This window comes from Mus caroli, unplaced genomic scaffold (assembly GCF_978045245.1).
Source record: "Mus caroli unplaced genomic scaffold, Mus_caroli_1 scaffold_6, whole genome shotgun sequence".
NCBI lineage: Eukaryota > Metazoa > Chordata > Mammalia > Rodentia > Muridae > Mus > Mus caroli.
The window spans coordinates 10,472,934-11,305,000 of NW_028227261.1; the positions used below are offsets into that span (position 1 = coordinate 10,472,934).

Here is an 832,067-nt window from a genome sequence, read left to right on the forward strand (position 1 = left end):
AATATGCTGTCTGAGTGGCTCAGTTTGCCAGGTACTCTTTTAAGTATAACTTTTCTTAACTGGATCATTTAAATTAAATATACAGAATGTTATCAGTTTTATTAGATATTTTGAGGATTGCATTAAAGACCTTAAATAGTTTCCTTTTGTAATGGATTATTTCTGTCTCAATGAAAGTGTTACACAATACTATCTTCTGACTTCCCAACTTGTCTTCATCTTGTAATATTTGAGGGTGAACAAGTAAAAAAAAACTTGTGTCATGAAAAGCTTTCTACATTTTCACATGTTCAGAGTTTCTCCCTGCATAAATAGTTGACATTATCTAAGATTTGAACATTGCATGAAAGTTTTCATGCAATGAATAAAATGAAAGATTTTCATAATCATACTAATTCTCTAGTGTGGAGCCTCAAGTGTTGTCAAGAATACACCGTGAATAAAACATATGCCACATTTTCCCCAACAGAAATACTTTCCCCTAAAAAGTTCTTAGATGTTCTCTCTATCCTGAAGTGAAGTCAAAGATATTTCTTCATACAATGCATGCGTTAAGTTTCTAGCCTGTAAGTATTCACTGTTACAGTCTAGGAACTAGGCCAAAAGGAAAGGATTCATACCTACAATATATTTGAAAAGTTTGTTTTCTCTAAGTATTCTCTAGTGAATTTTAAGATGATGTATCTTGGTAAAGGAATGTCTCGTTCACTTCATTTATAAATATTCTCTACTGTATGAAAAAATTCATGATTTCTCAGACTGACATTGTGAGTATTGTATTTGTCACATACAAACTATTTGTAAGGTTTCTCTCCTGTATGAATTTTCTGATAATATTTAAGATGGGATTTTTTGGTAAAGCATTTGTCACATTCACTGCATTTATAAGGTTTCTCTCCTGTATGAATTCTCTGATGAGTTCTCAGACTGCCTTTTTCAGTAAAGCATTTGTCACATTCACGGCATTTGTAAGGTTTCTCTCCTGTATGAATTCTCTGATGAATCCTCAGATTGCCTTTTTCAGTAAAGCATTTGTCACATTCACTGCATTTGTAAGGTTTCTCTCCTTTATGAATTCTCTGATGAATATTAAGATGGTATTTTTGGGTAAAGCATTTGTCACATTCACTACATTTGTAAGGTTTCTCTCCTTTATGAATTCTCTGATGAATATTAAGATGGTATTTTTGGGTAAAGCATTTGTCACATTCACTACATTTGTAAGGTTTCTCTCCTGTATGAATTCTCTGATGAATTCTCAGATTGCCTTTTACAGTAAAGCATTTAAATGCACACTCACTGCATTTGTAAGGTTTCTCTCCTGTATGAATTCTCTGATGAATATGAAGATGTGATTATTGGTTAAAGCATTTGTCACATTCACTACATTTGTAAGGCTTCTCTCCTGTATGAATTCTCTGATGCCTTCTCAGACTGTATTTGTCAATAAAGCATTTGTCACATTCACTACATTTGTAAGGTTTCTCTCCTGTATGAATTCTCTGATGAGTTCTCAGACTGCCTTTTTCAGTAAAGCATTTGTCACATTCATCGCATTGGTAAGGTTTCTCTTCTGTATGAATTCTCTGATGAGATCTCAAAATACATTTTTGGGTAAAGCATTTGTCACATTCACTGCATTCGTAAGGTTTCTCTCCTGTATGAATTCTCTGATGAATTCTCAGACTGCCTTTTTCGGTAAAGCATTTGTGACATTCACTGCATTTGTAAGGTTTCTCTCCTGCATGAATTTTCTGATGAATATTAAGATGGGATTTTGGGGAAAAGCATTTGTCCCATTCAGTACATTTGTGAGGTGTATAATAGGAGGATTCTAGAATCACATTGCTAAGCTTGTTCCATGTAGAAGAATTCTCTTGAATATTCATGTGTTCAAGAACAATGTACTGGCTGTCTTGATCCATGACCTTCTCATACTTTCCATGTATATAATGATTTTCTGAAAAAAAAAAAAAACAACGAATAAAAAATAAGGGCAATTAGAGGTAACATGAATTACTTATATAAGGAGTAAGGGACTCAATAATCAGTGATCTCATGGATTCCTACTCTCAAGAGAGGTTTTCCTCTCTCTCTCTCTCTCTCTCTCTCTCTCTCTCTCTCTCTCTCTCTCTCTCTCTCTCTCTCTCTCTCTTTTGAATCATTACATGTATCCTAAGAAGAACCCCAAATATGATTTATATCAAATGTCTGGAAATGATAATAGCCTGCTAAATGTTATTTTCAAATTGGACAGCATACCCACCTCAAATATAATGACCCAGAATTGCTCCTGTCTTAAGGAAAAAGAGGGACAAAGAATGGAAAAGAGACTGAAGGGAAGGCCATCTGGATATCTCAGAGCATTTACATAAACACATAGTAGGAAAACTCAAAGAAAGAAACAGGAATTCTACAAGAAGTTCATTCTTACCCACAAACAACAGATTGTGGTAATTCTCCAACATCACATCCATGTACAATGACCTCTGAGCAAAACTGAGACATTCCCATTCCTCCAGTGAGAAGTCCAAGGCCACGTCCTTGAAGGTTAACAGACCCTGTAATGGAAAACTACCTACTTGATACTGGACAAAAATACTTTTTTTACTTTACAAAAAAACTAATTAAGATATCCTTTTGGGGGGCTGGTGAGATGGCTCAGCGTTTAAGAGAACTGACTGCTTTTCCAAAGGTCATGAGTTCAAATCCCAGTAACCACATGGTGGCTCACTACCATCTGTAACTAGATCTAACACCCTCTTCTGGAGTGTCTGAAGACAGCTACAGTGTACTTACATATAATAAATAAATAAATCTTAAGAAAGGAAAGGAAAAGAAAAGAAAAGAAAAGAAAAGAAAAGAAAAGAAAAGAAAAGAAAAGAAAAGAAAAGAAAGGATATTCTTTTTGGGGCTGGAGAGATGGCTCAGTGGTTAAGAGTCCCGCCTGCTCTTACAAAGGTCCTGAGTTCAAATCTCAGCAAACACATGGTGGCTCACAACCATCCATAATGAGATCCTATGCCCTCTTCTGGTGCATCTGAATAAAGCTACAGTGTATTTAGATATAATAATAAATAAATTTATAAAAAGATATCCTTTTTGATGCAGATTAGGAAGGAAAATATGAAGAACAAATGTTTTCTAAAAGTGCTATGGAAATGTGTCTATAGATACAAATTGCTGCTCTTCCACAGACAATCTATAGAATGACTTACTAAAATGCTCACATTTAGAAAGGCTCTCTAATTAAGAAAAGAAAAAAAAAGAAAAAGAAAAAAAGAAAAAAGAAAGGCTCTTGTCTTCATGAATTTTCTGTGATTTACTGAGACCTTCACAGCACATGAAAGATTTGCCACCATCATTCTTTTCAAAACTTTTGGTGTGCAGTTTGGATGGTATACTGTCTTTTAATGTCATCTATTATGAAATTTGACTCCCAGCACCACGTGGCACTAAACAGTAGATTGTTAAACCCAGTTTGTTAAAAATCCAATGATCTCTTCTGAACACTACTGACAGGAGAAATACATAGCACATATGCATATATTCAGGCAAATGTAAGCAATGTATATTGAAGAGAAATTAACTTTATTCAAAGAAACTTTCTAGACTACTAATAGACTTCCTTATATTTCTTTTTCTCTGAGAATGCATGATATAATTTCAAAAGCAGTAAACATTTATAGAATATAACATGTACTTTTGATGTCTAGATGCAGTAATGTAGCTTTATGATATATGGGTTGATATTAAACAGAATCTCAGTGTCCCATTAGAGATAGTCAAGTTATGATAAAAAAATATGCTTTCAAATTTTACAATGTCCACTTTGTTCAAATATGGACACCAGCTTAGTCTTATGTGCAGCTGTATCTCACGTCTGTATTACAATATGTCCATTTGAGAATCTGTGGCCTAAGTTCAATGCTACACACGTTCTAGAAGAAACAGGTAGAATACAAAATGCAGAAATAATGGATGGACTAAATGACTAAGCTTTTTCATTAAGCACAATAGAACTGCATCATACACTGAACGTTCCATGACACAGAAAATCAAATGGTTTTGGAAATTATTTTATGAAAATATATTCAAAATCATAAAATAGAAAAAAAAACAGTATTAGGGAGCTTTAAAATTATTTAACATTTTACATATGTTGGCATAATCAATATGCATAATAACAATTTCAGTAATACCATATGGTCTTTCACTATAAAATGATTAGATATGTATGTATAAGCACATAACATATGTGACAATGCATTCCAATGAAGTATAATCATTTCTTGATCAAATTGTGTTTTTAAATTCAGGGAGAATTATACTAAATATTCATTAAAATTTAATGACTTATTCATCACTGTATTAACTTAACTGAAAATTTCAATCTTCTAATTATATTTTTTTCTTCAGAATTTAGCCATATGTATATAAGAATTGCATCTTTCATAGAGAAGTATGATTTGTAATTCTACCTTTGTTTATCAAAAATTATAATATTCAGACTATATATTGTCTTTATTGCAAATATGCCTCAAAAAATGTAAGCCTGTGACATGAACAAATAATTAAAGGGTAAAGGGTACTTGCTGTTTCTACTTTAAAAACTAATCTAATTCTCTCTAAATATATTGCAGCTCACTATTATGCCTTAATTCAGTCCCAAAGCGTTTGGGGCTGTACTCATGGTTTTAGGGGCATAATGTATCATTCAGTGTAAATAAAAAACATTCAGATATACACTTATGTACTTAAAGAAGATAGTATTGTAATGAAAAATCGAAACATTGCCACAACCCTTCAGTTTTCCCTATGTAATGCACAGCTTGGCTGAAGCAGATTAGCATAGATTATATCAAGCCTTTCACTTCTAAAGAAAAATAGACAAAAAATAAGAAAGGACATTCCTACCCGGCATGGTGGCACGCGCCTTTAATCTCAGCACTCGGGAGGTACCCAGGCAGGCGGATTTCTGAGTTCGAGGCCAGCCTGGTCTACAGAGTGAGTTCCAAGACAGCCAAGGCTAGACAGAGAAACCCTGTCTCGAAAAAAAAAAAAGAAAAAAAAAGAAAGGACATTCATTTATGTTTGTAAATTGATGGTTTATGTACAGCACCATAGCTATCCTCTCTAGAAAATTTTACTAATATAGTTCATGTGATGAAATACAAAGGTGAAGAAAATGGGACTTAAAGTTATTTCTGAAACCAAAAAGAAAGGAAAATAACAATTTCTATATTGAGAATTTTCCACAGGGACAGTGTCTTTCTTGAGACAAATAGATTTCAGGTGTCAAGTGTGATTACTGAGTGACACGAGGTGTGAAAAAAGAGTTGTGAGAATACTGAAGTCTGTATCAGCTCACAATCACAGTAATGGTAAAAGAAAGACATTTTCCTTCCATCATCTGTGACCCTAGGGAGCTAATAATATATTTACTATTAGGATTCAAAACAGTGGATCTCTTATAATTTTACCTTCTACAAATTCTACTCTTTCATATCTTCTTTAGTGATGTGAATTTCTATATCCTCATTCACAAGCTAGAAACCTGACCTTCCCTGAAATGCCATTTATGTAGCACAAGAGACCTTACTTCACACTAATACAAAAGGACAGAACTTATTCAACATAGAAAATATCCATCAATATGTTCTTTGAGCATCATTCCAATAGATCCTTTTTGAAACATGCAGGTATCTAGTCCAAGGGAATTATATGTCCTCACAATATAAAATCAAGTTAAAATATAAAGATGATGTATACATGAAAGACCAGAACATTAAATTTTCACTATTACAGAAGAAAATAAAGATCGTAAAAAATAAGCCCTTTAGATAATATTCCATATGTGGAGAATAAAACATTTGGATGATTTGAATAAAAAGTTGTTTTTTGTTTTTTTTTTTTTTAAAGAAATGTGGAAAGGACACTGACCTGTGGCATGTTTAGCAGAGACACACTCATTCTTTTTGTTGAACTTCTCCCAGGTTCTGTCTGAAGAACAAAGATTGAATTCTTCTTGAAATTTCATATCAAGAATTGAACGATTCAAAGATGAAATAAATACAACTCCATTACAGAAAATGCTAAACCATATTTTAAAAAAATTAAATGCAAAATGATACCAGGAATCTTGACAACGTTTGTACAGCCATGAAAGCAAGTAATGATATATTTAGAGTGTACCTGTAACCTAGTTCCTGCCCACCAACCTAGATTCTCAAAGCTTATTCATAACACCTAATATGGAAATCCCTGCCACCTGACCTAAATGACACATAGTAAAAGAAAATTGAGAGCCTGTAGCTAAAGCAATATGACAATGTTAATAAAATTTCCCTACCCAAATCACTAATACAATAGCAATACTCATGACAAAATGAATTATGAAACAAACTCAAGAGACAGAAGTCAAAATATACTCTGAACACCATTCAGTGTGGTCAAATGACATAAAGAGGGACCAAGCACAGGAACTCAAAGAAGGCAGAAACAAACTTAATGAAAGACCAGAGAACTCCTATGAGTGGCTAAAGGAATATTTATGATAATGCAGGATGTGAACATTGTATCCAGAGGTATAAAAATCTAAGGCATGCTCAATCTGGAATGAAACAGGAAATGAACTCTGTAAGCCTAATGGTAACTCAGTAGAGGGCCAATATATGAAGATACAGCATTCAAACAAACAAACAAAAAATCAGCCTGTCAATGAAACTGAAGGAGCTGGCTCAGTCGAGGAACTCATACATCACAGAGAGGAACAAAATACTTGTTGCATGTCAGCAGAGATATTGAAAAATAAAAGTTTAATTCAAGCCTGATACAGTGGGGTAGGTCTTTCATCCTAGCTGTCAGGGGGCTCGAGCAATCAGATTTATGTGACCTAAAAGCCATTCTGGTCTCTATATCAGGACACATGAAAGTTAGGACTAGAGTGTGGGACCCTGTTTTACAAATAGGAAACCCAAACAAAAAATGAGAACTTTGTTTTCTACATTCATATCAAAATCAATTTAACAAGTACAAGGATATTAGAAGACTGATTATATAGGTATGAATGAATAAATCTCCTATTGGATAATATTTTTAAAGTCGAATCCTCAGTTGGTCACAATGTTTAGAGGAATTTAGATGTTGGAACATTGCTGAAAAAAGTATAACACTGGGGGTTGGCTATGAGAAAAGAGAATAGATCCAAGCCATCTTAATTCTCTCTTCCTCTTTAGTGACTGGGGTTGAGGATGTGATCTTTCACCTTTCTACTTCAACAACATGGCTATGTTCTATCTGTCCTCCCTGCCATGGTTGACGGCTATCTTCTGGAAGCATTACCCAAAGTAGTCTTTTTCTTCTCTTAGTTTCCTTGAACATGGTGCTTTATGAAAGCAGGCGACAAGAACCAATTACAGTAAAAGATATTCTGACTGGATTTAAGGTTGCCTTTCAGAGAGAGAATTCATGTCATATTCTGAAACCTAATCAAGAACAGGATGTATGTTAGGTCATGGGAACCATGAGGCCATTTTAAGAAATGATATCATCTAAAATCATCATAGTCTATATTGTGTTCTCTCCTCTCAGTAAAAGTACATGACATAATGGTCTCACAGCATACATTTAGTTATTGTAATGTATACATTTGAGGTCTAGATGCAAGAATTTTTTTTTCCTTTTGTTTTTCGAGACAGGGTTTCTCTGTGTAGCCTTGGCTGTCCTGGAACTCACTCTATAGAACAGGCTGGCCTCGAACTCAGAAATCTACCTGCCTCTGCCTCCCAAGTGCTGGGATTAAAGGTGTGTGCCACCATGCCCAGCAGGAATATATTTTTAAGAACAGTTTTTTGATAACAAGAATGATCCAAGTGACACATCTCAGATAGTAAAGTCATGTTTAGTAAAACTATGCTTCCAAATTCTACAGGGGTCAGTTTTGCTCAAATATGAACCCTGTAACTATATTGTCTGCAGTTGGGTGTCAACAGCCTCACTCTAGTCTAAAATACTCAGTTGGGATTGTAATGTTTCTACCATTCTAGAACAAAGAAATAGAGTATGGAAGACCAAATACAAGAATGACTTAAAGGCCAAAAGTAGTGGCACAGCCCTTTAATCCTCTAGCACTTGGGAGGCAGAGGCAGGCAGATTTCTGATTTCGAGGCCAGACTGTTCTACAGAGTGAGTTCTAGGACAGCCATGGCTACACAGAGAAACCTTGTCTTGAAAAAACAAAAAACAAAAAATTAAAAAAAAAAAAAAAGACTCAAAAGAAATAGTTTTCTTTCTATTGTACCAGTAAAGAAGTGTAAAATCAGTGTCTACACCCAAATTTAAAAACAAGACATAGAATCAAATACATTGTGATGTGATTTCATAAGATATTTTCATAAAGAAGAATTAATAATACTTAATGAAGAATTAATTTGAGAATATTTAATGAAATAATAAGGAATTTAGCTTAAATAGCATTAATATGATGGGTCAGATTGAAGCAGGAAGAGTTTCCTCTGACAGTATCTGAGGACTGCACAGATTAGCATGGAATTCTTCTTTATTTAGGCAAACCTTATACTAATGCCAAAAGGATAATATTGTGTAAAAGGCAAAGAAGAGAAACACTAGAAAGACATCATACAAAGTTGGTGTACATCTACACTCCAAACAGGTAAACAGAAGAAAATATATGGCCAAAGACTTCCAGTGAAAAACAGACAGCATATTCAACAAATGGTGCTGGTTCAAGTGTCAGTACACATTTAAAAGAATGCCAATTGATTCACTCCTACCGCCTTGTACAATGATCAAGTCAATGTGGGTCAAGAACCTCCACATAAAACCATATATATTGAATCTAATAGTAGAGAAAGGGGGAAAAAAAGCCTTCAACACATCTGCAAAGGCTAAATTTTCCTGAATAGAACAGAAATGGCTCAAGTTCAAAGGTCAACTATGGACAAATGGGATCTCATAAAATTGAAAAACTTCTGTAAGGCACAAAAAAAAAAAAAAAAAACCACTGTCAATAGGACAAAATAGCAACCTACGGAATGGTAAGAGATCTTAACCATTCCTCTGTCTGACAGAGGGCTAATGTCCACTCTATACAAAGAACTCAAGAAGTTAGACTCTAGAGAACCAAATAACCCTATTAAAAATAGGGTACGCAGCCATGGAAGGAGTTACAGAGACAAAGTTTGGAGCTGAGACTGAAGGAAGGGCCATCCACAGACTACCCTACCCAGGGATCCATCCCATAAACAACCCCCAAACCCAGAGACTATTTCAACTGTCAACAAGATTTTGCTGACAGGATCCTGATATGCCTGGCTCCTCTGAAGCTACGCCAGTTCCTGGCAAATAAACTGGATGTTCAACCAGGAGGTGATGGAGCATGCCTTTAACCCCAGCACTTGGGAGGTAGACGCATTAGGATTTCTGAGTTCGAGGCCAGCCTGGTCTACAAAGTGAGTTCCAGGACAGCCAGGGCTATACCGAGAAACCCTGTCTAGAAAAGAAGGGAAGAGAAGAGAAGAGAAGAGAAGAGAAGAGAAGAGAAGAGAAGAGAAGAGAAGAGAAGAGAAGAGAAGAGAAGAGAAGAGAAGAGAAGAGAAGAGAAGAGAGGGGAAGAGAAGAAAAAGAAAGAGAGAAAGAAAGAAAGTGGATGTTCACAGTCATCTATTGGATGGAGCACAGAGTCCCAAATGAAGGAACTACAGAAAGTACCCAAGGAGATGAAGAGGTCTGCAGCCTCATAGGAGGTACACCAATATGAAGTAACCAGTACAAACAGTGCTCCCTTGGACTAAACCACCAGTCAAAGAAAACACGTGGTTGGACCATGTCTCTAGCTGAATATGTAACAGAGGATGGCTTAGTGTGAGGAGAGGCCCTTGGTCTTGCAAAGATTCTATGCCCCAGTATAGAGGAATGCCAGGGCCAGGAAGAGGGAGTGGGTGGTTTGGGGAACAGAGGGAGGTCTGAGAGGATAGAGGATTATCAGAGAGGAAACTAGGAAAGAGGATAGCATTTGAAATGTAAATGAGCCGGGCTAGGTGGCCCACCCCTTTAATCCCAGCACTCTGGAGGAAGAGGCAGGCAGATTTCTAAGTTCAAGGCCAACCTGGTCGACAGAGTGTGTTCCAGGACAGCCAGGCCTATACAGAGAAACACTGTCTTTAAAAGAAAAAAAAAAAAAAACCAACAACAAAAAAAGAATAGGATACAGAGACAAAGTATTCTCAACTGAGGAATCTTGAATGGCTGAGAAGTACCTAAAGAAATGACATTCTTAGTTATCAGGGAAATGCAAATAGATCAAAAACTCAGGTAACAGCAGATGCTGGTTAGGATGTGGAGAAAGGGGAAGATAATGCTGCTCCATTGCTGGTGGGATTTGTTGAAAGCTGGTATGACCACTCTGGAAAACAGTCTGGTGGTTCCTCAGAAAATTGGAAATAGTCTACTTGAGGATCCAGCTATACCAATCATAAGCATATATCCAAAAGATGATCCAACATATGACAAGTATGCATGCTCCAATATGTTCAAAGGAGACTTCTTTATAATAGCCAGGAGCTGGAAACAACCCAGATGTCCTTTAACACGGGAATTGATACAGATAATGTGGTACATTTACAGAAAGGGGTACCACTCAGCTATTTAAAAAAAAATGACTTCATTAAATTTGTAGGCAGGTGGACGTAACTAGAAAATATCATCCTAAGAAGGATACACATTGTATGCAGTCACTGATAAGTGGATATTAGCCCCAAAGCTTGGAATACCCAAGATACAACTCACAGACCATATGAAACCATATGAAACTTAACAAGAAGGACTGTGGATGCTTCAGTCTTACTTAGGAGAAAAATTATAAAGGGAAGTAAAGGGAGGGAGGGACGGGGACGGGGAGGAGGGGAGAGAAATGGGGTGGAGGGAGTATCAGGAGTGGGAGGAGACCGGTGAGAAGTACAGAGAGTCAGAAAATTGAATGGAAGCCGGGCGTGGTGGCGCACACCTTTAATCCCAGCACTCGGGAGGCAGAGGCAGGCGGATTTCTGAGTTCGAGGCCAGCCTGGTCTACAAAGTGAGTGCCAGGACAGCCAGGGCTACACAGAGAAACCCTGTCTCGAAAAAACCAAAAAAAAAAAAAAAAAAAAAAAAAAAAGAAAATTGAATGGAGGTGAGTAGCACTGCGGGGTGTGGAACTGGGTGTAGCCACTAGAAAGTCCCAGATGCCAGGAAAGCAAGAGTTCCCCAGGACCCAAGTGTGATGACATTAGCTGAAATACCCAACAAAGGGGGTTCTGAACCTGTAGAGACCATATCCAGTGCATAGGCAAGGACCACAGTTGAAGAAAAGGGCCATCCACCCATCTCAAGATTTTTAACCCAGAATGGTTCCTTTCTAAAGGAAATGCAGGGACAAAGAATGGATCAGAAACTGAAGAAATGGCCATCCAGAGACTGCCCCACCTTGGGATTCATCCAATCTTCAGGCACCAAACCAAGACACTATTGCAGATGCCAAGACGCACTTGCTGATAGGAGCCTGGTAGAGCTATCCCCTGAGGCTATGCCACAGTCTGACCAATACAAATGCATTTGTGGTGCTTGCAGATAACCATCAGACTGAGCACAGGAACCCCAAAACAAATTAAGTGACACATGAGACCTTCCTTCCACACTAATATAAAAGGACAAAACTCAATCCAAAGTGGAAATTCGTAATCGATATATTTTTTGAGCATCATTTACAATAGATTACCTTTGAGATTTGCAGGTTTTCAGTCCATGGAAATTGCACAGAAAATATAATGGTATTATATATGTGAAAAGACCTAACCATTAAATACTCCTCATCCCAGAAGAAAATGAAGAGCATAGAAAAAAATCCTTATAGATAACATGACCACATGTAGATTACAGAACTATGGAATGGTTTGAATGAAAACGGAGTTTTCAAAGAAATGTGGACAGCACACTGACCTGTGGAGTGTTTACGAGAGAACTCATTCTTTTTCTTTTTCCTCTCCCAGTTTCAAATATTGGAACTCTTCTTGAAGTTTCACAACAGGGTTTGAAAAATACAAGAATGAAATTACTACAACTACGTAATAGACAATAATAAACCACATAAAAGGACATTAAAAGCAAGATGATACAAAGAATCTTGTCGACACTTCTACCGACATGAGAGCATGGAGTGACATATTTAGTGTAGTAAGGAATATAAGTATAATCTGAGGACTCTTTCTGACTTCAGTGGGCACCTGACATAAACACAGAGCATATGCATCCAGACTGTAAAACACTATTATCAGGGTTGTTTTTAAGAACTTATCTTCCTGGGACTAGAGTCGAGGACAAATGGCTAGTTCCTACCATGAATGATGCCTAGAGTTGAATGGTGTTTCATTAGACATCATACTAGAATACAATACCTAATCCTTTGAGGAGATTACATTTCATTCTCCCAGGCAGATACAGTATATCTATGTTCTATGTGTGTCCTGTTGTCTTGGTGCCTCATTAGTTTACATTGAAACTGGGGCATAGCAGATGATGGAATGCTGTAGAAAGTCATACACAATTAATGGGAACTAACAGGGAAAACAATGATATCCTAGGAAGAAGTGAACAAGAAAACTGTCTATGTCCTAACACTAGGCAGGCATTAAGCAAGTGTGGAAACCCAGACCTGCAGAGTGTCTTCTAACACTGTCTGAGAACTAAATAGGTGCAGCACTGAATTCACAAATTTTGTTAGAAAATCCCACAATCATCTTACACAGAGAATATTGCAGAATACAGAAAGAAAGGGAATGTGGTGCAGTCATCACACAAAGCTGTCTGTACCGGGATGCAAAAGCAAATGACCATAGAAATATGCATGAATAAAATAATAAAATTCTCTATAATGGATATAGAAAATGAACTCCACTTGATTTCATGCCATACATGCAATACTGTTTCAAGAAGCACAAACCAAATAACTCAAGGCACAAAGTACATACAATCGGTGATTATATCTACATTATATTATAATTATATTATATTATATTATATTATATTATATCTACATTATATTACATTATATTATATCTACATTATATTACATTATATTATATTAGCCGGGCGTGGTGGCGCACGCCTTTAATCCCAGCACTCGGGAGGCAGAGGCAGGCGGATTTCTGAGTTCGAGGCCAGCCTGGTCTACAAAGTGAGTTCCAGGACAGCCAAGGCTACACAGAGAAACCCTGTCTCGAAAAACCAAAAAAAAAAAAAAAAATGTAGATAATCCCTAATTCATGTGATGGAAAATTCAGTGGTAAGAAGAATTTATGTACAACAGAAATGTAGATACGGAGAAAAATATAATGCTGTCCTAAATTCACAATATGTAAATCTCTACGACCCAGGCATTTGAAGACAACATCAAGTGGGCTAGAAAAAGTAGGCATAGGAATGCATAAACATTCAGGGAATAATCAGAACATTTTTGCAGATCATGTCACTTTATGAATCCTGCCTGTGACATACAGGCTGAGTATTGTCAACTTTACAGCAACAGATCCTAAATTTCTGCCCCAGTAAGAGATGTTGGGCTTTAGTTTCAACAATAGTAAAAACATGGAATGAATGTATATCATGGAATTATTTAGTCTATGTGTATAACAGGAAAAGTACATCTTCCATCTCATGGAGACTGAACAAGAGCTCATTCTAGGATGGAAAGAATAACCCATGGTTTCACAGCCACCAAGAAGTTGATTGGAACACTATGGCTTTGACTTTAAAACTTGACACTGGCATTTCCTCAAATTCACATCTGATTCTGAACAGACTTTATTCTGTCCTTATCAGCCTTCCAGTCCATTTTTACTATCACTTCTTTCATCCCAATATTTTTAAAGTGGACAAACTATAATAGTAATGTGTAGTGTGTTCAGACCCTGGCACTCTTGAGTACAAGAACATAGCATTCTAGCTTAGCATTCCCTAGGGAAGGCTATTACAGATTGGCTTTCTCTACTCCCAGATGTTTCTGGCTTTTGTCACATCGAAGTGCTGTAACAATGTACATCTCTTTTCCTATCGTCTTGTCCTGTCCCTTACAATCAATGTTGCAATATTACAGTAGCATACAATACTAATAAATATTTACACATAGAATCAAGAGTGAATGGAATAATATTTTTCAAGCCCTGAGAGAAAATAACTGGCAATCCAAAGTAAGTGACTACTAGTATTGACAGTATATAAAGTATATTTGAATGTAGTAATTCATTAGGACATGTTTTTTAGTCAAAAACCTACTTAGAGCCTGGCAGTGGTGGAGCACGCCTTTAATCCCAGCACTTGGGAGGTAGAGGCAGGTGGATTTCTGAGTTTGAGGCCAGCCTGGTCTATGGAGTGAGTTCCAGGATAGGCAGCACTGCAGAGAAACCCTGTCTCATAAAACCAAACAACAACAGCAAAAAGAAACCAACCAAACAAACAAACAAAAAACCTACTTAGAAAATGAACTGATGAAATTATGCACAAAAGAATAAGGCATCCAGGCATGGTGGCACTCACTGTTAATCTCAGCCCTTGGGAGGCAGAGGCAGGCGGATTTCTAAATTCGAGGTCAGCCTGGTCTTCCCAGGACAGCCAGGGCTACGCAGAAAAACACTGTCTCAAAAAACAAACACAAAAACATAACAAAACAATACAAAAAAAAAAAGAATAATGCAGACAATTTCCTGAGGTCATAGGAAATAAGAAATTTCTTGGTAAGAATGAATAAATACAAGGGAACTAGTAAGTATTCCTCACATACAACACAGTAAAGCTCTATCCCACACACAGAATTGAGAACAAAGTGAACCATGCTTTAGCACCTACACTGCCAGCAAAATCTTCCAGATTAAAAATCCTAAGGAACATAATCTCATAAAGAACAGAATGTCATCGACCGATCTTCAAAGGACGTTATAATAAAGTCCCTAGTAGAAGTCAGAAAAAATGAAACATATATTCATACTGAAGTGTAGTAGTATATGTGGATCTTGGTTTTCATTTAAGAAAGAAGAAATTGTACAGAACTAAACTGACATCACACTGGGTAGTATCCACTTTAATCCAAAATAACAAAAGTACAGTTTATATATAGAAGAACAAACACACCCATGTTTGAAAGCAATGTCTAATTGAATGACAGAAAATATGGAATATCAGAGAAAGATCTGACAGACTAGGATATGCCCAACTTTGCTGTAATGAGAGTGCAAAGAGAAGTTACTTGAGACAGAGAAAGACAGTACAGGAAGAAGAGAATAATAAAGGAATACAGTAGAGTGCATGGGCTGCAGTTGAGAGAGTAGAGCCACAGAGAGGGAGAAGGACACAGTTTTACTGGGAGAGTTTTACAGAGTCAGATTGAAGATAGAACATGCTAGGCATGGGCAAAGACAGAATGAGCAGGAGAAAGAGAAGGAGCTAAAGGATTACAAAAATTTTCAACAGTTAATTTAAGGCCTAGTGGAACAATTCTGGGTCTGAGAGAAGAACTCAGCTGGGAGAGGAGTGTGAGCTGGAAAAAACTGAATTGAATCATCCAGGTAAGCATTGAGAAGGAATAAGAAAGGGTGGGGGCTGATTCAGCAGCAAATTTCAGAGGCTGAAAACACACCAGGCCTAGATAATACTGTATGGAGAGTAGAAGCTTACATGACTAGGCCTAGGTTAATAGATGTAGGCAAGAATCCTCCCAAATTACAGTGACAGTAGGAGAATGAAACTTACTTATACAGCCCTGTGGTAAAAAGTAGACACTGCTCAGTATAAAACTCTCAAGAATATAAGAGAAGAAGCATACCTCAAAAATAAGGCAAACAGACTCAAAACTAAAGCAAAGAGTACAGAGAAGGTCAACAATAATTATTCCACTCTAATGGGGACTAATGCAACACAGAGCATCAATAAGAACACAGGTCAAGGACAGGAAAACATTTAGAGTGGACAGAATAGGTGATTCAGAAAGCAAGTAGACCATCTGGAGAAAACCACCTCATATCAGACCATTCACTCTCAGCAGACATCTTACATACTGTGGTGGGAACTTTCAAAGTGACAAAAACTGCTAGGCAAATTGGGGCAGGAAGGAGAGTTATCAATGTCTTACTCAGGTTTGCAACCTGCTTGTTAAAATCTGAATCTGTCAGACAAGGCATGGAAATTTTTATGATACTGGCAAGACTATCTGCGGGTAACAGAAGGTTCAAGCTCCACAAGAAAATAAAAATACATAGGTTACAGTGGAAATCTGCTTGAAAAATCATAAGGAAGGTCACAGGCCCTAGGAGAGAATCTACTGCTAACATTTGCTTTATGTATAAATTGCCCTTGTCACAACCATAGCCTGATGCTGCTTTCAATCTGGGTAAAAGAAACTTGGATTACAATGGGCAACAGCAATCTCCCAGCATCAAAATTAATTAAATATTGACATCAAGTGAAGCCTGACAGCACTGCCTATCATGGGAAATCCATATCATCCCATCTAATATTATTCTTTTCCAGAATCATTAAGGAAATAGAATCTGGAAAAATCAAATACATGTCCTCTTTCTACTAACAGGTGAGCCCCACTCCACCCCTTGTTCAATACCTCTAACATACCTGGATCCTTTGTGAGAGTCTCCTTGACCTTAACCATCCAGTGCTCTTAGTGTTGATTTACAGTTATGCACATTTGGATGACCATATGGAGAACTGAAAATGGGAAAATATTATTCAGAATGAACCTGGAACTTTTCATGGAACACAAATGAGAGATGTCAATACATGATAAAAGGATAAACATGAGGGAAAGAGAAGAAATTATGAAAATGTCTTTTTTTTTTTCTGAGTATTTCAGTTTACCCTAGAGATGTGCAAGTCAGTCACACAGTTAACACACATACAGAGTCCTTTTCCAAGTAACAAGGAAGAAGAGCAGGGAAGACTGGAAAATAATTACTCTGATCCACACAATGCAGACAGTTGGACTTCACCAACAAGAGGTCTGTGAAAAAAAGCCCTGAGTGCAGGGTCTAAGCATTCCCACACCTGCAAGAAGTCCACAGTGCAGAACTCATCAGACCATGAATGCTCATGGGCTTTTGATGAAGCAAGGAGTCATTTTTCTTATGTAAGTGAGCAATCATAATTACTCAAAAGGTGCTGTCTAATTTTGTCTTAATCCATAATAAGTTTTCCACTTATAAAAATTTCTGCCGGGCGTGGTGGTACACGCCTTTAATCCCAGCACTTGAGAGGCAGAGGCAGGTGGAATTCTGAGTTTGAGGCCAGCCTGGTCTACAAAGTGAGTTCCAGTACAGTCAGGGCTATACAAAGAAACCCTGTCTCAAAAATTTTTTTAAAAATAAAATAAAATTAAAAAAAATATCTTTGCCTGAAATCATTCTCTCACAGCATGCTGGGCAGAACCTTGAAAGGATTCAGAGAAATTCAGGATGAATGGCTAACTGGGGTGTCTGTTAACATATCAATAAAGTCATAGTTGGGTAGGTGCTTTCTTGGCTCCTGCTTATCTCTTGGCCTGCCCCTCTATCCTCCATCTCATCCTCAATTCCCCTCCCCCCACCTGATGGCCTTGTTAAGTTTGGAACCAACCAGATATCTCTGAATACTTTCTCCCTCAGACTGAAATGCCAAAAATTAACCCAACCACCAGCATAAGAACCAGGTATCTTCATGCATTGCTGCAGGTTGCATGTTTTAGGAAAATAATAAAGCCTCATAGGAAACTACAGTGGCCTATAAAAATGCCTGTAGCATGTGACCAAATCCATCCCTTGGTCAGGATGTATTATTTTATAAAACTTGCCCACATGGTACAATTAGTGTTTTTCTGGCAACACTCAGGGTTGACAGAATCTACAATATATCTTCTCCTCAGCTGTACTTTGCTGCAATCCTGTCTTCATATTTTATTCAAACCTAAGGTGTAACATTTATAAGTAAGCCTATGAAGACACATTTCTCAATATTGTATTTACATCAAAGACTGCATATACCTCAGTGTTAAACTAACAGAGCCTATAACTTTGCTAGGTTAATATTAATATTTACAGCCACAAGACAGTTAAAAATTGAAACGTTAAAAACAAAAAGAAAGCCTTTAGGCCCAGGCTTAAGTGCCCCCAAGGTATGCTAACCATAAAACAGATAGCAACATTCCTCCACCCACCCATTTCTAAGGTGTGTTATCAAAGAAAGTCACCTTGACTCACCCTGACCACTCCAGAACTCACTATGCAAATGTGCTATTGTTATTGAGACTGGTTGACAACTGTCTTGACTTTCCACTTAACTCTTATTTTTGGTATTTTCCAACAACGCCCTCCCCATCCCCTTGACTTATGGTTTCTTCCTTTAAATACCCCCTTACCCAGCTACTCTACACACCACAGTCCTCTAGCCCTGCATGGTGTATGACTGTGGACCTGAGAGCTCTCTTGAAATAAAAGTCCTCTTGCAATTTGCATCAAGACCCTTTTTTGCAAATGATTTGGGGTGTCGCCTCTCCTGAGTCTGAACGAGGGAGAGTCCTCACGTTTTGGGTCTTTCAACAATACTTTATAACGAATATTTTCGAATTCAATCAAATCTGCACTGGTCCCCATATGACAAATACCTACAAAGCTCTCTGCGGATGCCTACTCAATTCCCTGGAGAAAGGAAAATGAAATGGCAAATGGAGGAAAAGGGGAGTTAAGAAATCATGAACGAATTTGAATTACAGGAGCTTTATAAAGGCTTTTGCAAAGGAAAACCTCCAGGTATACAAACTCCAGATGCAGCCAAGAATCTATGAGGATATTTTAGAATAATATTCTGGCAACCATAAAATTGATTAAAACATCACCGTGAACCCAATTCACAGGATCTCAAACTTCCTGACAATGGTAAGATATCCACAACAGAATTGTGAGAGTAGCGACAGAAAATGCACCCCTGCTCCACACCCCTGCCCAACTCCTGCCCATTTCCCAGTCCAACAGCTCCTCTGACCTGGAAGGTGACAGGACCAGCTGCTCAATGTCCTAGGAGGGGCAACTGCAGCTTAAGGAAGTTTTCAGGTTCAGCAAATACTGAATTGTGAGAATGGCGGCAGAAAATGCACCCTTGCCCAGCTCCTGCCCGTTTCCCAGTCCAAAAGCGATTCTGACCTGGAAGGTGACTGGACCAGCTGCTCAATGTCCTAGGAGGCCAGCACAACAACTGCTGCTTTGAAAGTTTTCAGGTTCCGCAAATACTAGGCACTAGTTTCCTCCATGACTTCCTGGCCACGAGGCAACCTGGAAGCAAGAAGAAAGATGAAACCGAGGAACTTCACTTCAGTCTGCCTAACCCCGCCTTCTGGACCCGCCCAATATTCAGCAGCTTCCTGCAGTTCTTCTAAGCCCACCTACTTCTGACCTTTTAATTAATTAGCTTCCCACTTCTTTACAGCAATTTTTGTTGTTTTGGATTTTTGCTTGCTTGCTTATTTGCTTGCTTGCTTGTTCCTTTGCTTTTTCTTTTTCTTTTTCTTTTTTTTTTTTTTTTAAAGATTCATTTATTTTTTATATGTAAGTACACTGTAGCTTTCTTCAGACACTCCAGAAGAAGGCACCAGATTTCCTTATGGATGGTTGTGAGCCACCATGTGGTTGCTGGGATTTGAACTCGGGACCTTTGGAAGAGCAGTCGGCGCTCTTAACCACTGAGCCATCTCACCAGCCCAGTTTTTCTTTTTCTTAAACTCATCTAATCGTGCAGGAATCACACACTCCCCATCAGGAACCACTCCTCCAACTCTGTTGCAGGCTGCCTTCCACACAACTTCCCAGGACCTACTCTGCACAGCTTCTCCACAAAGTTGCTGCCAGACTAGACCAGAGCTGGATGTAGTAGGACACTGAACGTGGGTTCTGAGAGTTTTACAGAATCAGACTGAGGAAAGAACATGCTAGGAAAAGGTAAAGACAGTCATCTCTATCTAAGGTCATTATATTCCTAAAAGCCAGGTGTGAGGTCATTTTGTTCCCAGGGCAAGACCTTTCTTGCCCAAGCCATAGTTCTAATTCTGATTTTTCTTAAGCCCACAACCAGCCAGCTCTTAGTAAATACCTAACTATGCTCTGCTTCTGGGCTAGTGAAAGTATGTGCTAGGGAGTTCTGCTCTAGCTAACCTTCTCATGAATAATACAATACTCTAGTTCCTCCTTAAACCACATCCAGACCTACTCTCTAAACCATTGTAAATTCTTGTATATGAGAGTGACTGGGCTGTTATTCTAAGTGATTTTGTCCGGGACTTTCATCTATTAAGTAAAGTGTCTGACATATATAACTATAAGATTTCTAAACTTACTTTGCTAAGCTTGTCCTGAGATTTTTAAACTCTATTTAGTAGATAGTAATGCCTGATTTCTTTCACTATTTCTTTTTCAATACTTGAGGCAATTCGTCTTAATCGATAACATTCTTATGAGATCCCAAGCCCAGGGCCTGCTCGAGGGCTGGCTAGGACATTGGTGAAGGCCAGGAAGCAACGTCCAACCTAATTTAGATATTTGACAAATCATTCCTTGGAGGCACTGATAATAAAACAATACGGAAAGAAACCACAGAGACCCATTAACCTATTAACACAAGGACAAGTTTGGAACATTCATGCTATGGGATGCCAAGGCTCCAGGAAACTAAGTTTCCAGGAAAGTTTTTGCCTCAGGACTTCGTCCAAGCTTTTGGACTTGCCACACAGATTTCACTGGAGTGGCTATGGCACACCAGAACCTGGATCTGTACGGTTCTGTAAGAAAGGCTTTCCATGTTCACTCTTCTGCCTTACCAATCTTGATTTCTGAACTTATAAATTTGACCATAAGCTACTTGTGAAGTAAAAGATATTTAATTGAACAGAAGAATGAGGGCTGGTGATGACTCAGAAGTTAAGAACAGGGGTGGGTGTGCAGGGGACATAGCTCAGTGGTTAAGAGTGCTGACTGCTCTTCCAAAAATCCTGAGTTCAATTCCCAGGAACCACATGGTGGCTCACCGCCATCTGTAATGAGATCTGATGCCCTCTTCAGGTGTGTCTGAAGAAAACTACAGTATTCTCATATACATAAATACAAAATTTTAAAAAAAGTTAAGAACACTGGCCTTCTCTTGCAGAAGACTCAAAATTGATTCTAAGCATCAACATGGTGGCTCCCAAGCACCTGCAGGGACCAGATTCCCTCTCCTAACTCCTGAGGGCACCAGACACCAAGTGGTGTTCATATATGCAGGTTGGCAAAATGTTCACACTTGACAATAGACCAGAGAAAGAAATTTGAAAATGGACAGAAACATAATAATAACACTAATATAATAAATCTTGAAAAATATAAGAATAAAGGCTGAGAGGGGAGTCATCACTTCAGGCTCATTTATGAAGAGGTATACCTACAGCAGATACCCTCAACAAACTCCCTGGTACATTTTCTTACATCACACCAAGAAAACACTCCAGACTTGGCCATGTGTCCAACAAGAGTTTGACATGGGGCATCAGAGACAGAATGCTCAATACCACAAATGTGTCTGCTTCAGCGCTCTGTCAAGTAAACTCAGTCAGCGCTTACCTACACACACACACCATGAGGGATGGGAACAAAACATAGACTGTTCTCAACTTTGAAATCTCACCTCTTGGAGAGCTACAGCAAGAGAGCCTGGTTCAAAGCCAACATACGTTAAAGCTTGTGGTCTTAGACAAACTCATCTGTCCTTCCACATGCATGCATGTAGTACTGGTGTGTCCCAAGCACTGAACTAGCCAGAGCACTAGGGAGAGGAATGGACAAGATCACCATTCCCAGTGGCATGCAGCTGACATGGTCTGTAATAGTTTCCCCACCAAGGATGGTATGGTGAGACTAGAAACCAAGGACAGGTGGCCATAACATTACTGGATTGATTACTTTTATAGGGTTTGGCTTTAGAGTGAATCCTTTTCTTTTGTAGACTCTAGAGACCAGTTTTTTTTTTTTCCATATTGTGTCCCAGTCTAATCTTGTAGGACATTTGTCTGAGGGAAATGCAAAGGCAGATGCAGATGAACACATTCTCTTTTCCTTGGAAATGTGGACTTAAAGGAAGCACAAAAGTATTATGCAAACTTAAATTAATATGCAGCCTTGATAAAATGAGTTTGAATAACAACAATGACAACAAACAGACTCCTTAACAGAGGTGAATGCTCCTCATGTGCAAAATTTAATATTTGTAACCCTTGTGACTCACGCATTTCTGTTGCAAAATCATGTTTTGCACATTAGTAATACTCACGAACCTAGTTTGAGAGGCTGAAGTATGCTCATGTCATTGTGGACACTTTCAGAACAATTACCCTTATGTACATTGATGCAAAATATTTAATACAATACTCAAATACTGAATCTAGAAAACATCACTAAGAATCTATCCAAATTGATGAAGATTGTTTTCTCATCCAATATATCTTGAAGAGTTTCCATTCCCTCTACTCTTCTCAGTTCCTGTCCACTTTTCCTTTGTTCTGGATCAAACCCCTTATTGTCTCTCAGTAAGAAAACAAACAAACAAACAAAAAAATAAAAAATAAAAAATCCAAAGACTTACTAATTGACAAATCTGCCCCCAAAAAGCCAAGGTAAAAGTTATAATATATTTCAAAACAACTGGTGCAGGCATTAGTATTTGTACATTACAAATTCTAGTCTCAAATTTCTGGTATATATTTGGGCAATTGTGTGTGAAGCATTTTGCTGGGTGCTGATAAAGTATATTTTCTATGGGTCATTATAAGTGAAGATATCAAAAAGCTAAAATTTCAAAGGGGAAGAAATTTTTTGGCTCAGCTCTGAGTTCATTAGTCAGAATGAAAGACTATGATTGATGTTTACTGGTTAGGTGATATAAATGTGGGAGTCTCTGCAAACACTAGTTCTGGTAGAGTAACAATCCATGAGACAAAAAAAGAAATCTAGTTCAATACCTCTCTATAATTATTTCAGCACTAGTTGTGGGTGTGTTGTGGGTTATAGTCAATGAAATTCCTACAGCACTCAGAGAAAATCTTTCCCAGTGCCTGTGTTAACATCTGAAGTAAAAAGTCTCCTGTTAGTCAGAAGTCAAGTTAAACTACAAAGCCCCATGGGACAATTAACCACACACAATATAATGACTGGGAACAACACTGGATGGATCCTGCCTCTGCTCAGGTGAGAAGCAGAAGAGAAATGAGTGGGAGGCAGGCTTTCTATAGGGATTAGTTGTGGGTGATGGATTTTCAGGATTGGAAATATCTTCGGTTGGAGATTGCTGGTATTTTATGTTCTGAGCTTGAGCAAACTCAGGAATTTCTGAGCAGTTAAAACCTGTAAGTATGCTATCCATTTTCCCTGTAGACAATGTTGAGTCTAACTTTAGATTCTGACCCCAGGGTGGCTTATTTTAGTAATAATTAAGCACAGTATAATTTTGGAAAGAAAGTTCTTGGTAATAATTGTCTCAATCCTCTGTGCACAGTGAAGATGAAAGTGTGACTACCTCAAAAGTCTTTTGCAAAGTACATGTGAGTCTTTCGTAAGTTGGATGCTAAAACTAAAGGGCCTAGAGGAGAATCAAGCATACAGTGTACAGGACACCAAACTACAAGATACATATCACATCTCCTGCAAGGCTGGTTTGTATTACCTGAGAAACAATGACCAAGGGAAGATTTTCTGGGACAATTTTATAGCTTGGGACTTTCAGGTGTTTTGTGGCACTACATCTAGCACAGCTCACCATGCCACTTGCTACCTACATTCCCTCACTTCTGGTCAGAAAAAAAGTGTACTTCTCTTCCCCTGAAGAGAGAACTCTGGGGTTTTATATTCCTGGTTACCTTAGAGCTTATTTTTGACCACAAGGTCCTTTTGCTCTCTACAGAAAAAATATATTTTATGGATGTTTCTAGTTTTTAGGATATTAATCTGTGTTAGTGTAAATAGAAAGACAGATATCTTTAAAGAATATAAATTATGTTGATCAGATATACAAAGTGTGATGACATTGCTGACTCTATAGACATCAAACATGCAAGTGCTGCTGGCATAATCCCAGCAATCAGAACATTGTGGCACGTGTATTATTCTTCATTTGAGGCCAGACTATTCTAAATCAAAGTGACTTTCCACCCTGTGGGCCCGAATTTCCTCTTTTGGCCTTTCTGAACTCTCCACATGGGTTGAAGTTAATTTTCGAAACTTTTATGCAGGTGTGTCTGTGTATTTTTAAATGTTTATTGCTATATTGGTAGAGAACTAAGTGCTAGCAGGATCTTGATATTGTCATTTCTATGGCCCATCACCAGGCTTACATTTGTAAATACTTGTCTCCACACCTGCTGAGATATTTGAATGGCAGGCAGCTCTCTATGCCTAGAGGTAATCCACAGAATTCTGGAGATGTCTCACACCTGATTGCTTCTAAGAAAAAGACCTAACATCCAATCCCTGGGGCAAGAATTGGAGGGTGGAATTTCTGGATGGAAAAAGTGATGTAGGGAAGAGAAAGCAGGTGGAAGAGATTTAGTGGGAGACAGAGAAGAGAACAGATAAATGGGAACAGTTGCAGAGAGGTAAAGAGCAAGCTACACATGAGGTCATAGGCTTGAATATTCTGAAATTTAAATGATCGTTGGTAGACTGCTCCAATGAAAGGCCTATGTTTTAAACTATATAGAAACCTTCTTCTCATTATTTATAACACTGGTGTTTGCACAAGTACTCCCATTATACTCAGAAAACAGGTATATATATATATATATATATATATATATATATATATATATATATATATATGCATATTGTGTACATATATATGTACACACACAGATATATACATGTGTATATATATGCACACATATATATGTGAGTATATATATACATATATATATAAAATATACCCTTTTAACAAGGGTACTTTGGGTATTTAAGTCAAATTAGATATTGATTGGTTATTCACAATATATTCATGAATCATTGACCTAGCATATTTTGGAGGAAGCACAAATTTTAGATCAATGTCTTTTTGGTTGGTTCTGTGTATAATTTTCACTTTTTGTAGCTTGCAAAGCCCTTCACATAATGAGGACTGTGGAAAATCAGAGCCAATGTTCTTGGAGGCACCAGCTTGACCTCTTCATACATAGTGAGTTGTGTAAGTCTGCTCATTAGCAGTGAAGACTTATTGTCAGTTTGTAAAAAGCAACACCTTTTGTTGTCAATGCCCTGCAGTGTTTGCTTATTTTTATGAAACCACTTTGTGGAACAACTCAGTTGATAAAACCCAGTGGAAAAGACAAGATCAACTGGAACTCCATCTCTCTCAGAATTCAGAGTCTTCATTAGAATCACCTTCATAGACTTATAAGCTGGTTTGCTTTTAAAAAAAAATCCAAACATCTTACTAAGAATATAGCCAGCCGAACTCCATGGAGTCTTGTACCATGGTGCTTTTCTATGCATTGGCAGAACCACAAATGTGACATTGCAGTATACAAAAGTTATTACCTTCCAATAGATGGTGATTTTTCTTGGACCTTACAACCAGACTTAATGCAACTTGAAGAAATTTAAGATTTAATATTGCAGTTCTACTGTGTACTCAACTTTATGGTTTAGCATTTTTTTTCAAAGAACAAGGTAAAAACAAACATTATTTTCCTTGTATTTTTCTTGTTATCAACTTTTAAAACTTAACATGAAGCATTGGTGCAATGATAATTTATTGATACAATGGTAATTTATGTACATTTTCAAGGCATGTTCAGAAACTGCCTGAGTGTCATTTGTTGAAAGCATGAAATGCATAGGCTTAGAACAACCTTCCAAAATGAATATACCATTATGTGTACTGATTGATAAACAGTGATGTCTGTAATCACTTGGAGCCAGTTACCTCATCCTTTTAAAAACTCTGTTAAAGATTTCTGTATACTATACCATTCCTTCCTCATGTAATGGGTTTTTTTTTGATGTTCTTGAGAATATTGCAAAGGTCTTTCTTAAGACTGGCAATGGAGATACAAAAGTCAACAGACATACAGAGAGTACACAGATAGACACAAACACGGAGACAGAAGGCAGACACACAGGAAGAGAGAGATACACAAGGCAGTATTCAACAAGTTCCAGATTTAAATTAACTGAATAGACACAGAGAATACAACTTTGGATTCACAGTTAGTTAAATTACCTCTGAGGGAAAGGCTATTGATTCTTTTCTTAACTCAGATGCATTATTAATCACCAGTGTGTTTAATCTATTCACATATGCAGAATCAATTAACTTTTGACATAGTTTTTCTTTTTCTTTTTCTTTTTTTTTTTTTTTTGCATAAGCACAATATGAAAAAATATAAAACTCACTACAATTGGTAACAAGTAGCCCTGCATTCTGGAAGGTGTCCACGGGCTCAGAACCCTGTTCTCTAAAGACAGACCATCAGGTCTGGGCTTGTGCTTCTGAGCTTTCACTTCCATGCTGGCCTAGAATCCATTTTAACCTCTCACAGTCATCACAACAGGTTTTGAACCTCAGAGGTCACAAGAGAATCCTGGAACTCGTTACTTTCATGAAAAGAGTTGACTTCCAGCCATATTCTCTAAGGGGAATTGGGTAATTCTTGGGTCTCCTTTCGCCAGCCTATGAAGATATGCATGGGTGTACATAGAGTATTATAGAGCACAATCAGGGAATCTTCTATGAACAAATGGCTAAACAGTGCAGTATGTATTGTATTGAAGGTCTCTTTCTATTTCCTTCCTTCCTTCCTTCCTTCCTTCCTTCCTTCCTTCCTTCCTTCCTTCCTTCCTTTCTTCCTTCCTTCCTTCCTCCTTCTCTTCCTTCTTTCATTTCTTTGTTCTTTCTTTTGACAAAAATCTCGATACTTTTATAAGGAATTTTTCTTTATTGCCTCACCCTTCAAGCAGTAAATAATATTGTGCCTAAACCTAACATCATTTTAATTCATCATTTTCTTTGACTAAGGTATCCAGCTACTCTAACTTTTGTCCAAGTCTAATGATCTGTCTCCCACACGTTCTCTATGAGTTATTATTATTTGCCTTACTGCATTTTCTTTTCAGTCTCTTGTTTATTTCTAAGCACATATTGAACTCAATTTTCATATCCTATGTTGTCCTCCTTTCCTTCAGGCATTTGCTATTATTCTCTTGCCCATGAATCATTTTGTTCCTGTCCTCTTTCAGTTGATATATGTGGCTTACACACTTTGATCTCTTTGATCATGACTCTGGGTTTTCAATTCTTTACCTAGGATATCATGTGAATTGCTCTCTTTCTAAGATACATACACAGTTGATTGTTTGAGCCAAAGACATTTTATCATTTTACTTTGTTTTGAGGTGTTGAGCATCAGAATTCAGAGGGACTTTTTTTTTTTTTTTTTTGGTTTTTCGAGACAGGGTTTCTCTGTATAGCCCTGGCTGTCCTGGAACTCACTTTGTAGACCAGGCTGTCCTCGAACTCAGAAATCTGCCTGCCTCTGCCTCCCGAGTGCTGGGATTAAAGACCACCACGACCGGACAGAGGAACTTCTTAATTGTGTGCATTTTTAGCACAGGAGTCTAGACTCCCAATGTGAGAAGTTAGGCAGGATCCGTTGTATCTGCAGGGTTCAGAACCCAGGTGCAGTGTCCTACTACATTCAGTTCTGGTCTAGTCTGGCAGCAACCTTGTGGGAAGTTGAGTAGAGTAGGTCCTGAGAAGTTGTGTTTTCACAACAGAGTTGGAGGAGTGGTTCCTGATGGGGAGGGTGGGCCTCCTGCATGATTAGATAAGTTTAAGAAAAAGACAAAATAAAACGAAGAATCAATCAATCAAAAAATCAATCAATGAATTAAGTAAGTAAGGAAGCAAGCAAGCAATAATAAAAACCAAGAAAAATTGCTCTGAAGAACTGGGAAGCTAATTAATTAAAAAGTCCTGAAGGAGGTACGCTTAGAAGAATGGCAGGAAGCTGCTGAGTATTGGGCGGGTCCAGAAGGAGTGGCTCTGAGGAACCAGGAGGAAGTGACAGGAAGTTCCGCAATTCCAGCCTTCTCCATGTATCTTTGCTGCCTCATGGTCAGGAAGTCATGGAGCGAGACTAGTGCCTAGTGTTTGCAGAACCTGAAAACTTCCTTAAGGTGCAGTTGCTGTGCTGGCCTCCTAGGATATTCAGGTCCTGTCACCTGCCAGGTCAGAGGAGCTCTTGGGCTGGGAAATGGGTAGGATCCTGGCAGGCCTGTGGAGCAGGGGTGCATTTTCTGTCGCCACTCTTACAATTCTGTTGTGGATATGAAAGACCCACAACGTGAGGACTCCCCCACGTTCTGACTCAGGAGAGGCGACACCCCAAATCACACAAGAAACAGTCTTGCTGCAACTGCAAGAGGATTTTTATTCGAGCGTTCTCGGGCCCATGGTCATACACCACGCAGGGGTAGAGGACCATGGCGCCCCGAGTAGCTGAGTAAGGGGGTATTTAAAGGAAGAAACCACAACTCAAGGAAGTGGGGAGGGCGTTGTTGGAAAAATACCAAAGATACCAGTTAAGAGTCACAAGGAAGTGCAAAGTCACAAGAGTCACAAAGAATACCTGGTAATTGTTCTGGTTAACTCTCAGTTTCTAAGAGCCCCTAACAATAGCACATTTGCATGGCAGTTTCCATTGTTGGTCAGGGTGACTTTCTTTGAATGAACACTCTTTGAACCCAGGAAGCAGGTAGGTGGAGGAAGGAATGTCGCTATCAAGGTATGATTAGCATACCTTGGAGCAATGAGTCACAAAGGTCACATTCCCAAGCCTCGTCCTAAAGGCCTAGAATTTTGTTACTTCTTCAGATATCTTACCATTATCAGGAAGTTTGAGGTCCTAAAATTGAGTTTATGGTGATGTTTGAATTGATTTTATGTTTGCCAGAATATTTTTCTAAAACAATCCTGTAGATCTTGGCCCTCTCTGGAGTTTGTATACCGGGAGTGTTGTCTTTGCAAAGGCTTAATAAAGCTCCTCGAATTCAAATTCATTCATGCTTTCTTAACTCGCCTGTTCCTCCATTTGCCATTTTACTTCCCTTTCTCCAGGGAACTGAGTAGGCATCCCGAGAGAGCTTTGTAGGTATTTGTCATATGGGGACCAGTGCAGATTTGATTGAATTAGAAAATATTCCTTATAAAGCACCATCATATGGCTGTAAATATTAATATTAAACAAGCAAAGTTATAGTCTCCATTAGCTGAACACAGAGGTATATGCAGACTTTGATGTAAATACATCATTGAGAAATGTGTCTACATATGCTTTGTTATTAATGTCACACCTTAGGTTTGAATAAAACATGAAGACAGGATTGCAGCAAGGTACTTGTGAAGAGAAATTTCCTTAAGGAAATGAGGACAACATAGGATATGAAAATTGAATTCAATAGGTGGTTATAAATTAAAAAAAAAAAAAGAAAGAAAGAAAGAAAGAAAAAGAAAAGAAGAAAAAAACCCTGAAAAGAAAATGCAGTAAGGTAAATAATAATCATTCATAGAGAATGTGTGTGAGACAGATTATCAGACTTGAAGATATATAGTAGGTTCCGTTAACCCTGAGTGTCACCAGAGAAAAACCAATTCCACCATGTGGGCCAGCTTTATCAAATAATACATCCTGACCAAGAGATAGACTTTGGTCACATGCTACAGGCATTTTATAGGCCATTGTAGTTTCCTATGAGGCTTTATTATTTTCCTAAGACATGCAACCCGCAGCACTTCAAGAAGATACCTGGTTCTTGGGCTGGTGGTGAGGTTAATTTTTGTCATTTCAGTCTGAGGGAGAAAACATTCAGAGATATCTGGTTGGGTCCAGAATGAACCATGCCATCAGGTGGTGGGAGAGGAATTGAGGATGTGATGGAGGATAGTGGGGCAGGTCAAGAGATAACCAGCAGCCCAGAAAGCACCTATCCAACTCTGACTTCATTGATATGTTAACTGGTACCCCAGGTAGCCATTCTTCCTGAATTTCTTTGAATTTTTCCAAGGTTCAGCTCGGCATGCTGTGCGGTGATGATTTCTGGAGTATATATTTTAATAAATGGAAAATTTACTATGGATTTTTTTTTTTGATTTTTGGTTTTTTTCGAGACAGGATTTCTCTGTGTAGCCCTGGCTGTCCTGGAACTTACTTTGTAGACCAGGCTGGCCTGGAACTCAGAAATCTGCCTGCCTCTGCCTCCCAAGTGCTGGGATTAAAGGCGTGCCACCACCAGGCTTTTACTATGGATTAAGATAAAATTATACAACATCTTTTGAATAATCTTGATCACTTACTTACTGGATTACTGTCTGGATTCTGGGTCAGAATAATTTTCTTCCAGTCTTCCCTCCTCCTTTTCTGTGTTGCTTGGAAAAAGACTCTGTATGTGTGTTAACTGTGTGGCTGACTCTCACATCTTTAGGGTAAACTGGAATACTCGGAGAAAAATAGGTATTCTCATGATATCTTCTCTTTCCTTCATATTTATCCTTTTCTCGGGAATTGACATCTTTCATTTTTGTTCCATGAACAGTTCCATGTTCATTCTAAACTGTATTTTCTCATTTTCAGGTCTCCATATGCTCAGTCAAATCTCCATAACTGTAAATCAACACTAAGAGCACTGGATGGTTTAGGTCAAGGAGACTCTCACAAAGGATCCAGGTATTGTTAGAAGTATTGAACAGGGGTGGAGTGGGGCTCACCTGCCAGTACAAAGAGGACATGAATTTTATTTTGTCAGATTCTATTTCCTTAATGATTCTGGAAAAGAATAATATTCGATGTGACGATATGATATGGATTTACCATGGAAGGCAGTGCTGTCAGCTGTCACTTGATGTCAATATTCAATTAATTTTGATCCTGGGAAATTGCTGCTGCCCATTGAAATCAAAGTTTCTTTTACCCAGATTGAAAGCAGCATCAGGCTATGGGTGTGACAAGGGCAATTTATACATAAAGTAAATATCATCAGTAGATTCCCTCCTAGGGCCTGTGACGTTCCTTACCGGATTTTTAGGCAGATTTTCACTGTAATCTATGGATTTTTTTTTCCTGTGGAGCTTGAAACAGAAAACCTGTTACCCACAGATAGTCTTGCCAGTATCATAAAAATTTCCATGCCTTGTCTGGCAGATTCAGATTGCATCAAGTAGGTTGCAAACCTGAGTATATACATTGATAACTCTTCTTCCTTCCCCAATATGCCTAGCAGTTTTTGTCACTATGAAAATTACCACCAGCGTGTCTAAGATGTCTGCTGAGAGTGAATGGTCTGATATGAGGTGGTTTTCTCCAGAAGGTCTACTTGCTTTCTGAATCACCTATTCTGTCCACTCTAAATGTTTTCCTGTCCTTGACCTGTGTTCTTATTGATGTTCTGTGTTGCATTAATCCACATTAGAGTGGAATAATTATTTTTGACCTTCTATGTACTGGATGCTTTAGTTTTGAGTCTGTTTGCCTTATTTCTGAGGTATGTTTCTTCTCTTCTATTCTTGAAAGCTTTCATACTGAGCAGTGTCTACTTTTTACCACAGGGCTGTATAAGTAAGTTTCATTCTCCTATTGTCACTGTAATTTGGGAGGATTCCTGCCTACATCTATTAACCTAGGCCCAGTCATGTAAGCTTCTAGTCTCCATACAGTATTATCTAGGCCTAGTGTGTTTTCAGCCTCTGAAATTTGCTGCTGAATAACCTCCCCGTTTCTCTCTCTCCCTCTCTCTTTCTTTCTTTTTTCTTTCTTTCTTTTTTTTTGGTTTTTCGAGACAGGGTTTCTCAGTGTAGCCCTGGCTGTCCTGGAACTCACTCTGTAGACCAGGCTGGCCTCGAACTCAGAAATCCATCTGCCTCTGCCTCCCAAGTGCTGGGATTAAAGGCGTGTGCCACCAAGCCTGGCAAGCTCCCCCTTTCTTATTCCTTCTCAATGCTTAACTAGCTGGTTCAACTCGGTTTTTCCAGCTCAAACTCCTATCCGAGCTGAGTTCTTCTCTCAGACACTGGATTGTTCCACTTGGCCTTAAATTAACTGTAGAAATCTTTCTCATCTTCTGGCTCCTTCTCATTCTCCTGCTCATTCTGTCTTTACCTGTTCCTAGCATGTTCTCTTTTCAGTCTGATTCTGTAAAACTCTCAGAACTCACGTGCAGTGTCCTAGTACATCCAGCTCTGGTCTAGTATGGCAGCAACATTGTGGGGACGCTGTGCAGAGTAGGTCCAGAGAAGTTGTGTGAAAGGCAGCCTGCAACAGAGGTGGAGGAGTGGTTCCTGCTGGGGAGGGTGGGCTTCAAGCATGATTAAATAAGTTTAAGAAAAAGACAAAATAAAAACGAAGAATCAACCAATCAATCAATGAATTCAGTAAGCAAGCAAGCAAAAATCCAAAACAATAAAAATTGCTGTGAAGAACTGGGAAGCTAATTAATTAAAAGGTCCTGAAATAGGTGGGCTTAGAAGAATTGCAGGAAGCTGCTGAATATTGGGCGGGTTCAGAAGGAGGGGCTCTGAGGAGCCAGGCAGAAATGACAGGAAGTCCCGCCTTTTCAGCATTCTCCTTGTACCTTGGCTGCCTCGTGGTCCAGAAGTCCTGGAGGGAGACTCGTGCCTAGTATTTGCAGAACCTGAAAACTTCCTTAAGCTGCAGTTGCTGTGCTGGCCTCCTAGGATATTCAGCAGCTGGTCCTGTCGCCTTCCAGGTCAGAGGAGCTGTTGGGCTGGTAAATGGGCAGGAGCAGGGCAGGCTTGTGGAGTTGGGGTGCATTTTCTGTCCCTACTCTTCACAATTCTGTTGTGGATATCTTACCATTGTCAGGAAGTTTGAGTTCCTGTGAATTGAGTTTATGGTGATGTTTTAATCAATTTTCTGGTTGCCAGAATATTTTTCTAAAGTATCCCTGTAGATCCTTGGCTGCATCTGGAGTTTGTATACTGGGAGGTTTGTCTTTGCAAAAGCCTTTATAAAGCTCCTGTAATTCAAATTCGTTCATGCTTTCTTAACTCCCCTGTTCCTCCAATTGCCATTTCATTTCCCTTTCTCCAGGGAACTGAGTAGGCATCCTGAGAGAACTTTGTAGATATTTGTCATATGGCGATCGGTGGAGATTTGATTGAATTAGAAAATTTACGTTATAAAGCACCATCATATGACTGTAAATATTAACATTAACCTAACAAAGTTATAGTCTCCGTTAGTTTCACACTGAGGCACATGCACTCTTTGATGTAAATACAGCATTCAGAGATGCGTCTTAGTGAAAGATTTCACTAAGAATATTAGATGTGATGATATGGATTTCCCATGGTAGGCAGCGCTGTCAGCTGTCACTTCATGTCAATAATTAATTTTGATGCTGGGAAACTGCTGTTGCCCATTGAAATCAAAGTTTCTTTTACCCAGACTGAAATCAGCATCAGTTAATGTGTTTGAAAAGGGCCATTTACACACGAAACAGATATCAATCCTGGATTCTCTCCCAGGGCCTGTGACTTTCCTTATTGGATTTTAGCCAGATTCTCTGTTTAGTCTATGTATGTTTTTCCTGAGGAGCCAGCCTCAGCTTGAACAGGAAAGCCTTTTGTTACCCACAGATAGCCTTGCCACTATGATACTGGTGGCCATGCCTTGCCTGGCAGATTGAGATTGTAGCACACAGGATACAAATCTGGGTATGGCCATTGATAACTCTGCCTCCTGCCCCAGTTTGCATAGCAGTTTCTGGACACTGAATGCTACCACCAGAGAGTCCATCCACAGTATTTGTTGACAGAGTGGATGGTCTGATCTGAGTTGTTCTTCTCCAGAAGATGCACTTGCTTTCTGAATCACATCTTCGGTCCAGTCTACATGATTTTAAGTCCTTGAATTGTGTTCACACTGATGCAGTTGGTTTAATTTGGCCTTATTATATTGTGGATACCAACAAGAGCTTGCTGACAGGAGGCTGATATAGCTGTCTCATGAGAGGCTCTATTAGTGCCTGACAAATACAGAAGTGGGTGCTCACAGTCATCCATTGGACAGTGCAGAGGGTCCCCAATGAAAGAGCTAGAGAAAGTACCCAAAGACCTGATGGGGTTTACAGCCCCATAGTAGGAACAACAATAGGAACTAACCAGTATCCCTAGAGCTCCCTGAAACTAAACCACCAACCGAAAAACAAAACAAAACAAAAAACCAAAACCCAAAAAACAACAACAACAAAAAAAACCAAAACATATTGTGGGACTCATGGCTCTCTAGCTGCATATGTGGGTGATGATGGCCTAGTCGATCATCAATGGGAGGAGAGGCCCTTGGCCTGTGAAAAAGGCCTGTGAAAGTTCTATGCCAGAGTATAGGGGAACACTAGGGCCAGGAAACAGGAGAGGATGGGTTCTTTAGAATGGGGAGGGGGAGAGGATAGAGGATTTTTGGAGAGGATGCTAGGAAAGGGATTAACATTTGAAATGTAAATAAAGAAAATATCTAATACAAAATGGAAAAAAAAGGATGGAATAATGACTTTCCTGCCTTTTCTGGACTGTTAGGTTTAGTTTCAAGTCTCTTTCCATTTGTTTTCTGAGGTGTGTTTCTTCTCTTCTTACATTCTAGAAAGCTTTTATAGTGAGTGGTATTAGATTTTCCACAGGACCTTAAAAGTAACTTGTATTTTCCTATTATAATTGTAGTCTGGGAGGCTTACTGCCTCCGTCTACTTACCTTGGCCTAGTCCTAGAAGCCTCTAGCCGCTAAACAATCTTATCTGGTCATAGAGTGTTTTCACCCTCAGAAATTTCCTGCTGAATAAGCTCCCCTTTGTTTGTTCATTTCAACTCTTGTTTTTTTTTTTGTTTTTTTGTTTTTTTTGTTTTTTGTTTTGGTTTCGAGACAGGGTTTCTCTGTGTAGAGTCCTGGGTGCCCTGGAACTCATTCTGCAGACCAGGCTGCCCTCGAACTCAGAAATATGCTGGGATTAAAGGCATGTGCCACCACTGCCTGACCTCTTTTCAACTCTTTTTTTTTTTTTTTAAAGATTTATTTATTTATTTATTTATTATATGTAAGTACACTGTAGCTGTCTTCAGACACTCCAGAAGAGGGCGCCAGATCTCGTTGCGGATGGTTGTGAGCCACCATGTGGTTGCTGGGATTTGAACTCTGGACCTTCGGAAGAGCAGTCGGGTGCTCTTACCCACTGAGCCATCTCACCAGCCCTCATTTCAACTCTTAACTGTCTGGTTCAACTCACTGTTCAGGCTTAAACTACTCTCCCAGGTGACTCATTCAGCTTGGTTCTTCTCTCAGACACAGAATTGCTCTGCTTGGCCTTAAATTAACTGTAGCAATCTTTTTTAAATCTTCTGGCTCCTTCTCTTTCTCCTGCTCATTCTGTCTTTACCTGTGCCTAGCATGATCTCTCTTCAGCCTGAGTCTGTAAAACTCTCCCAGTAAAACTGTGTCCTTCTCCTTCTCTGTGGCTGTACTCTCTCAATTGTACTGTACTGCTGCCCATGCACTCTACTGTATTCCTTTACCATTCTCTTCTTCCTGTACTGTCCCTCTCTTCCTCAAGTAGCTTACCCCCTCCTCTCTCACCTCAGGAGTGTTGGACATATCCTGTTCTCTAAGATCTTTCTCTAATATTTCACATGTTCTGCCATTCAATTTGATAATACTTTAAAAATGTGAACCTCCTTCTTCTTAGTAAATGTACTTTTGTTGTTTGGGATTGAAGTGAATCCTAAAGGCTTGCTTGTATTCCAACCACAGTGAGGAAAGTTGTGTGCCTTGTACTGGACCACACCCTAAGTCGGAACAGCCTTGAATATCCCTATACAATATGATGTCATTTTAGTTTGGCAGAATTCTTCTTCTTGGACTGAAAACTGAGATTCACAAATAATAGACTTAATTATGTAGATAGCTGTGTTCTTTATTGTGACTTTTACCAAGATTTTTATTGTGAACTTCTTTGATGATAGGTCAATGAAAATCTGTTCTTTGTGAGATTGCATTCCTTAGCATTTGCAATCTTGAAGGTTTGCGGGCATTGTGAATGGCAAAATCTGGTTCATATTGTTCTCCATTCCTTGTATGGGAGAGAGCTTTACTATGTTGTACATGAGGAATATTTCCTACTTTTCCTATATTCATTCATTCATTCTTCACAATAAATGTCTTATTTCCTGAGATCTCATGAAAATTTTATGTCTTATTCTTTTGTGCATATTTTCATTAGTTTATTTCCTATGTAGTTTTTTGAGTAAAAAAGGTGTCTTAATATATTACTATGTTCAAATGTATGTTTTACACTGTCAATAGTTGTAGCCACTTTTCTGGATTTCACATTAAAATGCCAGTTATTTTCTCTCAGGGCTTGAAAAATATGATTCCATGTTCTTCTTTTTTTTTTTAAGATTTATTTATTTATTATATGTGAGTACACTGTAGCTGTCTTAAGACACACCAGAAGAGGGCTTCAGATCTCGTTATGGATGGTTGTGAGCCACCATGTGGTTGCTGGGATTTGAACTCCGGACCTTTGGAAGAGCAGTCGGGTGCTCTTACCCACTGAGCCATCTCACCAGCCCCCTCCATGTTCTTCTGATTTTAATGTATGGATAAATATTTAGTACTACTGTATGCTAATATAATCATCTCTTTTAATGGTAAGGGATAGGAAAAGACAGCTTTAAAGAGATAAACATTGTTACAGCACTTAGATGTGACAATAGGAAGATACAAGTGGGAGTACAGGAATCCAGTATTTAAGAGACTTTCCTAGGAAATGCTAGACTAGAATGCTATGGCCTTCTAGTACTCACAAGTCCCAATGTCTGAACACTGCATGTTGCTATTTGAATTTATCTACTTTGAAAAGTTTGTGAAAGCCAGGCGTGGTGGCGCATGCCTTTAATCCCAGCACTCGGGAGGCAGAGGCAGGCGGATTTCTAAGTTCGAGCCCAGCATGGTCTACAGAGTGAGTTCCAGGACAGCCAGGGCTACACAGAGAAACCCTGTCTCGAAAAAAACCAACAAAAAGGAAGGTCGTGAAGAAACAAGTGATAGTAAACTGACTGGAAGGCTCAAGCATGTGGAATTGTGTCTATTCAGAATCAGGTGTGTATTTGAGGAAATGTCGGTTGCAAGATTTAAAGTCGAAGCCCTAGTGTTCATATTGACTTCATGGTGGAAGTAGGTATTCCATGGGTTATTCTTCCCATTCTAGAATGAGCTCTTGTTCAGTCTCCATGAAATGGAAGATGTGCTTTTCCTGTTATACAATTAGACAAAACAATTCCAGGACACACATTTATTTTATGTATTTCTTACTTTTGAATTTAAAGTACAGCATCTGTCACTGGAGCAGAAATTTATGGTCTGTTGTTGGTAGAAATGACAACGATACTCAGCCTGTATGTCACAGGTAAGAGTCATGAAGTGACATACTTTGAAAAATGTCCTCATTTCTCCCTGAAAATTCATGTGTTCCTATGCCCATTTTTATTACACACTTATGCTGTCTGCAAATGCCCAGGGCATCAAGTTTTGAGTATTGTAAATTTATGACAGCAATGTGTTTTTCCCTGCATCTCCAATTTCTGTTTTACAGAAATTCCTGTTGTCAGTAAATTTTCCATCACATGGATTAGGGATTATACTCATTTTATGCATATTACAATTGTTAGAATATTCACAGAGAAACATTCTGGTAGAGGATTTGCATTACCTGGTTTCTTTGGTATTGCAGATATTACAAAGCTCCTAGAGTTTACTCTAATCTGTGCTAACTAAATCCCCTAGTGCTTGCTTTTTCAGGTGAATGGCCTTTGCACATGAAGTGTCCCAGAGTGCTTACACAGTTACCATCTCTTCTATCTCTGTCTCATCCCTTGTTATTCATGTTTTCATCCTATCCTTGTGTTTCATGTATGTTCTGAGGAAGGTTTTGGATGGGTATCCATGCTGTCATATATTCATAATTCTATGTTCCATGGTAAATGACAGCATGGATTTCTATAACTCCACTTCCTCCTACTTTTACAGTGTTGCCTTTACCCCACTGCTGGCTTTTTATTCAGCTCTCTCTGAATTGGCAGTTTTCCTTTACAAACCATGTTTGTCTGACTTAGGCTGAAAGCACCAACAATTTAAATGTTTCCGTATTTCTACATATAGCAGTATGTCAGTTATAAATTCACTTTTCAGACTGTGATCTTTAGAGCAACTTTTGACCAGCTTCCAGTGCCATGTCTGTATTTCCTTTGTAGGTTGACCTCAGTTCAAACCAGTAAAGTTTCTGTTACCTACCTGTCACTACTGCGCTGGTCAACATACATTGATAGGTTGGTATTACAGCACAAAGGTCAGCATCTAGGGAGAACCATTAATGACAATTTACACCCATCAACCTACAGAGCCCCCTTTAGCAGTTTGTATGCTAAACCAGCACATCCAAGATGCTTTTAGGCACTGAGTGGTCTTCTCACTTATCTGATTATTCTTTAGGAATGTATAAATCCAAATCATATATATATATTTTTCTTGTATTATTGTATAGCATGTTAAGTGTTTTATCAGATTGGATTATTTTCTTGGGATACTTGCATGTCTTGAGTTGAAGAATTATATTTCTTGTAATTTGAGAAAAATTGTCTTCCTCATATCCTTATTTGAACACTGAAAACATTCTAAGTCTTACTTGCTCTGTGTAAGCACTGCTGTACTGTGATAAGTTATTGTGGAGGCTTTGCACATCCTTGTCTGTCTACTGAGTAGAGTAGAATGATGACAGCTGTCTTCAGTTTGTGTAGTGATAATCTTAGGATGTTGGCTATTATCCTCATTAGACTCAGTAATGTTCCTTCTGTTCCACATTCTTCAGAGCTTTCATAGTGATCCACTGTGATATTTTGCCCTAGGCCTTTCATAGCTATATTGACATATATCTATCAGTGAGCTTTCTCCCACTGATTGTACATAATTTATGCCTTGAGTTGTTTGGTTTGTGCTTGTTGAAACAGTTTTGAGTCACTATCATGAAATCAAGTTGAGTTAACTTTCTGCATCTATTAGAGAGAAACATTTTAAAAGTTACCCTGGTGCACCCATACTGTTATTATTTTCTGTGTGCATGTTTTCGTGGTTATTTGCTTTTGGACCCAGGTAAGGTCAGCTTTGTGTGATGGCTGTACCATATTCCCCTTCTTTCTGTGTTCTGCACTTTCTGGTCAAATTTCTTGTGGGATTTTTCAGAAGAAATTTGTGAATTTGGTGCAGCATTTGATTATTCCTGAGAAAGTGCTAGAAGGAACACTGAGAGCCTGGGTTTCTGCACTTGATTATTCCCTGGCCTAGTGTTTATTGTTCCTAGGAAATCAATATTTCCCTTGTCAATTCTCATTCATTTTCTGACATTCCATGGTACTCGATAATCTGCTTTTTCTCATTGTCAATCTATACTTTTGAGGCCGGGGCGTTGAAAGAGATCATTCTTATACCTGTTAAATGCCAAGAGAAATATTTGACATGAGAGAAATATAAGGTCAATGAAATACATAAAAAGCACTAAATATTTGCTGATATCATGGTCATGACAACTTTCTTCTGTAATAGTATCTCCATGTTCAGAATGAATTCTTTTTTTTTTTTTTTTTTTTTTAGTTTATCGAGACAGGGTTTCACTGTGTAGCCCTGGCTGTTCTGGAACTCACTCTGTAGACCAGGCTGGTCTTGAACTCAGAGATCCACCTGCCTCTGCCTCCAGAGTGCTGGGATTAAAGGCATGTGCCACCATGCCCGGCCCAAGTGAATTCTTATGTTTTTATTTATGCAAAAACATATTTATGTATTTGTGCATATATGTGTTTGTATGTGTATTGGTATGTATGCCAGGAGACCATTATCACACATTCTGTCTTTCATGTGAACCTTCCTACAAGAGTGGTGGCCAGAGATGAAATCTGTAACAAACAGCTAGGCTCTGAAGAGTGTCATTGTATTCATATTTATTACTGATTGGGAACCTGAGAACTGCCTGGAACAATGCCACAATGCAGATACATGCTTATTCAGGAAGATGTTCTGTGATAGTATTTTAACAGATTTGATATAAGGAGGGAATCGTTCCAAGGGCATTACCCTCAAATGATTCATTTTATCCCTGTGTATATATATTCTCCCTGGCAGCCGTCAGTGAGTTTCTACCATGTCTCCTCCTTGATTTTGTATGTCAATATATTTTATGCAATATGCTCTCAGCATAAAATATATTCATAGTAACACTATTCATAAAATTGCATATAGAAGTTATATACAAGTCAATTGTCATTTTTACACTAAAGACCCTTAACTTGATGTTTTAAATAAAGTTTCTAAAATTTTCTCTGCACCCCATCCCATCCCTCCTCCCCACCCTACCAAGAGGATGTCCCCACACCTCACCATTCCACCAGGCCTCCCCAATCCCTGGCACTTCAAGTCTCTGGAGGATTAGGTGATTGTTCTTTCACTGAGGTCAGACCAGGGAGTCATCCACTGTTTATTTGTCATGGTCATCATGTCAGCTGCTGTTTGCTGCCTGGTTGTTGGCCCCTTTTCTGAGAGATCTTGGGGAGTCCAGTTCAGTTGAGACTGCTGGCATATGGATGGGGCCACCCTCCTCCTCAGCTTCTTCTGGCCTTTCCCCAATTCAACCACAGGGGTCATTGGCTTCCATCCATTGGTTGGGTGCTAGAATCTGCATCTGACTCACCTGCTTGTTGAACCTCTTAGAGTGCAGCCATGCCAAGTTCCTGTCTATAAGCACACCACAGTATGAGTAACAGTGTCACTGCCCTTTGCCTCCCCTTGATATGGATCCTAATTTGGGCCTGCCCATGGCCCTCCTTTCTCTCCTGTGCTTTTGCAGTTTTGTCCCTGGATATCCTTCAAACAGGAACAATTCTGGATCAGAGGTTTTGTGTATAGGATTGCAACTCCATCACTCCACTTGATGCCTGTACCTCCACTGGAGGTGGACTCTACAAGTTCCCCCTCTCCACTGTAGAGCACTTTATCCAAGGTCTCTCCCTTTGAGTCCTGGGAGTCTCTCACCTCCTAGGTCTTTGGAACATGTGACATGGACCTCCACAGCCTACCTCCTGAGGCTGTCTATTTCCATTTTTTTAACTGGTTCTCGGGGCTTCTGTCCTCCCTCCATCCCTCATAATGCCTGATCATGTTTCCCCTTCTCCTATTTGTCCCTGCTCCCACTCAAGTCCCTCCCTCTTTCTTCCCCCCATGACTGCTTTCTTCTCTCTCCCAATTGGGATTGAGACATTCTCACTTGGTTCCTTGAGCTTTTAACCCTTTTTAGTCATTTACGTTGTATTATATACTTTTTTGGGCTTATATCTATTTATTAGTGTGTACATGCTATGCATGTCCTTTTTTGGTCTGAGTTACCTCACTCAGGATGGAATTTTATAGTTCAGTCCATTTTCCTCCAAAGCTCCTGATGTCATTGTTCCTAATAGATGAATAATACTCCATTGTGTGAATGAACCATGTTTCAGTATCGATTCTTCCATTGTGGGGCATCTGGGTTGTTTCCAGCTCCTGACTATCACAAATAAGGCCACTCTGAACATAGTGGAACACAAGCCTCTGTGTCATGGTGGGGCATCTTTTGTGTACATGCCCAAGAGTGGTATAGCTGGGTTTTAAGGTATATCTATTTCCAATTTTCTGAGGAATTTCCAGATTGATTTCCAGAATAGTTGACCAGTTTTCAATTCCACAAGCAATGGAGGATTGGTCTTCTTTCTCCACATCTTGGTCAGCATGTGCTGTCACCTGAGTTTTGGATCTTAGCCATTCTGATTGGTGGAAGGTGGAATCACAGTGTTGCTTTGATTTATATTTTTCTGATCACTAAGGACTTTGAACATATCTTTTGAAGTTTCTTAGCCTTCCACAGTTGCTCCATTGTGAATTCTCTGTTTAGGTATCTACCCCATGTTTTGATTGGGTTGTTTGGTTTCTTGGTGGTTAGCTTCTTGAGTCCTTTATATATATTGGATATTAGCCCTGTATCAAGTGTGGGGATAGAGAAGAATTTTTTCCCAATCTGTAGGTTGCCACTTTGTCCTATTTACTATGAACTTTGCCTTACAAAAGCTTTCTAGTTTCATGAGGTCCCATTTGTCAATTTGTGATCTTAGAGCCTGAGCCATTGGAGTTCTTTTTAGGAAATTTCCCCCTGTGACAGTAAGTTTGAGGCTCTTTCCCAGTTTATCTTCTTTTTTTTTTTTAAGATTTTATTTATTATATCTAAGTACACTGTAGCTGTCTTCAGATTCACCAGAAGAGGGTGTCAGATCTCATTATGGGTGGTTGTGAGCCACCATGTGGTTGCTGGGATTTGAATTCAGGGTCTTTGGAAGAGCAGTCGGTGCTCTTAACTTCCGAGCCATCTCTCCAGCCACCCCCCACCTTTATCTTCTATTTCCTTGATTGTATCTTGTTTTATGTTGATTCCTTGATCCACTTGAACTTGAGCTTTGTGCAAGGTGACAAATGTGGATCTATTTTCATTTTTCTACATACAGACTGCTTGTTAGACCAGCACTGGTTATTGAAGATGTTTTCTTTTTTTCCATTATATATATTTTGGCTTCTTTGTCAAAGATCAATTGTCTGTAAGTGTGTGGTTTAATTTCTGGGCCTTAAGTTCTATCCATTGATCAACCTGTCTGTCTCTGTACCAGTACATGCAGTTTTTATCACTATTGCTCTCTAGTAACCTGTAACGTTTACAAAAAGAAATGAAGTACACTGATTTTTAAACATAGCAGCTCCTGTGTAGTTTGCTTGTGTGTGCTTTCTGGTTGCTAAATCTAGATATAGAGGCTAGTTTTAAGTGAAAAATTAGCTTTCTGTTTTTCAACTCCTTCACAGACTAAGTTTGGCTGCCTGGAAATATCTCTGTTGATAGATCTTGTACACATAGGTGTGTCTTGCTCTGTCTCCTAAATCCCGGTGTTAAAGATGTGTCCCATGATACCTGGACCTAACATTTTCCTCATTAGAACTTGATCTGTTCTAGGTTGTTCTTGGACTTTGAAACCTGCCTGCACTTTCAAACTCAAACCAGATTCTTAAGTGGGTCAAATTTTGTCTGAGATCATCACTCTCTCACTTCCTGGTACTCCTTTATTCCTCACACCATGAGTCTTGTTTTTTAAACCATCCCTTCCCCTTTACTGACTCATTAGTGTAGCTACCTCTGTAATTTTAGGTACTTGGAGCCCCTTATACACATCATATTGCATGTTTATATTTTGCATAGTTGAGAAATTTTGGGCAGTGGGTGCGGGGTATTAAAGGGGAATCCCCTGTCTCACCAGAGCTCCAGTGCTTTGGGCAAGTGGACAGCACTCTCTATGAGGCCCAGTTGGGTGTCTGGCTGTGGGAAGCCATGGATCTCCAGTCTGCAGGGGTAGAGAGGGAGCAGTTTGTTGTTTCTGGGCCTCACAGAGGCCACAGACAACAGGTCCTCTGTCATGGACATCCCAGATGTCACTGTATGTTGTGGAAGAGCTGAGAACAAAGTGAGGGCCCTGGGGATAACTGGGTCATCCTGGGGGCTGAAGGGAGAAGGAAGCAGGGGTATAAGGCACTCAGTGTTTCCCAGGATGTGAGAGTCTTTAGTCTGGTCTGGTGACAGGAAACACTGAGAGGCTTTGCTGCAGGAGGTGACACGTGGCTCTTTAGGGTCAGGCCTATTCCAATCATTGAAGAACAGCGGGTCTTGATGAGCAGAGAGATGGTCCCTGGTTTTAAAGTGTTTACTGTAGAAAGTCAGAAAGTGGAAGAAGAGTAGGGAAGTAGAAGCCAGCCATGGCCATGTGGAGAGAGGGAGGAGAGGATAGGGAGGAGGAGAGCTAGAGATGAGAATTAAGAGATTTAAGAGTTTAAGGAGAGAGAGAGGAGGGGCCAAACAGCCCCTTTTATAGCGGGCTGGGTTACCTACCTAGCTGTTGCAGTATACTGTGGGGAGGAGCATACTTGGCTATTGTCAGGTAACTGTGAGGGTGCAGTTTAGCCAGAATGCCAGGGACTTGGGACATTGTCAGTATGACAGATAGTCACAGGATTATTGAGTTGTGGGTTCCGTGTTGTCAGACACCTGTGTCTGGGAACGTAGCTCACTGTTCTATCCCTTGTAGAGTTTTCTACTGGGTCTCCAAAGTAAGCTTTGCTCAATTAGAACACAGGCTGCCTTTCACAGTCCCACAGAGAAAAGCTCTAAAGAATAGCTTTTATTTTAAATTATATAATCTTCAACTCATGTTTTCATAGTTCTTTCCCACAGCCTTAAGGGCTGACCTGAAGGCCATAGCATTACCATTTTTCTGAGGAATAACAGACAAATTTTTGCTTCATGGAATCTTACTGTTTCTGGTTATGTAGACATAAACCTTGGCAGGGAGAACATTCCCCAATAACATAGGCAGGGAATACAAGCCTTATGCCTACAGGAGCCATCTGAACCTGAGAAATCTCACATACTGTTGAACCTACTCCATTCGATTTCTATGACAGACCTGGCCGTCAGACTTTTACTGTTGAACCTACTCCATTCGATTTCTATGACAGACCTGGCAGACAGACTTTTATTTATTTCTTTAAACTTTTATTTAACTATAGGTGTGTTCTTCTGTATATTTTTCTATGCCCTGCATGCCTATATGAGACCAGTGGAGCCCAGAAGTCATCACAAAATGCATCACACAGGATTCAGACAAAAATCATACCTTGTTTTGTGTGTAGAAAGAAAGAATTAGTCTGTGTTTCTTTTCATGAACAGCAAGTGCCCTTTACCCCTGAGTCATCTCTCCAGCCCAGAGGTTTACATTTCTGCTACAGTTTTATGATAGAACCTGAATATAACCCTGAGTTCTATTTTTTATTAAAAAATGAAGGAAGAGTCAGAAATAATAGTAATCTGTGCCATCCATAATCATGTTAGATGAATGAGCTCAAATAATAAAGATAAGAATAGTGATCAAGTCAAAGAATCATAAATGGTTCTGATCCTTGTAGCCTATAATCATGTTAGATTAGTAAGCTCAAATGATAAAGCAAAGAATATTTCTGGAGTCAAAAGACTCAGACTTCAAGTTGGAAAGTCATAGATTTATGAACAATAATGTATCCATAATTAATGAAGAATGAGTATAATTCTTATACAACTTAAAACCTTCCTTTCCGTTATAAAATAGCACTCTACATTATCATTGTGTTGTCACATAACCCATTTATTTACTCTTATACTTCTAACTATTCTGAAGGTAAACCTGTGTGGAATTTATGAAATTATTATCTGTTTTACTTTTGTCATGTATTAGAAAATGGTGCATAATATTAATGCTACAAAATGGTTTTTTGGTTTTTTTTTTTGGTTTTTTGAGATAGGGTTTCTCTGTATAGCCCTGGCTGTCCTGTAACTCACTCTGTAGACCAGGCTGACCTCCAACTCAGAAATCCTCCTGCCTCTGCCTCCTGAGTGCTGAAATTAAAGGCATGAGCCACCACGACCGGCTTAATATTTTTATTTATTTCACTAAATATTCTCAAATTAATTCTTCAATACATATTTCAATTCTTCATGAAAATATGCTTATGGAATTGTATCACAAGGTATATTATTCTATGTCTTGCTTCTAATGGCCATTTTATACTCTGATTTTACAGTTTTATCTGCTTAGATACAAAGAAAATTATTTCTTTTAAGTAATCCTTGAATTTTGACCCCCATACTCTATTTCTTTGGTCTAGATAGGATATAGCATTGTATATAGGCCTTCAAATCTCAACTGAGCATTTTAGAATAGAGTCTGGCTGTTGACACCCAACTGCATACAGGATAGATACAGGGTCCACATTTGATCAAAGCTGACAGTTGTAGATATTTTTAGTCACCATCATTTATGATCTGAGATGTGATACTGTGATCAATATTGTTATTTAAAAAGTGTTCTTAAAGATGTCTATTAAGTGTTCTTAAAGATATTCCTGCATCCAGACCTCAAATGTGTACTTTATTATATCTCAATATTTGCTGAATGTGAGGCCATTATGTCACCTACTTTTTACTAAAAGTAGAGACACAATATAGACTATGATGATTTTAGATGATATTTCTTAAAATGGCGTCATAATTCTTATGACCTAACATATATTCTGTTCTTGATTAGCTTTCAGAATATGACATGATTTGTTTTTTCCTCTAAAAGGGAACCTTAAATCCAATCATAATATGTTTTTCTATATTGTCGTCTGCTGCTTTCCTAAAGCACCATGATCAAGGAAAGTAATAGAAGAAAAAGACCACGTTGGGTAATGCTTTCAGAGGATAACCATCCACCATGGTAAGGAGGCCTGACAGCAAATAACCATGTTTTTGAAATAGACAGCTGAGAGATCACATCCTCACCTCCAGTCACTAAGGAGGAAGAGAGAACTAAGATGGCTTTGGTCTATTCTTTTTCTCAGAGCCTACCACCAGTGTCATTCTTTATTCAGTAAGGTTCCACAGCTAAATTTTTGAAAACATTGTGACCAACTGGGGTTCCAACTTCAAAAGTGAGACATATTCATTCAGAACTATATCAGCAGTCTTATAACATCCTTTCAAATTTTATCCAGTTTTGATATCAACATAGTAAATATAACTTTAATTTCTCGTTTGGGTTTCCTGTTTGGTTAGTTAGTTAGTTAGTTAGTTAGTTTGTGAGACAGAGTCTCACTCTGCAGACTTGACTCTCATGTATCCTGATATAGAGACAAGAATGGCTTCTAGCTCACATAAATTTGCCTACCTGTGCACCCTGAGTGCTAGGATGAAAGACTTCCCCCACTGTATTAGGCTTGAATCAAACATTTATCTTTTAATATTTCTGCTAACATGCAACAAAAATTTTGCTCATTTGTGTCACCTATGACTTACTTGATTGAGCTAGCTCCTTCAGCTTCCATTGGAACATTGATGTTTGTCTTCTGCATGCTCTATCTTTGTGAATTGGCCTGCCATTGAGTTACCATCCGCCTTAGAGTTCATTTCTCATTTCATTCAGATTGAGGATTCCTTAGATGTTTATATGTCTGGATGCAATGTCAACATCCTGCATTATCAAAATTATTTCCTTAGCCACTTGCAGGAGTTCTCTTGTCTTTCATTCAGCTAGTTCCTGTCCTCTTTGAGTTCCTGTGCTTGTTGCCTCTTTATGTCCGTTGACCTCATTGAATGGTGTTCAAATTGTATTTTTTGTTCTGCTTCTTGAGTTTGTTTCATCATTCTTCTTGTCATGAGCAATGATATTGCATTTGTGATTTGGGGTAGGTAAGTTCTATCACCATTGTCAAATTGTTTTAGTTCCAGCCTCTCAGTTTCCTTTTGCTGTGTGGCATTAGGTCAGTTGGCAGGGATATCCATCTGAGATGTTATGGTTAATCATTGAAAATCTGAGATGGTGGACAGGAACTTGGTTACAGCTTCTTACTAAGTCCAGTTCTGTTCTATGCACGTAGCAAACATGCGTTGTTGTAGAGCATGCCTCAAACATTCTGGCAGCTATTTGGAAGTCTGCTTGAGCCTGAGTGGGAAGAATAGGTCTGGGTGTGCTGTATAAAATTGTTTTGGTGAATTTCCTAGCCTGGGCGGAGTTAGAGATGAAACATAACCTCAAGCACAGACATTTTGGGTTGTGCTTGTGGAGTCTCTTTGCCCTCAAAGTCTTGAGGGACTTAAAAAAGAATCTCTCCTGAGGAACCTCCAGGATCTTCAAGCCCTGCCTCTGTCTCCAGAGTGTAGCGAATCAAATCCTGAGTCTCTATGCCTAGTTTTGTATTCATTACCAGGATTCCTTATCAAACTTTGTTCATATGCTGTGTATGAATGAATTTTGTGTTAGACAGCTTACAGTGAAATTCTGAAAGTATAAAAAACATTTCATGGGAAAGCGAGAGCCAGAAGGGCACTGGGAAACTCTGTTCTTTGCAGAGGAAAATCAACTAAATGTGGGCAAAAAAGATCCTAAGAAGCTGAGAGGCAAAATGTCCTCATATGCATTCTTTTTGCAAACCTTCTGGGTGTAGCACAAGAAGAAGCACCCGGATGCTTCTTCAACTTTTCAGAGTTCTCTGAGAAGTGCTCAGAGAGGTGGGATACCATGACTGCTAAAGAAAAGGGGAAATTTGAAGATATGGGGAAGGCTGACAAGGCTCGTTATGAAAGAGAAATGAAAACCTACATCTCCCCCAAGGGGAGACCAAAAAGAAGTTCAAGGACCCCAATGCACCCAAGAGGCCTCCTTCGGCCTTCTTCTTGTTCCATTCTGAGTACTGCCTCAAAATCAAAGGTGAGTATCCTGCCTTATCCATTGGTGATGTTGCAAAGAAACTAGGAGAGATGTGGAACAACACTGAAGTGTGTGACAAGCAGCCGTACAAGAAGAAGGGTGCCAAACTGAAGGAGAAGTATGAGAAGGATATTGTTGCCTACAGAGCTAAAGGAAAACCTGATGCAGTGAAAATGGGGGTGGTCAAGGCTGAAAAGAGCAAGAAAAAGGAGGAGGAGTATGAAGAGGAGGATGAAGAGGAGGAAGAGGAAGAAAAGTTAGATGAGGATGAAGAATATGATGAATAAGTTGGTTTTAGCAGCTTTATTTTCTTGTCTATAAAGCATTTAACCCCCTGTACACAACTTACTCCTTTTAAAGAAAAAATTGAAATGTAAGGCTGTGTAATATTTGTTTTTAAACGGTACAGTGTCTTTTTTTGTATAGTTAACACTACCGAATGTGTCTTTAGATAGCCCTGTCCTGGTGGTATTTTCAATAGCCACTAACCTTGCCTGGTACAGTCTGGGGGTTGTAAATTGACATGGAAATTTAAAGCATTTTATGGTTGGTGCACAGCACGTATTAGTTATATATGGGTTCAGTAGTTTGGGGTTTTTTTTCTTTTGGTTTTATTTTTGTATTTAATTTTTTTTATCTTCAGTTGTGTCTGATGCAGTTTATACAAAGATAACTGTTGTTCTGTTAACTGAATACCACTCTGTAATTAAAAAAAATTGCGGCTGTTTTGTTGACATTCTGAATGCTTTTAAGTAAATACATTTTTTTATTAGTATTGTTGTCCTTTTCATAGGTCTGAAAGTTTTCTTCCCAAGGGGCAGCTAGTCTTTTGCTTTTGCCCATTTTGGGTCACATGGATTACTACAGTGTGTATCTTTTCATCTAGTTAGCTGGAAGAGAGCTTTGGTCCACAGACCCTGCTATTGTGGTAGGGGTAACATTTTCATCCATAGTTGAAGAATCTCCTAAATCGTCATCAGTTGGATAAGAGATATTATATAACCTACTTGGCAAAGCAAGGAGTGGTCAATTCTGTCACACCGTGGGATTATTAGAATCAAGCAATCTGAAAGTCTGTCCTCGAACACTAATAGAAAAGTATGTTCTAATCCTTACAGGAGCACTCTCCTTTAACTGCCATTACTGTGTATATTTTGCAGTTTCCCCTACTAAAGAAGACCTGAGAATTTATCCTCAAAAGTACGAGCTTAAAATACAAGACTGTCGTACTATTTGTTGACCTTAGTCCCAGCGAAGGCTATCACAAGAATGCTGGCTGTAATGCCTTTGCCCATCTATCTAAATACGGATTGCTCAGGAAACTTGACTGTTTAAAGGTGTTTTTAATTAGTTGAGTCAGCTTTTAAAATTATGCCACATTTAATATGAAGGGTACATTTTCCTATATTGTGGTTTGTCCCTTTATAAATCAGATATAAGGGAAGAGGATAAACTTTGCATAATAGTAGCAGTGGCCCAATCCAATTGCTTTTTCTTTATAAAATCCAACCTCATTAATTAATCATGTTTAATCTGCAACATTTTGGCAGTTTTGTGGGTTGTTTTTTGAGATTATCATTCTCTTAAAGTGCCAGTGTTTTAAAATAGCGTTCTTGTAATTTTATGTGCTTTTGTGATGGAGTGCTTTTATATAATTCTGACTTGGGTTCTTTATATTTGCATTTGTTAATGTAATTTGAGGAGGAATACTGAACATGAGTCCTGAATGATACTAATAAACTAATAATTACAGAGGTTTAAAAAAAAAAAAAGAAACATTTCAAGGAAGCTATGGTGTTTTTCTTAATGTGTGTCCTTTTAGAAGTTGTTAGACTCCTTTCATTGTTGTTCCATGATTAATTCAGAAACTGAGCAGGGTAAAATATTATCACCATTAACTTAAAGATTCTCTATGCCTCTGAGATTTGAATGATCTCTGATTAGAAGTGGGTCTCATATCCAACCTAAAATGCTACCTAAATATCAGTCTTAATTGTATCGCTCTTAGGAAAGTGTTTCTAGTATTATCAATCTTTTCTCTTTATCTACTGAGAACAGTACTATGTTAGAAATTCAGGTCCTTTCTGAAGATTGTCAATCATGTGTGTGTGTGTGTGTGTGTGTGTGTGTGTATGTGTATATATATATATATATATATATATATATATATATATATATATATACAGAGTGATTCAGGATTTTAAATCATAAATTCTTCAATGTCAAAGAATTTGCCAAGAACAAAGATTCTGCTTGTTTATTAATGCAATCATACCATCATTGAAAAGGTTAAATGAAATATCTTCCTTTTCTATTGTATCTGTTTTCTTTGTGTTTTTCAAATGTTTGTAGCTAGTTGTTTTCTTTCATGGTTTTTTTTTTGTTGTTTTCTTGTTCTCTTATGAATATGAGTGTTAGTCTGCATGCCTGTCTGTGAATCACACATGTGCAGGGTATGCAGAGTATGGAAGAAGGCATTGAATACTCTAGCATGAGAGCTGCCATTTGTGTGTTGTTATGGGACTCCAGTCATCTGGAAGAAGACACAGTGCTCCTAAACAGTAATCCTCACTCCATCCCCTGTAGGTAGATTAGAAATATATTAAGTTCAATTGAGAAGACTGTGAACCTTTGTCTTGTTATGCTGTCTATTTGTTTGATATTTTCTTCTTCCTGAACTAAAAACCAGGATTCACAAATAGTGCAGTTCATTACATACATATATGTTTCATTATATCTGATTTGTCGTAGGGATGTTATAGTGAAGTTTTTGGAGGATTGCTGAATGAAGTAATGATATTTCTGAGATTTTATTCCTCGGGATTTGTAATCTATAAGATGTTTCTTGCATTGTGGGTTTTATATTATATTTCGCATTGTTCTCCATTTTTTATATATATAGCTTTCCTTTGTTGTACTTGAGTTCTATTACATTCATTTATTCCACATAAGAATTTTCTTATTTCCTGTGCACTCATAGAAAATTTATATCTACTTCTTTTGTGCATATTTTCATATATTTATTATCTAAGTTGGTTCTTGACTTAAAAACTTATCTTAATTTACTACATTCATGTGTTCCTTAAACACAGTCAATATGAGTAGCCACTTTTTCAGAAAGTAACACTAGAGTTTGCAGGCGTTTTCATTCAGGGCTTGAAAAATGTCATTCCCTGCTCTACTGATTTTAATCAATGAGTAAGCATTTATTACTACTGTATGGTATCACAATGTAGCCCATTTCGGTGATAAGGAATAGGACAAGACAACTGGAATAAGATGCACATTGTTTCAGCACTTAGATGTGACAATATCTGGGTACATCTGGGAGTTGCAGAACCAAATTTATAGAGACATTCCTCAGGAACACTAGATGAGTGTTGGGAACAAAATAAAAAAGGGGGGCCCTGGGGAAGAACGGAAGGAAAAAGATGCCCACACTCCACCAGAGTTTCCCTATTCTCTGGTCAGTCAGGTGTAGGAGGACTGCTATCTACCCTATTCACTCATCCCTGGGTGGGTATTCCTCTATCCCACTCTTCAGGGGGTGGTCAAGGGGCAGCCCTACCTGGGGACCGCCCCCCCCCAGGCTACTTTGCTAAAGCCAGCAGGGTTGTGGGAGAGAGGGAAGAGGGAAGAATTTCTCAACACTGTCCAGAGTGCCCAGCGGAACTTTAAGGAGCAGAGACTCTATGGTTTAAGAGCTTTATTAGAGAAATTCAGGGGGAAAGAGAGAAGGGTGAGAGAGAGAGAGAGAGAGAGAGGAGAGGAGAGGAGAGGAGGGAGGAGAAGGATAGTAGAGGAGAGGAGAGAACAAAGATAAAGGAGAGAGGAGAGAGAAGACAAAGAGAAAGGGAAAAGAAGAGAGAAGTGAGAGGTGAGAGGACAAAGGAGTGAGAGAGAGCAAGGTGGGGGCTGAGCACACCTTTTTATGGTCTTCACTGTTGCTAGGTAACTGGGGAGGAGTTTAGCCTGAAGGTCAGAAGCTTGGGCCATTGCTTACTTGACTACTGACCATGCTTCTCTTGTGGGGGCTGTGGGAGGTTGTACCTTATGCAGGGGGCAGAGTTCCAGGAGCATGAGGGAACGAACGCCTACCGTTTCATGTAGGTGAATTATGACCATCAGGGTTCAGTAAACTGTGTTTTTTGTTTTTTGGGGTTTTGTTTGTTTGTTTTTTTTTTTTTTTTTTTTTTTTTTTTTTTTTTTTTTTTTTTTGGTTTTTTGAGACAGGGTTTCTCTTTATAGCCCTGGCTGTCCTGGAACTCACTTTGTAAACCAGGTTGGCCTCGAACTCAAAAATCCGCCTGCCTCTGCCTCCCAAGTGCTGGGATTAAAGGCATGCGCCACCATGCCCGGCTTACCATCAGGGTTCAGACCTCAGCTCGACTGAAAACCAGCCTGCAATTCCCCACAGATGAGAAGGTTATGGCCTTGTCTGACCACTACATATAGCTATTTGACCTTTGTCTACTTTAAAAATATTTGATATAGCAAGTGATAGTAAGCCAGGCAGTGGTGGTGCATGCCTTTAATCCCAGCACTTGGGAGGCAGAGGCAGGCGGATTTCTGAGTTCGAGGCCAGCCTGGTCTACAGAGTGAATTCCAGGATAGCCAGGGCTATACAGAGAAACCTTGTCTCCAAAACAACAACAACAACAAAAAACAAAAAGCAAGTGATAGTAAATTAACTGGAAGGCTAAAAAGTGCAGAGTTATGCCTATTCAGAAAAAGGTGTGTATTGGAGGAAATGTCAGTTTCAAGTTTTAAAGTAGAAGCTGTATTTTTTCTGGTGACTTCATGGAGGAAGCATGTAAAACCATGGGTGCACTGGTAGACATACACTGTCAGACAGATTGGTGTTTCAGAACACAGGATAAGCATGTAGGGAGAGCGATCGACTCCTTACGTCTAGCAGACAAGAGAGGTCTTTTATTAGTTTTTGTGTTACAGCAGCATATCCAAGACCTTTTTGGACACTAAGGGGTCTTTTGATATCTCAGATTATTCTTTAGGAATGTATAAAACCAAGTGATATTTTCTTGTATTCTCAGTAGCTTATTAAGTGTATTATCAGATTGGAGTGTTCTCTTTAAATATTTGTAGTTCTTGAGTTGAAGAATTATGTTCCTTGTAATTTGAGAAAACGTACCTTCTCTGTATCCTTATTTGACACATTGAAAACATTCCAGGTCTTATTTGCTGTTTGTAAGCACTACTGCACTGTGAAAAGGTAGTGTGGTGGCTTTGCACATCCTTGTCTCTTTTCTCAAAAAAGGAGTAGAATGATGACAGCTGTCTATACCTTTTGTAATGAGAGGTGTAGGATGTTGGCTAGTATCCTCATTAGACTGAGGAATAATATTCCTTTTGTTCTCACAGTCCCCAGAACTTTCACAGTGGTCCACTGTGATATTTTTCCCCAGGCTTTTTGTAACTGTATGGTCATGGTTATGAGCCTTCTCTCACTGTACATACATTGTGCTATGACTTGTTTTGTTTATGCCTGTTGGAATAGTCTTGCATCTCTGGCATGAAATCAAGTAGAGTTCACTTTCTGCATCCACCAGAAAGATTCTTTTTTCCATGGACATTGATGCACCTTGACTGTTACTTTTTCCTTTGTACATATTTTATGGTCATTTGTTTTGGATCCAAATAAAACCAGCTTTTTGTGATGACTGTACAATATACCCCCTTTTCTGTTTTCTGCAATAGTTTAGTCTCTTTGCAAGATTATTGTGGGATTTTCTAAATCAACTTGTGAATTCTGTGATACATCTATTTAGTTTTCATGTAGTGTTTGAAGAAACACTTAGGACCTGGGTGTCAACATTTCCTATTACGTGGCCTAGTGTCACTACCTACAAAGTTTTTTCTAAGAAATCCTTATTTTCCTCATCAATTCTCATTAATTGGCATCTACTAGCCCTTACTATTTGACTCTAGTCCAGAAATATAAGTTTTCACTAATAACCCTGAGTATCAGTACTTTATAGCAGGTATCCATGTGCTCTGTGTTTGTGCCTGATGACTCCTAAAATTAGAAATCATCCTCAGATTATACTCATATTCTTTATCAGTCAAAATGTATCATGTCGGTAGAAACATTGGCAAGAGCCCTGGTATTACTTTGCTTTATTTTTTTAATGTGGTTTAGCATGATCTCTAATGGCATTTCATTTATTTCATTACTCAATCCTTGATGTGAAATTTAAGAAGAATTTGAATGTTTGCTCCTCACCAAGAATCTGGGAGAAGAACAACTAAAAGAATGAGTGCCTCTCTGGTAAACCCTCCACAGGTCAGTATCCTGTGTTCATATCTTTTCAAAATCCCTTTTATATTAAGAACATTCAAAAGTCTTATTATCTGTATGTTGAATATTATCTAAGGGGATTATTTTCTATGCTCTTCATTTTCTTGAGTGATAATGAAAATTTAAGTATTTGGTTTCTAACATATATAATAGCTTTATATTTTCACTGGTTTTTATACTGTGAAGACATATAATTACGATCAAACTGCATGTCTCAAAGAGCATCTATTGGAAATGATGCTCAAAAAATATATTGATGACTATTTCCTATGTTGGATAAAGTTGTATTAGTGTGGAAGTAAAGTCTCTTGTCCCACATAAATTGCAATACAGAAATGGTCAGGTTTTCAGACACAAGCTTATGAATGCAGATATGTAAATATGTAGAAACTCACATCACTAAGCAATATATGGAAGAGTAGAATTTGTAGTCGCATAAAATTATATGAGGCCCACCGTCTTGAATTTTTCTTTTCTTTTCCTTTTTTTTTTTTTTTTCAAGACAGGGTTTTTCTGTATTGCCCTGGCTGTCCTGGAACTCACCAGGCTGGCCTCATACTCAGAGATCTGCCTGCCTCTGCCTCCCGAGTGCTGGGGTTAAAGGCCTGCGCCACCAAGTCCAGCTGTCTTGAATCTTAATAGTAAATGTATTAGCTCCCTAGAAACACAGATGATGGAAGAAAATTGTCTTTCTTTTTTCGTTGATGTAATTTGAGCTGATGCAGATTTCAGTATTCTGACAATTCTTTTTAACATTTTAAGTCACACAGTAATCATTTTAGTGTTGACATCAAAAATTGGACTCAAGAGAGATACTGTCCCTGTGACATGTTTATTTTCCTTTTGTTTTTGTACCAGTCATTAGAAGTAGTGTAGGTCCTGGGGTCTTCACCTTTGTATTTCATCACATGAAATACATTTGAAACATTTTTCTAGAGAGGATAGCCTTGGTGCTGTGCATAAACCATCAATTTTCAAGTGTAAGTGAATGTCCTTTCTATTTTTTGTTTCCTTTTCTTTAGCAGGAAGACAGGTTGATATACCCTATGTTATTCCTCTTCAGCCAAGCAATGCATTACATAGGAAAAGCTGAAGGGTTGTGGCAATGTTTCTATTTTTTATTGCAATACTATTTTCTGTAGGTATATACATGTTCATCTGGATGTTTTTATGTGTATAGAATTGCACATTATGCCCCTAAAACATTGAGTTCAGCACCAAACCTTGAAGATTGAAGTCAGGCATAATAGTGAGCTGCAATATATTTTGAGAGAGTTAAATTAGGTTTCTATACAGAAACAGCAAGTACCTTTACATCTTGGTATTTTTTTTCATGCCCTAGGTTTATAATTTGAGGCTCATTTGTACAATAGACAGTATATAACCTGTGTATTTTAGTTCTTGATAAACAAAGCAAGAAATGTAAATCATACTTCTCTATGTAATCTCAAATTCTGATACACAAATGGTCAAATTCTGATGAAAAGAAAGTTAAAATTAGGGGATTGAAAATTTCAGTTAAGATGATACCATGAGGAATAAATTATTAAATATTCATGAAGACTTAGAATAATTCTTCATCAATTTGAAAACACAATTTGAGCAAAGAAAATGATTGTAGTTCATTGGAATGCATTGCCACCTATGACATTTGCTTACACACCCATAACTAATCATTCTTCAGTTAAAGGCCATATGGCAGTTATGAAATTGTTATGTTGTGTATTGCTCATGCCAACTTACATAAAGTATGAAGTGATTTTAATGCTCACAAATACTGGTTTTTCTACTTTATGGTTTTCAATATATTTTCCTAAAATAACTTCCCAAAGCATTTGGTTCTCTGTGTCATACAGAATGTTCAGTGCTCTGTTGTTGCAGTTTTATGTTGTTTAACACAAAACCTCTGACATTCAGTCCATCCATTAATTCTGCGTTTCATATTCTGATTCTACCTGTTTGCTCTAGAAAGGATGTAGCTTTGTAGTTAGGCATCAGATTGTCAAATAGATATGATATACTACAGTCATGGAAGACACAGCTGCACAAGGACTCAGCTAGTCTCCATATCTGATAAAGGTAGATATTGTAAAATTTGAAAACATATTTTTTGTCATCATAATTGATGATCTATGATTCTTTTTTATATCAGCCCATCTTTCATAAATGTACATTATGGCATCTAGACATCAAATGTACCACTTATATTCTGTAAATGTTTACCGATTTTGACATTGTTATATATATCATGCATTCTCAGAGAAAGATAAATCTAAAAAAGTCTATGAGTATTATAGAATTTATCTGTTATTAAAGTTAAAGTTTGTTTTTCTTCAATATATGTTGGTTACATTTGCTGGAATGTATGCATATGTGCAATGTAGTACTCAGTAGAGATCACTGGATTTTTAAAGGACTGGTTTTAACCATCTACTGTTTAGTGCCATGTGAGTGCTGGGAAACAAATTTCTTTTTTTTTAAGATTTATTTATTTATTTGTTATATGTAAGTACACTGTAGCTGTCTTCAGACACTCCAGAAGAGGGAGTCAGATCTCGTTATGGATGGTTGTGATCCACCATGTGGTTGCTGGGATTTGAACTCTGAACCTTTGGAAGAGCAGTAGGGTGCTCTTACCCACTGAGCCATCTCACCATCCCGGGAAACAGATTTCATAATAGAGGACTTGAAAAGATATGATACAATCCAAACTGCCCACAAAACTTTTGAACAAGGTTATGGTAGCAAACCTTTCATTTGCTGCCACTAAGGTCTCAGTAACCAAAGAAAATTGAAGAATATGAGAGCCTTTTTTAATGCAAGCAGTACGCTAAATCATTTTATAGGTTGCCTGTGGTAACGCAGCAATTCATATTTTCAGACACAACTCCATAAACTTTTAGAATACATTTGTCATTCAGTATCTTCTTGCCTCATTTATATCATCACAAGGTGTATCTTAATTAGTTCCTTTTTAACATAAGAAAGCATTTTTGTACAGTAGCACCTAAGAAGTTTTCTAAGAAGTTTTCCGTTACAGGATCTGTTAACCTTCAATGACGTGGCTTTGAACTTTTCACTGGAGGAATGGGAATGTCTCAATTTTGCTCAGAGGACATTGTACATGGAAGTAATGTTGGAGAATTACAACAATCTGTTATTTGTGGGTAAGAATGCACTTCTTGTTGAATTCCTGATTCTTTCTTTGAATTTTCCTACTTTGTATTTATATAAACTCTCTGAAATATCTAGAGACCCCCAAATGAGGGAAATTAGAGTAAAAATCATACTTTTCATTGTGTTTCATTTACATTTCTCTGATTACTTTGGGAAAGTAACCAGTGCTCTATTCTCTGAGGTCTCTCCTCCCCACTTATCTAGCTCTAGTCAAGACTTTCACTTTCAAGAAAAATTAAGCAATCAGAATAAGGAATTCTGTTTTTATACATATAATATTTGGAGTATTTTATTCTTACCACTGCTTTAAACTATTCTCTTACGATTTTAAAAAATGCATAAGATTTTAAGTGCATATATTGTTTGTGTGGAGATATTATTATTATTATTATTATTATTTGTTTGACATTTGGTCTCTGTGTTTTGTTCTGGGACAACCTGATCTTTATCTTAACATTTTGGATGTTGAAACAAAACTACATAGTGATTTCTAATGACAATTTCATTTGCATCATAAATTTATACCTGACCAAAACTATAAAGTATCATTCTGAAACCTATTATAACTTTAAAATTAGATCTATATTGTTCAGAGATCTACTTTCTGACATTTCATTACAGATGGATCACTTACATATCCTAGTTTCTGCAAAGTACAATTTTTTTCTTAAATTTGTTATTTTAATTATTACATTACAAATGATATACCCCTTGCAGTTCCCCTTCCACAAACCACTTATTCTATCCACCCTACTCCATGCTTGTATGAGGGTGCTTCACCCATCCACAACAGCTTCACTGCCCGAGGATTCTTCTATGCTGAGGCATCTAGCCTTCAGAGGTCCAAAGGCCTCCATTCCAATTGATGACAGATAAGGCTATGCTGTATTATGTAAGCTGCTGGAGCCATTGGCCACTCCATGTGTAGTCTTTGGTAGGTGGTTTAGTTCTTGAGTGCTTTGGGGTATCTGGTTGGTTGATATTGTTGTTCTTTCTATGAGGTTGTAAACACCTTCAGCTCTTTCAGTCCTTCACATAACTTTACTTTGGGGTCACTCTGCTCCATATGATGGTTGGCTGCAAGCATCTGCATTTATTTTGGTCAGGTTCTGGCAGAGCTTCTCAGGAGTCAGCTATATCACGTTTCAGTCAAGAAGCATTTTACGGCATCAGCCATAATATCAGTGTTTGATGTCTACAGATAGCATTGATCCCCAGGTGGGGCAGTCTCTGGATGGCCTTTCCTTCAGTCTCTGCTCCACTCTTTACCCCTGCATTTCCTTTACATAGGAGCAATTCTGTGTTAACCTTTTTTATATGAGTTGCTGTTACAATTTTAAAGTAATACTTAGAAGACTATTATCACTTCTTGACATTTGATATAGATCAAATTTGAGGTATGTCTGAGGATCCATGCAATGATTTAAAAAAAAAAAAGGAAAAACCTCTCTTGAGAGTATGAATACATTAGAACACTGGTTATTGAATAATACTTACTCCTCATATAAGTAATCCCTATTATCCCTAATTCCCACTTTTTTCAGAAAATCAACGCATATGTGGAAAAAATGAGTCGATCTTGGATCAAGACATACAGCACATTGTCAATGAGCATGGGCATATCCGAAAGAAGTCTTCTAAATGTAATGAGCTTAGAAATGTGATTCATGAATCCTCCGAAAGTACACCTTATAACACTAACCAAAGAGATGCCACTCTCCAATCCTCAAACCTAAAAAGACATATAACTGGGACCACTAAAGAAGTTTGCACATATAAAGACTGTGTAAACGGTTTAAAGGTGTCTTCTATCATTAGTCTCAATCAAGGAACCCACATAGAGAAGAAAGAACACAACAGAAATAAAAATCTTGATGAGGTTTTAGTTTCTAAACATAAACCCATTGTGAGACAAAACAATAGTGAAATGAACAGTTACACTTGTGGTGAATTTGACAAATGCTTTACTCAGAGTGACAATCTTCAAAGTCAGCAGAGAATTTATCCAGGAAAGAAATCTTACAAATATAGTGAAAGTGACAAATGCTTTACACAAAAATTCTATCTTGGTATCCATCAGAAAATTCATTCAGGAGAGAAATCTTACAAATGTAGTGAATGCGACAAATGCTTTACTGACAAAGGCAGTCTGAGAGTTCATCAGAGAATTCATACAGGAAAGAAACCGTACAAATGCAGTGAGTGTGACAAATGCTTTACTCACAAAGGCTATCTGAGAGTTCATCATAGAATTCATGCAGGAGAGGAACCTTACAAATGTAGTGAATGTGACAAATGCTTTACTGACAAATGCACTCTGAGAAGGCATCATAGAATTCACACAGGAGAGAAACCTTACAAATGTAGTGAATGTAACAAGTGTTTTACTGAGAAAATCGTTCTGAGAAGGCATCAGAGAATTCATACAGGAGAGAAACCTTATAAATGCAGTGAATGTGACAAATGCTTTACCCGAAAATCATATCTTAGTATTCATCAGAGAATTCATACAGGAGAGAAACCTTACAAATGCAGTGAATGTGGCAAATGCTTTACCCAACAATGCCATCTTAGTATTCATCAGAAAATTCATTCAGGAGAGAAAGCTTACAAATGCAATGAATGCGACAAATCCTTTACTGACAAACACACTCTGAGAATGCATCAGAGAATACATACAGGAGAGAAACCTTACAAATGTAGTGAATGTGACAAATGCTTTACTGACAAATGCACTCTGAGAAGGCATCAGAGAATTCACACAGGAGAGAAACCTTATAAATGCAGTGAATGTGACAAATGCTTTACCCGAAAATCATATCTTAGTATTCATCAGAGAATTCATACAGGAGAGAAACCTTACAAATGCAGTGAATGTGGCAAATGCTTTACCCGACAATCCAATCTTAGTATTCATCAGAAAATTCATTCAGGAGAGAAATCTTACAAATGCAATGAATGTGACAAATCCTTTACTGACAAACACACTCTGAGAAGGCATCAGAGAATTCATACAGGAGAGAAATCTTACAGATGCAATGAATGTGACAAATGCTTTACTGGCAAACACACTCTGAGAACGCATCAGAGAATTCATACAGGAGAGAAACCTTACAAATGTAGTGAATGTGACAAATGCTTTACTGACAAATGCAGTCTGAGAAGGCATCAGAGAATTCACACAGGAGAGAAACCTTATAAATGCAGTGAATGTGACAAATGCTTTACCCGAAAATCATATCTTAGTATTCATCAGAGAATTCATACAGGAGAGAAACCTTACAAATGCAGTGAATGTGGCAAATGCTTTACCCGACAATCCAATCTTAGTATTCATCAGAAAATTCATTCAGGAGAGAAATCTTACAAATGCAATGAATGCGACAAATCCTTTACTGACAAACACACTCTGAGAACGCATCAGAGAATTCATACAGGAGAGAAATCTTACAAATGCAATGAATGTGACAAATGCTTTACTGGCAAACACACTCTGAGAACGCATTAGAGAATTCATACAGGAGAGAAACTTTACAAATGTAGTGAATGTGACAAATGCTTTACTGACAATCGCACTCTGAGAAGGCATCAGAGAATTCATACAGGAGAGAAACCTCATAAATGCAGTGAATGTGACAAATGCTTTACCCGACAATCCAATCTTAGTATTCATCAGAAAATTCATTCAGGAGAGAAACCTTACAAATGTAGTGAATGTGACAAATGCTTTACTGACAAACTCACTCTGAGAAGGCATCAGAGAATTCATACAGGAGAGAAACCTTACAAATGTAGTGAATGTGACAAAGCTTTACTGAGAAAGTCAATCTGAGGAGGCATCAGAGAACTCATACAGGGGAGAATTCTTACAAATGTATTGAATGTGACAAATGGTTTGCCCAGAAATCCTATCTTGTTTTTAATCACAGAATTCATACATTAAAGAAACCTTACAAATGCAGTCAATGTGACAAATGATTTTCCCACAAACTGAGTCTGAGAATGCATCAGAGAATTCATACAGTAGAGAAAACTTACAAAAATGCAGTGAATGTGATAAATGCTTTACTAATAAAGGCAGACTGAGAATTAATCAGATAATTCATAAATTAAAAAAAAACCTTCAAAGTATTTTGTACGTGATAAATGCAGTACCCACAACATCAGTCTGACAAATCAACAGATATTTCAAACAGTAGAGCAACATTATAAATGAAATGAATAAGATAATCCTTTACCAAGAAATATCATCGTAAAATTCATTGGAGAATTTTTCCAAAAGGGAAAATTTTCAAATACATTGCCGGTTTGAATCCTTATTTTAGCCTATCTCTTAGAATGTAACAGATAATGTATACAGGCAAGAATCTTAACAAATAAAATAAATGCTGAAATGTCTTTGACTTCATTTCAGGGCAGAGAAAATTTGTAAAAAAAATTTTTATGGGAAAAGTAGTTCTCCTGGCCATATTCTTTTCAACAGTTAGTGCTCTACACTAAAGAATTATTATGAATCTGAAAACTTTTGAAAACCTTCATGCAATGTTCAAATCTTAGATAATGTCAACTATTATGCTGGCAGTAACTCTGATATATGATAATGAAGAAACATTTTCATTAAACTTTTACTAGTTCACCCTCAAATATTATATGATGAAGGCAGGTGTGAAAGCCAGAAGAATATGATGTTGTGCAACAATTCATGGAGTTAGAAATGATCCATTCCAAAAGGAAACTAAATAAAGAGTGTACTATCGCCTTCAAAATGTCTAATAAAACTGGCAGCATTTTGTATATTTAATTCAAATGAAGAAATTGACACAAATTATACTTGATAGTATATTTGACAAACTGAGCCACCAATACTGCATGTTCTTAATCCTACAATATGCCTACAGATGTGAAGTGTGCTTTGAGTATCCAGTATTCATTATTATTATCACGTCAATGTGACAAATGATTTATTGGTTTCACGTTTCAGGATAGTAACTGACTATGAGTCCCTTATGCTCTGTCAACATCTCCTTCCTCATTGCCCTGTAAATAAAGCTGAATATTTTAACAAGGTTGACTTGGCTGTTTTCAGTTTGCACTTACAATAATTAGATGAATAAATGTTGCATCATCGCTGGAACTATTTCTCATAAAGTATTTGCTGAAGTCATGAATATTTTCTGTAAACCTGTAACGTAAACTTAATACTTGTGATTTTCAGCTGGTCAATAACAACCTTGACCCACATACGAATAATATGAATTGTATATAAGTGTTTAGCATTAGAAAATTTAGCAACAGTGTATTAGAGATGATGATTTGTGTTAACTAAAACAGGGAAGATTCTATGCAATATGCCAGGCTTACTGCTCGATCAGTACTAGGTTTATTAAAAACAAACAAACAATCAAACAAAGACAACAACAAAAAAACAAAACCAAACAACAACAGGAAACAAAACATGTAAATGCATTTAGAGCATCAACAGTAAGTCTGCACTCTCTCTCTACTCTCTCTCTCTCTCTCTCTCTCTCTCTCTTGACTCAAGGGAATATGAGATAAAATACTACCAAAAATAAATGAAAATATAGCTTCATAGTTTTCAGGGATATCCATCCTAACTGTGCTATGTCCCTGCACAGCTCCAAAGCTCTCTCCAGGGACACGTCTAACAAGTCATTATGGTGTCCTGTCCTATTGTTCCTCATACTCCACTCTACCTCAAGGACTGACTAAGATTTCCATTCTTGTCCTAAATCATTTAGGGGATGCTCACATTTTACACACCTTAGAATGTACATTTTGGAGAAAAATACAACAACTCACTATTAAGGTATGAATCTTTTTATTTCATATGTGAGTCCATCCATACAAATAGCATGAATCTGTAAATCTTAAAAGAAATACCTTTTGTATGGTAGATGAGGTAAAATCTCATGCACAGTTTAAAAATCCAAACATCCAGGAAATACATTTGGAAATACTGAAAAAGATGTAAAATATTTATGCCAAGCAAAAGCATTTTATTAGAATATTTATAGTAAATTCAGGAAGACTCAGAAAATTAGGATCTAAGAAAATGTCATATGTTAAAATGAACAAATCTATTATCACTACACAATTTCCTTGATATAAAAAAATATAAGGACAAATTTCAACTTGTGAGAAACTTCGTGATAACATTATGTTATTCTCAGTAGTGGAAATTGTTGAACAAATCTATATCACTACACATTTTTCCTTGATTTAAAAAAAATAAGGAAAATTCTCAACTTTTGAGAAACTTAGTGATAACAATATGTTATTCTTAGTATTGGAAATTGTTGACCTCTTCCTAGTAGGATCAAACTACTAATAGACACTTTAGAGGCCCTTGTTTTCAAATGATCATTGGTATTTTCTATCAAGTGCTGCATCAGGGATGCTGATGCTCACACACCAGGCAATTTAAATTTAGGCTTCTGAAATAGCCCTTAACAGTCAGAAATTACAACCACCTGGACAATCTCTGGATATTCCAGTTTCTTATGTTGCATGATTCTAGGCCTCACTGCCTGATGCCTTAGAGATCATTATCCCATATATTCAGATATTTCCAGTGTTAGTGTAAAGTTTCAAATTGTGCACAGCAAATACACAACTTACCTTTTGCCCCTCATACAATATGATTGTCTTCATTCTATAAGCATTTATACACCTGCTTCTTGTCTATGGTACAACAAGAATATGGTGAGGGTGTACAACATAGGTTCAGGTAGACTCACTGTTGGAATTATGTGGAAGACATGTGCAGATTGAAAAAGATGAAAGTCATTGGCTTAGGGAAATTAATAATATCATGTTTGAAGACCAAGAAAACAGGCTCACCAAATTTGGAAACATTCACTATTTGTGGATGAGCATTGTAAGATACACAATTAGAGCCACACTACAGAAGACTAATGGACATTCCCAGAAGATCTTCCAGTGGCTACAATTTTAGTAACCCAGCAGGACTAGGGCAGTACCTTGCATGGAAAGAAAATATCTCTTTAGCAGCAGGACAACTGGTGGGAGAACATGGGGATGGGAAACATTAGGAGTAGGTGGGATGAATCATTTCTTGATTGAAACTGCTTTTTTAACAGGAGGATTCCTAAGAGAAACTGAGGGCCTGAAGGAAATGGAGTGGGATCAGAATCCCCTCCTTGTCAGGAGTCTGCAAGCTGCAAGGTGTGGAACTAGGAGTAGAGCACACTGCCACGGGTCTCACAACAATGTAAAAATTCCCTTCATCTGCACTGTTGCCAGTTTATGCCTTAGGAATTTTTTTCAGTCACTAGAGCAGTGGCAGGAACTGTAACCAAGAAGTCATGGAAACTCCCAGGTCAAAGGAATTGCTAGGCTAGTGGGCAGAAAGGAATTGCACCACGATTGAGACCACTTTCTCTGCTGCTCATAAGAACTCTGACCCTCAAATTCTACTGGGCATTTCTTAACTGTGTTGGTAAATTGCTGACTATGTATGCTTGACTTGTCCTGATATTTTTCATTTATCCTATTGTGTGGATATTTCCAGAGTAATTTCTAAGAGGATGAACTTGTCTTTTTTTTTTTTTTCATTTTTTTTTTATCATGGTTATATTTCCCTGGTGGTTGGAACAAAGCTGGTATTATTCACATCCATCCATGGTTTCTAACTCTTCTATTGTATCACTTTCCTAGTCGAGATTATTGGAGATTATGGAGATTATGCATTCCCATGATGTCTTTAAATATTATTCTCTTAAAGACTATTTGAATTTTGATTGAATCTCAAGCAATATTTTAGCAATTTCTTTTCAGTTTTACCTGTCTTTAAGTTGTGGTTGTATAAATATGGCTTAAACAACAAAACACTCCTGGACTTCAGCTCAATGGTTGCCTCTACGTATCTGCAACAGTGTCAATAAGCTCCTGATAGAGTCTGTCAGTGGACAGTCATGTCAGGCTCTTTCTGAGCACAACATGGCTTCAGTAATAGTGTCAAGGTTTTTTTTTTCGGTCCATAAGATGGATTGATCAAGGCAGTGGATGGCATTTTCTTCAGTCTCTGCTCCACTTTTGTCACTACATACAATTAGATATGAACAATTCTGGGTCCAAATTTTGAAGATGGTCGGGTGCCCCCATGCCTCAAATGGGGGCCATGCTCTCTACTGGAGATATTCTATTTAGGTTCCGTCTACCTACTCTTGGACATTTCGGCTAAGGTCATCCCCAATGAGGTTTGGGAGACTTCCACATCCATCTTGTCTGGGACTTTCTAGATATTTGCCCTGCTCTTCATTCTTCATACACACTGTTGTGTGTTTCTATTAATACTCCTGACCCTCTGGCCTTCTCTCCTGTCTCCCCACATACCTGATCCTGCCACCGATTGTCCCTGATTCTCCCTCTTTTATCCACATCTCTCCCTTCTTCTGCCTCCTGGGATTATTTTGTTTCTCCTTCTATGTGGAATTGAAGTATCCACAATTTGGCATTCCTTCTAATTAAATATTATGTGGTCTGTGAGTTGTGTATAATGGTATTCTGATCTTTTTGCCAAATAACTACTTATCAATGAGGACATAACATGTATGTCCTTTTGAGCCTGGGTTCCTCACTCAGGATGACATTTTCTAGTTCTCTCCATTTGCCTGCAAATTTCAAGATGTCCTCAGTTTTAATAGATAAGCAGTATTCCATTGTGTTATTGAACCACAGTTTTTCTACATCCATTCCTTAGTTGAAGAACATCTGGACTGTTTCTGGCTTCTGGCTAATACAAATATGGCAGCTATGGACATAGTGGAGCATGTGTCCTTGTGTTATTGTGTTTCTTCTTTTGTGTATATGCCCAGTAGTGGAATATCTGGGTCTTCATGTAGAATTATTTCCAATTTTCTGAGGTACTGCCAGATTGATTTCCAGAGTGGTTGTACCAGTTTGCAATCCCACCAGCAATAGTGGAGTGTAACTCTTTCTCCACACCCTTGTCACCATGTTGTCACTTGAGTTCTTGATCTTTGCAATTCTAATTGGTGTATGGTAGAATCTCAGGGTCATCTGATCTTACTAGAAAAGCATATACTCAACAAAACTGCAGCAATCTAGAAGAAACAGATGATATTCTAGATAGATATATTGTGTCCAGTTAAATCAAGATGAGGTAAACTAAACAGTCCAGAAACCCCTAAGGCATTGGACTCTGCTGCCCTCAGAACTAGGGTACACCCATAACCATGACAGTGAACCCTTCTGTGAGGTCACAGAGGCCAAGCCTCACTCTGTTTAGGAAAGCTCAAAGGGTGTCCCAGGTACACAGGTGCCTTTTGGACTGGTATCAAATTGATTGAAATTTTGGCCTCTAACCTGTCTCTTCACCACCATTAAACACAGCCTGTAATAGGATTTCCCAGAAAGCAGCATTTCAGGAAGTTTCCCTCCTGGGCCTCATCATGATAGTTGATGACTTCTGAGAATGTCACTAAAGAAACAACTGATATGATCCTACACACACGCACACACACACACACACACACACACACACACAGACTTATTCACAAATACATTAACAGACATAAATATGTTAAGTAGATGAAGAAGGGATGTGATATCAATGTCTGTGGCCATGCAGGAAATGGCCTATGAGTTGAAAATAAAGATTTCTAGGAAGGTTTACATGTTTGAAAGAAAACACAGAGAAGGTCCTGGAAAGCACTTCCTTATGGACCTGTGTAACATATGTTCCCTGAAATAATGGCATAGGGGGCAATGTAAGTAGTTGATCACTTATGAGCGTGAGTTTTGAGTCTTAAAAGCAGGTACTGACTTGACAGTTTCTTCCAGAGGCCTCCCTTCCTGGCACGTGTATGGTGTCTTCTCGTTGAGACTATATATAGCATGACAGGCACCCTTGTATTTACTGCTGTTCTGGCTTAACAGAACTCCTGTTGTGTCAAATAAGGAACACCTCAAGAACTTCACAGAGCCCTTGTGACTGCCATTCAGGTCCTTGCTCCTGCTCTTTCCTGCATGCGTTTATACCTGAAGGCACATGTACTCCTGTATATACACTCCCAGACCATGCACACTAACATACAATTTAAACATAATTATGTATAGTGTGTAGGGTTAGGTAGAGTGCTGGAATAATATATCCTGTTTGTGGGACGATGGGCTATACACAAACAGTCTGGTCTCCAGTCAAGCTGAGGTCTGAACTCTGGGACCCGGTGGTGATAATTCACCTACATGGGATGGAGGGAATTCTCTCATGTCTCCTGGAACTCTGGCTCATGTCAAAGTTACCGTCCCCTCAGCCCACACAGGAGAAGCATGGTTAGTAGTCATATAGGCAATGTTCCAAGCTTCTAACCTTCAGGCTAGACTCATCCCCAGTTACCTAGCAACAGTAAAGATAACAGCATACCATAAAAAGGGCTGTTTGACCCCTCCTCACTCTCTGACTCCTCTTGCTCTTAATCTCCTTACTCTCCTCTCTTCTTTCCTCTCTCTTTGTCTCTCTCCCTCTTACTCTCTAGACTTTCTTCTCTATCTCCCTTTCCCCTTTGTCTCCTCTTGACCATGGCCGGTCTCTCTCTCTTTTACCTTCTATCCTTTCTCCTTGCCTTTCTATAATAAAGGTCTTAAACCATAGACTGTCTCTGCTCATCAAGGCCCGCTGCACAGACTCTCACCTGTGTGGGAACCTCTCTCCCTCAGCCCTCACTCCCATAACCCCGGGGCTACAGGGTGTTACTCCAGGGCCCCTTGTTGGGGGCTGCCCCTTGTCCACCCCCTATTGAGTGGGGTCAGTGGCTTAAATGCCCACCTGGGGCCGAGTGGAAAGTGTCTGGCAGCCCTCCCATGTCTGCCTGCCCAGAGCATAGGTAGAACTCTGGCCAGACGTGGGCTATCCTCCCTCCCCCCCTTCCCCAGCCTCTCTTTTAGTTCCTACACCTGTTGAGTACCTGCTTTCGGTCATGCTGGAGACAACCCCTGGACATACAAGACAAGATTATTACTGTGAAGAAGCAAAGTCCTTTCAGAAGCCTAGAGTAGGACCCTGGACACAATGGACTGCCATAGCTGATAGTTGTCCATGGCTTAGGGCACAACATCCGAGCTTCATCCTGCACTAGTCTGGAACCTGGAGTCTTTTCATGTGGTACAAGCTGGGTGTGACCATTCCCTAGGCTTATTCTCTGGTGAGTTGTAGGTGTTGTCTCCCTGAGTACTTGTTTGGCAAGTTCTTTAGCATGTGCATATGCACACACACACACACACACACACACACACACACACACACACACACCCTGCTGATACTGCAACAGTTTCTACTGCTTTAGCACAGGCCCTGCTAAAGGTCACTTCAAGGACCACATTAGGCTTCATACACTTCCTCACTCCTATCTCCCAGTACAGCACAATGAGGTTTAGTCAGGACTTCATCATGGGGATCTGTATATATTTCTCCCAACATACAGCCCAACAAACCTTCAGTTCCTTCCAGATCCCATCCCATCTCTGAGCTCCCTCACACCAACACCACAGCCTTTAACCATGGCAACAGGCTATATGAGGTAACAGAGGCTGACCACACCTCTCTCCAGCTTCTTCCCATGTGCCTAGATGTAACATGAGCAATGGCCGTGCTTTCTCTCTTAACATAAAGTACCCTGACTTGTGTAACTACAACTGGTGAGCTGTAGGTGTTGTCTCCCTGAGTACTTGTTTGGCAAGTTCTTTAGCATGCGCATATGCACAGACACACACACACACATACACACACACACACACACACACACCTTTCTGATACTTACAGCAACTGTTTATACTTATTTGTAGCAAGATATGTGGCATCATTCCATGTCCTCCTCATGCACTTTCACACATATGGATGTGGACCTGCAGACATGAGCACATACGTAAGAACGTATACAACACACCTACAAAATGAAAACATGTATTTAAGTATAGAATGAGAGAGGAAGGTGCTGTCATGGCATTTCCCATGATACTGGCATTGATGTTTGGCTCATATTGTGGCAGCTCTCTGAGTACACATGCAAAGATTGCTACTACCAGGGACTGAAGTCACCAGGGAAGATCAGATACCAGTGTCAGGGATGCTCTGCCTCCTTCCCTGGACAAGCTATGTGTGATGGTCAAATGTGGGCGTGGCAAAGGCACTGTTCCCTCCTTCCTGGCCTAGGCTGGGGGCTCAAGTCCTGGTCCATATATATATATGGCTTCTTTCCAAGGCCTCTCCTCCTGGTGAGTGAGAGGTTCTTCTTCCTACAGTCTTGAGGCCATTCCCACTACTGTGAGACTTCTGATCTGTTTCTAGCTCCCCTTAGCTCTCTTGAAGACAGTCTTAGAGCTGTCTTCAATCAGAAACACTTTAAGTCCCTCTCCCTATTTCTGCCTCCCCCACTTAAGACCCCAGTGAAGAAGTGCCTCGCACTGAGTGAGCTACTCACGTGATGAATTTCAGGTAGTCCATCCCAGAAAACAGCCCAAGTCTAGGCAGACACACGTGCTCAGTGTGAATCCCAGCCCTCCTTGCTAGACTCTGAGTTATCCTCAGGCTAAGCACTCTGCTATTACTAAGGCAGGGATTTACCCTGTGATGTCACAGAGGGCTCACCTCATGGCACTCTGAGAATCACAAGGGACATCAGTTGCTCAGTCATCTCCCAGTTTGGTCCATCCTGTTCTCTACACAACTGTTTCAAGCATCTTTGGAAACACTTAGCTTTGGGAAAGTAGCCGAACGTGTTTCTCAGACACCTCCCTGGGAATCACCTACAAGCATCTGCTGTCAGCCCTCCATCTTCCCACATTACCTACATCCTTCAGAGGAGGAAGACAGTGGATAGCACTGCTTCCTCAGCTCAAGTGTCTGTCCTCATCATCTCAGATCCTCTATTGCCATCATGGTTTATTGCTGCCCCTCAGCCCACAGGATGCCATCGTCTGCCCCTTGTCTCTGACTCCAACTGTAACCATACATACATAATACATGTATATAATTTTTCTCTTATTTTAAACTACCCAATCCATCACATTTGTTAAAGAAAATGACTTATCTTATATACTAGAGAAATGGCTCAGTGGCTAAGATCACTCGCTGCTCTTATAGGGGACCTGAGTTTTAACCACAGCAACCACGTGGCATGGCTCACAACCATCTAAACAGCTCCAGGAGATTCAATGCTCTCTTTTGGCCTTCTAGGGTACTTAAGTGCACAAGCCCACATTCAAATATATACATAGATATATAATTTTTAAAGTAAGCAGCCAGTGAGAAGCACCTGAAAAAATGTTCAGCATCCTTAATCATCAGGGAAATGCAAATCAAAACAACCCTGAGATTCCACCTCACACCAGCCCGAATGGCTAAGATCAAAAATTTAGGTGACAGCAGATGCTGGCGAGGATGTGGAGAAAGAGGAACACTCCTCCATTTTTGGTGGAATTGCAAGCTTGGACAACCACTCTGGAAATCAGTCTGGCGGTTCCTCAGAAAATTGGACATAGTACTACCGGAGGATCCCACAATACCTCTCCTGGGCATATATCCAGAAGATGTTCCAACCGGTAAGAAGGACACATGCTCAACTATGTTCATAGCAGCCTTATTTGTAATAGCCAGAAGCTGGAAAGAACTCAGATGCCCCTCAACAGAGGAATGTATACAGAAAATGTGGTACATTTACACAACGGAGTACTACTCAGCTATTAAAAAGAATGAATTATGAAATTCCTAGGCAAATGGATGGACCTGGAGGGCATCATCCTGAGTGAGGTAACCCAATCACAAAAGAACTCACACAATATGTACTCACTGATAAGTGGATATTAGCCCAGAAACTTAGGATACCCAAGATATAACATACAATTTGCGAAACACATGACACTCAAGAAGAACGAAGACCAAAGTGTGGACAATCCACCCCTTCTTAGAATTGGGAACAAAACACCCATGGAAGGAGTTACAGAGACAAAGTTCAGAGCTTAGACGAAAGGATGGACCATATAGAGATGGATATCCGGGTATCCATCCCATAATCAGCTTCCAAACGCTGACACCACTGCATATACTAGCAAGATTTTGCTGAAAGGACCCAGATATAGCTGTCTCTTGTGAGACTTTGCCGGGGCCTAGCAAACACAGAAGTGGATGCTCACAGTCAGCTATTGGATGGATCACAGGGCCCCCAATGGAGGAGCTAGAGAAAGTACCCAAGGAGCTAAAGGGGTCTGCAACCCTATAGGTGGAACAACAATATGATCTAACCAGTACCCCCTGGAGCTCATGTCTCCAGCTGCATATGTATCAGAAGATGACCTAGTCAGTCATCAGTGGAAAGAGAGGCCCATTGGTCTTGCAAACTTTATATGCCTCAGTACAGGGGAACACTAGGGCCAAGAAGTGGGAGTGGGGTGGAAGGGTTTGGGGGACTTTTGGGGTAGCATTGGAAATGTAAATGAAGTAAATACCTAATTAAAAAAATAATAATAAAATAAAAATGGCTATTATCAGAAAACAAAAATAACTATTGTCAGCCAAACTGTAAAAGCAAAGTTAAAACATTGCTACATGCCTATTCTTGGTGGAAACTTAAAATGTTGTTGTCTCTGAATGAAATAAAAATACAGTCGTAGCTGGGCAGTGGTGGCGCATACCTTTAATCCCAGCACTTGGGAGGCAGAGGTAGGCGGATTTCTGAGTTCAAGGCCAACCTGTTCTACAGAGTGAATTCCAGGACAGCTAGGGCTACACAGAGAACTCCTGTCTTGAAAATCAAAACAAAAACAGAAACAAAAACGAAAAACAAAACAAACAAAACAACAACAAACAAACCAAAACCAACCCCCCCCCCCAAAAAAAAAGCAGCCAGGACATGGCAGCACATACCTTTAATCCCAAAATTCGGGAGTCAGAGACAAGCAGACCTTTTGAGTTTGAGGACAACCTGGTATATGCAGCAAATCTCAGAATAGCCAAGGCTACACAGAGAAACCCTGTCTTGAAGAAACAAAAAAAAATCAATAACAACAATAATAATAAATAAACAATTTAAAAAAGAAAGTGGTTTATCTTGCCACTTCTCTGTTATAAGATCCTAGCAATTGTAAAGAGCTAAACAACTAGCTATAAGAACAGTACAAAGACTAACCAATTCCTACTACGTTTACAGTTAGTCTAATACTGCAACAGTGAATTAGAGGTTAGCCTGAAAAGGGACAGTCTCAGGCAGCATAAGAACCTGAGGTTCCTGGGACTCTGAGAGCCAGCCATGTCTGTGCAGCTGAAAACACAGGGAAACCAGAAGACTGAAATGGTAGGCAGAGTTCAGTTCTCTTGTTCTAGGTTCTTTAGACTGTAAATGAAAAGAAAACTCAGTTCAGAATTAATCCACTGGATAGAGATTTCTAGACTATATTGTAGAATTATAGAACTTAAGAGAAAAAACCAAAACTGTATGGTAATTTGAATAGGAATGGCCCCCACAAGGCTCAAATATTTGAATGCTTGGTCATTAGGGAGTGTCACTACTTAAAGAGATTCGGAGGTATGGCCTTGCTGGAGGAAGTGTGTCACTAGGGGTGGACTTTAGAGTTTCAGAAGCCCAAGCCAGGCCCAGTGACTCTATTTTCCCAATGCTTGTGGATCTGAATATAGAACTCTCATTTTTCCCGTACCACAATGTCTTTGCACAGGCTACCATGCTTCCTAGCCATGATGACAATGAACTAAACCTCTAAAACTGTAAGCCAGCCACAATTAAATGCTTTCATTTTTAAGAATTGTTATGATATTGGTGTTTCTTCACAGCAATAGAACACTGACTAAGACACTTAGGAAGATTAAAATTATCGAAATGTCATTGGGTCTCCCTAATTATTTTTTCCTCCCTCCTTTCTTTTTCTCTCTTCCCAACTTTCCTTAGCCATACCTACTCTATCCTTCCTCATCTCTCTGCTGTTGTACCTCTCAATGAGGTCTAGGTTAACCCATGTGCCATCTTTCATGTATTATAGGTTAGAGTTGGCGGTAGAGCCGTGGACTCATGCCTCTCCAATTTTTCTACCAGAAAAAAAGGGGGGTCCTATTTTCTTGGTTCTTATTTTAACCCTCCAGAGAATCCATTTGAGCCTGGCTTGGATCCAGTGCTCATTCCATGGTGGGGAAGAAGAACATGAGAAATGGGCTGTAGTCAAGTCCTACTGTTAGGGCAGCGGGTGGGGAATCTCCCCCAGAACAGAATACAGTTCCAGTGAAGTCGGGGAGGCATGATGGCTATGAGAACCCTGAAAGAGCCATGAACTTAGAAGAGGAAGGCAGATTTTAGAAGCATTTCGAACAACAAAGAAAAAATTGTGCATAGGAATTGCACCCATAGGTGCTAGAAAGACGTGCCTCCAGCTGTCACCTATCATAGGATATAACACAGTTGCCCTTCAATGATTAGAACAGCCCTGCCTTCCCTGAGGGAAGATGGAAGAAAAGCTAAAAGGTAGTATAGAAAGAAAAGACAGTATTCCTCCTCACAGAAAGTGAGTTCCAAGACTCATCACCCCAGAAGTACACTTTCTCTCAGGCAGAAAGTCCTTACTGTGCCAACAGGATTCCTGTAGAGCTCCAAAAGCCACTCAGTGTCTGCCTTATAGCCATCTACTGATCCATCTTGAGAACTTCTGTGGCCTTAGCAATGTGTGGGAAGAGATACACTGAAACACTCTGTCTTAGTCAGGGTTTCTATTCCTGAACAAAACATCATGACCAAGAAGCAAGTTGGGGAGAAAGGGTTTATTCAGCTTACACTTTCCACATTGCTGTTCATCACCAAAGGATATCAGGACTGGAACTCAAGCAGGTCAGGAAGCAGGAGCTGAGTCAGAGCCCATGGAGGGATGTTCTTTACTCGCTTCCCCTGGCTTGCTCAGCCTGCTCTCTTATAGAACCTAAGACCCAGAGATGGCACCACCCACAAGGGGCCTTTCCTCTTGATCACTAATTGAGAAAATGCCCCATAGCTGGATCTCATGGAGGCATTTCCTCAACTGAAGCTCCTTTCTCTGTGATAACTTCAGCTTGTGTCAAGTTGACACATAAAACCAGCCAGTACAAATGGTATATCTACTAGTACCAGTTTTCATAAGCCACACCACCTGATTTTAGATTTTATTCCTCTTCTGAGTTTCCTTTCCCCTCATACATTTGTTTTTATTCCCAAGTCATCAAAATGGGTTTTGCCTTGAGCTCTTCAGGGAAAACAGGACAGAAATTAATTCATTGATGCTTATGTCAGTCACTGTCTAAAATGCTTCTTATGTATGATGACTTCAGTCAATAGCTATTTAAGTTAATTTAAATTCTAAGAAATAATATTAAATATACTAGACACTGGTCCAGACATCATTGCTTCAAACTCTGTAAATAGCTTCTGAATTTTCGTTTGCAAGTCAAAGACACAAACCTAAAGGCATTCATTATTTTTTTTCTGACTAATTTCTTTGCAATTATGTAATGTTTGGCACATTCATGCTACACACGTCTTTGAAGCTAATGCTATTAAGGAAATGCTACTAAATCAACTATAAAGTAAGAATTTCTCCTCTCATTTATGGATATTTATTTTTTTAATTTTACAGATTTGTTGATGCTAGACAGTCTTCTTAGTTTTTAAACTATCTGGAGTCTTAAATACTATGTAGTGTTTCTCCAGGAGGTGGAGTGTTAGACTAGAGAAAGCAAAGCCACGGGTGAAGCCTAATCTTTTCCTTTTCTGCTACTTTGAGAAATTTTTTATAGAAAACATAAATCACCTAATGGGCTCCCTAATTCTTTTAATTGCATCAATTCAGCAGAATCCAATTACACTAGACCTTAAGAGGCAGATATATTTTACTGATTGCATTACCATAATTATGATGGCATAGTGACAATGGCGAGCGTTTATAATTCCTCTCATTCTAACATGGCTTATCAAGCCAAGCCGTACATGAAGCCTCCTGGCATTTCTGAAAGAGAAATCAAGCACACAAATAGCAAAGAAAGAGCTGCCTCTGAAAGTCTCCACCTCCCAGGAGTCTTCTGCCTCATAGAAAAGAATGTCCTTCCTGACTTTGGTAATAAGCCAAGAGCCACGTGACCACTTCCAGTCTGGGAACTGGTCAGATTGCTAATGTCCTCCCAGGGACACCAACTCCTGCTTTACTCGTCTGTCTCTCAGGTCCCTCCCTGCTTTAAAACCCCTGGTTGGACCTGGCCTTGATAGAAGCATCTTCTTAAGCCCTAGTGCTGGGATCAAATTTGCTGAGATCATTTGGAGCATATGGCACAGACAACTCTTGATGCACACTCTGGATCTCAAAACTCTGAGGTGCAGAACAGCAGCCTAGTGGGGTAGACTCCTCTTCCCACCCTCTATCCACTGTTGGTTGGCTGCAGTGCTAGTGTCCTGAAAGGTCACAATTTAGGTGACATCCCAGAGCTGGGTCTCAGCAGAAGTCTGCTCAAAGCCATCAAGGAGCCTAGGAGAGTACTGCTCCTGAGATGCACAGAAGCATCCGTCCATCTTCCTCTTCACTCTTCAAATGAGAAAGTTAAAGCCTAGGAAGGCTTTGTGACTTGTTGACATCACACAGATGTTCAGTGGCAAAAATGAGGATAACTGCTGTCCCACCTGTCCCTTCTTCACACTGGACATCCAGAGCTAGTTTTTAGGAGACTCCTAATGATCATCATAAAGAGAAAAAGAAGACATAAAGTTCTGCCCATGACTGCAGAGAAGGTATGAGGTTGTTTCAGAATGGTATTGTAGCAATCGAAGCATAGCCTCAGAGGACTAATTGACTGGCTGGCTAGCTGGCTGACTTCTTGCATTTTTATAACACTCTTAGTTGGATTTGGGGAAAGCACCTCTTTGCCACACATTTTCACCCTTAGAAGTGCATAATCAGGAGATGGACAGTCTACTATGACCCAGGCCATCTCTGGCCTCATTTAATTAATATAATAATTAGAATAAGCATTAATAAATTTGCAGCATGCTGGAAGCATATTTGAGAAATCATGGAGCATGTGAAGGACTAAGAAGAGCCCAGCCAAACACAGGCAGGGAGAAGGGGGAGACAGTCTCATAGCTCTCCTGACTCTAGAATGCTGTCCCTCTCCTTTCTAGCCCCAAGTCTTTCGTTCTCTCCTGGCTTGTCCACCTGTGGCTAGCTGCACTGTTCAGTGAGTGTTCCGTGCATAAGACAAACACCAGGTCACACATTCAAGCAGCTGCCTTAGCAACCTCATTGCCAACCCTATCACACACAAAGGTTCTGCTGACTCTCACTTGTTCTTAAGGTTCCGATACAGATGAAAGAACTTTTAATCCTCTTTCTCTTCCTTAAGTATTTCTCTAAGTCAGTAGGACTCAGGAGCAACTTAGGGCCAAACCAAGTCTAGATAAAAGACAAAGTGACTTCTCATTGCATCTGAGACTAGTAGCTGGTCAGAAGTTGCCATACAGTGAAGGACACAAGGTTTTCAGCTATGTGGTTCCAGGAGCTGTTCATGTTGAGCTCAGATTTCTCAGGACAGTGAGAAATAGACCAAGGCATGAAGATACAGAGACCTAGGAGGAGCATCTGATCTCTTTTTTGTTGGCTTCAGAACCAGGCTTCCTCACTCCAACCTGATGGCCTTGACAGTCTACAGTGCTTCAGTCAATGGAATTATTCATCTAACACTCCCTCAAGATGGCCTGGTAGTCCACCAGTGGGAGAAGAGGCTCTTGGTCTTGTGAAGATTATATGCCCCAGTACAGGGGAATGCCAGGGCCAGGAAGTGGGAATTGCTTGTTACCGTCTTAAAGGACAATGGGAACTTATCTTCTTAGGAGATGGCATGTCTACATAAGAGTAACGCACATAGTGCTTTAAAGTATAAAGTCAGATTACTCAGTCATATCTCCATAACTGCCTCATTCCCACCCCATATCACCGAGCATGCATGCTCCTTGGCCCTTCTTTTGATGGGGGATGAGGAGTTGGTAAAGTGCTTTCTTTATAAACGTGAGGGCCTGGGGTCATATTAACAACCTCAGGCAGATCCTTGGCACCTGTTCATCAGCCCCTAACCTACACACCAAGTTCCAGATCAGTGAAAGGCTCTATCTCAAAAGAAACAAACAGAATCCCTCTTTTCTTCCCATCCTGTTTTCTTGGTGATAAATGTTTCTCTCCATGCCCCCCCTTCCTGTATTTCAATTTTGCTTTTGTTTTTATCTGTTTCTTTGATTGACTCAATTTCCTCTTTTCATACCTCTCTCTCACTGGCTTAGCATTCTGTGAGCTATACTAACTGTACAGAATGGGGGATCTAGTAATATCTATGACACCCCTGTTTATGTTTCACAAATGAGTTTCCAATCTCTGAATATTCACACCTACTTCTATTGCATTTCAAAGAGACAAAAATGCATTCAGGTTATTTATCACTGTAGTGTCCTTTGTCTAATATAACATATATATGTAATTAATATAATTATATTAGTTATAGTAACTCTTACTAGTAACACTGTATTTTATATTCTATTCTACATTCTATATCATATTATCAAGTATATTAATTATTATATTATTTTATATATTACATGTTATATATTTTATATTATATATCATATATATTATGGTATATATGCTATATGTTATCTGTTGTATATGATATATTATGTATTATGTATTGTATATTATTATATAACTATATTAGTCATAGTAAATATTAGAGAGAGAGAGAGAGCACGCACCAATATAAAAAAAGACTGATTTTTGTTCTTATAATTATATTAGAAAACGTCTTGCCATGTAGTCTGATCTGCTCAGAACTTGCTATTGAGAACAAACTAGCTCTGAGCCTTCAATCCCCCTGCCTAACCCTCCTACGCTTTGGCATTACAGAATGAGTACCACCATGCCTGCCTACTTGTTAATTTGGATCACTCATATTGCAATAGTATCTTTTCCTATTTCTATGACCAAATATCTGATAAACAACTTTTAAAGAAAAAGCACTTTTCTCATATTATGATTATTGCTGTTATTCTCACTTATACCTTAAAAAATACAGTTCATCATTTCAGGGAAAGAAAGGCACGTTACATCACATTACAGCCACAGCCAGAAGATGAATGCTGCTGCTCTGCCCACTTTCTCCTTTTTGTTCGTCCTGGAGCCCAAGCCCAGGACTGCCCACACTCAAGCTAGGTCTTCTCTTCTCATTTAACCTATCCAGACAAACCTAAACATGTGGGCCTGGGTACCAGAGGTTTTCCACAGAGATCTCTGGCCAGTCCTGCTGCGAGGGTTCCTGTGAAGGGAAGTGAGTGCAGGCAGGGAGATGAAGTCTCTGCCTTTTCTTCCAGGTCGCTCAGTAACTCCAAGCTGGCCATGCACTGAGTCTTGTCTGGCTGAGCCTATGAGAAGCCAAACCAGTGAGGCCTGTGGAAGGACCTCAGGGAGATCTTCTTCTGGAGAGAAAATCTCTTCTCAAGTGTTACAGCTTTTGGAACAAAAAACTCAGGGGACAGAGTAGTTCTCGCTTACCTTTAATTTCCTGGATAGAATTTATATGCTGTTTTGGGGCTGATTCAGGCTTAGACAGCAGGTACCTCTCATTGGGTTGGACTGAGAGTTTGGGGGAAACCTTATTTGCATGTGGGAAGGCTTGGTGGTGCTCCTAAATGACTGATAGCCACACACCAGTCTTGTGGGGGCTGTGGGGGTGGTAACTTCGATAGGAGCCGAGGGTCCAGAAGACATGATCGAATGCCTTCCGTCCCATATAGGTAGAAATCACTACCCGGGGTTCAAGACCTATGCTCGACTGGAGACCAGGCTGTCTATGTGCAGCCCATTGCTCCACATAAACATACTTTGTCTCCACGATGATTCTAAAACCAATCAGGTAGACAATGAAGATTAACCATTGTAATAATAATGTGTGCCAATTTACAATGCATTCTAGCTGTTAGGTAACTGATTAATTCTCATTTTTACATTTGATTTCGTTGGTTTGTTGGTAGTCCTAGGGATATAACTTAGAGTCCCAACATGTTAGACAGGAGTCCTAGCACTAGGTCACACCCCTATCCGTCATCTTTACTATTTTTAAATTGCTCCTTACTTTATACCACTTTCTCTGCCACAAGAGGTATACACAAACATTTGAACGCATTGTTAAGTAAATATACAAAATAGTATATTCTAATTTATATCTTCAGTCCCATGAGACAGTAATCAAAATGAACACAGCACCAAGTAGTAATTGCCCTCCTGGTACACTACATTTTCTATCATGCTGATTCTGGACATGAATCAGAAACTACATGGTGACCTTGATGTTTCAAAGTCCAACCACTTGTAACACCAACGCTCATTTTCTGCCCTCAAGCAGCTTGTCTACCACTTCAAACACAATTAGTCTCAGAGTTAACAAGGAAAACATCCCAGTGCCTCCTGTTCAGTTCTGATGTTCGGCTTTGAAAACTTCAAAGAAATCCCAAAGTTTGTGGAACATGCCAGCAATGCTAGTACTTCCAAGGGAGAGGTAGAAAGCTACTGTGTTTGAAGGCAGTCTGGGACCCATACTGAAATGCTGAACCCAAAAATAAAACAACTGCAAAGAACCCAAAATAATAACAAATTAGAAATTTTCTATTTAAATACCTTGATGAAGACACCATGTACATGAGAAACAGGGTTCAGAGGCCCCTGAGTTGAAACTGACCTGAAAGTCTCCTCTCTGAGGACTAGCTTTCATGACATCAGAAGTCATCATACAAGCTTCCAAAGGAGGGAGGTAACCAATTGTCCTTCCCAGCCATGACACCTATGAACCACATAAACAACCAGCATAGCATGATAACTGCAATGGTGAAGAAGTGCCACACATAGCTTGGTGGTAGCCAACAGCTCTCTAATTTGATTTAGGACTTGCTCATCAAGGAGGCCATGTTGGTGCTGGAAACTTAACTAACACCTTAGTGCTAGTAAAGTACTGGTTACCAGAGGATAATCTATACAACCAAAGATTTACTAAACCAGCATAATCTCTAACAGTTTATGAACATTTATTTTCACCCTCATTAGAGAAACTTCTTTTTGCAACATACAGACACTGCCACAATTAAAACACAACCTATCAAAACCCAGAGTTGTGGAGCCTTGTCTCATTGGATACACCTACAAAATGTTCCCAATCTGAAAGTTTAGGAAACACTACAGAAGAAAGTTCAGGGAGTTTGCTATGAGAATGTGTCTCCTAGTAACATCAGAATCTATACCTATAATCTCATCAACACGACTCTCCAAATTGGAACCAAACCAGGATGACACGAACAAACATGCCAAACAGGATGGAGACATAAAAAGCCCATGAGGCTTCAACACTGAGTGCTACAGTCAACTGGATACGATTTATATACAGTTTAGGGGGTGATTCAGGATTCAATAGCAGGTGAGTCAGGAGTTGGGGAGGTTGTCTTTTCCAGGCAAGAGCACCCCAAATGCTAGTCTGGTTCTAAACTGAAAACATATATACAGGTAGCGTGTGTGTGTGTGTGTGTGTGTGTGTGTGTGTGTGTGTGTGTGTGTATGTGTGTGTGTACACACACAGAAATATATAGATAGAGAGATGATATAGAGATAGACATAGATATGTATGTACGTGTACTTACATGAATACAGCAACAGTTGGAAAACAAAGAGGCTATGAATTTGAAGGCAAGTAGGAAGTTGGAAGGCAATATGGGAGAGTTTGGAGGTAGAAATAGAAAGGGAAAATATTATAATAAAATTATAACTTCAAAACAAAACAACAACAACAAACCCCTTCGAAGAAAGCCTACTTTGGTGATCCATGCCTGTAAAGCACTTACAAAGCTAACATAGAAACTTACTGAATTTGAAGCCATCCTGGGTCACATAACAAAAACAAAAACAGGACATTTTTTTAAAAAATATATAGGTCTATTTAGTGGAGGTCAACTCTAGAGTTTTTCCATGTTAGGCAAGTGCTCTAATCCCTGGGCTATACTACACCCCACTCCTACAGGGTTTGCTGTATTTGGTTTAGTTAGTTCCAGAATCAGAAAGTGATGTGACCTGATTGCCCTGCTGTGCCACTGCTTCAGATGTTAACAGAGTTTAAGGTACAAACCTGGGCCCTAGCAGCCTTAAAAAGCAAGGTTAGCATGCCAGTCCTCAGTATACCAACTACAGATGTATGCACTAGTGAAAATTAGAGAAAAGGGATTTATTCAACTAGACACATTGGGAAGGGAACAAATTCAGGAGTCCACACACCATAGGAATACCTTCTAGATCTTGAGATATACATGCATGCATACATTCATTCATGCATGCATACATACATATTGCACACACACATTCAGTTCTGTGATTCCACACATCATTATTCCAGCTCCCATGTCTCCTGCAAGGTCATCTGAGATAAGCTGTCAGACCTATGTGTGACCAATGTGAAATCTCTTTCTGGTTGGCATTATTCAGTAGCTAGACTGGGATTAGGAGCCTGGGCGGTTGTTGAGGAGAGACCCCTCCCCACAGGCTTTGGACCCTTCCTCCTATTTCCCTGGTAAACTGGAAAGATAAACACCATAACCAGTCTTCCTTAGACATCCTAGTCAAAAGTGTGGAACACCTATGGCTCTAAATGGAGATGTAACGTTCTCAAGTGACCCATGAGTGAAACATAATATTCTTCCCTCCCTTAAGAGTTAATTCACTGTCAAGCGTCTGGCATGGAGTCCTCTCCATAGAATATCTGATTCATGTGAAGACATGCTTGGGAAAGGGGAGGAGTAATTATCCTCTTAATGACATAAGTAGTTACCTTCCCTTCCTATAGTCATTATGCAGTTTCCCTCTGGGCAACACTGTCCAGGTTATCTAATATCTGGGTCAACATTTCTATTCCCTTTTTTTTTTCTTTTGAGTAACTGTCTTTCAGATATTGTCCAAAAGCTTAAGTATGCTTTTCCAGAGACTCTGGGTTCTCTCTCTCTCTCTCTCTCTCTCTCTCTCTCTCTCTCTCTCTCTCTCTCTCTCTCTCTCTCTCTCTCTCTGTCTCTCTCTGTCTCTCTCTCTCTCTCTCTCTCTCTCTGTCTGTCTCTCTCTCTCTCTCTCTCTCTCTGTCTCTTGCATGTGTCCAAGCTCTCGCTCTCTTACTTTCTCATCTCAACACCCCCTTTTATTAAAAATATAATTTGTCTCATATATCCTCACCAAAGACACTTGAGCAATGGTTCTATGCAGGCACTAGCTCACCCTCTCCAAGTTTAATGAGTTGTGTAGGTGTTGTCTTCAGCAATAGGGCTTGCTGTCAGTTTGCAGAGAGCAACCTACTGTCTTGGCAACACCGAGGGTTATTTGGGAATTTCTGTAGGACCCTTTTGGCCAACAACTCAACAGGATGCATTCCCAGAACTGGAAGCTTCATTTGGTGTCAAGACATGGCTAGTTGAGTCTCCTTTTCCCTCATCATTTGGGAACTTTTTTAGGATGGCCTTCATATATTTTAGAAAGTCACTGAACTGGGTTCCCATACTGTCCCTCAAATGCCTGCCAATTCTAGCTGTCTCTCACTGGATTCCTTTCCTCAACCCCATTTCCCCTCCTCAAACCCCACATTCCTCTCTGGGTCTATGATTAGCATTTATTTGATGGCTAATATTTACATATAAGCAAATACATCCATATTTATCTTTCTGGGTCTGAGTAACTTCACTCTGAATGACTTTTTTCATGTTCTATCCATTTGCTTACAAACTTCATGATGTCATTTTTTAACAGCTGAATAATACTCTATTGTATAAATGTACCACATTTTCTTTATCCATTCATCTGTTGACATCTAGGTTATCTCCATTTTCTGGCTATTATGAATAAAGATACAATGAAAATGGTTGAGCAAGTGTCCTTGTGGTAGGATGAAGTGTCCTTTGGGTATGTGGCTGAGAGGGGTATAGCTGGGTCTTGAGATAGATTCCCATCTTTCAGAGGAACCCCACGTGCTGATTTCCGTAATGGCTGTGCAAGTGTGCACTCCACCAGCAATGGAGGCTCCTCCAAGTTTCTCTTGTGCCACATCTCTGCCATCATATGCTCTCACTTGTGTTATTAATCTTAACCATTCTGACAAGTCTAAGACAGAATTTTAAATTAGTTTTGTGTTTGTTCTTTAATGGCTAAGGATGATGAACATTTCTTTAGGTGTTTCTCAGCCATCTGAGATCTCTCTATTGAGAATTCTGTTTAGATCTGTTCCTCATTTTTTAATTGGTTTATTTGTATTTTAAAAAGTATATTGTTCCTTGAGTTCTTTATATATTTTAGATACTAGCCCTCTATTAGCTGTGGAATTGGTTAAAAAAAAATCTTTTCCCATTATGTAGGCTGTTCATGGTCTGATTGATGGTGTCCTTGTCTTACAGAAAGTTTTCAATTTTTTGAGGTCCTGTTTATTAATTCTTGATCTTAGAGCCTAAACTAATGGTGTTCTGGTCAGATAGTCTTCTACTGTGCCAATGACTTTAAGGGTAGTCACCATTTTCTCTTTTATTAGGTTCAGTGTAACTAGTTTTTTGGGTTTTTTTAATATTTATTTATTTATTTATTATATGTAAGGACACTGTAGCTGTCTTCAGACACTCCAGAAGAGGGCATCAGATTTCGTTATGGATGGTTGTGAGCCACCATGTGGATGCTGGGATTTGAACTCAGGACCTTTGGAAGAGCAGTCAGCACTGTTAACCGCTGAGCCATCTCACCAGCCCAGTGTAACTAGTTTTATGTTAAAGTCTTTGAATCATTTGGAGTTGAGTTTTGTGAAAAGTAGTAAGTATGGATCTATTTTCATTCTTCTACATTGAGCTTTCTAAATCTTCTGAATCCCCACCTGATCTTTGGCCATGCAGCTGCTTGCTGACATCCTTGCTTAATTTGAAAGGTATGACTTTCTCTCAATCTCCCTCTCCCTGGCAACTGCTAAGATTTGCAACTTGCTTGATTGTTATTTTTCTCTCAAGATCTAATAAAGGGCCCTTTCTTTCCTAATAAGTCCACTTTTAATTCACTTTATTAACAAGACTAAGAACTTTGAAAAGAAACGCAGTTTCTCCAGTAACATGAACAACCATAAAGGAACATTAAAACGTTTCTCAGGGGATACAGCAGGTGATCTTGTTCCAGGATTTTAGGTGGGTAAGCACTTGCTGGTGGGTCAAACCTACAGTGAATACTCTCTGAATAAGCTTTCTCTAGGAGGGATTCAATCTCCAGGCTTTATCACTCTGTCTTGTCTCAGGCATATAAGCCTTTTGAACTGACTCTGTCTCCTGTGAAGGAGGGAAAAGGTTCCTATTTTCGCCCATCCCTGCCTCCCTTTAGTAGCAATAAGAGCAAACTATGGAGTATATATGCAATGCCTCCCTCCACCCCACCCTCTCTGCTCTGTCACCATTCCCCATGCTGCCCCAGTAGAGCAGTGCAAAGTACTGGGTATATTTCCTATTCCTCCTCATTTCCTTCAGTGTTTCCATTGCCTTGGATTATCTTCATGTTCTTTATGGTATGGAACTCATTCTCGTGGATGATTCCTTGTTTCCTTCTGACTCACTGCTTAGCTATTTTAGACATATATTTCCAACCACCTGCCCCTGCTCCATGCACACATGTCTTCTGTTACATGCATGCTAACCTAACTCAGGTGTTCTTTTATTAAGAAGAAGGATGACCATCTTCTTAGAAGAAGGCTACAGAGATAAAGTTTGGAGCTAAGATGAGAGGATGGACTACCCAGAGACTACCCGACCCGGGGATCCGTCCCATAATCAGCCACCAAACCCAGATACTATTGCATATGCCAGCAAGATTTTGATGAAGGGATCCTCGTATAGCTATCTCGTATGAGGCTATGCCAGTGCCTGGCAAATACAGAAGTGGATGCTCACAATGTGATGGAACACAGGGCCCCTAATGAAGGAGCTTGAGAAAGTACACAAGGAGCTGAAGGGGTCTGCAACCCTATAGGAGGAACAACAATATGAACTAACAAGTACCCCCAGAGCTTGTGTCTCTAGCTGCATATGTAGCAGAAGATCGCCTAGTCGGCCATCACTGGGAAGAGAAGCCCCTTGGTATTGCAAACTTTATATGCCCCAGTATAGGGGAATGCCAGGGACAAGAAGCAGGAGTGGGTGGGTAGGGGAGCAGGGCAGGGAGAGGGTATAGGGAACTTTTGGGATAGCATTTGAAATTTGAAATGTATATAAAGAAAATATCGAATTAAAAAAAAAGAAGGGTGACCATATTTATGAAATGTATTCTGGATGTTCCTATAGTCATGTGATAAAGTAAATGCTTATCTTTTTAAAAAATTTACATCCCAATAAATGTCCCCTCTTCCTAGTCCCTCCCCCATAAGGTCACTCCCCTCATGCCCCTTCCCCTTCTCCTTTGAGAGGGTGCCCCCCATTCCCTGAGTATCCTCCCACTCTGCAGAGTTAGGCTCATCCTCTCCCACTGAGGCCAGACAACAGCTTTAGGGACAGCCTCTGCTCTAGTTGTTCGGAAACCCACATGGAGACATCTGTTACATGTGTGTGTATGGGGTCTGGAGGACTTGGTCTCGCCCGTGTATGCTCTTTTTTAGTGGTTCACTCTTTGAAAGCTCCTAAGGGTCTAAGTTAGTCTGCTGTTTTTCTTCCTGTTGAGTTCCTATCCCCTTCAGGACCTCCAATCCTTCCCCAACTCTTCCATAAGAGTTCCTGACCTCTGTCCAATATTTGGCTGTTGGTATCTGCATCTATTTTAGTCCACTGCTAGGTAAAGCCTCTCAGAGGACAGTTATGCCAGGTTCCTATCTGCAAGAATAGCAGATTATCATTAATAGTATCAGGGACTGGTGCTTGCTCATGGATGGGGCTCAAGCTGGGCCAGTTATTGGTTGACTATTTCCTCAATCTCTGCTCCATCTTTGTCCCTGCATTTCTTGTAAACGGGATAAATTTGGTGGGTTGGTACCCTTACCCCTCCACTGGGGGTCCTGCCATATACCCATTGTTATACTTCTAAGGTCATCTGACTAACTCCTGGGAGCTTCTACTATCCCAGGTCTCTGGCACATCCTTGAGATTCTGCCCAATCTCCAGTCTCTACTACTGGCAGCTGCAGATTTCAAGTCATTCTCTGGATGTTCTGGCCCTCTCTCCTGTCTCTCCCTGCACTTAATCCTGACCCTCCCATTTCCCTGCAAAACCACCCCGAAGTTCCCTCCCTTCCTCTGCCTCCTATAACTATTTTATTCCCCATTCTGAGATTCAAGCATCCTCACATGGGCCTTCCTTCTTGTTTAGCTTCTTTGGGTCTGTGGGGTATATTCTGAGTATCCTGTACTTTATGGCTAATATACAATTATTAGTAAGTACATACCATGTATGTTCTTCTGGGTCTGGAAAACTAGGTCACTCAGGATAATATTTTTTTAGTTCTATTCATTAAAAATTCATGATGTCCTTGTTTTTAATAGTAGAGTAGTATTCAGTTGTGGAAATAACCACATTTTCTTTATCCACTCGGTGTTTTAGGGACATCTGGGGTGTTTCCAGTTTCTGGATATTGCGAATAAAGCTGCTATGAACATCATAGAGCATATGTCCTTGTGGTATGGTGGATCATCTTTTGAGTAAATGCCCAGGAGCCGTATAGCTGGGTCTTGAGGTAGAACTACTTCCACTGCCAGATTGATTTCCAGAGTCGTTATACAAGTTTGCATTCCCACAAACAATAAATGAGTGTTCAAATTTCTTTAAATCCTTGCTACCATGTGATATCACTTGAGTTTTAGAACTCAGTCATTCCAATTGCTGTAAGATAGAATCTTGGTGTCATTTGATTTGCATTTCCTTGAGGACTAAGGATGTTGAACATTTCTTTAAGTGCTTCTTGTCCATCCAAGATTTCCCTGTTGAAAATTCTGTTTAGATCTGTATTCTATTTTTAAATTGGGTTATTTGATTTGTTACAGTATAAATTCTTGAGTCTCTTATATATTTTAGATATTAGCCCTCTGTCAGATATCTGTTAGTAAAGATCTTTTTCCAATCTGTAGGCTTTACAGAAGATTTTCAGTTTCACGAGTTCCCATTTATCAATTGTTGATCTTGGAGCCTGAGCAACTAGTATTCCGTTGAGGAAGTAGTCTCCTGTCCAGTTTGTTAAATGCTATTTCCGACTTTCTCTTCTATTTGATTTAGTGTATCCTGTTTTCCATTGAGATTCTTGATCCACTTGGACTTGAGTTTTGTGTAAGGTGATAAATATGGATCTATTTGCATTCTTCTACATGCAGACACTCAGTTAGACAAGCACCATTTGTTGATACTTTCTCTTATCCATTACATAGTTTTGGCTTCCTTTTCAAAAATCAGGTGTCCATAGGTGTGTGAGTTTATTTCTGGTCTCTGATACGATTCCATTAATCAACCTGTCTGTCTCTGTACTAATACCGTACAGGTTTTTTTTTTTTAATTACAATTGCTTTGTAGTACAGCTTGAGATCAGGGGTGGTGGTTATTTTATTATTCAATATTGTTTTAGCTGTCCTGGGTTTTTTATTTTTCCATACAAAGTTGAGAATTGCTATTTCAAGGACTGTAAAAAAAATTGTGTTGAAATTGATGGGAATTGCATTGAATCTGCAGATTGCTTTTGGCAAGAAGCTCATTTTACTATGTTACAAAGTTTCTTCAGAAACTTTAAGTTCTTTTTCTACAGGTCTTTCACTTACTTGGTTAGAGTTACACAAAGATAGTTTATATTAGTTGTGGCCATTGTGAAAGGTGTTGTTTTCCTAATTTCTTTCTCAGACTGTTTGTCATTTGTATAAGAGACCTCTACTGATTTCTTTGTATTTTGTATCTAGCCCCTTTGCTGAAGGTATTTATCAGCTGAAGAAGTTCCCTGGTACTTCAGTGGGCAGGGGTTGGGTGTGCTTATGTACACTATCATATCGTCAGTGAATAATGATACTTTGGCTTCTTTCTTTCTGATTTATATTCCCTTGATCTATTTTTGTTGTCTTATTGCTCTAGCTAGAACATCAAATACTATATTGAATAGATAGTGAGTGGGCAGCCTTGTCTTGTCCCTGATTTTAGTCGGATTGCATTAAGGTTTTCTCCATTTAATTTAATATTAGCTATTGGCTTGCTGTGTCTTGCTTTTTTTTTTTAAGATTTATTTATTTATTATATTTAAGTACACTGTAGCTGTCTTCAGATGCACCAGAAGAGGGCGTCAGATCTCATTACGGGTGGTTGTGAGCCACTATGTGGTTGCTGGGATTTGAACTCATGACCTTCGGAAGAGCAGCCGGTGCTCTTAACCACTGAGCCATCTCTCAAGCACTGTGTCTTGCTTTTATTATGTTTCAGTATATATCTTGTATTCATGATCTCTCCAAGACTTTTAACATGAAGGGGTGTTATATTTTGTCACAGCCTTTTTCAGCATCTAATGAGATGATCACATTATTTTTTTCTTTCAGTTATTGCATCCATGTTCATAAAAGCAATTGGTCTGAAATTTTCTTTATTGAGTCTGTGTGCTTTAGGTATCAGTGTGACTGTCGCCTCATAGAATGAATTTGGCTATGTTCCCTTTGTTTCTATGCTATAGAATTGTTTGAGGAGAATTAGTATTAGCTCTTCTTTGATATTCTGGTAAAATTCTGTGCTAAAACCCTATAACCCTGGGATTTTTTTTTATTTTTATTGTGAAACTTTTAATGACTGTTTATATTTTCTTAGGGCTTATAGGACTGGTTAGTTTACCTGATCTTGATTTAACTTTAGTAAATGGTATCTGTCTAGAAAATCATCCATTTCATTTAGATTTTCCAGTTTTGTGGAGTACAGGGTTTTGAACCTTGTGTTTTTTTTTTTTTTAATTTCCTCAGTTTCTGTTGTTATATCTGCCTTTTCATTTCTGATCTTGATAATTTGGATACTGTTTCTTCTCTGCCTTACAGTTGGTTTGGCTAAGAGTTTGTCTATCTTGTTGATTTTTCTCAAAGAATCAGCTCTTAGTTATGTTGATTCTTTGTATTCTCTTTGCAACTAATTGATTGATTTCAGCCCTGAGTTTGCTTATTTCTTGTCTTCTACTCCTCTTTGGTGTGTTTGCTTCTTTTTGTTCTAAAGCTTTCAGTTTTCAGGTTTGCCATTGTTAGTTGAGCTTTCTCCACTTTTTAAATGAAAGAATTTAGTGCTATGAACTTTCCTCTTAGCATTGCTCTCTATAAGTTTGGATATGATGTGCCCTAATTTTCATTAAATTCTAGAAAGCTTAATTTACTTCTTTATTTCTTCCTTGACCCAGTAATCATTCAGTATAGAGTTATTCAGTTTCCATGAGTTTGTAAGTTTTCTGTTGTTTCTATTGTTGTTGAAGTTAGGCTTTGATCCATGGTGATCTTAAAAGATGTAGCGCTCCATAGCCAAATACCTCCGGGAAAGCACTGGTCTATCAGGAGTGTGGAAACACTTGTGAGCACAAGTAAGACCACCACTTATGCTCAGAGGGACCAGCCCAGAGCCCTCATGACACAGGATCTGAGGAACAGCCCGGGACAGGATCTTTCCGGTTTCCATCTGCATTGGGAGCTGATCCTGTGCCACAGTGATCCATACCCAAATACTGTCAGGAAAGAACTGAACTCCCAGGAGCGCCAATGCTCCTGTGAGCACAGGGAAGACCACAACTTCTGCTCAAAATCCTGGCCCAAGAGCAACCCACCCAGAGCGATCAGGACACAGGAATCAAGGCACAGCCTGGGACAGGATCCTTCTGGTTTCCATCTGCATCCCAGAGCTGACCCTGTGCCATAGCCCTCATTACCCAAATTTTTCCCAGAGAGAACTAGTCTCCCAGGAGTTACACAGGCTTGCAGGAGGGACAAGACACAGTCAGAGACAGAAAGACCAGCTAACACTAGAGATAACCAGATGGCAAGAGGCAAGGGCAAGAACATAAGCAACAGAAAACCAAGGCTACTTGGCATAATTAGAACCCAGTTCTCCTACCACAGTGAGCCATGAATACCCCAACACACAGGAAAAGCAAGACTCTGTTTAAAATCACATCTCATGATGATGATAGAGGACTGTAAGAAGGATATAAATAACTACCTTAAAGACGTACAGAAGAACACAGGTTAGCAGGTAGAAGCTCTTAAAGAGAAAACACAAAATTTCCTTTAAAAATAGCAGGAAAACACAACCAAACAGGGGAAGGAATTGAACTAAACCATCCAGGATCTAAAAATGGAAATAGAAACAATAAAGAAATCACAAAGGGAGATAACCTTGGAGTTAGAAAACCTAGGAAAGAGATCAGGAGTCATAGATACAAGCATCACCAACAGAATAGAAGAGAGAATCTCAGGTGTAGAAGACACCATAGAAAACATTGACACAAATGTAAAAGAAAATGCAAAAAGCAAAAAGCTCCTAACACAAAACATCCTGGAAACCCAGGAAACAATGAAAAGACCAAACCTAAGGATAATAGGTATAGAAGAGAGTGAAGAGTCCCAACTTAAAGGGCCAGTAAATATCTTCAATAAAATTATAGAAGAAAACTTCCCTAGCCTAAAGAAAGAAATGCCCATGAACATACAAGAAACCTAAAGAACTCCAAATAGATTGGACCAGAAAAGAAATTCCCATCACAAAATAGTCAAAACACCAAATGCACAAAACCAAGAAATAATATTAAAACCAGTAAGGGAAAAAGGTCAAGTAACATAAAGGCAGATGTATCAGAATTACACCAGACTTCTCACCAGAGACTATGAAAGCTAGAATATTCTGGGTCGATGTCATACAGTCCCTAAGAGAACAGAAATATCAACCCAGGCTACTATGCCCAGCAAACTCTCAATTACCAGAGGTGGAGAAACAAAGATATTTCATGACAAAAACAAATTTACACAATACCCTTCCACAAATCCAGCCCTACAAAGGATAAAAGATTGAAAACTCCAACACAAGAAGAGAAACTACACCCTAGAAAAAGTAAGAAAGCAATCTTTCAACAAACCCATAAGAAGATAGCCACACAAACACAAAAAGAACATTAAAAATAACAGGAAGCAACAAGCACTTTTCCTTAATATCTCTTGACATTATTGAACTCAACTTCCCAATATAAGACATAGAATAACAGACTGGATATGTAAACAGGACCCAATATTTTGCTGCATACAGGAAAGTCACCTCAGTGTCAAAGACAGATACTTACTCAGAGTTGAGGGCTGGAAGACAAATTTCTAAGCAAATGGCCCCAAGAAACAAGTTGGAGTAGCCATTCTAATATCAAATAAAATCAACTTTCAACCAAAAGCTATCAAAAAAGATAAGGAAGGATACTTTATACTTGTTGTATTAGTTAGGGTTTTACGCTGTGAACAGACACCATGACCAAGGCAAGTCTTATAAAGGCAACATTTAATTGGGGCTGCCTTACAGGTTCAGAGATTCAGTCCATTATCATCAAGGGGGGAGCATGGCAGTATCCAGGCAGGCATGGCACAGGCAGAGCTGAGAGTTCTTCCTCTTCATCCAAAGGCAGCTGCTGGAAGACTGACTTCCAGGCAACTAGGGTATGGATCTTATACCCACACACACAGTGACATACCCATTCCAAACAGGTCACACCTATTCCAACAAGGCCACACCTTCAGATGGTGCCACTCCCTGGTCCAAAGATATACAAACCATCACACTTGTCAAAGGAAAAATCTACCAAGATGAACTCTCAATTCTGAACATCTATGCTTCAAATGCAAGGGCACTCACATTCATAAAAGAAACTTTACTAAAGCACACATTGCACCTCACACAATAATAGTGGGAGACTTCAACACCCCACTCTCAGCAATGGGCAGATCATGGAAACACAAACTAAACAGATACACAGTGAAACTAACAGAAGTTATAAACCAAATGGATTTAATAGATATCTATAGAACATTTTATCCTAAAACAAAAGGATATACCTTCTCCTCAGCACCTCATGGTACCTTCTCCATAATTGACCATATAATCGGTCACAAAACAGGCCTCGACAGATCCAAGAAGATTGAAATAATCTCCTGCATCCTATCAGATCACCATGGATGAAGGCTGGTCTTTAGTAGCTACAAAAACAACAGAAAGCCCACATACATGTGGAAGCTGAACAACATTCTACTCAGTGATAACTTGGTCAAGGAAGAAATAAAAAAGAAATTGAAGACTTTACAATTTAATGAAAATGAAGGTACAACATACCCAAAACTTATGGAACACAATGAAAGCAGTTGTAAGAGGAAAACTCATAGCTCTGAGTGCCTCCAACAAGAAACTGGAGAGAGCATACACTAGTAGCTTAACAGCACACCTGAAAGTTCTAGAACAAAAAGAAGCAAATACACCCAAGAGGAGTAGAAGGCAGGAAATAATCAAATTCAGGGCTAGAAACAATTGATTTCCCTAACTATTCCACATTTCTCACCAAGTAGAAACAAAAAGAACTATACAAAGAATCAACAAAACCAGAAGCTGGTTCTTTGGGAAAATCAATGAGATAGAGTTTTTGTACATTATCATGGTGGAGATTCTGGTGGCATACAGGCAAACATGGTAGCTGAGAGTTCCATATCCAGTTCTGCAGGCAGTAGGTAGAAAGAGCCAATGGGCCTTCCTTAGGTTTTTTTAAGACATCAAAGCCTATCTCCAATAATACACTTTCTCCAACAAAGCCACCCTCCTAAGCCTTTCAGATAATGCCACTGCCTGGTGATCAAATATTCAAATCTAAGAGCCTATCAGGCCTTTCTTTTTCAACCACTACATTTAGCATAGGGCTTCTGATTTTGATGGATTATTTTACTTAATATGTCTCCTGTGTTCTAAGGGAAATTTAGGGGATTATCTATCAGTCATAGGTCAGAATAGACAGTTTTTTTCTTTTTGGAACTCCACTTGATAGCTCCAAATTCCTACAGAAAAAAAAATTGATGCCATATCTGAAATAGACAATCATATTTTTGTTATATCAAGGAATATTTTTTTTTAAAGTAAAGCTTGACTTCTCCAGATTTAGATCCTTTGAGGGACTGACCTTGCTTGTCAGGAAGTTGAGTCCTTGCCATTAAGGTATATCTGGAATAGGATGCTAGTTCCCAGGAAGCTTTCAATTGGTTCTTACAAACCAAAGTAATTCTTGAATTGAGGAGTGTATGCTACTGCTGATTCTCAGCTCTATTGATTTTCCTGGCTATTCCACATTTCTCACTATATTTTTTAAACTCAAGCCTGTCATGAAGTCTAATCTTTGATGTCAGTGTGACTGCATCTGAAAACAACTAAAATCCAAGATTCCGATGAGGGATTTCCTTAATCAGACAACTTGAATTCAGAAGACCTATCATAAACCTTATGGTGGTAGCTCATATTAAAAAACACGGAAGTGGGAAGCTTTGCCTCTTTCCTGCTGGCCTTCACTTTCACTGGCAAGTTTCTCTATCCTGTTCCTGAGCCATTCGGTCTCCGGTTTTAGAACCTGCTTCTTTGGGATTCCAGAGCAGACTGAAAACTGGCATCTCTGTAGGACCTTCCTGGGATTCCAGCACTAGATTGAGACTGCACAGACATCTACTCTCAGGGACTGAACAAATATTGCATGTTTGACCTTTCCATTGCAGACATGGAAATATGTATTGTTATTATATTATATTATATTATATTACATATTTACTATATTGTATCAACTCTTTTCATTTAGAGAATCATGGCTTATATTGCCAGTAAATAAGAGAAGAAAATGTTTAAAAGTATATAAGTATAAAATTGGGGGGTTGTTGTTGTTGTTTGTTTGTTTGTTTGTTTGCTTGCTTGCTTGCTTTTGAGACAGGGTTTCTCTGTGTAGCCCTGGATGTCCTAGAACTCACTCTGTAGAACAAGCTGGCCTTGAACTCAGAAATTCACCTGCCTCTACCTCTTTCAATTTCTCCTATGGTAAGTGTTGGTCCAAAATCAAAAAGCTAGGAAGCCTAAAGACATCATGGAAGGTCTTAGTAAGTCATATGACTTATATAAATAATGAAACAGATGGTATGTATAATATTTTCTGAGATCACAGCTGAACTTATTAATAGCAAAGTTCTATTTAAACCAGTATATTTCTCTTATGATCTATTCTTTGTATCATTTACAAGGATTTAAAAATTTAAAAACTGTCTAATCAAGATAATGAAAAACTCTTTCTTAACAAAATCAGGATTTACTTGAAATGTTTGGTTCTACTTAAGCTTTATCCAAATGTTACACTACAGTTGAAAGTACAAGATCGATGTAACTGATGTTCTCAGTGTTGAGTAGACATGCTTGGAGGCTTTAATAGTTTGAACAAGGACGACCTCTGTATAAGTGGAACAAGGATGTTCCAACACTTGGTCTCCAGTTGGTGATGCTGTTTGGGAAGGTTTGGGAATGGCGACCTTGTGGGAGGAAATGTGTTACTATAAACTGGAGAGGGATTTGAGATTTTAAAGATTCCATGCCACACTTGGCTTTGTGTTGCAGTTCAAGATGTGCATGGTCCTCTTCCTGCTGCTGCCATGCCATCCTCACCATTATGGACTCCAAACTTGAGGGCCATAAGCCAAAATAAACATTTATTTGTTTTTGGATAAGTTGCCACAGTCATGGTGTGGCATGTGTTTGAACCAAGTGTTCAAACCTCTGATCTACAGAGGTCATCCTCATTCAAACTCTTACAGCCTCCAAATCTGTTTATTCAACATCCAGAAGGCTACATCAATCTTTTATTTTTAACTTTAGTGTTCCATTTAGGTAAAGCTTAAGTAAAACTAAACGTTTAAAGTAAATCCCGATTTTGTTAAGAAATAGTTTTTAAATGATTACAGAAATATAATATAGGAATTCAACCCAGAGAATAGATCATTGCTGTAATGAACCTAACCATATTAGGTTCTGGAGGAATGAAGAAATTCTGGGACTCTGGAAAATAAAAGCAGATGAATGATGTAAGCAGTGGTTATTGGGCCATCCTTATAGGAAACAGAAAGACAGTAATATTGGTAGCAATGTGGACTATGGAGGCCCAGTGAGGTGTCAGAGGGAACAGGTTCAGCAGCAGAGCTAGAGACAACACCTGTGAGATTTGGCAAAGAATTTGGCTGCCTTTTGCACTTTTCCTAAAAATTGTCTGAGAGTAAATTTAAAGTAACACACTATGGTTTTTTTTTATGGAAACAATTTCAAGAAAGCATAATATTTAGTCTGCAAGATGGTTATTATTAGCAATAAATGAAAAGGAGCAAGTGGAATAAAAGGAAATACAAATGTAGTTTTGAAGAGAACATGATCACCACTGAACTAAGCATTACAGCCAAGAGCTGAGCATAAGTGCTATTAACAAGAGCATCTCTGGGGCTGGTGAGATGGCTCAGCCGTTAAGAGCACTGGATGTCCTTCAAAGGACTGGGGTTCAATTCTCACCAACCACATGGAAGCTCCCAAACTGTAACTCTAACACCTTCACACGGATATATATGCAGGCAAAACACCCATGCACCTAAAATAAGGAATGAATAAACAAACAAATAAATAAATAAGCCCCTGCTCTGCCCTGGAACAAAGGGAAGGCTGTCCTCAGAGCAAAATCCCACTTAGCTAAGCATACAACTTGTGAAACAAAAAGTGTTGAGGAACATTCTGCTCCTAGAAAACATTATGATATGGCCAGGAAGTGGAATACAGTAGTTTGAATAGCAATGTCCCCAACAGGCTCAAATGTTTGGATATTCTCAGTTACTGGTTCTGTTTGGGGAGTTCTAACATATGACGTGGGAGGCAGAATATGAGTGTTTAAAATCTCCATGTTACTTATGGTTCACTCACTGTTTTGTGCTTGCAGTTGTTCAAGATGTGAGCTCTGCTTCCTGCTCCTGCTGCCCTGCCTGTCACCATCATATGGGTATTTAACTTCCTTAGTTACTTTTCTTTTTTTTTTTTAGTAGCAATGACTAGTTTAATGGATCAAACATGAGAGTGGCTTGTTACTTCACTTCTTTTTAGACATAAACATGATTTTAGCAACAGCCACTGTATTCTGGAGGGTGAACTCTATTTTAGTGTCCAAACCCATTCAAACAAATCCATATCATTTCTGGGCCTCCCCAGATGCCTGTCAATCAAATAGATCAGAATATTGGCAGGCTTCTTGCTTTTTGACTTTTTCGGTGGGACCACCTCCGTGTTCTGCTCCGGTGGCCTGGGAACAGCTTCAGGATTTTCTTCATCCATGACTGATATTATCCAATGGCCTCAAGGCAATGGAGAAAGCCTTTCGCCATCTGGTAATCTCTGGGGTTAGTTGTTATCGTTGTCACTGTTTAAGGATTGGAGCAGAAGCTGTGTTCCACTCACCAGCAGTCTCTAAATCCTGCGGCGGGGGTCGTGGGTAGCTGATGGTACCCCAGTGCTGGTCCAGCCGGAAGAGGCCTGTGGTCCTACTCAGGCCGTTTTTCTGCTTCCCTAACTAATGCAGTCTCTGGTCCCGCGTGCAATTGGATTGGAGCAGAAGCTGTGTTCCACTCTCCAGAAGTCTTAAGATCCTGTGGTGGGTGTTGTGGGTAGCTGGTGAGTGTCAGCCGACCCTGTGCCCCAGCTGCCCAGGTGCTTTTCTGACCGGAAGAGGGTTGTGGCCCTATGTAGGCTGGATTTCTCTCTCCCCAACCAGCGCAGTCTCAGGTCCCGCGTGATTGGACTGGAGCAGAAGCTGTGTTCCACTCACCAGCAGTCCCAAAATCCTGCGGCGGGGGTCGTGGGTAGCTGGCGGGTGTCAGGCAACCCTGCGCTCCTGCTACCCCGGCACTGATCCGGCTGGATGAGGCCTGTGGCCCTACTCAGGGCGGTTTCTGCTTCCCTAACTAATGCAGTCTCAGGTCCCGCGCAATTGGATTGGAGCAGAAGCTGTGTTCCACTCACCAGCAGTCCCAAAATCCTGCGGCGGGGGTCGTGGGTAGCTGGCGGGTGTCAGGCAACCCTGCGCTCCCGCTACCCCGGCACTGATCCGGCCGGATGAGGCCTGTGGCCCTACTCAGGCCGGTTTCTGCTTCCCTAACTAATGCAGTCTCAGGTCCCGCGCAATTGGATTGGAGCAGAAGCTGTGTTCCACTCACCAGCAGTCCCAAAATCCTGCGGCGGGGGTCGTGGGTAGCTGGCGGGTGTCAGGCAACCCTGCGCGCTCCTGCTACCCCGGCACTGATCCGGCTGGATGAGGCCTGTGGCCCTACTCAGGCCGGTGGCTTAGTTACTTTTCTATTGCTCTGAAAACACACCATGACCAAGGCAACTAATAAGAGAGTTTATTGGGAGCTTACAGTTTCAGAGGGTGAGTCCATGACCATCATGGTGCAGAACACAGCAGCAGCAGGCAAACATGGCACTGGAGCAGTAGTTGAGAGTTTATATCCTTATTCACCAGCATGAAGGAGAGAGAAGGGCGGCAAACTATGATAGTGTGGGCTTTTAACACTTGAAAGGCTAACCCTAGTGACACACCTCCAGTGACCATACCTCCAGTCCTCCCAAATAGTTCTGCAAACTGGAGACCAAACATTCAAATAGATGATCCTATGTGGGCCATTCTCATTTGAACTATCACATTACCCTTCTGGACCATAAAACAAAATAAACTCTTTTTCTGTAAGCTGTCTTTGTCATGGTCTTTTATTACAGCAACCAAAAGTAACTAAGTGGGAGGTCTGTACCAATGTGGACAGCAGAACTAAATGGAAGTCACTGTATTCTGATCTTTGCCTTCCAAGGTCAACCAGGTCCCAGGAAATCATGAGGAATCTCTCCTAAGGTCCTGCAGCTCTTTCTCCTTGGTCAGAGAAGCTGTGGAAACCCTGATGTTTGACTCTATTCAACATTCATTCTCCAAAGGGGATAGTCAACATGGAGAAATGGCTTCAGTGCTTCTAAAGTGATATGGTCAGCGAGATCCCAACTCATCTCAACAGATAATACAACTGGTAAACAAACAAACAAAAAACAACCCAATACAAAAAGAACAGGATCCAAAACTAACTGACCCCTGAGTATCATATCCCTAATTTTGACTACTGCATGATCTTAAGGACCCTCTACACTTTTCGGCATTTTCTTAGTTAAGGTTTTATTGCTATAAAGAGACACCATGACCAAGACTTATCAAGGAGAACATTTAATTGGGTCTTATAAATTAAAAAACATTTAATTTAAATACAGTTTCGGGGGTTTAGTCCATTATCACCATGGCAGGAAGCATGGCAGCCTGCAGGCAAACATGGTGCTGAAGAAGGAACTGAGAATTCTACATTTTGATCCAAAAAACAGCCAGAAGGAAACTCTTCTATGCAGGCAGCCAGGTCTCATCCATACTGGACAGAGCCTGAGCATAGGAGGAGACCTCAAAGCCCACCTACACAGTGACACACTTCCTCCAACAAGGTCACAACTCCTAATAGTGCCATTTCCTATGAACCAAGCATATTCAAATCAACACAGCATCTATACTACAGGAAAGTACTCTATAATCTGTCAAAAGAGATTTGTAAGCATCAACCCAGCCACAGCACCACTGTCTACAAAGGTACCCTGCTTACAAGATATGCTAGTGGAATGGTGACACAAAACTTGTAGGAATTACCAAGCAATATCTTCTTTGACTGACACTCCACTAGGAAACCCCATGAAAGAGGAGGCAGAAAGAGTTTAAGAAACAGAGGGGGGCCGCGCCCCGCCTCCCTCTGGAGGCTAGTGGGACCCCGCGGAAGTTGTCAGTCAAACGCCTTCCTCCACCCCCCCACCCCACCCCCCCCCGCGAGGACCCCCGGGCCGCGGGAGCGCGCACGCACGCGCACAGAGTCCACCCCTCACCCGAGCCAGCCACCCTCTCAAGTTGTAGCAGTTGCTTCCCGGGCGTGCTCCGTGGGCGGCCGGTGGGCGCGGGAGGCTGAGCAAGGGCAACGCTCCAAGGATCCAAGGATCGGGGTGCGGGTGGCCGCCCCGGGCGATGAGGGGCCATCGCTGACAGGAGAACGAGCGCTCGGCGGCGGCTCGCGCGGACCCGCGATGGAAGAGCCCCGGGAGGAGGCTCCGGGCCGGGCGGACAGCGCGGGCGGCAGCTGCTGAAGACCTGTCCGGACTCCGCGCACTAAGGGGCCGTGAGGCGCGCCCGGCGTCCGTACCCGCGCGCTCGCCCCAGCGGTCCACACTTCAGGCTCGCCTCCGCCCGCCCTCGTCGCCCGGCGTCAGTAACTTGTGCGGCCCGCACGCCCCCGCCCTCCCCTCCGCCAGCCCCCGGAGGCGGCCGCGCGGCGCGGGGATGCGGCAGTGAGGCGCTGTCCGGTGAGGAGCAGCTTGCGGAGCGCGAGGGCGGCGCGGCCCGGACGCTGGGGCGCAGGTCCGCCGTGCCCGTCCCCCGCCGATTGCCCGGGCCAGCCACCGCGGGAGGCGCCGAGCGCCCGCGTCGCCGAGATGTCGTCGCCGTCGCAGCCCGCACCAGTCCCCTGCGCCGCCATCTCGGCCTTGGAGAAAGTGGACGGCTTCACCCGGGAAATCGGTGCACAAGCCGCAGAGGCAGAAGCGCTCTCAGGGCTCTTCGCAGTTCCGCAGCCAGGGCAGCCAGGCGGAGCTGCACCCCCTGCCCCAGCTCAAAGATGCCACTTCAGATGAACAGCAAGAGCTTTTCTGCCAGAAGCTACAACAGTGCTGTGTACTGTTTGATTTCATGGACTCTGTTTCAGACTTGAAGAGCAAAGAAATTAAAAGAGCAACACTGAATGAACTGGTTGAGTATGTTTCAACTAATCGTGGTGTAATTGTTGAATCAGCGTATTCTGATATAGTAAAAATGATCAGTGCTAACATCTTCCGGACACTTCCTCCAAGTGATAATCCAGATTTTGACCCGGAAGAGGATGAGCCCACACTTGAGGCCTCTTGGCCTCACATACAGTTTCATGTATGAATTATTCTTGAGATTCTTGGAGAGTCCTGATTTCCAGCCCAGCATTGCAAAGCGATACATTGATCAGAAGTTTTCCAAAAGCTTCTGGAGCTTTTTGATAGTGAAGATCCGGGGGAGCGCGACTTCCTGAAAATTCTGCATTGGATTTACGGCAAGTTCCTTGGCCTGAGAGCATCAGAAAGCAGATTAACAACATTTTCGTCAGGTTTATATATGAAACGGAACATTTCAATGGTGTGGCTGAGCTCCTTGAAATATTGGGAAGTATCATCAATGGCTTTGCATTGCCAGTGAAAGCAGAGCGTAAGCAGTTTCTAATGAAGGTTCTTATTGCTATGCATACTGCAAAAGGATTGGCCTTGTTTCACGCACAGCTGGCGTACTGTGTTGTGCAGTTCCTGGAGAAAGACACAACGCTGACAGAGCCGGTGATCAGAGGACTGCTGAAATTTTGGCCAAAAACATGCAGTCAGAAAGAGGTGATGTTTTAGGAGAAATTGAAGATATCTTAGATGTCATTGAACCAACACAATTCAAAAAATTGAAGAGCCGCTTTTTAAGCAGATATCCAAGTGTGTCTCCAGCTCTCATTTCCAGGTTGCAGAAAGAGCACTGTACTTCTGGAATAATGAATATATTCTTAATTTGATTGAAGAAAATATTGATAAAATCCTACCAATCATGTTTGCCAGCTTGTATAAAATGTCCAAAGAACACTGGAATCAGCCTATTGTAGCACTGGTGTGCAATGTGCTGAAAACCCTCATGGAGATGAATGGCAAGCTTTTTGACGACCTTACTAGTTCCTACAAAGCCGAAAGACAGAGAGAGAAGAAGAAAGAACTGGAACGGGAAGACTTATGGAAAAAACTAGAAGAGCTGCAGCTGAAAAAGGCTCTAGAGAAACAGAACAATGCTTACAGCATGCACAGTATTCGCAGCAGTACCAGTGCCAAATAAAGACCAGCTCCCCCTCCTGGGCGGTAGTTTTGTACACTTTTTTTCTTTTCTTTTTTTTTTTTTTTTGGAATAAATAAAAACTTCAGAGCAGACCTTATATATTTATTAGGAGGCCAGTTTTTCCTGGCAAGCGTAAAAGCGAAAGAATTATGGTCTAAAACATAGCCCTGTGCTGTATCACAGCCACAGTATATTGTAAACTCTGTCTAATCATGGATTGTGTCACTGTCTCTGTTGAGTGAGGTGATCGTGGGAGTGGCAAACGTGTGTTGCGACTTGAGCCCGGTTGTGCTGCACACACATATGAAGCCGTCCTCTGCACACTTCCTTTATCATGTGTTTTCACCGTGCTGCACACCTTGGTGCTGCACACCTTGAGTACATCTGAGGAAAGAGCCTTCCTAAGATAAGGGGAGGTGTTGCCCTTCCCTCACCTCTCCTAGAGAGGTGTGGGCGGGGTCGAAAAGAGCCCAGCCTCATGAAAGACACTGCCATACTCTGGGTTTTACAACATCTGACATTTTCAGGCTTCTGAAGCACAAAGTATTAAAGTTGGGGGAAAGTAAACCAAAATTCTGATGTTCCCAAATCCGGCCTTCGGCAGCGGCACCCCGGAGCGTGTGCGGAGCAGCACAGGCCACGGGTGGAAAGAGGCTCACCTCCTTCATTCCTCTCCTCCAAGGCAGACTGCTAGCTATCACTGCCTGGCTTTATTTAAAGGAACTGCAGCAGGTGTCCTCAGAGTTGACTATGAAGCTTTGTTTTTACCTGGTCAGGTATTTTTCACACTTGTTACCAGTACCATTCCAGCCACTTGCCTTGCAGTTGTATGGAAAACTGTTTTATAATGAGAGATCTTCACTGGGGATTGAGCTGCATTTAATAAAGTCTATGTTTGTATTTAAAAGAAAGAAAGAAAGAAAGAAAGAAAGAAAGAAAGAAAGAAAGAAAGAAAGAAAGAAAGAAAGAAAGAAACAGAGAGATGGCACTGGAGAGATGGCACAGCAGTTAAGAGCACTGACTGCTCTTCCAAAGATCCTGAGTTCAATTCCCAGCAACTACATGGTGGCTCACAACCATCTGTAGTGGAATCCAATGCCCTCTTCTGGTGTGTCTGAAGACATCTACAGAGTATTCACATACATTAAATAAATAAATAAATAAATAAATCTTTCAAAAGAGAGAATGAGACAGAGACAGAGGAGGTAGGGGACATTGAGAAAACAAGACCCTGTAAACTAACAATGTCTGCACACATATGAACTCACAGAAACTGAGGCAGCATGCACAGGGCCTGCAGAAGTCTGTACCAGATTTGGTCCTAGAGCTGAAAAGAAAGTGAACACATGACCCCATTCCTAAGCCACTACTAGCAACCTCCAGTTGATAACCACTTTAAAATGAAAGTTTGTTTTTTTCCCCAAGGGAATCTCACTGGGGGAAACAAACTACTCTTTAGAGTAATCTGCATGCCCAGGAGTAAATGACCAGCAGAAAACAAATTCAAAGGCATCTTTGGAGGTTCCTTGTCTCATAAAGTTGTATTGGAGACTTTCCATGTTTCTTCTCTAGGTCCTTTTACGCATATATTATGACTTCCAGTTTAGTGTTTTTATGGGATTCCTGAGTATGTGATGTGTGTATATCTATTTCTTGTGCTATGCCTTTTCTTGGTCTCTTTTTTTTTCTGCTTGTTTGTTTTGTCCTATTCTTATCCATTTCTCTTGTTTTCTCATTAAAAGAATACAATACAATACAATACAATACAATACAATACAATACAGTGCAATACAATGCAATACAATGCAGTACAATATTATTACCCTTTAGGCGACTGTTATCTGTTAAAAGACAAAAAGGAATGTGGATGGGAAGGGAGGTGGGGAGAAACTGGGAGGAGTAGAGGAAGGAGAAATTATAATCAGGATATATTATGTAAGAAAAATGTATTTTTAATAAAAGGAGAAAATGATTAGTATACTGTCTAGTTTTTATTGTCAAGTTGACATTGGCTACAGTCACCTTGGAAGTATGAATATAAATTGAGAATTTGCCTATACAGATTGGCTAGTGGCATATGTGGGGCATTGTCTTTATTGCTGGTTGACATAGGAGGCCCAGGCCCACCATTTGAAGTACTAAGACCTGGGTTTTATAAAAGGGTAGCTCAGCAGGCCTGGGAGCAATCCAGCAAGCAGCATTCCTCGGTGGCGGTGACATCTGCTTCAAACTCCTACCTTAAGGTCTGGCCTTGGCTTCCCTCAGTGATAGACTGGAATCTGTCAGATGAAGTAAACCCTTTCATCTCCAAGATGCAACAGAAACTCAAGAGAGCCTCTCGCTTCTCTGTCTGTCTCTTTGCCTCTGTCTCTGTCTCTGTCCCTCTCTGTCTCTGTCCCTCTCTGTCTCTCTCTCTGTCTGTCTCTCTCTAATGTCTGTCTCTCTCTAATGTCTGTCTCTCTCTATGTCTCTCTCTCTCTCTCTCATCAATCCAAGGAATCTTAGACATGATGATTAATTTCATATAAACTATTATAGGAACAACCATTTCTCCATCTGATTTTTTTTTTTCTGGGCAAGAAACTGCTGCTATATACAAGACACCATGTTTGGCTTAATTTCAACACTGCAGCTGAAAGGCAATGCCTGGGCCAGAAGACAGGGATTTAAGAAAGGATTTGTGCTTTCTTGATTGCTTTCTTCCCTCAAATGAACATATTTGCAATCTATATATGAGAACATGACTAAAAGGTAGAATAGGACAGGGTCATGATTGGAACAACTGGAGTGGCCAACCCACCCCCTCCTCATTGCCCCACTTCAGTTCCTACCATGAGTCTTACACAAAGACCCTAGGCCAGAAGTTTGCTGGTGCCCTGCTTCTCAGGATCTCTTGCTTTGTTCTCTAAAGCTCACATCTATAAACTGACAACAAACTCCTTTTTGAACTCTTCCTCCTGTGAACAAGAGCTCCTGAAAAGACTGATGGAGCCTAGATGTGGTGGCAGACCACTTTAAACTGAGTATTCGGGAAGCAAAGGCAAGAGGATCTCTGAGTTTGATGCCAGCTCCGTCTATAGAACCAGTTCTAGGAAAGCCAGGGTTACACAGAAATCCTGTCAAAAAAAAAAAAAAAAAAAAACCAACACTCCTAGCCCCCTCCAAAAGAGGACGATTGCTTACAGAAAGGGGTTGACATATCAGAACTCCAATACTCTGGAGAGATTGGAATGCTACAGGACTAGAGGACTAGAGCCTAACTAACTTGTCTACCAGGGCCAGCTCTAAGACACTGCCCTAGTCAAGGTGTGGGGTCTGCTCTCCCAGATGCTGAAGCCAGCAAGGGGCAGGGCCATTAGCATAGGAAATTTATGAGCATCTGATCAGAAAGACACTGAAGATGAGAGGCATTTGTTACCTTCAACCATTAATGTGGAGGTGTCTGAGAGAATACCTCATGATGATCAATGGCCTTATAGGGAAACTGGAGAAATGTTCCTCTTTCTTAGGTCAAAAGTGTTGACTCAAAATCACATCTCTAACCTTAAGGGAATAAAAGATAGTTTTTCTGAAATTATTTTGGTTGACCATGGCCTAGGAACACAGACTTTACCTCAAATTCATGTTCAAATGTAGAAACAGTTTCATGAAGTATTATAGCTTTATAGAACAAAAAGTCATAAATCAAAGCAAGTTTAAAATACCGTGGAGTTATAGCAGAGGAGTAGGTACATAGAAATTGAGGAATCTTTTTTATAGGCCCAAGATACTATTGAATAACCTGCTTAGTTTTGAGGTTGGTAGAAGCTTGCAGTCTGGTAAATTAATAAATTTTTATCCATTAGTCACAGGGTGTTAGTTCTGACACCATGGCAAGACTAATACTTGCCCAAGATAAGGTATTTAGCTTCTGGACCTACCACATTCCAGGCTTTCCACAGTGCTGAAATTCTAGTCACTCAGTTTCTGCAAATAAAGCTGCTTTTTGGAAACTCTCCTTTGCAGTCCTCTTTGTTAGCCAACCAAATATTTTTTTTGAGTGGGGTCACATATTATTTGTTTAATATCATATGTTCCCACATAGCTAAGCAACTCATTGCTAGGATCTGATGTAGAGGCTGAGTAGAGCAAGACAGCATCTTCTGGAAAGAAGAATGGGTGATAAATGTAACCTTTTAAATTATCTGATATTAATACCAATAAAGACAGGAGAAGTGTAAACTGAGGATAAAGCAGGCTCAGCAAGGTAACTTTCTTTTCTTAATTACATACAAAGTATCTATTTACAATCCTCATCCTATAGTCTACCTTTCTCTTGAGCTCCTCCAAACCCAAAAGGGCTCCTCAGTTCTCTTTGTTAGAATAGTGCTTTGCCTGTGTCCTGCCAGCTGCTTTTCTGTTTTTCTTTTCTGAGAGAGAGAGAGAGAGACAGACAGACAGACAGACAGACAGACAGACAGACAGACAGACTATGAAAGGTCCAATTACATATAAAAGAAGTCTCTACCTCCTCCCCTACACCCTTGGATGGGGATGGGGAGGCTCCAAGCCAAGTCAGTAGTGGCTAAGTCATTTCAAGTTTATGGTGGGTTAGCTCTAGAGCACCCAGCTGACTTTGTCTGGGGTCATACAGCAAGAAACACAAGCCTTCTCCCAAGCAACTTGCCTTAACATGGACAGGGACTTTCCATGCCTTAGCATTCTTATCTATGGAGGCTTTTAGAGGCACGCCTAAACTGCATCTCTTCAGAACACACCTAACAGCAACTGAATAATGCTATACCTATTTAAGCTTTGACATTTTGCTAATAATTAGCATTTCTACATACAATAATCAAATATCCTGTAACAGGTAAAGGCCACTAAGAAACAAAATCCTGGATGATGTTAAACCATCTGCTCATGATGCAGATCTGAATGATTTTCTTATGCTCTTTATCTGACATAGCACATGAACTGGGATGACTATATCTACAATCAAATAATTGAAGACACAATTTGACCTAATGGAGTGAAGCTAACAAATTAAGGAAAGATGTATTTAAAATAACCAAAATGTACATATTAACTAGATTGACTATATTTCCCTGTTTATAGTTATTTGTACTGTATGAGCTATCTTACTTATATTTAAGTGGCTGGAAATGACACTTCCAATCACTTTAGTATTGTCTTCCCTTTTTATTTGTAAAATACAAACATTCTTTAATGATTTTTTAAAAGGCTGGATGATTGCACTATAAAACTTTTTAGATAATAATTAAAACTAGAAACATCAATACTTAATGTATAAATCAACATAGGTGTTGTTATTTAAGATTGCTATCTTCTGTATAATTCTAAACCTTTGGTTATCTACAGCTAGAGTAAAGAGAATTAAAGTTATATTTAAAAACTAGATTTTAAAATATTATCCAAACTATACTGTGTAATGAGTGTATATAGGACAGTAAAAACCTTGGATCTTTTAAATGTTAGTTTTGGAATAACGTATGGGCTTAGGGTAAGCTAGCAGTCATAACTACAAGGCATGATTAAATGAAAGGACATTATATCTTCACTTGTAACTTCTCTAAGACCAAGATTGTTTTATCACTTAAAGATATGTTGGTGGAACAACTAAATATCATAAAAAATTATATCTAAAAACTTAAATCTAAGAAATATAAACAGTGAGAGAAACATTTGGTTCTTGGGGTACTCAATTGTCAGCTAAGAGGAGTACCATCCAGCTACTTAAAGTTCACATGCCTGTGCTCTCAGACGATGAGAGAAAGCTCACTGTCTTCTAGGAAATGGGTTAAAATTATCTGGATACACTCCAGTTCTTTTAATAAGAATGAAATCTTCTGTGTGATTTTATTTTTCTTTTAAGTAATGAATTCCTGTCCAACCTGCCTCCCTGCCTTGTCCCCCATCCCACTTCCCCCTCCCTCCCTCTCTTTAAGAAAGACTCTGTAGGTAATTTTGAATTTTAGTAACCAAAGTTAAAAGTCTTTTACAATATTAGTTTACATTATTAGTTTATTTAATAGACCAAGTCTTATAAACAAATTTAAATATTTGTCAATTAAAACAAGTTTTACAAGTTTAATTCATGTGGAGTTTTCTAAGTAGTGTTGACATAAAACTACAGCTGTAAAATGGCTCAATGTTTAAGAGCACTGGCTGCTCTTCCAAAGGTTCTGAGTTCAATTCCTAGCAACCACATGGTGACTCACAGCCATCTGTAATAGGATCTGATGCCTTCTTCTGTGTGTCTGAAGACAGCTACAGTGTACCTATATACATAAAATAATTTTTTAAAACACCCTACAGCTCTTATCTTAAAAGGAATAAGTAATAATTTATTTTGGATCCATTTGAGTGGCTATGTCTCCAGAGAACAGATCTGTGTTATTACAAACTGTTCCAATGTAGAAGTAGTTTCATGACATTTTTATAGTTTTACAAGACAAAGAAAGTCATACATCAAAGCAAGTTTAAAACACATTAGTGGGTTCAAAGAGGCAGATACAAGGAGATGGGGGAGCTTAATCTACGGGCCAAGATGTTATCTGATATCACGCTTAGTTCTGGGGTTGGTGGGAGCTAATGATATACTAAGTCATAATTTTAAACGGTCTTATTTATTATCAAAAGATTTCAGAGTCTGAGTAGGGCAACAGAAGGCTCTTCCGGAAGGCTAAAACTATCTCAGATAAATAGCCTGTAAAACTGCAAGATTCCAGTCTCTCCACAGTATTGAAATTTCAATTGGAACATCAGTCTCTCTGCAAATCGGACTTTTTCAGGAATTTGTCAATCATAACCAGACACAGATCTTTTTTCAGAAACTGTCATTTACAGTATGTATCATTCTCTAAACAGATCTTCTTGTTGTTGTTGTTGTTGTTGTTGTTGAAGCAGTGTCCCTCCAAAAAGGAAAAGGCTTTGTCCAATGAGGAGAAAAACCCTAAAACTTAATCATAGGTTTTTAAAATCCATATACCAAAACAGTAAAATGCAGATAACAATTTTAATAAGGTCATTTTAAAAGGAAAGTTCAGGGGGCTTTTACTAAACCACACACACACACACACACATACACACACACACACACACACACACATCATACCTTAGATATGTAACAATTATAAACACAGGTAAATTATATTTGTATTTTTTGTTTTCTTAAATAAATTGTTAATTACTTGTTAAATGTTTCAATTATCATGACTGGTACCTTGAAACACTTTTTATTAGAAAAAGTATTTGCTTTTATTAGTGTTTATAAACCACCCAAAGTAGGATAAAGTTTATCATTTATGACTATCATTTTCACTTTTAAACTAAAAACAGGAGAAAAATTTAAAATATATCATTGTGGGGTTAATTAGGCGACTTAACATTAAGCTTATTTAAACTCTAAAGATGTATTAGTAAGCCTCCAAGTAGGTTTTTGAAATGACAATTTAAAAAATACTTAAGAGGTGGCACTTATATTGGCATTGTTAAAATCAGGGACTTAAAAAAACTGTTAGGTAAAAATTATTCTTAGAATAATTTAATGTTTGTATTCACATACACTTTCACACACATATGAAACATATGCAAAAGTACAGACATAAATTGTCTTCTTGACCTTTGGAGTAGAGTTAAGTATTTCAAGGAAGTGCAATTGTTCATAGGAAGAACATATCCTGCAGCAGGAGCAACCACCTCTTAAAGTTCATATATGTCTCAAGCAATTTGGGCCTTGTGGTAGAACCAGAACTAAAATAAGGATCAAGGAGATAGCATCTAGACCAGAACTATGTGAGTATGTATATCTTGTCCCTAAAAGCAGATTTAAAATTCTAACTTAAAAACTCAAGTTAATTGTTCCCCAAAGAGATTTAGAGCCATTAGCTGTCTTTATTTTACCTATGTGGTTGCATTAATTAAATAGACTTTTTGTCATTTACCATTATTTTGTTCCTTTAAATTTCAGTTTTATTATGAGCCAAAATAAATCTGGGTCAAGTTTACAACTTTAGTTCACATGAGCACTTACTTATAAGCCAATTTGGTACTAAGTATATTATGAAAAATAAATAAACACTGCTTTCTTTAGCAAGTATAGTAAGACAGTTTGGAGGAGTAAATGTTTCTCCAGTTTTCCCAAATACTTGCAAGTTAGTAATTATTACACATAAAACTGGCTAGAATACCAGAATGTGGTTTATCTTTAAACATTTCTTTCCTTTTGAACACCTTCTGTGATGGTTATTCTTGGTTATCAACCTGTCTACATCTGGAATTAACTAAAACTCAGTAATGTCTGGATACAATTGAGAGGGATTTTTGTTTTGTTTTGCCTTGCTTTGCTTTGTTTTGTTTTGTCTCGTGTTGTTTTGCTTAATTGGATCATTTGAAGTGAAAAGGTCAAATCTTTGTGGTGGAAAGACCCACCTTTAATTTAGACCACACCTTCTGTTGACAGTCTGTATAAAGGACATAGAAGAAGGAAGCGTTCTCTCTCTTTCTCTCTCTCTCTGTATGTATTTATGTATGTATTTACGTATGTATCCCTGTTTCTTACCTCCCTTCCTAGCAAATCCACTCCTTCATTGGCATTAGAGCCCGCTTCTTCAGGATTATGGTATATACTGAGGAGCAGCTGAGATATCCAGTCTCATGGACTGAGCAACTACTGAATTCTTAGGCCTTCAGTATACAGACATACACATAGAGGCATTGTTGGGCTAGATGGACTACAGCCTGTCAGTCCTTCTAATAAATCGTGTGTGTGTGTGTGTGTGTGTGTGTGTGTGTGTGTGTGTGTGTATGTGAGAGAGAGAGAGAGAGAGAGAGAGAGAGAGAGAGAGAGAGAGAGAGAGAGAGAGAGAGAGAGAGAGAGAGAGTCATTCTATAAATTGTTACTCTAGGAAATCCAGACTAATATAACAATATTCCTTCTTAAATGCTCAAACACACACACACAAATACACACTTTTTTTTCCTTTTCTCCTGAAAAATCGCCTGGAGATGCTAGGAAGGAAACTTGTTTAGAATCAGTTTCATGTGCTACTTTCGGGATTGACTTTCTCAGCTTTTACCCTGAGACTGTCTTCTACATGTTTGGCTTGTTCCCGGAAGCAGGTGATGATGTAAGCTGTTGCTAAGTCACTGTTGCTAGGCTCCCAGGAGGAGCCGAGTGGAATTGTCTGTAAGCCAATAAAGGTCACTCATACCTACTCCAGAATAAACTATCTCTTATTCCCTTTAAGATTAGAGCTGTGGTTTTTGCATTGACAATTAGGGGTCCCAATCTGGGTTCTGAGAATGATCTTTCTTTTGGAGGAATCACACGAATGGAAGCCAGGTTCCAGCAAGGACCCATTCTTGGAGTCCAGACAGCCTGATGTTACCTTCTCCGCTGATGTTGGTAAGTACTTCCTGGGTCTCCAGACCTCCGTTGGTTTGGTTGACTATCCATTTTGGAGTTTCTGAGCTGGTTAAGTAGGACTCCCTTTAGATCTGCTCTCTAAGCATGGGGTTTAATGGATCTAGTTTGTTTATTTGCTTTGAAATGTTTGCTCTAGAAAAACTGTTCTAGACATTTAGTTTGGCTTGTTTACTTGCTTGCTTTTGAATCTCCAGAGACAGTTTAGATTCTGGCTGTTTAACTCATTTTTCAGATTTTGTTTGCTTTTGGAACTTTAAAGACATTTTGGTTTTTAAAAAATTTGTCTTAGTTTTCTTTGTCTTTGACATGCATTGATTCATTGTCTTTTGGCCTTTGTCTCCTGACTCTCCTCTTCAAATGCATAGGGATGTGTTTGGAGATGAAACTGCTGTCTGGTACTCCAGTGGCTTATGCGTGATAGTTGCTGACTAACTTGCAAGTATTTGAACAAATGGAAAGATCTAAAGACAATATAAACTTTTACTACCTCCAAACTGGTATATCTCCTGTGCTTAACAATGCCCTAAGGCATTGGTTCTCAACCTGGGGGTCACAACACCTTTGGGTCCCATGTCAGATGTTCTGCATATCCAATATTTACATTATGAATTAAAATCAAAGCAGAATTACAGCTATAAAGTAGCAATGACATAATTTTATGGCTAGGGGGTCTGTCTTAGTCAAGGTTTCTATTCCTGCACAAACATCATGACCAAGAAGCAAGTTGGGGAGGAAAGGGTTTATTCAGCTTACACTTCCATACTGCTGTTCATCACCAAGGAAGTCAGGACTGGAATTCAAGCAGGTCAGGAAGCAGGAGCTGATGCAGAGGCCATGGAGGGACTGCTTCCCCTGGCTTGCTCAGCCTGCTCTCTTATAGAACCAAGACTACCAGCCCAGAGATGGTACCACCCACAAGGGACCCTCCTGCCTTGATCACTAATTGAGAAAATGCCCCACAGCTGGATCTCATGAAGGCATTTCCCCAACTGAAGCTCCTTTCTTTGTGATAACTCCAGCCTGTGTCAAGTTGACACAAAACTGGCCAGTACAGGGTCACCACATGTGAAACTATATTAAAAGGTCACAGTATTAGGAAGTTTGAGATCCACTGCCCAAAGATTAAAATTTTTAAAGATAAAATAGGAAACATTCTTTAATTAAAATGTGAAACTGGGTGGGCTGCCTTGTCTAGCCTCAATAGGAGAAGACACACTTAGGCCTCCTGCAATTTGATCTGCCAAGGGAGTTGATATCCACAGGAGGCCTCCCCTTCACTGAGGAGAAAGGGAGAGGGTACTGGGGAGAAGGGAGGTGAGGCAGAGGGACTGGGAAAGAAGAGAGAGAGAAAGCTATGATTGGGATGTAAAGTAAATATTAATTAATGAAAAATGTAAGTGAACCATAAAAAACTAATAAAATTGGTAATTCATTACAATAAAGAACTCTTTTAAAACTCCATGTGGATTAAGTTATATGCTAAAATAAAAATAATATCTAAAAATGTTTCATTTATACCAAAACTAAGGACAGAATCTACAATACATTCTCATTCTTGACTCTCTCTCTCTTTCTTTTTTTCTTTCTTTCTTTCTTTCTTTCTTTCTTTCTTTCTTTCTTCCTTCCTTCCTTCCTTCCTTCCTTCCTTCCTTCCTTCCTTCTTCCCTCCCTCCCTCCCTCCCTCCCTTCCTTCCTTTCTTTTCCTCTCTCTTTCTTATAAAATCTGACACCCCCCCCCCCCCCCGCCATGTAACTGGTGTGGCAGATACAAGGACATTATAAAGAGACTGTCTGTCAATATGATAATTAGACTGTTGAAAGAATAAAAACTTGCTAAGAATAAAGGAGTTTCCTGTGACTCTCATCTTCAGGGAAAGAAAGAGCAGCAACCAGAGAGTAAACTTGTCTCCCAGAAAGAGACTTCACACAATTCTAGTATCTTGTCAGGCCACAATGGAGGATGAGACTAAAACCTAGACAAGGAAGAGTCAAAGATGGGAGTGACTAGAACTGCTTAGCTGTGGGAATCCTTAGCCCTCTCTTTAAATTGTATGCTCACTTCAGGACCCTAAAAATGGACTTGAAGGGTGTGTTAGACTACTTTGTCCCTCTTCCCAAAGAGACTCCATTGAGTAGATCTCCTTTTTCTGCTTTCCATTTTGAATTTTGGCTCTTTTTATTGGCTTTTTGAGAAGTGGCTGAACCAACCTCCAACTTGGTCACAAGTTGCAATCTCCAAGTGTCACCAGATGCTAACTCAGACCCACTCACAGTGTACAGCCTTTATAGACTTTATTCAAGCTATCTGGGACCATACCCAAGAATCTGGGGATCTAGGTGTGCCAAACCTCAAGAGAGAGCAGGCTGGCCAGCTGGCAGGCCTACCTCCCCAGCTGGGAACCCTCATGTCTCCTGTCTCCTCCCATAGTGCTTCCTCCCTCTCCTCCTTGTTCTCCTCTCTCCTCTTTTCTCTACCCACAATCAGGAAACTCAAAACCTGCCTACCTCTAATCCCTCCAGTAATTGACTGTAGCCATTTTTACTTAGCCAATAGTTTTAAATTCAGAAACAAGGTTTGCACAAGGCCCAGACCTTCAGGTACAGAATTTAGTATTAAATACATAGTAACAGACCAAACCTCAAGAGAGAGCAGGAGAGCTGATTCTGCCCCTTGCCAGCTGCAGCACTGGGTGAGCTAGCCAGGGCAGTGCTGGAGAGCTCACCCTGGTGGTGTGGGTGCAGGAGAGCTGGCAGGCTGACTAACTCAGCTATCCCCTAGGTTCAGATCCAGGGCTTTGAGTTGGGCCACTCCAACATCTACCTCACCTCTGAACTGCTGGAGCGTGTGAAAGGGCTGGTCCTGTAGATCAAAGCTATAGCTTACACAATGAGATGTTTTCTATGCTGTATTTATTATTATTATTATTATTTTATTTTATTTTACGGAGGAGGTTGCAAGGGCAGAAAGAAGATATGAAGAGATGGGGAGATGAGTGGAATTGGGGTACATGATGAAATTCACAAAGAATCAATAAAAAGTTTTTAAAAATAATAATAATATATTTGGAAATGTTAAATGTTTCATAAACCTTAAAATGCTTATTGTTTTAAAAATAACATTTGGGCTGGAGAGATGGCTCAGTGGGTAAGAGCACCCGACTGCTCTTCCGAAGGTCCAGAGTTCAAATCCCAGCAACCACATGGTGGCTCACAACCATCTGTAATAAGATCTGACTCCCTCTTCTGGTATGCCTGAAGACAACTACAGTGTACTTACATATAATAAATAAATAAATAAATCTTTTAAAAATAAATAAATAAAAAATAACATTTAAAAAAACTTTAAAAAAGAAGTGGGAGAAAAGAAAAAATAACATTTGTTGGGTCTAGATTTCATTAAGCTATAAAAGTTAATATCATATACATAAAATTGATCAGATTTCCTTCGAAAACAGAATCTAAATATACCTACTAGTTCATCTCATATATATATAAAGAATAACAAAAATTCATATTATTTCTTCAAAATACTCTTGTTCATTTTTTAAGTCTAAGTTTGTTTAATGAATGCTACAACGTTGAGCCAGAGGATTCTCACTCCCATCTGTCTATGCTTTTGACCATTATACACAGCTATCTTGCCTTGAGGACATTGTGGCAGTTTTGCATCATTCATAAATTGTTTTGATGGTTATCCCAGTGATGATTTATCTTATTTCTTTTTTTAAAAAAGATTTACTTATTTATTATATGTAAGTACACTGTAGCTGTCTTTGGACACTCCAAAAGAGGGCATCAGATCTCATTATGGATGGTTGTGAGCCACCATGTGGTTGCTGGGATTTGAACTCAGGACCTTTGGAAGAGCAGTTAGAGCTCTTAACTGTTGAGCCATCTCACCAGCCACCCTTATTGTTTCTTTAACGTTCTAAGTCACTTTTCTACATTTAATATAAAAAGAATAATTGAGTAGGCCAAACTATTCTTAGTATAAAACTGTTAAGTGTATTTATGTTTGTATGTATGTGTTTTTGTTTGCTTTTGTACTGGGCCATCTATAAATTAATAGATTTACATGTTTACTGAAGATCTCTATTTTGTTTCCTTTTCACAATGAGGATTATAGGAAATGTAATACAAACAAATAATAATGTTGAAATTTTTTCTTTCTTTTTTTTTGGTGGTTTTGATTTTTTTTTTTTTTTTTGAGATAGTTTCTGGGATTCTGCCTTCTGGGTGCTAGAATTAAAGCCATGCACCATGGCTGACCACCCAGCTATTAAATGTCTATTATGTATGTATATATATATATATGGTTATATGTTTTGTTGTTGTTTTCATAATACATGTTGACATAAAACCCAGAGTACTCATCTTAAAGGGACCACATCTTAGAGGGGGACGATTAATATAAGTTTTTAAATTAAAACATTTTCAAGTCTGCTTTTAGGGTAAGATATACATACTCACACAGTACTGGTCTAGATGCTATCTGTTTGATCCTTATCCCACTTCTGGCCTTTATTGCTTGAGGATATACATTAACTTGACCCATATTTCTTGCGGACATACATAAACTTTAAGAGATGGTTGCTCCTTCTGTAGGATATGATGTTCCTGTGCACTCCCTTGAAATACTAAACTCTATACCAAAGATTAAAAGTATGATTTATGCCTGTGCTTTTGTACACATATCACATATATGGGAATATACATATGAATATGAACACTTTGAAGATGTTTATGTGTTTCTTCTTATTACTTCTGCCTCTTTAAAATCAAATGAATGGATTTTTCAAGAACTATGTAAGAGATAACTCTAAATAACTTTTTAAATTATCATTTAAGAACCTACTTTAAGGCTTATACAGATATTTTAGAGTTTTACAGATGATTAATATATTGCAACATAATGATATATTTTTAAATATTAGTTATCCTTGTTATTAGCTTAAAAATGAATAATTAAGTCAAACTCTATCCTGATCTGGATGTCTTATCATACTTTGTTACCTCTTAAGTACAATAAAAGTAAATGCTGTTTCTAACAACAAAACTCCATGTCATCCTACACTGCATAATGGCTTAAATTTTAACACATACTTAATTTAAATTTGGTCACAAAACTACTAATGTATTTTAACTACTTATAACTATTAGATATCTAAAACACCATGTTTTATGTGTTTAGATAAAGCCTCTTGGTCTTCCTTTTTTTTTTTTTTTTTTTTTTTGGTTTTTCGAGACAGGGTTTCTCTGTGTAGCCCTGGCTGTCCTGGAACTCACTTTGTAGACCAGGCTGGCCTCGAACTCAGAAATCCGCCTGCCTCTGCCTCCCGAGTGCTGGGATTAAAGGCGTGCGCCACCACGCCCGGCTGGTCTTCCATTTTTTTTTCTTTTTTTATGTTTTTTTAATTGGGTATTTATTCCATTTACACTTCCAATGCTATCCCAAAAGTCCCCCACACGCTCCCCCACCCACTCTCCCACCCATCCACTCCCACTTCTTGGCCCTGTCTTTCCCCTGAACTGAGGCATATAAAGTTTGCATGACCAATGGGCCTCTCTTTCCACTGATGGCCGACTAGGCCATCATCTGATTCATATGCAGGTAGAGACATAAACTCCAGGGGGGTAGGGGTACTGGTTAGTTCATATTGTTGTTCCACCTATAGGATTGCAGATCCCTTTAGCTCCTTGGGTACTTTCTCTAGCTCCACCATTGGGGGCCCTGTGATCCATCCAATAGCTGACAGTGGGCATCCACTTCTGTGTTTGCTAGGCCCTGGCATAGTCTCACAAGAGATAGCTCAATCTGGGTCCTTTCAGCAAAATCTTGCTAGTGTATGCAATGGTGTCAGCCATTGGAAGCTGATTATAGGATGGAACCCGGATATGGCAGTCTCTAGATGGTCCATCCTTTCATCTCAGCTCCAAACTTTACCTCTGTAAATCCTTCCATGGGTGTTTTGTTCCCAATTCTAAGAAGGGGCAAAGTGTCCACACTTTGGTCTTCATTCTTGAGTTTCATGTGTTTAGCAAATTGTATCTTATATCTTGGGTATCCTAAGTTTCTGGGCTAATATCCACCTATCAGTGAGTACATATTGTGTGAGTTCCTTTGTGATTGGGTTACCTCACTCAGGATGATACCCTCCAGGTCCATCCATTTGCCTAGGAATTTCATAAATTCCTTCTTTTTAATAGCTGAGTAGTACTCCATTGTGTAAATGTACCACATTTTCTGTATCTATTCCTCTGTTGTGGGGCATCTGGGTTCTTTCCAGCTTCTGGCTATTATAAATAAGGCTGCTATGAACATAGTGGAGCATGTGTTCTTCTTACTGGTTGGGACATCTTCTGGATATATTCCCAGGAGAGGTATTGCAGGATCCTCTGGTACTACTATGTCCAATTTTCTGAGGAGCCGCCAGACTGATTTCCAGAGTGGTTGTACCAGCTTGCAATCCCACCAAAAAAGAAGGAGTGTTCCTCTTTCTCCACATCCTCGCCAGCATCTGCTGTCACCTGAATTTTTGATCTTAGCCATTCTGACTGGTGTGAGGTGGAATCTCAGGGTTTTTGGATTTGCATTTCCCTGATGATTAAGGATGTTGGATATTTTTTTCAGGTGCTTCTCAGCCATTTGGTATTCCTCAGGTGAGAATTCTTTGTTCAGTTCTGAGCTCATTTTTTTTTAATATTTTTATTACATATTTTCCTCAATTACATTTCCAATACTATCCCAAAAGTCCCCCATAGCGCCCCCCACTTCCCTAACCACCCATTCCCATTCTTTTGGCCCTGGCATTCCCCTATATTGGGGCATATAAAGTTTGCAAGTCCAATGGGCCTCTCTTTCCATTGATGGCCGACTAGGCCATCTTTCGATACATATGCAGCTAGAGACAAGAGCTCCAGGGTTCTGGTTAGTACATCATGTTGTTCCAACAATAGGGTTGCAGATCCCTTTAGCTCCTTGGGTACTTTCTCTAGCTTCTCCATTGGGAGCCCTGTGATACATCCAATAGCTGACTGTGAACATCCACTCCTGTGTTTGCTAGGCCCCAGCATCGTCTCACAAGAGACAGCTATATTTGGGTCCTTTCAGCAAAATCTTGCTAGTGTATGCAATGGTGTCAGCGTTTAGAAGCTGATTATGGGACGGATCCCTGGATACAGCAGTCTCTAAATGGTCCATCCTTTCATCACAGCTACGAACTTTGTCTCTGTAACTCCTTCCCTGGGTGTTTTGTTCCCAATTCTAAGAAGGTGCACAGTGTCCACACTTTGGTCTTCATTCTTCTTGAGTTTCATGCGTTTATCAAATTGTATCTTATATCTTGGGTATCCTAAGTTTTGGGCTAATATCCACTTATCAATGAATACATATTGTGTGAGTTCTTTTGTGATTGTGTTACTTCACTCAAGATGATGCCCTCCAGGTCCATCCATTTGGCTAGGAATTTCATAAATTCATTCTTTTTAATAGCTGAGTAGTACTCCATTGTGTAAATGTACCATAATTTCTGTATCCATTCCTCTGTTGAGGGACATCTGGGTTCTTTCCAGCTTCTGGCTATTATAAATAGGGCTGCTATGAACATAGTGGAGCATGTGTCCTTTTTACCGGTTGGGACATCTTCTGGATATATGCCCAGGAGAGGTATTGCTGGATCCTCCGGTAGTACTATGTCCAATTTTCTGAGGAACCGCCAGACTGATTTCCAGAGTGGTTGTACAAGCTTGCAATCCCACCAACAATGGAGGAGTGTTCCTCTTTCTCCACATCCTCGCCAGCATCTGCTGTCACCTGAATTTTTGATCTTAGCCATTCTGACTGGTGTGAGGTGGAATCTCAGGGTTGTTTTGATTTGCATTTCCCTGATGATTAAGGATGTTGAACATTTTTTCAGGTGCTTCTCTGCCATTCGGTATTCCTCAGGTGAGAATTCTTTGTTCAGTTCTGAGCCCCATTTTTTAATGGGGTTATTTGACTTTCTGGAGTCCACCTTCTTGAGTTCTTTATATATATTGGATATTAGTCCCTTATCTGATTTAGGATAGGTGAAGATCCTTTCCCAATCTGTTGGTGGTTTTTTTGTCTTATTGATGGTGTCTTTAGCCTTGCAGAAGCTTTGTAGTTTCATGAGGTCCCACTTGTCAATTCTCGATCTTACAGCACAAGCCATTACTGTTCTATTCAGGAATTTTTTCCCCTGTGCCCATATCTTCAAGGCTTTTCCCCACTTTCTCCTCTATAAGTTTCAGTGTCTCTGGTTTTATGTGAAGTTCCTTGATCCACTTAGACTTGACCTTAGTACAAGGAGATAGGAATGGATCGATTCGCATTCTTCTACATGTTAACAACCAGTTGTGCCAGCACCATTTGTTGAAAATGCTGTCTTTCTTCCACTGGATGTTTTTAGCTCCCTTGTCGAAGATCAAGTGACCATAGGTGTGTGGGTTCATTTCTGGGTCTTCAGGTCTATTTGTCTGTCACTATACCAGTACCATGCAGTTTTTATCACAATTGCTCTGTAGTAGAGCTTTAGGTCCGGCATGGTGATTCCACCAGAGGTTCTTTTATCCTTGAGAAGAGTTTTTGCTATCCTAGGTTTTTTGTTATTCCAGATGAATTTGCAGATTGCACTTTCTAATTCGTTGAAGAATTGATTTGGAATTTTGATGGGGATTGCATTGAATCTGTAGATTGCTTTTGGCAAGATAGCCATTTTTACAATGTTGATCCTGCCAATCCATGAGCATGGGAGATCTTTCCATCTTCTGAGATCTTCTATAATTTCTTTCTTCAGAGACTTGAAGTTTTTATCATACAGATCTTTCACTTCCTTAGTTAGAGTCACGCCAAGATATTTTATATTATTTGTGACTATTGAGAAGGGTGTTGTTTCCCTAATTTCTTTCTCAGCCTGTTTATTCTTTGTGTAGAGAAAGGCCATTGATTTGTTTGAGTTAATTTTATATCCAGCTACTTCACCGGAGCTGTTTATCAGGCTTAGGAGTTCTCTGGTGGAATTTTTAGGGTCACTTATATATACTATCATATCATCTGCAAAAAGTGATATTTTGACTTCATCTTTTCCAATTTGTATCCCTTTGATCTCCTTTTGTTGTCGAATTGCTCTGGCTAGGACTTCAAGTACAATGTTGAATAGGTATGGAGAAAGTGGACAGCCTTGTCTAGTCCCTGATTTTAGAGGGATTGCTTCAAGCTTCTCACCATTTACTTTGATGTTGGCTACTGTTTTGCTGTAGATTGCTTTTATCATGTTTAGGTATGGGCCTTGAATTCCTGATCTTTCCAAGACTTTTATCATGAATGGGTGTTGGATCTTGTCAAATGCTTTTTCCGCATCTAACGAGATGACCATGTGTTTTTTGTCTTTGAGTTTGTTTATATACTGGATTACGTTGATGGATTTCCGTATATTGAACCATCCCTGCATCCCTGGGATGAAACCTACTTGTTCAGGATGGATGATTGTTTTGATGTGTTCTTGGATTCGGTTAGCAAGAACTTTATTGAGGATTTTTGCATCAATATTCATAAGGGATATTGGTCTGAAGTTTTCTATCTTTGTTGGGTCTTTTTGTGGTTTAGGTATCAGAGTAATTGTGGCTTCATAGAATGAGTTGGGTAGAGTACCTTCTGTTTCTATTTTGTGAAATAGTTTGTGAAGAACTGGGATTAGATCTTCTTTGAAGGTCTGATAGAACTCTGCACTAAACCCATCTGGTCCTGGGCTTTTTTTAGTTGGGAGACTATTAATGACTGCTTCTATTTCTTTGGGGGATATAGGGCTGTTTAGATCATTAACCTGATCTTGATTCAACTTTGGTACCTGGTATCTGTCTAGGAACTTCTCCATTTCATCCAGGTTCTCCAGTTTTGTTGAGTATAGCCTTTGGTAGAAGGATCTGATGGTGTTTTGGATGTCTTCAGGATCTGTTGTTATGTCTCCTTTTTCATTTCTGATTTTGTTAATTAGGATGCTTTCCCTGTGCCCTCTAGTGAGTCTGGCTAAGGGTTTATCTATCTTGTTGATTTTCTCAAAGAACCAGCTCCTTGATTGGTTGATTCTTTGAATACTTTTTCTTGTTTCCACTTGGTTGATTTCACCCCTGAGTTTGATTATTTCCTGCCGTCTACTCCTCTTGGGTGAATTTGCTTCCTTTTGTTCTAGTGCTTTTAGGTGTGTTGTCAAGCTGCTAATGTGTGCTCTCTCTAGTTTCCTTTTGGAGGCACTCAGAGCTATGAGTTTTCCTCTTAGAAATGCTTTCATTGCGTCCCATAAGTTTGGGTATGTTGTGGCTTCATTTTCATTGAACTCTAAAAAGTCCTTAATTTCTTTCTTTATTCCTTCCTTGACCAAGGTATCATTGAGAAGAGTGTTGTTCAGTTTCCACGTGAAGGTTGGCTTTCTATTATTTATTTTGTTATTGAAGATCAGCCTTAGTCCATGGTGATCTGATAGGATGCATGGGACAATTTCAATATTTTTATATCTGTTGAGGCCTGCTTTGTGACCAATTATGTGGTCAATTTTGGAGAAGGTACCATGAGGTGCTGAGAAGAAGGTATATCCTTTTGTTTTAGGATAGAATGTTCTGTAGATATCTGCCAGATCCATTTGATTCATAATTTCTCTTAGTTTCACTGTGTCCCTGTTTAGTTTCTGTTTCCATGATCTGTCCATTGGTGAAAGTGGTGTGTTGAAGTCTCCCACTATTATTGTATGAGGTGCAATGTGTGCTTTGAGCTTTACTAAAGTTTCTTTAATGAATGTGGCTGCCTTTGTATTTGGAGCATAGATATTCAGGATTGATAGTTCCTCTTGGAGGATTTTACCTTTGATGAGTATGAAGTGTCCCTCCCTGTCTTTTTTAATGACTTTGGGTTGGAAGTCAATCTTATCAGATATTAGAATGGCTACTCCAGCTTGTTTCTTCATGCCATTTGCTTGGAAAATTGTTTTCCAGCCTTTCATTCTGAGGTAGTGTCTATCCTTTTCTCTGAGATGAGTTTCCTGTAAGCAGCAAAATGTTGGGTCTTGTTTGTGTAGCCAGTTTGTTAGTCTATGTCTTTTTATCGGGGAGTTGAGTCCATTGATATTAAGAGATATTAAGGAAAAGTAATTGTTGTTTCCTGTTATTTTTGTTGTTAAAGTTGGCATTTTGTTCTTGTGGCTGTCTTCTTTTAGGTTTGTTGAGGGATTACCTTCTTGTTGTTTCTAGGGCGTGGTTCCTGTCCTTGTATTGGTTTTTTTCTGTTATTATCCTTTGAAGGGCTGGATTCGTGGAGAGATAATGTGTGAATTTGGTTTTGTCGTGGAATACTTTGGTTTCTCCATCTATGTTTATTGAGAGTTTGGCTGGGTATAGTAGCCTGGGCTGGAATTTGTGTTCTTTTAGTGTCTGTATAACATCCGTCCAGGATCTTCTGGCTTTCATAGTCTCTGGTGAAAAATCTGGTGTAATTCTGATAGGCTTGCCTTTATATGTTACTTGGCCTTTTTCTCTTACTGCTTTTAGTATTCTATCTTTATTTAGAGCATTTGTTGCTCTGATTATTATGTGTCGGGAGGTATTTCTTTTCTGGTCCAGTCTATTTGGAGTTCTGTAGGCTTCTTGTATGTTCATGGGCATCTCTTTCTTTAGATTTGGGAAGTTTTCTTCTATAATTTTGTTGAAGATGTTTGCTGGTCCTTTGAGTTGAAAATCTTCATTCTCATCCACTCCTATTATCCGTAGGTTTGGTCTTCTCATTGTGTCCTGTATTTCTTGGATGTTTTGAGTTAGGATCTTTTTGCATTTTACATTTTCCTTGATTGTTGTGCCGATGTTCTCTATGGAATCTTCTGCACCTGAGATTCTCTCTTCCATCTCTTGTATTCTGTTGCTGATGCTCGTATCTATGGTTCCAGATTTCTTTCCTAGGGTTTCTATCTCCAGTGTTGCCTCATTTTGGGTTTTCTTTATTGTGTCTACTTCCCTTTTTAGGTCTAGTATGGTTTTGTTCATTTCCATCATCTGTTTGGATGTGTTTTCCTGTTTTTCTGTAAGGACTTCTACCTGTTTGATTATGTTATCGTGTTTTTCTTTAAGGATTTGTAACTCTTTAGCAGTGTTCTCCTGCAATTCTTTAAGGGATTTTTGTGCTTCCTCTTTATTGTCTTCTGCCTGTTTAGCAGTGTTCTCCTGCATTTCTTTAAGTGTGTTATTAAAGTCCTTCTTGAAGTCCTCTATCATCATCAGGAGATATGCTTTTAAATCCGTGTCTAGCTTTTCCGGTGTGTTGGGGTGCCCTGGACTGGGCGAAGTGGGGGTGCTGGGTTCTGATGATGGTGAGTGGTCTTGGTTTCTGTTAGTAAGATTATTACGTTTACCTTTCGCCATCTGGTAATCTCTGGGGTTAGTTGTTATCGTTGTCACTGTTTAAAGATTGGAGCAGAAGCTGTGTTCCACTCACCAGCAGTCTCTAAATCCTGCGGCGGGGGTCGTGGGTAGCTGACGGTACCCCGGTGCTGGTCCAGCCGGAAGAGGCCTGTGGTCCTACTCAGGCCGTTTTTCTGCTTCCCTAACTAATACAGTCTCTGGTCCCGCGTGCAATTGGATTGGAGCAGAAGCTGTGTTCCACTCTCCAGAAGTCTTAAGATCCTGTGGTGGGTGTTGTGGGTAGCTGGTGAGTGTCAGCCGACCCTGCGCCCCAGCTGCCCCGGTGCTTTTCTGACCGGAAGAGGGTTGTGGCCCTATGTAGGCCGGATTTCTCTCTCCCCAACCAGAGCAGTCTCAGGTCCCGCGTGATTGGACTGGAGCAGAAGCTGTGTTCCACTCACCAGCAGTCCCAAAATCCTGCGGCGGGGGTCGTGGGTAGCTGGCGGGTGTCAGGCAACCCTGCGCTCCCGCTACCCCAGCGCTGATCCAGCCGGATGAGGCCTGTGGCCCTACTCAGGCCGGTTTCTGCTTCCCTAACTAATGCAGTCTCAGGTCCCGCGCAATTGGATTGGAGCAGAAGCTGTGCTCCCCTCACCAGAAGTCTTAAGATCCTGTGGCGGGTGTTGTGGGTAGCTGGCGAGTGTCAGCAGACCCTGCGCCCCAGCTGCCCCGGTGCTTTTCTGACCGGAAGAGGGTTGTGGCCCTATGTAGGCCGGATTTCTCTCTCCCCAACCAGAGCAGTCTCAGGTCCCGCGTGATTGGACTGGAGCAGAAGCTGTGTTCCACTCACCAGCAGTCTCAAAATCCTGCGGCGGGGGTCGTGGGTAGCTGGCGGGTGTCAGGCAACCCTGCGCTCCCGCTACCCCAGCGCTGATCCAGCCGGATGAGGCCTGTGGCCCTACTCAGGCCGGTTTCTGCTTCCCTAACTAATGCAGTCTCAGGTCCCGCGCAATTGGATTGGAGCAGAAGCTGTGTTCCACTCACCAGCAGTCCCAAAATCCTGTGGGTAGCTGGTGGGTGTCAGGCAACCCTGCGCTCCCGCTACCCCGGCCTGGTCTTCCATTTTTAATTAACTCATTAAAATTGTTTTCTAAATTTCATGATAACAAGAAGAATGTTAAGACTGATGTATATTGTAAAAAATTATTTAAAAACTGGATATATTTGTTAATAAGTTAAAAGTAATATAGAGCTTCTGGTTTCCATCTGCTCCTGGAGCTGACCCTGTGCCACAGCTCTCCAAACCCAAATTCCTCTGGGAGAGAGCTGGTCTTCCAGGAGTGCTGACACACCTGAGAGCACAGGTAAGACCACCACTTCTGCTCAAATACCCAGCCCAAGAGGGATCCTCCTGGAGCCCTCAGGGCACAGGAACTGAGGAGCAGCCTGAGACCAGATGCTTCTAGAATCTATCTGCACCCAGAGCTGACCTTGTGACACAGCTCTCCATACCCAAATCCCACCAGGAGAGAACTGGTCTCCCAGGAGTGCTGACACACAGGCTTACAGGAGGGACAAGCCACAGTCAGAGACAGAAAGGCCAGAAAACACCACAGAAAACCAGATGGCAAGAGGCAGGCACAAGAATATAAGCAACAGAAACCAAGGCTACTTGGCATCATCAGAACCCAGTTCTTCCATCTCCCAGCATCTCCCAGATGCTGGCGATCATGTGGAGAAAGAAAAACACTCCTCCGTTGCTGCTGGGATTGCAAGCTGGTACAACCACTCTGGATATCAGTCTGGAAGTTCCTCAGAAAATTGGACATAGTGCTACCTGAGGACTCAGCTATACCACTCCTGGGCATATATTCAGAATATGCTTCAAGGTTTAATAAGGACACATGCTCTACTATGTTCATAGCAGCCATATTTATAATAACCAGCAGCTGAAAACAACCTAGATGTCCCTCACCTCAACAGAGGAATGGATACAAAAAATGTGGTACATTTATACAATGGAGTACTACTCAGCTATGAAAAGCAATGTCTTCACAGAATTAACAGGCAAATGGATAGATCTAGAAAATATAATCCTGAGTGAGGTAACTCAGTCACTAACGAACACACATGGTATCTACTCACTGATAAGTGGATATTAGGCAAAGATTGTGGAATACCCATGATACAACTCACATGAAGTTCAAGAGGAAGGAAGGCCAAAGAGTGGATGCTTCAGTCCTATTTAGAAGAAGGAACAATATAATCAAGGGACATAGAGAGTGGGAAGAACTTGGGAGGAAGAGAAGAGAGGGAGGGGAAAAGAGGTGAAGAATCAGGTATGGGAGGAGATGGAGAAGATGTACAGAGGGTCAAGAAATTGAACAGAAGTATGTAGCAATGGGGGGTGGGGAACTGGAGGCTAGCAACTAGAAAGTTCCAGATGCCAGGAAAGCAAGAGCCTCCCAGAACCCCAAGGGAATGATTTTAGCTGAAATACCCCACAAAGGAGGGGGAGAACCTGTAGGTCAAAACATATCCAGAGGTTAGGCAAGCCCCCCCCTCCCGCCCCCAGTTGAGGGATGGGGCCACCCACCCATCTCCATAATTTTAATCCAGAATTGCTCCTGTCTAAAGGAAATACAGGGACAAAGAGCAGAACAGAGACTAAAGGAAAGGCCATCCAGAGGCTGCCCCACCTGGGGATCCATCCCACATGCAGACAACAAACCCAGACACTATTGCTGATGCCAAGAAATGCTTGCTGACAGGAGCCTGTCAATCTCCTGAGAGGCTCTGCCAGATCATGACCAATAGAGATGCAGATGCTTGCAGTCAACCATCGAACTGAACACAGGGACCCCAATGGAGGAGTTAGGGGAAGGGCTGAAGGAGCTGAAGGGGCTTTATCTGACATCAATGTGAGGGGAGGCCCTTGGTCCTGTGATGGCTTGATGCCCTAGTGTAGAGGAATGCTAGGGTGGTGAGGTGGGATTGGGGGGGGCACCCTCATAGGAGAAGGGTTGGGGTGGGGATAGGGGAGTTTCAGCGGGGAAACCAGGAAAGGGGATAACATTTGAAATGTAAACAAATAAAATATCCAATTAAAAAAAAAGAAAAAAGAAAAGTCTTTTCTAAGCATGTCATAAGATAAAGGTGGAATACTCCATGGAAAATTAGGGACAATTTGAAAACCTTCGAGAAATGCCCTATAACATTCAGGGCAAAAGTGTCAATACTCATATATATATATATATATATATACGAAAATCAATTGGGAAAAATCAATATAAAGAAAACCCAGTAGAAAGTACTATGGTAAAGATAAAATAAACAATACATTTACACTTATCATTACCAGTAACACAGGGAATAAAACTGAAATATTAAGAATAAAATATCCGTTTTTTTTTTTTCCTTTCCAGCAGTGCACAATAGCAAGGGGGTTTCTCTCATTACTACACAATTTCTTTATTAAGCTGATCCCTGGTCAACACCTACCCGACAGTGGATCTCTTCACTGACAGCTTGCTGCTTCTTATTTGATCTCTTAACATCAAGAAATTCCACCAGTGGCCGGATGGTTATTCCCTACATGAAAATATGTACATAAGTAAAGGTTAAAATATCCGTTTTCTATATAAAAAAAAAATATAGAGGTTGTAAAATTTAATTTAATCTAAAACCCTAAGATAAATTTAATGCTTGATTTTTGCATCCATATTCTTAAATATTAATTTGTTCTTAGTAAGATTTACCAAAAACAAAAGAACTTTAAAAACTTTTATTTTATCCTTTTACTAAATGGTCATTTAAAACCTGTGTCTCAAGTTAGCTTTTCTTATCCAAATTATACAGAAGACATCAGTCTAAAAGTCTAATAGCAATATTCACAATGTTTTATAACTTAAGTAGTGATGTTTCTTGATTTAATTAGTATCTAAGCTGTCGTATAATACAATTAGCTAAGATTTAAAAGTTAAACAATTTGTATCTTACTAATAAGAAAGGGGGAAGGATAATGCTACACTGACTTCTCCCAAAGTCCTTTTCTAAACATTTAAATGTGTTAGTTCATATATTACAAATAATTATAAATACAGGGGAAATACAAAGTCAATCTGGTTACAAAGTTTGGTTTTAGACATGTTTCCTTTTTGACCTTCACTCCATTTTATCAAACTGTGTTGTTGATTACTTAATTTAGCTATAGTCATCTTAGCTCACATGTTATGTCAGGTACAGAGAGTATAAAAAATAACTCATGTGTGGATCCTGAAAGAATGGATTGATATGATCCAGGATTTTGTTTCTTAATGGCCTTTGCCAGCTATTCTCTCTCCTGAAAATGCTGTCCTGCCCGCTATTCAGCCTCATCTACATCAGGTCCTATGAATGAGATTCCTAGTTGTGAGGGAACTTATGATATTTAATAAATAACATGTGGCATCGCTCCTGACCAAAATGTGATGCTTTGTAGACAAGGGAATTGTGAATGACAACTCCTGAGAGGAGGCTGTGTCTGAGCAGACCGATTAGATCTGCAATACCATGGAGAGAGAGGAATGGTGCAGGCTAATTACCTTGTCTTGGGCAAGTTTTAGCGAGCCCTCCTCCCAGTAGCCATACCTTACCCACCTCTGTGTCCGAGCTAACATTCTGTGACTAATAGATAAAACCCTTTTGAAATTTACTAACTTAGCAGACTCCTAGCTTCTACCAACCCCAAAGCTACAAATGTCATCCAATTTAATTTGCCTTGATTTTGACTTTCTTTGTTCTGTAAAACTGTGAAATTGCTTTCACATTAGGACATAGAGTCTGGGGTAACTTCAATCTGTGTTCCTGGACAATGGTCACTTGAAATGGCTTCAGAATAAACTGTCCTCTTATTTCCTTAAAGATGAGAGCTGTAGTGTTTTTGCTTTACCATTTTCTCATTATCTGTGAATTTCATTTTTTGAATTGAAGAGATAAGAACTCAGGGGTCGCTGGGCGTGGTGGCGCACGCCTTTAGTCCCAGCACTCGGGAGGCAGAGGCAGGCGGATTTCTGAGTTCGGGGCCAGCCTGGTCTACAAAGTGAGTGCCAGGACAGCCAGGGCTACACAGAGAAACCCTGTCTCGAAAAAACCAAAAAAAAAAAAAAAAAAAAAAAAAAGAACTCAGGGGTCACTGACTTAGTGGAAGTTTTTTGTGACCATGGGTGTCTGAGACCTTAAATCCTGAATTGAAGTCCATCTGAGGAAAGCTTGCTTCTATCAAACTCAAAGTGTATCTATCCACTTTTCTGAATCAGCAGCAAGCTTCAGCCTTTTCCTACCTCAACATGAGATCCTGGGGGAGATTCCATTTCCTTGATAACCATTTCTTCAATAGTCTGGTATTGAAGATACCTAGAATAGGATGTGTGTTTCTCTGTAGAAGATCTTTGCTTCTTCCAGGACTGCCACACTGCTGCGTGCTCCCAGACAAAATGCTCGCTCTTTCCTTCTTCCTTCCTTTCTTCCTTCCTTCCTTTCTTCCTTTCTTTCTTTCTTTCTTTCTTTCTTTCTTTCTTTCTTTCTTTCTTTCTTTCTTTCTTTCTTTCTTTCTTTCTTCCTTCCTTCCTTCCTTCCTTCCTTCCTTTCTTTCTTTCCTTTTTTCTTTCTTTCCTTCATTCTTTCTTTATTTCTTTCTTTCCTTTTTTCTTTCTTTTTTTCGTTCTTTCTTTCCTTTCTTTCTTTCTTTCTCTCTCTCTCTCTCTCTTTCTTCTTCTTCTTTTTTTTTTTTTTTAGATTTTTAGAGACAGGGTTTCTCTGTGTAGTGCTGGCTGTCCTGGAACTCACTCTGCAGACCAAGCTGGCCTCGAACTCAGAAATCTGTCTGTCTCTGTCACACAAGTGCTGGGATTAAAGGCGTGTGCCACCACTGCCCATCTAGGTTTCCTTCCTTCCTTCCTTCCTTCCTTCCTTCCTTCCTTCCTTCCTTCCTTCCTTTCCTTCTCTCTCTCTCTCTCTCTCTTTCTTTTAAAATACATTTTTACTTATTGATTCTGTGTGCATATGTATTGGTGTGCACACACTATAATGCATGAGTGGAGTCAGAGAACAACTTGCGAGAGTCAGATCTTTTTCCACCATCTGGGTTCTAGGTATGGAACTTTAGTCATGTAGCATGAACCTTGAACCTTGGTCAAAGTCCACTGAGCCATCTCATCAGCTCCCCGTCTTTTAAAATAAATATTTTTAATTAATTAATTTATTAGGGGTGTGTGTGTGTGTGTGTGTGTGTGTGTTAGAGCACATGCACACATCTGTGCTTGCACCATCCATGTGTTGAGGTCAGAACATAACATTTAGGAGATCTCCCTTTACATAGCTTGAGGCAGGGTTTCTCTTGTTTCTTCTTATATACAATGCTTGATTTGTATTAAACTTGTCTGAAAGGTTTGGGGTTTGGAATGTAAGGGGGCCACTAAGGGAGATTGTCCTTGGGATAAGAGACTTATTTGAAGAATTATTAATTACATGGGTAGGAAGACAAAACATCAGCATGGCAGAAGTTCTGAGCAAGCTCCTTGCCCCAGACACACACACACAGCATGGGTGGGTTCTATGAGAGTTCAGGATCATGAAGCAGAACTGGAGTCCCTTCTTATAGGTCTCAGTGGAAGGGACAGGTCTCATGTCATATGCTTAATGAGTCATCCTCAGTGTGAGCCAAGCTGTCCTTGATTCCCAGGTCACAAGGGAGGTGGCCCTGCGTTCTGGAGAAGGATTGCATGACTCTGAGAATGCTGAAGGGGAAAAGAACATCTAGTTGAGGTGGATCCATTATACCCGTAGCCCTCTGATGTCCTAGGTGTCTGGTAACCTTGGGGAAGTGTGAATGACACTTGCCATTCTCCTGACAGTGGGCACCTGGGAAGTCTGCTACAGGATTAGAGGATTAGAGAGTCATTGACAGCTGTGGCTGTAAGGAGGAAGCTTCTGCCTGTAAGCACAATTAGCTTATACTTATAAAGCTAGCATTGTTTCCATGCAGAAGAGACGTTCTTTGATGCCCAGCGAGTAGTTTCCTTCAGCTCACTTGGTAACCTAGTGGTTTGTGTAAGGATATACTGTTAGATCCCAGCCTCTCCGGACTCCTCTCACACATACTGACAGTCAGGCTTCTGGTACTTTGTGTGTCACTTGCTAACAGGCTTACTTGGGAAGTGCAACTACACCAAAGACTTGTCACAGTTTGTTCTCCACCCCTTCCTCTGCTTCCTGCCTGGGAATCTGAGAGCCTGACTGTAGACTCTTGTTGTGAGCCCCACTTCCTAAAAACGTATGGGAAGAGGCTTCCTCTTCTGTGCTTAGGGCTCTTATTCTATGAGGTCACTAGTGTTTGAGACCCAAACTCTTCTGAGAGCCCTTGGCATTCTGCTGCTCCTGTCTGTGTGTTCACGGCACGAATAACTCTCATAATAAACTCCTCAGTCCCCAGTCATCGATCTGTGTCCCCTGGAATCACCAACCTCAAATCCAAAACCTATCAGTTTGTGGACTTGGTGGGGAGAAGTATACAGAGGCGGTAGGATTTGGTCATAAAGATGACATAGTATTAAAGCTGACCACAGAGACTTGGTTAAGGCTTTTTAACTGCATTGAACATTTTTTCCTTTGCTTTGGGTTATGTATAGTTTTGATGCTGTAACCAGGAATGCCTGGCAGGAAGAGAATACTTTAAAGACACTTGTGCCTGTCCTTTTGGCTGTCAGACTATTGAAACAATAGCCACGAAGAAATTATAATTTACCTAAGAATCTCTCATGCTGGGAGAAAGAAAAAGGTGAGAGGAAGCCAGGAAGACATTTCAGCTTGACAAAGAACTATCCCCTTGAGCAAGATTTACAACTTCTCAGATGACCCACCAGAAAGCTTAGATCTCAGACAGCAGTGATTGGCCAGACCATTAGGAACCTGAAGCTTGAGTGGGGGAGATCAGGGGGAGTGCGGGGGCGGGGGGAGTAGCAGGGTGTGTGTGTGTGTGTGTGTGTGTGTGTGTGTGTGTGTGTGTGTGGTGTCCCGTCCATCCGTCTATGGATTTCTTTGCCCTTCATTCTACGGTATGATTGATTCTCCTTTGCTTTTTTACGTTAGGTTTTTAAATATAGACTTCCTAAGAATGAATAGCTGACCGTCAGTGCAGAGGCTCTGGCCCTAACTGTGATAACAATGCGAGGCCAGATTAAGCAGCTTAGTGGTTGTAGTGAATGACCTTTGGCTTTCTGTACCGCCGCTATAAAACATTCTGTTTATTCTATGAAAAGAAACCGTTATCTCTTTCCTCCCCCCACAGTCTGAGGTATGTAAGTAACTTCAGACATTTCAGAATTCTGTCATCACAGTTTAGGAAAGGACAGTGTGGCATCGCACATTACACATACAGCTCGCCTTTCCTCTTTAAATCCCCGGTGGGCCTTGCAGTGAAACCTAACTCTGGTTTTGCTTTGGTTTTTGTTAGCTTCCTTTTCAAGTGTATCTTCTTCCTGCTTACTTTTTTTTTTTTTTTTTTTAAGGAAGCTCCTGCGAAAGGAGAACCGCCTTCCATAGGACTAAGAGACAAGAAGTTTACTCAGGGATAGGGGCGGGGACGGGGAAGCACTGCTAAAATAGGTTTACTTTCTCGGTTCTAAAATACAGTTGCTGTTAAGGCTAAAGATGCTGCTGCCCAGAGCACAAGATATACAAAGATCTCTCTGTCTGGATTTCCTCTTTTCCAGTCTCCTTGCCAGCAACTCCAGAAAAAAACTTCAAAGCTGATAAGAGGGTTTAGGTTGTCTTGAGTTGAAACCCACATTTCTTTCTTGATTCAGGATAACCAGCTAACGACTATGGTCATCCTGAAATTAATTGAGGATATTCATTAATTTCCTAGAAGCTAGATTTTTGGAAAGTCTTGATTTTGCCTGTCTCTTGAGGCAAAACTTATCAACTTTGGGGATTGATAAATCTTCTGTCTTCCTCGTCCTCTCCCTGCTTTTTCTCAACTCCCCTGCAAGCAAGAGTGGACACACTCTTAGGGTGGCTTTTGTGGCAGGCATGGATCCTAGCTGAGCTCTTTCTCCAGTGACCATCATTGCTGCATCTCACTGAGGCCTGAACAGTTCTCCTTTTAACACCTCATCCATCACACATAGCTGAGGAACTTAGGAATGTCATGCAAACGACGTACCTCTTAGCTCTTCTCCCAGACCTGTCTTGTTTTTATATCTTCATGCTAAATGGAGGGGTTTTTTTTTTGTTTTGTTTTGTTTTGTTTTGACTTATGCATTGACAAATGTGCGATTAGATCTGTACTTTCTACACTTTACTGTGTGAATGAGTCACTGGAGGATCTTATTAACATATAGGATGAGAGTATGGGGGTTTAAAAGTAGTCAGAATGTGTTGCATGCATGCATGTAATCAGCAAAGAATGAATTTAACTAGTTAAAGAAATAAGAACAAGAACTGGAGATGTAACTCAGTAGTTGGTCACTTGCCTAGTATATTTAAGGCTCTGGGTTCATTCACAGTGCCACAAGGAACTGGAAATTAAAAACCCTGCTATTACCCTGAGATTCTATTTTTTTAAATTAGTTTATTTTGTTTTAAAGACATGGTCTCACTGTGTAGCCTTGGTTGGTCTCCACCTGGCTATGTAGACCAGGCTGGCCTCAAACTTGATCTGCTTATCCCCACCTCTTGATGCTAGGATTAAAGTCATGCACCACTGCATTTGACTTAGAATTTTTAAATTTTATCAGGGGTTGAAATCAAATTCAAATTGTGATAGGCTAGCCAGTATCCTACCTCTAAGCTGTATCCCTAGCCCTCAGATTCTGCTTTTTAACAACCTACAAGTTTGTATTCCAGCCTTGAGTAAGTAACAAGTGCTTACGTAACTCTCTAGAGATTTTGCTTTTTAAGAATGGGCTGGAAGGTACAGATGGGACTGGATTTGGCTGAGCGCACGATTAAAGAGCTGAGGAAAACAAAATCAAACAACATCCCTGCCCTGGTTGTCTTTCATTCTGATGTGTTGTCTTTAAATTTAGAAGTTTTTCTCAAGGAGTTCCTAGATGCTGTAAGCCAGGTTAGGGTGTAGGTGTCTCCTTTACTGCATGTTCGTTCATCTTTGAGCAAAGCCCTTTCTTTCTTCTCCACACATCACACATTTATTTACCAGCCCATTCTGCTTTTATTTCACAACACCAGAGAGGAGTGGTGAGAACAGAAGCTACATGCTCAGAAGTCTGAAATAGCTTCTGTTAGATCTTTTACAGGTTTCCCAGCATCCATGACATAGGCAGAGGTACTCTTTACTCTCCAGGTCAGTCGGGCTATGACTCTGGTACTCTTTTTGGCACTGGTGATAGAAGACAGAACCAGAAATCCCTACTTGTTTGGAACGTACCTCATAGATAGATAGATAATAAAGAAGAGGAAAATAAATGTATGAAACAGTGTATAAAAGTTATTCAGGGAGGCAAAAAGGAGGTTTAACAACAAAGTGTTACGGACAGCTATTAGAAGGCAGTCTGAAGAGACAGAGAGAGAGGCAGGCAGTGGAGAAAGGCATGGGTGAAGCAGAAGACCAGTGTGGATGGAGTAATCACTTTATGGTTCCCACAGCTGGGCATTTGTATTCAATAGTTACTGCTGGCTTAAGGCAACAGCTTACACTGCAGTTTAATGGCACCCTCCACAGGCCCATTCACTGTTCTATGAAGTCAGCTTTTTCATCATAATAGGGGTATGTAGTGAATTTTGGGAACATGTGGGTATTTCCAAACCTCATATGCTGTATATATATGCCTGTGGTGAGAAGCAACGTTATGTCAAATACACGACAATATCCTTGTTCTTGTTGCAAGGAAGTGATGTGCAGTGTGATGCTAGATAAAGTATTCTTTAGTGTCATGAACATAATGCAGAGGGTCTGCAGGCCAGACAATTAAACTTCCACCATGAGTGTGAGATTATCCTTGGAAGGATTAAGTTGATCTTCCTTGGATTGGAAAAGTGTACATTTATTGAAGCTAGGGGGACACCTGGTCATCCTGGGTAATTGTATCACAACAATTGCTTAGCATTGGCTTTGGCTGTTGGTAGACTGGGGACACCACAAGAGTGATAGGCAGAGCACCCTGGAAAAGTGAAAAGCATGCTTTAAGTGCAACTGTGTTATCCTTGTACGCTGCCAGAGCCAATTTGTGACATGGAACCATTGATGGACTCTGAGAAAGCCTGGAGAAAAATGTTATGGGCATTCCCAGAGTCAGTTATCTTAGCCATCTGATATTTTTAAATCTCCATAATGGTGTGCTTCAGTGGACATACAAATATCCTTATATTCTGTGTCAGTTGTCAGATTTTCAGTTAGGAATATTTGTTAGGTTAGTGGCTGCATACTGGGTACTAGATGCTATGTTGTCTATACTAAAAATCTTAGTCTTGTGCTGCCTTGGAGATTGGCATTTCAATCTGATTGAGGCTGTAATGATCTAGCAATCTACTTTGTTTTTGTTTCCTCTAAGGAGATGACTTAAATAGGAATTAGGGGAAGGTTCTGGTTATCCTCTCTATTTTTGGAATTAATCTCTGCACTTCTCTTAGGGACACAGTACAGGCTGAGCATCCCTTGATCCAAAATAGTTGGGGCCATAAGTGATTCAGACTTGAGAATGTGTGCATGTATTCCTTAAACTCTGAGGATCAGACCCAAATCTAAGTGCAAAACCTGTTCACACTTCCTTATTCACATACACTTTGCAGTACAGTCTGCAGGGAACTGTACCTGCATTTTTACTGTGATGTGTCACAGAAGGCCACTTGTGCAATGTTCAACATTTTGTTACTCCAAATGTTTCAGACTATGGAATACTTCAGTTTGGGGGCTTTTGGATTTGGGGTTCATACTTGCATTGTTTCTGTGTTCTTGGGTGTAGAAGGGCATGTTCAAGAGAACCCCGTTTAATGCTTGCTCCCATCACAGCTGCCACTCTGCAAGGCCTGCAACCTACATGCTCCTCTGCAAGGCTCAGTCTTTGAATAGTTTCAAGTCAGGCGGACAATTTTAGAGGCCATATCTAATAACCCCTGTAAGTGTGGACTCTTTCCTTGACCAAGAGTCGCCCTGAGTAGATCTCGTTGGGGCAGCATTATCCAACGTGTATTTCTAGACCAGCACTAATTGACAAACTTAGGGTGATTATTACTGGGTATTAATTGCAAATCCACAGACATTATCCTAATCCTATTAAATCAGAATCCTGGAGAGCGGTTTCCTAAATCAGTATTTTCCTTATGGCTCTGTGAGGGGTGGTGTTGCTGCACTTGAACCAGGGTTGTGAGGATGTCTTCCTACTGACCTACACCCTGCTGTTGAGCTAATATACCCTGAGAATTGACATTTACTGAGGCTCACCACATGTAACTATTGATAAATACTTGTTTCTATCAGTAGTTCTCAACCAGGATCAATTGTGCTTCTTATGTAAGATTATTAAATAAAACATACTTTTAAAATATAAGTATCTCCTGTATAATAATTTTTTTTTTTTGGTTTTTCGAGACAGGGTTTCTCTGTGTAGCCCTGGCTCTGTATAATAATTTTAATCTAAGACTCAGGTTCCATTTGTGTCTGTTAATAATCCCCCCCCCCCGCCTGCAAGCAATCCTAATTAAATACAGTGGGACACATATACACCACACGCGCATGCACGCACACACACACACACATACACAAAAAAATAACCAGAAGGGGGAAGATAAAATTTAGTGGAGGGTGGGAGGAAAGGAGGATAATGAGGAGAAAGATAAAAAAGTATATTTTATATGTGTGTGTGTTCAAAATTGAAAAATAAAAAGAATCACTATAGAAAAAGAAAAACGAAAAACTTCCAATATATGCTCCTCAGAGGGCTCTAAGTCTCTCTCTGCATGGACTTAGTGCTGAGTATTGGGTATAAGGCATGCTTTGACCCCCTAAGTTTCTGCTTCCCTGTGTATGTCATGAGGATCTCAGGCCCATGATTATTGTGCTCTTGCCATAGAGTACAACAACGGGTCAGAGAAGTCTGGTTACCTCTCATCCCTCTAGCTTACCCTGGAAATTGTATCACATTCTCTCTAACAGTCAAGCTGTACCTGCTGGCCTTTGAGGTCACTGCTGTTGCCCTGAGGTTAGGGTATCCATTTCCACATCAATCACACCTACCATTCTGTCTGACCTACAGAGTTCTTCAGATCTAAGTCATCTATTATTATGTCTTCTTTGTGTCTGGCTCACCAAAGCATTTATTAGATGTGAGCCATAGCTACCAGTTTTAAAATATGTATGTATGTATGTATGTATGTATGTATGTGTATATGTGTCTGTCCAAGTGTATGCATTCTTATTGTAAGTACACACATTTATCTACATACATGAAGGCCAGAAGAGAGAGTCATCATACCCACCTTTATTACTCTGTGCCTACTTCTTTGAGCCAGGGTCTCTGCCTGAATGTGAAACTCATTTTCTTGGTAGGATGGATGCAATCCCCAGTCATTCTCTTGTCTCTGGCCCGTCTCAGAGTGGGGGTTACAGGCATACATGAGACGTCCAACTTGTAACATAGATGCTGCAATTCAAACTCTGACTTTCATGATTACACAGCAAGCACTCTTAACAGCTGATCCAGTTCTCTAGTTCCAATCTATTCATTTTTAAACATTTATTTGGTTAGGGGTGCATGCAATGATACTATAGAGCATGTGTAGAGGTCAGAGAACAACTTGGAGAAGTTGATTCTCCCCTTCCACCATGTGGGTCCTAGTGATTGATCTTTGGTCATTGTGCTTAACAGCAAGTGTCTTTACCTTCTATGCCACCTGCTAACTCTCATCAGTGAAGTTTTAATGTACTGATGGAAGTATTATCCCAGAGAGTCAAGTTAAAGATGGACATGCCCCATCCCCTGACTGAACATAATGGGCCCATTATTTCTATAAATGTTGCTATCTTTTGTCTAAATTTTGTTAGAGATTTTCTGATTTTTCAATTGCAGACTCTAGAATTTTATCAGCTATCCTTCTCAAACTGTTACTGCCACCTTCATTATTCCACCAACATGCTATATTCTAAATCCTTGGGAATTGTGATCTCATCAATGACTTTGATTTAATTTCTTTGGGTGATTGGGATTCCAAGGCTGGCCTTAAACTTGCTGTTCATCTGACTCAGCCTCCTTAGCGGTGGGATTACAGATATGAGAGGCCATACTTAGCTTTGATGATTACAACGCCCAAGAGCCACACATCCCCAGCTCTTCCTAAATTGACAACTCCTAAAGCAGCATGGTTTTAGGATGAGATCCCTCTCTCTGGAGGAGGCCCAAGTTACTGTCTCTGACCGTTAGTCCACATATCTATTGCTGCCTACAAAACCATCTCACATTTAAGTCAGCAATTTATTACTAATCTCTTTGTTTGAGTAGAGTGGGTTTGAAAGAGAACCCAAGGACAAGACTAGAGAGCTGATGGAATTTGTGGAATTTTTGAAGAGTGTTGTTGTAAAAGAGAGCAGAGCAATAGAACAATTGGAAGGAAATGTGGGATTAAGAGAACAATTGAAAAAACTGAAAATAAAAAAAAGAGAGAGAACGACTGAAGATGGGGTAAATAAATAGCAGCATGTTTATGCTGTGCCAAGTGATCCGGAAGACTTCATATTTATAAGACGACACAGAGGAGAAAGAGGAAAGGGCTGTCACTGAGCAAGGAAAGAAATGGGATTTGATACAAAGCAGCTGCCCTGGCCTTTACTTAGAAAGGTAGACTGTTCCTCTCATTACAATAAAGTGGGCACTGCCAGTAATCTCAAAGTTCCCCTTTGCTTCAATTTTCTCAGTAAAGCAGGAAATGATATTATCACTAGAGAATGATACACACATGTGCATGGGGGGGGGGGGGCGAATATGATTGGGAGAATGAATGAATGAATGAATCAGATGACGATTGAAATAGAAAAATAAGGACAAGGACAGGAGTGGTGTGACATATAGCAAGACTTTCTCTTTCTCCCTCCCCCCCCCCACAGAGAGAGAGAGAGAGAGAGAGAGAGAGAGAGAGAGAGAGAGAGAGAGAGAGAGAGAGAGCGAGAGCAAAAGGCTAAGGCTAGCCGCCATACAGTATCAGCTGGATACCAGTGAGACATCAGAATTCTTGACCCTGAATTTAAAATCAGATGAGTCATTATTCTTATATGTTTCCCCCAGTATCATGCAGGATGGAAAAAAATAGAGAAGTTAGAGTTAGTGGGTTTTGTCTAGAGTCTGCCTAGGTAAAAGAGGGAGTTTAGGTGCTCTCGGAGGTGTGAATATAACAAAAGATTGTGGACTGTCAGCAGGCGTGGGAACATGGGAACTAAAGAAGGCCACACAGGATGCAGCACAGTGAGGGAGTGGTGTGCAGCTTCTGGAGGGGCCTCGAGGAAGAATTGGGTTACTAATGGTGTCTTGAAAGGGAGAGAAATTGGGGTGGCAACCCCCAAGACATTACCTGGGAGAACTTTGCAGAAGCAGGGAAGAGTGTTGGGAAGGTCATCTGCGTACTGAGTTACTGAGATCTGAGACAAAAGGCATGCTGGACAGTGTCAAAGATGGCAGTGGTGGTGAGACTCCGATAGTGACAACATTTAAGGATGTGGAATTCAAAGCTGAGGTTTAGTGAGGACTGTTAGATGGTCCACTTTGGAATGTTAATAGTTTATGTTACTTTCTCCTCTAGGAATAAGCAATATCAGAATGTGAATGTCCTAATGCTTTTAGGAAAACTTGTTTGTGTAAAGATGTTTCATGCTTTAATCACCAGAGGGTGCCAGAGTCAAGCAAATGATTTTTCTTCTCTTCATATGTGTATACAATATAGGTTGAGTATATACATACTCTACTGGGCCCCCCTCCAGCCCCTTGAGAACTCACCCCCAGCACATTTTCCCCTCAACTTCATGTCATAAACACACACACACACACAAGCGCACAAACACACACTTCTGAAACAAATATCCAATTAGTGCTGCTTGTATGTATTTGGGTACTTTTAGTTTTCATCTGTAGCTGAGATAATCTTCAAGTAGTGGAAGGAGGCACTATTTATATTGGAGAGGGGAAATGTGTAAGTGAGAATTTGCCACATAAACTAGGACATGTGTTCTTCTCTCCATACAAATCTCCAACTTCTTATATTTTTGTTTGTGAACCTAGTCTTTAGAGGCTCGGCCATGTCTCCAGCTCCAAAGCTCTAATTCCTATAATTAAAATGAAAACAGGAGAAAGTGGACAAACTGACCTTCACCTTGATGGTGGGGAAACCCTCTCCTCTTTACTCCACCTCCCTAACTATCTTTACTGCACACTTCATGTTTCCCTTTGATATAATGGGACAATGTTTCAAATAAGAGAATTGTTGCATTCAGAAAAGTAGGTAGGGCCTCCAAAACTAGCCTGAAGTATTCTTTAAATTCTAACAGCTTTGGTTTTTGTCGTCTATGGCAGTTCTTCTTAACTTGTCTTAGTTTTAGATATGCCTTTCATGCTAAGTACATTGAAACCCATATGTCCAGACCCCTTTGGAGTGGTGGGGGGTGAGGGGGCTCCTGCCTGGCACTTCTGTAGGTCAGAGGACAACTCTAAGGTATAGATTCTCTTCCTTCCACCTTGTGAGATCCACAGATCAAACTCAGATTGCCAGTCCTGTGACTGTTTGCCTCTACTGGCTGAGTTATCTCAAGACTCCCAAATGATTTTTCTATTTAAGTATTTCTGTTAAATTTTTTATCTTTTAATTAGCCAAAACATTCTCATTCTCTTTCTGTGTCTCTATCCCTCTGTCTGTCTCTGTCTGTCTGTCTGCCTGTCTCTGTCTCTGTCTCTGTCTCTGTCTCTGTCTCTGTCTCTGTCTCTGTCTCTGTCTCTCTCTCTCTCTCCTGAATAAGGAGAAAACAAGCTAGGCATCAGCATCCATCTCTTTCTGCTTCCTGCATGCAGATGCCGTGTGATCTGACGTCAAATGTCCCGGCTGCCAAAACTGCCTCTCTATAATGCAATATGCCCTCAAGCTCAGAGACAAATAAACCCTTTCTTCCTAAAGTTTCCTTTGTTAAAGTATTTTATCACAATGTAAGAGAAGTAGCTAATACATATTTTTTATTTCAAGCAGAGGATATTTAGTTTGTGTGTGATTTAACATTTTAAACATTTGAAGACCTTCACACGGTGTCACTTATGAGCAGTGTTTAGATTTTCAGAACAGACATGTTTCAGAAATAAAGGACTTATCACCAAGGCAGAAACGCAGGCAACCCTTTCAGTCCTCTTAAAACCCAGGCAAAAAGGCATGTATAATTAGTGAAAATAGCAAATATCAGAAGTTACTGTTTTGCCCTTAAGTTATCTGTGGCAAAGCTGTACTGCTATATTCTCTCATCTTCTCCTTCTCCCTCTCCTCCTCTACCTCCCCCACTCTCCTGCCCCCACTGCATGAGAACACTTGCCATTTGCTTCAGTAAACTAGCTTTGCTTACACTTTTACTTTATTTTTATTTTTATTTTCACTTTATTTTATTAGGCAAGAACACTATGGTACTGGAAACACAAATACCGTGTGGCCCACAGTCTTTCCACAGAATTGGTCAGTATGTGGTTCGTTTGTTTCTCTCCACATCCTTAATTTTGCTTTCTTTTCTGTAAGGTCTGCCTTTATTTGTTACTTGACCTTTTTCCCTTACAAGTTTTAATATTCTTTCTTTGTTTTATGCATTTGATATTTTAATTATTATGTGACAGGAGGAACTTCTTTTCTGGTCCAATCTATTTGGAGTTCTGTAGGCTTCTTGTATGTTCATCGGCATCTCTTTCTTTAGGTTAGAGAACTTTTCTTCTATAATTTTATTGAAGATATTTATTGGTTCTTTTAGTTGGGAATCTTCCCTCTCTTCTATACTTATTATCCTTAGGTTTAGTCTTCTCATTGTGTCCTGGATTTCCTGGATGTTTTGGGTTAGGAGCTTTTTGCATTTTGCATTGTCTCTGACTGTTGTGTCAATGTTTTCTATGGTATCTTCTGCACCTGAGATTCTCTCTTCTATCTCTTGTATTCTGTTGGTGATGCTTGCATCTATGACACCTGATCTCTTTCCTAGGTTTTCTAACTCCAGGGTTGTCTCCCCTTTGTGCTTTCTTTATTTTTCTATTTTCATTTTTAGATCCTGGATGGTTTTGTTCATTTCCTTCGTCTGTTTGCTTGTGTTTTTCTGAAATTCTTTAAGGGATTTTTGTGTTTCCTCTTTAAGGGATTCTAGCTGTTTACCCATGTTCTCCTGCATTTCTTTAAGGGAGTTATCTATGTCCTTATTAAAGTCCTCTCTCCCCATCATGAGAAGTAATTTTAGATCAGAATCTTGCCTTTCCAGTGTGATGGTGTATCCAGGACTAGCTATGGTGGGAGAATTGGGTTCTAATGATGCCGAGTAACTTTGGTTTCTGTTGCTTATACTTTGAGATTTTTAAACTGCCTCCAGACTATTTAAAATTAAGGTTTAGCTCAAAGAACATAACAGAAAACAATGTCTGTTTTCTTCTGCAGCTTTGATAGGTTAAATTTGTAGCTACGCTTGTTTCACCAATCGTATTTAAATTTGGTAGAGTGGAGGAGTTTGTATGGAAGTAAGTTTGATAACAAGTCCCAAGTTGTTGCAGTATGTGCCAGTTAAATGCAAAATATGATTGCAAGTTCCATGAAATCAGAAAGATAAGTTGGGCTTGAACAATGCTGGTGGGTCACTGAAGGTGGGCTTAGCTTTCTTATGGTTGCTTCCTCCTTGGCCAGAAGCTCTTTGCTTTTCCCTGAGGCACATCCAGTAGCAGGGACACAAAAGGAAATGTCCAAAGAATCCCTGGAGTTCCCTTTTCTTCAGCTTGCACTGGCAGAAAACCTGAAAACCTTCTCGCTTCTCTAAAGTATAATTACCAAAGACGTTTCAATTTGATTTCTTTAAAAATCATTTAAGGGCTGGAGAGGTGGCTCAGTGGTTAAGAGCACTGGCTGCTCTTCCAGAGGTCCTGAGTTCAATTCCCAGCAAGCACATGGTGGCTCACAACCATTTGTAATGGGATCTGATGCCCTTTTCTGGTGTGTCTGAAGACAGCTATAGTGTACTCATATAAATAAAAATAAATAAATCTTTTAAAAAAATCATTTAAAAGTCTTCACAAAACACCAGCAGGGTACAATGTTTGACTTCACCAACATGTACATTTTCCCAATGGCTATCTGAATTCATGACTCTCAAACGCTTTATTTGGTAAAGTCAAGATTCTAATCTTAAACATTAAATGATATTTATGCCAAGTATATTTTTAGTTATAGTTTCTTTTCTCTCTTCAAACAGAAGAGACCAAACTTTCAACCACTCTTCCTAAATGCACACTGATTCCAATCCAGTTGCTGTTAAAAATAACTAAAAATATAAGTAACACATACACACACACTAATTTTAAAAACTACACCTCTTCTGCTTGCATAAAGATAATATTATCTTTTGCTTATGTTCAACAGTCTCATCATTCCTCCCCTACAATGTTCATGGGGACCTAGAGTCTGCTAAGAATATTCTTTCCTCACAACTGACTATAGAGTTCCAAGTCTACAACCAGCCTATATACCTAAGGTTAAAAGATTATCATGAAACAAAAATTGGAAAGCTTATAAAAGCCAGAGAGTCAGAATGTCTGATGTGAGATTGTGCTTACTACATGTTACAGCAGTGGTTATCAACCTTTTGGTCACGACCTCTTTGGGGGCAATCCTTTCACAGGTGTTGCCTAAAGCCATCATAAAACACAGATATGTACATTACAGTTCATAACAGTAGCAAAATTGCAGTTATGAAGAAGCAACAAAAACAATTTTATGGTTAGAGATCACCACAACCATATTGAAGAACTGCAACAATAGGAGGGGTAAAAATTACTGTTCGAGATATATACCAAGGTCTTTGAAACAGGGCTTACTTAGGAAAATTGCCTCAGACAAACCTACTCTGTTAATTTTTTTCCTACACTCTAAGATACTAACATTTTAAAACATAAAATCAAGCCTTTTCTAGTACTCAAATAACTGATATAAGGTAAGCAAATCGAAGGCATATCAGTGTAGTGGCACACACCTCTAACGTCCATTTTTAAGAAGTAGAGGCAGAAACATCAGGTTATTCATTGGCAGCCTGAGCCAAAGACCATCTCAAAATAAATGATTAAATTAGTTAGTCAATAAAAACTAAAATAAATAAATTATAAATATGGTTAATCTAAGTTCTCAGTGTCCTACACTAGTATAGCATATGATACCATTCCTGGATAGAAGTGAATGGTTACTCACTTCAGATAGAGAGCTAATGACAGAACAAACTGAAGATGTCACCAAAATTTAACTTGGTGAACCACTGAGTTTACTGAGGTTGCTTACAGAAATATGGATGAGGGGTTACTTACAGGGCAGAAATGACTCGAAGACAACCATTTCTCCAAAATATCATCCCTCATGGAATCTGGAAAATTCTAGTGTACTGAATAGCCTAAAGGTAGGTCTGTATGTCAGAGAGTATCCTTTCCTGCTATATCAGTTGGTCTAAGCCTCTTCCAGATGGCTGAGTTTATATGAGAGTCTTTTAAGCAGCTTGATTGGTCTCTGTGTCTCTCAGGTGGCCTGGCTGGTCTGTGAGTGTCTCTCAGCAGTTTTTAGTGCTTCTATATGCTTCAAGAGGGTGGGGCCTTGTGTGTCTAGTTAGTTTCAGGGACTTCCTGAAACCTATTGTTTATGTCCTGGGCTTAATGAGCTTTCCTGCAGGATGGAAGTTTTTGACCTTCCTTGAGAATATCTGTGTCTTAGTGAGGGTCCTTCTAAGATTGAAGTTCCTATGATTAATTCTAAATCTTCCTAGAATGAAAATTGCTTCTCCATTTCAGAAACTGTATGTTACCACTGAGACTTTTGACAGCTGGCTTAGAAGCTGACTGAGCTAGTATGGCTTTTCTTACTCTAACCTCAACTTGTGCTTATGAGCAGTACAATAGTGCTAGGTTTATGGTACATGCCACCTAAATGTGATTGCTGACCAAAGACTACAATTACTCTCCATTAGTTACTATTAAAGTCTCATTTTTCCCCCATGAGAAAATAAATTCTACTGTTATTTTGTGTAAATGTTGACCATCCCCAACAGATTTATCATTTATTTGGGAAACAAGAGTCTTTTTCAGAATTTTCATGTGCAAATTCTGAAAACATCAAAGCTTCTGGGTGATTCTTTCTGAAACCCTCAACCCTGCCAACACTGCTTTAACATTTATGGTCCCCTCAGGGTCTTAGGCCCAGAGAGCATAAGAACAACCTCTAGTTCCTAAAGGGCAAGAAAGCACTGTTAACCTTTTAGAGTTTCTCTGAACTTCTAGACCTCGTTGATAAAGAATCTAGTTACCATGTGCAAAGGAAAATCCAGAGAAGCAGTGAGAAATTGTATTCTGGGGCTTAGGCACCTCTGCATCCATTTGCTTATGTGCATCATTACACTAAATGTAAGGATTCCAGCCAGAGTTCTGGAAGTTTAGGGGTACCACAGTCTGACTCCAAGACATGGCCTCTGAATAGGCATCTGCACAAGCTGGTCCAGCCATGACACTGGGAGCAAATGTGCAGAATGCAGGCTTCCTCTTCTCCAGAAATCATTTTATCTAGGGAGCCAGAAAGCCCCATGGAAGACCTGAAGCACAGGCAGGTATCTTCCACCTGTCCCTGACAAGCATCCCCGCCACATTTCTGTTTGAAACTTTCATCTAGTTTTTTCTGTACTTTGTGGCACCAAAGTGCATGAAAACTCACCTCCTAAAATCTAAATGGCTGACACTTCTTGGTATTTCATGTGACAAACACCACCTTCTTCCTGGCCAAAGAACAGACATTGAGAGCCAGTGTTAAGCCTTCCGTATTGCACAACTTTTGTACATAAATGTTATCTGATTCTTAGGCAGTCCTTGAGAGTCTGGGAGAGGTGTCTAGGACTTTACCTTAAGTAGGGTTGGTGTTATAAGACTCAGATTTCCTCGCTGAAGGGAAGATAGGTGTAAGGGAAGTGGAAGGCAGGTGCAGGACCTGTGATACTTTGGTGATTTGCAGAGGATGGGTGGAGTCACTAGTGCATCTGGTGTCTGTCCATTTCTTAGGGCAGTCCTCCAGTCACAGCAATGGGTAGAGCTGACAAGAAGGAGTTGAGGTGGGAATCTAATTTTCCCAGATATGGATGGGACACAGGTACTAGGTAGCAGTGGATAGAGTGGGAGGTTCAAATTGAACCTCCCTGTGTGATAGGGAGGCAGAAAGGGACTTAGGAAGATAGGCTGGGCATGTGTTCCTTGGCAGGTCACAGGAATGGGAAGAGCTGCTGGTGTGATTCTAGTAACATCCCTGGAAAGAAGCAGTTCTCAGGTGGTGGGGATGGGTGTAACTGGTATCATGAGTCTGGTGTCTAGCTAGATAAGGTACCAGGCTCCCACAGAATGGAGGAGTGGAGCTGGTGGGGTTCATGGATTTAGTGTAGGGGGTGTCTGGGTGCCTTGTCTAGGGATGGGCAAGAGCTCTGAGACAGGGAGACCTTTAATTCCAGGACAATCTGTGCTGTTTAGGGGATTCTATTAAAAAAAAAAAAAAAGAACAGAGCAAGGCAAAGTTGATTAACAAAAGTGCAATTATATTACATATATTAAATAGGTGACGTATAAAAGAAAACTGGGTGGGTGTATAGTGTCTGATATAGTCTTCTCCTTGGCATGAGTGCCAGGTCTGCCTCAATATGGCCCTTTACATACAGACGTGCAAGTGCTGTGCCAGCCTCTATGCCATCCAGCCTATGGCACAGACTGATTTCTGCCTCACAGAACACACATGGCAAGCCTATGGAAGTCAGAAAACTGATGGGGGTTGGTTTTCTCCTTTCACTATGAGGTTCCCAGGGATTAAACTCAGATCTACAAGCTTGGCAGCAAGCACCTTTACCCACTGAGCTATTTCATCAGCCTGTTTTTATGTCTTTGATACAGTGCCTCACATACCTTGGCTGACCTCAAACTTGTTATATAACTCAAAGTGACCTTGAGCTCTTGATTTTTCTGCCTCTGTCCACCAAGGTTTATGCTATCACACTGAGTTTATGCGGAGCTGGCAGTTGAACTCATGCTGGGCAAGTTCTATACCAGATGAGCTACACCCTAGCCTGCCCTAGTTCTAAATGCTAATTTCTATTCTCAACAAAGCAGAAAAACACTTATTTTGATGTCTAAATCAATTCCTGATAAGGTGTTGATTAATCAGAAGTACTTTGTCCTTGATATACTTACAAATCAATCTAGGTAAAAGGCTGAGCCTCACAAAGCAAGTCCAGAAAGTGATTTAAGTATACTTGGGCTAATTAGGTTCATGGTTGCCAACTGGTCATAACTAAGGTCATAGGAAATTAAGGTTGAATCACAGTGGTAATTAGTTGGTTTCATGTGGTACACTCCTAAGAGACACTCATGTTCTCTACACAATCTCTTCCAGGTAACAGTAAAAAAGAGTAGACATGATTGGTAATGACAAATACTTGTATCATCTGTTTCTCCCTAGGAAAAATGTCTTTGGTACCAGGAAATGTCATAGCTCCCCAGTATCTCAAACACTGGTAATTGGGATTAATATTAACTGAAACCATCCAGAAGGTGATTATTCTTTGCTAGGAGTTCTATGCTAGCACAGAACTTCTAAATAGTTATGTTGTGTTTCATAAAACAGCAGTATAATGGGGCAGGAGAGAGAACCATGTTGGCCTAGCCAAGGCGTTTCCCTGAAGAATCACCACCATGTGACAGGCCTAGTATAAAAGGAAATTTATTGGGTGAAGGGAAGGGGACTGGAAAATGGGAAGAGGCAGAGAAAGGAGGGGGGACAGAGTAGGATAGAAAGAGAACAGAAAGAAGAGAGGAAGAAGCTGGCCAGGGGGAAGAGAGAGAAATGGATATGAGAGCTGGAGTAGCCTAGCAGTTCAGTTCTTATATTTGGCTCCCACCTAGAAGGCAACTATGCAAGCTGTTGCTAGGTAGTTATTGGGCAGAGCCTAGAGGACTTGCCAACAAGTTATTTTCACAAAATACTTGGAGATGAATACTTTGATAGGATAGAAAGTTTGAATAATTTTTAGTCACCTCCACATTAGTAAAACCCAAAGGAGTATTCAAACTCAGAAGTCTTTGAGCTGATCACACACTATCTCAACTCTGTAGTTTCTGTATAAACAAAAAAAAAAAAATAAAAAAATAAAAAATCCCTTTGTGTTAGTACATTATTTTTTTAAAAAATGTTATTTTTAAATTATTTTTAAATCATGTGTCTGTATGGATATGTACTAGTGTACATGTGTGTCCACAATGGTCAGAGGCATCAGACCCCGTGGAGCTGGAGTTAGAGATGCTTGCAAACGTCCTAATGTGGGTGCTGGAAGCCAAACTAGGCTACTTTGCAAGAGCTCTAAGTATACTCTTTATTCAGATAGGGTATTGCAAAATAACTGTAAATCTTTTAATTGTGGTTAAGGCCAACTAATAAAGGTAACTGTGATACTTTTCAATAAAGTGTTATCATGTAAGGATCACTATGTAGCTCAGGCTGGTCCTAAACTCAGGGATTGGTTTACCTCTGCCTCCTCTGCCAACCTCTGGTGGAATTAAAGATGTGTGCCACTATGCCTGGTTTATATGAGAATTTCTGTATAAAGAGATCCTTTTAGGATATAAAAAGGCAGGTTATTTTCACCTAAGAATTTGAGACCAGTCTCGGAAGGATAGCAAGTTATATTGTAATCAGTAACATAAAGTATCTTAAAGTCCGTATGGACTGTCAGAACCCATATCACCCACCATCACTGTTCCTCTTCTTCATTTATTCATTTATTCAAAGTATTCAAGTATTTTGTGAAAATAACTTGTTGGCAATTCCTCTAGCCCCTGCCCAATAACTACCTAGACTCAGGAGCTGACTATGCCCCCAAACATTCATCTTAGAAATTATTTAAACAGAAAAACAAGCAAAGAAACAACAACAACAAAAACAATGAGCATCTGTGCCAAGATTTAGCTACAATTTTCCACCATTCAGCATCATTTACTCTTTTGTGGTTAGGAATCATCATTATGTTTTTTTGTTTTTTGTTTTTTTTTAAGATTTATTTATTTATTATATGTAAGTACACTGTAGCTGTCTTCAGACACCCCAGAAGAGGGCGCCAGATCTCGTTGCAGATGGTTGTGAGCCACCATGTGGTTGCTGGGATTTGAACTCTGGACCTTCGGAAGAGCAGTCGGGTGCTCTTACCCACTGAGCCATCTCACCAGCCCCTCATCATTATGTTTTGACAAACAAAAAGAAAGAAAGAAAGAAAGAAAGAAAGAAAGAAAGAAAGAAAGAAAGAAAGAAAGAAAGAACGAACGAACGAAAGAAAGAAAGAAAGGAGGAAGAAAGGAAAGGAAGCAAGGAAAGGAAGAAAGAAAGAAAGAAAGAAAGAAAGAAAGGAAGGAAGGAAGGAAGGAAGGAAGGAAGGAAGGAAGAAAGAAAGAAAGAAAGAAAGAAAGAAAGAAAGAAAGAAAGAAAGAAAGAAAGAAAGAAGAAAGTTGGTGGGCCATTTTAGATAGGTAGAAGGTCCCCTAGAGCCTTCTACCTCTCTTTCTAGATTTTGAATTTACTTTCACCTTATGATGAAAATGAAGTCTGAAAACAGCTTCTGTTATTGACAGGTCAGGTTTTGCTGCCCAATTCAAGTAAATAGCATGCTTTATATGCACTCTTCTCCAGCTTTGGTTGTGTTGGCAGTACTTAAGGTACTTAAGCCTCATTTGATCTGTGCAGTACTATCTCCATGCCTCCTTAAGGTCTACTCTTAATTCTGCTCTCATCATTCCTTTCTAACTTACCATTACAGACTCCAGATAAATCACTCATTTTTTCTTTTATTTTTAACTAACTAACTAACTAACTTATTTATTTATTTATTTATTATTACACTCCATAATTTATCCCCCCCCCATCCCATACCACCTCCCCACCCCCTGTCTCCATGTGATGTCTCCATCCTCCATGCCACCTGACCTCTAAACTCCCTGGGGCCTCCAGTCTCTTAAGGGTTAGGTGCATCATCTCTGAATGAACACAGAACTGGCAGTCTTCTGCTGTATGTGTCTTGGTGGACTCATATCAGCTGATATATGCTTCCTGTTTAGTGGTCTAGTGTTTGAGAGATCTCAAGGGTCCAAATTAATTGATCCTGCTGGTCCTCCTACAGGGTCACCCTCCTCCTCAGCTTCTTTCAGTCTTTCCCTAAATCAACAACAGGGATCAGCTGCTTCTGTTCATTGGTTGGGTGCAACTCTCTGCCTCTGATTCTTTCAGCTGCTTCTTGGATCTTCTGGAGTGCAGTTATTCGAGGTCCCTTTTTTTGAGTGTTCCACAGCCTCAGTAATAGTGTCAGGCCTTGGGACTTGCCCTTGAGCTAGATCCCTCTTTGGGTCTGTCACAGGACCTTTTTTTTGTCAGGCTCCTCTCCATTTTTAACCCTGTCATTCTTTCATACAGGAACAATTACAGGTCAGAGTAATAACTGAGGGATGCACCCCCTTCCTCATTTGATGCCCTGTCTTCCTGCTGGAGGTGGGCTCTGTAAGTGCCCCCCCACACCCACTGTCCACTTTTCCTCCCAGGTCCCTCCCTTACCCCCTGCCTTGTGGTTGCTTTCTTTTCTCCCAAGTGTGACTGAGACTTCCTCACTTGGCCACTTCAGCTTGTTGACCTTTTTGAGTTCTGTGGAGTGTAACATGGAAATTCTGTACTTTTTTTTTTCTAATGTCCACTTATTAGTGAGTACATACCATGCATGTCATTTTAGGTCTAAGGTACCTCACTCAGGATGATATTTTCTGGTTCCATCCATTTGCCTGCAGAAATCAGGATATCCTCATTCTTAATAGCTGAGTAGTATTCCATTGTGTAAATGAATGACATTTTCTGTATCCATTCTTCTGTCAGGGGACATCTAGGTTGTTTTAAGGTTCTGGCTATCATACAAAAGGCCATTATAAACATAGGGAACACAGGCCCCTGTGACATGGTGGGGCATCTTTTGGGTATATGCCCAAGAGTGGTGTAGCTGAGTCTTCAGGTGGATCTATTTCCAATTTTCTGAGGAAGCTCCAGATTGATTTCCAGAGTGGTTCTAACCAATTTTCAATCCCACTAGCAATGGAGGAGGGTCTTCTTTCTCGACATCCTCTCCAACATGTGTTGTGACCTGAAGTTTTGATCTTAGTCATTCTGATTGATGTAAGGTGGAATCTTAGGGTCATTTTGATTTGCATTTCTCTGATCACTAAGGACTTTGAAAATTTCCTTAGGTGCTTCTCAGCCATTCAAGATTCCTCAGTTGTGAAAACTCTGTTTAGTTCTATACCCCAATTTTTGATTGGGTTGTTTTGTTTTTTTTTTTTTTGGTGAATAACTTCTTGAGGTATTTATATATTTTGAATCTTAGCTCTCTATTTATGTAGGGTTAATGAAAAAAAAATCCCAATCTGTAGTTGGCCCATTTGTCTTACTGACTATTCCCTTTGCCTTACAGAAGCTTTCCAGTTTTATGAGGTCCCTTTTATCAATTCTTGATATTAGAGCTTGAGCTATTGGACTTCTGTTTAGGAAATTTACCCCTGTGCCAATAAATTCAAGGATCTTTCCCACATTCTTATCTATTATTTTCAATGTATCTGGTTTTATGCTGTGGTCATGATAAACTTGGACTTGAGCTTTATGCAAGGTGACAAATATTGGTCTATTTTTATTCTTCTACATACAGACAGCCAGTTAGACCAGCACTATTTATTGAAGATGCTTTCCTTTTTTCCATTGTAATTTTTGGCATCTTTGTCAAAGATCAAGTGTCCATAAGTGTGTGGTTTTATATCTGGGTCTTCAATTCTATTCCATTGATCAACATGCCTGTCTCTGTAACAATACCATGGAGTTTTTTTTTAATCACTATTGCTCTGTAGTAAAGCTTGATGTCAGGGATGGTGATTGCTCAAGCTGTCTCACCCAAGAGGAAGAGAAGGCAGGAAATAGTCAAACTCAGGGCAGAAATCAACCAAAGAGAAACAAAGAAAACAATGCAAAGAATCAGAAAACCGAAAGCTGGTACTTTGAGAGAATCAAGATTGATAAATCCCTAGCCAAACTATCTAAACAGGACCATACTGCACAAGGAAATAGAAGAAGTTATTAAAATCCTCCCACCCAAGAGGCAGTATCCAAATTACCAAAATCAGAAATGAAAAGGGAGACATAACAACACAAATGGAGGCAATTCAAAAAAATCTTCAGATCCTATTATAAAAGCCTATACTCAACAAAACTAGAAAATCTAGATGAAATGGGTGGTTTTCTAGACAGATGACACATACCAAAGTTAAATCAAGGGCAGGTAAACTATCTAAACAGGCCCATACTGTACAAGGAAATACAAGTCATTAAAATCCTCCCACCCCAAAAAAGCCCAGGGTTAGATGGATTCAGTCCAAATTCTATTAGACCTTCAAAGAAGACCTGATACCAATTTTCTCAAACTATTCCATAAATCAGAAAGAGAAGGAACACTACCTAACTCATTTTATGAAGCCACAATTACTCTGACATGTAAACCACACAAGGACCTAACCAAAAATGAGAACTTTATAACAATCTTGCTTATGATTATCAATGCAAAAATACTCAATAAAATTCTTGCAACTGAATCCAAGAACATATCAAAACCATCATTCAACATGATTATGTAGGCTTCATCCCAGGGATGCAAGGTTGTTTCAATATATGAAAATCCATCAATGTAATCCACTATGTAAACAAACTCAAAGAAAAAAATCACATTATCATCTCCTTATATGCAGAAAAAGCATTTGACAAAATACAATACCCCTTCATGTTAAAAGTATGGGAGATATCAGGAATTCAAGGCCCATACCTAATCAGAGTAAAAGCAATTTACTGTAAACCAACAGCCAATATCAAATTAAATAGAGACATACTTGAAGCAAACCCACTGAAATTGGGGATAAGATATAGATGTCCACTCTCCCCATACCTATTCAATATAGTACTTGAACTGTTAGCTAGAATAATAACACAACAAAAAGAGATCAAGAGAATACAAATTGACAAAGAAGAAATAAGGTTATCACTAATGGCATATGGTATGATGGTATACATAAGCGACCCCAACATTTATATCAGAGAACTCCCCCAGCTGATAACTCACTTCAGCAAAGTGGCTGTGTATAAAATTAACTCAAATAAATTAGTAGCCTTCCTTTATACAAATGATAAACAGACTGAGAAAGAAATTAGGGGAACAACTCCCTTCACAATAGTTACAAATAATATAAATTATCTTGCAGAAACTCTAACCAAACAAATGAAAGACCTGTATGACAGTAACTTCAAGTCTCTCAAGAAAGAAATTGAAGGTTCTATGCCCTAGTATAGGGGAATACCAGGGCCAGGAATGGGAGTGGGTGGGTTGGGGAGAAGGGGGAGGGGGAAAGGGATAGGGGATTTTCGCAGGGGGAACTAGGAAAGGAGATAACATTTAAAATGTAAATAAAGAAAATATCTAATAAAAAAAGAATAAATACAAAAAAGGAGAAAGAAATTGAAGAATATCTCAGAGAATTGAGAGATCTCTGATGTTCATGGATTGGCAGAATTAACATAGTAAAAATGGCCATCCTACCAAAGGCAATCTATAGATTCAATGTAATCCCCATCAAAATCCTAACACATTTCTTCAAATATATGGAAGGAGCAGGTCTCAAAATCATTTGGAAAGGTGAAAAATCCAGAATAGCGAAAATAATTCTTAACAATAAATCATTCAAATGTAACCATTAGGATTTACTTTTGAGAATGGACACGTGCCATTGACATGTGTCACTTAGTATAAATTTTCTGATAGTTCCATACATTTTCTTGCCAATTTTCTCATTTCAGTTTTCTTTGTAGCTAAATAAAATTCCACTTGGAAGTGCATTACTTTTTCATTAGCCATGTTTCATTCGATAGATCCCAATTCTGGCTGGTCATTGCACCTCCTTTCCCTCAGTCTCTTCTCTATTTTTGTCTCTTCTGTTCTTTTACAGAAACTATTTTGGGTCAGAATCTTTGACTGTTGGATGGCAATCCCGTCTGTCCACTTGATGCTGTCTTTCTACTGGAGATGGACTATTTGAGTTTCCTCTACCCACTGTACAGTATTTCATCTAAGGTCTCTCCCTTTGATTTTTGAGATTCTCTCACCTCCAAGGTCTTCAGAACACCCTAGAGGCTCCTTTCTGGCTACCGGAGATGGCCTCTTAAGATATCATATCCCCAAATAAGTCAGTCACAGCTAAAGTCACCTCCACTGATTCTTGGGGGCCTTCCTTATACTAGGTCTCTGTCTCATCCTGAACATGCCCCACACCTCCTCACCATAGTCAGTTGCAGATTTCCATTCATTTTCATGGACATCTGGCCATCTCTTCTGTCTTTCCAAACATCTGATTATGATTTGCCCTCCCTAACCCCTCTCCATCCCAGCTCCCTTCCTCCATCTTCCTCTTATGACTATTTTATTCCTCTTTCTAAGTGAGATTCAAACTTCTTCCCTTGGTCCTTCCTTCTTGTTTAGTTTCTTTGGGTCTATGGAATGTAACATGTTACCTGTATTTTTTTTGGCTAATATCCACTTTTAAGTGAGTACATGTCATCCATGTTGTTTTTGGACTAAGTTACCTCACTCAGGATGATATTCTCAAATTACATCCATTTACCTGCAAAATTCGTGATGTCTTGGTTATTAGTAGCTGAATAGTATCCCATTGTGTAGATGTACCACATTCTCCTTATCTACTCTTCAGTGAGAGACATCTTTCTAGTTTCTGCCTATTATGAATAAAGCTTCTATGACATAGTGTAGCAAGTGTTTTGTGGGATATTGGAGCATCATTTGGGTATATGCCCATTAGTGGTATAGCTGGGTCTTTAGGTAGAACTTCTTCCGTTTTTCTGCGAACACACACACACACACACACACACACACACACACACACAATTGATTTTCCAAGTGGTTGAATAAATTTTCACTGCCACCAGCAATGAAAGAGTTGTTCCCCTTGCTCCACATCCTCAGCAGCATATTCTAACTTTTTTTATCTTAGGCATTCTGATGGGTGTAAGATGGAGGCTGAAAAGGACTTGCTTTTGACAAAAATGTCAAACCCAAACAATGGAAAAAGAAAGTATCTTCAAAACATGGTGCTGACTTAATTGAATGTCAGCATTTAGAAGAATGTAAATAGATACATATCTGCCACCATGCACAATATTCAAATCCAAGGGGATCAAAGACCTTAATATAAAGCTGGATATACTAAGTCTAACGGAAAAGAATGTGGGGAATAATCTTGAACTCATGGGTATAGGAGACAACTTTCTGAACAGAACACCAATGGCTCAGGTTGTAAGACAAACTATTAATAAGTGGGAACCTTTGAAGCTGAAAGGCTTCTGTAAGGCAAATATATTGTAAATAAGACAAAACAACAGATAACAGAATGGGAAAAGACCTTCACCAACCCTACAAATGACAGTGGTCTACTATCCAAAATATATAAAGTACTCGAGAAGTCAGCCACCAACAAACCAAATAACCCAATTTTTAAAATGTGATATAGAGCTAAACAGAATTCTCAACAGAGGTACAACAGTGCACCCATGAGGAGGACCCAGCTCTGCTGTGCTCATGCCATTGGGATTACCTCACTTGCAAGCCCCATATGCAGGGACAGCTCTACTGTGCTGTGAGATGCAGGGCCTGCTGTCTCAGCTGCTAGGAAGGTGAGGATCAGAATCAGCTCTGCTGCTCTCATGACTCCCTTGAAGCCAACTCATCTGCCCCCAGCTAGAATCAAGGGACAGTCTCCTGCCACCTTCTGATCCACCTTCCCTTTATCTGCCCAGTTATCAGCTCTCCTTTATTTTATAAATTTAGGTGGGGAGCTGGTTTACAAGAAATCACCTGAGTGCAGACTCATTCCTTGTTCACAACCACTCACAGGAGAATGGATTAACATCAAATATAATTAGCTCCGGGGCTATTCATAACATTTCCCCCCTTCTGTCCAATTAAAAGACTATTTTATCTCATATATAATTGAACATAACTATTATTATTTTGTAATTTATAAAGTACTAGAGACCTAACACCCAGTCCATCATCTTTGTTAATTAAACAGAACCTCTGTCATGTATCTTTACTTAAAAGACTTATAATTCTACATCTGGATATATCTTGGCTTATATATCTTGGCTTTATATCTTCTACATCATATATATCTTGGCATATATATATATGAATGCCATCTTAAAACCATCCTCTCAGAACTGTTCCTCTCAAAGTAAAAAACCTGGGTTGGCTAGGAGACTACGCAGTTTTTCAACTCCATCAGAAATCCAAGAATGACTGATATTAACTGAAAATATAAAGAAAGCCTAACACAGCTTCCAAAACTTAGCCAATTTACAGAGATCACGGATCACTTGGACAGTCCCTTACTTCAACATGTTGGAGCATTAGTATTTAGCTTATTGCCCAGGGTCATCTGACAGACTTAGAGAAACAGAAATATTTTTTTAATATTTTTTATTAGATATTTTCCTCGTTTACATTTCCAATGCTATCCCAAAATTCCCCCATACACTCTCCCCGAGAAACAGAAATAGTAAGGAGTAGCTTACTAAGGGGACCCACTTAGCCAACTCAGGTAGCTTACTAGAAAGCTCACTTGAGGAACGGATCTGGATTAAGGGTTGGAGGCGGGTCCTGGGCACTAGCGGTTCCGACCCCGCACCCCGCCCTCCGCGCCGCACCCGAGTGGCCCCCAGCCGAGCGGGCCCCCACTTCTCGGCCCGACCCAGACCCTTCTGCGCCTCCCTTGGCCTTTGTCCGGCGCCAGGAGGCCGGCCCCGCGCTCCCTGCCGGCCGCCGGTGCCCGGGCCCGCGTCAGCCTCCTGGCTCCGTACGCGAGCTCAGGGATCTGCGGCCTCCGTGGCCCCCCTCCCCAGCCCGCCCTGTTGTGGAGCCCGGCGGGGCGGCGGCTGCCAGGGCGGGGTTTGCGGCGCTCAGGAGAGGCCCCGGCTCCGCCCCGGGCCTGCCCAGGGGGAGAGCGGAGCGGTCAGCAGCCGGGTCGGTCGGGGCCCCTCCCGAGAGGAGAGTGGAGCGGCAGCGGCGGCAGAAATGATGGAAGAACTGCATAGCCTGGACCCAGGAAGGCAGGAATTACTAGAGGCCAGGTTCACTGGAGTTGGTGTGAGTAAGGGACCACTCAACAGTGAGTCTTCCAAGCAGAGTTTGTGCAGCGTGGGGTCCTTGAGTGATAAAGAAGTAGAGACTCCTGACAAAAAGCAGAATGACCAGCGAAATCGGAAAAGGAATGCTGAGCCATGACACTAGCCAAGGGAAAGGCACTTCTAGGGGGACATAAACTTAGTCATTCCTTTGAGTTTGCTGGGGGAAGCGGGCCAGGAACCAGCCCTGGCAGAAGTGTTCCACCAGATGCATGATCCTCAGAGCAACATTCCTTATCCAATCCCTTACCGCGTGGAGTAGAACAGCCTCTGTATGGTTTAGATGGCAGTACAGCAAAGGAGGCCTCAGAAGAGCAGTCTGCTCTGCCCACCCTCATGTCAGTGATGTTAGCAAAACTGCGACTTGACACAGAGCAGTTGGCACCACAGGGAGCTGGCCTCTGCTTCACTTTCATCTCTGCCAAACAAAATAGTCCTTCTTCAATGGGTTCCAGTGTTTGAAAGTGTCCTGTGATTGTGGAAGCTGCAATGATGATACTTTCTTTTTGTTGTTTTGTTGTTCTTTGTTTTTTGAGACAGGTTTTTTTTTTGTTTGTTTGTTTGTTTGTTTGTTTGGTTGGTTTTTTGGTTTTTTGAGACAGGGTTTCTCTGTGTAGCCCTGGCTGTCCTGGAACTCACTCTGTAGACCAGGCTGGCCTCGGACTCAGAAATTCCCCTGCTTCTGCCTCCCGAGTGCTGGGATTGAAGGCGTGTGCCACCATTCCCAGCGATGATAATGTCTTTTCTCCATCACATGTTTATTATTGCGTGAAATGTTCAGAGGATTGGCACACCATCACAGAGCATAGATTACTATTGCATCCATACACCTTTGGCATCTCTGGCCTATGGAGACCCTTTGAGAATGGATTTTGCCTATATGCGTCTATGTTTCCCTGCCTTCAGAGGTCTGATTCTTGGGATTTTTGTGAATAACACAGCACCTTCCATTTGGAAAGCCAGTAAGCACCCTCTCATCTACATTCTGCCCATTTCTCTCATCTTCTCTTTCCTTGGCTTCATGATATTCACAGGCCATTCAAACTCAGTCATTTTTATCGTGAGGCAAACCATGTTCATAGGTGCATAGACTGGGATTTTTTTCCCTTAAACTTTTGGCCAAGTAGATCTTGGTTCTGGATTTCAGAGTGGTTTTTTTTTTTTTTTTTTTTTTTTTGGTTATTGTTTTGGGTTTTTTTTTTGAGACAGGGTTTCTCCTTATACACTGGCTGTCTTGGACCTTACTTTGTAGACCAGGTTGGCCTCAAACTCAGAAATCCGCCTGCCTCTGCTTCCTGAGTGCTGGGATTAAAAGGCATGCGCCAATATGCCTGGCTCAGAGTGTTCTTTTACTGAAATGTATTCACAGCATGAACATCATCATTAATAGTTCATGTGTAGGCATTAATAGTTGTACCTCACAAATTATAGTCTCAAATTTCTGGTCGTTTCTGCATTTTTCTGTGAAACATTTTGCTGCCTTCTGGTAAAGTATATTCTCTATAGGTCATTATAAATGAAAAACATCAAAAAGCTAAAATTTCAAAGGGAAGAAATTTTGTGCTCACAACTGAGTTCATTAGTCAGAATGAAAGACTATGATTGATGTTTACTGGTTAGGTGATATAAGTATGAGGGTCTCTGCAAATACTAGGTCTGGTAGAATAACAAGCCGTGAGACCAAAAGAAATCTAGTTCAATACCACTCTATAAATATTTCTACACTGGTTGTGGTTGTTTTGTGGGTTATTGCCAATGAAATTCTAGCAGCACTCAGGGAAAATCTTTCCCAGTGAATATGTGAACAGTTCTGAAGTAAAAGGTCTCCTGATAGTCAGAAGCCATGATATACCACAATGTCCCATGGAACAATGAGCCACACACAAGAAATTTATTGGGAAAACACTACAGGGAGGCTGCCTCTGTTCAGGTGAGAAGCCCAAGAGAAATGAGTGGGAGGCAGGCTTTGCATAGTTTAATTTTTTGGGGTGGGTGTGGGGGAAGGATTTTCAGAATTGGAAATAGCTCTGGTTGGAGATTGCCTGGATTTTATGTTCTGAATTTGAGTAAAATAAGGAGTTTCTGAGTTATTAAAACTGGGAAGTAAACTATAAGTTTTCCCGGTAGACTCAGTTGCCAATGCTGAGTGAAACTTCAAGATTCTGATCTCAGGGTTGTTTATTTTAGGAACAAGTAAGCACAGTATAATTTTGGAAAGAAATTTTTTGGTAATAATTGTGTCAATTGTCTGTATACAATGAAGATGAATGTGTGGCTACTTCAAAGGTCTTTTGCAAAGTACATGTGAGTCTTTCTTTAAAGTTGGATTCTAAAACTAAAGAGCCTAGAGGAGGATCAAGCATACAGTGTAGAGGACACCAAACTGTAAAGTACATGTCCTATATCCCCCAAGGATGGTTTGTACTGATGGAGAAACAATGATCTAGGATGATTGTCTGGGACAATTTAATAGTCTGGGACTTCCAGGTGTGGTCTGCCACTACAATCTACCACAGGTTACCAAGCTGCTTACTACATCCACTCTTTTACTTCTGGTTAAAAAAAAAAAAGTGTACTTCTCTTGCACTGAAGAGAAAACGCTGTGGTTTTACATTCCTGGTTAACTTAGAGCTTATTCTTGACCATAATTTCCTTTTGCCCTCTACAGAAAAAATATATTTTATGGTTGTTTCTAGTTCGTAGGATGTTAATGTTGTGTTAGTGTAAATGGAAAGACAGTCAAAAGATGTTTTCTAGAATATAAATTATGTTGTTGAGATACAAAGTGTGATTACATTGCTTGACTCTATAGACATAAAACTTGCAAGTGCTGCTGGCATAATCCCAGCAATCAGAACACTGTGGCAGGTGTATTCCTCTTCATTTGAGGTCAGACTACTCTACATCAAAGTGACATTCCAACCTGTGGGTCCCAATTTCCTCTTCTGGCCTGCTTGGATTCTCCACATGTATTGAGGTGAATTTCCTAACCTTTTCAGTGGGTGTGTCTGTCTTTTCAAATTTTTATTGGTAGAGAACTGAGTGCTAGCAGGACTTTTTTTTTTTTGGTTTTTCGAGACAGGGTTTCTCTGTATAGCCCTGGCTGTCCTGGAACTCACTCTGTAGACCAGGCTGGCCTCGAACTCAGAAATCCGCCTGCCTCTGCCTCCTGAGTGCTGGGATTAAAGGCGTGCACCACTAAGCCTGGCTGCTAGCAGGATATTGATATTGACATTTCTATGGCCCATCATGAGCTTTACATTTGTAAATACTCCTCTCACCCCTGCTGAGATACTTGAAAGGCAAGCAGCTCTCTATGCCTTGAGGCAATACAGAGAAGTTCTGGAGATGTTTCACACCTGATTGCTTCTAAGAAAAAACCTGACATCCAATTCCTGGGACAAGAATTGGAGGGCTGAATTTCTGGATATTAAAAGAGATGTAGAGAGGAGAATGCAGATGTAGGAGATTTAGTGGGAGACAGAGAAGAGAACAGCTAGATGAGAATGGAGCAGGAGAGAGGTTAAGTGGTATCTATGTATGAGGTCATAGGCTTGAATTGTCTTAAATCTAAATGATAGCTGGGAGACTGCTCCAATGAAAGTTTTATGCTTCACACTATATAGAAACCTTGTAATTATTTATAACACTGGTGTGTCCACAAACACTCCCAATATACTCATGTCCACACACACTTGTGTATATAGATATATAACATTTAACCAGAGTGCTTTTGGTATTTAAGTCAAATTAGACATAGATTGGTTATTCCCAGTAAATTCATGACATCATTGCCCTAAGCATATTTTGCTGGAAGGAAAAATTGTAGATCAACGTCTTTTTGGTTGGTTCTGTGTATATATTTCACCTTCTGTACATTTCAAAGCACCTTCCAGAAGGAGGACACTGGAACATAAAAGTCAATGTTCTTGACACCAGTTTGACCTTTTCATATACAGTGTTTTGTGTCAGCCCTGTCTTTAGCAATGAAGACTTATTGTCAGTTTGTGAAAAGCAACCCCTTTTGTTGTCAGTGGCCAGCATTCTTTGGATATTTTTATGAAACCACTTTGGCTAGCAACTTTCTTGATGTAACACAGTGGAAAAGACAAGATCAACTGGAACTCCATCTCTTTCAGAATTCAGAGACTTCATTTGAAACACCTTCATACACTTATAATAAGCTGGTACTTTAAAAAATTTTTTTTGTTTTGTTTTGTTTTGTGAACATCTTACTAAGACTACAACCAGCAGGACTCCATGGAGTCTTGCTCCATGGTGCTTTCCTATGCATTGGCAGAACCATACGTGTGACAATGTATTATATAAAACATCTTACCTTGTAATAGATGGGGAATTTTCCTGGACCTCACAACCAGAATTAAGGCAACTTGAAGAAATTTAAGATTTAAAGCTGTAATCCTACTGTTTATTCAACTTGAGGGTTTAGCCCACATTTCAAGGAACAACGTAAAAACTAACATTATTCTCCTTGGACTTCTCTTGATATCAACTTTTAAAACCTAACTTGATGCATAGATACAATGGTAATTTATGTACTTTTTCAAGTCCTGCTCAGAAACTGCATGAGTGTCATTTGATGAAAGAATGAAATACAGAGGCTTAAAACATAGTTCAAACATGCATATACAGTTATGGGTCTTGGTTGATAAAAGTCATGTTTATAAATGTCTGTTGTCTTGACCACTTGGAGCCAGTTACCTAATCCTTTATAAAATATTACTATTCACTATCCCATTCTTTCCCCATGTGATGGTTCCCTTGATGTTCTAGAAGCACTCCAAAGCTTTCTCTCAAGGCCAGTCAGAGAGATACAAACAGACAACAGATTACACAGATAGACACAAACATGGAGACAAAAGGCAGACAGAAAGGGAGAGCTATACAAGCAGCATTCAGGAAGTTACAGATTTAAACTAACTGAACAGACACACAGAGGATGGAAGCACAGGGAACATGAAGTAGAGAATTCAACTTTGTACTCACACTCAGTTAAATGCCTCTGAGGAAAAGGCTTTTATTTCTTTCCTTAACTCAACACAGATGCATTATTAATCACCAGTATGTTTAATCTATTCACATATGATGAATCAATTAGCTTGTGCCTTTTTTTTAGCAGAAGTACAATATGGGAAAAACTAAAATTCACCCCAATGGGAAACAAGTAGCCCTGTCATCTGAAAGGTGTCCATGGGTACAGAACCCCGTTCTTTAAAGTCAGACCCCCAGGTTTGGGCTTGTGCTTCTGAGCTCTCCTCCATGCTGAGCTAGAATCCATTTTAACCTCTCATAATCATCACAACAGGTTTTGAACCTATGAGGTCACATGAGAATCCTGGAACTCATTATAATCATGAAAAGAGTTGACTTCCTAGCAATAGTCTAATGAGACTTGGGTAAATCTCGAGTCTCCTTTCCCCCACTTATACTGATATGCATGGGTGTCATAGAGTGTTACAGGGAACAATCTAACCATGTATGAATAAACAGTGAAGTATGTATTTTAATTTTGTTCCCGTTTTCTTTCTTTCTTTTTCTTTCTCCCTCTCTCTCTTTCTCTTGCTCTCTCTCTCTCTTTCTTCTTTCTTACTTCCTTTCCTTACTTTTTTTTTGACAACGATCAGGACAGTTTTCTGAAGGAGTTTCCCTTTATTGCCTCATCCTTCAAGCAGTAAATAATATTGTGCCTTGATCTAACATCATTTTAATTCACCATTTTCTTTGATTGAGGCACCCACCTCCTCTACTTTTTCTTTAAGTCTGATAATCTGTCTCCCACAGGTTCTCTATGTATCATTTTTATTTGCCTCACTGCATTTTCTCTTCAGGATTTTTTTTTTTTTTTTTTTTTGGCATTTCTAAGCACCTATTGAACTCAATTTTTTATATTTTATATTGTCCTTATTTCCTTCAGGCATCTGGTATTATTTTCTTGCCCAAGATTCATTTTGTTCCTGTCTGAGTGGATTCACATGGTTTACAAACTTTAATGTCTTTGATCATGACTGTGGGTTTTCCACTTTGTCTTGGATATCACATAAATTGTGCTCCTTATTGGATACCTTTATGGTTTGTGGTTTGAGCCAAGGACATTTTATCTACGTTTTTGTTTGTTTTGGGTATCTGTTCTGAGCATCAGAATTCAAAGGGACTGCTTAATTTTGTGCATTTTTAGCCCAGAAGGCTACACTCACAATATGAGAAGTTAGACAGGATCCATTGTATCTGAAGGGTTCAGAACCCAGGTGCAGTGTCCTACTACATCCAGCTCTGGTCTAGTCTGGCAGCAACTTTGTGAAGAAGCTGTGCAGAGTAGGCCCTGGGAAGTTGTGTGGCAGGCAGCCTGCAACAGAGTTGGAGGAGTGGTTCCTGATGGGGAGTGTGTGATTCCTGCACGATTAGATGAGTTTAAGAAAAAGAAAAATTAAAAGCAAAGGAACAAGCAAGCAAGCAAGGAAGCAAGCAAGCAAAAATCCAAAACAACAAAAATTGCCGTGAAGAAGTGGGAAGCTAATTAATTAAAGGGTCCATAAGTAGGTGGGCTTAGAAGAATTCCAGGAAGCTGTTGAATTTTGGGCGGGTCCAAAAGGCGGGGCTAGGCAGAAAGAAGGGAAGTTCCACGGTTTAATCCTCTTGGCTGCCTGGTGGTCAGGAAGTCCTGGCGGGAGACTAGTGCCTAGTTTTTGCGGTACCTGAAAACTTTCTTAAGCAGCAGTTGTTTTGCTGGCCTCATAGGACATTCAGGAGCTGGTCCTGTCACCTTCCAGGTCAGAGGAGCTGTTGGACTGGGAAACGGGCAGGAGCTTGGCAGGGGTGTGGAGCAGGGGTGCATTTTCTGCCGCCATTCTCACAATTCAGTATTTGCGGACCGGAAAACTTCCTTAAGCTGCAGTTGCCCCTCCTAGGACATTCAGCAGCTGGTCCTGTCACCTTCCAGGTCAGAGGAGCTGTTGGACTGGGAAATGGGCAGGAGTAGGGCAGGGGTGTGGAGCAAGGGTTGATTTTTTGTCCCTACTCTCACAATTCTGTTGTGGCTATCTTACCATTGTCAGGAAGTTTGAGATCCTGTGAATTGGGTTCATGGTCATGCTTTACTCAATCTTATGGTTGCCAGAATATTTTTCTAAAATATCCTCGGAGATCCTTGGCTGCATCTGGAGTTTGTACACCGGGAGGTTTGCCTTTGCAAAAGCCTTTATAAAGCTCCTGTAATTCAATTTCTGTTTTATGGTTAGCATAACTTTGGGGCATTGAGTCACAAAGATCTTATTATTAAGCCTGTCCCTAAAGGCCTACTTTTTGTTTTTATGTTTCACTTTTTAACTGTCATGTCACTGTACATATTAATATTAACCTAGCAAAGTTATAGTCTTCGTTAGTTTAACACTGAGGTATATGCAGTCTTTGATGTAAATACAGCATTGAGAAATGTGTCTTCATAGGCTTACTTATTAATGTTACACCTTAGGTTTGATTAAAACATGAAGACAGGATTGCAGCAAGGTACAGCTGAGGAGAAGATACATAGTAGGTTCTGTCAACCCTGAGTGTCGCCAGAGAAAAACTAATTGTACCATGTGGGCAAGTTTTATAAAATAATACATCCTGACCAAGAGATGGATTTGGTCACATGCTACAGGCATTTTATAGGCCACTGTAGTTTCCCATGAGGCTCTATTATTTTCCTAAGACATGCAACTTGCAGCAATGCACAAAGATACCTGGTTCTTGTGCTGGTGGTGCAGTTAATTTTTGGCATTTCAGTCTGAGGGAGAAAGTATTCAGAGATATCTGGCTGGTTCCAAACTGCACCAGACCGTCAGGTGGGGGGAGGGGAATTGAGGATGATATGGAGGATAGAGGGGCAGGCCAAGAAATAACCAGGAGCCAAGAAAACACCTACCTAACTATGACTTTATTGATATGTTAACAGACACCCCAGTTAGCCATTCCTCCTGAATTTCTTTGAATCCTTCCAAGGTTCTGCCCAGCATGCTGTGAGAGAATGATTTCAGGCAAAGATATTTTTATAAGTGGAAAACTTACTATGGATTAAGACAAAATTAGACCTTTTGAGTAATTCAATTGCTCACTTACATAAGAAAAATGACTCCTTGCTTCATGAAAAGCCCACGCACACTCATGGTTTGTTGAGTTCTACACTGTGGACTTCTTGCAGGTGTGGGAATGCTTAGAACCTGCACTCAGGGCTTTTTTTCACAGACCTCTTGTTGGAGAAGTCCAACTGTCTGGATTGTGTGGATTAGAATAGTTTACTTCCAGTCTTCCCAGATCCTCTTCTGTGTTGCTTGGAAAATGACTCTGTATGTGTGTTAACTGTGTGACTGACTTGCACATCTCTAGGGTAAACTGAAATACTCAGAGAAAAACAGACATTTTCATAATTTCTTCTCTTTCCCTCATGTTTATCCTTTTATCTGGTATTGACATCTCTCATTTGTGTTCCATGAAAAGTTCCAGGTTCATTCTGAATAATATTTTCCCATTTTCAGGTATTCATATGCTCAGCCAAATGTGCATAAGTGTAAATCAACACTAAGAGCACAGGATGTTTAAGGTCAAGGAGACTCTCACAAAGGATCCAGGTATGTTAGAGGTATTGTACATGGGGTGGAGTGGGGCTCACCTGTGAGTAGAAAGAGGACATGAATTTGATTTTGCCAGATTCTATATCCTTAATGATTCTGGAAAAGAATAATATTAGATGTGATGATATGGATTTCCCATGGTAGGCAGTGCAGTCAGTTGTCACTTGATGTTAATTTAATTAATTTTGATGCTGGAAAATTGCTGTTGCCTATTGTAATCCCTTTTCTTTTACCCAGATTGAAAGCATCATTAGGCTATGGTTGTGACAAGGGCAATTTATACATAGAGCAAATGTCAACAGTAGATTCTCTCCTAGGGCCTGTGACCTTCCTTATGAATTTTCAGGCTAATTTTTACTGTAACCTACGTATTTTTTTTCTTGTGGAGCTTGAACCAGAAAACCTTCAGTTACCCACAGATAGTCTTGCCAGTATCATAAAAATTTCCATGCCTTGTCTGACAGATTCAGATTGCAGCAAGCAGGTTGCAAACCTGAGTATGATATTGATAACTCTGTTTCCTGCCCCACTTTGCGTAGCAGTTTTTCTCACTATGAAAGTTCCCACCAGGGTGTGTAAGATGTCTGCTGAGATTGAATGGTCTGATATGAGGTGGTTTTCTCCAGAATCTACTTGCTTTCTGAATCACGTATTCTGTCCACTCTAAATGTTTTCCTGTCCTTGACCTGTGTTCTTATTGATGTTTTGTGTTGCATTAGTCCCAATTAGAGTGGAATAATTATTGTTGACCTTCTCTGTCCTGTTTGCTTTAGTTTTGAGTCTGCTTGCCTTATTTCTGAGGTATGTTTCTTATATTCTTGAGAGCTTTTATACTGAGCAGTGTCTACTTTTTACCACAGGGCTGTATAAGTAAGTTTCATTCTCCTACTGTCATTGTAATTTGGGAGGATTCCTGCCTATATGTATTAACCTAGGCCTAGTCATGTTAGCTTCTACTCTCCATACAGTATTATCTAGGCCTGGTGTGTTTTCAGCCTCTGAAATTTGCTGCTGAATAAGCTTCCCCTTTCTTATTCCTTCTCAATGCTTACCTGGCTGATTCAATTCTGTTTTTCCAGTTCACTCCTCTCCCAGCTGAGTTCTTCTCTCAGACACTGAATTGTTCCACTAGGCCTTAAATTAACTGTCAAAATCTTTTGTAATCCTCTGGCTCCTTCTCTTTCTCCTGCTCATTCTGTCTTTGCCCATGCCTAGCATGTTCTATCTTCAATCTGACTCTGTAAAACTCTCCCAGTAAAACTGTGTCCTTCTCCCTCTCTGTGGTTCTACTCTCTCAACTGTACTGTACTGCAGCCCATGCACTCTACTGTATTCCTTTATTATTCTCTTCTTTGTGTAATGTCTTTCTCTGTCTCAAGTAGCTTCTCTTTCCTCTCTCATTATAGCAAAGTTGGGCATATCCTATTCTGTCAGATCTTTCTCTAATATTCCATATTTTCTGTCGTTCAATTAGACATTGCTTTCAAACATGGGTGTGTTCTTCTATACATAAACTGTACTTTTGTTATTTTGGATTAAAGTGAATACTAAGGTCTTGCCTGTACTAAAACCAGAGCGATTAATGTTGTGTGCCTTGGGCAGAACTGCACCCAAAGTCACAACAGGTTCAAGTATCCCTACCCAGTGTGATGTCAGTTTAGTTCTGTATAATTTCTTCTTCTGAAATGAAAACTAAGATCCACATATACTACTCTTCAGTATGTTGATATCTGTTTCATTTTTTCTGACTTCTACTTGGGGTTTTATTATAATGTTCTTTGAAGATCGGTCGATGATATTCTGTTCCTTGTGAGATTATATTCCTTAGGATTTTTAATCTGGGAGATTTTGCTGGCAGTTTAGGTGGCAAAGTATGTTTACTTTGTTCTCAATTCCTTGTGTGGGATAGAGCTTTAATGTGTTGTATATGAGAAATACTTACTAGTTCCCTTGTGTTTGTTCATTCTTAGCCAAAAATTTCTTATTTCCTATGACCTCATGAAAAATTATCTGTTATTTTGTGCATACTTTCATCAGTTCATTTTCTAAGTAGTTTTTTTGTTTGTTTTTTTTGGTTTCTTTTTGTTGTTGTTGTTGTTTGGTTTACGAGACAGGGTTTCTTTGTGCAGTCCTGGCTATCCTGGAACTCACTTCATAGACCAGGCTGGCCTCAAACTCAGAAATCCACCTACCTCTGCCTCCCAAGTGCTGGAATTAAAGGCATGCTCCACCACTGCCCAGCTCTAAGCAGGTTTTTTACTAAAAAACATGTCCTAATGAATTACTACATTCAAATTTACTTTATATACTGTCAATGCTAGTAGCCACTTACTTTGGATTGCCAGTTATTTTCTCTCAGGGCTTGAAAAATATTATTCCATTCACTCCTGCTTTTAACCTATGTATAACTATTTATTACTAATGTATGCTACTGTAATGTCACCACACTGATGGTAAGGGACAGGACAAGACAATAGGAAAAGAGATGTACATGTTATAGCACTTAGATGTGACAAAAGCCAGATACATCTAGGAGTAGAGGAAGCCAATCTGTAATAGCCTTCCCTAGGGAATGCTAAGCTAGAATGCTATGATCTTCTTCTACATAAGAATCCCAGTGTCTGAACACACTACCCATTACTATTATAGTTTGTCCACTTTCAAAATATTGGGATGAAACAAGTGATAGTAAAATTTGACTGCAAGGCTGATAAGGACAGAATTGAGTCTCTTTAGAGTCAGATATGTACTTGAAGAAATGCCAGTGTCAAGTTTTAAAGTCAAAGTCCTACTGTTCTTATTGACTTCTTGGTGGATGTAATACCATGGGTTATTCTTTCCATTTTAGAATGAGCTCTTGTTCAGTCTCCATAAGATGAAAGATGTACTTTTCCTGTTATACACACAGACAAAAATAATTCCACGAAATACCTTCATTCCATGTATTTACTGTTATTGAAACTAAAGCCTAACATATATCAATTGTGCAGGAATTTAAGATCTGTTGCTGAAATGTTGACATTACTTACCCTTTATGTCACAGGCAAGATTCATAAAGTGACATGCTTTGTAAAAATGTCCTGATTATTCCCTGAATATTCCTATGCCCAGTTTTCCTAGCCCATTTGATGTTGTCTTCAAATGCCTGGGTCATAGAGATTTACATATTATAAATTTATGACAGCATTATATTTTTTCCCTATATCTACATTTCTGTTCTACAGAAAGTCCTTTTACCACTCAATTTTCCATCACATGAGTTAGGGATTATCCTCATTTCTTTCATGCATATTACAGCTGTTAGAATATTTACAGGGAAACATTCTGGTAGAGTATTTGTACTATCCATTTTCTTTGCTAATGGAGGTAATTCAAAGCTCCTAAAGTTTTCTTTAATCTGTGCTATTTAAATCTCCTGGTGCTAGCATTTTCAGGTGAATGGCCTTTGTAGGAAATTAGTGTGGAGGCTTTGCACATCCTTGTCTCTCTCTGCTTAGTAGGATAGAAGGATGACAAATGTCTTCAGTTTTTGTAGTGATAGGTTTAGGATGATGGCTACTATGTTTATTAGACTCAGTGATGGTCTTTCTTTCTTTTTTTTTTTTTTAAGATTTGTTTCTTTTATGTATGTGAGTACACTGTCTCTGTCTTCAGACACACCAGAAGAGGACATCAGATCCCATTAAAGATGGTTATGAACCACGTGGTTGCTGAGAATTGAACTCAGGACCTCTGAGTGATGTTCTTTGTCTTCCACATTCTTCAGAGCTTTCATAGTGATCCACTGTGATATTTTGTCCTAGGCCTTTCTTAGATATATTGACATGGTTGAGAGCTTTCTCCCACTGATTGTATGTACATTGTGCCTTGAGTTATTTGGTTTGTGCTTCTTGAAACAGTCTTGCATCTATGGCATGAAATCAAGTTGAGTTCATTTTCTATATCCATTAGAGAGAATTTTTTTATTATTTTATTCATGCATATTTTTATGGTCATTTGCTTTTGCATCCCGGTACAGACACCTTTGTGTGATGACTGCACAACTTTCCCTTTCTTTCTGTATTCTGCAATATTCTCTGTGCAAGATGATTGAGGGATTTTTTTTTTTTTTAGATTTTTATTTATTTATTATATGTAAGTACACTGTAGCTGTCTTCAGACACTCCAGAAGAGGGAGTCAGATCTTATTACAGATGGTTGTGAGCCACCGTGTGGTTGCTGGGATTTGAACTCCGGACCTTCGGAAGAGCAGTCGGGTACTCTTACCCACTGAGCCATCTCTCCAGCCCCCGGTTGAGGGATTTTCTAACAAAATTTGTGAATTTGGTTCTGCATCTATTTAGTCTCAGACAGTGTTAGAAGACACCCTGCAGGCCTTGATTTCCATACGTGCTTAATGCCTGGCCTAGTGTTAGGACATAGAAAGTTTTCTTGTTCACTTGTTCCTAGGATATCATTTTTTCCCCGGTTAGTTCTCATTAATTGTGCATGACTTTCTATGGTACTCCATCATCTGCTATTTCCCAGTTTCAATATATACTAATGAGGCAGGGGCATCAAAAGAGACCACCTGTATACCTGTTAAAAGCTAAGAGAAATATTTGACATGAGAGAACTATAAGGTCAATGTAATACAAAAACATGCTGAATATTTGCTTATACCATGGTCATGACAACTTTGTGTAGTAATAGTATCTTGATGTTCAGAATGAGTTCTTATGTTTTTATTCATGCATAAATATGTTTGTGTGTATGTATGTATATATGTATATATGTGTGTGTATATATATATATATATGCATTAGTATTTATTTCAGGAGACCCTGTCATACATTCTTACTTTCTTTCTTTTTTTTTTTTTCCTTTTTCTTGGTTTTTTGAGATAGACATTCTTACTTTCATTTGGAACTACAACATAGTTACCAGATAGAATCTTTGTCTGTATTCCAAGACAAAAGGGCACATATAGTACATAGATACACTGTATCTGCCTGGGAGAATGAAATGGAATCTCATCATAGGGTTAGGTGTGGTATTCTAGTAAGATGTCTAATGAAACACTATTCAACTGTAGGCATCATTCATGGTAGGCACTAGCCATTTGCCCTTGACTCTAGTCCCAGGAAGATAAGTTCTCAGTAACAACCCTGATAATAGTGTTTTACAGCCTGGATGCATATGCTCTGTGTTTATGCCAGGTGCCCACTGAAGTCAGAAAGAGTCCTCAGATTATACTTATATTCCTTACTACACTAAATATGTCACTCCATGCTCTCATGTCTGTAGAAGTGTCGACAAGATTCTTTGTATCATTTTGCTTTTAATGTCCTTTTATGTGGTTTATTATTGTCTATTACGTAGTTGTAGTAATTTCATTTTTGTATTTTTCAAACCCTGTTGTGAAACTTCAAGAAGAGTTCCAATATTTGAAACTGGGAAAAAAAAAAAAAAAAGAATGAGTTCTACTCTGGTTAAAACTCCAGGTCAGTGTGCTGTCCACATTTCTTTGAAAATTCCTTTTTCACTCAAACCATTTTGAGTTTGAAGACCCACAAGTCTCAAAGATAATCTGTTGTAAATAATGCTCAAAAAATTTATTGATTGCTAATTTCTACTTTGGATGGAGTTGTGTCCTTTTATATTAGTATGGAAGGAAGTTCTCATGTGTCACTTAATTAGCATTGCAGTCCCTGTGCTCAGTCTGATGGTTATCTGCAAGCACCACAAATGCATTTGTATTGGTCAGACTGTGGCATAGCCTCAGGGGATAGCTATACCAGGCTCCTGTCAGCAAGTGCTTCTTGGCATCTGCAATAGTGTCTGGGGTTGGTGTCTGAAGATGGGATCCCTAGGTGGGGCAGTCTCTGGATGGCCATTTCTTCAGTTTCTGATCCATTCTTTGTCCCTGCATTTCCTTTAGAAAGGAACCATTCTGGGTTAAAAATCTTGAGATGGGTGTGTGGCCCCATTCTTCAACTGTGGTCCTTGCCTATGCACTGGATATGGTCTCTACAGGTTCAGTCCCCAATTTGTTGGGTATTTCAGCTAATGTCATCACAGTTGGGTCCTGGGGAACTCTTGCTTTCTTGACATCTGGGACTTTCTAGTGGCTACAGCCAGTTCCACACCCTGCAGTGCTACACACCTCCATTCAATTTTCTGAAATCTCAGTACTTCTCCCTTGTCTCTTCCCACTCCTGATTCGCCTCTCCCCCCCTCCCCCCCCTCTGCTCTCCCCCTTAGATCCCTCCCTCCCTTTACTTTCCTTCATAATTTTTCTCCTAAGTAAGACTGAAGCTTCCACAGTCCTTCTTGTTAGGCTTCATACGGTCTGTGAGTTGTATCTTGGGTATTCCAAGCTTTGGGGCTAATATCCACTTATCAGTGACTGCATACAATGTGTATCCTTCTTAGGATGATATTTTTTAGTTCCGTCCACTTGCCTGCAAATTTTATGAAGTCATTGTTTTTAATAGCTGTGTGGTACCCCTTTGTGTAAATGTACCACATTATCTATATCAATTCCCGTGTTAAAGGACATGTGGGTTGTTTCCAGCTCTTGGCTTTTATAAATAAGTCTCCTATGAACATAATAGAGCATGTGTACTTGTTATATGTTGGAGCATCTTTTGGATATTTGCTCATGAATGGTATAGCTGGGTCCTCAAGTAGACTATTTCCAGTTTTCTGAGGAACCACCTGAGTCGTCATACCAGCTTGCAATCAATCCCACCAGCAATGGGTTATCTTCCCCTTTCTCCACATCCTAACCAGCATCTGTTGTTACCTGAGTTTTTTTTTTTTTTTACCTATTTGCATTTCCCTGATGACAAAGAATGTCATTTCTTTAGATGCTTCTCAGCCATTCAAGATTCCTCAGTTGAGAAAGCTTTGTTTATCTATATACCCTATTCTTTTTTTACATTTTTTAAAATATATTTTTATTAGATATTTTCTTCATTTACATTTCAAATGCTATCCCCTTTCCTAGTTTCTTCTCTGAAAATCCCGTATTCCCTTCCCCCTCCGCCTGCTCCGCAAGCCACCCACTCACTCCCTTTGCAAGACCAAGGGCCTCTCCTCCCATTGATGGCCAACTAGGCCGTCACTGTAACATATACAGGTAGAGACACGAGTACAACCTTTGACTGGTGGTTTAGTCCTGGGGATCTCTGTGGGTACTGGTTAGTTCATATTGTTGTTCCTCCTATAGGGCTGCAGACCCCTTCAGCTCCTTGGGTGCTTTCTCTAGCTCCTTCATTGGGGACACTGTGCTCCATCCAATTGATGACTGTGAACATCCACTTCTGTATTTTCCAGGCACTGGCATATCCTCACAGAGGACAGCTGTATCAGGGTCCTGCCAGCAAACTCTTGTTGACATCTGCAATAGTGTCTGGGTGTGGTGGTTGTTTTGGGGATGGATCCCCGGGTGGGGCAGTCTCTGGTTGGTCCTTCCTTCAGTCTCAGCTCCAAACTTTGTCTCTGTAACTCCTTCCATGGATATTTTGTACCTCCTTCTAAGAAGGATCCAAGTATCCACACTTGCTTCTTCCTTCTTTTTGTGTTTCACGTGCTTTGCAGATTGTATCTTGGATATTCTAAGTTTCTGGGATAATATCTGCTTATCAGTGAGTGCATATCATGTGTGCTTTTTTGTGATTGGATTATCTCACTCAGGATGATATGCTCCAGATGCATCTATGTACCTAAGTATTCCATGAACTCATTCTTTTTTTTTGTTTTGTTTTTGGTGATTTTGTTTGATTGTTTGTTGTTTCGAGACAGGGTTTCTCTGTATAGTCCTGGCTTGTCCTGGAACTCATTCTGAAGGCCAGGCTGGCCTCAAACTCAGAAATCTACCTGCCTCTGCCTCCCAAGTGCTGGGATTAAAGGCGTGGGCCACTATGCCAGGAAATTCATTCTTTTTAATTGCTGAGTAGTCCCCTATCTGATTTAGGGTTGTTACAGATCTTTTCCCAATATGTTGCTGGTCTTTTTGACTTATGGACAGTGTATTTTGACTTATAGAAGCTTTGCAATTCTATGAGGTCCCATTTGTTAATTCTTGACCTTACAGCACAAGCCATTGCTGTTCTGTTTAGGAATTTTTCCCCTGTGCCCATATCTTCGAGGCTTTTCCCTACTTTCTCCTTTTAATTTCAGTGTCTCTGGTCTTTTTTTTTTTTAATTAGGTATTTTCCTAGTTTACATTTCCAATGCTATCCCAAAAGTCCCCCGTACCCACCCCCCCCAATCCCCTACCCACCCGCTCCCCCTTTTTGGCCCTAGCGTTCCCCTGTACTGGGGCATATAAAGTTTGCAAGTCCAAAGGGCTTCTCTTTCCAGTGATGGCTGACTAGGCCATATTTTGATACATATGCAGCTAGAGAAGAGAGCTCCGGGGTACTGGTTAGTTCATATTGTTGTTCTACCTATAGGGTTGCAGTTCCCTTTAGCCCCTTGGGTACTTTCTCTGGCTCCTCCATTGGGGGCTGTGTGACCCATCCAATAGCTGACTATGAACATCCACTTCTGTGTTTGCTAGGCCCCCGGCATAGTCTCACAAGAGACAGCTATATCTGGGTCCTTGCAGCAAAATCTTGCTAGTGTATGCAATGGTGTCAGCGTTTGGCAGCTGATTATGGGATGGGTCCCTGGATATGGCAATCACTAGATGGTCCATCCTTTCGTCACAGCTCCAAATTTTGTCTCTGTAACTCCTTCCATGGGTGTTTTGTTCCCATTTCTAGGAAGGGGCAAAGTGTCCACACTTTGGTCTTCATTCTTCTTGAGTTTCATGCGTTTAGCAAATTGTATCTTATATCATGTGTATCCTAAGTTTCTGGGCTAATAGCCACTTATCAGTGAGTACATATTGTGCGAGTTCCTTTGTGATTGGGTTACCTCACTCAGGATGATGTCCATCCATTTGCCTAGGAATTTCATAAATTCATTATTTTTAATAGCTGAGTAGTACTCCATTGTGTAATTGTACCACATTTTCTGTATCCATTCCTCTGTTGAGGGGCATCTGGGTTCTTTCCAGCTTTTGGCTATTATAAATAAGGCTGCTATGAACATAGTGGAGCATGTGTCTTTTTTACCGGTTGGGACATCTTCTGGATATATGCCCAGGAGAGGTATTGCGGGATCCTCTGGTAGTACTATGTCCAATTTTCTTAGGAACCGCCAGACTGATTTCCAGAGTGGTTGTACAAGCTTGCAATCCCACCAACAATGGAGGAGTGTTCCTCTTTCTCCACATCCTCGCCAGCATCTGCTGTCACCTGAATTTTTGATCTTAGCCATTCTGACTGGTGTGAGGTGGAATCTCAGGGTTGTTTTGATTTGCATTTCCCTGATGATTAAGGATGTTGAACATTTTTTCAGGTGCTTCTCTGCCATTCGGTATTCCTCAGGTGAGAATTCTTTGTTCAGTTCTGAGCCCCATTTTTTAATGGGGTTATTTGATTTTCTGGAGTCCACCTTCTTGAGTTCTTTATATATATTGGATATTAGTCCCCTATCTGATTTAGGATAGGTAAAGATCCTTTCCCAATCTGTTGGTGGTCTTTTTGTCTTATTGACGGTGTCTTTTGCCTTGCAGAAGCTTTGCAATTTTATGAGGTCCCATTTATCGATTCTCAATCTTACAGCACAAGCCATTGCTGTTCTATTCAGGAATTTTCCCCCTGTACCCATATCTTCGAGGCTTTTCCCTACTTTCTCCTCTTAATTTCAGCGTCTCTGGTCTTATGTGGAGGTCTTTGATCCACTTAGACTTGAGCTTTGTACAAGGAGATAAGAATGGATTAATTCATATTCTTCTACATGATAACCACCAGTTGTGCAGGCACCATTTGTTCAAAATGCTGTCTTTTTCCCACTGGATGGTTTTAGTTCCCTTGCCAAAGATCAAGTGACCATTGGTGTGTGGGTTCATTTCTGGGTCTTCAATTCTATTCCATTGATCTCCCTATCTGTCGCTGTACCAGGACCATCCAGTTTTTATCACAAGTGCACTGTAGTATAACTTTACATCAGACATGGTGATTCCACCAGAGGTTCTTTTACCATTGAGAAGAATTTCTGCTATCCTTGTTTTTTTTTTGTTTTTTTTTTATTCCAGATGAATTTGCAAATTGCCCTTTCTAATTAGTTGAAGAACTGAGTTGGAATTTTGATGGGGATTGCATTGAATCTGTAGATTGCTTTTGGCAAGATAGCCATTTTTACTATATTGATCCTGCCAATCCATGAACATGGGAGATCTTTCCATCTTCTGAGATCTTCTTTGATTTTTTTCCTCAAAGATTTGAAGTTCTTATCATACAGATCTTTTGCTTCCTTAGTTAGAGTCACACCAAGGTATTTTATATTATTTGTGACTATTGTGAAAGGTGTTGTTTTCCTAATTTCTTTCTCAGCCTGTTTAGCCTTTGTGTAGAGAAAGGCCATTGATTTGTTTGAGTTAATTTTATATTCAGCTACTGCACTGAAGCTGTTTATCAGGTTTAGGAGTTCTGGTGGAATTTTTAGGATCACTTATATATACCATCATATCATCTGCAAATAGTGATATTTTGACTACTTCCTTTCCAATTTGTATCCCCTTGACCTCCTTTTGTTGTCTAATTGCTCTGGCTAGGCCTCCTAGTAATACATTGAATGGGTAGGGAGAAAGTGGGCAGCTTTGTCTAGTCCCTGATTTTAGTGGGATTGGTTCCAGCTTCTCTCCATTTACTTTGATGTTGGCTACTGGTTTGCCGTATATTGCTTTTATTATGTTTAGGTATGGGCCTTGAATTCCTGATCTTTCCAAGCCTTTTATCATGAATGGGTGTTGGATTTTGTCAAATGCTTTCTCAGCATCTAACAAGATGATCATGTGGTTTTTGTCTTTGAGTTTGTTTATGAAGTGGACTATGTTGATGGATTTCCGTATATTAAACCATCCTTGCATCCCTGGAATCAAGCCTACTTGATCATGATTGATGATTGTTTTGATGTGTTCTTGGATTCTTTTAGTGAGAATTTTATTGAGTATTTTGAGTCGATATTCATAAGGGAAATTGGTCTGAAGTTCTCTGTCTTTGTTGGGTCTTTATGTGGTTTAGGTATCAGAGTAATTGTGGCCTCCTAGAATGAATTGAGTAAAGTATCTTCTGTTTCTATTTAGTTGAATAGTTTGAGGAGAACTGGAATTAGGTCTTCTTTGAAGGTCTGTTAGAAATTCTGCACTAAGCGCATCTGGACCTGGGCTTTTTTTGGTTGGGAGACTTTTAATGACTGCTTTTATTTCTTTAGGGGTTATGGGATTGCTTATATGATCCTGATTTAACTTTGGTACCTGGTATCTGTCAAGAAAATTGTCCATTTCATCCAGGTTTTCCCGTTTTGTTGACTATAGGATTTTGTAGTAGGATGATTTTTTGGATTTCTTTGGTTTCTGTTGTTATGTCTCCCTTTTCGTTTCTGATTTTGTTAATTTGGTTACTGTCTCTGTGGTGTCTTGTTAGTCTCACTAAGGGTTTATTTATCTTGTTAATTTTTTTTCAAAGAATCAGCTCCTGTTCTGAGTTTGAGTAAACTAAGGAATTTTTGAGTTATTAAAACTGGCAAGTAAACTCTAAATTTTCCCTGTAGACTCAGTGGTTGAGGCTGAGTGAGACTTTAAGATTCTGATCCCAGGGTTCTTTATTTTAGGATTACTTAAGTATAATTTTGGAAAGAAATTTCTTGGTAATAATTGTCTTAGTCCTCTGTGCACAATGAAGATGAAGGTGTGACTACCTCAAAAGTCTTTTGCAAAGTACATGTGTTTCTTTCTTAAAGTTGGATTCTAAAAATAAGGGCCTAGAGGAGGATCAAGTATACAGTGTAGAGGACACCAAGCTGTAAGGTACATGTCCTATATCCCCCAAGGATGGTTTGTACTGATGGAGAAACAATGACCTAGGATTGTTGTCTGGGACAATTTCATAGTCTGGGACTTTCAGGTGTGGTCTGGCACTACAACTACCACAGGTCACCAAGCTGCTTACTACATCCATTCCTTCACTTCTGGTAAAACAAACAAACAAACAAACAAACAAACAAAAAAACAAGTGTACTTCTCTTGCACTGAAGAGCAAACTCTGTGGTTTTACATTCCTGGTTACCCTAGAGCTTATTTTTATTTATTTATTTATTCATTTATTTATTTAGTTTTTTCGAGATAGGGTTTCTCTGTATAGCCCTGGTTGTCCTGGAACTCACTTTGTAGACCAGGCTGGCCTCGAACTGAGAAATCCGCCTGCCTCTGCCTCCCAAGTGCTGGGATTAAAGGTGTCTGCCACCAAGCCCGGCCTAGAACTTATTTTTGACCATAATTTCCTTTTGTTCTCTACAGAAGAAAAACATTTTATGGATGTATCTAGGTCTTAGGATGTTAATGTTGTATTAGTGTAAATGGAAAGACAATCAAAACATGTTTTCTAGAATATCAATTGTGTTGTTGAGATATACAAAGTGTGATTACATTGTTTGACTTTATAGACATAAAACATGCAAGTGCTGCTGGCATAATTCCAGCCATAAAAAAGCTGTGGCAGTTGTAACCCTAACTCATGTCCACACACACTTGTGTATATAGATATATAACATTTAACCAGAGTGGTTTTGGTATTTAAGTCAAATTAGACATTGATTGTTTATTCCCAGTAAATTCATGACCTCATTGCCTTAAGCATATTTTCTGGGAAGGAAAAATTATAGATAAACATCTTTTTGGTTGGTTTTGGTATAAATTTTACTTTGTGTACCTTTCAAAGCACCTTCCATAATGAGGACAGTGGAATATAAGAGTCAATGTTCTTACAGGCACCAGTTTGACCTTTTCATATACAGTGTTTGTGTCAGCCCTGTCTTTAGCAATGAAGACTTATTGTCAGTTTGTAAAAAGCAACCCCTTTTGTTGTCAGTGGTCTGCATTCTTTGGGTATTTTTATGAAACCACTTTGGCTAGCAACTTTCTTGATGTAACACAGTGGAAAAGACAAGATCAACTAGAACTCCATCTCTTTCAGTATTCAAAGACTTCATTTAAACCATCTTCATACACTTATAAAGTGGTACTTTTCAAAAAAAAATTTTTTTTTTGCAAACATCTTACTAAGAATGTATCCCTCAGAACTCAGTGGAGTCTTGCTCCATGGTCCTTTCCTATGCATTGGCAGAACCGTGAGTGTGACAATATATTATATAAAAGATCTTACCTTCTAATAGATGGAGAATTTTCCTGGACCTCACAGCCAGTTACCGAATCCTTTATAAAACTCTGTTAAAGATTACTGTTCACTATCCCATTCTTTACCCATGTGATGGTTCCCTTAATGTTCTAGAAACATTCCAAAGCTCTTTCTTATGGCCAGCCAGAGAGATACAAACAGACAACAGATTACACAGATAGACACAAACATGGATGCAAAAGGCAGACAGAAAGGGAGATATACACAAGGCAGCCTTCAGGAAGTTACAGATTTATAGACACACAGAGGATGGAAGGCACAGGGAACATGAAGTAGAGAATTCAACTTTGGACTCACACTGAATTAAATGCTCTGAGGGAAAGGCTTTAATTTCTTCCTTAACTCAACTCAGATGCATTATTAATCACCAGTATGTTTATTTAATCTATTCACATATGAAGATTCAATTAACTTGTGACATATTTTTTTGCATAAGTAGAATATGGGAAAAACTAAAAGTCACCACAATGGGAAACTAGTAGCTCTGCCATCTGAAAGGTGTCCAATGGGCACAGAACCCTGTTCTTTAAAGACAGAACCCCAGGTCTGGGCTTGTGCTTCTGAGCTCTCACCTCCATGCTGAGCTAGAATCCATTTTAACCTCTCAGGATCATCACAACAGGTTTTGAACCCTGGAGGTTACATGAGAATCCTGGAACTCATTACAATCATGAAAAGAGTTGACTTCCTAGCAATAGTCTAATGAGACTTGGGTAAAACTCGAGTCTTCTTTCCCCAGCTTATGCTGATATGCGTGGGTGTCATAGAGTGTTACAGTGAACAATCAGGAAACCATTTATCAACAAAAAGTGCAGTATGTATTGTAATTTTGTTCTAGTTTTTCTCTCTTTCCTTCTTACTTTCTTTCTTTTATTCTTTTTTTTTTTAATTTTTTGACAAAAAACTAGACAGTTTTCCAAAGGAGTTTCTCTTAATTGCCTCACCCTTCAAGCAGTAAATAATATTGTGCCTTGACTTCACATCATTTTAATTCACCATTTTCTTTGACTGAGGCACCCACCTCCTCTACCTTTTCTTCAAGTCTGATAATCTGTTTCCCACAGGTTCTCTATGTTTTTTGTTGTTGTTGTTTTTGTTTTTTTTTTTTTTACCTCACTGCATTTTCTTTTCAGGTTTTTGTGTGTGTGATTTTTTTTTTTTTTTTTTGGGCATTCCTGAGCACCTATTGAACTCAATTTTAATATTTCATATTGTCCTCATTTCCTTCAGGCATCTGGTATTATTTTCTTGTTCATGGTTCATTTTGTTCCTGTCTGAGTGGATTTACATGGTTTACAAACTATAATCTCCCTGATCATGACTGTGTGTTTTCTATTCTTTATCTTGGATATCACGTAAATTGTGCTCCTTATAGGATACATATATGGTTTGCAGTTTGAGCCAAGGACATTTTATCATAGTTTCTGTTTGTTTTGGATGTCTGTTCTTAGCGTCAGAATTCAGAGGTATTGCTTAATTGTGTGCATTTTTAGCCTAGGTTGCTAGACTCACAATATGAGAAGTTAGACAGGATTAGTTGTATCTGAAGGGTTCAGAACCCAGGTTCAGTGTCCTAGTACATCCAGCTCTGGTCTAGTCTGGCAGCAACCTTGTGGGGAAGCTGTGCAGAGTAGGTCATGGGAAGTTGTGTGAGAGGCAGCCTGCAACAGATTTGGGGGAGGGGTTCCTGATGGAGAGTGTGAGATTCCTGCCTAAATTGATGAGTTTAAGGAAAAGACACCTTAAAAGCAAAGGAAAAAGCAAGCAAGTAAGCAAGCAAACAAAAATCCAAAACAACAAAAATTAGTGTGAAGAAGTGGGAAGCTAATGCCTTAAAAGTTCCCAAAGTAGGCGGTCTTAGAAGAATTGCAGGAAGCTGTTGAATACTGGGCGGGTCCAGAAGGCGGGGCTAGGCAGAAGTGAGGGAAGTTCTGAGGTTTTATCTTTCTCTTTGCATCTTGGTTGCCTTGTGGTGAGGAAGTCCTGGAGGGAGACTCCTGCCTAGTATCAGTGGAACATGAAACCTTCCTTAAGCAGCAGTTGCTGTGCTGGCCTCCTGGGACATTGAGTAGCTGGTCCTGTCACCTTCCAGGTCAGAGGAGCTGTTGTACTGGTTAATGGGCAGGAGCAGGGCAGGCGTGTGGAGCATGGTTGCATTTTCTGCCTCCACTATCTCAATTCTGTTGTGGATATCTTACCATTATCAGGAAGTTTGAGATCCTGTGAATTGGGTTCATGGTGATTTTTTTTTTTTTTTTTTTTTTTTGCCTATCAGAAACCTTAAGAACAGTAGTTCATTGCTGAATATTTGTTAAACTGATTATTTTTGTAGTTTTTTTTTAAATTTTTAATATTTTTATTACATATTTTCCTCAATTACATTTCCAATGCTATCCCAAAAGTCCCCCATAGCGCCCCCCACTTCCCTACCCACCCATTCCCATTCTTTTGGCCCTGGCATTCCCCTATATTGGGGCATATAAAGTTTGCAAGTCCAATGGGCCTCTCTTTCCAGTGATGGCCGACTAGGCCATCTTTCGATACATATGCAGCTAGAGACAAGAGTTCCGGGGTTCTGGTTAGTACATCATGTTGTTCCAACAATAGGGTTGCAGATCCCTTTAGCTCCTTGGGTACTTTCTCTAGCTTCTCCATTGGGAGCCCTGTGATACATCCAATAGCTGACTGTGAACATCCACTCCTGTGTTTGCTAGGCCCCGGCATGGTCTCACAAGAGACAGCTATATCAGGGTCCTTTCAGCAAAATCTTGCTAGTGTATGCAATGGTGTCAGCGTTTAGAAGCTGCTTATGGGATGGATCCCTGGATACGGCAGTCTCTAAATGGTCCATCCTTTCATCACAGCTACGAACTTTGTCTCTGTAACTCCTTCCCTGGGTGTTTTGTTCCCAATTCTAAGAAGGGGCACAGTGTCCACACTTTGGTCTTCATTCTTCTTGAGTTTCATGCGTTTATCAAATTGTATCTTATATCTTGGGTATCCTAAGTTTTGGGCTAATATCCACTTATCAGTGAATACATATTGTGTGAGTTCTTTTGTGATTGTGTTACTTCACTCAAGATGATGCCCTCCAGGTCCATCCATTTGGCTAGGAATTTCATAAATTCATTCTTTTTAATAGCTGAGTAGTACTCCATTGTGTAAATGTACCATAATTTCTGTATCCATTCCTCTGTTGAGGGAAATCTGGGTTCTTTCCAGCTTCTGACTATTATAAATAGGGCTGCTATGAACATAGTGGAGCATGTGTCCTTTTTACCGGTTGGGACATCTTCTGGATATATGCCCAGGAGAGGTATTGCTGGATCCTCCGGTAGAACTATGTCCAATTTTCTGAGGAACCGCCAGACTGATTTCCAGAGTGGTTGTACAAGCTTGCAATCCCACCAACAATGGAGGAGTGTTCCTCTTTCTCCACATCCTCGCCAGCATCTGCTGTCACCTGAATTTTTGATCTTAGCCATTCTGACTGGTGTGAGGTGGAATCTCAGGGTTGTTTTGATTTGCATTTCCCTGATGATTAAGGATGTTGAACATTTTTTCAGGTGCTTCTCTGCCATTCGGTATTCCTCAGATGAGTATTCTTTGTTCAGTTCTGAGCCCCATTTTTTAATGGGGTTATTTGACTTTCTGGAGTCCACCTTCTTGAGTTCTTTATATATATTGGATATTAGTCCCTTATCTGATTTAGGATAGGTGAAGATCCTTTCTCAATCTGTTGGTGGTTTTTTTGTCTTATTGATGGTGTCTTTAGCCTTGCAGAAGCTTTGCAGTTTCATGAGGTCCCACTTGTCAATTCTCGATCTTACAGCACAAGCCATTACTGTTCTATTCAGGAATTTTTCCCCTGTGCCCATATCTTCAAGGCTTTTCCCCACTTTCTCCTCTATAAGTTTCAGTGTCTCTGGTTTTATGTGTAGTTCCTTGATCCACTTAGACTTGACCTTAGTACAAGGAGATAGGAATGGATCGATTCGCATTCTTCTACATGTTAACAACCAGTTGTGCCAGCACCATTTGTTGAAAATGCTGTCTTTCTTCCACTGGATGTTTTTAGCTCCCTTGTCGAAGATCAAGTGACCGTAGGTGTGTGGGTTCATTTCTGGGTCTTCAATTCTATTCCATTGGTCTATTTCTCTGTCACTATACCAGTACCATGCAGTTTTTTATCACAATTGCTCTGTAGTAAAGCTTTAGGTCCGGCATGGTGATTCCACCAGAGGTTCTTTTATCCTTGAGAAGAGTTTTTGCTATCTTAGGTTTTTTGTTATTCCAGATGAATTTGCAGATTGCACTTTCTAATTCGTTGAAGAATTGATTTGGAATTTTGATGGGGATTGCATTGAATCTGTAGATTGCTTTTGGCAAGATAGCCATTTTTACAATGTTGATCCTGCCAATCCATGAGCATGGGAGATCTTTCCATCTTCTGAGATCTTCTATAATTTCTTTCTTCAGAGACTTGAAGTTTTTATTATACAGATCTTTCACTTCCTTAGTTAGAGTCACGCCAAGATATTTTATATTATTTGTGACTATTGAGAAGGGTGTTGTTTCCCTAATTTCTTTCTCAGCCTGTTTATTCTTTGTGTAGAGAAAGGCCATTGATTTGTTTGAGTTAATTTTATATCCAGCTACTTCACCGAAGCTGTTTATCAGGTTTAGGAGTTCTTTGGTGTAATTTTTAGGGTCACTTATATATACTATCATATCATCTGCAAAAAGTGATATTTTGACTTCATCTTTTCCAATTTGTATCCCTTTGATCTCCTTTTGTTGTCGAATTGCTCTGGCTAGGACTTCAAGTACAATGTTGAATAGGTATGGAGAAAGTGGACAGCCTTGTCTAGTCCCTGATTTTAGAGGGATTGCTTCAAGCTTCTCACCATTTACTTTGATGTTGGCTATTGGTTTGCTGTAGATTGCTTTTATCATGTTTAGGTATGGGCCTTGAATTCCTGATCTTTCCAAGACTTTTATCATGAATGGGTGTTGGATCTTGTCAAATGCTTTTTCCGCATCTAACGAGATGACCATGTGTTTTTTGTCTTTGAGTTTGTTTATATACTGGATTACGTTGATGGATTTCCGTATATTGAACCATCCCTGCATCCCTGGGATGAAACCTACTTGGTCAGGATGGATGATTGTTTTGATGTGTTCTTGGATTCGGTTAGCAAGAACTTTATTGAGGATTTTTGCATCAATATTCATAAGGGATATTGGTCTGAAGTTTTCTATCTTTGTTGGGTCTTTTTGTGGTTTAGGTATCAGAGTAATTGTGGCTTCATAGAATGAGTTGGGTAGAGTACCTTCTGTTTCTATTTTGTGGGATAGTTTGTGAAGAACTGGGATTAGATCTTGTTTGAAGGTCTGATAGAACTCTGCACTAAACCCATCTGGTCCTGGGCTTTTTTTAGTTGGGAGACTATTAATGACTGCTTCTATTTCTTTGGGGGATATAGGGCTGTTTAGATCATTAACCTGATCTTGATTCAACTTTGGTACCTGGTATCTGTCTAGGAACTTCTCCATTTCATCCAGGTTCTCCAGTTTTGTTGAGTATAGCCTTTGGTAGAAGGATCTGATGGTGTTTTGGATGTCTTCAGGATCTGTTGTTATGTCTCCTTTTTCATTTCTGATTTTGTTAATTAGGATGCTTTCCCTGTGCCCTCTAGTGAGTCTGGCTAAGGGTTTATCTATCTTGTTGATTTTCTCAAAGAACCAGCTCCTTGATTGGTTGATTCTTTGAATAGTTCTTCTTGTTTCCACTTGGTTGATTTCGCCCCTGAGTTTGATTATTTCTTGCCGTCTACTCCTCTTGGGTGAATTTGCTTCCTTTTGTTCTAGTGCTTTTAGGTATGTTGTCAAGCTGCTAATGTGTGCTCTCTCTAGTTTCCTTTTGGAGGCACTCAGAGCTATGAGTTTTCCTCTTAGAAATGCTTTCATTGCATCCCATAAGTTTGGGTATGTTGTGGCTTCATTTTCATTGAACTCTAAAAAGTCCTTAATTTCTTTCTTTATTCCTTCCTTGACCAAGGTATCATTGAGAAGAGTGTTGTTCAGTTTCCACGTGAAGGTTGGCTTTCTATTGTTTATTTTGTTATTGAAGATCAGCCTTAGTCCATGGTGATCTGATAGGATGCATGGGACAATTTCAATATTTTTGTATCTGTTGAGGCCTGTTTTGTGACCAATTATGTGGTCAATTTTGGAGAAGGTACCATGAGGTGCTGAGCAGAAGGTATATCCTTTTGTTTTAGGATAGAATGTTCTGTAGATATCTGCCAGATCCATTTGATTCATAACTTCTGTTAGTTTCACTGTGTCCCTGTTTAGTTTCTGTTTCCACGATCTGTCCATTGGTGAAAGTGGTGTGTTGAAGTCTCCCACTATTATTGTATGAGGTGCAATGTGTGCTTTGAGATTTACTAAAGTTTCTTTAATGAATGTGGCTGCCTTTGTATTTGGAGCATAGATATTCAGGATTGATAGTTCCTCTTGGAGGATTTTACCTTTGATGAGTATGAAGTGTCCCTCCCTGTCTTTTTTGATGACTTTGGGTTGGAAGTCAATCTTATCAGATATTAGAATGGCTACTCCAGCTTGTTTCTTCATACCATTTGCTTGGAAAATTGTTTTCCAGCCTTTCATTCTGAGGTAGTGTCTATCTTTTTCTCTGAGATGAGTTTCCTGTAAGCAGCAAAATGTTGGGTCTTGTTTGTGTATCCAGTTTGTTAGTCTATGTCTTTTTATCGGGGAGTTGAGTCCATTGATATTAAGAGATATTAAGGAAAATTAATTGTTGTTTCCTGTTATTTTTGTTGTTAAAGTTGGCATTCTGTTCTTGTGGCTGTCTTCTTTTAGGTTTGTTGAGGGATTACCTTCTTGTTGTTTCTAGGGCGTGGTTCCTGTCCTTGTATTGGTTTTTTTCTGTTATTATCCTTTGAAGGGCTGGATTCGTGGAGAGATAATGTGTGAATTTGGTTTTGTCGTGGAATACTTTGGTTTCTCCATCTATGTTAATTGAGAGTTTGGCTGGGTATAGTAGCCTGGGCTGGAATTTGTGTTCTTTTAGTGTCTGTATAACATCCATCCAGGATTTTCTGGCTTTCATAGTCTCTGGTGAAAAATCTGGTGTAATTCTGATAGGCTTGCCTTTATATGTTACTTGGCCTTTTTCTCTTACTGCTTTTAGTATTCTATCTTTATTTAGAGCATTTGTTGTTCTGATTATTATGTGTCGGGAGGTATTTCTTTTCTGGTCCAGTCTATTTGGAGTTCTGTAGGCTTCTTGTATGTTCATGGGCATCTCTTTCTTTAGATTTGGGAAGTTTTCTTCTATAATTTTGTTGAAGATGTTTGCTGGTCCTTTGAGTTGAAAATCTTCATTCTCATCCACTCTTATTATCCGTAGGTTTGGTCTTCTCATTGTGTCCTGTATTTCTTGGATGTTTTGAGTTAGGATCTTTTTGCATTTTACATTTTCCTTGATTGTTGTGCCGATGTTCTCTATGGAATCTTCTGCACCTGAGATTCTCTCTTCCATCTCTTGTATTCTGTTGCTGATGCTGGTATCTATGGTTCCAGATTTCTTTCCTAGGGTTTCTATCTCCAGTGTTGCCTCATTTTGTGTTTTCTTTATTGTGTCTACTTCCCTTTTTAGGTCTAGTATGGTTTTGTTCATTTCCATCATCTGTTTGGATGTGTTTTCCTGTTTTTCATTAAGGACTTCTACCTGTTTGATTATGTTATCCTGTTTTTCTTTAAGGATTTGTAACTGTTTAGCAGTGTTCTCCTGCAATTCTTTAAGGGATTTTTGTGCTTCCTCTTTACTGTCTTCTACCTGTTTACCAGTGTTCCTTTGTATTTCTTTAAGTGTGTTATTAAAGTCCGTCTTGAAGTCCTCTACCATCATCAGGAGATATGCTTTTAGATCCGTGTCTAGCTTTTCCGGTGTGTTGGGGTGCCCTGGACTGGGCGAAGTGGGAGTGCTGGGTTCTGATGATGGTGAGTGGTCTTGGTTTCTGTTAGTAAGATTCTTACGTTTACCTTTTGCCATCTGGTAATCTCTGGGGTTAGTTGTTGTCGTTGTCACTGTTTAAAGATTGGAGCAGAAGCTGTGTTCCACTCACCAGCAGTCTCAAAATCCTGTGGCGGGGGTGGTGGGTAGCTGGCGGGTGTCAGCCGACCCTGCGCTCTAGCTACCCCGGTGCTGGTCTGGCCGGATGAGGCCTGTGGCCCTACTCAGGCCGGTTTCTGCTTCCCTAACTAATGCAGTCTCAGGTCCCGCGCGCAATTGATTTGGAGCAGAAGCTGTGTTCCACTCACCAGAAGTCTTAAGATCCTGTGGCGGGTGTTGTGGGTAGCTGGCGAGTGTCAACCAACCGTGCGTCCTAGTTACCCCTGTGCTTTTCTGACCGGAAGAGGCTTGTGGCCCTACGTAGGCCGGATTTCTGCCTCCCCAACCAGAGCAGTCTCAGGTCCCCCGTGATTGGACTGGAGCAGAAGCTGTGTTCCACTCACCAGCAGTCTCAAAATCCTGTGGCGGGGGTTGTGGGTAGCTGGCAGGTGTCAGCCGACCCTGCGATCTAGCTACCCCGGTGCTGGTCCGGCCGGATGAGGCCTGTGGCCCTACTCAGGCCGGTTTCTGCTTCCCTAACTAATGCAGTCTCAGGTCCCGCGCGCCCATGGTGATGTTTTAATTAATTTTATGGTTGCCAGTATATATGTGTGTGTGTTTGTGTGTGTGTGTGTGTGTGTATATATATATATATATATATATATATATATATATAATATATATATATATATATATATATATATATAATATATATATATATAATATTATTATTCATTTAAATAACTCCGTAGATCCTTGGCTGTCTCTGGAGTTTGTGTACCGGGATGGTTGTCTTTGCAAAAGCCTTAATAGAGCTCGAATTCAAATTCATTCATTCTTTCTTAACTCGCCTGTTCCTCCATTTGCCATTTCATTTCCCTTTCTCCAGGGAACTAAATATGCATCCTGAGAGAGCTTTGTAGATATTGGTCATATGGGGGACCAGTGCAGATTTGTTCGAATTAGAAAATATTCTTTATAAAGTACCGTCATGTGGCTGTAAATATTAACATTAACTAGCAAAGTTATAGTCTCCGTTAGTTTAACACTGAGGTATATGCAGTCTTTGATGTAAATACAGCATTGAGAAATGTGTCTTCATAGTCTTAGTTATTAATGTCACACCTTAGGTTTGAATAAAACATGAAGACAGGATTTCAGCAAGGTACAGCTGAGGAGAAGATATATAGTAGGTTTTATCAACCCTGAGTGTCACCAAAGAAAAACTAATTGTACCATGTAGGCAAGTTTTATAAAATAGTACATCGTGACCAAGAGATGGATTTGGTCACATGCTACAGGCATTTTATAGGCCATTGTAGTTTCCTATGAGGCTTTATCATTTTTCTAAGACATATACCTGCAGCAATGCACGAAGATACCTGGTTTTTGTGATGGTGGTGCAGTTAATTTTTGGCTTTTCAGTTTGAGGGAGAAAGCATTCAGAGATATCTGGTTGGTTCCAAACTGCACCAGGCCATCAGGTGGGGGGAGGGGAATTGAGGATGAGATGGAGGATAGAGGGGCAGGCCAAGAGATAAGCAGGAGCCAAGAAAACACCTACCAAAATCCCTGTCTTCATTGATATGTTAACAGGCAGCCCAGTTAGCCATTCCTCCTGAATTTCTTTGAATCCTTCCAAGGTTTAGCCCAGCATGTGTGAGAGGATAATTTCAAGCCAAGATGCTTTAATAAGTGGGAAGCTTACTGTGGATTAAGACAAAATTAGACAGTACCTTTGGAATAATTATGAATGCTCACTTACCTAAGAAAAATGACTCCCTGCTTCATGAAAAGCAGTCTGCCCATGCACATTCATGGTTTGTTGAGTTCTGCACTGTGGACTTCTTATGGGTGTGGTAAGGCTTAGACCCTGCACTCAGGAGTTTTTTCAGAGATCTCTTGTTGGAGAAGTTCAACAGTTTGGATCCTGCATGTCACAATGGTTTTCTTACATTCTTCCGTGTTCCGCAGTGTTTTTGGGAGAAGGAATCTGTATGTGTGCTAACTGTGTGACTGACTCTCACATCTCTAGGGTAAACTGAAATCCTCAGGGAAAAAGAGACATTCTCATGACATCTTCTCTTTCCTTCATGTTTATCCTTTTGCCTGGTATTGGCTTGTTTCATTTTTTTTCACATGAAAAGTTCCAGGTTCTTTTTGAACGATATTTTCCCATTTTCAGGTCTCCATTTCTCAGCCAAATCTGCATAACTATAAATCAAATCTAAGCCCTAAGATGTAAAGGCCAAGGAGACTCTATTGAAGGATCCAGGTGTGTTAGAGGCTTTGAACAAGGGGGGGGGGGTGGGGGGGTGGGGCTCACCTGCCAGTACCAAGAGGACATGAATTTGATTTTGCCAGATTCTATTTCATTAATGATTCTGGGAAATTTCACTAAGAATATTAGATGTGATGATATGGATTTTGCATGATAGGCAGTGCTGTCAGCTGTCACTTCATGTCAATATTTAATTAATTTTGATGCTGGGAAATTGCTGTTGCCCATTGAAAACAAAGTTTCTTTTACCCAGACTGAAATCATCATCAGTTAATATGTTTGAAAAGGGCCATTTACACATGAAGCAGATGTCAGTCCTGGATTCCCTCCCAGGGCCTGTGACCTTCCTTATTGGATTTTAGCCAGATTCTCAGTTTAGTCTATGTATGTTTTTCCTGAGGGGCTGGCCTCAGCTTGAACAGGAAAGCCTTTTGTTACCCACAGATAGTCTTGCCACTATGATATTAGAGGCCAAACCTTGTCTGGTAGATTGAGATTGTAGCACACAGGATACAAAATCTGGGTATGGCCTTTGATAACTCTGCCTCCTGCCCCAGTTTGCATAGCAGTTTCTGGACACTGAATGCTACCACCAGAGAGTCATCCACAATATTTGTTGACAGAGTGAATGGTCTGATCTGAGTTGTTCTTCAGAAGATGCACTTGCTTTCTGAATCACATCTTCGGTCCAGTCTGCACGATTTTAAGTCCTTGAATTGTGTTCACAGTGATGTAGTTTGTTGAATTTGGCTTGCTGACAGGAGGCTGATATAGCTGTGTCCTGAGAGGCTCTATTAGTGCCTGACAAATACAGAAGTGGGTGCTCACAGTCATCCTTTGGACAGTGTACACGGTCCCCAATGAAAGAGCTAGAGAAAGTACCCAAAGACCTGATGGGGTTTATAGCCCCATAGTAGGAACAACAATAGGAACTAACCAGTATCCCTAGAGCTCCCTGAAACTAAACCACCAACCGAAAACAAAACAAACAAACAAACAAAAAATCAAAAAACAAACGAAAACAAAACATATGGTGGGACTCATGGCTCTAGCTGCATATGTAGGTGATGATGGCCTAGTTGGTCATCAATGGTAGGAGAGGCCCTTGGTCCAGTGAAAGTTACATGCCAGAGTATAGGGGAACACAAGGGCCAGGAAGCAGGAGAGGGTGGGTTGTTTGGCAGGGGGAGGGGGGAGAAGATAGGGGATTTTTGAAGAGGAAACCAGGAAAGGGGTTAACATTTGAAATGTAAATAAAGAAAATATCTAATATAAAATGGAAAAAAGAAAGGATGGAATAATGACTTTCTGCCTTTTCTGGACTGTTTGGTTTAGTTTCAGGTCTATTTCCATTTGTTTTCTGAGGTGTGTTTCTTCTTTTCTTACATTCTAGAAAGCTTTTATTGTCAGTGGTATTAGATTTTCCACAGGATTCTAAAAGTAACTTGTATTCTCCTATTATAATTGTTGTCTGGGAGGCTCACTGCCTCTGTCTATTTACCTTGGCCTAGTCCTGGAAGCCTCTAGCCCCTAAAGAATCCTAGAGTGTTTTCACCCTCAGAAATGTCCTGCTGAATAAGCTCCCCCTTTGTTCATTTCAACTCTTTTTTTTTTTTTTTTTTTGTTTTCGAGACAGGGTTTCTCTATGTAGAGTCCTGGGTGCCCTGCAACTCACTCTGCAGACCAGGCAGGCCTCAAACTCAGAAATATGCTGGGATTAAAGGTATACGCCACCATATGCATTGTTAGACAGGTTGGTATTACAGCACAAGGGTCAGCATCTAGGGAGAACCATTAATGACAGCTTACACCCATCAGCCTACAGAGCCCCTTTTAGCAGTTTGTATGCTAAACCAGCATATCCAAGATCCTTTTAGACACTGAGTGGTCTTCTCAGTTATCAGATCATTCTTTAGGAATGTATAAAACCAAATGATATACTTTTTATATTTTTCTCATATTCTATAGCGTGTTAAGCATTTTATCAGATTGGATTATTTTCTTGGGATAGTTGCAGGTCTTGATTTAAAGAATTATCTTTCTTGTATTTCGAGAAAACTTGCCTTCCTCATATCCTTATTTGATCATTGGAAATATTCTAAGACTTACTTGCTCTTTGGAAGCACTGCTGTACTGTGATACCTTAGTGTGGAAGCTTTGTACATCCTTTTCTGTCTTTTGAGTAGAGTAGAATGATGACAGCTGTCTTCAGTTTGTGTAGGGATAGGCTTAGGATGTTGGCTATTATCCTCATTAGACTCAGTAATGTTCCTTCTGTTCCACATTCTTCAGAGCTTTCATAGTGATCCACTGTGAAATTTTGCTGTAGGTCTTTCATAGATATATTGACATATATCTATCAGTGAGCTTTCTCCCACTGATTATACATAATTTATGCCTTGAGTTGTTTGGTTTGTGCTTGTTGAAACAGTTTTGAGTCTCTGGCATGAAATCAAGTTGAGTTTACTTTCTGAATCTATTAGAGAGAAACTATTTTTTTTTTTTTTTCCGAGACAGGGTTTCTCTGTGTTGCCTTGGCTGTCCTGGAACTCACTCTGTAGACCAGGCTGGCCTCGAACTCAGAAATCCGCCTGCCTCTGCCTCCTGAGTGCTGGGATTAAAGGCGTGCGCCACCACGCCCGGCTAGAGAGAAACTTTTTAAATGTTGCACTGGTGCACCCATACTGTTATTATTTTCTGTGTGCATGTTTTCATGGTCATTTGCTTTTGGATCCAGGTAAGGTCAGCTTTGTGTGATGACTGTACCATATTCCCCTTCTTTCTGTATTCTGCACTGTTTTCTCTGTAAATTTTTTGTGGGATTTTTCAGAAGAAATTTGTGAATTTGGTGCAGCATTTGATTGTTCCTGAGAAAGTGCTAGAAGGAACACTGAGAGCCTGGGTTTCTGCTCTTGATTATTCCCTGGCCTAGTGTTTATTGTTCCTAGGAAATCAATATTTTCCTTTCCAATTCTCATTAATTTTCTATCACTTTCTATGGCACTCGATCATCTGCTTTTTTTTCCCATTGTCAATCTATATTTCTGAGGCTGGGGCATTAAAAGAGATTATTCATATGCCTGTTAAATGCCAAGAGAGATATTTGACATGAGAGAAATATAAGGTCAATGAAATACATAAAAAGCACTTAATATTTGCTGATATCATGGTCATGACAACTTTCTTCAGTAATAGTATCTACATGTTCAAATGAATTCTTATGTTTGTATTTATGCATAAACATATGTATGTATGTGTGCATATATGTGTTTGTATGTGTATTGGAATGTATGCTAGGAGACCATTATCATGCATTCTTTCTTTCACGTGAACCTATCAGAGTGGTGGCCAAAGATGAAATCTGTAACAGCTAGGCTCCGAAGAGTGTCATTGCATTCATATTTATTACTGATTGGCAACCTGAGAACTGCCTGGAACAATGCCTCAATGCAGATACATGGTTGTTCAGACAGATGTTCCAACTTTGATAGTATTTTAACAGATTTGATATAATGAGGGAATTATTCCAAATGCATTACCCTCAAATGACTCATTTTGTGCATGTGTGTATATATATATATATATATATTTGCCCTGGTAGCCACCAGTGAGTTTCTACCATTTCTCCTTCTTGATTTTGTATGTCAATATATTTTATGCAATATGCTCTCAGCATAAAATGTATTCATAGTAACACTATTCATAAAATTGCATATAGAAGTTGTATACAAGTCAAGTGTCATTTTTACACTAAAGACACTTACCTTGAGTTTTTAAATAAAGTTTCTAAAATTTTCTCTGCACCCCATCCCATCCCTCCTCTCCACTCCTCCAAGAGGATGTCCCCACACCTCACCATTCCACCAGGCCTCCCCAATCCCTGGCACTTCTAGTCTCTGGAGGGTTAGGTGCATCTTCTTTCACTGAGGTCAGACCAGGCAGTCATCCACTGTTTATTTGTCATGGTCATCATGTTAGCTGCTGTTTGCTGCCTGGTTGTTGGCCCCTTTTCTGAGAGATCTTGGGGGGGGGGTCCAGTTCAGTTGAGACTGCTGGCATATGGATGGGGCTACCTTCCTCCTCAGCTCCTTCTGACTTTCCCCAATTCAACCACCGGGGTCATTGGTTTCCTTCCATTGGTTGGATGCTAGAATCTGCGTCTGACTCAGCTGCTTGTTGGACCTCTTAGAGGGCAGCCATACCAGGCTCCTGTCTATAAGCATACCACAGTATGAGTAACAGTGTCACTGCCCTTTGCCTCCCCTTGATATGGATCCTAATTTGGGCCTGTCCATGGGCTTCCTTTGTCTCATGTTCTTCTTCAGTTTTGTCCCTGGAGATCCTTCAAACAGGAACAATTCTGGATCAGAGATTTTGTGTATAAGATTGCAACTCCATCACTCCACTTGATGCCTGTCCCTCCACTGGAGGTGGACTCTACAAGTTCCCCCTCTCCACAGTAGACCACTTTATCCAAGATCTCTCCCTTTTAGTCCTGGAAGTCTCTCACCGCCTAGGTCTTTGGAACATGCAAAATGAACCTCCATAGCCTACCTCCTGAGGCTGTCTATTTCCATTTTTTCTACTGGTTCTCAGGGCTTCACTCCTCCCCCGTCCCTCACAATGCCTGATCATGTTTCCCCTTCCCCTCTCTGTCCCTGCTTCCACTCAGTTCTCTCTCCCTTCTTCCCCCATAACTGCTTTCTTCTGTCTCCCAAGTGGGATTGAGACATCCTCACTTGGAACCTTGAGCTTTTCAACCCTCTTTAGTCATTTATGTTTTATTATATACTTTTTTGGCTGATATCCATTTATTGGTGTGTACATACTATCCATGTCCTTTTTGGGTGTGAGTTACCTCACTCAGGATGGAATTTTCTAGTTCAATCCATTTTCCTCCAAAGCTCCTGATGTCGTTGTTCTTTTTTTTTTTTTTCTTTTCATCTCCTCTGTATTTATCTTTTAAAGCAGAATGTGATTGGGCACTGTTATTTCCATTCACAAGCCTTGCTGAGTTACAAGACCTAGGAAACTTAGGGTTTTGTTCTCAGGACTTTGGAAAACAAGCCACTTGGGGAATTCCTGTCAGGTTGTTCTAACTTGTCTTTACTTCTAAGACTAATACATGCAGAATTAACTACAGGAAATGAAAATTTTAAGATGTAATTTAAGCCATCTTAATTTGGTCTACTAAGGAATCCAGCTCAACAGCTAAACACTTCAGACCACAAAGTTAACATGAACAGTAGGTTACATTACGTCTTACAACAAACGTTCCATCAACCTCTTGAGTTAAACCTATAGTATCACAGTATCACATGTAGAAATTTTATCTTCCCCTTAATTTTCATGCCACACAGATGTTTTAAATGTTAACAAAAATAAACAAAAATCATGGAAAATATATTATCAGAAGGAATGAAGGTAAGCAAACATAGTTCTGGTGACGATGTCGTTGTTCTTAATAGATGAATAATACTCCATTGTGTAAATGAACTATATTTCAGTATCGATTCTTCCATTGTGGGGCATCTGGGTTGTTTCCAGATCCTGGCTATCACAAGTAAGGCCACTCTGAACATAATGGAACACAAGCCCCTTGTGGGAAACCACATGTGCAGTTGCAGGCAGGGTGGTGTTGGCTACCGCTAGCCACCATGCATACATAGGCAGTAAAGTTTTTTTGCCATGATGAGGTTTTGAGAATTAACCAATCAGGTGAGAGACAAGTTAACCAATCAGATGAGAGACAAGTTAACCAATCAGATGTAGACATGCAAATGAAGTGGTAAGCATAACCCATGCATAACCAATCAGGGTGTGAGACACGCCTCTCCTAGGGCTATATAAGCAGCACCAGTTCTGGGCTTGGGGTCACTTCGCCTCTGTAATCAAGCTCTCCCAATAAATGTGTGTGGAAGGATCCTGTTGCAGCATCGTTATTGCTGGCCAGTCAGGGCGCACGCAAGAGCCCCTGTGTCATGGTGGGGCATCTTTTGTGTATATGCCCAAGAGTGGTATAGCTGGGTTTTAAGGTATATCTATTTCTAATTTTTCTGAGGAATCTCCAGATTGATTTCCAGAATAGTTGATCAGTTTTCAATTCCTCCAGGAGTGGTCCTCTTTCTCTACATCCTGGCCAGCATGTGCTGTCACCTGAGCTTTTTATATTAGCCATTTTGATTGGTGGAAGGTGGAATCTCAGTGTTGCTTTGATGTATATGTTTCTGATCACTAAACACTTTAAACATTTCTTTTGAAGTTTCTCAACCTTCCACAGTTGCTTCATTGTGAATTGTCTGTATAGGTATCTACCCCATTTTTTGATTGGGATGTTTGGTTTCTTGGTGGTTAGCTTCTTGCATCCTTTATATATATTGGATATTAGCCTTCTATCAAGTGTGGGGATAGAGAAGTTTTTTTTTTTTCCCCCCCCAATCTGTAGGTTGCCACTTTGTCCTATTTGCTATGTCCTTTGCCTGACAAAAGCTTTCTAGTTTCATGAGGTCCCATTTGTCAATTTGTGAACTTAGAGCCTGAGCCATTTGAGTTCTTTTTAGGACATTTCCCCCTGTGAAAGTCAGTTTGGGGCTGTTTCCCACTTTATCTTCTGTTTCCTTGATTGTATCTTGTTTTATGTTGAGTTCCTTGATCCACTTGAACTTGAGCATTGTGCAAGGTGACAAATGTGGATCTATTTTCATTTTTCTACATACAGACTGCCAGTTAGACCAGCACTGGTGATTGAAGATGTTTTCTTTTTTCCATTATATATTTTTGGCTTCTTTGTCAAAGATCAATTGTCTGTAAGTGTGTGGTTTAATTTCTGGGCCTTCAGTTCTATTCCATTGATCAATCTGTCTGTCTCTATTCCAATACCATGCAGTTTTTATCACTATTGCTCTGTAGTAACACTTGAGGTCAGGGATGGTGATTCCTTGTCGAGAATAGTTTTAGCTATTCAGGGTTTTTTGCTTTTCTAGATGAATTTGAGAATTTTTCTACAACTTTGAACAATTGTGTTGGAATTTGGATGGAGATTTCATTAAATCTGTAGATGGCTTTTGGTAGGATGGCCATTTTTACTATGCTAGTTGTACCAGTCCTTCACCATGGGATATCTCTCCATTTTCTCCATTTTTTGTAACTTTTATAAAAAGAAATGAAGTACACTGATTTTTAAACATAGCAGCTCCTATGTAGTTTGCTTGTGTGTGCTTTCTGGTTGCTAAATCTAGATATAGAGGCTAGTTTTAAGTGAGAAATTAGCTTTCTGTTTTTCAGCTCCTTCACAGACTAAGTTTGGCTGTCTTGGAAATATCTTTGTGGGTAGATCTTATACACATAAGTGTGTATTGCTCTGTCTCCTGGATCCTGGAGTTGAAGATGTGTCCCATGATACCTGGACCTAACGTTTTCTTCACTAGAACTTGATCTGTTCCAGGCTGTTCTTGGACTTTGAAACCTGCCTGCATTTTCAAACTCAAACCAGAAACTTAACTGGGTGAAATTTTGTCTGAGATCATCACTCTTTCACTTCCTGGTACTCCTTTATTCCTCACACCATGAGCCTTGTTCTTTTAAACCATCCCTTTCCGTTTACTGACTCATTTGTGTAGCTACCTCTGTAATTTTAGGTACTTGGACCTCTTATACAAATCATATTGCATGCTTATAGTTTGCATAGTTGAGAATTTTTGTGCAGTGGGTGCGGGGAATTAAAGGGGATCCCACGTCCCACCAGAGCTCCAGTGCTGTGGGCAAGTGGACAGCAATCTCCTTGAGGCCCAGGTGGGTGTCTCGCTGTGGGAAGCTATGGATCTCCAGTCCACAGGGGTAGAGAGGGAGCAGTTTGTGGTCTCTGGGCCTCACAGAGGCCACAGACCACAGGTTCTCAGTCATGGACATCCCAGATGTCACTGTATGTTGTGGAAGAGCTGAGAACAAAGTGAGGGCCCTGGGAGCAACTAGGTCAGTCCTGGAGCTGAAGGGAGAAGGGAGCAGGGGGATAAGGCACTCTGTGGCTCCCAGGATGTGAGAGTCTTTGGTCTACTCTGGTGACTAGAAATGCTGAGAGTCTTTGGTGCTGGAGGTGACATGTGGCTCTTTAGGGTCAGGTTTATTCCATCATTGAAGAACAGCGGGCTTTGATGAGTGGAGAGATAGTTCCTGGTTTTAAGGTGTTTATTGTAGAAAGTCAGAGAGAGGGAGAGGCATAGGGAAGTAGAAGCCAGCCATGGCCATGTGGAGAGAGGGAGGAAAGGATAGGGAGGAGGAGAGCTAGAGATGAGAATAAGAGATTTAAGAGCTTAAGAGAGAGAGGAGGGGCCAAACATCCCCTTTTATAGTGGGCTGGGTTACCTAGCCCTTGCAGCATTACTGCAGGGAGGAGCTGGTAACTGTGAGGTTGGAGTCTAGCCAGAATGCCAGGAGCTTGGGACATTGTCAACGTGACAGATAGTCACATGATTATTTAGTTGTGGGGCTCTGTTCTGTCCCTTGTAGAGTTGTAGCTCACTGTTCTGTCCCTTGTAGTGTTTTCTACTGGGTCTCCAAAGTAAGCTTTGCTCAACTAAAACAAAGGCTGCCTTTCACAGTCCCACAGAGAAATCCTCTAAAGAATGGTTCTTACATTAAATTATATATTCTTCAACTCATGTTTTCATAGTTCTTTCCCACAGCCTTAAAGTCTGTCCTGAAGGTCATAACATTACCATTTTCCTGAGGAATATCTGACACATTGTTGCTTCATGGAATCTTACTGTTTCTGGTCATGTAGACATAAACCTTGGCAGGGAGAACATTCCACTTAGGAGTAACTTGTAATACAGTGTCTATGTTACCATTTGAGCAAGCCTTATGCCTACAGCAGCCATCAGCGCTGGATAAGTCACATATAGTATTGACCCTGCTCCCTTCTATTGCTATCCCAGACCTGGAAGACAGACTTTTTTCTTTAAAGTTTTATTTAACTATAGGCATGTTATTCTCTATGTTTTTATTTTCACTGAATGCCTATATGAAACCAATGGAACCATGAAGTAATCACAAAATGCATCACACAAGATTCAGGTAAAAATCATACCTTATTTTGTGTGTAGAAAGAAAGAATTAGTCTGTGTTTCTTTTCATGAACAGCAAGTGCCCTTTACCCCTGAGTCATTTCTCTAGCCCAGAGGTTTACATTTCTGCTACAGTTTCATGATAGAGTCTGAATATAACCCTGAGTTCTATTTTTGGAAAAATAAAGGAAGAATCATAAATGATAGTAATCTTTGCCACCCATAATCATGGTAGATGAATGAACACAAATAATAAAGATAAGAATAGTAATGAAGTTAAAGAATCATAAAAGCATTTGGTCCTTGCAGTCTATAATCATGTTAGATGAGTGATCTCAAATAATAAAGCAAAGAATATTGCTGAAGTCAAAAGATTCAGACTTTAAGTTGGACAGTAATAGATTTATGTGCAGTAATGTATCCACAATTAATGAAGAATTACTATAATTCTTATGCAACTTAAAACATTCCTTTCCATTGTAAAAAATTATTTTACTTTTTCATTTTGTTGTTACATGTAACATTTATTTAATCGGGTTCTCTTAACTATTCTGAAGGGAAACCACTGTGGAATTTATGAAATTATTATCTGTATTGGTTTTGTCATGAATAAGAAAATGGTACATGACAATAAGGCTACCTAATGCTAATTTTTTGTTTCACTAAATATTCTCAAACTAAATCTATAGTACATATTTTAATTCTTCATGAAAAGATTTTCTTTTAAGTTATTCTTGTGTTTTACATTCCATACTCTATTTTCTTGTTCTAGAAAGGATGCAGCATTGTATATAGTCCTTAGGATCTCAAGTGAGCATTTTAGACTAAAGTCTGGCTGTTGACAACTGCATACAGGATAGGAACAGGGTCTCCATTTGAGCAAAGCTGACAGGTTTTAGAATTTGTTAGCACAGTTTCACTTGCCATCAGTTACCATCTGAGATGTGATACTGGGATCAACAAAGTATTCTTAAAGATACATTCCTGCATCCAGACCGCAAATGTATACTTTATTATGTCTCAATATTTGTTGACTGTAATATGATGTTTATTTCATTTCAGATTGAGGATTCCTTAGAATTTTATATCTCTTGGTTCACTGTCCACAGCCTGCATTATCATAATTATTTCCTTAGTCAATTGCAGGAGTTCTGTTTTCTATCATTCAGTTTGTTCCTGTCCTCTTTGAGTTCCTGTGCTTGTTTCCTCTTTATGTACTTTGACCTCATTGAATGGTGTTTGAATTGTATTTTGAGTTCTGTCTCTTGAGTTTGTTTCATAATTCATTTTGCCATGATGAGCATTGGTATCACATTAGTGATTTGGGGTAGGGAAATTCTATCAACATTATCAAATTGCTTGAGTTCCAGCCTGTATTTTTTTATTCTGTGTGGCATTTGGTTAGGTGGATTTCCATGAGATGTTATGCTTAAGCTTTGATAATCTAGGATGGAGGGTAGTTTGCAGCTTCCTACTAGATTCATCTAAGTTCTGGGCAGGTAGCACTCAAGTGGTGTGGTCTAGAACAGATCCAGAGCATCCTGACAGCTATGTGTATGTCTTCGTTGTACTAATTTGAAGGTTTGGTCAGTATGTGAAGTGTAAATTTGGTTAGGGAAATTTCCTATCTTGTGTAGAGTTAGAGATGAAGCATCCCCTCAAGCACAGACACTTTAGGTTGGGCTGTGGAGTCCCCATCCTCTCAAAGGCTTGAGGGAGTTAAAAAGAACCTCTCTGGAGAACCTCCAGTACCCTCATGATCTGCTTCTGCTTCCAGAGTGCACAGATTAAAGCCCTGGGTCTCTATGTCCAGCTTTTGTATTCATCACCAGGATTCCTTATCAAACCATATGCATATGTGTAGGCTGTGTGTGAATTAATTTCATTTTAGGTAGATTACAATGAGATTCTGAAAGTATAAAGAACATTTCAAGGAAGCTATCTTTTTTTTTCCTTCATGTGTGTTCTTTCAGAAGTTATTAGGCTCCTTTCCTTATTCCATAATTAATTCAGAAACTGAGTAAAGTACAGTATTGTCACCATGAACTTAAAGTTTCTCTATGCTCTTGAGTTTTGAGTGATCTTTGATTAGAAAGGTGTCTTGCTTTATCCAAGGTAAAATGGTACCTAGATATCAGTCTTAGCTGCATCACTAGCAAGGCTGGCTGGGACCATCTGCCACTTAGGCAGAGCCACCTGCTGTGCTGCTTCTCATCACTCTCCATTGACTACCTGCTACCTGCCTGAGGCTGAACAGGTTCTCTGAGATCTCCCAGAGTTAGCTACAAACTGTGATTTTCAAGGGTTCCTACTAAAAGGCTGATCTGACAACTTCAAAGGAACTTTGCATGGCTGGGAATGGGCCTCCCCTCTTCTTTATAAAGCATGTGTGCAGACATTAAAGTTGAATCTTGATCAGAATACTGTCTTGACTCCATTATTTCTCTCCCCGCCTAGATTCCCTCTTCTCTTCCAGTTCCAAGATGCCTTCCTTTAGCTGTATTATTGCTCTAGCTAGAACTTTACATAGCATATTGAAGAGATATGGGAAAAGTGGGCAGCCTTGTCCCAAATTTTAGTGGAAATGCTTTAATTTTCTTTATGTCTAATTTGGTACAAGACTTAGAAAAAGGGGTGTTGCATTTTGTCAAACATAATTTTGGCATAAAGTGAGATACTTATGTGAGGTTTTACTTTCCGTGTTTTAAATGGTGTATTATTGTTTTGGCTATTCCTGGCTGTCAACTTGACTACATATAAAATGACTACAATCCAGAAATAGAGGGAATACCCATGATCCAGATCTGAGTCTGTAAGGCACAGGCATCTGACCTGGAACTTGGCATGGAATGACACATGCTTTTGATCTAGGTCTTGAGGCATGGTGGCCATGAGAAGCTTAGGTGTCAGGAGCCATCAAAGGACAAGTTAATATGTCCTACTATCAGAGGACAAACTGGTGATTTTCCTGAGATTACTTCACTTTAGGCTAGCAAAATTATGAAAGAGCTTCAGTAGGCAAGGTACTGGAGAAAATCACTTTAGGAAAGATTTCTGCTCTTAATGTGCTTTTCCTGTCACTATTAAACATATATAAAAACCACTAGGAATCAGTTCACAAGGTTGAGCAGATCTCTGCAGAACTACAAGATGAACTAACTTGTAGTGATACACTAAAGATATGTAGATGGTTTCTTTATCCTATACAACAATGATCCAAAAGAATTCCTAAGTTGATGTTAATTACTAAGCTCTTTTAATAATAAAATTAATACCGTTCTGATAGTCAGAACTGCAGTGAAAACTCTGCTATCCTTTAGTCTCACTTCGGAGATAGAAACCAGACATTCTTCAGCTCAGAGGTTGTAAAAGCATTAGTTAAAGGTCATAAAAAGGGAATGACTGATTTATTATAGGTATAAGAATAGAAGAAATAAGATTGGCTAGATTGATATTTGCAAAACTTTACTAATAACTTACTATTTTTAACCCTCTGTGAACCTGTGGACCTGTGATAGGTGAGGAATGTATAACCATGTAATTACTCTTAATGAATATGCATGTTAACATTCAGTGTTTGAAACTTCTTATTCGATTTATGATTTGAATTTATGTGTAAACTTGTGATCATTTTTTACCATGTGGTCATGTATTCTGGAAGATGTATAAGGGCTGAGGATAAAGTGAGGAGCACACATTTCCCTTGTTCAGCTCAAGATCATAAGGCTTTCCCCCCTTTTCTTAGAGAGCTTTCATAGAAAATATTTACAAATTAGAAATAAACATTAAAATCACTTTTCAAAGTGTCCCCTTTCTTTCCTCCAAATCAAGCAGCAGGCTGTAAGTTTGTGCGCTGCAATTCATGGGAGAAAGCACAGAGGCTGAGTTACTTACTATCCTGCTGTTAGGCTACAGGTGGTAATTGCCTAAGCCAGTAGTTTTTTTACTCTTAGAATAAAAAAAAAAATTATGCCTTTTTAGAAATTATCATCAGGATTCAGTATAGTTAGAAAGTTAGAGTTTCTGGGAGCCATCATTCTTTGAAGTCACAGCTGAATTCTCTGGTCTGTGTCTCATTTCAAACACTCCAGACTGGGAGCCTCCCAAGAGGCCCTCATATCCAAATGACCAGAGCAGACCTTTGGGTCCCTACCTGTGGTGTGGCCCATCGCACAGGCTCAGGTTGTGGGACAGCTTTTCCTAGCCTCAGCTGATCCGTGTGTCCTTCTCCAAGGCTCGGATTTATATAAGAAAGCATACAGATGCTCAATTTCTTTCACAAAATCATCATGTAACTCGAGGTATCCAGACATGTAAAAGAGAAAATGATTCAGCGTAAGGTCCAGACTAAGGAAGGAGTTCTCTGTAATACTTGTGTAGCCTGAAGGAAGCCATGAGTTCAATCTGCTGCACTCATAAAACCCTGTGTGTCAGCAGAAGGCTATAACCTAGCACTTAGGGAAGTGAGGCAGCAGGATCAGAAGTTAACCTCAGTGAGACGCTGAGTCTAAATTCAACCATAGCTGCTTAAGAAATCCTATCAAAAATGGAACTAGGCAGGCATGGTGATATACAACTTTATCCAGTTCTGGGGAGCTAGAGAAAGGTAGATCTCTGTGAATTCAAGATCAACCTGGTTTACATAGGGAGTTCCAGACAAGACTCCACAGTGAGACTCTGTCTCTAAATTGAAAAAAAAAAAAAAAAAAAAAAAAAAAAGAATAAATAAGCCAAGTTATGTCACATAGCTTCAATCTCAGTTCTGAGGCAGAAGAGGGAGGTTGTCTTAGAACTTTCTGTGCAGACAAGACTTGCCTTGAATTTACAGACATCCCCTCTCTAATTCCATTCTGATTTATAAGAATGCAACACTCTGCCTAGCTTACTCTCTTAGCTCTTTAGGCCTCTAGGATGCTAAAAAGGTTCTTAACTCTGGGGATGCTGAACCCACAAGATAGGAGTTCCCAGTCTTACAATGGAAAACTGGAAAACCATTCTAATCTAGCTTGTGAGAAAACACTCCAGAGTGTCATCTACCCAACAAGAGGATGCCTTCCTGTGCCAGGTAGTACACAGATAGTAATGCATTAATAGGTTTCATCACTTTTCATGAACACTCAATGATATTTTTTACCTTATTGAGCAGACATTATATCCATGACAACCATCACAGTAAAGGCTGATCACTCCTTATCTGAAAATTCAGATTCCAATACATCCTCAAATTTAAAATTCTTACATTACCACAGTGATACCATCAGCAAGAAAAGTCTGTGGTCTTATGTGATCTCAGTTTTTATTGTCACCTTAACTAAATTTAGAGTCACCTAGGGAACATGATTCTAGACATGTCTATGAGCACATTTCCTCAGAACTTCAGCTGAGAATGGAATACACAACCTGGATGTGTGCAGCACCAAATAGTGGACTGTGGACCTGGGCCACGTAACAAGTGGAAAGTAAGCTGAGCACCACCGTGCATCTCTCCTGCTGCTGTAGTGCAGACACCATGTGACCATTCACATTCATGCCGTACTTTCCTTAAGTCAGGCTTGTATTTCTCTGGATCCAAGAGCCTGTCCTCTTAAAGAAATCCTTGTTTAAGTTGTTTTTGTCAGGACTCTATTCTGTCTGTCTGCTGTCTGTCTGTATGTTATTTATCTATCATTCTAGTTGAATGAGAATATGGGCATGAGATTGGAGGTCAGAGAATAACTTTCAGGATGTGCCCCTATGCTTCCACTGAGAGGGTCCGTGCAATAGAACTCAGGTCACCAGGATTGTGCAGCAAGCACTTTTAGCTGAAGAGCCATTTTATTGGCTCTTGTGTTAGGCTCTCTACCCCATGTATGCATGTGTACAAACACATAAGAATCATGTGTTTGAATTTGTTCCTCATGCAAAGATGTCTCATTATATATGTAAATGTTTGAAAATACTAAACACTAAAGTAGATCTAGTCTCAAGCAGTTCAGACCAGCGACAGTGGTCCTGAAGTAGCTTCCATTGGTCTATGTATGCTATGCCACAACACCAAAAAGTGCAATGATTACCCAACAGAAATCTTAACTGCTCCTAGTTCTGTAGGCTGATGTCCACTGTCAGGCACTGTTGGTCTGGCTTCTGAAGGTCTCTTCCTTCTCTTCTAGATAGCCACCCTCTCACAATTGCTGTCTGCTTGTACTTTGATGGAGTTCCCTATTTAGAAGAACAGCAATGATACTGGAGTAGGGCCAGACTTTTATCTGCTTATCTTCCTAAAAGTCTTGGCCTCCAGACACAGCCATGTGCTGTGGAGTTTAGACCTGGACACACAGGTTGGAGGTAATGGGGGTTATATACAGTTCAAGCTGTGCTGCTCTCTCTTCTCTGCAGGGTGTGGTTCTGATGCGTTGTTTGGGAATCTGCTTGTAAGCACAGTTCCTGTTACCTAGTTAGTTTTTAATCAATCAATGAGGATGCTAACTGCTAATGGCTAAGAAGAGGTGGGAATTCTAGGTTTCCATAGGCAGGCTAAGAGATGCAAGAGGAGGAAAGCAGATTCACCATGCTTTAAAGTGAACAACCAGCCATGAGATGTTACACTTGATCTTAGCCAAAAGGCCGAGAAGCGACACCAATTCTGGCTTGATTCCTCATTGTTAATTCTGGACAGAGAGCACAGGTCAGGCCCCAGCAAGGATATCAAGAAGACAAACCCTTTAGACACTCCAGGAATAAAATCTGCAGCACCCAGTGTGGCTGTGGCCATAGACAGTTGAAGTGAATTACGGCTCTTCAGTTAGTGGCCCTCTTGTAATTCTAAACAGTGACTGTAATATCCACTTCACCTCTCACTGGCATTGACATAGATGATGAAAGCCAGCTCCAGATATCACACAAATATACTCAAAGTCACAATCTGAAACCACTCTGAGGTCTCTCTGTTTAGGCTGAAATGCTCAGAGCAAGATAACAGCCAGGCAGATGAGGACATTAGATGATTGACCTAAAATGTGAATTCCTAGAACATCACAGTATCCCAGATCACTTGTTGCAGAAGACGTACATGATGTTGCAGTCCATGCTACATAATGAACTCGGAATACACACGAAGCAAACCTTCAAAGAAAACATATAGAAATAATCTAGTGATGTGGCACACAGCACAACTTTAATCCCAGCACTTGAGAGGGTAAGGCAGGAGGATCTGGATGTCAAGTTCAACAGTGGCTTCTACAAATAAAAGAATAGAAAATAAAATAAATGAAATGAAATAAATGTTGGTTCAACAAAATATCAACTAACCTGTCCTACAATGGAATATTATCCAGCTTCCAAATATGCAAGAAGTTGTGAGTAAATAATGTGTATTCCAGTCTTATTGTTATCTAGTCTCCCTCCCTGCCTCTATGTTTAATAAACTTATTTTCTTTTAGGAAATATAATTATTAAGGAAATTCTCACACATTATACTATGGATGAAAGTTATTGACAGTATATCCAGTGAACTAAGCCTATGAATGAAGTATAGATGTGGCTAGACAGTGCTGGATTTTGCATAACCTGGATTGTGAATGATTGTGAGCCACCACCTTGGTACTTTGAACAGAATTCTGGCCCTGGAGAAGAAGTTAGCACTCTTCCCACATCAGCACCTCTCTAAACCCAAGTCAGAAGAAAATGCTTCTTAAGTAAGAGGTGTAATACTGAATAGCGACACGTACTTGGAATTTGAAGGCCATAGCGAGGCTGCCTGCCATGTGCTTGCCTGCCACAGCGTGGAGAATCCAAGGGAGGTCTGAGAAGATGAGCAGAGCAGAGATCTAGGAAGTCACATAGAAAACTCAAAATGATACATCAGTAGGTGAAGTTTCGAAAGCGCTGATCAGTCAGAAACTTGTGGTGTGAGGTCAGGATGAGACCATGACCAGAGTACAGGGCAGGGTGTGGGTTGAACAGTGCAGCTCAGAGTCTGAGAGGATTCAGGGAAAGGTAGGACATATTTTTATAGGATTCATCCTTGATGCTAATAAGTGAGAGGAAGCATGGACAGCAAGAGAGAAGTTGTAAATTTTATAATTGTACTAAGGAAATTTTAGATGTAAAAAATGTAGAAATTAGATGTAAAAACTGTAGATGTAGAAATTTTAGATGTAAAAAGGGGCAAATTCAAGGCATAGCTTGACTTATTAGGTTCATGAGGCTCCCATTTACAAAGATAGGAAGAGGGGCTACACTGAGGATGGGGGTTACAAATGAGGACCTAGGCTATTGGTGTATGATTAAGACACTTTCAATATTCCATTTTACTTATTTATCTTGGTGACTAATTTTTTTGTATATTTTATTTATATTTCAAATGTTATCCCCTTTCCCGGTTCCCCTCCAGAAACCCCCTATCACTTCCCTCCTGCTTCTATGAGCGTGCTCCCACATGCCCCCACCTACTCCTGTCTCCCTTCTCTGGCATTAATGTACACTGGGCCATCAAGTCTACACAGGACCTAGGACCTCTCCTCCCAGCCATGCCCAACATGACCATCCTCTGTTACATATGTAGCTGGGGACATGGGTTGCTCCATTTGTACTCTTTGGTTGGTGATTTAGTCCTTGGGAGCTCTGGTGTGTCTGGTTGTTTGATATTTTTGTTCTCCCTATAGGGTTGCAAACCTTTTCAGCTCCTTCAGTCCTTTCTCTAACTTCTCCCATATGGACCCTGTGCTCAGTCCATTGGTTGGCTGCAAGCATCTGCCTTTGTACTTTTTAGGCACTGGCAGAGCCTCTCAGGAGACATCTATATCAGGCTCCTGTCAGCAAGCACTAATTGTCATCCACAATAGTGTCTGGGATTGGTGTTTGTATATGGGATGAATCCCCAGGCAGAGCAGTCTCTGGATGGCCTTCAGCATCTGCTCCACACTTTGTTTCCATATTTCCCTTAGACAGGAGAGTGGGGTAAAACAAATTTAATCTTTGGGGTTGTGAGGTCTGATCCTAAGAGGGCTTACATATCACATGTAATTAATTGGAAGACATATGTGATAAAATGAACTCTAGTGTGAGTTTTCACTGTAGTTCATATAATTCTTGGGTTTCTTTGTTGTGCTTTTATTGTCATTTTAGATAGGGTCTCACTAAGAAGTATGTCTGGACAGACACTTGTTATATAGACCGGGCTGGTCTTCAACTAAGAGTCATCTACCTACATGTGCTACTAGTAGTGCTGGGACCAAACACAAGTGTACCCACCACAGGTTTCCATCTTATTTTACATAGGTCTCCCTAAATATTCTGTGCTAGCTAGGAAATGAAGACCCCCATGACTCAGCCGAGATACCAAGTGTGAGTGGCCGCCTACTCTGTACCTTTAATTTTATTTTTTTTTTTAAACAGGATCTTATTAGGTTTGCCTTATCAAGGGTTGTTGGTGGAGTAATGTGCTACCAACCACTCTCAAACAGAGTAGATGAGATGAGTGGCCTGTTCTCCCATTCTGTTCTCAGTGTTGTTCTTGAAGCCCAGGTGAAGAGGAATGTTAATTTATACAAAGGCCTGAGGAGAGATGACTCAATCACTTAGAGCTGTGGATATTTTTGTAGAGAACCTGTGTTTGATGACCAATACCTATAAGGCATCCAATGCTGTATTATGACAGAGCAAGCAAGACAATGCCTTCAGTCCTCCATCTTGTGTTGTTGCTAAGGCCATTTCAGGTTTAATTTGAATTTGATCTTCTTGATGAATCCTATGGAAATTACTAAACTTCATTTCTAGAAACCCAAGTTCAAGATATCCTAGATGACTTATCTCAGCCTGTTTGTGCTGGAATCCCCTCTGGCTAACTGCTTATCTTAGATTGTATCAGACACTACTTGCTTCTGTGAGGCTCCCACTTCAGCTGCCTCTTGTGAAAATCTGGTGCTCAGGAAACTCAGTGCCCTTGCTAGCTTAGCCCCCTTACCTAGGATAATGTTTAAGAAGCAATTATTGTGTACAGTTGTCTCCCTATAGAGGTCTGTATGGTTTTTTCAATTTTTTATTAGATGTTTTCTTCATTTACATCTCAAATGCTATCCTGAAAGTCCCCTATACTCTCCTCCAATCCTGCTCCCCTACCCACCCACTTCCAGTTTTTGGCCCTGGCGTTCCCCTGTACTGGGGCATATAAAGTTTGGAAGACCAAATTGGCCATCATTGGGAAGAGAGGTCTGTATGTTAACCCTGATATTTGCTATAATAATCTACCTCTACCATTTTGGACCTATTTTAATCCAAGCATGCATTAAATATTAAATACTGATCAAGATGTGGACCGATGTTAGGAAAATCTCTCCAATTTTCAAGGAAGAATGGACTCAGTCTCATGTTATAGCCGTTTTTTTGTTTTGTTTTGTTTTAAGTGTTAAAATCAATTAGGCGACCACATGTTCACAGGAGCCTATTTTATTCCTAAAGGACTACACTTCCCAGCATTTGAAGAACTTATGTGCTTCCTGGGCTGAGGAGGCTTCCAGATTAATTTTGAGTATTACAGATGCAAACTATGTATCTTGATTTCAGGTGGAAGAAGGGGAAGTGCAAACTTGGTGTTCTGAGACTCCCTTAGGTAAGCTTGCAGACTGCTAGATGGTGAGTACAGGGTCATTGCCCACATCTGGGTGGAGCCGGCTGCTAAGTCTCTGGAGCTGGTGTGGTGTGGATCTGGGTGGTAAGGAGTAGACCGATCTGGCACCCTGTGCAGTCTTATTTAGTTGTACTTATTCCCAGGACCAGACAACCCCGATTTACAACAAGCCAGTAGGCCAATCCCCATTGATAGTTTCTGTGTACTCTGCTGGTGAAATGAACCAATTCAAGAAAGATTAGATTATATTAAGTGCCAGTTCATTTGGAAGCTGCTCTTGCATGAGTTCACTGGCCCCAAGCACCGAGTTAAAGGAAGTCCCAAGGTGTGAGGGGGCACAGAAAGGGGGAAGAGAAAGAGAAGAATCAGGCATGTACAGAGAGAGAAGGGAGAAAGAGGGCAAGAGAGAGAGACTCACAGAGACACAAAGAGAGACAAAGATGGAGAGACTGACAGAGAAGATTTATTCAATCAGTGTGCAGAGGAATATTAAGCCAGAACAGCAGATATGGCCAGCCTGCAAGAGTTCAGGAAGAATTAGAAAAGGTGATATTCTAAGCCTACATAAAATTGTACAGAGACTGGAAACGTCCATGATTATGCTAGGTAAACAGACTGTGGCCATATGCTTCAGAGAAGACAAATACCTCAGGTTAATAAAATTACGTAGACAGAGCTCCTTCTCTAAAGCAATGAATATGCTTGGGAAAGGTGGTTATGGTCTGGAGCCAGGACCTTCGGGGAAAGGTTGTGTCCAATCTTGAGAAGCCAACTCTTGCCACCACGTGGGGCTGTGGTTATTAGTCCCAAGTCCACTGTTGGCTTGTTCCGTAATGTTCCTGACATATCCTGTGTTCCCTGCGAACAGCATGGTTTTGATAGACCCTCCGGAGTTTGTTCCATTGTATGACAGTTTCGCTGACTTCACAGAAGTGTCCCCTCTCTTTACCTGTTTCCTCTGTAAGTAGTATACAAGATGCTATTCTTATGAAGCTTACTGCATGATATGTAGCTTGTGCAAGACTCATGTTGCAAGATAATCTGATCATGCTCTGAACTCTGTGTGTAACAAGATTAAATAAACCATGGGTCAAGAAGTGCCAGAAGCAACCAGCTGACAAGAAGAGAACCTAGGATTATTAAGTAAAAGTCACAGAGAGTAAAAGGGAATTGGGAGCAAAGACAGAGAGATGCACAGGAAGCAGCATTTAGGTACATTCAGTTTGGAGGATGTCATTTGAGAAGGTGTGGCAGAAAGAGATTCCTTCTGGGATTTCACATGAAGAGAAAGGTGATCAGGTACTTTCTCTGCCTCTCTGCGCTACCCGGCTTCCACCCAGCATCTGGCTCCTGACACTTCCTTGACCAAATCGAATGATTTACAATTTATTAAAAACAACAGACATCTCAACTGCAGCTTTTATATTTTCCATCTTCGACTTTTGCTAATTTTCTCATCTTCTGGGACTTTCTGCTTAGGAGCCTGTCACTGAAGAATTATCTGATGTTTAGAACATTGTTGTACTTATGAAGTGATTCTGGAAATATCTTTGCTGTGGGAATCTCCCATCTGCCTAAGTGGTTGGAATTGCCTTCTGTAGTCCATATATACACAAGTAGATCTTGCATTGTAATAAACTGGTGCTTTTGCTTAAGCTTACAGCCATATTTAATATAGCGTGAGAAATTTTAAGCTTTAAACATGCTATCCTACAGTGTAGTACTCAACTTGATTGTTTAAAATAATTTTCAAAGAACAATTACAAAGGCAAAATTATTTATCTGGACATCTCATATTATCATCTTTTAAAATCTAAATTAATGCATAGCTATAACCTTAATTTATATAATTTTCTAAGTGGGCTAACCAGGATTTGCATGTATATCATTTGCTGAAAGCGTCAAATCTAGATGCTTAAATCATCCTTCTAAAATAATATGCTGTTATGGATATTGGTTGATAAACAGTGATGTTTGTAAGTGTCTGCTATCTTGATCAGTTGAAGGCAGTCACCTAACCCTTTAGAGATTTCTCTGTACAGTATCCCATTCCTTTCCCACGTGATACTTTCCTTGCTGTTCCATAAAGATTGATTTTTCTTAAAGTCAGCTAGAAAGACAGAAATAGGTATGAGAGAGACACATACAGAGTATATACATAGACACAGAGAGAGAGAGAGAGAGAGAGAGAGAGAGAGAGAGAGAGAGAGAGAGAGAGAGAGAGAAGACATATACACAGAAAGAGATGCAGAAAGCAGCCTTGGGGTAGTCACACATTCAAACTCATACAACAAACAGACAGGGTGGAATGTACAGGGAACATGAAGTAGAAGTTTCCAATTTAGATGTACTCTTTGTTCAATACCTCTGAGGGAAAGGCTTTCATTTCTTTCCTTAACTCATCTCAGATTCATTATTAATCATCAATGTGTTTAATCTGTTCTCATAGGCAGTATCTATTAGCTGGTGCCATCTTTTTTTTTTTTTTGCATAAGCTTAATGTGGGAAAGTATATAATTCACCATGATGGAAAGCAAGGAGCCCTGCCATGTGAACGTTGTCCAAGGTCTCAGAATCATGTACTTTAAGGACAGACCCCCAGGTCTGGGCTTGTGTTTCTGAGCTCTCACCTCCATAATGAGCTGGAATCTATTTCAACCTGTCAAAATCATCACAACAGTTTTTGATCCTCAGAAGTCTTCTGAGACACCTGGGCCTCATTATAATCGTGAAAAGAGTTGATTTCCTAGCTAGAATCTCTAAAGAGACTTGGGTAATTCTGGAGACTTCTTCCTCTGCTTATGCAGATGTGCATGCATGTACATTGAGAATCACAGAGCACAATCAGGAATATATTTATGAGTAATTTTTTAAACAGTATCTATTATAGTCCTAAGTCTAGTTGTTGTCTCCTTGTTTGTTTTTAATAAAATCTGGACAGTGTTCCCAAGGTGTTTCTCTATTTTACTCCCCACACATTACAAGCAGGATATGATATTGTGCCATATCCAACATTATTTCAGTTCATTATTTTCTTTGACTGAGGTGTTCCAGCAACTCTACAATGTGTTCAAGCCTGATATTTTGTTTCCCACAGGAACTCTTGGTATTATTTTTCTTTGACTCACAGCATTTTTCATTTCTTTTTTCATTTCATTTTTGTGGGTATTTCTAGCTACTTATTGAACTCAATTTTCATATCCTGAGTTGTCTTCATTTCCTTCAGGCATCTGCTATTATTTCTTGTCCATGAATCATTTTGTTCCTGTCCTCTCTGAGTTGATTGACATGCATCTCCTGATCCTCACTCTGAGTTTTCAGTTCTGTATCTTGGATATCATATAAATTGCTCTCTTTAGGGGATATATACTATACTTTGAGAGTAGGACATTTTAACATCATAATTTTAAGTTTTTGGCCCAGGAGTCCGGTATTGCAACATGAGAAGTTAGTCAACATAATTTGGTTTGAATGGCCCAGAACCCAGGTGCAGTGTCCTACTACATCCAGTTCTGGTCTGGAATGGCAGCAATCTTGTGGGGAAGCTGTGTAGTGTAGGCCCTGGGCATCCTGACAGCTGCAGTTGTGTGGAAGGCACCCTGCAACAGAGTTGGTGGAGTGGTATTTGACGGGAGGGAGGGCCTACTTGCCTGATTAGGTGCATTTAGGAAAACAACCAAAACAAGCGAAAAACAAGAACAAGAAACAACCAAAACAAGAAAAAAAAAACCGGGTCTCAAGGTTAGACATATCCAGCCAGGTGCAGCTGCTGGGAGTTACTAGCACTACTACATTTTTCTTCTGCCTTCTTTCCCGTGAAGAGATAAAATTCCTGGTCAGTCACCTAACGTGCTGCATCAGGGAAGGTTTGCATACCAAGCTGGAATATACACTGGTGTGAAATGCTTCAGAGTTGAGTCCTGGTGGTCTTTGTGGTTTCAATATCTGGGCATAACACTATGAACTGGGTTTCATTGTAATGTTTTAATGACTTTTATGGATTCCAGAACATTCTTCTAAAACAACATTGTAGATCCTATGCAGTATCTGTAGTTTGTACATGGAGATTCTCTTTGGTAAAGCCTTAAAGAGCTCTCCGAATTCAAATTCATCCATTCTTTCTTAACACCTGTATTCCTCCATTTGCCATTTTAAGAGAGTACCTATTTGCCAGGACAATGAATTTATATGCCTCCTCAGAGAGCTTTGTAGATATTAATCATATGAAGATACAGTGCAGGTTTGATTGGATTAGAAAGTTTACATTATAAAGCACCATCATATGGATTGTGGCTATTAAAATGTACTGTGTGAAGTTAAATTCTCCATTGAACATGAAGATAGGATAGCAGTAAGGTATCGCTGAGGAGAAGATCTATTGTAGGTTCTGTTAACCCTGAACATCACCAGAGAAAAACCAACTACAGCATGTGGGCAAGATTTATTAAATATTACATCCTGAGAAAAGACAGACTTTGGACACATGCTACAGGGAGTTTTAAAGATAATCACATAGTTTATTGTAGTTTCCCATGAGTCTTTATGATTTTCCTTTGTCTTGCACATGGCAGCATTCCAGTAAAGTACCTGGTTCGTGGGCAAGTGTTGCTTATTGGTTAATTTGAGGCTTTACATTCTGAGGGAGAAAAGAGCCAGAGCTATCTGGCTGGGTGTAGACATAACCTGCCCATGAGCAGAGGGGAAGGGGTATGGAGGAAGTGAAGAGAGGATAGAGGCCTGGGCAAAAGAGGAACCAGGAGCCAAGAAACCACCTAGCCAACAATGTCCACATGGCTATGTTAATAGGCACACCAGTTATCCTTTTGTTCTGAGTTTCTCTGAGACCTAACAAGGTCCTGACCTGCCCTGGTTGCAAAGAGGTCTTGTTGGAGTTCATGTGCTTAGATTCTGTGGGTCAGAATAGATTTCTTGCAGTCTTCCTTCCTCCTGTTCAGGGTTCCTGGGCAAAGGACTCTGAATGTGTGTGAACTGTGTGAAGGAGTCTCACATTTCATAGAGAAACTGAAATCTTCAGAGAAAAAGAGACATTTTCTGTGGTATCTTCCCTTTCCTTCATTTATATCCTTTTGCCAGGTGTTGGCATTTTGATTTTGACTTATGAAAAGTTCCACATTCTTTGCGACCATAGTTTTCCCACATTCAGGTCTCCCTCTGCTTAGCTTAATCTGCTCACACTTAAATTTAAGAGCGAGCCCTGGATGGTAAAGAACAAACGATTCAGATGTGATAGAGGGATTTAACAAGGGGTGGGGTGGGTCCTGATGTGTTTATGAAAAGATAAAGAGAGAAAGAATATGTTCTATGAGGCTGTGGTGAAGTATGGAGGAAGGGGGTGCCTCAGAGGGCCCATGCCAAGGCATCCCTTTCTGTCCTGGGTTATACCCGTCCCGCAGGAACGCACACAGGACACAAGTCAAGACCTTTCGTGGTTACACTTTATTCATAATCGTGAGGTAGAACAAAGAAGGATAGAAACGTGTTGCTATATATACCCACAGGTGTGACGTGTTAATACTACTGGCGGTTCCACCCACAGTCTCAAATGTCCCCGGGGACGGACTAGTGACTTGGTGGGCATTTGCTCCGGCACATGCGCACAATGGAGCTTTATTGGCATCTAGTGAAGGCACGTATTATCACGGCTTCCTACCCCTTCCCCCTGAAGGACCAGCCACTAGAGGCTGGCCATCAACACATGGAGAGAGAGGGAAGGGATTGGTGAAGGGAAGGTTTAAGGAAAGAGCCCAACAGGGCAATAGAGTAGCAGAGGGAAGCAAGAGAGCAAGAGATCAAGAGAGCAAGGATGAGGCAAGCAGCCCTTTTTATAGTGGGTCAGGCCTACCACTGTTGCCAGGTAACTATGGGGAGGAGCTACCTGGATTTTGGGCACTGGGCATGGGGAAAAGGGGGGGGGGTGGGAGAAAAAAAAACTTCATCTCACCAGAGTTCTGTTTCTCTGGGCAAGAGTCTGGCTGTGGGAAGCCACTGGATGTCAGCTCGCCCGGGGTGTGGCGGTGGCAGGGAAGGTGGAGGGAGTACAAGGGGCAGTCCTAAGTCTCTGGGCCTCATGGAGGCCAGGTTCTCAGTCTCCAACAACCCAGACACCATTGGAGATCATAGAAGAGCTGAGCACAAAATCCCCCCCCCCCCCAGCCCCCGTCGGCTTGGACAGCCCTTGGGCAGAAGGGAGAGGAGGGCAGGGGGAGAGGTCACTGGGTGGTTCCCATGCTGGCAAGAGACTTTGGTCTGGTCCATGGCAGCACAGGAAGGCCTTCCAGCTGGAGGTTAGACAGGGCTATTTAGAGGAAAGCCTATTTTTTTTTTTTTTTTTTTTGGTTTTTTGAGACAGGGTTTCTCTGTATAGCCCTGGCTGTCCTGGAACTCACTTTGTAGACCAGGCTGGCCTCGAACTCAGAAATCCGCCTGCCTCTGCCTCCCGAGTGCTGGGATTAAGAAAGCCTATCCTATTTTTTAAGCATGGAGGGCCTTGATGAACAGAGACAGTCTCTAGTTTTAGAGCTTTATTGTAGGAAGGTAGAAAGAGAGAGAGAGAGGCTGGCCATGGTCATGTGGAGAGAGCGGGGCACAGAAAGAGAGTAGGACAGCTAGAGATGAGATTAAGAAAGGTAAGCGCTTAAAGAGAGAGAGGAGGGGCTAAGTAGTCCCTTTTACAGTGAGCTAGGCTATATGTTGTTGTCAGGTAACTGTGGGGAGGAACATACCTGACCATAGCCAGGAAACTGTCGGGGTGGAGTCCAGCCAGAATGCCAGGAGCTTGGGACATTGTCTGTGTGACTTATAGTCTCAGAATTATGGAGTTGGGGGCACTGTGGTGTCAGGCACCTTTCTCTGGGAAAGTGGCTCACTGTTCCATCCCTTGTAGAGTTTATTTACTGGGTCACCTGAGCAAGCCTCAATAAACCAAAATAGGCTGCCTTCCACAGCCCCACACCTGCCTGTTGCCAGGTAACTGTGGGGGTGGAATTTAGACAGAATGCTTACATTCCCCCATTTTGGTTTAATTAAAGAAGAAGAAATTAGAAAGAGGTGATGGTAAAGCAGCAATAGGGTCATCGTAATATCTGACTACTTCCGGCTGGTTTGGGGACGGCAGATCTCTAGGGAACCTAGACAAGTGGGTATGTGGAGTATTTGTCCAGTCTTAGGAGAGTTGGATGTTTCCTGCTGTCCAGAGCTTGTGAAGCTATGTAAGCATAGGTCAGAAGGAAAATATCCAGTAGATCCATCTGTGTCTGTGACAGGAGACTGGAGCATCTGGAGGTTGCTTCTCTGGAGCTGTCCTGGACATGGTAAGTGCCTGGACTTGACAAAATGTTGAAACACATTATTGTAAGTAGAGAATAAGATGAAGTGCTTTTCAGAGAAAGAAAAATTTTCTCTTAAGATATATATTTGAAACCCAGAGGAATCCCACCCTTTGAAATAGGTAGTAAGTGGGAAATTTGGTCAGATTTTCTTATCTGGGTAGTGTCTATTTGGTCCATGAGAGGTAGATCTGAATGGGTTTCCTGTAGTTTATAAGTTTGCAAAAGAGATAACAATATGAGTTAATAACACGGACAGTTTTTAAGATGAGCATTTTCGGGGCAGAAGAAACAATAATTTGTGATGAAAAAGTTGGGTCATATAGTGGAATGTTTCATTAGAGTTAGAACAAGAATAATATTAGGACAGTGTCCTGTCAAGAAGAGGAAGGTAAGGTAGTAACAGATGACATCTGTGAAAGCTTTTTCTAGCTGTCAAGGTATAGTTATCTTAGCTGTCAATGTAGTCAGAAGTCTGGGGAAGAATAAACAATACTCTAGCAGTCATACACTAGCCAATAGTTCCCTGTGGTCTCCATGGCAACTTGGGCAGTCTATCTTTCAAGCACAGAAGACACAGGGCTTTTCTTCTCTCTGGAATGGATAAATGTCACATGAGAAACAGCTTTTCTTGATTTAGACAATGTAAGTCATGTGACTCAGGGTATCCAGTTTTGTCCACTGTGTTTTTCAGTGATTATCATATCCGTGCAGTATCTTGTAGCTGTGTCACCAACTTCTGTGACCTCGTGGGAGAAACTGTTAGAGGCCTTAAGAATTCTGTCATAAACTTAATGATTAGCAGGCTTCTGACATGATTGAGGGCTCTATCAATTGGTTATAACCAAATAGAATTTAATGGCAGTAGGAAAAATCATCATCTTCCAAGATAGGCTGGGAAGGAGACTCTTAAGTCACTTTGACAGGCTGTGTAAGGAGAGAAAAGTACCTTTTGTATTAGTAACGAAACACGTGTCTAGGAACAGAATAAGAGCTGACAGCAGTGGGTTGAGATTGAATTGTGCTGCCAGACAAGCCGTGGGAATGGCTTGTCTGTAGAGTGAGGGACTGGCTGGCACACACCTGTAGTGGGAGTGGAAAGTGAAACACCTGAAGTAGCATGTTTTGTATCCTAGCAACATGCATGCTATTCTTGTGGAGTCACTAGCCTTCACTTTATATATCCTAGGCAGAGAGGGTATGAGAGAAAGAGGGAAGGAGGGAGGGAGGGAGGGAGGGAGGGAGGGAGGGAGGGAGGGAGGGAGGGAGGGAGGGGCTTTCTCACATGCACAGGTGCAGGCAGCCAAGACCTGTGTGGGAGAGAGCATGTGGGAAAGCAAGTCTCAGGCAGGATCTCTGGAAGGATGCAAGGGGCTTTGCCAGACCTGCTTTCAGGAGAACCAGCTGAAGAGTGGCTGCAGCAGGCCCCAAATAAGGGAGGGGGAGGGGAAAGTCTATGCTCTGGGTCACTGGCAGTCAGCAAAAGACAGACCCATGGGTGAGACACATGGGGACTGGGGATTAATGCTCGGAGCCACTGCTCCTGAGCCACTGAGATAAGTTGTCCAGGCCTGACTTGGAATTTACAGCCAAAGGAAAGTAAGTGTCTCAGAAGTTAAGAGGAAAGTGTCACGCAAGGGAATAAGTCCTAGAATGAGGATCATGGTAGCACAGGGTTAGCTCCAAGTTCAAGAACTCTTTGGTAGGACCATGAGGTCATTTACTCTAACCAATGGGGGATGGGGTTTCCCAGGACGGGGCTAGGGAGTGTTGGTCTAGATGCAAACCTACAGAGTTTCTAAATCCCAGTCCTGGTACCACATGATGTGTTTATAAAAAGATAAAGAGAGAAAGAATAGGTTCTATGGGTGTGTGGTGAGGTATGGGGGAAGGGGGTGTCTCAGTGGGCCTATGCCTAGACATCCCTTTCCCCTGAGGGACCAGCCACATGATGGTATAGTATAGAACAGAGTTTATTCAGGGCATGGGGAGGGGAGTTAAGAAGGTAGTAGAGGTAGAGAAATACAGAGAAAGGGAGAAAGTAGAGAAGTAGAGGCCAGCCATGAACATGTGAAGAGAGGGGAAGGGAATGGGGAAGGGACGGGGGAAGGAAGAGCCCAAGAGGGCAAGAGAGAAGCAAGAGATCAAGAGAGCAAGGATGGTGCAAGCAGCCCCTTTTGCAGTGGCCAGGCCTACCTGACTGTTGCCAGATAAATGTGAGGGTGGAGTTTAGACAGAATACTAACAGTTCTCCACTGTCAGTAGAAAGAGGACATGAATTTGGTTTAGACAGATTCTATTTCAATAATGATTCTAGAAAATTTCACTTTGAATAATTTTTTTTTTTTTTTTTTTTTTTTTGGTTTTTCGAGACAGGGTTTCTCTGTGTAGCCCTGGCTGTCCTGGCACTCACTTTGTAGACCAGGCTGGCCTCGAACTCAGAAATCCGCCTGCCTCTGCCTCCCGAGTGCTGGGATTAAAGGCATGCGCCACCACGCCCGGCTCACTTTGAATAATATTAAATGTGGTAATTTCAATTTCCTGTTAGAGGCAGTACAGACACCAATGAGTTGATTGCAATATTTGATTAGTTTTGAGTTTCTGAAATAACTGTTGCCCATTGACAATAGTTTCTTTTACCCATACTGAAAGCAGCCTCAGGCTATATGTGTGACAAGGCTCAGGTTTATACATGTAGCAAATGTCAGTGGTAGTTTCCCTCCCAGGGCCTGTGTCCTTCCTTATTGGATTTTAGCCAGATTCTCAGTTTAGTCTAAGCAATTTTTCCTGAGGAGTGGGCCTCAGCTTGAAGAGGAAAGCCTTTTGTTATCCACAGATAGTCTTGCCACTATGATACTAGTGGCCATGCCTTGCCTGGCAGATTGAGATTGTAGCACACAGGATGCAAATCTCCATATGGCCTTTGATAACTCTCTCTCCTGCCCCAGACACTATGAATGCTTCCACCAGGCAGTCCAAGATATTTGATGGCAGAGCGAACTGTGTGATCTGAGGGGTTTTTTGTGTCTGTAGATCTTCATTTTTCCGAGGTATGTTTCTGCTTTTCTTACATTCTTGAGAGGTTTTATACTGAGCAATGTCTAATTTTTACCACAGAGGTATAAATGTACCTTTTATTCTCATAATGCAATTGTTGTTTGGGATGATTACTGCCTTTGCTTGTTAAGCTAGGCCTAGTCCTGGAAGCCTCTTGCCTCCCTACAATCTTATCTAGACCTAGAGTGTTTTCAGCCTCTGAAATTTGCTGTTGAATAAGCTCCCCCTTTCTTGTTCCTTCTCAACTCTTTCTCTTCTTTTTTTTATTAGATATTTTCTTCCCTTACATTTCAAATGCTATCCCCTTTCCTAGTTTCCCCCATGAAAATCCACTATACCCTCACCCCTCATCCTGCTCCCCAACCTACCCACTCCTGCTTCCTGGCCTGCCTTGGACATCACGGTGGGAATTTCACCTAAGTGGTCAGGAACCCAAGGTGACTGGAACCAGGTTGGGAATAGGATCGGCGTGACAGACAGACAGGCACTCAGTGGTGAAGCTGCTGCTGCTGCTATAAAATCTTTACTTCAGGGTTCAGATTATATACACAATCAAGACGAAACAATTTTCTCTTGGCAAATCACACATCGTAGTTCTTCTTCTTCTTCTTCTTTTTTTTTTTTTAAAGATTTATTTATTTATTATATGCAAGTACACTGTAGCTGTCTACAGACACTCCAGAAGAGGGCGCCAGATCTCGTTGCGGATGGTTGTGAGCCACCATGTGGTTTCTGGGATTTGAACTCTGGACCTTCGGAAGAGCAGTCGGGTGCTCTTACCCACTGAGCCATCTCACCAGTCCCCATAGTTCTTCTTTAAACCTAACACAAATATAGCTTACTAGGAAATTAAATCACCCCTCGGCACTCACCTGTGGTTTTGCTGCCAGACTGAACTTTCATATTGACTCAAGGCTCTCATAACCTTTTATTTACTACTCTAATAATCTCATTCAACAACACATGCATTGTCAATCTAAACTTTGTAATATTTCTTGCTTATTTCTTTTATTCCCAAATACGTCTACTCCTGACCATCTAGAAGTATCTCCAAATGATAGGAAAACATACACCTGCCATCTCAAGGTCCACTGTTGCTCATCTGTTAGGCACACCAAGGAGCCCTACTTCTTTTTATTCTTTCCCATAGACTTAATTCTGAAATTTCATTTTCTTCCCCTTTTTCACAATCCATCTGACTACGTTCTTATCTTAACTTCCAGTCCAGAGAAGTGGAGTATCTGTTGGGTTAAACTTATAAGGGCCACGATATCTAGGTTCTTCCCACCATCCTCTACTCAGCTTCCCTAGAACTGACTTAATTCCCCATCTTCACTGTTAATCCTAATTCCTGTAAATTCTGGATTTCTTCGTCCTGTATAGTTTCTCTTTTACTTCTGACAAGTTTATTAATGCCTAATTCTAATTGTTGTATTAAATTAATGTCAGTGCCCAAAATCATATTTTCTCTTTGCAAGATCTGCAAAATCAATTGTGCTGCTTCAGACAAAGTCTCTGGTGGGATGACATTGCGGGCAAATTGAGTCAGGCTCTCATCTATTTTTGCTACAGACACTGGCGCCATGGTTGTGGACACTGTGGTCGAAGCACCCAGCACAGTTTCCTGGCTAGTATTTTCAATTCTTAAAACATCTAAAGATACATCTTTCCAAATCACAAAGTTCTTTGTATCAGCAACTGCCATCCAGGCAAACATGCCAAGGACATTCTTTGTCATCCCAGAAGGGGACATGGGAGGGACAGGCAGACTGCCAGGGACTTCCAGGAGGCCTAGCTCCACAGAGCACAAACCTCGGGTCTGGTAGCCATTCAATGAATTTTTCTTTCATTGCTACACAGACTCCACTGGAGTTGGAATGAGCTTGGGTTCCCAATGGAGGAGCTGGAGAAAAGACTCAAGGAACTGAAGGATCCAAGGCTACATCTGCCTACGTAGCAGAGGATGTCCTTATTAGATATCAATGAGAGGAGAGGCCCTTGGTCATGGGAAGGCTCCATACCCCAGTGCAGGGGAATGTCAGGGTTGGGAGGCAGGAGTAGGTGTGTGTGGGAGCACCTGTACAGAAGCACAGGGAGGGAGGATGGAATACAGGGCTTCCAGAGGGACAAACCAGGAAAGGGGATTACATGAAATATAAATTAATAAAATATCAGCGTCAAACAACTTTAGCCATGGTGAAAATTCTCTGGCATTCATTTGTGGTTCTGAGAATGAAACAACTATTTAGACTTAAGTATGAACTAATACACTTGAAAAATATATTTGATGCATAAAAATATAATTGAAGCATAAAAAAATGTCCAAAGTAGATTCCACAAAGTTGTGTTCCAATTTGCACATATCTCTCCTGGCCTAAATCCTTGTGAAAATACACACACACAAACACACACACACACACACACACACACACACACACACACACACACACTTACTCATGAATGCATTCATTCCTATTAAGGTTTCTTAAAGCCTATCTACAAAATTTCTCTTCAGCATGAATTTATTCATGTAACAGATACCAAGCAACAAGGCTTCAAGTCAGAAAAGTCAATCCTTCCTCAAGAGTGGCATCATAATTTTTGAATAGATTGTTGACCCTTATCAGACTCGTTTCTTCAGAATCAATAATCTTGTGTGACTGGATATAAGTGTGTTACATAAGAATACTAGCAAATCCTTTATAGACATGTATTCCACTCAGTATACATTTTTTTCAGATGCTCAATACTACAGTAATATGCAAAATATCTAACAGGTTCATTATGCACTAAAGTTTGTACTCTTGTGTAAAGGTATCAGGAGGTACAATTCAGGTACAGGTTCAGCTCTTTATTGGATAAGTTAACAAAAGCAGTTTAGTCAAAAAGACCAAAGCCCCTGTCGTCTTCGGACTCCTCGGCCTCTTCCTTCTTTGCTTCCACTTTCTTCTCTTCAGCTGGGGTGGCAGCAGTGGATGGAGCAGGACCACCAGAAGGTGCAGCTCCAGCAGCTGGAGCAGGCCCATCAGCCTCAACATTGTAGATGAGGCTACCAATGTTGACATTGGCCAGAGCCTTTGCAGACAAGCCAGGCCAGAAAGGTTCAATGCTGACAACCGCTGCTTTAATGAGGGTATTGATCTTAACTTCCATGACCATCACCTTGTTGTCTTGCAGGGTGAGAGCAGAGTAGATGCAAGCAAGCTCGGAGATGGACACCATGTTGTGGACTGCTGGCACGGTGCCAGTCACCGGATGAAGTGAGGGCCTCACCCCAATGCAGCATTAGCAAACTGAACACATTAACAGGGTTTCTCTGTAGACATCCCAATGGCTATCTTAGTAAGGTGACAGTGACCTATAGGGACCTGTTCTGCCCCATGCCCATGTATGCTTCTCCCATACAGTGCCTTCCTGGCTGTGTTAAATCACCAGTGATGTGGACTAGATTCAGTCAGACCCTCAACTCTCAGGGGCCCCTTAACTGTCTGGAGAATCAGGGTGGTTCTGGTACACAGGCATGAAGGAGTCAGCGGGATGACAAACAGATGTAAACATAAGAAAGTGTTGATCTGAATGTAATTTCTCAAAGGAAACATCAGACTTATGATACAGAAGAAAATAAGGAAGTTACGTCACACATCACCCAAGGTACGCTGAGGTTACCCAATGCTTAATGACTCTTTACACAAAACAGAAGAATGCATACATAAAGACTGACAGGAACTAGGTAATGTAACAACTGAGACAAAGTCATCTCTATCTAAAGTCAGCTATATTCCTAAAAGCCAGGTGTGAGGTCATTATGTTCCCAGGGCAAGTCCTTTCTTGCCGAAGCCATAGTTCTAATTCTGATTTATTGTTTAGCCCACCACCAGCCAGCTCTTAGTAAATACCTAACTATGCTATGCTTCTGGGTTAGTGAAAGTATGTGCTAGGGAGTTCTGCTCTAGCTAACCTTCTCATGAATAATGCAATACTCTAGTTCCTCCTTAAACCACATCCCTTCCTACTTCCTAAACCATTGTAAATTCTTGTATATGTGAGTGACTGGGCTGTTATTCTAAGTGATTTTGTCAGGGACTTTCTTCTATTAAGTAATGTAGTCTGCCATATATAACTATAATAAGAATTCTAAACTTATTTTACTAAGCTTGCCCTGAGATTTATAACTCTATTTAGTAGATAGTAATGCCTGATTTCTTTCACTATCTCTTTTTTAATACTGGAGGCAATCCGTCTTAATCGGTAACATTCTTATGAAATCCCAAGTCCAGGGCCGGCTCAAGGGCTGGCTAGGACATTGGTGAAGGCCAGGAAACAAAGTTCAACCTAATTTAGGTATTTGACAAATCATTCCTTGGAGGCACTGATAATAACACAATACTGAAAGAAAGCACACAGATCCATTCACCTATTAACACAAGGTTAAGTTTTGAACATCCATGCTATGGGATGCCAAGGCTCCAGGAGACTAAGTTTCCAGGAAAGTTTTTGCCTCAGGACTTCGTCCAAGCTTTTGGGCTTGCCACACAGATTTAACTGGAGTGGCTATGGCACACCAGCACCTGGATCTGTAAGGTTCTGCAAAGAAAGGCTTTCCACGTTCACTCTTCTGCCTCACCAGTCTTGATTTCTGAACTTATAAATATGACCATAAGTTACTTGTGAAATAAAAGATGTTTAATTGAACAGAAGAATGAGGGCTGACCATGACTCAGAAGTTAAGAGCAGGTGTGGGGGTGGGATGTTGGTAAGCTCGGGAGATAGCTCAGTGGTTAAGAGTGCTGATTGTTCTTTCAGAGATCCTGAGTTCAATTCCCAGCAACCACAGGGTGGCTCACCACCATCTGTAATGGGATCTGATGTCCTCTTCAGGTGTGTCTGAAGAGAGCTACAGTGTACTCATATACATAAATACAAAATTAAAAAAATGTTAAGAGCACACTGGCCTGCTCTTGTAGAAGACTCAAAATTGATTCCAAGCATCAACATGGTGGCTCTCAAACATCTGTAGGGACCTGATTCCCTCTCCTAACTTCTGAGGGCACCAGAAAACAAGTCGTGTAAATATATGCAGGTTGGCGAAATGTTCACACTTGACAATAGACCAGAGATAGAAATTTGAAAATGGACAGAAACATAATAATAACACTAATATAATAAATCTTGAAAAATAATAAAGGCTGAGAGGGGAGTCATCGCTTCAGTCTCATTTATAAAGGGGGATACCTGCAGCAGATACCCTCAACAAACTCCCTGGCACATTTTCTTACATCACACCAAGAAAACAATACCAGACTTGGCCATGTGTCCCCTAAGAGTTTGACATTGGGCATCAGGGACAGAATGCTCAATACCACAAATGTGTCTGCTTCAGAGCTCTGTCAAGTGAGCTCAGTAGGCGCTTACCTACACACACATCCCATGAGGGATGGGAACACAAAGCAGACTGTTCTCAACTTTGAAATGTCATGTCTTGGAGAGCTGCAGCCGGAGAGCCTGGTTCAAAGGCAACATACTTAGTAAAGCTTGTGGTCTTAGACGAACTCATCTGTCCTTCCACATACATGTATGGAGTACTGGTGTGTCCCAAGCACTGGACTAGCCAGGGCACTAGGGAGAGAAATGGACAAGATCACCATTCCCGACTGCATGCAGCTGACATGCTCTGAAATAGTTTCCCCACCAGGGATGATATGGTGAGACTAGAAGTCAAGGACAGGTAGCCATAAAGAGCCCAGCAGAAGTTGGGACACTGTCAGTTCATTGAAAGTGAGCTACTGCCACCTCACAAGACATCTCCAATCTTGTCACCACAGCAGACTCAGTACTATTGCAAAAACAACCTCAGCATAAGTCTCCAGAATAAGCCTTGCTCAACACAAAAATAATCTGAAGTGTGAGGGAATTGAATAACAACTTATGTAAGTAGATACATATTTCCCACAGAATATTAAATTTAAGAACATACATTAACATTTTTAAAAATTACATTTATTGTTGGGTGTAGTGGCTCATGTCTTTAATGCCAGCACACAAGAGGCAGAGGCAGGTGGATTTCTGAGTTCCAGGCTAGCCTGGTTCATAGAGTTCTAGGACAGCCAGGGTAAGTAGTAAGATCTTGTCTTGAAAAAAATAATCAAAACAAAACAAAAATAACTGAATTTTAAAAAATCTATTTGTGGAGGGGAAACACAGCTTACAGGAGGCCATTTTTTCCTTCCTCCTGGGATCAGGGATCCAGCTGGGGAGTAGGTGCCTTTACCTACCAAACCATCTTGCTGGGTCATGAAAACATATTTTTAAACATGCTACATATGATTCCACTGTTTACATGGAAACAGCAGACATTCCATATAAGACTCTGAACCAAGCACTGCTTTAATCCTTTGGATGATGTTTTTATTTTGTTTTTATTTTAATTATTATTACTGAGGGTGGGGCTTGGGGTGGAGCTTGCAACCCACAGCCTTATGCATGGTAGACAGGTGCTCTACCACTGAGCAACATCCCCAGTCTTCAGGAGTGAATTTAAGCTCCTCAACTCATACAGACAAACAAATATGCCCAAGCCTTAGGAAGGGCATTGGAATTCTTCTCTTTACAGATGATGAAACTGAGGGGTAAAGCTGACCTTGGTGGTGCACATCTTTAATCCCAGTGCTCAGGTGGAGGGTGCATCTTTGAGTTCAAGTCCATCCTGGTATTCAGGGTGAATTCCTGGACAGTCAGGGCTACACAGAGAAATCAGGTCTCAAAAAACAAAACAAAAATACTTCATTGTTATTTATGTGTGATGTTTCATTGAATATAAGTCAGTGTACCATATGCATGCCTCGGACTCACAGAGGCTGAAAGAGAGCATCAGTTCCCTAGGAACTGCAGTCATAGTTGGTGGTCATGAGCCACTATGTGTGTACCTGAGAACAACCTTTGGTCCCCTGAAGATCAGCCAGTGCTCTTAACCACCAAGCCATCTCTTCAGATCCTAGTTCCTCTCTTTAAAATGTAGCTGGCAAAAGGCATCCTTGCTTCAAGTGGTGGAGAATTAAATAAACTTTTTATTTCTAAAGAATTTGGAAAAGTACCTGGCCTCTCTTCTTTATGCTCAGGAGCAAATGCATTATTAGCTGTGAGGTGGGTTCTGGGTGCTGCATACTGTACAGAGCTGGTGCTTTGTAAATCAAAGCTGGGGGCAGTGACCCCAGAATCCTGGACCACAGTCATTCGTTGCCTCCTTTGTGTTTCAAGAGAGGGTCTTATGCAGCTCAGGCTGGTCTTCCTCAAACTGACTATGTTACAGAGGATGAGCCTGACTGTTTAATCCCTCTGTTTCTACCTCACAAATGCTGAGGAGACTAAAAGCGTGTACCTCCTCAACATGTGATATGGGTCTGAGCTCTGAACACAAGGTTTGTGGTGCCAGGCTAGCACATTCCCAGCCTGAGTTACTACTTTCCTTTTAAACATTTTTCTCATTTTATTGAAAACATATTATTTTTTTGTATAATGGTGTTTTCGCCTACATGTGTATCTGTGCCCCATCACATACATGCCTGGTGCCCACAGAGGTCAGAAGAGGGCATTGTACTTCCTGGAATTGGAGTTTCAATTCTGATCCACCATGTGAGTCCTGGGAGTTGAACCCTGGTCCTCCACATGGGCAGCAGAGTGTTTTTAATTACTGAGCTGTCTCCCCAAGCCTCTAAATCACTTCTTAAAATGCAGGAATGTATATAAACCCACTGGCAACATATCCTCGGCAACCTCACTAAAACTGTGATATAACTCTAAATGTCACACAGGATGAGCAATGATAAATACTTACAAAGTTAAAAAAAAGAAAAAACAAAGAAAAAGAGAGTGACAGTTTACACACATACATAAAAGATAAATTTTTTTAAATGAGTCAAAATAAGTCCTATCTCCAAACTAAAAAGTTGTTTTGGGCTGGGGAATGGTTCCGTTGGTAAAGAACCTGGGAAAGCCTGACTGACTGAGGTTTGGATTCTCAGAACCTACATAAAAGGCTGGATGCAGGCTAGAGGGATGGCCCACTGGTTAAGAGTACCTGTTTCTTCTGCAGAGAACCTGGGTTGACTGTCTGTACTCACATGACTGTTCACAACAGGGTATCCGATGGCCTCTTCTGACCTCCTAACACACTTGCACACATGCAGATAAAACACATTAATAAACATTAATAAACTTCAAAAAACCAGAAAAAAAAGAAAAAAAAAAGAAAACAGAATAAAGAAAGAAAAATTTAAAACCTGGACACAGCCACATGCATGTGTGTGTGTGATTCCAGTGTTTACTCTCACTCTGGGACTGAGAAAGCACAGCCCTCCAGCAGTCAGGGCACATCTGCCTGGCAAACACCACTAAAAGTCAGCGATGTAGGAAAATCAGCACATGATCAAAATCTATGACACTGCCCTAAAGGGTTTTTCTCTTCAAAGACACAGGGTGCAATCTTATAAAATAACTTATATCAACATTTAATAACTTTATTAAGCCAGATGTTGTGGTGCATGTCTGTCACCTCAGCCCTCAGAAGCCTGAAGCAGGAGGATGACAAGTTTGATGACAGCTAGTATTAACATAGCAGAAACTTTCTCTAACAAACAAGGGTCTGAAGAGATGACTCAGTGGTTAGAGCACTGGCTGATTTCCCAGAGGACCAGAGTTTGGTTCCCAGCACCCACAAGGTCATGCATAACTATTAACTCCAGTTTTAGGGAATCTGGTAGCCCTCTTCTGGTCTCTGTGGGTACTGCATGCACATGTTGCACAGGCACTTGCAGGCAAAACACCCAAACCCACAAAAAGGTGGGAAAAAAAGTAAATTCATTAAATTGGGCATGTTGGTACATGCCTGTAAAATATAAACAAATGCAAATTGACAATGTGTTCAGCATGCAAAGTATACTCCTTAAATAACATAACACCATCACATGCTTTTAAACCACAGAGAAACTGGAGAGACAGTTCAATGTATAAGAGCACTTGCTGATTTTGCAAAGGACCTGGGTTTGATTCCCAGTATCCACACAGCTCTGGCTACAAGGGATATGGTGCTCTATTCTGACCTTTGTGGACACCAGAGATTGTCATGGGGCATATATGCAAAATAAAGCTATAGAAAAATATTTAGCTAAATAAAGTAAAACTCTCCCAGTAAAACTGTTTCCTTCTCCCTCTCTGTGGCTCTACCCTCTCAACTGTACTATACTGCTGCCCATGGACTCTACTGTATTCCTTTACCATTCTCTTCTTCCTGTACTGTCTTTCTCTCCCTTAAGTAGCTTCCTCTTACTCTCTCACCTCAGGAGTGTTTGGCATATCCTGTTCTCTAAGATCTTTCTCTGATATTTCACATTTTCTGCCATTCAATTAGACAACACTTTCAAACATGTGCACCTCCTTCTACTTAGTAAATGTACTTTCGTTGTTTGGGATTAGAGCAAATCCTAAAGGCTTGCTTGTATTCCAACCACAGTGAGGAAAGTTGTGTGCCTTGTGCTGGACCACACCCTAAGTCGGAACAGCCTTGAATATCCCTACACAATAGTTTAGTTTGGCAGAATTTCTTTCTGAACTGAAAACCAAGATTCACAAATAATAGTCTTCATTATGTAGATAGCTGTGCTATCTATTCTGACTTCTACCAAGAGTTGCATTGTGAACTTCTTTGATGATTGGTCAATGAAAAATCTGTCCTTTGCGAGACTGTATTCCTTAGTATTTGCAATCTAGAAATTTTGTGTGCATTATGAGTGGCAAAAATATGGTTCATAATGTCTCTATTCCTTGTATGGGAGAGAGCTTTACTATGTAGAACACGAGGAATATTTCCTAGTTTTCTTATATTCATTCATTCTTCACAAAAAAATGTCTTATTTCCGAAGTTCTCATGAAAATGTTATGTCTTATTCTTTTGTCCATATTTTCATTAGATTATTTTCTATGTAGGTTTTTGTGTAAAAAGGTGTCTAATCTTATATATACTGTGTGAAAATATATGTTTTACACTGTCAATACTTGTAGCCACTTTTCTGAATTTAACATTACAGTTGCCAGTTATTTTCTCTCAGGGCTTGAAAAATATGATTCCATGCTTTCCTGATTTTAAGCTATGGATAAATACTTCCCACACCCTTGGTCTTGCAAACTTTATATGCCTCAGTATGGGGGGAACGCCAGGGCCAAGAAGTGGGAGTGGATGGGTAGGGGAGTGGGGGGGGTGTCTGGGGGACTTTTGGGTTAGCATTTGAAATGTAAATTAAGAAAATACCTAATAAAAAAATAAAATAAAAAAGAAAAGAATAGGGATAAAGTCAAAGAATCTTAGATGATTCTTTTTTGTGTAATCTATAATCATATTAGATCAATGAGCTCAAATAATAAAGAGAAGAATATTGTTGAAGTCAAAAGTTTCATATTTTCAGTTGTGCCAGTAATAGATTCATGATTTATGTATCCATAAAAAATGAAGTGTTTGTATGATTCTTATACATCTTAATATGGTCATTTCCATTATAAAAATCATTTTACTTTATCACTTTTTTCACATCTGTCATTTAGTTATACATGTATGTCTAACGATTCTGAAGGGAAACCACTGTGTAAGTTATGAAATTATTATCTGTATTGATTTTTCATGTAGTCACAAACATTATATTAATGCTACCTATTGCTAACTTTTTATTTATATCATTAAATATTCTCAAATTAATTCTTCATTAAATAATCATTTAACTCTTCTTCATGTAAAATTCTTATAAAATCATATCACAAGGTATTTGATTCTATGTCTTGTTTGTAATTTTTTTTGTATACACTGACTTTACACTTCCTAACTGCTACAATAGAAAGAAACATATTTCTTTTAAGTCATTCTTGTATTTGTTGTTGTTTTTTTTTTTTAAAGATTTATTCATTTATTATATGTAAGTACACTGTAGCTGTCTTCAGACACTCCAGAAGAGGGAGTCAGATCTCGTTACGGATGGTTGTGAGTCACCATGTGGTTGCTGGGATTTGAACTCCTGACCTTCGGAAGAGCAGTCGGGTGCTCTTACCCACTGAGCCATCTCACCAGCCCCACATTTGGTGTTCTAACTCTCTTTCTTTCTTCTAGAAAGGATGCTCCATTGTATATAGGTCTTACAATCCAAACTGAGCATCTTAGACTAGCTGTTGACACCCAACTTCAGACAAGAGAGATACAGGGTTCCTATCTGAGCAAAACTGACAGTTGTAGAATTTGGAAGTACAGTTTTACTCACCATCACTTTACTATCTGTAAACTAGATGTAACACTGGAATTGTTCTTTTTATCAAAAAAGTGTTCATAAACATATATTCCTAGATGTAGACCTCAAATATATACATTATAATGTCTAAATGTATGCTGTGAGTCTGAGTCCATTAAGTCATCTACGTTTTACTGGGAGAAGTCAACACAATATGACTATGATAATTTTAGATGATACCATTTCTTAAAATGGACTCATAGTTCTCATGACCTAACATACTTCCTCTTCTTGATTAGGTTTCAGAATATGACATGAATTCTCTCTCTGAAAGGCAACCTTAAATCCAATCAGAATATGTTTTACTGTAATTGGTTTTTGTCTATTGCTTTCATTAAGCACCATGTTCAAGGAAACTAATAGAAGAAAAAAACTACTTTGGGTAAGGCTTCCAGAGGATAGCCATCAACCATGACAGGGAGGATTGATAGAACATAGCCATGTTGTTGAAGTAGAAAGGTGAAAGATCACATCATCAACCCCAGTCACTAAAGAGAAAGAGAGAATTAAGATGCCTTGGATCTATTCTTTTTTTCGCATAGCCAACCCCCAGTGTCATACTTTATTCAGTAATGTTCCAACAACTAAATTCCTCAAAACATTGTGACCCACTAAGGATCCAACTTTAAAAGATAAAAGTTTTATCCAATAGGAGAATCAGTCTTCTAATATCCTTGTACTTTTTAAATTGATTTTGATATCAATGTAGCAGACAAAGCTCCAATTTCTTGTATGGGATTCCTGTTCTTTTGTTTGTTTGTAAAACAGGGTTCCACACGGTAGTACTGACTTTCACATGTCCTGATATAGAGACCAGAATGGCTTTTAGGTCACATCCCTGAGAGCTAGGATGAAAGACCTTTCATTGAAGAGCTGATTTTTTTTTTTTGGTCTGAATGCTGTATCTTTATATATTGGCCAATGAGTTACCACCGGGCTTACAGAGTTCATTTCTTGTTTCATTTCAGATTGAGAATTCATTAGATTTTTATATCTCTGGATAAGATGTTCACATCCTGCATATGTATAATTATTCTCTTACCCACTTGTAGGAATTCTCTGGACTTTCATCAAGTTTGTTTTTGTCTTCTTTGAATTCCTGTGCTTGTTCCCTCTTTATGTCATTTGTCCACATTGAATGGGGTTCAGATTATATTTTCACTTTTGCCTCTTGAGTTTGTTTCATAATTCATTTTCTCATGGGAATTGGTATTGCATTAGTGATTTGGGGTAGGGAAATTTTATTAACATTGTCAAATTGCTTTAACTCCAGCCTCTCAATTTTCTTTTGCTGTGTGTCATTTAGGTCAGGTGGCAGGGGTTTCCATATCAGGTGTTGTGAATAAACTTTGAGACTCTAGGGTGGTGGGAGGAACTAGGTTACACTTACAGTCTAAATATATCATTACTTACTTTCAAGACTGCACATTGTCAAGATTCCTGGTATCATTTTGCTTTTAATGTTTATATATATATATAAATAATGTGATTTAGCATTGTCTATAATGGTGTTGTATTTATTTTATCTCTGAATCATTCAGACCTTGATGTGAAATTTCAAGAAGAATTCAATCTTTGTTCTTCACAGAGACCCTGGGAGAAGGACAACAACAAGAATGAGTGTGTCTCTGGTAAATACACCACAGGTCAGTGTCCTTTCCACATTTCTTTTTTAAAAAATCTCTTTTTATTCAAGTCCTCCAAAAGTTTTAATCTCTATATGTGGAATGGTATCTAAAGGGCTTATTTTCTGTGATCTATATCATTTGTAATAATGAGAATTTAATGTTTTTCCCTTTCATGCATATAATGGCTTTATATTTTAACTTGATTTTTATATTGTGAGGATATATAATTCCCTTGGACTAGAGACCTGCATGTCTCAAATAAGATTTATTAGAATGATGCTCAAAGAACAGATTGATGGATATTTTCTATGTTGAATAAGTTCTGTCCTTTTTTATTAGTGTGAAGTAAGGTCTCTTGTGCCACATAAATTGCATTTCAGGGATGGTCAGGTTTCTAAACACAAGTTTGTGAATGAGGATATAGAAATAAGTATAAATTCACATCACTAAAGAAGATATGAAAGAGTAGAATTTGTAGAAGGTAAAATTATAAGAGATCCACTGTCTTGCATCCTAATAGTAAATATATTATTAGCTCTCTAGTGTCACAGATGATGGAAGGAAAATATGTTTCTTTACCATTAGTGTGATTGTGAGCTGATACAGATTTCAGTATTCTGAAAACAATTTTTTCACACCTCATGTCACACAGTAATCACAGTTGACACCTGAAATCTATTTATCTCAAGAGAGATATTATCCCTGTGGAAAATTCACAATATATAGTTATTTATCCCTCCTTTTGGTTTCAGAAATAATTTTAAGTCCTGTTTTCTTCACCTTTGCATTTCATCACATGAACTATATTAGTAAAATTTTTCTAGAGAGGATAGCTATGGTGCTGTGCATAAACCACCAATTTTCAAAAATAAATGAAACTCCTTTCTCATTTTTTGTCTCCTTTTTCTTAGAAGGGAAAGGCTTGAATCAGTCTATGCTAATCCTCTTCAGTCAAGCTGTGCATTATATAGGGAAAACTGAAGGGTTGTGGCAATGTTCCTATTTTTCATTACGATACTATTTTCTTTAAGTACATAAGTGTATATCTGAAGGTTTTTACGTACACTGAATGATACATTATGCCCCTAAAACCACGAGTACAGCACCAAACCCTGGGGACTGAATTCAGACATAATAATGAGCTCCAATATATTTAGAGAGAATTAGATTAGTTTTTAAAGTAGAAACAACAAGTACCTTTACCCTTTAATAATGTGTTCATGGCGAAGGCTTGCATTTTTTGAGGTATATTGCAGTAAAGACAATACAATGTCTGTATATTTTAATTTTTATAAACAAAGGATGAATGACAGATCACACTTTTCTATAAAAAGTGTAATTTTGATATACATATGGTCAAATTCTGAAGAAAAAAAAGTTAAAATTAGAATACTGAAATTTTCAGTTAGGTTAATAAAATGAGGAATAATTTATTAAGTTTTAATGTATATTTAGTATAACTCTCCCTCAATTTAAAAACACAATTTGATCAAAAATTATTATACTTCATTGGAATGCATTGCCACATATGAAATTTGCTTATACATAAATATCTAATCATTTTATAGTGAAAGACCATATGGTATTAATGAAATTGTTATTAAGCATATTTATTTATGTCTCCACCGGAGCTAATTAAGAGTCATTGATGTGGCTCTGCAGTTAAGGTGTCTTCTTCTTGCAGAATTCAGATTCAGTTTTCTGTACCTGCCTGGGGACCTCTTTTCCTTCTAGAACTCTTTTTTCGAGAATATCTTTTACCCTTGCCTGCGTTTCTCATGTGCACAGAGTTACATGCCAGCAAAAACAACATTCCATATGAAATTAAAGTCAGTAAACATAATTTAAAAATTATAAATGATCTGGAAATATTGCATACGACACAAGAAACATCCAGGAAAGAGAATGAGAGCAAATGTGAAGCCTGAATGAGTTTCAGGATGGCTGACCCCTTATATCAACATTTTAAGAATTAGGAATGATCCCTATGTATGATAAAAATGTTTTGTATTTGTGGAACCCAGAGCTGGAGACTCTTATGTGTTCATTGTAATGTGGGAATAGATTTATCCTATCAATGCTGTATTTAGGTATTAACTTTTATGAGGAGGCACCGTAATTGTGAAGGAATTTATAATATAGGAAAACATTATTATCCAGCATCTCATCAACCAAGAAATCTGCTCCAGAAGGAAAGTGAATTGTATCAGATTCCACCATTTTTTAAAATATTTTATTTTTTTATTATATGTAAGTGCACTGTAGCTGTCTTCAGACACTCCAGAAGAAGGCATCAGATTTTGTTAAGGATGGTTGTGAGCCACTATGTGGTTAAATAATTTTAAAGTGTTCTAAAACTGTTCATTTCTATTTTATGGTTTTGAATACATTCTCATAAAATAATTTCCAAAAGCATTTGATTTTCTGTGTCATATGGAACGTTCAGTGTATGATGCCCTGATGTTGCAGTTCTAGTGTGTTTAAAGAAAAAACTAAGTCATTTAGTCCATCCATTATTTCTGCATTTTGTATTCTACCTGTTTCTTCTAGAACGTGTGCAGCATTGAACTTAGACCTCAGGTTGTCAAACGTACATGTTGTAATACAGATGTGAGACACAGCTACACATAAGACTAAGGTAGTGTCCATATTTGAACAAAGTGGACATTGTAAAATTTGAAAGCACATTTTTTTTTATCATAACTTGACTATCTCTAATGGGACACTGGGATTCTGTTTGATATCAACCCATATTTCATAAAGGTACATTACTGCATCTAGACATCAAAAGTACATGTTATGTTCTATAAATGTTTACTGCTTTTGAAATTACATCATGCATTCTCAGTGAAAAAGAAATATAAGGAAGTTTCGTTGAATAAAGTTAAAGTTCATTTCTCTTCAATATACGTTGCTTATATTTGCCTGAATGTATGCATATGTGCTATGTATTCCTTTTGTCAGTAGTGTTCAGAAGAGATCATTGGATTTTAAAGAACTGGGTTTAACAATCTACTGTTAATTGCCATGTGACTGCTTGGAATCAAATTTCATAATAGATGACATTAAAAGACAGTATACAATCGAAACTGCACATCAAAATTTTTGAAAAGAATGATGGTAGCAAATCTTTCATTTGCTGTGATCGTCTATGTAAATCACAGAAAATTCTTGAAGATGAGAGCCTATCTGTTTACTTTTCTTTTTTTTTTTATTTAGAGAGCCATTCTAAATGTGAGCATTATAGTAAGTCATTTTATAGATTGTCAGTGAAAGAGCAGCAATTCGTATCTTCAGACACATCTCAATAACACTTTCAGAAAACATTTGTCCTTCAATATTTTCCTTCCTTATCTACATTAAAAAAAGGATATCTTTTTGATGTTGTTGTTGTTGTTGTTATTGTTGCTGTTGTTGTTTTTGAGACAGGGTTTCTCTGTACAGCCCTGGCTATCCTATCCTGGAACTCACTCTGTTGACCAGGCTGGCCTCGAACTCAGAAATCCACCTGCCTCTGCCTCTCAAGTGCTGGGATTAAAGGCGTTTGCAAACACGTCCAGCCAAAAAGGATATCTTAATTACTTCTTTTTCTAAAGTAGAAAAGCATTTTTGTCCAGTATCAAGTAGGTAGTTTTCCATTACAGGGTCTGTTAACCTTCAAGGACGTGGCCTTGTACTTCTCACTGGAGGAATGGGAATGTCTCAGTTTTGCTCAGAGGACATTGTACATGGATGTGATGTTGGAGAATTACAACAATCTATTGTTTGTGGGTAAGAATGAAGTTCTTGTTGAATTCCTATTTGTTTCTCTGAGTTTTCCTACTATGTGTTTATGTAAATGCTCTGAGATGCCCAGAGACCCCTGAATGAGGGGAAATTCTAGTTAAAATCATAACTTTTTCATTGTGTTTCCTTCACATTTCTCTGCTTTCTTTGGAAAAGTAACCAGTGCTATATTCTCTGAGATCACTCCTTATCTCTTATCTAGCTTCAGTCAAGTTAAAAAAGTTCAAGTAAAAATTTAAATGTCCAGAACCAGAAATTATATTTCTATAAATATAATAGTTGCAATTGTAAAAATCTTACTATTGCTTTAAAATGTTCCCTTCTTTATGAATCTAAAAATATACAAGGTTTCAAGTGGATATAGAGCTGTTGGTTTTGGCAATTTTTTTTTTTTTAATTTAACATTTTGACATTTGATCTCTCTGTTTAGATCTGGGACAACATAATCTTTATCCTAGCATTTTTGATGTTGAAACAAGTCTATTTATTAGTGATTTCCTTGACACTATCGGCTATATCATAAATTTATACCTGACCAAGTTTATACCTGATTCAGTGTCACTCTGAACCAAATTGTAACCATAGAATTAGAGATATATTATTTAGAGTTCTACTTTCGGGAAATTCACTACAGATGGATCATTTATCTGTCCAGCTTACGCAAAGTACAATTTTCTTTTTTATTGGTCTTTATTTATTTACAAGTCAAATGTTATGCCCCTTCTTCATTTCCTGTCTGGAAACTTTATATCCCACCCCTCCCCCTGGCTTTTATGATGATGCTCCCACCACTGATCCACCTACTCCGACCTCATGCCCCTAGGATTCTCCTATGCTGGGATACTGAACCTTCACAGTACCAAGGGACTCCCCTCCTGTTGATGCCACAGAAGGCAATCCTCTGCTATATATAAAGCTGGAGCCATTTGTACTTCCATGTGTACTCTTTGTTTGGTGATTTGACACTTGAGTGCTTTGTGGGTCTTGATATTGTTGTTCCTCCTATACAGTTGCAAAGCCCTTCAGCATCTTCAGGCCTTCCCTTAGCTCCTTCATTGTGGTTCCCTTGCTCAGTCCAATGGTTGGCTGCAAGGATCTGCATCTCTTTGGTCCAGTCTTTGGATGGCCTTCCCTTCAGTCTCTTTTCCATTCTTTGTCCCTCTTTTTCCTTAAGACAGGAGCAATTCTGGGTTATTATATTTGAGGTGGCATGATATTTAATTTGAAAATAAAATTTAGCAGGCTATTATCATTTCCAGTCATTTGATATAGACCATATTTGAGGTTCTTCTGAGGATACATGTAATGATTCAAAGAGAGAGAGAGAGAGAGAGAGAGAGAGAGAGAGAGACCTCTCTTGAGAGTACGAATCCATAACCTCACTGATTATTGAGTCCCTTACTCCTTATATAAGTAATTCATGTCACCTCTAATTGCCCCGTGTTTTTGTTGTTGTTGTTTTGTATTGGTTTTTTTTTTTTTCCAGAAAATCATTGCATACATGGAAAGTATAGGAAGGTCTTGGATCAAGACAGCCAGTACATTGTCCATGAACACATGAATATTCAAGCTAAGTCTTCTAAATGGGACAAGCTCAGCAAGGTGATTCTTGAATCTCCCCAATGTACACCTTATAAAACCAATCACAGCTCTCTTCAATACTCGAACCAAAAAAGACTTAAGCCCAGGAACACTAAAGAAGTTTGCAAATACAATGACTCTGTAAACAGTGTGAGTTTGTTTTCTACCATTAGTCTCAATCAAGGAATCCACATGCAGAAGAAAAAACACAACCGAAATGCAGAATTTGAGAAGATTTTTGTTTCTAAACATAAAGTCATGGTGAAACAAAACAATACTGGAGTGAACCCTTACAAATGTAGTGAATTTGACAAATATCTTACCCAGGGAGAAAAATTTCAAAGTCAGCAGAGAATTTATCATGGAAAGAAACCTTACAAAAGTAGTAAAAGTGACAAATGCTTTACCCATCAGATCCATCTTAGTATTCATCAGGGAATTCATACAGAAAAGAAAGTTTACAAATGTAGTGAATGTGACAAATGCTTTACTACAAAAGGCAATCTGATAATTCATCAGAGAATTCATACAGGAGAGAAACCTTACAAATGTCGTGAATGTGACAAATGCTTTACTACAAAAGGCAATCTGATAATTCATCAGAGAATTCATACAGGAGAGAAACCTTACAAATGTAGTGAATGTGACAAATGCTTTACTACAAAAGGCAATCTGATAATTCATCAGAGAATTCATACAAGAGAGAAACCTTACAAATGTCGTGAATGTGACAAATGCTTTACTGAAAAAGGCAATCTGATTATTCATCAGAGAATTCATACAGGAGAGAAACCTTACAAATGCAGTGAATGTGACAAATGCTTTACTGAAAAAGGCAGTCTGAGAATTCATCAGAGAATTCATACAGGAGAGAAACCTTATAAATGTAGTGAATGTGACAAATGCTTTACTCAAAAATCTCATCGTAATATTCATCAGAAAATGCATACAGGAGAGAAACCTTACAAATGCAGTGAATGTGACAAATGCTTTACTGAAAAAGGCAGTCTGAGAATTCATCAGAGAATTCATACAGGAGAGAAACCTTATAAATGCAGTGAATGTGACAAATGCTTTACTGAAAAAGGCAGTCTGAGAATTCATCAGAGAATTCATACAGGAGAGAAACCTTACAAATGTAGTGAATGTGACAAATGGTTCACTAAAAAATCTCATCGTAATATTCATCAGAGAATTCATACAGGAGAGAACCCTTACAAATGCAGTGAATGTGACAAATGGTTTACCCACAAATCCCATCTTAAGTATCATCAGAGAATTCATACAGGAGAGAAACCTTACAAATGCAGTGTATGTGACAAATGCTTTACCGACAAATCCCATCTTAATAGTCATCAGAGAATTCATACAGGAGAGAAACCTTACAAATGCAGTGAATGTGACAAGTGCTTTACCCACAAATCCCATCTTAAGTATCATCAGAGAATTCATACAGGAGAGAAACCTTACAAATGCAGTGTATTTGACAAATGTTTTACTGAAAAAGGCATACTGAGAATTCATCAGAGAATTCATACAGGAGAGAAACCTTACAAATGTAGTGAATGTGACAAATGCTTTATCCGAAAATGCCATCTTAATATTCATCAGAGAATTCATACAGGAGAGAAACCTTATAAATGCAGCGAATGTGACAAATGCTTTACTAAAAAAAGCAGTCTGAAAATTCATCAGAGAATTCATACAGGAGAGAAACCTTACAAATGCAGTGAATGTGACAAATGTTTTACTGAAAAAGGCAGTCTGAGAATTCATCAGAGAATTCATACAGGAGAGAAACCTTACAAATGCAGTGAATGTGACAAATGCTTTACTGAAAAAGGCAGTCTGAGAATTCATCAGAGAATTCATACAGGAGAGAAACCTTACAAATGCAGTGAATGTGACAAATGCTTTACTTTCAAAGGCAGTCTGAGAATTCATCAGAGAATTCATACAGGAGAGAAACCTTATAAATGTAGTGAATGTGACAAATGCTTTATTCAAAAATCTCATCGTAATATTCATCAGAAAATGCATACAGGAGAGAAACCTTATAAATGCAGTGAATGTGAGAAATGCTTTACTAAAAACTATAATCTTAATATTCATCAGAAAGTTCATACAGGAGAGAAACCTTATAAATGCAGTGAATGTGACAAATGCTTTAGTCAAAATGGCAGTCTGAGAATTCATCAGAGAATTCATACAAGAGAAAAACCTTACAAATGCAGTGAATGTGACAAATGCTTTACCCACAAATCCCAACTTAATGATCATCAGAAAATTCATATAGGAGACAAACCTTAAAAATAATTTGTATGTGACAAAAACAATACTCACAATGTCAGTCTGAGAAATCATCAGTTATTTTATACATTAGAGAATCTTTATAAATGAAGTAAAGGAGACAATCCTTTACCAAGATATAATCTTAAAATTCATTAGAGAGTACTTAGAGAAGAGAAACTTTTCAAATATGTTGTAGGTATGAATCCTTTCCTTTTGGCCTATGTCCTAGAATGTAACAGTGAATACTTACAGGCTAGAAACTTAACTCATGCATTGTATGAAGAAATATCTTTGACTTCACTTCAGGATAGAGAGAACATCTAAGAACTTTTTAGGGGAAAGTATTTCTGTTGGGGAAAATGTGGAATATGTTTTATTCACGGTGTATTCTTGACCACACTTGAGGCTCCACACTAGAGAATTAATATGATTATGAAAATCCTGTCAAAACTTTCATGCAATGTTCACATCTTAGATAATGTCAACTATTTATGCTGGCAGAACCTCTGAAAATGTGAAAATGTAGAAAGCTTTTCATGACACCTTTTTACTTGTTCACCCTTAAATGTTACAAGATGAAGACAAGTTGGGAAGTCAGAAGATAGTATTGTGTAACACTTTCATTGAGACAGAAATAATCCATTTCAAAAAGGAAACTATTTAAGGTCTTTAATATAATCCCAAAAATATCTAATAAAACTGATAACATTTTGAATATTTAATTTAAATGAACCAATTAAGAAAAGTTATAATACTTAAAAGAGTATCTGGCAAACTGAGCCACCCAGACAGCATATTCTTTATCATATAAATATGCTTACAGATGTGAAGTGTGCTTCGAGTATCCAGTAATCATAATTCTTCTCAATTGCTTGCTTCACCTTATAAGATAACAGGTGACTGAGTCTTTTGTGATTTGGTTAACAACTCCTTTCCTATTGTCCTGTAACTAACTCCAATAAAGCTGAAAGATTCAACAAGTTTGCTTTGGTTGTTTTCAATTTGCCCATTGTGTTACTCAGATCAATATATGTTGCATCTTCCCAGGAAATGCCTCACATAAAACATATGGGGAAGTCATGAATATTTTTGCAAACCTGTATCATAAACTTAATAGTAGTGATTTTCAACTGGTGGATAACAATCCCTTTGAGATGTAATGACCCTGTCACAGTGGTTGCTTAAAAGCATAGGAAAACACGTATTTCCAATTGTCTTAAAACTGAGAAATCATTCATTGAACTGCAGGGTAGTCTGCCCACCTATAAATATTTTGTATTCAATGTCAGTGTTTAGCATTAAAAAAGTTAGAAACACTGTTTTACTTATGGTGATTTGTGTTAAATAAAATAGGTAAGATTCAGTTCAATGTTCCAGGCAAGTATTACTAGGTTAAGATAAAAAGAAACAGAAAATATGTAGAAGCTTTCAGAGCCTCAGCAACAAGTCTGCTCTCTCTCTTGAGTTCAAGGAAGTATGAGGGAATAATCTACAAAAATAAATGAAAACATGGCTTCATAGATTTCAAGGATACCTATCCAGACTTTGCTGTGTCTCTGCATGGTTCTGAAGTCATGAATTCCCATTTATTGAACAAAAGTCCTATACGTCTCAGAAAAACGCTGCCCATTGACACATATTACAAGACATTGTGGTGTCTGGTCCTGTTGTGTCTTAATGATCCACTCTACCATAAGGAATGAAATAGATTTCCATTCTTTCTTAAATCATCTACAGAATGCTAATATTTTACACATCTCAGAATATACATTCTGAACCAAAACTCAACAATTTACTATTAAGTATTATCTTCATCTTAATTTCATGTATGAGTTCATTTATACAAATATGCATCTGTAATTCTTAGAGAAAAATTGTTTTTATAGTAGATGAGGTGCATACTCATGAACAGTTTACAAATCAAACCATCCTGGAAATACACTGGGAAGTACTGAAAGAAATACTTTTACTCCAAGTTCAAGTATTATATTAGAATATTTATCCTCAATTCAGGAAGTTTCAGTAAATTAGGATCTAAGAAAAAATCAAATGGTACAAGGAACAAATCCATATCACTCCATATATTTTCCTTGAGTTTAAAAAAAAACACAAGGAAATTGTTCAACTTGTGTGAAACTACTGAATGATAACATTTCATTGGTCTCAATATTGCAATTCGATGAAACAGGACCTCCTCGTTAGTAGAATCTACGTACGAGAAGAAGGAATAGTGGCCCAAGAGATCAAATGACTCAGACAGCTGGGGCATTACTAGCTCTGCACTGCCACCCTAGGGACAGACAGAGCCCTAGTATGGGAAATATTTATTTTAGGAGAATTTTCTTGTCTCCAAGAGAACTTCCTGTTCCTCTTACAAAGCACAAGGTACTTTGTGTACATATTCTGTTCCACACTCGATGCCCACTGCTGCAATCTCTACCTAAGTTGAGAAGTCCTGCAGAGTAACTTCAGTCAATGTCAAATGGTAACAACTACTAAGGCAAAGAGTGGCCATGAATTTGAAAGCACTGTGTATTTAATGCAAGGTAAATGAAAAAGAAATGAAATAACATCTGATTGGCTCTCCCGGAAGGCCCGCCCCCTTTTCATCTCGCCGCCCGCCTCCTTCAGCGCGCCCACAGTGGCTGGCAGAACCGAGTGTGCAGGCAAGGCATTGCCTCTCTTTGCTGGTTTCCCGCCCTCCCTCCTTCCCTCCTAGTCCTCCCTCCCCTCCTCAGGCCCGCGCGTCTTCCTCCTTCAGGTGCCATCCTTAGCTGAGCGCTCGCCGGGGCGCGCCTTCCTTGTCCCTCAGGCAGCGGGGCGGGCGCGACCCTGCTCCACTCTCGCGGTTCCCGGCAAGGAGCGTAGCACCAGAGCACGGGGGAGCCGGCCGCCCTGCCGCCCGCGCCTCGGCGACCCCGCGGGGCTGAGGCGACCCCGCACCCGGCTGCCTGAAAGCTCGGCCGGCCTCGACCCAGAACTCGGAGCCGCGAGCGCCGCGCCCTCCGCGGGCCCCACCCATCCGGACCGCGGCCTTGGCCTAGACCTAGGAGCGCACCCTGGAAGACTTCTTCGCCCAGAGGGACAAGAAGAAGAAGGAACTGAGCAGTCGGGCGGCCGCGAGCGGCACGGGCGGGAGCAGCGCGGCGGCGAGCTCCAGGCCGGGCGATGGCGGGAGCTGGGGCTCTGGTGCTAGGTCCTGAGATGGCGGGAGTGTGGGCCCCGCCTGCAAGGCTATAACGAAGGATGGAAATGAGTGGAAAGAATTTGAGCAAGGAGAGGTTGATTACAGCGGATTAAGAGTTCAGGCAATGCAAATGAGTGAAAAGGAAGATGATGATAAAGAGAAGAGAGAAGATCCAGGAGATAATTGGGAAGAAGGTGGAGGTGGCAGTGGAACAGAAAAATCTTCAGGTCCCTGGAATAAAACCATTCAGGTACAAGCGCCTCCTGCTCCAGTAACAGTTACAGAAACCCCGGAGCCAGCAATGCCCAGTGGTGTATTTAGGCCTCCTGGGGCAAGGCTAACCACAACAAGGAAAATGCCACAAGGACCACCGGAAATATACAGTGACACACAGTTCCCATCCCTGCAGTCCACTGCCAAGCATGTAGAGAGCCGGAAGGATAAAGAAATGGAGAAGAGCTTTGAAGTAGTAAGACACAAAAATAGAGATAGGGAGGAGGTTTCAAAAAACCAGGCCCTTAAACTTCAGCTAGACAACCAGTATGCTGTGCTTGAGAATCAGAAGTACAGCCACACACATTACAGCTAAGGAATGGTCTTTGCTAAGCCTTCCAAGGTAACTAGACCACAGCTAACCACCAAGAATAGCCATTCATCGTTTTGATTTCTGGATCTAAAGTGACTAATTGAAGACCTCAAGTCCAGTGACTGTCCCTGTTGCACTATGGAAGTTCAAGAGTCACGACTGATCTTGATGTGTGTTGGATTTAGGGGTGTTTCATTGTCTTAAATATTTGTGAATTAGATTCAACAGTGTTTCCACAGTTGCTCTGCGTATAAAACCAAACCTGCAGCCAGTGGACATTCAAACATCTTTATGTTCAGATACTGAGTCTTCGCAAGGTTGACTACCTCAGATTTGCTGCCCTTAGTTGTAGATTTCATGTGGATAACATCTATATAAGGTTACAGCTACTAGTGTCTGTGTGAACCTTGAAACCAACTCTACTGGATTCCTGTCAGAAAGCCTTCAGAAGTCAGCCATCTGGGTTCTGATCCGCTGTAAATGATGAAGAGGTAAGTGACCCTAATTAACCTGTTCTGTGCCCCATCCTAAGGCATACTCTGTAGGCTGTGGCTATGTTAGACTCCCTGGAACAAGTCTCTGTCAGAAATGATGTGTTTGGATCATCTGTTGTGGGGCTTATGATTTATAATTTAAGTTTTTAGTTGTATGAGGTAACTGTGGATTTAATTCAACCAAACTCGGTTCCACCAAATGGGGGATAGTCTTATTTCTTTGAATAATTTTTCATTCAGATAATGCTTGTTGGGTTCCACATTAAGGCCTTGCTTTGACTTGGAATAAGTTCTTTAAGGGCATATTATGTGGAGAAATAGTCTGAAAGAAGCATTGGAATTGTGAAGTGCCCTATGAATTTGCCAATTCTTAGGTGGAACCAGATAGCCTTTGATGCATATAAAGGACAGCGGATCCGCTGCACTCCAGGTGCTGCTCAAGCCTCCTAATCAGGTCTAATTGAACTGCTGTGGACAGAGTATGGTGTCTGCTCACTGCTGTGGACTGAGTGTGGCCACTGCTCACTGCTGTGGACAGAGTGCTGCGTCTGCTCAGGAGGAGAGGGTTTCACTGACCTGGCTTTTAACAGTTCAAAGCAACAGGAGCAAAACACCCAAGTTGCGCAAGAATCTGGCATGGTGTCTGATAAATCCTTGTGTGTGCCCCAAATGTGAAGGTTATGGAGTATTCTATAGGTTCATTCATTGTTTAGCCAGCTCTTGACATTCACCTTCGCAATATGTTTGGTAATAACTTGGAGACACAGGAGAATAGCCAGTAATGTACCATTTCTGTTGTTCGTAATTTCAATTTAACTATCTAGTAGTACTTGGCTCTTAGAAGAGGTTACTGCTAAATTTCTTTCTACCTAGTGAACTAGCCTGTCGGTTACCTACTCTGTCACTACATATAGTTCAGTACACATACTCTATGCTGGCATATGACTATGTGATATGATAGTAGTGCCTGGGTTTCTCTCTGTAAACGAATCCCTTTGCCAAACACAGTTCAGCCTTGCTCACTACTGACAGGAGTAGAACAGGAAATGTATGTTTTCCCAGCTTGAGAGCATGTTTAGTGGATTTAGGGCAGCAGTGTGGGAAGCAGGAGGTGGAGGCCAGTGTCTCCTACAAGACTGTATGCCACTTCTGGGCAATAGTGTTGGCATGATCTGAACCAGCCAGGAGGAGGTGGGGTGATTAGAGACTTGAGATTCTTAGTTAAACTGAAGAGTTCATTTGGGCACCAGAAACCTTAACAAATAATCTAACACCTTGAGCCACAAACTTCCCTTAAAGTATTCTTTACCCCAGTGTGACACACAAACACACATTCTGTTTGGGTTTATGGTTTAAGACGTGACCAGAAACAAGATGAGGTTTGTTTAATGGCATACTGTACTGGAATGCTGAAGACCTGCAGTAGATGTAAATTCCAAGTCTTGTTATTTTTTAAGATTGTGAAATTATCAAAATGCATATGAATCAAGTTTTAATACACTGTCTGGGTGGATGAGGCTGTCCATTGCACCATTTCTTTCTTTGGATTCTCAGGCATGGTTCCTACAGTGTAAGAACTCTGTAACATTTAACAATGAATAAACAGTAAACCTATGTGGAAAAAAAAAGAAACGAAATAAAAAGGAAAGGATATGGCTTTTCCTAAGTATGGTGAAGTAGAATGTTTCTTATCAAAAGAAAGAAAATAGCCAGACACAGAAACAGTCTACATTGGACAAAACCATGAGCCTCATGAGGAGAGGGAGGAGGCCAAGCAAAACCAAGAGGCCAGGAGGGTAAATGATCAGTAAATGACCAGGTAGCCAAATGGATGCATTACATGAGGAAGAGCAGCTGGGAGGACGTTTGCCCAGCCTCTGTGCTAGGGGTCTGGAAAGGACAGCAATGCACTGTAATAGGTAGGGATAGAGGACTGTTTGGAGAACCTGGAACCAAGGACTGATTTGATTTGTTAATTAGGCACCTTGGTGTTTTGTTCCAGGGTTTAATATTCAAGATTAGGGAGGACTGAAGAGATTGAAATGATTTAATTGTAATCTCAAAAGTTATTTTAACAAAATGAACTTGTTCTTTTATTTCTTCTCTGCCTAAGTTATCAATGGAGGTAGAAGGAGGGAGGAACTTAAGTGGGAGAAGTGAGAGGGAGGGAAAATGGGGAGCAGAATGAGTTATGGGTAGGAGACAATAGAGAGCCCAGAGGGCCAGAAGAATGAATGGAAATATGGAGCAGTAGAATTTGGAGATTGGAGAGAAACCTCTAGAAAGTCTTATAAACCTGGCGTGTGAGAGGTTTCCTAGATCCTGCCATGTCTCCATATTGATGATAATGGACTGAACCTGTTAGCCATCCCCATTGAAATGTTCTTTTGTCCTTATAAGAGTTGCCTTGGTCACCTTTCTGTTCACAACACTAAAACCTATGACAGCAATTCTTAATTATAGAGCTTGATGAAAGGTTGAGCTACAGGAGATGTTGCTCTAAACAGACACATGTATGAAAGTAGCTGATCAAAGGAATGAAATTTTTCATGACTGGGAAACATTAGGAATAGATACAAGTAAAAGGTCAAATCAGAGATGCATAAAGATAACAAAATTGAAAGATCAATACCAAGACAATATAATTGAAAAATCCCCAAGGTACAACAACTTAGTTTTGGTAGGAACTTTTCCCTCAAGAATTTGAGAAGTTTAATCATGAGAAAAAGCAATGTAATTGTAACAGGGGGCACAGACTGTGATCAAGGTGACCTGAGCCACCACAGCTTATCTCAGAAACATTTTTGGTTTTTGTTTTTGTTTTTTTGTTTTTTGAGAAAGGGTTTCTCTGTGTAGCCCTGGCTATCCTGGAACTCACTCTGTAGACCAGGTTGGCCTCGAACTCAGAAATCCGCCTGCCTCTGCCTCCCGCATGCTGGGATTAAAGGTGTGTGCCACCATGCCTGGCAAATTTTATTTCATTTTTTTTTATGAGTACACTGAAGCTGTCTTCAGACACACCGGAAGAGGGCATCAGATCCCTTTACAGATGGTTGTGAGCCACCATGTGGTTGCTGGGAGTTGAACTCGGGACCTCTGGAAGAGCAGTCTGTGCTCTTAACCACTGAGCCATCTCTCCAGACCCCCAGAAACATTTTTGTAAATATTTCTTTTTTTAAAAGGGCTGCAGATAAAGCTGATGGAAATAATATACGTTGCCAGAGTGAAATCACTCCATACACAAGCATAAGATGAATTAAGAAAAGTTGCTTTAGTGACTGTGTGCATTCATGACAGGTTAATTATCAGACTAATCAGCCTAGCATAAATCTGAATTCAACATATGCTGTCAGTCTTAAGTTTCTTTTAGGTTGAGTTCCCAGATTATGCTTTGAACAAGTTAAATATGGACTGGAGAATGCATATCTAGGCTCTTAGGTAGATGGAAGGTTTACATAATACAGATATTATAAGACTCATTTCTTACATAACCATTTTCCTAAAAAAAAACCCCACAAAGATAACAGTATATAATTTTCATTTGTACCTAAGATTTAGTATTGAAATTGTTTTGTTTTCCTCCATGTTGGGATGACCATATGTTTGTAAAAAAGACAATATTTTGATGTAATTCCTAACCATTTTTGAACATCTGTTAGAAGGCTCAGAGTGAAATGTCTATAGGGTGCAAATCGAACAACCTGACCTTGATCACTATATAATATATATATTTCCTCCCATGAATATTTTGTTCCCCAATCTAGGTAGGACTAAAGCATCCACACTTTGATCTTCCTTATTCTTGAGCTTCATGTGTCCTGCAAATTATATCTTGGTTATTCTGAGCTGTGGAGCAGAGAATGACAGAAAAGCCATCCAGACACTGACCCACCTGGGAATCCATCCCATATACAGACATCAAACCCAGATACTAATGTAGATGCCAAGAAGTGCTTGCTGAGAGTAGCCTGACATATCTCTCTCCTGAGAGGCTCTGCCAAAGCCTGACAAATATGGAGGTGGATGCTTGAAGCCACCCATTGGACTGAGCTTGGGTTCCCGATGGAGGAGCTAGAGACAAGACTCAAGGAGCTGAAGGGGTTTGCAACCTATAGGAAGAACAACAATATCAACCAACCAGACCACCTAGAGCTTACAGGGACTAAACCACCATCCAAAGAGTACACATGGAAGGATCCAAGGCTCCATCTGCCTACATAGCAGAGGATGGCCTTATCAGGTATCAATGAGAGGAGAGGCCCTTGGTCCTGTGAAGGCTCCATACCCCAGTGTAGGGGAATGTCTGGGAGGGGAGGCAGGAGTAGATGTGTGTGGGAGCACCTGTACAGAAGCACAGGGAGGGAGGATGGGATAGGGGGCTTCCAGAGGTGAAAACCAGGAAAGGGGATTACATGAAATATAAATAAATAAAATATCAGCATCAACCAACTTTAGCCACTGTGAAAATTCTCTTGCAATCATTTGCGGTTCTGAGAACGAAACAACTATTTAGACTTAAGTATGAACTAATACACTGAAAAATGTATTTGAAGCATAAAAAAATATCCAAAGTAGATTCCACAAAGTTGTGTTCCAATTTGCACATATCTCTCCTGGCCTAAATCCTTGTTAAAATACACACATACACCATACACACACACACACACTTAATCATGAATGCATTCATTCCTATTAAGGTTTCTTAAAGCCTAGCTACAGAATTTCTCTTCAGCATGAATTTGTTCATGTAACAGATACCAAGCAACAAGGCTTCAAGTCAGAAAAGTCAATCCTTCCTCAAGAGTGGCATCATAATTTTTGAATAGATTGTTGACCCTTATCAGACTCGTTTCTTCAGAATCAATAATCTTGTGTGACTGGATATAAGTGTGTTACATAAGAATATTAGCAAATCCTTTATAGACATATATTCCCCTCAGTATGCATTTTTTTCAGATGCTCAAAACTACAGTAATATGCAAAATATCTAAGAGGTTCATTATGCACTAAAGTTTGTACTCTTGTGTAAAGGTATCAGGAGGTACAATTCAGGTACAGGTTCAGCTCTTTATTGGACAAGTTAACAAAAGCAATTTAGTCAAAAAGACCAAAGCCCCTGTCATCTTTGGACTCCTCGGCCTCTTCCTTCTTTGCTTCCACTTTCTTCTCCTCAGCTGGGGCGGCAGCAGTGGATGGAGCAGGACCATCAGAAGGTGCAGCTCCAGCAGCTTGAGTGGGCCCAGCAGCCCCAACATTGCAGATTAGGCTACCAGTGTTGACATTGGCCAGAGCCTTTGCAAACGAGCCAGGCCAGAAAGGTTCAATGCTGACACCAGCTGCTTTAATGAGGGCATTGATCTTAACTTCCGTGACCATCATCTCATTGTCCTGCAGGATGAGGGCAAAGTAGATGCAGGCGAGCTCGGAGCCGGACACCATGTTATGGATTGCTGGCACGATGCTAGTCGTTGGATGAAGTGAGGGCCTCACCCCAGTGCGGCATTAGCAAACTGAACACATTAACAGGGTTTGTCTGTAGACATCCCAATGGCTATCTTAGGAAGCTGACAGTGACCTATGGGGACCTGTGCTGTCCCATGCCCATGTATGCTTCACCCTTGCAGTGCCTTCCTGGCTGTGTTAAATCACAAGTGCTGTGGACTGGACTCAGCCCCTCAACTCGCAGGGGCCCCTTAACTGTCGGGAGAATCAGGGTCCTGGTACACAGGCATGAAGGAGTCAGAGGGGTGGCAAACAGATACAAACACAGGAGAGTGTTGATCTGAATGTAATTTCTCAAAGGAAGCATCAGACTTACGATACAGAAGAAAATAAGGAAGTTAGGTGACACATCACCCAAGGTACGTTGAGGTTACCCGATGCTTAATGACTCTTTACACAAAACAGAAGAATGCATACATAAAGAATGACAGGAACTAAGTAATGTAACAACTGAGACAAAGTCATCTCTATCTAAGGTCAGCTATATACCTAAAAGCCAGTTGTGAGGTCATTATGTTCCCAAGGCAAGTCGTTTCTTGCCCAAGCCATAGTTCTAATTCTGATTTATTGTTTAGCCCACCACCAGCCAGCTCTTAGTAAATACCTAACTATGCTAAGCTTCTGAGCTGGTGAAAGTATGTGCTAGGGAGTTCTGCTCTAGCTAACCTTCTCATGAATAATGCAATACTCTAGTTCCTCCTTAAACCACATCCCTACCTACTTCCAAAACCATTGTAAATTCTTGTAAATGTGAGTGACTGGGTTCTTATTCTAAAGGTGATTTTGTTGGGGACTTTCTTCTATTAAGTAATGTAGTCTGCCATATATAACTATAATAAGAATTCTAAACTTAATTTGCTAAGCTTGAGATTTATAACTCTATTTAGTAGATAGTAATGCCTGATTTCTTTCACTATCTCTTTTTCAAAACTGGAGGCAATCTGTCTTAATCTGTAACATTCTTATGAAATCCCAAGTCCAGGGCCGGCTCAAGGGCTGGCTAGGACATTGGTGAAGGCCAGGAAGCAAAGTTCAACCTAATTTAGGTATTTGACAAATCATTCCTTGGAGGCACTGATAATAAAACAATACTGAAAGAAAGCACACAGACCCATTCACCTATAAACACAAGTTTATAGGAACATCATGCTATGTGATGCCAAGGCTCCAGGAGACTAATTTTCCATGAAACTTTTTGCCTCAGGAATTCATCCAAGCTTTTGGGCTCGCCACACAGATTTCACTGGAGTGGCTATGGCATACCAGCACCTGGATCTGTAAGGTTCTGCAAAGAAAGGCTTTCCACGTTCACTCTTCTGCCTCACCAGTCTTGATTTCTGAACTTATAAATTTGACCATAAGCTACTTGTGAAGTGAAAGATGTTTAATGGAACAGAGGAATGAGGGCTGGTTATGACTCAAAAGTTAATAGCAGGAGTGGGTGTCGGGGGGTGGGTGTGCAAGGGACATAGCTCAGCGCTTAAGAGTGCTGACTGCTCTTACAAAAACCCTGAGTTCAATTCCCAGCAACCATATGGTGGCTCACCACCATCTGTAATGGAATCCAATGCCCTCTTCAGGTGTGTCTGAAGAGAGCTACAGTGTACTCATATACATAAATACAAAATTAAAAAAAAAAAGTTAAGAGCACTGGCCTGCTCTTGCAGAAGACTCAAAATCGATTCCAAGCATCAACATGGTGGCTCCCAAACATCTGCAGGGACCTGATTCCCTCTCCTAACTTCTGAGGGCACCAGAAAATAAGTTTGCAGGTTGGCAAAATGTTCACACTTGACAATAGACCAGAGATAGAAATTTGAAAATGGCCAGAAACATAATAATGACACTAATATAATAAATCTTGAAAAATAATAAAGGCTGAGAGGGGAGTCATCACTTCAGGCTCATTTATGAAAGGGGATACCTGCAGCAGATACCCTCAACAAACTCCATGGCATATTTTCTTACATCACACCAAGAAAACAATATCAGACTTGGCCATGCGTCCCCTAAGAGTTTGACATTGGGCATCAGGGACAGAATGCTCAATACCACAAATGTGTCTGCTTCAGAGCTCTGTCAAGTAAGCTCAGTCAGCGCTTACCTACATACACATCCCATGAGGGATGGGAACACAAAGTAGACTGTTCTCAACTTTGAAATGTCATGTCTTGGAGAGCTGCAGCCGGAGAGCCTGGTTCAAAGGCAACATACTTAGTAATGCTTGTGGTCTTAGACAAACTCATCTGTCCTTCCACATACATGTATGGAGTACTGGTGTGTCCCAAGCACTGAACTAGCCAGGGCACTAGGGAGAGAAATGGTCAAGATCACCATTCCCAAAAGCACGCAGCTGACATGCTCTCTGAAATAGTTTCCCCACCTGGGATGGGATGGTGAGACAAGAAGCCAAGGACAGGTGGCCCTAAAGATCCCAGGAGAAGTTGGTACACTGTCAGTTCACTGAGAGTGAGCTACTGCCACCTCACAAGACATCTCCAATCTTGTCACCACAGCAGACTCAGTACCATTGCAAAAACAACCTCAGAATAAGTCTCCAGAATAAGCCTTGCTTAACCCCAAAATAATCTGAAGTGTGAGGGAATTGAATAACAACTTATGTAAGTAGATACATATTTCCCACAGAATATTAAATTTAAGGACATACATTAACATTTTAAAAAATTACATTTATTGTTGGGTATAGTGGCTCATGTGTTTAATTTCCGCACACAAGAGGCAGAGGCAGTTGGATTTCTGAGTTCCAGGCCAGCCTTGTCCATAGAGTTCTAGGACAGCCAGGGACAAGTAGTAAGATGCTGTCTTGAAAAAAAATAATCAAAACAAAACAAAAAAATAACTGAATTTTGAAAAATCTATTTGTGGAGGGGGAACACAGCTTACAGGATGCCATTTTTTCCTTCCTCCTGGGATCAAGGATCCAGCTGGGGAGTAGGTGCTTTTATCTACCAAACCATCTTGATGGTTCAGGAAAACATATTTTTAAACATGCTATATATGATTTCACTGTACACATGGAAACAGCAGACATTCCATACAAGACTCTGAACCAAGCACTGCTTTAATCCTTTGGATGATGTTTTTATTTTGTTTTTATTTTAATTATTATTACTGAGGGTGGGGCTTAGGGTGGAGCTTGCAACCCACAGCCTTATGCATGGTAGACAGGTGCTCTACCACTGAGCAACATCCCCAGTCTTCAAGAGTGAATTTAAGCTCTTCAACTCATATAGACAAACAAATATGCCCAAGCCTTAGGAAGGGCATTGGAATTCTTCTCTTTACAGATGATGAAACTGAGGGGTAAAGCTGACCTTGGTGGTGCATGTCTTTAATCCCAGTGCTCAGGTGGAGGGTGCATCTTTGAGTTCAAGTCCATCCTGGTATACAGGGTGAATTCCTGGACAGTCAGGGCTACACAGAGAAATCATGTCTCAAAAAGAAACAAACAAAAATACTTCATTTTTATTTATGTGTGATGTTTCTTTGAATATAAGTCAGTGTACCATATGCATGCCTGGGACTCACAGAGGCTGAAAGAGAGCATCAGTTCCCTAGGAACTGCAGTCATAGTTGGTGGTCATGAGCCACTATGTGTGTACCTGAGAACAACCTTTGGTCCCCTGAAGAGCAGCCAGTGCTCTTAACCACCAAGCCATCTCTTCAGATCCTAGTTCCTCTCTTTAAAATGTAGCTGGCAAAAGGCATCCTTGCTTCAAGTGGTGGAGAATTAAATAAACTTTTTATTTCTAAAGCATTTTGAAAAGTGCCTGGCCTCTCTTCTTGATGCTCAGGAGCAAATGCATTATTATCTCTGAGGTGGGTTCTGAGTGCTGCATACTGTACAGAGCTGGTGCTTTGTAAATCAAAGCTGAGGGCATTGACCCCAGAATCCTGGACCACAGTCATTCTTTGCTTCTTTTGTGTTTCAAGAGAGGGTCTTATGCAGCTCAGGCTGTTCTTCCTCAAACTGACTATGTTACAGAGGATGAGCCTGACTGTTTAATCCCTCTACTTCTACTTCACAAATGCTAAGGGGATTGAAAGCGTGTACCTCCTCAACATGTGATATGGGTCTGAGCTCTGAATACAAGGTTTGTGGTGCCAGGCTAGCACATTCCCAGCCTGAGTTACTACTCCCCTTTTAAATATTATTCTAATTGTATTCAAAACATTTTATTTTCATGTATACGGGTGTTAGTGGTGTGGTGTGCATGTGTGCAGTGTATGTTTCTGTGTGTATGAAAAATATGTGCAGCATGTATGTGTGTATGTGTACACACATGTATTTGTCTCTAGGTGTGTAACAAAGGTAACAAAAATAAATATTTTTAAAAAATGAGTTGGGCAAAAAAAAACCCAAAAACAAACAAACAAACAAAAAAACCAGGCGTGGTCGCGCACGCCTTTAATCCCAGCACTCAGGAGGCAGAGGCAGGCATATTTCTGAGTTTGAGGTCAGCCTGGTCTACAAAGTGAGGCCAGAACAGCCTGGGCTACACAGAGAAACCCTGTCTCGAAAAACAAAAAACCAAACAAAAACAAAAAAACAAAAACAAAAAAAAAAATGAGTTGGGCTGGAAATATGGCTCAGCAGGTGGGAGCACTTACTATTTATTCTTCCAGAGGTTCTGAGTTCAATTCCCAGCAACCACATGGTGGATCACAACTATTTCTTTTGGGATCTGACATCCTCTTATCATGTGTCTAAAGAGAGTGACAGTGTACACACATACATAAAATAAATAAAATTTTTAAAAAATGAGTCAAAATAAGTCCTATCTCAAAAATAAAAAGTTGTTTTGGGCTGGGGTATGGTTCCGTTGGTAAAGAACGTGGCAAAACTTGACTGCCTGAGGTTTGGATTCTCAGAGCCTACATAAAAGGCTGGATCGAGGGTAGAGGGATGGCCCACTGGTTATGAGTACCTGTTTCTCCTGCAGAGAACTGGGTCGACTGTCTGCACTCATATGACTGTTCACAACAGAGGATCTGATGGCCTCTTCTGACCTCCTAACATACTTGCACACATGCAGGTAAAACACATTAATTAACTTCAAAAAACTAAGAGAGAAAGAAAGAAAAGAAAGAAAGAAAAGAAAGAAAGAAAGAAAGAAAGAAAGAAAGAAAGAAAGAAAGAAAGGAAGAAAAATTTAAAACCTGGACACAGCCACATGCATGTGTTTGTGTGAGCCCAGTGTTTACTCTCACTCTGGGACTGAGAAAGCACAGCCCTCCAGCAGTCAGGGCAGATCTGACTGGCAAACACCACTAAATGTCAGTGATGTAGGAAAATCACCACATGATCAAAATCTGAGACACTGTCCTAAAGGGTTTTTCTTTTTAAAGACCCAGGGTTCAATCTTATAAAATAACTCATATCAAACATTTATTAACTTTATTAACCCAGGCAATGTGATGCATGTCTGTCACCTCAGCCCTCAGAAGCCTGAAGCAGGAGGATGACAAGTTTGATGCCAGCTAGTATTAACATAGCAAAAACTTTCTCTAACAAACAGGGGTCTGAAGAGATGACTCAGTGATTAGAGCACTGGCTGATTGGGAAAAGGACCAGAGTTTGGTTCCCAGCACCCACAAGGTCATGCATAACTATTAACTCCAGTTCCAGGGAATCTGGTGCCCTCTTCTGGTCTCTGTGGGTACTGCATACACATGGTGCACAGGCACATGCAGGCAAAACACCTAAACCCACAAAAAAGGGGGGGGGAGTAAATTCATTAAATTGGGCATGGTGGTACGTGCCTGTAAAAAATAAACAAATACAAATTGACAATGTGTTCAGCATGCAAAGTATACTCCTTAAATAACATAACACCATACATGATTTTAAACCACAGAGAGACTGGAGAGACAGCTCAATGTATAAGAGCACTTGCTGATTTTGCAAAGGACCTGGGTTCGATTCCCAGTATCCACACAGCTCTGTCTCCAAGGGATATGGTGCTCTATTCTGACCTTTGTGGACACCAGAGATTGTCATGGGTCACATACGCAAAATAAAGCTATAGAAAAATATTCAGCTAAATAAAGTTTGAAGATTGAAAAAAAAAAAGTATATCAAGGCCAAAAGTTATTCCCCCACAAAGACTGCTAAACTGTGAGAAGCCACCCTCACATTCGCCATTACAAGATGGCGCGGACATCCTGTGTTCTAAGTAGTAAACAAATAATCTGTGCATGTGCCGGGGTAGTTTTCCACTTCATGTGCTCTGCCTTCCCCTTGATGTCAACTCGGTCGATGGGCTGCAGCCAATCAGGGAGCAACACGTCCGAGGCGGAGGACAATCCTCCATAAAAGGGATGAGGTTTTGCCATTTGCCCCTCCTCTCCTCTTGCTCCTGAAGAAGTAAGCAATAAAGCTTTTGCCGCAGAAGATTCCGGTTGTCCTGAGCGTGTTCTTGCCGGTGGGGACAAAAGCTCGGGATACTAAACGTTTCTGTAGACTGTGCAGGTGAACGTAAGGAACTAAGAGTTGCTCAAGTGACGTGAAACAGTCATTTGCACACCCAGAGAGAACAGGCAGAGCACTGGTCCCCAGGCCCACCACATTAACTGTGTCCTGAACAGTGTTCACTTAGTCCATGTGTGCTCCATCTCTGCTGCGTGTGTCAAGACAGTATCTGCCTATCTGCACAAGGCACAGCACATAATGATGCAATTAGGTTAAGCATTTCTCCCTTTGACCAGTAACATGGCTTACTGTCAGCTACCTGGAGTATTACAAGAACATGTGGTGCCTGGAGCCACAAAAGCTCTTGATTACCACAACACTTCCTGAGAGGTCCTGTCATCCAGCCAGACTTAAGTTGCTCCCTCTCCAGGCCAGGCTTGTGGACAATGCACAGCTTGGCCTGCATACCTGCAAAGCACAGCAGTGAAACTTTATCCAGTGCGATGGTGTGTGTGTGGTGGTGGTGGTGGGAGGTCCACCAGCACCATGTTATCCTTCTTGGTGACTCTCCCGTGGTAGGTGGGCTCGAGCCATGGCTTGTGCTTGTTAACTGGTGGGAGAAAAAGGGAAGCAACAGTAAGATGCAGATCACTGCTTCAGTGTCCTGCTGCCTTTGAAGATGAACATGTGTCGTATAGCTTCCACACAAGTGCACATGCACACAGGAAAGCAAAGCCAGAGGCACATAAATCAAAGAGAGCAAAGAGACTGATCATCTGAAAAGGGCGAACTGTGGTTTGATTATGGGAGTGCCCCATGTAAAATCTAACCCAGATCATGAAGACAGAAACTGACTCCTTCCCTCCACAAGAGACTCCTGCAACATGAGCTCTGACAGAGAGACCTCAGGAGGGTCATCATTCCTACCCTCTGTCCCCATGGAGGCAGAATGGGATGGCACAATAGCAGGGATGCCTGATGGCATTGATGGAATCCAGTAAAGCTCACAGCAGCATGGGCCAACCTTCATCAAAGGGTTCATGGAACATAAGACACCTCTACTATGCAATTGGAGATGGGCAAGTCACCCACTGCTGAGACCCCAGTATATTTTATATGAAAACATTAAGAAGGAATTGGGGACATTTCGGGGGATTAACCCGAGGCAAACTGCTCACAAACAATGAAGACTCAGACACATTTCACCATCCTATAGTTTTAGGGTTCTCTCTGTCTCTCTCTTTGTCTCTGTCTCTGTCTGTCTCTTTCCAAGCTAAAAAGTCTAGGCTGGTTTCAAATTTAACCTTCCTGCTTCTGCCTCCCAAACTTCTGGGATCACAGCTGCACACCACTGAACCCCACTCCAGTTTTTCATTTTACAAGGCAAACTATTAATTCAGCTTGTAACTAATATCAACATTTGATTCAAACTTGTATTGATGCTTTGTTTTGCTAATAAAATTACAAGTGTAATAAAATAAAATTGAATTTTATTCCTACATTTGAATCCACAAGACTCTTAGTTTAACATGATGTCACCTTGTTTTTTCCAGAACCACAGGGATATAAAAATAGTAGGCATAGTGATATGTGGGGCAGCTGCACTGTCCTAACACAGAATGAGCAGGCTCACTGTAACAGAAAAGCTACAGCTGAAAATGGTTAACACATTTCAGAGGAGAAAATAACTTTATGGCGATTTATTCTACTACCATTCCAGGATTCTAATTTTATAATTCACAATTTCTCAATTGCTCCTTTAAGCTGGCAGTATAAGGAGAGCTATCGGCATTTCCAGAGGCTGAACTTTTCAATAATTAATGAATGATATTTTTAGTATTTCTTCACATTGCCGGATGTGGTGGTGCATGCCTTTAATCCCAGCAATCGGGGTGGGGGCGGGCAGAGGGAGACAGATTTCTGAGTTCAAGGCCAGCCTGGTCTACAAAGTGAGTTCCAGGACAGCCAGGGCTATACAGAGAAACCCTGTCTCAAAAACAAAACAAAACAAAACAAAATTATGGAGTGAAGGTTCACGTGACATTACATGAGTATATTCTACTGTTAATTGGGGCAGCCCCTCTTGAGGAAGCAGAATAAGCATTAAAGTACAAACAGCACCAGGGCAATCCACATTGTGTTCAATCCCTTTTGTTCAACTAAAAGGATCTTTTCTCTCACACATAAATTGAGCACAACTCTTTAATTATGAAAATTTAAAAGTAAAAGTACCCTAAACACCCAGACCATCCATCTTCTCCATTTAGATAAAGCTTTACCATCTATCCTAACTTAAAAGGCTTACAATTCTATACCTGAATTATCTCCTGGTTTTAACTTGTATCTGAAAACCATCCTCTCAAATATATATCATGTCAGTCAATGCTAAACATCTTGAGTTAGCTATGAGTGTACAACAAGTCTTCAGCACCTGTAAGAAAGAAATCCAAGCATGTCCTAAATATTACCTGAAAATTTAGGAAGCATAAAATATAGCTTCTAAAACCCAACCAAACTGTGGACACAGTTGACAACCTGGACAGTCCCTCATTCCTCAAAATGGTGGAGCATCAGTCTTCAGCCTTCTGGCCAGGATCATCTGTCAGAACTTTGTAAAGCAGAATTTTGAAGGACTGCTTATCCTGTCTTGGCAGATCTATTAGTTGCTCTTCCACATAGTATGTCCTTTTCCCGGACGGGACTTCTGTCTGTACATGAAGTGAGGCAATTCTTCTCTGGTGGCTATCTCACCACAACTGGAGCAACTCCACAGTTGTGCATTTCATGTTTATACAAAGAATGGGATGCTGTCAGAAGCAGACATGTGTCTAGTCAAATGATATTTAAAAATGAAATTGCCTTATTGTCATATTCTGTGGGATTCTGATGCCTTGAAAACTATTTATCTATGCAAAGTATATCTGAACTGTTAAGCTTGACAACTCTCAACCATTTCTGATTGAAATATCTCAAAAAAACCTTTATAATTAACTCAGGACTATGATTCTGATACCTGACCTTTAACTTGTATTTTCAATCATCTAAAAATTGTTTGTAATAGCAGACATAGAAGGACCCAGTCTAAGCTTTGTATTCTTAAACGTGTTGCATGGGTACAAATCCTATCTAATAACAATAATATTACTCCCAATTTTTACATTAATCTATGAATTTCATACCATTGAAAACCTTAATTGTATTGAAATAAATTCTGTAGAAATGTAAGAAATTATAAGTTCAATCCTACATCAATTATAAGGATTTCTATCACTGTAAGATATGGCCATGCAATGTTTTTAAGAGTAAAGTTGACAACCTATTCTTATTTGTCTAGTATTCTAATTTCTATATTACTATATCCCATCTTTATCTTCCCTACCACTTTTATTTACAAAGAAGGAAGGATAGAGAAGGGGAAAGGAAAGATAGACGTCCCTGAGTCTAAGCTCTCTAGCTCCCTCCCTGTCTAAATCTACAATATTTGTAAAATATTCCTAAAAATGATAACATATCTATGATTCATAAAATAACCAGAACCATCCACCACAACATAAGATCTGATACGATGATCTTCTTTTGTCTGCTTATAGCTGCATTGAGGTGAAAAAATCCCTTCTGTGGGCTGAAGGGAAAAAACAGGAAAATTGGTTTGGTCAAAGGAGGACTAGTTAGTGTCATTTGCCTTCCAGGCATTATGTGCTGAGAAAGTTCATCGCTTAGATGAAATCTTGACTATGGCAGTCTGAAAGGCTGAATAGGTGATCTAGATATTCTTGAAAAGTTTTGGAAACAACTATTTAGAAGAAACAGCTTCAATGTACTTGAGGTAGAATCAAACAAGGAGACAGAATGGAAGGTTGCATAATCTCAGCATCCTGGAGTGTGGATCTTATCAGTGCTGTCTTTCTCTTCTTTCATCCTGCACTATACAAAACTTACAAGCAACATATAATTCTGGAAAGACGTTCATATGGAGCATGCAGGGTGCACAGACTGATTAGTTAAGATCAATAAAGGAAGACAACTGCCTTTCTTCAGAGATTAGTTTGATCACATAGTCAAACTACAATATACATTTCCATTCATGCCATCTTAAAGGATGGTATGTAAAAAGTCATGAGAATTGTGTACCCAAGAAGGGTTATTGGGTGTGTATAGACATTTTAGTCAAAGCCAGTTCCAGAGCTGTCTCTATATACAGAGACATAAACATCAGGTGTATATAGCATCTAGCTTGTTGATTGTGTTAGTCTCCCCAAATAAAATCCCTTAGGTTCTTCCTTTTCATCAGTGGCATGAATATAAGTTTCTCTGTTCTGGAAACCTGGACTGAGGCAGGAGTTCTATCCCCATGCATTTTGTTCTGAGAACATTTGAGACCCTGATACATGGATGAGGGTTTTCTTTCAAGCCAAGAAATTCATGGTGAATTCGGGTGACACAGACTGAACTTAGGTGGTCCCTCAACCGGCAGGAGAATCAAAGTTTCAGTATTCAGGTGGGCAAGGAGTCGGTGTTGAGTGTCAATCAGACAAGAGTACAAGGGAGTGTTGATCTGAATGTAAGTTCTCAAAGTGAGCATCAGCCTTATAATACAGAAGAAAAAAAGGAAGTGAGGTGACACATCACTCAAGGTACATTGAGGTTACTTTATTCTTAATGACTCTTTACACAAAACAGAAGAATATATACATAAAGACTGGCAGGATCTAGGCAATGTAACAACTGAGACAAAGTCAGCTCTATCTAAGGTCAGCTATATTCTTAGAAGCCAGGTGTGAAGTCATTACACTCCTGGGGCAAGGGCTTTCATGTGCAAGCCATAGTTCTAATTCTGATTTATTGTTTATCCCACCACCACCCAGCTCTTAGTAAATACCTAGCCATGTTATTCCTCTGGGCTAGTGAAAGTATGTGCTAGGGAATTCTGGTCTAGCTAATGTTCTCATGAATACTCTAGTTCCTCCTAAAACCACAGCAGGATCTTCTTCCTAAACCATTGTAAATTCCTGAATATAGGAGTGACTTGGCTGTTATTCTAAGTGATTTTGTGGGGGACTTTCTTCTATTAAGTAATGTAGTCTGCCATACATAACTATAATAAGAATTCTAAACTTACTTTGTTAAGCTTGCTCTGAAATCCCTAACTCTACATATAGTAGATAGTAATGCTTTATTTCTTTCAATATCTCTCTTTCAATACTGGAGTCAATTCTTCTGTATAGGTCATAGTTACTAAATTCCAAGCCCAGTGTAGGCTCAAGGACTGCCTAGGACATTGATGAAGGCCAGGAAGCAGAGTTCAACCTAATTAAGTATTTGAGAAATCATTCCGTGGAGGCACCTATAATAGAACAATACTGAAAGAAAGCACACAGAACCATTCACCAACTATTACAAGGATGAATCTGAAACAAATCTGTTTATGGGACGCCAGAATCGTTCCAAGAGACAAGTTTCCTTGAAACAATATGCCTCAGGACTGAGGCCAAGCTTTTGGGCCTGTCATGCAGTTTTTACTGGAGTGGGTGTGGCATTATGGTATAGTTCCCCACCACCTCTTTAGTTCTGATTCTTTTTTTTTCTTTTTTTTTAATTTTTAATATTTTTATTACATATTTTCCTTAATTACATTTCCAATGTTATCCCAAAAGTCCCCCATAGCGCCCCCCACTTCCCTACCCACCCATTCCCATTCTTTTGGCCCTGGCATTCCCCTATATTGGGGCATATAAAGTTTGCAAATCCAATGGGCCTCTCTTTCCATTGTGGCCGACTAGACCATCTTTCGATACATATGCAGCTAGAGACAAGAGCTCCGGGGTTCTGGTTAGTACATCATGTTGTTCCAACAATAGGGTTGCAGATCCCTTTAGCTCCTTGGGTACTTTCTCTAGCTTCTCCATTGGGAGCCCTGTGATACATCCAATAGCTGACTGTGAACATCCACTCCTGTGTTTGCTAGGCCCCGGCATCGTCTCATAGTTCTGATTCTTTTGACATCATTACTAATTTAATTTTTTCCATAGAGGAAGTTGTTGCTACTCACAAGAAATATTGTTAGAAATAGGCAAGTGTATATGTGTCCATAACTGCCTCTTCTCCCGCCATCTTAGCCTTGGCAGACTCATTGGATGGTGATGAGAATGAGTGAAATCATTTGAAGGCATCTGAATGCTTGGTATTAACTGCAAGCCTCCGACCTCCACAGGATGCATGGCATGAACTTTGTGCCAGGGATAATTCTGCCTTCCCACACTTAAGAATCTTTCCTCAATTTCGCAGCCTCCTCTGGTCGGGATCCAACAATCTCCTGCCTTGCAGCTACCTCTTTAGGCCCACAGGACCTGACCCGAGGCTTTAAAAGGGGATCACCCACAATTGTAAGGACTGCTGTCTATGCAGGGCCTCATTCCCCTGAGTCCAAATGTGATCCTTAACTTACTCAGGTAGAGGCTTTGTTTCACCTAAACTTCCTCAGCTTTGATGATCAGGGACTAAACCCTGTCTATAAACATTGGGCTTTCCTACCCAGGAAAACCCCCTTCCATTAGTATAGTGGAGTGGTGCCCTAACCTCATAATGTCAGTCACCTGTTCCCTTGCTGACACAGGGCTGAGGATATGTTTGTGTTTTTCCCCAGGAATCCACAACACCAGGATGAATGGCAGTATGGGACACCCAACCATCCAGGGAAAAGTAGAAAAGGGACGAACCCTGCTCCTCCTCAGAACTTTTGCGTGAGGAGGCTGCACTTGTAGGAGATAAGTCTCTACTTGTCTGTGATCCCTGTATTCATACCATTTGCTTTATACACTATTAAGTACAAAATATTTCCCAGGCCTATGAACAAACTGTCCCATTTCAGCAAGGAGCTAACATAGTCTTAAATGATTCAGTACTCTCAGAAAACGTATATCCTTGCTCAATGAGAGCAGGGTTTCCATTCTTGCTTTTGATATGGGGTTCATTGGAAAAGTTTGGGACAACTTAAAAAGGTCTTTTGACACATCCTGGATGGTATCTTATGCTATAATGGGAATAATGATAATAATAATAATTAGTATTGCTTAAGTGTCTTTTACAACACATCTCTTGGCAATGCTCTATTTGCATAGGTATGCTTCAACTACTGATGGTTCTTGAGCATCTAGACTAAGGCCTACCCAGAGAGGCTATTATAGCTTAGCTCATAGAAATTCTCAGGGTTCTGTTTAGGTTCCCTCCTTACACCCTGATATGTCCTCTGGGATGGCTGTCCTTTCAGGGCTGGTAGTCAATGAAGGGTAAGAAACTGTTTGGCAGCTCAAAAATAAGACACACATAATCAACCATATGGAAGGACATCTGAGGTGGGGCCAAAAAACTCTGACTCCTATTGTGCTATCAAAAATTAAAATAAGCCAGGTAGTGGTGACACGTACCTTTCATCCCAGCCCTTGGGAGGCAGAGGCAGTGGATTTCTGAGTTTGAGGACAGCCTGTTCCACAGAGTGAGTTCTAGGACAGCCAGTGCTATACAGAGAAACAATCTTATTTTCAAATAAGATTTATTATTCAAATTGTTCTTTTAGTACATATTGAAATGACAATATCTTTCCAAGGAGAAAGAAGACATTATTTATTGATGTAAAGACTAAGCTTGTTTGAGCATCTGTGAGAAGGCTCAGTGTGAAATTTCTGTAGGATGCAAAGCTAGAAAGCTGACTGACCTTGATCAATATGTAAAAAATATGCAGGGGCTAGAGTTATGGCTCTGTGGGTAAGAACATTGAATACTCCTCCTGAGGTTATGAGTTCAGTTTCCAGCAACCACATGGTGGCTCACAACCATCTGTAATGGGATTTGATGCCCTCTTCTGGTGTGTCTAAAGAGAGCTATAGTGTTCTCATATACATAAAATGAATAAATCTTTAACGAATGTCCAATGTAGACTGCACAAAGTTGTCTTCCAATCTGCATGTATCAGTTATGGCGTAAATCACTGTAAAAATATGAGTATCTCTGTCTCTCTGTCTTTCTCTCTCTTGTCTCTCTCTCTCTCTCTCTCTCTCTCTCTCTCTCTACCTCTCTCTCTCTCTCTACCTCTCTCTCTCTCTCTCCCTTATATCACTAATGGCCAAAATCACTGTATTAATACCATACAAACGCATACACTTGCACGCGGGCACACACACACACACACACACACACACACACACAAACACACACCCCATAAATGTTTCCATTTAATTTTATTGCTGTTACAGTATCTACCATCTCTAGATAATTCCCATAGAAGTCACTATTTGAAGATGCAGTGCCAAAATATAACTAATGGGAACATGAAGAAACATGAAGTATCAAATAATATTCACATAGCCATAGCAAGTGAGGTATATTGTGAAATATGCAGTTGATTGCTGATTATTCTCCTTGGTTCCATCTCTGATTGATGAGCTATTTAATGTTTTTGATATTCTCTTCTATTAAACATCTGAACATTAACATTGTTAAATATGTTGACAAAACGGTAAATGTTAGGGTTACATCTTCTACCATTGGACATGTACTCAGGAGGCTGACACATGAAAATAGAGTTCAAATGTAGCCTTGCCTAATGATTGACATCCAAATCAGGCTGGATAGCAAGCATCATTTCTAGGGATTTTGTGAAAATCTGAAAAACAAAACCAGGAACAACCACACAACACCCTTCACAAACACCTTACTTGGAAAGTATGAGTATACACAGTCTGATATTTAAATAAACAGTGGATGACAGAGATGATCAGCATGCATGCTATACATTGGGGCCGGGGATCACCAAGTGAAAATGCAAAAGAAGATGACCAAGATCCACAGAAGGAATATAGCAATGGCCTAATAAAGTTTTGTGAATGGATTTCCCTCATATACGTTAAACTTTAAAATCGGCTTCAAATATTTCAAAATACAAACTCCCACAACTATTAATGATCATGAGAGACAACTATGATGTTTAGTCTTCATCAAAAGGTCACATGAATAGTGTTTTTCTCTTGTGTGAGTTCTTCGTACATTTACTTGTGAATGTATTCATTCCTGTTAAGGCATCTAAAAGCTTACTTACAGAATTTTTCTTTATCATGAATTTGTTAGTGTAACAAAAACAATGCTGCATGAGTCACAAGGGTAACAGAAATCATTTCTTCATATTTGTTAGAACAGGCAGGCAAAATCCCGGACATATCACACCAAGCTTCAGGTGCCATGTGGGAGGATTTATTGGCAGAAGCAGCCTCTGAGAATGGTGAGAGGTCAGAAGAACAAAAGTGTCTGTGCAACGAGGGAACACTCTTTTATTCAGTCCATGAGAATGGGAAGCATGTGAAAGAGAAGTGGTGCCATGTTAACAGATGCAGAGGAAGTGTTGTTGCCTACAGATGAGGAGTGTCCTCACTGGGTCTAGAAGATGGCTGTAAAGACACTTCTAGCTGTCCACAGATGCACCTAATGCACATTGCTTTTATTTGTAGGATTTCTCTTCAATATAAATTCTTTTATGACATTTTTGTGATAGTGACATGAAAAGGCTTTACTGCATTTATCCCGAGCTTTTGTCCCCGCCGGCAAGAACACACTCAGGACAACCGGAATCTTCTGCAGCAAAAGGCTTTATTGCTTACTTCTCAGGAGGAAGACCCCGAACCCAGAAAATGGCGCTGCTTATATAGCCCGCAGCGTGACGTTTCAGCACCTGATGTGGCGTGACAGCTCCTGATTCGTTGCTCGCCCATCACCCCATTACTACTCCCCGAAATGGGCTTGGAAGTGACTAGGTGTGAATTCACTCTTGCACTTGCGCATAAGGCTTGTTTACTAGTTAGGCGGAGTGGAAGCCAGTGCCATCTTATAATGGCGATTGTTCACAGCACAGCTCTCCACATGCATTGATTACTTTTATACGGTTTGGCTTTAGTGTGAATTCTTTTCTTTTTGTAGACTCTAGAGACCAGTTTTTTTTTTTTTCATATTGTGTCCCAGTCTAATCTTGTAGGACATTTGTCTGAGGGAAATGCAAAGGCAGATGCAGATGAACACATTCTCTTTTCCTTGGGAATGTCGACTTAAAGGAAGCTCAAATGTTTTATGCAAACTTCCATTAATATGCAGCATTGATAAAATGAGTTTCAATAACAACAACAAACAGACTCCTTAACAGAGGTGGAATGCTCCTCATGTGCAAAATTTAATATTTGTAACCCTTGTGACTCACGCATTTCTGTTGCAAAATCATGTTTTGCACATTAGTAATACTCACGAACCTAGTTTGAGAGGCTGAAGTATGCTCATGTCATTGTGAACACTTTCAGAACAATTACCCTTATGTACATTGATGCAAAATATTCAACACAATACTCAAATACTGAATCCAGGAAACATCACTAAGAATCTATCCAAAATGATGAAGATTGTTTTCTCATCCAGTATATCTTGAAGAGTTTTCATTCCCTCTACTCTTCTCAGTTCCTGTCTACTTTTCCTTTGTTCTGGATCAAACCCCTTTCTGTCTCTCAGTAGGAAAACAAACAAACAAACAAAAAACAAACAAAAAAAATCCATAGACTCACTAATTAACAAATCTGCCCCCAAAAATCCAAGGTAAAAGTTATAATATATTTCAAAAGAACTGGTGCAGGCATTAGTATTTGTACATCACAAATTCTAGTCGCAAATTTCTGGTATATATTTGGGCAACTTTGTGTGAAGCATTTTGCTGGGTGCTGATAAAGTATATTTTCTATGGGTCGTTATAAGTGAAGATATCAAGAAGCTAACATTTCAAAGGGGAAGAAGTTTTTTGACTCAGCTGTGAGTTCATTAGTCAGAATGAAAGACTACGATTGATGTTTACTGGATAGGTGATATAAATGTGGGAGTCTCTGCAAACACTAGTTCTGGTAGAGTAACAACCCATGAGACAAAAAAGAAATCTAGTTCAATACCACTCTGTAATTATTTCAGCACTGGTTGTGGGTTATAGCCAATGAAATTCCTACAGCACTCAGAGAAAATCTTTCCCATTACCTGTGTTAACATCTGAAGTAAAAAGTCTCCTGGTACTCAGAAGTCAAGATAAACTACAAAGCCCCATGGGACAATTAACCACACACAAGATAATGACTGGGAAGAACACTGGAGAGAGCCTGCCCCTGCTCAGGTGGTAAGCAGAAGAGAAATGAGTGGGAGGCAGGCTTTGTATAGGGTTTAGTTGTAGGTGATGGATTTTCAGGATTGGAAATATCTGCGGTTGGAGATTGCTGGTATTTTGTGTCCTGAGCTTGAGCAAACTCGGGGATTTCTGAGTAGTTAAAACCAGTAAGTATGCTATCCATTCTCCCTGTAGACAATGTTGAGTGTAACTTTAGATTCTGACCCCAGGGTGGCTTATTTTTAGGAATAATTAAGCACAGTATAATTTTGGAAAGAAAGTTCTTGGTAATAATTGTCTCAATCCTCTGTGCACAGTGAAGATGAAAGTGTGACTACCTCAAAAGTCTTTTGCAAAGTACATGTGAGTCTTTCTTAAAGTTGGATTCTAAAACTAAAGGGCCTAGAGGAGGATCAAGCATACAGTGTTGAGGACACCAAGCTACAAGGTACATGTCACATCTCCTGCAAGGCTGGCTTGTATTGCCTGAGAAACAATGATCAAGGGAAGATTGACTGGGACAATTTCAAAGTTTGGGACCTTCAGGTGTTTTGTGGCACTACATCTAGCACAGCTCACCATGCCACTTGCTACCTACATTCCCTCACTTCTGGTCAGAAAAAAAGTGTACTTCTCTTCCCCTGAAGAGAGAACTCTGGGGTTTTATATTCCTGGTTACCTTAGAGCTTATTTTTGACCACAAGGTCCTTTTGCTCTCTACAGAAAAAATATATTTTATGGATGTTTCTAGTTCTTAAGATGTTAATGTTGTGTTAGTGTAAATAGAAAGACAGTCAAATATTTTTAAAGAATATAAATTATGTTGTTCAGGTATACAAAGTGTGATTACATTGCTTGACTCTATAGACATCAAACATGCAAGTGCTGCTGGCATAATCCCAGCAATCAGAACATTGGGGTAGGTGTATTATTCTTCATTTGAGGCCAGACTATTCTAAGTCAAAGTGACTTTCCACCCTGTGGGCCCCAATTTCCTCTTTTGGCCTTTCTGAACTCTTCACATGGGTTGAAGCTAATTTTCCAAACTTTTATGCAGGTGTGTCTGTGTATTTTTAAATGTTTACTGCTATATTGGTAGAGAACTAAGTGCTAGCAGGATCTTGTTATTGTCATTTCTATAGCCCATCACCAGGCTTACATTTGTAAATACTTGTCTCCACACCTGCTGAGATATTTGAATGGCAGGCAGCTCTCTATGCCTATAGGTATTCCACAGAATTCTGGAGATGTCTCAAACCTGATTGCTTGTAAGAAAAAACCTAACATTCAATTCCTGGGACAAGAATTGGAGGGTGGAATTTCTGGATGGAAAAAGTGATGTAGGGAAGAAAAAGCAGGTAGAACAGATTTAGTGTGAGACAGAGAAGAGAACAGATAAGTGGGAACAGGGACAGAGAGGTTAAGAGCAAGCTACACATGAGGTCATAGGCTTGAATAGTCTGAAATTTAAATGATCGTTGGTAGACTGCTCCAATGAAAGGCCTATGCTTTAAATTATATAGAAAACTCCTTCACATAATTTATAACACTGGTGTGTGCACAAGTACTCCCACTACACTCACGTACATATGCAATGTGCATATATATATATATATATATATATATAGATAGATAGATATAGATATAGATATAGATATAGATAGATAGATAGATATTGATATAGATATATATAATCACAAGGGTGTTTTGGGTATTTATGTCAAATTAGATATTGATTGGTTATTCACAATAAATTAATGACATCATTGACCTAGCTTATTTTGGAGGAAGGACAAATTTTAGATCAATGTTTTTTTTTGTTTGTTCTGTGTATAATATTTCACTTTTTGTACCTTGCAAAGCTCTTTTCATAATGAGGACTGTGGAACATAAGAGCCAAAGTTCTTGGAGGCACCAGCTTGACCTCTTCATACACAATGAGTTGTGTAAGTCTGCTTGTTAACAATGAAGACTTATTGTCAGTTTCTAAAAAAGCAACACCTTTATTGTCAATGCCCTGCAGTGTTTGCTTATTTTTATGAAACCACTTTGTAGAACAACTCAGTTGATAAAACCCAGTGGAAAAGACAAGATCAACTGGAGCTCCATCTCTGTCAGAATTCAGAGAATTCATTAGAATCACTTTCATACACTTATAAGCTGGTTCGTGTTTTTTTTTTTTTAAATTCCAAACATCTTATTAAGAATACAGCCAGCCAAAGTCCATGGAGTCTTGTACCATGGTGCTTTTCTATGCATTGGCAGAGCCACAAGTGTGGCAATGCAATGTACAAAAGTTCTTACCTTCTAATAGATGGTGATTTTCTTGGACCTTACAACCAGAGTTAATGCAACTTGAAGAAATTTAAGATTTAAAACTCCAGTTCTACTGTGTATTCAACTTTATGGTTTAGCATTTTTTTCAAAGAACAATGTAAAAACAAACGTTATTTTCCTTGTATTTCTCTTGTTATCAACTTTTAAAACCAAACGTGATGCATTGCTGCAATGATGATTTATTGATACAATGGTAATTTATGTACTTTTTCAAGGCATGTTCAGAAACTGCCTGAGTGTCATTTGCTGAAAGCATGAAATGCAGAGGCTTAGCATAACTTTCCAAAATGAATATACCATTATGTGTACTGATTGATAAACGGTAATGTCTGTAATCACTTGGAGCCAGTTACCTCAGTTTTTAAAACTCGGTTAAAGATTTCTGTATACTATACCATTCCTTCCCCATATAATGGGGTTTTCTTGATGTTCCTGAAAATATTGCAAAGGTCTTTCTTAAGACCAGCAATGGAGATACAAAAGCCAACAGACATACACACAGAGTACACAGATAGACACAAACATGGAGACAGAAGGCAGACACACACGAAGAGAGAGATACACAAGGCAGTATTCACCAAGTTACAGATTTAAATTAACTGAATAGACACACAGGATGGAAGGCTCAGATAAGACGAAGAAGAGAATACAACTTTGGATTCACAGTTAGTTAAATTACCTCTGAGGGAAAGGCTATTGATTCTTTCCTTAACTCAGATGCATTATTAATTACCAGTGTATTTAATCTGTTCACATATGCAGAATCAATTAACTTGTGACATAATTTTTCTCTCTCTCTTTTTTTTTTTTTTTGCATAAGCACAATATGAGAAAATATAAAACTCACCACAATGGGTAACAAGTAGCCCTGCATTCTGAAAGGTGTCCACGGGCTCAGAACCCTGTTCTCTAAAGACAGACCATTAGGTCTGGGCTTGTGCTTCTGAGCTCTCACTTCCATGCTGGCCTAGAATCCATTTTAACTCTCACTGTCATCACAAAGTGTTTGAACCTCAGAAGTCACAAGAGAATCCTGGAACTCATTACTTTTATGAAAAGAGTTGACCTCATACCATATTCTCTAAGGGAACTTTGGTAATTCTTGAGTCTTCTTTTCCCAGCCTATGAAGATATGCATGGGTGTACATAGAGTATTATAGAGCACAGTCAGGGAATCTTCTATGAACAAATGGCTAAATAGTGCAGTATGTATTGTAGGTCTTTTTCTATTTCCTTCCTTCCTTCCTTCCTTCCTTCCTTCCTTCCTTCCTTCCTTCCTTCCTTCCTCTCTTCCTCCCTTCCTTCTTTCCTTTCTTTATTCTTTCTTTTGACAAAAATCTAGACGCTTATTCAAAGAAATTTTTCTTTATTGCCTCACCCTTCAAGCAGTAAATAATATTGTGCCTAAAGCTGACATCATTTTAATTCATCATTTTCTTTGACTAAGGTATCCAGCTCCTCTACCTTTTGTCCAAGTCTAATGATCTGTCTCTCACACGTTCTATATGAGTTATTATTATTTGTCTTACTGCATTTTCTTTTAGGCTCTTTTCCTTGTTTATTTCTAAGCACATATTGAGCTCAATTTTCATATCCTATGTTGTCCTCCTTGCCTTCAGGCTTTTGCTATTATTCTCTTGCCCACGAATCATTTTGTTCCTGTCCTCTTTCAGTTGATTTACGTGGCTTACACACTTTGATCTCTTTGATCATGACTCTGGGTTTTCAATTTTTTACCTAGGATATCATGTAAATTGCTCTCCTTATAAGATACATACACAGTTGATACTTTGAGCCAAAGACATTTTATCTTAGTTTTACTTTGTTTTGGGTATTGAGCATCAGAATTCAGAGGGACTGCTTAATTGTGTGCATTTTTAGACTAGACTCATAATGTGAGAAGTTAGGCAGGATCTATTGTATCTGAAGGATTCAGAACCCAGGTGCAGTGTCCTACTACATTCAGGTCTGGTCTAGTCTGGCAGCAACCTTGTGGGAAGCTGAGAGGAGTAGATCCTGAGAAGTTGTGTTTCCACAACAGAGTTGGAGGAGTGGTTCCTGATGGGGAGGGTGGGCCTCCTGCATGATTAGTTAAGTTTAAGAAAAAGACAAAATAAAAACAAAGAATCAATCAATCAAAAAATCAATCAATGAATTAAATAAGCAAGCAAGGAGGCAAAAGTCCAAACCAACAAAAATTGCTCTGAAGAACTGGGAAGCTAATTAATTAAAAATTCCTGAAGGAGGTGGGCTTAGAAGAACAGCAGGAAGCTGCTGAGTATTGGGCGTGTCCAGAAGGAGTGGCTCTGAGGAACCAAGAGGAAGTGACTGGAAGTTCCCGCCATCCCAGCATTCTCAATGTATCTCGGCTGCCTCGTGGTCAGGAAGTCATGGAAGGAGACTAGTGCCTAGTGTTTGCAGAACTTGGAAACTTCCTTAAGCTGCAGTTGCTGTGCTGGCCCCCTAGGATATTCAGCAGCTGGTCCTGTCACCTGCCAGATCAGAGGTGCTGTTGGGCTGGGAAATGGGTAGGAGCGGGACAGGCGTGTGGAGCAGGGGTGCATTTTCTGTTGCCACCCTTACAATTCTGTTGTGGATATGTTACCATTATCAGGAAGTTTGAGTTCCTGTGAATTGAGTTTATGGTGATGTTTTAATTTTATGGTTGCCAGAATATTTTTCTAAAACAACCCTGTAGATCCTTGGCCCTCTCTGGACTTTGTATACCGGGAGGGTTGTCTTTGCAAAAAAAAAAAAAAAAAAGCTCCTCGAATTCAAATTCGTTCATGCTTTCTTAACTCCCCTGTTCCTCCATTTGCCATTTTATTTCCCTTTCTCCAGGGAACTGAGTAGGCATCCCGAGAGAGCTTTGTAGGTATTTGTCATATGGGGACCAGTATAGATTTGATCGAATTAGAAAATATTCCTTATAAAGCACCATCATATGGCTGTAAATATTAACATTAACCAAGCAAAGTTATAGTCTCCGTTAGCTGAACACAGAGGTATATGCATACTTTGATGTAAATACATCATTGAGAAATGTGTCTCCATATGCTTTGTTATTAATGTCATACCTTAGGTTTGAATAAAACATGAAGACAGGATTGCAGCAAGGTACTTGTGAGGAGAAATTTCCTTAAGGAAATGAGGACAACATAGGATATGAAAATTGAATTCAGTAGGTGGTTATAAATACAAAAGAAAAGAAAAGAAAAGAAAAGAAAGAAGACCCTGAAAAGGAAATGCAGTGAGGTAAATAATAATCATTCATAGAGAATGTGTGTGAGACAGATTATCAGACTTGAAGATATATAGTAGGTTCTGTTAACCCTGAGTGTCACCAGAGAAAAACCAATTCCACCATGTGGGCCAGCTTTATCAAATAATACATCGCGACCAAGAGATAGACTTTGGTCAAATGCTACAGGCATTTTATAGGCAACTGTAGTTTCCTATGAGGCTTTATTATTTTCCTAAGACATGCAACCTGCAGCACTTCAAGAAGATACCTGGTTCTTGTGCTGGTGGTGAGGTTAATTTTTGACGTTTCAGTCTGAGGAAGAAAGCATTCAGAGATATCTGGTTGGGTTGAGACTGAACCAGGCCATCAGGTGGTGGGAGAGGAATTGAGGATGTGTTGGAGGATAGTGGGGCAGGTCAAGAGATAACCAGCAGCCAAGAAAGCACCTATCCAACTATGACTTAATTGATATGTTAACTGGTACCCCAGGTAGCCATTCTTCCTGAATTTCTTTGAATTTTTCCAAGGTTCAGCCCAGCATGCTGTGCGGTGATGATTTCAGGAGTAGATATTTTAATAAGTGAAAAATTTACTATGGATTTTTTTTTCTTTTTTTTTCTTTTTTCTTTTTTTTTTTTTTTTTTTTTTGGTTTTTGGTTTTTTTCAAGACAGGGTTTCTCTGTGTAGCCCTGGCTGTCCTGAAACTCACTTTGTAGACCAGGCTGGCCTCCAACTCAGAAATCTGCCTGCCTCTGCCTCCCAAGTGCTGGGATTAAAGGCGTGCCACCGCCAGGCTTTTACTATGGATTAAGACAAAATTAAACAACATCTTTTGAATAATCTTGATCACTTACTTGCTGGATTACTGTCTGGATTCTGGATCAGGATAATTTTCTTCCAGTCTTCCCTCCTCCTCTTCTGTGTTGCTTGGAAAAAGACTCTGTTTGTGTGTTAACTGTGTGACTGACTCTCACATCTTTAGGGTAAACTGGAATGCTCGGAGAAAAATAGGTATTCTCATGATATCTTCTCTTTCCTTCATATTTATCCTTTTCTCGGGCATTGACGTCTTTCATTTTTGCTCAATGAACAGTACCATTTTCATTCTATACAATATTTACCCATTTTCAGGTCTCCATATGCTTAGTCAAATCTCCATAACTGTAAATCAACACTAAGAGCACTGGATAGTTAAGGTCAAGGAGACTCTCACAAAGGATCCAGGTATGTTAGAGGTATTGAACAAGGGGTAGAGTGAGGATCACATGTTAGTAGAAAGAGGACATGAATTTGATTTTGCCAGATTCTATTTCCTTAATGATTCTGGAAAAGAATAATATTAGATGTGATGATATGGATTTACCATGGAAGGCAGTGCTGTCAGCTGTCACTTGATGTCAGTATTTAATTAATTTTGATCCTGGGAAATTGCTGCTGCCCATTGAAATCAAAGTTTCTTTTACCCAGATTGAAAGCAGTATCAGGCTATGGGTGTGACAAGGGCAATTTATACATAAAGCAAATATCATCAGTAGATTCCCTCCTAGGGCCTGTGACCTTCCTTACCGGATTTTTAGGCAGATTTTCACTGTAATATATGGATTTTTTTTCCTGTGGAGCTTGAAACAGAAAACCTGTTACCCACAGATAGTCTTGCCAGTATCATAAAAATTTCCATGCCTTGTCTGGCAGATTCAGATTGCAGCAAGTAGGTTGCAAACCTGAGTAAGACACTGATAACTCTCCTTCCTGCCCCAATTTGCCTAGCAGTTTTTGTCACTATGAAAGTTACCGCCAGTGTGTCTAAGATGTCTGCTGAGAGTGAATGGTCTGATATGAGGTGGTTTTCTCCAGAAGGTGTACTTGCTTTCTGAATCACCTATTCTGTCCACTCTAAATGTTTTCCTGTCCTTGACCTGTGTTCTTATTGATGCTCTGTGTTGCATTAATCCCCATTAGAGTGGAATAATTATTTTTGACCTTCTCTGTACTGGTTGCTTTAGTTTTGAGTCTGCTTCCCTTATTCTGAGGTATGTTTCTTCTCTTCTATCCTTGAGAGCTTTTATACTGAGCAGTGTCTACTTTTTACCACAGGGCTGTATAAGTAAGTTTCATTCGCCTATTGTCAGTGTAATTTGGGAGGATCCCTGCCTACATCTATTAATCTAGGCCTAGTCATGTAAGCTTCTGCTCTCCATACAGTATTATCTAGGCCCAGTGTGTTTTCAGCCTTTGAAAGTTGCTCCTGAATAAGCTCCGCCTTTCTCTCTCTCTCTCTCTCTCTCTCTCTCTCTCTCTCTCTCTCTCTCTCTCTCTCTTTCTTTTTTTTTTGGGTTTTCAAGACAGGGCTTCTCAGTGTAGCCCTGGCTGTCCTGGAACTCACTCTGTAGACCAGGCTGGCCTCGAACTCAGAAATCCATCTGCCTCTGCCTCCCAAGTGCTGGGATTAAAGGCGTGTGCCACCAAGACTGGCAAGCTCCCCCTTTCTTATTCCTTCTCAATGCTTAACTAGCTGATTCAACTCGGTTTTTCCAGCTCAAACTCCTCTCCGAGCTGAGTTCTTCTCTCAGACACTGAATTGTTCCACTTGGCCTTAAATTAACTGTAGAAATCTTTTCTCATCTTCTGGCTCCTTCTCTTTCTCCTGCTCATTCTGTCTTTACCTGTTCCTAGCAGGTTCTCTCTTCAGTCTGATTCTGTAAAACTCTCAGAACTCACGTGCAGTGTCCTAGTACATCCAGCTCTGGTCTAGTCTGGCAGCAACATTGTGAGGAAGCTGTGCAGAGTAGGTCCAGAGAAGTTGTGTGAAAGGCAGCCTGCAACAGAGTTGGAGGAGTGGTTCCTGCTGGGGAGGGTGGGCTTCATGCATGATTAAATAAGTTTAAGAAAAAGACAAAATAAAAACAAAGAATCAACCAATCAATCCATGAATTCAGTAAGCAAGCAAGCAAAAATCCAAAACAATAAAAATTGCTGTGAAGAACTGGTAAGCTAATTAATTAAAAGGTTCTGAAGTAGGTGGGCTTAGAAGAATTGCAGGAAGCTGCTGAATATTGGGCGGGTTCAGAAGGAGGGGCTCTGAGGAGCCAGGCAGAAATGACAGGAAGTCCCGCCTTTTCAGCATTCTCCTTGTACCTTGGCTGCCTCGTGGTCAGGAAGTCCTGGAGGGAGACTAGTTTCTAGTATTTGCAGAACCTGAAAACTTCCTTAAGCTGCAGTTGCTGTGCTGGCCTCCTAGGATATTCAGCAGCTGGTCCTGTCATCTTCCAGGTCAGAGGAGCTCTTGGGCTGGGAAAAGGGTAGGAGCAAGGCAGGCTTGTAGAGCAGGGGTGCATTTTCTGTCCCTACTCTCACAATTCTGTTGTGGATATCTTACCTTTGTCAGGAAGTTTGAGATATTGTGAATTGGGTTCATGGTGATGTTTTAATCAATTTTCTGATTGCCAGAATATTTTTCTAAAGTATCCTTGTAGATCCTTGGCTGCATCTGGAGTTGTATACTGGGAGGTTTGTCTTTGCAAAGCCTTTATAAAGCTCCTGTAATTCAAATTCGTTCATGCTTTCTTAACTCCCCCGTTCCTCCAATTGCCATTTCATTTCCCTTTCTTCAGGGAACTGAGTAGGCATCCTGAAAGAGCTTTGTAGATATTTGTCATATGGCGATCGTTGGAGATTTGATTGAATTAGAAAATTTACGTTATAAAGCACCATCATATGGCTGTAAATATTAACATTAACCTAACAAAGTTATAGTCTCCGTTAGTTTCACACTGAGGCATATGCACTCTTTGATGTAAATACAGCATTCAGTGATTCGTCTTAGTGAAAGTTTTCACTAAGAATATTAGATGTGATGATATGGATTTACCATGGTAGGCAGCGCTGTCAGCTGTCACTTCATGTCAATATTTAATTAATTTTGATGCTGGGAAATTGTTGTTGCCCATTGAAATCAAAGTTTCTTTTACCCAGACTGAAATCAGCATCAGTTAATGTGTTTGAAAAGGGCCATTTACACATGAAGCAGATATCAATCATCCTGAAAGAGCTTTGTAGATATTTGTCATATGGCGATCGTTGGAGATTTGATTGAATTAGAAAATTTACGTTATAAAGCACCACCATATGGCTGTAAATATTAACATTAACCTAACAAAGTTATAGTCTCCGTTAGTTTCACACTGAGGCATATGCACTCTTTGATGTAAATACAGCATTCAGTGATTCGTCTTAGTGAAAGATTTCACTAAGAATATTAGATGTGATGATATGGATTTACCATGGTAGGCAGCGCTGTCAGCTGTCACTTCGTGTCAATATTTAATTAATTTTGATGCTGGGAAATTGTTGTTGCCCATTGAAATCGAAGTTTCTTTTACCCAGACTGAAATCAGCATCAGTTAATGTGTTTGAAAAGGGCCATTTACACATGAAGCAGATATCAATCCTGGATTCCCTCCCAGGGCCTGTGACCTTCCTTATTGGATTTTAGCCAGATTCTCTGTTTAGTCTATGTATGTTTTTCCTGAGGGGCTGGCCTCAGCTTGAACAGGAAAGTCTTTTGTTACCCACAGATAGCCTTGCCACTATGATACTGGCGGCCATGCCTTGCCTGGCAGATTGAGATTGTAGCACACAGGATACAAATCTGGGTATGGCCATTGATAACTCTGCCTCCTGCCCCAGTTCGCATAGCATTTCTGGACACTGATTGCTACCACCAGAGAGTCCATCCACAATATTTGTTGACAGAGTGGATGGTCTGATCTGAGTTGTTCTTCTCCAGAAGATGCACTTGCTTTCTGAATCACATCTTCGGTCCAGTCTACATGATTTTAAGTCCTTGAATTGTGTTCACACTGATGCAGTTGGTTGAATTTGGCCTTATTATATTGTGGATACCAACAAGAGCTTGCTGACAGGAGGCTGATATAGCTGTCTCCTGAGAGGCTCTATTAGTGCCTGACAAATACAGAAGTGGGTGCTCACAGTCATCCATTGGACAGTGCAGAGGGTCCCCAATGAAAGACCTAGAGAAATTACCCAAAGACCTGATGGGGTTTACAGCCCCATAGTAGGAACAACAATAGGAACTAACCAGTATCCCTAGAGCTCCCTGAAACTAAACCACCAACCGAAAAACAAAACAAAACAAAAAACCAAAACCCAAAAAACAACAAAAAAAACCAAAACATATTGTGGGACTCATGGCTCTAGCTGCCTATGTAGATGATGATGGCCTAGTCGATCATCAATGGGAGGAGAGGCTGTTGGACCTGTGAAAGTTCTATGCCAGAGTATAGGGGAATACTAGGGCCAGGAAGCAGGATGGGTTCTTTAGAATGGGGAGGGGGAGAGGATAGAAGATTTTTGGAGAGGATGGTAGGAAAGGGATTAACATTTGAAATGTAAATAAAGAAAATATCTAATACAAAATGGAAAAAAAAGGATGGAATAATGATTTTCCTGCCTTTTCTGGACTGTTTGGTTTAGTTTCAAGTCTCTTTCCATTTGTTTTCTGAGGTGTGTTTCTTCTCTTCTTACATTCTAGAAAGCTTTTATAGTGAGTGGTATTAGATTTTCCACAGGACCTTAAACGTAACTTGTATTTTCCTATTATAATTGTTGTCTGGGAGGCTTACTGCCTCCGTCTACTTACCTTGGCCTAGTCCTAGTCCTGGAAGCCTCTAGCCCCTAAACAATCTTATCTGGTCCTAGAGTGTTTTCACCCTCAGAAATTTCCTGCTGAATAAGCTCCCCTTTGGTTGTTCATTTCAACTCTTGTTTTTTTTTTTTTTGTTTCGAGACAGGGTTTCTCTTTGTAGAGTCCTGGGTGCCCTGGAACTCATTCTGCAGACCAGGCTGCCCTCGAACTCAGAAATATGCTGGGATTAAAGGCATGTGCCACCACTGCCTGACCTCATTTCAACTCTTAACTGTCTGGTTCAACTCACTGTTCAGGCTCAAACTACTCTCCCAGGTCACTCATTCAGCCTGGTTCTTCTCTCAGACACAGAATTGCTCTGCTTGGCCTTAAATTAACTGTAGCAATCTTTTTAAAATCTTCTGGCTCCTTCTCTTTCTCCTGCTCATTCTGTCTTTACCTGTGCCTAGCATGTTCTCTCTTCAGCCTGAGTCTGTAAAACTCTCCCAGTAAAACTGTGTCCTTCTCCTTCTCTGTGGCTGTACTCTCTCAACTGTACTGTACTGCTGCCCATGCACTCTACTGTATTCCTTTACCATTCTCTTCTTCCTGTATGGTCTTTCTCTTCCTCAAGTAGCTTACCCCTCCTCTCTCACCTTAGGAGTGTTGGACATATCCCGTTCTCTAAGATTTTTCTCTAATATTTCACATGTTCTGCCATTCAATTTGACAATACTTTAAAAATGTGAACCTCCTTCTTCTTAGTAAATGTACTTTTGTTGTTTGGGATTGAAGTGAATCCTAAAGGCTTGCTTGTATTCCAACCACAGTGATGAAAGTTGTGTGCCTTGTACTGGACACACCCTAAGTCGGAACAGCCTTGAATATCCCTATACAATATGTTGTCATTTTCGTTTGGCAGAATTCTTCTTCCTGGACTGAAAACCAAGATTCACAAATAATAGACTTAATTTTGTAGATAGCTGTGTTATCTATTCTGACTTTTACCAAGATTTTTATTGTGAACTTCTTTGATGATAGGTCAATGAAAATCTGTTCTTTGTGAGATTGCATTCCTTAGCATATGCGATCTAGAAGGTTTGCGGGCATTGTGAGTGGCAAAATATGATTCATATTGTTCTCCATTCCTTGTATGGGAGAGAGCTTTACTATGTTGTACATGAGGAATATTTCCTACTTTTCTTATATTCATTCATTCATTCTTCCCAATAAATGTCTTATTTCCTAAGTTCTCATGAAAATTTTATGTCTTATTCTTTTGTGCATATTTTCATTGGTTTATTTTCTATGTAGTTTTTTGAGTAAAAAAGGTGTCTTAATATATTACTATGTTCAAATGTATGTTTTACACTGTCAATACTTGTAGCCACTTTTCTGGATTTCACATTAAAGTTGCCAGTTATTTTCTCTCAGGGCTTGAAAAATATGATTCCATGTTCTTCTGATTTTAATGTATGGATAAATATTTAGTACTACTGTATGCTAATATAATCATCTCTTTTAATGGTAAGGGATAGGAAAAGACAGCTTTAAAGAGATAAACATTGTTACAGCACTTAGATGTGACAATAGGAAGATACAAGTGGGAGTACAGGAATCCAATATTTAAGAGACTTTCCTAGGAAATGCTAGACTAGAATGCTATGGCCTTCTAGTACTCAAGAGTTCCAATGTCTGAACACTGCATGTTGCTATTTGAATTTATCTACTTTGAAAAGGTTGTGAAAGCCGGGCGTGGTGGCGCATGCCTTTAATCCCAGCACTCAGGAGGCAGAGGCAGGCAGTTTTTCCTAGTTTGAGCCCAGCCTGGTCTACAGAGTGAGTTCCAGGACAGCCAGGGCTACACAGAGAAACCCTGTCTCGAAAAAACCAAACAAACAAAAAAAAGAAAGGTTCTGAAGAAACAAGTGATAGTAAACTGACTGGAAGGCTCAAGTGTGTGGAATTGTGTCTATACAGAATCAGGTATGTAAATGAGGAAATGTCAGTGGCAAGATTTAAAGTCGAAGCCCTACTGTTCATATTGATTTCATGGTGGAAGTAGGTAAACCCATGGGTTATTCTTCCCATTCTAGAATGAGCTCTTGTTCAGTCTCCATGAAATGGAAGATGTGCTTTTCCTGTTATACAATTAGACAAAACAATTCTAGGACACACGTTTATTTTATGTATTTCTTCCTTTTGAATTTAAAGTACAGCATCTGTCACTGGAGCAGGAAATTATAGTCTGTTGCTGGTAGAAATGACAACGATACTCAGCCTGTATGTCACAGGTAAGAGTCATGAAGTGACATACTTTGAAAAATGTCCTCATTTCTCCCTGAAAATTCATGTGTTCCTATGCCCATTTTTATTACACACTTGATGCTGTCTGCAAATGCCCAGGGCATCAAGTTTTGAGTATTGTAAATTTATGACAGCAATGTATTTTTCCCTGCATCTCCAATTTTTGTTTTACAGAAATTCCTGTTGTCAGTAAATTTTCCATCACATGGATTAGGGATTATACTCATTTCACGCATATTACAATTGTTAGAATATTCACAGAGAAACATTCTGGTAGAGGATTTGCATTACCTGGTTTCTTTGGTATTGCAGATATTACAAAGCTCCTAGAGTTTACTCTAATCTGTGCTAACTAAATCCCCTAGTGCTTGCTTTTTCAGGTGAATGGCCTTCGCACATGAAGTGTCCCAGAGTGCTTACACAGTTACCATCTCTTCTATCTCTGTCTTCTCCCTTGTTATTCATGTTTTCATCCTATCCTTGTGTTTCATGTATGTTCTGAGGAAGGTTTTAGATGGGTATCCATGCTGTCATATATTCATAAGTCCATGTTCCATGGTAAATGACAGCATGGGTTTCCATAACTCCACTTCCTCCTACTTTTACAGTGTTGCCTTTACCCCACTGCTGGCTTTTTATTCAGCTCTCTCTGAATTGGCAGTTTTCCTTTACAAACCATGTTTGTCTGACTTAGGCTGAAAGCACCAACAATTTAAATGTATTTCCATATTTCTACATATAGCAGTATGTCAGTTATAAATTCACTTTTCAGACTGTGATCTTTAGAGCAACTTTTGACCAGCTTCCAGTGCCATGTCTGTATTTCCTTTGTAGGTTGACCTCAGTTCAAACCAGTAAAGTTTCTGTTACCTACCTGTCACTACTGCGCTGGTCAACATACATTGATAGGTTGGTATTACAGCACAAAGGTCAGCATCTAGGGAGAACCATTAATGACAATTTACACCCATCAACCTACAGAGCCCCCTTTAGCAGTTTGTATGCTAAACCAGCACATCCAAGATGCTTTTAGGCACTGAGTGGTCTTCTCACTTATCTGATTATTCTTTAGGAATGTATAAATCCAAATCATATATATATATTTTTTTGTATTATTGTATAGCATGTTAAGTGTTTTATCAGATTGGATTATTTTCTTGGGATACTTGCATGTCTTGAGTTGAAGAATTATATTTCTTGTAATTTGAGAAAAATTGTCTTCCTCATATCCTTATTTGAACACTGAAAACATTCTAAGTCTTACTTGCTCTGTGTAAGCACTGCTGTACTGTGATAAGTTATTGTGGAGGCTTTGTACATCCTTGTCTGTCTACTGAGTAGAGTAGAATGATGACAGCTGTCTTCAGTGTGTGTAGGGATAGGCTTAGGATGTTGGCTATTATCCTCATTAGACTCAGTAATGTTCCTTCTGTTCCACATTCTTCAGAGCTTTCATAGTGATCCACTGTGAAATTTTGCCCTAGGCCTTTCATAGCTATATTGACATATATCTATCAGGGAGCTTTCTCCCACTGATTGTACATAATTTATGCCTTGAGTTGTTTGGTTTGTGCTTGTTGAAACAGTTTTGAGTTAACTTTCTGCATCTATTAGAGAGAAACATTTTAAAAGTTACCTTGGTGCACCCATAGTGTTATTATTTTCTTTGTGCATGTTTTCGTGGTCATTTGCTTTAGGACCCAGGTAAGGTCAGCTTTGTGTGATGGCTGTACCATATTCCCCTTCTTTCTGTGTTCTGCACTTTCTGGTCAAATTTCTTGTGGGTTTTTTCAGAAGAAATTTGTGAATTTGGTGCAGCATTTGATTATTCCTGAGAAAGTGCTAGAAGGAACACTGAGAGCCTGGGTTTCTGCACTTGATTATTCCCTGGCCTAGTGTTTATTGTTCCTAGGAAATCAATATTTCCCTTGTCAATTCTCATTCATTTTCTGACATTCCATGGTACTCGATAATCTGCTTTTTCTCATCGTCAATCTGTACTTCTGAGGCCGGGGCGTTGAAAGAGATCATTCATATACCTGTTAAATGCCAAGAGAAATATTTGACATGAGAGAAATATAAGGTCAATGAAATACATAAAAAGCACTAAATATTTGCTGATATCATGGTCATGACAACTTTCTTCTGTAATAGTATCTCAATGTTCAGAATGAATTTTTTTTTTTTTTTTTTTTTTTTTTTTTTTTTTTTTTTTAGTTTATCGAGATAGGGTTTCACTGTGTAGCCCTGGCTGTTCTGGAACTCACTCTGTAGACCAGGCTGGTCTTGAACTCAGAGATCCACCTGCCTCTGCCTCCAGAGTGCTGGGATTAAAGGCATGTGCCACCATGCCCGGCCCAAGTGAATTCTTATGTTTTTATTTATGCAAAAACATATTTATGTATTTGTGCATATATGTGTTTGTATGTGTATTGGTATGTATGCCAGGAGACCATTATCACACATTCTGTCTTTCATGTGAACCTTCCTACAAGAGTGGTGGCCAGAGATGAAATCTGTAACAAACAGCTAGGCTCTGAAGAGTGTCATTGTATTCATATTTATTACTGATTGGGAACCTGAGAACTGCCTGGAACAATGCCACAATTCAGATACATGCTTATTCAGGAAGATGTTCTGTGATAGTATTTTAACAGATTTGATATAAGGAGGGAATCGTTCCAAGGGCATTACCCTCAAATGATTCATTTTATCCCTGTGTTTATATATTCTCCATGGCAGCCACCAGTGATTTTCTACCATTTCTCCTCCTTGATTTTGTATGTCAATATATTTTATGCAATATGCTCTCAGCATAAAATATATTCATAGTAACACTATTCATAAAATTGCATATAGAAGTTATATACAAGTCAATTGTCATTTTTACACTAAAGACCCTTAACTTGATTTTTTAAATAAAGTTTCTAAAATTTTCTCTGCACCCCATCCCATCCCTCCTCCCCACCCTACCAAGAGGATGTCCCCACACCTCACCATTCCACCAGGCCTCCCCAATCCCTGGCACTTCAAGTCTCTGGAGGATTAGGTGAATGTTCTTTCACTGAGGTCAGACCAGGGAGTCATCCACTGTTTATTTGTCATGGTCATCATGTCAGCTGCTGTTTGCTGCCTGGTTGTTGGCCCCTTTTCTGAGAGATCTTGGGGAGTCCAGTTCAGTTGAGACTGCTGGCATATGGATGGGGCCACCCTCCTCCTCAGCTTCTTCTGGCCTTTCCCCAATTCAACCACAGGGGTCATTGGCTTCCATCCATTGGTTGGGTGCTAGAATCTGCATCTGACTCACCTGCTTGTTGAACCTCTTAGAGTGCAGCCATGCCAAGTTCCTGTCTATAAGCACACCACAGTATGAGTAACAGTGTCACTGCCCTTTGCCTCCCCTTGATATGGATCCTAATTTGGGCCTGCCCATGGACCTCCTTTCTCTCATGTACTTCTGCAGTTTTGTCCCTGGATATCCTTCAAACCGGAACAATTCTGGATCAGAGGTTTTGTGTATAGGATTGCAACTCCATCACTCCACTTGATGCCTGTCCCTCCACTGGAGGTGGACTCTACAAGTTCCCCCTCGCCACTGTAGAGCACTTTATCCAAGGTCTCTCCCTTTGAGTCCTGGGAGTCTCTCACCTCCTAGGTCTTTGGAACATGTGAGATGGACCTCCATAGCCTACCTCCTGAGGCTGTTTATTTCCATTTTTTTAACTGGTTCTCGGGGCTTCTGTCCTCCCCCCATCCCTCATAATGCCTGATCATGTTTCCCCTTCTCCTCTTTGTCCCTGCTCCCACTCAAGTCCCTCCCTCTTTCTTCCCCCATGACTGCTTTCTTCTCTCTCCCAACTGGGATTGAGACATTCTCACTTGGTTCCTTGAGCTTTTAACCCTTTTTAGTCATTTACGTTGTAATTATATACTTTTTTGGGCTTATATCTATTTATTAGTGTGTACATGCTATGCATGTCCTTTTTTGGTCCTAGTTACCTCACTCAGGATGGAATTTTCTAGTTCAGTCCATTTTCCTCCAAAGCTCCTGATGTCATTGTTCCTAATAGATGAATAATACTCCATTGTGTGAATGAACCATGTTTCAGTATCGATTCTTCCATTGTGGGGCATCTGGGTTGTTTCCAGCTCCTGACTATCACAAATAAGGCCACTCTGAACATAGTGGAACACAAGCCTCTGTGTCATGGTGGGGCATCTTTTGTGTACATGCCCAAGAGTGGTATAGCTGTGTTTTAAGGTATATCTATTTCCAATTTTCTGAGGAATTTCCAGATTGATTTCCAGAATAGTTGACCAGTTTTCAATTCCACAAGCAATGGAGGATTGGTCTTCTTTCTCCACATCCTGGTCAGCATGTGCTGTCACCTGAGTTTTGGATCTTAGCCATTCTGATTGGTGGAAGGTGGAATCACAGTGTTGCTTTGATTTATATTTTTCTGATCACTAAGGACTTTGAACATATCTTTTGAAGTTTCTTAGCCTTCCACAGTTGCTCCATTGTGAATTCTCTGTTTAGGTATCTACCCCTTTATTTGATTGAGTTGTTTGGTTTCTTGGTGGTTAGCTTCTTGAGTCCTTTATATATATTGGATATTAGCCCTGTATCAAGTGTGGGGATAGAGAAGAATTTTTTCCCAATCTGTAGGTTGCCACTTTGTCCTATTTACTATGAACTTTGCCTTACAAAAGCTTTCTAGTTTCATGAGGTCCCATTTGTCAATTTGTGATCTTAGAGCCTGAGCCATTGGAGTTCTTTTTAGGAAATTTCCCCCTGTGACAGTAAGTTTGAGGCTCTTTCCCAGTTTATCTTCTTTTTTTTTTTTTAATATTTTATTTATTATATCTAAGTACACTGTAGCTGTCTTCAGATTCACCAGAAGAGGGTGTCAGATCTCATTATGGGTGGTTGTGAGCCACCATGTGGTTGCTGGGATTTGAATTCAGGGTCTTTGGAAGAGCAGTCGGTGCTCTTAACTTCCGAGCCATCTCTCCAGCCACCCCCCACCTTTATCTTCTATTTCCTTGATTGTATCTTGTTTTATGTTGATTCCTTGATCCACTTGAACTTGAGCTTTGTGCAAGGTGACAAATGTGGATCTATTTTCATTTTTCTACATACAGACTGCTTGTTAGACCAGCACTGGTTATTGAAGATGTTTTCTTTTTTTCCATTATATATATTTTGGCTTCTTTGTCAAAGATCAATTGTCTGTAAGTGTGTGGTTTAATTTCTGGGCCTTAAGTTCTATCCATTGATCAACCTGTCTGTCTCTGTACCAGTACATGCAGTTTTTATCACTATTGCTCTCTAGTAACCTGTAACGTTTACAAAAAGAAATGAAGTACACTGATTTTTAAACATAGCAGCTCCTGTGTGTGCTTGTGTGTGCTTTCTGGTTGCTAAATCTAGATATAGAGGCTAGTTTTAAGTGAAAAATTAGCTTTCTGTTTTTCAACTCCTTCACAGACTAAGTTTGGCTGCCTGGAAATATCTCTGTTGATAGATCTTGTACACATAGGTGTGTCTTGCTCTATCTCCTGAATCCTGGAGTTAAAGATGTGTCCCATGATACCTGGACCTAACATTTTCCTCATTAGAACTTGATCTGTTCTAGGTTGTTCTTGGACTTTGAAACCTGCCTGCACTTTCAAACTCAAACCAGATTCTTAAGTGGGTCAAATTTTGTCTGAGATCATCACTCTCTCACTTCCTGGTACTCCTTTATTCCTCACACCCTGAGTCTTGTTTTTTAAACCATCCCTTCCCCTTTACTGACTCATTAGTGTAGCTACCTCTGTAATTTTAGGTACTTGGAGCCCCTTATACACATCATATTGCATGTTTATATTTTGCATAGTTGAGAAATTTTGGGCAGTGGCTGCGGGGTATTAAAGGGGAATCCCCTGTCTCACCAGAGCTCCAGTGCTTTGGGCAAGTGGACAGCACTCTCTATGAGGCCCAGTTGGGTGTCTGGCTGTGGGAAGCCATGGATCTCCAGTCTGCAGGGGTAGAGAGGGAGCAGTTTGTTGTCTCTGGGCCTCACAGAGGCCACAGACAACAGGTCCTCTGTCATGGACATCCCAGATGTCACTGTATGTTGTGGAAGAGCTGAGAACAAAGTGAGGGCCCTGGGGATAACTGGGTCATCCTGGGGGCTGAAGGGAGAAGGAAGCAGGGGTATAAGGCACTCAGTGTTTCCCAGGATGTGAGAGTCTTTAGTCTGGTCTGGTGACTGGAAACACTGAGAGGCTTTGCTGCAGGAGGTGACATGTGGCTCTTTAGGGTCAGGCCTATTCCAATCATTGAAGAACAGCGGATCTTGATGAGCAGAGAGATGGTCCCTGGTTTTAAAGTGTTTACTGTAGAAAGTCAGAAAGTGGAAGAAGAGTAGGGAAGTAGAAGCCAGCCATGGCCATGTGGAGAGAGGGAGGAGAGGATAGGGAGGAGGAGAGCTAGAGATGAGAATTAAGAGATTTAAGAGTTTAAGGAGAGAGAGAGGAGGGGCCAAACAGCCCCTTTTATAGCGGGCTGGGTTACCTACCTAGCTGTTGCAGTATACTGTGGGGAGGAGCATACTTGGCTATTGTCAGGTAACTGTGAGGGTGCAGTTTAGCCAGAATGCCAGGGACTTGGGACATTGTCAGTATGACAGATAGTCACAGGATTATTGAGTTGTGGGTTCCGTGTTGTCAGACACCTGTGTCTGGGAACATAGCTCACTGTTCTATCCCTTGCAGAGTTTTCTACTGGGTCTCCAAAGTAAGCTTTGCTCAATTAGAACACAGGCTGCCTTTCACAGTCCCACAGAGAAAAGCTCTAAAGAATAGCTTTTATTTTAAATTATATAATCTTCAACTCATGTTTTCATAGTTCTTTCCCACAGCCTTAAGGGCTGACCTGAAGGCCATAGCATTACCATTTTTCTGAGGAATAACAGACAAATTTTTGCTTCATGGAATCTTACTGTTTCTGGTTATGTAGACATAAACCTTGGCAGGGAGAACATTCCCCAATAACATAGGCAGGGAATACAAGCCTTATGCCTACAGGAGCCATCTGAACCTGAGAAATCTCACATACTGTTGAACCTACTCCATTCGATTTCTATGACAGACCTGGCCGTCAGACTTTTACTGTTGAACCTACTCCATTCGATTTCTATGACAGACCTGGCAGACAGACTTTTATTTATTTCTTTAAACTTTTATTTAACTATAGGTGTGTTCTTCTGTATATTTTTCTATGCCCTGCATGCCTATATGAGACCAGTGGAGCCCAGAAGTCAGCACAAAATGCATCACACAGGATTCAGACAAAAATCATACCTTGTTTTGTGTGTAGAAAGAAAGAATTAGTCTGTGTTTCTTTTCATGAACAGCAAGTGCCCTTTACCCCTGAGTCATCTCTCCAGCCCAGAGGTTTACATTTCTGCTACAGTTTTATGATAGAACCTGAATATAACCCTGAGTTCTATTTTTTATTAAAAAATGAAGGAAGAGTCAGAAATAATAGTAATGTGTGCCATCCATAATCATGTTAGATGAATGAGCTCAAATAATAAAGATAAGAATAGTGATCAAGTCAAAGAATCATAAATGGTTCTGATCCTTGTAGCCTATAATCATGTTAGATTAGTAAGCTCAAATGATAAAGCAAAGAATATTTCTGGAGTCAAAAGACTCAGACTTCAAGTAGGAAAGTCATAGATTTATGAACAATAATGTATCCATAATTAATGAAGAATGAGTATAATTCTTATACAACTTAAAACCTTCCTTTCCGTTATAAAATAGCACTCTACATTATCATTGTGTTGTCACATAACCCATTTATTTACTCATATACTTCTAACTATTCTGAAGGTAAACCTGTGTGGAATTTATGAAATTATTATCTGTTTTACTTTTGTCATGTATTAGAAAATGGTGCATAATATTAATGCTACAAAATGGTTTTTTGGGTTTTTTTTTTTTTGGTTTTTTGAGATAGGGTTTCTCTGTATAGCCCTGGCTGTCCTGTAACTCACTCTGTAGACCAGGCTGACCTCCAACTCAGAAATCCTCCTGCCTCTGCCTCCTGAGTGCTGAAATTAAAGGCATGAGCCACCACGACCGGCTTAATATTTTTATTTATTTCACTAAATATTCTCAAATTAATTCTTCAGTACATATTTCAATTCTTCATGAAAATATGCTTATGGAATTGTATCATTTTATACTCTGATTTTACAGTTTTTATCTGCTTAGATACAAAGAAAATTATTTCTTTTAAGTAATCCTTGAATTTTGACCCCCATACTCTATTTCTTTGGTCTAGAAAGGATATAGCATTGTATATAGGCCTTCAAATCTCAACTGAGCATTTTAGAATAGAGTCTGGCTGTTGACACCCAACTGCATACAGGATAGATACAGGGTCCACATTTGATCAAAGCTGACAGTTGTAGATATTTTTAGTCACCATCATTTATGATCTGAGATGTGATAGATACTGTGATCAATATTGTTATTAAAAAAGTGTTCTTAAAGATGTCTATTAAGTGTTCTTAAAGATATTCCTGCATCCAGACCTCAAATGTGTACTTTATTATATCTCAATATTTGCTGAATGTGAGGCCATTATGTCACCTACTTTTTACTAAAAGTAGAGACACAATATAGACTATGATGATTTTAGATGATATCATTTCTTAAAATGGCGTCATAATTCTTATGACCTAACATATATTCTGTTCTTGATTAGCTTTCAGAATATGACATGATTTGTTTTTTCCTCTAAAAGGGAACCTTAAATCCAATCATATGTTTTTCTATATTTTCGTCTGCTGCTTTCCTAAAGCACCATGATCAAGGAAAGTAATCGAAGAAAAAGACCACGTTGGGTAATGCTTCCAGAGGATAACTATCCACCATGGTAAGGAGGCCTGACAGCAAATAGCCATGTTATTGAAATAGACAGCTGAGAGATCACATCCTCACCTCCAGTCCCTAAGGAGGAAGAGAGAACTAAGATGGCTTTGGTCTACTCTTTTCCTCAGAGCCTACCACCAGTGTCATTCTTTATTCAGTAAGGTTCCACAGCTAAATTTTTTAAAACATTGTGACCAACTGGGGTTCCAACTTCAAAAGTGAGACATATTCATTCAGAACTATATCAGCAGTCTTCTAACATCCTTTCAAATTTTATCCAGTTTTGATATCAACATAGTAAATATAACTTTAATTTCTCGTTTGGGTTTCCTGTTTGGTTAGTTAGTTAGTTAGTTAGTTAGTTTGTGAGACAGAGTCTCACTCTGCAGACTTGACTCTCATGTATCCTGATATAGAGACAAGAATGGCTTCTAGCTCACATAAATTTGCCTGCCTGTGCACCCTGAGTGCTAGGATGAAAGACTTCCCCCACTGTATTAGGCTTGAATCAAACATTTATCTTTTAATATTTCTGCTAACATGCAACAAAAATTTTGCTCATTTATGTCACCTATGACTTACTTGATTGAGCTAGCTCCTTCAGCTTCCATTGGAACATTGATGTTTGTCTTCTGCATGCTCTATCTTTGTGAATTGACCCGCCATTGAGTTACCATCCGCTTTAGAGTTCATTTCTCATTTCATTCAGATTGAGGATTCCTTAGATGTTTATATGTCTGGATGCAATGTCAACATCCTGCATTATCAAAATTATTTCCTTAGCCACTTGCAGGAGTTCTCTTGTCTTTCATTCAGCTAGTTCCTGTCCTCTTTGAGTTCCTGTGCTTGTTGCCTCTTTATGTCCGTTGACCTCATTGAATGGTGTTCAAATTGTATTTTTTGTTCTGCCTCTTGAGTTTGTTTCATCATTCTTCTTGTCATGAGCAATGATATTGCATTTGTGATTTGGGGTAGGTAAGTTCTATCACCATTGTCAAATTGTTTTAGTTCCAGCCTCTCAGTTTCCTTTTGCTGTGTGGCATTAGGTCAGTTGGCAGGGATATCCATATGAGATGTTATGGTTAATCATTGAAAATCTGAGATGGTGGACAGGAACTTGGTTACAGCTTCTTACTAAGTCCAGTTCTGTTCTATGCACATAGCAAACATGCGTTGTTGTAGAGCATGCCTCGAACATCCTGGCAGCTATTTGGAAGTCTGCTTGAGCCTGAGTGGGAAGAATAGGTCTGGGTGTGCTGTATAAAATTGTTTTGGTGAATTTCCTAGCCTGGGCAGAGTTAGAGATGAAACATAACCTCAAGCACAGACATTTTGGGTTGTGCTTGTGGAGTCTCTTTGCCCTCAAAGTCTTGAGGGACTTAAAAAAGAATCTCTCCTGAGGAACCTCCAGGATCTTCAAGCTCTGCCTCTGTCTCCAGAGTGTAGCGAATCAAATCCCGAGTCTCTATGCCTAGTTTTGTATTCATTACCAGGATTCCTTATCAAACTTTGTTCATATGCTGTGTATGAATGAATTTTGTGTTAGACAGCTTACAGTGAAATTCTGAAAGTATAAAAAACATTTCATGGGAAAGCGAGAGCCAGAAGGGCACTGGAAACTCTGTTCTTTGCAGAGGAAAATCAACTAAATGTGGGCAAAAAGTTCCTAAGAAGCTGAGAGGCAAAATGTCCTCATATGCATTCTTTTTGCAAACCTTCTGGGTGTAGCACAAGAAGAAGCACCCGGATGCTTCTTCAACTTTTCAGAGTTCTCTGAGAAGTGCTCAGAGAGGTGGGATACCATGACTGCTAAAGAAAAGGGGAAATTTGAAGATATGGGGAAGGCTGACAAGGCTCGTTATGAAAGAGAAATGAAAACCTACATCTCCCCCAAGGGGAGACCAAAAAGAAGTTCAAGGACCCCAATGCACCCAAGAGGCCTCCTTCGGCCTTCTTCTTGTTCCATTCTGAGTACTGCCTCAAAATCAAAGGTGAGTATCCTGCCTTATCCATTGGTGATGTTGCAAAGAAACTAGGAGAGATGTGGAACAACACTGAAGTGTGTGGCAAGCAGCCGTACAAGAAGAAGGGTGCCAAACTGAAGGAGAAGTATGAGAAGGATATTGCTGCCTACAGAGCTAAAGGAAAACCTGATGCAGTGAAAATGGGGGTGGTCAAGGCTGAAAAGAGCAAGAAAAAGAAGGAGGAGGAGTATGAAGAGGAGGATGAAGAGGAGGAAGAGGAAGAAAAGTTAGATGAGGATGAAGAAGAATATGATGAATAAGTTGGTTTTCGCAGCTTTATTTTCTTGTCTATAAAGCATTTAACCCCCTGTACACAACTCACTCCTTTTAAAGAAAAAATTGAAATGTAAGGCTGTGTAATATTTGTTTTTAAACGGTACAGTGTCTTTTTTTGTATAGTTAACACACTACCGAATGTGTCTTTAGATAGCCCTGTCCTGGTGGTATTTTCAATAGCCACTAACCTTGCCTGGTACAGTCTGGGGGTTGTAAATTGACATGGAAATTTAAAGCATTTTATGGTTGGTGCACAGCACGTATTAGTTATATATGGGTTCAGTAGTTTGGGGTTTTTTTCTTTTGGTTTTATTTTTGTATTTAATTTTTTTTTATCTTCAGTTGTGTCTGATGCAGTTTATACAAAGATAACTGTTGTTATGTTAACTGAATACCACTCTGTAATTAAAAAAAATTGCGGCTGTTTTGTTGACATTCTGAATGCTTTTAAGTAAATACATTTTTTAATTAGTATTGTTGTCCTTTTCATAGGTCTGAAAGTTTTCTTCCCAAGGGGCAGCTAGTCTTTTGCTTTTGCCCATTTTGGGTCACATGGATTACCACAGTGTGTATCTTTTCATCTAGTTAGCTGGAAGAGAGCTTTGGTCCACAGACCCTGCTATTGTGGTAGGGGTAACATTTTCATCCATAGTTGAAGAATCTCCTAAATCGTCATCAGTTGGATAAGAGATATTATATAACCTACTTGGCAAAGCAAGGAGTGGTCAATTCTGTCACACCGTGGGATTATTAGAATCAAGCAATCTGAAAGTCTGTCCTTGAACACTAATAGAAAAGTATGTTCTAATCCTTACAGGAGCACTCTCCTTTAACTGCCATTACTGTGTATATTTTGCAGTTTCCCCTACTAAAGAAGACCTGAGAATTTATCCTCAAAAGTACGAGCTTAAAATACAAGACTGTCGTACTATTTGTTGACCTTAGTCCCAGCGAAGGCTATCACAAGAATGCTGGCTGTAATGCCTTTGCCCATCTATATAAATACGGATTGCTCAGGAAACTTGACTGTTTAAAGGTGTTTTTAATTAGTTGAGTCAGCTTTTAAAATTATGCCACATTTAATATGAAGGGTACATTTTCCTATATTGTGGTTTGTCCCTTTATAAATCAGATATAAGGGAAGAGGATAAACTTTGCATAATAGTAGCAGTGGCCCAATCCAATTGCTTTTTCTTTATAAAATTCAACCTCATTAATTAATCATGTTTAATCTGCAACATTTTGGCAGTTTTGTGGGTTGTTTTTTGAGATTATCATTCTCTTAAAGTGCCAGTGTTTTAAAATAGCGTTCTTGTAATTTTATGTGCTTTTGTGATGGAGTGCTTTTATATAATTCTGACTTGGGTTCTTTACATTTGCATTTGTTAATGTAATTTGAGGAGGAATACTGAACATGAGTCCTGAATGATACTAATAAACTAATAATTACAGAGGTTTTAAAAAAAGAGAAACATTTCAAGGAAGCTATGGTGTTTTTCTTTTCTTTTTTTTTTTTTTTTTTTTTTGGTTTTTCGAGACAGGGTTTCTCTGTGTAGCCCTGGCTGTCCTGGCACTCACTTTGTAGACCAGGCTGGCCTCGAACTCAGAAATCCGCCTGCCTCTGCCTCCTGAGTGCTGGGATTAAAGGCGTGCGCCACCACGCCCGGCTTATGGTGTTTTTCTTAATGTGTGTCCTTTTAGAAGTTGTTAGACTCCTTTCATTGTTGTTCTATGATTAATTCAGAAACTGAGCAGGGTAAAATATTATCACCATTAACTTAGAGATTCTCTATGCCTCTGAGATTTGAATGATCTCTGATTAGAAGTGGGTCTCATATCCAACCTAAAATGCTACCTAAATATCAGTCTTAATTGTATCGCTCTTAGGAAAGTGTTTCTAGTATTATCAATCTTTTCTCTTTATCTACTGAGAACAGTACTATGTTAGAAATTCAGGTCCTTTCTGAAGATTGTCAATCATGTGTGTGTGTGTGTGTGTGTGTGTGTGTGTATATATATATATATATATATATATATATATATATATACAGAGTGATTCAGGATTTTAAATCATAAATTCTTCAATGTCAAAGAATTTGCCAAGAACAAAGATTCTGCTTGTTTATTAATGCAATCATACCATCATTGAAAAGGTTAAATGAAATATCTTCCTTTTCTATTGTATCTGTTTTCTTTGTGTTTTTCAAATGTTTGTAGCTAGTTGTTTTCTTTCATGTTTTTTTTTTGTTGTTTTCTTGTTCTCTTATGAATATGAGTGTTAGTCTGCATGCCTGTCTGTGAATCACACATGTGCAGGGTATGCAGAGTATGGAAGAAGGCATTGAATACTCTAGCATGAGAGCTGCCATTTGTGTGTTGTTATGGGACTCCAGTCATCTGGAAGAAGACACAGTGCTCCTAAACAGTAATCCTCACTCCATCCCCTGTAGGTAGATTAGAAATATATTAAGTTCAATTGAGAAGACTGTGAACCTTTGTCTTGTTATGCTGTCTATTTGTTTTTGGACATTTTCTTCTTCCTGAACTAAAAACCAGGATTCACAAGTAGTGCAGTTCATTACATACATATATGTTTCATTATATCTGATTTGTCGTAGGGATGTTATAGTGAAGTTTTTGGAGGATTGCTGAATGAAGTAATGATATTTCTGAGATTTTATTCCTCGGGATTTGTAATCTATAAGATGTTTCTTGCATTGTGGGTTTTATATTATATTTCGCATTGTTCTCCATTTTTTATATATATAGCTTTCCTTTGTTGTACTTGAGTTCTATTACATTCATTTATTCCACATAAGAATTTTCTTATTTCCTGTGCACTCATAGAAAATTTATATCTACTTCTTTTGTGCATATTTTCATATATTTATTATCTAAGTTGGTTCTTGACTTAAAAACTTATCTTAATTTACTACATTCATGTGTTCCTTAAACACAGTCAATATGAGTAGCCACTTTTTCAGAAAGTAACACTAGAGTTTGCAGGCGTTTTCATTCAGGGCTTGAAAAATGTCATTCCCTGCTCTACTGATTTTAATCAATGAGTAAGCATTTATTACTACTGTATGGTATCACAATGTAGCCCATTTCGGTGATAAGGAATAGGACAAGACAACTGGAATAAGATGCACATTGTTTCAGCACTTAGATGTGACAATATCTGGGTACATCTGGGAGTTGCAGAACCAAATTTATAGAGACATTCCTCAGGAACACTAGATGAGTGTTGGGAACAAAATAAAAAAGGGGGGGCCTGGGGAAGAACGGAAGGAAAAAGATGCCCACACCCCACCAGAGTTTCCCTATTCTCTGGTCAGTCAGGTGTAGGAGGACTGCTATCTACCCTATTCACTCATCCCTCGGTGGGTATTCCTCTATCCCACTCTTCAGGGGGTGGTCAAGGGGCAGCCCTACCTGGGGACCGCCCCCCCCCAGCTACTTTGCTAAAGCCAGCAGCGTTGTGGGAGAGAGGGAAGAGGGAAGAATTTCTCAACACTGTCCAGAGTGCCCAGCGGAACTTTAAGGAGCAGAGACTCTATGGTTTAAGAGCTTTATTAGAGAAATTCAGGGGGAAAGAGAGAAGGGTGAGAGAGAGAGAGCGAGAGAGAGAGAGAGAGAGAGAGAGAGAGAGAGAGAGAGAGAGAGAGAGAGAGAGAGAGAGAGAGAGGAGAGGAGAGGAGAGGAGAGGAGAGGAGAGGAGAGGAGAGGAGAGGAGAGGAGAGGAGAGGAGAGGAGAGGAGAGGAGAGGAGGGAGGAGAAGGATAGTAGAGGAGAGGAGAGAACAAAGATAAAGGAGAGAGGAGAGAGAAGACAAAGAGAAAGGGAAAAGAAGAGAGAAGTGAGAGGTGAGAGGACAAAGGAGTGAGAGAGAGCAAGGTGGGGGCTGAGCACACCTTTTTATGGTCTTCACTGTTGCTAGGTAACTGGGGAGGAGTTTAGCCTGAAGGTCAGAAGCTTGGGCCATTGCTTACTTGACTACTGACCATGCTTCTCTTATGGGGGCTGTGGGAGGTTGTACCTTATGCAGGGGCCAGAGTTCCAGGAGCATGAGGGAACGCCTACCGTTTCATGTAGGTGAATTATGACCATCAGGGTTCAGTAAACTGTGTTTTTTGTTTTTTGGGGTTTTTTTTGGATTGGTTTTTTTTTTTTTTTGGTTTTTTGAGACAGGGTTTCTCTTTATAGCCCTGGCTGTCCTGGAACTCACTTTGTAAACCAGGTTGGCCTCCAACTCAGAAATCCGCCTGCCTCTGCCTCCCAAGTGCTGGGATTAAAGGCATGCACCACCACTGCCTGGCTTACTATCACTTGCTATATCAAATATTTTTAAAGTAGACAAAGGTCAAATAGCTATATGTAGTGGTCAGACAAGGCCATAACCTTCTCATCTGTGGGGAATTGCAGGCTGGTTTTCAGTCGAGCTGAGGTCTGAACCTTGATGGTAAGCCGGGAGGCAGAGGCAGGCGGATTTCTGAGTTCGAGGCCAGCCTGGTCTACAGAGTGAATTCCAGGATAGCCAGGGCTATACAGAGAAACCTTGTCTCCAAAACAACAACAACAACAAAAAACAAAAAGCAAGTGATAGTAAATTAACTGGAAGGCTAAAAAGTACAGAGTTATGCCTATTCAGAAAAAGGTGTGTATTGGAGGAAATGTCAGTTTCAAGTTTTAAAGTAGAAGCTGTATTTTTTCTGGTGACTTCATGGAGGAAGCATGTAAAACCATGGGTGCACTGGTAGACATACACTGTCAGACAGATTGGTGTTTCAGAACACAGGATAAGCATGTAGGGAGAGCGATCGACTCCTTACGTCTAGCAGAGAAGAGAGGTCTTTTATTAGTTTTTATGTTACAGCAGCATATCCAAGACCTTTTTGGACACTAAGGGGTCTTCTGATATCTCAGATTATTCTTTAGGAATGTATAAAACCAAGTGATATTTTCTTGTATTTTCAGTAGCTTATTAAGTGTATTATCAGATTGGAGTGTTCTCTTTAAATATTTGTAGTTCTTGAGTTGAAGAATTATGTTCCTTGTAATTTGAGAAAACGTACCTTCTCTGTATCCTTATTTGACACATTGAAAACATTCCAGGTCTTATTTGCTGTTTGTAAGCACTACTGCACTGTGAAAAGGTAGTGTGGTGGCTTTGCACATCCTTGTCTCTTTTCCTAAAAAAGGAGTAGAATGATGACAGCTGTCTATACCTTTTGTAGTGAGAGGTGTAGGATGTTGGCTAGTATCCTCATTAGACTGAGGAATATTCCTTTTGTTCTCACAGTCCCCAGAGCTTTCAAGGTGATCCACTGTGATATTTTTCCCCAGGCTTTTTGTAACTGTATCGTCATGGTTATGAGTCTTCTCTCACTGTACATACATTGTGCTATGACTTGTTTTGTTTGTGCCTGTTGGAATAGTCTTGCATCTCTGGCATGAAATCAAGTAGAGTTCACTTTCTGCATCCACCAGAAAGATTCTTTTTTCCATGGACATTGATGCACCTTGACTGTTACTTTTTCCTTTGTACATATTTTATGGTCATTTGTTTTGCATCCAAATAAAGCCAGCTTTTTGTGATGACTGTACAATATACCCCCTTTTCTGTTTTCTGCAATAGTTTAGTCTCTTTGCAAGATTATTGTGGGATTTTCTAAATCAACTTGTGAATTCTGTGATACATCTATTTAGTTTTCATGCAGTGTTTGAAGAAACACTTAGGACCTGGGTGTCAACATTTCCTATTACGTGGCCTAGTGTCACTACCTAGAAAGTTTGTTTCTAAGAAATCCTCATTTTCCTCATCAATTCTCATTAATTGGCATCTACTAGCCCTTAGTCTTTGACTCTAGTCCAGAAATATAAGTTTTCACTAATAACCCTGAGTATCAGTACTTTATAGCAGGTATCCATGTGCTCTGTGTTTGTGCCTGACGACTCCTGAAATTAGAAATCATCCTCAGATTATACTCATATTCTTTATCAGTCAAAATGTATCATGTCGGTAGAAACATTGGCAAGAGCCCTGGTATTACTTTGCTTTATTTTTTTAATGCGGTTTAGCATGATCTCTAATGGCATTTCATTTATTTCATTATTTAGTCCTTGATGTGAAATTTAAGAAGAATTTGAATGTTTGCTCCTCACCAGGAATCTGGGAGAACAACTAAAAGAATGAGTGCCTCTCTGGTAAACCCTCCACAGGTCAGTATCCTGTGTTCATATCTTTTCAAAATCCCTTTTATATTAAGAACATTCAAAAGTCTTATTATCTGTATGTTGAATATTATCTAAGGGGATTATTTTCTATGCTCTTCCTTTTCTTGAGTGATAATGAAAATTTAAGTATTTGGTTTCTAACATATATAATAGCTTTATATTTTCACTGGTTTTTATACTGTGAAGACATATAATTATGATCAAACTGCATGTCTCAAAGAGCATCTATTGGAAATGATGCTCAAAAAATATATTGATGACTATTTCCTATGTTGGATAAAGTTGTATTAGTCTGGAAGTAAAGTCTCTTGTCCCACATAAATTGCAATACAGGAATGGTCAGGTTTTCAGACACAAGCTTATGAATGCAGATATGTAAATATGTAGAAACTCACATCACTAAGCAATATATGGAAGAGTAGAATTTGTAGTCGCATAAAATTATATGAGGCCCACCGTCTTGAATTTTTCTTTTCTTTTCCTTTTTTTTTTTCAAGACAGGGTTTTTCTGTATTGCCCTGGCTGTCCTGGAACTCACCAGGCTGGCCTCATACTCAGAGATCTGCCTTGCCTCTGCCTCCCGAGTGCTGGGGTTAAAGGCCTGCGCCACCAAGTCCAGCTGTCTTGAATCTTAATAGTAAATGTATTAGCTCCCTAGAAACACAGATGATGGAAGAAAATTGTCTTTCTTTTTTCATTGATGTAATTTGAGCTGATGCAGATTTCAGTATTCTGACAATTCTTTTTAACATTTTAAGTCACACAGTAATCATTTTAGTGTTGACATCAAAAATTGGACTCAAGAGAGATACTGTCCCTGTGACATGTTTATTTTCCTTTTGTTTTTGTACCAGTCATTAGAAGTAGTGTAGGTCCTGGGGTCTTCACCTTTGTATTTCATCACATGAAATACATTTGAAACATTTTTCTAGAGAGGATAGCCTTGGTGCTGTGCATAAACCATCAATTTTCAAGTGTAAGTGAATATCCTTTCTATTTTTTGTTTCCTTTTCTTTAGAAGGAAGACAGGTTGATATACCCTATGTTATTCCTCTTCAGCCAAGCAATGCATTACATAGGGAAAGCTGAAGGGTTGTGGCAATGTTTCTATTTTTTATTGCAATACTATTTTCTTTAGGTATATACATGTTCATCTGGATGTTTTTATGTGTATAGAATTGCACATTATGCCCCTAAAACATTGAGTTCAGCACCAAACCTTGAAGATTGAAGTCAGGCATAATAGTGAGCTGCAATATATTTTGAGAGAGTTAAATTAGGTTTCTATACAGAAACAGCAAGAAACCTTTACATCTTGGTATTTTTTTCATGCCCTAGGTTTATAATTTGAGGCTCATTTGTACAATAGACAGTATATAACCTGTGTACTTTAGTTCTTGATAAGCAAAGCAAGAAATGTAAATCATACTTCTCTATGCAATCTCAAATTCTGATACACAAATGGTCAAATTCTGATGAAAAGAAAGTTAAAATTAGGGGATTGAAATTTTCAGTTAAGATGATACCATGAGGAATAAATTATTAAATATTCATGAAGAGTTAGAATAATTCTTCATCAATTTGAAAACACAATTTGAGCAAAGAAAATGATTGTAGTTCATTGGAATGCATTGCCACCTATGACATTTGCTTACACACCCATAACTAATCATTCTTCAGTTAAAGGCCATATGGCAGTTATGAAATTGTTATGTTGTGTATTGCTCATGCCAACTTACATAAAGTATGAAGTGATTTTAATGCTCACAAATACTGGTTTTTCTACTTCATGGTTTTGAATATATTTTCCTAAAATAACTTCCCAAAGCATTTGGTTCTCTGTGTCATACAGAATGTTCAGTGCTCTGTTGTTGCAGTTTTATGTTGTTTAACACAAAACCTCTGACATTCAGTCCATCCATTAATTCTGCATTTCATATTCTGATTCTACCTGTTTGCTCTAGAAAGGATGTAGCTTTGTAGTTAGGCATCAGATTGTCAAATAGATATGATATACTACAGTCATGGAAGACACAGCTGCACAAGGACTCAGCTAGTCTCCATATCTGATAAAGGTAGATATTGTAAAATTTGAAAACATATTTTTTGTCATCATAATTGATGATCTATGATTCTTTTTTATATCAGCCCATCTTTCATAAATGTACATGATGGCATCTAGACATCAAATGTACCACTTATATTCTGTAAATGTTTACCGATTTTGACATTGTTATATATATCATGCATTCTCAGAGAAAGATAAATCTAAAAAAGTCTATGAGTATTATAGAATTTATCTGTTATTAAAGTTAAAGTTTGTTTTTCTTCAATATATGTTGGTTACATTTGCCGGAATGTATGCATATGTGCAATGTAGTACTCAGTAGAGATCACTGGATTTTTAAAGGACTGGTTTTAACCATCTACTGTTTAGTGCCATGTGAGTGCTGGGAAACAAATTTCTTTTTTTTTAAGATTTATTTATTTATTTGTTATATGTAAGTACACTGTAGCTGTCTTCAGACACTCCAGAAGAGGGAGTCAGATCTCGTTATGGATGGTTGTGATCCACCATGTGGTTGCTGGGATTTGAACTCTGAACCTTTGGAAGAGCAGTAGGGTGCTCTTACCCACTGAGCCATCTCACCATCCCGGGAAACAGATTTCATAATAGAGGACTTGAAAAGATATGATACAATCCAAACTGCCCACAAAACTTTTGAACAAGGTTATGGTAGCAAACCTTTCATTTGCTGCCACTAAGGTCTCAGTAACCAAAGAAAATTGAAGAATATGAGAGGCTTTTTTAATGCAAGCAGTACGCTAAATCATTTTATAGGTTGCCTGTGGTAACGCAGCAATTCATATTTTCAGACACAACTCCATAAACTTTTAGAATACATTTGTCATTCAGTATCTTCTTGCCTCATTTATATCATCACAAGGCGTATCTTAATTAATTCCTTTTTAACATAAGAAAGCATTTTTGTCCAGTAGCACCTAAGAAGTTTTCTAAGAAGTTTTCCGTTACAGGATCTGTTAACCTTCAACGACGTGGCTTTGAACTTTTCACTGGAGGAATGGGAATGTCTCAATTTTGCTCAGAGGACATTGTACATGGAAGTAATGTTGGAGAATTACAACAATCTGTTATTTGTGGGTAAGAATGCACTTCTTGTTGAATTCCTGATTCTTTCTTTGAATTTTCCTACTTTGTGTTTATATAAACTCTCTGAAATATCTAGAGACCCCCAAATGAGGGAAATTAGAGTAAAAATCATACTTTTCATTGTGTTTCATTTACATTTCTCTGATTACTTTGGGAAAGTAACCAGTGCTCTATTCTCTGAGGTCTCTCCTCCCCACTTATCTAGCTCTAGTCAAGACTTTCACTTTCAAGAAAAATTAAGCAATCAGAATAAGGAATTCTGTTTTTATACATATAATATTTGGAGTATTTTATTCTTACCACTGCTTTAAACTATTCTCTTACGATTTTAAAAAATGCATAAGATTTTAAGTGCATATATTGTTTGTGTGGAGATTATTATTATTATTATTATTTGTTTGACATTTGGTCTCTGTGTTTTGTTCTGGGACAACCTGATCTTTATCTTAACATTTTGGATGTTGAAACAAAACTATATAGTGGTTTCTAATGACAATTTCATTTGCATCATAAATTTATACCTGACCAAAACTATAAAGTATCATTCTGAAACCTATTATAACTTTAAAATTAGATCTATATTGTTCAGAGATCTACTTTCTGACATTTCATTACAGATGGATCACTTACATATCCTAGTTTCTGCAAAGTACAATTTTTTTCTTAAATTTGTTATTTTAATTATTACATTACAAATGATATACCCCTTGCAGTTCCCCTTCCACAAACCACTTATTCTATCCACCCTACTCCATGCTTGTATGAGGGTGCTTCACCCATCCACAACTGCTTCACTGCCCTAGGATTCTTCTATGCTGAGGCATCTAGCCTTTAGAGGTCCAAAGGCCTCCATTCCAATTGATGACAGATAAGGCGATGCTGTATTATGTAAGCTGTTGGAGCCATTGGCCACTCCATGTGTAGTCTTTGGCAGGTTGTTTAGTTCTTGAGTGCTTTGGGGTATCTGGTTGGTTGATATTGTTGTTCTTTCTATGAGGTTCTAAACTCCTTCAGCTCCTTCAGTCCTTCACATAACTTTACTTTGGGGTCACTCTGCTCCATCTGATGGTTGGCTGCAAGCATCTGCATTTATTTTGGTCAGGTTCTGGCAGAGCTTCTCAGGAGTCAGCTATATCACGTTTCAGTCAAGAAGCATTTTACGGCATCAGCCATAATATCAGTGTTTGATGTCTATAGATGGGATTGATCCCCAGGTGGGGCAGTCTCTGGATGGCCTTTCCTTCAGTCTCTGCTCCACTCTTTACCCCTGCATTTCCTTTACATAGGAGCAATTCTGTGTTAACCTTTTTTATATGAGTTGCTGTTACAATTTTAAAGTAATACTTAGAAGACTATTATCACTTCTTGACATTTGATATAGATCAAATTTGAGGTATGTCTGAGGATCCATGCAATGATTTAAAAAAAAAAAGGAAAAACCTCTCTTGAGAGTATGAATACATTAGAACACTGATTATTGAATCATACTCCTCATATAAGTAATCCCTATTATCCCTAATTCCCACTTTTTTCAGAAAATCAACGCATATGTGGAAAAAATGAGTCGATTTTGGATCAAGACATACAGCACATTGTCAATGAGCATGGGCATATCCAAAAGAAGTCTTCTAAATGTAATGAGCTTAGAAATGTGATTCATGAATCCTCCGAAAGTACACCTTATAACACTAACCAAAGAGATGCCACTCTCCAATCCTCAAACCTAAAAAGACATATAACTGGGACCACTAAAGAAGTTTGCACATATAAAGACTGTGTAAACGGTTTAAAGGTGTCTTCTATCATTAGTCTCAATCAAGGAACCCACATAGAGAAGAAAGAACACAACAGAAATAAAAATCTTGATGAGGTTTTAGTTTCTAAACATAAACCCATTGTGAGACAAAACAATAGTGAAATGAACAGTTACACTTGTGGTGAATTTGACAAATGCTTTACTCAGAGTGACAATCTTCAAAGTCAGCAGAGAATTTATCCAGGAAAGAAATCTTACAAATATAGTGAAAGTGACAAATGCTTTACACAAAAATTCTACCTTGGTATCCATCAGAAAATTCATTCAGGAGAGAAATCTTACAAATGTAGTGAATGCGACAAATGCTTTACTGACAAAGGCAGTCTGAGAATTCATCGGAGAATTCATACAGGAAAGAAACCGTACAAATGCAGTGAGTGTGACAAATGCTTTACTCACAAAGGCTATCTGAGAGTTCATCATAGAATTCATGCAGGAGAGAAACCTTTCAAATGTAGTGAATGTGACAAATGCTTTACTCACAAAGGTTCTCTGAGAGTTCATCATAGAATTCATGCAGGAGAGAAACCTTACAAATGTAGTGAATGTAACAAATGTTTTACTGAGAAAATCGGTCTGAGAATTCATCAGAGAATTCATACAGGAGAGAAACCTTACAAATGCAGTGAATGTGGCAAATGCTTTACCCAACAATGCCATCTTAGTATTCATCAGAAAATTCATTCAGGAGAGAAAGCTTACAAATGCAATGAATGCGACAAATCCTTTACTGACAAACACACTCTGAGAACGCATCAGAGAATACATACAGGAGAGAAACCTTACAAATGTAGTGAATGTGACAAATGCTTTACTGACAAATGCACTCTGAGAAGGCATCAGAGAATTCACACAGGAGAGAAACCTTATAAATGCAGTGAATGTGACAAATGCTTTACCCGAAAATCACATCTTAGTATTCATCATAGAAATCATGCAGGAGAGAAAGCTTACAAATGCAATGAATGCGACAAATCCTTTACTGACAAACACACTCTGAGAACGCATCAGAGAATACATACAGGAGAGAAACCTTACAAATGTAGTGAATGTGACAAATGCTTTACTGACAAATGCACTCTGAGAAGGCATCAGAGAATTCACACAGGAGAGAAACCTTATAAATGCAGTGAATGTGACAAATGCTTTACCCGAAAATCACATCTTAGTATTCATCAGAGAATTCATACAGGAGAGAAACCTTACAAATGCAGTGAATGTGGCAAATGCTTTACCCGACAATCCAATCTTAGTATTCATCAGAGAATTCATACAGGAGAGAAACCTTACAAATGCAGTGAATGTGGCAAATGCTTTACCCAACAATGCCATCTTAGTATTCATCAGAAAATTCATTCAGGAGAGAAAGCTTACAAATGCAATGAATGCGACAAATCCTTTACTGACAAACACACTCTGAGAACGCATCAGAGAATACATACAGGAGAGAAACCTTACAAATGTAGTGAATGTGACAAATGCTTTACTGACAAATGCACTCTGAGAAGGCATCAGAGAATTCACACAGGAGAGAAACCTTATAAATGCAGTGAATGTGACAAATGCTTTACCCGAAAATCACATCTTAGTATTCATCATAGAAATCATGCAGGAGAGAAATCTTACAAATGCAATGAATGCGACAAATCCTTTACTGACAAACACACTCTGAGAACGCATTAGAGAATACATACAGGAGAGAAACCTTACAAATGTAGTGAATGTGACAAATGCTTTACTGACAAATGCAATCTGAGAAGGCATCAGAGAATTCACACAGGAGAGAAACCTTATAAATGCAGTGAATGTGACAAATGCTTTACCCGAAAATCACATCTTAGTATTCATCAGAGAATTCATACAGGAGAGAAACCTTACAAATGCAGTGAATGTGGCAAATGCTTTACCCGACAATCCAATCTTAGTATTCATCAGAAAATTCATTCAGGAGAGAAAGCTTACAAATGCAATGAATGCGACAAATCCTTTACTGACAAACACACTCTGAGAACGCATCAGAGAATTCATACAGGAGAGAAATCTTACAAATGTAGTGAATGTGACAAATGCTTTACTGACAATTGCACTCTGAGAAGGCATCAGAGAATTCATACAGGAGAGAAACCTTATAAATGCAGTGAATGTGACAAATGCTTTTCCCGACAATCCAATCTTAGTATTCATCAGAAAATTCATACAGGAGAGAAACCTTACAAATGTAGTGAATGTGACAAATACTTTACTGAGAATGTCAATCTGAGGAGGCATCAGAGAACTCATACAGGGGAGAATTCTTACAAATGTATTGAATGTGACAAATGTTTTGCCCAGAAATCCTATCTTGTTTTTAATCACAGAAATCATACATTAAAGAAACCTTACAGATGCAGTCAATGTGACAAATGATTTTCCCACAAACTTAGTCTGAGAAGGCATCAGAGAATTCATACAGTAGAGAAAACTTACAAAAATGCAGTGAATGTGATAAATGCTTTACTAATAAAGGCAGACTGAGAATTAATCAGATAATTCATAAATTAAAAAAAAACCTTCAAAGTATTTTGTACGTGATAAATGCAGTACCCACAACATCAGTCTGACAAATCAACAGATATTTCAAACAGTAGAACAACATTATAAATGAAATGAATGAGATAATCCTTTAACAAGAAATATCATCTTAAAATTCATTGGAGAATTTTTCCAAAAGGGGAAATTTTCAAATACATTGCCGGTTTGAATCCTTATTTTAGCCTATCTCTTAGAATGTAACAGAAAATGTATACAGGCAAGAATCTTAACAAATATAATATATGCTGAAATATCTTTGACTTCATTTCAGTGCAGAGAATATTTATAAAAAAATTTTTATGGGAAAAGTAGTTCTCCTGGCCATATTCTTTTCAACAGTTAGTGCTCTACACTAAAGAATTATTATGAATCTGAAAACTTTTGAAAACCTTCATGCAATGTTCAAATCTTAGATAATATCAACTATTATGCTGGCAGTAACTCTGAATATATGATAATGAAGAAACATTTTCATTAAACTTTTACTAGTTCACTCTCAAATATTATATGATGAAGGCAGGTGTGAAAGCCAGAAGAATATGATGTTGTGCAACAATTCATGGAGTTAGAAATGATCCATTCCAAAAGGAAACTAAATAAAGAGTGTACTATCGCCTTCAAAATGTCTAATAAAACTGGCAGCATTTTGTATATTTAATTCAAATGAAGAAATTGACACAAATTATACTTGATAGTATATTTGACAAACTGAGCCACCAAGACTGCATGTTCTTAATCCTACAATATGCCTACAGATGTGAAGTGTGCTTTGAGTATCCAGTATTCATTATTCATATCACATCAATGTGACAAATGATTTATTGGTTTCACGTTTCAGGATAGTAACTGACTATGAGTCCCTTATGCTCTGTCAACATCTCCTTCCTCATTGCCCTGTATATAAAGCTGAATATTTTAACAAGGTTGACTTGGATGTTTTCAGTTTGCACTTACGATAATTAGATGAATAAATGTTGCATCATCGCTGGAACTATTTCTCATAAAGTATTTGCTGAAGTCATGAATATTTTCTGTAAACCTGTAACGTAAACTTAATACTTGTGATTTTCAGCTGGTCAATAACAACCTTGACCCACATATGAATAATATGAATTGTATATAAGTGTTTAGCATTAGAAAATTTAACAACAGTGTATTAGAGATGATGATTTGTGTTAACTTAAAACGGAAGATTCTATGCAATATTCCAGGCTTACTGCGCGATCAGTACTAGGTTTATTAAAACAAACAAACAATCAAAGACAACAACAAAAAACAAAACCAAACAACAAAACAGGAAACAAAAAACATGTAAAGGCATTTAGAACCTCAACAGTAAGTCTGCACTCTCTCTCTACTCTCTCTCTCTCTCTCTACTCTCTCTCTCTCTCTTGACTCAAGGGAATATGAGATAAAATACTACCAAAAATAAATGAAAATATAGCTTCATAGTTTTCAGGGATATTCATCCTAACTGTGCTATGTCCCTGCACAACTCCAAAGCTCTCTCCAGGGACACGTATAACAAGTCATTATGGTGTCCTGTCCTATTGTTCCTCATACTCCACTCTGAACCTTCATACTCCACTCTACCTCAAGGACTGACTAAGATTTCCATTCTTGTCCTAAATCATTTAGGAGATGCTCACATTTTACACACCTTAGCATGTACATTTTGGAGAAAAATACAACAACTCACTATTAAGGTATGAATCTCCTTTTTATTTCATATGTGAGTCCATCCATACAAATAGCATGAATCTGTAAATCTTAAAAGAAGTACCCTTTGTATGGTAGATGAGGTATAATCTCATGCACAGTTTAAAAATCCAAACATCCAGGAAATACATTTGGAAATACTGAAAACGATGTAAAATATTTATGCCAAGCAAAAGCATTTTATTAGAATATTTATAGTAAATTCAGGAAGACTCAGAAAATTAGGATCTAAGAAAATGTCATATGTTAAAATGAACAAATCTATTATCACTACACAATTTCCTTGATATAAAAAAAAATAAGGACAAATTTCAACTTGTGAGAAACTTCGTGATAACATTGTTATTCTCAGTAGTGGAAATTGTTGAACAAATCTATATCACTACACATTTTTCCTTGATTTAAAAAAAATAAGGAAAATTCTCAACTTTTGAGAAACTTAGTGATAACAATATGTTATTCTTAGTATTGGAAATTGTTGACCTCTTCCTTAGTAGGATCAAACTACTAATAGACACTTTAGAGGCCCTTGTTTTCAAATGATCATTGGTATTTTCTATCAAGTGCTGCATCAGGGATGCTGATGCTCACACACCAGGCAATTTAAATTTAGGCTTCTGAAGTAGCCCTTAACAGTCAGGAAATTACAACCACCTGAACAATCTCTGGATATTCCCGTTTCTTATGTTGCATGATTCTAGGCCCCACTGCCTGATGCCTTAGAGATCATTATCCCATATCTTCAGATATTTCCAGTGTTAGTGTAAAGTTCCAAATTGTGCACAGCAAATACACAACTTACCTTTTGCCCCTCATACAATATGATTGTCTTCATTCTATAAGCATTTATACACCTGCTTCTTGTCTATGGTACAACAAGAATATGGTGAGGGTGTACAACATAGGTTCAGGTAGACTCACTGTTGGAATTGTGTGGAAGACATGTGCAGATTGAAAAAGATGAAAGTCATTGGCTTAGGGAAATTAATAATATCATGTTTGAAGACCAAGAAAACAGGCTCACCAAATTTGGAAACATTCACTATTTGTGGATGAGCATTGTAAGATACACAATTAGAGCCACACTACAGAAGACTAATGGACATTCCCAGAAGATCTTCCAGTGGCTACAATTTTAGTAACCCAGCAGGACTAGGGCAGTACCTTGCATGGAAAGAAAATATCTCTTTAGCAGCAGGACAACTGGTGGGAGAACATGGGGATGGGAAACATTAGGAGTAGGTGGGAAGAATCATTTCTTGATTGAAACTGCTTTTTTAACAGGAGGATTCCTCAGAGAAACTGAGGGCCTGAAGGAAATGGAGTGGGATCAGAATCCCCTCCTTGTCAGGAGTCTGCAAGCTGCAAGGTGTGGAACTAGGAGTAGAGCACACTGCCATGGGTCTCACAACAATGTAAAAATTCCTTTCATCTGCACTGTTGCCAGTTTAGGCCTTAGGAATTTTTTTCAGTCGCTAGAGCAGTGGCAGGAACTGCAACCAAGATGTCATGGAAACTCCCAGGTCAAAGGAATTGCTAGGCTAGTGGGCAGAAAGGCATTGTACCACGATTGAGTCCACTTTCTCTGCTGCTCATAAGAACTCTGACCCTCAAATTCTACTGGGCATTTCATAACTGTGTTGGTAAATTGCTGACTATGTATGCTTGACTTGTCCTGATATTTTTCATTTATCCTATTGTGTGGATATTTCCAGAGTAATTTCTAAGAGGATGAACTTGTCTTTTTTTTTTCATTTTTTTTATCATGGTTATATTTCCCTGGTGGTTGGAACAAAGCTGGTATTATTCACATCCATCCATGGTTTCTAACTCTTCTATTGTATCACTTTCCTAGTCGAGATTATTGGAGATTATGGAGATTATGCATTCCCATGATGTCTTTAAATATTATTCTCTTAAAGACTATTTGAATTTTGATTGAATCTCAAGTGATATTTTAGCAATTTCTTTTCAGTTTTACCTGTCTTTAAGTTGTGGTTGTATAAATATGGCTTAAACAACAAAACACTTCTGGACTTCAGCTCAATGGTTGCCTCTACGTATCTGCAACAGTGTCAATAAGCTCCTGATAGAGTGTCAGAGGACAGTCATGTCAGGCTCTTTCTGAGCACAACATGGCTTCAGTAATAGTGTCAAGGTTTTTTTTTTTTTTTTTTTTTTTTTTTTTCTGCCCATAGCATGGATTGATCAAGGCAGTGGATGGCATTTTCTTCAGTCTCTGCTCCACTTTTGTCACTACATACAATTAGATATGAACAATTCTGGGTCCAAATTTTGAAGATGGACGGGTGCCCCCATGCCTCAAATGGGGGCCATGCTCTCTACTGGAGATATTCTATTTAGGTTCCTTCTACCCACTCTTGGACATTTCGGCTAAGGTCATCCCCAATGAGGTTTGGGAGACTTCCACATCCATCTTGTCTGGGACTTTCTAGATATTTGCCCTGCTCTTCATTCTTCATACACACTGTTGTGTTTCTATTAATACTCCTGACCCTCTGGCCTTCTCTCCTGTCTCCCCACATACCTGATTCTGCCACCGATTGTCCCCGAGTCTCCCTCTTTTATCCACATCCCTCCCTTCTTCTGCCTCCTGGGATTATTTTGTTTCTCCTATATGGAATTGAAGTATACACAATTTGGCATTCCTTCTAATTAAATTTTATGTAGTCTGTGAATTGTGTATAATGGTATTCTGATCTTTTTGCCAAATAACTACTTATCAATGAGGACATAACATGTATGTCCTTTTGAGCCTGGGTTCCTCACTCAGGATGACATTTTCTAGTTCTCTCCATTTGCCTGCAAATTTCATGATGTTCTCAGTTTTAATAGATGATCAGTATTCCATTGTGTTATTGAACCACATTTTTTCTACATCCATTCCTTGGTTGAAGAACATCTGGATTTTTTCCAGCTTCTGGCTAATACAAATATGGCAGCTATGGACAAAGTGGAGCATGTGTCCTTTTGTTACTGTGTATCTTCTTTTGTGTATATGCCCAGTAGTGGAATATCTGGGTCTTCATGTAGAATTATTTCCAATTTTCTGAGGTACTGCCAGATTGATTTCCAGAGTGGTTGTACCAGTTTGCAATCCCACCAGCAATAGTGGAGTGTAACTCTTTCTCCACACCCTTGTCACCATGTGTTGTCACTTGAGTTCTTGATCTTTGCAATTCTAATTGGTGTATGGTAGAATCTCAGGGTCATCTGATCTTACTAGAAAAGCATATACTCAACAAAACTGCAGCAATCTAGAAGAAACAGATGATATTCTAGATAGATATATTGTGTCCAGTTAAATCAAGATGAGGTAAACTAAACAGTCCAGAAACCCCTAAGGCATTGGACTCTGCTGCCCTCAGAACTAGGGTACACCCATAACCATGACAGTGAACCCTTCTGTGAGGTCACAGAGGCCAAGCCTCACTCTGTTTAGGAAAGCTCAAAGGGTGTCCAGGTACACAGGTGCCTTTTGGACTGGTATCAAATTGATTGAAATTTTGGCCTCTAACCTGTCTCTTCACCACCATTAAACACAGCTTGTAATAGGATTTCCCAGAAAGCAGCATTTCAGGAAGTTTCCCTCCTGGGCCTCATCATGATAGTTGATGACTTCTGAGAATGTCACTAAAGAAACAACTGATATGATCCTACACACACGCACACACACACAGAGACTCATTCACAAATACAATAACAGCCATAAATATAAATATGTTAAGTAGATGAAGAAGGGATGTGATATCAATGTCTGTGGCCATGCAGGAAATGGCCTATGAGTTGAAAATAAAGATTTCTAGGAAGGTTCACAAGTTTAAAAGAAAACACAGAGAAGGTCCTGGAAAGCACTTCCTTATGGACCTGTGTAACATATGTTCCCTGAAATAATGGCATGGGGGGCAATGTAAGTAGTTGATCACTTATGAGCGTGAGTTTTGAGTCTTAAAAGCAGGTACTGACTTGACAGTTTCTTCCAGAGGCCTCCCTTCCTGGCATGTGTATGGTGTCTTCTCGTTGAGACTATATATAGCATGACAGGCACCCTTGTATTTACTGCTGTTCTGGCTTAACAGAACTCCTGTTGTGTCAAATAAGGAACACCTCAAGAACTTCACAGAGCCCTTGTGACTGCCATTCAGGTCCTTGCTCTTGCTCTTTCCTGCATGCCTTTATACCTGAAGGCACATGTACTCCCGTATATACACTCCCAGACCATGCACACTAACATACAATTTAAACATAATTATGTATAGTGTGCAGGGTTAGGTAGAGTGCTGGAATAATATATCCTGTTTGTGGGACGATGGGCTATACACAAACAGTCTGGTCTCCAGTCAAGCTGAGGTCTGAACTCTGGGACCCGGTAGTGATAATTCACCTTCATGGGATGGAGGGAATTCTCTCATGTCTCCTGGAACTCTGGCTCATGTAAAGTTACCGTTCCCTCAGCCCCCACAGGAGAAGCATGGTTAGTAGTCCTATAGGCAATGTCCCAAGCTTCTAACCTTCAGGCTAGATTCATCCCCAGTTACCTAGCAACAGTAAAGATAACAGCATACCATAAAAAGGGCTGTTTGACCCCTCCTCACTCTCTGACTCCTCTTGCTCTTAATCTCCTTACTCTCCTCTCTTCTTTCCTCTCTCTTCGTCTCTCTCCCTCTTACTCTCTAGACTTTCTTCTCTATCTCCCTTTCCCCTTTGTCTCCTCTTGACCATGGCCGGTCTCTCTCTCTTTTATCTTCTATCCTTTCTCCCTGCCTTTCTATAATAAAGCTCTTAAACCATAGACTGTCTCTGCTCATCAAGGCCCGCTGCACAGACTCTCACCTGTGTGGGAACCTCTCTTCCTCAGCCCTCACTCCCATTACCCTGGGGCTACAGGGTGTTACTCCAGGGCCCCTTGTTGGGGGCTGCCCCTTGTCCACCCCCTATTGAGTGGGGTCAGTGGCTTAGATGCCCACGTGGGGCCGAGTGGAAAGCGTCTGGCAGACTCCCATGTCCGCCTGCCCAGAGCATAGGTGGAACTCTGGCCGGACGTGGGCTATCCTCCCTCCCCCCCCTCTTCCCCAGCCTCCCTTTTAGTTCCCACACCTGTTGAGTACCTGCTTTCGGTCATGCTGGAGACAACCCCTGGACATACAAGACAAGAAGATTATTACTGTGAAGAAGCAAAGTCCTTTCAGAAGCCTAGATAGTAGGACTCTGCACCATCTCCTACCTGCCCTGGACACAATGGACTGCCATAGCTGATAGTTGTCCATGGCTTAGGGCACAACATCAGAGCTTCATCCTGCACTAGTCTGGAGCCTGGAGTCTTTTCATTTGGTACAAGCTGGGTGTGACTATTCCCTAGGCTTATTCTCTGGTGAGTTGTAGGTGTTGTCTCCCTGAGTACTTGTTTGGCAAGTTCTTTAGCATGTGCATATGCACACACACACACACACACACACCCTGCTGATACTGCAACAGTTTCTACTGCTTTAGCACAGGCCCTGCTAAAGGTCACTTCAAGGACCACATTAGGCTTCATACACTTCCTCACTCCTATCTCCCAGTACAGCACAATGAGGTTTAGTCAGGACTTCATCATGGGGATCTGTATATATTTCTCCCAACATATAGCCCAACAAACCTTCAGTTCCTTCCAGATCCCATCCCATCCCTGAGCTCCCTCACACCAACACCACAGCCTTTAACCATGGCAACAGGCTATATGAGGTAACAGAGGCTGACCACACCTCTCCCCAGCTTCTTCCCATGTGCCTAGATGTAACATGAGGAACGACCGTGCTCGTGCTTTCTCTCTTAACATAAAGTACCCTGACTTGTGTAACTACAGCTGGTGAGCTGTAGGTGTTGTCTCCCTGAGTACTTGTTTGGCAAGTTCTTTAGCATGCCCATATGCACAAACACACACACCTTTCTGATACTTACAGCAACTGTTTATACTTATTTGTAGCAAGATATGTGGCATCATTCCATGTCCTCCTCATGCACTTTCACACATATGGATGTGGACCTGCAGACATGAGCACATACATAAGAATGTATACAACACACCTACAAAATGAAAACATGTATTTGAGTATAGAATGAGAGAGGAAGGTGCTGTCATGGCGTTTTCCCTTAATACTGGCATTGATGTTTGACTCATATTGTGGCAGCTCTCTGAGTACACATACAAAGATTGCTACTACCAGGGACTGAAGTCACCAGGGAAGATCAGATACCAGTGTCAGGGATGCTCTGCCTCCTTCCCTGGACAAGCTATGTGTGATGGTCAAATGTGGGCGTGGCAAAAGCACTGTTCCCTCCTTCCTGGCCTAGGCTGGGGGCTCAAGTCCTGGTCCATATATATATATGGCTTCTTTCCAAGGCCTCTCCTCCTGGTGAGTGAGGGGTTCTTCTTCCTACAGTCTTGAGGCCATTCCCACTACTGTGAGACTTCTGATCTGTTTCTAGCTCCCCTTAGCTCTCTTGAAGACAGTCTTAGAGCTGTCTTCAATCAGAAACACTTTAAGTCCCTCTCCCTATTTCTGCCTCCCCCACTTAAGACCCCAGTGAAGAAGTGCCTCGCACTGAGTGAGCTACTCACGTGATGAATTTCAGGTAGTCCATCCCAGAAAACAGCCAAGCCTAGGCAGACACACGTGCTCAGTGTGAATCCCAGACCTCCTTGCTAGACTCTGAGTTATCCTCAGGCTAAGCACTCTGCTATTACTAAGGCAGGGATTTACCCTGTGATGTCACAGAGGGCTCACCTCATGGCACTCTGAGAATCACAAGGGACATCAGTTGCTCAGACATCTCCTAGTTTGGTCCATCCTGTTCTCTACACAACTGTTTCAAGCATCTTTGGAAACACTTAGCTTTGGGAAAGTAGCTGAAAGTGTTTCTCAGACACCTCCCTGGGAATCACCTACAAGCATCTGCTGTCAGCCCTCCATCTTCCCACATTACCTATATCCTTGAGAGGAGGAAGACAGTGGATAGCACTGCTTCCTCAGCTCAAGTGTCTGTCCTCATCATCTCAGATCCTCTATTGCCATCATGGTTTATTGCTGCTCCTCAGCCCACAGGATGCCATCGTCTGGCCCTTGTCTCTGACTCCAACTGTAACCATACATACATAACACATTTAATTAATTTTTCTCTTATTTTAAACTACCCAATCCATCACATTTGTTAAAGAAAATGACTTATCTTGTATACTAGAGAAATGGCTCAGTGGCTAAGATCACTCGCTGCTCTTACAGGGGACCTGAGTTTTAACCACAGCAACCACATGGCATGGCTCACAACCATCTAAACAGCTCCAGGAGATTCAATGCTCTCTTTTGGCCTTCTTGGGTACTTAAGTGCACAAGCCCACATTCAAATATATACATAGATATATAATTTTTAAAGTAAAGAGCCAGTGAGAAGCACTTGAAAAAATGTTCAGCATCCTTAATCATCAGGGAAATGCAAATCAAAACAACCCTGAGATTCCACCTCACACCAGCCAGAATGGCTAAGATCAAAAATTCAGGTGATAGCAGATGCTGGGGAGGATGTGGAGAAAGAGGAACACTCCTCCATTTTTGGTGGAATTGCAAGCTTGTACAACCACTCTGGAAATCAGTCTGGCGATTCCTCAGAAAATTGGACGTAGTACTACCGGAGGATCCCACAATACCTCTCCTGGGCATGTATCCAGAAGATGTTCCAACCGGTAAGAAGGACACATGCTCAACTATGTTCATAGCAGCCTTATCTGTAATAGCCAGAAGCTGGAAAGAACTCAGATGCCCCTCAACAGAGGAATGGATACAGAAAATGTGGTACATTTACACAACGGAGTACTACTCAGCTATTAAAAAGAATGAATTATGAAATTCCTAGGCAAATGGATGGACCTGGAGGGCATCATCCTGAGTGAGGTAACCCAATCACAAAAGAACTCACACAATATGTTTTCACTGATAAGTAGATATTAGCCCAGAAACTTAGGATACCCAAGATATAACATACAATTTGCGAAACACATGACACTCAAGAAGAACGAAGATCAAAGTGTGGACCATCCACCCCTTCTTAGAATTGGGAACAAAACACCCATGGAAGGAGTTACAGAGACAAAGTTCGGAGCTTAGACGAAAGGATGGACCATATAGAGACTGCCATATCCGGGTATCCATTCCATAATCAGCTTCCAAACGCTGACACCACTGCATATACTAGCAAGATTTTGCTGAAAGGACCCAGATATAGCTGTCTCTTGTGAGACTATGCCGGGGCCTAGCAAACACAGAAGTGGATGCTCACAGTCAGCTATTGGATGGATCACAGGGCCCCCAATTGAGGAGCTAGAAATAGTACCCAAGGAGCTAAAGGGGTCTGCAACCCTATAGGTAGAACAACAATATGATCTAACCAGTACCCCCCGGAGCTCATGTCTCCAGCTGCATATGTATCAGAAGATGACCTAGTCAGTCATCAGTGGAAAGAGAGGCCCATTGGTCTTGCAAACTTTATATGCCTCAGTACAGGGGAACACTAGGGCCAAGAAGTGGGAGTGGGGTGGAAGGGTTTGGGGGACTTTTGGGGTAGCATTGGAAATGTAAATGAAGTAAATACCTAATTAAAAAATAATAATAAAATAAAAATGGCTATTATCAGAAAACAAAAATAACAATTGTCAGCCAAACTGTAAAAGCAAAGTTAAAACATTGCTACATGCCTATTCTTGGTGGAAACTTAAAATGTTGTTGTCTCTGAATGAAATAAAAATACAGTCGTAGCCGGGCAGTGGTGGCGCATACCTTTAATCCCAGCACTTGGGAGGCAGAGGTAGGCGGATTTCTGAGTTCAAGGCCAACCTGTTCTACAGAGTGAATTCCAGGACAGCCAGGGCTACACAGAGAACTCCTGTCTTGAAAATCAAAACAAAAACAGAAACAAAAACAAACAAACAAAACAAACAAACAAAACAACAACAAACAAACGAAAACCACCACCCCCCAAAAAAAGCAGCCAGGAGATGGCAGCACATACCTTTAATCCCAAAATTCGGGAGTCAGAGACAAGCAGACCTTTTGAGTTTGAGGACAACCTGGTATATGCAGCAAATCTCAGAATAGCCAAGGCTACACAGAAAAACCCTGTCTTGAAGAAACAAAAAAATCAATAACACCAATAATAATAAATAAACAATTTTAAAAAGAAAGTGGTTTATTTTGCCACTTCTCTGCTATAAGATCCTAGCACTTGTAAAGAGCTAAACAACTAGCTATAAGAACAGTACAAAGACTAACCAATTCCTACTACAGTTAGTTTAATACTGCAACAGTGAATTAGAGATTAGCCTGAAAAGGGACAGTCTCAGGCAGCATAAGAACCTGAGGTTCCTGGGACTCTGAGAGCCAGCCATGTCTGTGCAGCTGAAAACACAGGGACTTCTGGAAAACCAGAAGACTGAAATGGTAGGCAGAGTTCAGTTCTCTTGTTCTAGGTTCTTTAGACTGTAAATGAAAAGAAAACTCAGTTCAGAATTAATCCACTGGATAGAGATTTCTAGACTATATTGTAGAATTATAGAACTTAAGAGAAAAAACCAAAACTGTATGGTAATTTGAATAGGAATGGCCCCCACAAGGCTCAAATATTTGAATGCTTGGTCATTAGGGAGTGCCACTACTTAAAGAGATTTGGAGGTATGGCCTTGCTGGAGGAAGTGTGTCACTAGGGGTGGACTTTAGGGTTTCAGAAGCCCAAGCCAGGTCCAGTGACTCTATTTTCCCGATGCTTGTGAATCTGAATATAGAACTCTCATTTTTCCCGTACCACAATGTCTTTGCACAGGCTATCATGGCTTCCTAGCCATGAGGACAATGAACTAAACCTCTAAAACTGTAAGCCACAGTTAAATGCTTTCCTTTTTAAGAATTGTTATGATAGTGGTGTTTCTTCACAGCAATAGAACACTGACTAAGACACTTAGGAAGATTAAAATTATAGAAATGTCATTGGGTCTCCCTAATTATTTTTTCCTCCCTCCTTTCTTTATCTCTCTTCCCAACTTTCCTTAGCCATACCTACTCTATCCTTCCTCATCTCTCTGCTGTTGTACCTCTCAATGAGGTCTAGGTTAACCCATGTGCCGTCTTTCATGTATTATAGGTTAGAGTTGGCGGTAGAGCCCTGGACTCATGCCTCTCCAATTTTTCTACCAGAAAAAAAGGGGGTCCTATTTTCTTGGTTCTTATTTTAACCCTCCAGAGAATCCATTTGAGCCTGACTTGGATCCAGTGCTCATTCCATGGTGGGGAAGAAGAACATGAGAAATGAACTGTAATCAAGTCCTACTGTTAGGGCAGCGGGTGGGGAATCTCCCCCAGAACAGAATACAGTTCCAGTGAAGTCGGCGAGGCATGATGGCTATGAGAACCCTGAAAGAGCCATGAACTTAGAAGAGGAAGGCAGATTTTAGAAGCATTTCGAACAACAAAGAAAAAATTGTGCATAGGAATTGCACCCATAGGTGCTAGAAAGACGTGCCTCCAGCTGTCCCCTATCATAGGATATAACACAGTTGCCCTTCAATGATTAGAACAGCCCTGCCTTCCCTGAGGGAAGATGGAAGAAAAGCTAAAAGGTAGTATAGAAAGAAAAGACAGTATTCCTCCTCACAGAAAGTGAGTTCCAAGACTCATCACCCCAGAAGTACACTTTCTCTCAGGCAGAAAGTCCTTACTGTGCCAAGAGGATCCCTGTAGAGCTCCAAAAGCCACTCAGTGTCTGCCTTATAGCCATCTACTGATCCATCTTGAGAACTTCTGTGGCCTTAGCAATGTGTGGGAAGAGATACACTGAAACACTCTGTCTTAGTCAGGGTTTCTATTCCTGAACAAAACATCATGACCAAGAAGCAAGTTGGGGAGGAAAGGGTTTATTCAGCTTACACTTTCCACATTGCTGTTCATCACCAAAGGATATCAGGACTGGAACTCAAGCAGGTCAGGAAGCAGGAGCTGATTCAGAGCCCATGGAGGGATGTTCTTTACTCGCTTCCCCTGGCTTGCTCAGCCTGCTCTCTTATAGAACCTAAGACCCAGAGATGGCACCACCCACAAGGGGCCTTTCCTCTTGATCACTAATTGAGAAAATGCCCCATAGCTGGATCTCATGGAGGCATTTCCTCAACTGAAGCTCCTTTCTCTGTGATAACTTCAGCTTGTGTCAAGTTGACACATAAAACCAGCCAGTACAAATGGTATATCTACTAGTACCAGTTTTCATAAGCCACACCACCTGATTTTAGATTTTATTCTTCTTCTGAGTTTCCTTTCCCCTCATACATTTGTTTTTATTCCCAAGTCATCAAAACGGATTTTGCCTTGAGCTCTTCAGGGAAAACAGGACAGAAATTAATTCATTGATGCTTATGTCAGTCACTGTCTAAAATGCTTCTTATGTATGATGACTTCAGTCAATAGCTATTTAAGTTAATTTAAATTCTAAGAAATAATATTAAATATACTAGACACTGGTCCAGACATCATTGCTTCAAACTCTGTAAATAGCTTCTGAGTTTTCGTTTGCAAGTCAAAGACACAAACCTAAAGGCATTCATTATTTTTTTTTCTGACTAATTTCTTTGCAATTATGTAATGTTTGGCACATTCATGCTACACACGTCTTTGAAGCTAATGCTATTAAGGAAATGCTACTAAATCAACTATAAAGTAAGAATTTCTCCTCTCATTTATGTATATTTATTTTTTAATTGTACAAATTTGTTGATGCTAGACAGTCTTCTTAGTTTTTAAACTATCTGGAGTCTTAAATACTATGTAGTGTTTCTCCAGGAGGTGGAGTGTTAGACTAGAGAAAGCAAAGCCATGGGTGAAGCCTAATCTTTTCCTTTTTTTGCTATTTTGAGAAATTTTTTATAGAAAACATAAATCACCTAATGGGCTCCCTAATTCTTTTAATTGCATCAATTCAGCAGAATCCAATTACACTAGACCTCAAGAGGCAGGTTTATTTTACTGATTGCATTACCATAATAATGATAGCATAGTGACAATGGCGAGCGTTTATAATTCCTCTCATTCTAACATGGCTTATCAAGCCAAGCCGTACATGAAGCCTCCTGGCATTTCTGAAAGAGAAATCATGCACACAAACAGCAAAGAAAGAGCTGCCTCTGAAAGTCTCCACCTCCCAGGAGTCTTCTGCCTCATAGAAAAGAATGTCCTTCCTGACTTTGGTAATAAGCCAAGAGCCACGTGACCACTTCCAGTCTGGGAACTGGTCAGATTGCTAATGTCCTCCCAGGGACACCAACTCCTGCTTTACACGTCTGTCTCTCAGGTCCCTCCCTGCTTTAAAACCCCTGGTTGGACCTGGCCTTGATAGAAGCATCTTCTTAAGCCCTAGTGCTGGGATCAAATTTGCTGAGATCATTTGGAGCATATGGCTCAGACAACTCTTGATGCACACTCTGGATCTCAAAACTGCGAGGTGCAGAACAGCAGCCTAGTGGGGTAGACTCCTCTTCCCACCCTCTATCCACTGTTGGTTGGCTGCAGTGCTAGTGTCCTGAAAGGTCACAATTTAGGTGACATCCCAGAGCTGGGTCTCAGCAGAAGTCTGCTCAAAGCCATCAAGGAGCCTAGGAGAGTACTGCTCCTGAGATGCACAGAATCATCCATCCATCTTCCTCTTCACTCTTCAAATGAGAAAGTTAAAGCCTAGGAAGGCTTTGTGACTTGTTGACATCACACAGATGCTCAGTGGCAAAAATGAGGATAACTGCTGTCCCACCTGTCCCTTCTTCACACTGGACATCCAGAGCTAGTTTTTAGGAGACTCCTAATGATCATCATAAAGAGAAAAAGAAGACATAAAGTTCTGCCCATGACTGTAGAGAAGGTATGAGGTTGTTTCAGAATGGTATTGTAGCAATCGAAGCATAGCCTCAGAGGAGTAATTGACTGGCTGGCTAGCTGGCTGACTTCTTACATTTTTATAACACTTTGAATTGGATTTGGGGAAAGCACCTCTTTGCCACACATTTTCACGCTTAGAAGTGCATAATCAGGAGATGGACAGTCTACTATGACCCTGGCCACCTCTGGCTTCATTTAATTAATATAATAATTAGAATAAGCATTAATGAATTTGCAGCATGTTGGAAGCATATTTGAGAAATCATGGAGCATGTGAAGGACTAAGAAGAGCCCAGCCAAACACAGGCAGGGAGAAGGGGGAGACAGTCTCATAGCTCTCCTGACTCTAGAATGCTGTCCCTCTCCTTTCTAGCCCCAAGTCATTTGTTCTCTCCTGTCTTGTCCACCTGTGGCTAGCTGCACTGTTCAGTGAGTGTTCCGTGCATAAGACAAACACCAGGTCACACATTCAAGCAGCTGCCTTAGCAACGTCATTGCCAACCCTATCACACACAAAGGTTCTCTCACTTGTTCTGAAGGTTCTGATACAGATGAAAGAACTTTTAATCCTCTTTCTCTTCCTTAAGTATTTCTCTAAGTCAGTAGGACTCAGGAGCAACTTAGGGCCAAACCAAATCTAGACAAAAGACAAAGTGACTTCTCATTGCATCTGAGACTAGTAGCTGGTCAGAAGTTGCCATACAGTGAAGGACACAAGGTTTTCAGCTATGTGGTTCCAGGAGCTGTTCGTGTTGAGCTCAGATTTCTCAGGGCAGTGAGAAATAGACCAAGGCATGAAGATACAGAGACCTAGGAGGAGCATCTGATGTCTTTTTTGTTGTCTTCAGAGCCAGACTTCCTCACTCCAACCTGATGGCCTTGACAGTCTACAGTGCTTCAGTCAATGGAATTATTCATCTAACACTCCCTCAAGATGGCCTGGTAGTCCACCAGTGGGAGAAGAGGCTCTTGTTCTTGTGAAGATTATATGCCCCAGTACAGGGGAATACCAGGGCCAGGAAGTGGGAATTGCTTGTTACTGTCTTAAAGGACAATGGGAACTTATCTTCTTAGGAGATGGCATGTCTACATAAGAGTAACGCACATAGTGCTTTAAAGTATAAAGTCAGATTACTCAGTCATATCTCCATAACTGCCTCATTCCCACCCCATATCACCGAGCATGCTCCTTGGCCCTTCTTTTGACTGGGGATGAGGAGTTGGTAAAGTGCTTTCTTTATAAACGTGAGGGCCTGGGGTCATATTAACAACCTCAGGCAGATCCTTGGTGCCTGATCATCAGCCCCTAACCTACACACCAAGTTCCAGGTCAGTGAAAGTCTCTATCTCAAAAGAAACAAACAGAATCCCTCTTTTCTTCCCATCCTGTTTTCTTGGTGATAAATGTTTCTCTCCATGCCCCGCCCCCCATTTCCTTTATTTCAATTTTGCTTTTGTTTTTATCTGTTTCTTTGATTGACTCAATTTCCTCTTCTCATACCTCTCTCTCACTGGCTTAGCATGTTGTGAACTATACTAACTGTATAAAATGGCGGATCTAGTAATATCTATGACACCCCCGTTTATGTTTCACAAATGAGTTTCCAATCTCTGAATATTCACACCTACTTCTATTGCATTTCAAAGAGACAAAAATGCATTCAGGTTATTTATCACTGTAGTGTCCTTTGTCTAATATAACATATATATGTAATTAATATAATTATATTAGTTATAGTAACTCTTACTAGTAACACTGTATTTTATATTCTATTCTACATTCTATATCATATTATCAAGTATATTAATTATTATATTATTTTATATATTACATGTTATATATTTTATATTATATATCATATATATTATGGTATATATGCTATATGTTATCTGTTGTATATGATATATTATGTATTATGTATTGTATATTATTATATAACTATATTAGTCATAGTAAATATTAGAGAGAGAGAGCACGCACCAATATAGAAAAAGACTGATTTTTGTTCTTATAATTATATTAGAAAACGTCTTGCCATGTAGTCTGATCTGCTCAGAACTTGCTATTGAGAACAAACTAGCTCTAAGCCTTCAATCCCCCTGCCTAACCCTCCTATGCTTTGGCATTACAGAATGAGTACCACCATGCCTGCCTACTTGTTAATTTGGATCATTCATATTGCATTAGTATCATTTCCTATTTCTATGACCAAATATCTGATAAACAATTTTAAAGAAAAAGCATTTTTCTCATATTATGATTATTGCTGTTATTCTCACTTATACCTTAAAAAATACAGTCCATCATTTCAGGGAAAGAAAGGCACGTTACAGCACATTACAGCCACAGCCAGAAGATGAATGCTGCTGCTCTGCCCACTTTCTCCTTTTTGTTCGTCCTGGAGCCCCAGCCCAGGACTGCCCACACTCAAGCTAGATCTTCTCTTCTCATTTAACCTATCCAGACAAACCTAAACATGTGGGCCTGGGTACCAGAGGTTTTCCACAGAGATCTCTGGCCAGTCCTGCTGTGAGGGTTCCTGTGAAGAGAAGTGAGTGCAGGCAGGGAGATGAAGTCTCTGCCTTTTCTTCCAGGTCGCTCAGTAACTCCAAGCTGGCCATGCACTGAGTCTTGTCTGGCTGAGCCTACAAGAAGCTAAACCAGTGAGGCCTGTGGAAGGACCTCAGGGAGATCTTTGGGAGAGAAGATCTCTTCTCAAGTGTTACAGCTCTTGGAACAAAAAACTCAGGGGACAGAGTAGTTCTCGCTCACCTTTAATTTCCTGGATAGAATTTATATGCTGTTTTGGGGGTGATTCAGGCTTAGACAGCAGGTACCTCTCATTGGGTTGGACTGAGAGTTTGGGGGAAACCTTATTTGCATGTGGGAAGGCTTGGTGGTGCTCCTACATGACTGATAGCCACACACCTCTCTTGTGGGGGCTGTGGGGGTGGTAACTTCGATAGGAGCCGAGGGTCCAGAAGACATGATCGAATGATATAGGTAGAAATCACTACCCAGGGTTCAAGACCTATGCTCGACTGGAGACCAGGCTGTCTATGTGCAGCCCATTGCTCCACATAAACATACTTTGTCTCCATGATGATTCTAAAACCAATCAGGTAGACAATGAAGATTAACCATTGTAATAATAATGTGTGCCAATTTACAATGCATTCTAGGTGTTAGGTAACTGATTAATTCTCATTTTTACATTTGATTTTGTTGGTTTGTTGGTAGTGCTAGGGATATAACTTAGAGTCCCAACATGTTAGACAGGAGTCCTAGCACTAGGTCACACCCCTATCCTTCATCTTTACTATTTTTAAATTGCTCCTTACTTTATACCACTTTCTCTGCCACAAGAGGTATATACAAACATTTGAACGCATTGTTAAGTAAATATACAAAATAGTATATTCTAATTTATATCTTCAGTCCCATGAGACAGTAATCAAAACGAACACAGCACCAAGTAGTAATTGCCCTCCTGGTACACTCCATTCTCTATCATGCTGATTCTGGACATGAATCAGAAACTACATGGTGACCTTGATGTTTCAAAGTCCAACCACTTGTAACACCAACGCTCATTTTCTGCCCTCAAGCAGCTTGTCTACCACTTCAAACACAATTAGTCTCAGAGTTAACAAGGAAAACATCCCAGTGCCTCCTGTTCAGTTCTGATGTTCGGCTTTGAAAACTTCAAAGAAATCCCAAAGTTTGTGGAACATGCCAGCAATGCTAGTACTTCCAAGGGAGAGGTAGAAAGCTACTGTGTTTGAAGGCAGTCTGGGACCCATACTGAAACGCTGAACCCAAAAATAAAACAACTGCAAAGAACCCAAAATAATAACAAATTAGAAAATTTTTATTTAAATACCTTGATGAAGACACCATGTACATGAGAAACAGGGTTCAGAGGCCCCTGAGTTGAAACTGACCTGAAAGTCTCCTCTCTGAGGACTAGCTTTCATGACATCAGAAGTCATCATACAAGCTTCCAAAGGATGGAGGCAACCAATTGTCCTTCCCAGCCATGACACCTATGAACCACATAAACAACAAGCATAGCATGATAACTGCAATGGTGAAGAAGTGCCACACATAGCTTGGTGGTAGCCAACAGCTCTCTAATTTGATTTAGGACTTGCTCAACAAGGAGGCCATGTTGGTGCTGGAAACTTAACTAACACCTTAGGGCTAGTAAAGTCCTGGTTACCAGAGGATAATCTATACAACCAAAGATTTACTAAACCAGCATAATCTCTAACAATTTATGAACATTTATTTTCACCCTCATTAGAGAAACTTCTCTTTGCAACATACAGACACTGCCACAATTAAAACACAACCTATCAAAACCCAGAGTTGTGGAGCCTTGTCTCATTGGATACACCTACAAAATGTTCCCAATCTGAAAGTTTAGGAAACACTACAGAAGAAAGGTCAGGGAGTTTGCTATGAGATTGTGTCTCCTAGTAACATCAGAATCTATACCTATAATCTCATCAACACGACTCTCCAAATTGGAACCAAACCAGGATGACACGAACAAACATGCCAAACAGGATGGAGACATAAAAAGCCCATGAGGCTTCAACACTGAGTGCTACAGTCAACTGGATACGGTTTATATACAGTTTAGGGGGTGATTCAGGATTCAATAGCAGGTGAGTCAGGAGTTGGGGAGGTTGTCTTTTCCAGGCAAGAGCACCCCAAATGCTAGTCTGGTTCTAAACTGAAAACATATATACAGGTAGCGTGTGTGTGTGTGTGTGTGTATGTGTGTGTGTTCACTCACACAAATATATAGATAGAGAGATGATATAGAGATAGACATAGATATGTATGTATGTGTACTTACATGAATACAGCTGCTATGAACATCATAGAGCATATGTCCTTGTGGTATGGTGGATCATCTTTTGAGTAAATGCCCAGGAGCCGTATAGCTGGGTCTTGAGGTAGAACTACTTCCACTGCCAGATTGATTTCCAGAGTCATTATACAAGTTTGCATTCCCACCAGCAACAAATGAGTGTTCCAATTTCTTTAAATCCTTGCTAGCATGTGATATCACTTGAGTTTTAGAACTCAGTCATTCCAATTGCTGTAAGATAGAATCTTGGTGTCATTTGATTTGCATTTCCTTGAGGACTAAGGATGTTGAACATTTCTTTAGGTGCTTCTTGTCCATCCAAGATTTCCCTGTTGAAAATTCTGTTTAGATCTGTATTCTATTTTTACAGTATAACTTCTTGAGTTTCTTATATATTTTAGATATTAGCCCTCTGTCAGATATCTGTTAGTAAAGATCTTTTTCCAATCTGAAGGCTTTACAGAAGATTTTCAGTTTCACGAGTTCCCATTTATCAATTGTTGATCTTGGAGCCTGAGCAACTAGTATTCCGTTGAGGAAGTAGTCTCCTGACCAGTTTGTTAAATGCTATTTCCGACTTTCTCTTCTATTTGATTTAGTGTATCCTGTTTTCCATTGAGATTCTTGATCCACTTGGACTTGAGTTTTGCGTAAGGTGATAAATATGGATCTATTTGCATTCTTCTACATGCAGACACTCAGTTAGACGAGCACGATTTGTTGATACTTTCTCTTATCCATTACATAGTTTTGGCTTCCTTTTCAAAAATCAGGTGTCCATAGGTGTGTGAGTTTATTTCTGGTCTCTGATACGATTCCATTAATCAACCTGTCTGTCTCTGTACTAATACCGTACAGGGTTTTTTTTTTTTTTGTTTTTGTTTTTTTTTTATCACAATTGCTTTGTAGTACAGCTTGAGATCAGGGGTGATGGTTATTTTATTATTCAATATTGTTTTAGCTGTCCTGGGTTTTTTATTTTTCCATACAAAGTTGAGAATTGCTATTTCAAGGACTGTAAAAAAATTGTGTTGAAATTGATGGGAATTGCATTGAATCTGTAGATTGCTTTTGGCAAGAAGCTCATTTTACTATGTTACAAAGTTTCTTCAGAAACTTTAAGTTCTTTTTCTACAGGTCTTCCACTTACTTGGTTAGAGTTACACAAAGATAGTTTATATTAGTTGTGGCCATTGTGAAAGGTGTTGTTTTCCTAATTTCTTTCTCAGACTGTTTGTCATTTGTATAAGAGACCTCTACTGATTTCTTTGTATTTTGTATCTAGCCCCTTTGCTGAAGGTATTTATCAGCTGAAGAAGTTCCCTGGTACTTCAGTGGGCAGGGGTTGGGTGTGCTTATGTACACTATCATATCGTCAGTGAATAATGATACTTTGGCTTCTTTCTTTCTGATTTATATTCCCTTGATCTATTTTTGTTGTCTTATTGCTCTAGCTAGAACATCAAATACTATATTGAATAGATAGTGAGTGGGCAGCCTTGTCTTGTCCCTGATTTTAGTGGGATTGCGTTAAGGTTTTCTCCATTTAATTTGATATTAGCTATTGGCTTGCTGTGTCTTGCTTTTTTTTTCAGATTTATTTATTATTATATCTAAGTACACTGTAGCTGTCTTCAGATGCACCAGAAGAGGGTGTCAGATCTCATTACGGATGGTTGTGAGCCACCATGTGGTTGCTGGGATTTGAACTCATGACCTTCAGAAGAGCAGCCGGTGGTCTTAACCACTAAGCCATCCCTCCAGCCCTGTGTCTTGCTTTTATTATGTTTCAGTATATATCTTGTGTTCATGATCTCTCCAAGACTTTTAACATGAAGGGGTGTTATATTTTGTCACAGCCTTTTTCAGCATCTAATGAGATGATCACATGATTTTTTCTTTCAGTTATTGTATCCATGTTCATAAAAGAAATTGGTCTGAAATTTTCTTTATTGAGTCTGTGTGCTTTAGGTATCAGTGTGACTGTTGCCTCATAGAATGAATTTGGCCATGTTCCTTTTGTTTCCATGTTGTAGAATTGTTTGAGGAGAATTGGTATTAGCTCTTCTTTGAAATTCTGGTAAAATTCTGTGCTAAAACCCTATAACCCTGGGATTTTTTTATTTTTCTTGTGGAACTTTTAATGACTATTTATATTTCCTTAGGGCTTATAGGACTGGTTAGTTTACCTGATCTTTATTTAACTTTGGTAAATGGTACCTGTCTAGAAAATCATCCATTTCATTTAGATTTTCCAGTTTTGTGGAGTACAGGCTTTTGAACCTTGTGGTGTTTTTTTTTTTTAATTTCCTCAGTTTCTGTTGTTATATCTCCCTTTTCATTTCTGATCTTGATAATTTGGATACTGTTTCTTCTCTGCCTTACAATTGGTTTGGCTAAGAGTTTATCTATCTTGTTGATTTTTCTCAAAGAATCATCTCTTAGTTATGTTGATTCTTTGTATTCTCTTTGCTACTAATTGATTGATTTCAGCCCTGAGTTTGATTATTTCTTGTCTTCTACTCCTCTTTAGTGTGTTTGCTTCTTTTTGTTCTAAAGCTTTCAGCTTTCAGGTTTGCCATTGTTAGTTGAGCTTTCTCCACTTTTTAAATGAAAGAATTTAGTGCTATGAACTTTCCTCTTAGCATTGCTCTCTATAAGTTTGGATATGCTGTGCCCTCATTTTCATTAAATTCTAGAAAGCATTTAATTTACTTCTTTATTTCTTCCTTGACCCAGTAATCATAGAGTAGAGAGTTATTCAGTTTCCATGAGTTTGTAGGTTTCTGTTGTTTCTATTGTTGTTGAAGTTAGGCTTTAATCCATGGTGATCTTAAAAGATGTAAGGGATGCAATAGCGCTCCATAGCCAAATACCTCCGGGAAAACACTGGTCTTTCAGGAGTGTGGAAACACCTGTGAGCACAAGTAAGACCACCACTTATGCTCAGAGGGACCAGCCCAGAGCCCTCATGACACAGGATCCGAGGAACAGCCGGGGACAGGATCCTTCCGGTTTCCATCTGCACTGGGAGCTGATCCTGTGCCACAGTGATCCATACCCAAATACTGTCAGGAAAGAACTGAACTCCCATGAGCGCCAATGCACCTGTGAGCACAGGGAAGACCACAACGTCTGCTCAAAATCCTGGCCCAAGAGCGACCCACCCAGAGCGATCAGGACACAGGAACCAAGGCACAGCCTGGGACAGGATCCTTCTGGTTTCCATCTGCATCCCAGAGCTGACCCTGTGCCATAGCCCTAATTACCCAAATTTTTCCCAGAGAGAACTAGTCTCCCAGGAGTTACACAGGCTTGCAGGAGGGACAAGACACAGTCAGAGACAGAAAGACCAGCTAACACTAGAGATAACCAGATGGCAAGAGGCAAGAGCAAGAACATAAGCAACAGAAAACCAAGGCTACTTGGCATAATTAGAACCTAGTTCTCCTACCACAGTGAGCCATGAATACCCCAACACACAAGAAAAGCAAGACTCTGTTTAAAATCACATCTCATGATGATGATAGAGGACTGTAAGAAGGATATAAATAACTACCTTAAAGACATACAGAAGAACACAGGTTAGCAGGTAGAAGCTCTTAAAGAAAAAACACAAAATTCTCTTTAAAGATAGCAGGAAAACACAACCAAACAGGGGAAGGGATTGAACAAAACCATCCAGGATTAAAAATGGAAATAGAAACAATAAAGAAATCACAAAGGGAGATAACCTTGGAGTTAGAAAACCTAGGAAAGAGATCAGGAGTCATAGATACAAGCATCACCAACAGAATAGAAGAGAGAATCTCAGGTGTAGAAGACACCATAGAAAACATTGACACAACTGTAAAAGAAAATGCAAAAAGCAAAAAGCTGCTAACACTAAACATCCTGGAAACCCAGGAAACAATGAAAAGACCAAACCTAAGGATAATAGGTATAGAAGAGAGTGAAGAGTCCCAACTTAAAGGGCCAGTAAATATCTTCAATAAAATTATAGAAGAAAACTTCCCTAGCCTAAAGAAAGGGACATGTATGCCCATGAACATACAAGAAGCCTACAGAACTCCAAATAGATTGAACCAGAAAAGAAATTCCCATCACATAATAGTCAAAACACCAAATGTACAAAACCAAGAAATAATATTAAAACCAGTAAGGGAAAAAGGTCAAGTAACATAAAGGCAGATGTATCAGAATTACACCAGACTTCTCACCAGAGACTATGAAAGCTAGAATATTCTGGGCCGATGTCATACAGTCCCTAAGAGAACAGAAATACCAACCCAGGCTACTATGCCCAGCAAAACTCTCAATTACCATAGGTGGAGAAACCAAGATATTTCATGACAAAAACAAATGTACACAATACCTTTCCACAAATCCAGCCCTACAAAGGATAAAAGATTGAAAACTCCAACACAAGAAGGGAAACTACACCCTAGAAAAAGTAAGAAAGCAATCTTTCAACAAACCCATAAGAAGATAGCCACACAAACACAAAAAAAAATATTAAAAATAACAGGAAGCAACAAGCACTTTTCCTTAATATCTCTTGACATTATTGGACTCAACTTCCCAATATAAGACATAGAATAACAGACTGGATATGTAAACAGGACCCAATATTTTGCTGCATACAGGAAAGTCACCTCAGTGTCAAAGACAGATGCTTGCTCAGAGTTAAGGGCTGGAAGACAAATTTCTAAGCAAATGGCCCCAAGAAACAAGTTGGAGTAGCCATTCTAATATCAAATAAAATCAACTTTCAACCAAAAGTTATCAAAAAAGATAAGGAAGGATACTTCATACTTGTCAAAGGAAAAATCTACCAAGATGAACTCTCAAATCTGAACATCTATGCTTCAAATGCAAGGGCACTCACATTCATAAAATAAACTTTACTAAAGCACACATTACACCTCACACAATAATAGTGGGAGACTTCAACACCCCACTCTCAGCAATGGGCAGATCATGGAGACACAAACTAAACAGATACACAGTGAAACTAACAGAAGTTATAAACCAAATGGATTTAACAGATATCTATAGAACATTTTATCCTAAAACAAAAGGATATACCTTCTCCTCAGCACCTCATGGTACCTTCTCCATAAATGACCATATAATCGGTCACAAAACAGGCCTCAACAGATCCAAGAAGATTGAAATAATCCCCTGCATCCTATCAGATCACTATGGACGAAGGCTGGTCTTTAGTAGCTACAAAAACAACAGAAAGCCCACATACATGTAGAAGCTGAACAACATTCTACTCAGTGATAACTTGGTCAAGAAAGAAATAAAGAAAGAAATTGAAGACTTTACAATTTAATGAAAATGAAGGTACAACAAAACTTATGGGACACAATGAAAGCAGTTGTAAGAGGAAAACTCATAGCTCTGAGTGCCTCCAAAAAGAAACTGGAGAGAGCATGCACTAGTAGCTTAACAGCACACCTGAAAGTTCTAGAACAAAAAGAAGCAAATACACCCAAGAGGAGTAGAAGGCAGGAAATAATCAAATTCAGGGCTAAAATCAACCAAGTAGAAACAAAAAGAACTATACAAAGAATCAACAAAACCAGAAACTGGTTCTTTGGAAAAATCAATGAGATAGAGGTTTTGTACATTATCATGGTAGAGATTCTGGTGGCATACAGGCAAACATGGTAGCTGAGAGTTCATTATCCAGTTCTGCAGGCAGTAGGTAGAAAGAGCCAATGGGCCCTCCTTAGGTTTTTTTAAAACATCAAAGCCTATCTCCAATAATACACTTTCTCCAACAAAGCCACCCTCCTAAGCCTTTCAGATAATGCCACTGCCTGGTGATTAAATATTCAAATCTAAGAGCCTATCAGGCCTTTCTTTTTCAACCACTACATTTAGCATAGGGCTTCTGATTTTGATGGATTATTTTACTTAATATGTCTCCTGTGCTCTAAGGGAAATTTAGGGGATTATCTATCAGTCATAGGTCAGAATAGACAGTTTCTTTCTTTTTGGAATTCCACTTGATAGCTCCAAATTCTTACAGAAAAAAAAAAAAAGATGCCATATCTGAAATAGACAATCCTATTTTTGTTATGTCAAGGAATACATTTTTTTAAAAGTAAAGCTTGACTTCTCCAGATTTAGATCCTTTGAGGGACTGACCTTGCCTGTCAGGAAGTTGAGTCCTTGCCATTAAGGTATCTCTGGAATAGGATGCTAGTTCCCAGGAAGCTTTCAATTGGTTCTTACAAACCAAAGTAGTTCTTGAATTGAGGAGTGTATGCTACTGCTGATTCTCAGCTCTATTGATTTTCCTGGCTATTCCACATTTCTCACTATTTTTTTTAAACTCAAGCCTGGCATGAAGTCTAATCTTTGATGTCAATGTGACTGCATCTGAAAGCAACTAAAATCCAAGATTCCGATGAGGGATTTCCTTAATCAGACAACTTGAATTCAGAAGACCTACCATAAACCTTCTGGTGGTAGCTCATATTAAAACATGGAAGTGGGAAACTTTGCCTCTTTCCTGCCGGCCTTCACTTTCACTGGCAAGTTTATCTATCCTGTTCCTGAGCCATTCAGTCTCCGGTTTTAGAACCTACTTCTTTGGGATTCCAGAGCAGACTGAAAACTGGCAGCTCTGTAGGACCTCCCTGAGATTCCAGCACTAGATTGAGACTGCAGAGACATCTACTCTCAGGGACTGAACAAATATTGCATGTTTGACCTTTCAATTGCAGACATGGAAATATGTATTGATATTATATTATATTATATTATATTATATTATATTATATGTTTCCTATATTGTATCAACTCTTTTCATTTAGAAAATCATGGCTTATATTGCCAGTAAATAAGAGAAGAAAATGTATAAAAGTATATAAGTATAAAATTGGGGGGGTTGTTGTTGTTTGTTTGTTTGTTTGTTTGTTTGTTTTTGAGACAGGGTTTCTCTGTGTAGTCTTGGATGTCCTAGAACTCACTCTGTAGAACAGGCTGGCCTTGAACTCAGAAATTCACCTGCCTCTAGCTCCTTCAATTTCTCATATGGTAAGTGTTCGTCCAAAATCAAAAAGCTAGGAAGCCTAAAGACGTCATGGAAGGTCTTAGTAAGTTACATGAGGTATATAAATAATGAAACATATGGTATGTATAATATTTTCTGAGATCAAAGCTGAACTTATTAATAACAAAGTTCTATTTAAATCAGTATATTTCTCTTATGATCTATTCTTTTACAAGGATACAATTACAAACATTTACAAGGATTTAAAAATTTAAAAACTGTCTAATCAAGATAATGAAAAACTATTTCTTAACAAAATCAGGATTTACTTGAAATGTTTGGTTCTACTTAAGCTTTATCCAAATGTTACACTACAGTTGAAAGTACAAGATCGATGTAACTGATGTTCTCAGTGTTGAGTAGACATGCTTGGAGGCTTTAATAGTTTGAACAAGGATGACCTCTGTATAAGCGGAACAAGGATGTTCCAACACTTGGTCTTCAGTTGGTGATGCTGTTTGGGAAGGTTTGGTAATGGCGACCTTGTGGGAGGAAATGTGTTACTATAGACTGGAGAGGGATTTGAGATTTTAAAGATTCCATGCCACACTTGGCTTTGTGTTGCAGTTCAAGATGTGCATGGTCCTCTTCCTGCTGCTGCCATGCCATCCGCACCATTATGAACTCCAAACTTGAGGGCCATAAGCCAAAATAAACATTTATTTGTTTTTGTATAAGTTGCCACAGTCATGGTGTGGCATGTGTTTGAACCAAGTGTTCAAACCTCTGATTTACAGAGGCCATCCTCATTCAAACTCTTACAGCCTCCAAATCTGTTTATTCAACATCCAGAAGGCTACATCAATCTTTTATTTTTAACTTTAGTATTCCATTTAGGTAAAGCTTAAGTAAAACTAAACATTTAAAGTAAATCCCGATTTTGTTAAGAAATAGTTTTTAAATGATTACAGAAATATAATATAGGAATTCAACCCAGAGAATCGATCGTTGCTGTAGTGAACCTAACCATATTAGGTTCTGGAGGAATGAAGAAATTTTGGAACTGTGGAAAATAAAAGCAGTTGAATGATGTAAGCAGTGGTTATTGGGCCATCCTTATAGGAAACAGAAAGACAGTAATATTGGTAGCAATGTGGATTATGGAGGCCCAATGAGGTTTCAGAGGGAACAAGTTCAGCAGCAGAGCTAGAGACAACACCTGTGAGATTGGCAAAGAATTTGGCTGCCTTTTGCACTTTTCCTAAAAATTGTCTGAGAGTAAATTTAAAGTAACACACTATGGTTTTTTTTATGGAAACAATTTAAGAAAGCATAATATTTAGTCTGCAAGATGGTTATTATTAGCAATAAATGAAAAGGAGCAAGTGGAATAAAAGGAAATACAAATGTAGTTTTGAAGAGAACATGATCACCACTGAACTAAGCATTACAGCCAAGAGCTGAGCATAAGTGCTATTAACAAGAGCATCTCTGGGGCTGGTGAGATGGCTCAGCCGTTAAGAGCACTGGATGTCCTTCAAAGGACTGGGGTTCAATTCTCACCAACCACATGGAAGCTCCCAAACTGTAACTCTAACACCTTCACACGGATATATATGCAGGCAAAACACCCATGCACCTAAAATAAGAAATGAATAAACAAACAAATAAATAAATAAGCCCCTGCTCTGCCCTGGAACAAAGGGAAGGCTGTCCTCAGAGCAAAATCCCACTTAGCTAAGCATACAACTTGTGAAACAAAAAGTGTTGAGGAACGTTCTGCTCCTAGAAAATATTATGATATGGCCAGGAAGTGGAATACAGTAGTTTGAATAGCAGTGTCCCCCACAGGCTCAAATGTTTGGATACTCTCGGTTACTGATTCTGTTTGGGGAGTTCTAAGATATGACATGGGAGGCAGAATATGAGTGTTTAAAATCTCCATGTTACCTATGGTTCACTCACTGTTTTGTGCTTGCAGTTGTTCAAGATGTGAGCTCTCTGCTTCCTGCTCCTGCTGCCCTGCCTGTCACCATTATATGAACATTTAACTTTCTTAGTTACTTTTCTATTGCTGTGAAAACACACCATGACCAAGGCAACTAATAAGAGAGTTTATTGGGAGCTTACAGTTTCAAAGGGTGAGTCCATGACCATCATGGTGCAGAACACAGCAGCAGCAGGCAAACATGGCACTGGAGCAGTAGCTGAGAGTTTATATCCTTATTCACCAGCATGAAGCAGAGAGAAGGGGGGCTAACTATGATAGTGTGGGCTTTTAATACTTGAAAGGCTAACCCTAGTGACACACCTCCAGTGACCATACCTCCTAGTCCCCCGAAATAGTTCTGTAAACTGGAGACCAAACATTCAAATAGATGAGCCTATGTGGGCCATTTTCATTTGAAGCATCACATTACTGTTCTGGACCATAAAACAAAATAAAGTCTTTTTCTGTAAGTTGTCTTTGTCATGGTCTTTTATTACAGCAACCAAAAGTAACTAAGTGGGAGGTCTGTACCAATATGGACAGCAGAACTAAATGGAAGTCACGGTATTCTGATCTTTGCCTTCCAAGGTCAACCAGGTCCCAGGAAATCATGAGGAATCTCTCCTAAGGTCCTGCAGCTCTGTCTCCTTGGTCAGAGAAGCTGTGGAAACCCTGATGTTTGACTCTATTCAACATTCATTCTCCAAAGGGGATAGTCAACATGGAGAAATGGCTTCAGTGCTTCTAAAGTGATATGGTCAGCGAGATCCCAACTCATCTCAACAGATAATAACAACTGGTAAACAAACAAACAAAAACCAACCCAATACAAAAAGAACAGGATCCAAAACTAACTGACCCCTGAGTATCATGTCCCTAATTTTGACTACTGCATGATCTTAAAGACCCTCTACACTTTTTGACATTTGTCTTAGTTAAGGTTTTATTGCTATAAAGAGACACCATGACCAAGACTTATCAAGGAAAACATTTAATTGGGTCTTATTAATTAAAAAAACATTTAATTTAAATACAGAGGTTTAGTCCATTATCACCATGGCAGGAAGCATGGCAGCCTGCAGGCAAACATGGTGCTGAAGAAGGAACTGAGAATTCTACATTTTGATCCAAAAAACAGCCAGAAGGAAACTCTTCTATGCAGGCAGCCAGGTCTCATCCATACTGGATAGAGCCTGAGCATAGGAGGAGACCTCAAAGCCCACCTACACAGTGACACACTTCCTCCAACAAGGCCACAACTCCTAATAGTGCCATTTCCTATGAACCAAGCATATTCAAATCAACACAGCATCTATACTACAGGAAAGTACTCTATAATCTGTCAAAAGAGATTTGTAAGCATCAACCCAGCCACAGCACCACTGTCTACAAAGGTACCCTGCTTACAAGATATGCTAGTGGAATGGTGACACAAAACTTGTAGGAATATCTTACAAGCAATATCTTCTTTGACTGACAGTCCACTAGGAAACCCCATAAAAGAGGAGACAGCAAGAGTTTAAGAAACAGAGGGGGGCGCCTGGAGACTCGGGAGGCTAGTGGGACCCTGCAGAAGTTGTCAGTCAACGCCTTCCTCCACCCACCCCCACCCCCCCGCGAGGACCTCCGGGCCGCGGGAGCGCGCACGCACGCGCACAGAGTCCCCCCCCACCCCCCGCCCTAGCCAGCCACCCTCTCAAGTTGTAGCAGTTGCTTCCTGGGCGTGCTCCGTGGGCGGCCGGTGGGCGCGGGAGGCTGAGCAAGGGCAACGCTCCAAGGATCCAAGGATCGGGGTGCGGGTGGCCACCCCGGGCGATGAGGGGCCATCGCTGACAGGAGAACGAGCTCTCGGCGGCAGCTCGGGCGGACCCGCAATGGAAGCGCCCCGGGAGGAGGCTCCCGGCCCGGCGTCCGCACCCGCGCGCTCGCCCCAGCGGTTGACACTTCGGGCTCGCCTCCGCCCGCCCTTGTCGCCCGGCGTCAGTAACTTGTGCGGCCCGCGCGCCCCCGCCCTCCCCTCCGCCAGCCCCGGGAGGCAGCCGCGCGGCGCGGGGATGCGGCAGTGAGGCGCTGTCCGGTGAGGAGCAGCTCGCGGAGCGCGAGGGCGGCGCGGCCGGGGCCCGGGACACAGGGGCGCAGGCCCGCTGTGCCCGTCCTCCGCCGATTGCCCCCGGGTCGCCGAGATGTGGTAGTGGTCGCCGCCCGCACCTGTTGCCTGCGCCACTATCTCGGCCTCAGAGAAAGTGGACAGCTTCACCCGGAAATCGGTGCGCAAGGCGCAGAGGCAGAAGCGCTCTCAGGGCTCATCACAGTTCCGCAGCCAGGGCAGCCAGGCGGAGCTGCACCCCCTGCCCCAGCTCAAAGATGCCACTTTAAATGATGACCCCACACTTGAGGCCTCTTGGCCTCACATACAGCTTGGTGTATGAATTCTTCTTAAGATTCTTGGAGAGTGCTGATTTCCAGCCCAGCATTGCAAAGTGATACATTGATCAGAAGTTTGTCCAACAGCTCCTGGAGCTTTTTGATAGTGAAGAGCCACGGGAGCGCGACTTCCTGAAGACCCGTCCTGCATCGGATTTATGGCAAGTTCCTTGGCCTGAGAGCTTTCATCAGAAAGCAGATTAACAACATTTTCCTCAGGTTTATATATGAAACGGAACATTTCAATGGTGTGGCTGAGCTCCTTGAAATATTGGAAAGTATCATCAATGGCTTTGCATTGCCAGTGAAAGCAGAGCATAAGCAGTTTCTAATGAAGGTTCTTATTCCTATGCATACTGCAAAAGGATTGGCCTTGTTTCACGCACAGCTGGCGTACTGTGTTGTGCAGTTCCTGGAGAAAGACACAACGCTGACAGAGCCGGTGATCAGAGGACTGCTGAAATTTTGGCCAAAAACATGAAGTCAGAAAGAGGTGATGTTTTAGGAGAAATTGAAGATATCTTAGATGTCATTGAATCAACACAATTCAAAAAATTGAAGAGCCGCTTTTTAAGCAGATATCCAAGTGTGTCTCCAGCTCTCATTTCCAGGTTGCAGAAAGAGCACTGTACTTCTGGAATAATGAATATATTCTTAGTTTGATTGAAGAAAATATTGATAAAATCCTACCAATCATGTTTGCCAGCTTGTATAAAATGTCCAAAGAACACTGGAATCAGCCTATTGTAGCACTGGTGTGCAATGTGCTGAAAACCCTCATGGAGATGAAAGGCAAGCTTTTTGACGATGTTACTAGTTCCTACAAAGCCAAAGCCGAAAGACAGAGAGAGAATGTGAGCGCCCTACTCGCCAGCAAAGCAGAGGCCACAACAGGATCCTTCTGCAACACGTTTATTTGGAGAGCATTGACTGCATAGGCAAGAAGAACCAGAGCCCAGAACTGGTGCTACTTATATAGGTCTAGGAGAGGCGTGTCTCACACCCGGATTGGTTATGCATTCTACCTCATTTGCATGTCCCTCATCTGATTGGTTATACTCTCTTAGTACCTCACAGAGCCTCATTATCATACCTCATTTGCATGTCTCTCATCTGATTGGTGATTCTCTCTCAGTACCTCACCTGAGCCTCATTATCATGCCCAGGGCCAGGCAGTGACTTGGTGAAAAACTTTTACACATTGGTTGTTTACCCAGACTTATGCGCAGTAGCCAGCGGTAGCTAGCACCACCTTGTAATGGCATATGTGGCTTCCCACAAGAGAAGAAAGAACTGGAACGGGAAGAGTTATGGAAAAAACTAGAAGAGCTGCAGCTGAAGAAGGCTCTAGAGAAACAGAATAATGCTTACAACATGCACAGTATTTGCAGCACTACCAGTGCCAAATAAAGATCAGCTCCCCCTGCTGGGCGGTAGTTTTGTACATTTTTTTTTTTTTTTTTGGAATATATAAAAACTTCAGAGCAGACCTCATCAGTATAATATAATTAGGAGGCCAGTTTTTCCTGGCAAGCGTAAAAGCAAAACAATTATGGACTAAAACATAGCCCTGTGCTGTATCACGGCCACAGTATATTGTAAACTCTGTCTAATCATGGATTGTGTCACTGTCTCTGTTGAGAGAGGTGATCGTGGGAGTGGCAAGCGTGTGTTGCGACCTGAGCCCAGTTGTGCTGCACACACAGATGAAGCCATCCTCTGCACACTTCCTTTATCATGTGTTTTCACCGTGCTGCACACCTTGGTGCTGCACACCTTGAGTATAGTTGAGGAAAGAGTCTCGTAAGATAAGCAGAGGTGTTGCCCTTCCCTCACCTCTCCTAGAGAGGTGTGGGCGGGGGACAAGAGCCCAGCCTCATTAAAGACACTGCCATACTCTGGGTTTTACAACATCTGACATTTCCAGGCTTCTGAAGCACAAAGTATTAAAGTTGGGGGGAAAGTAAGCCAAAATTCTGATGTTCCCAAATCCCCGCTTCAGCAGCAGCACCCTGGAGCGTGTGTGGAGCAGCACAGGCCACGGGTGGACCCGAGGCTCGCCTCCTTCATTCCTCTCCTCCAAGGCTGGAGGCAGGGCCTTCCCAGTCCTCACCCTGCCAGTCCCCAGGCCTGCCTGCCTGCAGGGTGGAGCTCTGAGTCCCTCCCACAGTGTGTTGCAGACTGCTAGCTATCACTGCCTGGCTTTATTTAAAGGAACTGCAGCAGGTGTCCTCAGATTTGACTATGTAGAAGCTTTGTCTGTTTTTACCTGTCAGGTATTTTTCACACTTATTGTTACCAGTACCATTCCAGCCACTTGCCTTGCAGTTGTATGGAAAACTGTTTTATAATGAGAGATCTTCACTGGGGATTGAGCAGCATTTAATAGAGTCTATGTTTGTATTAAAAAAAGAAAGAAAGAAAGAAAGAAAGAAAGAAAGAAAGAACGAAAGAACGAAAGAACGAACGAACGAACGAACGAAAGAAAGAAAGAAAGAAAGAAAGAAAGAAAGAAAGAAAGAAAGAAGAGAAACAGAGGGGGACTACTGGAGAGATGGCACAGCAGTTAAGAGCACTGACTGCTCTTCCAAAGATCCTGAGTTCAATTCCCAGCAACTACATGGTGGCTCACAACCATCTGTAGTGGAATCCAATGCCCTCTTCTGATGTGTCTGAAGACAGCTAAAGAGTATTCACAAACATTAAATAAATAAATAAATAAATAAATAAATAAATAAATAAATCTTTCAAAAGAGAGAAAAAGACAGAGACAGAGGAGGTAGGGGACATTGAGAAAACAATACCCTGTAAACTAACAATGTCTGCACACATATGAACTCAGAGAAACTGAGGCAGCATGCACAGGGCCTGCAGAGGTCTGTACCAGATTTGGTCCTAGAGCTGAAAAGAAAGTGAACACATGACCCCATTCCTAAGCCACTACTAGCAACCTCCAGTTGATAACCACTTTAAAATGAAAGTCTGGTTTTTTCCCCAAGGGAATCTCACTGGGGAAACAAACTACTCTTTGAGAGTAATCTGCATGCCCAGGAGTAAATGACCAGCAGAAAACAAATTCAAAGGCATCTTTGGAGGTTCCTTGTCTCATAAAGTTGTATTGGAGCCTTTCCATGTTTCTTCTCTAGGTCCTTTTATGCATCTATTATGACTTCCAGCTTAGTGTTTTTATGGGATTCCTGAGTATGTGATGTGTGTATATCTATTTCTTGTGCTATGCCTTTTCTTGGTCTCATTTTTTTTTCTTTTGGCTTGTTTGTTTTGTCCTATTCTTATCCATTAGTCTTGTTTTATCATTAAAATAATACAATACAATACAGTACAGTACAATACAATGCAATACAATGCAGTACAATATTATTACCCTTTAGACGACTGTTATCTGTTAAAAGACAAAAAGGAGGCCGGGCGTGGTGGCGCACGCCTTTAATCCCAGCACTCGGGAGGCAGAGGCAGGCAGATTTCTGAGTTTGAGGCCAGCCTGGTCTACAGAGTGAGTTCCAGGACGGCCAGGGCTACACAGAGAAACCCTGTCTCAAAAACCAAAACCAAAACCAAAAAAAAAAAAAAAAAAAAAAAGACAAAAAGGAATGTGGATGGTAAGGGAGGTGGGGAGAAACTGAGAGGAGTAGAGGGAGGAGAAATTATAATCAGGATATATTATGTAAGAAAAATGTATTTTTAATAAAAGGAGAAAATGATTAGTATACTGTCTAGTTTTTATTGTCAACTTGACATAGGCTACAGTCACCTTGGAAGTATGAATATAAATTGAGAATTTGCCTATACAGATTGGCTTGTGGCATATTTGGGGCATTGTCTTTATTACTGGTTGACATAGGAGGCCCAGGCCCACCATTTGAAGTACTATGACCTGGGTTTTATAAAAGGGTAGCTCAGCAGGCCTGGGAGCAAACCAGCAAGCAGCATTCCTTGGTGGCGTCTGCTTCAAGCTCCTACCTTAAGGTCTGGCCTTGGCTTCCCTCAGTGATAGACTGGAATCTGTCAGATGAAGTAAACCCTTTCATCTCCAAGATGCAACAGAAACTCAACGAAAGCCTCTCCCCTCTCTGTCTGCCTCTCTGTCTCTGTCTCTGTCTATCTCTGTCTCTATCTCTGTCCCTCTCTGTCTCTCTCAGTCTCTCTGTCTATCTGTCTCTCTATGTCTCTCTGTCTGTCTGTCTGTCTCTGTATGTCTGTCTCTCTCTCTCTCCCTCTCCCTCTCTCTCTCTCTCTCATCAATCCAAGGAATCTTAGACATGATGATTAATTTCATATAAACTATTATAGGAACAACCATTTCTTCATCTGATTTTTTTTTTTCTGGGCAAGAAACTGCTGCTATATACAAGACACCATGTTTGGCTTAATTTCAACACTGCAGCTGAAAGGCAATGCCTGGGCCAGAAGACAGGGATTTAAGAAAGGATTTCTGCTTTCTTGATTGCTTTCTTCCCTCAAATGAACATATTTGCAATCTATATATGAGAACATGACTAAAAGGTAGAATAGGACAGGGTCATGATTGGGACAACTGGAGTGGCCAACCCACCCCCTCCTCATTGCCCCACTTCAGTTCCTGCCATGAGTCTTACACAAAGACCCTAGGCCAGCAGTTTGCTGGTGCCCTGCTTCTCAAGACCTCTTGCTTCGTTCTCTAAAGCTCACATCTATAAACTGACAACAAACGCCTTTTTAAACTTTTCTTCCTGTGAACAAGAGCTCCTGAAAAGACTGATGGAGCCTGGATGTGGTGGCAGACCTCTTTAAACTGAGTATTCGGGAAGCAAAGGCAAGAGGATCTCTGAGTTTAATGCCAGCTCCATCTATAGAACCCGTTCCAGGAAAGCCAGGGTTACACAGAGAATTCCTGTCTCAAAAAAACCAACACTCCCAGCCCCCTCCAAAAAAGGACGATTGCTTACAGAAAGGGGTTGACATATCAGAACTCCAATACTCTGGAGAGATTGGAATGCTACAGGACTAGAGGACTAGAGGCTAACTAACTTGTCTACCAGGGCCAGCTCTAAGACACTGCCCCAAGCAAGGTGCGGGGTCTGCTCTCCCAGATGCTGAAGCCAGCAAGGGGCAGGGCCATTAGCATAGGAAATTTATGAGCATCTGATCAGAAAGACACTGAAGATGAGAGGCTTTTGTTACTTTCAACCATTAATGTGGAGGTGTCTGAGAGAATACCTCATGATGATCAATGGCCTTACACGGAAACTGGAGAAATGTTCCTCTTTCTTGGGTCAAAAGTGTTGACTCAAAACCACATCTCTAACCTTAAGGGAATAAAAGACAGTTTTTCTGAAATCATTTTGGGTGACCATGGCCTAGGAACACAGACTTTACCTCAAATTCATGTTCAAATGTAGAAACAGTTTCATGAAGTATTATAGCTTTATAGAACAAAAAGTCATAAATCAAAGCAAGTTTAAAATACCGTGGAGTTATAGCAGAGGAGTAGGTACATAGAAATTGAGGAATCTTTTTTATAGGCCCAAGATACTATTGAATAACCTGCTTAGTTTTGAGGTTGGTAGAAGCTTGCAGTCTGGTAAATTAATAAATTTTTATCCATTAGTCACAGGGTGTTAGTTCTGACACCATGGCAAGACTAATACTTGCCCAAGATAAGGTATTTAGCTTCTGGACCTACCACATTCCAGGCTTTCCACAGTGCTGAAATTCTAGTCACTCAGTTTCTGCAAATAAAGCTGCTTTTTGGAAACTCTCCTTTGCAGTCCTCTTTGTTAGCCAACCAAATATTTTTTGAGTGGGGTCACATATTATTTATTAAATATCATAAGTTCCCACATAGCTAAGCAACTCATTGCTAGGATCTGATGTAGAGGCTGAGTAGAGCAAGACAGCATCTTCTGGAAAGAAGAATAGGTAATAGGTAATGTAACCTTTTAAATTATCTGATATTAATACCAATAAAGACAGGAGAAGTGTAAACTGAGGATAAAGCAGGCTCAGCAAGGTAACTTTCTTTTCTGTTTTTTTTTTTTTTTTTTTTTTTGGTTTTTCGAGACAGGGTTTTTCGAGACAGGGTTTTTCTGTATAGCCCTGGCTGTCCTGGAACTCACTTTGTAGACCAGGCTGGCCTCGAACTCATAAATCCGCCTGCCTCTGCCTCCCGAGTGCTGGGATTAAAGGCGTGCGCCACCACGCCTGGCTAACTTTCTTTTCTTAATTACATACAAAGTATCTATTTACAATCCTTATCCTATAGTCTACCTTTCTCTTGAGCTCCTCCAAACCCAAAAGGGCTCCACAGTTCTCTTTGTTAGAATAGTGCTTTGCCTGTGTCCTGCCAGCTGCTTTTCTGTTGCTCTTTTCTGAGAGAGAGAGAGAGAGAGAGAGAGAGAGAGAGACAGACAGACAGACAGACAGACAGACAGACAGACAGACAGACAGACTATGAAAGGTCCAATTACATATAAAAGAAGTCTCTGCCTCCTCCCCTACACCCTTGGATGGGGATGGGGAGGCTCCAAGCCAAGTCAGTAGTGGCTAAGTCATTTCAAGTTTATGGTGGGTTAGCTCTAGAGCTGACTTTGACTATGACCAGCTGACTTTGTCAGGGGTCATACATCAAGAAACACAAGCCTTCTCCTAAGCAACTTGCCTTAACATGGACAGGGACTTTCCATGCATTAGCATTCTTATCTATGGAGGCTTTTAGAGGCACGCCTAAACTGCATCTCTTCAGAACACACCTAACAGCAACTGAATAATGCTATACCTATTTAAGCTTTGACATCTTGCTAATAATTAGCATTTCTACATACAATAATCAAATATCCTGTAACAGGTAAAGGCCACTAAGAAACAAAATCCTGGATGATGTTAAACCATCTGCTCATGATGCAGATCTGAATGATTTTCTTATGCTCTTTATCTGACATAGCACATGAACTGGGATGACTATATCTACAATCAAATAATTAAAGACACAATTTGACCTAATGGAGCGAAGCTAACAAATGAAGGAAAGATGTATTTAAAATAACCAAAATGTACATATTTACCTAGATTGACTATATTTCCCTGTGTTTATAGTTATTTGTACTGTATGAGCTATCTTACTCATATTTAAGTGGCTGGAAATGACACCTCCAATCACTTTAGTATTGTCTTCCCTTTTTATTTGTAAAATACAAACATTCTTTAATGATTTTTTAAAAGGCTGGATAATTGCACTATAGAACTTTTTAGATAATAGTTAAAACTAGAAACATCAATACTTAATGTATAAATCAACATAGGGGTTGTTATTTAAGATTGCTATCTTTTGTCTAATTCTAAACCTTTGGTTATCTACAGCTAGAGTAAAGAGAATTAAAGTTATATTTAAAAACTAGATTTTAAAATTTTATCCAAACTATACTGTGTAATGAGTGTATATAGGACAGTAAAAACCTTGGATCTCTTAAATGTTAGATTTGCAATAACGTATGGGCTTAGGGTAAGTTAGCAGTCATAGCTACAAGGCATAATTAAATGAAAGGACATTATATCTTCACTTGTAACTTCTCTAAGACCAAGATTATTTTATCACTTAAAGATATATTGGTGGAACAACTAAATATCATAAAAAAATTAAATCTAAGAAATATAAACATTGAGAGAAACATTTGGTTCTTGGGGTACTCAATTGTCAGCTAAGAGGAGTACCATCCAGCTACTTTAAGTTCACATGCCTGTGCTCTCAGACAATGAGAGAAAGCTCACTGTCTTCTAGGAAATGGGTTAAAATTATCTGGATACACTCCAGTTCTTTTAATAAGAATTAATCTTCTGTGTGATTTTATTTTTCTTTTAAGTAATGAATTCCTGTCCATCCTGCCTCCCTGCCTTGTCCCCCATCCCACTTCCCCCTCCCTCCCTCCCTTTGAGAAAGACTCTGTAGGTAATTTTGAATTTTAGTAACCAAAGTTAAAAGTCATTTACAATATTAGTTTACATTATTAGTTTATTTAATAGACCAAGTCTTATAAACAAATTTAAATATTTGTCCATTAAAACAAGTTTTACAAGTTTAATTCACGAGGAGTTTTCTAAGTAGTGTTGACATAAAAACTACAGCTATAGAAATGGCTCAGCGGTTAAGAGCACTGACTGCTCTTCCAAAGGTTCTGAGTTCAATTCCTAGCAACCACATGGTGGCTTACAGCCATCTGTAATAGGATCTGATGCCTTCTTCTGTGTGTCTGAAGACAGCTACAGTGTACTTATATACATAAAATAATTTTTTATAAGACCCTACAGCTCGGGGCTGGTGAGATGGCTCAGTGGGTAAGAGCACCCGACTGCTCTTCCAAAGGTCCAGAGTTCAAATCCCAGCAACCACATGGTGGCTCACAACCATCCTTAACGAGATCTGGCGCCCTCTTCTGGAGTGTCTGAAGACAGCTACAGTGTACTTACATATAATAAATAAATCTTTAAAAAAAAAAAAAAAGACCCTACAGCTCTTATCTTAAAAGGAATAAGTAATAATTTATTTTGGATCCATTTGAGTGGCTGTGTCTCCAGAGAACATATCTGTGTCATTACAAACTGTCCCAATGGAGAAGTAGTTTCATGACATTTTTATAGTTTTACAAGACAAAGACAGTCATACATCAAAGCAAGTTTAAAACACATTAGTGGGTTCAAAGAGGCAGGTACAAGGAGATGGGGGAGCTTAATCTACAGGCCAAGATGCTATCTGATATCATGCTTAGTTCTGGGGTTGGTGGGAGCTAATGATATACTAAGTCAATAATTTTAAATGGTCTTATTTATAATCAAAAGATGTCAGAGTCTGAGTAGGGCAACAGAAGGCTCTTCAGGAAGGCTAAAACTATCTCAGATAAATAGCCTGTAAAACTGCAAGATTCCAGTCTCTCCACAGTATTGAAATTTCAATTGGAACATCAGTTTCTCTGCAAATCCAGACTTTTTCAGGAATTTGTCATTCATAGCCAGACACAGACCTTTTTTCAGAAACTGTCATTTACCGTATGTATCATTCTCTAAACAGATCTTGTTGTTGTTGTTGTTTGTTGTTGTTAAACCAGTGACCCTCCAAAAAGAAAAGGCTTTGTCCAATGAGGGGGAAAAAACCCTAAAACTTATTCATAGGTTTTTAAAATCCATATACCAAAACAGTAAAATGCAGATAACAATTTTAATAAGGTCATTTAAAAATGAAAGTTCAGGGGGCTTTTTCTAAACCACATACACACACATACACACACACACACACACATCATATCTTAGATATGTAACAATTATAAACACAGGTAAATTATATTTGTAGTTTTTGTTTTCTTAAATAAATTTAAGTTAATTACTTGTTAAATGTTTCAATTATTATGATTAGTACCTTGAAACACTTTTTATTAGAAAAAGTATTTGCTTTTATTAGTGTTTATAAAGCATCCAAAGTAGGATAAAGTTTATCATTTATGACTATCATTTTCACTTTTAACCTAAAAACAGGAGAAAAAATTTTAAATATATCATTGTGGGGTTAATTAGGCTACTTAACATTAAGGTTATTTAAACCCTAAAGATGTATTAGTAAGCCTCCAAGTAGGTTTTTGAAATGACAATTAAAAAAATACTTAAGAGGTGGCATTTATATTGGCATTGTTAAAATCAGGGTCTTAAAAAAACTGTTAGGTAAAAATTTTTCTTAGAATAATTTAATGCTTGTATTCACATACACGTTCACACACATATGAAACATATACAAAAGCACAGACATAAATTGTCTTCTTGACCTTTGGAGTAGAGTTTACTATTTCAAGGAAGTGCAATTGTTCATAGGAAGAATATATCCTGCAGCAGGAGCAACCACCTCTTAAAGTTCATATATGTCTCAAGCAATTTGAGCCATGTGGTAGAACCAGAACTAAAATAAGGATCAAGGAGATAGCATCTAGACCAGAACTATGTGAGTATGTATATCTTGTCCCTAAAAGTAGATTTAAAATTCTAACTTAAAAACTCAAGTTAATTGTTCCCCAAAGAGATTTAGAGCCATTAGCTGTCTCTATTTTACCTATGTGGTTGCATTAATTAAATAGACTTTTTCTCATTTACCATTATTTTGTTCTTTTAAATTTCAGTTTTACTAGGAGCCAAAATAAATCTGGGTCAAGTTTACAACTTTAGTTTACATGAGCACTTACTTTTAAGCCAATTTGGTACTAAGTATATTATGAAAAATAAATAAACATTGCTCTCTTTACCAAGTATAGTAAGACAGTTTGGAGGAGTAAATGTTTCTCCAGTTTTCCCAAATACTTGCAAGTTAGTAATTATTACACATAAAACTGGCTAGAATACCAGAATGTGGTTTATCTTTAAATATTTCCTTCCTTTTGAACACCTTCTGTGATGGTTATTCTTGGTTATCAACCTGTCTACATCTGGAATTAACTAAAACTCAAAATGTCTGGATACAATTGAGAGGGATTTTTGTTTTGTTTTGCTTTGCTTTGTTTTGTTTTGTCTCGTTTTGTTTTGCTTAATTGGGTCATTTGAAGTGAGAAGGTCAAATCTTTGTGGTGGAAAGACCCACCTTTAATTTAGACCACACCTTCTGTTGACTGTCTGTATAAAGGACATAGAAGAAGGAAGCGTTCTCTCTTTCTCTCTCTCTCTTTGTATATATTTATGTATGTATGTACGTATGTATCCCTGTTTCTTACCTCCCTTCCTTGCAAATCCACTCCTTCATTGGCATTAGAGCCCACTTCTTCAGGATTATGGTATATACTGAGGACTAGCTGAGATATCCAGTCTCATGGACTGAACAACTACTGAATTCTTAGACCTTCAGTATACAGACATACACATAGAGCCATTGTTGGGCTAGATGGACTACAACCTGTCAGTCCTTCTAATAAATCGTGTGTGTGTGTGTGTGTGTGTGTGTGTGTGAGAGAGAGAGAGAGAGAGAGAGAGAGAGAGAGAGAGAGAGAGAGAGAGAGAGAGAGAAAGAGAGTCATTCTATAAATTGTTACTCTAGGAAATCCAGACTAATATAACAATATTCCTTCTTAAATGCTCACACACACACACACAAATACACACTTTTTTTTTCTTTTCTCCTGAAAAATCGCCTGGAGATGCTAGGAAGGAAACTTGTTTAGAATCAGTTTCATGTTTTACTTTCCGGATTGACTTTCTCAGCTTTTACCCTGAGACTGTCTTCTACATGTTTGTACATATATAAGGATGCTCCAGAAAACTGGCTGAACCAATAAACTTCATCCTGTGAATGTTAACTTTAGCAGCTGTGTCTCCAGAGATTGACTGACTAGAATTTTAGTACTGAGGGAAGATTGGAATGTTCCAGTCCCAAAGGGTAATTAGCTTATGTTGAGCTAGTTCTAGCTTCCAAAACAGACACCCTTTGTCTACCTCTGCGTCTGAATTAATGCCCTGTGACTAAGAGATAAAAACACTTTAGAGTTTATTAATTTAGCAAACCACTAGCACCTATCAACCCCAAAGCTAAGGAGTGTCACCAAACAGCATCTAAGGCTTATAGACAATGTATTTTAAACGTGCCCTGATTAACCTAATTCTGTGTTCCTGAGCTGTGTTTTCTTAGTTAGGGTTTCCATTGCTGTAAAGAGACACCATGACCAAAGCCACTCTTATAAAGACAAACATTTGATTGGGGGTAGCTTACAGTTTCAGAGGTTCAGTCCATTATCATCACAGCAGGTAGCACGGCAGAATCCAGGCAGACAAGGTGCTGGAGAAGGAGCTGAGAGTTCTGCATCTTGAACTGACTGCATCCAGGAGAGACTGTCTCCCAGGCAGCTAGGAGGAGGGTCTCATTGTCCACCCCCACAGTGACACACTTCCTCCAACAAAGCCATACCTCCTAACAGTGCCACTCCCCAGGACAAGCATATTCAAACCACCACAGTTGTTACGTTTCATACTACGGTATGATTGTGGTGGCGGTGACGGGACAGTAAGTGGGCCTAGACAAGGTATCCCTCTGAGGAATCACACCATCCAACAGGCCTCGTATAAAGAAGATCTGTTAGGGGCAGGGGGAGGGCTGGAAAGGGGCAGAAAAAGGAGGGGAGAAAGATAAAAAGAGAAGGAGAGGAGGGAGAGGCAAGCCAGGAACATGTGGGGACAAGAAAGAGAGAGTGAAGGAGAGAGAGTGTGGGGTAGCAGTCTTCTTAGAAGCTGAGGCACCTGGCTTGTTCCCGGAAGCAGGTGATGATGTAAGCTGTTGCTAAGTCACTGTTGCTAGGCTCCCAGGAGGAGCCCAGTGGAATTGTCTGTAAGCCAATAACGGTCACTCATACCTACTCCAGAATAAACTATCTCTTATTCCCTTTAAGATTAGAGCTGTGGTTTTTGCATTGACAATTAGGGATCCCAATCTGGGTTCTGAGAATGATCTTTCTTTTGGAGGAATCACACGAATGGAAGCCAGGTTCCAGCAAGGACCCATTCTTGGAGTCCAGACAGCCTGATGTTACCTTCTCCGCTGATGTTGGTAAGGACTTCCTGGGTCTCCAGACATCCGTTGGTTTGGTTGACTATCCATTTTGGAGTTTCTGAGGTGGTTAAGTAGGACCCCCTTTAGATCTGCTCTCTAAGCATGGGGTTTAATGGATCTAGTTCGTTTATTTGCTTTGAAATGTTTGCTCTAGAAAAACTGTTCTAGACATTTAGTTTGGCTTGTTTACTTGCTTGCTTTTGAATCTCCAGAGACAGTTTAGATTCTGGCTGTTTAACTCATTTTTCAGATTTTGTTTGCTTTTGGAACTTTAAAGACATTTTGGTTTTTAAAAAGTTTGTCTTAGTTTTCTTTGTCTTTGACATGCATTGATTCATTGTCTTTTGGCCTTTGTCTCCTGACTCTCCTCTTCCAATGCATAGGGATGTGTTTGGAGATGAAACTGCTGTCTGGTACTCCAGTGGCTTATGCGTGATAGTTGCTGACTAACTTGCAAGTATTTGAACAAATGGAAAGATCTAAAGACAATATAAACTTTTGCTACCTCCAAACTGGTATATCTCCTGTGCTTAACAATGCCCTAAGGCATTGGTTCTCAACCTGGGGGTCACAACACCTTTGGGTCCCATGTCAGATGTTCTGCATATCCAATATTTACATTATGAATTAAAATCAAAGCAGAATTACAGCTATAAAGTAGCAATGACATAATTTTATGGCTAGGGGGTCTGTCTTAGTCAAGGTTTCTATTCCTGCACAAACATCATGACCAAGAAGCAAGTTGGGGAGGAAAGGGTTTATTCAGCTTACACTTCCATACTGCTGTTCATCACCAAGGAAGTCAGGACTGGAATTCAAGCAGGTCAGGAAGAAGGAGCTGATGCAGAGTCCATGGAGGGACTGCTTCCCCTGGCTTGCTCAGCCTGCTCTCTTATAGAACCAAGACTACCAGCCCAGAGATGGTACCACCCACAAGGGACCCTCCCACCTTGATCACTAATTGAGAAAATGCCCCACAGCTGGATCTCATGAAGGCATTTCCCCAACTGAAGCTCCTTTCTTTGTGATAACTCCAGCCTGTGTCAAGTTGACACAAAACTGGCCAGTACAGGGTCACCACATGTGAAACTATATTAAAAGGTCACAATATTAGGAAGGTTGAGATCCACTGCCCAAAGGATTAAAATTTTTAAAGATAAAATAGGAAACATTCTTTAATTAAAATGTGAAACTGGGTGGGCTGCCTTGTCTAGCCTCAATAGGAGAAGACACAGTTAGGCCTCCTGCAATTTGATCTGCCAAGGGAGTTGATATCCACAGGAGGCCTCCCCTTCACTGAGGAGAAAGGGAGAGGGTACTGGGGAGAAGGGAGGTGAGGCAGATGGACTGGGAAAGAAGAGAGAGAGAAAGCTATGATTGGGATGTAAAGTAAATATTAATTAATGAAAAATGTAAGTGAACCATAAAAAACTAATAAAATTGGTAATTCATTACAATAAAGAACTCTTTTAAAACTCCATGTGGATTAAGTTATATACTAAAATAAAAATAATATCTAAAAATGTTTCATTTATACCAAAACTAAGGACAGAATCTACAATACATTCTCATTCTTGACTCTCTTTCTTTCTTTCTTTCTTTCTTTCTGTCTTTCTTTCTTTCTTTCTTTCTTTCTTCCTTCCTTCCTTCCTTCCTTCCTTCCTTCTTCCCTCCCTCCCTCCCTCCCTCCCTCCCTCCCTCCCTCCCTCCCTTCCTTCCTTTCTTTCTTTTCCTCTCTCTTTCTTATAAAATCTGACACCCCCCCCCTGCCATGTAACTGGTGTGGCAGATACAAGGACATTATAAAGAGACTATCTGTCAATATGATAATTAGACTGTTGAAAGAATAAAAACTTGCTAAGAATAAAGGAGTTTCCTGTGACTCTCATCTTCAGGGAAAGAAAGAGCAGCAACCAGAGAGTAAACTTGTCTCCCAGAAAGAGACTTCACACAATTCTAGTATCTTGTCAGGGCACAATGGAGGATGAGACTAAAACCTAGACAAGGAAGAGTCAAAGATGGGAGTGACTAGAACTGCTTAGCTGTGGGAATCCTTAGCCCTCTCTTTAAATTGTATGCTCACTTCAGGACCCTAAAAACGGACTTGAAGGGTGTGTTAGACTACTTTGTCCCTCTTCCCAAAGAGACTCCATTGAGTAGATCTCCTTTTTCTGCTTTCCATTTTTAATTTTGGCTCTTTTTATTGGCTTTTTGAGAAGTGGCTGAACCAACCTCTGACTTGGTCACAAGTTGCAATCTCCAAGTGTCACCAGACACTAACTCAGACCCACTCAGACACAGTGTACAGCCTTTATAGACTTTATTCAAGCTATCTGGGAACATACCCAAGAATCTGGGGATCTAGGTGTGACAAACCTCAAGAGAGAGCAGGCTGGCCAACTGGCAGGCCTACCTCCCCAGCTGGGAACCCTCATGTCTCCTGTCTCCTCCCATAGTGCTTCCTCCCTCTCCTCCTTGTTCTCCTCTCTCCTCTTTTCTCTACCCCCAATCAGGAAACTCAAAACCTGCCTACCTCTAATCCCTCCAGTAATTGACTGTAGCCATTTTTACTTAGCCAATAGTTTTAAATTCAGAAACAAGGTTTGCACAAGGCCCAGACCTTCAGGTACAGAATTTAGTATTAAATACATAGTAACAGACCAAACATCAAGAGAGAGCAGGAGAGCTGATTCTGCCCCTTGCCAGCTGCAGCACTGGGTGAGCTAGCCAGGGCAGTGCTGGAGAGCTCACCCTGGTGGTGTGGGTGCAGGAGAGCTGGCAGGCTGACTAACTCAGCTATCCCCTAGGTTCAGATCCAGGGCTTTGAGTTGGGCCACTCCAACATCTACCTCACCTCTGAACTGCTGGAGCGTGTGAAAGGGCTGGTCCTGTAGATCAAAGCTATAGCTTACACAATGAGATGTTTTCTATGCTGTATTTATTATTATTATTTTATTTTATTTTACGGAGGAGGTTGCAAGGGCAGAAAGCAGATATGAAGAGATGGGGAGATGAGTGGAGTTGGGGTACATGATGAAATTCACAAAGAATCAATAAAAAGTTTTTTAAAAAAATAATAATATATTTGGAAATGTTAAATGTTTCATAAACCTTAAAATGCTTATTGTTTTAAAAAATAACATTTAAAAAGACTTTAAAAACAGAAGTGGGAGAAAAGAAAAAATAACATTTGTTGGGTCAAGATTTCAGTAAGCTATAAAAGTTAATGTCATATACATAAAATTGATCAGGATTTCCTTCCAAAACAGAATCTAAATATACATACTATTTCATCTCATATATATATAAAGAATAACATAAAATTCATATTATTTCTTAAAAATACTCTTGTTTATTTATTTTTTTAAAGATTTATTTATTTATTATTATATGTAAGTACACTGTAGCTGTCTTCAGACACTCCAGAAGAGGGAGCCAGATCTTGTTACGGATGGTTGTGATCTACCATGTGGTTGCTGGGATTTGAACTCTGGACCTTCGGAAGAGCAGTCGGGTGCTCTTACCCACTGAGCCATCTCACCAGCCCCTCTTGTTTATTTTTTAAGTCTAAGTTTCTTTAATGAATGCTACAACTTTGAGCCAGAGGATTCTCACTCCCATCTGTCTATGCTTTTGACAATTATACGCAGCTATCTTGCCTTGAGGACATTGTGGCAGTTTTGCATCATTCATAAATTATTTTGATGGTTATCCCAGTGATGACTTATTTATTTCTTTTTTTTTAAAGATTTACTTATTTATTATATGTAAGTACACTGTAGCTGTCTTTGGACACTCCAAAAGAGGGCATCAGATCTCATTATGGATGGTTGTGAGCCACCATGTGGTTGCTGGGATTTGAACTCAGGACCTTTGGAAGAGCAGTTAGAGCTCTTAACTGTTGAGCCATCTCACCAGCCACCCTTATGGTTTCTTTAACGTTCTAAGTCACTTTTCTACATTAATATAAAAAGAATAATTGAGTAGGCCAAACTATTCTTAGTATAAAACAGTTAAGTGTATTTATGTTTGTATGTATCTGTTTTTGTTTGCTTGTTTGTTTGTTTTTGTACTGGACCATCTATAAATTAATAGATTTACATGTTTACTGAAGATCTCTATTTTGTTTCCTTTTCACAATGAGGATTATAGGAAATGTAATAATAATGTTCAAAATTTTGTCTTTCTTTTTTTTGGTGGTTTTGATTTTTTTTTTTTGAGATAGTTTCTGGGACTCTGCCTTCTGGGTGCTGGAATTAAAGCCATGCACCATGACTAACTACCCAGCTATTAAATGTCTATTATGTATGAATATATATATGGTTATATGTTTTGTTGTTGTTTTCATAATACATGTCAACATAAAATCCAGGAGGGACAAGCCACAGTTAGAGACAGAAAGACCAGAAAACACCACAGAAAACCAGATGGCAAGAGGCAGGCACAAGAATATAAGCAACAGGAACCAAGGCTACTTGGCATCATCGGAACCCAGTTCTCCCATCACAGCAAGCCTTGGATACCCCAACACACAGGAAAAGTAAGACTCTGTTTAAAATCACATCTCATGATGATGATAAAGGAATTTAAGAAGAAAATAAATAACTCACTTAAAGAAATACAGGAGAACTCGGATAAACAGCTAGAAGCCCTTCAAGAGGAAACACAAAAATCCCTTAAAGAATTACAGGAAAATACAACCAAACAAGCAAAGGAATTGAACAAAATCATCCAGGATCTAAAAATGGAAGTAGAAACAATAAAGAAATCACAAAGGAAGACAAACTTGGAGACAAAAAAACTAGGAAAGAGATCAGGAGTCATAGATGCAAGCATCACCAATAGAATACAAGAGATAGAAGAGAGAGAATCTCAGGTGCAGAAGATACCACAGAAAACATGGACACAACAGTCAGAGACAATGCAAAAAGCAAAGAGCTCCTAACCAAAATCACCCCAGGAAATCCAGGATACAATGAGAAGACCAAACTTAGGGATAATAGGTATAGAAGAGAGTGAAGATTCCCAACATAAAGGGCCAGTAAAATATCTTCAACAACATTATAGAAGAAAATTTCCATAACCTAAAGAAAGAGATACCCATGAACATACAAGAAGTCTACAGAACTCCAAATAGATTGGACCAGAAAAGAAATTCTTCCTGTCACTTAATAGTCAAAACACAAAATGCACTAAACAAAGAAAGAATATTAAAGCAGTAAGAGGAAAAGGTCAAGTAACATATAAAGGCAGACCTATCAGAATTGCACCAGACTTCTCACCAGACTATGAAAACTAGAAGATCCTGGGCCAATGTCATACAAACCCTGAGAGAAGAACAATGCCAGCCCAGGCTAATATAGCCAGCAAAACTCTCAATTATCATAGAAGGAGAAACCAAGATACTCCATGACAAAACCAAATTTACATAATATCTCTCCACAAATCCAGCTCTACAACAGGTAGAAGAATGAAAACTTCAACACAATAAGGGAAACTCCACCCTAGAAATAGCAAGAAAGTAATCTTCTTTCAACAAGCCCAAAAGAAGTTAGCCATACAAACCTAATTCCACCTCTATCAACAAAAACAACTGGTAGCAACAATCACCACTCCTTAATATCTCTTAACATCAATGACTCCATTCCCCAATAAAAAGACTCAGACTGGTTACTCCTCCAGAGAGCCAAATAACCCTATCAAAAAAAAAAGTGGGGAGGGGAATAGAACTAAACAGAGAATTCTCAACTGAGGAAACACGAATGGCTGAGAAGCACCTAAAGAAATGTTCAAGATCACTAATCGTCAGGCTTATGTAAATCAAAACAACTGACCTCACAACAGTCAGAATGGCTAAGGTGAAAAACTCAAGTGACAGCAGATGCTGGCGAGTATGTGGAGAAAGAGAAACACTCCTCCGTTGCTGCTGGGATTGCAAGCTGGTACAACCACTCTGGATATCAGTCTGGAAGTTCCTCAGAAAATTGGACATAGTGCTACCTGAGGACCCAGCTATACCACTCATGGGCATATATCCAGAATATGCTCCAAGGTTTAATAAGGACACATGCTCTACTATGTTCATAGCAGCCATATTTATAATAACCAGCAGCTGAAAACAACCTAGATGTCCCTCAACAGAGGAATGGATACAAAAAATGTGGTACATTTATACAATGGGGTACTACTCAGCTATGAAAAGCAATGTCTTCACAGAATTAACGGGCCAATGGATAGATCTAGAAAATATAATCCTGAGTGAGGTAACTCAGTCACAAAAGAACATACATGGTATGTACTCACTGATAAGTGGATATTAGGCAAAGATTGTGGAAAACCAATGATACAACTCACATGAAGTTCAAGAGGAAGGAAGACCAAAGAGTGGATGCTTCAGTCCTATTTAGAAGAAGGAACAATATAATCAAGGGACATAGAGAGTGGGAAGAACTTGGGAGGAAGAGAAGAGAGGGAGGGGAAAAGAGGTATGGGAGGAGATGGAGAAGATGTACAGAGGATCAGGAAATTGAACAGAAGTATGTAGCAATGTGGGGTGGGGAACTGGGGTTTAGCAACTAGAAAGTTCCAGATGCCAGTAAAGCAAGAGCCTCCCAGAACCCCAAGGGAATGACATTAGCTGAAATACCCCACAAAGGAGAGGGAGAACCTGTAGGTCGAAACCATATCCAGAGGTTAGGCAAGCCCCCCCCCCCCAGTTGAGGGATGGGGCCACCCACCCATCTCCAAAATTTTAATCCAGAATTGCTCCTGTCTAAAGAAAATACAGGGACAAAGAGCAGAACAGAGACTAAAGGAAAGGCCATCCAGAGGCTGCCCCACCTGAGGATCCATCCCACATGCAGACAACAAACCCAGACACTATTGCTGATGCCAAGAAATGCTTGCTGACAGGAGCCTGTCAATCTCCTGAGAGGCTCTGCCAGATCATGACCAATAGAGATGCAGATGCTTGCAGTCAACCATCGAACTGAACACAGGGACCCCAATGGAGGAGTTAGGGGAAGGGCTGAAGGAGCTGAAGGGGCTTTATCTGACATCAATGTGAGGGGAGGCCCTTGGTCCTGAGATGGCTTGATGCCCTAGTGTAGAGGAATGCTAGGGTGGTGAGGTGGGATTGGGGGGGGCACCCTCATAGGAGAAGGGTTGGGGTGGGGATAGGGGAGTTTCAGTGGGGAAACCAGGAAAGGGGATAACATTTGAAATGTAAACAAATAAAATATTCAATAAAAAAAAAAGAAAAAAGAAAAGTCTTTTCTAAGCATGTCATAAGATAAAGGTGGAACACTCCATGAAAAATTAGGGACAATTTGAAAACCTTGGAGAAATGCCCTATAACATTCATGGCAAAAGTGTCAATAGTCTTATATATATAAGAAAATCAACAGGGAAAAATCGATATAAAGAAAACACAGTACAAAGTACTATGGTAAAGATAAAATAAACAATACATTTCCACTTATCATTACCAGTAACACAGGGAATAAAACTGAAATATTAAGAATAAAATATCCGTTTTCTATGTAAAAAAAAATAGAGAGGTTGTAAAATTTAATTTAATCCAAAACCCTAAGATAAAGTTAATGCTTGATTTTTTGCATCCATATTCTTAAATATTAATTTGTTCTGAGTAATATTTACCAAAAACAAAAGAACTTTTAAAACTGTTATTTTATCCTTTTACTAACTGGTCATTTAAAACCTGTGTCTCAAGTTAGCTTTTCTTATCCAAATTATACAGAAGACATCAGTCTAAAAGTCTAATAGCAATATTCACAATGTTTTATAACTTTAAGTAGTGATGTTTCTTGATTTAATTAGTATCTAAGCTGTCCTATAATACAATTAGCTAAGATTAAAAAGTTAAACAATTTGTATCTTACTAATAAGAAAGGGGGAAGGATAGTGCTACACTGACTTCTCCCAAAGTCCTTTTCTAACCATTTAAATATGTTAGTTCATATATTACAAATAATTATAAATACAGGGGAAATACAAAGTCAATCTGGTTACAAAGATTGGTTTTAGACATGTTTCCTTTTTGACCTTCACTCTATTATATCAAACTGTGTTGTTGATTACTTAATTTAGGTATAGTCATCTTAGCTCACATGTTATGTCAGGTACAGAGAGTATAAAAAATAATTCATGTGCGGATCCTGAAAGAATGGATTGATATGATCCAGGATTTTGTTTCTTAATGGCCTTTGCCAGCTATTCTCTCTCCTGAAGATGCTGTCCTGCCCACCATTCAGCCCCATCTACATCAGGTCCTATGAATGAGCTTCCTAGTTGTGAGGGAACTTATGATATTTAATAAATAACATGTGGCACCGCTCCTGACCAAAATGTGATGCTTTGTAGACAAGGGAATTGTGAATGACAACTCCTGAGAGGAGGCTGTGTCTGAGCAGACCGATTAGATCTGTAATACCATGGAGAGAGAGGAATGGTGCAGGCTACTTACCTTGTCTTGGGCTAGGTTTAGTGAGCCCTCCTCCCAGTAGCCATACCTTACCCACCTCTGTGTCCGAGCTAACATTCTGTGACTAATAGATAAAACCCTTTTGCAATTTACTAAATTAGCAGACTCCTAGCTTCTACCAACCCCAAAGCTACAAATGTCATCCAACTAAATTTGCCTTGATTTTGACTTTCTTTGTTCTGTAAAACTGTGAAATTGCTTTCACATTGGGACATAGAGTCTGGGGTAACTTCAATCTGTGTTCCTGGACAATGGTCACTTGAAATGGCTTCAGAATAAACTGTCCTCTTATTTCCTTTAAAATGAGAGCTGTGGTGTTTTTCTCATTATCTGTGAATTTCATTTTTTGAATTGAAGAGATAAGAACTCAGGGGCCACTGACTTAGTGGAAGTTTTGTGTGACCATGGGTGTCTGAGACCTTAAATCCTGAATTGAAGTCCATCTGAGGAAAGCTTGCTTCTATCAAACTCAAAGTGTATCTATCCACTTTTCTGAATCAGCAGCAAGCTTCAGCCTTTTCCCACCTCAACATGAGATCCTGGGGGAGATTCCATTTCCTTGATAACCATTTCTTCAATAGTCTGGTATTGAAGATACCTAGAATAGGACGTGTGTTTCTCTGTAGATCTTTGCTTCTTCCAGGACTGCCACACTGCCATGCTCCCAGACAAAAACCTCTCTCTTTCCTTCTTTCTTTCTTTCCCACTAGCAATCTAGGAGGGTCTTCTTTCTCATCATCCTCTCCAACATGTGTTGTTAACTTAAGTTCTGATCTTAGTCATTCTGATTGGTATAAGGTGGAATCTTAGGGTCATTTTGATTTGCATTTCTCTGATCACTAAGGACTTTGAAAATTTCCTTAGGTGCTTCTCAGCCATTCGAGATTCCTCAGTTGTGAAAACTCTGTTTAGTTCTATACCCCAATTTTTGATTGTGTTGTTTGTTTGGTTGGAGATTAACTTCTTTAGGTATTTATATGCTTTGAATCTTAGCTCTTTATTGGATGTAGGGTTAGTGAAAAAAAAAATTCCCAATCTGTATTTGGCCGATTTGTCTGACTGACTATTCCCTTTGCCTTACAGAAGCTTTCCAGTTTTATGAGGTCCCTTTTATCAATTCTTGATATTAGAGCTTGAGCTATTGGACTTCTGTTTAGGAAATTTACCCCTGTGTCAATAAATTCAAGGATCTTTCCCACATTCTTATCTATTATTTTCAGTGTATCTGGTTTTATGCTGTGGTCTTGATAAACTTGGACTTGAGCTTTATGCGAGGTGACAAATATTTTTCTATTTTTATTCTTCTACATACAGAGAGCCAGTGAGACCAGCACTATTTATTGAAGATGCTTTCCTTTTTCCATTGTAATTTTGGCATCTTTGTCAAAGATCAAGTATCCATAAGTGTGTGGTTTTATTTCTGGGTCTTCAATTCTATTCCATTGATCAACATGCCTGTCTCTGTAACAATACCATGCAGTTTTTTATCACTATTGCTCTGTAGTAAAGCTTGATGTCAGGGATGGTGATTGCTCAAGCTGTCTCACCCAAGAGGAATAGAAGGCAGGAAATAGTCAAACTCAGGGCAGAAATCAACCAAAAAGAAACAAAGAAAACAATGCGAAGAATCAGAAAACCAAAAGCTGGCACTTTGAGAGAATCAACAAGATTGATAAATCCCTAGCCAAAACTATCTAAACAGGCCCATACTGCACAAGGAAATAGAAGAAGTTATTAAAATCCTCCCTCCCAAGAGGAAGTATCCAAATTACCAAAATCAGAAATGAAAAGGGAGACATAACAACACAAATGGAGGCAATTCAGAAAAATCTTCAGATCCTATTATAAAAGCCTATACTCAACAAAACTAGAAAATCTAGATGAAATGGATGGTTTTCTAGACAGATGACACATACCAAAGTTAAATCAAGAGCAGGTAAACTATCTAAACAGGCCCATACTGCATAAGGAAATACAAGTCATTAAAATCCTCCCACCCCCCAAAAGCCCAGGGTTACATGGATTCAGTACAAAATTCTATTAGACCTTCAAAGAAGACCTGATACCAATTTTCTCAAACTATTCCATAAATCAGAAAGAGAAGGAACACTACCTAACTCATTTTATGAAGCCACAATTACTCTGACATGTAAACAACACAAGGACCTAACTAAAAATGAGAACTTTATAACAATCTTGCTTTTGATTATCAATGCAAAAATACTCAATAAAATTCTTGCAACTGAATCCAAGAACATATCAAAACCATCATTCAACATGATCAAGTAGGCTTCATCCCAGGGATGCAAGGTTGTTTCAATATACGAAAATCCATCAATGTAACCCACTATGTAAACAAACTCAAAGAAAAAAATCACATTATCGTCTCCTTACATGCAGAAAAAGCATTTGACAAAATACAATATCCCTTCATGTTAAAAGTATGGGAGATATCAGGAATTCAAGGCCCATCCCTAAACAGAGTAAAAGCAATTTACTGTAAACCAACAGCCAATATTAAATTAAATAGACATACTTGAAGCAAACCCACTGAAATCAGGGATAAGATATAGATGTCCACTCTCCCCATATCTATTCAATATAGTACTTGAAGTGTTAGCTAGAATAATAACACAACAAAAAGAGATCAAGAGAATACAAATTGACAAAGAAGAAATAAGGCTATCACTAATGGCATATGATATGATAGTATACATAAACGACCCCAACATTTATATCAGAGAACTCCCCCAGCTGATAACTCACTTCAGCAAAGTGGCTGTGTAAAATATTAACTCAAATAAATCAGTAGCCTTCCTTTATACAAATGATAAACAGACTGAGAAAGAAATTAGGGGAACAACTCCCTTCACAATAGCTACAAATAATATAAATTATCTTGCAGAAACTCTAACCAAACAAATGAAAGACCTGTGTGACAGTAACTTCAAGTCTCTCAAGAAAGAAATTGAAGGTTCTATGCCCTAGTATAGGGGAATACCAGGGCCAGGAATGGGAGTGGGTGGGTTGGGGAGCAGGGGGAGGAGGAAAGGGATAATGGATTTTCTCAGGGGGAACTAGGAAAGGAGATAACATTAAAAATGTAAATAAAGAAAATATCTAATAAAAAAAGAATAAATACAAAAAAGGAGAATGAAATTGAAGAATATCTCAGAAAATTGAGAGATCTCTGATGTTCATGGATTGGCAGAATTAACATAGTAAAAATGGCCATCCTACCAAAGGCAATCTATAGATTCAATGTAATCCCCATCAAAATCCTAACACATTTCTTCAAATATATGGAAGGAGCAGGTCTCAAAATCATTTGGAAAGGTGAAAAGTCCAGAATAGCGAAAATAATTCTTAACAATAAATCATTCAAATGTAACCATTAGGATTTACTTTTGAGAATGGACACGTGCCATTGATATTTGTCACTTAGTATAAATTTTCTGATAGTTCCATACATTTTCTTGCCAATTTTCTCATTTCAGTTTTCTTTGTAGCTAAATAAAATTCCACTTGGAAGTGCATTACTTTTTCATTAGCCATGTTTCATTCGATAGATCCCAATTCTGGCTGGTCATTGCACCTCCTTTCCCTCAGTCTCTTCTCTATTTTTGTCTCTTCTGTTCTTTTACAGAAACTATTTTGGGTCAGAATCTTTGACTGTTGGATGGCAATCCCATCTGTCCACTTGATGCTGTCTTTCTACTGGAGATGGACTATTTGAGTTTCCTCTACCCACTGTACAGTATTTCATCTAAGGTCTCTCCCTTTGATTTTTGAGATTCTCTCACCTCCAAGGTCTTCAGAACACCCTAGAGGCTCCTTTCTGGCTACAGGAGATGGCCTCTTAAGAAATCATATCCCCAAAGAAGTGAGTCACAGCTAAAGTCACCTCCACTGATTCTTGGGGGCCTTCCTTATACTCGGTCTCTGTCTCATCCTGAACATGCCCCCCACCTCCTCACCATAGTCAGTTGCAGATTTCCATTCATTTTCATGGACATCTGGCCATCTCTTCTGTCTTTCCAAACACCTGATTATAAATTGCCCTCCCCAACCCCTCTCCATCCCAGCTCCCTTCCTCCATCTTCCTCTTATGACTATTTTATTCCTCTTTCTAAGTGAGATTCAAACTTCTTCCCTTGGTCCTTCCTTCGTGTTTAGTTTCTTTGTGTCTATGGAATGTAACATGTTACCTGTATTTTTTTTTTGGCTAATATCCACTTTTAAGTGAGTATATGTCATCCATGTTGTTTTTGGACTAAGTTACCTCACTCAGGATGATATTCTCAAGTTACATCCATTTCCCTGCAAAATTCGTGATGTCTTGGTTATTAGTTGCTGAATAGTATTCCATTGTGTAAATGTACCACATTCTCCTTATCTACTCTTCAGTGAGAGACATCTTTCCAGTTCTGCCTATTATGAATAAAGCTTCTATGAACATAGTGTAGCAAGTGTTTTGTGGGATATTGGAGCATCATTTGGGCATATGCCCATTAGTGGTATAGCTGGGTCTTTAGGTAGAACTTCTTCCGTTTTTCTGCAAACATACACACACACACACACACACACACACACACACACACACACACACACACCACACACACACAGACACAGACACAGACACAGACACAATTGATTTTCCAAGTGGTTGAATAAATTTTCACTGCCACCAGCAATGAAAGAGTTGTTCCCCTTGCTCCACATCCTCAGCAGCATATTCTAACTTTTTTTATCTTAGCCATTCTGATGGGTGTAAGATGGAGGCTGAAAAGGACTTGCTTTTGACAAAAATGTCAAACCCAAACAATGGAAAAAGAAAGTATCTTCAAAAAATGGTGCTGACTTAATTGAATGTCAGCATTTGGAAGAATGTAAATAGATACATATCTGCCACCATGCACAAAATTCAAATCCAAGGGGATCAAAGACCTTAATATAAAGCTGGATATACTAAGTCTAACGGAAAAGAATGTGGGGAATAATCTTGAACTCATGGGTATAGGAGACAACTTTCTGAACAGAACACCAATGGCTCAGGTTGTAAGACACACTATTAATAAGTGGGAACCTTTGAAGCTGAAAGGCTTCTGTAAGGCAAATATATTGTAAATAAGACAAAACAACAGATAACAGAATGGGAAAAGACCTTCACCAACCCTACATATGACAGTGGGCTACTATCCAAAATATATAAAGTACTCGAGAAGTCAGCCACCAACAAACCAAATAACCCAATTTAAAAATGTGATACAGAACTAAACAGAATTCTCAACAGAGGTACAACAGTGCACCCATGAGGAGGACCCAGCTCTGCTGTGCTCATGCTATTGGGATTACCTCACTTGCAAGCCCCATATGCAGGGACAGCTCTACTGTGCTGTGAGATGCAGGGCCTGCTGTCTCAGCTGCTAGGAAGGTGAGGATCAGAATCAGCTCTGCTGCTCTCATGACTCCCTTGAAGCCAACTCATCTGCCCCCAGCTAGAATCAAGGGACAGTCTCCTGCCACCTTCTGATCCACCTTCCCTTTATCTGCCCAGTTATCAGCTCTCCTTTATTTTATAAATTTAGGTGGGGAGCTGGTTTACAAGAAATCACCTGAGTGCAGACTCAGTCCTTGTTCACAACCACTCACAGGAGAATGGAATTAACATCAAATATAATTAGCTCCGGGGCTATTCATAACATTTCCCCCCTTCTGTCCAATTAAAAGACTATTTTATCTCATATATAATTGAACATAACTATTATTATTTTGTAATTTATAAAGTACTAGAGACCTAACACCCAGTCCATCATCTTTGTTAATTAAACAGAACCTCTGTCATGGATCTTTACTTAAAAGACTTATAATTCTACATCTGGATATATCTTGGCTTATATATCTTGGCTTTATATCTTCTACATCATATATATCTTGGCATATATATATGAATGCCATCTTAAAACCATCCTCTCAGAACTGTTCCTCTCAAAGTAAAAAACCTGGGTTGGCTAGGAGACTACGCAGTTTTTCAACCCCATCAGAAATCCAAGAATGACTGATATTAACTGAAAATATAAAGAAAGCCTAACACAGCTTCCAAAACTTAGCCAATTTACAGAGATCACAGATCACTTGGACAGTCCCTTACTTCAACATGTTGGAGCATTTGTATTTAGCTTATTGCCCGGGGTCATCTGACAGACTTAGAGAAACAGAAAAAAATTTTTTTAATATTTTTTATTAGATATTTTCCTCGTTTACATTTCCAATGCTATCCCAAAAGTCCCCCATACACTCTCCCCGAGAAACATAAATATTAAGGAGTAGCTTACTAAGGGGACCCACTTAGCCAACTCAGGTAGCTTACTAGAAAGCTCACTTGAGGAACAGATCCGGATTAAGGGTTGGAGGCGGGTCCTGGGCACTAGCGGTTCCGACCCCGCACCCCGCCCTCCGCGCCGAACCCAAGTGGCCCCCAGCCGAGCGGGCCCCCACTTCTCGGCCCGACCCAGACCCTTCTGCGCCTCCCTTGGCCTTTGTCCGGCGCCAGGAGGCCGGCCCCGCGCTCCCTGCCGGCCGCCGGTGCCCGGGCCCGCGTCAGCCTCCTGGCTCCGTACGGGAGATCGGGGATCTGCGGCCTCCGTGGCCCCCCTCCCCAGCCAGCCCTGTCGTGGAGCCCGGAGGGGCGGCGGCTGCCAGGGCGGGGTTTGCGGCGCTCAGGAGAGGCCCCGGCTCCGCCCCGGGCCTGCCCTGGGGGAGAGCGGAGCGGTCGGCAGCGGGGTCGGGTCGGGGCCCCTCCCGAGAGGAGAGTGGAGCGGCAGCGGCGGCAGAAATGATGGAAGAACTGCATAGCCTGGACCCAGGAAGGCAGGAATTACTAGAGGCCAGGTTCACTGGAGTTGGTGTGAGTAAGGGACCACTCAACAGTGAGTCTTCCAACCAGAGTTTGTGCAGAGTGGGGTCCTTGAGTGAAAAAGAAGTAGAGACTCCTGAGAAAAAGCAGAATGACCAGCGAAATCGGAAAAGGAAAGCTGAGCCATGACACTAGCCAAGGGAAAGGCACTTCTAGGGGGACATAAACTTAGTGATTCCTTTGAGTTTGCTGGGGGAAGCGGGCCAGGAACCAGCCCTGGCAGAAGTGTTCCACCAGATGCATGATCCTCAGAGCAACATTCCTTATCCAATCCCTTACCGCGTGGAGTAGAACAGCCTCTGTATGGTTTAGATGGCAGTGCAGCAAAGGAGGCCTCAGAAGAGCAGTCTGCTCTGCCCACCCTCATGTCAGTGATGTTAGTAAAACAGTGACTTGACACAGAGCAGTTGGAGCCACAGGGAGCTGGCCTCTGCTTCACTTTCATCTCTGCCAAACAAAATAGTCCTTCTTCTATGGGTTCCAGTGTTTGAAAGTGTCCTGTGATTGTGGAAGCTGCAATGAGGATACTTTCTTTTTGTTGTTTTGTTGTTCTTTGTTTTTTGAGACAGGTTTTTTTTGTTTTTTTTGTTTTTTGTTTTTTTTTGTCTGTTTCTTTGGTTTTTTGGTTTTTTGAGACAGGGTTTCTCTGTAAAGCCCTGGCTGTCCTGGAACTCACTTTGTAGACCAGGCTGGCCTCGGACTCAGAAATTCCCCTGCCTCTGCCTCCCAAGTGCTGGGATTGAAGGCGTGTGCCACCATTCCCAGCGATGATAATGTCTTTTCTCCATCACATGCTTATTATTGCGTGAAGTGTTCAGAGGATTGGCACACCATCACAGAGCATAGATTACTATTGCATCCATACACCTTTGACATCTCTGGCCTATGGAGACCCTTTGAGAATGGATTTTACCTATATGCGTCTATGTTTCCCTGCCTTCAGAGGTCTGATTCTTGGGATTTTTGTGAATAACACAGCACCTTCCATTTGGAAAGCCAGTAAGTACCCTCTCATCTACATTCTGCCCATTTCTCTCATCTTCTCTTTCCTTGGCTTCATGATATTCACAGGCCATTCAAACTCAGTCATTTTTATCATGAGGCAAACCATGTTCATAGGTGCATAGACTGGGATTTTTTTCCCTTAAACTTTTGGCCAAGTAGATCTTGGTTCTGGATTTCAGAGTGTGTGTGTGTTTTTTTTTTTTTTTTTGTTATTGTTTTTTTTTTTTTTTTTTTGAAAAAGGGTTTCTCTTTATAGCCCTGGCTGTCTTGGACCTTACTTTGTAGACCAGGTTGGCCTCAAACTCAGAAATCCGCCTGCCTCTGCTTCCTGAGTGATGGGATTAAAAGGCATGCGCCAACATGCCTGGCTCAGAGTGTTCTTTTACTGAAATTTATTCACAGCATGAACATCATCATTAATAGTTCATGTGTAGGCATTAATAGTTGTACCTCACAAATTATAGTCTCAAATTTCTGGTCGTTTCTGCATTTTTCTGTGAAACATTTTGCTGCCTTCTGGTAAAGTATATTCTCTATAGGTCATTATAAATGAAAAACATCAAAAAGCTAAAATTTCAAAGGGAAGAAATTTTGTGCTCTAAACTGAGTTCATTAGTCAGAATGAAAGACTATGATTGATGTTTACTGGTTAGGTGATATAAGTATGAGGGTCTCTGCAAATACTAGGTCTGGTAGAATAACAAGCTATGAGACCAAAAGAAATCTAGTTCAATACCACTCTATAAATATTTCTACACTGGTTGTGGGTGTTTTGTGGGTTATTGCCAATGAAATTCTAGCAGCACTCAGGGAAAATCTTTCCCAGTGAATATGTGAACAGTTCTGAAGTAAAAGGTCTCCTGACAGTCAGAAGCCATGATATACCACAACGTCCCATGGAACAATTAACCACACACAAGAAATTTATTGGGAAAACACTACAAGGAGGCTGCCTCTGTTCAGGTGAGAAGCCCAAGAGAAATGAGTGGGAGGCAGGCTTTGCATAGTTTAATTTTTTGGGGTGGGTGTGGGGGAAGGATTTTCAGAATTGGAAATAGCTCTGGTTGGAGATTGCCTGGATTTTATGTTCTGAATTTGAGTAAAATAAGGAGATTCTGAGTTATTAAAACTGGGAAGTAAACTATAAGTTTTCCCGGTAGACTCAGTTGCCAATGCTGAGTGAAATTTCAAGATTCTGATCTCAGGGTTGTTTATTTTAGGAACAAGTAAGCATAGTATAATTTTGGAAAGAAATTTTTTGGTAATAATTGTCTCAATTGTCTGTATACAATGAAGATGAATGTGTGGCTACTTCAAAGGTCTTTTGCAAAGTACATGTGAGTCTTTCTTTAAAGTTGGATTCTAAAACTAAAGAGCCTAGAGGAGGATCAAGCATACAGTGTAGAGGACACCAAGCTGTAAGGTACATGTCCTATATCCCCCAAGGATGGTTTGTATGCTGGAGAAACAATGATCTAGGATGATTGTCTGGGACAATTTAATAGTCTGGGGCTTCCAGGTGTGGTCTGCCACTACAATTTACCACAGGTCACCAAGCTGCTTACTACATCCACTCTTTTACTTCTGGTTAAAAAAAAAAAGTGTACTTCTCTTGCACTGAAGAGAAAACGCTGTGGTTTTACATTCCTGGTTAACTTAGAGCTTATTCTTGACCATAATTTCCTTTTGCCCTCTACAGAAAAAATATATTTTATGGTTGTTTCTAGTTCGTAGGATGTTAATGTTGTGTTAGTGTAAATGGAAAGACAGTCAAAAGATGTTTTCTAGAATATAAATTATGTTGTTGAGATATACAAAGTGTGATTACATTGCTTGACTCTATAGACATAAAACTTGCAAGTGCTGCTGGCGTAATCCCAGCAATTAGAACACTGTGGCAGGTGTATTCCTCTTCATTTGAGGTCAGACTACTCTACATCAAAGTGACATTCCAACCTGTGGGCCCCAATTTCCTCTTCTGGCCTGCTTGGATTCTCCACATGTATTGAGGTGAATTTCCTAACCTTTTCAGTGGGTGTGTCTGTATTTTCAAATTTTTATTGGCAGAGAACTAAGTGCTAGCAGGATCTTGATATTGTCATTTCTATGGCCCATCACCAGCTTTACATTTGTAAATACTCCTCTCACCCCTGCTGAGATACTTGAATGGCAAGCAGCTCTCTATGCCTTGAGGCAATCCAGAGAAGTTCTGGTGATGTTTCACACCTGATTGCTTTGAAGAAAAAACCTGACATCCAATTCCTGGGACAAGAATTGGAAGGCTGAATTTCTGGATATTAAAAGAGATGTAGAGAGGAGAATGCAGATGTAGGAGATTTAGTGGGAGACAGAGAAGAGAACAGCTAGATGAGAACGGAGCAGGAGAGAGGTTAAGTGGTATCTATGTATGAGGTCATAGGCTTGAATTGTCTTAAATCTAAATGATAGCTGGGAGACTGCTCCAATGAAAGTTTTATGCTTTACACTATATAGAAACCTTGTAATTATTTATAACACTGGTGTGTCCACAAACACTCCCAATATACTCATGTCCACATACACTTGTGTATATAGATATATAGCATTTAGCCAGAGTGCTTTTGGTATTTAAGTCAAATTAGACATAGATTGGTTATTCCCAGTAAATTCATGACATCATTGCCCTAAGCATATTTTGCTGGAAGGAAAAATTGTAGATCAACGTCTTTTTGGTTGGTTCTGTGTATATATTTCACCTTCTGTACGTTTCAAAGCACCTTCCAGAAGGAGGACACTGGAACATAAAAGTCAATGTTCTTGACACCAGTTTGACCTTTTCATATACAGTGTTTTGTGTCAGCCCTGTCTTTAGCAATGAAGACTTATTGTCAGTTTGTGAAAAGCAACCCCTTTTGTTGTCAGTGGCCAGCATTCTTTGGATATTTTTATGAAACCACTTTGGCTAGCAACTTTCTTGATGTAACACAGTGGAAAAGACAAGATCAACTGGAACTCCATCTCTTTCAGAATTCAGAGACTTCATTTGAAACACCTTCATACACTTATAATAAGTTGGTACTTAAAAAAAATTTTTTTTGTTTTGTTTTGTTTTGTGAACATCTTACTAAGACTACATCCAGCAGGACTCCATGGGGTCTTGCTCCATGGTGCTTTCCTATGCATTGGCAGAACCATACGTGTGACAATGTATTATATAAAACATCTTACCTTGTAATAGATGGGGAATTTTCCTGGACCTCACAACCAGAATTAAGGCAACTTGAAGAAATTTAAGATTTAAAGCTGTGATCCTGCTGTTTATTCAACTTGAGGGTTTAGCCCACTTTTCAAAAACAACGTAAAAACTAACATTATTCTCCTTGGACTTCTCTTGATGTCAACTTTTAAAACCTAACTTGATGCATAGATACAATGGTAATTTATGTACTTTTTCAAGTCCTGCTCAGAAACTGCATGAGTGTCATTTGATGAAAGAATGAAATACAGAGGCTTAAAACATAGTTCAAAAATGCATATACAGTTATGGGTTTTGGTTGACAAAAGTCATGTTTATAAATGTCTGTTGTCTTGACCACTTGACCACTTGGACCAGTTACCTAATCCTTTATAAAATATTACTATTCACTATCCCATTCTTTCCCCATGTGATGGTTCCCTTGATGTTCTAGAAGCACTCCGAAGCTTTCTCTCAAGGCCAGTCAGAGAGATACAAACAGACAACAGATTACACAGACACAAACATGGAGACAAAAGGCAGACAGAAAGGGAGAGCTACACAAGCAGCATTCAGGAAGTTACAGATTTAAACTAACTGAACAGACACACAGAGGATGGAAGCACAGGGAACATGAAGTAGAGAATTCAACTTTGGACTCACACTCAGTTAAATGCCTCTGAGGAAAAGGCTTTCATTTCTTTCCTTAACTCAACACAGATGCATCATTAATCACCAGTATGTTTAATCTATTCACATATGAGGAATCAATTAGCTTGTGCCTTTTTTTTAGCAGAAGTACAATATGGGAAAAACTAAAATTCACCCCAATGGGAAACAAGTAGCCCTGTCATCTGAAAGGTGTCCATGGGTACAGAACCCCGTTCTTTAAAGTTAGACCCCCAGGTTTGGGCTTGTGCTTCTGAGCTCTCCTCCATGCTGAGCTAGAATCCATTTTAACCTCTCATAATCATCACAACAGGTTTTGAACCTATGAGGTCACATGAGAATTCTGGAACTCATTATAATCATGAAAAGAGTTGACTTCCTAGCAATAGTCTAATAAGACTTGGGTAAATCTGGAGTCTCCTTTCCCCCACTTATACTGACATGCATGGGTGTCATAGAGTGTTACAGGGAACAATCTAACTATGTATGAATAAACAGTGTATATGTATTGTAATTTTGTTCCCGTTTTCTTTTTTTTTTTTTTAATATTTTTATTACATATTTTCCTCAATTACATTTCCAATACTATCCCAAAAGTCCCCCATAGCGCCCTGACAACCCTGACTAATACACGCCCCCCACTTCCCTACCCACCCATTCCCATTCTTTTGGCCCTGGCATTCCCCTATATTGGGGCATATAAAGTTTGCAAGTCCAATGGGCCTCTCTTTCCATTGATGGCCGACTAGGCCATCTTTCCATACATATGCAGCTAGAGACAAGAGCTCCAGGGTTCTGGTTAGTACATCATGTTGTTCCAACAATAGGGTTGCAGATCCCTTTAGCTCCTTGGGTACTTTCTCTAGCTTCTCCATTGGGAGCCCTGTGATACATCCAATAGCTGACTGTGAACATCCACTCCTGTGTTTGCTAGGCCCCGGCATCGTCTCACAAGAGACAGCTATATTTGGGTCCTTTCAGCAAAATCTTGCTAGTGTATGCAATGGTGTTGTTCCCGTTTTCTTTCTTTCTTTCTTTCTCTCTCTCTCTCTTTCTCTCTCTTTCTGTTTCTTCCTTACTTCCTGTCCTTACTTTTTTTTTTTTGACAACGATCAGGACAGTTTTCTGAAGGAGTTTCCCCTTATTGCCTCATCCTTCAAGCAATAAATAATATTGTGCCTTGACCTAACATCATTTTAATTCACCATTTTCTTTGATTGAGGCATCCACCTCCTCTACTTTTTCTTTAAGTCTGATAATCTCTCTCCCACAGGTTCTCTATGTATCGTTTTTATTTGCCTCACTGCATTTTCTCTTCAGGATTTTTTTTTTTTTTTTTGGCATTTCTAAGCACCTATTGAACTTAATTTTAATATTTTATATTGTCCTTATTTCCTTCAGGCATCTGGTATTATTTTCTTGCCCAAGATTCATTTTGTTCCTGTCTGAGTGGATTCACATGGTTTACAAACTTTAATGTCCTTGATCATGACTGTGGGTTTTCCACTTTGTCTTGGATATCACATAAATTGTGCTCCTTATTGGATACCTTTATGGTTTGTGGTTTGAGCCAAGGACATTTTATCTACGTTTTTGTTTGTTTTGGGTATCTGTTCTGAGCATCAGAATTCAAAGGGACTGCTTAATTTTGTGCATTTATAGCCCAGAGGGCTACACGCGCAATATGAGAAGTTAGACAGGATCCATTGTATCTGAAGGGTTCAGAACCCAGGTGCAGTGTCCTACTACATCCAGCTCTGGTCTAGTCTGGCAGCAACTTTGTGAAGAAGCTGTGCAGAGTAGGTCCTGGGAAGTTGTGTGGAAGGCAGCCTGCAACAGAGTTGGAGGAGTGGTTCCTGATGGGGAGTGTGTGATTCCTGCACGATTAGATGAGTTTAAGAAAAAGAAAAATTAAAAGCAAAGGAACAAGCAAGTAAGCAAGCAAGGAAGCAAAAATCCAAAACAACAAAAATTGCCGTGTAGAAGTGGGAAGGTAATTAATTAAAGGGTCCATAAGTAGGTGGGCTTAGAAGAATTCCAGGAAGCTGTTGAATTTTGGGCGGGTCCAAAAGGCGGGGCTAGGCAGAAAGAAGGGAAGTTCCGTGGTTTAATCCTCTTGGCTGCCTCGTGGTCAGGAAGTCCTGGCGGGAGACTAGTGCCTAGTATTTGCGGTACCTGAAAACTTTCTTAAGCAGCAGTTGTTTTGCTGGCCTCGTAGGACATTCGGGAGCTGGTCCCGTCACCTTCCAGGTCAGAGGAGCTGTTGGACTGGGAAACGGGCAGGAGCTTGGCAGGGGTGTGGAGCAGGGGTGCATTTTCTGCCGCCATTCTCACAATTCAGTATTTGCGGACCGGAAAACTTCCTTAAGCTGCAGTTGCCCCTCCTAGGACATTCAGCAGCTGGTCCTGTCACCTTCCAGGTCAGAGGAGCTGTTGGACTGGGAAATGGGCAGGAGTAGGGCAGGGGTGTGGAGCAAGGGTTCATTTTCTGCCGCAACTCTCACAATTCTGTTTTGGCTATCTTACCATTATCAGGAAGTTTGAGATCCTGTGAATTGGGTTCATGGTAATGCTTTACTCAATCTTATGGTTGCCAGAATATTTTTCTAAAATATCCTCGGAGATCCTTGGCTGCATCTGGAGTTTGTACACCGGGAGGTTTGCCTTTGCAAAAGCCTTTATAAAGCTCCTGTAATTCAATTTCTGTTTTATGGTTAGCATAACTTTGGGGCATTGAGTCACAAAGATCTTATTATTAAGCCTGTCCCTAAAGGCCTACTTTTTGTTTTTATGTTTCACTTTTTAACTGTCATGTCACTGTACATATTAATATTAACCTAGCAAAGTTATAGTCTTCGTTAGTTTAACACTGAGGTATATGCAGTCTTTGATGTAAATACAGCATTGAGAAATGTGTCTTCATAGGCTCAGTTATTAATGTTACACGTTAGGTTTGAAATAAACATGAAGACAGGATTGCAGCAAGGTACAGCTGAGGAGAAGATACATAGTAGGTTCTGTCAACCTGAGTGTCGCCAGAGAAAAACTAATTGTACCATGTGGGCAAGTTATAAAATAATACATCCTGACCAAGAGATGGATTTGGTCACATGCTACAGGCTGTTTAATACGCCACTGTAGTTTCCCATGAGGCTTTATTATTTTCCTAAGACATGCAACTTGCAGCAATGCACAAAGATACCTGGTTCTTGTGCTGGTGGTGCAGTTAATTTTTGGCATTTCAGTCTGAGGGAGAAAGCATTGAGAGATATCTGGCTGGTTCCAAACTGCACCAGGCCGTCAGGTGGGGGGAGGGGAATTGAGGATGATATGGAGGATAGAGGGGCAGGCCAAGAAAAAACCAGGAGCCAAGAAAACACCTACTCAACTATGACTTTATTGATATGTTAACAGACACCCCAGTTAGCCATTCCTCCGGAATTTCTTTGAATCCTTCCAAGGTTCTGCCCAGCATGCTGTGAGAGAATGATTTCAGGCAAAGATATTTTTATAAGTGGAAAACTTACTATGGATTAAGACAAAATTAGACAGACCTTTTGAGTAATTACAATTGCTCACTTACATAAGAAAAATGACTCCTTGCTTCATGAAAAGCCCACGCACACTCATGGTCTGATGAGTTCTGCACTGTGGACTTTTTGCAGGTGTGGGAATGCTTAGACCCTGCACTCAGGGCTTTTTTTCACAGACCTCTTGTTGGAGAAGTCCAACTGTCTGGATTGTGTGGATTAGAATAGTTTATTTCCAGTCTTCCCTGATCCTCTTCTGTGTTGCTTGGAAAATGACTCTGTATGTGTGTTAACTGTGTGACTGACTTGCACATCTCTAGGGGAAACTGAAATACTCAGAGAAAAAGAGACATTTTCATAATTTCTTCTCTTTCCCTCATGTTTATTCTTTTATCTAGTATTGACATCTCTCATTTGTGTTCCATGAAAAGTTCCAGGTTCATTCTGAATAATATTTTCCCATTTTCAGGTATTCATATGCTCAGCCAAATGTGCATAAGTGTAAATCAACACTAAGAGCACAGGATGTTTAAGGTCAAGGAGACTCTCAAAAAGGATCCAGGTATGTTAGAGGTATTGAATGGGGTGGAGTGGGGCTCACCTGTGAGTAGAAAGAGGACATGAATTTGATTTTACCAGATTCTATATCCTTAATGATTCTGGAAAAGAATAATATTAGATGTGATGATATGGATTTCCCATGGTAGGCAGTGCAGTCAGTTGACACTTGATGTTAATTTAATTAATTTTGATGCTGGAAAATTGCTGTTGCCTATTGTAATCCCTTTTCTTTTACCCAGATTGAAAGCATCATTAGGCTATGGTTGTGACAAGGGCAATTTATACATAGAGCAAATGTCAGCAGTAGATTCTCTCCTAGGGCCTGTGACCTTCCTTATGAATTTTCAGGCAGATTTTCACTGTATCCTATGTATTTTTTTTCTTGTGGACCTTGAACCAGAAAACCTTATATTACCCACAGATATTCTTGCTAGTATCATAAAAATTTCCATGTCTTGTCTGGCAGATTCCGATTGTAGAAAGCAGGTTGCAAACCTGAGTATGATATTGATAACTCTGCTTCCTGCCCCAATTTGCCTAGCAGTTTTTTTCACTTTGAAAGTTCCCACCACAGTATGTAAGATGTCTGCTGAGAGTGAATGGTCTGATATGAGGTGGTTTTCTCCAGAAGGTCTACTTGCTTTCTGAATCACGTATTCTGTCCACTCTAAATGTTTTCCTGTCCTTGACCTGTGTTCTTATTGATGTTCTGGGTTGCATTAGTCCCAATTAGAGTGGAATAATTATTGTTGACCTTCTCTGTCCTGTTTGCTTTAGTTTTGAGTCTGTTTGCCTTATTTCTGAGGTATGTTTCTTATATTCTTGAGAGCTTTTATACTGAGCAGTGTCTACTTTTTACCACAGGGCTGTATAAGTAAGTTTCATTCTCCTACTGTCACTGTAATTTGGGAGGATTCCTGCGTACATCTATTAACCTAGGCCTAGTCATGTAAGCATCTACTCTCCATACAGTATTATCTAGGCCTGGTGTGTTTTCAGCCTCTGAAATTTGCTGCTGAATAAGCTCCCCCTTTCTTATTCCTTCTCAATGCTTACCTGGCTGATTCAATTCAGTTTTTCCAGCTCACACTCCTTTCCCAGCTGAGTTCTTCTCTCAGACCCAGAATTGTTCCACTAGGCCTTAAATTAACTGCTGAAAATTTTTGTAATCCTTTGGCTCCTTCTCTTTCTCCTGCTCATTCTGTCTTTGCCCATGCCTAGCATGTTGTATCTTCAATCTGCCTCTGTAAAACTCTCCCAGTAAAACTGTGTCCTTCTCCCTCTCTGTGGCTCTACTCTCTCAACTGCAGCCCATGCACTCTACTGTATTCCTTTATTATTCTCTTCTTCCTGTACTGTCTTTCTCTGTCTCAAGTAACTTCTCTTTGCACTCTCATTACAGCAAAGTTGGGCATATCCTAGTCTGTCAGATCTTTCTCTGATATTCCATATTTTCTGTCATTCAATTAGACATTGCTTTCAAACATGGGTGTGTTTGTTCTTCTATATATAAACTGTACTTTTGTTATTTTGGATTAAAGTGAATACTACCCAGTGTGATGTCAGTTTAGTTCTGTACAATTTTTCTTTCTTAAATGAAAACCAAGATCCACATATACTACTCTTCAGTATGAATATATCTGTTTCATTTTTTCTGACTTCTACTAGGGACTTTATTATAATGTCCTTTGAAGATCGGTTGATGACATTCTGTTCTTTATGAGATTATGTTCCTTAGGATTTTTAATCTGGAAGATTTTGCTGGCAGTGTAGGTGGTAAAGCATGGTTCACTTTGTTCTCAATTCTGTGTGTGGGATAGAGCTTTACTGTGTTGTATATGAGGAATACTTACTAGTTCCCTTGTATTTATTCATTCTTACCAAGAAATTTTTTATTTCCTATGACCTCAGGAAATTGTCTGCATTATTCTTTTTTTTTTTGTATTGTATTGTTTTGTTATGTTTTTGTTTTTGTTTTTTGAGACAGTGTTTTTCTGCGTAGCCCTGGCTGTCCTGGGAAGACCAGGCTGACCTCGAACTTAGAAATCCGCCTGCCTCTGCCTCCCAAGGGCTGAGATTAACAGTGAGTGCCACCACGCCTGGATGCCTTATTCTTTTCTGCATAATTTCATCAGTTCATTTTCTAAGTAGGTTTTTTGTTTGTTTGGTTGGTTGGTTTCTTTTTGGTGTTGTTGTTTGGTTTTATGAGACAGGGTTTCTCTGCAGTCCTGGCTGTCCTGGAACTCACTCCATAGACCAGGCTGGCCTCAAACTCAGAAATCCACCTACCTCTACCTCCCAAGTGCTGGGATTAAAGGCGTGCTCCACCACTGCCCGGCTCTAAGTAGGTTTTTGACTAAAAAACATGTCCTAATGAATTACTACATTCAAATTTACTTTATATACTGTCAATACTAGTAGTCACTTACTTTGGATTGCCAGTTATTTTCTCTCAGGGCTTGAAAAATATTATTCCATTCACTCTTGATTCTAATCTATGTGTAAATATTTATTAGTATTGTATGCTACTGTAATATTGTAACATTGATTGTAAGGGACAGGACAAGACGATAAGAAAAGAGATGTACATTGTTATAGCACTTTGATGTGACAAAAGCCAGAAACATCTGGGAGTAGAGAAAGTCAATCTGTAATAGCCTTCCCTAGGGAATGCTAAGCTAGAATGCTATGTTCTTGTACTCAAGAGTCCCAGGGTCTGAACACACTACACATTACTATTATAGTTTGTCCACTTTCAAAATATTGGGATGAAAGAAGTGATAGTAAAAATGGACTGGAAGGCTGAAAAGGACACAATAAAGTCTGTTCAGAATCAGATGTGAATTTGAGGAAATGCCAGTGTCAAGTTTTAAAGTCAAAGCCATAGTGTTCCTATCAACTTCTTGGTGGCTGTGAAACCATGGGTTATTCTTTCCATCCTAGAATGAGCTCTTGTTCAGTCTCCATGAGATGGAAGATGTACTTTTCCTGTTATACACATAGACTAAATAATTCCATGATATACAATCATTCCATGTTTTTATTATTGTTGAAACTAAAGCCCAAGATCTCTTACTGGGGCAGAAATTTAGGATCTGTTGCTGTAAAGTTGACAATACTCAGCCTGTATGTCACAGGCAGGATTCATAAAGTGACATGCTCTGCAAAAATGTCCTGATTATTCCCTGAATATTTATGCATTCCTATGCCTACTTTTTCTAGCCCACTTGATGTTGTCTTCAAATGCCTGGGTTGTAGAGATTTACATATTGTGAATTTAGGACAGCATTATATTTTTCTCCGTATCTACATTTCTGTTGTACATAAATTCTTCTTACCACTCAATTTTCCATCACATGAATTAGGGATTATCTACATTTTTTTTTTAAGATTTATTTATTTATTATTATATGTAAGTACACTGTAGATGTCTTCAGACACTCCAGAAGAGGGCACCAGATCTTGTTACAGATGGTTGTGAGCCACCATGTGGTTGCTGGGATTTGAACTCTGGACCTTCGGAAGAGCAGTCGGGTGCTCTTACCCACTGAGCCATCTCACCAGCCCCTATCTACATTTTTTATGCATATTACATCTGTTAGAATATTTACAGGGAAACATTCTGGTAGAGTATTTGTATTATCTGGTTTCTTTGCTATTGCAGATATTACAAAGCTCCTAAAGATTTCTTTAATCTATGCTATCTAATTCTCCTGGTGCTAGCATTTTCAGGTGAATGGTGTTTGTACAAAATTAGTGTAGAGGCTTTGCACATCCTTGTCTCTCCAGTTAGTAGGATAGAATGATGATAGATGTCTTCAGTTTCTGTAGTGATAGAATTAGGATGATGGCTATGATGTTCATTAGACTCAGTGATTTTCTTGCTCTTTTTTAAAAAAAAGATTTATTTATTTCATGTATGTGTGTGCACTGTCACTGTCTTCAGACACACCAAAAGAGGACATCAGATCCCATTAAAGATGGTTATGAACCACCATGTGGTTGCTGGGAATTGAACTCAGGACCTCTGAGTGATGTTCTTTCTCTTCCACATTCTTCAGAGCTTTCATAGTGATCCACTATGATATTTTGTAGGCCTTTTATAGATATAATGACATGATTGAGAGCCTTCTCTCACTGATTGTATGTACTTTGTGCCTTGAGTTATTTGGTTTGTGCTTCTTGAAACAGTATTGCATCTATGGCATGAAATCAAGTGGAGTTCATTTTCTATATCCATTATAGAGAATTTTATTATTTTATTCATGCATATTTCTATGGTCATTTGCTTTTGCATCCCGGTACAGACAGCTTTGTGTGATGACTGCACCACATTCCCTTTCTTTCTGTATTCTGCAATATTCTCTGTGTAAGATGATTGTGGGATTTTCTAACAAAATTTGTGAATTCAGTGCTGCACCTATTTAGTTCTCAGACAGTGTTAGAAGACACTCTGCAGGTCTGAGTTTCCACACTTGCTTAATGCCTGCCTAGTGTTAGGACATAGACAGTTTTCTTGTTCACTTCTTCCTAGGATATCATTGTTTTCCCTGTTAGTTCCCATTAATTGTGTATGACTTTCTACAGCATTCCATCATCTGCTATGCCCCTGTTTCAATGTAAACTAATGAGGCACCAAGACAACAGGACACACATAGAACATAGATATACTGTATCTGCCTGGGAGAATGAAATGTAATCTCCTCAAAGGATTAGGTATTGTATTCTAGTATGATGTCTAATGAAACACCATTCAACTCTAGGCATCATTCATGGTAGGCACTAGCCATTTGCCCTCGACTCTAGTCCCAGGAAGATAAGTTCTCAATAACAACCCTGATAATAGTGTTTTACAGCCTGGATGCATATGCTCTGTGTTTATGTCAGGTGCCCACTGAAGTCAGAAAGAGTCCTCAGATTATACTTATATTCCTTACTACACTAAATATGTCACTCCATGCTCTCATGTCTGTAGAAGTGTCGACAAGATTCTTTGTATCATCTTGCATTTAATGTCCTTTTATGTGGTCTATTATTGTCTATTACATAGTTGTAGTAATTTCATTTTTGTATTTTTCAAACCCTGTTGTGAAACTTCAAGAAGAGTTCCATTATTTGAAACTGGGAGAGGAAAAAGAAAAAGAATGAGTTCTCTCGTAAACACTCCACAGGTCAGTGTGCTGTCCACATTTCTTTGAAAACTCCGTTTTCATTCAAACCATTCCATAGTTCTGTAATCTACATGTGGTCATGTTATCTATAAGGATTTTTTTCTATGCTCTTCATTTTCTTCTGTGATGAGGAGTATTTAATGGTTAGGTCTTTTCACATATATAATACCATTATATTTTCTGTGCAATTTCCATGGACTGAAGACCTGCAAATCTCAAAGGTAATCTATTGTAAATGATGCTCAAAAAATATATCGATTACGAATTTCCACTTTGGATTGAGTTTTGTCCTTTTATATTAGTGTGGAAGGAAGGAAGGTTGCTTTGGGGTTCCTGTGCTCAGTCTGATGGTTATTTGCAAGCACCACAAATGCATTTGTATTGGTCAGACTGTGGCATAGCCTCAGGGGATAGCTCTACCAGGCTCCTGTCAGCAAGTGCATCTTGGCATCTGTAATAGTGTCTGGGGTTGGTGTCTGAAGATTGGATGGATCCATAGGTGGGGCAGTCTCTTGATGGCCATTTCTTCAGTTTCTGATCCATTCTTTGTCCCTGCATTTCCTTTAGAAAGGAACCATTCTGGGTTAAAAATCTTGAAATGGGTGGATGGCCCCTTTCTTCAACTGTGGTCCTTGCCTATGCACTGGATATGGTCTCTACAGGTTCAGAACCCCCTTTGTTGGGTATTTCAGCTAATGTCATCACACACTTGGGTCCTGGGGAACTCTTGCTTTCCTGGCATCTGGGACTTTCTAGTGGCTACACCCAGTTCCACACCCCGCAGTGCTACACACCTCCATTCAATTTTCTGACTCTCTGTACTTCTCCCCTGTCTCCTCCCACTCCTGATACTCCCTCCACCCCATTTCTCTCCCCTCCTCCCCGTCCCCGTCCCTCCCTCCCTTTACTTCCCTTTATAATTTTTCTCCTAAGTAAGACTGAAGCATCCACAGTCCTTGTTAAGTTTCATATGGTTTCATATGGTCTGTGAGTTGTATCTTGGGTATTCCAAGCTTTGGGGCTAATATCCACTTATCAGTGACTGCATACAATGTGTATCCTTCTTAGGATGACATTTTCTAGTTACGTCCACCTGCCTACAAATTTAATGAAGTCATTTTTTTTTTAAATAGCTGAGTGGTACCCCTTTCTGTAAATGTACCACATTATCTGTATCAATTCCCGTGTTAAAGGACATCTGGGTTGTTTCCAGCTCCTGGCTATTATAAAGAAGTCTCCTTTGAACATATTGGAGCATGCATACTTGTCATATGTTGGATCATCTTTCGGATATATGCTTATGATTGGTATAGCTGGATCCTCAAGTAGACTATTTCCAATTTTCTGAGGAAACACCAGACTGTTTTCCAGAGTGGTCATACCAGCTTGCAACAAATCCCACCAGCAATGGAGCAGCATTATCTTCCCCTTTCTCCACATCCTAACCAGCATGTGCTGTTACCTGAGTTTTGATCTATTTGCATTTCCCTGATGACTAAGAATGTCATTTCTTTAGGTGCTTCTCAGCCATTCAAGATTCCTCAGTTGAGAATACTTTGTCTCTGTATCCTATTCTTTTTTTGTTGTTGGTTTTTGTTTTGTTTTGTTTTTTTTCTTTTAAAGACAGTGTTTCTCTGTATAGGCCTGGCTGTCCTGGAACTCACTCTGTAGACCAGGCTGGCCTTGAACTTAGAAATCTGCCTGCCTCTGCCTCCCAAGTGCTAGAGGATTAAAGGGCTGTGCCACTACTTTTGGCCTTTAAGTCATTCTTGTATTTGGTCTTCCATACTCTATTTCTTTGTTCTAGAATGGTAGAAACATTACAATCCCAACTGAGTATTTTAGACTAGAGTCAGGCTGTTGACACCCAACTGTAGACAATATCGTTACAGGGTTCATATTTGAGCAAATTCCTGTAGAATTTGGAAGCATAGTTTTACTAAACATGACTTTACTATCTGAGATGTGTCACTTGGATCATTCTTGTTATCAAAAAACTGTTCTTAAAAATATATTCCTGCTGGGCATGGTGCCAAAAACCTTTAATCCCAGGACTTGGGAGGCAGAGGCAGGTAGATTTCTGAGTTCGAGGCCAGCCTGTTCTATAGAGTGAGTTCCAGGACAGCCAAGGCTACACAGAGAAACCCTGTCTCGAAAAACAAAAGGAAAAAAATATTCCTGCATCTAGACCTCAAATGTATACATTACAATAACTAAATGTATGCTGTGAGACCATTATGTCATATACTTTTACTGAGAGGAGAGAACACAATATAGACTATGATGATTTTAGATGATATCATTTCTTAAAATGGCCTCATAGTTCCCATGACCTAACATACATCCTGTTCTTGATTAGGTTTCAGAATATGACATGAATTCTCTCTCTGAAAGGCAACCTTAAATCCAATTAGAATATGTTTTATTGTGATTGGTTCTTGTCGCCTGCTTTCATAAAGCACCATGTTCAAGGAAACTAATAGAAGAAAAAGACTACTTTGGGTAATGCTTCCAGAGGATAGCCATCAACCATGGCAGGGAGGACAGATAGAACATAGCCATGTTGTTGAAATAGAAAGGTGAAAGATCACATCTTCAACCCCAGTCACTAAAGAGGAAGAGAAAATTAAGATGGCTTGGATCTATTCTCTTTTCTCATAGCCAACCCCCAGTGTTATACTTTTTTCAAATGTTCCAACAACTAAATTCCTCAAAACATTGTGACCAACTGAGGATTCGACTTTAAAAATATTATCCAATAGGAGATTTATTCATTCATACCTATATAATCAGTCTTCTAATATCCTTGTACTTGTTAAATTGATTTTGATATGAATGTAGAAAACAAAGTTCTCATTTTTTGTTTGGGTTTCCTGTTTGTTTGTAAAACAGGGTCCCACACTCTAGTCCTAACTTTCATGTGTCCTGATATAGAGACCAGAATGGCTTTTAGGTCACATAAATCTGATTGCTCGAGCCCCCTGACAGCTAGGATGAAAGACCTACCCCACTGTATCAGGCTTGAATTAAACTTTTATTTTTCAATATCTCTGCTGACATGCAACAAGTATTTTGTTCCTCTCTGTGATGTATGACTTCCTCGACTGAGCCAGCTCCTTCAGTTTCATTGACAGGCTGATTTTGTGTTTGTTTGTTTGAATGCTGTATCTTAATATATTGGCCCTCTACTGAGTTATCATTAGGCTTACAGAGTTCATTTCCTGTTTCATTTCAGATTGAGCATGCCTTAGATTTTTATACCTCTGGATACAATGTTCATATCCTGCATTATCATAATTATTCCTTTAGCCACTCATAGGAGTTCTCTGGTCTTTCATTAAGTTTGTTTCTGCCTTCTTTGAGTTCCTGTGCTTGGTCCCTCTTTATGTCATTTGACCACACTGAATGGTGTTCAGAGTATATTTTGACTTCTGTCTCTTGAGTTTGTTTCATAATTCTTTTTGTCATGAGTATTGCTATTGTATTAGTGATTTGGGTAGGGAAATTTTATTAACATTGTCATATTGCTTTAGCTACAGGCTCTCAATTTTCTTTTACTATATGTCATTTAGGTCAGGTGGCAGGGATTTCCATATTAGGTGTTATGAATAAGCTTTGAGAATCTAGGTTGGTGGGCAGGAACTAGGTTACAGGTACACTCTAAATATATCATTACTTGCTTTCATGGCTGTACAAACGTTGTCAAGATTCCTGGTATCATTTTGCATTTAATTTTTTAAAAATGTGGTTTAGCATTTTCTGTAATGGAGTTGTATTTATTTCATCTTTGAATCGTTCAATTCTTGATATGAAATTTCAAGAAGAATTCAATCTTTGTTCTTCAGACAGAACCTGGGAGAAGTTCAACAAAAAGAATGAGTGTGTCTCTGCTAAACATGCCACAGGTCAGTGTCCTTTCCACATTTCTTTTTTTTTTTTTAAAAAAAAAACAACTTTTTATTCAAATCATCCAAATGTTTTATTCTCCACATATGGAATATTATCTAAAGGCCTTATTTTTTACGATCTTTATTTTCTTCTGTAATAGTGAAAATTTAATGTTTTGGTCTTTCATGTATACATCATCTTTATATTTTAACTTGATTTTATATTGTGAGGACATATAATTCCCTTGGACTAGATACCTGCATGTTTCAAAAAGGATCTATTGGAATGATGCTCAAAGAACATATTGATGGATATTTTCTATGTTGAATAAGTTCTGTCCTTTTGTATTAGTGTGAAGTAAGGTCTCTTGTGCTACATAAATGGCATTTCAGGGAAGGTCAGGTTTCTAGCTTGTGAATGAGGATATAGAAATTCACATCACTAAAGAAGATATGAAAGAGTAGAATTTGTAAAAGGTAAAATTATAAGAGATCCACTGTTTTGAATCCTAATAGTAAATATATTATTAGCTCCCTAGGGTCACAGATGATGGAAGGAAAATGTCTTTCTTTTACCATTGGTGTGATTGTGAGCTGATACAGATTTCCGTATTCTCACAACTCTTTTTTCACACCTCATGTCACACAGTAATCACACTTGACACCTGAAATCTATTTGTCTCAAGAGAGACACTGTCCCTGTGGAAAATTCTCAATATAGAAATTGTTATTTTCCTCTCTTTTTGGTTTCAGAAATAACTTTAAGTCCCATTTTCTTCACCTTTATTTCATCACATGAACTATATTAGTAAAATTTTCTAGAGAGGATAGCTATGGTGCTGTACATAAACCATCAATTTACAAACATAAATGAATGTCCTTTCTTTCTTTTTCTTTTTTTTTTTTTTTTTTCGAGACAGGGTTTCTCTTTGTAGCCTTGGCTGTCTTGGAACTCACTCTGTAGACCAGGCTGGCCTCGAACTCAGAAATCCGCCTGCCTGGGTACCTCCCGAGTGCTGAGATTAAAGGCACGTGCCACCATGCCGGGTAGGAATGTCCTTTCTTATTTTTTGTCTATTTTTCTTTAGAAGTGAAAGGCTTGATATAATCTATGCTAATCTGCTTCAGCCAAGCTGTGCATTACATAGCGAAAACTGAAGGGTTGTGGCAATGTTTCGATATTTCATTACAATACTATCTTCTTTAAGTACTTAAGTGTATATCTGAATGTTTTTTATTTACACTGAATGATACATTATGCCCCTAAAACCATGAGTACAGCCCCAAACACTTTGGGACTGAATTAAGGCATAATAGTGAGCTGCAATATATTTAGAGAGAATTAGATTAGTTTTTAAAGTAGAAACAGCAAGTACCCTTTACCCTTTAATTATTTGTTCATGTCGCAGGCTTACATTTTTTGAGGCATATTTCCAATAAAGACAATATATAGTCTGTATATTATAATTTTTGATAAAAGAAGAATTACAAATCATACTTCTCTATGAAAGATGCAATTCTTATATACATATGGCCAAATTCTGAAGAAAAAAATATAATTAGAAGATTGAAATTTTCAGTTAAGTTAATACAGTGATGAATAAGTCATTAAATTTTAATGAATATTTAGTATAATTCTCCCTGAATTTAAAAACACAATTTGATCAAGAAATGATTATACTTCATTGGAATGCATTGTCACATATGTTATGTGCTTATACATACATATCTAATCATTTTATAGTGAAAGACCACATGGTATTATTGAAATTGTTATTATGCATATTGATTATGCCAACATATGTAAAATGTTAAATAATTTTAAAGCTCCCTAATACTGTTTTTTTTCTATTTTATGATTTTGAATATATTTTCATAAAATAATTTCCAAAACCATTTGATTTTCTGTGTCATGGAACGTTCAGTGTATGATGCAGTTCTATTGTGCTTAATAAAAAAGCTTAGTCATTTAGTCCATCCATTATTTCTGCATTTTGTATTCTACCTGTTTCTTCTAGAACATGTGTAGCATTGAACTTAGGCCTCAGATTGTCAAATGGACATGTTGTAATACAGACGTGAGATACAGCTGCACATAAGACTAAGCTGGTGTCCATATTGGAACAAAGTGGACATTGTAAAATTTGAAAGCATATTTTTTTATCATAACTTGACTATCTAATGGGACACTGAGATTCTGTTTAATATCAACCCATATATCATAAAGCTACATTACTGCATCTAGACATCAAAAGTACATGTTATATTCTATAAATGTTTACTGCTTTTGAAATTATATCATGCATTCTCAGAGAAAAAGAAATATAAGGAAATATTAGTAGTCTAGAAAGTTTCTTTGAATAAGTTAATTTCTCTTCAATATACGTTGCTTACATTTGCCTGAATGTATGCATATGTGCTATGTATTTCTCCTGTCAGTAGTGTTCAGAAGAGATCATTGGATTTTTAACAAACTTGGTTTAACAATCTACTGTTTAGTGCCACGTGGTGCTGGGAGTCAAATTTCATAATAGATGACATTAAAAGACAGTATACCATCCAAACTGCCCACCAAAAGTTTTGAAAAGAATGATGGTGGCAAATCTTTCATTTGCTGTGAAGGTCTCAGTAAATCACAGAAAATTCATGAAGACAAGAGCCTTTCTTTTTTCTTTTTCTTTTTTTTTTCTTTTCTTAGAGAGCCTTTCTAAATGTGAGCATTTTAGTAAGTCATTCTATAGATTGTCTGTGGAAGAGCAGCAATTCATATCTATAGACACATTTCCATAGCACTGTTAGAAAATATTTGTTCTTCATATTTTCCTTCCTAATCTGCATCAAAAAGGATATCTTTTTAAAAATTTATTTATTATCATATCTAAATACACTGTAGCTTTATTCAGATGCACCAGAAGAGGGCATAGGATCTCATTATGGATGGTTGTGAGCCACCATGTGTTTGCTGAGATTTGAACTCAGGACCTTTGTAAGAGCAGGCGGGACTCTTTTTTTTTTTGTTTTGTTTTTTTTTGTTTGTTTGTTTTTCGAGACAGGGTTTCTCTGTGTAGTCCTGGCTGTCCTGGCACTCACTTTGTAGACCAGGCTGGCCTCAAACTCAGAAATCCGCCTGCTTCTGCCTCCCGAGTGCTGGGACTTAAGGCGTGCGCCACCACGCCTGGCTGCAGGCAGGACTCTTAACAACTGAGCCATCTCTCCAGCCCCAAAAAGGATATCCTTTCTTTTCTTTTCTTTTCTTTTCTTCTCTTCTCTTCTCTTCTCTTCTCTTCTCTTCTCTTCTCTTCTCTTCTCTTCTCTTCTCTTCTCTTCTCTTCTCTTCTCTTCTCTTCTCTTCCCTTCCCTTCCCTTCCCTTCCCTTCCCTTCCCTTCCCTTCCCTTCCCTTCCCTTCCCCCTTCCCCCTTCCCCCTTCCCCCTTCCCCCTTCCCCCTTCCCCCTTCCCCCTTCCCCCTTCCCCCTTCCCCCTTCCCCCTTCCCCCTTCCCCCTTCCCCCTTCCCCCTTCCCCCTTCCCCCTTCCCTTCTTTTCTTTTCCTTTCTTAAGATTTATTTATTTATTATATGTAAGTACACTGTAGCTGTCTTCAGACACTCCAGAAGAGGGTGTTAGATCTAGTTACAGATGGTAGTGAGCCACCATGTGGTTACTGGGATTTGAACTCATGACCTTTGGAAAAGCAGTCAGTGCTCTTAACTGCTGAGCCATCTCACCAGCCCCCCAAAAGGATATCTTAATTAGTTTTTTTGTAAAGTAAAAACGTATTTTTGTCCAGTATCAGATAGGTAGTTTTCTATTCCAGGGTCTGTTAACCTTCAAGGACGTGGCCTTGGACTTCTCACTGGAGGAATGGGAATGTCTCAGTTTTGCTCAGAGGTCATTATACATGGATGTGATGTTGGAGAATTACAACAATCTGTTGTTTGTGGGTAAGAATGAACTTGTAGAATTCCTGTTTCTTTCTTTGAGTTTTCCTACTATGTGTTTATGTAAATGCTCTGAGATATCCAGATGGCCTTCCCTTCAGTCTCTTTTCCATTCTTTGTCCCTCTTTTTCCTTAAGACAGGAGCAATTCTGGGTCATTATATTTGAGGTGGGTATGCTGTCCAATTTGAAAATAACATTTAGCAGGCTATTATCATTTCCAGACATTTGATATAAATCATATTTGGGGTTCTTCTTAGGATACATGTAATGATTCAAAAGAGAGAGAGAGACAGAGAGAGAGAGAGAGAGAGAGAGAGAGAGAGAGAGAGAGAGAGAGAGAGGAAAACCTCTCTTGAGAGTAGGAATCCATGAGATCACTGATTATTGAGTCCCTTCTCCTCATATAAGTAATTCATGTTACCTCTAATTGCCCTTATTTTTTATTCGTTGTTTTTTTTTTTTTTTTTTTTTCAGAAAATCATTGCATACATGGAAAGTATGAGAAGGTCATGGATCAAGACAGCCAGTACATTGTTCCTGAACACATGAATATTCAAGAGAAGTCTTCTAAATGGAACAAGCTTAGCAATGTGATTCTAGAATCCTCCTATTATACACCTCACAAATGTACTGAATGGGACAAATGCTTTTCCCAAAAATCCCATCTTAATGTTCATCAGAAAATTCATGCAGGAGAGAAACCTTACAAATGCAGTGAATGTGACAAATGCATTACCCAAAAATTTGATTTGAGATCTCATCAGAGAATTCATACAGGAGAGAAACCTTACAAATGTAGTGAATGTGACAAATGCTTTACTGATAAAGGCAATCTGAGAAGGCATCAGAGAATTCATACAGGAGAGAAACCTTACAAATGCCGTGAATGTGACAAATGCTTTATTGACAAATACAGTCTGAGAAGGCATCAGAGAATTCATACAGGAGAGAAGCCTTACAAATGCAGTGAATGTGACAAATGCTTTACTATAAAAGGCCATCAGAGAATTCATACAGGAGAGAAACCTTACAAATGCAGTGAGTGTGACAAATGCTTTACTGTAAAAGGCAATCTGAGAATTCATCAGAGAATTCATACAGGAGAGAAACCTTACAAATGTAGTGAATGTGACAAATGCTTTACCCAAAAATACCATCTTAATATTCATCAGAGAATTCATAAAGGAGAGAAACCTTACAAATGTAGTGAATGTGACAAATGCTTTCCCCAAAAATACCATCTTAATATTCATCAGAGAATTCATAAAGGAGAGAAACCTTACAAATGCAGTGAATGTGACAAATGCTTTACTGAAAAAGGCAATCTGAGAATTCATCAGAGAATTCATACAGGAGAGAAACCTTACAAATGCCGTGAATGTGAAAAATGCTTTACTGTAAAAGGCAGTCTGAGAATTCATCAGAAAATTCATACAGGAGAGAAACCTTACAAATGCAGTGAATGTGACAAATGCTTTACTGTAAAAGGCCATCTGAGAATTCATCAGAGAATTCATACAGGAGAGAAACCTTACAAATGCAGTGAATGTGACAAATGCTTTACCCAGAAATTTATTTTGAGATCTCATCAGAGGATTCATACAGGAGAGAAACCTTATAAATGCAGTGAATGTGACAAATCCTTTACTTTGAAAGGCAGTCTGAGGATTCATCAGAGAATTCATACAGGAGAGAAACCTTACAAATGCAGTGAATGTGACAAATGCTTTACTGTAAAAGACAGTCTGAGAACTCATCAGAGAATTCATACAGGAGAGAAACCTTACAAATGCAGTGAATGTGACAAATGCTTTACTAGAAAAGGCAGTCTGAGGATTCATCAGAGAATTCATACAGGAGAGAAACCTTATAAATGCAGTGAATGTGACAAATGCTTTACTGTAAAAGGCAGTCTGAGAACTCATCAGAGAATTCATACAGGAGAGAAACCTTACAAATGCAGTGAATGTGACAAATGCTTTACCAAAAAATCCCATCTTAAATATCATCAGAAAATTCATACAGGAGAGAAACCTTACAAATAGTTTGTATGTGACAAATACAATACTCACAATGTCAGTCTGAGAAATCATGAATTTTTTCATATAGTAGAGAATATTTATAAATGAAGTGAACGAGACGATCCTTTACCAAGATACATCATCTTAAAATTCATTAGAGAATACTTAGAGAAGACAAACTTTTCAAATATATTGTAGGTATGAATCCTTTCCTTTTGGCCTAGTTCCTAGACTGTAACAGTGAATACTTACAGGCTAGAAACTTAACGCATGCATTGTATGAAGAAATATCTTTGACTTCACTTCAGGATAGAGAGAACATCTAAGAACTTTTTAGGGGAAAGTATTTCTGTTGGGGAAAATGTGGCATATGTTTTATTCACAGTGTATTCTTGACAACACTTGAGGCTCCACACTAGAGAATTAGTATGATTATGAAAATCTTATGAAAACTTTCATGCAATGTTCAAATCTTAGATAATGTCAACTATTTATGCAGGGAGAAACTCTGAACATGTGAAAATGTAGAAAGCTTTTCATGACACAAGTTTTTTTTTTTTTTTTACTTGTTCACCCTCAGATATTACAAGATGAAGACAAGTTGGAAGTCAGAAGATAGTATTGTGTAACACTTTCATTGAGACAGAAATAATCCATTTCAAAAAGGAAACTATGTAAGGTCTTTAATGCAATCCTCAAAATATCTAGTAAAACTGATAACGTTCTGTATATTTAATTTAAATGATCCAATTAAGAAAAGTTATACTTAAAAGAGTATCTGGCAAACTGAGCCACTCAGACTGCATATTCTTTATCCTATAAATATGCTTATAGATGTGAAGTGTGCTTCGAGTATCCAGTAATCATAATTCTTCTCAAATGCTTGTTAGGATAACAAGTGACTCTGAGTTTCTTGTGATCTGGTCAACAACTCCTTTCCTATTGTCCTGTAACTAACTCCAATAAAGCTGAAAGAATCTACAAGTTTGCTTTGGTTGTTTTTAACTTGCACTTGGGATACTCAGATGAATATATGTAGCATCTTCCCAGGAAATGCCTCACATAAAACATACGCAGAAGTCATGAATATTTTTGCAAACCTATATCATAAAGTTAATAGTAATGATTTTCAACTGGTGGATAACAATCTCTTTGGGATGTAATGACCCTGTCATAGTGGTTGCTTAAAAGCATAGGAAAACACATTTTTCCAATTGTCTTAAAACTGAGAAATCATTCATTGAACTGCAGGGTAGTCTGCCCACCTAAAAATAATTTGAATTCAATGTCCGTGTTTAGCATTAAAAGAGTTAGAAACACTGTTTTACATATGGTGATTTGTGTTAACTGAAATAGGTAAAATTCAGTTCAATGTTCCAGGCAAGTATTACTAGGTTAAGATAAAAAGGCTCAAAAAAGGAAATATGTAGATGCCTTCAGAGCCTCAGAAATAATTCTTGAATTCATGAGAATTCAAGAATTCTCATGAGAGAAAAATATAGAAAAATACATAAAAGCATGGCTTCATAGATTTCAAGGATACTGGCCCTTAATTTCAGATGATCATTAGTATTTTCTGCCAATTGCTTCATCAGGGATGTTGAAACTCACATACCAGGCAAATGAAAATTAGGTGGCTTGAGTAGCTCTTACTAGTCTGGAAATTGCAACCAGTTGGACAGTCTCTTGATTCGCATTGCACATGTTCAGTGGATTTAGGCCTCACTGCTTAATGACTGAGAGATCATTACCCAGATCTGAAGTGACTTCCAGGTTCATGGAAAAATTTCTAGAAGTACACAATGAAGACACATCTTACCTTGTACCCCTCACACAATATTCATTGTATAACCATTTATACACACACTTCTTATCTATGGTACTGCAAGCATATGGTGATGGTTGACAAAATAGGTCCAGGTAGACTCTGTTTGAGTTTTGTGGAAGATAGCATGTGTATATTGAAAAAGATGCAAGTCCTTGGCTTGGTGTAATTAGCCATACCATGTTTGAAGAACATGGAGACAGAAGCTCACTGGATTTGGAACATTAACTATTTGTGGAAGAGCATTGTAAGGTAAATAATAAGAGCCACACTATAGGAGCCTGATGGGCATTTCTAGAACTTCCAGCGTCTAGATTTTAAGGAACCCACTAGGTCTATGTCAGTACCTTGCAGGGAAAGGAAACTTCTCTTCAGCTTCAGGACAACTGATGGGACAGCCTGGGGATGGGAAAAACATGGAGCAGGTAGAGTTATTCCTGGGTTGAAATTGATTTTGTTACAGGAGAACTCAGAAGAGGGACTGAGGGCCAGAAGGAAGAGAGTGGGATCATCAGCCCATCCCTGTCAGTAGGAGTTTGGAGCTGCATGGTGTGGAACTAGGACTAGAAAATACTTCCTGGGGTCTACACAGCCATGTGAAAATTCCCTTCCTCTGCAGTTGTCCCCAAGTTACGCCTTGGGGAAATTTTCAGTCACCAGAGCAGTGGCAGGAACTGCAAACCAGAAGACTTGGACACTCCAAGGTCACAGAAGCTGCTAGGCTAGTGGACGGACAGAAACTGGAGAATGATTGAAATCCCTTACTCTGCTGCTCATAAGAGCACTGATCCTCAAATCCTAGTGTGCATTTCATAACTGTGTTGTTAAATTGCTGACCATGTAAGTGTGGCGTATCCTGATTTTTTTTTTTTTATTCATCTTATTGTTGCCTGGATTCTTATGTAATACTTTCTCAGAGGATGGACTGGTCAGTTGCAAACATGGTTATATTTCTTTGGTGGCAGATTCAAAGCTGATAGAATTCACATCCACCCATGGTTTTTAACTCTGCTATTTAATCACTGTGCTAATCAGATTCTTTGCCATTGGAGATTATACATCCACTGGGAGCTTTTTAGATATTCGTCCCATACGGACCACTGGAGTTTTGATTGAATCTTAAACAATATTTTAGCAATTTTTTTTAAGTTTTAGCTGTCTTTATATTTATCATTATATAAATATTTATTAACCAACAAAACACTGTATTAATATTGAACCTGAAATATATGAACTGTCTGATATAAATACAGCATTCATTAATTTGTTCTCATATTCTGATTTATTAATGTTATGCCTTAACTTGTGAAAAAAAAATACCTTAGGTATGATCCTGTGTGATGATAATAGGTCAGAATGTTTTATAGTTTGAAAAAACATTATAATTAATATAACAATACATGTGAATTTTTAAATAATACTAATCAGGTAACTATTTGAAAAATTCTGTCTTTTGTCTCCATCCAAAAATGCATTGTTCTCATGCATGTTGGGGCTGGCCTGTGGCTCTCATGTCCAGGTTTGAGCCTGGGAGGCAACCTGGAGCTGAAAGAGAAGAGGCAACCTAGGCGGGTCGAGAAATAATGGAACCAAGACATGCTAGTCTGCTCAAGGTTCGAATGTTTAATAAAAAAGTCTGCGCTTATAAAGAGAGAAACCCATCCCCAGTGATGCCAAGTTTCTTGATGTAGAGATGTGAAGTTGTCAAAACAGCCTTTTAGCAGAAACTCACCAATTTCACAGTTTGCAGTTAAGTCCAGAAAATCTTGGAGAACAGGTTCAGCCTCACAGTGTCACATCAAAGGAAACTAGTAGAGTGGAGAAGCAGCACAGCAGGTGGCCCTGTCTCAGTGGTAAACAGTCTGAACCAGCCTGCCTAGGCTGAAGGAGGTTACACATGCACACATGGCTAAGGTGGTGTGTTGTTGATTGGGGTTTTTTTTTTTGTTTTTGGTTTTTTGTTGTTGTTGTTTATTTTATTTAATTATTTTTACTTTTCTTCGAGACAGGGTTTCTCTGTATAGGCCTAGCTGTCCTAGAAATCACTTTGTATACCGGGCTGGCCTTGAACTCAGAAATCTGACTGCCTCTGCCTCTCAAGTGCTGGGATTAAAGTCATGCACCACCACCGCCTGGCTTGTTGATTGGTTTTGGTTTGTTTTATTGAATAAGAACCTTGGCAGGTGCAGTGAAAGGAGACTATCACAAATTTCCAGGTATTCTTCAGGTTTTGAGAAAGGGATGATCAGGCTCCAGGAGACTAGGATTGACATGGGCACATTCTCTTGGAGGGCTGTTGTGATGATGTACCAGTTAATAGAGTTGCTTTCTTTTAAATAGAAAACTGGTTCAATACCCAACCCCCATGGTAGCTGACAATCACCCTAAATGTCAGTTTGGGACATCTGATGCCTTTATCTGAGTCCAGATAGCAACAGGATAGAGTGTATACACATATACTCTGTAAAGAGGTAAACCTCAGCTAAAATTAAAAAAAAAAAATCGTTGAAAATATATGGAAAAAATATGGCACATTTTTTTCGTCCCTATAATCAATTCTGTATGAAACTATTTTAAATATTATTTTCCTATTCAACATTTATTATTTTCAAGATTTTCCTAATGACCATGTAATTGACTTTCTATATAAGAATAAATATTAGCCTGACGGGCCACCCTGTCTTCTGCCGCACATGCCTTTGCCGCGATGCCCAAATCCAAGCGAGACAAGAAAGTTTCCTTAACAAAAACTGCCAAGAAAGGCTTGGAACTGAAGCAGAACCTGATAGAAGAGCTTCGGAAATGTGTGGACACCTACAAGTACCTTTTCATCTTCTCTGTGGCCAACATGAGGAACAGCAAGCTGAAGGACATCCAGAACGCCTGGAAGCACAGCCGGATGTTCTTTGGCAAAAACAAGGTGATGATGGTGGCCTTGGGTCGAAGCCCATCTGATGAATACAAAGACAACCTACATCAGGTCAGCAAGAAGTTGAGAGGTGAAGTTGGGCTGCTTTTTACCAACAGCACGAAGGAGGAGGTGAATGAGTGGTTCACAAAGTATACAGAAATGGATTTTGCTCGAGCGGGAAACAAAGCAACGCTAACTGTGAGCCTGGATCCAGGGCCCCTGAAGCAATTCCCTCACTCCATGGAGCCACAGCTGAGGCAGCTGGGGCTGCCCACTGCCCTCAAGAAAGGTGTGGTGACCCTGCTGTCTGACTATGAAGTATGCAAAGAGGGTGACGTGCTGACCCCAGAGTAGGCCCGTATCCTGAAGCTGTTTGGGTATGAGATGGCTGAATTCAAAGTGATCATCAAATATATGTGGGACGCCCAGTCGGGACGATTCCAGCAGATGGGCGATGACCTGCCTGAGAGCGCGCCTGAGTCTGAGGGAGAGTCTGAGGAGGAGGATGACAGCTGACTCTGAGAGCCAGGACTAAGGCCTTCCATCGAGTTCTTCATCTCTGCTGGACACCCCACCCCCGGACAGCTGTCACCACTCTAGAGGGAACAGCTATTTATTTTGCTGTGGACAAAGAAAAGGGAGGGTGCTAGGGAATGACTTTGTTTCTATAAAGAATAAAATTGTGTCTGTGGGGTGTTCCCGGGAGACAGCAAGAAAAAAAAAAGAATAAATATTAGGTGGTTTATAATTTACTGAACTGTGCATATGAATGACGAGATCACCATTTTATTCATATCTCTATGTATGTTAATAAACATACTACACGCTATTTGCTATAATTGTAATTTATTGTAAAAGTAAGACAATTCATCTTTCTTTTTTTTTTTAGACACTCCTCATTCCATGTTGCAAGTAGTATGTGCATATTCACATGTCATGTTTCTATTCTGTTTTCAATGTAAATGAATGTCTTCCTATTCTTCATGTGTATCTTTTAGATTGAAGTTATTTATTCACATTAGATTACAATATCAGCCCTTCCTCTTCTCTCAGTAATCTCTAACACAAGTCTCCCCTCATTCTACTTAGTAGCAGGAATCCTTATCTATTCGATGTAGAAGTAGTGAAGATCTTTGCCTAATCTATAGGGATCCCGAAGATGGTGTCTTTTGACTTACAGAAGTGTTTCACATTTATGAGGTTCCTTTTATTAAAAATTCTTGACGTTAGTTTCAGAGCCATGAGTGTTCTGTTTAGGAAGCTGTTTCCTATTCCAATGAGTTCAAGGCTATTCCCCACTTTTTGTTCTATTAGATTAAGTGTGCATAGATTTATAATGAGGTCTTTGATTCATTTGGACTTGAGTGATATGCAGGGGGATAAATATGGATCTATATGCATTTCTAACATGAAGACATTCAGTTAGACCAGAATCATTCATAGAAGATGCTCTCCACTTTCATTGTATGGTTTTAGCTTCTTTGTCAAAATTTAAGTACCTGTAGGCGACTGTGTTTATTATTGGGTGTTCTATTGAATTCCATTGGTTCACCTATCTAGTTCTATACCAGTACTGTACAAATTTTTATTACTATTTTTCTGCTGTACAGCTTAAAGTTACAGATATTGATACCTCCAGAAGTTTTGTTGTTGTTGTTGTTGATGAATATTTTATCTATCCTGTGGTTTTTTTTTTTTCTTTTCCATATGAAGTTGAGAATTTTTTCTTTAAAGTTCTGTGAAATTTTTTTCTGGAATTTTGATGGGAATTGCCCTGAATCTCTATATTGCTTTTTGGTAAGATGGACATATTCATGTGCCTATTCCATTTATACATGAGCAAGGGTGATTTTTCCACCTTCTGGTAGCTTTCTGTTTCTTTCTTAAGATACTTGAATTTCTTGTCTTTCACTTTTTTACTTGCTTAGTTAGAGGTAGATGAATGTATTTTATTTTGTTTGTGGCTAATATAATGTGTTCTGTTTCCCTAACTTCTTTTCAGCTTGTTTATCACTTTGTGTAGGGCAGAGCTAATGATTTCTTCAAGTCAATTGTGTATGCAGACACTTTGCTACAAAGTTTATCAATGTAATTTCTGGAAGGATTTTTTGGGCTCACTTATATATACTATCATATTAGCCAAAAATAGAAAACTCACTATTTCTTTCTTTCCAAATTGTATCCCCTTGATTTCTTTTAGTTGCCTTATTGCTTGAGCTAGAACTTCTAATACAATATGAAAGAGACACAGAAGCAGAGACTGCCTTTTCTTTTTTTCTTTTTTTTACTTTTTTTTCCATATTTTTATTAGGTATTTTCCTCATTTACATTTCCAATGCTATCCCAAAAGTCCCCCATACAGTCCCCCCCACTCCCCTACCCACCCACTCCCACTTTTTGGCCCTGGAATTCCCCTGTACTGGGGCATATAAAGTTTGCATGACCAATGGGCCTCTCTTTCCAGTGATGGCCGACTAGGCCATCTTTTGATACATATGCAGCTAGAGTCAAGAGCTCAGGGGTACTGGTTAGTTCATAATGTTGTTCCACCTATAGGGTTGCAGATCCCTTTAGCTCCTTGGGTACTTTCTCTAGCTCCTCCATTGGGGGCCCTGTGATCCATCCAATAGCTGACTGTGAGCATCCACTTCTGTTTGCTAGGCCCCGGCATAGTCTCACAAGAGAGAGCTCTATCTGGGTCCTTTCAGCAAAATCTTGCTAGTGTGTGCAATGGTATCAGCATTTGGAAGAAACTGCCTTTTCTTGTGATAGAGAATACTTTCTTGAAACCTTTGCTGTTAAAATGGTATTGTTGTTGTTTAATGAAATTCCAAAGCCCTGAGTACACTTCCTATAAATAACTGGTCAATTTCATTATTACCCTGTGCCAGAGAGCCTGGCAGACGTATATGGGATCTTATATGTCTTATATATAGTCAATTACTCTTATTTCTGATAATTTGTTGTAGTTGAATAAATAGTGAAGTCAATTCAGAATCATCCTAAATAAGATCAGCAGTCTCTGTGTAAAACAACCCTTTCTGTATATTGAGAGTCAGTTACTATATTAAGACTCTTGGACAGGCGTCTTCCAGCCTGAACAGCACCGGGGTAGCTAGAGGGCAGGGTTGGCTGACACCCGCCAGCTACCCACGACCCCCGCCACAGGATTTTGAGACTTCTGGTGAGTGGAACACAGCTTCTCCTCCAATCTTTAAATACTGACAACGACAACAACTAACCCCAGAGATTACCAGATGGCGAAAGGTAAACGTAATAATCTTACTAACAGAAACCAAGACCACTCACCATCATCAGAACCCAGCACTCCCACTTCGCCCAGTCCAGGGCACCCCAACACACCGGAAAAGCTAGACACGGATCTAAAAGCATATCTCATGATGATGGTAGAGGACTTCAAGAAGGACTTTAATAACACACTTAGAGAAATACAAAGGAACACTGGTAAACAGGTAGAAGACATTAAAGAGGAAGCACAAAAATCCCTTAAAGAATTGCAGGAGAACACTGCTAAAGAGTTACAAATCGTTAAAGAAAAACAGGATAACATAATCAAACAGGTAGAAGTCCTTACAGAAAAACAGGAAAACACATCCAAACAGATGATGGAAATGAACAAAACATTACTAGACCTTAAAAGAGAAGTAGACACAATAAAGAAAACCCAAAATGAGGCAACACTGGAGATAGAAACCCTAGGAAAGAAATCTGGGACCATAGATACGAGCATCAGCAACAGAATACAAGAGATGGAAGAGAGAATCTCAGGTGCAGAAGATTCCATAGAGAACATCGGCACAACAATCAAGGAAAATGTAAAACGCAAAAAGATCCTAACTCAAAACATCCAAGAACGGGGCTGGTGAGATGGCTCAGTGGGTAAGAGCACCCGACTGCTCTTCCGAAGGTCCAGAGTTCAAATGCCAGCAACCACATGGTGGCTAACAACCATCCGTAACGAGATCTGGCGCCCTCTTCTGGAGTATCTGAGGACAGCTACAGTGTACTTACATATAATAAATAAATAAATCTTAAAAAAAAAAAAAAAAAATCCAAGAAATACAGGACACAATGAGAAGACCAAACCTACGGATAATAGGAGTGGATGAGAATGAAGATTTTCAACTCAAAGGACCAGCAAACATCTTCAACAAAATTATAGAAGAAAACTTCCCAAATCTAAAGAAAGAGATGCCCATGAACATACAAGAAGCCTACAGAACTCCAAATAGACTGGACCAGAAAAGAAATACCTCCCGACACATTATAATCAGAACAACAAATGCTCTAAATAAAGATAGAATACTAAAAGCAGTAAGAGAAAAAGGCCAAGTAACATATAAAGGCAAGCCTATCAGAATTACACCAGATTTTTCACCAGAGACTATGAAAGCCAGAAGATCCTGGACGGATGTTATACAGACACTAAAAGAACACAAATTCCAGCCCAGGCTACTATACCCAGCCAAACTCTCAATTAACATAGATGGAGAAACCAAAGTATTCCACGACAAAACCAAATTCACACATTATCTCTCCAAAAATCCAGCCCTTCAAAGGATAATAACAGAAAAAAAACCAATACAAGGACAGGAACCACGCCCTAGAAACAACAAGAAGGTAATCCCTCAACAAACCTAAAAGAAGACAGCCACAAGAACAGAATGCCAACTTTAACAATAAAAATAACAGGAAACAACAATTACTTTTCCTTAATATCGCTTAATATCAATGGACTCAACTCCCCGATAAAAAGACATAGACTAACAAACTGGCTACACAAACAAGACCCAACATTTTGCTGCTTACAGGAAACTCATCTCAGAGAAAAAGATAGACACTACCTCAGAATGAAAGGCTGGAAAACAATTTTCCAAGCAAATGGTATGAAGAAACAAGCTGGAGTAGCCATTCTAATATCTGATAAGATTGACTTCCAACCCAAAGTCATCAAAAAAGACAAGGAGGGGCACTTCATACTCATCAAAGGTAAAATCCTCCAAGAAGAACTATCAATCCTGAATATCTATGCTCCAAATACAAAGGCAGCCACATTCATTAAAGAAACTTTAGTAAATCTCAAAGCACACATTGCACCTCATACAATAATAGTGGGAGACTTCAACACACCACTTTCACCAATGGACAGATCATGGAAACAGAAACTAAACAGGGACACAGTGAAACTAAGAGAAATTATGAATCAAATGGATCTGGCAGATATCTACAGAACATTCTATCCTAAAACAAAAGGATATACCTTCTTCTCAGCACCTCATGGTACCTTCTCCAAAATTGACCACATAATTGGTCACAAAACAGGCCTCAACAGATACAAAAATATTGAAATTGTCCCATGCATCCTATCAGATCACCATGGACTAAGGCTGATCTTCAATAACAAAATAAATAATAGAAAGCCAACCTTCACGTGGAAACTGAACAACACTCTTCTCAATGATACCTTGGTCAAGGAAGGAATAAAGAAAGAAATTAAGGACTTTTTAGAGTTCAATGAAAATGAAGCCACAACATACCCAAACTTATGGGATGCAATGAAAGCATTTCTATGAGGAAAACTCATAGCTCTGAGTGCCTCCAAAAGGAAACTAGAGAGAGCACACATTAGCAGCTTGACAACATACCTAAAAGCACTAGAACAAAAGGAAGCAAATTCACCCAAGAGGAGTAGACGGCAGGAAATAATCAAACTCAGGGGCGAAATCAACCAAGTGGAAACAAGAAGAACTATTCAAAGAATCAACCAATCAAGGAGCTGGTTCTTTGAGAAAATCAACAAGATAGATAAACCCTTAGCCAGACTCACTAGAAGGCACAGGGAAAGCATCCTAATTAACAAAATCAGAAATGAAAAAGGAGACCTAGCAACAGATCCTGAAGACATCCAAAACACCATCAGATCCTTCTACCAAATGCTATACTCAACAAAACTGGAGAACCTGGATGAAATGGAGAAGTTCCTAGACAGATACCAGGTACCAAAGTTGAATCAAGATCAGGTTAATGATCTAAACAGCCCTATATCCCCCAAAGAAATAGAAGCAGTCATTAATAGTCTCCCAACTAAAAAAAGCCCAGGACCAGATGGGTTTAGTGCAGAGTTCTATCAGACCTTCAAAGAAGATCTAATCCCAGTTCTTCACAAACCATTCCACAAAATAGAAACAGAAGGTACTCTACCCAACTCATTCTATGAAGCCACAATTACTCTGATACCTAAACCACAAAAAGACCCAACAAAGATAGAAAACTTCAGACCAATATCCCTTATGAATATTGATGCAAAAATCCTCAATAAAGTTCTTGCTAACCGAATCCAAGAACACATCAAAACAATCATCCATCCTGACCAAGTAGGTTTCATCCCAGGGATGCAGGGATGGTTCAATATTGTTGCGGCCTGCCCGCAGTCCACAACACGAACGGTTCAACTGAGAATGGCAGTTCAAGCTGAAAAGAGAGGAATCTAGACGGGGCGGAAGAATGAATGGAGCTAAGAAAACATTCTGATCAAAGCTCAATTTTACTATTTCCAGACACTCAGTTATAAAGGAAGGGGGAGGGAACCCAATTTCCCGCCAAGTAACTCAGGGTCCAGTAACAGGACGAACACGTGTGTGCCTCCAGGCAGCAAAGGCAGGGTCCAGCAGTAGGCGTGGCAGGACGAATGAGCAGGTAGCTCCACCCTTGAGCAAGCAGGTTCCAGGCTGGGGGAAGGGAGGCCACACAATATACGGAAATCCATCAACGTAATCCAGTATATAAACAAACTCAAAGACAAAAACCACATGGTCATCTCGTTAGATGCGGAAAAAGCATTTGACAAGATCCAACACCCATTCATGATAAAAGTCTTGGAAAGATCAGGAATTCAAGGCCCATACCTAAACATGATAAAAGCAATCTACAGCAAACCAATAGCCAACATCAAAGTAAATGGTGAGAAGCTTGAAGCAATCCCTCTAAAATCAGGGACTAGACAAGGCTGTCCACTTTCTCCATACCTATTCAACATTGTACTTGAAGTCCTAGCCAGAGCAATTCGACAACAAAAGGAGATCAAAGGGATACAAATTGGAAAAGATGAAGTCAAAATATCACTTTTTGCAGATGATATGATAGTATATATAAGTGACCCTAAAAATTACACCAGAGAACTCCTAAACCTGATAAACAGCTTCGGTGAAGTAGCTGGATATAAAATTAACTCAAACAAATCAATGGCCTTTCTCTACACAAAGAATAAACAGGCTGAGAAAGAAATTAGTGAAACAACACCCTTCTCAATAGTCACAAATAATATAAAATATCTTGGCGTGACTCTAACTAAGGAAGTGAAAGATCTATATAATAAAAACTTCAAGTCTCTGAAGAAAGAAATTATAGAAGATCTCAGAAGATGGAAAGATCTCCCATGCTCATGGATTGGCAGGATCAACATTGTAAAAATGGCTATCTTGCCAAAAGCAATCTACAGATTCAATGTAATCCCCATCAAAATTCCAACTCAATTCTTCAACGAATTAGAAAGTGCAATCTGCAAATTCATCTGGAATAACAAAAAACCTAGGATAGCAAAAACTCTTCTCAAGGATAAAAGAACCTCTGGTGGAATCACCATGCCGGACCTAAAGCTTTACTACAGAGCAATTGTGATAAAAACTGCATGGTACTGGTATAGTGACAGACAAATAGACCAATGGAATAGAATTGAAGACCCAGAAATGAACCCACACACCTACGGTCACTTGATCTTCGACAAGGGAGCTAAAAACATCCAGTGGAAGAAAGACAGCATTTTCAACAAATGGTGCTGGCACAACTGGTTGTTAACATGTAGAAGAATGTGAATCGATCCATTCCTATCTCCTTGTACTAAGGTCAAGTCTAAGTGGATCAAGGAACTTCACATAAAACCAGAGACACTGAAACTTATAGAGGAGAAAGTGGGGAAAAGCCTTGAAGATATGGGCACAGGGGAAAAATTCTTGAATAGAACAGCAATGGCTTGTGCTGTAAGATCGAGAATTGACAAGTGGGACCTCATGAAACTGCAAAGCTTCTGCAAGGCAAAAGACACCATCAATAAGACAAAAAAACCACCAACAGATTGGGAAAGGATCTTCACCTATCCTAAATCAGATAGGGGACTAATATCCAATATATATAAAGAACTCAAGAAGGTGGACTCCAGAAAGTCAAATAACCCCATTAAAAAATGGGGCTCAGAACTGAACAAAGAATTCTCACCTGAGGAATACTGAATGGTAGAGAAGCACCTGAAAAAATGTTCAACATCCTTAATCATCAGGGAAATGCAAATCAAAACAACCCTGAGATTCCACCTCACACCAGTCAGAATGGCTAAGATCAAAAATTCAGGTGACAGCAGATGCTGACGAGGATGTGGAGAAAGAGGAACACTCCTCCATTGTTGGTGGGATTGCAAGCTTGTACAACCACTCTGGAAATCAGTCTGGCAGTTCCTCAGAAAATTGGACATAGTACTACCGGAGGATCCAGCAATACCTCTCCTGGGCATATATCCAGAAGATGTCCCAACCGGTAAGAAGGACACATGCTCCACTATGTTCATAGCAGCCCTATTTATAATAGCCAGAAGCTGGAAAGAACCCAGATGTCCCTCAACAGAGGAATGGATACAGAAATTATGGTACATTTACACAATGGAGTACTACTCAGCTATTAAAAAGAATGAATTTATGAAATTCCTAGCCAAATGGATGGACCTGGAGGGCATCATCTTGAGTGAGGTAACACAATCACAAAAGAACTCACACAATATGTATTCACTGATAAGTGGATATTAGCCCAAAACTTAGGATACCCAAGATATAAGATACAATTTGCTAAACGCATGAAACTCAAGAAGAATGAAGACCAAAGTGTGGACACTGTGACCCTTCTTAGAATTGGGAACAAAACACCCAGGGAAGGAGTTACAGAGACAAAGTTCGTAGCTGTGATGAAAGGATGGACCATTTAGAGACTGCCATATCCAGGGATCCATCCCATAATCAGCTTCTAAACGCTGACACCATTGCATACACTAGCAAGATTTTGCTGAAAGGACCCAAATATAGCTGTCTCTTGTGAGACGATGCCGGGGCCTAGCAAACACAGGAGTGGATGCTCACAGTCAGCTATTGGATGTATCACAGGGCTCCCAATGGAGAAGCTAGAGAAAGTACCCAAGGAGCTAAAGGGATCTGCAACCCTATTGTTGGAACAACATGATGTACTAACCAGAACCCCGGAGCTCTTGTCTCTAGCTGCATATGTATCGAAAGATGGCCTAGTCGGCCATCACTGGAAAGAGAGGTCCATTGGACTTGCAAACTTTATATGCCCCAATATAGGGGAATGCCAGGGCCAAAAGAATGGGAATGGGTGGGTAGGGAAGTGGGGGGTGCTATGGGGGACTTTTGGGATAGCATTGGAAATGTAATTGAGGAAAATATGTAATAAAAATATTAAAAATTAAAAAAAAAGACTCTTGAAAATCTGAGAACACCATGAATATTTCACATAATTACGATTTTTGAACTGATTTCTAGGAACAATCAGCCACCTTACTTAAATCTTCTGCCTTTTCTTATTTATTAGCCTCAGTGTAAAATGTAGCGGCTCCAGATATTGGAATTGCTTTTATGATATGAGGGAAAATCCAAGTAGTTCATTTTATAAAAGTCACTTGCTTTTAGGGTGTCTGTTGTTAATTTCTCCAAGAAATTACTGCATACTTTTTACCAATGTTCATATTTTACCCAAATGAGTCATCTCTGCATTAAAAAAAGGTACCACGATTTCAGTTGGATTCATCCCAACTAATTTTTGAAGTCTCATTTTACTTTTTAGTGATAATTCAGAGACTATCTCCTTGTAGGTTTTTAATTTCCTACTCTGTTTATGTGCTAAGAATGTCCACTCTAATACATAATCTTCCCTCTGCATGAAAATTCCTGTAGGGGAATGAGTAGAAGGTAAGATAACTAAGATGCAGGCCATTTTGGAACAATACAAACTAGTTGTGTATCCTGCAATTTCCTTTCTACCTGAGCTAAGTCCTTCTCATCCTTGGCTGTTAATTTCTCCAGGCTATTTATATCTCTATCACCTTGTAATAAATTTGAAACAAATTGCTTAGATCTTGAGTGGCCAAGCCAATTGGAAGCCACAGCCAGTTAATATCTCCTAATAACTTCTGAAAATCATTAAGATTCCTCAATTGGTTTTTCCTGATTTGCACCTTTTGTGGCCTAACCTTTTGCAGACTTATTCTGTATCCTAGATAATTAATAGAATCCACTCTTTGTATCTTTTTCAGGGGCGATTTGCAATCCCTAGCAAGGCGAGATTCTTTTTTTTTTTAAATTTCATCAAACATTCTTTCCAGGAGAATGCAATGGGATTCCAGGCTGCAAGGATCTCATTGGCTGAATAACCTTTTTAATTGCTCTGAGACCTCTCAACAACCTCCATTTTCCAGATATCTTTACATGACAACTGCCTGAGAATTCCAAGGTCTGGTGGTTTACTCTATAGGCTGAGCAACCAGCTGGTCTTGGACTAGCTGTTCTAATGCCTGTTGGTTTTCAGTTGTCATATACAATCAATACAAATGGGTGGGTCATTCAACCACCTCCATGGTAAGGCTGTTGGTGTCTTATCAGCAGTGTCTCCTTGATGTAGAGCTAAATTGTCAACCTCTGTTGTATCTTGTTTATAGATAGCCTAGATAGTTTCTAAATGCCTTTGATAACAACATTCATTAGCTAATTTTTTAAACTGCCATCACGGCTCAAGACCCCTGATGTTTGATCAGGCTTAGATGGGAGTATAATAGTTTGTGCAGTATTTGCAATAAAGGAGTCTGCATTTGCCACTTGCCTGATTCCCAGAATCTGTTTCTTTGATTCTGTGCCTTCTTTCCACCACCCCAAGGGTCTCAGTAGGGTGCAGGCAACAATTACACAACTGTAATGTGCAGTTTTAAAACTATGTTGTGGTATAGCCTTTTAACTAAAGAATTTGGGAAGTTTAATCAGGAAAAAAATCAAAGCCATTACCTTGGGGAACAACAGACTGTCATCAAGGTGACTTGTGTGAAGACAGAATGTCACAGAAACATTTTTGTAAAAGGCTGAATGAGCAACTGTTCCCAGATCTCAAATTCCCCAAAGAGACCACCAGGAATCACAACTCTGATGCATGAGAGTTTTTTATTGAAGCTCAAGCTTAGGCCACAAATCTACCTGATACAACCAGATAGGAGAGTGATCCCTTGGGTAATGGCATTTATAAAGGAGAAAAAAGAAAAAGACAAAAAGAAAAACATAAGGGGGATTTTCCAAGCTTTAACATTATGTGATTGGGTAAGAGTGTAAAGGAATATTGGCCTTTAAGCTGATTGGTTTATAGCAAGTGGTCTAACTACAAGGAAGGAACACCCATCCAAAAGGAGCACCATGAGCTGGAAATGGTTCATGTTTCCTGAGCCCAGCCCATTATTTTCAGTTGGCCATGGCTGTTATGTATATTTTCCGACTGCCAAGCATTTTTCCCCCAGAACTCAAGGGAGCAGGCAAGTCACCAAACTGAATACATTTAACAGGATTTCTCTGCAGTATTGTTGTTCTCATGACTTATAACATTGGATGGCTTTATCACATGGCTTATTCATAGGGTTTCTCTCCTATATTCAATTTTTATATATTCTGAGATATTATTTGTGTGAAAGAAAGGGCTTCTTCATATTTTTTAGAGAAGGCAGGCAAACTCCCGGACAAATCACACTAAGCCTCAGGTCTCACAGGGGAGGTTTTATTGGCAGAAGCAGCCTCTGAGGGGGGGTGAGAGGTAAGAAGAAGAAGGGCTGTGGGACAGGGGAAGACTCTTTTATTCAGTACATGAGGATGGGAAGCATGTGAAAGGGGAGTGATACCATGGTGTGTGTCATGACAACAGATGCAGGAGCAGTGCTGTTGCCTAGAGATGAGGAGCCTCTTCACTGGGTCGAAAACCTGACTGTAAAGACACTTCTAGCTGTCCACAGATGCACCTGGTGCTAACAACATTGCTTATATTTGTAGTACTTCTCTTCAATAAAAATTCTTTTTTGAGCCAGGCAGTGGTGACACATGCCTTTAATCCCAGCACTTGGAAGGCAGCTAAGTTGATTTTCACATTTCTCTTTTGTTAGCCTGTTTAGTAACTTCTCATAACAAAGACAATATTATATAGTCAGGAAGGTTCAACTTCTCCACGTCCAATGAGTTCTCTGGATGGCATGCATGGTAATGGAGAACTGCTCTCAATTTCTACAGAACAAAGAGTTATCTTATCAAGTGTCTAGATTGCTTATGGATCCAAGGGACCCACTTAGCCAAAAACTCAATTAAATAAAACTCAGGTAGTGTACTAGAAAGCTCATTTGAAGCAAATACCAGGTCAGTTGGGACTTCTTCACCCCCATTAGTAGGTCACTGAATTTTGATTGTCTTTATAGCATTTAAGAAGTATGTACCACTGTAGTTTTCCATATCATCACTCAAATGCCCCTCTCAATTCCAACTGTCTCTCAGCATTTTCTCCTTCAACCTTAATTTCCCTCCCACTCTCTACCTCATTTTCCCTTTCACATCCCCATCTGCCTCCAGTCCATCCATGGAATCTATTTTACTTACTTCCACCAGGGAATCTGGGTGCCACTGTGTGCTCTGAAGTCAACTCTTCTATACTTAATATCTCTGAATAAAATGGGCCTATGAATATCAAGTTCATTGTTTTAGCATTGGCTAATATCCACACATAAGTGAATATATTCCATATTTCTCCACCTGTGTCTGGTTTACCTCAGTAGATAATTTTTTTCTAGGTACATCTATTTGCCTGAACATTTTAATGTGAATATCTATCTATCTATCTATCTATCTATCTATCTATCTATCTATCTATCTATCTTTCATCAAAATAATGAACAACTACTATAAATTAGCAGCTGTCTCTCTAAAAACAGAGAAGTCAGAACTGAGTTCCACATCCAGAGTAAGTTGCCTCAGTTGCTATGGGAATGCTAGGACAACAACTGCAGAGCTTTCCTTGTGTCTCAGATTCTTCTCTCCTTCCAGGTATGCAATGGTACCTATGGAAGGGGAAAGGAAATTGTTAAACTCCCTAACCACAGAAAGGTCACAACAACCTTACCACTACTGATGTTAGCTGCTGTACATCACAGCCTCTAATACTAGGAACAGTATCAAGACCAGTTCTCAAACACCTGTTCCCATTGATCCTTCCTGTCCCGACTGGATAGCATACAGCCTGTGCTCCACTGAAATTATATGGATAGGAAATAGCAATCCATTCTTCATTAAACTGAGCCTTCTAAAGCAGTCACACACCTTCTTAGCAAGTGTCTTGTGATGGTGCTGGAGGATCCTGGCTTTCATGTTCTGCACAGGAAGCTGACATAGATTATTTTTCCTGGGCTGCCAGGATCTTATGGATTCTTTTCGATGGGTGCTCTGAATTAGTTTGTGGTCCACCACCCAACAAGTAATCCTCCCTCTTCCTGCTTCCAACCTGTCTATCTGAACCATGCTCTGCCTCACCCCATTTCACAACTAATTTTTGTTTATTGCAAGATTACACTTCTGTATGTCCAGATGTCCTGGCACAAAAGTATCCACTTTCTGCCCCAGCTTCTCGTGAGCTGGCTTGGTATATTGACCAGACAGTTTTGTCAAAACTTTTCAAACAGGCCATAGATCTTCAGGTGTTCTACTTTGACAGCAATGAGCTATTCGTCTTCCAGAGTCAGTAGAACTGTGATTGACTGAAAGGCATACCCCATTCAATTATCCAAAATATTCAAAGAAATGTGTTTTTCTAGCAACATTAATAACATAGCAACATTTACACATAGGTAAATAAAATTTAAACATATACATCTCTTAGTTTTTAATCAGTGAAGGGGATGGACATTTTGAATTAGAGTTGTTGCTGTACCACAGTGACTTCAGTTACATCCTCAGCTGCAGAGGATGTGGATGTTGCAAAGTATCTCCCACCTGTGTCTGAAAGTGTCCTGTGATTGTGGAAGCTACAATGATGATACTTTCCTCCTCCTCCTCCTCCTCCTCCTCCTCCTCCTCCTCCTCCTCCTCCTCCTCCTCCTCCTCCTCCTCCTGCTGCTGCTGCTCTTTCGCCTCCTCCTCCTGCTCTTGCTCCTCCTCCTTTTTTTCTGTTTTGGTTTTGTTTTTTTTTTGTTGTTGTTGTTGTTTGGTTGGTTGGTTTTTTTTTTTTTTTTTTTTTAGATAGGGTTTCTCTATGTAGCCTTGGCAATCCTGGAACTCACTCTGTAGACCAGGTTGACTTTGAACTCAGAAATTTGCCTGCCTCTGCCTCCCAAGTGTTGGGATTACAGGCGTGGGCCACCACTCCCTGTGATGATACTTTCTTTTCTCTATTACATGAGTATTAGTGTGTGAAGTGTTCAGAGGCCTGGTACATCATCACAGAGCATAGATTACTACTGCGTCCATACACCTGTGACATCTCTGGCCTATGGAGACCATTTGAGAATGCCTATTACCTGTGAAATCTGTTTCCCTGCCTTCAGAGGTCTGATTCTTGGGATTTTTGTGAATCACCCAGCACCTTCCATTTGGAAAACCAGTAACCACACTCTCACCTACATTCTGTATATTTCCCTCATCTTCTCTTTCTTTGGCTCCATGATATTCACAGGCCATTCACACTCAGTTTTATAGCAAAGCAAACCATGTTTGTAGGTGCATAGACTAGGATACTTTTTTTCCCAAACTTTTGGCCAAATTGACCATGGTTCTCAATTTCAGAGTGTTCTTTTACTTAAATTTATTCACACTATGAACATCATCATTAATATTTCATGTGTAGGCATTAGTACTTGTATCTCCCAAATTCTATTCTCAAATTTCTGGTCTTTTCTGCATTTTTCTGTGACACATTTTGCTGGCTGCTGATAAAGTATATTCTCTATGGGTCATTATAAATGAAAAACATCAAAAAGCTAAAATTTCAAAGGGGAAGAAATTTTGTGCTCAAAACTGAGTTCATTAGTCAGAATGAAAGACTATGATTGATGTTTACTGGTTAAGTGATACAAGCATGGCGGTTTCTGCAAACCCTAGGTCTGCTAGAATAACAATCCCTGAGACCAAAAGAAATCTAGTTCAATACCACTCTATAAGTATTTCAGCACTGGTTGTGGGTGTGTTGTGGGTTATTGTCAATGAAATTCTTGCAGCACTCAGGGAAAATCTATCCCAGTGAATATGTGAATAGCTCTGAAGTAAAAGGTCTCCTGGCAGTCAGAAGTCATGATATACCACAATGCCCCATGGAACATTTAACCACACACAGAGATTTAATGGGATAACACTGGAGGGAGACTGCCTCTGCTCAGGTGAGAAGCAGAAGAGAAATGAGTGGGACGCATTTGGGGGAGGGGGATGGGGAGTAAGGATTTTCAGGATTGGAAATATCTCTGGTTGGATATTGCTTGGGTTTTATGTTCTAAGTTTGAGTAAACTAAAGAGTTTCTGAATTATTAAAACTGGGAAGTAAAGTATAAAATTCCCCTGTAGACTCAGTGGCCAATGCTGACTGAAGCTTCAAGATACTGATCCCAGGATGGTTTATTTTAGGAACAAGTAAGCACAGTATAATTTCAAAATGAAATTTCTTGGTAATAATTGTCTCAATCATCTGTGCACAGTGAAGATGAAGGTGTGGCTACCTCAAAAGTCTTTTGCAAAGTACATGTGTTTCTTTCTTAAAGTTGGATTCTAAAAATAAGGGCCTGGTGGAGGATCCAAGTATACAGTATAGAGGACACCAAGCTGTAAGGTACATGTCCCATGTCCCCCAAGGATGGTTTGTACTTATTGAGAAACAATGACCTAGGATTGTTGTCTGGGACAATTTAATAGTCTGGGACTTTCAGGTGTGGTCCTGCACTTCAACTACCACAGGTCACCAAGCTGCTTACTACATCCATCCCTTCACTTCTGGTAAAAAAAAAGTGTACTTTTTCTTGCACTGTAGAGAAAACCCTGTGGTTTTACATTCCTGGTTACCCTAGAGCTTATTTTTGACCACAATTTCCTTTTGCCCTCTACAGAAAAAATATATTTTATGGTTGTTTCTAGTTCTTAGGATGTTAATGTTGTGTTAGTGTAAATGGAAAGACAATCAAAAGATGTTTTCTAGAATATAAATTATGTTGTTGAGATATACAGAGTGTGATTACATTGTTTGACTTCATAGACATAAAACATGCAAGTGTTGCTGACATAATCCCAGCAAACAGAACACTGTGGCAGGTGTATTCCTCTACATTTGAGGTCAGACTAGTATACATCAAAGTGACATTCCAACCTTTGGGTCACAATTTCCTCTTCTGGCCTACATAGATTCTCTACAGGTATTGAGGTTCTCAAGACTTTAATCTAAGTTCTGTGGTCAGTCAGGTCCTGGAACAAGATCACTGAACCGGCTTGTGTAAATTACCTATTCTGAGGTCAGCCATTCTCGGGAACAGGGTACTTCAGGGACCACCTATTTTTCTTTCTTGGCTCCAACTTGGTCTAGGGGGTCAAACTTAAATTTTCTATCTTACACATGGAGACAAAAGGCAGATAGAAAGGGAGAGATGCATGAGGCAGCCTTCAGGAAGTTAAAGATTTAAACTAACTGAACAGACAGACAAAGGATAGAAGGCACAGGGAACATGAAGTAGAGAATTCAACTTTGGACTCACACTTAGTTAAATGCTCTGAGGGAAAGGCTTTAATTTCTTTCCTTAACTCAACTCAGATTCATTATAAATCACCAGTATGCTTATTTAATCTATTCACATATGAAGAATCAATTAACTTGTGACATATTTTTTTTGCATAAGTACAATATGTGAAAAACTAAAAGTCACCACAACGGTAAACAAGTAGCCCTGCAATTTGAAAGGTGTCCATGAGCCCAGAACCCTGTTCTTTAAAGACAGACCCCCAGGTCTGGACTTGTGCTTCTGAGCTCTCACTTCCATGCTTAGCTAGAATCCATTTTAACCTCTCACAGTCATCACAACCCTGGAGGTTACATGAGAATCCTGGAACGCATTTTAATCATAAAAAGAGTTGACTTCCTAGCCTTCCTAGATCTAATGAGACCTGGGTAAATCTCAAGTCTTCTTTTCCCAGCTTATGCTGATATGCATGGGTTTACATAGAGTATTAATTACAGTGAACAATCAGGAAATCATTTATGAACAAACAGTACAGTATGCATTGTAATTTTGTTCTAGTTTTCTTTCCTTCTTTCCTTCATATTTTCTTTCTTTTCTTTTCTTTTTCTTTTTTTTTTTTGACAAAAATCTAGACAGTTTTCCAAAGGAGTTTCTCTTTAGTGCCTGACCCTTCAAGCAGTAAGTAATATTGTGCCTTGACCTAACATCATGTTAATTTTCTGCAAGAATTATAATTTGTCTCCCACAGGTTCTCTCTGTATTATTTTTATTTGCCTTACTGCATTTTATTTTCAGTGATTTTTTTTTTTTTTTTTTTTGAGACAGGGTTTCTCTGTATAGCCCTGGCTTTCGGGAACTCACTCAGTAGACCAGTAGACCAGGTTGGCCTCAAACTCAGAAATCCCCCTGCCTCTGCCTCCCAAGTGCTGGGAATAAAGGCATGCGCCACCACACCCAGCTTTTTTTTGGGGGGGGGCATTTCTAAGCACCTATTGAACTCAATTTTAATATTTTATAGTGTCCTCATTTCCTTCAGGCATCTGGTGTTATTTTCTTGCCCATGATTCATTTTGTTCCTGTTTGAGTGGATTTACATGTTTAAAAACTTTAATCTCCTTGGTCATTACTATAGGTTTTCAATTTTTATCTTAGATATCATGTAAACTGTGCTCCTTATAGGATACATATATGGTTTGTGGTTTGAGCCAAGGACATTTTATCATAGTTTCTGTTTGTTTTGGGTATCTGTTCTGAGCATCAGAATTCAGAAGGATTGCTTAATTGTGTGCATTTTTAGCTCAGATTGCTAGACTCACAATATGAGAAGTTAGACAGGATTAGTTGTATCTGAAGGGTTCAGATCTCAGGTGCAGTGTCCTACAACATCCAGTTCCTGTCTAGTCTAGCAGCAACCTTGTGGGGAAGCTGTGCAGAGTAGGTTCTGGGAAGTTGTGTGGAAGACAGGCTGCAACAGAGTTGGAGGAGTGGTTCCTGATTGGGGAATGTGGGATTCCTGCATGATTTGATGATTTTAAGGAAAAGACAAATTAAAAGCACATGAACAAGAAAGCAAGCAAGCAAGCAAAAATCCAAAACAACAAAAATTGCTGTGAAGAATTGGGAAGCTAATTAATTGAAAGATCCCCAAGTAGGTAGGCTTAGAAGAATTGCAGGAAGCTGCTGAATATTGGGCAGGTCCAGAAGGAGGGGCTAGGCAGAAGTGAAGGGAAGTTCCACCATTTCAGCATTCTCCTTGTATCTCTGCTGTCTTGTGCCTTGAATTCCTGATCTTTCCAAGACTTTTATCATGAAGGGGTGTTGGATTTTTAAAATGCATTCTCAGCATCTAACGAGATGATCATGTGGTTTTTGTCTTTGGGTTTGTTTATATAGTGGATTACATTGATGGATTTCCCTATATTAAACCATCCCTGCATTCCTGGGTTGAAGCCTACTTGGTCATGTTCGATGATTGTTTTGATGTGTTCTTGGATTCCGTTTGGGAGGATTTTATTGAGTATTTTTGCATCGATATTCATAAGGGAAATTGGTCTGAAGTTCTCTTTCTTTGTTGGATCTTTGTGTGGTTTAGGTATCAGAGTAATTGTGGATTTATAGAATGAATTGGGTAGAGTACCTTCTGTTTCTATTTTGTGGAACAGTTTGAGGAGAGTTGGAATTAGGTCTTCTTTGAAGTTCTGATAGAACTCTACACTAAACCCATCTGGTCCTGGGCTTTTTTTTTGTTGGGAGAATATTGATGACTGCTTCTATTTCTTTAGGGGAAATTGGGACTGTTTAGATCATTAATCTGATCCTGGTTTAACTTTAGTACCTGGTATCTGTCTAGGAAGTTGTCCATTTCATCCAGGTTTTCTAGTTTTGTTGAGTATAGCCTTTTGTAGTAGGATCTGATGATGTTTTGGATTTTCTCAGGTTCTGTTGTTATGTCTCCTTTTTCATTTTTGATTTTGTTAATTAGGATACGGTCTCTGTGGCCTCTAGTTAGTCTGGCTAAGGGTTTATCTATCTTGTTGATTTTCTCAAAGAACCAGCTCCTGGTTTGGTTGATTCTTTGAATAGTTCTTCTTGTTTCCACTTGGTTGATTTCAGCCCTGAGTTTGATTATTTCCAGCCGTCTACTCCTTTTGGGTGAATTTGTTTCCTTTAGTTCTAGAGCTTCTAGATGTGCTGTCAGGCTGCTAGTGTATGCTCTCTCTAGTTTCTTTTTGGAGGCACTCAGGGCTATGCGTTTTCCTCTTAGGACTGCCTTCATTTTGTCCCATAAGTTTGGGTATGTTGTGACTTCATTTTCATTAAACTCTAAAAAGTCTTTAATTTCTTTCTTTATTTCATCCTTGACCAAGGAATCATTGAGTAGAGTGTTGTTCAGTTTCCACGTGAATATTGGCTTTCTATTATTTATGTTGTTATTGAAGATCAGATGGGATGCATGGGATAATTTCAATATTTTTGTATCTGTGGAGGCCTGTTTTGTGACCAATTATATGGTCAATTTTGGAGGAGGTACCATGTGTTGCTGAGAAGAAGGTGTATCCTTTTGTTTTAGGATAAAATGTTCTGTAGATATCTATTAAATCCATTTGTTTCATAACTTCTGTTAGTGTCCATGTGTTTCTGTTTAATTTCTGTTTCCAGGATCTGTCCATTGGTGAGAGTGGGGTGTTGAAGTCTCCCATTATTATTGTGTGAGGTGCAATGTGTGCTTTGAACTTCACTAAAGTTTCTTTAATGAATGTGGCTGCCCTTGTCTTTGGAGCATAGATATTCAGAATTGAGAGTTCATCTTGGTAGATTTTACCTTTAATGAGTATGAAGTGCCCCTCCTTGTCTTTTTTGATAACTTTGGGTTGGAAGTCAATTTTATCCGATATTAGAATGGCTACTCCAACTTGTTTCTTTGGACCATTTGCTTGGAAAATTGTTTTCCAGCCTTTCACTCTGAGGTAGTAGTGTCTGTCTATTTCCCTGAGGTGGGTTTCCTGTAAGTAGTAAAATGTTGTGTCCTGTTTGTGTAGCCAGTCTATTAGTCTGTGTCTTTTTATTGGGGAATTGAGTCCATTGATCTGATTTTATACTTTTTATTTGCTTAGATACAAAGAAAATTATTTCTTTTAAGTAATCCTTGAATTTTGACTCCATACTCTATTTCTTTGGTGTAGAAAGGATGCAGCATTATATATCGTCCTTAGGATCTCAACTGAGCATTTTAGACTAGAGTCTGCCTGTTGACACCCAACTGAATACAAGATAGATACAGGGTCCACATTTGATCAAAGCTGACTGTTGTAGTTTTTTTTAGTCACCATCATTTATAATCTGATGTGTGGTACTGTGATCAATATTGTTATTAAAAAAGTGTTCTTAAAGATATATTACTGCATCCAGACCTCAAATATATACTTTATTATGTCTCAATATTTCCTGACTGTGAGGCCATTATGTCACCTACTTTTTTAAAAATATTTTTATTAGGTATTTTCCTCATTTACATTTCCAATGCTATCCCAACAGTCCCCCATACACTCCCCCCGACTCCCCTACCCACCCCTCCCACTTTTTGGCCCTGGTGTTCCCCTGTACTGGGGCATATAAAGTTTGCAAGTCCAATGGGCCTTTCTTTCCAGTGATGGCCGACTAGGCCATCTTTTGATACATATGCAGCTAGAGTCAAGAGCTCAGGGGTACTGGTTAGTTCATAATGTTGTTCCACCTATAGGGTTGCGGGTCTCTTTAGCTCCTTGGGTACTTTCTCTAGCTCCTCCATTGGGGGCCCTGTGATCCATCCAATAGCTGACTGTGAGCATCCACTTCTGTGTTTGCTAGGCCCCGGCATTGTCTCACAAGAGACAGTTATATCTGGGTCCTTTCAGTAAAATCTTGCTAGTGTATGCAATGGTGTCAGCATTTGGAAGGTCACCTACTTTTTACTGAAAGAAGAAGACACAATAAATGCTACGATGATTTTAGATGATATCATTTTTTAAAATGGCCTCATAATTCTTATGATCTAACATATATTCTGTTCTTGATTAGCTTTAAGAATATGACATGAATTTTTTTCTCTGAAAGGTAACCTTAAATCCAATCATATGTTTTTCTATATTTTCGTCTGCTGCTTTCCTAAAGCACCATGATCAAGGAAAGTAATTGCAGAAAAAGACCACTTTGGGTAATGCTTCCAGAGGATAACTATCCACCATGGTAAGGAGGCCTGACAGCAAATAGCCATGTTATTGAAATAGAAAGCTGAGAGATCACATCCTCACCTCCAGTCCCTAAGGAGGAAGAGAGAATTAAGGTGCCGTTGGTCTACTCTTTTCCTCAGAGCCTATCACCAGTGTCATTCTTTATTCAGTAAGGTTCCACAGCTAAAATTTTGAAAACATTGTGACCAACTGGGGATCCAACTTCAAAAGTATAAGCCAATGTGAGACATATTCATTCAGAGCTATATAGGCAGTCTTCTAATATCCTTTCACGTTTTAGCCAGTTTTGATATCAATGTAGTAAATATATATTTAATTTCTTGTTTGTGTTTTCTGTTTGTTTGTTTGTTTGTTTGTGAGACAGAGTCTCACTCTGCAGACTTGACTCTCATGTATCCTGATATAGAGACTAGAATGGCTTCTAGCTCATAAATTTGCCTGCCTGTGCACCCCGAGTGCTAGGATGAAAGACCTTACCCACTGTATTAGGCATGAATCAAACATTTATATTTTAATATTTCTGCTAACATGTAACAAGAATTTGTTCATTTGTGTCACCTATAACTTACTTGATTGACTGAGGCAGCTCCTTCAGTTTGCACTGAAACACTAATGTTTGTCTTCTGCATGCTCTATCTTTGTGAATTGGCTCTCCATTGAGTTACCATCAGGCTTACAGAGTTCATTTCTCATTTCATTCACATTGAGGATTCCTTAGATGTTTATATCTCTGGATGCAATGTCAACATCCTGCATTATCATAATTATTTCCTAAGCCACTTGCAGGAGTTCTCTTGTATTTCATTCAGGTAGTTCCTGTCCTCTTTGAGTTCCTGTGCTTGTTTCCTCTTTATGTCCTTTGACTTCATTGGATGGTGTTCAAGTTGTGTTTTGAGTTCTGTCTCTTACATTTGTTTCATCATTCATCTTGTCATGAGCATTGGTATTGCATTAGTGATTTGGTGTAGGGAAATTCTATCAACATTGTCAAACTACTTTAATTCCAGCCTCTCAATTTTCTTTTGCTTTGTGGCGTTCAGTCAGTTGGCAGAGATTTCCTTATAAGATGTTATGATTAATCTTTGAGAATCTAAGATGGTGGACAGGAACTTGGTTACAGCTTCTTACTAAGTCCAGTTTCGTTCTAGGCAAGTAGCAAACATGTGGGGTGTTGGGGTGTGCAGTGTAAAATTGGTTTGTTGAATTTCCTAGTCTGGGCAGAGTTAGAGATGAAACATAACCTTAAACACAGACATTTTGGATTGTGCTTGTGGAGTCCCCATGCCCTCAAAGTCTTGAGGGACTTAAAAAAGAGTCTCTCCTGAGGAGCCTCCAGTATCCACAAGCTGTGCCTCTGTCTCCAGAGTGCAGGGAATAAAACCCAGAGTCTCTATGCCCAATTTTGTATTCATTGCCAGGATTCCTTATCAAACTTTGCTCATATGTGCATGCTGTGTGAGAATGATTTTTGTGTTTGATTCCTTACAGTGATATTCTGAAAATATAAAGAACACTTCAAAGAGAAAGCGAGAGCCTGATGGGCACTGGGCGACTCTGTGCCTCGCGGAAGAAAATCAACTAAACATGGGCAAAAGAGATCCTAAGAAGTTGAGAGGCAAAATGTCTTCATATGCTTTATTTTTGCAAACCTGCTGGGAGGAACACAAGAAGAAGCACCTGGATGCTTCTGTCAACTTCTCAGAGTTCTCCAAGAAGTGCTCAGAGAGGTGGACGACCATGGCTGCTAAAAAAAGGGGGAAATTTGAAGTTATGCCGAAGACTGACAAGGCTCATTATGAAAGAGAAATGAAAACCTACATCCCCCCCCCCCAAAGGGGAGACCAAAAAGAAGTTCAAGGACCCCAATGCACCCAAGAGGACTCCCTCGGCTTTCTTCTTGTTCAGGTCTGAGTACTACCCCAAAATCAAAGGCGAGTGTATCCTGGCTTATCTATTGGTGATGTTGCAAAACAATGAGGAGAGATGTGGAACAACACTGCAGTGTATGACAAGCAGCCCTATGAGAAGGCTGCCAAACTGAAGGAGAAGTACAAGAAGGATATTGCTGCCTACAGAGCTAAAGGAAAATGTGATGCAGTGAAAAGGGGGTGGAAAAGAGCAAGAAAAGAAGGAGGAGGAAGATGATGAGGAGGATAAAGAGGATGAGGAAGAGGAGGAGGAAGAATTAGATGAAGATGAAGAAGATAATAATGATGAATAAGTTGGTTCTGGCACAGTTTTATTTTCTTATCTATAAAGCACTTAACCTCCTTGTACACAACTCACTTCTTTTAAAGAAAAATTTGAAATGTAAAGCTGTCTAAGATTTGATTTTAAATTGTACAGTGTCAGGGTTGGGGATTTAGCTCAGTGGTAGAGCACTTGCCTCGCAAGCACAAGGCCCTGGGTTCAGTCTTCAGCTCTGGGGGAAAAAAAAGACAAAATAACAATAAACTGTACAATGTCTTTTTTCTGTATAGTTAACACACTACCGACTGTGTCTTTTTTTTTTTTTTTCTCCCCGAGACAGGGTTTCTCTGTGTAGTCCTGGCTGTCCTGGAACTCACTTTGTAGACCAGGCTGGGGGGCTGGTGAGATGGCTCAGTGGGTAAGAGCACCCGACTGCTCTTCCGAAGGTCCAGAGTTCAAATCCCAGCAACCACATGGTGGCTCACAACCATCCGTAACGAGATCTGGCGCCCTCTTCCGGAGTGTCTGAAGACAGCTACAGTGTACTTACATGTAGACCAGGCTGGCCTCGAACTCAGAAATCCACCTGCCTCTGCCTCCCAAGTGCTGGGATTAAAGGCGTGTACCACCACCACCCGGCCGAATGTGTCTTTAGATAGCCCTGTCCTGGTAGTATTTTCAATAGCCACTAACCTTGCCTGGTACAGTCTGGGGGTTGTAAATTGGCATGAAAATTTAAAGCAGGTTCTTGTTGGTGCACAGCACATATTAGTTATATATGGGGACAGTAGTTTGGTTTTGTTCCTTTGGTTTTTTTTTCTTTTGGTTTTATTTTTGGGTTTTTCTTTTTCATCTTCAGGTGTCTCTCTTGCAGCTTATACAAAGATAACTGTTGTTCTGTTAACTGAATACCACTCTGTAATTGAAAAAAAAAAAAAATCACAGCTGTTTTGTTGACATTCTGAATGCTTTTAAGTAAACACATTTTTTAAATTAGTATTGTCCTTTTCATAGCTCTGAAAGTTTTCTTTGGGGGGGCGGGGGCAGGTAGTCTTTTGCTTTTGCCCATTTTGGGTCACATGGATTACCACAGTGTGTATCTTTTCATCTAGTTAGCTGGAAGAGAGCTTTTGTTTACAAACCCTGCTATTGTGGTAGGGGTAACATTTTCATCCATAGTTGAAGAATCTCCTAAATCGTCATCAGTTGGATAAGAGATTGGAGGCCCGAAGAAGTTATAGGTCAGGTGGGGTGGGAGATGGGGGGGTGGGGACATCCTTGTGGAGATGGGGGTGGGAAAGAGGTAATGGATGTGGAACAGTTAAGAGTTGGAAGGTGGATGACGGGGGAGGGGGTTGGCTATAAAATTTGGAGTGTAAAAATAAATTAATAAATAAATTTTAAAAAGAAAGAAAATACATTAAAGACAAGGCAAAACAAAACAAAAACCCAAAATTACCTTGAAGTCATTATGAGCTAAGTACAGCAAGACAGGAAAAAAAAAAAAAGCAAAACAATGTATCATGGTAATTTTCTTTCTTTCTTTTGATTCTATTTTATTATTAGATATTTTCTTTATTTACATTTAAAATGCTATCCCAAAAGTTCCCTATACCCTCCCCCCACCTTGCTCCCCTACCCACGCACTTCCACTTCTTGGCCCTGGCATTCCCCTGTACTGGGGCGTATAAAGTTTGCAAGACCAAGGGGCCTCTCTTTCCAATGATGGCTGACTAGGCCATCTTCTGCTACATATGCAGCTAGAGACACGAGCTCTGGGGGTACTGGTTAGTTCATATTGTTGTTCCACCTATAGGGTTGCAGACCCCTTCAGCTCCTTGGGTGCTTTCTCTAGCTTCTCCATTCGAGGCCCTGTGTTCCATCCTATATATGACTTGTAGCATCCACTTCTGTATTTGCCAGGCACTTGCACAGCCTCATATGAGACAGCTATATCAGGGACCCTTCAGAAAAATCTTGCTGACATGTTCAACATATTTAATCATCAGGGAAATGCAAATCAAAACAACCTTGAGATTCCACCTCATACCAGTGAGGATGGCTAAGATCAAAAATTCAGGTAACAGCAGAAGCTGGTGAGGATGTGGAGAAAGAGGAACACTCCTCCATTGCTGGTGGGATTGCAAGCTTGTACAACCACTCTGGAAGTCAGTCTAGCAGGTCCTCAGAAAATTGGACATAGTACAACTGGAAGATCCAGCAATACCTCTCCTGGGCATATACGCAGAAGATGTTCCAACTGGTAATAAGAACTCATGGTAAGTTTCTAATGCTCCAATTTAGTTTCACTAAGGTTTACCTTGTATTTCAGTTATGGTTAGTAGAGCCTCATTTACTGCCTTGGGAAGGCTTAGTCTTTGCTGGATTATGTATGAGTATAAAAGAAAACAAGAATTTAGACTAAAATACCACCTGTTCTAGAATATAGCCCATCATTGCCTATATGAAAGAAAAATAAGGTTTTAGGTTCACTTCCCAGCCCCATAAACAAACAACTAGACAAACAAAAACCCAGTTTTAGACATACTTCATACTTAGAAATTATGAACTGTTACGTCAGCAACCTTATCTTTCCTTCCTTGACATACTTTTCTACCTTTAAACTCCACCTAAACTTCTGTTCCACCACACCAGATTTAGCAGCATATGTAGACACCTGATCCACTGAGGATGAAGCAACACTAGTTTAGGAAATCTAGTTCCTAAAGAAAAGTGATTTCAGGGATAATGTGCTGCGTATGAAGTTCCCTTAACTGTGGAAAATACCATATTCCTAGAGAGGAGGTTAGGAGTTAGGGTTCTAAATTAGAATTAGAATAATTAATCTCAGTTTAAAATAATTTATTATTTAGAATTCATGAACAGAGCCAGCAGATCTGCAGTCCCTTTCATATGTTGACATAATTGAAGGAAGTGAGATGGAAGGGATCTTGTTGGCTGTAGGAAGCATGAAATGGGGGGAATGGGAAAATCGCCTTAATTACAATTCAAATCTTATTCTGATCTGGTATGTATTTCCTCCAATGAAAAGTTTTTATGTGAGAATCCACCATATTTTATTTTGCAATATGGGAGCTGGGCAGATATCTAAAAGTTCATCCTGATAGGGAATTGGCGTTTGGAACTGAGTGTTTATTGGCTCATTGATTAATTTTTCCTCCACTAAAATGATAAAGAGTTTGCTAGATATGACCTGAATGTCTTTTTACCCCACTCCAAAAACCTGAACAGTTTTGTTGGCTTTACAGAAAATGCATTGATATATGAAATTGTTTTTTTTTTTTATTAGGTATTTTCCTCAATTACATTTCCAATGCTATCCAAAAAGTCCCCAATACACTCCCCCCCCCCAGTCCCCTACTCACCCACTCCCACTTTTTGGCCCTGGCATTCCCCTGTACTGGGGCATATAAAGTTGGCAAATCCAATGGGCCTCTCTTTCCAGTGATGGCCGACTAGGCCATCTTTTGATACAAATGCAGCTAGAGTCAAGAGCTCTGGGGTACTGGTTAGTTCATAATAATGTTCCACCTATGGGGTTGCAGTTCCCTTTAGCTCCTTGGGTACTTTCTCTAGCTCCTCCATTGGGGGCCCTGTGATCCATCCAATAGCTGACTGTGAGCATCCACTTCTGTGTTTGCTAGGCCCCAGCATTGTCTCACAAGAGACAGCTATATCTGGGTCCTTTCAGCAAAATCTTGCTCGTGTATGCAATGGTGTCAGCGTTTGGAAGCTGATTATGGGATGGATCCCTGGATATGGCAGTCTTTAGATGGTCCATCCTTTCTTCACAGCTCCAAACTTTATCTCTGTAACTTTTTCCATGGGTGTTTTGTTCCCAATTCCAAGAAGGGGCACAGTGTCCATACTTTGGTCTTCGTTCTTCTTGAGTTTCATGCGTTTAACAAATTGTATCTTATATCTTGGGTATCCTAAGTTTTTGGGCTAATATCCACTTATCAGTGAGTACATATTGTGTGAGTTCCTTTGTGAATATGTTACCTCATTCAGGATGATGCCCCCCAGATCCATCCATTTGCCTAGGAATTTCATAAATTCATTCCTTTTAATAGCTGAGTAGTACTCCATTGTGTGAAATTGGGGTTTTTAATAATCATTTTTATTAACTATCTAATTTTGTTTTGCAGTTTCTTTCATTTTCTAGAACTGCATGTTGAACCCTGGGAACCATGAGCAACTACAATGTGTCATTGGTCGGCCCAGCTCCTTGGGGTTTCCGGTTCCAAAGTGGCAAGGATTTCAACATACCTCTGACAATCTCTAGTGTAAGCAATCTCGACAGATGTTATTACAAATGCTCATTCACTGTCTGGCCCTGGGAACCGCAGGAGTGGATCCTTGAATTCTATTTTGACCTGTGTTAGCTTGTTAATGAAAGAACCTAGTGGGGAAACCCCCACTCAATTCCCGATTCAGCGTGCACCCAAGAATCACGAACAGACGACCATCTTGATGTAAAAACACGAGTTAGTTTAATGGTGGAGCTCCGGATCAAAATGTATCTCATGCAGGAGACAGTGGTTTCGACCCCAAGGCTTGGAAGCTAGGGGTTTTTATAGAAAAGGGGTGGGGTTGGGGGAGGAATTGTGGAGGTTTCACATGATTGGTTCATTTAAACTTCAGCAGGGAGGAATTGGCGTGGTTTCACATGATTGGTCCATTTAAACATTAGCAGCCTGTTAACATTTAACTTAGGTCAGAAGGGTGGGAGATAGGGAGGTGCTGGGCCAGTCAGGCATGTCTGGCATGTCATTCTCTTTATCTTTAAGGCTAAGTAGCCTCAGGAATGTCTTAACGACAGGCCTGCCCGGGCATGTCCTGGCCTGTTCTGCTATGTTCTCAGCCCCAGGTTTCAAAGCTCACAAACAACTCTTTGGGCTATTTGACATAAATTACATGATCACAGGTCTCAAGTTGTATTTTCTTTCATTACCATGTGGGGTTCTTGTTTTTCTCCTCTTACCAGGTTTGGCTGTCTAATAAAGATGTAGAGGGAAGGCACTTGACAAGGACAGCTTGTTTAGTTCAGCTTGTTTTCAGTTTCTCCAGTAATGACAGAGTAAAATAGAAAACATCTAACTGAGGAGCCAGTTCTACGGTTTTGAATAGCCCCTAGTATGAGAAAATCTCTGAGGTATAATTTCTTCGAAAGTATTTTCATGGCATTGTACTATCATGTTTTAATGACCCTTTATTTTTTTCAGTTCCAAAAACTGTTAACACTAGTGACCATGAGTAAGATGGGAAAAAGCTACTTAGGTCTGTGGAGAGGAGAAGGGTGAGGCTCTGCAGCTAGATGGTCAGCCTCTGAGTAATTGAGATTTGACTTTTTACTAGGTTGGGGCTTTAGTTGAATATTGTGTGTGTGTGTGTGTGTGTGTGTGTGTGTGTGTGTGTGTGTGTAGACACAGAGAGAGGGAGAATGAAAAGGAGAGAGGGGAGTCGGGCAAGACTGACACTGTGTAGCTCTGGATGATCTGAAACTTGCTATGTAAACCAGACTGGCTTTGAACTCACAGAGACATCCTGCTTCTACCTCCCCAGTGCTGAGAGTAGAGGTGTGTATCATCATGTCTGGGCTTAGGATGTCTTGATGATTTTGAGAAGGGGATAATTGTGATCAGGCCCAGTTTCACTCACCAAGAGGTGATTATTACTATTATTTATTTGTATGACTTCCTCTGTCTCTCTCTCTCTCTCTGTGTGTGTGTGTGTGTGTGTGTGTGTGTGTGTGTGTGTCCTTGCAGACGGTCTGAGGTGCTAGTCTTGGGTTGTGATTCTGATAAGAGGGAACACTGTGTACACACATGCATGCTCTTCCCAGGCACAGAGAAATGCTTTCTTTCCTTGTGTAGACAGAGTGCTAATTAAAGCATTTTGAACATACTGATTAAAAGCAGCCATCCTAACTAAGCTGCTCAGTTATTTCTCTTCTTTTACAAATGTGTCTACCATCTCCTGTGATCTTTTTTGGGCCTGTCCAGTAGGGCATGCAATTCATTCTGGACTGGACAGGATTGGGAGGGGAGAAGAGAAGGGAATGGTGGCTCAATTGGGCAGCTAGGATCTTGGCCTGTTAGTAGCCTTATTTTTAACCCCTTAACTGGTATAGTTTAAACTTGTCCAATAACAGTGTCCAATGAAAATTTGTGCCTCAAAATATTTATATTATGTCAAGATTATTGTTTCCAATGCCATGCTTATTTTAATTACCTCTATGATCATGCGTATTCTGCTTTTTATATAGAATGGTTGGAATAATTTTCAGTGATCATCAGGTTCTTTAATTAGTAGTATTAAGAAGCAGTTAAAACCTGATGGTGTGGGGCTGGTGAGATGGCTCAGTGGGTAAGAGCACCGGACTGCTCTTCCAAAGGTCCGAAGTTCAAATCCCAGCAACCACATGGTGGCTCACAATCACCCGTAATGAGATCTGATGCCCTCTTCTGGTGCGTCTGAAGACAGCTACAGTGTACTTACATATAATAAATAAATAAAATAATTCTTTTAAAAAAAAAAAACCTGATGGTGTGCCTTAAAATGTGTAATTAAATGGTTGTCTTATGTAATGATACCTGTGAAAATTCTATCAAAGTTTGGTACATTAAAATCTCTCAATTATTTATTATCTTTTGTAATAATATATAATAAAAAAAGAAAGGCTTGAAACATTTAGTCCCTCAGTTTTAGGGAATATGGCAATCATTATTATATTGTTAAAGGGCCTAGAGGAGGATCCAGCATACAGTGTAGAAGACATCAAGCTGTAAGGTACATGTCATGTATCCCCCAAGGACGGTTTGTACTGATGGAGAAACAATGACCTAGGGAAGATTGTCTGGGACAATTTAATAGTCTGGGACTTTCAGGTGTGGTCTGGCACTACATTTATCACAGGTCACCAAGCTGCTTACTACATCCATTCCTTCACTTCTGGTTAAAAAAAAATGTACTTTTTCTTGCACTGAAGAGAAACCCTGTGGTTTTACATTCCTGGTTACCACAGAGCTCATTTTTGACCATAGTTTCCTTTTGCCCTCTACAGAAAAAATATTTTTTATGGATGTATCTAGTTCTTAGGATGTTAATGTCGTGTTAGTGTAAATGGAAAGATAGTCAAAAGATGTTTTCTAGAATATAAATTATGTTGTTGAGATATACAAAGTGTGACTACATTGCTGACTCTATAGACATAAAACATGCATGTGCTGATGGCAGAATCCCAGCAATCAGAACACCGTGGCAAGAATAGTCCTCTTCATTTGAGGTCAGACTCTACATCAAAGTGACATTCCAACCCGTGAGCCCCAATTTCTGCTTCTGGCCTGCATGGATTCTCCACATGTATTGAGTTGAATTTCTTACCCTTTTCTGCAGCTGTGTCTGTGTATTTTCAAATTTTTATTGCTATATTGTCAGAGAACTAAGTGCCATCAGGATCTTTTTTTTCTTTTTTTCTTTCTTTTTTTTTTTTTTTTTTTTTTTGGTTTTTCGAGACAGGGTTTCTCTATATAGCTCTGGCTGTCCTGGAACTCACTTTGTAGACCAGGCTGGCCTCGAACTCATAAATCCTCCTGCCTCTGCCTCCCAAGTGCTGGGATTAAAGGCGTGAGCCACCACGCTCAGCGATATTGTCATTTCTATGGCCCATCACCAGCCTTATATTTGTAAATAGTTGTCCTTCAACACAGGCTGAGATGCTTGAAGTGCAGGCAGCTCTCTATGCCTAAAGGCAATCCACAGAAATTCTGGTGATGTCTCACACCTGATTGCTTGTAAGAAAAAAACCTGACATCCAATTCCTGGGACAAGAACTGGAGGGTGGAATTTCTAGATATAAAAAGAGATGTAGGAGCCGGGCGTGGTGGCACACACCTTTAATTCCAGCACTTGGGAGGCAGAGGCAGGCGAATTTGTGAGTTTGAGGCCAGCCTGGTCTACAGAGTGAGTTCCAGGACAGCCAGGGCTATACAGAGAAACCCTGTCTCGAAAAACCAAAAAAAAAAAAGAGAGAGAGATGTAGGGAGGAGAATGCAGATGTAGGAGATTTAGTGGGAGATAGAGAAGATAACAGATAGATGGGAACAGAGCCACTGAGAGGTTAAGAGGTATCTATGTATGAGGTCATAGGTTTGAATTGTCTTAAATTTAAATGATAGCTAGGAGACCGCTCCCATGAAAGTTTTATGCTTTACACTATATAGAAACCTCCTTCTCATTATTTATAACACTGGTGTGTCCACAAACTCTCCCAGTAGTCATGTCCATACACCCTTGTTTATCATAGATATATAACATTTAACCAGAGTGCTATTGGTATTTAAGTCAAATTAGACTTTGATTGGTTATTCCCAATAAATTCATGATATCGTTGACCTAGCATATTTTGGAAGAAGGAGAAAATATAGATCAAAGACTTTTTGGTTGGTTCTGTGTATATATATTTCACTTTGTGTAGCTTGCAAAGCACCTTCCCATAACGAGGACACTGGAATATAAGAGTCAATGTTCTTGGAGGCACCAGTTTGACCGCTTCATATACAATGAGTTGTGTCAGTCCTGTCTTTAGCAATGAACACTTATTGTCAGTTTATAAAAAGCAAGCCCTTTCTTTTGTTGTCAGTGTCCTGCAATCTTTGGGTATTTTTATGAAACCACTTTGGCTAGCAGCTCACTTTATGTAACACAGTGAAAAATACAAGATCAACTGGAACTCCATCTGCTTCAGTATTCAAAGACTTCATTTGAATCATCTTCATACACTTATAAAGTCGTACTTTTCAAAAAAAAATTTTTTTTGCAAACATCTTACTAAGAATACATCGAGCAGAACTCCATGAAGTCTTGCTCCATGGTGCTTTCCTATGCATTGGCAGAACCATAAGTGTGACAATGTATTATATAAGAGATCTAACTTGATGTGTTGATAAATGGTAATTTATGTACTTTTTCATGTCGTGCCCAGAAACTGCATGTGAGTCATTTGCTGAAAGCATAAAATACAGAGGCTTAAAGCACATTTCAAAATGCATATACAGTTACGGGTATGGTTGATAAAAGTCATGTTTATAAATGTTTGTTGTCTTGATCATGTGGACCCAGTTACCTAATCCTTTATAAAACTCTGTTAAAGATTATTTTTCACTATCCCATTCTTTCCCTCATGTGATGGTTCCCTTGATGTTCTAGAAACACTCCAAAGCTCTCTATTAAGGTCAGTCAAAGAGATACAAACAGACAACAGATTACACAGATAGACACAAAAATGGAGACAAAAGGCAGACAGAAAAGGAGAGCTATACAAGCAGCATTCAGGAAGTTACAGATTTAAACTAACTGAACAGACACAGAGGATGGAAGGCACAGGGAACATGAAGTAGAGAATTCAACTTTGGACTCACACTTAGTTAAATGCTCTGAGGGAAATGCTTTAATTTCTTTCCTTAGCTCAGATGCATTATTAATCACCAGTATGCTTAATCTATTCACTTATGAAGAATCAATTAACTTGTGACTTTTTTGTTCTGCATAAGTACAATATGGGAGAAACTAAAAGTCACCATAATGGGAAACAAGTAGCCCTGCCATTTGAAAGGTGTTCATGGGCTTCGAACCCTGTTCTTTAAAGACAGTCACCAAGGTCTGAGTTTGTGCTTCTGAGCTCTCACCTCCATGCTTAGCTAGAATCCATTTTAACCTCTCACAGTCATCAAAACAGATTTTAAACCCTGGAGGTTACCTGAGAATCCTGGAACTCATTAAAATCTTGAAAAGAGTTGACTTCCTAACAATAGTCTAATGAGACTTGGGTAAATCTCGAGTCTTCTTTCCCCAGCTTATACTGATATGCATGGATGTACATACAGTGTTACAGTGAACAATCAGGAAACCATTTATGAACAAACAGTGCAGAATGTATTGTAATTTTACTAGTTTTTTCTTTCTTTCATTTTTACTTTCTTTTCTTTTCTTTTTTTTTCTATGTTGACAAAAATCTAGACAATTTTTCAAAGGAGTTTCTCTTTATTGTCTCACCCTTCAAGCAGTAAATAATATTGTGCCTTGACCTAACATTTTAATTCATCATTTTCTTTGACTGAGGGAGGCATCCATCTCCTCTACCTTTTCTTTAAGTCTGATAATCTGTCTCCCACAGGTTCTCTAAGTATTATTTTTATTTGCCTTACTGCATTTTCTTTTCAGGGTCTTTTGGGGAGGACATTTCTAAGCACCTATTGAACTCAATTTAAATATTTTATATTGTCGACATTTCCTTCAGGAATCTTGTATTATTTTCTTGTTCATCATTCATTTTATTCCTCTCTGAGTGGATTTTCATGGTTTACAAACTTTAATCTCCTTGATCATGACTGTGGCTTTTCAATTCTTTATCTTGGATATCATGTAAATTGTGCTCCTTATAGAGTACATATATGGTTTGCAGTTTGAGACAAGGACATTTTATCATAGTTTCTGTTTGTTTTCGGTTCTGAGCATCAGAATGTAGAGGAATTGCTTAATTGTGTGTATTTTTAGTCCAGAGGGCTAGACTCAAAATATGAGAAGTTAGGCAGGATCCGTTGTATCTGAAGGGTTCAGAACCCAGGTGCAGTGTCCTACTACATCCAGCTCTGGTCTAGTCTGGCAGCAACTTTGTGGAGAAGCTGTGCAGAGTAGGTCCAGGGAAGTTGTGTGGAAGGCAGCCTGCAACAGAGTTGGGGGAGGGGTTCCTGATGGAGAGTGTGTGATTCCTGTGAAAGACCCATAACGTGAGGACTCCCCCATGTTCTGACTCAGGAGAGGCGACACCCCAAAATCACCCACAAGAAACGATCTTGCTGCAAATTGCAAGAGGATTTTTATTCAAGAGCGCTCTTGGGCCCATGGCCATATACCACGCAGGGGTAGAGGACCATGGCGCCCCGAGTAGCTGAGAAAGGGGGTATTTAAAGGAAGAAACCACAACTCAAGGAGGTGGGGAGGGCGTTGTTGGAAAATACCAAAAATACCAGTTAAGAGTCACAAGGAAGTATAAAGTCACAAGTGTCAGGTTATATCTCAAGACAGTTTCTAAGAGCCCCTAACAATCTAAGAGCCCCTAAAGATAGCACATTTGCATTGCAGGTTCCAGTAATGGTCAGGGTGCCATTCTTTGAAAGAACACTCTTTGAACCCAGGAAGCAGGTGGGTGGAGGAAGGAATGTCGCTATCTGTTTTATGACCAGCACCTGGAGCACTAAGCCACAACTGACACACTCCCAAGCCTGAGCCCAAAAGCCTCGAATTTTGTTACTTCTTCACCTGCATGAATTGATGAGTTTAAGGAAAAGACAAATTAAAAGCAAAGGAAAAACAAGCAAGCAAGCAAACAAGCAGAAATCCAAAACAAGAAAAATTGCTGTGAATAACTGGGAAGCTAATGAAATAAAAGGCCCGGAAGTAGGTGGGCCTAGAAGAATTTCAGGAAGCTGTTGAATATTGGGCGGGTCCAGAGGAGGGGCTAGGCAGAAGTGAAGGGAAGTTCGGCCATTTCATCATTCTCTTTGTTTCTCGGCTGCCTCACGGTAAGGAATTCCTGGAGGGAGACTCATGGCCAGTATTTGCAGCACCTGAAAACTTCCTTAAGCAGCAGTAGTTGTGCTGGCCTCCTAGGATATTCAGCAGCTGGTCCTGTCACCTTCCAGGTCAGAGGAGCTGCTGGGCTGGGAAATGGGCGGGAGCAAGGCCAGCATGTGGAGCAATGGTGCATTTTCTGCTGCCACTCTTACAATTTTGTTGTGGATATCTTACCATTGTCAGAAAGTTTGAGACCCTGTGAATTGGGTTCATGGTGATGTTTTAATAAATTTTATGATTGCCAGAATATTTTTTTTAATAACCCCATAGATCCTTGGCCGTCTCCGTAGTTTTAAATAGGGATGTAAATGTATATAGGGAAATGTAAATGAGGAAAATACCTAATAAAAATATTAAAAAAAAAAAAAGAAAGTTACCGTGAGGGTGTCTTAAGATGTTTGTTGAGAGTGAATTATCTGATATGAGGTGGTTTTCTCCAGAAGGTCTACTTGCTTTCTGAATCACCTATTCTGTCCACTCTAAATGTTTTCCTGTCCTTGACCTGTGTTCTTATTGATGCTCTGTGTTGCATTAATCCCCATTAGAGTGGAATAATTATTTTGACCTTTTCTGTACTGTTTGCTTTAGTTTTGAGTCTGATTGCCTTATTTCTGAGGTATGTTTCTTCTCTTCTATCCTTGAGAGCTTTTATACTGAGCAGTGTCTACTTTTTTACCACAGGGCTGTATAAGTAAGTTTCATTCTCCTACTGTCACTGTAATTTGGGAGGATTCTTGCCTACATCTATTAACCTAGGCTTAGTCATGTAAGCTTCTAGTCTCCATACAGTATTATCTAAGGCCTAGTGTGTTTTCAGCCTCTGAAATTTGCTGCTGAATAAGCTCCCCGCTTTTTATTCCTTCTCAATGCTTACCTGGCTGATTCAAATCAGTTTTTCCAGCTCTAACTCCTCTTCCAGCTGAGTTCTTCTCTCAGACACTGAATTGTTCCACTAGGCCTTAAATTAACTGTCGAAATCTTTTCTAAGCTTCTGACTCCTTCTCTTTCTCCTGTTCATTCTGTCTTTACCTATGCCTAACATGTTCTATCTTCAATTTGACTCTGTAAAACTCTCCCAGTAAAACTGTGTCCTTCTCCCTCTCTGTGGCTCTACTCTCTCAACTGTACTGTACTCTAGCTCATGCACTCTACTGTATTCCTTTATTATTCTCTTCTTTGTGTAATGTCTTTCTCTGTCTCAAGTAGCTTCCCTGTCCTCTCATTACAGCAAAGTTGGGCATATCCCATTCTGTCAGATCTTCCTCTAATATTCCATATTTTCTCTCATTCAATTAGACACCGCTTACAAACACGGGTGTGTTCTTCTACATATAAACTGTAGTTTTGATATTTTGGATTAAAGTGAATACTAAGATCTTGCCTGTACTAAAACTAGAGTGATTAATGTTGTGTGCCTTGGGCTGAACTGTACCCTAAGTCACAACAGGTTCAAGTATCCCTACCCAGTGTGATGTCAGTTTACTTCTGTACAATTTCTTCTTCCTGAAATGAAAACCAAGATCCACATATGCTACTCTTCATTATGTTGATATCTGTTTCTTTTTTTCTGACTTCTACTAGGGACTTTATTATAATATTCTTTGAAGATTGGTAGATGACATTCTGTTCTTTATGAGATTATGTTCCTTAGGATTTTTAATTTGGAAGATTTTGCTGGCAGTGTAGGTGGCAAAGTATGGTTCACTTTGTTCTCAATTCCTTGTGTGCAATAGAGCTTTACTGTGTTGTATATGAGGAATACTTACTAGTTCTCTTGTATTTATTCATTCTTAGCAAGAAATTTCTTATTTCCTATGACCTCATGAAAAATGTCTGCCTTATTCTTTTTTTTGTTTTGTTTTTGTTTTTTCGAGACAGGGTTTCTCTGTATAGTCCTGGAACTCATTTTGAAGATGAGGCTGGCCTTGAACTCAGATATGCCCCTGCCTCTGCCTCCCAAGTGCTGGGATTAAGGGCGTACACCACCACGCCCATCTGTCTTATTCTTTTGTGCATACTTTCATCAGTTCATTTTCTAAGTAGGTTTCTTTGTTTGTTTTTTCCTTTGGGTTATTTTTGTTCTTGTTTGGTTTTATGAGACAGGGTTTCTCTGCAGTCCTGGTTATCCTGGAACTCACTCCATAGACCAGGCTGACCTCAAACTCAGAAATCTACCTGCCTCTGCCTCCCAAGTGCTGGGATTAAAGGCCTGCTCCACCACTGCCTGGATCTAAGTAGGCTTTTGACTAAAAAACATGTCCTAATGAATTACTACATTCAAGTTTACTTTATATACTGTCAATACTAGTAGCCTCTTACTGTGGGTTGCCAGTTATTGTCTCTCAGGGCTTGAAAAATATTATTCCATTCACTCCTGATTCTAATCTATGTATAACTATTTATTACTAATGTATGCTACTGTAATGTCACCACACTGATGGTAAGGGACAGGACAAGACAATAGGAAAAGAGATGTACATTGTTATAGCACTTAGATGTGACAAAAGCCAGATACATCTGGGAGTAGATAGAGCCAATCTGTAATAGCCTTCCCGAGGGAATGCTAAGCTAGAATGCTATGTTCTTGTACTCAAGAGTCCCAGTGTCTGAACACACTACCCATTAATATTATAGTTTGTCCACTTTCAAAATATTGGGATAAAAGAAGTGATAATAAAAATGGACTGGAAGGCTGATAAGGACAGAATAAAGTCTGTTCAGAATTAGATGTGAATTTGAGGAAATGCCAGTGTCAAGTTTTAAAGTCAAAGCCCTAGTCTTCCTATTGACTTCTTGGTGGCTGTGAAACCATGGGTTATTCTTTCGATCCTAGAATGAGCTCTTTTTCAGTCTCCATGAAATGGAAGATGTACTTTTCCTGTTATACACATAGACTAAAAAATTCCCTGATATACATTCATTCCATGTATTTACTATTGTTGAAACTAAAGCCCAACATCTCTCACTGGTGCAGGAATTTAGGATCTGTTGCTGTAAAGTTGACAATACTCAGCCTGTATGTCTTAGGCAAGATTCATAAAGTGACATGCTCTGCAAAAATGTCCTGATTATTCCATGAATATTTATGCATTCCTATGCTTAGTTTTTCTAGCCCACATAATGTTGTCTTCAAATGCCTGGGTCGTAGAGATTTACAATTATAAATTTATGACAGCATTATATTTTTCTCCAAATCTACATTTCTGTTGTACAGAAATTCTTTTTTTTTTCTTTTTTTGATTTATGTATTTATTAATATGTAAGTACATTGTAGCTGACTTCAGACACTCCAGAAAAGGGCGTCAGATCTCGTTACGGATGGTTGTGAGCCACCATATGGTTGCTGGGATTTGAACTCATGACATTAAAGAGCAGTCAGTGCTCTTACCTGCTGAAAGATCTCACCAGCCCCAGAAATTCTTCTTGCCACTTAATTTTCCATCACATGAATTAGGGATTATCTTCATTTTTTATGCATATTACAGCTGTTAGAATATTTACAGGGAAACATTCTGGTAGAGTATTTGTATTATCTGGTTTCTTTGCTATTGCAGATATTACAAAGCTCCTAAAGTTTTCTTTAATCTGTGCTATCTAATTCTCCTGGTGCTAGCATTTTCAGGTGAATGGTGTTTGTACAAAATCAGTGTGGAGGCTTTGCACATCCTTGTCTCTCTCTACTTAGTAGGATAGAATGATGACAGATGTCTTCAGTTTTTGTAGTGATAGGTTTAAGATGATGGCTACTATGTTTATTAGACTGAGTGATATTCTTTTTCTCTCTTTTTAAAAGATTTATTTATTTCATGTATGTGAGTACACTGTCACTGTCTTCAGACACACCAGAAGAGGACATCAGATCCCATTAAAGATGGTTATGAACCACTATGTGGTTGCTGAGAATTGAACTCAGGATCTCTGAGTGATGTTCTTTCTCTTCCATATTCTTCAGAGATTTCATAGTGATCCACTGTGATATTTTGCCCTAGGCCTTTCATAGATACACTGACATGGTTGAGAGCCTTCTCTTACTGATTGTATGTACTTTGTGCCTTGAGTTATTTGGTTTGTGATTCTTGAAACAGTCTTGCATCTATGGCAAGAAATCAAGTTGAGTTCATTTTCTGTATCCATTAGAGAGAATTTTTTTATTATTTTATTCATGCATATTTTTATGGTCATTTGCTTTTGCATCCAGGTACAGACAGCTTTGTGTGATGACTGCACCACATTCCTTTTCTTTTTGTATTCTGCAATATTCTCTGTGCAAGATGATTGTGGGATTTTCTAATGAAATTTGTGAATACAGTGCTGCATCTATTTAGTTCTCAGACAGTGTTAGAAGACACTCTGCAGGCCTGGGTTTACACACTTGCTTAATGCCTGGCCTAGTGTTAGCACATAGAAAGTTTTCTTGTTCACTTCTTCCTAGGATATCATTGTTTTCCCTGTTAGTTCTCATTAATTGTGTATGACTTTCTACTGCATTCCATCATCTGCTATGTCCCAGTTTCAATGTAAACCAATGAGGCATCATTACAACAGGACACAAATAGAACATAGATACACTCTATCTGCCTGGGAGAATGAAATGGAATCTCATCAAAGGGTTAGGTATTGTATTCTAGTATGATGTCTAACACCATTCAACTCTAGGCATCATTCATAGGTAGGCACTAGCCATTTGTCCTTGACTTTAGTCCCAGGAAGATAAGTGCTCAATAACAACCCTGATAATAGTGTTTTACAGCCTGGATGCATATGCTCTGTGTTTATGCCAGGTGCCCACTGAAGTCAGAAAGAGTCCTCAGATTATACTTATATTCCTTACTACACTAAATATGTTACTGCATGCTCTCATGTCTGTAGAAGTGTTGACAGGGTTCCTTGTATCATTTTGCTTTTAATGTCCTTTTATGTGGTTTATCATTGTTTATTACATAGTTGTAGTAATTTCATTTTTGTATTTTTCAAACCCTGTTGTGAAACTTCAAGAAGAGTTCCAATATTTGAAACTGGGAGAAAAAGAATAAAAAAAAAAGGATGAGTTCTTCTCTGGCAAACACTCCACAGTTTAGTGTGCTGTCCATATTTCTTTGAAAAATCCTTGTTTCATCCAAACCATTCCATAGTTCTGTTATCTATATGTGGTCATATTATCTAAAGGGATTTTTTTCTATGCTCTTCATTTTCTTCTGGGATGAGGAGTATTTAATGGTTAGGTCTTTTCACATATATAATACCATTATATTTTCTGTGCAATTTCCATGGACTGAAAACCTGCAAATCTCAAAGGCAATCTATTGTAAATGATGCTCAAAAAATATATCGATTGGGAATTTCCACTTTGGATTGAGTTTTGTCCTTTTATATTAGTGTGCAAGGAAGGTCTCATGTGTCACTTAATTTGCATTGGGGTTCCTGTACTCAGTCTGATGGTTATCTGCAAGCACCACAAATGCATTTGTATTGGTCAGTCTCTGGCATAGCCTCAGGATAGCTATACCAGGCTCCTATCAGCAAGTGCTTCTTGGCATATGTAATAGTGTCTGGGGTTGGTGTCTGAAGATGAGATGGATCCCTAGGTGGGGCAGTCTCTGGATGGCCATTTACAGAAGCTTTACAATTTTATGAGGTTCCATTTGTTGATTCTTGATCTTACAGCACAAGCCATTGCTGTTCTCTTCAGGAATTTTTCATGTGTGCCCATATCTTCGAGGCTTTTCTACACTTTCTCCTCTATAAGTTTCACTGTCTCTGGTTTTATGTGGAGTTCCTTGATCCACTTAGATTTGACCTTAGTACAAGGAGATAGGAATGGATCAATTCATATTCTTCTACATGATAACCACCAGTTGTGCCAGCACCATTTGTTGAAAATGCTGTCTTTTTTCTACTGGATGATTTTAGCTCCCTTGTCAAAGATCAAGTGACCATAGGTGTGTGGGTTCATCTCTGGGTCTTCAATTCTATTCCATTGGTCTACTTGTCTGTCACTCTACCACTACCATGCAGTTTTTATCACAATTGCTCTGTAGTACAGCTTTAGGTCAGGCATGGTGATTCCACCAGAGGGTCTTTTATCCTTGAGAAGAGTTTTTGCTATCCTAGGTATTTTGTTATTCCAGATGAATTTGTAGATTGCCCTTTCTAATTCGTTGTAGAATTGAGTTGGAATTTTGATGGAGATTGCATTGAATCTGTAAATTGCTTTTGGCCAGATAGCCATTTTTACTATATTGATCCCATGAGCATGGGAGATCTTTCCATCTTCTGAGATCTTCTTTAATTTCTTTCTTCGGAGACTTAAAGTTCTTATCATACAGATCTTTCACTTCCTTAGATAGAGTCATGCCAAGGTATTTTATATTATTTGTGACTATTGAGAAGGGTGTTCTTTCCCTAATTTCTTTCTCAGCTTGTTTATCCTTTATGTAGAGAAAGGTCATTGACTTGTTTGAGTTAATTTTATATCCAGCTACTTCACCAAAGCTGTTTATCAGGTTTAGGAGTTCGCTGGTAGAATTTTTAGGGAAACTTATATATACTATCATATCATCTGCAAAAAGTGATATTTTGACTTCTTCCTTTCCAATTTGTATTACCTTGATCTCCTTTTGTTGTCTAATTTCTCTGGCTAGGACTTCAAGTACAGTGTTGAATAGGTGGGAGAAAGTGGGCAGCCTTGTCTAGTCCCTGATTTTAGTGGGAATGCTTCAAGCTTCTCGCCATTTACTTTGATGTTGGCTACTGGTTTGCTGTAGATTTCTTTTATCATGTTTAGGTATGGGCCTTTAATTCCTGATCTTTCCAAGACTTTTATCATGAATGGGTGTTGGATTTTATCAAATGCTTTCTCCGCATCTAAGGAGATGATCATGTGGTTTTTGTCTTTGGGTTTGTTTATATAGTGGATTGCATTGATGGATTTCCATATATTAAACCATCCCTGCATCCCTGGAATGAAACCAACTCGGTCAGGATGGATGATTGTTTTGATGTGTTCTTGGATTCAGTTTTATTGAGGATTTTTGAATCGATATTCATAAGGGAAATTGGTCTGAAGTTCTCTATCTTTGTTGGGTCTTTCTGTGGATTAGGTATCAGAGTTATTGTGGCTTCGTAGAATCAGTTAGGTAGAGTTCCTTCTACTTCTATTTTGTGGAATAGTTTGTGCAGAACTGTAATTAGATCTTCTTTGAAGGTCTGGTAGAACTCTGCACTAAACCCATCTGGTCCTGGGCCTTTTTAGGTTGGGAGACTATTAATGACTGCTTCTATTTCTTTAGGGGATATGGGACTGTTTAGATCGTTAACTTGATCTTGATTTAACTTTGGTACCTGGTATCTGTCTAGAAACTTGTCCATTTCATCCAGGTTCTTCAGTTTTGTTGAGTATAGCCTTTTGTAGAAGGATCTGATGTTATTTTGTATTTCTTCAGGATCTGTTGTTATGTCTCCCTTTTCATTTCTGATTTTGTTAATTAGGATGCTGTCCCTGTGCGCTCTAGTGAGTCTGGCTAAGGGTTTATCTATCTCGTTGATTTTCTCAAAGAACCAGCTCCTCATTTGGTTGATTCTTTGAATATTTCTTCTTGTTTACACTTGGTTGATTTCGCCCCTGAGTTTGATCATTTCCTGCCGTCTACTCCTCTTGGGTGAATTTGCTTACTTTTTTTTTTTAATAGCTTTTAGGTGTGTTGTCAAGCTGCTAGTGTGTGCTCTCTCTAGTTTCTTTTTGGAGGCACTCAGAGCCATGAGTTTCCCTATTAGAAATGCTTTCATTGTGTCCCATAAGTTTGGGTATGTTGTGGCTTCATTTTCATTAAACTCTAAAAAGTCTTTAATTTCTTTCTTTATTTCTTCCTTGACCAAGGTATCATTGAGAAGAGTGTTGTTCATTTTCCACGTGAATGTTTGCTTTCCATTATATTTGTTGTTATTGAAGATCAGCCTTAGTCCATGGTGGTCTGATAGGATGCATGGGACGATTTCAATATTTTTGTATCTGTTGAGGCCTGTTTTGTGACCATGGTCAATTTTGGAGAAGGTACCATGAGGTGTTGAGAAGAAGGTATATCCTTTTGTTTTAGGATAAAATGTTCTGTAGATATCTGTTAAATCCATTTGTTTCATAACTTCTGTTAGTTTCACTGTGTCTCTGTTTAGTTTCTGTTTCCACAATCTGCCCATTGATGAAAGTGGTGTGTTGAAGTCTCTCACTATTAATGTGTGAGGTGCAATGTGTGCTTTGAGCTTTACTAAAGTTTCTTTAATGAATGTGGCTGCCTTTGAATTTGGAGCATAGATATTCAGAATTGAGAATTCCTCTTGGAGGATTTTACCTTTGATGAAAATGAAGTGTCTCTCCTTGTCTTTTTTGATAACTTTGGGTTGGAAGTCGATTTTATTCGATGTTAGAATGGCTACTCCAGCTTGTTTCTTCAGACCATTATATTTGTTGTTATTGAAGATCAAAGCAAAATTGTTTTCCAGCCTTTCATTCTGAGGTAGTGTCTGTCTTTTTCCCTGAGGTGGGTTTCCTGTAAGCAGCAAAATGTTGGGTCCTGTTTGTGTAGCCAGTCTGTTAGTCTATGTCTTTTTATTGGGAAATTGAGTCCATTGATATTAAGAGATATTAAGGAAAAGTAATTGTTGCTTCCTATTATTTTTGTTGTTAGAGTTTGCATTATGTTCTTTTGGTTGTCTTCTATTAGGTTTGTTGAAGGATTACCTTCTTGCTTTTTCTAGGGTGTGGTTTCTGTCCTTGTATTGTTTTTTTTTTTTCCTGTTATTATCCTTTGAAGGGCTGGATTTTTGGAAAGATAATGTGTGAATTTGGTTTTGTCATGGAATAGTTTGGTTTCTCCATCTATGGTAATTGAAAGTTTGGCTGGGTATAGTAGCCTGTGCTGGCATTTGAGTTCTCTTAGTGTCTGTATAACGTCTCTCCAGGATCTTCTGGCTTTCATAGTCTCTGGTGAAATGTCTGGTGTAATTCTGATAGGTCTGCCTTTATATGTTACTTGACCCTTTTCCCTTACTGCTTTTAAAATTCTCTATTTAGTGCATTTGCTCTTCTGATTATTATGTGCCGGGAGGAATTTCTTTTCTGGTCCAGTCTATTTAGAGTTCTGTAGGCTTCATGTATGTTCATGGGTATCTCTTTCTTTAGGTTAGGGAAGTTTTCTTCTATAATTTTGTTGAAGATATTTGCTGGCCCTTTAAGTTGAAAATCTTCATTCTCATCTGCTCCTATTATCCGTAGGTTTGGTCTTCTCATTGTGTCCTGGATTTCCTGGATGTTTTGAGTTAGGATCTTTTTGCATTTTGCATTTTCTTTGATTGTTGTGCCGATGTTCTCTATGGAATCTTCTGCACCTGAGATTCTCTCTTCCATCTCTTGTATTCTATGGTTCCAGATTTCTTTCCTAGGGTTTCTATCTCCAGCATTGCCTCACTTTGGGTTTTCTTTATTGTGTCTACTTCCCTTTTTAGGTCTAGTATTGTTTTGTTCATTTCCATCACCTGTTTGGATATGTTTCCCTGTTTTTCTACACGGACTTGTAACTCTTTAGCAGTGTTCTCCTGTAGTTCTTTAAATGAGTTATTAAAGTCCTTCTTGATGTCCTCTGCCATCATCATGAGATATGCTTTTAAATCTGGGTCTAGCTTCTCGGTTGTGTTGGGGTACCCAGGACTGGGCGAGGCGGGAGTGCTGCATTCTGATAATGGTGAGTGGTCTTGGTTTCTGTTAGTAAGATTCTTACGTTTGCCTTTCGCCATCTAGTAATCTCTGGAGTTAGTTGTTATAGTTGTCTCTGGTTAGAGATTGTTCCTCTTGTGATTCTGTTAGCCTATATCAGCAGACCTGGGAGACTATCTCTCTCTTCTGAGTTTCAGTGGTCAGAGCACTCTCTGCAGGCACGATCTACTCTTACAGGGAAGGTACACAGATACCTTTTGTTCAGACCTCCCTCCTGGCAGAAGATGAAGGCCTGAAACAGGACCTGTCCCAGAAGCTGTGTTGCTTCGGCCTGTCACAGAAGCTGTTTGCCTCTGTAGTCCACACTCTCACCTGCATAGACTAGTCTCAGAGGTGCTCCAGCAAAGCCCTCCCAGACAGAGTGGACACCTCTCCTCTGGCAGGGAAGGTGTCTGGATGTCTGGAGCCCAAAACGGGGTCTGTCTCAGAAGCTGTCCTCTAGGGACCTTGGGGGTGTCCGCCGACTCTGTACCCAGGTGATCAAGTGCTGGCAACGACCAGAAGGGACTTGTGACCCTGGTCAGGCTGGGTTTCCTGCTTCTCTAATGCTGTCTCAGGTCCCAAATGATTGGATTGGAACAGAAGTTGTGTTCCACTCACCGGTGGTCCTAAGATCGCATGGAGAATCTTCTAGGGGGCCTTGGGGGTGTCCGCTGACTCCGCGCCCAAGGTGACCCGGTGCTGGCACAGACTGGAAGGGAATTGGGACCCTGGTCAGGCCCTGTTGTTTTTTTTAAGACAGGGTTTCTCTGTATAGCCCTGGCTGCCCTGGAACTCACTCTGTAGACCAGGCAGTCCTTGAACTCAGAAATCCACCTACATCTGCCTCCTGCGTGCAATTAAAGGCATGCACAACCATGCCCGGCTCTATTCTTTTTTTTTTTTTTAACACACACACACACACACACACACACACACACACACACACACACACACATATATATATATTCTTCATTTACATTTCTTTTTTCTTTCTTTTTTTTGTTTTTGTTTTTTGTTTTGTTTTGTTTTGTTTTGTTTTTGAGACAGGGTTTCTCTGTGTAGCCCTTGCTGTCCTGGAACTCACTCTGTAGACCAGGCTGGCTTTGAACTCAGAAATCTGCCTGCCTCTGCCTCCAGAGTGCTGGGATTAATGGTGTGGGCCACCTAGCCTGGCTCATTTACATTTACATTTCAAATGCTATCCCCTTTCCTAGTTTCCTCTCTGAAAACCCTCTATCCCCTCCCACCTCACTCTGCTCCCCAAACCACCCACTCCCTCTTCCTGGCCCTGGCATTCCTCTATACTGGGGCATAGAATCTTTGCAAGACTAAGGGCCTCTCCTCACACTAAGCCATCCTCTGTTACATATGTAGCTAGAGACACAGTCCAACCATGTGTTTTCGTTGACTGGTGGTTTAGTCCAAGGGAGCACTGTTTGAACTGGTTTGTTCATATTGTTGTTTCTCCTATAAGGCTGTAGACCCCTTCATCTCCTTGGGTAGATTCCATAGCTCCTTCATTTGGAACTCTGTGCTCCATCCAGTAGACTTCTTTCTTTCTTTCTTTCTTTCTTTCTTTCTTTCTTTCTTTCTTTCTGTCTTTCTGTCTTTCTGTCTTTCTCTTCTCTTCTCTTCTCTTCTCTTCTCTTCTCTTCTCTTCTCTTCTCTTCTCTTCTCTTCTCTTCTCTTCTCTTCTCTCCTCTCCTCTCCTCTCCTCTCCTCTCCTCTCCTCTCCTCTCCTCTCCTCTTATCGACACAAGAAGCAGTCCAGGAAAAAGAATGAGAGGAAATGTGAAGCCTGAATATGTTACAGGTTATCTGACCCTTCATATCAATATTTTAACAATTAGGAATGACCCCTATGTATGATAAATGATATGTGTACATGGAGCCCAGTGCTGGAGACTCTTATTTGTTAATTGTAATGTGAGAAAAGAAGATTTATCCTATCGATGATGTATTTAGGTATTAACTTTTATGAGGAGGCACCCTAATTGTGAAGGAATTTATAATACAGGAAAATGCTGTTATCCAGCATCCCATCAACCAAGAAATCTGCTCCAGAAGGAAAGTTAATTGTATCAGATTCCACCATTTTCTTACTGTAATGTGTAACCATGGGACCTAGATCTAAATCCTCATTACTGATCATTCAGGTGTGATGTAGAAAGGACATGATCCCACTCTAAATAGTTCATGGTCAGTAAACAAGACTCATTCATTAGTAAAAGAAGTTGGATTACATGTGCAGAGATGTCTGAGATATGAAGAGAAGTTGTTGCTTTTGCAGAGGAACAGGATTAGATTGCTAGCACCACATCATGTTCCATAACTACTTATACTTACAGTTTGTGGGTATCTGACCTCCTCTTCTGATCTCCATTGATACTAAGCATGCAAGTGAGGCACATACATATACATGCAGGAAGAACAGTCACAAATAAAGCAAAACTGTAGCCTTCCCTCCCCAGCCTGAAACCTGCTTGCTCAGGGGTGGAGCTTGCCACTCAATCGTTCTGCCAGGCCCACTGCTGGAGCCTGCAGCTTTGCTGTTCTGAAGCCATCACATGTTCACCTGCAACCTTATTCCAAGATTATTTGGCGTGAATCGGGCCCCTCCCCCTTTTTCATAACGGAGTGTCAGAATAGTAAAATTGAACCTTGAGCAGAGCCTTGTCTTGGTTCTGTCTTTATCTCGTGCCACCTAGCCCCTCTTCTCTTGCAGGTTTCTAAGATGCCTTTCCAGACTAGAACCCAGACATGTGAGCTGATGGCCGGACACAACACAAAACAAACTAAAATAAAAGGAGTGAATTTAATTTTAAAATTGTCTAAATACAGTTTAAAAGAACAGTATGACATGCTTCTGCATATATATGGGAAGGTCTTTCCACAAGGCATAGGGAATTGAAGCTTTTTTTTTTTTTTTCCTAATCAGCTAAGAGTCCATTTATTAGCTCATAATGGTTCTGTTTGTTGGAAGATTGTAGAGGAATCAGGAAGAAAGCAGATCTAAGAGAGGATATAATCACTAGGACATGATTAACAGGATGCTTTTTGGTGCTATAAGGTCCTGAACATTATTTTCTCTCTGGCACGCAGTAGTAGGATTCTCCTATACTTCCAACATGATCAGTATGTATTAATGTTGTCTACAATGGTTTAGCACTCAAATGAAGTATTAAACAGATTTTTATTATCTGAGTTGTAACATTCTACCTTTTAAATTGGTTCAAGTAAGTTTCAATTGATAAATGATCTCACACAAAGTTTTTGCTGTGTGACAGAATTAGACTATGTTTCCTTTTAGGAATAACAAGTGCCCTTTTCCTCTGAGTCATCGCCTCACTCCAGGGGTTTACATTTCTGGTGCACTTTTATGATAGAACCTAAATATAACACTGAGTTCTGTTTTTTTGAAAAAAAAAAGGGGGGGAATTCCTAAATAATACTTATCTGTGCAGCCTCCAACCATGTTAGATGGATGAGCTCAAACAATAAAGAAAATAATAGTGATGAAGTCAGTGAATCATAGATGGTTCTTATCTGTGTAGATATAATCATGTTAGATCATTGAGCTCAATAAAGAAAAGAATATTGCTGAAATCAAAAGTTTCATATTTTCATTTAGGCCAGTAATAGATTCATGAGCAATAATGTATCCATAAATAATGAAGAGTTAGTATAATTCTCATATGTCTTAATATGGTCGTTTCCATTATTAAAAATCATTCTACTTTATCACTGTTTTCTCATATGACATTTATACATGTGCTTCTAAGCAGTCTGAAGGGAAACCATGGTCTAATTTATGAAACCATTATCTGTAGTAGTTTGTCACGTAGCAGAAAATGTTACATGATATTAATGCTATCTAAAGCTAACTTCCTTATTTATTTCATTAAATATTCTCAAATTAATTCTTCATTACGTATTATTAATTCTTCTTTATGAAAATATCTTATAAAATCACATCACAATGTATTTGATTCTATGTCTTGTTTTTAATTTTGGATGTAGACACTGATTTTACACTTCTTAACTGGTACAATAGAAAGAAAACTATTTCTTTTGAGTCATTCTTTTTTTTTTTTTTTTGATTTTTGTTTTTTTGTTTTTTTGTTTTTTTTTTTTGAGACAGGGTTTCTCTGTGTAGCCATGGCTGTCCTGTAACTCACTCTGTAGAACAGTCTGGCCTCGAAATCAGAAATCTGCCTGCTTCTGCCTCCCAAGTGCTAGAGGATTAAAGGGCTGTGCCACCACTTTTGGCCTTTAAGTCATTCTTGTATTTGGTCTTTCATACTCAATTTCTTTGTTCTAGAATGGTAGAAACATTGTATATAGACCTTACAATCCCAACTGGGTATTTTAGACTAGATTCAGGCTGTTGACAGCCAACTGCAGACAATATAGATACAGGGTTCATATTTGAGCAAAACTGACCCCTGTAGAATTTGGAAGGATAGTTTTACTAAACATGACTTTACCATCTGAGATGTGTCACTTGGATCATTCTTGTTATCAAAAAACTGTTCTTAAAAATATTTTCCTGCTGGGCATGGTGGCACACGCCTTTAATCCCAGCACTTGGGAGGCAGAGGCAGGTGGATTTCTGAGTTCGAGGCCAGCCTGGTCTACAGAGTGAGTTCCAGGACAGCCAAGGCTACACAGAGAAACCCTGTCTTGAAAAACCAAAAAAAAAAAAAAAAAAGTCAAAAAATACATTCCTGCATCTAGACCTCAAATATATACATTACAATATCTAAATGTATGCTGTGAGACCATTATGTCATGTACTTTTTCTGAGAGAAGAGAACACAATATAGACTATGATGATTTTAGATGATATCATTTCTTAAAATGGCCTCATAGTTCCCATGACCTAACATACATCCTGTTCTTGATTAGGTTTCAGAATATGACATGAATTCTCTCTCTGAAAGGGGACCTTAAATCCAATCAGAATATGTTTTACTATATTTGGTCTGTATTTTTGTCTATTTCTTTCATTAAGCATCATGTTCAAGGAAGCTAATTGAAGAAAAAGACTACTTTGGGTAATGCTTCCAGTGGATAACCATCAACCATGGCAGGGAGTACTGATAGAACATAGCCATGTTGTTGAAATAGAAAGGTGAAAGATCACACCCTCAACCCCAGTCATTAAAGAGGAAGAGAGAATTAAGATGGCTTGGATCTATTCTATTTTCTCATAGCCAACCCCCAGTGTCATATTTTATTCAGTAATGTTCCAACAACTAAATTCCTCAAAACATTGTGACCAACTGAGGATATGACTTTAAAAATATTATCCAATAGAAGAGTTATTCATTCATACCTATATAATCAGTCTTCTAATATCCTTGTATGTTGTGTCTGACCAGCGGCTCACATGTCTGGGTTCTGTTCTGGGAAGGCATCTTGGAATCTGGAAGAGAAAAGGGAGCTAGGCAGACGAGAGAAAGATGAAGCTAAGACAAAAATTCTGATCAAAGTTCAATTTTACTAATTCGTGCACCGAGTTATGAAGGAGGGGAAGGGGGCCAATTCCCGCCAAATCATCTTGGAGTAAGGTTTCAGGTGAACACCAGATAGCTCCAGAACAGCTAGTTGGCAGGCAGTGGCAGTGGGAGTGGCAGGACGATAGGGCAGCAAGCTCCGCCCTGATGCTCTCTAACAGTGAAACCTGAGCAAACAGGTTTCAGGCTGGGGAGGGGAGGTTACACTTGTACTTGTTAAATTGATTTTGATATCAATGTAGAAAACAAACCTCTCGGTTTTTTGTTTAGGTTTCCTGTTTGTTTGTAAAACAGGGTCCCACACTCTAGTCCTAACTTTCATGTTCTGAGATAGAGACCAGAATGGCTTTTAGGTCACATAAATCTGCCTGCCTGAGCCCCGTGACAGCTAGTCTTGCGCGCGCCTGACTGGGCGCCTAACTGGCCAGCAAGAACGACGCTGCAACAGGATCCTTCTGCACACGGTTTATTGGAAGAGCTTGATTGCAGAGGCGAAAAGACCCCAAGCCCAGAACTGGTGCTGATTATATAGGCCTAGAAGAGGCATGTCTCACACCCGGATTGGTTGTGCTTGGGTTATGCTTATCACCTCATTTGCATGCCTACATCTGATTGGTTAACTTCTCTCTCATTTTGGCAAAAGATCCTTTACTGCCTATGTATGTGTGGTGGCCAGCAGTAGCCAACTGCCACTCTGTAACTGCCACTCTGCATCGGCTTCCCACAAGCTAGGTTGAAAGACCTACCCCACTGTATCAGGCTTGAATTAAACTTTTATCTTTCAATATCTCTACTGACATGCAACAAGTATTTTGTTCCTCTCTGTCAGCTAGGACTTCCTCGACTGAGCCAGCTCCTTCAGTTTCATTGACAGGCTGATTTTTTTGTTTGTTTGTTTGAATGCCTTATCTTCATATATTGGCCCTCCATTGAGTTACCATTAGGTTTACAGAGTTCATTTCTTGTTTCATTTCAGATTGAGCAATCCTTAGATTTTTATACCTCTGGATACAATGTTCACATCCTGTATTATCATAATTATTCCTTTAGCCACTCATAGGAGTTCTCTGGTCTTTCATTAAGTTTGTTTCTGCCTTCTTTGAATTCCTGTGCTTGGTCCCTCTTTATGTCATTTGACCACATTGAATGGTGTTCAGAGTATATTTTGACTTCTGTCTCTTGAGTTTGTTTCATAATTCATTTTGTCATGAGTATTGCTATTGTATTAGTGATTTGGGTAGGGAAATTTTATTAACATTGTCATATTGCTTTAGCTCCTGGCTCTCAAATTTCTTTTACTATGTGTCATTTAGGTCAGGCGGCAGGGATTTCCATATTAGGTGTTATGAATAAGCTTTGAGAATCTAGGTTGGTGGGCAGGATTAAATATATCATTACTTGCTTTCATGGCTGTACAAACGTCATTATTCCTGGTATCATTTTGCATTTAATTTTTTTAAAATATGGTTTAGCATTGTCTGTAATGGAGTTGTATTCATTTAATATTTGAATCGTTCAATTCTTGATGTGAAATTTCAAGAAGAATTCAATCTTTGTTCTTCACATAGAACCTGGGAGAAGTTCAACAAAAAGAATGAGTGTGTCTCTGCTAAACATGCCACAGGTCAGTGTCCTTTCCACATTTCTTTTTAAAAAAAAAAAAACTTTTTATTCAAATCATCCAAATGTTTTATTCTCTATATATGGAATGTTATCTAAAGGGCTTATTTTCTATGATCTTTATTTTCTTCTGTAATAATGAAAATTTAATGTTTTGGTCTTTCATGTATATTACATCTTTATATTTTTACTTGATTTTATATTGTGAGGACATATAATTCCCTTGGACTAGCTACCTGCATGTCTCAAAAAGGATCTATTGGAATGATGCTCAAAGAACATATTGATGGATATTTTCTATGTTGAATAAATTCTGTTCTTTTTTTTTTTAAGATTTATTTATTGATTATATGTAAGTACACTGTAGCTGTCTTCAGACACTCCAGAAGAGGGAGTCAGATCTCGTTACAGATGGTTGTGAGCCACCATGTGGTTGCTGGATTTGAACTCTGGACCTTCGGAAGAGCAGTTGGGTGCTCTTACCCACTGAGCCATCTCACCAGCCCTAAATTCTGTTCTTTTATATTTGTGTAAAATAAGGACTCTTGTGCCATATAAATTGCATTTCAGGGATGTTCAGGTTTCTAAACACAAGCTTGTGAATGAGGATATAGAAATAAGTATAAATTCACATCACTAAAGAAGATATGAAAGAGTAGAATTTGTAGAAGCTAAAATTATATGAAATCCACTGTTTTGAATCCTAATAGTAAATATATTATTAGCTCCCTAGGGTCACAGATGATGGAAGGAAAATGTCTTTCTTTTACCATTATTGTGATTGTGAGCTGATACAGATTTCAGTATTCTGACAACATTTTTATCACGCCTCGTGTCACACAGTAATCACTGTTGACACCTGAAATCTATTTGTCTCAAGAGAGACACTGTCCCTGTGGTAAATTCTCAATATAGAAATTGTTATTTTCCTCTTTTTTTGGTTTCAGTCCTGTTTTCTTCACCTTTGCATTTCATCACATGAACTATATTAGTAAAAATTTTCTAGAGATGATAGCTATGGTGCTGTGCATAAACCATCAATTTACAAACATAAATGAATGTCCTATCTTTTCTTTTTTTGTTTTTTCGAGACAGGGGTTCTCTGTGTAGCCTTGGCTGTTTGGAATTCACTCTGTATGCCAGGCTGGCCTCGAACTCAGGAAAACGCCTGCCTGTACCTCCCGAGTGCTGGAATTAAAGGCATTTGCCACCACGCCCGGCCATGAATGTCCTTTCTTATTTTTTGTCTATTTTTCTTTAGAAGTGAAAGTCTTGATATAATCTATGCTAATCTGCTTCAGCCAAGGTGTGCATTACATAGGGAAAACTGAAGGGTTGTGGCAATGTTTCGATTTTTCATCACAATAATATTTTCTTTAACTACATAAGTGTATATCTGAATGTTTTTTATGTACACTGAATGATACATTATGCCCGTAAAACCATGAGTACAGCCCCAAACCCTTTGGGACTGAATTCAGACATAATAGTGAGCTGCAATATATTTAGACAGAATTAGATTAGTTTTTAAAGTAGAAAGAGCAAGTACCTTTACTCTTTTGTCATTTGTTCATGGTGCAGGTTTACATTTCTGAGCCATATTTGCAATAAAGACAATATATAATTCTTGTTGAATTCCTATTTGTTTCTCTGAGTTTTCCTACTATGTGTTTATGTAAATGCTCTGAGATATCCAGAGACTCCTGAATGAGGGAAATTCTAGTTAAAATCATAACTATTTCATTGTGTTTCCTTTACATTTCTCTGCTTTTTTTTGGAAAAGTAACCAGTGCTATATTCTCTGAGATCACTCCTTATCACTTATTAAGCTTCAGTCAAGATAAAAAAGTTCAAGTAAAAATTTAAATATCCAGAACAAGAAATTATATTTCTATACATATAATAGTTGCAATTTTAAAATCTTACTATTGCTTTAAAATGTTCCCTTATTTATGAATCTAAAAATATACAAGGTTTCAAGTGGATATAGAGCTGTTGGTTTGGCCATTTTTTTTTTTTATTTAACTTTTTGAGATTTGATCTCTGTTTAGATCTTGGACAATGTGATCTTTATCCTAGCATTTTGGATGTTGAAACAAATCTATTGAGTGATTTCCCTGACACTATCAGTTATATCATAAATTTATACCTGACCAAATTTATACCTCATTCAGTGTCACTCTGAATCAAATTGTAACCATAAAATTAGAGATGTATTGTTTAGAGTTCTACTTTCTGAAAATTCACTACAGATAGATCATTTATTTGTCCCAACTTATGCAAAGTACAATTTTCTTTTTTATTGGTCATTTTATTTATTTACATGTCAAATGTTAATGCCCCTTCTCCATTCCCTGTCTGGAATCTCTATATCCTACCCTCCCCCCGGGCTTTTATGATGATTCCCCTCTCACCGATCCACCTATTCCCACCTCATGCCCCTAGGATTCTCCCATGCTGGGATATTGAACCTTCATGGTACCTAGGGACTCCCCTCCTGTTGATGCCACATAAGGAAATCCTCTGCTATATATATAAAGCTTCAGACATTTGTACTTCCATGTGTACACTTTGGTTGCTGATTTAACCCTTGGGAGCTTTGTGTGGTCTTGTTGTTAGATATTGTTGTTCCTCCTCCACAGTTGCAAAGCCCTCAGCTTCTTCAGGCCTTCCCTTAACTCCTTCATTGTGGTCCCCTTGCTCAGTCCAATGGTTGGTTGCAAGGATCTGCATCTCTTTGGACGCGTCTCAGGATGGCCTTCCCTTCAGCCCCATTTCCATATTTTGTCCCTCTTATCTTAAGAGAGGAGCAATTCCAGGTTATTATATTTGAGGTGGGTATGATGTCCAATTTGAAAATAGAATTTAGCAGGCTTTTATTATTTCCAGTCATCTGATATAAATCATATTTGAGGTTCTTCTGAGGATACATGTAATGATTCAAAAAGAGAAAAAAAAAAGAGAGAGAAACCTCTCTTGAGAGTACAAATCCATGAGCTCATTGATTATTGAATCCCTTACTCCTTATATAAATAATTGATGCCACCTATAATTACCTTTTTTTTCTTTTTTTTTTTCAGAAAATCATTGCATATGTGGAATGTATGGGAAGGTCATGGATAAAGCAGCCAGTACATTGTTCTTGAACACATAAATATTCAAGAGAAGTCTTCTAAATGGAACAAGCTTAGCAATGTTATTCTTGAAACCCCCCATTATGTACCTCACAAATGTAGTGAATGGGACAAATGCTTTTCCCAAAAATCACATCTTAATATTCATCAGAAAATTCATGCAGGAGGGAAACCTTACAAATGCAGTGAATGTGACAAATGCTTTACTGATAAAGGCCATCTGAGAATTCATCAGAAAATTCATACAGGAGAGAAACCTTACAAATGCAGTGAATGTGACAAATGCATTACCCAAAAATTTGATTTGAGATCTCATCAGAGAATTCATACAGGAGAGAAACCTTACAAATGTAGTGAATGTGACAAATGCTTTACTGATAAAGGCAATCTGAGAAGGCATCAGAGAATTCATACAGGAGAGAAACCTTACAAATGTCATGAATGTGACAAGTGCTTTTCCCAAAAATCCCATTTGAGTATTCATCACAGAATTCATAAAGGAGAGAAACCTTACAAATGTAGTGAATGTTACAAATGCTTTACTGAAAAAGATATACTGAGAACTCATCAGAGAATTCATACAAGAGAGAAACCTTACAAATGTAGTGAATGTGACAAATGCTTTAACCAAAAATCCCATCTTAGTATTCATTGGAGAATTCATACAGGAGAGAAGCTTTACAAATGTAGGGAGTGTGACAAATGCTTTATTGACAAAGGCTGTCTGAGAATTCATCATAGAATTTATACAGTAGAGAAACCTTACAAATAGTTAGTATGTGCCAAATACAATCCTCACAATGTCAGGCTGAGAAATCATCAGTTATTTCATACAGTAGAGAATCTTTATAAATGAAGTGAACGAGACAATCCTTTACCAAGATATATCATTTTAAAATTTATTAGAGAATACTTACAGAAGAGAAACTTTTTAAATATGTTGAAGGTATGAATCCTTTACTCTTGGCCTATTTCCTTGAATGTAAGAGTTAATACTTACAGGCTAGAAACTTAACGCATGCATTATGTGAAAAAATATTCTTGACTTCATTTCAGGTCAGACAAAACATCTAAGAACTTTTTAAGGGAAAGTATTTCTGTTGGGAAAAATGTGGCATATATTTTATTCACGGTGTATTCTTGGCAACACGACTCCACACTAGAGAATTAGTATGATTATGAAAATCCTGTGAAATTTTTCATGCAATGTTCAAATCTTAGGTAATGTCAACTATTTATTCTGTGAGAAACTCTGAACATGAGGAAATGTAGAAAGCTTTTCATGACACCTTTTTACTTGTTCATCCTCAAATGTTACAAGATGAAGACAAGTTGGGAAGTCAGAAGATAGTATTGTGTAACACTTTCATTGAGACAGAAATAATCCATTTCAAAAGGGAACTATTTAAGGTCTTTAATACAACCCTCAAAATATCTAATAAAACTGATAACACTCTGTGTATTTAATTCAAATGAGCCAATTCAGAAAAATTATACTGAAAAGAGTATCTGGCAAACTGAGCCACCCAGAGAGCATATTCTTTATCCTATAAGTATGCTTACAGATGTTGAGTGTGCTTCGAGTATCCAGTAATCATAATTCTTCTCAAATGTTTGTTTACCATTATAGGATAGCAACTGACTATGATTCTCTTGTGATCTGGTCAACAAGTCCTTTCCTATTGTCCTGTAACTAACTCCAATAAAGCTGAAAAAATCTACAAGTTTGCTTTGGTTGTTTTCAACTTACACTTGGGATAATATTTTTGCAAGGTTGTGACATGAAGTTAATAGTTATTTTCAACTGATTGATAACAATTCCTTTGGGGTGTAAAGACCCTTTCACAGTGGTTGCTTAAAAGCGTAGGAAAGCTCGTATTTCCTATTGTCTTAGAACTGAGAAATCATTCATTGAACTGCAGGATAGTCTGTCCACCTAAGAATAGTTTGAATTCAATGTCAGTGTTAAAAAAGTTAGAAACACTGTTTTAGATATGGTGATTTGTGTTAACTAAAATAGGGAAGTTTCAACTAGGCTAAGATAAAAATGCTCAAAAAAGGAAATATGTAGACACTTTCAGAGCCTCAGCAAGAAGTCTGCTCTCTTTTGAATTCAAGGATATATGAGAGAAAAATACATGAAAGTATGGCTTCATAGATTTCAGGCATAACTATCCAGACTTTGCTGTGTCTCTGCATGGTTCTGAAGTCATTAATACCCACCTACTGAATAAAAGTCCTATAAGTCTCAGAAAAATGCTGCCCATTGACACATATTAAAAAACATTGTGGTGACCATAAGGAATGAATTAGATTTCCATTCTTTTCTTCACTTGATCTTAGCCAAAAGACCGCGAAGCAGAATTTAGGAATTTATCTTAAATAGAGGAAGTTTCAGTAAATTAAGATTTAAGAAAAAAATCAAATGGTACAATGAACAAATCCATATCACTCCATATATTTTCCTTGATTTAAAAAAAAGGAAATTGTTCAGCTTGTGTCAAACTATTGAATGATAACATTTCATTGGTGTCAACATTGGAATTTGATGAAACAGGACCTCCTCATTGGTAGAATCTAAGTACGAGTAGAAGCAATAGTGGCCCTTGATTTCAAATGATCATAGGCATTTTCTGCCGATTGCTTCATCAGGGATGTTGAAACTCACACATCAGGCAAATGAAAGTTAGGTGGCTTGAGTAGCTCTTATCAGTCTGGAAATTGCAACCAGTTGGACAGTCTCTCTTGATTCTCATTGCACATGATCAGTGGATTTACACCTCAGTGCTTAATGACTTCAAGATCATTACCCAAATCTGAAGTGACTTCAAGGTTCATGAAAAAATTTTCTAGAAGTACACAATGAAGACACATTTTACCTTGTACCCCTCACACAATGATTGTATTCATTCTATAACCATTTATACACACACTTCTTGTCTATGGTACAGCAATCATATGGCGATGGTTGACAAAATATGTCCAGGTAGACTCACTGAGTTATGTGGAAGACAGCATGTGTATATTGATAAAGATGCAAGTCCTTGGCTCAGGAGAATTAACCATATCATGTTTGAAGAACATGGAGACTGAAGCTCCACTATTTGTGGAAGAGCATTGTAAAATGCTTAATAAGAGCCACACTATAGGAGCCTGGTGGGCATTTCTAGAAGAACTTCCAGTGGCTAGATTTTAAGGTACCCACTTGGTCTATGTCAGTACCTTGCAGGGAAAGGAAACTTCTCTTCAGCTTTAGGACAACTGATGGGACAGCCTGTGGATGGGAAACACATGGAGCAGGTGGAAAGTGTTATTCCTTGGTTGTAATTGATTTTGTTACAGGAGAACTCAGAAGAGGGACTGAGGACCTGAAGGAAGAGAGTGGGATCAGCAGCCCATCCTTGTCAATAGCTGCAAGGAGTCTGGAGCTGCATGGGGTGGAACTAGGACTAGAGAATACTGCCTGGAGTCTCACAGCCATGTAAAAATTCCCTTCCTCTGCAGTTGTCCCCAAGTTAAACCTTGTGGAAATTTTCAGTCACTAGAGCAGTGGCAGGAACTGCAAACAAGAAGACTTGGACACTCGTAGGTCATAGTCGCTACTAGGCTAGTGGACAGACAGGCAATGGACCATGACTGAAGCCCCTTACTCTGCTGCTCATAAGAACACTGATCTTCAAATTCTATTGTGCATTTCATAACTGTGTTGTTAAATTGCTGACTATGTAAATGTGACTTATCCTGATTTTTTTTTTATTCATCTTATTGTTGTCTGATACTTACATAATAATTTCTGAGAGGATGGGCTTGTTGGATGCAAACATGGTTATATTTCTCTGGTGGCAGGTTCAAGCTGGTACAATTCACATCCACCCATGGTTTTTAACTCTGCTATTTAATCACTGTGCTAGTCAGATTCTTTGCCATTGGAGATTATACATCCACTGGGAGCTTCTTAGATATTCGTCCCATACGGACCACTGGAGATTTGAATGAATCTTAAACAATATTTTAGCAATTTTTTTTTTAAGTTTTAGCTGTCTTTAGATTTATCATTATATAAATATTTATTAAGCAACAAAACACTCTGTATTAATTTGTACCTGACATAAATGAACTGTCTGATATAAATACAGCATTCATTAATTTGTCCTCATATACTGATTTATTAATGTTATACCTTAGCTTCTGAAAAAATACCTTATGTATGATCTTGTGTGATAATAGGTCACAATATTTTATAGTTTGAAAATACATTATAGATTAATATAACAATAGATATCAATTTTTAAATAATACTCATCAGGTAACTATGAGAAAAATTCTGTCTTTTGTCTCCATCCAAAGAAGTGCATTGTTCTCATGCACACATGGCTAAGGTGCTGCGCTGTTGATTGTTTTTGTTTGTTTCTTTTGTTTCTTGTTTTTTGAGACAGGGTTTCTCTGTATAGTCCTAACTGTTCTGGAACTACTTTGTAGACCAGGCTGGCCTCGAACTCAGAAATCTGAGTGCCTCTGCCTCCCAAGTGCTGGGATTAAAAGCATGGTCCACCACCGCCTGGCTTGTTGATTGGTTTTGGTTTGTTTTATTGAATAAGAACCTTGGCAGGTGCAGTGAAAGGAGACTATAACAAAGTACCAGGTATTCTTCAGGTTTTGAGGAAGGGACGATCAGGCTTCAGGAAGCTAGGATTGAAATTGGCATATTCCCTTGGTGGGCTGTTGTGATGATGTACCAGTTAATAGAGTTGCTTTCTTTTAAATAGAAAACTGGTTCAATACCCAAACCCCATGGTGGCTGACAATCACCCTAAGTGTCAGTTTTGGGACATCTGATGCCTTTATCTGAGTCCAGTTAGCAACAGTACCGAGCGGATATACGTATGCTCTGTAAAGAGGTAAACCTCAGCTAAAATTAAAAAAAAAAATCATTGAAAATGTATGGAAAAAATATGGCACATTTTTTTTCTTCTATTCTCTATAATCAATTCTGTATGAAACTATTTTAAATATTATTTTCCTATTCTACATTTATTATTTTCAAGATTTTCCTAATGACCATGTAATTGACTTTCTATATAAGAATAAATATTAGGGACTTTATAATTTACTGAACTGTGCATATGAATGATAAGATCACCATTTTATTCATATTTCTATGTATGTTAATAAACATCAAACACTAATTGTTATAATTGTAATATATTGTAAAATAGGACAATTCATTTTTCTATATTTTTTTGGTCTCAAATATTTGGAGAATTCTTTAGATGCTCCTCATTTCAAGGTGCAAGCAGTATATACATATTCACATATCATGTTTCTACTTTCTGTTTTCCATGTATATGAATGTCTTCCTATTCTTCATATGTATCTTTTTAACGGAAGTTATTTATTCATATTAGATCCCAATATCAGCCCTTCCTTTTCTCTCAGTTACCCCTCACTTAAGTCTCCCCTCATTACACTTAGAAGCAGGAATCCTTGTCTATTGGATGGAGAACTAGTGAAGATTGTTGCCTAATCTATAGGTATGCTGAAGATGATGTCTTTTGACTTACAAAAGGGTTTCACATTTATGAGGTTCCATTTATTAATTCTTGACCTTATTGTCAGAGCCATGGGTGTCCTGTTTAGGAAGTTGTTTCCTATTCCAACAAGATCAAGGTTATTTCCCACTTTTTGTTCTATTAGATAAAGTGTGTATAGATTTATAATGAGGGTTTGGATTCATTTGGACTTAAGTGATATGCAGGGTGATAAATATTGATCTATATGAATTTTTCTACATGAAGATGTCCAGTTAAACTATCATCATTTGTAGAAGATGCTCTCACCTTTCAGTGTACAGCTTTAGCTTCTTTGCCAAAAATTAAGTGTCTGTAGGTGAGTGGGTTTATTATTGGGTGTTCTATTGAATTCCGTTGATCCACCTATCTAATTCTATACCAGTTCCATGCAAATTTTTATTACTTATTTTTCTGCTGTACAGGTTAAAGTTACAGATATTGATACCTCCAGAAGTTCTTTTAGTTGTTCAGGAATATTTTATCTATCCTGTGTGTTTTTGCTTTTCCATATGAAGTTGAGAATTTTTCTTTCAAGATCTGTGAAGAATTGTGCTAGAATTTTGATGGAAATTGCACTGAATCTTTAGATTTTTTTTAGTAAGATGGACATATTCATATGCTTATCCCATTGATACATGAGCAAGGGAAATCTTTCCACCTTCTGATATCTTCCTGTTTCTTTCTTCAGATACTTGAATTTCTTGTCATGCAGTTTTCCACTTTCTGAGTTAGAAGAAATTGAATGTATTTTATTTTGTTTGTGGCAAATATAAACTGTCTGTTTCCCTGCCTTTCGCATTCGCAGTAAATGCTCTCCCAATAAACGTGTTGCAGAAGGATCCTGTTGTGGTGTCTTTCTTGCTGGTGAGTCAGGCGTCTACAAAGTGGTGCTGAAACCCGGGAAAATAAACATCGTCAGGCACAAGCGAAGACTCCCTGTTACAGGGAGGATTCAGAAGTGTATCACTGGGATTGAGCAGTTAATGAAGTGTTCCCATAAAGCAAACTGTTGAGAAGGATTCAACTGTGTGGATTCAGTATTCTTTAGCTGGGGAACAGTGGTACCGGTAAGCAAAATTAATTAATGTAAGTCTCTGAGAGGTATGCTTTCTTATGGAATAGATCCGGTAATTGTTGCTGGGGTTGTGTTGCTTGCTTTCTTTCTTGCCTTGATATTATGACATTGCCTTAATTGCCATCGCCCTGGACATGAGTGTATCTGCTGGGAATAGCTAGGCAGATACAAAAGATCATAAAACAAGTGTAGATAAACTCATGAGTCGACCTTGGGGCTAAGAACCTCACATAGATAAGTGAGTATCTCAACGATGCTTCAGTCCAGGACGAGTATGGGTACCGGCCAGTCTATGCCGTTAGTGGGGCTGGTGCAAGCCTTGCTCAAAGAATGAGGTTTAAAGATTTCTGAAAGTACAGTGAGAGGATTCTTAAAAGAGATAGACAGACTCGCTCCTTGGTTTACCCCCACTGGGTCGCTGACGCTACCTAGTTGGGAAAAGCTAGGGAGAGATATTATGAGAGAGGAGGCAGAAGGGAAAGTGAAAGCAGGAACAAGGCCATTATGGAAGCTGATTAAGGCTTATATCCAGGTCAAGAAATGTGAGCAGCTGTTAAGGAAGGGCAGTGACTTTTGCAGGAGCACCAGGAAAGTATGTCAGAAACAGAGAGACATGAAAAAGAAGGCAAGCACAGAAAAATAAGTAAAATAAGAGATATAAAAAGAAAAAAAAAGAAAAGAACCTAAAATATAAAGATACAAAAGATAATATAAAGAATGAAGACCAAAAAATTAAGTCAATTTACCCTCCTCTTGAGGACTTTGAGTTACTAGAATTATCTAGCTCTGAGGACTCGGAATTATCAGCAGGGGAGGAGGAAGATTTGGAGGAGGCTGCTGCAGAGTATGAGGCAGAAAGATATGGTCCAATAGGGAGGAGTCTCAGTGTTCCCCCACCGCCTCCGCCTTATACAGAAAAGAAAACAATTGGCAGTGGCCACTCCTTTTGCACTCCTAAAGGATTGCATAAAATATGTCAGGCTTTTCCTGTTTTTCAGGATCAAGCTCAACAGTGATATTATGAGTCAATATCGCATAAACAAGTGAAAGATTAAGCAGAATCAGTAAGGACTTATGGAGTCAATGCCTCCTTTACTCAGTCTCAAATTAATAGACTGGCTCACCATGCCATGACTCCTTCTGATTAGATGAGTGTGGTAAAGGCATGTCTTACGATGGGACAGTATCTAGACTGGAAGTCTATATGGCATGATCTGTGTTTGAGTCAGGCCCGTGCTAATGCTACTGCAGGGCAACAAGCATGGAGCTTTGAGATGCTTACAGATCAGGGTATATGGACAAACAATCAATTAGGATACCCAGTGCAGGTCTATGATCAAATCAATCAGGCAGCAGTGAAAGCTTGGAAAGCATTGCCTAATCGAGGAGAGGTATCTGGTAATCTGACAAAAATTATTCAGGGAGCTAATGAGCCGTTCTCTGAATTTGTGGCTCGCATGATGGAAGCAGTAGGACGCATATTTGGTGATTCTGAGGCCGTAATGCCGCTAATTGAACAATTAGTTTATGAGCAATGTACCAAAGAATGCAGAAATGCTATTACACCTTGGAAAGGGAAAGGACTTCAGGCATGGATGAAGGCCTGTAGAGAAATAGGAGGACCCCTTTCAAATGCAGGGCTGGCTGCCGCAGTTTTGATGACGCAAACAAAAGGAATAACCTGCTATAATTGTGGACAAACAGGTCATATACAAAAGCAATGTACAAAGAATGGAAAGAATAGGTTTTAAAAGAAACTGCCAGGCATTTGCTCAAAATGTGGGAAAGGAAGACATTGGGCAAATGAATGCAGATCAACCAGAGATGTAACAGGAAGGCCAATACCTCAGTTTAAAGTGAAACAGCCAAAAAATGGAGTGAGGGGCCCCCGTCCCCAGGGCCCCCAAATGTGTGGGGCACTCCAGACCACAGTGTCCATGAGGCCACCCAAAGACCGAGGAGAGCCACTCCAGGTTCAACAGGATTGAACATCTGTGCCACCTCCAGAGTAATTCTTACACCTCAAATGGGGTGCCAACATAATTCCTCAGATTTTAGAGGTCCCTTACCAAAGGATACAGTGGGCCTACTGTTGGGTAGTTCCTCTTCTGCCTTGAAAGGATTGGTAATACATCCTGGAGTTATAGACTCAGATTATGAGGGACACGTTAAAATTACGTGTTCTGCACCCCGAGGTATCATGGCCATTTCTCCTGGAGATCACATTGCTCAATTGCTGATTCTTCCTAGTTTGCATAACATGTTCTCTAGTGGCCAGGATCCCCAAAGGGATAAGGGACTTGGTTCTACAGGAACTAATGTGGCCTACATATCTTTAGATTTGGATAATCGTCCCACTTTACAATTACAAATAGAAGGAAAAACCTTTCAAGGAATAATGGATACAGGAATGGATAAAAGCATTGTATCCAGTAACTGGTGGCCTGCTTCTTAGCCTGTTAATCAATCATCACATAGCCTACAAGGATTAGGATACCCCAGCTATAAGTGCAAAATCCTTACAATGGAAGGATAAAGAAGGAAGGACAGGGCTTTTCAACCTTATATACTCCCTTTACCTGTAAATCTATGGGAAAGAGATGTATTGTCAGCTATGAACTTTATACTGACTAATGATTACTCTCAGAAAAGCAAGGAAATGATGAAAGGAATGGGATATATACCTTGACTAGGTCTTGGAAAAAATTTACAAGGCAGAGTTTCACCAGTTAAAGCCACTGAAAAAGCAGATAAGAAAGGGCTGGGTTTTTTCTAGGGGCCGCTGGGGAGCCTTTGCCCATTCCATGGTGTATGGAGGACATGGTGTGGGTGCCTCAGTGGCCTTTACCCTCTGAGAAGTTAAAAGCAGCTAAAGAATTAGTTCAAGAACAATTAGACCTTGGGCATGTGGAACCCACGCAGTCACCCTGGAATACCCCTATTTTTGTTGTAAAGAAGAAGTCAGGTAAATGGAGATTGTTGCATGACCTAAGAGCCATTAATGCACAAATGCAAGTTATGGGTCCTGTACAAAGAGAACTCCCCCTACTCTCAGATCTACCTAAGGACTGGAAAATTATAGTAGTGGATATTAAGGAGTGTTTCTTTTCCATCCCATTAAATAAAAAAGATAAACCTAGATTTGCATTTACCTTGCCTTCTATTAATCATATGGAGCCTGATAAAAGGTATCAATGGCGGGTATTACCCCAAGGAATGGCAAATAGCCCTACCATATATCAGTTATATGTAGGAAAAGCTTTTCAACCAGTTAGAGATGGTTTCCCCTCCTTAAAAATCTGTCACTATATGGATGACATTTTGACTTGTGGACCTAAAGAAGAAAGTATACAGCAAGCCTATGGCTTGCTTAATGAAACTTTAAAAAATAATGGCTTGATTATTGCACCAGAAAAGGTACAGCAGTCTAGTGTTAGTCATTTTTTGGGAGCCACTATTACTTTACGGTGTGTTACCCCACAAAAGACATTAAATGATTTTCAAAAATTATCAGGAAATATAAATTGGATTAGACCTTATTTAAGGATCCCTACTTCAGAATTAAAACCTTTATTTCAAATTTTAGAAGAAGAATCACATATTACCTCATTGAGACAATTAACACCTGAGGCTTCTGATGTTCTTAGGAAGGTAGAAAAAGGCACAGTTAAATCATATAAATGAGCAAGAACATTTGTGCCTATGCATATTACGAACCATAAATTTGCCAACTGCTGTGTTATGGCAAGATGGCCCTTTGGTATGGATACATCCACATATATCCCCTAATAAGACTATAGAGCATTATCCCACCATGGTGGCAAATATGGCCCATAAAGGTATAAAAAGTTCAATTACTCACTTTGGAAAAATGCCTGATAGCATAATTATTCTATATACTGCCGCACAAATGCAAATATTGTGTGCTACCATAGATGAATGGGCCATTCTAAGATGCATTTATTCTGGTTTAATTGATAATCATTATCCTAAACATCCTTTATTACATTTTATGTTATTGCATCCAGTGATATTTCCAAAGTTGACGGCTAATACCCCTATAAAGGGAGCCATTGATATTTATACAGATGGATCCAAAACAGGAATTGGAAGTTATGTGATTAATGAATAGGCTGTACGGTTGCAATTTACACCAGGAGCCCCTCAATTGGTGGAATGTTTGGTGGTTTTAGAAGTTTTTAAAAGATTCCTTATGCCCATAAATATTATCTCTGATTCTGTTTATGTAGTTAATGCTGTACTAGCATTAGAGACTGCTGGAAATTTTAAGCAGTCTAGTCCAGTAACTGAAATTTTGATGAAAATACAAGATTGTATTTTGATGCGTGAGCATCCCTTTTATATTCAACATATTAGAGCACATACATCATTACCTGGACCTATGGTTAAGGGAAATTTAATTGCTGATTCAGCCACCAGAGATATGGTTTTGCTATCACAAAGTTCTATAGAAGATGCTAAGAATTTTCATCAACTTTATCATGTCCCTGCTTCTACACTGCAACAGAAGTTTAAGCTCACATGAACAGAAGCTCGAGATATGGTCTTACAGTGTGGTAAATGTGTAGAATTTATTAATGCAACTTCAGTGGGCATTAATCCTCACGGATTGAGACCCCTAGATGTTTGGCAGATGGATGTCACACATATCCCAGCTTTTGGTAAATTACAATATATACATGTGTCCATTGATAACAGTTCTGGTGTCCTACATGCCTCTCCCTTTACAGGGGAAAAGGCAGTTCATTTCATATCCCACTGCTTAGAGGCTTGGGCTGCATGGGGCAAGCCCCTGGTACTAAAGACAGATAATGGTCCTGCATATACTTCTTCTAAATTTAGTCAATTTTGCAAACAAATGCAAGTGAAACATATTACTGGATTGCCCTATAATCCACAGGGCCAAGGCATTATTGAAAGAGCCCATTGTACTTTGAAACAATATTTACAAAAACAAAAAGGCAGAATAGAGGCTATTACGCCAAAGATGGCTCTATCCCTTGCAATTTTTACTCTTAATTTTTTAAAATTGGATGATGCTGGAAGATCACCTGCCGAAAGGCACGGAGAATGGCCTCAACTGCCCAATGAAATGGTTAAGTGGAAAAATGTCCTTGATAACAAATGGTATGGCCCAGATCCCATATTAATCAGATCCAGGGGAGCTGTTTGTGTTTTTCCACAGAGTGAAGATAATCCACTTTGGGTTCTGACGCAACTGACAAGGACTGTGAAAGATCAAGATGAACCCCAAGATGATCCTGTTATTCTTACTCCTGATGATTAAGACGGGGATAAGTATACCAGATACAGATCCTGAACCTTAATGGAACCAGAGTGGAACCAGTGACCCTTGGAGACTTTACCTCTTGGCTTACCTCTGCATTTTCTTACTTTAAGGAATGGGTGGGAGTGATTTTGTTTTGAGCTGCCATATGCTGTGGACTGGCATTCATGCTTTGGTTGGTTTGCAAATTCAGAACCCAACAAAAACCTGACAAGGTGATTATAACTCAGGCACTTTTAGCCATTGAAAACGGCACCTCCCCTGAAGTTTGGATATCTATGCTCAAGAATTAGTCGGCATCTGAGTTCTCTGCTCTTGCACCCCACAGATTTAAGGATCCATTGCACTGGGATGAGAGAGACTCAACAATCATTGATCAGCCCTTACACATCTCTGAGGTTTCCTCATTCCATGCGGTAGGGTGATCATGATTTCCCTGCTAATTCATTTCCTTAAAACTTGGCCGGCCTCTTTTGTAGAGTTCACCCTAGGTCATTTAGCAGTTACTGTCACACAGCACTGCGGTATCCAAAGACGGGTACCTCATGCACAGACCAACCTAAGACACGGGGCCTGGTGGCAATAGGGTTACCCTATGACGGGTAAGGCTGTGACACAGAGGAACGACCTAAAACAGGAGCCGTGGTGGATGGCCATAATTGCACAGGCCTAGTCCAGCATCATCTTATTAAAACAAAAAGGGGGAGATGTGGGAAGCCACATATGCCATTACAAGATGACACTGGCTACTGCTGGCCACCACCCATGAATATGGGTAAACAACCAATGTGCACATGTTCAAAAGAGTTTTTTGCTGAGTCACTGCCTGGCCCGAGGCATGTTAATGAGGTACTGAAAGCATAACCAATCAGGTGTAGACATGCCTCCCCTAGGCCTATATAAGCAGCACCAGTTCTGGGGCTCGGGGTCTTTCGTATTCGCAGTAAATGCTCTCCCAATAAATGTGTTGCAGAAGGATCCTGTTGTGGCGTCTTTCATGCTAGCAAGTCAGGCGTCTACACTGTATGGGATCATATATGTCTTATATATAGTCAATTACTCTTATTTCTGATTATTTATTGTAGTTGAATAAATAGTGAAGTCAATTCAGAATCATCCTAAATAAGATCAGCAGTCTCTATGTGTAAAACAACCCTTTCTGTATATTGAGAGTCAGTTACTATATTAAGACTCTTGAAAATCTGAGAACACCATGAGTATTGCACATAATTAAGATTTTTGAACTGTTTTCTAGGGACTCTCAGCCACCTTACTTAAATCTTCTGCCTTGGCTGATTTATTAGCCTCAGTGTAAAATGTAGCAGATCCAGATTGGAAGTCCCTCTAGTGTATGAGGGAAAATTCAAGTTGTTCATTTTATGAACTGAAGTCACTTGCTTTCAGGGTATCTGTTGTTAATAACTCCAAGAAACTACTGCATGCTTTTTTTTTTACCAACAGTCATGTTGTGTCCATAGTGAGTCAGTATCTGCATTAATAGAGGCACTACGATTTCAACTGGATCCATTCGAACTAATTTTTGAAGTCGCCTTTTTCTTTTTAGTAACAATTCAGAGACTATCTCCATGTAGGATTTTAATTTCTTACTCTGTTTATGTTTTAAAAATATCAACTCTAATATATAATCTTCCTTCTGCATGAGAATGCCTGTAGGGGAATGAGTAGAAAGTAAGGTAACTAAGATGCAGGCCATTTTGGAACAATACGAACTAGTTGTTTATCCTGCAATTTTCTTTCTACCAGAGCTAAGTCCTTCTCAGCCTTGGCGGCGGGCTCCAGGCCGGGCGACGGCGGAAGCTTGGGCTCCGGTGCCAGGTCCAGAGACGGAGGGAGCACGGGCCCGGAGGGCAAGGCCATAAAGAAGGATGAAAATGAGTGGAAAGAATGGATCACAGGGCCCCCAATGGAGGAGCTAGAGAAAGTACCCAAGGAGCTAAAGGGATCTACAATCCTATAGGTAGAACAACAATATAAACTAACCAGTAACACCCCCCCCCCCAGCTCGTGTCTCTAGCTGCATATGAATAAGAAGATGGCCTAGACGGCCATCAGTGGAAAGAGAGGCCCATTGGTCGTGCAAACTTTATATGCCTCAGTACAGGAGAACGACAGGGCCAAGAAGTGGGAGTGGGTGGGTTAGCGTGTGGGGGACTTTTGGGATAGCATTGGAAATGTAAATGAAATAAATACCCAATTTAAAAAAAAAGAATTTGAGCAAGGAGAGGTTGATTACAGCGGATTAAGAGTTCAGGCAATGCAAATAAGTGAAAAGGAAGATGATGATAAATAGAAGAGAGTAGATCCAGGAGATAATTGGGAAGAAGGTGGAGGTGGCAGTGGAGCAGAAAAATCTTCAGGTCTCTGGAATAAAACGGTTCAGGTACAAGTGCCTCCTGCTCCAGTAACAGGTACAGAAACCCCGGAGCCAGCAATGCCCAGTGGTGTATTTAGGCCTCCTGGGGCAAGGCTAACCACAACAAGAAAAATGCCACATGGACCACCGGAAATATACAGTGACACACAGTTCCCATCCCTGCAGTCCACTGCCAAGCATGTAGAGAGCCGGATGATAAAGAAATGGAGAAGAGCTTTGAAGTAGTAAGACACAAAAATAGAGATAGGGAGGAGGTTTCAAAAAACGAGGCCAGCCGGGCGTGGTGGCGCACGCCTTTAATCCCAGCACTGGGGAGGCAGAGGCAGGCGGATTTCTGAGTTCGAGGCCAGCCTGGTCTACAAAGTGAGTGCCAGGACAGCTAGGACTACACAGAGAAACCCTGTCTCAAAAAACCAAAAAAAAAAAAAAAAAAAAAACGAGGCCCTTAAACTTCAGCTAGACAACCAGTATGCTGTACTTGAGAATCAGAAGTACAGCCACACACAGTACAGCTAAGGAATGGTCTTTGCTAAGCCTTCCAAGGTAACTAGAGCACAGCTAACCACCCAGAACAGCCATTCGTCGTTTTGATTTCTGGATCTACAGTGACTGACTGAAGACCTCAAGTCCAGTGACTGAAAGAACTCAAGTCCTGTTGCATTATGGAAGTTCAAGAGTCACGACTGATCTTGATGCGTGTTGGATTTAGGGGTGTTTCATTGTCTTAAATATTTGTGAATTAGATTCAACAGTGTTTCCACAGTTGCTCTGCGTATAAAACCAAACCTGCAGCCAGTGGTCATTCAAACATCTTTATGTTCAGATACTGAGCCTTTTAAAGGTTGACTACCTCAGATTTGCTGCCCTTAGTTGTGTATTTCATGTGGATCACATCTTCTACATAAGGTCACAGCTACTAGTGCCTGTGTGAACCTTGAAACCAACTCTACTGGATTCCTGTCAGAAAGCCTTTAGAAGTCAGCCATCTGGGTTCTGATCCACTATAAAAATTGTAGAGTTAAGTGACCTTAATTAACCTGTTCTGTGCCCCATCCTAATGCATACTCTGTAGGCTGTGGCTATGTTACACTCCCTGGAACAAGCCACTGTCAGAAATGATTTAAGTTTTTAGTTGTATGAGGTAACTCTCAATTTAATTCAACCAAACTTGGGTACACCAAATGGGGAGTGAGTGGGGTGTAGTCTTATTTCTTTGAATAATTTTTCATTCAGATAGTGCTTGCTCGGTTCCACATTAAGGCCTTGCTTTGACATGGAGTAAGTTTTTTAAGGGCATATTGTGTGGAGAAATAGTCTGAAAGAAGCATTGGAATTGTGAAATGCCCTATAATTTGCCAATCCTTAGGTGGAACCAGATAGCCTTTGATGCATATAAAGGACAGTGGATCCGCTGCACTCCAGGTGGTGCTCAAGTCTCCTAATCAGGTCTGATTGAACTGCTGTGGACAGAGTATGGTGTCTGCACACTGCTGTTGACAGAGTGTGGCATCTGCTCAGGAGGAGAGGGTTTCACTGACCTGGCTTTTAACAGTTCAAAGTAACAGGAGCAAAACACCCATGTTGCACAAGAATCTGCCATGGTGTCTGATAAATCCTTGTGTGTGCCCCAAATGTGAAGGTCTATTCTGTAGATCCATTCATTGTTTAGCCAGCTCTTGACATTCACCTTGGGAATATGTTTGGTAATCACTTGGAGACGCAGAGGAATAGCCAGTAATGTAGCATTTCTGTTGTTAGTAATTTCAATTTAACTATCTAGTAGTACTTGGCTCTCAGAAGAGGTTACTGCTAAATTTCTTTCTACCTAATGAAATAGCCTGTCAGTTACCTACAGATGGTTCAGTACACATACTCTGTTGACATATGACTATGTGATATGATAGTAGTGCCTGGGTTTCTCTCTGTAAATGAATCCCTTTGCCAAACACAGTTCATACTTCCTTACTACTGACAAGATCGAACAGGAAATGTATGTTTTCCCAGCTTGAGAGCATGTTTAGTGGATTTAGGGCAGCAGTGTGGGAAGCAGGAGGTGGAGGCCAGTGTCTCCTACCAGTCTGTATTCCACTTCTGGGCAATAATGTTGGCATGATCTGAACCAGCCAGGAGGAGGTGGGGTGATTAGAGACTTGAGATTCTTAGTTAAACTGAAGAGTTCATTTGGGCACCAGAAACCTTAACAAATAATCTAACACCTTGAGCCACAAACTTCCCTTAAAGTATGCTTTACCCCAGTGTGACACACAAACACACATTCTGTTTGGGTTTATGGTTTAAGACGTGAACAGAAAGAAGATAAAGTTTGTTTAATGGCATACTGTACTGGAACACTGAAGACCTGCAGCAGATGTAAATTCCAAGTCTTGTTATTTTTTAAGATTGTGAAATTATCAAAATGCATATGAATCAAGTTTTAATACACTGTCTGGGTGGATGAGGCTGTCCATTGCACCATTTCTTTCTTTGGGTTCTCAGGCATGGTTCCTACAGTGTAAGAACTCTGTAACATTTAACAATGAATAAACAGTAAACCTATGGGGGGGGAAAAAAAAAGAAATGAAATAAAAAGGAAAGGATATGGCTTCTCCTAAGTATGGTGAAGTAGAATGTTTTTTTTTTTTTTTTTTTTTTTGGTTTTTCGAGACAGGGTTTCTCTGAGCCCTGGCAGAATGTTTCTTATCAAAAGAAAGAATAGCCAGACACAGGAACAGTCTACAATGGGCAGAACTATGAGCCTCATGAGGAGAAGGAGGAGGAAAAGCCAGATCAAGAGGCCAGGAGGGTAAATGATCAGTAAAAAAGACCAGGTAGCCAAATGCATGCATTACATGAGGAAGAGCAGCTGGGAGGACATTTGCCCATCCTCTGTGCTAGGGGTCTGGAAAGGACAGCAATGCACTGTAATAGGTAGGGATAGAGGATTCTTTGGAGAACCTGGAACCAAGGACTGATTTGATTTGTTAATTAGGCACCTTGGCCTTTTGTTCCAGGGTTTAATATTCAACATTAGGGAGGACTGAAGAGATTGAAATGATTTAATCATAATCTCAAAAGTTATTTTTTTAAAAAAATGAACTAGTTCTTTTATTTCTTCTCTGCCTAAGGAGGGACTTAGGTGGGAGAAGTGAGAGGGAGGGAAAAAGGGGAGCAGGATGATTTATGGGTGGGAGACAAGAGAGAGCCCAGAGGGCCAGAAGAATGAATGGAAATATGGAGCAGTAGAATTTGGAGATTGGAGAGAAACCTCTAGAAAGTCTTGTAGACCTGGGGTGTGAGAGGCTTCCTAGATCCTGCCATGTCCCCATATTGATGATAATGGACTGAACCTCTGAACCTGTTAGCCATTCCCATTGAAATGTTCTTTTGTCCTTATAAGAGTTGCCTTGGTTACCTTTCTATTCACAACAGTAAAACCTATGACAGCAATTCTTAATTATAGAGCTTGATGAAAGGCTGAGCTACAGGAGATGTTGCTCTAAACAGACACATGTATGGAAGTAGCTGATCAAAGGAATGAAATTTCTCATGACTGGGAAACATTAGGGATAGAAACAATTAAGAGGTCAGATCAGAGATGCATAAAGGTAACAAAATTGAAAGATCAATACCAAGACAATATAATTGAAAAATCCCCAAGGTACAACAACTTAGTTTTGGTAGGACCTTTTCCCTCAAGAATTTGAGAAGAAATTGAGAAGTTGCTGTTTCATGTGAAAACTCGCCATCATTTATCTGCCTTCATCTGCTGCCATTGTAACAGGGCAGCACGTCTTCTGCCTTAACTTGAACTTGACAAACACCGAACTCTCTAAACGAAGCCGACTGAAGGAGCGAACACGCAGACTTTTTAATTCTGAGGTGATTTTTTCCTCTCAGAAGTCCAACGTCACTTAACGTCACGTCCGTGAGCGAAGGCAGCAGGACGACAAAGGCCAGCCCAGGCCTTTGCTCCTTGCCTAACAGTCGCGCCGTTCCCAAGAGCGGCGGGAGACAGCGAGCCGAGCCGTTAAGGGAGCGCTGAAGACCCAGCTCCAGTCACTTGGAGGAGCGAAGGCGCAAAGCACCGCCGTTGCCCTTCCTCGAGACCCCGCCCACTCGGCTCCACAGCCTGCTAGAGGCCTGGAGGAGGCGGGGCCAAAGAGGAGCATGCGCACGCGCCCTCGCGAGCCGGCCTTCTAAGGGGGAATGAGCGATCTCGCGAGGGTTGAGAGCGGGTGGCGTAGGTAGCTGTCCTGGTTGGATGGAGAAGAGAATCCACTCCCAGAGAGGAGAAGGCGCCGTGAGGCCTCTGAGAACCTTACGTTTTCCTTTCCCTTTCCTTCGGCCCTCCGCCTCCTCAGAGTCAGCCCGCCTTCCCTGACCTCCGTGACCCCGCTGGCCCCGCCCACTCCCGTCGACGTGATTCCCGCCGTGAGGTAGACGCCAGTGGAGCAAAGTCCCGAGGAAGAGGACGGCGAGGCGAGCGAGCCGGGGTGGCGAAGCCCTTACGCGTGAGAGCTTCCGGGCGCGTCTTGCTCCTCCGGTGGCCCGGGCGCCAGTGTCGCGCAGGCCCAAGCCGCTTCCCTCGGCGCCGCGCCTGCCCGTGGCCGTGGCGGGTAACGCAGCCGGAACACATCGTCCGCGGTGGAGCCTCCGCCGCTCCCGCCTCCCGAGAGCGCGCCTTCCAAGGAGCAGCAGCGGCAACAAAGGCAGCCCCGAGGGCTGCGCGGCGCCCGCGGCTCCGGCCCCGGCCCCGCGGACACCGAGATGGAGGAAGTATTTGATCATGGATCACCTGGAAAGCAAAAAGAAATCCAAAAACCAGATCCTATATATGAAGAAAAAATGCAAACTGACCGAGCAAATAGATTTGAGTATTTATTAAAGCAGACAGAGCTGTTCGCACATTTCATTCAGCCTGCTGCTCAGAAGACTCCAACCTCACCCTTGAAAATGAAACCAGGGCGCCCACGGGTAAAAAAGGATGAAAAACAGAATTTGCTTTCAGTTGGAGATTACCGACACCTTAGAACAGAGCAAGAGGAGGATGAAGAGCTATTAACAGAAAGTTCCAAAGCAACTAATGTTTGTACTCGATTTGACGATTCTCCATCATATATAAAATGGGGTAAACTGAGATTATCAGGTGCGAGGATTGAATTGGCTCATCTCTCTGTATGAGAATGGCATCAATGGGATCCTTGCAGATGAAATGGGTTTGGGAAAGACACTTCAAACAATTTCTCTTCTTGGATACATGAAACACTATAGAAACATTCCTGGTCCTCATATGGTTTTGGTTCCCAAGTCTACATTGCACAACTGGATGAGTGAATTCAAGAGATGGATACCAACACTTAGGTCTGTTTGCTTGATAGGAGATAAAGAGAAAGCTGCATTTGTCAGGGATGTTTTATTACCAGGAGAGTGGAATGTGTGTGTCACATCTTATGAAATGCTTATTAAAGAGAAGTCTGTGCTCTTCAGAACAACTTGCATGAGTTCTGGTCACTTCTAAACTTTTTGTTACCAGATGTGTTTAATTCAGCTGATGACTTTGACTCCTGGTCTGATACAAATAATTGCCTTGGGGATCAAAAGCTAGTTGAGAGGCTTCATATGGTTTTGAGTCCATTCCTCTTTCGTCGAATTAAAGCTGATGTTGAAAAGAGTTTGCCTCCAAAAAAAAGTAAAAATCTATGTGGGTCTTAGCAAAATGCAAAGAGAATGGTATACTCGGATATTAATGAAAGATGTAGACATATTAAACTCAACAGGGAAGATGGACAAAATGAGGCTATTGAACATTTTGATGCAGTTGAGGAAATGCTGCAATCATCCGTATCTCTTCGATGGAGCTGAACCTGCTCCACTGTACATAACAGATATGCATCTAGTTACCAACAGTGGCAAGATGGTGGTGTTAGACAAGTTACTCCCTAAACTGAAAGAACAAGGTTCAAGAGTACTAATCTTTAGTCAGATGACAAGAGTATTAGACATCTTGGAAGATTATTGCATGTGGAGAAATTATGAGTACTGCAGGTTGGATGGACAGACACCCCATGATGAGAGACAAGACTCCATCAATCCATACAATGAACCAAATAGCACAAAGTTTGTATTTATGCTAAGCACACTTTCAGGTGGTCTGGGCATCAATCTTGCAACTGCTGATGTAGTAATTTTATATGATTCAGATTGGAATCCTCAAGTTGATCTTCAGGCTATGGACCGTGCCCATAGAATTGGACAAAGGAAGACTGTCCGAGTGTTTTGCTTTATAACTGATAATACTGTGGAAGAAAGAATAGTGGAACGTGCTGAGATGAAACTTAGGCTGGATTCGATAGTAATTCAACAAGGGAGGCTTGTAGATCAGAACCTGAACTAAATTGGGAAAGATGAAATGCTTCAAATGATTCGACGTGGTGCCACACATGTGTTTGCTTCAAAAGAAAGTGAAATCACTGATGAGGATATTGATGGTATTTTAGAAAGAGGTGCAAAGAAGACTGCAGAAATGAATGAAAAGCTCTCTCCAAGCGGGGTGAAAGTTCACTTAGAAACTTTACGATGGATACAGAGTCCAGCGTTTATAACTTTGAAGGAGAAGACTATAGAGAAAAACAAAAGATTGCATTCACAGAGTGGATTGAACCACCAAAAAGAGAAAGAAAAGCCAACTATGATATTGATGCATATTTCAGGGAAGCTCTCCGTGTTAGCCTAAAGCACCCAAGGCACCTCGACCTCCAAAACAACCAAATGTTCAGGATTTCCAGTTCTTTCCTCCGGGTTTATGTGAATTACTGGAAAAAGAAATTCTGTATTACAGGAAAACTATTGGGTATAAGGTACCTCGGAGTCCTGATCTACCTAATGCAGCACAGGCACAGAAAGAACAGCTAAAAATTGATGAAGCAGAGCCCCTCAATGATGAGGAGTTAGAGGAAAAAAGAGAAGCTTCTGACACAGGGGTTTACAAATTGGAATAAGAGAGATTTTAACCAGTTTATCAAGGCTAATGAGAAGTGGGGTCTTGATGATATTGAAAATATAGCCAGAAAAGTAGAAGGAAAAACTCCAGAAGAAGTCATTGAATACTCAGCTGTGTTCTGGGAAAGAAGCAATGAGCTTCAGGACATAGAGAAGATTATGGCTCAGATTGAAAGGGGAGAGGCAAGAATTCAAAGAAGAATAAGTATCAAGAAAGCACTAGATACAAAGATTGGACGGTACAAAGCACCCTTTCATCAGCTAAGAATATCATATGGTACTAACAAAAGAAAAACTATATTGAAGAAGAGGATCATTTTCTCATTTGTATGCTGCACAAGCTTGGCTTCGACAAGGAAAATGTGTATGATGAATTATGACAATGCATCCGAAACTCCCCTCAGTTTAGATTTCATTGGTTTCTCAAGTCCAGAACTGCGATGGAGCTCCAGAGGAGGTGTAATACCTTAATTACTTTGATTGAAAGAGAAAATATGGAACTAGAAGAAAAGGAGAAGGCAGAGAAAAAGAAAAGAGGACCAAAACCTTCCACACAGAAATGTAATATGGACGGTGCCCTTGATGGCCGTGGAAGAAGAAAGAAGCTGAAACTATGAATGCATTTTTGTCTTATAATCACTAACTAGTAGTTCTTTAATTTACGGGTCTTCATAAGATGTGCTGGCATCACATCCATCAGGTCCATCTGCTTACTGAGCTAGAAACATAGTATGTAGTTTCACTTTTTTAAAATGCAACAGCTCTGCTGAAATTTTTTTATCATTAACAATTGAAGTAATAAAACAGGCTTCATTTATTAAAAAAAAAAGAATTTGAGAAGTTTAATTATGAGAAAAACCAATGTCATTGTAACAGGGGGCACAGACTGGGATCAAGGTGACCTGAGCCACAGCTTATCTCAGAAATATTATTGTAAATATTTCTTTTTGTAAAAAGACTGCAGATAAAGCTGATGGAAATAATATACGTTGCCAGAGTGAAATCACTCCATACACAAGCAGAAGATGAATTAAGAAAAGTTGCTTTAGTGACTGTTTGCATTCATGACAGGCTAATTATCAGACTAATCAGCCTAGCATAAATTTGAATTCAACATATGCTGTCAGTCTTAAGTTCCTTTTAGGTTGAGTTCCCAGATTATGCTTTGAACCAGTTAAATATGGACTGGAGACTGCATATCTAGGCTCTTAGGTAGATGGAAGGTTTACATAGTACAGATATTGTAAGACTCATTTCTTACATAACCATTTTCCAAAAAAAAAAAAACCCACAAAGATAGCAGTATATAATTTTCGTTTGTACCTAAGATTTATTATTCAAATAGTTTTGTTTTCCTCCATGTTGGGATGACCATATGTTTGTAAAAAAGACTATATTTTGATGTAATTCCTAACCATTTTTGAACATCTGTTAGAAGGCTCAGAGTGAAATGTCTATAGGGTGCAAATCGAACAACCTGACCTTGATCACTATATAAAAAATGTCCATATTTCCTCCCTTGAATATTTTGTTCCCCAATCTAGGTAGGACTAAAGCATCCACACTTTGATCTTCCTTATTCTTGAGCTTCATATGTACTGTAAATTATATCTTGGTTATTCTGAGCTGTGGAGCAGAGAATGACAGAAAAGCCATCCAGACACTGACCCACCTGGGAATCCATCCCATATACAGACATCAAACCCAGATACAAATGTGGATGCCAAGAAGTGCTTGCTGAGAGGAGCCTGATGTATCTCTCTCCTGAGAGGCTCTGCCAAAGCCTGACAAATACAGAGGTGGATGCTTGAAGCCACCCATTGGACTGAGCTTGGGTTCCTGATGGAGGAGCTAGAGACAAGACTCAAGGAGCTGAAGGGGTTTGCAACCCATAGGAAGAACAACAATATCAACCAATCAAACCCTCCAGAGCTTACAGGGACTAAACCACCATCCAAAGAGTACACATGGAAGGATCCAAGGCTCCATCTGCCTATGTAGCAAATGGAAGGCCTTATCAGGCACCAATGAGAGGAGAGGCCCTTGGTCCTGTGAAGGCTCCATACCCCAGTGTAGGGGAATGTCAAGGTGGGGAGGCAGGAGTCGGTGTGTGGGGGAGCACTTGTACAGAAGCACAGGGAGGGAGGATGGGATAGGGGGCTTCCAGAAGGGAAAATCAGGAAAGGGGATTACATGAAATATAAATAAATAAAATATCAGCATCAACCAACATTAACCACTGTGAAAATTCTCTGGCAAACATTTGCGGTTCTGAGAATGAAACATCTATTTAGAATTAAGTATGAACTAATACACTTGAAAAAAATATATTTGAAGCATAAAAATATAATTGAAGCTTAAAAAAATATCCAAAGTAGATTCCACAAACTTGTGTTCCAATTTGCACATATCTCTCCTGGCCTAAATCCTTGTAAAACTACACACACACACACACACACACACTTACTCATGAATGCATTCACTTCTGTTAAGGTTTCTTAAAGCCTATCTGCAGAATTTCTCTGCAGGATGAACTTGTTCATGTAACAGATACCAAGCAACAAGGCTTCAAGTCAGAAAAGTCAATCCTTCCTCAAGAGTGGCATAATATTTGAATAGATTGTTGACCCTTATCAGACTCTTCTTCAGAATCAATAATCTTGTGTTACTGGATATAAGTGTGTTACCTAAGAATATGTGCAAATTCTTTATAGACATATATTCCCCTCAGTATGCATTTTTTCAGATGCTCAAAACCACAGTAATATGCAAAATATCTAACAGGTACATTATGCACTAAAGTTTGTACTCTTGTGTAAAGGTATCAGGAGGTACAATTCAGGTACAGGTTCAGCTCTTTATTGGACAAGTTAACAAAAGCAGTTTAGTCAAAAATACCAAAGCCCCTGTCATCTTCGGACTCCTCAGCCTCTTCCTTCATTGCTTCCACTTTCTTCTCCTCAGCTGGAGTGGCAGCAGTGGATAGAGCAGGACCACCAGAAGGTGCAGCTCCAGCAAGTGGAGCGGGCCCAGCAGCCCAATCATTGCAGATGAGGCTACCAGTGTTGACATTGGCCAGAGACTTTGCAAAGGAGCCAGGAAAGAAAGGTTCAATGCTGATACCAGCTGCTTTAATGAGGGCATTGATCTTAACTTCCGTGACCATCACCTCGTTGTCTTGCACGATGAGGGCAGAGTAGATGCAGGCGAGCTCGGAGACAGACACCATGTTGTGGACTGCTGACATGGTGCTAGTCCTTGGATGAAGTGAGGGCCTCACCCCAGTGGCATTAGCAAACTGAACACATTAACAGGGTTTGTCTGTAGACATCCCAATGGCTATCTTAGGAAGCTGACAGTGACCTATGGGGACCTGTGCTGCCCCATGCCTATGTATGCTTCACCTGTGCAGTGCCTTCCTGGCTGTGTTAAATCACGAGTACTGACTGGACTCAGCCCCTCAACTCGCAGGGGCCCCTTAAGTGTCGGAAGAATCAGGGTCCTGGTACAGAGGCATGAAGGAGTCAGCAGGGTGACAAACAGATGCAAACATAAAAGAGTGTTGATCTGAATGTAATTTCTCAATGGAAGCATCAGACTTATGATACAGAAGAAAATAAGGAAGTTAGGTGACACATCACCCAAGGTACGTTGAGGTTACCCGATGCTTAATGACTCTTTACACAAAACAGAAGAATGCATACATAAAGACTGACAGGAACTAAGTAATATAAAAATTGAGACAAAGTCATCTCTATCTAAGGTCAGCTATATTCCTAAAAGCCAGATGTGAGGTCATTATGTTCCCAGTGCAAGTCCTTTCTTGCCCAAGCCATAGTTCTCATTCTGATTTATTGTTTAGCCCACCACCAGCCAGCTCTTAGTAAATACCTAACTATGCTATGCTTCTGGGCTAGTGAAAGTATGTGCTAGGGAGTTCTGCTCTAGGTAACCTTCTCATGAATAATGCAATACTCTAGTTCCTCCTTAAACCACATCCCTACCTACTTCCTAAACCATTGTAAATTCTTGTATATGTAAGTGACTGGGCCATTATTCTGAGTGATTTTGTAGGGGACTTTCTTCTATTAAGTAATGTAGTCTGCCATATATAACTATAATAAGAATTATAATCTTACTTTGCTAAGATTGTCCTGAGAATTCTAACTCTATTTAGTAGATGATAATGCCTGCTTTCTTTTACTATCTCTTTTTCAATACTGGAGGCAATCTGTCTTAATCTGTAACATTCTTATGAAATCCCAAGTCCAGGGCTGGCTCAAGGGCTGGCTAGGACATTGGTGAAGGCCAGGAAGCAAAGTTCAACCTAATTTAGGTATTTGACAAACCATTCCTTGGAGGTACTGATAATAAAACAATACTGAAAGAAAGCACACAGACCCATTCACCTATTAACCAACTTTATAGGAACATCATGGTATGGGATGCGAAGGATCCAGGAGACTAAGTTTCCATGAAAGTTTATGACTCAGGACTTTTCCCAAGCTTTTGGGCTTGCTACACAGATTTCACTGTAGTGGCTATGACGCACCAGCACCTGGATCTGTAAGGTTCTGCAAAGAAAGGCTTTCCATGTTCACTCTTCTGCCTCGCCAGTCTTGATTTTTGAACTTATAAATTTGACCATAAGCTACTTGTGAAGTAAAAGATGTTTAATGGAACAGAAGAATGAGGGCTGGTGATGACTTAAAAGTTAATAGCAGGGGTGGGTGTGGGGGTGGGTGTGCAAGGGACAAAGCTCAGCGGTTAAGAGTGCTCACTGCTCTTCCAAAAATCCTGAGTTCAATTCCCAGAAACCACATGGTGGCTCACCACCATCTGTAATGGGATCCAATGCCCTCTTCAGCTGTGTCTGAAGAGAGCTACAGTGTACTCATATACATAAATATAAAATAAAAAAGTTATGAGCACTGGCCTGCTCTTGCAGAAGACTCAAAATTGATTCCAAGCATTAACATGGTGGCTCCCAAACATCTGCAGGGACCTGACTCCCTCTCCTAACTTCTGAATGCACCAGGCACTAAGTGGTGTACATATATGCAGGTTGGCAAAATGTTCATACTTGACAATAGACCAGAGAAAGAAATTTGAAAATGGCCAGAAACATAATAATAACACTAATATAATAAATCTTGAAAAATAATAAAGGCTGAGAGGGGAGTCATTCCTTTAGGCTCATTTATGAAGGGGGATACCTGCAGCAGATACCCTCAACAAACTCCCTGGCACATTTTCTTACATCACACCAAGAAAACACTCCAGACTTGGCCATGTGTCCCCTAAGAGTTTGACATTGGGCATCAGAGACAGAATGCTCAATACCACAAATGTGTCTGCTTCAGAGTTCTGTCAAGAAAGCTCAGTCAGTGCTTACCTACACACACATCCCATGAGGGATGGGAACACAAAGCAGACTGTTCTCAACTTTGAACTGTCATGTCTTGGAGAGCTGCAGCCGAAGAGCCTGGTTCAAAGGCAATATACTTAGTAAAGCTTGTGGGCTTAGACAAACTCATCTGTCCTTCCACATACATGTATGGAGTACTGGTGTGTCCCAATCACTGAACTAGCCAGGGCACTAGGGAGAGAAATGGACAAGATCACCGTTCCCAACTGCATGCAGCTGACATGCTCTGAAATAGTTTCCCCACCAGGGATGATATGGTGAGACTAGAAGCCAAGGACAGTTGGCCATAAAGAGCCCAGGAGAAGTTGAGACACTGTCAGTTCACTGACAATGAGCTACTGCCACCTCACAAGACATCTCCAATCTTGTCAACACAGCAGACTCAGTACTATTGCAAAAACAACCTCAGCATAAGTCTCCAGAATAAGCCTTGCTCAACCCCAAAATAATCTGAAGTGTGTGGGAATTGAATAACAACTTATGTAAGTAGACATATATTTCCCACAGAATATTAAACTTAAGGACATACATTGACATTTTTAAAAATTACATTTATTGTTGGGTATAGTGGCTCATGTCTTTAATGCCAGCACGCAAGAGGCAGAGGCAAGTGGATTTCTGAGTTCCAGGCCAGCCTGGTCCATAGAGTTCTAGGAAAGCCAGGGCTAAGTAGTAAGATGCTGTCTTGAAAAAAATAATCAAAACAGAACAAAACAAAAATAACTGAATTTTTAAAAATCTATTTGTGGAGGGGGAACACAGCTTACAGGAGGCCATTTTTTCCTTCCTCCTGGGATCAGGAATCCAGCTGGGGAGTAGGTGCCTTTACCCAGCGAACCATCTCGCTGGGTCAGGAAAACATATTTTTAAACATGCTACATATGATTCCACTGTTTACATGGAAACAGCAGACATTCCATACAAGACCCTGAACCAAGCACTGCTTTAATCCTTTGGATGATGTTTTTATTTTGTTTTTATTTTAATTATTATTAGTGAGGTTGGGGCTTGGGGTGTAGCTTGCAACCCACAGCCTTATGCATGGTAGACAGGTGCTCTACCACTGAGCAAAATCCCCAGTCTTCAAGAGTGAACTTAAGCTCTTCAACTCATATAGACAAACAAATATGCCCAAGCCTTAGGAAGGGCATTGGAATTCTTCTCTTTACAGATGAAGAAACTGAGGGGTAAAGCTGACCTTGGTGGTGCACGTCTTTAATCCCAGTGCTCAGGTGGAGGGTGCATCTTTGAGTTCAAGGCCAGCCTGGTATACAGGGTGAATTCCTGGACAGTCAGGACAACACAGAGAAATCATGTCTCAAAAAACAAAACAAAATTACTTCGTTTTTATTTATGTGTGATGTTTCTTTGCATATAAGTCAGTGTACCATATGCATGCCTGGGACTCACAGAGGCTGAAAGAGAGCATCAGTTCCCTAGGAACTGCAGTCATAGTTGGTGGTCATGAGCCACTATGTGGGTAACTGAGAACAACCTTTGGTCCCCTGAGGAGCAGCCAGTGCTCTTAACCACCAAGTCATCTATCCAGATCCTAGTTCTTCTCTTTAAAATGTGGCTGGCAAAAAGCATCATTACTTCAAGTGGTGGAGAATTAAATACATATTTTTATTTTTAAAGCATTTGGAAAAGTGCCTGGCCTTTCTTCTTGATGCTCAGGAGCAAATGCATTATTAGCTGTGAGGTGGGTTCTGATCACTGCATACTGTACAGAGCTGGTGCTTTGTAAATCAAAGCTGGGGGCAGTGACCCCAGAATCCTGGACCATAGTCATTCTTTGCCTCCTTTGTGTTTCAAGAGAGGGTCTCATGTAGCTCACACTGGTCTTCCTCAAACTGACTATGTCACAGAGGATGTGCCTGACTCTTTAATCCTTTGGCTTCCACCTCACAAATTCTGAGGGGACTAAAAGCGTGTACCTCCTCAACATGTGACATGGATCTGAGCTCTGAATGCACGGTTTGTGGTACCAGGCTAGCACATTCCCAGCCTGAGTTACTACTTTCCTTTTAAACATTTTTCTCATTTTATTGAAAACATATTTTTTTTTTTGTATAATGGTGTTTTTGCCTACATGTGTATCTGTGCCCCATCACATACATGCCTGGTGCCCTCAGAGGTCAGAAGAGGGCATTGTACTTCCTGGAATTGGAGTTTTAGTTCTGATCCACCATGTGCATCCTGGGAGTTGAACCCTGGTCCTCCACAAGGGCAGCAGAGTGTTTTTAATTACTGAGCTGCCTCCCCAAGCCTCTAAATCACTTCTTAATATGCAGGAATGTATATAAACCCACTGGCAACATATCCTTGGCAACTTCACTAAAACTGTGATATAGTTCCAAATGTCACACAGGATGAGCAATGATAAATACTTACAAAGTTTAAAAAAAAAAAGAAAAAGAAAAAGACTGGAGCTGGACACTTAGAGCTAGCTTCAAAGCACAAGGCCCTCTCCTGTCCTCTGCAGCTACCTGCACTTGTGTGAGTGTGTGTGTGTGTGTGTGTGTGTGTGGCCTTCGTACTGTGTATGCATGTTCGTATGTGTGTGGTATATGTGTGTGCACTTTCATGTGTATGTGCAGTGTGTACAGTGTATGTTTGCAGTGTATTAGTGGTGTGGTGTGCATGTGTGCAGTGTATGTTTCTGTGTATATGAATAATATGTGCAGCATGTATGTGTGTATGTGTACACACATGTATTTGTCTCTAGGTGTGTAACAAAGGTAACAAAAACAAATCTTTTTAAAAAATGAGTTGGGCTGGAAATATGGCTTAGCAGGTGGGAGCACTGACTGTTCTTCCAGAGGTTCTGAGTTCAATTCCCAGCAACCACATGGTGGATTACAACTATTTCTTTTGGGATCTGACATCCTCTTATCATGTGTCTAAAGAGAGTGACTTTGTACACACATACATAAAAGAAATAAATTTTTAAAAAATTAGTCAAAATATGTCCTATCTCCAAACTAAAAAGTTGTTTTGGGCTGGGGAATGATTGCGTTGGTAAAGAACCTGACAAAACCTGACTGCCTGAGGTTTGTATTCTTAGAACCTGCATAAAAGGCTGGATCCAGGCTAGAGGGATGGCCCACTGGTTATGAGTACCTGTTTCTCCTGCAGAGAACCTGGGTCGACTGTCTGCACTCACATGACTGTTCACAACAGAGGATCTGATGGCCTCTTCTGACCTCCTAACACACTTGCACACATGCAGGTAAAACACATTAATAAACTTAAAAACCTAAAAAAAAAAAAAAAAAGAAAAAGAAAAAAAGAAAGAAAGACAGAAAAATTTAAAACCTGGACACAGCCACATCCATGTGTGTGTGTTATCCCAGTGTTTACTCTCATTCTGGGACTGAGAAAGCACAGCCCTCCAGCAGTCAGGGCAGATCTGACTGGCAAACACCACTAAATGTCAGTGATGTAGGAAAATCACCACATGATCAAAATCTATGACACTGTTCTAAAGGGTTTTTCTTTTTAAAGACCCAGGGTTCACTCATAAAATAACTCATATCAAACATTTAATAACTTTATTAAGCCAGACATTGTGGTGCATGTCTGTCGCCTCAGCCCTCAGAAACCTGAAGCAGGAGGATGACAAGTTTCATGCCAGCAAGTATTAACATAGCAAAAACTTTCTCTAACAAACAAGGGTCTGAAGAGATGACTCAGTGGTTAGAGCACTGGCTGATTTCCCAGAGGACCGGAGTTTGGTTCCCAGCACCCACAAATTCATGCATAACTATTAACTCCAGTTCCAGGGAATCTACTGCCCTCTTCTGGTCTCTGTAGGTACTGCATGCACAAGGTACACGGGGCACATGCAGGCAAAACACCCAAACCCACAAAAAGAGGGGGGGGGGAGTAAATTCATTAAATTGGGCATGGGGGTATGTGCCTGTTAAAAATAAACAAATACAAATACAAATCGACAATATGTTCAGCAGGCATACATGATTTTAAAACAAAGAGAGACTGGAGAGACAGCTCAGTGTTTAAGAGCACTTGCTGACTTTCCAAAGGACCTGGGTTCGATTCCCAGTATCCACACAGCTCTGGCTCCAAGGGATATGGTGCTCTATTCTGACCTTTGTGGACACCAGAGATTGTCATGGGGCACGTACGCAAAATAAAGCTATAGAAAAATATTCAGCTAAATAAAGTTTGAACATTGAAAAAAAAAGTATATCAAGGCCAAAAGTTATTCCTCCATAAAGACTTAAGTTGCTCCCTCTCGAGGCCAGGCTTGTGGACAGTGCACAGCTTGGCCTGCGCACCTGCAAACCACAGCAGTGAAACTTTATCCAGTGCGATGGTGTGTGGTGGTGGTGGTGGTGGGAGGTCCACCAGCACCATGTTATCCTTGGTGACTCTCCCGTGGTAGGTGGGCTCGAGCCATGGCTTGTGCTTGTTAACTGGTGGGAGAAAAAGGGAAGCAACAGTAAGATGCAGATCACTGCTTCAGTGTCCTGCTGCCTTTGAAGATGAACATGTGTCGTATAGCTTCCACACAAGTGCACATGCACAGAGGAAAGCAAAGCCAGAGGCACATAAATCAAAGAGAGCAAAGAGACTGATCATCTGAAAAGGGTGAACTGTGGTTTGATTATGGGAGTGCTCCATGTAAAATCTAACCCAGATCATGAAGACAGAAACTGACTCCTTCCCTCCACAAGAGACTCCTGAAACATGAGCTCTGACAGAGAGACCTCAGGAGGGTATTCATTCCCACCCTCTGTCCCCATGGGGGCAGAATGGGATGGCACAGTAGCAGGGATGCCTGAGGGCATTGACAGAATCAAGTAAAGCTTACAGCAGCACGGGCCAACCTTCATCAAAGGGTTCATGGAACAGAAGACACCTCTACTATGCAATTGGAGATGGGCAAGTCACCCACTGCTGAGACCCCAGTATATTTTATATGAACCACATTAAGAAGGAATTGGGGACAACTCTGGGGATCAGCTCCTGGCAAACTGCTCACAAAAAATGAAGACTCAGACATATCTCACCATGCTCTAGTTTTAGGGTTCTCTCTGTCTCTCTCTTTGTCTCTGTCTCTGTGTTTTTCTCTATCTCTGTCTGTCTCTTTCCAAGCTAAAAAGTCTAGGCTGGTTTCAAATTTAACCTTCCTGCTTCTGCCTCCCAAACTTCTGGAATCACAGCTGCACACCACTGAACCCCACTTCAGTCTTTCATTTCACAAAGCAAACTATTAATTCAGCTTGCAACTAATAGCAACATTTGATTCAAACTTGTATTAATGCTTTGTTTTGCTAATAAAATTACAAGTATAATAAAATAAAATTGAATTTTATTCCTACATTTGAATCCACAAGACTCTTAGTTTAACAAGATGTCACCTTGTTTTTTTCCAGAACCACAGGGATATAAAATAGTAAGCATAGTGAAGTGTGGGGCAGCTGCACTGTCCTAACACAGAATGGGCAGGCTCACTATAACAGAACAGCTACAGCTGAAAATGGTTAACACATTTCAGAAGAGAAAATAACTTTATGGCAATTTATTCTACCGCCATTCCAGTATTCTAATTTTATAATTCACAATTTCTCAATTGCTCCTTTAAGGTAGCAGTATAAGGAGAGATATCGCCATTTCCAGAGGCTGAACTTTTCAATAATTAATGAATGATATTTTTAGTATTTCTTCACATTGCCCGACGTGGTGGCGCACACCTTTAATCCCATCACTCAGGTGGCAGAGCTAGGCAGATTTCTGAGTTCGAGGCCAGCCTGGTCTACAAAGTGAGTTCCAGGACAGCCAGGGCTATACAGAGAAACCCTGTCTCGAAAAACCACATAAAAAAATTCTTCACATTCTATTTGCATTATGAAACATTTATAGAAAGAAGCAACTGATGTTTCTGTAATCATCCTCTCTAAAACCACCGGAAGATTATGGGCGGAAAGTCAAGGACTCCATCGGGCATCTTGAAGCCCTAGTGCAGCACTCCATTGCTTGGCAGAACATCAAAGCCAGCTACATATGTAACAGCAAACCTCGGGATCACACCTGTTAGAGTGTGGGTTTTCTGGGGTTACTTTCAGGCAAAAATGTTCTTTGTGACTGCAGATCGTAATGATTAGCAACTTTTAGAATCTATGAATGCCAGGCAGCAGTGTTCCATGACTTAATTCCAATGCTGTGAGGCAGAGGCAGGTGGATTTCTTAGTTTGAGGCCAGCCTGGTCTTCTGAGCAAGTTCTAAGATAGCCAGGGCCATTCAAGAAAAGCTTGTCTCAGAAAACCAAGAACAATCAGTAAGAACAGTGAAGCTCAGGGTTAACTTCAAATAGGAAAGTTTATCCCAGCACATCCTAATTCTGTGGGTAAAGAAGGCTGTTCTTCTGCCCAAGACACATGACCAAGAGATTCTGCCAGGTTATTTTCAGATCCACTATGTGCCACAGAGCCCGACACCAATCATACTCGACAAGTCTTCTGCAGTTTTATATCTTTTACGTGAAGAATTCCACCGGCTGAAAGAGAGAATTTGACATATGCTTCCTATATCAGAATACGTATGGTGGCCATACTGTAAGTTTCAACCATCTTTTTTTTTTTTTTTTTAAGGTTTATGTAAGTACACTGTAGCTGTCCTCAGACACTCCAGAAGAGGTCATCAGATTTCATTACGGATGGTTGTAAGCCACCATGTGGTTGCTGGGATTTGAACTCGGAACATTCAGAAGAGCAGTCGCACTCTTAACGACTGAGCCATCTCGCCAACCCAAGTTTCAACCATCTTTAAGGCATTTCAAATATAAATGAACCTATAAAATCCCAAGACAAACTGAATCTTGGTCCATCAAAAGGCTCTGCAATCCTGAGATACCGCCATGAGGGGGCAGCAGGTGCTCGGGTTGGCATGTGTGAAATTATGTTTTGATTAAAAAATAACCTCTAGCCCACCCCGTGGCTACTAAAGGTATATCAGCAGCCCACATTGAGATGCTCGGGGTGGAAAAGTACCTGCGACTATGTTCTCTATGTCACATGCCCACAGTCTTCTGCAAATTCAGGAGACAGAAGTAAGAAAATCACAAGTTCCAGGGCAGTGAGGGCTTTGTAGTAAGACTAGTCAAAAATAAGTGAGTACATGTAAAGTCCCTAGCTGACTCTTTCTTTCCCCAAATACACTGGAATAGGGCAGGGGCTGGAGAGTCAGCTCAGCGGTTAGGAGCATTTGCTGTTCTTGCAGAGGACCTAGGTTTAGTTCTCAGCACCCACATTGTGGCTCATCCTCTGCGTGGGCACCAGGCACACACATGGTGTGCAGAATGCATGCAGGCAGCACACACACACACACACACATACACACATATATATATAAATCCAAAAACAAAGCTGAACACTAAAATAGTTGGTACAGTTTAGAGATCTAGTGTCCCTTTAAGGCCTGGACGCTCTAACTTGCTCAGCAGCCTGTGGTATCATTGGGAGGTGGCAGAACCTTCAGGAGTTGGGACCGGATGGTAATTTGGGGGTGTGTTCTCAAACAGAATGGTGACCCCACTTGCTCTGTGTTCTCACTGTTTCCTCTCTGCTTCCCAACCCGAGTGTGTCAGGTGTCACTTCAAATATCCTGCTGATATATCAGTTATTTACAGTAAAATTCATAACAAACAGTAAATTACAGTTATGAGGGAGTAACTAAAGTTTTATGGCTGTAAGTCACCACACCATAAGGAACTGTATTAAAAGGTGACAGCATTAGGAAGATTGAAACCTGTCCTTGTAATGTCTTTCCAGCAAAACACACTCGGACAACCGGATCCTTCTACGGCAAAGCTTTTATTGCTTCATCATAAGGAAGACCTGATCCCAGAAAATGGAACTGCTTAAATACCCCTCCGTGTGACGTGTCAGCTCCTGATTAGCTGCTCACTCATCACCCCACTGCTATGCCCTGAGATGGGCAGTGACATGGCACGAATTTACTCCTGCACCTGCGCACATTACTTGTTTACCAGTTAGGCACTGCGGAAGCCAGCGCCATCTTGTAATGGCGATTGCTCACGGCTCTCCACATCTCCCCCTTTTTATTTTATTAAAATGCAAGCCACTCTTTAATGGATGAAGATAGAGGTCGAATCCCTAGTGTGCAGAAATAGGGGCCATGTACAGGATTGGCTCTTAGGCTCACAGGTTTTTACCCAGAGCAACCCTGACCTGCTCCCATGCCGTTTTTCCTAGGGGAGGGACACTTGGACACTCAACCCTCATGCAAATCGACTTGTTTTCTAGGAGTGCCCAAACCTCTGAGCGACTCCTATGCGGTGCTTAGCCCAACAATCCATAAGAGTTAAAGACCTACTCACTCGTTCCTGTGCAATGAGTCTAGCTTCTAGGGGTGCAAGAGCTGAGTATGGCCTGGGGCGAGCTTTAATTGTTGAGTCTCTCATTTTCCGCAGAACCGAGGAGTGCAAGAGCAGAGAACTCAGATGCCAATTAAGTCTTAAGCATGGATAGCCAAATTTCAGGGGAGGCCCCTTGTTCAATGGCTGCAAGTGCTTGAGCAATAACAACCTTGTCACGGTTTTGTTGGGTTCTGAGCTTACAAACCAACCAGAGCATGAACACAAGTCCACAGCAGATGGCAGCAGCAAATAAAACTACCCCCACCCATTCCTTAAAATAAGAAAATGCAGATGAAATCCAGGAGGAGAGACCCTCTGTCAATGACAGATCCACTCGCGTCAAGTTGATCCTTTGAACGGCCTCTCTCAGGGCCTCAAGGGTCTCATCGAACCCTTCAGACCAAATTCCTGCAAGATATAAAGAAAGCTGTCTAGACAGATTAGCTACATGAGTAAATTTTTCATATTGAACACTGGAAATGCACAGAGCACCCAATTTTCTTTCACAGCCCAACTGGGCCAACTGGTATAGAACACTTATTTGTTCCTCAACCAGATCGAGGCGCTGATTCAAAATCATCAGCCCTCCCTTCAGCTGGGCACTAGCACCTGCCTCATTACTTAGAATCCATTGATAATATGGCCAAATATTTTCTTTTTCTGTAGCATCTCCTTTATCATTCATTACAGCAAAATCTAATGAAGGTGACAAAACAAAACCCTTTGCTATTTCTTTCCAAGGAAAAATTTTTTGATTGATAAGGTGAAAAAACTATAGGAAATGCAAGGTCCAGATGACACCAAGGCATGCTGCGTATAGCAGTAGTATTGTCAACAGGCCATCGTGATCTTTTGGGAATAGTCACATTTCCCTTTATCATGTTAGTGGTGATGTTTATAGGTGAAGTTATATTATTTCCAACATCACTTGAGCCTGATTGTGCTCCTTGAGCAATTTGTGTTAAAACATTAAATAACACTCCAGAGCTCACTCTATTTTGGCTAATGAAATCTGTCCAATTAGAGATAATCTTTTTCTTTAAAAATATTCAGTTGTCAAAAACAAAGGCAAGGTAGAAGAATTGGAATGTGCTGGTAAAGGTACCGGCCATGATCTTATTATGGCCCACAAAGGTATACTTATCCCTGTCTCAATCACCAGGAGTAAGAATAACAGGATCATCTTGAGATTCATCTTTCTCTTTCACGGTCCTTGTCAGTCACGTCAGAACCCAAAGTGGATTATCTTCACCCTGTGGAAAAAACACAAATAGCTCCCCGGGATCTGATTAAGATAGGGTCCAGGCCATACCATTTATTATCAAGGACATTCTTCCACTTGACCATTTCATTGAGAGGTTGAGGCCATTGTCCGTGCCTTTCAGCTGGGGATCTCCCAGCATTATCCAGTTTTAGGAAATTAAGAGTAAATATTATAAGGGATAGAGCCATCTTTGGCGTCATAGCCTCTATCCCCCCTTTTTGTTTTTGTTTTTTAAAGAAGTTTTAATTCTCCTCATTACCTAATGACCGGTTTGAGATAGAGGCTTTCATATACATTCCGTGTCCTCCCCAGGACATAGCCTGTGGGAGTCGGTTGCCTTGATGCCAGGTGTAGGTCATGAATGTTTCTGACTAACAAGAACAGAACATTTGTTTCTAGGGTGGCTTTTCAGCTCAGTCATATATACTATTTAGATTTACAAAATAAACAGCTAGGACTTATCTGTTTAGTCTTTCTTGCCAGTGGCTAATTTCAGCTTAGGAATTTCTCCCTTGAATAGGAGCCAGGTAATGATGTATGTGCTTTAATATGTTGAATATAAAAAGGGTGTTCACGCATCAAATGAGGTGGTTACTGAGGTAACCATCACAGACCTGAGGGCTGGAAGCCCTAAGACACACGTGAATAAAAAAATAAACATTAAGAAGACTTAAGCCAAAAAAAAAAAAAAAGACTTAAGCCAGGTGTTACTCATGATGATATTTCAAATCCATGTATTTATATGCAGGCTCATGTAATGTTTTTAATTAAACAAATGTAGAGATGGTTGATAATGTCACCTGAGTTCTCTAATACTGGAAGGAGGCAGATAGCTCAGTAGGTAACACCACTGCTCTACAAGCACAAGGTCCTGAGGAAAATAGTTGTGTATGGTGGGGAGCACCTGGCTCCACAGCAATAGGAATCCCTGTAGCTTATTAACCAACTATCTGAACTATCTCCAGATTCAGAGAAGGACCCTGTCACATAAGGAGGAGAGTGATAGGGAAAGGCATCTGACATCAGCATCTGGCCTCCCTCAGCCACACATAGCTGCCCATGTGCACATGCTACACACAGAGGTGGGAGATCTGAAGTGCTCAAGTGAGTGTATTGCAGATGATGGCCATGGTGTTGGCCACTGAGGATATTGAGAATAATGCCAGACATGGGCATTATTCATTGTCTCTAGGATAAAGCCTACATGATCTAAGTATTAACATGAGGAGCTCATGGAAGTCTAAGGCTCGCCTAAAAAGCCTGCATAGATCATGAGAGTGTTTAGAGACCTCATAGGGGCTACGCTTAACATAAGCCCAGTCTGGAGTCCAGATGCCTGGGGCATGGTCTGTGCCAGACAAACACATCACCAGTCTTGGACAGGTTGATGTAATTTTTCATGACCCACCTTTATACTGATCTTGCTCTCCTTTAAAAATAAGGTTAATTTCAATGAGACGTTTACTTTATGATGGAATCCATTCCTTAAGGTAGAAGAGGCAAGTTCTTCTCAGGAGGTGGTGGGAAGGAGACCTGCCTCTCAGGGAAGCTTCCAGACTCTCAACTTCCACCACTCTCCTTGGTAAAAGAAAAACTTCCCCCCCCCAAAATCATCCAAATTTGCCATGGATCTGGGTTTTAACACACAGATAAGTGTGTCTAAACACACTTGAAGGCCGCTCAAGGGAAATGAATGGCTTATTTCCCTCTCCAGTGGCATGAGTAACACTGGGGGTGAGGTGAACAACATCTAGACAGCCCAGAGCAAGTAAAGACACCCTCCCACCCATGTATGACTCAGTGGACCAGGGAGTCTGTGGAGTTACTCATGTGAGCACGGTGACTCAAAAGCAGCTTCAGCATAGAAAACCCCACTTCAGGGCCAGTGAGGATTCCTAAAGGCTACATGCCTGGAGCTCTCTTCTGGACTTTCATGGGGCTCAGCACAGCATGAAGGCTAATTCTGATTGTCTAGCTGATTGGATCTGGAATTAACTATGAAACACAGAAGTGTTTCTAGGGTGGATGAAGATTCCAGGAGCAGACAGAAGTTCAAGGCAAATATACTGCTGTTTGTTTGCCTAACTTCATTCCTTCCTGGTGAGTGTGCCTATCCCATTTCTTTGAGAAGCCCAGTTTTTCAGCCTTTCAGAATGGGCTGAAGTCAGATACTCTCCAGGATTGCCCAAGGCCTTCCACACCAGATTGGAACTGCTAAGGCATCCAGCATCATGGATAGAGGAACCACTGGGTCCATATCATGGAAGTCAATGCAACCTGTCTTCCTTATCATATATATTATCTTTCAGATCCTCTCCTAAAGAACCCTGACTAACACATGTGTTTATTGTGTGTACTCCTGGAGGGCAGGTGTTCCTGTCTCTGTCTCCCATGTAGGGAGCTGGTATGACTGGGTAGAACCTCCATCTCTGAACTTCTCTGATGCTCTCTTCCAGAGAAACAAATGCCACTATCCTTGAATCAGACAAGACAGTATGACATGACAGAGTAGGCAGCTGCCCTTTAAGATGCAATTTCAGCTACTCCAGAAAAAACACACCTCCACTTCCCACAGCTCCCATACCTACACCTCCAACATCAAAACCTCCCACAACTTCTACTCCTATCTATCCCATGTCTCTACCACCCACACCTCCATCTCCCACACCTTGGTGACCTCCTACAGTCACTTTGGTTCCAGAGCAAGAGGTCAGGTTCCATTTGCAAATCTGACCTGCTTGTAGAGGTGCTCTCCACCTTAGTGTCCCCAGACTGGAAATGCTGGTGACATCTACTCTAACTCCCTTTCTGGAAAATGAGATGGTGGTACTCAGGGTCCCTGCTCCTGGGTTACAACCTCCTCCTTCACCTCTTCCTCCTCCTCTACCTCCTCCTCTTCCTCATGTTTTTCTGTCCTCCTTTTAACTCAAAAGAGATGGAAGACTGACAAGGAGCAAATGAGTCAGAAATAAGGAAGCAGAAAAAGAGAATGATGTTGCCAACTTATCATTCAGAGGTGCTCTCTGAGACGGAGAATCAGAGCAACACCATCAATCACACAGCAGACGCCCTTGCAGGCGACCTGTGGTGTCAGCCATTGCATGAGCAATTGGGGCTACCTGCTAGCCACCACAGAGGAAGGAGGCTGTGTAGACACAAAAAAAGGGACAATTAGCCCAGAGGTTAGAGAGGACACTGAGAACCTGCTTTGTTGCACAGGTTGGACTCCCTATGAGTCCTACTTGGGCCAGACTCAAAACAGGAAAGAGATGAGGCCAGTAGGCACTCAGTGTGGAACCTGTACCCCTTTGCCACACTGAGGGTGTGAGGGAAACATGAGCTCATCTGACTGGATGGAACCCTAACACACAGCATCTCAGCCAAGGCTCTGCAAGGCGAGTGCATCCTACATGGATGGATATAAGATTGGGAGAGCATGTGAGACATTTTTACCCTCATATTTTTATTTCTTTTTTTCTAGTTTTTTCTTCTTTTTTTTTTTTTTTTTTTTTTTTTGGGTTTTTTAAGACAAGGTTTCTCTGTATAGTCCTGGCTGTCCTGGAACTCACTCTGTAGAACAGGCATGCCTCGAAGTCAGAAATCTGCCTACCTCTGCCTCCCAAGTGCTGGGATTAAAATCGTGTGCCACCACTGCCTAGCCTATATTTTTTTTTTATTTTTTATTTTTTTTTTGATTTTTAATATTTTTATTACATATTTTCCTCAATTACATTTCCAATGCTATCCCAAAAGTCCCCCATAGCGCCCCCCACTTCCCTACCCACCCATTCCCATTCTTTTGGCCCTGGCATTCCCCTATATTGGGGCATATAAAGTTTGCAAGTCCAATGGGCCTCTCTTTCCAGTGATGGCCGACTAGGCCATCTTTCGATACATATGCAGCTAGAGACAAGAGCTCCGGGGTTCTGGTTAGTACATCATGTTGTTCCAACAATAGGGTTGCAGATCCCTTTAGCTCCTTGGGTACTTTCTCTAGCTTCTCCATTGGGAGCCCTGTGATACATCCAATAGCTGACTGTGAACATCCACTCCTGTGTTTGCTAGGCCCCGGCATCGTCTCACAAGAGACAGCTATATTTGGGTCCTTTCAGCAAAATCTTGCTAGTGTATGCAATGGTGTCAGCGTTTAGAAGCTGATTATGGGATGGATCCCTGGATACGGCAGTCTCTAAATGGTCCATCCTTTCATCACAGCTACGAACTTTGTCTCTGTAACTCCTTCCCTGGGTGTTTTGTTCCCAATTCTAAGAAGGTGCACAGTGTCCACACTTTGGTCTTCATTCTTCTTGAGTTTCATGCGTTTATCAAATTGTATCTTATATCTTGGGTATCCTAAGTTTTGGGCTAATATCCACTTATCAATGAATACATATTGTGTGAGTTCTTTTGTGATTGTGTTACTTCACTCAAGATGATGCCCTCCAGGTCCATCCATTTGGCTAGGAATTTCATAAATTCATTCTTTTTAATAGCTGAGTAGTACTCCATTGTGTAAATGTACCATAATTTCTGTATCCATTCCTCTGTTGAGGGACATCTGGGTTCTTTCCAGCTTCTGGCTATTATAAATAGGGCTGCTATGAACATAGTGGAGCATGTGTCCTTTTTACTGGTTGGGACATCTTCTGGATATATGCCCAGGAGAGGTATTGCTGGATCCTCCGGTAGTACTATGTCCAATTTTCTGAGGAACCGCCAGACTGATTTCCAGAGTGGTTGTACAAGCTTGCAATCCCACCAACAATGGAGGAGTGTTCCTCTTTCGCCAGCATCTGCTGTCACCTGAATTTTTGATCTTAGCCATTCTGACTGGTGTGAGGTGGAATCTCAGGGTTGTTTTGATTTGCATTTCCCTGATGATTAAGGATGTTGAACATTTTTTCAGGTGTTTCTCTGCCATTCGGTATTCCTCAGGTGAGAATTCTTTGTTCAGTTCTGAGCCCCATTTTTTAATGGGGTTATTTGACTTTCTGGAGTCCACCTTCTTGAGTTCTTTATATATATTGGATATTAGTCCCTTATCTGATTTAGGATAGGTGAAGATCCTTTCCCAATCTGTTGGTGTTTTTTTTGTCTTATTGATGGTGTCTTTAGCCTTGCAGAAGCTTTGTAGTTTCATGAGGTCCCACTTGTCAATTCTCGATCTTACAGCACAAGCCATTACTGTTCTATTCAGGAATTTTTCCCCTGTGCCCATATCTTCAAGGCTTTTCCCCACTTTCTCCTCTATAAGTTTCAGTGTCTCTGGTTTTATGTGAAGTTCCTTGATCCACTTAGACTTGACCTTAGTACAAGGAGATAGGAATGGATCGATTCGCATTCTTCTACATGTTAACAACCAGTTGTGCCAGCACCATTTGTTGAAAATGCTGTCTTTCTTCCACTGGATGTTTTTAGCTCCCTTGTCGAAGATCAAGTGACCATAGGTGTGTGGGTTCATTTCTGGGTCTTCAATTCTATTCCATTGGTCTATTTGTCTGTCACTATACCAGTACCATGCAGTTTTTATCACAATTGCTCTGTAGTAGAGCTTTAGGTCCGGCATGGTGATTCCACCAGAGGTTCTTTTATCCTTGAGAAGAGTTTTTGCTATCCTAGGTTTTTTGTTATTCCAGATGAATTTGCAGATTGCACTTTCTAATTCGTTGAAGAATTGATTTGGAATTTTGATGGGGATTGCATTGAATCTGTAGATTGCTTTTGGCAAGATAGCCATTTTTACAATGTTGATCCTGCCAATCCATGTGCATGGGAGATCTTTCCATCTTCTGAGATCTTCTATAATTTCTTTCTTCAGAGACTTGAAGTTTTTATTATACAGATCTTTCACTTCCTTAGTTAGAGTCACGCCAAGATATTTTATATTATTTGTGACTATTGAGAAGGGTGTTGTTTCCCTAATTTCTTTCTCAGCCTGTTTATTCTTTGTGTAGAGAAAGGCCATTGATTTGTTTGAGTTAATTTTATATCCAGCTACTTCACCGAAGCTGTTTATCAGGCTTAGGAGTTCTCTGGTGGAATTTTTAGGGTCACTTATATATACTATCATATCATCTGCAAAAAGTGATATTTTGACTTCATCTTTTCCAATTTGTATCCCTTTGATCTCCTTTTGTTGTCGAATTGCTCTGGCTAGGACTTGAAGTACAATGTTGAATAGGTATGGAGAAAGTGGACAGCCTTGTCTAGTCCCTGATTTTAGAGGGATTGCTTCAAGCTTCTCACCATTTACTTTGATGTTGGCTACTGTTTTGCTGTAGATTGCTTTTATCATGTTTAGGTATGGGCCTTGAATTCCTGATCTTTCCAAGACTTTTATCATGAATGGGTGTTGGATCTTGTCAAATGCTTTTTCCGCATCTAACGAGATGACCATGTGGTTTTTGTCTTTGAGTTTGTTTATATACTGGATTACGTTGATGGATTTCCGTATATTGAACCATCCCTGCATCCCTGGGATGAAACCTACTTGGTCAGGATGGATGATTGTTTTGATGTGTTCTTGGATTCGGTTAGAAAGAACTTTATTGAGGATTTTTGCATCAATATTCATAAGGGATATTGGTCTGAAGTTTTCTATCTTTGTTGGGTCTTTTTGTGGTTTAGGTATCAGAGTAATTGTGGCTTCATAGAATGAGTTGGGTAGAGTACCTTCTGTTTCTATTTTGTGGAATAGTTTGTGAAGAACTGGGATTAGATCTTCTTTGAAGGTCTGATAGAACTCTGCACTAAACCCATCTGGTCCTGGGCTTTTTTTAGTTGGGAGACTATTAATGACTGCTTCTATTTCTTTGGGGGATATAGGGCTGTTTAGATCATTAACCTGATCTTGATTCAACTTTGGTACCTGGTATCTGTCTAGGAACTTCTCCATTTCATCCAGGTTCTCCAGTTTTGTTGAGTATAGCCTTTGGTAGAAGGATCTGATGGTGTTTTGGATGTCTTCAGGATCTGTTGTTATGTCTCCTTTTTCATTTCTGATTTTGTTAATTAGGATGCTTTCCCTGTGCCCTCTAGTGAGTCTGGCTAAGGGTTTATCTATCTTGTTGATTTTCTCAAAGAACCAGCTCCTTGATTGGTTGATTCTTTGAATACTTTTTCTTGTTTCCACTTGGTTGATTTCACCCCTGAGTTTGATTATTTCCTGCCGTCTACTCCTCTTGGGTGAATTTGCTTCCTTTTGTTCTAGTGCTTTTAGGTGTGTTGTCAAGCTGCTAATGTGTGCTCTCTCTAGTTTCCTTTTGGAGGCACTCAGAGCTATGGTTCCAGATTTCTTTCCTAGGGTTTCTATCTCCAGTGTTGCCTCATTTTGGGTTTTCTTTATTGTGTCTACTTCCCTTTTTAGGTCTAGTATGGTTTTGTTCATTTCCATCATCTGTTTGGATGTGTTTTCCTGTTTTTCTGTAAGGACTTCTACCTGTTTGATTATGTTATCGTGTTTTTCTTTAAGGATTTGTAACTCTTTAGCAGTGTTCTCCTGCAATTCTTTAAGGGATTTTTGTGCTTCCTCTTTATTGTCTTCTGCCTGTTTAGCAGTGTTCTCCTGCATTTCTTTAAGTGTGTTATTAAAGTCCTTCTTGAAGTCCTCTATCATCATCAGGAGATATGCTTTTAAATCCGTGTCTAGCTTTTCCGGTGTGTTGGGGTGCCCTGGACTGGGCGAAGTGGGGGTGCTGGGTTCTGATGATGGTGAGTGGTCTTGGTTTCTGTTAGTAAGATTATTACGTTTACCTTTCGCCATCTGGTAATCTCTGGGGTTAGTTGTTATCGTTGTCACTGTTTAAAGATTGGAGCAGAAGCTGTGTTCCACTCACCAGCAGTCCCAAAATCCTGTGGCGGGGGTCGTGGGTAGCTGGCGGGTGTCAGGCAACCCTGCTCTCCCGCTACCCCAGCGCTGATCCGGCCGGATGAGGCCTGTGGCCCTACTCAGGCCGGTTTCTGCTTCCCTAACTAATGCAGTCTCAGGTCCCGCGCAATTGGATTGGAGCAGAAGCTGTGCTCCACTCACCAGAAGTCATAAGATCCTGTGGCGGGTGTTGTGGGTAGCTGGCGAGTGTCAGCCGACCCTGCGCCCCAGCTGCCCCGGTGCTTTTCTGACCGGAAGAGGGTTGTGTCCCTATGTAGGCCGGATTTCTCTCTCCCCAACCAGAGCAGTCTCAGGTCCCGCGTGATTGGACTGGAGCAGAAGCTGTGTTCCACTCACCAGCAGTCCCAAAATCCTGCGGCGGGGGTCGTGGGTAGCTGGCGGGTGTCAGGCAACCCTGCGCTCCCGCTACCTCGGCGCTGATCCGGCCGGATGAGGCCTGTCCTAGCCTATATTTTTATTTCATACTTTAAACTTTACTTTATCATAATTTTGATGTATAGATTATCACTGCACATTAAGTTGTGATTTTTTAATCTCTTTGGGGATTGGTTTTTCTTCATGTACACATAAATTCTTTGCAGAGTCCTGTAAGTATATGATCAGAGCTTCTTCCAGAAAAACATCCAGTCATTTTTATTATCCAGTTAGTAGGTCTGTATTTTATTAGGGGCTAGAAAAGTTTAAAAAATGTACTCATTTATTGGTCTATAAAGTATTATAAGGAAATGAATAATTATAATTTTATTTTGTAATTTGATGTCTATATCTGTTAAGGTTTGATGAGCCTATTCTACAATAGGATGTACCTGTGTATTATAGGGGATGTCAATGGAATATGAGAAACTAAGAGTCAAACACAAAATTTATACGCCTTTTAAGTTTAAACAATGGTATTTTCTGATTTTGAGCCCTTGGCATTATAAACTAATGAAACAAATACTGTATCATATCTTTGAAAGTTTCCCCAGGTTAGGCCAAGGCATAAATAACAATGAGAATTAAGCATACATACATACAGGCATAAAGGCAAACTTTCGAAAAGACAGGACATGTGTAACATTTGTCTGTTTTAAATCCCAGGGATATAGGCTCATCAGGGGTTAACTACCCAAGCTGAGCTAACAGCTTTGCAGGAATGCAGGAGCAGTTTTCTGAGTGCAATGGTGATTTGTAATATAAGATCTTGCTAAGTTACCTTCATAGGAAAATCAACAAGCTGTTGTTAAAAAATTAAACTAATCCTTACCTTCATGTATATGACCAAGAAGCATAGAATGAAGTTGAACATGTCCATTAGAGAAAGGCAATTTCTAAATTGAAGCAAGACTTGTAATTCTGAAAGTTGGGGCTAAAATAGTAAAATACCTGTTATACAGTTTAAAAAAGGGGGCTTGTCCTTCATATATAAAAGACAATGTATCTCAGCTGCATCATGGTCAGGAAGTGGTAGTGGGAGAGTAGTCTGGAGTATGTGTGGTACCTCCTTAAGCTGCAGTTGCTGTGCCTTACTCACAGAACATTCAGCAACTGGTCCTTTCAACTTCAAGGTGAGAGCAGCTGTTGGGCTGGGAAATGTGCAGGAGAAGAACAGGGGTGTGGGCAGGGGTGTATTTTCTCCTGCCACTCTCACAATTCTGTCATGAACATCTTACAATTTGGGGGAAGTTTGAGATACTATGAACCTAGGGTTTTTGGTGCTGTTTTAATTAATTTTATAATTTCCAGAATATTTTTCTAAAATAACCTCTTAGATCCTTAGCAGTATCTGTATTTGTACACAGGAATTCTCTATGCAAAAGCCTCAATAAAGCTCCTTGAACTCAAATTCTCCCATCTTTCTTATCTCCCCGTTTTTCTGTTTGCTATTTCATTTCCCTTTCTCCAGGGGACTGAATAGGCATTTCAAGAGAGCTTGTTAGATATTAGTCATATGAGGGACCATTGAAGATTTGATTGAATTAGAAAATGTAGGTTATAAAGCACCATCATATGACTGTAAATATTAACATTTACTGGATAAAGTTATACTCTCCATTAATTTCTCCATTAATATACTGAGGTATATGCAGGCTTTGATCTAAATACACCATTCATAATATGTCTTCACAGGTTTAGATATTAATATTACATCTTAGGTTTGAATGAAAATGAAAACAAGATTGCTGCAAATTATGACTGAGAAGAACATATATTGTAGGTTCTGTTAACCCAGGGTATCACCAGAGAAAAACCAATTCCACCATGTGGGAAGCTTTATTAATATTTATATCGTGACTAAGATAGGGACTTTTATCACATGATACAGGGGGCTGCATAGGGCACTGTAATTTCCTATGAGGCTTTATTAGTTTCCTAAGACTTGCAGCCTGCAGAATTCCAAGAAGTTACCTGTTCTTCTGCTGGTGGTGCTTAGAGGTTAATTTTTGGCATTTCAGTCTGAGAGAGAAAGCAGTCTGAGTTCTCTGGTTGGATCCAGAATCAGGAGCCAAGAAAGCACCTAGGCAACAATGTCTGCATTGATATGTTCATAGGCACCCCAGATAGCTTTTCCTCTTGAATTTCTTTGAATACTTCCAAAGTTCAGTCCAGCATGCTTTGAGAGAATGATATCAGGCTAAAATATTTTTACATGTAGACAACTTCCTGTAGATTAAGACAGAATTAGATAGCATTTTTGAATACTTTTGATTGCTCAGTTACATGAGAGAAATGGCTCCTTAGTTCATGAAAAGCACTCTGCCTATGCACATTCATGTTTTGTTGAATTCTGCAATGTGGACTTCTTGCAGGTGTGGGAATGCTTAGACCCTGCACTCAGGGCCTTTTTCAGAGACCTCTTGTTGGAGAAGATCTACGGTCTGCATTCTTTTTTTTTTTTTCCAATTTTTATTAGATATTTTCTTCATTTACATTTCAAATGCTATCCTGAAAGTCCCTTATACCCTCCCCCTGCCCTGCTCCCCTACCTGCCCATTCCTACTTCTTGGCCCTGGTGTTCCAGGGCATATAAAGTTTGCAAGACCAAGGTGCCTCTCTTCCCAATGATGGCAGACTGGGCCATCTTCTACTACATATGCAGCTAGAGACAAGAGCTCTGGAGGTACTGGTTAGTTCATGTTGTTGTTCCACCTATAGGGTTGCAGACCCCTTCAGTGCCTTGGGTACTTTCTTTACCTCCTCCATTGGAGGCCCTGTGTTCCATCCAATAGATGACTGTGAGCATCCGCTTCTGTATTTGCCAGGCACTGCCATAGCCTCACAAGAGACAGCTATATCAGGGTACTTTCAGCAAAATCTTGCTGGTGTATGCAATAGAGTCGGCATTTGGTGCCTGATTATGGGATGGATCCCCGGGCAGGACAGTCTCTGGATGATCCATCCTTTAGTCTCATCTCCAAACTCTTTCTCTTTAACTCCTTCCACGGTTATTTTTTCCCTATTCTAAGAAGAAATGAAGCATCCACACATTGGTCTTTCTTCTTCTTGATTTTCTTGTGTTTTGCAAATTGTATCTTGGGTATTCTAATTTTCTGGGCTAATATTGACTTATCAGTGTGTACATATCAAGTGAGTTCTTTGTGATGGGGTTACCTCATTCAGGATGATGTCCTCCAGATTCATCCATTTACCTAAGTATTTCATAAATTCATTGTGTTTAATAGCTGAGTAGCACTCCATTGTGTAAATGTACCACATTTTCTGTATCCATTCCTCTGTCAAGGAACATCTGGGTTCTTTCCAGCTTCTGGCTATAAAAAATTAGGCTGGTATGAACATAGTGGAGCATGTGTCCTTTTTACCAGTTGGAACATCTTCTGGGTATATGCCCAGGAGAGGTATTGCTGGATCTTCTGGTAGTACTATGTACAATTTTCTGAGGAACCGCCAGACTAATTTCCAGGGTGGTTGTACAAGCTTGCAATTTCACAAGCAATGGAGGAGTGTTCCTCTTTCTCTACATTCTCTCCAGTATCTGCTGTCACCTGAATTTTTGATCTTAGCCATTCTGACCGGTGTGAGGTGGAATCTCTGGGTTGTTTTGATTTGCATTTCCCTGATGATTAAGGATGTTGAACAGTTTTTCAGGTGCTTCTAAACCATTCAGGTTAGGAAGTTGTTCCCTGATCCAAAAAGTTCAAACCTACTCTCCACTTTTTGTTCCATTAGATTAAGTATGTCTGGATTTATAATGAGGTCTTTGCTTCACTTGGACTTGAGTATTGTGCAGAGTGTTAAATATGAATCTATATGCTTTTTCCTACATGATGACATCCAGTTAGACCAGCATCATTCATAGAAGATGTTCTCCCCTTTCCATTGTATAGTTTTAGCTTCTTTGCCAAAATTTAAGTGTCTGTAGGTGTGTGGGTCTATTTTTGGAATTCCATTAATCCACCTACTTATTTCTATAACAGTACCATACAAATTTTTATTACTATTTTCTTGCCATACATCTTTAAGTTACAGAAATTGATAGCTCCAGAATTTCTTTTTTGTTGTTCAAGAATATTTTATCTATCCTGTGGGGTTGTTTTGTTTTGTTTGCTGTTCCATACAACGTTGAGAATATTTCTTTCAAGATCTGTGAAGATTTGTGCTAAAATTTTGATGAGAATAGTACTGAATGTCTAGATTGCTTTTTGGTAAGATGGACATATTCATTATGTTAATCCTATTGATACATGAACAAGGGAGATCTTTCCACGTTCTGATATCTTCCTGTTTCTTTCTTAAGATACTTTAAGTTCTTCTCCTACAGGTTTTCACTTGCTTGTTTAGAGGTAACTGAAGTTATTTTCTTTTGTTTGTGGCTAAAGTGGAGGGTTCTGTTTCCATAACTTCTTTTTCAACCCTTTTCATCAATTGTGAATAGGAGGGCTAAGGCTTTCTTTAAGTCAATTGTGTATGCAGACACTTTGCTAAAATGTTTATCAACTGTAATTTTCTGGTAGAATTTTTTGGTTCACTTATATACATTATCATATCATCTGAATTTCTTCTTTTCCAAATTGTAACCCTTGATCTAATATTTCTAGTACTCTACTGCAGAGATGAGGGGAGAGTGGACAGCTTTTTCTTGTCCCTGATTTTAATGGAAATGCTTAAAATTTCTGTCTATTTAGTTTGATTTGGGGTATTAGATTGCTGAACATTGCCTATATTTTGTTTATGTATACCCCTTGCATTCTGTCCCTCCAAACTTATCATAAAGGGGGGTTGAATTTTCCAAACACATTTTTGGTGTCTGGTGAGATATTTATGTGGGGCTTTTCTTTCACTTTTTTTTCCTATGGTGCATTATTGTGATTGCTTATCCTGGTTGTCAACTTGACTAAACCTGGAATGCACTACCATCAATAAATAGAGGGACTACCTGTGATCGAGATCTGCGGCTTTAAGAAACCGGCTTCTGCCTTCCATCTGGACATCATTGAGGCCATAGAGGCCATGAGATGGTTAGGCATAGATAACATTGTATATATCTTTAATTTCAGGAGACTAAGGCAAACAGAACTCTGAGATCAAGGCCAGCCCGGTACAGATCAAATTCCAAAGCAAGTCATGGTTGTATACACCATTAATGTAGAGCATACCATCTACTGGAGGCCTGCATAAAGCTGATGAAAGAAGGATGTCTCATTCTTCTTCACCTGCTTGCACTTACTTGCCAGCACCTCTGTTGGAACTTACTTCTTCAGGAATCCTGGTTATACAGAAAACCAAGCAAGACATGTAGCATCATGGGACTGCGCTAGATTCTTGGACTTCTTGTTCACTGGTTTCCATTGTTGGGCTTGTTGGACTGTAGACTGCAAGTTATTAGTATAAACTCTCTTAATATGTAGAGATATTCCATAAGTTCTGTGACTCCAAAAAACCATGAGTAATACAATTATGTTGGTATATTTTTTAAAAGATTAACTTACTTATTGTGTATAATTTTCTGCCTGCGTATATGTCTACACACCACAAGAGAATGCGAAAACACATTATAGATAGTTATGAGCCACCATGTGTGCATTGAACTGAGGATCTCTGGGAGATCAGTCAGTCCTCTTAACCCTCTGAGACATCTCTAGAGCCCTGTGGATTTTTATATATTGAACCATCCCTGCATTCCTGGAAATATTGGCATTAGTTCTTCTTTGATATTCGGTTAGAATTGTGCACTAAAATCATCTAGCCCAGGACATTTCTCTTTTGGTTCGGAGTCTATTAATGACTACTTCTATTCCATTCTATTCCATTAGGGGTTATAAGATAATTCAGATATTTTTCCTTTTCTTGATTAAGCTTTGGTAATTGTTATATGTCTAGAAAGTCATCCATTTCCTTCCCAATTTTGTGGAGTATAGGTTTTTCAAGAAAGACATAATTATTTTTTGAACTTCCTCACTGTCCATAGTTATGTCTCTTTTTCAATTTCCAATTTTCTTAATTTGGATACTTTTTTTTTTAATTGACTTTTAGTTAGTTTGGCTAAGGGTTTGTGTAAGTTGTTGATTTTTTTTCAAAGAACCATCTCATGGTTTCCTTGATTCTATCTGTTGTTCTTTGTTTCTTTCTCACTACTTTTTTTTTTGCTTTCATTCATTTTATTAATTAACTATTTCATGTATTTTTATTCCAAATATTGGCCCCTCTTCTTAGTCGCCCTTCCATGAATTCTACACTACATAAACCCTAGCCTTTGCATCTGAGAGTGCTCACCCACCGATCCACCCACTCCTACCTCACACTACTAGCATGCTACATCACTGGGGCATCAAGTATGGAGCCCTCTTTTTTATTTCTTAGTTAGTTTTACAGGCATTTTATAGGCCATTGTAGTTTCCTATGAGGCTTTATTATTTTCCTAAGACATGCAACCTGCAGCACTTCAAGAAGATACCTGGTTCTTGTGCTGGTGGTGAGGTTAATTTTTGTCATTTCAGTCTGAGGGAGAAAGCATTCAGAGATATCTGGTTGGGTCCAGACTGAACCAGGCTATCAGGTGGTGGGAGAGGAATTGAGGATGTGATGGAGGATAGTGGGGCAGGTCAAGAGATAACCAGCAGCCCAGAAAGCACCTATCCAACTGTGACTTCATTGATATGTTAACTGGTACCCCAGGTAGCCATTCTTCCTGAATTTCTTAGAATTTTTCCAAGGTTCAGCCCAGCATGCTGTGCGGTGATGCTTTCAGGAATAGATATTTTAATAAGTGGAAAATTTACTATGGATTTTTTGTTGTTGGTGTTTTTGTTTGTTTTTTTGTTTTTTGATTTTTTTTTTTTTTTTTTTTTTTGAGACAGGGTTTTCTGTGTAGCCCTGGCTGTCCTGGAACTCACTTTGTAGACCAGGCTGGCCTCGAACTCAGAAATCTGCCTGCCTCTGCCTCCCAAGTGCTGTGATTAAAGGCGTGCACCACCACTGCCCAGCTTTTACTATGGATTAAGACAAAATTAGACAGCATCTTTTGAATAATTTTGAGCGCTGATTTACTGGACTACTGTCTGGATTCTGGATCAGAATAATTTTCTTCCAGTCTTCCCTCCTCCTCTTCTGTGTTGCTTGGAAAAAGACTCTGTTTGTGTGTTAACTGTGTGGCTGACTCTCACATCTGTGGGTAACAGAGGTTTTCTGTTTCAAGCTCCACAGGAAAAAAATCCATAGATTACAGTGAAAATCTGCCTAAAAATCCAGTAAGCAAGGTCACAGGCCCTAGGAGGGAATCTACTGCTGACATTTGCTTTATGTATAAATTGCCCTTGTCACACCCATAGCCTGATGCTGCTTTCAATCTGGATAAAAGAAATTTTGATTTCAATGGGCAACAGCAATTTCAGAAAAATAATAATAAAAATTTGTATGGTACTGGTATAGAAAGAAATAAGTAGGGCTGGCGAGATGGCTCAGTGGGTAAGAGCACCCGACTGCTCTTCCGAAGGTCCAGAGTTCAAATCCCAGCAACCACATGATGGCTCACAACCATCCGTAACGAGATCTGACGCCCTCTTCTGGTGCATCTGAAGACAGCTACAGTGAATTTACATATAATCAATAAATAAATCTTAAAAAAAAAAAAAAAAGAAAGAAGTAGGTAGATTAATGGAATTCAATTGGAGACCCAAAAATAGACCCACACACCTACGGACACTTAAATTTTGGCAAAGAAGCTAAAACTATACAATGGAAAGGGGAGAACATGTTCTATGAATGATGCTGGTCTAACTGGATGTCATCATGTAGAAAAAAGCATATAGATCCATATTTAACACTCTGCATAATACTCAAGTTCAAATGAAGCAAAGACCTCATTATAAATCCAGACATACTTAATCTAATGGAACAAAAAGTGGAGAATAGCTTTGAACGTGTTGGATCAGGAAACAACTTCCTAACTGAATGGTTGAGAAGCATCTGAAAAAATGTTCAACATCCTTAATCATCAGGGAAATGCAAATCAAAACAACCATGAAATTCTACCTCACACTAGTCAGAATGGCTAAGATCAAAAATTCAGGTGGCAGCAGATGCTGGAGAGAATGTAGAGAAAGAGGAACACTCCTCAATTGCTGGTGAAATTGCAAGCCTGTACAACCACCCTGGAAATTAGTCTGGCGGTTCCTCAGAAAATTGTACATAGTACTACCAGAAGATCCAGCAATACCTCTCCTGGGCATATACCCAGAAGATGTTCCAACTGGTAAAAAGGACACATGCTCCACTATGTTCATAGAAGCCTAATTTTTAATAGCCAGAAGCTGGAAAGAACCCAGATGTCCCTCAACAGAGAAATGGATACAGAAAATGTGGTACATTTACACAATGGAGTGCTACTCAGCTATTAAAAACAATGAATTTATGAAATTCTTAGGTAAATGGATGTATCTGGAGGACATCATCCTGAGCGTGGTAACCCAATCACAAAAGAACTCACTTGCTATGCACTCACTGATAAGTCAATATTAGCCCAGAAACTTAGAATACCCAGATACAATTTGCAAAACACAAGAAAATCAAGAAGAAGAAAGACCAATGTGTGGATACTTTATTCCTTCTTAGAATAGGGAACAAAATACCCGTAGAAGGAGTTAAAGAGAAAGAGTTTGGAGCTGAGACTAAAGGATGGACCATTCAGAGATTGCCCCATCCAGGGATCCATCCCATAATCAGCCACCAAACGCAGACACTATTGCATACACCAGCAAGATTTTGCTGAAAGGACCCTGATATAGCTGTCTCTTGTGAGGCTATGGCAGTGCCTGGCAAATACAGAAGTGGATGCTCACAGTCATCTATTGGATGGAACACAGGGCCCCCAATGGAGGAGGTAGAGAAAGTACCCAAGGAGCTGAAGGGGTCTGCAACGCTATACGTGGAACAACGGCATGAACTAACCAGTACCTCCAGAGCTCGTGTCTCTAGCTGCATATGTAGCAGAAGATGGCCCAGTCAGCCATCACTGGGAAGAGAGGCCCCTTGGTCTTGCAAACTTTATATGCCCCAGTACAGAGGAACACCAGGGCCAAGAAGTGGGAATGGGTGGGTAGGAGAGCACGGCGGGGGTGGGGGGAGGGTATAAGGGAATTTCAGGATAGCATTTGAAATGTAAATGGAGAAAATATCTAATAAAAATTGAAAAAATAAAGATACAGACAGTTGATCTTCTCCAACAAGAGGTCTCTGAAAAAGGCCCTGAGTGCAGGGTCTAAGCATTCCCACACCTGCAAGAAGTCCACAGTGCAGAACTCAACAAAACATGAATGTGCATAGGCAGAGTGCTTTTCATGAACTAAGGAGCCATTTTTCTCATGTAAGTGAGCAATCAAAATTATTCCAAAATGCTATCTAATTCTGTCTTAATCTACAGGAAGTTGTCTACATATAATAATATTTTAGCCTGATATCATTCTCTCAAAGCATGCTGGGCTGAACTTTGGAAGTATTCAAAGAAATTCAGGAGGAAAAGCTAACTGGGGTGCCTGTTCACATTATCAATGCAGACATTGTTGCCGAGGTGCTTTCTTGGCTCCTGATTCTCCTTTGGCCAGCCCCTCTATCCTCCTTTCTTATTGTCAATACCCCTCACTCACATACCATGGCCTGGTTCAGTCTGGATCCAACCAGAGAACTCTGACTGCTTTCTCCCTCAGACTGAAATGCCAAAAATTAACCTCTAAGCACCACCAGCAGAAGAACAGGTAACTTCTTGGAATTCTGCAGGCTGCAAGTCTTAGGAAACTAATAAAGCCTCATAGGAAATTACAATGCCCTATACAGCCCCTGTATCATGTGAGGAAAGTCCATATCTTAGTCACGATATAAATACTTAATAAAGCTTGCCACATGGTGGAATTGGATTTTCTCTGGTGATACTCTGTGTTAACAGAACTATAATATATGTTCTCCTCAGTCATAATTTGCAGCAATCTTGTTTTCATTTTCATTCAAACCTAAGGTATAACATTAATGCCAAAACCTGTGAAGACACATCCTGAATGGTGTATTTACATCAAAGCCTGGATATGACTCAGTGTAAAATTAATGGAGAGTGTAACTTTATTCAGTAAATGTTAATATTTACAGTCATATGATGGTGCTTTATAACCTACATGTTCTAATTCAATCAAATCTGCAATGGTCCCTCATATGACTAATATCTAAAAAGCTTGCTTGCTTTCTTATTCCTGTGCTTTTAATTAGTCTTTTCTTTAAACTCATCAAATTATGCAGAGATCCCACACTCCCCAATCAGGAACCACTCCTCCAACTCTGTTGCAGCCTGTCTTCCACATAACTTCGTAAAACCACAGGGTTTTCTCTACAGTGCAAGAAAAAGTACACATTTTTTTTAACCAGAAGTGAAGGGATGGATATAGTAAGCAGGTTGGTGACCTGTGGTAGATGTAGTGCAGGACCACACCTGAAAGTCCCAGACTATTAAATTGTCCCAGACAACAATCCTAGGTCATTGTTTCTCAATCAGTACAAGCCATCCTTGGGGGACATGGGACATGTACCTTACAGCTTGGTGTCCTCTACACTGTATACTTGATCCTCCTCTAGGCCCTTATTTTTAGAATCCAACTTTAAGAAAGAAACACCTGTACTTTGCAAAAGACTTTTGAGGTAGCCACACCTTCATCTTCACTGTGCACAGATGATTGAGACAATTATTACCAAGAAATTTCATTTCGAAATTATACTGTGCTTACTGCTTCCTAAAATAAACCATCCTGGGATCAGAATCTTGAAGCTTCCGTCAGCATTGGCCACTGAGTCTACAGGGAAAATGTATAGTTTACTTCCCAGTTTTAATAATTCAGAAACTCCTTAGTTTACTCAAACTCAGAACATAAAACCCCAGCAATACCCAACCAGAGATATTTCCAATCCTGAAAATCCTTTACTCCCCATCCCCCTCCCCCAAATGCCTCCCACTCATTTCTCTTCTGCTTCTCACCTGAGCAGAGGCAGTCTCCCTCCGGTTTTATCCCATTAAATCTCTGTGTGTGGTTAAATGTTCCATGGGGCATTGTGGTATATCATGACTTCTGACTGCCAGGAGACCTTTTACTTCAGAGCTATTCACATATTCACTGGGATAGATTTTCCCTGAGTGCTGCAAGAATTTCATTGACAATAACTCACAACACACCCACAACCAGTGCTGAAATACTTATAGAGTGGTATTGAACTAGATTTCTTTTGGTCTCATGGATTGTTATTCTACCAGGCTTAGGGTTTGCAGAGACTGCCATGCTTGTATCACTTAACCAGTAAACATCAATCATAGTCTTTCATTCTGACTAATGAACTCAGTTTTGAGCACAAAATTTCTTCCCCTTTGAAATTTTAGCTTTTTGATGTTTTTCATTTATAATGACCCATAGAGAATATACTTTACCAGAAGCCAGCAAAATGTTTCACAGAAAAATGCAGAAAAAAACAGAAATTTGAGAATAGAATTTGGGAGATACAAGTACTAATGCCTACACATGAAATGTTAATGATGATGTTCATAGTGTGAATAAATTTAAGTAAAAGAACACTCTGAAATTGAGAACCATGGTCAATTTTGCCAAAAGTTTGGGAAAAAATATCCTAGTCTATGCACCTACAAACATGGTTTGCTTCGCTATAAAACTGACTGAGTGTGAATGGCCTGTGAATATCATGGAGCCAAAGAAAGAGAAGATGAGGGAAATGCACAGAATGTAGGTGAGAGTGTGGTTACTGGTTTTCCAAATGGAAGGTGCTGGGTGATTCACAAAAATCCCAAGAATCAGACCTCTGAAGGCAGGGAAACAGATTTCACAGGTAATAGCCATTCTCTCTTTTTTTTTTTTTTTTTTTTTTTTTTTTTGGTTTTTCGAGACAGGGTTTCTCTGTATAGCCCTGGCTGTCCTGGAACTCACTTTGTAGACCAGGCTGGCCTCGAACTCAGAAATCCGCCTGCCTCTGCCTCCCGAGTGCTGGGATTAAAGGCGTGCGGCACCACGCCCGGCTTGGTAATAGCCATTCTCAAATGGTCTCCATAGGCCAGAGATGTCACAGGTGTATGGACGCAGTAGTAATCTATGCTCTGTGATGGTGTACCAGGCCTCTGGACACTTCACACACTAATACCCATGTGATAGAGAAAAGAAAGTATCATCACAGGGAGTGGAGGCCCACGCCTGTAATCCCAACACTTGGGAGGGAGAGGCAGGCGAATCTCTGAGTTCAAGGCCAACCTGGTCTACAGAGTGAGTTCCAGGATTGCCAAGGCTACATAGAGAAACCCTATCTCAAAAAAAAAAAACAAACAAAAACCAAAACCAAAACAGAAAAAAAGGAGGAGGAACAAAAGCAGGAGGAGGAGGCAAAAGAGCAGCAGCAGCAGAAGGAGAAGGAAGAGGAGGAGGAGGAGGAGGAAGAGGAGGAGGAAAGTATCATCATTGTAGCTTCCACAATCACAGGACACTTTCAGACAAAGGTGGGAGATGCTTTGCAACATCCACATCCTCTGCATCTGAGGATGTAACTGAAGTCACTGTGATACAGCAACAACTCTAATTCAAAATGTCCATCCTCTTCACTGATTAAAAACTAAGAGATGTATATGTTTAAATTTTATTTACCTATGTGTAAATGTTGCTATGTTATTAATGTTGCTAGAAAATCACATTTCTTTGAATATTTTGGATAATTGAATGGGGTATGCCTTTCAGTCAATCACAGTCCTACTGACTCTGGAAGTCGAATAGCTCATTGCTGTCAAAGTAGAACACCTGAAGATCTATGGCCAGTTTGAAAAGTTTTGACAAAACTGTTTGGTCAATATACCAAGCCAGCTCACAAGAAGCTGGGGCAGAAAGTGGATACTTTTGTGCCAGGACATCTGGACATACAGAAGTGTAATCTTGCAATAAACAAAAATTAGTTGTGAAATGGGGTGAGGCAGAGCATGGTTCAGATAGACAGGTTGAAAGCAGGAAGAGGGAGGATTACTTGTTGGGTGGTGGACCACAAACTAATTCAGAGCACCCATCGAAAAGAATCCATAAGATCCTGGCAGCCCAGGAAAAATAATCTATGTCAGCTTCCTGTGCAGAACATGAAAGCCAGGATCCTCCAGCACCATCACAAGACACTTGCTAAGAAGGTGTGTGACTGCTTTAGAAGAATCAGTTTAATGAAGAATGGATTCCTATTTCCTATCCATATAATTTCAGTGGAGCACAGGCTGTATGCTAGCCAGTCGGGACAGGAAGGATCAATGGGAACAGGTGTTTGAGAACTGGTCTTGATACTGTTGCTAGTATTAGAGGCTGTGATGTATAGCAGCTAACATCAATAGTGGTAAGGTTGTTGTGACCTTTCTGTGGTTAGGGAGTTTAACAATTTTCTTTCCCCTTCCATAGGTACCATTGCATACCTGGAAGGAGTGAAGAATCTGAGACACAAGGAAAGCTCTGCAGTTGTTGTCCTAGCATTCCCACAGCAACTGAGGCAACTTACTCTGGATGTGGAACTCAGTTCTGACTTCTCTGTTTTTAAAGAGACAGCTGCTAATTCATAGTAGTTGTTCATTATTTTGATGAAAGATAGATAGATAGATAGATAGATAGATAGATAGATAGATAGATAGATATTCACATTAAAATGTTCAGGCAAAAAGATGTACCTAGAAAAAAATTATCTACTGAGGTAAACCAGACACAGGTGGAGAAATATGGAATATATTCACTTATGTGTGGATATTAGCCACTGCTAAAACAATGAACTTGATATTCATAGGCCCATTTTATTCAGAGATATTAAGTATAGAAGAGTTGACTTCAGAGCACACAGTGGCACCCAGATTCCCTGGTGGAAGTAAGTAAAATAGATTCCATGGATGGACTGGAGGCAGATGGGGATGTGAATGGGAAAATGAGGTAGAGAGTGGGAGGGAAGTTAAGGTTGAAGGAGAAAATGCTGAGAGACAGTTGGAATTGAGAGATGATATGGAAAATGATGATGTGGAAATGAATGATGATATGGAAAACTACAGTGGTACATACTTCTTAAATGCTATAAAGACAATCAAAATTCAGTAACCTACTAATGGGGGGTGAAGAAGTCCCAACTGACCTGGTATTTGCTTCAAATGAGCTTTCTAGTACACTACCTGAGTTTTATTTAATTGAGTTTTTGGCTAAGTGGGTCCCTTGGATCCATAAGCAATCTAGACACTTGATAAGATAACTCTTTTTTCTGTAGAAATTGAGAGCAGTTCTCCATTACCACACATGCCATCCAGAGAACTCACTGGATGTGGAGAAGTTGAACCTTCCTGACTATATAATATTGTCTTTGTTATGAGAAGTTACTAAACAGGCTAACAAAAGAGAAATGTGAAAATCAACTTAGCTGCCTTCCAAGTGCTGGGATTAAAGGCATGTGTCACCACTGCCTGGCTCAAAAAAGAATTTTTATTGAAGAGAAGTACTACAAATATAAGCAATGTTGTTAGCACCAGGTGCATCTGTGGACAGCTAGAAGTGTCTTTACAGTCAGGTTTTCGACCCAGTGAAGAGGCTCCTCATCTCTAGGCAACAGCACTGCTCCTGCATCTGTTGTCATGGCACACACCATGGAATCACTCCCCTTTTACATGCCTCCCATCCTCATGTACTGAATAAAAGAGTCTTCCCCTGTCCCACAGCCCTTCTTCTTCTTACCTCTCACTCCCTCTCAGAGGCCGCTTCTGCCAATAAAACCTCCCCCGTGAGACCTGAGGCTTAGTGTGATTTGTCCGGGAGTTTGCCTGCCTTCTCTAAAAAATATGAAGAAGCCCTTTCTTTCACACAAATAATATCTCAGAATATATAAAAATTGAATATAGGAGAGAAACCCTATGAATAAGCCATGTGATAAAGCCATCAAATGTTATAAGTCATGAGAACAACAATACTGCAGAGAAATCCTGTTAAATGTATTCAGTTTGGTGACTTGCCTGCTCCCTTGAGTTCTGGGGGAAAAAATGCTTGGCAGTCGGAAAATATGCATAACAGCCATGGCCAACTGAAAATAATGGGATGGGCTCAGGAAACATGAACCATTCCCAGGTCATGGTGCTCCTTTTGGATGGGTGTTCCTTCCTTGTAGTTAGACCAGTTGCTATAAACCAATCAGCTTAAAGGCCAATATTCCTTTACACTCTTACCCAATCACATAATGTTAAAGCTTGGAAAATCCCCCTTATGTTTTTCTTTTTGTCTTTTTCTTTTTTCTCCTTTATAAATGCCATTACCCAAGGGATCACTCTCCTATCTGGTTGTATCAGGTAGGTTTGTGGCCTAAGCTGGAGCTTCAATAAAAAACTCTCATGCATCAGAGTTGTGATTCCTGGTGGTCTCTTTGGGGAATTTGAGATCTGGGCACAGTTGCACATTCAGCCTTTTACAAAAATGTTTCTGTGACATTCTGTCTTCACACAGGTCACCTTGATGACAGTCTGTTGTTCCCCAAGGTAATGGTTTTGATTTTTTTCCTGATTAAACTAATTCTTTAGTTAAAAGGCTATACCACAACATAGTTTTAAAACTGCACATTACAGTTGTGTAATTGTTGCCTGCACCCTACTGAGACCCTTGGGGTGGTGGAAAGAAGGCACAGAATCAAAGAAACAGATTCTGGGAATCAGGCAAGTGGCAAATACAGACTCCTTTATTGCAAGTACTGCACAAACTATTATACTCCCATCTAAGTCTGATCAAACATCGGGGGTCTTGAGCCGTGATGGCAGTTAAAAAAATTAGCTAATGAATGTTGTTATCAAAGGCATTTAGAAACTATCTAGGCTATCTATAAACAAGATACAGCAGAGGTTGACAATTTAGCTCTACATCAAGGAGACACTACTGATAAGACACCAACAGCCTTACCATGGAGGTGGTTGAATGACCCACCCATTTGGATTGATTGTATATGACAACTGAAAACCAACAGGCATTAGAACAGCTAGTCCAAGAGCAGCTGGTTGCTCAGCCTATAGAGTAATCCACCAGACCTTGGAATTCTCAGGCAGTTGTCATTTAAAAATATCTGCAAAATGGAGGTTGTTGAGAGGTCTCAGAGCAATTAAAAAGGTTATTCAGCCAATGAGATCCTTGCAGCCAGGAATCCCATTGCATTCTCCTGGAAAGAATGTTTGATGAAATTAAAAAAAAAAAAAATCTCGCCTTGCTGGGGATTGCAAATCGCCCCCGAAAAAGATACAAAGAGTGGATTCTATTAATTATCTAGGATACAGAATAAGTCTGCAAAAGGTTAGGCCACAAAAGGTGCAAATCAGGAAAAACCAATTGAGGACTCTTAATGATTTTCAGAAATTATTAGGAGATATTAACTGGCTGTGGCTTCCAATTGGCTTGGCCACTCAAGATCTAAGCAATTTGTTTCAAATTTATTACAAGGTGATAGAGATATAAATAGCCTGAAGAAATTAACAGCCAAGGATGAGAAGGACTTAGCTCAGGTAGAAAGGAAATTGCAGGATACACAACTAATTTGTATTGTTCCAAAATGGCCTGCATCTTAGTTATCTTACCTTCTACTCACTCCCCTACAGGAATTTTCATGCAGAGGGAAGATTATGTATTAGAGTGGAAATTCTTAGCACATAAACAGAGTAGGAAATTAAAAAACTACAGGGAGATGGTCCCTGAATTGTCACTAAAAAGTAAAACGAGACTTCAAAAATTAGTTGGGATGAATCCAACTGAATCGTGGTACCTTTTTTTAATGCAGAGATGACTCATTATGGATAAAACATGAACGTTGGTAAAAAGTATGCAGTAATTTCTTGGAGAAATTAACAACAGACACCCTAAAAGCAAGTGACTTTTATAAAATGAACTACTTGGATTTTCCCTCATATTGTAAAAGCAATTCCAATATCTGGAGCCGCTACATTTTACACTGAGGCTAATAAATAAGAAAAGGCAGAAGATTTAAGTAAGGTGACTGATTGTTCCTAGAAATCAGTTCAAAAATCTTAATTATGTGCAATACTCATGGTGTTCTCAGATTTTCAAGGGTCTTAATATAGTAACTGACTCTCAGTATACAGAAAGGGTTGTTTTACACAGAGACTGCTGATCTTATTTAGGATGATTCTGAATTGACTTCACTATTTATTCAACTACAATAAATAATCAGAAATAAGAGTAATTGACTATATATAACACATATAAGAACCCATACAGGTCTGCCAGGCTCTCTGGCACAGGGTAATAATGAAATTGACCAGTTATTTATAGGAAGTGTACTCAGGGCTTTGGAATTTCATTAAACAACAACAACAACAATACCATTTTAACAGCAAAGGTTTCAAGAAAGTATTCTCTATCACAAGAAAAGGCTGTCTCTTCCAAACGCTGATACCATTGCACACACTAGCAAGATTTTGCTGAAAGGACCCAGATAGAGCTCTCTCTTGTGAGACTATGCCGGGGCCTAGCAAACACAGAAGTTGGATGCTCACAGTCAGCTATTGGATGGATCACAGGGCCCCCAATGGAGGAGCTAGAGAAAGTACCCAAGGAGCTAAAGGGATCTGCAACCCTATAGGTGGAACAACATTTTGAACTAACCAGTACCCCTGAGCTCTTGACTCTAGCTGCATATGTATCAAAAGATGGCCTAGTCGGCCATCACTAGAAAGAGAGGCTCATTGGTCATGCAAACTTTATATGCCCCAGTACAGGGGAATGCCAGGGCCAAAAAGTGGGAGTGGGTGGGTAGGGGAGTGGGGGGGAGTGTATGGGGGACTTTTGGGATAGCATTGGAAATGTAAATGAGGAAAATACCTAATAAAAATATGGAAAAAAAAGTAAAAAGAAAAAAAGAAAAGTCAGTCTCTGCTTCTGTGTCTCTTTCATGTTGTATTAGAAGTTCTAGCTCAAGCAATAAGGCAACTAAAAGAAATCAAGGGGATACAATTTGGAAAGAAAGAAATAGTGAGTTTTCTATTTTTGGCTAATATGATAGTATATATAAGTGAGCCCAAAAAATCCTTCCAGAAATTACATTGATAAACTTTGTAGCAAAGTGTCTGCATACACAATTGACTTGAAGAAATCATTAGCTCTGCCCTACACAAAGTGATAAACAAGCTGAAAAGAAGTTAGGCAAACAGAACACATTATATTAGCCACAAACAAAATAAAATACATTCATCTACCTCTAACTAAGCAAGTAAAAAAGTGAAAGACAAGAAATTCAAGTATTTTAAGAAAGAAACAGAAAGCTACCAGAAGGTGGAAAAATCACCCTTGCTCATGTATAAATGGAATAGGCACATGAATATGTCCATCTTACCAAAAAGCAATATAGAGATTCAGGGCAATTCCCATCAAAATTCCAGAAAAAAATTTCACAGAACTTTAAAGAAAAAATTCTCAACTTCATATGGAAAAGAAAAAAAAAAATAAAACAAAACACAGGATAGATAAAATATTCCTCAACAACAACAACAACAACAAAACTTCTGGAGGTATCAATATCTGTAACTTTAAGCTGTACAGCAGAAAAATAGTAATAAAAATTTGCACAGTACTGGTATAGAACTAGATAGGTGAACCAATGGAATTCAATAGAACACCCAATAATAAACACAGTCACCTACAGGTACTTAAATTTTGACAAAGAAGCTAAAACCATACAATGAAAGTGGAGAGCATCTTCTATGAATGATTCTGGTCTAACTGGATGTCTTCATGTTGGAAATGCATATAGATCCATATTTATCCCCCTGCATATCACTCAAGTCCAAATGAATCAAAGACCTCACTATAAATCTATGCACACTTAATCTAATAGAACAAAAAGTGGGGAATAGCCTTGAACTCATTGGAATAGGAAACAACTTCCTAAACAGAACACTCATGGCTCTGAAACTAACGTCAAGAATTTTTAATAAAAGGAACCTCATGAATGTGAAACGCTTCTGTAAGTCGAAAGACACCATCTTCAGGATCCCTATAGATTAGGCAAAGATCTTCACTACTTCTACATCGAATAGATAAGGATTCCTGCTACTAAGTAGAATGAGGGGAGACTTGTGTTAGAGGATACTGAGAGAAGAGGAAGGGCTGATATTGTAATCTAATGTGAATAAATAACTTCAATCTAAAAGATACACATGAAGAATAGGAAGACATTCATTGACATGGAAAACAGAATAGAAACATGACATGTGAATATGCACATACTACTTGCAACATGGAATGAGGAGTGTCTAAAAAAAAAAAAGAAAGATGAATTGTCCTACTTTTACAATAAATTACAATTATAACAAATAGCGTGTAGTATGTTTATTAACATACATAGAGATATGAATAAAATGGTGATATCGTCATTCATATGCACAGTTCAGTAAATTATAAACCACCTAATATTTATTCTTATATAGAAAGTCAATTACATGGTCATTAGGAAAATCTTGAAAATAATAAATGTTGAATAGGAAAGTAATATTTAAAATAGTTTCATACAGAATTGATTATAGGGACAGAAAAAAAATGTGCCATATTTTTTCCATATATTTTCAACGATTTTTTTTTTAACTTTAGCTGAGGTTTACCTCTTTACAGAGCATACGTATATACGCTCAGTACTGTTGCTATCTGGACTCAGATAAAGGCATCAGATGTCCCAAACTGACATTTAGGGTGATTGTTGGTTACCATTGGGGTTAGGTATTGAACCAGTTTTCTATTTAAAAGAAAGCAACTCTATTAACTGGTACATCATCACAACAGCCCTCCAAGAGAATATGCCCATGTCAATCCTAGTCTCCTGGAGCCTGATCGTCCCTTTCTCAAAACCTGAAGAATACCTGGAACTTTGTGATAGTCTCCTTTCACAGCACCTGCCAAGGTTCTTATTCAATAAAACAAACCAAAACCAATCAACAAGCCTGGCGGTGGTGGTGCACGCCTTTAATCCCAGCACTTGAGAGGCAGAGGCAGTCAGATTTCTGAGTTCAAGGCCAGCCTGGTCTACAAAGTGATTTCTAGGACAGCTAGGCCTATACAGAGAAACCCTGACTCGAAGAAAAGTAAAAATAAATAAATAAAATAAAATAAACAACAACAAAAAAACAACAACAACAAAAAACCCCAATCAACAACACACCACCTTAGCCATGTGTGCATGTGTAACCTCCTTCAGCCTAGGGAGGCTGGTTCAGACTGTTTACCACTGAGGCAGGGCCACCTGCTGTGCTGCTTCTCCACTCTACTAGTTTCCTTTGATGTGACACTGTGAGGCTGAACCGGTTCTCCAAGATTTTCTGGAGTTAACTGCAAACTGTGAAATTGGTGAATTTCTGCTAAAAGGCTGTTTTGACGACTTCACATCTCTACATCAAGAAACTTGGCATGACTGGGGATGGGTTTCTCTCTTTATAAGCGCAGACTTTTTTATTAAACATTCGAACCTTGAGCAGGCTAGCATGTCTTGGTTCCATTATTTCTCGACCCGCCTAGGTTGCCTCTTCTCTTTCAGCTCCAGGTTGCCTCCCAGGCTTGAACCTGGACATGAGAGTCACAGGCCAGCCCCAACATGCATGAGAACAATGCACTTTTGGATGGAGACAAAAGACAGAATTTTTCGAATAGTTACCTGATTAGTATTATTTAAAAATTCACATGTATTGTTATATTAATTATAATGTTTTTTCAAACTATAAAACATTCTGACCTATTATCATCACACAGGATCATACCTAGGGTATTTTTTTTTCACACCTAAGGTATAACATTAATAAATCAGTATATGAGAACAAATTAATGAATGCTGTATTTATATCAGACAGTTCATATATTTCAGGTTCAATATTAATACAGAGTGTTTTGTTGGTTAATAAATATTTATATAATGATAAATATGAAGACAGCTAAAACTTAAAAAAAAATTGCTAAAATATTGTTTAAGATTCAATCAAAACTCCAGTGGTCCGTATGGGACGAATATCTAAAAAGCTCCCAGTGGATGTATAATCTCCAATGGCAAAGAATCTGACTAGCACAGTGATTAAATAGCAGAGTTAAAAACCATGGGTGGATGTGAATTCTATCAGCTTTGAACCTGCCACCAAAGAAATATAACCATGTTTGCAACTGACCAGTCCATCCTCTAAGAAAGTATTACATAAGAATCCAGGCAACAATAAGATGAATAAAAAAAAAAAAAATCAGGATACGCCACACTTACATGGTCAGCAATTTAACAACACAGTTATGAAATGCACACTAGGATTTGAGGATCAGTGCTCTTATGAGCAGCAGAGTAAGGGATTTCAATCATTCTCCAGTTTCTGTCCGTCCACTAGCCTAGCAGCTTCTGTGACCTTGGAGTGTCCAAGTCTTCTGGTTTGCAGTTCCTGCCACTGCTCTGGTGACTGAAATTTTCCCCAAGGCGTAACTTGGGGACAACTGCAGAGGAAGGGAATTTTCACATGGCTGTGTAGACCCCAGGAAGTATTCTCTAGTCCTAGTTCCACACCATGCAGCTCCAAACTCCTACTGACAGGGATGGGCTGATGATCCCACTCTCTTCCTTCAGGCCCTCAGTCCCTCTTCTGAGTTCTCCTGTAACAAAATCAATTTCAACCCAGGAATAACTCTACCTGCTCCATGTGTTTCCCATCCCCAGGCTGTCCCATCAGTTGTCCTGAAGCTGAAGAGAAGTTTCCTTTCCCTGCAAGGTACTGACATAGACCTAGTGGGTTCCTTAAAATCTAGACGCTGGAAGTTCTAGAAATGCCCATCAGGCTCCTATAGTGTGGCTCTTATTATTTACCTTACAATGCTCTTCCACAAATAGTTAATGTTCCAAATCCAGTGAGCTTCTGTCTCCATGTTCTTCAAACATGGTATGGCTAATTATATCAAGCCAAGGACTTGCGTCTTTATCAATATACACATGCTATCTTCCACACAACTCAGAGTCTACCTGGACCTATTTTGTCAACCATCACCATATGCTTGCAGTACCATAGATAAGAAGTGTGTGTATAAATGGTTATAGAATGAATATTGTGTGAGGGGTACAAGGTAAGATGTGTCTTCATTGTGTACTTCTAGAAATTTTTCCATGAACCTGGAAGTCACTTCAGATCTGGGTAATGATCTCTCAGTCATTAAGCAGTGAGGCCTAAATCCACTGAACATGTGCAATGCGAATCAAGAGACTGTCCAACTGGTTGCAATTTCCAGACTAGTAAGAGCTACTCAAGCCACCTAATTTTAATTTGCCTGGTATGTGAGTTTCAACATCCCTGAAGAAGCAATTGGCAGAAAATACTAATTATCATCTGAAATCAAGGGCCAGTATCCTTGAAATCTATGAAGCCATGCTTTCATGTATTTTTCTATACTTTTCTCTCATACTTCCTTGAATTCAAGAGTTATTTCTGAGGCTCTGAAGGCATCTACATATTTCCTTTTTTGAGCCTTTTTATCTTAACCTAGTAATACTTGCCTGGAACATTGAACTGAATTTTACCTATTTCAGTTAACACAAATCACCATATGTAAAACAGTGTTTCTAACTCTTTTAATGCTAAACACGGACATTGAATTCAAATTATTTTTAGGTGGGCAGACTACCCTGCAGTTCAATGAATGATTTCTCAGTTTTAAGACAATTGGAAAAATGTGTTTTCCTATGCTTTTAAGCAACCACTATGACAGGGTCATTACATCCCAAAGAGACTGTTATCCACCAGTTGAAAATCATTACTATTAACTTTATGATATAGGTTTGCAAAAATATTCATGACTTCTGCGGAAGTTTTATGTGAGGCATTTCCTGGGAAGATGCTACATATATTCATCTGAGTATCCCAAGTGCAAGTTAAAAACAACCAAAGCAAACTTGTAGATTCTCTCAGCTTTATTGGAGTTAGTTACAGGACAATAGGAAAGGAGTTGTTGACCAGATCACAGCATTTGAGAAGAATTATGATTACTGGATACTCGAAGCACACTTCACATCTGCAAGCATATTTATAGGATAAAGAATATGCTGTCTGGGTGGCTCAGTTTGCCAGGTACTCTTTTAAGTATAACTTTTCTCAACTGGATCATTTAAATTAAATATACAGAATGTTATCAGTTTTATTAGATATTTTGAGGATTGCATTAAAGACCTTAAATAGTTTCCTTTTGAAATGGATTATTTCTGTCTCAATGAAAGTGTTACACAATACTATCTTCTGACTTCCCAACTTGTCTTCATCTTGTAATATTTGAGGGTGAACAAGTAAAAAAAAAACTTGTGTCATGAAAAGCTTTCTACATTTTCACATGTTCAGAGTTTCTCCCTGCATAAATAGTTGACATTATCTAAGATTTGAACATTGCATGAAAGTTTTCATAAGATTTTCATAATCATACTAATTCTCTAGTGTGGAGCCTCAAGTGTGGTCAAGAATACACCGTGAATAAAACATATGCCACATTTTCCCCAACAGAAATACTTTCCCCTAAAAAGTTCTTAGATGTTCTCTCTATCCTGAAGTGAAGTCAAAGATATTTCTTCATACAATGCATGAGTTAAGTTTCTAGCCTGTAAGTATTCACTGTTACAGTCTAGGAACTAGGCCAAAAGGAAAGGATTCATACCTACAATATATTTGAAAAGTTTGTCTTCTCTAAGTATTCTCTAGTGAATTTTATGATGTATCTTGGTAAAGGAATGTCTCGTTCACTTCATTTATAAATATTCTCTACTGTATGAAAAAATTCATGATTTCTCAGACTGACATTGTGAGTATTGTATTTGTCACATACAAACTATTTGTAAGGTTTCTCTCCTGTATGAATTTTCTGATGATATTTAAGATGGGATTTTTTGGTAAAGCATTTGTCACATTCACTGCATTTGTAAGGTTTCTCTCCTGTATGAATTCTCTGATGAGTTCTCAGACTGCCTTTTACAATAAAGCATTTGTCACATTCACGGCATTTGTAAGGTTTCTCTCCTGTATGATTTCTCTGATGAAATCTCAGATTGCCTTTTTCAGTAAAGCATTTGTCACATTCACTGCATTTGTAAGGTTTCTCTCCTTTATGAATTCTCTGATGAATATTAAGATGGTATTTTTGGGTAAAGCATTTGTCACATTCACTACATTTGTAAGGTTTCTCTCCTTTATGAATTCTCTGATGAATATTAAGATGGTATTTTTGGGTAAAGCATTTGTCACATTCACTACATTTGTAAGGTTTCTCTCCTGTATGAATTCTCTGATGAATTCTCAGATTGGCTTTTACAGTAAAGCATTTGTCACACTCACTGCATTTATAAGGTTTCTCTCCTGTATGAATTCTCTGATGAATTCTCAGATGGCCTTTTACAGTAAAGCATTTGTCACACTCACTGCATTTGTAAGGTTTCTCTCCTGTATGAATTCTCTGATGAATTCTGAGATTGCCTTTTACAGTAAAGCATTTGTCACACTCACTGCATTTGTAAGGTTTCTCTCCTGTATGAATTCTCTGATGAATATGAAGATGTGATTGTTGGTTAAAGCATTTGTCACATTCACTACATTTGTAAGGCTTCTCTCCTGTATGAATTCTCTGATGCCTTCTCAGACTGTATTTGTCAATAAAGCATTTGTCACATTCACTACATTTGTAAGGTTTCTCTCCCGTATGAATTCTCTGATGAGTTCTCAGACTGCCTTTTTCAGTAAAGCATTTGTCACATTCATCGCTTTGGTAAGGTTTCTCTTCTGTATGAATTCTCTGATGAGATCTCAAAATACATTTTTGGGTAAAGCATTTGTCACATTCACTGCATTCGTAAGGTTTCTCTCCTGTATGAATTCTCTGATGAATTCTCAGACTGCCTTTTTCGGTAAAGAATTTGTGACATTCACTGCATTTGTAAGGTTTCTCTCCTGCATGAATTTTCTGATGAATATTAAGATGGGATTTTTGGGAAAAGCATTTGTCCCATTCAGTACATTTGTGAGGTGTATAATAGGAGGATTCTAGAATCACATTGGTAAGCTTGTTCCATTTAGAAGACTTCTCTTGAATATTCATGTGTTCAAGAACAATGTACTGGCTGTCTTGATCCATGACCTTCTCATACTTTCCATGTATACAATGATTTTCTGAAAAAAAAAAAAAACAACGAATAAAAAATAAGGGCAATTAGAGGTAACATGAATTACTTATATAAGGAGTAAGGGACTCAATAATCAGTGATCTCATGGATTCCTACTCTCAAGAGAGGTTTTCCTCTCTCTCTCTCTCTCTTTTGAATCATTACATGTATCCTAAGAAGAACCCCAAATATGATTTTTATCAAATGTCTGGAAATGATAATAGCCTGCTAAATGTTATTTTCAAATTGGACAGCATACCCACCTCAAATATAATGACCCAGAATTGCTCCTGTCTTAAGGAAAAAGAGGGACAAAGAATGGAAAAGAGACTGAAGGGAAGGCCATCTGGATATCTCAGAGCATTTACATAAACACATAGTAGGAAAACTCAAAGAAAGAAACAGGAATTCTACAAGAAGTTCATTCTTACCCACAAACAACAGATTGTGGTAATTCTCCAACATCACATCCATGTACAATGACCTCTGAGCAAAACTGAGACATTCCCATTCCTCCAGTGAGAAGTCCAAGGCCACGTCCTTGAAGGTTAACAGACCCTGTAATGGAAAACTACCTATTTGATACTGGAAAAAATACTTTTTTACTTTACAAAAAAACTAATAAAGATATCCTTTTGGGGGGCTGGTGAGATGGCTCAGCGGTTAAGAGCACTGACTGCTTTACCAAAGGTCATGAGTTCAAATCCCAGTAACCACATGGTGGCTCACTACCATCTGTAACTAGATCTAACACCCTCTTCTGGAGTGTCTGAAGACAGCTCCAGTGTACTTACATATAATAAATAAATAAGTCTTAAGAAAGGAAAAGAAAGGAAAAGAAAAGAAAAGAAAAGAAAAGAAAAGAAAAGAAAAGAAAAGAAAAGAAAAGAAAAGAAAAGAAAGGATATCCTTTTTGGGGCTGGAGAGATGGCTCAGTGGTTAAGAGTCCCGCCTGCTCTTACAAAGGTCCTGAGTTCAAATCTCAGAAAACACATGGTGGCTCACAACCATCCATAATGAGATCCTATGCCCTCTTCTGGTGCATCTGAATAAAGCTACAGTGTATTTAGATATAATAATAAATAAATTTATAAAAAGATATCCTTTTTGATGCCGATTAGGAAGGAAAATATGAAGAACAAATGTTTTCTAAAAGTGCTATGGAAATGTGTCTATAGATACGAATTGCTGCTCTTCCACAGACAATCTATAGAATGACTTACTAAAATGCTCACATTTAGAAAGGCTCTCTAATTAAGAAAAGAAAAAAAAAAGAAAAAGAAAAAAAGAAAAAAGAAAGGCTCTTTTCTTCATGAATTTTCTGTGATTTACTGAGACCTTCACAGCACATGAAAGATTTGCCACCATCATTCTTTTCAAAACTTTTGGTGTGCAGTTTGGATGGTATACTGTCTTTTAATGTCATCTATTATGAAATTTGATTCCCAGCACCACGTGGCACTAAACAGTAGATTGTTAAACCCAGTTTGTTAAAAATCCAATGATCTCTTCTGAACACTACTGACAGGAGAAATACATAGCACATATGCATACATTCAGGCAAATGTAAGCAACGTATATTGAAGAGAAATTAACTTTATTCAAAGAAACTTTCTAGACTACTAATAGACTTCCTTATATTTCTTTTTCTCTGAGAATGCATGATATAATTTCAAAAGCAGTAAACATTTATAGAATATAACATGTACTTTTGATGTCTAGATGCAGTAATGTAGCTTTATGATATATGGGTTGATATTAAACAGAATCTCAGTGTCCCATTAGAGATAGTCAAGTTATGATAAAAAAATATGCTTTCAAATTTTACAGTGTCCACTTTGTTCAAATATGGACACCAGCTTAGTCTTATGTGCAGCTGTATCTCACGTCTGTATTACAATATGTCCATTTGACAATCTGAGGCCTAAGTTCAATGCTACACACGTTCTAGAAGAAACAGGTAGAATACAAAATGCAGAAATAATGGATGGACTAAATGACTAAGCTTTTTCATTAAGCACAATAGAACTGCATCATACACTGAACGTTCCATGACACAGAAAATCAAATGGTTTTGGAAATTATTTTATGAAAATATATTCAAAATCATAAAATAGAAAAAAAAACAGTATTAGGGAGCTTTAAAATTATTTAACATTTTACATATGTTGGCATAATCAATATGCATAATAACAATTTCAATAATACCATATGGTCTTTCACTATAAAATGATTAGATATGTATGTATAAGCACATAACATATGTGACAATGCATTCCAATGAAGTATAATCATTTCTTGATCAAATTGTGTTTTTAAATTCAGGGAGAATTATACTAAATATTCATTAAAATTTAATGACTTATTCATCACTGTATTAACTTAACTGAAAATTTCAATCTTCTAATTATATTTTTTTCTTCAGAATTTAGCCATATGTATATAAGAATTGCATCTTTCATAGAGAAGTATGATTTGTAATTCTACCTTTGTTTATCAAAAATTATAATATACAGACTATATATTGTCTTTATTGCAAATATACCTTTTTTTTTTGAGAAAAATGTAAGCCTGCGACATGAACAAATAATTAAAGGGTAAAGGGTACTTGCTGTTTCTACTTTAAAAACTAATCTAATTCTCTCTAAATATATTGCAGCTCACTATTATGCCTTAATTCAGTCCCAAAGCGTTTGGGGCTGTACTCATGGTTTTAGGGGCATAATGTATCATTCAGTGTAAATAAAAAACATTCAGATATACACTTATGTACTTAAAGAAGATAGTATTGTAATGAAAAATCGAAACATTGCCACAACCCTTCAGTTTTCCCTATGTAATGCACAGCTTGGCTGAAGCAGATTAGCATAGATTATATCAAGCCTTTCACTTCTAAAGAAAAATAGACAAAAAATAAGAAAGGACATTCCTACCCGGCATGGTGGCACGCGCCTTTAATCTCAGCACTCGGGAGGTACCCAGGCAGGCGGATTTCTGAGTTCGAGGCCAGCCTGGTCTACAGAGTGAGTTCCAAGACAGCCAAGGCTACACAGAGAAACCCTGTCTCGAAAAAAAAAAGAAAAAAAAAAAAAAGAAAGGACATTCATTTATGTTTGTAAATTGATGGTTTATGTACAGCACCATAGCTATCCTCTCTAGAAAATTTTACTAATATAGTTCATGTGATGAAATACAAAGGTGAAGAAAATGGGACTTAAAGTTATTTCTGAAACCAAAAAGAAAGGAAAATAACAATTTCTATATTGAGAATTTTCCACAGGGACAGTGTCTCTCTTGAGACAAATAGATTTCAGGTGTCAAGTGTGATTACTGAGTGACATGAGGTGTGAAAAAAGAGTTGTGAGAATACTGAAGTCTGTATCAGCTCACAATCAACAGTAATGGTAAAAGAAAGACATTTTCCTTCCATCATCTGTGACCCTAGGGAGCTAATAATATATTTACTATTAGGATTCAAAACAGTGGATCTCTTATAATTTTACCTTCTACAAATTCTACTCTTTCATATCTTCTTTAGTGATGTGAATTTCTATATCCTCATTCACAAGCTAGAAACCTGACCTTCCCTGAAATGCCATTTATGTAGCACAAGAGACCTTACTTCACACTAATACAAAAGGACAGAACTTATTCAACATAGAAAATATCCATCAATATGTTCTTTGAGCATCATTCCAATAGATCCTTTTTGAAACATGCAGGTATCTAGTCCAAGGGAATTATATGTCCTCACAATATAAAATCAAGTTAAAATATAAAGATGATGTATACATGAAAGACCAGAACATTAAATTTTCACTATTACAGAAGAAAATAAAGATCATAAAAAATAAGCCCTTTAGATAATATTCCATATGTGGAGAATAAAACATTTGGATGATTTGAATAAAAAGTTGTTTTTTTGTTTTTTTTTTTTAAAGAAATGTGGAAAGGACACTGACCTGTGGCATGTTTAGCAGAGACACACTCATTCTTTTTGTTGAACTTCTCCCAGGTTCTGTCTGAAGAACAAAGATTGAATTCTTCTTAAAATTTCATATCAAGAATTGAACGATTCAAAGATGAAATAAATACAACTCCATTACAGAAAATGCTAAACCATATTCTTAAAAAATTAAATGCAAAATGATACCAGGAATCTTGACAACGTTTGTACAGCCATGAAAGCAAGTAATGATATATTTAGAGTGTACCTGTAACCTAGTTCCTGCCCACCAACCTAGATTCTCAAAGCTTATTCATAGCACCTAATATGGAAATCCCTGCCACCTGACCTAAATGACACACAGTAAAAGAAATTTGAGAGCCTGTAGCTAAAGCAATATGACAATGTTAATAAAATTTCCCTACCAAAATCACTAATACAATAGCAATACTCATGACAAAATGAATTATGAAACAAACTCAAGAGACAGAAGTCAAAATATACTCTGAACACCATTCAGTGTGGTCAAATGACATAAAGAGGGACCAAGCACAGGAACTCAAAGAAGGCAGAAACAAACTTAATGAAAGACCAGAGAACTCCTATGAGTGGCTAAAGGAATATTTATGATAATGCAGGATGTGAACATTGTATCCAGAGGTATAAAAATCTAAGGCATGCTCAATCTGAAATGAAACAGGAAATGAACTCTGTAAGCCTAATGGTAACTCAGTAGAGGGCCAATATATGAAGATACAGCATTCAAACAAACAAACAAAAAATCAGCCTGTTAATGAAACTGAAGGAGCTGGCTCAGTCGAGGAAGTCATACATCACAGAGAGGAACAAAATACTTGTTGCATGTCAGCAGAGATATTGAAAAATAAAAGTTTAATTCAAGCCTGATACAGTGGGGTAGGTCTTTCATCCTAGCTGTCAGGAGGCTCGAGCAATCAGATTTATGTGACCTAAAAGCCATTCTGGTCTCTATATCAGGACACATGAAAGTTAGGACTAGAGTGTGGGACCCTGTTTTACAAACAAACAGGAAACCCAAACAAAAAATGAGAGCTTTGTTTTCTACATTCATATCAAAATCAATTTAACAAGTACAAGGATATTAGAAGACTGATTATATAGGTATGAATGAATAAATCTCCTATTGGATAATATTTTTAAAGTCGAATCCTCAGTTGGTCACAATGTTTAGAGGAATTTAGTTGTTGGAACATTGCTGAAAAAAGTATAACACTGGGGGTTGGCTATGAGAAAAGAGAATAGATCCAAGCCATCTTAATTCTCTCTTCCTCTTTAGTGACTGGGGTTGAGGATGTGATCTTTCACCTTTCTACTTCAACAACATGGCAATGTTCTATCTGTCCTCCCTGCCATGGTTGATGGCTATCTTCTGGAAGCATGACCCAAAGTAGTCTTTTTCTTCTCTTAGTTTCCTTGAACATGGTGCTTTATGAAAGCAGGCGACAAGAACCAATTACAGTAAAAGATATTCTGACTGGATTTAAGGTTGCCTTTCAGAGAGAGAATTCATGTCATATTCTGAAACCTAATCAAGAACAGGATGTATGTTAGGTCATGGGAACTATGAGGCCATTTTAAGAAATGATATCATCTAAAACCATCATAGTCTATATTGTGTTCTCTCCTCTCAGTAAAAGTATATGACATAATGGTCTCACAGCATACATTTAGTTATTGTAATGTATACATTTGAGGTCTAGATGCAGGAATTTTTTTTTCCTTTTGTTTTTCGAGACAGGGTTTCTCTGTGTAGCCTTGGCTGTCCTGGAACTCACTCTATAGAACAGGCTGGCCTCGAACTCAGAAATCTACCTGCCTCTGCCTCCCAAGTGCTGGGATTAAAGGTGTGTGCCACCATGCCCAGCAGGAATATATTTTTAAGATCAGTTTTTTGATAACAAGAATGATCCAAGTGACACATCTCAGATAGTAAAGTCATGTTTAGTAAAACTATGCTTCCAAATTCTACAGGGGTCAGTTTTGCTCAAATATGAACCCTGTAACTATATTGTCTACAGTTGGGTCTCAACAGCCTCACTCTAGTCTAAAATACTCAGTTGGGATTATAATGTTTCTACCATTCTAGAACAAAGAAATAGAGTATGGAAGACCAAATACAAGAATGACTTAAAGGCCAAAAGTAGTGGCACAGCCCTTTAATCTTCTAGCACTTGGAAGGCAGAGGCAGGCAGATTTCTGATTTCGAGGCCAGACTGTTCTACAGAGTGAGTTCTAGGACAGCCATGGCTACACAGAGAAACCTTGTCTTGAAAAAACAAAAAACAAAAAATTAAAAAAAAAAAAAAAGAATGACTCAAAAGAAATAGTTTTCTTTCTATTGTACCAGTAAAGAAGTGTAAAATCAGTGTCTACACCCAAATTTAAAAACAAGACATAGAATCAAATACATTGTGATGTGATTTCATAAGATATTTTCATAAAGAAGAATTAATAATACTTAATGAAGAATTAATTTGAGAATATTTAATGAAATAATAAGGAATTTAGCTTAAATAGCATTAATATGATGGGTCAGATTGAAGCAGGAAGAGTTTCCTCTGACAGTATCTGAGGACTGCACAGATTAGCATGGAATTCTTCTTTATTTAGGCAAACCTTATACTAATGCCAAAAGGATAATATTGTGTAAAAGGCAAAGAAGAGAAACACTAGAAAGACATCATACAAAGTTGGTGTACATCTACACTCCAAACAGGTAAACAGAAGAAAATATATGGCCAAAGACTTCCAGTGAAAAACAGACAGCATATTCAACAAATGGTGCTGGTTCAAGTGTCAGTACACATTTAGAAGAATGCCAATTGATTCACTCTTACCGCCTTGTACAATGATCAAGTCAACGTGGATCAAGAACCTCCACATAAAACCATATATATTGAATCTAATAGTAGAGAAAGGGGGAAAAAAAGCCTTCAACACATCTGCAAAGGGTAAATTTTCCTGAATAGAACAGAAATGGCTCAAGTTCAAAGGTCAACTATGGACAAATGGGATCTCATAAAATTGAAAAACTTCTGTAAGGCACAAAAAAAAAAAAAAAAAAAACAAAAAACAAAAAACAAAAAACACTGTCAATAGGACAAAATAGCAACCTACGGAATGGTAAAAGATCTTAACCATTCCTCTGTCTGACAGAGGGCTAATGTCCACTCTATACAAAGAACTCAAGAAGTTAGACTCTAGAGAACCAAATAACCCTATTAAAAATAGGGTATGCAGCCATGGAAGGAGTTACAGAGACAAAGTTTGGAGCTGAGACTGAAGGAAGGGCCATCCACAGACTACCCTACCCAGGGATCCATCTCATAAACAACCCCCAAACCCAGAGACTATTTCAACTGTCAACAAGATTTTGCTGACAGGATCCTGATATGCCTGGCTCCTCTGAAGCTACACCAGTTCCTGGCAAATAAACTGGATGTTCAACCAGGAGGTGATGGAGCATGCCTTTAACCCCAGCACTTGGGAGGTAGACGCATTGGGATTTCTGAGTTCGAGGCCAGCCTGGTCTACAAAGTGAGTTCCAGGACAGCCAGGGCTATACCGAGAAACCCTGTCTAGAAGAGAAGAGAAGAGAAGAGAAGAGAAGAGAAGAGAAGAGAAGAGAAGAGAAGAGAAGAGAAGAAGAAATAGAAAGAAAGAAAGAAAGAAAGAAAGAAAGAAAGAAAGAAAGAAAGAAAGAAAGAAAGAAAGAAAGAAAGAAAGTGGATGTTCAGTCATCTATTGGATGGAGCACAGAGTCCCAAATGAAGGGACTACAGAAAGTACCCAAGGAGATGAAGAGGTCTGCAGCCTCATAGGAGGTACACCAATATGAAGTAACCAGTACAAACAGTGCTCCCTTGGACTAAACCACCAGTCAAAGAAAACACGTGGTTGAACCATGTCTCTAGCTGAATATGTAACAGAAGATGGCTTAGTGTGAGGAGAGGCCCTTGGTCTTGCAAAGATTCTATGCCCCAGTATAGAGGAATGCCAGGGCCAGGAAGAGGGAGTGGGTGGTTTGGGGAACAGAGGGAGGTCTGAGAGGATAGAGGATTATCAGAGAGGAAACTAGGAAAGGGGATAGCATTTGAAATGTAAATGAGCTGGGTTAGGTGGCCCACCCCTTTAATCCCAGCTCTCTGGAGGCAGAGGCAGGCAGATTTCTAAATTCAAGGCCAGCCTGGTCTACAGAGTGAGTCCCAGGACAGCCAGGCCTAAATAGAGAAACACTGTCTTTAAAAGAAAAAACAAAACAAAACAAAACAAAAACCAACAACAAAAAAAGAATAGGATACAGAGACAAAGTATTCTCAACTGAGGCATCTTGAATGGCTGAGAAGCACCTAAGAAATGACATTCTTAGTCATCAGGGAAATGCAAATAGATCAAAATCTCAGGTAACAGCAGATGCTGGTTAGGATGTGGAGAAAGGGGAAGATAATGCTGCTCCATTGCTGGTGGGATTTGTTGCAAGCTGGTATGGCCACTCTGGAAAACAGTCTGGTGGTTCCTCAGAAAATTGGAAATAGTCTACTTGAGGATCCAGCTATACCAATCATAAGCATATATCCAAAAGATGATCCAACATATGACAAGTATGCATGCTCCAATATGTTCAAAGGAGACTTCTTTATAATAGCCAGGAGCTGAAAACAACCCAGATATCCTTTAACACAGGAATTGATACAGATAATGTGTTACATTTACAGAAAGGGGTACCACTCAGCTATTTAAAAAAAAAAAATGACTTCATTAAATTTGTAGGCAGGTGGACGGAACTAGAAAATGTCATCCTAAGAAGGATACACATTGTATGCAGTCACTGATAAGTGGATATTAGCCCCAAAGCTTGGAATACCCAAGATACAACTCACAGACCATATGAAACCATATGAAACTTAACAAGAAGGACTGTGGATGCTTCAGTCTTACTTAGGAGAAAAATTATAAAGGGAAGTAAAGGGAGGGAGGGACGGGGACGGGGAGGAGGGGAGAGAAATGGGGTGGAGGGAGTATCAGGAATGGGAGGAGACAGGCGAGAAGTACAGAGAGTCAGAAAATTTAATGGAGGTGTGTAGCACTGCGGGGTGTGGAACTGGGTGTAGCCAATAGAAAGTCCCAGATGCCAGGAAAGCAAGAGTTCCCCAGGACCCAAGTGTGATGACATTAGCTGAAATACCCAACAAAGGGGGTTCTGAACCTGTAGAGACCATATCCAGTGCATAGGCAAGGACCACAGTTGAAGAAAGGGGCCATCCACCCATCTCAAGATTTTTAACCCAGAATGGTTCCTTTCTAAAGGAAATGCAGGGACAAAGAATGGATCACAAACTGAAGAAATGGCCATCCAGAGACTGCCCCACCTTGGGATCCATCCAATCTTCAGGCACCAAACCAAGACACTATTGCAGATGCCAAGACGCACTTGCTGATAGCAGCCTGGTAGAGCTATCCCCTGAGGCTATGCCACAGTCTGACCAATACAAATGCATTTGTGGTGCTTGCAGATAACCATCAGACTGAGCACAGGAACCTCAAAACAAATTAAGTGACACATGAGACCTTCCTTCCACACTAATATAAAAGGACAAAACTCAATCCAAAGTGGAAATTCGTAATCGATATATTTTTTGAGCATCATTTACAATAGATCACCTTTGAGATTTGCAGGTTTTAGGTCCATGGAAATTGCACAGAAAATATAATGGTATTATATATGTGAAAAGACCTAACCGTTAAATACTCCTCATCCCAGAAGAAAATGAAGAGCATAGAAAAAAATCCTTATAGATAACATGACCACATGTAGATTACAGAACTATGGAATGGTTTGAATGAAAACGGAGTTTTCAAAGAAATGTGGACAGCACACTGACCTGTGGAGTGTTTACGAGAGAGCTCATTCTTTTTCTTTTTCCTCTCCCAGTTTCAAATATTGGAACACTTCTTGAAGTTTCACAACAGGGTTTGAAAAATACAAAAATGAAATTACTACAACTACGTAATAGACAATAATAAAACACATAAAAGGACATTAAAAGCAAGATGATACAAAGAATCTTGTCAACACTTCTACAGACATGAGAGCATGGAGTGACATATTTAGTGTAGTAAGGAATATAAGTATAATCTGAGGACTCTTTCTGACTTCAGTGGGCACCTGACATAAACACAGAGCATATGCATCCAGACTGTAAAACACTATTATCAGGGTTGTTATTGAGAACTTATCTTCCTGGGACTAGAGTCGAGGACAAATGGCTAGTGCCTACCATGAATGATGCCTAGAGTTGAATGGTGTTTCATTAGACATCATATTAGAATACAATACCTAATCCTTTGAGGAGATTACATTTCATTCTCCCAGGCAGATACAGTATATCTATGTTCTATGTGTGTCCTGTTGTCTTGGTGCCTCATTAGTTTACATTGAAACTGGGGCATAGCAGATGATGGAATGCTGTAGAAAGTCATACACAATTAATGAGAACTAACAGGGAAAACAATGATATCCTAGGAAGAAGTAAACAAGAAAACTGTCTATGTCCTAACACTAGGCAGGCATTAAGCAAGTGTGGAAACCCAGACCTGCAGAGTGTCTTCTAACACTGTCTGAGAACTAAATAGGTGCAGCACTGAATTCACAAATTTTGTTAGAAAATCCCACAATCATCTTGCACAGAGAATATTGCAGAATACAGAAAGAAAGGGAATGTGGTGCAGTCATCACACAAAGCTGTCTGTACCGGGATCCAAAAGCAAATGACCATAAAAATATGCATGAATAAAATAATAAAATAATTCTCTCTAATGGATATAGAAAATGAACTCCACTTGATTTCATGCCATAGATGCAAGACTGTTTCAAGAAGCACAAACCAAATAACTCAAGGCACAAAGTACATACAATCAGTGGGAGAAGGCTCTCAATCGTGTCATTATATCTACAAAAGGCCTACAAAATATCATAGTGGATCACTATGAAAGCTCTGAAGAATGTGGAAGAGAAAGAACATCACTCAGAGGTCCTGAGTTCAATTCCCAGCAACCACATGGTGGTTCATAGCCATCTTTAATGGGATCTGATGTCCTCTTTTGGTGTGTCTGAAGACAGTGACAGTGCACACACATACATGAAATAAATAAATCTTTTTTTAAAAAAAGAGCAAGAAAATCACTGAGTCTAATGAACATCATAGCCATCATCCTAATTCTATCACTACAGAAACTGAAGACATCTATCATCATACTATCCTACTAACTAGAGAGACAAGGATGTGCAAATCCTCCACACTAATTTTGTACAAACACCATTCACCTGAAAATGCTAGCACCAGGAGAATTAGATAGCAGAGATTAAAGAAAACTTTAGGAGCTTTGTAATATCTGCAATAGCAAAGAAAACAGATAATACAAATACTCTACCAGAATGTTTCCCTGTAAATATTCTAACAGCTGTAATATGCATAAAAAATGTAGATAATCCCTAATTCATGTGATGGAAAATTCAGTGGTAAGTAGAATTTATGTACAACAGAAATGTAGATACAGAGAAAAATATAATGCTGTCCTAAATTCACAATATGTAAATTTCTACGACCCAGGCATTTGAAGACAACATCAAGTGGGCTAGAAAAAGTAGGCATAGGAATGCATAAATATTCAGGGAATAATCAGGACATTTTTGCAGATCATGTCACTTTATGAATCCTGCCTGTGACATACAGGCTGAGTATTGTCAACTTTACAGCAACAGATCCTAAATTTCTGCCCCAGTAAGAGATGTTGGGCTTTAGTTTCAACAATAGTAAAAACATGGAATGAATGTATATCATGGAATTATTTAGTCTATGTGTATAACAGGAAAAGTACATCTTCCATCTCATGGAGACTGAACAAGAGCTCATTCTAGGATGGAAAGAATAACCCATGGTTTCACAGCCACCAAGAAGTTGATAGGAACACTATGGCGTTGACTTTAAAACTTGACACTGGCATTTCCTCAAATTCACATCTGATTCTGAACAGACTTTATTCTGTCCTTATCAGCCTTCCAGTCCATTTTTACTATCACTTCTTTCATCCCAATATTTTTAAAGTGGACAAACTATAATAGTAATGTGTAGTGTGTTCAGACCCTGGGACTCTTGAGTACAAGAACATAGCATTCTAGCTTAGAATTCCCTAGGGAAGGCTATTACAGATTGGCTTTCTCTACTCCCAGATGTTTCTGGCTTTTGTCACATCGAAGTGCTATAACAATGTACATCTCTTTTCCTATCGTCTTGTCCTGTCCCTTACAATCAATGTTGCAATATTACAGTAGCATACAATACTAATAAATATTTACACATAGAATCAAGAGTGAATGGAATAATATTTTTCAAGCCCTGAGAGAAAATAACTGGCAATCCAAAGTAAGTGACTACTAGTATTGACAGTATATAAAGTAAATTTGAATGTAGTAATTCATTAGGACATGTTTTTTAGTCAAAAACCTACTTAGAGCCGGGCAGTGGTGGAGCACACCTTTAATCCCAGCACTTGGGAGGTAGAGGCAGGTGGATTTCTGAGTTTGAGGCCAGCCTGGTCTATGGAGTGAGTTCCAGGATAGCCAGGACTGCAGAGAAACCCTGTCTCATAAAACCAAACAACAACACCAAAAAGAAACCAACCAACCAAACAAACAAAAAACCTACTTAGAAAATGAACTGATGAAATTATGCACAAAAGAATAAGGCATCCAGGCATGGTGGCACTCACTGTTAATCTCAGCCCTTGGGAGGCAGAGGCAGGCGGATTTCTAAGTTCGAGGTCAGCCTGGTCTTCCCAGGACAGCCAGGGCTACGCAGAAAAACACTGTCTCAAAAAACAAAAACAAAAACATAACAAAACAATACAAAAAAAAAAGAATAATGCAGACATTTTTCATGAGGTCATAGGAAATAAGAAATTTCTTGGTAAGAATGAATAAATACAAGGGAACTAGTAAGTATTCCTCATATACAACACAGTAAAGCTCTATCCCACACACAGAATTGAGAACAAAGTGAACCATGCTTTACCACCTACACTGCCAGCAAAATCTTCCAGATTAGAAATCCTAAGGAACATAATCTCATAAAGAACAGAATGTCATCGACCGATCTTCAAAGGACATTATAATAAAGTCCCTAGTAGAAGTCAGAAAAAATGAAACATATATTCATACTGAAGAGTAGTATATGTGGATCTTGGTTTTCATTTAAGAAAGAAGAAATTGTACAGAACTAAACTGACATCACACTGGGTAGTATTCACTTTAATCCAAAATAACAAAAGTACAGTTTATATATAGAAGAACAAACACACCCATGTTTGAAAGCAATGTCTAATTGAATGACAGAAAATATGGAATATCAGAGAAAGATCTGACAGACTAGGATATGCCCAACTTTGCTGTAATGAGAGTGCAAAGAGAAGTTACTTGAGACAGAGAAAGACAGTACAGGAAGAAGAGAATAATAAAGGAATACAGTAGAGTGCATGGGCTGCAGTTGAGAGAGTAGAGCCACAGAGAGGGAGAAGGACACAGTTTTACTGGGAGAGTTTTACAGAGTCAGATTGAAGATAGAACATGCTAGGCATGGGCAAAGACAGAATGAGCAGGAGAAAGAGAAGGAGCCAAAGGATTACAAAAATTTTCGACAGTTAATTTAAGGCCTAGTGGAACAATTCAGTGTCTGAGAGAAGAACTCAGCTGGGAAAGGAGTGTGAGCTGGAAAAACAGAATTGAATCAGCCAGGTAAGCATTGAGAAGGAATAAGAAAGGGGGAGCTTATTCAGCAGCAAATTTCAGAGGCTGAAAACACACCAGGCCTAGATATTACTGTATGGAGAGTAGAAGCTTACATGACTAGGCCTAGGTTAATAGATGTAGGCAAGAATCCTCCCAAATTACAGTGACAATAGGAGAATGAAACTTACTTATACAGCCCTGTGGTAAAAAGTAGACACTGCTCAGTATAAAACTCTCAAGAATATAAGAGAAGAAGCATACCTCAAAAATAAGGCAAACAGACTCAAAACTAAAGCAAAGAGTACAGAGAAGGTCAACAATAATTATTCCACTCTAATGGGGACTAATGCAACACAGAGCATCAATAAGAACACAGGTCAAGGACAGGAAAACATTTAGAGTGCACAGAATAGGTGATTCAAAAAGCAAGTAGACCATCTGGAGAAAACCACCTCATATCAGACCATTCACTCTCAGCAGACATCTTACATACTGTGGTGGGAACTTTCAAAGTGACAAAAACTGCTAGGCAAATTGGGGCAGGAAGGAGAGTTATCAATGTCTTACTCAGGTTTGCAACCTGCTTGTTAAAATCTGAATCTGTCAGACAAGGCATGGAAATTTTTATGATACTGGCAAGACTATCTGTGGGTAACAGAAGGTTCAAGCTCCACAAGAAAATAAAAATACATAGGTTACAGTGGAAATCTGCTTGAAAAATCATAAGGAAGGTCACAGGCCCTAGGAGAGAATCTACTGCTAACATTTGCTTTATGTATAAATTGCCCTTGTCACAACCATAGCCTGATGCTGCTTTCAATCTGGGTAAAAGCAACTTTGATTACAATGGGCAACAGCAATTTCCCAGCATCAAAATTAATTAAATATTGACATCAAGTGAAGCCTGACAGCACTGCCTACCATGGGAAATCCATATCATCCCATCTAATATTATTCTTTTCCAGAATCATTAAGGAAATAGAATCTGGAAAAATCAAATACATGTCCTCTTTCTACTAACAGGTGAGCCCCACTCCACCCCTTGTTCAATACCTCTAACATACCTGGATCCTTTGTGAGAGTCTCCTTGACCTTAACTATCCAGTGCTCTTAGTGTTGATTTACAGTTATGCACATTTGGATGAGCATATGGAGACCTGAAAATGGGAAAATATTATTCAGAATGAACCTGGAACTTTTCATGGAACACAAAAGAGAGATGTCAATACATGATAAAAGGATAAACATGAGTGAAAGAGAAGAAATTATGAAAATGTCTTTTTTTTTTCTGAGTATTTCAGTTTACCCTAGAGATGTGCAAGTCAGTCACACAGTTAACACACATACAGAGTCCTTTTCCAAGTAACAAGGAAGAAGAGCAGGGAAGACTGGAAGAAAATTACTCTGATTCACACAATGCAGACAGTTGGACTTCACCAACAAGAGGTCTGTGAAAAAAAGCCCTGAGTGCAGGGTCTAAGCATTCCCACACCTGCAAGAAGTCCACAGTGCAGAACTCATCAGACCATGAATGCGCGTGGGCTTTTGATGAAGCAAGGAGTCATTTTTCTTATGTAAGTGAGCAATCATAATTACTCAAAAGGTGCTGTCTAATTTTGTCTTAATCCATAATAAGTTTTCCACTTATAAAAATTTCTGCTGGGCGTGGTGGTGCACGCCTTTAATCCCAGCACTTGGGAGGCAGAGGCAGGTGGATTTCTGAGTTTGAGGCCAGCCTGGTCTACAAAGTGAGTTCCAGGACAGCCAGGGCTATACAAAGAAACCCTGTCTCAAAAAATATTTTTAAAAATAAAATAAAATTAAAAAAAATATCTTTGCCTGAAATCATTCTCTCACAGCATGCTGGGCAGAACCTTGAAAGGATTCAAAGAAATTCAGGAGGAATGGCTAACTGGGGTGTTTGTTAACATATCAATAAAGTCATAGTTGGGTAGGTGCTTTCTTGGCTCCTGCTTATCTCTTGGCCTGCCCCTCTATCCTCCATCTCATCCTCAATTCCCCTCAACCCCACCTGATGGCCTTGTTAAGTTTGGAACCAACCAGATATCTCTGAATACTTTCTCCCTCAGACTGAAATGCCAAAAATTAACCCAACCACCAGCATAAGAACCAGGTATCTTCATGCATTGCTGCGGGTTGCATGTTTTAGGAAAATAATAAAGCCTCATAGGAAACTACAGTGGCCTATAAAACTGCCTGTAGCATGTGACCAAATCCATCTCTTGGTCAGGATGTATTATTTTATATAACTTGCCCACATGGTACAATTAGTGTTTCTCTGGCAACACTCAGGGTTGACAGAATCTGCAATATATCTTCTCCTCAGCTGTACCTTGCTGCAATCCTGTCTTCATGTTTTATTCAAACCTAAGGTGTAACATTAATAACTGAGCCTATGAAGACACATTTCTCAATGCTGTATTTACATCAAAGACTGCATATACCTCAGTGTTAAACTAACGGAGACTATAACTTTGCTAGGTTAATATTAATATTTACAGCCACAAGACAGTTAAAAATTGAAACGTTAAAAACAAAAAGAAAGCCTTTAGGGCCAGCCTTAAGTGCCCCAAGGTATGCTAATCATAAAACAGATAGCAACATTCCTCCACCCACCCATTTCTAAGGTGTGTTATCAAAGAAAGTCACCTTGACTCACCCTGACCACTCCAGAACTCACTATGCAAATGTGCTGTTGTTATTGAGACTCCTAGACAACTGTCTTGACTTTCCACTTAACTCCTATTTTTGGTATTTTCCAACAACGCCCTCCCCATCCCCTTGACTTGTGGTTTAGCCCTGCATGGTGTAGGACTGTGGACCTGAGAGCTCTCTTGAAATAAAAGTCCTCTTGCAATTTGCATCAAGACCCTTTTTTGCAAATGATTTGGGGTGTAGCCTCTCCTGAGTCCCAATGAGGGAGAGTCCTCACGTTTTGGGTCTTTCAACAATACTTTATAACGAATATTTTCGAATTCAATCAAATCTGCACTGGTCCCCATATGACAAATACCTACAAAGCTCTCTGCGGATGCCCACTCAATTCCCTGGAGAAAGGAAAATGAAATGGCAAAAGGAGGAAAAGGGGAGTTAAGAAAGCATGAAAGAATTTGAATTACAGGAGCTTTATAAAGGCTTTTGCAAAGGCAAACCTCCAGGTATACAAACTCCAGATGCAGCCAAGAATCTACGAGGATATTTTAGAATAATATTCTGGCAACCATAAAATTGATTAAAACATCACCATGAACCCAATTCACAGGATCTCAAACTTCCTGACAATGGTAAGATAGCCACAACAGAATTGTGAGAGTAGCGACAGAAAATGCACCCCTGCTCCACACCCCTGCCCAACTCCTGCCCATTTCCCAGTCCAACAGCTCCTCTGACCTGGAAGGTTACAGGACCAGCTGCTCAATGTCCTAGGAGGGGCAACTGCAGCTTAAGGAAGTTTTCAGGTTCAGCAAATACTGAATTGTGAGAATGGCGGCAGAAAATGCACCCCTGCCCAGCTCCTGCCCGTTTCCCAGTACAAAAGCGATTCTGACCTGGAAGGTGACTGGACCAGCTGCTCAATGTCCTAGGAGGCCAGCACAACAACTGCTGCTTTGAAAGTTTTCAGGTTCCGCAAATACTAGGCACTAGTATCCCTCCATGACTTCCTGACCACGAGACAATCTAGAAGCAAGAAGAAAGATGAAACGCAGAACTTCCCTTCAGTCTGCCTAGCCCCGCCTTCTGGACCCGCCCAATATTCAGCAGCTTCCTGCAGTTCTGCTAAGCCCACCTACTTCTGACCTTTTAATTAATTAGCTTCCCACTTCTTCACAGCAATTTTTATTGTTTTGGACTTTTGCTTGCTTCCTTGCTTGCTTGCTTCCTTGCTTGCTTGCTTGTTCCTTTGCTTTTAATTTGTCTTTTTCTTAAACTCATCGTGCAGGAATCACACACTCCCCATCAGGAACCACTCCTCCAACTCTGTTGCAGGCTGCCTTCCACACAACTTCCCAGGACCTACTCTGCACAGCTTCTCCACAAAGTTGCTGCCAGACTAGACCAGAGCTGGATGTAGTAGGACACTGAACCTGGGTTCTGAGAGTTTTACAGAATCAGACTGAGGAAAGAACATGCTAGGAAAAGGTAAAGACAGTCATCTCTATCTAAGGTCAGTTATAATCCTAAAAGCCAGGTGTGAGGTAATTTTGTTCCCAGGGCAAGTCCTTTCTTGCCCAAGTCATAGTTCTAATTCTGATTTTTCTTTAGCCCACCACCAGCCAGCTCTTAGTAAATACCTAACTATGCTCTGCTTCTGGGCTAGTGAAAGTATGTGCTAGGGAGTTCTGCTCTAACTAACCTTCTCATGAATAATGCAATACTCTAGTTCCTCCTTAAACCACATTAAGAACACTGGCCTTCTCTTGCAGAAGACTCAAAATTGATTCTAAGCATCAACATGGTGGCTTCCAAGCACCTGCAGGGACCCGATTCCCTCTCCTAACTCCTGAGGGCACCAGACACCAAGTGGGTACATATATGCAGGTTGGCAAAATGTTCACACTTGACAATAGACCAGAGAAAGAAATTTGAAAATGGACAGAAACATAATAATAACACTAATATAATAAATCTTGAAAAATATAAGAATAAAGGCTGAGAGGGGAGTCATCACTTCAGGCTCATTTATGAAGAGGTATACCTACAGCAGATACCCTCAACAAACTCCCTGGTACATTTTCTTACATCACACCAAGAAAACACTCCAGACTTGGCCATGTGTCCCCCAAGAGTTTGACATGGGGCATCAGGGACAGAATGCTCAATACCACAAATGTGTCTGCTTCAGCACTCTGTCAAGTAAACTCAGTCAGCACTTACCTACACACACACACCATGAGGGATGGGAACAAAACACAGACTGTTCTCAACTTTGAAATCTCACCTCTTGGAGAGCTACAGCCAGAGAGCCTGGTTCAAAGCCAACATACGTTAAAGCTTGTGGTCTTAGACAAACTCATCTGTCCTTCCACATGCATGCATGTAGTACTGGTGTGTCCCAAGCACAGAACTAGCCAGAGCACTAGGGAGAGGAATGGACAAGATCACCATTCCCAATGGCATGCAGCTGACATGGTCTGTAATAGTTTCCCCACCAAGGATGGTATGGTGAGACTAGAAACCAAGGACAGGTGGCCATAACATTACTGGATTGATTACTTTTATAGGGTTTGGCTTTAGTGTGAATCCTTTTCTTTTTGTAGACTCTAGAGACCAGTTTTTTTTTCATATTGTGTCCCAGTCTAATCTTGTAGGACATTTGTCTGAGGGAAATGCAAAGGCAGATACAAATTAACACATTCTCTTTTCCTTGGAAATGTCGACTTAAAGGAAGCACAAAAGTATTATGCAAACTTAAATTAATATGCAGCCTTGATAAAATGAGTTTCAATAACAACAATGACAACAAACAGATGCCTTAACAGAGGTGAATGCTCCTCATGTGCAAAATTTAATATTTGTAACCCTTGTGACTCACGCATTTCTGTTGCAAAATCATGTTTTGCACATTAGTAATACTCACGAACCTAGTTTGAGAGGCTGAAGTATGCTCATGTCATTGTGGACACTTTCAGAACAATTACCCTTATGTACATTGATGCAAAATATTTAATACAATACTCAAATACTGAATCTAGAAAACATCACTAAGAATCTATCCAAAATGATGAAGATTGTTTTCTCATCCAATATATCTTGAAGAGTTTCCATTCCCTCTACTCTTCTCAGTTCCTGTCCACTTTTCCTTTGTTCTGGATCAAACCCCTTTCTGTCTCTCAGTAAGAAAACAAACAAACAAACAAAAAAATAAATAATAAAAAATCCACAGACTTACTAATTGACAAATCTGCCCCCAAAAAGCCAAGGTAAAAGTTATAATATATTTCAAAACAACTGGTGCAGGCATTAGTATTTGTACATCACAAATTCTTGTCTCAAATTTCTGGTATATATTTGGGCAATTGTGTGTGAAGCATTTTGCTGGGTGCTGATAAAGTATATTTTCTATGGGTCATTATAAGTGAAGATATCAAAAAGCTAAAATTTCAAAGGGGAAGAAATTTTTTGGCTCAGCTCTGAGTTCATTAGTCAGAATGAAAGACTATGATTGATGTTTACTGGTTAGGTGATATAAATGTGGGAGTCTCTGCAAACACTAGTTCTGGTAGAGTAACAATCCATGAGACAAAAAAAGAAATCTAGTTCAATACCTCTCTATAATTATTTCAGCACTAGTTGTGGGTGTGTTGTGGGTTATAGAGAATGAAATTCCTACAGCACTCAGAGAAAATCTTTCCCAGTGCCTGTGTTAACATCTGAAGTAAAAAGTCTCCTGTTAGTCAGAAGTCAAGTTAAACTACAAAGCCCCATGGGACAATTAACCACACACACGATAATGACTGGGAACAACACTGGATGGAGCCTGCCTCTGCTCAGGTGAGAAGCAGAAGAGAAATGAGTGGGAGGCAGGCTTTCTATAGGGTTTAGTTGTAGGTAATGGATTTTCAGGATTGGAAATATCTGCGGTTGGAGATTGCTGGTATTTTATGTTCTGAGCTTGAGCAAACTCAGGAATTTCTGAGCAGTTAAAACCTGTAAGTATGCTATCCATTTTCCCTGTAGACAATGTTGAGTCTAACTTTAGATTCTGACCCCAGGGTGGCTTATTTTAGTAATAATTAAGCACAGTATAATTTTGGAAAGAAAGTTCTTGGTAATAATTGTCTCAATCCTCTGTGCACAGTGAAGATGAAAGTGTGACTACCTCAAAAGTCTTTTGCAAAGTACGTGTGAGTCTTTTGTAAGTTGGATTATAAAACTAAAGGGCCTAGAGGAGAATCAAGCATACAGTGTTGAGGACACCAAGCTACAAGATACATATCACATCTCCTGCAAGGCTGGTTTGTATTACCTGAGAAACAATGATCATGGGAAGATTGTCTGGGACAATTTTATAGCTTGGGACTTTCAGGTGTTTTGTGGCACTACATCTAGCACAGCTCACCATGCCACTTGCTACCTACATTCCCTCACTTCTGGTCAGAAAAAAAGTGTACTTCTCTTCCCCTGAAGAGAGAACTCTGGGGTTTTATATTCCTGGTTACCTTAGAGCTTATTTTTTACCACAAGGTCCTTTTGCTCTCTACAGAAAAAATATATTTTATAGATGTTTCTAGTTTTTAGGATATTAATCTGTGTTAGTGTAAATAGAAAGACAGATTTTTTTTTTTTTTTTTTTTGGTTTTTTGAGACAGGGTTTCTCTGTATAGCCCTGGCTGTCCTGGAACTCACTTTGTAGACCAGGCTGGTCTCAAACTCAGAAATCCGCCTGCCTCTGCCTCCTGAGTGCTGGGATTAAAGGCGTGTGCCACCACGCCTGGCCTAAGACAGATATTTTTAAAGAATATAAATTATGTTGTTCAGATATATAAAGTGTGATGACATTGCTGACTCTATAGACATCAAACATGCAAGTGCTGCTGGCATAATCCCAGCAATCAGAACATTGGGGCAGGTGTATTATTCTTCATTTGAGGCCAGACTATTCTAAATCAAAGTGACTTTCCACCCTGTGGGCCCCAATTTCCTCTTTTGGCCTTTCTGAACTCTCCACATGGGTTGTAGTTAATTTTCAAAACTTTTATGCATGTGTGTCTGTGTATTTTTAAATGTTTATTGCTATATTGGTAGAGAACTAAGTGCTAGCAGGATCTTGATATTGTCATTTCTATGGCCCATCACTAGGCTTACATTTGTTTTTTGTTTTTTTTTAAGATTTATTTATTTATTTATTTATTTATTTATTTATTATATAAGTAAGTACACTGTAGCTGTCTTCAGACACTCCAGAAGAGGGCATCAGATCTCATTACAGATGGTTGTGAGCCACCATGTGGTTGCTGGGATTTGAACCCTGGACCTTCGGAAGAGCAGTTGGGTGCTCTTACCCACTAAGCCATCTCACCAGCCCCAGGCTTACATTTGTAAATACTTGTCTCCACACCTGCTGAGATATTTGAATGGCAGGCAGTTCTCTATGCCTAGAGGTAATCCACAGAATTCTGGAGATGTCTCACACCTGATTGCTTCTAAGAAAAAAACCTAACATCCAATCCCTGGGGCAAGAATTGGAGGGTGGAATTTCTGGATGGAAAAAGTGATGTAGGGAAGAGAAAGCAGGTGGAAGAGATTTAGTGGGAGACAGAGAAGAGAACAGATAAATGGGAACAGTTGCATAGAGGTAAAGAGCAAGCTACACATGAGGTCATAGGCTTGAATAGTCTGAAATTTAAATGATCGTTGGTAAACTGCTCCAATGAAAGGCCTATGTTTTAAACTATATAGAAACCTTCTTCTCATTATATATAACACTGGTGTTTGCACAAGTACTCCCACTATACTCACATACATAGACAACAGGTACATATATATATGCATATTGTATACATATATATATATATATGTACACACACAGATATATACATGTGTATATATATATATATGTATATATGTATATATATAACTTTTTTGTGTGTGTGTGTGTGGTTTTTTTTGAGACAGGGTTTCTCTGTGTAGCTCTGGCTGTCCTGGAACTCACTTTGTAGACCAAGCTGGCCTCGAACTCAGAAATCAGCCTGCCTCTGCCTCCCGAGTGCTGGGATTAAAGGCGTGCGCCACCACGCCCGGCTATATATAACTTTTAACAAGGGTAGTTTGGGTATTTAAGTCAAATTAGATATTGATTGGTTATTCACAATATATTCATGAATCATTGACCTAGCATATTTTGGAGGAAGCACAAATTTTAGGTCAATGTCTTTTTGGTTGGTTCTGTGTATAATTTTCACTTTTTGTAGCTTGCAAAGCCCTTCACATAATGAGGACTGTGGAATATAAGAGCCAATGTTCTTGGAGGCACCAGCTTGACCTCTTCATACATAGTGAGTTGTGTAAGTCTGCTCATTAGCAGTGAAGACTTATTGTCAGTTTGTAAAAAGCAACACCTTTTGTTGTCAATACCCTGCAGTGTTTGCTTATTTTTATGAAACCACTTTGTGGAACAACTCAGTTGATAAAACCCAGTGGAAAAGACAAGATCAACTGGAACTCCATCTCTCTCAGAATTCAGAGACTTCATTAGAATCACCTTCATACACTTATAAGCTGGTTTGCTTAAAAAAAAAAATTCCAAACATCTTACTAAGAATATAGCCAGCCGAAGTCCATGGAGTCTTGTACCATGGTGCTTTTCTATGCATTGGCAGAACCAATGTGGCTTTGCAGTGTATAAAAGTTATTACCTTCCAATAGATGGTGATTTTTCTTGGACCTTACAACCAGACTTAATGCAACTTGAAGAAATTTAAGATTTAATATTGCAGTTCTACTGTGTACTCAACTTTATGGTTTAGCATTTTTTTTCAAAGAACAATGTAAAAACAAACATTATTTTCCTTGTATTTCTCTTGTTATCAACTTTTAAAACTTAACGTGAAGCATTGGTGCAATGATAATTTACTGATACAATGGTAATTTATGTACTTTTTCAAGGCATGTCCAGAAACTGCCTGAGTGTCATTTGTTGAAAGCATGAAATGCAGAGGCTTAGCACAACCTTCCAAAATGAATATACCATTATGTGAACTGATTGATAAATGGTGATGTCTATAATCACTTGAAGCCAGTTACCTCATCCTTTTAAAAACTCTGTTAAAGATTTCTGTATACTATACCGTTCCTTCCCCATGTAAAGGAATTTTTCTTTATTGCCTCAACCTTCAAGCAGTAAACAATATTGTGCCTAAACCTAACATCATTTTAATTCATCATTTTCTTTGATTAAGGTATCCAGCTACTCTAACTTTTGTCCAAGTCTAATAATCTGTCTCTCACACGTTCTGTATGAGTTACAGATGTTCTTGATGTTCCTGAGAATATTGCAAAGGTCTTTCTTAAGACTGGCAATGGTGATACAAAAGCCAACGGACATACATACAGAGTACACAGATAGACACAAACATGGAGACAGAAGGCAGACACACAGGAAGAGAGAGATACACAAGGCAGTATTCAACAAGTTCCAGATTTAAATTAACTGAATAGACACACACAGGATGGAAGGCTCAGATAAGAGGAGGTAGAGAATTCAACTTTGCACTCACAGTTAGTTAAATTACCTCTGAGGGAAAGGCTATTGATTCTTTCCTTAACTCAGATGCATTATTAATCATGAGTGTTATTAATGTATTCACATATGCAGAATCAATTAACTTGTGACATAGTTTTTCTTTTTCTTTTTCTTTTTTTTTTTTTTTTTTTGCATAAGCACAATATGGGAAAATATAAAACTCACCACAATGGGTAACAAGTAGCCCTGCATTCTGAAAGGTGTCCATGGGCTCAGAACCCTGTTCTCTAAAGAAAGACCATCAGGTCTGGGCTTGTGCTTCTGAGCTTTCACTTCCATGCTGGCCTAGAATCCATTTTAGCCTAACAGTCATCACATCAGATTTTGAACCTCAGAGGTCACAAGAGAATCCTGGAACTCATTACTTTTATGAAAAGAGTTGACTCCCAGCCATATTCTCTAAGGCGACTTGGGTAATGCTCGAGTCTCCTTTCCCCAGCCTATGAAGATATGCATGGGTGTACATAGAGTTATTATAGAGCACAATCAGGGAATCTTCTATGAACAAATGGCTAAATAGTGCAGTATGTATTGTATTGTAGGTCTCTTTCTATTTCCTTCCTTCCTTCCTTCCTTCCTTCCTTCTTTCCTTCCTTCTTTCCTTCCTTCCTTCTTTCCTTCCTTCCTTCTTTCCTTCCTTCCTTCCTTCCTTCCTTCCTCCCTCTCTTCCTCTCTTTTTTCCTTCTTTCCTTTGTTTATTCTTTCTTTCTTTTGACAAAAATCTAGATGCTTATTCAAAGGAATTTTTCTTTATTGCCTCAACCTTCAAGCAGTAAACAATATTGTGCCTAAACCTAACATCATTTTAATTCATCATTTTCTTTGATTAAGGTATCCAGCTACTCTAACTTTTGTCCAAGTCTAATAATCTGTCTCTCACACGTTCTGTATGAGTTACTATTATTTGCCTTACTGCATTTTCTTTTCAGGCTCTTTTCTTTTCTTTTTTTTTTTTTTTTCTTTTTTTTTTTTTTTTTTTTCGAGACAGGGTTCCTCTGTGTAGCCCTGGCTGTCCTGGCACTCACTTTGTAGACCAGGCTGGCCTCGAACTCAGAAATCCGCCTGCCTCTGCCTCCGGAGTGCTGGGATTAAAGGCGTGCGCCACCACGCCCGGCTCAGGCTCTTTTCCTTGTTTATTTCTAAGCACATATTGAACTCAATTTTCATATATAAGTTGTCCTCCTTTCCTTCAGCCATTTGCTATTATTCTCTTGCCCACGAATCATTTTGTTAGTGTCCTCTTTCAGTTGATATATGTGGCTTACACACTTTGGTCTCTTTGATCATGACTCTGTTTTCTATTCTTTACCTAGGATATCATGTAAATTACTCTCTTTTTAAGATACATACATAGTTGATACTTTGAGCCAAAGACATTTTATCTTAGTTTTACTTTGTTTTGGGTATTGAGCATCAGAATTCAGAGGGACTGCTTAATTGTGTGCATTTTTAGCCCTGGAGTCTAGACTCCCAATGTGAGACGTTAGGCAGGATCCCTTGTATCTGCAGGGTTCAGAACCCAGGTGCAGTGTCCTACTACATTCAGTTCTGGTCTAGCCTGGCAGCAACCTTATGGGAAGCTGAGCAGAGTAGGTCCTGAGAAGTTGTGTTTCCACAACAGAGTTGGAGGAGTGGTTCCTGATGGGCAGGTTGGGCCTCCTGCATGATTAGATAAATTTAAGAAAGAGACAAAATAAAAACAAAGAATCAATCGATAAAAAAAAATGAATCGATGAATTAAGTAAGCAAGCAAGCAAGCAATAATCCAAACTAACAAAAATTGCTCTGAAGAACTGGGAAGCTAATTAATTAAAAAGTCCTGAAGGAGGTGGGCTTAGAAGAATGGCAGGAAGCTGCTGAGTATTGGGCGGGTCCAGAAGGAGTGGCTCTGAGGAACCAAGAGGAAGTGACTGGAAGTTCCGCCATCCCAGCATTCTCGATGTATCTCGGCTGCCTCGTGGTCAGGAAGTCATGGAAGGAGAATAGTGCCTAGTGTTTGCAGAACCTGAAAACTTCCTTAAGCTGCAGTTGCTGTGGTGGCCTCCTAGGACATTCAGCAGCTGGTCCTGTCACCTGCCAGGTCAGAGGAGCTGTTTGGCTGGGAAAAGGGTAGGAGCAGGGCAGGCGTGTGGAGCAGGGGTGCATTATCTGTTGCCACCCTTACAATTCTGTTGTGGATATCTTACCATTATCAGGAAGTTTGAGTTCATGTGAATTGAGTTCATGGTGATGTTTTAATTGATTTTATGGTTGCCAGAATATTTTTATAAAACAACCCTGTAGATCCTCAGCCCTTTCTGGAGTTTGTATACCAGGAGGGTTGTCTTTGCAAAGGCCTTAATAAAGCTCCTCGAATTCAAATTCGTTCATGCTTTCTTAACTCCCCTGTTCCTCCATTTGCCATTTCATTTCCATTTCTCCAGGGAACTGAGTAGGCATCCGGAGAGAGCTTTGTAGATATTTGTCATATGAGGACCAGTGCAGATTTGATCGAATTAGGAAATATTCCTTATAAAGCACCAACGTATGACTGTAAATATTAACGTTAACCAAGCAAAGTTATGTTTTCTGTTAGCAGAACACAGAGGTATATGTAGTCTTTGATGTAAATACATCATTGAGAAATGTGTCTACATATGCTTTGTTATTCATGTCACACCTTAGGTTTGAATAAAACATGAAGACAGGATTGCAGCAAGGTACTTGTGAGGAGAAATTTCCTTAAGGAAATGAGGACAACATAGGATATGAAAATTGAATTCAATAGGTGGTTATAAATACAAAAGAAAAGAAAAGAAAAGAAAGAAGACCCTGAAAAGAAAATGCAGTAAGGTGAATAATAATCATTCATAGAGAATGTGTGTGAGACAAGTTATCAGACTTGAAGATATATAGTAGGTTCTGTTAACCCTGAGTGTCACCAGAGAAAAACCAATTCCATCATGTGGGCCAGCTTTATCAAATAATACATTCTGACCAAGACATAGACTTTGGTCACATGCTACAGGCATGTTATATGCCATTGTAGTTTCCTATGAGGCTTTATTATTTTCCTAAGACATGCAACCTGCAGCAATGCACGAAGATACCTGGTTCTTGGGCTGGTGGTGAGGTTAATTTTGGCATTTTAGTCTGAGGGAGAAAGAATTCAAAGATATCTGGTTGGGTCCAGACTGAACCAGGCCATCAGGTGGGGGGGGGGGGGGCATTGAGGATGTGATGGAGGATAGAGGGGCAGGTCTAGAGATAACCAGCTGCCAGGAAAGAATCTATCCAACTCTGAATTAATTGATATGTTAACAGGTACCCCAGGTAGCAATTCTTCCTGTATTTCCTTGAATTTTTCCTAGGTTCATCCCAGCATGCTGTGCGTTGATGATTTCATGAGTAGATATTTTAATAAATGGAAAATTTACTATGGATTTTTTTTTTTTTTTTTTTTTTTTTTTTTGGTTTTTGATTTTTTCAAGACAGGGTTTCTCTGTGTAGCCATGGCTGACCTGGAACTCACTTTGCAGACCAGGCTGTCCTCGAACTCAGAAATCTGCCTGCCTCTGCCTCTCAAGTGCTAGGATTAAAAGGGTGTGCCACCACCAGCCGGCTTTTACTATGGATTAAGACAAAATTAGATAGCATCTTTTGAATAATTTTGATTACTTACTTACTGGATTACTGTCTGGATTCTGGATCAGGATAATTTTCTTCCAGTCTTCCCTCCTCTTCTGTGTTGCTTGGGAAAAGACTCTGTTTGTGTGTTAACTGTGTGGCTGACTCTCACATCTTTAGGGTAAACTGGAATACTTGGAGAAAAATAGGCATTCTCATGACATCTTCTCTTTCCTTCACGTTTATCTTTTTCTCTAGTATTGACATCTTTCATTTTTGTCCCATGAACAGTTCCATGTTCATTCTAAACAATGTTTTCCCATTTCCAGGTCTCCATGTGCTCAGTCAAATCTCCGTAACCGTAAATCAACACTAAGAGCACAGGATGGTTTAGGTCAAGGAGACTCTCACAAAGGATCCAGGTATGTTAGAGGTATTGAACAAGGGGTAGAGTGGGGATTACCTGTTAGTAGAAAGAGGACATGAATTTGATTTTGCCAGATTCTATTTCCTTAATGATTCTGGAAAAGAATATTAGATGTGATGATATGGATTTCCCATGGTAGGCAGTGCTGTCAGCTGTCACTTGATGTCAGTATTTAATTAATTTTGATCCTGGGAAATTGCTGTTGCCCATTGAAATCAAAGTTTCTTTTATCCAGATTGAAAGCAGCATCAGCCTATGGTTGTGAGAAGGGCAATTTATACATAAAGCCAATATCATCAGTAGATTCCCTCCTAGGGCCTGTGACCTTCCTTACCGGATTTTTAGGCAGATTTTCACTGTAATCTATGGATTTTTTTAACCTATGGAACTTGAAACAGAAAACCTGTTACCCACAGATAGTCTTGCCAGTATCATAAAAATTTCCATGTCTTGTCTGGCAGATTCAGATTGCAGCAAGCAGGTTGCAAACCTGAGTATAGAAATTGATAACTCTCCTTCTTGCCCCAATTTCCCTAGCAGTTTTTGTCACTATGAAAGTTACCACCAGGGTGTCTAAGATGTATGTTGAGAGTTAATGGTCTGATATGAAGTGGTTTCTCCAGGTCTACTTGCTTTCTGAATCACATATTCTGTCCACTCTAAATGTTTTCCTGTCCTTGACCTGTATTCTTATTGATGTTCTGTGTTGCATTAATCCCCATTAGAGTGGAATAATTATTTTTGACCTTCTCTGTACTGGTTGCTTTAGTTTTGAGTCTGCTTCCCTTATTTCTGAGGTATGTTTCTTCTCTTCTATCCTTGAGAGCTTTTATACTGAGCAGTGTCTACTTTTTCCACAGGGCTGTCTAAGTAAGTTTCATTCGCCTATTGTCAGTGTAATTTGGGAGGATTCCTTCCTACATCTATTAACCTAGGCCTAGTCATGTAAGCTTCTACTCTCCATACAGTATTATCTAGGCCTAGTGTGTTTTCAGCCTCTGAAATTTGCTGCTGAATAAGCTTCCTCTTTCCTTTTCTCTCTTCCTTCCTTCCTTCCTTCCTTCCTTCCTTCCTTCCTTCCTTCCTTCCTTCCTTCCTTCCTTCCTTCCTTCCTTTCTCTTTCTTTCTTTCTTTCTTTCTTTCTTTCTTTCTTTCTTTCTTTCTTTCTTTCTTTCTTTCTCCCTCTCTCTCTCTCTTTCTCTCTCTCTCTCTCTTTCTTTCTTTCTTTCTTTCTTTCTTTCTTTCTTTCTTTCTTTCTTTCTTTCTTTCTTTCTTTCTTTCTTTCTTTCTTTCTTTTTTGTTTTTCCACACAGGGTTTGTCACTGTAGCCCTGGCTGTCCTGGAACTCACTCTGTAGACCAGGCTTGCCTGGAACTCAGAAATCCATCTGCCTCTGACTCCCAAGTGCTGGGATTAAAGGCGTGTGCCACCACGCTTGGCAAGCTCACCCTTATTTCTTTTCAATGCTTAAATAGCTGATTCAACTCAGTTTTTCTAGCTCAAACTCCTCTCCGAGCTGAGTTCTTCTCTCAAACACTCAATTGTTCCACTTGACCTTAAATTAACTGTAGAAATCTTTTCTCATCTTCTGGCTCCTTCTCTTGCTCCTGCTCATTCTGTCTTTACCTGTTCCTAGCAGGTTCTCTCTTCAGTCTGATTCTGTAAAACTCTCAGAACTCAGGTGCAGTGTCCTAGTACATCCAACTCTTGTCTAGTCTGGCAGCAACATTGTGGGGAAGCTCTGCAGAGTAATTCCAGAGAAGATGTGTGAAAGGCATCCTGCAACAGAGTTGGAGGAGTGGTTCCTAATGAGGAGGATGGGCTCCATGCATGATTAGATAAGTTTAAGAAAAAGACAAAATAAAAACGAAGAATCAGCCAATCAATCAATGAATTAATTAAGCAAGCAAGCAAAAATCCAAAACAATAAAAATTGCTGTGAAGAACTGGGAAGCTAATTAATTAAAAGGTCCTGAAGTAGGTGGGCTTAGAAGAATTGCAGGAAGCTGCTGACTATTGGGCGAGTTCAGAAGGAGGGGCTCTAAGGAGCCAAACAGAAGTGACAGGAAGTTCCACCTTTTCAGCATTCTCCTTGTACCTTGGCTGCCTCGTGGTCCGGAAGTCCTGGAGGGAGACTAGTTTCTAGTATTTGCAGAACCTGAAAACTTCCTTAAGCTGCAGTTGTTGTGCTGGCCTCCTAGGACATTCAGCAGCTGGTCCTGTCACCTTCCAGGTCAGAGGAGCTGTTGGGCTGGGAAAAGGGTAGGAGCAAGGCAGGCTTGTAGAGCAGGGGTGCATTTTCTGTCCCTACTCTCACAATTCTGTTGTGGATATCTTACCATTGTCAGGAAGTTTGAGATCCTGTGAATTGGGTTCATGGTGATGTTTTAATCAATTTTATGGGTGCCAGAATATTTTTCTACAGTATCCTTGTAGATCCTTGGCTGCATCTGGATGTTTGTGAACCGGGTGGTTTGTCTTTGCAAAAGCCTTTATAAAGCTCCTGTAATTCAAATTCACTCATGCTTTCTTAACTCTCCTGTTCCTCCATTTGCCATTTCATTTCCCTTTCTCCAGGGAACTGAGTAGGCATCCTGAGAGAGCCTTGTAGATATTTGTTATATGGGGGATCGGTGGAGATTTGATTGAATTAGAAAATTTACGTTATAAAGCACCATCACATGGCTGTAAATATCAACATTAACCTAACAAAGTTATAGTCTCCGTTAGTTTCACACTGAGGTATATATAGTCTTTGATGTAAATACAGCATTCAGAGATGCGTCTTCATAGTCATAGTTATTAATGTTACACCTTAGGTTTCATTGAAGCATGAAGACAGGATTGCAGCAATGTACAATTGAGGAGAAGATATTTAGTAGGTTCTGTTAACCCTGATTGTCGTCAGAGAAAAACCAATTCTACGATGTTGGAAAGCTTTTTAAAATAGTACATCTTGACCAAGAGATGGACTTTGGTCACTTCCTACAGCCAGTTTTATATGTCCTTGTCATTTCTCTGTGAGGCTTTATTATTTTCCTAAGACATGCAACCTGCAGAGCTGCTAGAAGATACCTATTTCTTGGGCTGGTGGTGGGGTTAATTTTTGGCATTTCAGCATGAGGGAGAAAGAATTCATAGTTATCTCTTTGGGTCCAGACTGAACCAGTTTATCAGGTGTGGGGAAGGGAATTGAAGATGAGAAGAAGAATAGAGGTTAGGCCAAGAGTTAACCAGGAGCCAAGAAAGCACCATCCCAATCCCTGACTTCATTGATATGTTAATAGTTACCCCAGTTAGCCTTTCCTCCTGAATTCTTTGAATCCTCCTAAGGTTCAGCCCTGCATGCTGTGAGAGGATGACTCTAGGCCAAGCTATTTTTATAAATAGAAAACTTACTATGGATTAGGACAAAATTAGACAGCACCTTTGAAATAATTATGATTGCTCACTTTCTTAAGGAAAATGACTCCTTGTTTCATGAAAAGCACTTTGCCGATGCACAGTCATGGTTTGTTGAGGGCTGCACTGTGGAGGTCTTGCAGGTGTGGTAATGCTTAGACCCTGCATTCAGGGCTTTTTTCAGCGATTTCTTGTTGGAGAAGTTCAACAGTTTAGATCCTGCTTGTCACAATAGTTTTCTCACATTCTTTCTTGTTCCTCAGTGATTCTGGGAAAAGGACTCTGTGTGCTAACTGTGTGACTGACTCTAGGGTAAACTGAAATCCTCAGGGAAAAAGAGACATTCTCATGATATCTTCTCTTTCCTGTTTATCCTTTTGCCTGGTGTTGGTGTCTTTCATTTTTGTCACATGAAAAGTTCCAGGTTCTTTTTGAAAGATACTTTCCCATTTTCAGGTCTCCATTTTCTCAGCCAAATCTGCATGAATATAAATCAAATATAAGAGCCCTAGATGGTAAAGTCCAAGGAGACTCTATGGAAGGATCCAGGTGTGTTAGAGGCTTTGAACAAGGGGTGGGGTGGGGCTCACCTGCCAGTACAAAGAGGTTATGAATTTAGTTTTGCCAGCTTCTGTTTCATTAATGATTCTGAAAGATTTCACTACGAATATTAGATGTGATGATATGGATTTCACATGGTAGGCAGTGCTGTCAGCTGTCACTTCATGTCAATATTTAATTAATTTTGATGCTGGGAAATTGCTGTTGCCCATTGAAATCAAAGTTTCTTTTACCCAGACTGAAATCAGCATCAGTTAATATGTTTGAAAAGTGCCATTTACACACGAAGCAGATGTCAGTCCTGGATTCCCTCCCAGGGCCTGTGACCTTCCTTATTGGGTTTTAGCCAGATTCTCAGTTTAGTCTATGTATGTTTTTCCTGAGGAACCGGCCTCAGCTTGAACAGGAAAGCCTTTTGTTACCCACAGATAGTCTTGCCACTATGATACTAGTGGCCATGCCTTGCCTGGCAGATTGAGATTGTAGCACACAGGATACAAATCTGGGAATGGCCTTTGATAACTCTGCCTCCTGCCCCATTTTGAATAGCAGTTTCTGGACACTGAATGCTACCACCATAGTCCATCCACAATATTTGTTGACAGAGTGAATGGTCTGATCTGAGTTGTTCTTCTCCAGAAGATGCACTTGCTTTCTGAATCACATCTTCGGTCCAGTCTACATAATTTTAAGTCCTTGAATTGTGTTCACACTGATGCAGTTGGTTGAATTTGGCCTTATTATATTGTGGATACCAACAAGAGCTTTCTGACAGGAGGCTGATATAGCTGTGTCCTGAGAGGCTCTATTAGTGCCTGACAAATACAGAAGTGGGTGCTCACAGTCATCCATTGGACAGTGTACAGGGTCCCCAATGAAAGAGCTGGAGAAATTACCCAAAGAGCTGAAGGGGATTACAGCCCCATAGTAGGAACAAAAATATGAACTAACCAGTTTCCTAGAGCTCTTTGAGACTAAACCACCAACCAAAGAAAACATATGGTGGGACTCATGGCTCTAGCTACATATGTAGCTGATGATGGCCTAGTCTGTCATCAATGGGAGGAGAGGCCCTTGGTCCTGTGAAAGTTCTATGCCAGAGTAAAGGGGAACACCAGGGCCAGGAAGCTGCAGAGGGTGGGTTGGTTAGCGGGGGGAGGGGCAATAGGATAGGGGATTTTTGGAGAGAAAAGTAGGAAAGTGGTTAACATTTGAAATGTAAATGAAGAAAATATGAAATAAAAAATGAAAAAAAAGAAGGATGGAATAATCACTTTCCTGCCTTGTCTGGACTGTTCGGTTTAGTTTCAAGTCTCTTTCCATTTGTTTTCTGAGGTGTGTTTCTTCTCTTCTTACATTCTAGAAAGCTTTTATAGTGAGTGGTATTAGATTTTCCACAGGACTGTAAAACTAACCTTTATTTTCCTATTATAATTATTGTCTGGGAGGCTGACTGCCTCTGTCTAAATACCATGGCCTAGTCTTGTAAGCCTCTAGCCTCTAAATAATCTTATTTAGTCCTAGAGTGTTTTCAGCCTCTGAAACTTCCTGCTGAATAAGCTCCCCCTTTCTTGTTTGTTCATTTCAACTCCTTTTTTTCAAAAAAAAAATATATTTTTTTGTTTTCCCGACAGGGTTTCTCTGTGTAGAGTCCTGGCTGCCCTGGAACTCACTCTGTAGACCAGGTTGGCCTCGAACTCAGAAAAGTGCTGGGATTAAAGGCATGCTCCACAACTGCCCAGCCTCATTTCAACTCTTTTTTTTTTTTTTTTTTTTTTGGTTTTTCGAGACAGGGTTTCTCTGTGTAGCCCTGGCTGTCCTGGCTGTCCTGGAACTCACTTTGTAGACCAGGCTGGCCTCGAACTCAGAAATCCGCCTGCCTCTGCCTCCCGAGTGCTGGGATTAAAGGCGTGCGCCACCACGCCCGGCTCTCATTTCAACTCTTAACTGGATGGTTCAACTCACTGTTCAGGCTCAAACTACTCTCCCAGCTGACTCATTCAGCCTGGTTCTCAGACACTGAATTGCTCTGCTTGTCCTTAAATTAACTGTAGCAATCTTTTTTTTAAATCTTCTGACTCCTTCTCTTTCTCCTGCTCATTCTGTCTTTATCTGTGCCTAGCATGTTCCCTCTTCAATCTGACTCTGTAAAACTCTCCCAGTAAAACAGTTTCTTTCAGCCGGGCGTGGTGGCGCACGCCTTTAATCCCAGCACTCGGGAGGCAGAGGCAGGCGGATTTCTGAGTTCGAGGCCAGCCTGGTCTACAAAGTGAGTGCCAGGACAGCCAGGACTACACAGAGAGACCCTGTCTCGAAAAAAACCAAAAAAAAAAAAAAACAGTTTCTTTCTCTCTCTCTCTGTGGCTCTACTCTCTCAACTGTACTGTACTGCTGCCTATGCACTCTACTGTATTCCTTTACCATTCTCTTCTTCCTGTACTGTCTTTGTCTCCCTTAAGTAGCTTCCCCTTCTTCTCTCACCTCAGGAGTGTTTGGCATATCCTGTTCTCTAAGATCTTTCTCTGATATTTCACATTTTCTGCCATTCAATTAGACAACACTTTCAAACATGTGCACCTCCTTCTACTTAGTAAATGTACTTTTGTTGTTTGGGATTAGAGCAAATCCTAAAGGCTTGCTTGTATTCCAACCACAGTGAGGAAAGTTGTGTGCCTTGTGCTGGACCACACCCTAAGTCAGAACAGGCTTGAATATCCCTATACAATAGGTTAGTTTGGCAGAATTTCTTTCTGAACTGAAAACCAAGATTCCCAAATAATAGTCTTCATTATGTAGACAGCTGTGCTATCTATTCTGACTTCTACCAAGAGTTTCATTGTGAACTTCTTTGATGATTGGTCAATGATATCTTGTCTTTGTGAGACTGTATTCCTTAGTATTTGCAATCTAGAAGGTTTGCAGGCATTATGAGTGGCAAAAATATGGTTCATAATGTCTCCATTCTTTGTATGGGAGAGAGCCTTACGATGTAGTAGATGAGGAATATTTCCTAGTTTTCTTATATTCATTCATTCTTCACAAAAAAAAATGTCTTATTTCCCAAGTTCTCATGGAAATGTTATGTCTTATTCTTTTGTGCATATTTTCATTAGATTATTTTCTATGTAGGGTTTTGAGTAAAAAGGTGTCTAATCTCGTGTATATATATATATATATATATATATATATATATATATACACACACACACACACTATGTTCAAGTATATGTTTTACACTGTCAATACTTGTAGCCACTTTTCTGAATTTAACATTACAGTTGCCAGTTATTTTCTGTCAGGGCTTGAAAAATATGATTCCATGCTCTCCTGATTTTAAGCTATGGATAAATATTTAGTACTACTATATGCTAATATATTATCACCTCTTTTGATGGTAAGGGCTAGGACAAGACATCTGGAAAGAGATAAACATTGTTACAGCACTTAGATGTGACAATAGGCAGATACAGGTGGGAGTACAGGAATCCAATATCTGAGAGACTTTCCTAGGGAATGCTAGGCTACAATGGTATGGTGTTCTAGTACTCAAGAGTCCCAATGTTTGAACACTGCATGTTGCTATTTGAGTTTATCTACTTTAAAATGGATGTGATGAAACAAGTGATAGTAAACTTTGACTGGAAGGCTCAAGCATGTGGAATTGTGTCTATTCAGAATCAGGTGTGTATTTAAGGTAATGTCAGTTGCAAGATTTAATGTCGAAGCCCTAGTGTTCATGTTGACTTCATGGTGGAAGAATGTAAACCCATGGGTTATTCTTCCCATTCTAGAATGAGCTCTTGTTCAGTCTCCATAAAATGGAAGATGTGCTTTTCCTGTTATACAATTAGAGAAAACAATTGCAGGACACACATTTATTTTATGTATTTCTTCCTTTTGAATTAAAAGTATAACATCTGTTACTAGAGCAGGAATTTATGGTCTGTTGCTGGTAGAAATGACAACAAAATTCAGCCTGTATGTCACAGGTAAGAATCATAAAGTGACATACTTTGAAAAATGTCCTATTACTCCCTGAAAATTCATGTATTCCTATACCCATTTTTTTTAAACACTTGATGCTGTCTACAAATGCCCAGGACATCAAGTTTTACATATTGTAAATTCATGACAGTAATGTATTTTTTTCCCTGCATCTCCAATTTCTGTTTTACAGAAATTCCTGTTGTCAGTAAATTTTCCATCACATGAATTAGGGATTATACTTATTTCATGCATATTATAATTGTTAGAATATTCACAGAGAAACATTCTGGTAGAGGATTTGCATTACCTGGTTTCTTTGGTATTGCAGATATTACAGAGCTCCTAGAGTTTACTCTGATCTTTGCTCTCTAAATCCCCTAGTGCTTGTGTTTTCAGGTGAATGGCCTTTGCACATGAAGTGTCCCAGAGTGCTTACACAGTTAGCATCTCTTCTTTCCCTGTCTCATCCCTTGTTATTCATGTTTTCATCCTATCCTTGTGTTTCATGTATGTTCTGAGGAAGGTTTTGGATGGGTATCCATGCTGTCATATATTCATAATTCCATGTTCCATGTTAAATGACAGCATGGGTTTCTATAACTCCACTTCCTCCTTCTTTTACAGTGTTGCCTTTACCCCACTGCTGGCTTTTTATTCAGCTCTCTCTGAATTGGCAGTTTCCCTTTGCAAACTATGTTTGTCTGACTTAGGCTGAAAGCACCAACAATTTAAATGTATTTCCGTATTTCTACATATGGCAGTATGTCAGTTATAAATTCACTTTTTTGGCCTGAGCTTCCAGTGCCATGTCTGTTTTTCTTTTGTAGGCTGACCTGAGTTCAAACCAGTAAAGTTTCTGTTACCTACTTGTCACTACTACATTGGTCATCAGACAGGATGGTATTGCAGCACAAGGGTCAGCACCTAGGGAGAACCATTAATGACACCTTACATCCCTCAGCCAACAGAGCCCCTTTTTAGCAGTTTGTATGCTAAACCAACATATCCAAGATCCTTTTAGACACTGAGTGGTCTTCTCAGTTATCAGATTATTCTTTAGGAATGTATAAAACCAAGTGATATTTTTTTGTATTTTTCTTGTATTATTCTATATTGTGTTAAGTATTTTATCAGATTGGATTATTCTTTTGGGGTACTTGCAGGTCTTGAGTTGAAGAATTATGTTTCTTGTAATTTGAGAAAGCTTGTCTTCCTCATATCCTTATTTGAACATTGAAATTACAAGTCTTACTTGCTCTTTGTAAGCACTGCAGTACTGTGATAAGTTAGTGCGGAAGCTTTGCACATCCTTGTCTGTCTTCTGAGTAGAGTAGAATGATGACAGCTGTCTTCAGTGTGTGTAATGATAGGCTTAGGATGTTGGCTATTATCCTCATTAGACTCAGTAATGTTCCTTCTGTTCCACATCCTTCAGAGCTTTCATAGTGATCCACTGTGATATTTTGCCCTAGGCCTTTCATAGATATATTGACATATCTATCAGTGAGCTTTCTCCCACTGATTATACATAGTTTATGCCTTGAGTTGTTTGGTTTGTGCTTGTTGAAACAGTTTTGAGTCACTGTCATGAAAACAAGTTGAGTTAACTTTCTGCATCTATCAGAGAGAAACTTTTTAAAAGTTACCCTGGTGCACCCATACTGTTATTATTTTCTGTGTGCATGTTTTCGTGGTCATTTGCTTTTGGACCCAGGTAAGGTCAGCTTTGTGTGATGACTGTACCATATTCCCCTACTTTCTGTATTATGCAGTGTTTTCTGTGCAAGTTTTTTGTGATTTTTTTTTTTTTTAGCAGAAATTTGTGAATTTGGTGCAGCACTTGATTATTCCCTGGCCTAGTGTTTATTGTTCTTAGGAAATCAATATTTCCCTTTTTCCCATTGTCAATCTATACTTCTGAGGCCGGAGCATTGAAAGAGATCATTCATATACCTCTTAAATGCCACGAGAAGTATTTGACATGAGAGAAATATAAGGTCAATGAAATACATAAAAAGCACTGAATATTTGCTGGTATCATGGTCATGACATGATTTCTTCAGTAATAGTATCTCCATGTTCAGAATGAATACTTATATTTTTATTTATGCATAAACATATGTATGTGTGTGTGCATATATGTGTTTGTATGTGTATTGGTATGTATCCCAGAAGACCATTATCGCATATTCTGTCTTTCATGTGAACCTACAAGAGTGGTGGCCAGAGATGACATCTGTAACAGCTAGGCTCCAAAGAGTGTCATTGTATTCATATTTATTACTGATTGGGAACCTGAGAACTGCCTGGAACAATGCCACAATGCAGATACATGCTTGTTGAGGAAGATGTCCAACCGTGATAGTATTTAACAGATTTGATATAATGAGGGAATTATTCCAAGGGCATTATCCTCAAATAACTCATTTTGTGCATGTGTATATATATATATATATATTCTGCCTGGCAGCCACCAGTGAGTTTCTACCATTTCTCCTTCTTGATTTTGTATGCCAATATATTTTATGCAATATGCTCTCAGCATAAAATATATTCATAGTAACACTATTCATAAAATTGCAAATAGAAGTTGGATACAAGTCAAGTGTCATTTTTACACTAAAGACACTTACCTTGATTTTTTTTTTTTAATGAAGTTTCTAAAATTTTCTCTGCACCCTATCCCATCCCTACCCTCCACTCCTCTAAGAGGATATCCCCACACCTCACCATTCCACCAGGCCTCCCCAATCCCTGGCACTTCAAGTCTCTGGAGGGTTAGGTGCAACTTCTTTCACTGAGGTCAGACCAGGCAGTCATCCACTGTTTATTTTTCATGGTCATCATGTCAGCTGCTGTATGCTGCCTGGTTATTGGCCCCTTTTCTGAGAGATCTTGTGGGGGTCCCGTTCAGTTGAGACTGCTGGTATATGGATGGGGCCACCCTCCTCTCAGCTGCATGTGACTTTTCCCCAATTCAACCACAAGGGTCATTGGCTTCCATCCATTGGTTGGGTGCTAGAATCTACATCTGACTCAGTTGCTTGTTAGACTTCTTAGAGAGCAGCCATGCCAGGCTCCTGTCACACCACAGTATCAGTAACAGTGTTAGGGCCCTGTACCTCCCCTTCCTTGATCTGAATCCTAATTTGGGTCTGTCCATGGACCTCCTTTTTCTCATGTTCTTCTCAAGTTTTGTCCCTGCAGGTCCTTCAAATAGGAACAATTCTGGATCAAAGATTATGGGTATAAGACGGCAACTCCACTTGATACCTGTCCCTTCACTGGAGGTGGACTCTACAAGTTCCCCCTCGCCACTGTAGAGCACTTTATCCAAGGTCTCTCCCTTTGAGTCCTGGGAGTCTCTCACCTCCTAGGTCTTTGGAACCTTCGAGATGGACCCTCGTAGCCTATCTCCTGAGGCTGTCTATTTCCATTTTTTCTACTGGTCCTCATAGCTTCAACCCCTCCCCATCCCTCACAATTCCTGATCATGTTTCCCCTTCTCCTCTCTGTCCCTGCTCCCACTCAAGTTCCTCCTTCCTTTTCCCCCCATGACTGCATTCTTCTCTTTCTCAAGTGGGATTGAGACATCCTCACTTGGAACCTTGAACTTTTTAACCTACTTTAGTCATTTAGGTTGTATTATATACTTTTTTTGCTGATATCCATTTATTAGTGAGTACACACTATGCATGTCCTTTTGGGTCTGAGTTACCTCACTCATGATGGAATTTGGTAGTTCAGTCCTTTTGCCTGCAAAGCTCATGATGTCATTGTTCTCAATAGATGAATAATATTCCATTGTGAAAATGAACCATATTTCTGTATCAGTTCGCCCACTATGGGGTATCTGGTTTGTTTCTAGCTTCTGGCTATCACAAACAAGGCAACTTTGAACATAGTGGAACACAAGCCCCTGTGTCATGGTGGGGTATCTTTTGTGTATATGCCCAAGAGTGGTATAGCTGGGTTTTCAGGTATATCTATTTCCAATTTTCTGAGGAAGCTCCAGATTGATTTCCAGAATGGTTTTACCAGTTTTCAATTCCACAAGCAATGGAATGGTCCTCTTTCTCCACATTTTGGCCAGCATGTGCTGTCACCTGAGTTTTTATCTTAGCCATTCTGATTGGTGTAAGGTGGAATCTCAGTTTTGCTTTGATTTATATTTTCCTGATCTCTAAGGACTTCGAACATTTCTTTTGAAGTTTCTCAGCCTTCTACAGTTGGTACATTGTGAATTCTCTGTTTAGGTATCTACCCCATTTTTTGATTGGGTTATTTGGTTTCTTGGTGGCTAGCTTCTGTGTCTTTTATATATATTCGATATTAGCCCTCTATCAAGTGTGGGGATAGAGAAGATTTTTTTTCCCAATCTGTAGGTTGCCACTTTGACCTATTTACTATGTCCTTTGCCTTACAAAAGTTTTCTAGTTTCACGAGGTCCTATTTGTCAATTCCTGACCTTAGACCCTGAGCCATTGGAGTTTTTTAGAAAATTTCCCCTTGTGACAATAAATTTGAGGCTCTTTCCTACTTTATCTTCTATTTCCTGGATTGTGTCTTGTTTTATGTTGAGGTCCTTGATCCACTTGAACTTGAGCTTTGTGCAAGGTGTCAAAATGTGGATCTATTTTCATTTTTCTACATGCAGACTGCCAGTTAGACCAGCACTGGTTATTGAAGATGTTTTCTTTTTTTTCTATTTTCGAGTGACTCATTTTCATGCTTGTAAGGCCTCACGTACATAATTATGTGAAAATGTCTTTCACAACCAGTGTCCCACTGCAAAATTTCTCAAAATATCTTTCTCACCTCACTTATGTGCAAGTGTCTTTCCTGACTGTGCTGGCACTTACCCTGACACTCTAAGAAGGTAGCCTTCATGCTCCATGAATCCTGTCCCAATATTTATTGATTTATGTCTCCACAGCAGCTAATTGAGAATCAAAGATGTGGCTCTCCAGTTAAGGGCACTTCTTCTTGCACTATGTAGGTCCAGAATATCTTTTACCATTGTCTGGGTGCTATATCTTCTGCATTTCTGAAGTCTACAGAGCTACATGCAGTCAAAGATCATGTTCCCTAAAAAATTGAAATAAATAAACTTTATTTAAAAATTAAAAATGATCTGGAAGTGTTGTGTAGGACACAAGAAACAGTACAGGAAAGAGAGTAAGAGGAAATATGAAGCCTGGATATGTTAAACGTCAGCTGAACCTTCATAGCAATATTTTACCAGTTAGGAAGGATCCCTATGTATGATAAAAATATTTTGTAGCCATGGAACCCAGAGCTGGAGACTCTTATGTGTTCATTGTAATGTGAGAAAAGAAGGTTTATCCTATCGATGAAGTATTTAGGTATTAACTTTTATGAGGAGGCACCCTAATTCTGAAGGAATTTATTATACCTGAAAATACTGTTATCCAGCATCCCATCAACCAAGAAATCTGGTGCAGAAGGAAAATGAATTGTATCAGATTCCACCATTTTCCTAATGTAAGGTATAAGCATGAGACTCAGATCTTAATCCTCACCACTGATTAGTCATGTTCCCACACTATAAAACAGTTCATGGTTATTAAACAAGAATCATTCACTAATATAAATTGGGTTATATGTTACATGTTTAGAGATGGATGAAATTTGAAGAGAAGTTGTTGCTCTTGCAAAGGAACAGGATTAGACTGTTAGCACCACATCACGTTCTATAACCACCTATACTTCCAGTTTGTGGGAATCTGACCTCCTCTTCTGATGTCCACTGCGAGAAAGCATGCAAGCATGGCACACGCATACACATACAGGAAGAACATTCATAAATAAGGCTAAACAAAATAAAATGAACAATTTAATATTAAAATTGTCTAAAAGCAGTCTAGAAGAATAGTATGGCATGCTTCTGCATGTGTATGTGAAGGTCTTTCCACAAGGCGTAGGGAATTGCAGAATTGTTTAGCCTAATCAGTTAAGAGTCCATGTGTTAGCTCATAATGGATCTGCTTGTTGGAAGCTTGTAGAGAAAGCAGGAAGCAGATCTAAGAGAGGATATAGTCACAGGGACAAGCTTAAAAGCATGTTCTTTGGTGCTATAAAGTCCTGAATACTAATTTCTTTCTGGCACTCAGTAGCTGGATTGTCCTATACATCCAACAATGATTTAGCATTCACATGAAGTTTTAAGCAGATTTTTATGAGATGAATTGTAATATTCTACCTTTTAATTAGCCCAGGTAAGTTTCAATTGATAAATGACCTCACACCAAGTTTTGCATGCAAGTAAAGCAGAAACAAGTCCATCTTGAAGGAGGAGTAAGTTAGAAAGCTACACTTTTCTTCTCAACAGTGTGCATTAGACAGTGATATGAGTGGTTATAAGTAAATATGATGACAAGTTTACCATATTGAAGAAATCCATGATATTTGCCATTTAGATTGAGTCATTGCATGATGTGGTTTTCTGTAAAAAAGTACAACACAATAAATACATGTACTGTTTCTGCAGGTCAAATGAAATAACGTGAATTCTAAGCATGTTCTATGAGTTAGAAATGCTCCCAACAATTTTCAGACAGGCTTTAAGCATTCTGATTGCTCTCTCTATGTTGTATCGTGTGGTTTATATCAGTAAGAATTTTCTATAGATGTTGATGGGATACTGTGCTGAAGACTCCTATTCAAAAGCATTAAGGAATATCCCATTTAATGACTTTGCTCTTTTATTTTGGAGTTACAAGGCTCTCCTACTCCATGTTTTTCCCCTTCCTGTAGCTATGGTTCATGTAGGTTGAGATTCTGAAGAGCAATCATGGTGGACAGATGCAGAGAACCTGCCTTAGGTGGGAAAGAGTCCTAAGGAGCTAATGGGAGTGGTGGGAGAATGACTTGTTATTAATGATGGATGCAAGCTGACAGCTCTGTACTCTGTGGAGACAAGTCTCTAAATAGCTCTTTGCAGATGAAACCTACTTTGCATGAGCTACTTCCTTAGGAATTACAAATCATTACAATCATTTACTCCAGGTTCTCTCTTGATTATTCTAAGTCAGCATTTTAAAACCTTAGAACCTTTACTCCTAGGGAAAAAAAAACAGACGTACATTTGTTTTTGTTTGTTTGTTTTGTTTTGTTTTTAAACATAGCAGCTCCTATGTATGTTGCTTGGATGCACTTTCTGGACATAGAGATTATTTTATTACTACTCTTTTCTGTTCTCTTTCTTCCTTCCTTCCGGTCAAGAATCCTTCCTTCCTTTCATTTTTTCCACACTCTAGATTTTATTGTCCTCCTGGTCAATCCTCTAACTATTCCACATCCCACACTTCCTGCCCACCTGTCTGTCTCCATAAGGATGTCCCTTCCTCCTCCGCACCTGACCAGACCTCTAAACACCCTGGAACCTCCAATCTCTCCAGGGTTAGATGCATGCTCCCTGATTGAACCCAGACCCAGCATTCTTCCACTGCATATGTGCTAGGTGCCTCTTATCAGCAGGTGCATGCTTCCTGGTTGATGATTGAGTGTCTGAGAGATCTTGGGGGTACAGGTTAATTGAGAATGCTGGTCCTCCTACAGGGGGGCCCTTCTTCCTCAGCTTCTTCCAGCTTTCCCCTAACTCAACCACAGGGGTCAGGAGCTTCTGTCCATTTGTTGGGTGCAAACATCTGTATCCAACTGCTTTTGGGTGTTTCAGAAGACAGTCATGATTGTCTTTGTGATTGCTCCATAGCCTCAGCAATAATGTTAGGCCTAGGGGTCTCCCCTTGAAAGGTTACAGGGTTGGGGGGAATCATAATCTGATATTGGGTCGGGGAAGAGGACTGAAGCCCTGAGGGCCAGTAGAAAGAATGGAAACAGGCAACTTTGGGCCTCTTTAGCAAATTTGGGATCCTACTTTGGGCCTGTTATTTGACCTTCTTTTCCTCAGGCTCTTCTCCATTTCCATCACTGTAAATCTTTTTTTTTTTTTTTTTTTTTTTTTGGTTTTTCGAGACAGGGTTTCTCTGTATAGCCCTGGCTGTCCTGGAGCTCACTTTGTAGACCAGGCTGGCCTCGAACTCTGAAATCCGCCTGCCCCTGCCTCCCGAGTGCTGGGATTAAAGGCGTGCACCACCACGCCCGGCCATCACTGTAATTCTTTCAGACAGGAACAATTATGGGTCAGAATTTTGACTGTGGGATGGCAACCCCATCCCTCACTCAATGCCCTGTCTCTTTGCTGGAGGTGGGCCCCAAAAGTTCTTTCTCGCCACTGTAGGGCATTTAATCTAGGGTCCCTTCTTTTGGGTTCCTTGAGTACCTAACCTACCAGGTCTCTAGTACATTCTGGAGGGTCCCCCATCTCCTATTTCCCAAAGTTGCCTGTTTCCATACATTCTTCTGGCCCTCTGGGCTTCATTTCTCTTCCCTCAACCAATATCAGATTATGATTCCCCCTAACCCTGTCACCTTTCTCTCCCTCCTCACTTTGGCCCTTCATCTTGTTGACCTGCTTGAGTTCTGTGGGCTATATCTTGGGTATTCTGGACTTTTTTAATGACTAATATCCACTTATTAGTGAGTATTTACCATGCATGTCCTTTTGGGTCTGAGTTACCTCACTCAGGATGATAATGTCTAGTTCCATCCATTTGCCTAAAAAACTTAGGATATCCTCATTCTTAATAGCTGAGTAATATTCCATTGTGTAAATGAACTACAGTTTCTGTATCTATTCTTTTGTCATGGGACATATGGATTTTTTCCAGCTTCTGGTTATCACAGATAAGGCCACTATGAATATCGTGGAACACATGCCCCTGTGACATGGTGGGGCATCTTTTGGGTATATTCCCAAGAATGGTATTGCAGGGACTTCAGATTCTGAGGAAACTCCACATTGATTTCCAGAGTAGTTGTAGAGGTTTGCAATCCCACCAGCAATGGAGGAGTGTTCCTCTATCTCCGCATCCCCTCCAACATAGTTGTGACCTGAGGTTTTGATCTTAGTCATTTTGTTTGCTGTAAGGTGGAAGGCATCTCAGGGTCATTTTGATTTGCATTTCTCTTATCACTAAGGACTTTGAACATTTCTTTAAGTGGTTTTCAGCCATTGGGGTGTCCTTAGTTGTGAATTCTCAGTTTAGTCATACACACCATTTTTTGATTGGGTTGTTTGGTTTTTTGGTGGTTATCTTCTTAAGTTCTTAATATATTTTGGATATTAGCCCTCTATTGGATATGGTGATTTTTTTTTTCCCAATCTGTATGTAGGTTGTTGATTTCCCTTATTGACTATGTTGCTTGCCTTAAAGAAGCTTTCTAGTTTCAGGAGGTCGCATTTATCAACTTTTTTGTTTTTTTGTTTGTTTGTTTTTGTTTTTTGAGACAGGGTTTCTCTGTATAGCCCTGGCTGTCCTGGAACTCACTTTGTAGACCAGGCTGGCCTCGAACTCAGAAATCTGCCTGTCTCTGCCTCCCAAGTGCTGGGATTAAAGGCGTGCACCACCACCGTCCTGCTCAATTCTTGATCTTAGAGCATGAGATATTTGAGTTCTATTTAGGAAAATATCCCCTGGTGCCTAATGAGTTCAAGGCTTTTTCCCACTTTCTCTTCTTTTAGGTTGTGTGTATTTGATTTTATGTTGAGGTCCTTGATTAAGTTGGCCTTGGGCTTTGTGCAAGGTAACAAATATGGGTCTATTTCCATTTTTCCACATACAGACAGCCAAATCAGACTAGCACCATATCTTGAAGATGCTTCCTTTTTTTCCATTGTATATTTTTGACTTCTTTGTCAAAAAAACACGTGTGTGTAAGTATGTGGTTTTATTTCTGGGTCTTCAATTCCATTTCATTAATCAACTTGTCTGCCTGTGTTCCAATACCATGCTGTTTGTTTGTTTGTTTGTTTTTTTTTTTTTTTAAAGATTTATTTATTGATTATATGTAAGTACACTGTAGCTGTCTTCAGACACACCAGAAGAAGGAGTCAGATCTCGTTACAGATGGTTGTGAGCCACCATGTGGTTGCTGGGATTTGATCTCTGGACCTTTGGAAGAGCAGTCGGGTGCTCTTACCCACTGAGCCATCTCACCAGCCCCTGTTTGTTTTAACTATTGCTATGAAGACAGAATTAGACTGTTTCCTTTCAGGAATAGCAAATACCATTTGCCCCTGAGTCATCTCTTCAGTCCAGGGATTTACATTTCTGGTACACTTTCATGATAGAGCCTGAATATAATCCTGAGTTCTGTTTTTTAGAAACTGAGTGAATTATTCTAAATGATACTTATATGCCCAACTGCTAACCATGTTAGATGGATGAGCTCAAATAATTAAGAAAAGAACAGGAGGGCCCACAATGGAGGAGCTAGAGAAAGTACCCAAGGAGCTAAAGGGATCTGTAACCCTATAGGTGGAACAACAATATGAATTAACCAGTACTTCTGGAGCTCGTGTCTCTAGCTGCATATGTATCAGAAGATGGCCTAGTTGGCCATCATTGGGAAAAGAGGCCTCTTGGTCTTGCAAACTTTATATGCCTCAGTATGGGGGGGGGGAACGCCAGGGCCAAGAAGTGGGAGTGGGGGTGGTCTGGGGGACTTTTGGGATAGCATTTGAAATGTAAATTAAGAAAATACCTAATAAAAAATAAAATAAAAAAGAAAAGAATAGGGATAAAGTCAAAGAACCTTAGATGATTCTTTTTTGTGTAATCTATAATCATGTTAGATCAATGAGCTCAAATAATAAAGAGAAGAATATTGCTGAAGTCAAAAGTTTCATATTTTCAGTTGTGCAAGTAATAGATTCATGAGTAATAATGTATCCATAAAAAATGAAGTTTTAGTATGATTCTTATACATCTTAATATGGTCATTTCCATTATAAAAATCATTCTACTTTATCACTTTTTTTCACATATGTCATTTAGTTATTCATGTATGTCTAACCATTCTGAAGGGAAACCACTGTGTAAGTTATGAAATTATTATCTGTATTGATTTTGTCATATAGTCAAAAACATTATATTATATTAATGATACCTATTGCTAACTTTTTATTTATATCATTAAATATTCTCAAATTAATTTTTCATTAAATAATCATTTAACTCTTCTTCATGTAAAATTCTTATGAAATCATATCACAAGGTATTTGATTCTATGTCTTGTTTGTAATTTTGTTTGTATACACTGACTTTACACTTTCCAACTCTACAATAGAAAGAAACGTATTTCTTTTAAGTCATTCTTGTATTTGGTGTTCTAACTCTCTTTCTTTCTTCTAGAAAGGATGCTCCATTGTATATAGGTCTTACAATCCAAACTGAGCATCTTAGACTAGCTGTTGACACCCAACTTCAGACAAGAGAGATACAGGGTTCCTATCTGAGCAAAACTGACAGCTGTAGAATTTGGAAGCACAGTTTTACTCACCATCACTTTACTATCTGTAAACTAGATGTAACACTGGCATTGTTCTTTTTATCAAAAAAAAAAAATGTTCATAAACATATATTCCTGGATGTAGACCTCAAATATATACATTAAAATGTCTAAATTATGCTGTGAGTCTGAGTCCATTAACTCATCTACCTTTTACTGAGAGAAGACAACACAATATGACTATGAAAATTTTAGATGATACCATTTCTTAAAATGGCCTCATAGTTCTCATGACCTAACATACTTCCTGTTCTTGATTAGGTTTCAGAATATGACATGAATTCTCTCTCTGAAAGGCAACCTTAAATCCAATTAGAATATGTTTTATTGTGATTGGTTTTTGTCTGTTGCTTTCATAAAGCACCATGTTCAAGGAAACTAATAGAAGAAAAAGACTACTTTGGGGAATGCTTCCAGAGGATAGCCATCAACCATGGCAGGGAGGACAGATAGAACATTGCCATGTTGTTGAAGTAGAAAGGTGAAAGATCACATCCTCAACCCCAGTCACTAAAGAGGAAGAGGGAATTAAGATGGCTTGGATCTATTCTCTTTTCTCATAGCCAACCCCCAGTGTTATACTTTTTTCAGCAATGTTCCAACAACTAAATTCCTCAAAACATTGTGACCCACTGAGGATCCAACATTAAAAGATAAAAGTATTATCCAATAGGAGATTTATTCATTTATACCTATATAATCAGCCTTCTAATATCCTTGTACTTTTTAAATTGATTTTGATATCAATGTAGAAAACAAAGCTCTAATTTCTTGTATGGGTTTCCTGTTCGTTTGTTTGTTTGTAAAACAGGGTCCCACACTCTATTCCTGACTTTCACATGTCCTGATATATAGAGACCAGAATGGCTTTTAGGTCACATCCCTGACAGCTAGGATGAAAGACCTTTCAATTACGAGCTTATTTTATTTTATTTTATTTTATTTTATTTTATTTTATTTGGTCTGAATGCTGTATCTTTATATATTGGCCACTGAGTTACCACCAGGCTTACAGAGTTCATTTCTTGTTTCATTTCAGAGTGAGCATTCCTTAGATTTTTATATCTCTGGATAAGATGTTCACTTCCTGCATATGTATAATTATTCTCTTACCCACTTGTAGGAATTCTCTGGAATTTCATTAAGTTTGTTTCTGCCTTCTTTGAATTCCTGTGCTTGTTCCCTCTTTATGTCATTTGTCCACATTGAATGGTGTTCAGATTATATTTTGACTTTTGCCTCTTGTGTTTGTTTCATAATTCATTTTGTCATGAGAATTGGTATTGCATTAGTGATTTGGGGTAGGGAAATTTTATTAACATTGTCAAATTGCTTTAGCTCCAGCCTCTCAATTTTCTTTTGCTGTGTGTCATTTAGGTCAGGTGGCAGGGATTTCCATATCAGGTGTTGTGAATAAACTTTGAGACTCTAGGGTGGTGGGAGGAACTAGGTTACACTTACAGTCTAAATATATCATTACTTACTTTCAAGACTGCACATTGTCAAGATTCCTAGTATCATTTTGCTTTTAATGTTTATATATATAAATGTGGTTTAGCATTGTCTATAATGGTGTTGTATTTATTTCATCTCTGAATCATTCGGACCTTGATGTGAAATTTCAAGAAGAATTCAATCTTTGTTCTTCACAGAGACCCTGGGAGAAGGACAACAAGAATGAGTGTGTCTCTGGTAAATACACCACAGGTCAGTGTCCTTTCCACATTTCTTTTTTAAAAAAAATCTCTTTTATTCAAGTAATCTAAAAATTTTAATCTCTACATGTGGAATGGTATCGAAAGGGCTTATTTTCTATGATTTATATCTTTTGTAATAATGAGAATTTAATGTTTTTCCCTTTCATGCATATAATGGCTTTATATTTTAACTTGATTTTTATATTGTGAGGATATATAATTCCCTTGGACTAGAGACCTGCATGTCTCAAATAAGATTTATTAGAATGATGCTCAAAGAACAGATTGATGGATATTTTCTATGTTGAATAAGTTCTGTCCTTTTGTATTAGTGTGAAGTAAGGTCTCTTGTGCCACATAAATTGCATTTCAGAGATGGTCAGGTTTCTAAACACAAGCTTGTGAATGAGGATATAGAAATAAGTATAAATTCACATCACTAAAGAAGATATGAAAGAGTAGAATTTGTAGAAGCTAAAATTATATAAGATCCACTGTTTTGAATCCTAATAGTAAATAAATTTATTAGCTTCCTAGGGGCACAGATAATGGAAGGAAAATATCTTTCTTTTACCATTATTGTGATTGTGAGATGATACATATTTCAGTATTCTAAAAACACTTTTTTCACACCTCATGTCACACAGTAATCACAATTGACACCTGAAATCTATTTATCTCAAGAGAGATACTGTCCATGTGGAAAATTCACAATATATCGTTATTTATCCCTCCTTTTGGTTTCAGAAATAATTTTAAGTCCTGTTTTCTTCACCTTTGTATTTCATCACATGAACTATATTAGTAAAATTTTTCTAGAGAGGATAGCTATGGTGCTGTGCATAAACCATCAATTTTCAAAAATAAATGAATGTCCTTTCTTATTTTTCGTCTCTTTTTCTTTAGAAGAGAAAGGCTTGAATCAGTCTATGCTGATCCTCTTCAGCCAAGCTGTGCATTACATAGAGTAAAATGAAGGGTTGTAGCAATGTTTCTATTTTTCATTACGATACTATTTTCTTTAAGTACATAAGTGTATATCTGAAGGTTTTTATGTACACTGAATGATACATTATGCCCCTAAAACCATGAGAACAGCACCAAACCCTGGGGAATGAATTCAGACATAATAGTGAGCTGCAATATATTTAGAGAGAATTAGATTAGTTTTTAAAGTAGAAACAGCAAGTACCCTTTACTCTTTAGTCATTTGTTCATGGAGCAGGTTTACATGTTTGAGGCATATTTGCAATAAAGACAATATATAGTCTGTATATTATAATTTTTGATAAACAAAGGAGGAATGATAGATCACACTTCTCTATGAGAAGTGCAATTCTGATATACCTATGGTCAAATTCTGAAGAAAAAAAGTTAAAAGTAGGATACTGAAATTTTCAGTTAGGTTAATACAATGAGGAATAATTTACTAAATTTTAATGAATATTTAGTATAATTCTCCCTCAATTTAAAAAACACAATTTGATAAAAAATTATTATACTTCATTGGAATACATTGCCATATATGATATTTGCTTATACATACATATCTAATCATTTTATAGTGAAAGACCATATGGTATTAATGAAATTGTTATTAAGCATATTTATTTATGTCTCCACAGGAGCTAATTAAGAGTCCAAATGTGGCTCTGCAGTTAAGGTGTCTTCTTCTTGCAGTATTCAGATTCAGTTTTCTGTACCTGCCTGGGGACTTCTTTTCCTTCTAGAACTCTTTTTTTTTCAAGAATATCTTTTACCATTGCCTGCGTTTCTCATGTGCACAGAGCTACATGCCAGCAAAAACAACATTCCATATGAAATTAAAGTCAGTAAACATTATTTAAAAATTATAAATGATCTGGAAATATTGCATACGACACAAGAAACATCCAGGAAAGAGAATGAGAGCAAATGTGAAGCCTGAATGAGTTTCAGGACAGCTGACCCCTTATATCAACATTTTAAGAATTAGGAATGATCCCTATGTATGATAAAAATGTTTTGTATTTGTGGAACCCAGAGCTGGAGACTCTTATGTGTTCATTGTAATATGGGAAGAGATTTATCCCACCAGTGCTGTATTTAGGTATCAACTTTTATGAGGAGGAACCATAATTGTGAAGGAATTTATAATACAGGAAAATGCTATTATCTGACCCGTCCAGCAGGTCCAGTTTTTTAGGGTCTCGAGGGGACCTTCTCCTAAGAACCAAATGGGGGGAGGGAGAGACGGACACTAAGTGCAAGAAACGACACGGAATCAGTCTGAGTAGTATCAAGGTGTCACTGTATTCAGCAAGGCTCAAGGCTTAAATGCACAAGCAAAAGGGGAAGTACTTCTCAGCAGGAGGGGTGGGGCAGTGGAAATGTACAAGCAAAAGGGGAAGTACAAGTACTTCTCAGCAGGAGGGGTGGGGCAGTGGAAATTTTTCTTTTGGCAGCTACATGGGAAGCAGGAACTTGGTATCAGGATGTGGTCAGGACATCTGGTGCTGACTTAGGGCTGGAACATTCTGTGGTTGTTCTCGAACAGTGCGTCGGTGGCCCACTTTTGACCCCCTTTTCTTCTCACAGGGGAGAGGCCCAATTCAGAGATCAGGACAATTGTGTTGTCTTTATACTCCCAACAGTTACCCAGCATCCTATCAAACAACAAATCTGCTCCAGAAGGAAAGTGAATTGTATCAGATTCCACATTTTTTAAAATATTTTATTTATTTATTATATGTAAGTGCACTGTAGTTGTCTTCAAACACTCCAGAAGAGGGCATCAGATTTCATTACGGATGGTTGTGAGCCACCATGTGGTTAAATAATTTTAAAGCTCTCTAAAACTGTTTATTTCTATTTTATGGTTTTGAATACATTCTTATAAAATAATTTCCAAAAGCATTTGATTTTCTGTGTCAAGGAACGTTCAGTGTATGATGCCCTGATGTTGCAGTTCTATTGTGTTTAAAGAAAAAAACTTAGTCATTTAGTCCATCTATTATTTCTGCATTTAGTATTCTACCTGTTTCTTCTAGAACGTGTGTAGCATTGAACTTAGGCCTCAGATTGTCAAACGGACATGTTGTTATACAGATGTGAGACACAGCTGCACATAAGACTAAGCTAGTGTCCATATTTGAACAAAGTGGACATTGTAAAATTTGAAGGGATTTTTTTTATCATATCTTGCCTATCTCTAATGGGACACTGGGATTCTGTTTGTTATCAACCCATATTTCATAAAGGTACATTACTGCATCTAGCGATCAAAAGTACATGTTATATTCTATAAATGTTTACTGCTTTTGAAATTACATCATGCATTCTCAGTGAAAAAGAAATATAAGGAAGTCTATTAGTAGTCTAGAAAGTTTCTTTGAATAAAGTTAATTTCTCTTCAATATACGTTGCTTACATTTGCCTGAATGTATGCATATGTGCTATGTATTTCTCCTGTCAGTAGTGTTCAGAAGAGATCATTGGATTTTAAAGAACTGGGTTTAACAATCTACTGTTAATTGCCACGTGGCTGCTTGGAATCAAATTTCATAATAGATGACATTGAAAGACAGTATACAATCCAAACTGCACACCAAAATTTTTGAAAAGAGTGATGGTAGCAAATCTTTCATTTGCTGTGAAGGTCTCAGTAAATCACAGAAAAGTCTTGAAGATGAGAGCCTTTCTGATTTTTCTTTCCTTTTCTTTTTTTTATTTAGAGAGCCTTTCTAAATGTGAGCCTTAAATTAAGTCATTCTATAGATTGTCAGTGGAAGAGCAGAAATTTGTATCTTCAAACACATCTCAATCACACTTTCAGAAAAATTTATCCTTCAATATTTTCCTTCCTCATCTGCATCAAAAAAGGATATCTTTTTTTGTTGTTGTTGTTTTCGAGACAGGGTTTCTCTATGCATCTCTGGCTATCCTATCCTGGAACTCACTCTGTAGACCAGGCTGACCTCGAACTCAGAAATCCGCCTGCCTCTGCCTCTCAACTGCTGAGATTAAAGGCATTTGCCACCACACCCAGCAAAAAAGAATATCTTAATTACTTCTTTTTTTAAAGTAGAAAAGCATTTTTGTCCAGTATCAAGTAGGTAGTTTTCCATTACAGGGTCTGTTAACCTTCAAGGACGTGGCCTTGTACTTCTCACTGGAGGAATGGGAATGTCTCAGTTTTGCTCAGAGGACATTGTACATGGATGTGATGTTGGAGATTTACAACAATCTGTTGTTTGTGGGTAAGAATGAACTTCTTGTTGAATTCCTGTTTCTTTCTTTCAGTTTTCCTACTAAGTGCTTATGTAAATACTCTGAGATATCCAGAGACTCCTGAATGAGAGAAATTCTAGTTAAAATCATAACTTGTTCATTGTGTTTCCTTTACATTTCTCTGCTTTCTTTGGAAAAGTAACCAGTGCTATAATCTCTTAGATCACTCCTTATCTCTTATCTAGCTGCAATCAACTTAAAAAAGTTCAAGTAAAAATTTTAAGTATCCAGAACAAGAAACTGTATTTCTATACATATAATAGTTGCAATTGTAAAAATCTTACTATTGCTTTTAAATGTTCCCTTATTTATGAATCTAAAAATATACAAGGTTTCAAATGGATATAGAGCTGTTGGTTTGGGCATTGTTTTTTATTTAACTTTTTGACATTTGATCTCTGTGTTTAGATCTGGGACAGCATAATCATTATCCTACCATTTTGGATGTTGAAACAAATCTATTTAGTGATTTCCCTGACACTCTTGGCTATATCATAAATTTATACCTGACCAAAATTATACCTGATTCAGTGTCACTCTGAATCAAATTGTAAATATAAAATTAGTGATGTATTATTTAGAGTTCTACTTTCGGGAAATTCACTACAGATGGATCATTTATTTGTCCAGCTTACGCAAAGTACAATTTTCTTTTTTATTGGTCTTTTATTTATTTACATGTCAAATGTTATGCCCCTTCTTCATTTCCTGTCATGAATCTCTATATCCCACCCCTCCCCCTGGCTTTTATGATGATTCTCCCACCACTGATCCACCTACTCCCACCCCATACCCCTAGGATACTCCTATGCTGGGATACTGAACCTTCACAGTACCAAGGGACTCCCCTCCTGTTGATACCACATAAGGCAATCCTCTGCTGTATATAAAGCTGGAGCCGGGCTGGTGAGATGGCTCAGTGGTAAGAGCACCCGACTGCTCTTCCGAAGGTCCGGAGTTCAAATCCCAGCAACCACATGGTGGCTCACAACCATCTCTAACGAGATCTGACTCCCTCTTCTGGAGTGTCTGAAGACAGCTACAGTTTACTTACATATAATCCATAAATCTTAAAAAAAAAAAAAAAAAAAAAAAAAGCTGGAGCCATTTGTACTTCCATGTGTACTCTTTATTTGGTGATTTGACCCATGAGAACTTTGTGGGTCTTGATATTGTTGTTCCTCCTACACAGTTGCAAAGCCCTTCAGGTTCTTCAGGCCTTCCCTTAACTCCTTCATTGTGGTCCCCCTGCTCAATCTAATGGTTGGCTGCAAGGATCTACATCTCTTTGGTCCAGTCTTTGGATGGCCTTCCCTTCATCCTCTTTTCCATTCTTTGTCCCTCTTTTCCCTTAAGACAGGAGCAATTCTGGGTTATTATATTTGAGGTAGTATGATGTTTAATTTGAAAATAAAATTTAGCAGGCTATTATCATTTCCAGTCATTTGATATAGATCATATTTGAGGTTCTTCTGAGGATACATGTAAAGATTAAAAAAAGAGAGAGAGAGAGAGAGAGAGAGAGGAAAACCTCTCTTGAGAGTACGAATCCCTGAATTCACTGATTATTGAATCCCTTACTCCTTATATAAGTAATTCATGTCACCTCTAATTGCCTCCCCACTTTTTTTCAGAAAAGCATTGCATATGTGGAAAGTATGGGAAGGTCTTGGATGAAGACAGCCAGTATATTGTCCATGAACACATGAATATTCAAGAGAAGTCTTCTAAATGGGACAAGCTTAGCAAGGTGATTCTTGATTCCCCCCAATGTACACCATACAAAACTTATCACAGCTCTCTTCAATACTCGAACCAAAAAAGACTTAAGCCCAGGAGCACTAAAGAAGTTTGCAAATACAATGACTCTGTAAACGGTTTAAATTTGTTTTCTACCATTAGTCTCAATCAAGAAATCCACATGCAGAAGAAAAAACACAAGCGAAATGCAGAATTTGAGAAGGTTTTTGTTTCTAAATATAAAGTCATGGTGAAACGAAACAATACTGGAGTGAACCCTTACAAATACAGTGAATTTCACAAATATCTAACCCAGAGAGAAAAACTTCAAAGTCAGCAGAGAATTTATCATGGAAAGAAACCTTACAAAAGTAGTAAAAGTGACAAATGCTTTACCCATCAAATCCATCTTAGTATTCATCAGGGATTTCATGCAGAAGAGAAATTTTATAAATGTAGTGAATGTGACAAATGTTTTAAACACAAATTCAATCTTAGTGTGCATCAGAGAATTCATACAGGAGAGACACCTTACAAATGCAGTGAATGTGACAAATGCTTTACTAAAAAAGGCAGTCTGAGGATTCATCATAGAATTCATACAGGAGAGAAACCTTACAAATGCAGTGAATGTGACAAATGCTTTACTGGAAAACACAGTCTGAGAATTCATCAGAGAATTCATATAGGAGAGAAACCTTACAAATGTAGTGAATGTGACAAATGCTTTACTCAAAAATCCCATCTTAATATTCATCAGATAATTCATACAGGAGAGAAACCATATAAATGCAATGAATGTGACAAATGCTTTACTGAAAAAGGCAAACTGAGAAGGCATCATAGAATTCATACAGGAGAGAAACCTTACAAATGCAGTGAATGTGACAAATGCTTTACTCAAATATCCCATCTTAATATTCATCAGAGAATTCATACAGGAGAGAAACCTTATAAATGCAGTGAATGTGACAAATGCTTTACTAGAAAACACAGTCTGAGAATTCATCAGAGAATTCATACAGGAGAGAAACCTTACAAATGCAGTGAATGTGACAAATGCTTTACTGATAAAGGCAGTCTGAGAATTCATCAGAGAATTCATACAGGAGAGAAACCTTACCAATGCAGTGAATGTGACAAATGCTTTGCCCAACAATTCAATCTTAGTATTCATCAGAGAATTCATACAGGAGAGAAACCTTACAAATGCAGTGAATGTGACAAATGCTTTGCCAAACAATTCAATCTTAATATTCATCAGAGAATTCATACAGGAGAGAAACCTTACAAATGCAGTGAATGTGACAAATGCTTTAGTAAAAAAGGCAGTCTGAGAATTCATCAGAGAATTCATACAGGAGAGAAACCTCACAAATGTAGTGAATGTGAGAAATGCTTTACCCACAAATCCCATCTTAATAATCATCAAAGAATTCATACAGGAGAGAAACCTTACAAATAGTTTGCATGTGACAAATACAATACTCACAATGTCAGTCTGAGATATCATCAGTTATTTCATACAATAGAGAATCTTTATAAATGAAGTGATCGAGACAATCCTTTGCCAAGATATATCATCTTAAAATTCATTAGAGATTAGTTACAGAAATGGAACTTTTCAAATATATTGTAGGTATTAATCCTTTCCTTTTGGCCTATTTCCTAGAATATAACAGTGAATATACTTTCAGGCTAGAAACTTAACTCATGCATTGTATGAAGAAATATCTTTGACTTCACTTCAGGACAGAGAGAACTTTTTAGGGGAAAGTATTTCTGTTGGGAAAAATGTGGCATATGTTTTATTCTTGACAACACTTGAGTCTCCACTCTAGGGAATTAGTATGATTATGAAAATCTTGTGAAAACTTTCATGCAATGTTCAAATCTTAGATATCTCAACTAATTATGCTGGGAGAAACTCTGAAAATGTGAAAATGTAGAAAGCTTTTCATGACACCTTTTTACTTGTTCACCCTCAAAGGTTACAAAATGAAGACAAGTCAGAAGATAGTATTGCTTAACACATTCATTGAGACAGAAATAATCCATTTCAGAAAGGAAAATATGTAAGGTCTTTAATGCAATCCTCAAAATATCTAATAAAACTGATAACATTCTGTATATTTAATTTAAATGATCCAATTAAGAAAAGTTATACTTAAAGGAGTACCTGGCAAACTGAGCCACTCAGACTGCATATTCTTTATCCTATAAATATGCTTACAGATATGAAGTGTGCTTCGAGTATCCAGTAATCATAATTCTTCTCTAATCCTTGTTTGTCATTATAAGATAACAAGTGACTCTGAGTCTCTTGTGATCTGGTCAACAACTCCTTTTCTATTGTCCTGTAACTAACTCCAATGAAGCTGAAATATTCAACAAGTTTGCTTTGGTTGTTTTCAATTTGCACTTGGGATACTCACATGAATATATGTTGCATCTTTCCAGGAAATGCCTCACATAAAACATACGCAGAAGTCATAAATATTTTTGCAAACCTATATCATAAACTTTTAGTAGTGATTTTCAACTGGTGGATAACAATCTCTTTGGCATGTAGTGACCCTGTCATAGTGGTTGCTTAAAAACATAGGAAAACACATTTTTCCAATTGTCTTAAAACTGAGAAATCATTCATTGAACTGCAGGGTAGTCTGCCCACCTAAAGATAATTTGAATTCAATGTCAGTGTTTAGCATTAAAAGAGTTAGAAACACTGTTTTACATATGGTGATTTGTGTTAAGTGAAATAGGTAAGATTCAGTTCAATGTTCCAGGCAAGTAATACTAGGTGAAGATAAAAAGAAACAGAAAATACGTAGAAGCTGTCAGAGTGTCAGCAAGAAGTCTGCTTTCTCTTTTGAGTTCAAAGAAATATGAGAGAAAAATCTACAAAAATGAATGAAAACATGGCTTCATAGATGTCAAGGATAGCTATCCAGACTTTGCTGTGTCTCTGCATGGTTCTGAAGTGATGAATTCCCATTTATTGACAAAAGTCCTATGAGTCTCAGAGAATGCTGAGAATGGTGAGCATTGTTTTAGGTGATTCTCACCCATTTGATATTCCTCAGTTGAGAACTTTTTGTTTAGCTCTGTGCCCCATATTTTCATGAGGTTATTTGATTTTCTGGAGTCCACCTTCCTGAGTTCTTTATATATATTGGATATTAGTCCCCTATCTGAATTACGGTTGGTAAAGATCCTTTCCCAGTCTGTTGGTGGCCTTTTTGTCAAGACATTGACAGTGTCTTTTGCCTTACAGAAGCTTTGCAATTTTATGAATCCCGTTTGTCAATTCTTGATCTTACAGCACAAGCCATTGCTGTTCAATTCAGGAATTTTTCCCCTGTGCTCATATTTTCGAGGCTTTTCCTAAACATAGTAAAAGCAATCTACAGCAAACCAGTAAACAACATCAAAGTAAATGGAGAGAAGCTGGAAGCAATCCCACTAAAATCAGGGACTAGACAAGGCTGCCCACTTCTCCCTACCTATTCAATATAGTACTTGATGTCCCATTCAGAGCAATTAGACAACAAAAGGAGGTCAAGGGGATACAAATTGGAAAGGAACAAGTCAAAATATCACTTTTTTCAGATGATATGATAGTATATATAAATGACCCTAAAACTTACACCAGAGAACTCCTAAACCTGATAAACAGCTTCAGTGAAGTAGCTGGATATAAAATTAACTCAATCAAATCAATGGCCTTTCTCTACACAAAGGATAAACAGGCTGAGATAGAAATTAGGGAAATAATACCCTTCCCAATAGTCACAAATAATAGAAAATACCTTGGTGTGACTCTAACTAAGGAAGGGAAAGATCTGTATGATCAGAACTTCAAGTCTCTTAAGAAAGAAATCAAAGACGATCTCAGAAGATGGAAAGATCTCCCATGCTCATGGATTGGCAGGATCAATATAGTAAAAATGGCTGTCTTGCGGAAAGCAATCAGATTCAATGCAATCCCCAGCAAAATTCCAACTCAATTCTTCAACGAATTAGAAAAGGCAATCTGCAAATTCATCTGGAATAACAAAAAACCTAGCATAGCAAAAACTCTTCTAAATGATAAAAGAATCTCTGATGGAATCACCATGCCTGACCTAAAGATGTAGTACAGAGCAATTGTGATAAAAACTGTATGGTACTGGTATAGTGACAGACAGGTAGACCAATGGAATAGAATTGAAGACCCAGAAATGAACCCACACACCAGTGGTCACTTGACCTTTGACAAGGGAGCTAAAACCATCCAGTGGAAAAAAAAGACAGTATTTTCAACAAATGGTGCTGGCACAACTGGCAGTTAACATGTAGAAGAATGCGAATTGATCCATTCCTATCTCCTTGTACTAAGGTCAAATCTAAATGGATCAAGGAACTCCACAGAAAACCAGAGACAGTGAAACTTGTAGAGGAGAAAGTGGGGAAAAGCCTCGACGATATGGGCACAGGGAAAAAATTCCTGAATAGAACAGCAATGGCTTGTGCTGTAAGATTGAGAATTGACAAAAGGAAAAACAGAAGGCACTTTCAACAAATGGTACTGGCACAACTGGCAATTATCATGTAGAAGAATGTGAATTGATCCATTCTTATCTCCTTGTACTAAGGTCAAATCTATGTGGATCAAGGAACTCCACATAAAATAGGAGACACTGAAACTTATAGAGGAGAAAGTGGGGAAAAGCCTCGAAGATACAAACATTTATTAAGCAACGAAACACTCTGTATTAAGTTTGTACCTGAAATGTATGAACTGTCTGATATAAATATAAATATCCCCTTGATCTCTTTTAGTTGCCTTATTGCTTGAGCTAGAACGTCTGATACTGTACGAAAGAGTCATGAGGACAGTCGACAGCCTTTTCTTGTGATAGAGAATTCTTTCTTGAAAAACTTTGCTGTTAAAATGGTGTTTTCTTTTTGATGAAATTCCAAAGCCCTTAGTATACTTCCTATCAATAACTGGTCAATTTCATTATTACCCTGTGCCAGAGAGCTTGGCAGACCTGCATGGGATCTTATATGTGTTATATATAGTCAATTACTCTTATTTCTGATTATTTATTGTAGTTGAATAAATAGTGAAGTCAATTCAGAATCATCCTAAATAAGATCAGCAGTCTCTATGTGTAAAACAACCCTTTCTGTATATTGAGAGTCAGTTACTATATTAAGACCCTTGAAAATCTGAGAACACCATGAGTATTGCACATAATTAAGATTTTTCAACTCATTTCTAGGGACTCTCAGCCACCTTACTTAAATCTTTTGCCTTTCCTGATTTAGTAGTCTCAGTGTAAAATGTAGTGGCTCCAGATATTGGAATTCCCTTTAGTATATGAGGGAAAATCCAAGTAGTTCATTTTATGAACTGAAGTCACTTGCTTTTAGGGTATCTGTTTTTATCCAAGAAATTACTGCAAGCTTGTTTATCAACATTCATGTTGTGTCCATAGTGAGTCAATCTCTGCATTAATATATGGTACCACGATTTCAGCTGGATCCATTCCAACTAATTTTTGAAGTCTCTTTTTTCCTTTTAGTAACAATTCAGAGACCATATCCATGTAGCTTTTTAATTTCTTACCCTGTTTATGTGCTAAAAATATCCACTCTAATATACAATCTTCCCTCTAAATGAGAATTCCTGTAGGGGAATGAGTAGAAGGTAAGATAACTAAGATGCAAGCTATTTTGGAACAATACAAACTAGTTGTGTATCCTGCAATTTCCTTTCTACCAGAGCTAAGTCTTTCTCAGCTGTTTCTGGTAATTTCCTCAGACTATATATTTATCACCCTCTATCATTTGAAATAAATTGCTTAGCAGTTGAGTGGCCAAGCCAATTGTAGACCACAGCCAGTTAGTATCTCCTAATAATTTCTGAAAATCATTAAGAGTCTTTAATTTGTCTTTCCTGATTTGCACCTTTTGTGGCTTAACCTTTTGCAGACTTATTCTATACCCTCCATAATTAATAGAGTCCACTCTTTATATTTTTTCAGGGGTGATTTGCAATCCCCAGCAAGGCAAGGATTTTTTTTTTCAACTTCATCAAACATTCTTTCCAGGATATTTATATCTGAATCAGCCAATAGAATGTCATCTATATAATGACAGATAATGGATTGGGGAAATTGTTTGCAAATCATCAATAATGGCTGTTGTACAAAATATTGACACATGTAGGGCTATTTAACATTCCTTGTGGCAGGATATTTCAGTGATACCCTTTTATTGGGCAACCTCTATTGAAGGTAGGTATTGAGAAAGCAAACTTTTTCTTACCATATTCATGTAGAGGAATTGTGTAAAAGCAATCTTATAGATTAATCACTATAATACACCATTCCTTCGCCAACAAAGGTGACAATGGGATTCCAGGCTGCAAGGAACTCATTGGCTAAATAATCTTTGTAATTGCTCTGAGATCTCTCAACAACCTCCATTTTACATATTTTTTTAATCACAACTACGGGAGAATTCCAAGGACTGGTGGACTCCTCTATAGGCTGAGTGTCCTAGACTAGTTGTTCTATTGCCTGTTGGTTTTCTCTTGTCATACATCATTGATCAATCTACGTGGGTAGGGCAGTCAATCACATTAGTGGTAAGGCTGTTGGTGTCTTATCAGCAGTGGCTGCTTCATGTAGAGTTAAATTGTTAGCCTCTGCTGTATCTTGTTTATGGATACCCTAGATAGTCTCTAAATGCCTTTGATAACATTCCTTAGCTAATTTTTTTTATCTGCCAGCATGGCTAGAGACCCCTGATGTAGGGTCAGGCCGGGATGGGAGTATAAAATTTTGCCCAGTACCTGCAATAAAGGAGTCTGCTTTTACCACTTGCCTGACTTCCAGAGTCCATATCTTTGATTCTACACCTTTTCCCCTCCACCCCAAGGGTCTCTGTTGGGGTCACAACCAGCAATTACACAACTGAAATGTGCAGTTTTAAAATTTTGTTGTGAAATAGCCTTTTAACTAAAGTTTTTGGGAAGTTTAATCGGGAAAAAAATCAAAGCCATTGCCTTGGGGAACAACAGACTGTCATCAAGGTAACCTGTGTGAAGACAGCACGTCAGAGAAACATTTTCTACAAGGCTGAAGATGCAACTGTGCCCAGGTCTCATTACATGTTGCCAGAGAGAAATCACTTGATATACAAGCATAAAATGAATCAAGAAAATTTGCTTTAGTGACTGTGTGCATTCATGACAGGCTAATTATCAGACTAATTAGCCTAGCATACATTTGAATTCAACATATGCTGTCAGCCTTAAGTTTCTTTTAGGTTGAGTTCCCAGATTATGCTTTGAATAATTGGACTGGAGACTGAAAATCTAGGCATTTAGGCAGATGGATGATTTACATAGTATAGACATTGTGAGAGTCATTTCTTTTCTTTTTTTTTGTTTTTTGTTTTTTGTTTTTCGAGACAGGGTTTCTCTGTGTATCCCTGGCTGTCCTGGCACTCACTTTGTAGACCAGGCTGGCCTCGAACTCAGAAATCCGCCTGTCTCTGCCTCCCGAGTGCTGGGATTAAAGGTGTGCGCCACCACGCCCGGCTGTCATTTCTTTTCTTTTCTTTTCTTTTTTTCTTTTTTTTTTTTTGTTTTTGTTTTTTGTTTTTTGTTTTTCGAGACAGGATTTCTCTGTATAGTCTTGGCTGTCCTGGAACTCACTTTGTAGACCAGGCTGGCCTCGAACTCAGAAATCCGCCTGTCTCTGCCTCCCAAGTGCTGGGATTAGAGGCGTGCGCCACCACCGCCCTGCATGAGAGTCATTTCTTACATAACCATTTTCCTAACAAAACCCACAAAGATATCAGTATATAATTTTCATTTGCACATAAGTTTTATTATTCAAACTGCTTTGTTTTCCTCCATGTTGGGATGACCATATGTTTGGAAAGAAGACAATATTTTGGTGTAATTCCTAACCATTTTTGAACATGTGATAGAAGACTCAGTGTGAAATGTCTGTAGGGTGCAATTCTTACAACATGACCTTGATCATCATATAAAAAATGTCCATATTTCCTCCCTTGAATATTTTGTTCCCCCTTCTAGGAAGGACTGAAGCATCCACACTTTGATCTTCCTTCTTCTTGAGCTTCATGTGCACTGTGAATTATATTTTGGGTATTCTTAGCTGTGGAACAGAGACTGACAGAAAAGCCATCCAGAGACTGCCCCACCTTGGGATTCATCCCATATACAGACATCAAACATAGATACTAGTGTGGATGCCAAGAAGTGCTTGCTGCCCTGTCTCGAAAAACCAAATAAAAAATAAAAGAAGTGCCTGCTGACAGGATCCTGCTATAGCTGTTTCCTGAGAGGCTCTACCAGAGCCTGGCAAATACAGAGGTGGATGCTCGCAGCCAACCATTGGACTGAGCTTGGGTTCCCGATGGAGGAGCAAAAGACAAGACTCATGGAGCTGAAGGGATTTGCAACCTATAGGAAGAAAAACAATATCAACCAACCAGACCCCCCAGAGCTTACAGGGACTAAACCACCAACCAAAGGGTGCACATGGAAGGATCCAAGGCTCCATCCACCTATGTAGCAGAGGATGGCCTTATTGGGCATCAATGGGAGGAGAGGCCCTTGGTCCTGTGAAGGCTCCATGCCCCAGTGGAGGGGAATGCCAGGGTGGCAAGGCAGGAGTAGGTTGTGTGTGGGAGTACCTGTACAGAAAAGCACAGGGAGGGAGGATGGGATAGGGGGCTTCCAGAGGGGAAAGCCAGGAAACGGGATTACATGAAATATAAATAAATAAAATATCAGCATCAACCAACTTTAGCCACGGTGAAAATTCTCTGGCATTCATTTGTGGCTCTGAGAATGAAACAACTATTTAGTCTTAAGTATGAACTAATATGTACACCATGTGAATGTCTGATGTCCACAGAGATCAGAAGAGAGCATCATATCCCTTGGAGCCAGAGCTGTGTGGATACTGGGAGTCAAACCCAGGTCCTTTGCAAAGGCAGCAAGTGCTCTTAAACATTGAGCGGTCTCTCCAGTGTCTCATTTTGTGGTTTAAAATCAGGTATGGTGTTGCGTTATGTAAGAAGTATATATTGCATGCTGAACACATTGTCAGTTTGTATTTGTTTATATTTTACAGACATGTACCACCATGCCCAATTTAATGAATTTACTTTTATTTTCCTTTTTCTTTGTATGGGTGTTTTGCCTGCATGTGCCTGTGCACCATGTGCATGCAGTACTCGCAGAGACCAGAAGAGGGCACCAGATTCCGTGGAACTGTGCATGACCTTGTGTGTGCTAGGAACCAAACCCAGGTCCTCTGGTAAATCAGCCAGTGCTCTAACCAGAGTCATATCCTCAGACCCTTGTTTTTTAAGTGAAAGTTTTTGGTATGTTAATGCTAGCTGGCATCGAACTTGTCATCCTCTTGCCTCAGCCTTCTTCATAAAGTTATTAAAAGTTTAATATGAGTTATTTTATAAAATTGCACCCTACATCTTTGCAGAGAAAACCCCTTTAGAACAGTGTCATAGATTTTGATCATATGGTGATTTTCCTACATCACTGAAATTTAGTGGTGTTTGCCATACAGATCTGCCCTGACTGCTGGAAGGCTGTGCTTTCTCAGTCCCAGAGTGAGAGTAAACACTGGGATAAAACACACACATATGTGTGGCTGTGTCCAGGTTTTAAATTTTTCTTTCTTTTTTTTCTTTTGTTTTTTTAAAGTTTATGAATGTGTTTTACCTGTACGTGTGCAGGTGTGTTAGGAGGTCAGAAGAGGCCATCATATCCCCTATTCTGAACAGTCATGTGAGTGCAGAGAGTCCACCCAGGTTCTCTGCAGGAGCAACAGGTACTCTTAACCCGTGGGCCATCTCTCCAGCCTGGGTCCAGCCTTTTATGTAAGTTCTGGGAATCTGAACCTCAGGCAGTTAGGTTTTGCCAGGCTCTTTACCAATAGAACCATTCCCCAGCCCAAAAGAAAACTTTTTAGTTTTGAGATAGGATTTATTTTCACTTAGTTTTTTAAAGATTACTTTATTTTATGTATGTGTGTATACTGTCACTCTCTTCAGATACACCATGAGAAGATATCAGGTCCCATTACAGATGGTTATGAGCCACCATACGGTTGCTGAGACTTGAATTCAGAATCTCTTGAAGAACTGTCAGAGGTCCCACCCACTGAGCCATATCTCCAGCCCAACTCATTGTTTAAAAAGATTTATTTTTGTTACCTTTGTTATACACACAGGGATACATACACGTGTGAATGCATACAGACACTCAAGCTGCACATAATATACATACACACACAAACATACATGCACACATGCACACCACACTGCTAATACACATGCAAACATACACTGTACACACTGCACATACACATGTAAGTGCACACACATATGCCACACACATACGAACATGCATACACAGTACGAATGCCACACACACACACACACACACAAACACACACAAGTGCAGGTAGCTGCAGAAGCCAGAAGAGGACTTTGTGCTTTGAAGCTAGCTCTAAGTGTCCCACTCCAGTCTTTTTTTTTTTTTTTTTTGTAAGTATTTATCATTGCTCCTCCTGTGTGACATTTAGAGCTACATCACAGTTTTAGTGAGGTTGCCGAGGATATGTTGCCAGTGGGTTTATATACATTTCTGCATTTTAAGAAGTGATTTAGAGGCTTGGGGAGATAGCTCAGTAATTAAAAACACACTGCTGCCCTTGTGGAGGACCAGGGTTCAACTCCCAGGACACATAGGGTAGATCAGAACTGAAACTCTAGTTCTAGGAAGTACAATGCCCTCTTCTGACCTCTGTGGGCACCAGGCATGCATGTGGTGGGGCACAAACACACATGTAGGCGAAAACACCCGTATACATAAAAATAAAATGTTTTGAATAAATTAAGAATAAACCCTTAGGGCTGGTGAGATGGCTCAGTGGGTAAGAGCACCCGACTGCTCTTCCGAAGGTCCAGAGTTCAAATCCCAGCAACCGCATGGTGGCTCACAACCATCCGTAACGAGATCTGGCGCCCTCCTCTGGAGTGTCTGAAGACAGCTACAGTGTACTTACATATAATAAATAAATAAATAAATCTTTAAAAAAAAAAAAAAAAGAATAAACCCTTAAAAGGAGAGTAGTAACTCAGGCTGGGAATGTGCTAGTCTGTCACCACAAACCTTGTGTTCAGAGCTCAGAGCCATGTCACGCTTTTAGTCCCTTCAGCATTTGTGAGGTGGAAGCAGAGGGATTAAACAGTCAGGCTCATCCTCTGTAACATAGTCGGTTTGAGGAAAACCAGCCTGAGTTACATGAGACCCTCTCTTAAAACACGAGGAGGCCAAAAATGACTGGTCCAGGATTCTGGGATCACTGCCCCCAGCCTTGATTTACAAAGCACTAGGTGTGTGCAGTCTGTGGTGCTCAGAACCCACCTCACAGCTAATAATGCATTTGCTCCTGAGCATCAAGAAGAGACGCCAGGTACTTTTCCAAATGCTTTAGAAATAAAAATTTGTATTTAATTCCCCACCACTCAAAGTAAGGAAGCTTTCTGCTAGCCCCATTTTAAAGAGAGGAACCAGGAACTGGAGTGATGCCTTGGTGGTTAAGAGCACTGGCTGGTGTATGCAATGGTGTCAGCGTTTGGAAGCTGATTATGGTATGGATACACTAGCAAGATTTTGCTGAAAGAACCCAGATATAGCTGTCTCTTGTGAGACTATGCCGGGGCCTAGCAAACACAGAAGTGGTTGCTCACAGTAAGCTATTAGATGAATCACAGGGCCCCCAGTGGAGGAGCTAGAGAAAGTACCCAAAGAGCTAAAGGGATCTGCAATCCTGTAAGTGGAACAACAATATGAACTAACCAGTACCCCTCGGAGCTCATGTCTGTAGCTGCATATGAATCAGAAGATGGCCTAGTCGGCCATCAGTGGAAAGAGAGGCCCATTGGTCGTGCAAACTTTATCTGCCTCAGTACAGGGGAACGCCAGGGCCAAGAAGTGGGAGTGGGTGGGTGGGGGAGTGGGTAGGGGAGCGTGTGGGGGACTTTTGGGATAGCATTGGAAATGTAAATGAAATAAATACCAAAAAAAAATTACAATTAAAATACGACCTCTTTTGAAAAAAAAAAAAAAAAAGAGCACTGGCTGCTCTTCAGGGGACAAAAGTTTGTTCTCAGGTACACACATAGTGTCTCATGACCACCAACTATAACTGCAGTTTCCAGGGATCTGATGCTCTCTTTCAGCCTCTGTGAGTACCAGGCACGCATATGGTACACTGATATATGTGCAAAGAAACATCACACATAAATAAAAATAAAGAAGTTTTTTCATTTTGTTTTTTGAGACAGGGTTTCAAAAACCCTGTGTAGCCCTGACTGTCCCAGCACTCACTCTGTAGACCAGGCTTGCCTTGAACTCAGAGATTCACCTGCCACAGGAGCACTAGGATTAAAGGCATGCACCCCCACGGCCAGATTTACTCCTCAGTGTCATCATCTGTAAACACAAGAATTCCAATGCCCTTCCTAAGGCTTGGGCATATTTGTTTGTCTATGAGTTGAAGAGCTTAAGTTTACTCCTGAAGACTGGGGATGTTGCTCAGTGGTAGAGCACCTATCTATCATGCATAAGGCTGTGGGTTGCAAGCTCCACCCCAAGCCCCAACCTCACTAATAATAATTAAAATAAACACAAAATAAAAATATCATCCAAAGGAGTAAAGCAGTGCTTGGTTCAGAGTCTTGTATGGAATGTCTGCTGTTTCCAAGTAAACAATATATGTATATATATGTATATGTAGTATATGTAGTATATGTGTATGTGTAGTATATGTATATGTAGCATGTATAAAAATATGTTTTCCTGACCCAGCAAGAATGTTTGTTGGGTAAAGGCACCTACTCCCCAGCTGGATCCCTGATCCCTGGAGGAAGGAAAAATGGCCTCCTGTAAGCTTTGTCCCCCCTCCACAAATAGATTTTTAAAAATTCAGTTTAGGTTTGTTTCGTTTTGATTTTTTTTCAAGACAGGGTCTTACGACTTAGCCCTGTTTGTCCTAGAACTCTATAGACCAGACCAGCCTCAAACTCAGAAATCCACCTGCCTCTGCCTCTTGCAGGCTGGCATTAAAGACATGAGCCACTATACCCAACAATAAATGCAATTTTTAAAAATGTTAATGTATGTCCTTAAACTTAATATTCTGTGGGAAATATGTGTCTACTTACATAAGTTGTTATTCAATTCCCTCACACTTCAGATTATTTTGTGTTGAGCAAGGCTTATTCTGGAGACATATTCTGAGGTTGTTTTTGCAATGGTACTGAGTCTGCTGTGGTGACAAGATTGGAGATGGCTTGTGAGGTGGGAGTAGCTCACTCTCAGTGAACTGACAGTGTCCCAACTTCTGCTGGGCTCTTTATGGCAACCTGTCCTTGGCTTCTTGTCTCACCATACCATCCCTGGTGGGGAAACTAGTTCAGAACATGTCAGCTGCCTGCTGTGAGGAATGGTGATCTTGTCCACTTCTCTCCCTAGTGCCCTGGCTAATTCAGTGCTTGGGACACACCAGTACTACATACATGGATGCAGAAGGACAGATGAGTTTGTCTAAGACCACAGGCTTTACTAAGTATGTTGCTTTTGAACCAGGATCTCCAGCTGCAGCTCTCCAAGACATGACATTTCAAAGTTGAGAACAGTCTGCTTTGTGTTCCCATCCCTCCTGGGATGTGTGTGTGTGGGCAAGCACTGACTGAGCTCACTTGACAGAGCTCTGAAGCAGACACATTTGTGGTATTGAGTATTTTGTCCCTGATGCCAAATGTCAGACTCTTAGGGGACACATGGCCAAGTCTGGAATGTTTTCTTGGTGTGATATAAGAAAATGTGCCAGGGAGTTTGTTGAGGGTATCTGCTGCAGGTATCCCCCTTCATAGATGAGCCTGAAGCGGTGACTCCCCTCTCAGCGTTTATTCTTATATATTTCAAGATTTATTATTATTAGTGTTATTATTATGTTTCTGGCCACTTTCAAATCTCTTTCTCTGGTCTATTTTCAAGTGTGAACATTTTGCCTACCTGCATATATGAACACCATTTGGTGTCTGGTGCCCTCAGTGGTTACGAGAGGGTATCAGGTCCCTGCAGATGCTTGGGAGCCACCATGGTGATGCTTGGAATCAATTTTGAGTCTTCTGCAAGAGCAGGCCAGTGGTCTTAACTTTTTTTTTTTTTAATTTTGTATTAATGTATATGAGTACATTGTAGCTCTCTTCAGACACACCAGAAGAGGGCATCGGATCCCATTACAGATGGTTGTGAGCCACCATGTAGTTGCTGGGAATTGAACTCCGGATCTCTGGAAGAGCAGTCAACACTCTTAACTGCTGAGCTATCTCCCCAGCACCCCACACCCCACCCCTGCTCTTAACTTCCGAGTCATTGCCAGCCCACATTCTTCTGTTCAATTAAACATCTTTTACTTCACAAGTAGCTTATGGTCAAATTTATAAGTTCAGAAGTCATGGCTGGTGAGGCAGAAGAGGGAATGTGGAAAGCCTTTCTTTCAGAGCCTTACAAACCTAGGTGCTGGTGTGCCATAGCCACTCCAGTAAAGTCTCTGTGGCAAGCCCAAAAGCTTGGGAAAAGTCCTGAGGCAAAAAGTTTCATGGAAACTTAGTCTCCTGGAGCCTTGGCATCCCATAGCATGAATGTTCTAAACTTGTCCTTGTGTTAATAGGTGAATGGATCTATGTGCTTTCTTTCAGTATTGTTTTATTATCAGTGCCTCCAAGGAATGATTTGTCAAATACCTAAATTAGCTTGAACTTTGCTTCCTGGCCTTCACCAATGTCCTAGCCAGCCCTTGAGCAGGCCCTGGGCTTGGAATTTCATAAGAATGTTACCAATTAAAAGGAATTGCCTCCAGTATTGAAAAAGAGATAGTGAAAGAAATCAAGCAGCCGGGCGTGGTGGCGCACGCCTTTAATCCCAGCACTCGGGAGGCAGAGGCAGGCGGATTTCTGAGTTCGAGGCCAGCCTGGTCTACAAAGTGAGTGCCAGGACAGCCAGGGCTACACAGAGAAACCCTGTCTCGAAAAACCAAAAAAAAAAAAAAAAAAAAAAAAAAAAGAAATCAAGCATTACTATCTACTACATAGAGTTAGAAATCTCAGGGCAAACTTAGCAAAGTAATTTAGAATTCTTATTATAATTATATATGGCAGACTACATTACTTAATAGAAGAAAGTCCCTGACAAAATCACTTAGAATAACAGCCCAGTCATTCACATATACAGGAATTTACAATGGTTTAGGAAGTAGGTAGGGATGAGGTTTAAGGAGGAAGTAGAATATTGCATTATTCATGAGAAGGTTAGCTAGAGCAGAACTCCTTAGCACATACTTTCACTAACCCAGAAGCATAGCATAGTTAGGTATTTACTAAAGCTGGCTGGTGGTAGGCTAAACAATAATCAGAATTAGAACTATGGCTTGGGCAAGAAAGGACTTGCCCTGGGAACATAACGACCTCACACCTGGCTTTTAGGAATATAACTGACCTTAGATAGAGATGACTTTGTCTCAGTTGTTCAGTTGTCAGTCTTTATGTATGCATTCTGCTTTGTGTAAAGAGTCATTAAGCATCAGGTAACCTCAACGTACCTTGGGTAATGTGTTACCTAACTTCCTTATTTTCTTCTGTATCATAAGTCTGATGCTTCCTTTGAGAAATTACATTCAGATCAACACTCTCTTGTGTTAACATCTGTTTTTCACCCTGCCAACTCCTTCACGGCTGGGTACCAGAACCCAGATTCTCCTGAGAGTTGAGGGGCCCCTGCGAGTTGAGGGACTGACTGAGTCCAGTCCACAGCACTGGTGATTTAATACAGTCAGGAAGGCACTGCACGGGTGAAGCATACATGGCCATGGGCAGCACAGGTACCCATAGGTCACTGTCAGCTTCCTAAGATAGCCATTGAGGTGTCTACAGAGAAACCCTGTTAATGTGTTCAGTTTGCTAATGCCGAGTTGGGGTGAGGCCCTCACTTCATCCGGTGACTAGCACCGTGCCAGCAGTCCACAACATGGCATCAGTCTCCGCGCTCGCCTGCATCTACTCAGTCCTCATCCTGCACGACAATGAGGTGATGGTCATGGAAGATAAGATCAATTACTTCATTAAGGCAGCTGGTGTCAGCATTGAACCTTTCTGGCCTGGCTCGTCTGCAAAGGCTCTGGCCAATGTCAACACTGGTAGCCTCATCTGCAATGTCGGGGCTGGTGGGCCTGCTCCAGCTCCTGGAGCTGCACCTTCTGGTGGTCCTGCTCCATCCACTGCTGCCGCTCCAGCTGAGGAGAAGAAATTGGAAGCAAAGAAGGAAGAGTCCGAGGAGACCGAAGATGACATGGGCTTTGGTCTTTTTGACTCAACTGCTTTTGTTAACGTGTCCAATACAGAGCTAAACCTGTACCTGAATTCTACTCCCCTGATACCTTTACACAAGGGTACACACTTTAGTGCATAATGAACCTGTTAGATATTTTGCATATTACTGTAGTATTGAGCATCTGAAAAAATGCATACTGAGGGGAATATATATCTATAAAGGATTTGCTAATATTCTTAGGTAACACACTTACATCCAGTAACAAAGGTTATTGATTCTGAAGAAAGGAGTCTGATAAGGGTCAACAATCTGTTCAAATATTATGATCCCACTCTGGAGGAAGGATTGACTTTTGTGACTTGAAGCCTTGTTGCTTGGAATCAGTTACATGAACAAGTGTGTGTGTGTGTGTGTGTGTGTGTGTGTGTGTGTATTTTTACAAGGATTTAGGCCAAGACAGATATGTGCAAATTGGAACACAACTTTGTGGAATCTACTTTGGACATTTTTTATGCTTCAATTATATTTTTATGATTCAAATATATATTTTCAAGTGTATTAGTTCATACTTAAGACTAAATAGTTGTTTCATTCTCAGAGCCACAAATGAATGCCAGAGAATTTTCACCGTGGCTAAAGTTGGTTGATGCTGATATTTTATTTATTTATATTTCATGTAATCCCGTTTCCTGGCTTTCCACTCTGGAAGCCCCCTATCCCATCCTCCCTCCCTGTGCTTTTCTGTACAGGTACTCCCACACACAACCTACTCCTGCCTTGCCACCCTGGCATTCCCCTCCACTGGGGCATGGAGCCTTCACAGGACCAAGGGCCTCTCCTCCCATTGATGCCCAATAAGGCCATCCTCTGCTACATAGGTGGATGGAGCCTTGGATCCTTCCATGTGCACCCTTTGGTTGGTGGTTTAGTCCCTGTAAGCTCTGGGGGGTCTGGTTGGTTGATATTGTTTTTCTTCCTATAGGTTGCAAATCCCTTCAGCTCCATGAGTCTTGTCTTTTGCTCCTCCATCGGGAACCCAAGCTCAGTCCAATGGTTGGCTGCGAGCATCCACCTCTGTATTTGCCAGGCTCTGGTAGAGCCTCTCAGGAAACAGCTATAGCAGGATCCTGTCAGCAGGCACTTCTTTTATTTTTTATTTGGTTTTTCGAGACAGGGCAGCAAGCACTTCTTGGCATCCACACTAGTATCTATGTTTGATGTCTGTATATGGGATGAATCCCAAGGTGGGGCAGTCTCTGGATGGCTTTTCTGTCAGTCTCTGTTCCACAGCTAAGAATACCCAAAATATAATTCACAGTGCACATGAAGCTCAAGAAGAAGGAAGATCAAAGTGTGGATGCTTCAGTCCTTCCTAGAAGGGGGAACAAAATATTCAAGGGAGGAAATATGGACATTTTTTATATGATGATCAAGGTCATGTTGTTAGAATTGCACCCTACAGACATTTCACACTGAGTCTTCTATCACATGTTCAAAAATGGTTAGGAATTACACCAAAATATTGTCTTCTTTCCAAACATATGGTCATCCCAACATGGAGGAAAACAAAGCAGTTTGAATAATAAAACTTATGTGCAAATGAAAATTATATACTGATATCTTTGTGGGTTTTGTTAGGAAAATGGTTATGTAAGAAATGACTCTCATGCAGGGCGGTGGTGGCGCACGCCTCTAATCCCAGCACTTGGGAGGCAGAGACAGGCGGATTTCTGAGTTCGAGGCCAGCCTGGTCTACAAAGTGAGTTCCAGGACAGCCAAGACTAGACTGAGAAACCCTGTCTCGAAAAACAAAAAACAAAAAACAAAAAACAAAAAACAAAAAAAAAAAAAAAAAGAAAAGAAAAAAGAAAAGAAATGACTCTCACAATGTCTATACTATGTAAATCATCCATCTGCCTAAATGCCTAGATTTTCAGTCTCCAGTCCAATTATTCAAAGCATAATCTGGGAACTCAACCTAAAAGAAACTTAAGGCTGACAGCATATGTTGAATTCAAATGTATGCTAGGCTGATTAGTCTAATAATTAGCCTGTCATGAATGCACACAGTCACTAAAGCAAATTTTCTTGATTCATTTTATGCTTGTGTATCAAGTGATTTCTCTCTGGCAACATGTAATGAGACCTGGGCACAGTTGCATCTTCAGCCTTGTAGAAAATGTTTCTCTGACGTGCTGTCTTCACACAGGTTACCTTGATGACAGTCTGTTGTTCCCCAAGGCAATGGCTTTGATTTTTTTCCCGATTAAACTTCCCAAAAACTTTAGTTAAAAGGCTATTTCACAACAAAATGTTAAAACTGCACATTTCAGTTGTGTAATTCCTGGTTGTGACCCCAACAGAGACCCTTGGCGTGGAGGGGAAAAGGTGTAGAATCAAAGATATGGACTCTGGAAGTCAGTCAAGTGGTAAAAGCAGACTCCTTTATTGCAGGTACTGGGCAAAATTTTATACTCCCATCCCAGCCTGATCCAACATCAGGGGTCTCTAGCCAAGCTGGCAGATAAAAAAATTAGCTAAGGAATGTTATCAAAGGCATTTAGAGACTATCTAGGGTATCCATAAACAAGATACAGCAGAGGCTAACAATTTAACTCTACATGAAGCAGCCACTGCTGATAAGACACCAACAGCCTTACCACTAATGTGATTGACTGCCCTACCCACTTAGATTGATCAATGATGTATGACAAGAGAAAACCAACAGGCAATAGAACAACTAGTCTAGGACACTCAGCCTATAGAGGAGTCCACCAGTCCTTGGAATTCTCCCATAGTTGTGATTAAAACAATATGTAAAATGGAGGTTGTTGAGAGATCTCAGAGCAATTACAAAGATTATTTAGCCAATGAGTTCCTTGCAGCCTGGAATCCCATTGTCACCTTTGTTGCCGAAGGAATGGTGTATTATAGTGATTAATCTATAAGATTGCTTTTACACAATTCCTCTACATGAATATGGTAAGAAAAAGTTTGCTTTCTCAATACCTACCTTCAATAGAGGTTGCCCAATAAAAGGGTATCACTGAAATATCCTGCCACAAGGAATGTTAAATAGCCCTACATGTGTCAATATTTTGTACAACAGCCATTATTGATGATTTGCAAACAATTTCCCCAATCCATTATCTGTCATTATATAGATGACATTCTATTGGCTGATTCAGATATAAATATCCTGGAAAGAATGTTTGATGAAGTTGAAAAAAAAAATCTTGCCTTGCTGGGGATTGCAAATCGCCCCTGAAAAAATATAAAGAGTGGACTCTATTAATTATGGAGGGTATAGAATAAGTCTGCAAAAGGTTAAGCCACAAAAGGTGCAAATCAGGAAAGACAAATTAAAGATTCTTTTTTTTTTTTTTTTTTTGGTTTTTCGAGACAGGGTTTCTCTGTGTAGCCCTGGCTGTCCTGGCACTCACTTTGTAGACCAGGCTGGCCTCGAACTCAGAAATCCGCCTGCCTCTGCCTCCCGAGTGCTGGGATTAAAGGCGTGCGCCACCACGCCCGGCTGTCAAATTAAAGACTCTTAATGATTTTCAGAAATTATTAGGAGATACTAACTGGTTGTGGTTTACAATTGGCTTGGTCACTCAAGTGCTAAGCAATTTATTTCAAATGATAGAGGGTGATAAATATATAGTCTGAGGAAATTACCAGAAACAGCTGAGAAAGACTTAGCTCTGGTAGAAAGGAAATTGCAGGATACACAACTAGTTTGTATTGTTCCAAAATAGCTAGCATCTTAGTTATCTTACCTTCTACTCATTCCCCTACAGGAATTCTCATTTAGAGGGAAGATTGTATATTAGAGTGGATATTTTTAGCACATAAACAGGGTAAGAAATTAAAAAGCTACATGGATATGGTCTCTGAATTGTTACTAAAAGGAAAAAAGAGACTTCAAAAATTAGTTGGAATGGATCCAGCTGAAATCGTGGTACCATATATTAATGCAGAGATTGACTCACTATGGACACAACATGAATGTTGATAAACAAGCTTGCAGTAATTTCTTGGATAAAAACAGATACCCTAAAAGCAAGTGACTTCAGTTCATAAAATGAACTACTTGGATTTTCCCTCATATACTAAAGGGAATTCCAATATCTGGAGCCACTACATTTTACACTGAGACTACTAAATCAAAAAGGCAAAAGATTTAAGTAAGGTGGCTGAGAGTCCCTAGAAATGAGTTGAAAAATCTTAATTATGTGCAATACTCATGGTGTTCTCAGATTTTCAAGGGTCTTAATATAGTAACTGACTCTCAATATACAGAAAGGGTTATTTTACACATAGAGACTGCTGATCTTATTTAGGATGATTCTGAATTGACTTCACTATTTATTCAACTACAATAAATAATCAGAAATAAGAGTAATTGACTATATATAACACATATAAGATCTCATACAGGTCTGCCAAGCTCTCTGGCACAGGGTAATAGAGAAATTGACCAGTTATTTATAGGAAGTGTACTCAGGGCTTTGGAATTTCATTAAAAAAAAAAACCCACCATTTTAACAGCAAAGTTTTCAAGAAAGAATTCTCTATCACAAGAAAAGGCTGTCGACTGTCCTCATGACTCTTTCGTACAGTATCAGACGTTCTAGCTCAAGCAATAAGGCAACTAAAAGAGATCAAGGGGATATTTATATTTATATCAGACAGTTCATACATTTCAGATACAAACTTAACACAGAGTGTTTCGTTGCTTAATAAATGTTTGTATCTTCGAGGCTTTTCCCCACTTTCTCCTCTATAAGTTTCAGTGTCTCCTATTTTATGTGGAGTTCCTTGATCCACATAGATTTGACCTTAGTACAAGGAGATAAGAATGGATCAATTCACATTCTTCTACATGATAATTGCCAGTTGTGCCAGTACCATTTGTTGAAAGTGCCTTCTGTTTTTCCTTTTGTCAATTCTCAATCTTACAGCACAAGCCATTGCTGTTCTATTCAGGAATTTTTTCCCTGTGCCCATATCGTCGAGGCTTTTCCCCACTTTCTCCTCTACAAGTTTCACTGTCTCTGGTTTTCTGTGGAGTTCCTTGATCCATTTAGATTTGACCTTAGTACAAGGAGATAGGAATGGATCAATTCGCATTCTTCTACATGTTAACTGCCAGTTGTGCCAGCACCATTTGTTGAAAATACTGTCTTTTTTTTCCACTGGATGGTTTTAGCTCCCTTGTCAAAGGTCAAGTGACCACTGGTGTGTGGGTTCATTTCTGGGTCTTCAATTCTATTCCATTGGTCTACCTGTCTGTCACTATACCAGTACCATACAGTTTTTATCACAATTGCTCTGTACTACATCTTTAGGTCAGGCATGGTGATTCCATCAGAGATTCTTTTATCATTTAGAAGAGTTTTTGCTATGCTAGGTTTTTTGTTATTCCAGATGAATTTGCAGATTGCCTTTTCTAATTCGTTGAAGAATTGAGTTGGAATTTTGCTGGGGATTGCATTGAATCTGATTGCTTTCCGCAAGACAGCCATTTTTACTATATTGATCCTGCCAATCCATGAGCATGGGAGATCTTTCCATCTTCTGAGATCGTCTTTGATTTCTTTCTTAAGAGACTTGAAGTTCTGATCATACAGATCTTTCCCTTCCTTAGTTAGAGTCACACCAAGGTATTTTCTATTATTTGTGACTATTGGGAAGGGTATTATTTCCCTAATTTCTATCTCAGCCTGTTTATCCTTTGTGTAGAGAAAGGCCATTGATTTGATTGAGTTAATTTTATATCCAGCTACTTCACTGAAGCTGTTTATCAGGTTTAGGAGTTCTCTGGTGTAAGTTTTAGGGTCATTTATATATACTATCATATCATCTGAAAAAAGTGATATTTTGACTTGTTCCTTTCCAATTTGTATCCCCTTGACCTCCTTTTGTTGTCTAATTGCTCTGAATGGGACATCAAGTACTATATTGAATAGGTAGGGAGAAGTGGGCAGCCTTGTCTAGTCCCTGATTTTAGTGGGATTGCTTCCAGCTTCTCTCCATTTACTTTGATGTTGTTTACTGGTTTGCTGTAGATTGCTTTTACTATGTTTAGGAAAAGCCTCGAAAATATGAGCACAGGGGAAAAATTCCTGAATTGAACAGCAATGGCTTGTGCTGTAAGATCAAGAATTGACAAACGGGATTCATAAAATTGCAAAGCTTCTGTAAGGCAAAAGACACTGTCAATGTCTTGACAAAAAGGCCACCAACAGACTGGGAAAGGATCTTTACCAACCGTAATTCAGATAGGGGACTAATATCCAATATATATAAAGAACTCAGGAAGGTGGACTCCAGAAAATCAAATAACCTCATGAAAATATGGGGCACAGAGCTAAACAAAAAGTTCTCAACTGAGGAATATCAAATGGGTGAGAATCACCTAAAACAATGCTCACCATTCTCAGCATTCTCTGAGACTCATAGGACTTTTGTCAATAAATGGGAATTCATCACTTCAGAACCATGCAGAGACACAGCAAAGTCTGGATAGCTATCCTTGACATCTATGAAGCCATGTTTTCATTCATTTTTGTAGATTTTTCTCTCATATTTCTTTGAACTCAAAAGAGAAAGCAGACTTCTTGCTGACACTCTGACAGCTTCTACGTATTTTCTGTTTCTTTTTATCTTCACCTAGTATTACTTGCCTGGAACATTGAACTGAATCTTACCTATTTCACTTAACACAAATCACCATATGTAAAACAGTGTTTCTAACTCTTTTAATGCTAAACACTGACATTGAATTCAAATTATCTTTAGGTGGGCAGACTACCCTGCAGTTCAATGAATGATTTCTCAGTTTTAAGACAATTGGAAAAATGTGTTTTCCTATGTTTTTAAGCAACCACTATGACAGGGTCACTACATGCCAAAGAGATTGTTATCCACCAGTTGAAAATCACTACTAAAAGTTTATGATATAGGTTTGCAAAAATATTTATGACTTCTGCGTATGTTTTATGTGAGGCATTTCCTGGAAAGATGCAACATATATTCATGTGAGTATCCCAAGTGCAAATTGAAAACAACCAAAGCAAACTTGTTGAATATTTCAGCTTCATTGGAGTTAGTTACAGGACAATAGAAAAGGAGTTGTTGACCAGATCACAAGAGACTCAGAGTCACTTGTTATCTTATAATGACAAACAAGGATTAGAGAAGAATTATGATTACTGGATACTCGAAGCACACTTCACATCTGCAAGCATATTTATAGGATAAAGAATATGCTGTCTGAGTGGCTCAGTTTGCCAGATACTCCTTTAAGTATAACTTTTCTTAATTGGATCATTTAAATTAAATATACAGAATGTTATCAGTTTTATTAGATATCTTGAGGATTGCATTAAAGACCTTACATAGTTTCCTTTCTGAAATGGATTATTTCTGTCTCAATGAATGTGTTACGCAATACTATCTTCTGACTTGTCTTCATCTTGTAACATTTGAGGATGAACAAGTAAAGAGGTGTCATGAAAAGCTTTCTACATTTTCACATTTTCAGAGTTTCTCCCAGCATAATTAGTTGAGATATCTAAGATTTGAACATTGCATGAAAGTTTTCACAAGATTTTCATAATCATACTAATTCCCTAGAGTGGAGACTCAAGTGTTGTCAAGAATAAAACATATGCCACATTTTTCCCAACAGAAATACTTTCCCCTAAAAAGTTCTCTCTGTCCTGAAGTGAAGTCAAAGATATTTCTTCATACAATGCATGAGTTAAGTTTCTAGCCTGAAAGTATATTCACTGTTATATTCTAGGAAATAGGCCAAAAGGAAAGGATTAATACCTACAATATATTTGAAAAGTTCCTTTTCTGTAACTATTCTCTAATGAATTTTAAGATGATATATCTTGGCAAAGGATTGTCTCGATCACTTCATTTATAAAGATTCTCTATTGTATGAAATAACTGATGATATCTCAGACTGACATTGTGAGTATTGTATTTGTCACATGCAAACTATTTGTAAGGTTTCTCTCCTGTATGAATTCTTTGATGATTATTAAGATGGGATTTGTGGGTAAAGCATTTCTCACATTCACTACATTTGTGAGGTTTCTCTCCTGTATGAATTCTCTGATGAATTCTCAGACTGACTTTTTTACTAAAGCATTTGTCACATTCACTGCATTTGTAAGGTTTCTCTCCTGTATGAATTCTCTGATGAATATTAAGATTGAATTGTTTGGCAAAGCATTTGTCACATTCACTGCATTTGTAAGGTTTCTCTCCTGTATGAATTCTCTGATGCCTTCTCAGTTTGCCTTTTTCAGTAAAGCATTTGTCACATTCACTGCATTTATAAGGTTTCTCTCCTGTATGAATTTTCTGATGAATATTAAGATGGGATATTTGAGTAAAGCATTTGTCACATTCACTGCATTTGTAAGGTTTCTCTCCTGTATGAATTCTATGATGCCTTCTCAGTGTGCCTTTTTCAGTAAAGCATTTGTCACATTCATTGCATTTATATGGTTTCTCTCCTGTATGAATTCTGTGATGAATATTAAGATAGTATTTTTGAGTAAAGCATTTGTCACATTCACTACATTTGTAAGGTTTCTCTCCTATATGAATTCTCTGATGAATTCTCAGACTGTGTTTTCCAGTAAAGCATTTGTCACATTCACTGCATTTGTAAGGTTTCTCTCCTGTATGAATTCTATGATGAATCCTCAGACTGCCTTTTTTAGTAAAGCATTTGTCACATTCACTGCATTTGTAAGGTGTCTCTCCTGTATGAATTCTCTGATGCACACTAAGATTGAATTTGTGTTTAAAACATTTGTCAAATTCACTACATTTGTAAATTTTCTCTTCTGCATGAAATCCCTGATGAATACTAAGATGGATTTGATGGGTAAAGCATTTGTCACTTTTACTACTTTTGTAAGGTTTCTTTCCATGATAAATTCTCTGCTGACTTTGAAGTTTTTCTCTCTGGGTTAGATATTTGTGAAATTCACTGTATTTGTAAGGGTTCACTCCAGTATTGTTTCGTTTCACCATGACTTTATATTTAGAAACAAAAACCTTCTCAAATTCTGCATTTCGCTTGTGTTTTTTCTTCTGCATGTGGATTCCTTGATTGAGACTAATGGTAGAAAACAAATTTAAACCGTTTACAGAGTCATTGTATTTGCAAACTTCTTTAGTGTTCCTGGGCTTAAGTCTTTTTTGGTTCGAGTATTGAAGAGAGCTGTGATAAGTTTTGTATAGTGTACATTGGGGGGAATCAAGAATCACCTTGCTAAGCTTGTCCCATTTAGAAGACTTCTCTTGAATATTCATGTGTTCATGAACAATATACTGACTGTCTTCATCCAAGACCTTCCCATAATTTCCACATATGCAATGATTTTCTGAAAAAAAAAGTGGGGAGGCAATTAGAGGTGACATGAATTACTTATATAAGGAGTAAGGGATTCAATAATCAGTGAATTCAGGGATTCGTACTCTCAATAGAGGTTTCTCTCTCTCTCTCTCTTTTTTTTTAATCTTTACATGTATCCTCAGAAGAACCTCAAATATGATCTATATCAAATGACTGGAAATGATAATAGCCTGCTAAATTTTATTTTCAAATTAAACATCATACTACCTCAAATATAATAACCCAGAATTGCTCCTGTCTTAAGGAAAAAGAGGGACAAAGAATGGAAAAGAGGATGAAGGGAAGGCCATCCAAAGACTGGACCAAAGAGATGTAGATCCTTGCAGCCAACCATTAGATTGAGCAGGGGGACCACAATGAAGGACTTAAGGGAAGGCCTGATGAACCTGAAGGGCTTTGCAACTGTGTAGGAGTAACAACAATATCAAGACCCACAAAGCTCTCAAGTGTCAAATCACCAAATAAAGAGTACACATGGAAGTACAAATGGCTCCAGCTTTTTTTTTTTTTTTTTAAGATTTATGGATTATATGTTAGTAAACTGTAGCTGTCTTCAGACACTCCAGAAGAGGGAGTCAGATCTTGTTAGAGATGGTTGTGAGCCACCATGTGGTTGCTGGGATTTGAACTCCGGACCTTCGGAAGAGCAGTCGGGTGCTCTTACCACTGAGCCATCTCACCAGCCCGGCTCCAGCTTTATATATAGCAGAGGATTGCCTTATGTGGCATCAACAGGAGGGGAGTCCCTTGGTACTGTGAAGGTTCAGTATCCCAGCATAGGAGTATCCTAGGGGAATGGGGTGGGAGTAGGTGGATCAGTGGCGGGAGAATCATCATAAAAGCCAGGGGGAGGGGTGGGATATAGAGATTCATGACAGGAAATGAAGAAGGGGCATAACATTTGACATGTAAATAAATAAAATGACAAATAAAAAAGAAAATTGTACTTTGCGTAAGCTGGAATAAATAAAGGATCCATCTGTAGTGAATTTCCCGAAAGTAAAACTCTAAATAATACATCTCTAATTTTATGGTTACAATTTGATTCAGAGTGACACTGAATCAGGTATAATTTTGGTCAGGTATAAATTTAACAACAGTGTCAGGGAAATCACTAAATAGATTTGTTTCAACATCCAAAATGCTAGGATAATGATTATGCTGTCCCAGATCTAAACACAGAGATCAAATGTCAAAAAGCTAAATAAAAAACAATGCCCAAACCAACAGCTCTATATCCATTTGAAACCTTGTATATTTTTAGATTCATAAATAAGGGAACATTTAAAAGCAATAGTAAGATTTTTACAATTGCAACTATTATATGTATAGAAATATAGTTTCTTGTTCTGGATACTTAAAATTTTTACTTGAACTTTTTTAAGTTGATTGCAGCTAGATAAGAGATAAGGAGTGATCTCAGAGAATATAGCACTGGTTACTTTTCCAAAGAAAGCAGAGAAATGTGAAGGAAACACAATGAAAAAATTATGATTTTTAACTAGAATTTCTCTCATTCAGGAGTCTCTGCATATCTCAGAGCATTTACAAAAGCACATAGTAGGAAAACCTAAAGAAAGATACAGGAATTCAACAGTAAATTCATTCTTACCCACAAACAACAGATTATTGTAATTCTCCAACATCACATCCATGTACAATGTCCTCTGAGCAAAACTGAGACATTCCCATTCCTCCAGTGAGAAGTCCAAGGCCACGTCCTTGAAGGTTAACAGACCCTGTAATGGAAAACTACCTACTTGATACTGGACAAAAATGCTTTTCTACTTTAAAAAAAGAAGTAATTAAGATATTCTTTTTTGCTGGGTGTGGTGGCAAATGCCTTTAATCTCAGCAGTTGAGAGGCAGAGGCAGGCGGATTTCTGAGTTCGAGGCCAGCCTGGTCTCTAGTCCAAGGGAATTATATATCCTCACAATATAAAAATCAAGTTAAAATATAAAGCCATTATATGCATGAAAGGGAAAAACATTAAATTCTCATTATTGCAAAAGATATAGATCATAGAAAATAAGCCCTTTAGATACCATTCCACATGTAGAGATTAAAATTTTTGGATTACTTGAATAAAAAGAGATTTTTTTAAAAAAGAAATGTGGAAAGGACACTGACCTGTGGTGTATTTACCAGAGACTCACTCATTCTTGTTGTTGTCCTTCTCCCAGGGTCTCTGTGAAGAACAAAGATTGAATTCTTCTTGAAATTTCACATCAAGGTCTGAATGATTCAAAGATGAAATAAATACAACATCATTACAGACAATGCTAAACCACATTTATATATATAAACATTAAAAGCAAAATGATACCAGGAATCTTGACAATGTGCAGTCATGAAAGTAAGTAATGATATATTTAGACTGTAAGTGTAACCTAGTTCCTCCCACCACCCTAGAGTCTCAAAGTTTATTCACAACACCTGATGTGGAAATCCCTGTCATCTGACCTAAATGACACACAGCAAAAGAAAATTGAGAGGCTGTAACTACAGCAATTTGACAATGTTAATAAAATTTCCCTACCCCAAATCACTAATACAATACCAATTCTCATGACAAAATGAATTATGAAACAAACTCAAGAGGCAAAAGTCAAAATATAATCTGAACACCATTCAATGTGGACAAATGACATAAAGAGGGAACAAGCACAGGAATTCAAAGAAGGCAGAAACAAACAATGAAATTCCAGAGAATTCCTACAAGTGGGTAAGAGAATAATTATACATATGCAGGAAGTGAACATCTTATCCAGAGATATAAAAATCTAAGGAATGCTCACTCTGAAATGAAACAAGAAATGAACTCTGTAAGCCTGGTGGTAACTCAGTGGCCAATATATAAAGATACAGCATTCAGACCAAATAAAATAAAATAAAATAAAATAAAATAAAATAAAATAAAATAAAATAAGCTCGTAATTGAAAGGTCTCTCATCCTAGCTGTCAGGGATGTGACCTAAAAGCCATTCTGGTCTCTATATCAGGACATGTGAAAGTCAGGAATAGAGTGTGGGACCCTGTTTTACAAACAAACAAACGAACAGGAAACCCATACAAGAAATTAGAGCTTTGTTTTCTACATTGATATCAAAATCAATTTAAAAAGTACAAGGATATTAGAAGGCTGATTATATAGGTATGAATGAATAAATCTCCTATTGGATAATACTTTTATCTTTTAATGTTGGATCCTCAGTGGGTCACAATGTTTTGAGGAATTTAGTTGTTGGAACATTACTGAATAAAGTATGACACTGGGGGTTGGCTATGAGAAAAAAGAATAGATAGATCCAAGGCATCTTAATTCCCTCTTCCTCTTTAGTGACTGGGGTTGAGGATGTGATCTTTCACCTTTCTACTTCAACAACATGGCAATGTTCTATCTATTTGAGGTCTACATCCAGGAATATATGTTTATGAACATTTTTTTTGATAAAAAGAACAATGCCAGTGTTACATCTAGTTTACAGATAGTAAAGTGACGGTGAATAAAACTGTGCTTCCAAATTCTACAATTGTCAGTTTTGCTCAGATAGGAACCCTGTATCTCTCTTGTCTGAAATTGGGTGTCAACAGGTAGTCTAAGATGCTCAGTTTGGATTGTAAGACCTATATACAATGGAGCATCCTTTCTAGAAGAAAGAAAGAGAGTTAGAACACCAAATACAAGAATGACTTGAAAGAAATACGTTTCTTTCTATTGTAGAGTTGGGAAGTGTAAAGTCAGTGTATACAAACAAAATTACAAACAAGACATAGAATCAAATACCTTGTGATATGATTTCATAAGAATGTTACATGAAGAAGAGTTAAATGATTATTTAATGAAGAATTAATTTGAGAATATTTAATGATATAAATAAAAAGTTAGCAATAGGTATCATTAATATAATATAATGTTTTTGACTATATGACAAAATCAATACAGATAATAATTTCATAACTTACACAGTGGTTTCCCTTCAGAATGGTTAGACATACATGAATAACTAAATGACATATGTGAAAAAAAGTGATAAAGTAGAATGATTTTTATAATGGAAATGACCATATTAAGATGTATAAGAATCATACTAAAACTTCATTTTTTATGGATACATTATTACTCATGAATCTATTACTTGCACAACTGAAAATATGAAACTTTTGACTTCAGCAATATTCTTGTCTTTATTATTTGAGCTCATTGATCTAACATGATTATAGATTACACAGAAAAGAATCATCTAAGGTTCTTTGACTTTATCCCTATTCTTTTCTTTTTTATTTTATTTTTTATTAGGTATTTTCTTAATTTACATTTCAAATGCTATCCCAAAAGTCCCCCAGACCCCCCCACTCCCACTTCTTGGCCCTGGCGTTCCCCCCCCCCATTCTGAGGCATATAAAGTTTGCAAGACCAAGAGGCCTCTTTTCCCAATGATGGCCAACTAGGCCATCTTCTGATACATATGCAGCTAGAGACACGAGCTCCAGAAGTACTGGTTAGTTCATATTGTTGTTCCACCTATAGGGTTACAGATCCCTTTAGCTCCTTGGGTACTTTCTCTAGCTCCTCCATTGTGGGCCCTCCTGTTCTTTTCTTAATTATTTGAGCTCATCCATCTAACATGGTTAGCAGTTGGGCATATAAGTATCATTTAGAATAATTCACTCAGTTTCTAAAAAACAGAACTCAGGATTATATTCAGGCTCTATCATGAAAGTGTACCAGAAATGTAAATCCCTGGACTGAAGAGATGACTCAGGGGCAAATGGTATTTGCTATTCCTGAAAGGAAACAGTCTAATTCTGTCTTCATAGCAATAGTTAAAAAAACAGCATGGTATTGGAACACAGGCAGACAAGTTGATTAATGAAATGGAATTGAAGACCCAGAAATAAAACCACATACTTACACACACGTGGTTTTTTTGACAAAGAAGTCAAAAATACACAATGGAAAAAAGGAAGCATCTTCAAGATATGGTGCTAGTCTGATTTGGCTGTCTGTATGTAGAAAAATGGAAATAGACCCATATTTGTTACCTTGCACAAAGCCCAAGGCCAAGTTAATCAAGGACCTCAACATAAAATCAAATACACACAACCTAAAAGAAGAGAAAGTGGGAAAAAGCCTTGAACTCATTAGGCACCAGGGGATATTTTCCTAAACAGAACTCAAATATCTCATGCTCTAAGATCAAGAATTGAGCAGGATGGTGGTGGTGCACGCCTTTAATCCCAGCACTTGGGAGGCAGAGACAGGCAGATTTCTGAGTTCGAGGCCAGCCTGGTCTACAAAGTGAGTTCCAGGACAGCCAGGGCTATACAGAGAAACCCTGTCTCAAAAAACAAAAACAAACAAACAAAAAAAAAACAAAAAAGAGTTGATAAATGCGACCTCCTGAAATTAGAAAGCTTCTTTAAGGCAAGCAACATAGTCAATAAGGGAAATCAACAACCTACATACAGATTGGGAAAAAAAAAATCACCATATCCAATAGAGGGCTAATATCCAAAATATATTAAGAACTTAAGAAGATAACCACCAAAAAACCAAACAACCCAATCAAAAAATGGTGTGTATGACTAAACTGAGAATTCACAACTAAGGACACCCCAATGGCTGAAAACCACTTAAAGAAATGTTCAAAGTCCTTAGTGATAAGAGAAATGCAAATCAAAATGACCCTGAGATTCCTTCCACCTTACAGCAAACAAAATGACTAAGATCAAAACCTCAGGTCACAACTATGTTGGAGGGGATGCGGAGATAGAGGAACACTCCTCCATTGCTGGTGGGATTGCAAACCTCTACAACTACTCTGGAAATCAATGTGGAGTTTCCTCAGAATCTGAAGTCCCTGCAATACCCAAAAGATGCCCCACCATGTCACAGGGGCATGTGTTCCACGATATTCATAGTGGCCTTATCTGTGATAAGCAGAAGCTGGAAAAAATCCATATGTCCCATGACAAAAGAATAGATACAGAAACTGCAGTTCATTTACACAATGGAATATTACTCAGCTATTAAGAATGAGGATATCCTAAGTTTTTAGGCAAATGGATGGAACTAGACATTATCATCCTGAGTGAGGTAACTCAGACCGAAAAGGACATGCATGGTAAATACTCACTAATAAGTGGATATTAGTCATTAAAAAAGTCCAGAATACCCAAGATACAGCCCACAGAACTCAAGCAGGTCAACAAGATGAAGGGCCAAAGTGAGGAGGGAGAGAAAGGTGACAGGGTTAGGGGGAATCATAATCTGATATTGGTGGAGGGAAGAGAACTGAAGCCCAGAAGGCCAGAAGAATGTATGGAAACAGGCAACTTTGGGAAATAGGAGATGGGGGACCCTCCAGAATGTACTAGAGACCTGGTAGGTTAGGTACTCAAGGAACCCAAAAGAAGGGACCCTAGATTAAATGCCCTACAGTGGCGAGAAAGAACTTTTGGGGCCCACCTCCAGCAAAGAGACAGGGCATTGAGTGAGGGATGGGATTGCCATCCCACAGTCAAAATTCTGACCCATAATTGTTCCTCTCTGAAAGAATTACAGTGATGGCGGGCGTGGTGGTGCATGCCTTTAATCCCAGCACTCGGGAGGCAGGGGCAGGCGGATTTCAGAGTTTAAGGCCAGCCTGGTCTACAAAGTGAGCTCCAGGACAGCCAGGGCTATACAGAAAAACCCTGTCTCGAAAACCAAAAAAAAGAAAAAAAAAGAAAAAAAGATTTACAGTGATGGAAATGCAGAAGAGCCTGAGGAAAAGAAGGTCAAATAACAGGCCCAAAGTAGGATCCCAAATTTGCTAAAGAGGCCCAAAGTTGCCTGTTTCCATTCTTTCTACTGGCCCTCAGGGCTTCAGTCCTCTTCCCCGACCCAGTATCAGATTATGATTCCCCCCAACCCTGTAACCTTTCAAGGGGAGGCCCCTAGGCCTAACATTATTGCTGAGGCTATGGAGCAATCACAAAGACAATCATGACTGTCTTCTGAAACACCCAAAAGCAGCTGGATACAGATGTTTGCACCCAACAAATGGACAGAAGCTCCTGACCCCTGTGGTTGAGTTAGGGGAAAGCTGGAAGAAGCTGAGGAAGAAGGGCCCCCTGTAGGAGGACCAGCATTCTCAATTAACCTGAACCCCCAAGATCTCTCAGACACTTGATCATCAACCAGGAAGCATGCACCTGCTGATAAGAGGCCCCTAGCACATATGCAGTGGAAGAATGCTGGTTCTGGGTTCAATAAGGGAGCATGCATCTAACCCCTGGAGATATTGGAGGTTCCAGGGTGTTTAGAGGTCTGGTCAGGTGCGGAGGAGGAAGGGACATCCTTATAGAGACAGACAGGTGGGCAGGAAGTGTGGGATGTGGAATAGTTAGAGGATGGACCAGGAGGACAATAAAATCTAGAGTGTGGAAAAAATGAAAGGAAGGAAGGATTCTTGACCGGAAGGAAGGAAGAAAGAGAAGAGAAAAGAGTAGTAATAAAATAATCTCTATGTCCAGAAAGTGCATCCAAGCAACATACATAGGAGCTACTATGTTTAAAAACAAAACAAAACAAACAAACAAAAACAAATGTACTTCTGTATTATTTTTTTTTCCCTAGGAGTAAAGGTTCTAAGGTTTTAAAATGCTGACTTAGAATAATCAAGAGAGAACCTGGAGTAAATGATTGTAATGATTTGTAATTCCTAAGGAAGTAGCTCATGCAAAGTAGGTTTCACCTGCAAAGAGCTATTTAGAGACTTGTCTCCACAGAGTACAGAACTGTCAACTTGCATCCATCATTAATAACAAGTCATTCTCCCACCACTCCCATTAGCTCCTTAGGACTCTTTCCCACCCAAGGCAGGTTCTCTGCATCTGTCCACCATGATTGCTCTTCAGAATCTCAACCTACATGAACCATAGCTACAGGAAGGGGAAAAACATGGAGTAGGAGAGCCTTATAACTCCAAAATAAAAGAGCAAAGTCATTAAATGGGATATTCCTTAATGCTTTTGAATAGGAGTCTTCAGCACAGTATCCCACCAACACCTATAGAAAATTCTTAATGATATAAACCACATGATACAACATAGAGAGAGCAATCAGAATGCTTAAAGCCTGTCTGAAAATTGCTGGAAGCATTTCTAACTCATACAACATACTTAGAATTCACCTTATTTCATTTGACCTGCAGAAACAGTACATGTATTTATTAAGTGTGTTGTACTTTTTTGCAGAAAACCACATCTTGCAATGACGCAATCTAAATGGCAAATTTCATGGATTTCTTCAATATGATAAGCTTGTCATCATATTTACTTATAACCACTCATATCAGTGTCTAATACACACTGTTGAGAAGAAAAGTGTAGCTTTCTAACTTACTCCTCCTTCAAGATGGACTTGTTTCTGCTTTACTTGCATGCAAAACTTGGTGTGAGGTCATTTATCAATTGAAACTTACCTGGGCTATTTAAAAGGTAGAATGTTACATTTCAGCTCATAAAAATCTGCTTAAAGGCGGGGCGTGGTGGCTCATGCCATTAATCCCAGCACTCGGGAGACAGAGGCAGGTGGATTTCTTAGTTCGAGGCCAGCCTGGTCTACAAATGAGTTCCAGGTCAGCCAGGGCTATACAGAGAAACCCTGTCTCAAAAAACAAAAAACCAAAAAATCTGCTTAAAACTTCATGTGAATGCTAAATCATTGTTGGACATATAGGACAATCCAGCTACTGAGTGCCAGAGAGAAATTAGTGTTCAGGACCTTATAGCACCAAAGAACATCCTCTTAAGCTTGTCCCTGTGACTATATCCTTTCTTAGATCTGCTTCCTGCTTTCTCTACAAGCTTCCAACAAGCAGATCCATTATGAGCTAAAACATGGACTCTTAACTGATTAGGCTAAACAATTCTTCAATTCCCTATGCCTTGTGGAAAGACCTTCCCATACACATGCAGAAGCATGCCATACTATTCTTCTAGACAATTTAATATTAAATTGTTCATTTTATTTTATTTTGTTTAGCCTTATTTATGAATGTTCTTCCTGTATGTATATGAGTGTGCCATGCTTGCATGCTTTCTCTCAGTGGACATCAGAAGAAGAGGTCAGATTCCCACAAACTGGAAGTATAGGTGGTTATGGAATGTGATGTGGTGCTAACAATCTAATCCTGTTCCTTTGCAAGAGCAACAACTTCTCTTCAAATTTCATCCATCTCTAAACATGTAACATATAACCCAATTTATATTGGTGAATGGTTCTTGTTTAATAACCATGAACTGTTTTATAGTGTGGGAACATGACTAATCAGTGGTGAGGATTAAGATCTGAGTCTCATGCTTATACCTTACATTAGGAAAATGGTGGAATCTGATACAATTCATTTTCCTTCTGCACCAGATTTCTTGGTTGATGGGATGCTGGATAACAGCATTTTCATGTATTATAAATTCCTTCACAATTAGGGTGCCTCCTCATAAAAGTTAATACCTAAATACTTCATCGATAGGATAAACCTTCTTTTCTCACGTTACAATGAACACATAAGAGTCTCCAGCTCTGGGTTCCATGGATACAAAATATTTTTATCATACATAGGGATCCTTCCTAACTGGTAAAATATTGCTATGAAGGTTCAGCTGACATTTAACATATCCAGGCTTCACGTTTCCTCTCACTCTCTTTCCTGTACTGTTTCTTGTGTCCTATACAACACCTCCAGGTCATTTTTAAATTTTAAATAAAGTTTATTTATTTCAATTTTTTAGGGAACATGATCTTTGACTGCATGTTGCTCTGTAGAGTTCAGAAATGCAGAAACTATAGCACCCAGACAATGGTAAAAGATATTCTGGAAAAAAATTCTGGAAGGAAGAAAAGTGCCCAGGCAGTTACAGGAGCCTGAACCTGCATAGTGCAAGAAGTGCCCTTAACTGGAGAACCACATCTTTGATTCTCAATTAGGAGTTGTGGAGACATAAATCAATAAATATTGGGACAGGATTCACGGAGCATGAAGGCTACCTTCTTAGAGTGTCAGGGTAAGTGCCAGCACAGTCAGGAAAGACACTTGCACATAAGTGAGGTGAGAAAGATATTTTGAGAAATTTGACAGTGGGACACTGCTTGTGAAAGACATTTTCACATAATTATGTACGTGACAGCTTACAAGCATGAAAATGAGTCACTCAAAAATAGAAAAAAGAAAACATCTTCAATAACCAGTGCTGGTCTAACTAGCAGTCTGCATGTAGAAAAATGAAAATAGATCCACATTTGTCACCTTGCACAAAGCTCAAGTTCAAGTGAATCAAGGACCTCAACATAAAACAAGACACAATCCAGGAAATAGAAGATAAAGTTGGAAAGAGCCTCAACTGTCACAGGGAGAAATTTCCTAAAAAACTCTAATGGCTCAGGCTCTAAGGTCAGGAATTGACAAATAGGACCTCATGAAACTAGAAAACTTTTGTAAAGCAAAGGACATAGTAAATAGGACAAAGTGGCAACCTACACATTGGGGAAAAAAATCTTCTCTATCCCCACACTTGATAGAGGGCTAATATCCAGTATATATAAAAGACACAAGAAGCCAACCATCAAGACAACCAAACAACCCAATCAAAAAATGGGATAGATACCTAAACAGAGAATTCACAATGGAGCAACTGTGAAAGGCTGAGAAACTTCAAAAGAAACGTTCAAAGTCCTTAGAGATCAGGAAATATAAATCAAAGCAAAACTGAGATTCCACCTTACACCAATCAGAGTGGCTAAGATAAAAACTCAGGTGACAGCACATGCTGGCCAAAATGTGGAGAAAGAGCACCACTCCTCCATTGCTTGTGGAATTGAAATCTGGTAAAACCATTCTGGAAATCAATCTGGAGCTTCCTCAGAAAATTGGAAATAGATATACCTGAAAACCCAGCTATACCACTCTTGGGCATATACACAAAAGATGCCCCACCATGACACAGGAGCTTGTGTTCCACTATGTTCAGAGTTGCCTTGTTTGTGATAACCAAAAGCTGGAAACAAACCAGATACCCCATAGTGGGCGAACTGATACAGAAATATGGTTCATTTTCACAATGGAATATTATTCATCTTTTGAGAACAATGACATCATGAGCTTTGCAGGCAAATGGACTGAACTAGCAAATTCCATCTTGAGTGAAGTAACTCAGACCCAAAAGGACATGCATAGTGTGTACTCACTAATAAATGGATATCAGCCAAAAAAAAGTATATAATACAACCTAAATGACTAAAGAAGGTTAAAAAGCTCAAGGTTCCAAATGAGGATGTCTCAATCCCACTTGGGAGAGAGAAGAAAGCAGTTATGGGGGAAGAAGGAGGGAGGGACCTGAGTGGGAATAGGGACAGAGAAGGGAAGGGGAAACATGATCAGGCATTGTGAGGGATGGTGGGGGGGGGTAGGACTGAATCCCTGAGTCCCAGTAGAAAAAATGGAAATAGACAGCCTCAGGTGGTAGTCTATGGAGGTCCATCTCACATGTTCCAAAGACCTAGGAGGTGAGAGACTCCCAGGACTCAAAGGGAGAGACCTCGGATAAAGTGCTCTACAGTGGTGAGGGGGGACTTGAGAGTCCACCTCCAGTGGAGGGACAGGTATCAAGTGGAGTTGCAGTCCTATATGCACAATCTTTGATCCAGAATTGTTCCTATTTGAAGGAACTGCAGGGACAAAACTTGAGAAGAACATGAGAGAAAGGATGTCCATGGACAGGACCAAATTAGGATTCAGATCAAGGAAGGGGAGGCACAGGGCCCTGACACTGTTACTGATACTGTGGTGTGACAGGAGCCTGGCATGGCTGCCCTCTAAGAAGTCTAACAAGCAACTTAGTCAGATGCAGATTCTAGCACCCAACCAATGGATGAATTGGGGAAAAGCCAGAAGCAGCTGAGGAGGAGGGTGGCCCCATCAATATGCCAGCAGTCTCAACTGGACTGGACTCCCCAAGATCTCTCAGAAAAGGGACCAACAACCAGACAACATGCAGCAGCTGACATGATGACCATGATAAATAAACAGTGAATGACTGCCTGGTCTGACCTCAGTGAAAGAAGATGCACCTAACCCTCCAGAGACTTGAAGTGCCAGGGACTGGGGAGGCCTGTTGGAATGCTGAGGTATGGGGATATCCTTTTGGAGGGGTGAGGAGGAGGGATGTGTTGGGGTGCAGAGAAAATTTTAGAAATTTTATTTAAAAACTCAAGTTAAGTGTCTTTAGTGTAAAAATGACACTTGACTTGTATACAACTTCTATATGCAATTTTATGAATAGTGTTACTATGAATATATTTTATGCTGAGAGCATATTGCATAAAATATATTGGCATACAAAATCAAGAAGGAGAAATGGTAGAAACTCACTGGTGGCTGCCAGGGCAAATATATATATACACATGCACAAAATGAGTCATTTGAGGATAATGCCCTTGGAATGATTCCCTCATTATATCAAATCTGTTAAATACTATCACAGTTGGACATCTTCCTCAACAAGCATGGATCTGCATTGTGGCATTGTTCCAGGAAGTTCTCAGGTTACCAATCAGTAATAAATATGAATACAATGACATTATCAGACCTAGCTGTTATAGACTTCATCTCTGGCCACCACTCTTGAAGATTCACATGAAAGACAGAATATGTGATAATGGTCTCCTGCCATACATACCAATACACATACAAACACATATATGTATACATACATACATATGTTGATGCATAAATAAAAACATAAGAATTCATTCTGAACATGGAGATACTATTACTGAAGAAATCATGTCATGACCATGATATCAGCAAATATTCAGTGCTTTTTATGTATTTCATTGACCTTATATTTCTCTCATGTCAAATATTTCTCTTGGCATTTAACAGGTATATGAAGGATGTCTTTCAATGCCCCGGCCTCAGAAGTATAGATTGACAATGGGAAAAAGGGAAATATTGATTTCCTAGGAACAATAAACACGAGGCCAGGGAATAATCAAGAGCAGAAACCCAGGCTCTCAGTGTTCCTTCTAGCACTTTCTCAGGAATAATCAAATGCAGCACCAAATTCACAAATTTCTTCTGAAAAAAAAAAAAACCCACAAAAAACTTGCACAGAAAACAGTGCATAATACAGAAAGAAGGGGAATATGTTACAGTCATCATACAAAGCTGACCTTACCTGGGTCCAAAAGCAAATGACCACAAAAACATGCACACAGAAAATAATAACAGTATGGGTGCACCAGGGTAACTTTTAAAAAGTTTCTCTCTAACAGATGCAGAAAGTTAACTCAACTTGATTTCATGACAGTGACTCAAAACTGTTTCAACAAGCACAAACCAAACAACTCAAGGCATAAATTATGTACAATCAGTGGGAGAAAGCTCACTGATAGATATATGTCAATATATCTATGAAAGGCCTAGGGCAAAATATCACAGTGGATCACTATGAAAGCTCTGAAGAATGTGGAACAGAAGGAACATTACTGAGTCTAATGAGGATAATAGCCAACATCCTAAGCCTATCCCTACACACACTGAAGACAGCTGTCATCATTCTACTCTACTCAGAAGACAAACAAGGATGTGCAAAGCCCCCGTGCTAATTGATCACAGTACAGCAGTGCTTACAAAGAGCAAGTAAGTCTTAGAATATTTTCAATGATCAAATAAGGATATGAGGAAGGCAAGTTTTCTCGAAATACAAGAAAGATAATTCTTTAAATCAAGACCTGCAAGTACCCCAAGAGAATAATCCAATCTGATAAAATACTTAACACGATATAGAATAATACAAGAAAAATACAAAAAAATATATATACCGTTTGGTTTTATACATTCCTAAAGAATAATCTGATAACTGAGAAGACCACTCAGTGTCTAAAAGGTTCTTGGATATGCTGATTTAGCATACAAACTGCTAAAAAGGGGCTCTGTAGGCTGATGGGTGTAAGGTGTCATTAATGGTTCTCCCTAGGTGCTGACCCTTGTGCTGTAATACCATCCTGTCTGACAATGTATGTTGACCGGTGTAGTACTGACAAGTAGGTACCAGAAACTTTACTGGTTTGAACTAAAGACAGGCTACAGAAGAAATAAAGACATGGCACTGGAAGCTCAGCCCGAAAAAGTGAATTTATAACTGACATACTGCCATATGTAGAAATACGGAAATACATTAAATTGTTGGTGCTTTCAGCCTAAGTCAGACAAACATGGTTTGAAAAGGGAAACTGCCAATTCAGAGAGAGCTGAATAAAAAGCCAGCAGTGGGGAAAAGGCAGCAGTGTAAAAGAAGGAGGAAGTGGAGTTGTGGAAACCCATGCTGTCATTTACCATGGAACACGGAATTATGAATAAATGACAGCATGGATACCCATCCAAAACCTTCCTCAGAACATACATGAAACACAAGGATAGGATGAAAACATGAATAACAAGAAACGGGACAGGGAAAGCAGAGATGCTAACTGTGTAAGCACTCTGGGACACTTCAAGTGCGAAGGCCATTCACCTGAAAAGGAAAGCACTAGGAGATTTAGATAGCACAGATTAGAGTAAACTCTAGGAGCTTAGTAATACCTGCAAGACCAAAACAACCAGATAATGCAAATCCTCTACCAGAATGTTTCTCTGTGAATATTCTAACAACTGTAATATGCATGAAATGAGTATAATCCCTAATTCATGTGATGGAAAATTTACTGACAACAGGAGTTTCTGTAAAACAGAAATTGGAGATGCAGGGAAAAATACATTGCTGTCATAAATTTACAATATGTAAAAGTTGATGCTATGGTTATTTGTAGACAGCATCAAGTGTGTAATAAAAAATGGGCATAGGAATACATGAATTTTCAGGGAGTAATGAGAATTTTCAAAGTATGTTACTTCATGATTCTTAGCTGTGACATACAGACTGAGTATTGTTGTCATTTCTACCAGCAACAGACCATAAATTCCTGCTCCAGTGACAGATGCTGTACTTTAAATTCAAAAGGAAGAAATACATAAAATGAATGTGTATCCTGGAATTGTTTTGTCTAATTGTATAATAGGAAAAGCACATCTTCCATTTCATGGAGACTGAACAAGAGCTCATTCTAGAATGGGAAGAATAACCCATGCGTTTACATTCTTCCACCATGAAGTCAACATGAACACTAGGGCTTCGACTTTAAATCTTGCAACTGACATTACCTTAAATACACACCTGATTCTGAATAGACACAATTCCACATGCTTGAGCCTTCCAGTCAAAGTTTACTACCACTTGTTTCATCACATCCGTTTTAAAGTAGATAAACTCAAATTGCAACATGCAGTGTTCAAACATTGGGACTCTTGAGTACTAGAACACCATACCATTGTAGCCTAGCATTCCCTAGGAAAGTCTCTCAGATATTGGATTCCTGTACTCCCACCTGTATCTGCCTATTGTCACATCTAAGTGCTGTAACAATGTTTATCTCTTTCCAGATGTCTTGTCCTAGCCCTTACCATCAAAAGAGGTGATATTATATTAGCATACAGTAGTACTAAATATTTATCCATAGCTTAAAATCAGGAGAGCATGGAATCATATTTTTCAAGCCCTGAGAGAAAATAACTGGCAACTGTAATGTTAAATTCAGAAAAGTGGCTACAAGTATTGACAGTGTAAAACGTATATTTGAACTTAGTATATATAAGTTTAGACACCTTTTTACTCAAAAACCTAAATAGAAAATAATCTAATGAAAATATGCACAAAAGAATAATACATAAAAATTTCATGAGAACTTCGGAAATAACACATTTGATGTGAAGAATGAATGAATATAAGAAAAGTAGGAAATATTCCTCATGTTCCACATAGTAAAGCTCTCTCTCTCATACAAGGAATTGAGACAATATGAACCATATTTTTGCCACTCATAATGCCCACAAACCTAGATTGTAAATGCTAAGGAATACAGCCTCACAAAGAACAGATTTTCATTGACCAATCATCAAGAAGTTCACAATGAAAATGTTGGTAGAAGTCAGAATAGATAGCACAGCTATCTACATAATGAATACTATTATTTGTGAATCTTGGTTTTCAGTTCAGGAAGAAATTCTGCCAAACTAATCTATTGTGTAGGGATATTCAAGCCTGTTCCGACTTAGGGTGTGGTTCAAGCACCTTGTTCAAGCACAAGACACACAACTTTCCTCACTGTGGTTGGAATACAAGCAAGCCTTTAGGATTTGCTTTAATCCCAAATAACGAAAGTACATTTACTAAGTAGAAGGAGGTGCACATGTTTGAAAGTGTTGTCTAATTGAATGGCAGAAAATGTGAAATATCAGAGAAAGATCTTAGAGAACAGGATATGCCCAACACTCCTGAGGTGAGAGAGGAAGGGGAAGCTACTTAAGGGAGAGAAAGACAGTACAGGAAGAAGAGAATGGTAAAGGAATACAGTAGAGTGCATGGGCAGCAGTACAGTACAGTTGAGAGAGTAGAGCCACATAGAGAGAGAAGGAAACTGTTTTACTGGGAGAGTTTTACAGAGTCAGATTGAAGAGGGAACATGCTAGGCACGGGCAAAGACAGAATGAGCAGGAGAAAGAGAAGGAGCCAGAAGATTAAAAAAAAAGATTGCTACAGTTAATTAAAGGCCAAGCAGAGCAATTCAGTGTCTGAGAACCAGGCTGAATGAGTCAGCTGGGAGAGTATTTTGAGCCTGAACAGCTGAGTTGACCCATCCAGTTAAGAGTTGAAATGAGGCTAGGCAGTGGTGGTGCATGCCTTTAATCCCAACACTTTTCTGAGTTCGAGGCCAACCTGGTCTGCAGAGTGAGTTCCAGGGCCCCCAGGACTCTACACAGAGAAACCATGTCAGGAAAACCAAAAAAATAAAATATTTTTTTAAAAAGTAGTTGAACAAACAAGAAAGGGGGAGTTTAATCAGCAGGAAATTTCAGAGGCTGAAAAAACTCTAGGACTAAATAAGATTATTTAGAGGCTAGAGGCTTACAGGACTAGGCCATGGTATTTAGACAGAGGCAGTCAGCCTCCCAGACAATAATTATAATAGGAAAATAAAGGTTAGTTTTACAGTCCTGTGGAAAATCTAATACCACTCACTATAAAAGTTTTCTAGAAGGTAAGAAGAGAAGAAACACACCTCAGAAAACAAATGGAAAGAGATTTTAAACTAAACCAAACAGTCCAGACAAGGCAGGAAAGTGATTATTCCATCCTTTTTTCTTTTAATTTTTATTTGATAATTTCTTCATTTACATTTCAAATGTTAACCACTTTACTACTTTTCTCTCCAAAAATCCCCTATCCTATTGCCCCACCCCTGCTAACCAACCAACCCTCTGCAGCTTCCTGGCCCTGGTGTTCCCCTTTACTCTGGCATAGAAGTTTCACAGGACCAAGGGCCTCTCCTCTCATTGATGACAGACTAGGCCATCATCAGCTACATATGTACCTAGAACCATGAGTCCCACCATGTGTTTTCTTTGGTTGGTGGTTTAGTCTCAAGGAGCTCTAGGGATACTGGTTAGTTCATATTTTTGTTCCTACTATGGGGCTGTAAACCCCTTCAGCTCTTTGGGTAATTTCTCTAGCTCTTTCATTGGGGACCCCGTGCACTGTCCAGTGGATGACTGTGAGCACCCACTTCTGTATTTGTCAGGCACTAATAGAGCCTCTCAGGAGACAGCTATATCAGCCTCCTGTCAGCAAACTCTTGTTGGTATCCACAATATAAGAAGGCCAAATTCAACAAACTGCATCAGTGTGAACACAATTCAAGGACTTAAAATCATGTAGACTGGACCGAAGATGTGATTCAGAAAGCAAGTGCATCTTCTGGAGAAGAACAACTCAGATCAGACCATTCACTCTGTCAACAAATATTGTGGATGGACTCTCTGGTGGTAGCATTCAGTGTCCAGAAACTGCTATTCAAACTGGGGCAGGAGGCAGAGTTATCCAAGGCCATTCCCAGATTTGTATCCTGTGTGCTACAATCTCAATCTGCCAGGCATGGCTTGGCCTCTAATAGCATAGTGGCAAGGCTATCTGTGGGTAACAAAAGGCTTTCCTGTTCAAGCTGAGGCCAGCTCTTCAGGAAAAACATACATAGACTAAACTGAGAATCTGGCTAAAACCCAATAAGGAAGGTCACAGGCCCTGGGAGGGAATCCAGGACTGACATCTGCTTCATGTGTAAATGGCCCCTTTCAAACACATTAACTGATGCTGATTTCAGTCTGGGTAAAAGAAACATTGATTTCGATGGGCAACAGCAAATTTCCCAGCATCAAAATTAATTAAATATTGACATGAACTGACAGCTGACAGCACTACCTACCATGGGAAATCCATATCATCACATCTAATATTCTTAGTGAAATCTTTCAGAATCATTAATGAAACAGAAGCTGGCAAAACCAAATTCATGTCCTCTTTGTACTGGCAGGTGAGCCCCACCCCACCCCTTGTTCAAAGCCTCTAACACACCTGGATCCTTCGATAGAGTCTCCTTGGGCTTTACCATCTAGGGCTCTTAGATTTGATTTATATTCGTGCAGATTTGGCTGAGAAAATGTAGACCTGAAAATGGGAAAATATCGTTCAAAAAGGACCTGGACCTTTTCATGTGACAAAAATGAAAGATGCCAACACCAGGTGAAAGGATAAATATGAAGGAAAGAGAAGATATCATGAGAATGTCTCTTTTTCCCTGAGGATTTCAGTTTATCCTAGAGTCAGTCACACAGTTAACACAGAGTCCTTTCCCAGAAACACTGAGGAACAAGGAAGAATGTAAGAAAACTATTGTGACAGGCAGGATCCAAGCATTTCCACACCTGCAAGACATCCACAGTGCAGCACTCAACAAACAATGACTGTGCATGGGCAAAGTGCTTTTCATGAAACAAGGAGTTATTTTCCTTAAGAAAGTGAGCAATCATAATTATTCCAAAGGTGAAGTCTAATTTTGTCCTAATCCATAGTAAGTTTTCTATTTATAAAAATAGCTTGGCCTAGAGTCATCCTCTCACAGCATGCTGGGCTGAACCTTGGAAGGATTCAAAGAATTCAGGGGGAAAGGCTAACTGGGGTAACTATTAACAAATCAATGAAGAAAGGGATTGGGATGGTGCTTTCTTGGCTCCTGGTTAACTCTTGGCCTGACCCTCTATTCTTCTTCTCATCTTCAATTCCCTCCCCCCCTCCCCCCACCTGATGAACTGGTTCAGTCTGGACCCAAAGAAATAACTCTGAATGCTTTCTCCCTCATGCTGAAATGCCAAAAATTAACCCCACCACCAGCCCAAGAACCAGGTATCTTCTTGCAGCTCTGCAGGGTGCATGTCTTAGGAAAATAATAAAGCCTCACAGAGAAATGACAAGGGCTTATAAAACCAGCTGTAGGAAGTGACCAAAGTCCATCTCTTGGTCAAGATGTACTATTTTAAAAAGCTTTCCAACATCGTAGAATTGTTTTTTCTCTGAGGACACGAAGGGTTAACAGAACCTACTAAATATCTTCTCCTCAGTTGTACATTGCTGCAATCCTGTCTTCATGCTTCAATGAAACCTAAGGTATAACATTAATGACTAAGACTATGAAGACACATCTCTGAATGCTGTATTTACAACAAAGACTGCATATACCTCAGTGTGAAACTAACGGAGACTAAAACTTTGTTAGGTTAATGTTAGTATTTACAGTTGGTGCTTTAAAATGTAAATTTTCTAATTCAATTAAATCTCTACCTATTGCCCCATATGACAAAGATCTACAAAGCTCTCTCAGGAGGCCTACTCAGTTCCCTGGAGAAAGGGAAATGAAATGGCAAATGGAGGAACAGGGGAGTTATGAAAGCATGAACGAGAAGCCAGGTGTGGTGGCACACGCATTTAGTCCCGACACTCAGGAGGCAGAGGCAGGCAGATTTCTGAGTTCGAGGCCAGCCTGGTCTACAAAGTGAGTTCCAGGAAAGCCAGGGCTATACAGAGAAACCCTGTCTCGAAAAACCAAAAAGAAAAAAAAAAAAAAAAAAAAAAGCATGAACAAATTTGAATTACAGGAGCTTTATAAAGGCTTTAGCAAAGACAAACCTCCCGGTATATAAACTCCAGATGCAGCCAAGGATCTACAAGGATACTTTAGAAAAATATTCTGGCAACCATAAAATTGATTAAAACATCACCATGAACCCAATTCACAGGATCTCAAACTTCCTGACAATGGTAAGATATCCACAACAGAATTGTGAGAGTAGTGACAGAAAATGTACCCCAGCTCCACAAGCCTGCCCTGCTCCTGCCCATTTCCCAGCCCAACAGCTCCTCTGACCTGGAAGGTGACAGGACCATCTGTTGAATGTCATAGGAGGGGCAACTGCAGCTTAAGGAAGTTTTCCGGTCCGCAAATACTGAATTGTGAGAATGGCAGCAAAAATGCACCCCTGCTCCACACCCCTGCCAAGCTCCTGCCCATTTCCAGTCCAACAGCTCGTCTGACCTGGAAGATGACAGGACCAGCTCCTGAATGTCCTAGGATGCCAGCAAAACAACTGCTGCTTAAGAAAGTTTTCAGGTACCGCAAATACTAGGTACTAGTCTCCCTCCAGGACTTCCTGACCAACAGGCAGCCAAGGTACAAGGAGAATGCTGAAAAGGCAGGACTTCCTGTCACTTCCTCCTGGTTCCTCAGAGCCACTCCTTCTGGACCCGCCCAATACTCAGCAGTTTCCTGCAATTCTTCTAAATGCACTTCCTTCAGGACTTCTTAATTAATTAGCTTCCCAGTTCTTCAGAGCAATTTTTCTTTTTTTCTTTTCTTTTTTTTTTTTTTTTGTGGTTTTTCGAGACAGGGTTTCTCTGTGTAGCCTTGGCTGTCCTGGCACTCACTTTGTAGACCAGGCTGGCCTCGAACTCAAAAATCCGCCTGCCTCTGCCTCCCAAGTGCTGGGATTAAAGGCGTGCGCCACCACGCCCGGCAGAGAAATTTTTCTTGGTTTGGATTATTGCTTGCTTGCTTGCTTCCTTACTTAATTCATTGATTGATTTTTTGATTGGTTGATTCTTCGTTTTTATTTTGTCTTTTTCTTAAACTTATCTAATCATGCAGGAGGCCTACCCTCCCCATCAGGAACCACTTCTCCAACTCTGTTGCAGGCTGCATTTCACACAACTTCTCTGGACCTACTCTGCACAGCTTCCCCACAATGTTGCTGCCAGACTAGACCAGAGCTGGACGTACTAGAGTACTGCACCTGGGTTCTGAGAGTTTTACAGAATCAGAGTGAAGAGAGAACATGCTAGGAACAGGTGAAGACAGAATGAGCAGGAGAAAGAGAAGAAGCCAGCAGATGAGAAAAGATTTCTACAGTTAATTTAAGGCCAAGTGGAAAAATTCAGTGTCTGAGAGAAGAACTCAGCTCGGAGAGGAGTTTGAGCTGGAAAAACTGAGTTGAATTTTAAGACCTCCGAAGCTGGGCCTCCAGTCAAGTACCAGGATGAGCTGGCCAACACCCCAATGACCTGAGAGAAAACCACACCTGATGCAAACTGCAAGAGATTTTATTATCAGCTATCTGAGGACGAACCCCTCACGCCCTGCAGGGCAGGGGAGTTCGAGGGAGCAGGGACAGTAGGGAGCTTTTAACAGCTAGCTGAGGAGTTGGGAGGAGAGTTGGGAAGAGTTGGGAAGAGTTGGGAGGAGTTGGGTGGAGAGTTCTTCTCTTCCAGGTGTCCTTGTTGAAATTTACAAGACAGGAGTGGGGAATGAGTGCTTTTTGAATTTTAACTCTTTGTCCTCAGCACAGGAAGGCAGGCATCTCTGGTTGTAAAGTATAGAAACAAAAAGGCTTTTTGCTGGCTATAGAGAACAAAGAACTTCTTTCTAACTGTATTTTTTAAAATTTATTTATTTATTTATTATACGTGAGTACACTGTAGCTGTCTTCAGACACACCAGAAGAGGGAGACAGATCTCATTACAGATGGTTATGAGCCACCATGTGGTTGCTGGGATTCAAACTCTGGACCTTCAGAAGAGCAGCCAAGTGCTCTTACCCACTGAGCCATCTCACCAGCCCTCTAACTGTATTTTTAAATATCAGGGAAAACAAGCTTGGGGAAATGTTTTAGGGGCTCTGCCTTTCAGGGAGAAATGCTTTAAGCCTGGGTCTCACTGAATCAGCTACTTAAGCATTGAGAAGGAATAACAAAGGGGGAGTGTGGGCTGGTGAGATGGCTCAGTGGGTAAGAGCAGGAAGACCTGCTCTTCCGAAGGTCCGGAGTTCAAATCCCAGCAACCACATGGTGGCTCACAACCATCTGTAACAAGATCTGATGCCTTCTTCTGGAGTGTCTGAAGACAGCAACAGTGTACTTACATATAATAAATAAATGAATAAATCTTAAAAAAAAAAAAAAAAAAGAAAAAGAAAGGGGGAGTGTGCCAGGCATGGTGGTACATGCCTTTAATCCCAGCACTGGGGAGGCAGAGGCAGGTGGATTTCTGAGTTTGAGGCCAGCCAGCTCTATAGAGTGAGTTCCAGGACAGCCAGGGCTATCCAGAGAAACCCTGTCTCAAAAAACCAAAAAAAAAAAAAAAAAAGAAAGAAAGAAAAAAGAAAAAAGAAGAAGACGAAGAGAGCGAGCGAGCGAGCGAGCGAGAGAGAAGAGAAGAGAAGAGAAGAGAAGAGAAGAAAAGAAAAGAAAAGAAAAGAAAAGAAAAGAAAAGAAAAGAAAAGAAAAGAAAAGGGGGGAGCTTATTCAGCAGCAAATTTCAGGGGCTGAAAACACACTAGGCCTTAGATAATACTATATGGAGACTAGAAGCTTACATGACTAGGCCTAGGTTAATAGATGTAGGCAGGAATCCTCCCAAATTACACTGACAATAGGAGAATGAAACTTACTTATACAGCCCTGTGGTAAAAAGTAGACACTGCTCCGTATAAAAGCTCTCAAGGGGACCGCCCGACTTCAAGATGGCGGCTGCGGCGTCCGCCAGGAGTCAAGATGCGCTCTGAGCTCTCCTCCCCTTAGTCTCGCTGGGGCGGGGGGCGCGACTCCGGTTGCCGTGTGCGCGGATTTTCTACCACCGCCGTGGCTGTCGCCGCGGCTCCCTGTCGCGCCATGCAACTCCTCTGCTGGTGGCAAGTCCTGCTGTGGGTGTTGGGCCTTCCGGCCCACGGCCTGGAGGTTGCAGAGGACAGTGGTCACACGTGGCGGGAGGAGCGGCCTGTCCCTGCTCTCCAGGTAGGAGCTGTGTATCTGCATGAAGAGGAGGCTGCTCAGGGCCATCGGGACCAGGCAAGAGCAGCGGAACCCACGGAGGCCTCTCTGGGTCCGCGCGGAGATCCCATGGTGGTGCTGTCGGTGGTCCCCGGGGCAGCTGAGGACCAACGGAGTACCGAGGCCCACGATGGCACCTGCAGTGCACAGGGAGAGGAGGACCTGCGCTGCGGCCGAGAGAACGTCTTCGGGCTGCAGGGTGCAGGCGGCTTCCCGGATCGGGAAGAGGAGTACTATGCTGAGCCTGGAGTGACTGAGGCCGAGCCCGTAGCCAGCGAGGATGCCAACAGCACCGACAGCCTCAAGTCCCCCAAGGTGAACTGCGAGGAGAGGAATGTGACCGGGCTAGAAAACTTCACTCTGAAGATTTTAAATATGTCCCAGGACCTCATGGATTTCCTAAACCCAAATGGTAGTGACTGTACACTGGTCCTCTTCTACACCCCGTGGTGCCGGTTTTCTGCCAGCCTGGCTCCTCATTTTAACTCCCTGCCCCGGGCGTTTCCAACACTTGGCTTCTTGGCTCTGGATGCATCTCAGCACAGCAGCCTTTCTACCAGATTTGGCACTGTAGCTGTCCCTAACATTTTGTTATTTCAAGGAGCTAAACCAATGGCGAGGTTTAACCATACAGATCGCACTCTGGAAACACTGAAAATCTTCATTTTCAATCAGACGGGTATAGAAGCCAAGAAAAATGTGGTGGTAACACAGGCTGACCAGATGGGCCCTCTCCCCAGCACTTTGATAAAGACTGTGGATTGGTTGCTGGTGTTTTCCTTGTTCTTTTTAATTAGTTTCATTATGTATGCTACCATCCGCACTGAGAGTATTCGGTGGCTGATTCCAGGACAAGAGCAGGAACATGCAGAGTAAAGACAGAACTGAACCGGAACAAGAGGGGTCTCAGCCCTTTGTGGACTTAGCATTACAGTCGCTAAATGTGCGGACTTGCAACGGAAATCAGATTCAAGAATCATGTTCTTGTTGGACTACTGAAAAGCTGAAAAGATTTCATATAAATGTGTTTTTCCTATGACAACTAGCAGGTACAAAAGTGTCCACTAGAATTGACTGTTGTTGCTTTTTAATACTTGAACATAATGAATTTCTCTTCTAGTGTCGTCAAACAGGAAAGTGTTGTCTCAGAAGAAGAGCTAGGATGGGAAGTATGGGCAGGGACGGGAAGTGCGGGTCTACCACAGGACCAGGTGAAAAATAAAGTCACTGAAACAAAAAAAAAAAAAAAAAAGCTCTCAAGGATAGAAGAGAAGAAACATACCTCAGAAATAAGACAACCAGACTCAAAACTAAAGCAAACAGTACAGAGAAGGTCAAAAATAATTATTCCACTCTAATGGGGATTAATGCAACACAGAGCATCAATAAGAACACAGGTCAAGGACAGGAAAACATTTAGAGTGGACAGAATAGGTGATTCAGAAAGCAAGTAGACCTTCTGGAGGAAACCACCTCCTATCAGACCATTCACTCTCAACAGACATCTTACACACCCTCACGGTAATTTCCATAGTGACAAAAACTGCTAGGCAAATTGGGGCAGGAAGCAGAGTTATCAATGAATATACTCAGGTTTGCAACCTGCTTGCTGCAAGCTGAATCTGCCAGACAAGACATGGAAATTTTTATGATACTGGCAAGAATATCTGTGGGTAACAGAAGGTTTTCTGTTTCAAGCTCCACAGGAAAAAAAATCCATAGATTACAGTGAAAATCTGCCTAAAAATCCAGTAAGCAAGGTCACAGGCCCTAGGAGGGAATCTACTGCTGACATTTGCTTTATGTATAAATTGCCCTGTCACACCCATAGCCTGATGCTGCTTTCAATCTGGATAAAAGAAATTTTGATTTCAATGGGCAACAGCAATTTCCCAGGATCAAAATTAATTAAATATTGACCTCAAGTAACAGCTGACAGCACTGCCTTCCATGGTAAATCCATATCATCACATCTAATATTATTCTTTTCCAGAATCATTAAGGAAATAGAATCTGGCAAAATCAAATTCATGTCCTCTTTCTACTAACAGGTGATCCTCACTCTACCCCTTGTTCAATACTTCTAACATACCTGGATCCTTTGTGAGAGTCTCCTTGACCTTAACGATCCAGTGCTCTTAGTGTTGGTTTACAGTTATGGAGATTTGACTGAGCATATGGAGACCTGAAAATGGGTAAATATTGTATAGAATGAAAAAGGTACTATTCATTGAGCAAAAATGAAAGATATCAATACCTGAGAAAAGGATAAACATGAAGGAAAGAGAAGATATCATGAGAATGCCTATTTTTCTCTGAGTATTCCAGTTTACCCTAAAGATGTGAGAGTCAGCCACACAGTTAACACACTTACAGAGTCTTTTTCCAAGCAACACAGAAGAGGAGGAGGGAAGACTGGAAGAAAATTATTCTGATCCAGAATCCAGACAGTAATCCAGTAAATCGGCAATCAAAATTATTCAAAAGATGCTGTCTAATTTTGTCTTAATCCATAGTAAAAGCTGGGCAGTGGTGGTGCACGCCTTTAATCACAGCAGTTGGGAGGCAGAGGCAGGCAGATTTCTGAGTTCGAGGCCAGCCTGGTCTACAAAGTGAGTTCCAGGACAGCCAGGGCTACACAGAAAACCCTGTCTCAAAAAAAAAAAAAAAAAAAAATCAAAAAACAAACAAACAAACAAAAACAACAAAAAAAAATTCCATAGTAAATTTTCCACTTATTAAAATATCTATTCCTGAAAGCATCACCACACAGCATGCTGGGCTGAACCTTGGAAAAATTCAAAGAAATTCAGGAAGAATGGCTACCTGGGGTACCAGTTAACATATCAATGAAGTCACAGATGGATAGGTGCTTTCTGGGCTGCTGGTTATCTCTTGACCTGCCCCACTATCCTCCATCACATCCTCAATTCCCCTCCCCCCACCTGATGGCCTGGTTCAGTCTGGACCCAACCAGATATCTCTGAATTCTTTCTCCCTCAGACTGAAACGTCAAAAATTAACCTCACCACCAGCACAAGAACCAGGTATCTTCTTGAAGTGCTGCGGGTTGCATGTCTTAGGAAAATAATAAAGCCTCATAGGAAACTACAGTTGCCTATAAAATGCCTGTAGCATTTGACCAAAGTCTATCCTTGGTCCCAATGTATTATTTGATAAAGCTGGCCCACATGGTGGAATTGGTTTTTCTCTGGTGACACTCATGGTTAACAGAACCTACTATATATCTTCAAGTCTGATAACTTGTCTCACACACATTCTCTATGAATGATTATTATTCACCTTACTGCATTTTCTTTTCAGGGTCTTCTTTCTTTTCTTTTCTTTTCTTTTGTATTTATAACCACCTATTGAATTCAATTTTCATATCCTATGTTGTCCTCATTTCCTTAAGGAAATTTCTCCTCACAAGTACCTTGCTGCAATCCTGTCTTCATGTTTTATTCAAACCTAAGGTATGACATTAATAACAAAGCATATGTAGACACATTTCTCAATGATGTATTTACATCAAAGTATGCATATACTGAAAGGAAATAAAACTTGAGACCTGTGATTCATGTAATGTATGTCAAATAGCCCAAAGAGTTGTTTGTGAGCTTTGAAACCTGGGGCTGAGAACATAGCAGAACAGACCAGGACATGCCCGGGCAGGCCCATCGCTTCCCTATCTCCCACCCCTCTGACCTCAGGCTGCTGATGTTTAAATGGACCAATCATGTGAAACCGCGCCAATTCCTCCCCCAGCCCCACTCCTTTTCTATAAAAACCCCTAGCTTCCAAGCCTCGTGGTCGAATCCACTGTCTCCTGTGTGAGATACGTTTCGACCCGGAGCTCCGCCATTAAAATACCTCATGTTGTTACATCAAGGTGTTGTGTTCTATTCGTGATTCTTGGGTGCACGCTGAATCGGGAGTTGGGTGGGGGTTTCCCCACTAGGTTCTTTCATTTGGAGGTTCCACCGAGATCTGCGTGACACCCAAGAACCCCGAAGGACCCCTTGGAGGTACGTTTGTTTGTGTGAGTCTTGTATGTTGTCTGTTGTCTAAGTGTGTAAGTGTGAAACCGCTGAACTTGTGTCTTGGTTTTTCAATTCTGAGATTGTGGGTTTGAGTCCCACCTGTGTTACCAGTTCTGGTTTTCTGTATTCTGGCAGCTGCCACTGAGGACCGTAAGGACCCTAGTGGCTGTGGGAAGACGACGGTCTATTTCCCCACGGGCTGCACCCTTGGAAGACGTTCCGAGGGAGACCCTGGAGTGCCCAGGGTACGGAACAGTCAGGAGGACCTGGCTGTTGCCTGGCAGAGTGAAGAAGAGTGAGTGCTCTTCCTGCCAGAGGAGTGGACGCGGAATCCCACTCCGTCAGAGGTAGCGTTTGGCTGGTTGTATAAGTCCAGACGCGGACGAGTGTGTTTGGATGTCTTAGTGTTTTCCGTCTCTGTCATTGTGTTGTGTTTATTCTTATTCTTCACTATGGGACAGACCGTGTCTACTCCTTTATCTTTGACTAAGGACCATTGGACGGACGTTAGGGCTAGAGGACGAAATTTGTCAGTAACAGTGAAAAAAAAGCCATGGATGACTTTCTGTTCCTCAGAATGGCCTGTTTTTGGAGTAGGTTGGCCAGCAGAAGGAACTTTTTACTTACCCACCATAAGGGCTGTGAAGGCCATTGTTTTTCAGGAGGGGCCAGGATCGTATCCAGAGCAGCAACCGTACATCACGGTATGGGAGGACTTGGCACGCTACCCACCCCCGTGGGTTCGCCCATTCCTCCCGCCTCTCCGCCCTGGCACCAAGATTCTAGCCATCCGAGAAAATGGTGAGAAAGAGAAACCGAAACCACCGCTCGGGGGAGATGATGACCGCAGCACACCAGTGACGAAACCCCCCAAGATCTATCCAGAGATTGAAGAACCCCCTGAATGGCCCGACACCCCTCAACCCCCACCATATGCTTCCCAGCCCCAACCTTCAGCTCCCTCCGGACCCCTGCCTCAGGCCCCGGCCGGAGGAGGGGGTCCCTCCACAGGAACAAGGAGCCGGCGAGGAGTCACCCCTGAGGGGCCTGCGGATTCAACCGTGGCGCTCCCCCTCAGGGCTATTGGGGCTCCCCCTGCCGATCCGAACAGTCTACAGCCCCTACAGTATTGGCCTTTTTCCTCTTCTGACCTCTATAACTGGAAAGCTAATCACCCCCCTTTTTCAGAGAACCCTGCAGGACTCACTGGGTTGGTTGAATCATTAATGTATTCACACCAGCCGACCTGGGATGACTGCCAGCAGCTTCTGCAGACTCTATTCACAACCGAGGAGAGGGAGAGAATTCTCCTTGAGGCTCGGAAAAACGTCCGAGACGAGGCTGGGCGCCCTGTCCAAACTCCAGCTGAAATAGATGAAGGATTCCCGCTAACCCGGCCCCGATGGGATTATAATACGGCACCAGGTAGGGAACGACTGTCCAATTATCGCCGGGTCCTAGTGGCGGGTCTCAGAGGTGCTGCCCGGCAGCCCACGAATCTGGCCAAGGTAAGAGAGGTTATGCAGGGAGCAACTGAGCCCCCCTCAGTCTTCCTCGAAAGGCTCATGGAGGCTTATAGGAGATATACCCCATTCGACCCCACGTCTGAGGGTCAAAGGGCCTCAGTAATTATGGCCTTCATTGGCCAGTCGGCTCCTGACATTAGGAAGAAGTTACAGCGAATTGAGGGCTTGCAGGATTACACCATAAGAGATGTAGTTAGAGAGGCAGAGAAAGTGTATCATAGGAGAGAAACAGAAGATGAAAAGTTAGAGAGAGAGAAAAGAGAGAAAAGAGAGGATGAGGATAGGAGAGACAGGAGGCAAGAAAAGGTTTTGACTAGGATCCTGGCCGCAGTAGGAGAAAGAGATAACGGAAGAAAAGGTAGACAGTCAGGGTACCTGGGAGACAAAAGACAGCAGGGACCAAGGAGACCCCGAGAAGGCAGGCAGCGCCTGGAGAGGAACCAATGCGCATATTGCAAGGAAATGGGCCACTGGAAGAGCGACTGTCCGAAAAAAAAACAAGAGGTAAAGGTACTTTCTCTTGGAGAAGATGAAGACTAGGGGGAACGGGGCTCGGACCCCCTCCCCGAGCCTAGGGTAACCTTAGAAGTGGAGGGGACCCCTGTGGACTTTCTAGTTGACACGGGAGCCGAATTTTCAGTACTCAAAACACCTCTAGGAAAAGTGAAAAAAAATGAAAAAACCTTGGTGATTGGGGCCACGGGACAAAAGTTGTATCCATGGACCACATCCCGAGTAGTAGACATAGGGCGAAATCGAGTAACTCATTCATTTCTAGTCATTCCAGAGTGTCCTATGCCTTTATTGGGGAGAGACTTACTAACCAAGTTAAAAGCACAAATAACTTTCACCTCTCATCGACCGGAGGTTTTCTGGGGAATAAAAGTGCCCCAGACTCTAGAGCTGTCTTTACAACTAGGAGAGGAATATCGACTTTACCAAAATAAAGTAAAGCCCCATGAGGGATTACAGGACTGGTTGAATCGATACCCTCAGGCATGGGCAGAGACGGGAGGAGTGGGGATGGCAAAACTGGTCCCCCCCGTGGTGATTGAACTTAAGTCTGGGGCCACCCCTATAGGGGTCCGACAATATCCCATGAGCAGAGAAGCTCGAGAGGGTATACGCCCCCAAATCAACAAACTGCTCCAACAAGGGATTTTGGTTCCATGCAAATCCCCTTGGAACACTCCTCTACTTCCAGTAAAAAAACCAGGGACCAGTGACTACCGTCCAGTCCAGGACCTTAGAGAAGTCAATAAGAGAGTTCAGGACATACACCCCACGGTGCCAAATCCTTATAACCTCCTCAGCACCTTGCCACCTGGTCGGACATGGTACACAGTCCTGGATCTCAAAGACGCTTTTTTCTGTTTGAGGTTACACCCCAACAGCCAGCCCTTGTTCGCTTTCGAATGGCGAGACTCCGAGAGTGGACAAGCCGGACAGCTCACATGGACGAGGCTGCCTCAGGGATTCAAGAACTCGCCCACTTTGTTTGATGAAGCCCTACACCGAGATCTTGCTCTTTTCCGAGCCAATAACCCACAGGTGACTCTTTTGCAATACGTAGATGACCTGCTCCTAGCTGCAGAAACACGCGAGGACTGTGAAATTGGGACCCATAACCTCCTGGGCGAGTTAGGTAAGCTGGGGTATCGGGCCTCTGCTAAAAAGGCTCAGTTATGCCAGATAGAAGTGACCTACCTAGGATATGTCCTGAGAGATGGACAACGGTGGCTCACAGAAGCCAGAAAACAAGCTGTTATGCAGATCCCGGCCCCTACTACTGCTCGCCAGGTAAGAGAGTTCCTGGGGACTGCCGGGTTTTGCAGACTCTGGATTCCCGGATTTGCCTCACTGGCAGCTCCCTTGTATCCACTAACCAAAGAGAAAGGGGAATTCACCTGGACCAGGGAACATCAGCTAGCCTTTGAAACTCTCAAAAAGGCACTGCTGCAGGCTCCGGCATTGGCCCTGCCAGATTTAAACAAACCTTTCACCCTATACATTGATGAAAGAAATGGAGTGGCAAGGGGAGTTCTTACCCAGGTTTTGGGACCATGGAAGCGCCCGGTAGCCTACTTATCAAAGAAACTGGACTCTGTGGCCAGTGGATGGCCCTCCTGCCTGCGAGCGATAGCAGCCACGGCTGTGCTAGTAAGAGATGCTGACAAACTGACTATGGGCCAGAATGTTACCATAGTGGCCCCACACTCTCTTGAGAGCATCGTCAGGCAACCACCGGACCGCTGGTTGACCAACGCCCGAATGACGCATTACCAGAGCCTATTGCTGACAGAGCGAGTAAGTTTCGCACCCCCAGCCATTCTCAACCCTGCCTCCTTACTACCTGAGGCTGACGAGGCCCCTGCACATAAGTGTGAAGAGATACTGGCAGAAGAGACTGGAATCCGGCCAGACCTCACAGACCAACCTTGGCCAGGGGCGATGACTTGGTTCACAGACGGAAGCAGCTTTGTGGTAGAAGGTAAGCGGAGGGCTGGGGCAGCAGTAGTAGATGGAAAGTCTGTCATATGGGCCAGCAGCCTGCCAGAGGGTACATCAGCTCAAAAAGCAGAACTAATCGCACTAATTCAAGCCTTAAGGCTGGCAGAAGGAAGGACTCTTAATGTCTATACTGACAGCCGGTACGCTTTTGCCACGGCTCATGTTCACGGAGCAATATACCGACACCGTGGACTGCTGACGTCTGCCGGCAAAGATATCAAAAATAAAGAAGAAATTCTCAGCTTATTAGAAGCTGTTCATCTGCCCCGTAGGGTGGCAATTATCCATTGCCCAGGACACCAGAAGGGAACTGGGCCCGTTGAAAAAGGAAATCAAATGGCAGACCAAGAAGCTAAAAAAGCAGCCCAAGGGCCAATGACTCTGGTGGTGAGAACCCAACAGCCCACTGCTGAGGAAATTAATAAAAGAACCCTCACAGAAGAAGAGGGGCGAGATTACTTAGCTAACATACACCATCTGACTCATTTAGGAACTAAAAAAATACTAAAATTGGTTAGTAAGTCCCCCTATTACATTCCTGGATTAAAGAGAATTGTGCAGGAGATAGTAAAAAACTGCCGTGCTTGTGCACTTACCAATGCTGGGTCTAGCAGGCTCCAGGAAGGAAAACGACTGCGAGGAGACAGGCCTGGAGCCTACTGGGAAACTGACTTCACTGAGGTGAAACCGGCTAGGTATGGAAATAAATATCTCCTAGTTTTTATAGACACCTTCTCAGGATGGGTCGAAGCGTTCCCCACCAAGAAAGAAACAGCTAATGTAGTGGTCAAGAAGATACTTGAAGAAATCCTTCCCCGCTTTGGGATACCTAAGGTAATGGGGTCAGACAACGGACCTGCCTTTGTCTCCCAGGTAAGTCAGGGATTGGCCAGGCAACTGGGGACAAATTGGAAATTACATTGTGCATACAGACCCCAGAGTTCAGGACAGGTAGAGAGGATGAACAGGACGCTAAAGGAGACTCTGACTAAAATAGCCTTAGAATCCGGTGGAAGCGATTGGACAGCCGTTCTCCCTTATGCCTTGTTCAGGGTTCGGAATACACCTGGACCCCTTGGCCTAACTCCATTTGAATTAATGTATGGGGCACCCCCACCCATTTTTATGACTGTAGGGGATAGGAATCACCCGGATGTGTCTTTCTCTCCTTCTTCTAGTCTTTTGGCTCGATTAAAAGCTCTCGAAATAGTAAGAAAAGAGGTCTGGGAACAGCTAAAAGAAACCTATGTTGCTGGTGACACACAGGTGCCGCACCAGTTTGAAGTAGGAGACGCAGTCCTGGTGAGGAGACACCGAGCGGGAAACCTAGAACCGAGGTGGAAGGGACCCTACTTGGTGCTACTGACAACGCCCACCGCGGTCAAAGTGGAAGGAATCCCCACTTGGGTCCACGCATCCCACGTCAAGAGAGCACCCCCTGGAGTCAGCCATGATGAGTGGACTTTGGAGAAGACTACTAACCCTTTTAAGTTGCGCCTGCTTCGTAAGAGCGATCCCAAAGGACTTCAACCCCCACAGTCCTGTTCAACAAACGTGGGAGGTACTCAATGAGGGGGGTAGGGCTGTGTGGACAATCGCCGAGGTACACCCTCTGTGGACTTGGTGGCCTGATCTTTTCCCTGACATCTGTAAGTTGGCTATAGGAGCCCCTCCTGGATGGGACTTGGAGGGGTACTCTGACATTCAGAGGGCACCTTTAACACCCCCTCCGTACGTAGAAAAACATTCGAGAGACCCATGGGGTGGTTGCTCTAACCAAAGGGATAGAAGTATGCTTCGAACCCATCCCTTCTATGTCTGTCCCGGGCCCCACCGAAGTCAATCCCTTAATCCAACATGTGGAGGTAAGGCTGACTTCTATTGCAAGAGCTGGGGTTGCGAGACTTCAGGTACAGCCCACTGGAAGCCCTCCTCAAGCTGGGACTATATTAGAGTAACAGCCAACTATTCCCTAGCGTCTTATGTACCTGGAGGATTCGACCTAGACGAGTGTACTGACTGGTGCCATCCGCTCCGTGTCACCTTTACTGAACCAGGGAAAAGAGCTCTGGGATGGACAAAAGGGTATACCTGGGGTCTTAGGATTTACAAGGAAAGATATGATGAGGGATTATTGTTCACCATCAGACTAAAAGTAGAGACCCCCTACAATCCTTTAGGCCCCCCAACCAAGTCCACACCCCTCACCCATACTATTCCTCAGCCTACTCCGGTGATTGCGGACCCTCTTAGTATGGCTGCTACCACCCAACCTCCCACTCCTCAGGTACCTCTAATTATTACCCCTGAGATTCCTTCAACAAGACAGAGGATGTTTAACCTAGTGAGAGGAGCCTTTTATGCCCTTAATAGAACTGATCCAAGGGCTACTGAGGACTGCTGGCTATGCCTGACCTCGGGTCCGCCTTATTATGAAGAAATTGCTTTCAATGGAGATTTCAACAGAACCAGCAGCCATACTTCCTGCTCTTGGGGAACAGGACAAAAACTGACCCTGACTGAAGTATCTGCGAGGAGTCCAGGTCTCTGTATAGGCACCCCACCTTCCACTCACAAACACCTATGCGGACAAATTCAGTCCGTGTCCAGAACGGAAGCTAATTACTATCTTGTACCTTCCCCGGTTGGATGGTGGGCTTGCAATACAGGACTTACTCCCTGTGTATCAACTAAGGTTTTTAATTCATCTCATGATTTTTGTGTCATGATCCAGCTGTTACCCCGCGTATATTATCACCCTGCATCCAGTTTAGAAGAAAGCTATGCTGGCCGGCGGTCGAAAAGAGAACCAATTACTTTAACCCTGGCTGCATTCTTGGGAATAGGTATGGCAGTAGGAGTGGGGACAGGAGTGTCAGCTTTGATAGAAGGAAGACAGGGAATTCAGTCTTTGAGGGATGCTGTCAATGAAGACCTAGCGGCAATAGAGAAGTCCATTGACGCTTTAGAAAAATCTTTGACCTCCCTGTCTGAGGTAGTTTTGCAGAACAGGAGAGGTCTTGATTTGTTGTTCCTAAAGGAAGGAGGACTGTGTGCTGCCCTTAAAGAAGAGTGCTGCTTCTATGCAGATCATACAGGAATAGTTAGAGACTCTATGCAGAAACTGAGAGAAAGATTAGAGCGAAGGAAACGGGAACGGGATGCTCAACGGGGGTGGTTTGAGTCGTGGTTTGAATCACGACCATCTTGGATAACTTCTTTGATTTCCGCTGTAGCTGGACCAATCCTTATGATATGCTTAGCTTTAGTTTTCGGCCCCTGTATAATAAATAGAGAAATGGCTTTTATCCAGAGTAGAATTGATACAGTAAAACTCATGGTTCTTCAAAGGCAATATCAACCTATAGTTCAGGTAGATGAAGAGTTAGGGGACACCAATCTCTAAAATTCTATGATTAGAATTAGTCTAAACAGAAGAAGAGGGGAATGAAAGGAAATAAAACTTGAGACCTGTGATTCATGTAATGTATGTCAAATAGCCCAAAGAGTTGTTTGTGAGCTTTGAAACCTGGGGCTGAGAACATAGCAGAACAGACCAGGACATGCCCGGGCAGGCCCATCGCTTCCCTATCTCCCACCCCTCTGACCTCAGGCTGCTGATGTTTAAATGGACCAATCATGTGAAACCGCGCCAATTCCTCCCCCAGCCCCACTCCTTTTCTATAAAAACCCCTAGCTTCCAAGCCTCGTGGTCGAATCCACTGTCTCCTGTGTGAGATACGTTTCGACCCGGAGCTCCGCCATTAAAATACCTCATGTTGTTACATCAAGGTGTTGTGTTCTATTCGTGATTCTTGGGTGCACGCTGAATCGGGAGTTGGGTGGGGGTTTCCCCACTAGGTTCTTTCAATACCTCTGTGTTCAGCTAACGGAGACTTAACTTTGCTTGGTTAATGTTAATATTTACAGCCATATGATGGTGCTTTATAAGGAATATTTTCTAATTCGACAAATCTGTACTGGTCCCCATATCACAAATACCTACAAAGCTCTCTCGGGATGCCTACTCAGTTCCCTGGAGAAAGGGAAATAAAATGGCAAATGGAGGAACAGGGGAGTTAAGAAAGCATGAATGAATTTGAATTCGAGGAGCTTTATTAAGGGCTTTGCAAAGACAACCCTCCCGGTATACAAAGTCCAGAGAGGGCCAAGGATCTACAGGGTTGTTTTAGAAAAATATTCTGGCAACCATAAAATTAATTAAAACATCACCATAAACTCAATTCACAGGAACTCAAACTTCCTGATAATGGTAAGATATCCACAACAGAATTGTATGGGTGGCAACAGAAAATGCACCCCTGCTCCACACGCCTGTCCCGCTCCTACCCATTTCCCAGCCCAACAGCACCTCTGATCCGCAGGTGACAGGACCAGCTGCTGAATATCCTAGGAGGCCAGCACAGCAACTGCAGCTTAAGGAAGTTTTCAGGTTCCCCACACACTAGGCACTAGTCTCCTTCCATGACTTCCTGACCACGAGGCAGCCAAGATACATTGAGAAGGCTGGAATGGCGGAAATTCCAGTCACTTCCTCTTGGTTCCTCAGAGCCACTCCTTCTGGACCCGCCCAATACTCAGCAGCTTCCTGCTGTTCTTCTAAGCCCACCTCCTTCAGGAATTTTTAATTAATTAGCTTCCCAGTTCTTCAGAGCAATTTTTGTTGGTTTGGATTTTTGCCTCCTTGCTTGCTTATTTAATTCATTGATTGATTTTTTGATTGATTGATTCTTTGTTTTTATTTTGTCTTTTTCTTAAACTTAACTAATCATGCAGGAGGCCCACCCTCACCATCAGGAACCACTCCTCCAACACTGTTGTGGAAATACAACTTCTCAGGACCTACTCTGCTCAGCTTCCCACAAGGTTGCTGCCAGACTAGACCAGAACTGAATGCAGTAGGACACTGCACCTGGGTTCTGAATCCTTCAGATACAATAGATCCTGCCTAACTTCTCACATTATGAGTTTGGTCTAAAAAATGCACACAATTAAGCAGTCCCTCTGAATTCTGATGCTCAATACCCAAAACAAAGTAAAGCTAAGATAAAATGTCTTTGGCTCAAACTATCAATTCTGTATGTATCTTATAAGGAGAGCAATTTACATGATATCCTAGGTAAAGAATTGAAAACCCGTAGTCATGATCAAAGAGATCAAAGTGTGTAAGCCACATATGTCAACTGATAGAGGACAGGAACAAAATGATTCGTGGGCAAGAGAATAATAGCAAAAGCCTGAAGGCAAGGAGGACAACATAGGATATGAAAATTGAGTTCAATATGTGCTTAGAAATAAACAAGGAAAAGAGCCTGAAAAGAAAATGCAGTAAGACAAATAATAGTAACTCATAGAGAACGTGTGAGAGACAGATCATTAGACTTGGACAAAAGGTAGAGGAGCTGGATACCTTAGTCAAAGAAAATGATGAATTAAAATGATGTCAGCTTTAGGCACAATATTGTTTACTGCTTGAAGGGTGAGGCAATAAAGAAAAATTCCTGTGAATAAGTGTCTAGATTTTTGTCAAAAGAAAGAAAGAATAAACAAAGGAAAGAAGGAAAAAAGAGAGGAAGAGAGGGAGGAAGGAAGAAAGGAAGGAAGGAAAGAAGGAAGGAAGGAAGGAAGGAAGGAAGGAAGGAAGGAAGGAAGGAAGGACGGAAGGAAAGAAGGAAGGAAGGAAGGAAGGAAGGAAGGAAGGAAGGAAGGAAGGAAGGAAGGAAGGAAGGAAATAGAAAAAGACCTACAATACATACTGCACTATTTAGCCATTTGTTCATAGAAGATTCCTTGACTGTGCTCTATAATACTCTATGTACACCCATGCATATCTTCATAGGCTGGGGAAAGGAGACTCGAGCATTACCCAAGTCGCCTTAGAGAATATGGCTGGGAGTGAACTCTTTTCATAAAAGTAATGAGTTCCAGGATTCTCTTGTGACCTCTGAGGTTCAAAACCTGATGTGATGACTGTTAGGCTAAAATGGATTCTTGGCCAGCATGGAAGTGAAAGCTCAGAAGCACAAGCCCAGACCTGATGGTCTTTCTTTAGAGAACAGGGTTCTGAGCCCATGGACACCTTTCAGAATGCAGGGCTACTTGTTACCAATTGTGGTGAGTTTTATATTTTTTCATATTGTGCTTATGCAAAAAAAAAAAAAAAAGAAAAAGAAAAACTATGTCAAAAGTTAATTGATTCTGCATATATGAATACATTAATAACACTCGTGATTAATAATGCATCTGAGTTAAGGAAAGAATCAATAGCCTTTCCCTCAGAGGTAATTTAACTAACTGTGAGCCCAAAGTTGAATTCTCTACCTCCTCTTATCTGAGCCTTCCATCCTGTGTGTGTCTATTCAGTTAATTTAAATCTGGAACTTGTTGAATACTGCCTTGTGTATCTCTCTCTTCGTGTGTGTCTGCCTTCTGTCTCTGTGTTTGTGTCTATCTGTGTACTCTGTATGTATGTCCGTTGGCTTTTGTATCACCATTGCCAGTCTTAAGAAAGACCTTTGCAATATTCTCAGGAACATCAAGAAAACCCCATTACATGGGGAAGGAACGGTATAGTATACAGAAATCTTTAACAGAGTTTTTAAAAGGATGAGGTAACTGGCTCCAAGTGATTATAGACATCACCATTTATCAATCAGTACACCTAATGGTATATTCATTTTGGAAGGTTGTGCTAAGCCTCTGCATTTCATGCTTTCAACAAATGACACTCAGGCAGTTTCTGGACATGCCTTGAAAAAGTACATAAATTACCATTGTATCAATAAATTATTATTGCACCAATGCTTCACGTTAAGTTTTAAAAGTTGATAACAAGAGAAATACAAGGAAAATAATGTTTGTTTTTACATTGTTCTTTGAAAAAAAATGCTAAACCATAAAGTTGAGTACACAGTAGAACTGCAATATTAAATCTTAAATTTCTTCAAGTTGCATTAAGTCTGGTTGTAAGGTCCAAGAAAAATCACCATCTATTGGAAGGTAATAACTTTTATACACTGCAATGCCACATTTGTGGTTCTGCCAATGCATAGAAAAGCACCATGGTACAAGACTCCATGGAGTTCGGCTGGCTGTATTCTTAGTAAGATGTTTGGAAATTTTTTTTAAAACAAACCAGCTTATAAGTGTATGAAGGTGATTCTAATGAAGTCTCTGAATTCTGAGAGAGATGGAGTTCCAGTTGATCTTGTCTTTTCCACTGGGTTTTATCAACTGAGTTGTTCCACAAAGTGGTTTCATAAAAATAAGCAAATACTGCAGGGTATTGACAACAAAAGGTGTTGCTTTTTACAAACTGACAATAAGTCTTCACTGCTAATGAGCAGACTTACACAACTCACTATGTATGAAGAGGTCAAGCTGGTGCCTCCAAGAACATTGGCTCTTATATTCCACAGTCCTCATTATGTGAAGGGCTTTGCAAGCTACAAAAAGTGAAAATTATACACAGAACCAACCAAAAAGACATTGATCTAAAATTTGTGCTTCCTCCAAAATATGCTAGGTCAATGATTCATGAATATATTGTGAATAACCAATCAATATCTAATTTGACTTAAATACTCAAACTACCCTTGTTAAAAGTTATATATATACATATATACATATATATATACATATATATATGTATATATATACTCACATATATATGTATGTGTGCATATATATACACATGTATATATCTGTGTGTGTACATATATATATATATATATATATGTATACAATATGGATATATATATATGTACCTGTTGTCTATGTATGTGAGTATAGTGGGAGTACTTGTGCAAACACCAGTGTTATATATAATGAGAAGAAGGTTTCTATATAGTTTAAAACATAGGCCTTTCATTGGAGCAGTTTACCAACGATCATTTAAATTTCAGACTATTCAAGCCTATGACCTCATGTGTAGCTTGCTCTTTACCTCTCTGCAACTGTTCCCATTTATCTGTTCTCTTCTCTGTCTCCCACTAAATCTCTTCCACCTGCTTTCTCTTCCCTACATCACTTTTTCCATCCAGAAATTCCACCCTCCAATTCTTGCCCCAGGGATTGGATTTTAGGTTTTTTTCTTAGAAGCAATCAGGTGTGAGACATCTCCAGAATTCTGTGGATTACCTCTAGGCATAGAGAGCTGCCTGCCATTCAAATATCTCAGCAGGTGTGGAGACAAGTATTTACAAATGTAAGCCTGGGGCTGGTGAGATGGCTCAGTGGGTTAGAGCACCGGACTGCTCTTCCGAAGGTCCAGGGTTCAAATCCCAGCAACCACATGGTGGCTCACAACCATCTGTAATGAGATCTGATGCCCTCTTCTAGAGTGTCTGAAGACAGCTACAGTGTACTTACTTATATAATAAATAAATAAATAAATAAATAAATAAATCTTAAAAAAAAAACAAAAAACAAATGTAAGCCTAGTGATGGGCCATAGAAATGACAATATCAAGATCCTGCTAGCACTTAGTTCTCTACCAATATAGCAATAAACATTTAAAAATACACAGACACACATGCATAAAAGTTTTGAAAATTAACTTCAACCCATGTGGAGAGTTCAGAAAGGCCAAAAGAGGAAATTGGGGCCCACAGGATGGAAAGTCACTTTGATTTAGAATAGTCTGGCCTCAAATGAAGAATAATACACCTGCCCCAATGTTCTGAGTGCTGGGATTATGCCAGCAGCACTTGCATGTTTGATGTCTATAGAGTCAGCAATGTCATCACACTTTATATATCTGAACAACATAATTTATATTCTTTAAAAATATCTGTCTTAGGCAGGGCGTGGTGGCACACGCCTTTAATCCCAGCACTCAGGAGGCAGAGGCAGGCGGATTTCTGAGTTTGAGACCAGCCTGGTCTACAAAGTGAGTTCCAGGACAGCCAGGGCTATACAGAGAAACCCTGTCTCGAAAAACAAAAAAAAAAAAAACAAAACAAAACAAAAAAAATCTGTCTTTCTATTTACACTAACACAGATTAATATCCTAAAAACTAGAAACATCCATAAAATATATTTTTTCTCTAGAGAGCAAAAGGACCTTGTGGTCAAAAATAAGCTCTAAGGTAACCAGGAATATAAAACCCCAGAGTTCTCTCTTCAGGGGAAGAGAAGTACACTTTTTTTCTGACCAGAAGTGAGGGAATGTAGATAGCAAGTGGCATGGTGAGCTGTGCTAGATGTAGTGCCACAAAACACCTGAAGGTCCCAATCTATATAATTGTCCCAGACAATCTTCCCTTGATCATTGTTTTTCAGGTAATACAAACCAGCCTTGCAGGAGATGTGATATGTATCTTGTAGCTTGGTGTCCTCTACACTGTATGCTTGATTCTCCTCTAGGCCCTTTAGTTTTAGAATCCAACTTACAAAAGACTCACATGTACTTTGCAAAAGACTTTTGAGGTAGTCACACTTTCATCTTCACTGTGCACAGAGGATTGAGACAATTATTACCAAGAACTTTCTTTCCAAAATTATACTGTGCTTAATTATTACTAAAATAAGCCACCCTGGGGTCAGAATCTAAAGTTAGACTCAACATTGTCTACAGGGAAAATGGATAGCATACTTACAGGTTTTAACTGCTCAGAAATCCCTGAGTTTGCTCAAGCTCAGAACATAAAATACCAGCAATCTCCAACCGCAGATATTTCCAATCCTGAAAATTCATCACCCACAACTAAACCCTATCAAAGCCTGCCTCCCACTCATTTCTCTTCTGCTTCTCACCTGAGCAGAGGCAGGCTCCATCCAGTGTTGTTCCCAGTCATTATCGTGTGTGTGGTTAATTGTCCCATGGGGCTTTGTAGTTTAACTTGACTTCTGACTAACAGGAGACTTTTTACTTCAGATGTTAACACAGGCACTGGGAAAGATTTTCTCTGAGTGCTGTAGGAATTTCATTGACTATAACCCACAACACACCCACAACTAGTGCTGAAATAATTATAGAGAGGTATTGAACTAGATTTCTTTTTTTTGTCTCATGGATTGTTACTCTACCAGAACTAGTGTTTGCAGAGACTCCCACATTTATATCACCTAGCCAGTAAACATCAATCATAGTCTTTCATTCTGACTAATGAACTCAGAGCTGAGCCAAAAAATTTCTTCCCCTTTGAAATTTTAGCTTTTTGATATCTTCACTTATAATGACCCATAGAAAATATACTTTATCAGCACCCAGCAAAATGCTTCACACACAATTGCCCAAATATATACCAGAAATTTGAGACTAGAATTTGTGATGTACAAATACTAATGCCTGCACTAGTTCTTTTGAAATATATTATAACTTTTACCTTGGCTTTTTGGGGGCAGATTTGTCAATTAGTAAGTCTGTGGATTTTTTATTTTTTATATTTTTGTTTGTTTGTTTGTTTTCTTACTGAGAGACAGAAAGGGGTTTGATCCAGAACAAAGGAAAAGTGGACAGGAACTGAGAAGAGTAGAGGGAATGGAAACTCTTCAAGATATATTGGATGAGAAAACAATCTTCATCATTTTGGATAGATTCTTAGTGATGTTTTCTAGATTCAGTATTTGAGTATTTTATTAAATATTTTGCATCAATGTACATAAGGGTAATTGTTCTGAAAGTGTCCACAATGACATGAGCATACTTCAGCCTCTCAAACTAGGTTCGTGAGTATTACTAATGTGCAAAATATGATTTGCAACAGAAATGCGTGAGTCACAAGGGTTACAAATATTAAATTTTGCACATGAGGAGCATTCACCTCTGTTAAGGAGTCTGTTTGTTGTCATTGTTGTTATTGAAACTCATTTTATCAAGGCTGCACATTAATTTAAGTTTGCATAATACTTTTGTGCTTCCTTTAAGTCGACATTTCCAAGGAAAAGAGAATGTGTTAATCTGTATCTGCCTTTGCATTTCCCTCAGACAAATGTCCTACAAGATTAGACTGGGACACAATATGGAAAAAAAAAACTGGTCTCTAGAGTCTACAAAAAGAAAAGGATTCACACTAAAGCCAAACCCTATAAAAGTAATCAATCCAGTAATGTTATGGCCACCTGTCCTTGGTTTCTAGTCTCACCATACCATCCTTGGTGGGGAAACTATTTCAGACCATGTCAGCTGCATGCCATTGGGAATGGTGATCTTGTCCATTCCTCTCCCTAGTGCACTGGCTAGTTCTGTGCTTGGGACACACCAGTACTACATGCATGCATGTGGAAGGACAGATGAGTTTGTCTAAGACCACAAGCTTTAACGTATGTTGACTTTGAACCAGGCTCTCTTGCTGTAGCTCTCCAAGAGGTGAGATTTCAAAGTTGAGAACAGTCTGTGTTTTGTTCCCATCCCTCATGGGGTGTGTGTGTAGGTAAGCGCTGACTGAGTTTACTTGACAGAGCGCTGAAGCAGACACATTTGTGGTATTGAGCATTCTGTCCCTGATGCCCCATGTCAAACTCTTGTTGGACACATGGCCAAGTCTGGAGTGTTTTCTTGGTGTGATGTAAGAAAATGTACCAGGGAGTTTGTTGAGGGTATCTGCTGTAGGTATACCTCTTCATAAATGAGCCTGAAGTGATGACTCCCCTCTCAGCCTTTATTCTTATATTTTTCAAGATTTATTATATTAGTGTTATTATTATGTTTCTGTCCATTTTCAAATTTCTTTCTCTGGTCTATTGTCAAGTGTGAACATTTTGCCAACCTGCATATATGTACACCACTTGGTGTCTGGTGCCCTCAGGAGTTAGGAGAGGGAATCGGGTCCCTGCAGGTGCTTGGAAGCCACCATGTTGATGCTTAGAATCAATTTTGAGTCTTCTGCAAGAGAAGGCCAGTGTTCTTAATGTGGTATAAGGAGGAACTAGAGTATTGCATTATTCATGAGAAGGTTAGTTAAAGCAGAACTCCCTAGCACATACTTTCACTAGCCCAGAAGCAGAGCATAGTTAGGTATTTACTAAGAGCTGGCTGGTGGTGGGCTAAAGAAAAATCAGAATTAGAACTATGACTTGGGCAAGAAAGGACTTGCCCTGGGAACAAAATGACCTCACACCTGGCTTTTAGGAATATAATGACCTTAGATAGAGATGACTGTCTTTACCTTTTCCTAGCATGTTCTTTCCTCAGTCTGATTCTGTAAAACTCTCAGAACCCACGTTCAGTGTCCTACTACATCCAGCTCTGGTCTAGTCTGGCAGCAACTTTGTGGAGAAGCTGTGCAGAGTAGGTCCTGGGAAGTTGTGTGGAAGGCAGCCTGCAACAGAGTTGGAGGAGTGGTTCCTGATGGGGAGTGTGTGATTCCTGCACGATGAGTTTAAGAAAAAGACAAATTAAAAGCAAAGGAACAAGCAAGCAAGCAAGGAAGCAAGCAAGCAAGGAAGCAAGCAAAAGTCCAAAACAATAAAAATTGCTGTGAAGAAGTGGGAAGCTAATTAATTAAAAGGTCAGAAGTAGGTGGGCTTAGAAGAACTGCAGGAAGCTGCTGAATATTGGGCGGGTCCAGAAGGTGGGGCTAGGCAGACTGAAGGGAAGTTCTGCGGTTTCATCTTTCTTCTTGCTTCTAGATTGTCTCGTGGTCAGGAAGTCATGGAGGGATACTAGTGCCTAGTATTTGCGGAACCTGAAAACTTTCAAAGCAGCAGTTGTTGTGTTGGCCTCCTAGGACATTGAGCAGCTGGTCCAGTCACCTTCCAGGTCAGAATCGCTTTTGTACTGGGAAACGGGCAGGAGCTGGGCAGGGGTGCATTTTCTGCCGCCATTCTCACAATTCAGTATTTGCTGAACCTGAAAACTTCCTTAAGCTGCAGTTGCCCCTCCTAGGACATTGAGCAGCTGGTCCTGTCACCTTCCAGGTCAGAGGAGCTGTTGGACTGGGAAATGGGCAGGAGTTGGGCAGGGGTGTGGAGCAGGGGTGCATTTTCTGTCGCTACTCTCACAATTCTGTTGTGGCTATCTTACCATTGTCAGGAAGTTTGAGATCCTGTGAATTGGGTTCATGGTGATGTTTTAATCAATTTTATGGTTGCCAGAATATTATTCTAAAATATCCTCGTAGATTCTTGGCTGCATCTGGAGTTTGTATACCTGGAGGTTTGCCTTTGCAAAAGCCTTTATAAAGCTCCTGTAATTCAAATTCTTTCATGCTTTCTTAACTCCCCTTTTCCTCCTTTTGCCATTTCATTTTCCTTTCTCCAGGGAATTGAGTGGGCATCCGCAGAGAGCTTTGTAGGTATTTGTCATATGGGGACCAGTGCAGATTTGATTGAATTCGAAAATATTCGTTATAAAGTATTGTTGAAAGACCCAAAACGTGAGGACTCTCCCTCACTGGGACTCAGGAGAGGCGACACCCTAAATCATTTGCAAAAAAGGGTCTTGATGCAAATTGCAAGAGGACTTTTATTTCAAGAGAGCTCTCAGGTCCACAGTCCTACACCATGCAGGGCTAAACCACAAGTCAAGGGGATGGGGAGGGCGTTGTTGGAAAATACCAAAAATAGGAGTTAAATGGAAAGTCAAGACAGTTGTCTATGAGTCTCAATAACAACAGCACATTTGCATAGTGAGTTCTGGAGTGGTCAGGGTGAGTCAAGGTGACTTTCTTTGATAACACACCTTAGAAATGGGTGGGTAGAGGAATGTTGCTATCTGTTTTATGATTAGCATACCTTGGGGGCACTTAAGCCTGGCCCTAAAGGCTTTCTTTTTGTTTTTAACGTTTCAATTTTTAACTGTCTTGTGGCTGTAAATATTAATATTAACCTAGCAAAGTTATAGGCTCTGTTAGTTTAACACTGAGGTATATGCAGTCTTTGATGTAAATACAACATTGAGAAATGTGTCTTCATAGGCTTACTTATTAATGTTACACCTTAGGTTTGAATAAAACATGAAGACTGGATTGCAGCAAGGTACAGCTGAGGAGAAGATATATTGTAGATTCTGTCAACCCTGAGTGTCGCCAGAAAAACACTAATTGTACCATGTGGGCAAGTTTTATAAAATAATACATCCTGACCAAGAGATGGATTTGGTCACATGCTACAGGCAGTTTTCAGGCCACTGTAGTTTCCTATGAGGCTTTATTATTTTCCTAAAACATGCAACCCGCAGCAATGCATGAAGATACCTGGTTCTTATGCTGGTGGTTGGGTTAATTTTTGGCATTTCAGTCTGAGGGAGAAAGTATTCAGAGATAATCTGGTTGGTTCCAAACTTAACAAGGCCATCAGGTGGGGTTGAGGGGAATTGAGGATGAGATGGAGGATAGAGGGGCAGGCCAAGAGATAAGCAGGAGCCAAGAAAGCACCTACCCAACTATGACTTTATTGATATGTTAACAGACACCCCAGTTAGCCATTCCTCCTGAATTTCTTTGAATCCTTTCAAGGTTCTGCCCAGCATGCTGTGAGAGAATGATTTCAGGCAAAGATATTTTTTTTAATTTTATTTTATTTTTAAAAATATTTTTTGAGACAGGGTTTCTTTGTATAGCCCTGGCTGTCCTGGAACTCACTTTGTAGACCAGGCTGGCCTCAAACTCAGAAATCCACCTGCCTCTGCCTCCCAAGTGCTGGGATTAAAGGCGTGCACCACCACGCCCAGCAGAAATTTTTATAAGTGGAAAACTTATTATGGATTAAGAGAAAATTAGACAGCACCTTTTGAGTAATTATGATTGCTCACTTACATAAGAAAAATGACTCCTTGCTTCATCAAAAGCCCATGCGCATTCATGGTCTGATGAGTTCTGCACTGTGGACTTCTTGCAGGTGTGGGAATGCTTAGACCCTGCACTCAGGGCTTTTTTTCACAGACCTCTTGTTGGTGAAGTCCAACTGTCTGCATTGTGTGAATCAGAGTAATTTTCTTCCAGTCTTCCCTGCTCTTCTTCCTTGTTACTTGGAAAAGGACTCTGTATGTGTGTTAACTGTGTGACTGACTTGCACATCTCTAGGGTAAACTGAAATACTCAGAAAAAAAAAGACATTTTCATAATTTCTTCTCTTTCACTCATGTTTATCCTTTTATCATGTATTGACATCTCTCTTTTGTGTTCCATGAAAAGTTCCAGGTTCATTCTGAATAATATTTTCCCATTTTCAGGTATTCATATGCTCATCCAAATGTGCATAACTGTAAATCAACACTAAGAGCACTGGATGGTTAAGGTCAAGGAGACTCTCACAAAGGATCCAGGTATGTTAGAGGTATTGAACAAGGGGTGGAGTGGGGCTCACCTGTTAGTAGAAAGAGGATATGAATTTGATTTTTCCAGATTCTATTTCCTTAATGATTCTGGAAAAGAATAATATTAGATGGGATGATATGGATTTCCCATGGTAGGCAGTGCTGTCAGGCTTCACTTGATGTCAATATTTAATTAATTTTGATGCTGGGAAATTGCTGTTGCCCATTGTAATCAAAGTTGCTTTTACCCAGATTGAAAGCAGCATCAGGCTATGGTTGTGACAAGGGCAATTTATACATAAAGCAAATGTTAGCAGTAGATTCTCTCCTAGGGCCTGTGACCTTCTTTATGATTTTTCAAGCAGATTTCCACTGTAACCTATGTATTTTTATTTTCTTGTGGAACTTGAACCTTCTGTTACCCACAGATAGTCTTGCCAGTATCATAAAAATTTCCATGCCTTGTCTGACAGATTCAGATTTTAACAAGCAGGTTGCAAACCTGAGTAAGACATTGATAACTCTCCTTCCTGCCCCAATTTGCCTAGCAGTTTTTGTCACTTTGAAAGTTCCCACCACAGTATGTAAGATGTCTGCTGAGAGTGAATGATCTGATATGAGGTGATTTTCTCCAGATGGTCTACTTGCTTTTTGAATCACCTATTCTGTCCACTCTAAATGTTTTCCTGTCCTTGACCTGTGTTCTTATTGATGCTCTGTGTTGCATTAGTCCCCATTAGAGTGGAATAATTATTGTTGACCTTCTCTGTACTCTTTGCTTTAGTTTTGAGTCTGTTTGCCTTATTTTTGAGGTATGCTTCTTCTCTTATATTCTTGAGAGTTTTATACTGAGCAGTGTCTACTTTTTACCACAGGGCTGTATAAGTAAGTTTCATTCTCCTATTGTCACTGTAATTTGGGAGGATTCTTGCCTACATCTATTAACCTAGGCCTAGTCATGTAAGCTTCTACTCTCCATACAGTATTATCTAGGCCTGGTGTGTTTTCAGCCTCTGAAATTTGCTGCTGAATAAGCTCCCCCTTTCTTATTCCTTCTCAATGCTTACCTGGCTGATTCAATTCTGTTTTTCCAGCTCACACTCCTTTCCCAGCTGAGTTATTCTCTCAGACACTGAATTGTTCCACTAGGCCTTAAATTAACTGTCGAAAATTTTTGTAATCCTTTGGCTCCTTCTCTTTCTCCTGCTCATTCTGTATTTGCCCATGCCTAGCATGTTCTATCTTCAATCTGACTCTGTAAATCTCTCCCAGTAAAACTGTGTCCTTCTCCCTCTCTGTGGCTCTACTCTCTCAACTGCAGCCCATGCACTCTACTGTATTCCTTTATTATTCTCTTCTTCCTGTACTGTCTTTCTCTGTCTCAAGTAACTTCTCTTTGCACTCTCATTACAGCAAAGTTGGGCATATCCTAGTCTGTCAGATCTTTCTCTGATATTCCATATTTTCTGTCATTCAATTAGACATTGCTTTCAAACATGGGTGTGTTTGTTCTTCTATATATAAACTGTACTTTTGTTATTTTGGATTAAAGTGAATACTACCCAGTGTGATGTCAGTTTAGTTCTGTACAATTTCTTCTTTCTTAAATGAAAACCAAGATCCACATATACTACTCTTCAGTATGAATATATGTTTCATTTTTTCTGACTTCTACTAGGGACTTTATTATAATGTCTTTGAAGATCGGTCGATGACATTCTGTTCTTTATGAGATTATGTTCCTTAGGATTTTTAATCTGGAAGATTTTGCTGGCAGTGTAGGTGGTAAAGCATGGTTCACTTTGTTCTCAATTCTGTGTGTGGGATAGAGCTTTACTGTGTTGTATATGAGGAATACTTACTAGTTCCCTTGTATTTATTCATTCTTACCAAGAAATTTCTTATTTCCTATGACCTCATGAAAAATGTCTGCATTATTTTTTTTTTGTATTGTTTTGTTATGTTTTTGTTTTTTGTTTTTTGGTTTTTTTTTTTTTTTTGAGACAGTGTTTTTCTGCGTAGCCCTGGCTGTCCTGGGAAGACCAGGCTGACCTCGAACTTAGAAATCCGCCTGCCTCTGCCTCCCAAGGGCTGAGATTAACAGTGAGTGCCACCACGACTGGATGACTTATTCTTTTGTGCATAATTTCATCAGTTCATTTTCTAAGTAGGTTTTTTGTTTGTTTGGTTGGTTGGTTTCTTTTTGCTGTTGTTGTTTGGTTTTATGAGACAGGGTTTCTCTGCAGTCCTGGCTATCCTGGAACTCACTCCATAGACCAGGCTGGCCTCAAACTCAGAAATCCACCTGCCTCTACCTCCCAAGTGCTGGGATTAAAGGCGTGCTCCACCACTGCCCGGCTCTAAGTAGGTTTTTGACTAAAAAACATGTCCTAATGAATTACTACATTCAAATTTACTTTATATACTGTCAATACTAGTAGTCACTTACTTTGGATTGCCAGTTATTTTCTCTCAGGGCTTGAAAAATATTATTCCATTCACTCTTGATTCTATGTGTAAATATTTATTAGTATTGTATGCTACTGTAATATTGCAACATTGATTGTAAGGGACAGGACAAGACGATAGGAAAAGAGATGTACATTGTTATAGCACTTCGATGTGACAAAAGCCAGAAACATCTGGGAGTAGAGAAAGCCAATCTGTAATAGCCTTCCCTAGGGAATGCTAAGCTAGAATGCTATGTTCTTGTACTCAAGAGTCCCAGGGTCTGAACACACTACACATTACTATTATAGTTTGTCCACTTTAAAAATATTGGGATGAAAGAAGTGATAGTAAAAATGGACTGGAAGGCTGATAAGGACAGAATAAAGTCTGTTCAGAATCAGATGTGAATTTGAGGAAATGCCAGTGTCAAATTTTAAAGTCAACGCCATAGTGTTCCTATCAACTTCTTGGTGGCTGTGAAACCATGGGTTATTCTTTCCATCCTAGAATGAGCTCTTGTTCAGTCTCCATGAGATGGAAGATGTACTTTTCCTGTTATACACATAGACTAAATAATTCCATGATATACATTCATTCCATGTTTTTACTATTGTTGAAACTAAAGCCCAACATCTCTTACTGGGGCAGAAATTTAGGATCTGTTGCTGTAAAGTTGACAATACTCAGCCTGTATGTCACAGGCAGGATTCATAAAGTGACATGATCTGCAAAAATGTCCTGATTATTCCCTGAATATTTATGCATTCCTATGCCTACTTTTTCTAGCCCACTTGATGTTGTCTTCAAATGCCTGGGTCGTAGAAATTTACATATTGTGAATTTAGGACAGCATTATATTTTTCTCTGTATCTACATTTCTGTTGTACATAAATTCTTCTTACCACTGAATTTTCCATCACATGAATTAGGGATTATCTACATTTTTTATGCATATTACAGCTGTTAGAATATTTACAGGGAAACATTCTGGTAGAGTATTTGTATTATCTGTTTTCTTTGCTATTGCAGATATTACAAAGCTCCTAAAGTTTTCTTTAATCTCTGCTATCTAATTCTCCTGGCGCTAGCATTTTCCGGTGAATGGTGTTTGTACAAAATTAGTGTGGAGGCTTTGCACATCCTTGTCTCTCTAGTTAGTAGGATAGAATGATGATAGATGTCTTCAGTTTCTGTAGTGATAGAATTAGGATGATGGCTATGATGTTCATTAGACTCAGTGATTTTCTTGCTCTTTTTTAAAAAAAAGATTTATTTATTTCATGTATGTGTGTGCACTGTCACTGTCTTCAGACACACCAAAAGAGGACATCAGATCCCATTAAAGATGGCTATGAACCACCATGTGGTTGCTGGGAATTGAACTCAGGACCTCTGAGTGATGTTCTTTCTCTTCCACATTCTTCAGAGCTTTCATAGTGATCCACTATGATATTTTGTAGGCCTTTTGTAGATATAATGACATGATTGAGAGCCTTCTCCCACTGATTGTATGTACTTTGTGCCTTGAGTTATTTGGTTTGTGCTTCTTGAAACAGTCTTGCATCTATGGCATGAAATCAAGTGGAGTTCATTTTCTATATCCATTAGAGAGAATTATTTTATTATTTTATTCATGCATATTTTTATGGTCATTTGCTTTTGCATCCCGGTACAGACAGCTTTGTGTGATGACTGCACCACATTCCCTTTCTTTCTGTATTCTGCAATATTCTCTGTGCAAGATGATTGTGGGATTTTCTAACAAAATTTGTGAATTCAGTGCTGCACCTATTTAGTTCTCAGACAGTGTTAGAAGACACTCTGCAGGTCTGGGTTTCCACACTTGCTTAATGCCTGCCTAGTGTTAGGACATAGACAGTTTTCTTGTTTACTTCTTCCTAGGATATCATTGTTTTCCCTTTAGTTCTAATTAATTGTGTATGACTTTCTACAGCATTCCATCATCTGCTATGCCCCAGTTTCAATGTAAACTAATGAGGCACCAAGACAACAGGACACACATAGAACATAGATATACTGTATCTGCCTGGGAGAATGAAATGTAATCTCCTCAAAGGATTAAACACCATTCAACTCTAGGCATCAATCATGGTAGGCACTAGCCATTTGCCCTCGACTCTAGTCCCAGGAAGATAAGTTCTCAATAACAACCCTGATAATAGTGTTTTACAGTCTGGATGCATATGCTCTGTGTTTATGTCAGGTGCCCACTGAAGTCAGAAAGAGTCCTCAGATTATACTTATATTCCTTACTACACTAAATATGTCACTCCATGCTCTCATGTCTGTAGAAGTGTTGACAAGATTCTTTGTATCATCTTGCTTTTAATGTCCTTTTATGTGTTTTATTATTGTCTATTACGTAGTTGTAGTAATTTCATTTTTGTATTTTTCAAACCCTGTTGTGAAACTTCAAGAAGAGTTCCAATATTTGAAACTGGGAGAGGAAAAAGAAAAAGAATGAGCTCTCTCGTAAACACTCCACAGGTCAGTGTGCTGTCCACATTTCTTTGAAAACTCCGTTTTCATTCAAACCATTCCATAGTTCTGTAATCTACATGTGGTCATGTTATCTATAAGGATTTTTTTCTATGCTCTTCATTTTCTTCTGGGATGAGGAGTATTTAACGGTTAGGTCTTTTCACATATATAATACCATTATATTTTCTGTGCAATTTCCATGGACTGAAAACCTGCAAATCTCAAAGGTAATCTATTGTAAATGATGCTCAAAAAATATATCGATTACGAATTTCCACTTTGGATTGAGTTTTGTCCTTTTATATTAGTGTGGAAGGAAGGTCTCATGTGTCACTTAATTTGTTTTGAGGTTCCTGTGCTCAGTCTGATGGTTATCTGCAAGCACCACAAATGCATTTGTATTGGTCAGACTGTGGCATAGCCTCAGGGGATAGCTCTACCAGGCTGCTATCAGCAAGTGCGTCTTGGCATCTGCAATAGTGTCTTGGTTTGGTGCCTGAAGATTGGATGGATCCCAAGGTGGGGCAGTCTCTGGATGGCCATTTCTTCAGTTTGTGATCCATTGTTTGTCCCTGCATTTCCTTTAGAAAGGAACCATTCTGGGTTAAAAATCTTGAGATGGGTGGATGGCCCCTTTCTTCAACTGTGGTCCTTGCCTATGCACTGGATATGGTCTCTACAGGTTCAGAACCCCCTTTGTTGGGTATTTCAGCTAATGTCATCACACTTGGGTCCTGGGGAACTCTTGCTTTCCTGGCATCTGGGACTTTCTATTGGCTACACCCAGTTCCACACCCCGCAGTGCTACACACCTCCATTAAATTTTCTGACTCTCTGTACTTCTCGCCTGTCTCCTCCCATTCCTGATACTCCCTCCACCCCATTTCTCTCCCCTCCTCCCCGACCCCGTCCCTCCCTCCCTTTACTTCCCTTTATAATTTTTCTCCCAAGTAAGACTGAAGCATCCACAGTCCTTCTTGTTAAGTTTCATATGGTTTCATATGGTCTGTGAGTTGTATCTTGGGTATTCCAAGCTTTGGGGCTAATATCCACTTATCAGTGACTGCATACAATGTGTATCCTTCTTAGGATGACATTTTCTAGTTCCGTCCACCTGCCTACAAATTTAATGAAGTCATTTTTTTTTTTTAAATAGCTGAGTGGTACCCCTTTCTGTAAATGTACCACATTATCTGTATCAATTCCTGTGTTAAAGGATATCTGGGTTGTTTCCAGCTCCTGGCTATTATAAAAAAGTCTCCTTTGAACATATTGGAGCATGCATACTTGTCATATGTTGGATCATCTTTTGGATATATGCTTATGATTGGTATAGCTGGTTCCTCAAGTAGACTATTTCCAATTTTCTGAGGAACCACCAGACTGTTTTCCAGAGTGGTCATACCAGCTTGCAACAAATCCCACCAGCAATGGAGCAGCATTATCTTCCCCTTTCTCCACATCCTAACCAGCATCTGCTGTTACCTGAGTTTTGATCTATTTGCATTTCCCTGATGACTAAGAATGTCATTTCTTAGGTGCTTCTCAGCCATTCAAGATTCCTCAGTTGAGAATACTTTGTCTCTGTATCCTATTCTTTTTTTGTTGTTGGTTTTTGTTTTGTTTTGTTTTGTTTTTTCTTTTAAAGACAGTGTTTCTCTATATAGGCCTGGCTGTCCTGGGACTCACTCTGTAGACCAGGCTGGCCTTGAATTTAGAAATCTGCCTGCCTCTGCCTCCAGAGAGCTGGGATTAAAGGGGTGGGCCACCTAACCCAGCTCATTTACATTTCAAATGCTATCCCCTTTCCTAGTTTCCTCTCTGATAATCCTCTATCCTCTCAGACCTCCCTCTGTTCCCCAAACCACCCACTCCCTCTTCCTGGCCCTGGCATTCCTCTATACTGGGGCATAGAATCTTTGCAAGACCAAGGGCCTCTCCTCACACTAAGCCATCTTCTGTTACATATTCAGCTAGAGACATGGTCCAACCACGTGTTTTCTTTGACTGGTGGTTTAGTCCAAGGGAGCACTGTTTGTACTGGTTACTTCATATTGGTGTACCTCCTATGAGGCTGCAGACCTCTTCATCTCCTTGGGTACTTTCTGTAGTTCCTTCATTTGGGACTCTGTGCTCCATCCAATAGATGACTGAACATCCACTTTCTTTCTTTCTTTCTTTTTATTTCTTCTTCTCTTCTCTTCTCTTCTCTTCTCTTCTCTTCTCTTCTCTTCTCTTCTCTTCTCTTCTCTTCTTTTCTAGACAGGGTTTCTCGGTATAGCCCTGGCTGTCCTGGAACTCACTTTGTAGACCAGGCTGGCCTCGAACTCAGAAATCCCAATGCGTCTACCTCCCAAGTGCTGGGGTTAAAGGCATGCTCCATCACCTCCTGGTTGAACATCCAGTTTATTTGCCAGGAACTGGCGTAGCTTCAGAGGAGCCAGGCATATCAGGATCCTGTCAGCAAAATCTTGTTGACAGTTGAAATAGTCTCTGGGTTTGGGGGTTGTTTATGAGATGGATCCCTGGGTAGGGTAGTCTGTGGATGGCCCTTCCTTCAGTCTCAGCTCCAAACTTTGTCTCTGTAACTCCTTCCATGGCTGCATACCCTATTTTTAATAGGGTTATTTGGTTCTCTAGAGTCTAACTTCTTGAGTTCTTTGTATAGAGTGGACATTAGCCCTCTGTCAGACAGAGGAATGGTTAAGATTTTTTACCCTTCCGTAGGTTGCTATTTTGTCCTATTGACAGTGGGTTTTTTTTTTTTTTTTTTTTTGTGCCTTACAGAAGTTTTTCAATTTTATGAGATCCCATTTGTCCATAGTTGACCTTTGAACTTGAGCCATTTCTGTTCTATTCAGGAAAATTTACCCTTTGCAGATGTGTTGAAGGCTTTTTTTCCCCCTTTCTCTACTATTAGATTCAATATATATGGCTTTATGTGGAGGTTCTTGATCCACGTTGACTTGATCATTGTACAAGGCGGTAAGAGTGAATCAATTGGCATTCTTCTAAATGTGTACTGACACTTGAACCAGCACCATTTGTTGAATATGCTGTCTGTTTTTCACTGGAAGTCTTTGGCCATATATTTTCTTCTGTTTACCTGTTTGGAGTGTAGATGTACACCAACTTTGTATGATGTCTTTCTAGTGTTTCTCTTCTTTGCCTTTTACACAATATTATCCTTTTGGCATTAGTATAAGGTTTGCCTAAATAAAGAAGAATTCCATGCTAATCTGTGCAGTCCTCAGATACTGTCAGAGGAAACTCTTCCTGCTTCAATCTGACCCATCATATTAATGCTATTTAAGCTAAATTCTTTATTATTTCATTAAATATTCTCAAATTAATTCTTCATTAAGTATTATTAATTCTTCTTTATGAAAATATCTTATGAAATCACATCACAATGTATTTGATTCTATGTCTTGTTTTTAAATTTGGGTGTAGACACTGATTTTACACTTCTTTACTGGTACAATAGAAAGAAAACTATTTCTTTTGAGTCATTCTTTTTTTTTTTTTAATTTTTTGTTTTTTGTTTTTTCAAGACAAGGTTTCTCTGTGTAGCCATGGCTGTCCTAGAACTCACTCTGTAGAACAGTCTGGCCTCGAAATCAGAAATCTGCCTGCCTCTGCCTCCCAAGTGCTAGAGGATTAAAGGGCTGTGCCACTACTTTTGGCCTTTAAGTCATTCTTGTATTTGGTCTTCCATACTCTATTTCTTTGTTCTAGAATGGTAGAAACATTATAATCCCAACTGAGTATTTTAGACTAGAGTGAGGCTGTTGAGACCCAACTGTAGACAATATAGTTACAGGGTTCATATTTGAGCAAAACTGACCCCTGTAGAATTTGGAAGCATAGTTTTACTAAACATGACTTTACTATCTGAGATGTGTCACTTGGATCATTCTTATTATCAAAAAACTGTTCTTAAAAATATATTCCTGCTGGGCATGGTGGCACACACCTTTAATCCCAGCACTTGGGAGGCAGAGGCAGGTAGATTTCTGAGTTCGAGGCCAGCCTGTTCTATAGAGTGAGTTCCAGGACAGCCAAGGCTACACAGAGAAACCCTGTCTCGAAAAACAAAAGGAAAAAAAAATTCCTGCATCTAGACCTCAAATGTATACATTACAATAACTAAATGTATGCTGTGAGACCATTATGTCATATACTTTTACTGAGAGGAGAGAACACAATATAGACTATGATGATTTTAGATGATATCATTTCTTAAAATGGCCTCATAGTTCCCATGACCTAACATACATCCTGTTCTTGATTAGGTTTCAGAATATGACATGAATTCTCTCTCTGAAAGGCAACCTTAAATCCAGTCAGAATATCTTTTACTGTAATTGGTTCTTGTCGCCTGCTTTCATAAAGCACCATGTTCAAGGAAACTAAGAGAAGAAAAAGACTACTTTGGGTAATGCTTCCAGAGGATAGCCATCAACCATGGCAGGGAGGACAGATAGAACATTGCCATGTTGTTGAAGTAGAAAGGTGAAAGATCACATCCTCAACCCCAGTCACTAAAGAGGAAGAGAGAATTAAGATGGCTTGGATCTATTCTCTTTTCTCATAGCCAACCCCCAGTGTTATACTTTTTTCAGCAATGTTCCAACAACTAAATTCCTCTAAACATTGTGACCAACTGAGGATTCGACTTTAAAAATATTATCCAATAGGAGATTTATTCATTCATACCTATATAATCAGTCTTCTAATATCCTTGTACTTGTTAAATTGATTTTGATGTGAATGTAGAAAACAAAGTTCTCATTTTTTGTTTGGGTTTCCTGTTTGTTTGTAAAACAGGGTCCCACACTCTAGTCCTAACTTTCATGTGTCCTGATATAGAAACCAGAATGGCTTTTAGGTCACATAAATCTGATTGCTCGAGCCTCCTGACAGCTAGGATGAAAGACCTACCCCACTGTATCAGGCTTGAATTAAACTTTTATTTTTCAATATCTCTGCTGACATGCAACAAGTATTTTGTTCCTCTCTGTGATGTATGACTTCCTCGACTGAGCCAGCTCCTTCAGTTTCATTAACAGGCTGATTTTTTGTTTGTTTGTTTGAATGCTGTATCTTCATATATTGGCCCTCTACTGAGTTACCATTAGGCTTACAGAGTTCATTTCCTGTTTCATTTCAGATTGAGCATGCCTTAGATTTTTATACCTCTGGATACAATGTTCACATCCTGCATTATCATAATTATTCCTTTAGCCACTCATAGGAGTTCTCTGGTCTTTCATTAAGTTTGTTTCTGCCTTCTTTGAGTTCCTGTGCTTGGTCCCTCTTTATGTCATTTGACCACACTGAATGGTGTTCAGAGTATATTTTGACTTCTGTCTCTTGAGTTTGTTTCATAATTCATTTTGTCATGAGTATTGCTAATGTATTAGTGATTTGGGTAGGGAAATTTTATTAACATTGTCATATTGCTTTAGCTACAGGCTCTCAATTTTCTTTTACTATGTGTCATTTAGGTCAGGTGGCAGGGATTTCCATATTAGGTGTTATGAATAAGCTTTGAGAATCTAGGTTGGTGGGCAGGAACTAGGTTACAGGTACACTCTAAATATATCATTACTTGCTTTCATGGCTGTACAAACGTTGTCAAGATTCCTGGTATCATTTTGCATTTAATTTTTTAAGAATATGGTTTAGCATTTTCTGTAATGGAGTTGTATTTATTTCATCTTTGAATCGTTCAATTCTTGATATGAAATTTCAAGAAGAATTCAATCTTTGTTCTTCAGACAGAACCTGGAAGAAGTTCAACAAAAAGAATGAGTGTGTCTCTGCTAAACATGCCACAGGTCAGTGTCCTTTCCACATTTCTTTAAAAAAAAAAAAAAAAAAAAAAAAAACAACTTTTTATTCAAATCATCCAAATGTTATATTCTCCACATATGGAATATTATCTAAAGGGCTTATTTTTTACGATCTTTATTTTCTTCTGTAATAGTGAAAATTTAATGTTCTGGTCTTTCATGTATACATCATCTTTATATTTTAACTTGATTTTATATTGTGAGGACATATAATTCCCTTGGACTAGATACCTGCATGTTTCAAAAAGGATCTATTGGAATGATGCTCAAAGAACATATTGATGGATATTTTCTATGTTGAATAAGTTCTGTCCTTTTGTATTAGTGTGAAGTAAGGTCTCTTGTGCTACATAAATGGCATTTCAGGGAAGGTCAGGTTTCTAGCTTGTGAATGAGGATATAGAAATTCACATCACTAAAGAAGATATGAAAGAGTAGAATTTGTAGAAGGTAAAATTATAAGAGATCCACTGTTTTGAATCCTAATAGTAAATATATTATTAGCTCCCTAGGGTCACAGATGATGGAAGGAAAATGTCTTTCTTTTACCATTACTGTGATTGTGAGCTGATACAGACTTCAGTATTCTCACAACTCTTTTTTCACACCTCATGTCACTCAGTAATCACACTTGACACCTGAAATCTATTTGTCTCAAGAGAGACACTGTCCCTGTGGAAAATTCTCAATATAGAAATTGTTATTTTCCTTTCTTTTTGGTTTCAGAAATAACTTTAAGTCCCATTTTCTTCACCTTTGTATTTCATCACATGAACTATATTAGTAAAATTTTCTAGAGAGGATAGCTATGGTGCTGTACATAAACCATCAATTTACAAACATAAATGAATGTCCTTTCTTTTTTTTTTTTCTTTTTTTTTTCGAGACAGGGTTTCTCTGTGTAGCCTTGGCTGTCTTGGAACTCACTCTGTAGACCAGGCTGGCCTCGAACTCAGAAATCCGCCTGCCTGGGTACCTCCCGAGTGCTGAGATTAAAGGCGCGTGCCACCATGCCGGGTAGGAATGTCCTTTCTTATTTTTTGTCTATTTTTCTTTAGAAGTGAAAGGCTTGATATAATCTATGCTAATCTGCTTCAGCCAAGCTGTGCATTACATAGGGAAAACTGAAGGGTTGTGGCAATGTTTCGATTTTTCATTACAATACTATCTTCTTTAAGTACATAAGTGTATATCTGAATGTTTTTTATTTACACTGAATGATACATTATGCCCCTAAAACCATGAGTACAGCCCCAAACGCTTTGGGACTGAATTAAGGCATAATAGTGAGCTGCAATATATTTAGAGAGAATTAGATTAGTTTTTAAAGTAGAAACAGCAAGTACCCTTTACCCTTTAATTATTTGTTCATGTCGCAGGCTTACATTTTTCTCAAAAAAAAAAGGTATATTTGCAATAAAGACAATATATAGTCTGTATATTATAATTTTTGATAAACAAAGGTAGAATTACAAATCATACTTCTCTATGAAAGATGCAATTCTTATATACATATGGCTAAATTCTGAAGAAAAAAATATAATTAGAAGATTGAAATTTTCAGTTAAGTTAATACAGTGATGAATAAGTCATTAAATTTTAATGAATATTTAGTATAATTCTCCCTGAATTTAAAAACACAATTTGATCAAGAAATGATTATACTTCATTGGAATGCATTGTCACATATGTTATGTGCTTATACATACATATCTAATCATTTTATAGTGAAAGACCATATGGTATTATTGAAATTGTTATTATGCATATTGATTATGCCAACATATGTAAAATGTTAAATAATTTTAAAGCTCCCTAATACTGTTTTTTTTTCTATTTTATGATTTTGAATATATTTTCATAAAATAATTTCCAAAACCATTTGATTTTCTGTGTCATGGAACGTTCAGTGTATGATGCAGTTCTATTGTGCTTAATGAAAAAGCTTAGTCATTTAGTCCATCCATTATTTCTGCATTTTGTATTCTACCTGTTTCTTCTAGAACGTGTGTAGCATTGAACTTAGGCCTCAGATTGTCAAATGGACATGTTGTAATACAGACGTGAGATACAGCTGCACATAAGACTAAGCTGGTGTCCATATTTGAACAAAGTGGACACTGTAAAATTTGAAAGCATATTTTTTTATCATAACTTGACTATCTCTAATGGGACACTGGGATTCTGTTTGTTATCAACCCATATTTCATAAAGGTACATTACTGCATCTAGACATCAAAAGTACAGGTTATATTCTATAAATGTTTACTGCTTTTGAAATTATATCATGCATTCTCAGAGAAAAAGAAATATAAGGAAGTCTATTAGTAGTCTAGAAAGTTTCTTTGAATAAAGTTAATTTCTCTTCAATATACGTTGCTTACATTTGCCTGAATGTATGCATATGTGCTATGTATTTCTCCTGTCAGTAGTGTAGTGTTCAGAAGAGATCATTGGATTTTTAACAAACTGGGTTTAACAATCTACTGTTTAGTGCCACGTGGTGCTGGGAATCAAATTTCATAATAGATGACATTAAAAGACAGTATACCATCCAAACTGCACACCAAAAGTTTTGAAAAGAATGATGGTGGCAAATCTTTCATGTGCTGTGAAGGTCTCAGTAAATCACAGAAAATTCATGAAGACAAGAGCCTTTCTTTTTTCTTTTTTTCTTTTTCTTTTTTTTTCTTTTCTTAATTAGAGAGCCTTTCTAGAGAACCTTTCTAAATGTGAGCATTTTAGTAAGTCATTCTATAGATTATCTGTGGAAGAGCAGCAATTCGTATCTATAGACACATTTCCATAGCACTTTTAGAAAACATTTGTTCTTCATATTTTCCTTCCTAATCTGCATCAAAAAGGATATCTTTTTATAAATTTATTTATTATTATATCTAAATACACTGTAGCTTTATTCAGATGCACCAGAAGAGGGCATAGGATCTCATTATGGATGGTTGTGAGCCACCATGTGTTTGCTGAGATTTGAACTCAGGACCTTTGTAAGAGCAGGCGGGACTCTTAACCACTGAGCCATCTCTCCAGCCCCAAAAAGGATATCTTTTCTTTTCTTTTCTTTTCTTTTCTTTTCTTTTCTTTTCTTTTCTTTTCTTTTCTTCTTTTCTTTTCCTTTCTTTTCCTTTCTTAAGATTTATTTATTTATTATATGTAAGTACACTGTAGCTGTCTTCAGACACTCCAGAAGAGGGTGTTAGATCTAGTTACAGATGGTAGTGAGCCACCATGTGGTTACTGGGATTTGAACTCATGACCTTTGGTAAAGCAGTCAGTGCTCTTAACCGCTGAGCCATCTCACCAGCCCCCCAAAAGGATATCTTAATTAGTTTTTTTGTAAAGTAAAAAAGTATTTTTGTCCAGTATCAAATAGGTAGTTTTTCATTACAGGGTCTGTTAACCTTCAAGGACGTGGCCTTGGACTTCTCACTGGAGGAATGGGAATGTCTCAGTTTTGCTCAGAGGTCATTGTACATGGATGTGATGTTGGAGAATTACCACAATCTGTTGTTTGTGGGTAAGAATGAACTTCTTGTAGAATTCCTGTTTCTTTCTTTGAGTTTTCCTACTATGTGTTTATATAAATGCTCTGAGATATCCAGATGGCCTTCCCTTCAGTCTCTTTTCCATTCTTTGTCCCTCTTTTTCCTTAAGACAGGAGCAATTCTGGGTCATTATATTTGAGGTGGGTATGCTGTCCAATTTGAAAATAACATTTAGCAGGCTATTATCATTTCCAGACATTTGATATAAATCATATTTGGGGTTCTTCTTAGGATACATGTAATGATTCAAAAGAGAGAGAGAGAGAGAGGAAAACCTCTCTTGAGAGTAGGAATCCATGAGATCACTGATTATTGAGTCCCTTACTCCTTATATAAGTAATTCATGTTACCTCTAATTGCCCTTATTTTTTATTCGTTGTTTTTTTTTTTTTTCAGAAAATCATTGTATACATGGAAAGTATGAGAAGGTCATGGATCAAGACAGCCAGTACATTGTTCTTGAACACATGAATATTCAAGAGAAGTCTTCTAAATGGAACAAGCTTACCAATGTGATTCTAGAATCCTCCTATTATACACCTCACAAATGTACTGAATGGGACAAATGCTTTTCCCAAAAATCCCATCTTAATATTCATCAGAAAATTCATGCAGGAGAGAAACCTTACAAATGCAGTGAATGTCACAAATGCTTTACCGAAAAAGGCAGTCTGAGAATTCATCAGAGAATTCATACAGGAGAGAAACCTTACGAATGCAGTGAATGTGACAAATGCTTTACCCAAAAATGTATTTTGAGATCTCATCAGAGAATTCATACAGAAGAGAAACCTTACCAATGCGATGAATGTGACAAATGCTTTACTGAAAAAGGCAGTCTGAGAACTCATCAGAGAATTCATACAGGAGAGAAACCTTACAAATGTAGTGAATGTGACAAATGCTTTATTGACAAATACAGTCTGAGATGGCATCAGAGAATTCATACAGGAGAGAAGCCTTACAAATGTAGTGAATGTGACAAATGCTTTAACCAACAATCACATCTTCATATTCATCAGAGAATTCATACAGGAGAGAAACCTTACAAATGCAGTGAGTGTGACAAATGCTTTACTGTAAAAGGCAATCTGAGAATTCATCAGAGAATTCATACAGGAGAGAAACCTTACAAATGCAGTGAGTGTGACAAATGCTTTACTGAAAAAGGCCATCTGAGAATTCATCAGAGAATTCATACAGGAGAGAAACCTTATAAATGCAGTGAGTGTGACAAATGCTTTACTGTAAAAGCCAATCTGAGAATTCATCAGAGAATTCATACAGGAGAGAAACCTTACAAATGTAGTGAATGTGAAAAATGCTTTACCCAAAAATACCATCTTAATATTCATCAGAGAATTCATAAAGGAGAGAAACCTTACAAATGTAGTGAATGTGACAAATGCTTTACCCAAAAATACCATCTTAATATTCATCAGAGAATTCATAAAGGAGAGAAACCTTACAAATGCAGTGAATGTGACAAATGCTTTACTGAAAAAGGCAATCTGAGAATTCATCAGAGAATTCATACCGGAGAGAAACCTTATAAATGCAGTGAATGTGACAAATGCTTTACTGCAAAAGGCAGTCTGAGAACTCATCAGAGAATTCATACAGGAGAGAAACCTTATAAATGCAGTGAATGTGACAAATGCTTTACCAAAAAATCCCATCTTAAATATCATCAGAAAATTCATACAGGAGAGAATCCTTACAAATACTTTGTATGTGACAAATACAATACTCACAATGTCAGTCTGAGAAATCATGAATTTTTTCATACAGTAGAGAATATTTATAAATGAAGTGAACGAGACATTCCTTTACCAAGATACATCATAAAATTCACTAGAGAATACTTAGAGAAGACAAACTTTTCAAATATATTGTAGGTATGAATCCTTTCCTTTTGGCCTAGTTCCTAGACTGTAACAGTGAATACTTACAGGCTAGAAACTTAACTCATGCATTGTATGAAGAAATATCTTTGACTTCACTTCAGGATAGAGAGAACATCTAAGAACTTTTTAGGGGAAAGTATTTCTGTTGGGGAAAATGTGGCATATGTTTTATTCACGGTGTATTCTTGACAACACTTGAGGCTCCACACTAGAGAATTAGTATGATTATGAAAATCTTATGAAAACTTTCATGCAATGTTCAAATCTTAGATAATGTCAACTATTTATGCAGGGAGAAACTCTGAACATGTGAAAATGTAGAAAGATTTTCATGACACAAGTTTTTTTTTTACTTGTTCACCCTCAAATATTACAAGATGAAGACAAGTTGGGAAGTCAGAAGATAGTATTGTGTAACACTTTCATTGAGACAGAAATAATCCATTTCAAAAGGAAACTATTTAAGGTCTTTAATGCAATCCTCAAAATATCTAATAAAACTGATAACATTCTGTATATTTAATTTAAATGATTCAGTTAAGAAAAGTTATACTTAAAAGAGTATCTGGCAAACTGAGCCACTCAGACTGCATATTCTATATCCTATAAATATGCTTACAGATGTGAAGTGTGCTTCGAGTATCCAGTAATCATAATTCTTCTCAAATGCTGTGATCTGGTCAACAACTCCTTTCCTATTGTCCTGTAACTAACTCCAATAAAGCTGAGAGAATCTACAAGTTTGCTTTGGTTGTTTTTAACTTGCACTTGGGATACTCAGATGAATATATGTAGCATCTTCCCAGGAAATGCCTCACATAAAACTTACGCAGAAGTCATGAATATTTTTGCAAACCTATATCATAAAGTTAATAGTAATGATTTTCAACTGGTGGATAACAGTCTCTTTGGGATGTAATGACCCTGTCATAGTGGTTGCTTAAAAGCATAGGAAAACACATTTTTCCAATTGTCTTAAAACTGAGAAATCATTCATTGAACTGCAGGGTAGTCTGCCCACCTAAAAATAATTTGAATTCAATGTCCGTGTTTAGCATTAAAAGAGTTAGAAACACTGTTTTACATATGGTGATTTGTGTTAACTGAAATAGGTAAAATTCAGTTCAATGTTCCAGGCAAGTATTACTAGGTTAAGATAAAAAGGCTCAAAAAAGGAAATATGTAGATGCCTTCAGAGCCTCAGAAATGACTCTGGAATTCAAGGAAGTATGAGAGAAAAATATAGAAAAATACATGAAAGCATGGCTTCATAGATTTCAAGGATAGCTATCCAGACTTTGCTGTGTCTGTGCATGGTTCTAAAGTCATTAATACCCACTTATTGAACAAAAGTCCTATAAGTCTCAGAAAAATGCTGCCCATTGACACATATTACAAAACATTGTGGTGACTCGTCCTGTCGTGCCTTAATACTCCAATCTACCATAAGGAATGAAATAGATTTCCATTCTTTTTTAAATCATCTACAGAATGTTAATATTTTGCACATCTCAGAATATACATTCTGAACAAAACCTCAACAACTCACTATTAAGGTATTATCTTCATCTTAATTTCATGTATGAGTTCATTCATACAAATATCATGAATCTGTAAATCTTAGAGAAAAATCCTTTTTAGAGTAGATGAGGTGCATACTCATGCACAGTTTAGAAATCCAACCATCCTGGAAATACATTGGGAAGTTCTGGGAAACATACTATTACTCCAAGTTCAAGTATTATATTAGAATATTTATCCTAAATTCAGGAAGTTTCAGTAAATTAGGATCTAAGAAAAAAGTCAAATGGGACAATGAACAAATCCATTATCACTCCATGTATTTTCCTTGAGTTTAAAAAAAAAAACAAGGAAATTGTTCAACTTGTGTGAAACTACTGAATGATAACTTTTCATTGGTCTCAATATTGGAATATGATGGAACAGGACCTACTCATTAGTAGAATCTAAGTACAAGAAGATGCAATAGTGGCCCTTGATTTCAGATGATAATTAGTATTTTCTGCCAATTGCTTCAGCAGGGATGTTGAAACTCACATACCAGGCAAATGAAAATTAGGTGGCTTGAGTAGCTCTTACTAGTCTGGAAATTGCAACCAGTTGGACAGTCTCTCTTCATTCTCATTGCACATGTTCAGTGGATTTAGGCCTCACTGCTTAATGACTGAGAGATCATTACCCAGATCTGAAGTGACTTCCAGGTTCATGGAAAAATTTCTAGAAGTACACAATGAAGACACATCTTACCTTGTACCCCTCACACAATATTGATTCTATAACCATTTATACACACACTTCTTATCTATGGTACTGCAAGCATATGGTGATGGTTGACAAAATAGGTCCAGGTAGACTCTGTTTGAGTTGTGTGGAAGATAGCATGTGTATATTGATAAAGATGCAAGTCCTTGGCTTGGTATAATTAGCCATACCATGTTTGAAGAACATGGAGACAGAAGCTCACTGGATTTGGAACATTAACTATTTGTGGAAAAGCATTGTAAGGTAAATAATAAGAGCCATACTATAAGAGCCTGATGGGCATTTCTAGAACTTCCAGCATCTAGATTTTAAGGAAACCACTAGGTCTATGTCAGTACCTTGCAGGGAAAGGAAACTTCTCTTCAGCTTCAGGACAACTGATGGGACAGCCTGGGGATGGGAAACGCATGGAGCAGGTAGAGTTATTCCTGGGTTGAAATTGATTTTGTTACAGGAGAACTCAGAAGAGGAACTGAGGGCCTGAAGGAAGAGTGGGATCATCAGCCCATCCCTGTCAGTAGGAGTTTGGAGCTGCATGGTGTGGTACTAGGACTAGAGAATACTTCCTGGGGTCTACACAGCCATGTGAAAATTCCCTTCCTTTGCAGTTGTCCCCAAGTTACGCCTTGGGGAAATTTTCAGTCACCAGAGCAGTGGCAGGAACTGCAAACCAGAAGACTTGGACACTCCAAGGTCACAGAAGCTGCTAGGCTAGTGGACAGACAGAAACTGGAGAATGATTGAAATCCCTTACTCTGCTGCTCATAAGAGCATTGATCCTCAAATCCTAGTGTGCATTTCATAACTGTGTTGTTAAATTGCTGACCATGTAAGTGTGGCATATCCTGATTTTTTTTTTTTATTCATCTTATTGTTGCCTGGATTCTTATGTAATACTTTCTCAGAGGATGGACTGGTTAGTAGCAAACATGGTTATATTTCTTTGGTGGCAGGTTCAAAGCTGATACAATTCACATCCATCCATGGTTTTTAACTCTGCTATTTAATCACTGTGCTAGTCAGATTCTTTGCCATTGGAGATTATACATCCACTGGGAGCTTTTTAGATATTAGTCCCATACGGACCACTGGAGTTTTGATTGAATCTTAAACAATATTTTAGCAATTTTTTTAAAGTTTTAGCTGTCTTTATATTTATCATTATATAAATATTTATTAACCAACAAAACACTCTGTATTAATATTGAACCTGAAATATATGAACTGTCTGATATAAATACAGCATTCATTAATTTGTTCTCATATACTGATTTATTAATGTTATACCTTAGCTTGTGAAAAAAAAATACCCTAGGTATGATCCTGTGTGATGATAATAGGTCAGAATGTTTTATAGTTTGAAAAAACATTATAATTAATATAACAATACATATGAATTTTTAAATAATACTAATCAGGTAACTATTCGAAAAATTCTGTCTTTTGTCTCCATCCAAAAGTGCATTGTTCTCATGCATGTTGGGGCTGGCCTGTGACTCTCATGTCCAGGTTCAAGCCTGGGAGGCAGCCTGGAGCTGAAAGAGAAGAGGGAACCTAGGCGGGTTGAGAAATAATGGAACCAAGACATGCTAGTCTGCTCAAGGTTAGAATGTTTAATAAAAAAGTCTGCATTTATAAAGAGAGAAACCCATCCCCAGTGATGCCAAGTTTCTTGGTGTAGAGATGTGAAGTTGTCAAAACAGCCTTTTAGCAGAAATTCACCAATTTCACAGTTTGCAGTTAACTCCAGAAAATCTTGGAGAACTGGTTCAGCCTCACAGTGTCACATCAAAGGAAACTAGTAGAGTGGAGAAGCAGCACAGCAGGTGGCCCTGCCTCAGTGGTAAACAGTCTGAACCAGCCTGCCTAGGCTGAAGGAGGTTACACATGCACACATGGCTAAGGTGGTGTGTTGTTGATTGGGTTTTTTTTTTGTTTTTTTGTTTTTTTTTTTTTTGGTTTTTTTTTTGTTGTTGTTTATTTTATTTAATTATTTTTACTTTTCTTCGAGACAGGGTTTCTCTGTATAGGCCTAGCTGTCCTAGAAATCACTTTGTAGACCAGGCTGGCCTTGAACTCAGAAATCTGACTGCCTCTGCCTCTCAAGTGCTGGGATTAAAGTCATGCACCACCACCACTTGGCTTGTTGATTGGTTTTGATTTTTTTTATTGAATAAGAACCTTGGCAGGTGCAGTGAAAAAAGACTATAACAAAGTTCCAGGTATTCTTCAGGTTTTGAGAAAGGGACGATCAGGCTCCAGGAGACTAGGATTGACATGGGCATATTCTCTTGGAGGGCTGTTGTGATGATGTACCAGTTAATAGAATTGCTTTCTTTTAAATAGAAAACTGGTTCAATACCTAACCCCCATGGTAACTGACAATCACCCTAAATGCAGTTTGGGACATCTGATGCCTTTATCTGAGTCCAGATAGCAACAGTACCGAGCGTATATACGTATGCTCTGTAAAGAGGTAAACCTCAGCTAAAATAAAAAAAAAAAATCGTTGAAAATGTATGGAAAAAAATATGGCACTTTTTTTCTGTCCCTATAATCAATTCTGTATGAAACTATTTTAAATATTATTTTCCTATTCAACATTTATTATTTTCAAGATTTTCCTAATGACCATGTAATTGACTTTCTATATAAGAATAAATATTAGGTGGTTTATAATTTACTGAACTGTGCATATGAATGACGAGATCACCATTTTATTCATATCTCTATGTATGTTAATAAACATACTACACGCTATTTGTTATAATTGTAATTTATTGTAAAAGTAGGACAATTCATCTTTCTTTTTTTTTTTTTAGACACTCCTCATTCCATGTTGCAAGTAGTATGTGCATATTCACATGTCATGTTTCTATTCTGTTTTCCATGTAAATGAATGTCTTCCTATTCTTCATGTGTATCTTTTAGATTGAAGTTATTTATTCACATTAGATTACAATATCAGCCCTTCCTCTTCTCTCAGTAACCTCTAACACAAGTCTCCCCTCATTCTACTTAGTAGCAGGAATCCTTATCTATTCGATGTAGAAGTAGTGAAGATCTTTGCCTAATCTATAGAGATCCCGAAGATGGTGTCTTTTGACTTACAGAATCATTTCACATTTATGAGGTTCCTTTTATTAAAAATTCTTGACGTTAGTTTCAGAGCCATGAGTGTTCTGTTTAGGAAGTTGTTTCCTATTCCAATGAGTTCAAGGCTATTCCCCACTTTTTGTTCTATTAGATTAAGTGTGTATATATTTATAGTGAGGTCTTTGATTCATTTGGACTTGAGTGATATGCAGGGGAATAAGTATGGATCTATATGCATTTCCAACATGAAGACATCCAGTTAGACCAGAATCATTCATAGAAGATGCTCTCCACTTTCATTGTATGGTTTTAGCTTCTTTGTCAAAATTTAAGTACCTGTAGGTGACTGTGTTTATTATTGGGTGTTCTATTGAATTCCATTGGTTCACCTATCTAGTTCTATACCAGTACTGTGCAAATTTTTATTACTATTTTTCTGCTGTACAGCTTAAAGTTACAGATATTGATACCTCCAGAAGTTTTGTTGTTGTTGTTGTTGAGGAATATTTTATCTATCCTGTGTTTTGTTTTGTTTTGTTTTGTTTTTCTTTTCCATATGAAGTTGAGAATTTTTTCTTTAAAGTTCTGTGGAATTTTTTTCTGGAATTTTGATGGGAATTGCCCTGAATCTCTATATTGCTTTTTGGTAAGATGGACATATTCATGTGCCTATTCCATTTATACATGAGCAAGGGTGATTTTTCCACCTTCTTGTAGCTTTCTGTTTCTTTCTTAAGATACTTGAATTTCTTGTCTTTCACTTTTTTACTTGCTTAGTTAGAGGTAGATGAATGTATTTTATTTTGTTTGTGGCTAATATAATGTGTTCTGTTTCCCTAACTTCTTTTCAGCTTGTTTATCACTTTGTATAGGGCAGAGCTAATGATTTCTTCAAGTCAATTAATTGTGTATGCAGACACTTTTCTACAAAGTTTATCAATGTAATTTCTGGAAGGATTTTTTGGGCTCACTTATATATACTATCATATTAGCCGAAAATAGAAAACTCACTATTTCTTTCCAAATTGTATCCCCTTGATTTCTTTTTTTTGTTTGTTTGTTTGTTTGTTTTAAGATTTATTTATTGATTATATGTAAGTTCACTGTAGCTGTCTTCAGACACACCAGAAGAGGGAGTCAGATCTTGTTACAGATGGTTGTGAGCCACCCTGTGGTTGCTGGGATTTGAACTCCGGACCTTCAGAAGAGCAGTCAGGTGCTCTTACCCACTGAGCCATCTCACCAGCCCCTTGATTTCTTTTAGTTGCCTTATTTCTTGAACTAGAACTTCTAATACAATATGAAAGAGACACAGAAGCAGAGACTGCCTTTTCTTTTTTTCTTTTTTCTTTTTTTTTTTTACTTTTTTAATATTTTTATTAGGTATTTTCCTCATTTACATTTCCAATGCTATCCCAAAAGTCCCCCATATACTCCCCCCCACTCCCCTACCAACCCACTACCACTTTTTGGCCCTGGCATTCCCCTGTACTGGGGCATATAAAGTTTGCATATCCAATGGGCCTCTCTTTCCAGTGATGGCCAACTAGGCCATCTTTTGATACATATGCAGCTAGAGTCAAGAGCTCAGTGGTACTGGTTAGTTCATAATGTTGTTCCACCTATAGGGTTGCAGATCCCTTTAGCTCCTTGGGTACTTTCTCTAGCTCCTCCATTGGGGGCCCTGTGATCCATCCAATAGCTGACTGTGAGCATCCACTTCTGTGTTTGCTAGGCCCCGGCATAGTCTCACAAGAGACAGCTATATCTGGGTCCTTTCAGCAAAATCTTGCTAGTGTGTACAATGGTATCAGCGTTTGGAAGAGACTGCCTTTTCTTGTGATAGAGAATACTTTCTTGAAACCTTTGCTGTTAAAATGGTATTGTTGTTGTTGTTGTTTAATGAAATTCCAAAGCCCTGAGTACACTTCCTATAAATAACTGGTCAATTTCATTATTACCCTGTGCCAGAGAGCCTGGCAGATGTGTATGGGATCTTATATGTCTTATATATAGTCAATTACTCTTATTTCTGATTATTTATTGTAGTTGAATAAATAGTGAAGTCAATTCAGAATCATCCTAAATAAGATCAGCAGTCTCTGTGTAAAACAACCCTTTCTGTATATTGAGAGTCAGTTACTATATTAAGACTCTTGAAAATCTGAGAACACCATGAATATTTCACATAATTAAGATTTTTGAACTGATTTCTAGGAACAATCAGCCACCTTACTTAAATCTTCTGCCTTTTCTTATTTATTAGCCTCAGTGTAAAATGTAGCGGCTCCAGATATTGGAATTGCTTTTACAATATGAGGGAAAATCCAAGTAGTTCATTTTATAAAAGTCACTTGCTTTTAGGGTGTCTGTTGTTAATTTCTCCAAGAAATTACTGCATACTTTTTACCAACGTTCATATTTTATCCAAATGAGTCATCTCTGCATTAAAAAAAAGGTACCACGATTTCAGTTGGATTCATCCCAACTAATTTTTGAAGTCTCGTTTTACTTTTTAGTGACAATTCAGAGACCATCTCCTTGTAGGTTTTTAATTTCCTACTCTGTTTATGTGCTAAGAATGTCCACTCTAATACATAATCTTCCCTCTGCATGAAAATTCCTGTAGGGGAATGAGTAGAAGGTAAGATAACTAAGATGCAGGCCATTTTGGAACAATACAAACTAGTTGTGTATCCTGCAATTTCCTTTCTACCTGAGCTAAGTCCTTCTCATCCTTGGCTGTTAATTTCTCCAGGCTATTTATATCTCTATCACCTTGTAATAAATTTGAAGCAAATTGCTTGGATCTTGAGTGGCCAAGCCACAGCCAGTTAATATCTCCTAATAACTTTTGAAAATCATTAAGAGTCCTCAATTGGTTTTAGACTTATTCTGTATCCTAGATAATTAATAGAATCCACTCTTTGTATCTTTTTCAGGGGCGATTTGCAATCCCTAGCAAGGCGAGATTCTTTTTTTTTTTAAATTTCATCAAACATTCTTTCCAGGAGAATGCAATGGGATTCCAGGCTGCAAGGATCTCATTGGCTGAATAACCTTTTTAATTGCTCTGAGACCTCTCAACAACCTCCATTTTCCAGATATTTTTAAATGACAACTGCCTGAGAATTCCAAGGTCTGGTGGATTACTCTATAGGCTGAGCAACCAGCTGCTCTTGGACTAGCTGTTCTAATGCCTGTTGGTTTTCAGTTGTCATATACAATCAATCCAAATGGGTGTGTCATTCAACCACCTCCATGGTAAGGCTGTTGGTGTCTTATCAGCAGTGTCTCCTTGATGTAGAGCTAGATTGTCAACCTCTGCTGTATCTTGTTTATAGATAGCCTAGATAGTTTCTAAATGCCTTTGATAACAACATTCATTAGCTAATTTTTTTAACTGCCATCACGGCTCAAGACCCCAGATGTTTGATCAGGCTTAGATGGGAGTATAATAGTTTGTGCAGTACTTGCAATAAAGGAGTCTGCATTTGCCACTTGCCTGATTCCCAGAATCTGTTTCTTTGATTCTGTGCCTTCTTTCCACCACCCCAAGGGTCTCAGTAGGGTGCAGGCAACAATTCCACAACTGTAATGTGCAGTTTTAAAACTATGTTGTGGTATAGCCTTTTAACTAAAGAATTTGGGAAGTTTAATCAGGAAAAAAATCAAAGCCATTACCTTGGGGAACAACAGACTGTCATCAAGGTGACTTGTGTGAAGACAGAATGTCACAGAAACATTTTTGTAAGAGGCTGAATGAGCAATTGTTCCCAGATCTCAAATTCCCCAAAGAGACCACCAGGAATCACAACTCTGATGCATGAGAGTTTTTTATTGAAGCTCCAGCTTAGGCCACAAACCTACCTGATACAACCAGATAGGAGAGTGATCCCTTGGGTAATGGCATTTATAAAGGAGAACAAAGAAAAAGACAAAAAGAAAAACATAAGGGGGATTTTCCAAGCTTTAACATTATGTGATTGGGTAAGAGTATAAAGGAATATTGGCCTTTAAGCTGATTGGTTTATAGCAACTGGTCTAACTACAAGGAAGGAACACCCATCCAAAAGGAGCACCATGACCTGGGAATGGTTCATGTTTCCTGAGCCCATCCCATTATTTTCAGTTGGCCATGGCTGTTATGTATATTTTCGACTGCCAAGCATTTTTCCCCCAGAACTCAAGGGAGCAGGCAAGTCACCAAACTGAATACATTTAACAGGATTTCTCTGCAGTCTTGTTGTTCTCATGACTTATAACATTTGATGGCTTTATCACATGGCTTATTCATAGGGTTTCTCTCCTATATTCAATTTTTATATATTCTGAGATATTATTTGTGTGAAAGAAAGGACTTCTTCATATTTTTTAGAGAAGGCCGGCAAACTCCCGGACAAATCACACTAAGCCTCAGGTCTCACGGGGGAGGTTTTATTGCCAGAAGCAGCCTCTGAGAGGGGGTGAGAGGTAAGAAGAAGAAGGGCTGTGGGACAGGGGAAGACTCTTTTATTCAGTACATGAGGATGGGAAGCATGTAAAAGGGGAGTGACTCCATGGTGTGTGTCATGACAACAGATGCAGGAGCAGTGCTGTTGCCTAGAGATGAGGAGCCTCTTCACTGGGTCGAAAACCTGACTGTAAAGACACTTCTAGCTGTCCACAGATGCACCTGGTGCTAACAACATTGCTTATATTTGTAGTACTTCTCTTCAATAAAAATTCTTTTTTGAGCCAGGCAGTGGTGACACATGCCTTTAATCCCAGCACTTGGAAGGCAGCTAAGTTGATTTTCACATTTCTCTTTTGTTAGCCTGTTTAGTAACTTCTCATAACAAAGACAATATTATATAGTCAGGAAGGTTCAACTTCTCCACGTCCAATGAGTTCTCTGGATGGCATGCATGGTAATGGAGAACTGCTCTCAATTTCTACAGAACAAAGAGTTATCTTAGCAAGTGTCTAGATTGCTTATGGATCCAAGGGACCCACTTAGCCAAAAACTCAATTAAATAAAACTCAGGTAGTGTACTAGAAAGCTCATTTGAAGCAAATACCAGGTCAGTTGGGACTTCTTCACCCCCATTAGTAGGTTACTGAATTTTGATTGTCTTTATAGCATTTAAGAAGTATGTACCACTGTAGTTTTCCATATCATCACTCAAATGCCCCTCTCAATTCCAACTGTCTCTCAGCATTGTCTCCTTCAACCTTAACTTCCCTCCCACTCTCTACCTCATTTTCCCTTTCACATCCCCATCTGCCTCCAGTCCATCCATGGAATCTATTTTACTTACTTCCACCAGGGAATCTGGGTGCCACTGTGTGCTCTGAAGTCAACTCTTCTATACTTAATATCTCTGAATAAAATGGGCCTATGAATATCAAGTTCATTGTCTTAGCATTGGCTAATATCCACACATAAGTGAATATATTTCATATTTCTCCACCTGTGTCTGGTTTACCTCAGTAGATAATTTTTTTCTAGGTACATCTATTTGCCTGAACATTTTAATATGAATATCTATCTATCTATCTATCTATCTATCTATCTATCTATCTATCTTTCATCAAAATAATGAACAACTACTATAAATTAGCAGCTGTCTCTCTAAAAACAGAGAAGTCAAAACTGAGTTCCACATCCAGAGTAAGTTGCCTCAGTTGCTATGGGAATGCTAGGACAACAACTGCAGAGCTTTCCTTGTGTCTCAGATTCTTCTCTCCTTCCAGGTATGCAATGGTACCTATGGAAGGGGAAAGGAAATTGTTAAACTCCCTAACCACAGAAAGGTCACAACAACCTTACCACTACTGATGTTAGCTGCTGTACATCACAGCCTCTAATACTAGCAACAGTATCAAGACCAGTTCTCAAACACCTGTTCCCATTGATCCTTCCTGTCCCGACTGGCTAGCATACAGCCTGTGCTCCACTGAAATTATATGGATAGGAAATAGGAATCCATTCTTCATTAAACTGAGCCTTCTAAAGCAGTCACACCTTCTTAGCAAGTGTCTTGTGATGGTGCTGGAGGATCCTGGCTTTCATGTTCTGCACAGGAAGCTGACATAGATTATTTTTCCTGGGCTGCCAGGATCTTATGGATTCTTTTCGATGGGTGCTCTGAATTAGTTTGTGGTCCACCACCCAACAAGTAATCTCCCTCTTCCTGCTTTCAACCTGTCTATCTGAACCATGCTCTGCCTCACCCCATTTCACAACTAATTTTTGTTTATTGCAAGATTACACTTCTGTATGTCCAGATGTCCTGGCACAAAAGTATCCACTTTCTGCCCCAGCTTCTCGTGAGCTAGCTTGGTATATTGACCAGACAGTTTTTTCAAAACTTTTCAAACAGGCCATAGATCTTCAGGTGTTCTACTTTGACAGCAATGAGCTATTCGTCTTCCAGAGTCAGTAGAACTGTGATTGACTGAAAGGCATACCCCATTCAATTACCCAAAATATTCAAAGAAATGTGTTTTTCTAGCAACATTAATAACATAGCAACATTTACACTCAGGGAAAATCTATCCCAGTGAGTATGTGAATAGCTCTGAAGTAAAAGGTCTCCTGGCAGTCAGAAGTCATGATATACCTAACACAATGCCCCATGGAACATTTTACCACACACAGAGGTTTAATGGGATAACACTGGAGGGAGACTGCCTCTGCTCAGGTGAGAAGCAGAAGAGAAATGAGTGGGAGGCAGGCTTTTCAAAGGGTTTTATTTGAGGGGGGGATGGGGAGTAAAGGATTTTCAGGATTGGAAATATCACTGGTTGGATATTGCTGGGGTTTTATGTTCTGAGTTTGAGTAAACTAAGGAGTTTCTGAATTATTAAAACTGGGAAGTAAAGTATAAAATTTCCCTGTAGACTCAGTGGCCAATGCTGACTGAAGCTTCAAGATTCTGATCCCAGGATGGTTTATTTTAGGAACAAGTAAGCACAGTATAATTTCGAAATGAAATTTCTTGGTAATAATTGTCTCAATCATCTGTGCACAGTGAAGATGAAGGTGTGGCTACCTCAAAAGTCTTTTGCAAAGTACAGGTGTTTCTTTCTTAAAGTTGGATTCTAAAAGTAAGGGCCTAGAGGAGGATCAAGCATACAGTGTAGAGGACACCAAGCTGTAAGGTACATGTCCTATGTCCCCCAAGGATGGTTTGTACTGATGGAGAAACAATGACCTAGGATTGTTGTCTGGGACAATTTAATAGTCTGGGACTTTCAGGTGTGGTCTGGCACTACATCTACCACAGGTCACCAACCTGCTTACTATATCCATCCCTTCACTTCTGGTTAAAAAAAATGTGTACTTTTTCTTGCACTGTAGAGAAAACCCTGTGGTTTTACATTCCTGGTACCCTAGAGTTTATTTTTGACCACAATTTCCTTTTGCCTTCTACAGAAAAAATATATTTTATGGTTGTTTCTAGTTCTTAGGATGTTAATGTTGTGTTAGTGTAAATGGAAAGACAATCAAAAGATGTTTTCTAGAATATAAATTATGTTGTTGAGATATACAGAGTGTGATTACATTGTTTGACTTCATAGACATAAAACATGCAAGTGTTGCTGACATAATCCCAGCAATCAGAACACTGTGGCAGGTGTATTCCTCTACATTTGAAGTCAGACTAGTATACATCAAAGTGACATTCCAACATTTGGGTCACAATTTCCTCTTCTGGCCTGCATGGATTCTCCACAGGTATTGAGGTTCTCAAGATTTTAATCTAACTTTTGTGATCAGTCAGGTCCTGGAACAAAATCACTGAACCGGCTTGTGTAATTACCTGTTCTGTGGTCAGCCATTCTCAGAACACAGTGCTTCAGGGACCACCTATTTTTCTTTCTTGGCTCCAACTTGGTCTAGGGGGTCAAACTTAAATTTTCTACCTTACACATGGAGACAAAAGGCAGATAGAAAGGGAGAGATGCATGAGGCAGCCTTCAGGAAGTTAAAGATTTAAACTAACTGAACAGACACACAAAGGATGGAAGGCACAGGGAACATGAAGTAGAGAATTCAACTTTGGACTCACACTTAGTTAAATGCTCTGAGGGAAAGGCTTTAATTTCTTTCCTTAACTCAACTCAGTCATCATAAATCACCAGTATGCTTATTTAATCTATTCACATATGAAGGATCAATTAACTTGTAAAATTTTTTTTTTTGCATAAGTACAATATGGGAAAAACTAAAAGTCACCACAATGAGAAACTAGTAGCTCTGCCATCTGAAAGGTGTCCAATGGGCACAGAACCCTGTTCTTTAAAGACAGACCCCCAGGTCTGGGCTTGTGCTTCTGAGCTCTCACCTCCATGCTTAGCTAGAATCCATTTTAACCTCTCACAGTCATCACAACAGATTTTAAACCCTGGAGGTTACATGAGAATCCTGGAACTCATTATAATCATAAAAAGAGCTGACTTCCTAGCAATAGTCTAATGAGACCTGGGTAAATCTCGAGTCTTCTTTTGCCAGCTTATGCTGACATGCATGGGTGTACATAGAGTGTTACAGTGAACAATAAGGAAACCATTTATGAACAAAGTGTAGTATGTATTGTAATTTTGTTCTAGTTTTCTTTCCTTCTTTCCTTCATACTTTCTTTCTTTTCCTTTATTTTTTTCTTTTCTTTTCTTTTTCTTGACAAAAATCTAGACAATTTTCCAAAGGAGTTTCTCTTTAGTGCCTGATCCTTCAAGCAGAAAATAATATTGTGCCTTGACCTAACATCATTTTAATTCACCATTTTCTTTGATTGAGGCATCCACCTCCTCTACTTTTTCTTTAAGTCTGATAATCTGTCTCGCACAGGTTCTCTATGTATCATTTTTATTTGCCTCACTGCATTTTCTCTTCAGGATTTTTTTTTTTTTTTGGCATTTCTAAGCACCTATTGAACTCAATTTTAATATTTAATATTTTATATTGTCCTTATTTCCTTCAGGCATCTGGTATTATTTTCTTGCCCAAGATTCATTTTGTTCCTGTCTGAGTGGATTCACATGGTTTAGAAACTTTAATGTCCTTGATCATGACTGTGGTTTTTCAATTCTTTGTCTTGGATATCACATAAAATGTGCTCCTTATAGGATACCTCTATGGTTTGTGGTTTGAGCCAAGGACATTTTATCTACGTTTTTGTTTGTTTTGGGTATCTGTTCTGAGCATCAGAATACAAAGGGACTGCTTAATTTTGTGCATTTATAGCCCAGAGGGCTACACTCACAATATGAGAAGTTAGACAGGATCCATTGTATCTGAAGGGTTCAGAACCCAGGTGCAGTGTCCTACTACATCCAGCTCTGGTCTAGTCTGGCAGCAACTTTGTGGAGAAGCTGTGTAGAGTAGGTCCTGGGAAGTTGTGTGGAAGGCAGCCTGCAACAAGTTGGAGGAGTGGTTCCTGATGGGGAGTGTGTGATTCCTGCACAATTAGATGAGTTTAAGAAAAAGAAAAATTAAAAGCAAAGGAACAAGCAAGCAAGCAAGAAGCAAGCAAGCAAAAATCCAAAACAACAAAAATTGCTGTGAAGAAGTGGGAAGCTAATTAATTAAAAGGTCCATAAGTAGGTGGGCTTAGAAGAATTCCAGGAAGCTGTTGAATTTTAGGCGGGTCCAGAAGGCGGCGCTAGGCAGAAAGAAGGGAAGTTCTGCGGTTTCATCTTTCTTCTTGCATCTCGGCTGCCTGGTGGTCAGGAAGTCCTGGCGGGAGACTAGTGCCTAGTATTTGCGGAACCTGAAAACTTTCTTGAGCAGCAGTTGTTTTGCTGGCCTCGTAGGACATTCAGGAGCTGGTCCTGTCATCTTCCAGGTCAGAGGAGCTGTTGGACTGGGAAACGTGCAGGAGCTTGGCAGGGGTGTGGAGCAGGGGTGCATTTTCTGCCGCCATTCTCACAATTCAGTATTTGCAGACCGGAAAACTTCCTTAAGCTGCAGTTGCCCCTCCTAGGACATTCAGCAGCTGGTCCTGTCACCTTCCAGGTCAGAGGAGCTGTTGGACTGGGAAATGGGCAGGAGCAGGGCAGGTGTGTGGAGCAAGGGTTCATTTTCTGCCGCAACTCTCACAATTCTGTTGTGGAAATCTTACCATTGTCAGGAAGTTTGAGATCCTGTGAATTGGGTTCATGGTGATGCTTTACTCAATTTTATGGTTGCCAGAATATTTTTCTAAAATATCCTGGGAGATGCTTGGCTGCATCTGGAGATTGTATACCCGGAGGTTTGCCTTTGCAAAAGCCTTTATAAAGCTCCTGTAATTCAATTTCTGTTTTATGGTTAGCATAACTTGGGGGCAATGAGTCACAAAGATCTTATTATTAAGCCTGTCCCTAAAGGCCTAGTTTTTGTTTTTATGTTTCACTTTTTAACCATCATGTGGCTGTAAATATTAATATTAACCTAGCAAAGTTATAGTCTCCATTAGTTTAACACTGAGGTATATGCAGTCTTTGATGTAAATACAGCATTGAGAAATGTGTCTTCATAGGCTCAGTTATTAATGTTACACCTTAGGTTTGAATAAAACATGAAGACAGGATTGCAGCAAGGTACAGCTGAGGAGAAGATACATAGTAGGTTCTGTCAACCCTGAGTGTCGCCAGAGAAAAACTAATTGTACCATGTGGGCAAGTTTTATAAAATAATACATCCTGACCAAGAGATGGATTTGGTCACATGCTACAGGCAGTTTAATAGACCACTGTAGTTTCCCATGAGGCTTTATTATTTTCCTAAGACATGCAACTTGCAGCAATGCACAAAGATACCTGTTTCTTGTGCTGGTGGTGTAGTTAATTTTTGGCATTTCAGTCTGAGGGAGAAAGCATTCAGAGATATCTGGCTGGTTCCAAACTGCACCAGGCCGTCGGGTGGGGGGGAGGGGAATTGAGGATGAGATGGAGGACAGAGGGGCACTCCAAGAAATAAACAGGAGCCAAGAAAACACCTACCCAACTATGACTTTATTGATATGTTAACAGACACCCCAGTTAGCCATTCCTCCTGAATTTCTTTGAATCCTTCCAAGGTTCTGCCCAGCATGCTGTGAGAGAATGATTTCAGGCAAAGATATTTTAATAAGTGGAAAACTTACTATGGATTAAGACAAAATTAAACAGCACCTTTGGAATGATTATGGTTGCTCACTTACATAAGAAAAATGACTCCTTGCTTCATCAAAAGCCCATGCGCATTCATGGTCTGTTGAGTTCTGCACTGTGGACTTGCAGCTGTGGGAATGCTTAGACCCTGCACTCAGGGCTTTTTTTCACAGACCTCTTGTTGGTGAAGTCCAACTGTCTGGATTGTGTGGATCAGAATAATTTTCTTCCAGTCTTCCCTGCTCTTCTTCTTTGTTACTTGGAAAAGGACTCTGTATGTGTGTTAACTGTATGACTGACTTGCACATCTCTAGGGTAAACTGAAATACTCATAGAAAAAGAGACATTTTCATAATTTCTTCTCTTTCACTCATGTTTATCCTTTTATCATGTATTGACATCTCTCTTTTGTGTTCCATGAAAAGTTCCAGGTTCATTCTGAATAATGTTTTCCCATTTTCAGGTATTCATATGCTCATCCAAATGTGCATAGCTGTAAGTCAACACTAAGAGCACCAGATGGTTAAGGTCAAGGAGATTCTCACAAAGGATCCAGGTATGTTAGAGGTATTGAACAAGGGGTGGAGTGGGGCTCACCTGTTAGTAGAAAAAGGACATGAATTTGATTTTGCCAGATTCTATTTCCTTAATGATTCTGGAAAAGAATAATATTAGATGTGATGATGTGGATTTCCCATGGTAGGCAGTGCTGTCAGTCGTCACTTGATGTTAATATTAAATTAATTTTGATTCTGGGAAATTGCTGTTGCGCATTGTAATCCAAGTTTCTTTTACCCAGATTGAAAGCATCATCAGGCTATGGTTATGACAAGGGCAATTTATACATAAAGCAAATGTCAGCAGTAGATTCTCTCCTAGGGCCTGTGACCTTCCTTATGATTTTTCAAGCAGATTTCCACTGTAACCTATGTATTTTTATTTTCTTGTGGAGTTTGAACCTTCTGTTACCCGCAGATAGTCTTGCCAGTATCATAAAAATTTCCATGCCTTGTCTGACAGATTCAGATTTTAACAAGCAGGTTGCAAACCTGAGTAAGACATTGATAACTCTCCTTCCTGCCCCAATTTGCCTAGCAGTTTTTGTCACTTTGAAAGTTCCCACCACAGTATGTAAGATGTCTGCTGAGAGTGAATGGTCTGATATGAGGTGGTTTTCTCCAGATGGTCTACTTGCTTTTTGAATCACCTATTCTGTGCACTCTAAATGTTTTCCTGTCCTTGACCTGTGTTCTTATTGATGCTCTGTGTTGCATTAGTCCCCATTAGAGTGGAATAATTATTGTTGACCTTCTCTGTACTCTTTGCTTTAGTTTTGAGTCTGTTTGCCTTATTTTTGAGGTATGCTTCTTCTCTTATATTCTTGAGAGTTTTATACTGAGCAGTGTCTACTTTTTTCCACAGGGCTGTATAAGTAAGTTTCATTCTCCTATTGTCACTGTAATTTGGGAGGATTCTTGCCTACATCTATTAACCTAGGCCTAGTCATGTAAGCTTCTACTCTCCATACAGTATTATCTAGGCCTGGTGTGTTTTCAGCCTCTGAAATTTGCTGCTGAATAAGCTCCCCCTTTCTTATTCCTTCTCAATGCTTACCTGGCTGATTCAATTCAGTTTTTCCAGCTCACACTCCTTTCCCAGCTGAGTTCTTCTCTCAGACCCAGAATTGTTCCACTAGGCCTTAAATTAACTGTCGAAAATTTTTGTAATCCTTTGGCTCCTTCTCTTTCTCCTACTCATTCTGTCTTTGCCCATGCCTAGCATGTTCTATCTTCAATCTGACTCTGTAAAACTCTCCCAGTAAAACTGTGTCCTTCTCCCTCTCTGTGGCTCTACTCTCTCAACTGTACTGTACTGCAGCCCATGCACTCTACTGTATTCCTTTATTATTCTCTTCTTCCTGTACTGTCCTTCTCTTTCTCAAGTAACTTCTCTTTGCACTCTCATTACAGCAAAGTTGGGCATATCCTAGTCTGTCAGATCTTTCTCTGATATTCCATATTTTCTGTCATTCAATTAGACATTGCTTTCAAACATGGGTGTGTTTGTTCTTCTATATATAAACTGTACTTTTGTTATTTTGGATTAAAGTGAATACTACCCAGTGTGATGTCAGTTTAGTTCTGTACAATTTCTTCTTTCTTAAATGAAAACCAAGATCCACATATACTACTCTTCAGTATGAATATATCTGTTTCATTTTTTCTGACTTCTACTAGGGACTTTATTATAATGTCCTTTGAAGATCGGTTGATGACATTCTGTTCTTTATGAGATTATGTTCCTTAGGATTTTTAATCTGGAAGATTTTGCTGGCAGTGTAGGTGGTAAAGCATGGTTCACTTTGTTCTCAATTCTGTGTGTGGGATAGAGCTTTACTGTGTTGTATATGAGGAATACTTACTAGTTCCCTTGTATTTATTCATTCTTACCAAGAAATTTCTTATTTCCTATGACCTCATGAAAAATGTCTGCATTATTCTTTTTTTTTTGTATTGTTTTGTTATGTTTTTGTTTTTTTTTTTTTTTTGAGACAGTGTTTTTCTACGTAGCCCTGGCTGTCCTGGGAAGACCAGGCTGACCTCGAACTTAGAAATCCGCCTGCCTCTGCCTCCCAAGGGCTGAGATTAACAGTGAGTGCCACCACGCCTGGATGCCTTATTCTTTTGTGCATATTTTCATCAGTTCATTTTCTAAGTAGGTTTTTTGTTTGTTTGGTTGGTTGGTTTCTTTTTGCTGTTGTTGTTTGGTTTTATGAGACAGGGTTTCTCTGCAGTCCTGGCTATCCTGGAACTCACTCCATAGACCAGGCTGGCCTCAAACTCAGAAATCCACCTGCCTCTACCTCCCAAGTGCTGGGATTAAAGGCGTGCTCCACCACTGCCCGGCTCTAAGTAGGTTTTTGACTAAAAAACATGTCCTAATGAATTACTACATTCAAATTTACTTTATATACTGTCAATACTAGTAGTCACTTACTTTGGATTGCCAGTTATTTTCTCTCAGGGCTTGAAAAATATTATTCCATTCACTCTTGATTCTATGTGTAAATATTTATTAGTATTGTATGCTACTGTAATATTGCAACATTGATTGTAAGGGACAGGACAAGACGATAGGAAAAGAGATGTACATTGTTATAGCACTTCGATGTGACAAAAGCCAGAAACATCTGGGAGTAGAGAAAGCCAATCTGTAATAGCCTTCCCTAGGGAATGCTAAGCTAGAATGCTATGTTCTTGTACTCAAGAGTCCCAGGGTCTGAACACACTACACATTACTATTATAGTTTGTCCACTTTAAAAATATTGGGATGAAAGAAGTGATAGTAAAAATGGACTGGAAGGCTGATAAGGACAGAATAAAGTCTGTTCAGAATCAGATGTGAATTTGAGGAAATGCCAGTGTCAAATTTTAAAGTCAAAGCCTTAGTGTTCCTATCAACTTCTTGGTGGCTGTGAAACCATGGGTTATTCTTTCCATCCTAGAATGAGCTCTTGTTCAGTCTCCATGAGATGGAAGATGTACTTTTCCTGTTATACACATAGACTAAATAATTCCATGATATACATTCATTCCATGTTTTTACTATTGTTGAAACTAAAGCCCAACATCTCTTACTGGGGCAGAAATTTAGGATCTGTTGCTGTAAAGTTGACAATACTCAGCCTGTATGTCACAGGCAGGATTCATAAAGTGACATGCTCTGCAAAAATGTCCTGATTATTCCCTGAATATTTATGCATTCCTATGCCTACTTTTTCTAGCCCACTTGACGTTGTCTTCAAATGCCTGGGTTGTAGAGATTTACATATTGTGAATTTAGGACAGCATTATATTTTTCTCCGTATCTACATTTCTGTTGTACATAAATTCTTCTTACCACTCAATTTTTCATCACATGAATTAGGGATTATCTTCATTTTTTATGCATATTACAGCTGTTAGAATATTTACAGGGAAACATTCTGGTAGCGGATTTGTATTATCTGTTTTCTTTGCTATTGCAGATATTACAAAGCTCCTAAAGTTTTCTTTAATCTCTGCTATCTAATTCTCCTGGTGCTAGCATTTTCAGGTGAATGGTGTTTGTACAAAATTAGTGTGGAGGATTTGCACATCCTTGTCTCTCTAGTTAGTAGGATAGAATGATGATAGATGTCTTCAGTTTCTCTAGTGATAGAATTAGGATGATGGCTATGATGTTCATTAGACTCAGTGATTTTCTTGCTCTTTTTAAAAAAAAAGATTTATTTATTTCATGTATGTGTGTGCACTGTCACTGTCTTCAGACACACCAAAAGAGGACATCAGATCCCATTAAAGATGGTTATGAACCACCATGTGGTTGCTGGGAATTGAACTCAGGACCTCTGAGTGATGTTCTTTCTCTTCCACATTCTTCAGAGCTTTCATAGTGATCCACTATGATATTTTGTAGGCCTTTTGTAGATATAATGACATGATTGAGAGCCTTCTCTCACTGATTGTATGTACTTTGTGCCTTGAGTTATTTGGTTTGTGCTTCTTGAAACAGTATTGCATCTATGGCATGAAATCAAGTGGAGTTCATTTTCTATATCCATTAGAGAGAATTATTTTATTATTTTATTCATGCATATTTCTATGGTCATTTGCTTTTGCATCCCGGTACAGACAGCTTTGTGTGATGACTGCACCACATTCCCTTTCTTTCTGTATTCTGCAATATTCTCTGTGTAAGATGATTGTGGGATTTTCTAACAAAATTTGTGAATTCAGTGCTGCACCTATTTAGTTCTCAGACAGTGTTAGAAGACACTCTTCAGGTCTGGGTTTCCACACTTGCTTAATGCCTGCCTAGTGTTAGGACATAGACAGTTTTCTTGTTCACTTCTTCCTAGGATATCATTGTTTTCCCTGTTAGTTCCCATTAATTGTCTATGACTTTCTACAGCATTCCATCATCTGCTATGCCCCAGTTTCAATGAAAACTAATGAGGCACCAAGACAACAAGACACACATAGAACATAGATATACTGTATCTGCCTGGGAGAATGAAATGTAATCTCCTCAAAGGATTAGGTATTGTATTCTAGTATGATGTCTAATGAAACACCATTCAACTCTAGGCATCATTCATGGTAGGCACTAGCCATTTGTCCTCGACTCTAGTCCCAGGAAGATAAGTTCTCAATAACAACCCTGATAATAGTGTTTTACAGCCTGGATGCATATGCTCTGTGTTTATGTCAGGTGCCCACTGAAGCCAGAAAGAGTCCTCAGATTATACTTATATTCCTTACTACACTAAATATGTCACTCCATGCTCTCATGTCTGTAGAAGTGTCGACAAGATTTTTTGTATCATCTTGCTTTTAATGTCCTTTTATGTGTTTTATTATTGTCTATTACGTAGTTGTAGTAATTTCATTTTTGTATTTTTCAAACCCTGTTGTGAAACTTCAAGAAGAGTTCCAATATTTGAAACTGGGAGAGGAAAAAGAAAAAGAATGAGCTCTCTCGTAAACACTCCACAGGTCAGTGTGCTGTCCACATTTCTTTGAAAACTCCGTTTTCATTCAAACCATTCCATAGTTCTGTAATCTACATGTGGTCATGTTATCTATAAGGATTTTTTCTATGCTCTTCATTTTCTTCTGGGATGAGGAGTATTTAACGGTTAGGTCTTTTCACATATATAATACCATTATATTTTCTGTGCAATTTCCATGGACTGAAGACCTGCAAATCTCAAAGGTAATCTATTGTAAATGATGCTCAAAAAATATATCGATTACGAATTTCCACTTTGGATTGAGTTTTGTCCTTTTATATTAGTGTGGAAGGAAGGTCTCATGTGTCACTTAATTTGCTTTGGGGTTCCTGTGCTCAGTCTGATGGTTATTTGCAAGCACCACAAATGCATTTGTATTGGTCAGACTGTGGCATAGCCTCAGGGGATAGCTCTACCAGGCTCCTATCAGCAAGTGCATCTTGGCATCTGTAATAGTGTCTGGGGTTGGTGTCTGAAGATTGGATGGATCCATAGGTGGGGCAGTCTCTTGATGGCCATTTCTTCAGTTTCTGATCCATTCTTTGTCCCTGCATTTCCTTTAGAAAGGAACCATTCTGGGTTAAAAATCTTGAGATGGGTGGATGGCCCCTTTCTTCAACTGTGGTCCTTGCCTATGCACTGGATATGGTCTCTACAGGTTCAGAACCCCCTTTGTTGGGTATTTCAGCTAATGTCAGCACACTTGGGTCCTGGGGAACTCTTGCTTTCCTGGCATCTGGGACTTTCTATTGGCTACACCCACTTCCACACCCCGCAGTGCTACACAACTCCATTCAATTTTCTGACTCTCTGTACTTCTCGCCTGTCTCCTCCCATTCCTGATACTCCCTCCACCCCATTTTTCTCCCCTCCTCCCCGTCCCCGTCCCTCCCTCCATTTACTTCCCTTTATAATTTTTCTCCTAAGTAAGACTGAAGCATCCACAGTTTTTCTTGTTAAGTTTCATATGGTTTCATATGGTCTGTGAGTTGTATCTTGGGTATTCCAAGCTTTGGGGCTAATATCCACTTATCAGTGACTGCATACAATGAGTATCCTTCTTAGGATGATATTTTCTAGTTACGTCCACCTGCCTACAAATTTAATGAAGTCATTTTTTTAAATAGCTGAGTGGTACCCCTTTCTGTAAATGTACCACATTATCTGTATCAATTCCCGTGTTAAAGGACATCTGGGTTGTTTCCAGCTCCTGGCTATTATAAAGAAATCTCCTTTGAACATATTGGAGCATGCATACTTGTCATATGTTGGATCATCTTTTGGATATATGCTTATGATTGGTATAGCTGGATCCTAAAGTAGACTATTTCCAATTTTCTGAGGAACCACCAGACTGTTTTCCAGAGTGGTCATACCAGCTTGCAACAAATCCCACCAGCAATGGAGCAGCATTATCTTCCCCTTTCTCCATGTCCTAACCAGCATCTGCTGTTACCTGAGTTTTGATCTATTTGCATTTCCCTGATGACTAAGAATGTCATTTCTTTAGGTGCTTCTCAGCCATTCAAGATTCCTCAGTTGAGAATACTTTGTCTCTGTATCCTATTCTTTTTTTGTTGTTGGTTTTTGTTTTGTTTTGTTTTGTTTTTTCTTTTAAAGACAGTGTTTCTCTGTATAGGCCTGGCTGTCCTGGAACTCACTCTGTAGACCAGGCTGGCCTTGAACTTAGAAATCTGCCTGCCTCTGCCTCCAGAGTGCTGGGATTAAAGGGGTGGGCCACCTAACCCAGCTCATTTACATTTCAAATGCTCTCCCCTTTCCTAGTTTCCTCTCTGATAATCCTCTATCCTCTCAGACCTCCCTCTGTTCCCCAAACCACCCACTCCCTCTTCCTGGCCCTGGCATTCCTCTATACTGGGGCATAGAATCTTTGCAAGACCAAGGGCCTCTCCTCACACTAAGCCATCCTCTGTTACATATTCAGCTAGAGACATGGTCCAACCACGTGTTTTCTTTGACTGGTGGTTTAGTCCAAGGGAGCACTGTTTGTACTGGTTACTTCATATTAGTGTACCTCCTATGAGGCTGCAGACCTCTTCATCTCCTTGGGTACTTTCTGTAGTTCCTTCATTTGGGACTCTGTGCTCCATCCAATAGATGACTGTGAACATCCACTTTCTTTCTTTCTCTCTTTCTTTTTCTTCTCTTCTCTTCTCTTCTCTTCTCTTCTCTTCTCTTCTCTTCTCTTCTCTTCTCTTCTCTTCTCTTCTCTTCTAGACAGGGTTTCTCGGTATAGCCCTGGCTGTCCTGGAACTCACTTTGTAGACCAGGCTGGCCTCGAACTCAGAAATCCCAATGCGTCTACCTCCCAAGTGCTGGGGTTAAAGGCATGCTCCATCACCTCCTGGTTGAACATCCAGTTTATTTGCCAGGAACTGACGTAGCTTCAGAGGAGCCAGGCATATCAGGATCCTGTCAGCAAAATCTTGTTGATAGTTGAAATAGTCTCTGGGTTTGGGGGTTGTTTATGGGATGGATCCCTGGGTAGGGTAGTCTGTGGATGGCCCTTCCTTCAGTCTCAGCTCCAAACTTTGTCTCTGTAACTCCTTCCATGGCTGCATACCCTATTTTTAATAGGGTTATTTGGTTCTCTAGAGTCTAACTTCTTGAGTTCTTTGTATAGAGTGGACATTAGCCCTCTGTCAGACAGAGGAATGGTTAAGATCTTTTACCATTCCGTAGGTTGCTATTTTGTCCTATTGACAGTGTTTTTTGTTTTTTGTTTTTTGTTTTTTTTTTTTTTTTTTTTTTTTGTGCCTTACAGAAGTTTTTCAATTTTATGAGATCCCATTTGTCCATAGTTGACCTTTGAACTTGAGCCATTTCTGTTCTATTCAGGAAAATTTACCCTTTGCAGATGTGTTGAAGGCTTTTTTTCCCCCTTTCTCTACTATTAGATTCAATATATATGGTTTTATGTGGAGGTTCTTGATCCACGTTGACTTGATCATTGTACAAGGCGGTAAGAGTGAATCAATTGGCATTCTTCTAAATGTGTACTGACACTTGAACCAGCACCATTTGTTGAATATGCTGTCTGTTTTTCACTGGAAGTCTTTGGCCATATATTTTCTTCTGTTTACCTGTTTGGAGTGTAGATGTACACCAACTTTGTATGATGTCTTTCTAGTGTTTCTCTTCTTTGCCTTTTACACAATATTATCCTTTTGGCATTAGTATAAGGTTTGCCTAAATAAAGAAGAATTCCATGCTAATCTGTGCAGTCCTCAGATACTGTCAGAGGAAACTCTTTCTGCTTCAATCTGACCCATCATATTAATGCTATCTAAAGCTAACTTCCTTATTATTTCATTAAATATTCTCAAATTAATTCTTCATTATTATTAATTCTTCTTTATGAAAATATCTTATGAAATCACATCACAATGTATTTGATTCTATGTCTTGTTTTTAAATTTGGGTGTAGACACTGATTTTACACTTCTTTACTGGTACAATAGAAAGAAAACTATTTCTTTTGAGTCATTCTTTTTTTTTTTTTTAATTTTTTGTTTTTTGTTTTTTCAAGACAAGGTTTCTCTGTGTAGCCATGGCTGTCCTGTAACTCACTCTGTAGAACAGTCTGGCCTCGAAATCAGAAAGCACTGCCTCCAAGTGCTAGAGGATTAAAGGGCTGTGCCACTACTTTTGGCCTTTAAGTCATTCTTGTATTTGGTCTTCCATACTCTATTTCTTTGTTCTAGAATGGTAGAAACATTACAATCCCAACTGAGTATTTTAGACTAGAGTCAGGCTGTTGACACCCAGCTGCAGACAATATAGTTACAGGGTTCATATTTGAGCAAAACTGACCCCTGTAGAATTTGGAAGCATAGTTTTACTAAACATGACTTTACTATCTGAGATGTGTCACTTGGATCATTCTTGTTATCAAAAAACTGTTCTTAAAAATATATTCCTGCTGGGCATGGTGGCACACACCTTTAATCCCAGCACTTGGGAAGCAGAGGCAGGTAGATTTCTGAGTTCGAGGCCAGCCTGTTCTATAGAGTGAGTTCCAGGACAGCCAAGGCTACACAGAGAATCCCTGTCTCGAAAAACCAAAGGAAAAAAAAATATTCCTGCATCTAGACCTCAAATGTATACATTACAATAACTAAATGTATGCTGTGAGACCATTATGTCATGTACTTTTACTGAGAGGAGAGAACACAATATAGACTATGATGATTTTAGATGATATCATTTCTTAAAATGGCCTCATAGTTCCCATGACCTAACATACATCCTGTTCTTGATTAGGTTTCAGAATATGACATGAATTCTCTCTCTGAAAGGCAACCTTAAATCCAGTCAGAATATCTTTTACTGTAATTGGTTCTTGTCGCCTGCTTTCATTAAGCACCATGTTCAAGGAAACTAATAGAAGAAAAAGACTACTTTGGGTAAGGCTTCCAGAGGATAGCCATCAACCATGGCAGGGAGGACAGATAGAACATTTCCATGTTGTTGAAATAGAAAGGTGAAAGATCACATCCTCAACCCCAGTCACCAAAGAGGAAGAGAGAATTAAGATGGCTTGGATCTATTCTCTTTTCTCATAGCCAACCCCCAGTGTTATACTTTTTTCAGCAATGTTCCAACAACTAAATTCCTCTAAACATTGTGACCAACTGAGGATTCGACTTTAAAAATATTATCCAATAGGAGATTTATTCATTCATACCTATATAATCAGTCTTCTAATATCCTTGTACTTGTTAAATTGATTTTGATATGAATGTAGAAAACAAAGCTCTCATTTTTTGTTTGGGTTTCCTGTTTGTTTGTAAAACAGGGTCCCACACTCTAGTCCTAACTTTCATGTGTCCTGATATAGAAACTAGAATGGCTTTTAGGTCACATAAATCTGATTGCTCGAGCCTCCTGACAGCTAGGATGAAAGACCTACCCCACTGTATCAGGCTTGAATTAAACTTTTATTTTTCAATATCTCTGCTGACATGCAACAAGTATTTTGTTCCTCTCTGTGATGTATGACTTCCTCGACTGAGCCAGCTCCTTCAGTTTCATTAACAGGCTGATTTTTTGTTTGTTTGTTTGAATGCTGTATCTTCATATATTGGCCCTCTACTGAGTTACCATTAGGCTTACAGAGTTCATTTCCTGTTTCATTTCAGATTGAGCATGCCTTAGATTTTTATACCTCTGGATACAATGTTCACATCCTGCATTATCATAATTATTCCTTTAGCCACTCATAGGAGTTCTCTGGTCTTTCATTAAGTTTGTTTCTGCCTTTTTTGAGTTCCTGTGCTTGGTCCCTCTTTATGTCATTTGACCACACTGAATGGTGTTCAGAGTATATTTTGACTTCTGTCTCTTGAGTTTGTTTCATAATTCATTTTGTCATGAGTATTGCTATTGTATTAGTGATTTGGGTAGGGAAATTTTATTAACATTGTCATATTGCTTTAGCTACAGCCTCTCAATTTTCTTTTACTATATGTCATTTAGGTCAGGTGGCAGGGATTTCCATATTAGGTGTTATGAATAAGCTTTGAGAATCTAGGTTGGTGGGCAGGAACTAGGTTACAGGTACACTCTAAATATATTATTACTTGCTTTCATGGCTGTACAAACGTTGTCAAGATTCCTGGTATCATTTTGCATTTAATTTTTTAAAAATATGGTTTAGCATTTTCTGTAATGGAGTTGTATTTATTTCATCTTTGAATCGTTCAATTCTTTTTTTTTTTTTTTTAAGATTTATGTATTTTTATTATATCTAAGTACACTGTAGCTGTCTTCAGACACACCAGAAGAGGGTGTCAGATCTCATTACAGATGGTTGTGAGCCACCATGTGGTTGCTGGGATTTGAACTTCAGACCTTAGGAAGAGCAGTCAGGTGCTCTTACCCACTGAGCCATCTCACCAGCCCCCCGTTCAATTCTTGATATGAAATTTCAAGAAGAATTCAATCTTTGTTCTTCAGACAGAACCTGGGAGAAGTTCAACAAAAAGAATGAGTGTGTCTCTGCTAAACATGCCACAGGTCAGTGTCCTTTCCACATTTCTTAAAAAAAAAAAAAAAAACAAACAAAAAAAAACAACTTTTTATTCAAATCATCCAAATGTTTTATTCTCCACATATGGAATATTATCTAAAGGGCTTATTTTTTATGATCTTTATTTTCTTCTGTAATCGTGAAAGTTTAATGTTCTGGTCTTTCATGTATACATCATCTTTATATTTTAACTTGATTTTATATTGTGAGGACATATAATTCCCTTGGACTAGATACCTGCATGTTTCAAAAAGGATCTATTGGAATGATGCTCAAAGAACATATTGATGGATATTTTCTATGTTGAATAAGTTCTGTCCTTTTGTATTAGTGTGAAGTAAGGTCTCTTGTGCTACATAAATGGCATTTCAGGGAAGGTCAGGTTTCTAGCTTGTGAATGAGGATATAGAAATTCACATCACTAAAGAAGATATGAAAGAGTAGAATTTGTAGAAGGTAAAATTATAAGAGATCCACTGTTTTGAATCCTAATAGTAAATATATTATTAGCTCCCTAGGGTCACAGATGATGGAAGGAAAATGTCTTTCTTTTACCATTACTGTGATTGTGAGCTGATACAGACTTCAGTATTCTCACAACTCTTTTTTCACACCTCATGTCACACAGTAATCACAGTTGACACCTGAAATCTATTTATCTCAAGAGAGACACTGTCCCTGTGGAAAATTCTCAATATAGAAATTGTTATTTTCCTCTCTTTTTGGTTTCAGAAATAACTTTAAGTCCCATTTTCTTCACCTTTGTATTTCATCACATGAACTATATTAGTAAAATTTTCTAGAGAGGATAGCTATGGTGCTGTACATAAACCATCAATTTACAAACATAAATGAATGTCCTTTCTTTTTTTTTTCTTTTTTTTTTTTTTTTTTTTTTCGAGACAGGGTTTCTCTGTGTAGCCTTGGCTGTCTTGGAACTCACTCTGTAGACCAAGCTGGCCTCGAACTCAGAAATCCACCTGCCTGGGTACCTCCCGAGTGCTGAGATTAAAGGCGCGTGCCACCATGCCGGGTAGGAATGTCCTTTCTTATTTTTTGTCTATTTTTCTTTAGAAGTGAAAGGCTTGATATAATCTATGCTAATCTGCTTCAGCCAAGCTGTGCATTACATAGGGAAAACTGAAGGGTTGTGGCAATGTTTCGATTTTTCATTACAATACTATCTTCTTTAAGTACATAAGTGTATATCTGAATGTTTTTTATTTACACTGAATGATACATTATGCCCCTAAAACCATGAGTACAGCCCCAAACGCTTTGGGACTGAATTAAGGCATAATAGTGAGCTGCAATATATTTAGAGAGAATTAGATTAGTTTTTAAAGTAGAAACAGCAAGTACCCTTTACCCTTTAATTATTTGTTCATGTTGCAGGCTTACATTTTTCTAAAAAAAAAAGGCATATTTGCAATAAAGACAATATATAGTCTGTATATTATAATTTTTGATAAACAAAGGTAGAATTACAAATCATACTTCTCTATGAAAGATGCAATTCTTATATACATATGGTCAAATTCTGAAGAAAAAAATATAATTAGAAGATTGAAATTTTCAGTTAAGTTAATACAGTGATGAATAAGTCATTAAATTTTAATGAATATTTAGTATAATTCTCCCTGAATTTAAAAACACAATTTGATCAAGAAATGATTATACTTCATTGGAATGCATTGTCACATATGTTATGTGCTTATACATACATATCTAATCATTTTATAGTGAAAGACCATATGGTATTATTGAAATTGTTATTATGCATATTGATTATGCCAACATATGTAAAATGTTAAATAATTTTAAAGCTCCCTAATACTGTTTTTTTTTCTATTTTATGATTTTCAATATATTTTCATAAAATAATTTCCAAAACCATTTGATTTTCTGTGTCATGGAACGTTCAGTGTATGATGCAGTTCTATTGTGCTTAATGAAAAAGCTTAGTCATTTAGTCCATCCATTATTTCTGCATTTTGTATTCTACCTGTTTCTTCTAGAACGTGTGTAGCATTGAACTTAGGCCTCAGATTGTCAAATGGACATATTGTAATACAGACGTGAGATACAGCTGCACATAAGACTAAGCTGGTGTCCATATTTGAACAAAGTGGACACTGTAAAATTTGAAAGCATATTTTTTATCATAACTTGACTATCTCTAATGGGACACTGAGATTCTGTTTAATATCAACCCATATATCATAAAAGCTACATTACTGCATCTAGACATCAAAAGTACATGTTATATTCTATAAATGTTTACTGCTTTTGAAATTACATCATGCATTCTCAGAGAAAAAGAAATATAAGGAAATATTAGTAGTCTAGAAAGTTTCTTTGAATAAAGTTAATTTCTCTTCAATATACGTTGCTTACATTTGCCTGAATGTATGCATATGTGCTATGTATTTCTCCTGTCAGTAGTGTTCAGAAGAGATCATTGGATTTTTAACAAACTGGGTTTAACAATCTACTGTTTTAGTGCCACGTGGTGCTGGGAGTCAAATTTCATAATAGATGACATTAAAAGACAGTATACCATCCAAACTGCACACCAAAAGTTTTGAAAAGAATGATGGTGGCAAATCTTTCATGTGCTGTGAAGGTCTCAGTAAATCACAGAAAATTCATGAAGACAAGAGCCTTTCTTTTTTCTTTTTTTCTTTTTCTTTTTTTTTCTTTTCTTAATTAGAGAGCCTTTCTAAATGTGAGCATTTTAGTAAGTCATTCTATAGATTGTCTGTGGAAGAGCAGCAATTCGTATCTATAGACACATTTCCATAGCACTTTTAGAAAACATTTGTTCTTCATATTTTCCTTCCTAATCTGCATCAAAAAGGATATCTTTTTAAAAATTTATTTATTATTATATCTAAATACACTGTAGCTTTATTCAGATGCACCAGAAGAGGGCATAGGATCTCATTATGGATGGCTGTGAGCCACCATGTGTTTGCTGAGATTTGAACTCAGGACCTTTGTAAGAGCAGGCGGGACTCTTAACCACTGAGCCATCTCTCCAGCCCCAAAAAGGATATCTTTTCTTTTCTTTTCTTTTCTTTTCTTTTCTTTTCTTTTCTTTTCTTTTCTTTTCTTTTCTTTTCTTTTCCTTTCCTTAGATTTATTTATTTATTATATGTAAGTACACTGTAGCTGTCTTCAGACACTCCAGAAGAGGGTGTTAGATCTAGTTACAGATGGTAGTGAGCCACCATGTGGTTACTGGGATTTGAACTCATGACCTTTGGAAAAGCAGTCAGTGCTCTTAACCGCTGAGCCATCTCACCAGCCCCCCAAAAGGGTATCTTAATTAGTTTTTTTGTAAAGTAAAAAAGTATTTTTGTCCAGTATCAGATAGGTAGTTTTCTATTCCAGGCTCTGTTAACCTTCAAGGACGTGGCCTTGGACTTCTCACTGGAGGAATGGGAATGTCTCAGTTTTGCTCAGAGGTCATTGTACATGGATGTGATGTTGGAGAATTGCAACAATCTGTTGTTTGTGGGTAAGAATGAACTTCTTGTAGAATTCCCGTTTCTTTCTTTGAGTTTTCCTAGTATGTGTTTATGTAAATGCTCTGAGATATCCAGATGGCCTTCCCTTCAGTCTCTTTTCCATTCTTTGTCCCTCTTTTTCCTTAAGACAAGAGCAATTCTGGGTCATTATATTTGAGGTGGGTATGCTGTCCAATTTGAAAATAACGTTTAGCAGGCTATTATCATTTACATACATTTGATATAAATCATATTTGGGGTTCTTCTTAGGATACATGTAATGATGAGAGAGAGAGAGAGAGAGAGAGAGAGAGAGAGAGGAAAACCTCTCTTGAGAGTAGGAATCCATGAGATCACTGATTATTGAGTCCCTTACTCCTCATATAAGTAATTCATATCACCTCTAATTGCCCTTATTTTTCATTCGTTGTTTTTTTTTTTTTTTTCAGAAAATCATTGCATACATGGAAAGTATGAGAAGGTCATGGATCAAGACAGCCAGTACATTGTTCTTGAACACATGAATATTCAAGAGAAGTCTTCTAAATGGAACAAGCTTAGCAGTGTGATTCTAGAATCATCCTATTATACACCTCACAAATGTACTGAATGGGACAAATGCTTTTCCCAAAAATCCCATCTTAATATTCATCAGAAAATTCATGCAGGAGAGAAACCTTACAAATGCAGTGAATGTGACAAATGCTTTACCGAAAAAGGCAGTCTGAGAATTCATCAGAGAATTCATACAGGAGAGAAACCTTACAAATGTAGTGAATGTGACAAATGCTTTACTCAAATATCCCATCTTAATATTCATCAGAGAATTCATACAGGAGAGAAACCTTATAAATGCAGTGAATGTGACAAATGCTTTACTGAAAAAGGCAAACTGAGAAGGCATCGGAGAATTCATACAGGAGAGAAACCTTACAAATGCAGTGAATGTGACAAATGCTTTACCGAAAAAGGCAGTCTGAGAATTCATCAGAGAATTCATACAGGAGAGAAACCTTACGAATGCAGTGAATGTGACAAATGCTTTACCCAAAAATGTATTTTGAGATCTCATCAGAGAATTCATACAGAAGAGAAACCTTACCAATGCGATGAATGTGACAAATGCTTTACTGAAAAAGGCAGTCTGAGAACTCATCAGAGAAGTCATACAGGAGAGAAACCTTACAAATGTAGTGAATGTGACAAATGCTTTATTGACAAATACAGTCTGAGAAGGCATCAGAGAATTCATACAGGAGAGAAGCCTTACAAATGCAGTGAATGTGACAAATGCTTTACTATAAAAGGCCATCAGAGAATTCATCAGAGAATTCATACAGGAGAGAAACCTTACAAATGCAGTGAGTGTGACAAATGCTTTACCCAAAAATACCATCTTAATATTCATCAGAGAATTCATAAAGGAGAGAAACCTTACAAATGTAGTGAATGTGTCAAATGCTTTACCCAAAAATACCATCTTAATATTCATCAGAGAATTCATAAAGGAGAGAAACCTTACAAATGCAGTGAATGTGACAAATGCTTTACTGAAAAAGGCCATCTGAGATTTCATCAGAGAAATCATACAGGAGAGAAACCTTACAAATGCCGTGAATGTGACAAATGCTTTACTAGAAAGGGCAGTCTGAGAATTCATCAGAAAATTCATACAGGAGAGAAACCTTACAAATGCAGTGAATGTGACAAATGCTTCACTGAAAAAGGCCATCTGAGAATTCATCAGAGAATTCATACAGGAGAGAAACCTTACCAATGCAGTGGATGTGACAAATGCTTTACCCAGAAATTTATTTTGAGATCTCATCAGAGAATTCATACAGGAGAGAAACCTTATAAATGCAGTGAATGTGACAAATCCTTTACTTTGAAAGGCAGTCTGAGGATTCATCAGAGAATTCATACAGGAGAGAAACCTTATAAATGCAGTGAATGTGACAAATGCTTTACTGTAAAAGGCAGTCTGAGAACTCATCAGAGAATTCATACAGGAGAGAAACCTTACAAATGCAGTGAATGTGACAAATGCTTTACTAGAAAAGGCAGTCTGAGAATTCATCAGAAAATTCATACAGGAGAGAAACCTTACAAATGCAGTGAATGTGACAAATGCTTCACTGAAAAAGGCCATCTGAGAATTCATCAGAGAATTCATACAGGAGAGAAACCTTACCAATGCAGTGAATGTGACAAATGCTTTACCCAGAAATTTATTTTGAGATCTCATCAGAGAATTCATACAGGAGAGAAACCTTATAAATGCAGTGAATGTGACAAATCCTTTACTTTGAAAGGCAGTCTGAGGATTCATCAGAGAATTCATACAGGAGAGAAACCTTATAAATGCAGTGAATGTGACAAATGCTTTACTGTAAAAGGCAGTCTGAGAACTCATCAGAGAATTCATACAGGAGAGAAACCTTACAAATGCAGTGAATGTGACAAATGCTTTACCAAAAAATCCCATCTTAAATATCATCAGAAAATTCATACAGGAGAGAAACCTTACAAATAGTTTGTATGTGACAAATACAATACTCACAATGTCAGTCTGAGAAATCATGAATTTTTTCATACAGTAGAGAATATTTATAAATGAAGTGAACGAGACAATCCTTTACCAAGATACATCATCTTAAAATTCATTAGAGAATACTTAAAGAAGACAAACTTTTCAAATATATTGTAGGTATGAATCCTTTCCTTTTGGCCTAGTTCCTAGACTGTAACAGTGAATACTTACAGGCTAGAAACTTAACGCATGCATTGTATGAAGAAATATCTTTGACTTCACTTCAGGATAGAGAGAATATCTAAGAACTTTTTAGGGGAAAGTATTTCTGTTGGGGAAAATGTGGCATATGTTTTATTCACGGTGTATTCTTGACAACACTTGAGGCTCCACACTAGAGAATTAGTATGATTATGAAAATCTTATGAAAATTTTCATGCAATGTTCAAATCTTAGATAATGTCAACTATTTATGCAGGGAGAAACTCTGAACATGTGAAAATGTAGAAAGCTTTTCATGACACAAGTTTTTTTTTTACTTGTTCACCCTCAAATATTACAAGATGAAGACAAGTTGGAAGTCAGAAGATAGTATTGTGTAACACTTTCATTGAGACAGAAATAATCCATTTCAAAAAGGAAACTATGTAAGGTCTTTAATGCAATCCTCAAAATATCTAGTAAAACTGATAACATTCTGTATATTTAATTTAAATGATCCAATTAAGAAAAGTTATACTTAAAAGAGTATCTGGCAAACTGAGCCACTCAGACTGCATATTCTTTATCCTATAAATATGCTTATAGATGTGAAGTGTGCTTCGAATATCCAGTAATCATAATTCTTCTCAAATGCTTGTTAGGATAACAAGTGACTCTGAGTTTCTTGTGATCTGGTCACCAACTCCTTTCCTATTGTCCTGTAACTAACTCCAATAAAGCTGAAAGAATCGACAAGTTTGCTTTGGTTGTTTTTAACTTGCACTTGGGATACTCAGATGAATATATGTAGCATCTTCCCAGGAAATGCCTCACATAAAACATACGCAGAAGTCATGAATATTTTTGCAAACCTATATCAAAAAGTTAATAGTAATGATTTTTAACTGGTGGATAACAATCTCTTTGGGATGTAATGACCCTGTCATAGTGGTTGCTTAAAAGCATAGGAAAACACATTTTTCCAATTGTCTTAAAACTGAGAAATCATTCATTGAACTGCAGGGTAGTCTGCCCACCTAAAAATAATTTGGATTCAATGTCCGTGTTTAGCATTAAAAGAGTTAGAAACACTGTTTTACATATGGTGATTTGTGTTAACTGAAATAGGTAAAATTCAGTTCAATGTTCCAGGCAAGTATTACTAGGTTAAGATAAAAAGGCTCAGAAAAGGAAATATGTAGATGCCTTCAGAGCCTCAGAAATAACTCTTGAATTTAAGGAAGTATGAGAGAAAAATATAGAAAAATACATGAAAGCATGGCTTCATAGATTTCAAGGATACTGGCCCTTGATTTCAGATGATAATTAGTATTTTCTGCCAATTGCTTCTTCAGGGATGTTGAAACACATACCAGGCAAATTAAAATTAGGTGGCTTGAGTAGCTCTTACTAGTCTGGAAATTGCAACCAGTTGGACAGTCTCTTGATTCGCATTGCACATGTTCAGTGGATTTAGGCCTCACTGCTTAATGACTGAGAGATCATTACCCAGATCTGAAGTGACTTCCAGGTTCATGGAAAAATTTCTAGAAGTACACAATGAAGACACATCTTACCTTGTACCCCTCACACAATATTCATTCTATAACCATTTATACACACACTTCTTATCTATGGTACTGCAAGCATATGGTGATGGTTGACAAAATAGGTCCAGGTAGACTCTGTTTGAGTTGTGTGGAAGATAGCATGTGTATATTGATAAAGATGCAAGTCCTTGGCTTGGTATAATTAACCATACCATGTTTGAAGAACATGGAGACAGAAGCTCACTGGATTTGGAACATTAACTATTTGTGGAAGAGCATTGTAAGGTAAATAATAAGAGCCACACTATAGGAGCCTGATGGGCATTTCTAGAACTTCCAGCGTCTAGATTTTAAGGAACCCACTAGGTCTATGTCAGTACCTTGCAGGGAAAGGAAACTTCTCTTCAGCTTCAGGACAACTGATGGGACAGCCTCGGGATGGGAAACAAATGGAGCAGGTAGAGTTATTCCTGGGTTGAAATTGATTTTGTTACAGGAGAACTGAGAAGAGGGACTGAGGGCCTGAAGGAAGAGAGTGGGATCATCAGCCCATCCCTGTCAGTAGGAGTTTGGAGCTGCATGGTGTGGAACTAGGACTAGAGAATACTTCCTGGGGTCTACACAGCCATGTGAAAATTCCCTTCCTCTGCAGTTGTCCCCAAGTTACGCCTTGGGAAAATTTTCAGTCACCAGAGCAGTGGCAGGAACTGCAAACCAGAAGACTTGGACACTCCAAGGTCACAGAAGCTGCTAGGCTAGTGGACAGACAGAAACTGGAGAATGATTGAAATCCCTTACTCTGCTGCTCATAAGAGCATTGATCCTCAAATCCTAGTGTGCATTTCATAACTGTGTTGTTAAATTGCTGACCATGTAAGTGTGGCGTATCCTGATTTTTTTTTTTTAATTCATCTTATTGTTGCCTGGATTCTTATGTAATACTTTCTCAGAGGATGGACTGGTCAGTTGCAAACATGGTTATATTTCTTTGGTGGCAGATTCAAAGCTGATAGAATTCACATCCACCCATGGTTTTTAACTCTGCTATTTAATCACTGTGCTAGTCAGATTCTTTGCCATTGGAGATTATACATCCACTGGGAGCTTTTTAGATATTCGTCCCATACGGACCACTGGAGTTTTGATTGAATCTTAAACAATATTTTAGCAATTTTTTTAAAGTTTTAGCTGTCTTTATATTTATCATTATATAAATATTTATTAACCAACAAAACACTCTGTATTAATATTGAACCTGAAATATATGAACTGTCTGATATAGATACAGCATTCATTAATTTGTTCTCATATTCTGATTTATTAATGTTATACCTTAACTTCTGAAAAAAAATACCCTAGGTATGATCCTGTGTGATGATAATAGGTCAGAATGTTTTATAGTTTGAAAAAACATTATAATTAATATAACAATACATGTGAATTTTTAAATAATACTAATCAGGTAACTATTTGAAAAATTCTGTCTTTTGTCTCCATCCAAAAATGCATTGTTCTCATGCATGTTGGGGCTGGCCTGTGGCTCTCATGTCCAGGTTAGAGCCTGGGAGGCAACCTGGAGCTGAAAGAGAAGAGGGAACCTAGGCGGGTTGAGAAATAATGGAACCAAGACATGCTAGTCTGCTCAAGGTTCGAATGTTTAATAAAAAAGTCTGCGCTTATAAAAAGAGAAACCCATCCCCAGTCATGCCAAGTTTCTTGATGTAGAGATGTGAAGTTGTCAAAACAGCCTTTTAGCAGAAACTCACCAATTTCACAGTTTGCAGTTAAGTCCAGAAAATCTTGGAGAACCGGTTCAGCCTCACAGTGTCACATCAAAGGAAACTAGTAGAGTGGAGAAGCAGCACAGCAGGTGGCCCTGCCTCAGTGGTAAACAGTCTGAACCAGCCTGCCTAGGCTGAAGGAGGATACACATGCACACATGGCTAAGGTGGTGTGTTGTTGATTGGGTTTTTTTTTTTTTTTTTTTTTTGGTTTTTTGTTGTTGTTGTTTATTTTATTTAATTATTTTTACTTTTCTTCGAGACAGGGTTTCTCTGTATAGGCCTAGCTGTCCTAGAAATCACTTTGTAGACCAGGCTGGCCTTGAACTCAGAAATCTGACTGCCTCTGCCTCTCAAGTGCTGGGATTAAAGTCATGCACCACCACCACTTGGCTTGTTGATTGGTTTTGATTTTTTTTATTGAATAAGAACCTTGGCAGGTGCAGTGAAAAAAGACTATAACAAAGTTCCAGGTATTCTTCAGGTTTTGAGAAAGGGACGATCAGGCTCCAGGAGACTAGGATTGACATGGGCATATTCTCTTGGAGGGCTGTTGTGATGATGTACCAGTTAATAGAATTGCTTTCTTTTAAATAGAAAACTGGTTCAATACCTAACCCCCATGGTAACTGACAATCACCCTAAATGCAGTTTGGGACATCTGATGCCTTTATCTGAGTCCAGATAGCAACAGTACCGAGCGTATATACGTATGCTCTGTAAAGAGGTAAACCTCAGCTAAAATAAAAAAAAAAAATCGTTGAAAATGTATGGAAAAAAATATGGCACTTTTTTTCTGTCCCTATAATCAATTCTGTATGAAACTATTTTAAATATTATTTTCCTATTCAACATTTATTATTTTCAAGATTTTCCTAATGACCATGTAATTGACTTTCTATATAAGAATAAATATTAGGTGGTTTATAATTTACTGAACTGTGCATATGAATGACGAGATCACCATTTTATTCATATCTCTATGTATGTTAATAAACATACTACACGCTATTTGTTATAATTGTAATTTATTGTAAAAGTAGGACAATTCATCTTTCTTTTTTTTTTTTTAGACACTCCTCATTCCATGTTGCAAGTAGTATGTGCATATTCACATGTCATGTTTCTATTCTGTTTTCCATGTAAATGAATGTCTTCCTATTCTTCATGTGTATCTTTTAGATTGAAGTTATTTATTCACATTAGATTACAATATCAGCCCTTCCTCTTCTCTCAGTAACCTCTAACACAAGTCTCCCCTCATTCTACTTAGTAGCAGGAATCCTTATCTATTCGATGTAGAAGTAGTGAAGATCTTTGCCTAATCTATAGAGATCCCGAAGATGGTGTCTTTTGACTTACAGAATCATTTCACATTTATGAGGTTCCTTTTATTAAAAATTCTTGACGTTAGTTTCAGAGCCATGAGTGTTCTGTTTAGGAAGTTGTTTCCTATTCCAATGAGTTCAAGGCTATTCCCCACTTTTTGTTCTATTAGATTAAGTGTGTATATATTTATAGTGAGGTCTTTGATTCATTTGGACTTGAGTGATATGCAGGGGAATAAGTATGGATCTATATGCATTTCCAACATGAAGACATCCAGTTAGACCAGAATCATTCATAGAAGATGCTCTCCACTTTCATTGTATGGTTTTAGCTTCTTTGTCAAAATTTAAGTACCTGTAGGTGACTGTGTTTATTATTGGGTGTTCTATTGAATTCCATTGGTTCACCTATCTAGTTCTATACCAGTACTGTGCAAATTTTTATTACTATTTTTCTGCTGTACAGCTTAAAGTTACAGATATTGATACCTCCAGAAGTTTTGTTGTTGTTGTTGTTGAGGAATATTTTATCTATCCTGTGTTTTGTTTTGTTTTGTTTTGTTTTTCTTTTCCATATGAAGTTGAGAATTTTTTCTTTAAAGTTCTGTGGAATTTTTTTCTGGAATTTTGATGGGAATTGCCCTGAATCTCTATATTGCTTTTTGGTAAGATGGACATATTCATGTGCCTATTCCATTTATACATGAGCAAGGGTGATTTTTCCACCTTCTTGTAGCTTTCTGTTTCTTTCTTAAGATACTTGAATTTCTTGTCTTTCACTTTTTTACTTGCTTAGTTAGAGGTAGATGAATGTATTTTATTTTGTTTGTGGCTAATATAATGTGTTCTGTTTCCCTAACTTCTTTTCAGCTTGTTTATCACTTTGTATAGGGCAGAGCTAATGATTTCTTCAAGTCAATTAATTGTGTATGCAGACACTTTTCTACAAAGTTTATCAATGTAATTTCTGGAAGGATTTTTTGGGCTCACTTATATATACTATCATATTAGCCGAAAATAGAAAACTCACTATTTCTTTCCAAATTGTATCCCCTTGATTTCTTTTTTTTGTTTGTTTGTTTGTTTGTTTTTTTTTGTTTGTTTTAAGATTTATTTATTGATTATATGTAAGTTCACTGTAGCTGTCTTCAGACACACCAGAAGAGGGAGTCAGATCTTGTTACAGATGGTTGTGAGCCACCATGTGGTTGCTGGGATTTGAACTCCGGACCTTCAGAAGAGCAGTCAGGTGCTCTTACCCACTGAGCCATCTCACCAGCCCCTTGATTTCTTTTAGTTGCCTTGTTTCTTGAACTAGAACTTCTAATACAATATGAAAGAGACACAGAAGCAGAGACTGCCTTTTCTTTTTTTCTTTTTTCTTTTTTTTTTTACTTTTTTAATATTTTATTAGGTATTTTCCTCATTTACATTTCCAATGCTATCCCAAAAGTCCCCCATATACTCCCCCCCACTCCCCTACCAACCCACTACCACTTTTTGGCCCTGGCATTCCCCTGTACTGGGGCATATAAAGTTTGCGTATCCAATGGGCCTCTCTTTCCAGTGATGGCCAACTAGGCCATCTTTTGATACATATGCAGCTAGAGTCAAGAGCTCAGTGGTACTGGTTAGTTCATAATGTTGTTCCACCTATAGGGTTGCAGATCCCTTTAGCTCCTTGGGTACTTTCTCTAGCTCCTCCATTGGGGGCCCTGTGATCCATCCAATAGCTGACTGTGAGCATCCACTTCTGTGTTTGCTAGGCCCCGGCATAGTCTCACAAGAGACAGCTATATCTGGGTCCTTTCAGCAAAATCTTGCTAGTGTGTACAATGGTATCAGCGTTTGGAAGAGACTGCCTTTTCTTGTGATAGAGAATACTTTCTTGAAACCTTTGCTGTTAAAATGGTATTGTTGTTGTTGTTGTTTAATGAAATTCCAAAGCCCTGAGTACACTTCCTATAAATAACTGGTCAATTTCATTATTACCCTGTGCCAGAGAGCCTGGCAGATGTGTATGGGATCTTATATGTCTTATATATAGTCAATTACTCTTATTTCTGATAATTTGTTGTAGTTGAATAAATAGTGAAGTCAATTCAGAATCATCCTAAATAAGATCAGCAGTCTCTGTGTAAAACAACCCTTTCTGTATATTGAGAGTCAGTTACTATATTAAGACTCTTGAAAATCTGAGAACACCATGAATATTTCACATAATTAAGATTTTTGAACTGATTTCTAGGAACAATCAGCCACCTTACTTAAATCTTCTGCCTTTTCTTATTTATTAGCCTCAGTGTAAAATGTAGCGGCTCCAGATATTGGAATTGCTTTAACAATATGAGGGAAAATCCAAGTAGTTCATTTTATAAAAGTCACTTGCTTTTAGGGTGTCTGTTGTTAATTTCTCCAAGAAATTACTGCATACTTTTTACCAACGTTCATATTTTATCCAAATGAGTCATCTCTGCATTAAAAAAAAGGTACCACGATTTCAGTTGGATTCATCCCAACTAATTTTTGAAGTCTCGTTTTACTTTTTAGTGACAATTCAGAGACCATCTCCTTGTAGGTTTTTAATTTCCTACTCTGTTTATGTGCTAAGAATGTCCACTCTAATACATAATCTTCCCTCTGCATGAAAATTCCTGTAGGGGAATGAGTAGAAGGTAAGATAACTAAGATGCAGGCCATTTTGGAACAATACAAACTAGTTGTGTATCCTGCAATTTCCTTTCTACCTGAGCTAAGTCCTTCTCATCCTTGGCTGTTAATTTCTCCAGGCTATTTATATCTCTATCACCTTGTAATAAATTTGAAGCAAATTGCTTGGATCTTGAGTGGCCAAGCCACAGCCAGTTAATATCTCCTAATAACTTTTGAATATCATTAAGAGTCCTCAATTGTTTTTTCCTGATTTGCACCTTTTGTGGCCTAACCTTTTGCAGACTTATTCTGTATCCTAGATAATTAATAGAATCCACTCTTTGTATCTTTTTCAGGGGCGATTTGCAATCCCTAGCAAGGCGAGATTCTTTTTTTTTTTTAAATTTCATCAAACATTCTTTCCAGGAGAATGCAATGGGATTCCAGGCTGCAAGGATCTCATTGGCTGAATAACCTTTTTAATTGCTCTGAGACCTCTCAACAACCTCCATTTTCCAGATATTTTTAAATGACAACTGCCTGAGAATTCCAAGGTCTGGTGGATTACTCTATAGGCTGAGCAACCAGCTGCTCTTGGACTAGCTGTTCTAATGCCTGTTGGTTTTCAGTTGTCATATACAATCAATCCAAATGGGTGGGTCATTCAACCACCTCCATGGTAAGGCTGTTGGTGTCTTATCAGCAGTGTCTCCTTGATGTAGAGCTAGATTGTCAACCTCTGCTGTATCTTGTTTATAGATAGCCTAGATAGTTTCTAAATGCCTTTGATAACAACATTCATTAGCTAATTTTTTTAACTGCCATCACGGCTCAAGACCCCAGATGTTTGATCAGGCTTAGATGGGAGTATAATAGTTTGTGCAGTACTTGCAATAAAGGAGTCTGCATTTGCCACTTGCCTGATTCCCAGAATCTGTTTCTTTGATTCTGTGCCTTCTTTCCACCACCCCAAGGGTCTCAGTAGGGTACAGGCAACAATTACACAACTGTAATGTGCAGTTTTAAAACTATGTTGTGGTATAGCCTTTTAACTAAAGAATTTGGGAAGTTTAATCAGGAAAAAAATCAAAGCCATTACCTTGGGGAACAACAGACTGTCATCAAGGTGACTTGTGTGAAGACAGAATGTCACAGAAACATTTTTGTAAAAGGCTGAATGAGCAACTGTTCCCAGATCTCAAATTCCCCAAAGAGACCACCAGGAATCACAACTCTGATGCATGAGAGTTTTTTTTTGTTTTGTTTTGTTTTTTTTAATATTTATTTATTTTTATTATATGTAAGTACACTGTAGCTGTCTTCAGACACTCCAGAAGAGGGAGTCATATCTCATTTCGGGTGGTTGTGAGCCACCATGTGGTTGCTGGGATTTGAACTCTGGACCTTCGGAAGAGCAGTCGGGTGCTCTTAACCGCTGAGCCATCTCACCAGCCCGCATGAGAGTTTTTTATTGAAGCTCCAGCTTAGGCCACAAACCTACCTGATACAACCAGATAGGAGAGTGATCCCTTGGGTAATGGCATTTATAAAGGAGAACAAAGAAAAAGACAAAAAGAAAAACATAAGGGGGATTTTCCAAGCTTTAACATTATGTGATTGGGTAAGAGTGTAAAGGAATATTGGCCTTTAAGCTGATTGGTTTATAGCAACTGGTCTAACTACAAGGAAGGAACACCCATCCAAAAGGAGCACCATGAGCTGGGAATGGTTCATGTTTCCTGAGCCCATCCCATTATTTTCAGTTGGCCATGGCTGTTATGTATATTTTCGACTGCCAAGCATTTTTCCCCCAGAACTCAAGGGAGCAGGCAAGTCACCAAACTGAATACATTTAACAGGATTTCTCTGCAGTCTTGTTGTTCTCATGACTTATAACATTGGATGGCTTTATCACATGGCTTATTCATAGGGTTTCTCTCCTATATTCAATTTTTATATATTCTGAGATAGTATTTGTGTGAAAGAAAGGACTTCTTCATATTTTTTAGAGAAGGCCGGCAAACTCCCGGACAAATCACACTAAGCCTCAGGTCTCACGGGGAAGGTTTTATTGCCAGAAGCAGCCTCTGAGAGGGGGTGAGAGGTAAGAAGAAGAAGGGCTGTGGGACAGGGGAAGACTCTTTTATTCAGTACATGAGGATGGGAAGCATGTAAAAGGGGAGTGATTCCATGGTGTGTGTCATGACAACAGATGCAGGAGCAGTGCTGTTGCCTAGAGATGAGGAGCCTCTTCACTGGGTCGAAAACCTGACTGTAAAGACACTTCTAGCTGTCCACAGATGCACCTGGTGCTAACAACATTGCTTATATTTGTAGTACTTCTCTTCAATAAAAATTCTTTTTTGAGCCAGGCAGTGGTGACACATGCTTTTAATCCCAGCACTTGGAAGGCAGCTAAGTTGATTTTCACATTTCTCTTTTGTTAGCCTGTTTAGTAACTTCTCATAACAAAGACAATATTATATAGTCAGGAAGGTTCAACTTCTCCACGTCCAATGAGTTCTCTGGATGGCATGCATGGTAATGGAGAACTGCTCTCAATTTCTACAGAACAAAGAGTTATCTTAGCAAGTGTCTAGATTGCTTATGGATCCAAGGGACCCACTTAGCCAAAACCTCAATTAAATAAAACTCAGGTAGTGTACTAGAAAGCTCATTTGAAGCAAATACCAGGTCAGTTGGGACTTCTTCACCCCCATTAGTAGGTTACTGAATTTTGATTGTCTTTATAGCATTTAAGAAGTATGTACCACTGTAGTTTTCCATATCATCACTCAAATGCCCCTCTCAATTCCAACTGTCTCTCAGCATTGTCTCCTTCAACCTTAACTTCCCTCCCACTCTCTACCTCATTTTCCCTTTCACATCCCCATCTGCCTCCAGTCCATCCATGGAATCTATTTTACTTACTTCCACCAGGGAATCTGGGTGCCACTGTGTGCTCTGAAGTCAACTCTTCTATACTTAATATCTCTGAATAAAATGGGCCTATGAATATCAAGTTCATTGTCTTAGCATTGGCTAATATCCACACATAAGTGAATATATTTCATATTTCTCCACCTGTGTCTGGTTTACCTCAGTAGATAATTTTTTCTAGGTACATCTATTTGCCTGAACATTTTAATATGAATATCTATCTATCTATCTATCTATCTATCTATCTATCTATCTATCTATCTTTCATCAAAATAATGAACAACTACTATAAATTAGCAGCTGTCTCTCTAAAAACAGAGAAGTCAAAACTGAGTTCCACATCCAGAGTAAGTTGCCTCAGTTGCTATGGGAATGCTAGGACAACAACTGCAGAGCTTTCCTTGTGTCTCAGATTCTTCTCTCCTTCCAGGTATGCAATGGTACCTATGGAAGGGGAAAGGAAATTGTTAAACTCCCTAACCACAGAAAGGTCACAACAACCTTACCACTACTGATGTTAACTGCTGTACATCACAGCCTCTAATACTAACAACAGTATCAAGACCAGTTCTCAAACACCTGTTCCCATTGATCCTTCCTGTCCCGACTGGCTAGCATACAGCCTGTGCTCCACTGAAATTATATGGATAGGAAATAGGAATCCATTCATCATTAAACTGAGCCTTCTAAAGCAGTCACATACCTTCTTAGCAAGTGTCTTGTGATGGTGCTGGAGGATCCTGGCTTTCATGTTCTGCACAGGAAGCTGACATAGATTATTTTTCCTGGGCTGCCAGGATCTTATGGATTCTTTTCGATGGGTGCTCTGAATTAGTTTGTAGTCCACCACCCAAAAAGTAATCCTCCCTCTTCCTGCTTTCAACCTGTCTATCTGAACCATGCTCTGCCTCACCCCATTTCACAACTAATTTTTGTTTATTGCAAGATTACACTTCTGTATGTCCAGATGTCCTGGCACAAAAGTATCCACTTTCTGCCCCAGCTTTTCGTGAGCTGGCTTGGTATATTGACCAGACAGTTTTGTCAAAACTTTTCAAACAGGCCATAGATCTTCAGGTGTTCTACTTTGACAGCAATGAGCTATTCGTCTTCCAGAGTCAGTAGAACTGTGATTGACTGAAAGGCATACCCCATTCAATTATCCAAAATATTCAAAGAAATGTGTTTTTCTAGCAACATTAATAACATAGCAACATTTACACATAGGTAAATAAAATTTAAACATATACATCTCTTAGTTTTTAATCAGTGAAGGGGATGGACATTTTGAATTAGAGTTGTTGCTGTACCACAGTGACTTCAGTTACATCCTCACCTGCAGAGGATGTGGATGTTGCAAAGCATCTCCCACCTGTGTCTGAAAGTGTCCTGTGATTGTGGAAGCTACAATGATGATACTTTCCTCCTCCTCCTCCTCCTCCTCTTCCTCCTTCTCCTCCTCCTCCTCCTTCTGCTGCTGCTGCTCTTTCGCCTCCTCCTCCTGCTCTTGCTCCTCCTACTTTTTTTCTGTTTTGGTTTTGTTTGTTTGTTTGGTTTTTTTTTTTTTTTTTTTTTTTTTTTTTTTTTTTTTTTTTTTTTTTTTTTAGATAGGGTTTCTCTATGTAGCCTTGGCAATCCTGGAACTCACTCTGTAGAACAGGTTGACTTTGAACTCAGAAATTCGCCTGCCTCTGCCTCCCAAGTGTTGGGATTACAGGCGTGGGCCACCACTCCCTGTGATGATACTTTCTTTTCTCTATCACATGAGTATTAGTGTGTGAAGTGTTCAGAGGCCTGGTACATCATCACAGAGCATAGATTACTACTGCGTCCATACACCTGTGACATCTCTGGCCTATGGAGACCATTTGAGAATGGCTATTACCTGTGAAATCTGTTTCCCTGCCTTCAGAGGTCTGATTCTTGGGATTTTTGTGAATCACCCAGCACCTTCCATTTGGAAAACCAGTAACCACACTCTCACCTACATTCTGTATATTTCCCTCATCTTCTCTTTCTTTGGCTCCATGATATTCACAGGCCATTCACACTCAGTTTTATAGCAAAGCAAACCATGTTTGTAGGTGCATAGACTAGGATACTTTATTTCCCAAACTTTTGGCCAAATTGACCATGGTTCTCAATTTCAGAGTGTTCTTTTACTTAAATTTATTCACACTATGAACATCATCATTAATATTTCATGTGTAGGCATTAGTACTTGTATCTCCCAAATTCTATTCTCAAATTTCTGGTCTTTTCTGCATTTTTCTGTGACACATTTTGCTGGCTGCTGATAAAGTATATTCTCTATGGGTCATTATAAATGAAAAACATCAAAAAGCTAAAATTTCAAAGGGGAAGAAATTTCGTGCTCTAAACTGAGTTCATTAGTCAGAATGAAAGACTATGATTGATGTTTACTGCTTAAGTGATACAAGCATGGCGGTCTCTGCAAACCCTAGGTCTGCTAGAATAACAATCCCTGAGACCAAAAGAAATCTAGTTCAATACCACTCTATAAGTATTTCAGCACTGGTTGTGGGTGTGTTGTGGGTTATTGTCAATGAAATTCTTGCAGCACTCAGGGAAAATCTATCCCAGTGAATATGTGAATAGCTCTGAAGTAAAAGGTCTCCTGGCAGTCAGAAGTCATGATATACCTAACACAATGCACCATGGAACATTTTACCACACACATAGATTTAATGGGATAACACTGGAGGGAGACTGCCTCTGCTCAGGTGAGAAGCAGAAGAGAAATGAGTGGGACCCATTTGGGGGAGGGGGATGGGGAGTAAGGATTTTCAGGATTGGAAATATCACTGGTTGGATATTGCTGGGGTTTTATGTTCTACGTTTGAGTAAACTAAAGAGTTTCTGAATTATTAAAACTGGGAAGTAAAGTATAAAATTTCCCTGTAGACTCAGTGGCCAATGCTGACTGAAGCTTCAAGATTCTGATCCCAGGATGGTTTATTTTAGGAACAAGTAAGCACAGTATAATTTCGAAATGAAATTTCTTGGTAATAATTGTCTCAATCATCTGTGCACAGTGAAGATGAAGGTGTGGCTACCTCAAAAGTCTTTTGCAAAGTACAGGTGTTTCTTTCTTAAAGTTGGATTCTAAAAGTAAGGGCCTAGAGGAGGATCAAGCATACAGTGTAGAGGACACCAAGCTGTAAGGTACATGTCCCATGTCCCCCAAGGTTGGTTTGTACTGATGGAGAAACAATGACCTAGGATTGTTGTCTGGGACAATTTAATAGTCTGGGACTTTCAGGTGTGGTCTGGCACTACATCTACCACAGGTCACCAACCTGCTTACTATATCCATCCCTTCACTTCTGGTTAAAAAAAAAAAGTGTACTTTTTCTTGCACTATAGAGAAAACCCTGTGGTTTTACATTCCTGGTTACCATAGAGCTTATTTTTGACCATAATTTCCTTTTGCCCTCTACAGAAAAAATATATTTTATGGTTGTTTCTAGTTCTTAGGATGTTAATGTTGTGTTAGTGTAAATGGAAAGACAATCAAAAGATGTTTTCTAGAATATAAATTATGTTGTTGAGATATACAGAGTGTGATTACATTGTTTGACTTCATAGACATAAAACATGCAAGTGTTGCTGACATAATCCCAGCAAACAGAACACTGTGGCAGGTGTATTCCTCTACATTTGAGGTCAGACTAGTATACATCAAAGTGACATTCCAACCTTTGGGTCACGATTTCCTCTTCTGGCCTATATAGATTCTCCACAGGTATTGAGGTTCTCAAGACTTTAATCTAAGTTCTGTGGTCAGTCAGGTCCTGGAACAAGATCACTGAACCGGCTTGTGTAAATTACCTATTCTGAGGTCAGCCATTCTCGGGAACAGGGTACTTCAGGGACCACCTATTTTTCTTTCTTGGCTCCAACTTGGTCTAGGGGGTCAAACTTAAATTTTCTATCTTACACATGGAGACAAAAGGCAGATAGAAAGGGAGAGATGCATGAGGCAGCCTTCAGGAAGTTAAAGATTTAAACTAACTGAACAGACAGACAAAGGATAGAAGGCACAGGGAACATGAAGTAGAGAATTCAACTTTGGACTCACACTTAGTTAAATGCTCTGAGGGAAAGGCTTTAATTTCTTTCCTTAACTCAACTCAGATTCATTATAAATCACCAGTATGCTTATTTAATCTATTCACATATGAAGAATCAATTAACTTGTGACATATTTTTTTTGCATAAGTACAATATGTGAAAAACTAAAAGTCACCACAACGGTAAACAAGTAGCCCTGCAATTTGAAAGGTGTCCATGAGCCCAGAACCCTGTTCTTTAAAGACAGACCCCCAGGTCTGGACTTGTGCTTCTGAGCTCTCACTTCCATGCTTAGCTAGAATCCATTTTAACCTCTCACAGTCATCACAACCCTGGAGGTTACATGAGAATCCTGGAACGCATTTTAATCATAAAAAGAGTTGACTTCCTAGCCTTCCTAGATCTAATGAGACCTGGGTAAATCTCAAGTCTTCTTTTCCCAGCTTATGCTGATATGCATGGGTTTACATAGAGTATTAATTACAGTGAACAATCAGGAAATCATTTATGAACAAACAGTACAGTATGCATTGTAATTTTGTTCTAGTTTTCTTTCCTTCTTTCCTTCATATTTTCTTTCTTTTCTTTTCTTTTTCTTTTTTTTTTTTTGACAAAAATCTAGACAGTTTTCCAAAGGAGTTTCTCTTTAGTGCCTGACCCTTCAAGCAGTAAGTAATATTGTGCCTTGACCTAACATCATGTTAATTTTCTGCAAGAATTATAATTTGTCTCCCACAGGTTCTCTCTGTATTATTTTTATTTGCCTTACTGCATTTTATTTTCAGTGATTTTTTTTTTTTTTTTTGAGACAGGGTTTCTCTGTATAGCCCTGGCTTTCGGGAACTCACTCAGTAGACCAGTAGACCAGGTTGGCCTCAAACTCAGAAATCCCCCTGCCTCTGCCTCCCAAGTGCTGGGAATAAAGGCATGCGCCACCACACCCAGCTTTTTTTTGGGGGGGGGCATTTCTAAGCACCTATTGAACTCAATTTTAATATTTTATAGTGTCCTCATTTCCTTCAGGCATCTGGTGTTATTTTCTTGCCCATGATTCATTTTGTTCCTGTTTGAGTGGATTTACATGTTTAAAAACTTTAATCTCCTTGGTCATTACTATAGGTTTTCAATTTTTATCTTAGATATCATGTAAACTGTGCTCCTTATAGGATACATATATGGTTTGTGGTTTGAGCCAAGGACATTTTATCATAGTTTCTGTTTGTTTTGGGTATCTGTTCTGAGCATCAGAATTCAGAAGGATTGCTTAATTGTGTGCATTTTTAGCTCAGATTGCTAGACTCACAATATGAGAAGTTAGACAGGATTAGTTGTATCTGAAGGGTTCAGATCTCAGGTGCAGTGTCCTACAACATCCAGTTCCTGTCTAGTCTAGCAGCAACCTTGTGGGGAAGCTGTGCAGAGTAGGTTCTGGGAAGTTGTGTGGAAGACAGGCTGCAACAGAGTTGGAGGAGTGGTTCCTGATTGGGGAATGTGGGATTCCTGCATGATTTGATGATTTTAAGGAAAAGACAAATTAAAAGCACATGAACAAGAAAGCAAGCAAGCAAGCAAAAATCCAAAACAACAAAAATTGCTGTGAAGAATTGGGAAGCTAATTAATTGAAAGATCCCCAAGTAGGTAGGCTTAGAAGAATTGCAGGAAGCTGCTGAATATTGGGCAGGTCCAGAAGGAGGGGCTAGGCAGAAGTGAAGGGAAGTTCCACCATTTCAGCATTCTCCTTGTATCTCTGCTGTCTTGTGCCTTGAATTCCTGATCTTTCCAAGACTTTTATCATGAAGGGGTGTTGGATTTTTAAAATGCATTCTCAGCATCTAACGAGATGATCATGTGGTTTTTGTCTTTGGGTTTGTTTATATAGTGGATTACATTGATGGATTTCCCTATATTAAACCATCCCTGCATTCCTGGGTTGAAGCCTACTTGGTCATGTTCGATGATTGTTTTGATGTGTTCTTGGATTCCGTTTGGGAGGATTTTATTGAGTATTTTTGCATCGATATTCATAAGGGAAATTGGTCTGAAGTTCTCTTTCTTTGTTGGATCTTTGTGTGGTTTAGGTATCAGAGTAATTGTGGATTTATAGAATGAATTGGGTAGAGTACCTTCTGTTTCTATTTTGTGGAACAGTTTGAGGAGAGTTGGAATTAGGTCTTCTTTGAAGTTCTGATAGAACTCTACACTAAACCCATCTGGTCCTGGGCTTTTTTTTTGTTGGGAGAATATTGATGACTGCTTCTATTTCTTTAGGGGAAATTGGGACTGTTTAGATCATTAATCTGATCCTGGTTTAACTTTAGTACCTGGTATCTGTCTAGGAAGTTGTCCATTTATTCCAGGTTTTCTAGTTTTGTTGAGTATAGCCTTTTGTAGTAGGATCTGATGATGTTTTGGATTTTCTCAGGTTCTGTTGTTATGTCTCCTTTTTCATTTTTGATTTTGTTAATTAGGATACGGTCTCTGTGGCCTCTAGTTAGTCTGGCTAAGGGTTTATCTATCTTGTTGATTTTCTCAAAGAACCAGCTCCTGGTTTGGTTGATTCTTTGAATAGTTCTTCTTGTTTCCACTTGGTTGATTTCAGCCCTGAGTTTGATTATTTCCAGCCATCTACTCCTTTTGGGTGAATTTGTTTCCTTTAGTTCTAGAGCTTCTAGATGTGCTGTCAGGCTGCTAGTGTATGCTCTCTCTAGTTTCTTTTTGGAGGCACTCAGGGCTATGCGTTTTCCTCTTAGGACTGCCTTCATTTTGTCCCATAAGTTTGGGTATGTTGTGACTTCATTTTCATTAAACTCTAAAAAGTCTTTAATTTCTTTCTTTATTTCATCCTTGACCAAGGAATCATTGAGTAGAGTGTTGTTCAGTTTCCACGTGAATGTTGGCTTTCTATTATTTATGTTGTTATTGAAGATCAGATGGGATGCATGGGATAATTTCAATATTTTTGTATCTGTGGAGGCCTGTTTTGTGACCAATTATATGGTCAATTTTGGAGGAGGTACCATGTGTTGCTGAGAAGAAGGTGTATCCTTTTGTTTTAGGATAAAATGTTCTGTAGATATCTATTAAATCCATTTGTTTCATAACTTCTGTTAGTGTCCATGTGTTTCTGTTTAATTTCTGTTTCCAGGATCTGTCCATTGGTGAGAGTGGGGTGTTGAAGTCTCCCACTATTATTGTGTGAGGTGCAATGTGTGCTTTGAACTTCACTAAAGTTTCTTTAATGAATGTGGCTGCCCTTGTCTTTGGAGCATAGATATTCAGAATTGAGAGTTCATCTTGGTAGATTTTACCTTTAATGAGTATGAAGTGCCCCTCCTTGTCTTTTTTGATAACTTTGGGTTGGAAGTCAATTTTATCCGATATTAGAATGGCTACTCCAACTTGTTTCTTTGGACCATTTGCTTGGAAAATTGTTTTCCAGCCTTTCACTCTGAGGTAGTAGTGTCTGTCTATTTCCCTGAGGTGGGTTTCCTGTAAGTAGTAAAATGTTGTGTCCTGTTTGTGTAGCCAGTCTATTAGTCTGTGTCTTTTTATTGGGGAATTGAGTCCATTGATCTGATTTTATACTTTTTATTTGCTTAGATACAAAGAAAATTATTTCTTTTAAGTAATCCTTGAATTTTGACTCCATACTCTATTTCTTTGGTGTAGAAAGGATGCAGCATTATATATCGTCCTTAGGATCTCAACTGAGCATTTTAGACTAGAGTCTGCCTGTTGACACCCAACTGAATACAAGATAGATACAGGGTCCACATTTGATCAAAGCTGACTGTTGTAGTTTTTTTTAGTCACCATCATTTATAATCTGATGTGTGGTACTGTGATCAATATTGTTATTAAAAAAGTGTTCTTAAAGATATATTACTGCATCCAGACCTCAAATATATACTTTATTATGTCTCAATATTTCCTGACTGTGAGGCCATTATGTCACCTACTTTTTTAAAAATATTTTTATTAGGTATTTTCCTCATTTACATTTCCAATGCTATCCCAACAGTCCCCCATACACTCCCCCCGACTCCCCTACCCACCCCTCCCACTTTTTGGCCCTGGTGTTCCCCTGTACTGGGGCATATAAAGTTTGCAAGTCCAATGGGCCTTTCTTTCCAGTGATGGCCGACTAGGCCATCTTTTGATACATATGCAGCTAGAGTCAAGAGCTCAGGGGTACTGGTTAGTTCATAATGTTGTTCCACCTATAGGGTTGCGGGTCTCTTTAGCTCCTTGGGTACTTTCTCTAGCTCCTCCATTGGGGGCCCTGTGATCCATCCAATAGCTGACTGTGAGCATCCACTTCTGTGTTTGCTAGGCCCCGGCATTGTCTCACAAGAGACAGTTATATCTGGGTCCTTTCAGTAAAATCTTGCTAGTGTATGCAATGGTGTCAGCATTTGGAAGGTCACCTACTTTTTACTGAAAGAAGAAGACACAATAAATGCTACGATGATTTTAGATGATATCATTTTTTAAAATGGCCTCATAATTCTTATGATCTAACATATATTCTGTTCTTGATTAGCTTTAAGAATATGACATGAATTTTTTTCTCTGAAAGGTAACCTTAAATCCAATCATATGTTTTTCTATATTTTCGTCTGCTGCTTTCCTAAAGCACCATGATCAAGGAAAGTAATTGCAGAAAAAGACCACTTTGGGTAATGCTTCCAGAGGATAACTATCCACCATGGTAAGGAGGCCTGACAGCAAATAGCCATGTTATTGAAATAGAAAGCTGAGAGATCACATCCTCACCTCCAGTCCCTAAGGAGGAAGAGAGAATTAAGGTGCCGTTGGTCTACTCTTTTCCTCAGAGCCTATCACCAGTGTCATTCTTTATTCAGTAAGGTTCCACAGCTAAAATTTTGAAAACATTGTGACCAACTGGGGATCCAACTTCAAAAGTATAAGCCAATGTGAGACATATTCATTCAGAGCTATATAGGCAGTCTTCTAATATCCTTTCACGTTTTAGCCAGTTTTGATATCAATGTAGTAAATATATATTTAATTTCTTGTTTGTGTTTTCTGTTTGTTTGTTTGTTTGTTTGTGAGACAGAGTCTCACTCTGCAGACTTGACTCTCATGTATCCTGATATAGAGACTAGAATGGCTTCTAGCTCATAAATTTGCCTGCCTGTGCACCCCGAGTGCTAGGATGAAAGACCTTACCCACTGTATTAGGCATGAATCAAACATTTATATTTTAATATTTCTGCTAACATGTAACAAGAATTTGTTCATTTGTGTCACCTATAACTTACTTGATTGACTGAGGCAGCTCCTTCAGTTTGCACTGAAACACTAATGTTTGTCTTCTGCATGCTCTATCTTTGTGAATTGGCTCTCCATTGAGTTACCATCAGGCTTACAGAGTTCATTTCTCATTTCATTCACATTGAGGATTCCTTAGATGTTTATATCTCTGGATGCAATGTCAACATCCTGCATTATCATAATTATTTCCTAAGCCACTTGCAGGAGTTCTCTTGTATTTCATTCAGGTAGTTCCTGTCCTCTTTGAGTTCCTGTGCTTGTTTCCTCTTTATGTCCTTTGACTTCATTGGATGGTGTTCAAGTTGTGTTTTGAGTTCTGTCTCTTACGTTTGTTTCATCATTCATCTTGTCATGAGCATTGGTATTGCATTAGTGATTTGGTGTAGGGAAATTCTATCAACATTGTCAAACTACTTTAATTCCAGCCTCTCAATTTTCTTTTGCTTTGTGGCGTTCAGTCAGTTGGCAGAGATTTCCTTATAAGATGTTATGGTTAATCTTTGAGAATCTAAGATGGTGGACAGGAACTTGGTTACAGCTTCTTACTAAGTCCAGTTTCGTTCTAGGCAAGTAGCAAACATGTGGGGTGTTGGGGTGTGCAGTGTAAAATTGGTTTGTTGAATTTCCTAGTCTGGGCAGAGTTAGAGATGAAACATAACCTTAAACACAGACATTTTGGATTGTGCTTGTGGAGTCCCCATGCCCTCAAAGTCTTGAGGGACTTAAAAAAGAGTCTCTCCTGAGGAGCCTCCAGTATCCACAAGCTGTGCCTCTGTCTCCAGAGTGCAGGGAATAAAACCCAGAGTCTCTATGCCCAATTTTGTATTCATTGCCAGGATTCCTTATCAAACTTTGCTCATATGTGCATGCTGTGTGAGAATGATTTTTGTTTTTGATTCCTTACAGTGATATTCTGAAAATATAAAGAACACTTCAAAGAGAAAGCGAGAGCCTGATGGGCACTGGGCGACTCTGTGCCTCGCGGAAGAAAATCAACTAAACATGGGCAAAAGAGATCCTAAGAAGTTGAGAGGCAAAATGTCTTCATATGCTTTATTTTTGCAAACCTGCTGGGAGGAACACAAGAAGAAGCACCTGGATGCTTCTGTCAACTTCTCAGAGTTCTCCAAGAAGTGCTCAGAGAGGTGGACGACCATGGCTGCTAAAAAAAGGGGGAAATTTGAAGTTATGCCGAAGACTGACAAGGCTCATTATGAAAGAGAAATGAAAACCTACATCCCCCCCCCAAAGGGGAGACCAAAAAGAAGTTCAAGGACCCCAATGCACCCAAGAGGACTCCCTCGGCTTTCTTCTTGTTCAGGTCTGAGTACTACCCCAAAATCAAAGGCGAGTGTATCCTGGCTTATCTATTGGTGATGTTGCAAAACAATGAGGAGAGATGTGGAACAACACTGCAGTGTATGACAAGCAGCCCTATGAGAAGGCTGCCAAACTGAAGGAGAAGTACAAGAAGGATATTGCTGCCTACAGAGCTAAAGGAAAATGTGATGCAGTGAAAAGGGGGTGGAAAAGAGCAAGAAAAGAAGGAGGAGGAAGATGATGAGGAGGATAAAGAGGATGAGGAAGAGGAGGAGGAAGAATTAGATGAAGATGAAGAAGATAATAATGATGAATAAGTTGGTTCTGGCACAGTTTTATTTTCTTATCTATAAAGCACTTAACCTCCTTGTACACAACTCACTTCTTTTAAAGAAAAATTTGAAATGTAAAGCTGTCTAAGATTTGATTTTAAATTGTACAGTGTCAGGGTTGGGGATTTAGCTCAGTGGTAGAGCACTTGCCTCGCAAGCACAAGGCCCTGGGTTCAGTCTTCAGCTCTGGGGGAAAAAAAAGACAAAATAACAATAAACTGTACAATGTCTTTTTTCTGTATAGTTAACACACTACCGACTGTGTCTTTTTTTTTTTTTTTTTTCTCCCCGAGACAGGGTTTCTCTGTGTAGTCCTGGCTGTCCTGGAACTCACTTTGTAGACCAGGCTGGGGGGCTGGTGAGATGGCTCAGTGGGTAAGAGCACCCGACTGCTCTTCCGAAGGTCCAGAGTTCAAATCCCAGCAACCACATGGTGGCTCACAACCATCCGTAATGAGATCTGGCGCCCTCTTCCGGAGTGTCTGAAGACAGCTACAGTGTACTTACATGTAGACCAGGCTGGCCTCGAACTCAGAAATCCACCTGCCTCTGCCTCCCAAGTGCTGGGATTAAAGGCGTGTACCACCACCACCCGGCCGAATGTGTCTTTAGATAGCCCTGTCCTGGTAGTATTTTCAATAGCCACTAACCTTGCCTGGTACAGTCTGGGGGTTGTAAATTGGCATGAAAATTTAAAGCAGGTTCTTGTTGGTGCACAGCACATATTAGTTATATATGGGGACAGTAGTTTGGTTTTGTTCCTTTGGTTTTTTTTTCTTTTGGTTTTATTTTTGGGTTTTTCTTTTTCATCTTCAGGTGTCTCTCTTGCAGCTTATACAAAGATAACTGTTGTTCTGTTAACTGAATACCACTCTGTAATTGAAAAAAAAAATCACAGCTGTTTTGTTGACATTCTGAATGCTTTTAAGTAAACACATTTTTTAAATTAGTATTGTCCTTTTCATAGCTCTGAAAGTTTTCTTTGGGGGGGCGGGGGCAGGTAGTCTTTTGCTTTTGCCCATTTTGGGTCACATGGATTACCACAGTGTGTATCTTTTCATCTAGTTAGCTGGAAGAGAGCTTTTGTTTACAAACCCTGCTATTGTGGTAGGGGTAACATTTTCATCCATAGTTGAAGAATCTCCTAAATCGTCATCAGTTGGATAAGAGATTGGAGGCCCGAAGAAGTTATAGGTCAGGTGGGGTGGGAGATGGGGGGGTGGGGACATCCTTGTGGAGATGGGGGTGGGAAAGAGGTAATGGATGTGGAACAGTTAAGAGTTGGAAGGTGGATGACGGGGGAGGGGGTTGGCTATAAAATTTGGAGTGTAAAAATAAATTAATAAATAAATTTTAAAAAGAAAGAAAATACATTAAAGACAAGGCAAAACAAAACAAAAACCCAAAATTACCTTGAAGTCATTATGAGCTAAGTACAGCAAGACAGGAAAAAAAAAAAAAAGCAAAACAATGTATCATGGTAATTTTCTTTCTTTCTTTTGATTCTATTTTATTATTAGATATTTTCTTTATTTACATTTAAAATGCTATCCCAAAAGTTCCCTATACCCTCCCCCCACCTTGCTCCCCTACCCACGCACTTCCACTTCTTGGCCCTGGCATTCCCCTGTACTGGGGCGTATAAAGTTTGCAAGACCAAGGGGCCTCTCTTTCCAATGATGGCTGACTAGGCCATCTTCTGCTACATATGCAGCTAGAGACACGAGCTCTGGGGGTACTGGTTAGTTCATATTGTTGTTCCACCTATAGGGTTGCAGACCCCTTCAGCTCCTTGGGTGCTTTCTCTAGCTTCTCCATTCGAGGCCCTGTGTTCCATCCTATATATGACTTGTAGCATCCACTTCTGTATTTGCCAGGCACTTGCACAGCCTCATATGAGACAGCTATATCAGGGACCCTTCAGAAAAATCTTGCTGACATGTTCAACATATTTAATCATCAGGGAAATGCAAATCAAAACAACCTTGAGATTCCACCTCATACCAGTGAGGATGGCTAAGATCAAAAATTCAGGTAACAGCAGAAGCTGGTGAGGATGTGGAGAAAGAGGAACACTCCTCCATTGCTGGTGGGATTGCAAGCTTGTACAACCACTCTGGAAGTCAGTCTAGCAGGTCCTCAGAAAATTGGACATAGTACAACTGGAAGATCCAGCAATACCTCTCCTGGGCATATACGCAGAAGATGTTCCAACTGGTAATAAGAACTCATGGTAAGTTTCTAATGCTCCAATTTAGTTTCACTAAGGTTTACCTTGTATTTCAGTTATGGTTAGTAGAGCCTCATTTACTGCCTTGGGAAGGCTTAGTCTTTGCTGGATTATGTATGAGTATAAAAGAAAACAAGAATTTAGACTAAAATACCACCTGTTCTAGAATATAGCCCATCATTGCCTATATGAAAGAAAAATAAGGTTTTAGGTTCACTTCCCAGCCCCATAAACAAACAACTAGACAAACAAAAACCCAGTTTTAGACATACTTCATACTTAGAAATTATGAACTGTTACATCAGCAACCTTATCTTTCCTTCCTTGACATACTTTTCTACCTTTAAACTCCACCTAAACTTCTGTTCCACCACACCAGATTTAGCAGCATATGTAGACACCTGATCCACTGAGGATGAAGCAACACTAGTTTAGGAAATCTAGTTCCTAAAGAAAAGTGATTTCAGGGATAATGTGCTGCGTATGAAGTTCCCTTAACTGTGGAAAATACCATATTCCTAGAGAGGAGGTTAGGAGTTAGGGTTCTAAATTAGAATTAGAATAATTAATCTCAGTTTAAAATAATTTATTATTTAGAATTCATGAACAGAGCCAGCAGATCTGCAGTCCCTTTCATATGTTGACATAATTGAAGGAAGTGAGATGGAAGGGATCTTGTTGGCTGTAGGAAGCATGAAATGGGGGGAATGGGAAAATCGCCTTAATTACAATTCAAATCTTATTCTGATCTGGTATGTATTTCCTCCAATGAAAAGTTTTTATGTGAGAATCCACCATATTTTATTTTGCAATATGGGAGCTGGGCAGATATCTAAAAGTTCATCCTGATAGGGAATTGGCGTTTGGAACTGAGTGTTTATTGGCTCATTGATTAATTTTTCCTCCACTAAAATGATAAAGAGTTTGCTAGATATGACCTGAATGTCTTTTTACCCCACTCCAAAAACCTGAACAGTTTTGTTGGCTTTACAGAAAATGCATTGATATATGAAATTGTTTTTTTTTTTTATTAGGTATTTTCCTCAATTACATTTCCAATGCTATCCAAAAAGTCCCCAATACACTCCCCCCCCCCAGTCCCCTACTCACCCACTCCCACTTTTTGGCCCTGGCATTCCCCTGTACTGGGGCATATAAAGTTGGCAAATCCAATGGGCCTCTCTTTCCAGTGATGGCCGACTAGGCCATCTTTTGATACAAATGCAGCTAGAGTCAAGAGCTCTGGGGTACTGGTTAGTTCATAATAATGTTCCACCTATGGGGTTGCAGTTCCCTTTAGCTCCTTGGGTACTTTCTCTAGCTCCTCCATTGGGGGCCCTGTGATCCATCCAATAGCTGACTGTGAGCATCCACTTCTGTGTTTGCTAGGCCCCGGCATTGTCTCACAAGAGACAGCTATATCTGGGTCCTTTCAGCAAAATCTTGCTCGTGTATGCAATGGTGTCAGCGTTTGGAAGCTGATTATGGGATGGATCCCTGGATATGGCAGTCTTTAGATGGTCCATCCTTTCTTCACAGCTCCAAACTTTATCTCTGTAACTTTTTCCATGGGTGTTTTGTTCCCAATTCCAAGAAGGGGCACAGTGTCCATACTTTGGTCTTCGTTCTTCTTGAGTTTCATGCGTTTAACAAATTGTATCTTATATCTTGGGTATCCTAAGTTTTTGGGCTAATATCCACTTATCAGTGAGTACATATTGTGTGAGTTCCTTTGTGAATATGTTACCTCATTCAGGATGATGCCCCCCAGATCCATCCATTTGCCTAGGAATTTCATAAATTCATTCCTTTTAATAGCTGAGTAGTACTCCATTGTGTGAAATTGGGGTTTTTAATAATCATTTTTATTAACTATCTAATTTTGTTTTGCAGTTTCTTTCATTTTCTAGAACTGCATGTTGAACCCTGGGAACCATGAGCAACTACAATGTGTCATTGGTCGGCCCAGCTCCTTGGGGTTTCCGGTTCCAAAGTGGCAAGGATTTCAACATACCTCTGACAATCTCTAGTGTAAGCAATCTCGACAGATGTTATTACAAATGCTCATTCACTGTCTGGCCCTGGGAACCGCAGGAGTGGATCCTTGAATTCTATTTTGACCTGTGTTAGCTTGTTAATGAAAGAACCTAGTGGGGAAACCCCCACTCAATTCCCGATTCAGCGTGCACCCAAGAATCACGAACAGACGACCATCTTGATGTAAAAACACGAGTTAGTTTAATGGTGGAGCTCCGGATCAAAATGTATCTCATGCAGGAGACAGTGGTTTCGACCCCAAGGCTTGGAAGCTAGGGGTTTTTATAGAAAAGGGGTGGGGTTGGGGGAGGAATTGTCGAGGTTTCACATGATTGGTTCATTTAAACTTCAGCAGGGAGGAATTGGCGTGGTTTCATATGATTGGTCCATTTAAACATTAGCAGCCTGTTAACATTTAACTTAGGTCAGAAGGGTGGGAGATAGGGAGGTGCTGGGCCAGTCAGGCATGTCTGGCATGTCATTCTCTTTATCTTTAAAGCTAAGTAGCCTCAGGAATGTCTTAACGACAGGCCTGCCCGGGCATGTCCTGGCCTGTTCTGCTATGTTCTCAGCCCCAGGTTTCAAAGCTCACAAACAACTCTTTGGGCTATTTGACATAAATTACATGATCACAGGTCTCAAGTTGTATTTTCTTTCATTACCATGTGGGGTTCTTGTTTTTCTCCTCTTACCAGGTTTGGCTGTCTAATAAAGATGTAGAGGGAAGGCACTTGACAAGGACAGCTTGTTTAGTTCAGCTTGTTTTCAGTTTCTCCAGTAATGACAGAGTAAAATAGAAAACATCTAACTGAGGAGCCAGTTCTACGGTTTTGAATAGCCCCTAGTATGAGAAAATCTCTGAGGTATAATTTCTTCGAAAGTATTTTCATGGCATTGTACTATCATGTTTTAATGACCCTTTATTTTTTTCAGTTCCAAAAACTGTTAACACTAGTGACCATGAGTAAGATGGGAAAAAGCTACTTAGGTCTGTGGAGAGGAGAAGGGTGAGGCTCTGCAGCTAGATGGTCAGCCTCTGAGTAATTGAGATTTGACTTTTTACTAGGTTGGGGCTTTAGTTGAATATTGTGTGTGTGTGTGTGTGTGTGTGTGTGTGTGTGTGTGTGTAGACACAGAGAGAGGGAGAATGAAAAGGAGAGAGGGGAGTCGGGCAAGACTGACACTGTGTAGCTCTGGATGATCTGAAACTTGCTATGTAAACCAGACTGGCTTTGAACTCACAGAGACATCCTGCTTCTACCTCCCCAGTGCTGAGAGTAGAGGTGTGTATCATCATGTCTGGGCTTAGGATGTCTTGATGATTTTGAGAAGGGGATAATTGTGATCAGGCCCAGTTTCACTCACCAAGAGGTGATTATTACTATTATTTATTTGTATGACTTCCTCTGTCTCTCTCTCTCTGTGTGTGTGTGTGTGTGTGTGTGTGTGTGTGTGTGTGTGTGTGTCCTTGCAGACGGTCTGAGGTGCTAGTCTTGGGTTGTGATTCTGATAAGAGGGAACACTGTGTACACACATGCATGCTCTTCCCAGGCACAGAGAAATGCTTTCTTTCCTTGTGTAGACAGAGTGCTAATTAAAGCATTTTGAACATACTGATTAAAAGCAGCCATCCTAACTAAGCTGCTCAGTTATTTCTCTTCTCTTACAAATGTGTCTACCATCTCCTGTGATCTTTTTTGGGCCTGTCCAGTAGGGCATGCAATTCATTCTGGACTGGACAGGATTGGGAGGGGAGAAGAGAAGGGAATGGTGGCTCAATTGGGCAGCTAGGATCTTGGCCTGTTAGTAGCCTTATTTTTAACCCCTTAACTGGTATAGTTTAAACTTGTCCAATAACAGTGTCCAATGAAAATTTGTGCCTCAAAACATTTATATTATGTCAAGATTATTGTTTCCAATGCCATGCTTATTTTAATTACCTCTATGATCATGCGTATTCTGCTTTTTATATAGAATGGTTGGAATAATTTTCAGTGATCATCAGGTTCTTTAATTAGTAGTATTAAGAAGCAGTTAAAACCTGATGGTGTGGGGCTGGTGAGATGGCTCAGTGGGTAAGAGCACCGGACTGCTCTTCCAAAGGTCCGAAGTTCAAATCCCAGCAACCACATGGTGGCTCACAATCACCCGTAATGAGATCTGATGCCCTCTTCTGGTGCGTCTGAAGACAGCTACAGTGTACTTACATATAATAAATAAATAAAATAATTCTTAAAAAAAAAAAAAAACCTGATGGTGTGCCTTAAAATGTGTAATTAAATGGTTGTCTTATGTAATGATACCTGTGAAAATTCTATCAAAGTTTGGTACATTAAAATCTCTCAATTATTTATTATCTTTTGTAATAATATATAATAAAAAAAGAAAGGCTTGAAACATTTAGTCCCTCAGTTTTAGGGAATATGGCAATCATTATTATATTGTTAAAGGGCCTAGAGGAGGATCCAGCATACAGTGTAGAAGACATCAAGCTGTAAGGTACATGTCATGTATCCCCCAAGGACGGTTTGTACTGATGGAGAAACAATGACCTAGGGAAGATTGTCTGGGACAATTTAATAGTCTGGGACTTTCAGGTGTGGTCTGGCACTACATTTATCACAGGTCACCAAGCTGCTTACTACATCCATTCCTTCACTTCTGGTTAAAAAAAAAATGTACTTTTTCTTGCACTGAAGAGAAACCCTGTGGTTTTACATTCCTGGTTACCACAGAGCTCATTTTTGACCATAGTTTCCTTTTGCCCTCTACAGAAAAAATATTTTTTATGGATGTATCTAGTTCTTAGGATGTTAATGTCGTGTTAGTGTAAATGGAAAGATAGTCAAAAGATGTTTTCTAGAATATAAATTATGTTGTTGAGATATACAAAGTGTGACTACATTGCTGACTCTATAGACATAAAACATGCATGTGCTGATGGCAGAATCCCAGCAATCAGAACACCGTGGCAAGAATAGTCCTCTTCATTTGAGGTCAGACTCTACATCAAAGTGACATTCCAACCCGTGAGCCCCAATTTCTGCTTCTGGCCTGCATGGATTCTCCACATGTATTGAGTTGAATTTCTTACCCTTTTCTGCAGCTGTGTCTGTGTATTTTCAAATTTTTATTGCTATATTGTCAGAGAACTAAGTGCCATCAGGATCTTTTTTTTCTTTTTTTCTTTCTTTCTTTTTTTTTTTTTTTTTTTTTTTTTTTTTGGTTTTTCGAGACAGGGTTTCTCTATATAGCTCTGGCTGTCCTGGAACTCACTTTGTAGACCAGGCTGGCCTCGAACTCATAAATCCTCCTGCCTCTGCCTCCCAAGTGCTGGGATTAAAGGCGTGAGCCACCACGCTCAGCGATATTGTCATTTCTATGGCCCATCACCAGCCTTATATTTGTAAATAGTTGTCCTTCAACACAGGCTGAGATGCTTGAAGTGCAGGCAGCTCTCTATGCCTAAAGGCAATCCACAGAAATTCTGGTGATGTCTCACACCTGATTGCTTGTAAGAAAAAAACCTGACATCCAATTCCTGGGACAAGAACTGGAGGGTGGAATTTCTAGATATAAAAAGAGATGTAGGAGCCGGGCGTGGTGGCACACACCTTTAATTCCAGCACTTGGGAGGCAGAGGCAGGCGAATTTGTGAGTTTGAGGCCAGCCTGGTCTACAGAGTGAGTTCCAGGACAGCCAGGGCTATACAGAGAAACCCTGTCTCGAAAAACCAAAAAAAAAAAGAGAGAGAGATGTAGGGAGGAAAATGCAGATGTAGGAGATTTAGTGGGAGATAGAGAAGATAACAGATAGATGGGAACAGAGCCACTGAGAGGTTAAGAGGTATCTATGTATGAGGTCATAGGTTTGAATTGTCTTAAATTTAAATGATAGCTAGGAGACCGCTCCCATGAAAGTTTTATGCTTTACACTATATAGAAACCTCCTTCTCATTATTTATAACACTGGTGTGTCCACAAACTCTCCCAGTAGTCATGTCCATACACCCTTGTTTATCATAGATATATAACATTTAACCAGAGTGCTATTGGTATTTAAGTCAAATTAGACTTTGATTGGTTATTCCCAATAAATTCATGATATCGTTGACCTAGCATATTTTGGAAGAAGGAGAAAATATAGATCAAAGACTTTTTGGTTGGTTCTGTGTATATATATTTCACTTTGTGTAGCTTGCAAAGCACCTTCCCATAACGAGGACACTGGAATATAAGAGTCAATGTTCTTGGAGGCACCAGTTTGACCGCTTCATATACAATGAGTTGTGTCAGTCCTGTCTTTAGCAATGAACACTTATTGTCAGTTTATAAAAAGCAAGCCCTTTCTTTTGTTGTCAGTGTCCTGCAATCTTTGGGTATTTTTATGAAACCACTTTGGCTAGCAGCTCACTTTATGTAACACAGTGAAAAATACAAGATCAACTGGAACTCCATCTGCTTCAGTATTCAAAGACTTCATTTGAATCATCTTCATACACTTATAAAGTCGTACTTTTCAAAAAAAAATTTTTTTTGCAAACATCTTACTAAGAATACATCGAGCAGAACTCCATGAAGTCTTGCTCCATGGTGCTTTCCTATGCATTGGCAGAACCATAAGTGTGACAATGTATTATATAAGAGATCTAACTTGATGTGTTGATAAATGGTAATTTATGTACTTTTTCATGTCGTGCCCAGAAACTGCATGTGAGTCATTTGCTGAAAGCATAAAATACAGAGGCTTAAAGCACATTTCAAAATGCATATACAGTTATGGGTATGGTTGATAAAAGTCATGTTTATAAATGTTATAAAAGTCATGTGGACCCAGTTACCTAATCCTTTATAAAACTCTGTTAAAGATTATTTTTCACTATCCCATTCTTTCCCTCATGTGATGGTTCCCTTGATGTTCTAGAAACACTCCAAAGCTCTCTATTAAGGTCAGTCAAAGAGATACAAACAGACAACAGATTACACAGATAGACACAAAAATGGAGACAAAAGGCAGACAGAAAAGGAGAGCTATACAAGCAGCATTCAGGAAGTTACAGATTTAAACTAACTGAACAGACACAGAGGATGGAAGGCACAGGGAACATGAAGTAGAGAATTCAACTTTGGACTCACACTTAGTTAAATGCTCTGAGGGAAATGCTTTAATTTCTTTCCTTAACTCAGCTCAGATGCATTATTAATCACCAGTATGCTTAATCTATTCACTTATGAAGAATCAATTAACTTGTGACTTTTTTGTTCTGCATAAGTACAATATGGGAGAAACTAAAAGTCACCATAATGGGAAACAAGTAGCCCTGCCATTTGAAAGGTGTTCATGGGCTTCGAACCCTGTTCTTTAAAGACAGTCACCAAGGTCTGAGTTTGTGCTTCTGAGCTCTCACCTCCATGCTTAGCTAGAATCCATTTTAACCTCTCACAGTCATCAAAACAGATTTTAAACCCTGGAGGTTACCTGAGAATCCTGGAACTCATTAAAATCTTGAAAAGAGTTGACTTCCTAACAATAGTCTAATGAGACTTGGGTAAATCTCGAGTCTTCTTTCCCCAGCTTATACTGATATGCATGGATGTACATACAGTGTTACAGTGAACAATCAGGAAACCATTTATGAACAAACAGTGCAGAATGTATTGTAATTTTACTAGTTTTTTCTTTCTTTCCTTTTTACTTTCTTTTCTTTTCTATGTTGACAAAAATCTAGACAATTTTTCAAAGGAGTTTCTCTTTATTGTCTCACCCTTCAAGCAGTAAATAATATTGTGCCTTGACCTAACATTTTAATTCATCATTTTCTTTGACTGAGGGAGGCATCCATCTCCTCTACCTTTTCTTTAAGTCTGATAATCTGTCTCCCACAGGTTCTCTAAGTATTATTTTTATTTGCCTTACTGCATTTTCTTTTCAGGGTCTTTTGGGGAGGACATTTCTAAGCACCTATTGAACTCAATTTAAATATTTTATATTGTCGACATTTCCTTCAGGAATCTTGTATTATTTTCTTGTTCATCATTCATTTTATTCCTCTCTGAGTGGATTTTCATGGTTTACAAACTTTAATCTCCTTGATCATGACTGTGGCTTTTCAATTCTTTATCTTGGATATCATGTAAATTGTGCTCCTTATAGAGTACATATATGGTTTGCAGTTTGAGACAAGGACATTTTATCATAGTTTCTGTTTGTTTTCGGTTCTGAGCATCAGAATGTAGAGGAATTGCTTAATTGTGTGTATTTTTAGTCCAGAGGGCTAGACTCAAAATATGAGAAGTTAGGCAGGATCCGTTGTATCTGAAGGGTTCAGAACCCAGGTGCAGTGTCCTACTACATCCAGCTCTGGTCTAGTCTGGCAGCAACTTTGTGGAGAAGCTGTGCAGAGTAGGTCCAGGGAAGTTGTGTGGAAGGCAGCCTGCAACAGAGTTGGGGGAGGGGTTCCTGATGGAGAGTGTGTGATTCCTGTGAAAGACCCATAACGTGAGGACTCCCCCATGTTCTGACTCAGGAGAGGCGACACCCCAAAATCACCCACAAGAAACGATCTTGCTGCAAATTGCAAGAGGATTTTTATTCAAGAGCGCTCTTGGGCCCATGGCCATATACCACGCAGGGGTAGAGGACCATGGCGCCCCGAGTAGCTGAGAAAGGGGGTATTTAAAGGAAGAAACCACAACTCAAGGAGGTGGGGAGGGCGTTGTTGGAAAATACCAAAAATACCAGTTAAGAGTCACAAGGAAGTATAAAGTCACAAGTGTCAGGTTATATCTCAAGACAGTTTCTAAGAGCCCCTAACAATCTAAGAGCCCCTAAAGATAGCACATTTGCATTGCAGGTTCCAGTAATGGTCAGGGTGCCATTCTTTGAAAGAACACTCTTTGAACCCAGGAAGCAGGTGGGTGGAGGAAGGAATGTCGCTATCTGTTTTATGACCAGCACCTGGAGCACTAAGCCACAACTGACACACTCCCAAGCCTGAGCCCAAAAGCCTCGAATTTTGTTACTTCTTCACCTGCATGAATTGATGAGTTTAAGGAAAAGACAAATTAAAAGCAAAGGAAAAACAAGCAAGCAAGCAAACAAGCAGAAATCCAAAACAAGAAAAATTGCTGTGAATAACTGGGAAGCTAATGAAATAAAAGGCCCGGAAGTAGGTGGGCCTAGAAGAATTTCAGGAAGCTGTTGAATATTGGGCGGGTCCAGAGGAGGGGCTAGGCAGAAGTGAAGGGAAGTTCGGCCATTTCATCATTCTCTTTGTTTCTCGGCTGCCTCACGGTAAGGAATTCCTGGAGGGAGACTCATGGCCAGTATTTGCAGCACCTGAAAACTTCCTTAAGCAGCAGTAGTTGTGCTGGCCTCCTAGGATATTCAGCAGCTGGTCCTGTCACCTTCCAGGTCAGAGGAGCTGCTGGGCTGGGAAATGGGCGGGAGCAAGGCCAGCATGTGGAGCAATGGTGCATTTTCTGCTGCCACTCTTACAATTTTGTTGTGGATATCTTACCATTGTCAGAAAGTTTGAGACCCTGTGAATTGGGTTCATGGTGATGTTTTAATAAATTTTATGATTGCCAGAATATTTTTTTTAATAACCCCATAGATCCTTGGCCGTCTCCGTAGTTTTAAATAGGGATGTAAATGTATATAGGGAAATGTAAATGAGGAAAATACCTAATAAAAATATTAAAAAAAAAAAAGAAAGTTACCGTGAGGGTGTCTTAAGATGTTTGTTGAGAGTGAATTATCTGATATGAGGTGGTTTTCTCCAGAAGGTCTACTTGCTTTCTGAATCACCTATTCTGTCCACTCTAAATGTTTTCCTGTCCTTGACCTGTGTTCTTATTGATGCTCTGTGTTGCATTAATCCCCATTAGAGTGGAATAATTATTTTGACCTTTTCTGTACTGTTTGCTTTAGTTTTGAGTCTGATTGCCTTATTTCTGAGGTATGTTTCTTCTCTTCTATCCTTGAGAGCTTTTATACTGAGCAGTGTCTACTTTTTTACCACAGGGCTGTATAAGTAAGTTTCATTCTCCTACTGTCACTGTAATTTGGGAGGATTCTTGCCTACATCTATTAACCTAGGCTTAGTCATGTAAGCTTCTAGTCTCCATACAGTATTATCTAAGGCCTAGTGTGTTTTCAGCCTCTGAAATTTGCTGCTGAATAAGCTCCCCGCTTTTTATTCCTTCTCAATGCTTACCTGGCTGATTCAAATCAGTTTTTCCAGCTCTAACTCCTCTTCCAGCTGAGTTCTTCTCTCAGACACTGAATTGTTCCACTAGGCCTTAAATTAACTGTCGAAATCTTTTCTAAGCTTCTGACTCCTTCTCTTTCTCCTGTTCATTCTGTCTTTACCTATGCCTAACATGTTCTATCTTCAATTTGACTCTGTAAAACTCTCCCAGTAAAACTGTGTCCTTCTCCCTCTCTGTGGCTCTACTCTCTCAACTGTACTGTACTCTAGCTCATGCACTCTACTGTATTCCTTTATTATTCTCTTCTTTGTGTAATGTCTTTCTCTGTCTCAAGTAGCTTCCCTGTCCTCTCATTACAGCAAAGTTGGGCATATCCCATTCTGTCAGATCTTCCTCTAATATTCCATATTTTCTCTCATTCAATTAGACACCGCTTACAAACACGGGTGTGTTCTTCTACATATAAACTGTAGTTTTGATATTTTGGATTAAAGTGAATACTAAGATCTTGCCTGTACTAAAACTAGAGCGATTAATGTTGTGTGCCTTGGGCTGAACTGTACCCTAAGTCACAACAGGTTCAAGTATCCCTACCCAGTGTGATGTCAGTTTACTTCTGTACAATTTCTTCTTCCTGAAATGAAAACCAAGATCCACATATGCTACTCTTCATTATGTTGATATCTGTTTCTTTTTTTCTGACTTCTACTAGGGACTTTATTATAATATTCTTTGAAGATTGGTAGATGACATTCTGTTCTTTATGAGATTATGTTCCTTAGGATTTTTAATTTGGAAGATTTTGCTGGCAGTGTAGGTGGCAAAGTATGGTTCACTTTGTTCTCAATTCCTTGTGTGCAATAGAGCTTTACTGTGTTGTATATGAGGAATACTTACTAGTTCTCTTGTATTTATTCATTCTTAGCAAGAAATTTCTTATTTCCTATGACCTCATGAAAAATGTCTGCCTTATTCTTTTTTTTGTTTTGTTTTTGTTTTTTCGAGACAGGGTTTCTCTGTATAGTCCTGGAACTCATTTTGAAGATGAGGCTGGCCTTCAACTCAGATATGCCCCTGCCTCTGCCTCCCAAGTGCTGGGATTAAGGGCGTACACCACCACGCCCATCTGTCTTATTCTTTTGTGCATACTTTCATCAGTTCATTTTCTAAGTAGGTTTCTTTGTTTGTTTTTTCGTTTGGGTTATTTTTGTTCTTGTTTGGTTTTATGAGACAGGGTTTCTCTGCAGTCCTGGTTATCCTGGAACTCACTCCATAGACCAGGCTGACCTCAAACTCAGAAATCTACCTGCCTCTGCCTCCCAAGTGCTGGGATTAAAGGCCTGCTCCACCACTGCCTGGATCTAAGTAGGCTTTTGACTAAAAAACATGTCCTAATGAATTACTACATTCAAGTTTACTTTATATACTGTCAATACTAGTAGCCTCTTACTGTGGGTTGCCAGTTATTGTCTCTCAGGGCTTGAAAAATATTATTCCATTCACTCCTGATTCTAATCTATGTATAACTATTTATTACTAATGTATGCTACTGTAATGTCACCACACTGATGGTAAGGGACAGGACAAGACAATAGGAAAAGAGATGTACATTGTTATAGCACTTAGATGTGACAAAAGCCAGATACATCTGGGAGTAGATAGAGCCAATCTGTAATAGCCTTCCCGAGGGAATGCTAAGCTAGAATGCTATGTTCTTGTACTCAAGAGTCCCAGTGTCTGAACACACTACCCATTAATATTATAGTTTGTCCACTTTCAAAATATTGGGATAAAAGAAGTGATAATAAAAATGGACTGGAAGGCTGATAAGGACAGAATAAAGTCTGTTCAGAATTAGATGTGAATTTGAGGAAATGCCAGTGTCAAGTTTTAAAGTCAAAGCCCTAGTCTTCCTATTGACTTCTTGGTGGCTGTGAAACCATGGGTTATTCTTTCGATCCTAGAATGAGCTCTTTTTCAGTCTCCATGAAATGGAAGATGTACTTTTCCTGTTATACACATAGACTAAAAAATTCCCTGATATACATTCATTCCATGTATTTACTATTGTTGAAACTAAAGCCCAACATCTCTCACTGGTGCAGGAATTTAGGATCTGTTGCTGTAAAGTTGACAATACTCAGCCTGTATGTCTTAGGCAAGATTCATAAAGTGACATGCTCTGCAAAAATGTCCTGATTATTCCATGAATATTTATGCATTCCTATGCTTAGTTTTTCTAGCCCACATAATGTTGTCTTCAAATGCCTGGGTCGTAGAGATTTACAATTATAAATTTATGACAGCATTATATTTTTCTCCAAATCTACATTTCTGTTGTACAGAAATTCTTTTTTTTTTCTTTTTTTGATTTATGTATTTATTAATATGTAAGTACATTGTAGCTGACTTCAGACACTCCAGAAAAGGGCGTCAGATCTCGTTACGGATGGTTGTGAGCCACCATATGGTTGCTGGGATTTGAACTCATGACATTAAAGAGCAGTCAGTGCTCTTACCTGCTGAAAGATCTCACCAGCCCCAGAAATTCTTCTTGCCACTTAATTTTCCATCACATGAATTAGGGATTATCTTCATTTTTTATGCATATTACAGCTGTTAGAATATTTACAGGGAAACATTCTGGTAGAGTATTTGTATTATCTGGTTTCTTTGCTATTGCAGATATTACAAAGCTCCTAAAGTTTTCTTTAATCTGTGCTATCTAATTCTCCTGGTGCTAGCATTTTCAGGTGAATGGTGTTTGTACAAAATCAGTGTGGAGGCTTTGCACATCCTTGTCTCTCTCTACTTAGTAGGATAGAATGATGACAGATGTCTTCAGTTTTTGTAGTGATAGGTTTAAGATGATGGCTACTATGTTTATTAGACTGAGTGATATTCTTTTTCTCTCTTTTTAAAAGATTTATTTATTTCATGTATGTGAGTACACTGTCACTGTCTTCAGACACACCAGAAGAGGACATCAGATCCCATTAAAGATGGTTATGAACCACTATGTGGTTGCTGAGAATTGAACTCAGGATCTCTGAGTGATGTTCTTTCTCTTCCACATTCTTCAGAGATTTCATAGTGATCCACTGTGATATTTTGCCCTAGGCCTTTCATAGATACACTGACATGGTTGAGAGCCTTCTCTTACTGATTGTATGTACTTTGTGCCTTGAGTTATTTGGTTTGTGATTCTTGAAACAGTCTTGCATCTATGGCAAGAAATCAAGTTGAGTTCATTTTCTGTATCCATTAGAGAGAATTTTTTTATTATTTTATTCATGCATATTTTTATGGTCATTTGCTTTTGCATCCAGGTACAGACAGCTTTGTGTGATGACTGCACCACATTCCTTTTCTTTTTGTATTCTGCAATATTCTCTGTGCAAGATGATTGTGGGATTTTCTAATGAAATTTGTGAATACAGTGCTGCATCTATTTAGTTCTCAGACAGTGTTAGAAGACACTCTGCAGGCCTGGGTTTACACACTTGCTTAATGCCTGGCCTAGTGTTAGCACATAGAAAGTTTTCTTGTTCACTTCTTCCTAGGATATCATTGTTTTCCCTGTTAGTTCTCATTAATTGTGTATGACTTTCTACTGTATTCCATCATCTGCTATGTCCCAGTTTCAATGTAAACCAATGAGGCATCATTACAACAGGACACAAATAGAACATAGATACACTCTATCTGCCTGGGAGAATGAAATGGAATCTCATCAAAGGGTTAGGTATTGTATTCTAGTATGATGTCTAACACCATTCAACTCTAGGCATCATTCATAGGTAGGCACTAGCCATTTGTCCTTGACTTTAGTCCCAGGAAGATAAGTGCTCAATAACAACCCTGATAATAGTGTTTTACAGCCTGGATGCATATGCTCTGTGTTTATGCCAGGTGCCCACTGAAGTCAGAAAGAGTCCTCAGATTATACTTATATTCCTTACTACACTAAATATGTAACTGCATGCTCTCATGTCTGTAGAAGTGTTGACAGGGTTCCTTGTATCATTTTGCTTTTAATGTCCTTTTATGTGGTTTATCATTGTTTATTACATAGTTGTAGTAATTTCATTTTTGTATTTTTCAAACCCTGTTGTGAAACTTCAAGAAGAGTTCCAATATTTGAAACTGGGAGAAAAAGAATAAAAAAAAAAAGGATGAGTTCTTCTCTGGCAAACACTCCACAGTTTAGTGTGCTGTCCATATTTCTTTGAAAAATCCTTGTTTCATCCAAACCATTCCATAGTTCTGTTATCTATATGTGGTCATATTATCTAAAGGGATTTTTTTCTATGCTCTTCATTTTCTTCTGGGATGAGGAGTATTTAATGGTTAGGTCTTTTCACATATATAATACCATTATATTTTCTGTGCAATTTCCATGGACTGAAAACCTGCAAATCTCAAAGGCAATCTATTGTAAATGATGCTCAAAAAATATATCGATTGGGAATTTCCACTTTGGATTGAGTTTTGTCCTTTTATATTAGTGTGCAAGGAAGGTCTCATGTGTCACTTAATTTGCATTGGGGTTCCTGTACTCAGTCTGATGGTTATCTGCAAGCACCACAAATGCATTTGTATTGGTCAGTCTCTGGCATAGCCTCAGGATAGCTATACCAGGCTCCTATCAGCAAGTGCTTCTTGGCATATGTAATAGTGTCTGGGGTTGGTGTCTGAAGATGAGATGGATCCCTAGGTGGGGCAGTCTCTGGATGGCCATTTACAGAAGCTTTACAATTTTATGAGGTTCCATTTGTTGATTCTTGATCTTACAGCACAAGCCATTGCTGTTCTCTTCAGGAATTTTTCATGTGTGCCCATATCTTCGAGGCTTTTCTACACTTTCTCCTCTATAAGTTTCACTGTCTCTGGTTTTATGTGGAGTTCCTTGATCCACTTAGATTTGACCTTAGTACAAGGAGATAGGAATGGATCAATTCACATTCTTCTACATGATAACCACCAGTTGTGCCAGCACCATTTGTTGAAAATGCTGTCTTTTTTCTACTGGATGATTTTAGCTCCCTTGTCAAAGATCAAGTGACCATAGGTGTGTGGGTTCATCTCTGGGTCTTCAATTCTATTCCATTGGTCTACTTGTCTGTCACTCTACCACTACCATGCAGTTTTTATCACAATTGCTCTGTAGTACAGCTTTAGGTCAGGCATGGTGATTCCACCAGAGGGTCTTTTATCCTTGAGAAGAGTTTTTGCTATCCTAGGTATTTTGTTATTCCAGATGAATTTGTAGATTGCCCTTTCTAATTCGTTGTAGAATTGAGTTGGAATTTTGATGGAGATTGCATTGAATCTGTAAATTGCTTTTGGCCAGATAGCCATTTTTACTATATTGATCCTGCCAATCCATGAGCATGGGAGATCTTTCCATCTTCTGAGATCTTCTTTAATTTCTTTCTTCGGAGACTTAAAGTTCTTATCATACAGATCTTTCACTTCCTTAGATAGAGTCATGCCAAGGTATTTTATATTATTTGTGACTATTGAGAAGGGTGTTCTTTCCCTAATTTCTTTCTCAGCTTGTTTATCCTTTATGTAGAGAAAGGTCATTGACTTGTTTGAGTTAATTTTATATCCAGCTACTTCACCAAAGCTGTTTATCAGGTTTAGGAGTTCGCTGGTAGAATTTTTAGGGAAACTTATATATACTATCATATCATCTGCAAAAAGTGATATTTTGACTTCTTCTTTTCCAATTTGTATTACCTTGATCTCCTTTTGTTGTCTAATTTCTCTGGCTAGGACTTCAAGTACAGTGTTGAATAGGTGGGAGAAAGTGGGCAGCCTTGTCTAGTCCCTGATTTTAGTGGGAATGCTTCAAGCTTCTCGCCATTTACTTTGATGTTGGCTACTGGTTTGCTGTAGATTTCTTTTATCATGTTTAGGTATGGGCCTTTAATTCCTGATCTTTCCAAGACTTTTATCATGAATGGGTGTTGGATTTTATCAAATGCTTTCTCCGCATCTAAGGAGATGATCATGTGGTTTTTGTCTTTGGGTTTGTTTATATAGTGGATTGCATTGATGGATTTCCATATATTAAACCATCCCTGCATCCCTGGAATGAAACCAACTCGGTCAGGATGGATGATTGTTTTGATGTGTTCTTGGATTCAGTTTTATTGAGGATTTTTGAATCGATATTCATAAGGGAAATTGGTCTGAAGTTCTCTATCTTTGTTGGGTCTTTCTGTGGATTAGGTATCAGAGTTATTGTGGCTTCGTAGAATCAGTTAGGTAGAGTTCCTTCTACTTCTATTTTGTGGAATAGTTTGTGCAGAACTGTAATTAGATCTTCTTTGAAGGTCTGGTAGAACTCTGCACTAAACCCATCTGGTCCTGGGCCTTTTTAGGTTGGGAGACTATTAATGACTGCTTCTATTTCTTTAGGGGATATGGGACTGTTTAGATCGTTAACTTGATCTTGATTTAACTTTGGTACCTGGTATCTGTCTAGAAACTTGTCCATTTCATCCAGGTTCTTCAGTTTTGTTGAGTATAGCCTTTTGTAGAAGGATCTGATGTTATTTTGTATTTCTTCAGGATCTGTTGTTATGTCTCCCTTTTCATTTCTGATTTTGTTAATTAGGATGCTGTCCCTGTGCGCTCTAGTGAGTCTGGCTAAGGGTTTATCTATCTCGTTGATTTTCTCAAAGAACCAGCTCCTCATTTGGTTGATTCTTTGAATATTTCTTCTTGTTTACACTTGGTTGATTTCGCCCCTGAGTTTGATCATTTCCTGCCGTCTACTCCTCTTGGGTGAATTTGCTTACTTTTTTTTTTTTAATAGCTTTTAGGTGTGTTGTCAAGCTGCTAGTGTGTGCTCTCTCTAGTTTCTTTTTGGAGGCACTCAGAGCCATGAGTTTCCCTATTAGAAATGCTTTCATTGTGTCCCATAAGTTTGGGTATGTTGTGGCTTCATTTTCATTAAACTCTAAAAAGTCTTTAATTTCTTTCTTTATTTCTTCCTTGACCAAGGTATCATTGAGAAGAGTGTTGTTCATTTTCCACGTGAATGTTTGCTTTCCATTATATTTGTTGTTATTGAAGATCAGCCTTAGTCCATGGTGGTCTGATAGGATGCATGGGACGATTTCAATATTTTTGTATCTGTTGAGGCCTGTTTTGTGACCATGGTCAATTTTGGAGAAGGTACCATGAGGTGTTGAGAAGAAGGTATATCCTTTTGTTTTAGGATAAAATGTTCTGTAGATATCTGTTAAATCCATTTGTTTCATAACTTCTGTTAGTTTCACTGTGTCTCTGTTTAGTTTCTGTTTCCACAATCTGCCCATTGATGAAAGTGGTGTGTTGAAGTCTCTCACTATTAATGTGTGAGGTGCAATGTGTGCTTTGAGCTTTACTAAAGTTTCTTTAATGAATGTGGCTGCCTTTGAATTTGGAGCATAGATATTCAGAATTGAGAATTCCTCTTGGAGGATTTTACCTTTGATGAAAATGAAGTGTCTCTCCTTGTCTTTTTTGATAACTTTGGGTTGGAAGTCGATTTTATTCGATGTTAGAATGGCTACTCCAGCTTGTTTCTTCAGACCATTATATTTGTTGTTATTGAAGATCAAAGCAAAATTGTTTTCCAGCCTTTCATTCTGAGGTAGTGTCTGTCTTTTTCCCTGAGGTGGGTTTCCTGTAAGCAGCAAAATGTTGGGTCCTGTTTGTGTAGCCAGTCTGTTAGTCTATGTCTTTTTATTGGGAAATTGAGTCCATTGATATTAAGAGATATTAAGGAAAAGTAATTGTTGCTTCCTATTATTTTTGTTGTTAGAGTTTGCATTATGTTCTTTTGGTTGTCTTCTATTAGGTTTGTTGAAGGATTACCTTCTTGCTTTTTCTAGGGTGTGGTTTCTGTCCTTGTATTGTTTTTTTTTTTTTTTCCTGTTATTATCCTTTGAAGGGCTGGATTTTTGGAAAGATAATGTGTGAATTTGGTTTTGTCATGGAATAGTTTGGTTTCTCCATCTATGGTAATTGAAAGTTTGGCTGGGTATAGTAGCCTGTGCTGGCATTTGAGTTCTCTTAGTGTCTGTATAACGTCTCTCCAGGATCTTCTGGCTTTCATAGTCTCTGGTGAAATGTCTGGTGTAATTCTGATAGGTCTGCCTTTATATGTTACTTGACCCTTTTCCCTTACTGCTTTTAAAATTCTCTATTTAGTGCATTTGCTCTTCTGATTATTATGTGCCGGGAGGAATTTCTTTTCTGGTCCAGTCTATTTAGAGTTCTGTAGGCTTCATGTATGTTCATGGGTATCTCTTTCTTTAGGTTAGGGAAGTTTTCTTCTATAATTTTGTTGAAGATATTTGCTGGCCCTTTAAGTTGAAAATCTTCATTCTCATCTGCTCCTATTATCCGTAGGTTTGGTCTTCTCATTGTGTCCTGGATTTCCTGGATGTTTTGAGTTAGGATCTTTTTGCATTTTGCATTTTCTTTGATTGTTGTGCCGATGTTCTCTATGGAATCGTCTGCACCTGAGATTCTCTCTTCCATCTCTTGTATTCTATGGTTCCAGATTTCTTTCCTAGGGTTTCTATCTCCAGCATTGCCTCACTTTGGGTTTTCTTTATTGTGTCTACTTCCCTTTTTAGGTCTAGTATTGTTTTGTTCATTTCCATCACCTGTTTGGATATGTTTCCCTGTTTTTCTACACGGACTTGTAACTCTTTAGCAGTGTTCTCCTGTAGTTCTTTAAATGAGTTATTAAAGTCCTTCTTGATGTCCTCTGCCATCATCATGAGATATGCTTTTAAATCTGGGTCTAGCTTCTCGGTTGTGTTGGGGTACCCAGGACTGGGCGAGGCGGGAGTGCTGCATTCTGATAATGGTGAGTGGTCTTGGTTTCTGTTAGTAAGATTCTTACGTTTGCCTTTCGCCATCTAGTAATCTCTGGAGTTAGTTGTTATAGTTGTCTCTGGTTAGAGATTGTTCCTCTTGTGATTCTGTTAGCCTATATCAGCAGACCTGGGAGACTATCTCTCTCTTCTGAGTTTCAGTGGTCAGAGCACTCTCTGCAGGCACGATCTACTCTTACAGGGAAGGTACACAGATACCTTTTGTTCAGACCTCCCTCCTGGCAGAAGATGAAGGCCTGAAACAGGACCTGTCCCAGAAGCTGTGTTGCTTCGGCCTGTCACAGAAGCTGTTTGCCTCTGTAGTCCACACTCTCACCTGCATAGACTAGTCTCAGAGGTGCTCCAGCAAAGCCCTCCCAGACAGAGTGGACACCTCTCCTCTGGCAGGGAAGGTGTCTGGATGTCTGGAGCCCAAAACGGGGTCTGTCTCAGAAGCTGTCCTCTAGGGACCTTGGGGGTGTCCGCCGACTCTGTACCCAGGTGATCAAGTGCTGGCAACGACCAGAAGGGACTTGTGACCCTGGTCAGGCTGGGTTTCCTGCTTCTCTAATGCTGTCTCAGGTCCCAAATGATTGGATTGGAACAGAAGTTGTGTTCCACTCACCGGTGGTCCTAAGATCGCATGGAGAATCTTCTAGGGGGCCTTGGGGGTGTCCGCTGACTCCGCGCCCAAGGTGACCCGGTGCTGGCACAGACTGGAAGGGAATTGGGACCCTGGTCAGGCCCTGTTGTTTTTTTTAAGACAGGGTTTCTCTGTATAGCCCTGGCTGCCCTGGAACTCACTCTGTAGACCAGGCAGTCCTTGAACTCAGAAATCCACCTACATCTGCCTCCTGCGTGCAATTAAAGGCATGCACAACCATGCCCGGCTCTATTCTTTTTTTTTTTTTTAACACACACACACACACACACACACACACATATATATATTCTTCATTTACATTTCTTTTTTCTTTCTTTTTTTTGTTTTTGTTTTTTGTTTTGTTTTGTTTTGTTTTGTTTTTGAGACAGGGTTTCTCTGTGTAGCCCTTGCTGTCCTGGAACTCACTCTGTAGACCAGGCTGGCTTTGAACTCAGAAATCTGCCTGCCTCTGCCTCCAGAGTGCTGGGATTAATGGTGTGGGCCACCTAGCCTGGCTCATTTACATTTACATTTCAAATGCTATCCCCTTTCCTAGTTTCCTCTCTGAAAACCCTCTATCCCCTCCCACCTCACTCTGCTCCCCAAACCACCCACTCCCTCTTCCTGGCCCTGGCATTCCTCTATACTGGGGCATAGAATCTTTGCAAGACTAAGGGCCTCTCCTCACACTAAGCCATCCTCTGTTACATATGTAGCTAGAGACACAGTCCAACCATGTGTTTTCGTTGACTGGTGGTTTAGTCCAAGGGAGCACTGTTTGAACTGGTTTGTTCATATTGTTGTTTCTCCTATAAGGCTGTAGACCCCTTCATCTCCTTGGGTAGATTCCATAGCTCCTTCATTTGGGACTCTGTGCTCCATCCAGTAGATTTCTTTCTTTCTTTCTTTCTGTCTTTCTGTCTTTCTGTCTTTCTGTCTTTCTGTCTTTCTGTCTTTCTGTCTTTCTGTCTTTCTGTCTTTCTCTTCTCTTCTCTTCTCTTCTCTTCTCTTCTCTTCTCTTCTCTTCTCTTCTCTTCTCTTCTCTTCTCTTCTCTTCTCTTCTCTCCTCTCCTCTCCTCTCCTCTCCTCTCCTCTCCTCTCCTCTCCTCTCCTCTCCTCTTATTGACACAAGAAGCAGTCCAGGAAAAAGAATGAGAGGAAATGTGAAGCCTGAATATGTTACAGGTTATCTGACCCTTCATATCAATATTTTAACAATTAGGAATGACCCCTATGTATGATAAATGATATGTGTACATGGAGCCCAGTGCTGGAGACTCTTATTTGTTAATTGTAATGTGAGAAAAGAAGATTTATCCTATCGATGATGTATTTAGGTATTAACTTTTATGAGGAGGCACCCTAATTGTGAAGGAATTTATAATACAGGAAAATGCTGTTATCCAGCATCCCATCAACCAAGAAATCTGCTCCAGAAGGAAAGTTAATTGTATCAGATTCCACCATTTTCTTACTGTAATGTGTAACCATGGGACCTAGATCTAAATCCTCATTACTGATCATTCAGGTGTGATGTAGAAAGGACATGATCCCACTCTAAATAGTTCATGGTCAGTAAACAAGACTCATTCATTAGTAAAAGAAGTTGGATTACATGTGCAGAGATGTCTGAGATATGAAGAGAAGTTGTTGCTTTTGCAGAGGAACAGGATTAGATTGCTAGCACCACATCATGTTCCATAACTACTTATACTTACAGTTTGTGGGTATCTGACCTCCTCTTCTGATCTCCATTGATACTAAGCATGCAAGTGAGGCACATACATACACATGCAGGAAGAACAGTCACAAATAAAGCAAAACTGTAGCCTTCCCTCCCCAGCCTGAAACCTGCTTGCTCAGGGGTGGAGCTTGCCACTCAATCGTTCTGCCAGGCCCACTGCTGGAGCCTGCAGCTTTGCTGTTCTGAAGCCATCACATGTTCACCTGCAACCTTATTCCAAGATTATTTGGCGTGAATCGGGCCCCTCCCCCTTTTTCATAACGGAGTGTCAGAATAGTAAAATTGAACCTTGAGCAGAGCCTTGTCTTGGTTCTGTCTTTATCTCGTGCCACCTAGCCCCTCTTCTCTTGCAGGTTTCTAAGATGCCTTTCCAGACTAGAACCCAGACATGTGAGCTGATGGCCGGACACAACACAAAACAAACTAAAATAAAAGGAGTGAATTTAATTTTAAAATTGTCTAAATACAGTTTAAAAGAACAGTATGACATGCTTCTGCATATATATGGGAAGGTCTTTCCACAAGGCATAGGGAATTGAAGCTTTTTTTTTTTTTTTCCTAATCAGCTAAGAGTCCATTTATTAGCTCATAATGGTTCTGTTTGTTGGAAGATTGTAGAGGAATCAGGAAGAAAGCAGATCTAAGAGAGGATATAATCACTAGGACATGATTAACAGGATGCTTTTTGGTGCTATAAGGTCCTGAACATTATTTTCTCTCTGGCACGCAGTAGTAGGATTCTCCTATACTTCCAACATGATCAGTATGTATTAATGTTGTCTACAATGGTTTAGCACTCAAATGAAGTATTAAACAGATTTTTATTATCTGAGTTGTAACATTCTACCTTTTAAATTGGTTCAAGTAAGTTTCAATTGATAAATGATCTCACACAAAGTTTTTGCTGTGTGACAGAATTAGACTATGTTTCCTTTTAGGAATAACAAGTGCCCTTTTCCTCTGAGTCATCGCCTCACTCCAGGGGTTTACATTTCTGGTGCACTTTTATGATAGAACCTAAATATAACACTGAGTTCTGTTTTTTTGAAAAAAAAAGGGGGGGAATTCCTAAATAATACTTATCTGTGCAGCCTCCAACCATGTTAGATGGATGAGCTCAAACAATAAAGAAAATAATAGTGATGAAGTCAGTGAATCATAGATGGTTCTTATCTGTGTAGATATAATCATGTTAGATCATTGAGCTCAATAAAGAAAAGAATATTGCTGAAATCAAAAGTTTCATATTTTCATTTAGGCCAGTAATAGATTCATGAGCAATAATGTATCCATAAATAATGAAGAGTTAGTATAATTCTCATATGTCTTAATATGGTCGTTTCCATTATTAAAAATCATTCTACTTTATCACTGTTTTCTCATATGACATTTATACATGTGCTTCTAAGCAGTCTGAAGGGAAACCATGGTCTAATTTATGAAACCATTATCTGTAGTAGTTTGTCACGTAGCAGAAAATGTTACATGATATTAATGCTATCTAAAGCTAACTTCCTTATTTATTTCATTAAATATTCTCAAATTAATTCTTCATTACGTATTATTAATTCTTCTTTATGAAAATATCTTATAAAATCACATCACAATGTATTTGATTCTATGTCTTGTTTTTAATTTTGGATGTAGACACTGATTTTACACTTCTTAACTGGTACAATAGAAAGAAAACTATTTCTTTTGAGTCATTCTTTTTTTTTTTTTTTGATTTTTGTTTTTTTGTTTTTTTTTTTTTTGAGACAGGGTTTCTCTGTGTAGCCATGGCTGTCCTGTAACTCACTCTGTAGAACAGTCTGGCCTCGAAATCAGAAATCTGCCTGCTTCTGCCTCCCAAGTGCTAGAGGATTAAAGGGCTGTGCCACCACTTTTGGCCTTTAAGTCATTCTTGTATTTGGTCTTTCATACTCAATTTCTTTGTTCTAGAATGGTAGAAACATTGTATATAGACCTTACAATCCCAACTGGGTATTTTAGACTAGATTCAGGCTGTTGACAGCCAACTGCAGACAATATAGATACAGGGTTCATATTTGAGCAAAACTGACCCCTGTAGAATTTGGAAGGATAGTTTTACTAAACATGACTTTACCATCTGAGATGTGTCACTTGGATCATTCTTGTTATCAAAAAACTGTTCTTAAAAATATTTTCCTGCTGGGCATGGTGGCACACGCCTTTAATCCCAGCACTTGGGAGGCAGAGGCAGGTGGATTTCTGAGTTCGAGGCCAGCCTGGTCTACAGAGTGAGTTCCAGGACAGCCAAGGCTACACAGAGAAACCCTGTCTTGAAAAACCAAAAAAAAAAAAAAAGTCAAAAAATACATTCCTGCATCTAGACCTCAAATATATACATTACAATATCTAAATGTATGCTGTGAGACCATTATGTCATGTACTTTTTCTGAGAGAAGAGAACACAATATAGACTATGATGATTTTAGATGATATCATTTCTTAAAATGGCCTCATAGTTCCCATGACCTAACATACATCCTGTTCTTGATTAGGTTTCAGAATATGACATGAATTCTCTCTCTGAAAGGGGACCTTAAATCCAATCAGAATATGTTTTACTATATTTGGTCTGTATTTTTGTCTATTTCTTTCATTAAGCATCATGTTCAAGGAAGCTAATTGAAGAAAAAGACTACTTTGGGTAATGCTTCCAGTGGATAACCATCAACCATGGCAGGGAGTACTGATAGAACATAGCCATGTTGTTGAAATAGAAAGGTGAAAGATCACACCCTCAACCCCAGTCATTAAAGAGGAAGAGAGAATTAAGATGGCTTGGATCTATTCTATTTTCTCATAGCCAACCCCCAGTGTCATATTTTATTCAGTAATGTTCCAACAACTAAATTCCTCAAAACATTGTGACCAACTGAGGATATGACTTTAAAAATATTATCCAATAGAAGAGTTATTCATTCATACCTATATAATCAGTCTTCTAATATCCTTGTATGTTGTGTCTGACCAGCGGCTCACATGTCTGGGTTCTGTTCTGGGAAGGCATCTTGGAATCTGGAAGAGAAAAGGGAGCTAGGCAGACGAGAGAAAGATGAAGCTAAGACAAAAATTCTGATCAAAGTTCAATTTTACTAATTCGTGCACCGAGTTATGAAGGAGGGGAAGGGGGCCAATTCCCGCCAAATCATCTTGGAGTAAGGTTTCAGGTGAACACCAGATAGCTCCAGAACAGCTAGTTGGCAGGCAGTGGCAGTGGGAGTGGCAGGACGATAGGGCAGCAAGCTCCGCCCTGATGCTCTCTAACAGTGAAACCTGAGCAAACAGGTTTCAGGCTGGGGAGGGGAGGTTACACTTGTACTTGTTAAATTGATTTTGATATCAATGTAGAAAACAAACCTCTCGGTTTTTTGTTTAGGTTTCCTGTTTGTTTGTAAAACAGGGTCCCACACTCTAGTCCTAACTTTCATGTTCTGAGATAGAGACCAGAATGGCTTTTAGGTCACATAAATCTGCCTGCCTGAGCCCCGTGACAGCTAGTCTTGCGCGCGCCTGACTGGGCGCCTGACTGGCCAGCAAGAACGACGCTGCAACAGGATCCTTCTGCACACGGTTTATTGGAAGAGCTTGATTGCAGAGGCGAAAAGACCCCAAGCCCAGAACTGGTGCTGATTATATAGGCCTAGAAGAGGCATGTCTCACACCCGGATTGGTTGTGCTTGGGTTATGCTTATCACCTCATTTGCATGCCTACATCTGATTGGTTAACTTCTCTCTCATTTTGGCAAAAGATCCTTTACTGCCTATGTATGTGTGGTGGCCAGCAGTAGCCAACTGCCACTCTGTAACTGCCACTCTGCATCGGCTTCCCACAAGCTAGGTTGAAAGACCTACCCCACTGTATCAGGCTTGAATTAAACTTTTATCTTTCAATATCTCTACTGACATGCAACAAGTATTTTGTTCCTCTCTGTCAGCTAGGACTTCCTCGACTGAGCCAGCTCCTTCAGTTTCATTGACAGGCTGATTTTTTTGTTTGTTTGTTTGAATGCCTTATCTTCATATATTGGCCCTCCATTGAGTTACCATTAGGTTTACAGAGTTCATTTCTTGTTTCATTTCAGATTGAGCAATCCTTAGATTTTTATACCTCTGGATACAATGTTCACATCCTGTATTATCATAATTATTCCTTTAGCCACTCATAGGAGTTCTCTGGTCTTTCATTAAGTTTGTTTCTGCCTTCTTTGAATTCCTGTGCTTGGTCCCTCTTTATGTCATTTGACCACATTGAATGGTGTTCAGAGTATATTTTGACTTCTGTCTCTTGAGTTTGTTTCATAATTCATTTTGTCATGAGTATTGCTATTGTATTAGTGATTTGGGTAGGGAAATTTTATTAACATTGTCATATTGCTTTAGCTCCTGGCTCTCAAATTTCTTTTACTATGTGTCATTTAGGTCAGGCGGCAGGGATTTCCATATTAGGTGTTATGAATAAGCTTTGAGAATCTAGGTTGGTGGGCAGGATTAAATATATCATTACTTGCTTTCATGGCTGTACAAACGTCATTATTCCTGGTATCATTTTGCATTTAATTTTTTTAAAATATGGTTTAGCATTGTCTGTAATGGAGTTGTATTCATTTAATATTTGAATCGTTCAATTCTTGATGTGAAATTTCAAGAAGAATTCAATCTTTGTTCTTCACATAGAACCTGGGAGAAGTTCAACAAAAAGAATGAGTGTGTCTCTGCTAAACATGCCACAGGTCAGTGTCCTTTCCACATTTCTTTTTAAAAAAAAAAAAACTTTTTATTCAAATCATCCAAATGTTTTATTCTCTATATATGGAATGTTATCTAAAGGGCTTATTTTCTATGATCTTTATTTTCTTCTGTAATAATGAAAATTTAATGTTTTGGTCTTTCATGTATATTACATCTTTATATTTTTACTTGATTTTATATTGTGAGGACATATAATTCCCTTGGACTAGCTACCTGCATGTCTCAAAAAGGATCTATTGGAATGATGCTCAAAGAACATATTGATGGATATTTTCTATGTTGAATAAATTCTGTTCTTTTTTTTTTTAAGATTTATTTATTGATTATATGTAAGTACACTGTAGCTGTCTTCAGACACTCCAGAAGAGGGAGTCAGATCTCGTTACAGATGGTTGTGAGCCACCATGTGGTTGCTGGGATTTGAACTCTGGACCTTCGGAAGAGCAGTTGGGTGCTCTTACCCACTGAGCCATCTCACCAGCCCTAAATTCTGTTCTTTTATATTTGTGTAAAATAAGGACTCTTGTGCCATATAAATTGCATTTCAGGGATGTTCAGGTTTCTAAACACAAGCTTGTGAATGAGGATATAGAAATAAGTATAAATTCACATCACTAAAGAAGATATGAAAGAGTAGAATTTGTAGAAGCTAAAATTATATGAAATCCACTGTTTTGAATCCTAATAGTAAATATATTATTAGCTCCCTAGGGTCACAGATGATGGAAGGAAAATGTCTTTCTTTTACCATTATTGTGATTGTGAGCTGATACAGATTTCAGTATTCTGACAACATTTTTATCACGCCTCGTGTCACACAGTAATCACTGTTGACACCTGAAATCTATTTGTCTCAAGAGAGACACTGTCCCTGTGGTAAATTCTCAATATAGAAATTGTTATTTTCCTCTTTTTTTGGTTTCAGTCCTGTTTTCTTCACCTTTGCATTTCATCACATGAACTATATTAGTAAAAATTTTCTAGAGATGATAGCTATGGTGCTGTGCATAAACCATCAATTTACAAACATAAATGAATGTCCTATCTTTTCTTTTTTTGTTTTTTCGAGACAGGGGTTCTCTGTGTAGCCTTGGCTGTTTGGAATTCACTCTGTATGCCAGGCTGGCCTCAAACTCAGGAAAACGCCTGCCTGTACCTCCCGAGTGCTGGAATTAAAGGCATTTGCCACCACGCCCGGCCATGAATGTCCTTTCTTATTTTTTGTCTATTTTTCTTTAGAAGTGAAAGTCTTGATATAATCTATGCTAATCTGCTTCAGCCAAGGTGTGCATTACATAGGGAAAACTGAAGGGTTGTGGCAATGTTTCGATTTTTCATCACAATAATATTTTCTTTAACTACATAAGTGTATATCTGAATGTTTTTTATGTACACTGAATGATACATTATGCCCGTAAAACCATGAGTACAGCCCCAAACCCTTTGGGACTGAATTCAGACATAATAGTGAGCTGCAATATATTTAGACAGAATTAGATTAGTTTTTAAAGTAGAAAGAGCAAGTACCTTTACTCTTTTGTCATTTGTTCATGGTGCAGGTTTACATTTCTGAGCCATATTTGCAATAAAGACAATATATAATTCTTGTTGAATTCCTATTTGTTTCTCTGAGTTTTCCTACTATGTGTTTATGTAAATGCTCTGAGATATCCAGAGACTCCTGAATGAGGGAAATTCTAGTTAAAATCATAACTATTTCATTGTGTTTCCTTTACATTTCTCTGCTTTTTTTTGGAAAAGTAACCAGTGCTATATTCTCTGAGATCACTCCTTATCACTTATTAAGCTTCAGTCAAGATAAAAAAGTTCAAGTAAAAATTTAAATATCCAGAACAAGAAATTATATTTCTATACATATAATAGTTGCAATTTTAAAATCTTACTATTGCTTTAAAATGTTCCCTTATTTATGAATCTAAAAATATACAAGGTTTCAAGTGGATATAGAGCTGTTGGTTTGGCCATTTTTTTTTTTTTTTATTTAACTTTTTGAGATTTGATCTCTGTTTAGATCTTGGACAATGTGATCTTTATCCTAGCATTTTGGATGTTGAAACAAATCTATTGAGTGATTTCCCTGACACTATCAGTTATATCATAAATTTATACCTGACCAAATTTATACCTCATTCAGTGTCACTCTGAATCAAATTGTAACCATAAAATTAGAGATGTATTGTTTAGAGTTCTACTTTCTGAAAATTCACTACAGATAGATCATTTATTTGTCCCAACTTATGCAAAGTACAATTTTCTTTTTTATTGGTCATTTTATTTATTTACATGTCAAATGTTAATGCCCCTTCTCCATTCCCTGTCTGGAATCTCTATATCCTACCCTCCCCCCGGGCTTTTATGATGATTCCCCTCTCACCGATCCACCTATTCCCACCTCATGCCCCTAGGATTCTCCCATGCTGGGATATTGAACCTTCATGGTACCTAGGGACTCCCCTCCTGTTGATGCCACATAAGGAAATCCTCTGCTATATATATAAAGCTTCAGACATTTGTACTTCCATGTGTACACTTTGGTTGCTGATTTAACCCTTGGGAGCTTTGTGTGGTCTTGTTGTTAGATATTGTTGTTCCTCCTCCACAGTTGCAAAGCCCTCAGCTTCTTCAGGCCTTCCCTTAACTCCTTCATTGTGGTCCCCTTGCTCAGTCCAATGGTTGGTTGCAAGGATCTGCATCTCTTTGGACGCGTCTCAGGATGGCCTTCCCTTCAGCCCCATTTCCATATTTTGTCCCTCTTATCTTAAGAGAGGAGCAATTCCAGGTTATTATATTTGAGGTGGGTATGATGTCCAATTTGAAAATAGAATTTAGCAGGCTTTTATTATTTCCAGTCATCTGATATAAATCATATTTGAGGTTCTTCTGAGGATACATGTAATGATTCAAAAAGAGAAAAAAAAAAAGAGAGAGAAACCTCTCTTGAGAGTACAAATCCATGAGCTCATTGATTATTGAATCCCTTACTCCTTATATAAATAATTGATGCCACCTATAATTACCTTTTTTTTCTTTTTTTTTTTCAGAAAATCATTGCATATGTGGAATGTATGGGAAGGTCATGGATAAAGCAGCCAGTACATTGTTCTTGAACACATTCAAGAGAAGTCTTCTAAATGGAACAAGCTTAGCAATGTTATTCTTGAAACCCCCCATTATGTACCTCACAAATGTAGTGAATGGGACAAATGCTTTTCCCAAAAATCACATCTTAATATTCATCAGAAAATTCATGCAGGAGGGAAACCTTACAAATGCAGTGAATGTGACAAATGCTTTACTGATAAAGGCCATCTGAGAATTCATCAGAAAATTCATACAGGAGAGAAACCTTACAAATGCAGTGAATGTGACAAATGCATTACCCAAAAATTTGATTTGAGATCTCATCAGAGAATTCATACAGGAGAGAAACCTTACAAATGTAGTGAATGTGACAAATGCTTTACTGATAAAGGCAATCTGAGAAGGCATCAGAGAATTCATACAGGAGAGAAACCTTACAAATGTCATGAATGTGACAAGTGCTTTTCCCAAAAATCCCATTTGAGTATTCATCACAGAATTCATAAAGGAGAGAAACCTTACAAATGTAGTGAATGTTACAAATGCTTTACTGAAAAAGATATACTGAGAACTCATCAGAGAATTCATACAAGAGAGAAACCTTACAAATGTAGTGAATGTGACAAATGCTTTAACCAAAAATCCCATCTTAGTATTCATTGGAGAATTCATACAGGAGAGAAGCTTTACAAATGTAGGGAGTGTGACAAATGCTTTATTGACAAAGGCTGTCTGAGAATTCATCATAGAATTTATACAGTAGAGAAACCTTACAAATAGTTAGTATGTGCCAAATACAATCCTCACAATGTCAGGCTGAGAAATCATCAGTTATTTCATACAGTAGAGAATCTTTATAAATGAAGTGAACGAGACAATCCTTTACCAAGATATATCATTTTAAAATTTATTAGAGAATACTTACAGAAGAGAAACTTTTTAAATATGTTGAAGGTATGAATCCTTTACTCTTGGCCTATTTCCTTGAATGTAAGAGTTAATACTTACAGGCTAGAAACTTAATGCATGCATTATGTGAAAAAATATTCTTGACTTCATTTCAGGTCAGACAAAACATCTAAGAACTTTTTAAGGGAAAGTATTTCTGTTGGGAAAAATGTGGCATATATTTTATTCACGGTGTATTCTTGGCAACACGGCTCCACACTAGAGAATTAGTATGATTATGAAAATCCTGTGAAATTTTTCATGCAATGTTCAAATCTTAGGTAATGTCAACTATTTATGCTGTGAGAAACTCTGAACATGAGGAAATGTAGAAAGCTTTTCATGACACCTTTTTACTTGTTCATCCTCAAATGTTACAAGATGAAGACAAGTTGGGAAGTCAGAAGATAGTATTGTGTAACACTTTCATTGAGACAGAAATAATCCATTTCAAAAGGGAACTATTTAAGGTCTTTAATACAACCCTCAAAATATCTAATAAAACTGATAACACTCTGTGTATTTAATTCAAATGAGCCAATTCAGAAAAATTATACTGAAAAGAGTATCTGGCAAACTGAGCCACCCAGAGAGCATATTCTTTATCCTATAAGTATGCTTACAGATGTTGAGTGTGCTTCGAGTATCCAGTAATCATAATTCTTCTCAAATGTTTGTTTACCATTATAGGATAGCAACTGACTATGATTCTCTTGTGATCTGGTCAACAAGTCCTTTCCTATTGTCCTGTAACTAACTCCAATAAAGCTGAAAAAATCTACAAGTTTGCTTTGGTTGTTTTCAACTTACACTTGGGATAATATTTTTGCAAGGTTGTGACATGAAGTTAATAGTTATTTTCAACTGATTGATAACAATTCCTTTGGGGTGTAAAGACCCTTTCACAGTGGTTGCTTAAAAGCGTAGGAAAGCTCGTATTTCCTATTGTCTTAGAACTGAGAAATCATTCATTGAACTGCAGGATAGTCTGTCCACCTAAGAATAGTTTGAATTCAATGTCAGTGTTAAAAAAGTTAGAAACACTGTTTTAGATATGGTGATTTGTGTTAACTAAAATAGGGAAGTTTCAACTAGGCTAAGATAAAAACGCTCAAAAAAGGAAATATGTAGACACTTTCAGAGCCTCAGCAAGAAGTCTGCTCTCTTTTGAATTCAAGGATATATGAGAGAAAAATACATGAAAGTATGGCTTCATAGATTTCAGGCATAACTATCCAGACTTTGCTGTGTCTCTGCATGGTTCTGAAGTCATTAATACCCACCTACTGAATAAAAGTCCTATAAGTCTCAGAAAAATGCTGCCCATTGACACATATTAAAAAACATTGTGGTGACCATAAGGAATGAATTAGATTTCCATTCTTTTCTTCACTTGATCTTAGCCAAAAGACCGCGAAGCAGAATTTAGGAATTTATCTTAAATAGAGGAAGTTTCAGTAAATTAAGATTTAAGAAAAAAATCAAATGGTACAATGAACAAATCCATATCACTCCATATATTTTCCTTGATTTAAAAAAAAGGAAATTGTTCAGCTTGTGTCAAACTATTGAATGATAACATTTCATTGGTGTCAACATTGGAATTTGATGAAACAGGACCTCCTCATTGGTAGAATCTAAGTACGAGTAGAAGCAATAGTGGCCCTTGATTTCAAATGATCATAGGCATTTTCTGCCGATTGCTTCATCAGGGATGTTGAAACTCACACATCAGGCAAATGAAAGTTAGGTGGCTTGAGTAGCTCTTATCAGTCTGGAAATTGCAACCAGTTGGACAGTCTCTCTTGATTCTCATTGCACATGATCAGTGGATTTACACCTCAGTGCTTAATGACTTCAAGATCATTACCCAAATCTGAAGTGACTTCAAGGTTCATGAAAAAATTTTCTAGAAGTACACAATGAAGACACATTTTACCTTGTACCCCTCACACAATGATTGTATTCATTCTATAACCATTTATACACACACTTCTTGTCTATGGTACAGCAATCATATGGCGATGGTTGACAAAATATGTCCAGGTAGACTCACTGAGTTATGTGGAAGACAGCATGTGTATATTGATAAAGATGCAAGTCCTTGGCTCAGGAGAATTAACCATATCATGTTTGAAGAACATGGAGACTGAAGCTCCACTATTTGTGGAAGAGCATTGTAAAATGCTTAATAAGAGCCACACTATAGGAGCCTGGTGGGCATTTCTAGAAGAACTTCCAGTGGCTAGATTTTAAGGTACCCACTTGGTCTATGTCAGTACCTTGCAGGGAAAGGAAACTTCTCTTCAGCTTTAGGACAACTGATGGGACAGCCTGTGGATGGGAAACACATGGAGCAGGTGGAAAGTGTTATTCCTTGGTTGTAATTGATTTTGTTACAGGAGAACTCAGAAGAGGGACTGAGGACCTGAAGGAAGAGAGTGGGATCAGCAGCCCATCCTTTTCAATAGCTGCAAGGAGTCTGGAGCTGCATGGGGTGGAACTAGGACTAGAGAATACTGCCTGGAGTCTCACAGCCATGTAAAAATTCCCTTCCTCTGCAGTTGTCCCCAAGTTAAACCTTGTGGAAATTTTCAGTCACTAGAGCAGTGGCAGGAACTGCAAACAAGAAGACTTGGACACTCGTAGGTCATAGTCGCTACTAGGCTAGTGGACAGACAGGCAATGGACCATGACTGAAGCCCCTTACTCTGCTGCTCATAAGAACACTGATCTTCAAATTCTATTGTGCATTTCATAACTGTGTTGTTAAATTGCTGACTATGTAAATGTGACTTATCCTGATTTTTTTTTTATTCATCTTATTGTTGTCTGATACTTACATAATAATTTCTGAGAGGATGGGCTTGTTGGATGCAAACATGGTTATATTTCTCTGGTGGCAGGTTCAAGCTGGTACAATTCACATCCATCCATGGTTTTTAACTCTGCTATTTAATCACTGTGCTAGTCAAGATATTTGCCATTGGAGATTATACATCCACTGGGAGCTTCTTAGATATTCGTCCCATACGGACCACTGGAGATTTGAATGAATCTTAAACAATATTTTAGCAATTTTTTTTTAAGTTTTAGCTGTCTTTAGATTTATCATTATATAAATATTTATTAAGCAACAAAACACTCTGTATTAATTTGTACCTGACATAAATGAACTGTCTGATATAAATACAGCATTCATTAATTTGTCCTCATATACTGATTTATTAATGTTATACCTTAGCTTCTGAAAAAATACCTTATGTATGATCTTGTGTGATAATAGGTCACAATATTTTATAGTTTGAAAATACATTATAGATTAATATAACAATAGATATCAATTTTTAAATAATACTCATCAGGTAACTATGAGAAAAATTCTGTCTTTTGTCTCCATCCAAAGAAGTGCATTGTTCTCATGCACACATGGCTAAGGTGCTGCGCTGTTGATTGTTTTTGTTTGTTTCTTTTGTTTCTTGTTTTTTGAGACAGGGTTTCTCTGTATAGTCCTAACTGTTCTGGAACTACTTTGTAGACCAGGCTGGCCTCGAACTCAGAAATCTGAGTGCCTCTGCCTCCCAAGTGCTGGGATTAAAAGCATGGTCCACCACCGCCTGGCTTGTTGATTGGTTTTGGTTTGTTTTATTGAATAAGAACCTTGGCAGGTGCAGTGAAAGGAGACTATAACAAAGTACCAGGTATTCTTCAGGTTTTGAGGAAGGGACGATCAGGCTTCAGGAAGCTAGGATTGAAATTGGCATATTCCCTTGGTGGGCTGTTGTGATGATGTACCAGTTAATAGAGTTGCTTTCTTTTAAATAGAAAACTGGTTCAATACCCAAACCCCATGGTGGCTGACAATCACCCTAAGTGTCAGTTTTGGGACATCTGATGCCTTTATCTGAGTCCAGTTAGCAACAGTACCGAGCGGATATACGTATGCTCTGTAAAGAGGTAAACCTCAGCTAAAATTAAAAAAAAAAATCATTGAAAATGTATGGAAAAAATATGGCACAATTTTTTTCTTCTATTCTCTATAATCAATTCTGTATGAAACTATTTTAAATATTATTTTCCTATTCTACATTTATTATTTTCAAGATTTTCCTAATGACCATGTAATTGACTTTCTATATAAGAATAAATATTAGGGACTTTATAATTTACTGAACTGTGCATATGAATGATAAGATCACCATTTTATTCATATTTCTATGTATGTTAATAAACATCAAACACTAATTGTTATAATTGTAATATATTGTAAAATAGGACAATTCATTTTTCTATATTTTTTTGGTCTCAAATATTTGGAGAATTCTTTAGATGCTCCTCATTTCAAGGTGCAAGCAGTATATACATATTCACATATCATGTTTCTACTTTCTGTTTTCCATGTATATGAATGTCTTCCTATTCTTCATATGTATCTTTTTAACGGAAGTTATTTATTCATATTAGATCCCAATATCAGCCCTTCCTTTTCTCTCAGTTACCCCTCACTCAAGTCTCCCCTCATTACACTTAGAAGCAGGAATCCTTGTCTATTGGATGGAGAACTAGTGAAGATTGTTGCCTAATCTATAGGTATGCTGAAGATGATGTCTTTTGACTTACAAAAGGGTTTCACATTTATGAGGTTCCATTTATTAATTCTTGACCTTATTGTCAGAGCCATGGGTGTCCTGTTTAGGAAGTTGTTTCCTATTCCAACAAGTTCAAGGTTATTTCCCACTTTTTGTTCTATTAGATAAAGTGTGTATAGATTTATAATGAGGGTTTGGATTCATTTGGACTTAAGTGATATGCAGGGTGATAAATATTGATCTATATGAATTTTTCTACATGAAGATGTCCAGTTAAACTATCATCATTTGTAGAAGATGCTCTCACCTTTCAGTGTACAGCTTTAGCTTCTTTGCCAAAAATTAAGTGTCTGTAGGTGAGTGGGTTTATTATTGGGTGTTCTATTGAATTCCGTTGATCCACCTATCTAATTCTATACCAGTTCCATGCAAATTTTTATTACTTATTTTTCTGCTGTACAGGTTAAAGTTACAGATATTGATACCTCCAGAAGTTCTTTTAGTTGTTCAGGAATATTTTATCTATCCTGTGTGTTTTTGCTTTTCCATATGAAGTTGAGAATTTTTCTTTCAAGATCTGTGAAGAATTGTGCTAGAATTTTGATGGGAATTGCACTGAATCTTTAGATTTTTTTTAGTAAGATGGACATATTCATATGCTTATCCCATTGATACATGAGCAAGGGAAATCTTTCCACCTTCTGATATCTTCCTGTTTCTTTCTTCAGATACTTGAATTTCTTGTCATGCAGTTTTCCACTTTCTGAGTTAGAAGAAATTGAATGTATTTTATTTTGTTTGTGGCAAATATAAACTGTCTGTTTCCCTGCCTTTCGCATTCGCAGTAAATGCTCTCCCAATAAACGTGTTGCAGAAGGATCCTGTTGTGGTGTCTTTCTTGCTGGTGAGTCAGGCGTCTACAAAGTGGTGCTGAAACCCGGGAAAATAAACATCGTCAGGCACAAGCGAAGACTCCCTGTTACAGGGAGGATTCAGAAGTGTATCACTGGGATTGAGCAGTTAATGAAGTGTTCCCATAAAGCAAACTGTTGAGAAGGATTCAACTGTGTGGATTCAGTATTCTTTAGCTGGGAAACAGTGGTACCGGTAAGCAAAATTAATTAATGTAAGTCTCTGAGAGGTATGCTTTCTTATGGAATAGATCCGGTAATTGTTGCTGGGGTTGTGTTGCTTGCTTTCTTTCTTGCCTTGATATTATGACATTGCCTTAATTGCCATCGCCCTGGACACGAGTGTATCTGCTGGGAATAGCTAGGCAGATACAAAAGATCATAAAACAAGTGTAGATAAACTCATGAGTCGACCTTGGGGCTAAGAACCTCACATAGATAAGTGAGTATCTCAACGATGCTTCAGTCCAGGACGAGTATGGGTACCGGCCAGTCTATGCCATTAGTGGGGCTGGTGCAAGCCTTGCTCAAAGAATGAGGTTTAAAGATTTCTGAAAGTACAGTGAGAGGATTCTTAAAAGAGATAGACAGACTCGCTCCTTGGTTTACCCCCACTGGGTCGCTGAAGCTACCTAGTTGGGAAAAGCTAGGGAGAGATATAATGAGAGAGGAGGCAGAAGGGAAAGTGAAAGCAGGAACAAGGCCATTATGGAAGCTGATTAAGGCTTGTATCCAGGTCAAGAAATGTGAGCCAGCTGTTAAGGAAGGGCAGTGACTTTTGCAGGAGCACCAGGAAAGTATGTCAGAAACAGAGAGACATGAAAAAGAAGGCAAGCACAGAAAAATAAGTAAAATAAGAGATATAAAAAGAAAAAAAAAAGAAAAGAACCTAAAATATAAAGATACAAAAGATAATATAAAGAATGAAGACCAAAAAATTAAGTCAATTTACCCTCCTCTTGAGGACTTTGAGTTACTAGAATTATCTAGCTCTGAGGACTCGGAATTATCAGCAGGGGAGGAGGAAGATTTGGAGGAGGCTGCTGCAGAGTATGAGGCAGAAAGATATGGTCCAATAGGGAGGAGTCTCAGTGTTCCCCCACCGCCTCCGCCTTATACAGAAAAGAAAACAATTGGCAGTGGCCACTCCTTTTGCACTCCTAAAGGATTGCATAAAATATGTCAGGCTTTTCCTGTTTTTCAGGATCAAGCTCAACAGTGATATTATGAGTCAATATCGCATAAACAAGTGAAAGATTAAGCAGAATCAGTAAGGACTTATGGAGTCAATGCCTCGTTTACTCAGTCTCAAATTAATAGACTGGCTCACCATGCCATGACTCCTTCTGATTAGATGAGTGTGGTAAAGGCATGTCTTACGATGGGACAGTATCTAGACTGGAAGTCTATATGGCATGATCTGTGTTTGAGTCAGGCCCGTGCTAATGCTACTGCAGGGCAACAAGCATGGAGCTTTGAGATGCTTACAGATCAGGGTATATGGACAAACAATCAATTAGGATACCCAGTGCAGGTCTATGATCAAATCAATCAGGCAGCAGTGAAAGCTTGGAAAGCATTGCCTAATCGAGGAGAGGTATCTGGTAATCTGACAAAAATTATTCAGGGAGCTAATGAGCCGTTCTCTGAATTTGTGGCTCGCATGATGGAAGCAGTAGGACGCATATTTGGTGATTCTGAGGCCGTAATGCCGCTAATTGAACAATTAGTTTATGAGCAATGTACCAAAGAATGCAGAAATGCTATTACACCTTGGAAAGGGAAAGGACTTCAGGCATGGATGAAGGCCTGTAGAGAAATAGGAGGACCCCTTTCAAATGCAGGGCTGGCTGCCGCAGTTTTGATGATGCAAACAAAAGGAATAACCTGCTATAATTGTGGACAAACAGGTCATATACAAAAGCAATGTACAAAGAATGGAAAGAATAGGTTTAAAAAGAAACTGCCAGGCATTTGCTCAAAATGTGGGAAAGGAAGACATTGGGCAAATGAATGCAGATCAACCAGAGATGTAACAAGAAGGCCAATACCTCAGTTTAAAGTGAAACAGCCAAAAAATGGAGTGAGGGGCCCCCGTCCCCAGGGCCCCCAAATGTGTGGGGCACTCCAGACCACAGTGTCCATGAGGCCACCCAAAGACCGAGGAGAGCCACTCCAGGTTCAGCAGGATTGAACATCTGTGCCACCTCCAGAGTAATTCTTACACCTCAAATGGGGTGCCAACCTATTTCCTCAGATTTTAGAGGTCCCTTACCAAAGGATACAGTGGGCCTACTGTTGGGTAGGTCCTCTTCTGCCTTGAAAGGATTGGTAATACATCCTGGAGTTATAGACTCAGATTATGAGGGACACGTTAAAATTATGTGTTCTGCACCCTGAGGTATCATGGCCATTTCTCCTGGAGATCACATTGCTCAATTGCTGATTCTTCCTAGTTTGCATAACATGTTCTCTAGTGGCTAGGATCCCCAAAGGGATAAAGGACTTGGTTCTACAGGAACTAATGTGGCCTACATATCTTTAGATTTGGATAATCGTCCCACTTTACAATTACAAATAGAAGGAAAAACCTTTCAAGGAATAATGGATACAGGAACGGATAAAAGCATTGTATCCAGTAACTGGTGGCCTGCTTCTTAGCCTGTTAATCAATCATCACATAGCCTACAAGGATTAGGATACCCCAGCTATAAGTGCAAAATCCTTACAATGGAAGGATAAAGAAGGAAGGACAGGGCTTTTTCAACCTTATATACTCCCTTTACCTGTAAATCTATGGGAAAGAGATGTATTGTCAGCTATGAACTTTATACTGACTAATGATTACTCTCAGAAAAGCAAGGAAATGATGAAAGGAATGGGATATATACCTTGACTAGGTCTTGGAAAAAATTTACAAGGCAGAGTTTCACCAGTTAAAGCCACTGAAAAAGCAGATAAGAAAGGGCTGGGTTTTTTCTAGGGGCCGCTGGGGAGCCTTTGCCCATTCCATGGTGTACGGAGGACATGGTGTGGATGCCTCAGTGGCCTTTACCCTCTGAGAAGTTAAAAGCAGCTAAAGAATTAGTTCAAGAACAATTAGACCTTGGGCATGTGGAACCCACGCAGTCACCCTGGAATACCCCTATTTTTGTTGTAAAGAAGAAGTCAGGTAAATGGAGATTGTTGCATGACCTAAGAGCCATTAATGCACAAATGCAAGTTATGGGTCCTGTACAAAGAGAACTCCCCCTACTCTCAGCTCTACCTAAGGACTGGAAAATTATAGTCGTGGATATTAAGGATTGTTTCTTTTCCATCCCATTAAATAAAAAAGATAAACCTAGATTTGCATTTACCTTGCCTTCTATTAATCATATGGAGCCTGATAAAAGGTATCAATGGCGGGTATTACCCCCAAGGAATGGCAAATAGCCCTACCATATATCAGTTATATGTAGGAAAAGCTTTTCAACCAGTTAGAGATGGTTTCCCCTCCTTAAAAATCTGTCACTATATGGATGACATTTTGACTTGTGGACCTAAAGAAGAAAGTATACAGCAAGCCTATGGCTTGCTTAATGAAACTTTAAAAAATAATGGCTTGATTATTGCACCAGAAAAGGTACAGCAGTCTAGTGTTAGTCATTTTTTGGGAGCCACTATTACTTTACGGTGTGTTACCCCACAAAAGACATTAAATGATTTTCAAAAATTATTAGGAGATATAAATTGGATTAGACCTTATTTAAGGATCCCTACTTCAGAATTAAAACCTTTATTTCAAATTTTAGAAGAAGAATCACATATTACCTCATTGAGACAATTAACACCTGGGCTTCTGATGTTCTTAGGAAGGTAGAAAAAGGCACAGTTAAATCGTATAAATGAGCAAGAACCTTTGTGCCTATGCATATTACGAACCATAAATTTGCCAACTGCTGTGTTATGGCAAGATGGCCCTTTGGTATGGATACATCCACATATATCCCCTAATAAGACTATAGAGCATTATCCCACCATGGTGGCAAATATGGCCCATAAAGGTATAAAAAGTTCAATTACTCACTTTGGAAAAATGCCTGATAGCATAATTATTCCATATACTGCCGCACAAATGCAAATATTGTGTGCTACCATAGATGAATGGGCCATTCTAAGATGCAGTTATTCTGGTTTAATTGATAATCATTATCCTAAACATCCTTTATTACATTTTATGTTATTGCATCCAGTGATATTTCCAAAGTTGACGGCTAATACCCCTATAAAGGGAGCCATTGATATTTATACAGATGGATCCAAAACAGGAATTGGAAGTTATGTGATTAATGAATAGGCTGTACGGTTGCAATTTACACCAGGAGCCCCTCAATTGGTGGAATGTTTGGTGGTTTTAGAAGTTTTTAAGAGATTACTTATGCCCATAAATATTATCTCTGATTCTGTTTATGTAGTTAATGCTGTACTAACATTAGAGACTGCTGGAAATTTTAAGCAGTCTAGTCCAGTATCTAAAATTTTGATGAAAATACAAGATTGTATTTTGATGTGTGAGCATCCCTTTTATATTCAACATATTAGAGCACATACATCATTACCTGGACCTATGGTTAAGGGAAATTTAATTGCTGATTCAGCCACCAGAGATATGGTTTTGCTATCACAAAGTTCTATAGAAGATGCTAAGAATTTTCATCAACTTTATCATGTCCCTGCTTCTACACTGCAACAGAAGTTTAAGCTCACACGAACAGAAGATCGAGATATGGTCTTACAGTGTGGTAAATGTGTAGAATTTATTAATGCACCTTCAGTGGGCATTAATCCTCGCGGATTGCGACCCCTAGATGTTTGGCAGATGGATGTCACACATATCCCAGCTTTTGGTAAATTACAATATATACATGTGTCCATTGATAACAGTTCTGGTGTCCTACATGCCTCTCCCTTTACAGGGGAAAAGGCAGTTCATTTCATATCCCACTGCTTAGAGGCTTGGGCTGCATGGGGCAAGCCCCTGGTACTAAAGACAGATAATGGTCCTGCATATACTTCTAAATTTAGTCAATTTTGCAAACAAATGCAAGTGAAACATATTACTGGATTGCCCTATAATCCACAGGGCCAAGGCATCATTGAAAGAGCCCATTGTGCTTTGAAACAATATTTACAAAAACAAAAAGGCAGAATAGAGGCTATTACGCCAAAGATGGCTCTATCCCTTGAAATTTTTACTCTTAATTTTTTAAAATTGGATGATGCTGAAGATCACCTGCCGAAAGGCACGGACAATGGCCTCAACTGCCCAATGAAATGGTTAAGTGGAAAAATGTCCTTGATAACAAATGGTATGGCCCGGATCCCATATTAATCAGATCCAGGGGAGCTGTTTGTGTTTTTCCACAGAGTGAAGATAATCCACTTTGGGTTCTGACGCGACTGACAAGGACTGTGAAAGATCAAGATGAACCCCAAGATGATCCTGTTATTCTTACTCCTGATGATTAAGACAGGGATAAGTATACCAGATACAGATCCTGAACCTTAATGGAACCAGAGTAGAACCAGTGACCCTTGGAGACTTTACCTCTTGGCTTACCTCTGCATTTTCTTACTTTAAGGAATGGGTGGGAGTGATTTTGTTTTGAGCTGCCATATGCTGTGGACTGGCATTCATGCTTTGGTTGGTTTGCAAATTCAGAACCCAACAAAAACCTGACAAGGTGATTATAACTCAGGCACTTTTAGCCATTGAAAACGGCACCTGCCCTGAAGTTTGGATATCTATGCTCAAGAATTAGTCGGCATCTGAGTTCTCTGCTCTTGCACCCCACGGATTTAAGGATCCATTGCACTGGGATGAGAGAGACTCAACGATCATTGATCAGCCCTTACACATCTCTGAGGTTTCCTCATTCCATGCGGTAGGGTGATCATGATTTCCCTGCTAATTCATTTCCTTAAAACTTGGCTGGCCTCTTTTGTAGAGTTTGCCCTAGGTCATTTAGCAGTTACTGTCACACAGCACTGCGGTATCCAAAGACGGGTACCTCATGCACAGACCAACCTAAGACACGGGGCCTGGTGGCAATAGGGTTACCCTATGACGGGTAAGGCTGTGACACAGAGGAATGACCTAAAACAGGAGCTGTGGTGGATGGCCATAATTGCACAGGCCTAGTCCAGCATCATTTTATTAAAACAAAAAGGGGGAGATGTGGGAAGCCACATATGCCATTACAAGATGACACTGGCTACTGCTGGCCACCATCCATGAATATGGGTAAACAACCAATGTGCACATGTGCAAAAGAGTTTTTTGCTGAGTCACTGCCTGGCCCGAGGCATGTTAATGAGGTACTGAAAGCATAACCAATCAGGTGTAGACATGCCTCTCCTAGGCCTATATAAGCAGCACCAGTTCTGGGCCTCGGGGTCTTTCGCATTCGCAGTAAATGCTCTCCCAATAAATGTGTTGCATAAGGATCCTGTTGTGGCGTCTTTCTTGCTAGCAAGTCAGGCGTCTACACTGTATGGGATCATATATGTCTTATATATAGTCAATTACTCTTATTTCTGATTATTTATTGTAGTTGAATAAATAGTGAAGTCAATTCAGAATCATCCTAAATAAGATCAGCAGTCTCTACGTGTAAAACAACCCTTTCTGTATATTGAGAGTCAGTTACTATATTAAGACTCTTGAAAATCTGAGAACACCATGAGTATTGCACATAATTAAGATTTTTGAACTGTTTTCTAGGGACTCTCAGCCACCTTACTTAAATCTTCTGCCTTGGCTGGTTTATTAGCCTCAGTGTAAAATGTAGCGGATCCAGATTGGAAGTCCCTCTAGTGTATGAGGGAAAATTCAAGTTGTTCATTTTATGAACTGAAGTCACTTGATTTCAGGGTATCTGTTGTTAATAACTCCAAGAAACTACTGCATGCTTTTTTTTTTACCAACAGTCATGTTGTGTCCATAGTGAGTCAGTATCTGCATTAATAGAGGCACTACGATTTCAACTGGTTCCATTCCAACTAATTTTTGAAGTCGCCTTTTTCTTTTTAGTAACAATTCAGAGACTATCTCCATGTAGGATTTTAATTTCTTACTCTGTTTATGTTTTAAAAATATCAACTCTAATATATAATCTTCCTTCTGCATGAGAATGCCTGTAGGGGAATGAGTAGAAAGTAAGGTAACTAAGATGCAGGCCATTTTGGAACAATACGAACTAGTTGTATATCCTGCAATTTCCTTTCTACCAGAGCTAAGTCCTTCTCAGCCTTGGCGGCAGGCTCCAGGCCGGGCGACGGCGGAAGCTTGGGCTCTGGTGCCAGGTCCAGAGACGGAGGGAGCACGGGCCCGGAGGGCAAGGCCATAAAGAAGGATGAAAATGAGTGGAAAGAATGGATCACAGGGCCCCCAATGGAGGAGCTAGAGAAAGTACCCAAGGAGCTAAAGGGATCTACAATCCTATAGGTAGAACAACAATATAAACTAACCAGTAACACCCCCGCCCCCCAGCTCGTGTCTCTAGCTGCATATGAATAAGAAGATAGCCTAGTCGGCCATCAGTGGAAAGAGAGGCCCATTGGTCGTGCAAACTTTATATGCCTCAGTACAGGGGAACGACAGGGCCAAGAAGTGGGAGTGGGTGGGTTAGCGTGTTGGGGGCTTTTGGGATAGCATTGGAAATGTAAATGAAATAAATACCCAATTTAAAAAAAAAAGAATTTGAGCAAGGAGAGGTTGATTACAGCGGATTAAGAGTTCAGGCAATGCAAATAAGTGAAAAGGAAGATGATGATAAATAGAAGAGAGTAGATCCAGGAGATAATTGTGAAGAAGGTGGAGGTGGCAGTGGAGCAGAAAAATCTTCAGGTCCCTGGAATAAAACAGTTCAGGTACAAGTGCCTCCTGCTCCAGTAACAGGTACAGAAACCCCGGAGCCAGCAATGCCCAGTGGTGTATTTAGGCCTCCTGAGGCAAGGCTAACCACAACAAGGAAAATGCCACAAGGACCACTGGAAATATACAGTGACACACAGTTCCCATCCCTGCAGTCCACTGCCAAGCATGTAGAGAGCTGGATGATAAAGAAATGGAGAAGAGCTTTGAAGTAGTAAGACACAAAAATAGAGATAGGGAGGAGGTTTCAAAAAACGAGGCCCTTAAACTTCAGCTAGACAACCAGTATGCTGTACTTGAGAATCAGAAGTACAGCCACACACAGTACAGCTAAGGAATGGTCTTTGCTAAGCCTTCCAAGGTAACTAGAGCACAGCTAACCACCCAGAACAGCCATTTGTCGTTTTGATTTCTGGATCTACAGTGACTGACTGAAGACCTCAAGTCCAGTGACTGTCCCTGTTGCACTATGGAAGTTCAAGAGTCACGACTGATCTTGATGCGTGTTGGATTTAGGGGTGTTTCATTGTCTTAAATATTTGTGAATTAGATTCAACAGTGTTTCCACAGTTGCTCTGCGTATAAAACCAAACCTGCAGCCAGTGGTCATTCAAACATCTTTTTGTTCAGATACTGAGCCTTTTAAAAGTTGACTACCTCAGATTTGCTGCCCTTAGTTGTGTATTTCATGTGGATCACATCTTCTACATAAGATCACAGCTACTAGTGCCTGTGTGAACCTTGAACCAACTCTACTGGATTCCTGTCAGAAAGCCTTTAGAAGTCAGCCATCTGGGTTCTGATCCACTATAAAAATTGTAGAGTTAAGTGACCTTAATTAACCTGTTCTGTGCCCCATCCTAAGGCATACTCTGTAGGCTGTGGCTATGTTACACTCCCTGGAACAAGCCACTGTCAGAAATGATTTAAGTTTTTAGTTGTATGAGGTAACTCTCAATTTAATTCAACCAAACTTGGGTACACCAAATGGGGAGTGAGTGGGGTGTAGTCTTATTTCTTTGAATAATTTTTCATTCAGATAGTGCTTGCTCGGTTCCACATTAAGGCCTTGCTTTGACATGGAGTAAGTTTTTTAAGGGCATATTGTGTGGAGAAATAGTCTGAAAGAAGCATTGGAATTGTGAAATGCCCTATAATTTGCCAATCCTTAGGTGGAACCAGATAGCCTTTGATGCATATAAAGGACAGTGGATCCGATGCACTCCAGGTGCTGCTCAAGTCTCCTAATCAGGTCTGATTGAACTGCTGTGGACAGAGTATGGTGTCTGCACACTGCTGTTGACAGAGTGTGGCATCTGCTCAGGAGGAGAGGGTTTCACTGACCTGGCTTTTAACAGTTCAAAGTAACAGGAGCAAAACACCCATGTTGCACAAGAATCTGCCATGGTGTCTGATAAATCCTTGTGTGTGTCCCAAATGTGAAGGTTATAGGCTATTCTGTAGATCCATTCATTGTTTAGCCAGCTCTTGACATTCACCTTGGGAATATGTTTGGTAATCACTTGGAGACACAGAGGAATAGCCAGTAATGTAGCATTTCTGTTGTTAGTAATTTCAATTTAACTATCTAGTAGTACTTGGCTCTCAGAAGAGGTTACTGCTAAATTTCTTTCTACCTAATGAAATAGCCTGTCAGTTACCTACAGATGGTTCAGTACACATACTCTGTTGACATATGACTATGTGATATGATAGTAGTGCCTGGGTTTCTCTCTGTAAACGAATCCCTTTGCCAAACACAGTTCATACTTCCTTACTACTGACAAGATCGAACAGGAAATGTATGTTTTCCCAGCTTGAGAGCATGTTTAGTGGATTTAGGGCAGCAGTGTGGGAAGCAGGAGGTGGAGGCCAGTGTCTCCTACCAGTCTGTATTCCACTTCTGGGCAATAATGTTGGCATGATCTGAACCAGCCAGGAGGAGGTGGGGTGATTAGAGACTTGAGATTCTTAGTTAAACTGAAGAGTTCATTTGGGCACCAGAAACCTTAACAAATAATCTAACACCTTGAGCCACAAACTTCCCTTAAAGTATGCTTTACCCCAGTGTGGCACACAAACACACATTCTGTTTGGGTTTATGGTTTAAGACGTGAACAGAAAGAAGATAAGGTTTGTTTAATGGCATACTGTACTGGAACACTGAAGACCTGCAGCAGATGTAAATTCCAAGTCTTGGTATTTTTTAAGATTGTGAAATTATCAAAATGCATATGAATCAAGTTTTAATACACTGTCTGGGTGGATGAGGCTGTCCATTGCACCATTTCTTTCTTTGGGTTCTCAGGCATGGTTCCTACAGTGTAAGAACTCTGTAACATTTAACAATGAATAAACAGTAAACCTATGGGAAAAAAAAAAGAAATGAAATAAAAAGGAAAGGATATGGCTTCTCCTAAGTATGGTGAAGTAGAATGTTTCTTATCAAAAGAAAGAGAATAGCCAGACACAGGAACAGTCTACAATGGGCAGAACCATGAGCCTCATGAGGAGAGGGAGGAGGAAAAGCCAGATCAAGAGGCCAGGAGGGTAAATGATCAGTAAAAAAGACCAGGTAGCCAAATACATGCATTACATGAGGAAGAGCAGCTGGGAGGACATTTGCCCATCCTCTGTGCTAGGGGTCTGGAAAGGACAGCAATGCACTGTATGTAACAGATAGGGATAGAGGATTCTTTGGAGAACCTGGAACCAAGGACTGATTTGATTTGTTAATTAGGCACCTTGGCCTTTTGTTCCAGGGTTTAATATTCAACATTAGGGAGGACTGAAGAGATTGAAATGATTTAATCGTAATCTCAAAAGTTATTTTTTTAAAAAAATGAACTAGTTCTTTTATTTCTTCTCTGCCTAAGGAGGGACTTAGGTGGGAGAAGTGAGAGGGAGGGAAAAAGGGGAGCAGGATGATTTATGGGTGGGAGACAAGAGAGAGCCCAGAGGGCCAGAAGAATGAATGGAAATATGGAGCAGTAGAATTTGGAGATTGGAGAGAAACCTCTAGAAAGTCTTGTAGACCTGGGGTGTGAGAGGCTTCCTAGATCCTGCCATGTCCCCATATTGATGATAATGGACTGAACCTCTGAACCTGTTAGCCATCCCCATTGAAATGTTCTTTTGTCCTTATAAGAGTTGCCTTGGTTACCTTTCTATTCACAACAGTAAAACCTATGACAGCAATTCTTAATTATAGAGCTTGATGAAAGGCTGAGCTACAGGAGATGTTGCTCTAAACAGACACATGTATGAAAGTAGCTGATCAAAGGAATGAAATTTCTCATGACTGGGAAACATTAGGGATAGAAACAATTAAGAGGTCAGATCAGAGATGCATAAAGGTAACAAAATTGAAAGATCAATACCAAGACAATATAATTGAAAAATCCCCAAGGTACAACAACTTAGTTTTGGTAGGACCTTTTCCCTCAAGAATTTGAGAAGAAATTGAGAAGTTGCTGTTTCATGTGAAAACTCGCCATCATTTATCTGACTTCATCTGCTGCCATTGTAACAGGGCAGCGCGTCTTCTGCCTTAACTTGAACTTGACAAACACCGAACTCTCTAAACGAAGCCTACTGAAGGAGCGAACACGCAGACTTTTTAATTCTGAGGTGATTTTTTCCTCTCAGAAGTCCAACGTCACTTAACGTCACGTCCGTGAGCGAAGGCAACAGGACGACGAAGGCCAGCCCAGGCCTTTGCTCCTTGCCTAACTGTCGCGCCGTTCCCAAGAGCGGCGGGAGACAGCGAGCCGCCGAGCGGTTAACGGAGCGCTGAAGACCCAGCTGGGGTCACTTGGAGGAGCCGAGGCGCAAAGCACCGCCGTTGCCCTTCCTCGAGACCCCGCCCACTCGGCTCCACAGCCTGCTAGAGGCCTGGAGGAGGCGGGGCCAAAGAGGAGCATGCGCACGCGCCCTCGCGAGCCGGCCTTCTAAGGGGGAATGAGCGATCTCGCGAGGGTTGAGAGTGGGTGGCGTAGGTACCTGTCCTGGTTGGATGGAGAAGAGAATCCACTCCCGGAGAGGAGAAGGCGCCGTGAGGCCTCTGAGAACCTTCCGTTTTCCTTTCCCTTTCCTTCGGCCCTCCGCCTCCTCAGAGTCAGCCCGCCTTCCCTGACCTCCGTGACCCCGCTGGCCCCGCCCACTCCCGTCGACGTGATTCCCGCCGTGAGGTAGACGCCAGTGGAGCAGAGTCCCGAGGAAGAGGACGGCGAGGCGAGCGAGCCGGGGTGGCGAAGCCCTTACGCGTGAGAGCTTCCGGGCGCGTCTCGCTCCTCCGGTGGCCCGGACGCCAGTGTCGCGCAGGCCCAAGCCGCTTCCCTCGGCGCCGCGCCTGCCCGTGGCCGTGGCGGGTAACGCAGCCGGAACACGTCGTCCGCGGTGGAGCCTCCGCCGCTCCCGCCTCCCGAGAGCGCGCCTTCCAAGGAGCAGCAGCGGCAACAAAGGCAGCCCCGAGGGCTGCGCGGCGCCCGCGGCTCCGGCCCCGGCCCCGCGGACACCGAGATGGAGGAAGTATTTGATCATGGATCACCTGGAAAGCAAAAAGAAATCCAAAAACCAGATCCTATATATGAAGAAAAAATGCAAACTGACCGAGCAAATAGATTTGAGTATTTATTAAAGCAGACAGAGCTGTTCGCACATTTCATTCAGCCTGCTGCTCAGAAGACTCCAACCTCACCCTTGAAAATGAAACCAGGGCGCCCACGGGTAAAAAAGGATGAAAAACAGAATTTGCTTTCAGTTGGAGATTACCGACACCTTAGAACAGAGCAAGAGGAGGATGAAGAGCTATTAACAGAAAGTTCCAAAGCAACTAATGTTTGTACTCGATTTGACGATTCTCCATCATATATAAAATGGGGTAAACTGAGATTATCAGGTGCGAGGATTGAATTGGCTCATCTCTCTGTATGAGAATGGCATCAATGGGATCCTTGCAGATGAAATGGGTTTGGGAAAGACACTTCAAACAATTTCTCTTCTTGGATACATGAAACACTATAGAAACATTCCTGGTCCTCATATGGTTTTGGTTCCCAAGTCTACATTGCACAACTGGATGAGTGAATTCAAGAGATGGATACCAACACTTAGGTCTGTTTGCTTGATAGGAGATAAAGAGAAAGCTGCATTTGTCAGGGATGTTTTATTACCAGGAGAGTGGAATGTGTGTGTCACATCTATGAAATGCTTATTAAAGAGAAGTCTGTGCTCTTCAGAACAACTTGCATGAGTTCTGGTCACTTCTAAACTTTTTGTTACCAGATGTGTTTAATTCAGCTGATGACTTTGACTCCTGGTCTGATACAAATAATTGCCTTGGGGATCAAAAGCTAGTTGAGAGGCTTCATATGGTTTTGAGTCCATTCCTCTTTCGTCGAATTAAAGCTGATGTTGAAAAGAGTTTGCCTCCAAAAAAAAGTAAAAATCTATGTGGGTCTTAGCAAAATGCAAAGAGAATGGTATACTCGGATATTAATGAAAGATGTAGACATATTAAACTCAACAGGGAAGATGGACAAAATGAGGCTATTGAACATTTTGATGCAGTTGAGGAAATGCTGCAATCATCCGTATCTCTTCGATGGAGCTGAACCTGCTCCACTGTACACAACAGATATGCATCTAGTTACCAACAGTGGCAAGATGGTGGTGTTAGACAAGCTACTCCCTAAACTGAAAGAACAAGGTTCAAGAGTACTAATCTTTAGTCAGATGACAAGAGTATTAGACATCTTGGAAGATTATTGCATGTGGAGAAATTATGAGTACTGCAGGTTGGATGGACAGACACCCCATGATGAGAGACAAGACTCCATCAATCCATACAATGAACCAAATAGCACAAAGTTTGTATTTATGCTAAGCACACTTTCAGGTGGTCTGGGCATCAATCTTGCAACTGCTGATGTAGTAATTTTATATGATTCAGATTGGAATCCTCAAGTTGATCTTCAGGCTATGGACCGTGCCCATAGAATTGGACAAAGGAAGACTGTCCGAGTGTTTTGCTTTATAACTGATAATACTGTGGAAGAAAGAATAGTGGAACGTGCTGAGATGAAACTTAGGCTGGATTCGATAGTAATTCAACAAGGGAGGCTTGTAGATCAGAACCTGAACTAAATTGGGAAAGATGAAATGCTTCAAATGATTCGACGTGGTGCCACACATGTGTTTGCTTCAAAAGAAAGTGAAATCACTGATGAGGATATTGATGGTATTTTAGAAAGAGGTGCAAAGAAGACTGCAGAAATGAATGAAAAGCTCTCTCCAAGAGGGGTGAAAGTTCACTTAGAAACTTTTCGATGGATACAGAGTCCAGCGTTTATAACTTTGAAGGAGAAGACTATAGAGAAAAACAAAAGATTGCATTCACAGAGTGGATTGAACCACCAAAAAGAGAAAGAAAAGCCAACTATGCTGTTGATGCATATTTCAGGGAAGCTCTCCGTGTTAGCCTAAAGCACCCAAGGCACCTCGACCTCCAAAACAACCAAATGTTCAGGATTTCCAGTTCTTTCCTCCGGGTTTATGTGAATTACTGGAAAAAGAAATTCTGTATTACAGGAAAACTATTGGGTATAAGGTACCTCGGAGTCCTGATCTACCTAATGCAGCACAGGCACAGAAAGAACAGCTAAAAATTGATGAAGCAGAGCCCCTCAATGATGAGGAGTTAGAGGAAAAAAGAGAAGCTTCTGACACAGGGGTTTACAAATTGGAATAAGAGAGATTTTAACCAGTTTATCAAGGCTAATGAGAAGTGGGGTCGTGATGATATTGAAAATATAGCCAGAAAAGTAGAAGGAAAAACTCCAGAAGAAGTCATTGAATACTCAGCTGTATTCTGGGAAAGAAGCAATGAGCTTCAGGACATAGAGAAGATTATGGCTCAGATTGAAAGGGGAGAGGCAAGAATTCAAAGAAGAATAAGTATCAAGAAAGCACTAGATACAAAGATTGGACGGTACAAAGCACCCTTTCATCAGCTAAGAATATCATATGGTACTAACAAAAGAAAAACTATATTGAAGAAGAGGATCATTTTCTCATTTGTATGCTGCACAAGCTTGGCTTCGACAAGGAAAATGTGTATGATGAATTATGACAATGCATCCGAAACTCCCCTCAGTTTAGATTTCATTGGTTTCTCAAGTCCAGAACTGCGATGGAGCTCCAGAGGAGGTGTAATACCTTAATTACTTTGATTGAAAGAGAAAATATGGAACTAGAAGAAAAGGAGAAGGCAGAGAAAAAGAAAAGAGGACCAAAACCTTCCACACAGAAATGTAATATGGACGGTGCCCTTGATGGCCGTGGAAGAAGAAAGAAGCTGAAACTATGAATGCATTTTTGTCTTATAATCACTAACTAGTAGTTCTTTAATTTACGGGTCTTCATAAGATGTGCTGGCATCACATCCATCAGGTCCATCTGCTTACTGAGCTAGAAACATAGTATGTAGTTTCACTTTTTTAAAATGCAACAGCTCTGCTGAAATTTTTTTATCATTAACAATTGAAGTAATAAAACAGGCTTCATTTATTAAAAAAAAAAGAATTTGAGAAGTTTAATTATGAGAAAAACCAATGTCATTGTAACAGGGGGCACAGACTGGGATCAAGGTGACCTGAGCCACAGCTTATCTCAGAAACATTATTGTAAATATTTCTTTTTGTAAAAAGACTGCAGATAAAGCTGAGGGAAATAATATACATTGCCAGAGTGAAATCACTCCATACACAAGCAGAAGATGAATTAAGAAAAGTTGCTTTAGTGACTGTTTGCATTCATGACAGGCTAATTATCAGACTAATCAGCCTAGCATAAATTTGAATTCAACATATGCTGTCAGTCTTAAGTTCCTTTTAGGTTGAGTTCCCAGATTATGCTTTGAACCAGTTAAATATGGACTGGAGACTGCATATCTAGGCTCTTAGGTAGATGGAAGGTTTACATAGTACAGATATTGTAAGACTCATTTCTTACATAACCATTTTCCTAAAAAAAAACCCACAAAGATAGCAGTATATAATTTTCGTTTGTACCTAAGATTTATTATTCAAATAGTTTTGTTTTCCTCCATGTTGGGATGACCATATGTTTGTAAAAAAGACTATATTTTGATGTAATTCCTAACCATTTTTGAACATCTGTTAGAAGGCTAAGAGTGAAATGTCTATAGGGTGCAAATCGAACAACCTGACCTTGATCACTATATAAAAAATGTCCATATTTCCTCCCTTGAATATTTTGTTCCCCAATCTAGGTAGGACTAAAGCATCCACACTTTGATCTTCCTTATTCTTGAGCTTCATATGTACTGTAAATTATATCTTGGTTATTCTGAGCTGTGGAGCAGAGAATGACAGAAAAGCCATCCAGACACTGACCCACCTGGGAATCCATCCCATATACAGACATCAAACCCAGATACAAATGTGGATGCCAAGAAGTGCTTGCTGAGAGGAGCCTGATGTATCTCTCTCCTGAGAGGCTCTGCCAAAGCCTGACAAATACAGAGGTGGATGCTTGAAGCCACCCATTGGACTGAGCTTGGGTTCCTGATGGAGGAGCTAGAGACAAGACTCAAGGAGCTGAAGGGGTTTGCAACCCATAGGAAGAACAACAATATCAACCAATCAAACCCTCCAGAGCTTACAGGGACTAAACCACCATCCAAAGAGTACACATGGAAGGATCCAAGGCTCCATCTGCCTATGTAGCAAATGGAAGGCCTTATCAGGCACCAATGAGAGGAGAGGCCCTTGGTCCTGTGAAGGCTCCATACCCCAGTGTAGGGGAATGTCAAGGTGGGGAGGCAGGAGTCGGTGTGTGGGGGAGCACTTGTACAGAAGCACAGGGAGGGAGGATGGGATAGGGGGCTTCCAGAAGGGAAAATCAGGAAAGGGGATTACATGAAATATAAATAAATAAAATATCAGCATCAACCAACATTAACCACTGTGAAAATTCTCTGGCAAACATTTGCGGTTCTGAGAATGAAACATCTATTTAGAATTAAGTATGAACTAATACACTTGAAAAAAAATATATTTGAAGCATAAAAATATAATTGAAGCTTAAAAAAATATCCAAAGTAGATTCCACAAACTTGTGTTCCAATTTGCACATATCTCTCCTGGCCTAAATCCTTGTAAAACTACACACACACACACACACACACACACACACACACACACACACACACACTTACTCATGAATGCATTCACATCTGTTAAGGTTTCTTAAAGCCTATCTGCAGAATTTCTCTGCAGGATGAACTTGTTCATGTAACAGATACCAAGCAACAAGGCTTCAAGTCAGAAAAGTCAATCCTTCCTCAAGAGTGGCATAATATTTGAATAGATTGTTGACCCTTATCAGACTCTTTTCTTCAGAATCAATAATCTTGTGTTACTGGATATAAGTGTGTTACCTAAGAATATGTGCAAATTCTTTATAGACATATATCCCCTCAGTATGCATTTTTTCAGATGCTCAAAACCACAGTAATATGCAAAATATCTAACAGGTACATTATGCACTAAAGTTTGTACTCTTGTGTAAAGGTATCAGGAGGTACAATTCAGGTACAGGTTCAGCTCTTTATTGGACAAGTTAACAAAAGCAGTTTAGTCAAAAATACCAAAGCCCCTGTCATCTTCGGACTCCTCAGCCTCTTCCTTCATTGCTTCCACTTTCTTCTCCTCAGCTGGGGTGGCAGCAGTGGATAGAGCAGGACCACCAGAAGGTGCAGCTCCAGCAAGTGGAGCGGGCCCAGCAGCCCAATCATTGCAGATGAGGCTACCAGTGTTGACATTGGCCAGAGACTTTGCAAAGGAGCCAGGAAAGAAAGGTTCAATGCTGATACCAGCTGCTTTAATGCGGGCATTGATCTTAACTTCCGTGACCATCACCTCGTTGTCTTGCACGATGAGGGCAGAGTAGATGCAGGCGAGCTCGGAGACAGACACCATGTTGTGGACTGCTGACATGGTGCTAGTCCTTGGATGAAGTGAGGGCCTCACCCCAGTGGCATTAGCAAACTGAACACATTAACAGGGTTTGTCTGTAGACATCCCAATGGCTATCTTAGGAAGCTGACAGTGACCTATGGGGACCTGTGCTGCCCCATGCCTATGTATGCTTCACCTGTGCAGTGCCTTCCTGGCTGTGTTAAATCACGAGTACTGACTGGACTCAGCCCCTCAACTCGCAGGGGCCCCTTAAGTGTCAGAAGAATCAGGGTCCTGGTACAGAGGCATGAAGGAGTCAGCAGGGTGACAAACAGATGCAAACATAAAAGAGTGTTGATCTGAATGTAATTTCTCAATGGAAGCATCAGACTTATGATACAGAAGAAAATAAGGAAGTTAGGTGACACATCACCCAAGGTACGTTGAGGTTACCCGATGCTTAATGACTCTTTACACAAAACAGAAGAATGCATACATAAAGACTGACAGGAACTAAGTAATATAAAAATTGAGACAAAGTCATCTCTATCTAAGGTCAGCTATATTCCTAAAAGCCAGATGTGAGGTCATTATGTTCCCAGTGCAAGTCCTTTCTTGCCCAAGCCATAGTTCTCATTCTGATTTATTGTTTAGCCCACCACCAGCCAGCTCTTAGTAAATACCTAACTATGCTATGCTTCTGGGCTAGTGAAAGTATGTGCTAGGGAGTTCTGCTCTAGGTAACCTTCTCATGAATAATGCAATACTCTAGTTCCTCCTTAAACCACATCCCTACCTACTTCCTAAACCATTGTAAATTCTTGTATATGTAAGTGACTGGGCCATTATTCTGAGTGATTTTGTAGGGGACTTTCTTCTATTAAGTAATGTAGTCTGCCATATATAACTATAATAAGAATTATAATCTTACTTTGCTAAGATTGTCCTGAGAATTCTAACTCTATTTAGTAGATGATAATGCCTGCTTTCTTTTACTATCTCTTTTTCAATACTGGAGGCAATCTGTCTTAATCTGTAACATTCTTATGAAATCCCAAGTCCAGGGCTGGCTCAAGGGCTGGCTAGGACATTGGTGAAGGCCAGGAAGCAAAGTTCAACCTAATTTAGGTATTTGACAAACCATTCCTTGGAGGTACTGATAATAAAACAATACTGAAAGAAAGCACACAGACCCATTCACCTATTAACCAACTTTATAGGAACATCATGGTATGGGATGCGAAGGATCCAGGAGACTAAGTTTCCATGAAAGTTTATGACTCAGGACTTTTCCCAAGCTTTTGGGCTTGCTACACAGATTTCACTGTAGTGGCTATGACGCACCAGCACCTGGATCTGTAAGGTTCTGCAAAGAAAGGCTTTCCATGTTCACTCTTCTGCCTCGCCAGTCTTGATTTTTGAACTTATAAATTTGACCATAAGCTACTTGTGAAGTAAAAGATGTTTAATGGAACAGAAGAATGAGGGCTGGTGATGACTTAAAAGTTAATAGCAGGGGTGGGTGTGGGGGTGGGTGTGCAAGGGACAAAGCTCAGCGGTTAAGAGTGCTCACTGCTCTTCCAAAAATCCTGAGTTCAATTCCCAGAAACCACATGGTGGCTCACCACCATCTGTAATGGGATCCAATGCCCTCTTCAGCTGTGTCTGAAGAGAGCTACAGTGTACTCATATACATAAATATAAAATAAAAAAGTTATGAGCACTGGCCTGCTCTTGCAGAAGACTCAAAATTGATTCCAAGCATCAACATGGTGGCTCCCAAACATCTGCAGGGACCTGACTCCCTCTCCTAACTTCTGAATGCACCAGGCACTAAGTGGTGTACATATATGCAGGTTGGCAAAATGTTCATACTTGACAATAGACCAGAGAAAGAAATTTGAAAATGGCCAGAAACATAATAATAACACTAATATAATAAATCTTGAAAAATAATAAAGGCTGAGAGGGGAGTCATTCCTTTAGGCTCATTTATGAAGGGGGATACCTGCAGCAGATACCCTCAACAAACTCCCTGGCACATTTTCTTACATCACACCAAGAAAACACTCCAGACTTGGCCATGTGTCCCCTAAGAGTTTGACATTGGGCATCAGGGACAGAATGCTCAATACCACAAATGTGTCTGCTTCAGAGTTCTGTCAAGAAAGCTCAGTCAGTGCTTACCTACACACACATCCCATGAGGGATGGGAACACAAAGCAGACTGTTCTCAACTTTGAACTGTCATGTCTTGGAGAGCTGCAGCCGAAGAGCCTGGTTCAAAGGCAATATACTTAGTAAAGCTTGTGGTCTTAGACAAACTCATCTGTCCTTCCACATACATGTATGGAGTACTGGTGTGTCCCAATCACTGAACTAGCCAGGGCACTAGGGAGAGAAATGGACAAGATCACCGTTCCCAACTGCATGCAGCTGACATGCTCTGAAATAGTTTCCCCACCAGGGATGATATGGTGAGACTAGAAGCCAAGGACAGTTGGCCATAAAGAGCCCAGGTGAAGTTGAGACACTGTCAGTTCACTGACAGTGAGCTACTGCCACCTCACAAGACATCTCCAATCTTGTCAACACAGCAGACTCAGTACTATTGCAAAAACAACCTCAGCATAAGTGTCCAGAATAAGCCTTGCTCAACCCCAAAATAATCTGAAGTGTGTGGGAATTGAATAACAACTTATGTAAGTAGACATATATTTCCCACAGAATATTAAACTTAAGGACATACATTGACATTTTTAAAAATTACATTTATTGTTGGGTATAGTGGCTCATGTCTTTAATGCCAGCACGCAAGAGGCAGAGGCAAGTGGATTTCTGAGTTCCAGGCCAGCCTGGTCCATAGAGTTCTGGGACAGCCAGGGCTAAGTAGTAAGATGCTGTCTTGAAAAAAATAATCAAAACAGAACAAAACAAAAATAACTGAATTTTTAAAAATCTATTTGTGGAGGGGGAACACAGCTTACAGGAGGCCATTTTTTCCTTCCTCCTGGGATCAGGAATCCAGCTGGGGAGTAGGTGCCTTTACCCAGCGAACCATCTTGCTGGGTCAGGAAAACATATTTTTAAACATGCTACATATGATTCCACTGTTTACATGGAAACAGCAGACATTCCATACAAGACCCTGAACCAAGCACTGCTTTAATCCTTTGGATGATGTTTTTATTTTGTTTTTATTTTAATTATTATTAGTGAGGTTGGGGCTTGGGGTGTAGCTTGCAACCCACAGCCTTATGCATGGTAGACAGGTGCTCTACCACTGAGCAAAATCCCCAGTCTTCAAGAGTGAACTTAAGCTCTTCAACTCATATAGACAAACAAATATGCCCAAGCCTTAGGAAGGGCATTGGAATTCTTCTCTTTACAGATGAAGAAACTGAGGGGTAAAGCTGACCTTGGTGGTGCACGTCTTTAATCCCAGTGCTCAGGTGGAGGGTGCATCTTTGAGTTCAAGGCCAGCCTGGTATACAGGGTGAATTCCTGGACAGTCAGGACAACACAGAGAAATCATGTCTCAAAAAACAAAACAAAATTACTTCGTTTTTATTTATGTGTGATGTTTCTTTGCATATAAGTCAGTGTACCATATGCATGCCTGGGACTCACAGAGGCTGAAAGAGAGCATCAGTTCCCTAGGAACTGCAGTCATAGTTGGTGGTCATGAGCCACTATGTGGGTAACTGAGAACAACCTTTGGTCCCCTGAGGAGCAGCCAGTGCTCTTAACCACCAAGTCATCTATCCAGATCCTAGTTCTTCTCTTTAAAATGTGGCTGGCAAAAAGCATCATTACTTCAAGTGGTGGAGAATTAAATACATATTTTTATTTTTAAAGCATTTGGAAAAGTGCCTGGCCTTTCTTCTTGATGCTCAGGAGCAAATGCATTATTAGCTGTGAGGTGGGTTCTGATCACTGCATACTGTACAGAGCTGGTGCTTTGTAAATCAAAGCTGGGGGCAGTGACCCCAGAATCCTGGACCATAGTCATTCTTTGCCTCCTTTGTGTTTCAAGAGAGGGTCTCATGTAGCTCACACTGGTCTTCCTCAAACTGACTATGTCACAGAGGATGTGCCTGACTCTTTAATCCTTTGGCTTCCACCTCACAAATTCTGAGGGGACTAAAAGCGTGTACCTCCTCAACATGTGACATGGATCTGAGCTCTGAATGCACGGTTTGTGGTACCAGGCTAGCACATTCCCAGCCTGAGTTACTACTTTCCTTTTAAACATTTTTCTCATTTTATTGAAAACATATTTTTTTTTGTATAATGGTGTTTTCGCCTACATGTGTATCTGTGCCCCATCACATACATGCCTGGTGCCCTCAGAGGTCAGAAGAGGGCATTGTACTTCCTGGAATTGGAGTTTTAGTTCTGATCCACCATGTGCATCCTGGGAGTTGAACCCTGGTCCTCCACAAGGGCAGCAGAGTGTTTTTAATTACTGAGCTGCCTCCCCAAGCCTCTAAATCACTTCTTAATATGCTGGAATGTATATAAACCCACTGGCAACATATCCTTGGCAACTTCACTAAGACTGTGATATAGTTCCAAATGTCACACAGGATGAGCAATGATAAATACTTACAAAGTTTAAAAAAAAAAAGAAAAAGAAAAAGACTGGAGCTGGACACTTAGAGCTAGCTTCAAAGCACAAGGCCCTCTCCTGTCCTCTGCAGCTACCTGCACTTGTGTGAGTGTGTGTGTGTGTGTGTGTGTGTGGCCTTCGTACTGTGTATGCATGTTCGTATGTGTGTGGTATATGTGTGTGCACTTTCATGTGTATGTGCAGTGTGTACAGTGTATGTTTGCATGTGTATTAGTGGTGTGGTGTGCATGTGTGCAGTGTATGTTTCTGTGTATATGAATAATATGTGCAGCATGTATGTGTGTATGTGTACACACATGTATTTGTCTCTAGGTGTGTAACAAAGGTAACAAAAACAAATCTTTTTAAAAAATGAGTTGGGCTGGAAATATGGCTTAGCAGGTGGGAGCACTGACTGTTCTTCCAGAGCTTCTGAGTTTAATTCTCAGCAACCACATGGTGGATTACAACTATTTCTTTTGGGATCTGACATCCTCTTATCATGTGTCTAAAGAGAGTGACTTTGTACACACATACATAAAAGAAATAAATTTTTAAAAAATTAGTCAAAATATGTCCTATCTCCAAACTAAAAAGTTGTTTTGGGCTGGGGAATGATTGCGTTGGTAAAGAACCTGACAAAACCTGACTGCCTGAGGTTTGTATTCTTAGAACCTGCATAAAAGGCTGGATCCAGGCTAGAGGGATGGCCCACTGGTTATGAGTACCTGTTTCTCCTGCAGAGAACCTGGGTCGACTGTCTGCACTCACATGACTGTTCACAACAGAGGATCTGATGGCCTCTTCTGACCTCCTAACACACTTGCACACATGCAGGGAAAACACATTAATAAACTTAAAAACCTAAAAAAAAAAAAAAGAAAAAGAAAAAAAGAAAGAAAGACAGAAAAATTTAAAACCTGGACACAGCCACATCCATGTGTGTGTGTTATCCCAGTGTTTACTCTCATTCTGGGACTGAGAAAGCACAGCCCTCCAGCAGTCAGGGCAGATCTGACTGGCAAACACCACTAAATGTCAGTGATGTAGGAAAATCACCACATGATCAAAATCTATGACACTGTTCTAAAGGGTTTTTCTTTTTAAAGACCCAGGGTTCACTCATAAAATAACTCATATCAAACATTTAATAACTTTATTAAGCCAGACATTGTGGTGCATGTCTGTCGCCTCAGCCCTCAGAAACCTGAAGCAGGAGGATGACAAGTTTCATGCCAGCAAGTATTAACATAGCAAAAACTTTCTCTAACAAACAAGGGTCTGAAGAGATGACTCAGTGGTTAGAGCACTGGCTGATTTCCCAGAGGACCTGAGTTTGGTTCCCAGCACCCACAAATTCATGCATAACAATTAACTCCAGTTCCAGGGAATCTACTGCCCTCTTCTGGTCTCTGTAGGTACTGCATGCACAAGGTACACGGGGCACATGCAGGCAAAACACCCAAACCCACAAAAAGAGGGGGGGGGAGTAAATTCATTAAATTGGGCATGGGGGTATGTGCCTGTTAAAAATAAACAAATACAAATACAAATCGACAATATGTTCAGCATGCATACATGATTTTAAAACAAAGAGAGACTGGAGAGACAGCTCAGTGTTTAAGAGCACTTGCTGACTTTCCAAAGGACCTGGGTTCGATTCCCAGTATCCACACAGCTCTGGCTACAAGGGATATGGTGCTCTATTCTGACCTTTGTGGACACCAGAGATTGTCATGGGGCACGTACGCAAAATAAAGCTATAGAAAAATATTCAGCTAAATAAAGTTTGAACATTGAAAAAAAAAGTATATCAAGGCCAAAAGTTATTCCTCCATAAAGACTTAAGTTGCTCCCTCTCCAAGCCAGGCTTGTGGACAGTGCACAGCTTGGCCTGCGCACCTGCAAACCACAGCAGTGAAACTTTATCCAGTGCGATGGTGTGTGGTGGTGGTGGTGGTGGGAGGTCCACCAGCACCATGTTATCCTTGGTGACTCTCCCGTGGTAGGTGGGCTCGAGCCATGGCTTGTGCTTGTTAACTGGTGGGAGAAAAAGGGAAGCAACAGTAAGATGCAGATCACTGCTTCAGCGTCCTGCTGCCTTTGAAGATGAACATGTGTCGTATAGCTTCCACACAAGTGCACATGCACACAGGAAAGCAAAGCCAGAGGCACATAAATCAAAGAGAGCAAAGAGACTGATCATCTGAAAAGGGTGAACTGTGGTTTGATTATGGGAGTGCTCCATGTAAAATCTAACCCAGATCATGAAGACAGAAACTGACTCCTTCCCTCCACAAGAGACTCCTGAAACATGAGCTCTGACAGAGAGACCTCAGGAGGGTATTCATTCCCACCCTCTGTCCCCATGGGGGCAGAATGGGATGGCACAGTAGCAGGGATGCCTGAGGGCATTGACAGAATCAAGTAAAGCTTACAGCAGCACGGGCCAACCTTCATCAAAGGGTTCATGGAACAGAAGACACCTCTACTATGCAATTGGAGATGGGCAAGTCACCCACTGCTGAGACCCCAGTATATTTTATATGAACCACATTAAGAAGGAATTGGGGACAACTCTGGGGATCAGCTCCTGGCAAACTGCTCACAAACAATGAAGACTCAGACATATCTCACCATGCTCTAGTTTTAGGGTTCTCTCTGTCTCTCTCTTTGTCTCTGTCTCTGTGTTTTTCTCTATCTCTGTCTGTCTCTTTCCAAGCTAAAAAGTCTAGGCTGGTTTCAAATTTAACCTTCCTGCTTCTGCCTCCCAAACTTCTGGAATCACAGCTGCACACCACTGAACCCCACTTCAGTCTTTCATTTCACAAAGCAAACTATTAATTCAGCTTGCAACTAATAGCAACATTTGATTCAAACTTGTATTAATGCTTTGTTTTGCTAATAAAATTACAAGTATAATAAAATAAAATTGAATTTTATTCCTACATTTGAATCCACAAGACTCTTAGTTTAACAAGATGTCACCTTGTTTTTTCCAGAACCACAGGGATATAAAATAGTAAGCATAGTGAAGTGTGGGGCAGCTGCACTGTCCTAACACAGAATGGGCAGGCTCACTATAACAGAACAGCTACAGCTGAAAATGGTTAACACATTTCAGAAGAGAAAATAACTTTATGGCAATTTATTCTACCGCCATTCCAGTATTCTAATTTTATAATTCACAATTTCTCAATTGCTCCTTTAAGGTAGCAGTATAAGGAGAGATATCGCCATTTCCAGAGGCTGAACTTTTCAATAATTAATGAATGATATTTTTAGTATTTCTTCACATTGCCCGATGTGGTGGCGCACACCTTTAATCCCATCACTCAGGTGGCAGAGCTAGGCAGATTTCTGAGTTCGAGGCCAGCCTGGTCTACAAAGTGAGTTCCAGGACAGCCAGGGCTATACAGAGAAACCCTGTCTCGAAAAACCACATAAAAAAATTCTTCACATTCTATTTGCATTATGAAACATTTATAAAAAGAAGCGACTGATGTTTCTGTAATCATCCTCTCTAAAACCACCGGAAGATTATGGGCGGAAAGTCAAGGACTCCATCGGGCATCTTGAAGCCCTAGTGCAGCACTCCATTGCTTGGCAGAACATCAAAGCCAGCTACATATGTAACAGCAAACCTCGGGATCACACCTGTTAGAGTGTGGGTTTTCTGGGGTTACTTTCAGGCAAAAATGTTCTTTGTGACTGCAGATCGTAATGATTAGCAACTTTTACAATCTATGAATGCCAGGCAGCAGTGTTCCATGACTTAATTCCAATGCTGTGAGGCAGAGGCAGGTGGATTTCTTAGTTTGAGGCCAGCCTGGTCTTCTGAGCAAGTTCTAAGATAGCCAGGGCCATTCAAGAAAAGCTTGTCTCAGAAAACCAAGAACAATCAGTAAGAACAGTGAAGCTCAGGGTTAACTTCAAATAGGAAAGTTTATCCCAGCACATCCTAATTCTGTGGGTAAAGAAGGCTGTTCTTCTGCCCAAGTCACATGACCAAGAGATTCTGCCAGGTTATTTTCAGATCCACTATGTGCCACAGAGCCCGACACCAATCATACTCGACAAGTCTTCTGCAGTTTTATATCTTTTACGTGAAGAATTCCACCGGCTGAAAGAGAGAATTTGACATATGCTTCCTATATCAGAATACGTATGGTGGCCATACTGTAAGTTTCAACCATCTTTTTTTTTTTTTTTTAAGGTTTATGTAAGTACACTGTAGCTGTCCTCAGACACTCCAGAAGAGGTCATCAGATTTCATTACGGATGGTTGTAAGCCACCATGTGGTTGCTGGGATTTGAACTCGGAACATTCAGAAGAGCAGTCGCACTCTTAACGACTGAGCCATCTCGCCAACCCAAGTTTCAACCATCTTTAAGGCATTTCAAATATAAATGAACCTATAAAATCCCAAGACAAACTGAATCTTGGTCCATCAAAAGGCTCTGCAATCCTGAGATACCGCCATGAGGGGGCAGCAGGTGCTCGGGTTGGCATGTGTGAAATTATGTTTTGATTAAAAAATAACCTCTAGCCCACCCCCTGGCTACTAAAGGTATATCAGCAGCCCACATTGAGATGCTCGGGGTGGAAAAGTACCTGCGACTATGTTCTCTATGTCACATGCCCACAGTCTTCTGCAAATTCAGGAGACAGAAGTAAGAAAATCACAAGTTCCAGGGCAGTGAGGGCTTTGTAGTAAGACTAGTCAAAAATAAGTGAGTACATGTAAAGTCCCTAGCTGACTCTTTCTTTCCCCAAATACACTGGAACAGGGCAGGGGCTGGAGAGTCAGCTCAGCGGTTAGGAGCATTTGCTGTTCTTGCAGAGGACCTAGGTTTAGTTCTCAGCACCCACATTGTGGCTCATCCTCTGCGTGGGCACCAGGCACACACATGGTGTGCAGAATGCATGCAGGCAGCACACACACACACACATACACACATATATATATAAATCCAAAAACAAAGCTGAACACTAAAATAGTTGGTACAGTTTAGAGATCTAGTGTCCCTTTAAGGCCTGGATGCTCTAACTTGCTCAGCAGCCTGTGGTATCATTGGGAGGTGGCAGAACCTTCAGGAGTTGGGACCGGATGGTAATTTGGGGGTGTGTTCTCAAACAGAATGGTGACCCCACTTGCTCTGTGTTCTCACTGTTTCCTCTCTGCTTCCCAACCCGAGTGTGTCAGGTGTCACTTCAAATATCCTGCTGATATATCAGTTATTTACAGTAAAATTCATAACAAACAGTAAATTACAGTTATGAGGGAGTAACTAAAGTTTTATGGCTGTAAGTCACCACACCATAAGGAACTGTATTAAAAGGTGACAGCATTAGGAAGATTGAAACCTGTCCTTGTAATGTCTTTCCAGCAAAACACACTCAGACAACCGGATCCTTCTACGGCAAAGCTTTTATTGCTTCATCATAAGGAAGACCTGATCCCAGAAAATGGAACTGCTTAAATACCCCTCCGTGTGACGTGTCAGCTCCTGATTAGCTGCTCACTCATCACCCCACTGCTATGCCCTGAGATGGGCAGTGACATGGCACGAATTTACTCCTGCACCTGCGCACATTACTTGTTTACCAGTTAGGCACTGCGGAAGCCAGCGCCATCTTGTAATGGCGATTGCTCACGGCTCTCCACATCTCCCCCTTTTTATTTTATTAAAATGCAAGCCACTCTTTAATGGATGAAGATAGAGGTCGAATCCCTAGTGTGCAGAAGTAGGGGCCATGTACAGGATTGGCTCTTAGGCTCACAGGTTTTTACCCAGAGCAACCCTGACCTGCTCCCATGCCGTTTTTCCTAGGGGAGGGACACTTGGACACTCAACCCTCATGCAAATCGACTTGTTTTCTAGGAGTGCCCAAACCTCTGAGCGACTCCTATGCGGTGCTTAGCCCAACAATCCATAAGAGTTAAAGACCTACTCACTCGTTCCTGTGCAATGAGTCTAGCTTCTAGGGGTGCAAGAGCTGAGTATGGCCTGGGGCGAGCTTTAATTGTTGAGTCTCTCATTTTCCGCAGAACCGAGGAGTGCAAGAGCAGAGAACTCAGATGCCAATTAAGTCTTAAGCATGGATAGCCAAATTTCAGGGGAGGCCCCTTGTTCAATGGCTGCAAGTGCTTGAGCAATAACAACCTTGTCACGGTTTTGTTGGGTTCTGAGCTTACAAACCAACCAGAGCATGAACACAAGCCCACAGCAGATGGCAGCAGCAAATAAAACTACCCCCACCCATTCCTTAAAATAAGAAAATGCAGATGAAATCCAGGAGGAGAGACCCTCTGTCAATGACCGATCCACTCGCGTCGAGTTGATCCTTAGAACAGCCTCTCTCAGGGCCTCAAGGGTCTCATCGAACCCTTCAGACCAAATTCCTGCAAGATATAAAGAAAGCTGTCTAGACAGATTAGCTACATGAGTAAATTTTTCATATTGAACACTGGAAATGCACAGAGCACCCAATTTTCTTTCACAGCCCAACTGGGCCAACTGGTATAGAACACTTATTTGTTCCTCAACCAGATCGAGGCGCTGATTCAAAATCATCAGCCCTCCCTTCAGCTGGGCACTAGCACCTGCCTCATTACTTAGAATCCATTGATAATATGGCCAAATATTTTCTTTTTCTGTAGCATCTCCTTTATCATTCATTACAGCAAAATCTAATGAAGGTGACAAAACAAAACCCTTTGCTATTTCTTTCCAAGGAAAAATTTTTTGATTGATAACGTGAAAAAACTATAGGAAATGCAAGGTCCAGATGACACCAAGGCATGCTGCGTATAGCAGTAGTATTGTCAACAGGCCATCGTGATCTTTTGGGAATAGTCACATTTCCCTTTATCATGTTAGTGGTGATGTTTATAGGTGAAGTTATATTATTTCCAACATCACTTGAGCCTGATTGTGCTCCTTGAGCAATTTGTGTTAAAACATTAAATAACACTCCAGAGCTCACTCTATTTTGGCTAATGAAATCTGTCCAATTAGAGATAATCTTTTTCTTTAAAAATATTCAGTTGTCAAAAACAAAGGCAAGGTAGAAGAATTGGAATGTGCTGGTAAAGGTACCGGCCATGATCTTATTATGGCCCACAAAGGTATACTTATCCCTGTCTCAATCACCAGGAGTAAGAATAACAGGATCATCTTGAGATTCATCTTTCTCTTTCACGGTCCTTGTCAGTCGCGTCAGAACCCAAAGTGGATTATCTTCACCCTGTGGAAAAAACACAAATAGCTCCCCGGGATCTGATTAAGATAGGGTCCAGGCCACACCATTTATTATCAAGGACATTCTTCCACTTGACCATTTCATTGAGCGGTTGAGGCCATTGTCCGTGCCTTTCAGCTGGGGATCTCCCAGCATTATCCAGTTTTAGGAAATTAAGAGTAAATATTATAAGGGATAGAGCCATCTTTGGCGTCATAGCCTCTATCCCCCCTTTTTGTTTTTGTTTTTTAAAGAAGTTTTAATTCTCCTCATTACCTAATGACCGGTTTGAGATAGAGGCTTTCATATACATTCCGTGTCCTCCCCAGGACATAGCCTGTGGGAGTCGGTTGCCTTGATGCCAGGTGTAGGTCATGAATGTTTCTGACTAACAAGAACAGAACATTTGTTTCTAGGGTGGCTTTTCAGCTCAGTCATATATACTATTTAGATTTACAAAATAAACAGCTAGGACTTATCTGTTTAGTCTTTCTTGCCAGTGGCTAATTTCAGCTTAGGAATTTCTCCCTTGAATAGGAGCCAGGTAATGATGTATGTGCTTTAATATGTTGAATATAAAAAGGGTGTTCACGCATCAAATGAGGTGGTTACTGAGGTAACCATCACAGACCTGAGGGCTGGAAGCCCTAAGACACACGTGAATAAAAAAATAAACATTAAGAAGACTTAAGCCAAAAAAAAAAAAAAAAAGACTTAAGCCAGGTGTTACTCATGATGATATTTCAAATCCATGTATTTATATGCATGGCTCATGTAATGTTTTTAATTAAACAAATGTAGAGATGGTTGATAATGTCACCTGAGGTCTCTAATACTGGAAGGAGGCACATAGTTCAGTAGGTAACACCACTGCTCTACAAGCACAAGGTCCTGAGGAAAATAGTTGTGTATGGTGGGGAGCACCTGGCTCCACAGCAATAGGAATCCCTGTAGCTTATTAACCAACTATCTGAACTATCTCCAGATTCAGAGAAGGACCCTGTCACATAAGGAGGAGAGTGATAGGGAAAGGCATCTGACATCAGCATCTGGCCTCCCTCAGCCACACATAGCTGCCCATGTGCACATGCTACACACAGAGGTGGGAGATCTGAAGTGCTCAAGTGAGTGTATTGCAGATGATGGCCATGGTGTTGGCCACTGAGGATATTGAGAATAATGCCAGACATGGGCATTATTCATTGTCTCTAGGATAAAGCCTACATGATCTAAGTATTAACATGAGAAGCTCATGGAAGTCTAAGGCTCGCCTAAAAAGCCTGCATAGATCATGAGAGGGTTTAGAGACCTCATAGGGGCTACGCTTAACATAAGCCCAGTCTGGAGTCCAGACGCCTGGGGCATGGTCTGTGCCAGACAAACACATCACCATTCTTGGACAGGTTGATGTAATTTTTCATGACCCACCTTTATAGTGATCTTGCTCTCCTTTAAAAATAAGGTTAATTTCAATGAGACGTTTACTTTATGATGGAATCCATTCCTTAAGGTAGAAGAGGCAAGTTCTTCTCAGGAGGTGGTGGGAAGGAGACCTGCCTCTCAGGGAAGCTTCCAGACTCTCAACTTCCACCACTCTCCTTGGTAAAAGAAAAAGTTCCCCCCCAAAATCATCCAAATTTGCCATGGATCTGGGTTTTAACACACAGATAAGTGTGTCTAAACACACTTGAAGGCCGCTCAAGGGAAATGAATGGCTTATTTCCCTCTCCAGTGGCATGAGTAACACTGGGGGTGAGGTGAACAACATCTAGACAGCCCAGAGCAAGTAAAGACACCCTCCCACCCATGTATGACTCAGTGGACCAGGGAGTCTGTGGAGTTACTCATGTGAGCACGGTGACTCAAAAGCAGCTTCAGCATAGAAAACCCCACTTCAGGGCCAGTGAGGATTCCTAAAGGCTACATGCCTGGAGCTCTCTTCTGGACTTTCATGGGGCTCAGCACAGCATGAAGGCTAATTCTGATTGTCTAGCTGATTGGATCTGGAATTAACTACGAAACACAGAAGTGTTTCTAGGGTGGATGAAGATTCCAGAGCAGACAGAAGTTCAAGGCAAATATACTGCTGTTTGTTTGCCTAACTTCATTCCTTCCTGGTGAGTGTGCCTATCCCATTTCTTTGAGAAGCCCAGTTTTTCAGCCTTTCAGAATGGGCTGAAGTCAGATACTCTCCAGGAATGCCCAAGGCCTTCCACACCAGATTGGAACTGCTAAGGCATCCAGCATCATGGATAGAGGAACCACTGGGTCCATATCATGGAAGTCAATGCAACCTGTCTTCCTTATCATATATATTATCTTTCAGATCCTCTCCTAAAGAACCCTGACTAACACATGTGTTTATTGTGTGTACTCCTGGAGGGCAGGTGTTCCTGTCTCTGTCTCCCATGTAGGGAGCTGGTATGACTGGGTAGAACCTCCATCTCTGAACTTCTCTGATGCTCTCTTCCAGAGAAACAAATGCCACTATCCTTGAATCAGACAAGACAGTATGACATGACAGAGTAGGCAGCTGCCCTTTAAGATGCAATTTCAGCTACTCCAGAAAAAACACACCTCCACTTCCCACAGCTCCCATACCTACACCTCCAACATCAAAACCTCCCACAACTTCTACTCCTATCTATCCCATGTCTCTACCACCCACACCTCCATCTCCCACACCTTGGTGACCTCCTACAGTCACTTTGGTTCCAGAGCAAGAGGTCAGGTTCCATTTGCAAATCTGACCTGCTTGTAGAGGTGCTCTCCACCTTAGTGTCCCCAGACTGGAAATGCTGGTGACATCTACTCTAACTCCCTTTCTGGAAAATGAGATGGTGGTACTCAGGGTCCCTGCTCCTGGGTTACAACCTCCTCCTTCACCTCTTCCTCCTCCTCTACCTCCTCCTCTTCCTCATGTTTTTCTGTCCTCCTTTTAACTCAAAAGAGATGGAAGACTGACAAGGAGCAAATGAGTCAGAAATAAGGAAGCAGAAAAAGAGAATGATGTTGCCAACTTATCATTCAGAGGTGCTCTCTGAGACGGAGAATCAGAGCAACACCATCAATCACACAGCAGACGCCCTTGCAGGCGACCTGTGGTGTCAGCCATTGCATGAGCAATTGGGGCTGCCTGCTAGCCACCACAGAGGAAGGAGGCTGTGTAGACACAAAAAAAAGGGACAATTAGCCCAGAGGTTAGAGAGGACACTGAGAACCTGCTTTGTTGCACAGGTTGGACTCCCTATGAGTCCTACTTGGGCCAAACTCAAAACAGGAAAGAGATGAGGCCAGTAGGCACTCAGTGTGGAACCTGTACCCCTTTGCCACACTGAGGGTGTGAGGGAAACATGAGCTCATCTGACTGGATGGAACCCTAACACACAGCATCTCAGCCAAGGCTCTGCAAGGCGAGTGCATCCTACATGGATGGATATAAGATTGGGAGAGCATGTGAGACATTTTTACCCTCATATTTTTATTTCTTTTTTCTAGTTTTTTCTTCTTTTCTTTTTTTTTTTTGGGGGGGGGGGTTTAAGACAAGGTTTCTCTGTATAGTCCTGGCTGTCCTGGAACTCACTCTGTAGAACAGGCATGCCTCGAAGTCAGAAATCTGCCTACCTCTGCCTCCCAAGTGCTGGGATTAAAATCGTGTGCCACCACTGCCTAGCATATATATTTTTTTTGATTTTTAATATTTTTATTACATATTTTCCTCAATTACATTTCCAATGCTATCCCAAAAGTCCCCCATAGCGCCCCCCACTTCCCTACCCACCCATTCCCATTCTTTTGGCCCTGGCATTCCCCTATATTGGGGCATATAAAGTTTGCAAGTCCAATGGGCCTCTCTTTCCATTGATGGCCAACTAGGCCATCTTTCGATACATATGCAGATAGAGACAAGAGCTCCGGGGTTCTGGTTAGTACATCATGTTGTTCCAACAATAGGGTTGCAGATCCCTTTAGCTCCTTGGGTACTTTCTCTAGCTTCTCCATTGGGAGCCCTGTGATACATCCAATAGCTGACTGTGAACATCCACTCCTGTGTTTGCTAGGCCCCGGCATCGTCTCACAAGAGACAGCTATATTTGGGTCCTTTCAGCAAAATCTTGCTAGTGTATGCAATGGTGTCAGCGTTTAGAAGCTGATTATGGGATGGATCCCTGGATACGGCAGTCTCTAAATGGTCCATCCTTTCATCACAGCTACGAACTTTGTCTCTGTAACTCCTTCCCTGGGTGTTTTGTTCCCAATTCTAAGAAGGTGCACAGTGTCCACACTTTGGTCTTCATTCTTCTTGAGTTTCATGCGTTTAGCAAATTGTATCTTATATCTTGGGTATCCTAAGTTTTGGGCTAATATCCACTTATCAATGAATACATATTGTGTGAGTTCTTTTGTGATTGTGTTACTTCACTCAAGATGATGCCCTCCAGGTCCATCCATTTGGCTAGGAATTTCATAAATTCATTCTTTTTAATAGCTGAGTAGTACTCCATTGTGTAAATGTACCATAATTTCTGTATCCATTCCTCTGTTGAGGGACATCTGGGTTCTTTCCAGCTTCTGGCTATTATAAATAGGGCTGCTATGAACATAGTGGAGCATGTGTCCTTTTTACCGGTTGGGACATCTTCTGGATATATGCCCAGGAGAGGTATTGCTGGATCCTCCGGTAGTACTATGTCCAATTTTCTGAGGAACCGCCAGACTGATTTCCAGAGTGGTTGTACAAGCTTGCAATCCCACCAAAAATGGAGGAGTGTTCCTCTTTCTCCACATCCTCGCCACCATCTGCTGTCACCTGAATTTTTGATCTTAGGCATTCTGACTGGTGTGAGGTGGAATCTCAGGGTTGTTTTGATTTGCATTTCCCTGATGATTAAGGATGTTGAACATTTTTTCAGGTGTTTCTCTGCCATTCGGTATTCCTCAGGTGAGAATTCTTTGTTCAGTTCTGAGCCCCATTTTTTAATGGGGTTATTTGACTTTCTGGAGTCCACCTTCTTGAGTTCTTTATATATATTGGATATTAGTCCCTTATCTGATTTAGGATAGGTGAAGATCCTTTCCCAATCTGTTGGTGGTTTTTTTGTCTTATTGATGGTGTCTTTAGCCTTGCAGAAGCTTTGTAGCTTCATGAGGTCCCACTTGTCAATTCTCGATCTTACAGCACAAGCCATTACTGTTCTATTCAGGAATTTTTCCCCTGTGCCCATATCTTCAAGGCTTTTCCCCACTTTCTCCTCTATAAGTTTCAGTGTCTCTGGTTTTATGTGAAGTTCCTTGATCCACTTAGACTTGACCTTAGTACAAGGAGATAGGAATGGATCGATTCTCATTCTTCTACATGTTAACAACCAGTTGTGCCAGCACCATTTGTTGAAAATGCTGTCTTTCTTCCACTGGATGTTTTTAGCTCCCTTGTCGAAGATCAAGTGACCGTAGGTGTGTGGGTTCATTTATGGGTCTTCAATTCTATTCCATTGGTCTATTTGTCTGTCACTATACCAGTACCATGCAGTTTTTATCACAATTGCTCTGTAGTAGAGCTTTAGGTCCGGCATGGTGATTCCACCAGAGGTTCTTTTATCCTTGAGAAGAGTTTTTGCTATCCTAGGTTTTTTGTTATTCCAGATGAATTTGCAGATTGCACTTTCTAATTCGTTGAAGAATTGATTTGGAATTTTGATGGGGATTGCATTGAATCTGTAGATTGCTTTTGGCAAGATAGCCATTTTTACAATGTTAATCCTGCCAATCCATGTGCATGGGAGATCTTTCCATCTTCTGAGATCTTCTATAATTTCTTTCTTCAGAGACTTGAAGTTTTTATTATACAGATCTTTCACTTCCTTAGTTAGAGTCACGCCAAGATATTTTATATTATTTGTGACTATTGAGAAGGGTGTTGTTTCCCTAATTTCTTTCTCAGCCTGTTTATTCTTTGTGTAGAGAAAGGCCATTGATTTGTTTGAGTTAATTTTATATCCAGCTACTTCACCGAAGCTGTTTATCAGGCTTAGGAGTTCTCTGGTGGAATTTTTAGGGTCACTTATATATACTATCATATCATCTGCAAAAAGTGATATTTTGACTTCATCTTTTCCAATTTGTATCCCTTTGATCTCCTTTTGTTGTCGAATTGCTCTGGCTAGGACTTCAAGTACAATGTTGAATAGGTATGGAGAAAGTGGACAGCCTTGTCTAGTCCCTGATTTTAGAGGGATTGCTTCAAGCTTCTGACCATTTACTTTGATGTTGGCTACTGGTTTGCTGTAGATTGCTTTTATCATGTTTAGGTATGGGCCTTGAATTCCTGATCTTTCCAAGACTTTTATCATGAATGGGTGTTGGATTTTGTCAAATGCTTTTTTCCACATCTAAGGAGATGATCATGTGGTTTTTGTCTTTGGGTTTGTTTATATAGTGGATTGCATTGATGGATTTCCATATATTAAACCATCCCTGCATCCCTGGGATGAAACCTACTTGGTCAGGATGGATGATTGTTTTGATGTGTTCTTGGATTCGGTTAGCAAGAACTTTATTGAGGATTTTTGCATCAATATTCATAAGGGATATTGGTCTGAAGTTTTCTATCTTTGTTGGGTCTTTTTGTGGTTTAGGTATCAGAGTAATTGTGGCTTCATAGAATGAGTTGGGTAGAGTACCTTCTGTTTCTATTTTGTGGAATAGTTTGTGAAGAACTGGGATTAGATCTTCTTTGAAGGTCTGATAGAACTCTGCACTAAACCCATCTGGTCCTGGGCTTTTTTTAGTTGGGAGACTATTAATGACTGCTTCTATTTCTTTGGGGGATATAGGGCTGTTTAGATCATTAACCTGATCTTGATTCAACTTTGGTACCTGGTATCTGTCTAGGAATTTCTCCATTTCATCCAGGTTCTCCAGTTTTGTTGAGTATAGCCTTTGGTAGAAGGATCTGATGGTGTTTTGGATGTCTTCAGGATCTGTTGTTATGTCTCCTTTTTCATTTCTGATTTTGTTAATTAGGATGCTTTCCCTGTGCCCTCTAGTGAGTCTGGCTAAGGGTTTATCTATCTTGTTGATTTTCTCAAAGAACCAGCTCCTTGATTGGTTGATTCTTTGAATAGTTTTTCTTGTTTCCACTTGGTTGATTTCACCCCTGAGTTTGATTATTTCCTGCCGTCTACTCCTCTTGGGTGAATTTGCTTCCTTTTGTTCTAGTGCTTTTAGGTGTGTTGTCAAGCTGCTAATGTGTGCTCTCTCTAGTTTCCTTTTGGAGGCACTCAGAGCTATGAGTTTTCCTCTTAGAAATGCTTTCATTGCGTCCCATAAGTTTGGGTATGTTGTGGCTTCATTTTCATTGAACTCTAAAAAGTCCTTAATTTCTTTCTTTATTCCTCCCTTGACCAAGGTATCATTGAGAAGAGTATTGTTCAGTTTCCACGTGAAGGTTGGCTTTCTATTATTTATTTTGTTATGGAAGATCAGCCTTAGTCCATGGTGATCTGATAGGATGCATGGGACAATTTCAATATTTTTGTATCTGTTGAGGCCTGCTTTGTGACCAATTATGTGGTCAATTTTGGAGAAGGTACCATGAGGTGCTGAGAAGAAGGTATATCCTTTTGTTTTAGGATAGAATGTTCTGTAGATATCTGCCAGATCCATTTGATTCATAATTTCTCTTAGTTTCACTGTGTCCCTGTTTAGTTTCTGTTTCCATGATCTGTCCATTGGTGAAAGTGGTGTGTTGAAGTCTCCCACTATTATTGTATGAGGTGCAATGTGTGCTTTGAGATTTACTAAAGTTTCTTTAATGAATGTGGCTGCCTTTGTATTTGGAGCATAGATATTCAGGATTGATAGTTCCTCTTGGAGGATTTTACCTTTGATGGGTATGAAGTGTCCCTCCCTGTCTTTTTTAATGGCTTTGGGTTGGAAGTCAATCTTATCAGATATTAGAATGGCTACTCCAGCTTGTTTCTTCATACCATTTGCTTGGAAAATTATTTCCCAGCCTTTCATTCTGAGGTAGTGTCTATCTTTTTCTCTGAGATGAGTTTCCTGTAAGCAGCAAAATGTTGGGTCTTGTTTGTGTAGCCAGTTTGTTAGTCTATGTCTTTTTATCGGGGAGTTGAGTCCATTGATATTAAGAGATATTAAGGAAAAGTAATTGTTGTTTCCTGTTATTTTTGTTGTTAAAGTTGGCATTCTGTTCTTGTGGCTGTCTTCTTTTAGGTTTGTTGAGGGATTACCTTCTTGTTGTTTCTAGGGCGTGGTTCCTGTCCTTGTATTGGTTTTTTTCTGTTATTATCCTTTGAAGGGCTGGATTCGTGGAGAGATAATGTGTGAATTTGGTTTTGTCGTGGAATACTTTGGTTTCTCCATCTATGTTAATTGAGAGTTTGGCTGGGTATAGTAGCCTGGGCTGGAATTTGTGTTCTTTTAGTGTCTGTATAACATCCGTCCAGGATCTTCTGGCTTTCATAGTCTCTGGTGAAAAATCTGGTGTAATTCTGATAGGCTTGCCTTTATATGTTACTTGGCCTTTTTCTCTTACTGCTTTTAGTATTCTATCTTTATTTAGAGCATTTGTTGTTCTGATTATTATGTGTCGGGAGGTATTTCTTTTCTGGTCCAGTCTATTTGGAGTTCTGTAGGCTTCTTGTATGTTCATGGGCATCTCTTTCTTTAGATTTGGGAAGTTTTCTTCTATAATTTTGTTGAAGATGTTTGCTGGTCCTTTGAGTTGAAAATCTTCATTCTCATCCACTCCTATTATCCGTAGGTTTGGTCTTCTCATTGTGTCCTGTATTTCTTGGATGTTTTGAGTTAGGATCTTTTTGCATTTTACATTTTCCTTGATTGTTGTGCCGATGTTCTCTATGGAATCTTCTGCACCTGAGATTCTCTCTTCCATCTCTTGTATTCTGTTGCTGATGCTCGTATCTATGGTTCCAGATTTCTTTCCTAGGGTTTCTATCTCCAGTGTTGCCTCATTTTGGGTTTTCTTTATTGTGTCTACTTCCCTTTTTAGGTCTAGTATGGTTTTGTTCATTTCCATCATCTGTTTGGATGTGTTTTCCTGTTTTTCTGTAAGGACTTCTACCAGTTTGATTATGTTATCCTGTTTTTCTTTAAGGATTTGTAACTCTTTAGCAGTGTTCTCCTGCAATTCTTTAAGGGATTTTTGTGCTTCCTCTTTATTGTCTTCTGCCTGTTTAGCAGTGTTCTCCTGCATTTCTTTAAGTGTGTTATTAAAGTCCTTCTTGAAGTCCTCTATCATCATCAGGAGATATGCTTTTAAATTCGTGTCTAGCTTTTCCGGTGTGTTGGGGTGCCCTGGACTGGGCGAAGTGGGGGTACTGGGTTCTGATGATGGTGAGTGGTCTTGGTTTCTGTTAGTAAGATTATTACGTTTACCTTTCGCCATCTGGTAATCTCTGGGGTTAGTTGTTATCGTTGTCACTGTTTAAAGATTGGAGCAGAAGCTGTGTTCCACTCACCAGCAGTCCCAAAATCCTGTGGCGGGGGTCGTGGGTAGCTGGCGGGTGTCAGGCAACCCTGCTCTCCCGCTACCCCGGCGCTGATCCGGCCGGATGAGGCCTGTGGCCCTACTCAGGCCGGTTTCTGCTTCCCTAACTAGTGCAGTCTCAGGTCCCGCGCAATTGGATTGGAGCAGAAGCTGTGCTCCACTCACCAGAAGTCTTAAGATCCTGTGGCGGGTGTTGTGGGTAGCTGGCGAGTGTCAGCCGACCCTGCGCCCCAGCTGCCCCGGTGCTTTTCTGACCGGAAGAGGGTTGTGGCCCTATGTATGCCGGATTTCTCTCTCCCCAACCAGAGCAGTCTCAGGTCCCGCGTGATTGGACTGGAGCAGAAGCTGTGTTCCACTCACCAGCAGTCCCAAAATCCTGCGGCGGGGGTCGTGGGTAGCTGGTGGGTGTCAGGCAACCCTGCGCTCCCGCTACCTTGGCGCTGATCCGGCAGGATGAGGCCTGTCCTAGCCTATATTTTTATTTCATACTTTAAACTTTACTTTATCATAATTTTGATGTATAGATTATCACTGCACATTAAGTTGTGATTTTTTAATCTCTTTGGGGATTGGTTTTTCTTCATGTACACATAAATTCTTTGCAGAGTCCTATAAGTATATGATCAGAGCTTCTTCCAGAAAAACATCCAGTCATTTTTATTATCCAGTTAGTAGGTCTGTATTTTATTAGGGGCTAGAAAAGTTTAAAAAATGTACTCATTTATTGGTCTATAAAGTATTATAAGGAAATGAATAATTATAATTTTATTTTGTAATTTGATGTCTATATCTGTTAAGGTTTGATGAGCCTATTCTACAATAGGATGTACCTGTGTATTATAGGGGATGTCAATGGAATATGAGAAACTAAGAGTCAAACACAAAATTTATACGCCTTTTAAGTTTAAACAATGGTATTTTCTGATTTTGAGCCCTTGGCATTATAAACTAATGAAACAAATACTGTATCATATCTTTGAAAGTTTTCCCAGGTTAGGCCAAGGCATAAATAACAATGAGAATTAAGCATACATACATACAGGCATAAAGGCAAACTTTCGAAAAGACAGGACATGTGTAACATTTGTCTGTTTTAAATCCCAGGGATATAGGCTCATCAGGGGTTAACTACCCAAGCTGAGCTAACAGCTTTGCAGGAATGCAGGAGCAGTTTTCTGAGTGCAATGGTGATTTGTAATATAAGATCTTGCTAAGTTACCTTCATAGGAAAATCAACAAGCTGTTGTTAAAAAATTAAACTAATCCTTACCTTCATGTATATGACCAAGAAGCATAGAATGAAGTTGAACATGTCCATTAGAGAAAGGCAATTTCTAAATTGAAGCAAGACTTGTAATTCTGAAAGTTGGGGCTAAAATAGTAAAATACCTGTTATACAGTTTAAAAAAGGGGGCTTGTCCTTCATATATAAAAGACAATGTATCTCAGCTGCATCATGGTCAGGAAGTGGTAGTGGGAGAGTAGTCTGGAGTATGTGTGGTACCTCCTTAAGCTGCAGTTGCTGTGCCTTACTCACAGAACATTCAGCAGCTGGTCCTTTCAACTTCAAGGTGAGAGCAGCTGTTGGGCTGGGAAATGTGCAGGAGAAGAACAGGGGTGTGGGCAGGGGTGTATTTTCTCCTGCCACTCTCACAATTCTGTCATGAAGATCTTACAATTTGGGGGAAGTTTGAGATACTATGAACCTAGGGTTTTTGGTGCTGTTTTAATTAATTTTATAATTTCCAGAATATTTTTCTAAAATAACCTCTTAGATCCTTAGCAGTATCTGTATTTGTACACAGGAATTCTCTATGCTAAAGCCTCAATAAAGCTCCTTGAACTCAAATTCTCCCATCTTTCTTATCTCCCCGTTTTTCTGTTTGCTATTTCATTTCCCTTTCTCCAGGGGACTGAATAGGCATTTCAAGAGAGCTTGTTAGATATTAGTCATATGAGGGACCATTGAAGATTTGATTGAATTAGAAAATGTAGGTTATAAAGCACCATCATATGACTGTAAATATTAACATTTACTGGATAAAGTTATACTCTCCATTAATTTCTCCATTAATATACTGAGGTATATGCAGGCTTTGATCTAAATACACCATTCATAATATGTCTTCACAGGCTTAGATATTAATATTACATCTTAGGTTTGAATGAAAATGAAAACAAGATTGCTGCAAATTATGACTGAGAAGAACATATATTGTAGGTTCTGTTAACCCAGGGTATCACCAGAGAAAAACCAATTCCACCATGTGGGAAGCTTTATTAATATTTATATCGTGACTAAGATAGGGACTTTTATCACATGATACAGGGGGCTGCATAGGGCACTGTAATTTCCTATGAGGCTTTATTAGTTTCCTAAGACTTGCAGCCTGCAGAATTCCAAGAAGTTACCTGTTCTTCTGCTGGTGGTGCTTAGAGGTTAATTTTTGGCATTTCAGTGTGAGAGAGAAAGCAGTCTGAGTTCTCTGGTTGGATCCAGAATCAGGAGCCAAGAAAGCACCTAGGCAACAATGTCTGCATTGATATGTTCATAGGCACCCCAGATAGCTTTTCCTCTTGAATTTCTTTGAATACTTCCAAAGTTCAGCCCAGCATGCTTTGAGAGAATGATATCAGGCTAAAATATTTTTACATGTAGACAACTTCCTGTAGATTAAGACAGAATTAGATAGCATTTTTGAATACTTTTGATTGCTCAGTTACATGAGAGAAATGGCTCCTTAGTTCATGAAAAGCACTCTGCCTATGCACATTCATGTTTTGTTGAATTCTGCAATGTGGACTTCTTGCAGGTGTGGGAATGCTTAGACCCTGCACTCAGGGCCTTTTTCAGAGACCTCTTGTTGGAGAAGATCTACGGTCTGCATTCTTTTTTTTTTTTCCAATTTTTATTAGATATTTTCTTCATTTACATTTCAAATGCTATCCTGAAAGTCCCTTATACCCTCCCCCTGCCCTGCTCCCCTACCTGCCCATTCCTACTTCTTGGCCCTGGTGTTCCAGGGCATATAAAGTTTGCAAGACCAAGGTGCCTCTCTTCCCAATGATGGCAGACTGGGCCATCTTCTGCTACATATGCAGCTAGAGACAAGAGCTCTGGAGGTACTGGTTAGTTCATGTTGTTGTTCCACCTATAGGGTTGCAGACCCCTTCAGTGCCTTGGGTACTTTCTTTACCTCCTCCATTGGGGGCCCTGTGTTCCATCCAATAGATGACTGTGAGCATCCGCTTCTGTATTTGCCAGGCACTGCCATAGCCTCACAAGAGACAGCTATATCAGGGTACTTTCAGCAAAATCTTGCTGGTGTATGCAATAGAGTCTGCATTTGGTGCCTGATTATGGGATGGATCCCCGGGCAGGACAGTCTCTGGATGATCCATCCTTTAGTCTCATCTCCAAACTCTTTCTCTTTAACTCCTTCCACGGTTATTTTTTCCCTATTCTAAGAAGAAATGAAGCATCCACACATTGGTCTTTCTTCTTCTTGATTTTCTTGTGTTTTGCAAATTGTATCTTGGGTATTCTAATTTTCTGGGCTAATATTGACTTATCAGTGTGTACATATCAAGTGAGTTCTTTGTGATGGGGTTACCTCATTCAGGATGATGTCCTCCAGATTCATCCATTTACCTAAGTATTTCATAAATTCATTGTGTTTAATAGCTGAGTAGCACTCCATTGTGTAAATGTACCACATTTTCTGTATCCATTCCTCTGTCAAGGAACATCTGGGTTCTTTCCAGCTTCTGGCTATAAAAAATTAGGCTGGTATGAACATAGTGGAGCATGTGTCCTTTTTACCAGTTGGAACATCTTCTGTGTATATGCCCAGGAGAGGTATTGCTGGATCTTCTGGTAGTACTATGTACAATTTTCTGAGGAACCGCCAGACTAATTTCCAGGGTGGTTGTACAAGCTTGCAATTTCACAAGCAATGGAGGAGTGTTCCTCTTTCTCTACATTCTCTCCAGTATCTGCTGTCACCTGAATTTTTGATCTTAGCCATTCTGACCGGTGTGAGGTGGAATCTCTGGGTTGTTTTGATTTGCATTTCCCTGATGATTAAGGGTGTTGAACAGTTTTTCAGGTGCTTCTAAACCATTCAGGTTAGGAAGTTGTTCCCTGATCCAAAAAGTTCAAACCTACTCTCCACTTTTTGTTCCATTAGATTAAGTATGTCTGGATTTATAATGAGGTCTTTGCTTCACTTGGACTTGAGTATTGTGCAGAGTGTTAAATATGAATCTATATGCTTTTTCCTACATGATGACATCCAGTTAGACCAGCATCATTCATAGAAGATGTTCTCCCCTTTCCATTGTATAGTTTTAGCTTCTTTGCCAAAATTTAAGTGTCTGTAGGTGTGTGGGTCTATTTTTGGAATTCCATTAATCCACCTACTTATTTCTATAACAGTACCATACAAATTTTTATTACTATTTTCTTGCCATACATCTTTAAGTTACAGAAATTGATAGCTCCAGAATTTCTTTTTTGTTGTTCAAGAATATTTTATCTATCCTGTGGGGTTGTTTTGTTTTGTTTGCTGTTCCATACAACGTTGAGAATATTTCTTTCAAGATCTGTGAAGATTTGTGCTAAAATTTTGATGAGAATAGTACTGAATGTCTAGATTGCTTTTTGGTAAGATGGACATATTCATTATGTTAATCCTATTGATACATGAACAAGGGAGATCTTTCCACGTTCTGATATCTTCCTGTTTCTTTCTTAAGATACTTTAAGTTCTTCTCCTACAGGTTTTCACTTGCTTGTTTAGAGGTAACTGAAGTTATTTTCTTTTGTTTGTGGCTAAAGTGGAGGGTTCTGTTTCCATAACTTCTTTTTCAACCCTTTTCATCAATTGTGAATAGGAGGGCTAAGGCTTTCTTTAAGTCAATTGTGTATGCAGACACTTTGCTAAAATGTTTATCAACTGTAATTTTCTGGTAGAATTTTTTGGTTCACTTATATACATTATCATATCATCTGAATTTCTTCTTTTCCAAATTGTAACCCTTGATCTAATATTTCTAGTACTCTACTGAAGAGATGAGGGGAGAGTGGACAGCTTTTTCTTGTCCCTGATTTTAATGGAAATGCTTAAAATTTCTGTCTATTTAGTTTGATTTGGGGTATTAGATTGCTGAACATTGCCTATATTTTGTTTATGTATACCCCTTGCATTCTGTCCCTCCAAACTTATCATAAAGGGGGGTTGAATTTTCCAAACACATTTTTGGTGTCTGGTGAGATATTTATGTGGGGCTTTTCTTTCACTTTTTTTTCCTATGGTGCATTATTGTGATTGCTTATCCTGGTTGTCAACTTGACTAAACCTGGAATGCACTACCATCAATAAATAGAGGGACTACCTGTGATCGAGATCTGCGGCTTTAAGAAACCGGCTTCTGCCTTCCATCTGGACATCATTGAGGCCATAGAGGCCATGAGATGGTTAGGCATAGATAACATTGTATATATCTTTAATTTCAGGAGACTAAGGCAAACAGAACTCTGAGATCAAGGCCAGCCCGGTACAGATCAAATTCCAAAGCAAGTCATGGTTGTATACACCATTAATGTAGAGCATACCATCTACTGAAGGCCTGCATAAAGCTGATGAAAGAAGGATGTCTCATTCTTCTTCACCTGCTTGCACTTACTTGCCAGCACCTCTGTTGGAACTTACTTCTTCAGGAATCCTGGTTATACAGAAAACCAAGCAAGACATGTAGCATCATGGGACTGCGCTAGATTCTTGGACTTCTTGTTCACTGGTTTCCATTGTTGGGCTTGTTGGACTGTAGACTGCAAGTTATTAGTATAAACTCTCTTAATATGTAGAGATATTCCATAAGTTCTGTGACTCCAGAAAACCATGAGTAATACAATTATGTTGGTATATTTTTTAAAAGATTAACTTACTTATTGTGTATAATTTTCTGCCTGCGTATATGTCTACACACCACAAGAGAATGCGAAAACACATTATAGATAGTTATGAGCCACCATGTGTGCATTGAACTGAGGATCTCTGGGAGATCAGTCAGTCCTCTTAACCCTCTGAGACATCTCTAGAGCCCTGTGGATTTTTATATATTGAACCATCCCTGCATTCCTGGAAATATTGGCATTAGTTCTTCTTTGATATTCGGTTAGAATTGTGCACTAAAATCATCTAGCCCATTTCTCTTTTGGTTCGGAGTCTATTAATGACTACTTCTATTCCATTCTATTCCATTAGGGGTTATAAGATAATTCAGATATTTTTCCTTTTCTTGATTAAGCTTTGGTAATTGTTATATGTCTAGAAAGTCATCCATTTCCTTCCCAATTTTGTGGAGTATAGGTTTTTCAAGAAAGACATAATTATTTTTTGAACTTCCTCACTGTCCATAGTTATGTCTCTTTTTCAATTTCCAATTTTCTTAATTTGGATACTTTTTTTTTTAATTGACTTTTAGTTAGTTTGGCTAAGGGTTTGTGTAAGTTGTTGATTTTTTTTCAAAGAACCATCTCATGGTTTCCTTGATTCTATCTGTTGTTCTTTGTTTCTTTCTCACTACTTTTTTTTTTGCTTTCATTCATTTTATTAATTAACTATTTCATGTATTTTTATTCCAAATATTGGCCCCTCTTCTTAGTCGCCCTTCCATGAATTCTACACTACATTGTTGCGGCCCGCCCGCGGTCCACAACACGAACGGTTCACTGAGAATGGCAGTTCCCTGCAAAGAGAGGAATCTAGACGGGGCAGAAGAAACAATGGAGTCAAGACAAGACTCTGATCAAGACTCAATTTAATATTTCCAGACACTCAGTTTATAAAGGAAGGGGGAGGGAACCCAATTTCCCGCCAAGTAACTCAGGGTCCAGTAGCAGGACGAACACGTGTGTGACTCCAGGCAGCAAGGGCAGGTTCCAGCAGTGGGCGTGGCAGGACGAATGAGCCGGTAGCTCCACCCTTGAGCAGGCAGGTTCCAGGCTGGGGGAAGGGAGGCCACATTTCCCCCCATTAGATAACAAAACAAAAATAAAAAAAAAAAAAAGGGGTGGCCTGTGGCAGAAAATTTATCTATGTTCAATAGTTCTGCCTGAGTTCCTAGGGCTAAAGAAAAAAAACTGTATCTGGCTGAGACTGTCTTAAAAGCACTGACTGAATAGCAGCACTGGGCTGTAGGCTCTGACTTTATAATGCTAATTAGTGCTGAATAGGTAGCTAGCTACCTGTTTGCATTTTAAGTAGGGCGTTGGAACCCTGACTGAGTTTAACTAAACAATTTTTGGAATAACACTGAGCTGATAATCCTCTGCAATTTTGGGGAACAGGAAGAAGGGGTTAAGACTGGCTGGCTCCTAGTACAAGGCCAATTGGCTTTTTTATTTTTTGGGTGGGAGGCAGTGAAGGGCCTGCTCTTACAACAGCAAGGTCTCCAACCTCTCTCCCCCCTATTAATTAAGTTTAAATAGGCAATGCTTAACAGAGGTGATCAAATGATTTTCTCATCCGTAGATGAGTGGGCCTTTAACCTTGACTTGGGTGGACATTGGCCTGATTCCTCCCGTGAGCATTGTAACGACTCACATCTGTGGCTCTTGGTATCTTTTGGGGAGGGGAGGCAGAGCCTTAAGTATTTTTGGTTTTTAGCTGGAATCGGATACCAACCTCCGTCAAATCAGGTGTGTCGCACAGGGAACTCAGAAACGGTCAAACTGGACCTTCCCTCCGCAGTAATCTCCTGCGCCAAGCGGTACCCATACCGTATTCATATGATTATGAATCAGTAGCGCAATTCTGAGTTATTGCGAGGTCTCTATATGAGACTTGTCAACCTCAGATTTAGCAAGGCCTAGACAAGAATTATGTCAGTATTAACACCATTAATTTTGGTTAAAATAGGAGCTGAAAGTCTTTCCTCTTCATCTCTGTTATTCCCAGTAGCCTGAGGAACTAAGGACACCTTGCAGTAACAGCAAGGGTGAAAAGCCAGAGGCCAGCTAAGGGACTAAGCCTATATCTATCAAAATAAGAACTAATCTTTGTAAATATATATGAAATTTCTACTTCCCTAGCTCTCCTGGTAAATCTAAATCTTATCTTAGACTGAAAAGCCACATGCTGGGATGTCCCTGGAAGGGAGATTAGCAGAACCACCTGTTTGCTCCTAGGGGCGGGGCGGAGAACCGGAGAATGTAGATTGACCTGCTTGAGAGAAGGAAGAATTCTAAACAATGAGAGTGTAGCAATGTAAATTTTCTGTTTGGAGAAGTCAAGATACTTTATTTAGATGCAAATTGTAAAGCTAAAGTTAATCTCCGGCCTCTTGTAGGGGAATTGGCTCAGAGGAAACAGTGTTTTTTGAGAGCTTCCACTCCCAGCTCAAGAGGAATTTTAGTCTTTAGAATGATACTTACGAGGAGAGACAGAATCTGTGTTTACCTGACGAATTAATCTCTCTGGTAGCCACCGTGCTTCATCTTCATCTCGTGAAAAAACACAAACCGAGCCTCTTCCCCAGATTAGAACTGGATCTGGACCCTTCCATTTATTAGTCAGGGCGTCCTTCCATTTTACCAATGCATAAGAATTAGAAGTAACTGGGTGCCAGTGGCGTTCCGCTGCAGACTGACCTTTAATGTCAGTTTGCAAAAAGTTTAGGACAAATAAGGTAAAGGCAAGATGAGCCTTTGGTGACCTTGGGTGATATGCTCTGAATTAACTTTGCTAGGTAAATTAGAATATAGGAATCTCTAATAATTGAACTGAATATTAGACCAGTCTAAGATTGAGTTAGAATGGCTGGTCACACTGAAGAAGAGTGAAAAATCATTATGACTCTATTAAATGACTAATTTTACTAAGTCTGAATATACAGTCTCTGATGTACTATTGCCATAAAGTTAAAAGGCTAGAAGCTAGTCCAAACTAGAAAAATGACAAGCAAGGATTTAAGGTAAACTTCCCTTGAGAAGCATTAGTTAATAAAATACTTTCCACTTAGGAAACAATATATACTGAAAGATTAAAACTTTTGGCTTCTTGTAAAGAAGCAGAAACAATAAACATTTTTCTTACATAATGTAAAGCTATATTAGCCATACGTAGAGGCAAAATTTTCTAGTGATTACCAGTTTACTAGAAGCAAAAATCTTTGAATTTAAGCATTATTTTAAACATTTGAATAGATCTGTAACACTGTTAAAAAGAAATTTTCTTGAACACAGGGAAAAACTTTTTTAGGCATTGTTTGCAAAACAAAAGAAAAGGCCACAAGCCGCTCTGGGACTGCCCAGAGCCCTGTATTGACTCAAAGGTAAAATACTTTTTAATCTGAGCATTAATCTTAAATTTGCAATCAAACTGCAAGCTGCAGTCAATGGAACAATGGCAGTTTTAACCATAATTTTTAAGTTTTTGTGCAAGGTTAGGATAATATCTACAACTTTGGGAAAGCAAAACCTATGTTTAAAACAATTTATCACTGTTAAAATCAATATTAGAAGCATTACTATCATATTACGAAGTTTGGATATCAATTAATACCTATGAATACCTATTAAAGCAAGCTTTAACGCTTTAATAAAGAGGCATTGCTTTATATCTTATCTTAAATTTTACTATTTAGGATAGGAACCACATTTATCAATTTTTGAGTTAAGAAAATCTTTTTCTGAGGAGGCCTTCTCTGATAGGCACTCCTCCTGAGATACCACAAGTTCCGCCTGAGGGCAATTTAGCCCTGGGGAAGTTGCATCTTTTATAGCATCATTTACAAGCGCCCAGAGACCTAGGGTAAAATTATCTGTCTGAGTGATATTCAGGGCCTCACCAACTTTCTCCCAGGTTCCACAATCTATCATTTCTTCTTCTTTGAACCATGGACAACAGCTATCTATCTTATCTAAAAAATTTCTTACTAATTGTACTTCAAGCCTTACTCCTTTTTCCTTAAGCAACTCCTGAAAACTAAAAACAATCGCCTGATCCATGATTTTGAACCCTTCTTTCTTCCACCTAAGCAGTTTTCTAAAAAACTGCGGCACACCGCCTGTCTCCGTATCTAGTTCCGATTAACGAAACTGCTGACCCCCAAGCAGAAACAGTGTTGGGTCAGCACTGGTTCAAACTTGATTCGTATCCTACCGCATCCTCAGCAACACTTTACAAAACTGAAATTTTTTAGGCTAGCGCTAGCATGTGTACCTGTCCGTTGCTCCGATGCTCCAATACGAAGATTCTTTCCTTTCTTGTGGAGCTCCACACAGCAGTCGTTTCTCTTAACATCCCTCTGCCATTCTTCAGGTCCCAGTTCTGGCGCCAACTGTTGCGGCCCGCCCGCGGTCCACAACACAAACGGTTCACTGAGAATGGCAGTTCCCTGCAAAGAGAGGAATCTAGACGGGGCGGAAGAAACAATGGAGTCAAGACAAGACTCTGATCAAGACTCAATTTAATATTTCCAGACACTCAGTTTATAAAGGAAGGGGGAGGGAACCCAATTTCCCGCCAAGTAACTCAGGGTCCAGTAGCAGGACGAACACGTGTGTGACTCCAGGCAGCAAGGGCAGGTTCCAGCAGTGGGCGTGGCAGGACGAATGAGCCGGTAGCTCCACCCTTGAGCAGGCAGGTTCCAGGCTGGGGGAAGGGAGGCCACACTACATAACCTCTAGCCTTTGCATCTGAGAGTGCTCACCCACCGATCCACCCACTCCTACCTCACACTACTAGCATGCTACATCACTGGGGCATCAAGTATGGAGCCCTCTTTTTTATTTCTTAGTTAGTTTTACAGGCATTTTATAGGCCATTGTAGTTTCCTATGAGGCTTTATTATTTTCCTAAGACATGCAACCTGCAGCACTTCAAGAAGATACCTGGTTCTTGTGCTGGTGGTGAGGTTAATTTTTGTCATTTCAGTCTGAGGGAGAAAGCATTCAGAGATATCTGGTTGGGTCCAGACTGAACCAGGCTATCAGGTGGTGGGAGAGGAATTGAGGATGTGATGGAGGATAGTGGGGCAGGTCAAGAGATAAGCAGCAGGCCAGAAAGCACCTATCCAACTGTGACTTCATTGATATGTTAACTGGTACCCCAGGTAGCCATTCTTCCTGAATTTCTTTTAATTTTTCCAAGGTTCAGCCCAGCATGCTGTGCGGTGATGCTTTCAGGAATAGATATTTTAATAAGTGGAAAATTTACTATGGATTTTTTGTTGGTGGTGTTTTTGTTTGTTTTTTTGTTTTTTGATTTTTTTTTTTTTTTGAGACAGGGTTTTCTGTGTAGCCCTGGCTGTCCTGGAACTCACTTTGTAGACCAGGCTGGCCTCGAACTCAGAAATCTGCCTGCCTCTGCCTCCCAAGTGCTGTGATTAAAGGCGTGCACCACCACTGCCCAGCTTTTACTATGGATTAAGACAAAATTAGACAGCATCTTTTGAATAATTTTGAGCGCTGATTTACTGGACTACTGTCTGGATTCTGGATCAGAATAATTTTCTTCCAGTCTTCCCTCCTCCTCTTCTGTGTTGCTTGGAAAAAGACTCTGTTTGTGTGTTAACTGTGTGGCTGACTCTCACATCTGTGGGTAACAGAAGGTTTTCTGTTTCAAACTCCACAGGAAAAAAATCCATAGATTACAGTGAAAATCTGCCTAAAAATCCAGTAAGCAAGGACACAGGCCCTAGGAGGGAATCTACTGCTGACATTTGCTTTATGTATAAATTGCCCTTGTCACACCCATAGCCTGATGCTGCTTTCCATCTGGATAAAAGAAATTTTGATTTCAATGGGCAACAGCAATTTCAGAAAAATAATAATAAAAATTTGTATGGTACTGGTATAGAAAGAAATAAGTAGGGCTGGTGAGATGGCTCAGTGGGTAAGAGCACCCGACTGCTCTTCCGAAGGTCCAGAGTTCAAATCCCAGCAACCACATGGTGGCTCACAACCATCCGTAACGAGATCTGACGCCCTCTTCTGGTGCATCTGAAGACAGCTACAGTGAATTTACATATAATCAATAAATAAATCTTAAAAAAAAAAAAAGAAAGAAGTAGGTAGATTAATGGAATTCAATTGGAGACCCAAAAATAGACCCACACACCTACGGACACTTAAATTTTGGCAAAGAAGCGAAAACTATACAATGGAAAGGGGAGAACATGTTCTATGAATGATGCTGGTCTAACTGGATGTCATCATGTAGAAAAAAGCATATAGATCCATATTTAACACTCTGCATAATACTCAAGTTCAAATGAAGCAAAGACCTCATTATAAATCCAGACATACTTAATCTAATGGAACAAAAAGTGGAGAATAGCTTTGAACGTGTTGGATCAGGAAACAACTTCCTAACTGAATGGTTGAGAAGCATCTGAAAAAATGTTCAACATCCTTAATCATCAGGGAAATGCAAATCAAAACAACCCTGAAATTCTACCTCACACTAGTCAGAATAGCTAAGATCAAAAATTCAGGTGGCAGCAGATGCTGGAGAGAATGTAGAGAAAGAGGAACACTCCTCAATTGCTGGTGAAATTGCAAGCCTGTACAACCACCCTGGAAATTAGTCTGGCGGTTCCTCAGAAAATTCTACATAGTACTACCAGAAGATCCAGCAATACCTCTCCTGGGCATATACCCAGAAGATGTTCCAACTGGTAAAAAGGACACATGCTCCACTATGTTCATAGAAGCCTAATTTTTAATAGCCAGAAGCTGGAAAGAACCCAGATGTCCCTCAACAGAGAAATGGATACAGAAAATGTGGTACATTTACACAATGGAGTGCTACTCAGCTATTAAAAACAATGAATTTATGAAATTCTTAGGTAAATGGATGTATCTGGAGGACATCATCCTGAGCGTGGTAACCCAATCACAAAAGAACTCACTTGCTATGCACTCACTGATAAGTCAATATTAGCCCAGAAACTTAGAATACCCAGATACAATTTGCAAAACACAAGAAAATCAAGAAGAAGAAAGACCAATGTGTGGATACTTTATTCCTTCTTAGAATAGGGAACAAAATACCCGTAGAAGGAGTTAAAGAGAAAGAGTTTGGAGCTGAGACTAAAGGATGGACCATTCAGAGATTGCCCCATCCAGGGATCCATCCCATAATCAGCCACCAAACGCAGACACTATTGCATACACCAGCAAGATTTTGCTGAAAGGACCCTGATATAGCTGTCTCTTGTGAGGCTATGACAGTGCCTGGCAAATACAGAAGTGGATGCTCACAGTCATCTATTGGATGGAACACAGGGCCCCCAATGGAGGAGGTAGAGAAAGTACCCAAGGAGCTGAAGGGGTCTGCAACGCTATACGTGGAACAACGGCATGAACTAACCAGTACCTCCAGAGCTCGTGTCTCTAGCTGCATATGTAGCAGAAGATGGCCCAGTCAGCCATCACTGGGAAGAGAGGCCCCTTGGTCTTGCAAACTTTATATGCCCCAGTACAGAGGAACACCAGGGCCAAGAAGTGGGAATGGGTGGGTAGGGGAGCACGGCAGGGGTGGGGGGAGGGTATAAGGGAATTTCAGGATAGCATTTGAAATGTAAATGGAGAAAATATCTAATAAAAATTGAAAAAATAAAGATACAGACAGTTGATCTTCTCCAACAAGAGGTCTCTGAAAAAGGCCCTGAGTGCAGGGTCTAAGCATTCCCACACCTGCAAGAAGTCCACAGTGCAGAACTCAACAAAACATGAATGTGCATAGGCAGAGTGCTTTTCATGAACTAAGGAGCCATTTTTCTCATGTAAGTGAGCAATCAAAATTATTCCAAAATGCTATCTAATTCTGTCTTAATCTACAGGAAGTTGTCTACATATAATAATATTTTAGCCTGATATCATTCTCTCAAAGCATGCTGGGCTGAACTTTGGAAGTATTCAAAGAAATTCAGGAGGAAAAGTTAACTGGGGTGCCTATTAACATCAATGCAGACATTGTTGCCTAGGTGCTTTCTTGGGTCCTGATTCTCCTTTGGCCAGCCCCTCTATCCTCCTTTCTTATTGTCAATACCCCTCACTCACATACCATGGCCTGGTTCAGTCTGGATCCAACCAGAGAACTCAGACTGCTTTCTCCCTCAGACTGAAGTGCCAAAAATTAACCTCTAAGCACCACCAGCAGAAGAACAGGAAACTTCTTGGAATGCTGCAGGCTGCAAGTCTTAGGAAACTAATAAAGCCTCATAGGAAATTACAATGCCCTATACAGCCCCTGTATCATGTGAGGAAAGTCCATCTCTTAGTCAGGATATAAATACTTAATAAAGCTTGCCACATGGTGGAATTGGATTTTCTCTGGTGATACTCTGTGTTAACAGAACTATAATATATGTTCTCCTCAGTCATAATTTGCAGCAATCTTGTTTTCATTTTCATTCAAACCTAAGGTATAACATTAATGCCAAAACCTGTGAAGACACATCCTGAATGGTGTATTTACATCAAAGCCTGCATATGACTCAGTGTAAAATTAATGGAGAGTGTAACTTTATTCAGTAAATGTTAATATTTACAGCCATATGATGGTGCTTTATAACCTACATGTTCTAATTCAATCAAATCTGCAATGGTCCCTCATATGACTAATATCTAAAAAGCTTGCTTGCTTTCTTATTCCTGTGCTTTTAATTAGTCTTTTCTTTAAACTCATCAAATTATGCAGGGATCCCACACTCCCCAATCAGGAACCACTCCTCCAACTCTGTTGCAGCCTGTCTTCCACACAACTTCCCAGGACCTACTCTGCACAGCTTCCCCACAAGGTTCCTGCTAGACTAGACAAGAACTGGATATACTAGGACACTGAGATCTGAACCCTTCAGATACAACTAATCCTGTCTAACTTCTCATATTGGTGAGTCTAGCAATCTGGGCTAAAAATGCACACAATTAATCCTTCTGAATTCTGATGCTCAGAACAGATATCCAAAACAAACAGAAACTATGATAAAATGTCCTTGGCTCAAACCACAAACCATATATGTATTCTATAAGGAACACAGTTTACATGATATCCAAGATAAAAATTGAAAATCCATAGTAATGACCAAGGAGATTAAAGTTTGTAAACCATGTAAATCCACTCAGACAGGAACAAAATGAATCATGGGCAAGAAAATAACACCAGATGCCTGAAGGAAATGAGGATACTATAAAATATTAAAATTGAGTTCAATAGGTGCTTAGAAATGCCAAAAAAAAAAAAAAAAAAAAAAAAAAAGCTGTGTATGGTGTCACATGCAAGGGGATTTCTGAGTTCGAGGCCAACCTGGTCTACTGAGTGAGTTCCCAAAAGCCAGGGCTATACAGAGCAACCCTGTCTCAAAAAACCAAAAAAAGAAAAAAAAATAGAACCTGAAAATAAAATGCAGTAAGGCAAATAAAAATAATACAGAGAGAACCTGTGGGAGACAAATTATAAGTCTTGGACAAAATTAACATGATGTTAGGTCAAGGCACGGTATTATTTACTGCTTGAAGGATCAGGCACTAAAGAGAAACTCCTTTGGAAAATTGTCTAGATTTTTGTCAAAAAAGAAAAAGAAAAGAAAAGAAAAGAAAAGAAAAGAAAAGAAAAGAAAAGAAAAGAAAAGAAAAGAAAAGAAAAGAAAAGAAAGAAAGTATGAATGAAAGAAGGAAAGAAAACTAGAACAAAATCACAATACATACTGCACTTTGTTCATAAATGGTTTCCTTATTGTTCACTGTAACACTCTATGTACACCCATGCATGTCAGCATAAGCTGGCAAAAGAAGACTCGAGATTTACCCAGGTCTCATTAGACTATTGCTAGGAAGTCAGCTCTTTTTATGATTATAATGAGTTCCAGGATTCTCATGTAACCTCCAGGGTTTAAAATCTGTTGTAATGATTGTGAGAGGTTAAAATGGATTCTAGCTAAGCATGGAGGTGAGAGCTCAGAAGCACAAGTCCAGATCTGCGGGTCTGTCTTTAAAAAACAGGGTTCTGTGCCCATGGACACCTTTCAGATGGCAGGGCTACTTGTTTCCCATTGTGGTGACTTTTAGTTTTTCCCATATTGTACTTATGCAAAAAAAAATTTTACAAGTTAATTGATCCTTCATATGTGACTAGATTAAATAAGCATACTGGTGATTAATAATGCATCTGAGCTGAGTTAAGGAAAGAAATTAAAGCCTTTCCCTCAGAGCATTTAACTAAGTGTGAGTCCAAAGTTGAATTCTCTACTTCATGTTCCCTGTGCCTTCCATCCTTTGTCTGTCTTCTCAGTTAGTTTAAATCTGTAACTTCCTGAAGGCTGCCTCATGCATCTCTCCCTTTCTATCTGCCTTTTGTCGCCATGTGTAAGGTAGAAAATTTAAGTTTGACCCCCTAGACCAAGTTGGAGCCAAGAAAGAAAAATAGGTGGTCCCTGAAGCACCCTGTTCCCGAGAATGGCTGACCTCAGAACAGGTAATTTCCACAAGCCGGTTCAGTGATTTTGTTCCAGGACCTGACTGATCACAAAAGTTAGATTAAAATCTTGAGAACCTCAATACCTGTGGAGAATCCAAGCAGGCCAGAAGAGGAAATTGGGGCTCACAGGTTGGAATGTCACTTTGATGTAGAGTAGTCTGACTTCAAATGTAGAGGAATACACCTGCCACAGTGTTCTGATTGCTGGGATTATGTCAGCAACACTTGCATGTTTTATGTCTATGAAGTCAAGCAATGTAATCACACTCTGTATATCTCAACAACATAATTTATATTCTAGAAAACATCTTTTGATTGTCTTTCCATTTACACTAACACAACATTAACATCCTAAGAACTAGAAACATCCATAAAATATATTTTTTCTGTAGAGGGCAAAAGGAAATTGTGGTCAAAAATAAGCTCTAGGGTAACCAGGAATGTAAACCCACAGGGTTTTCTCTACAGTGCAAGAAAAAGTACACATTTTTTTTTAACGAGAAGTGAAGGAATGGATATACTAAGCAGCTTGGTGACCTGTAGTAGATGTAGTGCCAGACCACACCTGGAAGTCCCAGACTATTAAATTGTCCCAGACAACAATCCTAGGTCATTGTTTCTCCATCAGTACAAACCATCCTTGGGGGATATAGGACATGTACCTTACAGCTTGGTGTCCTCTACACTGTATGCTTGATCCTCCTCTAGGCCCTTACTTTTAGAATCCAACTTTAAGAAGGAAACACCTGTACTTTGCAAAAGACTTTTGAGGTAGCCACACCTTCATCTTCACTGTGCACAGATGATTGAGACAATTATTACCAAGAAATTTCATTTCGAATTATACTGTGCTTACTTCTTCCTAAAATAAACCATCCTGGGATCAGAATCTTGAAGCTTCAGTCAGCATTGGCCACTGAGTCTACAGGGAAAATGTATAGTTTACTTCCCAGTTTTAATAATTCAGAAACTCCTTAGTTTACTCAAACTCAGAACATAAAACCCCAGCAATATCCAACCAGAGATATTTCCAATCCTGAACATCCTTACTCCCCATCCCCCTCACCCAAATGCCTCCCACTCATTTCTCTTCTGCTTCTCACCTGAGCAGAGGCAGTCTCCCTCCAGTGTTATCCCATTAAATCTCTGTGTGTGGTTAAATGTTCCATGGGGCATTGTGGTATATCATGACTTCTGACTGCCAGGAGACCTTTTACTTCAGAGCTATTCACATATTCACTGGGATAGATTTTCCCTGAGTGCTGCAAGAATTTCATTGACAATAACCCACAACACACCCACAACCAGTGCTGAAATACTTATAGAGTGGTATTGAACTAGATTTCTTTTGGTCTCAGGGATTGTTATTCTACCAGGCTTAGGGTTTGCAGAGACTGCCATGCTTGTATCACCTAACCAGTAAACATCAATCATAGTCTTTCATTCTGACTAATGAACTCAGTTTTGAGCACAAAATTTCTTCCCCTTTGAAATTTTAGCTTTTTGATGTTTTTCATTTATAATGACCCATAGAGAATATACTTTACCAGAAGCCAGCAAAATGTTTCACAGAAAAATGCAGAAAAAACCAGAAATTTGAGAATAGAATTTGGGAGATACAAGTACTAATGCCTACACATGAAATATTAATGATGATGTTCATAGTGTGAATAAATTTAAGTAAAAGAACACTCTGAAATTGAGAACCATGGTCAATTTTGCCAAAAGTTTGGGAAAAAATATCCTAGTCTATGCACCTACAAACATGGTTTGCTTCGCTATAAAACTGACTGAGTGTGAATGGCCTGTGAATATCATGGAGCCAAAGAAAGAGAAGATGAGGGAAATGCACAGAATGTAGGTGAGAGTGTGGTTACTGGTTTTCCAAATGGAAGGTGCTGGGTGATTCACAAAAATCCCAAGAATCAGACCTCTGAAGGCAGGGAAACAGATTTCACAGGTAATAGCCATTCTCAAATGGTCTCCATAGGCCAGAGATGTCACAGGTGTATGGACGCAGTAGTAATCTATGCTCTGTGATGGTGTACCAGGCCTCTGGACACTTCACACACTAATACTCATGTGATAGAGAAAAGAAAGTATCATCACAGGGAGTGGTGGCCCACGCCTGTAATCCCAACACTTGGGAGGCAAAGGCAGGCATATCTCTGAGTTCAAGGCCAACCTGGTCTACAGAGTGAGTTCCAGGATTGCCAAGGCTACATAGAGAAACCCTATCTCAAAAAAAAAAAAAAAACAAAAAAACAAAAAAAGAAAACAAACAACAACAAAAAAAACCAAAACCAAAACAGAAAAAAAGGAGGAGGAGCAAAAGCAGGAGGAGGAGGCGAAAGAGCAGCAGCAGAAGGAGGAGGAGGAGGAGGAGGAGGAGGAAAGTATCATCATTGTAGCTTCCACAATCACAGGACACTTTCAGACACAGGTGGGAGATGCTTTGCAACATCCACATCCTCTGCAGCTGAGGATGTAACTGAAGTCACTGTGGTACAGCAACAATTCTAATTCAAAATGTCCATCCTCTTCACTGATTAAAAACTAAGAGATGTATATGTTTAAGTTTTATTTACCTATGTGTAAATGTTGCTATGTTATTAATGTTGCTAGAAAAACACATTTCTTTGAATATTTTGGATAATTGAATGGGGTATGCCTTTCAGTCAATCACAGTTCTACTGACTCTGGAAGACGAATAGCTCATTGCTGTCAAAGTAGAACACCTGAAGATCTATGGACTGTTTGAAAAGTTTTGACAAAACTGTTTGGTCAATATACCAAGCCAGCTCACAAGAAGCTGGGGCAGAAAGTGGATACTTTTGTGCCAGGACATCTGGACATACAGAAGTGTAATCTTGCAATAAACAAAAATTAGTTGTGAAATGGGGTGAGGCAGAGCATGGTTCAGATAGACAGGTTGAAAGCAGGAAGAGGGAGGATTACTTGTTGGGTGGTGGACCACAAACTAATTCAGAGCACCCATAGAAAAGAATCCATAAGATCCTGGCAGCCCAGGAAAAATAATCTATGTCAGCTTCCTGTGCAGAACATGAAAGTCAGGATCCTCCAGCACCATCACAAGACACTTGCTAAGAAGGTGTGTGACTGCTTTAGAAGGCTCAGTTTAATGAAGAATGGATTCCTATTTCCTATCCATATAATTTCAGTGGAGCACAGGCTGTATGCTAGCCAGTCGGGACAGGAAGGATCAATGGGAACAGGTGTTTGAGAACTGGTCTTGATACTGTTACTAGTATTAGAGGCTGTGATGTACAGCAGCTAACATCAATAGTGGTAAGGTTGTTGTGACCTTTCTGTGGTTAGGGAGTTTAACAATTTTCTTTCCCCTTCCATAGGTACCATTGCATACCTGGAATGAGTGAAGAATCTGAGACACAAGGAAAGCTCTGCAGTTGTTATCCTAGCATTCCCACAGCAACTGAGGCAACTTACTCTGGATGTGGAACTCAGTTCTGACTTCTCTGTTTTTAGAGAGACAGCTGCTAATTTATAGTAGTTGTTCATTATTTTGATGAAAGATAGATAGATAGATAGATAGATAGATAGATAGATAGATAGATATTCATATTAAAATGTTCAGGCAAATAGATGTACCTAGAAAAAAATTATCTACTGAGGTAAACCAGACACAGGTGGAGAAATATGGAATATATTCACTTATGTGTGGATATTAGCCACTGCTAAAACAATGAACTTGATATTCATAGGCCCATTTTATTCAGAGATATTAAGTATAGAAGAGTTGACTTCAGAGCACACAGTGGCAACCAGATTCCCTGGTGGAAGTAAGTAAAATAGATTCCATGGATGGATTGGAGGCAGATGGGGATGTGAATGGGAAAATGAGGAAGAGAGTGGGAGGGAAGTTAAGGTTGAAGGAGAAAATGCTGAGAGACAGTTGGAATTGAGAGGGGCATTTGAGTGATGATATGGAAAACTACAGTGGTACATACTTCTTAAATGCTATAAAGACAATCAAAATTCAGTAACCTACTAATGGGGGTGCAGAAGTCCCAACTGACCTGGTATTTGCTTCAAATGAGCTTTCTAGTACACTACCTGAGTTTTATTTAATTGAGTTTTTGGCTAAGTGGGTCCCTTGGATCCATAAGCAATCTAGACACTTGATAAGATAACTCTTTTTTCTGTAGAAATTAAGAGCAGTTCTCCATTACCACGCATGCCATCCAGAAAACTCACTGGACGTGGAGAAGTTGAACCTTCCTGACTATATAATATTGTCTTTGTTATGAGAAGTTACTAAACAGGCTAACAAAAGAGAAATGTGAAAATCAACTTAGCTGCCTTCCAAGTGCTGGGATTAAAGGCATGTGTCACCACTGCCTGGCTCAAAAAAGAATTTTTATTGAAGAGAAGTACTACAAATATAAGCAATGTTGTTAGCACCAGGTGCATCTGTGGACAGCTAGAAGTGTCTTTACAGTCAGGTTTTCGACCCAGTGAAGAGGCTCCTCATCTCTAGGCAACAGCACTGCTCCTGCATCTGTTGTCATGACACACACCATGGAATCACTCCCCTTTTACATGCTTCCCATCCTCATGTACTGAATAAAAGAGTCTTCCCCTGTCCCACAGCCCTTCTTCTTCTTACCTCTCACCCCCTCTCAGAGGCTGCTTCTGGCAATAAAACCTTCCCCGTGAGACCTGAGGCTTAGTGTGATTTGTCCGGGAGTTTGCCGGCCTTCTCTAAAAAATATGAAGAAGTCATAAAGTCAAAAAAAAAACAAACAAACAAACAAACAAAAAAAAGAAATCAAGGGGATACAATTTGGAAAGAAATAGTGAGTTTTCTATTTTCGGCTAATATGATAGTATATATAAGTGAGCCCAAAAAATCCTTCCAGAAATTACATTGATAAACTTTGTAGCAAAGTGTCTGCATACACAATTGACTTGAAGAAATCATTAGCTCTGCCCTACACAAAGTGATAAACAAGCTGAAAAGAAGTTAGGGAAACAGAACACATTATATTAGCCACAAACAAAATAAAATACATTCATCTACCTCTAACTAAGCAAGTAAAAAAGTGAAAGACAAGAAATTCAAGTATCTTAAGAAAGAAACAGAAAGCTACCAGAAGGTGGAAAAATCACCCTTGCTCATGTATAAATGGAATAGGCACATGAATATGTCCATCTTACCAAAAAGCAATATAGAGATTCAGGGCAATTCCCATCAAAATTCCAGAAAAAAAATTTCACAGAACTTTAAAGAAAAAATTCTCAACTTCATTTGGAAAAGAAACAAAACAAAACAAAACACAGGATAGATAAAATATTCCTCAACAACAACAACAACAACAAAACTTCTGGAGGTATCAATATCTGTATCTTTAAGCTGTACAGCAGAAAAATAGTAATAAAAATTTGCACAGTACTGGTATAGAACTAGATAGGTGAACCAATGGAATTCAATAGAACACCCAATAATAAACACAGTCACCTACAGGTACTTAAATTTTGACAAAGAAGCTAAAACCATACAATGAAAGTGGAGAGCATCTTCTATGAATGATTCTGGTCTAACTGGATGTCTTCATGTTGGAAATGCATATAGATCCATATTTATCCCCCTGCATATCACTCAAGTCCAAATGAATCAAAGACCTCATTATAAATCTATACACACTTAATCTAATAGAACAAAAAATGGGGAATTGCCTTGAACTCATTGGAATAGGAAACAACTTCCTAAACAGAACACTCATGGCTCTGAAACTAACGTCAAGAATTTTTAATAAAAGGAACCTCATAAATGTGAAACACTTCTGTAAGTCGAAAGACACCATCTTCAGGATCCCTATAGATTAGGCAAAGATCTTCACTACTTCTAAATCGATTAGATAAGGATTCCTGCTACTAAGTAGAATGAGGGGAGACTTGTGTTAGAGGTTACTGAGAGAAGAGGAAGGGCTGATATTGTAATCTAATGTGAATAAATAACTTCAATCTAAAAGATACACATGAAGAATAGGAAGACATTCATTGACATGGAAAACAGAATAGAAACATGACATGTGAATATGCACATACTACTTGCAACATGGAATGAGGAGTGTCTAAAAAAAAAAAGAAAGATGAATTGTCCTACTTTTACAATAAATTACAATTATAACAAATAGCGTGTAGTATGTTTATTAACATACATAGAGATATGAATAAAATGGTGATATCGTCATTCATATGCACAGTTCAGTAAATTATAAACCACCTAATATTTATTCTTATATAGAAAGTCAATTACATGGTCATTAGGAAAATCTTGAAAATAATAAATGTTGAATAGGAAAGTAATATTTAAAATAGTTTCATACAGAATTGATTATAGGGACAGAAAAAAAATGTGCCATATTTTTCCCATATATTTTCAACGATTTTTTTTTTAAATTTTAGCTGAGGTTTACCTCTTTACAGAGCATACGTATATACGCTCAGTACTGTTGCTATCTGGACTCAGATAAAGGCATCAGATGTCCCAAACTGACATTTAGGGTGATTGTCAGTTACCATGGGGGTTAGGTATTGAACCAGTTTTCTATTTAAAAGAAAGCAACTCTATTAACTGGTACATCATCACAACAGCCCTCCAAGAGAATATGCCAATGTCAATCCTAGTCTCCTGGAGCCTGATCATCCCTTTCTCAAAACCTGAAGAATACCTGGAACTTTGTTATAGTCTCCTTTCACTGCACCTGCCAAGGTTCTTATTCAATAAAACAAACCAAAACCAATCAACAAGCTGGGCGGTGGTGGTGCACGCCTTTAATCCCAGCACTTGAGAGGCAGAGGCAGTCAGATTTCTGAGTTCAAGGCCAGCCTGGTCTACAAAGTGATTTCTAGGACAGCTAGGCCTATACAGAGAAACCCTGTCTCGAAGAAAAGTAAAAATAAATAAATAAATAAATAAATAAATAAATAAATAAAATAAACAACAACAACAAACAAAAAACAAAAAACAAAAAACCAATCAACAACACACCACCTTAGCCATGTGTGCATGTGTAACCTCCTTCAGCCTAGGCAGGCTGGTTCAGACTGTTTACCACTGAGGCAGGGCCACCTGCTGTGCTGCTTCTCCACTCTACTAGTTTCCTTTGATGTGACACTGTGAGGCTGAACCGGTTCTCCAAGATTTTCTGGAGTTAACTGCAAACTGTGAAATTGGTGAATTTCTGCTAAAAGGCTGTTTTGACAACTTCACATCTCTACATCAAGAAACTTGGCATCACTGGGGATGGGTTTCTCTCTTTATAAGCGCAGACTTTTTTATTAAACTTTTGAACCTTGAGCAGACTAGCATGTCTTGGTTCCATTATTTCTCGACCCGCCTAGGTTGCCTCTTCTCTTTCAGCTCCAGGTTGCCTCCCAGGCTTGAACCTGGACATGAGAGTCACAGGCCAGCCCCAACATGCATGAGAACAATGCATTTTTGGATGGAGACAAAAGACAGAATTTTTCGAATAGTTACCTGATTAGTATTATTTAAAAATTCACATGTATTGTTATATTAATTATAATGTTTTTTCAAACTATAAAACATTCTGACCTATTATCATCACACAGGATCATACCTAGGGTATTTTTTTTTCACAAGCTAAGGTATAACATTAATAAATCAGTATATGAGAACAAATTAATGAATGCTGTATTTATATCAGACAGTTCATATATTTCAGGTTCAATATTAATACAGAGTGTTTTGTTGGTTAATAAATATTTATATAATGATAAATATGAAGACAGCTAAAACTTAAAAAAAATTGCTAAAATATTGTTTAAGAGTCAATCAAAACTCCAGTGGTCCGTATGGGACGAATATGTAAAAAGCTCCCAGTGGATGTATAATCTCCAATGGCAAAGAATCTGACTAGCACAGTGATTAAATAGCAGAGTTAAAAACCATGGGTGGATATGAATTGTATCAGCTTTGAACCTGCCACCAAAGAAATATAACCATGTTTGCAACTGACCAGTCCATCCTCTAAGAAAGTATTACATAAGAATCCAGGCAACAATAAGATGAATAAAAAAAATCAGGATACACCACACTTACATGGTCAACAATTTAACAACACAGTTATGAAATGCACATTAGGATTTGAGGATCAGTGCTCTTATGAGCAGCAGAGTAAGGGATTTCAATCATTCTCCAGTTTCTGTCTGTCCACTAGCCTAGCAGCTTCTGTGACCTTGGAGTGTCCAAGTCTTCTGGTTTGCAGTTCCTGCCACGGCTCTGGTGACTGAAAATTTCCCCAAGGCGTAACTTGGGGACAACTGCAGAGGAAGGGAATTTTCACATGGCTGTGTAGACCCCAGGAAGTATTCTCTAGTCCTAGTTCCACACCATGCAGCTCCAAACTCCTACTGACAGGGATGGGCTGATGATCCCACTTTTCTTCCTTCAGGCCCTCAGTCCCTCTTCTGAGTTCTCCTGTAACAAAATCAATTTCAACCCAGGAATAACTCTACCTGCTCCATGTTTTTCCCATCCCCAGGCTGTCCCATCAGTTGTCCTGAAGCTGAAGAGAAGTTTCCTTTCCCTGCAAGGTACTGACATAGACCTAGTGGTTTCCTTAAAATCTAGACGCTGGAAGTTCTAGAAATGCCCATCAGGCTCCTATAGTATGGCTCTTATTATTTACCTTACAATGCTTTTCCACAAATAGTTAATGTTCCAAATCCAGTGAGCTTCTGTCTCCATGTTCTTCAAACATGGTATGGCTAATTATACCAAGCCAAGGACTTGCATCTTTATCAATATACACATGCTATCTTTCACACAACTCAAACAGAGTCTACCTGGACCTATTTTGTCAACCATCACCATATGCTTGCAGTACCATAGATAAGAAGTGTGTGTATAAATGGTTATAGAATGAATATTGTGTGAGGGGTACAAGGTAAGATGTGTCTTCATTGTGTACTTCTAGAAATTTTTCCATGAACCTGGAAGTCACTTCAGATCTGGGTAATGATCTCTCAGTCATTAAGCAGTGAGGCCTAAATCCACTGAACATGTGCAATGAGAATGAAGAGAGACTGTCCAACTGGTTGCAATTTCCAGACTAGTAAGAGCTACTCAAGCCACCTAATTTTCATTTGCCTGGTATGTGTTTCAACATCCCTGATGAAGCAATTGGCAGCAAATACGAATTATCATCTGAAATCAATGGCCAGTATCCTTGAAATCTATGAAGCCATGCTTCCATGTATTTTTCTTTATTTTTCTCTCATACTTCCTTGAATTCAAGAGTTATTTCTGAGGCTCTGAAGGCATCTACATATTTCCTTTTTTGAGGCTTTTTATCTTAACCTAGTAATACTTGCCTGGAACATTGAACTGAATTTTACCTATTTCAGTTAACACAAATCACCATATGTAAAACAGTGTTTCTAACTCTTTTAATGCTAAACACGGACATTGAATTCAAATTATTTTTAGGTGGGCAGACTACCCTGCAGTTCAATGAATGATTTCTCAGTTTTAAGAAATTGGAAAATTTCTTAAATAACACAATTGGAAAAATGTGTTTTCCTATGCTTTTAAGCAACCACTATGACAGGGTCATTACATCCCAAAGAGATTGTTATCCACCAGTTGAAAATCATTACTATTAACTTTATGATATAGGTTTGCAAAAATATTCATGACTTCTGCGTAAGTTTTATGTGAGGCATTTCCTGGGAAGATGCTACATATATTCATCTGAGTATCCCAAGTGCAAGTTAAAAACAACCAAAGCAAACTTGTAGATTCTTTCAGCTTTATTGGAGTTAGTTACAGGACAATAGGAAAGGAGTTGTTGACCAGATCACAAGAAACTCAGAGTCACTTGTTATCCTAACAAGCATTTGAGAAGAATTATGATTACTGGATACTCGAAGCACACTTCACATCTGCAAGCATATTTATAGGATAAAGAATATGCTGTCTGAGTGGCTCAGTTTGCCAGGTACTCTTTTAAGTATAACTTTTCTTTTTTTTTTTTTTTTAAAGATTTATTTATTTATTATATGTAAGTACACTGTAGCTGTCTTCAGACCCTCCAGAAGAGGGCGCCAGATCTTGTTACGGATGGTTGTGAGCCACCATGTGGTTGCTGGGATTTGAACTCTGGACCTTCGGAAGAGCAGTCGGGTGCTCTTACCCACTGAGCCATCTCACCAGCCCAAGTATAACTTTTCTTAACTGGATCATTTAAATTAAATATACAGAATGTTATCAGTTTTATTAGATATTTTGAGGATTGCATTAAAGACCTTAAATAGTTTCCTTTTGTAATGGATTATTTCTGTCTCAATGAAAGTGTTACACAATACTATCTTCTGACTTCCCAACTTGTCTTCATCTTGTAATATTTGAGGGTGAACAAGTAAAAAAAAACTTGTGTCATGAAAAGCTTTCTACATTTTCACATGTTCAGAGTTTCTCCCTGCATAAATAGTTGACATTATCTAAGATTTGAACATTGCATGAAAGTTTTCATAAGATTTTCATAATCATACTAATTCTCTACTGTGGAGCCTCAAGTGTTGTCAAGAATACACCGTGAATAAAACATATTCCACATTTTCCCCAACAGAAATACTTTCCCTTAAAAAGTTCTTAGATGTTCTCTCTATCCTGAAGTGAAGTCAAAGATATTTCTTCATACAATGCATGCGTTAAGTTTCTAGCCTGTAAGTATTCACTGTTACAGTCTAGGAACTAGGCCAAAAGGAAAGGATTCATACCTAAAATATATTTGAAAAGTTTGTCTTCTCTAAGTATTCTCTAATGAATTTTAAGATGATATATCTTGGTAAAGGATTGTCTCGTTCACTTCATTTATAAATATTCTCTACTGTATGAAAAAATTCATGATTTCTCAGACTGACATTGTGAGTATTGTATTTGTCACATACAAACTATTTGTAAGGTTTCTCTCCTGTATGAATTTTCAGATGATATTTAAGATGGGATTTGGTGGTAAAGCATTTGTCACATTCACTGCATTTGTAAGGTTTCTCTCCTGTATGAATTCTCTGATGAGTTCTCAGACTGCCTTTTTCAGTAAAGCATTTGTCACATTCACTGCATTTATAAGGTTTCTCTCCTGTATGAATTCTCTGATGAATTCTCAGACTGCCTTTTCTAGTAAAGCATTTGTCACATTCACTGCATTTGTAAGGTTTCTCTCCTTTATGAATTCTCTGATGAATATTAAGATGGTATTTTTGGGTAAAGCATTTGTCACATTCACTGCATTTGTAAGGTTTCTCTCCTTTATGAATTCTCTGATGGCCTTTTTCAGTGAAGCATTTGTCACATTCACTGCATTTGTAAGGTTTCTCTCCTGTATGAATTTTCTGATGAATTCTCAGACTGCCTTTTCTAGTAAAGCATTTGTCACATTCACTGCATTTGTAAGGTTTCTCTCCTGTATGAATTTTCTGATGAATTCTCAGACTGCCTTTTCTAGTAAAGCATTTGTCACATTCACTGCATTTGTAAGGTTTCTCTCCTTTATGAATTCTCTGATGAATTCTCAGATGGCCTTTTACAGTAAAGCATTTGTCACACTCACTGCATTTGTAAGGTTTCTCTCCTGTATGAATTCTCTGATGATTATTAAGAGATGATTTTTGGTTAAAACATTTGTCACATTTACTACATTTGTAAGATTTCTCTCCTGTATGAATTTTCTGATGTCTTATCAGATTGCCTTTGTCAGTAAAGCATTTGTCACATTCACTACATTTGTAAGGTTTCTCTCCTGTATGAATTCTCTGATGCCTTCTCAGTTTGCCTTTTTCAGTAAAGCATTTGTCACATTCACTGCATTTGTAAGGCTTCTCTCCTGTATGAATTCTCTGATGCCTTCTCAGACTGTATTTGTCAATAAAGCATTTGTCACATTCACTGCATTTGTAAGGTTTCTCTCCTGTATGAATTCTCTGATGAGTTCTCAGACGGCCTTTTTCAGTAAAGCATTTGTCACATTCACTGCATTCGTAAGGTTTCTCTCCTGTATGAATTCTCTGATGAATTCTCAGACTGCCTTTTTCAGTAAAGCATTTGTCACATTCACTGCATTTGTAAGGTTTCTCTCCTGCATGAATTTTCTGATGAATATTAAGATGGGATTTTTGGGAAAAGCATTTGTCCCATTCAGTATATTTCTGAGGTGTATAATCGGAGGATTCTAGAATCACATTGCTAAGCTTGTTCCATTTAGAAGACTTCTCTTGAATATTCATGTGTTCAAGAACAATGTACTGGCTGTCTTGATCCATGACCTTCTCATACTTTCCATGTATGCAATGATTTTCTGAAACAAAAAACAAAGAATAAAAAATAAGGGCAATTAGAGGTGACATGAATTACTTATATAAGGAGTAAGGGACTCAATAATCAGTGATCTCATGGATTCCTACTCTCAAGAGAGGTTTTCCTCTCTCTGTCTCTCTCTGTCTCTCTGTCTCTCTCTCTCTCTCTCTCTTTTGAATCATTACATGTAGAACCCAAATATGATTTATATCAAATGTCTGGAAATGATAATAGCCTGCTAAATGTTATTTTCAAATTGGACAGCATACCCACCTCAAATATAATGACCCAGAATTGCTCCTGTCTTAAGGAAAAAGAGGGACAAAGAATGGAAAAGAGACTGAAGGGAAGGCCATCTGGATATCTCAGAGCATTTACATAAACACATAGTAGGAAAACTCAAAGAAAGAAACGGGAATTCTACAAGAAGTTCATTCTTACCCACAAACAACAGATTGTTGTAATTCTCCAACATCACATCCATGTACAATGACCTCTGAGCAAAACTGAGACATTCCCATTCCTCCAGTGAGAAGTCCAAGGCCACATCCTTGAAGGTTAACAGAGCCTGGAATAGAAAACTACCTATCTGATACTGGACAAAAATACTTTTTTACTTTACAAAAAAACTAATTAAGATACCCTTTTGGGGGGCTGGTGAGATGGCTCAGCGGTTAAGAGCACTGACTGCTTTTCCAAAGGTCATGAGTTCAAATCCCAGTAACCACATGGTGGCTCACTACCATCTGTAACTAGATCTAACAACCTCTTCTGGAGTGTCTGAAGACAGCTACAGTGTACTTACATATAATAAATAAATAAATCTTAAGAAAGGAAAGGAAAAGAAAAGAAAAGAAAAGAAAAGAAAAGAAAAGAAAAGAAAAGAAAAGAAAAGAAAAGAAAAGAAAAGATATCCTTTTTGGGGCTGGAGAGACGGCTCAGTGGTTAAGAGTCCCGCCTGCTCTTACAAAGGTCCTGAGTTCAAATCTCAGCAAACACATGGTGGCTCACAACCATCCATAATGAGATCCTATGCCCTCTTCTGGTGCATCTGAATAAAGCTACAGTGTATTTAGATATAATAATAAATAAATTTTTAAAAAGATATCCTTTTTGATGCAGATTAGGAAGGAAAATATGAAGAACAAATGTTTTCTAAAAGTGCTATGGAAATGTGTCTATAGATACGAATTGCTGCTCTTCCACAGACAATCTATAGAATGACTTACTAAAATGCTCACATTTAGAAAGGCTCTCTAATTAAGAAAAGAAAAAAAAAGAAAAAGAAAAAAAGAAAAAAGAAAGGCTCTTGTCTTCATGAATTTTCTGTGATTTACTGAGACCTTCACAGCACATGAAAGATTTGCCACCATCACTCTTTTCAAAACTTTTGGTGTGCAGTTTGGATGGTATACTGTCTTTTAATGTCATCTATTATGAAATTTGACTCCCAGCACCCACGTGGCACTAAACAGTAGATTGTTAAACCCAGTTTGTTAAAAATCCAATGATCTCTTCTGAACACTACACTACTGACAGGAGAAATACATAGCACATATGCATACATTCAGGCAAATGAAAGCAACGTATATTGAAGAGAAATTAACTTTATTCAAAGAAACTTTCTAGACTACTAATAGACTTCCTTATATTTCTTTTTCTCTGAGAATGCATGATGTAATTTCAAAAGCAGTAAACATTTATAGAATATAACATGTACTTTTGATGTCTAGATGCAGTAATGTAGCTTTATGATATATGGGTTGATATTAAACAGAATCTCAGTGTCCCATTAGAGATAGTCAAGTTATGATAAAAAAATATGCTTTCAAATTTTACAATGTCCACTTTGTTCAAATATGGACACCAGCTTAGTCTTATGTGCAGCTGTATCTCACGTCTGTATTACAACATGTCCATTTGACAATCTGAGGCCTAAGTTCAATGCTACACAAGTTCTAGAAGAAACAGGTAGAATACAAAATGCAGAAATAATGGATGGACTAAATGACTAAGCTTTTTCATTAAGCACAATAGAACTGCATCATACACTGAACGTTCCATGACACAGAAAATCAAATGGTTTTGGAAATTATTTTATGAAAATATATTGAAAATCATAAAATAGAAAAAAAAACAGTATTAGGGAGCTTTAAAATTATTTAACATTTTACATATGTTGGCATAATCAATATGCATAATAACAATTTCAATAATACCACATGGTCTTTCACTATAAAATGATTAGATATGTATGTATAAGCACATAACATATGTGACAATGCATTCCAATGAAGTATAATCATTTCTTGATCATTTTGTGTTTTTAAATTCAGGGAGAATTATACTAAATATTCATTAAAATTTAATGACTTATTCATCACTGTATTAACTTAACTGAAAATTTCAATCTTCTAATTATATTTTTTTCTTCAGAATTTGACCATATGTATATAAGAATTGCATCTTTCATAGAGAAGTATGATTTGTAATTCTTCTTTTGTTTATCAAAAATTATAATATACAGACTATATATTGTCTTTATTACAAATATGCCTCAAAAAATGTAAGCCTGCGACATGAACAAATGACTAAAGGTTAAAGGTACGTGCTGTTACTACTTTAAAAACTAATCTAATTCTCTCTAAATATATTGCAGCTCACTATTATGTCTGAATTCAGTCCCAAAGGGTTTGGGGCTGTACTCATGGTTTTAGGGGCATAATGTATCATTCAGTGTACATAAAAAACATTCAGATATACACTTATGTACTTAAAGAAGATAGTATTGTAATAAAAAATCAAAACATTGCCACAACCCTTCAGTTTTCCCTATGTAATGCACAGCTTGACTGAAGAGGATTAGCATAGACTGATTCAAGTCTTTCCCTTCTAACGAAAAATAGACAAAAAATAAGAAAGGACATTCCTGCCCGGCATGGTGGCACACGCCTTTAATCTCAGCACTCGGGAGGTACCCAGGCAGGCGGATTTCTAAGTTCGAGGCCAGCCTGGTCTACAGAGTGAGTTCCAAGACAGCCAAGGCTACACAGAGAAACCCTGTCTCGAAAAAAAAAAAGAAAGAACATTCATTTATGTTTGTAAATTGATGGTTTATGTACAGCACCATAGCTATCCTCTCTAGAAAATTTTACTAATATAGTTCATGTAATGAAATACAAAGGTGAAGAAAACAGGATTTAAAGTTATTTCTGAAACCAAAAAGAGAGGAAAATAACAATTTCTATATTGAGAATTTACCACAGGGACAGTATCTCTCTTGAGACAAATAGATTTCAGGTGTCAACAGTGATTACTGTGTGACATGAGCCGTGAAAAAAATGTTGTTAGAATACTGAAATCTGTATCAGCTCACAATCACAATAATGGTAAAAGAAAGACATTTTCCTTCCATCATCTGTGACCCTAGGGAGCTAATGATTTATTTACTATTAGGATTCAAAACAGTGGATCTCTTATAATTTTACCTTCTACAAATTCTACTCTTTCATATCTTCTTTAGTGATGTGAATTTCTATATCCTCATTCACAAGCTAGAAACCTGACCTTCCCTGAAATGCCATTTATGTGGCACAAGAGACCTTACTTTACACTAATACAAAAGGACAGAACTTATTCAACATAGAAAATACCCATCAATCTGTTCTTTGAGCATCATTCCAATAGATCCTTTTTGAAACATGCAGGTATCTAGTCCAAGGGAATTATATGTCCTCACAATATAAAATCAAGTTAAAATATAAAGATGATGTATACATGAAAGACCAAAACATTAAATTTTCACTATTACAGAAGAAAATAAAGATCGTAAAAAAAAAAAAGCCCTTTAGATAATATTCCATATGTGGAGAATAAAACATTTGGATGATTTGAATAAAAAGTTGTTTTTTTTTTTTAAAAAAAAAAAGAAATGTGGAAAGGACACTGACCTGTGGCATGTTTAGCAGAGATACACTCATTCTTTTTGTTGAACTTCTCCCAGGTTCTATGTGAAGAACAAAGATTTAATTCTTCTTAAAATTTCACATCAAGAATTGAACGATTCAAAGATGAAATAAATACAACTCCATTACAGAAAATGGTAAACCTTTTTTTTTTTTTTTTTTTTAGGCAGGTGACCCAAAGCTTTTATTTCACTAGGTCCACAGGCTGGCGGGTAATCCCTACAGGGCCACCTCAGGGCCCACCTCTCCTTCTCCCTGGCCTTGGGCTACCCGCTTCTTCCTTTGGAGCATTCGCTGCTCCGTTGAAACTCCTTCACGCGTTTCACGTAATCCAGGTGCTCACAGTAATCCCAGTCGTGCTGCTCGTGCTTGCAGGCCAGGAAGTTGGGGAAGCTGTCTCGCTTGCATTTCAGCAGCTGGATGAGGTAGTGGGCACAGTAGTCACGTTGCTGCAGTGTCAGCTGATAATCCATCATCTCTTGTTGTGTGGCCACCATCACTCGCTCCTTGAGATCCGGAAAGCTGGGGTCCGGAGGGAAGCTGGGTATCTTCTCGGGGTCAGGCTCCACCGAGGCATCCCACAGATAGCGCCGGGTCAGGTGCGCCCCCATGGCTACTCTGCCTTACCCTTCTTTAGTTGGTAAACCATATTTTTAAAAAATTAAATGCAAAATGATACCAGGAATCTTGACAACGTTTGTACAGCCATGAAAGCAAGTAATGATATATTTAGAGTGTACCTATAACCTAGTTCCTGCCCACCAACCTAGATTCTCAAAGCTTATTCATAACACCTAATATGGAAATCCCTGCCACCTGACCTAAATGACATATAGTAAAAGAAAATTGAGAGGCTGTAGCTAAAGCAATATGACAATGTTAATAAAATTTCCCTACCCAAATCACTAATACAATAGCAATACTCATGACAAAATGAATTATGAAACAAACTCAAGAGACAGAAGTCAAAATATACTCTGAACACCATTCAGTGTGGTCAAATGACATAAAGAGGGACCAAGCACAGGAATTCAAAGAAGGCAGAAACAAACTTAATGAAAGACCAGAGAACTCCTATGAGTGGCTAAAGGAATAATTATGATAATGCAAGATGTGAACATTGTATCCAGAGGTATAAAAATCTAAGGCATGCTCAATCTGAAATGAAACAGGAAATGAACTCTGTAAGCCTAATGGTAACTCAGTAGAGGGCCAATATATGAAGATACAGCAATCAAACAAACAAACAAAAAAATCAGCCTGTCAATGAAACTGAAGGAGCTGGCTCAGTCGAGGAAGTCATAGATCACAGAGAGGAACAAAATACTTGTTGCATGTCAGCAGAGATATTGAAAAATAAAAGTTTAATTCAAGCCTGATACAGTGGGGTAGGTCTTTCATCCTAGCTGTCAGGGGGGCTCGAGCAATGAGATTTATGTGACCTAAAAGCCATTCTGGTCTCTATATTAGGACACATGAAGGTTAGGACTAGAGTGTGGGACCCTATTTTACAAACAAATAGGAAACCCAAACAAAAAATGAGAGCTTTGTTTTCTACATTCATATCAAAATCAATTTAACAAGTACAAGGATATTAGAAGACTGATTATATAGGTATGAATGAATAAATCTCCTATTGGATAATATTTTTAAAGTCAAATCCTCAGTTGGTCACAACGTTTAGAGGAATTTAGTTGTTGGAACATTGCTGAAAAAAGTATAACACTGGGGGTTGGCTATGAGAAAAGAGAATAGATCCAAGCCATCTTAATTCTCTCTTCCTCTTTAGTGACTGGGGTTGAGGATGTGATCTTTCACCTTTCTATTTCAACAACATGGCAATGTTCTATCTGTCCTCCCTGCCATTGGAAGCATTACCCAAAGTAGTCTTTTTCTTCTATTAGTTTCCTTGAACATGGTGCTTAATGAAAGCAATAGACAAAAATACAGAACAAATATAGTAAAACATATTCTGATTGGATTTAAGGTTCCCTTTCAGAGAAAGAATTCATGTCATATTCTGAAACCTAATCAAGAACAGGATGTATGTTAGGTCATGGGAACTATGAGGCCATTTTAAGAAATGATATCATCTAAAATCATCATAGTCTATATTGTGTTCTCTCCTCTCAGTAAAAGTACATGACATAATGGTCTCACAGCATACATTTAGTTATTGTAATGTATACATTTGAAGTCTAGATGCAGGAATATTTTTTTTCCTTTGGTTTTTTGAGACAGGGTTTCTCTGTGTAGCCTTGGCTGTCCTGGAACTCACTCTGTAGACCAGGCTGGCCTCGAACTCAGAAATCCACCTGCCTCTGCCTCCGAAGTGCTGGGATTAAAGGCATGTGCCACCATGCCCAGCAGGAATATATTTTTAAGAACAGTTTTTTGATAACAAGAATGATCCAAGTGACACATCTCAGATAGTAAAGTCATGTTTAGTAAAACTATGCTTCCAAATTCTACAGGGGTCAGTTTTGCTCAAATATGAACCCTGTAACTATATTGTCTGCAGTTGGGTGTCAACAGCCTGACTCTAGTCTAAAATACTCAGCTGGGATTGTAATGTTT

The 832,067-nt window shown here is 39.5% G+C and overlaps 15 protein-coding genes, 2 long non-coding RNA genes and 15 pseudogenes across 35 annotated transcripts in view; 21 read left to right on the forward strand and 11 right to left on the reverse strand.

The window, feature by feature from the left end:
• Positions 1–794: 794 nt before the first annotated feature.
• Positions 795–523,638, reverse strand: LOC147004104 (uncharacterized). Its single transcript, XM_085838691.1, is given in 4 exon segments — positions 795–1,652; positions 518,320–519,653; positions 520,078–520,204; positions 523,609–523,638. Coding segments are annotated over 4 exon segments (2,349 nt in total).
• LOC147004105 (high mobility group protein B1 pseudogene) lies at positions 48,134–48,827 on the forward strand (annotated as a pseudogene).
• LOC147004106 (uncharacterized) lies at positions 54,770–61,533 on the forward strand. Its single transcript, XM_085838640.1, is given in 5 exon segments — positions 54,770–54,844; positions 57,900–58,026; positions 59,581–60,238; positions 60,320–61,478; positions 61,480–61,533. Coding segments are annotated over 5 exon segments (2,073 nt in total).
• Positions 63,157–70,588, reverse strand: LOC147004107 (uncharacterized). 2 transcript variants are annotated; one of them, XR_015047290.1, is made up of 3 exons: positions 70,519–70,588; positions 69,859–69,943; positions 63,157–63,218 (listed from the first exon to the last, which is right to left on the reverse strand). It is a non-coding gene; the product is annotated as an uncharacterized LOC147004107 (long non-coding RNA). The 2 variants fall into 2 exon arrangements; XR_015047289.1 differs by lacking the exon at positions 63,157–63,218 and adding an exon at positions 66,879–67,143.
• Positions 97,232–97,534, reverse strand: LOC147004108 (embryonic testis differentiation protein). Its single transcript, XM_085838689.1, has one exon. The coding sequence runs from the start codon at positions 97,495–97,497 to the stop codon at positions 97,318–97,320; it is 180 nt and encodes a 59-aa protein (XP_085694815.1). The 5' UTR covers positions 97,498–97,534; the 3' UTR covers positions 97,232–97,317.
• Positions 100,720–102,180, forward strand: LOC147004109 (serine/threonine-protein phosphatase 2A 56 kDa regulatory subunit alpha isoform pseudogene; annotated as a pseudogene).
• On the forward strand, positions 164,232–240,602 carry LOC147004110 (uncharacterized). 2 transcript variants are annotated; one of them, XM_085838624.1, is made up of 7 exons: positions 232,890–232,943; positions 236,570–236,696; positions 238,198–238,740; positions 238,993–239,449; positions 239,603–239,725; positions 239,810–240,410; positions 240,494–240,529. In XM_085838624.1, exons 1-7 carry the CDS (start codon positions 232,914–232,916, stop codon positions 240,527–240,529), a joined length of 1,917 nt encoding a protein of 638 aa, XP_085694750.1. In that variant the 5' UTR covers positions 232,890–232,913. The 2 variants fall into 2 exon arrangements, with proteins under 2 accessions (XP_085694749.1, XP_085694750.1); XM_085838623.1 differs by adding exons at positions 164,232–164,347; positions 166,094–166,186; positions 209,510–209,555 and having other exon boundaries at positions 232,886–232,943; positions 238,198–240,602.
• Positions 222,854–223,198, reverse strand: LOC147004111 (large ribosomal subunit protein P1-like). Its single transcript, XM_085838688.1, has 2 exons — positions 223,124–223,198; positions 222,854–223,051 (listed from the first exon to the last, which is right to left on the reverse strand). Exons 1-2 carry the CDS (start codon positions 223,196–223,198, stop codon positions 222,854–222,856), a joined length of 273 nt encoding a protein of 90 aa, XP_085694814.1.
• Positions 243,846–244,394, forward strand: LOC110287746 (protein CDV3 pseudogene; annotated as a pseudogene).
• LOC147004112 (large ribosomal subunit protein P1-like) lies at positions 249,946–250,290 on the reverse strand. Of its 3 annotated transcripts, none has more exons than XM_085838687.1 (2): positions 250,216–250,290; positions 249,946–250,143 (listed from the first exon to the last, which is right to left on the reverse strand). In XM_085838687.1, exons 1-2 carry the CDS (start codon positions 250,288–250,290, stop codon positions 249,946–249,948), a joined length of 273 nt encoding a protein of 90 aa, XP_085694813.1. The 3 variants fall into 3 exon arrangements, with proteins under 3 accessions (XP_085694813.1, XP_085694812.1, XP_085694811.1); XM_085838686.1 differs by having other exon boundaries at positions 249,946–250,049; positions 250,116–250,290; XM_085838685.1 differs by having other exon boundaries at positions 249,946–250,290.
• Positions 283,366–314,958, reverse strand: LOC147004113 (uncharacterized). The gene is made up of 3 exons (XR_015047287.1): positions 314,863–314,958; positions 314,202–314,286; positions 283,366–283,530 (listed from the first exon to the last, which is right to left on the reverse strand). It is a non-coding gene; the product is annotated as an uncharacterized LOC147004113 (long non-coding RNA).
• LOC147004114 (high mobility group protein B1 pseudogene) lies at positions 290,359–292,709 on the forward strand (annotated as a pseudogene).
• On the forward strand, positions 298,876–305,958 carry LOC147004115 (uncharacterized). Its single transcript, XM_085838642.1, is given in 6 exon segments — positions 298,876–298,947; positions 301,999–302,125; positions 303,670–304,339; positions 304,676–305,304; positions 305,389–305,903; positions 305,905–305,958. Coding segments are annotated over 6 exon segments (2,067 nt in total).
• LOC147004116 (serine/threonine-protein phosphatase 2A 56 kDa regulatory subunit alpha isoform pseudogene) lies at positions 337,467–338,449 on the forward strand (annotated as a pseudogene).
• On the forward strand, positions 383,512–389,581 carry LOC147004117 (uncharacterized). 2 transcript variants are annotated; one of them, XM_085838655.1, is made up of 4 exons: positions 386,116–386,181; positions 386,222–386,248; positions 387,338–387,464; positions 387,938–389,581. In XM_085838655.1, exons 1-4 carry the CDS (start codon positions 386,116–386,118, stop codon positions 389,506–389,508), a joined length of 1,791 nt encoding a protein of 596 aa, XP_085694781.1. In that variant the 3' UTR covers positions 389,509–389,581. The 2 variants fall into 2 exon arrangements, with proteins under 2 accessions (XP_085694782.1, XP_085694781.1); XM_085838656.1 differs by lacking the exons at positions 386,116–386,181; positions 386,222–386,248 and adding an exon at positions 383,512–383,541.
• Positions 393,995–394,791, forward strand: LOC147004118 (mRNA turnover protein 4 homolog pseudogene; annotated as a pseudogene).
• LOC147004119 (high mobility group protein B1 pseudogene) lies at positions 417,387–418,023 on the forward strand (annotated as a pseudogene).
• Positions 463,869–464,535, forward strand: LOC147004120 (protein CDV3-like; annotated as a pseudogene).
• LOC147004121 (SWI/SNF-related matrix-associated actin-dependent regulator of chromatin subfamily A member 5 pseudogene) lies at positions 468,772–471,752 on the forward strand (annotated as a pseudogene).
• Positions 473,903–474,265, reverse strand: LOC147004122 (large ribosomal subunit protein P1-like). Of its 3 annotated transcripts, none has more exons than XM_085838680.1 (2): positions 474,173–474,247; positions 473,903–474,100 (listed from the first exon to the last, which is right to left on the reverse strand). In XM_085838680.1, the coding sequence occupies exons 1-2, from the start codon at positions 474,245–474,247 to the stop codon at positions 473,903–473,905; spliced, it is 273 nt and encodes a 90-aa protein (XP_085694806.1). The 3 variants fall into 3 exon arrangements, with proteins under 3 accessions (XP_085694806.1, XP_085694805.1, XP_085694804.1); XM_085838679.1 differs by having other exon boundaries at positions 473,903–474,006; positions 474,073–474,247; XM_085838678.1 differs by having other exon boundaries at positions 473,903–474,265.
• Positions 523,639–568,775: 45,137 nt separating the features above from the next.
• On the forward strand, positions 568,776–576,269 carry LOC147004123 (uncharacterized). 6 transcript variants are annotated; one of them, XM_085838660.1, is made up of 4 exons: positions 568,776–568,805; positions 572,907–573,033; positions 574,699–575,799; positions 575,881–576,269. In XM_085838660.1, exons 1-4 carry the CDS (start codon positions 568,776–568,778, stop codon positions 576,267–576,269), a joined length of 1,647 nt encoding a protein of 548 aa, XP_085694786.1. The 6 variants fall into 6 exon arrangements, with proteins under 6 accessions (XP_085694786.1, XP_085694788.1, XP_085694787.1 ...); XM_085838662.1 differs by having other exon boundaries at positions 574,699–575,229; positions 575,398–576,269; XM_085838661.1 differs by having other exon boundaries at positions 574,699–575,094; positions 575,242–576,269.
• A 14,679-nt stretch (positions 576,270–590,948) lies between these two features.
• LOC147004124 (large ribosomal subunit protein P1 pseudogene) lies at positions 590,949–591,401 on the forward strand (annotated as a pseudogene).
• Positions 591,402–599,276: 7,875 nt separating this feature from the next.
• Positions 599,277–602,887, reverse strand: LOC147004125 (uncharacterized). Its single transcript, XM_085838667.1, has 3 exons — positions 602,843–602,887; positions 602,324–602,450; positions 599,277–600,679 (listed from the first exon to the last, which is right to left on the reverse strand). Exons 1-3 carry the CDS (start codon positions 602,870–602,872, stop codon positions 599,277–599,279), a joined length of 1,560 nt encoding a protein of 519 aa, XP_085694793.1. The 5' UTR covers positions 602,873–602,887.
• Positions 602,888–623,808: 20,921 nt separating this feature from the next.
• LOC147004126 (thioredoxin domain-containing protein 15 pseudogene) lies at positions 623,809–625,288 on the forward strand (annotated as a pseudogene).
• Positions 625,289–658,131: 32,843 nt separating this feature from the next.
• On the forward strand, positions 658,132–663,506 carry LOC147004127 (uncharacterized). The gene is given in 4 exon segments (XM_085838669.1): positions 658,132–658,161; positions 661,585–661,711; positions 662,136–663,454; positions 663,456–663,506. Coding segments are annotated over 4 exon segments (1,527 nt in total).
• Positions 663,507–691,710: 28,204 nt separating this feature from the next.
• On the forward strand, positions 691,711–697,801 carry LOC147004128 (uncharacterized). 5 transcript variants are annotated; one of them, XM_085838633.1, is made up of 6 exons: positions 691,711–691,740; positions 695,150–695,276; positions 695,715–695,954; positions 696,021–696,320; positions 696,573–697,071; positions 697,156–697,801. In XM_085838633.1, the coding sequence occupies exons 1-6, from the start codon at positions 691,711–691,713 to the stop codon at positions 697,799–697,801; spliced, it is 1,842 nt and encodes a 613-aa protein (XP_085694759.1). The 5 variants fall into 5 exon arrangements, with proteins under 5 accessions (XP_085694759.1, XP_085694757.1, XP_085694758.1 ...); XM_085838631.1 differs by having other exon boundaries at positions 696,021–696,992; positions 697,161–697,801; XM_085838632.1 differs by having other exon boundaries at positions 696,573–697,801.
• A 20,845-nt stretch (positions 697,802–718,646) lies between these two features.
• LOC147004129 (high mobility group protein B1 pseudogene) lies at positions 718,647–719,281 on the forward strand (annotated as a pseudogene).
• Positions 719,282–765,120: 45,839 nt separating this feature from the next.
• Positions 765,121–765,629, forward strand: LOC147004130 (protein CDV3 pseudogene; annotated as a pseudogene).
• Positions 765,630–769,801: 4,172 nt separating this feature from the next.
• LOC147004131 (SWI/SNF-related matrix-associated actin-dependent regulator of chromatin subfamily A member 5 pseudogene) lies at positions 769,802–772,781 on the forward strand (annotated as a pseudogene).
• Positions 772,782–774,954: 2,173 nt separating this feature from the next.
• Positions 774,955–775,317, reverse strand: LOC147004132 (large ribosomal subunit protein P1-like). Of its 3 annotated transcripts, none has more exons than XM_085838684.1 (2): positions 775,225–775,299; positions 774,955–775,152 (listed from the first exon to the last, which is right to left on the reverse strand). In XM_085838684.1, the coding sequence occupies exons 1-2, from the start codon at positions 775,297–775,299 to the stop codon at positions 774,955–774,957; spliced, it is 273 nt and encodes a 90-aa protein (XP_085694810.1). The 3 variants fall into 3 exon arrangements, with proteins under 3 accessions (XP_085694810.1, XP_085694808.1, XP_085694807.1); XM_085838682.1 differs by having other exon boundaries at positions 774,955–775,058; positions 775,125–775,299; XM_085838681.1 differs by having other exon boundaries at positions 774,955–775,317.
• A 48,806-nt stretch (positions 775,318–824,123) lies between these two features.
• Positions 824,124–832,067, reverse strand: part of LOC147004133 (uncharacterized) — a 45,780-nt gene continuing 37,836 nt past the window's right edge. The window contains 1 exon segment of the mRNA XM_085838628.1: positions 824,124–825,377. Within this exon segment, the coding sequence (XP_085694754.1) occupies positions 824,124–825,377 (1,254 nt within the window).
• Positions 829,647–830,122, reverse strand: LOC147004134 (NADH dehydrogenase [ubiquinone] 1 beta subcomplex subunit 7 pseudogene; annotated as a pseudogene).

What these genes read in the sequence shown, in the direction of transcription:
- LOC147004122 (XM_085838678.1), bottom strand. Translation starts at nt 474,265, where the DNA reads ATGTCAGCAGTCCACAACATGGTGTCTGTCTCCGAGCTCGCCTGCATC.
- LOC147004110 (XM_085838623.1), top strand. Translation starts at nt 232,914, where the DNA reads ATGAGTGTGTCTCTGGTAAATACACCACAG. An exon ending in CTCTGGTAAATACACCACAG is followed by an intron (nt 232,944 to 236,569) that starts GTCAGTGTCCTT and finishes TTTCCATTACAG; the next exon opens with GGTCTGTTAACCTTCAAGGA. An exon ending in CAACAATCTATTGTTTGTGG is followed by an intron (nt 236,697 to 238,197) that starts GTAAGAATGAAG and finishes TTTTTTTTCCAG; the next exon opens with AAAATCATTGCATACATGGA.
- LOC147004108 (XM_085838689.1), bottom strand. Translation starts at nt 97,497, where the DNA reads ATGGATGAAGAAAATCCTGAAGCTGTTCCCAGGCCACCGGAGCAGAAC.
- LOC147004117 (XM_085838655.1), top strand. Translation starts at nt 386,116, where the DNA reads ATGGTGGCAAATCTTTCATTTGCTGTGAAGGTCTCAGTAAATCACAGA. An exon ending in GAAAATTCATGAAGACAAGA is followed by an intron (nt 386,182 to 386,221) that starts GCCTTTCTTTTT and finishes TTCTTTTCTTAG; the next exon opens with AGAGCCTTTCTAAATGTGAG. An exon ending in TTCTAAATGTGAGCATTTTA is followed by an intron (nt 386,249 to 387,337) that starts GTAAGTCATTCT and finishes TTTCTATTCCAG; the next exon opens with GGTCTGTTAACCTTCAAGGA.
- LOC147004125 (XM_085838667.1), bottom strand. Translation starts at nt 602,872, where the DNA reads ATGAGTGAGTCTCTGGTAAATACACCACAG. An exon ending in CTCTGGTAAATACACCACAG is followed by an intron (nt 602,451 to 602,842) that starts GTCAGTGTCCTT and finishes TTTCCATTACAG; the next exon opens with GGTCTGTTAACCTTCAAGGA. An exon ending in CAATAATCTGTTGTTTGTGG is followed by an intron (nt 600,680 to 602,323) that starts GTAAGAATGAAT and finishes TTTTTTTTTCAG; the next exon opens with AAAATCATTGCATATGTGGA.
- LOC147004132 (XM_085838681.1), bottom strand. Translation starts at nt 775,317, where the DNA reads ATGTCAGCAGTCCACAACATGGTGTCTGTCTCCGAGCTCGCCTGCATC.
- LOC147004112 (XM_085838685.1), bottom strand. Translation starts at nt 250,290, where the DNA reads ATGGTGTCCGGCTCCGAGCTCGCCTGCATCTACTTTGCCCTCATCCTG.
- LOC147004123 (XM_085838658.1), top strand. Translation starts at nt 568,776, where the DNA reads ATGAGTGTGTCTCTGGTAAATACACCACAG. An exon ending in CTCTGGTAAATACACCACAG is followed by an intron (nt 568,806 to 572,906) that starts GTCAGTGTCCTT and finishes TTTCCATTACAG; the next exon opens with GGTCTGTTAACCTTCAAGGA. An exon ending in CAACAATCTGTTGTTTGTGG is followed by an intron (nt 573,034 to 574,698) that starts GTAAGAATGAAC and finishes ACTTTTTTTCAG; the next exon opens with AAAAGCATTGCATATGTGGA.
- LOC147004128 (XM_085838629.1), top strand. Translation starts at nt 691,711, where the DNA reads ATGAGTGTGTCTCTGCTAAACATGCCACAG. An exon ending in CTCTGCTAAACATGCCACAG is followed by an intron (nt 691,741 to 695,149) that starts GTCAGTGTCCTT and finishes TTTCTATTCCAG; the next exon opens with GCTCTGTTAACCTTCAAGGA. An exon ending in CAACAATCTGTTGTTTGTGG is followed by an intron (nt 695,277 to 695,714) that starts GTAAGAATGAAC and finishes TTTTTTTTTCAG; the next exon opens with AAAATCATTGCATACATGGA.
- LOC147004111 (XM_085838688.1), bottom strand. Translation starts at nt 223,198, where the DNA reads ATGGTGTCCATCTCCGAGCTTGCTTGCATCTACTCTGCTCTCACCCTG. An exon ending in ACAAGGTGATGGTCATGGAA is followed by an intron (nt 223,052 to 223,123) that starts GTTAAGATCAAT and finishes TTGTCTGCAAAG; the next exon opens with GCTCTGGCCAATGTCAACAT.